The following is a 1153433-nucleotide window of genomic DNA, read 5'->3' as shown; positions in this document are numbered from 1 at the left end:
AATGAAACAGGTACAAGTAAAAGTATGAAATTAGATCACTCCCTAACACCATACATAAAAATAAGCCCAAAATGGATTAAAGACTTAAATGTAAGTCCAGAAACTATCAAACTCTTAGAGGAAAACATAGGCAGAACACTCTATGACATAAATCACAGCAAGATCCTTTTTGACCCACCTCCTAGAGAAATTGAAATAAAAACAAAAATAAACAAATGGGACCTAATGAGACTTCAAAGCTTTTGCACAGCAAAGAAACCATAAACAAGACCAAAAGACAACCCTCAGAATGGAGAAAATATTTGCAAATGAAGCAACTGACAAAGGATTAATCGCCAAAGTTTATAAGCAGCTCATGCAGCTCAATAACAAAAAAACAAACAACCCAATCCAAATATGGGCAGAAGACCTAAATAGACATTTTTCCAAAGAAGATATACAGACTGCCAACAAACACATGGAAGGATGCTCAACATCATTAATCATTAGAGAAATGCAAACCAAAACTACAAAGAGATATCATCTCACACCAGTCAGAATGGCCATCATCAAAAACTCTAGAAACAATAAATGCTAGAGAGGGTGTGGAGAAAAGGGAACACCCTTGCACTGCTGGTGGGAATGTGAATTGTTACAGCCATTATGGAGAACAGTATGGAGGTTCCTTAAAAAATTACAAATAGAACTAGCCCATGACCCAGCAATCCCACTACTGGGTATATACCCTGAGAAAACCATAATTCAAAAAGAGTCATGTACCAAAGTGTTCACTGCAGCTCTATTTACAATAGCCTGGAGATGGAAACAACCTAAGTGTCCATCATCGGATGAATGGATAAAGAAGTTGTGGTACATATATACAATGGACTATTACTCAGCCATATAAAGAAATGAAATTGAGCTATTTGTAGTGAGGTGGATGGACCTAGAGTCTGTCATACAGAGTGAAGTAAGTCAGAAAGAGAAAGACAAATACCGTATGCTAACACATATATATGGAATTTAAGGGAAAAAACATGTCATGAAGAACCTAGGGGTAAGATAGGAATACAGACACAGACCTACTAGAGAATGGACCTGAGGATATGGGGAGGGGGAAGGGTAAACTGTGACAAAGTGAGAGAGTGGCTGGGACATATATACACTACCAAACGTAAAATAGATAGATAGTGGGAGGCAGCTGCATAGGACAGGGAGATCAACTCGGGGCTGTGTGAACACCTAGAGGGGTGGGATAGGGAGGGTGGGAGGGAGGGAGACTCAAGAGGGAAGAGATATGGGAACATATGTATATGTATAACTGATTCACTTTGTTATAAAGCAGAAACTAACACACCATTGTAAAGCAATTATACTCCAATAAAGATGTTAAAAGAAAAAAAAGAGTCAAAACATATCACCACAAAAAAGTCATCAAATCACAAAGAAAGACAGCAAAAGAGGAAGCAAGGAACAAAAGATTTACAAAACAATCAAAAAACAGTTAACAAAATGGCAATAGTGGTCCGTATCTATCAAAATTTACTCTAAACATAAATGGATTAATTCTCCAAATGAGAGACATAGAATGGCTGAATGAATTTTATTCAAAAAAAATCCAAGATTCAATGATATGCTGCCCACAAGAGACTCACTTTAGCTTTAAGGATGCAGGTAGCCAGAAAGTGAAGAATGGAAAAAGATATTTCAAGCAAATGGTAACCAAAAGCAACCAGGGGTAGCTATATTTGTATCAGACAAAAGCTATTCTAGGAGGGAAGTGTATAGTGATAAATGCATACATCAAAAGAAAAGAAAGATCTCAAATAAAAAACTTAACTTTACCAAGGTTGGATCAGTAATTACAGATCTTCTAACAACAAAGAATAATCCAGGTGATTTCTCTCGTAAATTCTACCAAAGATTTACAGAAAAATTAATGTCAATCTTTTTCAAATCCTTCCAAAAATTAGAGGAGGGAACACTAGAAAAGTAAACTACATCTCAGTATACCTGATGAATAGAGATGTAAAAATTTTCAACAAAATACAAGCAAACTGAATTCAGTGGCACATTAAAAAGATCATACACCATGATCAAGTGGAATTCATTCCTTGGATGTAAGGATGGTTCAACATATGCAAATCAATTAATGTGATACATTACATTAAAAAATGAAAGATAAAAATCACATGATCATCTCAATAGATGCAGAAAAAGCATTTGACAAAATTCAGCATCTGTTCATGACAAAAACTCTTAACAAATTAGGTATAGAAAGATGGTACCTTAATATTGCAAAAGTCTTATATGGCAAGGCAAGTCCACTGCTAACATCATACTAAGTGGTGAAATGCTGAAAAATTTTTCTTTGTGATCAAGGACAAGACAAGGGTGCCTACTCTTACCACTCCTACTCAACATAGTACTGGGAGTCCTAGCTTGAGGAATCGGGCAAGAAAAAGAAATAAAAGATATCCAAATCAGAAAGGAAGAAGTAAAATTTTCTTTGTTTGAAGATAATATAGAAAATTCTTATGACCCCACCAAAAAAAATACTGCTAGAAATAATCAACAAATTTATTAAAGTTGCAGGGTACAACACCCAGAAAATCAGCTGTGTTTCTATACACTAACAAGGAAACATTTGATAAAGAAAATTTTAAAAAATCTCATTCATAATAGAATCAAAAATAAGAAAATAATTAGGAATAAATTTAAACAAGATGCAAGATCTGTACACTGAAAACTCTTAAGACTTCGATGAAAGAAATTGAAGATAAATGGAAAGATATTCTGCGTTCATTGATAAGAAGAATTAATATTGTAAAAATGTCTAAACTACCTAAAGCCATCTATAGGGTCAATGCAATCCCTATCATGATTCCAATAGCATTTTTTAAAGAAATAGAAAAAAACTAAAGTTTGTATGGAACCGCAAAAGACCCCAATTAGATAAGGCAACCCTGAGGAAGAAGAGTAAAGCTGGAGGCAACACACCTCCTGATTTCAAAGCTATAGTAATCTAAACGGTATGGTATCAGCATAAAAACAGACACACAGATGAATGGAATTAAAATAGACAATCCAGAAATAAACCCATGTGTCTCTGCTCAACTAATATTTAACAAGGGAGCCAAGAATACTCAATGGGGAAAAGAAGTCCTTAAAATATTAAAAATGGATGAATCTTTAGGGCATTATGCTAAGTGAAATAAGTCAGACAGAGAAAGACAAATGTTGCATGATCTCACTTATATATGGAATCTTTAAAGCAGAAACAAAAACAAAAAACCAAACTCATAGCAACAGAGAGAAGATTGGTGGTTGTTGCAAGGGGCAGATCAGGACAGGGATGAAGATCTTAGTTATAAGATGAATAAGTTGTGTATGTACAGCATAGTGACTATAGTTAATAATACTGTATTGTATATTTGTACTCTTAAGAGAGTAGATCTTAAAAGTTTTCACCACACCTAAAAAATTGTAATAATATGCAAACTGACCTACTGTGGTAATCATTTCACAATATATACACATATCAAATCATTACATTGTACACCTTAAACTTAAACATATGTCAATTGTATCTCAGTAAAGCTGAAAAAAAGAAAAATAAAATATCTCCCCAGAATTTTGGAACCAATTTTATAAAACAAGTTAGCTTCAAGACCACTTATATCTTAAAAACTGCCTGAATAAAATAAGAAAACTGATGTTAACTTAATATTATAATCCTGAACTATATATCTGCAGATAAAAAAGGAGGTCACCCAGTAATAAAAAGGTAAAACAATTGATGAAAGACCATATCAATAAAAAAATTATCATTTTAGTGAGACTTGACCCTTATCTTCAAGGTATTCACAGCAAAAAGGAAAAATATGATAAATTATTGATAACCGCAATTCTCAATTTGAATTTTCCTGTCCTTGCAGAGACAATTAATACTTGATTTGTTAAAATTAAAAATTCACAAGTTCAAAAACCTTATTTTAAGCTTTTGGGGTCAACTAAAATCATTTTATTCTATTTATACATCTACTACATTTTGCAAGCACTTTTAAGAAACGTTTCACTACTTAACTGAATGCTTTTAATTTTTTAAACAGCATTTATAAAAATTATACACTCGATTTCTTTTTGTAGTGCTTCAATTGTCTTATTAATAAACAAAAATTTCTCAAGTACCTACATTGCTCCTTTAAATCTAGTAAAAGGAAATTTATATGTATGATAAATCTTAAGCTCTTATAAACTATTAACCACATTGTTTAGAACCTTGACAATATTCTCCTATACTTTTCATCTTAAAATCATAATTCAAATTAATTAACAAAACTTCATATTTTAAAATGAAGTTTGAAATTAGAATGACATCCTGTTACATATTGAAATGTGCCTATTTCTCTTAAACATTCCAAATATTCAATACAGCAAATATACATATATTATTTCCAAATTTAGCTAAAATCTTAATACATTTTATTTATTTCAACATTTAAATATTTAATTCTATATCTTCTCAGGATTAAAAAAAACAAAACAGAACAACTAACTAAAGTAACAACTTTGTTATCCTGACCAAAGCAAATATATTCAGGTTTCTTAAAGGCCTAGAGTGGCGGTCCCCAACCTTTTTGGCATCAGGCACCAGTTTTGTGGAAGACAAGTTTTCCACATATGGGGGGTGGGGTGGGGAGGGAGGTTCTGGTGGTAATGTGAGTGATGGTTCAGGCGGTCCTGTGAGTGATGGGGAGTGGCAGATGAAGCTTCACTCACTCACCCACTGCTCACCTCCTGCTGTGTGGCCTGGTTCCTAACAGGCTAAGCGTTGGGGACACCTGACCTAGAGATACGCTTTGTTAGATCCTGGGCTTGATTCTTGCTCCAGTCATGATGAGATACAATGAGATCTCTTTGTTGTCACTATAAAAGGTACTTCAAAACTTGATAAAGGGATTGGTCTCTTGCCCATGTCCCAAGAGTGAAATTCTATACTACTTAGTTTTTTGTCTACTTCCTCAAATCTACAATTCCAACCAAGATGTAACTAATTTCCTCTACTGCCACAATTAGATTTGTTTCTTTAACTCTTCTGAGGTGTGTGAGTATCATCTTAATGGATCCTGAATATCTCCCAAGTCTTTGCCTGCCTGATTCCGTGCACACAACCACAGCCCTGCTAATGGCAGCAATGTGCCACAACAAAAGCAAAGGTAGAAATGCACAGATGCCATGGCTGAGAGCTACCTAACCCAGCCTGATAAACAGGAGCTAGCAAAGTAAGAATGGAAACAACCTGGTTAAATCCATGTTTTAGAGAGAACACCCTGGCAGCAATGGGGACAATTTATTTGATAAGAATGAAGGCAGGGAGATGGTTGCAAAATTCCTGGTGAGAAATAATATTAGACAGTGAGCAGTTGTACACAAATGAGGGGACAAATACATGCATATACAAGAGGTAAAAATTCACAAGATTGTCATAGATTGGAGGGTAAAGAAGAGGAATCTATGTTTTTTCAATATCTAATCTCTTAAGCAAGCTTCAAAAACAGTTGAATTTGGGCTGAATTTTACAAGTATCTGTAGGAAGATGTTCTATGTTGTTGCTTGAAGTGAGAACAGAAATTTCTGAATGACAGCTGTATTGGGGTGGGTAGGAGGACAAAGCTGTCATTTTGTTATGAACATTCAAGAGCCAGACTTGTACTCTCACTCCTTCTGAAGGTCGTCTCCTTTAGTTTAAAGGCCACTTCTTCAGGAGGGACTTTCCTATTCTCTCACACTCAGTGAGGGTCCCTTTCATACACTCTCAGGCTCTATCTATGTCTTCCTTGAATCATAAGAATCGCACATGTGATTCATGTGTATTTGTGCATAATCATGCGATTACTTGGATGTCTCTCCCACTCCATGAGAACTGGGCCGTGCCTGTCTCTCTTGTTCTATGATAAATCCCCAGCAACTAGCACAGTGTCCAGCATTGAAAAGGTGTTCAAGAACTATTTGTTGAATAGATGAATGAATGAAAGACTGTAGGAATGACTGAATGAATTAATGTATTAAAGTGGTAAGCAGCACAGGTCCCCGAAGGTGGAGACAATCCAGTGTGTTCCTTACAGTGGTGCTCTGGATTTTTCTCAAGCACGTGTGGAGCTTGAAAAAAGTAGAGTGTGAGAGTGGTTAAAAGCCTTGACTTCAGCATCAGGCAAATCATGTATTGAGACACCTTTCACCGTAAATAACCAGGGAGATCTCAAACAACTCATTTAATCTTAAGACTTTAGTTTTCTCATTTGTAAAATGGGAATAATTATGGTATGGTATGTGTGTATTCAGTTTTATCTCAAAGAGTAGAGGATTATATATGAAATAATTTTAAGCTAAGCAAATGCCTCAAAATCATCAATTCAGTATTCTCCTTTATCTTACTTTGCCTTATATATAAAAAGGTATATAGAACTTTCTAGAATGAAGGCAAAGTTGTCAGTTTAAAAGCTATAGTAAATAGGAGGAAGGAGATGGGCAGGGCAGCCTTTAGATCTGAGAGCCTAGGCAACACTTAGAACATTATGTGCAACTCTCAATACAATCAGAAGAAAAGTAAATACTTTGTGAATTATGTTATCAAAAGGATTAAAAGTAATACTAAGTTGGAAACATTTTAAGTGGTAGTATAATGTAGGGTCTATGAGTAATTTAACCCCAATGGTTTATGTAAACATTTATCACACATATTCAGCATAATTACTTTGGGTATTACATTTAAAAAAATACAGGGCTTCCCTGGTGGCGCAGTGGTTGAGAGTCCGCCTGCCGATGCAGGGGACACGAGTTCGTGCCCTGGTCTGGGAAGATCCCACATGCCGTGGAGCGGCTGGGCCCGTGAGCCATGGCCTCTGAGCCTGCGCGTCCGGAGCCCGTGCTCCACAACGGGAGAAGCCACAGCAGTGAGAGGCCCGCGTACTGCAAAAAAAAAAAAAAAAAAAAAAAAAAAGAAAAAAATACAAATTGTAGGAAAAAAAATTTTTTTTCACTGGGGAATTCTGACTCCAAGCCTTACATGAAAGGTAGCTTCTCAAATTTATTGCCAGGTTTATTATATTCTTGTTTATAGTAACATTTTAAAAAATACCAACTGTATAAATGTGGTTGATATCACCAGGGTCTCCTGACTCCTAACCTTAGTCTGAATGTATCCTCTCAAGTTTATTGCCAGATTTATGATTTTACGATGCTCTGATTTATAGTACCTGGAAATTACTATACAGCATTCTGGTTTTTATCATAATCACCTTTGAATGTTTATTTATGATCACATTAGTATTGTGCTTTAGTATTTCTGTGCTTCTGAAAACTTTATGGCCCATGAGAAAAGAATCCATGGGGCATCTGCTCCACCCATAATCGCTGGCCTTCTAAAGCAACTGATCTCATCAGAATTTATTGATATGGTACTATTATGTCACAAAAGACAATAATGAGGGGCTACATCTTTTAATTAAGTAGATATTAGCAAATGACTAATTCCATAAAACATATTCCTACATTATTACAAACATTAAGAGTAAATCAAAACCTGAAATCTGTTTTCAGATTTCAGATGGCCACATGTGGCCATCCACAGATCACATCCTGAGACCCTGGTATTGTAGAGCCTCCCTGTAGGGGCAGGAAGTAAGAGGGTGACCAGGTGGAACCAGGGGCACAGAGTGTCACCCTTAGTCTGGGGCTCATTGTGCACTATTCCCATTCCAGCTGCAACTGTTGGCAGCGAAGTGGTTTCCAGGGAACGAGGGGCCCAGTGGGGAAAGCACCTCCAAATGTGAAAGCTGTGGCTTGTATGTACTCTATGCAGAGGTCATATTAATTCAGGCCAAGATGCGAATAAAAACCCATGGTCATCCCCACTTGCCTTGTGGAATAACAAACAGAACTCAGAATTCGTGATGTTCCCTACACACTGTGTTCACAGCCTAAGGAGAAAGGAGACCTATTTGCCATTTTCTTGGAAGTGTGGGCTTTCCAAAGATAAGGCGCTCGAGTCACTGTCGTGCATGTATCTTTGTTTAGTCATACTGAAGAGGAGTTGGGTTTTGAAATGTCAGAACATTGGTCTCAGTGGAGTGGGCGTGGCTCCCGTTTGTGCAGCACAGAATTTGGAGAAACAGAGCTGGTTCTGAGATGAGCGTGTTCAGCTAGAATCCCTACCTGAGTCTCTTACTCTCCAGAGGAAATTGGTGCACCTGTAGATACTTGGATAATTAAGCAAAGCATAGAAAACCCACACAGCCTGCTGGGTCCTTGGGGGTTGTGATTCCTGAACTTACATTTGGCTTCTGGAGCCTGTCTCCTTCTGTGAGGATTCCCCATGTGCCTTGGAGGTAAATGCAGAGTCCAAGCTCTCTCCCTCTCTCCACTGTTGCCTCTCAGAAGGGTGGATCAGAGCAGATTAAGTATAGTCACGCTCCATCACATGAGGCACCTAGCCAACCATGCATGTTGGCATGTATGGTAGATTGACAGGCTAAGCCAGAAGCTAGAAATTCAAAGTTTGTGGGTTTTAATCCCTGCTGTGCTGTGTGTGACCCTAGGTCAGCCTCTTGCCATTCCTTCTTCTTCGGAGTCCACATCTGTAAAAGGGGAGGAAGGGTGCACAGCTGGTAAATATTAGTAACGTGTTGCTGTTGAACTGATGGATGAGAAGGCCTCAGCACTCTGTCACCTGCTCCTTAGAGAATGTGGAAGGGTTCCAGAACATGAACCCTTCTAGTGTTTTCTTATATCCTCCACATAAGTGCCTCATCCCATTTCTGGATAAAACCTCATCTTACTCCTCCATTCTTGGGCATCTCTAGCCAGGCAGTGCCCTTGCTGCAATTGCCATTGGAAGCCAGTGACAGGCTGAAATTACAGTAAAGAAGAGGCTAAAGCAGTGGAGAAAATGGGAAGATTGCAGACCAAGAGAGGCAGAAAATAAAGCTGCACCCAGGCTAGAGGGGCTTAATGTCTTAGGGACACCATGGGCCTTAGAGTGAGACAGACTTGGGTTCAAACGCCCATGCAGCTGTGACTTAACTGCCCTACACCTTGTTTTCTCCAACAATAAAGAGAAAATGACAATGGTGCCTACATCAGAGCATTGCTGCACAGATGAAGCCCCTAGGTGTATGCAGAGCCCCTAGCACATTGTTGGCATTTGATAAGTGATAGCTAATTAGGATTGTGACTATGCTTACCCAATGCTGCACCTAAAATGTAGAGGGTTTTTATTTATTTTTTTACCATCCTACCTTTTTCTATATACATCTCGTGGCCTAAACTGGGAATCTAGATCTAGCTGGGAGAGGAAGATCTGGATTTATTGTACGTTCTTTTTTTAAAATTAATTTTTATTGTACACTCTTTATACACCTTGGGGATTTACCTACCCTCTCAGTGTTTCAATGTGGCCTCATTCACAATAAAGCATCAACTTCTGCTTTTCTGTGGGGGCTAATTTTTTCCAGAGAAGACACACAGAGTAGCCCAAGCAGCCTCTAGAGGCAGCTGGTCTAAGGTTCAGATGGGCTGTGGAGACAGGATGTCAGCCTGGAAGAACCTTACAGGGAGACAGCCCATCGCGTGACTTTATGGTTGCTTGTCTGGTTCCCTCTCTGAGTTGCCATCTTCCTAGGCACAGAGATCCTACTTCCCAGGGGTTTGAAAGAAGTATGTATGTAAAGTGCTGAACACAGTGACTGGCATGTAGTTTTCATGAAATGGTACCTGGTCAAATGCTGCTGCTTATTATGATGTTTACAAAGTTTCTTAGGCTCTGGCTTTTAGGAAGCATTCACTAAATGTTTGTTGAGCTTTTTTTAAAAATTTAATTTATTCAAGTATAGTTGATTTACAATGTTGTGTTAATTTCTGCTGTAGAGCAAAGTGATTCAGTTATACATATACATATTATTTTTCATATTCTCTTCCATTATGGTTTATCACAATATATTGAATATAGTTCCCTGTGCTATACAGTGGGACCTTGTTGTTTACCCATCCTATATATACTAGTTTGCATCTGTTAATCCCAAACTCCCAGTCCATCCATCCCTCCCCCACCGCCCCTGTCAAACCTTTTTTAAAAGTCTGTGGTGATCATTTATGTAGTCTATTCTTGTTCTAACTAGCTGGTTTGACATTCTTGAGCCTACAAAGTAAAGAATAATGGAAAAAAAATTCTATTTTGTCTGAAACTCCAAGAAATGCTGTGACTAAATCTAGGGGGATGGTTTCCCATAGTTCAAGACTGAGAGACAAACACAGAGGAAAATTCTCACAACTTTCCCTAAGTCACCCAGTGTCTAAAACATCCAGATGCATTCATTCTGAGCAAAGTGGAAGTTGAAAAGTTATTTAGTTTCCAATGAGCGCTGTTTTTTCATATCCATTAATATTATGTTGAACTATTTCAATCATCCATTTTTATAGGTCAAATATTGGCATCATAATAATAAATGTGACTTTCACATTTATTGCGTTGAAATAAAACAAGAAATTAGTTGCTAATATAGATGGGTTTCAATGTCCGTCTTGTCAAATGAGAAATTTGTAAGAGTACCATTCTACATTCACAATGTTGTGACCTACATTTTCCTTTTCTTAACAACAACCTAGATACATGTGTGAAAAGAGTTTAGTCTAGTTTTATGATTCATTTTTTTCTAAGGATTAATGTGGGAATTTACATTATCATTAAACTTTTTTTTTTTTAATTTAGCAGAGACCCAGACAGAACTACCATGTGCCAGGCACTGTTTTAAGTACTTTGGACGCATTAACTCATTTGTCCTCTTAACAATTCTATAAGATAGGTACTATTATTATCCATATTTTATCAAAGAGAACTGAGGCATAAAGAGGTTAAAGAAACTTACCCAAGGTCACACAACTGTTAAATAATCCAGGCAAGCTACACTTCTCACTGCTGTACTGTTCCTTCATGCCAAAGATGGGCACTAAAATAAAGACTAATTAAACACTCAGGTGGACTAATACTAAATTGTTCATGTCTATCAAAAACTGTCAGTTGTGGGCTTCCCTGGTGGCGCAGTGGTTGACAGTCCGCCTGCCGATGCAGGGGACACGGGTTCGTGCCCCGGTCCGGGAAGATCCCACATGCCGCAGAGCAGCTGGGCCCGTGAACCATGGCCACTGAGCCTGCGTGTCCGGAGCCTGTGCTCCGCAACGGGAGAGGCCACAACAGTGAGAGGCCCGCATACTGCAAAAAAAAAAAAAACCACAACTGTCAGTTGTATATTTTTATGTTTTCTAAATGGTCAAATAAATTAGGGTGACTATCCAGTCTATATAACTTAATTCATTAAGGTAAATAGCTAAGAAAAGATTCAAGCATTTAGAAGTGGTTTTGTTAGCATGTGTGGCCATTTTGATGCAGCAAATACTTTAAGACATACCTTAATATGTATTAAAGAAAAAGATTCCAAAGAAAGCTAAGGAAGATTGGGACCAGAGAAAAGTGTAGTTGAATTGCAGCTCTACTACTAACCAGCAGCAAAACCTTGGAGAATGTGTAACAGGGAAGAACCTTTGTATTCTCTTACAAGTTAATCACAAAAGGGATGTTGCCTATAAGCTTAAATACATAATGGCTCATCTCTGGGAACCCTGTCTCCCAGGTAATGAGCATTAAGCTAAAATACCTTTGTTTGGCTCACAGGAAACATCCTGACCAGGCCCACCTGTGAATGACTGCAGGAAGGAAGAAATTAACACATCCCCTCCAGAGGCTGACCAGAACCAGGAAATGTTTGATTTTACTCCCTCGCCTTTTAGTATAAAAGAAGCCTGAATTCTAACTCAGGCAAGATGGTTCTTTGAGATGCTAGTCCACCATCTTCTTGGTCTGCTGGCCTTCCAAATAAAGTCGCTATTCCTTGTCCCAACAACTCACCTCTCGATTTATTGGCCTGTCGTGTGGTGAGCAGTACGAGCTTGGACTCGGTAACAAATGCACTTGACCTTCCTGAGCCTCCATTTTTCCTCTGTGTAGTGGATGTCAAATAGCTTAGAGAGTTGTAATGATGATAGGAAATAACATATACACAGTGCCTAGAACAGTTTCTGGCTCATTGTTGGTAATTAATACATGTTTATCCCATCCCCACCAACTTCCAGAGCTCTCAATATTGGCAAATAATAGAGTTCACCATGCTCAACACAAATTCCTCTTAAACAATTCCAGCACATGATGTTTTTTTCTCTGAATATCTTTTCAACAATTGAAGAGTTTGATTCTAATACCTTAAAATTGTGAGTCATTTGTTCAGAGGATAATTGGAAAAGAAGGAAAGTTTAGAAATTTAAAACAAAGATACAAGAGTAGAGATTTTGCAACAAAATTTTAGGAAATAAAGACAGCTAAGAGAAAGGAAACTAGTTTCTTAAAATTAGACTTCCTTTGTTGGAAAGGAGAGAAACAAGTGGTGTCTATGAGGCTGTGAGTATTTCACAGCCAGTGTTATGACCCTATAACCAGATGTGTTGCAGCAACTTGCGTAATGCCTTTCCTAATTCAATAATCCTAATTTCTATAAACACTGCAAAACCTGGAATGTGGGAATCAAAATGATAAAGTTTAAAGAGTTTGAGTATTTAAATGGAGAATTAGATACAGAATTAGTATTATTATTTGTAAGGAGATATGAAAATATAGCCTTCTGATTAAATGTTTGAGAAGGAAATCCTAGCAAAGCATTATAAATAAAAATTAAGTTCATAGTATTCATTATTACTGGTTTGAGCTATGAAAAGCACCATTAATGCTTATCATTCTTTGCTGTGCTATTTTGTTTTAGGGGATATAAAAATATGTACAAAGTTTTTATAAATTCAATCTGTGACCTCTGTCCCAGTAATCCTATTTTTCCTATAAGATCTTGAGTTCCCCAGCTGTGGATTTTCTACCCTTCAAAGTAGGAAACTAATTCTCACCATCTGAGGAACCACTAAGCATTACATCATGTTATTTGTGTATTTCAAGTGCCTTGGAGAGATGCCTTGTGATGCTTGATGGATATGTCTCATGGAAGCTTTAAAATTCTATGACTATGACGAAGGACACTTTGAATGAGTTGTTCACCACTGTTTTGGGTGCTCAATAAATATTTGGTGAAAGAACAGTGTACTACTGTTTCTTTCCTTTGGTCACCTGCAATAGCTCAACATCATTAAATGACCATGTATGCCTGGGCTGCCAGGAAACTCAAAGCCAACCTCTATGCTCAGTTGGTATAGCTTTTCTTGACCTAATCTTATCCCTCGTCTTGGCTATTACTATCTTTTTGCTTTAATCTTCTGTAATGGTTTGGGCTATTATTGTACCTCTGCTTTTATTAAAAGTTGCTGAAATCCTCCACCTCCTTTTTAAAGATGCTCACTGTATATAAGTAATTAAATAGCCATTTCAAATCCTAATACAGATGAGCCTAGGAGATATTGTATAAGTCAGGTCTCTGTATTTACTCATTTCCTTTCTTCCTTTTTTGAAAGGGTTGGTTTTCAGGACATGTATGCAGTACCCATGTTTTACTGTGCATTTATTTAGCCGACTGGACACATTTTCATGCAGTGGTTTTCGCCTACATTTATAGTCCAGATTTTTCAATAGCGTTATTGACTGTTTAATGAATTATTTATAAATACATTTATATATGCTTATATTTGCATTTAATATAGATGCAAATCATTCAGAGGATTACATTTTAGTTTCTGGTGAGTTATAGACTCATAAAGAATAGCAGTAAGAGAATCAAAGAAAAATGTCCAAATTTACATACAGGTAGCAAATGCTGAAATCATAAATTAAAAGACAAGATGCAACCAAGGTAGCCATCAAAACATTTGTCTTGCCTTCAACCAAAATCCTAATCTATATCAAAATAAAGAGTATACTAATTGAGTAACAAAGCTTTCTAGAGAACCAGACCCTGCATCTAACAAGACATCAATTTCTAAACAGCTTAATTGAATTAATGAGAAGATTACTCACTTGGCAGGACGTTGTGGTGTGGCGGGGGTGGAAGTTGTTGATCACAGAGCAGCCAGATTCAGGCTCAATTGGCTGCTGCTGTCAATTTAATTAGTAGTATAGATCCTTCCTCAAACAGTTCTTCATTCCAGTATTTGGTGTTAAAAGAAGTATCAGTCATCATTGGTCTGTTTGATTGTGTGCATAAGTTACTTCTCTGCATTTCTTTTTCTCTCCCATTCATTCACTCACTCACTCAACAATGAACACCCACTATGTAGCTAGGAACTGGGGATACAAGATGATGCAGAACCTTAAAAGGTAGACATTCAAGGCCATTTAGGTGGAATCAAAGGAAATTCTCCTTGCTCTGCCTCCAAAGAGATTTCCTTTATGGTTCACTGATAATTTCAGGTCTTATTTTGAAAATGTATTCATAACAACTTATCAAAATGTTAATGTCAGAATCCTAGGATTTAAAAAACCCTTATTTTACCCTCTGGTGTGTGGCATTTAAAATTATGTTCCCTGAAATGCTTTGAGTTATATTTTCTCAGGTTGCCTTTTAACATAATAGAAGTAGAACTGGGATTTCTCTTGAGGTAGTCCCACAGAACAGGCCAGTCTCATAGCGCACTGAGCTGGTGAGAGCCAGTCTGGTCTGATTTGAAGAGATTCAAGGCACAGCTCCCTAGTCTCCAAATCTCCAACTCTCACCTGTCTCTTTATCACTAGAGCATCACAAATTTGGGTCTCAGAGGCTGAGATGACATCAAGAGTTCCCTTTTAAATAAGAAGTCTATAGAACCCCAAGACTGGGACAGGGGCACCTGGGGATGGGGGCAGGGGAAGAAACCTGGAAAGGGGAGAGACAGAGGAGCTGTAAGGGAGACCAGGGTACTCTGCAGCACCCATAACTGGTTTACCTTAGGTCCTGTCATCAGAGATGTTTAGAGAGGAAGACAGGAGGAAAATATGTGGTTTCCTCTCTTATTTTTGCAAGACAGCAGCTGCCCTTCCTGATTCTGGTGAGGTGTTTGATTGTCATTAGCACCCAAACCCTCTGAAGACTTGCTATTTTGCAACCATTGCACACCTCAGCATCATCAGCTCAAAGAATGCACCTTCTTATTGGGGGTGAGATGAAGCATTTTATCTCCAGGGTTAGGCCTCTGTGCTGCTAGTGGATTAGCTAATAGCAGAAACAGACTGATGAATGGGTCCAAAAGCCACAGAGACTGCTCTTTGCAATAGTGAATAAATATCGGATTACATACAGAGGTTAGCCTCAGTGACCTCTCAGCAAGCCCAGGTAATAATCTTGCAGTCCTGTGCTGCTCTCCTAAGGGTGCTACAATAACCTCTTATGTACCTGGAAAACTTTTTATCAATGCCCTAAAAGTAGGTGCCCAATCAAAGCTTTTGCTCTAGAATTTTAGTGTCTTCAAGCAGGCATGTTCTCATATTCACTGGTCCTTAGCTAAAATGAACATCACTAAAAGGGCTGTCTTTATTTGTATGTAGTAGCTGATGAGAGTAATTTGCTTCAAAATAGAATCTATGACTGATAAGACAATCTATGTGCTTAAATCATTCTAGAAGTGTCATAATTATGCTTTTAAAATGTCTTGTAAGGGAGAGTGTCTTCTATATGAGAATATATAACATTAGCCTTGTACCTATAGTTCTTTTCAATGTTTAAAGTATAAGCAATAGCATCCAAAAGTGATTTATGCAATAACGTCAATTCCTTAAAGAGAAGATATTCTAGTTATCCACTGCTACATAACAAACCACCCATTAGTGACATAAAATGTCAAGAACAATCATCATTTTTATTATAATTATTAAATGATGGTGATGATGATTGTCTCTCACAGGTTTGGGGGGTTGACCAAGCTCAGGGTCTCTCTTACGACTATAATCAGACAACAGTGACTGAGGCACCTTAAAGTCTTCCTCACTCACATGTCTGGTAGTTGATGCTGGCTGTCAGTTGGTGTGTTAACCATACCTTTTTATTCTGATGCTTTGACATCTGGGGACTTGCTGATCCTGGAGGGATCACCCCTCCCAGACCTAGCTGGTTCATAGAGAGTAAATGACTTTCATATGCAAGCCAACCACCTCCTTTATGGGCTCTCACACTCTGGACCCCTAGATACCTGCCTGTCACCCAGGGGCAGGTATCAGACAACTAGAGACAAGTCCTACATCCCAGAGTCCATCAAAATTACTCAAACTAGCCAACAGTAAGACTGCTTACCCTGCCTCATCTGTTCCTTCTTGTGGAGGCCACCTTTGCCTCCATTTTTGCCCACATTTTCCCCTCACTCTTGCTGCCTCCTGGTACTTCCATGTTATCCTGTGTGTCATGTCATGTCTTCTGTTATAGGGAGCTGTGAAGTCATGCAATGACTCATTTTTGTGTCTGCAAGCCTTAACACACCTGACTAAAATAAATCCTGGGTACATTTTAAAACAGCTGAGACGTTAGCCACTAGCCAGATCAGCTACATGTGACATCTCCATGTGACTTGGGCTTCCTTACATTATGGCAGCTGCATTGTGAGGATGAGACTTCCAGGAGAGATTTAGATGGAAGCATTATCACCTCTCTAACTGAGCCTCAGAAGTATCTCAGCATTCCTTCTGTCACACTCTCTTTGTTAGAAGGTAGTCAGTAAGGCCAACCCGTAGTCAAAGGAAAGGGAGTTAAACTCCACCTCTCAATGGGAGAAGTGCCAAGGAAATTGCAGCCATGTTTTAAAACCACCACAAGTGTTTTATTCATGATCTATTCATGGCTCCTTAAATAACTAATGAGCCCAGGGAATTCCCTGGAGGTCCAGTGGTTAGGACTCCACGTTTTCACTGCTGAGGGCCCAGGTTAAATCCCTGGTTGGGGAACAAAGATCCCACAAGCTGTGTGGCACAGCCAAGGGGGGAAAAAATAATGAGCCCAGTTTGAGAAGGACAGTTTTGCTCAGTTCAGATGTTTCCACATGTGGAAATCAGGTTCAGTTTTTTAAGTGCTGTTTCTATCATTCAGCTTTCACAATTTCACCATGGCACTGTACATATTTTAAAAATTATACCTCTTTAAAAGTTTTATGACTCCCTACATTGTGATCTTTAATGCCTTAAATAGTGTTAAATTATTTAAAATAAATCAAAATTATTTGAAGTTCAAATTTGAAATTTTATTTTAACTTCCTGTCAAGCCCCTTTCTTAACACGATTTGGAGAAAAGTATTCACTTAGAGAACTGATTGTGGGCCAAAATTGAAAACAACAATAAACAAACATTTAAGAATCAATTAAAATATTATTAAAATTAGGTTCTGTGGAATGTGGAAGGTGGAAAACAGGATTATAGCCCTAGTGTTACTTAGAAGAATTTATGTTTTTCCACTTTAATTGTTGCCTTTATTTTCATTAGTTTATTTCAAAAGAGAAAGGATTTGAAGAAAATTGTAGAGAGAGCATTCCCTCTCCTAACTGATGGTCAAGTGATAATTCAAAATTCTTGATGACATTTTTTTTTTTTTTTTTTTTTTTGCGGTATGCGGGCCTCTCACTGTTGTGGCCTCTCCCGTTGAGGAGTACAGGCTCCGGAAGCGCAGGCTCAGCGGCCATGGCTCATGGGCCCAGCCGCTCCGCGGCATGTGGGATCTTCCCGGACCGGGGCACGAACCCGTGTTCCCTGCATCGGCAGGCAGACTCTCAACCACTGCGCCACCAGGGAAGCCCCGATGACTCCTTTTAAGATAGTAGATAGGGAGTGAGTTTAGCTGTTACATAGTGGTTTGGTTTCATTGATTGGTACGTCAGCCCAGAGTAGTTGAATTTTCTTCAAGGAAGCACAATATGGGCATTGGAAAGGTCGACCTCAGCATGAGGACAAGGAAAAACCTGGCTTTCTGGGCAAACCCTTCAAAAATAACCAAAATGAAGTGAACATTAGGGTTTGGAGTGAAGGAAGACAGTCTAGGCGTGAATCATAGAGATAAATCCATAAACTCAAAGCAATAAAGGAAATGTGACTTATTAAAGCACTGAGAGGAGATAGAAAACACTCTTCAAGGAAACATGCAAGAGGAAAAGTAGAGAAAATGCTTTCTCATTTTTAGGTGGGTCTTATAGGCAGAAGACTTTGAAAAGGCAGGCCTTTTTAGTAACAACTTGGTACTCAGTTAAACAAAAGGATTCTTTTTAAATCTACAAGTTCTGAAGGCTTCACCCCTTAAGAAATTTTTCAGATCATTGTAGAGGTAATGGTTCTCCTCTTCTTCACCTGAAGAAGTAAAAAATAATTACAGAAGGATCAGTTACAGTATTTGATAACACCAAAAAAAAAAAAGAAAAAAAATGGAAGAAGCAAGTCACCTAAGAAGTCAATCTCCTACTCTCCAGGAAGGACCACATCCAAACTCAGCTCACTCAGCCAATGCCGCCCTCCTCTTTTAAAAAACTACAAGAAGCACAGGAGGAGTTGGTGTCAGGAAGGGACTCCTAAATTCCTCATTCAAGTCTCCTCTGTGACTAAGCAATAAGAATGCATCTGTCTTTTCTTCACTCAGTAAAGTAGTATGTTACTTTAGCCTTCCTTTATTAGAAACCCTCTCTTCATTTTCATCTGTTAAATGAAATGTCTCTATCTCTTCCAATTTTCCCTTAAGTCATGAAGACCAATCCTAGTCTAGAGAGCACTGATTCCGTTATGATTCATATTTGCTGAACTCTCTTTGTTTAGGCATCCAAACGTCAAGTTCTTTGTTTAAACTGTGGGGCTCTTTGCTGATTATTATCTTTAATCCACGAGATACTCTGTCCCTCAAGATCTTTTTCTGTTCTATTCCAAAATAATAATAACCACTCTATGTCTTTCCTTGTATTTATGTAGGGAGTTTCTGCCCCTAATTTTTTTAATGCTGTAAATTACAGAGTAATTTAGAGTAAATGCTACTACTCTACTTTGCATTAGAATTTTTTGTCTTATGGTTTCTATTTAATTAAAGTTCGTAATGGGCAAGAACTATTATTATTATTATTGTGTCTTTTATAGTGTTCATCAAGATCCTTGCATAAACCTTTGTCAGAAGTATATAATGTTGAATATATGTGTATTGATACACTGTGTATCTATTATACTGTAGTGTAATCACGACTTATACTTTTCTAGTTTCCTAACTAGACTGTGTTTCATGTGACTTTGTATACCCAATAACTGGCACTTAGAACATGTGCAAAAAAATGATTTTGAATGAAATGTTGGTTGAATTAACTTTTGTTGGATGGATGGATGGACAGATGGACCATCAACTTGTAATACTAACCAAACCCAGAATAAATTTGAATCTACACTGGTTTTCTCTTCCTGTCTTCCTTTTAGGCCATCTTTAATCTGATTAAATGGTTATCCATTTAATTACCTCTTAATCAATCTATTTTAATTAATTTATTTAATTAAGTTAACTTTTAAAAGAGATGGACATTTTCAGAAATATTTTCATTTACAAATGAAAAAGGAGGGCTGGGAAGAGTTCCGCTGGCAGACCTTGGACGGATTGGGTGCCAGCAGGCTCCGCCCTCTGGTGTTCCTGGGCGTGTTAGTCATGTGCTGCGAGTCCTTACACCGAGATACCCACAGAAATACATTGCTTCTGTGCTCTTTGCTTTCTACATAACAGCAGCAGAGTACTTTGGGAAGAGATGGTGAGCTGCTCGGAGGAGGAGGAGGTGGATCTGAAATGCCTGAGGAGGTGGAGAGGCGACCCTGGAAGGAGAAGATGAGGGCCCAGGCCCTGCTGCCAACTTCGCGGCCCTGGGGCACGTTGCTGAGCCTCAGTTCCTGCATGAGGAACATTTAGGGACTGAATTGCTTAATTTTTGAAATTCCTGCCAGCTCTAAATTATCTTGATTCTATGTGAAGCCAAAATAAAGAAAAAATGGTATCTCCTTATGCATACATTCTTCTATATAACCCAGTGGCAAAGCACGAGGCCTGTGTTTCCAGCTCGCTGCTTTAGACACCAATTCACAAGCCATTCTTTAATGTGAAAGACATTGTCTGCATGCCTTGTGAAAGTGAGTCTAGTTGTATATGGGCCAGGGTGCATACGTGTGGGGGAGAGAGAGAAAGAGAGAGAGAGAGAGAGAAAATCACATTTGGCCTATTATCCTGACCATAAGAGGGCACAACTCCCAACACCGTTCCATTCTTGATCTGATTGACTCTATAATTTGCAAACCTCTACAGTATTTTACATACAAACATTTCCAAAACACTGCCTCTCCTAATTTCTTTCAAGAAGGAAGAAAAAACTATTTGTGCCCACGTAACACTCCATTCCACTGGATTCTTCACCTCTTTTTTCTTAATCCTGTAGTGTCTGTGATATGCATGCACTCTGTTGCTGTCTTCTTTGTTTTCAAACTATCTTAAAATACTAATAAAGGAAAAGTGACCAACAGATTCAAAGAAAGAAGGAGATGTGGTTAACACAGAAGCTGCTTTTCCAGGGGGGAGCACTTACAAGTCCAAATGAGACTCAAGTGTCATTTGCCTGGAAAAGAGAGAAGCAGGAAGACAGATGTTTCTCTCATTATTTTTATTTGTAGACACCATTGCTGATCTGATATGTAACCACCTGAGAGGGCCAGTGCAGAGCAACACAGCTGTGCATTATCTATTCTTGTGACTTCCCCAGGACAAGGGGAAGGAAATTGTAGCTTGCATTTTTTTCCCCTTAATTTAGAGACCATGGCTTTTATAATAACGATACTGAGCCATCATTTGTTTCTATTGTCAGAAGACAGACCTCCCTTTCTTCTCTTTCAGACCAGTATCTTATGCTGTTGCTCTTGGTGGGTAGAAACTTTGTAAGAAGTCTAAAACTAAGCAGGGCAAGTGGGCAAAGTCAGGGTCAAATGTATATCTTTCCCTTCTTTTAGTCTATTCTGAAACATTCATATCATTTTTTTAATATCCCAAAGGCCAACTAATTCATGCTGGGGTTTTGCTGCATGGTGGCATATTCAGACTTGGGTAATGACTTTCAGGTTTTCTCATTCAGTGAGAATGTGAGCATCTTTTCCGAGGTTTACTCAAGCCCACCCTTGATGGCTGGACCGGAGCAACCGACAGTCCAGGAAATGCTGCATTCTTGTGTGTGTTGGGCAGGATTTCCTGCAAAGGATCAAGAAAACATATTTTCCCATTGCTTTGTTTAAACTGGAGAAAGCCTTGTGTCCAACTGGAGATCCTGTTAGTCACTGCCATGGCAACTAAGGAAGATGGGCAGGTCACTTGTTGGCACTGATGGTCACCATCCCAACAAAAGCAAGTGATAAGACAAGGTTCTTCTGAATCTGCCCGTGAGCTCTCCATGGTCTTCTGCCCTTCCATTCTTCTAGTTGGCAAAATGAGAAAACTGCAGCTAGAACCAAATGGAAGCAACAAAATGTGAACTAATATGCTGGAGGTGCAGTTTGGTTTATTAGCACTCTTGCCTGATAGCACTTGTGTGATCCATCTCCTTATGAATAAGAGGAAAGAGTATCAGTGTGTAGGAAAAGGGGAGGAGAGGGTCAGAAGTAACTCTGTGGATCTTGAAGTGATTGTCTCAGTGTCTTGCCTAGAAGAGATAGAGTTCTAAAGGGGTTGATGCTGATGTTATAATGGGGAGCCAGAAGATGGACTAATGATCTAGAACGTGGGATGTCAGTCCCAGGTTTGGTGTAGTGTCTAACACTGAGCTGGCAACAAGAAAGCTAACAATGGAAGCAGTGAGCAGACAATCTTGGATGTGACTTTCAAGCTCAACAGATCTGAGCTCCACCCACCACAACCTGGAGCTTGCTTCCTGAACTGCAGGCTTCTGTCAGCTGGATTTTCCTTATCATTCAACCATTGTCTTCCTACTCCTTTGATGCCCTTTAAACATCTTGCACTTCTGTGACTTTACAGAATTTGTTTGTGGCTATTTGGAGATGGACATCCACAGTGAATACACTGGGGCCATTTGCTAGGTCAGTGTTTCCCAGAATGGCTCCATTAGGAAGCTACATTTCAAGGGCTTCTTTCCTGACGTCTCGGAACAACTCATCTGCTAGGGTCCTGAGAGCATAGTAGAGGTCAATGTTCACCAGAATACTGGGGATTAAGAAGGCCTGTTACACTGGTAACAGGCTGAAAATGAAAGTAAGTTATACAGAAAAGTATTCTCAGTAGGGTTGCATGCTGGTTCTTGACAAAGAACCTGCCTGGCTTTTAACAAGAGTTAAATAAACAAAAGAAAACAAAAAGGAAAAAGAATAGGCCATAGGTATAAGGATCTTTCAATTGAATTATAGTAGCTTGGTGTTTCCTAGGTTGGAGAGGAAGACAAGTCACCTGCCACACCATCTCTAATGGGACCCTGTGATACTCTTCTCTTGTCAATCAATAAAGTCCCAAGAAGGAAGCTATGAGGCTAAGAACAGTGTTTAAGATAAATCCAAAATGTCAGCAGTAAGTTAACTCCAGTCTGGAGAACTCTCCATTAATACTATCAGGATAGAAAAACTCTTATTTTTTATTCTCATGCACATTTTCAGAAATTCTGCTTAAATTAGGCAGTGATAAATTGACCTAGAATAATTTTACTTATGTGCACACTCAAAGTAGAGTCCTAGAATGATGACTGGAATTAAAAAAACTAGATCCAATTCTCAGACAAATTTCTAAGTCTACACCTCCATGACTTGAGTGAATTGACTAGGCTGAGGAGCACCCTCTTTGATGTATTCCATCCAATACATGTTCCAGATTCTGTTTTTTTTCTACCAGGAAGTTATGTAAAGAAATTCGTATACTCATCATTTTAAAAAAACACAAAATTTATAAAATACAGCGATCTAAGCAGTATGCTATAAATGCCTAAAGATAAAAACTATATGATTCCATTTATAAAAAGTACAAAACAGTCAGAACTAATCTATGCTGTTACAGATTAGAATAGTAATTACCCTCATTTGGGAGGGGGTAGGGGTTAAGGGGCTTCTACATTCTGTTTTTTTAAAAATCTGTATGCTGGTTACACGAGTATATTCAGTTGTAATAATGTAAACTTATGCATAATTTTTGTATACATGTTAAACTTCAGTTAAATTTTATTTAATTACCCAAAGGTAATATAAAAGTAATATAGACCTTAGTACAGGAGTTCAGAGGGATCACACACCAGCGTCTGGCTGACATTATGGAGAGAGTGAAATTGAAGCTGGGATTAGACTGATGGGGAGGATTTGAATCTATGGAGTCAATCCAGTCTTGAAACTAGAACAATTCCTAGCACACAGCAGCTCTCAATAAATGGTTGTTGAATAAGGGAATGAATGAATGAATGAAATATGCATATTTTCCAAATGAAATATTCAACAACACAGCTTTATAGATCAGAGAACCAGGTGAGGCTTCCAATGTGTCAGGTTCTAAACCTACCTGTCAGTAACTGCATTACAGTAAGTTTGTGAAGCAGTTTTTGTAAAGTTCAGGACCTCCCATGATGTGTTAGTATATGTGAATGTATCTCTAAACACTCACAGATACATGCAATCTCCCACTTTGAGCCAATTTTTGTTTGGTGGGTTCATGCAAGATGTGAACTAGGTAGACACCTAACACACTCTCCAAACTGGTACACAAGCACATCTCAGAGCACGAGGTCTCAAGGACAGGGACCCTGTTTTTTCCATCTCTCGTTACTAAGACCTGGCACAGAGGCTGGCAACAATTAATGCTCAGAGAATTTCAGCTGGATAAATGGGTGAACCCAAGTCCTGCGTGCAGGCTGATTCCATCACAAGGTCTTGCTCCACCTCCTCTGTGGGCTCAATAGCTACAGGCAAATGCTAATATATTTTTTTCAGTGTTTATGGCTGGAGAGTAGAGGGCAGGGAAACATACTATCCTTTCTGTTTGAGTCTGAGCTTCAGAAGGAATGTGTCCTTAATGTAGTCCTCACAAGTCCAGGTCTGGTCCCCAGTTTTGTAGGTCAAGAAGAGTGAATTAATGTTCACCCAGGAGTGACAGCCTCTAGAAAATGACTCATAATAAACCCAAAACTTGATTTTTAATCAAGAATTATATGAAAGCATATTTACACTTAAGATGAGAACCCTTACATCATGTCATTAGTATTTTTTATTTCTACTCCAAAAGTTTTCTTGAGAAATTAAATTAGCATGGGAAGGTTGTTTGGTGAATATGATCAGTGCAAAGGAAGGTGCGTGATCTGGTTGAGTATGGATTTAAATTTTATCAAGCACCTACTGTATGTCAAGCACTGTGATAGATTCTAGGTACTTTCACACGTCACTTCACTCAACCTTATTTAATCCTCACAGTAATCTTGTACAGTTAATATTCCCGTGTTATAGATGAGTTAATCAAGGGTCAGAGAGGCTCATTGATATTCATAGTATCATGATTAAGTGTAAATAGACAAGCAATAAGTACTTACAAAATGATTGAGTACTTACAAAATGAAGGAGTAAATTAACCAGTAGAAACCTGTTCCCCAGCAAATAAGTGGAAGAGATGTAATTTGAATCCAGGTCCTCTGATTCCAAGTTCATCACTCTGGAGATTATGATAGTGTGGTGTGCTCATAGACAATATAAAAGTTGACCTGCCAGTTAGATTGGAATATCTCTATCAAGGGACTCTTTTCCCCAGCTAGTAGTGAGATGCATGAACAAGTTATTTTTCTTGGGTATACATTCATTCATTTCTTCAACAGATTTTTAATGAACACTGGCTATGGGGCCAGCACCACTAGTTAATTGCTCTGAGACTTGGATAGATGGTATGTAAAGCATAGTAATTGCTATTTTGCATGGTTACTATAAGTAAAACCATTGTCAGGATAAAGAGATTAAAGATACGGTTCCTGCCCACAAGGAACCCAGTCTAGTGGGGAAAAGACAAGAAACCAAGTAAATATGGCAGGGTTTCCTAGGGAATTTGTCCATGACAAATTCAGGTTGCTATAACAAAGTACCAGAGACTAGGTGGCTTAACAACAGAAATTTATTTCTCACAGTTTCGGAGGCTGGAAGTCTGATATCAGGGTGTCAATATGGTCAGGTTCTGGGGAGAGGTTTCTTCCCAGCTGTAGACTGTGACTTCACGTTGTGTCCTCACACGGTGGAGAGCAAAGAGGGGAAGCAAGCACTCTTGTGACTCTTATAAGGGTACTAATCCCATTCATGAGGGCTTTACCCTCATGACTGAGTCAACCCTAATCACTTCCCACAGATCCCACCTCCTAAACCATCGCATAGGGGATGGGCTTTCAACATAGGAATTTGTGAGGGACACATTCAGTCCATAACAGAATTCATGAATGAGCTTGAGAAAATATTATTTTTTTTGTTTTGCCTTTCTATTACTTTGATAATTGCTTTTATTTTTTAAAAAATCGTGTTTCATATCAACCATGTTGTAATGATATCACTGCTTCTAATAAGTGCTAGCAATGCTATTGTACATGGTCAGGTAAAGCAAAAATCATCATCACCACCATGATATGGCACTGAGATTAGTTTCCTATAAATAATAATGAAAGGAAATGTACCCTGGCATCCCTGCCTTCTTACATAGGCCCAAGTTAAGTTAGGGGAAATGTCATGGAAAAGAAACAATAAGTTTTCTGTTTTTACCATTGAACATCATGGGTTACAAAAGCCACAGTGTTCCTGTGTGGCCAGTGAAAACAAAAATCCAATCAAACTGCCCATTCTCTCAACACATCAGACACAGTAGATACTTTTGGTTGGAGCCTTACAAAATGTGGCAGTGCTTCAACACAAAAAACTTTGTTTTCATGAATCTCTCAAAGCTGCTAACAATATTTTTAAGGAAAAGAAGCCACACACAATTGTGAAACCACGTGTCCTGGAAAATAGTCAAAAGACTTCTAGTTTGAATCAGAGAAGAAATATTGAAACTGGATCTCTGTCATGTAGAGTTATCTATTCCAGAATCACTAGCACTTCTTTAATCATTTCTTTTACCCATTTAATGAAGGTCATGGAAGAATTGGCTTATAAGCCATTTCCCTTGAAGACAGTTACTGACATCTTTCAATGCATCTAGCTCTTGGTTTTTGACTGTTCGGTACACACTGATACAAGAGAACTCTAGCTTTGTGAGTCCCTTTTGGAACCTCAAAGGCCACTGACATCTTCAAAACTGTTAAAAGTTCCTTCGCCAGACACGCCTCTGACTTGGACAAAAAATCTTGGTACCATACTTGAACTAATGAAGCACATGCTATGCTTGGCATAAACCCACCTGGTTTTGCTCCTTTAGTAAATAAAGAAGCACAACATACCATCGTGTCTTATTGCTTTTGACATTGGCACGTGCTCGTATCTAAGACTTGGCCAACGATTTTGAAATGTCCACTGCTGTGCAGAATTTGTCAATTTTATCGGAGTCACAGCCTTGAATTTTCCATTAACTAGGTATAATGAAGAATAGATACCATTCAAGAGATTTTGTCGAGGAAGTAAAAGAGAATATGATATTCTCCCTTTAACCATGTAAATTCAGTGACTCCCCAAATGTCAAGTCTTGAAGTATTTGGTTGAAACTCAAGCAGAATTTATTTGTTGTTATTTGCTTGTTTGCACTGAGAAGAAAGAAAGGCTTTCTCTCAGAACATAGAGGAGATTGTTCATGGGCTTGACTTATTGGCAGATATTTTTTTTCTTAATAACAATATCAACCTTTCCATTCAAGGCCCTGCAGTCATTATATGGGTGCTACCACTCTGGAAGAAGAGAATGAGGACAGACAATTATGTAAACTTCCAGTTCTGGAGGACATGCTTCTGTAGGTTGAAGTCAAAAGGGCCAAAACTAACCAATGTCTTTGAAGAAAGATAATCTGTTGTGTGGTAGTTATCCTCCAAAATGACCCTCCATGAGTGTCACCTCCAAGTTTTCACGCCTCTGTGTAGCCTCCTCCTATAATAAGTAAGGGTGATCTGTGTAATCAATAAAATATTACAAACATGTTTGTGTGTAATTTCTGAGGCTAGGACATAAAAGAAACTCGGCTTCCATATTTATTTATGTTAATTCTTATTCTCTTCCATTTCTAAGTGTACTATTTCATAAAATTACATGCCCATTAAGGAGGCACATCTTTTCTGAGGTCTATATCTCCCAATGCATTGGGTACCTGGAATCCACTAGAAGGAAATCAGTAACCAGTAAAGGGATTTGGGAAAAACAAAAGATATCTTCAGCAACTGGCTACACTTGGGAATGCTGTCTAATGACACAGCATTGTGGGAATTTCCTCTTTCTGCCCAATTCTGCCTACCCCTCTGTTTAGGAGAAAATCTGTTTTAAAAGAATCACTGAGATTAAGCTTTAGGGTCAGGATTTTATAAATCTACTTTTGGTGTAAAACATGAACAAATTTTGTCTAGGTATAAGAAAAAGAATTTTTAATCTTTTTCCCAGACTGAAAGGTATTTAGATATATTCAAGCTTCACATTTTACTTTCCTTTATTAATTAGCAGGGACATCTGCATTAACACAGGTTCATTAACTTATGATCTAGTGAGTCTTTTCTACCTCTAACTTCCCTGATGAAAGAGAATGAAACAAAAAGGAACTGTTTGATCAAGACTTCTCCCACAGATTTAAAAGATGGTCCTTGCATAACATTAAAGATATTGATTCTGCTGTTGTCTTTTTAGTTTGTTGTGAGATAAACATATTAATCAAAAGTGAAGGCATTGAAATTCAGATTTTATATTACTACTTGCTAAATAATTAACTTGAGAGCACGTTGTCATTTTCTTTAAATTCTAAATAAAACCAAATGTCAGTAATGCCAATCCAAGGTGTACCATTTTTTGAAACTAAAATCACAGCTTCCTCTAAGGGACTGTCAGAAAACATAATTGAAATGATAAATAGTGTTGTTACACTTACTCTCTTGGGGCACAGTCTCATCCTTCCATATCCATTTTCTTCCCTGTCTGGGTTTGAGTCTTGGAGAGTTCTCCCGGTACAACATTCTGGAGTCAGTCAGTCATTCATTCCAAATAGAATCCTCAGAAACAAAAAGAAACATGTATCTCAAGTATATTAGTTTCCTATTGCTGCTGTCACAAGTTACCACAAACTCAGGGCTTTTAAACAACTATTACCTCACTGTTCTGGAGGACTGAAGTCTCACCCAGGTCTCCCTGGGCTGAAACCATGGTGTCTGCTGGGTTCTGTTGCTTTCTGGGTGCCTTAGTGGATAGTTCACATCCTTGCATTTTTTAGTTTCTAAGGGCTGCCGCATTCCTGGACTCATAACCGCCCTTATCTATTTTCAAAGCCAGCAACAGTGGCTGAATCCTCATAGCACATCTCTCTGACCCTTTTCTGTAGTCACCTCTCCCACGGACTCCTCCCCTGCCTCCCTCTTCCATGTTTAAGGGCTCTTGTGGCTACTTGGGGTCACCTGAGCAATCTAGGATAACCTCCCCATCTCAAAACCCTTGACTTCATCACATCTGCAAAGCCTCTTTTTGCCATGTAAGGTAAACATATTCACAGTTTTAGGGATTAGGAAGTGGGCATCTTTGTGGACCATTATTCTGCCCACCACAACAATTTTTAAAGTGTCTAAAAATAACACTCCAACATTCATTTAGAATGCAGTGCATTCCTCCTCCTGAAAAAAAATTGTGTTTTATAAGTTATAAGAAGCAAATGAATCCCCAGGATTGCACCCACTAAACTATAATATACAGTGAGTCCCCTACATATGAAACTTCAAGTTGCGAACTTGCAATGTGAACACATGTTTGCATGTCCAATCATGTAAGTTAGTTCACGTGTCTGGCGTAGATTGTCACGTGCGTGCATCCTCTACAAGTGGTTGCGCTTTTGTGTACTTTACTGTACAGTACTGTATAGAGTACAGTAGTACAGTGGTACAGTATCTTTATTTCAACCCCAGGATGTCCGGAAGTAAGCATAAAAGCAGCAGTGATGTATTTGGTACTGCTAAGAAGCGCGAAGCAATAATGATGGAAACAAAAGTGAAAATTGAGAGAGTGGAGCAAGACGAAAAGATGGTAGATGTCGCTTGTTCTTATAACATGAATTGTTCAACCATCGGCACGACTCTAAAGAACAAGGACAAGATCATGGAACATGTGAAGTCTGGTGTACCGATGATGTCGACAATAATATCAGAGAAGCATGGAATAGTGATGGAGAAGATGGAGAAACTTCTCAGCCTGTGGATGCAGGATCAGCTTCAGTGTTGAGCCCTGCTCACTTAATGCCAATTCAAGAGAAAGCTTAAAGCCTTTATGAAAACTTGAAGAAGAAACACAGCGAAGAATCAGAGGGCTCATCTTTTAATGCCAGCCATGGCTGGTTTCATCCGTTCAAGGCTACAGCCAACCTTCCCAATGTAAGTGGTGAGGCAGCGAGTGCAGATACAGTAGCTGCCCAGGAATTTCCTGGAATGCTTTGAGAAACTCTTGATGAAGGCCTGTATTTACCCAAGCAGGTTTTTAATGTGGATGAGACAGGACTGTACTGGAAGAGGATGCCAGACAAAAGTTATATCAGTAAGGAGGAAAAGTTGATGCCAGCCTATAAAGCAGCAAAGGATAGGCTAATTCTGTTGTTTGGTGGCAATGCTTCTGGTGATATGAAGCTGAAGCTTCTCAATTTATCATTCAGAGGACCCAAGAGCCCTTAAAATCATCGCCAAAGGCTCTCTTCCTGTTGTGTGGAAGAGTAACCCCAAAGCCTGGGTTACACAGGCCATTTTCCAAGACTGGTTTTTCTAACACTTTATCTTGGAGGTAGAGAAATATTGCTTGGAGAAGGACATCCCATTCAACATTCTTTTGCTGCTGGACAGTGCTCCGGGCCACCCCCCATTCATGGATGACTTTCATCCCAACTTCAAAGTAGTGCCACCGAATGCTAGGTCGCTCATCCAACCTACCGACCAGAGAGTTATAGAGACTTTCAAGAAATATTATTTACGTCACACTTTTTGACAGGGAGTAAAGGAGAGTGACAAATAAGGAACAACCCTGCAACAATTTTGGCAGGACTATAACATCTACAAGGCCATAAAAAACATTGACTTTGCATGGCGTGAGGTTACAGCTGTCACCATGAATGGAGTTTGGAAGAAACTTTGCCTGTGGACTGTTCATGATTTTCATGGATTTGAGGAGGTGAATGAGGAGTCCGAAGAGGTCTTCAGCAACTTAGTGACCCTCAGCGAGAAGCTGGAGCTAGATCTGCAAGAGGACAACTTCATTGAACTCCTTGCTGTGCAACATGAGGAGCTTACTAATGAAGACCTGGTGGAATTGGAGGCCCAGAGAAAGAACGAAGAGAGACAAGAGGAAGAAGAGGTAACTGAAGAACAGAAGAGATTCATGATGCAGGAAACCGCAAGGGGATTTTCCTTATCTGAGGAAGCACTGTTTGTTTTAAAGGCACAGGACCCGAATGTAGAACGGTACATGAAGGTTGCAGCAGCCGTTCAGAATGCAATCCAGTGCTACCATGTCATCTATGACCAGAAGAAAAGAGCTACTACCCAGACATCACTAGATCATTTTTTCAAGAAGGTGGATAGAATTGAATCCACCAAGGAACCAGAACCTCTGCCATCACCGTCAGGCGTGAGTGAAATTGCAGCTTGCCCTCCGTCTCCTATTGCTGACAATCCTTCAGCTCTGCCATCTCCCACCTCCCCTCCCTCCTCCAGTCAGTAACTCTTTTTGCCTGTTCACTCGATGCCAGCCCCCGTATGCCAGCTGCTGTACTGTACTACTGTACTTTTCAAGGTACTGTACTGTAAGATTAAAAATGTTTTCTTTATTTTTTGTGTTTTTTTGTTATGTTTCATTTGTGTGAAAAGTATTATAAACCTATTACAGTACAGTACTATATAGCCAATTGTGTTAGTTGGGTACCTAGGCTAACTTTGTTGGAATTACAAACAAATTGGACTTACGAATGCACTCTCGGAACAGAACTTGTTCGTATGTAGGGGACTTACTGCACAGATATCATATACAGATAAACTAAACTTAAACAGACCATGACTGCCAACAGCAGGAGTATCTGCTTTCTTTGCAGAGAACTTTCCTCTGATCTGACCATAAAAAGAAGAGCAGGGAGTGCACAATCCATGAAACAGCACTATCTGGAGAGGGACCATGCATCTCACAGAGGTATTATTGTGGCTGTCTTTAAGATTCCATCGCAGTATTAAGTGTTAGTCCTATAAGTATTACTGTTGTATTTAGAAAATTTTATTTTCAAGAATATTTGATCCATAGGGAAGAAATATATGTCTCAAATTTGTTACACGTGAAAGAAATTGGGAGGGTGGCCAATATTTCTTTCTATTTGGCATTATTCTAGTTTCTCTCCCCCAGAGACAGGCATATCATAGATGCACGTTTTGGATTATGTTAACCATTTTCTTCCCTATAGTCATTATTTATGGACTTGAAAAAGCAATACATTTCTTAACCATGCCCTTTTTCTATGACTACTTATAACATGTTTTCAGATGCAAATTCATAAGTGTTCTTATTTGCATGATATATAATTGGTATTCTATAAAATTAGAGTGGTTGCATAATGCTGACAATATGGTATTTGTTCATTAATTATGTATATATATATACACATATACATATATAAATATATACATATGAAATTATATATATAATTATAGATTTGAAATATATATGAAATTCATTCAATTTTTTTTTTTTTTGCGGTACGCGGGCCTCTCACTGTTGTGGCCTCTCCCATTGCGGAGCACAGGCTCTGGACACGCAGGCTCAGCGGCCATGGCTCATGGGCCCAGCTGCTCCACGGCACGTGGGATCTTCCCGGACCGGGGCACGAACCCGTGTCCCCTGCATCGGCAGGCGGACTCTCAACCACTGCACCACCAGGAAGCCCTCATTCAATTATGGTTAGATAAAGAAAAACAAATGACAATGAAATAGCTAAAATTACAAAGGACACTTGTTTAACCAGCCAAAAGTTTCATTTAAATGTACATTCCATATGTGAATTTAATATAGCTGAAAATGCTACCTGGAATTCCAAATGTGAAATAAGATGAAACGGTGTCCTTTTGGGCTTCTTGGATAAAAATCAGGGCAAAAGTGAGTAATGGAAGATTTATTTCCCTGCTGGGCAAATGGCACAGATTTCCTTTTGATAGTCAACTGTTTCCAACACAGTTAGAAGGAGCCCTGGTGTTGCGAACTCCACCCTTGATCATAAGCATAAAGTTACAATGAGGATAAATGTAAGACATATGTGGCCCACATTTTTATTCCTATAAAAGTATCTTGGACAAATGAGAAGGAGAGAGTGTTTTTTCAAATCCTACAGGTGGTTTCAGTTAGTCAATATGTTTGTCTAATTGCTCAAAAGTTACCTACACAATACTGAGAACAGATATTCTTTTGTAAAGTTTCTTAATCAGCTTCTGAACGTTGCCAGCATCCTCTTTAGCATAAATCCTCTTTTTCTGCATGCAAAAGCTGAAATACACCATGTTCTTTTTTACCCTTTGCCATCCAGTCTCAAGAAGCTGGATCTGACAAACATAGCATTAAAAAACTATGGGCAGGGGACTGCCACCAGCTGTTGCCAATGAAACAACTGCAGACCCTGCATTGGTAGCTTCCTCCTCTAACTTCATATCCCCATGGTGCTGGCAGTAATTGGGAGGGGGTTTACAGGGGCATTTCTCTCTCAAGAGAGATAGTAAGAATATTAATATTAATGCAATATCTGCTCTTTCAGATGGGAATGGATAAGATGAAATGATTTAAAGAAGGCTTGATCAATCGTTCCGTTTCTTGGCAAGAAAATGATGCCTTTGTATTTAAGAAAGAACATCTGGGTGGAATCACAGTGGTTAAAAGAATTGGGTGGTTGGCAACCAAAAATTCATCTTCTTGATAGAGTTAGATTTCTTCCCCTCTTCTGCCCTCCTACCACCTTCCCTTGGGACTTCTGGCCCTGCTGGGGGCAAAAGCAAAACTTTGAAATGCTTCACTTGAAAATATGTGCTTACATTTCAGCACTCTTCTTGTGACCTTGCTGCTTACTGATTTATTAGCAGTGTCTAAGAAGGCATCTGGGGTAGCTGGTCCATTTGTCTGATTCTGAAGATAGGGTGGCCACCCTGGGAGCCTTTTTGACTCTATGACCCCACATCTGGCCCATGAAGCTCTTTCTGTCCCTATGGCTGCTTGAAAAGTGTCTGCAACCAAGAGCTCTTTGGAGAAATGTGGACAGTTTGCCAAACCTTTCAAAGTCTGGGAGAGCTGAGAGGTTGCTGCTTGCTTCTGACCAGGACACCAGCAAGGCCTCAGCACAAAAGGACTGTGCACATGGTAGATAGATAGGGGTTTCTTAAGACATTAAATATTTCAAGGTTTTACTACTGAAAGCACAAGCGGAGCCCTGTTTAGGAGACAAAGATGTATGGCCTCGGGGAGGAATTGGGGACACTCTGCTCTTTTACTGTTCTCTCTCTGAATGGTGATGACCGAGCATGGAGACATTTGTGACCTGCATCCCCTCTTGCCAGATGCCAGACGGCCATTAGTTAACCAGTAACATTCCTGACACCCGTCCACTCTCCCAGCTTTGGGAGTTGAAGTCAGGGATACAGAGCAAAGTGGGGCTCATCAGGGCAAAAATCAGCACAGGAGGCAAAGTTGGAGGGTTACGGGAAGGCAAAGGCACCCAACAACAAGTCAGAGTAAAGAGGAGGGAGGTATTCAAAAAGAGTCTTCCAACCTAATGTGAGTTTTAAAGATCACAGTGGCATCCTAAGGGGCACACCCTATCTTCCTCAAGGGCATTCCTTCATACAGAGCTCATTCCCCAGTCTTTATATTTCTTTGTAACTCTGTAACTGTACACCCCCCTAAAACACCCGTGCTACCTTTAATATGATGAGGCTCATCCTAGGTCTATTTTCTTGCAGAGCAACCTGGGAATCACTGTATCAATCACAACTGTTCCTAGCCCTCTCTCCTTTTCTCTTATTCCTTACCTTATTACTATGCTATTCTTTGATGTTGTATTCTTGCAAAGTATTTAAAACATCACTAACATCATCAAGGAGCACTTTTATATACATATTTGTACATCATGTGATATTTCTTGTGTTTAAATAGAATTTCCTTGTCTTCTCCATCAGAATGTAAGCTCCATAATGTCACTGAGTTCCCAGTGCCTAGAACTGTACCTGGCATTTACTTGCTTGGTAAATATTTGTTGACTAAATGAATTACTGAATGAATATAAGTCTACTCTCATCCGTCTAAGAGCACAGAGCCTAAGAAAGAACATATGTGTACATATATCCAAAAGGAGAAGGCTGACATATAACCGGGCAGTAAAATGCTGGCCAAGTTCCATTTCATAAGATGATGATTGATTCCATTAACCACTGTTGTTCCATTTTTGGACCACAGGCAGGTGAGATGCTTCAAAACCCTTCATGGAAACATGCATCCATACACGTGGTTTCTAAAGAAACACTATTCTACTCTTTAGTACATTATGTTATTGCTATGGAAACAGCAACATTTTAAAGAACACTGGAACTTTCCAAATACAGTATTTATTCTTCTTGTAAAAGCAAAATAATGTGTTTCGCTTAAGAACTTGTTAGGTGGCCTGCAGCTAAATATAAAGAGACAGATTCTCATCATGTGTAAGTCTATGGGAAAATTTGGACACCAGCTTTTCCATATACATTTTAAAATAAACTCAGTGCAAAACTCTAGGCATAATTGGGGTCTTCAATGAAACACTTAATATGTTAGATTTGCTTTTTATTTAGAAAAACTATTTGTATTTGAACCCCAGAAACCCCTCTGCAGGATTGCAAGCTGGCATTGCCTTTGGATTTTCAGAGGAACAACTTCACTTGCTACTTTTGTCAATTACTTCACCAACACCTCTGTAATGCTCAGCTGGCTAGTGTGGCCCTGGCTCTCCTGGACTGGCATTAAGCTTTCACCAAAAGATTTTGAGAAAAAAGCATAACCCATATCTAAGCTCTAATAGAACAAGAGAAGAGGAACCAAGTAGGATTAGATGGGTGTTGTCAAAGGTCACTCAACTCTAGTTCACACACATGGAATTTCCATATCAATTGACAATATCCACTTGTAAAATTTCTCTTCTTTAGTCATGCGTTTCTAAAGCAAACCTAGATAGATGCAAGTTGAAAACCTCTCTTTCTGCTGATAAAAAAGTAGGAGCAATTCGTTAAGATGTACAGTCCAGCATTATAGTGATCATAATTTCTGCCTTGTATTAAGTGCAATACTGATAGTTTTAACATTTAGTTCAAATACATTATCCATGTGCAGAGGTGGTAACACCCCACTTCTTTCCTGGTGATGGAAAGACCACAGACTGGAAGCCATGAGACTAGATTTTGCCTCTGCCCTTGTCACTTGTGAGCTGTTTGTCCCCGAGCAGATTACAGCCTCCCTTTGTTCCCCAACTTGTCAGGTTACCCAAATAAGGACACACATACAGAACCCAAAACAGGTCTTAGTAAACAGTAATTCTCTTCTTGGCCTCAATAAGATAAAATAACCATTGCATTTCTCTTTATTTTTGTCAGCCTGTTAAAGTACAAGTGCCTTTAAAGCTTCCAGGATTTGACCATGGACAGAGTTCACTTAAATAAAACCTGTCTCCTGTTAGTAATTTAGTTCAGATAAAAGATAGATATGTATTTAACAAAATATATTGCTCACATTATAATAATTTGTAACTATGTGTCATCTTCTATGCAAGAGCCTAAAGGGCTTTGCAAATAAAAATACTTGCAATGCATATAGATATGGTTAAATATCATATTTAATTTTAGGTAAACTAATAAAAACAAATTAAGTGATTTGCATACGATTTTATACTATTGAATACTTTGGTGACAATACATAAGAAAATACAAAACGTTTTGTATTCTATCTACTGCATGAACAGCAAGTATGTGCTGTATAGAACCCGCTCTCTTCTGGGACCTTACCTGCCATCATAAACGGATTGCAATATTGATCCTCAGAATTGTTAACAAACACTCCAAGCAGCCACCATCAAGCAAGTGGAATTGGGTGATTAGTTTAAGTCTATTTGCTTCCTTGAGTTAGACTTATTTCCAAGTACTGTCTACATTAGGAATGAATTCACATAAGGGAGCACAAAGCTTCATTTGCATGTTTCTTTGTTATTATTTTTTAATGTTCACTAAAATATATCCTTGAAAATTACTTATTTGTCAGTTTTAATGGGACCTGGCACAATTAAATTCCTCAATGTATTAACCCTCAGAGAAAGAAAATTTGCTGAAAATCCTCCCTCCCCGTTATTCAGAGAAAATAGTGTCTATTCAGTTCTCTAAGACCCCCTGCAAAGCCAACACGGGCCTCCATCTTTTTACTTACTGCATTTCACTACCGATGCCTGATCCTTCTGCTTGCTCCATGGCCTGGCTCCATCATCTTTCCTCTTTCTGCCTTTTGTCTTTCATGTTTCCTTTTCCTGGATCTTCCCATACTCAAATTTTTAGAGGAAATCACCATCCTGTCTGGTTCCACTGCAAATGCATGGTTCCAATTTCAGCCAGATCCTCAGGACTGCTCAGCAATTCTTCTACATAACCATAGTTGGCCTCTTTCCCCATACATTTCATCAGAGCTTCTAAATCTTTGTCAGTCTTCTCAGCCTCCTCCCCCTGGCTCCTTGACTCAACAGATGCCAACCTGTCCTAGAGAACATGGATGCCATTAAGTATGGATGCCCAGCTCCCCTGAGCTCTACCTGAACCTCTGCACACACTCATTCTTTGCTCCACCTCACCTTATTTCTCCACAGTGTCCCTCCCCTTGTCCCTGTGCCCCACACCTGATCCAAGACTCTATGCTATTGTTTTCCCACCCTTCCCCCAACCCACCTTTAAAATATTTTCTTGGACAAATACCCCTGAGCCTAGAAATGAGATCAAGAGTGTTCCTCACCAAAAATAAACAAGCAAGGAAGCAAGCAATGACAAGGCACTTTCTTTGAACTTGAGCCTGACACTTGTGCTTCATCCCACCTCTGAGTTTTTTCTTCACGCTCCCTCTGCATGGGGTAATATTCTACCTATTTCTGTACATCCGAATCCTTCCCATTTCCTAAGACCCAAACCAAATGCAGTTTCCTTCCCCATGTCCCCAAATGCAAACAGCGACTTGTTTCCCTGAACTTACGTATTGACCTGTGCCTTTCTACCAAGAGCACCTCTTCTCTGTGTTGTAATTATGTGTCTGTCTGCTCTCATAACTACTGGAGGCTAAATAAGGTCAGAATCTGTGTCTGACTTATCTTTGTACTCCCAAAAGTGCCAACACATGCCTGTACACTGTAGGTACTTACTTAGTCATTGCCATTTTAGAGAGATTAGGAATCTGAGGCAGGACGCTCTTAGAGACGTACCCTAAATCAAAGCTGGTAAATTGCAAAGTTGTCACTAATTTTTGTTCTCTTTCAACTCCTTGTGCAAATCTGTAATCTTAAAAAGTTCACTGCAACTATTTCAAAATTATATAAATTATGTCATTTTTGTGGTCTGTAGCAAGTTTCTTTAAATGTCTATTTTCCAAAGACTTTTCAAACATTTTTATTTTATGCTGCACATAGTAGGAGCTAAATAAACGTTGAATGAATGAATAAATGAACAAACTTTGGATAATGACAACCATAAAACTTAAATTTGTTAAGCGTAGAAAAAATAAGAAGTGTTCTGGCCAGAGGGAACCCCACTGGAGGCCAAGGTGAGGACACAAGACTGCTAATAAAGAGAAGAGTTTCCCCTTTGCCCAACAGTGAGGTTCCATTCTCCTTGTTGCGCTGCATTTCCATATTGAGGATTTTGACAATTTAAGGTATTTTAAAATTACAACGTAAGTGTCATTTGTTTTCTGAATTTGGTCGCCAAATTCTTATCCTTAAGGTCTGAGATAAGATATTACCTGCCAAAGGAGAATATTAAGAGAAGATTTATTTTCTGCTCCCAAATTTCACACTGAAGAAGCATCTTCAAATGTTGAGCCAGGAGAGCAATTCCAGACAATTAAAGAAAACCAATCAAGACCATTTTATTATCCACTTTTCATAAGGGCAGGTGGAATATAAACTTCCGCATGGGTACAGCTGGAGACATCTCTGCTGAAGAGAATTTGGACGCCTTTGTTGCTTTCCAGGTTATTTATAGTGATTGATGTTCACCTGGATCTAAGTTTTATTATATTTGACAATGACAGGATTACGTAAAAATTTCACAGCACCACAGGTATTTCGGGGAGATCAAAGTACAACCTCTGCATAATAAGCAGTTTGCAGATGCTGAGGAATGTACACTTTGTTATGGATGGTACACTTTGTGACTCTGAATAGGGCTGGTTGAAAAACATTCACTTGAACGCAAAACAAGAGTCTATTATCCAAGGAATGTAAGAACTCTATTGCACCTTAAGAGAGAGAGAGAAAAGAGGTTTAGTATCAGACAAGAAAAGGAGAGTATTAGCCCTCAGCAGAATTTCCAGTAATTGCCTCACTGAAAAGGCTCTGAATAGAGTAATCACATAATGGTAAACTTAATGGTATAAAGAAATGATTGAGCACATTTAGGTGGGACAACTGAAGTCTGGAGGTATTTGTTTTTCATTCCTCACTGGAAGGCAGGAGCTGTGTTTCATAGCTGTGAGAAGGAGCCATAGGATTGTATATGGAAATTAAAATACATCATAATTGCTTTAGTCAAATGAGCAGATTTTATACATAAGAGGGATCTGTAAGCATAATTTAAGGAAGGTTTTACATGGAAATGATTTATCAGTTACAACTCCAGTTCCCAACTACCTTATACAACTTGTCTCCCCAAGATGGATATTTTAATCTCTAATTTATTAAAAGATGAAATGTTGGAATGTTGGATAGATTGAAATCATTTGTCAGATCACGAAGTCCTCATAACATTTCTCAGCCTTAATAACACATCTGCTCTTAGAATGTGGTCTCTTGATAATAGCTGTCTGAAAGTGTCTGAATTTAGGGATTATTTGAGACAACAGATTTCCTTCTATTTGGAATTGAATGAGGCATCTGCTCCCTCACCGTTAGCTTTGTGTGATAGTCTCAAGGCATTCATAAAAGGGCAGATCATTTTGAACATCATGAGGAGGAAAAAAGACCTTTGTTGACAATATGAGATTTGGAAAGAGGAATTAAAAACACTTAAAGGTAGTAATTTATGTTTAGAAATATTATTCCATAGTTCCTTTTCCAATCTTCTGTTGGTACTCCTAAACCAACAATTTAGAGAAGACTTTGATAGAACGCTAAATAGAAATTCACAAAATTTTTCTGATTTCAGTATAACCAACAGAACTCAGTAGAAATGGACAACCATAATCATTCCAAAGACCATATGCCAAACTAAGTGTCCAAATGCAAGAGTAGACTAAACAGAATGAAAAATAATATGTGAAAATTACCTTCTCCATTTTACTTCCAAGAGAGAATATTCCAAGAGATGAAACCATAACAAAACCTTTGTGCAACTTCAAGGATAAACTATATATACAAAGAAATGCAGGTCAAGAGCTCAAACATCTTTGAAGGTGCATGGCTGATAAGAAAGAGATCATTATCAGCTTCTTGACTGCACTTAATTATAAAAATTATCATGTATAGTTGGACAAGTTCATTTTCAAATGATGGTGTTGCCCTCTTGTTTCCACACACACCCACAAAAATATTCTTTACATTTAGAAAGAAGTAAAAGGAAATTTTTAGCTAAGTTTCCTGATATTTGCATATTGTCATCCTACAGATAACTCCACAGTTGGCATTAATGGACGTATAACAATGAGATAACATTTTATTATAAAAGCCGTGCTCTTCCTATGAATCAGGCCATATCACATGTATATATACAAACATGTATATTTTTTAATAGAGCTAGATTTTCAGATTGCATAACTGTATGAAGATGATTATGACAATGAAGCATAAAAATTGCACCCTGCCTGAAAAAATGCAGCTGTCCTATCACTTACCATGTAGGACAACACCTAATTATTTTGGAATAACTGAAGGTGTTATGAGAAACACCACCCCAGTTGTCTTTTGTTTTTCAAGGTGTCCTTATTCATTGGTCTTTCAGTTACATTTGACACCACTGATTACCCTCACTTTGGGAACATTTTTGCCTTTGGACTTTCTGCCACACTATTATCTCTTCCTATCTCTTGGACAACTCTTTCTCTGAATTCAGATTTTCTTATTCTCCAGAGGTTTTCTCAGTGGGTTGGAGGGTCAGGAACCACATCCTGGAGAGAATCTGGATGTATGAGGGACCTCTTCCTGTTGTCCAGTGAAGGGCTACTGGCATGTAATGTGAGGGAGGTGGGGGAGGGGAGAGGAACAAGAATGCTAATTTTCTAGGATACACAGAACTGTTCCATACGACAAAGAGTTCTTACAGCACTTCACTTTGGGGAAACACTCAGTGGGAGAACCAAGTTCTTGACCTTTCATTTATTATTTCTGAGCCCCTACCTTTGAGCACTTTGCTTCAACTGGGGTCAAATCTCCCACATACACATAAGACCCCCAAGACTGTCTCTCCCACTTTGTCCCTCAGTGGTCCTCCAGGTCCTCCACGCCAGTTGCTGCCGAAGATGTCCTCACGGGCAGTTCCAACTGAGATCCACCCAGAAGCCTGGCAGATGGCTAGTCTTTGCTTCTACTTTTTCCTTTCTCCTCACATCCAAATGATTGAGTTTTGCCAGTTCTTTTTATCTATAATGTCTTTTGGAAATATTTCTTTTCCATTGCCACAGGAATCCCTTAGCAGACACCTGTGTTTACCCCATATCTATCCTAAGTGGCTTCCCAAAGGCAATCTCTGCCCTTTACCATCCATCCGATACACTATTGCTACAATTATTTTTATGGACCACTCCCCACCATTTTTGATAATCCACTATGACAGATCTTGCTTCTTAGTTCTCACTGTGACTCTTCATTCTACCCTCAGTGACTGTCATATCTCTTTCCCCCTTTTCCCCCTTCATCTTTTACTGTCCCCTTGTTTAGACCTTCTGTCCCAGTCAAGCTTATCTGCTTAAGAGCATAGTGTGAATTTTTTACTCCTTCCTCAGAACTTTTATACCTATGACTAATGCTTACCCCATCTCCTCTCCCTCCTTACTTACAGGCTTAGTAATAGACTGTGTGGAATCAAATCAGAGCCTGAGAAAAAAGGAAAAACCAGTAATATCAATCCTGTCTCTTTAAATTTTTGACATTTTTTTCATTATTGATTTTGTATTATACAAATTTAATTTTAATATGAATTGTGATTTTTAAAATATTGCACTAAAATATTCTTTACCTTGATTTCTGAGTTTTGGGCACACCTTTAAATTTTGCACCAGAGCAAATTCCTCACTCAGCTTGCTCTAGCCCTAGCTCTAGCCCTGCTTAGTGGTTTCCTCTCCTCCCACGCTGTTCCTCCTGCAGGGCAACCCTGACGAAGACTTTCAGTGCTGGGAGCTCCCTTGATGTAACCCTTGCCTGCTGTCAAGGGCACCGTGGTTACATGTTGCCATGGGGGAGCGCTTGTCATCTGCAGGTTTGGGGTCCTTTGTCCCCCTCTAGGACCAAGGCTCCTCTGCTATGCGCATCACAGAACCAAATACCCTGCCCTCCACTCAATGGATGCTTAATAAAGATCTATGAGCATAACAGAATATATGGTATAGCACAGGGAACTCTACTTAATACACTGTTGTGACCTAAATGGGAAGCAAGTCCAAAAAAAGACGGCTATATGTATATGTATAGCTGATTCGTTTTGCTGTACAGTAGAAACTAATCCAACATTGTAAAGCAACTCTACTCCAATAAAAATTAATTAAAAAACAAAAACAGCTGCACAGCTAAGGTGCAATAATAGGAATGTTGGCCTCAGAGAACATCAGAGAAACAGGCAAAAAAAAATCCTCACCTTCTTCCACTAGTATCTGTGAATAGGTTAGGTTTACCTCATCAAGACTTCTGGAAGAATCCTTTTCTATAGTAGAAAAGTGAAATAGGCATTGGCACCATTCCTGTGGTATGGTGGCTTGGGGGTTGAGTCTGAGCAACCCCTGGGTTGTACTGGGTCCCCTTCCGTTAATCACTTCCCAAGCTGCCACTCCCAACTGCCAGACTCTTGCAATTCAAACAGTCCATCTCTTTGACAGTGAAAAAGAGTCCGAACAGCTCCTCCCACCTCCACGGCTATCAAATAACAAGGTTAAGTATTTCTGAGGCATGTGGCAGAATAAATTAGTTTCATCTCACTAAAGACAGAAGACATACCATGTTGGAAGATAAGCCTGGGAATCTGAGAGTGAGACTTTACACACTGAGCCGGCCTTTGGTGACACTGTTTTGAAAATGAATAGAATCAGATATTTGGACTCTTTAACTTCATACTTCTAAAAGTTCTGTTCTCTGCCCCTCCCCCCAAACAGCATTTAATTGAGTTCTGATATTCAAAGAATGGGCAGCTGGGAATCTAGGTCAAACCTGCTTCCTTTCTCTGTGCCTCCTTCTTTTTCTGTCCCACCTCCTCCTCACTCACTTCCCTTTCCACTTGCTTTCCTCTCCTCTCCCTCTCAAATCACCTTTCACATATCCAGATATGGTGAATAGCTCTAACAGTACACAAGAAAATTGTGTAACCTTGGTAGCACTAAATTCTTTCTCTCTATATATACCTTTCTAAATCGTTTCCATGTATGATACATTTTATGCAGAGCAAACATATAATGATATATGAGGCTGTTCCAGGCACTTCTAAAACACAGCAACTTCTCTAAGATTTGATTATTTTGAACATTAGACAAGTGGCAAAGAAATAGATATATCTTTTTCAACTAAAAAAGAATAGGAAAAGAGATATAAGTAAACATAAATTCTCTGTTGCTGTTACATTGGGACCCACTTAACTATCCTTTACTGATGGGGTTATTAAGAGGCATTAAGCTGTCTGTTCGGAGTAAAAGGCATCAGATTTAGGTGTGTTCCCTCAGGATGTTGGAGGGCAGGGGCTGACTGCAGAGAAGGTTGTCCACGGTCTCTGTGGGACCCATTTCCCATCCAGCAGGGTCTCTCCCCACAGATCGTATTAGCTCACTGGGTCTCCTGGCATCAATAGAGCTTCTAACACAAAATTCTTAATCTACTGAACAAAAGTTCTATTTTAAAAATAAATGGTAAGCATCCTTCTACCACCGATATTTGAAAAGCCAAGAAGAAAGACATTTGAAAATCATTACATATCTGTCCAAACAATGTTTTATATTTTCTGACCTCTAAATGTTGACACTTAAAGAAACCAGTGTGAAGCATGGATAGCAGTTTGGTGAGTTCAGATGTTAAAAGAAAACACATGGAAAGTGGTGCATTTAAACATAAATAATATGTATAGAGAAAAAAAGGAAGATGGAGCATACAACCCAAGGAGATTACAAAAGAGCTTCAGGAGCACATAAGAATAATATAAGGGAGTGTATTAGTTTCCTGTGGCTGCTACAACCACCAACTTGGTGGCTTCAAACAATTGAAATTTCTTCTCTCACAGTTCTGGCGGCCCTGAGCCTACTGCAAGCTTAACACAAGGTAGCATCACATTCCAGCCAGGTAAAAATGTCCTCATCATCTAATGCTCCAGTCACAGAAGCAGTGTCTTAATTAGGGGAATAATGGAAATTATGGGCAACATGGCAGAGTAGAAAGCCCATGAGTCAAGTTGACCGAAGTGATGTGAGCAAATTATTTTAAATTTCTAAGGTTTTATTTCCTTACTCATATAATACATACCTGAAAGGGTTATTATGTAGATTAAAATAAATTGCGAATGAGGGCCTGGCACATGGTAAGTTGTAAATAATGTGAGTTATGAGTTCACTTCTTCCTTTCTCCTCCTTTAATTTCTTTTGTACTTTGTGCAAGGCCAGTCATGGATGCAACAGTGTATTTAATTTTGGCCACGACATTTTTTTTTTTTTTTTTTTTTGCGGTATGCGGGACTCTCACTGCTGTGGCCCCTCCCGCTGCAGAGCACAGGCTCTGGACACGCAGACTCAGTGGCCATGGCTCACGGGCCCAGCTGCTGCATGGCATGTGGGATGCTCCCGGACTGGGGCACGAACCCGTGTCCCCCGCATCGGCAGGTGGACTCCCAACCACTGCACCACCAGGGAAGCCCTTGGCCACTACATTTTAAGGAACACAATGACAAACTATAGGTACAGCCAGAAGAAGGATGCTAGATTGGTAAAGTAGCTGGAAACTACATCTTATTATAATAATAATGTCTTACGTTTCTTTAACATCTTATAATTTTCAGAGGGTTTAATCTCCAAAACAGAACTCTCAGGTAAGCTGACAAATGTTAATTTGTAATTAATATAATTCATGTTTTATATACAAATCCATAAATGCCCAAAGAAATTAAGTGGCCCACCAAATGTCATGGGGCTCATACTCATATATAACCAAGATGGGACACAAATGCAAGTTTACTGAGCACTCACTAACAATTTCCTCTTTATTACACTGCCTCCCTTACAAGAAATGGTAGAAGGAACTGGGAAATATTCTGGAGATGTTTACAGAAAGACAGTAAACATCTGTCTGATAACTACCTTAAAATATTTGAAAGATTGTCCTGTAGTAAAGGGAAAAGAACACTCTCCCCAAAGTACAGACCAGAATTGGTGGGTGGAGATCACAGCCAGACAAATTTTAGCTCAACATCAGGGGAATCTTTGGAACAATTAGAGGTCAACAACAGTAGACTAAGGTTGACGAGGGCGATATTCAGGGGTGCAAAGCAGCGACGTCTTTGTTGGGATATCAGTTGAACTAGATCCATTCAATTATTCCAATGTTAAATACATAATTATTGAGCAAAACCCTGTGCTAGGCATTGTGGGAGACAGAGAGATAATTAAGATCTTGTCCTCAACTATGTAGATCACCTCAAATGCCCCCACAACTTTAGAAATCATGAGGGTGTTTGACATTTTTATTTAAACAGATTTTTAAGATATTTGGGAAACACAATTGGTATAACAGTGGAGACTTCAACAACTGACAGAGTGATGCTTACATCCACCTAAATGTTGCTTTATTTTTCAATATTGAATGGACATATGAACAAGTGTGCATGGCCGTGTGAGAATGGTGTTCATCTTTCTAAATGAGAAACAGACAATGTGACAGGATGACCGTTATTTTCTCTTTCTACATTGTCCTTCTGAGGGACTCATTCTACTTATTCCTGAACAATCTAGAATGCTAGCTGTAGGTTGTAGAAGGGCAGGTCACTGTATGTAGTTCTCTCTGCCTTTGAAATTAAAAAAAAAAATGTAACCATGTGCTATTCTAAAGCATTTCAATATTTGCATTTCTAATTCCTATAAATCACAAGCATTTATTTTATGAAACTTGGAAAGATCGCTATTTATCTCAAATTATACCAGTTATGCCGGCATCACACCAGAACACAGAATTATGGAACATATGAGATAGAAACCTGACACTCAGCTCTCTGCGATGTGTTAAGCAGAGAAAAAAAAAATGTACTGCTGTATAAAAATCTGGATAATCAGTTACAAACCTCAAATTATAAGATTAAATCAATAAAGAAAACAATTGAAAAGTTACACTCAAATCAGAACCTCTGAAGAGAGTCCAAGGGACATAATGGAGAGCTGAGTAATGAAATGAAAACAAACACTCTCTTAAACTGCTATGGAATTTATAATCTGGATTAAATTTGGATTTTGCTCAAATCCATAACTCATGTATATTTCTCTTAAAATAACCTGTTTAAGTGTGTTTGGGCTTTAGGAAATTGTTACTGTTGTTGCTTCTTAAAAAAATAGACTAACACATTTAATGGCACAAAGGAAATAATATTTTCTACGACTGAAAGAAAAAAGACAGTGATTATCTTTTCCAGTAAATTAGTTTTAAAAGCTAGACCTAGTCTACAGGCAATTTCCAGCTCACCAGATTTTCCCAGGTTTTCCCACATTTATTAGTGTCAAAATAATGACGCATCTGGTAACAGTAAGCCATCAGAGCCTTGAGATATCACCAAGAAACAGTTCTTTGGATCAGAGTTCCAAATTTTATTAAAATTCTTACTTCCCACAGACTGATTTAACTCTGATATGTTCTCTTATATCTCCCCCCAGTGTACCCACCCCTATGATACTCACAAATTAAAGTAGATTTCTTGCTACAGGAGGACTAACAGACCTTCTACAGATGTTTGTTGAGTAGATCTCAAATTCCTGATTCAACTGGTACATGAATAGAGATTTTTTCTTTGATTAATGATTAACTACTTTAAGAAGTATAAACTTAAAACCTTCATTGTTTCAAAAAGCTATTATTTTATTTCTTAAGCTTTCAGAATAGAAGTGAGCTACAAATTTAAGGGCCTATCAAGGATTAGAAAATTTGCCTCCCTTATAGGAGCAATGAAAAGGAAGAATATTTTTCTCTTTTCAATGGCGTTATAGGATTGAATCCTGTACCTGAAGAACAGGAAAGAGGTCTAATTTTATTCAATTAACAAATATTAAATCAGGAAAAAATCCTCTTACTTGATTCATGCCCTTCCTTCAGCAATGACTCATTTCTCATCTAAACTGTCATTTTAAGGTTCAGAATGATGGAATCTCATCCAATTTTGACTCCCAGGCTTCGCTTATTGAGGTCTGCATATATTTGGTTACCATGATCTCAGATAACTTGTTGCTAAAAGAATGTTAAGCCAGGAAGCTATTTAGAATTGTGTGATGATTGCAGAATCCTAAAGCAAAGGAAAGCTGGACCCTGCCTTTGAATCTTCTCTACTTCTGTTCCAAGGAAAATCTATCCTACAGTGAAATAGGTTCCATCACTTTCCTTCAAGACACATTCCTGCTTCTCACAGTTCTCTACTGTGGGAAAATATTTTATACATCTAATTTAAATCCTTTTTATTCCAGCAAATGTTCATTTATTCCCCTCCAGTTTAAGAATAACATGTTACTGCCCTCTGTGTGAGATCATTGTGCCTATGAAGACGAATCGAACAGCCCTGCAGCCTGCAGTGGGATCTCCTCACAAAGTCTTACTCAAATGCTCCCATTATGAATGATGTGCTTCAGAGTCTATATTCTATGGTTAACACTTTAAGAAATCTAAACTACACATTTTCATGTTTAACATAATGATTGAAACTACTGTTTTACGTGTCAGGCTTTGGTCTCTATTCTGACTGTGATTTTATTAGCTGTGTGATCTCGGGCAAATTGCCCAACAGGGAATAATAACACCTTCCACAGAAGTTTGTTGAGAAAATGCAGGGAGATAACACACAGAAAATGCTTAGCACACTGCCTAGAACACAGTAAGTACTCAATAATTGGTAGTTAATATCACTTCAATAATTTATAGACTTGGTTATCAAACCTATAGATTTAGATGTTGAGTTGTTACAAATTTAGGGTATTACCATGGACTAAAAAGTTAGCCTCCTTATGTAACTTCAAGACTTATATGATATCCAGGTTGAGATTTAATATCGGTTCACATCAAGTGATTCTAAGTCACTCCCTAATAACATTATAATAACAAATAAGCATCAACAGTATCCTAGTACTTTGGAAAGTTTTGAGCAGACATGATCTAAGAGATCTAAGACATGATCCATCTACAATGAATTTAACTTAACTTACAGATGGGGATTTGGACTCTCTAGGCCAGTCCAGTGCCTTGCAAATGTTTGTTTTATTTACTGACAGAGGTTAACATTTTCTTTAACTTAATCTAGGAGAGGGTAAGTTGAGAAAGTGTCCCTAACCAAATCAAGGGGCAAAGAAGGGAAAGAGAAGAGACTTAGAGAAGAGACTTCCAAGATAGTTAGAAAAGTGAGGAGTGGAGAAAGGGTTGATGTGTGGTTACAATGAGATGGGGTCCAGGAAGAAGGTGAGATTGATTGCTGCAAGCAGCCTGACTTTGAGCTGGGTCTTGATTTGGGAGGGCAGTCAGAAATGTGGGTTGACCAATGGATGGAAGAAAGGAAGAGCCTCAGGAACAGGGTCACAGGTATCCTTTGGGTTGGGGAAAGCTTGGCCTATACTCACATATCAGAGAGGGTTTCACGGTGTGCCAATGCGTACTGAGCTGGGGATGAGGAAAACACTGGACTGAATGAGCTTTCCAAAGTATCCACTATCAAAGGATACTTTTTAAAAGACTTTTTATACTACTTCATATAATTGGGCACAATACTTTTAGTGTGTAGTATCTGAGCTCAGGGGTAGTAATGGAGTCTGTCCCCAACACAGGGAACATGGATCTTGCTCAGATCTGTACAAATTCAGTTAAGAGCAATCATTCATGCCTGTCTGCTTTTCCCTATTTCCTCCCTCCCCCCCTTCCTTTCTTCTCTCTTTCCTCATGCAAATATGGAGCAGTTTTGTTCATTATTTATTTCCAGATCCTCTACAGTTTTTTTTAAGTATATCTGAAATGCATCCCAATGATGAAAATCTTCTCAACACAAAGTACTTAATATGGAATATTTATCGAGACAAGAGAAAAGGAAGGTTTCCTAACTTTATTTTTAAAATAGTATAATAAGCATGTATATGGATAGGTAGGTAGATAGATAGAATTATGGGTTGATCTAGCTGTAGCTCTCAAATCAGAAAGAAAACTTTTCTTAAAGTGATTGCTCAGAATAAGCCTTATACTTTGTAGTATTCACCAATAAAGTAGACAAAATTATGAAGTTGACCATTTTTTAAATCTATTACATCTTACTCTGCAGGCATTGCCCCCAAAAAAGGGAAGAATGTTGGTTTCAAGCTTTCAAAAAAATTCATTTCTGAAGGTAAATTGTACTTTTAATAATTATTAGATGTTCTTCCTAGAGAAGCCTGGCAAAGAGGGCAAAGTTACTTTGATTGGAAAGTAAAGTACAAAAAATGTAGAAGCTTGAGTTACCTAGTCGTGAGACATCAAATCCTAGTTTTGACAAAAGTCTCCTTTTAATGTCTCAGTGTCCCATTTCCTAGACTCAGGGAGTATCAGAGCTGAGAGGACCTTGTATGTTCCCTGGTTTCAGCTTCTAGTTTCACATTAGGGACCTAAGGCCCACAGGGAGGTAAGTGACTTGTACAAGATCCCCTAGTTAGTAATTAATAGAGCCAGGACTGGAAGTGTGAGCGTCTCTTGAATCCCAGTTCAATGCTTTTTCCACTACAGCATGCATCTTCTCTTGACAGAAATGGAACCTGCATCAGGAGCCTCCTGGGAGATGCCATGTGGTTTTTTTTTTTTTTTTTTAATAACTTGATGCTTTTCTTATTCCACTTTGAGAAAAATGCTGCCAAACTGTTCTCTAGGGAGTAGAACATCTATAAGGAGAGGAGAGCTCTCATGCTTGGAGATCACAAAGAATAATCACTCATTTAACACCTAAACTGCATCCCGAAGGCCACAACCACCCTCGGGAAGATGATCAGATGGAGAGCATCTGAATTGGGTTCAGGAGAAAAAGACACAGAGAAAAGTTGAGGAATTTAGCAGCCAAGGGATGTTGGAGTAAAATTGAAAAGTGAGCAAGTCTCGAGAATGGAAGAGCTATGGGTAGCAGAAGAGAAGCTCAGATCGTCTCTATCTGATATAAATATCATATTATCTTTAAACATATACAAAATATTTATTCTTTATATCCACTGAGAGCCCAATAAAGAACTAAACAGATATCTTTTGGCTATCCTAGGGGGTTGGGAATCCAACATTTTTCCATGTGTGCGTTTTTCATCCATTAAGCCCTTGGGGAGAAGGGAACAGTGTGGGAGAATAAAGGAGTCTGAATGGGGTCAGACAAAAAGAAAAAAATCAAGAGATGAATAGAACTGAAACATAATGGCTGGATGGGACAAGTACAAAGTGTTTTGTGCCCGGCTCAGCAGTGAACCAGTGATCAGTTTCCTTAAAAAAAATAAATTCTGAGGATTTCCCCCCTTTGTTTTAGAATTATCTCAATTCAGTTTCCTTTATTTTACCAAAAAGATAGCTTTAAATTAATCTAAGCCTACAGAATGAGTCTAGGTATTCTACATAATACACCAAAATTCCAGATAAGACTTTTTAGAAACATTTTATTTTACAGAGAGTATTAGATATTTCTTTACCTGTAGTAGGTGCTGAATAGATATTGGTTTAGCAACATCCAATGGTTTGTTAATGGACTTAAGACAGTAGCGCCCGTGTGAAACCAAGTTCCTGGCACGTACATATTCAGGGAGCATCCTTCATGTGTTTTCTTCCCTAAACACAGTCTGAGTATAAGAAATCTTATGAGATCTCATATCTAACTGATTTTGTGTTTCTTTTTTCACTGACGTTGAGAGAAGAGTCTTTTCAGCTATTCCTAGGAATCGTGCTCTTTGACACGTGTTAAGTTTCTCTCTGCACCACCTGACCGCGAAACAATGCAATGATGGGAAAGAGCACATTTTTTTCTTTGGACCAACTTCACATTTATTCCGAGAGCAAGACTGCAGGGGTCTACATGGTACCCTAATGATGACTGCACAGACCGTGTAAGATGAAATAAAAGACAGGTCTTGTCTCCCCCTAAGTGCCTTAGATCCTTGTCTCTGAATGCAGACCGTCCGGGTCCCTCTCCGACAACTGCCTGCTGCCTGCTGCTGACAGGAGAGTTCAGCAAACACAAGTGTCTGCAATGTCCCTCAGGTTCCCAGAGTGTCCCAGGGAAGGGTATAATTTTTCACTGAAAGAGCATTCCCAGGCTCTGACCAAATTTTCAGTTACGACTTCCTCAAAAGAGAGCATTTGAAAAAACAAAGCCGTTTCTACTCACGTGAAAATACATTCAACAGATAAAAAATTTAAATCTCAATCCAGATAAGTATAAAATTTCCACTATACATTCAACAAACTCATCAACACCACAGGTGGCTTGCTGGGACCCTTGAGTCATTTATGTCTCGTCCAACAGACCCCCGCCCCCAGGTTGAGACAAGCAAACTCCTGAGATTTATTAAGTGGCCACACCCTCTCACAGTGAGGGATTTCTAGACAAATGCAAATGGGACATTATATTTCATCCAGCAGAAGTATTATTCGAGGCAAAAATTTTTCTTTGTGTCTTAAAATTCACTTTTATGAATTTTACTTTTTTCTTTCACTTCTAATAAGTAGCTATGAACAGAGAACTCATGTTTTTCAAATATAACCTTTTAAGCAGTTCTAACAGTTCTCGTCAATTATATTACTATTGTTATTATTATCATTTCCAAATCCAAGGAACTGTGCTTCCATGTTGTCTATTTGGAATAGCTTAAACTGGATCATCCTTCAAAACACTTCTATGTTTTGTGGTTCATTTGAATTAAAGTGCTTAGGATTCAGTATCAACAAGCAGCAAATGACCTTTGTAAATACACCTAATTTACTGAGTCCATTAGGTTTATGATAATAAATAAAACCTCTGTAATGCTTCATAATAACAATAATGCCTTTCAAATGACTCTCTGCTTAATGGCCAATTTCAGAGCATTAACTGATGTTAACAATCAATTTCCTGGATATTATTGGGCTTCAGTTTATAAATATCAAATTATATAGGTCATAGTGTTACCTATGCAGGCCAGTTGCAGGATTTATATTGCTATTCTGTAGAAAAATTGCCAGGCATTGTATCAGGATGATTTTTTTTAATCTGATTCTCGGCAGGTTACTAAGCTTTTGCACTGACACTTTTCTCTAACTTTTCCCCCTCAGGATCAGGTAATTAAAAGGGTATTGATGCAAAGGGAAGCCGAACACCACATGGCTTGGCAAAGTGTCTCTATAAAGTCCTGTCCTGTAGCTGTGGATACAAACTCAAGCTGGTCATGTGCAGAACTCCAGCATGTTGAGCCCACTACCCCTCGGCACAGCCAAATGTTTCAGCAGCTGCCCTTTTGTCCTGTTTCTTAAATAAACAAAGAACAGATACAAATTAATGACCTAGATTTATTGCAAAACACACTGCCTTCCCAGAGCAAATAGCCTTAAAAGAACAGATGCTAAAATCACATTTCTTACTCACAGACCCCTAGAGAAGATAGTTCTGTGAGCACGTTAGTTTCTATTCTATAGAAATTAGTAATTAATAGAATGTAACTGTGGTGTACAACATCACACTTACCCCGATTTTACAAGCTTCCAGGCATGGGCCGAGCCCATGGTTTGTTCCATGATCTGTTGCCCCATTTTGCTCCAGGGTCTTAACAGCTTTTTTTCCCTTTTGCATTTTACTTGACTTTTTGCTAAGAATGATCAAAAGATCATTTTCCTAAGATTTTAAATAATAATTAATGTGTCGATTTGGTTAATATTGTTGCTAATACAGTTTTAAAGAGTGTCAGGAATATCAGGGAATTTCTTTTGTTTTACTCTGAACCACAGGATGGAATGATACGAAAATGGGGTTAATTTTCTTCAAAATTTGGTTCAAAATTTGCTTTCTGCTTTTCTTTCTTGGTTTTTGTTTTAACCAATGCCAACTACACATAACAAAACCCGACAGAAACAATGAAAACCTTGCTGCTGATTGTGCATCCAGAGATTTAGCAGTAGCTTCTAATTTATGGCAAATGGGAATGAAGCTAGGTCACCTCCAGGCAGACATTAGAATGAAAAGATACAGTATGTCATTGGCCACACGTTGCACATTCTCTCTATCCCACACTGTACAATATTTCCAATCTTATTCAATAATTTAATATACATTTTCTTGTCAAGCTTCTTGGCAGCAGGCTATGCAGCTTGCAAGATGGACTGAGAATGCCACAGGTGGGCTGATTAGCGGGTGGCATTTCTGAATTCTAACAAGCTGTTAGCATTATGTCTGTTTGCTTTAGGTACAGATGTGAAATGATTTGACAGTGGATTTCAAAAGTGAGTGAGTACATTTTTGTATGTCAAACTATGGAAATATGTTTTTTTTAAATTTCACACATTGATGGTATATATTGTATTTATTAATTTCAGAAAGTATATGCCACTGACATGGCATAAAAATTAAAAAGCAGTATCCATAATGTATAAAATGAACAGATTGAATAAACATCCCACCCCCAGTTAATCAGAAAGTCTTATCTCGTGCTTCAGAAAAAGTCAGAGGTTGGAATAGCTCAGCCACAAAATAAGAGTCTTTGAAAAGTTTGTTTTAATTGGGTTTACAGTGTGATGGTGATTTTTTTAAAGGAGAAAAAAAAAAAGAAGCAAAAGGGAAAACAACGACCACACGCAACAAATGGCATGTGGAACACTTGCCAGTCACATTAAGTGACATCTGCCCTTGTCTAAAATTTCAAAGGTACTTTCAGGATTTATAAAGGGAAGCCTGCTTGACATACATAAAGGCAATTTAAAATAAATCTTAGAAATTTAAATTTTGTTGTATGCTTAAGGCGATGATACAGATTTGAAATAGAGACAGACACCCAAAAGTTAGACAGCAAACTAGATGACATCTAAAGGTAACTCCAGGTAATGATCGGTGCAGTGGAGGTTGGGGAAGGCTTTCTTTCTGAGGATGGTTCTGCTGGGGCACAGGAGGAATTCAAAGGCAGATGTTTGTGCTCAGGCTTGTGCAGGTGATTCTGCTTCGAAACTATGGTTTCGAGGATGACGATGGCTCCACCAGTCTCCAATGTGTTCTCTTCCCCAGTCCTTGGGGAATCCATCCCCACTAAAAATAGCCACACCTTTGCCTATGGAATAGCTTTACAGTACATGTAGGTGGAAAGGATGTCTCCATCTTTCTCTGGTAGGATCTGAGAAGTCCCTCGATTACATTCCAGCAGGGTTAGAAGTTAGACCTCAGCATCTGAGCATAGCAGATACTCATGGTGATCCCATTGCCCATACAGGACACCAGGGAGCGTAAGGAGGAAGCCCCCAGAGAAACCTTGGTCAGAATTCTGCCACCTTTGGCTCCAAGTTGAGTTTTCGGGATGTAATTGCCAGTCAACACATCACATGAGGCATGAGAAGTCATCGTAGAGAGCACCAAGCAACATGAAAGAGGATTTTGTCTCCATCGTTATCATTGACGTTAAGAGCTCTAAACAATCTTAAAGAATAGCTAACATGACAGTCTGACTTTAAAGATGAAAAATCCATGCCTTAGAGAAATCAAATCATTTTACAAACAGTGCTTGGTTTGTTCATCCCAGCGGTGCTGTGAGGTGAGCTGTGATAGCATGCTTCCCAGGGGAGAAAATAGACTTGGGACGAGCTGTTTTTTCACGGTCACACAGCAGGGCTTCTACACTCCAAGTCCACCCCTGCAAAGTAGTCACTAAACATCTTTATAATAATAATAATCTTTCAACCAACGTTTGTTGGGCACTAACTTTGTGCCAGGCACTTTTCTAGGTGCTGAGAATAGACAGTGTATAAAATTGACAAAAATCCATGCCCAGGGAAGCCTACCTTCTGGTGGGAGAGACAAAATGAAGTGTCTTATGCCATATTTAAGAAGGTGAAAGGATTTCAAGAAAAATGAAGCCAACGAGGGTGATTCGGAGTGTGGCAGGGGGGATGACTGTGGTCTGGGAAGGCCTCCCTGGAGGAAGCGAGGCAGGAGCCGTGCAGAGATGGGACTGACTTTCCAGGCAGAAGGAACGAGTGCAAGTCCTGAGGGGGGAGCAGGTCCTGCAAGATCTCGGAACACCACGCCACTGGACCAGCTGTGGGAGAGCAGTCGCCAGGCTGCCCGAGACATGCTGGGGGCGTGGGGAGTCTTAAGGCCACAGTAGAGATGGAAAGCATTTCCAGGGTCATGGGAACCTCGCCACTGTGGAAATTCCTTATGTTTTTACGGGGGGGGGCATTGCAAATTCCGTAAGAGAGACTTCCAAGTAAATTTTTTGGAGCCTAACTCACTTTAAAAGGGGAGCCTGCCATTGGAGCCCATACAAAATGGGCTAGAAACAGCACCGTCCCATCTAGGATTCAAGCACTTTGTGTACAAAACTGGAACATTCTCTTGTACAAAATGGTTTTGTTTTTTAGCTTTTGCCATGATTTTCCCCAGTGTATTAAGCCTCCTGCTCTTACGGGGAAATGGTGTGTTCTCTAGACATTTCCATCAATTTCAACATCAACAGTATAAAATAATAATAATCCTAGCTCCTAGACTTTAGAGACTATGTTTTCCTGTCTTTTTTTAAACTAGTTTTCCTCACTAATTAGCTTTTGGCTAATAATTTCTTACACACTTCTATATTCTACCATATCAAATATACCCAAACCTTAAAAGTAGTAAGAAAAAGGGTATAATATGGAGCCCATATGGAGATCCTTGAGAGCCCAACCCAGGTGAGGATCTGTATTGTTACCTTTACCCTTGATGCCTGGACTACTGTAGATGTTTAGTACAAATCTGTTGAATATTAAAGGCATTTTCATCAGAAAAAGGAAATGGATAGCAAAGGAAAATTATTTTTCATTTTACCTTCTCAATAAAATTGTAATGGGGGTTATTTTCTTCTCCATCATCCAACCTACCTCCAGAAATAGCCTGTGCAGGAGCAATGTGAGGCCATCTTGAAGGGCCTGGAGCTAACAGAAGATCTGTCTCTCCTGGGTCAGCATCTTGGGAGGGATTTATATACAGAAAATCCACTGGGTGTTACTCCTGGGTGACAGACTTTGATGCTTTGATGTCTCCTCATCCAGGGAGGCTCAGGGAGAAGTCAGAGTCCACAAACATTGCCTGACCTCGTGCGTTTGTCCAGCTGCTGCAGGTTGTTTCGGCCTCCCCACTGCAGCCCAGCTGCTTCATGCTGCTGTCGCGTGCCTGACATCACTCACCCAAATCATCAAGCTGTAAGTCTCAGCAAGTATTCTTCCCCACCCACAGTAGCACCATACATGATACTGTTAAACACCCAAGTCATGAAGTAAATGCCTGTCTACATTTATTTTCAGCACACACACAAAAGACTCCCTTAAAAACAACACTGATCGTGTTAAAGAACATTTCTTTATTGCAACGTGCCCATCTCTGTGCAGAAGGAGACCACTGCTGGTCTGTCTTGTGGAGGACCAGCACTTGAGTGATGTATTTGGAGAGATGATGGATTTGTGCTGCTCCTTCCCACTCCCAGCTTGCCTGGTCCCCCCTGTGACCAATGGCAGGCATTTTCGAGACAGCTGGTGGGGTGAGGGGTGCAGGCTGAGGCTGTGCTAGAGCTCACTGGCCTCTGCACGGATCAAAGACTCATTAGCATCCCGCTCTCACCAAATCAACTTATTGGCTCAGACGATCTGTATTGCTTTAAACCCTTAGACAGCTATAAGATTTCTCAACTAGGCAGGGTTAGGATATGATTTTTGACAGGTCCCATCAAAAGACAAAAGGTACACAATCCCAAAGGCATACATATTGCATATGTTGTAATTCTAGTTTTATGGCAAACACAAATTAATAATTATTTCCCAAAGTACCAAAATAATGACTTGGGGTTATAAAATATGACAAATAGCCCACAAGGAAATTCAGAAAATAATCTTGACCTGGAAGATCTGGTGGCAGACTACTCAAAATATGACTTTATGGTCTGTGATGCTTCAAGAATTTCCTGAAAGATTTATAAGATTGTAGAATTTACAGTGTGGCAGTGCATGTTTCCTAGGCCATTTGAATGTATTTGTTTGTGTGGCTCAGTGGACAAAATGGAAGCGCGGAGTACTCAAAAGACATTGAGTTCTAATTTAGATTTCACCGCTGACTAATTCTGTGGCGGATAGAAGTTTACTCCTCTGTGTTCTAATTTTTCTAGAAATAAGATGAGAATTACAATAGTCAGTTATTTACCTTTCAGGTAAACTGTGGAAAGACTAATAAAAAATTGAACAACTTCTTTATGAAATACAAAGGTCTAGCCACAACATAATGAGAATTTCTTTTATCTATAAGGGGAACTTTGCTGTTGATGTGAAAAAGTTACGTTTTGGCTTTGTAAGTTGGCCCATCCTGAGGATTCTCTGTGTAGGCTGTTCAGCCTGCTGGAAATAGCGAAGGTATCAACCTTTCTGCTGTTCATTTTCCTTTTAAGCATCTCCAGTTCCCATTATGTTATTGCCTGGAAGGAAAAGAAGGCAGCAGCCTGTTTTGCAGTTGGAGCCTGACACTATCCGGGTGGTTCTCAGGTACTCAGTGCACGGGGAGCCAGGCAGACTTTGTGCCGCCCACCCTCTGCTGAGCTTCCAGCCGCGGTGTCAGCCATGGAGCTGGTACCACGGGAAAAGCGGATAGGTCTCTGGTCCCTGGAGCTCCAGTCCACCTGTCCAATTCATGGAGATGTTAAGCCTGCGATGGCCAGATTCTTGGTTTTGTGGTGTCAAGTATAGCAGTTGGGGAGGAAGAAAGAAGAACACTGAGTTAGATCCCAAAAAGGAAATCATGGAAGGTATATAGACATCTTTAAAAAAAAAAAAAAAATTAAAAGTGCCTCACATTGCACGAACTGCAAGCAGGAAACAGCTGTTGAGTGGAGGGGATAATGGATGGCAGGGCTGGTGATCAGCACAGAGGAGATGGCTCAGTGGTCCTGGGCAGGGGTGAGGATGCTCCTGCCAGGGAGAAGGGAGTGTGTCAGGGCAATAAATCAAGTCAGGGATTCCAACCATTGGGTTTGCAGTGAGGATTTGCTTCTCAGTGGGTTGCATTTTCTCACTAATAATTCTCTTTGGTGGAAAAGAGAAGAAAAGAGAAAGAAACTTTAGGACCATTTATATTATGAACCAATTGGGGGCCACATCGAGTTAAACACTGCTCATTTTAAAGCCGACCTCTGATGAAGGGCCTTCTGCCTTTTCACTCTTTGCTCAGCATGTAGTTAGGTACTTGAATTCCTAACCACATTATATTTGCCAGATAACGGGTGTACAGTTGTTTATATGACTTAAAATTGACTTTAAAATTGGCGAGGTTCACGCTATGTGTCCTTAGGTGTTTTCTGAGACTAGATGTTTTAGATTCCACATCCTAGCGTCTTTTATACAGTGACTCCCTGTACAGTATTTTATGCAAATAGTTTGTCTACAGGCATATTAGCATTTTTAATAGTTTAAAGTCTTCCATTCCAGTATATATAAATATTTCAATTTCAGATGCCTTGCCGTGTATTCGTACTTATTTATACAAGGTTAAATTTCTATTAGACTGAGAAGCCAGTTCATTTCTTAAATGATAATGAAATATATAGGAGGGTTTTTAGTGAGCAGCGTGCTTTCACATCCAGACTGAGCATGTTTTCAGTGTCGGGTGGATTTTTTTATCCTATACATCTTACTAAAAATAGTTTACCAAAAGCAAAGTCTGCTTTAATTTAATTATACTTTAAAAATCCGTCATCTGCCAGCAATTAGTTACAGTAACATTAGAACTTGAAACTATAGTCAGCAAAAGAGAAATCCCAAATAAAAAAAAAGTTCACCATCAGGTTGCAGAAATGCATCCATTTACTGGTCTTTTCACCTTCATTTCCTGTGGTGGATATTTCACAGTTAATGGCAAAAGGGAAGGATTTGGAGGCAACCTGGCGCTCTGTGAGGTGGGGCAAGGGGGCTCTGCTGGGTGCCATGGAATGACGGCATCCTCTTGATGCTGATACAGAAAGAAGGGTCATAGCCATGCCAGGACAGTGACAGCAGGGGCAGCTGCCACCCCCCCCCCCGGCACATGCCACTTGACTCAGTGCCTAAAGATAACAAAACAGAGCCATAGGAAAACAGAAGAATTCCATTAGCCAGAGCAGTCATCCTCCGGGAGCGGTGAGCAGGCTTCAACCTGCCAAAGTTCTGTGAGTAATGAATGCGGCCCCAGAAAATTTATGGATTCCACAGTTCTCAACCACCCTACAAGGTTTTTCTATGCCTCTCAGCAGTTTTAAATGTACGCTTCTCTGTTGTCTCCTCAACTGCCATGCTGAATGGGCAGCTTGGAAAGCCGAATCTCCTCTTTCCTGGAGGGGCTGCTTTCCTCAGTGAAAAGAGCTGGGTTTAACAGTTAGTTTAGAAGAGGAGAGGAAAAGGGGAAAGGAATAAAGAAAATAGATGCAGTGGGGATGCAAAGAGAGAAAGGATTTAAAACAATGAAAGTCTAGCGCAGAGCAAAGGAACAGGCAATAGGCAATAAGCATCGCACCTGCCTTCTTCCGGAGAGTTCTTGGCTTATTCAGGAAAAAATATGGAAAAGGGAAATCAAGATGTACAAAGAAAAAAATCCTCCAAGCAAAGAAGAGAATGACTATGGCACTAAGATAAAAGTGTGAGGTACACAAAAGTCAGAAAATCTGAAGTATCATAGGAAACACTACCAGAAGTGTAATCTAGATATCTAAATGTGTAAACGTGAAAGTCAAGGAACAGTAAAAAAAAAAAAAAAAAAAAAAAAAAAAAAAAGCATTCAAAAGGAATTTAAATCTCTTCATCTAAATTGTTTGACAGTGTCATCTTCTAGTTAGCTGAACTGGATAAGCTCAACGTGGAAACCTTAACTGTCTGCGTAAGCACAGATAATTATTTAACACAGTTAACGATCTCCTTAAAGACTGAAGAATTCTTGTTGACTTTAAGTCATCATTAGTTTCAATCCTTATTTTTTTGCTAGAAGCCCATTTACTCTAGTTGAGGGTAGTGTTTAAGATCATGGACTCTCGAGTCATACACATTTGAGTTCAGATGCTAGCTCCGTCCTTCCTCGTTGTAGGAGTTATGGTTATATAACTACTTATAAGCAAGTCACTTAAACTTCATCTGTATAACAGGGACAATAATAGTAACTTATTTATAGGATAGTCATGAGGATGAAATGAGATACTGGATAATTAACACAATAAGCAGTTAATAAATCTTAGTGGTTGTTGTTTTATTATTATAATTTCCACTCTGTATGAGGAGATATAAGATCTATCCATTAGCCCAAATATTTTTCCATGTCTTTATTGCTGTTATAAACTTGTTTTCTTGGAAGGCTCAAGTTCTCTCTGCCTTTAAAATGGAATATATTGGGATTCTTCTTGGAGGATCCCCTGTCCTCCCATGTAAGATACTGACTATAAGACATTGGCCCGTGGGCGTCAGTATTCACCAGATGGCTCCCTTTCTTTGTCTCTTATTCCCTCCTGCCCAGAAGAGTAAGATGGAGACTGGCCCCAAATGTCAGGACAAGAGGGGAGGGACAATTTGATCAGTTCAGGATTACAGACAGGTAGGTTAATTTTCATTGATATTTCCAATACGATGAATTATAGCATATTTAGGCACAAAGTCGTATTTGTACATCTTTTGCCATTATCCTAACATAAAGTGGAAATCCACTACCACTTTCTATTTTATGTCTGTCTCCCAATACTAAGGTTCTAGTTCTTAAAATAATTCCATGTGTAGCCAATTAACTCAAGCAGAGCATGAAATTTTTGAATTATTTTTAAAACATTGGTTAGGCTATATTACTTTCTAAAAATAATACAAAAACAAAGTAAAAAAACAAACAAATAACACTTTAAAACACACAACCTAATTTTTCTGGACTACCAACTCAGGGCAGCTCCAGAGAAGCTGGGCTTCCCAAGAACTCAGGACTCTCCTCTGCCCACTGAGAATGGAGCTTAGCACGTGTGTGCTCGGCAGGGCCAGGGAACCCAGAGTCATGGGGTAGACAGCGAACAGGAATCAGAGACTTGGGTAAACTCAGTGTAAATACCTGTGGGATAGGAAACTGACTTCCCGGCTAAAACAGGATCTTGGGAAAATCTGCTGGGCGAGTCAGAAAATATACACGTTCGCAGTCTCCATTTTACATTTCTTTTAGAAAATGGCATTTATCGGCCCAGTGACTTCTCACATGATGCGGGGAGTATGCACCCTCTGAGCCCTTCAGGTACATCTTCCTTCCCCAGGAGTGACCCTACCTCGCAACGGGAGGTCGACAAAAATCACAGCCCAAGATGGTATGACAGCAGCTTGATTAATAACGATTATCACAACAGATGGAAAACTGTGGACACAACTTTCCAGAGAATGAGTCTTCCACAAAATCTCTTGATGAGCCAGAAGGGTGGTTAGCTACCACAGAATTATTCCTTACTTCACAGAATAAAATTGCTGAATTTCTACCCACTCCTTTTGATAATTCTCACAAATCTCCGGCAATTTACTAGTCGGGTGTGTGCAACTTCTGAGGGCAGCAGGCTGCGTGCTCCCCTTGAAAGAGGAGCGTGCATCCCTGAGAAAAACTGACTACATGGGGCTTCTCTTCAGCAGTTCATCTTTCCAATGGGTCCACATACTTGGACCTCTGCTACTGAGAGAAGATGAGTTTTATACCCACCACCAGAATGTTTGTTTATCATTTGGGTTGTTTTCCTTTCATGCCTGCTTTTTGTTGTTTGCTCTCGTTTACAGTGCAAATAGCCACAGCAGACGATAACCATTAATTCTGGAAAGCAGAGCCAGAGACTTTGTTTATTCCCTCCCTCCCCTCACGGCCCAGCTCAGCATGGAATAGAAAGGACCTGGCCCCCCTCCTGCTGCCACTGCTGGAAGGAGAAAGGACAGACGGCCCAGAAGACCCTGGCGGCTGGGAGGGCCCCAGAGATCCGGCTTCAAGACGGAGGGAGGTGATGGCAGCCCAGGCGACAAGATGAGAGGAAGGGCTCCACTTTCCATCCAAAGAGCCTTCCAGAGCTGGGTAAAGATGCCAGTCCGTGTCTGAGTCTTCAAACACCGTTCTGCGCTGCCTTTCCCAAACCAAGGGGAGCGCCCTCCAGCAACTTGCTTAATTACCCTGTTCTTCCGAGAAGCTAGAAAACTCCCTCAGCTGAGTAGTCCACAGATTGAACCTGATTGCCAGCAGATTCCTGTCATGCGGACTATTCAGAGTATTAATTATACTAGTGAACACTCTGCCCCACTGTCAAAGAACCGAATCAAAAGGAGACTGCATGGGGCTTCCCTGGTGGCGCAGTGGTTGAGAGTCCACCTGCCGATGCAGGGGACACGGGTTCGTGCCCCGGTCCGGGAAGATCCCACAAGCCGCGGAGCGGCTGGGCCCGTGAGCCGTGGCCGCTGAGCCTGCGCGTCCGGAGCCTGTGCTCCGCAACGGGAGAGGCCACAACAGTGAGAGGCCCGCGTACCGCAAAAAAAAAAAAAAAAAAAAAAAAGGAGACTGCATTTGCTGTGAAACTTGAACACAGGCGCCATGTCAGTGAGGGGCTTGGTGGGGCGGGGTGTGGAGATGGAGAGCTAGTGGGTTTCTGTCCCACTGAGCTGTAAACTGCTCAGCACCTGACAGTCCTGGGCAAGGACGTCGGGGCTGAGCTGGGGACTAGAAGAGCTGGATTCCAGCTCCTCCCCCAGCTCCTCCCCCAGCTCCTCGTCTGCATGCCTTGGACTAGTCACTTGTCTCTGCTCACTGTTTCCCCGACTGTTAAATTTGAGGAAGGAATTCATAAAACTGGTGTGAGAACACAGGAGATAACAAAAGTGAAAGCACCTTGTAAATTCTAAGGGGCTGTACACAGCGAGGTCTTCGTCCTTGGTGTGAACCTACAGGCTGTAGGAGCAGGTCAGGGAAGGAGGTACCCTCTCAGGCTCTGGCTGTCCCCCTAATTGGTGTCTGCTTACTGGGTCCCATCAGTGGTGAGCTTGCCAAGGCGGACAGTGAAAAATAGGGCAATGGGTATTTTGCATTAAATAAGGAAATGGTATGGTTGAGATTAGATGTAGGAGTTTTGGGATCAGAGAGACTGGGTTCCAAACCTTTCTCTGCCCCTTGTGTGCAACGCTGGGCAACTTATTCAACCTCACTAAGCCTCCATTTCCTCAACTGTAAAATGGAGGTGATAATGACGTTGCCCTTCAGGGGGCTGTGGTGATGATTAAATGAGAGAATGCCTGTTAAGCATGGGCACAGCACCTGGCACAGGGTCAGGGTCGATAAATGTTACCCAACCTTTGTCCTGTAGAGTCCGACTGTTCTGTTTGTAACTCCAGTAGGCCTCAGGTGAATTGGTAGTGTTCAGCCATTCACTGAGCTACTTTTTCAAGCCATCCAAGGTTTAGTTCAAATGCTACCACCATCATAAAGCTTTTCTTGGTCCAGTCCCAAGCCCTGCTCCCCAGCCTGTACTAATCTCAGTGTTAAGTTCAGGGCCGGCTTCGTGGGCAAAGGACCTGCACAGCTGGAAAGGGCTCCATGCTCACAAAGGCCCCATACTTGGTTTAATGCTCTGTTGTGGCTGCTGTCTTTTTGAACAATGGACCCTGAATTTTCTTTTTGCGCTGGGCCTTATAAGTTATGTAACTGGCTCTCGTTATAATAGTTTGCTTTTGCCTCCGTTCTGCCTTGTAAATTTTATAATTTGTTGTTAACATGCCTTTAAAAAACACAGTCGAGGGCTTCCCTGGTGGCGCAGTGGTTGAGAGTCCGCCTGCCGATGCGGGGGACACGGGTTCGTGCCCCGGTGCGGGAGGATCCCACATGCCGTGGAGCGGCTGGGCCCGTGAGCCATGGCTGCTGAGCCTGTGCGTCTGGAGCCTGTGCTCCGCAATGGGAGAGGCTACAGCAGTGAGAGGCCCGTGTACCGCAAAAAAAAAAAAAAAAAAAAAAAACAACAAAAAAAAACACAGTCGATTCTCATTATTCATGGATTCCATAATTGCAAATTTGCCTACTCATTTATTTGTAATCCCAAATCCATGTTCACAGTCCTGGCCTAATCATTCACAGACATGCATGATGTGGTGAAAATTGGAATGGCTCAACATACACACTTCCAGCTGAGGTGGGACAAGGGACACTCTGCCTTCTTGTTTCAGTTCATACGGTAAACAAGCGTCATTTTCACAGCCTGAACTTTGTTCAGGCATAAGCATTGGCCATGAGTTCAATGTTAATGACTCAACAATATCTATTAAATAAGGTGTCTTTAAACAAAAACACACATAAAACGAGATTATGTATTGATTGATTGATGAAAATGTTGTGACCAAAGGCTCACAAGAACCTGACCCTGTATTCCCTGTGGAGAGATGGTTCAGTATTTGCTCAATTGAGTGTTTGCAGTGGCTTTGTAGAATGTAAGTAAAGAGATTTGCCTCTAACTCCTTTAAAGGCAGTGACCCTGTTTTATTCATTTTCTCGTTTTCCCATTGTCATGTTTCCCCCTTCCCCCAGGGCCTAGTACAGTGGTATTCAAAAAAGTGAACTGAAGTAAGTTATAACTCTGACTTTTTGAAGAAACATTAACAGCCAATTGTCAGTTCTGAGATTTTACTGCTGGTTCCCTATGAAATCAAAGCCTCCTTGGGATATTGTGGTTACATGAAAGACTACCCCACCCAGCAAAAGTTATAAGTTACTCTCAATTTTTTCCTTGGTGAAATGAAAGAGTACAGCAGTGAATGGTCATGGACTAAAACACCTAAATTCTTCATGATCTGCAGACAATTACTGAAGACCTAGACTTGAAATTTGTTAAGAAGGAAGTTGTCATAGAGTTCTTAAGGGATGCATAACAAACTAAGGGGTTTGTATTTTCAGAAAAACAATTTTGGATATAGGAGAGATTTCTATTTTAAGTCCCTCTCAAGTGAACCATTTATAAGAGATTAGCTGAAATAAATAGCCTGGCAAGAATGGCACCCACTGTTTGGGACAGAAGTTAAAGACTTCTAGAATAAGTAATATACTTATCATCTGTTTAAAGCAGATAGGATTACTGGATTCCTGGCTGGGAGTGTCCTAGAGTCTGCAAAATGCAGAAGTGGATGAAATAATTTGCCCATTTATCAAGAGGATAATGGTAATGCCCATTCTATCATAGATGAGCTTATCTCTAAATCTGAAAAACATGCATTTTCTATTGGCTGACTTCAAAACCTTCTCCTGATATCTATCCTGATCTTCCTTGGGAGAAAAATGACTTGACTTAGTCATTTTATTCATTGCGTTTGAAGAATAACGTGTATTTTAAGGGGTCAAAATAAGTGAGTACCTGGCCCCAGGACACAGTTATTCCTCCCCCACCCCTCCTCCCACCTCCGTGCTCTGAGATCTTGGCTCTTGACCCTTGGCTGCTGGCTCTGGCCCCTATCTCTTGACTCTGCCTTTCCTCCTTCGGAAGTATGTTCATAGCTAGATAGGCTGCTTCAAAAATAATAAGCACAGACCACTAAGTAAACAAGTAAGGCTGAGACAGAAAGATGAGAAGAAAGATGAGGTTCAGATTTGATGGATAAACCATTGATAAAACAAGCGTAAAAGCATAGCAGGTAATGAAGAAATTATTGATGTGTCCTGACAGCTGATAAGTATACGGTGTTAGACAACGTGTCTTTTGAAAAGAGGAATTAAAAGATCTTGATGACATGTCAAGATGACCCTTGATGACATGTCTCTTTGGGTTTGGCTAGTAAACAGAAATAAGGTTACTTGAATTGAAAGGCAGGTAAGAAATACGAGGTTCCAGATGAAGAGAAGAGCGGTCCAAAAGGCCTGGAAGGAAGATGTGGAACTATAAATGGCACACTTGGGTTAGAGTGTAGAGTATGAAGTTGAATGTGAGAGGGGAGGAGGGAATAAACCTGAGTTATTCAATTGAGTCATATGATAAAAGCCCATGAATTCAAGGAGAAGGAGTATGCATTACAGCAGGCAATGGGGATCCACTGAGAGTCTTCCAACAGGGGAATAAGGTACTTAGAACTGCAATTAGAAAATAAATGCAGCAGTGGTGCATGGATACTTGGAGAAGGACAAGAACAGGGAGAGAGGCCAGTGTGGAGGCTTTGGCGACAGCAGACAGCAGGGAGGAATGAGAAGCACGCCTCCAGAGGAATGACATGGCAGAGATTGAGTTTGTGGCCTTGGAAACCGAGCATGTGGGGTTGAGGGTGCACAGAGAGAAGGGGGATTCAAAGATGGGGATTTTGAGCCCCAGTGACTGGGAAGCAGAGGTGTTTAGTGAGTGAGGTGGATAGAAGGTTTTGGCATGTGATGTTTAAGATGCTGGAAGCAATTGAAAATTGGCAGAATCTAGATATGACTTCATCTGAATTACATTTCAGATATTAACGCACCAACTGTTCCGACTTTACTTCTCTGTTACCCAGCAGTATTTCTCCAAGAAAGTGTGTCCAGGCTTGATTTCTCAGACCTGAGGTAATCTAGGGAGTTTAGCCTGGCTCTGATCTACTGGTGTGTGTTAGAAGTGATGTCTGCCCTGAAAGACTCCGAGTCGAGATTGTAACGTCTTTAGACTTTAGGTTACTTATAGAATTAGCAAAATCTTTATCTTATCCTTTGTATCCCTCCCCCCCAATCTCATCCTTACAGTTAGATCACATGCACGCGCGAGCGCGCGCGCACACACACACACACACACACACACTATTGAGTTTCTATCATTCCAAGCCCAGTGCTAGCATCTGCGAAGGATAGATACAGAGGTGAATAAGATGCTATGCTCTCTTCAGAAGAGCTTACGGTCTGGTGAGGACTCCAGTAGTTGACTCCATTGTGGGTTACTGAACACCCACTATGCACTGAGCACCAGGTTTAGGAGGCATTAAGAGGCAACACTGCCTAGCGGTTAGGCACGGATTGTGGTAGCTAATGTGTAGGCCCTGGAACCAAGCTAACTGGACTCAACATCTTGCTCTATTGCTTATCCATCATGAGAACATCAATCAAATTCTTAAGGGTCTTGGTACCTCTGTTTTCCTACCTGTAAAATGGGAGTAATAATAATTCCTTCATAGAGTTGTAGGAAGATTAAATAAGTCAATAAATATAATATACCATTATGTGCTAGGAGCTCATACATGTTCCTAGCACATGATAAGCACTCACTAAATCTTAGCTATTATTGTTAGACACTGCCTTCACAAATATGATCTCATTTAATCCTTACATTGGTTCTGCAAAACCAGTATTATTTTCTCCATTCATGAATGGGGAGGACCTCAATACTCGGGAAGAATAGCTGACTTGCCCCAGCTTGCCATTAAATGAAAGAGCCAGGGCATGAATCCAGGTAAGTCCACTGCTCATTCAAAAACATTGCAATACATCTTGTTACAGGGTAGAGTGGATTAAAGAAGGATGCTGTAAATGTCAATATGATCTAAAACCTGGAAACGGAAGACAAGTTTTAAATGGTTGATAATGAAATAATCAATAATGATTAGAACTGCTAATATAATTTCCCAATTTAAGCTTATTCCACAAATAACCTTTTAACATTATTTGATTGTGATAATGAATTAGATTGACCAGGTATTTTCTTCTTTGATTTCATGAACTATCCCTAGAGACATGATTTATTGAAAAATTAGCTCCTAATTTCCTATGGCTGAAACCAGTTTGCTAAACTTAATAAATAAATTGATGAATTTTTAGAAGATGTCAAGTTATAGTCAAGTGTCTGAAGGCTCTGTATGAATGTTAACAAGATACACACACACAGAGGTACACAAGGTCAGTTATGAGGCTGCAAGGATGAGCTCTGTGTTGCACAGAATTAATCACATCATAGAGGTTGGACACTTCCTGTCCACGAAGCTGATGTGAAGAAGTCCAGGCTAGGCTGACTTTTCCCTTGGGCGCTCCATAGCACTTTTACAGTCCTCCCTTAAGATTCTTTTCAAACTCTACCTTTAATTTGCCATCTGGTCAACCTCTGAGGACTAAGCTTGAATCAGGCTCCTGCTCAGGCTGAATTAGGTAAGATGTTTGCCTGGAGTGGCCCACAAAGCACATAATCCAAAGGGAGAACATCAACCCTGGCCAAAAATGAAAGCCAGAGGTCAGTACAAAAAGAGTTGTACCAACTACCAAGACAAAGAGACAAAGGTGAGACTACAAATGAAAAATGAGAGATAAGTCTGAAATCAAAAATATTCAGAATGGTTCAAGAGAATGGGTGTGTTAAGAAGAAACTACTCCTTACATGCAGGAGAATTCCGGGCCCATTCTTATCGGGTGCTAGCCTAGATCTGGACAAGAGAGTAGCTATTTAAACATATGCTGTCTCTGCACTGAACCATAAGCCTTTTGAAAGCATGATATGATATGTATCTTGTCATTTTTGTATCTCCCATAGAGTCTGACATATGGCAGACACTTAGCAAATATTTGTTGAATGAATTAAGGAATGATGAATAGAGGTGATGATGCACTACCAGCACTACTACCTCAACCAATAATTACACCTATCACTTTGGGGACATTTGCTATGTGCCCAAAATTGTGCTAAGCACTTGGCATATGTATTTTTTAATTCTTACAAAACCTTATAAGGCAGATGCTATTCTTAGCCCATTTTATAAATGAAGAAACTAAAGCTTAGAGAAGTTATCTTTTCCAAAATTGCATACCTAACAAGTGGCAGAAACAGCATACTAACCCAAGTCTGCCTGATCCCTCAGTCCATGAACTCGATCATTCAATTATGCTACTTTGGAAGCCCAGCCTTGTCTGACCTTGAATTGGATTCTAAAGGTTGTATAAGAGAATTCCCTGTTTCCCCCTTCAATCCCCGCCACCCAGACTGAGGTCAATTCCCCTCTTCTGTACTTTTTGGGCAAGTCTCCACCATATACTCAATACATTGTCAAATAGTTAAGTTTAGATGAGCATCTTGACAGCAGGGACACTTATGTTCCCCTATGGTGAATACCATAATGCCTGGAATACATTAAATAAATGTTTGTGGAGTGGACTAGCTACTGACTTCTGAATTAATGATGGTCATTAGAAGTCTATGTTTACTGGAGACCATTTTGATTTTGATCCATGGATTCCCTCACGTAAGGACTGAAAGGTCAAGAGATAAGATAAACAAGGCTATTTCAACACCCCTCAGCAGCTACCTTTGGGGCTGGATTTATTGCCTTCTTGGGTGAAATTTGCCCCTCAACTTTGCTGAACTGTCAGGAGTGGTGATCTTAGGTGTGAGGTTGTCAATTGCCCCGCAAACTTACTTTTTAACTCAAAAGTGCCGTCTCGCACTGGAATGGGAGATCTGTCATGCAGAGTTCACAGGACCACTCGACCTCCAAGGAGGTGGGACAGGGGAGGCCATCAGAAACAAGGATCACCCTGTTCCCAACTTTAAAATTAAAATAGTAAAATAAAGGAAGAAAATTTAAACTATAAAAAATGTAAAGCTTTTAGTAAAAGATTAACAATAATAATAAGAGCATCCTAGAGTAATGGTTAAACAGCCCAGGCTCTGGAGTTAAACAAACTTGTTTCAAATTCAAATTCTTCGCTCACTACCTGTGTTATACAGGGCAAGTTACAATCCTAAGCCTCAGTGTCCTTGTCTGTAAAATAGTATTAATAATGACTACCTTATATGATACACATTAGATAATGCATGTGAAATATTTAAATCAGCACCTATTATATAGCAATGGCCCAATAAAAGATAGTTGTTATTCAAACAGTTAAAGCTTATTTATTTACTTAATAAATATTTATTCAGCACCTACTGCATGCCAGGCACTATGCTTTACCCATCAACATAGAATAATGAGCAAATACGTATGAGATCTGGGCCCTCACAGAGCTTCATGGTGAACCATAAAAGTAGCCACAGACTCTTCTCCTCCTAGTATCCACACCCCCAACAGGCCCTTTGCGCGCCTTCCCTCTTTGATGCTAAACTTGGTCATGTGACTTGTTTTGGCCAATGAGATATTAGCCAACATGATACAAGCAGAGTCTTGTAAAATGCTTGTGCTTTGTCCTGTCTGGCTGTTCTTAGAGCCCCTGCTGCCACCACCATGTGAAGAAGCCCAAGCTAGACTGCTGGATGTTGAGAGACATAAGGCACAATTGTTGCTGTCTCCTTGTCCAACACCTGCCAAATTTCTGAAATGTGAGTGAGACCATCCTAGGATCATTGCCTCCAATTGACCCACCAACCGACCACAGGAAAATTAGAGTGCCCAGCAGAAATCAGCTGATTGGCTGACCAGAAAACCTACCTAGCCAGTTCATGGAATTATGAACTCAATAAATGGTACTTGTTTTAAACAGTTAAGTTTTGGGGTGGTTTCTTATACAGGCAGAACCAACTGATACAAGCTTACAGCCTAACATGGGGGTCAACAAACATTTTCTGCAAAGGGTCAAATGGTCAATATTTTGCCTTTGCAAGCCATAAGATCTTTGTGGATACGACTCAGCTCTGCTATAGTAGCCCAAAAGAAGCCATAGACAATATGAAAATGAATAGTCAGGACTGATTTGCCCTGAGGGCTGTTGTTTGCTGACCCCTGCTCTAGCACAAGAAACAGACATTACTCAAATAATCACGAAAAGAAATACGTGCATATAGACTATAATAGCTACTGTGCAGCCAATGCTCATCATGCTATTAGAAAGAATAATTGGAGGACCTGTCCCAAGCTGGTCATTCATTTACAGTGTCTTGGTTAGATTTCCCCGGAAACAAACCCTGAGATAAGGATTTGAGTGTAACAGTCTGTTTGGGAGGTGACCCCAGGAAACATGGTAGGAGAGTGGAGACACGAGATAAAGAAGGAAGCCATTATGAAGCAAGTTAATGGGCAAGTTAACCCACTGGCAAGTGAGGCTTAGTCTGCTGGGACCTCTGAGAGATGCCCTAGGTCACTGTGGGCTGAGGAAGCTGGGCTGTCTATTCTCCACCGTCCCACCCATTATTGTTGGAGGGTAGCTCCTGGAGGGCTTCACTCTCCGATGTTCTGGCCAGCAACAGCACTCGGGCAGAGAGTAGCACTTCACAGGAAGAGTTGGACCTGGTAGCGAGGCATGCCAAGGGCTGTGGGTGGACTCCAAGAGTGACTGCTGCAGAAGGCTTCCCTGTGGGAGCCAGGTCTGAGTTAAGCTCTGGAAGGAAGGATTAAAAGCCACAGCTGAGGCGTAGATGTAGAGAAGTTCCCCTAGGGAGGAGGCTATGCAGAGAAATAAAAAGAAGCCTAGAACTAAGTGTTTAGGAAAACCTACATCAAATGGAGGATGAGCCGGAAAGGGGACTCTATTAGTTTCTCAGGCTGCTGTAACAAAGTACTGCAAACTCAGTGGCTTTAAGCAACAGAAAGTTATTCTCTTGCAGTTCTGTAGGCCAAAAGTCCAAAGTCAAGGTGTCATCAGGGACATACTTTTTCTGAAGGCTCTAGGGGAGGGTCCCTCCTTGCCTCTTCTTAGCTTCTGGTGACTTCTGGCAACGCTTGGGATTCCTTGTTTTGTGGGTGTATCACTGAAATCTCTGCCTTCATCATCACATGGCCATCTTCCCTCTGTTCGTATCTGTGTCCAAATTTCCCTCTTCTTAATAAGGACGTAAGTCATCGGACTAGAACCCACCCTAATGACCTCATTAATTTGATTGCATGTGTAAAGACCCTATTTGCAAACAAGGTCATGTTCTGTGGCAGTTAGGACATGAACATATCTTTTTTTTTTTTTTTTTTTTTTTTTTTGGTGGTACGCGGGCCTCTCACTGTTGGGGCCTCTCCGGTTGCGGAGCACAGGCTCCGGACGCGCAGGCTCAGCGGCCATGGCTCACGGGCCCAGCCGCTCCGCGGCATGTGGGATCTTCCCGGACCGGGACACGAACCCGTGTCCCCTGCATCGGCAGGCAGACTCTCAACCACTGCGCCACCAGGGAAGCCTGAGGATATTTTTTAAGATGGCAGAGATGGGAAGGAGCAAGTGTGGAGGGAGATATTGAATGTGGAATTGACCAGCAAAACGCAGGATCCTGAGGAGACAGGAAGGAATGGGTTCCTGGGAGCAGGCGTCTCTGTTGTAAGAGGCGGGGACAAGTGGAGACGCGCAGGCCCCAGAATGGTCCCCTCTATGCTTTACGCCCTCGTTCTTCCCACCTAATGGCCTCATTTGCCAGTCTTAGGACAATCCACTTGGTAACAACTACCAACTGATCTGCCCCCAGGGAGATCTGTTTTTCCACACTTTCCTAGTATTTCCCTTCCTCATGATCCTTTACCAATGTTTGTCAATAACTGTCTTTTGGGTCTACCAAGGCTCTGTCTAAAAGGATTATCCTGAGAGGGGTGAGCATAAGGGTGCAGGGCTTTGGTAGACGTGTGCATTATTCATTCATCTTGAAAACAGCCCCAGCAGGTACGCAGGACAGCATCGTTATTTTCACTTTACACAAGAGGAAACTTGACTCCAAGAAGTCAAGGGTTTTAGACAAGATCACGTGGATTTAAACCCCCCATCCTTAGATATCTTGTTGGAGCTTTTTCCACTGCAGAGAGCTGCCTCCTTCCACGTGATATCAATAGTGGTTTAAAAATTACATCACAAGTGCTTCCCTGGTGGCGCAGTGGTTGAGAGTCCACCTGCCGATGCAGGGGACATGGATTCGTGCCCCGGTCCGTGAAGATCCCACATGCTGCGGAGCGGCTGGGCCCGTGAGCCATGGCCGCTGAGCCTGCACGTCTGGAGCCTGTGCTCCGCAGCGGGAGAGGCCACAACAGTGAGAGGCCCGTGTACCGAAGGAAAAAAAAAAAAAACGTTACATCAGAAAAGGAATATTATGGCCTCCAGAAGGAAATGGAATATTTTTTTCTTCAAGATTTGTAGAGTAACAGGAAATATTTATGGCCTTGTTTTCTTAGGAATAATGAAGCAGGCTGGTGTCTTGGGAACTAAATTTGCCTTCCTTGAGAAGGCCATATACCCGAATCATCCAGATGAAAGTACACAAGAACTATTTTCCCATCATCTTAGAGCATTATCTATCCAGCACACATTTACTGAGCTCCTACTATGGGCCAGGGATTATTCTAGGGACTAAGGAATAAAAATGAATTGGGCATCATCTCTGTTCTCAAAGACCTCAGAATCCGGGGAATAGGCAGGCACGTTTGTGGGCAGGCTACCCTGATCACGTGGAACGGTGAGCCCTAGGAATACACTCCAGCCTCTGGGGAATGATGATACTTCAAGGAAGTTGGGGGGACATAAACTCTGTGAGAAGAGAGGGGAGGGAGGAGAGCAGGCCCCAGGAGATCAGGCCAGGGAGGCAATAATAATAGCAATAATAAAATACACTTGTTTGGCATTTACAGTTTTATACAATTTTTTTCATTTAGTTTTTACAGCAACCCTTTGAGAAGTAAACAGTAAAGCACTCTCTGCCCCATCCAGGTAGCTCTGGGAAATGAGCTTTCCCTAAGCATCAATGTATTCAAAATGAATAAAGTAAGAAATCTGCCCATATTATGCTACAAATTCATTAGACTTGTGTCCCTGAGTTTCAGTTGACAGATATTGCCTAGTTTGGGGGGCTCTAATTTATCATGTTTAGCCCAAGCGTGGCTCCACACTGTCTTCTCTTAAAGGTTCCTAATTCTGCCAGCTAAACTCTGAAAGTTGGTTAAAGTCTCAAGCCCTGTCTTCCCCACATTCTGCTTCCTCAGCCATGTGTTATCTGCCATGACACAGCTGCAGTCCTTCCTGGTATTTTGTTAACTGATCACCAGTGTGGGCACCAAGAAGGGACAGCTTCAACTGACACTCATTTAGGTGGAATTCTAGGCAAGTCTGCTAACCATGAACTCCCTTCTTAAGGAAGTGATTCATACACCACAGTTCATCCATCCATCCTTCCATGTACCAAATGTATTGAATGCCCACTATATGCAAGACACACACTGATAGACTATGTAAAGGACTCAGATAACAAGACATGTATTTGGAGTCTATTGGGAAGAATAGGATGAGCACACAAATAAATAACTAATGTGCAAATCAAAGTGAGGTAAGTGAGAAAAGGGAGCTAGGATCATCTGTTCTTTTATTTCTTCAGCAATCATTTATTAAGCCCCAATTATGGGAAAGGAACTATGCCAGGTTCTCTCCCATATGTTGCCTTATGTAATCTTCACAACAAGGAGACAGAAGCTCTTAGCTCCATTTTATAGATGAGGAAACCGAGGCTCTCCTTTCCTTCCTTCCTTCCATGGAAGGGCTTCATGGGAGAAGTTTTTTCTTTCTCTGTTTGGGAGTTTCTTTGCTTGCTTTGTTTATTGTTGTTGCTGTTGTTCAAGTTTGAGGTTTGCACATGATTTTAACATTTGAATCTAGGAGGATTTAACAGGAAGCTGAAGAAGCTTGGCCTTCAAGGACCCAAGTTTTCATGGGTTCCTTTCAAGGACTCCTATGAGGAGCCATAGACAAGTGTTCACGTTTTCAGATGTTTCTGTAAAATTTGCCAAAGTAATGTATTTTAGCATTCTTTTTAGAGAGGCTGTCCCAAATTGTGTACAGTTCAGGCCCCTCAAAATCTGGACACACTACTGCATTTAAAGAGAGAATGAAGGGCATGTGAAAAAGGGGAAGCTGCTGACAAATGCAGTGAAGTGGAGAAAGGTCGGTCGGGGCACACATGGAGGAGTGTGTGTGGCCTTTTCTGCGCAGGACCAATTCAAGACGAGGCTAGAAAGGACGATATAATGGCTTCCTCAACCCTGCACCTGCCCCCTCCTGTCCTCCTCTTGGCAACACTGGAAGAGGGACCTTTCCTCCTCAGGGCCGATCTCTCCACCCAGGCTCAGATTCCTACCGAGGGAGGGAGGAAGGAAAGAAAACCTCTTTGAAAGATTTTTCCTCTCCAGACTCAGTCTTTTCTTTTTCTCTCCATTCTTGGCCGAAGTTCTTGACAGAAATCATCTTCACTTAACTGTTTCCATCATCTCAGTTCGGATGACTTCTCAGCCCACCGCAGTCTGGCTTCGTCCCCCACCACCATCTCCTCCTGCAAGGAAACTGCTCCGGTCAATGTCGTCAGCAACCTCCTTGCTGAGACAACAACCAGCTCGTGCTCTGCGGTCCTCATTTTCCTTGGCATCCTGACTTTGAGGGCCAACACCCAGGATTTCCTCCTGCCTCTAGGCCTCCTCCCTGTCTGCCTCTGTGGCAGGCTCTCCTTCCCACGTCCAGCCTTGAACACTGGTGTTCCCTGCTTGTCCCCAGTCACGATAAATATTTCTCCTGTGTGTCACAGGCACTGACTCTCATCATGTCTGAAGCTGAGCGCAGCATCTCACCCCAACCTGGCCCTGCCCAGACCCGACAGCTGCCCATCCGATGCTCCGGCCCAGGAAAGGCACCACTGTCCACAAGCTGTCCAGGCCAGAAACCTGTGGAAGGGACTTGTCACCTCCCTCTCTCTCACCCACTACCTCAAATCATTGCCCAGACCTGCCTTCAACATCTCACGTCTGTCCCCTTCCATCCACCCCCAATGCCACGATTCTTGCCTGGGTTCCTGGACGCACCCCGTCACTCGTCCCCCTGCCTCTCTTCCTCCTTCTCACCGACCATTTCTCCAAACTGCAGACAGAATGGACTTTCTAAAACACAAGTCTGTTCACGTTACTCTTCTGTTTGCACCCCTCAGTGGCCTCCCGCTGCTCTCAGGACTGAGTCTGAACCCCTGCCAGGGTTTTCAAGCCTTTTATAGTCGAGACGACCTCCCTCCTGCTGTCATGCTCCCCTCATGGACTACAGCCCAACTACACTGCTCATATGCTCTTGCCTCTGGCCTTTCACCACCCTGCGCCTCCTACATTTTCCTGCCCCCCACTCCCACCCCCCAGCCTGGTCTTTATCTGGATTCCTCCTGTGCCTTCTTCAGGCGACGGCAAATGATTTTAGACAGGAAGCCTTCACTGACGTCCTAGGGATCAGGCTACGTAGCTCCACAACACTTCTCCCGTGGACCCTACCATACTCTCAGATCCTCAAGAGAAGGCACCAGGACTTTGTCAGTTTGCATCCACAGTGGCGGCCCCAGTGCCTGGCACATGGAGAAATAAACATGTGTTGAGCAAGCCATGAATGAAAGATTGGAGGAAACTAGGTGCCCGTGTGCACTGACTGAATGCCAGGATGGAGAGTTTGGGTTCTATTTTGTGTGGGAAGTGGAGCCAATACAGGGTTTGGACCAAGGGAGAGCGATGACCTGACCTGTGCTTTAGAAAGTTCACTCTGGTGGCACAGTGGTTGGAGGCTTCATAAAGACAGACGACTCCTAAAGCAGGAAGCCCAGTTAGCAGGCCCTTGGGAAAGTCCAGGCAGGAGGTAGCCAAGCACGGGTACAGGTGGGGAGACGGCAGCAGGGAGGAGAAACAATGCAAAAATCACCTTGACGGACCCCATCAACAGATTAGCCTGGGGCTGGGGGAGTCCAGGTGACCAGGGATGGTCTTAGACCTGTTCTCTTTGTCCCCCAAAGTTTCAGGCTCTGAGACTTTGAGCCTCCGCCCCAAACCCTTATTTGGAGAACAGATATTTGCATAGCACTGGGTTCTTACTGCTGTTTTTATTATTACCTATCCAAACAGAACTTGAATGATGAAATCGACAGCAACTTGCACTGGTGTCTCTTTACACAGAGAACATGTCCCCGACCCCACCAGGGCTGTAAAGAATACCTACGGCAGAGGATTGTGGGTTTAGCATTCTGTTTTGTTTTTCAATCTTTGAATGCTCTGCTCTGCGCTCCGCAGTGGAGCTTTCCCCCGTTCACCCTTCCTGGGCAGCGGCAGCGATCATCAGAGTGTGTGCCACTATGGCACAGCCAGCCTGGGGACAGCCGCCACCACGCCCCCTAGAGGCCAGTCAGGAGGCCCAGCAGCCAGCTCTCCACGGGGTGGAACTGGCAAGGAGCTCATGTCTTCTCTGCTTCCCACAAATGAAAACTTCAGGGCACAAGGTTCATTGGAACATGATTTATCATCATCCGGCGTAGCCTCACTGGGGTTCAGGTGTTCAGCAGTTTCACCAATCTCAATAATTCTGAAACACTTATTCCTGTTGGACAGGCTATTACTGATGAAAGCAGGAAGGCTAAAGACAGAAATGTTTTCACTGAGTTCAACGGCACTGTGGTACACTCACAGATCACAGCACAGGACACACAGGTCTATGATGGTGGCAGTGAAGAGTGTGGACCTGGAGGTCAGACCACTCGGAATCAAAGCCCAGCTTTGCCATATACTGGCATCGGGACCTTGGGCAAGTCTTTCAAGCTCTCTACACCTTAGTTTTCTTCTCCGTGAAATGGGTGTGGTAAAAGTAACAATGCCCAGGGCTATTACAAGCATTAGAAGAAACGATCCACATAAAGCACTTAGATAGTGTGGTTTCTCAACCTGCAGACACCTTCAGCAGAGTCAGTAATTCTAATGGCCATGTGATTCCCTTTCCAGGTCTTTATGGTTCCCCATGCCCTAGGGCTTCTTCTTATTCTTTTTTTTTTTAAATTCATGATATTATATCCCTCCTTAAAAAGAGCTTCCAAAATGTAATTGTTCCCAGAAATGATTAGTAACAGTTTTTTCTTGTCTTGCCTTTTTTTTTTTTTTTTTTTTTTTTTTGCAGTTCACGGGCCTCTCACTGTTGTGGCCTCTCCCGTTGCGGAGCACAGGCTCTGGACGCGCAGGCTCAGCGGCCATGGCTCACGGGCCCAGCCGCTCTGCGGCATGTGGGATCCTCCCGGACCAGGGCACGAACCTGTGTCCCCTGCATCGGCAGGCGGACTGTCAACCACTGCGCCACCAGGGAAGCCCCTCTTGTCTTTTTTTTTTTTACATTCTTAAAAATTGTGGTAAAATTACAAATATAAAATTTACCATTAGTGGGACTTCCCTGGTGGTGCAGTGGTTAAGAATCCGCCTGCCAAAGCAGGGTGCACGGTTTTGAGCCCTGGTCCGGGAAGATCCCACATGCCGTGGAGCAACTAAGCCCGCGAGCCACAACTACTGAAGCCCTCGTGCCCTAGACCCAGTGCTCCGCAACAAAGAGTAGCCCCCGCTTGCTGCAACTAGAGAAAGCCCACACACAGCAACGGCAAGGCAGCCAAAAATTAAAATTAATTAATTTAAAAAAAATTTACCATTAGTGACTGTTAGTACATTTACAATGTTGTGCAACCATCACTGCTATCGAGTTCCAGAGCATTTCATCACCCAAAAGGAAACCCCGTACCCATTAGCAGTCATTTCCCATCCATCACCCCCACCCCAGCCCCTGGCAACCACTAATCTGCTTTCTGTTTCTATGGATTTGCCTATTCTGGGCATTTCATATTAAATGGAATGTTTCTTTTATTCCTAAGACAAAGTTTCATTTCTCCTTGGAAGCAGTAAGTAAGCTCTGTCAGGCAGGGACTTTTGACTGTGCAACTGTGGGTGAGTTACTTAACATTTCCACAACTTGGCTTCCTCCCCTAGAAAGCAAGGATGACAGTCATGGGACCCCTACCCAGGGCTGTGTGAGGAGCGAATGGGATGGCATATGTCCAGTGCTTAGTAAGTACTCTCAACTATCACTCATGTTATTTTCGATGACACAAGTAACGCAGGTTCTTTGGAAAACAGAAGTGTACACATAAGAAAAGAAAACTTCCCCCGTCCCCCAGCTACACTGGCGGTTGAAGGTCATTGGCCACGTCCTACCTTAGTGTGAGCAGTGGCAGCCCCAATAGTAGGTACTGGGGTAAGTGGACCTGAGCCTGCCTCTCTGCACTGCGACAACGTGGGTGACCTTGGACAAGTCACTTAGCTCCTGTGAGCCCTATTTCCTCATCTGTCACAATGGGGCAACATCCACTGCAGGAGGCCAATGTGAGAAGCAAAAGATGTTCAAGGCCAAGGGCCTGACTCATAGTAGGGTCTCAGCAGCCAAGGGCATGCTTGGGCCCCAGAGTAGGCAACAAGTGAGGAGAGGACTCGGCTACAGGCACTGCACGCAGAGGTCATGCAGATCCGGGGAGAAGGTGGGGGTCTGAGGGGCCGTCAGGATTTGCAGAGGCAGAGACACGAGGAAGGACTGTGCAGGCGGGGGGACGGAGCTGAGCATGGCAAGGCTGGGGGCTGTTTTATTCCCTCACTAACCTTCACGCTCGTCGCTTCCATCCCTCTATCCCGTTCACTCTTCTCCGGGTCCCTGCATTCCCAGGAAAGTGAGCACTGGGTGGTGCAGAGGACATGGAAGTCGTGGGTAGCAGCAGCTACAGCAGTAGTAAGGGCTGGATTCATAGGGAGGGTTCCCGTGGGCCAGGCACCAAGCCCGTTGCCCTTTCTCACTTCATCCTCAACTCCAAGGGAGGGAGGAATGAGGAAGCTCCTGCTATAACAGCTCTTGAGGATGGAGACAGAGACAGCAGAGGGTCTGCCAAAGAGCTGAAGTGGAGGCACCCGGTCTCCACAGGCCTCGGCTCTCCCAGCCACACCTCCTTGGAATCTGAGGAACTGTAGCTTCTGAGAAGGGAACAACAAAGAAGAAGGCAGACACACAGACTTCTGTTCAATTCAGAAAGACCCTAGAAAGTAATAGGCCAGTTGCCTCAGGTATTGGAAACTGCCATATGAAACTCAAAGTGCTAGGCCAAAGTCACATGCTTCTTTCAGAAAGCCAAAGCAAGGCCACCTGGGCTCAGAATATGCCAAACGTCAATTAAACGTAAACTGATCCCTCAATGCACAGCCGACCTGAAACAGGGCCAAGGTTGTTCACTGGGTTTTGCCCACATGGCACCAAGGAAGTCTGACTCCTGGCAGAGGGTACACGTAGATTGGCCGGGAGTATCCTAGAGCACGTAAACTGTTGTAACAATTGCACTGCAGTTGGCTCCATCAACTAAGAGATGACTGTGATCATTCCCAGCACTTCCATGGGCCACAGATGACTAGGGTGGAGCCATCTCCTTTACTGTGCTGAGTAGCTCAGATGGTGAAAGGAACACCAGGCAAAACCAAGTTTTATCTCCATACCATGAACCAGCTGTGTGACCTTAGGCCAGTCACTTAACCTCTCTGGGTCTCAATTTCCATACTTGATAGTGAAGGATTTGACTGAAAGAATCTAAATTCCCTTCTGGTTCTAAATTCCTTTTTTGGGCCTTCTTGCGTTGACTTTTGGAATCAGCAAATGAGGCCAAAAGAAGCTGTGGCTACATACACTTCCAGATTGAGCAACAAACTCCTCAGCCAGCAAGGCCTCACGCAGCCCACTGTGGGTGTTCCTAAAACTGTGGAGGTAAGTCAGATGAGTGAAAACTGTATCATAAAAGTTCGAGAATCACTCAAAATTAAAAAGAATTAAGAACTCTTTTGCAGAAGGAAGAATACTTCTGTAATGCCTCAAATTCCCTTTCATCTGCATTTTAATTTGAATTTTCACAAGTGGATTTAGTGGACTTTGGAGTCGACAGAACTGGGGTGGAACCCTGGTTCCTGAGGCAGTTACTCTCTGAACTTCAGCTTCCTCGTCTGTAAAATGGGTGTTTATACCTTTCTGGAAACATTGTTGGAGAGATTAGCAGGGATTTATATTGAGTGATACAGAATGTGTAAAACATGAGGTGCCCATTAAGTGCATTTTTGTGCCAGTCCTAAAGAAAGACACGTGGCATGTGTATTCGCTTTTTTCTCCCTAGTCTCTTTTAGGTCCTCCAGGATAGGGACAAATTTCTTCTCCTCCTTGGTAAAGCCCACAGTGTTTTGCATGGCACTGAGTAGAATAAATGAATTCATCAATTAATGAAATTACTCTTCTGTTCTTCCCTAAGGTTCTGCCTTCCTTCCCAGAGTTCACACCATTTCGCCCTTCCTCTTTGACGTGGCAGGTTTAACGTCTCTCCTGGCCTTTGCAAGTCTTAGAGACTGTCCTTTTATGAGGAGGACTCCTGGCGTTTGCAAATCACAGCAGAACACGTGTCCACTGAGAACCGTGAGGCTCCAGGCAGCCTGAAGGTGGAAAGCAGAGATCTCCTCACTACCCCAAAGAGCAAGCCCAGCCCCCTCAGTGGGGTGAAATGGGGTGGACCCTTTACACTTTGTGCTTTTCCAGTCCCAGGAAACCACACAGGTATTTATGCTCATGCTCCTACAACATCTTTGTAGGTACATGCAGTTTTAGCCCCGCCCTCTCCGTTTCCCAGACTAAGAGCAAGGGGTAGGAATGGGAAAGAGGTGGCAAGAGACGGGGTGGGGAAACATGTTGCAAGTAAGACTGGAAATATGCCTGAGAGGTAGGGCAGGAAGGCTGCGCTTTCCAAGGGGAGACCCATTCCACCTCCTGGAACGCGGGTAGCATTTCCTGGGTCCCCTTATCCCCAGGTTAGACTGGAGAAGCTAACTCATGCTCCTCCTAAGTTTAGCTGCAGAGATTACCACACCAGAATGAAACCAGGAAACCAGTGGATCAGGAACGTCCATGTGCAGAGGGGAGGTTGGCTGCTGCTGGGATCAGCAAACAGCAGGAGCTGGAACCACAGTTACCATCAGTTACCATGTTCCCAGTGCTAGCTCGGTGCCTGGCCCACTCGAAATGTCTCTTGAGTGAGCAGATGCATAAGTACAAGAAGAAATGAGCAAATGAATGAATTTCAGCCAGGACTAAATTAAACAAGTACTTCAGGTCCCTTTTCAAAGGGCTAAGACCACCATTTCATACCTTGCCGCTGCTTAGGAGGGATAAGTGAGAGAATATTTGTTGAAGGCTCCGGGGCAGTGGAGAGGGTAACTTGTGTGCAGGTCCCAGGAGAGAAGAGCTGCAGGTGGGGGGAACCAGCTGCTCAGGAAGCAGATGGGGAAGAAGGAGAAGGTGGGCGCAGCTGAAGCCTGTGGGGGGAAGTCCCGGGGAGAAGTGGTGGTCGAGCAGTGGGAGGAGGGGAAGCCCACACACTGGGGGCGCGCACATGGTGTAGGTCGTCATCTAGTCTCCCCAGAGCCCTGTGAAGTCAGTATATCATCTCCATTTTTTTTTTTTTTTTTTGCGGTACGCGGGCCTCTCACTGTTGTGGCCTCTCCCGTTGCGGAGCACAGGCTCCTGACGCGCAGGCTCAGTGGCCATGGCTCACGGGCCCAGCCGCTCCGCGGCATGTGGGATCTTCCCGGACCGGGGCACGAACCCGTGTCCCCTGCATCGGCAGCGGACTCCCAACCACTGCGCCACCAGGGAAGCCCTATCATCTCCATTTTATTGAGGAGAAGACTGAGGCTCAGAGAAAATAAGAAACATAACTAAAGTCAAGAAGCTGGAAAGTGGAAGTGTTGGGATTTGAACCCAGGTTTAGCCAATTCCAAAGCCAACATTCTTTCCCTCTCCCAGTGCTGTCTCCTGGAGAACACAGAGCATAACGATGTGCATTGTCCACGAGGCTCCCTCGGCCTCCATCCTGCTGCCCACCACCTACAGCCAATCAGTCCTGTTGACCTGCTCTCCTGAGTGAATCTATGATCCATCTTCATCCCTCGCTCAGCCACTGAGGGACTGTAAGTAAGTGTGTTCCTACTTACCATATACTTCTCTTTTCACAACACTTATGATACTTTACCATAATTTTTTGTTTAATTGTTTCATTAACCAGTAAGTTCTATGAGGGCAGGAACGCTGTACCCTCATGTGCACAGTTGTCACTTCATAAATATTTGCCCTCTACCGTATCACTTTTTCCTCCCCTCCCACACCCAACTCAAATTAGTCTTCCTAGGCAGGAACCCATGAATAGAAGTTATCCTTGTCCTTGTTGCCCTGGTACAATCTTTCTCTCCTGTGTTTGGGCCCCTCAAAATTTTCTGCAGTTCTACTTCCGGCTCTGGCAGGCTTGAATTAAGGCTCATAAAGCGGCTATAAAGAGCCATTGGGAGTTCCCTGATGGCCTAGTGGTTAGGATTCCGGGCTTTCACTGCCGTGGCCTGGGTTCAATCCCTGGTCAGGGAACTGAGATCTCACAAGCTATGCAGCGTGGCCAAAAAAAAGCCATTATATGGCCCCAAGCCTACCCAAGCATAGTACCCCCTTTATTGGGTCACAGTGATTTTCTTGTGGATAAGCACACCATCTAGGTCAGGTAAGAGTTCTTTTATTAGGATCTAAATACAGATGTTCAGAGGATGCCATCCTCTTCCTTTTGGGGTCACTGGCTGGGACAAGGCCAGCTAGGACCATCTTTGTCCATGTCCAGTTCCCCCATCGTGTGAGGAAAGCCCATTTTCAGGTGTAAATACAGAAGTAAACCCAAGAGTGGGTGGGAAGGGAAAGAGAGCTAAATGTCATTGTCATCTGAGTCCTTGTGCCCGAGGCCACTGCCACCCCCAGACCTCCCCAGATGTGAGTTAGTGAATTCTCTTCTTTTGTCAAGCTAGTCTGAGTTTATTTCCGGTCACCTGTGACTGAAATGGTCCTGACAGATGCAGTGCCTCTGCTGCTTGAAAGGTACCGTATCACCAGTCCACATGGCCCTTCTAAAGGGGAGCTGCAGAAACTTCTGTTTTGGTGAGTCAGCACCTGCCTGAGCTCACAGCCACGACTCAGCTATGCCTACCTTCAAAGCACAAACTCTTCTCCTCTCCTGGCTTCCCAGGGGCCTTCACAGGAAGGCAGGAGGGGGAGGTCAACAAAAGCTGGAAATAAGATAACATCTTCTATCGGTCCCCAAAGTTCCCCCGATTCAGGTCACCATAATATGAGCAAAAACAGCAACAATGAAACCCAAGGTGCCTAAAATACTCATATTTGTTTTCTACTGAGTCTGTGACACCCTGAATCAATTAGCCTTATGCTTCTCCACCTTGGCCTTGAGGACCTAACTCTAACCAGGAGCCTCCTTCAAACTGATTGTTTTGAATCTTTAGGGAGGGGGCAGTGAGTACCCAAGGAGTGACGAGCCACACGTCCAAACAGCCTGTGTCTGCCATATAAAACAATCTCAGGTTGGGGAGCCACATCTCCCTGAGGCTCACTCTCTCCTTCCAACAGGCAGATGCACTTCTTAACTGCGACACTTTGACACTGTGACTGGGGAAGCACCTGAGAGGGCTAACGCAGCTTTGAGAGAAGCCAGCACCCTGGCTTGGAGGACCTCTTTCACAGTAACCAACATTGCCGCCCCTACCCTTACCCTGGCCCCTCCGTGCTCTGCACCCATGGGTTCCTGTGTCCCAGGCTGAGAACACATGGCTCTTGCCTGCTGTAGAGCTCTTCATTGCACAGTCTCTTTCCTACATCCCGAACAAGGGGAAAGGGAGAAGCATCTTCTCTGTCCACAGTGCTCTGTTACACGATCACCCCTCTGCTGTGCCCATGGGGCACATGGATCACTGTTAAAGCGCTGAGAGGCGAGGCCAGCAATTGAGTTTTGTGGCCTCACCAGGATGAGGCAGGTAAGGATTTCTTGAACATGCTCCAAGATTACCAAATGATAGGTAACTGGAGAGAAATTAGATGAACTAAGTTAAATGAAAATTAACTTATATTTTACAGTATTTTAAAAAACATACATTATTTCATTTAACTACTTGCTCATGGTTTAGAAATTAACTGGTGTTAGACCACAAGGGAGAATATATTGTTCTCACTTGCAGATAAATAATATTTTTTCAGTTTCCCTTTAATTTCAGTAGAGAAATGTAATGGGCCCCTATGATTTTGTCAGCTCAGCACCAGTTTCATTTCAGGGAACTCTCTCCCTGTCTACTGGGGAGTTTGCCCTTGGCCTTCCCATACCTGTGCCCTCCACATGCATATAGCTACCATGTGGACTGCAGATTGGTACAATGGGCGTGACTTTGGCACAACCCATTGGTCAAGCAGTGGGTGCCCAATCCAAAAAGGCCAATCAGAATTCTCCCCCAGGATTTGGGAACTGCAGCTGACAAAAGAAGTCAGCCTTTCCCTGGGTGTCTGAAATTGAAGACATGTAAATGCAGAAGCAGTTGGCAGTCTTGTTCCACCATGTGGACTGAGGAATAGAAAATGCCAATCAGCAGAAAGAGTTCAGAGGCAAGGAAAGGAGAACAAATCCTGACAGCCTCTGAGCTCCCACTTCTAGCTGCTCCCAAGGCCTATCCATATTCTTCTTTTGGATTCCATTGAATCCATGTAGCCTTATAATAAAATTTTTGTTTGGCTTAAACTAGCTTGAGTTGGATTTCTGTTCCTTGCAACCAAAAGAGTTTTAACTAATGTAAGAATGCAGTCCTATTTCAGTCTCACTTACATGCTAACCTTGAATTCCTCGACCATTTACTTTGTGACTTCAGGATGAAAAAAATAAAGGTGAAAATATTTGAGTTAGACTCTAGTACAAATTAGTCCGCCATCATCCTCTTGGACTGTTTTTTTCACACAACAATCTGGTAGGGTTTTCCTCCATACTGGAATGGATTAAGTGCAAGCTAGACATACAGGGGATGACTAGGTCAGTGGTCTAGCTGCCAATGACAAAACATGGGATTTTTATAACAGTCACTAAGAATTTGGTCTTCCCTAAGTTTAGAGTCCATTTGTGAGTGCTGTGTATTCTCTTTTGACGACCTACTTAACTCAAATGACCTCTGATTTGTAGACCTATCACCAGTCCCCTTGGACACTCCAAATTCGGTGAACCACGTCCACAGCAATGGTCTGTGGTGCGCCCCTTCCTATGGAAGCCGCCTGTCTACCAGAATTGGCCTTTTCATTTACAAGGTCTGTCCTAAGAAGGTGGCAGGGAGCTGTCCAACCAAGACTCCGAAGAGGAGCTGAACAAGCACAAAACCTTTGCAGGACTAACAGGGATGACTCCTTAGCCAGGAGCCCTTAGTGCTTGTTCACTGCTAGTTAAAATAGTGAATGACAAAAACAAAGGTGATATCGTCCCATTCACTTTCCCAAAAGTATGTGTGGAACTAGATTAGCTCTTGCCTGATATCTGGCTAGGATCTCTCAGGGTTCTCCTATGAAAAAATAGAAATTAACCCAAAACCCACTGGGCTTGACCAAAGACAAGGAGGCATGTGTCTAGCACATGCAAGGGAAAGCACGGCTGGATATTAAAAATCCAAAGGCAGGTAGAAAGGCTCACCAGCCTTGCCTGTGCCCTCCCGTCTAAGTGAGTGTGCCTTTGATCACTGTGAGCCTCAGAGGCCTGAGTGGCAAATTAGTCACCATTTCTACTCTAACTGGAAAATATTTCCTTGTCATCAGCCCCAGCTGAATCAGCATTTCACTTAAATAGGTTTAAAATACCCGAGGAATTTAGAGCTGGAAAGAACCTCAGAGTCATCTGGCCCAAGAGTTTATTTTAAAGATGAAGAAAAAGAAGCCCAGAGAGATACAGTCACTTGTTCAAGAGGCACAGCCAGTGAGCAGAGAGAGGGCTAGAGAGCAGAAGCGCGTCACGCTGCGCTGGCTCCAGGCTCTGAGAAACGAGCTCGGGGCCTTCTGGATCGCGCTGCTCCCGGGCAGCACTGCACGCGCCGAGGCCTAGATGTCCAAGAAATCAAGGGCACTGGCTCTCCTAAATTCTCCACGGAGAAAGTTCCAAGGCGCTGGGGGCCGATGCGGAGGATTTTCAAAGGCCTGCAGCGGAGCTCTGCTCGCAGGGACACGGGCCAGATGTCCTCACGTCCCCTCTGCAGACGCTGGGCTGCCTGCTGCAGTCCACCCCGCGCGGGCGGCACAGCCGCATCAGGCTCCCGCAAGCCCCGGGCGCGTTCAGAACACACCCAGGGAGCCGCCGAGAATTCCTGCCCGGGGGAAGTGCAGGGGCGGCGGGCTGGCTGCGAAGGTCAGTCTGTCTCCCCTCCCTTCCTTCCCTGGTCGCTCCCTGTGGCGGCAGAGAAAACAATGAACCCGCGGGGCAAACAGAAGACAGCCTGACGCATCACCACACTGGGAAGTGAGGGCCCAATTGCTAAGCAGCTTGAGTGGGGTCGTGAGAAAACCGTGGGGTTTTCACAGAGCAGGTGGAGTTCAGTGCAGAGGCAGAGTGTCTTGCCAATCATTGGAGATGACACTTTTGTTCGGATTAAGAAGTGCAATTCCAGGGGCACTTTTTTTCCTTGAAAAAGAGACTGTAAAGACAATATAAATTTGTTTAAGCTCAAGACATGAAACTGATGCCATGCCTTCTCAGCTTTCTAAGTCAGGGATGACGGTGTAATTTAGCATCACCTGAAGCCAAAACTCACCTGAGTAGAATTAGGAATCGTCAGTGAATCCCCACTCACAACTCCAGAGATGAGTCTGATTCTTCTAGACTCACACACACACACACACACACACAGAGAGAGAGAGAGAGAGAGAGAGAGAGAGAGAGAGAGAGAGAGAGAGAGAGATCGAGAAATAGTTATCCTTCTCCTTGGCCCTGGTATCCTATTGAACAATAGATCTGCCCAGGACATGTGGGGTTTGGAGCTTCTATGCAGAGAAGAATGTGCAGGATTTCTCAATCCCTATTATTCCCCTCTCTGTGTACGGTTTGTGTGTCAGCTGCTACCTGAACAGAGGTGGCAATTCCATATAGGCTGGCTAAGAGGAGAAAACTGTTCTCACTCGGGTTCTATAAATTACTCATATTCTCACTTTAATATCAAGTACGATATGTATTAGAGTGCATAGTGTTGGCTAGAATCAATTTGGAAGGCAGTCAAATAAAAAACAAAATAGGAAAATAAATCCAAAGTAAAATTTATGACATGATTTTACTCCCATTACATTCCACTTAACAAATGCATATGTTTTACAATATCTTTAATAATAATTATTAAACATAGTAAAATACTTCCAAACTTGGCTCATTGCATAATTGTACTCCGAGTGAAAAAAAGTGATCTGAAGCCTTGTCAATATGCCACTTCCTCCTCCCCCAGCTTTTAACAGAAGCAGCCTCCAGTGGAATAATCCAAGCTGTGTTCAAGAAGTTGGCAAGTAGGTCCAATTAAATGTGGTTTTACTGTATTCTGGCGTTTGCATATCTAGTTTGCCAAGAAGTAATCTTTCACAAAAAAAAAAAAAAAAAAAAAAATCTGTACTGGCCCAGACACAGCCTGGATGGTGCAATGCATCACATAACTTTACCCCATGACTAAGATAATCTTTTTTTCTTAAATAGCTATGGAAAACGTATCATACATCCATCATATTCCTATATGAATCACAAAACACCATCCTTTACGGAGCTTCTTACATTTATACATGACAAACTGAAGTTCATCTGAATAGCTCTATTTTAATTATTAAACTCAGAGGGGGTTACTTTTAGCCACCTGAGCTTGATGTATTTATTCAGGTGTACTCCAGTCGGATTATCTGAATGAGGCTATAAACGACCCTATTGACTATGAAATGCTAGCTTGTCCAAGCTGCAGTCATCCACATTCACAAACCAGGGACCTGAAATTCAGGGACGGACATGCTCTTCTGAGCTTTGCAAGTGAAATCCTGGGCCGCGGTTTGCTGATGTTTTACACACTCCTGATCCCTTATGGAGGAGCTGACTCTCATAGCCCCTTCCAGCTAACGCACGCGCTACGTGAACAATCAGCCGTATCCAAAGTCCAGATGGAAAGCTGTCAACAAAGCGACTCCTTCCGCTCTGCCTACCGCATGATTCATCCCTGGCATGAAGAGAGGCCGGAGATGGGCCCACCACCTTGACTCCCATAGGTGAGCCAGGAGAGGAGCACAGGTGCCCATTCCTCTGGTCAGCAGGGAGGGATCAGGTCAGAAAATGCTGCAAAACACACACACAACCTGGCCTTTGTTATCAACCGTCATGAGCTCATTAAAAACACATGCAGAAATGGTTAAACAAAACCCTCTAAACCTTTTACAAAATTGCCAGTCTATTAGAAGGACTGAGCTCACAGCAAACTCTCCCTTCCAATGTGTGCAATGGAGCAGCTAATGTCCTTTGGACTCTTGTCTATGGCACCAAGCAAAGGGAGGTGTGGGGGGGTGTTTGTTTTTGCTTCTTGTTGTTGTTTTTTAACTTTTTAAAAACAAAACTTTAAATATAGCAACCAAAAGGACTATTTTACCAAACACATACTGTTGAAGTCATTGCCTTGTAAAAAATCCATGAAAATTATAAAATAAAAAGGGAGATTTGTGTCATTATATCAAGGAGAGCAAGAAGGAAAAGAAAACCAGATGACTGTGGCACGAATGCTTTTGTGAAGTGGCATTGCATCAAAGAGCATAGTGGACTCACTGAATGGGGATTTTGAAGCCTGTTACGAGGAAAAGTTGGATCGTAAGCTTGATCGGGGCAATATTTACTCAAAGTTTCCTTATAAGGAACAGAGCGTTGCATTCCATCGAGTCGTGGACTTTCACCAGGTGCCTCTTCCTCCAAATGGATGTATTTGCTATGATCCAATTTGCCCATAGATTTGCAGTGTACCATAACATGGCTCTAACACATAAAATAGCACATCGGTGATATGAGGCCTGAGATTGAGATGCTCTGAGCTCTGATCTGGCATGTGCCACTTTCTCCTGGTGAGAACGGAGTAACTCATTTAAATCTCTGATAAATCATTTTAATATGTGTACTTCTCTGGGGAGCTGTGCTTGTTCGTTATCATTATATATATTAATCATACTGTTTTTTATATTATGCTGCAAGATTAAACATAAGCTGAAGCTTTCGGTCTTGGTCTTCCAGCCTTAAGAGAAAAAATATGTGTCCAGCTTAGTTTTTTGGATTAATCAGATAGAGAGCTGAAAGGGCTTTGGGAGATTCGTCAAAAAGAACCAAAAGTATGATGTAAGTTCTATAAGGTTTGTAGGTACCTAAACAGGTACAGATGTACAGACCTACCTGAGACTGTAGGATCTTTTTCATTCCTATGGTACTTGGACTTTCACATTTCATGTAGAAATTGCTTTCCTCAGGGCCTGCTTAAAACTGAGATGAAGTTGAATCTGTTAGTGCTCGATGAATTTAAATCATAAAAATTCACATTAAAAAAACTCCACGTTGGTAAGAAGTCTTTATGATAAGGAGAAACTTCATCTTGGTGTAAAAATAATAATCATTATAATAGTGAGGTCACTGCAAATGTACATAGCACTTTTCTGCTGAGAGCTTAATGCTTTTGCAAATTCATTTTCACACTTTTCTAAGAAAGAAGATGAGAAGGGCGTTATTTTTCTGGTCTTTCTTACAAGAGGAGAAATGAAGGTGTCAGGGTGGGGTTCCTCCAGTGGCGAGTTGGTAGACCTTCCCTAACTTTCTCTTGAACCTCCTTTCTCTCAAGCAGATGATACTGAGAGAAGGGGGTTAGAAACATTCCAAGTAACCAAGGCCAGTTTTCAGATTAAGTGGAAAGTTATTCAATTTTCCCCTTTTAGCAGCAAACAAGTTTTGAGGTTCCTGTCTTGGCTGCCACCCTCTGCCATGCATCCGTGTTTCTTCTCTCCCTTTAGCACGTCCAGCAACAGCTCTGTCAGCCCTGCAGTTACTAGCCTGCAAGTAGCAGTGCCTCGTTGTGGTTGAACTAGTAACATATTTGGAAACCTAAGCAACCCTTTCATGGCTGGGAGCAGAAAGCGAGAGTGTGTCAGTCAGTAGAATCCAGCCAGGGTCTCAGCTCTGGGGACCCCAAGGTAGATGGGCCTAAACATGCTTTCCTCACTCTCAGGAGAGAGTGTTCTGCTGTGATAATTCTTTTAATAGTTGATAGGATCCAAGTCAGGAAGAGAAATATTCAACAGCATAATTCCATTCTTAAGTTCAACTTGTAAATATATATAGCAGACAATAGTAAGTGCAATCATGGTAAATATATATTTACATATTGCAAACTTTACCATTTGGGCATAACCAGAATGTTGATTTCAGATACAGACTTGGTCAAAGATGTGCCCCGAACAAGGAATTCAACCTCCAGTGCCTCTAAAGAGAAAAAAAAAAACCTCATGTCTAAAATGATAGATACCTAAAGGTTTGGGTAATGTATGAAACGTTTGCAGAATGCTTTGGACCTCTTCCCTTCCCTTATGCCTCGCCCTGAACCTGCTCTTCCACTTTTAGGATGAATAAACTGGAAGTCACTCTTGCCCCTTCCAGCTCTAAGTTTTTGTGATTTCTAGGAAGAACATGTGATACGGCAATTTGTAAGGGGAGAATATCAGACACACAATATAGGTCTTCAAATAATGGGGAATAATTGGGCCATTCTGGCCATTAGATTTTTGCAATTTGAATAACAAAATTAACTCATTATTTCAAAAGCAACCAGTCCAGAATGCAAATTTTAAAATTCAGGATACAGATGTAAGCTGGGAATTGTTTTTGTTTATAAGGCTTAAGAATTATGTTATTTTAGGAGAGAGAAAAAATTATATATGTATTATTAAATAAGGATAACAAATGAGGATTGATTGCCTCATACTTCAAGGGTGTTGTTTGACTGACTTTTAAACAGAAACACTTCAATCATTTAAAATTCTTCCATGCTGGTCAAGCCTTCAAACCGCCTGTATTTTGACTAAAGTATTATTTTTACTGCAAGATAAGCACCTTTACAAAGCAAATTGGATAAATGATGACAAACCCGCCCTCCCTCCCCCTTTTGCACATAAGAGATTCTAGTACTGCTTTGAGGCATCCCTCAAGTAAAATAACATATAAATAGAATGTGAGAAATTACCACGTTTTCTAGACTTCACACGTAGTATGAAAAACAAAACTTCATTGTGCCTCAACATATCCTTTCATTTTTTTCTCTTAACCTAAGGATTTCATTGAGTTCAATGTGGTTTATTAAAAGGAGCGCCTGGAAATGCCTCAGCTCCTTGGTCCGCAGGCTTCGGACTCGCTCACTGGATATATGTATGTGGTTTGCTGGTGCAGACTGGTAAATAGGGCCAAGCTCAAATATAGTTTTCATTCAAATTTATTTCAATTTTTCAAAATGGTAGAAATTCACACACAAAAACAACTTGGTTGAAAAATTCCATTGTTCAATGGTATCAAAAATCACTCAATGCATAAAATTTACCCTCTTATAATTAATAAAAGGACACTGAGAAAAACAGAGAACAGACTATAAAATATGAATTTTAGTTTGAGTCTCAACAAAAATAAAAACCTGAAGAATATTCCATCTGCCAGCCTTCAGTTTCTTTTTCATTTATTTGGTTGCAAAATCTTCAGGTTTCTGAAGAGATACTAAATTTTACAATAAGGGCATGTGTATAATGTCTATGCTTTGAATATAAACCTATACCATTTTTCCCTGCTGTCATGTAAGAGACCCTCTTTCTCAAAAGCAGTTAGTTATAGAAATAACCTTATAAATTAGATTTCCTTGGAATATAGTTCTATGCTCAAATTTTTTCTATTTGATGAGGATTTTAAGTACACAGAGAAATAGTTATAAATGAGAAGAAATGGATTTTTTTTAATAGATGCCACAAACTTCTGTGGCTATGGCTCACAAGCAATAAATGCTTTTCTTAAATGTTTTAATTATCTATTATTGTATCATTGTGCTTTTCTAGAACTTATCCAAATAGACATCCTAGGAAGCATTGTGGTGTGTCTAGTAAACATGCAATAGGCACTTCAATGTTACCAAACAGCTCATTTACATGACACAGTTCCAAAAAATGGTCCATAGGAAACATATATACATATAATTTTTAGTCTGTTTTTAAGAACAAATTTAAAAGGTTCAGATTAAAAGCTTAAATGCTCCTACTTTGATCACAGATCATTTCAGAGGAATAGACATACACAAATAAGTGTCAGGGTGTTTAGTAATCCCCTCAAAGTTGAAGTGCACACTGCACTAAGTATGATTTTTTAAAAAGAGGTGACTCTGTCCTTATTTATACATCGTTTTGAGTAATCTATATTTTAAACTTATACGTGGTTAATTCTTCTAAGCTCTGTCCCGTATGAAAAGTTAGCTCTGATTGGGCACAGCACGCGTAAATAAGGCTATGCTAGTCTTTCAAGCTCAGTATCAATGTACTTACATGCATTATGTATTTAAACAACAGAGTTAATCTAGCCTATAAATGTTTACAAATATTCAAATACATTTTTCCATGTACCACTTCATATTAACTACAAATATACTTTTTACAAACTTGAATATTTAGGCCAATATGACTTTTTTAAATTCCTATATAGTCATATTAAGCCTGCATATTGACATTGACTAAAAGCTACTTGATTTAATGATTAACTACAGAGATTATAATAAACTGTAAATAAGTCATTTCGGTGAATGGACTCTCTGTGTCACACGGCCTCTCAAAGCCACTCTAAATATCCTCACTGAAACTGTTACTGACTAATGTGCTACATTTTAAAGGCAAATTGTGTTTTTGCTCCTCTCCTGCCAAACGAACTAGAGAGAATTGCCTCCTATAGCAAAATGCAAGCTCAACTGCAAACCCATTCCTGAGGACAATTAGGAAAGGGGGACAAGTGCCTGAAAACTTCAAGAAAAATTTTAGTTTTGACAGAATTGTTTTGCAAACTACCCTTCAGCCAAAGGAAAGTACCATGCTCACTTAATCCTAGGGAGCAGGAGTAACAGTACATTAGTAAATGTTAGAATAGAATCAGGAAAGTTAACTAGATAGTTCATTTCTCTCTCAAAAAAAAAAACCTGATTTCTTTCAAGTGCTTGAATATTTTAGGAAAAAGCTATTTTATGAGCCTGAATTATCTGGACAATTAATTCAACAAATTATTTAGTGTAAGCAGATACTTATAAAGTAATTGGGCTTAAAAACTTTTCAAGTTACTGTTTCATTTCTATGACCTCACCCTTCCTTGTTACAATGTTTTAAATTTGTTTTAAATTTGGAGTTCAGTTTCTTTCACAAGAAGTTACAGAAATTAATTAGAAAAGATTTTTAAGGGATCAGTTTGCAAAATGCTAAAAGTTTAATTTCTAAAATGTCTCTGTAAATGAATGAATATTTCTAAAAACCTCCAGCGCCATCAGTATGATCTGACTGCTTTAGCTCTCCTTTTACAATACTAAGAAAATCTAAGAAGGGGTGGGGAAGGCTAGAAACAAAATGTTTCTTTCTATGTAACTACATTGACAAAGTCAAAAGATAAATGGTTCTACATTTTGGACCAAAGGATCACATACAAAAGATACTTTGCCATGTTTCAGCAGGCCAAAGGTAGGAAATTTTTAACATAAGAGACAAAAATCCTATCAGTGTAGTAAACTTGGACTGTAGCCAAAATGAAACTTCTAAAAGTTATTTGCTTTTAAAAATAAAATTATTGCTTTTTAAAAAAAATGGTATATCTCTAGCATTTTAATGGCAAATGACTTTAAAAAGAAGGATTGAGCTCTTCGGTCCTGGATTTCAAAATTCACACTTACTCGATTCACTGTACCTTATCAGTAAGTTTCAAACAGGGAAACAATTATAATGAAAAATTTAGATCAATATCAACAAATTAAAGCTAAAATCATCTGAGTTTCCTATCCAGATGTATGTGAAAGTTTCCCTCATTATACTAGAAACCAAAGAATGTTTTAAGCTTTATAATAAAATGTAGTCACGCAATACAGGAAATTTTGAGATGGTGAGTTTTTTTTTTTTTTTAATTCTAATCTGGTACAGTGGGATTTTTAAAGTCAAGTTTTTATATGTTTTGTGTTCTATTGATAAAACTTTGGGGAGATTCAAGATTTTTTAAGTAGTATTACTTCTTGGGTTAAAAAAACAATTGTTTTCTTTGATAACAGTTCAAAACTTTTGTTTTACCTGAAAAATAAATATTTCAGCCATTTTAATGTGAGCTCTTATATAATTTTAATAAAATGTTTACCTTTTCTAGTCTCCCGGTAACCTGTTTGTAGATCATCACGACAAGCGTATTTAAAAAAAAAACAACAACAACAAAAAAATCAAAACTCTACTTGATTCACCTATTAATCTGGTAGCATGATTAACTAGAAAGGAAATCCAAAACCAGTATCCTTAACATTGCATACTTCTTGGATCTCCTAGGGTACACCTTGCACACAATGCTGGGCCCACATTAATCTAGGGCATAATTGATTATCTAAAAGAAACAGATGTTTTCAAAAGTAAATGAAACCATATATTTAAAATATACTTACGTATCAGCCCGATGTCAAAGGGGAGAGCAAATTGAATGGTTTCCAACATGATTACGTGAAAAATTAATTTCCTTTTTAAAAAATGTAGTGAATAAACAACTGATTCCTTCACTTATCAAATGTGGCGATTTGCGTAATTGTTCTAGTTTTGCAAGGGATGTTTTAAGAAGTTATTTCTTCCAAATTTCACGTAAAAATACTGTTTTTATAAGTTGATCCAGTTAAGATAATGCTCCTCATTTAAAATTATGCTAGTCAGTGGAACTAAATTACAACTCTCGATATCCTCAGAAAGCTTTGAGATGCTGTGACCCTTTCATGTGAAACAATGTTTGGTTAGTTAAAACCAAGTGAGCTTCATGTAACAGAAATCCTGTTTCAACAAAAAAAGGGAAACGTAGGATCCCAAATAGTAAATTACTGATTGCGCTTTATGACAATCTTTTGGGATTCCCATCCAAAGCCATCAGGGAACTTACAACTGGTACATTTTCAAGCTCCAGACCTTATATCCCACTTCCAACAAAGTTAAGAATATTAACCTTACTATAGGTCACTAATATAAATGTATTTAATTTTGACAATAGTCACGTAAAACTGTACTTTCATAGGTATCTTTAAGGCTGGAAGTTATGGACAATTATAGATTCCAGGATTTACAAAAACTCTCAGGTCGGTGCCAGCCCTGCTCACACTTAGGATGACGGCATGTAACAATTCCTCTATAGAACTGTCCGGCACATGTGAGTGCTCTGTCAATTCTTTAGGTCAACCAGCAAATGTTTCTCACCTTGACAAGCCCAATGAGGCAAGCATGAAGTTGGGAGGATCACAAAAGTTACGGAACAGTTTTTTTAAATGGTTGCATGAACTTAATTACATTTTAGTTAAAACTTAGGAATTAAAACCTGGGAACTTTTGAGTTCTCCCAGGAACAAAGAGGACGTATACAGCTATTCTTGAACAGTCGAATGCCTGCTAATTCGATTGCCTAGAATTCCAGTCGTTAGCCAAGCAGTTTTCCAAATTAAGACATCCGGTCTCCTTCAATTTTCCACTTAAACCAGAACACAGAAGAATAGATTTGACCAATCAACTTAGGATAAAATTACCCATGAAAATATGACTTATGGTGTATGGATTAGTAGTTGTACAGCACATTACAAAAAATCTATGCTGCCACTTGAGGTTTCACAAATTTCTAGAGAGTTACCTTAACATTCCTGATCTAGGCTATAGAAAATGGGTCACATTTTTTAAATGTGCATTTAGTATCTTCTTAAATGACTAGAAGCAAAATGTTTGCACACTTCCATTTGAATGATTTAAGGCATTCTAATAATTCATAAGCTCTGAACAGAATTGGCATTAAAAAGAAAGATGCCATGTATGATACATATTTAGGATCTATGTAGTACACAATCACAATTTAAAAAACACACAAAAATTCTCAGTTCATATAATTTATTGCAGTTAGCACACAGTTTAAAAATTCACCAACACACCAATAGTACAAAACTAAACAGCATTATAAGTTATTCCCCCCTCAGGAAAATAAAACATACTATGATTGTCAAAGCTAGATGTCAGTCTAAGTTTTAGAACAAAGGAAGAATGTGAAACTAATAAAAGGAAAAAGCAATCACTCACAATGACCACAAAAAGAAAATCCAAAAGAAAGTCCGTTTTCTCACAGACATTGATTGTCTTCTCTAAATTAATAAAAATTATTTTAACATAAACTGTATTTAAAAAAAACTAGAAACTCTTCAAGTAACTAAAGATAATGCTCCAAGGCCATTTTCACAGCTTTTTTTGTTTGTTTGTTTGCTTTAAATGCCATTACAGCCAAATTAACACACATTTGACCAAATATTTCCAAAACAGTCCAGCAACACACAATGGAGTTTTCCATTCAGTATCTTAAGCACAAAAATAGGCTATGTTTACAGTAGTTAAGGCGATCAAATTTTAAACAAAAGCAATTAAAAAAAAAAAGGGAAAAACAGCAAACGTTTTCCATGCTACTCCCATAGACCTTATTTGTAAGTGCAAGACAGGAAAACAAACACTGTGCAAAATGCTTTGCCCTGCGTGCTGGTCATTAAAACCACACGTTGGGCTGCAGCCTCTGCTGCCGCGATACACATAGTCTACTAACCCCCTTCCCCATGTCAATCAAGGCAGTCCAGTCCTTTCAGCCTGGGGCTTTTTCAGTCCATAGAATCTTTTCATGAGTTTGGGGGGGGGGGAATGGGGGAGGGGCGGGAGGGAAGGAGGAAGGGAGGGAAAGGAAGAAGGGGAGAAAAAGAAAAGGGGAGCAAAAAAAGAGAATGACCTATTGTCAATTTGTGCAGTAGTTACTCTAAAAACGCTCAACTGGGTAAATGTGTACATCTAAACTTTGAGCTGGCCTGGGTTTTGTGCAATTAGAAGTTTTGTTATAAAATGCACACTGCACATGCAAATCTTTAAGCCTTTTGTAAACATTTATATTTTCCTTGTTATGTAGCGAAGTTATCAATTTGCAGCTTAAGTTTTTATTCAGCTTAACAGTTTCAACTTAAAGACAGTGGGAAAGTCAATTTAAATTATATAAAATAAAAACAGTGCATTAACGTTCTTCATAACACCAGGGTTTTTTTTTTTTCCAAATGGTGCTATTTTTCTAAGGAAATTAAATAATTTTAAACTCACTCGTTAAAGTTATACAATGCAAACAAAGACAAAAAATATACTGAAACTCATGCATTTCTGTAGCGTTAATATTTACTTTTCAAGACTCAACTAAGAGCATCAACACAACCTGTCAAGTCCTTTGACACCCCCCCCAGCCCATGTAATCAATTACAGTATACAATAACAGTAATTCACATTTTTCAACACACAGTTCAACACTGCTGAAGCTGCAATATCCTTTTTCATCCCAAGCAAACCTTCACAAAGACAGCGTCCCAGTGATCCCAGTGTACTTTCAGAATTTCTCTCATTGGGAACCGTCAGAAAACCAGAAGTTGCCACAGAAAGTTTTAAGTCAACTGCTTGTTTAAAAATAGATAATCCAGCATTTCAGAAATTTTCCATTTGGGTCTAAAAGCATTCAGGTTTCCAACAGCCAGAAAAGATTCATGCAATTTGAGACCTATAAAGAGGCTAATAAAACTGGAGGGAATTTCTACTTAAAAAAAAAGAAAAGGTGGGAAAAAAAGAGAGAGTTCAAAAGACACCGCAGTGCTGACAAAATAGGCCCTAGGAAAGCATTTTGTGATAAGACGATTTGTTTCAAAGGTTCTTATTGGCTTACTTCCCCTACCCCCCTTGAAAGAAAGAAAAACACCTCTCTATTCTCCGACTTGCTCTAAAGTTTCTGTTACCAGAATGCTAAATTAGTGAGATTCTCATGCTATTCTAAAGTGCAAAAACAAGTTAATACCCCAACCTTTCAGTTCCAGGAAACAAGACTGCTTTTAGACCGTACCACAACTATATAGAGATCTATTTATATATAGGTATATATATATTATTTATATATATATATAAAATTATTTCCAGAGTTCTTGAGAGCTATCTTCTAAGGTCCAGTCTCTGACAGCGGGCAGGCTCAGCGCCTCGCTTTTGACGGACAAGGAGTTCACCAACTCACAGTGGAACTTGCGGATGTGCCGGTACAGGTCCCCGGACTGCGTGAACCTGCGCTCACACCACTTGCAGGCGTGTGGCTTTTCGCGCGTGTGCACCACGGCGTGGCGGCTCAGGTTGTGCGAGTACTGGAAGCTCTTGCCGCACTGGGTGCATGTGTAGGGCTTCTCGCCCGAGTGAGTCCTTTCGTGGCGCTTCAGGGTGTACATGCAGGAGAACGTCTTCCCGCACAGAGAGCAGGTGGGCACGTTGACGTCGGCGGCCGGCTTGCTGCGCAGGCCGTCCTGCTCGCGGAAGTGCGTGCTCAGGTGGATCTGCAGGATGTGTGGGCTGGGGAAGACCTTGTTGCACAGGGGGCACATGAAGATCTGGCCCGCCGGGCTCAGGATGTTGGAGACGTAGGGCAGCAGACCGCTCTCCATGCCGCCCTCCACCTGGACCCGCTCGCTCTCGGGGGTCATCATCTCGTCGTCGCTGCCTTTGTCCTCCCGCTCCAGCTCCCTCAGGACCGAGTCCTCCCTCAGCGGAGCCAGATGGGCAGGCTCATACTGTACCCTGTTATTAGTGCTCACACTCTCTTTCACAGTGCTATGTTCCATGTCATAGTCATTAGTGCCAACATCACTCTCATCACAGGAAGCCTCTTTCTCCACCTTCACCTGCACCAGGTTGCTTCTCAGCACGTCCTGTGAAGAGAAATAAGAGCTGTTCAGATTTTCAACTCCTGAAAGGCTGGACTTGACAGACAGGTCCAGCACACAGTCAACATCTGCTGAATCCCTCACGGAGGTGACAGACCTCTGGGACAAAGACTCTGCTGAGCTGCAGGGGCTGGCTACTGTTTTTCCAGCTGCTGTGGCGTGTGGCTCTGCCTCTCCGCCAGCCTGGGGGATGCCTGCTGAGTCCGAGGGCAATCGCATCCACATGTTCCCAGGCTCGGCCGCCAAGTCCCTTTTGCTAGGCAAGATGTTCAATTTTTCATCTTCCCCTTCATCTTCATCACTGGGTAAATCGCCTGCCATGTGGCTGCTGCCATCAGAGAGACTCTCGACTTTGTCCGAACAACTTGAAGCATCTTCTTCCTTTTTGGTGCTGTCTGCCTCTGTGGTGGCTTTCTCTTTCAGCTTCTTTTTGCAGACTTTGACAATGTCATACATGTGGAGATAACTGGCAGCTGCTAGCACGTCTTCAATGGGCAAGTCTTTGAACTGGAGTTTCCCTTCATACATGAATTCAAGCAGGAGAGCGAAGGCTGGGGCTGTAACAATGTCGCTGTTCAGATGAACAATGTCTCTTTTGTCCAGCTGGTCCTTGTAAAAGAGGTGGAAATACATGCTGCATGAAGCCAGTACAGCTCGGTGCGCTCGGAACTGGGCATCTCCCACCAGAACAGTGCAGTCACAAAGAAAACCCTGATGTCTCTGCTCGCTCAGACACTGCAGCAAATGTCTACTATGGTCTGGAAACTCCATACTGTCTTCATAACCTGGGAAGAGAGAAATTTCTCATGAGAGCCTGCTTAGGAACAACTTTTCAAGGCTCTAGTCCCCATTAAAAAAAAAAAAAACCAGCTTGGGCCACGGAGGTACATGTCCCTGAATTTTAATCAGGCTAATGACCCAAGCACTACCAAATCACACACACAGAACCAAATGCAAGAAGAAAAATGTACACTTTTGAAACTTCTTACCCCAGCCAAACAGTCTCTGATGCATCTCCACCTTCCTTGAACTTTTAGTCAAGTTTTAAAAGCGTTAATTTCAGTAGTCTCTTACTGAGAATAAGAATTTAGGTCTCTTTCAGAAGAAATTTAATTAACTCTAATCATCAAATTATGCCCTACAAAACCTACAAAATAGCTTTAATTTCAAAGGGAACAACTCAAATAATGAACAAAGAAAAGTCCCAAACACATTCTGGAAGATTCAGAAAACTTGTTCAACCATCCTTTTTTATTTTATTACTTTTGATACTTGACTGCACTTAGCAAGCACAATTTAAACACACATTTGGCTGAATCAAGAAAAAAAAAATGAAACCGCATAATTAGTCCAGAAATTAGCAAACAACTTACTTTTAAAGTCAGAGTGTTAAAACAACAAAAGCCCTGTGTATAAAAACAGATGTTAATGCCTTAAGATTTGCAGGTATAGCACACATGTATGAGATCAGAAGGAACTACACCAACAGATGGAAAAGATCATCTCTACTATGAACAAATCCAAATTTTTTTTAATGAACTGAGAAGAAGAAATGGTTATATTTCTTTGTAAAATCTGTACATCTAGAATATTAAGAACCAGAAGGGCTTTATTTAACTCTGAAAATTCTCATCTAAACTTTGATCTGTTGCAAAGCAAAATGAGTTCCATATTAAAATTAATGCAAACTTTTAAATAAAGGTATATTACGTTCAAATGAAACTCAAAAGCTTTACAGGTTCAACATACAAAAAAAGAAGAAAAAAAGTCTTGCTAGTAAAAGAGAAACTATTCTTTTGACTCCGCCATACCTCAGTCAACAGAAAATACTTTGTTTCAACATAATTTGATATATTTTGTTTTCCCACTAGCTTTTATTCTTTCAAATATGCACTGTTGCCCTTATTTTCTGGTGAAAGAGGGTAAAATGGAGGCAGGAGAGACGCAGATGTACAAAGGGTCAAAATTCAACCACAAAATTCAACTCCTTAAACCTGACTTCCTCTTTCCTATGACCAGAAGCAAAGTTCCACACCATCCATCTCAAAAACTGCATTTGGGAAATGGATACATATTAATTTAATATTTAAAAATTACTTCCCTGCTTCTTCTACACTTTGCCCAAAATGGGCTAAAACTTTCATCCTAACCCAATACATTCTGCAAGACGCCACTGCTAGAATAAACCAAGATTTACAATACAATCACTTCAAGTGCCCCACAGCTAACATCAATCCTAATCCTTGAGAGGGCTAAAAATAAAGATTGGAGGGCAGCTCACAAGGTAGCCGTGATCAAATTAGGAGGCTGAGAGGACAGAGAGGGACGAAGAAGGAAGCTTATAAACATCTGATCCAGCTGACTGTGGCCATATGGCAGCTGCTGCCCAGATAAAGAGATTAAGAATAGAGGAGTGCGATTACAGCTGTCTGGCCAATTCAGGCAGCTCAAATCTACAAGTTCTAAATTAGTCGCTAACACAAAAACTCCTGCAAATAATTATCGTTATGCTGAAATAAAAGATCTCTTAAATATATATTTGAAAGAGAAATGAGGAAACCAGTCAAACTATTCTCCTGGGGACAAAAGTTTTTTTTTTTCTTTTAAAAAAACCTTCGGTCATAAAAGCACTACAGCTGTATGTTTCAGTAGTGCTGCTGAATGTTTTGAAGAATAAAGTTTCACAGTGGAATTAATTACACAACAATCTAGCTTCTTAACTAGAAAAATCTTCTCATATAAGTTTGAATGCTGGATTCCAAACAGTTTACTATTTCTCCCCCGGACTCCAAAAGCAAAAGAAATCTAAAGAGCAGTGAACAACAACAACAACAAAAAAAAAGGATTTTAATCCAAACTGATCTCAAAAAGCAGTATTTCAAAGCCTTTCTTAACATTTCAAAACTTGAAATATTTCTGTATATTAAAGTTATTTACCCGATCGAGCAAAAGGGATAAAAATTAAAACTAAACAAGCCCAAGACTCTCAACTCCAATAAGATGTCCATTTAATACTCAAGTTCATACTTTATTCTTAAACTGGATTAGAAAAGTAATGTGATTTTTTAAAATTAAATAAACACCAAAACAGAAATATGCTCCATCTAATCTCTTGCTACTCCTACCTTTAGGACACATAAACCTGATTAAGTCCTTTCCTCTGAGTCTTGCTGGCTCCAGGTCTGTTACATCGGTGGAAAAAAAGCAGACTAAGAGACAGATGCAAAGTGGAGATGATGTTAGAGAGGAATGAGATACCTTCTCCACCACAGATCCGCACACACTAACTCCCTGTCTGTGTGTTAGAATAAAAGGCTGAGGGATGGCAGGCTGTCAGCTGCTCTGACATCATGTTCAGATGGAAATGCTACCTCCAGCTGTGCTCCTTTTAATGCCATATGCTACTCCTCTACACTCCTGCCACCAGCTTTTTCTTAGGAGAACTTTTCTCTTCTGTTAGTATAAACAAAATACTTCAAAGTCTCCCTTTTTTCCAAACTTTCTAACAGAAGAAATTGAAAAACTCAGCATATGGAGTTCTACTGTATTTATGGAATAGCAACACTTCTGTCTTAAGTTGGTGGACTGGCTTACATACTGACAGCACACTCAAGCCACGGTGCTATTCAGGAAATCCAGATTCACTTTTATTCAACTCCAACGTTTAGTTTCAAAGGCAGCTTAGAGATATTTTTAAACCAACCCATTTGACATCTCCAGTCCCATTTCAACATTATTACGGCACTTCAATTTTTTTTTTTTTTTTCTGCTGAGATAATGGTATACATGTCTCAGAATGCTGGAAGACTATTCAGAACTACTACTTCAACCTGGTTCACCTTATTATTTCACTCTTGTATAACTACTTATCTAAAACTACCTTCTCAGTAAAATTTCTCACCCTGCCAGTTAATGCAAATTTCAACTCTCAATATCAACAAGCTGAAACTGCACTTTCTGAAATCCTGGAAAGTACTTCAGTTCAATGAGACAAATTAATAAACAGATACAACCTGCTACAGCCACTTAAAATGAATGCTGCATCTGCATATCTGATCCGACTTTATGCTCAGAAGGAGAACTTGGTCTTCCCCTTGATCTGTGTTCCATAACAATCTTTTTTTGGGTCACTCTGTAACGTTCACGAGCACAAGAAAACCTTTCAGGGAGAAAGGGAGAAGGGGTGGGGGAAGCCAGGTCTAGCAAGTTGGGGAACTTTTCAGCTAGGTTTGCGGGTCTTTTCGAATGGCTGATGAAATTGTAACGTAACCCAGGCTGGCCTGACCAGTGCCCTGCAAGGGGCTGCGACATCTGTGAATGTCGAAGTCTCCACAGACTCTTGTGGGAGTGAGCAGCAGAAAAGGCGCTGGGGCCTGAGGCGCAAGTGTCACAGTCCTGGTGATAACCGCTCCGTTCTCATTAGAAAACCATGGCCAAGAGTTAAATAAAGAGTAACAAAGACCAAGGTCTCTATCCTGTGCTTCTTGCTTTCCCAAAGTCGCAAACCCAACTTTCTCTAACTTCGCGATGAATGACATAATTATGAATGCCTATTTCAGGAGGCACTCTTTGGGGATAAATTCCTTCTCAGCCACACCACCTATTCCGCACAAATGCCCTCGCCTCATTCCAATATATCAGACATTAATCATCCCATTTACCCAGTGGGGTGGGGGGCGAGTGACAGTTTAATGAGCCCCGAGCACCGCAATGGGCCAGCGACTCCCACTCCACAAATCAACCCCTTTGCGCCTCGCAGCCTCAGGTCCGGAGAGGTTTTGCGAGGTTGGGTTTTGTTTTTCAAGGAGGTGGGGGCGGGGGTGCGGAGCAGGGAGGGGGGAAGAAATGCAAATCTTTACGTAGTTGGCTGTGCATAAAACACTAGGGGAAAGAGGAAGGTTAAACCACAGGGAAGGAGGTGGAGGGCGTAGAGCCGGTGCAGCAGGAAAACACCTTAAACAACAGACGAGAAAACAGACCCGGGTCACGGCAACAACAAAAGAAAAGTCGTAAGAAGCCGGGGGAGGGTGGTTGCTACCGCTTCCCTGCCGCCGCGGCGCGAGCCCCCGGCAACTGCCCCGGACCGGGAGGGGCCTCCCCGCGGGCGCCGCCGCAGCTGCAAGGGTCCCCGGAGCCACGGCCGTCCCGGCGCCGTGCAGCTGCACCGCTCCCAAGCCCCCGCCCCGCGTCCCCCGCCCCCGAGAGGCGCCGCCGCAGCTGCACCGGCCGGAGCGCGCCCCGAGCCGCAGCTGCACCGGCCGCACCCCGCCCGACCCGCAGCTGCGGCGGCCCGGCCCCGCACCCGGCCCCCGCCGCTGCGGCGCCCCCCGTCACCCCTAGCTCCACCCGCACAAACTAACTCCACTCGCGGGGCCCGGTCGCCCGCCCGCCCGCCCGCACTGCCCCGCCAGCCGGGGCCGCACAGCCGGCGCCCCGCCCTCCAGGGCCCGGAGGGGGCGCCGGGTCGGGGCCGGGTCCGGCGCCGGGACTCACACGGAGCGGCCCTAAGTCACCGCGTCCCCACCGCCGCCGCGTCCTCCGCCTCCCGGCCGCCGCCGCCGCCGGACTTGGTGGGCTTCCTCCTCCGCGGGTCCCCCTCCCTCCCTCCCGGCCCCCCCGCCCCCCAATCCCGGCTCCGTCGCCCGCTCCCCCTGCCCCCTCCCTCCCGCCCACCCACCCACCCCCGCTGGCAGCCGGAGGAGCGCGGCGGAGCGAAGAGGCCCCACTCTCAACGGCTCCCCATGGCAGCAGCCCAGCGGCGGCCGCAGCCTGCCAGACACAGCGAGGGAGCGAGCGAGCGAAGAGCGAGCGAGGAGCGAGCGAGGAGCCCGGGCCGGGGGGGCGGGGGGGGCGGGGGGAAGGGCGGGGGGACGCACCACGCACGCACGCGGCGGCGCCGGCCAGATGTTCCCCCCCGCCGCCCTCCCTCCCGGCGCTGGGCTGCTGCGATTGACCGAAAGCGGCCGGACCGGGTTCCCCGCCCGCCCCCTGCACGCAGTCTCCTCCAATAGAAAGGCGGCTTTTCAGAGAGGCGGAGGCAGTGGCGGGCAATCGTAGGACTGACAAGAGGGCCCAGCCAATGGGAGGGGCGAACCGGAGCTGCCGCTCGCGCGTGCCAATCGCAGGCAGAAACTGTTGGGGTGGGCGGGCCCGAGCGGGCGGGGCTGGTAGCCAGGCGGTGCGGGCGGAGCCGGCGGGAGGGCGCAGCGGCGGTGGCGGCAGCGGCGCCCCTCTGGGGGACTTGGCCGTGAGAAAGTGAAAGGAGCCCGCGGGCGGCGGCGACAGCTGCACTGGGAGGGGCTTGTTTCCAGGCTAGGAGGCCTCGCGCGCTCTGGGGGTGCGGAGCGAGCTATTCGGTGTGCGCCTTGACAACCATAAATACAGTTTTGAACGTAGTGGGGCTGGGCTGCTCGAAGTTGAGGTATCCGCGGAGGCAGAGCACCCGGGACACACATGACCTGAGTCCGGCATTAGGTGGCTCCCTCTGCTCCGGCTGCTGTGGGTGACGACGCTCAGGCCCTCGTCTCCCAGATCGCAGAGGGTAGGACTAAGGGACGTCCTCGCTCCGTCCCGCGCTGGCCCGTCAGCAGGTGCAGGTGCGCGTCGGGCTCAGCGGACGCCACCGGCTTAGACGGGCAGTTTCTGGGCGTCATTCTCAGGGCGTCTTGTCGCAGACACAGCGGAGCACCTGTATTTCTCGCAGAACCCTCATGTCACGTGTATCTGCAGTGTTACAAGTAGCCATTCCCGAGTGACCAAATTCTAGAGAACTACAGTAAAAGTGATACTTGCAGAAGCCATAGCCTGATTTCTTAATTGGTACGTCTCAAGCCACAAAGTTAAACTATGGAGAGAAGATGTAAGACTGTCGTATCGTTTCTCCCTCCCTTCAAATAAACTTTTATTCGATTCCTGTTCTTTGCAATTAAACTGTGTTCATCACGGCCACTAAGAAAAGTAGAAACTTCTACCTCAAGGAATTGGAAATCTTGTTGAAGAGGCAAGAATTACAAGTAAAAAGTTGAATAACAAGGGGGAAGACTGTTCTAAGAATATAAAATAGAAAACTGCAGAGTGAGGAAGTTAGTACACTAGTAATTGTCAAGTGAAATGTGTTTATTCTTTGCTAACTGAACTGAGACTGGCAAGCCTGTTGCTAACCAACTTGCCAGGAGACCTTTCAACTGGGCAGAATGTGCTTTCACTTTGTTCCAGGTCAGATGGGTAAACTAAGTTGAAAGTATTGTGTAGGCAAATCAGACATATTGAATTACTAATGAAGTAAAAACAGGAGCACACAAAATTCCTGCAGCTGATATTGGAATATCCTGTTAGAAACAGTAGTGATGTTCTTTGCTCTTTCCTCAACGTTTTCATGCACCCTCATGATTGATAACTGAGGTCAAGGCCATTCTATGACAACTAGAGTTTTTTATTCCATGAACTATATTCCATTTGTGCTTTTGGTGAATTCTAGATCTTTTAGTCGGTTGGTAGAGGGCCCAATTTCAGTGTGACCTGTTTAAAGTTAGGGAAGTTTATAAATATTCTTGATGAAGGAAATACACTCTTTTAAAAACAGGTGAAAAGTACATGCTTTACCAACAAGTTCAGGAAAGAATTGGAAAAAGAAATATTTGCATTCTCAAAGTTGTTTCTCACCTACTAAAAGTTAAAAATAGGAAAAGTAACATCTCTGGACAAAAAGACAAAGTAATTAATAGTGTCAGCATATGAAATAAGAAGTTCATGAGAAAATTAGAACATTAAGATTATCCATAAAAAGTTTAGAAACTCAGCTCTGTAGCATGTAAAGCCACAGCTCTAACAAAAGGTTTTACAAAAAGCACCTACAGATAGGTTAAATCCCCAGAGATGTGCTGGGGGAGACACTGATGCATCAAAAGTTATGAGCATTGTTTTTTAGATATAATTGTCATCACTAGGATCCATTTTGAGAGCTGAGTAGTGTAGCCAGGAAATGTAGATTAAATATATACTTAAGGAAGCAAGTTTGTAGTCCCTCAATTATTTAAAATATTTTCTAAATTCATGAAAATGCATGGAATATTCATATATTGTCAGAACCAATAAAAATGTTTCTGGAGTATTTACTGTGTTCAAGAAAGGTACTGTGATGGATACAGAAGACAACAAAAAAGTATGAGACATCTTCTCTCCTTCTTGGAGTTTAAATTTAGTTGGGAAAGAAATGGCATAAATATATAAAAATCTGAACCAATGGAAAAACTAAATAACAATGTAATAGGATATGAATGTCAGAGCTAAATTTAATATTAAATTTTTATAAACATCTTGTCCCTGGTCTCTGGTTGCTGTTGCATTTTCTGTGCCCTTTTTTTACATTAAAGACAATTTTTTTTTACTCTGACTTTTTTTTTAAGTGTTATAAACTTACTGTAAAAAATGATACTTTTAATCATCTTTGGAAAGTCATCAGCCTACAAATTGTAAATAAAATAAGACTGATTTCTGAGGTATCATACTACAGAATGATGACTATTTTTACTGGGCACCCACTGGAACCATGGAAGGTAAGTCAGACTCTAAAGCACCCCTTCAAGTCCCTCCTCAAAGTAGGGACTGTTTGGCTTAGCAAATTAGTAAGATACAGAGCTACTTGCCAGAGTTTGAGAGCCAATAATCTTTCTTTTTTTTCTCTCCCACAATGGAAAAAAATGCAAAAAGTACAGTCTCTAAACTATTAGAAAAACATACCATTGCTTCCCTCTGGAGGAATCCTACTCCTAATACAATTCCAATTAATCCATACTTTTCTGGGAGTCCTGAAATTTAGAATGATACCAGTCAAGTTAACCATTCATGGTTAGATTTCTCGCCAGAGAACAAGATTTATGTTTTACTAACAAATGCATTCTGACCAATAACAATTTAACACTATAAAACATTGATATACCAAATAAAACTTAATTTGATGAGCAACTCCATAAAATGAGTGTCTGAATTTTAAATGTGAACCACGGGTCAAACCTCTGAAAAAAAATCAGTGTTTTTATTACACTTTGTGCAATAGGTCATGTTGAAAAAGTTATCTGTGAAATTAATTTTTGAATATTGACTTTTTATAAACTTCAAGTATAATTGGATTTTTTTTCTTAAAAAATAGGGAGGCAAGCATTAATAATAAAAGACCAGATATTCCAAAGTGTAACGTTTTAAATATAAGAACTATAAAATGTGACAAAATGTGAGTAGAAGTTAACCTGGTTTTGAATCTAGAGAAAAAATACACTAAAATGAAAAATTTGTTGACGCTTCTATTAAGCCCGCTTTCAATGTCATAGCACACATGAAATTCTATTAACTTATTTAGATACTCTCTCCCTCTCTCTCTTTCTCTTCTGGCTTTTAGAAATGAACAGGTTGAAATGGCCTAAAGGGAGAAGGAGACACAGAAACACAGCTGACACAATAGTAAAAATAGGAGATGAACAAACTGCAGCACACACCACTATAATGAAATGAAGGAGCATTATTTCCTAAAGCATAGTGTGTGTGTGTGTGTGTGTGTGTGTGTATACACACACACATATATAAAATAATTCCACAAGCACATTATATACCAAATCATTTCTTAGGTTATAAATTCTGTAATACTTGAATCTATTAAATTCCTGAACTATGATAAGCCATAAATAGGAGATAATTCATCCTGATTCTCAGCCCTGAAGACAGAAATGTTATAAACACTTGAGGAAAGGTCCTTAACAGGTTTACACACAGCACTGGGAACGGACCCCCTATACTGAAAGCAGAGCGAGCCTACACCAATAATTCAAACCTGTCTGAGGTCTGTTAAAGGGCAGAGAGGAGCAAAAGATACAGTCCTCCCAAAACTGCTTCTCCTGTATAGCCAGTTTTGAGTTGCTTACTGTAAATCAGTGCTTATACATGACCACCATAAATCCAGAGACAGCATAATGGCTGAAGGAGGCTGATAGCTCAGGCTTGGCTGAGACCAAGACTGGCCCCTTCGGAGAACTTAGGAAGAAAGCAAACAGCCCCTCAACCCACACCTCTTTCCTCTCTCTCTCTCTCTCTCTCCATTAAATTCATTATGCCTCATGGCATATGGAAGGCAAAACAATGCATACGATGACGTTATTTACAGTTAACTTTGTGCTATAATAGATTCATTATTCTATTGGCGTATGATCCCAGGTAACTTTTGAACCCCAGGTTGGTTCTCTTCCTTGCTACACAGAATGCCTTCCTGCCATCCACTGATGTCAGTTCAATCAGTTAAAAAGTATTTAAATACTACCCTAAACAAAATTAATTTGTAGAGACAAGTCTACCACCCTTAAACATCACACAGTTCCTCCAAAATCCGAATGTTGGAACTGTTCTATTGTTTTAGAAGTTATATTAATTAAAAGATGCCTTCATTTTATCTGTGGGTTTTTTAGATTAAATTTTTAAAAATAATCTGAGGAAACATATGACTTTTCCAGATGAATAGATTCTGTTAAAGAAAGATTTAATATGAACCTATGATATTCATGCCCCATTTTTAAAATAACATAAATCTTTGAGTATTGATTGTTTTAAAATTCTGTAAAGTATAGAGAGAAATAGTTTGTTTTTGTTCAAAATGAAAGAATAAAACTTCTAAATACTTAAATGTTCTTAATTATATTCAGTTGCTTAAATTTGGGTGCAAATGAGCTTAGAAAAATTGAAGTAAGAGAGATTACCAGAATTGACACTGCATACCTACTACATGACAAGTGGTGTGCTTCTGACCAAAAGACAGAAACTTCATCTGTCTGCATTCCAATACAAGGATAAATTTTTCCTTCGTTTTAGGCCTGCTCCACCCTCAAAAGCAGAATCTTTTGGGGCAGAAAGGAACCGGCAGAAAGGAAAATGATACATCCAAAAATTATTTGCTGAGAACTTACAAATACATAAGAGAAATATGGAATTGCATTCTCATGGTTCTTGTAAAATTTCCATGTGCTAGGTGCCAAAGATACATGAAAGAATACCATCCCCCCTTGTATTTAGGACTTCATTATGCATAAATGTCATTATGAACCCATTGGACAAAGATAACATTTCATTTTTCTTTCATGGCTAATAAATGCATACCAACCCTAACTATCATAATAATATAAAATTGTCATAATAAAAACCTTTTCTTATAAAGAAATCCTTATGAACTTAACACGAAAGTCTTGATACATACCGAATTCAGACTATTCCTGGTAATAAGAGCAGACAGAAGGTTAAATCTCACTCCAGAAATTTATTTCACCCTTAGCGATAACATGCAACTCAGGAAGTTACTTCCCTTACAAAGAACTAGCATTTATGCTTAAGACTAAAATGATTATTTTTAAAGTACCCATTTTACAATGCAAATGTGTATCTAAATTAAACTCAGTAAAAAAAATAAGCATTTTAAGTTGAAGCTGCAGTAATGACTTTATGGGAGACAATAGGAAAAGCGGTTCTTGAATATGAATGCAGAAGAAAACAAATTTCAAATTCCTTCCAGGTGTCTTGAAGATTTCTTTGTTCCCTGGCTCTGTACCTTAATGTTTTGGCACATGTTTAACTGAGCACCCATTGCCCTGAAGTTGTTTTACAAAACTAAGGCTGTCCAGCAAGATCATAGCAAAAGAAAAGAAAAAAAAAAGGGCAAAAAACTGACAGCTGATCTACATTGCCAAGCCATGCCTTAGCACTTGGAACATGGGACAGATGCAGGAGCAGAGACGTACTAAGACAGAACAGCAACAAAAGTCTTTGTAACAAAGACACATGAACAGAAGAGCATTTTAGACAGAGACAAATGACAGAGACGAACAATATAAAGACAATAGCTTTAGAGAGGAGAGGTAGGGTGATAAAGGAAAGTGAGAAGATGGTGGCAGTGGAGAAGCATGATTGAAGAGAGGTGGAGAGAAGGAACGGTCGCCATGGGAAGTCTGTGGTAGAGGCCTGGGTGGTAGCGATGGTGCTGGTGGACGTGGGGGTAGAAGAAAGGTAAATACGACAGAGATGTCAATATTTCTTCCTGGGCTCTGCTGATCCTATGCTACTATTATTTGTCAAATCGTACCTTGCTCATTTTCCTTAAATAATGTTTTATGAAATAGCTAACCCCAAAGTAAAGAGGATTAGAATATACTTTGTATTTAACTGTTTCCAGACATTGTGTTGCCACAATCAGGGCAACTGTGTGTGCCTGTGCGTGTGCATGTGTGTGTGTGTGTGTGTGTGCACGCACACACATGCCCTTATGTGCATCTAGGTCATTAGTTTGGCTGTTTTTTCTGATAAGACCTGCTCAATACAAACTAGGTTTTCTTAATATAGAGTTAGAGCCTCACAGCAAGCACTCTCGTTACTTAGATTTAGGTTGATCTTATAGAAAAACTGTGGGGATGTACTGACATTTCATTGAGAAATATGACCTATTCATTAACCTAACTAATCACATTTCGGAAATTCATTCATTCAACAGACACTAAATAACATACATGGGCCCTGGTACTAGGCATATCAACCTCCATATAAAACATCTGACCTGGATCATAACCATATGCCTAAATTAGCACTGGAAACAAAGAGGGTTGAACAACTTCAATAAAGAAAAAATTCCCATGATCTAAGATACTGACTGCATTTTTGTTCACTATCTTCCTTGATAGCTCCCTCAGGATGAGAACTTTTTCTACAGCATTAGCAACTGTACCTTTAGCACCTAGTAAGAGTTCAAAAAGATGTATAGGCAGGAAAGGAGGGAGGGAGGGAGGGGAAAAGGAAGGGAGAGGTGAAAAGAAATAACTTACAACTTTTCATTTTTCCAGAGGCCAGGGGGAATAACAGTGCTTTACCTGTTCAACTGTTCCCTTCAAACTCAGGAAAAAGTGAGAAGTACAATTTGTTCTGTAGACTACCAGAAAAAGTGTCCATTTACTTTCTTAGAGGTATTCTGACCTAGTACAGAAATAACCCAGGTGTATGTGGTAGAGACTTTACTCCTAGTGGAATCATAGCAGTTCTCTAGCATATGTAAAGAGTATTCCATCTGTGAGGCATTTTAGAAGTGAGTTACTCCTCCACAGATCTGTCATAGGCATGGGATGTGTTGTGATTTTTGTTACTTGGAGGAGAATGTTGATACAGAATGGCTAAGTGGCATATACGAGGCCCCAGATTAAGACAGACGTATTGCAGGGCTAGTCATCAATTCCTTAAGTCACTGTTCTTCAGATATTTAGGCCACTCTGAAACTAAGAAAAACCTCCATTGTTTTTAAACAAATTTAAATCTACTAGCTTTGAAAGAATACAACCTATCGGGTCTTTCTCCTTAAAGAAAAAGTCCATGATCTCAATTGAACCACAAAGACAAGCTAAAAATATAATGAAAGAAATTATCCCTGACTTTTCAAGGATAGCTTCAATAAAGACATATGCCATTGGTGGATATAAATGAAGATGCCTCCAAGCAAGAAATGTTTTCCCTTTCTGGACACCCTATTAAGACAGTAGGGTCCTAACGCAGTAAATCTGGTGCAGAGTTATCTATAAAACTGTATATATGGGTGCATCCTGTGACTATGAAAGATAAAAGATTATATTTTTCATTTGCATGGTTTGTTGGGTTTTATTTGGCAGATACAATAACACAGGCTACACAGAGCCCGTAAAGCAAAGTGGGAACAGCAGCTCATTTGGTAGCAGAATGTAATAGTTACGGCTAAAGGGCTTACATAATTCATCTCAAACCCTTACGCCTGTATTTACTGTTGTTTAAATGAAAATCAAACTCTCATGACCATAAGAAGAGATCTGGTCAGAAATCTGATTGAGATCCTTTCTTCTTACACAGCTTCTGAGATGATCAATCTGCAACACTTAAAAACAGCTACAGAAATGTCCAAGAATAAGCATACATTACCTAAGCACATTAGTACCTCATGTCTCTAATCCTACTTCTCTAAACAATTCTAAAACTCCCACAGAACGAGAGTGAGTGAAGAGAGAGGCCCTGTTCTTTATTATGACTCGGAAATCCTAATTAGACTCAGGAAAGCCTCAGAGCAATTGTAAGCCATGGTTAAGAAATAATGTTTAGCTTTCAGATGATGTTTAGTGCAAGATAATACTTTGGGGGGATGGGGTACAGCAAAGGGGGACAATACAAAAGCAGAGTTGAGGCATGTGTCATTTAAGATTATTAAAAGTATCTATTAGATCATAATTCTAAAAGAATATTTTTAAATTTGGGATTTTTAATAACTTTATTCTTGTTATGTTGCAAGAGTGAAAACTTTGGCTCTCAATTGTTACTGCTCAAGACTTCTGTTTGGGGGGATGTTTTTCGTTTTTGTTCTGTTTTTTTAAGGATCGGACCTAAAATAAAATTTGTTGAAGAGAAGTCTGTACCATATTATTAAATGTACACCAATTTAGTGAAAATGGAGCTCTATGACTTAAAACAGCTGTGTAAAATAACATTATAACTTTGTTTTCTGCAGATCTCATAGAGGTAAAATATATAAATATTGATATATAAACATATATTTTATAATAATGGGCTATTGTAATATTTGTGATTAAAGTAGTCTTGAAAATAAAAGAATTAACTCAATCATTTTTAAATGACTAGCTTACCTTCTCCATATAAGTTAAAAAAGTATGAAAATAAATAAAAACATGTGGCCTAAATTTTACCTACCATTAGCAAGTAGCTATTTTTGAAACTGGGTTATTCCTCTTGATTTTAGAAATTCTTTATTATTTTTAAGTAAATCGATATGGATATTAAAGTGATTAGCTCTAACTTTCCCAATCTGAAAATTTTATGCCATTTAAGATGTCACTATAGGACTTCCCTGATGATGCAGTGGTTGGGAATCCACCTGCCAATGCAAGGGACACGGGTTCGAGCCCTGGTCCAGGAAGATCCCACATGCGGCAGAGCAACTAAGCCCAAACACCACAACTACTGAGCCTATGCTCTAGAAACAAAGAGCCACAACTATTGAGCCCAAATGCCACAGCAACTGAAGCCCGCGCGCCTAGAGCCCATGCTCCGCAACAAGAGAAACCACCGCAATAAGAAGCCCATGCACTACAACGAAGAGTAGCCCCTGCTCGCCGCAACTAGGGAAAGCCCGCATGCAGCAACGAAGACCCAAAGCAGCCAAAATTAATTAATTAATTTAATTAATCAATTTTTAGAAAAGAGGTGTCACCATATACATACATGCACCAATTTGGAGGAGGGGAAAGACAAACTTTTAAAGTTATTTTAAACCACTACTAAAAGCAAGTAATTCATTTTCTATATAATAAGATAATTGATAGACTTCATCTTGCTTTGGTAGTAAGCTCAAGCAGTTTGTGTGTGTGTGTGTGTGTGTGTGTGTGTGTCTGTCTGTCTGTCTATGCAAGCATAGCTTTAACTGCATGTTCCTCAAGTTTAATAGAAAACAACTACAAGAAAAAAAAAGGAACATTAAAAAACAAACGGGATATTATACATTTTCATTTGAAACCAAAATGTTGTAGTCATAAATATATTATAACCTTGTATATTTACTCTTGTCGGGAAGATGTTTCATTACTAATCCATATTCACATTTCAATCAGCTGATTTTCATGGCCTTCTAGTGGCTGCAGGGAAAATCTGACAAGTAGAAAGGAAAATAAATGGTAAGCTAACACTGACTAAGAGAATTTCAAAAAGAAAGAAAAGAAAAGATCAAAAGGGGAGAAAAATGAAGAAAGGAGAATGGAGAGAGCCAAATAAAATTAGGCAAAGTTTTAGGAATAAGACAATTATACAAATTTGCAGTTAATTTATTTTTCCAATATATAATTTTTAATTGGACAACTATGCTTTAATATTTTAATTAAAAAGAAACTCTCCCTTTATTAAATGAAAAACAGTCACTTAATGTCTTGTAAACATGAAGAGCCTAATTCTAAAATCTTGACAGCTAAAGGGGCTCTGCTGCTGTTTTGGATTGCCACTCCACTAAGAGGTATATGGACATCCGAAACAGGAGAGAAACGAGTAAGAAAACAAAAAACCTTTTTTTTCATTCAAAGACATTCCAGCCTGAAGAAGTATCACTTTCTGAACTGCCTGTTACCAAGGCAAGTAGACGTTAGTTTGGTCAGAGCAAATATCCAGATTCTATTATCCTAGATGAGTAAAAGAATTGATATATGTTTTTCTCCCACCTCCATGCTATGTGCCTTCAAACCTCACCTCATCACAAATATTTTCCTTTTCATTCTTTTATTTTTGAATTCTTAAAGCATATTATTATTATTATTTTTAGTATTGCAGTCTCCAATAGTCCTTACTTTCACTCAAAATTACAATACAGGGGACTATGGCCAATGCTATGCAGATGGCCAAACACATAATAAAGACTCAGTTCATGAATAATATCCACTCAGAAAGAGGACAAAAGCAACAGGAAAAAAGAGCCCAAATTGGACAAAATGTGCATGCTATATTTAAAAAAACACACACGCAATCATTGTCAGAGATCATTAAGGGTGCCCTGTCATTTTAATAACATGCCAGTGGCACCAATTTGATGTGACTGTTTGCTCTTATAGTCAATAAAAAAAGTCATAACTGCTATCAAATTGAAATTTAATTTATTCTCTACACAGCCCTTTCTGTTTTCCTTGTTTTTTCTTTTATACCATTAACACTTTTTTGTTAAAATATGTGTGAAAGATTAATTTGTAGAATGAGGGGAGCTGTGGGTACACAGCACAGGACAGATGGCGTGGGTGGGACGTGACGGTTTTCGTCTGTGGCATCACTTTGTTGTTGCTGTTGCGAGTGAGCAAAATAAAGCTATTGCCACCACGATCATTTCTTGGGAGCCCCTCTGATAAGGTGCGCTGCTTTTCCTCATGTCTGGCCCTGCCACTTGGGGATTCAGCCACCCTCTACTCTATAATCAGCCCGTTCGGGACCATTGTTAGTCAGCCCGAGAGCCCTGGAATTTTAAAATTGTATTTATATAGAATTTCACCCGACTTTTGTATACAACGGAATGAAATATACTCTTTCTTGGTGAGCTATTTTGAAATGAATTAATGATCTGTCCTCTCTGAGATCCTGTGTTGTAAACCCAAACACGTGAAACTGTAGATGCAGAAAAAGAATGATTTTTTTTTTAAGGAGAGGATTTTTTGGGTTTTTGTACCAGTCTAAAATTCGTACTCACACACACTCATACTCAAGGGGAGGGAGAAATGGTGCAGATTTATATTCAAAGATTCACTTTTTGCCTTGGAACAGCCCTAATTTACACATAAGTGTTACAGGAGTTCGCTATTGTAAAGGTTCTTACTGAAGAATAAAGCAATTAGCACAGAAAATCACTGTCATATGGCACACACAGACATTCTGAGAAAAAATAAAACTTTGAGAAGGAGGAAAAGGGGAATTCAGGACAGCATGTGGGAGGGAAGATGCGAGTTCTTTCTATGTACAGAGAGATCCATTAACAATAGCCTTATCAGTGTCCTTCCTCCTTGTTAATTGAACCGACTTGCAGTGCCCAGAACGTGTGGATGTGATTGCAGATAAAAGGGGTGAGGGTAAATAGGGAGTGAAAATGAAAATGCCTTGTGGTTAATTCATGGCAAGAGAAGATTTGCCTGAAGAAAAACGCTCACAAAACCTTTGCTTCAAACTAGTGCTTCTGTCAGAGGAAGGCAAGATGGTCCACAAAAGGATGTTAGCAGTCACAGGGTGGAACGTGTAACCAACCCTTCTGCCGTCGTGAGGCCACTTCAGACTTGAGATTAATGTGTTCTGGTGGATAGGGTATTGATATTCGTGTCATTTTATATTATTATTTTATTTTCTTAATTTGACTGTAGGCTTTGCCAGAGAGGGATTGCTCCACATCAGGCAGCCTCCAGAAGTGCACTTTGTTGGCAACCAGCACTATGGGATCAGGGATATGGAGAGGGGCCATGATGGACACAGCAGGACAGAGAGGTTAAAAGCATGGGTTCTGGTGGCAGACCGTTTGCACTGGACGTCAGGCTGCTCCAGCTATGTAACTGTAACCAAGTTACTTTAACATGTCCAAGCCTTAGTTTCCACGTCTGTAAAGACAGGGATGACAATAATAGCATGCACCTTCATTATAGTGCTAGTCCTATAGAGACAGTCCTTTGTAAAGCATTTAGACAGTGCCTGGCAGGTAGTTAATTAGTCCTCATTTCCTAGGACCCTTTTTGGCCTTTGCCAGCACCTGATGCCCAAGGGCACTCAAAACTCCAAATCTTTGGTATGAAACATTTCTTCCTCTGTTTCATTAGGGGGTAATGCAGGAAAATACAGTGTTGGAATGTACGTGGGTGAATGGGGAATGAGGGAGAAGTGGATATAATTTTTAAACCAAATATACAGTATTACACAGAGGAAGGTGTCACCAGTGTCACAGGAAAAGTGGGGGAAATCTGGTGTGTGTCATATGTCTGTAAAATAGGGTACACAGAAAGGAAATGTGATGATTAAAGGTGTCTACCGCATATCTAATTTAAAAAGAGTTATTTGTTTTATATTTTATTTGTTCTACTAGTCTTTCTCCATGATTCAATATAGTAGTGGACATCATAGAAATGGAGGACAAGTTCTTGCTGTTCCCTCAAACACACGTACAGACATAAACAGGCTCAGGACAAGCATAGATCTATCCATAAATCAATACCACGATCACAATACTAGCCCTGCTTAAATTTAAACAATTGCAGAGCTTGTTATTTATACTCATATGTGCATGTAATTACTTCTTTCTATGCATCCTGATACACAGATGTAAAGTATCCCTATTCTTCCTTTGTTGTCTGATGCAGTTATGTTTATGTCCAAAACACTGGAGAATAGTTAACTCACTGGCTCCAGAGGAATTCTGATGGGCTGAGACTAGGGTGGAAATGATAAGCTATAAGAATTTCATATTTATAAAATATAAACAAAAATTTGTGAGGGCTTCCCTGGTGGCGCAGTGGTTGAGAGTCCGCCTGCCGATGCAGGGGACACGGGTTCGTGCCCCAGTCCAGGAAGATCCCACATGCCGCAGAGCAGCTAGGCCCATGAGCCGTGTCCGGAGCCTGTGCTCTGCAACGGGAGAGGCCACAACAGTGAGAGGCCCGCATACCGCAAAAAAAAAAAAAAAAAAAAAAAAAAAAAAAAAAAATTTGTGTATATGTAAGCAGATGTATGTCTAAAATTGCATTTTGTATAAGTCAATTCTTCCTTCACAGTAAGAAGTTTGTACTTATTAAATGTAGTAAAGGTTTCTGGAGGTGTACCCCAATAGCTGTTCTTTCTTTTTTCTTTAGCAATAAAACTCAACTTTTACTAAGTACATGACAGCTCAAAATAAAAACTACATTTTCCCAGCTTCCTTTGCAGCTAGATCTATCCATATGATAAGTCTGGGACAATGAAATATAAGTGTTTTGTGGCAGTTTATAAAAAGCTCCCTATAAAAATAGTTATTATACCTTTTGACCCCTTTCTTCTTTGCCCCTTTCTACCATCTGGAAAATCGATGTGACGGCTGAAGCTTGGGCTGATATAATGGATCACGAAAATGAGAGCCACACTACAGGGAGTGTGCAGAGGTAAGCTAAAAGAAGCTTCTGAATTTAATGACTTCCTAATGTAACCATATCAGCCCAGGACTGCTTACTTCTCAACTTAGTTTCTGTAAGAGAGAAATCATGTTTAAGGTCTGGTTATTGAGAGTTTCTTCACATGCAGCTGAAGTTAATTCTAATTGATGCTTTACATATGCCTTTTCCTAAAGCACAATGGAAGGTAAGGTGTATATTACCACCAGGGTTTGCACCTTTAAAATGGAATATAATATCATGTAACTATAGCAACATAACAAAGGCTATATTTAAATAGTAGGTCCTAATATACTTACAAAACATATTTAATACATATAAAAATATTAGTTAGGGTAAGTAATGTTAGCTGTTGAAACAACCAATCCCCCAAACTTCAGTGGCTTAATTTTTAAAAAGTTTATTTCTGACATCATAGTCTACTGTGGACTGGCTGGGTTGGAGGAAGGATGTGGAGCCCCTGTTCCAGGCAGCTATTCTGACAGCTAGGATTTTTCTATCTGAACCACCAGAGACCTGGGCCATTTTCCATACGAGGCCTCCAAAGTCTCAACAGAACAGAAAGAGAGTGTGTAGGATCAGACATAGGAAAAATTTAACAGTCCAGGCCTGGAGTAGCATTTGACACTTCTGCCCACATTCCATTAGCCAGAACTCAGTCAGATGACCCCAAACTAACTACAAGAAAGCCTGGAGAACAGACGCCCTCCGGCGACCTACACGCAGAGGCGGGGCCAAATCCAAAGCTGAGACCCAGGAGCTGTGAGAACAAAGAAGAGAAAGGGAAACCTCTCCCAGCAGCCTCAGAAGCAGCGGATTAAAGCTCCACAATCAACTTGATGTACCCTGCATCTGTGGAATACATGAATAGACAACAAATCATCCCAAATTGAGGAGCCAGGAGTCAGTGCTGTGCCTCTGAGGTGGGAGAGCCAACTTCAGGACACTGGTCCACAAGAGACCTCCCAGCTCCACATAATATCAAACGGCGAAAATCTTCCAGAGATCTCCATCTCAACACCAGCACCCAGCTTCACTCAACGACCAGCAAGCTACAGTGCTGGACACCCTATGCCAAACAACTAGCAAGAGAGGAAAACAACGCCACCCATTAGCAGAGAGGCGGCCTAAAATCATAAAAAGTCCGCAGACACCCCAAAACACACCACCAGACGTGGACCTGCCCACCAGAAAGACAAGATCCAGCCTCACCCACCAGAACACAGGCACTAGTCCCCTCCACCAGGAAGCCTACACAACCCACTAAACCAACCTTAGCCACTGGGGACAGACACCAAAAACAACGGGAACTACGAACCTGCAGCCTGCAAAAAGGAGACCCCAAACACAGTAACATAAGCAAAATGAGAAGACAGAAAAACACACAGCAGGAGAAGGAGCAAGATAAAAACCCACCAGACCTAACAAATGAAGAGGTAATAGGCAGTCTACCTGAAAAAGAATTCAGAATAATGATGGTAAAGATGATCCAAGATTCTATTTCCCAGATCCAAAATCTTGGAAATAGAATAGACAAAATGCAAGAAACAGTTAACAAGGATCTAGAAGAACTAAAGATGAATCAAGCATCGATTAAAAACACAATACATGAAATGAAAAATACTCTAGATGGGATCAATAGCAGAATAACTGAGGCAGAAGAACGGATAAGTGAGGTGGAAGATAAAATAGTGGAAATAACTGCTGCAGAGCAAAATAAAGAAAAAAGAATGAAAAGAACAGAGGACAGTTTCAGAGACCTCTGGGACAACATTAAACGCACCAACATTCGAATTATAGGGGTTCCAGAAGAAGAAGAGAAAAAGAAAGGGACTGAGAAAATATTTGAAGAGATTATAGTTGAAAACTTCCCTAATATGGGAAAGGAAATAGTTAATCAAGTCCAGGAGGCACAGAGAGTCCCATACAGAATAAATCCAAGGAGAAATACGCCAAGACACATATTAATCAAACTGTCAAAAATTAAACACAAAGAAATCATATTAAAAGCAGCAAGGCAAAAACAACAAATAACACACAAGGGAATCCCCATCAGGATAACAGCTGATCTCTCAGCAGAAACTCTACAAGCCAGAAGGGAGTGGCAGGACATAATTAAAGTGATGAAAGAGAAAAACCTGCAACCAAGATTACTCTACCCAGCAAGGATCTCATTCAGATTTGATGGAGAAATTAAAACGTTTACAGACAAGCAAAAGCTGAGAGAGTTCAGCACCACCAAACCAGCTTTACAACAAATGCTAAAGGAACTTCTCTAGGCAAGAAACACAACAGAAGGAAAAGACCTACAATAACGAACCCAAAACAATTAAGAAAATGGGAATAGGAACATACATATCGATAATTACCTTAAATGTAAATGGACTAAATGCTCCCACCAAAAGACACAGATTGGCTGAATGGATACAAAAACAAGACCCATATATATGCTGTCTACAAGAGACCCACTTCAGACCTAGAGACACATACAGACTGAAAGTAAGGGGATGGAAAAAGATATTCCATGCAAATGGAAACCAAAAGAAAGCTGGAGTAGCAATTCTCATATCAGACAAAATAGACTTTAAAATAAAGACTACTAGAAGAGACAAAGAAGGACACTACATAATGATCAAGGGAATGATCAAAGAAGAAGATATAACAATTGTAAATATTTATGCACCAAACATAGGAGCACCTCAATACATAAGGCAAATACTAACAGCCATAAAAGGAGAAATCGACAGTAACACAATCATAGTAGGGGACTTTAACACCCCACTTTCACCAATGGACATATCTTCCAAAATGAAAATAAATAAGGAAACACAAGCTTTAAATGATACATTAAACAAGATGGACTTAGTTGATATTTATAGGACATTCCATCCAAAAACAACAGAATACACATTTTTCTCAAGTGCTCATGGAACATTCTCCAGGATAGATCATATCTTGGGTCACAAATCAAGCCTTGGTAAATTTAAGAAAATTGAAATTGTATCAAGTATCTTTTCCGACCACAATGCTATGAGACTAGATATCAATTACAGGAAAAGAGCTGTAAAAAATACAAACACATGGAGGCTAAACAATACACTACTTAATAACGAAGTGATCACTGAAGAAATCAAAGAGGAAATTAAAAAATACCTAGAAACAAATGACAATGGAGACACGATGACCCAAAACCTATGGGATGCAGCAAAAGCAGTTTTAAGAGGGAGGTTTATAGCAATACAATCCCACCTTAAGAAACAGGAAACATCTCGAATAAACAACCTAACCTTGCACCTAAAGCAATTAGAGAAAGAAGAACAAAAACATCCCAAAGTTAGCAGAAGGAAAGAAATCATAAAAATCAGATCGGAAATAAATGAAAAAGAAATGAAGGAAACGATAGCAAAGATCAATAAAACTAAAAGCTGGTTCTTTGAGAAGATAAACAAAATTGATAAACCATTAGCCAGACTCATCAAGAAAAGAAGGGAGAAGACTCAAATCAATAGAATTAGAAATGAAAAAGGAGAAGTAACAACTGACACTGCAGAAATACAAAAGATCATGAGAGATTACTATAAGCAACTCTATGCCCATAAAATGGACAACCTGGAAGAGATGGACAAATTCTTAGAAATGCACAACCTGCCAAGACTGACTCAGGAAGAAATAGAAAATATGAATAGACCTATCACAAGCACTGAAATTGAAACTGTGATTAAAAATCTTCCATCAAACAAAAGCCCAGGACCAGATGGCTTCACAGGCGAATTCTATCAAACATTTAGAGAAGAGCTAACACCCATCCTTCTCAAACTCTTCCAAACAATATCAGAGGAAGGAACACTCCCAAACTCATTCTACGAGGCCACCATCACCTTGATACCAAAACCAGGCAAGGATGTCACAAAGAAAGAAAACTACAGGCCAATATCACTGATGAACATAGATGCAAAAATACTCAACAAAATACTAGCAAACAGAATCCAACAGCACATTAAAAGGATCATACACCATGATCAAGTGGGGTTTATTCCAGGAATGCAAGGATTCTTCAATATACGCAAATCAATCAATGTGATACACCATATTAACAAGTTGAAGGAGAAAAACCATATGATCATCTCAATAGATGCAGAGAAAGCTTTCGACAAAATTCAACACCCATTTATGATAAAAACCCTGCAGAAAGTAGGCATAGAGGGAACTTTCCTCAACATAATAAAGGCCATATATGACAAACCGAAAAAAAAAAAAAAAGATTAATTCCTACTTGACTATTGAGAAGAACTATGGAGAATTATAAAGAAAAACCACACTGTTCATTAATATGCTGGAAAAGAAAGCAATCAATCATCCAGTTAACTCGGCTAAAATAAAAGACAAATGGAATATTTGCGTAGTCTTCATTTTAATAAAGTATACATAATTTACCTCGCCTAATCTTTCTTAATCTGAGCAATCAAATGTGTCTTTTCCAAGCTATTTATATCAAGGTAAAGGAGCCAACTGCATATTTTCAAAGTTCAAGTTGCCATCAACCTAACTTCTCCCCTCAAACATGCAGGAAAAAAGTGCAAGTAAAATTCGTGATACTGAACTCCTACTGTTATATTTGGTATTTTAACGAATTAACTAAATGATTTTGGAAATGTGTACAACTGTTCCCAAATAACAAGGTTTCTCAAAAACAAAAAAAAAAAAAAAAAAGAAAGCCTGGAAATGGAGTTTAGCTGTGTTCCCAGGAAGAAGAGAAGGAACAAGAGCACTAGCTCTCCCTTACCTAAAAAGTACACAGAAAATATAGCTTCCAATATCCCTGTTTCTAACTTCCTTGTTAAAGGCCAAATTAAGCAAGGACCACATGCTCAATACAGTTCATTGTGTAGCAAAATATTCTTCATAGGTCATTTTGATGTTGAAACATATGAGTCAAACATTTCTGATTATGGAAGATGAGTTCCCCAAATGGCGAAGCTTCAATCACAAGCCCTGGCCACTACTGTTCTTTTGATTCTTACTATTGCTCTTTCTCCTTGTTCAAGTGCTTTTCCTGTGATGAGAGGTAATTCTTTAACATCTATAGAAGACATTAAGAAAAGTCTCCATAGCTTTATACTACTGAATAAAATAGTGAAAATGCATTTAAGTGATGGTCTGGGAATATAGTGCTGGAGATAACAATGGTTCATTAGGCAGAGCTTTTCCATTTTCTCTTATACTACTGTTGTATATTTTATAGGCTTTGTGGTTATGTGCTACCTAATACTTGTGTAAAATAGGATCATTTAGGGTATTTTTAATATGGTTAGACCCTCCAAAAACAGATTGAGAGAGAGAGAGATGATGTTGATAGATAGATAGATAGATGATAGATAGATAGGGCTAGGTGGGTAGGTAGGTGAGTAAGTGGGTGAATAGATAGATAGATAAAACTCTATTTTTCCTTGGAAAATTAATCATTATGGTTTTATTGAACCAATGTTTTCCTCAAATTCTGGGTAATTATTAATGATAACCCATTCAAGGAAACATTATTGAGATAAAGAATAATAGATTCAAGAGGAATAAAGTCCACGATCCCATTTCAACTGAATTACTAGTTTGTGGCCTGCGTAATAGGACAAGTTATTTCACCACATTTTATTTTGAGAATCCTTTTTTAATTTTTATAAAAAGTTTGAAACTTTCTTTTCCAGAACTGTCCTGAAGATGTTGTCACTATAAGCTATTATTTCCTTTCATGGTTTGGTTTTGTAGTTCAGCTCTTTTCCAGAGGTTTGAGGCATACGGTAGGCAGAAGGTAAATTTTAGAGTATCTGTCTATTTCCCAGGTGAAATATAAAGCAAGTTTTAATGTTTTGGATTAAACTTTACTGGAAGCATAAGAGTGAATTTTGAATTTTTGTGTTAACAGAAGAAATCTGAAGCATTGGTGTTCATACAGAATAAAAGAGGAAATTGGTACAAAAATGCTTTTGTAAAACCAGGAAGAATTTTAAGTTAAAAATGAGAAGACTTTCAATCAATTTCTGTATGTTTCAAGGAAGCTCCAATTTAGGATTGTTGGATTTAGGACAACTGGGGCCACATGTTAGGATTACTTGTTACATGTCTAATGAGCCTGGCACGTTGTAGGCACTCAAATAGATTTTGAATGAATGTATGTGAACGACTAGGACCCCAGAGTTCTGGGAGAAGATGAGGGTGAATAGGGAGACAAGAGTTGGGGTGGTCTTCATCTTCAGTGAGAAATGAGAGGACCTTCAAGGATGCCCAGTCCTGCAACCCCAGCAGGAAGTACTCCTGGATAAAAAGGACTCTGGCATCTCTAAAGACGTGTAGCGAATAATTTTCCTGGTGTGAATAGAGTGAATAGTCCACTCTTATCTACCACAAGGAAATCACCAAGCACTTGCCAGTGTTTTGTGGCTTATGGAAGGAGAGACTTCTCAGCTCTAAACCTCTGAGGTTTAGGAAAACCATCAGGAATTCTTCAGCCTTCTGGTGCTTTTTGGTGTGGAGCCAGAACTGAGCTTAATCCTTTTTCCCTCAAATTTTTTTCCACATATTCAAGCTTGACAGTCTGGCCACGGGCATAGGTCACTAATTCACAACATTTAGTACTCATTAGAACTATCTGGCGGCTTTACCCAACATATTGTTGCCAGGGTTCCACCTCAGACTTACTGAATCCAAATCTCTAAGGGGGTCCTGGACATGGGATCTTGGGATGCATGCCTTAAAAAAGCCTCCCTGTCGAATGTTACTTGTCAAAGACTGAGAAACTCTGGTCCACCTCACCTCTGCTGTTAAATGAAACTGAGTGTTAATTGGGGCTCTGAGTGCAATTGTCACAGCCTTTGGTCACCAGCTTGATACAAAAGGACTAAATCCATGTCCTTGCTCATCAGTGATTTTGATCATGAGCAAAATGCTAACCTTGCTGCAGTCTCTACCCCCACCTCTAAGGGGTATAGTCTGGGCATCTTCATATTGTACCATTGTGTTAAACACTTACAACTTACCTATCTAATTCCTAACCATTTGGACTAAGTTCCTGTGAACATATGAGCACTAGAAAAAAGAAAGATTGAATGCATGTAGTTGGACTATTAATAATTATAAAACCATAACTAACAATCTGGAGACTCATTTAATACCATTAAAAGAATTAATGCATTTCTCAGTATATAAATAAGAGGCTAGAGTACAATGAAATATGAATTTCTTCATTTAGAAAATCCAGAAAGTAGATTATATCTAGTTAAGAATAATCTGGTCTATAACCAAATATACTTTCAAACAAGAAGCCAAAGTCAAAATATTGGATTGCAATTATGAGAGTATCAAATAATTTTTTTAAAATGGGATCATTTCCATCACCATTTTCCAGGTTCCTTTTATTATTGTCAGTGCTATAATAAATTGCAGACAGAAAGAAAACAGGACTACTTGGGATTAATGTTGTATGGTATTTTTTTATTTAGCCTGCTGTCTTTTTGAAACACTGATTTCCATCTATTCTGAGTCTTTTGATATAGATCAGTTAAACTTGAATGAACAGTCTTCTCATGTAGTTTGCCTTATCCTAATGACAAGAATGGAGTGTGATTTTTTTCCCCTTCAATAGTTTATAAATAGTCCATATAAATGTGCCCATTACCTTTTTATACATACTAAGCTCGTTATTGAAAAATTACACCTCCTCAAACCGCCAGGCTTTTTTGCATCTAAATGAAACCCTTTGCATTTAAATATATATGGCAGGAGGAATCAGTAAACACTAATGTTCAAACCCCAAGGGGGCAGCCTGCACACAGATGAAAATATGACCAGGCATGTATACAGTTTTTGTTGCATGGCACCAGGCCTAGAGGAGAAAACGAAAGCCTGTGTAAAAGAGTTCACTCAAAGAAGTAAAAGAACCCAGTATTCGGGTGTATCTAAGCATATACGTAAACTCAAAAGAGTCAGTAGAAATCCAGACATTGTTTCAAACCACAGCATAAGATTAACAGTGCATAAACCACAGCACATTTTTGTTAAATTCACATTTACTTAATAATGCATATCACCAACTTTGCACTCAGATGTCAAGGCAGCAGGCAAAACAAGTTAACTTTAGGAGTCTAGCCAAGGACCGTTTGCTCATCCATGAGTGGGTTCTAAGAAGGCCAAAGCCAAAATAACAAGACGGGCCATTCTCTGGGCAGTGGTTGCTCGCCAAACCACCTCCCAAGAGGAGTACTGTCAACCGCACTCGATGAGAGACAACATGTGGCTAACACAGGCCCATTACTGTGATGAGAGAAGCAGCCACAAGCACAAATGCTGACGGTGGTCAGCACATGTTGTATTCAAAGACTGGCTTACAGATTGGTTTGGCTAAGACTTGGCTAAGGTGTCTAACATGCAAAATTTATCTGAAGACTAATTTGTTTCTTATGAAAGAGATTTAGGTAAGGGGCAAACAACAACAGTGATTACATCTAAAACTGAAATGCAATTTAGTGAGTTCCTATTGTTTCCTAACTGCTACTAGAGTGGCAAGACCATAGCTTCCAGTTCTCATAAAGATGAATTATAGCAAGTCAGAAGCTGTTTCAGACTTATAAGGCATTCTATAGAATGCCTTTTCAATGTCATATGACTGAGGTCTGCTGGGAGAGAATAGCAATAAGTAATGCCTCGTGAAGTTAAGGATGCCTCATTCATTCATTTGTTCAAGAAAGCTCTGTTGAACTTTTTCCACAAGGTGTGTACACACCAGGCGGGATGGGTACTGAGACCCACGCAACACTGTCCCTGCCTTCTAGGCCCATTTATTCTTACTGTCATTGACGAATCATCATCATCATCATCATCATGTAAACAAATACTCCACACAACAAATACCGGTCCTTGAGTTTCCCCTAAAGGAAAGGGGAGAAACATCTATCTATATACTTGTCATTGCTATTCATTTTTGGATAATGATTGTCATTTCGGCAAGTACAAGCAGAAACAGGGCTGTGGGCCACATCCCTTAGGTGGAGCCATGTGACTAGTTCTGCCTGATGAGCTGTGAATATGTGACTTTTACAGGTCAAACTCAGGAGAAGCAATGCTCAACCCTCCAGCTGTCTCTTCCCTTGTTGGGACAGTCAAGGAGGACTCATGAGGAGATGACAGAGATGCAAGAGCAGCCTTGATGGTCAAGCTACAGCATGTGGACAGGCATCTGGGAGGGTCATCCAGCCCACAGTGGACTTCCTGAGGGAGAAACAGACCTTTGTGGTATTAAGTCACTGAGACTTGGGGGTTGTTTTTCACTGCAGTATAGCCCCCTAATAAATGTTTTGCCTAGGACTTTTAAGTGAGACAAGAAATCACTGACTCTGGAGAAATGAAAGGAACTTTATGGATTAATAATAGACTCACCTAGTACAGATAAATCTCCCAAAAGAAAAAGCAATTTCTCCCTGTGTTTTTTTCCCCCTCAATCAACCCCAGCCTCACCGACACATCACAGGATGCTAGGCTGTGACAGTTGCTGCCTCCCTCATATGCTTGGTGTCTTGGGCTCCCAGATACCCCCAGGTATTCCAGTCTCAGTGTATTCATACCTCTTTTCTTCTAAGTTTAGTGAAAGCAATACTGGGTTTCGCTAAGTGAAAATTTGTTACTAAGAAATGAAGATAAAGTAAGTACAAATGTATGGAAACAGATGGATTTGCTGAGTATAGGTTTTTGTTTTTGTTTTTGTTTTTGTTTTTGTTTTGTGGTATGCAGGCCTCTCACTGCTGTGGCCTCTCCCGCTGTGGAGCACAGGCTCCGGATGCGCAGGCCCAGCGGCCATGGCTCACGGGCTCAGCTGCTCCGCGGCATGTGGGATCCTCCCGGGCCAGGGCACAAACCCGCGTCCCCTGCATCAGCAGGATGACTCTCAACCACTGCACCACCAGGGAAGCCCTGAGTATAGATTTTTAACCAAAGTGTATTTGATCCTCCTCTTTCCTAACATTGGCAGGATAGTTTTTGATCCTTGTATCCTGAATCCATTTAGTTAAGACCAACCTGAAATGGAAAGGAGAGACTTGAAAAGCCTCAGGACTTGGCCAGATGCTAATTTTATTTATTCACCCAAAATTGTGACAACATAAGACACACTCCTTTCTATGGAACAATCATATTCCTTATGAACAATATAACTCCTCAAGAGCAATATTCTCATTAATAATTAATTTGTGGTTTTAAAGCACTTTGTATGTTCAAAGCAATAACTATAGTATTGGGAACAATAATAGTCATCACCATATTTTAAGCCTATTCATGCACAGAAGAGAGTAAGGAAGTTCTTTATAATGTAAATTATTCCTAAGTGCTAGAAATTCAGTTTACCCTTATAAACATTACTTAATTTCAAATTCTTCCATTAAAATATATACTTGTTGGGGCAACAAGCTCTGTATTTAATTGCTAATTCTTTCAAAATAAAACAATATTGAATCTTACTTTGGGTGAGAGAAAAGTGACCACAGTTGGAAAGTTAATACTTTCAGTGCATGGTTTAACACCCTGGAAGAAGTAAATCACATGTATTTCTTGTTAAAAAAAAAAAAAAAATTAAGCGCCTTTCTTCTTGTATGTACTATGTTTTAACCCACTACAAACCCAATATTTAACAGGGGCTGTGGTATAGTGGTTAAGAACATAGACTCTGAAGTGGAAGTGGGTTTTAATTCCTCCTCTGCCACTTAACTATCTGTGTGACTCTGACCGAGTTCTTTAACCCTCCAGGGCCTCATCTTACTTGTAAAATGCAGATTATAATTGTCCCTACTTTAAAGCAGTACCTGATATAGTAATGTAATTATAGTGTTTGTTGAATAAAAATGAATTCATAAACTAGCTGTGAAGTAGAAAAATGGTGAAAAATACCAATCCCTGATTCTCTATAATATTCCAAAGTTGAATGCAGAAAAGTTTCTCATGCCAACCCCCATAAAGGCCACCAAAAAGCAATGGGTACAGAAACTGGCTGTTTGGGGAACTCAAATTCAGAGGACTCTCAGACTTTGGGTAATTACATAAGGGTGAATTATTCCCTCCAATATGCCAAAGTTATACTAAAGATTTTCCAGGGCTAACAGGGTCTACTGGGACACTGCTGGTGGAAGTGAACCCCAAGCCCAGCACAGGGACTACTGAGTCCTGGCATTGGGAGTAGAAGTCCACACTCACATATCTGTAGTTACAGAATCCAGAAAGCTCTGACAACCAAATGTTTTCTGTTTGTTTTTAATAAGGGAAAAGCAAACTCACCTAGCACCAAAACTCATCCTGAATGAAGATGAGGCTCTTTGGAGTCTTTATTTATCCCTCTTAGTATGAATCTTCATATGTTTACCACAGAAACAGTAATACACCTTTTTATGGGTACTTCCCCAGACCTTGCTGGGATGTTATATAATTTATGCACCATGTTACCTTCCTAAAGTTGGAAAAGTCCTGAATTCCAAATCCCATTTGGTCCCAAGGATTTCAGGTAAGGGATTATGGACCCAGACCTTCTCACATGTGATGCTTTCTGTTTGGAAATGGGGAGGTCATGGACAACTCTAAGCTCTCTCCAGTGTTGAGATATGAGCACCATGGAATCTTTTCTGTTGCCTCCTCAAAGCCAGAAGGTGGAAAAAGGAATGAGAGTCTTTGACCAAATATTAGAATCGTTCTGGAAGTCTTTTCTCCCAGAAATGCTGCAGGGAGGTCTGCTGTAGAGATTTACAAGGAGTGGCTGGATAAGGACCAGGAAATAGAAAGCACAGATGATCAAACCCAAGAGGCTCAACAGCAGCAGCACTATTCCCTCCTCAGTAAGCCATGGGCAGTGAGTTAGCGCTTAGGACTAAGAGGGCCACCCCAGGGATGCGTGTGAAGAGAACACTGGCCAGACAAGGACCACATGGAGGTCTAACAGAAAGGCTCCACTGCCACCCAAGCCATGTTTGTATTCGCATCTCATCACTCAGTTCTCCAATCTTGAGACAGGCTGGGACCAGGGACCTGGGACCCTTTGCTGCAGTGCTCGCACCTGGACACACGTCTCCTGGAGCAACAGAATACAAAGAAACTATAGGGGACTAAAAATAACTGCGTGCAGGGACAGTTGGGGCAGACTATGGACAATAAGATACAAAGAGACCAAAAAAGCCCAGCTGCCACTTCTAAAGAGCCAGGAGCAAAAACAGGGTGTCGGGAGCAAAAGCATTGTACTTTACATGCCCCCTGCACTCAGCACCACCAAAAGGGTGGGCAGACCACCTAAGCCACCCCTTGGGCCTGAGCCCTGGACACACCTCTACCCTCACCCCGTATAAGGAACCAGCTCGCCTCCACTTGGGGAGGAGGCAAAGGAACCTGTTACTTGTTTTTGCTCTCTCCTACGGCCACAGGAGCCCCAGTAAAACCTTGCCTGAATTTCTTGACTGGCCTCTTATCAATTTCTATTGGCTGGGGAAGGCCAAGAACTCTGGCCGGTATCAGCAGCACATCTCAGTTTAGGCTTGCCACATTTCAAGTGCTCAGTGGCCACATGTGGCTGTGGCTGCCTTATTGGATTGAGTAGGGCTAACCTGGTCTTCCCTCCACCCCACCTCTCTTCCTGATCCCTTCCTCATACCCCCACAAAAAGTCCCAGGCAATTCTGAATTCCTCTGGATTATACGAAGCTCTTCCCCTGTTTCTGCTCCTTTATTCCAGGTCTGTTTCTACTTTGTCAACTTCTATTTTATTTTTTTAAATTTCTAATTAATTAATTAATTAATTAATTATTAAAATTTTTATTGGTGCAGAGCTGATTTACAGTGTTGTGTTAGTTTCTGCTGTAGAGCAAAGTGAATCATCAACTTCTATTTTAAAAGAGCCACTTTCCTTAGAAGTAAGTTGGGCGTTTGATAACAATTTCTTTTCTCCTCTTACATTATAGAAACTATTATTATATCATGATCTGACAGATAGGGAAATTTAAGCTCAAAAGTTAAAGATTCATCACAGACACAGCATGAGACCATGGCAGTGCAGGGTGAGCCCACAACTCCTGAAGGGTTGCCTTTCAGCTTTACAATTTAAGAGCACATGGCCCCAGACTGGCAGATTTGTTCTCCTTTTTCCTTCTCTGGGTCTGTCATTGGCCTCTGTCGGGTCTCCAAAGTCTTGGGTCCAGTGGGGCTTTTGCTCTTTTCCCTCCCTACACTCTCTCTGGTGACTGAATCTTTTCTCCAGCCTTCAGCCTGCATCCCCAGCTGTCTGCCGCAGTTCACCTTTCCCACCCCAGCCCCACCCTCCTTGCCAGGTGCCAACCCCTGCTCCTCTGAGGCCATTGTCTCTATTAACTCAGAACCTGGGTCTCCTTTGGTCTTGGACCTCCCAGGCCCACATCCTGCCAGTCACCATGCCCTACCGACTACAAGCTTAAAAGTAATTTCAAGACTTATAATGGAAATTTTAAGTGTTTAAGTTTGTTAGCAATATTCAAATGTCTGATAGAACTTAAAAGTCATAATATTAAAACTCCCAATTTACCAAGTTTAAAAAACTTTAAAATCATTGGAAGGTTTTGCTTGTCAGAGTCATTAATTTGCAAGATCAGTCATCTGAAGTTGCTTAGAAAGAAAATTGTGTAAATTGATCACTGCATTTTAAGAGAAACTAATAGTTAATGCAAATGGCACTAATGGATTATGTGGAATTTAGTCCTTTCAACTTGAGTCAATCAAAAACTAATCAAAGGCGTCTCTTTTTATTTTATATAGAATGTATTAAATTTATAAACAGAATAACTAGATTTGTAACATAAACTTAAATGCTTTAGGAAATTGGGCTTTTAAATGTGTAATTTTAGTAAGGTGAATATTAATTTAAACCTCCAGGTCTATTGTGTTCCTTGAAGGGGGCTGGGCAGCCTCTCAACACTTTAAGCATCCATGATGGTTCCCCTCTGGGCCTCCACATGGCTGAGTCTATCAGAGAAGGACACAGGCAGGAAGTTTCCGGTGTGAACAATGGCTTGGTGATGCCACAGGGAGGCAAGAAGAGGGGCCAGCGGGGCCGGGAGGAGGAGGTGGAGCAGAGGAAGGTTGGTTACCCAAGCCCGACTCCCCTCAACCTCGAGGGGGGCTGGAGTCCAGAAGCAGAAAGAGGTTTTTTATCAAACATGCCCTTTCTACACATGTGGAGGCTTGGCGTTGTCCTCAGAGCTCTTCTGTGGGTGCTGTCTTATCTGCTCTCAAGGACACTCATTAGATCCAACTGTAGAGCTGTGGCAAATGAAGCTCTGTGAGGTTTCAGGACATGCTGTTTTTGTCCATTTAAGCTACTGTAACGAAAACATCAGAGCCTGGTGGCTTAACCAACAGGCATTTATTTCTCATAGTTCTGGAAACTGGGAAGTCCAAGATCATGGCAACAGCAGATTTGGAATCTGGTAAGAGCCCACTTTCTGGTTCATAGATGGTGTCCTCATGTGGTGGAAGGGACAAAGGAGTTCTCTGGAGTCTCTTTTAAAGGGCACAAATCCCGCTTATGAAGGTTCCACCCTCATGATCTAAGCACCTCTCAAAGGCCCCGTCTTAAAATACCATCACATTGGGGATTAGGTTTTTACATAAGAACTTTAGGGGAACAGAAATGTACAGTCTATAATGTACACTCAAATCCCAGGACAGGGGCAACAGAACCTGAGCTGAGTTCCGTGCCTTGTGGTTCCTGGTTCTAATGTCACCAGCACACTCCACTGTCTGTAGAAAGCAAACACAAACTTTAATGGAGAAGCAGAAGGGTCCTATCTAGCAAATTGGATAAATCCATAAGCACATATTATGTAGCTATCCTGAAATAAGGCCTGAAAGATACTTGTCATGGCTTTAGTGCTTCTATTCAATGAATGTGACTATTGTCTCTCTCAGTGGATTCCATTTTAATGACACAGCACTGTCCCCAGCAGGAGACTGTCTGGTGACTGCAAGTAGGGCCAATAGTATTTAAATCACATTAGACACCATAGACACTCCAAGATGGAAGGAGAATTCCCTAATTAAAGTTTTGTTAGATGGCTGTTTTAACCGTTATTAATTTTTATCAAAGCAGGCCTTCTATAGAGTGATTAAGAGCCACCACCTTCTCAGACAAAACTCTGCTTTTGAGGAAAATGGGGGGCACAGGACAGAGTATAGGATATTTCACAGATGCTTAATGAAATATTGATAAGAGGTGGAAAAGGAAATAAAGCAGGAAAGCACTGAACCCATTCATATTTTTGTTTGTTTCAAATCAATTGTAATTAGGAGACAAAATAGAAAATTAATAAATTAGACCCATTATCAGTTGTCATTTTAGTCATCAAGCCATGTGCCCATCGTGCCTCTTTGATAATAGTTGAACACAAGAATTGGGACAAGAATGATGAACTGTCATGACACTAGGAAAAACAGTTTTTCTACCCCATTGAGCTAAACTTAGTCACTTATCTGAGTGATAAAAACAATGTTATATGTAGGGTTGTTAGACTTAGCAAATAAAATATAGGACACTCAGTTAAATTTAAATTTCAGGTAAAAAATAAATAACTTTTTAGTGTAAGTATAGCCCAGATATTGCATGGAACATAATGCAATATTTAGAACACAGTATAGTAAAAATTCTTAAAATTTTTCCGTAGTTTGTGTTAAATTCAATTTTAACTGGGTGTCCTGTATTTTATCTGGCAATCCTAACTGTATAGTCATTGGGCTTATGTACACCTAATATGCATTTTTTTGAATTAGCATTAATAGAAAAAAAAGAAAGAAAGAAATGCAGTGCAGGCACAGTCTTCTCTAGTTCTCATTTTACAGTTGGATAGAAAGATCTTTCTTAACCTTATGGAGTTTCCATCTTAGGGAAATATTGGAGTATGGAGGAACTAGCCCAGGGCCACCATGTCAATATGCAGTGGAGCTAGGATCCAGACCCAGGTCTGCAGGAGTCCAAAGCCTGCTCTTCACCTTTACCCTGCATTACTTCTCAGATGCTGAGTTAATAACATAGGAAAGCATTGTTTTTTTAAATTCTGATAAAATACACAAAACATAAAATTTACTTTAACTACTTTTTAAGTGTGAAGTTCAGTTATGCTGAGTACATTCACACTGCTGTGCAATCAATCTTCAGAATTCTTTTCATCTTGCAAAAATAAAACTCTGTATCCAGTAAGCAACACCTCATTTCTCCCTCCCCCTTCCCCTGGCAACCAGTGTTCCACTTTCTGTCTCTATGAATTTTACTCTTCTAGGTCCTTCTTATAAGTGGGATCATACAGTATTTGTCTTTTTATGACTGCCTTATTTCACTTAGCATGATGTCCCCAGAATTCATCCATGTTGTAGCATGTGTGAGAATTTCCTTCTTTTTTAAGGCTGTATAATATCCCATTGTATGTTTATAGCACATTTTGTTTATCTATTCATCTGTCAGTGGACACTTGGATTGCTTCCACCTTTTGGCTACTGTGAATAATGCTCCTATGAATATGGGTGTACAAATATCTGTTTGAGTCTCTGCTTTCAATTATTTTGGGTATATATTCAGAAGTGAAGCTGCTGAATCATATGGTAATTCTATTTTAATTTTTTGAGGAACTGCCATAGTGTTTTCCACAGTGGCTGCACCATTTTACATTCCCACCAACAGTGCACAAGAGTTCCAGTTTCTCCACATCCTCACCATCACTTGTTATTTTCTGGGGTTTTTTGTTTGTTTGTTTGCTTTTTATAGAAGCCATCGTAATGGATGTGAGAAACCACTGCTTTTTTTGTCTGTGATAAAATCAAATACAAACCATACAGTTTGATTTTTTTAACTGATTTAACTATTTATTTTGTTGGAAACTGCAGAGACTATTTTACTGAGTTATTTCTTCTATTTGATACTATAATCTACACTATCATCAGCTATCATGAATAATAATGACCAACGTGCACTGAGTCCCTACTGGAGGCCAGGCGTGCTGAGTGCTACACAGCCATTCTCTCATTCAAGCCTCACAACAACCCTGCCAAGTGGATATTCACTCTCATTATTCCCATTTGGCAGATGAGGAAAAGGATGCTTAGACAGAAGTTAACTATCTTGTTCAATTTAGCCATAAAGCTAAAACTTAAATCCAAGTAATCTGACTCCTACTTGATCCTACCTTTTGGTTGATCTTGATAAGAAAAACACCCTCCAAATCAAGTTGACACATTTGAGGGGAATTAAAAATTTGTTGACTAATGGAATCATTCTAATATGACTCCTTTCAGAGAGCTTTAAAGCTTCTTAAAAAAAAAAAGAAAACAGCCTTATTGAGGTATAATTTACTTACCATAAAATTCACCCATTTAAAGTGTACAACTCAATGGTTTTTAGGACATTCACAGATCTGTACAACCATCATCACAGTCAATTTTAGAACATTTTATCACCAACTTTGTACTCTTTAGTTCTCACCCCTTAACTCCCACTCCCTCCCAGCCTTAAGCAACCACTAATCTACTTTCTGTCTCTATTGATTTCCCTATTCTGGACCTTCATATGAATAGGTTCAGGCAGTATATGGTCTTTTGTTCCTGGTTGCTTACAGTTAGCATAATGTTTTCAAGGTTCATTCATGTTGTAGCATGTATCAATGCTTCACTCCTTTTTTTTTTTTTTTTTTTTTTTTTTGCGGTGTGTGGGCCTCTCACTGTTGTGGCCTCTCCCGTTGCAGAGCACAGGCTCCGGATGTGCAGGCTCCGGATGCGCAGGCTCAGCGGCCAAGGCTCACGGCCCCAGCCGCTCCGCGGCATGTGGGATCTTCCCGGACCGGGGCACAAACCCGGGTCCCCTTCATCGGCAGGCGGACTCTCAACCACTGCGCCACCAGGGAGGCCCCTGCTTCACTCTTTTGTATGGCCATGTTAAAATTCCACTGTGTGAATATACCACATTTTGTTTATCTATTTGTCTGCTGATGTGCATCCACCTTTTGACTATTATGAATAATGCTGCTATAAACATCTGTGTACAAATTTTTGTGTGGACATATGTTTTCATTTCTAGTGGATATATACCTAAGAGTGGAATTGCTGGATCATATAGTAACTCTATGTTTAATCACCTGGAGAACTGCCAGACTGTTTTCCAAATCAGCTGAACCATTTTATATTCCCACTGGCAATATATGAAGGTTCTGATTTTTCCACATCCTTTCCAACACTTGTTATTATTTGACCTATTATTCTAGCCATCCTTGTGGGTGTAAAGTGGTATCCCACAGTTATGATTTGCATTTATCAGCTATTTATATATCCCCCTTGGAGAAATGTCTATTCAGATCCTTTGCCCATTTTGAAATTGAGTTATCTGCCTTTTTATTATTGAGTTGTATGAGTTATTTATATACTCTAGATACAGATCCTTTGATACAAATCAAATATGTGATTTTCATATATATATTTTTTCCATTCTGTAGATTGTCTTTTCATTTTCTTGATGGGGTCCTTTGAAGCATAAAAGTTTTAAATTTTGATGAAGTTCAACTTATCTATTTTTTTTCTTTTGTTGTTCATGCTTTTGGTATTATATCTAAGAATCCTTTGCCAAATCCAAAGTCATGAAGATTTCTTCTAAGAGTTTTATAGTTTAGCTCTTTAGGTCTTGGATCCAGTTTAAGTTAATTTTTGTATCTGGTGTGAGGTAAAAGTCCAATTTCATTCTTCTTCATGTGGCTATCCAGTTGTTCCAGCACGATTTGTTGAAAAGATTGTTCGTTCCCCATTGAATGGTCTTGACATCCTTATTTAAAAATCAGTGGACCACAGATGTATGGATTATTTCTGGATTCTCATTTCTCTTCCATTGATCCATATGTCTATCCTTGAGCCAGTACCACACTGTCTTGATTACTGTTGCTTTGTAGTAAGTTTTGAAATCAGGAAGTGTGAGTCTTTCCACTTTGTTTTTCTTTTTCAGGACTGTTTTAACTATTCTAGGTCTCTTCCAATTCCATATGAATTTAGAATTAACTTGTCAGTTTTAACAAAGAATTCAGCAGGATTCTGATAAGTATTGCTTAGAATCTGTAGATTTTTTGAGGAATATTGTCATCTTAACATTAAGTTTTCTGAGCCATGAATGTGGGATGTTTTCCCATTTATTTAGATCTTTAATTTCTTTCAAATATGTTTTATAATTTTCACAGTGTAAGTTTTGCTGTTTTTTGTCCAATTTAGTCCTAAGTATTTTTATTATTTTTAACACTATTGTGAATTGAATTGTTTTCTCAATTGCATTTTTGGACTTTTTTGTTTATTGCAAGTGTATAGATATACAATTGATTTTTATGTATTTATCTTGTATCCTACAACCTTGCTGAACCTATTTATTAGTCCTTACAGTTTGGGGGAGGTTTTCTGTTTTTATTGGGTTTTTTAGTGGATTTTTTAGGATAAGAACTTTAAAGCTTCTTGACTTTGTGGAGGAATCATTGCTCTCATGAGATTTGTGTTAGAGAACAACTTACTGCTTTCGTAGACCACAAGATAAGACCCAAAATCTAATTGGAAAAGTGAAGAAAGTCTGAAAACCATCAATGCAAACTCTAAGATAAAAGTTAATAGGTCATTGTGGAGGACACCCTCATACTGACTAACATTAGGATTGAAGGTGCTGGTTGTTGCTTAGGAAAGGTAAAATTACTCTCCAGAGCAACCCATCTGATACAACTACTGTGATAGGAGGAAATGTTTTATATCTGCCTTGTCCAAAACAGTTGCCCCTGACCACATGAAAATATTTAAATTTAAAATAATTAAAATTAAATAAAACTTGAATTTCAGTTCCTCAGTCACACTGGCCACATTTCAAGTGCTTATTAGCCATATATGTCTAGTATTGTACAGCACAGATATAGAAAACATTTCCATCATCACAGAAAGTTCTATTGGACAGTGTTGCTCTAGATTCTCCAGTAAAGCAACCACTAGGTATTTATAGTTGTGGGCTGGAGGGAAATAAGAGAGGAGAAAAAGGTATTTCCACTTTCAAATGATTCATAAAAAGAACAAATTCAGCATATTAGATGATCCAATTAATGCCTGTATCCATAACTATCACAGAGATGTTAGAAGAGAAAAGGAATTCACAATTTAATGGTCCCTCTGTAGTCTCCAAGAAAGGTAGAAATGTGAGTGAGGGAGTAAAACGAAAGAGTTGTAAATTCTAGAGAATCATGGTGTTGAAAATCTAGCATTGGACTTCCCTGGTGGCACAGTGGTTAAGAATTCGCCTGCTAATGCAGGGTGCATGGGTTCGAGCCCTGGTCTGGGAAGATCCCATGTGCCGCGGAGTAACAAAACCCGTGAGCCACAACTACTGAGCCCACGTGCCTAGAGCCCGTGCTCTGCAAAAAGAGAAGCCACTGATGTGAGAAGCCCACACACCACAAGGAAGGGTAGCCCCTGCTCGCCGCAACTAGGGAAAGCCTGTGCACAGCGACGAAGACCCAATGCAGCCAAAAATAAATAAAATTTTTAAAAAAGAAAGAAAGAAAGAAAATCTAGTGTTTAGTTTTAAGGGAAAGAGAAAAGTAAAAATCCATGGTGTTATAATACTTTTCTGTGAAATCCTGCAGACTCTCATTGCAGTGACTAAGACCTGGGTTCAAGTGCAAACTCTGCACTTACAGGTGTGACTTTGGCAAGTCACTTAATTTCTCTTTGTTGAAGTTCTCTCTTCTGTAAAATGAGAAAAGACGTGTAAAGCACTTAGATGTGCATCTAGAAAATAGTAAGCTTTCATTACATGTTATCTATTATTACCAGAGGGTGAGATAATATTGTACGTAAGTGTGATTTGTGCTAAAAACCCTTGAAACAGCTTCTCATTGCCTACAGTGTAAAACCTAAGGTCCTCAGTGTGGCCCACAGGGCACAAGTCTGGTCTGTATTTAATGCTTAGGTTTTCTCTCTCAGGGATCCACCTTGAGCTTCAGCTTTATTAACCCCATGCAGCTTGTATGTAGTTTTCCAAACACCAAGTCGTTTTATATTTCAACAATGTGCTCATGCCATTCCTTCTGTTGGAAAACCTTTCCAGTATTCTTGGCCTAATCAACATGTATACTGATCTTTTAGTACTCAAAGAGGTTGGGACTTTCATTGCTTCTGTACCTACTGTTTTGATTGAAATTATCTGTTTAGGGGTCTGTCTCCACCAATAAGATGAAAACACTATGTGTTAGATACTGTTATGCTTTGAGGGCATAAGCAGGAATGACAAAATAATGGTCCCTGCCCCCCGTTAAGCAGAATTTGGAAACAGGGAGGGATCTTATCTCTGGTGTCTCTATATCTTTAAAACACAGCACATGCTTGACACATGGTAGGTGCTTTAAAATCTTGAAACAGCCAGAACCTAACACATAGAGAAAGGACAGCTTAGCCCAGTGCCAAACTTCTTCTTAACATGTTATCTGTTGAGTATTTTAAAGGAGGAATTGGAGTTAATGAGCAGAATGAAGACATTACCTAGTGTCTCTCAGGCACACTCCACACTTTCAGCTTTCTCTAGCACTTTGTGAGGCCACCAGTCCTCAGATACTCAGCATTGTCTTAGCTACCCATGGGCTCCTGGCTCCCTCTCCATCACAATATCTTCTCCCTTCTGTTGAAATGATTTTATTAAATACATTAATTCCTTTCTAATTAAACAAAAACTCATTTAACACTTTATAGCCTAAAATTTAGCCTATGTCCCTTTTTCTATAGCATCATCCTTCCTGACACAGAAGTTCAAATGTAAAAATCTCCTCTCATATACAAACAAGGAGCTCTTGCTGTCTGGGATACACAGATGATGCTACCTCAAATAGAGAATTAGCCCCTTGCCCAGTACAGAAGCAATATCTAGACCATAGCAAATTTCTAACAGAAGTACTTGAGAGTCCTGATTACTTAAAGTTAATCTGGTTAATATAAAGTGAAACTGGTTAAAGAGATAAGCTTCTTAAAGAAGATTCATTTAAGAAGAAATTTTAATGCTGGCAATAAAAATTGTCAGCCATATAGCGATGAGGCTGTATGGAGAGAGATTCTGGGAGCCAGTAGAACCTCTAAGAGTTCTCAATTATAGCAATTTGTATTTTTCCTGCATGGGTATCAGTGGGTCAGTTTACACATATAATATTATGTCATATAAGTAATAATATTTTATCAGATACTGTATATTTACTAAAACAATCCAGGGGTCCCGCAGATAGTTAAGGTTACTTCCTAATGACTGTAGCCACATGACAACTTCTGGGTTTTTTTCCAGTACACAGACTCAGATAATCAAGAACAACAACTGTGTGCCATGTTGGATAAAGATGGGTAATCGTTCCCCACCACACTGTGAATCTCATGAAGGTAGGGCCTCAGGCTCATCCATTTCTGGACCTATAATGCCTAACATTGTGTTTGACCCAGAGGAAGAACCCAGGACTTCTTGTTGAATGGGAGAAGGAAGAAGCCCAGGAAAGAAGAGGAATAAAGGAAACAAGAATTATCTGAGACCCTACAGGGCCAAAGATAGTCACTATCCAGAGACTTACAGAGAAAGTTAGGAACACTAAGTGGTATAATCCATGCCAACCAAATATAAATGGAATCCCATTTGGCAAAAGGTACAATAGTTGAATTAAATTGGTTTTACCAAAAGCTCTACTGTTTCATTTACTTATCTCTTCAGAAGTTGCATAGACTAATGTACATTTTATTGGCTATAGGAGCAATAAACACCTATAATTGAAAACATTGTCATAACAACCCTTTTCCAGTTGTTCACAACTTTCTGAAATTACAGCCTTTCGTTCAGCATTTTCTCCATTTGTTATCAGTCCGAAGGCAACTTCTAGAACTCTGAGAAATAACTCTCATGTTATTTTTAATTTAATAAAAGTTAAATCATCGTACTTCTCCCTTAAAATTAAACTCAAAATAGGAGTGAATTATAGAACCAAATATCTTCCCAAGGTGAAACAACAAGAATTTGAGGTTCAAGTTAGGAAATACTAATGATTCACTTTTTCTGAATCTTCAAAAATACATTTTTGTTACAAATTTTACTTTGCCTTTTTACACGGTCCTAATGACATTTTATCTTTAAACTATCCCAAGCCCCAGTGCTAAGGTATGTTTTCCTTCACGGAGGATATAATTTCATATTCAACCAGCACAGCATTTTCAGGCTTACCAATTAGGTCCGTAGAAGGAATTATCACCCTTCTAGTCATGATGTCTTACCTAGCAAAACTGCAGAATGAAATGGAAAGACCCACAAAGAGGTTAGGGAAGCAATTCAGTAAAGGAAAGGAAACTGGATGCTGAATTTCGAGAGCACCATTATTATTTGCTGTGCTTTGCATTAATAATTAGTATTCTGCCTGGAGAGGAGATATTTCCAAACTTGGACTTTTGCAGTGATTAAATTTGGAGTTTAATTTTGCCTCTTAATCTTTGTTGGCGCTGGCACTAAGCTTGCTCTTATATGGCTGGCTCTGTTGAACAATAAAAGTAACCATTTGAAAAGTCAAACAACAGGAGTGGTTTTTAGGAAACCAGCAGCCAAACTGATTCACCGCATTGGCCTCCTTCCCAGGGATAAAGCAAGGCTAGGTAGTTGTGGTAGCGGTTGTCCTGGGTGAGAGCAGAATGGTTACACTCAGGATTCTCAACAGCATGGCTGGTCAGGCAAGTCAAAGGATGTCTAGGATGAGAGCAATAATGGAGGTGACCGGACTAGAGCAAGCCCTGAATTAAGTTGGTACATTCAAAGTTGCCATAGAAACCCTGTCTGAATGTCCTCACTTCTGCAGAACTGATTTGATGGTTCAATGCTAATATGCCTTCTTACATTTAATGACATATGAAATAGAAAACAGATGAATATGGACAAAAGAAAACATACCCTAATGTCTGAAATAAGAATGAAATACTTTTCTAACACTAAGTCGCCTTTTTAAACCGATGACTGAAGGAGAGGTAGCGTGGGGAGCCGAGGCTGAGAGCTGTTTAGCAGAGTCTTTCTGCCTTTGCGTCAAATGCGGCACTCTGAAAGGCACTGCTGTAATTCAGCTACCCAGCTTGCACTTGAAGCCAAATGAAATGCAAAGTTGCCTTTCAATAGCAAACCTCACTGAGGAAATGCCAGTTAGCAATTGTGAGAAGTTTCAGCTACTGTATTTTCACATATTCAATTTTACCACTAAAAGTCCGTGAGAAAACATTTGGAGGCTCTTTAACGCTGGTTACATTATCAATTAATCCATAGTGTGTTTTAAATAAATATTTCTATTAACTGTAACAAAAACCGGCATTTGTATTGCTTGCACCTAAATTATCATCATCATTGCAAAGCAGATGCGGGTCGCAAGATGAGGCAGACAATCGGCACTGTAATTTGCCCAGTAACATTGTTTTAGATCTAATTAGTGCTTATGCAGATCCTTTACAAAAATGTGAAAACTGCACCAGGATGTAATTGTTTAATGAATTTAGTGCAAAGCACATCTGCATAAATTCCATTTTAGCTGAAAAAACTAAGTTCAACTGCTATTTGCTCCAGAGCCAAAACATTGTGAATTGTGCCCACTGTGCTTTAGCCCTGCTCTGCTGGCTTGGATATTTCAAATAAATACTACGAAGTTAAAGCCTCCAGCTGCAGACCAACCCATCTGTAGATGTTTGTTATATTTGGCAGTATTGTAAATGATTGTGCCTTCCTGCTGGGGAAAAAAAAAAAAAGAAGGGAAAAAAACAAGGTTCTGTCAGCAAAAAAAAAAAAAAACGGTAAAAGTTTGAAATATGCATCACCCAACAAAAGTGCAGTTTTGCATCTGAGTCTAGTTTACCTAGCAGTGAATTTTAAACACCTGTTCACATTGAGCCTCCCATATAAGCTAAATAATATCCTTTTTCTCTGTTCTCCCCAACATTTAATTTCTGTTAAAATCACAGAAAATTAAATTGGACACAAGTTTGAGGAAAGTGGAATTTGAGCCTTTCCTTTAAGTTTTCAGAGATTTTACTAGTCACCTTTTGTGACCGGTGTTTAAATATAAAAATCCATAAAGTCTACAAAAAGAGACGAGTTAGTCACAGATGTTTAAGTGAGTGGCTAGAAAAGTAATGCTTTTCAGTGTTAGGGGTTTTTTTGTTTTTGTTTTATCTGTTTGGCTTCTGGGTTTTTTGTTTGTTTGTGTTGTTGTTGTTGTTTTTGGTGCAGCATAAGTGAACTGCTGAACCAAAGCTGTTTGTTCTCTTAAATGACTCCTGTACACAGGGTGTTGGTGTGGGATGGCAGTGCTGGGGGATGGGCAGGATAGAGATGTTTGGGTCTGATCTGGAAGAATTTTCTGTGATAAACTGCAAATATCATTCTCCATCATTCACCTGAATGTTCCAGCTTAAGATGAAACAGTCCTGAAAATCTTTCATTCAATGTTCTGATTAAACTAGCAATGTTTATGATGTTTTTATTGCTTATCACTTGTAGACCCAAGGCTCAGGCTCTCTTAGGTTAGGGTTCCCTGGGAAACAGACTCCGAGGAAGCAGAGATGTGCCTGCAGGAAGTTTATGGGGGAGTGCAGAGCGTGGGGGACCCATACCTGAGGGAGTAGGGGAGGAGGGGGACTGGGGAGAGGAATTGACTTTTGGTGCAGTTATAACAGAGGCCTCAGTCAACTGTGCGGGGTGCTTTGAAGCTGGGGTGTCCCTTCAGTTGGCTGAACTGAGGCAAGAGCCCTCAATTTCCACACCCAACAGCAAGCAGGCATCAGGCATGGGCTGCACCTGGTCAGGGGGCATAGGCCTGTGTGAGGAAGCTCCCTTTGGCAGGGGGCTTCCAGACACTGATTGCCTTCACCACTCCTGGAGGTTGGGGAGATGAGTGCCTTGGTCCTGAGCAGGGATCTTGGTGGTGAATCACACGTGCACTCCAGTCCAGTCCTAACACCCTCGGGTCTGTGTTGTGTAATAACTTCACCTGGTCTGGGAACCGGGCCTCCAGGATTCTCATTGGTCTCTTTTCCTGCAGAAACTTCAAGAGAAAGATGAGTGTGATGAACGATAGCTGTGGTTGGTCTAAGCCTGCCCCCACGACCCACCCTGTGTTCCCCTTACTCTCAGCCAGCACCTCTGCCAGTACAGATGGCTACCTGGTGGAATAGACACCTATACTTGAGCCCCACGCTTCAGCCCCTTCTTGCCCTGCCCTTCCCGGGTTGTATGGGCTGTGTTTGTCTATCGTCAGTATTTGCCAGGGGAGCACCAATAGACACTAAGGTACAGGCAGCTGTACCTTAAAGTTTTGTGAGACTCTTGCTCTGCCCCCTGGTGGAAGCATTCCCATCCTTGGAACCAAAACTTCTAGCCCCACAGAATCCAGCACAGAAGGGGTTGGAGACACCAGCTCCCCAAGTGGGTCGCTGGGAGCTCTTTCTTCCTTTCACTCTACGGTTCCTAGACCTGCGTAGTCTACCTACTGGGGACACAATACTATAAAACAGTCATTGACTTAAGGTCCTAGAGGATGGTGTCCCATACTTAAAACGAATTATCTTCAAGCCAGTGACTAAACTGCTCCTTTACGAGCCAGTGACATCTCTCTATCAGACCGGCAGCTTCTACGTGGGGCAATATGTGCTAGGACTAGTAGAACCCATGGCCAGATGCTTCTTCCTGCTGCCCCTCCTTTGCTGTAAAGTGGATTTCTTGGTCCAGTGCAATAAAATATGAGCCCCTGTGTCAGTGGAACAAACACTCTGTAGACCTTCAGGTAGAGGCTTAGGCCCAGTAAGCAGAAAAACTAGCCCATACCTGGAATATGTGTCAATTCTAATCAAGATAAATCACCTCCCATTCTGGGTGGAAAAAGTACAATGTAATTAAACTCCCACTAAGTGGCTGTCTGGTCTCTTTGAGGGATTGTGCTCCATCTGGGGCCCAGCATTTGTCTCTGTGGCCTGCAGGTTGGATATTTAGCAGTAGCAGTGATTGAGTCAGCCTTGATGAGTGGGACCCATGCTGCCAAGCCCATACATAGCTTCCATCCCTGAGGTGGTAGCTACTGTGTTTATGCACCAATTGTACTAGCCAACGATAGAGGCTGGCTAAGACTGACCAGTAGGTCACCTTGTTTTAGTCATTTAGGGCCTCTTCTGTAGTGGGTGATCTCTGGTGGGCATTAAAAGGTGATAGAAAGAACTTCACTCTTGGTCTTATTCCCACAGTTCTACACACACGACTCTTCCCCAGAGTCCTTGTCCCTGATGTTTCCTGTCTTGCTTCTTCCAGGCCCCTGGTATAGCCTTTTGCCATTGCTCATGAGTCTCAGCATGGGCTACTTCTTTTTCCTCAAAAGTAGATAATCAAGATGAGTGTATCCAAAGTTCTTCCTATGAGGGAGGATTTCCCCTTCCTTCTGCCTTTCAAAGCCACTCCCAGGAGAGGCTATAATGCAATCACTGTGTATTTTTGGCTTGCATCCATAAGCTAACCTGACTCTTCCATAAATTAAGCTTAGCCTTTTTCTTCCTCTTTCAGTTCATTATTAAGGGCCCATGTAGCTCTCATGAGCGTACAAGTGATCATCACAGATGTGAGCTGAGGGAGTTGAGCTGGTATGACAGTGGTGGGTGACACGAATGTCTGGGCCACCTGCTTATGAATCTTCCTTCTGCCCACTTGCCTTGCTTATGCCTCATCCTGGATGCACCATTTCTCTGTTATGATGGATTGCTCCTAGGCCTGCCAGATCTTATAACTTGGTGGGTCAGACTGAACCCAGATTCTCATGGGCAGTTCTAGCCACATGGTCACTCAATGTCCCATGATTAGGCACTTCATCTCAACCAGGGCCATTAGCATGCCAGGAGCTATTTTTTCAAATGGTATATAGTTCTCTGCTGCAGATGGCATGGCCTTGCTCCAGAACCCTAGGGGTCTACATTGTGAATCTCCTACCAGGCTTATCATAAACTCCACATGGCATATTTTCCCACCACAGATACCTCTAATAACAGAGGGTCTGCTAGTCATATGGTCCAAGCATCAGGGCTGCTTGCATCACAACCTAGACCTGACACAGAGCTCTTTCCTGACATGGGTCCCACTCAAAGATGATAGCCTTCCACGTCAGTTGGTAAGTGTGTCAGTTTTCCAATGGAGGAAATACTGCTTCCAGAACCCAAAGAGGCTTACCAACTGATGTGCTTCCTTTTAGCAGAGTAAGGTATACAATGCAGTTACTTGTCCTTTACTAAATATTCACAAATATTATGGGCTCCTGAATCCTCACAGGGTTTATTTCCCACCCTCTAGAGCACATGTGTCATCAAAGTCTCTTTTTACCACATCTTGCTCATGTGGACTGATTAAATTAGTAGACCGGTGTGATATTCCTCAAATATCCAGATAGTCCATGTTGCCTTTGGCCTAAATTATTGCAGAGAGCAGAAGAGTTAACAGGTCTAAGGCAAGACTGTAAATGTATACTGTGGCCCACTCCATGTGAATGTAAACTGCTTCTGGTATTCTCAGCTGACAGGAATGGAAAAGAACACATCTGTATGATCAAGGCCACAAACCATGTATGAGGTTGTGTTTCTCTGCCCTAAAAAAAATGATAAAAGGACAAAACAAAACAAAAAAACATATCTAGAATAACAGTATGAATTGGGACTATTACTTGGTTGAGGTTGCAATAGCTCATGCCCTCCAGAATGTGTCTGGTTTTAGTAGGGCCCAGACTGGTGGATTAAATGGGGACTGAGATGACAACCACCATCCCCAGATACTCTAGGCCTTTATGGATGACACTAATCTCTATTATCCTCCCTAGGATACAAGATTTTTTTCACTTAATATTTTGGCTAAGGAAGGGGAGCCAGTTTCAGAGGCTTCCTGTTTGACCTTGTCCACTACAATAGTTACAACTCCACAAAATCACAAACTAAGGAGTCAACGTGAGGTTTAGTCAATGACCAAGGATGCCCATTCCCGTTTGACATTTAGAGACTGAGGAAATGACCACTTGGTGAGTTCATGGACCCAGTGGACCCACTGTGAATCAGTCCAGGTCCAGGTCTCCATTTATTATCTGGCCCCTACACGTCCTAACCTAACAGAAGGAGCTTGATGCTGCTTCAGATCCTTAGGTATCAATGTGAACTTGGACCCCAGGGCCAATAATCCTAGAAATGTCTCGGTATCCACTTTCCCTTTTGTATGATTACCTGAGTAAAGGGCTCTAGGTCCCTTTGGGGAAAGACTGGGCACATCATTATTATATACAATTGCTGTGGTAATGCTGGGTTCTTTCTCCTAAGGATCAAGCTTCTCCCTTAATCAATGGATTCCAGGTCTGGAAACTGGCCCAGGTACAGAAACTGAACAAAGGATCACAATGTTGTATTAGGATGGCTGCCCTCGGTCTCCTAAACACCCACCCTTGATTTAGTTTGATGTGTAGATCAAGCAATACCTTTGTTGGCTGCCCATCTGTCTTGATCCTAGGAATGTCAAGCTCTACTAACCATCACTACATCTCTTTTCTGGTAGTCCTTCTCTCAACTCTGTCCTTGATGCTCACTCTAATAATTGCACCCACCTTGATTCTAATGATTAAATACACCTCTACTATTTGGGGGTCTTATCCTTGATGCTATCAGGAGGCCCAGTTCAATAACATCTCCCACCATCAGCCACAGCCTGCAGAGAGCAGCCAGCACTGAACTTTTCATTACTGAAACCCCTTTATGCATCTATTCCATATTTCAGGAGAGGATGTCCTGGCATGTCCCCAGAGTACTGGACCCCTATATATCCATTGATGTGGATCTGATCATCATAGGATTTAGCTCCTACCTTCTGGAATGTCTCCCAAGGACTCCCAGGTAACATTGTCGGCTGATGGATTTTTCTGTCTTTTCATAGTATATCCACTCTAGCATGCTCACTTGTCTGAGCCTTTTGATCTCTTCCTCCATAATTTGTCATGGAAATTCTAGTAGTTCTACTTCACTTAGTGTGGCTTATCGCTCTCATGCTTCTGAGAGCCAGCCTGACAGTGTATTCCCAGAGTATAATCTCCCAGGGTCCTTGCCAGGGTATGTAATTCTGTAGCATGGAAGAGTGTTCCCATATCAACAAACTCTCCCTTATTGAACTATAATTCTATCCCTCTAGATCTGGCACATTGACATCCAGGTCCATATATGTTGTATTAGAGTTCTCCAGAGAAACAGAATCAATAGGATAGATAGATAGATAGATAGATAGATAGATAGATAGATAGATAGATGGATAGATAGATAGATGGATGGATAGATAGATAGATAGATAGATAGATAGGTAGATAGATAGACAAGATAGATAGATGATAGATAAATAGATAGGAGATTTATTATAGGAATTGATTTATGCAATTTTGGAGGCTGAGAAGCCCCATAATATGCCTTTTGCAAACTGGAGAACGAGGAAAGCTGGTGGTATAATCCAGCCCAAATCCCAAGGCCTGAGAACTAGGGGAGCCAATGATGTAAGTCTGAGTCAAAAGGTCAGAGAATGGGGGGCTGATGGTGTAAACTGCAGTCGGAGTCCAAAGCCCCAAGAATCAGGAGCACCAGTGTCCAAAGGCTGGGATGGATGTCCCAGCTCAAACAAAGCGAGAAAATTTGACCTTGCTCTGTTCAGGCCCCCAGTGGATTAGATGATGCCCATCAACATTGGTAAGGGTGATCTTCTTTAATTAGTCTACTGACTTAATGCTAATCTTTTCCGGAAACACCCTCACAGACACACCTAGAAATAATGTTTTACCAGCTGTCTGGTCATCCTTTTGCCTAGTCAAGTTGACACATGCAATTAACCATCACACATACTTTCCCAACTTTTGCTGCTGCATGTTTGCTGGTTCCTGCAGCTTCTTCAGCATATAGTCCCCTTCCTCACTTACCAGGCCCAACACTTCCCCAATCAAGTTATGTTCTAACTTGATCATAGCTGTTGATCTGATTGGGAGTTGATGTGGGGCTAGATCCTGAGGTAGGGAGGGAGCACAAGTTGCCCTGCAAAGCGGAGACCTCTGCATCATACTTATGGAAATGAGAGTCCTGTCTTTCAACAGGGAGGCATGGGTCACTTCAGCAGGCCCCTAGGACTCAGTACAATCCAGGTTTTCAGAGTGATCAACCCAGATGTCTAAATCCTAAATCTCAAGTTCCCACTTCTTCCTAATCAGGGCCATGATTTAGGCATAACAAACTTGATAGGATTGAAAATCCCATCTTCTCTGGAGCTTCATTAACCTTGTAATTAAATTAAATTAAGCCCTGGGTAAGATCCTTAGCTTCTTTCTTTTCTTTTCTTTCTTTCTTTCTTTTTTTTTTTTTGCTTCTGACTGAGAGAGGTAAGAGCTCTTTCTTTATATGTTGCCAAGGAGGTCCTCTAACTCCCACACTTTGTCTTAAACTGGGGATTATTCACTCATAGCCTTTCATTGTCTTTCTCCAATTCATTGGTAGCACCAGCAAGAGCTGTCTGATGTCATTATGCTTTTAATTACTACTCTCCCCAGCACTGTAAACTTCTCAGACACCTGAGAACATCCTAGTTCACCACTGGTAACTCCACTACATGATGCCAGGGGATTCTGGGTGATCTAATTCACAAATCCCATTTCAGAGTAGGTACACTTAGACCTGCATCCTGGCATTAACTGTCTTAGGTCAGGTAATGCATTCTGAGACAGATTAATATGCATGATTTATTAGGGAACCAAGGAATGATACTTGGGAGGGGTTAGAGGGAAGTAGAATTCTGCTCCTTGGCAATCAGGCTCCTCCTGATTCTTAGCATTTCCCACTATTTTAAGTAATCCTAAAAAAAGGGTCTTCATCTTGCACCCTTTATAGAGGTGACCCAGGCTCCTATGGTTTTGAAGTGGATCCTAGGTGAGGTAAGGATCAGGTCAGCACCACCATCAGTGTTTTGCTCAAAACATTCTCCTTTAAAATCAGATAGGTACAAGTGTCTCTGTAGTTTCTCTGTTGCCCTCACTCCCCTCTTTAAACACATACAGGCACAGAGCCACACAGACACACGTGCACGCACACAGACACACGTGCACTCACACACATCTCCCAGAACCAGTCCCTTCAGCTATCATGAGACTCATGCCCACATCATTGCCCCTCTAGGGATATGGGTAAGAGAGAGAGGAACAGAAGGCCCAGAAATGATCATTAGAACATTTTTGTTATGTGTTTGTTTTATTCTTTGCTTACTGTCCACATTGATAGACAAAAGGGAGAAATAAGAGATGGTGGAGGAACCAGCTGTACCTCAGTGGTTTCCTGAATCCATATTCACTCACCAAATTCAGCTTACACTGTTTGCCAGACAATAGTATGGTTTTCAATGTCTTTCTCTGTTTTGTTGTGTTGTGTATTGTTTTGGGTCTTTTTTTTCCTCTTGAACAAAATCTCCTATGAATAAAATGATCTTTCTCAGGATTGTAACCTACCTCCAAACCCTGGTGGATTCATGTCACCCTGGAACTCACGGCTCTCTGACAAGTGTTCTTGTAGGACCTAGACCTTCATCTCACTCCTATTCTCACTCTGATTTCCTACCTTTTCTTGATTTTAGGAGAGATGACAACTGTGGTTCTGTCAATGTTTGTACTCCCTTGACTCTATGAAAAGTTTACATATTTTATTTTTAAGGATTTTCCCCCACCTTACATGTGGAAAAAGACTGTAGGACCCAAATGTAATTGTAATTATTTACCAATAATTATTCTATATCCTATTAGAAACTGTTTAGAAAATGTAGCATCGTAGTAACATTTACACCATTTGGAGACACTGAATTTGACAGGATTCAATAGCGTAATAGGATTGAGACTCTGGAAAGATGTTTAGGGATTATGATGGTGGATCTGTTATATGCATATGTCATCTACATTTCTGATGACAAACCAAGGTGGGGGGGGAGATATTTTTGCCTTATCAGAGCTTATCAAGAAAGCACTGCATATTAGTGCCTCCAAACTAGCCCAATATTGTGTCTGATAGATGAGTAGAGTTATAGTTGAGTGGTAAAGCCATTCAGCAGCCACTAAAAAAAAAAAAAAAAAAAAAAAAGAGGGGGAGGGAACAATATGTCTGCTGCTTAATAGAGAACTTTATGGACTAACCTTCAGAATGACAGTTGGAGAAATGGACATACAATGAGAATGGAGTTAAGAGGGACCAGAGTGGTGTATTCAACCTGGGGAAGCAGACATGACCATTAGCTTTGCTTTCACTTGTGAAGGAGCATAGCCAGTAGCTCAGCCTCTTCTTAGGGTCCCAAAGAGCCCAGCTGGTTCAGATGCCCCCTGTGCCAGGAGACTCAGGGGAAGTCTCCCGGTTCCTGTGGCCCCCATGGTCATCTTGTTCCCTTCTCAGTGAGTGGCTCAGGAGCAGACATGTCACCCAATTCTGGCCAGGGGTCTCCACTTTCCACACTTACAAAGAAACATAGTGAAAACCAGTTTCTTCCTTCTGTCAGCTGTTGCCATGTCTGCCAGTGTCACAGTCTCATGGAGGTCAGCCCACGTCAGAAAAGCAGAGTGGGAAGATGGAACAAACCTGAGTTGCTGATGTATCTCACCTGCTGAATTAGCCAACTCTGCACTGTCCTACCTGTTCTCTTTTTTAGGTGAAATGATATGTTTTTTAAAAAAATAGACTTTATTTTTTAGAACAGTTTCAAATTTACAGAAAAATTGGGAAGATGGAAAAGAGTTCCCATATATCCTCTCACCCAGTTTCCTCTGTTTTTAAGATCGTATGGTAACTATGTTACAATTAATAACCAATACTGTTACAATACTACTAACTAAAGTCCATAGTTTATTCAGATTTCTTTAGTTTTTACCTAATGTCCTTTTTCTGGTCCAGGATCCCATCCAGGACATCACGTTACATTTAGTTGTCATGTCACTTTAGGCTCCTCTTGGCTGTGACAGTTTCTCAGACTTTCCTGTTTTTTTTTTTTTCTTAATAAAATGTTTTTTATGCTCTTGTAATGGGCTAGGCACTGCCTAAGTGATAGGGATACATGGATAAATTTTTTAAAGTTTTCTGACTTTAAGGAAAGCACAGTGTGACACAGACATGTAAAACACAAATTACAATACCCAAGCATGAAGGGATGCAATAGATACATAAATTTGCCTTTTCTGTGGTAAAACTGATTGGATATTGATAATATTATGTGAGCCAGCCAAATACAAAATAATGAAACAACACAGAAGGTGAGAGAAAGTAGCATGAGGAAACTGATGAAGTTTCACAGCGAATGTATTATTATCATCATTATTATTATTTTTTTATATATTTATAAGATATAGTTTTTTTTTTGCTTTATAAGAAATTTAATCAGTTATACATATACATATGTTCCCATATCCCCTCCCTTTTGCGTCTCCCTCCCACCCTCCCTATCCCACCCCTCCAGGCGGTCACAAAGCACCGAGCTGATCTCCCTGTGCTATGCGGTTGCTTCCCACTAGCTATCTACCTTACGTTTGGTAGTGTATATATGTCCATGCCGCTCTTTCACTTTGTCACAGCTTACCCTTCCCCCTCCCCATATCCTCAAGTCCATTCTCTAGTAGGTCTGTGTCTTTATTCCTGTCTTACCCCTATGTTCTTCATGACATTTTTTTTTCTCAAATTCCATATATATGTCTCAGCATACAGTATTTGTCTTTCTCTTTCTGACTTACTTCACTCTGTATGACAGACTCTAGGTCCATCCACCTCATTACAAATAGCTCAATATCATTTCTTTTTATGGCTGAGTAATATTCCATTGTATATATGTGCCACATCTTCTTTACCCATTCATCCGTTGATGGACACTTAGGTTGTTTCCATCTCCGGGCTATTGTAAATAGGGCTGCTATGAACATTTTGGTACATGTCTCTTTTTGAATTATGGTTTTCTCAGGGTATGTGCCCAGTAGTGGGATTGCTGGGTCATATGGTAGTTCTATGTGTAGTTTTTTAAGGAACCTCCATACCGTTCTCCATAGTGGCTGTAACAATTCACATTCCCACCAGCAGAGCAAGAGGGTTCCCTTTTTTTCACACCCTCTCCAGCATTTATTGTTTCTAGAGTTTTTGATGATGGCCATTCTGACTGCTGTGAGATGATATCTCATTGTAGTTTTGATTTGCATTTCTCTAATGATTAATGATGTTGAGCATCCTTTCATGTGTTTGTTGGCAGTCTGTATATCTTCTTTGGAAAAATGCCTATTTAAGTCTTCTGCCCATTTTTGGATTGGGTTGTTTGTTTTTTTGCTATTGAGCTGCATGAGCTGTTTATAAATTTTGGAGATTAATCCTTTGTCAGTTGCTTCATTTGCAAATATTTTCTCCCATTCTGAGGGTTGTCTTTTGGTCTTGTTTATGGTTTCCTTTGCTGTGCAAAAGCTTTGAAGTTTCATTAGGTCCCATTTGTTTATCTTTCTTTTTATTTCCATTTCTCTAGCAGGTGGGTCCAAAAGGATCTTGCTGTGATTTATGTCATAGAGTGTTCTACCTATGTTTTCCTCTAAGAGTTGGATAGTTTCTGGCCTTACATTTAAGTCTTTAATCCATTTTGAGCTTATTTTTGTGTATGGTGTTAGGGAATGATCTAATCTCAAACTTTTACATGTCCCTGTCCAGTTTTCCCAGCACCACTTATTGAAGAGGCTGTCCTTTCTCCACTGTACATTCCTGCCTCCTTTATCAAAGATAAGGTGACCATATGTGCGTGGGTTTATCTCTGGGCTTTCTATCCTGTTCCATTGATCTATCTTTCTGTTTTTGTGCCAGTACCACACTGCCTTGATTACTGTAGCTTTGTAGTATAGTCTGAAGTCAGGGAGCCTGATTCCTCCAGCTCCATTTTTCGTTCTCAAGATTGCTTTGGCTATTCGGGGTCTTTTGTGTTTCCATAAAAATTGTGAAATGTTTTGTTTTAGTTCTGTGAAAAATGCCAGTGGTAGTTTGATAGGGATTGCGTTGAATCTGTAGATTGCTTTGGGTAGTAGAGTCATTTTCATGATGTTGATTCTTCCAATCCAAGAACATGGGACATCTCTCCATCTATTTGTATCATCTTTAATTTCTTTCATCAGTGTCTTATAATTTTCTGCATACAGGTCTTTTGTCTCCTTAGGTAGGTTTATTCCTAGATATTTTATTCTTTTTGCTGCAATGGTAAATGGGAGTGTTTCCTTGATTTCAATTTCAGATTTTTCATCATTAGTATATAGGAATGCCAGAGATTTCTGTGCATTAATTTTGTATCCTGCAACTTTACCAAATTCATTGATTAGCTCTAGTAGTTTTCTGGTAGCATCTTTAGGATTCTCTATGTATAGTATCATGTCATCTGCAAACAGTGACAGCTTTACTTCTTCTTTTCCAATTTGGATTCCTTTTATTTCCTTTTCTTCTCTGATTGATGTGGCTAAAACTTCCAAAACTAGGTTGAATAAGAGTGGTGAGAGTGGGCAACCTTGTCTTGTTCCTGATCTTAGTGGAAATGGTTTCAGTTTTTCACCATTGAGGATGATGCTGGCTGTGGGTTTGTCATATATGGCCTTTAGTATGTTGAGGAAAGTTCCCTCTATGCCTACTTTCTGCAGGGTTTTTATCATAAATGGGTGTTGGATTTTGTCGAAAGCTTTCTCTGCATCTATTGAGATGATCATATGGTTTTTCTCCTTCAATTTGTTAATATGGTGTATCACGTTGATTGATTTGCGTATATTGAAGAATCCTTGCATTCCTGGAATAAACCCCACTTGATCATGGTGTATGATCCTTTTAATGTGCTGTTGGATTCTGTTTGCTAGTATTTTGTTGAGGATTTTTGCATCTATGTTCATCAGTGATATTGGCCTGTAGTTTTCTTTCTTTGTGACATCTTTGTCTCGTTTTGGTATCAAGGTGATGGTGGCCTCGTAGAATGAGTTTGGGAGTGTTCCTCCCTCTGCTATATTTTGGAAGAGCTCTTCTCTAAATATTTGATAGAATTCGCCTGTGAAGCCATCTGGTCCTGGGCTTTTGTTTGTTGGAAGATTTTTGATCACAGTTTCAATTTCAGTGCTTGTGATTGGTCTGTTCATATTTTCTATTTCTTCCTGATTCAGTCTTGGCAGGTTGTGCATTTCTAAGAATTTGTCCATTTCTTCCAGGTTGTCCATTTTACTGGCATAGAGTTGCTTATAGTAATCTCTCATGATCTTTTGTATTTCTGCAGTGTCAGTTGTTACTTCTCCTTTTTCATTTCTAATTCTATTGATTTGAGTCTTCTCCCTTTTTTTCTTGATGAGTCTGGCTAAGGGTTTATCAATTTTGTTTATCTTCTCAGAGAACCAGCTTTTAGTTTTATTGATCTTTGCTATCGTTTCCTTCATTTCTTTTTCATTTATTTCTGATCTGATCTTTATGATTTCTTTCCTTCTGCTAAATTTGGGATGTTTTTGTTCTTCTTTCTCTAATTGCTTTAGGTGCAAGGTTAGGTTGTTTATTCGAGATGTTTCCTGTTTCTTAAGGTGGGATTGTATTGCTATAAACTTCCCTCTTAGAACTGCTTTTGCTGCATCCCATAGGTTTTGGGTCGTCGTGTCTCCATTGTCATTTGTTTCTAGGTATTTTTTAATTTCCTCTTTGATTTCTTCAGTGATCACTTCGTTATTAAGTAGTGTATTGTTTAGCCTCCATGTGTTTGTATTTTTTACAGCTCTTTTCCTGTAATTGATATCTAGTCTCATAGCATTGTGGTCGGAAAAGATACTTGATACAATTTCAATTTTCTTAAATTTACCAAAGCTTGATTTGTGACCCAAGATATGATCTATCCTGGAGAATGTTCCATGAGCACTTGAGAAAAATGTGTATTCTGTTGTTTTTGGATGGAATGTCCTATAAATATCAATTAAGTCCATCTTGTTTAATGTATCATTTAAAGGTTGTGTTTCCTTATTTATTTTCATTTTGGATGATCTGTCCATTGGTGAAAGTGGGGTGTTAAAGTCCCCTACTATGATTGTGTTACTGTCGATTTCTCCTTTTATGGCTGTTAGTATTTGCCTTATGTATTGAGGTTCTCCTATGTTTGGTGCATAAATATTTACAATTGTTATATCTTCTTCTTGGATTGATCCCTTGATCATTATGTAGTGTCCTTCTTTGTCTCTTCTAATAATCTTTATTTTAAAGTCTATTTTGTCTGATATGAGAATTGCTACTCCAGCTTTCTTTTGGTTTCCATTTGCATGGAATATCTTTTTCCATCCCCTTACTTTCAATCTGTATGTGTCTCTAGGTCTGAAGTGGGTCTCTTGTAGACAGCATATATATGGGTCTTGTTCTTGTATCCATTCAGCCAATCTATGTCTTTTGGTGGGAGCATTTAGTCCATTTACATTTAAGGTAATTATTGATATGTATGTTCCTATTCCCATTTTCTTAATTGTTTTGGGTTCGTTATTGTAGGTCTTCTCCTTCTGTTGTGTTTCTTGCCTAGAGAAGTTCCTTTAGCATTTGTTGTAAAGCTGGTTTGGTGGTGCTGAACTCTCTCAGCTTTTGCTTGTCTGTAAACGTTTTAATTTCTCCATCAAATCTGAATGAGATCCTTGCTGGGTAGAGTAATCTTGGTTGCAGGTTTTTCTCTTTCATCACTTTAATTATGTCCTGCCACTCCCTTCTGGCTTGTAGAGTTTCTGCTGAGAGATCAGCTGTTATCCTGGTGTGGTTCCCTTGTGTGTTATTCGTTGTTTTTGCCTTGCTGCTTTTAATATGATTTCTTTGTGTTTAATTTTTGACAGTTTGATTAATATGTGTCTTGGCGTATTTCTCCTTGGATTTTTTCTGTATGGGACTCTCTGTGCCTCCTGGACTTGATTAACTATTTCCTTTCCCATATTAGGGAAGTTTTCAACTATAATCTCTTCAAATATTTTCTCAGTCCCTTTCTTTTTCTCTTCTTCTTCTGGAACCCCTATAATTCGAATGTTGGTGCGTTTAATGTTGTCCCAGAGGTCTCTGAGACTGTCCTCTGTTCTTTTCATTCTTTTTTCTTTATTTTGCTCTGCAGCAGTTATTTCCACTATTTTATCTTCCACCTCACTTATCCGTTCTTCTGCCTCAGTTATTCTGCTATTGATCCCATCTAGAGTATTTTTTATTTCATGTATTGTGTTTTTAATCGATGCTTGATTCATCTTTAGTTCTTCTAGGTCCTTGTTAACTGTTTCTTGCATTTTGTCTATTCTATTTCCAAGATTTTGGATCTTGGAAATAGAATCTTGGATCATCTTTACTATCATTATTCTGAATTCTTTTTCAGGTAGACTGCCTATTACCTCTTCATTTGTTAGGTCTGGTGGGTTTTTATCTTGCTCCTTCTCCTGCTGTGTGTTCTTCTGTCTTCTCATTTTGCTTATGTTACTGTGTTTGGGGTCTCCTTTTTGCAGGCTGCAGGTTCGTAGTTCCCGTTGTTTTTGGTGTCTGTCCCCAGTGGCTAAGGTTGGTTTAGTCGGTTGTGTAGGCTTCCTGGTGGAGGGGACTAGTGCCTGTGTTCTGGTGGATGAGGCTGGATCTTGTCTTTCTGGTGGGCAGGTCCACGACTGGTGGTGTGTTTTGGGGTGTCTGAGGACTTTTTATGATTTTAGGCCACCTCTCTGTAATGGGTGGCGTTGTGTTCCTGTCTTGCTAGTTGTTTGGCATAGGGTGTGCAGCACTGTAGCTTGCTGGTCGTTGAGTGAAGCTGGGTGCTGGTGTTGAGATGGAGATCTCTGGAAGATTTTCGCCGTTTGATATTATGTGGAGCTGGGAGGTCTCTTGTGGACCAGTGTCCTGAAGTTGGCTCTCCCACCTCAGAGGCACAGCACTGACTCCTGGCTCCTCAATTTGGGATGATTTGTTGTCTATTCATGTATTCCACAGATGCAGGGTACATCAAGTTGATTGTGGAGCTTTAATCCGCTGCTTCTGAGGCTGCTGGGAGAGGTTTCCCTTTCTCTTCTTTGTTCTCACAGCTCCTGGGTCTCAGCTTTGGATTTGGCCCCGCCTCTGCGTGTAGGTCGCCGGAGGGCGTCTGTTCTTCGCTCAGACAGGACAGGGTTAAAGGAGCAGCCTCTTCGGGGACTCTGGCTCACTCAGGCCGGGCGGGAGGGAGGGGCACGGAGTGCGGGGCGAGCCTGCAGCGGCAGAGGTCGGCGTGACGTTGCACCAGCCCGAGGCGCGCCGTGCGTTCTCCCAGGGAAGCTGCCCCTGGATCCCGGGACCCCGGCAGTGGCGGGCTGCACAGGCTCCCGGAAGGGCGGTGTGGACAGTGACCTGCGCTCGCACACAGGCTTCTTGGCGGCGGCAGCAGCAGCCCCAGCGTCCCATGCCCGTCACTGGGCTCCGCGCTTTCAGCCGCCTTTCCTGGGTTTTGATGACCTTGACAGTTTTGAGGAGTACCGGTCAAGTATTTCGTAGGATGCCCCTCTATAGGGATTTTTCTGTGGTTCTTCTCATGAGTATACAGGGGTTATGAGTTTTGAGGGGAGAAAGACCACATGAGTAAAGTGCTATTTTCATCATGTCATATCAAGGGTACACACTATCAACAGGACTTAACACTGTTGATACTAACCTTGACCACCTGCCTGGGGTAGCATGCGTCAAGTTTCTCCACCGTAAATGTACTTTTTCCTCCCTTTCCACACTGTCCTCTTTGGAAAAACCTCATTAGGAGCAGCCCACACTTAAGGAGTGAGGAGTTAATGCTCCCCTTGAGGGTAGAGTAGTTACATAAATTATTTGGAATTCTTCTGTACAGGAGATTTGTCTCTTCTCCCATATTATCTATTTATTTACTCAATCATTTCTTTACACCATAATGGACTCATGATACTTATTTTATCTTATACTTTGTGCTATAATCCAACACTACTTTATTTTGTTGCTCAGATTGTTCCAGCTTTTGTCATTGTAGGAGATAATATGTTTTTTAAAGCTATATTCAGTTGAATTTGGCGGGCGGAGGGGAGGTTTGTAACCAAAAAAATCATAATTGATGTAGCTTCTCAAAAGAAGGTCTTGCTAGATCATAAGTTAGCAATAAGTTAGCTGTGTAGTGTTTTTAAAAATGTTAACAAAGTATATGCAAAGAGGAACGTTGTTGGAAATCTTCACATTTACCCTTCTTTCTGTATTTCTTGGCCTGAACTAATAATAAAAAAACAAAAATATCATCCAACTTAGGAAAAAATTACTGGTCCTTGACCTTCTACTAACTGTCTGAGAGACATCATCCATACAGTGGTCAGATGAGCCAGACCCAAACTGGTACAGCAGAGTCGACTATCCTAGAGTATTCTATCATGTGGGTAGATACCGGTCAGTGGTAATGAATTACTTTTGTTAAAAAGAGTGAAATAATTGGAAAAAATATAATTCAGTGAAAATACATGTGGCAGTGAAAATATCATATTTTAATATTTGACATCAGAATTTCTTTGGAGACCCTCATGTGTCTGATCTCTGAGCCTGACAGGAGTTTCCTAATCCATTAAAAGGGGATGATTATATCTCACTACTGCAGCCACAGAGTTTATTTGTAAAGATAAAAATAAAATGATAACTCCAAAAATGCTTTTAAAACCTTTAATACTAAATAAATCCCAGGTGCAGTTTTTATGGTAAAGTTAACTTTCAATTATCCAAGTTTGTGGACTGATCAAGGGGACTGGTATAATTAAGAATATACCACTTCTTTAGTCCCTTTGCAGCACTGGAAAGCTCAGACACACTGCGTATTTGTACAGATGAGATCAAGTAAATGAACATTAAGAGTAGGTGAGAAGAAGAAAACAAGTCAGAAAATGGCAGCAGTATATGTGTGTGAGTCTGTGCGTGAATGTATGTGAATCTGTGTGTGAATGTGTGTGAGTCTGTGTGCAGATGTGTCTGTGTCCATGTGTAGATGTGTGTGTGTGAGCCTGCATGTATAACAAAGATGAGCCTGTATCCAGCCTTGCCTGGTGTTGGTAGTGGCAGCGGAGGTGTTGGACTAATAGAGGCTGAGGGGACAGTGACAAGTGAAAAGGGAGACGTGGGCAGATGGAGACTAGAATTCAGCTGCTCTTTTCCAGCCTCTGTGGGCAGAGCTGCCTGTCTCCTAACCAACCACACCTCAAGTCATTGTCCAGAGGCTTGTGGCAAAGTGAAGGGCCCAGGGGCATCCACTGGCTCCTGGGAACAGCTCTGGTCCCAGCGCCTGAAGTGGCCGTGAGGAGAGAGAAGGGCTCTCCCTCACTAGATAATTCACCAGCTTACTGCACAAGTCTGAGCCAAGTACGGGGTTGCAGCTGGGGAGCAAAATCAGTGTGGTGTAATCAGATGTTAATGGAAGCAAATTTGGTTAAAGCATGGATAAAAGAAATTCCTAATGGCTTATGGGATATTTATAGGTTTGGGAGAGGAGTGATCTTAAAATTTTTAAATAACTGACCATTTCAAACATTGGAATATTTCACACTAAATCTCGATTTCTGGTTTCCCTTGAAAGTGTGAGATCTGGCAAATCTCCTGCTGAATTCTCTCATGGGGACTCTTCGCTGGAGCTGAATTGTGTCAGCCTTCCCCTCAGTCAGGAGTCTCCAGTTTCTCAGAGTCCCCACACACCTGCTATTGTTCTCAACCTCTTCACCCATTGAAAATACTTGTGTGACCTCAGGTAGCATTTTGAGCTGACAAACCCTATTCTATGACAGAGGGGCAAAGAAACAGTGACAAGAGGTAAGAGAAAGAGATACTGAGAGACTTGACTAAGGGAACCGGGTTTATAGGAGAATCAGCTAAAAGGCTAAAAAAAGGAAAATGGAGTCTTTTAAAAGTTAAAATCTTTTAGATGAATAATACAAATTAGATAGTTGGAAATACTTCTGATTAAAGATTTTGAGAAAGAATTTTGGAGAAATCCAACAGCTATATTTCTGTGGTGCTAAAACATATCTACAGAAAGAATGAATTAGACGTGCTTCATAATAATGGATTTTGTAAACCACACATTTACAAAGTTTAATTAGGGTTCAGGAGTGTAAGAAGCTCCAAAGCAACAATTCCCCCTAGTTTGAGATATTATTATAAAAAATCTTTTCGAATTAGCCAGGAATCAATTTTCCTGTGCTCAGTTCAGCAGCGGATTCAAATCAGTTGGGTGGATTTCAATTTCTGAAAAGAGAAAGAATCTACTTGGTGTGTATCTCTCCACCTATAAAAAAAAAAGTGATTAAATTCCAGTCCTGGGTATTAGAATTGTAAAAGAAAGAATGTAAAAGGGGTATCTAAATAAAACAGCCCAGTTTGATTTAAAATATTCCACATATCCCCCCAAAGCTCTTAATACTTAGGAATAAAATTACTGCAAATGAACTGGAGCCACATGTGGCCAGAGAGGCTGACAGTGAAATCAGCAAGAAGCTGCTTATTCAGCCTCTTCAAACAAAAATGAATTGTTTTGATGAATGAGAATTCTTTAATGAATTACCATATGACATGCCAGTAATTTTTTCAACGTCAAGCAGAGAAAGTTTTCATTTGTCTTTTGTTTGGCTACAGCTACTTAAAAATAATGGAAGGTCATGGTGGTTGAGATAACACTTCCCATTATGACCCTCCAGAGGCAGGATGTGCCTACACTGAACCCAAAAGAAGGGGGCAGGATGGGTGAGGTTCTCCTCAAATCTCCAAGTCTCTGCCCTATTCTTGTTTTCTCTACATGGAGATGTGTGGTGGCATTTAACGAATCCAAAGGATGATATTTGGATACCAGCAGAATGGTATCCAGAGTTCGCACATTCTACACTGTAGCACAGTGTTGCATAGCCACATTTGAAACTCTAGGTGCATAGGTCAGGGACAGTGTGTGAGAAACTTGGGGGATGTCAAGTGAGAAGAAAGGTGACTTCTGAAGCCAGAGTTGGGAAGGAGAACGGGAGGGCCCCTGAGAGCCCTGGCAAGGCTCTCAAATGGAACCAACGCACCATCACAACCAAAGGTCTGGAGCTGAGAGGGCAACAGGCAACCAAGCTGCCCAACCAGGCACTTCCTGAGGGCTCAGGTGAGCCAGAGCTCAGTGTGGATGCAGCATTGAGCAGACCCAGACTTGACCTTTGACAGGCTGCAACCTTAGCCCCTCTTTAGTGCTCATGTGGACCTTAGTGGTCTTTCCTTCCCTGTATCAATTCCTCTCCCCACTCTCAGTCCATCTGGGTTTTGTGGGACTGGCCCCAGCCCTAACCCCTGAGGTGGCTTGTGACCCAGGCCAAGTGGAACACATGGGACTCAATTCCAAGACTTTTTTTTTTTTTTTTTTTTTTTTGCGGTATGCGGGCCTCTCACTGTTGTGGCCTCTCCCGTTGCGGAGCACAGGCTCCGGACGCGCAGGCTCAGCGGCCATCGCTCATGGAGCCAGCCGCTCCACGGTATATGGGATCCTCCCGGACCGGGGCACGAACCCATGTCCCCTGCATCGGCAGGTGGACTCTCAAGCACTGCCCCACCAGGGAAGCCCAATTCCAAGACTTTTGTTGGAAATGTTGGAGAAGGGAAATTCTGCTGGACGTCCTGAGAAGGTAAGACTTGGTAAGGCCATACCTACTGACAGCCATCTGCCACCATCAGCAGGGTGCTTCCCTAGAGCCAAGACTGACCCACAGGAAAGGTGGGCAGGAGCTCTTAAGAGACCCTACACCCTATCGTACCCAACATCAAGCCTGAATTCCCATCTTTGCTCCAGTCATTTTGAGTTGGAATTTCACTGACTTGCAACTAAAACAGTCCTGACATGCATTATCTTAAAGCTGTGGAGACCTAGCAGTGACTCAGGAAACAGTTCTGGACAAAGGAGGGAAATTAATAGTGAGTTTGAGAGAAAGAGATGAAAATACATTTCTTAAGGGCAACGCTGCCATCTCAGTGAGTCTGCATCTCTCTCTGTCAGAGAGAGATGGTTTACTCCTTTATAAAACCCTTGCTCTGGATTTCATTAGGCTGATAAAATCACTTTATTTATTTATTTGGCTGCGTGGGGTCTTCATTGCAGTGCTCTGGCTTTCTCTAGTTGTGGCGAGCGGGGGCTACACTTTTGTTGCAGTGCGTGGGCCTCTCATTTTCGGTGGCTTCTCTTGTTGTGGAGCGTGGGCTCTAGGCACGCAGGCTTCAGTAGTTGAAGCACGTAGGCTCAGTAGTTGTGGTGCATGGGCTTAGTTGCTCCATGGCATGTGGGATCTTCCTGGACCAGGGATCGAACCCATGTCCCCTGCATTGGCAGGTGGATTCTTAACCACTGTGCCACCAGGGAAGTCCCTAGGCTGACAAAATCACTTTAAACCCATCAGTTTTTACAACAGACTTGCATGTTAGGAAGGTTAATTAGAAACAACCACAATAGAACATGACATAGCCATCACTTAGCCATGGATTATTTCCCATTTCTTAGAAACTAGGTAACTATTTACCCAGTTTGGTGTTGTGACTAATAAAATATACCAATCAATAGAAAATTTTAAGTTATCATATAATAAAACACACTTAAATTGGACTTCAAAACACAATTAGTATCTCTTCATTTTTTATTTAGGACTATTACACACTGACTCCAGAGTGACTTGATCATGTCTCTCCTCTTCTTAAATCCCTTTGGTACTTCTGATTGGCTTTAATTACCAAGGCCTGCAGTGTGCCCCACAGCCAGCTCCTACCTACATCTCTAGCCTCGTTCTCATCACCTGCCAGGTTGGTCGTCAGTCAGTTTCTGGAACTGATATGCCTTCACACCTTGCACATCTTATGTTCTTTACCTTTCCCTAGATATCTCAAATCTTAACTTAGGTTCTCCCTTCCCCATTCTCAGACAAGATTAGTAGTCCCTTTGAGCCCCTTTTCTCTCCCTACCCTTGCCACACTTAAGGAACTTCACATTGCTTTTTCAATGTCACCTTTCTCTATAGTTTGTAATATCCCCAAGGGCAGGACTGTACTTTTTTTGTTCAGTAGATTGAATAAAGCAGATTGCCCTTCCCTATATGGGTGAGCCTCATCCAAGCTATTGAAGGCCTGAATTACACCATCAGCTCTCCTGGGTCTCCAGCTCACTAACTGCAGATTGTGGGATTTCTCAGCATTCATAACAGCATGAGTCAATTCCTTATAGTAGATAGATAGATACATAGATACATAGATACATAGATAAATAGATAGTCTCTAGAGAACTCTAAGACACAAAGGAAGCCTGTTACCTTATAAATTAATTGCAGTGATTGTGAAATTTTCCCATAAATTTTCTGTTCATGAGAGAAATGGTGTTGCTCTTGCTCTCTGGTTTGTTGGGACTTTCAGGTCGTCGTGAATTTTGGTGTTGGTAGATATCAGAGATGAGGTTTCACGGTAGTCAATGAATCTTGCTTTTGGAGCCAGGAATGCAGCTGGATTGATAATAAAAACATGATCCAGCTCCCAAGGGATAGGGTAAAGAGCTGGCAAGAAGCAAGCAAAGGGCAGCCAGGCTGGGGCTGGGGGCAGGCTTGGTCCTGGTAACTGGAGTGAAAGCCAGGACCTGGACAGGAGACAGTAAGGCCAACTCTGACAAAAGCTGGGGCTCTAATTAAAAGCTCATAAGGGAGAACAGTTCTGACAACTTCAGATTTCCTCCTTATGGAGGGCAGTTTCTAACTTCCTACCAAGCTGGGATTCCATGGTTCCGGATTTGGACACAGCAGAGCATCTGAGAGCAAGTCACAGCAGTACTAGATAAACCAGGAAGGGGTTGTTAGACACTGAAGCAAAAAAGGACATGCATTAGATCACAAACTTTGAGCTGTATTTCCTTCCCCATCTCCCACTAAATATATAAATATAAATACACACACACATATTTGTGGAGAAAATACTGTCAACTAAATCCCAGAAAAAATTCATCACATGTGTCCTTATGCAGGGGCATCAAGTGATACCCTGGATAAAGTCCAGAATTTTGAATATAAGCAAGCACTTTTTAGACCAAATTTATTTATAAAGTCTGAACATATAACATTACATTGTGACATATCAAAGGCATTCCTTAAGGGGACTGAGATAATATGATACAAGAGCCTTTCTTTATGATTGTCTAATTTCACAGAGAAATAGTATAATTTGAAGAAATAAATACCATTTCTCAAAGTGTAGCCCACGGATTACCTGGAAGGGCTTTTTAGAAAATGTAGCTTCCTGACTTTTGCCCCAAAACTACTGAATCAGAATCTCTGGAAATGGGGCCAAAACATGCATTTAAACAAACTCCCCAGATGATTCTGATGTGCAGTAAAGTTTGTGCATCACAATGTCCCCAAGGACATAAACATGGTCATTAACCTGCCTCTCAAAGATCAGATGCCTACAGTGAATCCTGGCGGCCCCTGGTTTTCATTAATTCTTGAATGAATTTCTAACCTCTGCCTTAGTGCAAAGATTTGGGAGTGTTGGTTAGAGTGAGAACTGTATGCTTTAAAACCAGACGTGAGGGAGGCAGAGTTGTCATTCTGTTGTGAAAGTTTAGGAATAAGATGTGTATTTTCACCAAGTGAGAAGTCCAACTTCCTGCATGAGCTGGAAACCTTGGGAAGAGCCAGTGTCCCTGAGTGAAAAGCACTGACTCATCCTCAAGTACTTCACAAGTTCTTGGTCAGCATCTGCAGTTCACCTTGCAGAAGAGATGTCTGGTGGATTTACCACAATCATTCTCAAAGGAGGGTGCTTTTGCCCTCCAGGGGACCTCTGGTAATGTCTGCAGACATACGTGATTATCACAGCTGGAGGAGGGCTTTTGCTGGCATCAAGTGGGTAGACACCAGGGATGCTGCTACACATCCCATAATGCAAATGACCTACAGGACAGCAAAGAATTATCAGATCCAAAAATGTCAGCACTACTGCTGTTGAGAACCCCCCAGGATGAGCTAATTCAAAAGCACACCTGCAGAGAGGTGAGCAGACTGATCCAGTGGGTGGACAATACACCCATCCACACTGGAAAGCCTGTTGCATGGTGTGATGAGAGAGTGGGGTTGGGCAACCAGAACACTTCCAGAGAGATGTTATGAGTCCTTGTCAGCATGTTCATTTCCCCCATGGAACAATAAATTCTTTTAGGACAGTTTACTTCACCTCCAAATGAATTTTTAAAATCATTTGTTAATCATTCATTCTTTCAGAGGATATTTATTATATGCCTATTTTGTGTTAGATGCTAGAAAGTCAACCACAAATAAGGCTTGCCCCACAGCCCACAATCTATAAACTTTTGTTGAATGATTTGCCCATTAAATTTGAGAATTTTTGATGGGTAAGAATATATGATGGGTAAGGTGCTGGAGGGTAAACATTGGATTTTATTGTGTGGTGACAGATATTTATGGTGTAGGAAATGCAGGTAAATAGGTACTGATTCAATGAAAGCCTACAGACAAAGCAAAACTGGGAATGTCTATTTTAAGAATCTGTGGAAATGTCTAAAATCAAGTGTGAGCAAGTGCTAGGAGTGAGTCCAGGACCACTGGACTCACTGCCATTTATTGAGCCCTTACCTTCACCTTTCCACCCCCACCCTAGGAAGTGTAGCCCCAGGCAGCTTAAAATATGGCATCCAGTGTGACAGATACAGACCTGATAACAGCCTCTGAGACACCTTCACAATGTCTAGGGCCATGTGCATGAACAAAGGAGGGCAGAATACATACAAAGACAGGACAGGAGATGGAGCTTAAGAATAGAAAGTGTTGGCTTGGGAAAGAGAGGTATAGCGAGCAAAGCCCTTTGGAAAGACATCTGATTAAGTTACAGTATCTTTCTCTCCCTTTCCTTTTTTTTGAAGGCATCTTTATTTTATTTTATTTTATTTTATTTTAACATCTTGATTGGAGTATAATCGCTCCACAGTGGTGTGCTAGCTTCTGCCCTACAACAAAGCGAATCAGCTATACATATACATATGTCACCCTATCTCTTCCCTCTTGCATCTCCCTCCCTCTGACCCTCCTTATCCCACCCCTCCAGGTGGTCACAAAGCACGAGCTGATCTCCCTGTGCTATGCAGCTGCTTCCCACTAGCTATCTATTTTATATTTGGTAGTGTCTATATGTCCATGCCACTCTCTCACTTCGTCCCAGCTTACCCTTCCCCCTGCCCATATCCTCAAGTCCATTCTCTAGTAGGTCTGCATCTTTATTCCCATCTTGCCCCTAGATTCTTCTGACCATTTTTTTTATTTCTTTTTTTTTCTTAGATTCCATATATATGTGTTAGCATATGGTATTTGTTTTTCTCTTTCTGACTTACTTCACTCTGTACGACAGTATCTAGGTCCATCCACCTCACTACAAATAACTCAGTTTCATTCCTTTTCATGGCTGAGTGATATTCCATGGTATATATGTGTCACATCTTCTTTATCCATTCATCTGTTGATGGACACATAGGTTGCTTCCATATCCTGGCTATTGTAAATAGAGCTGCAATGAACATTGTGGTACATGACTCTTTTTGAATTATGGTTTTCTCAGGGCATATGCCCAGTAGTGGGATTGCTGGGTCATATGGTAGTTCTATGTGTAGTTTTTTAAGGAACCTCCATACTGTTCTCCATAGTGGCTGTATCAATTTACATTCCCACCAACAGTGCAAAAGGCTTCCCTTTTCTCCACACCCTCTCCAGCATTTATTGTTTGTAGATTTTTTGATGATGGCCATTCTGACTGGTGTGAGATGATATCACATTGTAGTTTTGATTTGCATTTCTCTAATGATTGATGATATTGAGTATTCTTTCTTGTGTTTGTTGGTAATCTGTATATCTTCTTTGGAGAAATATCTATTTAGGGCTTCTGCCCACTTTTGGATTGGGTTGTTTGTTTTTTTGATATTGAGCTACATGAGTTGCTTGAATGCTTTGGAGATTAAGCCTTTGTCAGTTGTTTCATTTACAAATATTTTCTCCCATTCTGAGGGTTGTCTTTTGGTCTTGTTTATGGTTTCCTTTGCTGTGCAAAAGCTTTTAAGTTTCATTAGGTCCCATTTATTTATTTCTGTTTTTATTTCCATTTCTCTAGAAGGTGAGTCAAAAAGGACTTTGCTGTGATTTATGTCAAAGGGTGTTCTGCCTATGTTTTCCTCTAAGAGTTTGATGGTGTCTGGCCTTCATTTAGGTCTTTCATCCTAAAGTTTATTTATCTGTATGGTGTTAGGGCGTGTTCTAATTTCATTCTTTTACATGTAGGCTGTCGAGTTTTCCCAGCACCACTTACTGAAGAGGCTGTCTTTTCTCCATTGTATATTCTTGCCTCCTTTATCAAAGATAAGGTGACCATATGTGCATGGGTTTATCTCTGGGCTTTCTATCTTGTTCCATTGATCTATATTTCTGTTTTTGTGCCAGTACCATACTGTCTTGATTACTGTAGCTTTGTAGTACAGTCTGAAGTCAGGGAGCCTGATTCCTCCAGTTCTGTTTTTCTTTCTCAAGATTGCTTTGGCTATTCAGGGTCTTTTGTGTTTCCATACAAATTGTGAAATTTTTTGTTCTTCTTCTGTGAAAAATGCCAGTGGTAGTTTGATAGGGATTGCATTGAATCTGTAGATTGCTTTGGGTAGTAGAGTCATTTTCACAATGTTGATTCTTCCAATCCAAGAACATAGTATATCTCTCCATCTATTTGTATCATCTTTAATTTCTATCATCAGTGTCTAATAATTTTCTGCATACAGGTATTTTGCCTCCTTAAGTAGGTTTATTCCTATTTTATTCTTTTTGTTGCAATGGTAAATGGAAGTGTTTTCTTAATTTCACTTTCAGATTTTTCATCATTAGTGTATAGGAATGCAAGAGATTTCTGTGCATTAATTTTGTATCCTGCTACTTTATCAAATTCATTGATTAGCTCTAGTAGTTTTCTGGTAGCATGTTTCGGATTCTCTATATATAGTATCAAGTCATCTGCAAACAGTGACAGCTTTACTTCTTCTTTTACAATTTGGATTCCTTTTATTTATTTTTCCTTCTCTGACTGCTGTTGGTAAAACTTCCAAAACTATGTTGAATAATAGTTGTGAGAGGGGGCAAACTTGTCTTTTTCCTGATCTTAGTGGAAATGATTTCAGTTTTTCACCATTGAGGACGATGTTGGCTGTGGGTTTGTCATATATGGCCTTTAGTATGTTGAGGAAAGTTCCCTCTATGCCTACTTTCTGCAGGGTTTTTATCATAAATGGGTGTTGAATTTTGTCGAAAGCTTTCTCTGCATCTATTGAGATGATCATATGGTTTTTCTCCTTCAATTTTTTAATATGGTGTATCACGTTGATTGATTTGCGTATATTGAAGAATCCTTGCATTCCTGGGATAAACCCCATTTGATCATAGTGTATGATCCTTTTAATTTGCTGTTGGATTCCGTTTGCTAGTATTTTGTTGAGGGTTTTTGCATCTATGTTCATCAGAGATATTGGCCTGTAGTTTTCTTTCTTTGTGACATCTTTGTCTGGTTTTGGTATCAGAGTGATGATGGCCTCGTAGAATGAGTTTGAGAGTGTTCCTCCCTCTTCTATATTTTGGAAGAGTTTGAGAAGGGTAGGTGTTAGCTCTTCTCTAAATGTTTGATAGAATATGGCTATGAAGCCATCTGGTCCTGGGCTTTTGTTTGTTGGAAGATTTTTGTTTTTTTGTTTTTTTTATTTTTTATTTTTTTGTGGTACGCGGGCCTCTCACTGTTGTGGCCTCTCCCATTGCGGAGCACAGGCTCCGGATGTGCAGGCTCAGCGGCCATGGCTCACGGGCCCAGCCACTCCGTGGCATGCGGGATCTTCCCGGACCGGGGCACGAACTCGTGTCCCCTGCATCGGCAGGTGGACTCTCAACCACTGCGCCACCAGGGAAGCCCCTGTTGGAAGATTTTAAATCACAGTTTCAATTTCAGTGCTTGTGATTGGTCTGTTCAAATTTTCTATTTCTTCCTGGTTCTGTCTCAGAAGGTTGTGCATTTCTAAGAATTTGTCCATTTTTTCCCGGTTGTCCATTTCATTGGCATATAGTTGCTTGTAGTAAACTCTCATGATCCTTTGTATATCTGCAGTGTCAGTTGCTACTTCTCCTTTTTCATTTCTAACTCTATTGATTTGAGTCTTCTCCCTTTTTTTCTTGATAAGTCTGGCTAATGGTTTATCAATTTTGTTTATCTTCTCAAAGAACCAGGTTTTAGTTTTATTGATCTTTGCTATCATTTCCTTCATTTCTTTTTTATTTATTTCTGATCTGATCTTTATGATTTCTTTCCTTCTGCTAACTTTGGGGGTTTTTTGTTCTTCTTTCTCTAATTGCTTTAGGTGCAGCGTCAGGTTGTTTATTTGAGATGTTTCTTGTTTCTTAAGGTAGGATTGTATTGCTATAAACTTCCCTCTTAGAACTGCTTTTGCTGCATCCCATAAGTATGGGGTCGTTGTGCTTTCATTGTCATTTGTTTCTAGGAATATTTTTATTTTCTCTTTGATTTCTTCAGTGATCTGTTGGTTATTAAGTAGTGTATTGTTTAGCCTCCATGTGTTTGTATTTCTTACAGATTTTTTCCTGTAATTGATATCTAGTCTCATAGCGTTTTGTTTGGAAAAGATACTTGATACTATTTCAATTTTCTTGAATTTATAAAGGCTTGATTTGTGGACCAAGATATGATCTATCCTGGAGAATGTTCCATGAGCTCTTGAGAAGAATGTGTGTTCTGTTGTTTTTGGGTGGAATGTCCTATAAATATCAATTAAGTCCATCTTGTTTAATGTATCATTTAAAGCTTGTGTTTCCTTATTTATTTTCATTTTGGATGATCTGTCCATTGGTGAAAGTGGGGTGTTAAAGTTCCCTACTATGATTTTGTTACTGTGGATTTCCCCTATTATGGCTGTTAGCATTTGTCTTTTGTAGTGAGGTGCTCCTATGTTGGGTGCATAAATATTTACAATTGTTATATCTTCTTCTTGGATTGATCCCTTGTTCATTATGTAGTGTCCTTCTTTGTCTCTTGTAATAGTCTTTGTTTTAAAGTCTATTTTGTTTGATATGAGAATTGCTTCTCCAGCTTTCTTTTGATTTCCATTTGCATGGAATATCTTTTTCCATCCCTTCACTTTCAGTCTGTATGTGTCCCTAGGTTTGAAGTGGGCCTCTTGTAGACAGCTTATATATGGGTCTTGTTTTTGTATCCATTAGCCAGTCTATGTCTTTTGGTTGGAGCATTTAATCCATTTTAATTTAAGGTAATTATCAGTATGTATGTTCCTATTACCATTTTCTTAATTGTTTTGGGTTTATTATTGTAGGTCTTTTCTTTCTCTTGTGTTTCCTGCCTAGAGAAGTTCCTTTAGCATTTGTTGTAAAGCTGGTTTGGTGGTGCTGCATTCTCTTAGCTTTTGCTTGTCTGTAAAGCTTTTAATTTCTCCATCATATCTGAGTGAGATCCTTGCTGGTAGAGTAATCGTGGCTGTAGGTATTTCTCCTTTATCACTTTAAATATGTCCTGTCCCTCCCTTTTGGCTTGCAGAGTTTCTGCTGAATGATCAGCTGTTAACCTTATGGGGATTCCCTTATGTGTTATTTGTTGTTTTTCCCTTGCTGCTTTTAATATTTGTTCTCTGTATTTAATTTTTGATAGTTTGATTAATATGTGTCTTGGCGTGTTTCTCCTTGGATTTATCCTGTATGGGACTCTTTGTGCTTCCTGGACTTGATTAACTATTTCCTTTCCCATATTAGGGAAGTTTTCAACTATAATCTCTTCAAATATTTTCTCAGTCCCTTTCTTTTTCTCATCTTCTTCTGAGACTCCTATAATTCAAATGTTGGTCCATTTAATGTTGTCCCAGTGGTCTCTGAGACTGTCCTCAATTCTTTTCATTCTTTTTTCTTTACTCTGCTCTGCAGTAGTTATTTCCACTATTTTATCTTCCAGGTTATTCTGCCTCAGTTATTCTGCTATTGATCCCTTCTAGAGAATTTTTAATTTCATTTATTGTGTTGTTCATCACTGTTTGTTTGCTCTTTAGTTCTTCTAGGTCCTTGTTAAACGTTTCTTGTATTTTCTCCATTCTATTTCCAAGATTTTGGATCATCTTTACTATCACTATTCTGAATTCTTTTTCAGGTAGACTGCCTATTTCCTCTTCATTTGTTAGGTCTGGTGGCTTTTTGCCTTGCTCCTTCATCCGCTGTGTGTTTCTTTGACTTCTCTCCCTTTCGTTTTAATAACCAAACTCCCCAAATTTTAGCTGAGCAATGGCTACCCAGATAAAGACTTTTTTCCTCCACGTCCCCAGCAACAGATATGGTCATATGAACAGATTTTGGCCAGTAGGATGCGAGTGAAATTAACGTCTGCAACTTTGAGTTTACATAATTAAAAGGAAGCTGTTTGCCCTGAGTTGTGGATTCAATGTTGTGTCCCCCCTCAAAATTCATCTGTTGAAGCCCTAACTCTCAAGTAATGATATTAGGAGGTGGGACTTTGGGGAGGTAATTACATTTAAATAAGGTCATGAAGACAGGGACCCATTACAGGGTTATGACCCTTATAAGAAGACAAAGAGATGAGAGCCCTCTCTCTCTGCCATGTGAGGATACCACAAGAAGATGGCTAACCACAAACCAGGAAGAGGGCCCTCATCAGAACTTGATCCCACTGGCATTCTGATCTCACACCTCCAGCCTCCAGACTGAGAGAAATAAATATCTGTCATTTAAGCCAGGGGTCCCCAACCCCCAGGCCACAGACTGGTACCAGTCCATGGCCTGTTAGGAACTGGGCAGCACAGCAGGAGTTGAGTGGTGGGTTAGCAAGCGAAGCTTCATCTGTATTTACAGTCGTTCCCCATCGCTCACATTACCGAATGAGTTCCACCTCCTGTCAGATCAGTGGCGACATTAGATTCTCATATGAGTGCAAACCCTACCGTGAACTGTGCATGCGAGGGATCTAGGTTGTGCGCTCCTTCTGAGAATCTAATGCCCGATGATCCGAGGTGGAGCTGAGGCTGTGATGCTAGCACTGGGGAGTGGCTGCAAATACAGATTATCATTAGCAGAGAGGTTTGAGTGCAAAGAGATCATAATAAATCAATTGCTTGCAGACTTATATCAAAACCCTATCAGTTAATGGCAAGTGACAATTAACTGCATCTCATGGAAGGCTTTATCGTGGCAAGTGAGTTGATGTACTTCAATTGTACAGATGCATCTGGTGGCAGGTTTTAAGTCAGAATCTGACACTTGTTTCAGTCCACACTTGGCCCGCCCATTATTTTGTTTACCAATTCTGTCTGCGTCTCGTTCCCTCGCTGCACACTTGTCTCAATCACAGTTTGGTAAGTTCCCAAGCTAACCCTAGCCAAAATGAGTAAAATAACAAATGTCGCTGGAGAGCTTCTTTGAAAAAAGGGAAAGACCCAATGATGAGACAGCAGAAAACTCTAAGACTGCCACCAAATGAAAGCTGCATTTAAAAGAAAATACCAAGAGTCCTACTTAAATTACAGGTTCATTGCAACAGGTGATTCACATTCTCCAAGCCCACTTTGTATAATATGTGGCAACCGGCTCTCCAACAAAGCCATGAAACCTTGAAAACTGCTTTGCCACATGGAGACCAAGCACCCTGCATTAAAAGACAAGCCTTTGGAGTTTTTCAAAAGAAAAAAGTAAGAACAGAAGTAATTACTGAAGGTCACCACTTCATCAAATGTGTCTGCACTGAGAGCATCATCTTAGTGCCTAAATGCATTGCTAAACCTAAGAAGCCCTTTACTATTGGTGAAGAGTTGATCCTGCCTGCTACTAAGGACATTTGTCATGAATTTTTAGGAGAGGCTGCAGTTCAAAAGGTGGCACGTGTTCCTCCTTCAGCTAGAACCATAACTAAATGAATTGATGAAATAGCAGAGGATGTTGAGACACAGTTGTTAGGATAAATGAGTCACTGTGGTACGCAATCCAGCTTGACAAGTCTACCAATGTTGACAACAAGGCAACAATGCTTGTTTTTGTGTGGTAAATTTTTCAGGAGGATGTGCATGAGGATGTTATATTCACTTTTGTTGCCAACCAACACCACAGCTGCAGAACTATTCAAGTCTTTGAATGATTACATATCAGGAAAACTGAATTGGTCATTTCGTGTCGGTATATGCACGGATGGAGCGGCTGCCATGACTGGACGACTTTCTGGTTTCACTACTCAGGTCGAAGAGGTCACTTCTGAATATGAGTCTATGCACTGTGTCATCCAAAGAGAAATGCTGGCTAGCCAAAAAATGTCACCTGAACTTAACAACGTTTTGCAGGATATGATTAAAATTATCAACCACATTAAGGTACATGCCCTTAACTCACGTCTGTTCGTGCAGCTCTGTGAGGAGATGGACGCAGAGCACATACATCCTCTCTTATACACAGAAGTGAGATGGCTTTCTAAAGGTAGATCACTGGCCAGAGTTTTTGAGTTACAAGAGCTGCTCTAGAGATTTTGTTTAGAAAAACAGTCACCACTGGCAGCACGTTTCAGTGACACAGAATGGGTCGCAAAATTTGCTTACTTGTGTGACATATTCAACCTGCTCAGGAACTCAATCTGTCACTTCAGGGGAGAATGACAACTGTGTTCAAGTCAACAGATAAAGTGGCTGCATTCAAAGCCAAACTGGAATTATGGGGGCGACAATTTCACATTGGGATTTTTGACAGTTTCAAACATTAGCAGAGATTTTGAAAGAGACTGAGCCAGGGCCTTCTTTCTCCCAGCTGGTGTATGATCACCTATCTAAGCTTTCAAAAGTGTTTAAGCATTACTTTCCAACCACAAAAGACCCCTGAACTGGGAAGGAATGGATCCGCGACCCATTTGTGAATAAGTCAGATGAATCGACTTTGTCTGTGCTAGAAGAGAATCAACTGCTTGAGATCGCAAATGATGATAGCCTTAAAAGTATGTTTGAGACAACTTCAAATCTCCATATGTTCTGGATTAAAGTCAAAGTGGAATATCCTGAGATTGCCACAAAAGCACTGAAAAGCCTGCTTCCATTTCCAACATCCTATCTTTGTGAAGCAGGGTTTTCTTCAGTGACAGCAACCGAAAGGGGATTACACAGTAGACTGGACATAAGCAACACACTTTGGGTGTCACTGTCTCCCATCACCCCCAGATGGGACCATCTAGTTGCAGGAAATGCAATTCCACTGATTCTGCATTATAGTGAGTTGTATAATTATTTCATTATATATTACAATGTAATAATAATAGAAATAAAGTGCACAATAAATATAATGCACTTGAATCATCCTGAAACCTTCCCTGCCCACGCCCCGGTCCATGGAAAAATTGTCTTCCACGAAACTGGTCCCTGGTACCAAAAAGGTTGGGGGACTGCTGGTTTAAGACTCTCAGTCTACGGTATGTTGATATAGCAGACCCAGCTGGCTAATGCACTCTGCTTCCTTTTTCCCTCTTCCTGAGGGCTGGAACACTGATGTGGTACTTGTGAGCCAGTTTTGGTCATGTGGATGGGGGCAGGCATCAAGAGAGAAGGACCTGGGTCTCTGGGGTAACATTGTGGATCCAGCCAACACCCCACTGTGGATGCCCAGCCACCTCAGACTTTTATGTAAAGGAGAAATTAATCTTCTATCTGGTTTAGCCCTTGGTTTTATCTCTTTAAAAACAGCCAAACCAATGTACTAACTAAAAAAAAAAAAAAAGTTTCAAGGGACTATGATGAAAATGCACACGAGTCCCAGGTGACTCAGCCATTGCTGGCCCTTATAAGAAGAGGGCTCTCATCATTTTGTAACAGTCAGCAGTGGTTTCCAGATGAAGGGCTACGGACCAGCTACAGCAGTATCAGTCAGCCAACGAGTTTCTAAAATTTCTGAAGGGCTCTAACCTCTCTTATTTTATCCAGATAGTCCTGATGTGTGGCTCCTCGTCTCAGGTATGTGCCCCTTTCTGCATCTGCCCTTCTCCTCTGTGTTAGAACCTGCTGGGATTCTTTTCTCTTGCTCCCACTCTTTGGCTTCTCAGCAAGTACACACCTTCCTCAGGTGCGGGGTCACAACCCCTTCAAATATGAGGTCCTCCTCCCACCAGCCCCAGCCTGGAGGAGCTCCCACCAGAGCAGCTTGCTCTCTTCTGCAGTGCTACCCTCCCCGCCAGGAAGACAACTAGAACATGGAGGGGAGTGTGACAACAAGAGCCCCTGCCTGGCTGGGTGACAAGCCATCCTGTCCTGCAATGGCAAGGGAGAACCAGCTGGCTTAGTTTATAAGCCCCAGAGAGCCAAGGCCACCTGGCTGGAGAAGGAAGATTCCAGGAGAGTTTCCTATAGTGCCAGGCACATGTTGCAGGCATGCATAGGTCCCTGTGCAGTCCCTCAGGAAATTAGCTGCCACCCATGGAAAGTCGAACCCCAGAGAGTTCTAGTTACTTCCTTGAATTACTCCAGAGTACTTCTTGGAGATGCCTTGACAAATATCCCCAGGGAATCCCTCCAAGTCACTGGTTTCCTCTGGAGGGCTTGTTACAACACAGATTGCTGGACCCCACCCCAGAGTTTCCTGTGTGTCTGACAAGTTCCAGGTGATGCCAAGGCTGATGGTCTAGGGATCACACTCAGAACCACTGCTCTAGTGCCAATGCCTTGGGGAGAAGGTAGCTGTGGGAACTTCCTTATGCAGCTCATAGACTGAGTAATTCTCTACAGGTTGGAAAAAAAAAAGTGAAGGAGTGGGAAGGGCACGGAGAAAACAGGAGACAACACAATATCACAGACTATGGAATCCAGCCGAACTCTTTTGGATCTGATTCTGTCCTGTACTAACTGTGTGACTAATATCACTGAAACTTCATTTCTTTTCTTTAAAAATGGGGATATAGCACCCATTTAATAGGATTGTTGAGAGGACTGAGTGAAGTAGTGTCTGCAGGGACTGACTCAGATACACAGTATGCAGCCAGGAAATGGTATTTAAGCCGCTCCCTCAGTTTCCCACAATGTTCCCCATACAGCTTCATGACATTATTCAGAAACTCCTGAGGCACTAGACCCCATACATGGATTGACTCCTTTCTTATTTCTGAGTCTTATTTCTGAGTAAGGGAAAGTGCTTACCCTTCTTAATTTACACTGTAACATTCTCTAAACATTATTTTCCATTTTAATAGTTTTACTTGATCAACTCAGCCACTAAACAGAAAGAATTAATTCTATTTTCTCTAAAATTACATACAAAGGGTATGTTTTCCAAGAAGATGTGCTTATAACTTCTATGATTTACATCAGCAGCTCACTTGCCTGTTTGGGAGTTTTAGTGATCCATTCCAGCAAAAAAGTGAGAGGAAGAGAAATAGCCAAAGTCTACAAAATTCCAGCCTCAATACTCTCCCATATCTCCAAGCAGCCTGCCAGCATCCACCCCACCCCCCACAAATAAACCACTGAAACTCAGTTGCCTGTCTCTGCTGAGCTCTCAGCTCCTGTCCCTAGAGCCTCATGATAATTGATCACGCCTCTCTTAGTTCTTTAAGAGTTGATTGTACAATTTATAGACTACCTGGATGTTTTGCTTCTACTTTTTCTTTTCTTGGGAGCCATTTCTTTTTTACCTCTTCAAAAAACTAGTAGAGAGTTTTGTATACAGTGGGGTCAATAAATATCACTGTCTGGCTGAATAATGTCTTCTGCCTGCCTTTTTTTTTTTAATCTACTGTTTTTTATTTCTTTTTGGCTGCATTGGGTCTTCGTTGCTGTGCGCGGGCTTTTCTCTAGTTGCGGCTAGTGAGGGCTACTCTTCATTGTGGTGCGCGGGCTTCTCATTGCTGTGGCTTCTCTTGTTGCAGAGCACCGGCTCTGGAGTGCGGTCTCAGTTAGCAGTGGCACACGGGCTTAGCTGCTCTGCAGCATGTGGGATTTCCCCAGACCAGGGATCAAACCCGTGTCCCCTGCACTGGCAGGTGGATTCTCAACCACTGTGCCACCAGGAAAGCCCCCTGCCTACATTTTTAACATTTTCCTGTTCATAAGCTCCAGAGGAGTCAGAAAAAAATGAAAGCACAACAGGCAGTGCTTGTTAGCCAATTCTGATAAACACATGGGGGAAGGGCTTACTTACAAAAGCCAGAAAGGTGAATGTCAGTGGCCTGGTAACCATCTCAAAGAATTTCCAAAACTAAACCATCCAGGTTCTTCCCTTCCCACTGTCACTGGGTGGGGCTTGGTAATTTCCTGTCCTCTCCCAATTATTTTACCTAATGGCTTTCCCATAATGGTCATCAACTAGTTTAGCAAACATTTTTCTCCAGAGCAGGGCCCTGAGCAATGATGAGTCAAGGTTCTGTGGAGGTAACCAAAGTGGTCAATGAGGGGCACATGGTGGGAACCAAAGTGGTCTATTGGGGCAACAGGGGAGCAGAAGTAGGCAGAGGACATGGCTTGACCATAAGCATCATAATTCACAGCCTAACTTCTTCCATTGTTTCCTCTCTCAGGGAATAATAGCACCATCATCCATCTAGCTGATCAAGCCAGAAATCCAGGAGTGATTTCTGGCATCTCTCTCTCCCTAAAAAGCTCCCCATATTCAATCTAGCATCATGTCCTACAATGCAATTTTACCTCTTAACTATCTCTCACATCTGTCCGTTTCCTGTTACTTCTGCATCACCCAGTCCAAACCATTGCTTCTCATCTGGAAACTGATAGTCTCCCATCTGGCCTGCCTGTAGCTATGCCCGTCCCCTCTAATCTCTCCTCTGCACTGCAATGGAATGGACTTTCAACATTCCATCTGATCATGTTACATCTCTTCCTAGAATCATTCAGTGACTTCCATTTGCTTTTAGGATAGAGACAAAACTTCACCTGGCCCTGGATGGTTTGGTCCCTGCCAACCTTTCCAGTCTTACCATTCACACAGTGCCTGGCATATAAGAGCCCCTCAATATTTGTTGAGTAATGAATATGCCACATCTAGCTGCTGATCAAATGAATATATCAATGAATGAATGGATAAATGAGTATGCCATCTTCCCCTTAGGACTGTGCAAAATAATCTCTCTATACATCAATGGAATCTTGACAGGATCTTCATGCATGACAACAGACACAAGACTCTAATTAAAAGATAAGTTCTACTGTGTTCCAGTGTTCTGGATCTTAATTTGCTTCACTCATCCTGTACCTAACTCTTGGCTCCCTTTTCATAACACAATGAATTGTGAACAATTCTATCATCTCACACATTTATCTTGATATATAATCTTATTTCTCAGGAGTTTTTTGTTTTTTTTGCGGTACGTGGGCCTCTCACTGTTGTGGCCTCTCCCGTTGCAGAGCACAGGCTCCGGACGCGCAGGCTCAGCAGCCATGGCTCACAGGCCTAGCCGCTCCGCAGCATGTGGGATCTTCCCGGACCGGGGCACAAACCCGTGTCCCCTGCATCAGCAGGCAGACTCTCAACCACTGCGCCACCAGGGAAGCCCTCTCAGGAGTTTTTAACTCAGCTGTCTTCTGAATACATTTTAATTCTCTATTATGGCTCCAGTGTCCCACCAATATTGCCTGTCCCTTGGGGCTGTCCTTTCCTTCTTCCTACGTGAGCAGTTCCCATCTGATCTGCCCTAGGATCACAGGAGAGACCCACACATAGCCAAGGCCCTGAATTTTTCAGATGTCAGGGCCACCAACCCTAGAGACACTAGTTCAGAATCTCTTGGAAAGGTCCAAGAATCCATATTTTAACTAGCTTCCAGACAATTTATTGTACTGCATGTGGGCCACAGCAAGCCTAGTATTTGCCTAGGAGTCCCTCTACTGATTCTCTGCTCTTAGCTCCATGTCTGCAGGCCAGGATGGCAACTTTTCTATAACAGAGTCTAAAAGGATAGTCTAAAAAATAGCCATCCCTCTGATACAGTATTTCTTGAACCATCAAAGTGTTATCGAACAAAATTTCACCAATAACATAGTCCAAACTTTAGCACAGGCCAGAATTTTAATAGAACAAGAAGACAATAGGAATCTTTCTTCAGACTGTATGCTCAATGTCATGAAATATATGATCAGTTTATACTTTAAAACTCTGGTTATCACTCACATAAAAGAATGTCTTGTGAAGATCTTAGCACAGAGTCTGGTACAGCATAGGTGATCAGTAAGTACTTTTTGGATGAAGAAGGAATTCAAATGTATACTCTCCCACCAAAAACCACTCTCTCTAATAGTTGTATTAATGGATTGCCTTTGAGATCAGGACTGGCAACTGCCCAGACAGATGTCGTTACAAGCATCTTCCCACTTTGTATATTTAGAAATTGAGAGCCAAACTCCAACCAACTGAATCCTATCCTACTGAGAGTGGAGTTATTTGTTGAGCTCTGGGCTTCTATTGAGATGAAATATTAATCAGACCATTGAGTTTTGAAATGCTCTCTTTTTGTATATAAAACTATTAAACTACACTTAAATCCAAGGGCTTATACATTTTACTCTGAATGCCTTACCAATCAAATGCTGTAATAGCCTTGCTTTGAAGTCAAATTAATGTTTCTTTCATATTTGGAAAGACAAGTGATAATATGTTAAGGCTGAAAAATGGCAAAGTAGCATGGAATGCTGACTCTCTCCCTGAATCTAATCTGGATGGAGAAACCATAGAAGAGATAGAGAGGCTGAGGTTGGAGGGTTACAAAGCTGAGCTCAACAGCTATCATGGGAGGAATGTGGCCTGGAGTTGAAGGCCAGAGCCACTGGATCCCTTCCTTCCTCTTGTTCCCCTTTCTTTCCTTGAATTTGCCTGCAAAGATCATTTTGTGCATCAATATTAACCCAGCACCTAGGAAAGGTGGAACTGGACAGGGAATATGAAGGCAATGTCAGTGCTTGCCAGAATAGGAAACAGAGAGTAAAGGCAGACAGGCTAGCTGGCAGGAGTCCAAGCATTTTCTCCCTGTCACTCACCCATGACCACCTTTCCTGGGACAGAAATAGTGGGAGATCCCTGGGGACAGATGATATCTAAAGTAGGGAAAACAGGGAGTGGTTGAGCAAGAATGCAACACAAGTGTCTGTTCACCTTGAAGAGCAGCCCTGTCCCCCAAACCTAAACTAGCCTGGAAAGCACAGCAAGGTTTTCTCTCTCCCAAGGCAAACATTAGTAATCAATGCAGTTGAGAGTCCCAAAAGAAGAAAACATAAACTCATAGAGAAAAATAAAACAGAGAAAGCAAAAGTAATGGGAAAAAGAATTTAAAATGAGCATAATTAAGAACTTCCAACATAAAGGGTGATACAGTATTGGACACCAGCAAGAGAAACAAGTGCCTATGAAGATAAAGACATTAGATATATTGTGTACAGAAAAATATAATTTTCCAAGTAAAGAATTCAAAGGTATCAGAATGGATGCAGCTGAAGAAAGATTTAATGAACTGGAAAATCAGGTCAAGGAACTCTCAAAGAAAACCTCAAGAAAGGATAGAATGAGAGAAGAGTTAAGAGGTATGGAAAACAAAAGTAAGACTGTCCTTATCTGCATAATAGGGATCTCTAAAGCAGCGAAATAAATGAATAAGGAGAAAAATATTTGAAGAAATAATTTCCCAGAATTAGAGAAAGAATGTTTAGATTGAAACACCTCATCCAATGCTAAACAAGACTAAAATGGATGGGGAAAAAAACACAATTAAACACATCATAGTGAAATTTAAGAATAGCAAAGCTAAAGAGAACACTTTAAATGCTTTCAGGGAAAGAACAGGTCACCTTAAAAAGAATGGAAACCAGATTGATATCAGGATTCTAAATAACAATGAAGAAATATCTTTAAAGTATTGAAGGTAAGAAACTTTGAACCTAAACATTTCTATTCAGTCAATCTTTTATTTAAATGTGAGTATAACATGAAGCTATTATGAAGCATACTTGGTCTAAGGAAAATTTATACAACAGATTTATGCCTCTTTGCAAGACTTCTTTAAGAAGGGAAATTAATCCAAAAAGAAACAACATGACACTCGGAAATAAAAAGAAGTAAAGTAATGATATATGATATAACATGGATAAGCCTTAAAAACATTATGTTAAGTGAAAGAAGCTAGTCTAAAAGGCCACATGTTATATGATTCCATTTATATGGAATATTCAGAAAAGGAAGATCCACAGAAACAGAAAGTAGATTAGTGATTGCCAGGGGCTGAGGCAGGAGGTGAAGAGTGACTACTAATGATATGGGGTTTCTTTTTTGGGGTAATGAAAATATTTTGGAATATATAGTGGTGATAGTTGCACACCCTTGTGAATATACAAAAAGCACGATATTATACCCTTTAAAGATAATTTTTAAATAAAAAACGATATTAAGAAAGTTTTTTTTAATGAGCAATGATCTACCTCCCTCCTTTGCCAAAAACTCTGTACCATTTCAGACTTAAAACTCCAGACAATAGTAATGTGCCAGAAGGAGAGGGTGGAGGAAGTTTTTTTCTTATTTGGGGAAAGACATAAATATGCATAAGCTTTAAGCACTGGTAGGGAAAAATATACTTAAGTGGAAATCTAAATAAAGCTCACAGCAACCACAAGAGAAATAACAATATCTAGTGTAGTTGACTTCAAGCATTTGCATATTGCAATACATATTATTTTTTGATAAATTACTTTCCACTTATGTTTCCTTTTTATAATTAGTAAATGTTTTACATATATTTATATATAATATATAATTAATATTTTATATTTGTCATGCACAAACTAAGATATTTTATATTTATTTCTTTATATCTTTACATAAAATATGTTTCTAAATGCACTTCATATTTATATTTAAAGTGCATTATACTGTGCACTCCTAAAATTATATTTATAGATATATTTTCTATGAATTTCATATCAAGATAGTTAATGGAGCATTAGAAACTTTTTTTTTTAAAGAGTTTTGTGCTTGATGGGGTTGAAGGTCAACTGCTCTAAACCATCCTTGGGTATCACTTTATTAACTGATGTTTTTCTTATTTATCTCTCTGTTTATTTTTTATTTTTTTGTTTCTGACTACTAGAAAGTAGGCCTCATGGTGTCTGGGCACACAGGAGACACTGTGGATAACGTGTGTCCTTCCATACTCTCACCCTATGGATACAGGGGCTGAAACAGCTTCTCACAAAAGCCAGGAGGTTCAGCCCAGAGCCCACACAAAGTAAGGATGAGGGGATTGAAAGCACTTTGGTTCAAAAAGCACTGGCATGGGCTTCCCTGGTGGTGCAGTGGTTGAGTCTGCCTGTCAATGCAGGGGACATGGGTTTGAGCCCTGGTATGAGAGGATCCCACATGCCACGGAACAACTAGGCCCGTGAGCCACAACTACTGGGCCTGCACGTCTGGAGCCTGTGCTCTGCAACAAGAGAGGCCACGATAGTAAGAGGCCCACGCACCGCGTTGAAGAGTGGACCCCACTTGCCACAACTAGAGAAAGCCCTCACACAGAAACGAAGACCCAACACAGCAAAAATAAATAAATTAATTAATTTTTAAAAACTCCTAAAAAAAAAAAAAAGCACTGGAATGTTAGAAAGGGTCCTTCTACCAACTATAAAAAGGAAGGCACAGGGCTTCCCTGGTGGCGCAGTGGTTGAGAGTCCGCCTGCCGATGCAGGGGACATGGGTTCGTGCCCCGGTCTGGGAAGATCCCACATGCCGTGGAGCAGCTGGGCCCGTGAGCCATGGCCGCTGAGCCTGCGTGTCCGGAGCCTGTGCTCCGCAACGGGAGAGGCCACAACAGTGAGAGGCCCGCGTACTGCAAAAAAAAAAAAACAAAAAGGAAGGCACAGCTCACCTCTACAAATTTATCAAAATAGAGGGAACAGCTTTGGAACCAATGGCTACTCCATCAGCTGTGGACTTCACCAGCTTTGCAGTGAGATGACAAGCCTCTTCCCTGTAAGCCTTGTCCTTTTACAGCAGAAGGCACATCATGATCCCCCACCCCCACCCCATCCACACAAAAATTCCATCAAAATCCTACTGAGTGGATGAGAAGACAAATAGATGGGAATGTGGAGGGGAGGGTACTCAGATAACGCACAGCCTCTGGGGGCTAAGTAGCAGTACTTTATCATCAACCCAAGCCCTGTAGAAGCCTACCCTGGATACAAAAGATAATAATAAGTCATCCCTAGGGCTTGCCCTATGGGATGAATGAGAAAGCATATTTAAAGTGCCTATCAGGTGGAGTGTGGAGTTCCGGAGTTTGGAGCCTATGGAAGGAAAACCACATTCACAGAAAGATAGACAATATGAAAAGGCAGATGGCTATCTACTAGATGAAGGAACAAGATAAAACCCCAGAAAAACAACTAAATGAAGTGGAGATAGGCACCTTCCAGAAAAAGAATTCAGAATAATGATAGTGAAGATGATACAGGACCTCGGAAACAGAATGGAGGCAAAGATCGAGAAGATGCAAGAAAAGTTTCACAAAGACATAGAAGAATTAAAGAACAAACAAACAGAGATGAACAATACAATAACTGAAATAAAAAATACACTAGAATGAAACAATAGCAGAATAACTGAGGCAGAAAACGGATTAGTGTCCTGGAAGACAGAATGGTGGAATTCACTACTGAGGAACAGAATAAAGAAAAAAGAAATGAAGACAGCCCAAGAGACCTCTGGGACAACATTAAACACAACAACATTCTCATTATAGGGGTCCCAGAAGGAGAAGAGAGAAAGGGCCCAAGAAAATATTTTTTTTTATTATTTTTTATTAGTTTCTGCTTTATAACAAAGTGAATCAGTCATACGTATACACCTGTTCCCACATCCCTTCCCTCTTGCATCTCCCTCCCTCCCACCCTCCCTATCCCACCCCTCCAGGTGGTCAAAAAGCACCGAGCTGATCTCCCTGTGCTATGCGGCTGCTTCCCACTATCTATCTACCTTATGTTTGGTACTGTATATATATCCATGCCTCTCTCTCGCTTTGTCACAGCTTACCCTTCCCCCTCCCCATATCCTCAAGTCCATTCTCAAGTAGGTCTGTGTCTTTATTACCGTTTTACCCCTAGGTTCTTCATGACATTTTTTTTTAATTCCGTATATATGTGTTAGCATACGGTATTTGTCTTTCTCTTTCTGACTTACTTCACTCTCTATGACAGACTCTAGGTCTATCCACCTCATTACAAATAGCTCAGTTTCGTTTCTTTTTATGGCTGAGTAATATTCCATTGTATATATGTGCCACATCTTCTTTACCCATTCATCCGATGATGGACACTTAGGTTGTTTCCATCTCCGGGCTATTGTGAATAGAGCTGCAATGAACATTTTGGTACATGTCTCTTTTTGAATTATGGTTTTCTCAGGGTATATGCCCAGCAGTGGGATTGCTGGGTCATATGGTAGTTCTATTTGTAGTTTTTTAAGGAACCTCCATACTGTTCTCCATAGTGGCTGTACCAATTCACATTCCCACCAGCAGTGCAAGAGTGTTCCCTTTTATCCACACCCTCTCCAGCATTTATTGTTTCTAGATTTTTTGATGAGGGCCATTCTGACTGGTGTGAGATGATATCTCATTGTAGTTTTGATTTGCATTTCTCTAATGATTAATGATGTTGAGCATTCTTTCATGTGTTTGTTGGCAGTCTGTATATCTTCTTTGGAGAAATGCCTATTTAAGTCTTCTGCCCATTTTTGGATTGGGTTGTTTTTTTTTTTGCTATTGAGCTGCATGAGCTGCTTATAAATTTTGGAGATTAATCCTTTGTCAGTGGCTTCATTTGCAAATATTTTCTCCCATTCTGAGGGTTGTCTTTTGGTCTTGTTTATGGTTTCCTTTGCTGTGCAAAAGCTTTGCAGTTTCATTAGGTCCCATTTGTTTATCTTTGTTTTTATTTCCATTTCTCTAGGAGGTGGGTCCAAAAGGATTTTGCTGTGATTTATGTCATAGAGTGTTCTGCCTATGTTTTCCTCTAAGAGTTTGATAGTTTCTGGCCTTACATTTAGGTCTTTAATCCATTTTGAGCTTATTTTTCTGTATGGTGTTAGGGAATGATCTAATCTCATACTTTTATATGTCCATGTCCAGTTTTCCCAGCACCACTTATTGAAGAGACTGTCCTTTCTCCACTGTACATTCCTGCCTCCTTTATCAAAGATAAGTTGACCATATGTGCGTGGGTTTATCTCTGGGCTTTCTATCCTGTTCCATTGATCTATCTTTCTGTTTTTGTGCCAGTACCACACTGTCTTGATTACTGTAGCTTTGTAGTATAGTCTGAAGTCAGGGAGCCTGATTCCTCCAGCTCCGTTTTTCTTTCTCAAGATTGCTTTGGCTATTTGGGGTCTTTTGCTTTTCCAAACAAATTTTGAAATACTTTGTTCTAGTTCTGTGAAAAATGCCACTGGTAGTTTGATAGGGATTGTATTGAATCTGTAGGTTGCTTTGGGTAGTAGATTCATTTTCACAATATTGATTCTTCCAATCCAGGAACATGGTATATCTCTCCATCTATTTGTATCATCTTTAATTTCTTTCACCAGTGTCTTATAATTTTCTGCATACAGGTCTTTTGTCTCTTTAGGTAGGTTTATTCCTAGATATGTTATTCTTTTTGTTGCAATGGTAAATGGGAGTGTTTTCTTAATTTCAATTTCAGATTTTTCATCATTAGTGTACAGGAATGCCAGAGATTTCTGTGCATTAATTTTGTATCCTGCTACTTTACCAAATTCATTGATTAGCTCTAGTAGTTTTCTGGTAGCATCTTTAGGATTCTCTATGTATAGTATCATGTCATCTGCAAAGAGTGACAGCTTTACTTCTTCTTTTCCAATTTGGATTCCTTTTATTTCCTTTTCTTCTCTGATTGCTGTGGCTAAAACTTCCAAAACTAGGTTGAATAAGAGTGGTGAGAGTGGGCAGCCTTGTCTTGTTCCTGATCTTAGTGGAAATGGTTTCAGTTTCTCACCATTGAGGACGATGTTGGCTGTGGGTTTGTCATATGTGGCCTTTAGTATGTTGAGGAAAGTTCCCTCTATGCCTGCTTTCTGCAGGGTTTTTATCATAAATGGGTGTTGAATTTTGTCGAAAGCCTTTCTGCATCTATTGAGATGATCATATGGTTTTCTCCTTCAATTTGTTAATATGGTGTATCACATTGATTGATTTTCATATATTGAAGAATCCTTGCATTCCTGGAATAAACCCCACTTGATCATGGTGTACGATCCTTTTAATGTGCTGTTGGATTCTGTTTGCTAGTATTTTGTTGAGGATTTTTGCATCTATGTTCATCAGTGATATTGGCCTGTAGTTTTCTTTCTTTGTGACATCTTTGTCTCGTTTTGGTATCAAGGTGATGGTGGCCTCGTAGAATGAGTTTGGGAGTGTTCCTCCCTCTGCTATATTTTGGAAGAGTTTGAGAAGGATAGGTGTTAGCTCTTCTCTAAATGCTTGATAGAATTCGCCTGTGAAGCCATCTGGTCCTGGGCTTTTGTTTGTTGGAAGATTTTTTATCACAGTTTCAATTTCAGTGCTTGTGATTGGTCTGTTCATATTTTCTATTTCTTCCTGATTCAGTCTTGGCACGTTGTGCATTTCTAAGAATTTGTCCATTTCTTCCAGGTTGTCCATTTTATTGGCATAGAGTTGCTTATAGTAATCTCTCATGATCTTTTGTATTTCTGCAGTGTCAGTTGTTACTTCTCCTTTTTCATTTCTAATTCTATTGATTTGAGTCTTCTCCCTTTTTTTCTTGATGAGTCTGGCTAATGGTTTATCAATTTTGTTTATCTTCTCAGAGAACCAGCTTTTAGTTTTATTGATCTTTGCTATCGTTTCCTTCATTTCTTTTTCATTTATTTCTGATTTGATCTTTATGATTTCTTTCCTTCTGCTAACTTTGGGGGTTTTTTGTTCTTCTTTCTCTAATTGCTTTAGGTGCAGGGTCAGGTTGTTTACTTGAGATGTTTCCTGTTTCTTAAGGTGGGATAGTATTCCTATAAATTTCCCCTTAGAACTGCTTTTGCTGCGTCCCCTAGGTTTTGGGTCGTTGTGTCTCCATTGTCATTTGTTTCTAGGTATTTTTTAATTTCCTCTTTGATTTCTTCAGTGATCACTTCGTTATTAAGTAGTGTATTGTTTAGCCTCCATGTGTTTGTATTTTTTACAGATCTTTTCCTGTAATTGATGTCTAGTCTCAAAGCATTGTGGTTGGAAAAGATACTTGATAAAATTTCAATTTTCTTAAATTTACCAAGGCTTGATTTGTGACCCGAGATATGATCTATCCTGGAGAATGTTCCATGAGCACTTGAGAAAAATGTGTATTCTGTTTTTTTTTGATGGTATGTCCTATAAATATCAGTTAAGTCCATCTTGTATAATGTATCATTTAAAGCTTGTGTTTCCTCATTTATTTTCATTTTGGATGATCTGTCCACTGGTGAAAGTGGGGTGTTAAAGTCCCCTACTATGAGTGTGTTACTGTCGATTTCCCCTTTTATGGCTGTTAGTATTTGCCTTATGTATTGAGGTGCTCCTATGTTGGGTGCATAAATATTTACAATTATTATATCTTCTTCTTGGATCAATCCCTTGATCATTATATAGTCTCCTTCTTTGTCTCTTCTAATAGTCTTTATTTTAAAGTCTATTTTGTCTGATATAAGAATTGCTACTCCAGCTTTCTTTTGATTTCCATTTGCATGGAATATCTTTTTCCATCCCCTTACTTTCAATCTGTATGTTTCTCTAGGTCTGACGTGGGTCTCTTGTAGACAGCATATATATGGGTCTTGTTTTTGTATCCATTCAGCCACTCTGTGTCTTTTGGTGGGAGCATTTAGTCCATTTACATTTAAGGTAATTATCGATATGTATGTTCCTATTCCCATTTCCTTAATTGCTTTGGGTTCGTTATTGTAGGTATATTCCTTCTGTTGTGTTTCTTGCCTAGAGAAGTTCCTTTAGCATTTGTTGTAAAGCTGGTTTGGTGGTGCTGAACTCTCTCAGCTTTTGCTTGTCTGTAAACGTTTTAATTTCTCCATCAAATCTGAATGAGATCCTTGCTGGGTAGAGTAATCTTGGTTGCAGGTTTTTCTCCTTCATCACTTTACATATGTCCTGCCACTCCATTCTGGCTTGTAGAGTTTCTGCTGAGAGATCAGCTGTTAACCTGATGGGGATTCCCTTGTGTGTTATTTTTCCCTTGCTGCTTTTAATATGATTTCTTTGTGTTTAATTTTTGATCGTTTGATTAATATGTGTCTTGGCGTATTTCTCCTTGGATTTATTCTGTATGGGACTCTCTGTGCCTCCTGGACTTGATTAACTATTTCCTTTCCCATATTACTGAAGTTTTCATCTATAATCTCTTCAAATATTTTCTCAGTCCCCTTCTTTTTCTCTTCTTCTTCTGCAACCCCTATAATTCGAATGTTGGTGCATTTAATGTTGTCCCAGAGGTCTCTGAGACTGTCTTCTGTTCTTTTCATTCTTTTTTCTTTATTTTGCTCTGCAGTACTTATTTCCACTATTTTATCTTCCACGTCACTTATCCATTCTTCTGCCTCAGTTTTCTGCTATTGACCCCATCTAGAGTATTTTTCATTTCATTTATTGTGTTTTTAATCGATGCTTGATTCATCCTTAGTTCTTCTAGGTCCTTGTTAACTGTTTCTTGCATTTTGTCTATTCTATTTCCAAGATTTTGTATCATCTTTACTATCATTATTCTGAATTCTTTTTCAGGTAGACTGCCTATTACCTCTTCATTTTTTAGGTCTGGTAGGTTTTTATCTTGCTCCTTCACCTGCTGTGTGTTTTTCTGTATTCTCATTTTGCTTATCTTACTGTGTTTGGTGTTTCCTTTTTGCAGGCTGCAGACTTGTAGTTCCCGTTGTTTTTGGTGTCTGTCCCCAGTGGCTAAGGTTGTTTCAGTAGGTTGTGTAGGCTTCCTGGTTGGGGGGACTAGTGCCTGTGTTCTGGTGGTTGAGGCTCGATCTTTTCTTTCTGGTGGATGGTTCCACGTCTGGTGCTGTGTTTTGGGGTACCTGTGGCCTTATTATGTTTTTAGTCAGCCTCTCTGCTAATGGGTGGGGTTGTGTTCCTGTCTTTCTAGTTGCTTGGCATAGGGTGACCAGCACTGTAGCTTGCTGTTCGTTGAGTGAAGCTGGGTGCTGGTGTTGAGATGGAGATCACTGGGAGATTTTCGCTGCTTGATATTATGTGGAGCTGGGAGGTCTCTTGTGGACCCGTGTCCTGAAGTTGGCTCTCCCACTTCAGAGGCACAGCCCTGACTCCTGGCTGCAGCACTAAGAGCCTTTCATCTACCCGGCTCAGAATAAAAGGGAGAAAAAGTAGGAAGAAAGAATTAGTAGAAGAAAGAAAGAGAGAACGAACAAAAGAAAGAAGGAAAGAAAGGAAGGAAGGAAGGAAGAAAGAAAGAAAGGAGGGAGGGAGGGAGGAAGGAAGGAAAGAAAGAAAGGAGGGAGGGAGGAAGGAAAGAAAAAGAAAGAAAGGAAGAAAGAAGGGAGGGAGGGAGGAAGAAAGGAAGGAATGAAAGAAAGAAAGAAGAAAGAAAGAACAAAAGAAAGAAAGAAAGAAAGAAAGAAAGAAAGAAAGAAAAAAAGACAGGAGAGAGAGGGAGGGAGGGAGGAAGGAAAGAAAGACAGAAAGAAAGGAGGGGCGGAGGCAGGGAGGGAGGAAAGGAAGGTAAGAAAAAAAGAGAGAAGATATAGTAAAAGAGAATAAAGTATGATAAAAAATAGTAATTTTATTAAAATAAAAAAGTAATTATTGAAAAAAAAACAGACAGATAGAACCCTGGGACAAATGGTGGAAGCAAAGCTATACAGAGAAAATCTCACACATAAGCATACACATACACATTCACAAAAAGAGAACAGGGGGAAAAAAATGTAAATCTTGCTCTCAAAGTCCACCTCCTCAATTTGGGATAATTTGTTGTAAAAAGAGGAAAAGGGGACAAAGTCTTAAATCTTGCTCTCAAAGTCCACCTCCTCATTTTGGGATAATTCGTTGTAAAAAGAGGAAAAGGGGAAAATATCTTAAATCTTGTCTTCAAAGTCCACCTCCTCAATTTGGGATGATTCGTTGTCTATTCATGTATTCCACAGATGCAGGGTACATCAAGTTGATTGTGGAGCTTTAATCCACTGCTTCTGAGGCTGCACAGAGAGATTTCCCTGTCTCTTCTTTGTTCTCACAGCTCCCGGGTCTCTGCTTTGGATTTGGCCCCGCCTCTGCGTGTAGGTTGCTGGAGGGCGTGTGTTCTTCACTCAGACAGGATGGGTTTAAAGGAGCCGCTGATTCGGGGGCTCTGGCTCACTCAGGCCGAGGGGAGGGAGGGGCACAGAGTGCTGGGCGAGCCTGCAGCAGCAGAGGCCGGCATGACATTGCACCAGCCCGAGGCGCTCCGTGCACTTTCCCGGGGAAGCCGTCCCTGGATCCCGGGACCCTGGCAGTGGCAGGCTGCGCAGGCTCCCTGGAAGGGGGGTGTGGACAGTGACTTGCGCTCGCACATGGGCCTGGAAGAGGGGCATGGACAGTGACTTGCGCTCACACACCAGCCTGGAAGGGGGGCGTGTACAGTGACTTGCGCTCACACATGGGTCTCGTGGCGGTGGAGGCAGCAGCCCCAGCGTCCCACGCCCGTCTCCGGGGTCCACGCCTTTAGCCGCGGCTCACGCCTATCTCTGGAGCTTCTTTAAGCAGTGCTCTTAATCCCCTCTCCTTGTGCACCAGGAAACAAAGAGGGAAGAAAAAGTCTCTTGCCTCTTCGGCAGCTCCAGACTTTCTCCTGGACTCCCTCCAGGCTAGCCGTGGTGCACTAACCCCTTCAGGCCCTCTTCCTGCCGCCAGCCCAGTCCTTTCCCTGTGCTCCGACTGAAACCCGATACCCGAGCCTCAGCTCCCAGCCCCACCCGCCCCAGCGGCCGAGCAGACAAGCCTCTCGGGCTGGTGAGTGCCTGAGGGCACCGATCCTCTGTGCGGGAATCTCTCCGCTTTGCCCTCCGCACCCCTGTTGCTCCGCTCTCCTTCGCTACTCCGAAGCTTTCCCCCTCCGCCACCCACAGTCTCCACCCGCGAAGGGGCTTCCTAGCGTGTGGAAACCATTCCTCCTTCACGGTTCCCTCCCACTGGTGCAGGTCCCGTCCCTATCCTTTTGTCTCTGTTTATTCTTTTTTCTTTTGCCCTACCCAGGTATGTGGGGAGTTTCTTGCCTTTTGGGGGGTCTGAGGTCTTCTCTCAGCGTTCAGTAGGTGTTCTGTAGGAGTTGTTCCACGTGTAGATGAATTTCTGATGTATCTGTGGGGAGGAAGGTGATCTCCGCGTCTTACTCTTCCGCCATCTTCCCCCCATGCCAAGAAAATATTTGAAGAGATTATAGTCGAAATGTCCTTAACATGGGAAAGGAAACAGCCACCCAAGCCCAGGAAGCACAGACAGTCCCATTCAGGAAAACAAGTAGAAACATGCCGAGACACATAGTAATCAAATTGGCAAAAATTAAAGGCAAAGAAAAATTATTGAAAGCAGCAAGGGAAAAATGGCAAATAACATACAAGGGAACTCCCATAAGGTTAACAGCTGATTTCTCAGCAGAAACTCTGCAAGCCAGAAGGGAGTGGCATGATATACTTAAAGTGATGAAAGGGAAGAAACTACAACCAAGATTACTCTACTCAGCAAGGATCTCATTCAGATTTGATGGAGAAATCAAAAGCTTTACAGACAAGCAAAAGCTAAGAGAACTCAGCACCACCAAACCAGCTCTACAACAAATGCTAAAGGAACTTCTCTGAGTGGGAAACACAAGGGAAGAAACTGATCTACAAAAACATAACCAAAACAATTAAGAAAATGGTCATAGGAATATACATATCAATAATTACCTTAAACGTAAATGGATTACATGCTCCAACAAAAAGACACAAGCTCGCTGAATGGTAACAAAAACAAGACCCATACATATGCTGTCTACAAGAGACCCACTTCAGACCTAGGGACACATACAGACCAAAAGTGAGGGGATGGAAAAAGATATTCCACGCAAATGGAAATCAAAAGAAAGCTGCAGTAGCAATACTCATATCAGATAAAATAGACTTTAAAATAAAGAATGTTACAAGAGACAAGGAAGGACATTACATAAAGATCAAGCGATCGATTCAAGAAGACATAACAATTATAAATATATATGCACCCAACATAGGAGCTCATCAATACATAAAGCAACTGCTAACAGCTATAAAAGAAGAAATCTGGGCTTCCCTGGTGGCGCAGTGGTTGAGAGTCCACCTGCCGATGCAGGGGACACGGGTTCATGCCCCCATCTGCAAAGATCCCACATGCCGCAGAGAGGCTGGGCCCATGAGCCATGGCCGCTGGGCCTGCACATCTGGAGCCTGTGCTTCGCAACGGGAGAGACCACAACAGTGAGAGGCCCACGTACAGAAAAAAAAAAAAAAAAATCGACAGTAACACAATAATAGTGGGGACTTTAACACCTCACTTACACCAATGGACAGGTCATCCAAACAGAAAATTAATAATGAAACACAAGCTTTAAATGACATGATAGACCAGATAGATTTAATTGATATTTATAGGACATTCCATCCAAAAACAGTAGGTTACACTTTCTTCTCAAGTGCACATGGAACATTCTACAGGATAGATCACATCTTGGGTCACAAATCAAGCCTCAGTAAATTTAAGAAAACTGAAATCATATCAAGCATCTTTTCTGACCACAATGCTATGAGATTAGAAATGAATTACAGGGAAAAAAAGTAAAAAACACAAACACAGGGAGGATAAACAAGACGTTACTAAATAACCAAGAGATCACTGAAGAAATCAAAGAGGAAATCAAAAAACAGCTAGAGACACATGACAATGAAAAAGCCTACCTCGAGAAACAAGAAAAATCTTGAATAAACAATCTAACCTTACACCTAAAGGAACTAGAGAAAGAAGAACAAACAAAACCCAAAGTTAGCAGAAGGAAAGAAATCATAAATATCAGAGCAGAAATAAATGAAATAGAAACAAAGAAAACAATAGCAAAGATCAGTAAAACTAAAAGCTGGTTCTTTGAGAAGATAAACAAAATTGATAAACCATTAGCCAGACTCATCAAGAAAAAGAAGGAGAGGACTCAAATCAATAAAATTAGAAATGAAAAAGGAGAAGTTACAACAGACACCGCAGAAATACAAAGCATCCTAAGAGACTACTACAAGCAACTCTATGCCAATAAAATGGACAACCTGGAAGAAATGGACAAATTCTTAGAAAGGTATAACCTTCCAAGACTGAACCAGGAAGAAACAGAAAATATGAACAGACCAATCACAAGTAATGAAATTGAAGCTATGATTAAATATCTTCCAACAAACAAAAGTCCAGGACCAGATGGCTTCACGGTGAATTCTATCAAACATTTAGAGAAGAGCTAACACCCATCCTTCTCAAACTCTTCCAAAAAATTGTGGACAAAGGAACACTCCCAAACTCATTCTATGAGGCCACCATCACCCTGGTACCAAAACCAGACAAAGATACTACAAAAAAAGAAAATTACAGACCAATATCACTGATGAATATAGATGCAAAAATCCTCAACAAAATACTAGCACACAGAATCCAAAAGCACGTTAAAAGGATCATACACCATGATCACGTTGGACTTATCCCAGGGATGCAAGGATTCTTCAATATACACAAATCAATCAATGTGATACACCACATTAACAAATTAAGGAATAAAAATCACATGATCATCTCAATAGATACAGGAAAAGATTTTGACAAAATTCAACACCCATTTATGATAAAAACTCTCCAGAAAGTGGGCATAAAGGGAACCTACCTCAACATGATAAAGGCCATATATGACAAACCCACAGAAAACATCATTCTCAATGGTGAAAACTGAAAGCATTTCCTCTAAGATCAGTAACAAGATGATGTCCACTCTCACCACTATTATTCAACATAGTTTTGGAAGTCCTAGCCATAGCAATCAGAGAAGAAAAAGAAATAAAAAGAATATAAATTGGAAAAGAAGAAGTAAAACTGTCACTGTTTGCAGATGACATGATACTATACATAGAGAATCTGAAAGATGCCACCAGAAAACTACTAGAGCTAATCAATGAATTTGGTAAAGTTGCAGGATACAAAATTAATGCACAGAAATCTCTTGCATTCCTATACACTAATGACAAAAAATCTGAAAGAGAAATTAGGGAAATACTCCCATTTACCATTGTAACGAAAAGAATAAGATGCCTAGGAATAAACCTACCTAGGGAGACAAAGACCTGTATGCAGAAAACTAAAAGACACTGATGAAAGAAATTAAAGATGATACCAACAGATGGAGAGATATCCCATGTTCTTGGATTGCAAGACTCAATGTTTTGAAAATGTCTATACAGCCCAAAGCAATCTACAGATTCAATGCAATCCCTATCAAATTACCAATGGTATTTTTTTACTGAAGTAGAACAAAAAATCTTAAAATTTATATGGAGACACAAAAGACACCGAATAGCCAAAGCAGTCTTGAGGGAAAAAAGTAGAGCTGGAGGAATCAGACTTCCTGACTTTAGACTATAATACAAAGCTACAGTCATCAAGACAATATGCTACTGGCACAAAAACAGAAACATAGATCAATGGAACAAGATAGAAAGCCCAGAGATAAACCCACGCACCTATGGTCAACTAATCTATGACAAAGAAGGCAAGGATATACAATGGAGAAAAAAGTCTCTTTAATAAGTGGTGTTGGGAAAACTGGACAGCTACATGTAAAAGGATGAAATTAGAACACTCCCTAATACCATATACAAAAATAAACTCAAAATGGATTAGAGACCTAAATTTGAGACCGGACACTATAAAACTCTTAGAGGCAAACATAGGAAGAACGCTCTTTGACATAAATCACAGCAAGATCTTTTTTGATCCACCTCCTAGAGTAATGGAAATAAAAACAAAAATAAACAAATGGGACTTAATGACACTTCAGAGCTTTTGCACAGCAAAGGAAACCATAAACAAGATGAAAAGACAAACCTCAGAATGGGAGAAAATATTTGCAAATGAATCAACAGACAAAGGATTAATCTCTAAAATATATAAACAGCTCATGTAGCTCAGTATTAATGAAACAAACAACCCAATCCAAAAATGGGCAGAAGACCTAAATAGACATTTTTCCAGAGAAGACATACAGATGGCCAAGAAGCACATGAAAAGCTGCTCAACATCACTAATTATTAGAGAAATGCAAATCAAACTACAATGAGGTATCACTTCACACCAGTTAGAATGGGCATCATCAGAAAATCTACAAACAACAAATGCTGGAGAGGGTGTGGAGAAAAGGGAACCCTCTTGCACTGTTGGTGGGAATGTAAATGGATACAGCCACTATGGAGAACAGTATGGAGGTTCCTTAAAAAACTAAAAATAGAATTACCATACAACTCAGCGATTCCACTACTGGTCATATACCCAGAGAAAACCATAATTCAAAAAGACATATGCACCCCAATGTTCATTGCAGCACTATTGACAATAGCCCGGTCATGGAAGCAGCCTAAATGCCCATCGACAGACGAATGGATAAAGATGTGGTACATATATACAATGGAATATTACTCAGCCATAAAAAGGAACGAAATTGGGTCATTTTTTGAGAGGTGGATGGATCTAGACACTGTCATATAGAGCGAAGTAAGTCAGAAAGAGAAAAACAAATATCATATATATTAACACATATATGAGGAACCTAGAAAAATGGTACAGATGAACCAGTTTGCAGGGCAGAAATTCAGTGAAAATTTGTAGAGAACAGTTACTGAGAACAAAGGTATGGACACCAAAGTGGGAAAGCAGCGGGGTGGGTGGGGGTGGGGGTGTGTGTGCTAAATTGGGAGATTGGGATTGACATGTATACACTGATGTGTATAAAATTGATGACTAATAAAAACCTGTTGTATAAAAAAGTAAATAAAATAAAACTCAAAAATTTAAATAAATAAAGTTCCTATCGGTGTCTGGTGCACTGTCACAATCAATAAACAAGTGATACAGGGATGAAGAATGACTGTGCCCAGCCCAGTGTCTGAGTCATGGCCGCTGTTCAATAAAGGCAGCTCTTAGGGGAAGGGAGAAACAGAAGACTCAGGTTTGAAGGAGGGGTAGCAAGAACAGCAAGGAACTTCTGAGGGTTCTCTGCAATATCCATGAAAATAAACTTGCTAAAATAAATTCATTTGAGGAAATGTCCTTATTTAATAAAGTGATTCATTGCTGATAAATATTCACCAGAGATTTGCTCTTTTTTTTGCAGTACGCGGGCCTCTCACTGTTGTGGCCTCTCCCGTTGCGGACCACAGCCTCCGGACGCACAGGCTCAGCGGCCATGGTTCACGGGTCCAGCCACTCCGCGGCATGTGGGAACTTCCCGGACCGGGGCACGAACCCATGTCCCCTGCATCGGCAGGTGGACTCTCAACCACTGTGCCACCAGGGAAGCCCCCAGAGATTTGCTTTTAAAAACTAAATATTTTTCAAAATAACTTTCCACATACCACAAATTTACTTATACCCCACTTTCCTGAGCAAATCTGTTGCTTTGAGTCACACCTGTATTAATATTTTAGATATTTTAATAATTTTAAAAAGGTGAATGAATGCTTACTACTTCACTATGGAAAATGAGAAGAAATTAGCTTAATTACCATAGGAGGGCCTTAGTGTAGGTCTGAGGAAAAGCATATAAAGGGCAACCATGAACACAAAGAAATTCCCAATTAACTTTGTTAGGGGAATACCTTCACATAAATCATTAAAGACACCACACAGACTTCTGATTTTAGTGGGCTATTTTGGAATCAAGAGTCAATAAGTGGAGATCCCTTGATATTGATAATTTCTCTATTCTACAAATGCACTTCCAGTCTGGTTATTGCAAGTTTGTAGATCTGAAAGGAATCTGGTCATTTCATTTTCACAAGTGGACTCTGAGACCCCAGGAGGTTGAGCTGATTTGCCAAAGGTGGCATAGTCAGTTAACTGTGCACTTAGGACTGCACACAGTTCTCTCAAACACTATTTTGGCCACATGATATTATTACTACACTTTTCTTCTCTTTCACCACTGTTCTCCTAAGTCTTTATCCATTCAGTTACATCCTCTACATTACCTCCAAAGTCAGCCCAAACACCTTTCCTTTTCAAGCGTTCTTGCTCAGCATCAGTGTTCCACTGTCGCTCGGTGCATTTTCCATTATATTTTGTTGAGATCCTAATCTTACTGGGTAAGGGCTGTATGTCCTCCAATATTACATTTGATGTAAAATATATTCAACATGTTTAATAATAATATTCATGATATTCGATTACAGTCATGAGGTGTTGTAGGTGTAGATTATGACTTTTACCATTGAAACCCTAATTTTTAGAAATGGGAAGAGTGGTGTGGGAAAATATTCTCACCACTAGTGAAAAATCACGTTTTCACAGGGTTTGCAAACAGGGAAATATTTGTAGTTTTGTCTCATATGTTTTGCTTTTTTTGGCAAAAGCAAAAGGCAGTTTTCTTTGCAATAAAAACGGCCTTTCATTTTCTCCAATGCTTCACATCCATTTTTGCCAAGCAAAAAGCTGTTTTCCCAGGAGAAAACAGCTCAAGCTGAAATAAAAGTGAAGCACAATTTATAAAATTTCCCTCTTTGAAAACAAAAATCACTCCACTCAATGCAAATGCCACCTAAGGGGCCTTGCATGGAGAAAGATAATGGGAACGCCATGGTTAAAACACATGTATAAACAAGGTTTCTAGTAGAGACAAAAAAAAGTCCAAAGTCATATGGATGGAAGGTTTTAAATTGTGCTCATAATTAACACTGAGAGTCCAGTCTTCACTTCTGTGATCCAAATATGCCTCAAGAATAACAACACACTCTTGATTGGATCCTTCTGTGTCATTCACTCGGGATGGCTTCTGTATTAATAACGTCTTCCTTTTATTATCATACTATGATCCATTTTGATACTTAACAAAATCATACAAATTAGGAAGAACAGGCATTATCTCCTGTTTGTATAAGTTCACCACACATTTAACAGAGAGGAAGGTGTGTTGCTCAGATGGTGGTCTAGATAAGGGGACTGAAGCTCACTAGCATTTCTTTGCCAAGGTGATTAAGTGCCAGAACCTGGGCTAAAACCTAGGTGTTTTGACTCTGTCTTTGTGCTTTACCCTGACATCCTTTATAATAAACTCCTATCAGAAATTCCCAGTGTGGTCATGGAATTTGTTTTTATTTCTCTTCTATTTTGTTTGCTTTGCATTTTCCCACGTGTGGTAATTTCTGGTATACTTTGAAGTGTCATGGCATATTTGTCAGTTGGTCATCTCTGCTGTTAGAAAGACAAATCCTTTAGAAAATTTTAGTTTTGAAAAAATCAGAAGTTTCCAGCAGCCATGCCAATTGCAAATAGATGGTACAGCAACTGTCAGCTTTATAGAAGTAAGCCATTTATTACATAGAAAAATTAAAAGATTGAAACCATTTTTTCATTAACAGCAATAGTTAGTTAGCTATTCCTTGAGACTTAGCCTCTGGGGAAATTTTTTTATTGAATGAATTCAAACAAAAGCTGTAATCAGATTGCAAAATGACCCTCAAGTTCTTAATTTATTTAAAATAAGATTTTTGATTCTAAACTTCCACATTTATCAGGACTATTCATTTATAACTCATAATTTCATATTCAAGCAGCCACAAAAGATAAGAATAAATATTCTGTGTAAACTCCAAGCTAAATATGCACAGTCAGGTAAATCTTGGTGTGCCACAGACATAGTTTCATTTCCCCTCTACCTATCCCAGTCCTAGGTATCTTCTCTGAACAAGAGCTCAAGTCACACTTACTTTGAGTGCATCAAATTCTTCTGATCTTCCACCTTTCCCAATTTCTCTGTCCACTATAGTTTGTGCTACAAAATTTACCACTATGTCACAGAACTCTACCCTTTAAAACGGTGATTTTTTATGATAAATGTTATTTGTATATTTATCTCGAGAAAAAAATTGGGGGGGAAATATGGGTTTATTTTAATGAAGGCCATGTTTAAGTCTAAAGAGCTTAAAAATAAAGCATTTTTGTTATTGTTTCCTTAAAAATTTACCACTTAATTTTATATTTCTTGGATTATTTCACATATGTACAGTATTTATTATATTGTCCTAACTAGACTGATTGTAAGCTTCCTGAAAGCTTGAATCCTGTCTAAACATTTCTAAGTCCTTCTCAAGACTTATAAGAGTGCTGTGAAAGAACAGATAGTAAATCAGTAACTACTGATTTATTAAGGATTTTGTTGGACACACCTTAATTTGATGTTCTCTTAAAGTTATTGGGAAGCAGCCACATAGAATGTCACAAAATCTCATCTTACCTCATTTTATCTCAAAATTCTCATTTAATATTATTTAATCACTTTATTCTGTAACCAAATTACCCTTCACATTTGTAAGGAGGAGATTTCACAGAAGCAGAAATAGAGTAGACAGCAATTTTCAGTAATTAACTGTAGGGTATGGTACCTTGGACAGCGCCGTGGTGTATTGTATGATTCAACAGTCATTCGATGGACTGAGTGGGATATTTGATTAAATGAGCCTTCAGAAAGCAAATAACTAAGAAAAGAGAGAAATCGGCAGAGTTGGAAGCAGCATGACAGACAGCAGAACAGTGATACTCAATTGGTGCATTAGTGCACTTCAGAAACCCCTAGGGCACCACTTGGAAGCCTTGGGCTTCCTGTCTCCTTGTACATCATGGGAGGCTGGGGGCTCCCCAGAGTCTACATCAGCCAGATGGTGGCAGGACATCTGGAGCATGTCTGCTGATGCTGAGTCGCCCTACATTGACAAGGGGAGAAGAGACTGGGCCAGGTCAAGCCATGTGGCTCTAATGTGTTACACTGCTTGCCCTCCCTCATGCACTGCGGAAAGGCCTTCAGTTCAGCAAGGGCAGGATGGTGCCTGTTGCCCTTCCCTATCCAAAGTGAATGTTAAGAAGCTGACATTTATCAAAATGAACAAACACCTGCTGCCAGTGAAGCATGCCCTAAATAAGGACACACAGAAGATAGAGCATCTAGAGAGTTTGTGATGAGAGCCAGGGGCCCTTGAGACCTAGTGCCTCCAAATGCAAGCTTTCCCTCATACTATGCACAACATTTTATTACAATCAGCTATATCCCTGCAAGAAGGGAATTCTGTGTCCATGATCTTACTTTGCAGAGATAGAGGAAACAGTATGCAGGTTTCTTCCTGAGATATATCCTAGAGTCTCAGCCTTTTGTTTCTTCTTTCTCATATACAGCAGTTCATTTATATTCCACTGGGCTTCTGCACATAAAATTCATATCTGTGTGGGTGGAAGTAGCCCCAACTTACTTCCGTGCTGTTCACAGAGTTATTTTCATTATTGGTACATGATGTGCTATCTCTGTAACTCACTGTACTTGGAGAAACAAGTGTTGGACTCTAAAGGGGTAAAATCCAGTTTAATTGCCTTAACTCTACTGTCACCATCAGGGTAAACATTGTTCTCCATCGCCCCTCATCACATGCCTCTACCACCAGACTTAGGTCTAGATCTTCAATAACAAAACCGGTGTAGACTTCCAGTGACTTAGAATTTAAGCTGTGCTCAATGCTCTCCATTCCTATCACATAAACAGAAAAAGTAAATTAATTTGGTGTATTCCATATCCCTTGCTGAGAAACTCCCTCTGGCACCATGCAAGATCTTAAACATAATTTCTGGTAAGGATTTGGTCTGGTTTCAGAAGAGGGAGCTAACACCTACTGAGTGCCTTCTATGTGCCAGACATTTTCACCAGTCTTATTTCGTTAATTATGCTCACAATAGCTCTGGAAAGTGCATACTATTAACCTCATCTTGTGGATGAGAAAACTGGGGCAAAGAGAGGTTCAGTAACTTGCCAACAGTCATGCAGCTAGTAAGTGACAGAGTCAGGATTTAAGTCCAGGACCGCCTATCTCCAGGGTCCAAGTCCTTTCCGCTCTGCCATGCTGCTTCTCCTAGTTAGTGCAGGTCCTGTGGGATGAGTGAGGCCATCAGGCATCATTTGGAGTGCAGCAAAAGAGAAAGCCGAGAGGACCCTGCTCAGAAAGTCATAAATGCTCTCTGATCTTCCCTACACATAATGCAGCAGCACTTGAAGAAAGAAGCAGGCCTCCTTTCCATCAAACCCCTTTGGGGCTTGCTGAGTACAGCAGGATCATGACACATTCTTTCTATCATGTTTCTCAGTCATCGTAAGGTACTGTTAGCTTTCAATTACTCCTTAATATCTGATTCTGGCGGTCCTGCTTCCAGAGATAAGAGGGCTGCAAAAATCATCCCCCCTCAAAACCAAGATCTCAGATTAAAAAGCTTCAGAGTTCTCAGTCTCCACAGGCTGTGGAGCCAGTCTGCCCAAGTTCAGATATGGCTCTGCCACTTACTAGTTGATTCATTTTTGGCAAATTGTTTCCCTTTTCTGTGCCTTGGTCTCCTCATATGTAAAACTGGAAATAATAACAGTACATATTTCACAGGGTTGTGGTGGAGATTTAAGGAGGTAATATACGCACAGCACTTAGATGATACCTGACCCTTAGAAAGGGCTTCTAGCTATGGTTGTCATGTAGGCAGATGTTCCCTTTGCACTGTGGCAATGACCCTGGGAGAGATTTCCTTGCTTCCGCTAGAACTACAGCATGGCTGACCAGGAGTCCTTATGAGTATTTGGGGAATGCAGTTCTTATTTTCTGTTTGATGTGCCCTTGAAGCAAGCCTGGGTTCTTTCCTTTGTATCCATAGATTTATTCCTCATTTCAGACTTCTATTATTTGGGAAAGGCAAGGGGCAATGCTAGATGCCTTATGCTGGTAATGGTCTTCAGTTGGGAATGTAACCTACTTCACATCCTTTGCACTGGCCTTTCCCTGGCATCTATCGTGACAACATTCCATTTTATTTCAGCCCATTTCATAGGCTGTGGATGTGTTCTAGGTCCTACAATAGTTCTAGAGGATCTGAAAGAATCACTGAAATGAAGGAGCTTGACCTCAAGGAACTTCCAGCCTGTACCCTTTTGTCAGTCTTCCAATTTCCTTTACACCTACAAGAATGCCTTTCTGATGGCGGCATCCATGATATATTCAGATGAGTTTTCTGAAGTTGGCAGCATTATTGTATCCTGATAGCTTGGTGCAGCTGTAGTTAAGAGACGTACGTACCTGTACGTCTCTTTCCTTCTCCATTTATACAAGTAGAAAGGTTTGAAAATGTGTAATGAGATGTTTCTGTAAAATCTTGTCCAATATTTAAGAAATATTGGCCTACCTTGATGGGCCAAGTGTTGCTCTCAGCACTGTAGAAAATGCAAGTCCTCTGCTCTCATGGAACATGCATTCCAGGGGAGGAAACAGCCAACAAACAGGCACTAAACAATCAGGATAATTTCGGTAAAGTACTATGAAGAAAAAGGAGGAGGAGGCAGAGGAAGAGGAAGGAGGGGGGCAGGAAGAACCAGGTAACATGACAGAGAGTAAGTTACAGAAAAGGTGGCAGCACAAGGGCTTTTTGAGGTTGAGGATGTGAGAAAGTCCTTTCTAAAGCAGTGACATTTAAGTTGAGACCTAAAAGAGGAGAGAGCCAGCCACTTAGACTGAGCGGAAGAGCCTTCTAGGAAGAAGGAACAGCAAGTGCAAAGTCCCCGAGGCAGAAAAAAAGCATGCTATTCAAGCCAGAGAAAGCATGCCAGTTGGCTGAAGTAGGGGGAGAATGGTTCAGCATAAGATTGCAGGTGTAGACAGTAAACAGCTCAGGCAGGGCCTTGGGGACCATGGTGAAGAGTTTGCATTTGATGGTGAAGCCTGTCTGGCATGTTAGCGGCTTGTACCGCATCCTAGGCTCCACACAAAGGTCTCTCCTTCCTTTGATCTGGCATGATCTTCCTCCAACTTTAACAACCATGTGCTACACCAAATTTTTCAACAGTGTTGAAGTAGAGAAGAAAAAGCATAGGAAGGAAGCAAGTTTTAGAGAAACTTTGCCAAATCTGGATGGAAAGGGAGAAAAATAAATCTTTAGTCTGGGTGCTCATATGTTTGAAGCAGCGGTGGCTCTCATCTGGTCTGTTACGAAGACAAGACTGGTCAGTGAACAGCAATTTAAGTTCCTTTGGATAACAGTTTCAATTGTTTTAAAGCAAATCACTGGTATCAGAAAGGGCAAAGTTTATCTTACAGACACATTCAAAATCCCAGACATAATTCATCAATTAAATCATATAAATAACAGCTTTCTCCTGGTTCCTGAGTCTGAACTTAAAATGGGATAAGGCAAGGGCAGCCTATTTCTCAGTTATGTGCCAAAAATATCAGAGTCCAGTGTACAGAAACAAAACTTAGAGTAAAAGGGTAGCATAAATCCCTCAGATAAACTAGATATTAAATGATGCTTTAGATAACTGCTCTGTATAATTTGTTTGCATTAAATGTTATTGCACCATTAAGACGGTATCTATTTCTTGTAGAATGTGGTCCAAACTGCTATTTTAAATAGCTAATCAAACAATATGTCGAAAATTAATGTCATTTTAAGGTCTTTCCTTTTATTGTTTGCTTTAATTTATCTACAGTTCTGGTCTGCTCTCCGTAACATTCAAAATGAAAAGGATAAGAAAACGTTCTACAGCAAGACCACATGAAAATGATCACTTTCCTCACCACAGTGAATAGAAGGGAAACCCCTTGATTTAGGAATAAGAACTTCCTCTCTGGCAGATTTAATTAAATAACTAAATGTTAATAAAACGTTTGTCAGTGGACTATCTGATTACTTTGAAAGCAATATATTCCCCAAGTTCATTTTCCAAATGAGAAAGTTAAGAATCGCAACAATTTAGGAAATAATCTCCAGAACAATACACTTTACAATTCTAGCCAGGAAGAAGTCATCGCACCTCTTCTCTTTTTTGTAAAACTAACGTTATTCGTTGTCTTTCCGTGTATTTGAAGCCAGGAAGTAAAGATCTCCCCAAATTTAGAGAATAAAATCACTTTTCTAACAGTTCCTCTTAGAATGGGCTCCAAAGTGCAAAATAAAAAATACAGCATACATCTCTTCTCCATATTTATATCTTCTGTATTTACATCAGAAGTGAATTTTAATTTAGGAAGCACAGTAACTTGTATTTTAAGAACAAATTAGCCTCATTAGCTAGTACAAAATGCTGCTCCTCCAGCTATCATTTTGAGATTTTTTAAAAATTAGACTCATCTCTCCTTTGCCTTCAGAAGCCAATCCTCAGGTTAAGTGACAGCCTTCAGCCATACATACAGAATATGGCAAATCATTTCTTGCTTTTGGTCACTGCCTTTGCTGATATCAGGAGCATCCAAAAGGATGGAAAAGATAAGCTATCAGCTACAAGTACTTACATAGGGAGTATACTAAAACCAAATTTAAAAACGATCACCTCTGAGTGGAACTTTGCAGAGGAACAGGCATCCAGGGAGATTTCTGGGGTTCTGACAGATGAGCAGGTCCACTTAATTCTTCAGTGTTGAAGGGTCATGGTCATGGTAAATCTAATGGCTTTGGAATGAAAAGTATGATAAGAATGTAACATATTTTTCCAGCCAGGGGGGCTCCTTTCACTCTCCTAAAAAGATACTTTAATAATCTCCAGCCATGGCGCTCCTTTTACTCTCCTAAAAAGATACTATAAGGGCTTCCCTGGTGACGCAGTGCTTGGGGGTCTGCCTGACGATGCAGGGGACGCAGGTTCGTTCCCCGGTCCGGGAGGATCCCACGTGCCGCGGAGTGGCTGGGCCCGTGAGCCATGGCCGCTGAGCCTGCGCGTCCGGAGGCTGTGCTCCGCAACGAGAGAGGCCACAACAGTGAGAGGCCCGCGTACCGCAAAAAAAAAAAAAAAAAAAAAAAAAAGATACTTTAATAATCTCATAGCTGTCATTCGTAAGAACTTTTCCTTCTTGTAAATGTCAGTCCTCCATTTTATTTTATTTATTTATTTTTGGCTGTGTTGGGTCTTCATTGCAGTGCGTGGGCTTCTCACTGCGGTGGTTTCTCTTGCTGCAGAGCACGGGCTCTAGGTGCACAGGCTTCAGTAGTTGTGGTGCATGGGCTCAGTAGTTGTGGCTCATGGGCTCTAGAGCGCAGGCTCAGTAGCTGTGGCACATGGGCTTAGCTGCTCCGCGGCATGTAGGGTCTTCCTGGACCAGGGAACGAACCTGTGTCCCCTGCTTTGTCAGGTGGATTCTTAACCACCGCGCCACCAGGGAAGTCCCAGTCCTCCCTTTTAAACTACAGTATATACTTTTATGCTAATTACACTTTAATAATTCTTGACTCATAGGTAAAACATCAGGAAAACACCCTTAAATTTAAATGCTCCACTGTTGTTACTCTTTTAAGCCAAATCACACAGTTCGTTTTCTCATAAATCAGCCTATCACTTGTTAATCACTATTGTTGCTTTATGCTGATTTCCCTCTAGTTCCTCTATATCTGTCTGCTCCCAGGATTCACAGACCTGAACATAATACTCCAGGTGTGTTTCTGCCAAAAGCACTAAATTATGCCACCTTTCCCTCATGATGTGATGTCTCCATACATATAGCCCCAAATCACATTAGCTTCTGTGGCATATTGCAAACACATCTAATTTGTTGTCCATTCTCTCTCGGTCTCTCTGGAATTACTGTTTCTGGAGTTTTCCTTGTTGCTGCTTACTTTTATAGCTTGCTTTTTTCCCTCCAAAGCATTGGGGTTACACCTGTCTGCTTTAATTCTCATTTTGTTTGATCCTTTCTACATTTTTAACCTCAGAAACCCTGTGTAGCATTTCTCTTTATTCACTGGTGTGTTTCCAGTGCTTCTTGATTTGATTTCATCTGTAAATCTAATTAACATGCTGTTTACTACATTTTTTCCAGGTTATAAATGGACATGCTCAGAAAAAAATCACACTAACAGAGATTCCCGGGGCCCTTCCCAGCACCTCTCCTACTGGGACAGCCTCAGAAAGTGCAATTAACTTTCTCTAGCTCAGGGGATGGCTGCTTCAGTCACTTTACACCATTTTGATGGACAGCTGGGTCTCCCCCCAATCAGCCAATTTGGAGCTAGAACAATTACAAAAGACAGCAATTACTGAATGCAGTCTGTCATTGTAAAGATGGAGGTTGAGAAGAGGAAAAGGAAAGAAGAAATGGCCCAAGTTTAGAGTCAGATGATAAAAAAAAGATCTCAGCCCTCTTGTGGGAGTGGGCCTAATGAGGGGGACTCTGAAAAGCAAAGAGACTCCTAGGTTCAAGGAGGTGAAAATGTAAACTTGCTTTTCTAGCGAGCCTTCAGTTCATCTCTGGACTTCTAGTAACCAGACTCATGATTGCTTTTTTTGTTATTGTTGTTCTTAAAGATTCCGAGAGTTTCTGACAATCATGCTCAGATATTTAAACAATTACTTTTAAGTTATTTCCTTATGTCTTTATTTTTTGTTATCATTTAAATATGTTTCACTTGCATTTTTAAAGTGGATACAATGACTGACTGGATCTTTTTTAATTTTTTATTTATTAATTTTAATTTTATTTTATTTTGGCAGTGGTGGGCCTTCATTGCGATGTACAGGCTCTTCGTTGTGGTGCATGGGCTCCAGAGTGTGTGGGCTCAGTAGTTGCAGTGCACGGGCTTCTCTCTAGTTGCAGCGCACGGGCTTAGTTGCCCTGCAGCATGTGGGATCTTAGTTCCCCAAACAGGGATCAAACCCACGTCCCCTGCATTGGAAGGAGAATTCTTAACCACTGGACTGCCAGGGAAGTCCCTTCTGACTGGATCTTTCTTTACAATGATCACAAACTGTAGAACTTTGAAGAGATGGCCTGTCATGGTGCCTTCTTTGGGCTCAGTAATTCTAAGTTCTTGAAATTTCCCTAATTTCACTTTAGCAGTTTTCTCAAAAGCACCATATACCTTCTCCATAGCCAGTGAAAAGACCCAAAACTGGGATACTAATCAATGAGCAAGTATTATTTCTCAATTTTAATGGTCACAGTCTTATTAAAACATCATATAAATAAATAAATAAATGTTAGTATATCATGAAAAAAAAGCAAAAGAAAAACAATATGTACCTCTATTTAAATATGAATTTGGAGGCGGAGTCAAGATGGCGGTGTGGGAAGACGCTGAGTTAAGTGTCCCCCCACAATTAGGGCACCTGCAGGCTGTTGGTGGGGGACTCTGACACCCAAGGAGATGGGAGGAACCCCAAAGTGAATCGGTAGGACACAGGGGGACTGAGGGGAGAGGAGAAGTGGAGGCTAGACAGGATCAGTGCCCCTGAGGCTGGGGACATCAGGAGAGGCAGGTGGGAGGGACTCTCCGGGAAAAGCAGGAGAGGAGCGGAGGGTGATCACCTGGCCCACTCAGGCCAGGGAAACTGCTGAGCTCCCAGGCCTGTCCCCTGCCCTCCAAGACCACCTCCAGGCTGTGTAGGTCCTTGAGGGCATAGGAGGGAAACCAGGGAGATCCGGAGAGTCATGTGGGAGGGGCCCTTCCAGACCCGAGGAGCAGGAGAGGAGAGGAGGGCATTTGCCCCACCCACTCGAGTCCAGGAAGCCTGCTGGTCTCCCAGGTGAGGTCCCCTGCCCTCTGAGACCAGGGGTTGGGGGCCCACCTGGGCCCCTTGCATTCCTTGAGCCTAATCCCCACCCCCTCACAGTCCCCAGGGCCTTTTCCAGCCCTGTGGATCCTGAGCATTGGCGCCACCCACTGCCCAAACCACGCCCTTGCTTAGGCCCTGCCCTCCACAGCCAAGGCCTTCCCCTCTTTTTTTTTCTTTTCCCTCCTCCTCTTTTTTACTATTGTGGTACTGACATACTTTCCAGTTGCTGATTCATCTATATTTTTATTTTTGTATTCATCCTAACATATCTGTTAGTTTCCTAGTCTAATTTTATTTTTTACTTTGTTATTGTTGGGGTTTTTGGTGGGTTTTTTTTGCCGCCCCAGGCAGCTTGTGGGATCTTGGTGCACAAGCCCAGGGTCGGGGCAAATCTCCTGCGGTGGGAGCTCTGAGTCCAAACCACTGGACTAACAGATAACCTCAGACCCCAGGGAATATTCATTGGAGGGAGGTCTCATGGAGTTCCTCATCTCAGCACCAAGACCCAGCTCTACCCAATAGTCTACAAACCCGAGTGTTGGAAGCCTCAGGCCAAACAACCAGTAAACAGGAGCACAGTCCCACTCATTAAAAAAAAAAAGGCAGCCAGCAAAAAAATATGTCACAGATGAAGGAGCAAGGTAAAAACCTACAAGACCAAATAAATGAAGAGGAAATAGGCAATCTACCTGGGAAATAATTCAGAGTAATGATAGTAAAGATGATCCAGAATCTCAGAAGTAGAATGGAGGCACAGATTGAGAAAGTACAAGAAGTGTTTAACAAAGATCTAGAAGAACTAAAGAACAAACAAGCAGAGATTAACAGCACAATAACTGAAATGAAAAATACACTAGAAGGAATCAATAACAGAATAACTGAGGCAGAAGAACGAATAAGTGAGCTGGAAGACAAAATGGTGGAAATAACTGCCGAGGAGCTGAATAAAGAAAAAAATAATGAAAAGAATTGAAGCCAATCTCAGACACCTCTGGGACAACATTAAATGTACCAACATTCGAATTATAGGGGTCCAGAAGAAAGAGAGAAAAAGAAAGGATCTGAGAAAATATTTGAAGAGATTTTAGTCAAACACTTCCCTAACATGGGAAAGGAAATAGTCACCCAAGTTCAGGAAGCACAAAGAGCCCCATACAGGATAAACCCTAGGAAAAACACACCAAGACACATATTAATCAAACTAACAAAAATTAAATTCAGAGAAAAAATATTAAATGCTCAAGGGAAAAACAAAAAAATAATATACAAAGGAATCCCCATAAGGTTATCAGCTAATTTTTCAGCAGAGACTCTGCAGGCCAGAAGGGAGTGTCAGGATATACTTAAAGTGATGAAAGAGAAAAACCTACAACCAAGAGTACTCTACCCAGCAAGGATCTCATTCAGATTCAATGGAGAAATCAAAAGCTTTACAGACAAGCAAAAGCTAAGAGAATTCAGCACCCCTGAACCAGCTCTACAACAAATGCTAAAGAAACTTCTTTAAGTGGGAAACACAAGAGAAGAAAAGGACCTACAAAAACAAACCCAAAACAATTAAGAAAATGGTAATAGGAACATACATATTGATAATTACCTTAAAAGTGAATGGATTAAATGCTCCAACAAAAAGACACAGGCTTGCTGAATGGATACAAAAACAAGACCCATATATATGCTGTCTACAAGAGGGACACATAGTGTCCCTCTTGAAAGTGAAGGGATGGAAAAAGATATTCCATGCAAATGGAAATCAGAAGAAAGCTGGAGTAGCAATACTCGTAACAGATAAAATAGACTTTAAAATAAAGACTGTTACAAGAGATAAGGAGGGACACTACACAATGATCAAAGGATCAATACAAGAAGAAGATATAACAATTATAAAGGTTTATGCACCCAACATAGGAGCACCTCAGTACCTAAGGCAAATGCTAACAACCATGAAAGGAGAAATCGACAGTAGCACAATCATAGTAGGGGACTTTAACAACCCACTTACACCAATGGACAGATCATTGAAACAGAAAATAGATAAGGAAACACAAGCTTTAAATGACACAACAGACCATCTATCTGGTCTATTGATATTTACAGAACATTCCACCCAAAAGTGGCAGAATACACTTTCTTCTCAAGTGCACATGGAACATTCTCCAGGATAGATCACATCTGTGGTCACAAATCAAGCCTCGGAAAACTTAAGAAAATTGAAATCGTATAAAGCATCTTTTCTGACCACAATGCTATGGCATTGGAAATCAATTACAGGAAAAAAAAGCTGTAAAAAACACAAATACATGGAGGCTAAACAGTGCACTACTAAATAACCAAGAGATCACTGAAGAAATCAAAGAAGAAATTAAAAAATACATAGAAACAAATGACAATGGAAACAGGACGACCCAAAACCTATGGGACATAGCAAAAGCAGTTCTAAGAGGGATGTTTATAGCAGTACACTCTCACCTCAAGAAACAAGAAAAATCTCAAATAAACAATCTAACCCTAGACTTAAAACAACTAGAGAAAGAAGAACAAAGAAAACCCAAAGTCACTAGAAGGAAAGAAATCATAAAGTTCAGAGCAGAAATAAATGAAATAGAAACAAATAAAACAATAGCAAGGATCAGTAAAACTAAAAGCTGGTTCTTTGAGAGGATAAACAAAGTTGATAAACCTTTAACCAGACTCATCAAGAAAAAAAAGGGAGAGGATGCAAATCAATAAAATTAGAAACGAAAAAGGAAGAATCACAACTGACACTGCAGAAACACAAAAGGTTATAAGAGACTGCTACAAACAACTATATGCCAATAAAATGGACAACCACGAAGAAATGGACAAATTCATGGAAAGGTACAATTTTCCAAGACTGAACAGGAAGAATTAGAAAATATAAACAGACCTATCACAAATAATGAAATTGAAACTGTAATTTAAAATTATCCAACAACAAAAGTCCAGGACCAGATGGCTTCAGAGGTGAATTCTACCAAACATTTAGAGAAGAGCTAACACCGATCTTTTTCAAACTTTTCCAGAAATTGCAGAGGGAGAAACACTCCCAAATTCATTCTATGAAGCCACCATCACGCTGATACCAAAACCAGAAAAAGATATCACAAAAAAAGAAAATTATAGACCAATATCACTGATGAACATAGGTGCAAATATCCTCAACAAAATACTAGCAAACAGAATCCAAAAGCACATTAAAAGGATCACACACCATGATCACATAGGATTTATCCCAGGGATGCAAGGATTCTTCAATATACACAAATCAATCAAAGTGATACACCACATTAACAAATTAAGGAATAAAAATCATATGATCGTCTCAATAGATACAGGAAAAGCTTTTGACAAAATTCAACACCCATTTATGATAAAAACTCTCCAGAAAATTGGCATAGAGGGAACCTACTTCAACATAATAAGGCCATATATGACAAACCCACATCATACTCAATGGTGAAAACTGAAAGCATTTCCTCTAAGATCAGGAACAGACAAGGATGTCCACTCTCACCACTGTTATTCAACATAGTTTTGGAAGTCCTAGCCACAGCAATCAGAGAAGAAAAAGCAATAAAAAGAATACAAATTGGAAAAGAAGAAGTAAAACTGTCACTGTTTGCCAATGACATGATACTATACATAGAAAATCCTACAGATGCCACCAGAAAACTACTAGAAATAATCAGTGAATTTGGTAAGGTTGCAGGATACAAAATTAATGCACATAAATCTCTGGCATTCCTTTATACCAACGACGAAAAATCAGAAAGAGAAATTAAGGAAACACTCTCATTTACCATTGCAACTAAAAGAATAAGATACCTAGGAATAAAGCTGCCTAAGGAGGCGAAAGACTTGTACTCAGAAAACTATAAAACACTGTTGAAAAAATCAAAGATGACATAAACAGATGGAGAAATATACCATGTTCTTGGATTGGAAGAATCAATATTGTGAAGATGCATCTACTATCCAAAGCAATCTACAGATTCAATGCAATCTCTATCAAACTACCAATGGCTTTCTTCATGGAATTACAACAAAAAATTTTACAATTCGTATGGAAACACAAAAGACCCCGAATAGCCAAAGCAATCTTGAGAAAGAAAAATGGAGTTGGAGGAATCAGGCTCCCCAACTTCAAACTATACCACAAAGCTACAGTAATCAAGACAGTATGGTACTGGCACAAAAAATAGAAATATAGATCAATGGAACAGGATAGAAAACCCAGAGATAAACCCACGCACATATGGTCACCTTATTTTTGGTAAAGGAGGCAAGAATATACAATGGAGAAAAGACAGCCTCTTCAATAAGTGGTGCTGGACTAGAGGGGTGGGATAGGGAGGGTGGGAAGGAGGGAGACACAAGAGGGAAGAGATATGGGGATATATGTATATGTATAACTGATTCACTTTGTTATAAAGCAGAAACTAACACATCATTGTAAAGCAATTATACTCCAATAAAGATGTTTAAAAAAAAAAAAGTGGTGCTGGGAAAACTGGATAGCTACATGTAAAAGAATGAAATTAGAACACTCCCTAACACCATACACAAAAATAAACTCCCAATGGGTTAAAGACTTAAATGTAAGACCAGACACTATAAAATTCTTAGAGGAAAACACAGGAAGAGCACTCTGACATAAACCACAACAAGATCTTTTTTGACCTGCCTCCTAGAGTAATGGAAATAAAAACAAAAATATACAAATGGGACTTAGTTAAACTTAAGAGCCTTTGCACAACAAAGGAAACCATAAACAAGACAAAAAGACAGCCCTCAGAATGGGAGAAAATATTTGCAAATGAAACAACAGACAAAGGATTAGTCTCCAAAATATACAAGCAGGTCATGCAGCTCCATAACAAAAAAAGCAAACAACCCAATGCAAAAATGGGCAGAAGACCTAAATAGACATTTCTCCAAAGAAGATATACAGATTACCAACAAACACATGAAAGGATGCTCCACATCACTAATTATTAGAAAAATGCAAATCAAAACTACAATGAGGTATCACCTCACACTTGTTAGAATGGCCATCATCAAAAAGCTACAAAGCAAATGCTGGAGAGGGTGTGAAGAAAAGGGAACCCTCTTTCACTGTTGGTGGGAATATAAGTTGATAGAGCCACTATGGAGAACACTATGGAAGTTCCTTAAAAAACTAAAAAAAGAACTACCATATGACCCAGCAATCCCACTACTGGGCATATACCCTGAGAAAACCGTAATTCAAAAAGAGTCATGTACCACAATGTTCACTGCAGCACTACTTACAATAGCCAGGACATGGAACCAACCTAAATACCCATCAACAGATGAATGGATAAAGAAGATGTGGCACATATATACAATGGAATATTACTCAACCATAAAAAGAAACGTAATTGAGTTATTTGTAGTGAGGTGGACAGACTTAGAGTCTGTCATACAGAGTGAAGTAAGTTAGAAAGAGAAAAACAAATACTGTATGCTAATGCATATATATGGAATCTTAAAAAAAATGGTACTGATGAAACTAGTTGCAGGGCAGGAATAAAAAGATAGACATAGAAAATGGACTTGAGGACATGGGGTGGGAGGGGGCGCTGGGGCGAAGGGAGAGTAGCATTGACATACATACACTACTGAATGTAAAATAGTTGGCTGGTGGGAAGCAGCCTCATAGCACAGGGAGATCAGCTCAGTGCTTGCGATGACCTAGAGGGGTGGGATAGGGAGGATGGGAAGGAGGCTCAAGAGGGAGGGGATATGGGGACATGTGTGTGCATATGGCTGATTCGCTTTGTTGTGCAACAGAAACTAACACAGTATTGTGAAGCAATTATACTCCAATAAAGATCTATTAAAATTTTTAAATAAATAAATAAATATGAATTTAATTAGAATGATTTCTAACTTAATGTATTTTTTTAATATGGGAGCAGGAGAACAAGAAAGACTATTTTTTAAAACTTGAGTTATTGGAAGAAGTCATGTCAGAAACTAGAGGAGCTTAATAAAGAAATTCTTCCCAACATAGGTTGTACATTCATCAGGAAGGAGAAGGAAATGAGCTAAAAGAATGGTTGCCAGGGAAAACTTTTTCATATTTGGGGTGAGGTAGAAGGGAGAAAAATCTCATTAGAGGATCTTATGAATATTTGACAAAAGTCTTATACCTTATTCCTCTCCAACTTTTTTCTGTCCTTGTAAAATAAAGAAAAGGAAGGGGAAACCACATAAAAATCCAGCTTCCTGTGAGCAAAAACAAAGGAGGACAAGGTTTTTAGATGGGAGATGCCTGAGAGATGAGAATTGTGAAGGCAATCAAATGTCCTTTGTGAGGTAAACAGAAAATAGATTTGGGAAGCTTTTGACACCAAAACCTACTGTACCCCTGAAGCAGGTAGACCACACTCAAAGTGGAAGCTTCCACAACACTTTGCACAGGCCTGCAGCTCCACAGGTGAAAGTAAGTTAAATATTTTCTCTCTAGAACAGAATGCAGTAAGTCCAAATTGGATTTAGCAGTGATCCTGATTACTGGCTTTGTACTTTATTGGCTGTCCGGTCCTGCTTAAGACATTTGATCTCTCTCCGTATCAGCTTTCTCATCTGTTAAAATATCCTCCCGCATAGGGTTGTAGTAATGATCAAATGAAATAGTGGAAGTGAAACCTCAAACTTGACACAGAAATAAGATGTTTTTCTTAATTAAGGTTTCGCAAAAACTGGAATGTTTTATTGCTACTAAGAGTGTTTATAGTTACTGTTAATTGCCACTGGAAAACATTCCATTTTATATTCATTAGTCTTAGACCAATGATATCAACACTTTTCATTTTCAAGCAGACCAAGAAATAGATAAGAATTAAAAATTTTTAAACATTTGAAATATCTATCAAATACATAATTGCATATACTCCTAATTGCATTTATTCTGTAACAATCTATTAAAAATAATCAGATTTAGTATGCAGTTTTTCATAGTCTTTCAATCTGAATGTTTGTATCCTATCACTTAAGTACTTCGAAATATTTTGCTATATTTCCATTTATTCTACTTCTTTACTAGTGATGCGAAGTAAAAAGCAAGTCATGTAATATTTATCACATGGAAATTATCAAATATTTGACAATCACAGTGATGAGTTTCCAAACAATGGGTAGTTAAATTAATTTAGCCACTGGCATTCCTGAAACAACTGTACATATCAGTTGTGGGTTGGTTACTTATCAATGAACAGTTGACCCAATTAGGTTCCAAATATGACTGACATTAACCAGACTAAAAATATTTACTATGATTATTGCCAATTGTTCACTGATCTGTGATCTAATCTGTTAGTCATTGGTCAACCTGGAAATGACCTGTGCATTTGGATACACAAAGCATATTATAATTTAGATTTAGCCTCCAACAATGTATAGGCAAGTAAAATACATGTAAAGTATGCTACAGGAAAGTTCTAGGGGTGTGTGTGTGTGTGTGTGTGTGTGTGTGTATAAAAGTTGATATTGCCCATTGGCAGTTGTCTAGTAAATGAATATCAAAGAATTTTTGTTAGCAATTGAAGGATTCTCTGGTGATTGTACAAAGATAATGATATATCCATATGTGAAAAGAAGGTTGAGAATACATGGATATAGTCTTAAGGATCAAGAGTATATACACTGGAACTCATTGATTGGTCTTAGCATCTCTCAAAGTGAGTGGGCAGCAAGATATTATGTCCTATAATATGATGCAATAGGAAGTAGTGACACAGCACCAACTATGAAATGTTCCTAAAACTTGAACCTGAGTCCAATCAATCCTAGAGCTCTAAACACCAGTTTACAGGAAATACAGGGATAGAGGATACAAGGTCAGACTCAGAATGTAAGACATTCTAAGGACAAATGATCTGGTTTATCCCACTAATCAATGAAATGGAAAGGATAGAATAAAATAAACTTAAGAGACATAATCAGCACCTTTTGGGGTCCTTATTTGAACAAACTAACTGCATAAACACACACTTGAGATAATCAGGGGACATCAAAGATAGACTAAGAATTAGATGATATTGAAGAAATAGTTATTTAGAGGGTCATTGTGATTATAGAATTGCCCTTGTTTGTTAGGAATGAATTATTGAAGCATTTCAAGGTGAAATAGCATTTTGAATTTTCTTTAAAATACTCCATGAAAGGGAGGGGGGAAAGTGTGTGAGGGAAAGGCAGGGGGAATGATGAAACAAAATTGGTAAAATGTTAATAATTGTTAAGTCTAGGCGATGGGTGCCTGAGAACTCAGTATTCTAGTCTATTTACTTCTTTTGTATGGTTTAAATTTTCTCATATTAAAACATTTATTAAAAAGTAAATGATCTACACTTCAATGAATTATTAATTCAGATAACACAATGATAGATACCAGCACAATAGTTTTGGGGAAAAGACTGTAGCTTGAAAATTTACCTGCAAGTTTTAAACCACAAGTCACCAAAAATAAGCTCAATTGTAAACTGCAATGAAACAATAGCCCAACAATCTCCTTACAGACCTACTCTTGTTCTGCCCCCTGCCAAAATTCCACCAAATTCTTTTCCATGTGTCCTTCTCTCCTTTCCCACTTCCAACAAGAGTGGGTCATTTTATAGTTGTGTTATTGCATCTTGATCATCAACACATAAACTTCTATGATCGGGCTAGGGAGGGAAAACACTGTCTTCTCACAAACAAGCTTGGTGCTGTACTCAGTACAGGAGTTGATGCTCATGACCCAAAGAGGAGCTGGGGCTGAGGTCTGGTTAGGGACCTGTAGCTGCTGCAGGAGGAGAATGAATGCAGGGAAGGTGGAAGAAGATGATATCTGAATATAAAAATTCCTCCATTCTTGACATTAATATATAATTTTCCTTTGAATTTTTGTTTAACATTTATAAATGGTTTTATTTTAGATGGCTATGCTTTATTTTTGTTCACCACCTCTCCAACAAAAAGGATATTTTTTTTAAGCCTAGGAAAAATAAATATATCCCAGGTTGCCACGTGCAGAGAAGAGAAACTGCCTCAGGGACAGCGGAGAGGCATAACGTGGAGCAACTGTTTGAAGGGTGGAATGAAAGCACATCCTGATGTCTTGGAGCTAGAGAAAGAAAGGGATATTTACATAAGATGAGATGCCAATAAATTGGAAAGTTCAATGTGCTTAGAAATAGATAGTGGCTTGGACAATGATAGAGGAATCACATTGCTGCAGCAGATTGCATCTTTCATGTTTAATTTTCATTTAATTCCTGAGGAAGGCAGAGGCTCAAAGGAATGACTCACCCTCATCCTCATCTTTCAGAAAAACCTTTGCCGACCCCTCAAATGCCAAAGCCTGGAAATATCCCTATTTGTTATTCCCTAACAAATGAATTGAAAAATAAATTGATCACTTTTCCTAAGGCATTTATTATTTTTTTATATTTATTTATTTATTTGGCTGCACCAGGTCTTAGTTGTGGCATGTGGGATCTAGTTCCCTGACCAGGGATCGAACCCAGGCCCCCTGTATTGGGAGCGTGGAGTCTTAACCACTGGACCACCAGGGAAGTCCCCTAAGGCATTTATTGATTAAAAGCAATGTTCATCTGAGTTTCAGCCACGAAGTGGTGTTTCAGACCAAGTGAAGAAGTATAGGGCAGACATTTCCAGCCTGTTCATTTAAAGTGATTCATCTGTCATCATTTTTGTGCCCCCAAAGAACAGTAAGCCCTCTCACCTCCTCTTGTCTTTTAATTGCTCTGTTACAAATGTACAGTTAACAAATTAAGGTATTTTATCCATTTTAATCAGAAACATTTTTGTCATCTCAGTTAAAAAATGAACTAAAGCTAGGTGATAGAATTAAAGTTCTGAGTAATAAGAATAGTTGAGTTGGGCTCAAAATGAGGTTAAAACAAAGTAGAAGTAAAGGAGAAATTAAAATCAAATATTTAAATAACTTTAAAGAGTTTTTTTAATTAAATATAGGTGCAATATGCAGAGCCATCTGGAAACAGAGACAGCATGTTTTAATTGTCAAGAACTTGACATCCAGTGAGAGGTAATTAACCCTTATTGTAGTAGTTTCACAAAAGTCTCAAAACACATATAAAACATTCACTGCATTGCATTGATTATGAATAGAAGCTGATTTATTATGTTGATTTTAGTTCAAGGTAAACTGGAAAACCTAAAGAATTTGGGGTTTACTTAAGGACACAGAGTAGATGACACACAGCTAATCTTTCTCATCTATGTTTTCCCTTTGGGAGAGGAAGTTGGCTAAAACGTATGTGTCAAGTTTGAGGCTGTGGAAAGGACTGACACCTGATTCTCTTTGTTTCTTCCTAATAGAAAATTAGTCATTAATATGGAAGGCAATCATTGATTCTCTTAAAAATTCTGAATATTGATATTTCTTAGACCATAGGTTCATTTATTCAACACGAATTTATGGAGCATCTACTATGTTCAAGAGACTGTGCATATAGATTTAAGAACCCATTTCTTAATCCTTTGTTATGTTATTATTTTATAATTAGGTAATAGTTTTTGGCTTTCCCATAATATGAACAGATTTTTGTTACAGTAAAGATATTAGAAGAAAACAGTGATTTCTAGCCACTAACAAACAACTTGCTTTGTTCTCTCAACTTTGTGTCTGATATTAAATGTCATTACCCAAAAGATTATACTATATTGTATTTTTAATTTGAGCCCAAATTATAGCATTTTAGATGAAATTAGAGCCAAGTCCCATTGGTATTTCAAAGTGGCAATATCATGATTTCTCCATATTATGTATTCCAGCATTTTTTTCTCTTTTCCCAACCTGTTCTGTAGACAGGTTTCCAATTCTGTACCATGTCTTCAAGTGTGATTCTGCAGGAAATTTCGTATAATTGGGGAATATTCATTATATTTCAGAAACAACCCCCTAATTTGATAACAAATTTTGGTTTAAATGCAAAGTGTATTTTTATTTCCAAGAATTTGACCTTTATTTCCCACAAAACTCCTATGAAGAAATTCCATTCATAAATTTTATCTATATCAGAACAAAATTGTCTAATTGGCTCTTCTTTGAAATCTGTATTTATCAATTATGGCTTTCTCAGGGAAATTCTAATTTGCAAAAATGCTCTATATTCCAAGCTTTAACAGTTGGAGGTGGATGTCCTTAAGGATGGAGGGGGAAAAAGTTCTTTTTTAAATGGCACATTTACTAATTATAAAATGCTCTTATCTCTCTGTAGCCAAAGCCAAAATGAACATGTGCCTTGTACTAAGAAATCCCAGGATTGTCACAACTTGTGCCAGCTGTTGAGGTTATGACACCTGTGCCAGCATCGCCAGCTCTGCCCACTGTCATCTGTTCCAACTGTTCCATCTGCACTGTTTGTACCAATTCTCCCATTTCTGCATCTGTACCTTCTGCAGAAACGTTTCCAACAATGCCAGCTGTGTCATTGGTGCCAAGTATGCCAGATGTTCTATTTGTCCACCCTGGGCCAAATCAATGCAGTTTTGTGCTCATTAGTTTTAGCTGGTAGATTCTATTTTACAATTTTTTGATATGTATTTAGATTGAATCCAGGCAAAAATTCCCCTTATAACAATTTTACATCTATCTATCCATCTTTTGCCACCACAACTTTTTTATCTAACAACATTATAGTCAGTCCATGTGGTCTTGGTCATATTAAACCAGTTTGTGATAACCAGTTCAACGTTAATTGTGGTAGGGCATTTCCCACACTGTAAAACTATATAGAAGAAAATATTGCAAAAGCCATGGAACACAACAATAAATTGCAAAGTAATTAAAAAAGAATAAACTTTGTTCTGATAAACAAATTGAGAGTGCTCAAAAATCAATATGTTGAGCAGATTAAAGTAATCAATGGCATAATGTTCTATTAGGCTGCCTGGGTTTAGTGGTGTTTTAATTGACAGAGTTACGCATGCAGGTTAATATATATGTCATACACTCCTGTTTTCTGGGTTTGGTTCTACAGAGTATTAACCAAGGGTGCACACAGGTGGTAGGGCCAGACCTACAGCTCTTGCCCCTTCCTTGTAGAACTAAGCAAGCTCAGGAGCTGGTCCTCTGGCCAGAAGCTAGTTTCTCTTTCCTCTCTCAAAGGTCAGTTCTACCAGTGCCAACAGAAACCACTCAATGAATAAGAATGCTCTTTCAGCTTTAAAGTTGAAAAAAAGTATTTTCATACTCAACAACCTCATTATTCTACAACACCACAAACCAAAAAGTAGTGTTTTTCTCTTTTCTCATTCAGGAAAGCCTTTTCTAAGGAGCACAAACACTTAATCTCTGAAGTTTAACCCAAGTTCTTGCCCCTCAAATCATATTCAAGTGTGAAGAATGAGTCTAGAGTTTGTCATTTGAAACTGATGTTTTACCAGGAATGTGAGGTCCAGATGACACAATGCTACTTCCTGTCTATTCAACCTGGATTATTTAACTCGCCCTTTGCAATGATGAAAGTTCCATCTATTCACTAACGCTTGAAAGTGTTAATGATGGAGTTCTTGACAATGGATAAGATGTCAACTCATGATTGCGCCCAAAGATTTGTACTCAGTCTATACATGTGACAAGGTACAGTGAGGAAATGTCCCAATAGCTTTATTAGGTTTCCAAAATCCAGGCGGAAAATATTAAGCTTCCGTGGTGAATCACCAAATCACCCTAAAACAGATGACTTTATCTAGGTCTTAGGCTAAAAATCCTGGAGACATCATTTCTTCCCAGACAAAGGTCTGTATGCTGAGGCTCCAGACCCACATGCACAATGGTCTCAGTGCACTCCAGTGTTCCTGTATGGTAGGACACCCTTCAATCCATAACACTTCTCTCTTCTAAGGTCAGTGATTATTTCCCAATATCTCAAGTCCTTCACTCTCCTACCCAAATTTTATCTGTTTCTGACCTTTTCACTCTGTACCATTTCTTAACCTTCTCTGAACATGGAAAGGAGGTTGAATAAATATCAATGAATTAAAATGGTGGTTTTCTATCAAAGTATGCCCAGTTCCTAGCTTGAGGAATCCAGCTTGAGTCCTCTGACCCTACTTCTAGAAATGTCACAGACTTTTTGATTCTAATTTCCCATGTTACTAGATGCCAGGAGGGAACATCCTTAATTAGGATTAAAATCGTTTCATGACTTGTTGGGAGTGCACCCTGTACCTTCTCAGAACATTTTAATTAATATAACTTCTGCTCCCTGCTGACAAAGATGTTTCCGATGGTGTTTTGGCCCAATGTATTTACCGCCTTCATTAATATGAGTCATTTGAATACTTGGAGGAATCCATAAACTTCATAGTTTCATGTAGAATAGAGTGTTAGAAGTGCCAGGTAGACATACACAGCTGAGAACATTTTTCACGATCTATGTGGCCTTTTTTCATAAGTTTTTAATACGGTGACCATGAGAACACTCAGATTTGCAGATAAAGAATAGAAAATCATACATTTCAAGGTTCCAATGGAAAAGCAGAAAATAGACCTGAATGATTTTGAAATTTTCTATCATTACATTTAGCTTCCCCTTTAGAACGTTGTTTCTCTGGAATTAGTAAGTCACCATAGAGAAGAATACTGCCAATTGATCCTCAAGCCGTTCGGAGTAAACTTCAGTCCTCTTAAGTTTCTTGAGTATTTTACTACCTACTTCCCAATCTCACTGTCCACACTTTGAAGTTTGAAAGGAGAATGGAAAATCTTAACTATGTAGCTGCATCATTATCAGATGTATTAGCATACTATGAATATCACTCTTTAAATCACAAGTGTACTAGCAGTTGTATGATCAGTATTTATGAAATATTATAAAAGATAACAATAACTTACACTGAGGTACCATGGCTCAACTGATACTACCACTGTCATTTTCATCATTTTCTCACTCATTTCTACACTATATTATTTTCAGGCAAATGACATTGCTTGACTCACTAATGTTCCAAACTATTATATTCAGCTCCTAAATGGCAGTCCCCAAACTCCAGTGCTGACATATGTAGATAAGCTATCTACATCTAGAATTGAAGGAAGCCTGTCAAAATGTAGAAGTTTGCGTGAAAAGGAAGAGGTTAATAGAAAACAAAGTAGGGCAAGGATAGAAAAGAATAAATCACGGCATCAAATTAGGAATTAATAACTCACAAAGTTAATGAACCACCAAGTAGAAAGGAGCCTTAGAGACTCACTAATCCAATCAGAAAACAGGACCTCGGGGGTGAAGTAACATATCCAAACTCACACAGCTAATTAATGGTGAAATCAAGTCTGGAACCAACCTATCCTCAGGTTCCTCGTCTGTAAAGTGGGGATGTAAATGATAGTGTCTAACCCATAGAGTTGTTGTGAAGGTTAAATCAGTTAATGGGTAGAAAGCACTTAGGACGGAGTCTGAGAGATAGTAAACATCATTTTCCTCATTAGGATGCTTGAACCTGTGTGATTTTTACTTCTCTAGGACCATACTAGCTAAATCTTGCAAATCTCAGCATCAATTTAAAGTCACACTTTTATCCTTGGTTGTAAATTATCTTATTTCCGTTTTGTATTTGACTATCAAATTTATCTTATGAAATAAAAAGTTGGAGTATGAGTCTGGAATTAAGGAATAGCCCAACTACTTGATTTTCTGTATCTACCTTGCACACAATGCAGACATTCAGTCAATGCAGAGAACTCTGAGGTGCCCACATTAATGGAAAGAAGAAAAGGCATGATGTATCTAGACCAATAAAGGATACAAAAACAGCATTATTTGGCTTTAGAGAGAAAGCACACTCTCAATCAGTAGCACACTCCCATGTACTCACGCAGATACTTTCTTGTTACCTCTTTTGTGCCAACCACAGGTATGTGGGACTTTGCCAAGCAACAGAAAGAATAAGGCAACAGGGAATCAAAACAAAACAAAACAAAACAAAACAAAACTCTACTCCAAATGGATTGAGTTAACCATGTTGGGAAATTGGGAGAAGACAGAAAGGAAAGTATTGCAGTTACATAATAAAACTAATATCTCATATTTGTAAAGCACTTTACGCTTCTCGGTTTTTACCATCATCTTGATTCTAGGCTTCAGTATTTGGTGGCACATTAGAATCACCTGGGTGAAGGGGCTTTGAAAAATAGGCTGCCAGACCAATTGAATCAGAATCTCTTGGGGATGGAAATCACGCATCTTTGTTTTTTGAAGAGTCACCAGGCTGTTCAGATGCACCAGGAGGGTTAAGAAACCACTCTTGTAAGGCCAGTGTGCTTCCCTCTTCATGAGAGCAGCCTCCTAATATAGAAATGTAAGTTAATTTAAATTAATTATTTAAAACCGCGGAATTTTGAGCTTTAAACCTGAAATACTACTTCATTAGAAAGAATTTGGATTTAAGTGGGTTAACTTTTCCTCTCTAGGCTTCTGTTTGCAGATTTATTTCTTGCCTCATATCAATACATTTAAGTTGGACTGAATCACAAAGCCAGAGATAGAACATTAGCTCTTGAGTTTGCTCCATAGGCTCCTGTAGGAGTTTGCTAACCTTGTTACAACTCAAGATCCATCATAACAAGTGTTGCGATGAGTGATGATACAGACAGAATGTGTTAGAGAGATAGGTCACAGCGCTGGTATTCAGTGCTATCACAAATATGCAGTGATACCTAAACCTCATTCATAGTATCATAAGTATGAATCCACAGTGTGTGGGACATACACTAGATGGCTTTTCTCAAGCAAACCTTTCAAATCGTGTTTAAAACAGTCCACAGAACTTTTATGCATCGAAGCAGAGTTTCCCAACCTGTGGGCAATAGCACACTTGTGTGGTCCAGATGGCTCATGGGTGTGCCGAGATAGTGACCCCCTTCACCCTTGGGGCAGTCAGAGCTTCTGCACTAGTTGTCCTCAGACATGAGCAGCCTCATCCGATTAGCCATGTGAATATTAACATTTTCTATGTGCCAGAACATGAAGAATGTTGGAGACCACTGAATAGCACAAACCAAGCACTGGGGCAGCACTCTCTAGACAATTTTTTACCTTGTTTAATATCCCAAGTTTTTATTTTGGATATTAATACAAAGCAACTATCAACTGTGACTATCATTTCATAAAAGAAGGGGATGTCTGAGCTGTTTGTTTCTAACATACTTTCATTTTAAAGTAGTTTACATCATGCAAGAGATTACAGTCCAAACTTATGGTGCCAATAAAATATTTTATCAAGGAGAATTGAACCTTACTTTCTGATTTTTATTTTGAAATTTTTAGTCTTACTGAAAAGCTGAAATAATACCACAATGAATATCCATATCCCCTTCACCCATATTCACAATTTGTTTACATTTGGCCACATTTGCTTGATCTCTAACTTTTCTTTCAGTGGAACCATTCGAAGGTTGCAGATGTCATGACACTTCACCCCTAAATACTTTATCGTGTTCCCCTAAGAAAAAATTCTCCAAAACAAACACAGTACGTTTGCTCCACCTAAGAAAATTAGGCTGAATTCAATGTCATCTAATAAGCAGTTCATATCCAAATTTCCCCAGTTGTTTCCAAAATCTCCTTTATAGATTTTTTTCCCATCCAAGATTCAATCTAGTTCCATACATTGTATTTGGCTGTTACATCTCTTTGATATTTTTAAATCTAGAATAGTTCCCCTCCATGTGTTTTTAAAAAGTCATTTGTTTTTCACTATGTTGACTGTTTTGAAGAATCCAGGCAAGTTATGTTGTAGAATGTTCCACCTTCTGGATTTGTCTGTGTACTCACACTTAGATTCAGTTAAAAATGGCATTTTCAAACTCCTGAATATACAGGAAAGATATAATCTCAACTAAGTGAATACACTGAATTTAAAGGAGACACTGTCTCCATAGTCTCTGTTTTACTCCCCATGGAGTATCAGTAACTTTGTCGCAGGATGGCACTTTCCACAGGCCAGCATTAGGTAACCATCATCCTACAGAAGAAAAATGATTCCACCATAGACCATCTGCCAACACATGGTACCACTGGCAAAAGATGCCAGATCTCCAGAAGAGTGGCCTAAGGTTTTGCCGGGGTTCACTTATAGGCACTAGAGCAACTGCTCACTCCAATAAATGTGTTAGGCTGAAACGGCCTTTTCTTACCTGGATATCCTCTGTGATCAAAGTGAAATGTGCTGAAGCCCAAGTTCTACTAAACAGTTAATAAAAAGAGATGAAATCAGTACCTACTGACTGGCTGAGGAGCCCCACATTGTACCGATGTTCCAAAGCACCCATGATAGGGCTGGAGCAAGGCTGACATCACCCACCTGCCTGCTCCGTGAACTTGCTTGGTGCCAAGAATGTCCAGAACTTTTCAGTCATGGACAATAAAATAGAAACACACTTAAGCTTGAGCAAAAAGCGCTTCAGCGGTACCCCGACTTTCATCAAGACATTTCCCTAGTTATGCTGACTAGGATTACAATGTGTGACCAGAGTCCAGGCCAGGGACAGACTCCAGGCAGGGCCATCGTTTCCTCCCTGGGGCAGGGAGATTCCTCCACCTACCAATCTTTGTGTGGCTGTCCTCGCAGGGGAGCCATCCATCACTCCATCAGGTGCTTCCCTCTGCCTACAAGGTGCATTGAGGGGGGACTTGGGGGGAAGGGAGAGCTTCAGCCACCTCTCTCTTAGTGGCTGGTAGGTCCACTCCCCTCCCGAGTCTGCCCCTCCGCCTGGGGAGAGGGGTGCAGAACAGAGCACAAGACAAGACCAGTGTGCACCCATGTGTCAGGACACAGATGCCAATTTATCTTAAAAGGACACTCATCTGCTTCTAAAGAGGATTTGCCCAAGGCTTACAATAACAGACACTTCTTACTTCAGTTACTCCACTTCAGGCTGACTGCTCCAGCATCTGTTTTGGGCCATTCTAGAACTCACTGCTTCTCTACCACCTCAGCTTAGGAACCATGGAGCCTTCACACTTGAGGCAGTCCAGATGGTGTGTGACTTTTTCAGGGAATAGTTGGTAAATATGGTAGGTAGGCTTGATATGGTGATCAATTAGATATGGGAAGTGTCAGAGGGAAGAATCAATTGTCCTAAAGGTTTCTAGCTTGACAACTTAATCTAAAGGTTGGTGCCATTAAATAAAAGAAGTTCTGAGAAATTAGGTTTAGGATGGGGTGGATGAGCCATTTATTCACTTATCTTTCACTTTACCTTTTACAGGTTAAAAAAATAGAGTCTAAGATTGAGATTTAAATAAATGGATAATGCTTGGGAATTCATTATATAAAAAGATCAAATTTTACAGGGGAGCTTATTTTCTCATCTCCTACTGTAAGATTGTCCATTCTGCTATTTTATGGTCAGCATTTTTATCTGTTTTAATAATGACTAATTTGGAGAAAAATAAAATAAAATATGGTTATAATATAGACAAGACACCACCAGCCATCTAGTGATAGCCTGTCCTAACTTCCTACCTGGTGAAACTTGCAAACAACAAATTATAAAACAATAAAATTATATCAAACGCCACCTTCTTCTTTATAGAACACATCAAACAGTGGTCAAATCAAGGAGATATATTTGTTGGTGTCACTTAATTGAACTCACATCCTTCACAGGTATCCCAAGATGATCAGATTCCTTGTACTGGAAATTCCCAAGTTATTAACAACACAGTAGTACAACTCTGTGAGACTGAGTTCCCAATCTTTGGTCAGAAACCACACTGCACTCCTCTCTAGCCCACGTGTTAGGCTGTTTCACTAAAGACTTTGGCTTTTGGTTGCTGATCTCTGGAATTCTGTGCATCCTATGAGATAAGAAATCATCTGGGGGACTTCCCTGGTGGTGCAGTGGTTAAGACTCCGCACTCCCAATGCAGGGGGCCCGAGTTCCATCCCTGGTTAGGGAACTAGATCCCACATGCATGCTGCAACTAAGGAGCCCATGTGCTACAACTAAGGAGCTGGCAAGCTGCAACTAAGTAGCCTGCCTGCCGCAACTAAGACCCAGAGCAACCAAATAAATATTTTTTAAAAAAAGAAGTCAGGGCTTCCCTGGTGACGCAGTGGTTGAGAGTCCGCCTGCCGATGCAGGGGACACGGGTTCATGCCCTGGTCCGGGAAGATCCCACATGCCATGGAGTGGCTAGGCCCGTGAGCCATGGCCACTGAGCCTGCGTGTCCGGAGCCTGTGCTCCGCAACGGGAGAGGCCACAACAGTGAGAGGCCCGCACACCACAAAAAAAAAAAAAAAGAAGTCATTTATACAGTCCAACTTGCCTGTCTCAGAAATAGGAGGTGTTCATAAACCCTTCAAAGGCAAACACTGTATTAGGGACCCAACACCTAATATACAAGTGTAGGAAAAGGAAGGTATATTAGTTCCTAAGGCTGCCACAATAAAGTACCACAAACTGGATGGCTAAAACAACAGAAGTGTATTCTCTTACAGTTCTGGAGGCTTGGAGTTCCAGTTCAAGGTGTCTGTAGAGTCATGCTCCCTCAGAAGGCTCTAGAGGAGGATCCTTCCTTGTCTTCATAGGTTCCAGGGGTTGCCAGCAATCCTTGGCACCTCTTGGCTCATGGCAGCACACCACCAATCCTGTCTCCTTCATCACAGGTGGTTCTCCTTATGTGTCTGCATCTATGTCCAAGTTTCCCTCTTCTTATAAGAACACCAGTCACTGGACTAGGAGCTGCCCTAGTCTAGTATGACCTCATCTTAACCTGATTACATTTGCAAAGATCCAATTTCTAAATAAGGTCACATTCACAGGTAGCAAGGACTCAAACGCATCTTTTTGGAAGACACAATTCAACCCACAACAGAAGGAAACTGCAGCTTTTTGGCCTTTGTTCTTTGTAATAAAAGGAGACAGAAATGGTTTTTAAAAAACACAGAATGCTACAAATTTTCTTAGGAAAAAAAATTTTAAGTTATATGAAATAGAAATTTTACTAGAATGTTAAGATATACTCTAAAAATTAAAATATATAAAAATCTGAAAATGTTATTAACACTATTTGATTTTATTCTGAACTTTTCACACGTGAGTCAAACGTGCTAATAGGATTGATGAAGACTTGCAGAGACAGAAACACCATATGGTGACACTGGGTAGATAACTGTGCAGACATGAAAGTGGAAGTGAAAACAATTTTGGGGCCCCCAAAGATTAGATATTGGCAGTAATGCTTTTAGCACCTCCAGAGATTATCAGTCATTTCAAACATTTAAGATTCCCATTGCAGAAACATGGCACCTAGAGTCAGGAAACCAAGGTTATACAGATATTTGCAATCCCGTAAACTGTCCTCATGTCAAGCACGAGAAATGCAGTAGGTGCCTCACGTAACCAAACACTGGGCCTGACTTCCCAGAACAGATTTGTGATCTAAATGAGCAAAGATAGCACTCCATGTTGCTTTAAAAAGAATTATCATAGGTGTTACACTTTCACAAAATCACCTCTTTCAGCAAAACCAAATTGCTCTATCGCCTTTCAATCCAGATCATCATGGTAAAATGCTTTCAGAGCAAAAATTTGTAGTGTTTTGCTTCTTGAGACCACACCCTGCCTGGACAGTCACTTTTGCAATCATCATTTTCTCATAGAGCTAAAGAGAGGAAGATTAGCCCCAGGATACCGGGATCTTGAACTAATGGATTTATAGCCATTTATACCTGCAGTGTATAAAGGGCAACAGGATTGTCAGAAAGCGAAGCTTTGACAATATCAAGTCACTCTATCTTTAGCTTTCTCAAAGCCAGCCTCACTGTTCACTGTTCTCCACTGAGGTAGGACTCAAGGATAAATTAGCAATCACTTTTTCTGCCATTCATCTGGGCTCCTGTGAAATAGTTCCAACCTAGCTTCTACCCTCCTGGGAGCAGGAAAAGACCTCAGAGATAATCTGGTTCAGGGCAGAAAATACTCAAGACTTGTGAGCCAATGACTTATTGGTCATTACCTTGATTGGTCAAGGAGACTTCACAAGTTGTCATCTGCTGGATATGCTAAGATTCCTCTGTCCTACTGGATTTCCTTTTCCAGCTAGAACCAACATTTAAGATTCTCGACGTTAAGTCACTCCTTGCTTTCTCCTAGCTTCTCTTTCTGAACGTCCTGAGTGTGCACTGCCCAGCACAAACTGCACTGTGTGTCTGCTTTTCCCACTGGGTGACGGGTGCCTCCTGGCGGCAGTCCTCTCTTAGCTATCTCTGCCCCCTAGGGTCTAACTCAGTGTCTGGCATGTGGTAAATACTCAGAGAGTTTTTCCTCAATGAAAAAATATTTCTAGAAAGAACAGTACAAGAGGCCTGCCTTTACAATCTGAGTATAAATTCATTTTATTAAAGTTTTGCCAAGGTAGTTATTTCACAAGTCACTAAGGGAATGAGGTGTGATTTGGGTGCCTATGTTTGCATGGGGACAGCAGGATGAATGGAGTTAAACTCCAGGGATTTACTTAGAAAAAGTACAGGTTTAATGGCAAATTCCAATTGTCAACAGGGTAGGATGAAGGGCTGGGTTGAAGTTGGCTGACAGTTGGGCTGCCTGAGGACACTGGGGGCCTTGGAAGGTGGGCAGAGACTTCAAGATGGAGAAGGCAAGGGGCCTGGAAAAAAGCATTTCTCCCGTTTCCAAAGGGACGTAAGGCTGTTCCTACTATTGCTCTTCTGAGCAGGTCAGGTTAGTTCAAGCGTGAAGCGATTTAACATGCATTGTACATTGTGTAGCCTAAGGTGTAACTGTCACATGCTAATTCCCAACAGTGATGACAAGCCCCTATATGGGGGAAGTTAATTTTAAGCAAAGGCCCTGAGTCAAGACTGCATCCTGCTGCCTTTAGCAGGGGAGACAGAAGACCCACTGCCTGGCTGGCTTGGCTCTCTGTTCTTGTCCTGTCCCTGCATAACAGCCTCCTCCAGTTTCACCCTGGTGGCTTCTCTGGTGACTGACCCTGACCCATCTGGTTCTTTCTTCTCCCTCTCCCCCAGCAGGGACTCAATATCTGAGCCAAGACTGGTGCCCTTTTCCTTTGTTGAGTAAAGTGAGGTCATAACTTGCAGGAGGGGACGTGCACACAGTCAGAGGTGCCATGAAATGAATGAGTCTTAAGATTCAGGACCCTTCTCTTGCCCACGATTCTTCTGAGGTTCTGGGAGGGTCGTCAGCAATTTTGCATTTGTCCTTGTGAAACGTTCGCACATGTGCACACATACACATACATACGTAGACTTACATACCTTAAACTTCGGGCTCCATACAAGGATCCATCCCTGGTCTCACATAAAAGTCCTGCACAATCACAGCCCTTCTCAGACTACTATACTGTCAGGCAGCCTGACCTGGCCTAGAAAATTCCATTCCCCAAGCCAATCCCTTAGGCTCTTCCCAGGCCCCTCTACCAACAGCCCTCTATGTCTCCCCATCTGTTTATAACAGATTACAACTTGTCTCTGATCTCTCCGAGCTTTTCCTGACCAGAATCTGGGGTTGTGCAGATAAGAGCTTTGTCTCTGCCTTGGCTTGCTTCTTTGCTTTTTTTTTCCCTAAGACTTCCTCTTTCTAGTCATTTTTCCCCCACTGAGAATACAGTTCTCTCCTGCTTTTTAAGGCACATGTCATGGTATAAAATAGAATTCTATTTGGTAATAAAAATCACAGCTTACTGAAAGTCAATGTAAAACTAGGCAGCAAAATTCAAGGTCAGTCTGATAAGACAGATTCCTGAGCATTTTTACGTCCCTTTGAAATAATAACTGGAATTAAATTTTAGATTACTAGTTAACTTCAGTTATTCAGTTCGTTCATCTTCACTTGGGCATTTCTTCCTGCCCTTGGGTGATGTTAGGGATGCAGCTCTTACAACCTCTTCTCCTAAAAACCTTCTTTAAATTCATCAAAGGAACAAGCTCGTTCCTGCCCCAGGGCCTCTGAACCCACTTTTCCCTCAGCCCAAAGCGATTTTATCCAGCACTCATGAGTAGGCAGATTCCTTCTCATCCTTCATGGCTCAGTAATAAATATGATTATTTAAAGCAAGTCCACTGTCACTCTCTCCTTGCACATTTTGTTTCCTTATCAGAATATGTAATTATTTATTTGTTCATTTACTTCTCTCTTTCTTTTTTTTTTCCTGTGTCTTCCTTCAAACCATAAGCTTCATGAAGGTGAGGACCGTGTCAGCTTTGTCTCCACTGCATTTGTAGCACAAAATACAGTCTGAAGACAGATGTCATTGTCACAGCAGGCTAGGTCACCTTACTTGTCCTGGCTTTTCTCACAGTCCAGACAAGAGAGGCATAAAACATTGTCCCAAGCTCCTGGAAGAGCTCTTCCTAAAAGGGCAGGAACAAGGGAACTCTGTTATTGTCGTCATCTCTCTCGGAGCTCAGGAGTTGTCCTCTGAGGCATGACAGTGATGAGGTGGCATCTCCAGGGCCTCGCTTCTCTCCTCCCCAACAGGCTGGCTCTCCTGTGCTTGCTCATCGACTCAGAAAGGGTGGGCCAAGGGCAATGGACCCCATATCAGACTGAATGGGCTCACCAAATTCCAGCTAGAACTTCCGTCCACTTAGGACAACGGAGTTTCAGGAGACAGGGGCATTATTTATATAACGCTCCCCCACTGGAGAGATGGGTTCCAATGGTCCACTTCGACACCAGGGACAGCTCCCCTGGGCCTGAGGGTGGGCCCTGGTGCTGAAAAAGCTTTCTGAGATTCCACCTCCCTGCCCCATCTGTCCTTTGTTACAGCTTTGAGCCACTCTTCCTCTGTAATAACTTCAGAGGTTCAGAGAGCCATTAGAAGCTTACACTGGATTCAAGGCCAGGCTTCGCTCAGACCCAGAGCTCAGGGACTTTCCCTTGGAATCCAATATCTCAGAGTTACACCTGGATACACTGGGAATGTAGTGGGATGGGGTCGGGGGAGATGGGAACAGGTTCAGAATACCAGCTTCTTCCATCAAGAATTTACAGTCTGGTCAAATCTGGGTTAGTCTTGGCAAATTATTAACTTAGAAGTTATTTGTTCTTTTCATTCCTACAGAATATGGATGATGACTCAGAATATTTTAGAAACTATGAGGCAATTGCATCATATTTAGTGGTTCTGGGGTCAGTAAAACTCTGTAGTCAATGTGCCTTAAGATAACTATGGAGCTAGCTCAGAAGGCATCAACACTGATGTCCCTACCTTTAGTAGCTGGCAGGAAAACCCACCAGCCAGGGTTCACCTTTGATGCAGAATGAAGTGTTTCTTGGGAGTTTTGCCCTGTAGTCAGAGTACTGCAACCCAGAGGAGTTAGCAGATCAGTGAGAACAGGTTAGTGCAGAAAGTACTGCAACTGCAAAAGAGGCCTTTCTTGGACTTCAACATCTTATTGTGTTGTACTTATATTTTTGGTATCCATTGATTGAGAAGATACATAATGACAAAAAGATGCTATGAATTCAGTAACACCTTTAAATGGATTTATGTCTAACTAAATTAGACACAGAAGGAGCTACACACATTTTTAAAACATAATGTCTATATTTACTTAAGACATTCCACATTCAGTCCACATTCAATCTACATTCAGTCTATGACAGACACATGGACACCTGAACCCCTTGGAACACCTCACACTGTCCAGGAATTACAGCCCTCATATTCTACCATCAGTCCAAGATACAATGTCAAAGGGCCTGCCCTTCAGGCATGATACAGACAGGCATCAACTGGGTTTATTCAACAGATGACTAACCCAGGCAGTAGTCCTGCCCTCAGGAATCAGAAAACAGGCGGATGCTGAGACTGCTGGCCAAGTGCGGGAAGGCATAGGGCGTGGATCAGCACCAGGGAGGAAGGAGCCTCGTGTGATATGAAGAAGTCCATCCAGCAGGCTGAGGCTCAGGGCAGGACTCTGCTTGGTAGAGGCTATTGGAGATAGGAGTGCTAGAACAAAGCAGGCATCTGACGAATGGAGCATCATAGGGTGTGGTGGCACGCAACAACTCTGGGGGCAAACAGGAGATCAGGGCCTACCCTTCGGGCTGGTTGGCAGCAAAGGACATTGGCAGGTGTGAAAGTTAGCAGATGTGGCATAGCAATGGTGTCCTGCATCTGCAGGGCATTTAATTTAGTTCTCAGAGGTACTGGATGGTAGATTGGGCTGAGATTGAAGATACACTTCTATTGCCAGGATTGGCTCAGAACTTGGGGCTAGACTGAGCCAGCCAGTGAAGGCATCAGAACATTCAGCAGGAGAAACTAAAGACAATGGCTTCAGGGGCAGCAAGGCACTGCCAACGAGCCTGAGAGAATGACAGAACATCACAGCCTCGTAAACGAGTATCACCAGACTCAGAACAGATCTGCTTATGCTCCCCAAGGTTCTGAGAACTCAAGTAAGTTATTTAGGAAAAGAGAGAGAGAGAGATGGAATAATTTCTGAGTCTCCCCTCTTTTTGCACTCTACATGCATAATTGCATACAGTGGGGGAAAACATTAATACTTGGGACCTTGCTTCCAAAAAAAGAAAATGAGAGTGAAGCAGCTTTATGGGCAGAATCTTTGTGGGCTCTCTTGATTCAAATCCTTATTGTAATTCAGGAGCCAGAAGCTTTTCCACACTGCCCCCGCAACTCAGACTGGAAGAAACAGCTCCTAGAAACAGCCCCCCACCCCAAGCCCTACAGAAGCTCTTCCACATCCTTTGTCTATGCATCAAAAACAGGATGATTAATGTAGATGGTGGTGATGCTTAAAAAAGGATCCCTGAGACCCAGGGATGTTATCTAACTGCAAGTGTCTCAGAAATGCCTTCCACAAGCCTCAAAGCACTCTCCATCGAACATAGCCAATGGAGCAGCCACGAAAGGCCAGGACAATAAATTGAGATGAGTAGTGCTCAGAATAGTAAAAAGTTCCAGGAATGGCCTTAAGTCAAAGCAATGCATCTGGTGGGGAGGGAATTCTGCCCTGAGACTAGCATTCATGGATGGTAATAAATAAAAACTTGAGAAAGAAGGAAAAAGCCCAAGCCAGGAACAGGGCAAGCACAGGGCTGCTTGGGAGCCTCATTAAGACTCTGATAGGTGACACCCACTGCCAACCCCACCTGAAAGGATCACTTTTTGGCAAGAGATGCTCATAGTTAATTCAAGAGGAAATTTTCATGTGAGGCCCCTAATCTTCTTTCTGGTCTGTGCTAGTTCAAATCCTTTTGAGGCAGCAAGGATCCCTACACAGACTGAAGTTTCCACATGGCTCATGCACTAAGGAAGGCATCTTAAGGTAGGACTTTGACCCAGGCACCCCTTCTCAAGGTAGCATCCTCAAAGCATGAAGGAAAGCCTATTTTCTTTCCATCTGGCCACTCACATCACAGGACAGAGTTTACACAGGCAGGAACAGGCATGGCTTGCTCTCTTCCAACTTCATCACCTCCCTCCCCAACATAGGTATAGTTCATCCCCCATGTCACCAGGCTTTTATAAATAGTAAGAAAAACAGCACCAAGAGCTGGTCATTTGCTGTCTACTGAATGTGGGCTCTGTGCCATGTGCTATCCACGTGGAAGTTACTGTCTAATGTTTTCTGGTGTAGGAGATGCTTCTGGTTGCCTACACAACCCCTCCACCACCACCCCCCCTTCTTTCTAAGGGAAACCTGATCAACCGCTCCCCCATGAAGCTTAAGCAACACCTGAGAAATTGACGCCAACCCCATCTCCAGAGGTAGGCAGTGATATATGTGCGGTCTAAATGAACCATAGTGAGCCCATTCTCCTTGACAGAGATTGGCTCAGGAACACAGACAAGAACCCATGGCCTTCCTTCAGCAACTATCACTAGCTTAGGGGTGGGCATGTGACCTAAGCTGGCCCAATCAGCCTGAAGGGAAGGACTTCTGATTCCTGCTCTCTCTTTCCCTCTCCCTCCCTCCCTCCCGCTCTCTCTGTCTCTCCATCTGGGTGTGGACATGGAAGCACATTGCCCCTGTTGCTGCTGGGAAGCCATTCTGAGAACAAAGCCGACACACAGAGATGCGTTAAGTCAGGAATCACTGAGAAGAGGAGTCAGAGCCCTAATCATAGAACTCCTGCAGCTTTCCTAGCTTGGGACTTCTTGATGTGTGACATGATAAATGCCCTTATGACTTAAGCCAGTTTGAGTCAAATATTCTATTCCCTGCAGCCAAAAGCATCCTAACTGATATATCTGGGGCAAAATTCTTTCATTTCTTTTCCTCCAGTCCCACCTCTCTATATTTTTCATTCCTTCCTTCCATTCTAAGGAGGCAGTCTAGCTCTGCTGCTTTTCTGGCTCTGTGACCTTAGGCAAATCCTTCAACCTCCCTGGTCTTCAGTATCCTCATATTTAATGAAGGAGCTGGACTAGAATGATCTGTAAGATCCCTTCAAACTCTAATATTTATAGTACAAACATTAAATAGTATATAATACTCCTACTAAAAAGACGTGTCATGTCAAGTAAGTAAACCACTGAGATTAGTTCAAACTAGTTCAAGCTTAAGGCAGAGAGTTGCCAAGACAATAAAAAAGATGGCTTAAGAAGGCATGAAGCAACCTCCCGTACACAGCAGGCTTCAAGTCAATGAACACAGAAAATCAATGAGGCGAAAACCATGTACCCCTGAGGCTGAATGAGGTGAAAATAAATTGACCACAAAATCATATGTTCCTTTTATACTCAGCCAAATATACACTATATTCCCAGTCACTCTGTTGTGCTTCCTGGCTCTGACAACCCAAAGAAGAAACGGAGAAAGGGATGCAGTGTCTTATTCATGAGAAAGACAGCAGAAAGCACTGGAATATCGGAGAAAGAAGGAATGTTATATGGGCCAAGAGGCTCTGAGAGTCAATCTCTGCAGCACATTTTTCCTTCTATATTCACATGGGCATTTTGTTCATTCTGAGTCTCCAGTTATTGTGTACTGCATGGACTAAAGACTGTTTCAGTTCAAAGTAGTTCTGCCCCAGTAAAGGATTGTTTGAGGAGGCTTGCTGCCCCTACTTACCTATCGCCTCCAACAAGACAGAGATGCATTGGGCTTCCCTGGTGGCGCAGGGGTTGAGAGTCCGCCTGCCAATGCAGGGGACACGGGTTCGTGCCCCAGTCTGGGAAGATCCCACATGCCGCAGAGCGGCTGGGCCCGTGAGCCATAGCCGCTGAGCCTGTGCATCCAGAGCCTGTGCTCCACAACGGGAGAGGCCACAACAGTGAGAGGTCCACGTACCAAAAAAAAAAAAAAAAGAAAGACAGAGATGCAATGAAGGAATAAGAAGCACACATAATTGGGTAGCAGAAAATTTGGGGGTGAGAGCAGGACAGTACTATGCTTAAGAATCCAGGGACAAGCAAGATATTCTCTGTCCCAGGTAGTGAGGGGAGTGAGAGTTTGGGAGCAGTGCCTTTGCGACCCAAGTCAGGAAGGGAAGAGGACACTAAATTGTTATGGAACCCCTACGGTGCAGGTGCGCCGTCATTTAGCATAGTTCTGGCATAAATGTTCTACAGATAGTTGTTGCATTGATGATTAAAGTGGGTAATAATACATCTAAGTCAATGAAGATACTCTATGGCAACAAGGTATAGGAGAAATTGAACAAAGGTAGGAGTAGTTGGAATTGTACCTGGAAGGAATAGTGGATAGGGGTCCAGTAGCAGAAAAATATTTACACTATTTATCAACCCTGGTTGCACTTAGAATCACTTGTGCACATTAAAAAAACAACAGTCATGATGCTTGAACCCTACGCCAAGGAATTTTGATTCGGCTGGTCTGGAGGGGGGTTAAAGTTTGCAACCCCTGGGGTAAGTGAAAGCCTGGTTCCAACCAGCTCTTACAGCCAGCTCTTCAAGTGCACAGAGTTTTGACAAGCAGTTGTAGGGTGCCTTTTATAGTATGAGCATGCCTGTGCTCTTGGCATGCATACCACCACCAGAACTATCTTCCCAAAGCCCTCTCATCCAGAACCTCAATGGTTCCCCACTACTTGCAGTTTAAAAATCTAGAACAAATTAATGGCTTTCTTATGCCTCCTTTTTTTGTGATTCATCAACAGCAGTGTCTCTTTACAGCCTTGTCCCAGGTAGATTTCTGAACCCCAAAAATAAAGGTTAAAAAGAAAAAGAAGTCAGAAAGTTGAGTTATGTGCACTTGCTTCAAAGGAAGTGTCCAGAAACAGACCAATTTAAAGATTCCTCTCTTGGTGGACACATTAATAGGAAAAAAGGAGGGACTGGAATAGAAGCCCTGGTTAAAGATCATTAGGTTCTTGACAGACAGTCGGGTAAGTGGGTGGGAAACTAATCTCCCAGAGGCAGGCTCTCTTTAAGCTCATTAAAGTTTATTTTTAAATTACTCAAGTGTTTTATCAGGAATATTAACTTCTTCCCAGAAGGAACTTGAGAAACACATCATGCAAAAAGTTCAATCCAGACTAGGTTTGGGACAATTTTTCATTTCCAGTGAAAATCTTACAGCTCTCAGAGAGTACTCCTCCTTTAAAGCAAAGAAAATCATTCTGGCACCATCTCATACTCAATCCTAAAACCACAAGACAGTGAGTGACATTTTCAGACTTTCTAGAAAAAAAGTTGTCTGATCCAAGATTTCTATACCTGACCATAAATTATTCATATGTAAGGGAAAACTAAAAATATTTTTGTTATGCAAGGATTTTAAGTGTATCCCATTTTATTCTCTTTCTGAAAAACTCACTCAAGGAAGTACTCTGGCAAAACAAAAATTAAATTGCAACAAAAATTTCTAAATAGAGTGAAGCAAACTGTATAAGAAGTATGGTAAGTAATTGATTAAGTAAAACTTAGAGTTAACTAAGTGATGATGTTATTGTAAAATGTAAAATAACTGCCAAGAAAAACTTCTTAAAAAAATAGAAGCAGCATGTAAGAAAAAGCAGCACCACTCTCTCCATTCTCTTCTTTATTTTTAATATTTTAATTTATTTGTTTCGTTGGGTCTTTGTTGCTGCGCGAGGACTTCTCATCGTGGAGGCTTCTCTTGTTGCAGAGCACGAGCTCTAGGCACGTGGGCTTCAGTAGTTGTGGCACACGGGCTCAATAGTTGTGGCTTGCAGCCTCTAGAGCACAGGCTCAGCAGCTGTGGCACACGGGCTTAGTTGCTCTGCAGCATGTGGGATCTTTCCAGACCAGGGCTCAAACCCGTTTCCCCTGCATTGGCAGGCAGATTCTTAACCACTGCAGCACCAGGGAAGTCCCTCCATTCTCTTCTGTGACATCCATCCCCTCTCTGCTGTTTTGCAGTGTGGCACATGGGAGTATATAGGTAAGTGGTCCATGAGTCTTCTGCCTGGTGGACTAATTTTTTTTTTTTTTTGCATGCTGATCTTAGTTTATAGCAAAATGCCTCTTTCCTCCAGCAGCACCAAAGATTGAGCTGCTTTGACTCGTTCCTGAACATGACATTCTTTAGGAACAGCCCTAAAAAGACATTTAATAAATAAAGCAAGAGAGTATAGTAAGGGTATAAATAAGAGAAAGACCAGCATTTTAGAGTTTTGCCCTCCTAATCTCAGAGCACAGAGTAAAGCTCAAGTCCTCCAAAATGCCTTCCATAAAAAGGCAACAAGAGGAATTGCCTGACAGAGAGCAGGTAATCCATACATGTTTTTTTGAAAGGAATTAGACACACAGCTTAGCTGACTTACCTTTCCACTGCAGTCATTTATAAGGATACATTTGGTAGGTAATGTGCAACCACAGTAAGTGATTGCAAAGTCTTATTCACCTGATTTGTCAGAAGTCAAATCACTGTTAGAACCCCACCTGCTTTTAGTAGGCGTGCTCTACACCTTACCTGTAAGCTTGGAGCAGAGCTGTTTGGGTGAGGAGAGCCAGGTGGGAGGGGCTGGTAAACACCCCACAGCATGGGGTGGGGGAGGCCACATGCCCAGCTACACACTGTTCTGTCTCAGCCTGGGGCCATACCCTTGGAGCCACTCCCTACTGCCCACAGCCTACAATTTCCCGCCCTACTCTTTATCTCTAGCTAAAGGGAATTTGAAATTCAGAGGACCCACTGAAATGCAGCAGGGGTTGGAAGTTACGAATTTGTCTTTCTTCATACAGCTCACAGCCCTTGAAAATTTAAAGCTAAGAACTTCGTTCCTTAGACACACACACACACACACACACACACACACACACACACACATATCCCTTCTCTCTCTCCCACCCATCCAAATACAATAGTCCATTCCAGCACTCTGAATAACCAAAGGCTACACTGACAGAGGGAAAATGTGACCTGAGCTCATGTGGCTCCCAGCAACCAACTTTCACATTTAGTATTTTGGTAGGTGTAATAGAAAGCCAGAGACCCTATTCTAATCCTAGAATTTATAACTTTTCTCACCCTCGGCCTCTTAACTGTAAAAATCATAGAGAAGGTTGCTTTCCTGCTTAAAGGAGCCATTGAAAGGTTTGCAGAAGACCTATCCCATCAGATCGGAATCTGCATTCTCAGAAAATTCAAGCATACGCTTGGGGTTTTCTCTTTTGCATGTCTTGATCCACCTTTTTCACTAACAGTCTCCTTTAAACCTCCAGCAGCTTAGCCCGGATGCTGTGCAGCTGGCGAGCGCAGTGAGAGTTCAAAGTGAGTGCCGCGCGCCCCTCCGCCCGCGCTCGCGGAGGCCCGGCGGGTGGAAGCGGGAAGCGCGGCGGGAGGGCGCCCGGGGTCGGGACTGCTCCCCGGCTGCTCCCGCTCGCACCACGGCGATCGTGGCAGAAATGACAGGAATGCGCCGGGTTCACAGCCGCGTTATCAGCCGCCCGTCCCCCCGCTTTCACCAGCGGGGCCTTAATCCCCTCTCTGTGCCCTCGCCGGGCACCAAGCCGTTTGTAATCCCGTCCCATTGCGGGTCTCAGCCCCGCTCCCGAAGCCCCCTCTGTCGGGCGCGAGTGGCTGGGCGGGTCGCGGAGATGCCGGCGCGCCCCTCGGCCCACCCTCCCCGCCCGGAGTGGCGACGGGTTCCCAGGAGGGAGAGAAAGTGGCCCAGGAGGATCCTGAGCCTGATAGAGAGAGAGGCTGGGGCTCATCCGAACCCTGACATGAAAATACTTTCGGGCCCCTTGAAAGTGAAAGTGGCTCTGCTTTAAAAAACAAAGAAACAAACAAACAAAACACACACACACCTGAATCCATGCTAAGAGGTCCCAGGAGGGAAAGGATTAGAATTAGCTTTCCTTTTCAGATTTACTTATTGCTCAGGATGACGAGAATTGGTCCCAGATTCCAGGGACGCGAGTAGAATAGGAGAGCTGGGATTGAACTTTCTGCCCTGAGATGACTATCGGTCTGTGATGTTCTTTGTGGTGCTGCAGGGTAAAATTTGGACTAAAAAAAGACCTGTAGGAGAGAAAGGAAAAGAAAGAGATCCAGAGGAGGGTGGAGAAAAGCAACCAGACAGTAAAAATGATAAACCATCACCGAACACTCCCTATATGCCACATAATGTTCTAAAGTGCTCAAACGCGGTACATCGTTTAATCTCACCGCAATTCCACGAGTCTGAGGTAAATAATGTCGTCATTCCCGTTTTGCAGATGAAGACACCAAAGCAAAGAGATATTAAACAAACTTGCAACTGCAAGGAGATTTGAACCAAAAGTCTGGCTCCAGAGCTGTAAGGAACTCCCCTTAGTACTGTTCCTTTCCTATTTTGCAGAAACAGGCTAGTTGGCAGGCCCTGGGGAATATACCAGGTTTTAGGCAAATTGTGGCTCCAGTTAGACAAATCACTTAATCTCTGAGTCCAAATTTCTTATGAGGAATGATGACTTTTCAGGAATGTTGTGAAACTCAAATGAAATAATGTATTTGCATGTATTTGCAAAGTAGAAGGCACTTACCATCCCGTAGTCCTAGCCCATCCCTGGAGTGGAGGCCTTAAAAATATCTCCTGAGAAGGGCTCCAGAGTACACTCATTAGCTCTCAGAGGAACTTCCACTTCCGCCTCCACAATTTGTTATATAGATATTGAAAATGCCCCTCTTCCAAGTAAGCCTCCTTCCCCTCTCACCGACATCTTTGTTCGGTATGTTGAATATACTACTGAATTTAGGTTGCTTCCCACAGGTATTTCCTTGTAAGCTAGAAACAAATTACTAGACATGATATTGGTTCCATGGTTAATATCCTGGTGGGATGTGGAGAGAAGCCTGGTTTCTTTTTTAAGCGCGGGGCCTGACCTTAGGAAATCACTAACTTCCTTTTTATTTGCCGCCTAGGTCTTACCTCCACAGCTATTGTGAGGGGGCACGGGGGTGGGGGGATTCACCCCTGCTTTTTTAATGCTGTATGAGGGGAGCATCTGAGAAAATCAGTCAGGAGAGCTTCAGGAAAGGAAAAAGGGAACGGGCACGATTCTGCGCATGGATGGAATTGTAGTTTCCATAGTTCCATCCTAGCCATAGTTTGCTAGGGTGGCCATAACAATGTCCCCTAAGCTGAGTGGCTTCAACAACAGAAATTTATTTTATTTACTTAACTTCTGAACTTTTATTAAGACCTGAGAGTTAGGAAAAATCTGCATCTTTTTAAAAAGTAGCATGCTTTTTACCATGAAAATGTGAATTCTGAAATGGAGAATATTTTACATATTTCCTTTTGCATCTGGTAACCAGGAAACTTAGATCCAAATTTGCTAGCAGGTTCAGATTTTATGACCTGTGCATCTCCATGCTATCTTGGATAATGGTCTTCCAATCCTATCCATGTTTTCTCTAGCTCTGATTTCTATATTCATATTTTCTCTCTTATTATACAATATATAGTGTAGATACTGCATCCAATCCATTGTGGAATGTGGTAAGGAATATAAATGAATGAAATAAATTAATTTTTCTATAACTCTCTAACTGGGACCACTAATGAACATCACCCAAGGAGACTTGCCTGTGCTATGTGCCTGGCTCTTCCATTTACCTGTGAAACACTAACTTATTAGAATGCAATAAGAATTAATGATATAGCTGATCTAGAGAACTTTAAGGTACTTCAGAAGCAGAGAATACATCAATAAAGCCACCACAACCAAAGAAGATAATATTCTTCCGACACCAAGTAACAGTCCAGCTCCTGATGTTTTCCCCCAACCCCTGCCCTGCTCTGCTCCTTCCTCCCACCCCAGCCCCAGCCCAAGTGCTCCTGTGGCTTTATTTTCACAAGGTTTTTGTTGTTGTTGTTGCCCCCCCCCACGGTAACTCACAAATTTGCCCCTTGGGGCTTTAAATCCAGAATACCTAGTCGGCAAAGCAAAATCCAAATGATCAGAAGCAATACTGTTTGTTATTATCATTATTAGATTCACTGAAGAGTCTGCTTTTGTCTCACAATGGAGCACAAGAAAGTAAGGTACTGCTGTCCAAACATTTTCCATTAAGATGGCAGAAGATCAGGCAGCACAAGGGCTAGTGCCACCTGAAGCTAAATTATCACTTAATATACATAGTGAGCAGCTGATGTCCAGAAGTCAGCATCAAGCTTCTTGCTAACATGATGAGCAATGGCCATCTGTCCCCACAAAGCTAGGCAGCATGACCTTCAGTCCCAGGCGTTGCTAGCATAGCTCTTTCCCATGATGAAGGATGAGAAAAAGAGCTGCTTTAATAATTTTCTGTTATTAGCAACAACAAAAACCAAAGTGCCCATCCTTATTTTTATTACATATTTTTTACTAAAAAAAAAAAAATAGAGGAAGAATAAACAGGAACCTGGACAGCAAGTTAGAGCTTAGCGATGTGTGATTCTATTTTCTTAGAAGGAAGATATATGCATATAATTAATATGCAACCAAAGAGCAAAGCACAGCACATGCACTATACTAGAAATTCCTTCATGTTTTATTAATCTAAACTACATGAAAATATCTAGCTGGAACAAAAGCCACAGCTCAAAACCTCAGGTCACTAAATCTCTATTGACAAATAGCAAGTCACTCTAAACTCTGTGACTACTGTTGCTGGCAGAGAGAAAGTAAACAATAAGAGAGGTAGGTGAGAACAAGTCACTACAAAGATATAACCTTGCCAGTAAGCGGTTCTTAATCTAGATTGACTCATTAAATGCTTATGTGAACTGAATGCATTTCCCCATTTGTCTCCTGCATTCTCTTCTGTCTGTCATACAAGGGATCCTTAGCATCGTCAGAACAAAAAGGGGGGAAAAAAGTAAGCAGCTGCTTCTCAGTGGGAATTCATCAGTTGACAGAGAGTAAGATAACCATGTCCAAGATCAACAAAACCAGACATTATAAAATGTTTCTTTAAGCCTGAGTGTTTCTCACAATATCAAGCAAGTATGTATGCAGTGTGTTATTTTTGTAAAGAATTCCATTTTTCCATAACCTTTTGCATAACTCTCAGGATTAAAAAAAAAAAGTTGGTTTGCTTTTTTTTTTTAAATGTAAGTCATTTCCTAAGAACTTGGTTTAATAGATCATTTAAAGAAATAGGAAATATATAAAAGTTGTTGATGTATTCCCTAGCATGAGTTAGAACATGAGGAAAAAAAACAATCAGCCATGGCTTAATTGTTGGTCTCATAAGGGTCTGAAGGGGTGGGTGGCTTCAGGGTAGTTCAGCAGCTCAAAGGTACCCTCGAGGGCCCAAACTCTTTCATTCTTCTGTTCCACCATCCTCTGTGTATTGGCTTTTCATTCAGGTATTTGTCAGCCCAGAGTCCAAAGTTGGCTAGCAAAACTTCGGGTATCATGTTCTCTCACTGGCATCCCAGCAAGGAAGAAAGGGCAGAGGCACAAGTTTTGTCCTTGCTAGGCTCCCTCTTTATTCAGGAAGGGAAGCACTCTGTAGATTTCCCCTTGGATCTTACTGGTAGAACTGGGTCTCTTGTCTATTTGTAGACCAATCAGTAGTGAAAATGAAAACAGGTTAAGGACAATCATGATTCACTCCCTGAATGAAATCTCTGCCCAATACCTGTGGGGGTGGGGGGGGGGAAGATATGGGCAAATGGCTATTGGGAAAGCAAGGAACACAATCTATTGCAATGGGCCGGGTCCCAGTTTCCTCCCCATTCTCCAAAAACTCCACCATCACATGGAATTTCTTAGATCTTATCAAGAATGGCCCGTGTAAAATGGCTGCACACCAGATAGGATATTATATTCAAAATCTGTTCCTTGGGGCTTCCCTGGTGGTGCAGTGGTTGAGAGTCCGCCTGCCGATGCAGGGGACACGGGTTCGTGCCCCGGTCCGGGAAGATCCCACAAGCCGCAGAGCGGCTAGGCCCGTGAGCCATGGCCGCTGAGCCTGCGCATCCAGAGCCTGTGCTCCGCAACGGGAGAGGCCACAACAGTGAGAGGCCCGCGTACCGCAAAAAAAATAATAAAAATTAAAAAAATCTGTTCCTCTTCTGTCTCTCCAGGCATTTTCCTACTGTTTCCTACCGATTCTTCTCTTGGTATAGCTATACAATTTTTCTTCTGGCAGCGTCTGTCTGTTACTCTTATGTTTGCCTCTGAGCCTTTACTCTTATCAATCACCTCCCACGTCTGAATAGCCTTGTCCTTGTACATCAACTGATCCACTTCTATTTCACTAAAAATAAAAAACGCAGGTGAGTCTGCTTGTAGTTCCTATGTTCAGGTTTATATTGTTGAAGCTGTGACTTTGGTCTCTAGGATCAGAGCTGACAACAGCAAGGCAAGTTCCCTCACCTGGCAACAGAGAGGAAGGCAGAGGGCAGAGATCAGGATTCACTGAGGGATCTTGCTATTGGCTGTACAGAATTGGTCACAAGTGTCCCTCGCTCGTCTATCTTCCATGACCATCTATTAGATGTGTTTAGTTGGGAAAAAAACAATCTTCTTTGAAAGAATGCTTCCCATCAGACTGTCCAGCCACCAACAGCTGCTTTCTGCCCCTCCCCCATGGCAGGACCCAGCTCTACACCAGGTCTCTGGGACAAACCTGACCTAAGGCGGGACAAATTCAAGCAGCTCTCCTCCACACTCTGTGGCTCTTATTGCTTGTCCAATCCTAATAGAACATTATCATAAAACTGTTAGTTTCCCAAAAAAAAAGACAAAGAAATCCATATCTGCCTGGGTGGTTTGAGGGCAAAGGGAGATTTTCCCCCTGTGGGAAGAGCAACAGGATATTGAAGGCCAGAGTGGCATTTTCTGTGAATGCTCTCTGAGAATCAACCTCACCACAACCCACTCTGGATTTGCTGGGACAGGTCGGGGGAAGGCGGCTGTACTCCCTCCCCCAGGCCCAAGTATCACCACCCCCAGTTTCCTCTTGATGTCCTATGCCACAGCTGAGGTGAGGTTGCAAGACATAAATAAGACTTTTCTAAAGAGGCAAGAAAAAGGAAATAAATAGAAATGATTACAACTGATGACTTAGCTTACTACAAATGTGGCTATTTATTGTCTTTTGGGGGTTCACTTCCAGCCTGGCTCTAGGAACACTTTCTGACATCAGAAGCCATCTGCTACAGAATGAAAAATGGGGGCTGTCTGGAGGGCCACAGGCTGACAGCAAAACAAGACTCTAAAGAAAGCGGAGTGGCTGGGCCCATGAGCCATGGCCACTGAGCCTGCACGTCCAGAGCCTGTGCTCCGCAACGGAAGAGGCCACAACAGTGAGAGGCCCGCGTACCAAAATAATAATAATAATAATAAATAAATAAAAAGAAAGAAAAAGGCCCTACTGAACAAAAACCCTTTGGAGGAACAGATTTCTTACCCTAACACAGGGGTAAATTGCTAGAATCCCAAGGGATATGGCACAGATAAGGCGGGCTGTAGGATGGGCATAATTCCCTGGGGGTTGGAGAGCCACCACTTTGTCTCCCCCAGCAGAAACTGAACACACTGGAACACAGGTTCATGAGAGTGCTTATGTAGGGATAGCCTTGAATCTGCCCTCGTACATTCCTTTTTAACTTGGTGCTTGGTTATTAGTAATAAATTACTTGTAAGTATATACTCTATAACAAATATTAATAATCTGACAATTGAGAACCAATGTCATCCTTTGAAAGAGAGCTTTGACATGGATTCAAATCCTGGCTCTGCCACTTACTAGCAGGGCCTTGCCCTTGTATTTCAGATTATTTATCTGTAAAGTAGTTCTACAGTTGTTATTTGGATTAATAAGATAAGCACTTAGCACAGAATAAATGTTCAATAAACAGCAGCCTCTGTGCATGTGGATGTGGTCTAAAGTGGAACTCATGGAATTGCAACACATAGAACTTTAACTCTCTGCCTGGGCTTTGGTTGTAGGAAAAAATTATGAGGTTCTTTCTGCTCCTGTTGCCAGACTAATGCATGTCACAGTGCTTCCAAGGGCTACATGTATCTGCTAGGATGCTTTCAGTTACAAGAACAGAAAACCAAACTAAATGTTCCTTAAACCATACAGTGTTTATTATCTCACATAAGAAGACTATAGGTGAAACGGTTCTAGGGTTAATCCGCAACCAGATCTATGTAATCAAGAATCTTTCTTTCCACTCTCCCATTCCCAGTCCTGTGGCTTTTGTCCTCAGGTTTATTGTTTTGGGGTCTTAAGATGGCTGCAGTAGTTCGGAGCATTTTATCCTTACACAATAACATAAAGAGATAGGAAAATGAAGACATTTCTTAATGTTTCTTTTGAAAAGCAAAAATCCCTTTTTCACAGAAGATCACTGCTGAGAAATCTTCCTCTCACATAGAATTGGTTGGAGTTGTGTCACATGCTCATGCTTAACCAATCACTGGCAAAGAGAAATAAGACCACCAGGAAAGGTTTGGACCGATCAAGTTTCACCCCAGGAATGGTTCAGGACCTCTTCTCTGAGTATAAGGACACTGGAGAATGAGTAGACAAACAATTGTGGCTGTTACATCACTCAAAATATTTTCAGTCTAAGACTCTGTGAGAGTCCCATCAATTATATCCCCCATGCTGGGTAAATAAATGTCTAGCATCATGACTACACATAGCAATGGGGTGGGAAGGTGTGAGCTTGGAGTTTTTACCAGCAAACTGCCATTAGAAAAGTTTGTTTCCTTTGTCTCTTTATGGTTAGCCCTTCTCCCCAAGTTTCTCTCTCATTTGGCCAGATATGTGTTTTGTTTTGTTTTGTTTTTAAGTAATGACTTAATTGCTTTCATCAAAATGATATATACTCATCACTTTTTCCAATGAGCAATACAGAAAAGTACAAAGAAAAAAAAAAAGCAATAAACCACCCCAAATCCCACTGCCCAGAACTAACCAATGTTGACATTTGATGAGCATAATTGAACACATCACTAGGCATGTGAGATGGATATGGAAATGGAGACCTAGATAGAAATAATTTAATGAGGACATTCTATTTATTTTCTTAATAAATATTAAATTTAATTTTACTTGACTCTAATCTGCAGGAAAAACAACTTGAAGTGAAACTTTTGCATTTTAGACAAATATTTATTGACCATAAGATACACTGTTTCCTAAAATATCTAAGATTTTTAAAAAAGAGAATCAAATGTTTAAGTTAGACTATAGTGAGGATTGATAGATGGGGTAATCAGCCTCCTCCCATCTGTATCCCCAAATTTCTATTGGTGATATTATTTTCATTTTGTCAAGTTTTGTGATGTTTTCACATGCTCAGTAACCATAACTCTGGGGCCAGGCGTTTGAATAAGTCTCCCCTTCTTCCTTCAGGCCTTTTTGAAGCAAAGTGCCTGGAGGCAGTGCCACCCACCCAGACTTCACCAGCTGGGCCAACGGCCACCTCGCTGATGTCCGGCTGCAAACTGTCATTCCTTGTTCTCAACTCCTTTATACTATTCCTCTCTCCCAGACTAACCAGGTCCTACTTGTTCTTCAAAGGCTATTTTAAATTCCACATCCTTAACATTTCACAACTTGATTTTTACCTTTTCTCTGAAGCCATCCTAAATTTCTTGTCTGTACCATTCATTTTATGATTCATTCTTCTACTGCTTGTTTCCTATGTCTGTGTATCATTTCCTCAGGTAAATAATAAGTTCTTTGAGGGCAAGGACCAAATCTAATGCTGCATTTTTTGCCCAGCAGGGCGCTAAGCACTCAACATACACTCAATAGATGTTTGCTCAGTTGAAATAGCCACGTGTAGAGTAAAACAAAAGCAACAGACTCTGGTATAAAAGACTTAAAAAGCACAGGTATACCCCTGCTTGCTAATCACAGATAGCAAATGGCTGCCAAGCTCCCCACACCCTTTGGGAGAGCACACTGAAGCATGTCTCCTGGCCTCTTGAACAGAGAGGATCTATATATCGCAGGAAATAATAAGTTGATTGGGTCATTTTCTGTAGCACCCACGTGAAGAAATTCAGAAATTTTAATGCTGAAAGTTATCGGTCAATGGAAGGATGGTACTTTCAATCCAGGAAAGTCCATATTTATTCACTAGCATGACAAGTATCATTGAACAATTACTACGTGCTAGATTCTGACATTGTTGAACTTGATATATATGCACTAGATTCTGGTGTTGTTGAACTCGATATATGAGGTCTCTGTCCTCAAGAAGAATAAGGGAGTGAAAAAGACAGACATTAAACAAATAAAAACTACATGGTGGGTAATTCAAGAGGAGAATTACAAATGCTAATGGAGGGCAGGATCTGAGGGATCCGAAAAGCCTTCCCTGAGGAAGGGCTACTAAACCAAGAGCTGAAGAGGGAGTACAAGTTCCCTTAATTTAATTAGAAAAAGCTCCACCAGAAGGTTAGATTTAAGGAAATCTTTGCACGCAGGTGTGGAGTTAAATGTTAATGCAGACAGAAGGAATGACTTCTTTAAATGTTCAGCAATGAAAAAGGATAAGGAAATGAAAATAACCAGAGGTGACATGTGTTGCATTAGTATCTGTCAGAAGGCTTGAAGCTTTAATTATGAAACAGAAAATCAAGCTAGAATATCTGCTTAGTTGAGAAAATTAATAAATCCCTCCATTTCTTTTATTTTATTTATTTCTCATTATCATTGGCTAGTTACAAGGCTTAGAGGGTCACTTGCTTACAATTCTGTACAATAACTTTCCCCCACAAGCATCTTGAAAACTTTTTCTATCCCTGCTGATCATATGAAAAGCCTTTATGAATACATTTTAAGAGAAATGTATATGCAAAATAAATTTATTTACTTATACAATAAACATTCACCTATTAGTCTAGTTTTTTTAAATAAGAATTTACCTTTTATCTAAGACTTTGCATCAGGTACTTCATAATCCCCAGTAAAACAGGTATCTCTCATTATATTAACTAGATACATTCCAGCAGTGTGTGTGTGTTGTTGTTGTTGCTGGAATGGGGTCCTAAATCAAGAACTATATGTGTTTTCCCCCCACTGATTTCTACTACAGTAATAAAAATGTCAAGCTAAACGAACAAATAAATTCTAGAAATAAAGGCTTTCCACATAGTTGTTACAGAAATACCAACAACATACTTTTGGAACAAATGGTTTAGCTACACACCAATGACCAAATAAGGTCTTTCTCACCTCTGCTCTACTTGCACATGCTGTTCCATTAGCCCCAAACCATATTCCTCCCACCCCGCAGTCACTCTGCTTTAAATGGGATCAAAAGCTCAGCTGACTGGCACAGAGTCAGCTAATTGGCTTGTTAAACACAGGTTCCCTGCCCAGCCCCCTTCAGAAATTCTAATTCTGTAGGTGGAGGATGAAGCCAGGGAATATGAATTTTGGTCACCACCCCCCAAGGCATTCCAAAGCATGGGCAAATTGGGGAACCACAAGTAGCACCCTAAAGCAGGATCTCCATCCCATTGCTCTTCCAAGTCTTAGCACAAGACTCAGAATATTGTAATCCCTCATGCTTGCTAGTGGAATGAATCCAATGAACGAATCAGGAAAAACGGTTCACTTTTTGAGAAGATGAAAAGGCTAAGATGGGTCTGGTCCTTGGGCAGAGGTGTCTGCTGAGAGCCTCCGTGTTCATCATAGGTGAGCTCTCATCTTCAGCAGCTGGTCTCTTCCCCGCAACCCCACAGGGACGGCCCTTCTTCTAGGAGCCCCGACCTCGGGCTCATTTCTCAGGATGTGTTTCTCTCCTTTTGACCAGGAGTGGGGTTGCCATGTTTAGACTTCACCAAAAATGGACGTCTAATTGCCCGAAACTGCAGACGTGAGATTCCAGGTACTGAAACATACCAAATTTGAATGAAAGAGGAACACGTGTAATTTGGGGGGGGGGCGAATTCTGAGTAAATTTTGATAGGGTTCTACCAATAAATTTCTCTCCTAGTTTCCACAAACACCGTAACACAGTTGTCATTTTCTGAGAATTCAGTGTTAAACGAGATGTGTATGGACAATTATGCACTAACAATCTTCTGAAATCCTAACAATAATAAGGCAAAGGGGCTGCCTGAAGAAAGAAGAAATAAAAGAGAGAAATGACAGCGTAAGCAAGAGCATTACACTATCCCAGAACAAAACGGGGTTACGGTGGGCAGAAGGGCAGCGTCTGCTGCGCTGCTGTCTGTGAGAGGACTGAGTAAACGGGAGGGAACAGTGCCCCTTCCAGAAAAAACTTAAAAGCACCCGGAGGACGTAGCTGTTCAGGAATGCCTGCATCGTGATTCTTATTTACCACTGCAGAGCTTAAGCCCGGCTGCGTACGCCTTCACAATATAAACAGGAAGGATTAGAGTGACCCCACGTCCCAAAAGACTGAAGCAGTCCGGGAAAAGCTCTGGTTACCTTGCATCCTGAGCAGCCTGCCCTTGATGACAAACGTCCCAGATCCGGGCGTTCTTTTGTGGTTCATGGGAAAGCACGGCTAATCCGTGCGGCCCCGCGCGCACGCACATCGCCCATTCAGTGCGGCTCACAAAGCGCCGGAGCCCCGCTTCGGCCCGCCACCCCCGGGCCCCTTGCCCCGCGCCGCCCCCGCGTCGCCCCCGCCGCCCCACGCGGAAGGGGGGGGGCCGGGGAGAGCACGACAGGAAAGAGCTGCCTTTCCACGTCCTCCTCAGTGAGGCTTCGGAGGAAAGAAGAAAAGAAGACAGGTCAGGTTAGTCTTTCTCCTCAAAGCAGTTCTTGCTCTGTTCCACCTGGGATTAACCCGATTTTTTAAACCCTCCACCCTCTGCTCCCCTCGGCTTTTCCATCCTCTTGGTTCATTCACCACTTTCAATGCTCCAGGCTCTGTTCTAAGAGCCTTACAGAAAGTGTCATAATCGTCAAACAACACTGCGAGGTCGGTCTATTTTACAGATGAGGAAACTGAGGCACAAGCTAATCCTGGGGGAGCTGGACGTGAAATCACATTTCCAGAGAACACATTCTTCACCGCTAAGTTACATGTTGCGGCAGCTGTCACTAGCGCGGAACTTTGTGTAACCTGCAACGAGAGTCACCCTGACATAAACACATCTATGTTTCCATATCAACTGTCTCATTTGGAGAGACCGAGGAGTTCACACGCCAGTCAAGTGGAGAAGATGAGGTGGAAGAAGCTGGAGAGACGGCTCGCAATTTTTCACTGGCAAAGCCTGGCGCGATGGAAGTTCCCTGGCTTCTGTAAGAGCGCAGGTTCAACGAAAGCCTCCACTTCCAGCAGCTCCAGTTTCCCCATTAAAGGGGATGAAAAAAGTCTCTCCCTCTGAGAAGGGGACTTAAAAACCAAGCTGTAAAAACATGAACCCTCTGTCCCAGCCATTCTCAGTGAGATGGATGAAAGGAGGGTGCTTTACAGAGGTTTCTTACTTGCTGACAAATGATCTCCTTGGCATCTTGGAAAATGCCCGAAATAGTAAGCTATGTTCCTGGGAATAATTGGATAATTCAGAAAACAAAAAGGCAGTGAACGAAAGTTCAGGCAGATTTGTTAAGGTCTGGGGGCATAGTAATAAGAAAACTGTGCTGAATGGGTGGGGGGAAAGTTTCAATTTCATTAGTGAATAAAGAAATGAAATCAAACAGCAAAAATATACTGAATTTTAACCTGACTCTTCTTCCAAAAAAATACCTAATGAGGTAGAGTGTGCCATCTCATATACTGCTGCTGGGAGAGAAAACTGGAGCAAACTTTTAAGACATAATGCGGAAATACTTAGCAAAAGCCTTAAAATGTGTGTATTTTTGATCCAGCAGTTCTACCTATGGAGTTTTATCCTAAGGTAATAAATGTAAATATGCCAAATAATTTGGTTAGAGGAAGAGTCAATACAGCATTCTTCAAAATACCAAAAGAATGGGAACAGATCTAGATGTCCATCAGTAGGGAAACTTTTAGGTAAGTTACATAATCCATACCAAGGAAAACTGCTTACAATGTATTGCTAAAAGAAAAAAAGCAGATGTTAAAAGAGTATTCATATCAGGGACTTTCCTGGCAGTCCAGTGGTTAGCGCTCCACGCTTCTGCTGCAAGGGGCACAGGTTCAGATCCCTGGTCAGGGTACTAACACCCCACATGCACGCAGCACGGCCAAAAAAAAAAATTAAAAATTAAAAAAAAATTTTTTAAAAAAGAGTATGCATATCACAGTACCTTTTACTGAAAAAAAAAAGTCTATAGAAATATGTCTGGAAGGGCATACAAAACGTTAGTACCCAATGATTGTGAGTTTTATTTTCTCCTTTCTGTTTTTAATTTATCTTCAACTAATATGCATTATGAGTAATAAAGAAAAATGAAATGTTTGTTTTTAGTTTTTCTTTTTTAATATTTATTTATTTTTGGCTGCATCAGGTCTTAGTGTGGCACGTGGGATCTTTCATTGCCACACAGGCTTTTTGTTGCAGTGCGCAGGCTCCTCTCTAGTTGTGGCACGTGGGCTCCAGAGCGTGTGGGCTCTGTAATTGTGGCACACAGGCTCCAGAGTGCATGGGCTCTGTAGTTGCAGCATGCAGGCTCTTTAGTTGTGGATGCGGGCTTAGTTGCCATGCAGCATGTGGGATCTTAGCTCCCCAACCAGGGATAGAACTCGCATCCCCTGCATTGGAAGGCAGATTCTCAACCACTGGACCACTAGGGAAGTCCCCCCAAATGTTTATTTTTAAGAAGAAAACAAATCTCTCTGTTTACCCAATAATGATTAAATGAGAGCAGACTTTGAGTCCAAAGTGGGACAGTACCCCATTTGGGTGAGAACAACCTTCAGGGTTTATGACTTTCATAATGGAATGTAAGTCTTGCCACATGGCTGTCTGAGAAGCATAGGAATGTCCTGTTGTCTGATGCTTGGCAAAAGCCCATCCAGGAGGAGTGAAATTCAAAAAAGACCATCTAAGGGGCCTACTGTCCACTGCTCCTGTAGGTATTAGCACAGTACTACTCCACACCAGTAAGATCATTAGCTCTGCACACAGACCTCATTAAATTAGTACTCCACAGAAATGCCTTTGCTGAGTTACATTATCATGTTATACCCTCGTGTTTATGTTATCATGTTACACCTTTGGCTTCTATCTGGGTTTAAAATGAAATGGTCATATGATGGCTCCCTTTTCTATAAATCTTTTGCTGCAGATGTTTTTCATGTCTCCTAATAGCTCTGTGTATTGACTCTCCTGATAAAATTCCTTCAGGTAGTAGTGTTTAAACTGGCTCCCAGGAGCTACTGAGGGGGCTGAGGGACCAAACCCCTCTACCACTAGGGGACTCTGCTTTTACCTGTTCTGCCATAGATGCCAAATAAAAGGCAGTTTCACTTCCTTCCAAAATTAGCCCTCAGAAAAGAGGGATTGCTCTTATATATGTGCCCTTAAAAACTCTCTCAGGGACTTCCCTGGTGGTCCAGTGGTTAAGAATCCGCCTTCCAACACAGGGGATGTGGGTTCGATCCCTGGTCGAAGAACTAAGATCCCACATGCTGCCAGGCAACTAAGGCTGCATGCTCTGGAGCCCGCGCACCACAGCTAGAGAGAAGCCTGCTTACTGCAAGGAAAGATACTGAGTGCTGCAACTAAGACCTGACGCAGCCAAATTAAAAAACAAAAACAAAAACAAAAACAAAACTCTCTCATGTTACCGGGTATGAACCAATTATTTTTAGCCACAAAATATTATTTAGGAAAGACAAAAAAAAAAAAGTAAAACAGATTGAAGTAGCTATTTCTGGAGGTATGACCTCACAATTGAAAGTTTCTCAATGCCACTGAAATAAGCCTTTTAAAGATCATTTTTTAAAAAGCAATAAAATAAGTGATTATGTTATAAGATCACAAATACATACTGCATTTTTTTCCTAGGACTGTCGTAACAAAGTATCGCAAACTGTTGACTTAAAGCAACAGAAATTTATTTTCTCACTATTCTGGAAGCTAGAAATCTGCAATTAAGGTGTTGGTGTGGCTGTGCTCCCCCTGAAACCTGTAGAGGGGAATCTTTCCTTGCCTCTTCTAGTTTCTGGTGCTTATTGGCAGTTTTTGCCTTTCCTTGGCTTATAGGTGCAGCACTCTGATCTCCGCCTCCATCACCACATGGCCGTCTTTTCCCTTTGTGTCTCTCCCCTGTTCTCCTTGGATATTGGATCAAGGGCACATCTTATTCTAATGTGACCTCATTGTAACTAATTATATCAACAAAGACCCTTTTCCAAATAAAGTCACATTCTGAGACACTAAGGGTTATATTGCAGGAAGGCAGATCCCTCCCAGGGCCCGAGAGTGGGCTCTTGTCTTACACTTGGAAATGAATTGCCTGAGGAGACACGTGCTGACAAAGCAAGAGACTTTATTGGGAAGGGGCACCCAGGAGGGTAAGGGAATCCAGGAGGACTGCTCAGCCACATGGCTCACAGTCTCAGGTTTTATGGTGATGGGGTTAGTTTCTGGGTTGTCTCTGGCCCATCAGCCAAGATGGATTCCAGCAAGGAGGATTCTGAGAGGTTGGTAGGACATATGGACTGGCATCTCCTCTCCTTTTGACATTTCCCAAATTATTCTGGTTGGTGGTACCTTGTTAGTTCCACGTTCTTTACAAGGACCTCCTGTTTAAGATAACTCATGAAAGTGGTTACTATAAGGCCTGGCCAGGGTGGGCGGTTTCAGTCAGTAATTCCCCTAACAATTCCCCCCTGAGAGACTTGTACTCAAAGATACTTCTTGGGAATTAGGGTGGAAGTCTCTTTCTTCTGTAACTACTTCCTGCTGAGAATGGGCATAATCCTGCCTAGTAGAGTAGAAGTCTCTCTCCACCTGATCTGAATGGAGGTATTCTGTGCCCCAAACCGGCATTCACCCTTGTAGTAACAACAATTTAGCCTGAAACTGTTGGACCCTGTCAGAGATGAACCTGGAAGCAGGTGAAAAAGACAGGGACCAAACAGGAGGCCTAACAGGATGGTCATTGCCCAGCCCAGAAAAGGAGGCAAAATTTGGGGTCAGGGTTGCAGGGTGTGTGACTTTTTTTCTGATTGTTTGGTAGTGAGGTAACAGAGTAGTGCTCCAGGAATCTTGGTGGTGCCCCATCCTTCACCTGGGTGGGGGCCTTAGTTCCTGCAGAATAACTCAAAAATAGAATTATGCATACTCCTTGAGGAGGAACCAGGACCCTGCCCCAAGGCTGCACCACCATTTGACTGTTCCTCCCCTGTTTTTGTATCCCCTCCCTTCCCTGATTAGCAACTGTTTGAATCTGCCCTTTGGAACTCAGGGAAGGTCTAGGAGGCTGAATGAAGTCTATATCCAACAAACAAGAAACAGGGGACGCAAAAAGGATTTGTATTCCAGAGCCCCACAGAGTCCTGTTCAGTTTTAATTCAGGAAACTGGGCGACGATGGTTCTGGCCACTTCCTGCTAAAATGGGGCATAGTCCTGAAACCAAGTGGGGCCCTGTGGGGCTCCCAAGCCCTGAAACCAAGTGAGGCCTGGGCATAGAAGCCTCCTTTTGTCTACCATTTCTTATAGGCAAGACTCCAGCCTCCAGGACCTTCCCTGAGTTCTAAAGGGCTGATACTGAACAGTTGCTAATCAAAAGAGGAGCAGCCAAGAAACCACTTGAGGCAAGATTAAAGGGACCAGGGAAGCTCATCAAGATTAGGAGAGGAAGGCTTCCCTGGTGGTGCAGTGGTTAGGAATCTGTCTGCCAATGCAGGGGACACAGGTTCAAGCCCTGGTCCGGGAAGATCCCACATGCCACAGAGCAACTAAGCCCAGGTGCCACAACTACCGAGCCTGCACTATAGAGCCCACAAGCCACAACTACTGAGCCTGCATGCCACAACTACTTAAGCCCGCACACCTACAGCCCATGCTCCACAACAAGACAAGCCAATGCAATGAGAAGCCCTCGCACCGCAATGAAAAGTAGTCCCTGCTCGCCACAACTAGAGAAAGCCCACGTGCAGCAACGAAGACCCAATGCAGCCAAAAATAAATAAGTTAAATTAAATTAATTTAAAAAAGATTAGGAGACCCCCTGGGACTAGATTAAGGGAGTGCAAGTCCTGTTCACACCCTAATCTTGTCAGAGACCCCACCTCTGAAGCTGTTTTAAAACTCTTCATCAAATCCTCTGGGGTTGGGACACATAGTTTTTCGAGGCAAAAGCCCAATGTGTTCCCCTTTGCCTGGCAAAGCAATAAAGCTATCCTTTTCTACTTCACTCAAGACTCTGTCTCTGGGATTTGATTTGGCACCAGTGTACAGAGAGGCCAAGCTTTCGGTAACAGTCCTGCCTCAATTTGGAGAATAGACACCGAATTGGAAAGATTTCTGAATTCCAAGTCCTGGATCTGAGTCTTTTGTGATTAAAATCTCAATCCGTTGGTCTGCCATTTTGGTGTATTTCAACATATCTTTTGGGGGGACACAATTTAACCCATGATATATACCAATAGAACAAATTTTTGAAAATCAACTGTCTGGTTTTGCTTAAATGACATTTGTGTCTTGAGATAAAGTTCCAATGACTGCATCATATATAGATTCAAAAACTACTGTATAGGGACTTCTCTGGTGGCACAGTAGTTAAGAATCCACCTGCCAATGCAGGGGACATGGGTTCGAGTCCCGGCCCAGGAAGATCCCACATGCCGTGGAGCAAATAAGCCTGTGCACAACAACTACTGAGCCTGCACTCTAGACCCTGTAAACCACAACTGCTGAGCCCGCGTGCCACAACTACTGAAGTCCACACACCTAGAGCCCGTGCTCTGCAACAAGGGAAGCCACCACAGTGAGAAGCCTGTGCACCACAACAAAGAGTAGCCCCTGCTCGCCACAACTAGAGAAAGCCCATGCACAGCAACAAAGACCCAACACAGCCAAAAATAAAAAAATAAATAAAATTTATTTTAAAAAAAAACTACTGTACCCCAAATAACTTAGATGAAAAGATAATATTCTCTAAAGAAAAAAATGTTGTCTGTGACTCAAAAAGTCACTCCATTTGATGACGACACTGTGTGATAGTTAATTTTTTGTGTCAATGGGCTACAGGCTGCCCAGATTAAATGTTAATTCTGGATGTGTCTATAAGGGTGTTTCTGGATGAGATTAACACTTGAATCAGTGGACTCAGCAAAATAGATTGCCCTCCACAGTGGGAGTGGATGTCATCCAGTCTATTGAGGGTCTAAATAGAACAAAATTGGAGGAAGAAGGAATTTGCCCCTTTTTTCTGCCTTACTGATTGAACTGGGACATCTCATTTTTCCCGAGCTCAGACTGAGATGTACTCCATTGGTTCCCCAGGTCTTCAGGTGTTCAAACTTAGACTAAATTATACCACCTGCTTTCCTGAGTCTCCAGCTTGAAGATAGCAGATCATGGGATGTTTCAACCTCCGTAACTGCACAAGGCAGTTCCTCATAGTCTCTCTTTCTCTCTCTCTCTCTTTCTCTCTCTCTCTCTTTCTCTCTCTCTCTCTCTCTCTCTCTCTCTCTCTATATATATATATATATATATAAAAAATATATATGTATGTATATGTATATGTATATATATAATATGTAATTACATATATATAATTATAATGTTATAATATATATAACATAAATATATATATTCTATTGATTCTGGAGTACCCTAATATGCACTGATATTAAAAATTCATTTAAAGAGTAAATAAAATTATTTTTTAATATTTGAGAGTTGAAAAAGCACATGTTCTAAATTAGTTTGTATATACTCAGAATCCCTTAATATAATGTACATTGAGTTTCCAGGTGATATTTCACTTGAAAAAGGATTCTAGTTTTTTTTTAAGTGTGAGAATAATCCTGGACTCTTGGCTTAAGATCTTAGTGTATTGTTTCTTCCTATTCTATCTTCTTTTTACTTTTTAATCTTTTTTTAGGAACCCTACTTAAGGGTGCCTACTATACATACAAAAGTACTTGCTAGACATAGAGGAAATACTAGTGAATAAAACAGACATGCTTCCTGCTTCTATGAAGACTTTATTTTTAATGAAAATTGCCTTTGCACAGCAAAGGACACCATTAACAAAATGAAAAGGCAACCTACTGAATGGGAGAAAATACTTGCAAATCACATATCTGATAAGGGGTTAATATATAAAATATATAAACACTCATACAACTCAATATCAGAAAAAACAAACAGCTCAATCAAAAAATGGGTAGAAGACCTGAATAAACATTTCTCCAAAGAAGATATACAGATGGCCAACAGGTACATGAAAAGATGCTCAACATTGAAACAGGAGAGAAGGGGGCAGGGCACAACCTTTAAAAGAATGACATAGCCATAGGACATGACATAAATGGTTAGAACCAACTAGGTCCAAGATGGTTGATGAGACTTCCACTAGACCTTGAGCCTCAGTGTACACTCACTATAACACATCAGCATGCTAATGACACACCCACAGGCACCATGACAGTTCCAAGGCTGACCATAAAGTTGAAAAAGTGAGCAGTGGCCCAATTCCTGAAAATCCCTATAGCTTCCCCCCAAATAGCTGGAATACTCCTCCCACTCATTAGCCTATGAAATTACCCACCCCTATAAAAACTGACAACCCCATACCCTGGTGCCACTCTTGCCTTCTGAGATGGCCCATACTCTGTAGAGTGTGTTTCTCTCTAAATAAATCTACTTCTTACCTATCACTTTGTCTCTCACTGAATTCTTTGTGTGATGAGACATCAAGAAGCTGAACTTCATTGAGTCCTGAGACAAGGTGTGTAATCTCAGTTAAAAGACTGTGGGTTCATGTTTCAATCTGAGATGCACGGTTTCAACATCACTAATCATCAAGGAACTACAAATCAAAACCACAATGAGATATCACTTCACATCTGTTAGAATGTCTAGTATCAAAAAGACAAGAATAACAAGTATTGGTGAATACATGGAGAAAAGGGAATCCTCATGCATTGTTGGTGGAAATGTAAATTGGTGCAGCCATTATGGAAAATAGTATGGAGGTTCCTCAAAAAATTAAAGATTGAACTATCATATGATAGTAGCAATTCCACCTCTGGTTATTTAATTCAAAGAAAACAGAGACACTAACTCAAAAAGATTTCTGCACCCTCATGTTCATTGCAGCATTACTTACAATAGCCAAGGTAAGGAAACAACCTAAGGTCCAATGATGGATGAATGGATAAAGAAAATGTGAATGAAATATTGCCATTTGTGACAACATGGATGGACCTGGAGGGCATGATACTAAGCAAAATAAGTCAGACAGGGTAAGACGAAAATGGTATGATCTCATTTACATGTGGAATCTAAAAAACAAACAAACAGACATAGAAACATAGAAACAGAGAAGAGATTGGTGGTTGCCAGTGGGGGGGGGGTGCGGTAAGCCAAATGGATGAAGGGAGTCAAAAGTTAGAAACTCCCAGTCATAAAGTAAGTCATGGAGAAGTAATGTACAACATGGTGACTATACTTAATAACACTGTGTTACTTGTTTGAAAGTTGCTATGAGAGTAGATCTTAGTTCTTATCACAAGAAAAAAATTCTATAACTATGTATGGTGACGGATGTTAAGAAAACAATGTGGTGATAAGTTTGCAATATATACAAATAGCGAATCATTATGTTGTACACCTGAAAGTAATATAATGTTACATGTCCATTATATCTCAATAAAAACAAACAAAAAAGAAAACTGCCTTCAATTCTGTTTAGAAGTGGAGAAATTAATGTATAATGGGCAATAAGAGAGAAATAATAAAAGATTATGAAAAGAAGGGACAATTAAATGAGGGATTGTTGGTAAACAATCCTTAGCACCCCCAAAGTGTTAATCTTTAGTAATCAGTGGTTGGTTTCTTCATCTCTAACCTGCACAAAGATGGACTAGAATAGAAAAAAAAAGAGTGTGTTCCACCCAATCCATTAAGACAAACTCCAAAGCCATGACTATGAACATAGAGGTGCAGCAATCCCCAGGACTGCTGGCCTCATTGTTTTGGGTCCCAAAGTCCATGGTCCATCTATATGGTGGCTCACTGGGCAACCTGACAACTTTTTCTCCTCTTCCTCTCTATACCACAAACCTGCCCTTCCACTATTCTCCTTGACAGAAAATGGCACCACCATCTACTAGGTTAGTCAAACATACAGATCAATCTTGACTCCTCCTTCTGTATCACTCCTATCAAATTAATCTCTAAGACTTGGCAGTTCTACCTCATAAGTATCTTTTAAATCTATGCACTTGTTTCCATAACCATTTCTACTACCTTAGTATTAAAAATAAAGATTAGCATTTATTGAGCACTTAATTTATCTCAGGCACAATTTAAACTCTATTTGCATTGACTGTTTTAATTCTGACTACAACTCTATGTGGTAAGTACAATTACTTCCTGATTTTAGAGGTGAAGAAATAGAAGCACATTTTCAAGGTCACACAGTAAAAAAGTGATGGAGCCTGAATTCAAACCATGGAAGACTGTCTTCTGAGCCTTAATGACAGTCCTATGCAGCCCAGCAAGGCTACTGTTTTTCCCTAAAGTTTTTGCTTCCTCTATGAGAGCTGAGTATTTTATTCCTCATACCTCGCTACCCCTTTCCAACCTCCCTACTCTCAGCTGATGACCTTGTCTTCCTCGAGAAAACAGAAGCCACCAAATCCACAAACCCAGTATTCATCAGTACCTATCTTTGCTATCTCCCCTGTTATAATGGAAGAAGTGTCCATAGACCCAACTAGGAGTTCTTGGAGAGAATTCAGAAATTTTGTGAACTTAAATGGGAAAAATATTAAATCTCTATTTTCATTAATTGAACAAATCACAGTAGTATTAGCAAGACTTTTTATCTTTATCAGCAGTAGAAATCATAAATGTTTTGACATCTCCAAATAGCATTCATGCTTCATCATGACTTAAAAATTACAGTAGTGGGCTTCCCTGGCGGCTCATTGGTTGCGAGTCTGCCTGCCGATGCAGGGGACACGGGTTCGTGCCCCAGTCCGGGAATATCCCACATGCCATGGAGTGGCTGGGCCCGTGAGCCATGGCCGCTGAGCCTGCGCATCCAGATCCTATGCTCCGCAATGGGAGAGGCCACAACAGTGAGAGGCCCACATACCGCAAAAAAAAAAAAAAAAAAAAAAAAAAATTACAGTAGTTATTAGACCCATTGCTAGATCTTGTAATGTAATACATTCACAGAGAAACATACATATTACTATATAATAAACTTGTCTTTTTCTTTTTTACTATTTTTACTATCAAACCCCTCCCCCAAACTCCAGATTCACAGCCAACTCTCTCCTGTCATCTCTAGTTGAGTGTCTAATAAATATTTCAAAGTTAATATATCCGAAACAGAGCTCTTGATTTTCCTGCCCAAACCTTATACTTCCTTAAGTCATCCACATCAGTAGGTGGCTCTCCCATGTGCTCAGTTGCTTACACTAAAATCTAGGAGTCCTTCTTCATCCCTCCCTTTCTCTCAGCCCCCTTTACCAAGTTCTGTAAGTTCGACATTTTAGTTTCCCCACCCCACCCCCTGCCCTCTCCCATCACTACACTCAGCCTCACAGGCCTCCTTTCTGTCCCTCAGCACTCCAGGCTTGCTCTCCTTTCAGGCTCTTTGCATTCACTGTTGCCTCCATTTGCATCTCCAGATTCTCACATGGCTTTCACTTCCACATCCTTCAGGTCTCAGCCCAAATGTCATCAACAGTGTATTTTACAACCTGTAACTTGTGCTTCCATGTCTCTTGCTTGTTTCTTGTCTGTCTCTCCTCTAAATCATGAGCTCCTCGAGGGCAAGGATCTTGTCTGTCCTATTCACTGTTGTATCCCCAGAGCCTGGATATGGACCACATAATAGATCAATAACAATGTATTGAATGAATAAATATTCAGTCAATGAATTAATATGTGGCTATTTTGAAGATTAATTAAAATAGTTAGAGTTCTTCCCTCAGCACGGTCCCACCACATGGGGAGTGCTGGATCACTTTTCTCCAATGAGTCTTCTTCACTTTCTTACTATAACAATTAAGGTTGGTCTGACAAATGTGTTCTGATGAAACAAACATAAAGTTGGAATTCAGTTTAAATCATGGAAAAGGACACTGTGTGCACAGATGAAAATCCCTTTGGGCAAAAGTAAAATAAATGCAGGGTCAATTTATTAGAATAAATGTAGGCCAGAAAGAGTATGGATTTTGGAGGGAGGTTGTCCTGCATTCAAGTCCCTGTTTTTTTCCTTCCCAGATTTGCATGTTAGAAATTTCTCCAAGGTCTCCAAGCCTCAGTGTCCTAAGTTGTACCCAAGGATAACCTATATCTACATTATAGGTTGTTAAGAGCCGAAAGACCTAACAGACTAAGAGTACTCCCACACAGCAGAGCCCTCTGCAGTATCATTTCCATTTGCCACTGTAGCAAGTCCCCTTAAAAAAGCAAGCACTTACCTAAATGTAAGGCCAGAAACTATCAAACTCTTAGAGGAAAACATAGGCAGAACACTCTATGACATAAATCACAGCAAGATCCTTTTTGACCCATGTCCTAGAGAAATGGAAATAAAAACAAAAATAAACAAATGGGACCTAATGAAACTCCAAAGCTTTTGCACAGCAAAGGAAACCATAAACAAGACCAAAAGACAACCCTCAGAATGGGAGAAAATATTTGCAAATGAAGCCACTGACAAAGGATTAATCTCCAAAATTTATAAACAGCTCATGCAGCTCAATAGCAAAAAAACAAACAACCCAATCCAAAAATGGGCAGAAGACCTAAATAGACATTTCTCCACAGAAGATATACAGACTGGCAACAAACACATGAAAGGATGCTCAACATCATTAATCATTAGAGAAATGCAAATCAAAACTACAATGAGATATCATCTCACACCAGTCAGAATAGCCATCATCAAAAAATCTAGAAACAATAAATGTTGGAGAGGGTGTGGAGAAAAGGGAACACTCTTGCACTGCTGGTGGGAATGTGAATTGGTACAGCCACTATGGAGAACAGTATGGAGGTTCCTTAAAAAACTACAAATAGAACTACCATATGACCCAGCAATCCCACTGCTGGGCATATACCCTGAGAAAACCATAATTCAAAAAGAGACATGTACCAAAATGTTCATTGCAGCTCTATTTACAATAGCCCGGAGCTGGAAACAACCTAAGTGTCCATCATCGGATGAATGGATAAAGAAGATGTGGCACATATATACAATGGAATATTACTCAGTCATAAAAAGAAATGAAATTGAGCTATTTGTAGTGAGGTAGATAGACCTAGAGTCTGTCATACAGAGTGAAGTAAGTCAGAAAGAGAAAGACAAATACCGTATGCTAACACATATATATGGAATTTAAGAAAAAAAATGTCATGAAGAACCTAGGGGTAAAACAGGAATAAAGACACAGACCTACTTGAGAATGGACTTGAGGATATGGGGAGGGGGAAGGGTAAGCTGTGACAAAGCGAGAGAGAGGCATGGACATATATACAGTACCAAATGTAAGGTAGATAGATAGTGGGAAGCAGCCGCAGAGCACAGGGAGATCAGCTGGGTGCTTTGTGACTGCCTGGAGGTGTGGGATAGGGAGGGTGGGAGGGAGGGAGATGCAAGAGGGAAGGGATATGGGAACAAATGTATATGTATAACTGATTCACTTTGTTATAAAGCGGAAACTAAAAAAAAAAAAGCAAGAACTTAGAGTAGCAAGTAACCTAACAGAGCTTCTGTTTTGTCTCATTTTTGAGATTTAATATAGAGCGTAATGCAGTTACTTGTGTTTTTTTCCCTAATCCTCACTTTAATAGGCTGCTGCAAACAAGGAGAATTTACCAAGTATATTTTTATCCCATAAAAAGTTTTTTTCTTTCTTGCCAACATTTGAATGAGTCCTTTTCCCAGTAATCATGCTGACAAGGATTCATGTCTGTATTCAGCTTAGACTCCCACTGTTTTTTAGGGGTAATTTTCAAATCTTTCTACACAAGTTGACACATATTTCCCATTGATAAATAACAGCCTCCATACTTTCACCACCTGAATACTATTTTGACAGCTCACCCCCCAAAGAAGTTTCTGTGTTTAAAAGAAGTAATATGTCTAAAGGAATAGGATATTTTCAAACCACACTTCTAAAAAATGTCAAATAACAGGAATAAAGGGGAAAAATGAGCTTTGGAGTAAAAGAGATAGCAGCTGAATTAAAGAAATCTCAAAGTAAAAAGAATAGAAAAGATCAAGAGATGATATAAAAAAGAAAATAGGAATCTAAACATTTGTTAGAAGTAGGAAATGAAAGTAAAAAATGAAGCTACATTCTTACCCAGTTGTGAGAGTTTTAAATGACTTGACAATGTTAGTGAAAAGGAAAAGAGATATTTCAAACCAGCAGCTTCACCCTTTGAAAAACTGTCTTTTTTTTTGAATTTCAGGATACTGAGAACCAGTTGCTAGAGTTAATACACAGACACAAGTCCTTCATTGTAGGTGATTTTCCATTAGTAATTTTAATAAAAATTATAACTTCAAATAAATAGAGATAAGAAATTAAGTTATAGTCAAACCCCTAGCTGTACCAAAATGTGAATCACTAAGACATTCTGTTTAGTGAAGTGCCAAGTAATTTGTTGGTGCTTAAAGGTAAAATCTGTACCCTCTCCCCACAATTATTCATATACAGTTTTGACCTGCAGCCTTTGTTTTGTTTGTTTTCATGATGATAGGATCCTTAAAAAAAAGAATCCAAAACAGATGTTGACTTTAGAAGGAAGTTTCTTATTGACCAAAGTCCCCAAAGCCCATTTCTTAATTAAATGGAAACCCTTTTCCCCAGTAATTTATTTCTTCACAGTTTATGTAAATCTATCCTTAAGTTTCTTTTTTTAAGATCACTTGCCATTCCACTTCTTAATATTGGTTTATTAATGCTACTCCACATTCCATCTCTTTGTCCTAAAAAGTAAATTATCTTTCCTACTACAAATACCTTCACACAGGCTATAAGCTAGGACTTTCATTCCAAGCAACACACTCCTGCAGCTGTTTAAATCTTCTTCATGCTCTGAGTTTTGTTGATACATATTAGGGTTTTTACTAATCAAGCTCTTTTGGTTTGGCGGCTAGTTATGGAAAGAAGGTTGATTTGAGTGAAGACTAGTGGGTACCCACTAAGAATGTTATCTCTTTGCATGCTTCCAGGGTTATTAACACTTTAGTTATTTTGCCTAAAGTCAAGGCATTTGTAGAACTTCCAAAATGTTTTATCAGTATTACTTAGTTAACTAATAATCACGCACAATTTATGACTGCTATACACATTGTAGCATTAGATAATATGTAAAAAATAACAGCCATGTCAAACCATAAAGCAATAATTTGCACTGAAATTTGGAATTTTTAAAAAATACTATTGAAGGATGCTGGTTTCAAGGGAAAGATTATCATATAAATTCCATTATGGTGCTCATGAAGAAATATTCTAGAAGATTCTTACTGGTCCAAGCTGATTTTTGACCATAAACAGTACAGAGCACATTGCTTCTGTTAGCTATTGGACAGGACACAAGTTCTTGATAATATATAATGAGAGAGGCTACAACAGCAGCAGCTGGAATAGTAAGGATACAAAGTTGGGCACTCAATTCTTTGGGGGAAAGGTTGTGAGAATCACAAATGGAAGCATTTATGAACAGGAGAGGTAAACATGAATTTTGAAAGTTTAGGATCATACTAGCTAGTTGCAAGAGCTTGTAATAACTGTTCGCAACCTGTAACAAATTTTTTGAGGGCTCTTATACCTTAAAGATTCTGTATCAGTATATATGTGTTGCTTAAATATTAAGTTGAAATTAAAAATTCAATCAATTATTCTGATGTATTCTCTTTTTGACATTTTTTTCTAACATAGGTATCTGGAAACCTCATTTAATGCTCTGAACACAAAAAGAAATTAAATTTTTCTGACCTAAAGCTTGCCTGCCTCCTTATAGCTCAATAATATTCTCAATAACTGAAATAATTTAAAATAAATTTGACCATTTTCTTTCATGTTTGAGCAGCATATGTTATAGTCCAGAGTTTCACTCACAAGTTTTGCCTCCTTTCTCATGCCCTCATTTATTCTTTTTAAATGGGTTAATAGGAGCTAACATATAGTGCATCTAATGTGTTCTAGATATTGGATGATAAGCACTTTATGTACATTCTTTTTTTTTTTTTTTTTTTTTTTTTTTTTTTTGCGGTACGTGGGCCTCTCACTGTTGTGGCCTCTCCCGTTGTGGAGCACAGGCTCCGGACGCGCAGGCTCAGCGGCCATGGCTCACGGGCCAGCCACTCCGCGGCACCTGGGATCCTCCTGGACTGGGACACGAACCCGCGTCTCCCGCATCGGCAGGCAGACTCTCAACCACTGCGCCACCAGGGAAGCCCTATGTATATTCTTTCACCTACCATAGTTTCCATTTTATACATAAGAAGCTTGAGGCTTATGGAGAAGCCTCACTTGCCCAAGATCACCGAGATTTCAAGTATGGATTTGGATTTGAGTCTCAGGTGAGGCAGTCAAGATATGTAAGTACAGGGCTTCCCTGGTGGCACAGTGGTTGAGAGTCCGCCTGCCGATTCAGGGGACATGGGTTCGTGCCCTGGTCCGGGAAGATACCACGTGCCGCAGAGCGGCTGGGCCCATGAGCCATGGCCGCTGAGCCTGCGCGTCTGGAGCCTGTGCTCCACAACGGGAGAGGCCACAACAGTGAGAGGCCCGTGTACTGCAAAAAAAAAAAAAAAAAAAGAAGAAAGAAAAGAAAAAGAAACTGACTAGCTGGTTTTAGCAAAAAGGAAATTTTATTAACTGGATAATAGATTGCTTATAGAGCTCCAGGAGGGCTACACAAACAGCCTCAGAAAAATGGCCAAGAGCAAAGGAAGTTATGCATGCAGAACCATAGCCCAAATCATGCCACTAAACTCGTCTGGCTGATTCTGCTGTGCAGTCATGTTAGACACGAGTCACAGTAACTTGTGGCCCCAACAGTGCCAGCACTGGGCACCATACATTGATGCCAGCACCACCATTCTTGGAGCCCTGGAACTTATATGTTTCAGCTACCACTGCTACCACCAGAAAGAATCTTTCACTATGTCTACTTTTTTGGATCACTAGTCTGTGGCAGGTTAGTCTAACTGACTGAGTCTAGGTCATGTGTCTTGGCCCCAACTGCAAGGAAGACTGAGAAATGAGTAGTCTGGCCCTTTTAGCTTCTGTAATGGGAGGTGGGCTCCAACTTGTACCAAGATTCCTATGGTGAGAAATTTCCTGCAAAGAGAAAAAGAATCATTTCCTTTTGTTCATTACTCAAGCATTTAATACAATATTGACACTAAGTAGATGTTCAATAAATATGTGTGAAATGAACAAACAGACGTATGATCCAATTGTCTCTGAGAGAGGCACAAAGAAAAGCAAGGAAATGCCATCAAAAGCTGATAACACTATTGAAATGGCCAAACAGGTAAACTGCAATCAACTGAAGTTCTGGGTAGTGGATGAGTAAAACTGGAGGTCAACTCCAGAACACAAAGCTGAAACTGACAAGGCTGGGACTGGGCTGCTTCCTTACTTCCTGGGTAAGCCATTCTCCTGGAAAAGAATGCCTGAAAGAGTCCCCAGACCCTCAGTATTGGTCACTGTAGCTGCTGTCAACTAGGTCAGAAACAACTCACTCAAAAGTATGGAGAAAGCAGTCAGTGCTTGCTGTATGCTACAGGTTTTACACGCATTATCTCATGTAATCATCAGAACAACCCTGTGGAGTAGCTACTACGTGTAGTTCCATTTTACAGAAGAGAAGAGCTAAGGCTTAGGGGGATTGCCTAAGGGTGCATAACTGGCAGGACCTGTCTTATTGACTCCAAATCCATGCAACACTATAAAACAGAAACTTAAACTGTAAAAATAAGTTATTGTGGAAGGCATTTCTGTTACAAAATTTACTAGTTTCACTGTCAACTTATCCCATTATTTCTTATTTCACATTTTTACGGAAGAAATCAGCCTACACTTGAGCTGGCTCCAGAGAGGGAAGTGGAGGGCTGAGCTTGATGCTCTCCAAGGTTCTGAAAACCAATGTTTGAAATTTAAAATTTAACTGCCAGAGTAAAGGTAACATCATTTTATATTGGCTCTTCAATTTTACACCCAGGGCAAAGCCATCTGTGAGCGGATGAAAATGAAATAATTATGAAATTTAGGAAGTTCTTAAGAAACTAAGTTTTCAACACACCCACATCCATTCACTAAAATTAAGGGATATGAACTCTGAAAACAGACTTCCTTTATACATTTTTGGCTTTCCTCCACAGTTATGAAAGTCAATCCATGCCAGCAGTGTCTAAAATCATGATGGGAATTTTCTGAGTGCTGCAGTAAATATATTCTCTTGGTTATGCATCATCAGTCCTGGAACGTTGCTGAGGCCAGGGTAAGCATCTGGAACCAGAGTACCTGGTGGCATAGGCAAGAAACAGCCAGTGGGGTGAGGACCAGAGTCAGAATTGGCAGCAAGAGAGTCTGGAAAAAGAAAAGAAATCAAAAAGAATGGAGGGGAGTAAAGATCTGACTTAAAGAGAAAAAAATCTATACGCTTGAGTGAGGCCAGTTAAGGAGCTGAGGCTGTGGCCAGTGGCAAGTTGTGGCTTTCGATTCATGGGGAGAAAGGTATCATCTGCTCTCTCTTTACTCCTAATACCGACTGCAGTGATGCTGTTTCTTTCCAAGTCTTTCTACATAGCTCCACGGGGGTTGACACTGGGCTGGACTGACATCTGCTGCTACTTCTTGCTGCATTCTGTGCTATTTGGAGATACTCTATTGATATCATCCTTCTTTGACCTTGCTTCACTCTGCCCCTCCCACCCCTCCTTCCGCTGTCCTATTTGTAGCAGCCGCTTTAATCCACTAACAAGGGCTCATTTATCTATTGGTCCTGCTCTTGCTTTTGTTTCTCTTGTCTACTTGGAGTTTAGCTTTTTGATATAAAGCCAGCACGAATTCTCTCTTGTCCTTGAGAAACTGTTGAACATAGGTGACGTGCTACAGCCAGCAGGTAAAAGCATAAGCTAATTCTATATTTCATAGTAGTCTGTTTAGCAGCTTTAAACTTTAGCTAAGCAAATAACCATTTTCCTTTGCAGAAATTGTCATCCTGCCTTATAATCACAATCCCAAGCCACTGAGATACAGAGACCACATGTGTTTAGAATAAGTAAATAAAAAGAACTGAGCTCCTATCATATGGATTCTGGCTTAGGTTGTTTGGACCGTGCCATTGCAGCTGAAGATGGGTTGCTGCTTACAGAATACTAATTACTATTACTATTCTGAACTGCTCTCTCTTGTGAAAGAAAAAAATATGAGAGAAAAGCTTATTTCGGGTTGGTCACTCAAAATCATAAGCTGAGTTGGGAGAAATTCCATGAACAAATTATATATAGATATATGCTCTATGTAATATATATATATATATATATATATATATATATATACACACACACACACATATATACATTGTACTATATATATATATAGTACATAGAAAAAATATATATATATATAGCCAGAATTCTTTACTGAAGTGCCTTTGGGTTTGTACCAAGTCAGAAGTATCATGACTTTTTAGTTATTTAAGTTTTGTGTGCTAACTTTATTACAACAGTCTGTCAACAATATTTACTGAGGGCTCATGTGTACACAGAATAGTAGAAGACTGATCTTACTGTTTGTTTGACTCTATTTAGCTAGAACAAATTGATCTAAAAGTCTATTTACCAGAGATTCACCATTGATCATGTATTCCTTGATGTACCTTCTCCTAGTGGATTTAACATCAGATGCTGTGCTGAAAACTTGAAGATAAGAGGAAGAGTATTAATCCTTGTACCCAGATACAGGTTTTCCTAGTTTGTTGGGAAAGCTATGGATTTGGAGTCAGGGGACCTAGGATTAAACCCTGGCCCTGTTATTTACAAGTTGCTTGAACTTAAACAAGTAACTTACTATTTTTGTGCTCTGGTTTACCATCACACAGGATTATCGTAAGGATTAAGTGAGACTGTGATGTGAACTAGCTTTGTAAACTGTAAAGTACCTTTCAATGTAAGGGATTGATTAGAAACTATGATAGTAATTTAACACAGAGACTATGAAATGTACAAGCTGTCAGGATTAAGGATCACATTTCAGAGGATAGCTGCTCTAAATTGTCAACCTATTTCCCTCAAGTACAAGTTAATACTATTATAATAAATTCAAAATATGCTTAAATTTTCTCTTTCTGGGGTTTCATTCCATTGCGAATTAGAACTGAAAAATTCACTAGTAGGGAATGGAAGTAATTTGGTTCATCACAGCTCTTTTCATTTTAACAATATTCTTTATAATGCACATACTGTAAAGAGAATCACTAAAATAATTTAGAATATATCTGCAAGTGTCTCACCAGGAAATGAAGCAGTTCTACACATTTTCTGATTAATTGCATCCTCCCAAGCACCAGGGTCAAATAGGACCATTAGGGTAACTTTTAGATAAACACATCCTCAATGAAGAGAGCTCTAAGTGGCATTAGAGAGCATTCTAAGAACATTCTCTTCAGATGCATATTCTCCAGGAGAGAGTACATTCCCTGTTTCTGACAGTGATCTGGCAAAGGCTAAGTGAAATTACCACAGAAGAACTGAGGAAGGGATTCAAATGCCAGCTAGAGGTCTGGACTAGATCAGTAGTTCCCAGTTTAGGGTTGCCACCCTTTTCCCAGCATTTGGAGAAAAAAAAAAAAAAAGATCAACTATCACCATAATTTTACTTTTTTTAAAAAAAGGATTATCTTTATACAAAACATGTAGGATAGCTATAAGCACAGAATAAAGAACAGCCCTGCAAATAGAATCATTTTGTTTATTGAAAAACATCACTACACTGTCCTTAGATTTTCCTTTTATTGCAAACCAGAAAAACTTCCTCTGCAGCTAGCACCAGTTGATGGGCCAATATTTGGTAGGAGTTTAGGAGTCCTTTCAACCCTGAAATGCTATGATCACAAAAACGTACTAAAAAAATTATTTATTATTCCTCAAGTACAAGATGATACTTTTTGGTGAGAGCATGTGAGCAGCTACTTGTTGTGCTATGGATAATTTCAAATTTTGAGAGCCTCTGCTATCATTAGAGTTTTGATGAAAAATGGTTTGATATGTTGATCACTTAATTCTGGTTACTCACCATTACACAATGAATTCACTTTAATAGCTAACAGAAAACAGGAAAAGAAAAGTAAACTAGATAAAAATTTATTGCAGATTTTTCTACTATAAAATTGCATAAGCTGTTCAGATATTGTACAAGAGAACACTTGAGATTTTCCCTAAATACCTCTCGAATTTATTCTCCTGTTCTACATCTGTTCACACTTGCACACCACAAACTACATCTTTAGCAATCTAAAGAGAAGATGAAGGTGATGCAAATATCTGATACAGATGAAGTTTTCAGACATACAGTCAAATCTTGCTAGAAGCAGCAGAAAGAAATCTGAGATGTAAATATAATTTTCATTAAATACATTCGAAGACTCATTGATAAATTACCTTACAAATGTCTAAAATACTAGTGCTTTACTTGCATCGTATGTTTCTCAGGGATGGGACTGCCTGTTTACTTCATCCCAGTCTGCATCAGCTTATTTACCTCGGCTGCTCCTCAGACTGCTTTTCTTTCATGCTGCATATTCTCCTTAGGTGATCCATCCATTCTCTCTCTTTGAACTTCTTCCTCAATGCACTGACTGGATAGCCAACCCAGATCTTCCCCAGACACATTAGTCAGTTGCCTATTGCATCAATCAATCTAGGGGTCCAATAGATGCCTAAGAAGCAAACATATCTAAAGCCCAACTCCCTCCCTCTCTCACAGTAAATCAGTTTCTTCTCTTCCTGTGCTTCCCAATACACTGAATATTACTAGGTAGAACCCGCCCATTTCTACCTAGGAGTCAGGTTTCCTATGCCCCAAACCCAATCAATCAAGTCACCAAGTTCTGCCAATTCTACCTCCTCAATGTATATATTTAATTCACCCCTTCTTCTTCATACATGTCACCTGTATCTTTGTTCTGGTCCTCACCACCTCTCACTGGTACAAAAACCTTTCGGGTGATCTCCTACCTCTGGCGCAGGCCCTGTAGCACACGCCCAGGGGAGGGGTTTTTCAGCACCACTCTCTTCTCTGAGAAACCTTAGAGCAGGGGTCCCCAACCTTTCTGGCACCAAGGACCGGTCTCATGGAAGACAATTTTTCCACGGACGGGGGATGGGAGGCTGAGGGGGATGGTTTTGGGATGATTCAAGCACATTACATTTATTGTGCACTTTATTTCCATTATTATTACATTGTAATATATAATGAAATAATTATACAACTCATCATAATGCAGAATCAGTGGGAGTCCTGAGCTTGTTTTCCTGCAACTAGTTGGTTCCATCTGGGGGTGATGGGAGACAGTGACACCTGAAGTGCGTTGCTTATGTCCAGTCTACTGTGTAATCTCTGCTAACGATAATCTGTATTTGCAGCCACTCCACAGCACTAGCACCACCGCTTCAGCTCTACCTCAGATCATCAGGCATTAGATTCTCATAAGAAGCGTGCAACCTAGATCCCTCGCATGGGCAGTTCACAGTAGGGTTTGCGCTCCTATGAGAATCTAATGCCACAGCTGATCCAACAGGAGGCGGAGCTCAGGCGATAATGTGAGTGATGGGGAGAGGCTGTAAATACAGACGAAGCTTTGCTCGCTTTCCCACCACTCACCTCCTGCTGTGCGGCCCGCTTCCTAACAGGCAATGGACCGGTACCAGTCCGTGTCCCAGGGGTTGGGGACCCCTGCCTTAGAGTGCCTGCCATGCCTACAGCACTCTTCCTGGAAGTTTCTTAAGCCAAACTGTTTATGTGTTCTACCACATCCCCACAGCTGTTGAAAGATGCTGACACAAAGGCAGCCAATTGCAGGCCTAGGAGGATGTCCAGCGTCAGAGTCCTGCCAAAGTGGGGTAGGAAATGAGAGGTGGGAGTGGTCCACACTGGATTAGAACTGGCTGCCAATCAAATCCTCCCTCTTGGGAAACACACAGAGAGGCTGCAGACACACACCTGCACGTGGAGGCACCAGAGACAGCCTAAAGCTGAATGGGCACCAAGACAGCACGGGGACCTGAGCACAGAACATTGTTCTAATTTTCACAAGGTCTTGCTGGGCAGTGGTTGACATGGTTATCTCTTCCCTACTTTCCCCACAAATCCCTCAACAGTCCCCCATGGACTAAGCAAGTTTCTATCACTTAAAACTTGGAAGAGCCTAACACCCACGGCTCACTTTTCCTAATCCATCTTCTATCAGTACATAGCTGCAGACGATTCTCCAGAACACAAATGTGGAGACACAGTCCTGCATCACAACTCTTTACAGCTTCTCCTTCCATATGGGAGAGATGTTTCAAATCCTGAGCATGTCATGACGTCTGGTCTTGCCTCTTCTTCCTGGGCCTCAGTTTCTGCCTCTCAACTCAGGTGAACCCTCACCTGTGCTGTATCTCTCACCTGTGTGACGCTGCAGACCCTCTTCCCTCTGCCTCGATCCCACCCGGTTTGTCAAGTCTCAGCTTCCACACTTTCCCTCAAGAATGCCTTTCCTGTCTCCTAGACGGTACCTTCAATAAAATTCCATGAAAGCAATCATCATGTGCACTGTTACTGTTAATAAATCTGTATCTACTCTGTCTCCAGCTAGGATGGGGTAGGGCAAGGCTTTGTTCTGTAATTCTTAACAATCTTTAACTATTTCCCTTACTAAGCAAACACTTATTGAGCACCTTCTATGCACCAGCCTGTGAAAATATAACAATAAACAAGACAGGCACCATCTTTGCCATCCCAGAGCTTGGCAGGGAAGATTAGCATTAAGTAGCACAATGTGGCAGTGTTATGTCGAGGGTAGAACAGGGCACCATGGGAGGTGGCAGCACAGGTGGGGAGGCTTCTCCACCTAGCTACATTCACATGAGACCTCAGTAGGGAGCGGAGCTCAGCAGGAAAGAGTTTTTGGGAAGGAGAAAAGAGGGAAAGATAAAGGAAAATGTTAGAGGAAAAGGAATCAGCATATGTAAATCAGTAAAGTAAGAGGAACCTTGGTGCGATCATAGAAAGAGTAAGTTCATTGGAGCTCAGAGTGCCCACAGCCAGGGGCAGGCAACCAGGTGGGAGTGGGCACAGCAGTCAACTCACTGTGGGCCGTCATGGTCATACTATCGATGCAGCATTTTATTCTAAGGGCAGTTATGCGTTTTAAGCAGGACATCAGATCCTATTTTGAATAACCAATTAGCCTGAGTATCAGTTACAAGGGAGAAGCAGAGAGGTGAGCTGGAGGGCCATTAGAATAGCTTGGGTGAGCTATGGTGGCAGTGGAGATGAGAGAAGCAAGTGCAATGGGGAGATTAAGAGGGTGAGTGATCAGGACTTGGTGACTGATTCAGTGTAGGTGTGGTGGCTTTGTAATGTGTCAGCCTGGCTGGGCTAAACTACCTTTCCTAGAATTCCCTTTCCTGTATGTGTCCTATCTTGTTTCTTCATGAGTTTTTGGAAGATGGAATGGTTAAGTACTGAGGAGCAACTTGTGTACCAGCATAAGCTTTGGAAGTATGTGCTCCCCCATCCTCCGTAAGGCGAAGATTTGAGAAGGGTGCTCCTAAGCAGATGGTTGGACAGACTAAGGCATTAGTTTGCTGAGCCTCCATGCTTGCTAATTAATTCTTCAGTTTACTAGGATTTAAAATGATTGTTCAAAACAAGACATTCCTTAAACTAAATGCTAGGTGAAAGTCTCAACATGGTATTGATTATTAAGATGGTTATTTTAAACAGCTGAGGCTTGTTATTAAATAACAGAATTGCCTTACCTGTCCTGTTGGTTTAATTAAGCTGTTTTCAGTTCATAAAAAGATTATCTACAGTTTTGATATTCATTTTCTCCTGGATTGTGTTTTCCGGTTTTCTAGCTAAAATGGTAAATGGAATTCTATAGCAGATTTCATTTTACAATTCAGATATATAATAGAGTTGACATTTATTACTGGGAAAGCATAATTTTCAGGACTATGGCTTGAATACCCTGGGAATTGAGAATTAAAAGTTGTAAATTCTAGTTTTGACACAGCTGCTTACTATGTTACCACATGTCACCTAACTTCTGGGTGTCTCTTTCTCACTGGCAAATATTAGAACTGAATACTGACCTATCTCATGCAGAGCAGTGAGAGTGAACTAAGTATCTATTATAAAGGATATTGAGACTGTGTACTATTTTCACTCTACAAAAGATTATGAAAAAAAAAGCCTAATGCTTAAGCTTTTTATTGTACGTAATTCTTCAAGTTTATTAAAGGAGCTTTTGGGTGAGTTCTTTTTATATTGGAATTCTGATATTGAAAGTGGGTATATGCAAATGCAACTATTTATTTAGAGCAGTAAATGAAATCTCAAGAGCATTTTTGCAATAAGACAGGCGCTCCAGGTGTATATTATTCCTTTAGAATAACAAACAGATTTTGAAACATGTAATAATTTGGACAGGTTGCTAGGTTTATTGTTGTCATTTGAAAAGAGGAGCACTGTAATCCAAAAACCTGAGATCTAAAATAATTCAGGGCACAATTAAAAATATATATATAACATCAGACACACATGATAAAAATAGGTTAATGGGTGTAATGAAGTGAAGACACATACTTTCCTTCTCTTCTTACTCCATTTGTTTATTACCATGAGCATCTCTCTTTGGGAGGGACCTTCAGAGGACATTTGTAAAAGCAGATTCTTGCGTTTTCTTAATCTGGTGCCATGGGAGAGGGAATGCAATGAGAGTGTCAAATGCCTGATTGGGACTAGACAGGAAAATATTATCTTTATTAAACATAAAAGTTGATATAATTTTGTAGGCTCAGTAAAACTTGTATGTTCTAGTAAATTATGAAAATTGTTAGAATGTTGGGTTATCAATAAACAACTAGCAAACTAAGTGCTATTATCATGATCTAAATCACTAAATTAGCTTCTCAAATTTTCAACATTTTGAAAAGATCACTATATACTAAATAAGAAGAAAATTAATACTTAAAATTTTATTGTATAGAATTTTTAAATTGAAGTATAGTTGATTTACAATGTTGTGCTACATTCTAGTGTACAGTAAAGTGATTCAGTTATATATATGTATGTATAAAAATATATATAGTTTTTCAAATTCTTTTCCATTATAGGGTATTATAAGCTACTGAATATAGTTCCCTGTGTTATACAGTAGGTCGTTGTTTTTTATCCATACAATATATACTAGTTTGCCTCTGCTAATCCCAAACTCCCAGTCCATCCCTCCCCCACTCCCTCTCCCCTTTGGCAACCTCAAGTCTGTTCTCTATGACTGTGAGTCTGTTTCTGTTTTGTAAATGAGTTCATTTGTATCATTTTTTTTTAGATTCCACATATAAGTGATACCATATGATATTTGTCTCTCTCTGTCTGACTTAACTTTACTTAGTACGATAGTCACTAGGTCCATCCATGTTGCTGTAAATAGCATTTTTTCATTCTTTTTTATGGCTGAGTAATATTCCAGCATGTATATATTCTACATCTTCTTTATCCATTCATCTGTTAATGGACACTTAGGTTGCTTTCATGTCCTGGCTACTGTATATAGTGCTGCTATGAACATTGGGGTGCATACATCTTTTTGAACTAGAGTTTTCTGCAGATATATGCCCAGGAGTGGGATTGCTGGATCATATGGTAGTTCTATTTTTAGTTTTTTAAGGAACCTCCATACTGTTCTCCATAGTGGCTGTATCACTTTACATTCCCACCAACAGTGTAGGAGAGTTCCCTTTTCTCCACACCCTCTCCAGCATTTATCACTTGTAGACTTTTTGATGATGGCCATTCTGACGAGTGTGAAGTGATACCTCATTGTACAGTAGTTTTGATTTGCATTTCTCTAATAATTAGCAGTGTTGAACCTCTTTTCATGTGCCTGTTGACCATCTGTATGTTTTCTCTGAAGAAATGTCTATTTAGATCTTCTGCCCCCATTTTGATTGGGCTGTTTGTTTTTTTGATATTGAGCTGTATGAGCTGTTTGTATATTTTAGAAATTAATCCCTTGTTGGTCACATCACTTGCAAATATTTTCTCCCATTCTGTAGGTTGTTTTTTCATTTTGTTTATGGTTCCTTTGCTGTGCAAAAGCTTATAAGTTTGATTAGGTCCCATTTGTTTATTGTATTAAATTCTTAAAATTTATATATATACAGACAGACACACACACATATATTAAGGGATTTTTTTATAGGGATTTGATGCTACACAGTGTAGACAGTGTTTATGAGTCTCTGAAAGTCTATTCTCTTTGCATCTGATGTTGGAGTTTAAAGTCCACAGGATGGGCAGCCAGGAAGGAAATATGAAAGTAAAGAAAGAATAAGAGCAATCTGGAACTCATAAGCATGAGAGGGAGTCCCTCAGGACAAACTGAAACCCATATCAGATTTTGATGCCTCTGACCTTTATGGTGTGGGCATCTGCCTAAGCCAGAGTGCTGCCACCCACAGCCGGACCAGGAGTGGGAGAAGCTGAAGGGGGTCCAGGGCAGGGTGGAGCAGTTGCTGGCTGAGTCACTGTTTCACACCATGAGGTGATGAGCCTGCAGGTAAGCGAGAAGGTGTGTGAGCTACAAAATGGCTCTTGCTTCACTTGCTAAAAAATAAAGTGAGGTATATTGAAAATTTAAAGAGTTTTTTGAGCACTTATCAATTCCAACCAGGCAATGGTTAGGAACACTCTGCCAACAGGAGCCAGGGAAAGATATTAGAGAACAGGAATGAAAACAAAGAAAGGACATTTTTTGCGCTGCTATGGCTTATGACCTACTTGGCTGTTTGTGATCAGCTGTCCTTAGCGTCTTGGTCTTGATTTCATAAACTTGAGGCATTTGCAGGCTTAGATTTTGATTTGCTTACATAGACCATGAAAGCATTAGAGCCACCTCAGTCTAATGGCCTCCTTGTTTAACCAATTTCACAACTTCCATCCTCCAGCTCTCCCATAAAAATGTCTCTCAGGAATAAGCTGTTAAATGTTCTGCCTCCTTTTGCACTTACGCTCAAAATGACGGTAAGGCCAACCTTTCTTTAAGGGTAAGGAACTGGTTAAAAGTGACTTCTATACCCAGTGAGTAATGTCCCCTTCAAAATAGGTTCTGTAGGAAGTTCTAGTCTTAATCCATTAATTCTTCTGCTCAGATCATTTTTTAAATTCCATTTTTGGAATGTTGTTTTGCATATTCATTCTCAAACAGTGGGAAAGAATGCTAGTCTGTTTAATATTGTTAGATATATCATGTAAAAGTTATTGTAAACTGACTCAGGAGGCAATTCAAAAATGGAGTTCAGGAACTTCCCTGGCGGTCCAGTGGTTAAGAATCCGCCTTCCAATGGAGGACACGTGGGTTCCATCCCTGGTCGGGGAACTAGGATCCCACCAGCCATGGGGCAACTAAGCGCGCACGCCGCAACTACTGAGCCCGCCTGCTCTGGAGCCTGCACGCCACAGCTAGAGACAAGCCCTTGTGCCACAACTAGGACCCAATGCAGCCAGAAATAAATAAATAAATAAATGTTTTTAAAATTTTAAAATAAATAAACTAGGTCTTCCCTGGCCATCCTATTTTTTTAAAAACCTGGAGTTAAAAAAAAATCATGTTGAGTAAAAGTTCACATGATTTGAATAAGCATATAGCTTCCTATGGGGGCTGCCCATGTTCAGATATAAATGACTGATAGACTGTTTTTTTAAAAGAAATTCTCACCTCCTTAAGTAAGCTCAACATATTTACTAATTCCAAGTGAAGTGTAAATGTATTGCTTTGTCTGCTTACCACCTATCCTTCCCTCTTCTGATGACAGTATACTGCTTTTCCTTGGGAATGAGCCCCTTACCCACTTTCAGTCTAGTTCCTGGAGAGGATGGACAACTCAGATGAGATCAATCAGATACATTCCATCACTATGGCTACAGTAATTGGTTCAGGGATGGGCCCCAAACCCAAGTATGAGACTCGACTCCAGGACTTTGGCTGAAACTGGCTTTCTTTGGGGGTTACCAAGTTAAAAATATAAATCTGTAACTGCTAGGAACCATTATATGGGGAGATCTTCCTGAGGATGAAGTCAATGCAGAGTAAGGCAGAGCTGAAAGATGGAGAAAGAATCCTGATGACATCATTTGAGTAGCTAGATCCAACTCCACCTGAAACCAGGTTCCTGAACTTTTCAGTTATATGAGCCATTAATTGTTTTTCATTTCTACCCACTTAAGTGTGTTTCCCTATGTAATGGATTCAGTCAGAAAAAAAAAAACAGGAAATGTTACAGCTTATACGTACACAAACATGTGGCTTATGTGGTGCCCACTTATCTTGTTATTAGTTTTAGTTTGACATCTTTAATAATGTATATTTCATTTTTCAATTTCATAGCTACACAAAGCATTTTAAATTTCTGGACTACTTTACAGAGCTGGAGATATAGTGGTAGGGGTAGGGAGGAAAAGGTGGTTATTCTTAAGACATTTTCATTAGTGACTCCTTAAATTTGGAATATAATTATTTTGAATTAATATATATCCAGAGTCAGCAACGTTACCATAAGAGGCTAAGAGAATTTAAACCAGAAATTAACCTGACATCTTTTACCTTCTCTATGTGTTACAGCCTTCCTTTTGCCAATCAGGTTAACAGCTCTTTGAGTCTTTCTGGCAGGATATTTCCTGGGCTATCATGAAAAAAAGAAACTCCTATTCTATCATGTAAACCCATTGCAGGCTGTTTTTCTCTAAAAATCTGATCAATACATCTGTTTCCCCAGGGGTAGAGAAAGAACAAACAGCAAGTCCTGATAAAACTTCTCTGGCATTGTTCATTTCCTCAAATGTTATACATGCCACACACTTATTACTTTAGTCCTCTGCTATTAATAAGACTTCTTGAGGAAACACTAAAAGCTCTAATTCCATCCAGATGCAAGCAGTATGCAACACCAGCACCTCATCCTTGAGGTTCTAGCGAAATTACTAAGAGCATATCATGACTCATACATTCTCAAGCATTTCTCTCTGTCCTAAAATCTGAAACCAGGAAATTTGGAGAAGGTTGCTTTTTGGAAATTTACTTTTCAGCTACTGTAACTCATATCATGGCTCTGCAATATGTTTTCTCTCCTCGCTGGGGAAGGCAGTTAACATTAAAGAATTAGCTCAGGAGTTCAGTTCCACATCCTTAAAGTCCCTCAAAGGAAAATTACAATGCCACTCACTGCAAACACAGAGCGTCATCAAAAGATTTGCAAACAAGTCTTTCGCTGCAGGTTCCACAATACTACCACTTCACACGCAAAGTTGACAAAGGCATTATTCTGTCAGGCCTGATGCAGAGAAATGAGCATGCGTCAGGCAGTGTCTTTTGTGTTGAACCAAATCCTAAAGATGAAATACAATGATGAGCCTATGATTTCCACCTGTTGCTTTTTCTGCAGGAAACCCAATCTCCTGGTGCCCAGTTATTCAGTGAAACTTGCCCCCTGTCATTTCTCCCACTGTTCCCTTCCATAGTCATATCCTAGAGAGAACGTGCTTCAGAGAGGCAATAGCTTTGTACAGCTTTACTAAAAATTTCAAGAGGAGTATTCTGGAACCTTTGTCACAGAAAGTTTAGGAAAAACTTTTAACCACTGAAACTTCTTATATGAAGTGTTTAACTACACCCCACTCCACCTGCTCCATGTAAGGCCACTTAAAGAGAAATACCTGTTCAGAAGTAAAATACGTGTATGGGAAACGGCTACTTCTGTTTTGTAATAATCACTGTCTATTTGAACAAGATTATAACTACCAGAGGAAGACAGCAACTCCTGGAAAGTTTGAAAAGAGCAATGATTTTCCAGAACACCCTTTTCCCTATTAAGTATATTTTGGGGAGGGTAAGTAAGAGATGGGGAAAGGTAAAAGTTTTACTAAAATAGTGATACGAAAAGATGTTGATACAAAGTGTTCTTATTGAAAACTGCTTAGTCAAAAAGTTGCTGCTGCTTCTTGAATTCATTTCAAATAAAGCTCTCTGTTTAAGAGCTTTGAAAGTAAATTATACATATCAGAATAGTTGGTTTGAGTTTTCTTTTGACGTTATATAATTTCCAACTTTGAGGAAAATACTAGTATTTATAGATAGTATTTATGAATTTTGCAAGTCAAAAATATATCAGACCTTTATTTTCAATGTTCATATCACTACATAAAGTGACTAATTTTTCAAATTAGTAAAGGAAGTTAGAACAATGAGTCAGTGAGTGGATCACCCTAATGAATGAAAATAAAATTTATGCTTCTCTCAAATGGACTGTATTTTATTTTTAAAATATTTATTAAGGCTTATTAGTTTTGTGCTAAATTTTTTTAGTAGTTTTTCCCTATATGAGGTCCAACTCTTCAGTATGGTATAGTGTTTATACATGCACAATCTAATATTGAGTCAGACATGAAATGGACCTTAACAGATAATAAAGATATACAAACAGTACAGCATATTCTAATTCACTCAGAAGTACAGGTAGAGCGCCACACTTAAGCACCATTTCAATATTTAACACAAATTTTAAGGCAGGAAAAGAAGTCTGTGCTGTTAATCTAATTACCACCTACTAAACTATAAAAACAGTGATGAAGCCATTTATATGTCTGTTTTCTTGACCTTGTCAAATTTTACATGTAATTAGATTTGTGTAGCAGGTCTTGCTCTATGTAAAATAAATAATCTTATTATAGACTGCAGCAAGCGTTTGAATATACTTAAGCATTCTTTATTTATTCAGCAAACATTCTTAAGCACCTACTATGTGTCTGGCACTATTCTAGGTCCTGTGATGACCAAAGAAAAAGGCACAGTCTCTATGTTCAAGGAGGCGCATCCAGTCACAGAGGTGACCATGTAGACAGATGTAATACAGGAACATCATGGTATGTTTTCCAAAAGCAGTTCTTTCCAAAAGAAATGGCCACTGAGTGAACTGTGCACAAATTAGAAACTGTAAGGCTTTAGTTTCAAAGAGCAAAGAGCTAAGATCAAGAGAAGCAACTGGGCTAATGATGAATGTCCTTTAAAGTAGCAACAACAAAAAAGATAGCACCAAGATTCTTGTAACCAGCATATGGAGATTAATAGCACTTGTGTGGCCTCAATCTTTTCTTGAAAAGTTAAGGTCCAAAGGAAAAGGTGCTAAGAATCCACTGGGGTTCACTTCAGTAGCAAAGTGAAGTAGAGGCTGAGAGCATTATAACGTGTGCTATGAAGGGGTCTACAGGGACTTAACACCAAAGTTCAGGAGCTGTGTAGAAGCCCAGGTATGTTTAACACAAATCTAAGCAGATGAACACAGTGGAATCAGAGAGAATAATAAAATCATCTTTTAAATAGGGCAGCTGAGTACTGTAGCCCAGAAACCTAGTAATGATAAACTGGCTTAAATTCTCAGAACCTCGTAGAAGTGGTCTCACTCCAAAAGAGATTCAGGATGAGTTTGATTTCCTTCTTTCTACTGGTTATTGTCGAATTTTAAAGGAAAATTGGGGCTGGGATAAATAGTGATTACAAATAGATTAATTATAAAGGTGCTATAGTTGCCTTGGTATTTATATTTCTTTAAACTGTCCTCTAGTGTAGTCAGCTAACTACATTGTGCTTTAACATGTGTGCAAAGTCATTGCAATAAAGAAATATATTTGTATATAAATGTATGTGATTGAAACTAACAATCTTTTTAACTCAGTTAATTATGCTTATGGGATGCTTGGATCTTTGGGGACCATAGTACCATAAATCAGCACCACCTCTACACACACATACCTATAAAGGCAGCTTATCTCAAATGCAGGCAAGATGAAATAGCAGGAACAGCTAACATCGCTGATTTTTACTATGTACCAGGTACTACATTAATTATTTTGAATGGTTTATTTTAGTTAATTCTCTCAACTACTTTAGGACATATGAGCCATAATTATTACCATCTTATACATGAGGGAACTGAGAAGAAATTTACACTTTTGCACAGTTGGCAAGTGGAGAAGCCAGAATTCCAGGCCAGAGGAGATCAGACTCCAGAACCCAGGGTGCAAATGCATCTCCTTTTTTGAGGTATAAGCAGCAGGTAGGTACCTGCCTCTAAGTAAAAAAGAAAGAAAATTGATAGAGAGTAGGAGCATGAAAGTGGAATAGGAAGGAAAGTCGTGAAGAACAGAAAGACAAAGAGCAGAGGCCAAAAAAAGGAACAAAGCAAAAATGTTGTCACTGAAGTAATTGTAGTGGGGACTTTTCGACCACTTTATCCCACCACCGAACTCTCTGCAAGGCACTTACCATAATCTATAGTTTTCCTTCATTTTTAACCTTGATTACCGCCCACAATAGAAAATCTGTTTTCCCCCTAATATACGTACAGCACAGAGCACTGCCCAGCACATAATCAGCGGGCAAGAAGCAGTTATTGAATTAATTAAATCAATCAATTAAATAACATAATTTTCAGAATTGGAGGTTAAATTGCCAGTAACGTGTTCACCCATCAGCTAAGAATTATGTCTGCTCTTCTCTAATAGGAGAGACACTACCTGGAGCATAGTTTTAGTTTCTTCCCCTTGGGCTGGTAATTCCTATTTGCTTAGTAGTCAAGACTCAAGGACACATGGAAAGGAGGGGGAGAGCGGATTGTGTTAAAGGGGAGAAGTATGGACCTCCTTGAGATCAAAGATGGATTATTTTGACTAGTAGATTCTGTGCTACTTAAATTTGTCATTAAAGTCACTTCAGAATTGCCTTCCCAGAAGAGGTGAGCTTAGTTGGAGGAGTATGTAGGAGAAAGGTGATGTCAGATGCAGAAGAGGATTTCGCTTCCACCATATAGGGCCATGTGGAAGCTCATGAGGAGGTGGCAGTATAAGGGGAAATTGGGAGCGGTAGGCAGTGTGATTTGAGAGTGGTGGTAGCAAATGTGGGAAGAGGAAGAAATGACAGCACTCAGTTGGACAGTGGGCTTAACAATCTGGCAGTAAACTGGGAGCTAACAAGGCCCACCTGGAGTGGTTAGCAACAAAAGAAACATTTGTAGCTCACCAAGAAGATTTGAGGAGAAAATAATATGATGTTTAGCTAGCCTGAGACTCATGCTATATCTTGGACCCAACTTCTTTTGGAATTTCGAAATGGGCAAGAACTGACTGACATGTTTGTGCTTCTGGACTGAAGACTTGTTTCTTTGGTGATATTTTAGCCCCCATGCCAGCATCATCATGATTTGCTCCATAGTGATTTGGTCTTGACTTTCATGTTCCTTAACATGAGACACTTTGTTACTACTATCTTCCCTATTAAAATTGTTTTGTTTTATTCTTTGATTAACTTCTTGGCACAGATGTACTTTTTGATGCTAATTGTAGGTTTGTTCCTTTTAACTTTTTATTTTCAACCTTTTTCATGATAGTTCAACTTTGCTCAGTTATTCATTTTGCTGTATACTTATAAAACCTGTCTTTCATTTTTAGTCATAAAGGATTCATTCACCTTAGAGATTCCAACACTCATTTTTTTAAGCCTACAGTCCATCTGTCACCCTCTCCTCTATGATATTAGATTGTATTACCCTATGTTGTTTCCTCCAACTTTTGGCAGAAGAGACTATTTTCCAATAAGCCCACTTACTTCATGTGACAAGAAATGTATCAAGTTTTTATCAGCTTTCAATGCAGACAGATCGTTAAGCATGCCCTCAAATGTTTAGAGTTACCACTTGTTTATGTCACTGATGCAGTGTGTAGGGTGGTTGAGAAGAGAACACAAATATAAAGACTTGGAAAGTGGAGGGCTGTATGAGTTATCTACTGAGCTATAAAAAATTACCCCAAATTTAGCAGCTTAAAACTACATACATTCATCATCTCACAGTTTCTCTAGGTTAGGAGTCTGGAACCAGCATAGCTGGGCCTTCTACTCAGGGTCTCACTAGGCTGCAGTCAAGGTGTCAGCCAGGCTGCTTTCTTTCTGGAGCTCAGGGTCTTCCTCCAAGCTCATGTGGTTACTCCATTCCTTGCAGCGAAAGGACTGAGGTCCATTCCTTTCTGGCTGTCAGCAGGACTGCTTTGACTCTTAGAAGCCATATATAGTTCCTTGCCATGTGACCCCTCACAGGCCCTCTCACATGACAACTTTCCTATTCCAGGGCAGCAGGAGAACCTCTCTCCATTCTGATAAGGCAGAGTCTTACATAACCTAAGAGTAACTATCCCCATCACCTTTGTGACACATCACTTTTGCTGTGTCAATAAAAACTACTCCTTTCTATAGTAATGTGCTGCTCCTCCCTCTCCCCTCTGAGGTTGTGTCATAGGAGGCCTATAAGAGATACAGGACTTCCATGACCATCCATCATCCTATGGACTGAATTGTATCCCCCTAAAATCCTATCTTGAAGCCCTCACCCCCAAATGTGACTGTATTTGGAGGTAGGGATGAGGTCATAAGAGTGGTGCCCTGATATAATATAACTCGTGTCTTTATAAGAAAGGACCCAGAGAGCACATTCTCTCTCTCTTCCTCTCCCCTTCTCTCTTTTCCATGTGAGGACACAGCAAGACAGTAGCCAGCTGAAAGCCAGGAAATGAGCTCTCACCAGGACCCAAGCCCCGCAGGAAACTTGAAGTTGGACTTACAGGCTCTAGAACTGTGAGAAAATAAATGTTTGTTGTTTAGGCCAACAAGTCTGTGGTATTTTATTATGGCAGCCTGAACAAACTAAAACATGTCAGTAACAAGGCCAACTTCCCCCCACCTCAGTGTCAGTGGAGGTCATGTGGGGAGCCATAGTGAGACACAGCTGCCCCATCTAGTGCTCATGTGGGAGAAGAGGCCTACTAGGGAGCCAGAACACCCAGCCTTACTCAAGAGTAATGAGGATCCCCTCCACCAAAGAGGAAAAAAAAATAGAAAATCTCAGCAAAGAAACTGAAAATCTCAGCAAAAAATAGAAAATATATATAAGAAACAAATAGAGATTTTCAAACTAAAAAAATACAATAACTGAAGAAAAAGACTTAAGTGATGGGCTCAACAGCAAAACAGAGAGGACAGAGGAGAGAATTAGTGACCATGAATGTAGAACAATACAAATAACCAATCTGAACAGTTAAAAATATATATACTGAAAAAATTTTAAATGAACAGAGCCTCAAAGATCTGTGGGACTATAACAAAAAACTTAGCATTCATATTATTGGAGTTCTGATGAAGGGAAAGAAAATGAGGCTTTTCAGCAATAATGCTGGAACACTTCCAAAATTTGGCAAAAGACATAAACCTACAGATTCAAGAAGCTGAGCAAGCCCCAAACAAACAAACAAAAAACCCCAAAGAAATCGTTGTCAAGACACATCATAGTCAAGCTTCTGAAAACTAAATAGAAATACAAACTCTTGAAACCAATGAGACATAATGTTTTCCTATATATAGGGAAAAAAAAGCATTTCAAAAGACAGAGACTTCTCATCAGAAACCGTGGAAGCATAAGGAAGTGGCATAATATTTTTCAAGCTGTCAAACCAAAATTCTAGGCTCAGTAAAAAATATCCTTCATAAATGAAGGGAAAATCAAGACATTTGCAGAATAAGGAAGATAAAGGAATCTGTCACCAGAAGACTTGCTCTAAAAATGGCTGAAGGAAGTTCTTTAAACAAAAGAAATTGTAAATGAAAGAATCTTGGAACATCAGAAAGGAAGAATGATGGAAAGAGTAAAGATATGGTAAATACAATAGATTTTCCTTCTCCTTTTGGGTTTTCTAAATAGTGGTTGATGGTACAGCAAAACTTATAACACTGTCTGACTTGATCCTCAGTGTATGTAGAGGAAATATTTAAAACAGTTATTGTATAAGGGGTAAAGGAGTGTAAAGGGGATGTAATGGAAAGAGAAACTGAGATTTCCACACTTCACCCAAACTAGTAAACTGTCAAGACCAAATAGACTGTGATAAATCATGTATATATAGTCGGCCTTCCTATTTCACAGGTTCCCCATGTATAGATATGGAAAGCCAATTGTACCCCAACATTTTATATTAGGGACTTGAGCATCCACAAATTTTGATGTCAGTGTGGGTCCTGGGACCAATTTTCTATGATACTGAGGACGAATGTATAATGTAATACATAGAGCAACCACTAAAAAATCTATACTGAAAGATACATTCAAAAATACTACAGATAAATCAAAATGGAATTCTAACAATGTTTAAGTAACCCACCTGGACTGGAATAAGAAAACAGAAGAACAAAAGACAGAGAGAATAAACAGAAAACAGAAAATTAAATTGTATAGTTAAGCCCTAAAATATCAATAATTACCTTAAATGTAAATTGTCTAAATACACCAGTTAAAGACAGAGATTGGCCAAGTGGATGGAAAAGCAAAACACTATATGCTGTGTGCAAGAAGCTCACCTCAGATATAATAATGTAGGTAGGCAGAAAGAAAAATGATGGGAAAAGGTATACCATGCAAAGATTAATCAAAAGAAGGCAGGAATGGTTATATTAATATCAGATAAAGTAGACTTCAGAGCAAATTACCTATTAAAGTCTATTAAAGTAGACTTTAGAAATAATTACCTATGAAGTCTGTTCAAGTAGATTTCAGAGCAAAGAAAATTAACAGGAACAGAGAAGGACATTACATAATGATAAAAAAGTAAATGCACCAAGAAGATGTAGCAACCCTAAAAATATATGCACCAAAAAACAGAACTGAAAAATATGTGAAGCAAAAACTGATAAAATTTAAATAAGATATAGATAAATACACAATTATTGTTGGAGACATTAACGCACCTCTCTTAAAAAATGATAGAACAATTAGACAGAAAATCAGCAAGAATATAAAAGGACTCAACAATACCATCAACAACAGGATCTAGTTGACATTTATAGAACTCTCCACCCAATGACAGCCAAATACACCTTCTTTTCAAGCACTCACAAAACAAATACCAAAACAGACCCTATCCTGGACCATAAAACAAGCCTCAAATTTTTTAAAGAATGGAAATCATACACAGTATATTCTCTGATTAGAATGGAATCAAAGTAGAAATCACTAACAGAAAGATAACAGGAAAATTGCCAAACACTTGGAAACTAAACAATGCACATCTAAATAATCCATGGGCCAAAGAGGAAGTCTCAAGGGAAATATTAAAAATACACATAGCTGGGCTTCCCTGGTGGCGCAGTGGTTGAGAGTCCGCCTACCGATGCAGGGGACAAGGGTTCGTGCCCTGGTCCGGGAAGATCCCACATGCCATGGAGCGGCTGGGCCCGTGAGCCATGGCTGCTGAGCTTGCGTGTCCAGAGCCTATGCTCCGCAACAGGAGAGGCCACAACAGTGAGAGGCCCACGTACCGCAAAAAAAAAAAAAAAAAAAAATACACATAGCTGAATGAAAATGAAAATACAGCATATCAAAATTTGTGGGTTGCAGCTAAAGCAGTGCTGAGAGGGAAATTTATACCACAAAATGTGTATCTTAGACAAGAGAGGAAGTCTCAAGTCAATAATCTAAGTTCCCGCCTTAAGAAACTAGAAAAAGAAGATCAAAGTAAACCACAAGCAAGCAGAAGGAAAGAAATTATAAATATAGTAGTAGAAATCAATGATTTCCAAAGCAGAAAAACAATACAGAAAATCAAGGAAACAAAAAGCTTGTTCTTTAAGAAGAGGAATAAGGATTTCCCTGGTGGTGCAGTGGTTAGAATCTGCCTGCCAATGCGGGGGACACGGGTTCAAGCCCTGGTCCGGGAAGACCCCACATGCCGTGGAGCAACTAAGCCTGTGTGCCACAACTACTGAAGCCTGCGCACCTAGAGCCTATGCTCCACAAGAGAAGCCACTGCAATGAGAACCCCGTGCACCACAACAAAGAGTAGCCCCCATTCACTGCAACTAGAGAAAGCCTGCGTGCAGCAATGAAGACCCAACACAGCCAAAAATAAATAAATAAATAAATATTTTTTAAAAAGAAAAGATATAAATAAATGGATATACAGACTGTGTTCATGAATAGGAAGGCTTAATGCTATAATGAGGTCAATTCTCTCCAAACTGATATGTAGGTTTAATGCAATGCCTATCAAGATGTGAGCAAGACTTTTTTTAAAGATCTAGACAAAATTTTTCTAAACTTTATATGGAAAAGTACAGAAAGTGGAACTGCTAAAATCATTTTGAAACAGGAGAATAAAGAGGGAGGAATCACTGTACCCAATTTCAAGAAGACTATGTGGTGTTGGTGGAGATATAGACACAGAGATCAGTGGAAGAGAATAAAGAAGGCAGGAGAAAAACCCACATGAGTATATAAAACTGATTTTTTATAAAGGTGGAAAAACAACTCAAAGAATGAAGGACAGCCTTTCAACAAATGGTGCTGCAGCAATTAGATATCCATATGCAAAAAAAAAGAAACCTCAATCTAAACCTCACACCTTATACAAAAATTAACTCAAAATGGACCATAATTGTAAATATAAAATGTAAAACTGTAAAACCCTTAGAAGAAAATATGAGAGGAAATCTTTAGGACCTAGGGCTTGATGAAGAGTTCTTAGATGTGTCATCAAATACATGCTCCATAACAGAAAAAATTGGTAAATTGGACTCTATCAAAATTAAAAACATTTGCTTTGTGAAAGACCCTGTTAAGAGAATGATAAGACAAGTTATAGACTGGGAGAAAATATTTTCAAATCACACATGTGATAAAAGATGAGTGTCTAGAGTACATAAAGAACTCTCAAAAGTTAAAACAAAATAACAACAATAAAATCCAACTAGGAAGTAGGCAAAAGACATGAGACATTTCAGTGAAGAGGATATATGAATGGCAATAAGCACATGAAAAAATGTTTCACATCATAGCCCTTAGGGAAATGAAAATTAAGACCACAGTGAGCTATCATTACACACCTATTAGAATGGCTAAAATTTAAAATAAAGTGACAACATCGAATGTTGGCAAGGATACAGAGAAAGTGGATCTTTCATATATTGCCGGTGGGAATGTAAATAGTACAACCACTCTGAAAAATAGTTTGGCATTTCTTAAAAAACTAAACATATACTAACTCTATGATTCAGCATTCCTAGGCATTTTTCCCAGAGAAATGGAAGCTTAAGTCCACACAAAGACCTATACATGATCATAGCAGCTTTATTTGTAATAGCCAAAAACCAGAAACAACCAAAATGTTCTACAGTAGGTGAAGAGTTAAATAAACTGTGGTACATCCATACTATGGAATACTACTCAGCAATAACAAGGAACAAACTGTTGATACATGCAACAATTTGGATAGATCTCAAGAACATTAGATTAAGTGAAAAAAGCTAATTTCAAAAGGTCACATACTGCATATTTCCATTTATAAAACATTCTCAAAATGAAAAAATTATAAAGATGTAGAACAGGTTAATGGCTGACAGTGGTTATGGATAGTGGGGATGGGGTGTGTGTGTGACTATAAACAGCACAAAGGAGATCTTGGTGGTGATGGAATAGGTCTGTGTCTTGATTGTGATGGTGGCTATACGAATCTACACATGAGACAAAATGACATAGAAATATACATACATATTATGACAGTGTCAGTTTCCTGGTTTTGATATTGTACTGTAGCTATATAAGAGGTAACCAATGAGGAAAATTGGGTAAAGGATATAGAAGAACTTCCTATATTGTTATTATACTGTATATGTATAAACTTACTATACTATATATGTATAAACTCCCTGTTTGCAATTTGCCGTGATTCTACAATTATTTCAAAATAAAGTTTTAAAAACTGAATGTAGATGTATGTTTGTGTGTGTATGTGTATTTGTGTGTGTCTACTTCCTGGTAAAATAGCTGTAACTGTCAGGTACTCTGTTTAGTTTGTTTCTTTTTTAGCAAATTTTAAAGCCATTAACTTAGGACAATAATATTTCCATATCTCTGTCATATTACCCAATCTATGTATTGGTGAGATGATCTTGAGTAAACTCTCTGAACCTCTGTTTTTGCAGTTGTAAAAATTAGGATAATTATACTTACTTCACATGTCTACAGAATTTTTCTAAGGGTCAAACAAGGTTACGTATGCAAAAACCCTGAACCCTCTATCTGACAAATGATAGACTCTCAGGAAGCAATTTCTTTCCTTCCTTCTTGCTTTCCTTTCACTTTGTATTCCACTACTTGATAAGTCTTTATTTCCAGCTGGGTTTCAAGTAGTATTCTCACTCCAGTGAATGGGTATATTTAATGTAAAAGTCCTATGGATAAAAAAATTAAAGCTCTTTGTAGAAATGTTGATTCAAAGTCCAGGACAGGAAATGTCTGGAATATCTTTTTGCTCTATAAAGTAAGAAAACCATCAAGTACTAACAGGATAATGTCAAAAAAACCCAGAAGCCTAATTGAATGCATTTCCACTGGCCCAAGATGGCACAAGTTGAGAAGCAAAAAGAATGAGTAAGAAGGTAGCAGCAGAGGCAGCATAGTTTTAATCTCCCTAAATTCCTCTAAAAACATAAAAAGCAGCTATGATAGCAAAACAAAAGGCCCATGGATGATACCTACAATAAATCTAAATGACCAGGTATTCCTATAATCCCCCAAGTACTCAACACCCTCAGCTACAAGACTTGAGCAATATCAGCATTTGTGCTGGAGAAAAAGAGCACTGACAAATGAGCTTCTAATGGCTCTGAGACCAAGAACCCCCAAAGCACCATGTGGTACTAACTACAAAGCATGGGCCAATCTGAGAACAACAGCTGAAACTAGGAGGATAAAATTCATTGGTAAATTCAAGTGGATTGTGTTGTAATAAAGTCTAATGGAGCAGTCTGGGTCCTATAAACAAATCTCCCCTACAAGACAAAGCCCCACACTGAGGACAAGGTGCTGAAAGGAGAATCCAAATTGAGCAGGATACAAACTAGAAGGGCAAATAAAGATAAGAACCAGTTAAAAGGTGGGAGGGGGAGCAAGGAGATAGGAGACAAACAACAGAAATTACTTTTAATCACTTTGAAAATAAAAACATACAGAAGATAGAGCTCTAGAGCTATAAAGCAAGAAAAAATCTTCTGCCCCTCTCCTGAAAGTACAGGAAAGCTCATTTCATTTAAAAATGAGCATCAGAAAAAGATTATAGCTGAATCTCATACAAAGTTATTATAAGAAAAAACAGAATGAGTAGAATAATATCCTTGTAGACAAAAAAAAGTCATGCCATAAGAAGCCTATAAAAATGAAAACTATAATTTTGTACTTAAAAAATCTAAAAAAATAAAACATGATAGAAATTATGTGAAAATATATCAGAATTAGAAAAATTCAGAAATCAAGTGATTGTTGAAAACAAATATTTGAAAAGACAGGTGACAGAACTCAAGAAAGAATTAGAAAAAAAATTTTTTTAAACAAAAGCAAAATCAGAATAACACACAATAGATAATGTTTTAAAAGAAACAGAAGATGAAAAATAGAAAGTTTTGAAAAATAAAAAAGAAATTAAGAAAATAATAATAAAGATTTGAAAGAAATACATAGATATAGAAGATAGACCAAAAAAGCCAACAAACATATGACAGGAATCCAAAGGAGAAAACCAAAGCAATGGAACAGAACAAATGTTAAAAATTATAACATTATAATATAATATTATAATATTATAAATTACAACATCTTGCAATGAAGAATAATAAGGCAGATTGTCATCTGACTTTTCTACAGCAATACTTTATACCAGAAGATGGTAGAGTTACATATTTAAGACACTGAGAAGAAAATGGAAATCATGGATTTACTATCCAGGCCAAATTAACTTCTAGAATGAAGGTCACAGATAAACTGCTATAAACATGCAAGAACTCACATAATTCTGTTCCCATAATGACTTCCAGAAAAATCTTCTAGAGCTTCAAAGAATCAGAAAGACTAGCGAGACATCAAAGTAAGGACTACTGGGCTTCCCTGGTGGTGCAGTGGTTGAGAGTCTGCCTGCTAAGGCAGGGGACACAGGTTCGAGCCCTGGTCGGGGAGGATCCCACATGCCGCAGAGCAACTAGGCCTGTGAGCCACAACTACTGGGCCTGCGCGTCTGGAGCCTGTGCTCCGCAACAAGAGAGGCCACGATAGTGAGAGGCCCACGCACCATGATGAAGAGTGGTCCCCGCTTGCCACAACAAGAGATAGCCCTTACACAGAAACAAAGACCCAACACAGCAAAAATAAATAAATAAATTTAAAAAAAAAAGTAAGGACTACTGTTGAGCATTATATAAATAAATATTCATGTGTAGAACTAAGATTAAATGATAGGATCCACAATCATGATATCTGACAATGTGGAATTCAGAACAAAAAGCATAAAAAGATATAAAAAACATTTTATAATACTAAAGGCTCTAATCACAATGAAGATATAATAGTTACTAATATTTATTTATCAAATATAACAGCAATGATTTTCACAGAGCATAAACCATAGGTGATAAAAGGAGAATTAAGACAGAAATACACCCACCCCTATGTTCATAGCAGTACTATTTATAATAGCCAAGATATGGAAGCAACCTAAGTGTCCATCAGCAGATGAATGGATAAAGATGTGATATACATATATAATGGAATATTAGCCATAAAAAAGAATGAAATAATGTCATTTGCAGCAAGACCTAGAGATTATCTTACTAAGTGAAGTAAGTCAGACAAAGACAAATATCATGTGATATCACTCATATGTCGAATCTAATTTTAAAAAGATACAAATGAACTTATTTACAAAACAAAAGCACACTTACAGATACTGAAAAAAATCTTATGGTTACCAAAGGGGAAATGTGGGGGGGGAGGGATAAATCAAGAGCTTGGGATGAACACATGCACACTACTATGTATAAAATAGATAACCAACAAGGACCTACTGTATAGCACAGGGAACTCTACCAATATTCTGTGATAGCCTATAAGAGAAAAGAATCTAAAAAAGAGTGAATATATGTATAACTGAATCACTTTGCTGTACACCTGAAACTAACACAACGTTGTAAATCAACTATACTCCAATAAAATTAAAATATTAAAAAAATAAATTAAAGCAGAAATTATTGTCAGAAAACAGAAAAACAGTAGAACTAATAAATAAATCCAAAAGTTGGTTTTATAATCAAATTTTAAAAATAGACAAACTACTATGTATTAGTTATTGATGGCTGTGTAACAAATTATCCCCAAAATTTAGCATCTTAAGACAAACAAACAATATTCACTATCTCATAGATTCTATGAATCAGGCATGGCTTAGCTCAGTGCCTTTAGATCCGAGGCTCTCACAAGGCTACAGTAAAGGTGTCAGCCTGAGCTATAGTCATCTCAAGGCTCAACTGTGGGAAGATGTGTTCCCAAACTTCTTGCTTCTCCTCGGTATCCTTTCTTTCAACTCTTGTGTTTTAGCTGACTCTGCTTCACTAATTCGGATATTTAATTTTCCACCAATTCCTTGAATGAATGAATTCTCTCTCACCCACCAATTTTCTCTCTTCATTGCCCTTGTTGAGTTATATCCCTTTTATTTATTTACTGTCATTTTAGTGGAATTTTGAGAGGAAGAGGAGAAAAAAAATACATTTAACCAGATGGAAATACTCAAACCATGCCTTACGTTTCTAATAACTTGTTAATCTCCTGATCATAAACTCCATGAACAAAAGGACTGTGTTTGTAACTCCAGGGCTTGCATATTGCCTGCCACATAGCAGACACAAAATACATGTGTGTTAAATAAATAAATGAGAAGCTGCAGAAGCAGCACAGGATCAAAATCGGTATGAAAGAGGAATTAACAGGTATCAAGAGTCTAAAAATGACTGTTACCCTGGCTTTGCATTGGAAACACCAGTAGGGCATGAAAAAGTCAGTCTCTATCTCAGAATTAACAAATGAGCATTCTTGGGAGATCCCATAATATCCTAACGATGTTTCCTGACTCCAGGTCTTGAAGCTCTTCACTCCATCTTCCTCACTGCTCTAGAGCTCTCTCTCTTGCTCTGAAACAAAAATCTACTTGTGCTTTCCCTGTTAAAATCCTGACTGTGATAACCTTCAGTATAAAGACCAAATTTCTTAGCATGAAATGATGTCTCAGTGATATTGTCCCTGACTACTGCTCAACCATATCTTTTGCACTATAATTCCTCTCCCCCTTGCAGAGTGCTACAGCCATTCAGAACTGCTCGTAGCACCCCAATGATGCCAGCCCACTTTCTTCATAATCTTTTTTTAGTCTGGTAAATTCTTAGTCATATTTATTTTTAATTAATTTATTTAATTAATTTCTTTTTGGCTGCGTTGGGTCTTCGTTGCTGCGGGCGGGCTTTCTCTAGTTGTGTTGAGTGGGTGCTAGTCTTTGAGGTGGTGTGCAGGCTTCTCATTGCGGTGGCTTCTCTTGTTGCAGAACACGGGCTCTAGGTATGCAGGCTTCAGTAGTTGTGGCTCACAGGCTCTAGACTGCAGGCTCAGTAGTTGTGGTGCACGGGCTTAGTTGCTCCACAGCACGTGGGATCTTCCCGGACCAGGGCTTGAACCCGTGTCCCCTGCATTGGCAGGCAGATTCTTTTTTTTTTTTTTTTTTTTTTACTATACACATTTTTTAAAATTAGTTTCTGCTTTATAACAAAGTGAATCAGTCATACATATACATCTGTTCCCACATCCCTTCCCTCATGCATCTCCCTCCCTCCCACCCTCCGCATCCCACCCCTCCAGGAGGTCACAAAGCACCGAGCTGATCTCCCTGTGCTCTGCGGCTGCTTCCCACTATCTATCTACCTTACGTTTGGTAGTGTATATATGTCCATGCCTCTCTTTCTCTTTGTCACAGCTTACCCTTCCCCCTCCCCATATCCTCAAGTCCATTCTCAAGTAGGTCTGTGTCTTTATTACCGTTTTACCCCTAGGTTCTTCATGACATTTTTTTTTTAATTCCGTATATATGTGTTAGCATACGGTATTTGTCTTTCTCTTTCTGACTTACTTCACTCTGTATGACAGACTCTAGGTCTATCCACCTCATTACAAATAGCTCAGTTTCGTTTCTTTTTATGGCTGAGTAATATTCCATTGTATATATGTGCCACATCTTCTTTATCCATTCATCCGATGATGGACACTTAGGTTGTTTCCAGCTCCGGGCTATTGTGAATAGAGCTGCAATGAACATTTTGGTACATGTTTCTTTTGGAATTATGGTTTTCTCAGGGTATATGCCTAGTAGTGGGATTGCTGGGTCATATGGTAGTTCTATTTGTAGTTTTTTAAGGAACCTCCATACCGTTCTCCATAGTGGCTGTACCAATTCACATTCCCACCAGCAGTGCAAGAGTGTTCCCTTTTCTCCACACCCTCTCCAGCATTTATTGTTTCTAGATTTCTTGATGATGGCCATTCTGCCTGGTGTGAGATGATATCTCATTGTAGTTTTGATTTGCATTTCTCTAATGATTAATGATGTTGAGCATTCTTTCATGTGTTTGTTGGCAGTCTGTATATCTTCTTTGGAGAAATGCCTATTTAAGTCTTCTGCCCATTTTGGGATTGGGTTGTTTGTTTTTTTGCTATTGAGCTGCCTGAGCTGCTTATAAATTTTGCAGATTAATCCTTTGTCAGTTGCTTCATTTTCAAATATTTTCTCCCATTCTGAGGGTTGTCTTTTGGTCTTGTTTATGGTTTCCTTTGCTGTGCAAAAGCTTTGAAGTTTCATTAGGTCCCGTTTGTTTATCTTTGTTTTTATTTCCATTTCTCTAGGAGGTGGGTCCAAAAGGATCTTGCTGTGATTGATGTCATAGAGTGTTCTGCCTATGTTTTCCTCTAAGAGTTTGATAGTTTCTGGCCTTACATTTAAGTCTTTAATCCATTTTGAGCTTATTTTTGTGTATGGTGTTAGGGAATGATCTAATCTCAAACTTTTACATGTCCCTGTCCAGTTTTCCCAGCACCACTTATTGAAGAGGCTGTCCTTTCTCCACTGTACATTCCTGCCTCCTTTATCAAAGATAAGTTGGCCATATGTGCGTGGGTTTATCTCTGGGCTTTCTATCCTGATCCACTGATCTATCTTTCTGTTTTTATGCCAGTACCACACTGTCTTAATTACTGTAGCTTTGTAGTATAGTCTGAAGTCAGGGAGCCTGATTCCTCCAGCTCCATTTTTCGTTCTCAAGATTGCTTTGGCTATTCGGGATCTTTTGTTTTTCCAAACAAATTTTGAAATTTTTTGTTCTAGTTCTGTGAAAACTGCCAGTGGTAGTTTGATAGGGATTGCATTGAATCTGTAGATTGCTTTCGGTAGTAGAGTCATTTTCACAATATTGATTCTTCCAATCCAGGAGCATGGTATATCTCTCCATCTATTTGTATCATCTTTAATTTCTTTCATCAGTGTCTTATAATTTTCTGCATACAGGTCTTTTGTCTTCTTAGGTAGGTTTATTCCTAGATATTTTATTCTTTTTGTTGCAATGGTAAATGGGAGTGTTTTCTTGATTTCATTTTCAGATTTTTCATCATTAGTGTACAGGAATGCCAGAGATTTCTGTGCATTAATTTTGTATCCTGTTGGCTGTGGGTTTGTCATATATGGGCTTTATTATGTTGAGGAAAGATCGCTCTATGCCTACTTTCTGCAGGGTTTGTATCATAAATGGGTGTTGAATTGTGTCGAAAGCTTTCTCTGCATCTATTGAGATGATCATATGGTTTTTCTCCTTCAACTTGTTAATATGGTGTATCACATTGATTGATTTGCGTATATTGAAGAATCCTTGCATTCCTGGAATAAACCCCACTTGATCATGGTGTATGATCCTTTTAATGTGCTGTTGGATTCTGTTTGCTAGTATTTTGTTGAGGATTTTTGCATCTATGTTCATCAGTGATATTGGCCTGTAGTTTTCTTTCTTTGTGACATCCTTGCCTGGTTTTGGTATCAAGGTGATGGTGGCCTCGTAGAATGAGTTTGAGAGTGTTCCTTCCTCTGATATTGTTTGGAAGAGTTTGAGAAGGATGGGTGTTAGCTCTTCTCTAAATGTTTGATAGAATTCGCCTGTGAAGCCATCTGGTCCTGGGCTTTTGTTTGATGGAAGATTTTTAATCACAGTTTCGATTTCAGTGCTTGTGATTGGTCTATTCATATTTTCTATTTCTTCCTGAGTCAGTCTTGGCAGGTTGTGCATTTCTAAGAATTTGTCCATTTCTTCCAGGTTGTCCATTTTATTGGCATAGAGTTGCTTATAGTAATCTCTCATGATCTTTTGTATTTCTGCAGTGTCAGTTGTTACTTCTCCTTTTTCATTTCTAATTCTATTGATTTGAGTCTTCTCCCTTCTGTTCTTGATGAGTCTGGCTAATGGTTTGTCAATTTTATCTTCTCAAAGAACCAGCTTTTAGTTTGGTTGATCTTTGCTATCGTTTCCTTCATTTCTTTTTCATTTATTTCTGATCTGATCTTTATGATTTCTTTCCTTCTGCTAACTTTGGGGGTTTTTTGTTCTTCTTTCTCTAATTGCTTTAGGTGCAGGGTCAGGTTGTTTACTCGAAATGTTTCCTGTTTCTTAAGGTGGGATTGTATTGCTATAAACTTCCCCCTTAGAACTGCTTTTGCTGCGTCCCATAGGTTTTGGGTCGTCGTGTCTCCATTGTCATTTGTTTCTAGGTATTTTTTAATTTCCTCTTTGATTTCTTCAGTGATCACTTCGTTATTGAGTAGTGTATTGTTTAGCCTCCATGTGTTTGTATTTTTTACAGATCTTTTCCTGTAATTGATGTCTAGTCTCATAGCATTGTGGTCGGAAAAGATACTTGATACAATTTCAATTTTCTTAAATTTACCAAGGCTTGATTTGTGACCCGAGATATGATCTATTCTGCAGAATGTTCCATGAGCACTTGAGAAAAATGTGTATTCTGTTGCTTTTGGATGGAATGTCCTATAAATATCAACTAAGTCCATCTTGTTTAATGTATCATTTAAAGCTTGTGTTTCCTTATTTATTTTCATTTTGGATGATCTGTCCATTGGTGAAAGTGGGGTGTTAAAGTCCCCTACTATGATTGTGTTACTGTCGATTTCCCCTTTTATGGCTGTTAGTATTTGCCTTATGTGTTGAGGTGCTCCTATGGTGGGTGCATAAATATTTACAATTGTTATATCTTCTTCTTGGATCGATCCCTTTATCGTTATGTAGTGTCCTTCTTTGTCTCTTCTAATAGTCTTTATTTTAAAGTCTATTTTGTCTGATATAAGAATTGCTACTCCAGCTTTCTTTTGATTTCCATTTGCATGGAATATCTTTTTCCATCCCCTTACTTTCAGTCTGTATGTGTCTCTAGGTGTGAAGTGAGTCTCTTGTAGACAGCATATATATGGGTCTTGTTTTTGTATCCATTCAGCCACTCTGTGTCTTTTGGTGGGAGCATTTAGTCCATTTACATTTAAGGTAATTATTGATATGTATGTTCCTATTCCCATTTCCTTAATTGCTTTGGGTTCGTTATTGTAGGTATATTCCTTCTGTTGTGTTTCTTGCCTAGAGAAGTTCCTTTAGCATTTGTTGTAAAGCTGGTTTGGTGGTGCTGAACTCTCTCAGCTTTTGCTTGTCTGTAAACGTTTTAATTTCTCCATCAAATCTGAATGAGATCCTTGCTGGGTAGAGTAATCTTGGTTGCAGGTTTTTCTCCTTCATCACTTTAATTATGTCCTGCCACTCCCTTCTGGCTTGTAGAGTTTCTGCTGAGAGATCAGCTGTTAACCTGATGGGGATTCCCTTGTGTGTTATTTGTTGTTTTTCCCTTGCTGCTTTTAATATGATTTCTTTGTGTTTAATTTTTGACAGTTTGATTAATATGTGTCTTGGTGTATTTCTCCTTGGATTTATTCTGTATGGGACTCTCTGTGCCTCCTGGACTTGATTAACTATTTCCTTTCCCATATTGGGGAAGTTTTCAACTATAATCTCTTCAAATATTTTCTCAGTCCCTTGCTTTTTCTCTTCTTCTTCTGGAACCCCTATAATTCGAATGTTGGTGCGTTTAATGTTGTCCCAGAGGTCTCTGAGACTGTCCTCTGTTCTCTTCATTCTTTTTTCTTTATTTTGCTCTGCAGCAGTTATTTCCACTATTTTATCTTCCACCTCACTTATCCGTTCTTCTGCCTCAGTTATTCTGCTATTGATCCCATCTAGAGTATTTTTTATTTCATTTATTGTGTTTTTAATCGATGCTTGATTCATCTTTAGTTCTTCTACGTCCTTGTTAACTGTTTCTTGCATTTTGTCTATTCTATTTCCAAGATTATGGATCTTGGAAATAGAATCTTGGATCAGCTTTACTATCATTATTCTGAATTCTTTTGCAGGTAGACTGCCTATTACCTCTTCATTTGTTAGGTGTGGTAGGTTTTTATCTTGCTCCTTCACCTGCTGTGTGTTTTTCTATCTTCTCATTTTGCTTATATTACTGTGTTTGGGGTCTCCTTTTTGCAGGCTGCAGGTTCGTAGTTCCCGTTGTTTTTGGTGTCTGACCCCAGTGGCTAAGGTTGTTTCAGTAGGTTGTGTAGGCTTCCTGGTGGGGGGGACTAATGCCTGTGTTCTGGTGGTTGAGGCTCGATCTTGTCTTTCTGGTGGACAGGTCCACGTCTGGTGGTGTGTTTTGGGGTGCCTATGGCCTTATTATGTTTTTAGGTAGCCTGTCTGCTAATGGGTGGGGTTGTGTTCCTGCCTTGCTAGTTGCTTGGTATAGGGTGACCAGCACTGTAGCTTGCTGGTCGTTGACTGAAGCTGGGTGCTGGTGTTGGGATGGAGATCTCTGGGAGATTTTTGCTGCTTGATATTATGTGGAGCTGGGAGGTCTCTTGTGGACCAGTGTCCTGAAGTTGGCTCTCCCACTTCAGAGGCACAGCACTGGCTCCTGGCTGCAGCACCAAGAGCCTTTCATCCACCCGGCTCAGAATAACAGGGAGAAAAAGTAGAAAGAAAGAATTAGTAGAAGATAGAAAGAGAGAGGGAAAGAAAGGAAGAAGAGAAGGAAGGAAGGAAGAAAGAAAGAAAGGAGGGAGGGAGGGAGGAAGGATGGAAAGAAAGATGGAAAGAAAGGAGGGAAGGAGGGAGGAATGAAAGCAAAAGGAAGAGTGAATGGAAGAAGGGAGGGAGGGAGGAAGGAAAGAAAGAAAGAAAGACAGGAGGGAGGGAGGGAGGAAGGAAAGAAAAAGAAAGTGGAAAGAAGAAGGGTGGGAGGGAGGGAGGGAGGAAAGAAAAAGAAAGAAGGAAAGGAGGAGCGGAGGGAGGGAGGGAGGAAGGGTAGGTAGGAAAAAAAGAAAGAGCAGGTAAAGTAAAATAGAATAAAGTATGAAATATAGTAGCATTATTAAAATTAGAAAGTAATTATTGAAAAAAAAAAAAAAAACGGACCGATAGAACCCTGGGACATATGGTGGAAGCAAAGCTATACAGAGAGAATCTTACACAGAAGATTACACATACACATTCACAAAAAGAGAGCAGGGGGAAAAATCAAAAATCTTGCTCTCCAAGTCCACCTCCTCAATTTGGGATAATTCGTTGTAAAAAGAGGAAAAGGGTGAGAAGTCTGAAATCTTGCTCTCTAAGTCCACCTCCTTAATTTGGAATAATTCGTTGTAAAAAGAGGGAAAGGGGGGAAAGTCTTAAATCTTGTCCTCAAAGTCCACTTCCTCAATTTGGGATGATTCGCTGTCCATTCATGCACTCCACAGACGCAGGGCACATCAAATGGACCATGGAGCTTTAATCCGCTGCCTCCGAGGCTGCACAGAGAGATTTCCCTGTCTCTGCTCTCACAGCTCCCGGGTCTCAGCCTTGGACCTGGCCCCGCCTCTGCGCGTAGGTCACCGGAGGGCGTCCGTTCTTCGCTCAGACAGGACGGGTTTAAAGGAGCCGCTGATTCGGGGGCTCTGGCTCACTCAGGCAGAGGGGAGGGAGGGGCGCGCAGTGTGGGGCGGGCTTGCGGCGGCAGAGGCCGGCGTGACGTTGCAGCAGCCCGTGGCGCTCCGTGCGCTTTCCCGGGAAAGCCGTCCCCGGGTCTCGGGGACCCCGGCAGTGGCGGGGTGCACAGGCCCCCCGGAAGGCGGGGCGGACAGTGACCCGCGCTCGCACACAGGCCCCACGGCGGCGGCGGCGGCGGCGGCGGCGGCGGCGGCCCACGCCCGTCTCCGAGGTCCGCGCCTTACCCGCGGCTCGCGCCTGTCTCCGGCGCTTCCCCAAGCAGCCCTCTTAATGCCCTCTCCTCGCGCACCAGGAAACAAAAGGGAAAAAAGTCTCTTGCCTCTTCAGCAGCTCCAGACCCTTTCCCCGGACTCCCTCCGGGCTAGCCGTGGTGCACTAACCCCTTCAGGCTCTCTTCCTGCCGCCAGCCCCAGTCCTCTCCCTGCGCTCCGACTGAAAGCCGATACCCGAGCCTCAGCTCCCAGCCCCGCCCACCACGGCGGCCGAGCAGACAAGCCCCTCGGGCTGGTGTGTGCCTGAGGGCACCGGTCCTCTGTGCCAGAATCTCTCCGCTTTGCCCTCCGCACCCCTGTTGCTGTGCTCTCCTCCGCTACTCCGAAGCTTTCCCCCTCCGCCACCTGCAGTCTCCGCCCGCGAAGGGGCTTGTAGTGTGTAGAAACCTTCCCTCCTTCACGGCTCCCTCCCACTGGTGCAGGTCCCGTCCCTATCCTATTGTCTCTGTTTATTCTTTTTTTCTTTTGCCCTACCCAGGTATGTGGGGAGTTTCTTGCCTTTTGGGGGGCCTGAGGTCTGCTGCCAGCGTTCAGTAGGTGTTCTGTAGGAGTTGTTCCACGTGTAGATGAATTTCTGATGTATCTGTGGGGAGGAAGGTGATCTCCGCGTCTTACTCTTCCGCCATCTTCCTCCGGGTCTGGCAGGCAGATTCTTAACCACTGCACCACCAGGGAAGTCCTTAGTCATATATATATATATATATTTTTGCGGTACGCGGGCCTCTCACTGTTGTGGCCTCTCCCGTTGTGGAGCACAGGCTCCGGACGCGCAGGCTCAGCGGCCATGGCTCATGGGCCTAAGCCGCTCCGCGGCATGTGGGATCCTCCCGGACCGGGGCACAAACCCGCGTCCCCTGCATCAGCAGGCAGACTCTCAACCACTGCGCCACCAGGGAAGCCCCCTTAGTCATATTTTTAAACAGAGCCCAAGAACTTCCCTATGAAGACTTTCCTTATTTTCCCCTAAAATAAAACATAAAATTTCTCCTATGGTTTGACAGTTCCATCCAGTGTACTTGTATTATGTCAGCTAAAAATCTTGTGTACATGCTTATTCTCCATTTCTAGAATACAGGACTCGAAAGTAGGATGCATTACTTATTTGTCTTTGTGTCTGTCTCCAGTGCCCCATGGAGTGTCTATTATGAAGAAAGAAGTTCATAAGGGTTTGTCGACTACATTGGGTGTAACAGTATTTTTACAGGACAGTTTTCCATGCCATTTTTGCTCTTCTTTCCTGAACTAGTTATGACGGATCTTATGAGTATATACTAAATCTACTTAATATTAACGCTGTAAAAGCAGTTTCTAAACCCTAAAGGAGAACTCAGGCAGTAGAGAGATTCCACCTATAATGGCTACAATTTAAATTGTTAAATTTAGCAATTTAGCAGAGAAAGAGGACAAACGCACTGGTGATTTAATACCACCATTATTATTCTTGTTCCTAAACCAACATTGGTGTAAGACTCTACAGCAGGGGTTCCAACTCAATTACCTACAGGAGATAACACGTAACATACATAAGTGAAAGAGTGTATCAAAATGAAGGAACTATGCTCCTTCTGACACGGACAGCCATTTGCTCAACTCCAAGGAGTGAATGTCATTTGAAAACAATGAAATATAACCAATAAAATAATAGTGGAGAAAAAAGAAAATACTAAGAGTTTCATAAGTAATAAAAAAAAAGAGGAACAAAAAATAAATGAGACTAATAGTAAGCAAACAGCAAGATGGTAATCTTAAACCCAACCATATGTATAATCATACAAAAGTAAAGTCAAAACTAGCAATTACCGGGCTTCCCTGGTGGCGCAGTGGTTGAGAGTCCGCCTGCTGATGCAGGGGACACGGTTTCGTGCCCCATTCCGGGAAGATCCCACATGCCGCGGAGCGGCTAGGCCCATGAGCCATGGCCGCTGAGCCTGTGCGTCTGGAGCCTGTGCTCCGCAACAGGAGAGGCCACAGCAGTGAGAGGCCCGCATACTCAGTCTTACAAAACTTTGCCTTAATAAAAAATTATTGAGGACTCCAAAGAGCTTTTATTCATGTGGGAGACATATATATATATCAAAAAAGAATATATTATATATAAATAAATATATACAACATGCAAAAAATACCATATTAGTTATTTAAAATGAGAAATGTTTAATGTATTTACATATTAATTCATTTAAAATAGCATAACATACTTTTATGATAAATAACTATATTTCCCAAAACAAAAATATTTAGCGAGAACATTGTTTAACATTTTTGCAAATTTCTTTTAATGTTGGCTTGACAGAAGACAGTTGGATACTCTTGTTTCTTCATTGTCTTCTGTAGTTGGTTCTTTTGGCTGAAGTATATGAAGAAAATCCAGCCTCACACAGATATGTACGTGGAAAAGTTATGTTAATATCTATTTTGTATAACTGTAGATATTCATCTTTGATCCTACACCAAAACTTGAAAAGTGGTAGTTGCTTAAAAGTTAGTTGCAATGTGGACAATGAAACCATATCAACGAACTTTTCATTGTCAAGTACATTAAAATCCATTTGTCTATCTAGCACCTTGTATGGTTCTTTACCCTGTTAAGACCATGCATTAATCATCCGGAACATACTGGTTCACTGAGTTTTGCAAATGTTTGCACATTTGCAACATTGAAAAAATTACAGTTGTTCATATCATTACCTACCTCATCTATTGGTAAACCGTCAAGTTCACAGTGACAAGTAAAAGTTTTCCAAAATTCTAACTTTTACTTGAAAGCATAAATGTTATTATCAGTAAAAAATACCTCAGTAGTTTTCCTTGAGGTAATTGGATCACTACATTTATTTTGGGGAGAATCACTGTCATATCTCCAAGTTTGAATTACCATATTTTGTTAGTTGTTCTTAGTAAAAACAGTACTCCATTTAAAATATTGCTAGTTCAGCTTGCGACTCAAATAATCTCACAAGTTCTTTTACACAGGGCATCATACTTCAATATGTAGCTGAAGTGCTTTATGTGTACATTTAAACAATACGTATTTAATAAAATTGATACATTTTACTCCTTGATAAAGGAGGTTCTTTAAGTGAAACTTTTTTTTTTTAAGTACATGCTGAATACCAATGACTATAGTACGTTTGATGTCACTGCCTTCATTCATACTAAGGCAATTTTATCCACCATGGCTTTTGCATACAATGCAAATGTCCACATAGTAAGAAAAAAAAATCGCATCCTAGTATTATTATGACAATCATTTTGATCTCACAAACACACCCTGAAAAGGCCTTAGGTACTTCCAGGGGTCCAGGGACTACACATTAATGACCTTTGGTCTAAACTCTCCAATTAAAAATCAGAGGTTATCAGAATGGGTAAAAAAACAAGACCAAAATATATGCTGTCTACAAGAAACACACTTTAAATATAAACAGACAAATTTGTTACATAGAAAAATAATAAAAATATAATACTCAAACACTGATCCTAAGGCATCTGGAGTGGGTACATTAATATCAAAGTAGACATCATGAAAAAGCATATTACCATAAATAAAAAGGGACATTTTATAATAGTAAAGGATCAATTTGTTAAGAAGACAATATAATCCTGAATGTATGCACACAGATACTAAAAATATACAGAAAAAAGTGACAGAACTAAAAGGAGAAATGGACAGGTCCACAATTATATTTAGAAATTTCAACATCCTCTCACCAATTGATAAAACAAGTAGAGACTTCTAGTTTCCAGTTCTGCATGTAAGGAGCTTGGAAGCTGCCACTCCATTTTAACAAGAAAAAAACTGAATAGACTGAAAAATCAACAAATTTTCTTGGATCTGTAAGAGAGGTGAAGACACAGAGCAAGCCACTGTTCCCAAGATTGGAGAGACAGGCAGGCAAAGAGTCACAGTTTACTGGAGCAGAGACTAAGGAGGAGAAACTGCCTCAGGGGTAGGGAGAGCTGAACTTTAATTGACAAGTTGCCAGAGGATTAATGTGGACAAATTTGGGAGTTAAAACTCTAGGATGACCCAGTCATATGGTGATCCCAAAATACTGTACTGTGAAATTTACCTTGACCAGGTTCCCACAGTAAATATCAGGGAAAATCCTCTTGGGCTTCTAGCAGAGGAAGGAGAAAAGGAACCATTTTGAAATATATCAGAACACTCTGTTCTTCTTAACAAGGCCTGCCCTCAGGGGAAACTAGTTAACTACAGCCTAACCGGCTAGGGTATTATCAGAGCCTTACTGAGCTGGGACCTGAAATATCCAACTCCAGCCATTCTGTCCTACCCAAGGTGGGAGAGAAAAGCTGAGAAACACTCGTGAACTTCACAGTCCAGAGGCACAGGCTCACTAAAAGACTAATATCTGTTTGTAGGACTATAGAACACTTCCTCTCTTCATACCTCATCACCACATTACTAAAGGCCTCTTTACAGCAGTTCCTTTTACCCAGTACTTCATGTTCCAGATACCAAGAAAAAATTACAAAACATACTAAAAGGCAAAAAAATACAATGTGAAGAAACAGAGCAAGCATCAAAACCAGACATGACAGGGATTTTTAAATTATTCAATTAGAAATTTAAAACAACTATGATTAATATGTAAAGAGCTCTAATGGATAAAGTAAACAGCATGCAAGAACAGATGTGCAGGGCTTCCCTGGTGGCGCAGTGGTTGGGAGTCTGCCTGCCGATGCAGGGGATGCGGGTTCGTGCCCCGGTCTGGGAGGATCCCACATGCCATGGAGCGGCTGGGCCCGTGAGCCATGGCTGCTAAGCCTGTGTGTCTGGAGCCTGTGCTCCGCAATGGGAGAGGCCACAAAAGTGAGAGGCCTGCGTACCACAAAAAAAAAAAAAAAAAAAAAAGAACAGATGTGCAATGAAAGCAGAGAGATGGAAATCCTAAGAAAGAACCAAAAAGAAATAAGGATAAACATTGTAATAGAAATAAATAATGCTTTTGATGGGCTTATTAGTAGATTAGACATGACAGGAAAGAATCTTTGAACTTGAGAATATATCAGCTAAACAAGTAGACAGAAAATCTGTAAGGATATAAAAGACTTGAACATTAGCAACAACACTGACTTAATTGACATTTATAAAATGCTATATCCAGCAACAGCAAAATATACATTCTTTTCAAGAGAATATGGAACATTCAACAAGATAGATCAATATACTGAATCATAAAACAATTGTCAATGCTTTTAAAAGGATTACAGTCATACAGAATATGATCGCTATTCACAATGGATTTAAATTACAAATCAATAACAAGATGTCTGAAAAATATCAAAATATGTAGAAATTAAACAATACATAACTAAAGAAACCATGGTCCCCCCAAAAAATAATAGAAATTATAAAATATTTTGATTAAAAATGAAAATATAGCATACCAAAATGTTTTTGAAACCTCTAAAGCAGTGCTTGCAGGGAGATTTAAATGCTTATTTTAGAAAAAGAATGGTCTAAATCAATAACTTAAGTTTCCATCTTAAGAAATTATAACAACTGGAAGGAAATCATAAAGATAAGATCAGAAATCAATAAAATAGGAAATATGTAAGCAATAGAGAAAAATTAATAAAATCAAATGCTAGTTTTATGAAAAGGTCAATAAAATTAATAAATCTCTAGCTTTACTAATCAAAAAACAAATAAGACTCAAATTATCAATATCAGGAATATAAGAAAAGCTAGCACTATAAACCTATAGATATTAAGAGGAGAATAAAAGAATATTATGATTAACTTTATGCCAGTTAATCCAACAATTTACATGAATAAAAATTCATTAAAATTGTATAAGCCAAAATTTACACAAGATGAAATACAAAATATGAATACTCCCATATCCATTCAACAAATTGAATTTTTAAAAAACCTTCTCACAGAGAAAGCTCAGGGCCCAAATAACTTCACTACTGTATTCTCTCAAACATTTAAAGCAGAAATAATAACAATTCTACAGAAGCTTTTTCAGAAAACAGAGGTAAAGAAAATATTTTCTAATTCATTTTATGAGGACAACATAACCCTGATAACCAAAACAAGGAATGGCATTTCTCACAGAATTAGAACAAATAATTTAAAAATTTGTATGGAACCATATAAGACCCCATAGCCAAAATAATCTTGGGAAAGAAGAGCTGAAGGTATCGTGCTCTCTGACTTCAGACAATACTACTAAGCTAAAGTAATCAAAACAGTATGGTACTGGCACAAAACAGATGCATAGATCAATGGCATAGAATAGAGGGGCCAGAAATAAACCCATGCACTTATGGTCAGCTAATCTACAACAAAGGAGGCAAGAATATACAATGGAGAAAAGACAGTCTCTTCAATAAGTGGTGCTGGGAAAACTGGACAGCTACATATAAAAGAATGAAATTAGGGCCTCGTTGGTGGCGAATCCACCTGCCAATGCAGGGAACTCAGGTTTGAGCCCTGGTCCAGGGAGATCCCACATGTCACAGAGCAACTAAGCCCGTGTGCCACAACTACTGAGTCTGTGTGCCACAACTACTGAAGCCTGAGCACCTAGAGCCTGTGCTCCGTAACAAGAGGATCCACCATGATGAGAAGCCCATGCACCACAACAAAGAGTAGCCCCTACTCACCACAATTAGAGAAAGCCTGCATACAACAACGAAGACCCAACATGGCCAAAAATAAATTAATTAATTAATTTTTTAAGAAAAAGAATGAAATTAGAACCTTTTATAACACCATATACAAAAATAAACTCAAAATGGATTAAAGACCTAAATCTAAGACCAGAAAACATAGGCAGAACACTCTTTGATATAAATCAAAGCAATATTTTTTTAGATCTGTCTCCTAAAGCAAAGGAAATAAAGGCCAAAATAAACAAATGGGACCTAATCAAACTTAAAAGCTTTTGCACAGCAAAGGAAATCACTGACAAAATAAAAAGACAAACTGCTGAATGGGAGAAAATATTTGCAAATGATATGACACATAAGGGGTTAATATGCTAAGTGAAATAAGTCAGATGGAGAAAGACAAATACTGTATGATATCGCTTATATGTGGAATCTAAAAAAGACAACAAAATGGTGAATATAACAAAAAAGAAGTGGACTCATAGATATAGAGAACAAACTAGTGGTTACCAATGGGCAGAGAGAAGGAGGAGGGGCAATATAGGGGTAAGGGATTAAGAGGTACAAAATATTATGCACAAAATAAGGTACTAGGATATATTGAACATGGGGAATATAGCCAATATTTTATAGTAACTATAAATGGCATATAACCTTCAAAAATTGTGAATCACTATACTGTATACCTGTAACATATAATATTGTACACCAACTGTACTTCAGTTAAAAAATGGTATTACAAAAATACTACATACCAATATCCTTTATGAACAGAGGTTTAAAATCTTCTTTAAAAATTAGGAAATCAAATTCAGCAGTATATAAAAAGGTTAACACAGTATGACCAAGTGGGGTTTATCCAAGAAATGCAAGGTTAGTTTAACATTAAAAAATCAACTAATGTAATTCACCATATTAACAGGACAAAGGAGAAAAACCAAATAAGTATCTCAATAGATGCAGAAAAAGCTTTTTACAAAGTTCTCATAAATTTATGATAAAAATTCTTAGCAAACTAAGAATGGAAGGAAATTTTCTCAGTCTTTTAAAGGGCAGCAATTAAAAACCTATACCTAACATTTTACTTAATAGTGAAATACTGAATGTTTCCCCCCATACCACATCCCTTTACCACTTCTATTCAGTGTTAAAATGGAAGTCCTAACCAGTGTAATAAAGCAAAGCAAAGAAATAAAAAGCATACAGATTTGAATAAAAAATTAAATTATCTTTATTTGTAGATGACATAATCATATACATATGGAGTTTACACAAAAGTTGTTAGAAATTGATAAACTAATTAGCGAAGTCCTGTGATGCAAGGTCAATATAAAAATATCAGTTGTATCCCTATATGCTAGCAACAAATAATTAGAAAATCAAATTTCTGAAGAAGAACCATTTATAATAGTTTTGACGACCATGAAACACTTAAGGATAAAATTAACAAATATATATAAGATTTGTGCATGGAAATTTTAAAAAATTGTTGAGAAAAAAATTTACCTAAATCAGTGGTGAGATATGCCAGGTTTGTGAATTGGACATTTCAATATATATATATATATATATATATATATATATATATATATATATATATATACACACACACATATACATATATATATATTTTTTGCGGTACGCGGGGCTCTCACTGCTGTGGCCTCTCCCGTTGAGGAGCACAGGCTCCGGACGCGCAGGTTCAGGGGCCATGGCTCACAGGACCAGCTGCTCCACGGCATGTGGGATCTTCCTGGACTGGGGCACGAACCCGTGTCCCCTGCATCGACAGGCAGACTCTCAAACACTGCGCCACCAGGGAAACCCCATTTCAATATTTTTAAATGTTAATTCTCCACAGCTTGATCTAGAGATTCAACAGAATTCCAATCAAGAGTCCAGAAGTATTATTTTTTTGGCAGGAATTGACAAGCTGACTCTAAAATTTTCATGGAAGAAATAACCTAGAATAGATGAGACAATTTTTAAAAAGAGGAACAATGTTGGAGGACTTCAAGGTACCTGATTTTGAAACTTACCAGTAAACTATTGTGGTCAAAAGAATATGCTGTTGGCATAAGTATAGAATAAAAATCAATGGAACAGAATAGAGAATCCAGAAATAGATGCACATATATATGGACACTTGATTTTGATGTTGAAAAGATAATAGTCTTTTCAGCAAAAGATACTGGAATAACTAGATACCAACACTGGGGAAAAAAATGAGCCTCAATCCTTGCCTCATGCCGTACACAAAAATTTACCCCAAAATGGTTCATAGAACTAGTTGCAACTGGCAAAATTATAAAATATTTAGAAGAAAACTTAGGAGAAAAATCTTTGCAAAGATTTGTTAGATATGCTACAAAAAAAGCATAAACAAAATATTGGTAAATTGGATTTCATCAAAATTAAGAAATTCTGCTCTTCAAAAAACATTACTGTATATAAAATAGATAAACAACAAGGACTTACTGTATAGCACAGGGAAGTATATTCAGTATCTTGTAATAACCTATAGTGAAAAAGACTCTGAAAAATATAAATATTTATATATATTTGTATACATATATAATATATGTAACTGAATCATTTTGCTGTATACTCAAAACTAACACAATATTGTAAATCAACTATACTTCAATAAAAAAACAAAACAACAAAAAACACCATTAAGAAAATAAAAGGCAGGCCACCAACTGGGAGATAGTAGTAGCATTTCATATATCTAACAAAGGATTTATACCCAAAATATGTAATGAACTTTACAACTTAATAACAAGAAGACAAATATTCTAATAAAAAACAGGCAAATGATGTAAGAAGACATTTCACAAAAGAAAATAAATGCATAGCCAACAAATACATGAAAAGATGCTCAATATCATTAAATTTAAACTAAAACCACAGTGAGTTAATACAACACACCCACTAGAATGGTGAAAATTAACATGACTGATAATATACTCAGTATTGGTGAGCATGTGGACAACTGGAATTCTCATTGCTAGTGGAAATGTAAAATGGTACAACCGCTTTGGAAAAGTTTGGAGTTTCTTATAAAGTTAAACATATGATGCACATGACCCAGCTATTACATTCCTAGATATTTACCAGAAAGAAATGAAAACATATGTCCATCTGAAATTTTATAATGTACATAGCAGTTTTATTCATAACAGCCACAAACTGGAAACAACTACAATGTCAATCAACAGATGAATAAATAAATCATGCTATAGCTGTACAACAGGTAATCACCTAGCAGTATTACAGGATAAACAACTGATATACCCAAAATAGGTGACTCAAAAACAATATGGTGAGCAAAAGAAGCTGAATACAAAAGAGTACATATTGTGTGATTCCATTTACGTGAAATTCTAGAAAGAGGCAAAACAAAGCAGTAATTACTGAAAGCAGATAAATAGTTACAACTGCAGAAGTGTAGTGGGGAGACTGACTGGCAAAAGGTACAAGGGAAATTTGTACAGTGATGGAAATGATCTTTATTTTGACTGTGGTAGTGGTTACAGAGGTCTATAAATCTGTATGTCTCTTGAAATTGCACACTTAAAATAGAGAATTGTATTTTATGTAAATAAAACCTGAATAAAGTTGATAAAAAAAGAAGCTGTAAATTCAAATTTTAAAAAAATGACAGCTAATTAAAACTTCTGGAAAAATACCTACATGAGACTAAGGTAATACATCTGTGACCCAGAATTCTGCTCTGTCATTTACCAAGCACTGACTGACAAGTCTCTCTTGTCAACCATTGAAGTAAGTTCAGTTGACTTTTGAACAACTCAGGGCTTAAGAGCACCCACCTTCCTCACAGTCAAAAATCTGCATATAACTTTACAGTTGTCCTCCTTATCCATGGTCCCGCATTCCAGGATTCAATCGACAGCAGATCATGTAGTACTGCAGTATGTATTTAGTGAAAAAAATCTGCATATAAGTGGACTTGCCCAGTTCAAACACATGTTCCTTGAGGGTTAGCTGTATTATTATTATCTCCATTGTACAGATTGCAAAATGGAAGTCTTATTACATCCTTTGTCCAGTTTCACATAGCTGGTACATAGTAAAGCTGGGACTCAAACCAAAATTCCAAGTCTTCAATCCTTTGTCAATTCCACTCTATTGGGTTGGCCAAAAAGTTCGTTCGGGTTTTCTGTAGCATCTTACAGAAAACCCGAACGAAAATTTTGGCCAACCCAATATTATATATTTATTTTGCAGGCTTTTCTAGAAGACTAATAATCCTAAGCCTCTCCTTCATTAATGCTCTGAAGAAATTAATGAGCAAGTGACCTCAAACTACATCTATTTTCTTCTTTACTTTTGTTGGACAGGAATAGTCCTAAAATTGTACTGAATTTGTAATGGTTCCTTGCATTTAAGCCTCTCCTCAATACGAGTTTCTGTCTAGGGATTTCTTAGTGATTTCTCTCATTTTGTACTCCCAGGATTAGTCTTGTACCCTTTATATCACATACTATTAACAAGTGTAACATGGAAGCCAAGGTTCTAACCTCCATGATCTAACTAAAAGATAAAGAAGCATCAAATGTTATACAGTTAATTAATATTTTATCTTTAGAAAAAAACACTCCTTCTGCATACTATTCATTGGAAGGTGGGTCACTGGAAAGGGATTTACTTATCAAATGGCAAAATAATACAAAATGATATTCATTAATAAGATAAATATAACAATTTACCTGGAAATTGTTATGCTCATAAATATGCATACACGTATGTGCTGCAGATTTACTGTACTGAAAACAAACTTGGAACTCAATGAAATTTATATTGAAGTTCTGAATATATTTCTAAGGAAGAAGTATTACTCAACCTAGAAAAAGTGAAAAATTCTCTTGCTACAAAATATAAATGCAGTAACAGAAGTTCCAGTTTTTGGTCCAGGTAGGTTTTCACATGAGATACCTCTTTGGTAGCAAAATCTAGCATACACATATTTTATGATGCAGCATTTCCATTCCTAGGTATCTACCCAAATGAAATGCATATATTTGTGTACCAAACGACATACAAGAATGTTCACAGAAGCACTATTGATAATAGCCCCAAACTGAAAACAATCCAAGTGTCCATCAACAATGGAATGGATTTTATTTTTCAATGTGACATACTCATACAATGAAGTACTACACAGCAATGACAATGTACAAAATATTGCTATGGGCAACAACACATGAATCCCACAAGCACATTATTGAGGGAAATAAGGCAGATTTTTAAAAAATACATACAGTATGTTCCACTTATATAGACTTAAAAACCAGGCAAAACTAATTTATGATATTAGTAGTTAGGGTAGTGGTTACATTTGGGGAGACAGATAGGGTGATGACTTGGAGGGGTAGGAAGGGGCTCCAGGAGCACTGGTAGTGTTCTATATTTTCACCTATTTGGCAATTACCTGGGTGAACTTGCTTTGTCATAATTTATTGAGCAATCCACTCATGACATGTGCAGTCTTCTGTATGCACACTGTACTACGTTAAAAAGTTCATTAAAAAAATAAAGGCTTTAAAGAGACATTTTTAGACACACATAAAAACTGAGAGTACATTACTAGCAGGTACATCCTCACTAAGGAGAATGTTAAAACACTGTCACTCCAAGTGAGGTCTATAGATTAATGCCAGTCTGTGAGCTTTGGCTACTAGTCCAGATGAAAGAAGTCCAGGAACTAGGAGTAAGCATTCAGAAAATGTACAGCAATTTGACAGAGTACTTTTCTGACTATTGAATCTAATAATGAAAATGTGGGGCTTGTATTTCATCTCTGTTTTCTTCATTTAATTAAATAATTAATTAATTTAAAATTTTTATTTATTTATTTTTGGCCACATTGGGTCTTCATTGCTGAGCGCAGGCTGCCTCTAGCTGCGGCAAACGGGGGCCACTCCCTGTCGTGGTGCGTGGGCCCCTCACCGAGGTGGCCTCTCCCGTTGCGGAGCACGGGCTCTAGGCAAGTGGGCTTCAGTAGTTGTGGAACGCAGGCCCAGCAGGCGCATGGGCTCAGCCGCTCCGCGGCATGTGGGATCTTCCCGGACTAAGGCTCGAACCGCTCTCTCCTGCATTGGCAGGTGGATTCCTAACCACTGAGCCACCAGGGAAGCCCTATTTATGTATTTTTTAAATAAATTTATTTATTTGTTTATTTTTTGGCTGCGTTGGGTCTTTGTTGCTGAGTGCGGGCTTTCTCTAGTTACCATGAACTGGGACTACTTTTCGTTGCAGTGCTCAGGCTTCTCATAGCGGTGGCTTGTCTTTGTTGTGGAGCATGGGCTCTAGGCGCATGGGCTTCAGTAGTTGTGGCACGTGGGCTCAGTAGTTGTGGCTCGTGGGCTCTAGAGCACAGGCTCAGTAGCTGTGGCACACAGGCTTAGTTGCTCCGTGACATGTGAGATCTTCCCGGACCAGGGCTTGAACCCTTTTCCCCTTCCTTGGCAGGTGGATTCTTAACCACTGTGCTACCAGGGAAGTCCTGTCATGCTTAATGTAATTAATATTATTGTACTTAAAAAAATTAGTCTGTGATGATTAAAAGAAAAAAAAAGTCCTATACCACAAATAGTTTAAGAAACACCGTGCTAAAGAATATGCTTTTCAAAGAAGGATGATTCAAGATGCACAAAGGAATGGAGAGAAAAGAAAATGGTAAATATTTGGTTAAATAAAATAATCACTGATTGTATAAACATTAATAATAATGTCTCAGGGATATTTTTCAAAAGATATTTAAGATGCACAACTGCAAAAATATATAAAATGTATTAATTTGGTAGGTGTGGAGGGAATTGAGTTCAAGCATTTTTTGTTGCTGTTCCTGCTATCACTCCAGGAGGAGGGTAAAGGTATTGAGGAAACTCAGACATTGATATGTTAACTTTGCATATTGTAATTTCTAAAATAATTACTAAAATAATAGACAAAGAAAGTAATTGCCAAATCAATAGAAGACCAAAAAAGAAAAAAAAAAAGATAAAATGTAATCATTCAAAAGGGAAGTAAGAAAGGTGTTGGGCAAAGCAGCATTCACACATATACCACTAGCATGACAGGACATAAATTTAATAAACTTATTTATTTATTTAGGTCTTCGTTGTTGTGCATGGGCTTTCTCTAGTTGCAGCGGGGCGGGGGGCTACTCTTCGCTGCGGTGTGCGGGCTTCCCATTGCAGTGGCCTCTCTTGTGGAGCACCGGCTTTAGGAGCGCAGGTTCAGTAGCTGTGGCTCACAGGCACTAGAGTGCAGGCTCAGTGGCTGTGGCACACGGGCCCAGCTGCTCCTCGGCATGTGGGGTCTTCCCGGACCAGGGCTCGAACCCATGTCCCCTGCATTGGCAAGCGGATTCTTAACCACTGAGCCACCAGGGAAGCCCCAGGACATAAATTTAAAGTCAGGTTTTTTAGGGAAACTTGAAGGCATGGAGCAGCTGAAAATGCCCACCAGGCTCCATTTCTGATTATCCCATAGAGAGGCTAGCTTGAGAAGCCGAGCTCCAGAGGGCCCTGTGCTATGCAATTCTATATGTTTATGAGGGACTTGGAAGGAGGCAGGGGACACCAGTTCAACACTGCAACTGTGAGAACTTCCTGGTCAAGAACATGGCCTTATTGAATGGGAACCTCTGGATCTCATCTGCATTATGTCCTTCCACTGAGCTAGGATCTGCTGAGGGAGCTTCTTATTAAGCTACAGACAGTAGGCAGAAACCATCAAATAGGATAATAGATCTTAAAAAAACCCAGTTTTGTGAACTGTTATATGAAATGTAAATTAACTAACTGCTATGTTGTCTGGTTACAAGACAAAATTTTCAGATTTCGTTTTTAAAAATCCATACAAAGTGTAAAAATACAGAAAGGTTTAAAGAAAGATTCAAAGTAAAAGGATGAAAGGATGAAAAAAATCATGTAACTACTAACCAAAGGAAAACTGGTATAGCTTTACACACACACACACACACACACACACACATATACATGTGTATATATCTTGTGTATACACATGTACATGTGTATACTATGTAAATACATATACACATATGTATATGTGTATATGTATTTACATAGTATATACATATATGCATTATTATATACATATAGGTATATGTGTGTATAGAGAAAGGGTGATTGCTTTAATATGACACAAAATAGACATTATGGTCAAAAGCATTATTAGAGATAAAGAGGGTCTCCTCATAATGATAAAAGGTTCAATTAATAGGGAAGCTATAAGAATTCTAAATTTGTATGTTTCCAATAGCATAGACTGAAAATATATAAATCAGAAATTGACAAAACTTCAAGAAAAATAGATAAATCCACATCATAATGGGAAAATTTAATATACCTTTCTCAGTAATTGATAGACTATGGAGATCAAATAAATCAGTAAAAATATAAAAGATTTTAACATCATGATTTTTAAAGATTTATGTATATGGACATATAAAGATATGTATATGATATAACACCCAACAACTGCAGAATACATACTTTTTTCAAGTGCATATGTGGAACATTTACAAAAACTGAGCAAAAGCTAGGACAAAAAACAAGTCTGAATAATTTTTAAAGGATTGAAATCATACAAAGGATGTTCACATATTTTTTGGAATTAAATACAATTCTAAGAAAAAAATCAGAACACAAATAAAAATTATTTTGAACTAAAATATAATGAAAAGACCACATCTCAGACATATGAGACACAACTAAAGAAGTCTTTAGAGAAAAATGTGTAACCTTATACACATAATTGGAAAAGAAGGCTGAAAACTAATGAGTTCATCATCTATCTCAAAAGTTAGAAAAAGAACAGCAAAATAAACCCCCAAAACATTAGAAAATAGAAACTTAGAGAGCAGCAACTAATGAATTTTAAATGTTGGTAAAATTGGCAAACTTCTGGTGAGAATCAACCAAGAGAGCGAGAGGCAGACAGAGAGAGAGAAAAAAAACCAATATCAGGAATGAAAAAGATGATATTACAGATATTACATTAACCCCAGCACACATAACTCTTCTCTCTTTGTCAAGGTTCTGCTGATGCTCTGCTTTGTCTCACACTCTTATTGGACCACACTGCTCTGTTACTTTCTTATGTTTGGGTCTTTATCACTCTTTGTGGGAAATGCTTGCTATTTCTATAACTGCTTGAAGTTCACTTATTTTAAAATTCTTTTTGGCAGGAAAAGATAGCTTCTAACTGAGGGTTTAAGTAAAGAAAATGCTCTTCTACTGCATGTAAATGTGGTCACCTTGACAACCTGGCTCATTGTTATCCATCCCCTCTGGGCCTCCTATTTAACCTCTTTTTTTTTTTTTCAATTTCTTAGTTTTTTCTCTTTTATTTTTTTTAAATTTTATAAACTTGACTTATTGTGTAAATTTAAGGTGTACAACGTGTTACTTTGGTACATTTATATGCTGTAATATGATAGCCTTTGTAGTGATATTTATCCCATCACATAGATAGTACAATATTGTTGTCTATATTCATTATACTGTGCATTAGACCTCTAGGGCTTATTGCAAGTTTGTACCCTTAAATAACATCTATCTTATCCCCCCATCCCCTATCCCCTAGTAATAAACATTTTATTGTTTTTTAAAAAATTTATTTATTTATTTATTTTATTTTTGGCTGTGTTGGGTCTTCGTTGCTGTGTGTGGGCTCTCTCCAGTTGTGGCGAGCTGGGGCCACTCTTCATTGCGGTTCATGGGTTTCTCATTGTGGTGGCTTCTCTTGTTGAGGAGCACGGGCTCTAGGCGCGTGGGCTTCAGTAGTTGCGGCGGGCGGGCTCAGTAGTTGTGGCTCGCGGGCTGTAGAGTGCAGGCTCAGTAGTTGTGGCACACGGGCTTAGCCGCTCCGCGGCATGTGGGATCTTTCCGGACCGGGGCTCGAACCCTTGTCCCCTGCATTGGCAGGCGGACTCCCAACCACTGCACCACCAGGGAAGTCCACTCTCTGTTCTATTTTACTAGTTTGACTTTATTGTTTCCACTATGCTGCAGGCTCTACTATAACATAATTTGACAACTTGAGACTTGTTTTTATCTGTGTTAGTCAGATACTAAGCATCAGTTGAATTGGAGAAAGGCATCAGGTTAATCAAAAGAATATTGAGAGAGAAAAATCTAAGCTGATCTAAAAAGTATGCTGTGTTGTCAAGATATGTCCTTAATTGAACTGAAGTGTGAATGGATGTCTCTATAGAAGGACAGACCTCTATTTTGTGGCAAAGAGTGGTTTTCCCCCTGCAAAGTCAGCATATTAATAATGTAATTGGTAAATGGATATAAAAAATACTCTGGGGTCAGGATTAAAGCTGATGAGCATAGAAACAAAGAAAAAGAAAGTGAGGAAAAAGGTCAGGTCCCAGTCTGAAACCTAATGTTTTGGGAAAGAGCTGGGGTTGCTGGGATGGTAACCCTCTAAGCAGTCCCTGGGCAGTGAGGAGGATACTCTGAAGGCATGTCTGGAGAATTTTCAAAGTAATTCTGGCATTTACAATGGAATAAGTTACTTAATGAGAAGCACACTTACCTCCTGTTCTGTTTCCCACAGCTTGGGATATTCAATTAAGAATAATTGGCAATAGGATAATTATTATTTAATTTATAATGACTTTCTTACAGTGATTTGGGTTGATAAACAGCTTGTATATTTTAAACAATTACCTCTTCCTCTTTCTGAGGTTATATTATCATTTGAAAATACATTGGTTGAATTGTGGGAAGTACTCAAACATAACCAGATTCAAATGCTGAATAGATGGGTTGACAAATGAGGACACTGTTACCAGTTTAATCCCCATATGGGCCAATTAGTTTCACATAGAGAAGAACTCTGTTCCAAAGCCACAGATTGCACCATTAACCCCAGTCAGCCGTCTCCAAATTGTGTGTCATTGATCATAAGAGGCCCAGGTATGAGTGTTGATAGCTCAGAGCAAACCCATCATCACCTCTGAGAGCAGAGCCATTCTGTTATCTCATATATTCTTCACATCATAGATGGCAAGGAATATTACCATAAGATGGAGAAGTTGAAGGCCTCTCTGTTTCCCCATTTCCTGCACCCCATAATCTTATAAAAGGTGAAAAATTACAACTGCATAGCTTCCATTTTTGTAGGAAATCTTCATGCTTTAGAGGAAACTGGTAATAACATTATAGATAAGCAATACAACTGGCAAGCAGCAAACAAATTTGTGGATTCACTTCATCAATAATTAACTACACAATTCATGGTACCTTAGAAATCCTAACATTGACCCAAACAGATGAGAAAAGCCAAATACATGCTTTCCCGCTCCTGAAACCTTATTACTTCTGGTTAGTTTGTAGAGTAACAAAAATGAATATCAGAATTAGAATTATATTAAATGTGAAATCTGTAAAATATGACTCTTGAAACATTCAGTCTAAAGTGTAAAGGTTTGTGAATCTTGCTTATTCTCAAAACAAATGAAATCTTACCTAATTTAATTTCTTGCTATGGAAAAGTTTCAGAGCTGTCCTTAACTTGGGACTAAGCCTGAAAAAGTATCTCAAAGGGTAACTTGGGGTAAAATGGGGTCAAATTAAAGTAATTTAAAAATAGGCATTAATAAAAATAGTGTCATCCTTACCATCACTTCTGCAAACCTATAATAGATGTTTTGATATGTGGATCCATTTAGCGTACTTATCTTTTGGTAATAAAATGTAATTAAGGTAATGGTAAGACTGATTTTAGCAAAAAGCTGTTGCAGTTCTTCTTTGTAACAGAGTCAACATTCTTGGTTCTTTATAAATCTTCTGAACTAAGCCAAAAATCTGGAGAATAAGGAACAATGATTTAAATCTAATGACTGGGAGCCTGGGTAGATTCCCTTTGTGATTCACTCCTTCTCTTCGGTAGGAACTGCTTTGTATACAGGACTAGAGTTCATGGACATTTTCTAAATGTTGGAACCATTTTTTTAATCTTAGATTCCACATCATGTTTATTTTTCACATTCCTTGTCATTCTTGCTGTTTCTCACCCAAACGCTAAAAAGTGTTTCTTTACCACTTCCAAGTTTTCAGAGAGTAAAATAATTCCTCTCTCTCCTTGTGAATTTGGATCCCAACTGAAAAATACATACAAAAGATAGGCATTGGAAAAGAAATAGCAGCTTTACATTAGTACAAGTTGGAAATGTGCATTTAGGCCTTCAGACAAGTGAGCTTGCTAAAACTTCACGTAAGAACCAGAAAACCCCAAGCCACACCTGCAGAGTAGGCCTCTTTTGGCATGGGGGGACCAGACATGTCCCCCATACAGAGGGACTTGAGAATGGGTTAAGTGCCTGCAGGAAGTTTTGGGGGAATTCCTGTGGGGGAGTGAAGGAAGCAGGACTGGGCAGAGGGTGAAGTGCAGCATAATCACAACGAAGACCTCAGTTAATCCTGTGTGTGTGTGTGTGTGTGTGTGTGTGTGTGTGTGTGTGTGTGTGTGTGTGTTGTGATGGGGGAGTAGTAGAGAAGTCTGAGGATATGGATGGTCCTATAGGCTTCCTGAACTGAGGCAAGGGGCTAGGCCTTACATCCCAGATGGAACAGTCATTGGGTAGGGGATGTAATCTGGGGTAAACCTGCTCTCTCAGTAGAGGACAATTCCTGGGAAGGGGAATTAAGAAGTGTCAATGACCAACATTCTGAGCAGCTGGAGAAATGTCTGCTTCAGTCCTCAAAGGATGGGTTTCAGATCTGGGCATAATGCCACTACAGTGCTGAAGGAACTCAATCAAATGCATGACATATACCACCTTCTGTTCAAGGCACTAAAATGCAAGTTATGATTCAGTTTGCATCCTACATGCATCCTACAGGTATTGCACTTGGCCCTTCCTCCTTCATGTCATGAAGCACTGATGCCATCAAAATTTTCCCACCTGTCTACAAAACTCTTTCTATCTATGTAAATCCTTTCCATGTTCACTCTTACCTTGGAGAAGTACCTACCTTCCATTCAAGGTTTATCCCTTTATCTTTATTCATCTCCCATATCCTTTAGAATCATTCCTTAATAATCCCCTTTTTCCTTCATTTTCAATGTCTTTCCCTCAACTAGCTCTTTTTCCTTTCCCCATTTATATTGTCTGATTTCTCTCATTCTTAAAAAAAAAAGTCTCATCACCCTGGATCCCCTTCTGGCTACTATTCTTCTTCTCTGTCAAACTTTTTGAAAATACAAAGTGGTCTGGTAGAAAGAACACTGGCTTTGGTGTAAAACAGACCTTGGTGTGAGCCCCGGCTTTGTCCCTTGCTAGCCGAAAAAAATTCCTTAATCTCTCTGAATCTATTTCATCACTTGTAATGTGGGAATGGCAATTCCTATTTAATGATGGTTAAGAATTGAATATCGTAGAATAGATATGGTGGGCATGAATTTAATTTCCCAAATTCAAGTGTTTCTAGAATTGAACTGAATTCAAATGTTTCAATATTGAGTCTCCATTTGGCTGGGTGGTTAGAAACTTCCTTTCTGCATGGGGTTGTGATGAAGTTCTGGAGCTAAGGCAGTGGGGAGAATGGCTTACGTGGTAACAGTTCACGAGAAGGGAAAGGGCTATTGGTCTTGGTTGTACACACTGGCATCCTCTGAGATGTCGGTCATCTCAATTGCCCTTTGCTGCTGAGCTGTCCCTTGGTCCCTTCAATGTCATTTGCTGATGTGCTAGAACTGCAGTGCTAATCCTGCATCATAGTTGAGCGTGGGGATCTCAGATGTCTGCCTCTGAGATCTGGTCAGAAATCTCAGAAATCCTGGTCACACAGGAATTGTTGTGTTGCTGTCCAAGTCATGCTGGGCCCCAGGAAGTTCTGTGGGGGCTGAATGCCTACACTAACCATAAGAAAGAGTTAACCTCTGGTCCTTCCATCCATCCATGCTCTTGCAAGGAACGAAACACAACTTTTCTCTTTTTCTGGAATCTTGAAGGTTACCAGGTTATTTACTCATTTTCTTACTCGGGCTGGCCCCATAGAGCAGGGGGTAAAGCTGGCCCTTCCCCAGAAACCCAGCCATCTACTCCCGTATTCTCTTCCTCCTGCTAGCCTGAGGAGCTTTCCAGTGGTGGTGGTGGTATTGAGTGAGCGAGGCCTTGCTCTTGGCACCACATATTCTCCCAAGTCTGCTGTTTTAAGCCCTAGAGTTATTTCCATTTCGCCCTGAGGGCTAGACTTCTGAAACTAAAAAGCCAGGAGAGGAAGCCTTTCCTCATCAATCTGCTCTGCCACCTCTTTCCAGAGGCAATGATCTTCTAGTTCTCTAGATGGCAAGGAAGAGCTAGGGGAGTCAGAAACCAGAAAACAATGGTTAATATTTCAAGATAGCATCCTGCCACACTTAAGCAAAATTCCAGAACAGAACTTACTTAACTCATAGTAGGTTTCAATAAATATTAGTTCCTATTCCCATCACTCCACTATCCCCTCTTCCTCAATTGACCATTTTCTCATTAACGCAGTGAAGTTATCATCGCCATTACACCATGAAACTACTTCCATAAAAGTAACCATTTACTCCCCAGTGGTAAAATTCAGTAGGAACTTATCAAATTTTCTGTTTTATTTGAACTCCTCTGAAGCATTTCCACTGGCAAATACATCCCCCCTTTTTGAAACTCTCTCTACCTTGGTTTTTATAACTTCTGTTTCTCTCCTTACTCATTTGGCTATTTTTTTTCTTTATTCCTTCTGTCCTCAAGTATTAGTGTTTACCATGGTTCAGTTTTTATATCACATTGCTGCCTGATGTAATTTACCCCACTATCTGATGCAGACCTATATTTTCAGACCAAGTCTTTTAGCCAGACCTCCATATTTTCATATTCTCAGATGCCTCTGACATTATGTAGAGTGTTTAGCACAGTGCTTGACACAGAGTAAGCACTCAATCATGTTAACTACTGTGTTTATTACTGTATCTACCTGAAAGTCTCACAGGTGTACATCAATGTTAATGTCAAAAATGGCTCATTTTGTCTTTTCTCCCTCATAACCTTGCCTCAACAACCCTCCACCCCAAAATAAGCAATAACAACCATAGTGTGCATGTGCGCGTGCACACACACACACACATGCACATTCCTCCTCCCAGGGCAAGGAGGGCATAATTCTGGACATCATTCTTCATTCTTCTTCTTTTTCACTACCCCTCTGCCCGCCATCTAATCACTCTGCCCTGATGATTCTACATCAGAAATTACTCAGGAGATTCTTCCTTCTTCTCTCTCTCCACTGCTTTTACATGAATATAGACTCTCTTATTTTTTCTCATGATTATTCTTCAAGCCCAGCTCAAATGCCTTCATGACACTGAAACCTTCCCTGCACCCATTTTCTTTTCCTAGAGGTCCTGATGGTACTCTCTTGCTTTTCTTTGTGTTCCTTTCACTGCCTGGAAAGTCTCCTCCTGCTTTATCAATTTCTGACCTCATTTTATTTATTTAAAAAATTTTTTTGGCCAGGCCGTGTGGCTCGTGGGATCCTAATTCCCTGACCAGGGATCAAACCCAGGCCCTCAGCAGTGAAAGCACAGAGTCCTAACCACTGGACCACCAGGAAATTCCCTGACTTCATTTTAAAGCTCAGCTAAAATGTCATTAACCTCTCTTTCTTTAGGTTGACCTGACTTAGTCCGTCTCATCCCACTGTTAATTGTTCCGTGATGTGTTCTCTTATCCCTTTATATATGTTTCTATTATTGCACTTATTTGTATTGGTGCTTATTTATGTTGGTATCCTAATAGAATGGAAGATCTTGAGGGTAGGCACTGGGTTGTACTCCTATCTCTTTCTAGACCTTTGTATAGAGAGTCAAAAAGTGTTTATGGAATTAAGTTGAAATGAATGTTAAAATGTGAACTGTATGATCTGAGGTATAAAACGTTTTAGCAGGGAAGACAATAGGACTAGGCAAACATGCAAATAAGTTTTATGAAACCCTGACTGGAGATTTCAGAAAAAGAGTTTATGATAACCCATGATTAAGGAGGAAGTATATAAAGAATAACAAAAGTTGGGGACTTTGCCTTTTTCTTCAATCTTTATCAGTTTTCCCTTATGCATCAACTAAAGAAGCTTTTGCTCAGTAGCAAGAGTTCTAGGTATCCTGTAACTCTGATGTCATGTAAATGTAGATATTTAGAAGCAGGCATCTAGAAGGAAGTAACTTTTCGTTAGAGAAGAAATAGAATGAGAACCTTCTGTAGGCATGTGTGACTTGTTTAGTAAATTGTCATTCTCTGACTTGTACACTCAAGGCTCACAATAGCACTTTGAATGGAGCAAGATAAAGTTAAGGAGTTTAAACTAGACACCAAAGCCCAATCATTTTCTGAATCTTTTATACTTTGATATAGAACAAAGGAAGGCAACTCATTTTTGGTAATCACAGACATTAAAGCAAAATCAAGGCAGCCTTACACTATTAAAAAAAATCCATCTGATTTGAGATTCATGCCAGTATACAGGGGTTTCATGGCTCAGTGTAACCTTAGTCCAAGTTACCAACTCTTAGTACAAATTGTACTTCTATATTTTTATTTTTGACTTTGTGGCATATTTATATTTTTTAGGCTCTTTAGACATAAAATTTCATAGTGTTCAAATTTTTTAAGAAAAAATTCTGAGAAATTAACCAAAGGCAAGAATCTAAATATTTAATATCATTAATGTGGATAACAATGTATGAAAAAGGCAATTTGTTGTCACATATTTGTCAAACAGAAATATAAGCATATGTAGAGAAGATACTATTTTAATTAATTTTGTGCCTTGAACACCTATTAACCTCAATACATTATTTTTTCGGTAATAGCTAATAATTTTTTATACATGTGAGCACACATCTAAATAAGAAACAGAAAATATTTATACCACAGAGAGAATATGCCTTTTAATAGGAATTTAAAACTGAAGTTTTAACTGAAATCCCCCAATACAAAAAAGTATGAAATTTCAAGTTAGGTAACTATCATGAAGGAAATAATTCAAAGCCTATTCTGTAACTCAAATGCTTTTATTCACTTTAAGAATATAAAATAGTTGAGACAGAGGAGATTTGTGTAGGGATTTTACTGGGGAAAGTTGAGCTCACCAACTCCAGTGGGGAGGGCATGGAGGATGCTTCTTCAGCTCATGCCAGGGGGCTTCCATGGGCTTCCGTGGGATCATGTGAGAGCTTGGGATGTGTTTGTTCCCTGCAATGAGGGGATTCTGTAGAAATTGGGAAGCAGGTTGCCCAACTGTTTCTGTGGCAGAATCAAGAGGGAGAGAATGGCCTACAGGGCAAAGGATGTGTGAGTATTTCCCAAGGACCAGGTGAAGTCCCATGGGAGAGAAGGAGCTGGTTGGAGCCATCTTGAGTCCTGCCTAGGAGACCTTCTGCCAGAGGGTGAAAGGACTCCAGTAGGGAGAATGCAACGGGGCTGACGAAACAGGACCTGAGGAGTGATTAGGAGTAGGCAGCTAAAAGAAAAGTTGCATTACCCACATTGTAGGGGTTGCAATTAGAGAAGCCCAGAAGCAACTCTCCAAAGAGACCCTGGAGAGCCAACCTTAAACACATATCAGTAGCTTCATGGGCCAGTGACCTGTGCAGACCTGTGCACAGAGACCTGTACTTTGTTTAATCCTCTGCTTTGCTGTCTTGAAATTCTTAATTATTTTGCAACAAGGGACCCAGCATTTCCATTTTGCACTGGGTCCTGTAAATCCTATGGGGGGTTCTGTGTGTCAGGCCAAGAGAGTGCAAAACTGGATAACAACATTACCAGCTGGATAAGAACTGTTTTGTCCTTCACCCAGAGACTGACTTGTGGGGGTAAGAGGAAAACGAGATGGAGAAATAGAGAAGCTGAGTTTGCCTGTTTTCCCCATACAGGTTTTCAGCCTAAAGAAAGCTTGAATTCTAAATCAAATTCAGTGTTTTGGTTAAAATCTAATTTCTGATTGAGATAGTGTTTGCAACTCAAAGTGGCCATAGTTCTATCTAGGAACTAAAGGTCGATAGAAAAATTCTGATACTGAATTTCCTCTTACCATAGAAAGCAAACTAGTATTATTTAATGAAATATTACAAATTCAACAGTTGAAGGACTTTGTAGTGGGTTAAAAAAAAGTCAGGTGTAGATCTCAAGCTTTCCAGTTGACTCAGAAAGTATTTTAGTACTTTATTACTTCTTCATTAGTAGAAGAAGCTGTTTTAAAATCGATGGGGAAACTTTCTGGAACAGAACTGTATTTACATGAGATAACTGAGGAAGGAGTTGAGGTAATTACCTAGGTGAGGGTTGGAAATTTACTGTCATTATTTCACTGCTAAGAAGTTCAGTCCTCACAGAGCAGGTTCTGAAACAGCTAGAAATGCACACCACCTCAGGAAGTTAAAATTATATTCCAAAATGAGGCTCTGGGATTAAAATATGTAGGTATTAGTATTATTGCATACCTCTATTCACCCGCAGTCCGAATAATAATATGTATGCTTGTTGCTTTGGAATCAGAACATGAATTCTAGGTCAATTCTCCACGAGCAGTTATTTAATTGTGGTAACTTTCTGTGACCCAAGTGTTCTGAAATACTAAACCCAACGTCCAGAGATTGCTTAAGTTGCTAACAGACTTAGCCATCTAAGAGAGAACATGACAATATGAATGAAAAATTTTTCATTCACACTCTAGTAACACAGCAGGAAAAAAAAGTCTGCCAATATAAAACAAGAGGGAGGTTTCCAGAGAGCTTTAAGTATCCCCTTTGCACATGGCATCAGATTAGTGACATACCTGTTCTTCAGGTATTCTCATCTGTTACTAATACAGACCTATACCTTAAGAAAGATATCTGTAAAAAAGAGAAAAGACAATTAGTATCGATAACTATTGCAACTTACTCTTCTGCTACTTATACCTGGATTTAAACTATGTTCTTTTGGAAATTGCTCTATTAATCTTCTAGAATATTCATTAATTACAGCTATAGACTTAGCATGGTTATTTCAGAAACCAACTGTGGCAGAGACTGCTGGCTGTTCATCAAACTAATTTCTTTTTCTTCCTGGGCTAGACTCCATTTCATGGGTTACCTTGCAGTTTGGTGGCTTGGGAGTGTTCTAGCCAGTGGAATGGGAATGGAAGTGATGTGCACAAAACCTCCCTTGAGTGATCCTCCATGTTTTGCCCCTTTCTGCCAGCTTGATGTTGTGATTATGTGTTGAACGCGTCAGAACTCTAACATGGAAGAAACTTTATTCTTATAAATGCTTAGAGGAGACTTGCCTGCCATTCTGAACTTTACATGGATGAGAAATACACTTCTATTGCTGTGTGCCAGGATAGACTTTTGTATTTATTTGTTGTACCAGCTAGTGTTAACAAATATATTCATGTTTATGGTAAAGGAATTTTAGCTTGCTAATCACTCACTATGTTTTAGATACTATCTAATATTTCATCACATTTAATTCTCATAATAAGCTGTTGAAGTAGTTGTAACCATCGTTGCACAAATGAGGAAATTAAAGCTTAGAAAAGTTAAGAAACTTGCCTGAGACCTAAATTCTGCAGAGGGAGGATTTGAACTCAGATCTCCAAGTCTCCAAAGTGTGTTCATGATCTTTCCAATAAGCCATCCCAAGAGGAGAGTATAGTATAAACTGCACATAGGACACAGAGTTATTTGCCCATTCATTCATTAATTTATCCAACAAACACATTTTGTGCATACTTTGTGTCATGTTCTGTTCTAGACACTGGAGACAAGATACGCTTGTTATAAAGGCAGAGAGGCAGTAACTTAATTTTTGTTACCTGATGTCCTGAAATTCTAAATGTGCCTTCTAGTTTAAGTTACACCCAAGAAATGGTGGACGTACTAACAAATAGCTCTCAGTATCTAATTTACTCATTGGTAGTCAAGAAAAGTGAATGCTTTTCTTAAGCTGCATAAGTAATTACTACTGAGAGATACTAGCCTTAAGAATTTCTGGCTTAATAAAGAATGAGGGCTTTGTCTCCAAAATTTAGGAGGGACATTCCCATGGATAAACATGCTCCTGCTGCCCATATTATTGGAAAGTGATGACAACGAAGAGGAGATCTCTAGCATACACTGTGTATGGAGTACCATCATATCACAACTGGCAGATTCTGCAAAATTCATGATGGCACAGTCTAAGAGAAAGAACAATGGTACTTAAGTAAATAATAGTTCTATAATAAATAATTGTATAATAAAAACGGATATGCTTTTATTACAGAAATTGATGAAACTACTAGAGTAGAAGTACAAAACACAGAAGAAATAGAAGTTTACAACTTTTCAAATACACGAAGCCCAGAGTATATAATCCATTGTAGTTTATACAATATTTACTTTTAGGATTTAATCCAGTTAAGATTTAATACAATCTGATGAGATGGAGAAATATTTTGAGGCAGTATGGCTCATAAGACAAATTTGGTTCTCACAAATATGTTGACGTTAAAATTGGAAACAAATGAAAATTGCAGTTGATAAGAGATATCTGGTAATTCAGAATATCACCACTCTCAGAGTTAAGTATTTAAAAGAGCTTTTGAGACACTCTTTTTAGTGCTGGTGTCATAGTGACTATTTTCTTAAAAATAAAAAGTGGGTTGGGTTATTATAGAATAAAAATCTGACCCATTTTTGTTACTCCCAAGCAAGAAATCTGTAACGGAATAACTTTGCCAATAGGGGCTGTTAGAGGTCTGATAATTATGGTAATACATTATATTTTATACACAGATAAACTAAATAGAATTAGGAGAGAGTGTATATTTATTAATCAGTTCATGACGCGCTGGTAAATACGGAAGAAGGAGAAAAGCAGCAATTGAGGACTTTTACTCTCGGGTGGATTGTATATATTAAAATGGCAAATTTTGTTCTGAAACGGTCAGAGAAGTCCTTCCCTTACAAATGGAGAAAATCGACTTAAAAAGCACTTTCTTTTTTTTATTAGGTTTCATATCCCTGTCCACAATCCAAATAGATGTGCATTTCATAAAAGGTGTGGACATAGATGTATAAATACAACTCCCTATATAAATACTAGGGATATAGTGTAAAAGAATGACTACCATCCCAATGTTGTCAGGACATGGTAAGAGTAGGAAGTGCGCGTCAGAAGGAATCACTCTTCTACAGAAAGAAGCTAAAAGCACTAACAAGAATCTTGCACTGGGAGAAATAACAGGTACCCCATCAAGGTTAGAGCCACGTGGTGAAATAATACGGTTTTTTCAAAGTGTTCCAGAAGCAACAATACATGGTGTCAGAAAAAGTAAACTTCTTTTATAACTTTATGGAGTATGATGTATAGTTAAAAAAAAAACACATAGTGTTTCCATTGCAAATATCCTCAGAAGCCATGAACTTCAAAAGAAAGAAATGCTATCTATCTTCTTCGTAGTGAATGCAATACATCATGGCTTCCCCAAAGTCAATGAAAACTACTGTCTCTAAAAAGTGTGAAATTCTAAGGTTGAATTACGATGCTAATGCAAGCCGTACACTATGTGCGGTGATTGCTTACAGGAAGCCCAGGGAGGATGGCTCTTCCGAGAGAGGTGTTCTAGACTGGACGATAGGTCTCCTAGGAGTCAGGAACGGTGTCAGACTCTGGACTGACCTCTGAGGTGCAGAGGGGTGGGGTCGGTTCTCGCCCGGCTCTAAGCTTAACGGGGCGCGCCCCCCCAGGGCACCGCCCATCTCTGGGGCCTCAGGTCTGGGCCCCTCACGCGCCCGGCCTGACCTCCTTGGAGCTGCGGCGGGCGGGAGGAAAAGCCCCGGGCACGGCTGCGCGCAGAAGGCAGAAGAGCCTCCCCTACCGGGCCTCGGGTGCCCGCGGCGCGCCACGAGGGCGCGGGGAAAACCCACAATTTCCCGCCCAGGAACGACGCCCCGCTCCCGGCTTCGGCTGGCGAGGGGGGGCGTGTTCTCGCGAGAGGAGAAGGGGCGCGGGCTGCCGCGGGCTTGGGGGCGCGGGGAAGCCCGCGGACGGGGACCCGCGGGGAGGGGGCAGAGGCGGCGGGCCGGCTGGGGACGCGGGGAAACAGCTCCCGCCAGTCGCCGTGCGCCAGTCCCTGACGTCAGGAGTTTTCCTCAAAGTCAACAACAAGCCTGCGGCGGCGGCGGCGGCGAGAGCTGATCAGCGGCGGCCCCATAGGGAGGAGGGGGCGGGGAGGCGGCGGCGGGCCCCCCAGCGGGGCGCAGCCCGAGAGGAGGCCGCAGACCCCCGACCCGCGCCAAGCCGCCAGGGCCCAGAGCCTCCACCCGCCGCCGCCTCGCCTCGCCGGCGCGACCCGGCCCCCGCCCGAGCGGAGTTTTCTGGTGATGAATTGAATTTGTAGCCGAGATCCGATTCCCACGTAGAGTCTCCGCCCCCTCCCCCCGCCGCCTCCCTCCTCCCGCCGCCGCCGCCGCCGCTGCCGCCGCCGCCGCCGCCGCCGCCTCCTCCTCCGCCTCCTCCCGCTCCAGCTCCGCGGCCCGGCCGGCTCCCTCCCTCCCTCCCCTGCAGCCCGCCGCCTGCCCTCCCGCCGGCCACACCGGCTCCAGGGGGGCCAGAGGCTCTGCGGGGTGGGGGGAGGACAGGAGGGGAGGAGGAGGGAGGGGGACCCCCGAGTCGCCCCCTCTCCTCCCCCCGCCCCCCGGCTCCATCCTCCGCCGCCGCCCGAGCAGCTGCGGGGCCGCCGCCGCCGCCTTTGCAGGTAACAGCCACCGCCCCCCACTCTCGCCCTCTCCCCACCGCGTCGGTTCTCCCTCCGGGTCCCCCTCAGGCGGGTTGGCGGTGGGTGAATGAGGTGGGGGCGTCCGGCTTGTCATCGCGCCGGGGGCGTGGGCGGGGGCTGGGTCGCCGGGGGCTGGGGTTGGGGTGCGGGTGCGAAGGCCGGGGATGCCCGGCGCGGACGGACCGCACCCCTCACTTTGCTGAGGGAAGCTGAGGCGGCGTTGCGCGGGGGTCGGGGAGGGTGTTCCTGGCCTAGCGATGCGGTCCGGGTCTGGGCCGCTCGGGCCCGGCGCCTCTGGTCTCTGCGCCACTCTCGATCCAGCCCGCTTACCCTCTTCGCCGGCCGGCGGCTAGGGGAGGGGGCCCGCTCGGCCTGGGGTGGCGGCGGGGTTATGTAACGCGGGGAGCGCCTGTGTCAGGGCGTTTGGGTGGGGGAGGGGGCTGTGTGCGCGTGGGTGGGGGAAGGCAGGGATGCGACGGCTCCCCGGGGTCTTGTTCTCCACACCGCCCCCCCCACCCCCACCCCGTCGCCGGCGCACAGGAAGAGACGGCCCTGGTGGGGTGGGGGTGTGTGGGAGGTGGGGAACGTGCTTGTCTGTGTTTTTAATAGTAGTGGGGTTTTGATCCGCTCCGGAGTTGTGTGCTAAGAATAGAAATGTACGGAAGATGCTGGCTTTGGCGGATCCAGTGATGCTGTCGCTGCTGGCGGCGGCGGCGGCGGCGGCGGCGGCGGCTCTGGCTGCAAGTAAACAAACCAGCCTCTTCCTCGTCCACCTTCTCCTGCGCATCGGTCTGCATCAGCCATGATGCTAGTGGGGCCCTTCCGAGCCCAAAGTTGAAGCGGAGCTGGTTGCTGTGTTCACCCTGACTCCTAGGCGGGGTCACCCCTTGTTTGGGACTTCCCGGGAATCTACAGTTAGGCTAGATTGAATTTCTTTGGGGCCCTGTTTTCAATACCGGTATTTACTGTTTATCTTCTGAAAGCAGAGGAAATGTTTACCCATAAGTCAAGGCTGGCATACTCACGTTTCTTCCACCAAAATAATGTTATGAAAATAGAACCAACACGTTTCACCAGTGTGGTAATTGGTTGAAAGCCCAGTAGTTTGTAATGGATAACGTTTCCAAGTAGAAATTCAACAGTGAAACACAGGTATCTATATTAATTACTGGTGTCAATAAAATGTTCACACTTTTTTAGTTCATCATGAAGCTAAAGAATGTGGAATAGTGACTTTTTTTGTAGTTAATACGTTGGCAACTGCCTCAAATCATCAATTTAGATATATGTTCCATCTTTGGTAAAGCATGGTCATGTAATATCTTTTAGTGGACTGTAAATCATTAGACAACTACTGGGCTTTGTTTTTTATAGAAAGTCACTAAATTAGGTTATGCATTGTTGGAAAATAGTTGAAAAAGCCAAAGGAGGAAGAATTCCATAAAGATGGTTTAGGGAACTGTGTCTTCAGAACTTGTCATGGCGAAATAAGTGTAAATGAATAGGAATATTACAGGAGGTGGTTGTCTAAAACGTGAAAACATCTTTTATTGGAATATCTACTTATTAGTATTAGTAGTTTTAAGGTATATGACAGGATGCACAATTATTTGCAAGATAGAAGTCAGGACTGTAGATTTTTTTTCCTTTGCCGATACATAGTCTTGACTTTGAAAGTTCACCAGTGAGATTGTATCTGAAGACCTGTTTTTTGTTTTTCTCACTAGGGTTTATCCCAATATCTTTGACTGGTTTGAGCTTTTAATTTTAAAGTGAGGGAAGTGCATATATCACACGAATGAGACAACATTGGAAGTTAGGTGAATGTAAAGTTTTAGTTTTATGTTTGTACCGTGTATTTGCAGTATGTAGTATGTTTTCTTAGAGTGTTTGAAAAATAATGTCTAAAGTAATTCTGCAAAAAATTTTTTGAAACTATTATTTGTATTCATTTTGTCTCCTACTTTTAGCCGTTCTGTAATGATTACTTTAGTGAATTGTTTTCCAACTTAAAATTAATTTTTACTTTGACTCTTAGTTTAAATTGTGTATGTCAGAATATTGCTTTGTATGTTTTTGTTTATGTAACTTAAATGGCTGTAAAATATTTTAAATAAGATTTCATTCATTCATTCATTCAACAAATATTAGAGTGTGAACTGTGTGGTAGGGACTGATTTGATTAAAAACTTTTACTATTTACATTTCATCCAGAAGATCACTACTATTAGACAGTGAATTTGTTTTCATAATCACTGCAAATCTAAACATGTTTTCGTTAAACATATGGGACACATGTACTTAGCATAGAGTCTTGTGCAAAGTAAGGATTTAAGGTTTTTTAAACTCTAGCTTTCTATTTAAACATGAGACATTCTTACAAAAAATTCAATGGAAATTTTCGACTACTTACTTTTCTTTAAAAAGAGGAACTGGTTTTACAAATTAATTTTGTGGAAGTTTAGAATTTACTTAAACTTTGCATATTTTTATGAAAAGATGGCTATACTTTCTTTTGTTGTTATATCTTTTAGTACTATAATTCACCCTTGGGAAGATAAGGCAGTTGTTAATGATGTGTTAATTGGATTTTTAGCATGATTTGATAGGATCTAGTCTTTATAGTGTGATTAAGTTTCAAGCACTAAAAAATATTTAATATAAGAATATATGACTAACATAAGATGCAAGACAGAAAAAGAAACCATTTCATTTTGACCAAAACAGTCATGTAATTTGACTTGCATTTTTATTTTTAAGATAATATAAATTAATGCACATGATTAATTTTTGTAGATTTGTGTTAGATTATTTAAATTATTTAAAATTTCTCTGTTTTTTACTCCAGGTTTCAGAGTGCGCATCAGAATTCTAAATGTTCATTTCGTACACCATGTACTTTTCTGTAGTTGCCTGAATCATCTGATGTTAACTTACATGTTTTATCATGGCCTTTTACGTATGATAGAGCTACATTCAATTTACAGTTAATGCTAGCCAGTGCCTGATGAGCGCTTGCATGTACCAGGTACTGTTATATGTGCTTAACATGTATAAATGCATTTAATCTTCACAGTAGCCTGTTACACTTTTGAAAGTGATTTTCACAGGAGAAAATACTTTTTCTGGCATTGTAAAAATTTGTTTCATTTTAACTTTAGTAATTTTGAAACACTTTTTCTTTCAGTGTTTGTCCTAGCCTGTTTGTACCTGCTATTAGAATTCCCAATGACGATGCTAAATTTCAGTAAACTTGTACAGTATAATTTCCACAGAAATCAAGATAATATAGTAAAACATATTGACTGATCCGTAACTTTTTTTTTCATTTCATTTCTTTCAAATGCTGAATTAAATGCCACAGATGTTTACATGTTTTATTGTAGCACCATAGTCTTTGAACATGTTAGATGTAAACATTTCCTTTGCCAGGAAATCTTCAAATAGTAGTCGATAGGTAAATTAGTGTATGCTTCTTGACCTGTAGATTTGTTTTTTAGTTCTTTTCAATACTGTTTATATTTATTTGTCACCAGTTACAGATATTTCACACTTTTAAATGGGTATATTTTGCTAATATTCAGAGGGAAAAGTAAAAAAAAAAAATATTGGAAGAAATCACTGGGAGATTTTCAAGTGAGAATTTTTCTTCTCTATGTTAATTGAAAAAGCCTCTGACTATATTTGGGAGTCTAGGGGATGAGAGGGGGAGGAAGATGGTATTTTTGCCAGTAGTGGAATTTAGTCCAAATTTTGTCTGAGTGGAATTGATGTTTGAATGTTTTATCTTCTCAACTGTATATTAACCTTTTGAGGACAGGAACTGTGTATAATCAGGATACTATCACCTAAGATGCCATCTATAAGTGAAATAGATACTCAGTAGCTTTAAACTTGAAGAACCATAAATAAGAGCTATTTAGAGTTCATCTAATGCTACACTTTTATTTTTATGGCTAAGGAAACTGAGTCACAGAGAATTAAAGGACCTTATACAGCATTAGTCTGGGCCGGGCAGAGTTGGGAATAGGGACCCAAGTTTCTTGTCCTGTCCTGTGCTCTTTCTAATGCACCATTGAATGAACTTTGTTACAGGATTCCATACCTACTGGTTAACTTTCAGTTTAATCAGAAGTAAAATCTGTCAGGCTGATTAATGGCATTTTTGTGTGTGTGGATTCTTTTTGTTTTATAATCAGGGAGGTCCCCGAGTCAGATTTTAGAAGGATTTTACAGGTGTATTGGAAAAATATGGCCAACTGTGCAACTAAGATTGTTTTAGTAGCAACCCTCAACCTGTCCGTGTGTTGTTACATAAGTGCTTTCAAATAGAGACAAGCCACATTTTACATGAGAAATGTAGGGGTGAGTTTGTCAGGAGCTTGTTCAGTGGTTTAGGTGAGCCAGAGGAATCCAATAAGCATTTTCTTAGTTGTTTCAAATTAGAATATTAAATATATCACCCAGCACGAGTTGCTTTTTTTTACTTGATTAATAATGGATGTGTTGGTTGAAATGGCATGCAAATGCCCTAAACAAGGGTAGGGAAGGGGGGGGGGAATGCTTTATGGTTTTGTATGCATATTTCAAAGTTTATAAAGCTGATTTTTAAGAATTGGCAATTTAGAATAACTGATATTTTGTGTGAAATTTAGAAATCTTCCCTTTGCTTATTCAGGTATTTTCCCATAGTGTGAAACAGTGAAGATATCTATATAGAAAGAGTTGAAAGAAAATCCACAAACTGTATTGTAGTATGAAGAGAGGAATGGTATCCAAAGTATATAGTTTGTATGGTTCACTTCCCTATATGATATGTTTTTAGCAGGATAACAACTCTTAAAAGGACAGACAGGCTTAGAGTTATTTGAAGTGGAGATCAGATTACCTTGAATTTCCCTTCCACTCCACTATTTTTCCTTTCCCTCAAATCCTTTTAAAAGTTTCATTAGCCTTATGCATTTATTATGGCATACATTAGTTTCACCTATTTCTTAAAATCAGTAAATATCATAGAATTACACCATGGTTACCCTTGACCATATTTGTTTTTCAAAGTAGCAACTTTCTATTGTATTTGGATATCAGTTCATTACTTTAGTTTGGCTAGCGTATCTAAAGTATATAAAAAATGTGGGTGCAGAACAAGTATATTCTGCATAGTATTAATTATAGCCAAATGTATAGTAGTTTATAGAAGGTTGTATTATAGATTTGTATCATGGCTTTTAACTTAGAAATTAACATACAGGAAATTATTAACCTATGAATTTTGCTCTTTATAAAATAGAATTGCTGGGGGTGCTTTTTAACTTTATGTCAACTTTTAGTCTTCTATTATAATTTCGTTTGTGATACAGTAGTTATATTTAATTTTTAATTCATTTGAAAACATGCTTTACTGGACTTCTGAAATATAATTTGTTACAGAAAATAATGATCAGAACTATTCACAAATGTACATGTTTTTGAGAGCTCATATTGTGTTATTTTGTAGAAAGCACAACAAACTGATAGAAGAAGTAGTTACTTGTCACTAACTTGTTATGGTAACTGTGAGGAAATGTCGTCATTATTGATTGGTTACGGTCTTCTTAGGTTCAAAATTGTAGATGTGATAGCTACTGCACAAATTTGTTTTAGAGTTAAATGAGAATATGTATGTGAAAGCACTTTGATAACAAATTATTATAGGTTTGGAAAAGACTTTTGAAATACTTAGTTTTGCTTGCCCCCTGTATACTCAATTATAGTTCTTGTCACAGAGTAGATAATCAATACATCTTTATTGACTGAATGAACATATATGTGTGTGTGTATATATATATATGTATATAATGTTTTCTTGCATGAATGATATTTTAAACAGATGTTTGAAGAACTTTATTGCTTAAAATTGAATGGTTGGCTGCTGTAAGTAAACAGATATCTTTTAAAAATTCTTAAAAGTATCAGGAAGAAAATACCGTATTCTTTCCCTTTTTCCTCTCATAATGGATAATTTTGGGCAGTGTTGATGCTTGATTTGTTTGGGAATTGAAACTTGACCATCTCAACAAAAAGAGTCAAAAAAATGTCGAGAAAAAAGGATAATTTTAATGTGTGTTAGGCCTTAAAACTAATGGAGGTCTATAGGAAACATACTTTAATGAATAGGGAAGAATATTTATTTCAACTTTAATTATTTTTTTGTAGGTGCTTCCATAATGTTTAAGTTCAGGTTTGTTTTTACCAGGCTTCATACCATTCTCTGTCGACTTACAGTATTAATTTGCTTCGTCTTTATTAGGTATCTAAAGCTGCATCTTTGTTCTTTCATTCATCCATTCATTCATTTATTCCATATTTGTTGAGCATCTCTTATGTGCCAGGCAGCATTAAATTGCTTTACTAAATAATAATGCTATTGAATGAGGTAAAAGATGTGAAAATGTTTTGTAAATTGTAAAATGACATTCAAATGTAATTATTATCATTATCAAATTCTCAGATAATTTTGTATGAAAATACTTCTGGTGTAACTGCTTTGTGTAAATTATAAGTTGAATCTACTAAGAATTTTGTATTAAATTTTTTATAAGAATGGGAAAAATTAGATTACCCTGCAATGAATGTTTAACGCAATAGGTTTAAAAGAAAAATAAACCAAATTTTCTTTCTTACAGCTCATTGGATAGAACACGTTTCTAAAGGAGTTAGGACTATAGGACTCTACTTTAGGAAGCAGATTACATGCCTAAAGTACAGCCCATCGTTTAGCAGATTAGTGTTTTTAATAACATGGAAGACTGAGTGGGAGAGCGTATTTGACTTGGTGCAAGAGTGTTGCCACTGTAGGAAAAGTAGATCAAAGAATATAGTTTACTGCTTGAGAGTCGATAGCATTGGTTCTATACTAAAGACATCGTTTATTTCTAGCTTATTGGTCATAATCCTAGAGTAGTATACCTTTGAACGTCTTTTAAATTGTGTTCAAATAATGTATCATTTTAGCCAGAGGTGACCCAGAGCAGTTTTAAAGCTGAAAATTATGAATATGGGTGGAATTTGGTAACATTTTAAGATGCAAAATGGATAAAGCCATCTCTGTAGTACCTGGTTCACTGCCCTGTTGAAGATGATAAATTTTGTCCTGTTGATTTAATATACATTTAAAAAGTTTAAATGCATACGCACTGATAAACATCTTTATCTAAAAAACTAGTTTTTGGAAACAGTTTCTTTATAAAACAGAATTCATTGATTTTGGGTTGATCTGAATATTTCAATATATTGTTTTGTCCTGAAGAGGCAGTGCTAGTGGAAAGTGTGTACCTGTTTTTTGTGGTCTTGATTCTCTTATAAATTAGCTGTATGATGTTGGGCAAGTCACTTATCTGTCTTGACTTCTGTTTCTTCAACAGTAAAATGAGGGTCCCTTCTAGCTTTAAGATTCTATCAATGAAATGTCCACTTAGAAAAAAATAGAACCAATTTGAAAATACTTTTGTTTTTCTAGTGTTTTATATAAGGGTATTATAATACAAATTATTTTAATAGGAAAATATTCTATATATGTTTATTGGATGTATATTATTTTTTGATTATTACTAAGTGTTGGGCGCTGATCTCTTCCCTTTCCAATCCCAAGGATATTAAGATACGAATTTTCATTTACCCAGTGTATACAATTTTATAGTCAGAAACCAAGAATGGCTTAATAGATGTGAGGCCTCTTGCTGTAAGTACTACCAAAGAGAAGGTCTAAGAGCAGTTCTCCTAAAGACATCATTTTGCACTAGTGTCCCTAATATTTAACTCCCTTATACAGTTGACTCTTGACCAGTACTGGGGTGGGTTGCTTCCCTCACCCCAACCCCAGTGTCAAAAATCTGCTTACTGCTACCTCTGTCTCAAAAACAGGAATTGATAAATGACTTATCCAAGGTCAGGAAACTGAAACAGTTTGGATAAAATAAGGATTCAAACTTTAGTTCTTTTGATTCTACATATTGTGGTCTCTAATTGAACACAAACTTTTCCCCGCAGTTAGTTTAAAGCTCTGTAAAATGAAAATGCAGGTACTGTATTTATTGAAAAAAAAAAAACCACGTATAAATGGACCTGCACAGTTCAAACCCATGTTATTCAAGGGTTAATTGTAATTATTTATCTTGTATAAAGAGTTAACCCTTTCAGTTATCTAGCTTCATATTAAGTAGCCAGTTGACCATGTTGAGTTCTACAGGAAGTTACATAAATCAAATTAAAATGATGTTTTGATTCTTTACTGAAAGCTTTTTTGTTTTTGTTTTTTGCCTGTTTTTAATGGTGAAATGGGTCTTGTCTTGAATTATGTGGCCATTTCCTATGGCTGTTTTTCACAGTGTGTTCCCCTGGATTTCAATACATGTTACTAAAGGGAAAAAAAAAGCCCTGTGTGTTCAAGTAAGTTTAGGATTTGCTGAGATAAATAAGTTTATACATTATATATTTTGTACCTTTAATATGGTAATAGTGTTGTTTCAAGAGAAAGGCATGGTTTATAGTATTTTGCAAACTTACTTGACCAAATAATTTTTTTTTCTTTTTTTAACCCTCTTTTTCTTATTTTTCTGGAATTTCTCTTTGTATTCTGTCAAACATATTTTGGGAGAATACACCGAGATTCTAATATTCCTTTTGACTCTGTACAGTAGCAGACCTGAATGATTTTGAGGACAGTCTTGCTCCAGCCTGTAGTTGCTGCCCTCAGTCCCATGGCACATGAGTTGGGTGGTCTTCTATTCAGCCATATAAACTTTGTCAGTCTTTTCTTAAGAGAATGGTAGTCTTAGTTCCTGACTGCTAAATGATTAGGCTCTGTACTTAATTTGCATTGGAAAAAGAACTGTAATTCATTTCAGTACTGGCTAGGAAGTCTAACCTTGAACTTATTCCTATGCACTATTTATTAAAGCCATATTTGAGAAAATAGTATAGTTATATAGTCCATACATCCATTTTTCTGGTTATCTAAAATTTATGCCTGGGTTCCTGTGTCACGTTTTTTGGTCCCTTTCTGTGGAAATGCTTTAATTCAATTTTATCTTGGCACTTTCCTTTTTAGCTTGAGAGGGACAATAAGAAATAGCCAGTAAAGCTCATTGCTGTATATATGTGAGGATATTTTTGAGGACTTTTGTTTAGTACACTACAAGGTATCTTATGAAGACCTATGGGTTAAATTTCAGATTTTTGTCCTAGAACGAATTGTTTCCTTGTGAACAACTTCTTTTTTTCTTTTTAAAAATATTTATGGATACTGTAAATATTGAAACTGATTGTATTTCCTTATTTGTATTGCTTCCTGAAAGCTTCAAGTTAAATTTGTGATCCATCTTTCACAAATATGTAGATTTTTACTCTGGCTTCTTTTTATCATAAGTCAATAAGAATGCAGGCTCTGGAATCAGGTAGATTGGGTTCAGATCTTGGTGCCATCATTCATTAGCTGTGTTGAAATCATGCAAGCCACTTAATCTCTGAGCCTCAGTTTTTCCATCTATGAAATGGAGTTAATTGTATAATAGATGTAAGCACCTGTAATAGTTCTTGACGTGTCCTGAATACTCCATACTTTTTCCCACTTTCATATTCCCTTTGTTTTGCTCCATCTACTTTAAAAAATAATTGATTTTATATGATTTATAATATTTTATTTATTGTAATCTACCTAAAATATTTATTGGAACAGGCAGAGTAAGCATAGATAAACGTAGGTTACTTAGCACATTGTTTTTTACATAAAATCCAGCAATTAAAAACATTCACAATTGCTTTGCCATACTATTTCTAAATTTACTGAGATTTTGAAACTAGACATACATGAAGATTTACTTTTAGTCCACCTCACTTTTGTTCTCTTCCCTTTTCACCTCAAACACACATTACCAAGGAAATTTTCTGTATTATTTGGGTAGGTGTGACAGTGGTTTTCTTAAGAAATTTTTTTGTTGCAACCTCGTAGGTTAAAAGTTTCACTGTCCTTTGAAGTTCTGTCACAAGACCAGGGAAGTGCATTCATTATAAAACTACTTAATAAATAAGTTCCCCAGTTTGAAGAGCTAGACTTTTATGTGAGGTCAGGCCAGTTGAAGACATTTACAAAGAATTAGTTGTTTGTTATTGCTGTGTGAGTTGCAAGAATGGAAAAAAAAGAAATTCTTTCTTCAATACTTCCTTCCAGGCTGAGTCATCACTAGAGAGTGGGAAGGGCAGCAGCAGCAGAGAATCCAAACCCCAAAGCTGGTATCACAAAGTACCTTTTCTCCAAGTTGGGGGCTCAGAGGGGCGCCATCATGAGCGATGTTACCATTGTGAAAGAAGGTTGGGTTCAGAAGAGGGGTAAGTGTTCAACAAAACTGAAAATAATATGGTTGGTAAGTGTGCTAACACTAAGTGGTGTCCTGGAAGTTGATATTTTTTTCTGATGCTGTTAACAAAGTAAACTGTGACATACTATGTCCACTAAGATAGAAACGATATTTAACATATGTGTTAGGAATTTTCTTGTTATTTAGGAATTCTTTGTAATTCTTGATTTTGATCATTTCTAATCAAGAAGGTTTGGCTTTCTGGTATGTTGTGTGCATGGATGTTACAGAAAGTTCATGTTGTATTTTTCTGTATTGTCCACAGATTCTACAATCCAGAGAGATGTCTTTAGAACGATTTAATATCTAGAAAAGTATTTAACTTGTATGCATTTAAAGACATGTAAATATATAAATAAAAGTATTCAATTATATTAAGCCAGTTTGGGCGGTGGCAGGGAAGGGGCTTAAAGTAATAAAGAGGAAGGATTCCTCACAAACTCATGGATTCAGTAATCCCATAGTTAGATAAGTAAAGTCCTAAGTTAAAGGACCGAATGAGGAAAGGGATTGTGTGCGTGTGTGTGTGTGTGTGTGTATGTATGTTTAATTTCATATTTTAATTTTTCATGATCTACTTTTATTATTCCTTGTTAATAATAAGAAATAATTATTACTTATTTCGTAAAGTTATTTAGATACTTTAGATAAATAATTCAAATGCATTATTATGTTTTAATACTAAAGGAACTCTTCAATGTAAAGCTTAGTTTATCCTCCATGAGATCACCTGCTAATGTAGTCAGTGTGTTTACTAGAAATCTAGACTAGAGTTTAGATTAGTTGCCAGGCAACTACTGTTTATCCACATGGCCAAATTCAGTAGGATGAAGATGGTTACATTCTCAGAGCTTTTAAGTTCTCATATATCTATTTTCTGGTTAAGAGTTACCTTTTAATAATTTAGTGATTTTTAATATTCTTTGAAGTTCTGTAGTTAATACTTAGGCTAAAAATTTGTTGTCAGTAGTTAATATGATTATGTGTTAATGAGTTTTTAAAAAGTCGGCCTTATTGGGCTTCCCTGGTGGTGCAGTGGTTGAGAGTCTGCCTGCCGATGCAGGGGACACGGGTTCGTGCCCCGGTCTGGGAAGATCCCACATGCCGCGGAGCAGCTGGGCCCGTGAGCCATGGCCACTGAGCCTGCGCGTCCAGAGCCTGTGCTCCGCAACGGGAGAGGCCACAGCAGTGAGAGGCCCGCGTACCGCAAAAAAAAAAAAAAAAAAAAAAAATCGGCCCTATTGAGTTGTAATTTACATACAATAAAATTCACCAATTTTAATCCACCAATTTTTACTTTGATGAATTTTGCTCAATTTATACACTAGTGTAACAAACCCTAAAATCATGATACAGAACATATCTATCATCCCAGCAAGTTCCCTCATTCCCCTACACAGTCCTCTTCCCTGAACTCTGGCAACCACTGATTTGCTGTTACTATAATTCTGCTTTTCTAGAATTTCATATAAGTAGGATCATACAATATGTAGTCCTTTGTGTCTGGTTACTTTCACATAGCATAATACTTTAAAGATCCATCTGTGTTGTTGTATATATCATTAGTTTGTTCCTTTTTCTTCTTGAGTGGTATTCCACTATCTGGACATACCACAATTTATCTGTTTACCAGTTGGTGGACACTTGGGTTGTTTCTAGTTTTTGGCTGTTATGAATAAAGCTGCTGTGATCATTTGAGTGCACGTCTTTGTGTGATGTGTTTTCATTTTTCTTGGGTATTAACCTAAGAATGAGATTACTGAGTCATTTGGTAAGTGTATGTTTAACTATATAAAAACTGCTAAACTGTTTTCCAAAGTGGCTATTCGTACCGTTAAGTTTAATTTTTCTCATGTTATTCTCATATTATAAATTTGGAAAGCATTTTCACATTTCAGTGCTGTATAAAAGTTATTTAAAAATTTTTTTAACTTGTCCATTACATTTATATTATTTTTCCTATTTTTTTGTGGGGGGCTGGCAAATAACTTAAACCTTTTGGAGTTTTACTCTATTTATTTATTTATTTATTTATTGCTGTACGTGGGCCTCTCACTGTTGTGGCCTCTCCCGTTGCGGAGCACAGGCTCCAGACGCGCAGGCTCAGCGGCCATGGCTCACGGGCCCAGCTGCTCCGCGGCATGTGGGATCTTCCCGGACCGGGGCACGAACCCGTGTCCCCTGCATCGGCAGGCGGACTCTCAACCACTGCTCCACCAGGGAAGCCCGAGTTTTACTTTATTAATCTCAAAAATTTGCTCTCACAAGACTGTTGTGAGGATTAAATGAGATAGTGGGTATGGATGTGATTTGGCAGTTCTAACACAAATGTAAGCTATTACTATCACCACATTTTATCAAGGGTTTAGGGTGGTTCTTGAGTCTTATTTAATTAATCGTGTCTTGTATGAAATACCAAAATAGAAGTTTGGTGTATAGTGCATGGAATATAGAAAAATGAAAAAGAATTTCTCAATGTTTTTCCTGAATTGTTTAGTGAATGGGGATTGTAATGAGTGTGTGTGTGTGTGTGTGTGTGTGTGTGTGTGTATTTTGGGAAGTAATAGTCATATAAGCATAAGAATTTGAATAGTACACAAGGTATAGAATGAAAAGTAACTCTACCTCTTCTAACTAGTTTCTTTCCTCAGAGAGACCTTTTCTATTTCTAATTCTTCTCCTGATTATTATCCCAGTTTTATATATAATATGCTAAACATTGTTTTTGATAAATCTTAAGTAATCTAGTATATCTTCATTGTGGAAAAATGAAGAATTTAAAGTTTTAATGCCTATTCTCTTTCTTTTATTGATATTTGTTTACTTTTTGGTGTTTGTAATTAAACTTCTAGCACTTGCACCATTAATTCTAGAAAGTATAAACTTGCCAACTTTATAAGTTGAGGAAGATTAGTACCCCTCACAATCCTTCCCTTGAATTCCACATTCCCTTCCCATTTTATGTCAACTGTAACATTGATTTTATATTTTTAAGGTTTATAATAGTTATATTTGCTGATTCTGATAAGCATTAATCCATATTATGATTATGTACATAATACTGCTAAACAGAGTAGTATGATGGGATCCATAGAGAATGGATGGATTTTTTTTTTTTTTTTTTTTTTTTTTTGCTGTACGCGGGCCTCTTACTGTTGTGGCCTCTCCTGTTGCGTAGCACAGGCTCCAGACGCGCAGGCTCAGTGGCCATGGCTCACGGGCCCAGCCGCTCCGCGGCATGTGGGATCCTCCCGGACCGGGGCAGTGTCCCCTGCATTGGCAGGCGGACTCTCAACCACTGCGCCACCAGGGAAGCCTGGACTTTTTTTTTTAAACATCTTTATTAGAGTATAATTGCTTTACAAAGGTGTGTCAGTTTCTGCTTTATAACAAAGTGAATCAGTTATACATTTATGTATGTCCCCATATCTCTTCCCTCTTGCATCTCCCTCCCTCCCACCCTGCCTGTCCCACCCCTCTAGATGGTCACAAAGCACCGAGCTGTTCTCCCTGTGCTATGCGGCTGCTTCCCACTAACTATCTGTTTTACGTTTGGTAATGTATATATGTCCATGCCACTCTCTCACTTTGTCCCAGCTTACCCTTCCCCCTCCCCGTATCCTCAAGTCCATTCTCTAGTAGGTCTGCATCTTTATTCCCTCTTGCCCATAGATTCTTCCGACCATTTTCTTTTTCTTTCTTTCTTTTTTTTTTTTTTTTGATTCCATATATATGTGTTAGCATACGGTATTTGTTTTTCTCTTTCTGACTTACTTCACTCTCTATGACAGTCTCTAGGTCCATCCACCTCACTACAAATAACTCAGTTTCATTCCTTTTTATGGCTGAGTAATATTCTATTGTATATATGTCCACATCTTCTTTATCCATTCATCTGTTGATGGACACTTACGTTGCTTCCATGTCCTGGCTATTGTAAATAGAGCTGCAGTGAACATTTTGGTACATGACTCTTTTTGAATTATGGTTTTCTCAGGGTATATGCCCAATAGTGGGATTGCTGGGTCGTATGGTAGTTCTATTTGTAGTTTTTTAAGGAACCTCCATACTGTTCTCCATAGTGGCTGTATCAATTTACATTCCCACCAACAGTGCAAGAGGGTTCCCTTTTCTCCACACCCTCTCCAGCATGTATTGTTTGTAGATTTTTTTTTTTTTTTTGCGGGATGCGGGCCTCTCACTGTTGTGGCCTCTCCCGTTGCGGAGCACAGGCTCCGGACGTGGAGGCTCAGCGGCCATGGCTCACGGGCCCAGCCGCTCCGCGGCATGTGGGATCCTCCCGGACCGGGGCACGAACCTGTGTCCCCTGCATCGGCAGGCGGACTCTCAACCACTGCGCCACCAGGGAAGCCCTGTTTTGTAGATTTTTTGATGATTGCTCTTCTGACCGGTGTGAGATGATATCTCATTGTAGTTTTGATTTGCATTTCTCTAATGATTAATGATGTTGAGCATTCTTTCATGTGTTTGTTGGCAATCTTTATATCTTCTTTGGAGAAATGTCTGTTTAGGTCTTCTGCCCATTTTTAGATTGAATAGATGGATTTTTATACTCTCTTGGTACTCAAGATCATCCCATACTTTAGTTTGGCTTCTAGTTTGGCATATAACTTATTTCTGGATTTTCTAATTACTACATTTTCCCCCTGTTGGAAGAAGAGGGTGTCCCTTCTTCATCATATCACTTGGTTATCTAGCTTTTTAATCATACTGTTTGTTGAAGTTCTAATATGAACTGACTTTTTTCTGAGTATAATGCTTAGCTAATATCATTATTTAATTGCATTTTTGGAAAAGTGTTTTCTTAGCTCTCATGTCTGTCTTCTTTTTGTTTTGGATTTATTTTGTACTTTTCTGGAGTACTTCCTGAAGTACCGTTTTCAGAAAGAATGTGTTTGGGTGCTTGTCAACACCATTTTTGAAATGTCCTTTTCACTTTTGCACCTGATACATGCCCTTGGCTGGGTATAGAGTTCAAGTTTAAAATAATTTTCCTTCAGCATTCTGAAGGTTGTGTTTCATTACCTTTTAGTAACCAGTTTTACTGATAAGAGGTTTGATGCTAATATGAATAGTATTTTTGTAGGTAACCTGTTTTTGTTTTCTGGAATCTTTTTGTGTTGATGCCTCTTTATCCTTGGCGTTATGAAATTTAAGGAGGATGAGTTATAGTCCTTTTAAATTTATCCTATAAAGCATTTGGTGGATCCTTTGAAAATGTGGGCTGTTCTTCAGTTCTGGGAAATCTTCTGTATTTCTTTCATTATTTTTTCCCTTCTATGTTCTCTATAGTCTTTCACGTTTTTTTCCTAGAGCTTCTATACCAATACTCTGTTTTGAAGTTTTTCTTTTATGTCTTTGTTTTTTCTCTTTGTTCTGAGAGATTTCCTTGACTCTTCTTGCCCTTTATTGAATTACTTATCTCAGCTTTTACTTTATATTTCTGGGAATTCCGTCTAGTTGATAGTCACCTGCTCTTATTTTACATATATAATATAATCTGTAATCTTACGACACTAAAAACATTTTAAGTTTTTTCTCCTCATTGAATAACTCTTCCAGTTTGTTTATTTTGGTTCTTTTTTTTGTAGTGGTTGTTTTCTTCAGGTGTCTGGTGATCCCTTTTAGTCTGTGTATATTTCTGAATGAAAGACTGGGGTTACAGATAGTGTCCTCTATTTTTACAATTTATGTATTTTCCCTATACTTTGATAAGTTAGATTTCACTGAGTGAGGATTTGTGATGCTAGTGTTTAACTGTACTCTTGAAAGCATTAGTTGAAACAGTTGGACATTTTTTTTTCTTCTACTCTTAATTTATTCCTTTGGAGATTTTCAGTGTTATTTTAATAATAATTTTATGTTTTAGTCAAGCAAATTTCATTATGTAGCCTGTTGTTGTTTGGCTGTATTTTGGTTCAAAGAATTTCTTCTGAAAGATTATTAATTATTATTTGCTCCTTGCTTATTACCCTGGGTAGATTATTATCACCTGAACTTTGGTATACTCATTTGAAAATAAATATATCTGCCTCCTTTACATCACAGTGTGATTGTAAGCATTGTGAGATAATGTATGTAGAGGAGTGGTTTTAAACTATTAAACTATAAATAAGTGAATATAGAAAAATTTATAGTTCTTACTTTGACTATCAGTCCTTTTTCTCAAACCTGTATTTATGAATCAGTTCTTAGCTCCTATCCAGGTATAATCTCATTTTATTTGTACTTATAGTATTAATAAGTTGCTCTTCAGTAAATATCTTCCTAGAAAAGGAAGAAAAGACTTAAAGATAATTACTGATATTATGTAGGATAAATGCTTTCCTAACTTCGGTTATTAGTGATATATCAGTAGTGAAACCTTTTTTCCTGTACTTAGCTGGAGCAATTGCAAAATGGTGAGTATTAATTGAGATAACACATTAACATAGTATTGTTGGTGTTAGAAATGACAATAAAAGAAACGTCAGTTGCAAACTGGAGTATTATCTGCGTTTTCCTTCTTACTGGTCCTAGGAGAGCACCTCACAGTTTGACTGCACATCAGGATAAGAGGCATCTGCATATGTATTAGACACTTCTTAATTTACCTTCTTCAAAGACCAGCCTGTAGGCATACTCTAGGTAACTCAATCTTTAAACTAGATGTCAAAAGTTTTGCTTTCTTAGTTTCCAATGCAGCTTAGTAGTAATATTTGCTCTTAAGAAAGTTATTGTATTAATAAAGTGGGAAATTTAACCTGCTTAAAGGGTTTAAATTATAGAAATAAGTATATTGTAATAATATTACATAAGGGTTTATTGTCATTCATAAAATTTTGTTTGGTTAATAGTACTGTTTCTTAAAAACCTAAGTAGTCTCTTATTAATGTGGAGAGCCAGTTCCTTTGATAACAAATTAAAATTTGTAATGTATTTCTAGTCAACTCATCATCTTGATGTTTTGAAATTGGTACAAATCTAAGAGGTAGTTTTATCATTAAAACATTTTGATTGATGAAAATGCTGCATGATGTATTAATTACTTACACTTTTTGTTGTATTTAACAAATCTAACTTTCATGTTGTGTTTTGTGTGTGTAACCAGCTTGTGCTTTTAAAGAACTTTTTCCCTAGTTTGCCTTGTACTTATAGTTTCCAATTCAGGGATATCTATAAACTGTGTCCATTGAATGACATTTGTCTTATATTCTGTGAAATGGTTTGATTAGATGAACTAGAATGTTAGTATTTGGTTATTCTAAACTAAAACTTTATATGTTTATGAGTTTTCTCACAAAACAGCTTAATCCCCACTGTGCAAAATATACCTCAGTAACGAAGAATGTAAACTTGGTTATGTTTTTAACGCGTGTTGTGATCTAGTCAATTGTAAGTTGTTACAGAAAACAAAGTGTGCATTTTTGGGGATGCTTATCTAAGTCCAAGGGTCTTTCCTTCTCCTTTAATTTGTATGTACTTGTGTACATTTTGTTCATGTTTTATTCACAAAGTGACCTTTGAAATATGAAGTGATAAAGGAGAGAGAAAATGACAGTATGATTTCCTGTTTACTACTCAGCAGCAAGCATTTTCCATAGAGAATAAAAAGTGGTGGTAGTGGTGGTAGTGACTATATAAACCACATGGTAGATTAGAGAAGCTCACTTTGACTATTGATGTTATAAATGGAGAAGAACCATGGAAAAATTAAATTTATTTTCTAATAGCATTGAAACTTGGAGATTTAATGTATTTGCTATAATGTGAAATTTGTTTTTCCTATTGTTTCAATATATTTGTTTTGAAAATTTTAATCAAGTAAACCAAATGGAGAGAACCATCAAATAGCTTTCATATGCATTCTAGGGTTATATAATTATAAAATTGCCATTACACACCTTACCAATCAACAGTTGAGTTTGTGTATTGATTTTATATCCTACAGTCTCATTAAATTTACTTATTAATGTTAGTTACTCTAAATATTTTGTGATGATTGTCATCTGCAAAGAGCCACAGTTCTGTTTCTTCCTTTCCAGTCTTTATGCCTTTAATTAATTTTTCTGGTCTTACTTCACTGGTTAGGACCTCTAATATAATGTTGAGTATAATTGGTGAGAGTGGACATTTTTGCCTTAATTCTCATCTTATTGGGAAAGCATTTATTTTACCACTAAGTATCATGTAGGATTTCATTGCTGCCCTTTATTGGGTTGAGAAAGTTCCCTTCTATTCCCTAGTTTGCTGAGAGTTTTTATCATGAGGGGGTATTCAAATTTTTCAGGAGATTTTCTGGCATCTATTGAAATTACTGTTTAATTTTTCCCATTATTCTTTTAATATGTTAATATAGTATACTACTTTCATTGCTGGAATAAATCCCATTTAGTTATGATGATCTTTAATATATTGCCAGTTTTTTTTTAAATTTAATTTATTTATTTTTGGCTGCATTGGGTCTTTGTTGCTGCGTGCGGGCTTTCTCTAGTTTTGGTGAGCGGGCGCTACTCTTTGTTGCGGTGCTAGGGCTTCTCATTGTGATGGCTTCTCTTGGTGCAGAGCATGGGCTCTAGGCACCCAGGCGTCAATAGTTGTGGCACATGGGCTCAGTAGTTGTGGGACATGGGCTTAGTTGCTCTGCGGCATGTGGGATCTTCCTGGACCAGGGATTGAACCCATGTCGCCTGCATTGGCAGGTGGATTTCTAACCACTGCGCCACCAGGGAAGTCCCATGTTGCCGGTTTCGATTCACTAATACTTTGTTAAGGATCCTTTTTTACATTTATCAGAATATTGATTGATAATTTTCATTTCAGGTTTTGCATAAGTTATGGTAGACTCATAAAATAGGTTGAAAATTCCCTCCTCAAATTTTGAAGGAATTTGCAGAAGATGGGTTTTATTTCTTCCTTACATGTTTGATAAAATGCAATCAGTGAAGCCATCTGGGTTGGAGCATTTTTGTGAGTTTTTTTTATAATACATTCAATTTATTTAATAGATATAGGACTATTCAGATTTTGTTTCATCTTGTGTCAGTTTGAGTAAATTGTGTATTGTAAGGAATTTGTCCATTTCATCTATTGTTGTTGTTCTTTTGTCTGCTAATTCTGACGTTAGGATTTTCTTGGAGTTGGTTTCTGTTGATTGTTTTTTTTTCTTTGCCTATGATTACATTTTCTTGTTACTTCACATCTGGTAATTTTCAGCTGTATACAGTTCATTGTGGTGATCTCTTATTTCCTACTGAACACCACTGCTTTATGTTCTAGTTGGTACTTAACTTGATTCTATTCAGTCTCTATAGTTCATTTCTCCTGTTGTGAAAAGCAGTTGAAATCTCTTTTTTCCTCCACTTTTTGCTTTATGCTTTCAGGCTTATTGGAGTTTTTCCTATGCATTGGAGTTTTTCCTATACATGCAGTATTTATCTAGAATTTGGGCAGAGTTTACGTGCAGGTCTGGGGGCTCCTCTGTGTCTCCCTCTCTCGTGGGATATCCTTCTTACTTTCTAGCCATGAAAAGTTTTTGGCAGTTCTGAACTCCATCATCTGACTCCTTAAGCCAGCAAGACTATGATTTTTTGTCTAAGTTTTTATCCACACTAATCTCAAGGAATGGAGGAGCCCCTCAAGCAAAAAGCCATATAAAAATACAAATCTCATCCAGTGCAGTTCCCTTCTTCCAGGGGCCAACTTCCCCCCAGTTTCTGCTTGCTTTTGGTGCTTTCCACTGCCTTCAGATAGTTTTTTTTTAGTATTTTGTACAGAATTATAATTTTATATATGGGAAAGTTAGCCTAATACAAGTCACCCTGCAATCACTGGCAGTGGAACTCTGCTAGGCATATGTTTTAATGTATAGATCTAAAATTGTTCAAGCTTTATAAGTCACTTAGTTTTGTTATTTGTTAATTTAATTACTCATACCAGATTAAGAGGAGTAGAAGTTTCGTCTGCCTCTGTGGTTGAGGAAACAATGGTTTAAACCAGCTGAGCTCCAGTCACCTGTAAACATAGCTAAACCTTTTTTCCAAGTAAATTTATAGAATTTTAAGCTAGAGGAGACTTTGGAAGTTGTCTAGTATTATACCCATTTATCTTACAGATTAGAAAACAGGTCATTTTTTGAGTCAGGGGCAGAGCCAGAGCCAGGACCAGTAGCGGAATTTCTTTATTGCCAGTTTTATGATACTTCATGTTTTGTTTCTTTCTTGTCACTCAGGAATGTACTGGAGTTCTTTTTAAAAATCTATTATTAGTACCTGGTGAGGGGGTAAGAACTGTTGGACAGGAGGGTTTAAAACTGTCTAAGAACGGAAAAGGGGAGTATCTTCCATCTGGTGGAAACTTCATGTGCCATTGGGGAGTGCAGGGAAGCTATACCTCTTGAACTTGTTGTGTTAACTCCCTTGGAGAAGCTACCTCCATAGCTTCTGTATCCTTTGACATGGAGAAACTTTCTTTAATTATTGGCATTCTGTTCAGTCACATTGTCTTACTGATGTTATAACCATGCACCTACCACTGTATTTTCTTATAGGTATGTTTTTGCTTATGCCAGTTTTTCTGCTTGGCATTTTTTTTTTTCCTTCTGTCTTTGTTGGTGAAAATCTTTCATGACCCTCAAAGCCAAGTTTTAGTATCACCTCCTTGGTATTTTCCCACATCACAGTCTTACAAAGTTAGAATGAATTCTCTTGTCTCTAATATTACATCCCTTTCATGCCTTTGCTTCCTTGAGGCTTTATATTAACTAGTTATTACATAGACCCATAATTTTACTTTCTCCATTATAAACTCCCTGAGGGCAGGAAACTTGTCCAGTATGACTGTATTTCTTTCCCATATAGGGTCCACCAGTACCTTGAACATAGTGGGCTCTTAATCTATTTTTGACGAATGAATAAGGAAGAGGAAGAAGACAATTCTAGAGGTTCAAATAGCAGTATGTCACAGATTTCAGGGCAAGGAACTCAATTTGGGACAGCTGAAGCAAGGCAGGGAATATAGAATAGATCATCACAGTTGTGAAAGCAGCCTGTACCTAGGATAGAGTTTTGGGATTCCAGATCAGGTCATATATCTGGTGTGTTTTTGTGTGTAGGAACTAATGGGGTAGGAATTAGTAGAACTGACTAAATGGTTATTCCTGGCAGAGGTGGCTGGGCAGAACCCTCTTAGTCCCAGAATAGGTGAGTATATAAGTTATCTAAACCAGGTAAGTGGGACACTGTAGTGAAAATACAGTAGTGGTCATAGTTCTGGAAGGTTTATCCATATTTTAAGGGTAATTTTTGCTTTACTCTTAGAACTGAGAAGTGCTTCTGAGTTCATGAAACTTAACTTTTCAAGCTTATAAGAAGAATCTTTTCTGATGTATTTCTGATGGATTATTTATTGTAGCTAAAATCTAACTGTATAAGGCATGACTGTTTCATTTTTTAACAGCTCTGAGCACTAGTGGTCTTTGTTTTGCCTTCCTGAGCAGTATAAAACAAGTTCTGTTTTCCATGTGATAGGCCTTCAGATATTTCAAGGTCACTATGATGTCTTCTCTAAAATCTTCTTTTTAAGCAAAGTGTTCTCTTTTATTTAATTCATTTATTGTATGACATGATTTCTAGCTCTCATATGTAATCTTGTCCTACTATGGAAATATCTCAGTTTGTCTTAGAATGTGGTGCCCAGAAGTGAACGTAACAATGTATTTATTATACTTTCCCATCACTAGTTGTAAAAGTTTGTGCTTTCTCATACCATAGCCATCACTGGGTGTTATTCTTTTTTTGTTTGTTTGGTTTTTTGTTTGTTTGTTTTTTTAGTTTTTATTGGAGTATATAGTTGATTTACAGTGTTGTGTTAATTTCTGCTGTACAGCAGGGTGACTCAGTTATACATATATCCACTCTCTTTTACATTCTTTTCCCATATAGGTCATTACAGAGTATAGAGAAGAGTTCCCTGTGCTATACAGTAGGTCCTTATTAGTTATCTATTTTATATATAGTAGTGTGTATATGTCAATCCCAGTCTCCCAATTTATCCCTCCTTCCCCTGCTTCCCCCCCTTTTTAGTTTTTGCCATTATATTGCTATTTTATTTTACATTTCTTTGTTACTGAGGCTTAACTTTATTGTTACTGCTTTTAGCCATTGCTTTCTTCAAATAAATTGCTTGTTCTTATCCTTAGTCAGTTTTTGTATTGAAGCCTGTCTTTAGTCAAGTTCATAAATTGTATATGTTCTTATTTATTTGTAAGAACTTTTTGTATATTCCGGATACTGTTACTTTATTGATCGTTTTGTCACTGTTGCAGATATTGATATTTTCCTGATTTGTTTATGCCTTTTAACTTTAGTTTTGTCTTGGCAAAGGTTTTTAAGTGTTACATATTCTACCGTATCAAACTTCTCTTCCAAGGAGGCCATTGAGGCCATACTTAGAAACTTTTGCCCTGTTTCCTTTGAGCATCATTATGATTTTAAACATTTGTGTTATGGAAGTCATATATGAGTTCTTTTTATAAAAGACCAAAGCAGCAAATAAATAGAGTACCATATAACTCCTCCACTATTATTTTCCTTCTCAGAAATATTAGTGTCAAGTGTGTTGTGCCAGTAATAAAGTCAAATTTTTCCTCAAATATTTGAGAACCAGAAAGATATATGCCAACTGTAAGTAGTATTTGTCTCTTGCCCAGAGATTAGGATTGAAGAAAATTGGGCAGGGCACAGGAATAGGAATAATTGAAGAAATGAGACTTCTGTGCTCTATTCTGTATAAACATTTGGATCTTTCTGTTTTGTCTCATTTTCCATAAATGGCATCATCATCACTTAACAATATGTCTTAGAGATTTGTCTATGCTGTTGCAACATGGTAACTCAGAAAAGAATGACTACTTTGATAAAACTTGCTTCTAGTGAACCTATTCTTATTTCTCATCCATCTATTTTTCTCATTTTTAAGAACTCATATACTGTCAGTTTAGTCCAGTGGTTAAGAGAATGGAACTTCAAGTCTTGGCTTTGCCTTTTACTACTGACTGTGGGCAAAATACTCAGTCTTAATATGCCTTAAATTTCTCATCTGTAAGATGGAGATGATAATAATGTCTGTTTTATATGGTTGTAAGACCATATAAAAGATCATAATGTTTGATTAGTTTTATCACAGTTCATGGGATATACTAAACAGTTAATAAACAGTAGCTGCTATTGCTACTTAATATGTTATAGGATATTGCTAACTTTGACATCAAGTTTACTAATATTTAATATTTAGTCTCACCTATTGTTTTCTCCTATAAAAACAGTTAAGGATCCTTGTCTGTACAGGTTTTTACTTTGTTTTGTTTTTAGTACCTTTCTGATACTCTCTATTTCTCAAAGATTATTGATGCTAACTGGAACTCAAAGTGATAACTTACTATCTTCTCAGCACCTTTGGACATCAGTGTTTGCATTATGATGGCTCTCTTGTGAGAAGACAAGTGTAAAAGAGGAGTTAGTACTCTTTTTCTGTTGTCTGGCCTGAATGTTGTGCTCTCTTCCTCAGTCTTCATCTTTTATCATTTTAAAAGTTATGTGTGTCTTTAACATTTTCAAAAATTAGTTTGTTTTCCTATATTTGCTATTATGATACTGCTATCTTTTCCAACAGTTTTTCTTAAATTAAATGAATTAGTGCTACAGCAACAAGTATGTATATATTTTTTCTTCCTCACTCAGGATTGGGTAAAGCCAAGTGATAGTTGCATTTTAATCCTGTGGTTGACTAAAAATGTTAGCCATGCAAGAACACTAATTTCCTTATCTTCCACGTTTGCAAACTAAGACATTCTATCTAAAATTCATGTGTCAAGAAATAGAGGCTTAAGTATATTTTTTAATGTTGTGATATCAACCAATAGAAAAACTAAAAATGAAAATAAAAGTAGTAAAAATTGGGAAGAAAGGCGAAGGGGAACAATTTTTCACCTTCATAGTGGGAAGTCAGTTGATACGGTCACAGGTGATAAGAAAAAGAGCTATAATGCCGGAAGTATTAAAAGTGGCTATTTTTGACAAGTGGAACGGTGAGGGTGTGGGGGGGTTGTGTGTGAATGGTGGAAGAGACAGTTTATTTTTAAGTCTTACGTTCTTTCATCTGTTACTGAATTATTGTTACTTTGTGTGTGTATTAGTTAATAGTAATAATAAACGGTATCCTGCATGATACCAATTTATGAAAATAAAAAGCATAGTTCTGTATATTGATATAGGTGTAAAAATTGATTGGAAGGAAATATACCAAAATATTAAAAGTGGTTATCTCTGGGTAGTGGGTTGTTTTCTTCATTATATTTTTCTGTATTTTGTAAAATTTCTGAAGTTGAATGTGTAACTTTTATAATCAGAAAAATATTATTAAGGGAAAATATATAGGATTGTCATACATTTGGCATCAGTATGACTGTTGTTTATTTACACAAGTACTATAACTTTTTTTTACTTAAAGGAATTAGAGAACCATATTCTTTATATGTTTTAAATGTATTAATAAGGCAAGCATTCTGCTAAAAATAACTGAATAACGAGGTAGCCAACAGCAACAAAGACAGGTTTATTTATTTTACCTAAGAAGGGTAAAGGTGGGCAGTAGCTGGTTGTTTATCAGATAAGGATAAAATCACCAAAGATTCAAGCTCTCTCTGCTTCTTTAGCTTGTTGGATTTTCATTCCTGCAGTTGTTGCTTCAAGGTTTTAAGATGGCTTTCAGTCTGTAGTGGGAGGTGGCCAGGGTAAAAGGTATTGGGAATTGATACTGCATTAGCGAACCAACAATGTGTGCCACAAAAAGTATGACATATATATATATATATATATATATATATATATAGTTATAATGTTTGTACTTCAGTTCTTAGATTTCTAGCAGAGACAATTTCCAACCTTTATAGAGGTCAGATTGAAAATTTGGCACACAGCATCCTCTAAAATTTACCCCTGGGGAGATTATTCTAAAATATAGCAATTTTTTCTGTTCGTAGGAGTACTAGACTTTTGCTCCCTTCTTAAAAAAAGGGTAGTTTGGGCTTCCCTGGTGGCACAGTGGTTGAGAGTCCGCCTGCTGATGTAGGGGACACGGGTTTGTGCCCTGGTCCGGGAAGATCCCACATGCCGTGGAGCGGCTAGGCCTGTGAGCCATGGCCACTGAGCCTTGGCATCTGGAGCCTGTGCTCCGCAATGGGAGAGGCCACAACAGTGAGAGGCCCGCGTACCGCAAAACAAAAAAAAAACACAAACAAACAAAAAAAGCAACAAAAAAGGGCAGTTTGGTATTCTGAGTTGATAGTGAATTAGGAAGTATGTTTGTAAAGTGATCCTCAATTTGACTTGATTCTCCTTGCAGAATCCAAATTTCAGTTTCTAGCCAGTTTTCTGAGGATTGTGAGTTTTTAGTGTATCAAATCAATTATATAAAGGTTTTCCTTTTTGTTTTTAAGTCAGTATGCAATGAAATTGGTAGTCACAGGTTTTATAGCTGATGATTCCAACTCTACCAACCCAAAAAGACCCAAATTACATTGTTCAAAGTGTTAGGTTTTATATTTACTTGGATTTTATATTTACTTGGATTTTTTCATCCATATATTTTAATGAGTACTACCCCTTATTTTCTTATTCCTCTGTCACTGACTTCTTTAAAAAAATTATTTTTAATGCAAATTTATATCGCTTTCAGGGTGACATTTATGGCTTTCAGCATTAAAATGGTGCTGAATAAAAATAGATTACTATCAAATTAGACTTGTTTATAAAAGTTTAGGTCTTAATAGTTGTGTTTATCAATGAATTGATAAACTTCTTTTTTGTTAATTTTTCTTACCAGTTACCCAGAGATATTTATTTAGCCCCAAGCAATTTTATCTTAGTCTAAAAAGGTGTTACCACTTTATGCTTTTGAGGAGTGAAAAATTGTTCCTGTAAAATAAGTGAGCATATTTATTTCTAGTACTTGGATAAACTCATTTCTTTAATCAAATTAGAGAAGTATGTACTGGAGACTGGGGAGGATATGGAGATGCAGGTCACCTGCCTTCATAGAGTCTAGAGTCTAAGTGGGGGAAGAGACTCTTTAAGATGAGTTAATTCCCTCATCTGTATTGTGGGGATAATAATAGTTCTTACCTTATGAAAGTTATTGTGAGGATTGAGTTAAATCATGTGAAAGGCTTTGAATTACGCCAGGCACATAGTATGTGCTTCATAAATGTTAGCTGCTTTTACTATTATTATTAAAAAATAGAGATTTGTACAGAGTGCTTTGGGAACACAGACTAGGCAGGGATTGACTCCCTGGAAAAGGGAGGGGAGTGATAAAATTTTTACCTGCCTTCAATTCTGCTTCATAGTTACCTTGTTTATCTTTGCTATTGAATGCCTACTGCATAGTAAGTCCTCAAAGGAAGGAATCAGAGAAGTTACACAAGTGAAATTTTCTTAAAACATCTTAACGTAGATGTCAGTAGAATTGGAAGATGTAGTATTAAAATTTATCACCCAGTCTTCTATGCCTGACTTAATCCTAGGATAGAATTTAGAATATTTTTTCACGTAAGTAAATAACAGAGGGTAATTTAAGAAATAGAAAAGCTATTATTTTTAACCAGGCTTTTGAAACAAGCTGGGTTTTCAGATAGTTTAAGATAATACTTTCTAGCAAGGACTTGGGATGCAAGTATCTTATACTTCAGACTAGACACATAGCTATATATTTTGACAGTAGTACTGTGTCGTTTTAGAGCGGTATAGCTACATTGGTTATCTGCTGCTATATAACATTATCCAACACTTAGTGGTTTAAAACAATGATTTATTATTTTTCATGATTCTGTGGTTTGACTCAGTGGTTATTCTGGTGATCTCAATTGGGGTCACTCAGTTGGCTGCATTTAGAGGGTAACTAGGCAAAACTGGGAGATCCCAGAAGGCTTTGCTCCCATATTTGGGTCCTTGGTGCTGAATGTTGACTGGGAGTGCCTTGGTTCTCCTTCCTGTTGCCTTTCTTCAGCAGGACAGCCTGAACTTCAGAGCATTTGGCTGGCTTCTGAGAATGCAAACTTCCAGCCCTACTAAAGGCTAGAACCAGAGCTGGCACAGTATTTGTTCTAATACATTTTATTGGTCAAACAAGTCACAAGGCCAGCCTAGATTCAAGAGGAGGAGAAACAGAGTCCATCTCTTGATGGAAAAAGTGGCAAAGAATTTGTGGCCCCTTAATCTACAGTAGTAGCATGGTGCATTATTTTTGATTGGCTATTTGCATTCTACCTTCCATGATTTATCCCTTATGTTTCTTCCCTTATGTTTTACCTTTTTATTTTTTCTTTGGTCCTCAGTGAATTTTTGTAGTTTGTCTTCTGTTTCACTGATTAAAATTTCTGTTCTTTTGTTACAGTGTGGATTTTAGTTCAGCCTTTGTTTTTACTTTGCCTATATTCATTTCTTTTCTAGTTTTCTTTTAATATATCCTACATTTTAGCCTTCTCCCTTTTCTTTGTGCCTTTTATCTTTAATTTTATGGAATCTAAATCTTCATTCACAACATAAATCATAGGCGTGGTAGCTGGGCTAGAGTCAGTGTCAGAAACACTGGGGTGGTGTCTACCAGGTTTTGTTATTGACAGTAGGACCCTGAATCTTTGGTTTAGGAATCTAGTGGAAGATGACTAGATAGCCCCTTTTGACAGAGACAACCCTTCAGCTTTTGATAATCACTACTGAGTTTTTACATGTTGTAAAAAGGGTTTCAGCTGGTTACCCATAAAACTGTAGTGAAATTATAAATTGCTTAAATTTTGTGATTTAAAACATGTAAGATAAGCTGTTGATATGCTAGTTCAGAAAGCAATTCAACCTGTACATAACTTAAGTAAACTCAAGTAAAGCCTTTTGATGACTACAGCTGTGGTAAACATGCTGCCTGCAATCTCAGGAGAGATCCTGGTCCAGAACCACCTGACTAAGCCCCTCCTGTCCCATTGAAACTGTGCAGAAGTTTACTGTATTTGAAACGCTAACTTTTGGGGTAGTTATATAGAAGTTGTACAGATTTTGGTATCAAAGTGGTTTTATTTTGCCATAACAACAACCTGAAATGGAGGCCTGTCTTTAGAACTCAGTGGTGGACACAGTCTAGAAAGATTTTGAGGCATTAGTGAAAGCCTGAAAAGCCTTGAATAGATTGTTAGTAGAAGTTTGAGGCCTTTGAGAAGACTGTGGGTAAGAGCTTAGAGAAAAGTAAGAAAAATGTTATCAGAAATTTGAGGAAGGAGATTCTTGTTCTGTAGTGGCAGAAAGTTTAGGAACTCTGTCACCGGCAATAAAATGAGAAGCAGGAAAATGTACACAATGAATTAGGTGATCTAGCTAAGGGGATTTTGTAGCAGAATGTTAAAAATATTCCTAGTTTCTTCTTGCTGCTTATATATAAAATGTAAAAGGAGAGGGACCAATCAAAGGAAGTACTGTTAAACAAAAAGGAGCGTGGAACTGTTGAGTTTGAAGATTCCTAGCTTCTTCATTTGACCAGTGTTGCTAAAATTAAGGAGTAGATTCTGGGAAACAGCAATTCCAAGACACTCTCAGGAAAACATGTTCTACAGATGAAGCTGAGGATGTGACTTTAAAATCCTTTAAAACCTCAGAAAGATCCAAGGTGTTGTCTCAAAGACCTCTTGAGTCAAACAGTAGGGGTTCTAAGAGCATTTAGAGTTGTCCCTCAGCAGTCTCATCAGAGGCCTACATATAGAAGGAAGGGCTTATCTTGAAGAGATTTATGGGTATGGCCTTTGTCTCACAATGGAGTAAACCATGGTAAGATTCTCAGGAGATCCACAGTTTCTTCTCTCCTCTCTTCCTCCCTTTCCCCTCGTTTTCTTTCTTTTAATGAGAATGAATTGGCCAAAACACTGTCAGCTTGCACTGGACTTGGACAAAGACAGTACAAACGAAAAGCAGCATTTGGATCCCTGAACCTCTGCAGGCAGGAAGCATGTTGAGAAAACTGCACAGCTGCAAACATGGGCTACCCTTTATGGAAAAGAAAGGATGACTTGGAAAGCAGAACTAAGAGCCTAGAGGACAGAAACAGGCCTTAAATTCTGATCGGGGATTACCTGTATTGCACTGGATTTCAGAATTGCTATGAGCCCAGTGACTCATCCACTTCCTGATTTCTCTCTTTTGAGCAGCAGTGCTATAGTAGTTTCCCTGTGCCTTTTGTGCCTTTGGTCCTGAGCTTCTGACCCACAGAAACTGTGAGATGATAAAGGCTTATTGTTATTTTAAAGCTCTAAGTTTTGTGGTAATCTGTTATGCAGTGATAGATAACTAATGCAGTGACAAGTTGAAATTGGAAGGCTGAGAAGAGAACCCTGCAGACATTTCAGCCCTGGAAGTGGGGGAGAACATGAACACAGAGGGAAAATAAGACCTCTGATTTCAAAGGTCTTGATCTGTTAGAATCATGGGCTGACTGTTTGTCATTGGAAAAAGATGTAAAGTCAAGAATATTAATGTGTGTTCTGTTAAACAGTGGAGAAAGGAGTTACCAATAATTATTGCTAAGGACTAGAATTTTATGCGTAAAATGGGAAAGAACTCTACTTGTGTTACCTTTAGTTTTACCATTTACCCTTGTTTCTTAGTAAGCAAAGTTGTTTACCTAGTGTATATTCTCAGAGGTCAACATTAATTTTGTATAAAAGTATTTAAAATAAATAAATCTTAGATACAGTAGGGCTCTATACTCAGCTTTTATCAATTTACTTATCTTTAAAGTGGATGAAAAGAAGAGGAAATTACTTTCACTTTTAACTCTACTTGAAAATTTTGAAAATTTTAGTTATACAGTAAAGCTAAAAGTTACAGAGTTAATGAGCATGTAAACATCCTTAATGTTTTACCACATTTGCTTTATGTGTGCTTTTTTCCCCCACCTTTGAAGGTACATTTGCTAAAACGTGCATATGTTTAAGGTATACAATACAATGTTTTGATATATGTGTACATGGTGAAATGATTACCATAATTAAACTAATTAACATATTCATTACCTCACCCAGTTACAGTTTTACTTTTGTTTTTGGTTGAATCATTTGAAAGTATGATGCAGATGTTGCTCCATCCCTTAGTTCTGTTAGCCCAAATCTCCAAGAATGAGGTATTTATAACTATCATTAATACAACTAAGAAAATTAATACATTCAACAATCATATCTAATATGGCAGTCCAAAAAAGCTTTTATATGTTTTTAAAAATCCAGGATCTATACAGTATATTTGGTTATGTCTCTAGCCCGTTTTATTCTGGAATAATAAAAATGTGACATTATGTTGCTTTCTATGACATTGATTCTAATTTTCTTTGAGGATTTTATGCATCATGTTGCCTTGTAGAATATTCCACATTCTGGATTTGTCCAATTTTTCTTTATTATTACATCCAGTTTGAATCTTTTTTGGTGAAAATACTGCGTAGATGATGTATAGTTGATCAAGAAGGTGACTTCTGGATCTCTTCACTATAGATATATTTTTTTCCCCCATTTAAAAACCTGTGGGGTCATAATTCCCAACAACCTTTCACTTTGGTTTTAAACTTCCATTGGTGCCACTGCCTGAATCAATTTTTACATTTTGAATTCCAAAGGAAAATTCCTTTGTAATGGCCATATAATATATCCATATTTGCAGTTTCCTGCAAAAAAAAAAATTCCTTAGCACCACTGAAATAATCCACTGTTGTTTTTTCTTGTTAATAATAAATATGTTATTTGGACTGTGGATTTGAATGTATTTATTGTCTGAGTTCCATGTACATTTATTTTTCTTAATGAAGAATTTTGAAAAACTTTGATTTAATTTAAAACAATAAGTTAATAACAGATCTGTCGGATAGTTTTTAGAATTCCTAACAGTGAGGCTCATCGAACAGTTGTGCGATACTTTTGAATACCAGCTACAGTGTAAGGAGTCACACCAGATAGTATAATGTACTTAACATTAAAAACTGTAGGCCTCAAATACTTACCCAGATTAGTTGAGAAGGTAAGGCACATCTGCATATAAAAATAGAGTAATATTCACAGCAGGAAAGCATATATGCTGAATCACTGGTATAGTCAGTAAATGATTTTTGTGTTCAGGAAACAGTCACTTTGAACTTTGACATGTGCAAAAGCAGTGTAGGTATATGAATATCTTAGGATGTCACTGACATTCTGAACCTGGGCTTTTTTTTTTTTTTTTTGCGATACGCGGGCGTCTCACTGTTGTGGCCTCTCCCGTTGTGGAGCACAGGCTCCGGACTTGCAGGCTCAGCAGCCATGGCTCACGGGCCTAGCCACTCCGCGGCATGTGGGATCTTCCTGGACCGGGGCACGAACCCGTGTCCCCTGCATTGGCAGGCAGACTCTCAACCACTGCGCCACCAGGGAAGCCCTGAACCTGGGCTTTTGAAACATATATTCCAATAAGTAATCTGGTGCCTACCATGTTATAGCAACCGAAGAAGCAAAAAGAATAAAACATGTCCCTTGCCCTGAAACACTATCATTGAGGATGATACTGTACTATCACAGGGATGTATACTATATAAAATCATTAAAAATTCTATAATAAAGGTATCTACTTAGTGCCAAGGCTGTATAGGAGAGAGAACTAGGAATTCACATTGCTTTGGAAGTGGATGTGTGACAGGAAAGGCTTCACAGAGTAAGTGGCATTTGAGTCTGAGGGGAAGTTTTTAGATTGAGAATGGAAGAGTATTCTAGGCAATAGAAGATGGGCCCAAATGCCCAGAGGTGTGATAGTGTGTGGCTTGGTTTTACAGCCTGTTGATGCCATTTCAGGAAATTCAGAAGTGGTCCTGATTTGGGGGAGGGGATGATAGAAATGGTTGTTCAGCCTTTCGTGTGTTGGTTGTTCAGCCTTTCGTGTGTGTAATTTTTTCTCATACAGGAGAACAACACAGTTGAATTTTAATGGTATGTACAATTTTTCAAAAAAAGTATATGGAAAGCAGTGGACTGAAGAATGAACCCGGGAAACACTTAACTCTACTAACAATTGAGGAATGGGAGGAAAAGGCGACCTCCTTAGGGAAGTACAAAAGGAGTTATTTATTAGGAAGGAAGAAAGCTAAAACAGTAATGTCATTAGAACCAGTTGACAAGAAATTTTGCAAGAGGATGGTTAATATCACAACAGAGTGTACAAAGGAAATGAAAACATTTAAAGAGGCCATTGGATCTGACAAATAATTTTGTGAATTCAGTTTCAGTGGTTTGGGGGAGGGGGTTGGAAGCCACTTTTCTGGGGAAAAAGAGAATGATTTATGCTTAAATACTGGATTTAAACCATTTGTTCGAAAACTTCGGCAGTGAAAAGTAGGGTAGCAATAGAATGAGTACAGTTTGGTCAAGTGAAATTTCTTTTAAAAGTTAGAGAAAGCCTTGTACATGTATGATGGCAGAATGGAACATGCCAGTGGGAAAGGAGATACTACAAGTTGGCAGAGCATAATTGATGGAGCAAAGGGTTGGGAAGAGATGAGAACATAAAAGAAAGGATTAGCCTTGGAAAGGAGGACAGGCAAGCTTCTAGTTGGTCCAAAGGGAAGGAAGTGATCATGAAGGAAGAACAGAAAAGGAAGGATTATTAAGGAAGAGAAGTGTAAAAAAGGAACTTACATGTGGTGTTATTACATTCTCTGTGAGTTTGGATAGAGCAAAATCATTTTGGTTTTTTAATTTTCTATTTGATTTATGTATTCCAGGAGCATTAATAGAGGAATTACCCACCCAGTGTAATCTAAAGTTGGGGAGTGGCATGGCAGAAGGCTAAGGAGCAAAGGGGTAGACACATGGTATTTTCTACCATTAGAAAAATTTTAATACAAAGAAAATATTGAACATCAAAATACTCTAATATTTAAAAATGCAATTGTTGTTAATACATAAAGATTTAAAACCCTGTTTAGGAACACAATATTACTGGGTTTAATTTTAAAAATTTTGTTAGTATATAAATTTAAAAGTATATATAGATAAAATTACTAATCTAATGTTTAAAATTTTGCAGCGTTTTTTTTAAGGACTTTATGAGAATAATTAGGACTTTTCAAATTTTAAGCAACAACAACTCAACACAAGCTTAAGCAATGATGGAAAAATTAAGAGGGGATGGATTTATTAGATTATGTAAATGGGGAATCCAAGATGGACTAATTTCAGGTATTCCCAAATCCAGGAATCCTGGTGATGGTGTCAGGCGTTCTTTCTTCTGCTCCATTCTGCTGTTTTCCATCTGTGATGTTCTCATTTTCAAGCAAGGTTCTGCTCTGTAGTAGGCATGTGGTTACTAGAAGCCCCAGGGCAATATCATCATGGCTCACTATCTGAAAGGAAGATAGGCTTTTTCCCACCAGCTGTAAAGCAGATACCAGAGTAGGCTGTGTCATTTTTTCACCCCTAATTATCACCGTAGCCAGGGGTATACATACTCTGATAGTATAGAGCCTGGGTTATGTGATCATTTCTTGAAGGAGGTCACAGTAACTGAGCTGAAGTGGTGGTGGCACAAAACTTTGGCACATTTCCTTCTAGTTTGTGTGTGTGTGTGTGTGTGTGTACGTACTTAATTGTTTTGTAACAAACCAAGTAGTGTAATGAATGCCTTGTGTCAAATTCCTTAGGAAAGAATCAGCCTTTGATTGTTTATATAAATGAGTCTTAACAGCTTTTTAAGTTTATGATTTCATAAAGATACTGTAGAAGCCTTTTCTTTTTTACAAGTAAAAGTGTTTTCTATGCTATATATCACAATATTTCCAGCCTTCACAAAAATGGAGAAGTCGTTCATGGCTTGACTTCAATAGTAGCAAAACAAACATTGTGTGATGCTGAAAAGAACTGGATGTGTATCTAGCAGAAGTCCTGAGTTTTAATCTTAACTCTTTCAGTAACTAACTGTATGTAAACAACACATAAAACTACTTACACCACTGGGGCTGTAAAAATAGATAGGTGGATTAGAGATCTTGTGAAGCTCTAAATTTCTGCTCTTTTTTTTTTTTTTTTTTTGCGCTACGCGGGCCTCTCACTGTTGTGGCCTCTCCCGTTGTGGAGCACAGGCTCCGGACGCGCAGGCTCAGCGGCCAAGGCTCACGGACCCAGCCACTCCGTGGCATGTGGGATCTTCCCGGACTGGGGCACGAACCCGTGTCCCCTGCATCGGCAGGCGGACTCTCAACCACTGCGCCACCAGGGAAGCCCATTTTCTGCTATTTTTAATAGAGTAATTTGGGTTACAGAAAAATGTTAAATAGGAGGAATCTTAATATACTGTAAAGAAAATTAATGATCCTAGTTTTCATGTTAGACAGACTTGGATTTGAATTCCAGCTCCTCTACTCACCAGCTGTGTAAACTTGGACAGATTGCTAAACCTTGTCTCCTCATGTAAAGAATGGAAATAATAATAATACCACCTGATTTGAAGTGTAAGGATAGAAATGCATTTGATTTCTGCTCAGTAAAATTTTACTTTTATTAGTTTCTGTAAAGTCCACTACAAGCTCCAAAATTTGATATTTGGCATTATTTTTGCTACATGAATATTCATTTCTCCCATCATAACTTTTCTGATAAATTCTATCTAGGAAAATTACTCTTAAGTTACAAATGTATAGTTATAAATGTATATTCATAACAGCTGCATTATGCCTGTGACATGCTTCCCTTTGAGACCATGTAGTAGAGAATTCATATGGACCATTTCATAACAGGATTTGAGCACTTAATGGTTAACTATGTTACCAAGAGTTAGGCTTAGTAGGAGATTGTACTGGAATATACCTGATGAAAGGCAAATTATGCTAGCAAAAATGAGGCATGCAAACTTAAGAAAAGAAAATTCTGACTAGGCCATTGGAAATAAGCTGTGGACTTGGGATCTACTAAGATTCCCGAAATCAAGCTAGATAGATATCACTTAAGATTATTGTAACGATCAAAGGAACCAAAGTATATAAGCCCTTTAAGCATAGTATTTTTCTTATACATTAGCTACTACTGTTGTTATTTTTATCTTCTAGGAGTATGTTTCCTCATGATCAGCAAACCACATTTAGTCGAGAACGAATGCAATGGAAAATCTAATGCAATTTTTTTTTTTTAAACAATTTGGGAGTTTCTTTCTTTAATTAATTTATTTTTGGCTGCGTTGGATCTTCCTTGCTGCGTGCGGGCTTTCTCTAGTTGCAGCGAGCAGGACCTACTCTTCGTTGCAGTGCGTGGGCTTCTCATTGCGATGGCTTCTCGTTGCAGAGCATGGGCTCTGGGCACGCGGGCTTCAGTAGTTGTGGCACGCAGGCTCCAGTAGTTGTGGCACATGGGCTCAGTAGTTGTGGCTCATGGGCTCTAGAGCACAGGCTCAGTAGTTGTGGCTCACGGGCTTAGCTGCTCCGCGGCATGTGGGATCTTCCTGGACCAGGGCTTGAACCCGTGTCGTTTGCATCGGCAGGCGGATCCTTAACCACTGCGCAGGGAAGTCCTCCAATGCAGTTTTTATCTAAGGAGTCTACTGGAACCTTCAATCGAAAAACAAAACCCCCACAAAACTGAAGAAGCTCATCCCAAATCCCAAACTAGGGTTCTATTTTTTTTCTTATTTTGCTTTAGTTCCTGAAATAATTTTTCATGAGGAATTTTTTTAGTATTAATTCATTCAACAAATATTTATTCATTATGGGCTAGGTACTGAGGAAAAGAGCAGTGAACATAGATAGATAACATACTTTATATTAAGAAAAAAAGCCATTGGCTCATTTAAATTTTATTTTATAATAGCTTTGTAGTTGCAAAATAAAATTGAAGCTATAAGATTAATTAAGGCTTTATTATACCAATGACTTTCCAGTAGGCTAGATGGAAAGAAACTTGTTTAACTTTGTTTAATTTGGTGTTTCTGAAACTTTTTGACCTATTTTCCCTTTTTTTCCCCCTCACTGAACCCACTTTCAGAGATAATGGTATATAAGTAAGTAGGTTTCTTTAACTGGAAGTGAACAATATTAGGTTAACTGTGTGATATTTGTAGGGCAGAAACGGTTGCATATCAACATTTGTAGTTCTCTTATACTAATTGGATTACTCTGTCCTGATTTGCCTGGGACAGTTCTGGTTTATGCCCTGTTGCTCCAGTGGGATTATTTATAGTCTTTAAGTCTCAGAAGTGCCCTGGTTTGGATGATAAATTTTTTGTCCCCCTCTAGCTAACACTTTTGAACCACTTATTATGTGCCAGACAGCATTCAACCCTGTGAGGCTGGTACTATTTTATCTTTCTTTTTTAAAAATGAGTAAGCTGAGGTACAGAGAGGTTAAGTCTTAAGAGTACACACCTAGTAAGTCATGGGGTCAGGATTCAGATGCAGGCACACTGGTCCTAAAGGGTGTGCTCCTAGCCATTATGCCTTGTGGTGACACAAGAATGCTCTGCAAATATGCTTAAGGGAAGAGGGGGAGGACAGAGCTCTGGAGAATACTGAGAGTTAAAAGCAAGTAAAGGGAATAGAAACTTGGAGATATGGCAGCGAGTAGAAACTAAAAGGAAGGAACTTTAAGTTATATAAAGTAGAATTTGGTGAAGTTGATTTATTTCCTCTAATTATCCTCATCCTCTTTTTTTTAATTAGAAAGAGGTATTTTCCTTTTCACTGTTTAATAAGTGCCCCGAAGTATTAGACAGTTTTCTCTTGAAATATAGTGAAAGAGCATTTATTTAAAGCAGTTTGTTTATGTGTACTTTGTTTTTAAGTTCAGGGATATCTTCTTCTTCCTTAAGTAACAGAAATCACACTTTTGAAAAGGCTTTTAAAAAGCTATCAACTTATTTATGACAGTTTCTTCATAGATCTAAAAGTTAATTTTAGGTAGGGAATTTATGGAGCTTTTTTTTTTTTAACCTACCTTATTGCCATATTTTAATGTTGTCCTGTTTCTACCTCATATCATATTGACTCCAGCCTAGCTGTGTCCCCCTTTATCCCATCTGGAAGTTAAGGAATGCTAAAGTATATTTTTGCTTCACTGACTAATAATTTCTAGAACTATGAATTTATTATTGTCTACAACTATAGTTAACAGTTTGATTTTTACAACCACACCTTTAAGGTAAATGTACAGTCAGTTCTTAGAATTTTAAATGTAAATGTTTAATGAAATTGAATAAAACAAAACTATTAAATAAGGTAGTATGTAGGCGTTCAGTTAGATTTACCAAACATTGAGGCTCCATTATGGTTAATTTTTCTGCTTTGTACTTAGGGATAAAAAGGTAAGTATAACTGTTTTCCTGTATCATCCTTCCCCTCATTGTCCCTTGTTCTCCCTTCCCACCTCTCCCCTTTGTCCTTTCTTCCTGCCCTCCCACAAACCTTATTGAGAGTCTAGTATGTGCCATTTGAGCTCAGGGATATAAAGATGAATAAGTATTGCCTGCACTCATGCCTTAGGGAGACAGACCAGCCCCTGAGTCAACCAGCTCAGAAAAGTGTAGCAAGTGTTAGAGCCAGGCTCGCACCCAGAACTCTCTGGGTTTTTTAAGGATGAAAAGAATTTAAGTCATCTGAAAGGAGGAGCAGAACTTAAACAGATAGGGAAATATGATGAGTATCAGAAAGAGGGGAGCTTATTGGTCACTGCTGAGAGGGCAATTGCTGTATTAAGGGGTTGACAGCCTTATTAGTTGCCTTGGAATTGAAGGTTGAGGAATCAATGGGAAATGAGAAAGTAGTCTTCTAGGAAGCTTGATGTGGTGAAGGGGATTAGAGAAGATGGTAGCTTGAGTTTGTTGTATGATCAAGCGACTTTTTTATAGTGAGGAGATGAATATATTTGCTGTCTAGGAGTGAGCTAAGAACTGGCAAAGTGAGATTAAAGGACAAGAGAGAGAAGATGATAGAACAAATTCCTGTAGGAAATTAGATAATATCAAGTACACAAATAGAAAAGAGGGTTTTTTTTTTCTTGTTTTTTTTTTTTTTGCTACCCTGACGTTTGAATTACATAATAAAATAGATCAGTAAACATCTTTATGATCTGGAAGCTCTTCTAATAGGCATATGTGCTAAAATCATGTAAAAAGAATTAAAGGAATTATACTGACTATGTTGTCTGGTATTCCTATATGAAGATAATTAGAAACTCCTTTTATCTGTAACTTCCCTGTTGTTCAGTCCTCCAAGCAAAGACAAATGGGTCTTCATTGGTAAGAAAAAAGAGTATCTGTTTTAAGGGTCAGATGTGTCAAATTGTTCTAACTGGAGGGAGGGGTGCTACTGTGTCATAAATAGCAAGTTTTCTGTGTTTATAAATCAGTGTCTGAGAATCCCAGGATTCTCATTCAAGGGGTCTGGATTAGGACCCAGAAACCAATTAATTTATCCACGAAATTTTTTTTTAATATTTAAATATTTATTTATTTATTTTGGCTGCACTGGAATCTTAGGTGCGGCATGTGGACTTCTTAGTTGCGGCATGCATGTGGGATCTAGTTCCCCGACCAGGGATTGAACCTGCGCCCCCTGCATTGGGAGTGCAGAGTGTTACCCACTGGACCACCAGGGAAGTCACCTACCAAATGTTTATTGATTGCTTTCCTACCATTGTCTTATTACCATAATGTGTTGGTGATGTCAGAAGGTGGCCCAGGTGCCTACTCTCTAATTGAAGGACAGAGATAATAAATAAGTAGTTAAACAAACAGGATAATTTCATACAGCAATAAGTGCTACAAAGAAAGTAAACCATGTATGTACTATGAAAACTAGAGTTACCCTGGTCGGGGAGAGAGAGATAACTTTGCAGATGGTGATCTTGGAAGGAGACTTTCAGGAAGTAAGTTTTTTTTTAAACCTCGCTTTTTAAAAATTATATTTTAAAATTGTGGTAAAATCTACATAACATAAAATTGACCATTTTAACCATTTTTAAGCATATAGTTCAGTGGCGTTAAGTATATTCACACTGCTGTACAGCTGTCACCACCATCCATCTCCAGAACTATTTTTATCTTGCAAAACCGAAACTTTGTACACTTGGCCCCTTCCATATCCAAAGGTTCTGCATCTGTGGATTCAGGCAATCACAGATTGAAAATATTTTGAAAAAAAAATTCCAGAAAGTTCCTAAAAGCAAAGCTTGAATTTGCCTTGTGCTGGCAGCTATTTACATAGTATATGTATCATTTCAGATATTATAAGTAATCTACAGATGATTTAAAGTATATGGGAGGGTATGCATAGGTTGTATGCAAATACTATGTCATTTTATGTAAGGGACTTGAGCATCTGCAGATTTTGGTATCTGTGAGTGTCCTGGAACTCTGTGGATACCGAAGGATGACTATACTCTTTAAACCAGGGGTCCCCGACCCCTGGGCCACAGACCCGTACTGGTTGTGGCCTGGTAGGAACAGGGCCACACAGCAGGAGGCGAGCAGTGGGCTAGCGAGCAAAGCTTCATCTGTATCTACAGCCTCTCCCCATCACTCGTGTTACCGCCTGAGCGCCTCCTCCTGTCAGTTCAGCAGCGGCATTAGATTCTCATAGGAGCACGAACCCTACTGTGAACTGCCCATGAGAGGGATCTAGGTTGCGCGCTTCTTATGAGAATCTAATGCCTGATGATCTGAGGGGGAGCTGAGGCGGTGATGCTAGCACTGGGGAGCGGCTGCAAATACAGATCATCATTAGCAGAGAGGTTAGACTGCACAGAGACCATAGTCAGGTGCTTGCAGACTCATGTCAAAACCCTATCTGTGGGACTTCCCTGGTGGTGCAGTGGTTAAGAATCGCCTGCCAGTGCAGGGGACATGGGTTTGAGCCCTAGTCTGGGCAGATCCCATGTGCCACAGATCAACTAAGCCCGTGAGCCACAACTACTGAGCCTGCAGTCTAGAGCCCATGAGCCACAACTACTGAGCCCACGTGCCACAACTACTGAAGCCTGTGTGCCTAGAGCCCGTGCTCTACAACAAGAGAAGCCACTGCAATGAGAAGCCCGCACACCACAACGAAGAGTAGCCCCCGCTCGCTGCAACTGGAGGAAGCCTGTGCGCAGCAATGAAGACCCAACACAGCCAAAGATAAATAAATTAATTAAAAAAACAAAAACTAAACAAAATACGTATCAGTGAGTGGCAAATGAAAACAAGCTCAGGGCTCCCACTGATTCTGCATTATGGTGAGTTGTATAATTATTTCATTATATATTACAATGCATTAATAATAGAAATAAAGTACACGATAAATGTAATGCCCTTGACTCCCCCCCCCCGCCTCTCCCCGCCCTCACCCCCCTCACCCCGGTCTGTGGAAAAGTTGTCTTCCACGAAACCAGTCCCTGGTGCTGAAAAGGTTGGGGACTGCTGCTTTAGACAGTAACTCTCCACCTGCTGAATGAGATACAGCAGGAGTCAGAAATAGCTGATTTTTTGAAATCAGAAAGCAGATGGACAGGCAGTAACTTATTAGCAGAAAGGAAAGGTTACAATGCCTGTAAGTGCACAATACCTGTAAGAGGTGTAATACAGTTGACCCTTGAACAACACAGGGGACCCCCATGCAGTCACAACTCCACATATAACTTTACAATCAGCCCTCCATATCTGGAGTTCTGTATCCGCAGATTCAACCAACTACAGATCATGTTGCATTATAGTACTTATGTAGTGAAAAAAATCTGTGTATAAGTGGATTTGTGCAGTTAAGCTCATGTATTCAAGGGTTATCTGTATTGTGTCTTTCTGAACCTCCCAAGAGGCTCAGCATTGGGAGGCACCAGATACTAAGGAAAGTTGAGGTCAGAAGTGGACCTGAAAATGGAGATTGGTCAGAAAATAGGTACGTTTATAGGTTCTCTCTCTGTGTATCCTTATAGGTAGGTGACTGCCTCCACCACCAATCCTGGCCTCAGTAGGCCAAGGTTTATTCTTTATAAAATTGAAGAAGTGGGGCTTCCCTGGTGGCACAGTGGTTGGGGGTCCGCCTGCCGATGCAGGGGACACGGGTTCGTGCCCCGGTCCGGGAAGATCCCACATGCCGAGGAGCGGCTGGGCTCGTAAGCCATGGCCGCTGAGCCTGTGCGTCCGGAGCCTGTGCTCCACAACGGGAGAGGCCACAGCAGTGAGAAGCCCGCGTACTGCAAAAAAAAAAAATTGAAGAAGTACCTGCATTTTGAAACCAGGGGCAGTGGATGGCTGATTATTTAAAACAGGAAGATTAAGGGAAATGTACATCCAAACTCTGGAACGTCTAGCTTGCTTCCTTTTTTCTCCTTGCAGAACTTCACAGTTTATCCAGCTCATCTCCTGCAGAAAACTGAACTATCTTAAGGAATTGGTTGGCTCACCACAAGAGCCCCCAGAGTGAATTCCACCTGTTGACAAGCCCTATTCCCCCACACAGATCTTTCAATCATTTCTTTTCAGAACCTCATTCTTAACTATGAACTAAGAATCCAGGACCATCAGACATTTGAGGAAAGCCTCCATAAAAAAAAGAGAGGTCAAAATAAGCAAACAGAAATAAAGAGGTGGAGAAGGGGAGTGATACTTGGAGTATTGGAAGAAAACAGACCATAGGGATCAAAAAAAAAAATCCTCTAATAGTATTATCAGAGAAGACACCTACTTCTCTCCCTACTAAAATGATAGAGAAAACTAAAGCATAAATCCATGAGGGTAAAGAGAACTGGATGAGAGATGACAACAGAAAGAAAATATCAACTACCGGAAGCTGAGAACCTCATATAGATTTAGCAGAGCTGGGAAAGCAGAAACTTAGTTCTGTGATATGGTTAGTTGTGCAATCAGAAGTCGGTCTTTTTTCAATTATGATGTGCTTTGTTTTATTTGCACTACTAGTTCTTATTTTTTGAGTAGTATACTCTCTCCTGATTGGAGCTGTTAATGGGTTATCCACCAGTGGAGAAATCGGAATTATTAAAATGTAGTTTTTGTTTTCATGTGGTTCTCTGAAGTGGTCATGTGTTGTACCCTTCTCCCTATTCGTGAACCAACATTTCAAAGGAATGGATAGCTGATGCTTTTCTGGGTGGCAGTGACAGTGGTATTGAAAAGGATGCTGAAAAGAAAATACAAACAATATTCAACCTAAGAATGTGTTCTAAATTTTGCTCGTAAAGTAGTTGTTTAAAACTTGGTGCTTCCTTGTAAAATAATGTAGTAAATGGTTATGAGATTCCCAGACGAAACTTAAAAAACTTTTCTTCAGTAGTTAAATGGACATAGGTGAATGCTCCGGGAGACTGAACTGTTTTGTGTAATATTTTCCTGTTAAAAATTACTTTTTTGTGGTAAAGTGGCTACGTGGATTTAGAGTCATACAGACTTGAATTCAAATCCTGCCTCTGCCATTTTTATGCTGTGTAACCTTGAGTAAGTTATTTAGTGTTTCTGAATCTAAATTAAATCAGTAAAATGAGATTAATAATATCCTACTCAGAGGGTAGTTATAATGATTTAAGTGAAATTAAAATAGGTAAAATCACTCAACCTAGCTCCTGGACCCTATAGGGTCAGTAAATGTTCGTAGTTTCCTTCACTTTTACCCTTGAGGTATGTAGTAAGAGGGAACATTAAGAGGGACTTAAGGGAAGTGCGTGTCAATTGAAGGTATGTAACATGTTTGAAATGGAATTCCTGTGTTTTTAAACTTTTCCTTATTTGCAACACGTGTGTTCCTTGTCATTTGACATACTTGCTATTGTAATGCTGTAGAAAGAGCATAGGACTGGGACTCAGGAGATCCAGGGTCTAGTCAGCTTCCTTACTAACTAGATGAATGACGGTTGTATATGTTACTTCCCCACTTTGGGTCTCATGTTTGATTTGAAAAGTGAAAGTGTTTTATTGTAAGATGACATCTAGAAATTTGTTTCTGCTCTAACATCATATGATCCTGTGATCTGTGAAGCTGAAGTTGTCTTTTTGCGACCTGGGTTTTGTGAGGTGTTAAGGCTTGGGATACATGTATTGTTACAAACTCAATATAATTGTTTGGAAGACTTGAGATTATTGGAGATTATAATAACTAGATTAATAGCTGATATTTGGCTCTTTCATTGGAAAATAGTTCTGGCTATAAAACCTATTTTTGACTGGAAATATACCAGGACTAGCCATTGTTTTTCTTCCTACAGAGATAAGTGATCTGTTAGTGCTGTTCACATGAAGCTATCACCGTTATTTTTTTCGATGTCATATAGATTTTACCATTGCCCCTATAAACCCTTTCCTCCCGACAGTTGTGGACATTTTTATTCCCAGCATGATTTGGGATATGTGTGTGTATGTGTTTGTTTTAAATCATGTTTAATGTTATGCTAATTTTAGTTCAGTTGTCACTACCAAAGCGACCCCCAGGCTAGATCATGTTATTTGTTTCCGTGGTGGTTTTTTGCTTCTCATAGTCTGCATTTTATATTTATGTGTGTGTGTGTGTGTGTGTGTGTGTATTTATATATATACGTGTATATATATATATATATTTATATATATATATCTGATTTTATAGTATCTTTTTTCCCAGCTGGATTGAAAGCTCTTGGAGAGCAGTAACCACATTTCTTTTGCTGACTTTCATCTAAAATGTCTGGCACATAATAGACATTAAGGATGTATTTTTCAATAAACTAATTCATATTGTTTCCCAACAAATATTAAATGAGTAGAAATATAGTGGTAAATAAAAACTCAAAATACTTACTAGAATTAACAACTGTAGCCTTTGCTCTTACAAAACAGTGAATCTAAAATGAAAGGAAAAAATAACCAAGGTGGTTGTATAAATGACTTTTATTATTGTTTGTGCAAGAACAGTGAACATTCCCTAGTACAGGAAGCAAGTTTTAAAAACTGCTGGCAGAACTAAGAAGTCAGACTGTCCTTGACCCTTAGATCAAATGTTTTAGAGCCTGAGTTTCCTCAAATCTTCTTCAGTTTGGAGTAAACATTTTGACACAATGAAAGATTTATTCTGTAATTTTGGTCTTTATAAACAAAGAGCTTAACTAAATTTGTAGAAACAAAAAACAAAAACTTTCTCATTTGTACTAGTTTCATTTTTAAAAAGTTCATTTCCTTTCAAGTGCATAATACTGTAAAGTGAGCTCAGCTGTATTAGTAGATAAACATGTTGATTCATTTGGCCCTGAGCTACTGAATGAAGCTTGGAGGGGCACACTTTGTTCTTTCCCCCACCCAGTGGCAGAATGTTTTTCTTCCTCTTCTCCTTATTGTGGGAAGGAGACTGGAATAAGTGACTATTTAGGTTTACCTGAATTGATTAGGAGGTAAGGGAAAAGGATTTCTTCACTATTTCTTTTTCTTCTTTTAATTGTTGTCATTAATATAAAGCATATGTTTTTCATCCAGTTCTCATACTTTAACGAGTATGTGGAATAGTAGTTTGCTGTTATATATTACTTCACAGTTTTTATGAAGCCATTTTACTTAATGCTCTATTTTGAGTTATTTATTGTTATGCGTCAGAGGTGTCTTCAGGTGTGTTGAGGGTGGACTTAATTTTGGAAGCAAAAAAAAGTATGCTTATATCCAGTGGTATTGGGATAATATACTCATGATTAATTTATGGTAGAGATTTTATGAAGTATATGAAGAACTTTTATAAAAAACCTAGGATGATCCTTACTGTTTTGGAACAGATTTTAGAAAAGGACCAAAGTATGTGGCTTTTACATAAACCCTATAAGTAGTTGTTTGTTTCAGCACACATTGTTTCCTGTGTGTTTCATATCATGTTAGGTACGGTGAATAGGCAAAGATTACTAAGAAATTCTCTGCCCTCAAGTAGCTTACTGTGTACCATTTCCCAAAGTCGTCATGGGTAGGTATTCCTCAAAAATAGATTTCTGCTTTTGAATAAGTTTGGGAAATACCTGGACTAAACAAAATAGAAGGTTTCCTTAGTAGGGTTCTCAAAAGTGTACATTGTAGAATTCCAAAAAGTAATTATACTTTGTGAGATTCTCCAAAAATTCCTTGTGACACAATTTTTTTTCTCATGAAACTTCTCAGGTGGGATCTGAGGGGATGGGAGGGTGTGAGAGATAGTGGCAGTAGCATGTTCAGGAAGAGGATGATTATTGTGTCATGGGACAGCTTTTGTGAAACAGTGGACTCATGTAATATTCTTATCTAGCCCATGCCTTTGAATACGTCTCAGAAGTCTAGCATTTGCTGCAGATTCTCTATTTATGCATCTTAATCCTTTATAGTTGGATGAGGGGCTTGATTCTTTTGATTGAATTAGTTAAGTAGAAATGGAATTAGTAATTAATATGAAAAATGCTACCTGTTATCTCAAATTCAGCCTGTCTGAAAGCAGAATAACCATTTCTTCCAAAGTAGTTATACCTCCCAGCTTTTCTATTTGATTATACTGTTTTACCCCTTTTCTAGCACTTAGACATGAGACTACAGTCATTATTGACCTTTTCCTTTGTCTTATCCAACCATAACCCCAATGCCTATAACCAAATAGTGCCTAATTTTTCCATAATGTTCATCAGTATTTTTTCCATTCCCACTGCTGTCATCTAGCTTAGATTCACGTGAAGTAAATGATCAATAAATATTTGTCAAATGATGGAATCTGTGTGTGACGTTTCCCAGTGCTAATCCAACAGTGCTTTTATTCTGTCTCCCACTCCTAAATTTATATATCTGTCTGAATTATGATCTTCTGTATGTGTTATATTACACTTTGTTCTCAAATCAGTTCTTATGTGCCTCCTCCCCCTTTTTACATTCCTTAATTTCCTTTTCTTTGCAGCTTCTATTTCTTTTGCATTTCGGTAGCAGGAGTATTTTGTGTGGTGAGAAGTTGCTGTACTACTCTCATGACACTGTTCTCCAAAGCCTGGATCAAAGGGCAGAACAGGAGACTATGGGTGAGTTTCAAGGGCTGAGGAATGCTGTCACCCTCCAGCATTTCTGGTTCAACAGCATCTAATCATTTTTGACATCTCTACCCCCAGTGCTTTTAATAACTTCAGGGTTCATGATTGACTGGTTTGCTCTTATTTGCTTATTGAATACTTATCTGTTAGATACAGAATTATTAATTGTTTGTAAAAACAAAGTTACTAGTTAAATTTTGCTAATTTAAGCAGAAAGGAGGTCTCCTGGAGTTGATTGATGGAGAGGCCAGGCTGTCAGAATTGGGGCTACACAGCTGGGAAAGTGCCTCCATTCCCAAAATAGCTGTAGGAGAGAGAATATTCAGTAACTGAGTATTTTGCTTTTTTAAATTACATTCATATAGCTATTATACTCTTTTTTTTTTCGTTTTCTTTTTTTGTGGTACACGGGCCTCCCACTGCCGCGGCCTCTCCCGCTGCGGAGCACAGGCCCTGGACACGCAGGCCTAGCGGTCATGGCCCACGGGCCCAGCCGCTCCGCAGCACGCGGGATTCTCCCGGACCGGGGCACGAACCCATGCCCCCTGCATCGGCAGGTGGACCCCCAAGCACTGTGCCACCAGGGAGGCCCTGTTATGCTCTTTAATTATAAACTTGTAAGTTGAGAAATTATTACTTTTCTTTTCAAGCAGAGGTTATTGTAGGGGAAATAATGGGATGACTGGATTTGTATATCCTGGGATTTCAAATCCAGAGATGGGAGAAAGAGGAAAGACAAATTTTCAGAATATGAAAGGATAATTTTGGTCTACTTCATGCTTGAGTACCCCTTTTTGAGCAGGGTTAAAGGATAGCCTTAGGTCAGTACATTTCTCAGTGTGTACTTGTTAAAACATAATTCAAATCTCTTGGTGAAAATTCTACCGATTTCTTGTCTCTTACAGAAGAAAAAACAACCAAACTGCTGTGAATAATCTTTAAGGCTCAGAATGCTCTGGACAGAGGTAGAGTTACCATGAAGCTAAAGCTTGAGGTCTCTTGGTTTTGCAGGCTGTTTCCTGGACGGGACCTAAATTGGTTAAGGCCACCATAGTTTTACACTTTGACTTCCTCCCTGTCACACTCTGCATCCTTGCAGGTTATGTTGGAGTGGACATAGGGAGTTTTGGAATCCTAAGGAGAGATGTGTTGGTACATTTATGTGATTTGCAGTACCTTTCACATATAGTTTAGTTATTGCGGGTTGACCCAGTTTAAGAATGTTTAGCAGCTGGGATCCTCACATGAAGGTACAAGGCCAGAGGCTGAATAGTGATATGAACTTGTCCCGTGACACCCAGTCAGGACTGGAAGAATGTGGATAATGGAGGAGAAACCAAGATGACCATTTTAAAGTTTGTTAAACATTCTTCTAATCTTACAACTCGTCAAAGAAATGTAGAAGAGGTTTTCACAAATTCAGTAATTTGAAGTATTTAAGCTGGGACAAAGTGAGCGTCATCAACAGGCAGTTGTGAAGCTGAAAGAAACTTTTCTAAACTATCAGTTATAAAAAATAAATTTACACCCTCTATTCTAGGTGAAAGACTGAACTGTTCTCTCTGATGACTCTATAGAAAATGATATTACAAAATCATTGTCATGAAGAGACAGTCAAGTGCAATACAGCCAAGCTATGTAGGAAAAATTATAAAGGTGTGCCAGGGAGTTAATTATTTAAAATACTATGTTAGGATTGTTTGATGTGCTTGAGAACTATTACAATTTTGTAATTTAATGTAGTTTTCTTGCTCATTCTGAAGAAATACTCAATTTAGGACTTAATTTTGTTCTTATAGTTTTGTATTCTCTTCCCCCAATTTACAAACTTCAAGCTCCATTAAAACCTAGATCTACCCTGGATTTCCTTTTGTCTGCCTCTTCAACCTCATCTCATATACTCATCCCCTCATTCATTGCAGTCCAGACATATTCATCTGTTTGTCCCTCAAATGGATTACGTTTGCTCTCATGTCAGGCCTTAGGCACTTGGGTATTCCACTTTATCCTTTTTTTTTATTTGGAAGATATATTTATTTACTTTTTTTAAACATCTTTATCGGAGTATAATTGCTTTACAATGGTGTGTTAGTTTCTGCTCTATAACAAAGTGAATCAGCTATACATATACATATATTACCATATCTCCTCCCTCTTGCATCTCCCTCCCACCCTCCCTGTCCCGCCCCGCTAAGTGGATACAAAGCACTGAGCTGATATCCCTGTGCTATGCAGCTGCTGCCCACTAGCTATTTTCCATTTGGTAGTGTATATACGTCCGTGCCACGCTCTTACTTTGTCCCAGCTTACCCTTCCCCATCCCAGTGTCCTCAAGTCCATCCTCTACGTCTGTGTGTTTATTCCTGTCCTGCCCCTAGGTTCTTCATAACCTTTTTTTAATCTTTTTTTAGATTCCATATATATGTGTTAGCATACAGTATATGTTTTTCTCTTTCTGACTTACTTCACTCTGTATGACAGTCTCTAGGTCCATCCACCTCATTACAGATAACTCAATTTTGTTTCTTTTTATGGCTGAGTAATATTCCAATATATATATATATGCCACATCTTCTTTATCCATTCATCTATCGATGAGCAGTTAGGTTGCTTCCATGTGCTGGCTATTGTAAATAAAACTGCAGTGAACATTGTGGTACATGACTCTTTTTGAATTATGGTGTGCTCAGGGTATATGCCCAGTAGTGGGATTGCTGGGTTGTATGGTAGTTCTGTTTTTAGTTTTTTAAGGAACCTCCATACTATTCTCCATACTGGCTGTATCAATTTACATTCCCACCAACAGTGCAAGAGGGTTCCCTTTTCTCCACATCCTCTCCAGCATTTATTGTTTCTAGATTTTTTGATGATGGCCATTCTGACTGGTGTGAGGTGATACCTCACTGTAGTTTTGATTTGCATTTCTCTAATTATTAGGATGTTGAGCATCCTTTCATGTGTTTGTTGTCAACCTGTATATCTTCTTTGGAGAAATGTCTGTTTAGGTCTTCTGCCCATTTTTGGATTGGGTTGTTTGTTTTTTTGATATTGAGCTGCATGAGCTGCTTGTAAATTTTGGAGATTAATCCTTTGTCAGTTGCTTCATTTGCAAATATTTTCGCACATTCTGAGGGTTGTCTTTTGGTCTTGTTTATGGTTTCCTTTGCTGTGCAAAAGCTTTTAAGTTTCATTAAGTTCCATTTGTTTATTTTTGTTTTTATTTCCATTTCTCCAGGAGGTGGGTCCAAAAGGATCTTGCTGTGATTTATGTCATAGAGTGTTCTGCCTATGTTTTCCTCTAAGAGTTTTATAGTGTCTGGCCTCATATTTAGGTCTCTAGTCCATTTTGAGTTTACTTTTGTGTATTGTGTTAGGGAGTGTTCTAATTTCATTCTTTTACATGTAGCTGTCCAGTTTTCCCAGCTCCACTTATTGAAGAGGATGTCTTTCCTCCATTGTATATTCTTGCCTCCTTTATCAAACAGAAGGTAACCATATGTATGTGGGTTTATCTCTGGGCTTTCTATCCTCTTCCATTGATCTATATTTCTGTTTTTGTGCCAATACCATACTGTCTTGATTAATGTAGCTTTGTAGTATAGTCTGAAGTCAGGGAGCCTGAATCCTCCAGCTCTGTATTTCTTTCTCAAGATTGCTTTGACTATTCGGGGTCTTTTTTGTTTCCATAGAAACTGTGAAATTTTTTGTTCTAGTTCTGTGAAAAATGCCAGTGGTAGTTTAATAGGGATTGCATTAAATCTGTAGATCGCTTTGGGTAGTATAGTCAATTTCACAATGTTGATTCTTACAGTCCAAGAACATGGTATATCTCTTCATCTGTTTTTGTCATCTTTAATTTCTTTCATCAGTGTTGTATAGTTTTCTGCATACAGGTCTTTTGTCTCCTTAAGTAGGTTTATTCCTAGGTATTTTATTGTTTTTGCTGCTGTGGTAAATGGGAGTGTTTCCTTAATTTCTCTTTCAGATTTTTCATCATTAGTGTATAGGAATGCAAGAGATTTCTGTGCATTAATTATGTGTCCTGCTAATTTACCAAATTAATTAATTAGCTCTAATAGTGTTCTGGTAGCATCTTTAGGATTCTCTATGTATAGTATTATGTCATCTGCAAACAGTGACAGCTTTACTTCTTTCCTGATTTGGATTACTTTTATTTCCTTTTATTCTCTGATTGCTGTGGCTAAATATTCCAAAACTATGTTGAATAAGAGTGGTGAGAGTGGGCAGACTTGTCTTGTTCCTGATGTTAGTGGAAATGGTTTCAGTTTTTCGCCATTGAGAATGATGTTGGCTGTGGGTTTGTCATACATGGCCTTTATTATGTTGAGGTAAGTTCCCTCTATGCGTACTTTCTGGAGGGTTTTTATCATAAATGGGTGTTGAATTCTGTTGAAAGCTTTCTCTGCATCTATTGAGATGATTATATGGTTTTTCTCCTTCAGTCTGTTAATGTGGTTTATCACATTGATTTGCGTATATTGAAGAATCCTTGCATCCCTGGGAAAAACCCCACTTGATCATAGTGTATGATCCTTTTTATATGCTGTTGGATTCTGTTTGCTAGTATTTTGTTGAGGATTTTTGGATCTATGTTCATCAGTGATATTGGCCTGTAGTTTTCTTTTTTTTTGTGGCATCTTTGTCTGGTTTAGGTATCAGGGTGATGGTGGCCTCATAGAATGAGTCTGGGAGTGTTCCTCACTCTGCTGTATTTTGGAAGAGTTTGAGAAGGATAGCTGTTAGCTCTTCTGTAAATGTTTGATAGAATTCGCCTGTGAAGCTATCTGGTCCCGGGCTTTTGTTTGTTTGAAGATTTTTTTTTTTTTTTTGGCTGTATGTGGGCCTCTCACTGTTGTGGCCTCTCCCCTTGTGGAGCACAGGCTCCGGACGCCAGGCTCAGCGGCCATGGCTCACGGGCCCAGCCGCTCCACAGCATGTGGGATCCTCCCGAACCGGGGCACGAACCCGTGTCCCCCGCATCGGCAGGCGGACTCTCAACCACTGCGCCACCAGGGAAGCCCTATTTGAAGATTTTTGATCACATTTCAATTTCAGTGCTTGTGATTGTTCTGTTTATATTTTCTCTTCCTGGTTCAGTCTCGGAGGGTTGTGCTTTTCTAAGAATTTGTCCATTTCTTCCAGGTTGTTAATTTTATTGGCATAGAGTTGCTTGTAGTAATCTCTCATGATCCTTTGTATTTCTGGAGTGTCAGTTGTTACTTTTCCTTTTTCATTTCTAATTCTGTTGATTTGAGTCTTCTCCCTTTTTTTCTTGATGAGTCTCGCTAACGGTTTATCAATTTTATCTTCTCAAAGAACCAGCTTTTAGTGTTATTGATCTTTGCTATTGTTTCCTTCATTTCTTTTTCATTTATTTCGAATCTGATCTTTATGATTTCTTTTCTTCTGCTAACTTTGGGGTTTTTTTGTTCTTCTTTCTCTAATTGCTTTAGGTGTTAGGTTTTTTTTTTTTTTTTTTTTTTTTTGCGGTACACGGGCCTCTCACTGTTGTGGCCTCTCCCCGTTGCGGAACACAGGCTCTGGACACGCAGGCTCAACGGCCATGGCTCATGGGCCCAGCTGCTCCGCGACATGTGGGATCTTCCCAGACCGGGGCACGAACCCGTGTCCCCTGCATCGGCAGGCGGACTCTCAACCACTGCGCCACCAGGGAAGCCCAAGTGTTAGGTTTTTTATTTGAGATGTTTCTTGTTTCTTGAGGTAGGATTGTATTGCTGTAAACTTCCCTCTTAGAACAGTTTTTGCTGCATCTCATAGGTTTTGGGTCATCGTGTTTTCATTGTCATTTGTTTCTAGGTATTTTTTGTTTTCCTCTTCGATTTTTTCAGTGATCTCTAGGTTATGTAGTAGTGTATTGTTTAGCCTCCATATATTTGTATTTTTTACAGGTTTCTTCCTGTAATTGATATCTAGTCTCATAGCGTTGTGGTCGGAAAAGATACTTGATACGATTTCAGTTCACAAAGGCTTGGTTGTGATACAAGATATGATCTATCCTGGAGAATGGTCCATGAGCACTTGAGAAGAAAGTGTATTCTGTTGTTTTTGGATGGAATTTCCTACGAATATCAATTAAGTCCATCTTGTTTAATGTATCATTTAAAGCTTGTGTTTCCTTATTTATTTGCATTTTGGATGATCTGTCCATTGGTGAAAGTGGGGTTTTAAAGTCCCCTACTGTGATTGTGTTACTGTCGATTTCCCCTTTTATGGCTGTTAGCATTTGCCTTTTGTACCGAGGTGCTCCTATGTTGGGTGCATAAATATTTACAATTGTTACATCTTCTTCTTGGATTGATCCCTTGATCGTTATGTAGTGTCCTTTGTCTCTTGTAGTAGTCTTTATTTTAAAGTCTATATTGTCTGATATGAGAAGTGCTACTCCAGCTTTCTTTTGATTTCCATTTGCACGGAATATCTTTTTCTATCCCCTCACTTTCAGTCTGTATGTGTCCCTAGGTAGGTCTGAAGTGGGTCTCTTGTAGACATCGTATATAGGGGTCTTGTTTTTGTATCCATCAGCCAGTCTATGTCTTTTGGTTGGAGCATTTAATCCATTTACATTTAAGGTAGTTACCGATATGTATGTTCCTATTACCATTTTCTTAATTATTTTGGGTTTGTTATTGTACATCTTTTCCCTCTCTTTTGTTTCCTGCCTAGGGAAGTTCCTTTAGCATTTGTTGTACAGCTGGTTTGGTGGTGCTGAATTCTCTTAGCTTTTGCTTGTCTGTAAAGTTTTTAGTTTCTCCCTTGAAGCTGAATGAGATCCTTGCTGGGTAGAGTAATCTTGGTTGTGGGTTTTTCCCTTTCATCACTTTAAATATAACCTACCACTCCCTTCTGGCTTGCAGAGTTTTTGCTAAAAGATCAGCTGTTAACCTTATGGGGATTCCCTTGTATGTTATTTGTTGTTTTTCCCTTGCTGCTTTTAATATTTGTTCTTTGTATTTAGTTTTTCAGTTTGATTAAGATGTGTCTTGGCATGTTTCTCCTTGGGTTTATCCTGTATGGGACTCTCTGCACTTCCTGGACTTGACTATTATCTTTCCCATATTAGGGACGTTTTCAACTATGAATCTCTTCAAGAATTTTTTCAGTCCCTTTTTTTTCTCTTCTTCTTCTAGGACCCTTATAATTCGAATGTTGGTGCCTTTTACGTTGTCCCAGAAGTGTCTGAAATTGTCTTCAATTCTTTTCATTCTTATTTCTTTATTCAGCTCTGTGGCAGTTTTTTCCACTATTTTATTTTCCAGGTCACTTATCCATTCTTCTGCCCCAGTTATTCTGTTATTGATTCCTTCTAGAGAATTTTTAATTTCATTTACTATGTTGTTCATCATTGTTTGTTCACTCTTCAGTTCTTCTAGGTCCTTGTTAAACATTTCTTGTATTTTCTCCATTCTATTGCCAAGATTTTGGATCATCTTTAGTATCATTACTCTGAATTCTCTTTCAGGTAGATTGCCTATTTCCTCTTCATTTGTTTGGTCTGGTGGGTTTTTACCTTGCTCCTTCTGCTGTGTATTTCTCTGTCTTCTCATCTTTCTTAACTTACTGTGTTTGGGGTCTCCTTTTCACAGGCTGCAGGTTCATAGTTCCCCTTGTTTTTGGTGACTGGTCCCAGTGGCTATGTTTGGCTCAGTGGATTGTGTAGGCTTCCTGGTGGAGGGTACTGGTGCCTGTTTTCTGTTGGATGAGGCTGGATCTTGTCTTTCTGGTGGGCAGGACCATGTCCAGTGGTGTTTTTCGGGGTGTCTGTGACCTTATTATGATTTTAGGCAGCCTCTCTGGTAATGGGTAGGGTTGTGTTCCTTTCTTGATAGTTGTTTGGCATGGGGTATCTAGCACTGTAGCTTGCTGGTTGTTGAGTGGAGCTGGGTCTTAGCATTGAGATGGAGATCTCTGGGAGAGCTTTCGCCATTTGATATTATGTAAGGCTGGGAGGTCTCTGGTGGACCAATGTCCTGAACTTGGCTGTCCCACTTCAGAGGCACAGGCCTGATACCCTGCCGGAGCACCAAGACCCTGTCAGCCACTCGGCCAAGTACGTTGGGAGTTTCTTGCCTTTTAGGAAGTCTGAGGTCTTCTGCCAGCATTCAGTATATGTTCTGTAGGAGTTGCTCCACATGTAGGTGTAGTTTTGATGTATTTGTGGGGAGGATGGTGATCTCCACGTTTTACTCCTCCGGCATCTTGAAGGTGCCCTCTCTGCCCGGAGGTGGGCGGCAACAGCCAACCATCTCTAGAGGGCAGTTAACTTGGGTGGCGGGGCTCATGGGCTCGGGCAGACCAGGGAGAACAAGGTCCCCAGCAAGAAGGCGGCCACAGCGCAACCCAGGTACAGGCTGAGCCTGAGGAGGCTTTCCTTACCTTTTCGAAGGATTTTTTATTATTTACTTCTCAGGACAAGTGTACTTCTTCTAGAGTCTATGAACACCCAAAGTATCCTTTTTTTCCTCCCTCATCTCTACCACATCACCTGTTCTAATATTTTTAAAGCATTTACCAGCACGTGACTTTTTGTTTGTTTATATTTTGACTGCTTCCACCTTTGAGAATGTGAGCTTCATCTATGAGAGTTATATTGTTCACTGCTGTATTCCCAGAGCCTGGAATAGCATCTGGACCTTTAGGCACTCAATGGATATTTTTTGAATGAAGTGTTACTAATGAGCTTGAGCTTGTACATTTTGCTATGTATTTCTGTGCTATGTATTTAGTTTCTAATTTTGTTAATGTTTTTTGCATGCCATTTTTCTCTTACAGAGAAAAAAAACTTTGTCTCTTACAGGTTGTATTCACTGAATGTAGTGCTGGGTTTGTCTTATCAATTTGTATAAATGCTCTTTTGATCTTTTCTGCAAATACTGCTTAAGTTTGTTATCTGCCATTATATTTTGATTAAAAGCATTCTGTTTTGGAATGTTCAAGCAAACAAAAAACTATAGACAATAATAAGATGAGCACTCAAGTACCCGTCTTCTAGCTTTATTATATTTTAGTATCAGATCCTTTTTTTAATTAGTCGAGCATTACAGATGCACTTGAAGTTTATGCATCCCTCTCATGTTACTCCATCTCCTTTTACCCTGCTTATCCAGAGGTATACCTAGTTCTGTTTGCCATTCTCATGCATTTATATTTAAAATATTTTCTTATGTATATATGCATATATTAATAATAGAACTTGTATAAATGATACCATACTGCATGTATCTTCTCCAACTTTTTTCTTTTTTTTATTTAAGTAGGTGATTTACATTGTTGTGATAGTTTTAGGTGTACAACAAAGTGATTCAGTTATACATATATACATATAAATCAATTATTTTTCAGATTCTTTTCCGTTATAGGGTATTACGAGGTATTGAATATAGTGCTAAACAGTAGGCCCTTGTTTACCTATTTTGTATATAGTAACATGTATCTGTTAATGCCATACTCCTAATTTATACCTTCCCCGCTTCCCCCTTTGGTAACCATAAGTTTGTTGTCAGTGCCTATGAGTCTATTTCTGTTTTGTAAATAACTTCATTTGTATCATTTTTTTTAGATTCCACATTTAAGTGATATCATGACTTTTGTATTCTCTGTGTGACTTACTTCACTTAGTATGGTAATCTCTAGGTCCATCCATGATGCTGCAAATGGCATTATTTTGTTCATTTTTATGGCTGAGTAATATCCCATTATATATATACATACATATATATATATATATACATATACATATATATATATCATGTCTTCTTTATACATTTCTCTTTCAGTGGATATGTAGGTTGCTTCCATGCCTTGGCTATTATAAATAGTGCTGCTATGAATATTGGGGTGCATGCATCTTTTTGAAATAGGAGTTTTCATCTTTTCTGGATATATGCCCAGGAATGGAGTTGCTGGATCATATGGTAACTCTATTTTTAGTTTTTTAAGGAACCTCTATGCTTTTCTTCATAGTGGCTGCACCCATTTACATTCTTATCAATAGTGTAGCAGGGTTCCCTTCTCTCCACACCCTCTCCACCATTTATTATTTGTAGACCTTGATGATGGCTATTCTGACTGATGTGAGATGATACCTCATTGTAGTTTTGATTTGTATTTCTCTAATAATTGGCAATGTTGAGCATCTTTTCATGTGCCTGTTGGCCATGTGTATGTTTTCTTTGGAGAAATGTCTATTTAGGTCTTTTGCCCATTTTTTTGATTAGGTTGTTTTTTGATGTTGACCTGTATGAACTGTTTGTATATTTTGGAAATTAATCCCTTGTTGGTTGTGTCATTTACAAACATTTTCTCCCATTCTTCAGGTTGTCTTTTTGTTTTGTTTATGGTTTTCGTTGCTGTGCAAAAGTTTAATTAGGTACCATTTATTTAATTTTGCTTTTATTTTCATTACTCTAGGAGATGGATCCAAAAAAGTATTGCTGTGATTTATGTTAAAGAGTGTTCTGCCTATGTTTTCCCCTAGGAGTTTCATAGTGTCCAGTCTTACATTCAGGTCTTTAATCTGTTTTGAGTTTATTTTTGTGTATGGTGTCAGAGAATGTTCTAATTTCATTCTTTTGCATGTAGCTGTCCAGTTTTTCCATCACCACTTACTGAAGAGCCTGTCTTTTCTTCATTGTATTTTCTTGCCTCTGTTGTCATAGATTAATTGGCCATAGGTGTGAGGGTTTGTTCCTGAACTTTCTATCCTGTTCCTTTGATGTATGTGTCTGTTTTTGTGTCAGTATCATACTACTTTGATGACAGTAACTTTGTAGTATAGTCTGAAGTCAGGGAGCCTGATTCCTCCAGCTCAGTTCTTCTTTCTCAAGATTGTTTTGGCTATTCGGGGTCTTTTGTGTTTCCATATAAATTTAAAAATTATTCGTTCTAGTTCTGTGAGAAATGCCATCGGTAATTTGATAGGGAATGCATTGAATATATTGATTTCCTTGGGTAATGTGGTTATTTTAACAATTATTGATTCTTCCAATTGTGGAAAATGGTATCTTTCCATATGTTTATGTCATCTTTAGTTTCTTTCATCAGTGTCTTAACAGTTTTTGGGGTATAGGTCTTTTGGCTCCTTAGGAAGGTTTATTCCTAGCTATTTTATTCTTTTCAATGTGATGGTAAATGGGATTGTTTCTTTAATTTCTCTTTCTGATATTTCATTGTTAGTGTATAGAAATGCAACAGATTTCTGTATATTAATTTTGTATACTGCAACTTTATCTAATTTATTGATGAGCTCTAGTAGTTTTTTGGTGGCTACTTGAGGATTTTCTGTGTACGGTATTATGTCATCTGCAAACAGTGACAGTTTTACTTCTTTCTTTCCAATTTGGATTCCTTTTATTTCTTATTCGTATCTGATTGCTGTGGCTAGGACTTCCAAAACTGTGTTGAATAAGAGTGGTGAGAGTGGGCTTCCTTGTCTTATCTTTTCACCATTGAGTGTGATGTTAGCTGTGGGTTTGTCATATATGGGCTTTATTATATGGAGGTATGTTCACTCTATGCCCACTTTCTGGAGAATTTTCATCATAAATGGATGTTGAATTTTATCAAAAGCTTTTTTGCATCTATTGAGATGATCATATGGTGTTCATTCTTCAATTTTTTAAATTTTTATTTTATATTGGAGTAGAGATGATTAACAGTGTTGTGTTAGTTTTAGGTGTACAGCAAAGTGATTCAGTTATACATATACATGTATCTATTCTTTTTCAAATTCTTTTCCATTTAGGTTATTACAGAGTATTGAGCAGAGTTCCCTGTGCTATACAGTAAGTCCTTGTTGGTTATCTATTTTAAATATAGCAGTGTGTACATGTTAATTCCAAACTCCCAATCTGTTCCTTCCCGCCCACCCTTCCCCCCTAATAACCATAAGTTTGTTCTCTAAGTTAGTGAGTCTGTTTCTGTATTGTAGATAAGTTCGTTTATATCATTTTTGTTTTAGATTCCTCATATAAGCACTATCATATGATATTTGTTTTTCTCTGTCTGGCTTACTTCACTTAGAGTGATAATCTCCAGGTCCATCCGTGTTATTGCAAATGGCATTATTTCATTCATTTTAAAGGCTGAGTAACATTCCATTGTATGTATGTACTACATCTTCTTTATCCATTCATCTGTCAATGAATGTTTAGGTTGCTTCATTCTTCAATTTGTTAATGTGGTGTATCACATTGACTTGCTGATATTGAAAAATCCTTGCATCCCTCGGACAAATCCCATTCGACATGGCGTGTTATCTTTTTAAGGTATTTTTGGATTCTGTTTGCTAGTATTTTGTTGAGGATTTTTACATCTATGTTCATCAGTGATACTGGCCTGTAATTTTCTTTTATTGTGATATTTTTGTCTGGTTTTGGTATTAGGGTTATGGTGGCTTCATAGAATGAGGTTGGAAGTTTTCCTTCCTATGCCATTTTTTTGGAATAGTTTCAGGAGGATAGGTGTTAATGCTTCTTTAAATGTTTGGTAGAGTTTACCTGTGAAGCCATCTGGTCCTGGACTTTTGTTTGTTTGGGGAGTTTTAAAATTACTGATTTAATTACATTACTGTTAATTGATCTGTTCATATTTTCTGTTCCTTCCTGATTCAGTCTTGGGAGACTGTACCTTGCTAAGAATTTTTCCATTTCTTCTAGGTTGTCCATTTTATTGGTGTATAGTTTCTTGGAGTAATCTCTTAACGATGTATTTCTGCATTTCTACGGTGTCATTTTTAACTTCTTTCTCATTTCTATTTTGATTGATTTGGGCCCTGTCTCTTATTTCTTGATGACTCTGGTTAAAGTTTTATCAATTTTGTTTACCTTTTCACAGAACCAGCTTTTGGTTTCATTGATCTTTTCTGTTGTTTTTCTAGTCTCTATTTCATTTATTTCTGCTCTGATCTTTATGATTTTTTTCCTTCTACTAACTTTGGGTTTTGTTTTTCTTTCTGTAGTTGCTTTAGGTTAGGTTGTTTATTTGATATTTTTCTTGTTTCCTGAGGTAAGCTTGTATTGCTATAAACTTCCTTCTTAGAATTGCTTTTGCCATGTCCCATTGTTGTGTTTTCATTTGTCTCTAGGTATTTTTTGATTTTTGATTTCCTCTTTGATTTCTGCAGTGATCCATTGGTTGTTTAGTAACATATTGTTTAGCCTCCACGTGTTTGTGGTTTTTTGCAGTTTTTTCCTTGTAGTTGATTTCTAGTCTTACAGACTGGTGGTCAGGAAAGATGCTTGATATGATTTCAATTTCCTTAAATTCACCAAGGCTTGTTTTGTGGCCTAGCATGTGATCTGTCCTGGAGAATGTTCCATGTGCACTTGAAAAGAATGTGTATTCTGCTGCTTTCAGGTGGAATGCTCTCTATATATATCATTTAAGTACATTTGGTCTAATGTGTTAGTTAAGGTCGGTGTTTCCTCATTGATTTTCTGTCTGGATGATCTGTCAATTGATGTTAAGTGGGGCGTTAAAGTCCCCTACTATTATTGTATTACTGTCGACTTCTCCTTTTTTTTTTTTTTTGCGGTACACGGGCCTCTCACTGTTGTGGGCTCTCCCTTTGCGGAGCACAGGCTCCGGACCCGCAGGCTCAGCGGCCAAGGCTCACGGGCTTAGCCGCTCCGTGGCATGTGGGATCTTCCCGGACTGGGGCACGAAACCGTGTCCCCTGCATCGGCAAGTGGACTCTCAACCACTGCGCCACCAGGGAAGCCCCCCGACTTCTCCTTTTATGTCTGTTAACATTTTCTTTATATATTGAGATGCTCCTATACTGGCTGCATGTATTTTATAATTGTTATATCTTCTTGGATTGATCCCTTGATCATAGATGGATGAGTGTCCATCTCTGTCTCTTGTAACAGTCTTTGTTTTAAAGTCTATTTTGTCTGATATGAGTATTGCTACTCCAGGTTTCTTTTGATTTCCATTTGCCTGGAATACCTTTCTCCATCCCCTCACTTTCAGTCTCTATGTGTCTCTAGATCTGGAGTGAGTCTTTCGTAGGCAGCATATATGTGGTCTTGTTTTTGTATACATTCAGTCAGTCCAAGACTTCTGGCTGGAGCATTTAGTTCATTCATTTACATTTAAGGTAATTGTCAGTATGTATGTTCTTGTTGCCATTTTTTAAATTGTTTTGTATTTTCTTTTGTAGGTCTCACCCCCTTCTTCTTTTGTTCTCTTCTCGTGATTTGATGAGTATCTTTATTTAGTGTTATGTTTGGATTCCCTTTTCTTTTTTGTGTGTATATCTGTTACAGGTTTTGTTTTTTTTTTAAACGTCTTTATTGGAGTATAATTGCTTTACAATGGTGTGTTAGTTTCTGCTTTATAGCAAAGTGAATCATTTGTGGTTACCATAAGTTTTTTTTAAGGCACTCTATATATATACTTGGTTGTTTTAAGTTACTGATCTCTCACTTTTGAATACATTTTAACAACCTTACATTTGCACTCTCCTTCTCTCACAGTTACTGTTTTAGACATTGTATTTTACATCTAATTGTTCTGTGTATCCCTTATTGTGGATAGAGATGATTTTACTACTTTTGTCTTTTAACCTCCCTACTAGCTTTGTGTGTGTTCATGATTTCCTACCTTTATTGTATGTTTCCCTTTACTGGTGATGTTTTTTATTTCGTAATTTTCTTATTCCTAGTTGTGGCCTTTTCTTTTTCGTGTAGAGAAGTTCCTTTAACATTTGCTGTAAAGCTGGTTTGGTGGTGCTGAATTCTTTTAGCTTTTGCTTGTCTGTAAAGGTTTTGATTTCTTCATCAAATCTGAATGAGAGCCTTGCTGAGTAGAGCATTCTTGGTTGTAGGTTTTTCCCTTTCATCACTCTAAATTTACTGTGCCACTCTCTTCTGGCCTGCAGTTTCTGCTGAAAAATCAGCTGATAGCCTTTATAAACCTTTTTTTAGTGTTATGTTTTTAAGGTGTATTTATATTGATACACGGAGTTCTGATTTCTTCATTTTCACTGCTGCGTGGTTTTGCATGAATAAACCACACTTTTTAAAACTGTTCTGTTGAAGAGCTTTAAGTGGTTGCCAGTTTTTTACCTATTACAAGCAGTGCTGCAACAAATGTTTTTGTATGTTCCCCATGTATATGTGAAATGTTTATTGCAAATAGAAAATTGCTAGGTCATAGGGTATGCTCTGCCTTAACCTCTACTAGATTTTGTATATTGTTTTCTGAAGTGGTTGTTAACAGTTTACTTCCACTAGCAGTTTGTGAGACTTTTCTTCTTGTCACACATAATTTTTATCATTCTGATGTGTGAGAAATGGTATTTTGGTGTTTTAAATTTGAATTTCTCTGGTTATTAATGGGATTTCTAGTTCTTCTCATATGTTTATTGCTATGTAATTTCTTTCATAAATTGCATTTTCTACTCTTTGCCCCACCCCCTTTTTTGTGTTAGATGGTTTGTCCTTGTTGATTTGTAGGAATTTTTCAAGAATTGATATTCATTATTTGGTATTTGAGTTATAAATATTTTCTTTTAGTTTGTGGCTTGTCCTTTTAGTTGTATGAGTACTAACTTTGTACCAAAACCTTTCATTTTCAATATAGATACATTTGTCAATCTTTTCCTTTATAATTTTGCTTCTTATAATTCTTATAGTTCTTATAGTTCTAATAATTTTTAAGAACTTCCTTTCCTACATTGAGGTTATAACAATAGTCTGTATTTATTGTCTATTGCTGCATAACAAATTACCAGCAAAACATATTTGGTTAAAAGAAACAATAAATATTTATTATTTCTTTTCATTTCTAGGAGCAGGGTGTTTGTGTGGTTATGATCTTGGTCTCTTATGAGGTTGCAGTCAACATGTCAGTCAGGGCTTCAGTCATCTGTAGGTTTAATTAAGGCTGGAGGACTTGCTTTTAAAGATAGCCTACTCAAATGGCCAGTGAGTTGGTGTAGGCTGTTGGTGGGAGGACTCAGTTCCTCTTGATGTGATCCTTTACTAGGGCCACTGGAGTGTTATCATAATTTGGAGTCTGACTTCCCCTGAATGAGTGAGCCAGGAGATCAGAATGGAAGCTAATGTCTTTTATGATCTAGGCTTTGAAGTCACAGACTGTCACTCAGCCTGTTCATTGTGGGAGGAGACCATACTGAGACTGGAATACCAGCGTGAGAGGATCACTGAAGGCTGTCTTGGGACCTCACTACCAGAGTGTCTTACATTTTTTCATAAGATATCTAAAAGTTATTTCACATTTAGTTCTTCTTTATTCCACCTTGAGGATGTTATGTTTTGTGTGTGTGTGTGTGTGTGGGGTGTTAAGAAGGGGATCTAATCTTATTATTCTTCTAAAAGTATAATAGTTGCCTCAATCTCATTTGTTGGGTAATCCATCATATTGTTCTTTTTATATGTGGGTTTGCTTCCAGGCTCTCTCTGCTCTCTTTTAGCCTGCTTTTTTATTCCTGTACCAGTACCACTTTACAACAAGTACTGATCTCTCTAAGGCAAGTCTCAAACTCTTTTTACTCTTCTTCACTGTTGGCTTAGCTCTTCTTGTCTCCAAAGGTTTTTAAGAGAGAAATTGTTAAATAAATCCATTTGATTTTTAGAATCAGGTTCTGTGAAGAGTTCTGGGATTTTGCTTAAGGAATATAAAAATATAACCCTTTTTTCATTAAAAAATTAATAGGTGCTTAGTAAAGATTTGTGAAATACAGATAAGTTAAAAAAACTTAAAACAAATAAAGCATCCATAACCACATCACCCAAACATCATCATTATTGTAGCATTAAGAATTTTTAAAGTTTTGATTTTGTAAAAACTAAATCTTCTCTATAACAAAAGCCATCACATATTGGGGAAAAAATAAGGATTAACATTTTTTATAGTGTGTGTCCATAAAACATTAAGAAAAAGATAAATAGAAAAGTGGACAAAGAATATGAACAGGCATTTGACAGAGGCAGATGTACAGAGAAGTCCATATGCTCATTTCTCAAATGTTAACATTTTCCATGTTTGCATTGTCTTTCTTTTTTCTGTCCTTATCCTCCCTGTCATTTCCTCTCTGTCTCAGTGCTTTGTTCCTCCTTCCCCATCAATATATGGTATTTAAAATATATTTATATCGAAATATTTTAAATATATTTAAAGATACTTAGGTTCAAATACATAGATTTATTTTCTGAACCTTTTGAGACATGATGACCCTTTTACCTTTATATACTTAAGTGTGTGTTACTTAAAAGTAGGATGTTATCTTACATAATTGAAGTATAGTTATCAAAATTAAGAAATTAACATTGATACAATGCTATTATCCAGATATTGTCAATAATAACCTTTATAAGCCCTCCCTCTCCAAAAAAATCTTGGATCATCATGCAAGAGTTATTATGTGACATCATGATGTCTGGTCATGCAACTGATACATCAGTTGTCATGTCTCTTTAGTCTACTTTAATCAGGAAGCACATGATATTGCTCCGTCCCAATCCTGGTGATGTTAACTTTGATCACTGGTTACAACGGTGTCTACCAAGATTCTTCTCCATTGTAAGGTTATTATTATTCCCTCTGTAATTAATAAGAATCTTGTGGTGTGATACCTTTTTTTTATTGATTAATTAATTTTTTTATTTTTTATTTTTTTATTTTTTTTTAAGATGTTGGGGGTAGGAGTTTATTAATTTATTCATTTTTTATTTTTGCTGTGTTGGGTCTTCGTTTCTGTGCGAGGGCTTTCTCTAGTTGTGGCAAGCGGGGGCCACTCTTTATCGCAGCGCGCAGGCCTCTCACTATTGTGGCCTCTCTTGTGGAGCACAGGCTCCAGACGCGCAAGCTCAGTAGTTGTGGCTCACGGGCCTAGTTGCTCTGCGGCATGTGGGATCTTCCCATACCAGGGCTCGAACCCATGTCCCCTGCATTAGCAGGCAGACTCCCAACCACTGCACCACCAGGGAAGCCCTGATTAATTAATTTATTTTTGGCTGCGCTGGCTGTTCGTTGCTGCGGGCAGGCTTTCTCTAGTTGCGGTGAACTGGGCCTACTCTTCGTTGAGGTGTGCAGGTTTCTCACTGCGGTGGCTTCTCATTGTGGAGCATGAGCTCTAGGCACGCAGGCTCAGCAGTTGTGGCTCGCGGCCTCTAGGGCGCCTCTAGGGCAGTTGTTGTGGCGCATGGGCTTAGTTGCTCCGCAGCAAGTGGGATCTTCCCGGACCAGGGCTCGAACCTGTGCCCCCTGCATTGACAGGTGGATTCTTAACCACTGTGCCACCAGGGAAGTCCTGTGGTGTAATACTTTGTGACCATATAAATACCTGGTTGCTCCTCAAACTTTGGCCCACGAGTTTCAGCAACCAATTATGGTTCTTGTTTGAGCCAGCTGTTTGTTATTCATGGTGATTTTCTAATTTAGTTCTTCTTTAATTTTAATTGACTTTTCACTACAAAAAAAGGTTCTCCTTCATGAATGCTATTTTATTCAATGGATTATAGTCTTTTCCCATTATTATTAATTCTGAAATGCTCAAATTATCCTAGATTTGGCCCATGTAAGCCCTGAAAAGCTAGCTCTATATTCTTTTGACATGTTCCCATCAATTTATGAGGACTTTCTGACACAATAAAATATTCCAGGCTCATCATATAGTTTCCCAGCTCTAGAATCAACCAGTTTCTCCAGGGAGCTCTGATTCCTTTTGGTGGGGAATAGTATTATCTTCCTTTTATTCTTAATTACCTTTATTCTTCATTACTGTATGTTTTTATTCTATCTTGATTTGTTCTATTTTTGCATGGCTAACCATACTGCTTTAATTATTTAAGTTTTATAGTTTAGTTTATTATTTAATTATTAGATCTCCCTGGTAATATTTGACACTAGAGACCAATCATGTCTTCTTGCTTGTACTCCAGAACCTCATAATTCCTGTTTTTTTTCTTGACCTGTTTGATTGTTTATGTCATGCTTCTTCTGTATTTTTCTTCCTTGATTACGATTTTTTTTTTTTTTTTTTTGCGGTACGTGGGCCTCTCACTGTTGTGGCCTCTCCCGTTGCGGAGCACAGGCTCCGGACGCACAGGCTCAGCGACCATGGCTCACGGGCCTAGCTGCTCCACGGCATGGGGGATCTTCCCAGACCAGGGCACGAACCCGTGTCCCCTGCATCGGCAGGCGGACTCTCAACCACTGCGCCACCAGGGAAGCCCTTGATTACGATTTTAAAAGGTAGATTTCCCTAGGATCCTCTGAGGAACCAGGCAGTGTCACTGCTTATTCATTGCTGGTGGGAAATCTATACTGGTTCTATTTCTCTGGGGATAATTTGATAATATATATCAAAATTACAAATGTATATTCCCATTTCGGGAATGTATCCTTCAGGTGTATTTTCACATTTTGTAATGATGTATGTACAGGGTTATTCGTACAAATATTGTGTGTAATAGCAAAAGATTTGGAGATTATCCACAATAATCTGAAAACTTTATTAACGTTTTTCTCCCCTTTTCTAGTCATACCTGCATAAGGCTAGATTTTCTTCATATATGTCAACCAAAACAATATATTGTAGTAGAGTGAAACAAAAGCTCAAATGTCCATTAATAGTGGATAGGTTAAGTAAGTAATGATACAGCAGTATAATGGAATATTATGCAGTTGAAAAAGAATAGGAAAAATAGTATTTATTTGGAAAATCATGGAAAAATCGTTGCAAGTAAAAAGGAAAAGAGTAAGGTGCAGAACATATTATACAGCAGTTTTTGTGTAAAGGAGGGAAACTAGATTTGTTTGCTCTGTTGGCATAAGGAACTCAGGAAGGAAAAAGAAGAAACTAACACTTTTCCCCAGGAAGTAGGGTATGAACTGGGCAGATGACAGAGGTGTGATGAGACTCTTTACTGTATACCTTTTTAATCTGTTTGACTTTTGAGACTTGCAAATATCAGTACCACCTGTTTAATTCAAGTTTTTAAATGTCTTACAGTATAACTTACACCTGGTTTTGGCGCAGTACAAATTGGGGCTTTTTACTAATTCTAAACCACTGGCCCACAGCATAAAATGTTTCTCAACACAACGTATGCAGCCTTTTGTCTCTATAGCTTTATACTTCTCCACTTCTGGCTCCGTATTTTACGTTCTAGCAACATTGAATTTCTTCTAGTTCTTACACGTGGCACTGTTTCATACTTGTGTGTGTATGTTTTACCTATGTCTTCTTCATATTCATCTTTTAAGAATCAGTTTGTCATGCTCTGTGGGAAGCTGTTCTGCACCTCTGCAGGCTGAGTTGGGTGATTGTCGTAATACTCACACAATTTGTCTAGTAGTGCTCTTATCATATTGCATTTTAACGTTCAGCTCCTTGTATAGTACCTAGACATATAGACTCAAAGATTTGATTCAATTTTTTTTTTGATAACTCTGTGTGTAGGGTAGGAGTCATCTCTCAAAGAGCTTGTAGTCTTTAATGGAGACATACATGTAGGAATGTAACTAACACAAGACAGAGAGTAATAAGTGAGACAATAGGCAAGGTTATATTTCCAAAGAAGTTCTTTCACATGGGTCTTGAAGATGTGCCATGGTCCAGTGGGGGACATTTTAACAGGGCCTGTTTAAGAGCAGCAAATAATCCGGTGTAGCTTCAGTGTAGCGGAATCATGACTCAAGGTGAATTGGGAAGGAAAGGAAAAACAGGGACAGATTGTGAGAGACCTAACATTCTAGTCTGAGGAATTTAAATAGTATCTTGTAGGCAGAGTAGGACTATCGAATGTTTTGAACAAGGAGCCAATCTGATCTGTGTTTTAGGATGATTACTTTTATACTTTCTGTAGAGTGGTTTGAAAAAGGAAGCTATGAGAGACAGGGGCATCTGTTAAGATATTTTATACTGTAAACTACAGTGTTGAATATGGGATCAAAAAAGAACAGGCAGCTACATTTTCATACTCCATGTTTTTGTCCATATAGTCCATTCAACCTTGAATGATCTCTTATTCCAAAAGTGATATTCTATTCATCTTTGAAAGAGACAGCTTATATGTAATATCTACTAGTAATCCCTGATAAATTCCCACCAAATGTAATTAATTATACCCTGTTCTGACTGCCTTTCATTTACTTATGACTTTTTTCATACTCTACCAATCTCATAATAGTTGTCTTATTCACCCCTGGAATTAATTGCTTCCTTCTGGAAACCTTTGTGTTACTTTATTTGACCTACTCATACAACACTGAACACATTGTATTATTGTTTGATGTTTTTTCTGTTTATTTCAATAAACATTTCTTGGGTACCAAACCTGGAGGAATTCATACTTTGGCAGTCCCTATGTTTGTTTATAATATATGATTAGATGTATGAGTTTTTTAAGGCAACTTTATTTTGATCTCTTGCACATAATATAGTTGGTTACTTATTAGGAACTCAATATTGTAGAGACATTAGTGCAACAGTATTAAAAGCCAGGTTTAAATCCCGACTCTACCATTGTAGCCTGGATCCTCTGTAGGAAAGTTATTTAGCCTATTTAAGCCATAGTTTTCTCACTTGTAAAACAGGGAATTAGCTTGGGCTGCCATGACAAAATATCATAGACTGGGCAGTTTAAATGACAGAAAGTTATTTCTCACAGTTCTGGAGGCTGTGAAGTCTGAGAGCATGGTTTCAGCATTTTTGGGTTCTGGTGAGGACTTTCTTCCTGGCTTGCAGGCAGTACCCTTTCGTTGTGTTCTCACTAGGTGGAAAGAGACACAACAAGCTCTTGGACGTCTCTTCTTACAAGGGTACTAATGCCATCATGAGGGCCCCACCCTTGTGACCCCATCTAAGTCTAATTTCTTCCCAAAGGCCCCATCACACTGGGGGTTAGGCTTTCAACATATGAATTTGTGGCGGGGACACAAACAGTCCATAGCACTATCTTATACAGTGGTTTTGAGAATTAAATAATTTATGGAAAGCATTTAGCACTGTGCCTCTAACATAAAAAGTGATGTGTTTAACCTGTTGTCATCATTGTCATTATTTTGACTTGGCATAAATTTTGCATATGGGGTAATGGAGGAAAATTACAGATGCATTAGTGATTTTTCTCTTCATTGATGGAGGTTATGTGATAATATTTATTATGAAGGGAAATGTAGGAAGAAGAGCAGGATTGCAGGCATTCTGATTAGAGGTGCTTTCTTCACTCTATCAAGAGACAAGGAGAAGATGGATGCAAATGTTAGGTTTATAGATGTAGCATAAAAATGCTAAGAGTAGAAGAAAAGAGAACCTTTAATATTCTTTATATGTATATGATCTTTAAAATGCAGTTCTTAATTGTTTTTATTCAAATCTTTATTTTTCTTTTCTCTGATTTCATTGATAAAGATGAGTTTTTCTGAGAGCCCAGGAAGGCAGAAATATCATTTATATCTTCATCCACAAATAATACTAAATTTGTTTTGCTGGATTTTGGAAAGTTCTGTTTCAGACATTTTGAATCTTAGACATATTTTGACATTTTAGAATTGGAGTATAATATATTCCTATCCTCTAGCTTGTGGATTTACTTTCTCCTCTCTAAGTTAATGAATCAAGGGTTTATTAGCCTTTCTAGGACTTTAAGTATGTTTAATTCTTTCACTTTGGGCAGTAATTCTCCACATTTACTTTATAGAGTCCCTTTGGTGGAGGCCACAGGCGGAGAGGAAGCACAGGATTCATAAGATGGAGGGCGGGTGAGTGACTGAGAATTTGGGCTGGACTTGGAAAAAAAAGTAGTAGTGGTTGCACCTTAATAATAGGAATAAATTTGAAGAGTAAGTTGGGACATTACATTGTCTTGGTCAGGTCTGTAAAGATAATGGAATGGTTTTGAGTTTTTTTCTTTATGTAAATTTATTAATAATTTATATGACATAGCTATCGTGCCATCTGTACTACGATTTTATCAAAATTCACACTGTGAGCACACAGTCGACAGTTTGCAGGAACATAGACAAATAGTTTATCCCAGACTACATCTTTTCTTTGGTAATAGTGGTCAGAAATACATCATTAAATTGTGGTTTGGGACTTATCTCTTTTGTTTTAATAACAGAAATTTCACCTCTTAATAATATAACCTTATGGGCCTCCCTGGTGGCGCAGTGGTTGAGAGTCCGCCTGCCGATGCAGGGGATACGGGTTCGTGCCCCGGTCTGGGAGGATCCCATATGCCGCGGAGCGGCTGGGCCCGTGAGCCATGGCCGCTGGGCCTGCGCGTCCGGAGCCTGTGCTCCGCAACGGGAGAGGCCACAAGAGTGAGAGGCCCGCATACCGCAAAAAGAAAAAAAGAAAAAAAAAAAAATAATAATAATATAACCTTAAATTGGCATGCAGGTTTACTGATGAATTCATGGATTTTCTATGAGTGTATGTGTGGTATGTAGTTAGATGAGACTGATTGTAATATTATAAAGTAGAAAAAGTTTTTCTCTAGGACCCTTTCACTGCTTTTTCCTTGTTTCTTCAACCTCCTCATTTAGGAGTTATCCTCCATAGGCCTTTCCCTGTTTTATCTTTATCAAAAGAAATCCCCCAGTACTTTAGGGCCTTGACAGGTTATCTTTGAAAGACAGATACATTAAATGGCAGATTTTTAAACATTTAATTGGGGCTTTTGAAAATCCAAACAGAATTTCCTTATGGTGAAACTTGAAACATTGACTGACATCTGTTGGGAGAAATATTTTCAGCCAAGAGAGTTTTCTGACTCTGCTCCTTAAGTGACAACCTGTTGCCAGGTAGGAAGGGAACGAACACTGTTATATGCTAGTGTCTGAGCATCTGTGCCAGGTTCTTTATACAGTATCATTTGATCCTCATGGGGAGCTTTGTGAGGTAAGCATTCTTATTCACATTTTACAAAAGAGGAACTGAAAGAGGCACAGACAGGTGAAGTGACCTTCCTAAAGAGGTCACATCAGAGGCATATCTTAATATCAGGACTTTCAGACTCCAAAGCTTTTACATTTACCAGTAGACCGGTATTTGACAGTCATTTTATTTTTTTTGTTTAATCTATAATTCTTTTTGGTGAACATAAAATATCTTGCCCTCAAGAATTCCTTTATGTGTTTCTATAGAGAGGTTCCCCATCTCCTTCGTAAGACACCACTTAGATCCTGCTGCTTGTGGTTGATTAGTCTCGAACTTTTTATTGTGTTTTTGCCTAGGAGTATAAAATTGCCTTATTAGCAGAGATGGTCAACACTACAACATTCAGCTCTAAACATATTGAGTTAGATTTATTTGTTTTTAGCAGATTGGCCAACTTTGAAGTTTGTACTTAGAGTAAGGAAGTGTATGACATATACTTCCTAAGTACATATACTCTTAAGTGTATATACAATATGACAACTGTATACATGTGAACTATAACATTTGGGAATTATCACAGCAAGAATGAATAATTTCTTGTTATTGATACTTTTGAACAGATATGTTCAGTATTACAAAACATTTTGAAAATGTTCATTCAATGAAGAATTATAAACTGCTTGCTATATGCCAGGGCTATGCTAAAGTCTACACTCAACACAACACTAAAAACACATGGTTTCTACCCTCAGTGAGATGATAGTTTAGAAGGGAGACAAACTTGTGAGGTAACTATTAAAATATGCTATAATCATTACAGTTATGGAGTCTGTAGAAGGAAGAGTGGGTGCACTATGGAAGGACAAGTTAATTGTGCTTGGGTGACTCGGAAAGATTTTGAGAAGAGGTAGTTTAAACTGAAGGCCGAATATATTCTTGACTACAGGAAAATTCATGATCTGCTCATACATATTGTATACACAACATTTGCACGGACAGCATTTCCCTTACTTGTATGCATAAATGTAGTATTAAGTTTGAACACTTAGTGTCTTCCCTTTACCTCTAAACCATAATCCTCCATATATCTTTTAGAAGGCTTCTCCTGTAGTTGCTTGTTTCCCTTTATTTTTCTGTTCTGCTGCTGTAAAATTTCTCTGGTTTTTGGAAAGAGGCAGACTAATTGCTGGATAGTAGAGGAAAGTTAAATTTATGACGATTGCTCTATTTCTGCATTCTTCACAACAGTTAGTAGTCAGTGAAACATCACAATGATGGTGGGAAATGGTGAGGAGAGCAGGGTAATGGAACTAGGTGCCTGATTGCTTTATTATTTTTACTGTCGTACAAATGATTTTCTTCTATTTAGAATACTCTAAGGACTGAAAGTATGACTAGCTATGTTCTTGAGCTGAAAGTGAAGTTAGAAGACAGTTGTCTGGAGGGAAACATTACATTCAGTGGTATATTAATGATTTCCTGGCCCATTTTGATTCTAAGGCTTTTTGGTGAATTATACTTATGAAGAGTTCCCCTATGATTAAGTATTAGGATATGTGCCTGTCTGTCTCTAATGTACATGCTGGTTCTCGTAGGCAGACACATTGGCAGATGTTAAGGCAATTCAGTTTAGTTGAGAAAGCCGCATGATATTATGGAAAGAGCCCTGCACCAGACGTTAGGAAAGCTGAATTCAGGTCCTGCCTCTGGCTCTTAGGTAATTTTTTCTCTGCCTTTGAGCTAGTCAGGTAACCTCTCTTAGGCCTCAGTTTCTTGCTTTTTAAATACTGGGTTAGGATAATGCTCCCTAAGGTATTGCTCAACTCACACTTTAATCATTTTATTATTGACAAGGGATTTATTCACCTACCAAATCTTTACTGAGTGCTTTCATATTTTAGGTTCTGTGCTAGGTGGTGTAGTCAAAAAGAGACATGGAGGATAGTCATAGATCAATGGGAGAGAACTGAGAGTTGAGACACGTATACAACTCTGGTAAATTTTTGACAAAGGTAGCAAGACCATTCACTGCAGGAGAATAGTCTTCAACAAATGATTCTGGTACAACTGGATTTCCACATGCAGAAGAATCAATTAAGACCCCTACCTCATACTGTGTACAAAAAATAATTCAAAATGGATTAAAGACCTAAATATAAAAGCTAAAACTATAAATCTTAGAAGAAAATGCATAAATCTTCGTGATATTGGATTGGGCAGTGGTATTTTAGATTTGATACCAAATGCACAAGCAACCAATGAAAAATTGATAAATTGGACCTCATCAAAATTAAAAACTTCAAAATAGACTTTAAAATAAAGACAATTACAAGAGACAAAGAAGGACACTACATAATGATCAAGGGATTGATCCAAGAAGAAGACATAACAATTGTAAATATTTATGCACCCAACATAGGAGCACCTCCATACATAAGGCAAATACTAACAGCCATAAAAGGGGAAATCGACAGTAACACAATCATAGTAGGGGACTTTAACACCCCACTTTCACCAATGGATCATCCAAAATGAAAATAAATAAGGAAACACAAGCTTTAAATGATAATTAAACAAGATGGACTTAATTGATATTTATAGGATATTCCATCCCAAAACAACAGAATACACATTCTTCTCAAGTGCTCATGGACATTCTCCAGGATAGATCGTATCTTGGGTCACAAACCAAGCCTTCGTAAACATAAGAAAATTGAAATCGTATCGAGTATCTTTTCCGACAACAACACTATGAGACTAGATATCAATTACAGGAAGAGATCTGTAAAAAATACAAACACACGGAGGCTAAACAATACACTACTTAATGAAGTGATCACTGAAGAAATCAAAGAGGAAATCAAAAAATACCTAGAAACAAATGACAATGGAGACACGACCAAAAACCTATGGGATTCAGCAAAAGCAGTTCGAAGGGGGAAGTTTATAGCGATACAATCCTACCTTAAGAAACAGGAAACATCTCAAATAAACAACCTAACCTTGCACCTAAAGCAATTAGAGAAAGAAGAACAAAAAAACCTCAAAGTTAGCAGAAGGAAAGAAATCATAAAGATCAGATCAGAAATAAATGAAAAAGAAATGAAGGAAATTATAGCAAAGATCAATAAAACTAAAAGCTGGTTCTTTGAGAAGATAAAGAAAATTGATAAACCATTAGCCAGACTCATGAAGGAAAGAAGGGAGAAGACTCAAATCAATAGAATTAGAAATGAAAAAGAAGTAACAACTGACACTGCAGAAATACAAAAGATCATGAGAGAATACTACAAGCAACTCTATGCCAATAAAATGGACAACCTGGAAGAAATGGACAAATTCTTAGAAATGCACAACCTGCCAAGACTCAACCAGGAAGAAATAGAAAATATGAACAGACCAATCACAAGCACTGAAATTGAAACTGTGATCAAAGATCTTCCAACAAACAAAAGCCCAGGACCAGATGGCTTCACAGCCAAATTCTATCAAACATTTAGAGAAGAGCTAACACCTATCCTTCTCAAACTCTTCCAAAATATAGCAGAGGGAGGAACACTCCCAAACTCATTCTACGAAGCCACCATCACCTTGATACCAAAACCAGACAAGGATGTCACAAAGAAAGAAAACTACAGGCCAATATCACTGATGAACATAGATGCAAAAATCCTCAACAAAATGCTAGCAAACAGAATCCAACAGCACATTAAAAGGATCATACACCATGATCATGTCTAGTTTATTCCAGGAATGCAAGGATTCTTCAATATATGCAAATCAATCAACGTGATACACCATATTAACAAATTGAAGGAGAAAAACCATATGATCATCTCATAGATGCAGAGAAAGCTTTCGACAAAATTCAACACCGATTTATGATACAAACCCTGCAGAAAGTAGGCATAGAGGGAACTTTCCTCAACATAGTAAAGGCCATATATGACAAACCTACAGCCAACATCATCCTCAATGGTGAAAAACTGAAACCATTTCCACTAAGATCAGGAACAAGACAAGTCTGCCAACTCTCACCACTCTTATTCAACATAGTTTTGGAAGTTTTAGCCACAGCAATCAGAGAAGAAAAAGAAATAAAAGGAATCCAAATCGGCAAAGAGGAAGTAAAGCTGTTACTGTTTGCAGATGACATGATACTATACATAGAGAATCCTAAAGATGCTACCAGAAAAGTGCCAGAGGTAATCAATGAATTTCGTAAAGTAGCAGGATACAAAATTAATGCACAGAAATCTCTGGCATTCTTATACACTAATGATGAAAAATCTGAAAGTGAAATCAAGAAAACACTCCCATTTACCACTGCAACAACAACAAAAATATCTAGGAATAAACCTACCGAAGGAGAGAAAAGACCTGTATGCAGAAAATTATAAGACACTGATGAAAGTGATTAAAGATGATACAATTAGGTGGAGAGATATACCATGTTCTTGGAAGAATCAACATTGTGAAAATGACTCTACTACCCAAAGCAATCTACAGATTCAGTGCAATCCCTATCAAACTACCACTGGCATTTTTCACAGAACTAGAACAAAAAATTTCACAATTTGTGTGGAAACACAAAAGACCCCGAATAGCCAAAGCAATCTTGAGAACGAAAAATGGAGCTGGAGGAATCAGGCTCCCTGACTTCAGACTATACTGCAAAGCTACAGTAATCAAGACAGTATGGTACTAGCACAAAAACAGAAATATAGACCAATGGAACAGGATAGAAAGCCCACAGATAAACCCACGCACATATGGTCACCTTATCTTTGATAAAGGAGGCAAGAATATACAGTGGAGAAAAGACAGCCTCTTCAATAAGTGGTGCTGGGATAACTGGACAGGTACGTGTAGAAGTATGAAATTAGAACACTCCCTAACACCATACACAAAAATGAACTCAAAATGGATTAAAGACCTAAATGTAAGGCCAGACACTATCAAACTCTTAGAGGAAAACATAGGCAGAACTCTCTATGACATAAATCACAGCAAGATCCATTTTGACCCACCTCGCAGAGAAATGGAAATAAAAAGAAACAAATGGGACCTAATGAAACTTCAAAGCTTTTGCACAGCAAAGGAAACCATAAACAAGACCAAAAGACAGCCCTCAGAATGGGAGAAAATATTTGTAAATGAAGCAACTGACAAAGGATTAATCTCCAAAATTTACAAGCAGCTCATGCAGCTCAATATGAAAAAAACAACCCAATTCCAAAATGGGCAGAAGACCTAAATAGACATTTCTCCAAAGAAAATATACAGATTGCCAACAAACACATGAAAGAATGCTCAACATCATTTATCATTAGAGAAATGCAAATCAAAACTACAATGAGATATCATCTCACACTGGTCAGAATGGCCATCATCAGAAAATCTAGAAACAGTAAATGCTGGAGAGGATGTGGAGAAAAGGGAACACTCTTGCACTGTTGTTGGGAATGTAAATTGATACAGCCACTATGGAGAACAGTATGGAGGTTCCTTAAAAAACTACAAATAGAACTACCGTACGACCCAGCAATCCCACTACTAGGCGTATACCCTGAGAAATCCATAATTCAAAAAGAGTCATGCACCACAATGTTCATTGCAGCTGTATTTACAGTAGCCAGAACATGGAAGCAATGTAAGTGTCCATCAACAGATGAATGGATAAAGAAGATGTGGCACATATATACAATGGAATATTACTCATCCATAAAATGAAATGAAATTGAGTTATTTGTAGTGAGGTGGATGGACCTAGAGCCTGTCATACAGAGTGAAGTAAGTCAGAAAGAGAAAAATACCGTATGCTAACACATATATATGGAATCTAAGAAAAAAAAGGTCATGAAGGTACCTAGGGGTAAGACAGGAATAAAGACACAGACCTACTAGAGAATGGACTTGAGGATATGGGGAGGGGGAAGGGTAAGCTGTGACAAAGTGAAAGAGAGGCATGGACATATATACACTACCAAACGTAAAATTGATAGCTAGTGGGAAGCAGCCGCAGAGCACAGGGAGATCAGCTAGGTGGTTTGTGACCGCCTAGAGGGGTGGGATAGGGAGGGTGTGGGAGGGAGGGGAGACGCAAGAGGGAAGAGAGATGGGAACATATGTATATGTATAACTGATTCACTTTGTTATAAAGTAGAAACTAGCACACCATTGTAAGGCAATTATACTCCAAGAAAGATGTTAAAAAAAATTAAAAACTTATGTGTCAAATGACACTCTTAAGAAAATAAAAAGAGAACCCACAGGATGGGGAAAATATTTGAAAATCATACAGCTGATAAAGGTCTAGTACCCAGAGTATATCAAGAATTTTTATGACTCAATAATAGAAAGCCCAAATTAAAAATGGGGAACGGATCTGAATTGACATTTTTCCAAAGAAGATACACAAATGCCCAATAATTCATGAAGAGGTGCTCAACATCATTAGCCAGCAGAGAAATGCAAATCAAAATCAAATGAGATAACACTTCACACTCATTAGGATGGCACTAATCAAAAAGACGGAGAATAAAAAGTGTTGGTGAGGATATCAAGACATTGGAACCCTCATACACTGCTTGTGGGATTGTAAAATGGTGCAGCTGCTTTGGAAAACAATTTGGCAGTTACTTGAAAACTTAAACAGAGTTATCATATGACCCAGCAGTTTCATACCTAGGTATATACCCAAGAAAATTGAAATCATATGTTTATACAAAACTTGTATATGAATATTCATAGTAGCATTATTCATAAAAGCTCCAAAGTGGAAATAACCCAGATATCCAGTAACTGTTGCATGGGTAAACAAAATACGGAATAATCCATAAAATGGAATATTATTTAGCCAGAAAAGTAATGAAGTGTATACATGCTATACCATGGACGTACCTTGAAAACCTTATGCTAAGTGAAAAAAGTTGGATATGAAAGGCCACATATTGTATGATTCCATTTATATGAAATGTCCAGAATGGGCAAATCCACAGAGACAGAAAGTAGTTTAGTGGTTGTCAGGGCTAGGAGGAAGAGGGAATGGAGTGTGGCTTCTAATGGGTTCAGGGTTTCCTTTTAGGGTGATGAAAAGTTCTGAAATTAGTTGTGTTGTTTATACAACCTTGTGAATATATTAATACTGAAAACAAAACTGTACATTTTAAAATGGTAATTTTATGGTATGTGAATTATATCTCAATAATTTTTTTGTTTTTAAAAGACATGGTCCTTCATGGTGCTAAAATGAACTGTTAATATGATAGTGGTAATAAAGTTTCCATGGGAGGATACAGTATGACATTCTGTCCTACTGTGTGGAGTTGGGGGTCAGATTCCTGGAATAAGTAACATTTAAATGGAGACGAGAAGAATGAATTGAAGTTACCTAGGTGAAAAAACTGGTATACTGGAAATTAGGAAACAGGGACGAATATATCAGAATTAATAACTTAAAGACAATTTTAGTTCTAACAGGTATAGGCTCCTACTTCTGGCACTATGTAAGATTGTCACAGATCTTTTACCTTGAATAATTTAATTATCCTATAATGTATATTATGAAAAAATTATGTATCTTAACCTTCTGGGGAAAACATTTATTTTTCATGATTTGATTGTAAATATTTAAAAATTTTAGTGTATGACATTTTATAATTTTAAATTTTCATGAAACCAGACTTAGATTCTATAATTTGTTTATGCTGTTTTTTTCTCCACCTTAATCTATTTGTATATTTTATAAGCCAAGTTTTCAACCTTCCTCATATAAAAATTCTACTGTTTTCTTTCCTTTTGACAGTTTGAGGTTAATTTCAGATCTTTGTAAGCATTATTTGCTATAGAGTTGGGATAAATACAAATGTTTGTTTCTCTTTGCTGTTAGGTAATAAAATATTTTATTAAGAAGAAATTTCAAACATGTACAAAAGTGGAATAATATAGTCAACACCCATGTAATCAACACCAGCTTCAAAAATTTCCAACTCATAGCCAATCTTATTTTATTATATACCCACCTATTCGTTCACTTCCTAAATTATTTGGAAGCAAATCTCAGAAATTACATCACTTTATATGCATGTTCATATATCTCAATGAAAAGAATTCTTTTCTTTTTAATATGTATTATTGAGTATTTTTTAACTTGGAAATTTTTCCATATGAAAACAAATTATTTAAAAAGTTATCTCTTGATGGAAATGAATAGCTAATTTGTTACTCTTTTATATAGTTTTTTAATTTGCATATATACAGTGTTCATTTCTTCTAATAAATATTAGGTATGCTTATAAAATGATAAAGTTGACATTATGAGAATGTGGTTCATAGTCTTTATGTTCCTTGTTATGATTGATTATGATTAACTAGGACTTAGGCATGGTGAAACTTTACAGCCAGTAGTTATATCCTTTTACCGTATTCAATGGGCTTTTCTGCTTCGCCTTATAGGAGTGTCTGTATCATTTAACATTATGGGCTACCAGTCCTTGTTGAACACACATCTCTCTTGGCTTCCCTGACATTTGACTTTCTTGGTTCATCCCTGTATTGGAGTGCTCTTTTACTGACACATTATCTTTTGATATCCTCTACATGCGACTATATCTCATCCTTATTCTATTCTTGAGCCTCTTCTGTTCTCTCTGCAAACTCTTTATTTCTGCTGTCATGCTGCGTGACATCATAAACATACATTATGTATGTATTAGTGAATCCCAAATATTTGTTACTAGTCAATGAAAGAACCTCTCTTTAATGTTCTAGTTGATTATTTAAAATGTTCCCATGGATATCCCATTGTCATGATAAATTCAGATTTTCAAAATTTTCATCTTTTTTTCATTAATACTGATTCCCCTTCACCTTTCCTCTATTGACAAATTATTAGACTTCTTCAAATCACTAGGCTAGAAATATTCATATCTTCCTCCTCTTTCAACCTCCTATGCACATCCTATTATCTTGTTCTGTTAACTCTTCCTTCAAAATATGTTATTTGCATTTTCATTATTATTACCTATTCTAAGCATTTCCTTTAGGAAATTTCCTAACTACCTTTAGGTCATCTAAGTGCTCTTCTCTGTGATTCCCTAAACCCTGTGTGTTCTCCACAGTCAAGATGATGTATATACATGTCTCTCTCTTATTAGAATTCATACTCTTCAGGGGCTAAGATTGGATTTCATTCATGCTGCGACCATAATACATGAGACATAGTAATATTCATTAAATTGTTAATTGAATTGAATTGGATTTCTAATCTTTTTACCTACTATGTAATATCCTGTAATATCTATTTAAGGTCTTGTCTTTCCCTTGCAGTGCATCCTATATAAAGTACTCTTTGAGAATCCAATAAAAACACTACAGTCTCTATCAATGTGCCCTGTAAATTTCTGTCATGGAACTTATTGCAATCTAAAATTATTGTTTATTTTCTTTTTTATTATCTTTCCCCCCTTTGAATGTTATTTCCTGTGATGGTAGGGACCATTCAGCCTTACACATTATATACATACATTCTAATATATATGTAAGTATATACATTTTAATATAACATTGCACAGGGTAGGACTTTAATAAGTACTTATTGAATATGAATGGGTATGCTTCCTGCTTAGTTGAGAGCAGTGTACTTATACATAATACAAATAATTTCACAGCAGTTACAAGCCTTAAACTTTGAATCTTTGTTTTATTGTCATCAGACTGATTTTTTTTTTTTTTTTTCTTTTTTGGCCGTGCTGTGGTGCTTGCAGGATCTTAGTTCCCTGACCAGGGATTGAACCCGGGCCCTCAGCAGTGAAGGCGCAGAGTCCTAACCACTGGCCTGCCAGGGAATTCCCAGACTGATTTTTTCTAAAACAGTAAAACATTGTTAAAAACTCTAGTCAAACTCTTCTACCAGACATAAGACTGGTTCTGGGAATACAAAGATAAATAAGAACATTATTCCTGATTTTTATGGAATTTTGGAATAAAGAGAAACACTTAAATATCCTTGTGGAGGTCATGGAAAGCTTCCTAGAGGACATCTGGTATCTCTAAGGTTTATTCAGCTCAAAAATTGTATAATTCATAGGTGCCATTTTCCTTAGCAGTAACAAAATCTTTGGTAGCCGCAAAGAAAAGACTGACTGCTACCAGCAGGATATTCTTGGCTGTTCCCATGGCTGCCCGCATTCTGATTAATTTGAATATTTACTTCAACCTAAGTAGTAACTCTGGAATTTAAATCGAATTCCTTACTAGATAGAGATTATTTTTAGATTACCCATTATTTTGTTAGCTGAGAATAACTCGAAGGAGAATTCAGCAGTGTTGTACGTGGCTTTACTGAAGCCAGTTCAAGCTTTCCTTGTTTGTGGTTTGTTTGATTTTTCTTTGGTTAACAAGGGAATTAGGAGATATTTGTACTTAGCACTATTAATACACTATTTTTATACTTAATTTATACAAACAATTTACTTATTTTTGTTTTCACTTTCATTCTCATTAGAAGGTAAGCTCTGTGAGAGCAGAATTTTTGTCTGCTGTGTTCATTGCTAAATAAATATTTGTTGAACGAATACTTAAGAAGTCTATTGGTAGCCTTAACAGAGTAGTTCGAATAAAATAGTGGGGATGGAAGCTGGTTTACATGGTTGAGGATAGCCTGAGCTGATAGTGATTTAAAAATCAAACAGGAATAGGTTTTATCCCCTCCTTTTAAAACATGTGATAAAGAATATTTATGAAAATTCCCTTCTTAGCCACTTTTGTTTCTTTTTACTGCTCATAGCTTGTTAAATCTCTTTAAAATGAGCATGTCCTATTAGGTTTCTTTTTTGTAATTTATATGTGTCCTAATCATTAAATTTATTTTATTACTGTAAGTCATATGATCTCAACTTCTTATGACTTTTTAGATTTTTGAGAAAATGAAAATTTTAGCAGTTCTTTTCTTTAACCTAAATATAGCTGGGAAATGATGTATCAGTAAATAGTTTTAGACCTTAGATTAATTTTAGTTTTTAAAATTGTTAAGCAAATGTGTACCAAAAGTAAATATGTGTATAAATATCTTTACATTATTCAAAATTCTAAAATTAGTCATCTGTCTAATGAATGTTGTTCTACATTTTGCTAAGTGATTAATAGTAATTAAAAGGTTAAATATAAGCTGAAGAAAGCTTTGAATTTTGAAATGTTTGCAACAGCTAGTAATCTGACTGATGCAGACGTTTTTGTCAAAGTTGAAAAAGTTAGAGCTAATTAATTTCTTGGGAGACATATGATGAAATTGTAGGTGTGATAACATATTTGAGTAACATATGGTAGTTATGGGGCACCTTTCTAATGATTGAGCAGCCAGTTAAATACAGACTTTTTTGGTTGTTTTTCTTTTATTGTCATTCTTTGTTACTGTGTATTTTAAAATTAATTTAGCTTTCCGGAGGTCAGTACTCAGGATTTAATGATTTATATTTAAAATATTAGCATGAACACTTTACTCTGAATTGGCATAAATTTAGTAAAAAGTTTTCTTAAAAATACATCCCTTTTTTTCCCTCAGCATATGCATGTATTATACTTACATGATTAAAAACAAATCCAGGGGCTTCCCTGGTGGCGCAGTGGTTAAGAATCCGCCTGCCAATGCAGGGGACATGGGTTTGAGCCCTGGTCCAGGAAGATTCCACATGTCGCAGAGCAAATAAGCCCGTGTGCCACAACTACTGCGCCTGCACTCTAGAGCCCGCAAGCCACATCTACTGAGCCCTCACTCTAGAGCCCGCAAGCCACAACTACTCAGCCTGCGTGCCACAACTACTGAAGCCCACGTGCCTAGAGTCCATGCTCTGCAACAAAGAGAAGCCACTGCAATGAGAAGCCAGTGCACCACAACGAAGAGTAGCCCCCGTTCATAACTAGGGAAAGCCCGTGCACAGCAACGAAGACCCAACGCAGCCAAAAATAAATAAATAAAATAAATTCATTAAGAAAAAATATAATATGCTCTTTAAAAAATAAAAAGTAAATTAAAAAAAATCCAGTGTTTGGGAGATTATACTCTCGGTACACATTGTTTAACTCAAATTACCCTTGAATGAAGATCCCCCCAATGTTATGTGGTTACCTATACAGCATATATAGATACATATTTTAAAAATTCAGCTGTATTTTTCTCTCAGAAGGATTCACTATTTGTATTTGGACTAATTTCCTTCATTCCAGTCTTACTTTCTGAATACTGCTTGATTACAACAACAGATTAGAAAGGAAATAACCATTCTTTTATTAAAATAGTATCTAATACCTTGGTAGAGGAAGTTCTGAGTTAAGAATTTTGCAGTAGAGACAAGTTAAGTAGTGACTTTGAGTTTTTCATTTTTTTAAAAGTTGGATTTTTACCAAAATTTTTATGATTGTAATCTAGTATATAAATTAAAAATTTCTAACTATCATTCAGAAATACGCACAGTAAAATAAGTTCAGGATGGAAATGCTTCTGTTGTGCTGCAGAGCCATCCACTGGAGGGTGTTCAAGTTAACTTCTCTTGGTCTCAATATTCTGCTGATTAGGTTGATGAAATGAAAAATAAATGTGAAGGCTGTGCTTTTCTAAGTCTTCTGATATTAAATGAAAAGTGGTATTTGCATCTAAAATGAAATAAACTGAAAGGAATATAATTTTAAACTTTAAAGGAAAGGTATTGTGAAAATTCTAGAGTTATGAATGAGATAAATGTAACATTCCTTTGGTTTCTAATCTAGAAACTATTCAGAATATTACTGTACATTTTAATATTCTTACTTTAAAAATTTGCATACAGTTAGAGGATCTAACGTGTCTAGAAACCTCCCAAATTGATTTACTAAACGTTTTTTATATTACCACAATTGTTTTCATTTAAATTTCAGTATCCTACAAATAATTTTGGTATGGACATCTGTTCTAGAATTCTTCCCTGTTTTGAATCTGTTGCAAAGTTTTCCTTGTCAGTTGACATGCTTTTTTAGCCCATGGTGACAAAGACAGATATTCATGAGGGGACTGCTGGAGTATTTTGCTCCAGTTGGACTCTGAACTTAAGCCTTAAGTTAAGTAAGAAAGGTGAACTTTCAAGTGACTCACAATAAAACACTTACTTTCTCATTAATTTAATAAAATTTCTAAAATTTGGATTATTACCTAATTATCTGTGAACACTGAGTCTTAAAGATAGCAGGATTTTCTGAATATAGCTTACCAGTTTGAAAAATGACTTTAGAGATTTATTCCAGTGCTGTAAATTTTAAATAATCTAGTTGGTAAGATTGTTACGGTGATTAGAATCTTCAGAAACAAAATCTTAGTGAATAGACTATTCACTTTTTAGAACTTATGAGAGTTTCAGTAGAGTAAAATAATGATTTAGAAATTAATTGATTGGTTTTGTTAATTATCAACAATAATCATTAAATTGGATAATTAAAAAAATTAAAGTAATCCGTATAATTCTAGTAGTAGGCAGTATTTAATGATGAATGGCAAGATGATAGTTTTTCATTCAGTATGAAAATTTGATATTTGATTTGGTTTCATAGTTGAATAATTATACTTAGAAATAGCATTTTTTTGCTTTATAAGTTAAAATATTTTTTATTCTGGTAAGTCTTTATGTCATAAAGTAAGTAAATGACAGATATCAAATCCATAAGCCAACATTAAAATTCACTATAAGACTTGGCGCCAATTCTGAAAGCTATGGTTCATTCTAGAAATGTTTCTGGAACAGTTAGTGAATGATTTTGGAAGATGAGATTTACATTTTAAATACAGTGTCAACAGTCTTTACCTTGCCATGCATAATTTGTGTTGCCAGATGTGCTGAGGTCAGTGTTTTAACCATTCACATCTTATTTTCTGAAATTACTTAGTAACTCTTGAAGGGATTTATGATCAAAAAGAAGGTTTTGAAGGAAAGTATGTTAAGAGTCTTATTAATAGTATGGAAAGTAGTCCATTTTGTGGAGCATGATGTGCTCTGTCACATGGAAACATTTTTTTTTTGGATGCTTTCATAGCCATCTGTGGAGGGTGGATATTTGATTATACATAAGTCAGATAAAAAAGATAATTTTGACATTGTCTTTGCTTCCCTAAATACCTTGCTTCTGTGAAATGGTGTGTTAGCTTGATCACATCATTACAAAGGAGTTTCATAGTTGGCAATTAAAAGTATGTATAGTAAATTCATTGTTCATGATTTTTAGTATTTTCTGTTGACAAGAAAAAATTTAAGAACAGATGATCATCTAGCCTGAGAATTAATGATTTTTTTTGCCTCTGGAATGAAAGATTAATAAACATATTTAAAGTCTATCCATTTCATGTAATTTATTCACTAAATATGTGCCAGAACTTCTCAGAATTACTATGAAACCATTACATTTATTCTTTTGAAACTTGGGGGAAAATGTAGATGCTTTATTCATTTACAATTACCAGGTATACTGACAAAAATCTGTTATTTTGACTTTTAGAAATTATCCTAGCATCATAATTTCTAATGAGGTATTGGATTTGGACTAGGTCAGGCAGCAAGAAAGATTCTAAGACAAAGGAACTTAAATTCTGTGCACTTTGTCTTCAACAATAAACTACTTACATTTCTTAAATGCATATATGTTATTATATTCTTTAAAATACATTCATATTTTCTTGAAAAAATTGTCTTTAAGTTAGATGGTATCTCTTTATGGCTAACGTTAAATCCTTACTATGTATCAGGCATGGTGCTGTGTGCTTTGCATGTAGTATGTCATTTTATATGTTTCAGTGTTAAGGACAGAACAGAGAAAGATCATTAGACCTCTGAATATAGTCATGGGGTTGATCTGTCTTATTTAGGCTCAGACATTTAGATAACTGGGACAGGTCCTTCATTGGTGCATATTGATGATGCAGCTGACAGGTGATCACCCAGGGTTTTAGGAAATCTTTCTAAACTGTTGTTCCTTGCTTGACTGAGTTTTCAGGAGCCAGGGAAGATATTCTGTCAACTCCCAAGTTTTAAACTTAATATTGGATTCAGTAAGTACTTGGAGCAAGGGTGAAGGGGAAGGGCTTACCAAAATGGGAGCTGAGTCTTTTCTCTGCCAGCTGTTCTCCATCTGTTCATTTCTTCATTCAGTCAAGAAATACTTATTGAGTTCCTACTGTGTTTATGGAGCTCACATACAAGTGAGGGAGATAGCAAATAAAGATAAATACATAAAGCATATGATATGTTAGACAACAGAAAAATCAAGTCTGGGAAAGAGGATATGAAACATCCAGGTTGGCAGCGGTGGGGTGGGGGTCATCTGGGTTGAAATTTTAGATAGGATGGCCTGAAGGATTAAGTTAGTACTAGCCACGTATGGGGGACATCAATTCCAGAAAGAGGTTAGCTAGTGTAAAGACCTTGTGACAGGTCTGCCCCACATATGACCTGCATATGACTGCTGTGGGGCTTCACTAAGTAATTCCCTCAGTGTGCTTCATCATATCCTGTTGCATCTCAGGTTGATAAACATGGGCCAGGGGAGAGGTTTCATTTGGTAAGATGTACCTACTATGATGTATACCTTATTAGCGAAGTCTAGTCCTCCAGGTGATTTGGACTAAATCAGGTGATTGCTGGGCTTCTTTGATTTGTGCAGGAAGTTAGGGCATGTAGCACAACAATGGCCCCTTCATACCTGGGGATGCATATTCTTAGGCAGAAGCCATTGCCTTTGTTAGCCGGGTGTTTTCTCAACTGACAGCATGGGCCACCTAAAGTATAAAACCACATCATGTACCTACAGTGCAGTTTGGGAGTATTAGGGTAAATTGTTTACAAGTATTATGGTATAAAAGGTGCCTTTATTAATATATAAGATGCATTCTATCCATATTATTTATGGTCTGAAGAAATAATATTTAATCCATAGTAGTATATATTCTTTAATATCACAGAAATGTAGCTACCTTGCTGGTAGGAGTGATTGTAAAATAGCAACTGATTCTCTTTAAGTTACACATAAAATCAGCATCTTTATAGGTGCTTATGGCTCTTGGTCTAGTGTTTTTCCTCTCAGCTCTTAATATTCCCTTTAAAAAATTATTTTGTTTAAAAATGTAATACATTTAGACCAGAATAGTGCTTCATACATAGACTTAGAGTAAGATGAAAGAATATGAATTGAACTTTCAACTGGTCACCATGCAAATGAAGAAACAATATTTCCAGTACCTCAGGAGCCATCCATAAGTCCTGCTCACATCCTCTTTTCCTTCCCCTAAAGGTAAATGTTCTCCTGACTTTTATGGTATTAAATTACCTAGTTTTTACAATATTATAGCTTTAGCAGTTATATATCTCTCCTTAAACAATACAGAATTTTTCCTTTATTTGGTTTATGTAAGTTGGGATAGAACTTTATGTGTTCTTTTGTATCTTATTTCTTTCACTCAATATTAGGTTTGTAAGATTCATCCATATTTAGTGTAGTTTTAGTCCATTAATTTTTTTTTGCTGTATAGTATTCCATTGTGTTATTGTACCACAACTTATCTATTCTATTGCAGGCGGGCATTTGAGTTGTTTCTAATTTGTTTTTACAAACTATGCTACTCTGAACATTCTTATACACGTCTTCCTGGTGAATACATGTGCACATTTCTATAAGGGTTTATATCCAGGAGTGGAATTACTGAGTCACAGGGAATATATATACTCAACTTTATTAGAATATGAAAAACTATTCTCCAAAATGGGTGTACCAATGTCCATTTTTGCCAACAGTGTTTGCTCTGTATCATCTCCAGTCTTCTATATTACCAGATTTCTAGTTTCTACCAAAATGGGGTGTGTGTGTATGTGTGTGTGTGTTACTGTCCTATGGTGGTTTGTATTTGTCATTCCCTGATTGCTAATGAGGTTGAACATTTTTTTTTTTCACATTTGTCATTGTTTCATTTATTCTTATATCTAACATCTTTTATCTGGGATTGTGTTTTTTTCCTCTTGAAGTATATCCTTTAGAACTTCCTCTAGTACATCTGGCTGGTGGCAACTCTTAGTTTTTTTTAATATACTGTTTTATTTTATGATAAAATATATATAACATAAAAGTTACCATTTTAGCTATTTTTAAATGTACAGTTCGGTGGCATTTAGTGCATTAACATTGTTGTTCAGCCATCATCACCATCTGCCTCCAGAACTCCTTTCATCTTGCAAAACTCAGTCTCTGTACTCATTAAATGATAACTCCCCATTCTCCCGTCCTTTGGCAACCATGATTCTACTTTTTATTACTGTGAATTTGACTAATCTAAGTACCTCATATAAGTGGGGTCCTATAGTATTTATACTCTTTGACTGGCTTATTATAAACCTTAGAATAATGTCTTCAAGCTTCATCCATGTTGTAGCATGTGGCAGAATTTCCTTTTTAAGGCTGAATAATATTCTATTGTATGTATATACCATATTTTGTTTATCCACTCATCTGTTGATGTCTTTTAATTTTTATTTGTGTGAAAATGTATTTTGCCTACATTCTTGAAGGATATTTTTTACTGAATAGAGAATTCTAGGTTGATACTTATTTCCTTTTACTCACTGAAGATATCATTACTCTATTTTTGGGTTTCCACTATTACTATTGAAATGTTAGCTGTTAGTGTAACTGTTGGGCCTTGGAAAGTAATCTTGTTTTTCCTCTGAGTAGTTTTAAGATTTTTCTCTTTGTTTTGTGCCTAGACATGTATTTCTTATTTATCCTGGTTGAATATTCATTAACTGTCTTGAATATATAGGTAGATTAATGTCTTTCTGGAAAATTCTTAGCTGTTCACTCTTCAGGTACTTTCAGTAACCCATTCTCTCTCTGATCTTCTAGGATAACAATAAAAAAAACTTGTAAAATCTTCCCTATGTGTACTCTATGCATCTTGTACCCTTTCTATGTTTTCCATCTTTTTTTTTTTTTTTTTTTTTTTGCTTCATTCTAGTTTCTTCTGATGGTTTCCCAGTTCACTCTTTCTCTCTGTATTGGTATCTAACATGATATTAAACTTACCCATCAAGTTCTTATTTTTGGGTTATTGTATTTTTTAATTCTAGAATTTATATTTGTGTCTTTCAGATTAGCTATGTTACTTGCATAGTTTTATATTTCACTGCTGAAAATTTCAGATTTGACTTTTATCTCCAGGAACATGGTAGGTTTGTTGTTTTATTTACACTCTGTGATATTTCAGTATCTGGAATCCCTATAGGTCTGTTTTTGTAATTTGTTGTTTCTGTTGGTTTTTGCTTCTGGTGTCTTAGCTCATCTAAGATGCTTGTTATATTCATTGTACTCATTGTAAATACTGTTGATTCTTGTTATTCATGGTTGCTATGTTATATAAAGTAGCCACAAAAACTGAATCATTGCTTCTAGAGAAAATGCAGGATTTGGGTTAGTTTCCTGCAATCTTTTGGTCACATTTTCATCAAATGAGCAATACATAACCTTGTTTTATGTGTGTTTCTGTTTAAAGACATTTAATATGTGTTACTGATTTATTAACATTGAACTCCAAGCTAAAAGCACTAACTCATGCATGAATGAACCTTAGTTATCACCTGTATGTTTTCTCCGTAAAGCACATGACAGCCTTTTTGTGCTTAGGAACACTTGACAGCACTTTAGCGCTACTTTTGTGGGTCATTTTAAACAGTGAAATCATTAACAAAAAGCAGAAAAGTGTGAAAATTGGGGCACTAACTATACCGTAGAAAGGACACTTGTTTACAGTCGGAGAGCTGAAGCAAGAAGGCAGCATCACCTTTTTCAATTTCACCTGCTGGTTCAATTTTTTTGCAGGTCTGTTCTGTGTGTCTGGAAATAACTGCAAGAGCACCCAGTGTATTGATTTTTGGATTACAAGTAAATTTTAGTGAGTAGACAAATTTGCAAATCAGAATCCTGGAATAATGAGAATAGACTTTGTATACTCAACACTGTATGTGAAAATTATTGGTAGAAATATGAAGCCTTTAATAATGTTATCTTCTCTCTGAGGGGATTTGATTTTGTATCTGCCAGATGCCTTGGAGGCATTAGCAATCTAGGGAACACCATAAATTAAGTTCAGGTCTTGAGGTTTGCTGGTCCACTCGGATGTCATGAAGCTAGACTGCAGATCTGTGTAAGATCTAGTTTATTTTTTGGTTTTCCACTACCATCAGAGAGTAATCATTGTGATTCCAGCTTAGCATGGGAGTTAGTTTATCAGTCTTCCTTTTGTCTAACATTTAAAATTATTCTTGGTGGAGTATCCAGCTGAATTACCTAATCTCACATTTACTAAAGTAGAACCTCCCTTCCTTTTTCTCTTCTTAATTTTAATTTCTTCTGCCTTCTCATGATTTTCACATTTCTGTCTCCCTCTTTCCCTTCTTTTGTGTTTTCTTTCATATTTGAAGCATTTGCTATAATTGTTATAAGATTGAATAAATGTTCTCAGTTAAGTACATTTTTTAGATTTACACTAAGATTTGGTCTTCACATTACTTTAGTAATACTGGAAGTAAATTAACTGATTTAAAAAAAATGAAACCTGGGAGTTAGAACAAGACATTGATTTTTTTACTTCTGTTTTTTGCCCCTCTTTTTTATAATTTATGAAGTGAATCCTCATCCTTCATATTATTTTGGAAAGAAATGGTGTATAACATGACTTCTTTGTTTTCACTTAGGTTTTTATTGTATTTTATAATAGATGACTGGCTATTGTGGAGAACTTAAATTTGATTAACGTTACCCTCTTATCAAAACCGTCTTTGTCCCCCTTTATTGTATTTTCTAGCAATAGCCTCAGTGATCATGCTAAAACTTAAGTCGGATGATGTGGCTTCTCTGCTCAGAAGCGTCCTATGACTTCCCATCTCAGTGAAAGCCAGAGTCCCTTCTCGGAAGGCTCTAGGTGATCTGGAGCTCCTCATTACCTCTCTGACCTTGTTCTTACTAGTCCCTCCCTTGTTCTTCAGCTCTTCATGCTCTAACCATTCCAGCTTTTTTGTGTTCCTGGAACATGTCAGGTATGTTCCCATCTCAAAGCCTTGCTGTTCTCTATGTTAAGAAGACTCTTCCCCCAGATATCTGCATCTAGCTTCCTTATATCTTTTCAATTTTCCTTAAAAGTAACCTTCTCAGTGACAACCATCCTGGGTTACCGTATCTAAAACTTTAGCTCCCCCATCCCCTCCAAACTCTTTATATTCCTTCCTTCACTGTTTTATGTTTTTCTCCTTAGCACTTATCAGTATCTAACATTTTATGTATTCATTTCCCCCCCATCAAAATATAAACTTTATGAAAGCAGTGATTTTTGTCCATTTTCTCCTACTATGTTCCCAGTGCCTCTCATAGAATAGGACACTCAATATTTGTTGAGTGAATAACATATGAATGAAATTTATTACTAGAACCTATTTAAATTAGATTAATCTATATCAAAATGCAAATAAGGAACACAAATGTAAAAACCTTCACATTTTATTTATTTTTTATTTGTATTTTGAAATAATTTCAAACTTACGAAAAGTTGGAACAATAACTCAGGCTTTTTTTCCTGATCCATTTGAGTATAAGATGCTCCATTACCCTTGAATACCTTGGCGAATTTTTCTTACAAACAAGGGCATTCTACATGAGAAGAGTATAACTATGAAGAAATTAATACTGATACATCAGTCACTACCATTTAATCCTCAGTGTCTCCATCATTCTTTGAGCACATGTTTACTATCTCCACAAGATGCTCTAGGCTCATCCTGCAATATCCCTACCCTAGCTCTGGGATCAGTGTGCTCCAAGGAATCATTTTTGTGTAGAGAATGATGTTTAGAACCTAAAATATGGATAGTAGTTTTGTTCGTTGTATTAGTTGCCACTGTTCTCAGACCCTTTCAGTACATAGGAAGTGTGTGTGTGTATGTACATATAGGTATATATGTATACATATGTGTGTAGGTATGTATATATACATTTATATGTATATTAATTCCTGTTATATCAATATCTCAATTCCTGCTTAATACTGCAGAGTTCCTTGTAGTTTGGCCTTTCTATATTTATAATTTGCAGTGAGAAACTAGGTCCTATTATCTTCAATATGTTACTTATTTGATGATTTCCTCTGTGTAACTAATCTATTTTGATAAGTCTTATAAGAACTTTTATTCTGGTCTTTATGAACATTGTTTGCTATATCCTGAACTTACCTAATGGCTAACCTAAAGCAAAGCTTGTTGTAATAAAATCAGACTATACTTCATAAGAAAATGGTGTGGCGAATCCTGAGAGTTTTCTTTATAATTAATAATTATGATAACATGGAGAACATGATTAACATGCAGCTCATTTAACTAATAAAAACTATTTTTAGCTCGTTAGCTAATCTATCAATATATTAGTAATTAGAGCATTTCAAAGGTTTATTCATACTTTAATGTTTAATTTCTAGTCTCATGTGAGTTTACAGATGTGACAAAAGGGAGGCAAGGAGCAAAAAGGAGCCAGTATGAGAATTAGTAAAGGGTCTTGAGTGATGTGTTTATTCATTAACTTGGCAAATATTTATTGATTATCTCATATGCATCAAACACTGTTCCCCTGGGAAAATTGTCTATTTTGAGTCAAAATAGACAAACTTTTTACCCTCATAGAATAGAGTTTCTCAACCTTAGCACTTTTGGACCAGATAATTCTTTGTTATAGGAGGCTGTCTTGTGCATTGTAAGATGCTTAGCAGCATCCCTCGTTTCTACCCACTAGATACCAGCAGCCTGCCTCTACTCCCCGCCCCCCCCTTCCTGGCCCAGTTTGCAATAACCAAAAATGTCTCTAGATATTCCCAAATGTCCACCAGGGGTGGGAGCAAAGTCACTGCTCCTGGTTAAGTGCCGCTGATCACAGAACTTAAAATCAAGTGCAGACACAGATATTAAACAGGTAATCATTCAAATATATGTATTTATTTATTATAAATATTCATATATATTTAATGATATATATAATTATCAACTGTGATAAATGCTAATTAAGAAAAGTACAGAGAGTCAAGAAAAAGATAACTCCATACTGAAAACAGATGAAAGTTTTTATTGATTATATATTAGGTACTTGATGTAAGAAAATAAATGGTCTTTAAGCGTAGGCTGGCTATATAATGTCATACAAAATAGGAGGCTTTTAGGAGTATAAGAGTGTACTGTTAATAACCAAGTTGGAACAACAAGTAGAAATAAGGCAACTCGTACATGAGGACTTCACAATCTAATTCCAAGCTTCTATAATCTACTCTGGGAAAAAGACCAATATATGAAACAAGTAGAGAATAATTCAAGGAAATATATTAATTAAGTACTAAACTTTGTCATATGTTAATATAAGAGGTGGTTCATTGTTATTTCTCCATTTTGACTTTATGAAGGCTTCATGAAGAAAGCTGGGACTCCAAGTCTTTAATTTAGTACTTGAGGTTCTCTCTAACGTGACTCAACTGTAAGAACTGTTTTCAGTTCTTACACGCTGCTTCATAATTTCCTAACCTGTTGAAGAGTTTGAACTTGATGTAGCAGATAATAGAGAACTGCTGGAGAGTCTTGATGAGGAATGTAACATGATGAAATGGTTATCTGCTCTGGAAGAAACCATTCCTTTTTATGCCAGCCTTGATAGTATCAACATTGGGTTATCAAAGAACAATATTATGTAACTGTCAAGTATGTATGTTGAAAGAAAAAATTTTTCTTAAACCAAATATCTATAAGTCTTTTATAAAAAACTGATCTCCAAGGATTATTCTTATATCAACTTATCTTCATATTCCCTGGTTTTCTTTATTAAACATTGCTTATATTTTAATTTCTTATACTAAAGGCGCCATAAATTATAACTTTTAAGTTAGTGGCCAAGGTATTTAAAACTATAAATTATCTTTTAAAAGGTTTAGGCATGGCTTTTCACCTACTCCTTTAAATCTGTTTGCATTCTTTTTGTTGCCTTGCTGAGATCAGGGGTTGGTGTAGGAAAGATCGTAAACTTTGAAATATGGAGCATTTGGGGAAGTTAAGGCCGGTCAAGATGGTACAACATGATGGAAAAGGCATGAAAACCTTGAAACTTATAGAAATAACAGCAGAATGTGGGAGAAAAATATGTATTGGGAAAAGGATGCAGGAATTATGTCGAAGGTACGCTTGCCCATTTCGAATACTTGCTTACTGCCAATTTTGTGCCTGGGAAGAGGGATAAAAACTTCCTTTTCCCCACCCTTCCATTTGAAGGACCTTGATTTAAGACTGGTTTAGTTGGTACCGGTTAGTAGTATTTAACCAAGTTAAATAGACCTTTGTGATGACATCCTCAAATATAATGACTATTTACAGCATTGTTCTCTGAAACAGAGCATTCAGAGTACCCACCATCTACCCCTGAAGTTAAAAGAGTACAAGACCACTTAGAAACCTGCAAAATGTTTCTGATACTAAAAAGTTTAAAGTCTATTGAGTTTGAAAAAATAAAATAAAAAGTTGAAAACACCAAATCTAATACTTGTGTGTAATTGAGGTTTTTTAGAAAATTAAATTTGGCAAATGATTAATCCTTAATAAGGATTAATTAGTTTGTCTATTTTAGGGAAAAATTAATTTAACAAACCTATTATTATGTGAAATTTACGTAATGAACATGGACAGTACATAATTTCTGTAACATTTATAGCATCAACTACAGAAAAGGCTGAATTAGTATCATCAAATACAAAGAACATTTATTTCAGAATCAAAGCTATTCGTAAAGCACTGCTCATGGTCACTATAATTAACTCAACATTTTAGGACTATTTAAAATGCCATGCCATATCACTTTACTAGATACACCTTTCAGGTGCTTATGTGCTTCATTTTGGATAAGTAGCACTTTTTTTGTACCTTCCCATGTTGCGTAGATTTTTTTCTTAGTTGAAAATATTCTCTTATCTGGTGACTTCTGGTTTCGTACCAAAAGTAAAGAAACTTGTAGTTACGTTAAATAATAAAACAGAGGCCACCCAAAAAGCACTGTTACAGACCCCATACACAGCATTAGCCCTGGCTCAGCCACTGGTTGTGATTAGCCAACCAGGCTTCTATAAGTAAGTTCTCCCACCTTTCCCTGGAGCCAGTGGAGTCTTGGTTGGGTGGAATATCAGTGTGAATAGCAGATTGGCTTAGCAGTTGTAGGCCCCTAGGCTGAAGTTTCTAGAGGCTAGCCAACCTCCTGAAACCTCCTTGATACCTAGGAACTTAGCTTTTACTACCTATCTAGGTCCTGCTTTTCTGTGTTCCCCCCACAACCCACCCTGCAACCCTTTTCCTCCCAGCCCCATTCCCCTGTGGGCTGGATCCTGTTTCAGTTCTTCCATGTATATCTCAGGCCTGTTCCTGTAGACAAAAGTTCATTCTGCAATGAACGTTTCTGCCTTCTCCATTTTGCATTTCTGAGTTGGAGCCCCCATGTACCTCTCAGATCAACAAAGCACCATTCTCCCTTCAACAGTGAACAGGGCACATAGCAGAATATCCTGTCTTTCTCTTAAGTAGGCTAAGGAGGAAAAGAAAACAACAAAACAAAAACAAAGACTGTATCATTTTAAAAGATGCAAGTAGCACTGCCCCCTCCAAAAAAAAGGAAATGTGAGTGTATTATATATATGAAATTTAGATATAATTGTATTTCTTAGAGTATTACTCATTTAAGCTTTCTTAAATGAGTAATAAATCCAAATCCAAACATTTGGTGGAAAAGTCCAACTTATTTATAATTGCCTTAGATACACTTTAAAAGTTCTGTCCCATGAATGGGTCTTGGTATTTGCCTTGTGGCAAATGTCTTCACGTTATATTGATAGAAGATGCATAGATACTTAAAATGTGTTGTTCTTCATGATTCTGTGGTAATAATTTTCTAGAAGTTCTTTTTTCCCTTTAGTCTTTCTTTGAGAAACATTTAAAAAATGTATGTCTGCTTTGATGTAAATTAGAGTTGTGACATAGAGCAATTTTCACAAGTAAATTGGGTCAGGTAGCTCAGAATTAATAATCTTTTTTTTCCGAAACATTAACTCATTTCCTATATGTGTTTATAACCTAGTAGTGTGTGAGTACCAGCAACTAAAACAAAAGGAAGTTTTCTTTTTTTAAAGTAATTTAAAAATATGATTTTATTATTTCTTAGCAGTAAATTAACCAAGTATTAGACAGCCTTAACAATAGTGTTTACTAAGAACCGAATGTGTAAAGGGTAGTATGTTTAGAAATAACCCCAATTGGAGGACAAGGACATTGAACTTGCTGTCCTTGTAAAATACAGTGTGTGTGTGTGTGTGTCTGTGTCTGTGTGTCTGTGTGTGAGTGGGAGAGAGGGCAAGGAAGGGAGAGCTGGAGGAAAGGAGAGGGGTAGGTTAGGGGATGCATATAGTAGTTGCAAGTAACCATTATGGTGTGAAATTAAAAAGACTTAGGACACATCTAAAGATGACAAAATATATGCTAATGCAATATAAAATTTGGTTTATTAGAGACAATGAATTATGATTGGAAATTATTGGGGTAAGTTTAAATGAAGGAGGTTTAAAGCAGTGTTTTGAAGGAGGGAAGGCAGATTAGCAGAATGTGAATTTGAGCTAAGTTCATGGGCAAATTAATTTCCACTTACTAACTGAACCACTTTATTCATAGAAACAATACTTTGCCTCTTTATATTGAAGTATATGGGAGGCCATATTGCATTTAGGCAATATGAGAAGAAGTAGGCAGGGAAAGGTTTATGAAGGAGATTAGAAAAGATAAAAAGATTGCTGTGCCATAGAAGCCAAGTGAGAGCAATTATCAGAACATGTATGGATTTAAGAATGAGGCCTGAAAAGAGGTCACTGATGGCCTCATTAGTGACCTTCTAGAGACCAGTTTCAATAGAGTAGTGATGATAAATTACAGGGAGTTGAAGAGTGAATAGATACTGAAGAAATGGAGAAAGTCACTATAAATTATTCTTTTGAGTTATTTTTTGATAAAAGGAAAGAAAACAGATTGCAGCAGGTCAAAGGCAGATGATGTTTGAATGGGGTGAGCATGTTCATAGGTTATAGGGAAAGAGTCAAAATGCAGAGTGAAATTCTGAAGATTCAAGAGAGATATAATCATTGACTAACAAAATGTTTATAGATAACAATAAAAATGGGACACAAGAACAGGGGATAACCCTTGAAAAGGAGGATGTATATGGCCTCCTTTGAAATAGAGAAAGAGGGTATTCCAAATAAAGAGACTGTTTCAAATGGAGAATTGAGAAGTTGAGATTATTTATATTCTGTAATTTCCATGTTTTCTGGGAAGTAAGTTTATTATAGAATAAGAGAGACGGCATTTGAAGGAGATGGTTTTGAATAAAGAAGATGTCTGCTTTTGGTAAATAATCATCTATCAATTTGACTTGTTAGATGGTCAAGTCAACTAACGATGAGTTAACTTCCCAAGGTTACATGAATTACAGTGTATTCCTTTGGCTTAGTTTCATGAATTAATGTACTATTACTCAGAACAGTTACATAGAAAATAGATTGGATAGTATACCAAGGGTGGAGATTGATAAAATGTGTGCAGTAAAAGAAAAAGTAGATGAGAAAAAATATAGACTGACCAAGGATTCCACAGAGAAAGACAAATGAGTAAGGGTAGAAGGGAACTTGTAGACAGGGAAACTAGGGAGAGAATGAAGGACTAGAAATGTAAGTAAAAGGAAGGAAGAAGTTCAGTGGGAGTGGGGAAATGGATATTAGCTTAAAATACTAACGGTAGAGTAGTTTATTCCTTCAGTAGTATTTGAGTGCCCATCGTTTCCTGGGCACTGTTCATAGTAGTTTCTTACAAGAGATGGAAGTACCAAATAGGTACTGTTCAACAGAGTTGCCACTAGATGTCACTCTGACTCATATGGCAAGTCTAAACTTGAGACTCCTCAAGATACAGGGCTTTAAAAGTCAGATGTACATAAATAGGCAATCTTTACAAGTTTACGAAGATTGATTCGTTCTAATTCAGGTATCCTATTTGTACAGCTACATCCAGAGAAAACCTCCTTTAGAACAAAAACAAACCCTGAAAATTTCATGTGATTAATACTGTCTTTGCATTGTTGATTTATTTTTGCTATGTTAATCACACTTAATTAGTAGTATTCCTCTAGTGAGCTTTAAATTTTTCTGAAATCCTACACCAGAGTTTGTGCAGGTATTTTCTTAATACCGTTTTTAGTTGTTTGCTAGATTGGTTGTTGTTTTATAGGGATGAATGAGTTTTTATAAGGACGAACGAAGCTTCTTGTTACTAACTGTTCAAGATTGTGCATGTCTATACTATACTATGAGTGTGAAGTTTTGCTTGTGTGGCCTTTCTGTTCTCAACTCTAAGGAAGCACACAGTATCTATTCAGCGTATTAAAAAAAAAAATCTCATTCTTGTTTTCTATCCCAACCAGATAGGATCACCAAGTAGTTTTGCTTCCTTGTCTTCATGTTCAAATAAAGGAGTCATGTTTAGAAAGCTTGTCAGACTTCCTGCCTACCCACAAGGTTTTCCAACTTGGTTCTTTCAAAACCTCTGAACAATCTTGGACAGCTTTGAAATATGATTATTTAAACAAACATGCAAAAAACAGACAAACTGACAAATGATGTTGACTTTCCCAGAAACACACATATAAACAATACCCAGGCACACTGTATATGTTATAGGATCTGTTTATGTTCTTATGTTTTCATTTATGTTAATTTTTCTTCATTAGACTGAAGAGCCTGAGGAGACATTGCTTGAACCATTGGGTCTCAGTATAAACAATTTGAAAACCATTATAGTAGAAAAAGCATAGTGTCACACTTTCTGCATATGATATGCCTAACCATATATCCCAGTGCTTTCTACATAACCCATTTTATTGCTGACCCTTAGTTACTTGTGATCCATTATGATCTTAAATGATTTTTAGCCATGTTTACAAAAAATCAATACTGTGTCTTAAGTATGCTGTTTTAAATTTCTCTCTTTTGAATTTTATTGTGTTTATGGACAAAGTCAGTTTATATTTTAAGGTGATTTTCTGTGGTACTTCCCAATGTAATATTAATACTTTCATTTGGAAAGGTAACTGTTTGCTAACATCATTATGGTCTATATAAAAACAAGTATTAATCAGGAGAGCCCTTTGCATCAAGGGGCCAGGAACAGAACTTGTGGCACAGACTTGGTAAGCTGCAAAGAAGGAAACAAATACATTATTTGGAATAACTGGAAATAGGCAGAAGATGCAACTGCAACTTGCTTTGAGAATTTTACGAAAGACTATTCCTTGACTAGAAAAATATTTACTATTTCATTGGTTCTTAAGACCAGATGTTGTTAGGTAATATTTTGGTCTATTAAGTGAAGATATCTTCCTTTAATCTCTAAATGTCTCTTGAAAAAAAAATTATTTTGCTTTTTGGACAGGTAAATATGAACATTGCATTTACTGAATCATACTAGGTAGAATGGTAAAACAGGAAAGGAGGTCAGTAAAAACTTCCCAGCAGTTGCATCATAATTTTGCTTTCTCAAAATTATGTTGAATTAATCATTATGAGTTATAGCCTCTATGGTTAAAAAAAAAAGCATTCAGCTATGATGCAGCAATGCTCCATTAATGAAATTCCTCTGGGAATTTTTCTATAACCACTTTTTTATTCTTAAATTCACTTTGCCATATAATTTTCAAAATGAAACTTTTTTCTGACATTTATATTGGAATATAAAAAGTAAGTTCATTTCTTTGGGGCTTTACAATGAAAATATATATTCCTTTTTAGGAATATATTCCTTTATTGTACTGAGAATAATAAGTTTATTTAGATAATGGCCATCTATGCTCTCTATCTCTAATCCCTAAAGGCCTTAACCTCCATTAGGAACAAATGTAGATTTTTGTTTGCTTGAAATAGCTTTCTAAGCATGTAAAAACTCTTTCGACATCATTATTTAGGGGCTCCCATCCTCCCAGTGGAATCACAGCCTAATACAAAAACTTTGCAGCTGGTGAGCTCCCAAAGCCCCTTTTGATGATTGTTTTTAAGCTCAGAATGGCAGCTTGCAGTTGTTCCTTTCCTGTACTAGTACTCCCCCCCCTTCAGCCCACTGCCATGTTCATGTTCTTCTAGATGATAAGAATTCTCCAGTGGTAAAATAGAGGGCTGAACATTTTTGATGCCTTCTTCATTCTCTGTTCCTCATAATTCTTTTCCATTCATAAAGTTTACTGGAGATTTTCAAGGGAAAGAGCTTGTGACTGCTCTCTCTCTCTTTTTTCTCTATGTCTTCTCTGATGCCTTACTGTCTTAAACTCATTTATTAAATTAAGTAATATGTATATCAACAGGCAGTAAGTATCCAGAGGTTATGGGATTCCTCCTCTTCTCAGTAAAGTGTTAGGAATCAGAGATTCAGTCTGCAGTTCTGACTATGGCCTAGTTATCAAACTTTGAAGTTTCATCTCTTATTTTGTTCTCTATTGAAAAAAATAAAGGTACAGATAACCCAAGCAAGTGGCAGTTAATGACTTAATTCCCTGACAAACTGGTTGACAAGAAATTGTCTCTAAAGTTTTTTTTATTTTGCTTAACTAGCTTTATCATCTATAGGCTTGTATTGGTGTTATTTAGAGAAAAAAATATCACTCAAGATAAATCATGTTTAGCTCACTGAAATGTAAAGACAGAATACATTTTAACTAAATAATTAAATAGGATGTGATTCAGATATTATGAAATATATAACACAGCTGTAATTGAGAGATCTAAAAAGACATGGAACTGATAGGCCAAGTTAGAGATGGATGTTAAACTACTGAAAAAAAAGATACAGAGAGAAAGTTTGAATATAAAGTACTACCTGTATTTGAATTTAGTAAAATAAGTGTTGAACTAGGGAAATAGAAACAAAGCAAAGTGAAAAACTGTTCGGTGAAAGATCTTTTCATTTTGGTTCCACACTGGGAATTTGTGCTTTTGCAGTTCGTTGATAATGTGTATTAACGTTATGTTCCAGAGTTAATGCAGATTTTGCTAAATTAATTTTTTGCAGGTCTACATTTTTAAACTGATATATAATTGACATACAACATTGTATTAATTTCAGGTGTACAACATAATGATTTGTTATTTGTATATATTGTGAAATGATCACTACAATAAGTTTAATGCATTGTTTCTTTGAAAGCTATTCTCAAGATAAATATTATTGAGTACTGTTGATGCTTATTTTATATAATTAGTATATGTCTTGAATTCACTAAACCCAGCTTCAAAGGCATCTTCTAGGAAATCCCTAGAAATAGTAGAATCTCCATTCCTAGTACCAGTGATCAGATGGGCAGGAGAATAGTCCAGAGGTGAGATTAATAATCTCTCATTCAGGAGAGCTGAGTACTAATATCATCTATTGCCACCAAATTACTTTACCTGTTTTTTGTAAAATAAGAGGGATTGACCTAAATCATCTCAAAAATTCCTGCATGTTGTACATAGTGTGATACTTTAAAATCAATGTTTTTAGTGTTGTGTTTCATTTTATTATATAAATATGCCCCATACTTCTGTTTTAGAACTGAGATCTTGAACAAGATCATTACAAGAAATTAGAAAACCTCTCCCATTACTTGCAAAAGAAATATCTTTTTGAGAAAATAATAAACATATATTTTAATTCATAAGGACTAATAAGTATAGTTATCACAAGTGAGATCCCCACATGGTGACAAGAATAGCCATTTCAAAAATTACCATTGAACATAGTAAGGAATATTGGAACTACTACATCATGGTGTAAAATACAGTAAATCAGGAGATTCTTTTACCAGTAATTTACCAATTTACCAATAATTTTCTGAGGTAAATTTTTCATTAGGGTATGAGATACTAACAGACAAGTAAAAGAATCATAAGAGAACCCCTCTGAATTTTCACAGTGAGCACACCATGTAACTAGCATCCATATAAAAACACAGAATATTACCAGTACCTTCTATGTTTTCACCTGATGTCCCTCTAGTTACTATCCTCCACCACGCTAATAGGATGGCTTCTGCACCACAGATTAGTTTTGCCTGCTTTTGAATATGGAATCCTGTGGTGTTGTTTCTTTTTGTTTGTTAAGCGTTCATCCATGTTGTTGCGTATAACATTAGTTCTCTCATGCCAATTGCTGTATGATGTTTCATTGTATGACTATACCACAGTTTATTTATCTGTTCGATTGTTGGATATTTGGATTTTTAAAAATTTTTGCTGTATGTCTTTCAGTATGCTATAGACACACTTCTGTTGAGTACATACCTAGAAGTGGGGCTGCTGGACCATAGGATATGCTTATGTTCAGCTTTTGTAGATACTGTTAGATACTTTCCTGAAGGATTGGGTTTTTTTTACATTCTCATCAGCAGTTTATGAGTTCCATTTGTTCTGTATCTTCACCAACACTTGAGATTGTCTGTCTTTTTAATTTTAGTCTTTCTGTTGGCTATATAGTGATACGGCATTGTGGTTTTAATTTGCTTTGCCCTGATGACTGCTGAAGTCGTTGAGCCCCTTTCTTACGTTTGCTATTCATGTGGAGTACTAAAATAATTTTATGACACTGCATCGAAAAAAAATTAAACTTCCATATGTTAAGAAGGGGCATTGTGAATTAGATATTATATAAAACATTTGGCATAATCACTTGTTCTACCTCTTTTTGTTAAATTGTGAAATGCTTTGAAAATCATTTCTAACTTAATAAAACATTCTCTGTATTTCAAACCATAAAATTAATTTCAAATGCTTTTAAGTGTTCTTAAAACTAATTATTGATATCATTTTTGGGAAAAAGCTATCAAAATGAAGTAATTTAAACAAATAGTATATATATATATATATATATATATATATTTTTTTTTTTTTTGCACCAGAAGAAAAATACTAGACTTTGTAGAGCGTGTAATTTAAAGTTGATCTATCTAACTAATTTTAGTTTTAGTGGCCAATTACATAAAGCCTTATCTTCTAACACAGAGTTTGGAATTTCTTTGAGAAGTATTTTAGAGCTATGTTTCTGAGGTAGAGACCGACTTTTCCATGTGCTCCTACATTTTCTACCTTTCCATGTAGTTATACTGGATACATATTATGACTAGTTTCTGGCCAGTGGACTGTGTGTAAAAATATTATGTCATTTCTGGGCTGAGGCAGTGTACCTCCTCCCTTGATCTTTTCTCTTGCTGTGGTGACTTTGAAGGCTATGTACTCCAAAGTCTCTGGAGTAAGCCAGCCAGCTCTGGTCTGTTCTAGCAGTCAGGGTTAAGTAACCTAATACAGTTTGAATTCAGTAAATGGTGTGTGTGTGTGTGTGTGTGTGTGTGTGTGTGTATACATATATATATATATATATATATATATATATATATATATATTTAGAAGATACCATGAAGCCCCATCCATGATTTTTGTGAGCAGAGTGCTGTCTTCCTTAAATACTAGAGTTCAGAGAATATGTTTATGAGGAGAAATAGGTTTCTGATGGCAAAATAAAAAAGACCAAAAAGTTTGTTTTACTATACTACCAAATGAGAAGAAAACACAGACAGATGTTTAAGGTTTCTGAGTGTCACAGAGTTATATATATATATATATTTTATTCTTTTTGATACTCACATTTATTTCAAAGACCAGTGGAAGCCCCTTCAAGCTGGCTCTGGGTCTCTTAGTCTTCAAGTGCTTCCTTGCCTTTTTTTTTTTTTTTTTGCTTTATCAAATTTAATCAGTTATATATATACATATGTTCCCATATCCCCTCCCTTTTGCGTCTCCCTCCCACCCTCCCTATCCCACCCCTCCAGGCGGTCACAAAGCACCGAACTGATCTCCTTGTGCTATGCGGCTGCTTCCCACTAGCTATCTACCTTACGTTTGGTAGTGTATATATGTCCATGCCGCTCTTTCATTTTGTCACAGCTTACCCTTCCCCCTCCCCATATCCTCAAGTCCATTCTCTAGTAGGTCTGTGTCTTTATTCCTGTCTTACCCCATGTTCTTCATGACATTATTTTTTCTTAAATTCCATATATATGTGTCAGCATACAGTATTTGTCTTTCTCTTTCTGACTTACTTCACTCTGTATGACAGACTCTAGGTCCATCCACCTCATTACAAATAGCTCAATTTCATTTCTTTTTATGGCTGAGTAATAGTCCATTGTATATATGTGCCACATCTTCTTTACCCATTCATCCGATGATGGACACTTAGGTTGTTTCCATCTCCGGGCTATTGTAAATAGGGCTGCTATGAACATTTTGGTACATGTCTCTTTTTGAATTATGGTTTTCTCAGGGTATATGCCCAGTAGTGGGATTGCTGGGTCATATGGTAGTTCTATTTGTAGTTTTTTAAGGAACCTCCATACCGTTCTCCATAGTGGCTGTACCAATTCACATTCCCACCAGCAGTGCAAGAGTGTTCCCTTTTTTCCACACCCTCTCCAGCATTTATTGTTTCTAGAGTTTTTGATGATGGCCATTCTGACTGCTGTGAGATGATATCTCATTGTAGTTTTGATTTGCATTTCTCTAATGAGTAAAGATGTTGAGCATCCTTTCATGTGTTTGTTGGCAGTCTGTATATCTTCTGTGGAGAAATGTCTATTTAGGTCTTCTGCCCATTTTTGGATTGGGTTGTTTGTTTTTTTGTTATTGAGCTGCATGAGCTGCTTACAAATTTTGGAGATTAATCCTTTGTCAGTTGCTTCATTTGCAAATATTTTCTCCCATTCTGAGGGTTGTCTTTTGGTCTTGTTTATGGTTTCCTTTGCTGTGCAAAAGCTTTTAAGTTTCATTAGGTCCCATGTGTTTATTTTTGTCTTTATTTCCGTTTCTCTAGGAGGTGGGTCAAAAAGGATCTTGCTGTGATTTATGTCATAGAGTGTTCTGCCCATGTTTTCCTCTAAGAGTTTGATAGTGTCTGGCCTTACATTTAGGTCTTTAATCCATTTTGAGCTTATTTTTGTGTATGGTGTTAGGGAGTGATCTAATCTCATACTTTTACATGTCCCTATCCAGTTTTCCCAGCACCACTTATTGAAGAGACTGTCCTTTCTCCACTGTACATTCCTGCCTCCTTTATCAAAGATAAGGTGACCATATGTCCGTGGGTTTATCTCTGGGCTTTCTATCCTGTTCCATTGATCTATCTTTCTGTTTTTATGCCAGTACCATACTGTCTTGATTACTGTAGCTTTGTAGCTCCCTGAAGTCAGGGAGCCTGATTCCTCCAGCTCCATTTTTCGTTCTCAAGATTGCTTTGGCTATTCGGGGTCTTTTGTGTTTCCATACAAATTGTGAAATGTTTTGTTCTAGTTCTGTGAAAAATGCCAGTGGTAGTTTGATAGGGATTGCATTGAATCTGTAGATTGCTTTGGGTAGTAGAGTCATTTTCACAATGTTGATTCTTCCAATCCAAGAACATGGTACATCTCTCCATCTATTTGTATCATCTTTAATTTCTTTCATCAGTGTCTTATAATTTTCTGCATACAGGTCTTTTGTCTCCTTAGGTAGGTTTATTCCTAGATATTTTATTCTTTTTGCTGCAATGGTAAATGGGAGTGTTTCCTTGATTTCAATTTCAGATTTTTCATCATTAGTATATAGGAATGCCAGAGATTTCTGTGCATTAATTTTGTATCCTGCAACTTTACCAAATTCATTGATTAGCTCTAGTAGTTTTCTGGTAGCATCTTTAGGATTCTCTATGTATAGTATCATGTCATCTGCAAACAGTGACAGCTTTACTTCTTCTTTTCCAATTTGGATTCCTTTTATTTCCTTTTCTTCTCTGATTGCTGTGGCTAAAACTTCCAAAACTAGGTTGAATAAGAGTGGTGAGAGTGGGCAACCTTGTCTTGTTCCTGATCTTAGTGGAAATGTTTTCAGTTTTTCACCATTGAGGACGATGCTGGCTGTGGGTTTGTCATATATGGCCTTTAGTATGTTGAGGAAAGTTCCCTCTATGCCTACTTTCTGCAGGGTTTTTATCATAAATGGGTGTTGGATTTTGTCGAAAGCTTTCTCTGCATCTATTGAGATGATCATATGGTTTTTCTCCTTCAATTTGTTAAAATGGTGTATCACGTTGATTGATTTGCGTATATTGAAGAATCCTTGCATTCCTGGAATAAACCCCACTTGATCATGGTGTATGATCCTTTTAATGTGCTGTTGGATTCTGTTTGCTAGTATTTTGTTGAGGATTTTTGCATCTATGTTCATCAGTGATATTGGCCTGTAGTTTTCTTTCTTTGTGACATCCTTGTCTGGTTTTGGTATCAAGGTGATGGTGGCCTCGTAGAATGAGTTTGGGAGTGTTCCTCCCTCTGCTATATTTTGGAAGAGTTTGAGAAGGATAGGTGTTAGCTCTTCTCTAAATGCTTGATAGAATTCGCCTGTGAAGCCATCTGGTCCTGGGCTTTTGTTTGTTGGAAGATTTTTTATCACAGTTTCAATTTCAGTGCTTGTGATTGGTCTGTTCATATGTTCTATTTCTTCCTGATTCAGTCTTGGCAGGTTGTGCATTTCTAACAACTTGTCCATTTCTTCCAGGTGGTTCATTTTATTGGCATAGAGTTGCTTATAGTAATCTCTCATGATCTTTTGTATTTCTGCAGTGTCAGTTGTTACTTCTCCTTTTTCATTTCTAATTCTATTGATTTGAGTCTTCTCCCTTTTTTTCTTGATGAGTCTGGCTAATGGTTTATCAATTTTGTTTATCTTCTCAAAGAACCAGCTTTTAGTTTTATTGATCTTTGCTATCGTTTCCTTCATTTCTTTTTCATTTATTTCTGATCTAATTTTTATGATTTGTTTCCTTCTGCTAATTTTGGGATGTTTTTGTTCTTCTTTCTCTAATTGCTTTAGATGCAAGGTTAGGTTGTTTATTCGAGATGTTTCCTGTTTCTTAAGGTGGGATTGTATTGCTATAAACTTCCCTCTTAGAACTGCTTTTGCTGCATCCCATAGGTTTTGGGTCGTCGTGTCTCCATTGTCATTTGTTTCTAGGTATTTTTTAATTTCCTCTTTGATTTCTTCAGTGATCACTTCGTTATTAAGTAGTGTATTGTTTAGCCTCCATGTGTTTGTATTTTTTACAGCTCTTTTCCTGTAATTGATATCTAGTCTCATAGCATTGTGGTCAGAAAAGATACTTGATACAATTTCAATTTTCTTAAATTTACCAAGGCTTGATTTGTGACCCAAGATATGATCTGTCTTGGAGAATGTTCCATGAACACTTGAGAAAAATGTGTATTCTGTTGTTTTTGGATGGAATGTCCTATAAATATCAATTAAGTCCATCTTGTTTAATGTATCATTTAAAGGTTGTGTTTCCTTATTTATTTTCATTTTGGATGATCTGTCCATTGGTGAAAGTGGGGTGTTAAAGTCCCCTACTATGATTGTGTTACTGCCGATTTCTCCTTTTATGGCTGTTAGTATTTGCCTTATGTATTGAGGTGCTCCTATGTTTGATGCATAAATATTTACAATTGTTATATCTTCTTCTTGGATTGATCCCTTGATCATGATGTAGTGTCCTTCTTTGTCTCTTCTGGTAGTCTTTATTTTAAAGTCTATTTTGTCTGATATGAGAATTGCTACTCCAGCTTTCTTTTGGTTTCCATTTGCATGGAATATCTTTTTCCATCCCCTTACTTTTAGTCTGTATGTGTCTCTAGATCTGAAGTGGGTCTCTTGTAGACAGCATATATATGGGTCTTGTTCTTGTATCCATTCAGCCAATCTGTGTCTTTTGGTGGGAGCATTTAGTCCATTTACATTTAAGGTAATTATTGATATGTATGTTCCTATTCCCATTTTCTTAATTGTTTTGGGTTCGTTATTGTAGGTCTTTTCCTTCTGTTATGTTTCTTGCCTAGAGAAGTTCCTTTAGCATTTGTTGTAAAGCTGGTTTGGTGGTGCTGAACTCTCTCAGCTTTTGCTTGTCTGTAAAGGTTTTAATTTCTCCATCAAATCTGAGTGAGATCCTTGCTGGGTAGAGTAATCTTGGTTACAGGTTTTTCTCCTTCATCACTTTAATTATGTCCTGCCACTCCCTTCTGGCTGGTAGAGTTTCTGCTGAGAGATCAGCTGTTATCCTGATGGGGATTCCCTTGTGTGTTATTTGTTGTTTTTGCCTTGCTGCTTTTAATATGATTTCTTTGTGTTTAATTTTTGACAGTTTGATTAATATGTGTCTTGGTGTATTTCTCCTTGGATTTATTCTGTATGGGACTCTCTGTGCCTCCTGGACTTGATTAACTATTTCCTTTCCCATATTGGGGAAGTTTTCAACTATAATCTCTTCAAATATTTTCTCAGTCCCTTTCTTTTTCTCTTCTTCTTCTGGAACCCCTATAATTCGAATGTTGGTGCGTTTAATGTTGTCCCAGAGGTCTCTGAGACTGTCCTCAGTTCTTTTCATTCTTTTTTCTTTATTCTGCTCTGCAGTAGTTATTTCTACTATTTTATCTTCCACCTCACTTATCCGTTCTTCTGCCTCAGTTATTCTGCTATTGATCCCATCTAGAGTATTTTTTATTTCATTTATTGTGTTTTTAATCGACGCTTGATTCATCTGTAGTTCTTCTAGGTCCTTGTTAACTGTTTCTTGCATTTTGTCTATACTAGTTCCACGATTTTGGATCTTGGAAATAGAATCTTGGATCATCTTTACTATCATTATTCTGAATTCTTTTTCAGGTAGATTGCCTATTACCTCTTCATTTGTTAGGTCTGGTGGGTTTTTATCTTGCTCCTTCTCCTGCTGTGTGTTTTTCTGTCTTCCCATTTTGCTTATGTTACTGTGTTTGGGGTCTCCTTTTTGCAGGCTGCAGGTTCGTAGTTCCCGTTGTTTTTGGTGTTTGTCCCCAGTGGCTAAGGTTGGTTTAGTGGGTTGTGTAGGCTTCCTGGTGGAGGGGACTAGTGCCTGTGTTCTGGTGAATGAGGCTGGATCTTGTCTTTCTGGTGGGCAGGTCCATGTCTGGTGGTGTGTTTTGGGGTTTCTGTGGACTTTTTATGATTTTAGGCCACCTCTCTACTAATGGGTGGGGTTGTGTTCCTGTCTTGCTAGTTGTTTGGCATAGGGTGTGCAGCACTCTAGCTTGCTGGTCGTTGAGTGAAGCTGGGTGCTGGTGTTGAGATGGAGATCTCTGGAAGATTTTCGCCGTTTGATATTATGTGGAGCTGGGAGGTCTGTTGTGGACCAGTGTCCTGAAGTTGGCTCTCCCACCTCAGAGGCACAGCACTGACTCCTGGCTCCTCAATTACGGATGATTTGTTGTCTATTCATGTATTCCACAGATGCAGGGTACATCAAGTTGATTGTGGAGCTTTAATCCGCTGCTTCTGAGGCTGCTGGGAGAGGTTTCCCTTTCTCTTCTTTGTTCTCACAGCTCCTGGGTCTCAGCTTTGGATTTGGCCCCGCCTCTGCGTGTAGGTCGCCGGAGGGTGTCTGTTCTTCGCTCAGACAGGACAGGGTTAAAGGAGCAGCCTCTTCGGGGGCTCTGGCTCACTCAGGCCAGGCGGGAGGGAGGGACACGGAGTGCGGGGCGAGCCTCTTCGGCAGCTCCAGTGTTTTCCCGGACTCCCTCCCGGCTAGCTGTGGCACATTAGCCCCCTTCAGGCTGAGTTCTCGCTGCCAGCCCCAGTCCTCTCCCTGCGCCGTCACAGAGTTATATTTATCTTTATGTCGAATCCCATCGTTTCCACATGATTCTAAGTGGTTTGCCTTTTTTTTTTTTTTTTCAGTTTAGGAAAGTGACAACTCTCACAAGAGGTGTATGTCACAGAATATATTGAAGGATCATGAAAAAAGTATTGTAGTCTACCAGTATTTGCTGAACATTGTGAATACAAAGAACACACCCTAATTGAGATTAAAAACACTTTATTTAGAAAAATAAGTCCTTTTTATCTTCATCTATCATTTAAATTTTTTTATACAGAAGTGATTTCTTTGAAAAGCTCTAATTTGCTTATTTCTTATTCTTGGTTTTGTTTTAGCAAGAATTCTCAGCAACCAAAAATAAGCCTTAGTTAATAACTTGAGGTAAAGAAGTATTTTATATATCATCATGTGTCTGCTAATCTTCTTGTATTAAATTACTTAATCGACTGGAGTAGAAAACTTTGAAAATGTAAGATGTGTGGTACCAGGGAAATGATCTTAAATAGGACAAAATTGGTTAAGAAATTGAAATGAATAAGAAGCATGTGATAAAAATATGCAGCTCTCTCACTGGACTATTTAAATATCTTATGTAAGATTATTGTTGAACTGTGTTCTATAAACTTATAAAAGGAAAATATTTAACCTCTAGAGGTATTGTCAAGATTAATATTCTTACATGTAAATTTTCACAGGTAAGTGTAATAGAATTGTCACTAGCCAAAAGGTTTTAGTTTAAACAACATCAGTATGATAAAAGATAAATGCTCCTCAATAAATTATTGGAGTAGTTTTTTACTAGTGTTACTGGAAATAGGTGATGTAGTGCTACTTTTTGTAATACTGATTTGTTTCGAGAGAAAGAGAAACATTCAAGGAGACAAAAATCAATAATGTCTAAAGACTGACAAACTTTTTACAGAAAATACAGGTATGAATTTTTATAAAATGAAAGACCTAACATACATTTCCCAGGTGTACGGCCAACATTTCCTTCAAAAAATAGATTTCCAGGGCTTCCCTGGTGGCGCAGTGGTTGAGAATCTGCCTGCTAATGCAGGGGACATGGGTTCGAGCCCTGGTCTGGGAAGGTCCCACATGCCGCAGAGCAACTAAGCCCATGAGCCACAACTACTGAGCCTGCGCATCTGGAGTCTGTGCTCCACAACAAGAGAGGCGCGATAGTGAGAGGCCTGTGCACCGCAATGAAGAGTGGCCCCCGCTTGCCACAACTAGAGAAAGCCCTCGCACAGAAACGAAGACCCAACACAGCCAAAAATAAATAAATAAATGTGGAGTTAAAAAAAAAAAAGATTTCCAGGTACTTCATAGCTTGAGCAAGTACTTGACTCAGCCCCTCCCCTCAAATTTCATATTTGAGCTTAATAAATATGCTTAGAAAATTTACTTAGATGAAGTTTTAGAGTTTCTAGAGGGCACAATATGAATAATTACTCTCTCCTATCTGGCCTTGTATATACTGTTAGGCATAAAATGAAGAGTAAAGATGGAGGCCAAAGTATACTACCGATAAAGATTAAATTGGAGGTCTTAATGTGAGGGCCAAATGGCTTGCTGACTGAATTACAGAGTTAGACAGACTTTCCCAAGCACATTTCAGGCAGTACAAATAAGACAGTGTCATACAACTTGGGTCTTATTTTGGTAAAGGACCAGATAGTAAATACCTTTGCAGTTCGTATGGTTTCTGTCACAACTATAGCTACTCAACTCTGATTGTAGTGCAGGAAAGCCACCAGACACAATACCCAACTAATGGACATGGCTGTGTTCAACAACACTTTATTTAGAAAAACAGACTGCAGGTCTTGTGTAGTTAGTTTGCTGATCTCTTACACATAAGAACAAAGACAGCAGACTAGCTTCAAAAGGAAGAAAAAGGGCTGAGCTTAATTTTGCATACCAAGATTTTTTTCCCCCAATTTTATCCACCAGATAAATTACTCCAGAATTAGAGTGAGTAAAGGGAAAGAAAGAAGCCTGGAATTATACTAATGAACGTTCCTTATAGGAAATGGGAAAGTTTTCCTCTGATCTTCAGGCTTACTACCCTTCCAGTGAACACACACAAGATCCTGTTAGGTACAAAGCATTACTTCATACTGAATATTTCAACTTTGAGAGTCTTGGTGTTTGTCAGTGTTAATTTTGGCATAGTTTTTCATCACCAGTTTATTTCTGGCTAGTGATAGCAAAACCATGTTAACGAGCTCACAGGAGGACTCTTATCTTTCTGCCACATGTGTTGACACGAGGGCATGCTTTAAGATAGCTCAGATTACTCTGTTGATTGATTCATATTTATTGAGTGCCTACAGAGTGCCCGGCATTTTGATAAATGCTAGCGATGTAACAGTGAACAAGAGTGACATGGTTCCTGCCCCCACAAGGGTTTGTGTCATGAACCTGGGAGGGATCTGTGGAGAGAAAATGATCTCTAAGTTGAAACCTGAAGGATGAGCTGGAGGTGGCCATTTGACAGGGATGGGGAAGGAAAAAGAGTGTTCAGTAGGACTAAACAGGAAGCAAGGCAGGAAGCAAAGCAAAGGGAAGCAGAAATGAGGAACAGTATCTTAGCCCAAGTTCTGGATCAGTCAGCCCGGGCCCGATTAAGTAACTTAGCACTTGTAAAGCCTGAGAAAACTAAAGCAGTAGAGAATTACCTTACACAGATGGCACGGTATGGACAACTAAGTGGGAAGGTATCAGAACAAGGCTTAATAGAAATCCTCGAAAAAGTAAGCCAACAAACAGAAAAGAAAACAACAGTTAAATTCAGCAGAAGAAAAGTAAGGGACTCTGATGAAGATGACGATTATTGAATTTAAGATGTCTAGAGACTGGAACTTAATGGAGCAATTCTAGGACAGATAACACTTGGCTGAAGTTAAGATCTTGCTGGGATGTTTACTTTGTTTACTGTCTATATGCCTTTTAAAAATAAACTTGTTATGCAAAAAAAAAAAAGGGATAACTCAGCTCAGTGTGTCCCCTGTAAGGAACATTGTTTGAGTGGAAACGGACGAGGCTGGAAAAGGAAGAGGAAGCCAATGTTGCAGGGTCTCTGTGAAAGTCTGGTTTGTCCGAACATCACTGAGAAGTGGTTAAAGGGCTTTAAGACTTAAGGTCTTAGAAGTTTGCATTTTTGCATACGTTGGGTTTGGATCAGAAGAGACAAAGATTGAAACCCTACTGCTGCACTGCCCAATGCGGTAGCCACGAGCCACAGGCGCTTGTTGAGTGCTTGAAATGTGGCTGGTATGGCTGTGGTAGTGGATTTTAAATTTTATTTAATTTTAATTAAAAATGGGAGCAATAAAAATACTTTAACTTTTGTTAAAGGATTGTTTATTGTTTTGGTAGGATTACATTCCACTTAAGCTGTTGAAAATATAACATCTGAATTGAGTTGTACTGTAGGTATAAAACATACTGGGTTTTTAATTCATGCTTTGGGAAAAAAGAATGTAAAATATCTCAGTGTTTTTACTGATTACTTATTGAAATGATAGTATCTTGGATATATTTGGTTAATTAAAATATATTATATATAATTATTTATTGTTTACTTTTTTAAACGTGGTTTTAGAAAATTTTAAATTGCATATGTGGCTTGCATTATGTATCTGTTGGATCACTTTGGCTGGAGATCAGGTAGGAGGCTCTTAGAAGAATCCAAGTGAGACATCAGGATGATCTGAATTAGGGTTGGGGCAACAGGGTAAGGTAGATAAATTTGAGAACTATCTAGGAGGTAAAACAGATAGGATTTGGCATTTGATTAAATAAGAGAGGTGGCAAACTAGTTGTAAGGAGAAAAAGGGAGCCTCAAAGCACTAAAATATAAGGAAATGCATAGTAGTACCTGAATAGCAAATTAAACAAACAAAAAACAATACATGTTATTTTTCATTGACAATTTAAATCTATGTAGCAGTATTTTCCTGCTTGTACTATTGAATTTTTTTTAGCATTTTTAGCATTTTTAATGTTTGCTCTTTAGTAGGTATTACCTAAGAATTGGCTCTTTAGAGTTACATAGTTTTGCATTTCTTAGATTATAGCTGGAGGCCAAATTTTACAGTGTAATAGTTTACCATCTTTATATCATTGTCATTAATCTCCTTCCATCAGTTACCAAGTAGGAAGTGTGGGGCACAAGGTTTTTATATAATTTTGAGTATATGAAGTCTCTCAACGCCCTCCAATTTGATATAATTGAAATTTTTTTACATGTTTTCTTTAAGATTAAGCTTATTTCTATTTAAAAGAACAAGCACTTTATTTACATGTGAAGGTTTACTAGCCCATATTTAAAGCTGAAGCCCTAAAATATCTGATGGATGTTAAACATTTAATACTTTTTCCTGCTGGCCTTCTAAGAAATAGGATGCATTTCTAGCTTCATTTTCCAGTCTCTTAAGCTTATGAAAGTAGTCGAGACAGTTTGTTGACCCCAAAGAGATCTTTCAGTCTCTGACTTGTTAGACAACAGGGTCTGTAGTCTTCATTGGCATTCAAATCACAGGCAGCCACTGGGCTCAGTGCAAAGCCAAGCACAGCTTTAGGATTTAGACAAAGCCAATCTGGCAAAGGAACCCAGTTGTCAGGGAAGTTGGCTGTATTGTAAAGAACTGTTGCATAATGGGGAGACCAAGTAGAACTATTAGGATGCAAATGTGAAAAAAATGGTGGAGCTAACCTGCAAAAACAAACATTTCTCTTTTGGTGACGAGTCTATTCATTGTTGCTTTCTTCTGTTTAACTTTGCTGGGCTATAGATGTAGTTGGTGCAATTTGAGTATATTAGTTTATCTTAATCACTGGTCAGAATGCTACTCTATGTTGTTTTTAAGTGAACAGCTAATTTGTATAAAAGGACTAAAGTACTACAGTATTTTGGAATCTTTTTATAATTTTCAACTGTGTCCTACTTCAGCATTGATGAGTTTTTATGTGTGAATTTAATTTGCAGATTAGGATGAAGACACTTTTTGACCCTTGATTTCATTTCATCTGATTCATAGCAAAATATTATTCTCATCATTGACACCCAGTTACTTCCCTAGTGGACTCTGTTGTCTTATCTAATGTAAAACCTTTATCAAGAGGAAAGTATTGAAATTCTTAAAACAGGACTTTAGTTTTGTTTTACTAATGTCCCATTAAGGAAATCTACCCTTTCTCGTTTCTTACTCTGTTCATCCCTGCCTTGAGTGCCCACTTTTCCTTTTGCCTTCTACTTCTTCATTTTTCTTTTTCTACTTATCATCTTCTTTAGTTAAATATAACTGAGTCCACACTTTGATAAGTGCTCTGAAGTGACTTGTGCAAGCTCATATGTCTTATACATGATAGAGTCAAGAAAGCTTTCTAGAGGTTGTGAAGGTAAAACTGAGACTTAAAGGAAGAGTAAGTTACCTGCTACAGTGTGAGGGGTATCAGGTTACTGGAAGGGGACCAACAAAAGTATGACAGAATGGAATCTCCCACCTTTCTGGAAGGGAAAGTAGATCTGTAGGGCTGGGTAGTCGATGAGGAAGGGACTGTATTCAGATAATATTTTACATATGCTATTTAAGTGTGCCACAGTTCATTTATTCAGCAAATATTTGTAAGTATCCACAAAGTGCCACTTGCATGGGTACTGTCCATTGGGAAGTTGGGAAGAAAATAGAAAAATATGGGTAGCATCCATCGGAACAGAATCAGATGGACTTTGAGGTTTTTAAAGTAGATGAATCTTTTTTTTTTTAATTACATGAATGAATCAACAGTTTAAATTTTATTTATTTATTTATTTACTTTTGGCTGTGTTGGGTCTTCGTTTCTGTGCGAGGGCTTTCTCTAGTTGCGGCGAGCGGGGGCCACTCTTCATCGCGGTGTGTGGGCCTCTCACTATTGCGGCCTCTCTTGTTTTGGAGCACGGGCTCCAGACACGCAGGCTCAGTAGTTGTGGCTCACGGGCTTAGTTGCTCCGTGGCATGTGGGATCTTCCTAGACCAGGGCTCGAACCCGTGTCCCCTGCATTGACAGGCAGATTCTCAACCACTGTGCCACCAGGGAAGCCCATAATGTAGAGGAATCTTGAGCAAAGTCTTTGTACCTCTCTCTGTTTTGTTTTGTTTTAAATTGGCATATGCCTTGACTTTCTCATTTTGCAGTTAGGCTTCCATCTTTATCTTAGCACTTAGCACTTTCCAAGTTTCCTGATTTCTTTAAGATTCTCCTATTACTGTATTCTTCATTCTTGTTTTCTTTTCCCTTTGAAATATCTTTAAGAACAAAATTGCTCTACAGCTGGTGTTTTCCTGACTTTTAAACCTTTATGTGTAGAGCCATTTTCTTCCTAATTCTTGTTTTTCATTTTCTTCTGCGACTTCGCTTCCTTCAGCCTTCTTTATACCTTTCTTTCTAGGAAATTTCATTAACACTGGGCATCAAGCCTAGCCATTTGAGACCATTTTTTTCCTTGACTTCAGTTTTTTGGAATTTGAATGTTGATTATTGTAGCTGCTAATGGTTAGTGGTTGTAATTTCTAACATTTATCAGTCACTCAATATAGTATGTACCAGGCACTATGCTGACTGCTTTATATTTATTATATATATTATGTAATTTAAGCCTTGTAACGACTTTGTGTGGTAGGCATTATTATTGTCCAACTTTATGGAGAAAGAAATAGAGCTTCAGAGAGATTAACTTTATGCCACACTGTTAATAGTTGGAGTGCCAGGATTTGAACTCAAGTATCTGACTACAAAAGCATACACTTTTGGTCTTCCCTGGTGGCGCAGTGGTTGAGAGTCCGCCAGCTGATGCAGCGGATATGGGTTCGTGCCGCCGGGTGGCTGGGCCCGTGAGCCATAGCCGCTGGGTCTGCGCGTCCGGAGCCTGTGCTCCGCAATGGGAGAGGGCACAACAGTGAGAGGCCCACGTACCACAAAAAAAAAAAAAAAAAAAAAAAAAAAGCATACACTTTTTACCTCATCTCAAGCTTCCTGCCTGGTATTTACATTTTCTTATGTTTACAGATTTGTATTTTTAAAAATAAATATTTGGCAGATAGTTTAGACTAAATATAACCAATGCTAAATGTATTTCCCCCTAAATCACCATTATACTTAATATTTACTTAGGACATATTTTGCATTTAGCACTAGCAAAAGGATATAGTTTCACTTTTTTGATAATATTTGAATTATTAATTTTCAACCTCAAATTCATTCTGCCGTTCTGCTTAACTTCCCATGGCACCATCTCATATACCCACCATTTTCTTCCTCTCCTTTCTGTTACTTCTGAAATGTGAACCTTGTATTGAATTGAAATTTTGTGTTCCACATATGATTGTGTCAAACATGTGTTTACTTCAGCTCAGTCTAATTAAGAAGGATAGAAATTGCTGGAAAGACTAATAATAATGACAGTGATGACAATGACAATGATGACTACGAAAATGATGATGATGATAGGAAGACAGCCATTCAGATGCTAAAGTTTGTTTCTGGGCGTGCTATAGTAATGTCTGATAATGAAGGAACATGTTATGAGGGGAAATAGAACAATATTTTTTTTTGCTGTAAGATAATATTACTAATTATTTTCAGTATAATTAGCCTGTAAAGTTTTAAATATCTTACAAAAATGATATTTTAACAAATATTTTAAAATAATGTAATATTATGATCTAGTTTTCCTTTTTATAGCTCACGTTTTAAAAACAATATTTCTAGCATTTCACTTTATTTGTGACCTTTATGCACTCATTCACTCACTCATACATTCTTTCATTCATGAATTCTTTTTTGGTCAGATACTTACCATTTACTGGAAGTGTTAGCTAGGCACAGGAGATATGCTGACACACACGGTTGACACAGCCTCTGCCCTCATGGACTTCACGGCATATCTATCACTGAATTGGATTTTAGAAGGATCGGACTAGCCATATTTTTCCTGTTCAGGGGTCTTGCCATGTTTGACTTCTTGTGGGTTTTAGGTTTTGTGTTAATATATTTGAAAATCCTGACTTTAGACTTACATCTATAGTTATATAGATATGGATTTGGTTCCTGGATATTTTTTATGATGGTTAGCTTTTACTTCTTAGCATTCTGAAAATTTTCCTTGTTTCACTCTGTATTTGTGTTTCTGGGCAGTATCCATGCTATGTATTATAGCTATAACCATTGGTAGGTCATGCCTTTTAACTACTGTTTAGTATTCCAGTTGAGTAACTAGCACTGCATTTTACTTGTTCTTTGACAAATTTTTAGAATATTTCCGCCTTTCCCTTTCTATTTAATCAATACTACAGTATTGATTTGTCTCTTCAGTCAAAACTTTAAATAGCTTTTGAAAAAGAACTATCTTTGGGTTTCCCTGTTGGCTGCAGTGGTTAAGAATCCACCTGCCAATGCAAGGGACACGGGTTTGAGCCCTGGTCCAGGAAGATCCCACATGCCACAGAGTAACTAAGCTTGTGTGCCACAAAACTACTGAGCCTGCGCTCTAGAGCCCATGAGCCACAACTACTGAAGCCCGCACGCCTAGAGCCTGTTCTCCGCAACAAGAGAATCCACTGCAGTGAGAAGCCCATGCACTACAACTAGAGAAAGCCCCTGCGCAGCAATGAAGACCCAGCACAGCCAAAAATAATTAAGAAAATAAATTTAAAAAAACAAAACAAAACTATCGTTTGTGTCAGTGTGTGCTTTAAAACAAAAGTTTTGAGTTTTGACTTTGGTATTTTTAATTGCGTTGTTTTGCAGAAGGTTCCAGTTAAATTAGCTTGAATTGACTCTAGTGTGTCCTCTCTATACCTTAAGAGCAAAAGCCCCGAATTGGTCATTTTACTTAGAGTATATGAGTTGGCATTGCATGATACTGAACAGGGAAAAAGAAATAAAGTGTAGGAAAGCAGCTAATTATAGTAATTGCAGCTGGTTTCAAAGTACTTCTGACAGTTTGTGTATTATGCTTACTTGAAAGCATCAAATGGGTGCTAGTTGTGAAATAGAACACCTGTTTGTTGTTGAGCATGTGTTTATGCAGATGATTGTTGTTGTCAAAGCACCTTGATGTAGAGTAGTCCTGTTTACATTTACATTCTCCCCAAAGGATTAACAGTGTTCTCTCAATAAATTTGCAGTCTATTCTCCTCTCAAAGGCTGCTGTTTGGAGGATGGTGTGAAAGAGGCAACAAGTGCTTGCTAATCACTTGAATATACATAATTAGCTACAGTCTGGTGCACTGGAATCTTTGTAGAACCATAACAATACTGATTGGAAAAAGCACATAACAATAGATGTGTTACCACATAGTTTTTGAGGGTACTTGTTTGTTCATTGGTATTTAGTTCTCGTTTTTTTAGAACTTGAGTTGTTTTTATTTAAAAGTACACAAACTCTTGTTCTTTTTAATGAACTAGTTAGTGTCAGTTATACAACAACTCTTTAAAGTCACCACTAAGTAGCAAATTTCTAGACCAACTAGAGTCTGAGGTTATTACTTTTAAAAACACATTAGACATATTTAATAATTGCAGAGATTGAGAAACATTTAAGCTTATTGGACAGCTAAATTCAATCCACATTGGAGGATTTTTAGACCAGTATAAAAAAACTGTAAGTTTAAGATAAATAGATCTATATGCAAAGAAACAAAATACATTCTCTTATTTCCTAATGTTCTAGCTTTGTATTACATTGTTGAATAGCTTTGTTGTGGGAATATTTAGACCTCAAATTTTGCATCTTGAAATATGAGTGCAAAGGGAGGGTCATAGACATTTCAGGCAGCCTTCCATATAAGCTATGAGGCTGTGGTAATTATTTTCCTTTCCCACTCCCTTCCACACTCACATCCACTCAGGCTTCCATTCCTGATTCCTATAAAGTTGTAGACAGATGGTCACTCACTAACTTAGCATTCTAGAGGTCTAAGTGTGGTTTTCCTCCCTGCATAAAATATTCTGTTAGTACCGTCAAACTTTAGAAGTTCTGATTTAGAAGTGTTAATAAAGAAGAGACTTTTCATGTAGTAGCACAGAAAAGAAGCTTGTTAACTTCATCTCCCTAGGAGGTTACAGTGTTGGCCTATTTGACTGAGACTCCTGCAGCGGTTAGCAGTCCTGCCCATAACCCAGGTACAATGCAGTGGTTTAGGTGGTACATGGGGGAGCACTTTACATGTTATTAGTGAAGTATTTATTTTTATATATTAGAATACAGCTAGCCTCTCAGACCTGTACTTTTGTGGTGTGGAAATTGACATAGACTACCCTGAAAAGAGAACAAAGGGATACTATTTACTCAGAACTTGAGCAGCAAGAGAGTAAGCCACTTTCACTTACATTTGCCTGATACTCCAAGGAAGGCAGGGGAGTAAAAACGGAGGCTTCAGGTATGCCCTGATTGGAGATTATTGGCATGGGGAAGCTAGAGGTGGGCATCTTAATGTGATTGGTTTGAGGAGCATGTTTAGCTTTCTCTGGTTGGTCCCGAGCTAGGAGCAGAGGCAAAAATGAGCAAGGCTAGTCATTGCCCAGGTCCTGACTGTTCCGGGCTCCTTGCTGTAGAGCTTGTAGTTTGGCTTCCTGGGCTGGTTGCAGAGGTCAGAGTTCTGTTGTCATAATATATAGTCTGGTCATTGTTTTCATATTCAGCCTCTCAGGTAGTATTGTTAATGTGAGACTAAATCTATTAAGGAAAAATATTTCCTTGTTATTTTTAGGATATGTACCTTAAACTCATAAATCTTAGAAAGCTTTAAGATTTTAGTGTTTCGAAGTTTTCTTTCAGCTGGTTATCCTTTGAAACCTTGAGGAATTGACAGGTTATGACCAGAAGTTTTTCTAAAAGAGCATTGTGATTGCCTGTCTAGCCCTGTTTCATAAGGTTGTAGGTAAAATAAGCTCTATAATCCAAATTCACAATTGCTAGTATGATGCATTAGCAAGCTGAAAGTTCTCAAGAACTCTATAAATTTTTTCTTGATAATTATTAAAATTTATAATTGGTATAGTGTCAAATGCTGCCTTTCCATATATCTCCCTCACAATGTGTTGGTAAGACAAAGCTGAATTTATTGCTTGCTGCAGTAAGTGAGACTACCACCTGGACAGAACTTTTTGGCAGTGTCTTAGAGGGAAAAAGGCAAGGTTGATATGTATTGAGGACCAAAGTTTGGTTTAAGGTGGGCCGATACAGGGTGTGTGTGTTTGTGTGTGTGTGCACATGTATGCGCATGTGTGTGTTTGATTAGGATTGTATAAGAACCATGATAACACGTAAGGGATTCAAAGAATCTTAGCAAACTCTCTGTTGATACTTTCCGTTGAATAGCTTAGTGTCATAGGATTGCAACATGGTACTTTAAGCTGTTGGAATGGTGATTTTTCACTTATTTTAAAAAGATGTAACTGAGGGCCACACAGTTGAATTCTTATAAAATATCAACATTGCACTATGGGTAACTATCAAATCAGTATTATAATTGTATTATTTTTATTATTATGAAACTCAGGTCAGCATCAGATCTATTAGATTTTTGAGTAAATGTTTCTAAAATATTTATGATGCTTCACTTTCTTGGTTTTACTTTTTTTCTTTACTAGAAATACTTTGAAATAAGAGGGTGGAGTTTCTTTTTCTGTAGCCTAAGAGGATGTGAAACTTGGTTTCCTGACTTCTAAATACCCCTAAGTCATTGTTTCAAGAAGAATAGGGCTTCAGCTTTGCATGTTTCGACCTTATAAATTGCAGTTAAGGGCAAGAATCCTTATAATAATAAACCTTTGGTATTGTAGGCTGATTTATGAAGACTGACCCTAGTTAAATGTTGTCTGTTGTCTGCCCTTTATTTTTATTCCTTTAACAGATGTCAGGTTGAGCTGCCTTGTCCTGATTTTGACCAGTGGTGTGTGTATTCAGCCCCAGTGTGTATTATCTGGGTTGGGATCCTTTTGAATGTTAATTCGTTCACATTAACCAAAAACATTTATACTGTGTGAATTGCTCATTTTCTGTCATGACCTGGGGGAGTGGAAGTAATCTGTTGGAGACTGAGTGGGCCCACCACAGGAGGCAGGTTTTTCCACAGTGCTGACATTCTCTCCTCAGCTCAGGCAGGGAGGCTTGGCCAGGCCACCTGTGCAACTGTCTAAACAGCATAGGATTGGCAGAACCTTATCTGCCTTGCTTTGATTTTATATGGATATATTGGTTGAAGGATGTCAGGTGTTTGGGTAAAATGAGTTCCTCTTTGCTCTCTACCCCTATCACCACCAAATTACCTGCTTTTTCATGAGGATGCTTTGGCTTTTAAGGGCTATGAGAACCATGAAAGAGGACAAATTTGACTCCCAATTTGAGCATGTTGACCCATCTTGAACCTTATATCTTTTTTTTTTTTTTTTGCGGTACGCGGGCCTGTCACTGTTGTGGCCTCTCCCGCTGCGGAGCACAGGCTCCGGACGCGCAGGCTCAGCAGCCATGGCTCACGGGCCCAGCTGCTCTGCGGCATGTGGGATCTTCCCAGACCGGGGCACGAACCCGTGTCCCCTGCATCGTCAGGCGGACTCTCAACCACTGCGCCACCAGGGAAGCCCTGGAACCTTATATCTTTGATCCATTTTTTTTTTTCATGTTGTTTTGACAACTCTTTTATGGCTGTGGGGACTGAGGACTTGCCCATAGATAAAGAACTTTCTCTTGGGTTGAGAAAGAGAATATTGGTTGATAAGTTGAGCAACTACAAACTTTTCCAGGAAAATTGTTTTCTGTTATTTTGAGAAGTTACCTTTTTAAGTTATTATAGAAACTGAATTTAGGTATTACTAAAAGACTGTATTAAGTATTTGCTGTAATTTTAGGTTATCTGCATTAGTTGAATTCACTTTATATGTATAAAATATTTTTACATCTAGTAGATTGGTCAAATGATATTAACCCAACTTTTTGGGGTAGATTAGAAAAACTGACTTTTCATCCAGGGAATTTTTCCAGATGTTACTACCAGAATTTACTTAAGCATACTCTAACACATATAAAATCAGTCTTATTCTTTTACTATATACCTTTCATAAATAAATGAAGTGGATTTGACCTCTGTATTGGGGAGTAGGTTATCCCCCAGTTGGAACTCCAAATTCAACAAACTTAAGATCTGTTATAATGCCCAGCAGCAGAGTAATCAAAACAGACTTGGAAAGACCAAATATCTTCTCCCAGTAGAAATTTAGCACTTAAGTTAGTATTTCTTAAAGGATGGGCTATAGTCCACCAGTATTAGATCCCTTGGGATACTTACTAAAAATGCAATTTTCCAGAAACAGGAATTACAATGTCTTCGTTTGGGATCCTGCAAGATAAGTATATTTATATTAAGTGCTCTTGGTAATTCATATTTACACTAAAGTTTAGGACTCATTCTCTTAAATTATGATGAAAATCAATATGAAAAAATATATTTCAGCTTATAGATGTGTATTTAATACATAATTTTGTCAAAAATATAACTAATTTTAAAGTACAGTAAGTTATATAATGTGGAAAATTTTTCCTCATTTTTATATTTGAAAAAACTATGTCTTTAGAAACTAACTTATTGATTCTCAATTTTTGATATTGACTACTGATTTGTTCACATAATAGTTCTCTAATTAGGCTTAAAAGTGTGTAGGCTTAAAAAACTGAAAATAGAGATATAATCAGCCAATTTTGTTATTGATTCTATGTAAAGTAGAAAATAGTAGTCTTACCTTTCTCTGAATTCTTGGTGTTTTTTTCCCCCTCTTTCTTGATTTTTGATCTGCCTCATATTGTCTTAGTTGTTCCTGGGTGTAGACTTTTTCCTTTGAGGACCTCAGGGACAAGGACCCTGTCTTCCCCACCAGTCTCACACAGCATTGGTACAATGGCTCAGAAAAACTTTTTTTTTTTTTAATTGAAGTACAGTTGATTTACAATGTTATATTAGTTTCAGGTATACAACACAGTGATTTAATATTTTTATAGATTCTGTTCCATTTAAAGTTATTATAAAATATTGGCTATATTCCCTGTGTTGTATGTAATCATCCTTGTATCTTATTTATTTTATACATAGTAGTTTGTACCCCCTAATCTCCTTCCTATGTTGCCCCTCCCCCTGTTCTTCTACCCACTTGTAACCACTAGTTTGTTCTCTGTATCTGTGAGTCTGTTTCTGTTTTGTTATGTTCATTCCTTTATTTTATTTTTTAGATTTGACATAAAAGTGAAAATATACAGTATCTGTCTTTCTTGGAATTATTTCACAAAGCATAATACTCTCCAGGCCCATCCATGTTGCAAATGGCAGCCTTTCATTCTCTTTATATGGCTGAGTAATATTCCAATGTATATATATACACCACATGTTCTTTATCCATTTATCTGTCGAGGGACACTTAAGTTGCTTTCGTATCTTGGCAATTGTAAATAATGCTACTGTGAACATTGGGGTGCATATATCTTTTTGAATTAGTGTTCTCATTTTCTTCGAATGTATGCCCAGGAGTGGATTTTGGGATCATGTAGTATTTCTATTTTTAATTTTCTGAGGAACCTCCATACTGTTTTCTGTAGTGGCTGTACCAATTTACATTCCCACCAACAGTGTACTGAGGGTCCACATCTTTCACCAGTGCTCATTATTTGTTGTCTTTTTGACTATAACCATTCTGACTGGTGTGAGGTGTTATCTCATTTTGTTTTGATTTGCATTTCCCTGATGATTAGTGATGTTGAGCATCTTTTCATGTGCTGGTTGGCCATCTGTATGTCTTCTTTGGAAAAATATCTATTCCAGTCTTCTGCCCATTTTTTAATTGGGTTATTTGGTTTTTTGATGCTGAGTTGTATGAGCTGTTTATATATCTTGGATATTATCCCCTTATCAGACATACTGTTTGCAAATATCTTCTCCCATTTAGCAGGTTGCCTTCATTTTGTTGTTCCCCTTACGGTGCAAAAGCTTTTAAGTTTCACTAGGTCCCATTTGTTTCTTTTCGCTTTTGTTTCCCTTACCTAAGGAGACATACCCCAAAAAATATTGCTAAGACTTATGTCAAGAGTGTACTGCCTATGTTTTCTTTTAGGAGTTTTATGGTCTCACATTAAGGTCTTTAATCTATTTTGAGTTTATTTTGGTATATGGTGTGAGAAAATGTTCTAATTTTATTCTTTTACATGTAGCTGTCTAGTTTATCAACATCACTGAAGACGTTCCCCCATTGTGTCTTTTGACTCCTTTGTCATAGATTAATTGACCATATGTGCAGGGGGTTAGTTCTGAGCTCTCTATTCAGTTCCATTGATCTATGTGTGTGTGTTTGTGCCAATACTATGCTGTTTTGATTACTGTAGCTTTGTAGTATAGTCTGAAGTCAGGAAGCATGATACCTCCAACTTTGTTCTTTTTTCTCAAGATGGATCTTGCTGTTTGGGGTCTTTTGTGTTCTATACAAATTTTAAGATTATTTGTTCTAGTTCTGTAAAAAATATTATGTGTATTTTGATAAGGGTTGCATTAAATTTGTATATTGCTTTAAGTGGTATGGACATTTTAACGGTATTAATTCTTCCAATTCATGAACACAGATATCTTTTTATTTTTTTTAATTTTTTTTGCGATACGCGGGCCTCACTGTTGTGGCCTCTCCTGTTGCGGAGCACAGGCTCCGGACGCGCAGGCTCAGCAGCCATGGCTTATGGGCCTAGCCGCTCCGCGGCATGTGGAATCTTCCCAGACTGGGGCATGAACCCGTGTCCCCTGAATCGGCAGGCGGACTCTCAACCACTGCGCCACCAGGGAAGCCCCACAGATATCTTTTCATTCCTTTTTGTCACCTTCAGCTTCCTTCGTCAGTGTGTTAGAGTTTTCACAATATAGGTCTTTCACCTCCTTAGTTCAGCTTATTCCTAGGTATTTTATTTTTTTGATGTGGTTGTTACTGGCATATTTTCATGTTTTCTCTCTCTGATAGTTTATTAGTAGTTTATAGAAAAGCAACAAATTTCCATATATTGATCTTGTATTCTACAACTTTACTGAATTTATTTATTAGTTGTAATAGTTTTTTGGTGGTGACTTTAGGGTTTTCTATTTATAGTATCATGTAATCTGCAAATAGTGACAGTTTAATTGTCGCTTCCAGTTTTTATGTCTTCTGTTTCTTTTTCTTGTCTGATTGTCATGGCTAGGACTTCCAATGCAACGTTAAATAGAAATGGCAAGAGTGGGCATCATTGTCTTGTTCCTGATTTTGGAGGAAAAGCTTTCAGTTTTTCACCATAGAGTATGATGTTAGCTGTGGGTTTGTCATAAATGGCCTCTTTTTTTTGAGCTGTATTTCCTCTATACCAATTTTGTTGAGTTTTTATCATGAATGGGTGTGAATTTTTATCAAGTGATTTTGCTGCATCTATTGAGATAATCATGTGATTTTTATCCTTTGTTTTGTGAATGTGGTGTATCACTTTGATTGATTTGTGGATATTCAACCATACTTACATCCCTGGAGTAAAATCCCACTTGATCATGGTGTATGATCCTTTTTAAATGCTGTTGAATTACATTTGCTAATGTTTTGTTGAGGATTTTTGCATCTATATTTGCCAGAGATAATGACCTATAATTTTCTTTTTTTGTAGGACACTTATCCTGGTTTTGGTATTAGGGTAATGCTGGCCTCATAGAATGAATATGGGAGTGTTCCCTCCTCTTCAGTTTTTTGGAATAGTTTGAGAAGGATAGGTATTAACCCTTCTTTATGTGTTTGGTAGAATTTCCCAGTGAAGCTGACCAGTCATGGACTTTTGTTTGCTGGGAGTTTTTTTGATTACTGATTTAATTTCAGTACTACTCATGTGTCTGTTCAGATTATCTTTTTCATCCTGATTCAGTCATGGAAGATTGTATGTTTCTAGGAATTTATCCATTTCTTCTATGTTGTACAATTTGGTGTATACCTATTCATAGTATTCTCTTATGATTGTTTGTATTTCTGTGATATTGGTTGGAACTTCTCCTCTCTCATTTTTAAGTTTGTTTATTTGGGTCCTCTCTCTTTTTTTCTTAATGAGCCTGGATAAAGGGTTATCAATTTTTTTTTATGTTTTCAAAAAACCAGCTCTTGGTTTCATTGGTCTTTTCTACTGTTTTTGGTTTTTGTTTTTGTTTTGGTCTCTCTTTTCACTCTGATCTTGATCTTTATTATTTCCTTCGTTCTGCTGACTTTGGGCTTTGTTTTTTTCCTTTTTCTAATTCCTTTAGATGATAGGTTATGTTGTTTATATGAGATTTTTCTTGTTCCTTCAGGAAGGCCTGTATTGCTATTACTTCCTTCTTAGAACTGCTTTTGCTATGTCTCATAGATTTTGGAAGGTTGTGTTTTCATTTCCATTTGTCTCAGGTACCTTCTGATTTCTGCTTTTATTTCTTTATTGACCTGTTGGTTCTTTAGTAGCATGTTGTTTAGTCTCCATGTGTTTGTGTTTTTCCCAGTTATCTTCTTGTAATTTATTTCTAGTTTCATACTGATTTGGTTGGAAGAGATTCTTGATATAATTTCTGTCCTCTTAAGTTTGTTGAGATTTGTTTTGTGTCTCAGGAAAGCATTTCTGAGTGATTTGAGAACTGTTCGTATGTTTGTTAGGAAATGTAATTTGTTTCATATGATGTGGGAAAAAAAGGATGTACATTTCATAGAAATCAACTTTAAATGAAGTTTCTTGAGGGAGACAACTTTATTTAACTTGAATTTTATAGTGTCATCTAAAAAGAAGTCAGTGAAAATACTCTATCTTTTGTTGTACCATTTTCCTTAGGGGTTGATGGCTGCATTGTGCTTTTACCTTATATCTGGTTATGAAAATAATGGTGAGATATAGGCTTTGAGTATAGGGATCAGATCCTTGAATCAGTAACAATATAAAGTGAGAAGTTTTAATAGGACCTAGTGAATTATCAGAAGTCTAAAAAAATTTAACTTGTATTCTCAGATCTGGAGGTGGAGGGGCAGTTGATTCAGAGTTGACTGGGTTCGAAGTGATAGTATTTACCTCTACTGTGTCATATAGAAAAAGAAAATAGCTTTGGAAGTATGGCTTTTTATTTATTATATTCTCCTTCTCCTTCTCCTTCCCCTTCCCCTTTTCCTTCTTCTTCTTCTTTTTTTTTTGCATAGTGACAGGGAATCTATAAATAGTGGTTAATACAGGAAAACTCCTAGGCTAGACATTATCTTGACAGTTGGTGGACAGATGCTCCTGATTTGAGTGTGAGACTGAGGTATACAGAAAGCACTTCAAAATACTCTCATAAGCCAGCCAACTTTATTTTCCTTATATTGGGATTGAGTTTTTGGCTGCTCTTTAATATGCTTCTGGTAAGAGCCAGGTCAAATATTTATGGTTTGTTTATTTTGAATATAGCAGCATCTAGTCATTTTTATAAATCTTTCAGAACTTACTATTACTTATAAACTGGTATAAAAAAGACAACATATACATATCAACAGTTTCACTTTGAGTGTTTTATTTAAATTTTTGAGATAAGTTTTATTTCTTTATTGATTTTTAAATAACATGCGTTCATTATAATCAAAAACTTAATAATGTATATAACTGTTGATATTTTTCTAAAACATTATGCACTCTCAGTGCTAAATGACAGAAATAAGGAAAATAAGCATCAATTATTCACTCTCAGTGATAAATGAAAGAAATAAGGGAGATAAGCATTTACTTTTCTCCATCTAGCTCTGTGATTTTTTAGAGAATACAAAAGGAACAGGTATATGTTCCTAATGGGAACTTGGAAAATAAAGCCCGAGTCATTGAAAAAAATGAATTCCAAATTACCTTGTCTTCATATTTGAAAGAACTTTCTTTTTAAAATTTTTTTTTATATTGGAGTATAGTTGATTAACAATGTTGTGTTAGTTTCAGGTCTACAGCAAAGTGATTCAGTTATACATATATCTATTCTTTTTCTTTTCCCATTTAGGTTATTACAGAATATTGAGCAGAGTTCCCTGTGCTATACAGTAGGTCCTTGTTGGTTATCTATTTTAAATATAGCAGTGTGTACATGTCAGTCCCAAACTCCCAATATAATGTTGAATGAAAAGTGGCTTTGATAATTTTCAAAACAAATACCCGGATTTATTTCATCCATTTCTTAAGAAAGATTAATTACTTCCTAGACAAGGTACTTTTTGTAATACTTGTTTTATATTACTCATGACTAATATAATATTTCAGGCATGAATTTGTCATGATATTTCTTCTTCTGAGTTTGTTGACGTTTTATGGAACATATGAATCTTTATTTTTCTGCATTTTGGAAGAAATTTTCTCTTCCAGTGGGATTGGGCAGGGCACTCTCATTCAGGGTTCTCCAGTTTGGAGTTTTTCTTCTTTTTAGTTGGAAAGAATTTGTTGACCCTCTATGTGTGATATAATGGCCCTCAGACTTTATTTAAAGACTTTGGCCTGGGGAGGTATGGTGGTCACTGGAAAATAGAAAGTTTTGTGATTGAGGAATATCTTCTGTAAAATAAATTTGACAGTTACATTGTTTTCTCCTTAACATTTTTGTTCATATGTCTGAACTCAAAGGAATGCATAAAATATGTCTTAGAAATGTAAAAAATTAGATGGAACTGCTTTGATGGAATTATGACTGTATATTATAAAGTAAATTTAGATCATTTCTGTTTCAATTATAGATCTCTTTCTCTAAAATGTTATAGCATGTTTCTCTTTTACAGTAACAAGTTCAAATGTAAGCAGTAAAAACTTAAGCCAGCAGTCTAGTACTTGCAGCATGAATTTAGTAGATGTGTCAGAATGTATGAATTGTTCTTAATGTTAAACATTTTGTTCATGAGAATAGCATAACACCTGCTGTGACCTTTTAAGCTATGTAAATTTTAGTGACTGTAAAATTAAAATGTTTTCCTTTCCAAAATGTGTTTGGAAATTATTTAGAATGTTTTATGCTTGGCTCTTTTAGAGATTTTATTATGTATTTAATCTGAAGAGATTCAGATTTGGTATAAAAACTGAAGCATATCATAGTTCCTAGTTCTAAAAATATTTTAAAAAAATTATCTGTAGGATAATCTCATCTCTGATATACCTTGTCCAGGAGAAACAGAAAGTGTTATCTAACACTAATATCTGTTTCCTTTTAGCACTGACCATTTTGGAGTCTATGAATATACTGATACTTTGCTAAAGAAAGTATCAAATAGATAGGATTACATTGGAATAATAAAATTTCCAGGGCTATTAATTCCCTTTTCTCACCATGATATAAAAAATAGTAAGAAAATATAAGAATTGTAAGAGTACTACTTATTTTTGTAACCCTGTTTGCCAATGGAACGTGTTGCAGAAGGTACTTTAAAAGAATGGTTTACGTGCTTATTTTTTTCTGAGAGGTATACTGTGAGTTAGGAAGATGTTTAAAAGAAAATGGTAATTCACATTTTGATTTGATACAAATTGCAGTAATCCATAATTTTATTATGGTTATAGTTTTGAAAGATATTTGTATTTCAGGAGAATACGTCTTTAACTGGTTAAACTCTTGAATTAGGTCAATATTGTGATATTACCAAGTCTGCTTTTTTCTCCTCACATCTTTTAAACCAGATTAAGCAGGCTCAGTCAGGTTGAGACCCTATTTGGATAAAAATCATAGAACTCTATGTAATACGGGTGGTAAAGCACATGAAGACTGTACTTATATTTGACACTTGCTCATATTTGACTTAATACTTTTTATATTGAGATATGATTTTGAGTGTTTCGTGTGTGTTAACGGAAAAAAATTTACGCTCCTTAGTGGCAGAGACTGGTTTCATCCCTTTATTTCTTTTTAAATCTTTTTATTGTGGTAAAATGTACATAAAATTTACCACTTTAACCATTTTTAGTTGTACATTTGCTTTCATTTCTTATGTGTCCCTTGTAATGTAAGGTAGTTCAGAATTTATTGAGAATGTATACTAGATGTTCAATATAGCAGAGATTGGCTGCTTGTTCACTAAACTCATTTGAATACCCCTCTCACCCCAGCCCTACATATCCAGACTCTATTCCCCAGTTGTCTTGATACTAGGTGTAGCCATAAGTCTAAGTTCTGATCCCTGAAATATGAGCAGCATTAAGTTTTGTGACTTCTAGGCATGGCTTAAAAATGTCTCCTGTATTCAGTCCTCTTTCTCTTGTCTCTTCTAATGGCAATCATGAAGCCAAGGAGATGGTTGAGCCTCTAGAAGGAAGGAGTCTGGGTCCTTGAATCACTGCCTGGAGGAGAGCCACCCACAGATCAGGAGTATTTGTTTGACTTTACTTGAGCCCTAAATAAAATTTTGGTTGTGTTAAGCCAGTAAGATCCCATGGTTTATCTCTTTAAGCAGCTCACGAATACACTGAACACTTGTTATAGTGAATAATTTAGTTTACTCAAAATTTAATTCTGTTTGTTAGGAATTGGAAGTGGAAGTCAAGAAAACAAAGTGGAACTGTCGGTGAGAAATTGAGTTTGGCTCCAGTTGGAGGAGGAGTCAATGTGAAACTAACTCAAAAGATGAGAGATGAATAAAGGATAGTGAGAAAAATTTAGAATGATGTGTTAGGGAACTGATAAGAAAAACAGAGAGAGAGCAGGGAGTTAACGGTATAAGCACATTAGGAGAGCAGTCCTGGGAGCTGGAGGAGTAGGGGGCATTGTTAAATAAGAAAATCAAATCTCAGAGTTGGATAGGATTTTAAACACTATTGGTTTTCAAAATAGGAATTTTGCCTCATTCCATATGCAGTTTACAAATGTGTTTTTTGCTTATTGCAGGTTTGTTTAATGACTATCTTGTTAAAACGTGATATTCAGAAAAAAGTGTCATTATTAAATGAGCAGAGTTGCAAACCTACATGTGTGTGCTGCAATTTAGATTCACTACTCGGATTATTTCCGAAATGAGTCATTCTCTTAGGTACATGAAAAGAATTGAATTATGACTTATGTTTTATGCCTATATAAAATACAGTATATCATACTTTTACAATGCCTAAATATAGGTGAAATTTGTCTTGTGTTTTAGACGTAAAATACTGCATAGTATGTTTAAATAGGAGAACATTTATGAATTCATTTTACTAACATTTACATTTACTCTTCATATTTTAAGTTGATGCCATTTAACCTTTTTGTGCCTCAGACCTGGATTTTATCACCCAATAAAAAAAGCAGATTGGTTAAATATTGTGGCTTAGATAGCTTTTTAAGAAAAGCTTTAAAAATGAAGAGTTAATAATACATGTAAGTTAAAAATATACAACACGACTGATCTGATGTTTCCAGTTTTCATCTCCTGTGTAAATTATAACGAAGAGAATATGTGCAGTCACTGGCTGATGAATACTAATGTCCCAAGTCTTGTGTATGGTGGCAGTGGCTGTAAGATGTGACAGTTTTCTTACCCACTGTTTACAGCAGCTCAGCTGAGGATTAAATTACCTTTTATCCAAGTGGTAGGATACTACCTGACCTGCACTTTGGGCATTGTTGAGGTAGCAGTGGCAACCTTTGATTGAAGGGAAAGGTCCTTTCTCTTCCTGGGCATAGCATCCAGTATGAAAAGAATATAGCTCTCTTCTTTCAAGCTACACTTAGTCCCGTGCACGTTGAAGATCATGACATGTTGTAAATTCAGTGTCCTGGTTTCATTATCATGCATTTTAAAACAGAAATGCTATTAAAGGTGATTTGAGTTTCCAAGATTTCTTACAAGTATAATGTGGAATGTATGCTATATAATCTATAAGTTAGCTAGAACTGCACTGGGCTTAAAGTCAGAAGAACTGGTCCATGGGTGTGTCTCTTAACAGCTCTCAGTCTTGGTTTCCTAATCTGTAAAATCATAATATCCTACAATCTTAGTGTTAAAAGTGACCTAAGGAGCAATTTGGCACAAACTTTCACTCCAATTTCTTTTACAATATCTTTGGTATATGGCCATCCAATGATAGGAAGCTCAAGATCCCATTCTCTTCTCCCACTGAGTACTTATAGTTTTCAAACTCTTGAGCAAAACATCTCTCCATTCTTTGTGTGCCATCTACAGGAGCAGAAACTGCTGATGGGAATATTAATACCTGACCTGTCTGTTTCACAAGTCAAGGAGAGGATCACACGAAATAATGGGAGTGAAAGCGAAGTGAAGTATTATGAAAATATCAAATCTTATGATTAATACTGGATAGTGATTTTTCAACTAATGACTTGTGTAGGAATTAACTACCATTTATAGTAGTGAAATTATTTCTGCGATAAACTAAGTTTTCAATCCCTGACAAGTTAAATAACCTTTGGAACACTGTCTGTCAGATGGAGTCTGTCAGTGCCCTAGTATTTTTGATGATACCTAGTCTCCACAAATTAAAAATCTTGACCCACAATTTAAAAACTACTGGACAAGACTTTTGGGGAGACATTTAGATTCTCAGTGTACAATAGTAGCTACCTAAAGACTATAATATAAACTGAACTTGTAGTCATATGGAAGTCGCATATACTTTTGCCACAGGATTAGTGTTATTCTTGAATATATTGTGTAAAAACTACTTGCATAAAAAGAGGACTGTGTTTCGTGTACTAAAAGTGGATGACAGACTCAAGTGAGTTCTGCCTGGATGCCTTAATAGTTCTATCTAGTAGTCATACGAAATGTAAAGCAGTTTTGGGTGAGTTATTGTTTTTTACCATGTTCATTGACTTATTCTTGAAAGCTTTTAATTAGTAATTTTCCAGTTGCTGAAACTAATCCAGTAAACTAGAAATATGTTTCTTGAAACACACACACATGCACACAGCTAGCATGGCTAAGTGTACTAGAGACGCCAAGGATTTATTGCTCTCTCGGTAGGTAGCCCTTTCTAAGGGAAAATGTTCTACCTTCACTCCCTATTATTTGGGATAGATAATTCTGCCCCAGTCAAGCTGATGAGTGGACATCTGACCCAAGAGCTTCTTCAAGGAGTTGGAGAGGTGAAAGACTGAAGTAGCTAAGAGATGGAGAGGTGAAACCATAACATTGTGTTGGGGTTAGAATTGGTATTAATTTATGAGGGAACCAAACCTCTAAGCAAGGTGAAGACTTAGTGGGTAGAGAGAATGTGAAAATATAGCAGACATATTGAGAGAGATGCAGTGGAGTGGTAGGGGGAATGGGAGAGAGGGAAAGAAGAGAGACCGGAGACAGAAAGAGACCAGAACATCCACAGTCCCTGAACAAGACAAAGGGAAGTGATGTTTGTCATTTTCCAGATCTAATTCGCCCAAGTTCTACCTATACAGCTCTTTTCCTTGGATGAGATTTTTGTATTCTTACAATAAATAACCCTTTGCTTGTATTAGCTTTAGTGGGTTTTTGTTCCTTGCAACTGAAAGAGCCCTAAAAGAGCACTAAGGGTAGAGACAAAATATCAAGGGTAATCTTTGGCTGAGGCCTGCTTCTGACTACTATTCTAGAAATAACCTCTTTTTCTTCCATTCTTTTCTACATAATCATAATAAAATGTTAAGTAATCGTTGCTTAACTTCTAGGCCCTCTTGATTTGAAATTCTGTGAATTCATTCTTATTGCTTGATTTGCTTTTATTATAGAAATGAGAAGTTTGTTGTAAACTGATGCATTGCTTTTATTTCTGCTGAAGAAGTCTGTACACGTGTTATCCTTCTTGAATCTTTTAAGTCTTGGAGCAGGTTTGCCATCATTGTTAGGACATCAGCAGACCAATCATTGTTTTCTTAGTGGTGTGTCACAGACTTTGACCAAATATATGCAGGTATTTAAGAGTATGCTATACAATATAAATTGTATTTGGTACCTATTTTGAGGACTTCAGTTATTCACATTTAATAAGAAAACATCAGCTTTTTACTTCTGTGGCATATATGAGCTCTTAAAAAGATATATTGTAGGTAAACCGAAATGAGAATGTTATTGGACATACTAGTATCATTTGGTTCTGTAATTCTAATCTATAAACATTTTCTTAACAGTTTAGTTCAGACTGAATTTTGTTCTCCCCATTGCCATCCCGCCTTAGGTAAAGTCTTCAGAATTGTGATTATACAAAGAAAGCATTCATCTTAAACTATTCTTTGTACTCTTGACAAATGCTTCTTATTAAAAGAGACTTTTAAAATCATCTTAATTTATCCCCTTGGACAATTAGATTTTTTTGCATTATCATTACATAATGCAAAATGGTTTCAGATAGTTTAGAAGTTGTTGGTAGATTAGCTAAGAAAAACTGATGATGAAATGCTGTAGCAGTTTCTCTTAAGTCAAGCCAATCTTTAATATTTGGAAATGTTTAGTAAACTAGAAAGCAGAATACAAAAATGAAATATTTTAATTTTAGGGTAAATTGGTCCTGTGGCTCAGTACTAGTAGCATGAGGGAAAGCCACTATACCAGTAGTGGGTGATAAGGTTTTTATTTTCTAAGTTTATATCTTCCAAGGTAGAGATTTATTGTAGGAAATTATTGTTGCAACTTGTTGGATGGGCTGATCCTTCTGAATGTAATTATGCCTGCTTTCCTTGGTGGGATCACAGTCCTCTAGGATGGTATTGGGATCTTATTACCATTGATACAAACATAGGGTACTGTTAATTGAAGACACAGATTACCTCAGGCTTGAAGAGGGACTCTTGAGTTCTATGTTGAACTAAAAATTCCTTAAAATATTTTACTTTTTCGTGTCCCCAAAGTACTGATCAGAACAGTACTTGTGGATACATGTAAATTGTGAAAATTCAGACCTATGATTTTATTTCACTTCACTGGAAATTTCAGTGATTCATATGAGTTCTAGTTGAGTAGTTCAGTGTTTAAAATGTAGTTCATAGAAGATAAACACTTTACATTTTTATCTAAAGAGACACACAACTGGCATCAAAATGAATTTACTCCTGATTAGAGAAAGACAAATCTTACAATTTTTTTCTACACATTTTTGTCAGAAAAATGTCACTTATACTGGATTTGTAAAAGCAATGCCCTAATGTTACTGAAGACTTTTTTAAAATAGTGAGTTTTTATAGATTTTGAAGTAGACAGACAAAAAAATAAGTCAATTTATGTAAAAAATTTTTTTTAGAAATATGAAAACTTTTGGATATTATATCCTCCCTGTGCCTATCATGGCGCTTGGCACATGGTAGTTAAACTATTTAATAACTGACAGATTTTCTTGAAGAAAATTTTAGGACACATACAAGGAAATTTAAGTCTAGGTTTACTGATACACATGGAGAAGAGTCACGTCTCCATCAGTGAAATATAGACTTGAACCACATGATCTCAATGAAAGATCACTTGGTGATTTGGTATCTTGAAATGTGTCAGTAGAAATCTTTCCAACAGCCATAGCTTATTCTTTTGGAATTTTCAAAATATACTGTACCTTAACAGCAACACTCCAATGAACCTGTATTCATTCTTTTTTACTGAGTTAAAGAAAAAACATTTTACAAAGTGGACACATTGTTTAATTTTGTTTTGCATTTAGTAGATTGGAGTGCAAGGCCAATAAATTAAACCCAGGCAGTTCTGTTGCTAATTACATACAACTTCTCTTGAGTATCAGATATTCAAATCCATTTTATGAATATGGTAGAGAGAATAACAACTGTAAAACAAAGCAGTGTGCATGTAAGTGACTGTTAGCGTGCATTTCAGAAAGGATAAATGCTCACCATATGGTACAATTACTGTGTCCAAGTTTTCAAATTAGCTTCTCTCATCCTCCTTATTACTGTCTTTAAAAAGAGAGGAAAAAACCCAACATGATTTATCTACTCTGCAGCAGAACTCTTGACGCAAAACAGCAGCCCAGTTCTGTCCAGTTTTTTTTTTTCCTTTAGCATAATAGAGGCTGTCGGACTTTTTTATACTAATTACTGTGTGAGCCTCAGATGAACCCCCTTCAATTCACAGGGCTTTGTTAAGGGAGGAGCTGTCAATGTGTCTGCCCGTTTGCAGCTGTGCTGTGGCTTTAGCTTGCTTAACATTATGCTGCTTTTTAGACTTGACAGAAGGGATTTTTTTTTTTTTTTTTTTTTGTATTAAGGCAAAGCAGCCTTGTAGCGAAATGGTTTAAGCAGCTGCATTGTAGGGAAGCACAAAGAAGTTATTATTGTGTCTGTTTAGGGGGGGTAGAATGGAGGGGGAGATATTCGGCTGCTGTTGATGCCGATTGTTGACTTGCCATCTGCCAGATAGGGAGAAGAAAAAAATGACAGCTCCAGCAGGGTGTTCAAGAGGTTGTTTGGAGAGACGCATAAACATGTGCAGATGTCGAACTGAATAATGGCTAGAACTTGAGACGGTTTATGATGCTGCTGATGTTTGTGCATATACAGAATGAATGTATGTGTGGATTTGGTTAACCAAGGCTACATACTAATTATCATTGTTTTCCTGCATGCCCCTTCCCCTTAGCTTGTTAATTAGTTTAGGAGTTTAGTACTTCCTCTTCCTTCTCTTATTCACATCTAGTTGTAGAAAACAACTTCTCTTAAAATGGCAATAAAACCTTTCTTATTTCTCCATATAGATGATAGCTAATCTATTTGGTTGGTATTAGGTCTGAACTTCTAACTGATAACAGGAGATTTTGATTAGGAAATAAGTCAGGTGAAACACCATGCTCTTAATGCATACATATATTAACAGTTTAACACTAGTCACCATGTAAACTATTATTTGAAACTGAATTGATTTTATGGCCTACCACTAGGGGTGAGATGGAGTACCAAATTCACTTTGCTCAGTAATTCCATCATACTTTGAACTTAGATGTTACTAGTTGTGAAACCAAGTTATATGGGAACCTGGCCTTATTGGGTACCACTCTTTTTCTCTTGGTTGTCTTTGATTCTATAAATGACAGTTACACATTTTCATTATGGAGTAATGAATTGGTTGTATATTTCCTTCTGATCCGCTCCTGTTATTAGGTATTAGAGATTTGCTATATCTGTAATGTTTTTAAATGCTGTGATAACACTTAACTTCAGGGTGCAGTGTATATGTTTATTTAATGTCTTTTTTTTTATTACTTTGACCTTAAATAATTGAGAAGGAATAGTGATGTTGGGTAAAATTTCTCAAAGGTATTTATGTTGTAGAACACCTCAAATTTTTGTAAACATCAAAACCAATCACAATATGAGTGAGAAAATGAAAAGAGAAGCTCTGACTTTTTTGTTCTGTTTTTTCCTATTTGGATTTCTATTACCAAAAAAAAAAAAATGTGGGGAATTAAAGAGTTTTTATTTTGACTTTTGGTAAACTCATGCTTTCCTAAAACATTTAGGGTTTTGTTGCCTAATTATTAAACAAAAAACCTTAAATGTGGTTGAAAGGCAAACATACTGACAGAGCTTTGTGTCCAGAGTAATGTCTTTCTGAAAGGACTAAAGGGAGATTATCTGTTATTTCTACTCTTCATAAAGAAATAGAGGTCAGGTCTATTTAGAAAAACTTTCTTACTGTCGATTTTTCCACAAGTGACTCTAATCTGTATTTGCTGAAAAGGCACAGAGAACCATCAGCTACATTGGACCTTTCCTTTGCCTTGTATATTTAGTTTTTTCTTTTATTTGGAAGGCCACACATATGTCCATATTTTTGTATGTAGAATTATGTACATATGTTTATAGTTTCGTAGTCAGTCCTGATATCCCTCTGCCAAGCTTGGGAGGAAACAACATGCCATTTTTCAGGTAGAGGTGTTAAACTGAGAAGAGGTGGTTTGACAGCGGCCAGGATGTTAGTGAGAGGTTGAGCAAAAGCAAGCTTGTATAAAAGCAGGCTTGCAGTTCTGTGCTTGGTTCATCATATCATGTTACTTCAGAACCATTTGTAAAATCTTAGTGCAGGCAAATATACTTACTAAGGTGATTGAAATATTCAAGGCAGAGTGTCTTTGAAGTTACCTCCACCAGATTTAAATGTCAATTAACTTAGACGAGCGACTTTATGAAAGTCCCTTTAATCTGTTTGTGTTTTTTAACACAATCTTTAATCTTCATGTGTTGGAAGAAGGAAACAATCACTGATATTCAAGGATCTTGTAAGAACTAAATGAGATAATAGTATATTTGGAATGCCTGGAACATGTGCAATGGTAGCTGTTACTAATATTTTATTTTTGTTGGGTATGATGTGTAAGTCGAAAGGCCTGTAACTATTGTAATTGGAGTGCTTATATAATGCTCTGTTGCAAAGTGAGCATACAAAGTTCTAGAGGCCATCTAAGATATATAAGGTGGTTTTCTTAGAACCTTATATTTATTTAGTGATTTATATGATTATTTCATAAATCTGAAGGGAAATCAGTTATTTCAAGGGAATATCAAGAAAATTGTTGAAAGTAACTTTTTTCCGGGTGTGAGATCAGTGTTTATTCAGTAATGATTATTTTATATTGTATCCTGTAAAATCATTTTTCTACTTAAAAAATTTAGCACGGGATTGCTGAAAATTGTATGCATTCCCTTAATTCAATATTAATCTCATTATTTTGTAGCCATATTTTTCTCTGCTATGGCCAATACTTAAGCTGTATTTGGGTTATAATTATTTTTAAAATAAGGTGTTGGAACACATTACAGTTAATAAATGTAATAATTGTAGTGAGCAAACAACACTAAAAAGAATGTTTTATCTCCTCCGGGCATTTTAAAGCATTATTTGATTGTTCTGGGACTTCATTTTGCAGACAAAGAAACTGATCAAGCCCATATAGTGGTGAAAGTCCTGGGATAAGCAGAAGTGTTTTTTTAGAGGAATGAAGAGGAAATGGCTTTGACCTGAGGGAATCAATATATTCAGTATAGGATGGCTAGTTACCACTCAGATGTTGGTGGTTCTTTAAGGTTTTTCTTTTAAAATTGTTGTTTCTGTCAGGCATTCTCTCTTTACTAAATACTACTCAATTTTGGATGAAGGGCAAGGGATGTTGCACCTGGGAAAGCTGCCTGATCCAGTTTCTAAGGGTGGTTAATAGGACTGGGTATAGTCACCAAGAACTTCTATTTTAGTTTTGAAGAATAAATTGGTTATATTAAAAAAAATAAACTTCAGTTTGAGCAATGCTAGCTTCATACTAGTATATTTTAATGTTTAATAGCACATGGGTAGTGGATGCCAGCATTCAGATACAGATAGTTAAGTGTTGTACTCTTATATTTTTTAAAAAATTGTATGTTTACCAAAACCAACTTCTAATACCAAAGAAGTGGAAATATCCCATAGCCTATGAAACGTATCACAGATTAGGATGAAACTGTTTCACAGTGAGGACATTTCACATATGAGTGAAACTGTACTTGGTGATTTTCAGGATAATTCAAAATAACTTTAGGAATTTCTAGCTTTAATGTTATATAGATGTATTTGAATTGTGCCTCAGAAAAATACTGCATGAATAGTAATTTTTAAAAATATTGGCCAGTATGTTGAAAGAATAGTTCACTGTCTGACATTCTTTAAGGCATCTTGCTAAATGTTTTGGCTTAAAATTTTTAATGTGTTTAGTTTCAAGAAAATCTGATTAAAGATGTTGGTAAACTTGATAACACTTTTTAGAACAGAAGGTGATTAAGATACAAAGGCAGAAAGGCATAAACCATGAAGTTCATGTGTTTTTTTGGCTAGGCGAGTCACTTATTTGCTTTTAGACTGGAACACAGCATCAAAGTTCATAATTTTATACTTTTAAGTGAAAGCACATAGAACAGCAGCTGTTGTTTCCTGGCATCTTTCTGAAGAGATATTTAAACTTAAGTATATATATTTGTTATAGAAAATAATTTTATGAAATGACCTTCTTTTCTGTCTTTGCATTTGCATTATTTTCAACTGACTCTTTTAAGATAGCTCTTTGTACTTTCTGTTTTAGTAAAATAGGACTTGGAATTTAGTTTAAAAATTTTTTTGACCTTAGAAAACTCCATGGTATAGTATAATTTAAAAAGAATAAAACTGTTTAATTCCAGGAGTACATATTTTTAAAATCTAGTTTACCCAAAGTTATGCCAGGTAATGGCATAGTTCCTAAGTGGAGAAATATACCCAAAATTGTAGAAGCAAGGACTTTTCTTAAAAGTAAATACAAATTTTAAATAAAAGCATCTTTCTACTAAGTGGAAACCATATTTCAGGAGATCTTACTGTCCAAAAGAAAATTTTATTTACCTGCTTCTGATAATTTTTATCTCCTTTCAACAGGTCATTCACTATAAGACAGCTCTTCGTTTTCGAGGCTGTGTTTATTTAGGGGGTGGCCGGGGGAGGGGTGGTGGTGATGTGCAGTTTGGACTTGGATAGTCACTAATTAAGTTACACCTAAAACTCTGACATGAAGGTTAGCACTTTTCACATTCTTAAATTAAAAGTCTGTCAGGCCACTGGTCTATACAGGGTGAGTTATCCAGTGTTTTGTACATCCTAAAAAGATCTTTGACAAGTGAATACCAGAAAATGTTTTTCCTACTTTGTGTGAAATAGGTACAGTCTGAGGAAAAGGAATAAAACACCCAATGCACATTGCATTAGATTCTAGAAAGTAAATTGATAATCCTTACGCTATGTAAAGATTTTTATAGTTTCAGGATCAGCATGAAAATTAAGTGGATGCTTTGATCCTTCACTGCCAGTTTGTCATTCATATTATACTTTATTAATAAATGAGTGGTTCATAACAAACGAGCCTATTGGCTGTTAGCTGCTTATAAGAAGAAACTAGAACCCCTATTTAGTTTGGGGCTGAATGTTAATCTCTGTGAAGTACTTTATCTTTACTGAAGGATTTGTATGTTCTGATGTCCTGCAATTTTTAAAAAGCAAATTATTCTACAGAGGCCATTATAATAGAAACTTAATATTTAAACAGCACAGAATCATTTATATAATTTTGCATTTTATTATATTTTGAATAACTTTCATGATATTGAGTCTTCAAGTCATTTTCCTTCATGATGCCTTGGTTTTAAGAAAATCTTTCCTCTCAAGCTTACTGGAAACATTTGAAAACGAGTGTTATTTGCTTGTAGAAGTATGGATAATGACAAGAAAAGAAATCAGTGAGCAAATATACAGGTTGTTTTATTAAAATTTATTTTTATTAGAATGGTAGGTAAAGACTGTTTTCTGTAATTTGTCTATGTGTTAGGTAATACTGCCCTCAGAGGGCCAAGGTAAGTAAATTCATTTTTAACATTGAGAAGCAGCTTTCTTGCTGTTTATCTGATCTTTAAACTGGCTCTGGGGAGGAGAAATGGACTTCTTTGAATCATTGAATAGCGTTTGATTTATGGTTGCATCGCTTTGATTTGTTCTGTTCTTTAAATGTGTTAGCTGTATCTGTGTACCTCACTTTGATGACAGCCTCTAAGCATGTTCAGTTCTTTTCTAAGAAAATTATAACAGACGACTGGCCACATATTGCCAAATTAGATTGGTTTACAAAGAGGATAAGAAAATTACCTAGAAAAGTTAAGATGATTTTACTGGGTATGTGGGTGTGTTTTACTTTTTGTCTCTTTGATAGCAAATATTCTGGTATTCAAAATTATTTGAACCATGCTTTTGAATGTATGGCAGCATTCATTGAAATGGAAGCATTATATTCCCTTCAGTTTTATAAACTTAAGCATAATCACATCTTTCAAATACAATAAATCCAGAATAATGTACTTCAGTGGATATATAATTGTTATATGTAAATATAAATATACTAAAAGTTGAAATACACTATTATTCCATTTATAAAAGCCTAACATTAATGTGTGGTTTAACATGTCTCTGAATTCAGAGTATTTAAGATTAAATGATAATTAACTTGTGTAATAAAGAAGTAAAGTGGGAAAGGCCTGATGTGAAAATAATGAGTTGCATGCTTTTACCTTTTGCTTTTTGTATGTAGTAACTTTCTTATGAGATAATTTGAAACAAACATTGAGATGTTTAGTAGTAAATCCAATGGAGTGCTTGCTTTTTTTTTTCCTCCTGGAGTTACTTGATACTGAATTAAGGAGTATTTCTGTGACAGCATTACCAGTTTTTAGTGAACGATTTAAATTGGTCGAGCATAAATGACATGTAATTCATTATTATCAGTAATAATGGGGGATAAAAATAGGATATAAGCAAAGTGAATAACAAAAATTGAAACTTTATCCACTAAAAAACAGCACATACTTTGCTCAACTAATGTGGAACAGTGATAGTCTGTATAAATGAAATTAACGAATTACATTTGAAAGTTTTTTTGGTTTTTGTTGTTGGTTTTTTGTCTGTTTGTTTTGTTTTGTTCTTGGGGGGGGCAGTTGGTAGCCTGTTCAGGGAACAAACCCTACGTTTGAAATTTTAAAAAATTACATAAGTTTCAGGTGTATAGCATTATAATTCAATATCTGTATATACTACAGAGTGATCACCATCATCACCATACGGTTGATCCCCTCTACCTATTTTGCCCACGCCCCAAGCCTCCTTCCCCTCTGACAACCGCCAATCTGCTCTCTGTATCTACGAGTTTGTTTTTGTTTGTTCATTTGTTTTTTGATATTCCACATATGAGTGAAACCATATGGTATTTGTCTTTCTCTGTCTGACTTTAGCCTAATACCTTCAAAGTCTATCCATGTTGCTAATGGCAGGATTTCATTCTTTATTTATGGCTGAGTAGTATTCCATTATATATATTGTATAAATTGTGTATATATACACCACATCTTCTTTATCCATTCATCCATTGATGGATACTTAGGTTGTTCCCATATCTCGGCTATTGTAAATAATGTTGCTGAACATAGGGGTACAGATATCTTTGTGAATTAGTGTTTTCATGTTCTTTGGATAAAGCTACCCCAGAAGTTGGGTAGCTGGGTCATATGGTAGTTCTATTCTTAATTTTTGGAGGAAACTCTATACTGTTTTCCATAGTGGCTGCACCAGTTTACAATCCCACCAGCAGCATCCTGGGGTTCCCTTTTCTCCACACCTTCTCCAGCATTTGTTATTTCTTGTAACAAATCACGTTTTATTTTATTTTATTTTATTAATTAATTTATTTTTACATTTTATTTTAAATACTCGATTTACTTTTGTGCAGTTTAATACGTTGTACATATTAGGCACTCACTAAGTCTTTTTTGATTAGCTGTACTTTTAAGAGGTTTTATTTATTTAACAAATGCTTGTATAATACTTACTATGAGCCAGATGTTCTATGTGCTTTACAAGTACTAATTTATTTCTTTTTCACTACTGTTGTCCCCACTTTCCAAAAGAGGAAGCTGAGGCACAGATTAAACAGCATGCCCAAAGGCACACAGCTAGTGAGTGGCAGAGTTGGCATTTGAACTCTGGACTTCACATAATGTGTACTCTGATTTTTATTCAGATCTCAACTTTGTCCTTTACTTGTTACCAGTGTCTCAGAGCCTCAGCATCACTATCTGTGTAACGTGAGGATGTCCTAGCACCAGTCTGTCCATGCCTATGTGAAGAGGTCTCTTGTGCGTAATTCCTGAGCACAGTCTTGGCTCAGTACATTCAAGTGCCCTTGCCTGCCTTGCTTTCACCACTTACATACTGTGATACAAATCTCAGTAAGTCTTAGTAAGTATATCGCCTATGGAAAACAAAGGAGGGAGGAGAGAAGTTACGGAAGGCCATGGATTCATCCTCAGAATAATAGAGTTTGTCATTTGATGCAGTGTGATTTTTGGGTCCCATGCTATTGGAAAGCTATTATAGGAGACACTCCATTGGTGAGAGTCCAAGATAAAACCTGATTCTATTTTGTTGAGTTTTGTTCTATAAGGCAGTGATTTTAATATAGGGTTGGGAAGGTTGAATCACCTGAGGGTTTTTTCAAATGTCACAGGCCTCCTCCTGATGAGCAAACATACAACTTTCTCTGCCAACTCCCTGTCCCTGCCATAGTGAGACACTATTATTGTATATATTGTTGTATATTTTACCCATCAGGAGTTACAATAGAAAAATGGATTGAGCTTTGTAGGGTTGTGTTATAGTGGGGTTTCTATTTGAAAGAGCTTTTCTGACATGAGTGTAGTCCCTGTTTTTCATAGTGGTAGGTTTATTCATCCATTCAGTTACTAAAAAATGCCAGCCTTCTCTGTGGTAGGTGCTGGTGGTACATGTAAGTAGGTTTGCAAATGGACTCAGCCTTTCCATGTTTGATACTCATTAAGACTGTTTACTGCAGTGTAAGATATTACATTGATTTTAATATTTGGAGAATATGATGTGGTGAAATGCAAAATATTTACAGTAAGGAAGTTGTAAAAATTTCTATTAAAGTCTTTTTAAATTGGTCCATTTCTTTGAAATAGTTTAAAATTCTGTTGGCCCTAACTACTCTGTTAAAATACTGCAGGAATGACTGTATGCTTAATGCAGTGTGTGGAGCTGGAGACTTTTTCCTCATAATGCAGGAAGCAGATTAAAAAGAAAGCTTTGCTTTTGCAATCTACAAGGGCGTAAATGTAAGCAAAATAATAATTTAGTTCACATTTAACCCAGCAGGAAGCTGAGTACAGATTGAGTAATTCTCCACAACATATCTACTGCTAAGTAAACTAATCTCACGGTTTATTCTTCATTAAATTGCCAAGATGCTGTTTTTCTGTTGGCTAGTTTGTATGTGTGCTTTGTTCTCTCTCTCTCTCCATTTTCCTTGCTTTTCTCTCACATTAAAACTTAATACTATAACTCTATTAAGATATTCTTATGCTTAAAAGAATAATTAGTAAGTATCACATTTTTGGCTTACAGTATACTGTTTCCTAAAAACAAAGGGAACCAGGATTTGATTAACTAATTTACAGAATACCATGAAACAAGTACCAGAATGTTTAAAGGTAGATGGTAATTGTGCAATTTTCTGGATAACAAAAGAAAATTATAAAGTAGACTAAGTACTGGCAGACCCGGCATTCTGAGATCTTAGAGAAGCTGGCATTCCAACATCTTGTGGTATTCAGTGCATAGGTACTTTTCTCATGATTGCTTCAAGCTTCAAAGCAAAACATGGATCCCAGGCTTCTTTAGGAAGTAGATATGAAAACTATATTTAATATAAAAATGACAAGTTCATGCATTATGCAGTGGAAGCAAAATTTCTTGACTATAATATACTTTTCAAAATAATCATGAAAGAGCATATGTGGTAAAGCAGAGGAATGTGGGTACATCTGGAAAGCATTTAAGGCATCTTGGAAGCATGATGCGAAATCACCAAAATTGTAAACACCTTCCATCTGTCCAGTTGCAGTGGTAACATTGACTAGTACAAGAGCAGACAAATCTCTCAGTGACCTTATGTGATAGTCATACAACCTGGGTGAAATCATCATAAAGATCTGAATGTTTTGCAATATGACCTCATGAATCAATACTATACAGAAAATCATGAGAGGAAAAGACAGGCCTGGGCAGTATCTTGAAATGTGAAAGGCAAAAGTGTGTTATATGTTATGCTGGATGGAAATAGTATCATAAACTATATAACCGTGCTTCTCTGCTTGCATTGTCATGAGGCTTCAGAGAGGAAGGGGTGCAGGGCCTCATCTTGAATTAACACAGCAGCAAACCTGGATTAACAAAGTTCATTTGTGAAACGTTGAAGGACCATATGCTGATACTGCTCCCAGTCTCTTCCCCCACAGAAATGCATCAAACAGCAAATATTATTGAACACCTTTTTCACAAGGCACTTAGGTTGCTATTTGGAAATGCCAAGGCATAGGAGATATTGCCATCCCTTGGTATGACCTCCTGGAGCATGAAAAATGATTAAAGAAGTGGAAGAAGTTTTTGTTTTAAATTTTAATTGCTCAGTCATCTGCTTTTCTCTAGCTCTATTTTCACTGCTGCCTACTGTACTTAAAAGCTCCATGAGGGCAGGTACTATGCCTGTATCATTCACTGTTGCATTCTCAGTGCTTTTTTTAGTGCCTTTTTTTAGTAAGTATTTTGACACTCACTAAATATTTTTGAATGAGTGAATCTATTAGAAGCCCATTTCCCCCAATTTTAAATAAAAATGTTTAAAGAACCTTATTCATTGGTGTGTGATGCTCATTGAGCAGTACCTTAAAATGACTGAGCTGGGCAAGAGTCATTAATGCTTTTGGCATGTTTTGCAGACGTCACCTAATTTTCAGAGACTGTCAGCACACATCCAGAGCTGGTTAATGGCTGTTTGTTTAAGAGATTGCATAGAAGACACCATAGAATTTAACAATTTTAATTTGCCCAAGGGCAAAGAAAGAACATCCTTGAAAAGGACTTAAAGAGAGGGGAATGATAACCTAAAAGTTTAGGTTTGCAGGAGCTGGGAAAGAGTCAACATATATTTAGTAAGCACCTACAATGTTCAAAAGCACTTTCATTTATTAAAATTTCAGATTGTCCCTATGCAGTTGAAAAATTGTTATTATGCTAGCTCATTGCAATGTAGATAATATAAAAAATTTCTTTAAGATTATTTTCAAGACATCTATAAAACAGTATGATGATAATTTCAGTGAATAGAATAGAAACTCATTTCTTCTATTCCCTCAGAGATAGAAATAGGGCTTTTACTCAGAACTAATTGGAATATGATACTTGGATCTGCTATATAAAAATGTAACAGGCAATTTCAAGAATTGCGAATATTTTGTTATGTTTATCATTATACATTTCTTCAGTAACTATATTTAGTTATAAGATATTTACAATATAGCACACTATTATGAATTATATATTCAGTATTCATTTATTTATAGTGCTAATATTTATTTATGAAAATCCACTAGTAGAAAAAAGATTCTGCTATGTTTTCTTTGAGGAAGTTCACATGTGTAAATTTGGTTGGCATCTGTCAACAAGCAGCAGAATATTTACAGTATTGTGAACCATAAAATTAAGTAGATTTTATACTGAAATTAACATTAGGGCTTTTTTTGTCTTAAGGAAAAATTGACCCATGAAGACTTACTTAAGACTAATGGTTTCTTAAAGTCATAAATTTATTTTTATTGAAAACTGTCATTTTTTTATTTAAAGCACTTCTTTGGAAATTCTTAAAATACTTCTATTTTCATGGTATTGTACCCTGTGTATGTCATTTAATAAAAATAATTCAGAGAGATCTAAGACTTGTGCTTTTTTCTTTGGAAGACTAGTTACCTCTGTGATACCCTACCCCTATCTTTAAAAAAAAAGTAAGAGGTATTAAATCAGTGTTGTGTTTTGATATTGGATAACCTGCTTTATTTCTTTAGCTAGGCTTTGTTTTATATACCTGAAACTAGTTAAAGAGACTTTTTTTCTGCTGATGGAGTAAACTTATTACTGACTGCTGCCTATTGCCTCATTTATGTAAATACTCCTGAATAAGTGCTGTATTGAGTAGTAGAATATTTAACGTGAGGTGAATTGTAAATATTACCATAAATGATAATGGCTTCATTTAATAATAACAATAATAATCTAACACTTGTTATATGCCAGGTAATGTTCTAAGTCCTTTTTATGTCTTTCCAAACCCTTCAGGTAGGTACTGTTATGATTCTCATTTTTCAGGTGAAGAAACTAAGGTGTAGAGAGGTTAATTTCCTGCAGCTGATAAATGGAAGAGTCAGAATTCAAACTCAAGCTATTACCCCTCAAAGATGACAAAGACAAATAATATTACATCTTAAAAATTTGGATTGTGGGACTTCCCTGGTGGTCCAGTGGTTAAGACTCTGCACTTCCAACGCAGGGGACACGGGTTCGATCCCTGGTCGAGGAACTAAGATCCCACGTGCCGCATGGTGCAGCCAAGAAAAAAACTTGGACTGTGATTAAACAAGAAAATAGAACATAAAAAACTCAATGTTTTCAGGAAAGCTAAGTTTCAGCTTTATGACGAATCAAAACAATAATGCCTGTTTCCTGACATGCATGTGAGAATGCCTTCAGCCTCTTCCTTAGCGAGTGATTAGCTTTTGAAGCCTCTGTTATAGCAAGTATGAGTGGCCATTGGTAATTTTAAAAGCTATATCACCTGTATCTATAACAGAAACCATAATTTCAGTTTGCTTTAAGAAATTACAAGAAGTAAATTATTAAGTAAGGTAAGAAAGCTGGCAAAAGTCCAGAATCTGAAGTCCTCATAACTAAGTAAAACTGTGAACTCCAGTAAACAGCTTCTTCCAACCCCACATTTCATAAATAGGATTCCCTGCTATTTATAGAAGTGATGTGGATTTTTCCCTCTGTATGCATAAGGTATTAACTATGAGTCTCTATACCACTCATGCCAAGAACTTAATCAGTAGGGTTTTGTTTGTTTGTTTTCTGTAAACAAGCCTTTGGTTATAGTGTTGAGACGCTGCATTAGTTTTCTAGGGCTGCTGTAACAAATTACAGAAAATCGGGTGGCTTAAAACAACAGACATTTATTCTTTCACAGTTCTGGAGGCCAGAAATTAGAATCAAGGTATCAGCAGGTGTAAGCAGCAGGTGTAAGTTAGAATCCAGGTGTAAGGCTCCCTGTGGAGACTTCAGAGGAGAATCCTTGCCTCTTACGGCTTCTGGTGTCTTCAGAAAGTTCTTTGCTTGTGGTGCATCATTCCAATATCTGTCTCCATGGTCACATTGCCTCTTCCTTTTTTCTATGTGTCAAATCTTCTTCTGCTTCACTTTTATAGATATTTGTAATTGGATTTAGGGCTCACCCAAATAATCCAGGATAAGCTTCTCTTTTGAGAAGCTACTCTTCTCAAAATCCTTTTGCCATGTAAGGTGTTATTCTCAGTTTCCAGGGATTAGGGTGTATACATACATTTTGGGTTCACCATTCAGTCTACTACAGAAGCCAAAATATCAGAAACTTTGTTAGAAATTATGTGTTATGATGTTCATAATAGTATAGTTCAAAATATATAAAGCCTCCAGCCAAGGAGTATGAAAGAATTGGAAGCACGCATTAAGGTAGATAGAAAGTTGTGATGGAAATCTTGTCCAGGTGTAACTGTGGTGCTTGCTGACAGTGCATACAAAGTTGGAATGTATATTGATGGGTATCCATAGAACAGTCTCTTCAGAGGACTTGGTACCCCATAAATGCTGCTGCTTTATTTAACAAGACTTTCTCCCCATTATAACCAGGCTGTCTCTTAAATTAGTTGAAATCTATGGGCTATAAATATAAAAATATGATGCAACTTGGTTTTAATGCAGCAGGTATAAACTTAGGTGTAAATGCTATGCTTAAAAAATAAAATGTGGTTGACTTTTAGCAGTCTATCTAAAAGGATTTGTGGCAGAGAGGGTAACTTTATTCTAGGCACTTAGCCCCTGTAAAAGCCAGGACTTTTTGGCCATATTTTTAGAGCAGCCTGAGAAGATGTGCCTTATTTGAACTCTCACTGCCTCAGCTGAGTGAATTAAGAAAGTGTTCCATGAACAGCTGGACAAGATCCGGTTTTCTTGGGAACCCCAAGGCTGCAGGAACAATTCTATTTTGCCATCAGTTTACACAGTGTCTTGCCAAGGTGTTGTGAAAAGCTATAACTTTTTTTATTCTTTTAAGCTAGGAATATTATTCTTCTTCTGTACTGGGTCTGGAAGGTGGCAATAAGCTCACTTTTTTCTTTTATTAATACCTTATGAGTTTGTGTCCTCGTAAGGCCCATTTCTTTGATCCTCGGTTCCACTTTTGGAACTAGAAAATGAATATTTAATTAGGCCAACACATCATGCTATTATATGAGCTTTAGTTAAGAATGTTTATAGGAACCTATAAAAAAGGATCCACTTTCAGGGATACTCAGAACCCTTATGCAAATTTTAGGGGGTACCTGAAATCTTGTGTAATACTGGAATATAAGCTTTATGAGTTAGAGACCATTTTTTGGGGGGGGGTCTGCAACTGTGTTCCTAGCACCTAGAATAAATTAGTAAATACATGAATGCACTCCAAGCACTTTCTCAGAAAGTCCATTCATACTATATAGATGAAAAATGACAAGAAAATAAAAATTACCTTCATGAGTCTTCATTGAAAGTTTGAGATCCACTATTAGCTTAGCGTGACAGTACAGTTGTTGATTAACTGAATCAATTCAAAATTAGTAATAAAATTTTGTGAGAAATACTTATTTTTATCTAATAAAGAAGGGAAATTTTGACTTTCCAGCTTTTCTTCTGGGTAAATGACTATCTCACAGTCTGCGTATAATGTATTACCTGTCAGGGATACATAATAAATTTATTTTTAAGAACTTTTTGGTAACCAGCAGTCCTGCTATAAACCACATAAAATACTTTAAATTTCTTAAGATTTGTTTAATAAAAAGATAAATTTTTGTGGTGATTTTTGTCTTTCATCTGTGCATGTAAATACTTAATGGCTGACAGGAAATTATTTGTAGAAATGAAAACTTTTATTTCTTTTAATTATGCACTTTTTAAATAAGTGTATTTAGTACTCTTAAAATATAAGAAGAAATGATGTATAAGAAGAAATGGTGTTACCGACTTTTTCTTCTTTAAAATTTTCAAAATGAATTTGTTTCATTTTATCCTTGGTATAATTATTAAACCATTATTATTTAGCTTATCAGACTTATAGCACTTTGTACCTGTATAAATTTGTTATCGTTTTAAAATAGCATTTGAACTCTAAATATTATATTACTAATTAGATAACATTTTATATTTTATATAGGAATACTTAAATATGAATGGAAAAATAAAACAATAAGTACAATCAAGAAAGGAACAGTTTCATTTTTTAATGGGGACTGTGGATTTAGCATTCTGGTTTTATAAATTTGGCCTGTGTTTATTCACATTAGGGCCATATTTTTAAGTAAATTAAACTGAGGAGGGGTGTCAGGTTTTCCTTTTCTTTCCCTTAAGTTCCTTTTGTGTGCTTATATACTTGTGTGGAAGATATTCATATACATATTTTTTCATTTAGTAAGTTATTATTGAGCATTGATAAAGTGGCAGGCACTAGGTTGGGCAGTTGGAGTGTATCACTTTAAGGAAAAAGAACTGACAATGTTTACTTCCGATGGTTAAAACTGAGTTTTAAAGCAAAGAGTAGAATTTTGGAGAACATATTTGCCATCATGAGCTTCACAGCTTCCTACTGCTTACTTTGATTTGTAGTGATAATGAATGTGATCGTATAATGAATTGTGTCAATATTTGGAAGACCAGTATAACTTGGTGGACTAGTATTTTCTAAACGAACAGTGAGTGATGTTACAAAATCATGCAGAGTGTAAAAGATTCATTCAGTGTGAAATACAGACCAGTGGACTTAACATAGCAGAGTACAGAAAGTTCATTGATAACGGTTTCAAATTCCACATTGCAGTTAACCTTTTAGAAAATGACTGTTTGTCAAATGCTGGTGTAGTATCAAAGAAAGACATCCATAACTATCTGAATACTCTGCCCTTTTCCAGCTACACATCTGTTTGAGCCAGATTTTTTTTTTCTATATTTCAATCAAAACAACATACCGTAACAGGTTAAAGCAGGTATGAGACTGGCTGTCTTCTGTTAAGACAAAGATTAAAGAGACTTGCAAAGATGTAAAGCAGTTCTGCCCTTCACACTAACTTTTTTGTTTTAGAAAATAAAACTTTTCATAAAAATATTAATGTTGCATGTAATGCGTTTATTGTTACTATTAAAGGAAGTAATAAATTTTCTTTTCAGTTTCTAATACAGTAAACATTATAGATCAAATCTATATACACAAAAATTTGTTGGGTGTATTTAAATATTAAAAGTATTTAAGAGTGTAAAGAGATCTGGGATAAGAATTTGGAGAATTGCTGATTCAGAGGAATGATTCCACACCTGAAATACATGTTTGGGGTGAGATTATGGAAGAGCTCACATTTTATACTAAGAAACTGACACTTTACAGTAAACAGTAAGGAGTCAGAATATTTTTGAGCACAAAATGATATAATGAAAGCAGTACATACAGACATTAGAATTATCTGGAGGTGATAGATGTATAAGATGGAAGGAGGGGGATGAGTAGAATGGGAGAGCAGTCACAGTGCATTAGCAGAAGGGCAGATGTAAGGTGTTAGGGCAGTTTGGGTTGGCTAAACGAGAGAGAGAGAGAGAGAGAGAGAGAGAGAGAGAGAGAGAGAGAGAGAGACTTGTGAAGGCAGTATTGACCTACCTACTGATAGGATAAGGAGAGGGAACAATCAATTGTTAGGTTTGAGCTTCGATAACTGGTGTCAAGAGAAACGGATTTGTAGGGAAAGCTGAACTGCTTTCAAATTTTTGTAGTGCTGTGATTAAGCACTTGAGATTGAAAAGCCAGGTGGAAACATCCAGTAGAAAACTGAAAATTGAGACCAGGGAGCCTTCCAGCTCTGAGAGTATCATGGAACACCTCTGTTGCTTAAAATTTAAAAGAAGTATGAAGTAAGCAAATGGCGATCCAGTTGTTAAAAATTTATATTTTGGTGGCTAGGTGATAGCTTATATCAAAATCTGATAAAATATACATTTATTGACTATTATGTGCTTGGCACTACCATGTGTTCTTAGTTATTACATTTGTGTGTATGAGTGTGTGTATGGTTTTTAAGCTCTATTAACCCATGTTCTTTCATTTCCTTGACTTGTTTACAGCATTTGTACAGTTTTTTTCTCATGCATAACAATGAAATGTTGTTTAAACAAGTTACGACCAAGATTTAACAATGAAAACAGAATTTTTCCCTTTCTTTTAAAAAAATGACACAATTAGTTTTGGTACATGGAAGAGAAACATCTATTTCATGTCCCTCTTATGATAAGTGTTTTTTCATTGAAATTCCTTGATACTGTGTGTATGATTTATTTTCCAAGGCTTTTTAAAACGGCTGAAAATATGCTCTAACAACCATCTGATATGAAAAACTGAACAAAATGTGTACTCAGTTGAATGATTCTCTGAAGAAATAATGGTGCAAATGAATTATCAAAGTGTGAAATCATTAAAAACAAAACATGTTTGGGTTTTTATTGAATCTTAATTGCAGGCTTATGTATTTTCTTTTGTAAACTAAGTTAAAAGAAAATTGCCTATCTAAATTTTTGGAGGCCAGTGTTGTAGGACATATATTGTACCATAATTTATTTTTCACATAAAAGCTGCTGTTCCTTTTTTCCTCCAGCATTAACATGCATGCTTTCCTCATGTAGGAGAATATATAAAAAACTGGAGGCCAAGATATTTCCTTTTGAAGACAGATGGCTCATTCATAGGATATAAAGAGAAACCCCAAGATGTGGATTTACCTTATCCCCTCAACAACTTTTCAGTAGCAAGTAAGTTAATTATAACTGTTGATTCACCTTGTATTTATTTATTTGTATGGCCTTATGTGTCACATATCATGGGATATATGAAAAGCCTATGAAAAAGTTTAGGTTTGTATTTAATAGCAGAGAAATTTTCAGCTTGGATAGAATTTCAGTTCCTTAGCATAGGGATTATCGATAATATGTGGTCTTATATAATGCAAAATAGTTTAATATTTTTTATAGTTAGAACTTTGTGATAAAAACAATTCCTCAAATACATATCTCAAGTTTTTCTCTATAAAGTGTAAACAAAGACCTTTGAACTTGGTTGCTGGACTGAACTTGGTTGTAAGATGTTGCAGTACTTAGTGCATCTCTAATCAAAGTTTCCTATCATAATTTTAGCTCTTTTGATTGATTGTATGATAAGAAAGAAGTGATTTACATTAGACATTATTTTCTGGGGAGATTTTATGTTTGTAGTAAATTTTTCTTCCTTACAAATATCTAACAAAAGTGTAATTTAAACTTATTTAGAAATTGTATATTTGTTTGAACATAGCACAAAATAAACTGAAAGATGATGATTATAATTATGACCAGGCTTTCAGATTGTTCAAATTACTGATTAATCAATGAAAGGAGTTTTCTGTGTTGATTTAGGAGTAAAGCATTTTAAAAGTTATGTTAACTTAAAACAAACTTGCATAAGAGATAAAGTTTGTACCATTGGGATAAAATCTTTAACTAGACACCATTCTTAATTTTAATTTTGGTTGTATGTTGTTATCTATTAGCCACGTTTAGAAAAGATGTGAGGGAAAATTAAAGCAAAAAATAAATTAAAAATATAATAAATAGCAACATCAGAAAATGCAAGGTACTAAAAATCCTCGAATATTATAAAAGTCATTTTATCATTATATAAAGCCCCAGTCTTTTTTTTTTTTTTTTTTTTTTTTTTTTGCGGTACGCGAGCCTCTCACTGCTGTGGCCTCCCCCATTGCGGAGCACGGGCTCCGGACGCGCAGGCCCAGCAGCCATGGCTCACGGGCCCAGCCGCTCCGTGGCATGTGGGATCTTCCCAGACCGGGGCATGAACCCGTGTCCCCTGCATCGGCAGGCGGACTCTCAACCACTGCACCACCAGGGAAGCCCAGCCCCAGTCTTTTTTATGGATACTTTCTTTCAATTTTTTTAAACAATAAGGTAAAACAATAAAACAGAGTTTGTGAAATCTTACTTAAAAAAAAAAAATTCTCTGTTTATATAAGTGGATTGTTCCATAGGGAATTTCATTTTTTAAAAAGTGAGAATACTGTTGTATTTGTGTATTAATTAAGAAAATAATTTTTCTCTCCACCAAATTTATGGCTTTCTTTCAGTAGAAAATTATTTTAGAAATCCTATTGTCAATTGAAATAATATCTTGTACTTTGTATTGACTTTAAGAATGCGTTTTCTTGCTAAAGATCTTTTGTGCAAGCATTTGCTTTAAAGTGATGGAAATTGGCTTTTAAAACATAAGCAACATACATTATCATATCTGACCTAAAGCCAGTATGGTTTCTTAGTTTCTTCTATTTTACTAGCAAATGCTATTATTGGTTTGTCTGAAATAATTTATAAAGTACAGAACTCCTGTATCTGCTGATCAAAATGCAGCATTCTTTGACCTTATGAAATTTCACACCTCAACAAGTTTTAAAGACATACTGTATGTCACAGTCTGCCAACATCTGCTCTGACACTTCCACTGGCAGAGGCTGAAATAAATGCTGCACTCTTGAGGAGAAAACCTATTTAGTGACTGACAGTCAACTTATCCATGAAATCAATATTAGTCAACATCTGTAATTTTTGCTTGTATAATCAAGTAGTTGTGGATAGTTGACTCAAACTAATAAGTGAAGTTATAGACCGGCTCCCTAATTTTTGGAAGGATGTTAATGTGGATCTTACACTAAATAAACTATTTTAAATTGATTATTTTAACGCATGACTCATTGCAATTGTAAGTTTTATAAATAATAATTATCTGAGGAAATAATGTGTAGTGAAATGGGCCCTGGTTGAAGAAATAGTTCAAATTTAAGCTCCACCAAAAGCCATGAGTATGACCTTGGGCAGGTCATTCTCTGAGACGCTGTGGTCTTTAGTCCCTTCATCAGCATAGTGAGAACATCTGGATTCAATGAATTTGTAAGGCCCTTTTTTTTTTTTTTTAAATGTATTTGTTTATTTTTTACATTTATTTTTGGCTGTGTTGGGTCTTCGTTTCTGTGCAAGGGCTTTCTCCAGTTGCGGCGAGCGGGAGCCACTCTTCATCGCGGTGCGCGGGCCTCTCACTGTCGTCGCGGCCTCTCCTGTTGCGAAGCACAGGCTCCAGACGCGCAGGCTCAGTAGTTGTGGCGCACAGGCTTAGTTGCTCCGCAGCATGTGGGATCTTCCCGGACCGGGGCACGAACCCGCGTCCCCTGCATTGGCAGGCGGATTCTTAACCACTGCGCCACCAGGGAAGCCCTGTAAGGCCCTTTTGTCTCTAACATTCTGTGATTCTGAGGGGAGTTTGAGCAGGCCCTTGAAGAGTGAGTAGGAATTAAGCAAATTAAAATAGAGGTGAAGGATATTCCAGGCAGAGAGTAACAAAGAATGTTTTCATGAGATATTAAGAGAAGGAACAGTTGGAGCCAGAGAGGGTTACTCCACTAATAGTTTCCCTTTTGTCCTAGCCCACTTTAGTATATGAAAAAAGGTACTATTATATGAAAAAAGAAACTAGAAATACAAGGTATTTCAAAGCTACTTTGGGAAATGTTACATATACACATGTATTCTATTCATAGCTACAATGAGTCCCCTATTTTTCCTGATAATTAAAAATGGTACTTCAAAAATTAATCTTTGTGGGTGTTAATGAAATTTTACCAAAATAGGTTTTTTATCCATATGAAAAAAATAAAGTATGGGAACTAGAAGGGACTTGGAATTGATCTTTCCAAACTTCATGAAGTTTCAAATTCCTTTTCTTCTGATTTAAAATTTCCAAACAGATAAGTCTTTATACTAGTTGTTTCTACTTTCTAGTCCACTGCAGCCTAACTTGCTTTCTTATTCATTTGATTGAAACCACTTTTAGTAAGTTCTCCAGTGACCCCTTAATTGCTAAGACTAGTAGACATTTTTCAGTTCTTTTTTTCCTGAATTTATATCTGGGATATATTTTATACTTTTGATTACTACTTCCTTTTTGGGATGATCTCTCCCATTGTGTTCTAGGATGCTTTTCTTTCCTGGTTTTCTTCCTTTGCCTATTGCATGCATTTTGATATCTAACTGGATTCTGGCCAAGGACTGTTCTCACTATGTACCCTCTCCCTGGATGGTCACATTCACATTAAGGTTTCAGTTACTCCTAGTATGCAGCTTGCTCCCACACTTACGTATCTTCAGGGCAGGCCTCTTTTCTGAGCATTAAGGTACTATATTCAACTGACTGCTAGACATCTCTACCTAGATATTCTTTTGTAGTCAACATATCCTAAGCTGAACTGAAGATAATTTTGTCAACTTTCCCCCCGAAAGTCTCACTACCTCAGTTCTGTCTTGAGCAGAAACCTGGATCTATTCCATGCCTTTTTTTTCCTTCAAATCTTCACCCCAGGGCTTCCCTGGTGGCGCAGTGGTTGAGAGTCCGCCTGCCGATGCAGGGGATACAGGTTGGTGCCCCAGTCCGGGAGGATCCCACATGCTGCGGAGCGGCTGGGCCCGTGAGCCATCGCCTCGAGAGGCTACAACAGTGAGAGGCCCGCGTACTGCAAAAAAAAAAAAAAAAAAAAAAAATCTTCACCCCACTCCCAATTCATTTCTAGTCCTGCTGGTTTTGCTTATTTCTTTAACTTATGTCCTTCTCTGTAATCACCCTAGAATAAGCCCTCATCATCTCTGCTATAAATTCTTAACTATAGATCTCTGCCTGGAGTTTCTACCACTCATATTCTTCCTTCACATGACTGTCAAAGTGATCTTTCTAAAATTAAATCCTAACTATGCTGCTACCCTGTGAAAGCCCTGCCCTGGATCTTCATTGCCTACTGGATAAAGTCCAGATTCCTTCTATATCACACAAAGATCTCCTCAGTCTGGCCTCTGCTTTCAACTCTTGCCTCATCTCTCCTTTGCTGTCCAATTATACTTTGGCAGTACTGAACTGCTTATAATTCCCTATATAAACTATGCTACTTTCCTACTCTGAGCCTTTGTTTTTGCTGTTCCCTCTGATTGGAATGTCCTTCTGTCCTCTATTTGCCGGAATAATTTTTTTTTCATCCTTTAAGACAATTCAGATTTAAATCCCTATCCTCATTCCTTGCTAAATTATTCCTCTCTGCTCTTTACAACGCTGTTATCTTTTGTTGTTATCACGTTGTTTCTTGGTTGTCTTGTTCATGTGTATGTCTCGTCCACTAATCTGTGAGTTATTTTAGGGGAAAAAGCCTAGTGTTATATCTCCTAGTGCCTACGTACTGGGGTTTAATAACTGTTTTTGAATGAATGTCTGAAAATATCTAGTCCAGATTTCTCCTTTTTTAGATGAGAAAAAAGAAGCCTTTGAAAATTCAGTGATCTTTTTAAGGTTGCTTTACTAGGTAGTGGTAGTTAAGTATCAAGATTAAAACTCAAATCTCTCTTCCATCATTTAGCTGTTATCTCCCGCTCTGTGCTAGCCCCCCGTCCCCCCACCCCCCAGTTCCCCGCCTCCATTCTGTGACATTTTCCCTATCTAGAGCTTTGAGATCTGATTCTGGGTCAGATTCCAACTCTTAAATTCTAAATATCCTTTGGCATGCGGATTGTGAACTCTCCAACACCTATAAAATGCGGATAACAGTATTTGACCTTTATCCTTTTTTGGGTGGAACACATGTGAACTATATGTGTAGTTGCCTTCTAAATATACTATAGAAATGGAAGTAAAATAATATTTTTTTCAAGAAAATTATATCTCTAATCAGAATTATGGTTAGCTAAGTTACTAATTATATATTGAGGTTTATCTTGGCATAGGAAACATTACACTTTGACTGAAAAATAATATAGGATACATACAAGCATTGTTGCAAAGCTATTTTCAAAGGTACATTGAGCACAATAGCTTGTCTACCCAGTTAGTAGACATGGTCTGACATTTTGACAGTTATTAGCCCAACTCAGAAGTGGGAACAATTGCCCAATGGAGAACTTGAACATTTGCCCAGGTCTTGAGGCTCATCCTACTTTTGATCTAATCCTTCCTCCTCGCAGTGCTGGGAAGGGAGAAGTGCGAACCTGTGTCCCCAGGAGCACCTACTAGAATTCTCCCTTATTCCATGTTGCAGAAACTGGCCCACTCTGACAATATCCCTTTCCTCTCTGAAACCTTTCTTCTATCTTCTTCTATCTTTTTTATTTTTTTATTTTTTATTTTTTTGCATTATGTGGGTTTCTCACTGCTGTGGCCTCTCCCGTCGCGGAGCACAGGCTCCGGACATGCAGGCCCAGCAGCCATGGCTCACGGGCCCAGCCGCTCCGCGGCATGTGGGATCCTCCCAGACCGGGGCACGAACCCGCGTCCCCTGCATCGGCAGGCGGACTCCCAACCACTGCGCCACCAGGGAAGCCCCTTCTTCTATCTTTTTTAAAAAAGAAATTGGTCAGTCTGCACTTCGTAGTCCAGTTTTAAAAGTGAAATGACATGTTTACTCACTAATCTGTTTTTCTTCTTCTCTTTGAAAGAAAGTAAGGGAATTATGGGACTTTAACCTACCAAAAACCATTTTTACCTCTGAATAAATATTAGTCTCAGAAATTTTAAATGTGTAGAAAAATCAATGATTCCTACTAATGCTTTCATTGTGGTTGTTCACGGGGATAGAGAAATAGCCTATGACTTGATTCTTAGTCTTACACAACATGTAATAGAAAAGTCTGCAATCTAGAAAAGCAATCCTGTAAATCTAAAATAACCCTATGCTATATAAATGTATACAAGGATTATAAGAGATCAGAATAGCTTACTTTTAAAGGGCTGATTGATTATTAGAACCATACTAGATTCTAAAAGGAGTATAAAATACAATTTTTGTTTGTAGGAATTTATCATTGACTCTGGAACACATTTGAATAGAGCATATAGCAATGGGAGGAAAAATGAGATGAATTTTATAGAAAATAAATGCTGTAGAAGTTGAGCGAGTAGGTAAAGGTAAGGTAAGATGACTAGATAAGAATTTATGCATGAGATAAGGTTAACATGAGCCCAGAAGGACAGGTGATATTTAGGTTTTTGGAAGAAGGAAGGCTTTCTCAGTGAGGTTAACAACATAAGCAAATATGAAGTCTGGAATTAAGGAGTAGCCTGTTTGTGAATAGTATAGGCAATATGCTAGATGGATAGAGAGTTTTTCTTGGAGGAAAAAAACGTTACAATTAGATAAATTGTAATCAGGTTGTGAAAGCTCTTGAATACCAGTTTGATGTTTTTAATGGAAACCCATTGAAAATCATTGGTGGCCTTTGAGCAAACCATTGGTGGCTTTTGAGCATTAGATATCCAATCACTGTTTGATTAAAAAAGAACCTATATGGTTATAGTGTACAGTAGAAGGCATTCATCCATAGATGAGTAGTTTACTTTCTACCATGAGTCAGTCAGTCAGCTAGAGATCGTCTTATTTTCCAGTCTCACTGTTATCATCCTAGTTCAGTTCTTCATCAGTTCCCCCCCTGGATTATTTTGATAGTCTCTTAATAGATCTCTTGCCTTCAAGTATTCTCCTCTCTGGAGTATTTGGAAGCAATGCATAAGATAGATTCATCTTCAAAAAAAAAATCTTCCCTTGCAAATATCATCTTGCTCAGAAGAATCTTAAATTTTCTCCATTTTCACAAGAGGAAGATGAATTTTTTTCATATTTATGTTTATACTGTATATATTCAAGTATTCCTTTTTTCTTCTATTACTCCTCAATGTTCCATACATTTTTGGGACCTAAATTGCTAGATTTTATTAGGTTCAATTGCATGTGGAATTCTAACCCTGCTTTTGTTTTGAGTGATTTTTAGACTATTTTATGTACTTGGTCATTTGAAGATTTGGTGCTTTTTTCCCTCTAATTGGGTTCAGATTTTTAGGAAAACAGACAGTTATATCTGGTACTAGGTGCATCTATCTCACTGTAAGGAATGCCTTACTTAAAAATCAAGTGAATTACTATAAATTTAATCAAGATTTCTTCCTATCCTCCATTTTTATGGGTGGTACTATATTCATATATTTGCAAAATTTAACCCATAAACCAAGTTTAGAATTGGGAGTGGAGAGAACCTTTTTTAAAAATCACTTTGAAAGGAATAGTTTTTAGAAAATTTTAAACAGTATAATGCCATATTTAGCCACACATTTCCTTCCTCTCATTCAAGTCACACTTCAATCTGATAAGAAAAAAAATTTCCACAGAATTTCTACTCCTTCCTCCTTTTTTCTACATTGCACAACGAATGTGCACAAAAGAAAATGTGTAATCCCATTTTAATGGATTTAGAGTTTCAAATCCAGCTCCTCCTACATGTAAGAACAACCCTCTGTATCTCTGAAAGATTTCATCAGTTACATGTCCTTTATAAACATACATTTATGTGTGTATCATTTGAGTTTCCTATTAGATAATCTCATGATTTTAATACTTCCTTTATTACAGTACTGCAGGTGACCTGCTCAGATTTTGGTTAGAGCCTGTATTTCCCCTAATACAGGAAAAGATGATCTCTCACCCCTCTTTTCTGATTTACTCTAGAGCTAATCTATTTAGTTGTAGTCTTTACCTTCTCAGCCCCATTCATCAGCATATAACTTACTATGGGATCTTATGTAGAATCAAGGGAAATGATAAACTTCCATAGTACAATCACTGTGTATACTCATTTAAAACATTTCCTATAACATTTGTTATAAGATCTGGTATATTGGAAGGTCACTTGATTTGGAGTCAGTAGACCTAAGTTTGAGTCTTGGTTCTGCTACTTTACTAGCTATGTGACCTTGGGCAAATGGCATAACTTTTCTGATCTTCGTTTTTCTCATCTTTAAATGTGAGGTTATCTACTTCTCAGGATTATGGTGAGGGTTAAATGAGATGATATAAGTGAAAACACTTTGTAAATTATAAATGCTATACAAATAAAAGTAATAACATAAGATAGAATATGCTCAGTAATATTTTCTTAATTGAGTTAAATGGCAGCCATTTTCCCCTCTCCAGCTAAGTTACATTGGAGTAGGGTGGAAACTACTCTATTGGGTTTTCTTTAAAGACCATTACAAGTTTTAAGTAGAACCTGTCTATAACGAGGTTGAAGTTGAGACCAGCAGCTCTTGTTTGGTTTGGGGAAAATTTTCAGTTTTATTTAATGCTGAAGACTATTGTCTGTAGAGGCTAGTCTTTCTTATAACTAAACAACATGAGTTAGACCCCTAAACCATGCCCATGGCCTTTCTGGAAAACGAAGAAGACATCACTGCAGCTGAAAGGGCAGCATCATTTGGATTGACCTCAGAGGAACTGGGTGCAGACCAAATTCTTTAATTAGAAGTTTTAGTCAGAAGTTTTTGTTTTTTAATAAAAGTAATAAATCCTCAGATATCTTTCTGACTGTTCTAAGAGGATCCTTTGGTTACCGTCCACTGTGGAAAAATTTTAAATTAATTTGGTGCTCCCATTAGATAATTGCATTTTTGTAAGACAGAGTTTGCAATGGGGATTGTTTTTAGGGGAAAACAGGCAAGGAGTGATCAATGTTAACAGCTTACGTTAATGTGAGGACATAGAAGAGATCCCAGCAGAACCAACCTTCCTTCCTCCCTTCCTTCATCCCTTTCTTTTTCCCTTCCTCCCTTTCTCCTCTTCTTCCTTCTCTCTCTGCCTTGCTTCCTCCCTCCCTCCCTCCCTCCCTCCCTCCTTCCCTCTCTCATTCAACTTCCCCTAAGGTCAGCAATCAACTCTCACTTATCCAAAGATACTTATGTAAAGAACACCATACATGTAATAATTTTCACTGAATTCTTCTTAAATACTTTTAAATTAAATTGTTTTTAAATATTTTTACCTTTCTTTACTTCCTTTTCTCATTATCCTAAGTAACAACTTCACACGCTTTGTTCTGTTTTGAAATTTCTTACCTTATGTGCATATGATTTAAAGTAACACAATTTGGAAACATAGGAGTTATCACAATTAATAATTAAACATATTTTTAGGAAATCTAAGTTCAAATGAATATTTAGAAAGTTTTTATTGAGGGTTTATTGTGTTCTCAACATTGTACCAGGTACTGAGGGAAAAAAGAAGGAAATAAGGAAGGAAACCAACCTTTCTTTGAGCGTTACTATGTGCCAGGCCCTTTCACATATGTTATCTCATTTAATCTTCACAACAACATTCTGAGGTAAGTATTATGTTCTCCATTTTAAAGAGACTGAGAGAGATTATGTGACTTGCTTTAGGTCACTTATCTGGCAAATGGCAGAGCCAGAATTTCAACCTGTGTCTAACAGAATGCTAACCTTAAAGCCTGCGTTCATTTTCATTAATCCACAGACATGTGATATAGCTCTTGGATTTGAAGAATTTATAAGCTAGTACCAAAAATATGCCACAAACCCTTGGAGTTAGTATTTTGTGATTGGTATTTTGATGGTTCAGTTCTGAAGTAAATTTATAATTAATATATTCAGTAAGAGTTTAGGAAAGGGAGGTATCATTAAGGATTAGATCATCAAGAAAAGCCTCATTGAAAATTGAGATTGTTTGGAGAAATAGTAAGATTTCAAAAGATGGCATTATTCCAGGTAACAGGAATAGCAATAATTTGAAAACATTATTTCTAAGAAACTTCGGCTGAATCTCTTATTGTTAATTTAAATGGGTATGAAATCCTCAGATATGAATGAAATCTCCAGATGGTATGTTATTTCTTTATCCCTGTATAGAGTGAAAAATATCAAAGGAGAAAGAAGGATAAATGATATGAATAAATATGGCACTTGAAATATTTAGCAGAATGCCATAATCATACCAGATACTTTGTTTTCTTAGTGTCAGAGTTAGGCATTTGGTCCCCTATTTGCTTACTTGTCGTTTTACAGGCAGTTTCTGTAGTAACATTGTTATTCATCTTCTCTTCTAGTAGAATATAAAATAATTTTACTGATGCAAATAAATATTCTATTTTAAAATATCATCTTAAAGTCAATACTTTTTTTTTTAGCTAAAAATATTTTGAACTGTAGCTTGTAGCTTGGAAAGGGGCGCATCATCTATCTGTTTATTTTTTCAAAATCCAACTTATTTTGTGTAAGAGAGCTGAGGTGGTGTGAATGCGGAGTGATTACTGGGTGTGGGGTGGGAGGATCACCACCTGCAGCCTGTGTGTAATAAGCAGCTGTGGTGGATTTTCGTATAATTTTTTAATATTAAATTAATTATTAATAGGTCAATATACTTCAGTTTTTCAAATAAAATTTTACTGAGCGTATAACACTCAGCTAGCCTTTGGTGCTAAGGATCCTTGTACTGCTGTTCTATCTTATTACTGATCCTAGAATTTTCCTCTATGATACCCTTCCATATCTAAAGAGTAAAAATAATTCTTTTTACACACATTTCTGAGTATACTCATTTATCACCTGATTACTTCTATAGATTATTTTTGGTTAAGTTAAATGTAAATAAAACCTAGCTGCCTTATTTGTTTAATATTTGTTTTTTAACTTAAATTTTTTTTTCTAAAAAGTAGAGCTTTATGTGTAATTACTTTTTAAAATTGTAAATTAGGGAATTCCCTGGTGGTCCAGTGGTTAGGACTCTGCCCTGTTACTTCTCTGGTCAAGGAACTAAGATCCTGCACGCTGCATGTTGCAGCCAAAAAAAATCCCAAAATTGTAAATTAAAAAATGATTATATGCCCATTATATTTGCTGCTTTAATCCCATCTTACTTATAATTAATACATATGACATTAACAGAGACTTAAGGAAGTAAAGGAAGAGAACTAACATGTTTTAAACGCCTACTATGTATGAGGTGCCTTATTTACAGGAACATGACAAGAAAAACATGAAATGAATATTACCTTAAAAAAACCAAACTACATAGTGAAACTGAGACCTAGAGAGATTAAGAAACTTTCCTAGAGTCTCAAAGCAAGTACATGGGACAATTAACTATGATTTGGATTCTGGACTAACATCCGGCTTGAATGCATTTAATCATAAATGGGGTTCAGAGATGACGACACTGTTCAAGTAATGTATATTCAGTACCACAAAAACTTCGTTATATGTCAAGTATTACTAACAGTAGGTTAATAGCAGACTCTCATTGTTCTCAAGAGGTATATTTTATTTAACTGTGAAATTTATTTATACTACAGCAGAGGGACAAGCATGGAGGTGGTAGCCAGGTGGCTGATTATTTGATAGAAATTTATTATGTAATATTGGGCCAGTCACTTCACCACCCTGGTGTTTTATCATCTGTGATGAGAAGGAGTTGGAATGAAGGATCTCTGAAGTCTTTTCTTCTAGAAGTCAATGATTTGCCTATCAGCAGCAGATAATAATTTCTTGGAACATTCAGTCTATTGAGAAGTAATAATAATAATAACCACTTGTTGAGCACCTGTGTGCTATGCACTTTATATGTATATTACTAGTCCTGCTGACATTTTTTTCAGGATACATAATATCTCTATTTTATAGCTAGGGAAACTGGGCTTATAGAATTTGCCAGTGGTCATGCATCTAATAAACTTTGGAACTGAAAGCTAAACCCACAGCTTTCAGGTGTTGAGGCCAGTGCTTTTTTCACACCACTGCTTAACTAAAACATCTCTGGCTGCTGTAGGGTCTTCAGGTAAGAGGTTTTCTAGCATAGGCAGTTCAGGAGGTGTGGGCTTTCCATGCCCCTAGACTAGATTATATGTTAGCATCATAGATCAAATCTTGTCATTCTCAACTAGTATATGAAAATATATTTCAGAGCTTTTGGATATTTCCATTTAAGGAAACTGTAGCTTAATGCAGAGAATTTAGTAGGTGAAGATTTCAGCCTTCTTCTTCCAATTATATCAAAGAAGTCATAGGAGAAACTAATTTTTAGAGACAGAATCATCTGGATATTAGAACTAATTATATTATCATTGCATTTTTAACAAACTAGATTTGAGGGACACGTTTTTTATCCTGCTGCAGTTATATACTAAATCGCTGCCTTTCTGTTTTTTCCCCTATATCTATATGCTATTTTAAAGCATTTGTTATATTTTGAATAAAGTTAAATGAGGCTCAAGGCCGCAGTCAGGGGAAGGACCTTTAAGCCTTGGAATTTAGGAAGGATAGAGAGGCATTCTTTGGGGTTGGAAATAATGCATAATCAAGCAGATGCTAATGAAAAAATGAAATGCAGAGCATGAAAAAAGAGGCAAGGGTGCCTGTTTGAAAGTTTTATGGAGGAGAGTACATTGCCCCTTTATTACAATAATGTTTCTGCACTATAATAAGGTCTTTCATTGCAAGTTCAGCTTTTTTCATTCATTTGTTTTGTGCTCTGCTTCCTGTTACTAATTGTCAGCACAATGGTCTTCCAACTATGAAGTCTCAGTGTCCTTTTGGACCAATTTGTCATTGTCTTTCTCCCTCACCCCCAACCCGTGCACTATTACTATGGTTGCATTTTTAGACATTTTTAATGTTTTAAAATGGCAGTGCTTTTGAAACATGCCAGAATAGTTCATGCTAATTGAATCATCCAACCAGCAACAGTTATTGCTTCCAAAAGCACACTGATAAAGTTTCTGTCTCTATAGGATATTCTTATAAAGTAATTAAAATATGTAATTCTTTATTGTATTATTCCATTTGCATTGTTTCCGTTGAGCTTTACAATCGTCCTATGGAAATAGGACATTTTGTTAAAATATTTTTGTTAAACGGTATTATTTACAGATCTACTGTTACCTCCTAAATTCTTTGGGATTTCTGTGCCTTTAGGAACTTACATTTCCACTGTTTTTCTGCTAATGGCTCTCTATTCTTATAGCTAGATTATTTTACATGACTAAGGAACCAACAAGGTTGGCTTAGATTGACAAACCTGAAGAAGTTCCGATTCCGATAACTCTAGTTACATGTTAATTTATGTTAGGTTTTTAACATTTTGGTCAATAAATATTTCAAATGTGCTCTCAGCTTTGTATCAATAATCTAATATTGACAGAAAGACATTTTTCCAATGTAACTTTGGCCAATTTTCTTTGGTGGAAAACTGTTTCAGTACTCTGCATGTCACCTGTTTCTATCACTTCAGTATTGTAGAACACTTGAAAGTGAAGTATATAAATAAAACTTGTTATAAATAAATAAAACTTTCCTTCTCTCTTATAAGCAGCTAACATTCCTAAAACAATATGTGACATACTAAGAAGATCCAAGAATTTAGAGCTAGAAAGCCTGGATCAGAGACTCAGCTTTACAACCTTAATGACTTGATGATTTTGAACAAGTGACTTAAAAATCAGACAGCTTTCATTTTCTTTTTTCTATTTGTGAAATGGAAATGATGAAAATACTTTAGAACTTTATTGGGAGAATTAAGTGAGAAATAATGCATGTAATATCTTAATGTTGTGGGTAAGCTGCTAATAATATGCTAAAATAAAGACTTAGTAGTTAATTATTGAAAAAGAATGAATTTTGGAGAAATATATAATGGAAAGCATAGTTTCCCTGTTGACCTAAGTTGGCAAAGATGAGATTTTTTTTCTATTCTACTAGAGATGAATGAGCTGATTATCCCAATGTATGCTGTTCATTTGGCTTGCAGTGTATCAAACTAAATTATAAATTAAGTATTTTTGTACTGTTACAAAGATGCAGAGACCTGTTTGTGGCTGTGGTTGAAACTTTTTAAATGAGTTTGAGTAAGACTAATCAGGCTAATAGTATGTAGGACAACTTGGACAGGGAGAGAAGGCTGGAGAAAGGGAGACTATCTGGGAGGCCATTTCAGGGATCCAGATTTTGGTAATAAATTCTCCAGTTGGACGTTAGCAGTGAAAAGAAGGGATGGTTTGTTACAAAAGAACTGTTACAGTGAACGTTGCAGGCTGGGTTGAAGGAGAATCCAAGATGACTGAGGATGTGTTTCTTGGATGATTAGGAAGATGATACAGAAATAAAATGAATGGAAACATTGTGTTGGTGTTGTAATTTTCAGTTTGGAAGATGAAAAGAAACAACCTTTTAGATATATTGAGAATGAGGAAATAATAGGTCCTCAAAAGAGAGATGCCAGTTTTGCCCTATGGAAATGGAGCTCGATGGAAAGGCTGGCACTAGAGGGGCAGGTTTAAGAGTCATCAAATGTCAGGTGATAATTGCGGCAGAGCCATGAGAGAGACTCTTCAGAATGACATCCAAAGTCCTTACCAGGTCATTGAAGGTCCTTTTGATCTCATCTCCTACCACACCCAGAACTTACTTTACTCCAGTCACACTGGACTTGCCATTTCTCAGACATGTCTGTGGGCTCTCTCCAACTGTGGGTCTTTGCTCTTACTGTTCCTTTGACCCAGATCACTCTTCCCACAGATGTCTGCATTGGTTGCCCATTTCATTAAGGAATACCCTTTCTAACTAGTCTTTCTAAAATAGCACCACCTTCCCTGTCATTTTAACTTGTTGCCCTACATATTTTTTCTTCATAGTACTTATTATCATCTATTATGTTATAAATTAATTGTTTTACTTGTTTATTGCTTGACCACTTATCTCCTCAGTAAAATATAAGCTTTATGAAAAATAGGGACTTTGTTTTCTTCACTGCTGTATTTCCAGTGCCTGGCTTGTTGTCAGGCATGCTGTGAGCACACAATAAATATTTGTTTAATGAATGTCTAAATTTACTAAGGATAAAATTATCATAAAAGAAAAGCATAACACAAAGTTCTCAGCATAAGGGAGCAGCTCAGTTCTAAGGAAGAATCCTTAAGAAAGAAGATTAATGAATGGTCAGAGAGTTGCAGGTAAAATCAGGCAAGTCTCTGTCATGGGGACCTGGGAGAGTGACTCACAGGTAGGGAGTCAGGAGCATCAGATGCAGCAAAGAAATGAAAATGAGAAAAAGGAAAATGTATTTGATGAGAAGATTTCAGGAGACTGGTAGAAACCACAACTTAGCTAAATGGTTAAGGAATATGTAACAAAGGCCACTCTTGTAAATAATGTCTTTTAAAGGGAAGGAAAGCAGCATTTAATACATGTGCATCTTGCTCTATGTGTATATTTATTGTTTGTTCACCCTGGTATGCATTGATAAGCAACTGTGAAGATGAGTAGAAATTGTCACATTGATACATGGAAGCTTGAGGTATTTAAGTTGTAAATTAAAGTTGATACAAAATAAATTGATTATTCTAGTAGTGATACCTTTAAACTTCAGTGCCCAATGAAATATTCTGAAGTTTATTAACTTGTGTTCAATGAGTTTAATTCACTAGAAGGGTCTTTATTTTAGGTATTCAAATATACACTTTATTTTCAAAAAATAATTTCCTTGGACATTTTTGGTACATACTTTGAGGAAAGAATCTAATAGTATTTTGGAAGGAGTTTCTGTTTTTGACTTCTTATCGTAAAATTTTTCAGACATACAGGTAAGTAGAGAAAATAGCTTACTGAACTCTAATGGCTATTGTATTGCAAAACAAACAAAAAGCAGAACCAAAAAATAGCTTGCCTAATGGTATATTAGATGTTTGCATGACTCTTACAACTCTGTTAGGAAATGCCTCATGTCATTTTCATTATCTTAAACATTGTCCCACAGTGACCACAGTGTATTTTTACCTGAAATTTCAAGTATATGGAGGGTATGCAGAGAACAGTTGTTCTAGAAGACTCTTGAAGTATTTGTTTGATTAATTAGAAGCAGGATATGGTGGACCAACAAGATGGAGATATGTTGATGGGGAAAGTGTTGGCTCTAAATGTACTTTTGGTAAATGGTGTTATCTGTGGTGACCATATTCATGAAAGAAAAGCATATTAGGAGAAGTTCATGTTAACATGTTGTGATTTCAAATACAGTTTAAATCCACAAGTAGTATCCATGTTAAAACCAAAGAAGTAAGGTTTATGATAATTAAAATGTCAGAATTAGAAATATGTATCAAAGTGAAAACATCTTCTAGAGTGGAAATAATGTTAGTGACCCAGTCTTACTCCCCTCTTGTATAGAATTTTGTATTTTATAAAATAACTTTTTTTTTTCTCTTCTATTTCCTTATATGGAGAAGGGTATGTTGACTCTGGGTAATAGGTAAATGATTCAGACCCAAACACTAGAAACATGCAGCTGGACCAATGCAAGTTTGGGAATCACTTTTCTATCATTACTAATTGAAATTTTTTATTACCACTAGCTTTACTGATATTGCAGTTTGTGAAATCCAGCAGTGAAAACATCTGGAGGCTCTGCTGCCCTCCTTGCTGCATTCTTTCTCTTCTGTTCTTCATTTGAATCCACCTTTCCCTTACATGCCTACTTGGAGAAACAAAAAGTGGCAGCATCAGTATCCTACGAAGGGTAATCCTCATCGCTAACCATTCCTATGGTGTATTCAGAGCCAGGAGCAAACACATTGGGGCCCACTTCCCTCTTCAAACATCGTTATCAGATGAAAGTTATCCTGGATTTCTTTGTAGAAGAAAAGATGTCACAGAAGGGAGAACAGTCAAGCACAGGAAGCTATGGGGAAGGCACAGAGGAGGGAACAGATAGTCCTTTCATCTGCAGATGATTACTGATTTTTTTTTTGTGGTACGCGGGCCTCTCACTGTTGTGGCCTCTCCCGTTGTGGAGCACAGGCTCTGGACATGCAGGCCCAGCGGCCATGGCTCATGGGCCCAGCCGCTCTGCGGCATGTGGGATCCTCCTGGACCGGGGCATGAACCCATGTCCCCTGCATCGGCAGGCGGACTCTCAACCACTGCGCCACCAGGGAAGCCCTACTGATTTTTTTTTAAAGGCAGTTTTCCTAGCAGTGTATTCTTTCCAGATGAGCATGGAATGTGGATTCAGACAGACCTCGGGTAAATCCTTATACAGTTACTTACAAGCTGTGTGTCTGTGAGCAAGTTATTCAGCTAGCTTCAGTGTCAATTCTCTCATTTATAATGTGGAGGATAATAACGTAACAGCTCTTAGGTTTGACCTTCACATGAAATTAACGTTTAGAAACCTCTAATCAGTGCAGTGCCTGGCACATAGTGATTGCAGTGCACATATCCTCTACTGATCTTGCTCTCTACCAGGGTACCTGCCACCCCTAAGCTATTATCCCCTCAGTGGAATTAATAAATCTCTTTAAGATTGATGTGTTGAGTCTTAATTGGATGCTATGCTTTTTTGCTCCCTGGATAATAAAACCTTTAAATAAAGAAATGTTTTTTCCCTCTTTTAAAGAATATCTGTGATAGTATTATATCTGGGGCCTTAAAAATAAACTCTCTTTATGGTCATTATAACTCAAAGAGCATTATTTAATTTTGTGATTTAATTATAAATAGAATCTATTATTATGTGTTTGTTTTTCACATTGGATGTTAGTGGAACTATTTTTAAAAGAATATAGTTAGCACTTAAAGGGTTAAAGCGTTTGAAATAAAACCTAATCTTTTAAATAAAATCAACAGGTGATGTCTAAAAATTTTTTTGGTATGTATTTTCTTGATTTAGCATCTTGCATTTCCTCTATTTATTTGGCTTTCAGGTTTACAGAGTAATTACAGCTTTGAATGAAACTGGTCATCTGTGGTTCAGAGTGGTCTAAAAGTAAATAGGATGATTGAAATTCAGCTTAGAGTTTAACTTGGTCAGGTGAGTGTAGCTAGTGTATCTATTTAATTTAAATACTGGTGTAACAAAAAATTTATTGAAAAATATCATCTACCCATAAAAGAATTCGGAATAATGGTAGTAAAGATGATCCAAGATCTCAAGAAAAAAATGGAGGCAGGGCTTGAGAAGATACAAAAATGTAGATGAACTAAAGAACAAACAAACAGATGAACAATACCATATCTGAAATAAAAAAAATACACTAGAAGGAAACAGTAGCAGAATAAGTGAGGCAGAGGAATGGATGAGTGAGCTGGAAGACAGAATGGTGGAAATCACTGCCGCAGAACAGAATAAAGAAAAAAGAGTGAAAAGAAATGAAGACAGCCTGAGACCGCTGGGACAATGTCAGATGCACGAACATTTGCATTATAGGGGTCCCAGAAGAAGAAGAGAGAAAGGACCTGAGAAAATACTGGAAGAGATAATAGCTGAAAACTTCCCAAACATGGGAAAGGAAACACTCACCCAAGTCCAGGAAGTGTGGAGAGTCCCAGGCAGGATAAACCCATGGAGGAACACACCAAGACACATAGTAATCAAATTGACAAAAATTAAATACAAAGAAAAAATATTAAAAGCAACAAGGGAAGAGCAACAAATAACATGCAAGGGAACTCCCATAAGGTTATCAGCTGATTTCTCAGCAGAAACTCTGCAGGCCAGAAGGGAGTGGCATGATATGTTTAAAGTGATGAAAGGGAAGAACCTACAACCAAGGATACTCTACCCAGCAAGGCTGTCATTCAGATTCAACAGAGAAATCAAAAACTTTACAGACAAGCAAAAGCTAAGATAATTCAGCAACACCAGATCAGCTTTGCAACAAATGCTAAAGAAACTTCTCTAGGCAGAAATGAAAAGGCCAAGACTAGAGACGAAAAAATTCCATATGGAAAAGCTCTTTGGTAAATGCAAACACACAGTAAAGGTAGGAGATTATCCACACACAAATATGATATCAAAACCAGGAATTGTGAGAAGAGAGCACAAATGCAGGTGATTGGAAATGCATTTGAAGTTGAAAGACCACCAACTTAAAACAATCTTGTTTATATATAGAATGCTCTCTCAAAACCTCATGATAACCACAAATCAAAAATCTACAATAGATGCACACACAAAAAAGAAAAAGGAATCCAAACACAACACTAAAATTAGTCATCAGCTCACAAGGGAAGAGAACAAAAGAATAAGGGAAGAAAAAAAGACCTACAAAAACAAACACCAAACAGTTAATGAAATGGCATTAAGAACATACATATTGATAATTACCTTAAGCGTAAATGGATTAAATGCTCCAACCAAAAGACATAGACTGGCCGAATGTATACAAAAGCATGACCCATATATATGCTATCTACAAGAGACCCACTTCAGATCTAGGGACACATACAAACAAAGTGACAGGATGGAAAAAGATATTCCATGCAAATGGAAATCAAAAAAAAGCTGGTGTAGCAATACTCATATCAGACAAAGTAGACTTTAAAGATGAGACAAGAAGGACACTACCTAGTGATCAAGGGATCAATCCAAGAAGAAGATATAACAATTGATAGTATATATGCACCCAACACAGGAGCACCTCAATATATAAGGCAAATACAGTCATAAAAGGAGAAATTGACAGTAACACAATAATAGTGGTGGGCTTTAATACCCCACTTTCATCAGTGGACAGATCATCCAGACAGAAAATCAATAAGGAAATACAGGCCTGAAATGACACATTAGACCAGATGGACGTAACTGATACTTATAGAGCATTTTATCCAAAAACAGCAGATTACACATTCTTCTCAAGTGCACATGGAATATTCTCCAGGTTTATTCACATGCTGGGGCACAAAGCGAACCTTGAAAAATTCAAGAAAATTGAAATTATATCAAGCATCTCTTCTGACGACAATGGTATGAGATTAGAAATCAACTACACGGAAAAAAAGTGTAAAATAACAAACACATGGAGGCTAAACTATATCCTACTAAACAACCAATAGATCACTGAAGAAATCAAATAGAAAATCAAAAAATACCTAGAGACAAATGAAAACAAAAGCATGACGATCCAAAACCTATGGGACACAGTAAAAGCAGTTCTAAGAGGGAAGTTTATAGCAATACACTCTTAAGTCAGGAAACAAGAAAAATCTCTAATAAGCAACCTAGCCTTATGCCTAAAGCAACTAGAGAAAGAACAACAAACAAAACCCAAAGCTAGTAGAAGGAAAGAAATTATAAAGATCAGAGCAGAAATAAATGAAATAGAGACAAAGACAATAATAGATCCGTGAAACTAAAAGCTGGTTCTTTGAAAAGGTGAACAAAGTTAATAAACCTTTAGCCAGACTCATCAAGAAAAAAGGGGAGAGGGCTCAAATCAATAAAGTTAGAAATGAAAAAGGAGAAGTTACAACGGACACCAAAGAAATACAAAGGATCTTAAGAGACTACTAGAAGCAACTATATGCCAAAGAAATGGATAACCTAGAAGAAATGGACAAATTATTAGGAAGGTACAATCTCCTGAGACTGAACCAGGAAGAAACAAAATATGACCAGACCAATCACAAGTACTGAAATTGAAACTTTTAAAAACTCCCAACAAGCAAAAGTCCAGGACTAGATGCCTCCACAGGCAAATTCTATCAAACATTTAGAGAAGAGTTAACACGTATCCTTCTGAAACTATTCCAAAAAATTGCAGAGGACGGAACACTCCCTAACTCATTCTAACTCATCATCCTGATATCAAAAGCAGATAGAGACCACACACACACGCACACAAAATTACAGCCCAGTATCACTGATGAACATAGATGCAAAAATCCTCAACAGAAGTACTAGCAATCCAAATCTGACAATACATTAAAAGGGTTATACACCATGGTCAAGTGGGATTTATCCAAGGGATGCAAGAATTTTTCAGTGTCCTCAAATCAGTTAGTATGATACACCACAGCAACAAGTTGAAGAATAAAAACCATATATGATCATCTCAATAGATGCAGAAAAAGCTTTTGACAAGATTCAACACCCATTTATGATAAAAACTATAGAAAGTGGGCCTAGAGGGAACGTACCTCAACATAATAAAGACCTTATATGACAAACCTACAGCTAACATACTCAACAGTGAAAAACTGAAAGCATTTCCTCACAGATCAGGAACAAGACAAGGATGTCCACTTTCACCACCGCAATTCAACATGGTTTTGGAAGTCCTAGGCAGGGCAATCAGAGAAGAAAAAGAAATAAAAAGAATCCAGATTGGAAAAGAAGTAAAACTGTCACTCTTCACAGATGACATGATACTATACATAGAGAATCCTAAAGATGCCACCAGAAAGTACTAGAGCTCTTCAATGAATACAAAATTTGTACACAGAAATCTATTGCATTTCTATACATTAACATTGAAAGATCAGGAAGAGAAATTAATGAAACAATCCCATTTACCATCACATCAAAATGAATAAAATACCTAGGAATAAACTTACCGAAGGAGGCAAAAGACCTGTACACTGAAAACTGTAAGATGCTGATGAAAGAAATCAAAGATGACACAAATAGATGGAGAGATATACCATGTTCTTGGATTGGAAGAACGAATATTGTCAAAATAACTATAGTACCCAAGGCAATCAACAGATTCAATACAATCCCTATCAAACTACCATTTTTTACCAAACTAGAACAAAAAAATCTTGACACATCATAGACCAGAGACATATCAGTACATGTTTTGTTACCTGAACATTATTGACTGGAGATGTATCAATACGTTTTTAGAGAGTAATACAATTAATATCACTGGGCAAAATTGTTAGAAGCCTAAAGTTGATCAAGGGTTCATTTTACAACTTAACGATTGTTGTTAGCATTTACATTTTGCTCTGTTAGGTTTTTGTTCTAACCTTGTGTATATTATCAACACAAGTTTATTACCATAAAACTTTCAAAAATGAAGCATCGTGAAATTTTGAGTGAAGAAGAATTTGTGGGTGAATTTCATGCACCGAAATTTCTCTGATTGTCCAAGTGTCATATATACTACTGTCTCAGAAGATGATAGTTCTTCAGAATATAGTTCTGATTCAGACTGTGAATATTAGACCAACAAAAAGATAAAAAACCTTCGCAATTGATTCTGATTCGGAAAGTGAAAATGAAACCCACTGTGCTGGAGAATGCTCCTTTGCTTCTACAGAAGTGGATTGAAGATAACATTTCATGAAATTAGAAGACTTTACAGGTGTGTCAGGTGTAAGTATTGAATGTAATAACCTGCAAAGTGTTAGTGAAATAACAGAATTAATTTTTGGTAAGGACTTTTTCAAGTTGGTCGCTTCTCAAAGAAAGTTGTATCATGAACAGAATGAAAAATCACATAAGAAGTATGAGAAGGCTTTAAAATGGACTGATGTAACCAATAGTGACATGAAAAAGTTTCTTGGATTAATAATTTTGATGGGACAAATAAAGTCACACTGGAAAGAATATTGGTTGATTGATCCCTTACTTGAAACACCTATTTTTCCAAAGATTATGATGAGAAGATGTTTGGAACAAATAATGATATTTATTCACTTTAGTGGTAGCTTGGAAACTCCACTTCCTGCAGACAGAATTTCAAAAGTTAAACCTCTTCTGGATTATTTTCCATCTGTATACCCAAACAAGAGCCATCACTTGTGGAGAGGATGACTCCGATTCAAAACCTATAATCCCGGAAAATGTACAAAATATGGAATTTCGGTCAGGATGGATAGCAAATGTGAAACTGATATATATGCAAACTTGAGATTTACACAGGTGAAGGAAAGAAATTGCAAGAAACAATATTATCAGTCCTACAACCTTATCTTGGTTCATGGCACCATACTTACCAAGACAGTTATTACAGCAGTGTGTCCACATCTGAAATGTTGAAAAATAAAACCAGAGTTTGTGGGACTATAAGAGAGAATCCTGGTCTATCAAACCAATTAAAGGAGAAATCTAAAAATCTACAGAAGGGAGAAATGACATTCACATGGAAGGGAGACGTGATTCTTATATGGAAAGACAAGAGGTTAGTCCGCCTGGTGACAACGATTCATGACACCTCCATAGCATCTACAGGAAAGGAAGACAGGAGGACTGGTCATCAGATAACTAAGCCCACTTGTATATTAGAGTATAATAAATATATGAAAGGAGTTGATTGATCTGATCAATATTTGGCAAACTTAGTATCCTCCAGAAAACTTGAAAATGGTATAAGAAAGTGGGTTTCTATTTGAGTAATTGTGGTTTATTCAATGCGTTTAAAATTTATTGCAGCCTTAATGCACAGAGTAAAATGACTTACAAGCAATTTTTTGTTAGCAGTAGCTAGAGAATGTGTAACTGACCATTCTGGTGAATGTAGTGGTAGTACTGCACCTGGTCCTTCTTGTGGCATTTTTAAAAGAGCCGCCCGCCCACAAAGATCCACCTTGTTGACTATCAGGTAAAAGAAACAAACATATTCTAGAGGAAATAATACCCACAGGACTAAAAAATGCCACCAGAAAATGTAGGTTCTGCTTTTTTGTAATAGATGTTCTGTTCCTCTGCACAGAGGTGACTGCTATACTGCGTATCACACTTGAACAAAGTACTAGAATACTTTAGTTAGATATGTACAAAGTTTCAAATAAATACATTAAGTGCAAAAAAGGTGTTGATATTTACTCAAATGCGGGTGTTTAAGTATTCACTTACATAACAAATCGCCAGCCACAGGCATTAGTTTCTGCCAAAATCCCCCAGTCAATAATGTGTTAAAATTTGTATGGAGACAAAAAAGACGCTGGATAGCCAAAGCAATCATTTTTTAAAATATGTTTTGGCTGTGCCAGGTCTTAGTCACGGCATGCGGGATTTTCATTGCCACATGTGAGATCTTCATTGCGGCATGCGGGATCTTTAGTTGCGGCATGCGGGATCTAGTTTCCTGTCTAAGGATTCAACCGGGGTCCCCTGCATTGGGAGCATGGAGTCTTAACCACTGGACTACCAGGGAAGGCCTGCCAAAGCAATCTGGAGAAAGAAAAAGGATGCTGGAGGAATCAGGCTTCCTGAGTTCAGACTATACTACAAAGCTAGAGTCACCAAAATAGTATGTTACTGCACAAAAACAGAAAGATAGATCAATGGAACAGGATAGAAAATTCACAAATAAATGCATGCACCTATGGTCAGTTAATCTATGACAAAGGAGGCAAGAGTATACAATGGAGAAAAGATAGTCTCTTTAATAAATGGTGCCAGGAAAACTGGACAGCTACATGTACAAAAATGAAATTAGAACATTCTTTAACACCATACACAAAAATAAAATGGATTAAAGACCTAAATGTAAAACCTGATACTATAAAACTCTTAGAAGAAAACATAAGCAGAACACTCTTTGACATAAATCATAGCAAAGTCTTTTTCGATCCTTCGCCCAGAGTGATGGAAAGAAAAACAAATAAACAAATGGAATGTAATTATACTCAAAAGCTTTTGCACAGCAAAGCAACCATAGACACAACTAAATGACAACCCACAAAATGGGAGAAAATATTTTCAAATGATGTGACTGACAAAGGATTAATCTCCAAAATTTACAAACAGCACATGCAGCTGAATATCAAAAAAATAAACAACCCAATCAAAAAACTGGCCAAACACCTAAATAGACATTTCTCCAAAGAAGACATACAGATGGCCAGGAGGCACATGAAAACATTCTCAACATCACTAAGTATTAGAGAAATGCAAATCAAAACTACAATGAGATACCACCTCACACCAGCCAGAATGTTCATCATTAAAAAGTCTACAAACAATAGATGCTGGAGAGGGTGTGGAGAAAAGGGAACCCTCCTACACTGTTCGTGGGAACATAAATTGGTACAAGCACTATGGAGAACAGTATGGAGGTTTCTTTCAAAACTAAGAATAGAGCTACCATATGATCCAGCAATCCCACTCCTGGATATATATTCAAAGAAAACCATGGTTTGAAAGGATACATCCGCCCCAATGTTCATTGTAATGCTGTTTACAATAGCCAAACGTGTAAGCAACCTAAATGTTCATTGACAGATGAATGGATAAAGAAGATGTGGTACATATATACAATGGAATATTACTCAACCATTAAAAAGAATGAAAAATGCCATTTGTAGCAACATGGATCGACCTGGAGGTGACCACACTAAGTGAAGTAAGTCATTCTGAGAAAGTCAAATATCATTTGATATCACTGATATGCGGAATCTAGAAAAAAATGATACAAATGAACTTATTTACAAAACAAACACTCACAGACTTAGAGAATGAATTTATGGTTACCAGACGGAATGGGTGGGGTGGGGGGAGGGATAGATTGGGAGTTTGAGATTGACATGTGCACAGTACTAAATTTAAAGTAGATAACCAACAAGGACCTACTGTATAATACAGGGAAGTCAGCTCAATATTCTGTAATAATCTAAGTGGGAAAATAATATGAAAAAGAATGTATACTTATGTGTATAACTGAATCACTTTGCTGTACACCTGTAAGTAACACATCATTGTTAATCAACTGTATTCCAATATAAAATAAAAATTTTTTGAAAAAAGAAAAATATCATGGGTATGATATAATAAAAGCTACCTACCTGACATTTTATCTAAGAATGCTTGCTTTATTCCTGCATATTAAATTGTTCCAGAAGTCATAGATAATCATTTGGTTAATAGCTTTTTAGAATCTCTATCCAAAATTTCTACTTAAAAAAAAAATTAAATTGTCCTACCTTGAGTTAAGAATCTTTACATAATATAAAGGAAAATATTCTTCTAAAGAAGTATTGGTCAGCCTATTTATTAACCCTGTCCTTTTTAAGAATTCTCTTCAAAATAAGTGTTTTCAGACATTCACCATGCTCTGAAACCTTTCATGGCATATTTTTCTTCATTTTAGAACTGTATGATGTGTTCATGTTTCCATGTTATGGCTACCATGAAAGAGCCCAAAGTGTTTCTGTTTACTGGCTCAGCTATTTTAATATGGTAATTTAAAGTTTCAACTGTTTTGAGTTTGGATTCAGCTCTTTAATTATATCTGTTTATGCACAGCAGTAAACCCTGAGGCATTGTGGTAGAATATTCTCTTCTGATGTTGACTCGACTGTCACTTGAATATTGTGGACTGACTTTTGGTAGCCACTTCTCCTATAGTTTCAATCTAATGGGTATTATTTAGAAGTTGGATTGATTTACAGAGTATTTCATACTGAAACCTGTAAACATATAGGTTTATTTCTATTCTTCATGTCCATAATTACATGTAACATTTTTGTTGAGCTAGAGGTTTCAGGAGGACCTAATTAAAACCTTTATACCATTAGTAGAATATTACTTTATAATTACACAGAATGATTAAAAATAGAGCTTAGTATATGCTGTAAGCTTGTAGAGTTTCTTACTCATTTTTCTTACTATGCCCAGAATCTGGTGCTTGGCCCATAATTGGCATTTCATATATGTTGTTGATTCATTAATACTTAGCATATTTAGTCAAAACAAGCATGTTGTGAATAACCACTTATGTCATTTTATTATTATTTTAATATTCCAAAACAATTATATGCATAAATACAAATATTTAATTCTTTTCTAAACGTTACTTTTTGGTAGTCTGCTTGGGAATGGTAATTAATCACTTTCATTTTCCTTTTCATAAATTGCAGTAATTAATAACCACTTAGAATCTCATACATAGTATTTTAACTAGCTTTGACATTTATACCATTAAGAAGTTCTTTAGATTATAGCATTTAAACTTCATTTAGGTGTAGTGTTGAAAATATGCTTCTTTTAAAGTTTAATTCCTCATAGTGCTTTTAAAGATGAGAAAATCTTGGGGTTTAATGTACTTTGCCTTGGGCAATAATAGCTGATAGTGTGTGATAGAGGCTAGATTTGAATCTGGTATTCTAAAGTCTATTATCTTAATTATCTTGACATCACCACAATGGAAAACTTAAGTAAAACTTAAATAGGTGAACCCTAGAGTGGGCATTCTTTCTTTCCTTTTCTGTTCTTCCTGTGTCCCTTTACTCCATGGTTCACTCTCGAGTATTTCTGTCAGGACTGTCCCTCTTTTTAAGTGTCTGTTCTCCATTCTTTACATTAAAAGCCAATTGGCAGGAATTCCATGGTTGTCCAGTGGTTAGGGCTCTGTGCTTCCACTGCAGGGACTACGGGTTCGATGATCCCTGATTGGGGAACTAAGTTCCCACAAGGCACGTGGCAAGGCCAAAACAAAAACAAACAAAAAACACCAATGGGTCAATTACTCAATCATCAGGTATTTACTATGTAACCTTATGTGCTGTCACTGCTGTAGGTGCTGTGAGGAAGAGTTGTACACATAATTCCTAACTTTTAAGTAATTCATCTAACTAGGACATCAAATTAACATTAATTAAACGTCTGCAAGACTGTATAGTGAACCATTGGCTGGAAGCTTGATAGGAATTTTATAAAGAAGGAAACAGGAAGGAAAAATGAGCTTCAAAGAGAATCAGATTGAGTCTACCTTATAGGCAGAGTAAGTTGGGGGAAATTATGTGGTTCTTTATTGGTGTAAATTAGTATAATATCTTTGGTATTTTAAAACTTTTGTATTTCAAACAAAAAATATAAATTGGCATACTATATTTGATTTTTTTAACATTCATATTTCAGAAAGTGTGTAACATCGTTGTTAAGTATTTAACTGAAACGATGGATTTTATGATCTGTCGATTCTATTACCTTTTCATTATTTTACATACCACCAGGTTCTCACTTCCCTCCTTACCCATTTTTAGTTCCTTAGTTGATTATCTAAACCAGTCCCTTGTCTTGCATCCTGAATTCTGCTTCACTTTCTTGCATTTTCAAACTTACTTAGTTAAATTATAGCTTTGCTTAAATGCAGTCCTTTGTATTCCCCATCTGCACCCATGTAACTGAAGTTATCTGGGGAAAAATATACAACCATGATCCCTGGTGGTACTTTAAATTCTTAATTATTAAATTCCATTGGACCCTTAATGCTGTTTAGCAGTCATGGATATTTCCCTAGTCTGTTTGCTCCTAGAAGGCTATTTTATATTTTCTCTTTTCTCAGAGCCCCAGTGCATCCTCTTCCAACCTTATTCTTAAGGATCGCTTTACATCCTAATTCATTGAAAAAGTAGAAGCAATGAGCAAATAATTTCTACCAGCTCTGGGCTCCTTTACCCTATCTTCTCTCCTGTTGCATCACTAAACTCTCTATACTCCTGACTACAGCCAGCCCTTTACTTGTTCAGTGAATCCTATCCCTTTTTGACCATATAAGGAAGTTGCTCCAGAAATTTTTCTCCTCTTTCCTGTATCATCAAAATTACCTTCTTGTTGGATTATTACTGTCAGAATTCACTTGCTTGGAAAATACTTATTGAGTGCTATATGTTAGTTCTCGGTGCTAATAATATATTAGTAGAGCTTATATTCTAGTTGAAGAAGCAGACAGTAAATAAGAAAGATATTAAGTTAGTCATCTCATATGTACAAAGATGGAAACATGCTATGGGAAATAAACAGTAAAGCAGGTAAGAGGAGTTGGGGAGTCCTGGGTAGAGGATGCAGATTTCAGTACTGAGTGGCATGGTTGAGGTAGGCTTCAATGTGAAGGTTAGAATTGACTTAAGACTTGAAGGAGATGAGGAGTTAACTGTGGGGTTGTGTGAGGGGAAGAATGCCTGGCAGAAGCCACAACTAGACAAAAGGCTCTAAAGAGAGTGCAGTGCATTTCCTCAACAACACTGTCTGCTGCAATGTCAGCAGACAGCCCTATCCTATTTTCTCTTGTTGTCCAATACCAGATATCCTTTGGAGTGTAGCTCAGGTGTACACCTAATAATAGCAGCTAACATTTATTGAAAACTTACTGTGTGTCACACACTATGCTAAGTATTACAATTACGTATTATTAATCCCTACATCAATTTTATGATGTAGGTACTCTTACTGCTTCCCATTTAATACTTGAAGACCAGAGAAATTCATTGACTTGTCTAAGCTTGCATCATTAATGGTAGGAAAAAAGTTGAATCCAGGCACAGTAGTGTTGAAATCCATACTTTTAGCCACTATGCTATGTTCCTTTTCTTTGAAGTCTTCCTAGATATAGATAATTGCTGACAGAATTTATCACTTCTGACTGACTGACTCTAGGTGCTATAGATTACTAAGAGTTTTAGGGGGTGCATACTGTCAAAGGCTTATAATCTAGGTAGGGATAAGGATACCTTCTTAAAAATGATTAATGGTAATATAAGATACTCTATGCTAAGTGAAAAATGAGGGGTACAATAATAAATAATAAGAATGTAGAGTGGAGAATGTAGTGAGAATGTTATGAGAATATAGCTTGGGGAATGGTCAGTCTAGGACCAGGTTGTTATAAAAAGCTTCATGGAAGGAGTAGAATTTGATCTGGACTTGAAGGACAGTTATTCTTTTGGCTGTTGGGGATTACATATGGTTAGGGGTAAAATAAATGGAAAACATTCCAAATGGTAGTATTAGCTGGATCAAAGGTATAGATAGAGGAAAGAGCAAGATGTATTTAAGGAAAGTTTAATAGTCCAATTTGGCTGGTTAATAGAGCATGTGACCAGAATGGGTGATGGATTGGAAAGGAATACTGAATTTACGTTATGAACAAACAGCCTTGAGTGGAGATCCATAGAAATCTGTGATGTTGCAGTGGTTTGTTTAGAATAGAACTCTGTACTTCTCAACTGTTTACTTCTTGGTTTAAGTATAAGTATATTCAAAGAGACATTTTATTTTATTTCTAGAATGCCAGTTAATGAAAACAGAACGACCAAAGCCAAACACATTTATTATCAGATGTCTCCAGTGGACCACTGTTATAGAGAGAACATTTCATGTAGACACTCCAGAGGAAAGGTAAGAAACTCATTTTTTCCATTTTGTGAGAAACTGACAATCAGTCAAAAGGTGTATATGTATCTGACTTGACCACTTGTAAATATCTGTAAATATACTTGTAAAATGCTATAGTCCTCTAATTATTCTGTTTCTGGTATAACAGATAAATGACAGGCTTACAAAAATACTAAATCAAAACCTCTACAAGTGCTATAAGATGTACTTTTTAACAGAAAATAGAGCATTTAAAAGTTAAAATGTAAATTAAAGAGGACATTTTAATCACCAAGCTACCTTTTAAAAATCATGTAATTGATTGTGTTCATATTTGGAATTCTAAGGCTGGTGACGGCAAAAGGTTTCAAGTAGTGTGCCATTTTGCAAGTGACTTCCTGGAGTGTTATGCTGAGAAGGATTCTGAGATTGGGTCTAAGCTCAGTGAGGAAAAAAAATCGGGCTTGATTGGCATTGACTATCATCATTACTAAAGAGGGGGGTGGCAAAATGTTGGTAACTAGCACACCAACTTCATCAGGCCCACATTTCATCCTCCTGATCTACTATTCTCCAATTCTGTCTTAATACCTTTTATCTGGTGACTCTGATACTGAGTTAGGTCCAACAACCACAAAATCACTTTTCTACACGTTATCATATATGATACAAATCAGAAACTTTGTGAAGTTAAATGTTATTAGCCTTATTTTCCAAATGAATAAACTAGGTCCTAAGAGACTTGTCTAAACAAAAACAACCTCTTCCCAAAATGTAGTAAATAGTAAAGTATTATTTTAATAATACTCTTTTCATCAATAAATAGTAAACAGTAATGTATGATTAATTACTTCAGGTAATATAGAAAAGAAGAAAAATAGAAAAGAATGAAAATTTACTCAGAATTCTAATTCTACAACCAGAGTTAGGGACTGATAATATTTTCTTTTATATTCTTCCAGTCTTACTCTGTGCAGATGTATTTAGGTCTTTGGTATACATAAAATTTGGTATGTCCTCCCTCCCTATGCACCCTTGTCTTCCCTGGCCATTTCTATGTGCTGGATCCTCAGTTTGCTTATGTCTCCACCCATAACCATTGTTGGGCTAGTTACCATGTATCTTTCATATCTGAGCTTAAAATGTCACATTTCCTACAAAACATTCTCTGACTCTTATAGAAGAGGTAGGACTCCCTTGCTACCTACTTAGTTATCTCCTTGTATCCTTTGTATCAAGTATATCTCCACTGTAATCTTTGTTTGCCGTTCTCACTTGACTACAAGATTCTTGACTAGCAAGTATCATATCTTCCTTGCTCATTATTTTATATTTAGCACGCAGTCCAAGGTCTGACATAGTATTTGTTAACTGGCTGAATGAAGAGAACTTTTCCCATGTCAGTATATAGTCTTTGAAAATATTATTCTTAGTGGGTTTATAACATCCCATTGAAACATTAATTTTGCCATTTATGTTGGCAAAGCTGGACTTAAGCCATATCTTAATAATTATTACTAGTTTTTCAAAATAGTCTTAGCTTTTTTAGTACATTCTTGAAAAGTTTTGATTAAAAAATATAATATGAAATCTACATAACAAATTTTTAAGTTATGGTATAGCATTATAAACTATATGCACATTACTGTAGAGCAGATCTCTATAACTTTTTCATCTTGCATGGCTGAACCTCCATACCACTGAATAGCAACTCCCCATTTCCCTCTCCCGCCCCTGTCAACCACCATTCTACTTTCTGCGTCTATGAGTTTGACTACCTCACCTTATAGATACCTCATATAAGTGGAAGCATACAATATTTGTCTTTCCGTGATTGTTTCATCTCACTTAGCATGATGTCCATGTTGTAGCATATGACAGGATTTCCTTCTTTTTTTTTAAGACTATAATGTTCCATTGTATGTTTATACCATATTTTTTTCTTTATCCATTCAACCATCAATGAACATTTAGGTTGTTTCCACCACTTAGCTATTTTGAATAATACTGCACTGAACAGGGGAGTACAAATATCTCTTCAAGATCCTGATTTCAATTCTTTGGGATAACTACCTGGAAGTGGATTGCAGGATCATAGGGTAGTTTTATTTTTAATTTTTTTAATTAAAAAATTTTTTTAATTGAAGTCTAATTGATTTACAGTGTTGTGTTAGTTTCAGGTATACAGCAAAGTGATTCAGTTATACATATAAATCTATTTTTTTTCAGATTCTTTTCTCTTATAGGTTATTATAAAATATTGAGTGTAGTTCCCTGTGCTATACAGTAGGTCCTTGTTGGTTATGTATTTTACATATAGTAGTTTGTACCTGTTAATCCCAAACTCCTGTGTTAATTAATCTTTTGAGGAGCTTCCATAGTGTTTTCCATAGTGGCTGTTCCATTTTATAGTCCCATCAGCAGTGCACAAGGGTTCCAATTTCTCCACATTCTCACAGTCTTATAGAGGCCATTCTATCAGGTGTAACATGATGTCTCATGTGGTTTTGACTTGCATTCCCATGTTGATTAATGATGTTGAGCATCTTTTCATATAACTGTGATCATTTGTATATCTTCTTTGAAGAAATAACTATTCAAGTCTTTTGGCCATTTTAAAAAGCAGGTTATTTGTTTATAGTAATCTCTTATAATCCTTTTTATTTCTGTAGTATCAGTTTTAATGTCTCCTCTTTCACTTCTGATTTTATTTGAGTCTTCTCTCCTTTTTTTTCTTAGTTTAGCTAAAGCTTTGTCAATTTTGTTGATCTTTTCAACAACCCAACTGTTACTTTCATTGAATATTTCTATTCTCTATTTTGTGTGTTTCTGGTCTAATGTTTCTTATTTTCTTCCTTCTGCTAACTGTAGGCTTAGTGTGTATGTATAAAGTTAGGTTGCTTATTTGAGGTCTTTGCTCTTTTTTAATGTAGGCATTTACAGCCAAAAAACTTCCATCTTAGTACCACTTTTGCTGCAACCCATAAGTTTTGGTATATTTTATTTTTGTTTTCATTAGTCTCAAGATTTTTTTATTTCTCTTTTGATTTCTTCTTGAATTCATTAGTTGTTCAGTAGTATGTAATATGCACATATTTGCAGATTTTCCACTTTGCTTTCTGGTATTGATTTCTAGTTCTATCTCATTGTGTTCAAAAAAGATACTCGGTATGATTTCAGTCTTCTTAACTTTGTTAAGACTTGTTTTATGGCCAAACATGTTATCTATCTTGGAGAGTGTGCACTTAAGAAGAATGTTTATTTTGCTGCTGTTGGGTGGAATGTTCTGTATATGTCTGTTAGAGCACTTTGATGTATATAGCATTGTTCAAGTTCTGTTTCCACATTGATCTTATGTCTGGATATTCTATCTGTTATTAAAAGAGGGGTTTTGAAATCTCCTATTATTGTAATGCTGTCACTTCTCCAGTTTTGTTAGTTTGTTTCATATATTGCTGTCTTGTTGAGTTCATACATATTTATAATTGTTATATCTCCCTGGTGAATTGACCATCTTATCGTTATATAATGTCATTCTTTGTCTCTTGTGACAGTTTTTGATATAAAGTCTATTTTGTCTGATGTAAGTATGGTTACCCCTGTTCTATTTTGTTTATCATTTTTGAATATCTTCTTCCATTCTTGTACTTTAACCTATGTATGTCCTAATATCTAAATTGAGTCTCTTTAGACAACGTATCATGGGATCTTTGTTTATTCATTCAGCCACTCTGTATCTTTTTATTGAGTTAAATCCATTTACCTTTTTAAGGTAATTACTGATGGGGATTTGCCATTTCTTAAATTGTTTTCTGTTTGACTTGTTGCATTTTTCATTGTTGTTGTTGTTGCCTCTTTTCCTCTCCTGTCATCTTTGTGTTTCATTGATGTTTTTGTATTAACATGCTTTGATTTCTTTCTCATTTTCGCTTGTGTATTTTTATAGATATTTTCTTTGTAGTTACCTTATAACAATCTATTTTAAAATGTTAATAACTTAACTTCAGTTGCATACAGACCTCTACTCTTTTACTTAAATCCTCATACTTTATGTTCTTGGTCTCATAATCACATCTTTTTATATTGAGTATCCATTAACATGTTTTTATATTTAGTTTTTAAAATACTTTTGTCTTTTAACTTCTGTACAAGAATTAAGTGACTTACATACCATTGTTACAGTATTCCAATGTTATGTATTTTTAATATCTTTTTGTGCTTCTGTCTAGTGTCCTTTTGTTTCAACTTGAAGAACTCCCTTCAGCATTTCTTGTAAGGCAGGTCTAGTAGTGATGAACTCCCTCAGCTTTTGTTTACGTGGGAAAGTCTTTATTTCTCCTTTATTTTTGAAGGAGAAAGTTTTGCCAATTATTTATTCTTGGTTAGCAGTTTTTGCCTTTAAACACTTTGAATATATCATTTCACTGTCTTCAGACCTGCAATGTTTCTGCTGAGAAATCCACTGATAGTCTTACGGAGACTCCCTTGTAGGTGATGAGTAGCTTTTCTCTTGCTTCTTTAAAGATTCTCTGTTTGTGTTTGACTTTTGACAATTTCATTATAATGTGTCTTAGTGTAGACTTTTTTTTTGGTTCATCCTAGTTGAATCTGGATGTCCCTTTCCTTTCCCATATTTGGGAAGTTTTCAGCTATTATTTTTCCAAATAAGCTTTCTGCCTGCTTTTCCCTTTCTTCTCCTTCTGGGACTCCTGTAATGCATTTAATGGTCCATTTGATGGTACCTCATATGTCCCTTAGGCTTTCTTCACTCCTTTTCATTCTTTTTTCTTTTTGCTCCTTTACCTGGATAGTTTCAAATGACATGTTTTTGAGTTTGCTGATTCTTTCTTCTATTTGATCATGACTGCTGATGAAACTGTCTGTTGCATTTTTCAATTCAGTTATTGTATTCTTAATCTCCAATTTAAAAATATATATTCTCTCTCTGGTGATATTCTCATATTGTTCAAGTATCATTGTACTGAGGTCATTGAGCATCTATCCTACAGTTATTTTGAATTCTTTGTGAGATAATTGATATACCTCTTTGTCTGTAGGGTCTGTTTCTGGAGAATTATTTAATTCTCTTAACTGGGTCATGTTTCCCTGTTTCTTCATTTGTCTTGTAAGTTTGTGTTGGGATCTGCACACTTGTAAAAACAGCCACCTCTCCCATCTTTAGAAATTGGCTTTGTGCAGGGAATGACCTTTACCAGTCAGCCCAGCTACAGATTTTAGTGAACTCTTCAGCATTGTCTGTGGATGTGACTTCTCTGGATTGGTGCAAGTAAATCTCCAGTTAGAAAGACTTGCAGGTTTCTTTTTTCAGGAGCTCATAATCTCTTGCTCCTTCTAGTGCTTGTCTCCAGTACTGCCGATTCTCTGGAGCCACTGCAAGTCCCCTAGCTCTGTTTTGTTCTCAGCACCACCTAGGCTTCTAGATTATGCCAGGTCCCATCAGTGCTCCAAGTCAGATGAAACAGAAACCAGTCCCACGGGCAGTTCCTGAAAAACCAGAATATTGGATGCACACTGAACTCTTCTCTTTATCCCCTGAGGGAGAGGCTGCTTACTTGGGATACAGGAGCCTCTTAACTGATTTTTGGATTTCTCACAAAGGAAATTAATCTATGTATTGTTATTGAGTCAGTGTCTCTTTGGGGGGAAGGAGGATCTAGGGCCTCCTATTCTGTCATTTTTCTGATGTCTCCAGTGCATTCTTCAGGTTATTTTTTTAAGGTCTAAAGAAAATCTTTATTAGTATTTTATTTTATTTATTTATTTATTTATTTTTGTGGTATGCGGGCCTCTCTCTGTTGTGGCCTCTCCCATTGCAGAGCACAGGCTCCAGACGTGCAGGCTCAGTGGCCATGGCCCACAGGCCTAGCCATTCCGTGGCATGTGGGATCTTCCTGGACCGGGGCACGAACCCATGTCCCCTGCATTGGCAGGCGGACTCTCAACCACTGTGCCACCAGGGAAGCCCTTTATTAGTATTTTAAATGAACTGCCTTAAACTTATAAATTAATTTGGAAAACATTGATACATTTATAATATTTAGCATTACAGTAGAGTACATGCTGTTTATATTTACTTAAATACTTTGGTAGAGTTTTTTCTCTCTTTGAAACAGCAAGCTTATTTGTAGCTATTTCATATTTTTATTGCTTTTGTGATTAGGATGTTTGTCATTATTTTTTCTTATTTATTGTGTCTAGAACCAAAGCTGTTGGTTGTTGTTTATTATGTAACTCAAAACATTTATTCTTTTGTTGACATATCATCTTCAGGTAACACCAGTTTTGTCTCTTCCTTTCTGATCATATTATCTATTATTTCTCTGTGTTTCTAAGCAATATTTAATAATTCTCATGACAGCAGATATACTTTTTTCTCTCATTTTAATAAATGTACTTCAAAATATTCACTGTTAAATATGATTTTTTATATATACTTTATTATGTCATACAGGAACATTGACTTTATGAAACAAGTCATTTCCTTTTCTTATAACTGATTACTTTGTCACCACCATGCCCCACTACACTCACACCCACAATTGCATGTTCACACATACATGCCCCTTGTGTTATAGCTGTATTTATTTACCTATAGTTTACCAAATACTAATAGTGGGTTCTCACATCACCTGGAGCTCTTTCTGGCTTTTTTTTCCCCTGTGATAAGAATACCTTCCTTTGTCTGTCTGTTCCTCACATTCTGTTCCTGTACCAACTCATTGTACATTTCCATTTATAAATCACTTTTCTCTTGATCCCCATCCCAAACTTTCCATTGTTTTTCTTAGACACCACTGTACTCAACACATACTTGTTATATTTTACCTGTGACACCTTGTGATACTTATTCACAATACCAATAGGCTTCCCCTATCACTGTAAGTTCTCCCTACTCCATGCCTTATTTGAGCTTTAGCAGCACTCATATATTAGATATTTTAATTAAATACTTGTTTTCAGATAAATGATTAGCTTATGAAAATTGTTTAGTTTTTGTATAAGTGGTATATACATTAAGATGAATACGTTTTCATAGGAGTCTGTGTTCTGTTTTCTAAATTGACTGCATTTTCCAACATTACATAAGAATTAGAAAATTGGATACCTTCTTTCAGTTAGTGAGATACTTGGGCCCAATATTCTTTTGCATATATATATATATATATATATATATATATACACACACACACACACACACACACACACACACACATATGCATACATACACACACACACACCTCTGTGTTGTTCACTTATGGTGAATTAGGTAATTTAGGTTAGTAATCCACCTAAGAACTTACTAGAAAAGCTGGACAGAATTTTCACAAAAAGGGTTGGGGGGAGGTGACATCCAAGAGCCAATAAGGATGTGAAGAATTATGGGCCAAAACACTCTGGAAGAAAGAAACCCAGAAAAGTGAGCTCACTCTTTCTCTAGGGGTATCTGCCAATTCTAGAAGACATGTCTGAGATGTTAAGATTTGGAGTAACTGTCAGATCTGTGAATCAAATTTTGGAATCCAGGGCCTTCCAAAAGGAGACATGGTAAATGACTATATTTTAGGTTGGCACTCTAAAGGACTATACCCTAGAATAAAATGTAAACTGGGTATAGACTTACCTTTTAAGGATTGAAGTTTAGCATGAAATTATTTCATTCCTTAAATATGGTTAACATAATCCCCTTTTGTGAGTCTCCTACAAGCCTGCTAAAAGCAAATCTCTAAAAGAATATTATATCTTATTAGGCCTCAAACTATTTCCTTTTTCGTGTACATTGTTCAATACTCATTAAAAAAAACAAGTATACAAATATTCAAGACAGTGTGGCCAAAAACACAAAAACAAAATAGACAACAGAGTCAGATTCATAAGGGCTCCAGATAATGGAGTTATCAGGCAGATTAAAATAAATATGTATTAGTATGTTCAAGGAAATAAAAGTTAAGGCTGAGAAATTCAGCATAGAGCTAGAAATTATAAAATAATGAATAAAATGAGAATTATAAAACTGAAAAATAAGATATTTAAAGTTCTTAGTGTTAGTGGGAGATTTTAGTAATAAATTTCGCCTAGCATTAGGGAAAGTTAGTTAACTCAAAGATATGGTTCTAAAATATCCAGTTGAAAAATAAAAAGATAGAAGGATAGAAAATAAAGATAAATAAGAGCAGAATGTAAGGTAAATGGAATGCAGTGAGATGGTCTTACATAACACACAATTGGAGTCTCAAAAAATAAGCGTGAAAGAATGGGGCAGAAAGTATTTGAAGAGATAATGGCTGAAAACTTTCTAAAATGTCTAAAAAGATGTAATCACTTATTCAAGAGGTCCTATAAATCTTATGGAGAAAAAATGAAGGAAAAGCCACCTAGTTTCGTTAGACTTTTGAAAACAGAAGAAAGTAGGAAAATCATCAAAGCACATAGAGATAAAAGATACTTTGCCTTCAGAGGAGCAACAATCAGATCAAGAGATAAGAGATCAACAGAAACCACTGACATGGAATGTATAAAATGGAATGATAGTTGGAGTTAAAGTGCTGAAAGAAAATAAGTGCTAATGACCTAAAATATTTTCCAGAAGTAAAAGTAAAATGAAAATATTTCAGTTGAATATTTTAATAATTTCAGTCAAATATTGATAATAATTTAAGAGGTATGGCCAACATGGTGGAGAAGGGAGACGTTGAGCTGTACTCCTCCCACAGGCACATCAGAATTGCAACTGTTTAGAGATGAGAACAACCTGAAGCCTAGCAGGAGAGATTTTTCAAAACTAAAGATATAAAAATGGGTAGGAGGAGTGGAGACAGTTTCAGAGGTTCTCCTCAAAGGGTGAGAAGTCCAAGCCTTACACCAGGCTCCCCAGCACAGGGATCCTGCATCAGGAAGAGGAGCACCCAGAATGTCTGGCTTTGAAAGTGAGCAAGACTCACATATGGGAGAGCTGGAGGACTATAGGAAACAGACTTGCTCCTAAAGGGCTCATGTAAAATCTCCCAGTGCAGAGGCCACAGAGGCAGTAATTTGAAGAGAGCCTGAGTCAGACCCACTTGCTTGATGATCTTGAGCCTCCCAGAGAGGCAGAAGGCAACTATGACTCCCCCTAGGGATATAGATGCTGGCAGCAGCCATTTTGGAGAGCTCCTTCTACCAAAAGGACACTGGTGGTGGTAAGCAGCATTTTGAAGTTTTCCCTCTAGATTATCAGCACTGGTAGCTTGCCCACCCATCAGCCAGGAAGCACCAGCATGGAACCCAACAGGTCCTGGCTCTGCCCACCAGCCCCAGGGCCCCACACACCAGTGGGTCTGGATCAGCCTTGGGAGCCCTCAGGCACCACAGTCAACCTACTAGCAGACCAGCACCATCACTGGGACCTCCGAGAATCCACAAGCAGCTGGCTTGGGACATGACCTAGCTATCCCACCAACCGGGTAGCACCCAAATACCCTGGGCCCTGCATCTGGTGACCCCAGAACCTGGCCTTGACCACCAGCAGATAAGAACTAGCCTCAGCATCTCCTGGGCCATAAAGCCAGCTGTACTGGGACCCAGCCCCACCCACTAGTAGTCTGGCAGCCTCCACATGTCAGGGCCTGTTATCCAACCAACTCGGGGGTCAACACCCCCTACCACTGTGCCTATGGTGGTCAGCCCTGCCACAAGAGAAGGGACCATACAGCCCACGTGGAGGCACCATATAGCTCTGGTGACCAGAGGGAGGTGTGCTGCTAATCCCCATATGATGATTCCTGCATAAGGCCATTTCTCTAAACTGGGAAATGTAACCAACCTACCTAATACATAGAAATAAAAACAGAGAATTATGCAAAGTGAGGTAACAGAGAAATATGTTGCAAACGAAGGAACAAGATAAAACCCCAGAAGAACTAAGTGAAGTAGAGGAAAGCAATTTACTGGATAAAGAGTTCAAGGTAATGATCATAAAGATGCTTAACATACTCAGGAGAAGAATGGATGAACCCAGTGAGAAGTTTAACAAAGAGTTAGAAAATGTAAAGAAGAACCAAAGAAAGCTGAAGAATACAATAGCTGAGATAAAAAATACACTAGAAGGAATCAATAGTAGATTAGATGATAGACGGAAAGATCAGTGAACTGGAAGACAGAGAGTAGTGGAAATCACACAAGATGAACTGAAAAAAGAAAAAGGAATTAAAAAAAATAAACTGAGTTTAAGAGACCTGGGGACAACATCAGGCATACTAACATTCGCATTATAAGAGGTCCCAGAAGGAGAAGAGAGAGAGAAAGAGGAGAGAACTTCTTTGAATAAATAATAGCTAAAAACTTCTTTAACTTGGAAAAGGAAACAGACATCTGGTCCAGGAGACATAGAGGCCAAAATAAAATGAACCTAAAGAGATTCATACCAATACATACTGTAATTAAAATGGCAAAATTTAAAGAAAGAGAATCTTGAAAGTAGCAAAGGAAAAGCAAGTAGTTATGTACAGGGGAATGTCCTTAAGACTATGAGCTGATTTTTCAGTAGAAACTTTTGCAGGCCTGAAGGGAGTGTCATGATATATTTAAAGTGATGAAAGGAAAAAATCCTACAATCAGGAATGCTCTACCTAGCAATGCTGTCATTCAGATTTGAAGGAGAGAGAAATAGTTTTATAGACAAAATCTAGAAGAGTTCAGCAGCACCAAACCAGTTATACAAGAAATGTTAAAGGGACTTCCCTGAGTGGGAAATAAAAGACCACAACTAGAAAATATGAAAATTAATAAAGGAAACATCTCATTGGTAACCAGGCAAATATATAATAATGATGGTTACGTCAATCACTTTTAAAGCTAGTAAAAAGGTTAAAAGACAAAAGTAGTAAAATCATTTATAGTTACAATAAGTAGTTAAGGGACACACAAAACAAAATGATGTAAAATATGTCTAAAACATTAAATGTGTGTGTGTGGGTGGATTGTTAGAATGTGTTTGAAGTTAAGTGATCATCAACTTAAAATGATGACATACAAAGTTAATATAATGCAAATATGATACTAAAGCTAGTCATCATGTCATAAGGGAAGAGAACAAAAGAAGAAGAAAGGAGCAAAAAATAACCACAGAAACAACCAGAAAGCAATAAATAAAATGCCAGTAAATACAAAATGCCAATATATAGAGTTTAAAGCAAAGACTGTAGCAACAGACAAAGAAGGATATACATGATGATAAAGGGATCAAGAAGAACATATAAAAATTGTAAATATATATGCACCCAACATAGGAGCACCTAAATACATAAAGCAAATATTAAAGGGAGATATTGACAATAACACAATAATAGGGGACTTTTAACATCCCACTTACATCAATGGACAGATCATCCAAACAGAAAAATCAGTAAGGCAATATTGGCCTTAAATTTCACATTAGACCAGATAATATACATACACACACATACACACACACATATACAGAGAGAGAGAGAGAGGATATTCCATCTAAACCCAGCAGAATACACATTCTTTTCAAGTGCACATGAAAGACTCTCCAGGATATATCACATGCTAGGCCACAAAACAAGTCTCAACAAATTTAAGGATTGAAATTATATCAAGCATCTTTTCCGACTATGAAGGTATGAGACTAGAAATCACCTACATGGACACATGGCAGCTAAACAATATGTTACTAAACAATCAGTGGGTCACTAAAGAAATCATAGAGGAAATAAAATAATACTTGGAGACAAATGAAAATGGAAACACAACGATTCAAAATCAGTGGGTTAGAGCAAAAGCAGCTCTAAGAGGGAAGCTTGTACTAATACATGCCTACCTCAGGAAACAAGAAAAATCTCAAGTAAGCACCCTAACCTTTCACCTAAGAAAACTAGGAATAGAATAATAAAGAATAAACAAAACCCTGAGTTAGTAGAAAGAAATAAATAATAAAGACCAGAGTAGAAATGAATAAAATAGAGACTGAAAAAATAATAGAAAATATCAATGAGACTAAAAGCTGGTTCTTTGAAAAAGTAAACAAAATTGAAAATCCTTTAGACAGACTCATGAAGAAAAAGAGAAAAGGGCCAAAATAAATAAAATCTGAAATGAAAGAGGAGACATTACAACCAAAACCACAGTAATGAAAGGATCATAAAACAATACTGTGAACAATTATACACCAGTAAAATGGACAACCTAGAAGTAATGGATAAATTACTAGAAATGTACAATCTCCCAAGACTGAATGAGGAAGAAATAAGTATATGAACAGACCAGTTACCAGTAATTGAAATTGAATCAGTTAAAAAAAACCAAAACCTTCCAACAAACAAAAGTTCAGGCCAGACAGCTTTTCAGGTGAATTCTACCAAACATTTAAAGAAGAGCTAATATCTATCCTTGTTAAGCTATTCTAAAAAAATTGAAGAGGAAGAAATACTTAAATAAATGGTGTTGGGAAAACTGGCTGCTTCATTCAAAAGAATGAAACTGAACTACTTTCTTAAACTATATACAAAATAATCTCAAAATGAATTCAAGACTTAAATGTGAGACCTGAAAGCACAAAACTCCTAAAAGAAAACATAGTCAGTATGCTCTTTTTTTAAAATTAATTAATTTATTTACTTATTTATTTTTGGCTGCATTGGGTCTTCGTTACTGCACGTGGGCTTCCTCCAGCTGAGGCAAGCAGGGGCTACTCTTCATTGTGGTGCACAGGCCTCTCTGTGGCGGCCTCTCCCATTGCAGAGCTTGGGCTCCAGGCACACGGGCCTCAGTAGTTGTGGCACGCGGGCCCAGCAGCTGTGGCTTGTGGGCTCCAGAGCGCAGGCTCAGCAGCTGTGGTGCACAGACCTAGTTGCTCCATGGCATGTGGGATCCTCCTGGACCAGGGCTCAAACCCATGTCCCCTGCATTGACAGGTGGACTCCCAACCACTGTGCCACCAGGGAAGCCCTCAATATGCTCTTTGACATCAGTCTTAGCAATATTTTTTTGATAGGTCTTCTCAAGCAAGAAAAACAAAAGCAGAAATAAACAAATGAGAATATATCAAACAAAAGCTTCTACACAGTGAAGAGAACCATTAACAAACCAAAAAGGCAACTTACTAAATGGGAGAAAATATTTGCAAATGATATATCCAATAAAGGGTTAATATTCAAAACACATAAAGAACTCTCACACAGTTCAATATTAGGAAAACAATCTGAATAAAAAATAAGCATAGGATCTGAATAGACATTTTTCCAAGGAAGACATACAGATGGCCAGCAGACCCATGAAAAGATGCTCAAAATCACTAACTACCAGGAAAATGGAAATCAAAACCACAATGAGATATCACCTCACATCTGTTAGAATGGAAATTATCAGAAATATAAGAAATAACAAGTGCTGATGAGGATGTGGGGAAAAGGGAACCCTTGTACACTGTTGGCAGGAATGTAAATTGGTGCAGCCACTATGGAAAACAGTATGGAGGGTCCTCAAAAATTAAAAATAGTACTACCATCCAATCTAGCAAGTTTACTTCTGGTTATTTTTCTGAAGAAAATGAAAACACTAATTTGAAAAGATGTATGCACCCTTGTGTTCATTGCAGTGTTATTTAAAGTAGCCAAGCTATGGAAGCAACCTTAGTGTCCATCAATAGATGAATGGATAAAGAAGATGTGGTATGCATATACAATGGAAAAAAGAATGAAATCTTGCCATGACAACATGGATGAACCTAAAAGAGTATTATACTAAGTGAATAAAGCAGACAGAGACAAATACCATATGATTTCAGTTATATGTGGAATCTAAAAACAAAACAGAAACACATAGATATGGAGAACAAACAGGTGGTGGCCAGATAGGGAGGATGCAAAGAAAAAAATAAAGGTACCTATGTGTTGTAATGAATGCTAATTAGCTTTACTGAGGTATTCAGTTCACAATGCATACTTATATCTTTAAAGGAATTTTAAAGTGCAGAGCAGAGAAAAGATTACTGATACAGTTTGTTACCAGCAGGCCTACTGTAAAGGAAATCCTTCTTCAGACAGAATAAAAATCATTCCAAATGGGAGGAAAGATGTAAGAATAAATGAAAAACAGTTAAAATAGTAAATAAGTTGATAAAGCCAAATGAGTATTAATCTTATGAACAATAATAATATATTTTGTGGTTTGATTATATAAAGAATAAAACAAATCTGAAATAATAGCATCAATTGAGGTCAACAGGAAAATGGAGTTCATTTCTAGAGACCTCACCACGTTTTCTGGGAAGAGTTAGAAGTATTGATATATTAGACTTTGCTAAGTCAGGGATGAATGTTATAATTTCAAGGATAACTTCTAAAAGGAGAGGAAGGGTATGATGATCACCAAGATAATATGAAGAGAAATAGAATTATAAAACATTAATTAATCTGTTTTACATTATATAAGTGAACTCTGTGTAAGTTAAGAGTATATTTTAAAACAATGCAGAATAAGATGGCTGAAAACCCTGAAGGAAAACTAAACTGGAATCCTGAAAAAAGTATAAAATAATCAAACAAAATCAGAAAGCAAAGAGGAAAATAAGAAGAGGAAACAAGCAGAAAAAAATAAAACAGTGGACTCTTGTGCAACCATATAAATAATTGTATTAAGTATTAATGTATTTAACACTGCAGTTAAAAGGCAGAGAATTTCAGAATTGATGAAAATGCAAGGTTTACTTAAATACTCTCTGTAAGAGATGTACTTTAAATATAAAGAGAGGGCTTCTCTGGTGGCGCAGTGGTTGAGAGTCCGCCTGCTGATGCAGGGGACACGGGTTTGTGCCCTGGTCCGGGAAGATCCCACATGCCACAGAGCGGCTGGGCCCATGAGACATGGCCACTGAGCCTGCGCATCCGGAACCTGTGCTCCACAACGGGAGAGGCCACAACAGTGAGAGGCCCGCGTACCGCAACAATAAAAATATATATATATATATATATGTGTGTGTGTGTGTGTAAAGAGAGCTAGGTTGTATCATGCATTCATTAAGCGTAAAAAGATTTGCTATATTATATGAGATTTCAAAATAAAATATTGCTAGAAACTAGTAAGACAGCTATGATAAAAGGGTTGATTGATCTGTATGATATACAATTATTAATATGTATGCATAGAGTAATGATTAAAAAGAGAAGAACAGGGCTTCCCTGGTGGCGCAGTGGTTGAGAGTCCGCCTGCCGATGCAGGGGACACGGGTTCGTGCCCCTATCCCGGAAGATCCCACATGCCGCGCAGCGGCTGGGCCCGCGAGCCATGGCCGCGGAGCCTGTGTGTCCGGAGCCTGTGCTCCGCAACGGGAGAGGCCACAGCAGTGAGAGGCCCGCGTACAGCAAAAAAAAAAAAAAAAAAAAAAAAAAAAAAGAGAAGAACAGACAATCCCACAATCATATTTGGAAATTAAAAAGTTTTTCTCAATAAGAGCAACTAGACAAAAAGTCAACAAAGACATAGAATTATACTACCACCATGATGTAATTGATATTTACAGACTACTACACCCCAAATTGGGAGAATAAACGGTTTTCAAATACATGTGGTTAATTCACCGTGATTAAGTGTATCCTGGTTTATAATCCTGGATTATAAAATGATTGATTAGAAATCAAGTGAATAAGAAAACCAGAAAAGCTGCAGGTGTTTGGAAATTGAATAACATACGTCTTAGTAATCACTGAGTCAAAAACAAAATTCAAAAGAGCCATTACAGGGCTTCCCTGGTGGTGCAGTGGTTGAGAGTCCGCCTGCCGATGCAGGGGACATGGGTTCGTGCCCCAGTCCAGGAAGATCCTACATGCCGTGGAGCGGCTGGGCCCGTGAGCCATGGCCGCTGAGCCTGTGCGTCCAGAGCCTGTGCTCCACAACGGGAGAGGCCACAACAGTGAGAGGCCTGTGTACCACCAAAAAAAAAAAAAGAGCCATTACAAATTACAGCTGATCTTTGAACAATGTGGGTTCGAACTGCACTATTCCACTTATATGTGGATTTTTTTTCAATAAATACATACTCCAGTGCTACACAATGCTTAGTTGGTTGAATCTGAGGATGCAAAACCACAGATACAGGCGGGTTCAATATGGCAGAGTAGGAGGACGTAGAGTTCTCATCTCCTCACAACTAGGGCACCTACCAGGCACTGGTGGGGGAGCTCACACACCTGAGAGGACAGGAGGAACTCCCGAGCGATTGAGTAGGACGTTGGGGAAGGGAGGGGGGAGGAGAAGTGGAGGCCAGACAGAACTGGTGCCCCTGTGTGGTGGCTGGGGGAGGGGAAGAGTTCCCAAGCCTGGAGGGGCCCACTCACAGATAGAGGATCAACAGGGACAGGGAAAGACTCTCAAGGGATCAAAGGATTGGAAGGGAACATAGCCAGTGTTTCCCCTGCCCACTTGGGCCTAGGGAGTCTGCTGAGGTCCAGGGCTTGATCTTCTGCCCTCTGAGGGCCCCTCTGGCTGCATGGGTCCTGGGGGTGTGGGAGGGAGGGGGAGGAAAAGTAGAGGCTAGATGGGGACTGGTGCCCCTGAGGGGCGGCTGGGGGAGGGGAGGGGTTCCCACCCTCGGGAGGGGCCGAGGAGATCAGCGGGAATAGAGGGAGACCTTCTCAGGATCGGAGGATCAGAAGGAAACACAGCCAGCATTTCCCACACCCACTCAGGCCCAGGGAGCCTGGTGAGGTCCAGCACCTGATTCTCTGCCCTCCAAGGCCCCCTCTGGCCATGTGAGGCCTGGGGGCATGGGAGGGAGGGAGGAAAAGTAGAGGCAAGAAGGGACTGGTGCCCCTGAGGGACAGCTGGGGGAGGGGAGGGGCGGGGGTGGGGTCACACTGAGGCCCTTCTGGGGGCCTAGGCCCCACCCCACCACCATCCCCCCGGGGCCTCTTCTGTCTGCCTAAGCCTAGGCCCTGCCCCTTTCTAGCCCTGCCCCCCACAGCCAAGCCTTTTTTTTTTTAAACAGCATGAGCAAGTGGGTTTTATTACAGAAATGCAACATTGATTTAATATTAAGACTCAATTAAGTTAAATATACCACATCAATAGAATAAAGGACAAAAACCACATTATCATCTCAGTAGCTGCATAAAAAGCATTGGGCAAAATTTAACATCCTTTTATGATAAAACACTCAAACTAGAAATGGAAAGAAACAACTTCAACAAGATATAAGACATCTACGAAAAAACCACAGCTAACACCATACTTAATGGTGAAAGACAGAAATGCTTCCCCCTAAAATCAGGAACAATGCAACAATGTCATCTCTCACCAATTCTATTCTACATTGTTCTGGAGGTTCTGGACAGGTCTATTAGGCAAGGGAAAGAAATAAAATGAATCTACATTGGAAAAGAAGTAAAACGTTTCTATTTGCAGATGACATAATCCTGCGTATAGAAAATCCTAAAGAACCCCCGACCCCTGCACAAAACTATTAGACCTAATACAGGGACTCAACAAGGTTACAATACAAGATCATATGCAAAAATCAATTGTATTTCTATATACTTACAATGAATAATTCAAAAATGAAATTAAGAAAACAGTTCCATTTACAATAACATCAAAAGGATAATATACTTAGGAATAAATTTAACAAATGACATACAAGACTTGTACACTGAAAACTACACAAAACATTTTTGAGTGAAATTAAAGAAGATCTAAATAAGTGGAAAGGCACCTCACATTCACGGATTGGAAGAGTTAGTGTTAAGATGGCAATACTCTCCTAGTATACCTACTGATTCAATAAAATCCCTATCAAAATTTGAACTGCTCTTCCCCCCAGAAATTAACAATCTGACCCTAGAATTCTAACAATAACAAATAAAATGGTCCTGGAATGGATGGAACAGTCTTGAAAAAGAAGAACAAAGTTCAAGTACTTATACTTCCCAATTTCCAAACCCACTGCAAAGCTACTATAATCAAGACAGTATTGTACTGACATAAGGATAGTATATAGACAGATAATGGAATAGAATGGAGAGTCCAAAAACAAACCCATATCTCTGTGGTCAGTTGATTACTGTCAGGTGTGCCAAGGCCATTCAGTGGCAAAGAATAATGTTTCAACAAATGGTCTTGGGATAACTGGATGTTCACATGCAAAAGAATGAATTTAGACCTATACCTCATACTGTATACAGCAATTAACTAAAAATTGATCAAAAACCTAAATGTGTGCTTCCCTGGTGGCGCAGTGGTTGAGAGTCCGCCTGCTGATGCAGGGGAGGCGGGTTTGTGCCATGGTCTGGGAGGACCCCGCGTGCTGCGGAGTGGTTGGGCCCATGAGCCATGGCCGCTGGGCCTGCGCGTCCGGAGCCTGTGCTCCACAGCAGGAGAGGCCGCAGCGGTGGGAGGCCCGTGTACCACAAAAAAAAAAAAAAAAAAAAAAACTAAATGTAAGGGCCAAAACTATAAAACACTCAGAAGAAAACATAGATGTAAATGTCAATAATCTTGGATTAGGCAATGATTTCCTCAGAAGAAAACATAGATGTAATGTTAATAATCTTGGATTAGGCAGTGATTTCCTAGGTATGCTACACAAACAAGAGAAGAAACAAAAATAGGTAATTTGGAATCATCAAAATTAAAACTTATATCCTTTAAAAGATACTATCAAGAAAGTGAAAAGACAACCCATAGTATGGGAGAAAATGTTTGCAAATCATATATGTTATAAGGGACTTGTATCCAGAATATACAAAGAAGTCTTACAACTCAATACAAAAGACAAATCACACAATTAAAAAATGGGCAATGGATTTGAATAGAAATTTCTCCAAAGAAGATATACAAATAGCCCATGAGCACATGAGAAGGTGCTCAACATCATTAGCTTCAGGAAAACAAAAATCAAAGTCACACTGAGATACTACTTCACACGCACTGGGATAGCTACAATAAAACAGGCAGATAATAGCAAGTGTGGAGAAATTGGAAACCTCATACAGTGCTGGGTGGAGTGTAAAATGGTACAGCTGCTTTGGAAAACAATATGGCAGGTCCTCAAAAGTTAAATATAGAGTTACCATATTACCCAGCAATTCCTCTCCTAGGTATATACCGCAAAGAAATAAAAACTTACGTATACTCAAAAAAACTTGTATATGATGTTCATAGTGGCATTATTCATAATTGCCAAAAAGTACAAACAATAAAAATATCCATGAACTGACAACTGGATAAGTAAATATGGTACATTTTAAAAATGTAATGTTATTCAAAAATAATAAGAAATGAAGTACATCATGGATGAGCCTCAGAAACATTTTGTTAAATCACAAGAAGCCAGTCATAAAGAACAATATATTGTATGATTCCATTTATGTGAAATGCTCAGAACAGGCAGACAGACAGAAAGTACACTGGTAGATGCCTAAGGTTAGGGTTTCTCGTTGGGGTGATTAAAATATTCTTAAATGTGCTTAAGTTATGGTATTGGTTGCACAATCTTGTGAACATACTAGATATCACTGACTTGTTCACATTAAAGGAGTACTTTGTGTGATATATGAACTATATTCCAATAAAGCTGTTAAAACTGATATAAGTAAATAAATTAATTAAATAACACTTCAGTCCATGTCAGATATTCCACTAATCCCAAAGCTTCTCTGGAAATGACTGCTGTGATGCATGGATTGTGGTATCTTGGCTCCCAGGGCAGAGGTTGGGCCTGAGCTCCTGTGGTGGGAGCGCTGAGTCCAAACAGCTGGACTAACAGAGAAGCTCAGACCCCAGGGAATCTTAATCGGAGTGAGGCCTCCTGGAGGTCCTCATCTCAGCACCAGCACCCAGCTCTACCCAACTGCCTGCAAACTCCAGTGCTGGACGCCGCAAGCCAAACAGCCAGTAAGACAGGAACACAGCCCCACCCATCGAAAACAAAGAGATGACAAAAACATGTTACAGATGGAGGAGCAAGGTAAAAACCTACAAGACCAAATTAAAGAAGAGGAAATAGGCAACCTACCTGAAAAAGAATACAGAGTAATGATAGTAAAGATGATCCAAAGTCACAGAAATAGAATGGAGGCACAGATCAAGAAAATACAAGAGATGGTTAACAAAGACTTTGTAGAACTAAAAACCAAACAAACAGTAAATAAGAACACAATAACTGAAATGAAAAATACACTAGAAGGAAGCAATAGCAGAATAACTGAGACAGAAGAATGGATAAATGAGCTGGAAGATAGAATGATGGAAATAACCTCTGAGGAGCAGAATAAAGAATGAAAAGAACTGAAGACAGTCTCAGAGACCTCTGGGACAATATTAAATGCAACAGCATAACAAATTATAGGGGTCCCAGAAGAAGAAAAGAAAGAGAAAGAGTCTGAGAAAATATCTGAAGAAATTATAATTGAAAACTTCCCTAACGTGGGAAAAGAAATAGCCACCCAAGTCCAGGAAGCACAGAGAGTCCCATGTAGGATAAACCTTAGGAGAAACACACCAAGACACATATTAATCAAACTAACAACATTTAAATTAAAAGAAAAGAAAATTAAAAACAGCAAGGGAAAAGCAACAAATACAGTACAAGGGAATCTCTATAAGGTTATTAGCTGATTTTTCAGCAGAAACTCTGCAGTTCAGAAGGCAGTGGCAGGATATATTTAAAGTGATGAAAGGGAAAAACGTACAACCAAGATTACTCTACCCAGCAAGGATCTCATTCAGATTCGACAGAGAAATCAAAAGCTTTACAGACAAACAAAAGCTAAGAGAATTCAGCACCACCGAACCAGCTTTACAACAAATGCTAAAGGAACTTCTCTAGGTGGGCAACACAAGAGAAGAAAAAGACCCACAAAAACAAACCCCAAACAATTAAGAAAATGGTAATAGGAACATACATATCAGTAATCACCTTGAATGTAAATGGATTTAATGCTCCAACCAAAAGATACAGACTGGCTGAATGGATACAAAAACAGGACCCATATATGCTATTTTCAAGAGATCCGCTTCAGACCTAGGGATACATACAGACTGAAAGTGAGGAGATGGAAAAAGCTATTTCATGCAAATGGAAATCAAAAGAAAGCTGGAGCAGCAATACTCGTACCAGATAAAATAGACTTTAAAATAAAGACTTGTTACAAGAGACAAAGAAGGACACTACATAATGATCAAGGGATCGATCCAAGAAGAAAACATAATAATTATAAATATTTATGCACCCAACATAAGAGTACCTCAGTACATAAGGCAAATGCTAACAGCCATAAAAGGGGAAATCAACAGTAACATGATAATAAGTGGTGGACTCTAACACCCTATGTACACCAATGGACAGATCATCCAGACAGAAAATAAATAAAGAAACAGCAGCTTTAAATAACACAATAGACCACATAGATTTAATTGATATTTATAGGACATTCCACACCCGAAAGCAGTAGAATACACTTTCTTAAGCACACAAGGAACATTCTCCAAGATAGATCACATCTTGTGTCACAAATCAAGCCTCGGAAAATGTAAGAAAATTGAAATCGTATCAAGTATCTTTTTTGACCACAATGCTATGAGATTAGAAATCAGAGGGAAAAAGCTGTAAAAAACACAAACATCTGGAGGCTAAACAGTGTGCTGCTAAAAAACTAAGAGATCACTGAAGAAATCAAAGAGGAAAGAAAAAAAAATACATAGAAACAAATGACAACAAAAACACAATGACCCAAAACTGTGTTTCCAAAACACAGGAAAAGCACTTCTAAGAAGGAAGTATATAGCAATTGAATCTCACCTCAAGAAACAAGAAAAATCTCACATAAACAATCTAACCTTAAACCTAAAGCAACTAGAGAAAGGAGAACAAAGGAAACCCAAAGTTAGCAGAGGGAAAGAAATCATAAAGATTGGAGCAGAAATAAATGAAATAGAAACAAAGAAAACAATAGCAAAGATAAATAAAAACAAAAATTGGTTCTTTTAGAAGATAAACAAATTTGATAAACCTTTAGCCAGACTCATCAAGAAAAAAAGGGAGAGGACTCAATAAAGTTAGAAATGAAAAAGCAGAAATTACAACTGACACCACAGAAATACAAAAGATCATGAGACTAATACAGGCAACTATGTGCAAATAAAACGTACAACCTGGAAGAATTGGACAAATTCTTGGAAAGGTACAATCTTCCAAGATTGAACCAGGAAGAAATAGAAAATATAACCAGACCAATCATAGGTACTGAAATTGAAACTGTGATTGAAAATCTTCCAACAAACAAAAGTCTAGGACCAGATCACTTCACTGGTGAATTCTATCAAATATTTGGAGAAGAGCTAACACCTATCCTTCTCAAACTCTTCCAAAAAATTGCAGAGGGAGGATCACTCCTAAACTCATTCAACGAGGCCACCATCACCCTGATACCAAAACCAAAGATATCAGAAAAAAAAAAATTACAGACAAATATTACTGATGAGCATGGATGCAAAAGGTGCTTAGAGGGAAATGTATCACCTCTAATGCTTGTATTTGAAAAGAAGAAAGTTCTCTAGTCATTAAGTTTCCATCTTAAGAAAGTAGAAAAGTAGAGTAAAGTAATCCCAGAGCAATCCGAAATAAGGAAACAATAGAGAGTAGAATTCAATTTAATAGAAAGCAGAAAAATAATAGGGAATAATCCATAAACAAAAGTTAGTTCTTTGAAAATACTTAATAGAGTCAAAAAATGGCTTGTAAGATTGTTAGGAAAAAATAGAAAAAAGAGGGAAGACACAAATTACTGACACTGACCCGTAGAAAACATTGGCAAAGTTGAAAAGCTCAATATTAATGAACAGTATTGAGTTTGAGTAAAAACTTTTTCCTGAAGAAAAACTCCAATTCCAGATGGCTTCAATGTTTACTTCTGTCAAATATTTGAAGAGGAAATATTACCAAGCCTACACAATTAATTACATAAAATAATGGAGGTGGGAACCCTTCCCTTCTCATTTTATAAAGCTAGTGTCACCCTCATTCCAAAAAATGGTCAGTGCTATCATAAGAAGAGAGAACTATATCAACAAGATATTAGCAAACCAAATCCAACAACACATAAAATCATCATACACCATAACCAATTGGGATTCATCCCAAGTTCACAAGGATGGATCAACATATACAAATCAGTCAATGTGGTACTCCACATAAAAGCCAAAAACCACATGATCATCTCAATAGATGCAAAAAAAGCATTTGACAAAATTCAACATGTATTCATGATTAAAACTCTTACAAAAGTGGATATAGAGGGAACATATCTCAAGATAATAAAAGTTATTCATGACAGACCTACAGCCAATATCATACTCAGTAGTGAAAAGCTGAAAGCTTTCCCGCTAAAATCTGGAGCAAGACAAGGTACCCACTCTCACCTCTTCTATTCAACATAGTATTGGAAGTCCTAATCACGGCAGTCAAACAAGAAGAAGAAATAAAAGGTATCCAAACTGGAAAGGAAGAGGTCAAATTGTTATTATATGCAGATGATAATATACTATGTATATAAAACCCTAAAGACTCCACATAAAAACTACTAGAAATGATAAACGAATTCAACAAGGTAGCAGGATACAAGATTAACATACAGAAATCGGTTGCATTTCTTTTCACCAATGATAAACTATCAGGGAATGTAAAAACATAATACCTTTCAAAATTGCATCCCCCAAAATAAAATACTTATGAATAAATTTGATCAAGGAGGTGAAAGCCTTATACACTGAGAACTACAAAACATTAATAAGGGAAATTGAAGATAATTCAAAGAAATGGAAAGATATCCCATGCTCTTGGATTGGAAGAATAAATATTGTTAAAATGGCTATGTTATCCAAAGCAGTCTACAGATTTAATGCAATCCCTATCAAATTACCCATGACATTTTTCACAGAACTAGAACAAATAATCCTAAAATTTATATGGAACCATAAAAGACCCAGAATGACCAAAGCAATCCTGAAAAAAAAAAAAAAGCAGGAGGCATAAACCTCCCAGACTTCAGACAATACTACAAAGCTACAGTTATCAAAACAGTGTTGTATTGGCACAAAATCAGACATATGGATCAATGGAACAGTACAGAGAGCCCAGATATAAACCCACATACCAATTGTCAATTATTCTTCAACAAAGGGGGCAAGAATATACAACAGGGAAAAGACAATCTCTTCAGCAAGTGGTGTTGTGAAAGTTGGACAGCTGCATATAAATCAATGAAATTAGAACACATCCTCTCACCATACATAAAAATAAACTCAAAATGGCTTAAAGACTTAAACATAAGAAATGACACTAAAAAACTCCTAGAAGAGATCATAGGCTAAACATTCTCTGACATAAGTCTTAACATTGTTTTCTTAGGTTAGTCTCCTAAGGCAATAGAAATAAAAACAAAAATAAACAAATGAGACCTAATCAAACTTACAAGGTTTTTTTTTTTTGCAGTACGTGGACCTCTCACTGTTGTGGCCTCTCCCATTGCAGAGCACAGGCTCCGGACACGCAGGCTCAGCAGCCATGGCTCACGGGCCTAGCCGCTCCGCGGCATGTGGGATCTTCCCGGACTGGGGCACGAACCCATGTCCCCTGCATCGGCAGGTGGACTCTCAATCACTGCGCCACCAGGGAAGCCCCAAACTTACAAGCTTTTGCACAGCATAGGAAATGATAAACAAAACAAAAATACAACCTACAAGAACGGGAGAAAATATTTTCAAATATTGCAACCAACAAGAGCTTAATTTCCAAACTATACAAATAGCTCATAACAACAACAAAACAAACAGCCTAGTCAAATAATGGGCAGAAGACATAAATAGACATTTATCCAAAGAACAAATATAGATGACCAATAGGCACATGAAAAGATGCTCAACATTGCTATTAGAGAAATGCAAATCAAAACTACAATGAGGTACCACTTCACACCAGTCAGAATGTCCATCATTAAAAAGTTACAAATAACAAATGCTGTAGAGGGTGTGGAGGAAAGGGAACCCTCCTACATTTTTGGTGGGAATGTAAGTTGGTGCAGCCACTGTGGAAAATGGTACGGAGGTATCTCAGAAATCTAAAAACAGAATTAGCATATGATCCAGCAATCCCACTTCTGGGCATATATTCATACAAAAGTATAATTCAGAAAGCCATGTGTCCCTATGTTCATAGCAGCTCTATTCACAATAGCTAAGACATAGAAACAACCTAAATATCCATCGACAGATGAATGAATAAAGATATGGTACATATATACAATGGAATACTACTCAGCCATGAAAAAGAACGAAATAATGCCATTTGCAGCAACATGGATGCAACTAGAGATTATCATACTAAGTGAAGTAAGTCAGAAAGAGAAAGACAAAATATGATATCGCTTATATGTGGAATCTAAAATATGACACAAATGAACCTATCTATGAAACAAAAACAGAATCTTAGACCTAGAGAACAGACTGGTGGTTGCCAAGGGGGAGGGAGTAGGGGGAGCGATAGAATGGAAGTTGGGGTTAGCAGATGTAAGCTTTTATTTATAGAATGGAGAAACAACAAAGTCCTACTATACAGCACAGGGAACTATGTTCAATATCCTATCATAAACCATAATGGAAAAGAACACGTTAAAAAAAAAGCATGTATATATATTTAACTGTATTACTTTGCTGTACAGCAAAATTAGCATTGTAAATCAACTATAGTTCACTAAAAATACTGATTTAAAAAAAGGAGAAAGAAGTAGCCCAATATACTTGTGACTATAGTCAATGCAAAATTTCTTAACAAAAGTTTGACAAACCAAATTCAAAAAATATGCAAGAAAAAGGTTAATACATTATGACTAAACGGAGTTTATACTAGAATTCAGTTGTATTAACATCTGAAAATCATTCAACTAATTTCACTGTATTAATAGGATAAAAGAAAACTACATGGTCATTTCAACAGGTGCAGAAGAAGCATTTGAAAAAATTCAACACTCTTTCATAACAAAAACACTCAGCTGGCTAGGAATGGAAGGGAACTTACTCAACTTGATTAAGGGTATCTACAAACTACAGCTTACATAATACTCAAAGGTAAAAGGCTTGATATTTTCTCTCTTAACATCTGGAACAAAGTAAGAATGTCTGCTCTCACGACTTTTATTTAACATTGTACTGATGGTCTGTTCTAGTGCATTATAAGGCAAGAAAAAGAAATGAAAGGGAAACAAACTGGAAAGAAAGAAGTAAACTTATTGCTCTTATTTGTAGACAGTATGGTAGTATTTGTAGAAAATCCAGAAAAATAAAAGCTGTTAGAAATATTAAATGAATTTATTAAGGCCATAGAATTAAAGGTCAACATAGAAAAAGCAATTGTATTTCTAAATACTAGCAAGAAAAATTAGAAAATGAAAAAAAAATTAAACCTCCATAATAGCAATAAAGAATACTTAGAAATAAATTCAATTAAAGATTTGCAAGACATTTTCACAGAAAATTACAAAACACTGCATTGGAAAATTGAAGACCTAAATAAATGGAGAGCTATACCATGTTCATGGATTGGAAGACTTAATTTATTAATATGGCAATTTCCTCCAGATTGACCTACAGATTTAATGCAATTCTAACAGACTTTGTCTTAAGAAATCTGCAAACTGATTTTATTTATATGGAAATAAGTGATCCTTTATCTGATAGCACAAGTGTCAAAAAGTAAAAGCTTCATACTACTGCTCCTGAGATATATTATTTAAGCTACAAACTGTGCCTATCATTTTTTAAAACAGAAACTTACATATGATCTGGGAACAGGTTTTGCCTTTGAAAGCTTTTTCTTGGAACATCTGTTGGACCATAATAAAGAAACTGAGTATGTCAGTGATGGACTTACAATGGCTAAACAATACATTTAAAAAGTGTGGCAAAATTTTGGGGGTCTATATACTTTATAGATAAGATGTGTGCAGAGAATTAAAATTTAACCATACTTTAAACGGATTTTTAGTCAGTTTTCTTACAATCGTCTTCTCCTTCTCCCCTTCTCCTCCCCCTCCCTCCTCCTCCTCCTTCTTTGTTAATATACCTCCAAATAAATGCTAGTATATCTTGAAGATGGGGCTTATGTATTACTCTGGAATAGACTTTGTGTTGATTTTATATTTTATAAAAGAAATATCTGCATCATTACAATTCTTTATTAATGGAAATTTTTTCTTGTTTTTGTAGGGAAGAATGGACAGAAGCTATCCAGGCTGTAGCAGACAGACTCCAGAGGCAAGAAGAGGAGAGAATGAATTGTAGTCCAACTTCACAAATTGATAATATAGGAGAGGAAGAGATGGATGCTTCTACAACCCATCATAAAAGAAAGGTAGAAAAGAACACCTTACTCCCCTCCTCAGCACAACATTTATATGTGTAGAAGAAATATGTTAACAACTGCCATTTGCAAAAACTGTTTGCCAAGTATATTATGATATGCTATTATATTGGTGTGGATGGTTTTTAATCAGGTGAATCTTAAACCTGTCATTGTTTAAAACCAAATAATTGAAACATCACTTTATTTTAGTGTTTCAGCAACTACCACTGAATGCTGAAAGGGCTTGTTAGGAAGTTGTGATTGATGTGCCATCATACTGCTTTATAATTTGCATTTTTCCCTTATTGTTTTTAATACAATTTTAGAAACTTGGAAATAAAGTGTTTTCCCTAATATGGTCCTTTTCTATTTGGCATTTTTTGTTCTCCTGAAAGCAGAAGGTGAAATGGCTCTGGTATACTTCCTGCTTGGTGCCCCAGTCTCACTAATGTCAGCAGGAAAGCGAACAGTCTTGGAAATTATAACTTTTTATTTTAGTGGCTGCTTCTGAGCCAATGAGAGAAAAAGATTTTTTCTTCCCTCAGTGCTCCAGCATAATAATGGCCAATTTATATATTTATGAGAATTGTAAATTATGTTTTTCATTGCTATAGAAAATTGCAAAGCAACTCCCTATGTAAAAAGTGGTATTTTAAGATTAAGGGTAAAAGTATTCAAAATAGATGAACATGCCATTTTTAATGTTAGAATATATTTGTTATAATAGATTTTAAATTAATCTTCAGGTAGGAAAATGCTAATTCTTAAGGTAATGATCCATGTAATTTGGTATTAGCACAGTGATTAAGAACTCTTTGGAGTTAGACTGCCTGAGTTCAAATCCTCTTTTTCCTATGTGCTAACCATGTGAACTTGCTGAGCTTTACAGTTACAACTTAGATTTAGTTAATCGTCCTTTCCTTACCTGAAATTTCTATTCTAATTAGAATAATATTCTATACTTGATCTTGGCCAAATGTTTGAGAATGCTGTATGTCTTCCTTGAAGACTAATCCTCTATTTTTCAGTTGAATTGTATCCCTGTTTTCTTTTGAATCACCTTAACAACGCTCTTCACTTGTTCCTCAGTTATTGCAAAGAGAAAAATACAGTCTAGCTTTACCCACCTTCTCAGAGAGAAAAAAACTTCTTTTGCTCATGTATGTGCACATGTACACAATTAATTTGAAATTTGACTATGCTCATAAATTTAAAGTCATATCCTGATTATTCTCACCTTTTGAGTAATAAACTACCTTGTTCAGTAACAAGCTAGACTGCTGTAGAACTTCTTAATTAGAAAGATTAATAGTAAGATGCTGTTTAGGCAGATAGAGGTTGAAAGTGGGAAGTTTATAACACTCTAACTAGAAATACTGTTACTGATAGATGTAAGAATTTTGGAAATGAATATGAAAATTTGCAGAAGATTTTTGAATGAAGAGAGACAACCTTTTGAAAGATATAAAAGTGGAAAACTATGGAAGATCCTTCTTTTTCTGTTAAGGCTGGTTGTAAATGATTATTAAAGCATAATACGTTTTCCTGTTTTGTTACCACTGTGGATTATCTTAGAATTTATCACCTTCACTAATTATCACTTATAAAGATTTATTATATGCTTATTTTGTGCTAGGCTCTGAGCAGTACTTTTATATGTGTTATCTCATTTGATCCTCATAGGAATCATATGAGGTAGGTACTGTTATCCCATTTTACAGTTGAGTCTTCTGGTATTTAAAGAAGTTAAATATCTTATTCAAGCATATAATGACTTTACACACTATGCAACTTTAGTATGCAGTCTACTTTTTATTGATTCACATATCTTGAGCTTCTATAATCTCTATAATTGTTATAGTCATTACATAACCGAGCTATGTTAGAAACAAAATTATACACATAAGGTCTCTTATATTTGTACTCTGTTTCTCAAAATAGTGTGTCAAATTGTTGCATTTACACAGTGCTTGAATATTAGTTAATTTCATTTTATATTAGCGCACTCTTGGAAAAATCAGTAGAATTTTAATATTATAGAATACTGGTAGAAAGTGAGGTTTTTGTTGTCCTACTGCTTGAGTTCATGTCCTGGGTCTACAATGTGTGTAATTGTGGGGAAAGTCCCTTAATCCTTCTGTACTTTATTCCCTTTATCTATAAAAGGGAGATAACAGTGGTACTTACCTCATAGAGTTGTGAGGATTAAAATATAGTTTAGAATATATGTGAAGTGCATATATACTAAGTGCTCAATGAATATTAGCTAGTATTAGCTAGTATTCTACTTTATCCACATAAAGATAATTAAACATTCACATATTTTTAAAGTGGAGTCTCCTAGAATTCTCTTGTTGAAACTAAGTCTCCAAAATGAAAAACTGATAGAAGTATTTTGAATTTGGGAGGTGGGGGTCCATTGTCTTATTTAGCTTATATCTTATTTCCATTGTAATTTTTAAATTTTATTTAAAATGAAATAGTATAAAATAGTTTGAAATAACAAAGAGTCCAGAAAAAGAACATTTGTACCACTAACTATGCTATAACAATCGCAATAACTTGGTTCAAAAGGGTGAAATATTACTATCATTTCCTTAAGATGACTCTAAAACTACAGTTGACACATGAACAACACAGAGACTTATTGAGCCGCCCTCTGCACAGTTAAAAATCTGCCTATAAGTTATAGTTGGCCCTCTGTGTCCCAATTCCCCCTATCTGTGGTTCCTCTGATGCAGCATTCCCTCCATATGCACGCTTGTTTTGTATCTGTGATTCTGCATTTGAGGATTCAACCAACAGTGGATCAAAAAAAATCAGTAGAAAAAATCCACATGTAAATGGATCCACAGAGCTCAAACCCCTGTTGTTCAAGAGTCAGCTATATATCCTTTATGAATGTCAGTTTTAAAAATAATTTTACAAGTTCAGATTATTTTTAATTTTAGATTGTAAACACAAATATTTTCAGATAAGAATATCCTTCTCTGAGAGATAGCTTCAGGACGGCGGAGGAGTAAGGCATCACCTTCCTCCCCACGAATACATCAAAAATACATTTACATGAGGAACAGCTCCTACAGAACACCTACTGAATGCTGGCAGAAGACCTCAGACTTCCCAAAAGGCAAGAAACTCCCCTCATACCTGGCTGTGTGGCTAACAGGATCTTAGTGCTCTGGCCAGGTGTCAGGCCTGAGCCTCTGAGGTGGGAGAACTGAGTTCAGGACATTGGTCCAGCAGAGACCTCCCGGCCCCATGTAATATCAAATAGTAAAAGCTCTCTCAGAGATCTCCATCTCAATGGGAAGAGCCAGCTACACTCAACAACCAGCAAGTTACAGTGCTGGACACCCTATGCCAAACAACTAGCAAGACAGGAACACAACCCCACCCATTAGCGGGAAGGCTGCCTAAAATCATAATAACGTCACAGACACCCCAAAACACACCACTGGGCGTGGTCCTGCCCACCAGAAAGACAAGGTCCAGCCTCATACACCAAAACACAGACACCAGTCCCCTCTACCAGGAAGCCTACACAACCCACTGAAACAACCTTAGCCGCTGGGGGCAGACACCAAAAACAATGGGAACAACGAACCTGCAGCCTGCGAAAGGAGACCCCAAACACAGTAAGTTAGGCAAAATGAGAAGACATAGAAACACACAGCAGATGAAGGAGCAAAGTAGAAACTCACCAGACCAAACAAATGAAGGGAAAATAGGCAGTCTACCTGAAAAAGAATTCAGAGGAATGATAGGAAAGATGACCCAAAATCTTGGAAATAGAATGGAAAAAATACAAGAAATGTTTAACAAGGACCTAGAAGAACTAAAGGAATCACTAGCAGAATAACTGAGGCAGAAGAATGGATAAGTGACCTGAAAGATAAAATAGTGGAAATAACTACCTCAGAGCAGAATGAAGAAAAAAGAATGAAAAGAATTGAGGACAGTCTCAGAGACCTCTTGGACAAGATTAAATGCACCAACATTTGAATTATAGGGGTCCCAGAAGAAGAAGAGAAAAAGAAAGGGACTGAGAATATATTTGGAGAGATTATAGTTGAACACTTCCCTAATATGGGAAAGGAAGTAGTCAACCAAGTCCAGGAAGCACAGAGAGTCCCATACAGGATAAAACCAAGGAGAAACACGCCAAGACACATATTAATCAAACTATCAAAAATTAAATAAACAATATTAAAAGCAGCAAGGTAAAAACAACAAATAACATACAAGGGAATACCCATAAGGTCAACAGCTGATCTTTCAGTAGAAACACTGCAAGCCAGAAGGGAGTGGCAGGACATATTTAAAGTGATGAAATGGAAAAACCTACAACCAAGATTACTCTTCTAGCAAGGATCTCATTTAGATTTGACAGAGAAATTAAAACTTTTACAAACAAGCAAAAGCTAAGATAATTCACCACCACCAACCCAGCTTTACAATAAATGCTAAAGGAACTTCTCTAGGCAGGAAACACAAGAGAAGGAAAAGACCAACAATAACAAACCCAAAACAATTAAAAAAATGGTAATAGGAACATACATATCAATAACTACCTTAAATATAAATGAATTAAATGCTCCAAACAAAAGGCATAGAAGGGCTGGATGGATAAAAACACAATACCTGTATATATGCTGTCTACAAGAAAATCACCTCAGACCTAGGGACAAATACAGACTGAAAGTGAGGGGATGGAAAAAGATATTCCATGTAAATGGAAATCAGAAGAAAGCTGGAGTAGCAATTTTCATATGAGACAATATAGACTTTAAATGAAAGACTATTACAAGAGACAAATAAGGACACTACATAATGATCAAGGGATCAATCCAAGAAGAAGATATAACAATTGTAAATATGCACCCAACATAGGAGCACCTCACTACATAAGGCAAATGCTAACAGCGAAAAAAGGGGAAATCGACAGTAACACAATCATAGTAGGGGATTTTAACACCCCACTTTCACCAATAGACCGATCATCCAAAATGAAAATAAGGAAACAAAAGCTTTAAATGATACATTAAACAAGATAGACTTAATTGATGTTTACAGGACATTCCATCCAAAAACAACAGAATACAATTTCTTCTCAAGTGTTCATGGAACATTCTCCAGGATAGATCATATCTTGGTCAAAATCAAGCCTTGGAAAATTCAATAAAATTGAAATCATATCATGTATCTTTTCTGACCACAACGCCATAAGACTAAATATCAAGTACAGAAAAAAAATCTGTGAAAAATACAAATATGCGGAGGCTAAACAATACTACTAAATAACCAAGACATCACTGAAGAAATCAAAGAGGAAATCAAAAAATACCTAGAAACAAATGACAATGAAAACACGAGGACCCAAAACCTATGGAATTCAGCAAAAGCTATTCTAAGGGGGAAGTTTATAGCAATACCTACCTCAAGAAACAAGAAACATCTCAAATAAACAACCTAACCTTACACCTGAAGCAGTTAGAGAAAGAAGGAAAAAAAACCCCAAAGTTAGCAGAAGGAAATAAATCTTAAAGATCAGATCAGAAATAAATGAAAAAGAAATGAAGGAAACAAGAGCTAAGATAAAAAAAAACTAAGAGCTGGCTCTTTGAGAAGATAAACAAAATTGATAAACCCTTACCCAGACTCATCAAGAAAAAAAGGGAGAAGACTCAAATCAATAGAGTTAGAAATGTAAAAGGAGACGTAACAACTGACACAGCAGAAATACAAAGGATCATGAGGGACTACTACAAGCAACTATATGCCAGTAAAATGGAAAACCTGGAAAAAGTGGACAAATTCTTAGAAAAGCACAACCTGCCAAGACTGAACCAGGAAGAAATAGAAAAAATGAACAGACCAATCACAAGCACTGAAATTGAAACTGTGATTTAAAAATCTTCCAACAAACAAAAGCCCAGGACCAAATGGCTTCACAGGTGAATTCTATCAAACATTTAGAGAAGAGCTAACACCTATCCTTCTCAAACTCTTCCAAAATATAGCAGAGGGAAGAACGTTCCCAAACACATTCTATGAGGCCACCATCACCCTGATACAATAACCAGACAAAGATGTCACAAGAAAAGGAAACTACAGACCAATATCACTGATGAAAATAGATACATAAATCCTCAACAAAATGCTAGCAAACAGAATCCAAAAGCACATTAAAATGATCATACACCATGATCAAGTGGGGTTTATTCCAGGAATGCAAGGATTTTTCAATATACACAAATCAATCAGTGTGATAAACCATATTAAAAAATTGAAGGAGAAAAACCATATGATCATCTTGTTAAAGCTTTAGCAAGAAAAATCTTTTGACAAAATTCAACACCGATTTATGATAAAAACTCTCCAGAAAATAAGCATAGAGGGAACTTACCTCAACATAATAAACACCATATATGCTACAGCCAACTTCATTCACACTGGTGAAAAAATGAAACCATTTCCACTAAGATCTAGAACAAGACAAGTTTGCCCCCTCTTACCACTATTATTCAACACAGTTTTGGAAGTTTTAGCTACAGCAATCAGAAAAGAAAAAAAAAAAGAATCCAAATCAGAAAAGAAGAAGTAAAACTGTCACTGTTTGCAGATGACATGATACTATACATAGAGAATCCCAGAGATGCTACCAAAGAACTACTAGAGCTAATCAATGAATTTGATAAAGTAGCAGGATATAAAATTAATGCACAGAAATCTCTTGCATTCCTATACACTAATGATGAAAAATATGAAGGAGAAATTAAGGAAGCACTCCCATTTACCACTGCAACAAAAAGAATAAAATACCTAGGAATAAATCTACCTAAGGAGACAAAAGACCTGTATGCAGAAATGTATAAGACACTAATGAAATAAATAAATACAGATGGAGAGATATACCATGTTCTTGGATTGGAAGAATCAACATTGTGAAAAATGACTGTACTACCCAAAGCAATCTACAGATTCAGTGCAATTCCTATCAAACTACGAATGGTGTTTTTCACAGAACTAGTACAAAACATTTCACAATTTGTATGGAAACACAAAAGACCCCAAATAGCCAAAGCAATCTTGAGAAAGAAACCCGGAGCTGGAGGAATCAGGTTCCCTGACTTCAAACTCTACTACAACCTACAGTAACCAAGACAGTATTGTAGTGGCACAAAAACAGAAATATAGATCAATGGAACAGGCTAGAAAGTCCAGAGATAAACCCATGCACATATGGTAACCTTATCTTGATAAAAGAGGTAAGAATATACAATGGAGAAAAGGCAGCCTCTTCAATAAGTGGTGCTGGGAAAACTGGACATCTACATGTAAAAGAATGAAATTAGAACACTCCCTAATACCTTACAGAAAAATGGACACAAGAGCTTCCCTGATGGCGCAGTGGTTGAGAGTCCGCCTGCCGATGCAGGGGACATGGGTTCGTGCCCCAGTCCGGGAAGATCCCACATGCTGCGGAGTGGCTGGGCCTGTGAGCCATGGCCGCTGGGCCTGCGTGTCTGGAGCCTGTGCTCCGCAACGGGAGAGGCCACAGCAGTGAGAGACCCGTGTACCGCAAAAAACAAACAAACAAACAAAAAATCTACAAACAGTAAATGCTGGAGAGTGTGAGGGTGTGGAGAAAAGGGAACCGTTTTGCACTGCTGGTGGGAATGTAAATTGATAGAGCCAGTATGGTGAACAGTATGGAGGTTCCTTAAAAAACTACAAATAGAACTACCATTTGACCCAGCAATCCCACTACTGGGCATATACCCTGAGAATACCATAATTCAAAAAGAGTCATGTACCACAATGTTCATTGCAGCTCTATTTACAATAGCCAAGACATAGAAGCAACCTAAGTGTCTATCGACAGATGAATGGATAAAGAAGATGTGGCACATATATACAATGGAATATTACTCAGCCATAAAAAGAAATGAAACTGAGTTATTTGTAGTGAGGTGGATGAACCTAGAATCTGTCATACAGAGTGAAGTAAGACAGAAAGAGAAAAACAAATACCATATGCTAACACATGTATATGGAATCTAAAAAAAAAAAGGTTCTGTATAACTAGGGGCAGGACAGGAAGGAATAAAGAAGCAGATGTAGAGAATGGGCTTGAGGAGTCGGGGAAGGGGAAGGGTAAGCAGGGACGAATGAGAGTGTGGCATGGACATATATATACTACCAAATGTAAGATAGCTAGCTAGTGGGAAGCAGCCGCATAGCACAGGGAGATCAGCTTGGTGCTTTGTGTCCACTTGGGAGCATAGGGAGGGTTGGAGGGAGACACAAGAGGGAGGAGATATGGGGATGTATGTTTATGTAAGGCTGATTCAGTTTGTTATATAGCAGAAACTAACACCATTGTAAAGCAATTATACCCCAATAAAGATGTTTTAAAAAAATGAATATCCTTCTCATAATTTACTGAATATATTTTCTTCTTTGTTCACTTTTTGACAAATGGGCACTAGGATGAAGAGAATATCTAGTGATTATAGTAGCTATGCTGAGAATTGTCTTAACTGCTCTCTGTTACTTGGATCAGACTGATGTGGTAGAGTATTGCCATAGTGTCTGCTGTGCAGCTTGAAACTCTTGGAGAGGGAAGGATACTGGTGGCGGAGAGAAGAGGCAAAGGCCTTGCAACCAGATTCTAGTGCTGATCTTTGTTTAAATTAAAAGATGATTTTTCAAAGGAATTTGATTACAGCAGGTGTCCCCAACCCCCCCTCATCCACACACAACCCCCCAGGCTGCACAGCAGGAAGTGAGCAGCGGGTGAGCAAGCGAAGCTTCATGTGTCACACCCCATTGGTCCCCATTGCTTGCGTAACTGCCTCAACCATCCCTCCCACCCTCAGTCCATGTTAAAATTGTCTTCCACGAAACCAGTCCCTGGTGCCAAAAAGGTTGGGGTCTGCTGGATTAGAGGACGCAGGAATGCTTAATCTTGGTCTGCCAAGCTGCCATTATCTATACCCTGTCATGTATGTGAAGCGGCACAGCATAAAAGGATTAATAGTCAAATGGGAATAAAAATTCTGCTTAGTTTTCAAGTAACCAATGTAGACCTCTCTGGGAGCAGCTGTTTATCATCTCATGACTTAGGTAAGAAGTATAATCAGTACCTCCTATATTCCCATTATGTCTGATTCCAGTTCTTGGAATTTTCTTACTTACTGCCTGACTACCATAACTGATAACAATGGCTAGCATACAGAGAAGGAGAGGAATAAAAGAACAGACCTGCTGAAATCAAGTGATCTCTCACTTCCTACCCAGAGGGAGGAGCAGCATAATCAGTGTTGTAGAAGTTGACTGATAAGATTAAAGCTTCCCCTTCCTTGGGCAAAAGCACTAGAGGAAGTGGGCAGAGAAGTGAACTTCTTGAAAGCCTCCTTTTCACTCCATGGGCCTTATTTGGTTTATTACTTACATTGTAAATATATGTGGAATTAATCTTTTTTGACCAAATATGCTAAAACCATTGTATTTTTTTCCTTGTATTCCTCTTCAATTATATATAAATATTTGTAACCTAATTTTGGGGCTAGACAATCTTTTTCTTACATTCTAGTGTGTGTGATTTGAATATACTGAGTAAGCACTTTTTGTATATGCACATGCATCTCTTAACCTAAAACAGCCACATTGATATGTTAGAGATTATGTAAAAGAAAGAGTATAACTCTGTAAAATATTTCCCTAATAAATTCTTAGGTTTGGATTTTAGAGGGTTAATTTTTCTGGAGCGTGTCTTATGCTTTTTTAAAAAAATTTTTTTTTATTGAAATGTTGTTGATTTACAATATTGCACTAGTTTCAGCTCTTATTTTTAAAATTTTTTTATTGAAGTGTAGTTGATATACAGTATTGTGTTAGTTGATTTACAGTTTGTGTTGGTTTCCCCTTTGGTAACCATAGATTGTTTTCTATGTCTGTGAGTCTGTTTCTGTTTTGGAAATAATTCATTTGTACTTTTTAAAAAGTTTCCACATATAAGTGATGTAATATTTGTCTTTCTCTGACTTACCTTCACTTAGTATGGTAATCTCTATGTCCATCCACGTTGTTGCAAATAGCATTATTTCGTTCTTTTTTCATGGCTGAGTAATATTCCATTGTGTGTGTGTGTGTGTGTGTGTGTGTGTGTGTGTGTGTGTGTATCATATCTTTATCCATTCATGTGTTGATGGACACTTAGTTTGCTTCTATATCTTGGCTATTGTAAATAGTATGTTATGCTCTTATTTTTAATTAAAATCTTATTGTATCTTTTCCCTTAACACCATCCAAAAGAGGAAAATAGTTTACATTACATTTGTAAAGACTAGATAATCACCGTGTATACTGCACTAAAGATGAACATTTGGTATCAAAGATAATTTTTAAATTTTCCAAAGTTTTATCAAAATAGATATGATAAATGTTTCTCATTTTATCATATAGTAATATAAATTTTATATAGTAATGTAAATTTTTGTTAGTAATATGTTTCCATGTAAATTCCTCATTTTTTTTAAGATTGACATACTGACAGAAGCTATGAAATTTAGCGTTAAGGCTGTCATCCTTTTTGAAAACCTCCTTGTCCCTAAGAATTACAATCCTTAAAGAATATGGTACTATTTCATTATTATATGTTGCTTTTCATGTGAAAATGTCATAAAGCAATTTACAGCTTATTTTCTAATTTTTATCCCCAGAATTCATTTTCAGTTTATATGATATTTAGTAATGGGACACAGCAAGTATCATTTCCCAGTATTTTTAGATATAAAATTAGGTGGGTACTGTTCAAATGAAGCTTTGAGCAATAAAAATAACATTATGGCTTATTTATGAGAATAATGTCTGTCAGTTCTTCACTGCTGTGAAGTAAAGTTCCCAAGTTTAATATCTTAAAACAATGACAGTATATAATTTCTTCTGATTTTGTGGTTTGCCTGGGCAATTCTGCTGGTCTCACTTGGACCTTTCAAGCAGCTGTATTCAGCTGGCACATGGACTGGGCTGGAAGATCCATGAAAGCCTTTCTCCCATGTCTGGATTTTTGGTTCTCCTCCAGTGAGCTCTCTCTTCATGTGATGTCTCATATTCCAGGGCCTCTCCATATGGCCTTTCTCTCCAGCAGATAGCCTGGACTTCCTTGCAGCATGAGAGCTGACTTTTAAGAATGAAACTTTTCCAAGAAGGAGAAAGCATACGCTCCCAGACTTAAAGGCTAAGTCCGGAACTGGCACTCTATCACTTTGATGGTATTTTGTGTTTAAAGCTGGACTCAAAGCCAGCCCAGGGACAGGGAAAGTTGACTCCACTTCTTCATGGGAGGAATGGCATGTACATACAGGGAGTCGGGACTGGAGGAATTAGTGTCTGCCATTTTTGGAGACTACCTAGCACAAAGAGCTTTGTGGTAATATAGTATTACTTGATTTTTAAAAACCTGTTAATGAAAATGGAATTACTTAGTATTACCTACTGTTTGTTTAAATAACAGTAATTCTGTTAACTCTATTCTGTATATTTAGAGTGACGTCTTTGGTTTTTAGTTGAATTAATAAATATACTTGGTTATTTTACCTATCTCTTGCTACTTTTCTTTGAATTAGAGATGCTACTAAATGATTAAGACAGTGTAACTTGACATTTGGAAAAATTACCAAGATTATAGGTAGCAAATATTATTGAAAAGGAGTGAAACCATTCATTCTAAAATTTTTAGAATTTTTACATGTATCTACAGACATATTCACCAGTGAACCATCTGGTCCTAGAGTTTTCTTGTTGAAAGATTTTTGACCACAATTCAATTTCCTTGATAGATATAGGATATTCAAATTATCTATTTCTTCTAGAGTAACCTTTGAATTTGAACCTTTCAAGGAATTTGTTCACTTCATATAAGTTGTTTATTTTATGGACATAAAGTTGTTTATAATACTCCCTTGGGATCCTTTCAGTATCTGTAGAATCTGTAATGCTGTTACCTCTCTCATTCCTAATATTAGTTATTTGCATCCTCTTTCTTTCTTTTCCTGAATAATCTGGCTAGAGATGTATCAATTTTATTGATTTTCTCAAAGAACCAGCTTTTGGTTACATCAGTTTTTCATTCTTTTTATTTTTTTTTCATTTTTTAATTGGAGTATAGTTGATTTACAATGTTGTGTTAGTTTCTGCTGTAAAGCAGAGTCAGTTGTGCATATACATATATCCACTCTTTTTTAGATTCCGTTCCCATATAGGTCATTATAAAGTACTGAATAGAGTTCCCTGTGCTCTTCATCAGGTTCTTATTATTTATCTGTTCTATATATGGTATGTATATGTCAAATTCGAATCTCCCAATTTATCCCTTCCCCTCCTTTCCCCCCTGATAACCACAAGTTTATTTTCGACATCTGTGACTCAACTTCTATTTTGTAAATGGGTTCATTTGTACCATTTCTTTAGATTCCACATATAAGTGATATCATATGATATTGTTTTCTCTGTCTGACTTACTTCACTCAGTATGACAAACTCTAGATCCAACCATGTCGCTGAAAATGACATTATTTCATTCTTTCTTATGGCTGAGTAATATTCCATTGTATATATGTACCACATCTTCCTTATCCATTCCTCCATTGATGGATATTTAGGTTGCTTCCATGTCCTGGCTGTTGTAAATAGTGATGCAGTAAACATTGGGGTGCATGTATCTTTTTGAATTATGGTTTTCTCTGGGTATATGCCCAGGAATGGGATTGCTGGATCCTATGGTAGCTTTATTTTTAGTTTTTTAAGGTATCTTCATACTGTTCTCCATAGAGGCTGTATCAATTTACTTTCCCACCAACAGTGCAAGAGGGTTCCGTTTTCTCCACACCCTCTCCAGCATTTATTCTTTCTAGATTTTTTGATGATGGCCATTCTGACCTGTGTGAGGTGGTACCTCACTGTAGTTTTTGGTTTGCATTTCTCTAATAATAAGTGATGTTGAGCAACTTTTCATGTGTCTCTTGGTCATCTGTATGTCTTTGGAGAAATATCTGTTTAGATCTTTGGTCCACTTTTTAAATGGGTTTGTTTTTTTGATACTGAGCTGTATGAGCTCTTTGTATACTTTGGAGATTAATTCCTTGTCCGTTGCTTCGTTTGTAGATATTTTCTCCCATCCTATGGGTTTTCTTTTTGTTTTGTTTATGGTTTCCTTTTCTGAGCAAAAGCTTTTATGCTTAATTAGATCACATTTGTTTATTTTTGTTTTTATTTTCATTACTTTCAGAGGTGGATCAAAAAAGACGTTACTGCCATTTATGTCAGAGAGTGTTCTGCCCATGTTTTTCTCTAAGAGTTTTATAGTATCTGGTGTTACATTTATGTCTTAATGCATTTGAATTTATTTTTGTGTATGGTATTAGAGAATGTTCTAATTTCATTCTATTACATCTAGTTGTCCAGTTTTCCCAGTGCCTCTTATTGAAGAATTCCTCCATTGTGCATTCTTGCCTCCTTTTTCATAGATTAGGTGACCATAGGTGTGTGGTTTATCTCTGTACTTTCTATCCTGTTCCATTGATCTATATTTCTGTGTTTTTGTGACAGTACCATACTGTTTTGATGACTGTAGCTTTGTAGTATAGTCTGAAGTCAGATAGCCTGATTCTCCCAGCACTGTTTGTCTTTCTCAGGATTCTTTTGGCTATACAGGGTCCTTTGTGTTTCCATACAAATTTAAAATTTTTTTTGTTCTAATTCTTTGAAGAATGCCATTGATAATTTGATAGGAATTACATTGAAACTGTAGATTGCCTTGGACAGTATAGTCATTCTGACCACATTCGTTATTCCAATCCAAGAACATGGTCTCTTTTTCCAATGGTTTGCAATGTCTTCAATTTCTTTCATCAGTGTCTTAGAGTTTTCAGAGTTCATGTCTTTGGTCTCCTTAGGTAGGTTTATTCCTAGATATTTTACTCTTTTTTGATGCAATGGTAAATGGGATTGTTTTGTTAAAATCCGTTTCTGATCTTTGTTTTTAGTGTATAGAAATGCAACAGATTTCTATGTATTAGTTTTGTGTCCTGCAACTTTACCAAATTCATTGATTAGTTCTATTAGTTTTCTGGTAGCATCTTTAGGATTTTTGATGTATAGTATCATGCAAACAGTGACAGTTTTTTTTAAACATCTTTATTGGAGTATAATTGCTTTACAATGGTGTTTTAGTTTCTGCTTTATAACAAAGTGAATCAGTTATACATATACATATGTTCCCATATCTCTTTGCTCTTGCGTCTCCCTCCCTCCAACACTCCCTATCCCACCCGTCTAGGTGGTCACAAAGCACTGAGCTGATCTCCCTGTGCTATGCAGCTGCTTCCCACTAGCTATCTATTTTACATTTGGTAGTGTATATATGTCCATGCCACTCTCTCACTTTGTCACAGCTTACCCTTCCCCCTCCCCATATCCTCAAGTCCATTCTCTAGTAGGTCAGTGTATTTATTCCCGTCTTACCCCTAGGTTCTTCATGACATTTTTTTTTTAGATTCCATATATATGTGTTAGCATACGGTATTTGTCTATCTCTTTCTGACTTACTTCATTCTGTATGACAGACTCTAGATCCATCCACCTCACTACAAATAACTCAATTTTGTTTCATTTTATGGCTGAGTAATATTCCATTGTATACATGTGCCACATCTTCTTTATCCATTCATCCAATGATGGACACTTAGGTTGCTTCCATGTCCTAGCTATTGTAAATAGAGCTGCAATGAACATTTTGGTACATGACTCTTTTTGAATTATGGTTTTCTCAGGGTATATGCCCAGTAGTGGGATTGCTGGTAGTTCTATTTGTAGTTTTTTAAGGAACCTCCATACTGTACTCCATAGTGGCTGTACCAATTCACATTCTCACCAGCAGTTCAAGAGTATTCCCTTTTCTCCACACCCCCTCCAGCATTTATTGTTTGTAGATTTTTTAATGATGGCCATTCTGACCGGTGTGAGATGCTAACTCATTGTAGTTTTGATTTGCATTTCTCTAATGATTAATGATGTAGAGCATTCTTTCATGTGTTTGTTGGCAGTCTGTATATCTTCTGTGGAGAAATGTCTATTTAGGTCATCTGCCCACTTTTGGATTGGGTTGTTTGTTTTTTTGATATTGAGCTGCATGAGCTGTTTATAAATTTTGGAGATTAATCCTTTGTCAATTGTTTCATTTGCAAATATTTTCTCCCATTCTGAGGGTTGTCTTTTGGTCTTGTTTATGGTTTCCTTTGCTGTGCAAAAGCTTTGAAGTTTCATTAGGTCCCTTTTGTTTATTTTTGTTTTTATTTCCATTTCTGTAGGCGGTGGGTCAAAAAGGATCTTGCTGTGATTTATGTCATAGAGTGTTCTGCCTATGTTTTCCTCTAAGAGTTTGATAGTTTCTGGCCTTACATTTAGGTCTTTAATCCATTTTGAGCTTATTTTTGTATATGGTGTTAGGGAGTGTTCTACTCTCATACTTTTACATGTCCCTGTCCAGTTTTCCCAGCACCACTTATTGAAGAGGCTGTCCTTTCTCCACTGTACATTCCTGTCTCCTTTATCAATGATAAGGTGACCATATGTGCATGGGTTTATCTCTGGGCTTTCTATCCTGTTCCATTGATCTATATTTCTGTTCTTGTGCTAGTACCATACTGTCTTGATTACTGTAGCTTTCTAGTATACTCTGAAGTCAGGGAGCCTGATTCCTCCAGCTGTGTTTTTCGTTCTCAAGATTGGTTTGGCTATTTGGGGTCCTTTGTGTTACCATACAAATAGTGAATTTTTTTGTTCTAGTTCTGTGAAAAATGCCAGTGGTAGTTTGATAGGGATTGCATTGAATATGTAGATTGCTTTGATTTGTAGAGTCATTTTCACAATATTGATACTTCCAATCCAAGAACATGGTATATCTCTCCATCTCTTTGTGTCATCTTTGATTTCTTTCATCAGTGTCTTATAATTTTCTGCATACAGGTGTTTTGTCTCCTTAGGTAGGTTTATTCCTAGATATTTTATTCTTTTTGTTGTAGTGGTAAATGGGAGTGTTTCCTTAATATCTCTTTCAGATTTTTCGGCATTAGTGTGTAGGAATACAAGAGATTTCTGTGCATTAATTTTGTATCCTGCTACTTTACCAAATTCATTGATTAGCTCTGGTAGTTTTCTGGTAGCATCTTTAGGATTCTCTATGTATAGTATCATGTCATCTGCAAACAGTGACAGGTTTACTTCTTTGCCAATTTGGATTCCTTTTATTTCCTTTTCTTCTCTGATTGCTGTGGCTAAAACTTCCAAAACTATGTTGAATAAGAGTGGTGAGAATGGGCAACCTTGTTTTGTTCCTGATCTTAGTGGAAATGGTTTCAGTTTTTCACCATTGAGGACGATGTTGGCTGTGGGTTTGTCATATATGGCCTTTATTATGTTGAGGAAAGTTCCCTCTATGCCTACTTTCTGCAGGGTTTTTATCATAATTGGGTGTTGAATTTTGTCAAAAGCTTTCTCTGCATCTATTGAGATGATCATATGGTTTTTCTCCTTCAGTTTGTTAATATGGTGTATCACGTTGATTGATTTGCGTATATTGAAGAATCCTTGCATTTCTGGAATAAACCCCACTTGATCATGGTGTATGATTATTTTAATGTGCTGTTGGATTCTGTTTGCTAGTATTTTGTTGAGGATTTTTGCATCTATGTTCGTTAGTGATATTGACCTGTAGTTTTCTTTCTTTGTGACATCTTTATCTGGTTTTGGTATCAGGGTGATGGTGGCCTCGTAGAATGAGTTTGGGTGTATTCCTCCCTCTGCTATATTTTGGAAGACTTTGAGAAGGATAGGTGTTAGCTCTTCTCTAAATGTTTGGTAGAATTCGCCTGTGAAGCCGTCTGGTCCTGGGCTTTTGTTTGTTGGAAGATTTTTAATCACAGTTTCAATTGCAGTGCTTGTGATTGGTCTGTTCATATTTTCTGTGTCTTCCTGAGTCAGTCTTGGCAGGTTGTGCATTTCTAAGAATTTGTCCATTTCTTCCAGGTTGTCCATTTTATTGGCATAGAGTTGCTTGTAGTAATCTCTCATGATCTTTTGTGTTTCTCCAGTGTCAGTTGTTACTTCTCCTTTTTCATTTCTAATTCTACTGATCTGAGTCTTCTCCCTTTTTTTCTTGATGTTTCTGGCTAATGGTTTATCAGTTTTGTTTATCTTCTCAAAGAACCAGCTTTTAGTTTTATTGATCTTTGCTATCATTTCCTTCATTTCTTTTTCATTTTTTCTGATCTGATCTTTATGATTTCTTTCCTTCTGCTAACTTTGGGTTTTTTTTGTTCTTCATTCTCTAATTGCTTTAGATGCAAGGTTAGGTTGTTTATTCGAGATGTTTCCTGTTTCTTAAAGTAGGATTATATTGCTATATACTTCCCTCTTAGAACTGCTTTTGCTGCACCCCATAGATTTTGGGTCATCGTGTCTACATTGTCATTTGTTTCTAGGTATTTTTTTTATTTCCTCTTTGATTTCTTCAGTGATCACTTCGTTATTAAGTAGTGTATTTTCTAGCCTCCATTTGTTTTTATTTTTTACAGATCTTTCCCTGTAATTGATATCTAGTCTCATAGTGTTGTGGTCAGAAAAGATACTTGATATGATTTCAATTTTCTTAAAGTTACCAAGGCTTGTTTTGTGACCCAAGATATGATCTATCCTGGAGAATGTTCCATGAGCACTTGAGAATAATGTGTATTTTATTGTTTTTGGATGGAATGTCCTATAAATATCAAGTAAGTCCATCTTGCTTAATGTATCATTTAAAGCTTGTGTTTCTTTATTTATTTTCATTTTGGATGATCTGTCCATTGGTGAAGGTGGGGTGTTAACGTCCCCTACTATGAATGTATTACTGTCAATTTCCCCTTTTATGGCTGTTAGTATTTGCCCTATGTATTGAGGTGCTCGTATGTTGGGTGCATAAATATTTACAATTGTTATATCTTCTTCTTGGCTCGATCCCTTGATCATTATGTAGTGTCCTTCTTTGTCTCTTCTAATAGTCTTTATTTTAAAGTCTATTTTGTCTGATATGAGAATTGCTACTCCAGCTTTCTTTTGATTTCCATTTGCACGGAATATCTTTTTCTATCCATTCACTTTCAGTCTGTATGTGTCCCTAGGTCTGAAGTGGGTCTCTTGTAGACAGCATATATATGGGTCTTGTTTTTGTATCCAATCTGTGTCTTTTGGTCGGAGCATTTAATCCATTTACATTTCAGGTAATTATCGATATGTATGTTCCTATTCCCATTTTCTTAATTGTTTTGGGTTTTTTATTGTAGGCCTTTTCCATCTCTTGTGTTTCTTGCTTAGAGAAGTTCCTGTAGCATTTGTTGTAAAGCTGGTTTGGTGGTGCTGAACTCTCTCAGCTTTTCCTTGTCTGTAAAGGTTTTAATTTCTCCATCAAATGTGAATGCCATCCTTGCTAGGTAGAGTAATCTTGGTTTTAGGTTTTTCTCCTTCATCACTTTAAATATGTCCTAACACTCCCTTCTGGCTTGCAGAATTTCTGCTGAAAGTTCAGCTGTTAACCTTATAGGGATTCCCTTGTGTGTTATTTGTTTTTGTTTTCCCTTGCTGCTTTTAATATGTTTTCTTTGTATTTAATTTTTGATAGCTTGATTTATACGTGTCTTGGCATATTTCTCCTTGGATTTATCCTTTTTGGGACTCTCTGTGCTTCCTGGACTTGATTAACTATTTCCTTTCCCATATTAGGGAAGTTTTCAACTATAATATCTTGAAATATTTTCTCAGTCCCTTTCTTTTTCTCTTCTTCTTCTGGGACCCCTATAATTTGAATATTGGTGCGTTTAATGTTGTCCCAGAGGTCTCTGAGACTGTCCTCAGTTCTTTTCATTCTTTTTTCTTTATTCTGCTCTGCAGTAGTTATTTCCACTATTTTATCTTCCAGGTCACTTATCTGTTCTTGTGCTATTGATCCATTTTAGAGTATTTTTTATTTCATTTATTGTGTTATTCATCATTGCTTGTTTCCTCTTTAGTTCTTCTAGGTCTTTGTTAAATGTTTCTTGCATTTTCTGTATTCTATTTCCAAGATTTTGGATCATCTTTACTATCATTATTCTGAATTCAGTTTCAGGTAGACTGCCTATTTCCTCTTCATTTGTTAGGTCTGGCGGGTTTTTATCTTTCTCCTTCATCTGCTGTGTGTTTTTCTGTCTTCTCATTTTACTTATCTTACTGTGTTTGGGGTCTCCTTTTTGCAGGCTGCAGGTTCGTAGTTCCCTTTGTTTTTGGTGTCTGTCCCCATTGGCTAAGGTTGGTTCAGTGGGTTGTGTAGGCTTCCTGGTGGAGGGGACTAGTGCCTGTGTTCTGGTGGATGAACCTTGTATTTGTCTTTCTGGTGGGCAGGTCCACGTCTGGTGGTGTGTTTTGGCGTGTCTGTGGCCTTATTATGATTTTAGGCAGCCTCTCTGCTAATGGGTGGCGTTGTGTTCCTGTCTTGCTAGTTGTTTGGCATAAGGTGTCCAGCACTGTAGCTTGCTCGTCATTGAGTGAAGCTGGGTGTTGATGTTGAGATGGAGATCTCTGGGAGATTTTCGCCATTTGATATTACGTGGAGCTGGGAGGTCTCTTGTGGACCAGTTTCCTGAAGTTGGCTCTCCCACGTCAGAGGCACAGCACTGACTCCTGGCTGCAGCACCAAGAGCCTTTCATCAACATTGCTCAGCCTGCTAGTTTTGGAGCGTCTCCTGCAGAGGTGGGGGCCAGCTGTGTCTTATCATGAGGACAAGGACCAGTAAAGCCTTCTAGTGTTGGAAGTTCTCCTGCAGAGGTGGAGGGTGGTTGTGTCTCACCATGCGGACAAGGGCACTGGCAGCAGAAGTTCTCAAGAGTGACAGTTTTACTTCTTCTTTTCCAATTTGGATTTCTTTTATTTCTTTTTCTTCTTGGATTTCCCTGGCTAGGACTTCCAAACCTATGTTGAATAAAAGTGGCAAGAGTGCACATCCTTGTCTTTTTCCTGATCTTAGAGGAAATGTGTTCAGTTTTTCACCATTGATTATGATGTTTGCTGTGCAGTTGTCATATATGGCGTTTATTATGTTGAGGTATGTTCCCTCTATGCCCACTAATGGGAGATTTTTTATTATAAATGGTTGTTGAATTTTGTTAAAAGCCTTTTCTGCACTAATGATATGGTTATATGATGTTTATTCTTCAATTTCTTAATGTTCTGTATCACATTGATTGATTTACGTATGTTGAAGAATCCTTGCATTCCTGGGATAAATCCCACTTGATCATGGTGCATGATCCTTTTTATTTTTTAATGAATTTTTAAAATTGGAATATAATTGCTTTACAATGTTGTGTTAGTTTCTGCTGTACAATGAAGTGAATCAGCTATATGTATATATTTATCCCCTCCCTCGTGGACCTCCCTCCCCGCCTCCATCACACCCATCTATGTCATCACAGACCACCAAGCTGAACTCCATGTGCTATACAGTGGGTTCCCACTAGGTCTGTATTTTACAGGTGGTAGTGTATTTATGCCACACCTAATCTTCCAATTCATCCAACTCTCCCCTTCTCCCACTGTGTCCACAGGTCCATTCTCTACATCTACATCTCTATTCCTGCCCTGCAAATAAGTTCATGTGTACCATTTTTATAGATTCCACATATATGTGTTAATATATAATATTTGTTTTTCTCTTTCTGACTTACTTCACTCTGTATGACAGATGGTAGGTCCATCCATATCACTGCAAATGACCCAACTTTATTTCTTTTTCTGGCTGAATAATATTCCATTATATATATGTATCACATCTTCTTTATGTTTTCATCTGTTGGTAGATATTTAGGTTGTTTCCATGTCCTGGTTATTGTAAATAGTACGGCAGTGAACATTGGGTTACATATGACTTTTTTAATATAAATTTATTTATTTTATTTATTTATTTTTAGCTGAATTGGGTCTTCGTTGCTGTGCATGGGCTTTCTCTAGTTGTGGTGAGCGGGGGCTGCTCTTTGTTGCATAACACAGGTTTCTCATTGCGGTGGCTTCTTATGTTGCAGAGCATGAGCTCTAGGTGTGCATGCTTCAGTAGTTGTGCTACACAGGCTTAGTGCTCCACAGCACATGGGATCTTCCCAGACCAGGGATCGAGCCTGTGTCCCCTGCATTGGCAGGTGGATTCTTAACCACTGCGCCACCAAGTAAGTCCCTGTGACTTTTTGAATTATGGTTTTCTCTGGGTATATGCCCAGTAGTGGGATTGCTGGGTTATATGCTAGCTCTATTTTTAGTTTTTTAAGGAACCACCATACCATTCTCCACAGTGGCCATATCAATTTACATTCCCACCAACAGTGCAAGAGTGTTCCTTTTTCTCCACACCCTCTCCAGCATTTATTGTTTGTAGATGTTTTGATGATGGCTATTCTGAACTGGTGTGAAGTGATACCTCATTGTGATGTTGATTTGCATTTCTCTAATGATTAGTGCTGTTGAGCATCTTTTTGTGTGCCTCTTGGGCATCTGTGTGTCTTCTTTGGTGAAATGTCTGTTGAGCTACATGAGCTGTTTTTATATTTTGGAGATTAAGCACTTGTCTGTTGCTTCTTTTGCAAATATTTTCTCACAATCTGAGGGTTGTCTTTTCGTCTTGTCTATTGTTTCCTTTGCTGTGCAAAAGCTTTTATGTTTAATTGGGTCACATTTGCTTATTTTTGTTTTTATTTTCATTACTCTAAGAGGTGGGTCATAAAAGATGTTGCTGTGATTTATGTCAGAAAGTGTTCTGCCTATGTTTTCCTCCAATAATTTTATAGTGTCCAGTCTTACATTTAGGTCTTTAATCCATTTTAAGTTTATTTTTGTGCATGGTGTTAGGCAGTGCTCTGATTTCATTCTTTCATATGTAGTTGTACAGTTTTCCCAGCACCATTTATTGAAGAGGATGTTTTCTCTCCATCTTATATTCTTGCCTGCTTTGTCATAGATTAGGTGACCATATGTGTGTGGGTTTATCTCTGGGCTTTCTATCCTGTACCATTGATCTTTATTTCTGTTTTTGTGCTAGTACCATACTGTCTTGTTTACTGTGGCTTTGTAGTATAGTCTGAAGTCAGGGAGCCTGATTCCTTCAGCTCCGTGTCTCTTTCTCAAGATTGCTTTGGCTATTCAGGGTCTTTTGTGTTTCCATACAAATTGTAAAATATTTTGTTCTAATTCTGTGAAAAATGCCCTTGGTAATTTGATGGAAATTGCACTGAACCTGTAGATTCCTTTTGGTAGTATAGTCCTTATCATAATATTGATTCTTCCAATCGAGGAGCATGGTTTATCTCTCCATTTGTTTGTGCCATCTTTGATTTCTTTCATAAGTGTTTTATAGTTTTCAGAGTACAGGTCTTTTGCCTCCTTAGGTATTCTATTCTTTTGTTGCAATGGTAAATGTGATTGTTTCCTTAATTTGTTTTTCTGATCTTTTGTTCTTAGTGTATACAAATACAAGAGATTTCTGTGCATTACTTTTGTATCCTGCACCTTTACCCAATTCACTGATTAGCTCTGCTAGTTTTCTGGTGGCATCTTTAGGATTTTCTATGTAAAGTATCGTGTCATCTGCAAACAGTGACAGTTTTACTTCTTCATTTCCAATTTGTCTTCCTTTTATTTCTTTTTCTCCTCTGATTGCTGTGTCTAGGACTTCCAATACTATGTTGAATAATAGTGGTGAGAGTGGACATCCTTGTTTTTTTCGTGACCTTAGAGGATATGCTTTCAGTTTTTCACCATTGAGAATGATGTTTGCTGTGTATTTGTTATATGGCCTTTATTATGTTGAGGTAGGTTCTTTGTACACTCACTTTCTGGAGATTTTTATGTTAAATGGTTGTTGAAATTTGTCAAAAGGTTGTTCTGCATCCATTGATAATTATATGGTTTTCCTTTAATTTGTTAATATGGTGTATCACATTGATTGATTTGCGTTTATTGAAGAATCGTTGCATCCCTGGGATAAAACCCTCTTGATCATGTTGCATGACCCTTGAATGTGTTGTTGGATTCTGTTTGCTAGTGTTTTGTTGAGGAGTTTTGCTTCTATGTTCATCAGTGATACTGGTCCATAATTTTCTTTTTTTGTGATATCTTTTTCTGGTTTTGGTATCAGGGTGATGGTGGATTCATTGAACGAGTTTGGGAGTGTTCCTTCCTCTGCAATTTTTTGGAATAGTTTCAGAAGGATAGTTGTTAGCTCTTCTTTCAATGTTTCATGGAATTCACCTATGAAACCATCTGGTCCTGCAGTTTTGTTTGTTGGAAGATTTTTAATCACAGTTTCAATTTCATTACTTGTGATTGGTCTGTTTATATTTTCTATTTCTTCCTGGTTCAGTCTTGGAATGTTGTACCTTTCCAATAATTTGTCCATTTCTTCCAGGTTGTCCATTTTATTTGCATAGAGTTGCTTGTAGTAGTCTCTTATGATCCTTTGTATTTCTGCAGTGTCAGTTGTAATTTCTTCTTTTTCATTTCTAATTTTAAAGATTTGAGTCCACTCACTTTTTTCTTGATGAGTCTGGCTAAAGGTTTATCAATTTTTTTTTAATCTTCTCAAGGAACCAACTTTTGTTTTTATTGATCTTTGCTATCGTTTTCTTCATTTCTATTTCATTTATTTCTGCTCTGATCTGTATGATTTCTTTCCTTCTACTAACTCTGTGCTTTCCTTGTTCTTCTTTCTCTAGTTGCTTTAGGTGTAAGATTAGATTATTTATTTGAGATTTTTTTTTGTTTTTTGAGGTGAGTTTGAATTGCTATAAGCTTCCTTCTTAGATCTGCTTTTTCTGAGTTCTGTAGGTTTTGTGTCATCATGTTTTCATTGTCCTTTGTCTCTAGGTATTTTTTTATTTCCTCTTTGCTTTCTTCAATGATCTCTTGGGTTTTTAGCATTGCAGTGCTTTGCCTCCATGTGTTTGCGTTTTTTAGTTTTTTTCCTCTACTTGATTTCTAATCTCATAGCGTTGTGGTTGGAAAAGATGTCTGACACGATTTCAATTGGTAAAAATTTTCCAGTGCTTGATTTCTTACCCAAGATGTGATCTATCCTGGAGAATCTTCCATGTGCACTTGAGAAGATAGTGTATTCTGCTGCTTTTGGGTGGAATGTACTTTAAATATCAATTAAGTCTATCTGGTCTCTGGTGAGATTTAAAGTTTGTGTTTCCTTATTTATTTTTGTGCTGGATGATGTGTCCTTTGCTGTTAGTGGGGTGTTAAAGTCTCTGAGTATAATGTGTTACTGTCTTTTTCCCCTTTTTTGGCTGTTAGCATTTGCCTTATAGCGTTGCTCCCGTGTTGAGTACATAAGTATTTATAATTTTTATGTTTTCTTCTTAGATTGATCACTTGATTGATATGTAGTGTCCTTCCTTATGTCTTGTAACAGTCTTTATTTTAAAGTCTATTTTATCAGATATGAGTATTGCTTCTCCAGCTTTCTTATGATTTCCTTTTGCATGGAATATCTTTTTCTGTCTCCTCACTTTCAGTCTGTATGTGTCTTTAGGTCTGAAAAGGGTCTCTTTTAGATAGCATATATGGGTCCTGTTTTTGTATCCATTCAGCCAGTCTGTGTCTTTTGCTTGGAGCATTTAATCCGTTTACATTCAAGGCAATTATCGATATGTATGTTCCTATTACCATTTTCTTAATTGTTTGGGGTTTGTTTTTTGGGGTATTTTTCTTCTTTTGCATTTCCTGCCTAGAGAATTTGCTTTAGCATTTGTCGTAAAGCTGGTTTGGTGGTGCTGAATTATCTTACCTTTTGCTTGTCTGTAAAGCTTTTGATTTCTCCATCGAATCTGAATGAGATCCTTGCTGGGTAGAGTAATCTTGCTTGTAGGTTTTTCCCTTTCATCCCTTTAAATATATCCTGCCACTCCCTTCAGACCTGCAGAGTTTCTGCTGAAAAATCAGCTGATAGATAACCTTATAGGGATTCCCTTGTATGTTATTTGTTGCTTTTTCCTTACTGTTTTTAATATTTTTTCTTTGAATTTAGTTGTTGTTAGTTTGATTAATATGTGTCTTGCCGTGTTTCTCCTAGTGTTTATCTAGTATGGGGCTCTCTGCGCTTCCTGAACTTGATTGACTAATTCCTTTCCCATGTTAGGGAGGTTTTCAACTCTAATTTCTTCAGATATTTTCTCAGACCCTTTCTCTTTCCGTTCTTCTTCTGGGACCCCTACAATTCGAATGTTGGTGCACTTAATGTTGTCCCAGACGTCTCTGAGACTGTCCTCAGTTCTTTTCAGTCTCTTTTCTTTATTCTGCTCCTTGGAAGTTATTTCCACCATTCTGTCTGCCAGCTCATTTATTCCTTCTTCTGCGTCAGTTATTCTGCTATTGATTCCTTTTAGTGTATTTTTCATTTCAGTTATTGTGTTGTTCTTCAACTGTTTGTTTTTTACTTCTACCTGGTGTTTGTTAACCATATCTTGTATTTCCTTGATCCATGCCTCCATTCTATTTTTGAGATTTTGGATCATCTTTATTATCATTACTCTGAATTCTTTTTCATATTACTTGCCTATTTTCTCTTCATTTATTTGGTCTTGTAGGTTTTTACCTTGTTCCTTCGTCTGTAACATATTTTTTTGTTGTCTTATTGTTTTTTTGTTGGGTGGTGCTGTGTTCTCATCTTACTGGTTTTTTGGCCCAAGGCACCAAGCACTGGAGTTTACAGGCATTTGTTTAGAGCCGGGTCTTGGTGTTGAGATGAGGATTTCTGGGAGACCTCACTCTGATTAATATTTCCTGTGGTTTGAGGTTCTCTATTAATCTCGTGGTTTGGGCTTGGGGCACACTGCACCGGAACTCAGACCCAATCCCCGGCCTGGGAAGCAAGATCCCTCAAACCACCTGGTGTGGGAAAAGAGAAGAAGAAGGAAAAAAAGGACCAAATAGAGAGACTGATGTAGAGAACAAACGTTATGGACACCAAAGGGGAAAGCAGCTGGTTGGGGCGGGGTGGGGGGCGATGAATTGGAAGATTGGGATTGTCATATACTCTAACATGTATAAAATAGATAACTAATATGAACCTGCTTAGAAAAAAATAAATAAAATTCAAAAAAAGGAGCAATACAAAAACAAACAATAAAAAATAAAATAAAATTAGAAAAAAATATATTAGGAAAAAGAAAAATATAAGTGAAACAACAAAAACAAGGCAAAACAGAACCACAACAGAAAAAACAGGTGGGTGGGATCAATCCAAAATGGGTAGAACAATAACAATGTGTAAAGAATAAAATAAAATTAGAAAAATTTGAAAATTTATTTGAAAAAATAAAAATTAAAATGAAACAACAAAATAAAATGGAACCACAACCTTAAAAAGAAAAAAAAAATGCTGGAAAAGGCCTTGGCTATGGGGGTGGGGCACGGCTTAGTTGAGAGCGATGTTTAGGCAGGGGGCGGGACTTAGGCTCAGGACCCATGCAACCTGAATATTCAGCGCTGCTGGAGAGGGCCTCGGAGTGCAGAGTTCAGAGGTAAGGCGCTGGGTGGAGGTGCGGGGGCAGGGTTTACGCCCAACTTGTTCAGAGGGGGTCTTGGAGTGTGAAGTGCAGAGGTAAGGTTCTGGGTGGGTGCAGGACTTATGCTCAGCATGGCTGAAGGGAGCCACAGGATCAGATGATTAGGACCTCAGCAGGCTTTCTGGGGCCCAAGTGGGCAGGGGAAACACTGGCCGCATTCCCTTCCAATCCTTTGTTCTCCCGATGGTCTTTCACCATCCCTGTTGATCCCCTCACTGTGGGTGGGCTTCCCAAAAGTGGGAACCCCTTCCCTCCCCCAGCCGCCCCTCCAAGCCTCCAGTTCCATCCTGCCTCCATTTCTCCTCCCTCCTCCCTCCCCCCCCCACGTCTTACTCTGTTGCTCTGGTGTTCCTCCTGTCCCCTTAGGTTTCTGTGGTCCCCCACGTGGTAGGTGCCCTAGTTGTGAGAATATGCAAACTCCATGTCCTCATAGTCTTCCATCTTTATGATCCTTTGAATGTGTTGTTGAATTTGATTTGCTAATATTTTGTTGAAGATTTTTGTGTCTATGTTCATCAGTGATATTGGACTGTAATTTTCTTTTTTTGTGTTATCTTTGTCTGGTTTTGGTATCAGGGTGATGGTGGCATTGTTGAGCAAGTTTGGGAGGGTTCTTTTCTCTTCAATTGTTTGGAATAGTTTCAGGAGAAGTGTTAACTCTTCTCTAAATATTTGATAGAATTCACCTGTGAAGCCATCTGGTCCTGGACCTTTGTTTGTTGGAAGTTTTTTAATCACAGTTTCAATTTCAGTACTTGTGATTAGTCTGTTCATGTTTTCTATTTCTTTCTGTTTCAGTCTTAGGAGATTGTACCTTTCTAAGAATTTGTCTATTGCTTCTAGATTATCCATTTTATTGGCTTAGAGTTGCTTGTAGTAGTCTCTTATGATCCTTTGTATTTCTGTGGTGTCCTTTGTAACTTCTCCTTTTTCATTTCTGATTTTATTGATTTGAGTCCTCTCCCTTTTTTCCTGATGAGTCTGGCTAAAGGTTTATCATTTTTGTTAATCTCAAAGAACCAGCTTTTAGTTTCATTGATCTTTGCTTTTGTTTTCTTTGTCTCTATTTCATTTATTTCTGCTCTGATATTTATGATTTCTTTCCTTCTACTAACTTTAGGTTTTGTTTGTTATTTTTGTCAAGTTGTGTTAGGTGTAAAGGTAGATTGTTTACTTGAGATTTCTCTTGTTTCCTGAGTTAAGATTGTATCGCTATAAAATTCCCTCTTAGAACTGCTTTTGCTGCATCACATAGGTTTTGGATCATCATTCTTTCATTATCGTTTGTCTCTAGGTATGTTTTTATTTCCTCTTTGATTTCTTCAGTGGTCCATTGGTTATTTAGTAACGTATTGTTTAGCCTCCATGTGTTTGTGGTTTCTACAGGTTTTTTTTTCCTGTAATTGATATCTAATCCCATAGCATTGTGGTTGGAAAAGATGCTTGATATGATTTCAGTTTTCTTTTCTTTTTTTTTTTTAATATTTATTTTATGTATTTATTTTTGGCTGCGTTGGGTCCCCGTTGCTGTGTGGGTCTCCTTGTGGCGAGCAGGGGCCACTCTTCTTTGCCGTGTGTGGGCTTCTCATTGCGGTGGCTTCTCCCGTTGCGGAGCACGGGCTCTAGGTGCGCGGACCCCAGTAGTTCTGGCTTGCTGGCTCTAGAGCGCAGCCTCAGTAGTTGTGGCACACGGGCTCTAGAGTGCAGGCTCAGTAGATGTGGCCCAGGGGCTTAGTTGCTCCGCGGCATGTGGGCTCCTCCCTGAACAGGGCCCGAACTCATGTCCCCTGCATTGGCAGGCGGACTCCCAACCACTGCACCACCAGGGAAGCCCTCAGTTTTCTTAAATTTATAGAGATCCACTGAAGTCAGGTCCCAGGATTGCAGTAATCATGTATCTGGACCCACTGTTTGTGCTATGGTGCAAGCTCCATCTTAGCCTGGCCCAACCTACACGTATATGTGCCAACAGAATCTACAGCTGCTAAAGCTAGGCTTGTGTTTTCTGTGGGAGCACTGCTTGTTTGTTCAGATGTTCTGTAGGCTCTGAGTTTACAAGGCTAGTCTTGGAGATGTCATTTCACAGTTTGCATGGCTACGAGGAGAGATTTCAGCTTTTCTTCCTTAGTTGATGTCCCCTGGGGCTTAGCTGTGGTTACAACCCCACCTCTGCTTGTGGGCCACCCACATGGGTCTGCTTGTGAGGCTGCCCTGGAGCATATGAGTTTGCCCTGGCAAGGAGGGTGCTCGGAAGCGGTGTAGCAGCCAGGGTCACAGGACGCCTAGAGACGACGGGTGCCTGGGAAAACTGGTGGCCGCGGGCATGATATAGTTGGCCCCAGTGGTGGCTCTTCGTAGTGTTCGACCACGGGTGCAAGAGAGCCTTCCCTGGCGTTGATGAGGCACGTAGGGAAGCCAGAGGCAGCGAGAGAGCCAGCCCCAGTGGGGGCCCTTCTTAGTGCCCAGGGAGGCAAGGGCCAGTGCATGGGGAGAAAGGCTGCAATGGCAGCTCCTCCCCTTCTGTGCCACTCAACAATGGCCCTTTCCTGCTATGGCATGCTGAGTTTCCTCCACAAGCATTCCCAGTTGTGGATTTCCTCACTCCTGTCTTCTCATGCTGTCTCCTCACAGCCAACAGCAATCCTCTCCCCGGATTTGCTCCCCAAACCCCATATTCCAGCACCCAGCCCCTTTCCACACTGGGACACATGTCTCAGGCTGGGGCACACAGGGCTGTGGCACAGACCATCTGTGTAGTTCTCACTCTGTCCTGCCTGCCACAGACCGGGTGCTGCACTCTCTTCCAATAGTCCCCGAAACTCCCCTTCTGTGCCAGCTGATCTCCCTGCTGGTGAGGGGCTTCCCAAGATGTGGCAATCTCTTCTCTTCTTTTTTGCTTCTTCTTTGTTTCATCCTCCCCAGTTACGTGGGGATTTCTTGTCCTTTAAGGTGACCAAGGTCCTCTGCTAACTTTCAGCCTGTGCTCTATGAGAATTGTTCCATTTGTAGATGTATTCTTTTTTTTTTTTTTTTTTGCAGTATGTGAGCCTCTCACTGTTGTGGCCTCTCCCGTTGTGGAGCACAGGCTCCGGACGCGCAGGCTCAGTGACCATGGCTCATGGGCCCAGCCGCTTCGTGGCATGTGGGATCCTCCCAGACCGGGGCACGAACCCATGTCCCCTGCATCGGCAGGCGGACTGTCAACCACTACGCCACCAGGGAAGCCCTGTAGATGTATTCTTGATACATTTATAGGGAGAGATGAACTCCATGTCCTCCTACTCCTCTGCCATCATGACCTCCTCTTCTTTTCTTTCTTCTTAAAATTTAATTGATTTCTTTTTTCTTTTCTTTCTTTCTTCTTCTTCTTTTTTTTTTTTTTTTTGGCTACATTGTGCCATGCACACAGCATGTAGGAATCCACTTCCTTGACCAGGGATCAAACCTGTACCCCCTGCGATGGAAGCATGCATTCTTAACCACTGGACCACCGGGGAAGTCCCTAATTGATTTCTGCCCTGATCTTTATTATTTTTTTCTTCTCATTCTTTTGGGTTTAATTTGCTTTTTTCTAGTTTCTTAAGGTAGAAGCTGAGGTCATCGGTTTGAGACATTTCTGACATTTACTTTAAATGGGTGGTAAAGAGGAAAGAAATACTTCTAAAAAGGCACAAAAATCTTCAATAACTTCTGATTGTTGTTAGGATAAAACCCCAGATCCTTAAATTGTTATTTTTAAATCCCTCTGAACTGAATTTAAGTTTAAAATGATAAACTGAGCATACCTCATCTTTCATCTAAAAGCCTATTAAAATAATAGCATAGGAATTTTTAAAAGGGACAAGTCCATAAAAATGAAAAGCTGTATGAGGGAAGGACATTAGTGGAGAAACATTTTCAAAATTTTGGATGTTTTTGGATAAATAGAGTAGGAAAAGCATTCATAGAGGGGGCTATGGGGAGCAATAGTAATTGCGCTTGGCAAAATCCTGGCAATCACCTACTACTTAGAAATGAGAATGAGAAATGAAACTGAAAACAGGCAGATTAAAGACATTCTTAGAGTTCCATGACTCCTTCTGCATTGGACCAGTTGCTTCCTCAGAAGATATACTGTTGTTGCTCTTCTGTTTCTTTGCACTGGGCTCCAGAATTGTTTTCTACATTTCTTATACATGTATCTTTCTCTTTCTTGGAGTCCATCCTTATTATGTTATAGTACATTCTCAAACACTCCCTTCGATCCTTTTCTCTTAGATATATTTGGAAATGTTTGTGGAGGACATTTTTGATTGTCACATTGTCCGGGAATAGTGGCACTACTAAATCCTTAGAAACTTGAGTTCTTGGAAGTGAGTGAAAATGATTTTATTTTCCCTTTGCCCTTACTAACAATTTGAGTAGTTGTGCGATTCTACGTTTAAAATTATTGTCTCCATTATCTGAGAATTGCTTAAATTATTTCCAGCATCCATGATTGGTGATGAGAAAGCCAATGCTATTCTGATTCTTCATCATTTAAGTGTGCTTAGAAGTTGGTAAAATTTGATTTTGAGTAGATAATGCAAATATATACATATAAGTTTACAAATAACTTGTATCAAATGTTTTATATTATGTATTTTCATTTGTATTTTTCAGACAATGAATGATTTTGACTATTTGAAACTACTAGGTAAAGGCACTTTTGGGAAAGTTATTTTGGTTCGAGAGAAAGCAAGTGGAAAATACTATGCTATGAAGATTCTGAAGAAAGAAGTTATTATTGCCAAGGTAACTGATTACTAGAGTTGATTATTAAATTTTTGTTTATGGTGTCCACAAGTGTGTGTGTTCATGCATGCACATGACTAAAGTGTAGAAATTCCATTAAATAACCAAAATGTTGATTGTAGGCTACAGCTATAATAATATCTGTATATTAATATTTATTTACAGTATTAAAAGTTTCAAAGTTTGTAATATCATCTGACTATTAGAATCTATTGTATTCCTTTGAGAGGGAAATATTTATTCTATGTTGGTGTGTTTGGGATAATGTTTTCACTATATATTTGTGACCTATATCACTAATTACAGTAGTGATACTTTTTGATATTTCCCTCCAACATTCTGAGTTTTTTATTATTAAACAAAATAGTGAATAGAATAGATTATTAGCATAGATTATTTGTGCCCATAAATTTTATGTAATCATGGAATGGAAAAGCATTCTTAATAAATTTAAGATACTAGAATAATAAAACTAAAATGATCACTACGATACTTCTACTTAAAATCCATCACCACACGTAGTTACAATCTTTATTTTTTGTGGTCAGACCTTTTAAGATTTATTCTTCTAGCAAGTTTCAAATATACATTATGGTATTATTAACTGTATTTATCATTCTGTACATTAAATTCCCATGAATTCTTTACTTCATAACTATAATTTGTATTTTAAAAAATATATATTTATTTATTAGTTATATTCCATTGTGTGTGTATGTGAGTGTGTATATATATATATTTAATATATATATATACACACACATATACCTACATACATATGTGTGTATGTGTGTGTTTAATAAATAAATATATAATAAATAAATTATGGTTGATTTACAATAGTGTGTTAGTTTCAAGTGTACAGCATAATGATTCAGTTATTTTTTCTGATTATATCCCATTATAGGTTATTACAAGATACTGAATATAATTCCGAGATATACAGTAAAACCTTGTTGCTTATCTATTTTATGTATAGTAGTTTGAATCTGTTAATCCCATACCCCTAATTAGTCCCTCCCCTCTGGTAACCATAAGTTTGCTTTCTATATCTGTGAGTCTGTTTCTGTTTTGTATATAGATTCTTTTTTTTTTTTAGATTCCACATAAAAGTGATATCCTATAGTATTTGTCTTTGTCTGACTTACTTCACTAAGTATAATAATCTCTAAGTCCATTCATGTTGCTGTAAATGGCATTATGTCATTCTTTTTTATGGCTGAGTAATATTCCATTGTGTGTGTATGTGAGTGTGTATATATATATATTTAATATATATATACACACACACATATACCTACATACATATGTGTGTGTGTGTGTTTGTGTGTGTGTATGCCACATCTTCTTAAGCCAACCGTCTACTGATGGGCACTTGGGTCATTTCCATGCCTTGCCTATTGTTAATAGTGCTGCTGTGAACATTGAGGTTCGTGTATCTTTTTGAATTAGAATTTTTGTCTTTTCTGGATATATGCCCAGGAGGGGATTGCTGGATCATATGGTAGCTCTATTTTTAGTTTTTTAAGGCATATCCATATTGTTTTCCATAGTGGCTGCACCAATTTACATACCCACCAACAATGTAGGAGGGTTCCCTTTTTTCCATACCCTCTCCAACATGTATTATTTGTGGACTTCATGATGATAGTCATTCTGACAGGTGTGAGGTGATACTTCATTGTGGTTTTGATTTACATTTCTCTAATAATTAGTGATGTTGCACATTTTCTTTGGAGAAATGTCTACTTAGGTCTTCTGCCCATTTTTTAATTGGATTTTTTTTTTTTAATACTGAGTTCCATGACCTGCTTGTATATTTTAGATATTAACTCCTTGTTAGTAGCATCATTTGCAGATATTATTCTCCCATTCGATACGTTGTCTTTTTGTTTCGTTGATGGTTTCCTTTGATGTGCAAAAGCTTTTAAGTTTAATTAGGTCCCATTTTTAATTTTTGCTTTTATTTCTTTTGTTTTTGAATATTGATCTAAGAAAATATTGCTTCAATGTATGTCCTAGAATGTTTTGCCTATGTTCTCTTCTAGGATTTTTATGGTGTCTTGTCTTATATTTAGGTGTTTAAATCATTTTGGGTTTATTCTTGTATATGGTGTGAGGGAGTGTTCTAATTTCACTGATTTACCCACAGCTATCCAGCTTTCCCATCACTACTTGTTGAAGAAACTGTCTTTTCTCCATCTTATATACTTGCCTCCTCTGTCAAAGATTGTCTGTAGGTGCATGGGTTTATTTATGGGCTCTCTATTTTGTACCATTGAGCTATATATTTGTTTTCATTCCAGTACCATGCAGTTTTAATTACTATAGTTCTGTAATATAGTCTGATGTCAGGGAGCATGATATTTCCAGCTCTGTTCTTCTGTCTCAAGATTGCTTTGGCAATTTGGGGTCTTTTGTGGTTCCATATAAATTTTAGGAATATTTGTTCTAGCTCTGTGAATAATGTCATAGGTATTTGGACAGGAATTGCATTAAATCTGTAGATGTAATGGGTAGTTTGGCCATTTTAATTATATTAATTCTTCCAATCCATGGGCATTCCATTTCATCATTGAATCTTCTTCAGTTTCATTTATCAGTGTTTTATAGTTTTCAATGTATAGATCTTCATCTCCTTGGTTAAGTTTCTTCCTAAGTATTTTATTTTATTTTTTTACAGCATTTCAAATGAGATTGTTTTTTTACTTCTTCTTGTTGATATATCATTATTAATGTAAAGAAACCAATTTGTGTATATTGGTCTTTTATCCTGCTATCTTGCTGAATTCATTAGTTCTAATAGTTTTTATGTCGCAACTTTTAGGCTTCTCTATATTGAGTATCATGTCTTCTGCAATTAATGACAGTTTTATCTCTTTCCTTCCAATTTGGATACCTTTTATTTCTTTTCTTATCTGATTGCTGTGACTAAGACTGTCAATACTATGTTGAATCGAAATGGTAAGAGTGAGAATCCTTGTCTTTTTCCTGAATTTAGCGGGAAGTCTTTCAGCTTTTAACTGTTCATTTTGTGTTGGCTGTTGTTTTGCTGTAAATGGCCTTTAATATGTTGAAATATGTTCCCTCTCCCTCTATACCTACTTTGGTGAACGTTTTTATCATAAATGAATGTTGAATTTTGCCAAATACTTTTTCTGCATCTATTGAGATGATCATGTGGTTTTTGCCTTTCCTTTTTTTTTATGTGGTATACCACATTGATTGATTTGTGTATGTTGAACCATCCTTCTGACCCTGGAATGAATCCAAGTTGATCATTTTGCATGATCCTTTTTACGTCATGTTGGATTTGGTTTGCTAATATTTTGTTGAGGATTTTTGCATCTAAATTTATCAAAGATATTGGCTTATAATTTTCTTTTTTTGTAATGTCTTTGTCTGGTTTTGGTATCTGGGTGATGGTAGCCTCATAGAATAAATTTGGAAGTGTTCCTGCCTCTTTCATTTTTTCAGAATAGTTTGAGAAGGATTGTTATGAGTTCTTCTTTGTTTGTTTGTTAGAATCTCCAGTGAAGCAGTTTGGTCCTGGATTTTTGTTTGACAGAATTTTAAAATGACACATTCTCTTTCACATCTAGTGATTGGTGTGTTCAAATTATCTGTTTCTTCTTGACTTAGTTTTGGCAGACTGTATGTTTTTAGAGATGTACATTTCTTCTAAGTTGTCCAGTGTTTTGGCATACAGCTCTTCATAGTATTCTCTATGATTTTTTGTATTTCTGACGTATTGGTGGTTGTTACATCTCTTTCATTTCTTATTTTCTTTATTTGGGACCTCTCTTTTTTCTTCTTGGTGTGCTTGGCTAGAGGTTTTTCGATTTTATCTTTTCAAAAAACACAGCTCTTGGTTTTATTGATCTTTTCTGGGTTTTTTAAAAAATCTATTTTATTTATTCAATCTCTGATCTTATAATTTCTTGTCTTCTGCTGACTTTGGGTTTTGTTTGTTCTTCTTTTTCTAATGCTTTTAGGTGGTAGGTTAGGTTGTTTATTTGAGATTTTACTTGTTTCTTGATGAAGGCCTGTATCCCTATGTACTTTTCTCTTAACACTGTTTTGCTGTATCCCATAGATTTTGTAAGGTTGTGTTATCATTTTTGTTTGCCTCGAAGTATTTTCTGCTTCCTTTTTTGATTTCATCATTGACTCATTGATTTTTAAGTAGCATATTGTTTAGTCTCCCCATGTTTGTTCTTTTCACATTTTTCTTTCTGTGGTTGATTTCTGTTTTCATTCAGAATTTTGTACCTTTTGACCACCATCACCCATTTTGCCCACCTACTGCTTCTAGGCTGTTCTCTGTGAGTTCAGGCCTTTCTTTCTCTCCTTTCTTTCTTTCTTTCTTTCTTTCTTTCTTCTTTCTTTCTCTTTCTTTCTCTCTCTCTCTCTCTCTTTCTTTCTTTCTTTCTTTCTTTCTTTCTTTCTTTCTTCTTTCTCTGTCTTCCTCCGCCCTCCCTTTCTCTCTCTCTCTCTCTTTCTCTGTTTCTTTCTCCCTTCCTTCCTTCCTTCCTCCACATATAAGTGGAATCATACAGTATTTGTCTTTCACTGACTTATTTCACTTAGCAAAATGCCCTCAAGGCCCTTCCATATTATTGCAAGTGGCAAGATGTACTTCTTTTTGTGGCTGAAGAATATTCCACTGTGTGTATCACATTTTCTTTTTCCATTCATCCATTGATGGATACATGGGTTTATAAATTGTTTCCATGTCTTGGCTATTGTATATAATGCTGCAGCATACAGGGGAGTGGAGCTTTCTTTTCACAATAGTGATTTTGTTTCCTTTGTACAAATACCCAGAAGTTTAGTTGCTGGATCAGATTGTAGTTTTAATTTTTTTTGACAAACTTCCATGCTGTTTTATATAGTGGCTACATCAGTTTACATTCTCACCTACTGTGTACGGTGGTTTCTTTTCTCCACACCCCCGCCAACATTTATTTCTTGCCATTCTAACAGGTGTGAGGTGATAGCTCTATGTGGTTTGGATTTTCATTTCCATGATGGTTAGTGATGTTCAGCGCCTTTTCATGTACCTGTTGGCCATCTGAATGTTTTCTGTGGAAAATTGTTTATTCAGATCCTCTGACCATTTTTCAATCAGATTGTTTGGTTTTTTGCTATTAAGTTATATGAGTTCTTAATATTTTGGATATTAAATCCTTACCAGATATATGGCTTGCAAATATTTTCTCCCATTTAGTAGGTTTTATTTTCATTTTGTTGATGGTTTCCTTTGCTGTGCATAAGCCATTTATTGATTTTTCGTTTTGATATCAAATTTAAAAAATTAATTGACACAACTGGTGTCAAGAAGCTTACCACCTATATTTTTTCTAGTAATTTCATGTCTTAGGTCTTACATTCAAGTTTTTAATCCATTTGGGGTTGATTTTTGTGTATGGTGTAAGAAAGTGGTCCAGTTTCATTCTTTTGCTTGTGGCTGCTTAGTTTTTCTAGCACCATTTATTGAAGAGAGTGTCCTTTCCCCATGATGTGTTCTTGGTTCCTTAGTTGTAAGTTAATTGACCGTATATGCATGGGTTTATTTTGGGGCACTCTGTTCTGTCCCACTGATATTTGTGTTTGTCTTTATGCCAATACAATGTCATTTTGATGAGTGTAGTATTGCAATATAGTTTGAAATCAGGGAGCATGATGTCTCTAGCTTTGTTATTTCTCAAGATTGCTTTGGCATTTCTCAAGATTGCTTTGGCTGTTTGGGGTCTTTGTTGTTACATACACATTTTAGGTTTTTTTGTTCTATTTCTGTAAAAAATGTCATTGGAATTTTGGTAGGGATTGTACTAAATTATCAAAGCCTTGTAGTTTTAGGTGTACAGGTCTTCTACCTCCTTGTTTAAATTTGTTCTTTAGTATTTTAATTCCTCTAATGCAGTTATAAATGGTATTTTTAAAAACTTTTTTAAAATATTAAAAACTTTTCTCTTTTTGAGACTTTGTTATTAGTGTATACAAACCAATTAATTTTTGTATATTGATTTTGTATCCTGCAACTTTACTGCATTTGTTTATTAGTTCTACTACTCTTTAGGGTATTCTGTATATAAGATTATGCTTATGCAAATAGAAATGGTTTTACTTCTTCCTTTCTGATTTAGATTCCTTTTATTTTATTTTATTTCTTTATTGTCTAATTGCTCTGGCTAGGACTTCCAATACAATGCTGAATAAAAGAGGTAGGTTGGGCCTCCTATGTTGCTCCTGTTCTTAGAGGTAAAGCTTTCAGCTTTTTTCCACTGAGTATGATGTTAGCTGTGAATTTGTCATATATGGCCTTTATTATGCTGAGGTATGTTCCATCTATAGCCACTTTGTTGAAAGTTTTTATCAGAAATGGATGTTGAATTTTGTCAGATGCTTTTTCTTTATCTATTGAAATGATCATATGATTTTTATCCTTCCTCTTGTTAATGGGGTGTATGATGTTGAATGATTTGCAGATGTTGAACCATCCTGGCATCTCTGAAATAAATTCCACTTGATTGTGGTGTATGATCCTTTTAATGTATGTTGAATTCAGTTTGCTGATACCTTATTTAGGAGTTTTGCATCTATATTCATCAAAGATATTGGTCTGTAATTTTCTTTTTCTGTGGTGGTGTTGTGTGCTTTTTGATATCCTGGTAACACCAGCCTAATAAAATGAGTTTAGAGTGTTTTGTTATCTTCTGTATTCTTGAAGAGTTTCAGAAGAAGAACTGGTATTAATTTTTCTTTAAATGTTGATAGAATTTACCAGTGAGGCCACCTGCTCCTGGGCTTTTATTTTTTGGGAGATTTGTGATTACTGATGTAAACTCCATGTTCATTATTCATCTGTTCAGACTTCCTATTACTTCATGATTCAGTCTTGGTAAGCTGTATGTTTCTAGGAATTTATGCATTTTTTCTGAGTTATCTAATTTGTTATCGTATAATTGTTCACTGACCCTTATGATCCTTTATATTTCTGTGGTATCGGTTTTGAGTGGTCTCCCCTTTTGTTTATGATTTCATTTAAGTCATGTCTCCTCTTTTCTTTCTTTCTTTTTTAAATTAATTTATTTTGTTTATTTATTTTCAGCTGCATTGGGTCTTAGTTGCTTCGTGTGGGCTTTCTCTAGTTTCAGCAAGCGGGAGCTACTCTTTGTTGCGGTGTGTGGGCTTCTCATTGCATTGGCTTCTTTTGTTGCAGAGCGCGGGCTCTAGGCACGTGAGCTTCAGTAGTTGTACCACGCGGGATCAGTAGTTGTGGTGCATGGGCTTAGTTGCTCCACAGCATGTGGGATCTTCCTGGACCAGGGCTTGAACCTGTGTTCCCTGCATTGTCAGGCAGATTTTTTTTTTTTTTTTTTGCGGTATGCGGACCTCTCACTGCTGTGGCCTCTCCCATTGTGGAACACAGGCTCCAGACGCGCAGGCTCAGCGGCCATGGGTCACAGGCCCAGCTGCTCCATGGCATGTGGGATCCTCCCAGACTGGGGCACGAACCCGTGTCCCCTGCATTGGCAGGCGGACTCTCAACCACTTTGCCGCCAGGGAAGCCCATGTCAGGCGGATTCTTAACCACTGCGCCACCAGGGAAGCCCTCTACTCTTTTATTAATTTGTTTTGCTAAAGGTTTGTAAATTTTATCTTTTCAAAAAGCCAACTCTTAGTTTTGTTGATTTTTTTTAAAAGTGTCTTTCTAGGGCTTCCCTGGTGGTGCAGTGATTGAGAGTCTGCCTGCCGATGCAAGGGACACGGGTTCGTGCCCCGGTCTGGGAAGATCCCACATGCCGCAGAGAGGCTGGGCCCGTGTGCCATGGCCGCTGAGCCTGCGTGTCCGGAGCCTGTGCTCCGCAACGGGAGAGGCCACAACAGTGAGAGGCCCACGTACCACAAAAAATATAATAATAATAAAATAAAAAAGTGTCTTTCTAATCTTTGTTTCATTCATTTCTGCTCTAATCTATATTATTTCCTTCCTTCTGTCAACTGTGGGCTTACTGTGTTCTTTTTCTAGATCCTTAAGGTGTAAAATTAGGTTCTTTATTTTAGATTTTTCTTTTTTCTTAATGTAGGCATTTATCAGTACCAAGTTTCCTACTAGAATTTCTTTTTCTGCATTCCATGAATTTTGGTGCACTGTGTTTCCATTTCTTTTGTCTCAAGAATTTTTTGATTTCCCTTTTGATTTCTTTTTTGACTCATTGGTTCTTCAGAAGTGTTTTTCTTATTTTCTATATAATTGTGAGCTTTCCAGCTTTACTCCTGTTATTTTTAGTTTCATACTACAGTGGTTGGAAACTATAGTTGGTATAATTTTAATCTTTTGAAATTTGTTGTGACTTGTTTTGTGATCTAACATATACTCCATCCTGGAGAATGTTGCATGGATACTTGAGAAGAATATGTATTGTGAAGCCATTGGTTGGAATCTTTTGTATATATCTGTTAGGTCCATTTGCTCTAAAGGGTAGTTCAATCCATTATTGTCTTGTTGATTTTCTATATGGATGATCTTTCCATTGTTGAAAGTGGGGTACTGAAGTCCTTTACTATTATTGCATTGCTGTCTATTTCAGCCTTCATATTTGGTGACAATTGTTTAATATATTTTGATGCTCTCATATTGGGTGTGTATATATTTACAATTGTTATGTCCTCTTGATGAATCGATTCCTTTATCGTTATATAATGACCTTCTTTTTCTCTTACAACTTTTGATTTAAAGTCGAAATTGAACTTAAAGTTCAATTCTTACAACTTTCGACTTAAAGTCTATTTGTCTGATAGAAGTATAGCTACTCCTTGTCTCTTTTGGTTTCCATTTACATAGAATATCCTCTTCCATCCCTCCTTCCCTTTCATCATATGAGTTTCCTTAAAGCTTAAGCGAGTCTGTTTTAGGCAGCATGTAGTTGGGTTTTGTTTTCTTATCCACTCAGCAACTGTGTGTTTTTTAATTGGAGATGTTAAACCATTTATATTTTAAGGAATTATTGACGATGAGAGATTTACTATCACCATCTGTTTAATTGCTTTCTAATTATTTTATAGTTTCTTTTTTCTTTTCTTCCTCTCTTGCTTGCTTTCTTTGTGAATTGTTCATTTTATATAGTGGTATATTTGATTCTTTTTATCATTTGTGTATCAGAGTTCTTTGCTTTGTGATTACCCTGCTGTTCATAATACATATTATAGTCATAGCAGTCTATTTTAAGTTGATAACATTTTAACTTCAATTGGTTTTAAAAGTCCTACACATTTACTTCCTGCCCAACATTTTATGTTATTGATGTCCCAATTTATATTTTTTATATTCTGTGTACATTAACAAAATATTGTAGCTATAATTATTTTAAATGCTTTGTCTTTTAACTTGTATGCTAGAGATCAAAGTGACTTACACACTGCCACTGCAGTTTTAGAGTGTTTCAGATTTGTATAATTACCTTTACCAGTGAATTTTATACGGTTATATGTTTTTATGTTACTGATTAATATCTTTTCATTTCAGCTTAAAGAACTCCCTTTAACATTTTATGTAAAGCCGTCTACTGATAAATTTCCTCAACATTTGTTTTTCTGGGCAAGTCTTTATCTTTCCTTCATTTTTAAAGGACAGGGTTGCTGGGTAATGTGTTCTAAGTTGATAGTTCTTTTTTTCTTTGAGCACTTTGAATATATCATCTCACTTTCTCCTGGCCTGCATGATTTCTGTTGAAAAATATGCTGATAGCTTTATTGGAGTTTCTTTGTATATAATGAATACATTTCCTCTTGCTGCTTTCAAATTTCTCTCTTTGTCTTAGATTTTTTGAGAGCTTGTTTACAGTGTATCTTGGTAAAGATCTCTTTTGATTGAATCTGTTTGGGGAGCTTTGGGCTTTGTGTACCTGGGTGTCCATATCTCTCTCCAGCTTAGAGAAGTTTTAAGCCCTTGTTTCTTTAAATATATTTTGTGTTCCTTTGTCCCTTCCTTTTCTGGATTTCTATAATTTGAATATTGTTTCATTTTGTGGTATCCCATAAGTCACAGAGGCTTTCTTTACTCTTTCATTCTTACATCTTTTTCTTTGACTGGAAGATGTCAAGGGATCTGTGTTTAAGTTCACACATTGGTTTTTTTTTTTGCCTTATTGAGCCTACTGTTGAATTTCTCTATTGCACTTTTCATTTCATTCTTTGTATTCTCCAGCTCTGGAATTTCTGATTGGTTCTTTTTTTTATCATTTCTACTAGTTTGTCAAACTTCTTGTTTTGTTCATGTATTGTTCTTCTGAGTTCATTTAGCTGTCTCTCTGTGTTCACTTGAATCTTGCTAAGCTTCCTTAAACACTTTGAATTCTTTTTCATGTAACTCAAATCCATTTCTTTGGTTTTGTTGTTGGAAAATTCTTGTGTACCTTTGGTGGTGTCATGCTTTTCTTGCTTCTTCATGTTTCTAATGTCTTTGAGTTGATAATCGTGCATTCAAGGAAGCAGTTGCCTTTTTCAGCTTTTTAAGACTAGCTTCACTGGGGAAAGATTATCACCTAAAGATGACTGTGAATATGCCAGCTGGGTAGGGTGCAGTGTCCCTGGTTCCAGGGAGGGCACACTAAAGTCCTTTCCATGCAGCTCTGTCAGCTGAGATCAACATCAGCGTAGATTGTGACATCTTCTTTTAGAAGATGTGGGTGGCAGTGGTGGCAAAAGCTGCAAGGATCCTACTATTCTTTTTTGCCTGTCAAAATTCAAGCCAAGGGAATCCCTCTTGATGGCAGGTCTGGTGTGCTGACACTTGGGGCATCAGTGGAGCTGGTATCCTGGGACCTGGTGTGCACAGAGCTACCACAACACCTGAGTCGTGGGGGCACAGGTACACTTGCAGTAGCAGTGGCACTGGTTTCTGAGGTGCAGGCACGTAAAAACTTCCAATGGAACTGGGGTCTGGGTTCCTGGGAATCAGCACAGTGACTCAGGCCCTGGGGTAAAGGGGGATGCAGTAGCAGCAGTATTCCTGGGACGACAGGGTTCAGTAGTGGCTTGGGACCCAGAGCCAGAGTACAGTAGTGTACTTCTTATAGATGGTGGGTCAGATACCTGACTCTGGCCTCAGGGTTCAGTTTTATAGCAGCAACTTCTTGGCCTCAGCAATGGCAAGTCATAACCATGGCCTAGGACCCAGGGGGCAGTTGCAGAACAGTAACAGATGGGCCCCAGTAATGTTGGGTCATAGCAGCAACTTAGAACTCTGGGGGCGGTTGCAGAGCTCCAATAGCACAATCTACTGATGAGCAGGTCAAAGCCCTGACTTTCAACCCGGGGGGCAGGGTACAGAGCAGCTGTAGCACCAACTGCCCCAGTTATGTTGGGTCAGAGCTCTGACTTGGAACCCCAAGGACGGTGTGCTGAGCAGCAGCATGTGGCCCTGTAATGGCAGGTCAAATGGTGACAGAAACCCAGGGACAGGGAACAGAGTTGCAGCAGCACAGCCTGATGATGGCAGATCAAAGCCACAATTTAGGACCCAGGCGTGGTTGCAGAACAGTGGCAACATTGCTTGGTAATGGCCCATTAAAGCTGTGTGTCGGAACCCTAGGGGCAGGGTGCAGAGCAGCAGCAGAGTGGCTCCTTATGACAGGTGAAAGTCCTGTCTTAGGACCCAGGGGTAGGGTGCAGAGCAGTGGTATTGCAGCCCAAGTTATGACTGGTCAAAGCTACAACTTGGGACCCAGTGGCAGGGTACAGAGCAGTGGCACAGCCCCATTTATGGCAGGTCAAAGCTGCAACTGGATCCTGGGAGTGGAACACAAGCAGAGCAGCCATGGCCCTGGTTGTGGCATGGTAGAGCCCTAAAGTGGGACATGGAAGGCAGGAGACAGAGTAGTAGCCCTCGTATGGCAAGTCAAAGCCCTGATTAGGACTCAGTGGTAGGGCTCAGAGCAGCAGCAGCTTGGCTTTGTGGATGGCTAGATTTTGTGGCATCCTGAGATCCAGGGAGCCAGACACAGCAGCAACTAGGGTCCCTGGGGCCATGTGTCATCCGCAGCAACAGCTCCTGCCCCAGAGAGGAGCTGCAGTGGTGTGGACTTTTGGTAGCTCTGTTAGCTGAGTTCAGTCAGTGTTGGTGAAGACTGTGGGAATCCTCAGTAGTGAAAGCTGCAAACAAGCATGGCAGTGAAGCTTGTTGGAGTTCTCTTGCTCTTATTTTCCCCATAGGGGGAAATCCCTCTGAGGCCGTCTTTTTTGGTGCCTAACTGCCCTGGTCTAGGGGATGGGATGTCACAGGAAAAATGCTTCCTATACTTTTCTGGCAGCCATCCTCGTTTTTAAAAACTTTACAGGGTTTATGCTGCTTCATTGCTTTCTGCTGATTTCATTGTAGTCCAGAGCTTTTCAAAAGCTGTTTTCATGAGTTTGTAGTTGTTTGTTGTTTTTGTAGGATAACCTAATATTGGGACCTCCTAGCCCTCCATCTTGTTGACGTCACTCCTAACAAGTCCTACTTCTGGTGCTAAATGTCAGTGGTCCCTAAGACCACTCTCAGGCTTAATATTTCATTAGGAATCACAGATCTAGGAAAGCTGATATACTAGTGGTTATGGCTTATTGTAGTGATAACATACAGATTAAAATCAACAAAAGGAAAGTCATATGGGACAAAGGCCAGGAGAAACCTTTCAGGTGTCCTCTCCCAGTAAAGTCACATGGATGCACTTAATTCCCCCAGTAACAATGTGTGACAACATGTGCAAAGCGTTGTCAACCCAGGAAACTCACCCAAGCCTTGGTTTCCCGGATTTTTATTTTAAGTGAGTCATGTAGGCAAGCAACACCTGTGTGGTTTCCCTAGCCACACTGAGCAAAATCAGGCACACAGCATTCATCATTCTTCCTGTTGTTTGCATGAACTGTCTAGTCAAACTGGTGTCATGTGGCCCAAGATCTCTGGCATGCAAAAATGCTCTTACCAGGTAGAATATTCTAAGGGATCAGAGCTTATTTCCCAAGAACTAGCCAAGGGACAGTCCTGAGAATCACTTTCTTTGTGAGTGTACAGGGTTTGAGCAATCCAGGCCTTCTGAGTTCATTCTTCCCTACACATGCACCTATTAAAATATCAAACCAGTGCTTTGACTTGACTACTGACATTTCTCTTTCCTTGGCTTTTAAGTTATTAAGTGCTGGCCCCTAACCAGAAATTCTTATCATCTGCCAGCTTCTTTGATCCATTCTTTCAGATTCTCATGAACCTCTGTATTATCTATTGTGCAAATGATTGTGGTTTACTGTAGGAAGCAGATAATGAATGTATTTGCTTTGATCTGCTACATCTTCATCATTTGTCATTGTGCTATCGGAGGTATGATTTCATTTGATTTGTGTTCTGGATTTGCTTCTTGCAGTCGTGAAGATTCTATCATTCTTTTTTTTTTTTTTTTTTTTTTTTGCGGTATGTGGGCCTCTCACTGTTGTGGCCTCTCCCATTGTGGAGCACAGGCTCCAGATGCGCAGGTTCAGCGGCCATGACTCACGGGTCTAGCCGCTCCATGGCATGTGGGATCTTCCCAAACCGGGGCACAAACCCATGTCCCCTGCATCGGCAGGTGGACTCTCAACCACTGCGCCACCAGGGAAGCCCGATTCTATCATTCTTTAGCATCATTCCTAGGGTTATCATTCACTATTTACTGATTCATTCATTCTTTCTTTCAACAAATATAAATTGAACACCTAATTATTTACTAGTTACTGCCCTAGGCAATGGGAATATGTGAATGAATAAAACTGACCAAAATTCCTCCCCTTTGGAAATTACATTTTAGTCAGGAAACAGACACATGACAAATGAGTAAATCATAGTATGTAAGAAATTAATACATACCATGGAGAAAAATTAAGTAGGGTAGGGAAACAAGGAATAGTAGTGTTTGTGATTTTTGTGGGTTTTGTAGTTTTAAATAGAATGATCACAGAAGACCTCACTGAGAAAGTGAAATTTCAGTGAACATTTGAAGGAAATGAGGAAGCAAGGTATTTGGGAGGAAGACTTCAGGTATTTGGGAGGAAGAATATTCCAGGCAGAGGAAATCACAATCAAAAAAGCACCGAGGAAGCAGCATATTTTTAAAATAGCTAGGAATCTAGTCTAGCATGGCTTGTGTAGAGTAAGAGTAGTGAAGGGTTGTTTAGGGTAGTGGCAGATGTTGTAAGGATATTGGTTTTTACTCAGTGTAGTGGGAAGCCATTGGAAATTTTTAGGCAGTATAGTGACATGATATAATTTTTATTTTAATATCATCACTTTGGCTGCAGTGTTGAGAATAGACTGTGGGTTGGAAGCAGGGAGTTTGTTAGGAGTTAATGGCAATAATCCAGATAATTGATATAGTGGCTTACATTAGGGTATTAGCAGTGGAGGTGGTAAGACATAATCAATCCGGGGTATATTTTGATGAAGAACCATCAGGATTGCCTGACAGATTGAATGTAGGGTATAAGAGAAAGTAAGGAGTTGAGGATCATTGCCAGGTTTTTGGCCTGAGCAACTGGAAGGATGCTGTTGCCATTTGCAGCAATGGGATGATTTTTTTTCTGTGGAGAAACAAGCCTTTTCATGGGAAATTAGAAATTAGGTTTGGACATGTCAAATTTGGTATTTCTGTTAGACACCCAAGTTAAAGGCATCTATTAGACATCCATGTCAAATAAGCATTTCTGGAGTTTAGGGAAGAAGCCTGCATTTGAGACACAAATGTGGAAGTCCATGATCATCATATAGACTGTATTTAGGGTCATAGTCTGAAGTCACCAAGAGTATGAGTGTACCTATGAAGGGAAGAGGTTAATGACCTCTATTTTGAGTAGGAAGTAGGATTACACTTTGAAACTGTGGGAGTGAGGTTGAGATAAAGAAAGACAACTTAATGAAAATCTCCTGGAGTTAATGAAAGTCAGGTAGACTTCGGTGCCAATCTCAGCTCAGTAGTTTAACTAGGTAAGGTAACCTTGTGGGGTTGTGTGTACATTTCATCATACATACCAGGCCTGGTAGGAGGCCTGGGAAAGTTTGGAAACATTCATACTGAGGAATGGAAGAATGACCTTGGTAGGGATGAGTTAAAGAATCCTAAGAAGATTCAGCTGAGATTAGAGAGGGCATTATAATGGTGCTAGTCAGTCTGTTTGTGATTTTATTCCCCTTGAGATGTGGAATATATCAATAAAAGTGAGAAAGTAGAGATTGATTTATTCCAATACTGGGAATTGGAAGAGGCAGAAGGAAAAAAGGGAATGTAGTGAAGGGCAATATAGACAAGCAGCATGTTCTACAATTTAAGAGGGACTAGGTGCTAAAGATTATGTTATGATTGAAGTCAAAGAAGTTCATGTAGCCCTCCATCCAAGTAACATTGGTTTGGCCAAAAAGTTTGTTCGGGTTTTCGGTAACATCACATGAAAAACCCAAGCAAACTTTTTGGCCAGCCCGATATTTGGAACAAGAGCATCAAGAATAAATTATCAAATAACAACATTTGATAAAGGTGATATATTATTCATAGACATCAGGGAACAATTGTGCTTTCGTTTTTTCCATCAAGATGAAAAAGATCTTCAAAAAGGTAATAGCAGTAGAAATGAAGGAACGGTGAGGAGAAAGTGTGAGAGCTGGAGAGTGGAAGTATTAGAAGTCTGCATCTGGGCCGTTGCTCAAGTTTTCCAAAGAGGGGGAAGTTACAACCCCAAAATTTAGAGCTTGATAATATGACATCTTTCCTATGGAAGAAAAAAGTATAGATTGCTGACATATGGCTTGTCAAAACAGAACAAGTAAATAATGATCACTTGTAGTCATTGTGGTTTAATTAAGAATAAAGGTGCCAAGGTAAAAACTTCTCCCCTCTTCTCCCTGCTTCCCCACCTGCTACGTCTCCTCCTCTGAGTGTCATTTATAGCTCTGGATTAAAAAAAAAAAAGATGCTTTAGATATGATGTATCTTGATTTCAACCAGCTTCTGATAAAAGTCAATCATTATAGTCTTGTGGTCAAAATGGAGAAAATAATGTGAACAGAGTTAAAGTACCTAGTTAAGTTGCTACCAAGGTTTTTGAATATGGGAGACAGTGTGGTGAAGTGGAAATGACCATTGATGTTGGACTTAGATGGGATCAATATTGACCTTTTCACCTGCAACTTGAGCTGGTGAACCTTGCTCACAGAACCTTAACTTCTGTGAACCTTGATTGCCTCATATAAAATGGGAATAGTCAAACCAAACCCGCTAAGTTACTACAAGGATTAAAGGAGATGACACCCGGGCTTCCCCAGTGGCGCAGTGGTTGAGAGTCCACCTGCCGATGCAGGGGACACGGGTTCGTGCCTCCATCCAGGAAGATCCCACATGCCGCGGAGCGGCTGGGCCCGTGAGCCATGGCTGCTGAGCCTGTGCGTCCGGGGCCTGTGCTCCGCAACGGGAGAGGCCACAACAGTGAGAGGCCCGTGTACTGCAAAAAAAAAAAAAAAAAAAAAAAATTCCATTCTCTGTAAACGTCTTTCTATGAAAGAAATTAAATTTTAAATTTTACTGTTTAGTATTTTACCATGGATGAATATACATGAAGCTATATTTCAGAAGCTTTTTCATAAAAACATTATACTTACATTATATACCGAAGCACTCTTCATTTGTAATCATGATCAACAAATGGATTTTTTTAAAAGCATCATATTGTTTTAACCACTAAGCTTTATCGCTGTTATTTATAACTTTTTGTTTTGACATATTGCTTTTAACTGTAATTAAAAATTATTGACATCTGTGTTTACTTTTTAGCTTGTGCATACCTTATCTTCATAGCAGAAACTAATTAGTATGTGAAATATTGTACCATTAAATTTGCATTAAGGGGGAAATTCTAATATGATCAGATGTAAAAATATGGTAGAAAATACATTTTAATACATGAAAGATATGTACATGGTATTAATTCTGGTTTCATTCTTACAACAAAGAAATATTGTTTTAGCTTTTGCCTACCTACATCTTTACTTGGCTCCTTTAATGTGATTAGGCAGATCATAGAATTTAGAAAAAATATAATCTTTCATGAAACTTACTAAGTGATTTAGAAAAACAACTGTTACATATAATGAGTTTGTTTCAACAAAATAGAATGAAATATCTGCCAGAAATGTTTTCTGAAGTACTAGAATATCTTTTCTGGTTTCATATACTTACCTTTCTTTAAGTCTTTTCCTAGTTTACTGCCTCAAATCACTTAAAATCCTGAAGTATAATAGGTAAATATTATGTCTTCTGTGAATCTCTTTCTTACTGCATATAAAGAAATATTTCTTCTGCTTTACCGTCTTGTTGGGAGCATATAGCTGTTAGTTTTTTTACTATTAATTTTATATCTCAAAAATACTTCAAACATTTTTTCTTATTCCTGCTGTTACTGTCATCCAAGCCATCCTCATTTCACTCTTGTACTGCAGTTGTCTCTTGATTGATCCCTCCTGTTTTTGCTGTCCTTCTCAGAGGAGACTGAGCAAACTGAAAAACAGAAATCAGCTGTGTGCCTCTGAGCCTCCATCTCCTACACCATCACATTACCCAACCTATGATCTTCCAGTAGCATGGATTTTCCTTCATTATCCATTTACTATAGTAGATACCCCAATTTTCCCTTAAGAAAAATCAGATCACTTATCAGAATTCATAATTATTTCTTAAATTGGATATTTACCAATTTGTTTTGTCTTCTCCACTAGCATGTGAACTCCATGAGCAAAAGAATCATGTCTTTTTTTTAAACCACTTTATACTTGCACTGTCTTAACATTAAGTAAATGCATATCGAGGATTTTGTTTTTTAATCATTGAATTCCGTTCTGTATCTCAAAATAGCCACTTGTATAATCCTTAATCTTGTATTTTACATTCATTATATGATTCCCATAAACTACAGTATCCCCTTCTCTTCTTTTTTTTTTTTTTGCGGTACGCGGGCCTCTCACTGTTGTGGCCTCTCCCGTTGTGGAGCACAGGCTCTGGATGTGCGGGCTCAGTGGCCATGGCTTACGGGCCCAGCCGCTCCTCAGCATGTGGGATCTTCCCGGACCGGGGCACGAACCCGTGTCCCCTGCATCGGCAGGTGGACTCTCAACCACTGCGCCACCAGGGAAGCCCTCCCCTTCTTTTCTTTGTTTTTTCCATTAATACTGACCACCATCTGACTAACTGGAATGAAATCTCCATGAGGGCAGGACTTTGGTCTGTGTTGTTTAGTTTCCCTGTCTTCAATGGGTAGAAAAATACCCAGAATATATTTGTTTCATATATATTGAAGGAATAAATGATTGGATGAGTGAAGTCCCACACATTTGACATCTTGGAATTCATTCCTATGATAAACAGCTAAGTTCAACAAACATTTAATAAGTACCTACTGTATGCTAATCATTATGCTAGGCACTGTTGGCACAGAAATTAGTTATGGTGTCATTTCTGCTTCTTATTTATTTTGTATTAAGATGTTTGGTATTACTCTAATTACTTTAGAAGTTATAGTATGATATGACAGAGGCTTTCATACTGTTTGAGCACTTAAGCCTGGTTCTTATTAAACAAATAAGACTGGAATGCTTTCTTACCCATACTTTATTTCGCTGGTTTTAAATACTATGTCATTACACTTTACTTTCTGTTCAGACAGAATTGGTCTCACCCTCTTGGAATGGCTTTTGGATTTTAGCATCTTTGATCAGTCTATTGCTCATTTATCTCTTAAGTCTAACTAAGGTCAGATGCTTTTATAAAAATAATAAATATAATGCAGTGTCCTAATGTTCCCTTGTCTTACTTATAACCTAACTGCGATTTGCCAGCAATATTAAGAAATTGATCCTGTAAGGGCCTTGTTCAGGATCTTGGCAGCAGCAGAGACCAGAGATGCTGTGTTAGTTTCAGCAGTTGTCTTCCTTTCCTTTCATTCTTTAAGATAGTGTTATTTTTAAAATATGAAACATTTTTCCAGTTCTCCATATGTTGAGGAAATCTTTCCTAGTTCACTTTTGATGTCAAGATGAAATTTATGTACAAGATTGGGGAAATACACTCTTAGTGTATTTTTGGTTTGAAATATATGCAGATTTAAAAAGTGTCACCTAGAATAGGCTGTGACCTTTTTTTAAAAAAAAAAACATGCTAAAAAAGCCACAAGCAAAAATATACAGCTTTTATACTCTGTTTTTATTTCTAAAATGTATAATTTAGAATTAAATCTTATACAGGTACTGTGTCCCCCTTTTCAATAACTGATTTTTCTTTTAGGTAGAAGACGTACAACAAAATCTATGATCTTTAATGAAATATATCCTCTAAATCCCCCTGAATACAATGTAATACAAACATGGAAATATTAACTACTCCATGCCTAGCTGTTAACTGATAAGGCATTCTCTTCAAGGGGAAAGGCTTACTATTTCATTTTCTGTGTCCCTGATAATTTTTGCTGATTATTATATCATTATTGCTATACTTTAAGTATGACTGAATTTATGTGAGTTTATACATTATAGCCATCTGATTTAAATCACTAATTTGATTTGATTTTTTTTTTTTTTTGGTGGAAGAGAAGCTTAGCAATAAACGGAGCATGTGTTTTAAAATTTTTTTCTGTGTCTGTGTTTACCTTTTCTGGTCTTAGAGAAATAGCAAAAATTTTTATATTATTTGTGCTCAGAACATTTATTAAAGGTTTGCCTTTTTCTTTTGTAGGATGAAGTGGCACACACTTTAACTGAAAGCAGAGTATTAAAGAACACTAGACATCCCTTTTTAACAGTAAGTGCCTAGAGGAAAGATGTTATAATCATAACATTTTATATTTAGGGAAGTTTTATTATAGCAACTAAGCTATGAAAAATAACATTTTAAATAACATTTATTTAGGTATGACATTTTCTTTGTAGATAAGTCAGTTTTGGGGAAATTATTAGAATGTATGGATTAAGTTTACAATATGCATGCATTTGTAGTCCTCTCATTATATACCCATGAGTTTTTTGAGTTTTTTTTTCTTCCCATAACTCTCACTGCCTTAAAAAAGTAGAGCAAATACACTTAAAAATAAATTTAAATTTAAAGGTAGCATTTAAATTAAAAATAGGATGAGTCATGGTACATCTTCTTTATTAGATAAAGTATAAACTGTGACTTAAATACATATAAATTAGTTATTTTGAAACAGACTGATTTTTTTTTAGTCCCATTTAGATTGCTTGTAATAGAGCCATAATTTGCAAAGTTTCTGTATGTTCCTGGTTCCAATGAAGTGTATTAAGATTAAAAATAGCAGACTTTCAAAAGGAGAAACTTTTAAAGATTTAGGATTATTATGTAGGTTTCTTCAGAGGTATCACCAGATACATAGACTTACTTTGTTACATTGTTGTGAGTTTATAGTTCAGCGTATTAAGATAGTTGGCTCTAAAGTTTTAATATCTTTATAACCTATAAAATTATCTGAAACTTCTCTATTGGATTGGGTCATGTTATGCGACCTCTATGCAAGAAGTGATACTGAAACTATGTTAGAATCCCAAGTATAACTGTACTCCTAAGACTTTCCCTGAAGTAATTTGTAGGCCTTACTTTTAAGGTCTCATGGATAAGGACTTTGGGGACCAATACAGTTTCAAGTAGATGACATAGTAGATTGAGAAGTGCTCATAACAATTACTAAGTTTATTTTTATTAAAAATCATAATTCTAATTTTTCCCCAAATAATACTCATTGTTGATCTTCACAAAATTTGTTTTATATTTCTCATAAACTTTTATTTAAGCATTCTTAAGGGAATAAATACACTCTTAAGGAACAAGAACAATTCATTTTATCAATCATGCTTACTGTTTCTAAGTATTCTCTTTTTGATACCGTTGTAAGAATGTAGGATTATAATATAACATTTTTTCTTTTTCATTTCAAGTCCTTGAAATATTCCTTCCAGACAAAAGACCGTTTGTGTTTTGTGATGGAATATGTTAATGGGGGAGAGGTGAGTCAAGAAGTATAACCAGCACTTGCATTTGCATGGTAGTATTGTTATTTTTTAAAACTTATCTACAATACAAGTTATAATGTAATAGTTCTCTACTTCTTGATAGGGATTTGTATAGCTCTTTCTACTATTTTAGTAAATGGGAGCTAAATAATTTTCTAATGAAATATAAGGATCATTTATTTTTTACAATGACTTTTATGTATAGGAAAGTTTAATCATATTCTTTTTTCTAAATTTTTTAAATGCAAAAAATTTTACTACAGATATGATTTTTAAAATCATGGTTTTTAATTTTGAAAACCAGAAATAGAGGGTTTATAATGCTTTACATAGTTCTTCCTCAAGTTTTGTGAAACTTATAAAAAATTATTTTGCACATTTTAAACTCAGTTTAACAATAGGCCATAGGCACATTGTGGTTGAGTTCTCTCTTCTTCTACATAGTAGTTAGAGTAACTTTGACTGTATGTAAGGGATTTTTAAGGAATTTTGTAGTTTTGAAGGGAAATTCAATCATTTTAGTAGTGTATTTCACCTATTGCTTTATTCTTTATCCTTTCTCCTCCCTATATTTGATCAAAATCAATGCGAGGGAAAAATGTAATTAACTGCACTAGTTAACTGGAAATATTTCACATTGTGAGTGTTCTGAAATAAATTTAATTATTAAATAGGGGCTTGTATCTCACAGACCTTAAAATAGTCTTATTATCCGAAAGGAGGGAAGGAAGAGAGGGAAGGAGGAATGGAAGAAAAGAGAGGGGGAGGGAGGGAGGAAAAGAAAGAAACAAAGAAGGGAGGGAAAGAGAGGGAGAGAGGGAGGGAGGGAGGAAGGAAAGAAGGAAGGAGGGAAGGAAGGAAGAAGAAAATATCCCTTATACAATATTTTCCCCTGTAGAATTATCTGACTTAGAGGAATTAGTCCATTGCAAAAAAATCATTCATTCATTTGGTAAACACATTTTGAGTGCCTTGGCAGTGTGAGTTTGTCCAAATGTGTTAAGAGTTTATAATTTATCTTATAACTGTATTATAAATTAGAATATATAGTGAAAGAGCTTTTAATTTATCTTATAAGTATATTATTATATAGTGAAAGACCTAAGTATTAATAAATTCATTTAAAAAATGTGTTATGGATGATCTAGCATTTAGGGTAGGCTTAATGAGATTTCATCAAGGAAACTGATTTGAGAGGATATTTCAGGTGGAGAGGATGATATGAGCAGAATCACTGGTAGGCAAGCCCAGAGGAAGAAGTTGAGTAGTTAGATTATAATAGCCCAGGCATGGGACTTCTCTGTTGGTGCAGTGGTTAAGAATCCACCTGCCAATGTAGGGGACACGGGTTCAAACCCTGTTCCAGGAAGATCCCACATTCCGCAGAGCAACTAAGCCTGTGCACCACAGCTACTGAGCCTGCGCTCTAGAGCCCGTGAGCCACAACTACTGAGCCCTCGTGCCACAACTATTGAAGCTTATGTGCCTAGAGCCCATGCTGTGCAACAAGAGAAGCCATCTCAATAAGAAGCATGTGCACCGCAACGAAGAGTAGCCCTGGCTCGCCGCAACTAGAGAAAGCCCACGTGCAGCAGCAAAGACCCAACACAGCCAAAACTAAATAAATAAAATTAATAAATTTATTTTTTAAAAAAGACATATAAAAAGTGACTTTTGGTTGGGATCAGGAAAATTAATATGTACAGTGAGTTTATGAAGAATGTGTTAAGGGTAAAATTATAAATTTGGGTTTGAAAAGCTTTTTCCTAAGGTTCTAAGAAAAACATATGTGGAGATATCACAGAGAATAAATAAAGGGTCCGAATATGGATACAGATTTGGGAGCCATTCCCATAAAGACTGTAATTTAAGTTATGGAAGTGGATATTTCCTATTTTGTGGGAAATGAAATTGGTGAAACTTCTATGTTAGTATCTATCAAAATTTAAAAAGCACGTATTCTGGGACCCAGCAATTTCATTTCCAGGAATTTATCCTACAAACATACTCAACAAATATACCACAGAATAATATGTGGATAAATATATTCATTGCTCTATCGTAGTACCTTAAATGAGCATTCAGTAAGGAGACTGCTTAATCAGTGTTACATCCATGCAGTGAAATACTTTATATCTATTGAAAAGAATGAGGTAGCCCAATATGGGCTGAGACAATTCAATTTCTAAGATATGTTATGAAATTAAAAAAAACAAGGTGCAGACAGAATATAAAGTATGCTTCTATTGGGTTAAAGTAAGACCATATATATGTGTATATATATATCTGTGTATACATTGAATATCTCTGGAATTATGTACTGGACATTATTGCTTACCTTTGGGAAGGCAAACTGGGTCACTGGGGAGAAGATGGGAGGACGACTTATTTTTCACTTATTTATTCTTGTGCAGCTTTTGTATTTTGTGTATTAAAATTGAAGGATGGAAAATAGGCAGGCAGATGGATGGCAGGATGGATGGATGGATGACCAGGGGAGAGAATAGTATGAGGGGAATGCTAAACTGCAGGCAAAAACTTGGAGAAGCACTCTTAAATTGCAGAAGTACTCTTGGACAGTATCATGTGTTTGCATCTATTACAAAAATTAGCACATTGTTTTATAATTACGTATTTATTTGTCTATCTTTCCTACTAGGCTCAGAGATCCCTAAGGGACTTACTGGTCTAACCCTGGCACCTTCAAATATTTATTAGATGTTTTGAATGAGTAAATAAGTGAATAGATGAACAGATTCCCTCAGGGAACAGGGATGAAAGAAGTTAGCAAAAGTGGTAAACTAGGAACTGCTGAGAAATAGGAAGAAAAATAGAAAGTAATATGGTATATAGTTTACTTTAGAAAAAAAGCTGAAAATGTTTTTTTCAGGAGGAAGTATCTTTGAGTGTATTTATAAAGTACATATTTATTGAGTATGAGCAGGGCACGCTGGTAGATACTGTGGGGCATACAAATCTCAATTAAACATAACTTTTACCCTCAAAGAGTTTATGATCTAGTGGGGAAGATTAGGTACAAAATTTATACTAAGTGTAAAGTGATACTTATCACTTGTATCAGAAGCATAGATTAAGGACCATGGGACTTCACAGGAAAGAAAAGAATTTTGGATGGTGGGATGAAGGGAAGCTGCCTAGAAGCTTAGTAGAGGGAGCTAGGTGGCACCTGCACTTTTATTCTAAACCTAGAGTACTTCGGCGATTAATCAATTGATGACTGTTAAAAAAAATTTTTTTTTACACAAAAGCAGATTTTCAGACTAGCCAGATGGTTTTCTTTAGCGATGGGATTATTTCACCTATTTAATTTATCTGAGAAGGAAATCTATATTCAGTATATGCTTATGGTGACTTATTTTATTTTGGTTTTGCTTTAGGTTCACCATTCCATTATTCTGCTCAGGGATGCTTTCTAGAAATGCAGAAAACTCAATTGCTGTAGAAAAACTAGTAAACGTAGAACTTACGTTTTTAAGATAAGATTGAAGTAGAGAGAAGTAAAGTACAGAAATCTACAAATTCATACAAACAATCCATACCAACACTTATTGATACACCATGAGTTTCCCAAATGTGGAATGTCTGTGTAGTATCTAGCAAACTTGAGCAGAGAATACTAGCCTGTTGAAAAGTAAGCTCTGGTAAATTGATAGTACTCACCCAAATGACAGCATCCTCAAATCTCTTTCTACCCAGTATTTGCCCAGAGATAGGCTTCTTTAGTGGACCCATTGAAGTTAATTATAACTAGCTCAGTTTTCACTCAATTCATATTTATTGTCTATTGATTTTTAATTAGCAATAGTATTCTTTTAGCCTATGTTCTGGAATGTTTATTTTGAAACATAAGATCAACAGCTGAGACATTTCTTTTTTTATACTTTCTTCACATTTTTGTGACTATCTGGACTTCTTTCAGCCTGATAGACTGCACAAGAGTTTAGCATGCTCATGGCCATGCTTGTTATTATCCCTATATTTGCCAATATTGTTTAAAGCACTACATAATCTTGGTGGAAGTAGATTATGAGAGAAATACTGGTTGTGAAAAATCAACAGTGGCTGCTTATAAGCGTATCAGTACAATGGAGTCATATCATAATTTTATTTAATTTATATGAATTCAAAGAAATAGTCTCAGCAAGAGATCACATAGATAGATAGGAAGGAAGGAGGGAAGGAGGGAGAGAGGGAGGGGAGGAAGGAGAGTGGAAGGGAAGGGAAGAAGGAAATGGTGATTCTGCCATTCTGCTCCCTGAGTATATTCAGAGTGACCTCAAGATGAGAGAGAAATTTGCTATTCTTTTATTCCACGTCAGTTTCTACTTGTCATCCTTAGAGTTTCATGGGCTATAAATTCTATTGCTTAAAAATACATAGTTTTTATAAAACATTGTCATTAAGTGCTTTGTAAGTAGAGGTGTTCATCTAAAGAAACTATATTATTTCAATGCTAGAGGAAAAACTGTGCTGAGCTTAACTATATTGAGACAGTATATTGGTCTTCAGCGTAGTACCTTCCGAAGGAATTTCCAAGGATGATTTTGGTTATACCTCATAATCTATGTGTTAACTTTAGAACCCACTCCATTATAGTCCATTTGCCTATTAAATATTTAATGAGTAACTACTATGAGCTGGACCTCAGAGGATGTAGAAATAAGGAAAATATGGTACTTTACTTTAGAAGATGAGTATCTAATTAGAGAGACAGACAAGAAAATATACATATGCAGTGTCATTATTGCTATGAAAACACTGGTTGCTGTGGGATACAGAGAATGCCTATTTGAATCAATCCAAAAGGAAGAGAGAGGAGGAAGGGGGAGAATGCCAGGGTAGGAAACACTTCTTAAAGTAGTTGCTAAGCTAAGTCTTGAATGTAACTGTAAGTTACATAAATAAGGATGAGAGGGAGAGCATTCCTACACAGAGAAAATAGAATGTTTAGAGTGTGATGGAGCTCATGCAAGCTCTCCCCCATCTCCCCAGATGTAGCACAGTATGGATGATGCATAGAGTCCTGCAGAGAAAAGCCAGAAGAATCTAACCAGGTAGGTAGGGTCATGTTAGGACAGATCTCTCCCAAGTAATTTAGATTTTATCCTGAAGTCAGTGAAGCATCATGGAAGGACTTCTGTATGAAATCTTTACAAAGAAGACTTTGGTGGTGGTATGAGGCTTGTATTGGAAAAGACACAATTGGATACAAGGAAACTACTTAGAAGCTACTGAAGTTGGAAGGTTTTGATAATCTGATCATAAAAGTGATAAGGTTGTTAATTGAGCCAGTATTAGTGAGAAGGAATCAAATTCTGAATGGTGTTTAGGTACTAGAATTTCCAGGATTTAATGACTAAATGGAGAGAAAGGGAAACATCACACAGTTTCCTATTTGCCGCTTGGGGAATTGTGTGGATACTGGGCTGTTTGTAAAATCAGGAAACACAGTAAAAGGAATGAGTTCTGAGTTGATCATCCTGTATGTGAGTTACCTCGTGGGGATCTGAAGGAAGTGGGAGAGTCAGGTCAGAGATACAAATAGGCTTCAGCAGCAATGCTGAAACGAAGGTAGGGAAGAAATGTCCAGTGTGAGAATAGTATGTAGTTAGAAAAATAAATGGCTAAGAATGGTGCCTGAAGATACCAACATCAGACATGTTGGTGATGAGAGAAGCCTAAGGAGGATCCTGGATAGAAGGAGCCAGACAAGAGAAGCCTTAAAAGTTAAGGAAAGTATATTAAGTGTAAGAGTATAGTAAAGATATACAACTGAAAGATAGCAACTGAATTCATTGGATTTGATATCTACTACTAGTTCCTAAGCAGAGTACCATGGATTCTTCTTTTTTTCTGGCATGATGCAAGGTATGTACCTTGGCTATAGTATAGAATATACAAGCATTGGTTTGGAGCTCAGTAGAACAAGGTTATGAAAGTTCAGTGCAACCTTTGGTATGCAGTAAATCAGCAACTGGAGACTATAAAAGTACTCTAATAATGTGACCAATCACACTGCTGCTGACATATCCAAGCCACTCTCTTTTTGTAGCTTAAGTATTATCAAATTCATATGAGAAGTAGAAAAATATTGTGGGGAGGAAAAGTAAACTGAAAACTGACTAAGGTGTTTAGTTTGATTTAGAATGTCTCTACTTAGGACTCTTTCCCAAAATCTTACTCATAGCCTTATTTCTTTCAGGCCTGTAAACCAAATCTGTATAAATCCCTCTCCAGGCTGAAATCTCCTGGAGGTTAAGAGATTCATTAGTGGGGAAAGGAAAATCATTAGAAAGAAATGTTACTCATCTGATAAATTTTTCACATTCTTCTATATTCTTTAGGTGGGTACAACTGAACCTAACACTTTCCGTTATTTACTATTCTTGTCCACATTTTAGCTCATTGTACACTCTATAGTAAGCCCTTTGATAAAATTCATTTTCTTTTTGCATATGACTTCCAGTTTCATGCCAATCTTGAGATCCTCTCATACTTATTTCAGATTCTCATTATCTGGCTGGCATTTTGTCTTCAATTATCTCATTTTAAATTCACATGAGACAGAAGTGCCGACAGTCAGCATTCTAGTTCTACTTACTAATTTGTGGAGGTGTGACTTGGGTGATTTTTAAATTAAAAGTATCATTTCATATTCATAGTGATGATTTTTTAAATTTTACTAACTTTATAGATATATGAATATCTGTTGTCAAGAGTCTGACAAGCTAACTTCTTTACTACTTTAGTTATTAATATATTACATAGGTTTTATCAGAATTCTATTGTTTTCACCCAAAGCTTTTGGAAAAAGCCTCAAGACAAGAAGGATGCATTATAATATTCACATTACCACCTAAAGGCAAAATAAATTCGGGAATGTTTTTAGTATATACTTTTATAATATTTCAAGGCTAGTTTCCCAAAATTCATTTAGCCAATATATCTCTGCATCTAAAGTAATAATCCAAAGACTTGACTAGCCTCAACATCTAAGACGCTTACTTTAATATCTAGAATATCAGATGAAGTGACTGGAAGTGCAGGAGCTGCCCAGGCATTTATCTGTTTTCACAATTTCTCTCCATGTGGTTATGGCACAGGATGGCAATTTCAGGGTAGTCAAACTTCTTGCATAAAGGTTGGATTACCCCAGAGTGAACATTTCAAGAAAGTGAAAACAGAAGGCACAATATATGTGTAATTTGTGACCCTGAAGAAAACAAAACAAAACAAAACATGAAATGTAACAAAACAATATTTAAATGTTAAAAACTCTAATCCCAAAACACAGTATATAGTCATTTGTGTTCTGCATCTTAACATGATACTTTTAATATTCATCAATATTGTTGCATATATCAGTAGCTTATTTCTTTTTATGGCTTTATTATATGGATGGATGTATTACAATGTGTTTATATAATCTCTAGTAGATAGACATTTGGTGTTCTTGCAGTTTGGGGCTATTATGAAAAACTTTCTTGTGAATAATCCAGTACAAATCTTTGTGTGGGTGTATAGTTTCAGTTATCTTGGGTAAATATCTAGGAGTACAATTTCTGTGTTATTTGGTATGTTCAACTCATAAGAAACTGCCAAATTGTACCATTTTGCATTTCTAGGATGTTACTTATCATCATCACCACACTTGGCATGGTTAGTCTGTCTTAATTTTACCCCTTCTAGTTGATGTGTATCTTATAGTTTTAGCTTGAATTTCCTGAATGATTAATGATATTGAACATGTTTTCCTGTGCTGATTTGCCATGTTATGTCTTCTTTACTGAAGTATCTGTTAAAATCTTTGGTCCATGTTTTGATTGGGTTGTTTGTATTCTTAATATTGAGTAATCAGACTTATTTATATATTCTAGACACAAGTAATTTATCATATATGTTTTGCAAATATTTTCTCCCAGTCTGTATTCTGCCTTTTCATTTTTTAGTGGGGAATTTTTTTCCTGTGTATATTTTTGTTTAAATCCGTTTTTTAAAAGTCATCTTGTTCGTATGTAATTTACATTCAGTAAACTTCACCACTTTTAAGTGTACAATTCAGGGAGTTTTGACAAATGTGTAGTTTACCATCACCACAGTCATGATATAGAACAGTTCTATCACCCAAACAAGTCTCTCACGCCCCTTTACAGTCAATTCCTACCATCACCTCCTGTCATCGCAACCACTGATATGCTTTCTTACAAGTGTCTTTTTAAGGACAAAACTTTTAAATTAGAGGAAATACAGTTTATAAGTGTTTTTCTCTTGTGGTTTATGCATTTGGGGTTTAATTTAAAACATCTTTTCCTAACCCAAGTGTGTTAAGATTTTCTCCTATGTTTTCTTCTAGAAGTGTTAATAGTTTTTTGGACTTATATTTAGGTCTACAGTCCATTTCAAGTTAATTTTTGTTTATGGTGCTGGAGTCAAGGTTCATTTTTTTTTTGTAACTGGATATTTAATTTTTCCAGCATATTTGTTGAAAAGACTGTTTTTTTCACATTGAATTACCCTGACACCTTTGTCAAAAATCAATTGACCATATATATGTGTGGGATGTTTCTGGACTCGACTCTGTGTATTGATCTATATCCATCCATCCTTATACTTATACCTCACTGTCTTTAATACTTTTGCTTTAGAGTAAGTATTGAAATGAGGCAGTTCAAGTCTTCCAGTTTTGCTCTTCTTTTTAAAAAGTGTCTTGGCAACCCTAATATTTTCATGTAAATTATAGAATAAGCTTGTTGATTGCTACATGAAGGTCTACTGGACTTTAACTGATAGTGTAATCTGTTGATCAATTTGGGGAGAATTGACATGTTAACAATATTGTCTCCTGATCCATGAACATGGTATATTTTTCCAATTATTTAGATCTTCTTTAATTCTTTCAACAGTATTATGTAGTTTTTAGTGTACAAGTCTTGAACATTTTTTGTTAAATTTATCCTTATTTATCTTATTTTTTTTAATTATAAATGATTTGTTTGAAGTTTCACATCTTAATTGTTTGCGTATAGAAATGCAGTTGATATTTACTTATTAGCCTTGAATCCTGCATCCTTGCTCGGTTTGTCTATTTGTTTGTTTGTTCTTAAGTATGTTGAGATTCTCTTTGTAGATGATCACATCATATGGGAGCAAAGACAGTTTTACTTCCTCTTTTTCAGTCTCAGTAGATTTTCTAAGACCTTCAGAGCAATGTTAAATAGCAACGTAAGAGCAGGCACCCTTGCCTTATACTGGATCTTAAGGCAAAAGCATTTTTACTTTTCACCATTAAGAATGTTGTTAGCTGTAGGTTTTTCATAGATACCCTTTAACAAGTTGAAGAAGTTCCTTTCTGTTCCCATTTTGCTAAGCTTTTTCTTTCTTTTTTTTTATAAATCATTATAGGATGTAAAATTTTGTCAAATTATTTTTTTTGTATCTGTTGGGATGATCATGTGGTTTTTCTTCTTTATTCTGTTGATATCTTGAATTTCATTGTTTGGTTTTTTAATGTTAGAACAACATTGCATTTCTTAGATAAATCCCACTTAGTTATGTTGTATTATCCTTTTGGTATGTTGTTGAACCCAGTTTGCTAAAATTTTGTTAAGAATTTTAAATCTTTGTTCACTAGAAATATCATTCTGTAGGGTCCCTTCTCTTCCCTACCCTGAGCAATGTCTCTGGGTTTGGATTCAGGGTAATGCTAACCTCTTAAAATGAGTCAGGCAGCATTGCTTCTTCTATTTTCTGGTAGAATTCACCAGTGAAATTTTGAGACCAAGAGTTTTCTTTGTAGGAAGGTTTTTAACAATGAAGTGAAATTTTAAAAATATATTTATGGAGGCATGCATTTTATCTATTTCTTCTTGAGTGACCTTTGGTTGTGTGTTTCCAGGAATTTATTTCATCTAATTTTTAAAATTAATTTGCCTAATATTGTTGAATTCCTATCTAGTTCTAGACCCTGAGAAGGCAACTGTACTCTATACAAGGTTCTTTCTCTCATGCAGTTCATATTATGCAATTATAAAGGAGACTTATGAATGAAATTTCTTCTTAATTGAATAATTTATACATTTATTGTCTCAAGTTAATAGAAACTGTACTTAGAATAATAAATAGATATGCTCTAGATACCAGAGACCTAAGTTTGAATCTCAACTCTACCTCTTAGAGCTATGTGATGCTAGGCAAGCTTCGTAATATGCCTAAATCTTAGTTTTCTCATCTGTATGATAGAGATAATCATTGTACCTATTTTATAACATTATTCTGAGGATTAAATAATATAATAAATAAATAAATAATGCATGTAACTTCCTTAGTATAGTGCCCAACAAGTAGCAGTACTCAAAAATAGTGCCTATTGTGATAGTAATAATAACTTATATTTATTATATTTAATTATCTATAATATAATATAGAGATAGCATTTTGTAGCTTTTGTGATTGTTGTTAGAATGTAATGTCTTAATGCTCAAAAATTATAGTGTTTATTATTTTTATTGTGTTGGTATTGAATATATTTCATAAATAGCCCAAATATTTCACATTATATCCTAATAGATTTAAATATTTTAAAATAATTACCTTGAGAATTTTTACTCTTTTAAAAGTATATTTTATTCTCCAAATGAAAAATCTATTAATATTTAATGTGGTAGAACTGAGCAATCTCTTTTTTAATCTTGTTAGTAGAGTCAAAATACTTTAATGTAAATTATTTTAATTATGGAAATAAAATTTAAAAAAATTTTAAAGGAACTATTTTTGTACTTACCATATTATGAAGTATTTTCATTAGGTGACTCTTGATCCCAGAAAATTTCCTTAACTTTTCATGCCTTGCATTAATTATTTAAAAATTAGATAGCTAGTGGGAAGCAGCTACACAGCACAGGGAGATCAGCTCGGTGCTTTGTGACCACCTAGAGGGGTGGGATAGGGAGGGTGGGAGGGAGACACAAGAGGGAGGAGATATGGGGATATATGTATATGTATAGCTGACTCACTTTGTTATAAAGCAGAAACTAACACACCAATGTAAAGCAACTATACTCCAATAAAGATGTTAAAAAAAAAATTGCCAGCTTACAGGCTACTTTTTCCGGTATCAGGCACCTAGTTAGATCGAGAATTCTTTTTACATTTTCAGACTTGTAAGAAGAGGGCAAGAAATAGAGAAATAAGGCTTGAGGTATTTAGCTGGAAATTTATAAACAAACAACTGTTTCAGAGTCCAGCCATCTGACCTTAGATCCCTTTCAATTCTCCTGAAGCATACTAAGGGTTTAATTTGTATTTTAAGAAATGTAATTTTGAACTATTTATTAAAATATGGCATTTTATCACTATCCTTTCTGGAAGAAACTTTCTTCAAAAACTAAATGTAAATTTACATTACTTTACATTAATTTTTCTGTGTGAAATGCATAGAAACTGAGTTCAGCATGAGAAGAGGATAGACATGATCTAATATGATCTAATATGAATTACCTATTAAAAGTGTACTTTTATTTGATCCTATAAAAGTACATGTTTAAACATTTGTTTTATTGTATAACTGATACCTTTCCAATTGTGTAGTATAGTATTTGCTACAGACTGAATCTTTATGTCCACCCTAAACTCATATGTGGAAACCTAATCCCTAGTGTGATGGCATTTGGAGGGTGGGGCCTTCTAGTGATTAGGTCATGAAGGTGGAGCCCTCCTGAATGGAATTAGTGCCCTTATAAGGGACACCTCAGAGAGTTCAGTTGCTCCTTCCCCATTGTGAGTACACTGTGAAAAGACAGCTGTCTGTGAGCCAGGAAGCAGGTACCCGATCTGCAAGTGCATTGATCTTGGACTTCCCAGCCTCCAGAATTGTGGGAAATAAATTTCTGTGGTTTATAATCCACCAGTCTGTGGTAATCTGTTATAACATCCTAAATGGACTAAGGCTGTATTGTTGACTAGTTTTCTTGTATGTGAGCTAGAGACATTCTTTTCATCTTAGGTCTTTTTGTAAACCTAAGGGATGTGTTAATCAGCATTATTGCACAGACTACCATGTCTCATTGCTTAACTAATTAGTTGTCTTTAGGGTACTCAGGTTCCAAGCTCAATCAATATTATGATAATGAATGTAATCATTGCAATTATTGACCCATATTGAGCATATTTTGTTATTCTCTGTTAACTGATATTTCGCTATTACAAAAGGAGTGACTAAAGTTTGTGTAGACAGTATTTGCAGGAAAAAAATGTAATTGAATTTAAAGTCTCAGATTGCAGTGATAGTTCTCAGGATGTTGTTTAAGCCTAGATCTTTATTTTTTTAAAAAGTTTGTTGCATAGTTTTCAAAATATAACAATTTATTTTAAAGATAAACATTCCAGGTTTGTAATGACATATAAACTTGTATATTTAGATCATTAAGGCAATCTATTAATATTTACATTACTATATTCCCACAGCATTGCTAAGCGCAACACACACACACACACACAAACATGTAGTCATTGCTAAAGGAACTTAAATTTCTAAAGGTATGTTCCTTGCTTGAGGAGCAAAAAATTCATTTTTTTTAACAAAAACAAGATTATTTAGTTATTGTATATGATTTTTTAATGTTTCTAATAAAAATACCTTCAAAACTTTAAGCCTTATTTTCCTTATAAATAATTCTTTGGAAAGTGTTTTTTAATTTAACTTTATTCTTTGCAGTACATATTTATTAGGTACCTAGTATGTGCTACATGCTAGGCTTGGTGCTGAGGATGCAAAACTATAGAGCACTTGTGCAGTCTTCCTCTTTCTCCTGTGCCTCTGCCAAGAAAAAAAAAAAACATTGTCAGAAGTCTGAATCAGTAAAAGCATCAACAGTATGTTTACTTAAAACCTTTATAAAATTTCTCCCATTATGAAAGTAACAACAGTACATGTACATTGCAGAAAACATCAAAAAGTTATTTCAGTTCAATTGATAAAATACTTATTGACTGCGTCCTACAAGCTAGTCACTGTGCTATGTACTTAGTATGTGGCATGAGGAAGACAGATGGTCTCACATTTAAAGAAAGTATAGTGCTCTGGGAAATGGATATTAAACAAATTATTACAGGTAATTTTCAAGGTATAAAATAGAAAAAAAATACTCTAAATCTTACCATCTAGCAATGATCACTATTACCATATTAATGGATTTTCCTGTTTTTATACTGTGCCCATAATTTCCATTTTATTTAATATTGTAAAATACATATTAGTTGCCTAGTAATTACTTATGCAGATGTAATTTATTAAATCCTTACTATATTTTTGAACGTTTAGATTGTTTCCATTACTTAACCAACTTTACTTAAGTATAAGCTACATACAATAAAATGTACTCACTTTAAGTATACATAACTTATATGACTTTTGACAAACATCTATGCATGTAGTCCCCATTACATAAAGATGCAGAACATTTCCACTGCCACAAAAAGTTCTGCTATGCCTCTTTGCAGTCAGTCTTCCGTCTCATTCTGTCATCTCCTGCTCCTATACCTGGCCCTAGGCAACTACTGATCTGCTTTCTGACACTAAAGATTTGATTTACCTTTTCTAAAATTTCACAGGAATGGATTCATACAATATGTACTCTTTTATGTCTGTTTCTATTTCTTTTGCTCAGCCTAATGTTTTTGAGATTATCTGTGTCTCAGTAGTTTGTTCCTTCATTGCTGAGTTATGAGCATGCTATATCAATGTTTTTTAATCTGTCCTGCTTTTGGTGTACGTTTGGATTGTTTCCAGTCATTGCCTACTATGAATAAAGCTGATATGCACATACATGTACAAGTTTTCTTTTTTCTTGGCTAAATACTGGGGAGTATAATTGTTGAGTTTATAATAAGCATATATTTACATTTTGAAAAATTCCCAAACTGTTTTCCAAAGTAGTTGTGTCATTTTGCATTCCCAGTATCAATGCCACAAGAATTCTAGTTGTTCCATATCCACACCAACTCTTGGTATGGTCAGTCTTTTTAATTTTAGTCATTCTAATGTGTATATAGAAGTATATTATTGCAGTTGGTTTTGAGTTGCATTTTTCTGATGACTAATGATATTAAATATATTTTCACATATTGGCCATTTGCATACATTTTTTTTATCTGTATGTTCAAATATTTTGTCTCTTTATTAATTGGGTTATCTTATTATTGAATTATAACAGTTCTTTATATACTCTGGTTACAAATAGTTTGCCAAATGTATGTATTATAAATAGTTCCTCTCAGACTGTACCTTGCCTTTTCATTGTCTCAGTGATATTTTCTGAGCAACAGAAGTTTTAAATTTTGAAATCCAATTTATCAGTTTGTCTTCTTTGGTTTTTTTAAAATACTATCTAAGAAATCTTTGTCTATCATGGATGACAAATATTTTCTCCTATATTTCCTTTTATAACTTTTATAATTGTGCTATTACATTTAGGTTTATGATATTTTTTTTATTTTTATGTATGCTGTAAACTAAGGATTGAAGTTCATTTTTTATCCCATGTGGATATTTGGTTATTCCAGAATCTATTGTTGAAAAGTCTATCCTTTGCTCCATTGAATGACCTTGACACCTTTGGTAAAAATCAGTTTGACATATGTGTGTGTCCTTTGCTCTAACACTAATACTGCTGCACTATAGAGGCAGTATCCTCAAGGACTCTAGTGGATGCGACATTTCTTAAGAAGTTTTTCCATTTTGCCTGGTGAGAACAAAAAGTATTTTTAGCTCTATGAGCCTGTGATTTTTTTCACCTGATTCTTTCCAATGGCTCTTTTCCCTGACCTCAGAATTTTCCTCATATACATGTGCTGATTAGTAAGACTCAGAGGCAGTTCATTGCAGGTCCCTGGAGCCCTCCTCTTTGTGGTTCTCTGCCTCATGAATTATAGCTACTTTGGTCTCCCCAGTCTCTGAACTCTCTATCCTTCAAGGATTCCACAGGTTCTGTTTCGGTTTTCTTTCCCTGTGTTACATTCTGGATGGTCGCTCCAGGCAGCAAGCTGGAACAACCATAATTACCACCTTGTTTCCCTTTTCTTTGGAGTCACTGTACCTTGAAGCCTAATGCTTAATGTATGAAAATCCTTGTTTTATTTATTTTATATCATGGTCAAAACAGAAGTCTCTAACCTTTATACTTTACGGATATTTCCACTGGATGCAAAATTTTAGGATGTGTTTTTTTTCTTTCAGCAATTTGGACATATTGTTCCATTGTCCTTTCACTTATATAGTTTCTGAGGAGAAGTCTGGGGAAATTCTCCTATTTGTTCTTCTATATGTATTTTTTTTTTTTTTTCCCTTCAGAATTTTTTAAAGATTTTCTGTCACCGGTTTTTCAGCAATTTTAGTGTGATCTGACTGGTTATGTTCTGAGTATTCATGCATGTTTGTGAGTTTTCATCTCACTGAGTTTTGTTGAAATACCTAGTCTGTGCATTTATCTTTTTTATCCTAGTTTGGAAAAATTTAGGCATTATTTTGCAGATGTTTCCCTCTCCCTTTCAGGATCTGCTGTTATCCATATGTTAGACTCCTTGACACTGTCCAAGAGGTTGCTGAGATTTTTTTTTTCAGGTGCAATTTATATAGTTTTCTTCTGCTATGATTTCTTGTTCATTTGTCTTTTCTCTTGCAGTGTCTAATCTGTTGTTAATCCCATCTAGTGAAATTTTTATTCAGATATTCTATGTTTCATCTTTAAACGTCCTATTTATTTCTATTTCCCATTATCTCTTATGTTCCTATACTGCTTTAAAGTTACTGTCTATTAATTCCATCATCTCTTATTTTTGAGGTCTGTGTCTAATGACTGACTTTTTTGTTGGTGATGGGTCATACTTTTCTGCATCTTACATCTAGTAATTGTTGATTGTATACTAGATACTTTGATTTTACTTGAGTGTTTAGATTTTGTTATCTTCCTTCAAAGAGTGTTACATATTGTTCTGGAGAGCAGTTATTTGCAAATATGATATTTTACACTCTTGTTTGTTAGCTTTGTTATTGTATGGTTTAGCTTTTACTCTGACTTCTTTGAAATATCTACTGAATGCCTGTGTGTTCAATAATGACACTCTTCTGACTTTTCTCCAAAGTTAAGCAAATATTGTGGCACCATTTATGAAATGGTCATTTTTTTCCCATGTACTTCATATCCTTATGTGTAATCATCAACTTTACCATATTCTAAATTTTTATAAAGTAACCTATTTCTGGCCACCTGATTTCATTGATATTTCTTTTAATTTGTATGCCTATTCCATATGAATTGTAGCTTTATAGTATCTCTCAATTTCTTCAGACAGAAGTTTTCTTGAGAGCATTAATATGTTGAGCAAAGATCTTCTGTTTCAATAATATCTTGGCTCATCTCACTCATTTTTTATGAAAGAGTCACATACCATTTCTACTTTTATATTCTCTTCTTAGCCCACCTAAGTATGACATCTTTTCCCTGAAAGGTAACATATGACCTAATTCCTATGCCTGGTAAATGTTAATTTCCTTCCTGAAACTTTCTTTTCCTTTATTCTTCAGGTATTCTTTCTGTTTGTATTTCTTTTAGGACTCTATCTTAATATGCTGTTCTGCTTCTTTTTCCTGTCCTTATGTGCAGTCATACCCTAAAATTCTGACCTTAACTATTTTCAGTTTCTACTAAATTTCTGGGGTATACCTTGCTTCCTTGGTGTCAATAGTATCCTTTATATAAATGACTCACACATCTACCTTTATACCCTTTGGTCCCATAGTTCTGAAGCTGTGCTATCAAGTTCTTATTTAAATGTCAACAGGTCAAAATAAAGTCCATTGCTCCTCTGTCCCCATCCCCATTCTTTTCCTTTTCACTGCTGGCAGCAACACCCACTCAGCCATCCTTAGGGAAACTTCAACACTGTTGCTCTCTGCCTTTGCCCAAATGGTGCAAGCTAGTTCCCTCTGGAATATTGACTCTCTTGAAAGGTCTGTTACTAGTACTAATGTTCCTCAGAAGCTCTTATCCAGCTCAAATGTTACTTCTTATATTATCAAACATACTTATTCACTTCTTTAAGTGTGCTTTCTATTTTATAACTACATATTTTTAGTGTATTTATATATCTGGTTGTTCTAACCAAATAGTGCTATTCTTTCAGATTGGTACCTTTTCCTCTCATTTTGTCTGCAGCTTTTTCACAATGCTTGTACTGAATTGGTGTTCAGTAAGTTTTGTTGCACTTTGTGAATTGTTTACCTGACTACTGTAGTCTCAGATTTTTTTAATTGATTCTCTAGTTGCTGCCAGAGTTGTCTACTTAAAATTATGCTAATTTTTTTCGGACTTCCCTGGTGGCACAGTGGTTAAGAATCCTCCTGCCAGTGCAGGGGACATGTGTTCAAGCCCTGGTCCAGGAAGGTCCCACATGCCGTGGAGCAGCTAAGCCCGTGTGCCACAACTACTAAGCCTGCACTCTAGAGCCTGCGAGCCACAACTGCTGAACCCACATACCACACTACTGAAGCCTGTGCACCTAGAGCCCATGCTCCACAACAAGAGAAGCCTGCCCACCGCAACAAAGAGTATCCCCAACTTGCCGCAACTAGAGAAAGCCAATGCGCAGCAACAAAGACCCAACACAGCCAAAAATAAATAAAGAAAATTATGCTAAATTTTTTCACCCAAATGTCTTTGACACTCCTTATCTACAAAATTAATCTCTAAACCATATCATGGCAGTCAAGGTCCTAAACAATCTGGCCTCATCTTTGTGGGGGGTTTTTTTGTTGTTTTTTTCTTTTTTTTTGCTTAAGTTCTGTCGTTATCATGAATGTGTATTATTGTTCTTCAGCTACATGCCCTCCCTATGTGTTGTTTCCTTGCCATTACTACTTTTTTTCTTTAGAATTAATTTCTTCTACATACAGCTATTAATTACCTACTATGTTGATGGACTGTACTAGGCTGTGGTCAAAATATTAAGGTGGATATTAAGAGGGATTAATTTGTTCCACATACATTTATTAATTACCTACTATGTTGATGTACTATTACTAGGCTATGGTCAAAATATTAAGATGGATAAAACTTGCACTGTTTTGTATGCTTCCCTTATATTCTCCATTTGTGAAAACTCCATCCTTCAAAACGTGAGATACTACCTTATCTGTGAAGTCTCCTCAGATCATTCCAATAAAGATTAATCATACTTTGCCTCTGAAGCATTTTTAATATTAGAATTACAGAATTTCTCGTAGCTCTCTTGTTTTTTATCTGTGCATATATCTCCTTCATCGGGTTGAATTTCTTAAGGTCAGGGATTATGTCTTAATCACCATTATATGCCCTCTTTTTCTCTTCCCAGTGTCCAATAACAGTGACTTTAAAATAATTGATGCTCACTAAATGGAAAGTTGGTTCAAAGCCAAGGTAGAAACTTAGAAGGACTATTCAGAGAAAATCAGGAAAGTTGTAGTACCAAAGCCAAAGAATGTTTATAAGAAGGAGAGAGTAATAAGTGATGTTCTAAGCTCCAGAACGAGAGGTTCTTGGTTATGTTAACAGGAATAATTCCATAAAGTAGCAAGGGTAGACATCAGAGGAGAGCAGACTGAGAAATAAATAAAGTTCTTCTCCGTAAGTAACTTTTTTTTAGCTGATATTTTTACAGAAATTGGCTGGAAGACAAATCGAAGATTTATGGTCTAAATAAAGGTCTACAAGCCTGCATGTATTATGTTGATTTAGGGAAGATCTATATCTTTTGTATTGTAGATGAGTGGGTACTAGGCTTGACATTTGAAGAAAATTTAGAAATCTAACCACTATTTTCATATCATTAGAAGACTACCATAAATCTGGGTCACAGAGATTCCTTCGTCAAAATTAGTTATATTTTGTATTAAAGGATGACAGAAATCACTTTGACCTAGAAATATTTCAGAATGGTTTTACTGATGATCCATGCATCTTTCTACTTCCTGTCTTTGTTTGAATGGTAGAGCATTAATGACATGTATGTGCCTATATAAAATGAATGAATTTTGAAGCATATCCCTGAGTAATTTTATACATTGGCTTGATTTTTGGCATAGTATATTTGGTCATTTATAAGACACATTGAACATTTCTTCAGTCAGAATGCCTTTTATATTTGATGGTGTGTCATAGTTTTAATTGACCTCATTTTTTAATTCTTGGTATTAACATAAAAAGTTGGTGGAGTTGCAATCAACAGCATCTTAGATTTGATAAAATATGACAATATAGTAGAGAGCATTAAAGTTTAGAGACTATCTGCCAAACATTTTAGTTTTACTATAAGTAATGTTGAGCCTGTCTTTTTTGGCAATAGTTACATGATATTACCTCCCTCTCTTTACTATGACAATGGGTTATGCATAAATTTTATCTTAAAATAATAATAAACTCTTAAGTGAAGTTGGAGGTGGGAAAAGGGGAGATGGAATCTATAGAGAACCTCTTTTATGTTACCTAAATTATGATTTGGTGTGTGAGAAACAAATCTCAGTTAACCATAATTCTTATAAATTTGTAGAAGCAGTTTGTAGAAGTAATCCATGTGAAAATATAGTTAATTTCTGATCTTGCAGTCAAGGATACATTGACTGATTGGTTCATTTCTTTAATCAAAGACATGTATTGAGTACCTACTGTGATACTCGGCAGTGTACTCAGCACTGCGAACCATCTTTTGTTGTTCTTGGTGGATTTCTTAATACAGTGAAACAGTACCCAAAAAGGTCAGTAGTCAATTCATAGTGACTGAAACCGGCTCCTTCCTCATATACATTATTGAACTGAGAGCTGAGACAGGCAGTTTCTTAAATAAAGAGGCTGTCTAAATGGAGAGCTGGATGCTTGACCACAGTGAGAACCCAATAAATATTTGTTAACTGTTGTTAACAGGAAATGGATGGGCTTATAGTTTTAAGTGATTACATGAGAAAAGATTGGTGTCATAGTTAATTATTATTGAAATAGGAAGAGTATACCTTGAGAACTATTAGGGGAATAATGGGAGCTTCTCAGTCCATTTTGGGCATTACTAAAATAAATTGAAAATGTAAAGCCTCACAGTTTCTCATTGCAGAAAACATGGATTTAAACATTGAAAACATTTCTAGAGGTATCATGATGAATCAAGAGTTGTAGAATTTAACAAGTTCACATAAATAAGGTTCCACAAATCAGCAGTCCTTTCTTTGAAATCAAGGGTAAATCAGATAATTAAGTAGAAATATTACATCTATGCTTATGTGCATTTATTTTAATAAAGTCTCAATACCTAATCCTTGAAAGAGTGAAGCAACAGTATACTGAGGGGGAGATGTAATCTGATGATGCATACTTTTTCCTCTGGTAACTGAAGGTTAAATGGGTAGCAAGCAGAATGCCTTAAACAAGATTGGTATATTGATTAAAGCACTGATTTAACAGCTCGCAGTCTCCCCTTGGAAACCTGGAAAAGATAAGCCAGCTGCTGTCTAAGAGTGCTCAGTGTCCACTGAGAGTACACTATCTATCATCACAATATGGTGATGAGAGGTGTTTTATGTTTGTGTTAATTTCCCCCACTAAATCAGTAATTATTACAATCCTGTCCCTGCTGTTTACCCTGCAGCTGTTTTTCCATTTGTCGAGAGAGAGGGTGTTCTCTGAGGACCGCACACGTTTCTATGGTGCAGAAATTGTCTCTGCCTTGGACTATCTACATTCCGGAAAGATTGTGTACCGTGATCTCAAGGTAAAAAAGAAAAGTAATCAGAATTTGTTTTTGCAGAGGCTGTAGGGACAAACACAAAGTAATTACAAAGTTACACAGTTTGGAGAAAAGCAGATTTAGTTGGGAAATAAAACCACTCTGTTTAAGAATTTGGTTCACTGTATTTGACAGGAAATTTCATTCACTGATAAATGTGTAGTTCTTTTATGTCCAAGTTTTTGACATGCAAAATAAGTTCTTCTTGACTGCTCTGATCAAATATGATCTACCAATAATAGTTTTGTTTTTCTGAAAGTGTAATGAGTAATGTTAAACATCTGATTATAAGTGAAGTAACTTTGCAAGTGACATTTTAAAATAAAATTCATTATTATATTCTAACATCTTGTGATGTGTTATGAAGAAACTTTTATAATAAATAAGATTATTTGGGGAAAGGAAAATATTTGATTTGGTATTACATTTTTAGTGGGTTTAAATACCTGAAGCATTTTAATATAGCCTTTTATCAATTTGTTTAGTTTCCATTTTAAAAAGCACTGTATTTGTTTTATCAGTAATAGTGACTTTATTTCTCTAAGTTTCTTCCTGTTAAGACCCTCAGAATAGCTCAGGGATTGGCAAACTTTCTGTGAAGGCCAGATAGTAAATATTTTAGGCTTTGCTGCTCTTACAGTGTCTTTTGCAACTCCTCAGTGCTGCTGTTCTAGGGTGAAAGCAGCCACAGACAATATGTAAATGAGCGTGTCTGGCTGTACTCCAGTAAAACTTTAATTACAAAAACAGGCAGTAGGCAAGATTTCACCCACAGGCCATATTTTGCTGACCCCTGGAGTAACTCATAAAAGGTAGCAGTAATTCTCGTGACACTGTTTTGAATTAGATTGGTCATATTAAGGAAATTTGTACCATGACACACTCTGAACAAGTTCTAAATGTGACAATCTTACTTTCTTAAAAAGTAAATCATATGATAATCTTGACCTATTAAAATGTGACACAGAATTGCTTTATTTATCAAGTATTAGTTCATTTAAGATATGATTTGTAGAGACAGAAGTTATACTAGTCTTTTACAAAATTCTGTTTCTATGAAATAAGGTATATATTTACATATTATAGCACATAATAGAAATCACAATTATCCCCTCACTCCCATTCACTCCTTTTTAAACACCTGTGATTCTTAAGTTATCTAATTATTTAAGCAGTTGTCTAAGTTATTTTAAGATGTTACTATCATATACATTTGTATTATGAATGATCCCTAAGAAGTAACTATCTCAAAAAATATTATTTTACATGATGACAATGAAATATAGTATGTATTTTTTTAACATCTTTATTAGAGTATAATTGCTCTACAATGGTGTGTTAGTTTCTGCTTTATAACAAAGTGAATCAGCCATACATATACATATATCCCCATATCTCCTCCCTCTTGCGTCTCCCTCCCACCCTCCCTATCCTATTCCTCTAGGTGGTCACAAAGCACCGAGCTGATCTCCCTGTGCTATGCGGCTGCTTCCCACTAGCTATCGTTTTACATTTGGTAGTGTATATATGTCCATGCCACTCTCTCACTTTGTCCCAGCTTACCCTTCCCCCTCCCTATGTCCTCAATTCCAAGTCCATTCTCTATGTATGCGTCTTTATTCCTATCCTGCCCCTTTTTTTTTTTTAGATTCCATATATATGTGTTAGCATATGGTATTTTTTCTCTTTCTGACTTACTTCACTCTGTATGACAGACTCTAGGTCCATCCACCTCACTACAAATAACTCAGTTTCGTTTCTTTTTATGGCTGAGTAATATTCCATTGTATATATGTGCCACATCTTCTTTATTGTTTTATTTCTTAACATATTGATTAAAGAAGCTATAAAATTCTGTTTTTAGGAAAAATGAACTGTGTAACTATATCTATATCAGGGATGATGAACTAAGTGCCCAAATAGACCAGAGATGGATATAAATCAACAATATGATTGTATTTAGCCTGCAGCTTTTTATAGCCAGGAGTGGCAGAATTCAGCATCCCTATATCTGATGTCTGAATGGCCAAATAATCCTATAATGTTTAAATGTCTTGAATCCAGAGTTTTAGAAAAGAATTTAGTTATATGGTATGACAAAACATAAGTTATATAGCATTTCCAAATTTACTTAGAAGTAGTTAGCTCTTCTCTGCCTGATCTACTCCCCCCGACCATTCCCACTTTATATTTTATGAATTCTGTTTGTAGGGAGAAGGGGGAGGATTTCCTGGACTTAAGAAAATGAGAATAATTTTGAAGTACTTAGTAATATATCCAAAATGCTTAAAGCTGGAAGATGGAATTATTAGTCTAAAGAAACAAAAGAATACTCACTTGATTGCTAGCATTGATTAAGGAATGATATAATTAGGATGGTTTTGGTCAGTATCTCCACTGATCATTTCTCATTAATGAATCAACATATTGGTACATTGAAGTTCATTTAATGAGTTTTGTTGCTCCATCCTTTCTGATGATGGAATTAAACTAAACTTATTAAGCCGCAGTGCCAATACTTTGTCTATGAATACCAGTCATGTAGTTACCATATAAACAGACCACTAACTTTATTAGACAATTAAGTGGCCTCTGCTCTCTAAATTTATTTACTTTTTAATATAACCTTAAGTTAAAGGTCTCAGTAAATGTATAACATTGGACAGAATCCATGGAACATACACCAAGAAGAATGGATAATGTGAAAAGTCAGACATTCAAAATTTATACATGTTGTTTGTTTCCATATTGCACATGATAAAATGAGATCTTTATGTAGAATCATAGAAATTTAGAGCTGACCCATAGTTTACAGCTGAGCTCACTGAAGACTAGAAGCCTAGTAAGGGATTTACTCAAAGTAATGGACTAAGTTGGTGACATAGTCAAGATTATTGGATTCCATGAATCCTAGCTCCAGGTATAATGTTCTTTTTATTACACCATTCTGCCTTTCTAGAGATGAAATGAACTTTAGGTGGGGGAATTCATTGGATTAATTCTAGGAGGTCTTTGTAAATCTAAAATTTGAATAAAGCTGCCAAAAATAAGAGAAGGAATGTTTTAAATATATTTATACAAAATATATTCAAAATAGCATTATCAAAAACTGATTTAGGTACCCACTTTGATTTGTCTCAGATTTGTCTCTGTCTTCTCCTTACTAATGACCTTGTGTTTATTCAAATACAAATCCATTTGAGATACTTATGGTAGCTGCACCTCTCAAGTAAATCAGTACCTGTTGGCCACTGCCCCATTCATCATTAGAGGCAAAGCCTTATTTCATGTGCAATTTAATTTAAGACATTTTATCAGTTCATAGTTCCTAATAACTTGGTGTTCACAGCAACAGATAAATTATTGCAACTTTTGTTGTACTTTAAAAAGTAAGTTTGCATAATTTATCAATACGTCATGATATTAAATTTTGCTTCAGTAAGGACCCAAATTCTTTGTGATTACTTAGGAAAAACTGATGTTGCTTTATGATAGCATAAAAATTTGAAGAAATCTCTCCTAAGACTGTGTCAGTAGTACAAATTTTTTGAAAACTTCTTTTCTGCTTAGCTCTTTTTTTTTTTTTTAAGTATTCAATATAACCTTTCTTTTCAATGACCATGGCCATCCAAGGATAGAATAGGCTGAATTAGGGACATTTGCAAAGGTACTGATACTAGAATTTCATTAAGAATTAATTTCTGGGACTTCCCTGGTGGCGTAGTGGTTAAGAATCCGCCTGCCAGTGTAGGGGACACGGGTTCCATCCCTGGTCTGGGAGGATCCCGCATGCTGCGGAGCAACTAAGCTCATGTGCCACAACTACTGAGCCCACGTGCCACAACTACTGAAGCCCACGCACCTGGAGCCCGTGCTCCACAACAAGAGAAGCCACTGCAATGAGAAACCTGTGCACGACAACGAAGAGTAGCCCCCGCTCGCCGCAACTAGAGAAAGCCTGTGCACAGCAACAAAGACCCAACACAGCCAAAAATAAATAAATAAATAAATAATTTTTTTTTTTTAAAAAAGAACTAATTTCTCCCAAGAGTTTATGACAGGGGGAGGGGCAAGAAAAATGCGTAAATTGCTACTGTATTCTACTTGGGGAAATTTAATCTTGTTTTCTACCTAATCAGAGAATTTAATGGTTAATTTAACCACTTACATTGTTAATGTGAGAAACTGCCAGATAGATTTAGATAATTTCTAAGACTCAGTGATGGCACAAAGGGATGGTTTCAGAGAGCCTTATATCACAGCCCTCGCAATCTTCCTCAGCTCCTAAGTAAACCAGCCGTCTGAATGAAACAGTGTGCTTACTTTACATAGAGAATCTCAAGACACATCCTCTAACTCCCACTTCTAACCAGTCACTCTGGATTCCCTCTTTTATAAAAATTTTAAGCCACTGCTACTAAGAACCCCTTCCACCTCTAACATTAACTTATACTATTGGGCTATGTTACTCAAGTGTAGTAAATTCTTAAATGTAGTCTTTCTTAAACCCCAACCTAGATGGGATCTCTGCTGTTGTATATTGTGAATTCTTTTCCATCTTAGGAAGGTTCAAAGTTTTTCTTTCAGCATTTCAACACACTGTCTTAATTCCATGGTCATTAAGTTCCTGCAGGTCAGCCATGTGACATTTGCAACTTGGATACCCATAAACCTAAATATGCAGTGTGCAGGGGAGGAGTTTCTTATTACATTCTTGAGCCTGAGGCAGTCTTGGTACTGATGTAACTGTGCTAAAAAGGGTTTGTAAGAGTGAGTGAAGGGTCTTGTTTTTGGTATTGCTACAGTAGTTGTCAGAGCCCTTAGGAACTGCTATTATCATTCCTTTGTTTAATCACAAAGTGTCAGCCATTTAATTAAAATGATACCTAAAAGATATATATATGTGTGTGTATATTTATCATAGATAGATATTAGAATATATATGAATTGTATATTAGAAAGCTTTTAAAAACTTAAAAGTTAAAAACTCTTAAACTTTCTAATAGGAAGAGTTTAATTTTATTCTAGGCACCAGCAAGAGCAGAAAAAGGAGCATAGTGTTTTCTTGCTATAGTTTCTTGTTCACAAAGCACAGAGGATAAAAGATTTCAAAATCTACCAAATCAAGATCCTCTGTCAAATAATGCCTGTCCAATTCAACTGGGTAAAAAATGTTGCCTTTTTTAAATGGAAACTCTAGGATGTCTAATATTTTTGTCTCCTCAAAGTATGAACTAGTAGATAACAAACAACCCTCTGATACAAATTGTAAGCATTACCCAGATTTGAATATATAATCTTTTCTTTCAGACTTCCTACTTAACTTCATACATTGCTTTTGCTGGTAGATGCATCCATTAAGCGTAAACATAATGCCCTGCTCTCAATCCTAGATGCTAAGACTGACAGTGGGGATAAAACACATGCATATAAAGTTTTATAATGGAGAGTACCTGAACAGTCAGTTACAGTGTATACATTTTTCCTTTTATGGTTAAGAAAAGGAGGAAGGAAGGAAAGCATTAGATTTAGAAGAGAGAACCAAAGAAAGGTGATTTGTAAATATTTTTATTCCTCCTTTACACAGTGGAAGGGTCCCTAAAAATGTTTGATGAAATCTTCTTTATGTTAGTGTCAAATGCACTAAGGAAGTGATTTCCAGGTGTTTTTGATATATCTAAGCCATTGATCTGCTTTGGAAAGATTACCACGTGATTCTGTGCATCCTTCACATTGTGAATCATAACACTGATCGTTCTTATATTTTATGAAAACTTTGTTATGCATCTGCATAAAACTATTATTTATTTTTTAAACCAGACTGGATATTTAATTAGCCCCAATTTATCTTTATACAAGATTAGATTTGGGGATATCACTTTTTTAAGGTGATGTATCTCTGACTGTTGTTCATACTGATGGACAAGTTGTTTTTGTTATTCATGCTCAGCAAAATGACATTTCAGGATGGTGAGAGAAGAAAAATAATTGATGGAAGAAGGTGGACACCATTATAAAATAACTGGCTCAAAAATTGTAAAATATTTGTTTTGTTTATTCAAAAGAAATTGTTGCATATTAAAAAGTGTTTTTGGGGAGCTTCCCTGGTGGCTCAGTGATTGAGAGTCCGCCTGCCGATGCAGGGGACACGGGTTCGTGCCCTGGTCCGGGAAGATCCCACATGCCGCGGAGCAGCTGGGCCCGTGAGCCTTGGCCGCTGAGCCTGCGCATCCGGAGCCTGTGCTCCGCAGTGGGAGAGGCCACAACAGTGAGAGGCCCACGTACCGCAAAAAAAAAAAAAAAGTGTTTTTAATGAAGTCACTGAGCTGACAAAAGTGTTTTATAGGGTTCCATTTCTGAACTTTGCTCTTGTATAGAAGAGCACACACCATTTTGATAATTTATAAATCAGCCATTAAACTCTCCATGTTTAATAAATGATCAATACATTTATTGATTAAGTTCTACATTCAGTATCTTATTTAATTCTCAAAACAATCACATTGGATCGTTACTGTTATTTACTCTGTGTTATAGATGAAGTTGAGGCACATAGATATCAGCAGCACGCACAAGGTTACACAGTAAGAGATAAAACTTGAATTTACGTTTAAGTTCTCTGACTTGACTCCATAATCTTATGCACATTGCTCTCTACTGCCTCCTATGCAATATGCTACCTTATCCCCATTATGGTGACCTTTACCCCATCTCTCACAGTCATCCCGTAGGCTGACCTTATTTCTGACTATATCATTGTAATTAAGCTGATTTATAAAACAAGTAGAATGATCAACTGTCCTGTTTTGCCTAGAACTTCCCCAGTTGTAGAACTTTAAAGTCCTGCATCCTGGGAACCCCCCTCAGTTCTAGGTAAACTGGGACTCTTGGTCACTTTCATCCTGTTCCTATTCTTCACTCAAACCCTGTCCCTGCATCTCATTTCATTACTCATCCCTCAACCCTTGGTATCTTGGAAATGAGATATGAGATTAGAGAATTAGGTATGAATCGGGATTTTTAAAAATGTATGTACTCATTGGTATTAAAAACAGTATTTATATGTTTTGATACTTCTGTATCTATCTACTTCAAAATAGTCTCGTCAAAATGTGGAGAATTAGCACATTAGCGCATATTATCATGTTTCACTTTGCATGTAAAGCACATAAAGTGAATTGACATAATATACACCAAACACATTTTGTTCAATATTATTATGTATTATTTAACGTTTTTATAAGAATTTTTGTGTATTATAAAAGATATTATAGTATTTTAAGAACTTAATTTGGTTTTGCTTTTATATGTTACGATGTATTCATATGTTAGAACAATAAGCATATTTTTAAAAGTTAAGAAAAGAGCATATATATTTTCCTTCAACAAAACAACAGACACTCTAGTGTATACTTCTCTTTCTTGTTATGGCAAGGTAGGAGCAGGAGGAAGAAGGGAGTGTTGTTTGAAAGAGAAGGAAAAAGGGGAGAAAATCAGAAGCAGAAAGAAGAGAAGGGTTTTCAAGGCAGAAAGAGAAGTAGACAGAGATTCTTGATGTTTCTGATTGGTTTCCGCATTTAGAACTTACTGCCATTTGTGGAAATTGGGTTTGATTTTGGGGTCCAGTTAGTAGAGAATCATGAGGAAGATGCAGTGTCTCTGAATTTAGATAAAATAAGAGAACTTTCATTTTTGAAAGGTTTAGCAATACATTTAGGGTTCATTCAGCTCTCTGTAGACAAGTCAAAAACAGACTCACTTCTCTGAAGTCTATGCAGTACATGAAACATATTGAGCGTTGAGTTCAGTTGGGTAGCACATTTAAGTTCTATACTTAAGGGCTTACGTGTACTCTGAGCTTTCCTTCACTGAGCACAACTTGCTTAACTGTATTTAGTTTCTGGTTTATAAGACACTGGATAATATGACAGAGTATATACCACATCACACTTTATATGATTGTTGTCTGTTTATGTTCTTATATGGAGTTCTATTTTGAATTTGATACTGACTTCAGAGTTTGGGTAGGCACTTTCATACATCATTATGTTAAGGAGTAGAATAATGATCTACTCCTTAAGTAAGTTAATTATTATTCATCCTGCTACTATTTTTTTTCACGTGTTTTTTGTGAATGCATTTCTGTGTATTCCTTTAGGTTATATCTATATGGCTGAGCAAGATTAGGGGCCCCATCTATATATAAGACTATAAGGTTACAGCTCAGAACTCACATGTATCTCTGCATGATGATAATTGTAACTTTAGGTTCAAATTGGAAGAAAAAGATCAGTTATTGTTACTATTTTTAATTGCATTGGCTTTGCACAAACTCTTTTCCCCCTTGCATTTCATAATTTTCGCTTGAGGCAGATGATCTTACTGTTTGGTCACGTCTTCAAGATTGTTCTTTTTGTATTAATGGATTCAAAGATATTCCAACTTCATAATACCTGTGCTATATGTTTTCATTAACTGTTGAATGTTTGACTTAACATATTCTTTTTATGTGTAAAAGGGTTGGTAGTTCTTTATTACAAAGAACTGCAAAAGAGGATATTGCCTTACCTTACAAAACAAGATTTAGGTTTGATTTATAACCACTACCAAAGAAACATTTCTGTAAGTGAATATTTTAGAGTAGCACTAGACTCCCAAGAGAAATGGTTGAAAACCATCTGCATATATCCAGAAGGAGATGCTTGTCTCTTTGGGATTGTTTAGATCACAATTTATTTTAAACAGGAAAAAAGAGGATTAATGTTTGCTTTGGGAAGTTAATTAGGCTTTACTTCTCAGAACTTATACAATAACAGCTCTTACTCTTATGGGTTTAAAAATCAATTTATTATTGTGAAGTATTTGATTAAATGTTTCTTATTACACATGAGTTAGGAAGCTACAGGGTTTGTCAGTACTGAAAAGTTCTATTAACTCTGTGTCCTCTTTCCGAAATATCTTAGCCAACATTCAATTATTTTTCAAAACAGTATTTTCCTATTTTGAAGACTATAGAACAAATTATGTTATCTTTGTTACTACACAGTTGGAGAACTTGATGCTGGATAAAGATGGCCACATAAAAATTACAGATTTTGGACTTTGCAAAGAAGGGATCACAGATGCAGCCACCATGAAGACGTTCTGTGGTACACCAGAATATCTGGCACCAGAGGTAGGCTATGTTTCCATTCATAGAAAAAAATAACACTGATACAATGTTTTGCAAAGTAAACCATTTAAGCATTAAAAAAAATAGCAGTGTCTACTACTTTGACCTGGATTTCAACATGAATCAAATCTGTTTTGCTCCCACTTGTTCAACATGGTATTCTAGGGCAAAAATATATATAAGTTAAACTTTATAAACTATATCAGTACAAGGATACTGGTAACTACAATAAAGTCCATTTTTATTTCTTGGCCATGTGTGTTTTATTTCTTGATTATGCCTATTTTATTTCATTTATTAAAATAGAATAAGTGAATGACTACAGCAAGAATGTGAACAGTTTTATAAACCACCTTGGATTTTCCTTAGAAACAAAGAAACAGTGATAATTTGTATTTGTAATAGTGCGGGTTTTCATACTTAGTTATTGGGAAGTATTTCATTGGGAGAGTTAATGAAATGACAGTAGCTATATTTTGGAAATCATGCCAAACCAAAGCAAGCTTCAACTAGTGCCCTCCCCATGCTGAGGATTCAATACTAATTCATTAATTTGTTTATTCAAGCAATTATATATTATTCATCTACTATATACTGGGTATTTTTCTGGGTGGTGTGTTTATATGAACAAGACACAAAGGACCCTGCTCTCAGGGAACTCACTTCTGGTGGAGGGAGACAGAATAAAAAAATATTTATAACAATGTCATGCGATGAAGATGTGTCATGAAGGAAAAGAAGCTAGATAAAGGGAGGTTGTGGTGTGGTGGATGTGTTAGGTAGTGTTCTCATTACTATTACTACAAAACAGACCACTGCAAAACCTAACCATTTTATGTGATTGAAGGTTCTGAGTCAGGACAGCAGGAATGACTGATCCATGGTACACGGGGCACGGCAGGGGGTGACTCTGGTTGGAGGCTGGAATCTGGAAGCTTCCCTCTTTCTGTGTCTGACAGTTAATGCTGGCTCTCAACTGGTACCTTACAGGGCTCTCAAAAGCCTCAGCTTCTCCAAGTGGCCTGGTTTCCTCATACTGGTGGCTTCAGGGTAGCCAGACTATTTTGGCTGTGGGTTCTAAAAGTGAACGTCCTAGGGAACAGTTTAGAAACTGTTTCCATTTTTCTAAAACCTAGCAAACCATGAAGACATGTTTCATTGGTTTTTGAAAATTTCTCTTCATAGTATATTTTTTAAAATTTTGTTATCACATACCATAAATTCCGCCTTTTAAAGTGCACAGTAGTGGTTTTTAGTATGTTCACAGTTGTGTAATCATCACCACTGTCTAATTCCAGAATATTTTCTTTTTTTTTTTTTTTTTTTTTTGCGGTATGTGGGCCTCTCACTGTTGCGGCCTCTCCCGTTGAGGAGCACAGGCTCCGGACGCGCAGGCTCAACGGCCATGGCTCACGGGCCCAGCCGCTCCGCGGCACGTGGGATCCTCCCAGACCGGGGCACAAACCCGCGTCCCCTGCATAGGCAGGCGGACTCTCAACCACTGCGCCACCAGGGAAGCCCCAGAATATTTTCATCACTACAACAAAGAAACCCCATACACATTAGTTCCTCCCCTATCTCCCCTCATCCCAGACAACTACTAATCTACTTTCTGTCTCTGTAGATGTGCTTGTTCTGGACATTTCACATAAATGGAATCATACAATATGTGGCCTCTTGTGTCTGGCTTCTTTTACTTAGTATGTTTTCAAGATTCATCCATGCTTCAGCATGTTATTGATACTTCATTCCTTTTTATGACCAAAGAATATTCTATTGTATGAACATAAACACATTTTATTTATCCATTCAGCTGCTGATGGACATTTGGGTTGCTTCCAGGTTTTGGCTGATAATGCTGCTATGAACATTTCTCTGTGAATCCCCTTTTATGGCTTTGTTTCAGGAACTGCACTTCATTTCTGTCATATGCTTATTGGTTTAGAATTCCTAAGCCTACACATATTTAAGGGGTAGTGACATAGACCCCACCTCTATATTGTAAAAGAGCATGTGAGATGGGAGATACTGTTACATCTGTCTTTGGAAAATATAATCTTCTACAGATAGAATGTTCAGGGAAAGTGAGGTTTAATCAGAGACCTGAATGCTAAGAGGCAACTATTGTAAAAATAGACGGGAAGAGCTTTCCAAACACAGAGAGCAGCTAGTATAAAAACTGTGAGGCAGAACAAGTTCAGTTCTTCCCTCAAACTCCAACAAGGTTAGTGAGGCTAGAGCCAAACAGGGAGGCATTAATCTTTGATGGATGAAGATAACTATTTATTGAACATGTATTATGTGCCACATGCTATATATATAGTACATTACATATTTGGAATAACCTTTTGTTATAGAAAACCTATTTTTTTAAAGGTGAGGGAACTGAGGATCAGAATTTTTCTAATGTAATCTGTACAGTAAGTCCCCTACATATGAATCTTCAAGTTGCGAACTTTCAAAGATGCGAACGCGTGTTCCATCAACATCAGACATGAGTGAAATTGCAGCTTGCCCTCCGTCTCCTATTGCTGACGATCCTTCAGCTCTACCATCTCCCACCTCCTCTCCCTCCTCCAGTCAGTAACTCTTCTTGCCTGTTCACTCGATGCCAACTCCTGTATGCCAGGTGTTGTACTGTACTACTGTACTTTTCAAGGTACTGTACTGTAAGATTAAAAATGTTTTCTTTATTTTTTGTGTTTGCTTGTTTTGTATGTATTATTTGTGTGAAAACTATTGTAGACCTATTACAGTACAGTACTATGTAGCCAATTGTGTTAGTTGGGTACCTAAGCTAACTTTGTTGGACTTAAAACACACTCTCGGGATGGAACTTGTTCGTATGTAGGGGACTTACTGTGCACAGCTAGGAGGTGGTAGAGATAGAATCAGGATTCTAACTAGGTTCATCTTATAAAGCCTATTTTTACTTTTTTAACCACACACATCATGGCCCAAAAAAGTCACTATTTCAAGGCCACTTATAGATGTAAATAATTGTCAATTTTAAAATAGATGCTTTGGGGCTTCCCTGGTGGTGCAGTGGTTGAGAGTCTGCCTGCCGATGTAGGGGACACGGGTTCGTGCCCCGGTCCGGGAAGATCCCACATGCCACGGAGCGGCTGGGCCCGTGAGCCATGGCCACTGAGCCTGCGCGTCTGGAGCCTGTGCTCCGCAACGGGAGAGGCCACAACAGTGAGAGGCCCACGTACCGCAAAAAAACAAACAAACAAACAAACAAATAAATAAATAAAATAGATGCTTTGTAAATGCTCAACAGCAAAAGGTAATCAAAAGAATTAGGAAATAAGAATACATTCAGAATGATACTAGCATTCCTATACATATAGTAACTAATGCCAGTTTATTATTACAATAGTTCTTTTCAGTCAGAGATTAAACTTACATTTCAAGAATGTTGAGTTACTGTAAATAAATGCTAGTAATTTGAAATATTAGCAGTATTTTTCACAGTCAATTTCCAAATATTATTTTATCAAGGGCTGCCAGAAATAACATTTTTTCTGCTATGAAATCTGGAGTTTAAAATTTTCCATTTTTGTAGCTGAATTAGGTAAAAGTTTAGAAATGTTGTTTCTTGTTTATTCAAATACAAGATTACATTTTCTAGAAAAGGATTGTTTTTGTGAATGTCATGAAAAACAAATCTTTGTTTCTCTGGAGTTCCAATTGCCCTTGCTATATACATTTACCATGGCTGATGATATCCCATATTTAGAATAACAAAATTAGTTGTGTCACGATTAGGGGAAATTATTTCTGTAGAAGATAAATACATCTCATTTCAGAAGGAGATGATCTCCTAAGAAACAAAGATATTGTTTTATATGCAAATGTCATCAACTGAAGAACAAAACCAAGAATCTAATGCAAGAAGAGTCCAATTGTTTCTAAATAGAAAGTTTACAATTCTATTGTCAATTTCTTTTTAAAGACTCGTAAGAAAACCTTTCTGTATACCTTTAAAAAAAATGATGCAGAAGTCTGGTCTTTAAAAGAAGTTTATATACCCCATGTCTGATAGATGTTGATTCATAATTAAAATCTTGACACCTTGTTTTTACAGGGGAGAGTGGCATTGTGGTTACTATCTGAGGATGACAAATCTTGAAACAACTAACTTCTCATGCAGTTATATATATATATATATATATATATATATATATATATTTTTTTTTTTTTTTTTTTTTTTTTTTTTTTTTTTTTTTGCGGTACGCGGGCCTCTCACTGTTGTGGCCTCTCCCGTTGCGGAGCACAGGCTCCGGACGCACAGGCTCAGCGGCCATGGCTCACGGGCCCAGCCGCCCCGTGGCACATGGGATCTTCCCGGACTGGGGCACGAACCCGTGTCCCCTGCATCGGCAGGCGGACTCTCAATCACTGCGCCACCAGGGAAGCCCTCATGCAGTTATATTTTTATATTCTAAGTATTTGTGTCCAACACTGCATTTTGTTAAATCAGGGTAACTTTACTCTTACTTTTAAAAACAAGAATTTATGTCCTTTTTTCTGGTCTCTGATATGGACCATTTCACTGAAGGACACTCATTCATTCATTAAAGAAATATTTATTGACTATTTATTAGGTATCATGCATTCTGTTAGGTGCTGGGAATACAAAGATCATATGAAATGGTTTTTGTCCTCAAGTAGCTTGCTATATTTACTAAGGTGATAGGATATGGAAAATAATCATTACTGTGCAAGAAAATAATTGCTTTACTAGAATTATTTACAGCGTGGTGAGGAAAAGGAAGGGTGGTGGGAGGGTCTGGTGACAGTAAAGAGGGAGCAGACTGAGAGGAGGCTGGACACATAGATTGGGATCAGAATGCAAAAGAGTTTAGATTTGATCTCATGGACAAGGAAAAATCGCTTTTGAACTAAGAGCAGGGCAATAATGTGATCAGATATAGATGGTCAGAGTTAGAGAGGGATTGGCAAGAGCCAAAACTAGCCTCTTCCCTTTACTTCAGATGGTATCTCTCACTTTCTTTGAACCTTGCAATTTCTAGTTCATACCATTATTAATGCCAGACTTTTCTTGATTAGTAGCTGTTTATCAGACTTGGAATATGTGCCTGAGCACTGCTTCTCTTTTGAAGGGCTCATTGTCAATATTTTCCCTTCTTCTCTTCTTATAGAAGACTTGTTTACCCATTATGGAGAGATCTTTCTGCAACCTATCATTCATCTAGCAGTGGCATCCTTTACCTTTTAAACTGTTTTTTGTTTTCTTTTTTGTTTGTTTGTTTGTTTGTTTTGGCTGCACTGCATGGCATGGGGGATGTTAGTTTCCCGACCAGGGATGGAACTCGTGCCCCCTGCAGTGGAAGCACAGAGTCCTAACCACTGGACCGCTAGGGACGTCCCTAGACTTTTTTTTTTTTTTTTTTTTTATGGTACGCGGGCCTCCCACCGCTGCGGCCCCTCCCGCTGCGGAGCACAGGCTCCGGACGCACAGGCCCAGCGGCCATGGCTCACGGGCCCAGCCGCTCCGCGGCATGCGGGATCCTCCCAGACCGGGGCACGAACCCGCATCCCCTGCATCGGCAGGCGGACTCCCAACCACTGCGCCACCAGGGAAGCCCCCCGTCCTTAGACTTTTAATCTGGTAGGAATGCTTTGCTGTTTAAAGATGGTTGAAGGGTATTTAAAAGATACTTCAAAAAGACTGTTAGAAATCGGTTCAAAGCTGATATATTAACTGTACTATATCTCAGGCTCATAGCTGATTTTTAAATAAACTTTAGTTTTAAATGAACTTAAGTTTTTTCTTGTGGCAAAGACCACCAGGAAAAGAAAAGTTTTATAGTATAAAAATGCCATTTGTTGAAAAAAAAGTATTTTTAAAGTATTTGTTCTCTTCTTTTGATGAAGAATTATAGACCTTTATTATTAAAGGGAAAAAAATCGTGTCTTTTTTAAAAGAGGTTGCAGAGATACAGTCCTAGCAGGCATATAAACTATACATTTAGTGTGCTACATCTCTAAAAATTCATTAGTATATATAGTTTTAAAGTGTTTTTGCTCTTTCTTGTATTAGAAGGAAATAAATTTGACCTGCCATATATTATGGACTATAAGATATTTTGAGGGGATTTTGTTTTCATAATCTTTACTATATTTTCATGCCTAGAAATTATAAAGAAATTAGAAATCACATATAAAATCTTACTGTTAAATTTTATTATTTGACTTGGCTCTCATTGAATCCAAACCATCCTTTTATGCAGTGCTAATTATTTAGAGTCTCAGCTTTGCTCTTGAGTTAGCAGTACCTGATCAACTTTCCAACTGTAAAACAGTTTGAAAATCAAATGTAGCTTACATGCAAGACCCAACAAAATTAAAAGTGTTAAGTACGTTTTGGCAGTTCACTTTTATTATGCCCAGTCCTCAAATGTACCAGCAGATAATCATCTGAATGTTAGTTATTTTTCACATGCTTATGTGATCACACAAAAAGTACATGCTAAAAAGAAGCAGATGGTGACAGATGGGGAAGGTTGAATAAGGTGGTTTTGGAAACCTAGAGAAATGCACTTCTGTAATAGTGTAAAAATAAAAATTATTTGATAATCAAGTTAGAACTAACAAGAAGGTTGCAAAAAATGACTTGATTGTTGGAAAATACGTAGTATCTAGTCATGGTTGCTGTTCAGGAAAAAAGTGTATGTAATTTTATTTCATATGTGTAAAATACTGTTTTTCAGTGGCTGAAAATGGATTTTTTTGATGTATTCCTAGTTTTCAGAACCTCATTTTTGGAAAACATTTACTTGGTATCATTTTATTCACTTTTCTTTTGAAGCCTACTAGGTTTAATATCTTTTATAATATGTATTTTGACAAAATCTGAAATAGACAAGAATATTTTGATAACTATTTTTAAAATTTATTTATTTTATTTATTTATTTTTGGCTCCATTGGGTGTTCATTGCTGCACATGGGCTTTCTTTAGCTGTAGTGAGCTGGGGCTACTCTTCTTTGTGGTGCGCGGGCTTCTCATTGCAGTGACTTGTTGCAGAGCACGGGCTCTAGGTGCAAGGGCTTCAGTAGTTGTGGCACGCGGGCTCTAGAGTGCAGGCTCAGTAGTTGTGGTACATGGGCTTAGTTGCTCCGCGGCATGTGGGATCTTCCTGGACCAGGGCTTGAACCCATGTCCCTGAATTGGCAGGCGGATTCTTAACCACTGAGCCACCAGGGAAGTCCTTGATAACTATTTTGATACAAAGATTTGCTTAAAGTCATTGTGATTCTATGTAGAGAATAGCACAAATGGAAATTAAATTCTATGTAAATGAAAGACCAAAAGTATACAATAACTTCTTCAGAATGGGTTGAGAGAATCATGTAAATTAAGGGTGAAGGTAGTTTGTAGTGTGGAGGGTAGTATACATGGGGGGAGTAGTTAGAACCAAACTCGATTTAAGAGTACTAAGTGGAATTTTATTTATTTATTTAAAATACAACAAAGAATAAATGAAAAAAAATTTTATGGGCTCTATCAATATTCTCTTTAGGGGATCCTAAAATAAATGAATGAGGTCAAAGTTATATATGTTTGTACATTTCATCTGTAGATAAAAATAGTAGCACACATAATTGCATTTTGCATACCCTTGGACAAAATTCTACTGGTTCTAACAGATTATGAAACTAAATCTCAAAATCTAAACTTTTTGTAAAAATTAAAAGTTATTTTAGTAGCTTTCCCAAAACTGTATACATTCCTAATATTTTATTTAATTGTTAATGATTCATGTAACAATTACCCTCTTGAGGTGTTTTTGAAAACCTTCATCTTTCTGATGGTTCTAAAAAGGTCTCATCACCAATATTAAGGGGAAAATTAAGTAAATGAGCACAGTGATTAGTTCAGACAGAAGTTGTCTGCTTTATAGTTAGAATTTATATTTAAGAAATTCTGTCATGAGTTGGCTGACTGTTCATACTGTTCTGGATAATATTAAAACCATCCCATTTTGCTATACACCTGAAACTAATACAACATTGTAAATCAACTATATTTCAATTTAAAAAAAATTTCATAGTAAAAAAAAATCTCATTGGGTATTGTTTAAATATGAAGAAAAATGATATTTTTAGTTCAATGTTAATCTCTCTCAATATTTATAAGTAGCAGCTTTTACTTCCCTAGAGTTCTGTCAGTTCTTATAGTAGCTATTTTTCACCTAAAGTTCTTTTCAGTGTTATATAGTCGTTTGGTTTTAACAATCAGAATATTTGCATTCAGTACTTTGGAATGATCCTAATTTAAGCACAGAGTTTAATTTTAAATTCTCTGCAACATAAGAACATATACAAAACTAACCCTAACTGGGAACACTAGTGATTACCTATAGTGTTTTACAATGGCCATTTTTACTTTGGTTACAAAGACCCAGTTTCTTAGAATCCCATATTGTTTATTGCTTCAGGATAAAAGGGAAGTATAGAAATCCCTGGGAAGATACACGTAAGTATGATTTAATCACCAGTATTGTATCCATTTAGCTTTTCTCCTTATCAGGAATGTTGCCTGTTCTAGGCAGAGAATGCTTTTGAAAGTACGATGTTAGCTGCATGCAAGTACTTGTGTCTGCATGCTAGGAGGTAGCCATAAAGCTTACAGCATCTTAATTCAGAACAAATGGCACTTACAGTTTCAGTCTCTTTAGAATTAGAGTGGTTGAAAACTGGATATAAAGTATATATTTATGAATAAAATACCAATAAACCATGAATTCATAATTCTTATGAAATATATAGTTCCACTGAAGCTGCAGTACATTTTAGAATCTGAATTAGAAGATTTGTAGTTCATTTTTTTAGCAAATTCCTGTGATGTTAGGAATATTAAAGGATTTTTGTAAATTATAAAGTATATAAATGTGTGTTTATATATAAAACACACATATAAGTTACCTGAAGTATAAGGTTACCAGAAAAAAATGTTTTTGAATTAGCGGTAAATTGGTTCATCCAAGTTCGCAGTTTAGTTTCACAACATAGGTGTACAGACAGTTTGTTTAGATGTTTAATTTTTTCCCCCATCTGTTCTGTCAGGATTATTGATTGAACAGTAAGCCACTCCAGGGCATACATAGCCTCCTCATAACTGCTTGCCTTGAGTGCATTGTGTGGCCTGGCGAACAAGCTGAGGGAGGAAGGTGTTCCTTCAGCTTCCCAGTAAATCTTAATTGGTAAAGAATATTGAAATGAGTATGTTTTTTGAAAGTACCCAGTAGCCAGATTTTTACATTGGGAACTTTAATTGATGGTATCATTTTAAAATATATAATTTATTATTTAATGTCATTCTTTGAAATTAGTAACCATTCAAGAGCTGTTCATGGTGATTTTTTAAAACTCATCTGGGTTTTGATAAGTAGAAGTATCTACATTAAATGTTATCAAATATTAATCAAATATTGCCAGAACATTTAAGAGTAATTGATAACATGCTGTGACTTCCTTGAGTCTTAGATTTTATTATATCATAAAGTGAAGCAATCTCTGGCTTGTAGTGGAAACATTGAAACTAAGCCTTTTTTCCTAGAGCTTGTGCTCTGTTGGGGTGTTTATTGATATGACCTCTTGTCATTTGTTAACATTTACATTCTTTTAGTGTTCCAAATCCTCACTTGTTCTTTATCTCTGTTTGGACATTTGTGTTAAATGTGCTTATAAAGTGAAGCTATATCTACGGTTACAGAGGACAGTAGGTGCAGAAGGAAATACTAAATGTCTGCATTCATATTTAAAGTTAATTTTAGTTTAAACATTAGTGACATTGATTTCATGGAAAACAGACACTGTCTTTAGTTTAATTCTTCAGGATAAGTCTTTCAGTGGATTATTTCTTTAGGAGCAGGTTTTGACCTGCATTTATATCTAGATTATATGATAAATTGCATTTTAATGGAGTTGAAATGTAACTTACCATCGTTGTACCTCTACATTACCATTTATCCTACTGGTTGGATCAATCCTCATGATAACCATGAAGTAAATTAGCCTTTTTGCTAGGGAAAAAAAATTGTCAGAGGTAACCAGAAGGAATTGCAACTCTTAGGTTAAAGAATGTAAATTTTTTATATTACTAGGCTGTGGATTTTAATTTCACTCTGGAATTTCTACATTATTTCAAAGTATTGTATTTTGAAATAATTTAGATGTAAGGAAAGAGAAAAGCCATTGTATGAACAGTGGTAACATGTTTTTTATTATATAGCCACATGTGGAATATTATAATCACTTTTATTTTTATTTCTTGTGTATTTCATATTCCAGCTGTCTTGAGGTAGGAGTTGAACAGACATCTTTCTTTTTAATTGATAGCAAAGACTCTTAGATAAAGAGGCCTGGCTGAGTTGTTGGGGTATTTTCTCCTCAACATTGCCTAAGTTTTACATGTCAGTAAGATAATACATTACATCAGATTTGTTTAGTACAAAGTAATATAGCAAACAGCTCTAACTGTAACATTATGTATGTATATTTCAATTAAAGCTCGTATGTTCAAAAGCAAAACCACATATCTTGAGAATCAGTGTTCGTGTTACAAAGCTAAATAAAATGTATTTTATTTTATCAAGCAGATTTTTTTACAATGCAGTTTTATTTTTCAGTTGCTTATTTCTCTTCAAAAATAAAACCCTTTTTTTATGTACTCACTTTCCCTGCTGGCTGCAAACCAGGTATTTAAACAAAAATAAAGGATTGCCAGTTTTGCCAGCTGGGGATGAGAACCCGGCTGGTGAAATGTGGGTTCGGGAGGCAGTTAATCCAGCTTTTATGCTTTTTATGGTTTTATGAAAAAAGAGGTTAAAAGCTACATTTGGCTCTTTATTGTATGTACCACTGTTTTGTTGCTGTTGTAGGAATGCAGTAAAAGGTTACTTAGATTTAAAAAAATTTGTTATTAGGTAAAATCTTGCATCTATTAGATAAAGGCCTACAAACAGCACATTCTACTAATTTGATGTGGGAGAGATTCAAAAGTCACTGGTATTTAAAAATTATATATACAGCATTTCCTTTAAGTACACAAGTAGAATTCCTTCTACTTCAAGTTGTTTCTTGTTTTCTATATGTTCTCACATTACTCATTTCAAACAAGTAGAAATTTTAAATATTTTTGGCTAAAGATAGAAACTAGAATTTATTGTTTTCCCCAAAAACATCTTGCTTAGTTTGTTATGTACAAAAGGGTTTTGGAAAAATGTAGAAACTGGACTTATGTTTATATATTGCCAATGCAGTTTCTAGTTGTCTTTAGCCACAAAACAATGATACAATTGAATTAATACTAGGGATGTAATGTACAATATGATAAATATGGTTAACATGCTGTATGTTACATATGAAAGTTGTTAAGAGAGTAAACCCTGAGTTCTCATCACAAGGAAATTTTTTTTTCTAATTCTTTAATTCTGTTTCTGTATGAGATGATAGATGTTCATTAAAGTTAATGTAGTAATCATTTCATGATGTATATAAGTTAAATCATTATGCTTTACACCTTAAACTTATACCATGCTGTATATCAATTATCAAGCTGTATGTCAATTATGTCTTGGTAAAACTGGAAGAAAAAAATCTTTTCGTAGCATTTGAAAACACTACTAAATAGATCTTTAGGTAACATAGTTTTTTTCTTAAAATTACATTCTCCACCTTTAAATACCCTGTCTACCAAAGTGCCTTTCATAGTATTTATAGTAATCATAGTGTAGCTGTCAAAAATATTATGTGCATTTTACAAAATTATTAGTTAAATTTTAAATAAAAGTCACATAGGCGTAATCTTCAACAACATACTTAACTCAAACTAAGAAAGTTTAGAACATGAGTACTACTTTGTTCTATATCAAATTCTCTCCAATGTCATCAATTATAAGATTTTTTTGATTGATTAATTTCATGTATATGGTTTTCTTGATCTGTTTATCCCAAAGTTAAGAGGATCAGATAAAATAAGCTTTAAGATTATTCAAAGATAGTATCTTAAAATAAAATATTGAAAGATCCAAATAGATAAAGAAAATTCCATTGGATGAGAAACATATGCAGTAGAAAGGTAAAGCAAATTTTACCTTTCTGGGACAAATGGCGCGTCATCATGTTTCAGTTTGAACAGGTTGCTCTAATAGCCTAACTTATACTTGCATATTGTTTCTTACTAAATTCATTTTACATGTAATGTGTTTTGGGAAATAAATTTAAGGTCATATACCCTACAAATATTGAGACCATGATTTTTATTGTTTGTGTTTAATAGAAATTGTTGTGAGGTACTTAAACTTTGGATACCAAAGTTTATTACAACCCAAACAGTAAATCTTTATATTCACCTGTTGCTTAAATATTTCCTGAAAGAGTTTAAACATGTAGGGGCCTCCAAAAGTTTTTATATTTATTTTCATGGTTGTCATGCCCTGGACTCTTCTCTAGTACATTGCATTTGTTTATTCCTATCTTTCACTGTTTGATTTGTAGTAGTTGGTTCTTCTCAGTACAAGAATGTGGTAGACACATTATGTTCTCTATAATCACAGTTTAGCTCTAAGTTGTTACTTAAAGTCCATGTTAGTGGAACCAGAATGAAAAATTAAGTAGGCCTAAATGAAAATACGCAAATAGTTTTCATTTGATCCTTAGGGCACTCATATATTCATTTACTAAGAATCTGTTGCAATACCTTTTTTGGTACCCAGTCATTTCTGGATATATATTGAACATTTCACATATTTGGTGTGATTTTTATCTTTTGTAGGATGCTTCATAATTTAAATGTCAAGATCTCAGAACAGCCTACCTAGGTTATGTAAAAATCTTATGTTTTATAAATAATGCTTTAAAAGCTAAGTGTAAAAATTGATCTTTTACTGGTTTCACTTTTAGGTGTTAGAAGATAATGACTATGGCCGAGCCGTGGATTGGTGGGGCCTTGGGGTTGTCATGTATGAAATGATGTGCGGGAGGTTACCTTTCTACAACCAGGATCATGAGAAACTTTTTGAACTAATTCTAATGGAAGACATTAAATTTCCTCGAACACTCTCTTCAGATGCAAAATCATTGCTTTCAGGGCTCTTGATAAAGGATCCAAATAAACGGTAAGACGCAAATAGCACACAGTGAGTTACTGATGAATGTGGTTAGGAATTGTGATATGGAAATTAACTCAAATATAACTAACTCCAAGAAGCAATGTATTTGGTGTAGACATCTTCCCACTGAGACACTGACTTATTTTTAACTGCATAATATAGAACATTTAAAAAATTTCCTCAACTCTTTCCTAACTTGGAAATTTTATACAGATTTTACCACATAAAGATTTTGAGAGTTTTATGAACAAACAGTTTCTTAATTGCCATGGTGCTTGCTATTGTGGGGATAGGAGGATCCCTTTTTTCCTTTCAGTCTCTGGGCTTTATATTTCTGCTGATTTACATTATAAAACTTATAGAACTGTCTCTGTACTCTCCTCCCACATGTATGCATATTAACATGTCTAACTACTTTTTTTGTCTTTGAAGATAATTCTTTTCCACGCATGGCTGAAAGGACTAATGGCAAAAAATGTCTTTGCATACTTTGTTTTTCTACTTTTGTAGCTATAGCTATGACCTGAAGAATCCTACAGCTCTTTGCTTAATGAGCTATAATATTCGTTGTTCATGTTCATATATTTATTTACACATACATTTTATAAGTCATACATGAAATGAGTATTAATTTTAAAATGTCACTTAATATATGTGTTTGTATATACATATGTATATTCTTTGTTCCAGTAGATATATATGCATATCAGTATGTCTCTGAAAATCTCTTAGACCTTAAGCGTCCCATTTCATATATTGTTTAATCTTTTGTAACACCTCACATAATTTTTGTTAATGTTCTGTTTATGGTTGACGCTCAGTATGTATTTGTTGACAGACTGAATTAATGAGTGAAGGAATAAATGAATTTTAAATTGTGGGCTTTGTCTACCTTAGAGATAGTTTCCATCACATACTTCTAGCTTTTAAATTTGTGAGGAACATGATTTTACCTTCAGCAGAAATAAGCAAACATAATAAAAGAGGTACCATCTTTTTGCTTTGTGAAGAACCATTCAAACATGTTTCATAATTCTAGTAACTGAAACCTTACCTTATATTTATGAAGTGATTTTGTGTTCTTTGTCAGGGCATTTGCACATCTCTTGTTTCCCTTGCTTTTTAGTAGCCTGTGGAGTAGGTAGGATAGATATTATTCTCATTTCCATTTGACTGAAGAGAAAATGAGGCCCAGGGAGGGTTAAGTGATTTATCCTAGTTCTCACAGAAAATTCGTGTAGAACAAGAATAGAAATCAAGTTTATACGTGCCTATTTGATATTTCTCTTGTATCTTCTTTACAGTGCACCATTTTCTTAGTTTAGGTTTTAAAATGTATTCCATTTGATGTTATTGTTTCACAACTATTGTAACAAGTGGTACTTGGCAATAGATAATCTTTATATAGAGCTAGGATTTCAATTTTATCTAGTTGAGTTTTGGATCTAATATTTGCCTTAGATTTCAAGGGCAGTGAACTTTTAGCCCATCTTTTTCTGACTCCTGGTTTTCATGTCTATGTCTCATTCATTTTTTTATTGTCATTTCCCACCCTCCACCCGCACCCCACCCCCTGGGGATAGCACGTAGTAGGTACTTAATAATTGTTGAATACACGTGAGGTAAATTTCTAGAATGTTAGTGGCCTGGTATGTAGGACAACTCTTAAAGTTTTGTCTACCCAGAGGTTGATATTGTCTAAAGAGAAGATGTGGTATTTTTAACTATCTGTTATTTCCTTTTAAGGTAGATATGTCAAGCCCCTCCACTGCTACATTAAAATACTGGGAATGCAAGGATGAATAAAATGGACAATCTCTGCTCTAGTTCATAGAATAATGTGGGGCACAAAACATATATTCACAGATGCTCAGGTTAAACTACATACAAATGCTTTTGAAATTATTAGCTGTTAAGGGGATTGGAAAACTTGAGCTGGCTCATGAAGGAGTTGCAATTTGCAGTGGCTTTCATGAAGAGAATTTTACATGTAAATAACAGCTAGAATTGCAAATGAACATGGCATTTGAGAAGTTCAGCAACTGGAGTGTAGAATATGAGTTGAGTAACATTGGCAGATGAAGCCAATATGTTAGGTTGTAAGGACCTTATCTTTCTTAGAAAATATTTAATCTTTATTCAGAAGGGGATGAGAAGCCACTGAATTATTAAAAGTAAGGGATGGTGTAATCAGGTCTGTGTTATGAAAAGGTAACTCAGGAAGCTTTGTCATGGATAGATTAGAACAGTGAAATGCCAGGGGCATGTAGGCAGAGTAATTAAGGATACATATGGAATTGTCCAGATAAGAGATGGAGTCCTTCCTAAAGCAGTTGTAAAGAGTGCTAAATAGAACTTTGTGAATGATTAAATAGAAATGGTGAGGAAGGGGAAGGAGTCAGGATGCCTCTGAGGTTTCCAACTTGGATGACTAGTTTGGAGAATGGAGTTATTATTAACAGAGAAGGAGTACAGGCAAAGAAAGAGGCTTGATGGTGTGGATGTTGATATTAGTTTTGCTATACCGAGTCTGAGGTATCTAAAGAAAACCTAGATGTCAAGCAGGCAGCTGAAAATAGTACCAGTGCTTAATAGAAACACAATAACTAATTTTCTCTGGGTATATGTCCAGGAGTGGGATTCCTGGGTCATATGGTCAAACTAAAAACTATTTTTAGTTTTTTAAGGAACCTCCATACTGTTCTCCATAGTGGCTGTACCAGTTTACATTCCCACCAACAGTGTAGGAGGGTTCCCTTTTCTCCACCTCCTCTCTGGCATTTATTGTTTGTAGATTTTTTGATGATGGCTGTTCTGACTGGTGTGAGGTGATACCTCATCGTAGTTTTGACTTGCATTTCTCTAATAATTAGTCATGTTGAGCATCTTTTCATGTGTTCGTTGGCCATCTGTATGTCTTCTTTAGAGAAATGTCTATTTAGGTCTTCTGCCCATTTTTTCATTGGGTTGTTTGTTTTTTTGATACTGAGCTGCATGAGCTGTTTGTATATTTTGGAGGTTAATCCTTTGTCCGTTACTTCATTTGCAAATATTTTCTTCCATTCTGAGGGTTGTCTTTTCATTTTGCTTATGGTTTCCTTTGCTGTACAAAAGATTTTAAGTTTCATTAGGTCCCATTTGTTTATTTTTGTTTTTATTTTCATTACTCTAGGAGGTGGGTCAGAAAAGATCTTGCTACAATTTATGTCAAGGAGTGTTCTGCCTATGTTTTCCTCTAAGAGTTCTATACTGTCCGTCCTGACATTTAGGTCTTTAATCCGTTTTGAGTTTATTTTTATGTATGGTGTTAGGGAGTGTTCTAATTTAATTCTTTTACATGTAGCTGTCCAGTTTTCCCAGCAAAGATGAACTTATTTGCAAAGCAGAAATAAAGACACAGATTTGGTATCCACAAACTTATACCAAGGACAGAAGGATGGGGTGGGATGAGTTGGGAGATTGGGATTGACATATATACACTACTATGTATAAAAGAGATAACTAATGAGAACCTACTGTATAGCACAGGAAACCCTATTCAATGCTTTGTGTGACCTAAATGGGAAGGAAATATAAAAACGAGAGGACATATGTGTACGTATAACTGATTCACTTCGCTGTACAGAAGAAACTAACACAACATTGTAAAGTAACTATACTCCAATAAAAATTAATTTAAAAAAAAGAAACACAAAACTGAATATTTGGATTTGGGATCTGTAGATATCTAGGAGGTAGCTGGAGCCATGAGAATAGTGAAAAGAGTAGAATATAAAAAGAAGGCAGCCTAGGACAGAGTCTTGGGAAATGTCAAAATTTAAGAGGTAGAAAGAAGAGAAAGAGCCAACAAAGGACCCTTCCAAAAGTCTTTGGAAACGTAATCAAAGATAGCACTATAGTATACCTCTTTATTATTCCTATTCAACTATTTTCAATACTGCCTGAATTTCTCTGATACTCTTTACCGAATTGCTATCAGTTCCATCAAAGAGTCAGCTCTCATCTTGCTTTTATTTCTTATTCTGCATTACTTTATGATTATTCTATTAGTATCTCCTTTAGCCTCCTATGCAAATTTTGTAGGAAAAGCATGACCTCATGTTCCATTCAATAACACAAGGAAAATGTGAATTAGATGTTGTTTCTAGTTATGAAGAATCCATAGTAGCTGAGGATTTTAGTTTGGCTTTCTGATATGGGAATTTGGTATTCTTAGACAAAAATATCTTAATGTAAATCACATTTTGATATAATTTTGAAGTTTTAAATTGTATATTAGGGAGTCATTGACATTGAAATTTTTGACAGTTTCACACTTTGAAGAAGCTTGTGTTAAAGAATCTCTACCAACTTCTAAAATGGTAGCCTAAGATTATATTCTTAGTCGTTGTATAGCATTCATGGCCGATACTTCAATTTTATATGTATTTGATAAATATAGATTAAATGCTGGCTATGTCCAAAGCAAAACTATTGCTAGAGAATTGAGGGGTGACATAAAAATGAAAAACTGAAGCTGAATTAAAACCTTTTAATTACAAAAATGTTTACGGTTCTCCATTCCAACTGCTACCTCATCCATCTTCTCATATATATAATTAAGATTGAAAACAGTATTGAAATAAACAATAACATAAATGTAAGAAAATACAATGAACTGCTGATTTTTCTTGTGCATACTACTTTAATGCATACTTTGAAATGTTGAATAATTCTTTTCAGAAGCCTGTGTTTTGGTGTTTCTGCTTTTCTGGATCCCTAAGCACAAGCTTTAAAACGCTTTTTGGATAATCCAGTACTGAACTCTCCCCTCCAAAGAATTTGCATTCTACCAGGAGAGAGACATATACAACTTGAAATAGAATGAAAAAGAGTGAGGCCAGGGAGTCAAGTGCCGAGTGTTAACTAAATATAGATTTGCCAGTCTGCAAGTTGCAAATATGCATGCAACTATTATGATCTGATCCAATCTAAAAGTTCCATATCAGGAGTGTAGTTTATTCTGTATGAATCTTGAGATAGGAGACCTAGATAGTGGGAACTATAGGATCATCACTACAGATATTCAGATATCAGCTAATTGTTTTATTTTCCATTCTGACAATGTGTCAGAGGATCCTGGATTCTTCCCAGTCATGTATTTCTTTTACCTAATAATAACCAGAGTTCATTAAAATTGTATAATTGTTTGTTTTCTATGACTTACTTGCGTTTCTTCCTACTCAGTGTTGTGTTGGGAGTTGAAATGTACCAGCTTAGAATAGCCACTTGTTAAATTTCAAAAATTTTGTGAGCTGGTTGTTGAATACAGTCATTATTAAAAAATAAATTATATAAACTTACAGTTAAATCAGGAACATTAAAATCACGGGTAAAAAATACTCAAAACTCATCACTCTTTAATAATGTTGTTAAATTTTACTCTTATCTATGCTTCTGAGGTTACTTATCTATTTTGCTTATTATATATTTTGAGGTTAGAAATACTATATAATGTTTTACTTCCACACATCTCGTATCAGTAAAAATAATAATATATATAAAATGCATTATATTGTATATGCATAATTTCCCTCAGAGAGCTGATTGTTAAGCATTTACCAGCACATATCATTTCTAATGATGAGTAAAATCAAATAAAACTTGCTGTATCAAATTCAGCTTTAAATAGATTTCCTTTCTTTTCCTCTTTCTTTCCCTCTCCTTTCTTTTTTTTCTCTTTTTCCTCTTTCCCTCCCACCTTACTTCCTTCTCGGTTTTTTTTCTGTTTCTCTCATCCTTTCTTCATAGTGACTAGTAGGCACTGTATGAAACTGAGAAAGCTAGAAAGCACCTGAATTTCAGATTGTGTCAGGTATCAGTTGAATAACAGTACCTTCAAAGATGGGGTGGGAGTATTTTTAACTTTTTAATTTATATTGAAACTTGCATAGCATATTATATTGCAGTGATATTTCATAGATTAAATTTATCATTTCTGTGAAAATTCATTTGAGATATGAAAATACTCCATGAGTTTCTGTCTGTTAGCAATGCCCTCCAAATTGTTTTTTCTAAGTAATTATCTAGTCTTTTCAGAATTTTTGTTAACAAGGGTGCATTTTGACTAAAGTCGTTCTAAAATAAATTTGGTTTATAGAATTGACAATAGCTACCATTTATTGTGCTAGGTACTTACGTTATTTCTAACCCTTTCAATAATCCACCAGGCTGGTATTATTAATCCCGTTATACAGATGAGAAAACTGAGATTAAGCAACTATTTTATTGTCATATATCTCATAAATTTCCGAGCCGGTTGCCTGTTTCAGGTTTGTCTCCAAAGCCTATACTCTTTTGAAATACCGTACTGTCCTAAGGCTAGTTCTTATTAATAGCATATTAGGAAAATTAGATCTTACAATTTATTTTAAAAATAAAAGCTTTTTATTTTTATGGCTATTTATCACAAGAACTATTTACACACAGAAAATTACATTTCACAAAAACTTTGTAGTTATGCATTCAGCTTATGTAAACGTTTTATACTCATTTAATTTTATTTCTGTCCTCGCAGCCTTGGTGGAGGACCAGATGATGCAAAAGAAATTATGAGACACAGTTTCTTTTCTGGAGTAAACTGGCAAGATGTGTATGATAAAAAGGTAGGTTATCTTCATGGCATAGTGTTTATATATTTTGGTTAAAATGAATTTACAGCAAAAAAATTTTTAAGTGAATAAAAGTTAATGATGTAATTATATTTTTCATTTTTACTCAGTCATTTAATTGAATGTAGGACTCCTTAGCACAAAATTTTCTTGATAGTTTTGACTCCCGAAATGCATTTTGAAATGTTATTCAATGTGATCAGCTTTTCTTTTTTTATCACAATAATTTGTTAGTTTGCTTCTCATCATTTCCTTAATTCATAAAAAATAAAGGCACCAATGTTATGTTATTCTTCAGGAAAACTAACTAGCAAAACAATCATAATTTTAAAACTTTGTCTCTATTCCTTTCATTTTAAAGTGAACTCTTCATATTTATTTATACAATTTCTTATTTTAAAAGGAATTTAAAGCAATTTAGTTTTAATATTTAACAAAGTAATAAATTTATTTGTCTTCTTTGGAACGTCTCTGTTATTTGAAACAAAACTTAAAGACCCAGAGAATGGATGCTACAAATTACATAATTTTATTTTTACTGTAATCTGCTTAGTATTTGTTTTGAATACTGCAGTGTTTACTCAAGTTTAGGAACAGGAAATTATTGTGTTTGTTCTATCTTTTAAATTTTTAAAATTTTATTTTTACTACTTCAGATATTGTTAGTACAGACACTGATTTTTATATTTTGATTTTCAAATGCTCATATAAAAATTTTACTATGAAATTTTTATGTAGTTCAGCATTTGCTTAGAAATTTTATCTAGTCAGTTTGTGTAGTTAGTCCTTCCATTTCAATTTATTCCAGGTTTCCATATTTTTCTCTAAAACATATATCAATCAACATTTATGTAGTGTCTACTTTGTGCCAAATATTCTTCTCTATTAACCCCTAAAGATAGAATGACATAATATGAGTTATGAGGAAGTGAGATGAGTACTTCATTTTTGTATTATGTTACAGTAATAGGGAGTGTGGTGATTTTGTAAGCATTTCCTGTAACTAGGTGTTTAAAATAGTTGCACCATGTTATGATACCTCTACTCAAACTTCACTTCAATTAAACTTACATCTCTTCAGTTTGGTGCTTTGTGACCACCTAGAGGGGTGGGATAGGGAGGGTGGGAGGGAGACACAAGAGAGAGGAGATATGGGGATATATGTGTATGTATAGCTGATTCACTTTGTTATAGAGCAGAAACTAGCACACCATTGTGAAGCAATTATGCTCCAATGAAGATGTTAAAAAAAAAGAACTTTTGAGTTTCTACCATGTATAAAGCACTGAGGTAAGTATTGGATCCTTCTCAAACCTTATGAGAAGCTTGTGACCATTCTTAAGTTTCCTCAGTGTTTATTAACTTTATGTAGACAGTTATACATCCACTTTATAACACTGATGATATTCTTTATGAGTTGCATCCATATATAGCCCCTAATGCACTATGTACTGTTTATCATGTCAGTACAGTATAAAAGAACCTGAAATTGGGAGACTGGGATTGACATGTATACACTAATATGTATAAAATAGATAACTAATAAGAACCTGCTGTATAAAAAAATAAATAAATTAAAAAAAAAAAGAACCTGAAAAAGAAATCTGAAAAGTATCAGGATCTTGGCATGTCTCCTAGAAATAATATATGGTCAGAGGTTTTCTTTGGCAGACAAAGTTATAAGCCACAACTAAATATTCCTTTGATATACCCTGTCTGAGGAGGATTCCACCACAACCACCACCAACAACATATGACAGAAAGAAAAATTTCTTTAAGAGACAAATGTGGAGCACCAGTATGGCACTGCTAACCTTAAAGAAGGGGCAAAACATGGACTTTCTTCAGTCCTATTCAGAGAGTAAGATATGCTACAAAGATTTCGTCATCAGCATGCAGCTTTTCATGTTAAATTGTAGTTTGGCATCACCTAGAGAACGCTCTGAGAACCCACCTACCACACAGTGAAGAAGCAAGGCTTATCCTGTCACTGTTCCACTGGGCTCAACATGCCCAGAGCGAAGGTACTATTAAGATGTCTACTCAGGCAGCTCCCTTGTAGTGAATGGAACTAGAGAAGCCAGCAAGTAGGGTAGGAGAAGGAGCTGCCAAAGCACAGCTTTGGGTGATATATGTGAAGAAATGAGTTTAAATTGTTAGTATGTTGATAAAAATAGTTGCTACTTAATTTGAGCAAAGGTGTTAGCTATCTTGCATAACGAAGCACAACCACAAAAATCACAAAGTTTCTAAACTCATTTACGCCTGCTACAGGTTTACTCTGGGGGTGTGGGTAGTATACTGGATGTCAGATGAGGTACTAATGTTTTCAGCCATCTTCACACACCTGAAGAAGAACAACATCATAGCAGCATGCTTAAATTTTGAGACTCCTTCTAAAAGGATGTGAAAATACAATTGGTTTTATTTGGGTTTGTATTGTATCACTAACAAACAAGGAATCAATTATAGGAATGCTAATGCCAGTAGCTATTTTAATGAATTCATTTGTAATTCTAATGTTTTCAAACATTTTTAAGGGGTCCTATGTCTTTAAAACACGTAACTTATTCATAAAAGGTTAATTCATCTCTAAGATCAGGTATTTTTTATTACAGTTTTACTAATTGCTTTGGGACATTTACTATTTTTATAGATTTATTACATGATTATTGGCCATTTTTCTATATATTGTGGCAGACCTAGAGATGAAGGCACATGTAAAGATCCTGTTATCTTTAGGGGAAAGCTATATCTCTTCCTAGGCAAAGTTAAAAGTGAATTAATCTTAATTACAAGTATCATGATGTACCACTCTAAAGAACTTGGTACTGGAAGGTGGAAATACTCATCCTGGATCTGCTTCTTCCCTCTTGTGTGGAAGTGGACAAGCTGTTTTACTTCCACATAAAATTATGATCTTTGAAGTATCTTCAAGCTTTAGGATTCTCTGGTAGGATATTTCATAATATGAATTAATCTAGTTAAATTTCTATATAAGATTTATACTCAGTTTGTCAATGTCTACAAAAAAGTCTGCTGGGATTTTCTGTGAGATTATGTTCAATTTATAGAAAAATTTGGGAAGAATTGGCATTTGAACATGCTATACGTCTACATTTATTTAGGTCTTCTTTAATTATTCTCAGGAATGTTTCTTTAATTATTCTCAGGAATGTTTCATAATTTTCAGTGTATAGTTCTTACCCATATTTTGTTAAATTTATCCATAAGTATTTCATGTCTTCTGATGTGGATGGTATTTTTAAATTTCATTTCCATATTGTTTGCTACCAGTAGAAATAGGCTTGATTTTTGTATATTGACCTTGTATCCTACAAGCTATTAGTTTTAGTAGCTTTTTTGTACATGACTTAGGGTTATCTAAATAGATGACCATATCTTCTATCAATAAAAAGTTTTACTTCCTTTTCAATCTGCACGCATTTTATTTATTTCTTTTGCCTTATTATATTGGCTAGGACCTTTCTACAAAGTGGAATAGAAATGATGAGAGTTGACATCCTGGCTTTGTTTCTAATCTTAGGGAGAAAACATTTTTTACCATTAAATATGACGTTAATCACATCTAGCACCTAAATTTTCATTACTAAATGTCATTCTCCAGTAAAAAGAACCAAGGTTATTTGGAGAAGTAGTTGATCCCACAGCTGGGATGGGGAAAATGAAAGAAGAGCCCAAGGAATTTTGTGGTACCAGAAAATAAAAAAACGAAGGTAGATGGAAAAAGGTGCATGTTTGTAGGACACAGGAGCCAACCTTAAATAATTCCCAGTGGTGAAAGCTGGAACAATTTTAGTAGCAAAACAAATATTGTATATGACCAAAAAAATAAGATACATATCCATGAGTCTATACTGCAGAAATTAATGATTGAACAAATAGATAAAATATTGAGAAGAGACATGTCTTCATTATAGGTGAATTCCAGTTAATAAATGTAGAAGGAATCAGGAAAATAGAAAATTACCATTAAAACACCAGAGTAAAAATTGCTGTATGCAAGATTCACCAATGAATGTTAAAATTAGTGGGCAAAAGTTTAAGAAGGAGGATATTTGCATAGTGTCAACGTATCTTTCCCCAAATACTTATTTACAAAGATTAAAAGAGTAATTTTACAGTAAAAAGCCCTGGCAAACACTGTCTTAAACCAAGTGATCAAGATTAATATCACCAGTAATAAGACACTGAAATCATTATAACCCATGATATGATGCCCTGAGAAGGCTGTATCACTTTTGTACTATATTCCCTCAAAATGCATAACCTCAGTATAATCACGAGAAAACCTAAGAAATCCTCAAAAGTGTCAACTTCATGTAAGGCAAGGAATGATTGTGGAACATTCACAGATTGGAAGAGACTAAGGTGGCATGATGACTAAATGCAATGTGGGGATTCTAGATTGGATCTTGGAATAGAAAAGGGCCATAAGTGGAAAAACTGGTGGAATCTAAATAAATTTGGTAGTTAATACTTCTGTACCAATTTAATTTCTTAGTTTTGATAACTGTACTATGGCTGTATAAACTATTAGTATCAGGGGAAGGTGTGTAAAGGATATATGGGAACTGTTTGTAGTATTTTTCTAAGTCTTTTCTAAGCCTAAAATTATTTCAGTATAACAAGTTATAAAACTTTGATCTAAGTGTAGGGTTTTTAATACCTCCTTTATTGGGTTGAGGAAGTTCCTTCTACTCCTAGTATGGTAATAGTTTTTATCATGAATAAGTGTTTTTTTTGTTGTTGTTGTTTTTTTTTTTTTTGCGTTATGTGGGCCTCTCACTGTTGTGGTCTCTCCCGTTGCGGAGCACAGGCTCCGGGCGCGCAGGCTCAGCGGCCATGGCTCACGGGCCCAGCCGCTCCGCGGCACGTGGGATCTTCCCGGACCGGGGCACGAACCCATGTCCCCTGCATCGGCAGGCGGACTCTCAACCACTGCGCCACCAGGGAAGCCCTAGTGTTGAATTTTATAAAAAGTTTTTTGCATCTATTGCGACGATCATATGGTTGGTCTCCTTTATATTCTGTTAAAATGGTGAATTGTATTGATTGTTTTTCTAATGTTAAATGAACCTTCTATTCCTGGGGAAAAATCTGCTTACTTATGATATTATCCTTATTATGTATTGCTAGATTTGATACAATGTATTTTTTAAAGGATTCTTTGCATGCTTAAATCATGCATGATACTGAGGTGTCATCTTTTCTTAGAATGTCTTTGTATGGTTTTCATTTCAGGATCATGTTTACCTTTTTAAAATGAGGTGGGAAGTATGCCCTCCTCTTCAATTGTATGGAATTATTTCTGTAGAATTTATATTAAATGTTCCTTAAATCTTTGGTAGAATTTACCAGTAAAGCCCCTTGGGCCTAGAGTTTTCTCATTGTTGGGAGGTTTGTAACTATGAACTTAATTCTTGAATAGTTAAGGGACTATTCTGGTTATCTGTTTTTTTCTTGATTGCGTTTTGGTATTTTATGGATTTCAAGGGATTTGTCATCTAAGTTTGCTAATTTATTGGCTTAAAAATGTTTGCAATGGGGGCTTCCCTGGTGGTGCAGTGGTTGAGAGTCTGCCTGCCGATGCAGGGGACAGGGGTTCGTGCCCTGGTCCGGGAAGATCCCACATGCTACAGAGAGGCTGGGCCCGTGAGCCATGGCTGCTGAGCCTGCGCGTCCAGAGCCTGTGCTCCGCAACGGGAGAGGCCACAACAGTGAGAGGCCCGCGTACCGCAAAAAAATAATAATAAATAAATAAATAAATAAATAAAATGTTTGCAATATTCTTTTTATATCTTTATAGTGTTTGTTGTATATGTAGTGATGACTTCTTTTATTCCTGATATTGGTATATTGTTTTTCTGTGTTCAAAGTCATTAATTCTCATCTTTATTATTTCTTTATTCTGCTTCTTTTGAGTTGATGTTGCTTTTCTTTCTCTATCTTCTTTAGGAGGAAGCTAAGATTATTGGCTTGAGACCTTTCTCTTTTTCTAACATAAGCACTTAATGCTATGTTTCTATCTAAGGACAGTTAGCCATGCTTTGCGAATTTTGATGTGTTGTGTTTTCATTTCAAAATATTTTTAGTTCCTCTTGTGATTACTTCTTAACTCAGGGATTATTCAGGAGAGTGTTGTTCACAATTTCCAAATATATGGATTTTTCAGACATCTTTCTGTTATTGATTCCTACTTATCTATGGTTGGAAAACATATTTCATATGATATTAATCCTTTAAAATTTATTGAGATTTGTTTTATGGTCAATAAAGTGGTTTATCTTGGTGTATGTTTCATACACACTTGAAAAAAATGTGTATTCTACTTATATTGCATAAAATATTCTACCAGTATCCATTTGGTCAAGATGATTGACAGTGTTGTTTATGTCTCCTATATTATTACTGATTTTATGTCTACTTGTTCTATCAGTTATTGAAAAAGGATCGTTGAAGTCTTTAGCTATAATTGTGGATTTGCTTGTTTCTCTTTTTAGATCTGCTTCTTGAATTTTGAAGCTTCATTGTTAGTTGCATACATAGCAATTTAGGATTGCTATGTCTTCTTGGTGAATCTACCCCCTTTTCATTATGAAGTGTTCTTTCATATTCGTAACATTAATCTTTGTTTTGAAATCTACTTTGTCTGACATTAATATGAGTACTCCAGCTTCCTTTTGAATTGGTATATTTTTCCCATCTTGTTATTTTTAACCTATATCATTATATTTAAGTGTATTTTCTCTTAGACATGATATAGTTGATTCTTGCTTTGTTTTTTTGGATTTTAATGTATGAGGATTTTATTTACAACATTATTAATGACAACAACAAAAAAATTAAACATAGGTTACTGCAGCTGATCCTGTGAGATTTAAGAAGTTCCATTTTAAATAGCCATCCAATTCTCCAAAGATATACAATACTAAATCTGTGGTTTTCTTTATGAATTACAGTGCTCATATTTTAGGCGGTCCTTTTTTTCTTTTTAATAAATTTATTTATTTCTTTTTGGCTGCCTTGGGTCTTCGTTGCTGTGCACGGGCTTTCTCTAGTTGTGGTGAGCGGGGGCTACTCTTTGTTGCAGTGCGCGGGCTTCTCATTGCAGTGGCTTCTCTTGTTACGGAGCACAGGCTCTAGGCTCAGAGGCTTCAGTAATTGTGGCTCTCGGGCTCTAGAGCGCAGGCTAAGTAGTTGTGGCACATGGCCTTAGTTGCTCTGAGGCTTGTGGGATCTTCCCGGAGCAGGGCTTGAACCCATGTCCCCTGCATTGGTAGGTGGATTCTTAACCACCGCGCCACCAGGGAAGCCCTAGGCAGTCTTTTAAACATATAAATACAAAAGAAATGAAATCACTTATTAAAAACTTTGTTAAATGAAGGGTATTTTAAATTTACATTTATGTTGTCCTTGTAATAATACATGCCCAATGAAAATCAGGAGCTTGAAGGGCAATTACACTTCCTACCTGAGTGGACAGTTAGAACAGTCAATCATTTTCAGTTTATCATGAACTACTCTGAACTTACTATGAGATGTAGCTAAAGTCAGAATATAGGAGTTAGGGAGAATATTCCTTTTTTGGAGGCAAGTAAGCCCACCAGAATTAGCATGGAAAATAAACATCCTATTGAAGAATTCTAGGCGTAAAAATTAATGTAGTTAATTTCAACCATGCTGAGCTGGCTTAATTTTTTCATTGACTTGTATGATGTCATTCTTCTAAACCAAGTGTGTTTGAGTTCTTTTAGATCATCCACATCTTCCCCCAAAAAGGTTTTCATCAATAGGAATAGCATCGATGGCTCCATTTTTCTGTTCCTTCCCTTCATTGTCTTCTTCCAAATCGCTTCTTTTGCCATTTTTAGCCCTACCTCTGTAAGCTTTGCTTAATTTATCTCTTTCTGAAGTATGTGTGCTGAAATCTTTCAAGACTGGCTACAGTAATACCTGTTTCATCTACATCGCTCATTGAATCATTAGCCTCATCTCCACCTGTTCCCTGGGTGTAACAGGTATCGTCTGCTTCCTCCTCATTATCATCAGCTCAGGATGAAAATCAAACATCTCACAACTACTGAAAACTAGTGCCTACCCCGTTTTGAAGTCTGCTTTCCTTCTTTGCATTTCTTGCTTAAGTTTATCAATCTCTTCTTGTTTTTTCCTTGCATGTAAGAAAAGGTTCTGGAGTTATTTTGGCAGCATTTGGACCTAGGGCAGAACACTTTTTCAATTAGATCTTCTAATGAAATTCTCTGTGCTTTCTCTTCTTTCCTTTTATAAAAGATAAAAGTATACAATACAGTATAAATACAATACAAATCCAGGAGGAAGTGTATCATGATACATGCAAATATCTCCCCCTCCATGGTATATCCAAAGCCAGCCATATTTGTTGTTTTCAGTAGCTTCAAAGAAATGTCTGTACACTAACAGTTTTGGAGTTTTTCTCTTCTACCTCACTGTGGTTGTTACTCACTGCTTCTTCCAGTTTTTCTCTCATCCCAATTAACTGTAGTATACTTTTCAAGTTCTTCACTGCTTGCATCAATCACATTTTCTCACGACAGTCAAGTCATGAGAGAACTTATACTTATCTCCTTTAGTGCTCTGCCCATGCACATACCACAGATTTAGGATCTGCACCTTTACCTAGTTTTTGAGCAGCAACTACAGGTTTGAATAACTCATTTAGCTCTTGCAATTCTTACTTTTTGTCATCTTTCTTCGATTTCTCTTTGGCTTCCTTTTATGCTACCTGATGTGGATTTTGTTGACCAAATTGAACTTGATGAGTGACAGCCTTGATAAACTTTTGTTGCTTTGCTCCTTTCTTATTCTTTAGACCAAAAGTTTTGTCTCCAATAATCTTTTTTCTACTCCACTTTTTTGCTTCCCCCAGCCTGAGCAGGTTTCTTGGTTGGGGGGCAGGGGGCATTGTGGAGACAGTTGACACCAGCCAGACTTCAGCACAGTTGTATACCATCAGGGGATCTGGACCCATGGCAAGAGGAGGAAGATGAACACACAGCCACCTTAGTCGCTATACCACACCTTGATTTTTCCTTATTCATTATATTATATATGACTTTTTTTTTTTTTTTTTTTTGCGCGGTACATGGGTCTCTCACCTTTGCAGCCTCTCCCGCTGCGGAGCACAGGCTCTGGACGCGCAGGCCCAGCGGCCATGGCCCACAGGCACCGCCGCTCTGTGGCATGTGGGATCCTCCCAGACCAGGGCACGAACCCATATCCCCTGCATCGGCAGGCGGACTCTCAACCACTGCGCCACCAGGGAAGCCCAATATATGACTTTTAATGGAATGTGCAGCCCATTTTTATTTAATTCAATTATCGACATAGTTGGGTTGAAATCTGCCATCTTGCATTTTGTTTTTTATTTGTTTCTTTATCTGCCTTCTTTTGGATTTATTGAATATTTTTATGATTCCATTTTATCTGAGCTATTGTGTCATTAGCTATACTCCTTTGTTTTCTTCTCTTGAGATTGTTTTAGAGTTTTCCATATATATGCTTAACTTATCACACTGTACCTTCAGTTAATATTATAAACATATCACTTTCAATAGCATATTTCTGTTTCCCCTTCCATTCTTTATGCTATCATTTTCATGTATTTTACTTTCATATGTTATAAGCATCACAGTACATCATAATTCTCTTTAGCTTTAGACAATTATATTTTAATGTGCTGAAAAATGCTTTATATTTACTACTAGAAGCACTCTCCATTCCTTTATGTAGATCCATGCTTCCATCTGGTATCGTTTTTTGTTTTGTTTTCTTTTTTTCTTCTTCATTGTTTTTCTTTAGCCTTTACTCTAAAGCTCATTTAGCTCCATGTCTAAAACATGATCCCCCTAATTTGGAAATATTCGTGGAAAAAAGAATGCATTTGAAGGAAATACAGGCTTGGAATCGATGGGAATGTGACATTTCAGAGGGGAGACCAATGTAAGAAGAAATAAAGTCGTTATGATTGAAGTGCATGAAATAATTCTGAAGCTGGGAAGAACCAGCAATTTATGGTAGATGCAGAAAATGGAGAAGTGAGCCTGTTAATTTGGTATTGTTTCTTGAAAATTTAGCTCATGTTTGATTGATCCACCTACTTACCAGAATTATAAATCCTGAAGTAGGGGAATGACATAAGATGATTGGACCTTTTCAAGTTTGTTGGTATAGACTTTTAGGCAGAAGAGTTTGGAAAAACAGAATCTCATTTAGAGACTGCTGCAATGTTACAAGTGTTATGCGGTAGAGTCCAATGAAACAGAATAAAGGCAATGAGGAAGGAAAAGGAAATGTGAATTCTATAGATATTTTAAAGAAGTAAGAATTAGTAATCTAGTCTGACAATCCTGGGGAAATGGGGAAGGATTATTGCTGGGTTTGGTAATAATTTAATTTTAAATGGAATTATCTCAGGGCTAGAAATACAGCACTAACATTTGGAAATGAGAGCAAGAATCAGTAAGGAAATTCAATGAATTTAAAGTTGTGGGAATGGATTTCCTCTATAAAAAGGAGAGGAATCGAAAATAAATGGGAAAGGGGAGGAGACTTAGGGAGAGAGACACAGGGGGAGGGAAGGTATGAGAACACTGAGAGCTGTGATTGAGTATTAAAAAATATTCGTGGTCAGGAATGGGAGTTGGTTTGAGGACACGTTTATGTAAGGTGTGTCAAGGTCCTTTGTGAAGTATTATTTTAAAAGTTGCAGTGGCACTTTTCTGACTGAATCATGGCTCTCTATTTTCTGGTTGAAAAACTCAGCATGAGGAGTTTGGTGATTGATGACAGTCATGCCAATGTTAGTGATTGTTATTGTTTTCAAAAAGCAAGGTTAGACAAGTATAACATGAACACTAACATAGAAGAGAGAGAAGCTAAAAAGATGCTTCTAGGTAGCTTCATGTTGATATTCTCCTTATCCTACTCAAATGGTGGTTGAGTCTAAAACTTCAGGTCAAAGAAAGATGAGCCACAAATATCTACCAAATGTTCTGACAGTTTAACTTTAAAATTACTCTCTTCTGTTGATTGTGAGGCATTGCACTGAGGATATAAAAGAACACAGACAGCTGTCAAAACCAACGTTAGTTGTGATATGAAATGCAAATGGTTTAAGCTGTAAAAGTCCTCAAGTGGGTTAAAAACAAAATATAACTAGATGTTCTGTACAAGAATCTCACCTAAAACAAAATTACACAGAAAAGTGTAAAAAATAAGAGGGTGAATAGAGGTTTAACAGTCAAATGTCACAAAAAGTAAACACAGACAATTATAATATTGAGCTAAGTAGATTTCAACACATAAATATTAAATGGGAGAGGTCAAATTTTGGCATAATGAACAATAGTATGATCTCCAACATAAAAAGTAAAACTTTTGCAGCATAATAGCATTTATGTGCACAAAACACTATTAGAAATGCCAGAAGCCCTGATAGAAATGCAGTTTCTTTCTTAATGTGGCAGATGCTCATCAACTTTTTGATCTTTTGAAAGAGCCAGCTTGTGATTTTGGTGATTTTCTCTATCAGTTTTCAATTTTCAAATTTATGGATTTATGCTCTCGTTTTTATTTATTTTCTTCTCCTTATTTCAGATTTTATTTGCTCTTCTATTTCTGGTTTCCTAAACTGGAAGCATAGATTATTGCTTTTCCATCTTTCTTTTCAAATGTATGATTCAATGCTATACGTTTTCCTATATATACTGTTTATAGTGCATCCCACAAATTTTGATAAGTTGTATTTTCTTTTTTTTTTTTTTTTTGTGGTACGCGGGCCTCTCACTGCTGTGGCCTCTCCTGTTGTGGAGCACAGGCTCCGGATGCGCAGGCTCAGTGGCCATGGCTCACAGGCCTAGCCGCTCCGTGGCATATGGGATCTTCCCGGACTGGGGCACGAACCCGTGTCCCCTGCATCGGCAGGCGGACTCTCAACCACTGCGCCACCAGGGAAGCCCTATTTGGTTAAAAATATATTTAAATTTTTCTTAAGGCATCTTTTTTACCTATATGTTATTTAGAACTATATTATTTAATCTCTAAGTATTTTTAGTTTTTCCAGATATCTTTAACTTATTGATTGCCAATTTAATTCTATTGTTGTTTGAGAGCATACCTTTGTATGATTTCTGTTCTTTTAAATTTTTTAAGGTGTGTTTTATGGCCTAGAATACGTTTTGTCTTGGCGAATGTTCTGTGAGCTTAAGAAGAATGTGTATTGCTACTGTTGTTGGAGAAGGCAGTCTATAAATATCAATTAGATCCAGTTGGCTGATGGTGCTTTTCAGTCCTTACTAATTTTCTGCCTCCTGGATCTGTCAATTACTGATAAAGGGATGTTAAAGTTTCCAACTGTAGTAGTGAATTAATCTATTTCTCCTTGCAGTTCTATCAGTTTTTGTCCATTGTATCTTGAAACTCTCTTGTTACATGCGTACACATTAAGCATTGTTATGTCTTTTTGGAGAATTAACCCCTTTATCATTATGTAATGTCTCTTTTAATCTGTGATAATTTTCATTACTCTGAAGTCGGCTGTGTCTGAAATTAATATAGCTACTCCAGCTTTCTTTTGATAAGTGTTACCACAGTTTCCCTTACTTATTTTTTAACCTGCAATTAATGCAGTCTTAGATCACATTAGTTTGTTTTTTTTAATCAAAGTACAGTTGACTTACAATATCCTGTTAGCTTCAGGTGTACAGCCCAGCAATTCATTTATACATATGTATATTTTCTTGTCTTCAGATACTCTTCCCTTATAGGTTATTGCAAAGTATTGAGTATAGTTCCCTGTGCTATACAGTAGATTCTTGTTGGTTATCTATTTTATATACAGTAGTGTTAATGCCAACCTCATAATTTATCTCTCCCCCCACCCCCTTTCCCTTTTCGTAACCATAAGTTTGTTTTCTATGTCTGTGAGTGTCTTTCTGTTTTGGAAATATCGGTTTTGGAAATAAGTTCATTTGTAACTTTTTTTTTTTAGGTTCCACATATAAGCGATATCATATGATATTTATCTTTCACTGTCTGGCTTGCGTTACTTCACTTAGTATGATAATCTCTAGGTCCATCTATGTTGCTGCAAATGGCATTATTTCATTCCTTTTTATGGCTGAGCAATATTCCATTGTATATGTATACACCACATCTTCTTTATCCATTCATCTGTCGATGGACATTCAGGTTGCTTTCATGTCTTGTCTATTGTGAATAGTGATGCTATGAACCTCATGTATCTTTTTGAATTATGACTTTCTCTGGATATATGCCTGGGAGTGGGATTGCAGGATCATATGGTAGCTCTATTTTTAGTTTTTTAAGAAGCCTCCATACTGTTCTCCATAGTGGCTGTACCAATTTACATTCCTGCCAACAGTGAAGAAGGGTTCCTTTTTTTCCACACCCTCTCCAGCATTTATTATTTGTAGACTTTTTGATGCTGTCCATTTTGAGGAGTGTGAGGTGGTACCTCATTGTAGTTTTGATTTGCATTTCTCTAATGATTAGTGATGTTGAGCATCTTTTCATGTGCCTTTTGACCATCTGTATGTCTTCTTTGGACAGCTACATGTAAAAGAATGAAATTAGAACATTCTCTAACACCATACACAGAAATAAACTCAAAATGGATTAAAGACCTAAATGTAAGACCCAATACTATAAAAATCCTAGAGGAAAACATAGGCAGCACACTGTCTGAGGAATATCTTTTTGGATTCATCTCCTAGAGTAATGGAAAAATAATAATAAACAAATGGGGCCTAATTAAACTTAAAAGGTTTTGCACAGCAAAGGATACCATACACAAAATGAAAAGACAGCCTGCAAAGTGAGAGAAAATATTTGCAAATGATATGACTGGCAAGGGATTGATCTCCAAAATGTACAAACGGCTCATGTAGTTCAATATCAAAAAAACAAACAACCCAGTCAAAAAATGGGCAGAAGATTTAAATAGGTATCCCCTCACTTTTAATCTCTTTGTGTCTTTATATTTAAAGTGGATTTCTTGTAGATAACATATGGTTGGGTCTTGTTTTTTTACCTCTCTGACGGTCTTTGTCTTTTAGCTGTTTTTAGACATTGACATTTAAAGTGACAGTGACATAGTTGAATTAATATCTGTTCATTGAATTAATAGTTGAATTTATTTTCTATTCATTATCCTGTTCTTTGTATCTTTTCTTTTCCACTTTTTACTTTTTTTCTGACTTGCCTGGTTTTAAGGGAGCGTTTTCTAAGACTGCATTTTTCCTTCTCTCTTAACTTATCCTTTACACTTCTTTTAAATTTTCTTAGTGCTTGACCTTAGAGTTTGCAGTCTATATTTATAACTAATTCAAGGCCTTTTTCAAATAATACTATACCTCTTCATGGATAGTACAAGTTCCTTATAACATTGCTGTCATTAATGTCACTTGTCCATAACCTAGAATTATTGTACATATTGTTGCATTATTATTTTGAACAAACTTTTTTTTTTTTTTTTGGCTTCATTATGCAGCTGCAGGCTCTTCTTAGTTCCCTGACCAGGGATCGAACATGTGCTCCCTGCATTGGGAGCACAGAGTCTTAACCAAAGGACCACCAGGGAAGTCCCATAACAAACTTTTTTTTTTCTATTGGAGTATGGTTGCTTTACAATATTGTGTTAGTTTATACTTTACAGCAAAGTGAATCAGCTATATGTATAAATATATCCCCTCTTTTTTGGATTTCCTTCTCATTTGGGTCACCACAGAGCACTGAGTAGAGTTCCCTGTGCTATACAGTAGGTTCTCATTAGTTATCTATTTTATACATAGTATCAATAGTGTATATATGTCAATCCCAATCGCCCAATTTGTCCAATCCCCCCTTTGCCCCTTGGAATCTATATGTTTGTTCTCTACGTCGGTGTCTCTATTTCTGCTTTGTAAATAAGATCATCTATACCAATTTTTTTCAGATTCCACATATATGCATTAATATACAATATTTGTTTTTCTCTTTCTGACTTACTTCACTCTGTACCACAGTCTCTAGGTCCATTCACGTCTCTACAAATGACCCAATTTCATTCCTTTTTATGGCTGAATAATATTCCATTGTATATATGTACCACATCTTCTTTATCCATTCCTCTGTTAATGGACATTTAGGTTGCTTCCATGTCCTGGCTGTTATAAATAGTGCTGCAGAGAACCTTAGGGGTGCATGTGTCTTTTTGAATTGTGGTTTTCTCAAGGTATATGCCCAGTAGTGGGATTGCTAGGTCATATGGTAATTCTATTTTTAGTTTTAAAAGAACCTCCGTACTGTTCTTCATAATGACTGTATCAATTTACATTCCCACCAACAATGCATGAGGGTTTCCTTATCTCCACACCCTCTCCAGCATTTATTGTTCATAGATTTTTTGATAATGGCCATTCTGACTGATGTGAGGTGATACCTCATTTTAGTTTTGATTTGCATTTCTCTAATAATTAATGTTGAGCATATTTTCATGTGTTTGTTGGCCATCCATATGTCTTCTTTGGAGAAATGTCTATTTAGGTCTTCCACCCATTTTTTGATTGGGTTTTTTGTTTTTTTGATATTGAGCTGCATGAGCTGTTTATATATTTTGGAGATTAATCCCTTGTTGGTTGCTTCACCAGCTATATGTAAAAGAATGAAATTAGAACACTCCCTAATACCATACACAAAAATAAACTCAAAGTGAACAAACTTATGTCTAATTATTTTAATTAAGAATATGGAAAAAATATTTAATCTTCGTGTATTCCTTCTTTAATACACTTCCTTTCTTTATGTAAATCTGTTTCTGACCTATATCATTTGCCTTCTTTTTGATGAATTTCTTTTAACAGTTTTTGCAAGGTAGGTCTCCTGGTGACAAATTACCTCCGTTTTTTGTCTGGGAAAGTCTTTATTTTTCCTTATTTTTGAAGGATAATTGTGCTATACACAGAATTCTAGGTTGATGCTTTTGTCTTTCAACACTAAGTATTTCACTCCATTTTTTCATTGCTTGCAAGGTTACTGAAGAGAAATTCAATGTAATTCTTAGCTTTCACCTTTATAGATAAATTTTTTTTGCTGTGTGTGTGCACGTGCACATGCACACACACCCACTTCTGCCTTCTCTCAAGATTTTATCTTTGTCTTTGATTTTCTTCAGTTTAAATGGCTATACCTATGGCTAAGTGTAGATTTGGGGGTACTTGTCTTGACTGATATTCTCTGAACTTCCAGGACCTGTAGTATGGTGCCTAGCACTAATTTTGGAATACTGTTATTTCTTCAAATATTTCTTTTGTTCCATTCTCTCTCTTTTCTTCTCATATTCCCATTACATGTACATTACATCTTTTATAATTGTCTCACAATTCTTGGATATTCTGTTTTTTATTTTTTCTCTTTGCATTTCGATTTTGAAAGTTTCTATTAACATTTCTTCAAGCTCACTGATTCTGTCCTTTGCTGTGTTCTGATTGGTGAGCCTATCAAAAGCATTCTTAATTTCTGTGATGGTGTTTTTGATTGCTAGCATTTCCTTGGATGCTTTCTTAGAGATTCCATTTATCTACTTATATTATCCATCTGTTCTTGCATATGGTCAACTTTTTTTACTAAAGCCTTTAATATATTGATCATAGCTGCTTCAAATTCCTAGTCTCATAATTCCATCATCTCTCTCTTCCATATTTGAGGCTTGCTCTGTATCTTGAAATATATTTTTTTATCTTTTAATATGTCTTATAATTTTTGGTTGAATGTCAGGCATTTGGTACTGAGTAAAAGAAACCAAGGAAACTGAGGTAAATAGGTCTTTAGTGGAGGTTTTTTGTGTATGTCACTAGTTTATCAGGTTCGAATGTATTTAATAGTTTTAGTGCCTTTCTTTTTTTGAGGATGTAGTCTACATAGATGATCATGTCATCTGTTTCCAACTTGTATGCCTTTTATTTCTTCTTTTTCTTACCTTATTGCATTGACTAGGATCTCCAGAACAATGTTGTGTAGAGATGGTGAGAACAGACATTTAATTATTACTAATTTGGGGGAGATAGAATTTGCATTTTCCCTTCTGATTATGATATTAGCTGTAGGGTTTTTTATGCATGCCATCTCTCAGGTTGACAAAATTATCTGCTATTTCTATTTCATGAACATTTTTATTATGAATAAATGCTGGATTTTGTTGAATGCTTTTTTTCTGCATTCATTGAGATAACTATGTGATGTTTCTACCTTAGTTTATTAATACATTGACTCACATTGATTGATTTTCACTTGCATGCCTAGGATAAACCTCTAAACAATCATGGTATATTATCTTTTTTATATATTGCTAGATTGTTTTAGTATTTTGTTAAGAATTTTGCATTTATAGTCATAGGAAATATTGGACTATATTTTTCTTTTCATTTTATATCTGGTTTTAGAATCAGGATAATGTTGGACACCAAAAATAAGTGGTGTTCTCTCTTCTATTTTATGGAAAAGTTTGCATAGAATTGCTCTTATTTCTTCTTTAAATGTTGACAGAAGGTCCTGTGAAGCCGTCTGAGCCTAGAAATTCAATTTATTTAGTGGGTATACGGTACCTCTTATTTTCTGTTTCTTTTCAGTGAGATTTTGTAATTTATCTGTGTTTCAAGGAATTAAAAAATTTTGTCTAATTGTTGAATTCATTGGCATCAAATTGATGGAATATTTTCTTTATTTTTTTTCTATTCCTTTTACCTTGTTTTATAAATTAGCTCTTCCTTTTAGCCAATTATGTTGAAAACTTATTAGATTTGAATCCTTTCTTTTATAATATGAGCCTGTAGTGCTATATTTTTACTACCTCTAAGAACTGCCCTAACTGCATCATGTAAGTTTTATGTCATATTATGATTTAATTTTTATTTCAAAATGCTTTCTAATTTTTCTTGTGATTCCTTCTATGACCCTATGGTTTTCTGAAGTGTGTTGTTTGATTTACAATATTTGGAGATATTTTAGTTATCTTTCTGTTTACATCTCTAGTCAAATTTTGTTGTTGTTAAGGAACATACTTCGTATAATATTAAATAGTTTAAATCTATTGAGATTTGTTTAATGAAGAAAATATGGTTTATGTTGATGAGTGTTGCATGTGCATTTGATATAATGTGTATTCTTCTCTTGTTATATACAGTGTTCTATAAATGTCAATTAGATCAAGGGGGTTAATAGTTTTAAGTATTCTACATCCTTACTGATTGTTTGACAGCTTGCTTTTATAAGTTACTAAGAGAGGATAAGTAAAATCCTGAAGGATAATTGTGGTGTTGACTAATTCTCTTTCAGTTCTATCACTTTGTCTTTACTTTAAACTTAAAGTTCTGTTCTTAGGTGCACCCAGATTTAAGACTGTTATATCTTCATGAAGTGAATTTCATCACTTCATCTAGGTTAGCCAATTTTTGGCATAAAGATTAGAGTGGATATACATGAAATAGACAATAGAAAAACAATAGAGAAAGTCAGTAAAACCAAAAATAGTTCATTGTTTGAAAAGATCAACAAAATTGACAAACTTTTAAATAGATTGACTAAGAAAAAGAGAAAAAGCAAATATTAAAATCACAAGTGAAAAACATTACTACTGACTTTACAGAAATAAAAAGAATTATGAGAATAATATGAACACGTGTACACTCATAAAGTGGGTAACCTATATGTATTGGAAGAATTCCTAAAAACGTACAAACTGCCAAAATGACTCAAGTAGAAATAGAAATTTTGAATAGACCTAAAACTAATAAGAACTAATAAGGACAAAGTAATCAAAAAACCAATAAAGAAAAGCCCTAGACCAGATAGCTTCACTAGAGAATTCTTCAAACATTTAAAGGAGAAATAATGCCAATCCTTCTCAAACTATTCCAAGAAACTGAAGAGGAGTGAGTACTTCCTGACTCATTCTGTGAAGACAGCATTACCCTGATTCCAAAATCATGCAAAGACACTGCAAGAAAACTATACACCAATATTCCCAGTTAATACACATGCAAAAATTCTCAACAAAACACTAACAAACCAATCAGCAGCATATTAAAAGGATTATACATCATGATGAAGTGAGTTGTATTCCAGGAATGCAAAGATTCATAATACTAAAATCAATCAATGTAATACCCTACTTTAACAGAATAAAGAAAAAACCCATGTGATTTCAGTTGGTGCAGAAAAAGCATTTGACAAAATTCAGCACTCTTTCATGGTAAAACAAACAAAATAAAACAAAAAAAAACATACTCAGAAAACTAGAAATAGAAGGAAACCTCCTCATCATAATAAAGGCCATGTATGAACCCACAGGTCACACACTCAATGATGAAAGTCTGAAAGCTTTTCCCCAAAGATAAGGAAGAAGACAAGGATTCCTACTTTCAGCACTTCTTTTCAACATAGTACTAGAAGTTGTTGTCAGAATATTTAGAAAGAACAGGAAATAAAATGCAATCAAATGGGAAAGGAAGTAGTAAAACTATCTCTGTTAACAGATGACATGATCTTATATGTAGAAAACACTAAGGAATACAGACACATACCAAAAAACCTCTTAAAGCTAATGAAAAATCCAGCAAAGTTGCAGATACAAAATCACACAGAAAATAATTATATTTCTACACATTAGCTATATCTGAAAAGTAAATTAAGAAAACAATTCCATAGAAAATAGCATCAAAAAGAATAAAATATTTAGGAATAAATATAATTACATAGATGTAAAATTTATATGCTGCAAACTACAAAACATTGCTTAAATAAATTAGACAAATAATTGGAAAGACATCCCATGTTTGTGGGTTGGAAACTTAATATTGTTGAGATGATAATTACTGGTCAAAGTGGATGTTACTGATTCAGTGAAATCCTTATGAAATGGTCATATAAAATCATTTTAATATACTGCTGAATTCATTTTGCTGATACTTTATTGAGGATTTTTGCAGCAATGTTCATGGGGATATTGGTCTGTAGTTTAGAATGTGCATTTCTTTTAAAACAACAAATCAAGCCTCAGTAGAACAAAGGAACTACAATATAGCTCTGATCATACTCTGTGATCACATTGCAGTAAAACTTGGAGCAATCAGCAAGGAAATACTTCTGTAAAACCCAAACGTATAAAATAAACTTTAATATAGTTCATGGATTAAAAAAATAGGCACATTGGAAATCAGAAAATATTTAGAACTGAATTACAATGAAAGTTTGTGAAATGCAGCCAAAGAGGTTCTTCTTTTTTCCCTTTTTTTTTTTCTTTTTTGGCTACATCAGGTCTTTGCTGCTGCACATGGGCTTTCTCTAGTTGCAGTGAGCGGGTCTACTCTTCACTGCGGTGCACAGGCTTCTCACTGCGGTGGATTCTCTTGTTCTGGAGCACGGGCTCTAGGCACGCAGGATTCAGCAGTTGTGGCATGCGGGCTTCAGTAGTTATGGCACGCGGGCTCAGTAGTTGTGGCTTGTGGGCTCTAGAGTGCAGGCTCTGTAGCTGTGGCACCTGGGCTTAGTTGCTCCACGGCATGTGGGATCTTCCCAGACCAGGGCTCAAACCCATGTACCCTGCATTGGGAGGCGGATTCTTAACCACCGTGCCACCAGGGAGGTCCAAAGAGGTTCTTAAATACTTGTATTGTGTTGAGAGCGGACAACAGAAAAGAAAGGTCAAAAATTAATTAGTAAGTCTTCCAAATCAAATTAGGAGGGAAATGACCAGCAACAGAATAAACCCAGTGGAAGTGAGTAGATGCAAATAATAAATATAAAAGTAAAAATGAATGAAATAGAAAGCAAACATTTGAAAGGATCAAGAAAACAAAACTGCAGTTATGTAAAAGATTACAAAAGTAAACTAATCTCAAACAAAGTTAATCAAGAAAAATGAGACAGCACAAAAATATGTGAAATGGGGCACAACTACAATACAGTAGTTAAAATATAATGCAACTACAATGAAAAAATTACATGATAATTTTTATAAAACTATAAATTATCAGCTGACTAAAGAAAAATGTTAAAACATATCTATATCTAATCTTTAAATTAGTATAAAATTTGTCATCTTTTCAACTTCAGTGTTTCCACCCAAATATAGAAATAACAAGTCAAGCCCACATGCCTTTTTTAGAGAATCTTCATACAACATTCAAAGAAAAGATAATTTCTATCATTAAAAATATTTTATACAAGTTGTTCCTGAAGAAAAGGAGAAAAACATGTTACATGCATCTGAAATTTATGTTACAACCTTGATATCAAACCCTGACAAGGCTCATAAAGCAAAAAAATTATTGGCCATTTATGAACATAGACTTAACTTATCCTAAGTAAAGTGTTAACCAGTTATTTCCAACAATGCATAAAATATTTACATTCTCATATTCATGTTGAATATTTTCTAGAAATATGATTAGATTACAAAATGTTTTAATCTCATTTAACTTATTTAGAAATTGTATAATCCACATGATCATCTCAATCTTTATAGAAAAACTTTGCATGAAGATGAAGTTAGAAACTATTCATTATTTTTAAAAACACATTGAAAACACTTTTAGTAACCTTAGAAGTAAATAGGTTAAAAAAAGTTTTTTTTTAACATCTTTATTGGAGTATAATTGCTCTACAATATTATGTTAGTTTCTGCTGTATAACATAGTGAATCAGCTATATGTATACATATATCCCCATATCCCCATTCTCTTGCAACTCCCTCTGACACTCCCTATCCCACCATTTTAGGTAGTCAGAAAGCACTGAGCTGATCTCCCTGTGCTATGCAGCTGCTTCCCACTAGCTATTTTACAATTGATAATACATATATCAAGGCTACTCTCTCACTTTGCCCCAGCTTACACTTCCCCCTCTCCATGTCCTCAAGTCCATTCTCTATGGCTGTGTCTTTATTCCTGTCCTGCCCTAGGTTCATCAGGACCATTTTGTTTTTTAGATTCCATATATATGTGTTAGCATATGGTATTTGTTTTTCCCTTTCTTACTTACTTCACTCTGTATGACAGACACTAGGTGCATCCACCTCACTACAAATAACTCAGTTTCGTTTATTTTCTGGCCCAGTAATATTCCATTGTATTAGTGTGCCACATCATCTTTATCCATTCATCGATGTGTCAATGGACACTTTGGTTGCTTCCATATCCTGTCTACTGTAAATAGTGCTTCAATGAACATTGTGGTACATGACTCTTTTTGAATTATGGTTTTCTCAGGGTATATGCCGAGTAGTGGGATTGCTGGGTCATATGGTAGTTCTATTTTTAGTTTTTTAAGGAAGCTCCATACTGTTCTCCAAAGTGGCTGTATCAATTTACATTCCCACCAACAGTGCAAGAGGGTTCCCTTTTCTCCACACCCTCTCCAGCATTTATTGTTTGTAGATTTTTTGATGATGGCCATTCTGACCAGTGTGAGGTGATACCTCATTGTAGTTTTGATTTCCATTTCTCTAATGATTAGCGATGTTGAGCATTCTTTCATGTGTTTGTTGGCAATCTGTATATCTTCTTCAGAGAAATGTCTGTTTAGGTCTTCTGCCCATTTTTGGATTGGGTTGTTTCGTTTTTATTGATATTGAGCTCCATGAGCTATTGTATATTTTGGAGATTAATCCTTTGTCAGTTGCTTCATTTGCAAATATTTTCTCCCATTCTCAGGGTTGTCTTTTCATCTTGTTTGTGGTTTCCTTTGCTGTGCAAAACCTTTTAAGTTTCATTTGGTCCCATTTGTTTATTTTTCTTTTTATTTCTATTTCTCTGGGAGGTGGATCAAAAAGGATCTTGCTGTGATTTATGTCATAGAGTGTTCTCACTATGCTTTCCTTTAAGAGTTTTTATTGTATCTGGCCTTATCTTTAGGTCTTCAATCCATTTTGAGTTTATTTTGTATATGGTGTTAGGGAGTGTTCTAATTTCATTCTTGTACATGTAGCTGTCCAGTTTTCCCAGGGCCATTTATTGAGGAGGCTGTCTTTTCTCCATTGTATATTCTTGCCTTCTTTGTCAAAGATAAGGTGACCATATGTGTATCGGTTTATCTCTGTCCTTTCTATTGTATTCCATTGATATATATTTCTATTTTTGTGCCAGTACCATACTGTCTTGATTACTATAGCTTTGTAGTACAGTCTGAAGTCAGGGAGCCTGATTCTCCCAGTTCTCTTTTTCTTTCTAAAAATTGCTTTGGCTATTAAGGGTCTTTTGTGTTTCCATACAAATTGTGAAAGTTTTTGTTCTAGTTCTGTGAAAAATGCCAGTGGTAGTTTGATAGGGATTGCCTTGAATCTATAGATTACCTTGGGTAGTACAGTCATTTTCACAATGTTGATTCTTCCAATCAAATAACATGGTATATCTCGCCATCTGTTTGTACCGTTATTAATTTCTTTAATCAGTGTCTTATAATTTTCTGCATACCGGTCTTTTGTCTCCTTAGGTAGGTTTATTCCTAGCTATTTTTTTCTTTTTGTTGCAGTGGTAAATGGGAGTGTTTCCTTAATTTCTCTTTCAGATTTTTCATCATTACTCTATAGGAATGCAAGAGATTTCTGTGCGTTAATGCTATATCCTGTTACTTTACTAAATTCATTGATTAGCTCTAGTAGTTTTCTGGTAGCATCTTCAGGATTCTCTAAGTATAGTATCATGTCATCTGCAAACAGTGACAGTTTTACTTCTTCTTTTCTGATTTGGATTCCTTTTATTTCTTATGCTTGTCTGATTGCTGTGGCTAAAACTTCCAAAACTATGTTGAGTAACAGTGGTGAGAGTGAGCAACCTTGTCTTCTTCCTGATCTTAGAGGGAATAGTTTCAGTTTTTCACCATTGAGAACAATGTTGGCTGTGGGTTTGTCATATAGGGCCTGTATTATGTTGAGGTAGGGTCCCTTTCTGCCTACCTTCTGGAGAGTTTTTATCGTAAATGGGTGCTGAATTTTATCAAAAGATTTTTCTGCATCTATTGAGATGATCATGTGGTTTTTATCCTTCAGTTTGTTAATATGGTGTATCACATTGATTGATTTGCGTATAGTGAAGAATCTTTACATTCCTGGATAAACCCCACTTGATCATGGTGTATGATGCTTTTAATGTGCTGTTGGATTCTGTTGGCCAGTATTTTGTTGAGGATTTTTGTATCTGTGTTCATTGGTGATATTGGCCTTTAATTTTCTTTTTTTGTGGCATCTTTGTCTGGTTTTGGTATCAGGGTGATGGCGGCCTCGTAGAATGAGTTTGGGAGTGTTCCTCCCTCTGCTATATTTTGGAAGAGTTTGAGAAGGATAGGTGTTAGCTCTTCTCTAAATGTTTGATAGAATTACCCTGTGAAGCCATCTGGTCCTGCGCTTTTGTTTGTTGGAAGATTCTTAATCACAGTTTCTATTTCAGTGCTTTTGATTGGTCTGTTTAACTTTCTATTTCTTCCTGGTTCAGTCTCAGAGGTTGTGCTTTTCTAAGAATTTGTCCATTTCTTCCAGGTTCTCCCTTTTATTGGCATATAGTTGCTTGTAGTAATCTCTCATGATCCTTTGTATTTCTTCAGTGTCAGTTATTACTTTTTCATTTTTAATTCTGTTGATTTCTGTCTTCCTTTTTTTTCTTGATGAGTCTGGCTAATGGTTTATCAAATTTGTTTAACTTCTCGAAGAATCAGCTTTTAATTTTATTGATCTTTGCTATTGTTTCCTTCATTTCTTTTTCATTTATTTCTGATCTGATCTTTATGATTTCTTTCCTTCTGCTAACTTTGGGGTTTTTTGTTCTTTCTCTAATTTCTTTAGGTGTAAAGTTAGGTTGTTTATTTGAGATATTTCTTGTTTCTTGAAGTAGGATTGTATTGCTATAAACTTCCCTCTTAGAACTGCTTTTGCTTCATCCCAGTGGTTTTGGGTCTTTGTGTTTTCATTGTCATTTGTTTCTAGGTGTTTTTTGATTTCCTCTTTGATTTCTTCAGTGATCTCTGGGTATTTAGTAGTGTATTGTTTAGCCTCCATGTGTTTTTAATTTTTACATTTTTTTTCTGTAATTGACATCTAGTCTCATTGCATTGTGGTTAGAAAACATACTTGATATGATTTCAATTTTCATAAATTTACCAAGGCTTGATTTGTGACCCAAGATATGATCTATCCTGGAGAATTACATGAGCACTTGAGAAGAAAGTGTATTCTGTTTTTTTTTTTTAATGCAGTGTCCTATATATATCAGTTAAGTCCATCTTGTTTAATGTGTCGTTTAAACCTTGTGTTTCCTTATTTATTTTCATTTTGGATAATCTGTCCATTGGTGAAAGTGGGGTGTTTAAGTCCCCTACTATAATGTATTACTGTTTATTTCCCCTTTTATGGCTGTTAGCATTTGCCTTATGTATTGAGGTGCTCCTATGTTGGGTTCATAGATACTTACAATTGTAGATCTTCTTCTTGGATTGATCCCTTGATCATTATGTAGTGTCCTTCTTTGTCTCTTGTAATAGTCTTTATTTTGAAGTCTATGTTGTCTGATATGAGAATTGCTACACCAGCTTTCTTTTGATTTCCATTTGCATGAAGTATCTTTTTCTGTTCCCTCACTTTCAGTCTGTATGTGTCTCTCAGTCTGAAGTGGATCTCTTGTAGACAGCATATATATGGGTCTTGTTTCTGTATCCATTTAGCCAGTCTGTGTCTTTTGGTTGGAGCATTTAACCCATTTACATTTAAGGTATTTATCGATATATATGTTCCTATTACCATTTTCATAATTGTTTTGGATTTGTTATTGTAGGTCTTTTCCTTCTCTGGTGTTTCCTGCCTAGAGAAGTTCCTTTAGCATTTGTTGTAAAGCTGGATTGGTGGTGCTGAATTCTCTTAACTTTTGCTTGTCTGTAAAGGTTTTAATTTCTCCGTTGAATCTGAATGAGATCCTTGCTGGGTAGAGTGATCTTGGTTTTAGGCTTTTCCCTTTCATCCCTTTAAATATGTCCTGCCACTCCCTTCTGGCTTGCAGAGTTTCTGCTGAAAGTTCAGCTCTTAACCTTAACCTTATGGGGATTCCTTTGTATGTTACTTGTTGCTTTTCTCTTACTGCTTTTAATATTTTTTCCTTGTATTTATAATTTCTGATAGTTTGATTAGTATGTGTCTTGGCTTGTTTCTCCTTGTTGGTATCCTGTATGGGACTCTCTGGGCTTCCTGGACTTGTTTGACTAATACCTTTACCATTTTAGGGAAGTTTTCAACTACAATCTCTTCAAATATTTTCTCAGACCCTTTTTTTTTTTTTTTCTCTTCTTCTTCTGGGACCCCTATAATTCGAATGTTGTTGTGTTTGATGTTGTCCCAGAGGTCTCTGAGACTGTCCTCAATTCTTTTCATTCTTTTTTCTTTATTCTCCTCTGCAGTAGTTATTTCCACTATTTTATGTTCCCGGTCACATCTGTTTTTCTGCCTCTGTTTTTCTGCTCTTGATACCTGCCAGAGAACCTTTAATTTCATTTATTGTGTTGTTCATCATTTTTTGTTTGCTCTTTAGTTTTTCCAGGTCATTGTTAAATATTTCTTTTATTTTCTACATTGTATTTTCGAGATCTTTGATCATCTTTACTATCATTACTCTGAATTCTTTTTCAGGTAGACTGCCTATTTCCTCTTCATTTGTTTGTGCTGGTGGGTTTTCATCTTGCTCCTTCATCTGCTGCACATTTCTCTGTCTTCTCTTTTTGTTTAACTTAATGTGTTTAGGGTTTCCTTTTTGCAGGCTGCATGTTCATATTTCCCATTGTTTTTGCTGTTTGCCCCCTGTGGGTGAGATTGGTTCAGTGCATTGTGTAGGCTTCCTGCTGGAGGGAACTGGTGCCTGTGTTTTGGTGGGTGGGGCTGGTTCTTCTCTTTCTGGTGGGCAGGGCCACATCCAGTGGTGTGTTTTGGGGTGTCTTTGAACTTAGTATGATTTTAAGCAGCCTCTCTGCTAATGGGTGGGGTTGTGTTCCTGTGTTGCTAGTTATTTGGCATGGGGCGTCCAGCACTGGAGCTTTCTGGCTGTTAGGTGGAGCTGTGTCTTAGCACTGAGATCGAGATCTCTGGAAGAGCTCTTGCCAATTGTTATTACATTGGACCAGGAGGTCTCTGTTGGTCCAGTGTCCTGAACTCAGCTCTCCCACCTCAGAGGCTCAGGGCTGACACCAGGCCGGAACACCAAGACCCTGTCAGCCACACAGCTCAGAAGAAAAGGGAGAAAAAAAGAATGAAAAATAAATAAATAAAATTATTAAAATAAAAAAATAATAATAAATTTTTTTAAAAGAAGAGAACAACCAAACCAATAAACAAATCTACCAATGATAAAAAGTGCTAAAAACTAAACTAATATAAACATAAAAATCTGAAACAAATCAGTTGCAGACAGCAAACCTGAAGACTACAGTTGCTTCCAAAGTCCACCGCCTCAATTTTGGGATGATTCATTGTCTATTCAGGTATTCCACAGCTGCAGGGTACATCAAGTTGACTGTGGGAGTTTAATGTGCTGCTCCTGAGGCTGCACAGAGAAATTTAATTTCCCTTCTTCTTCTTTGTTCGCCCAGCTCCTGGACTTAAGCTTTTGTTTTGGCCCCACCTCTGCATGTAGGTTGCCTCCAGGCATCTGCTCCCGCCCAGAGTGGATGGTGTTAAGGCAGCAGCTCATTAGGGTGCTCTTGCTCATTTAGGCCTTTTGGGAAGTCTGAAGTCTTCTGCCAGCATTCAGTAGGTGTTCTATAGGAGTTTTTCCACATGTAGTTGTATTTTGGGGGAGGAGGGTGATCTCCACGTCTTACTCCTCCACCATCTTGAAGGTTCCCTAGGTTTTTATTGTAAAATAATTGACTGTAGGTGTTTGGGTTTATATATGGGCTTTCTATTCCATTCCATTGATCTGTGTGTCTGTTTTTGTGCCAGTACTCTGCTCTTTTGATTACTGTAGCTTTCTAGTGTAGTCTGAAGTCTGGGAGTGTGATGCCTCTATCTTTGTTAAAGAACAAGTTTGCTTTGTCATTTCAGGGTCTTTTGTGTTTCCATATGAATTTTAGGATTATTTGTTCTAGTTCTGTGAAAAATGTCATGGGTATTTAGATAGAGATTGCATTAAATCTGTAGATCACTTTTGGTCTTATGACTATTTTAACAATATTAATTCTTCCAGTCTAAGAGCATGGAATATCTTTCCATTTCTTTTTATCATCATTAATTTCCTTAATCAATGTTTTATAGCTTTCAGAGTATAGGTCTTTCACCTTCTTGCTTAAGTTTATTTGTTAGTATTTTATTCTTTTTGATGCGATTTTAAATGGGATTTTTTTTTACTTTCTTTTTCTGATAGTTCATTATTAAAACTGTGGAAAAGTAACAGGTTTCTGTATATTAATCTTGTATCCTGCAACTTTGGTGAATTCATTTATTAGTTCTAGTAGTTTTCGTGTGGAGACCTTAAGAATTTCTATATACAGTGTTATGACTAATGCAAAAGAAATAAAAGCAAAAATAAACACATGAGGACCTAATTAAAGCTTAAAGCTTTTGCACAAGCAAAGGAACCCATCAACAAAACAAAAGGACATCCTATGGAATGGGAAAAAATATTAGCAAATGATATGACTAACAAAGGTTAATATCCAAAATATATAAACAGCTCATACAACTCAATATCAAAAAAACAAGCACACGATCAAAAAATGGGTAGAAGATCTGAATAGACATTTCTCCAAAGGAAACATACAGATGGCTAACAGGCACATGAAAAGATGTTCAACATCACTAATCAGAGAAATGCAAATCAAAACCACAATGAGAGATCACCTCCTGGCTGTCAGAATGGCTATCATCCAAAAGTATACAAAGAACAAATTGTTGATGAGGATGTGGAGAAAAGGGAAACCTTGTACACTGTTGGTGGGAATGTAAATTGGTGCAGCCACTTTGGAAAATAGTAGAGTTTCCTCAGAAACCTAAAAATTGAACTACCATATGATCCAGCAATTCCACTTCTAGTTTTATATACAGAAAAAAACAAAACCACTAATTTGTAAAAAATACATGTGCCCCTATGTTCATATCAGCACTACTTACAATAGCCAGGATATGGAAGCAACCCATGTGTTCATCAACAGATGAATAAAGAAGGTAAGGTGTGTGTGTGTATGTGTAAATATATATATAAATATTACTCAGCCACAAAAAGAATGAAATTCTGCCATTAGGAGCAAAATAGATGGGCCGAGAAAATATTATACTTAATGAAATGTCAGACAAAGAAAGACAAATACTGTATGATGTCAGTTATCTGTGGAATCTAAAAAATAATACAAATGAATGTATATGCAAAGTCACAGATGTAGACAACAAACTAGTGGTTACCAGTGGGAAGATGGAAAAGGAGAGGGGCAAGTTAGGGGTATAGGATTAAGGGATAGAAACTACTGTGTATAAAATAGATAAACAATGATGGAATGTTGTATAGCACCAGGAATTAGAGCCATTATCTTATAATAACTTTTAATGGAGTACAATCTGTAAAAATACTGAATCACTTTGCTGTACACCTAAAATTAGTATAATATGGTAAATCAACTATACTTCACTAAATAAAAAAATAAATAAATAGGTTTTTATTAAAAAATATTCTACAAGCTTTATAGGTACTGGTTGGATATTACAAATATTTTCTTTAAATGTGAGAACAAGTTAAGGATGTCTATCAATATCACATCTAGGCAGTTTTTAATCATAGATTATAGCCAACACAAAAAGATAAGAAACGGAAATAAGGGGTATATGATTTTTAAAGGAAGGAAAAGATCTTTAACAGAGGAGTATATAATAATTAAATTTTGTCCTTTTCTTACAGTGGAATATTATACCCAATAAAAAATTAATAACTTGGACTTGTATCAATATTGATGAATCTCAAGTATTTAAATATAAAAAGGCATGCTACAAAGGATATTTAGGAAACGTGATACCATTATTACAAAAACTGAGAATGAACTAAGAGATGACTATATTTATGTCTATATGTGGGAGAAAAGTATAAAAACTTGCATGTCAATGATACAAAGTAACTCTACAACAGTATTTGCTTGAATATGTGATTATCATTGTTGTAGGTTAAAATGTTTGAATCTTAGGGAAAGGTATTTTACTGCATCTCTGTGTTTTATATTCCAAAAACCAAAAGTTTGAAAGTATATGTGACAAAATGTTAACATCCCTTAGGTGTGGTTTTCTTTTTCTGTTCTTTCCTTTATTCTTGAAATAGTTTTTTTTTTAATTTTAAAATTCAAATGGAAGGTGAAATAAATGGAAATACCAAGCATGGGCTACTCAATAAATTTGAAGAATAAAGAGGAAGCAGTATCTAAATGGAACTTCACCTATAGAATGGATTATATTTGTTTTTGTTTTTGTTTTCCCTATACAGTGAGCCCTCTGAATCCATGGGCTCTGCATCTGTGAATCAAACCAATTGTGCATGTGTGTGTGTGCATGTGTGTGTATATATGTATGTGTGTGTATATATATATATATATACACACACACATATATATAATTCTTAATTCCAGAAAGTTCCAAAAAGCAAAACTTGAATTTGCTGCAGGTAGGCAGTTACTTCTATAGCATTTACATTGTATTTACAACTAATTATATAGCATTTACATTATATTAGTTATTATAAGTAATATAGAGATGACTTAAAGTTTGCTGGAGGATGTGCAGAGGTTATATGCAACTTCTATGCCATTGTATGTAAGGGACTTGAGCATCCACAGATTTTTGTATCCGAAAGGGGTCCTGGAACTAATCCCCTGTGGATAATGAGGGACAACTGTATACTTAGGGGAAAAATCCAATAAGGACTCGGAAAGTGGGGTTATCTAGAAAAATAAGATTTAAGATGAGAATATACAGATAGTAAGATATACAATATATAGATAGTAAGCTGTAAGATTAATAAATATACAAAAAGGTAAGATATAAGAAAAAAGCAAGATCTATGAAGCACAGCTGAAGGGATTAGCCTTTACAAAAGAAGTGGGGCACCTTTGTAGAGACATTGATTGGAAAGAAATAGAAATGCCCACTGAAGCAAACATGTTTATAAATATTTGGTTAGGAAGTTGGGATAATTACTACCTAAAGGCCATACTTTCCCTGCCTTCTTAGAGTGAGAAGAATGTGTATGGTCAGTGTCAAAAGCTTGGGGAGAGCAACTGTCTTATATAGGGAGAGGAGAGAGAACCAGAGAGAAACCTAACAGGGACATGTAAAGAGGTTCCAGATACTGCTTGAGGGTCTAGCTGAGATTGAAAATTTTAGAGCCCAATTTTATGCTAACTGTTAAAGCTTTATTCTTTGTAAGGATATATATATATATATTACAGTTTTTACAGTATATATATATATATATATATATATATATATATATATATATATATACACTGTATATATACAGTTTTTACTATATATATATATATATACTGCATATATACAGTTTTTACTGTATATATATATATATATATATATATGTATATATATATATATATAGTTTTTAAAGGTTATACTCCATTTATAGTTACCATAAAGTATTGGCTATATTCCCCATGTTGTATACTATATCCTTTTAGCCTATTTTATGCTTAATAGTATGTACCTCTTAATTCCCTACCCCTATGTTGCCTCTCCGCCCTTTCCTCTCCCCACTGACAACCACTAGTTTGTTTTCTATATCGGTGAGTCTGCTTCTTTTTTGTTATATTCACTAATTTGTTATATTTTGTAGATTTCACATATAAGTAATATCATACAGTATTTATCTTTCTCTGTCTGACTTATTTCACTTAACATAATACCCTCCAAGTCCATCCATGTTGCTGCAAATGGCAAAGTTTCATTCTTTTTCTTTACAGCTGAGCAGTAAATATATATATAACCACATCTTTTATATATATAACCACTAATATATATATAACCATATCTTTTTCCATTTATCAGTTGGTGGACACTTAGGTTGCTTCCGTATCTTGCAATTGTAAATGATACTGCTGTGAACATTAGGGTGCATGTATCTTTTATGAATTAGTGGTTTGGGTTTTTTTTTTAATCTATACCCAGGAGCGGAATTTCTGTGTTACGTGGTAGTTCTAGTTTTAGTTTTTTGAGAAACCCCCATACTGTATCCCATAATGGCTGTACCAATATACATTCCTACCAACAGTGTACAAGACTTCCCTTTTCTCTACATCCTCACCAACATTTTTTTTTGATAATAGCCATTCTGTCAGATGTGATGTGATATCTCATTGTGGTTTTGATTTGCATTTCCCAGATGATTAGCATTTTTTCATGTGCCTCTTGGCCATCTGCATTTCCTTTTTGGAAAAATGTCTATTCAGTTCTTCTGCCCATTTTTTAATTGAGTTGTTTATTTTTTTGATTTTCAGTCTTTGAGCTGTTTATATATATTGGATATTAACCCCTTTTCGGTCATATCATTTGCAAATATTTTCTCCCATTCAGTAGGTTGTCCTTTCATTTTGTCAATGGTTTCTTTGCTGTACAAAACCTTTTAAGTTTAATTAGGTCCATTTATTTTTGCCTTTATTTTCTTTGCTTTAGGAAACAGGTCAAAAGAAATATTGCTGCCATTTATGTCAAAGAGTGTTCTGCCTATGTTTTCCTCTAGAAGTTTTACAATATCTGGTCTTAAATTTAATTCGTTAATCCATTTTGAGTTTATTTTTGTATATGTTGTTAGAGAATATTCTAATTTCATTCTTTTACATGTAGTTGTCCAGTTTTCCCAGCACCACTTATTGAAGAGACTGTCTTTTCTCCATTGTATATTCTTGCCTCCTTTGTCATAGTTTAGGTGACCATAAGTGCATGGGTTTATTTTTGGGCTCTCTATTCTCTTCCATTTATCTATGTGTCTGTTTTTGAGCCAGTACCACACTGTTTTGATTCCTGTAGCTTTGTATACAGTCTGAAGTCAGGGAATGTGATTGCCCCAGCTCTATTCTTCATTCTCAAGAGTGTCTTGGCTATTCGGGTGTTTTGTGTTTCCATACAAATTTTAAAATTATTTGTTCTAGTTCTGTGAAAAATGCCATTGGTATTTTATTAGGGATTGCATTCAATCTGTGTATTGCCTTGGGTAGTATGGCCATTTTAACAATATTAATTCTTCCAATTCAAGAACACTGAATATCTTCCATATTTTTGTGTCATCTTCACTTTCTTTCATCATTGTCATATTTTTCCAAGTACAGTTCTTTTACCTCCTTAGGTAGATTTATTCTTAGGTATTTTATTCTTTTTGGCTCGATGGTAAATGGGATTGTTTCCTTAATTTCTTTTTCTGATAGTTCGTAGTTAACGTGTAGAAATAAAACATTTCTGTATGTTAATTTTATATCCTGCAACTTTACCAAATTCACTGATGAGCAATAGTAGTTTTCTGGTAACATTTTTAGGATTTTCTGTGTATACAATCATGTCACCTGCAAACAATGACTGTTTTACTTCTTCCTTTCCAGTTTGGATTCTTTTTATTTCTTATGCTTGTCTGATTGCTGTGGCTAGGACTTCCAAAACTATGTTAAATAAAAATGGCAAGAGTGGCATCCTTGTCTTGTTTCTGATCTTAGAGGAAATGCTTCCAGCTTTTCACTGTTGGGTATGATGTTTGCTGTGGGTTTGTCATATATGGCCTTTATTATGTTGAGGTATGTTCCCTCTGTGCCCACTGTCTGGAGAGCTGTTATCATAAATGGGTGTTGAAGTTGTCAAAAGCTTTTCTGCATCTAGTGAGATGATCATATTGTTTTTATTCTTCAGTTTGTTAATGTGGTGTATCACGTTGATTGGTTTGCAGATTTTGAAAAATCCTTGCATCCCCAGGATAAATTCCACATGATCATGGTGTATGATCCTTTTAATGTATTGTTGGATTCACTTTGTTAATATTTTCTTGAGGATTTCTTCTCTCTAGATTACTTTTTATGTCCATTACTACTTGCCTTATATTTTGAGGTGCTCCTATGTTGGGTGAATGCATATATATATATATATATATATATATATATATATTTATGTATATGTATATACAATTATTATAACTTCTTCTTGGATTGATTCCTTGATCATTATGTAGTGTCCTTCTTTGTCTCTGGCAGCAGTCTTTATTTTAAAGTCTATTTTGTCTGATATAAGTATTTGTACTCTAGCTTTCTTTTCATTTCCATGTTCACGGAATACCTTTTCCAGTCCCCTCACTTTCATTCTGTTTGTGTCATTATATCTGAGGTGAGTCTCTTGTAGGCCACATACGGGTCTTGTTTTTGTATTTATTCAGCCACTCTCTGTCTTTTGATTGGAGCATTTAGTACATTTACATTTGAGGTAATTATCAATAGGTATGTTCTTATTGCCATTTTGTTAATTGTTTTAGGCTTGTTTCGGAGGCCATTTTTTTTCCTTTCTTCTTTTGTTCTTTTGTAATTTGATGACTGTCTTTAGTGTTATGTTTGGCTTCCTTTTTCTTTTTTGTATGTTTGTCTATTATAGATATTTTGTGGTTACCAGGAGGTTACTATTATACATATATATATGTGTGTGTGTGTGTGTGTGAGTGTGTTTGTGTGTGTGTACAAATGATTGTTTTAAGTTGCTGATCTCTGAATTTCTCTTGTTTTGAATTTTATTTTATATATTTTTTTACAGCAGGTTCTTATTATAATGTTATCTATTTTATACGTATTAGAGTATATGTATCAATCCCAATCTCTCAATTCATACCACCACCACCCCCATGCTCCCATTTCCCGCCATGGAGTCCATATGTTTGTTCTCTACATCTGTGTCTCTTTCTACCTTGCAAACTGGTGCATCTGTACCATTTTTCTAGATTCCACATATATGCATTAATATATGATATATGTATTTCTCTTTCTGACTTACTTCACTCTGTATGACAGTCCCTAGGTCCATCCACGTCTCTACAAATGACCCTATTTTGTTCCTTTTTATGGCTGAGTAATATTCCATTATATATATGTACCACATCTTCTTTATCCACTCGTCTCTCTATGGGCATTTAGGTTGCTTCAATGACCTGGCTATTGTAAATAGTTCTGCAGTGAACATTGGGGTGCATGTGTCTTTTTGAGTTATGGTTTTCTCTGGGTATATGCCCAGTAGTGGGATTGCTGGGTCATGTGGTAGTTCTATTTTTAGTTTTTTACGGAACCTCCGTACTGTTCTCCATAGTGGCTGTAGCAATTTACATTCCCATCAATAGTGCAAGAGGGTTCCCTTTTCTCCACACCCTCTCCAGCATTTGTTGTTTGCAGATTTTCTGATGACGGCCATTCTAACCAGTGTGAGGTGATACGTCATTGTAGTTTTGGTTTGCATTGCTCTAATAATTAGTGATGTTGAGCAGCTTTTCATGTGCCTCTTGGCCATCTGTATGTCTTCTTTGGATAAATGTCTATTTAGGTCTTCTGCCCATTTTTGGATCTGGTTGTTTGTTTTTTTAATATTGAGCTGCATGAGCTGTTCATGTAGTTTGGAGATTAATCCTTTATCCGTTGCTTCGTTTGCAAATATTTTCTCCCATTTTGAGGATTGTGTTTTCGACTTGTTTATAGTTTCCTTTGCTGTGCAAACAGTTTTAAGTTTCATTAGGTCCCATTTGTTTATTTTTGTTTTTATTTCCATTACTCTAGGAGGTGGGTCAAAAAAGATCTTGCTGTGATTTATGCCATAGAGTGTTCTTCCTATGTTTTCCTCTAAAGTTTTATAGTTTCTGGTCTTATATTTAGGTCCTTAATCCATTTTGAGTTTATTTTTGTGTATGGTGTCAGGGAGTGTTCTAATTTCATTCATTTACATGTACCTGTCCAGTTTTCCTAGCACCACTTACTGAAAAGACTGTCTTTTCTCCATTGTATATTCTTGCCTCCTTTGTCATAGGTTAGGTGACCATAGGTGAATGGGTTTATCTCTGGGCTTTCTATCCTGTTCCATTGACCTATATTTCTGTTTTTGTGCCAGTACCATATTGTCTTGATTACTGTAGCTTTGTAATAGAGTCTGAAGTCAAGGAGTCAGATTCCTCCAGCTCCATTTTTTTCCCTCAAGATTGTTTTGGCTATTCGGAGTCTTTTGTGTCTCCATACAAATTTTAAGATTTTTGTTCTAGTTCTATAGAAAATGCCATTGTTAATTTTATAGGGATTTCATTGAATCTGCAGATTGCTTTGGGTAGTATAGTCATTTTCACAATATTGATTCTTCCAATCCAAGAACATGGTATATCTCTCCATCTCTTTGTGTCATCTTTGATTTCTTTCATCAGTGTCTTATAGTTTTCTGCATACAGGTCCTTTACATCCTTAGGTAGGTTTATTCCTAGGTATCTTATTATTTTTGTAACAATGGTGAATGGGATTGTTTCCTTAATTTCTCTTTCTGATCTTTCCTTGTTGTTTTATAGGAATGCAAGAGACTTCTTTGCATTAATTTTGTATCCTTCAACCTTACCAAATTCATTGATTAGCTCTAGCAGTTTTCTGGTGGCATCTTTAGTATTCTCTATGTATAGTATCATGTCATCTGCAAACAGTGACAGTTTTACTTCTTCTTTTCCAGTTTGGATTCCTTTTATTTCTTTTTCATCTCTGATTGCCAAGGCTAGGACTTTCAAAACTATGTTGAATCATAGTGGTGAGAGTGGACCTCCTTGTCTTGTTCCTGATCTTAGAGAAAATGCTTTCAGTTTTTCACCATTGAGAATGATGTTTGCTGTGGGTTTGTCATATATGGCCTGTATTATGTTTAGGTAGTTTCCCTCTATGCCCACTCTCTGGAGAGCTTTTATCATAAATGGGTGTTGAATTTTGTCAGAAGATTTTTTTGCATCTTTTGAGATGATCATATGGTTTTTATTCTTCAATTTGTTAATATGGTGTATCACATTGATTGGTGTATATTGAAGAATCCTTGCATCCCTGGGATAAATCCCACTTGATCATGGTGTATGATCCTTTTTTTTTTTTTTTGCGGTACGTGGTCCTCTCACTGTTGTGGCCTCTCCCGTTGCGGAGCACAGGCTCTGGACGCATGGGCTCAGCAGCCATGGCTCATGGGCCCAGCCTCCCCATGGCATGTTGGATCTTCCCGGACCGGGGCATGAACCTGTGTCCCCTGCATCGGCAGGCGGACTCTCAACCACTGCACCACCAGGGAAGCCCTGATCCTTTTAATGTGTTGTTAGATTCTGTTTTCTAGTATTTTGTTGAGGATTTTTGCATCTATATTCATCAGTGATATTGGTCTGTAATTTTCTTTTTTTTGTGGCATCTTTGTCTGGCTTTGGTATCAGGGTGATGGTGGCCTTGTAGAATGAGTTTGGGAGTGCTCCTTTCTCTGCAATTTTTTGGAAGCGTTTGAGAAGTATGGGTTTTAGCACTTCTCTAAATATTTGATAGAATTCACCTGTGAAGCCATCTCTTGCTGGATTATTGTTTGTTGGAAGATTTTTAATCACAGTTTCAATTTCATTACATACGATTGGTCTGTTCATATTTTCTATTTCTTCCTGGCTCAGTCTTGGAAGGTTATACCTTTCTAAGAATTTGTCCGTTTCTTCCAGATCGTCTATTTTATTGGCATAGAGTTGCCTGTCGTAGTCTCTTATGATGCTTTGTATTTCTGTGGTGTCCATTGTAACTTCTCCTTTTTCATTTCTAATTTTATTGATTTGAGTCCACTCCCTGTTTTTCTTGATGAGTCTGGCTAAAGGTTTATCAGTTTTGTTCATCTTATCAAAGAACCAGCTTTTAGTTTTATTGATCTTTGCTCTTGTTTTCTTTGTTTCTATTTCATTTATTTCTGCTCCAATCTTTATGATTTCTTTACGTCTACTAGCTTTGGGTTTTGTTTGTTCTTCTTTCTCTAGTTCTCTTAGATTCTCTAACAATCGAAGGTTAGATTGTTTATTTGAGATTTTTCTTTTTTCTTGAGGTAAGATTGTATTGCTATAAACTTCCCTGTTAGAACTGCTTTTGCTGCATCCCATAGGTTTTGGATCGTCATGTTTTCATTGTCATGTGTCTGTAGGTGTTTTTTAACTCCCTTTTTGATTTCTTCAGTGTTCTCTTGATTATTTAGTAACGTGTTGTTTAGCCTCCATGTGTTTGTTTTCTTTTTCGTTTTTTTCCATGTAATTTATTTCTAATCTCATACTGTTGTGGTCAGAATAGATGCTCGATATGATTTCAATTTTCTTAAATTTACTGAGGCTTCATTTGTGACCCAAGATGTGATCTATCCTGGATAATGTTCTATATGCACTTGAGCAGAAAGTGTAATCTGCTGTTTTCAGATGGAATGTGCTATAAATATCAATTAAATCTATCAGGTCTATTGTGTCATTTAAAGCTTTTGTTTCCTTATTAATTTTCTGTCTGGATGATCTATCCATTGGTGTAAGTGAGGTGTTAAAATCCCCCACTATTATTGTGTTACTGTCAGTTTCCTCTTTTGTAGCTGTTAGTATTTGCCTTATGTACTGAGGTGCTCCTATGTTGGGTGCATATATATTTATAATTGTTATATCTTCTTCTTGGATTGATCCCTTTATCATTATGCAGTGTCCTTCCTTATCTCTTGTAACAGTTTTTATTTTAAAGTCTGTTTTATCTGATATGAGTATTGCTACTCCAGCTTTCTTTTGATTTCCAATTGCATGGAATATGTTTTTCCATCCCCTCACTTTCAGTCTATATGTGTCCCTAGATGTGAAGTGCATCTCATGTAGACAGCATATATACAAGTCTTGTTTTTGTATCCGTTCAGGCAATCTGTGTGTTTTGGTTGGAGCATTTAATCCATTCACATTTAAGGTAATTATTGATATGTATTTTCCTATACCATTTTCTTAGTTGTTTTGGGTTTGTTTTTGTAGGTCCTTTTCTCCTCTTGTGTTTCCCACTTAGAGAATTGCCTTTAGCATTTGTTGTAGCGCTTGTTTGGTGGTGCTGAATTCTCTTAGCTTTTGCTTTTCTGTAAAGCTTTTGATTTCTCTATCAATTCTGAATGAGATCCTCACCAAGTAGAGTAATCTTGGTTTTATGTTCTTCCCTTTCATCATTTTAAATATATCATGCCACTCCCTTCTGCCTTGTAGAGTTTCTGCTGAGAAATCAGCTGTTAACCTTATGGGAGTTCCTTTGAATGTTATTTGTCATTTTTCCTTGTTTCTTTTAATAATTTTTCTTTGTCTTTAAGTTTTGTCAATTTGATTACTATATGTCTCGGTGTGTTTCTCCTTGAGTTTATTCTGCCTGGGACTCTCTGCACTTCCTGGACTTGGATGGCTATTTCCTTTCCCATGTTAGGAAAGTTTTCAACTGTAATCTCTTCAAATATTTTCTCAGGTCCTTTCTCTCTCTCTTCTCCTTCTGGGACCCCTGTAATGCAAATGTCATGCATTTAATGTTGTCCCAGAGGTGTCTTAAGCTCTCTTCCTTTTTTCAGTCTTTTTTCTTTATTCTGATCCATGGTGGTGATTTCTACCATTCTGTGTTCCAGGTCACTTATATGTTCTCCTGCCTCAGTTATTCTGCTATTGATTTCTTCTAGTGTATTTTTCATTTCAGTTATTGTATTGTTCATCTTTGTTTGTTTGTTCTTTAATTCTTCTAGGTCTTTGTTAAACATTTCTTGCATCTTCTCAATATTTGCCTCCATTCTTTTTCCAAGGTCCTGGATCATCTTTACTATCATTATTCTGAATTCTTTTTCTGGAAGGTTGCCTATTTCCACTTCATTTAGCTGTTTTTCTGGGGTTTTATTTTATTGTTTCATCTGGTATATAGTCCTCTGCCTTTTCATTTTGTCTGTCTTTCTGTGAATGTGGTTTTCGTTCCACAGGCTGCAGGATTGTAGTTATTCTTGCTTCTGCCGTCTGCCCTCTGGTGGATGAGGTTATCTAAGAAGCTTGTGCAAGTTTCCTGATTGGAGGGACTGGTGGTGATAGGGCTGGGTGTTGCTCTGGCGGGCAGAGCTCAGTAAAACTTTAATCTGCTTGTCTGCTGATGAGTGGGGCTGAGCTCCCTCCCTGTTGTCTGTTTGGCCTGAGGCGACCCAGCTCTGGAGCCTATAGGCTCTTTGTTGTGGCTACTGGCAGACTCTGGGAGGGCTTATGCCACAGAGTACTTCCCAGAATTTCTGCTGCCAGTGTCCTTGTCCTCACGATGAGCCACAGCCACCACCAGCGCCCCCCCCCCCCGCATGCCTCTTCAGGAGACCTTCTAACACTAGCAGGTAGGTCTGGTTCAGTCTCCTATGGGGTCACTGCTCTTACCCTGGATCCTGATGCACACACTACTATGTGTGTGCCCTCCAAGAGTGGAGTCTCTGCTTCATCCAGTCCTATTGAAGTCCTACAATCAAATCCCACTAGCCTTCAGAGTCTGATCCTCTGGTAATTCCTCCTCCTGTTGCTGGACCCCAGATTGGGAAGCCTGACGTGGGATTCAGAACCTTCACTCTAGTGGGTGGACTTCTGTGGTATAATTGTTCTCCAGTTTGTGAGTCACCCACCCAGCGGTTATGGGATTTGATTTTATTGTCATTGCACCCTCCTACCATCTCATTGCAGCTTCTCCTTTGTCTTTGGATGTGGGGTATCTTTTCTGGTGAATTCCTGTGTCTTGCTTGTGTTCAGCAGTTAGTTGTGATTTTGGTACTCTCACAAGAGGGAGTGAGCGCACATCCTTCTACTCCACCATCTTGATCCAATCTCCTGATCTCTGAATTTCAAATATGCTTTAACAACCCTGCATTTGTACTCTCCTCCCCTCATGATTACTGTCTTTGATATCATTTTTTACATCTAATTGTTTTGTATATTCCTTAACTGCTTATTGTGGATATAGACAGTTTTACTACTTTTGTCTTTTAACCTTCCCACTAGCATAGTACATGGATGATATCCTATCTTTACTCAATGTTTGCATTTACCATTGAGCTTTTTCATTTCATAATTTTCTTGTTTCTAGTTGTGGCCTTTTCTTTTACGCCTAGAGACGTTCCTTTAACATTTGTTGTAAAGCTGGTTTGGTGGTGTTGAATTCTTTTAGCTTTTAGTTGTGTCTAAAGCTTTTGGTCTCTTCATCAAATCTGAAAAGTGCCTTGCTGGGTAGAGTGTTCTTGGTTGTAGGTTTTTCCATTTCATCACTTTAAATATATCGTGCCACTCCATTCTGGACTGCAGAGCTTCTGCTGAAAAATCAGCTGATAGAATTCTGGGAGTTTGCTTATATGTTATTTGTTGCTTTTCCCTGGCTGCTTTTAAAACAGTAAGTCCCCTACATACAAACTTTCAACTTGCGAACTTTCAAAGATGCAAACGTGTGTTCCATCATTGTCAGGCGTGAATGAAATTACAGCCTACCCTCCATCTCCTATTGCTGACGATCCTTCAGCTCTGCCATCTCCCACCTCCTCTCCCTCCTGCAGTCAGTAACTCTTCTTGCCTGTTCACTTGATGCCAGCCCCTGTATGCCAGATGTTGTACTGTACTACTGTACTTTTCAAGGTACTGTAGTGTAAGATTAAATATTTTTAAAATTTTTTGTTTTTTAATGTATTATTTGTGTGAAAAGTATTGTAAATCTATTTCAGTACAGTACTATATAGCCAATTGTGTTAGTTGGGTACATAGGCTAACTTTGTTGGACTTACGAACAAATTGGACTTACAAACGTGCTCTTGGAATGGAACTCATTCATATGTAGGGGATGTACTGTATTCTCTGTCTTTAATTTTCGTCATTTTAATTGCAATCCGTTTTGGTGTGCTCCTCTTTGGGTTAATCCCGTATTGGACTCTGTGCTTCCCGGACTTGGGTGACTGTTTCCTCCCAGGATAGGGACATTTTCAGCTATTATATCTTCATATATGTTTTCAGCCCCTTTCTCTCTCTTTTCTCCTTCTGGGACCCCTATGGTGAGAATATTATTGTGCTTGATGTTATTCCAGAGTCTCTTAAACTGTCCTCATATTTTTTCATTCTTTTTTCTTTTTTCTGTTCAGCATCAGTGATTTCCACCACTATGTCTAACAGCTCACAGATCCATTCTCCTCTGTTTCATTGTTGATTCCTTCTAGTTTAATTTTCATTTCAGTTATTGTAGTCTTCATCTCTGTTCTTTATATTTTCTAACTCCTTTTTAAAAACTTCTACCTTCTTGCTCTGTACATTCATTCTTGTCTTGAGGTCTTTAATCACTTCTACGATCGTTACCCTGAATTCTTTCTTGGGTAAATTGCCTATTGTCACTTGACTTAGTTCTTCTGGTGTTTTATATTGTTCCTTCATCTGGAACATGTTTTTCTGCTGCCTCATTTTGTCTATTTTGATGTTTTTATTTTTATGTATCTGGTAGGTTCATTACATTTCCCAACCTTGGAGAAGTTGCCTTCTGTAGGAGGCAACTTATGCGTCCCAGTGGTGCACTCCCCTCTTGTCACCCAAAGTGTATGCTCTGCGTGTTCCCCCTATGAAGGCTGTGTGGGTCCTTCTGTTGGGGCCATTATGTGGGTGACCTGGTAGGCTTAGTTGGCCCCTAGTCCAGCTGGTTCCCAGCCCCTGCCTTGTGTGGAGGCTGACAGCTGCTTATTAGTGGGGCCTAGTCATTAGACACCTGACTTCAGAACCCCAGTGGACCCCAGGACTAGTTCTGGTTCACTGGTGGGTGGAGTCAAGGTCCAGAAGACTCCCCGTGGCCTTTGTCCTCCTAGTGGTGGGTGAAGCCAGGTCCTGGGCTTAGTGCCAGACTACAGGTAGGCAGATCTGGTTCTTGTATTCTGGCTGCACAGTCCTGGGATCCCAGAGCTGGTGTCAGATCACTGATGGGGACAGGGGGAGCTTGTTCCTTACACAGTTGGTTGTAGAGCCCAGGGTGTCCCTAAGCTTCTGTTGGCCTGCTAGTGGCCAGGACCAGGGCCCAGCTGCTCTAAGGGCAGGATCTGGCATGCTGCTGGCAGGCTGCATCCTCAGGCTGCAGGACTGTGGTTTTCTTGCATCTGGTGTGTGTCCTCTGGTGGGTGAGGTTGGTCTAGAGGCTCGTGCAGGTTTCCCGGAGGGCAAGGCCAGTGCCTACTCACTGGTGGGTGGACTACGGTCTTGGCCCTCTGGTAGGCAGTGTCTAAAGGCATGTCTAAAAGTGGCTGTGGGCTCAGGAATTCTTTAGGCAGCTTGCCTGCTGATGGGTGGTGCTGTTTCCCTGCCCAGTTAGTTGTTTGTCCTGAAGTGTCACCGAGGCTATTGGGTGGGGCCAGGTTGTGGCGCTAATGAGCCAGAGGGAGAATCCCACTATGGTGGCTGCCGGCATCAGTGTCCATGCAGTAAAAAGCTCCCAAGTATGGCTGCTGCCTGTATTTATGTCCCCAAGGTGAGCCATAGCCACTACCAGGTCTCTGGGAGACTCTCCAAGACTAGCAGGTAGATCTGGCCCAGTTTCCAAGCAAATTACTGCTTTTGCCCTGGGTCCTGGTATATGTGAGGTTTTGTATGTGCCCTTTAAGAGTGAAGTCTCTATTTCTCCCAGTCCTTTGGGACTTCTGAAATTAAGCCCCACTGTTCTTCAAAGCCCAATGCTCTGGGGACTCATCTTTCCATTGCAGCACCCCAGGGTGGGGAGCCCAACATGGGACTCAGAACTCTCATTCCTACAGTTCTCCAGTTTGTGGGTTGCCCACCTGGGGAAATGGGACTTGTTTTAGTGCAGGTATGCCCCTCCTACTTGTCTCCTTATGGCTCTTTCTTTATGCCTTTAGTTGTAGAAAATCTTTTCAGGTAGGTTCTGGTTGTTTTCATCAATGGTTGTTCTGCAAATAGTTGTGAATTTGGTGTGCTCATGAGAGAAGGTGAGCTCAGGGTCTTTCTACTCTGTTATTTTGGCCAATCTCCTCCTCCCTCACTTTAAAGCTACTGTGCTTATCCCAAACTCTGTCCCCTGATTCTTCATGGCAGTAAAATTGTAGGTTTCTAATCCAAGTTTTAACCCTGAATGGTATAGACTTGGGTCCATTTTCAGGCTAAAAGCCACAAAAATGGGAAGTTCATCAGGCACCATTCCTTCTTCGTAGTGTCTACGTCCCCTGTATATACCTGTTTCCAGTTGCTTCCCAGAACCTTCAGATTTTTTCCAGAGTTTCCAGCTTTTCATATTTTTTCAAGAGTTTATAATTATCCATAGGAGGTTTGATCCAATAGGAACTGCTTGGCCATTAAACACAAGCAAAACTTAGTATTTGTTCTGAATTGTGCATTATTACATACCAAATATAAATCTTTTCTTCTGGTGACACAGTAATGCTTTCTATTCATGCAAGAAGTATCCCACAGGGCTTCCCTGGTGGGTCAGTGATTAAGAATCCGCCTGCCAATGCAGGGGACATGGGTTCAAGCCCTAGTCCGGGAAGATCCCACATGCTGCAGAGCAAGTAAGCCCATGCACCACAGCTACTGAACCTGCACTCTAGAGCCCGTGAGCCACAACTACTGAGCCCACGTGCCACAACTTCTGGAGCCCGTGCCCCACAACAAGAGAAGCCACTGCATCAAGAAGCCCACACACCGCAATGAAGAGTAGCCCCCACTCGCCGCAACTAGAGAAAACCCGCACACAGCAATGAAGACCCGATGAAGCCAAAGTAAAAATAAATAAAATAAATTAAAAAAAAAGAATTATCCCACAAATTCATATTTGTGCAACATTCTGAAGAGTTCATGTAAATGAAATAGGTTATTTAAACACTATGAATTACCAGTGAATGTTGTGCTTAGTTCAGAACAAGGTAATTCAAGACTGTTCTCTTCCCTACTTGTCCCAATTCTCAGTAACAAGCTCATACTATTTTAGAAACTGTGTAATTTTTATTACCTTTTGGTGTTGAGTAGTCATCAATAGCCGAAAGAACAATTTTCCATAAAATTACTCACAAACATTTACTACTCATCTGTTTTGTATCAAGTAAAGATAAATAAATTAAGATCCCTGTCCTCAAGTTCCTCACAGTTTAGTAGAGGAGACATAAAGAAGTATGCCATTTGCATTTCTGTGTTAATGAGCATGGCATGTCAGAGGTGGTAGGAGTATTTCAAAGGATACCTAACCTAGGTTTTAAGAATAAAGAAACAGTTATGGAGCCTGCACTTCAGGGTTGGATTAGAATTAATAGGAATTTTATTCACGTTATGATGCTTTTGGATGAAAATTTCAGGCCTTGGTTTTCTCATTTGAAAATGAGGGATTTGGATTAGGTCTATAATAATTCTTTCCAGTGCAAATATTTTATAGTTCAATTAAAATGCATTAATAAGAGATACTCCAAACCTACTTCTTTGTTCTTCTTAAGCAATACATACAAACCTCGTTTTATTGCACTTCCCTTTATTGTGCTTCACAGATAATGCACGTTTTTGCAAATTGAAGGTTTGTGCCAGTCCTGCCCCCAACAAGTCTATCAGCGCCATTTTTCCAACAATGTTTGCTCACTTCATGTATCTATCACATTTTGGTAATTCTGGAAATATTTTGAACTTTTTCATTATTATTATATTTGTTATGGTGATCTGTAGTCAGTCATCTTTGATATTACTATTGTAATATTTTGGGGACACCATGAACCACACTTCTACAAGATGGGCAATAGATATTGTGTGTGTTCTGACTGCTCCACTGGCTGGGCATTCCCCCATTTCTCTCCCTCTCCTTAGGCCTCCCTATTCCCTGAGACACAACATTATTGAAATTAGTCTGATTAATAACCCTACAGTTGCCTCCAAGTATTCAAGGTAAAGGAAGAATCACATGTCCCTCAGTTTAAATCAAAAGCTAGAAATGATTAAGCTTAGTGAAGAAGGCATGTTGAAAGCAGAGATAAGCCCAAAGCTAGGCCTCTTGCTCTAGTTAGCCAAATTGTGAATGTAAAAGAAAAGTTCTTTGAAGGAAATTAAAAGTGCTATGCCAGTGAACACACAAATTATAAGAATGCAAAACAGTCTTACTGCTGATGTAGAGAAAGTTTGAGTGGTCCAGATAGAAGATCAAAGCAGCTACAACATTGCCTTAGTCAAAAGCCTAATCTAGACTCATGCCCTAACACTCTTGAATTGTTTGAAGGCTGAGAGAGGTACGGAAGCTGCAGAAGAAAATCTTGAAACTAGGAGATGTTGGTTCATGAGGTTTAAGGAAAGAAGCTGTCTCCATAACATAAAAGTTCAAAGTAAAACAGCAAGTGCTGATGTAGAAGCTGCAGCAAGTTATCCAGCTAAGATAATTGATGAAGGTGGCTACACTAAACAACAGATTTTCAATGAAGTTGAAACAGCCTTCTTTTGGAAGAAGATGCCATCTAGGACTTTCATAGCTAGGGAGGAGAAGTTAATGCCTGGCTTCAAAGCTTCAAAGGACAGACTGACTCTTTTGTTAGGGGCTATTGCAGCTGGTGACTTTAAGTTGAAGCCAGTGTACATTTGTCATTCCAAAACTCCTAAGGTGCTTAAGAATTATACTAACTCTACTCTGCCTGTGGTTTATAAATGGAACAACAAAGCCTAGATGACAGCACATCTGTTTACAACATGGTTTACTGAATATTCTAAGCCCACTGTTGATGCCTACTGCTCAGATGAAAGATTCCTTTCAGAATATTACTACTGCTCATTACAATGGACCTGGTCATCTAATGGAAATGTATGATGAGGTTAATGCTGTTTCCATGCCTGCTAAGACGCATCCATTCTGAAACCCATGGATTAAGGAGTCATTTCAATTTTCAAGTCTTATTATTTAAGAAATTCATTTTGTAAGGCTCTAGCTGCTGTAGATAGTGATTCCTCTGATGGATCTGGGCAAAATAAATTGAAAGCCTTCTGGAAAAGATTCACCATTCTAGATGCCATTAAGAACATATCATTCATGGGAAGAAGTCAAAAGTTCAACATTAATAGGAGTTTGGAAGAAGTTGATTCCAACCTTCATGGGTGACTTTGAGGGGTTCAAGACTTCAGTGGAAGAAGTAACTGCAGATATGGTGGAAACAGCAAGAGAACTAGAATTAGAAGTGGAGCCTGAAGATAAAGACTGAATTGCTGTAACCTCATGATAAAACTTGAACACATGAGGAGTTGCTTCTTATGGATGAGTAAAGAAAGTGGTTTCTTTCTACTCCTGGTGAAGATGCTGTGAAGATTGTTGAAATGAAAACGCAGTGTTTAGAATATTGCATAAATTTAATTGATAAAGCAGCAGCAGGGTTTGAGAGAATTGAGTCCAATCTTGAAAGAAGTCTACTGTGGGTAAAATGCTATCAAATGCTATCAAACAGCATTACATGCTACAGAGAAATCATTTGTGAAAGGAAGAGTCAATCGATGCAGCAAACTTCATTGTTATTTTATTTTAAGAAATGTCCACAGCCACCCCAGCCTTCAGCAAACAGCACCCTGATCAGTCAGCAGCGGTCAACATGGACGCAAGACTCTCCACCGGCAAAAAGATTAGGACTCTCTGAAGGTTCAGATGATGGTTAGCACTTTTTAGCAAGTTATTTAGATATAATGTTATTGCACACATTATGGACTACAGTATAGTGTAAACATAACTATATGCCCTGGGAAACGAAAAAGTTCTTGTGACTCGCCTTATTGCGATATTAGCTTTATTGCAGTGGTCTGTTCCAGAGCCAGTGATATCTCCGAGGTATGCCTGTGGAGTAATTCAGATCATTTCAAGTCCTGTTTAACTGAAAATTTCCCAGATTAGCCGGTAGTGCTACTTGTTATTTCTTCTAATTTTATGATTCTGCTGTACAGCTGCTAGTGTACATCTACAAGGAGAGGCTTGGATGTACAACTTAGGAAAGATAGGTGTGTGTTTAGAACCTCTTATGACCGCTTTCATAGAAACTGCTCTCTGACTCTTCCTTCCTTCAAATTAAACTTTCACCTTTTCCTCCTCAACTTTTAAAGCCCCTACCTTTCTTTCTTTACTTCTCACCAAAATCTCATCCCCCCCAACCTAGGAGCTCTCTTATCACTGGATCTTTTCTAGGGAGTTGATCTGGTGTGATAATGAGAAGGTGGCTGTCATTGCAGGAACTTGGGCAAAGGAGCTAGGTTCTTGGTCATCCTCATAGAAATATAATATGAATTTCTCTATGAAAATATTATGATTATTGGTTGGTAGCTTTATTATTAACATTTCTTTTTTCCCCCTGTATTTTAGGTTTAATAGACTTTAATATTACTGCCTGGGAGCCTACCCACACTGTGTAGGATTTTTTTGTTTGATTTTGTTTTCTGTCTATTGAAATAGGTCTCAGGTTTTCTCCAACTTCCTTGCAGGCTTTTGTAACAAAACTGATTTATAAATTGGAAATTGCCTATATATAATTTCTCCCCAATTTAAATACTCATTTAACTTTGGCCTATGTTTTTGAACATTCCTAATCAGAAATAGTGATGAGGACTTCCCTGGTGGCGCAGTGGTTGAGAGTCTGCCTGCCGATGCAGGGGACACGGGTTCGTGCCCCGGTCCGGGAAGATCCCACATGCCGCGGAGCGCCTGGGCCCGTGAGCCATGGCCGCTGAGCCTGTGCGTCCGGAGCCTGTGCTGCACAACGGGAGATGCCACAACAGTGAGAGGCCCACGTACTGCAAAAAAAAAAAGAGAGAGAGAGAGAAATAGTGATGAGTGGCTGCTACACTGCTGATGCTGGACAGTACCTATGAAATCTCCTGGATGAGGGATAAAGAATACATTGTTTCAGCAGGTTCTGAGTGAAAACTGAGGTTAATAATGCATGCAATTTGCCCATAATCACTATCATAGAAGCAAAGTCATTTTTACTACTGTCCCCTGACTTTCAGTAAGGCCCTCTTCATTTCACTAATGAGAACTCTTTTACCTTTATTAGCAGCTCTTCTCCAAGTATAACTGAAATCTTCAAATATGCCTTGTATCTATGGATGTTTGCGAATAGTATCACCTATCGACAGACCTACAGTCATTGAAATGAGTGCTTGTGAACTTTTTAAATGAGAGAATGTATCAAGGGAAAAAAAACATGAGTTCAAATTTCTGGGAATTACTTTAAAAGTAGTTCAAATAAAATACTGTTTATTTAAAAGCCCTTCTAAGTTCCAAATATATTAATTAAGTGTTTAATGTGTGTTATAGCTAAAATAGTCATTTCGTTGGGATCAATTTATGATATAATAGTTGTATGTTAGTGTATATCTTGGATCCCTTGGTGCATTTTTTATAGGATCAAGGTCAACATTATGGACATGAATTACTATTGTGTGATTTTGCAAAAATGAAATATAGTTTTTTGAGCTTCTGATCATCTGTCAAGAAAAGTTAATTGACATGGGAAAGGTTAGCAGAAAATATAATTAAATCTTGTTTGTCATAGATCTGTTAGTTTTGTTTGAAATAAATCCTCTTTCCATATTCCCATTTTTTCCAATACATGCGTATATTGGAATACACACACACACACACACACATACACACACACACACACAAACCATAAAACCAGTTTTTCAGAAGAACTAGAGATTAAATAAACCAAAATCCCTACCTAATCTTAGTTACTCTCTTGAGTTATCTTGAAGAGGTGGAATTATATCATCAGATTAATGTCTGTGACAAATCTAAGCATTCAATAGTTGGCAGTTTTTACTGTGTCTATGTTTCCAGTACTTTTGATCCATGTATGTCATCACAGAATAGTGTATGAGATAACCACAGTATTTATTTAATTAAAGTGGCAATTAATGTTCCATAATCACTGTGTCACCTTTCTCTGAAAGTTTCAAGCCCTGCTGTTTATTTTAGAGCACCTAAACTGAAAACAGAAGAATATACAGACTTTGTGGTAGCAATTGATTTTGTTGCTAAGGAAGGTCAGGGAGACTGACCTTCAAACACCCATGCTGTCCTTCCAGCCATACTAGAAGTGGTGAATATGACTTACTCTAGCAAGTTTAGGTAATTTTTTTCTCTCTCCATTCTTTCCCTTACACTGTAAAGAAACATAAAAATATTTACTTTTAGAAATTCTAGATAGCACATAACAGACTGATTTTGTAACAGTTAAAATTTGGTAGAGGGTCAGTGTGGGAAGTGTGGTAGAGGATCACTGCAGAAAGGAGTTACGGAGCTGCAACTCTGTTGCCACTGTAGGGACTTGAGGTTGTAAACCCAATTATGTCTATACCTTTTCAGTAAACTGAAAGCACTGTCTGGAACCCAGCACCTTGATCTTCCTGTTTTGATCTTTGGGAACTACATTGTCTGAAAACAAATTAGCTTTTAGAGAAAGAGCTGTGCCAAATTTAATGTGTCGTTGGGAAAATATGTTAAGTTTGCAGTTAATGACACTATGGCCATTCATTGAGGTAACATATAAAGGTAGCTGAGATTTACAGTTGAGTGCTCCTGACTTTGTCCATACCTTACCATTACTAAATGAAAGCTTACATTGTGACAATTGATGCAGGAGTGTTTTGAGAGATGTGTGCAGAGAGAAAAGAAGACGATATTAAGACGATATTGGTTTAAACACAAAATAGAATATTAATGTGTTAGCCCGCTAGGGCTGCCATAACAAAATACCACAGACTGGGTGACTTAAACAACAGAAATTTTTATGTTCTCACAGTTCTGGAGGCTGGAATCTAAGATCAAGGTGTTGGCAGGGTTGGTTTCTTCTGAAGCCTCTTTCCTTGGCTTGCAGATGGCCGCCTTCTTACTTTGTCCTCTGTGTGTGTATGCTCCTGGTGTCCTTTTGAGGGTCCAAATTTTCTCCATTTATGAGGACACAAGTCAGGTAGGATTAAGGCTAATGCCCCATTTTAATGTAATCATCTCTTTAAAGGCCCTATCTTCAAATAGTCACTGGGGGAGGTTAGGACTTCAACATATGGATTTGGAGGGGAATACAGTTCAGCCCATAATAATTAAATATTTGAAATTTGTTCACTTATTGTTTAAATGTATATTCTAGTAATCTGTGATAAAATCCAAGGTCTGAGCATTCTTGATGATTTCTGTGAGTATACCTCTGTAGCATTTTTTTGCAAATCTCTCTCACATCTTTCCCCATATATAAAATTTTAGGGTTTTTACTTCCCTGTACATATGTTTACATTTAACTGTATTGCCTTCTGCTTCTGTGTGTGAGGGGGGCTTGGGCAAGAAATAATGTCCTCCAGCATAAATATCTTTAACTAATGTCTGGAGAAGCAATCAAAGGCAAAAACAGTTTTCATGCAGTCTTCACATTCTAAGTACTATAGTAGAAAGAGCTTGGGATCAGGAAACCTAGGTTTTTGCTGCTTCAGTTGCTATTTGTATCATCTTTAGGAAGTTATTTTACTAACTTTAGCTTTAATTTCCTCATCTCTAAAATGGTAGACCGAATGTTCTCTGACATCCGATTGAATGATATATTCACTTATTCAGGAAGTTTTATTGAGTACTGCTATGTGGCAAGCACTGTTTAAGGAATTAGGGATATAGCCTAAGTGTAAAACAAAGTCCCAGATGAGACAAGTATAACACAAATAGCAAGATGGTACATTTAATCCCAACCGTATCAGTCATCACATTAAATGTAGATAAACTCTAAACACAATTAAAAGACAGAGATTGTCAGATTGGATAAAAAGCAAAAAACACCTCTATGTGGATTAGAGAAACCCACTTTAAATGTAAAATACAGATAGGTAAAATGGGAAATGATATTCCATGCTCATACCAATCAAAAGAAGACGAGAGTGGTTATATTAATATCTATGAAGTAGATTTCAAAGCAAGTAATATTATTGGAGATCAGGAGGATTATTTCATTATAACAAAGGGATCAGTTCATCAAGAGGACATTACAATCTTAATCATTTGTGTACCTAATAACAAAACTTAAATACATAAAGCAAAGCTAATAGAACTGCAAGGAAAAATAGATAAATCCAAAATTATAGTTGGATATTTCAATACCTATCTTCAAGTAATTAATAGAAGTAGAGAGAAAATCATTAAGATTACAAAAGACTTTAGCAATACTATCAACCAAACTTAATCTAACTGACGTTTATAGAAAACCACCCAATAACAGAAGACTTATTCTTTTCAAGGCCATACAGAACACTTACCATGATATACCATATTTGGGCAAAACAACTCTCTATAAATTTAAAAGGATCCAAATAATTTAAAGCATATTCTCTTTGAATGAAAGGGAATTAAATTAGAAATCAAAACAAAAGGATATGTGGAAAAATTCCAAGTATTTGGAAACTAAACACAATTTAAAATAATCCATGGGTCAAAGAAAACAGCAGGGAAACGAGAAAGTATCTTGAACTGAGTAAAAATGAAAGCAAAGTGTTTATCTGTGGGATACAACTAATACAATAGTTCAAGGGAAATTTATAGTACCAATTGATTATATTTGAAAAGAAGAAAGGTCTAAGATCAGTTCTATCTTAAGAAACTAAAATAAGAGGAACAAATTAAACCCAGTGTAAGTAGGAGAAAGGAAATAATAAAGATTGGGACAGCAGTCAATGAAAAAGAAAGCAGAAAAATAATAGAGAAAATCAATGAAAGGAAAAGCTAGTATTTTTTAGAAGACTGATAAATTTCTAACAAAATTTAACAAAAAAGTGAGAACAAAATTATTAATATCATGACTGAGAGAGGTGACTGTACTACAGATTTTATGGCTTTTAAATGGTTTATAAGGAAATATTATGAAAACCTTTGTCAATGAATTCAACAATTTTGCTTAAATGGACAAATTCCTTGGAAGACACAAACTGCCAAAGCAAAAGAGATAATCATGAATAGCTTTGTGTGTGTTAAAGAAATTATATTTTTAGTTAAAACCCTTCTCACAAAGAAGACTCCAGACCCATGTGGCTTCACCAATGAATTCCACTGAACGTTTAAGTAAGATATAGTATCGGTGCTATACAAGTTCTTTTGCAAAATTGAATATTAGGGAATATTTCCTAATTCATTCTATGGGGCTAGCTTAATCTGATACCCAAAGCAGGCAAAGATAGTACAAGAAAAAAAACTATAAACACATTTCCTTAATAGACATATATGTAGTAAAAACACTTAACATGATTTTAGCAAATTAAGTCCAAAAAAAGATTTTTTTAAAAAAATAGCACATCTTTACCAGGTGGGGTTTATTCCAGGAATACAAGGTTGGTTTAATATTCAATTAATCACTATGATTTATCATATTAATAGACTGAAAAAATACACGTTTATCTCAATGGATGCAGGAAAAGAAGCGTTCAAAACAAATCTAACATCCATTTCTGATTTAAGCCAAAAAGGAAGCAAACAAAAATACTCCCAGTAAACCTGGAATAGGAAACTTTTTTAACCTGATAAAGAACATCTATGGAAAACCTATATTAAATATCTTAATGAAGAAAGACTGAATGGTTTCACAAGGCAAAAATGTTCACTCTGTTCACCATTGTACTGGAGGTTCTAATAAGGTAAAGCAAGAAAAAGAATTTAACATGCATATAGATTGGAAAGAAAGAAGTAAATCTGTCTTTATTCATGAACAACATGATTTATATATGTAGAAAATCAGGTGGAATCTATAAAAAAGCTACTAAAGTTTAACCTATGGGTGTACTTGATACAAGATGAATATATAGAGTTCAGGATATAAAAAGAACTGTAATTTTATACAGCAGCAACAATCCAAAGTGGAAATGAATAAAAATATTATTTATGATAACAACAGAAATGTGAAATACTTAGTGATACTTTTCTTTTTTTAACACCTTTACTGGAGTATAATTGCTTTACAATGTTGTGTTAGTTTCTGCTGTATAACAAAGTGAATCAGCTATATGTATACATATATCCCCACATACCCTCTCTCTTGCACCTCCCTCCCACTATCCCTATTCCCCCCCTCTAGGTGGTCACAAAGCACTGAGCTGATCTCCCTGTGCTATGCAGCTGCTTCCCACTAGCTAGCTATTTTACATTTGGTAGTGTATATATGTCAGTGCTACTCTCTCACTTTATCTCAGCTTACCCTTCCCCCTCCCCGTGTCCTCAAGTCCATTCCCTACATCTTCATCTTTGTTCCTATCCTACCCCTAGGTTCATCAGAACCATATTTTTTTTAGATTCCATATGTATGTATTAGCATACAGTATTTGTTTTTCTCTTTCTGACTTACTTCACTCTGTATGACAGGCTATAGGTCCTTCCACCTCACTACAAATAACTCAATTTCATTGCTTTTTATGGCCGAGTATCAATCCATTGTATATACGTGCCACATCTTCTTTATCCATTCACCTGTCCATGGACATTTAAGATGGTTCCATGTCCTAGCTATTGTAAATAGTGCTGCAGTGAACATTGTGGTACATGTCTCTTTTTGAATTATGATTTTCTCAGGGTATATGCCCAGTAGTGGGATTGCTGTGTCATATGGTAGTTCTATTTCTAGTTTTTTAAGGAAGCTCCATACTGTTCTTCATAGTGTCTGTATCGATATACATTCCCACCAACAGTGCAAGAGGGTTCCCTTTTCTCCACACCCTCTCCAGCATTTACTGTTTGTAGATTTTTTGATGATGGCCATTCTGACTGCTGTTAGGTGATACCTCACTGTGATTTTGATTTGCATTTCTCTAATGATTAATGATGTTGAGCATCTTTTCATGTGTTTGTGGGCAATCTGTATATCATCGTTGGAAGAATGTCTACTTAGGTCTTCTGCCCATTTTTGGATTGGGTTGTTTGTTTTTTTGTTATTGAGCTACATGAGCTGCTTGTATATTATGGAGATTAATCCTTTGTCAGTAGCATCGTTTGCAAATATTTTCCCCCATTCTGAGGGTTGTCTTTTTGTATTGTATATGGTTTCCTTTACTGTTCAAAAGCTTTGAAGTTTCATTAGGTCCCATTTGTTTATTTTTGTTTTTATTTTCATTTCTCTAGGTGGATCAAAAAGGATCTTGCTGTGATTTATGTCATAGGGTGTTCTTCCTATGTTTTCCTCTAAGAGTTTTATAGTGTCTGGCCTTACATTTAGGTCTTTAATCCTTTTTTTTTTTTTTTTGGCTGTACGCGGGCCTCTCACTGTTGTGGCCTCTCCCGTTGCAGAGCACAGGCTCCAGACGCGCAGGCTCAGCAGCCATGGCTCACGGGCCCAGCCGCTCTGCGGCATGTGGGATCTTCCCGGACCGGGGCACAAACCCATGTCCCCTGCATCGGCAGGCGGACTCTTAACCACTGCACCACCAGGGAAGCCCTAATGTGACTTTTAAAGCTTGTGTTTCCTTATTTTCATTTGGGATGATCTACCCATTGGTGAAAATGGGGTGTTAAAATACTCTACTATTATTGTGTTACTGTCAATTTCCCCTTTATGGCTGTTTGCATTTGCCTTATGTATTTAGGTGCTCCTATGTTGGGTACATAAATATTTACAACTGTTATATCTTCTTCTTGGATTAATCCCTTGATCATTATGTAGTGTCTTTCTTTGTCTCTTGTAATAGTCTTTTCTTTGAAGTCTATTTCATCTGATATGAGTATTGCTACTCCAGCTTCCATTTGATTTCCATTTGAGTGGAATATCTTTTTCCATCCCTTCACTTTCAGTCTGTATGTGTCTCTACATCTGGTGTGGGTCTCTTGTAGACAGCGTATATATGGGTCTTGTTTTTGAATCCATTCAGCTAATATGTTTGTTTTGGTTGGAACATTTAATCCATTTACATTTAAGGTAATTATCAATATGTATGTTCCTACTATCATTTTCTTAATTGTTTTGGGTTTGTTATTGTAGGTCTTTTCCTTCTTTTGTGTTTCCTGCCTAGAGAAGTTACTCTAGCATTTGTTGTAAAGCTAGTTTGGTGGTGCTGAATTTTCTTAACTTTTGCTTGTCTGTAAATGTTTTAATTTCTCTGTCAAATCTGAATGAGATCCTTGCTGGGTAGTGTAATCTTGGTTGTAGATTTTTCCCTTTCATCACTTTAAATATGTCTTGCCACTCCCTTCTGGCTTGCAGAGTTTCTTCTGAAAGATCAGCTGTTAGCCTTATGGGGATTCCCTTGTATGTTATTTGTTGCTTTTCCTTTGCTGCTTTTAATATTTTTCTTTGAATTTAATTTTTGATAGTTTGATTAATATGTGTCTTGGCGTGTTTCTCCTTCGATTTATCCTGTATGGGACTCTCTGTGCTTCCTCGACTTGATTGATTATTTCCTTTCCCATGTTAGAGAAGTTTTCAACTATAATCTCTTCAAATATTTTCTCAGGCACTTTCTTTATCTCTTCTTCTTCTGGGACCCCTGTAATTTGAATGTTGGTGCTTTAATATTGTCCCAGAGACCTCTGAGACTGTCCTCAATTCTTTTCACTCCTTTTCTTTACTCTGCTCTGCAGCAGTTATTTCCACTATTTTATCTTCCAGGTCACTTATCCATTTTTCTGCCTCAGTTATTCTGCTATTGATTCCTTTTAGAGTATTTTTAATTTCATTTATTGTGTTGATTCATCATTGTTTGCTCTTTAGTTCTTCTCGATCCTTGTTAAACACTTCTTGTATTTTCTCCATTCTATTTCTGAGATTTTGGATCATCTTCACTATCATTACTCTGAATCTTTTTTCAGGTGGACTGACTATTTCCTCTTCATTCGTTTGGTCTGGTGTGTTTTTACCTTGCTCCTTCATCTGCTACATATTTCTCTTTCTTATCATTTTACTTAGTGTGTTTGGGGTCTCCTTTTCACAGGCTGCAGGTTTGTAGTTCCCATTATTTTTGGTGTCTGCCCCCAGTGGGTGAGGTTGGTTCAGTGACTTGTGTAGGCATTCTGGTGGAGGGGACTGGTACCTGTGTTCTGGTGGGTGGGGCTGCATCTTGTGCTTCTGGTGGGCAGGGCTGCATCCGGTGGTGTGTTTTGGGGTGTCTGTGAACTTAGTATGACTTTAGGCAGCCTCTCTGCTAATGGGTGGGATTGTGTTCCTGTCTTCCTAGTTTTTTGGCATGGGGCCTCCTGCACTGGAGCTTGCTGGCCGTTGGTGGAGCTGGGTATTAGTGTTGAGACGAAGATCTCTGGGAGTGCTCTCGCCAATTGATATCACGTGGGGCTGGGAGGTTTCTGGTGGTCCAATGTCCTGGACTCGGCCCTCCCACCTCAGAGGCTCAGGTCTGACACCCGGCCGGAGGACAAAGACCCCGCCAGCCACATGGCTCAGAAGAAAAGGAAGAAAGAAAGAAAAGAAAGAAAAAAAAAAAAACAGATGGAACTCTAGGACATGTGGTAAGAGCAAACCTAAACAGACAAAATCACACAAAGAAGCATACACATACACACTCACAAAAAGAGAAAAAGGGGAAAAAATGAAAAAATTAAAAGAGGAACAGAGCAACCAAACCAATTAACAAATCCACCAATGATATTAAGCACTAAAAACTAAACTAAGATAAAAATAAAACCAGAAACCAATTAGATGCAGAAAGCAAACCCCAAGTCTACAGTTGCTCCCAAAGTCTACCACCTCAATTTGGGGAACATTCGTTGTCTATTCAGGTATTCCACAGATGCAGGGTTTATCAAGTTGATTGTAGGGATTTAATCCACTCCTCCTGAGGCTGCACAGAGAAATTTCCCTTTCTCTTCTTTGTTCACACAACTCCTGGGGTTCAGCTTTGGTTTTGGCCCCGCCTCTGAGTGTAGGCTGCCCTCAGGAGTCTGCTCCCCGCCCAGATAGGAGAAGGTTAAATCAGCAGCTGATTAGGCTTTCTTGCTCACTCAGGCCAGGGAGAGGGAGGGGTACGGTAGTCATAATTGGATTGTGGGGCCAGCCTGTGGCGGCAGAGGCTAGCGTGACATTGCAACAGCCTGAGGTGCACTGTGTGTTTTGCAGGGAATGTTGTCCTTGGATCACAGGACCCTGGTAGTGGCGGGCTGCACAGGCTCCCAGGGGCGTGTGGGAAGTGACCTGTGGTTGCACACAGGATTTTTAATGGTAGCGGCAGCAGCGTTAGCAGTTCATGCCCGCCTCTGGGGTCTGAGCTGATAGCCGTGGCTCCACCCATCTCTGGAGCTCGTTTAGGCGGTGCTCTGAATGCCCTCTTCTCGCACACCCTGAAACAATGGTCTTTTGCCTCTCCAGCAGATCCAGACTTTTTCCCATACTGTCTTCTGGCTAGCTGTGGTGCACTAGCCCCCTTCAGGCTGTGTTCACGCAGCCAACCCCAGTCCTCTCCCTGGGATCTGACCTGTGAAACCCGAGCCTTAGCTCCCAGCCCCCACCCACCCTGGCGGGTGAGCAGACAAGCGTCTCAGGTTGGTGAGTGCTGGTTGACACCGATCCTTTGTGCAGGAATCGCTCCACTTTGCCCTCTGCACGCCTGTTGCTGCGCTCTCCTCCGTGGCTCTGAAGCTTCCCCCCTGCCCACCCCTTGTCTCCACCAGTGAAGGGGCTTCCTAGTGTGTGGAAACTTCCTCCTTCACAGCTCCCTCCCAGAGGTTCCCTATTCTTTTGTCTCTTTGTTTTTCTTTTTTCTTTTGCCCTACCCAGGTATGTGGGGATTTTCTTGCCTTTTGGGAAGTCTGAGGTCTTCTGCCAGCATTCAGTAGGTGTTCTGTAGGAGTTGTTCCACATGTAGATGTATTTTTGATGTATTTCTGGGGAAGAAGGTGATCTGTACGTCTTTACTCCTCTGCCATCTTGAAGGTCTCTTCTAGGGAAGCTTTTGACAAGATTTGAAAGACCTTTATACTGAAAACTAAAATAATTGTTGAGAAAAGTTAAAAAACAGCCTAAAGCAATGGAAAGATATACTGTGCTCATGATCTAGAAGACTCAATATTTTTAAGATGTTAGTTCTCTCAAAATTGATAGATAAATTCAGCACAACCCTAATCAAGACCCTAGGAGGTTATTCTGTAGAGATTATTAGGTTGATTCTAAAATTCATATGAAATATAGAGGACTTAAAAGAGCCAGAACAACTTGACAAAAAAATGAAGGTGGAGGGCCTACCTACCTTACTTCAAGACTAATTATTAACTCACAGTAATCAAATCAAGAGAGCTTGTTAATGAATAGATAACATCTTTATTCACCATAAAGTTGGGCAAAGAGATCAATACAACTCAATAGAAAATCTGGAAAGAGACTCACATATATATGGTTAATTGACTTTCAATAAAAGTATTAAGATAGTTCAATTGGTGCTGAAACAATTGGACATCCATGTTAAAAAAATAATTTGCAGTATATATGAAATTAACTCCAAATGTATTATAGTTCTGAACATACAGGAGAAAAATCTTTGTGGTATTAGGTTATGCAGAGATTTCTTAGACAAGGGCAAAGCATGATCCATAGAAAAAAGTAATAAATCAGACTTTATCAAAATTAGGAATGTGTATTCTTCAAAAGTCACCGATAAGAGAACAAAGAGAGTAGTCACAAATCACAAATCTGATAAAGGATATGCATACAGAGTGTATAAAGAACTCTCTAAACCTAATGAGAAGGAAAAAGAAGGACAAATATTTGAGAAGACACTTCATCAAAGAAGAAATAAACTTGTGAACAAGGTGATTGATTATTCATTAGGGAAATATAAATTAAAACATAGTGAAATGCCACCACGTATTAGAATATAGAATAAAACATATTAGAATAAAACAATGTTGGCAAGACTGTGGAACAACTAGGACTCTTCTTCGCTATTGATAGGAACATGCAGCAATGCAACTACTTTGGGAAAGACTTGGGCATAAAGATTCCTAGCAACTTTATTTGTTATAGCCCCAAACTAGAAGCAACCCAGAAGTCCATGGAGAGGTGAATGGTTAAACAAATTGAGGTACATCTGTATGATGGAATATTACCCAACAGTAAAATGGTTGAGCTATTGATACAAGCAATGATGTGGATGAGTGTCAAAATTATCATGCTAAGTGAAAGAAACCAGATGAAGAATACATACTATTTGATTCCAAATGTGTAAGAGTCAAGAAAATATAAACAAATCACTCATGGCAGAGAGCAGGTCAGCTGTTGCCTGCAAGGGGATACAGGAGAGGACAGGATTACATAGGGTTATGAGAAAATATCTACAAGCAATGGGTATGTTCATCATCTTGATTTCATGGGTATATACATATGTCAAAACATCAAATTGTATACTCTTTTTGTACACTCTTAAGATATGTGTGCAGTTTATTGTATGTCGATCATAAAACTGTTCTTTAAAAGTACGTACCCTTGTGGAACTTATATTTTACTGAGGAGGAGGTGTAATGACAATAAACATGTATTTTGCATGTGTATATATAGGTGTGTATGTGTCAGATGTTGAAAAGTCTTTTAAAGAAAAAGCAGTGTGAGGATAGAAAGTAATGGGGAGGGCAGCTGTTTGAGAGAGGAGGTCAGGTAAATGTAGTATCATGACATTTTAACAGACTAGTGTAAGCACCCTGTAATCTTTTGAAAACTGTTTAAAGATTTGTTTCAGTTTTTTTAAAGTTTCAGGTGACCATTCTCTCTCTCATCTAAAAAGATAACAGCTTTCCCCTAACTTGAAGGCAGATTTAAGATTTACATTTCTGCCATCAGAAGGAACCATATGGGAAGGGTGGGCAGAGGTAAGCAAAACCTACTCCACATGCCCAATAGAAGCCCATTTCTGCTCGAAGAATTTCTTGTGGTTAATTTTTTTTTATTGAAAGGATGAGACCTATTTTTTGAACATTTGTAGAATGGTGAATCAGAAAGAAAGTCACAACCAGAATCCCAGTCTCCTACTTGCCTGCCAGGGAGGCAGTTATCCCTCAGTTTTCTAAAAGGAAAACAAAATTCTCCAGTCACTATCATTGTTGGTGTTGTGTGCATGTGTATGACGTCGGTGAGGGACTTTAAAAATCATTGCTCTTGTGGAACTTTTATTTTATTGGGAAGGAGCTGTAATGGTGATGCATGTGTATATGTGTCAGATGTTGAAAAGTCTTGAAGAAAAACAAAGCAGTGTGAGAATGAGCTTTTGAATGAGTGGAAGAGGGAAGATTTCCATCAGTGGAGTGAACTGCTTGCTTGTTTCCAGTCATCCTAACAGAGCAGATAGAAACGTGTTCTGGTACCTTAGCAGCCATTACCGCTCATGAGTGGAACCTGAATTTGTTTCAGTTCCAAAAATAGTGATTGCTAATGATAGAGACTTTAGAATATCTGTGTACTGGGGGCATAGAGAAAGAATGTTAAAAAGAAAAGAAATTTAAAATGCTGTGTAACATGTGCTGCAAACTGAAATATGGTCCTTTATTTCGAAAAAATGCTTTTAATTCTGCTCATCCCTTGGCTTTCTAAAACATAGTCTAAAAATCCTAAAGATGCCACCAGAAAACTACTAGAGTTAATCAATGAATTTGGTAAAGTAGCAGGATACAAAATTAATGTACAGAAATCTCTTGTATTCCTATAACTAACAACGAAAAAATCTGAAAAAGAAACTAAGGAAACACTGCCATTTACCATTGCAACAAAAAGAATAAAATACCTAAGAATAAACCTACCTAAGGAGGCAAAAGACCTGTATGCAGAAAACTATGTGACACTGATGAAAGAAATTAAAGACAGTACAAACAGATGGAGAGATATACCGTGTTTTTGGATTGGAAGAATCGACATTGTGAAAATGACTGTACTACCCAAAGCAATCTAAAGATTCAATGCAATCCCTATCAAATACCAATGGCATTTTCCACAGAACTAGAACAAGAAATTTTACAGTTTATTTGGAAACAAAGGCCCTGAATAGCCAAAGCAATCTTCAGAAAGAAAAACAGAGCTGGAGGAATCAGGCTCTCTGACTTCAGACTATACTACAAAGCTACAGTAATCAAGACAGTATGGTACTGGCACAAAAACAGAAATATAGATCAGTGGAACAGGATAGAAAGCCCAGAGATAAACCCACGCACATATGGTCACCTTATCTTTGACAAAAAAGGCAAGAATATACAATGGAGAAAAGACAGCTTCTTCAATAAGTGGTGCTGGGAAAACTGAACAGCTACATGTAAACAAATGAAACCAGAACACTCCCTAACACCATACACAAAAATAAACTCATAATGGATTAGACACCTAATTCTAAGCCTGGACACTATAAAACTCTTAGAGGAAAACATAGGAAGAACACTCTTTGACATAAATCACATCAAGATCTTTTTTGATCCACCTCCTAGAGTAATGAAAATAAAAACAAAAATAAACAAATGGGACCTAATGAAACTTCAAAGCTTTTGAACAGCAAAGGAAACCATAAACAAGATGAAAAGACAACCCTCAGAATGGGAGAAAATATTTGCAAATGAAGCAAGTGACAAAGGATTAATCTCCAAAATATACAAGCAGTTCATGCAGCTCAATATCAAAAAAACAAACAACCCAATCCAAAAATGGGCAGAAGACCTAAGTAGACATTCCTCCAAAGAAGATATACAGATTGCCCACAAACACATGAAAAGATGCTCAACATCACTTATCATTAGAGAAATGCAAATCAAAATCACAGTGAGGTATCACCTCACACCAGTCAGACTGGCCATCATCAAAAAATCTACCAACAATAAGTGCTGGAGAGGGTGTGGATAAAAGGGAACCCTCTTGCACTGTTGGTGGGAATGTAAATTGATACAGCCACTATGGAGGTTCCTTAAAAAACTAAAAATAGAACTACCATATGACCCAGCAACCCCACTACTGGGCATATACCCTGAGAAAACCATAATTCAAAAAGAGTCATGTACCACAATGTTCATGGCAGCTCTGTTTACAATAGCCAGGACATGGAAGCAACCTGAATGTCCTTCGACAGATGAATGGATAAAGAAGATGTGGCACATGTATACAGTGGAATATTAGTCAGTCATAAAATGGAACAAAATTGAGTTATCTGTAGTGAGGTGGATGGACCTAGAGTCTATCATACAGAGTGAGGTAAGTCAGAAAGTGAAAAACAAATACCGTATGCTAATGCATACATGTGGAATCTAAAAAAAACGATACTGATGAACCTAGTGGCAGGGCAGGAATAAAGAGACAGACGTAGAGAACTTACTTGAGGACACGGGGGGAATGGGAAGCTGGGATGAAGTGAGAGGGTAGCACTGACATATGTACACTACCAAATGTAAACTAGATAGCTAGTGGGAAGCTGCTGCATAGCACAGGGAGATCAGCTTGATGCTTTGTGATGAGGGTGGGAAGGAGGCTCAAAAGGGAAGGGATATGGGGGTATATGTATACATATAGCTGATTCACTTTGTTGTACAGCAGAAACTAACACAACACTGTAAAGCAATTATATTCGAATAAAGATGTAAAAAAATAAATAAAATAGCATGAATTAAAAAAACACATTGGAGAATAATGCAAAGATTTTTGTCTCATTTAACATAAATTTGGTGACAGTAACAGTGGAAAATGCATTGAATGATGCCAGTTGTGTATTGGTTTCTGTAAAATTTTTATAAAGTATACTAATTTCTGTCACTCTGTTTTCCATTTTTCTATCTGAATGGTATTCATCAGAGCACATACTCTGACTCCACGCCCTGAGTCTGGGCTTCCTATGTTAAAAAGAAACCTGTAGGCTCTCACCTGTGAGGCTGGAGCCCTGAGAATCAGGACCCCCCTCCTGGTTCCAGTCCCTCCCAGCCAACAGAGGTAGCAGAAGTGGAGGCTCACATGGCTCAGGCTTCTGTCATCTCCAGCACCCCAAGACTTTCCCCCACCCCATGCCTGCTGCTGGTCAGAGGTGAATGAGTCCAGTTCTCTCAACCCTGGAGCAGCTACTCTTAATCTTTGGGGCTATGGTTCCTTTTGAGGAACGGGATAAAATCTATGGACAGGGCTTCCCTGGTGGTGCAGTGGTTGAGAATCCACCTGCCAATGCAGGGGACATGGGTTCATGCCCCGTTCTGGGAAGATCCCACATGCCGCAGAGCGGCTGGGCCCGTGAGCCATGGCCGCTGAGCCTGCGCGTCCGGAGCCTGTGCTCTGCAACGGGAGAGGCCACAACAGTGAGAGACCCACGTACCGCAAAAACAAACAAACAAACAAATCTATGGACAAAATGTTTGTACGTCACTTCGGGGGCTGCCAAGAACCCCTGTTCCATAGGGTTTCAAGTAAGCAGGGTTATATTTCTTTGCCACCAAGTATAGAGGCAGAACTCAATCTGTGATCTACGTAACAACTGTGTAGGTAACAACTATGTTATCAAATTGTGCTTTTAATAATAACCTGTTCAGCTAGGCACCAGGAAGTGCTAGAGAAAGCTAGCAAGGTTGCGCTTTTCCCACCCTAGGAAAAGCCTACATTTTGTTTCAGCCCAAATCCATCGGTTTTGTATGTATTTTACTAGGAAAAAATATTAGGACAGACTTTTCAGTATCCTCTTCCCACCCTATTTTTTGTTTTCTGCTTTTTTTTTTAACATCTGTATTAGAGTATAATTGCTTTACAATGGTGTGTTAGTTTCTGCTTTATAACGAAGTGAATCAGCTATAATATACATACATCCCCATATCCCCTCCCTCTTGCGTCTCCCTCCCACCCTCCCTATCCCACCCCTCTAGGTGGACACAAAGCACTGAGCTGATGTCCCTGTGCTATGCGTCTGCTTCCCCCTAGCTAGCTATTTTACGTTTGATAATGTATATATGTCCATGCCACTCTCACTTCGTCGCAGCTTCCCCTTCCCCCTCTGCATATCCTCAAGTCCATTCTCTATTTCTGCGTCTTTATTCCTGTCCTTCCCCCAGGTTCTTCAAAACCATTTTTTTTTTTTTAGGTTCCATATATATGTGTTAGCACACAGTATTTTTTTTTCTCTTTCTGACTTACTTCACTCTGTATGAGAGTCTCTAGGTCCATCCATCTCACTACAAATAACTCAATTTTATTTCTTTTTATGGCTGAGGAATATTCCATTGTATATATGTGCCACATCTTCTTTATCCATTCATCTGTCGATGGACACTTAGGTGGTTCCTTAAAAAAATAAAAATAGAACTACCATATGACCCAGCAATCCCACTACTGGGCATATACCCTGAGAAAACTATAATTCAAAAAGAGTCAAGTACCACAATGTTCATTGCAGCTCTATTTACAATAGCCAGGACATGGAAGCACCCTGTTCTTTGGTTCTCAATTATTCTGTTTCACATAATCCCTCAAATATAATATAGAACAACCAGGTACCTAATGTTCTGTGTTTAGTCTTGACTGTGAAGCCAAATACCACATTTACCTTACACAGTCACTGAGCAGTCTAGCCTCTTGCACTATTCATTTAGTATTTGCTCTCTAATTTTATCCTAGAAGTGAATTTTCCTAAACTGAAGTCTGTTAACAGTACTCTTTTGCTTCTTACAGCTTGTACCTCCTTTTAAGCCTCAAGTAACATCTGAGACAGACACCAGATACTTTGATGAAGAATTTACAGCTCAGACTATTACAATAACACCACCTGAAAAGTGTAAGTAAATCTAGAAGGAAATTGATTATGTTCTAATACAATTGAAGAAAATAGCCATTTTTTTAAACTGGTTATTTTCAAGGTCAAATTCCACAGTGACTTATTCTGTTCCATTTAAGAACATGGGGTTTTCAGTGTGGAAATATCTAAATACCGGTAGCTAAGAGAAAAGATTTTTTGAGTAAAAAAAAATTATATATGGAAAAGTTGTAGAGTTGAGAATTATGGACCAAATTATAGACTAACTAGCCCTTCCTTACTATTCTCTAATAGATTATTTTGACATCAGCTGAAAGGATTCTGAAATGAAGACCTCCCACGTTTCCCACTGCTCATTCAGACACCACCTTCTAAATTTTGCTAATTCTGGTCTCCTGCTTACTTAGTAGTTTTTAAATTCACTTTAAATGGAATCACTCTTTTTTACTTAACTGTGTCTTAAGCAATAATATCTGTGAAGTCATAATTTGGTTTGCTAGTAATTTTTGATATTATAAATTAAATTACATATCTATTAAAGCTATACATTCATGCACCACTTAAAATCATTCCACATGTACTAGTGTGTGCTCAACACTTTGGTGAAGACCTTTTACTTAAAGGGAAGAAAAGGTTGTTATATAATTTATAAACATTCTCATATGCTGACAGAGGTCTGTATTCTGTCATCATTAGTTAAGGAGCAAGGATAAAATTGAGTTTCAAGGACACATTTGGCTACAAGATTTCTTCCATCACACAGCTTTTGGCTCACAATAACATCATTTTAGTTTTTTTCTCCTTTGCTTTTTTATTATACCCTTTCCTACATTCCTTCTCCTCTCTTTCCTTTTTAAAAGGCAGATTAGTTGATGGTGCTAATTTACACTGAGTATCCATGAGACGGAAGATTAAAGTGCTGTTTCAACTGTGGATGTAGTCAATTGATTACAGCATTGAAAGGCAAACTAGGAGTCATCTAGGCCAAGCGTTTTTAACCTGAGACCCAGGGCCTGACAAAAAGAGGGACTGTGAACACTGTGAAATGAAAGATATAATTATGTGTGCATATGCACTTTTTTTTCTTTAGACTTGCAAGAGGTTAAGAGCCTCTTAACTTTCATTTTATAAGGGAAGAAATTAAAACCCAGAGAGAAGCTGAGCTTCCCTAAGTCCCGCAGTTAGTGTTAGCTGTAGTCACGAGCAGCAGTTACAGCCTGGCCGACGATGCCCAGGTCAAGCTGTGAGAGGGCAGTATGTTGAAGCACTGCTCATGGTTTGTCACCAGCAGTGGGTGAGGGCTTCACTGCTAGAACAGAATCTCTGAGAGTTGAAGATGATGTTAGAAAGCCTGTGGAGTTGTGGGCAATCAGCTAAGGACCGTCTGAGTAGGAGCAGTGGACGTAGCCTTGGCATGGTTTCCCCTGGCCCAGCGCGGGCTGTGGTGATACTGTTGTCTGAAATTCTGGGCAACACCACTGAGTTGTTGGACTGGCCTAGGAGTACTTCCCACCATAGAGCCTCATCGTTTGGATATAACCTTAACTGTAATCAGACCACATCGTTCCCCTGCTTCAAACCTTCCAGGGGCCCCACTGCTGCCCTCTAAATCCAACTGCTCACACTGGCTGCACAGCTCTGTCAGATCTGGTCCCATCCTCCCCTCAGACCTCATCCTGTCCATCTTCTCCACAGTCCCTGGGTTCCATCCCCACCTTGAACACACTGTGCCTCACTGTGCCTTGGGACTGTGTGTTTACTCTTCTCTGCCTAGAATTCTCTCTTCCCAGACATATGCATGAATAAATTCTTACTTGTCCTTCAGATCTCTTTAAACGTCACTTTATCAGAAAGCTTTCTTTAGCCTTCCGACCTTAAAAGCAATGCAGTCCATCAGACCCCATCACCACCCACCCCCGCCAATTCTCTACCTTGACACCTTTACTTGCTGGTATCCTTCTGGTTAATTTGTCTCTTTGTTTACTGTCTGTTTCTCCAGCTTGAATGCAGGAGCTCTGAGAAGGATTTGGTTTGTCTTATTCACTGCTAACCCCAGCTCTGAGTTAGGTACCTGGCTCAGCGTAGGTATTCAATGAATATGTGTTAAATGAGTAAATAAACGGATTATGGCGAGGCCTGGTTGTCTCAGGGCCAGAAGGAGGCCCAACCCTCTCCAGACAGTGCTGTTGCCCTTCACAGCCCAGAATCTGTGTTTGGCTTACCTCCTCACGTGACTTCACAGGGAGCTTTGGGAAGTTAAATAGAGCTTTTGGTGTTTGTGGATTCTAATTCTTAGAACAAACTAAATGTGCTATTTTGAAAGTCATAGAAATAGGTAGGCTGTGTAAATAAATGCAAAGCTATGAGTGCATTTTTTAATATCTTTATTGAAGTATAATTGCTTTACAATGGTGTGTTAGTTTCTGCTTTTTAACAAAGTGAATCAGTTATACATATACATATGCTCCCATATCTCCTCCCTCTTGTGTCTCCCTCCCTCCCACCCTCCCTATCCCACCCCTCTAGGTGGTCACAAAGCACCAAGCTGATCTCCCTGTGCTATGCGGCTGCTTCCCACTAGCTATCTATTTTACGTTTGGTAGTGTCTATATGTCCATGCCACTCTCTTACTTTGTCACAGCTTACCCTTCCCCCTCCCCATATCCTCAAGTCCATTCTCTAGTAGGTCTGTGTCTTTATTCCTGTCTTACCCCTAGGTTCTTCATGACATTTTTTTTCTTAAATTCCATATATATGTGTTAGCATACGGTATTTGTCTTTCTCTTTCTGACTTACTTCACTCTGTATGACAGACTCTAGGTCTATCCACCTCATTACAAATAGCTCAGTTTCATTTCTTTTTATGGCTGAGTAATATTCCATTGTATATATGTGCCACATCTTCTTTACATGAGTGCATATTTTACTCCAAAAAGTTAAAAGTAAAATCCCAGTGTAGAAGAGAATGATGGGATTGCAGAAAGCCCTGGACTTAGACCTTGCTTTGTGTCCTGGCTCTGCCCCTCACTAGCTCTGGAATGTGACAGGTCAAAGGGGAGTGCAGGGCTGATAATCTCCAGGAGCCCCATCTTTCCCCTGTGTGTGCCTGAGAATCCATCTCTTTAGGAAGGGCACCCAGAGTTCTCTATAGGTTTAAATAACCCTATTTTTAATTTTATTTAAGCATCAGGTTAACCAATCCACAGTATTCTTTGTTCTGTGTCCCACTATTTGAAGGGTGATGGTAGGTAAATACCTAGCAAAAAAGAGTGGACATGAGGATGGGGATGGGGGAGAGACTACTAAAATATGCTGCTAGCAGTGAGGAGTGGCCCTGCCCTGATGCTGGGCCCTAAGTGGCCCAAAAATGTGCATCTAGCAAGCATCATCTAGACTGACAGTGTGTACCACAGTCTAGAGGCAGGAGGACCCTGTGACCTGCCAACTTATTTTCCAATTCAGGGTTTCTAGAGAGAAAAATCAGGGGAAAGAGCTCAGCAGGTGGGCTGAGGCCCAGGTGTGGACACCAGCAGCCTGTCCTTTGCGGCTCCCAGCACCAGGCCGCAGGGCTGGGCTCCTGCCTTAGGGAGTAGCCTCAGTAATTGTGGACTGCAGCACCTGGGTTCATCCAGGGCATAAGAACAGTGTTTTTTCTTGGATGATCCCTGGGTATATCCTAAATTCCCTTAAGAGGCAGATCAAAGGAAAATCTGTGAAGCCTTGAACTGTGATTACATTTAACATAATCTTTTCTTCTTGCAGCTTTGAATAGTGTTGCTGGTGAGAGACCACTGCAGCTCTCAAGCTGCTAAAAGCACAGAGGTTTTGTTCATAAAAACCCACAGTAGGACCATTAAGTTAGCGATTGTCTTCCCACTTGCCACCTTGCTTTTATAAAACAGAATGGAGTTATTTTTTAGAACAAATCAGCAGTTAGAAAGGCAAATGTTCCTTTTTTACAAACAGCTGCAGTAACATGCCAGATTTTCCTCACTGGTGTTAATTAATTGAACAGATTTTGGAATGTGTCATCTTGCATTATATCCATTAATGGTCCTCTGCCTTCCTCTTAGAGAAAAAGAGGATTTGTTTGAGCTCCTAGTAGCTTTTGCTGCCATATAATTACTTTGGTTAAATGTTCTAAGGAAGTTAGGCAACTAATGCTGCCTGGATCCAGGGATTCAGATGTAGAATGTAGGGTTGATCACCCTGTTTTCTTTTCCCGATGTGTGCTATTTGGGTTTTTTTGCATAGTTCATGTCCATCATCATCACCGTTCACTCTGAACCTTCCTTCAGTGCAGGAACGTATTTATATACGTTGACTGGGTGTGAAGGCCTGGCTGGGGCAGCCGGCTGTCCTGTCAGCTGTCACTTGCATCCAGCTCTCCTCCTTCCACAGCCCCGCTGGCCTGCGCAGCACTGAGGGCCCAGGGGAAAGCCTCATTCCTGCCCCAGCACCTTCCCAACTCACAGCTCCTCTTGGGGCCACAATCAGAGACTCACTACCGCCGAGCTCAAAAGAACAGGAGGGAGATGGAGTGAGAGGGTGATATAATTGACTTTAAAGAAGATCCAGATGCGGGGCCCTCACATGGTCATCAACAAGATTTAGATTTACATTTGAAAATGGGATTAATTTGTCACTAAAGTGACAGAGTGAAGATTCTCTTTTAACTTTCAGCTGACAGTGCAGCCTCATAGCAATAATACTCCTTGGAAAGGAAATTCAACCCCTCCTCCTGTCAAGAGCCAGGCTGCCCTGGGCTTCAGGCCTCCCTGCTCTGGTGCAAGGCCTGGTTGCAGCCCAGCGAGCTGGACAAGCCTTTCTCTGGCGGACAACACCAGGCTTCCCACATGCGCTGTCTGTTCACTGTGCAGAAACACACCCAGCAAAACAAAGCTGCTAGCGGGGAAAACTATTCCTTTGAAATGTGATTGGCACGTGTCAGAGTCTGAACAGTAAGATTTCAGCTGCTTTTCCCCTAGAGACTTTTTATAGAGTTTTACAGAGGTTTTATATGTCATCCACAGCTCCTACCATCTTTAGTATATCTGAAAATTCTGTGGAAGGTGTTTGACCTAAAAGATGGTTTGCTTGGTACCTAACTGGTATTTTATAAGGAGGCAGAGATTTCCCCAAATCACAGTACTATCTGGAAATGAGGACTATAGTTTAAAAGGTCTGTTTGCAGGAGGGAGGTTTACACAGAGCAGGGAGCCTCAGATGCTACTTGTGAGACTGAGTCCAACACCTAATACAGTGATACTTTCTGGTACATTCAAGGCTACAAAGTTTGCTTAGCAACTTGATCCCATTTCTAGAATCTTCTATTAAAAATAGAATACTGAAAAGAACAGTGAGAAAAGAGCATGAATGTTTGTTATTCTTCAGAGGCATGCAAAGCATCATCCTTTTTGTGTAACAGGGTCAGTGCCCGTGATGCAGTGGGGTCTGGCCTGTATTCCTTCTCCTATTACATGAAATTGATGCTCCCTGGAGAGGTTGGAAAATTAAAAGAATTGGTAATGTACTTCCTATATGAATTTGAGGAAGTGGAATTATTTTGCTTGAAGAAGGTTGGGAATTTGAAAGACCCTCGCTTATTTCCTGTAGCACAGCATACGACCAAAGGCACTGCAAGTGGAGCAGGGGGGTTTAGTGGGGTGAGCTCTGAGGACACAGGGAGGGACTTTGTGCAGAGCCTGGAACAGATGCACAGGGAACGTTGTGGACTGAGCCACTGAATTCATGACACACGTAAAGGAAGAGCATTCTGACACTGCAAGATTTTAATCATCAGAATAGTTATGGGAAGAGGTTGGGTGATCCTTCGTAACCTTTCGAATGCAAGAAAACAGGGAAGAGGAAAAGGAGAAGCAGCTTAAATGGAAGTTGTCTCTTTCCATGTCTTTCAAGTCTCCCAATTTGTTTCCTGATGAACTAATACTTAGATGCTGGCCTCTTTCCCTCTCTTTCCTTGACTTATTCTCTTTATTCTACTTTAAAGTTTTATCACAGGAAAATTAGGAACAGTAAGTTAAGGCAGATATTAGATGTAGAATAAAGAATGTAAAATCTTAAACATGTAATCAAGGGCTCAAATGAAATGGAATCCTAATAAGCTTTATTCTGCAATCACACCTAAAGCACCATGAAGAAGAAATACAAGCATATGGAGACAGATTGATACTGGATTCTAGGCAGATACTTTGGGTGCCTTAGGATTCTTTGACTTTGTAACTTTGACATGAATGTTTTCATGAAAGTAAAGGTTATTGAAGATCATTTGTTCCTTTTTATTTTTAAAAATCTTGTCTTCTGCAATAGTTTTTCACAGTTTGAGCCTTGAAATGTTAGTCTTGAAGGAGATGATTTGATAGTATTATTTCTTCATAGGTCATGTGTTTGAAAGTGAGAAGGTTTTTGAAATAAGTGTATCCATCCTATGTTTTATTGATAAACACAAGTTTCTGGGAGCGATTGCCTCCGTTAATCTTTATTACGTTAGGGGTTAGAACTATATAGACCGGAGATTATGTTGCAAAAAATTACTGTAAAATTAAAATAGCTGTTTCTTGCCCACAGATGATGAGGACGGTATGGACTGCATGGACAATGAGAGGCGGCCGCACTTCCCTCAGTTTTCCTACTCTGCAAGCGGACGAGAATAAGTCTCTTCTGCTACTTCACTGTCATCTTAGATTTATTACTGAAAATGATTCCTGGACATCACAGCAGTCCTAGCTCTTACAAATGCAGGAGCACCTTCAGACATCCCAGACCAGTCCAAGGTCTTCACCCCTCGCCGCCTTTCACCCACATGAGAACACACATATATGCAGACATACTCGACTTTTGTTTTTGCATGAAATTGTATCTCAGTCTAAGGTCTCATGCTGTTGCTGCTACTGTCTTACTATTATAGCAACTTTAAGAAGTAATTTTACAATCTTTGGAAGTCATGAGCCCACCATTGTTCATTTGTGCACCAACTGTCATCTTTTGATCTTTTAATTTTTGTTTTTCCCTAACAGTGAAGGCTAAATGATTCTAGGTACATTTTTTTAACTTTCTAGACGATAAATCAAAAACTAATTAGACTAAGAAGATTTAGTTTATAATTCAGAACAAGCAATTGTGGAAGCGTGGTGATGTGCATATGCAAAATTTTAGTAAAGCATATCAGATCAGTGCGTAAAATAGGTATGTATCAGTAAGATCCTACTGGAATTCATTAGGAAGCATTTGAGAGAAGGAATGAACAACTATTAAGATAGATATATACATTTATAAATTTAAATTCTTATTCGATACTGCAGAGGAAGCCTGGTATTACATGTGGATGTCCAGATTTCACAGGCAGTTGTTGGCAAAGGAACATTGTTCAACCAAGGAAGGAAGCATATGCACAGCAGAGTAGGTCACTTAAAGGGTCTATGGTATGATTTGCACCAGAGAGAGTTTTATTTCCCCTGTGCTTGGAAACCTTTTTCCCTTCTTGATATTATCACCTCTGATGGCTGAAGAATGTAGACAGGTGTAATGATCCTGCTTTTCACCAAAATTTGTACACCAAGGTAAACAGGTGTTTGCCTTATTTGTTTTAATTTTTTACTTTCAGTTCTACGTGAATTAGCTTTTTCTCGGATGTTAAAACTTTGAATGTCCTTTTATGATTTTGTTTATGTTGCAGTAGTATTTATTTTTTAGTGATGAGAATTGTATGTCATGTTAGCAAATGCAGCTCCAACTTAACATAAAACAGACTTACTGCAGTTTCTTTTGACCCATGTGCAAGGAATGTACACGCCGATGAGAATCATGCACTTTTTCTCCTATGTAAAAATAATTTTGTTGAGGCTCTGAAATTGTACATATAGATTAGAATTTGGCTTTAGGAGAAGAGATGCTGTCATTTAACCCCTTGGTGCTAAAAATGAGAAATCCCCAACTATCCATGCCAAGGGGTTGAACCAAATGGATGTTATATTTGCTCTTTTGAGAATTGAAATATTATGACGGCCTGGCAACATAATGTAATGAAGAAAATTGAGACCCGGATGATAAGAAATGAACTTTACTTGGCAAAATGAACACATCTCAAGTATTTACAAAGTGGGCAGTAAAGGATAAGGGCCTGGTGTGTTTATTCTGATCATGGTACATTTATCACTGAATTAAGCCATCAGGGAAAAAACAAAACAAAAAAGAACACCTCCAACTTTTCTTTTTCTGTATATACTCATGTCCTCAAATTCCGACATTTCTCACTGAAAGGGGACATGTATGCAAACCTCATCTTTCTCTTTCATTAATGATGATCTTCAGATTAAACCCTTTGGTGCTAGGAGCTGACATTTTCCAAAGCAGCCTATGAAGTCCAGGGGGCTCCTGACTTCTTGGAGCCATCGTGGAGATGTATTTTAGTTAAACTATCTGACAGCTCCCAAATGGAAGACTACAGCATGATGTAGTGTTATGATTGCATTGTATGAAAGAGCAAGTGACTTTCTAAGTAGGATGAATCATATTCATATGCAGATGTCTTAGCCTCTTGACGCTGGAAGTGTGGGTTTACAGATATGAAACCACTGCTGGCAGTGGGTGGACCACTGGGACTGACAGGGGGTTAAAGGGCATTTTACTAAGGCAGCTAAGACATATTCAGACATAGATTTTATCCTAATTTTTCATATTTCTACCTGAGTGAAGTTCATCCTTAGTACTGAGTAGGAGTTCATTCTTACTTCCACATAGAGCTCAACTTTTTTTTTTCACTTGGAATCACATTGAATGTTTCACTTTGACAAGAAAGTAGACTAGAAGGTATGTCCTGTAAGTTGTCTTGCATCCATTATATAAAAAAGAAACAGGTGAGAGGAAGAGAGGAAAGCTGAGACTGGCTGGTGTTCAGAGCATTCATTTCTTCAGAGGGAAAGTACACCATACACTAAGCACACAGATAGTTTTGGGGTTTTATTTTCCCCCGCAAATCTTAAGGTGATTTCCATGACTTTGGCCAAGGACACTTCCTAAGGATTAACGACAGCGTTGACTGTGCCTCAGGCCGGCCACTCTGCACAGCTGGCTCTCCGTCCCCAGCTGGTGCCCGGGGCTTAGTCCCGTATCCCCTCCGAGATTCCGTTAGCGTCACACAGGGTGTGTTGTTGGCTTTGATTTTAAGAATCCCTTACTTTCACTCCCTGATCTCAGTCAGCTGGCATGGAAAAACAATAGAAAAACAGAAATGTGTGTAGAAGGAGATTCTAAAACTTCCCTCATGTCTGCCCATAGCTGAAGTTTCGGATTCTGGTGGACAGAAAGGCCTGGCCCTGGAGTCACTCTGTCAGAATAGCAGAAGTTCAGGCTTTGCAGACTCCTTCCTGTACTAACTTCCTTGAAGTCTGCCTCTTGCCATGATGCAGCCATCTTGGAGGAAATTGGCCGTCTCTGCTTGGATCTTTGGCAGGGCTGCTCACAGCTTTGCTTTCCACACTAACTACATAGCATTATTCCAGTGTTTTCCATTTCCCATACCTGATTTCCAGCTTCTTAAAGCTGACTGTTCTTGCAAGGGCCACTTGCTTCTCTTAGAGTACAAAGTAAGGGCCTTCCTTACTAACTGCAGGGTCTTTCTATTACACCTCAGCGTACACACTTTGCTGCTACTGTTTGTACTGTGTCTACAGTAGAATTCCCTTATCTTGCTCCTGGTACTGCATTACAGGCAAGCATGAAATGTAAAGTATTTATTTAAATAAGAAGAAAACCTCTAAATTGGTAATTGAATTACCTCCCCGTAGCTTTATAGTTTGTGACATTTCTTGACCTTGCTAGTTCTTTCATTAGATCCGCGCAAGATCTAGTCATCTGGTTAAGGATTTTAAGCAGACGCAACTATGAACCCAAGAAACTGTATTACTCTTACTGTTGGTCATACTAAAACTGTTTATTTCCTTAAGTATATGACCCACAAGGATGTGAAATAACTACAAGAAACTGTTTTTGTACACTGTACATCCTTAGTATTTTTACACGTATATGATAGGGATGCACATTATTTTCCTTCGTACAGACAGCTTAAATAAAGCACTATGTCAATCTGCTACTTCTCTGTTTATTGTTGTTGGATGTGGTTCCGTAATCTCAGAAAATTAAATATTATTCTTTTCTAAAAAAAAGATTAATAGCGTCACCTGGTATTAACCCATTCTATATAAAGTGTGACAGGAAAGTATGTAAATTTCTTGTAGCTCAAAACACACACAGGATTTATTTTATTACTTCAATAAAATGGCAGTAATGCAACTATACAAACTTTGATGAAGGGCTGCTTCCAAAGGGGGGATGCTGACTTCCCAACAATGGGTTTAGGAGAGATCTGTGAAGCTGGAGATAGAATAGGTATTTTTTGAGATTTGTTAAGCTCCTAACAGTCCTCACACCAGGTGGTTTGGACCCAGAATTCTTAAGGAATGTAGCTCATCAGTAATGATGTCTTCCTGATAACGTGTTGCGCTGCATACTTCCTTTCTTAAGAGTATATTTTTAAAACGTCATGGCAAATTAACCAACTGAAACGTGGGTAATAGATGGGTAGGATGGTTGGACTACAGTCTGATTTACCTAGGGTCATTTTTCTGATTTTACCTCATAAACCTATATACTATTGTAGAAACTTGGCTTTGCTCCTGTGACTAAGCCAGATAGAGGAACGGCTTTGGGACCAAAGTTGGTCAAGCATGTTGTGTGTATGTCACACAGCCAAACTGGAGGGCATTCTTACATGTGGTCTTCTCTCAAAACCACTGGGGTTGACAGATCCAGGAGGCTAACATAAAGTGACCTCTATAATTCTTTAAAGGTGCTATTTTTAGAATATTGTGTAATTTATTTCCTGTTCCTGAAACAGAATTAGGGACAATTAATATATCTTATGTGACAACCTTTATGTCTAGCACACTTGATGAAATCAAAAAAACTTCTGAATCTGAATAGAAGTTCTATTCTTTCAGGCTTGAACCTTGTCCATGCTCAAGAGACTCAATGGTCTGAGCGGGTGTATCATCCCACCGCCTCCAGAGCCTAATCCACATCCTTCTGAGAGGCCATGATGAGGAGGAGGATGTGATGTGATGTGATGATGATGACAGATCTGTGCCAGGGAGAACAGCCTGAGGTCAGGGACTTGTCGCGACTGCAGCCTTGCCCTTAGTGTTCCATTGTCATCCTCAAGGACAACACAACACTTTCCGCGCCCATTTTTATTACTTTAAAGCACTTGAGGGCTTAATTGTGTATAGTAGAAATACTATGTTAAACTAAAATGATGATCTGTGTACAGATGTTTGATAGAAGTAAATTTTGTAGTTTCACTGAGTACATTTTTAGCCTCCTCTCAACTACTGCATATTGAAGAAGAAACATGACACCACCAAGCCAAAGATGCTTTTTGTCTGTTTTTGTTGTTAACAGAGTGGAGAGGATAATGCCTAGTGCTTCCTGGTGTCTTCTGATTGTGCACAAATTAGCAGGATGATAAATAATGGAGTCTTATGGGATGTTGATTAAAAGCAAATAAAGTTGAAGGATAATATATATAGATCTCTCCAAGAGGGAAAGAAACATGAATGGCAGGAAAAAAGGTTTGGTCCTTAATACCCTTTAGCCTAGTTAAAATATGTGCCTTTTTTTGGTGTGTTTTTTTCATCACTACAAGATAAAAAGGAAACATTTCAAGTCTTCAAAAAATTCATTTATTGAAATTCACATGTGTAACAAAGCATACAAATGAGCAGATATAAAAACATAATAACTTCGAGCCTTTTCTGAAAACATACACCAGGAGGTCTCCTCATCTAGTGTCAGACTTCAGCTCCAGCCCATCCATCCTGCAGGGACCACTTGGCAATGAATGTGGCGGTGATGACGCAGCCTGCCGCAGTCTAAGGTGGGGTCCACTGGGAAGGTCGCGGTGCATTGTGGCATATTACGTATAAATCAGATGAATGTAAATATCTCTTTGTAAATCATTTATTTCACTGTTTCATCCAGGTCAGCAATCAGATTGTGGCATGCTGGGTAAATGGAAAAAATGATAATAAAAAGTAAGTTTAAATAGATCATGTTCTTCAATGTGATTTGTCTTCTCACTGGTTTAGTTACCTCTTTCTAAGGTTTTGTAGAAAGTTCTTATGCAAAAAATATAGAAATTGTACGTAACCAACTGTATGAAAAGTTTGTAGGAATATAAGGTGAACTCTTTTAATGCTTTACATGTGAAAACAAGCTATATTCCAGACCTCTGCGTGTCTCTTAAATAAGTGTGGTCTGATGACAGGACACAGCTAAAGAGCCATCTCTTCCCCCATGGACAGGAGAAAGGAGACACTGATTCGTGCCAGAATCTGTTTACTGAAAATTGCTCAGACATTACAGTGAGTAAAACTGGACAAAAAAACAGGATGTGGATAGACCAAGTGTCCCTAAGAAATTCCTGGTGAAATGATAACAAGCTAACACCTCCAAATGTTTAGATGCAGACAATGTGTTTTAACATATATAAAGGCATTTTCACATGGAAACCACCTACCACATGCTGCAAGAGGGAATTTAGTGTATGTCCTCTCCTAGTTTTAAACAGGAATAAATATTTCAAAACTAGCTCATGAAAATTGGGTTGAGGGAGTTGCAAGTTAGCAAAGTACTGCTGCCTGCTCTAGCGGATATGGCTGTTCAAATTAGTTTAACCCACGTCAGGAAGTGGTGTCAGAAACCACTGGAAATAGTTACATTGCACAGGACATTTCTCGAGTACCTACTGTGTACTGTGTGGGAAGATGACTAAGACACGGTCTTTGCCCTCCAGGAGTGTGAAGTCACTAGGATGGTAGGGACTAGATAGAGGGCTAGGATGATAACTACCAAATCCCAGTTTTCACTTCAAGAGATGAATTGGAATGTAATGCAGGGACACGGGCCCCATCTGGTCTCTGTTTGGCTGGGTGAGAATCATCTTCAAGAGAAACAAGTGGGCTCTGCACTCCCCAACAGAGATTTCCTGAATTAGAGAGGGCTCTTGCCTACCCAAGTTAAGCCACGATTACTCGTGGAGGATTTCCAAGACAGGACAACGAGCGATCAGCGTTTCCAAGATCAGAGTTTGCACAAGAAAAATATGAAAATTAGCCTGTTATCTTTTTTAAAAAGTGAGAAAACGTTTACATTTCACGTAGATTTCCCAGTGTATGTGAGACACTCATGACTTTTTAGTGAGCAATTCTGTGGGTTTCGACACAGGGCAATTAGAGTATAGTGTTCAGCCCCTGCTCTCAGACAGTGGGGGGCCCCTGACATGGTGAGGAAGTGAGTGGTGTCTGTGTGCATCTCTTTGGGGGTTTGGGAGGTGGATGGATCCTCTTTCGTGGCGCCCATGGGGCTCCTGGAGCACCGTAAGGAAGCCAGGGAGCCCCAGGGCCCTGCCACTGCAGAAAGGGCGCCCCCTGTCCTCAGAGGCTGCCGCCAGATCCATTTGCCCATCAAACACAGGATCTCCAAATAATTTGCCTTCTGGTCCTGACTGAACTGATCCAGTGAATGACTGGCTTGATTGACCCTCCTGTCCCACAGACAGGCAGGCTGCCTGCCCACTGGGTGCTCTGGAAATGGTGGCTTACTTTCTAACTTTAGAGATTCAAGGGCGTCTTTGAATACGAGAATAAGCATAAACTGCAATAGGCACGTTTTCAAAAAAAAAAAATTTAACTGAATTTGAGGTAGAAGACACATACCTGTAACATGCACAACACAGAACAGTAAAGACCCGAAGTAGAAGGGAAATGTATTGTGGGAATTTTTTAAAACCAAGCTCCAGGAAACGGGCAGTTCTCACGAGTCTTCGCAGTTCCCGCCAGGAACTGCCCGTCGCCTGGCCCATTCCCTGCTGGCACTTGCCCAGGGCTCAGCCCACATTTCTCTCCCGGGCTCCATCGGTTTCCTCTTTCATTTGGTTTTGGTGCAAAGCCCTACATTCCTCCTCACTTTCATATCACAGTACTTACTGTTCACTGCCCAACCCGTCGTGAGCATTCAGCAAATGTGACTGAATGAGTCATGTACCCTGTTATGTCACTGTCTTCCTGCTAAATAGCTCTCGGTGTCACCCTTGGATGTCTGGATGTTTAGTAAAGAATGTTTCTCGGTTCTTCCCCTTAGGCAGGGAGCATGTCCAGAGAGACAGAATCTTCAGTTACTGCCCAAATCTGGCTCGTCTGCCATCACTTCTTAGGGACATTAGCCATGCCTATTTCCAGAAAGCTGGTTCACTGCCCACACCGCTGTGGACACCGTGAGGTCAGGCTGTAAGGGAGACGAGGGTGTGTGTGCCGATGGGACACAGCCAGTGTGAACCGTGGCTTGAGCCCTCAGCCACCATGTTCCCATCCCTGGACCATCACACTTATCCCCAAAGCCCCTTGCTGTGGCTCCCCTGGGTGGTGTGGCCACATCTGCAGTTGTCGGTGGCTGCCCTCCAGACTGAGGAGGGCTGACAGTACCCTGGCAGCTGCTCTTCTGAAGTGCTGTCCACAGATGATATAAATGCTCCCCAACTGCAAGCCCGCTATCAGTGACCCGTTTTCTTTGTTCTCATTTTAAACCCTAACAGAGCCTTCTCTCCACAAACCCTGACTTGTGTGTATAATTTGTTTCCGAAGTTTAAATTCAAAGTTTAAAAAACGAGTCTCTCTGGGTGACCTGAATTGTTCCCCAAGCAACCACACTGCGAGGTCCAGCCGAACCTTCTCTGCAGCTTTGTTCCCAAGCCTACAGCCCGGCAGGGACGTCACGGCACCAGCTAGACCCTACGCATACGGATGCTCACAGTTCAGCCTGCCCCGTGTTTCCACCATGTGTCTCTTCTCTGTGCATCTCCACCCGGCCTCTTAGCAGCCCCTCCCAATGGAATATCCCTCCTTCTTGCTCTTTCCCTTGCTCATTTGTACATTTTCCGTCTCTGTGTGGCCAGGTTAAAAAAAAAAAAAAAAAAAAAAAAAAAAGGACGTGCTCCTCATGCCTCTGGCAGAAAAGCATCTACTTTTAACTCAAGAAAGTAGGTAGAATCCTTCCCCCAACCTCTATCTGGGGCATTTCAAAGCTTGGCCTCAGCTGACAGAGCTCCAGGGAAGCCCCCAGTACCCTCCTCCATGTGTCCCCACTTTGGGAGCCAGGCCACTGCTCTGCGGCTTTCTCAGCTGGGGCCCAGCTCCAGGCTGCTGCCCTGGGAGAGAGGGGCCTCCCTCCCCCTTCCACGCAGTCCATGGCCCAGAGAATGAATACCAGTCTCTCTGGAAGTTCATTTCCCTGCCCATTCATTTCCCAGTTCTAGTCACTCCATTCCTTTGGGCCTGATTTTTCCATCTGTGCAAAATGGATACTAAATGATTTCTCCAAGTGGCCCTTTGAAGCCTTCAGCGAGCATAGTGCTACCCTGCTGGACGGTCATCTCTTCTGGGCCCTGGTAATGCAGAGAGCTCCGTTTTAAAAGGAAGCTGGCTCTATTACCATTTTTTTTTAACCAGAAACTGAGCAATGTGGAAGCGAAAAACTTACCTGAGGTGGTCCAGAACTGAGATTTGAACCCAGGCAGTTTGACCTCAAAATCCAGGCTCTTTTTAATGCTATTCCAAGCAGCTTAGTGAAAGAGCAACCACATTTGATATTTCTGGGACTAAGTAGGAATCAAATATATCAGGCAACCCGGAATAAATCAGCCATGTCACCTATGGGTGGTCACCAATTTGTCCTCACCAGTCTCCTGCAGAACTTTGTGGAAACGTGGCTTCAGACATGACCACTGACCTGTAAGAAGGCAGTTCTCCACCCAGCACGGGGCTCAAGGTCGTGAACTGCAGGTCAGGAGAGGCCTGCCTCTGCCCCCACACAAGTCACCGAAGCTCTGGCTGAGCTGCGTACCCCTCCGGCCAGCACAGCTTCCAAAGGGGCAGGAGTTCACGGCAAGGTCGCCACAGATCCTCGATTTATTCTTCCCTCCCGGCTGCCTGGCTGGGTCTCTGACAATGAAAGCTCTGTGGCAGGCAGAGTTCAGGCTCCATTTTCCCTGGACTCTGGGGCCTGGCTTTGCTGCCTCTGGGCTCCAAAATCGGAGAACTACAGAAGCCAGAAAAACGCAACGGTAGAGGCAGGACAGAATTCCTTGCAGAAAGAAAGTGAGGACAATGACGCTTTAGCTTCCTGGAAAACAGCAGCTCGATCTGGACTTGGGACTTGCAACGTGGGGGGATGCAGGGAGCCCCGTGCACAGACAGGAGCGGTCAGAGTCGGAGGCCACGCACGCCCAGGGGCGGCACTGCTGTGCCAGGCTCTCCCCAGAGCACACTCCAGCATGGGGGTTCCTTCCACAACCCTCGGGATCCCCAGCGTGTCATCTTCCAGCGTTCTTGAATCTCATGAGTCACGAGAACTTCCCCTGCACATGGGCAGGGGTCTGTGTTTTATACGCACCATGTTTCCATGGTAAATAGATTTTAAGAATTCCCAAAGGACAGACAGTGTCACCAACAGCAGAGAGTGGAGCCTCTGGCTGCCTCATGTTTGAAAGCGTTAAAAATAAAGACAACATTGACATTTGGGGTTGTAATGTGACGGAATTACAGTCTTTTAAAGGCAAGAACCACTTATCTACACTACATGTAATATTCAGTGTTTTGTTCACTTGTCTAATTGGATTAAAATATTTAGCTCCCTTTAAAATCTTGATTGTGAATTTATATTGCAAAATGTAATGTCTGACTCGGGAAGCAATAAGTGGAGCAAATGTATCTGAAGCAATGTAAAATTCAATTTATTTTTCTTCCATGAGTCTTATTCTGAAATTATTCAGTCTTGGACAAAGTGAACTAACTGTTAACGAAGAGCAAGTTTGGCTTAAATGAAGCTGTATGCACTTTTCAATATCAATTACACACAGGGCCTTTAGTTAAAAAAAGAAAAAAAGTTAAACTATGCTATTTGAGTTTGAGGAAGCTTCTTTGAGGGTCGCCAGACCCCAGGTTAGAAATGCCGCGCCAGGGGTCTTACGTCATTCTTTAACAACCCTCAGGCAGCAGGGAGTTAATGACATTTTCGCTGCATATGTTCAAGTTTATTTAAAAAAATATGCAAGTCACTTCGGTTGACAGTGTCTTGTACACAGTTTTGAAAGAATCAGGGCAAACTTTAACAGAGTCAGTTTTTATTTGAAAAATATTTTCTGGGAATGTATCAGTGTTTATTTTTGAGACTGACAATTCGGGTGAAAATCGGGATAAAAACAAAAAAACAACAATTTGGTTGAAATCAAATTGTTTGTTTTCATCTATTTAGAATTCTTTCCAAAAAATCTTGGTTCAGGAGGAGGCTTTTTAATTTATTTTATTCAGTGTATCTGCTGTTCTATTCAAGCACCATCTGTCTCGCAGGTAGCTAGCTTCGTGGAAGCGCCGACATAACTGGGTGAAGCCCTCAGGGCTCAAGGAAGGACCACCACAGACTCTGTGGACACCTCCACGTCCCAGCTGGGCGACCCTACAGCTCAGTCTGCAGGGGCCCGCAGGAGCTGCGCGGCCCTCACTGGAGCTCACAGTTCTGAAGCCTCCCCCTACCTTCAGGTCATAAACGGGCCTTTCCTCCCTTCGTCATCATCTGTGTCTTTGTTTCTTGTGCGTGTTTCCAGCTTTCTTCATGAATCCTTTGATGTAACGAGGTAATCTCCATGATTTTGAACATAATCGCATATGTCTGCTGGATCCATGCACAAGTTTAAATCAAATTAGAAAGTAAATTCACTGCCAAAAATGCTCAAAAGTCATAGGGCCAACTGATTAATCACCAATAAGTCGGTTTCAGATGCTGTTTTCTAAACTGTAAAAGTGACGCATCTGAAGGGACTAAAAAGGCATCCCTCCCCAGACTGAACACTGAAGACGGAATCAAACAGCCTGTTGGGACAGAGCCTATCAGAAAGTGCAAATCAGCTGAAACCATATCCATCACCAAATAAATGTACAAGTAAAATAATCTTGATGTAAATGACAGTCCTCTAAGTGGGCAGATCATCTCCATTCTTTCCCGCCTCTCGGATGCCATTCTACCCAAGAAAAGACTCTTAAGTTCCTCACCAGCTGCCGCCACCCATCCCGGCCAGATGTTAGAGCCCCAGGCGCTGGGTCACAGACCCCTGACCCCGCTCCCAGCTGTCAGGCCTTTGGTAAGACTCCCCTGGGGCCCAGGTTCTGCATCCCGGACACCACCCCTCAAGTCCCCACCCCCCAACAACCACAATCACTCCCACGGCCCAGTCGTCCACTCCCGTCCCTGAAGAGAACAGAGGCGAATCATGTTTGGGGTAAGACTGGGTTAGTGTTTTCATGTCTCTATTTCGCTACGAGAACTAACATAGCAATTCATGATGTTTCAAAAGCTGTCTCCCAGAAGTGTTTTTTTCCCCAGGAGTGAAGCAGGAGATTCATAAAGCCAATGTTTTTAATCAGTCCTAAACTAAGAACAAGTCAGAAGAGCAGCCTTGAACTTGGCGATCAGCAAAGTGAGCCACGTCCACTGGGTCAGCTGCAAGGCCGGCCCGACTCTCGCCAGGCTGGCCACCACACGACAGGAGCGTTTCAGGGGAGACGGGAATTCTCATGGCCAAAGAATGTCATAGTGGCAGTTAGGACGTTGAGCGGCCCCCTCGGCCAGGCATGTTGCTGTGCATGTTTCAGAAGTTAAGCAGAAACAATTTAGAACAATAAAGCCTCCTAAACCGGCTAGATGTTTCCTGTCAGAGGCCACTGGCCAACCCGAGCTTGTCATCTGCTTCAGGGCCCAGGGCTCAGGCACAGCAACAAATTGGAGAGATGTGACTCAGCTTCAGAGCCGCTGCCCAGGCCAGAAAATATCCTTCTCTTTTGAGAATCCAGTGGATAGAGGTTTTTAGAGTTTGACGTGCAAAATTATTAGGCTTATTTCATCCAGGCTGGGAAAATGGAAGCCTTTAGCTAAACCATCCCGAAACCAGAGACAAGCCAGAGGACTCTCTCCGGGAGAAGGGTGGGTGTGAAGTGGGTATGGCCGGTGACTCTGGAACCCTCGGAAGGCAGCACCCTCCAAACACCTGCCGGGGTCACATGGCAGCCTTCCTTACCTCAAGGGCTCCCTGGAAACTAAACTCACAGTTCAAGTTTATTCCACGGCAGAAACAGGTCTAACGCCGCACTTGGGCGCAAAGAGTGAGCCTTTGGTTTAGAGAGTAGGGAGCTTGCCTGGGTTCCTGTCTCCTCTTTGAATGCTAGTATTTGCTAATGAAAGCCAACCTTTTCTCTACCAAGCTTCTTTTGTCATGTTCACATTAAAATAATTCCAAATGCAATATCTGAATCTGAAAGATCCCTTTAGAGATGAGCCAGATGGGCCAGTATCAGATAGCATAGAACGGTCAAATCGTTTCTGTTGCTTCAGGCAAGGGAAAAAAGACCTGCTCATTTTTCTGAAGAATTTTGAGGTTTTAGGGGTTTTTTTAAATGCATTTTACAAAAATTTTGCAATCCATTTGGCAATTATCGGGTTTTTTAAAGCCCTGGAAGAGGTTTCTAAGCATTGATGATCCATGTGAAGATCTAAGTGGGCTGTCAGGTAGGCAGATGGGGAGTTAAGAGGCAAAAACCCCACAGGATAATGATCTGGTCCAGAATGGAGAAGAAACTGCCACATGCTCAGAGCTTGTATAGAAGACTCTCCACAACCCAAGTTCTGAAGTCGTTCTCAGCTCTTGGAGGCCAGGAGCTCCACTGGTGCTGTGAGTCTCTCCAGCTTTCTGGAGCCCCGATGGCCCCAACCTTTGGCTGGCACCACCCAGGGCCCCCTCAAGGACCTGCCCAGACAGCTGAGTTCTGGTTGAGGTCTGGCCGCACAGGTACAGGATGAGGTGACGGCACGCATTGGAGGAGCTGGGTGAGGGCAGTGAACATCGTGCCCTGGCTGTTGGTCCCACAGGATCTCTGCCCAACCTGTGCTTCTCCCAGGACCTTCCCCAGTTTGGGGAGGAGAGAGGAAAAGAAAAACCCTGATATTTCTTTGGCCTGTAATACGCAAGACAACCTGCCATGCGCCTCGCAGCTGCCCTCATTTAACACTTCCAGTGTCCCTTTGAGTTAGGCTGGTGTGGTACCCACTATGCCGATGTGGAAAGTGAGGCTTAGAAGAGACTTCAATGACTTGTTCAGGGCCTAGGGACAACGATGCATTCTGGAATCATTCTCTGTTCTTTCTGCCTCCCAACACTTTCAGGGGCTCTCAAACCCTAGTGTCTTCAGTGAATTATCCAAACAGCTCGTTAAAATGCAGATTCCTGGGCCCTGCTCCCAGAGATGCTGTCTTGGTGCGTGTGAGAAGAAGCCCTGGAACCCATGTTCCTTTATTTATATGTTATATGATGCTTATACAAGCAGCCCGGATGCCTGTGTGACTGTAGGGCATGTGGCTTGTGCACCACCCTTCCCTGCGAGCAGCCTCAGAGGCCCTGGGAGGGGACAGTGCAGGTGTGTCTCTGTCCCCCGGCCTGAGCTCAATGACTGGCTCCCGGTGATGCTCATTTACTATTTGTGGAACAAATGAGGACTTTTGCAGAGGGGTTTGGTGGGCTGAGTGGGGAAAATCCCTCAGAGGACAGTGGCTCCTCTATACCTGTTTGGGCACATGGTCATTTCGAAAAAAGAGTGAGACAGTGCCTCATCGTTTTCATTTCCTGATGCATTTTTCCCATTAATCATTCCAAGCACTTCTTGCACGGCGTCCCCCGGGCACTCATGGAGCACCTCATTATCCTAACAAACTGCTTGATGGGGTAAAAAGCCCAGCCTCCCTGACAGGGAGAGAAGCAATTTAGGGGAAAAAAAAAAGGTTTCATTCCCTACAACAAACTCACCTGGACACTCTTCCCCCCATTATCCCTGCTGGTGGCCCCAGACCTAACCTGAACAGGGAAAGTCTGTTAAGGAGTCAGACTTAGGCTCCATTTTCAGTGTCTCTACTTGCTAGCTGTGTGCGCTTGTTTGAGCCTCAGCTTCCCCATCTGTAAGATGGGGATAATCAATCTTGCAGGCTTGTTCAAGAGTAATGAGAGTTAATGCATGCTATCTATGGAACACTGCCACACCCTCCACAAGCACTCCAAACCCTAGCTCAATTATCAGCCAGCTGACTTAAAGCAAGACTCCTACACTCCATTCACAGGGACTCCCCTAATTGGGAGCACCTCTTTCCTTCACCAATTCAAACAGACACGTCCCCCGGGGGCAGTTCAAAGCCGACCTCCTCCAGAAAGCCTCCTGACCACAGCAGCCCGCCCTGCTCTCCCGCCTCCCGCACTCCTCGGCGGTGGTGCACTCCGTGTGGCTTAGGTGCTTCACTGTGGGTCTGTTCTCCCGTACGAACTTTAGCTCGCCAGAGAGGGCAGGTCCAGGGCCCGCACTTGTGTGTCCTCCACTGTGCCCAGCACAGTCTTCAAGATCTCCCTCCCAGCTTCTTCGCTAACCAACGTGACCCCCCGGGGATTTTAGCCTGGTAAGACGCAGCCCTGTAAAAGGAACAAGGGAAAGACCATGTGTACCCCGGTGCGTGCTCTGGTGGGTGAGGCGCCCTGCACAGTACCTGGGATCTCAGACGTCCCACCTCTTCAGACAGGCTGTCTCTCCAGCAGAAGCTGGCTCTGCTTGTTGAGGAGGTGCACCAGCTGCTGGGCTGTGGCCTGGCTGTGCTTGTCTAGTTGCTGTAGCCTGGAGAAAAATCCACCGCAGAATTAGAGATGGGTTCTGAAAACTGGGGGCAGTAGGCCTCAGAGAGCAGGGGAGCAAAGACTTCAGCCCCCTCCCTGTATTCCAGGGCTCTGTGTGCTGGAGGGAAGGTCCTGACAACGAACTACGAGCTGGGAGTCAGGGTGACCCTGAAGTGAGGCCCTTGGACGGACTCCCTAAGGTGAATGGAAGTGTATCAGATACGAAAGGGAATTGGGAGTCTTTTCGGTGAGCTGTCAGTTAGGGAGCCCACAGATAAAAGTGAATTAAAACTCAAACCTTAAACTCCCAGAGGTCAAAGATGAGGGACCTAAATGCCTCCACTGTTCAGCTGGAAACATCTCTGGCAGGCTGGAGCAGACAGCCGGTCCCGGCTGGGGAAGTGGGCGAGGGAAGGCGGAAACACTGAACTAAGGGTTTTCCATTATTAATCACTCAGTCAATCACGAGCTCCGGCATCGCTGACCAGATGTCTTTAAAGATCCTAAATTTGTCATTCTGCTGATGGGCTCTCCTCTCCAGACTTGCTAATTCACTATTATCCTCATTTGTCCACAGACGGCTTCCTACAGCCAGTAGCACACTCACCCATGGAAATGTAGGCCTTGGATTAAATTTAGACTTGAACAACTACCCAGAACTGTTCCGGAAAGAAGTTGGGTGTGTCATATGCCCTTCCTCACAATCCTCAAAAAGCACCAACAGTGAAATTAAGTTGTATTTTCACGGGAAAAGGATTTTAAAAGCTCAAGATGCATTTCAAACTTCAGGCTACATGTCCCGCATTGAGTCAAAAACTTCGAAGATGGTTCTGCAGACCCTGGGCTCAGCCTGCCCTCAGTTCAAGCTCTCCTGCAACCCCGTTTCTGGCGGGCTCTGAGCACAACTAAACATCTGCAAGGGCAGACATTCGGGACTTAGGTAGGGGTGGGCAGACTTGTTTACTAAAATGATGCAGCACCGGGAGACAGGTAAGAGTAAAACCGCACCCCGGGAAACCTAACAGTGGTCTAGTACTTTACTCACGCTCTCCTCGGGTTCTTCCGCCAGTGGCAACCCTCCCCATTTCCCAGATGGCACCTACCGCCTGCCCCAACCCCTTCTCGAGCTCCAGTGGGTTTTGCAGGAGGCTGTTCAAGCTGCCCCAGAAGGCACTTACTGCACCCCGGTCTGCACCCCTATCCTCTCCGCTGAACACTCTGTGCTCTGGGTTTTCAGTCACACCTGGTTTTCTACTACCCCTCCTTCGAAGTGTCCCACATTGCAAGGGTGAGAGGAGGGAACTGGAAATACCGGAGGCAGGGGTCTAGCAGGCGCTGCGCATGCTCCCCAGGTAGGAGCCTGCTCTGACCACGCCCATAGGTCTATGCCCCGCCCACTGCCCCTGCTGTTTCTGGAGAGAGCAAGGACCAAAGACAGTCCTTTTTTTTTTTTTATACAGCAGGTTCTTATTAGTTATCTATTTTATACCTATCAGTGTATACATGTCAATCCCAATCTCCCAGTTCATCCCATCACCACCCCCCACGGCCCTGTTTTCCCCCCTTGGTCTCCATCCGTTTGTTCTCTACATCTGTATCCCTATTTCTGCCTTGCAAACCAGTTCATCTGTAGCATTCTTCTAGATTCCACATATAGGCGTTATTATACGATATTTGTTTTTCTCTTTCTGACTTACTTCACTCTGTATGACAGACTCACTACAAATGACCCAATTTTGTTCCTTTTTATGGCTGAGTAATATTCCATTGTATATCTGTACCACTTCTTCTCTATCCATTCATCAGTCGATGGGCATTTAGGTTGCTTCCATGACCTGGCTATTGTAAACAGTGCTGCAATGAACACTGTGGTATGGACTCTTTTTGAATTATGCTTTTCTCAGGGTATATGCCCAGTAGTGGGATTGCTGGGTCATATGGTAGTTCTATTTTTAATTTTTAAGGAACCTCCATACTGTTCTCCATAGTGGCTGTATCCATTTACATTCCCACCAACTGTGCAAGAGGGTTCCCTTTTCTCCACACCCTCTCCAGCATTTGTTGTTTGTGGATTTTCTGATGATGCCCATTCTAACTGGTGTGAGGTGATACCTCATTGTAGTTTTGATTTGCATTTCTCTAATAATTAGTGATGTTGAGCAGCTTTTCATGTGCCTCTTGGCCATCTGTATGTCTTCTTTGGAGAAATGTCTATTTAGGTCTTCTGCCCTTCTTTTTTTTTTTAACATCTTCATTGGAGTATAATTGCTTTACAATGATGTGTTAGTTTCTGCTTTATAACAAAGTGAATCGGCTATACATATACATATGTTCCCATATCTCTTCCCTCTTGCGTCTCCCTCCCACCCTCCCTATCCCACCCCTCTAGGTGGTCACAAAGCTCCGAGCTGATCTCCCTGTGCTATGTGGCTGCTTCCCACTAGCTATCTATTTTACGTTTGGTAGTGTATATATGTCCATGCCGCTCTCTCATTTCGTCCCAGCTTCCCCTTCCCTGCCCCCACACCGTGTCCTCAAGTCCATTCCCTATGTCTGCGTCTTTATTCCTGCCAAGGAGAGTCTTATTTCCTGTGTTTGTAGCTACTTAAGACCAGGTTCAGGGTCTCCCTCGCCCTGAGCCTGTGTTGCAGTCTGGCCCCGCTCGGGCTCTCGATTCCCTGGATCAGGCTGGGGCAGAACCCAACCAACAGCAAGGATCTTCCATCCAAGTGTGAGCACTTTCCTGCTTCCGTACTGTATAAATTACATTACCTACCCTCCCCCCACCCCTCCCCCGCCTTGTCCCCATTGCCCTCCTGTTATTGGAGGAGAGAAAAAAATTTTCCTCTGGTGAAGCTTTGGCATCGCAGCTTTGGGAAGCCCAATCTGCCCCCACTGCCATCCATCACGCTGTTACGTGCAGCAATTGTTCCTGAGAGCACAGCCTCAAACCCACCCCAGTGGTATCAGACCAAAGCGAAGTTTTCCTCCACCGAATCCTCAGCATGGAGAGGCTGGGAGGAGCAATGACATCGACATCCCAGGGAGCAGAGAAGCCAGGCCAGCCAGCTAGGGCCAGGGGGGCATTCTGCCCAGGCTGACCCACTCATCTGAGCAGCGACTCTGCTGTCCAGCACTGGAGTGGGTACCTTTGAAGACACAGAGGTGTTGAGAACAGACTTTTTCCTTGAGAAGCAAACAATCTAATGCTTTGCTATTTAAATCAGACAGGCAAAAACATCCTCATTAGCAGCTGAGCTCTCTAAACCATCAGGTGTAGGTGGCTTTCCCCCTCCAGTCAAGTCTTGGGTGTGGAGAGAGCCACAGGCTAAGAGCTACCGAGGTATTAGTAGCCCACTGACTTCAAGTTTGCTTGAAACAAATGAAACAGCAACATGTGATAAATAGGTGACACCACCGAGGCTTAAAGTCAAGAAGGCGCCAGGAGTGGTCATCCTCCACGTGGTCCCTTGCCCTGTGTATGGATCAGTGAGATAACGTTCCTGCTGACTGCTGGGTTTAGTGTGTGTTTTGGGGCTCCTCGAAAGAGTGGCTGCCGGATTCAGGGCTATGGGCTGAGCCAAAGCCTTTTCTCTCAGCACAAACAGCCGGACGTGGGCTGGCTGCACCGCTCACCACCAGAAGTGGGGTCAGGTCCTGCCTAGACCCTCCTCCAGTGGAGCCCTCAGAACCTAGATGAGGCTCAGCTGGTGGTGTTCTGCAAAATGTGGGCCTTGGAACCCTGCAGCAGATATCCAGGCGCCCAGGTCCCGCACAGGCCAGATCAATCAAGTCCCCGGGTGTGAGCCCCATACCAGCAGCAAACCAGGGTTTTCCTGCAGAAGCACCACTGATATAAGGAGTGAGACCCTTGGGAAAGTCCTGCCTTCCCTCCAGGAGGCTGAAGCCTCACTAGCTTCACAGCTGAAGAGCCAAGGATGGCTTCACTCTGATTCAACTTGAACTCCAAGCAGTCCCTCTAAGGAGTATTTTTTCTCCCTTTAAAAAATACGCTCCCGGGCTTCCCTGGTGGCGCAACGGTTGAGAGTCCGCCTGCCGATGCAGGGAACACGGGTTTGTGCCCTGGTCTGGGAAGATCCCACATGCCGCGGAGCGGCTGGGCCCGTGAGCCATGGCCACTGAGTCTGCGCGTCCGGAGCCTGTGCTCCGCAACGGGAGAGGCCACAGCGGTGAGAGGCCCGCGTACCGCAAAAAAAAAAAAAAAAAAAAAAAAAATGCTCCCTCCTTTCTCAGAGTCAGCCTCTATTGTGTCACTTTATTGCAGCAATAAAGTCAATCACAAGCTCAGAAACGGTAAAAACAACAACAAACCCAAATTCACATTTGTTAAAAAAAAAAAAAAGCAAACACTACAACCCAGGTTTTACATAAAACAGACTTTGTTATGGAAATATATTTCAGTGGCGGCTCTCTCAAGGTCTATTTTGAATATTAGGAAAAGAGACATTTTTTTAATTAAAAAGTTATTTTTTGTAACAGCCTTCCCCAAACACTGTACAACCCAGCCTACGCTATTCATGAATGCTTTATTACCATCAGCTAAAAGAGATTTCTTGGGGTGTCCTATTGACACATACACTGTTTTATTTTCCATGGCGGTTACTGCTCTCATTTTTGTTGTGCTTCTAAGTTCAAGTCTTCAGCCAACCATAGCTGCAGCTGGCACCACTGACAAGAGCTAACATTTACTGAGCCTCTGAGCTTATTCCTCCATTAAAACTCACTACAATCCTAAGAGGTACGGCTAGGATTATCATCCCATTTTACAGATGAGAAAACAGAAACCGACAGGTTCAATTAACTTGCACAAAGTCACACAAGGAATAAGTGGTAGAGCGTGGAGGCAAAGCTAGGCCGAGTACAGGTGTTCTTAACCACTGTTAACAGTTGGTTAATTCACTGAGTTACCTCAGCAAACCAACCAACTCTTGGTAAACAGTTCTCATGATGTCAAGAAATACAAAAGATCCCTTCCCTTAGGGGGTTCCCAGCCAATTAAGGAGACAAAAAGGGTGCGGCACTGAGGGTACCACCAAGGCATTAAACCACAGGGTCAATACGGTAAGTGCAAGGACCAGGAAGGCTTGTGCCTACTTAGGAAATGGATCACCATTTTCACCATCATCTACTAAGTGCTTACTATGTGCTAAGTGCTTATCATTTATTAACTTTTTAGTGCTCATGACAATTCCATGAAGCAGGAACTGTTGTTATCCCCACTTTAAGGATGAGGAAACTGAGGCGTAGACAGCATATGACTAGTCCAAGGTCACTCGGCTGGAAATTTGTGATGTGAAAAGATGAACGGGTGTTGGTCTGGCAGGGGCCAGGGCAGGGCCTTCCCACATGGGAGGTGGTACTGTAAAGGCAGTGGTGTCTGGAAACTTTGATCTGTGCAGTGTGGCTTGACCAGAGGCTGTGGGCTGCTTGGAGGGAGGTGATGCTGGGACCCAGTAGCGATTTGAGCCGAACTAACAATGGATGTTGTCCTTCAGACAACGGCATTGCCATTTACCAAGAGAGGATGGGAGGAGGGACAGGCCTGGGGTCAGGGTGAGGTACCTATGAGACGCCCACTCACCCCCCCAGCACTTATTCAGCTTGGGGCCTAGAAGGGTCTGGCTGGATCTCCAGCTGTGCCGCCCAAACCTGTCGAGAGGTAAGGCCGTGAACGTGCCAGGAAAGCCTGGCAGAGATTTTCAAGTTTGTTAAAATTACAGATACCCAGGCCCCCACCACCTACTGGCCAAAACCTCTGCTGCAGCGAGAATGAACATGGCCAGGCCCAGGCCTTGGGGAGGAGCCGCCTGTCAAGGCTGGCAGAGGGCACGGAGCCAGAATACACTGATGGATGACAGGAGGGCGGATGAAGGCCGGGAGAGGAGAGAGGCTTGTGGGAGAAGCAGGGCAGCTTGTGAGTGGCCGCCTGCCCTTCAGTAGGGAACTGTGGCAGAGGCTGCTTACAGGGGCGGGAGAGGCGAGACCATCCGAGAGAGGGGCCTGTCTGAGCACGAGGCAGCAAGAGGGTGTGCTGAGGATGGAGAGACTTGAGCCGCTGGGCAGGGTGCCCTGGAGGAGGGAAGAGAAATCCTCAGAGCTGGGCTTCCAGAGGCAGGAGGCACCTGGGCAGCAGGCAGGCCCTTCTCCCAGAGGCAGAGGGAGGCAGGCAAGGTGAGCCTGAACCTGAGAGGCCTCCTGCTCAGCAGCCTCCTTATTCTGCCGCAGGTAGAGGGTGCGACAGTTTGCTGAGAAAGGAGGCCACGAGACAGGAGGTGCTTTGCAGGATGAGGGAGCTGGCCAGGGGCAGTGTCTCCTGAAGGGGTGCCTTCTCAGGTGGACACTGGCATCCCAACCTGCCCTCCGGATGATCTCACCCCCCTTCTCCGAGCCCTGCAAAGCCTGGGTCAGTGGGCCCCAGACATCCTTTGGCTGCTTCCACCCACAAGCTGGCGGCCCCCTCTGCCTGGAACATGACTCCTCCTAACTCACAGGGCTGGAAACTACTTGTTTTCAATGTTCAGGTCTCAGCATAAATGTCCTTCTGAGAGGAAGCAATTTCTTGTTCTGTTTGGGCCCTTTGTTTTGAGCCACTTCCTGAACAAGGCGTGAAGTAACTAAAGCAGAGAGCGAGGCTGCCCTCAGGGCCCTTAGGAGGGGCCTTTCAGACAGCAGCCCCTCCTGCAAGGAGGGGCCAGCCGACAGCCTGCCAACCACACAGAGGTTCTGCACAGCAGGAAAGAGAGCGGAATCATCAGCTTTCAGACTTCAATCCCTAATTGGGATGCTCCTTTCCCAAGGCCTATACCTCATCTCTGGAACAGGCAGGTGTACATCTCCAGAACAGGAAGGGGAGGTGTTCCATCCTCTCCCAGAGACCCCCAGGACATGCTCACTGTCTGCACCGTACTGTCCCGGCCCCCAGGGGAGCTGTGGCTAGGCCAGGCCCCTCAGGGGCAGGAGGCCATCCCTTCCTGAGAAGCCCCGGGGCTCCCCTGTCCTCACAGGGCACCGCAGCCACAGGAAGGACACTTCCAGGCTACTCTGCACCCAGGCTGGGGTCACCATCCCGATCAGGGCCCATTTCCTTAAGGACCTGCCACCACTGGGCAGACTGGGGCCCCTCAGAGGAGAAGACCTGCTGCATAGCAAGGGCTCACCTGTACAAAGGCTCCCTGGGAATTACAGGCGGGCAGGGGCAGCAGTTACGATGGGAACAAGCAGGCCCAGGTTTCCAAAGCCCAGGATGCAGATACAACTAAAGGAGACTGGAATGTGGGCTGGGCCCAGGCACGTCTCTATTGGTTCAACAGTGATGCTCTCCGCCACACCCCGCATGCACAATCAGAACCAACATTTTTTTTTAAATATGCACGACTTTAAGATAAGATGGAGCAAGTGGTGAAATACAAAACAACTTTATGGAGCTGAGTGGGCTGGGAAAAATATCTTATGCAAAACAGAAGCAGTGCAAGCTGCCAGCTCTGGTCCTATGCTTCAGACACTCATTTGCTATGAATACTGTGAAAGCAAGTGAATACATATATTTAAATTTTTGTATGTTGTATGTGATACATACAAAATATATGCAGTGTCTAAATAAGTTATGAGGCATAATAATCAAATGAACACTTGTGAACCTGGTGCCAGTGCTGTGGGACCACTCCCTATGTATTTTCTCCAGCCCAGCCCCCTACTTACCCCGGAGGTGGCCGGTAACCTCATGCATATATGGTTTTTGATCAGAGGTTTTAGTTTCACTCAACATTTAACCTGGGAGCTCCCTACAAACTACTGTGGGTGGTGTTTTGTTTGCTTGATTGTTTCTGGTGGCGATCGTGGTAAAATGTCTTTTGTCCTGCAATGTTTTCAGACTAGAGCCCCTTCTCAGATAAGTGTTTGCAAAATGCTCAGACCCACAGTTTCCCTGGAAGAGGGGCTTCCTCATGTAAATGCAGAACACTTTTCAGCTAACATGTGAATTTCAAAGGTGCACATGCTGTGACTGTAAAATGTGCACTCAGTTCTCTACTATTCCTAGTAGAGTACTCTAATATTTACTGAGCATTTACTAAAGGCCACGGAGTATTGTAGGCAGTAACTAAATGAATCCTCATAACAATACTACAAGTAGGTATTTTTATCATCTGCATTTTGTGCATAAGAAAAGCCAGGCACAGAGAAGTTAGTCATTTGCCCAAGTTCAGACAACCAGAAGGGGTGGAGCCAGGATTAACAAGCCACAAATGGCGGGTTCCTCCTTCTGTACCCTTTGCACATGGGTGGGACCACCCTAGTCACCTGTCTCTGAGTCCTCCTTGCCTCTTCCCTCTCTGTCCACATCGATTCTGTGGACCATCCCCTAAACCTTCTAAACCCCTCCACAGCTTGTTCTGTCCCACGCATCCCACCAGAGCACCCATCTACACTTACTACAGTCATTGCTGGTCAGCCTCTCCCACTGAACAATGAATAACGTTTAAGGACAGGAATGGGACCCTGTTCAGCTTTCCATCTCCAGCACTTAGCAAGGTGCTGGACAAATGGTGTCAGAAAGAGCAAACCGGGCTTCCCTGGTGGCGCAGTGGTGGAGAGTCCGCCTGCCGATGTAGGGGACGCGGGTTCGTGCTCGGGTCCGGGAAGATCCCACATGCCGCAGAGCGGCTGGGCCCGTGAGCCATGGCCGCTGAGCCTGCGCATCCGGAGCCTGTGCTCCGCAACAGGAGAGGCCACAACAGTGAGAGGCCCGCGTACAGAAAAAAAAAAAAAAAAAAAGAAAGAGCAAACCACTTACCAGTGGACAATATTTATACCAAATATAATACCTGTAATTTCATCTATAGTATAAGTATGTTTTAGTATTTAATAACTTTGTTCCCGAAAGAACATAACATATAAATCAAATAATTGTAAGTATGCTGTTGAAATCTGTCACTTAATTAAAAGAATCCTAGAACAGATGAATGAGTGCTGGACTTGGAAACAGGAGACATGGATTCAAATTCCTATCACAAACTACCTATTTTACTTGGGCAAGAGGCTTGATCTCTCTCAATCTCAGGTTCTCCACTTCTAAAATTGAGCAAAGAATACCTCCTGACCTCCTGAATCAGAAACCCTGGGGGTGTAGCCAAGCAGTATGTGTTTTAATAAGCCCTCCGGTTGATTCTGATGAATTCTCAAGTTTAAGAACCACTGGTATGCTATAATTCACAGTATCAGTCACATACAAAATGAGTTCTTCTGAAGAATAATGTATTTTGCGTGGCTCCAATTTTGATAATCAAAACAGCCAACTGTCTAAATGAAAACTATCCTAGTCTACTCCTAAGTTTTGGTGTCAGTCATAAAAACTTAAGCAAATTGTGTGATCACTTCGAATCTCAGTTTCCTCACATGTGAAATGACAGGATAAGCTAGAAGTGGATCAGCAAACTTCACACCACAGGCCAAATCCAGCCTGGTCCACTGTCTGTTTTTGTACAATCTGCAAGTTAAGAATGTTTTTTACATTTTTAAATGATTGAAAAAAATCAAAAGAAAAACAGTATTTTGTGATGTGAACATTCTCTGACATTCAACTTTCAGTGCCCCTAAATAAACTTTCATTGAAACACAGCCATGCTCATCCACTGGCGTATTGTCTATGGCTGCTTTTGCACAGTAACAGCAGAGTTGGGGAGCTGCAACAGAGACCATATGGCCACAGAGCCTAAAATATTTATTACTTGACCCTTTAGAAAAAAAAGTTTGCCAGCCCCTGAACTAGAAGATGACTAAGTTCTCTTTGAACTCCAAACTTCTGCAATACTGACTTTATAGAATTGTACTATGTTCCTATCCTCAAATACTGCCAGCTATCTAGTCAAAACAGTACACCTAGGTTGCCCAAGTCGAAGTTTTGAAAACCCAATTACCCTAATTACTACTGCTCTAGGTAATTAATTTGGTGAATAAGCCATATTAAAGTTGTACACTTTGTTCCAATGCTTAAAAATTGCTGCCACACTTTATGAAATTCCGTCTCATTAACGTGGCCATACAGATCAGCTAGAATAAGCCATGTGCTCGGAAATCTGGAACACATTCTAGCCAGTTATCCTCACTTAGAAAATTAAGGCAGTTTCACTAGCTGGTTTGCTGTTTAAATATCCTTTGCCCAAATCTACCCTTTTCAATAATGATTTCAATGGAGGAATTCATTCTAAGGGTCCTGAAATTCTGGGGAGAGTTTACATTTCCAATAAAGACAATTTACATTCCGGTACTGCCCCTTTAATTTTTCATTCTCTCAAATTTCCAATGAGCCTTGGCTGCCTGTGGAGTACAGCAGGGGGTGGCGGCTTAGGGCAGCAATGGGGAAAAGACCCCTGCTCTTCTCTTCAAAAGGGTCAGGTCCTGTTAGACATGTTAGAGGCAACTTAGGGGTCATTCAGTCCTGCCCATTATGGTGAATCTGGGCCCCAGAGAGTACAAGTGATCTGTACAAGGTCCCACAGACTGTCTAGAGTAAATCTAGGACTGAAACCCATGTCTCTTGACTCCAGATCTAGTCCTCTGCAGCATTTCAAAATCTTTTTTTTTAAAGGCCCTGACTTCTATTCTATACTAAAACATAAGGACCTTGAGAAAGGTGACACACTGGGCAACGTACTGGGAAATGGCTGACCCATTTCCCCAAAAAGGCTGGGGAAGAAGGAGGCAATCCCTAGCTCAGTGCTTTTCTACCTGCCTCCGTGAAGAGCACCAGTTTGGGTTTTATTATTGTTCTTTTTTTTTTTTTTTTTTTGCGGTATGCGGGCCTCTCACTGTTGTGGCCTCTCCCGTTGTGGAACACAGGCTCCGGATGCGCAGGCTCAGCGGCCACAGCTCACGGGCCCAGCCGCTCCACGGCATGTGGGATCTTCCCGGACCGGGGCACGAACCCGTGTCCCCTGCATCGGCAGGTGGACTCTCCACCACTGTGCCACCAGGGAAGCCCCTATTGTTCTTTTTTAACTTCCACTCTGTTGCAGACTGATAGTTTTGTGAAGTACTATAAAAATGCTGTTACACTGCCTAATTGCTATAAAAGTTTCTAAGCACTTTCAATCTCTGTTCTTACCTTGTCACCGACCAGTTTGAGGACTCCTTGGTCTGGGAACCACAGACTGGCGTTGGCATGAAGGGTGCAGGAACCAGAGGCCAGAAGCTCCAAAACCAGCTTGGAAAACTCTCTGGCGGCGGCTCAGGCGCCACAGGACTCTGGGCGAGACTGAGGCAAGGGAGGGCCCCGGCGGTGGCACCCTGGAGTCCCTGACAAGGTCCCTGGCTCTCTGCTGGACCAACAACTGCTTAAAACACAGCTGACTCTGGAAAAGAGGCACAGTTTCCCCTCAGGTCATTTAGGAACATCTGCTGCGTAGCTACCTTGCAGTCTTAAAAGAGCATGTGCTATCTGACCTGACTGAGCTTGTAATTCCCTTGGAGGGCTGGGCATGAATAAAGGATCTGCACCACGAAACAGCGGGGACAGGAGCTGACATGGTAAGAATCTTAGACTCTGAAGGACGTAGGAGACCATTTGCCTTAAGCCTCAGATACCCTTAACCAGTTCTTTGTAAAACAAGAGCAGAGTCATGGTGAGCACAGCTCCAGTGTGCAAAGAAAAACAGGACAGAGGAATGAAAACTGTTGAAAATCATAATCTTTGCAGAGTAGCATCCAGGCCACTTAGATGTTCTAGGAGAAAAACCCACATCACCTCTCCTGCCACACCCGGCCTAAACCTAAGCTCGAGCACTCTCTTTTCAAAAATTAGTTATTTGGGGCTTCCCTGGTGGCGCAGTGGTTGAGAGTCCACCTGCCAATACAGGGGACGCAGGTTCGTGCCCCGGTCCGGGAGGATCCCGCATGCCGCGGAGCAGCTGGGCCCGTGAGCCATGGCCGCTGAGCCTGTGGGTCCGGAGCCTGTGCTCCGCGACAGGAAAGGCCACAACAGTGAGAGGCCCGCGTACCACACACACACACACACACAAATTAGTTATTTGGAAATATTTTCATACTTAAAAAAAGTTGCACAGTGTGGCGTTTTCAGGAAGAGTCTGTTCTCAGGCAGTCCTCCAGGTGCCCCCAGAGGCTAAAACCCTCCTCGAGCGGTCCTGGAGTGTGTCAGGTTCCACACTGCAGTGAGGTTCCCTCTAGTTTCTTCATGTTAGACCAGCCCCATCCTTGAGGTAGTCATACTGGTCACAGAGGTGTGACGAAGTGAGAGTGAGCCCACGGCGGCAGCTAAGGAACCAGACTCAGTCACCACGGCGCACTTACTGGCACACATTTAATTAGCTTTTAACAAAAGTAATTTGATAACTACTCCTGGTCATCCACTATAGAACTGTCAATGCTGAAAGCTTTTTTATTTAGCTTCTCTTCCATCTATACTGAGGCAGCCTCCCCGCTGACCCTTGTCAAAGAACCCCATCTGCTGGTTGCCAGGGTAACTGAAGGCAACCAATTGAGCTGAACAGAGTGACTCAGAAATAAAATCTGCAGCCAAAGGAATTCTGCTAAGAGTAATAAATCATTTAGTAAAAGGGGATCCTCCACACAGTGATGAGTGTCGGGATAATATGAATGCATAACTCTTCCAGAGAGAAGGTCCATGGAAGATCAGAGTGATCAGGCCTGCCAGAGGGCTCATTTGGTTGCTAGTGGGCTCAAACAGCAGAGAAGTCCGATCTTGCCCATTTACGTGCGACCATGGGGGAGAAGGAAGCAGCTAAATCGGTTGTTTAATGTTTGGGCTGCGAAATTCTGAGTTTTAAGAAGTGGCAAGAGAACCATTCCAGGCTTCCAACACTCCTTACTCTATTTTTCTAAAGTACCACAAGTAAACAAAACGCCCCGTGTAGCCCAGGAAACTACTGTGGCCTTGAGGAAGGTGGCAAAGAGAACAAACACCGAGATTGCTTTGGAATAAAAATGTCTAGCACCATCTCTTTGTCATCAATCAACTTTTAGGTGCTCCAAGCAGAAGTCATCTATGTGCACAAAATATGTAGTCCTTGAGATAGCAAGGGAGACAGGATTCAACTCAGAGGGTTGGGAGTATCACCATGGAATGGTCTCAGAGAGGGTCAGGGCTCTGTATAAGAAAGGCAGAATAGGGCTTCCCTGGTGGCGCAGTGGTTGAGAGTCTGCCTGCCGATGCAGGGGACACGGGTTCGTGCCCCGGTCCGGGAAGATCCCACATGCCGCGGAGCGGCTGGGCCCGTGAGCCATGGCTGCTGAGCCTGCGCGTCCGCAGCCTGTGCTCCGCAACGGGAGAGGCCACAACAGTGACAGGCCCGCGTACCGCAAAAAAAAAAAAAAAGAATGGCAGAAGAGAAAGGGAAAACGAGGCCTCCGGGGGGCTGCTCTGGGTGACAAGAGGCAGCACGTTGCAGGCCCCTGGCAGTGGGTTCAGTGTCGTACCTGAGTCCCTCACAGCACAGGACTCCGTTCCCAGTCCTGACCCTCATTCCTGGTGAGCACCCGCTGTGTAGACTAGGAATCCCTACAGGCAGTAGTGTCCAGATTTTAAGAAGAAAAAACCCCGGACGCGCTAAATCATCCATCCAGCATTTAATCTGTATATGGTTGTTCCTTAGTGGTTGTGATGGGAGAGGCAAGGTTAAGGGCAGTAGAAACAACTGCCCCAATAGCCAATTACCATATGGGATGGGGCAGCAGGGGTGTGTGCTGGGGGATGAGGAGTGGTGGTCAGGGCAGCCTTACCCTGCAGCGCCGCCCCTCTCATGTTGCACCCCACCCTTTTAAGAGGTGTACAGGCAGGATGCTGACATCTTCCCAACCCCTGACCCACAGAGCCATGGGAGGACCCTGTATCCTAAGTCACCCCCAGAGATAATTTCCTGCTTTAGAAAAGAGCAACTGCCAAGCGGAAGGTAGGTCCCCCCCTCCCCGCATCCTACATGCCGCCACTGAAAGGATTCATCTTAATAGTTTTAGTGAGATTCCGTAGACGGCGGCTTCAGGAGCGGCTGTGCCTTTTCCGGGGGCCCGCTTGTCCAAAGAGCCCACCAAGCAAAGCACTCCAGGGCCACTGCGCGTCCGGGAGCCGCCAGCCCGGCCCCCACCCAGCGCTGGGCGATTGTGCCTCTGCGGGTTGAAGCGTCGGCGGGGCTCCACGTGCGCCTCTAGCGCCCACACCTGCGCTCGGCCCCCTCCGGGCGCCCGCGGCTGGCAGGGCGGCCTCGCGCTTCAGCTCCCGCCGCCACCGCCGCCACCGCCGCCGCCGCCGCGGGCCCCGCCCGGCCCCGCGTGGCGTCCTCCTCGCGGCTCGGCCCGGCCCCGAGATGGTGGGGGCCGCAGGCTCCGGCGGGCGGGCCGCGGGCGGGGGGGCTGGTGCCCGGCATCTGGCTCCGGAGGCTCCGCGGGGGCTCGCAGGGCCTCTGGACTGCAGCAGAAGGAGAGGATTAAGCTGAGATGGCAGTTGAAGGAAGGAGATGGATGAAAGCTTCATTAACTCCAAGCTCACGTCCCAATTTCTTTCCCCTGAGAAGCAGTGCGAAAAAAGTTTGGTTTCCTTGTGATGGGAAAGTGCTGCGTGATTGTGTTTCCATTTCTTACCTTTTAATTCCTTATTTGTGAACAACAACAAAAAATTAAGCATTGTTTGTTGATCATGGAGGACTCCAATTTTAATTAAACAGGAAAAAAATTTTGCTAATAGAGAGGCTGAAGAAATATTACAACCCGTTTTAATATCTATGTTAGTGATTAAGCTTCTCACGTGACTTAATTGAAACTGGCGAATATCTTAAGAACTCAAAGAAATGGAAATTAAAAGGGTGCTGGGTATGACATGTCTTTATTTTCCCCCTCCAATCTCGCCCAATAACTAAACTGACTTTTATGATCAATCCTAAAATGTGCCATAGAAAACAGGACTTCCTGATTCCATAAAAATATCTTGAGTACTGCTTTATGACACAGTTGTTCATGCTTGAATTCCCTCTCCGTTCTTACAAAGTTACCATTGGTTACACTTCTAAACCCTACTTCCAATTCTTTGTCTCTGCTCACTCTCCGGAATTCTCCTCCATATTTCAATTCCCAGACACTCTTGAACTTTGCACATGCTGCCAGTTTCAGCTTGCGCAGAATAATCAGTATATTAATTCCACTCGGAGACAGTGAGATTTTTCTAACACAATCTGCCCAACCTGAACTCTTTCCTTCAGAAACACTTTGCCTTTAAAAAGAAACTCCCAGCATGAACCTCATATGAAGCGACATGTAACAGACAGTGCATGTGGCGCTGGGCGAGCAGCTCAGAATTAAAAGAGAATTTTTCACTTTGTTTCTTTGGTGCCATGTGCATAATGTACATGTGGACAAAACTGACATCAGACATTTAAAGCAAAAAAAGAGTGGGGGGAGGGGGGATGTGATGGTGGAGGGAAAGAAAGAAAATATGTTGATAAAAACAGTAACTTCTGTTAATCTACATTTTTCAGTTACTGTCTTAATTAAGAATGTTAGGAAATATGTTGCAGTTTAATTGCATTGTTTCAAGAAATTCTAATGCTGACAAATTTGGGACCATGTACACTTGGATGGTAAAAGGGATTGAAGTGGTAATTTCTTCCAACTGGTAGATAATCAAAATTATGCTTTCCACAGACAATCCCCCTGCCCTTGATCCTAAATTCAGACGACAAAGTAAGAATAGCCTAACACTTAGCATGTTCAGTATGAAATGAGCTCTGAAAAAGAAAGAAAGAAAGAAAGAAAGAAAGGAGCGTGTTTTTAACCTATGTGTATGAGATAGGAATAATTTTTCAATATAAATACAAAGAATTCACAAGAAATGAAAGAGCACTTTATCTGAAATTTCTGGGTAATGTTATTGTCCTTGTAGAAAGTAGTTATTCAGAAAAAAGTCGGTAACAATCTTCAAATTATTCTCTGATGACCTTAAGACAGTAAAAATCACTTGCCTCAGCCACAAGTACATAAACATAATGACAGTCTGAAGACACATTCAGATGTCAGGACACTGTGTCCTTTTCTCCTTCTGCAGCACAGAAGCTCTAGGCTTCATTTCTCTTTGGAGGGAAGACTGCATCATCACAAAGCAAAATAAATTAGAATGTATTTTCCTTGCTCAGAATACCTTTGATAGAAGTTGTAGTAGACAGGGTAGCCTCCCACTTCCTACAGTTTACCACAGCCAACTCATTTTTAACCTGGATGTTGCATTTCTTACTTGATCCCATTGTCTGGGACCTGGTAGCTGGGCTCACTGCCTCTGAGAAGGGAGGTGGCCACTCACACGGCACAAACCAGGCGCTGACCAGCGACCGCCACTGACTTGACTACTTCATTCAAACTGGTTTGATGATTTGGTCAGTTCTTTGACTGGATCAACTATTCATTTCACTTTCCATTAACCACGATTTATGGTACACCTAGAGCCTCAGAGTTAGTTATCTATCCAACTGAGGAGGTGGGCCTAACTTTTCTAGCAGCTAAAGATATTGCATTATATGTGCAATGGCCCTGAAGTGAGGATAAAATAAGATCTGTTTGCCCGAAAACGTAGCTGAAATGTCCAAAAAGCTTGGTTAAGAGAACAAACTCGAAAGACCTGCTCTCACTGGGAGGTCTCGTGGCTTCTTCTGCCTCAGGCTCTCAGAACAAGAACGGGCAGACGACTTGACCGCAGCTGAAATACTGCCAATGTGCTGCCACCATCAGTGTCTCAATTCTTACACTTTTATTTGCATTTGTATTAGAGAACAGAATCCTAACGGTCTCAAATTGCTGGATAAATGGCATGTGTGACCTCAGATTCCAGAGAGTTCACCAGTATGGAATTAGTATACATTTTTTTCAAGTCTCACAGGAGGTCCAAAACAGTGAAGGGACACAACTCTTGTGTGCTCAACACCTGGGACCACATAAAACTCCCAGCTGACTGACCAAGAAATGAAAGATTTTCCATCTTTGGGGGTTTCTGTAAATTCTGATGGTAGAGGACATTCCCCCCCGCACCCGCACCCTGCCCCCGCAGTAGCTGGGCAACCTCCCCAGAAAACCCTTTGTCAGGCAGCACTGGAGGCTGGTGTGCAGAGCCTGGACCCCTGCGGAGGGTGGCAGGAGAGGACACTGTGCTGAGCAGGACCGGAGCATCGTTAATCACCAGATCAGACAGCGAGAGGAGAGTTCAAGTGGACACAGAAGCAGGGGGAACTCACGAGTGTAATTATACGTTGAAAAGTTCTGAGTCAGTTCTCAGAGTTTAGAGAACATTAAAAGAAGAACACACAATACTGGGGGGAAAATAGGGAAGCAGTACACGCCCGAGGGCCAATTGCCTCTCCAGCAGCGGCAAGGCTGTTCCTGGGCTCGCAGGACCATTTGTTCCATTACACAATCTCCTGAAGCCATTTAGAGAAAGCTCAAACAACTGCCTGTACCAACACGACACATGGCTTCCCATCCCGACTCTTTGCTAATCCAGACGCTCTAACCATCTTTCTTTAAGATGCCATATGGTTGGCAGAAGCCTGTAGATCTAGCAGCACATCTGCTTGTGCGTTTCTTCTTCCCTCCATCCCCCCAACAAAAGAAAGATAGAGAGACAGACCAAGAGGAGGGCATGCGTGTGTACCTCTGCCTATATTGTTATTTCTTTTTACAGATTCTAACTAAATAAAACTATTATGGGGATGACTGGAATTATTCAGGGCTGGATCATTTTTTACTAGACAACATGGCAGATTTATTTGCTTGTCAATGATTTAAATCAAGATTGGAAAAACAAAGGATGGATGATCTCCTTTCTCCAAAGGAAAACCGGTTCAAAGCTCTCCCTCTGGGAATTCTTGAAATGCTTTCTTGCCGAAGGAGAGGGACAGCACCCTTGCCTGAAGTGATTTCTCCTCTTCTTTTCGGTCAAGGAAGACAGACAAGCTGAGAAACTAGCAGATACCCAGAGCCTGCTTTGTTAGCAAGCACACGCGGCTGTATGCTAATGCATCGGCACCGACACGCTGCTTTTTTGGTGTGATGAGCAAAGATTGTTGACACTGTTGAAATCCTGGCTCTCCTGGCCTGTGAGCACACGGGCTGCCTCCTTGGAATCTGGCCCCCAGTAAGACAGGCTGCAAAAAAATAATACATTTTCTACTCTCCTGATGACTGAAATCTGGCCATTTGCAACTTAGAGCAGTTGGGCGGGGGGAGGGGACATTAGAAAAACATTCTAAGATATTCTATCAAGCTAGGAATCAAAAAGACACAGGTGAAAATTATGGGTTTCTTTTAAACTAAAAGTTAAACCTGGTAGACATATGTGAGTGATCAAGGCCAGGATGCTGGCTTCAGGAGCAAACCCTGGAAAGTGAGGGTGAGGGGCCATTATTGTAGCCTCGGCTGCACCGGGTAGCTGGGACGTTCCCACCCCACCGGGCAGAGGGCACTCTGCAGATGAGACAGCCCCACTAATGGTACCATCTCAGTTACAGGAGAAAAGCTAAGTTTCAGATCTTCTTGTAAATTTGTCTGAACCATATGTTGCTTGACCATACATGGTTTACCAAGTCTGTAGAAATATATGGCAGCAAAAAAGCAAAGCAGATATTCCATTGTTGCAAAAGTACTTTTTTTAAGTCAAAGAAGAGTAGGGGAAACCACATCTTTTGATTGCTGAGCATGAAATATCCCTTTACCCGCCTAGAAACTCTAAGGGATAGGTATTATTATTACAATTTAACAGATAAGGAGACTGAGGCTTAGAAAGGATTACAAAAAAGAAACAAAAGATCCCAGAACTTTGGCAAAGTTATGCAGCTAGGAACTGCCAAACTCAAAAGGCCATGCCTACCTCACTTACAGTCCAGGAGGCCCCAGGTGTGCAGCTACATTTATACACACAAGCATTACCTAGTGGATATGCCCAGGGTCAACTATGCCAGTCTAAGCAGGTCACTATTAGCTGGTGAGCAATACACCAGTTATAATTAGTATTCAGGCAGGGGCATCAAATAGTAAATTCCATTTACTTGTACTTTTAACATGAATACAGATTCATGTAACTGAAATGTAAAAACATGAGACGTGACTAAAAAAAACATTGAACATTATAATAAAAATATCAGAATTTATCCATTCAAAAAGTATGCCCTTTAAACAATTCACCTTGGGGCCAGTACATGCATTTCAACCACACTGCCATCACCTAGGACTTGCTGACATGTTCCTTCATAGCCTAGGGCTTAGTGGATACACATGTAGGTTTGTGAATGAGAGTATATTAAGTGCATTTCATCAAAATCATATGTTTTAATAAAACACCTGCAGTCTATGCTATACTAATCTATGATGAATCAACAGCTCAGAGCAGATATGAGCCTGATTCTATTATCAACAGGAACAACAAACCATCATTAACAATTCTGTTATTATCACTGAGATGTGGCTATGTAGAATGATGAGTTTAAATTAAAAAAAAAAGATGTATGTTGAAATCTGAGCATGATCCAAGGCAAATGCTTCTAAGCCTGTTTCATTTCTAATGCAAAATGATACTACCTACCTCACAGGATTGTTGTGAGAATTAGAGATAACATGTAAAGTGCCTGGCACTTTGTAGATTCTCAATAAATGAAAATACAATCATTATTATTATTATTTTCAATTGAGGGCTTCGGAGCATATAGAAAGTGCTTTCACATACATTAGCTCATTCAACTCTGAAAACAGCCCTGGAATGTAAGAAGTTTTTCTTCTATCGAATGAATCTAATGAATCTAATGTAATGAATGCTATGAATCTATCTAATGAATCGAATCTAATGAATGAGATAGTTGAGATTCAAAAATAAAATAACTAAAGCAATAAATAACATGAGCTATTATTATTATTAATAATAATATAATAATATTACTATAATATTATTATTATTTCTACATGCAGTTACTGTGATAAGTGCTTTTCTAGCCATTTCCAATTGTAATAGCAACACTTTGAAGAAGGTATTACTGGTACTCTTATAATTCTCATTTTATAGACAAGAAACTGAGGCTAAGAGATGCTGCCAATATCTTGCCTAAATTCACATAGTTAGTAAGTGGCAGATCTGGAAAACAATCCCAGGTCTGTCTTCTAAACCCATGATACTAACAATAGCTGTAAAATATTGAAGACAGAACTAAAAGCCAGATTTCTCTGTTTAAAATCCAGGGCCCTTTTGTCTGTACCACATTGTCCTTTGGGACTTATCTAAAGCTACTGTACATGTGACAACGAAATTTCCTAGCATAAAAATCCTTGCCCTTACCAAATTTCTATGTATGCTAAAGAATTCTGTAGGGCTCATGGTTCAAGTGTCATAAACAATGCACACTCACACAGAGCCTGAGTGCTGGGTGCTCCCCTACGACACAGTGAAACAGTAAAGCGGGGTTCTTTTATAAGATGGCAGGACATGACATATGCATGTGAATGCATCACACACATAAACACACACCAACAAAGCTGTCATTATATATTTGGAAACTAATATCACTGAAACTGTCAGAAAATATTTTTATCAAGATAATAGTCTTTCAATAAAAATTAACTGTCAGTAGAAGGCTTCCAAATCAAAATTATATGCTAGGGGTACTAGAACATTCAGAGGTTGCTGACCATATGCTGACATGAAGAAATGGGAGCTGGTGCAACTAAAATCTGGATTTATGGTTCACATATGTGCTTTACCAGACAACCTTCTCCAAATAAGGCCACGGAGCTGCTCTTGTGAACTCTCTCCTTGTTTCTGGTGCAGTGGCATGAGGAGGCAGTCATCTCAGGTAGGCTCTTCTTGACCTCTCTGCTCTCTCCCTCCCTGCGTCCCCTTTATCTGATCGGACCTGGACTGATTTCTGTAAGTCAAGTTTCCCCATTGGTTCTCTCCTCTATTACCAGAGCTTCCAGGCTCCTAATTTCATTGCTGACTTCAACCCAGTTCAAAGTGGAACAGGATTTCAAACAAACAAACAAACAAAATAAACAAGCAGGAGCCTTTGATATCACTTCAGTGTTTCCAAATCCATAAATCTTTGATCACATTTTTAGTCAATGTGGAGGGAGGGTCCCAGCACATGGACTGTGAATGGAAATGTGTTACTTGGAATTTAGTGCTCTGTAAGTGCAAGGTGCCCCACGGGTTTCAGACTTAAAGGATATAAATCTCGAAGGCTTCTCAAGAGTACCCTGGAATGCATCATTATGAGGCAGCACTCCTATCTACCAAGAATGGAGACCTACATATTAACTGTCCCACGAGAGTGAGACTAGGTGCCCCAGAGGCAGACATTTTAAATGATATGTCTTTCACTAATTTCATAGGCTGCAGTAGTCCTGCGGTGTAGCATGAGAACAAAAATACTATTTTATTCTAACTTTGCTAATGGTATGGGTAGGATGGACTTCCCTTATCATAAGTGAGTGTGACTTCCTGAGCTAGCTTATCCACTCTGAATAGGACCTATATAACTTACACCTCCTGGAGTACAACACAAGCTCTGATTTCCTATTACACCCTGTTCTGTGTGCTGGGCACTTTAGCAACTCACATAGCTCGTGTTTGCTGAGCAATTTACTATGTGTCAGGCGCTGTTCTGAACATTTCTGTGTACTAACTTGTTCAGTTCTCTTAACCAATTCTCATGATTTAATAGGCTCATATTAAGTACCTTGCCCCAAATCACACAGCACAGAAGCTAAGCCATCTGGGTTCAGGATGCACAGTCTTAACTACCCTTCCCTACAATGACTCTCAGAGACATTATGTAGGAAAGGATATGATGCCTACTTAGCCTTCCAGCCATGGGAATTTGGTGTCATTTAGCCTCTTTGACCCTGAGTTTCTTCAAAGCAAAACATAATTTAAACAACAACTGTCCCACCTATCTATGTCAAAGGATGGATATATGTATATTATATTCTCTCACATGTTTACTGCTTTCTTTTTCCCATGTGCAGAAGTCTTTTCTAGGCTGAAGTCGGTTGTGACCTACTTGAGGGGAGAGGCCAGTATCTAGTATATTTTGGTAACTACCATGGCCAGAGCTCATAGTTAGTCATCACCATCTTCATCATAGCGTCATAAGTTGTTGCCACTGGGTGCTAATTGGGGCCTCCAAAATGAAAAACCAAGGATCCTTTGCTTTGCTAGTTAAAGACAGGGACAAAGACTTGTTCATACTGCATTTGGTGTTTAAATGCCTTTTCCAAAAGAGTCTCAGATGAATTGAAAGGACAGTGAAATTAGCCAGCTCCACTAAGACACAAAACGATTGTCTGACCTGGACTAATGTAGAGCAAAACAAGTGGTATCTTCCCTTCTGGAAGCCCCTGAGGTCAGGTTTGTCACCTGCCCATGTTACACAGGGATATTAAAAATAATACCACAACAACTGACTGGACACAGCTAATGTGATGAAAAGGGTGATGAGATTATATACATAAAAAGAAACACTGCCTTTCTAGAGACAGAGAAAATTGTTAATACAAATGAACAGATGTTTGGGAAGAAAATATTATTTCTAAAACCCAGACAAAGCTCTATTTATTACATTTCAGAGACACTTAAATTACAGTGTCTGAAAGCTATCCTATCAAGGGTATCTGTGACACCTAAATTATCCAAAAATCTGAAAGGTTAAGCCGAAATAAAGACTTTACTGTGAGAAAGACTTAGAGAGAAAAAGTTCTTTTTTTTCTCAAAGGATCAGGTGATTAAATCTACTGTGTAGCATAACCTAATGAGTTCCAGCACCAAACTTTATGGAAATCTAACAGAATATTAAATTCAAAATTCATTCAGAGATGTTAATATGTGCTATTTTAAAATCTAAATGCAAATTTCACTATTCCTATGGTCTGTTGATATTCTTGTTGTTCACATTGGTTCTTTGGGCACGCCACTGCCCCGAGCTCCAGGCCTGCCCCAGGCACTCCATAGAAGTCCTGGGGTGTTCTCTGTGCCTCTGTGCTGGGCCAGGCCTAGAATGGAGGTGGAGGGCGTGGCAGCCACTGAGCAGGCTTGGGCTCGGGTTTGTTACCATCTACCCTGACCCTCCCAGAAGAAACCAGGCTCACCACTGCCTCTCCCACTGACTAGCATGCTTCTGGCTGCCTCTAGGCATTTCCAGAGAATGGACAGTCACACACTAGTTAAGGAAAAAAAAAAAGGAAATCTTATTTAGTTGGGCCCAGGAAAAGTTAAACAATGAATCAAGTGACCTGAATGGGAGTCACTGTCACAGTCCAGTGTAGATATAACTCTAAATCTTTTCAGTTCATCATTCCAGCCAATTCAATTCAAGTGAAATACAGACTTCAGTCTAGATTGGAAAGACAACAAAAACAACAGCATAAAGAAGCACACTAAAATCCATTATCGCCTGTGATATTTACAGGTACTTTCAATCTATGTTCCCTTAGGATGGGGTGACCTGACCTTGAATGCCAGGGGTGCCCAATAGGAATCTTTATCACTCTATGCAAGTGATAGAGTGATATTGCCTTTCTCCCTTCATCTACTTCTTGTTTATTGTTCTACCTTACTTCCTACATACCTCACCGGGTGTTGTGCAGCTTACTAAGTTAGCAAAGGCTTGTGATTTTCCTAATGAAAGGTGTTAATGGTGTTATGTAAATACACAATATTATTTTGTCTTTATTCCAGCATTCCTGGATTGAAATAGTTCAGTGTGTGTAAATATGTTGAATCATGTGTGTTAATTGGATTTTTTTTTTTGAGTAATTCCCTGGCATCCCAGTTAACTAAGTAGATGCAAGCTTACTTGCACAATGAAATATTAAGTATAGTCTCAGACAACGAGTCATAAGTCTTTGTGCCTTTCAAATCAAATTCTAGCTAGATGAATCCATGCAGCACTTATAGTCATTTGCTTGAATACTAGACAGAATCACTAAATTGTGACCTCCCATGAAAATAAACAGAGGCAGATGCAAAGGTTAAAGTTTACAACATAGCAAGTAGCCTACCCCAGAAGATGGGAACAAGTATGTAAGCTCCCGGTAAACAATTAGCATAAATAACTGAAGAGCCTAAGTGTACAACATTCAGAAAAAAAATTTAAAGTACCAATACCACCACATGTTTTAAGTTGGAATTTCCAGAAATAAATATTACTCTGGGGATCAAGTGTCAATCAGGGCCATGTTAGCTCTTTTTTTTTTTTTTTTTTTGCGGTACGCGGGCCTCTCACTGTTGTGGCCTCTCCCGTTGTGGAGCACAGGCTCCAGACGCACAGGCTCAGCAGCCATGGCTCACAGGCCTAGCCGCTCCGCGGCATGTGGGATCTTCCCGGACCGGGGCACGAACCTGTGTCCCCTGCATTGGCAGGCGGACTGTCAACCACTGCGCCACCAGGGAAGCCCCATGTTAGCTCTTGATAGCCACTTTCGTTCTGCCTATGAACATCATTTCATTAAACCATGTTAGCCACCTAGGGTCAAGAGGGCCTGACCACAGCAACCCAACTTTCTTCACGAGGTCTGACTAGAGGGTTATTTCCAGACTTCTCTCTGGACAGTAGCTCCCTACATCTGCTGGCTGCCATAGGAACACTGGGAGCTCACATCAGTTGCAGGAGCCATCACATTCAGTAGCCTGTGCAGGCATATGCCCATTTGACAGACTCGTCACGTTGTCCTCCCTCTCACAGATGACACAAACAAATGGAGTCAAAAGCACAGGTTCTAGAATTATCATAAAGATGGGGAGAAAGTGTTGATGGATTGCTGGAAAATGCACAACACTCATTAAATGGTGAGTATAGGGATGCCCTGGTGGTGCAGTGGTTGAGAGTCCACCTGCCGATGCAGGGGACATGGGTTCGTGCCCCAGTCTGGGAAGATCCCACATGCCGCTGAGCAGCTGGGCCCGTGAGCCATGGCCGCTGAGCTTGCACGTCCGGAGCCTGTGCTCCGCAACGGGGGAGGCCACAACAGTGAGAGGTCCGCGTACTGCAAAAAAAAAAAAAAAAAAAAAAAATGGTGAGTTTAATGAGTAACATTACTGTAGATAACTTTTTTTGTTATGTATATTATTTTTCCTCCCAAAATAAAAATCTGCCTATAAGTTCATCCTGTAATTGGACTATGCTGTATAGGCATTACAGTAAGTGTTTGAGCCAGGATGGTCTTGGGGCTAAAAAGCCACAGGGACACTCCTGATTAGCTGGCTGAGTCATCAGGTGGTCCAACAAGGCAAAGAACCACGCCATGATATTGGGAATATAAGGGCAGTCAGCTGGAAGTGATGTGATGCTTCTCATCTTGGGCCTTAAGTCTAGAATGATCTTCCACAGTGTGGAATCCAAAAAATGTTATTAAAGCAAGAAGTCCAAATACATGTTATGAGTTCTGGTCACAGTGGCTACCAAAATATGTGATACTGGCCCCTCCCCTCAAAGAGGTCACAGCCCATTTGGGCCTAGAAAAGACCTTTGCACATGGGAGAAAGAAAGCAGTTAAATACGTGTGAAGGGAATGGTCCAGGTGTGAGTAAGTGGTCTTAGAATTCAGAATAGGAATTCATTCAAGAAAACTTCTCCATTGATTCTAAAGCACTGTGTATTACTGATTTTAAAAATGTACAACAGTCCATTTATATGCATCAATAACGCAGAAATAAGTAAGGGGATGGAAATGAATAGACACTCTAGCTGGTAACAAAGGCTTCGATGTGATAAATTTCAAAACAAAGTAGAATGGTAATGTAGCGTAAATCTGACTGGATGTGCCAGAAATAGAAAATGTTTCCCACTAATGCAAACTTTTTTGGAGACTAAGAAAGTGGACTTCTAAAGCTTCTCAAAGACTGCAAGTCATGCCCCAGACAGTTATAAGGAACGGGTAACTCCTGAAAGCCATTCTGCAGATTGCAACAAAGACTTTAGAGGCTGCTCTCCCCAAACAGAATTCATGGGCTCACAACGAGGTCAGGGACACCTTACAGAGCACATACTGGAACAGTCAGACTGACCCAACATACTTTCTCTTTGATCACCCTTATATTTGACTGTATTTTAGTAAATTATCCATGTAGTTGTATTTTGACAGCTCTCTTTACAGCAGTAAAACAAAATGTGTGCATCGCAAATGGCAAAGATTCAAATTTCAGCTATGTTTATCCAAAATAGCACTGAACTGCTTCTGTACTTATGCTATACTGCCTACAGCTTTACGGAAGGGAAGACAGATGGGATGAATTTAGCAGGGAAACAGCTGTGGCTTGAAGAAGAGACAAGCAAAAGTTTTGCTATCAGGCTTCATTATGTATCAAGGTACCAGTAAAATGTGTATCCGTAAGGCAGCCAAAAAAGTGTTTTTCATTTGACTAGTGATAATTACCTTTCTCAACAGCTGACAATGTTCTAAGTGGCATTAAATAGGTAGAGTAATTAAGCAGTAAGATATAACAGGCAGTGCCTTGCTGGGAATCGTGGTTTCCCTCAAGTGTGCTGGGAGATACAAACTAAAGGACCACTGACTTCAAGCCCCTGAGAAATGCAGCAAGCATGAGAATTTGCTGGTGGGAGTGCACACAAATAGGAAAAAGGGGGAAAAGCTATCCATGGAGACTGGCAGTTGGGAGGTTATTTGTGTGACCATGACATTACTGAAAGAAAGTTAAATAAGCTCCCACTTCTACCCTTTTCACCTATTTTTTAATGATGAATGTGCATCATTCACACTTTGTGGCAATCAACTGGACCTTTAAATGGACAGCTTGGGCTACTTATTTTCTGAATCATCTTTGTCTATTTTTAAATGCCCACTTAGATATTCTTCAAGACTAAGATGCTTCAACTTTTCTGAGAATAGGAAATTTCCAGTTTTCACACTGTTGAGGGGGTGATCAATTACTTTGCGAGTTAGGCTTGCTCAGAGTGACCATTCTTGCTGGCACCAATCCCATTCTCTCCTGCAGCCTCAGGGAAAACTAACAAATGTGCTACTGCAAATCCTATAGATCCTCCTATATAAGTAGTGTTCACTGCACGAACTTTGTGTTTAAAATAATAAACCATGCATCCTGTGAAAAAATTGTTCCCCTGTATTAATTACCTTAAGTAGAGGACTCTATATTGGGTGGCTACCCAAATTATATATAATGTATGCACTTTATTAATCCCTGATAAACTGCTCTATTAAATAGTTATTTTTAAACAAATCTAATTTATGCCACAATGGTAAATAACATCATGTTCCACCCAGATCAATAACATTATTATTGCCATGGTAACAGAGAGGGAAAAAGCAGAGAAAGCCTTAAAAAGGAACAAACACAATACAACATATATACAACAAACCAGGGTGTGACTGATGTTTGGTGGCACAAAGGTTTCCGAAAAAGTCTGGAATTACCACATCACCACTGAATGGCAATAAATAAAAAGCATTAACATACTCAAAAGCATGTTAACTGCTTAGAAACTTAATAACTTCCTAAGTATTTTACCATCACTTTCCATTCCCGTTCTTTCAAAAGGTTATATATTTTATTTCCTTCTGTGTGCAACTATCTCCCCGATCCCTGCCCCACTGTAAGCTTATGGTAAAGCTCCTCTACGTTTTCAGTGACTTTTGCTTCTGGCAACACTTCTCAGGCCTCTACCTGACTACATCTTGACAACCCCCCTGACAGCCACTGATTTGCTGGGTCCATTTAGCAGCAGAAAGACTGTGAGGTGTTGTGGGGAGAGCACAGGCTCTGGAGTCAGGCAAACCTGTTTAATTTCTAGCTTCACCTCTCATGGACTATGCAACTGGAGTCACATTTCCTTCTTCCGAGCCTCAGTTTCCTTATCTGTGAATTGGGGTAAACCTTGGAGGGCTGTTGTAGAGCACCTAGTGTAACGGCAGGGCAAAGTGTCAATAACTAGGAATGACATTACAGAAAGAAAATATTTTACTGAATTGCCCTTTCTGCCATCATCTTATTTCAAATTATTGCTTCACTTTTTCTTCTCACTATTCATCAATCTGCCTGAAATTTAAGGTAACATAAATATATTTGAAACTGTTAATATTTTACTCTCTCTACCACATTTTCTTCCATGTATCAGAACATAAGATTTTCCCATATAGATAAAGGATACTCATGCTTAAGATATGTATGCAACAGCTTAAGACATGTATGTTGGGGCTCAATTCAGAAACTGATCAAGGTGCTCCTTGTAGGACAACAGTAGCAGTTTAATGGCAGGAAAGCAGCTCAGATAGCACAGAGAATGGGAACATAAAACAATAGCAAATCTTGTTGGAAGTACAGGAGGAATTTTTTTTTTAATTGCTATTATGGGAGCTAAAGTATTCCTAAGATTCTTTGCATCAGCATCCCTTCTTCATAGACTTGGGAGCAACACTGCCTGGGATCAAGTTCAGCCTCTGTCATGTAGTAGCTGGGTGACCTTGAGCAAGTTACTTAACCTCATTATGCCTCAGTTTCCTCCTTGCTAAAATGGGGACAAAGCTAGCATTTGCCTCACAGGGTTGTTATAAGAGTTAAGCATGTTAATGAACGTAAATGCTTAGAATAAGAACAATGGCTGGTGCATAGTAAAGACTATGTACATTAGCTGCTGCAATGATAATGATAATGATTTTGACAAATATTATATATTTATTATCTGTTGTGTAATTATATACTGTATAATATTTATTATTACTGTAAGAGGTTCAGGAAATTTGTACATCATAGCAGGTGGTTTAATACAGTGTTCAATGGCTATCAAATTGTGGAAACTGGGGAATCAAGGAGAGGGCCAGGAATCAAGAAGCCTTGAAAGCACAAAATGAGAGCAGACACATGGCCCTGGGCCAGGGAAGCTAAAGGTGTGGATGAATTTCTTTTATATAAGCCATGTTCTTAAGATTGTCCTTGTTGAATAGTCAGACTTCTTCATAAGGAGCATGGTCCTAAAATTAGTAACTTGCTCAGACCCACACAAAAGTCAAGACCAAATAGAACTTTGTCTTGTGTGTCCTGATCGTTCATTTTGGGATGGATTCTCAAGGTTCCTACAGGGAGCTCTCTATCCATACCATGATACTTGACAATTATATTTCTGACAGAGAGAGATACCTTGTGTACTGCAGCCAAAAAGAGAAGAAAACATATAACAACAGTCTAGCACCAATGCTGTCTCACAGTGTTAAGTCAATAAAATCGCTGTCTCTTTGTCTCCTCATATTGTAAATGATAATAACCACCCTTGATAACCACTTAACAGAGGGTTGGAGAGTGCCAGCTGAAATTCATAAGGGACACTTGCTGTTGGAATTATATAAACACAGAGACAATCTCTCTTTTAAGAATCAATTTTGAGTGACTTCAATGTGTTAAGGACAAAAGCTTTATAAAACTAATGAAAAATTGGCCTTACATATTGTACTTTGACATCAACATTACAAATGTCAGGTTTGCACAAGGACTGCTACCTGCAGAAAGTTAAGAAATAAATTCACTGTATTTGAAACGCTATTTCTCCATGTAGCGATGCCAGTCAACAACGGGAAACTGTTGCAAATATGAATACTGATAGGCCAATCAAAGCAAATACATTTTTACCTAAACGGTGGAGTCTTTCCCTATATTTTCTTTTTTTTTAATCTAAATTTATTTGATTTGCCTTTGCAGCATATTCAAACACCAGCTCAAACACACAAACTTGTCTATCTCTGAGCTTGATCTTAGACACTTTTTTTTTTTTTTTTTGCGGTAGGCGGGCCTCTCACTGTTGTGGTCTTTCCTGTTGTGGAGCACAGGCTCCAGACGCGCAGGCTCAGTGGCCAAGGCTCACAGGCCCAGCCGCTCCGCGGCATGTGGGATCTTCCCGGACTGGGGCATGAACCCGCGTCCCCTGCATGGGCAGGCGGACTCTCAACCACTGCGCCACCAGGGAAGCCCTCCCTATATTTTCTATAGAGCTCCTATATTACATTTAAAATTATCAACTATAAATGATCAATTTAAAAGGAAAGAACTATGTCTCGTATCCAAAACCAACTATTAAATAATGTGGACATTTAAATAAATTATTTTTAGCTTTGTGATGATTTTCACTGTTAATGTGACACTGAAAATGAAATTTCTTTAATGTCTTCAGTGTTCAGGATCAACACAATAGACACACGCTGAATTTAAATATTTATAAGATTCTTTCCAGAAAGAAAAATTATGAAATAATCAATAAGCTAATTTTTACAAAGAAGGATGTATCTGGCAAAAAAAAAAAAAAAAAAGATAGACGGTCCATTTGTTACTTACAAAGCATTAATGTTTTCTAACATGTATGGTAAATACCTATGATTCCTCCACACATTTTCCTTTTTGGAAGTTCACCACTGTATATTCTGAGACAATCTGCTCCCCTAGAATATGAAATTTGAATAAAGCAGATTTTGTTGATTTTTTCCCCCAGATGAATACACAAAGACCCTTAAAAAACAAATGTTCTTTAAAATACAGCATGATGAGTATATTTAATATTTATTAAAAATATAGCATCTACCAAAAGACCTTGAAACTGAACTCTAGCTCTTCCAGCCCAATTCTACAAGAGAGAGTTAAATAAGATCAGAATAAAAGGTCCAGGAAAAGCACTATAAAAAAGAGGGGATAAAGATGGAAGATTACCTCCCAAAATAAAAAGAAAAAAAAGAAACAACCTCCCCCCACCCCACCCCCAGCAAAAACAAACAAGTAAACTGCTTCCCCTCCATTTTTTTTTTTTTTTTTTTTTTTTTTTTGCGGTACGCGGGCCTCCCACTGCTAGCGGCCTCTCCCGCCGCGGAGCACAGGCTCCGGACGCGCAGGCTCAGCGGCAATGGCTCGCGGGCCCAGCCGCTCCGCGGCACGTGGGCTCCTCCCAGACCGGGGCACGAACCCGTGTCCCCTGCATCGGCAGGCGGACTCTCAACCACTGCGCCACCAGGGAAGCCCCCCTCCATTTTTTTAAAATGCTGGGAATGATCCATTTTGACCTACGCACATTAGTGTAAAAATAAAAGCTATAAGACTGGTTTTCCTTAGGCATTTGCATGAAATGAAGTATAGACACAGCTGACAGCTCATGTGAATTTCTTTTATTGCTTTTTCTAAGTAGATTCTCCCATTCTAGTTTCATTACATGTGGAGGCATCCATTTTTTAAGATGAATTTTATTTTGCCACTATAATCCCAAATTTGTCATCTGACTATTTCTGCAGGTTCGTTAAACTAATTCCCTGAAATGCCTCGCATCTCTTAACTTTGAATAACGTGAATGGCTCAGTGGCCTTGGGTCACCTGCGTGACCCAGGCCAGCCACAGAGTTAATAAGAGAATTTCCCCACTGGCCAGGGCAGCATTAAGGATGAAAGCAGAACATGACCACTCTTCTGACCTAATTACATCAGGCTTTCCCTTTCAGTGAACCAAACCAAGGAGAGGAAGCTGAGGAGAAGCGTTTTCTATCCAGATAAACTCTGTGAGCTCCTGGCTCATGCAGTGGATAAGCAGTTGGAGGAGAAAGAAAACTAGAATGATGAAGACCAAAGAAGGGAGCCGCGTTCTGAGGCCCCCCGGACGCTGGCACAGCCATTAGCCCACTCTACTGGTCCTTGCGCCCGGAACACGCATGCCTTGAGTGCAGAGACCATTCTGACCCATTTTTTGTTTTCTCGGCGCCCAGGACAGTGCCCAACCAAGTATGGTGACAAATTTGAAACTGCTGGTTTGTTAGGTAACATTATCAAATATACTCTGCCCTTGATATGGGCACAAACAGAGGGGTCTAATAAACTGAACCACATTTAAAAACATTGCAAGGAGAACTTACTACAATGGGTTATGTTAAGGGAAGAATGTCCACTTAAGTAATCAATTTTGTAAAATTGGATTTAATATATCAGGTTTGCCTAAAGTGAGATATAATGACAATGGCTTGGCTTTCTATCAAGCTGAATTTGGGGTAAGACATTTTGAATTAGGGTCATTTATTAAATTTCAGAGTCTCCAGTCTCTTTGCACAACTGAATGTGATCAAGATAGATAGAAGTAAAGTGTTAATCATCGGACTACTTTTTCATGTTAGGGTAAAATAAAACTTCAAAATTCCCTAGGAATTTTCTGTTATAATTTTTAAAACTTTTCATTCCTTCATTCTGAAATAGACAGATTCCCTTTAAAAAAATTGTTGTACTTTTAAAATGTGCCCCAGATTTTTCTTGTCTGCGGAATTATGGCATTTTAATTCTAAGTAGTGTACATAACTTTAAAATTAATATTTATTTTGGTTATTGAATCTAAAATAAACATTGTTACAAAGTTATGTGGTGGATTCTATTCACTGACCAAGCATTTATCTCCACATCCTCTAGCAAGTTTTCTCTGACCAACCTAGATGTCCAGCATGGTGGATGGTACACTTGTCTTGTTTATTGAAATCCTGACCAGACAAATGGCCCATCCAGTAGAAAGTGCTATGTTGCTCACTATGCAAGATGGAAAAACAAATAAAGAACACTTCTCTCGAATGCAAATAAAAACTACAGTGAGGTATCATCTCACACAGGTCAGAATGGCCATCATCAAAAAGTCTACAAATAATAAAAGCTGGAGAGGGTGTGGAGAAAAAGGAACCCTCCTACACTGTTGTTAGGAAGATAAATTGGTACAACTACTATGGAGAACAGTATGGCGGGTTCCTTAAAACACTAAAAATAGAGCTACCATATGACCCAGCAATCCCACTCCTGGGCATATATCTGGAGGAAATCATAATTTGAAAAGATACATGCACCCCAATGTTCACTGCAGCACTATTTACAATAGCCAGGACACGGAAGCAACCTAAATGTCCATCGACAGAGGAATGGATAAAGAAGATGTGGTATATTTATACAATGGAATATTACTCAGCCATAAAAAAGAATGAAATAATGCCATTTGCAGCAACATGGATGGACCTAGAGATTATCACACTAAGTGAAGTAAGCCAAAGACAAATATCATGTGATATCGCTTATATGTGGAATCTAAAAAAATAAACGATACAAATGAACTTATATACAAAACAGAAATAGATCCACAGACATAGAAAACAAACTTATGGTTACCAAAGGGGAAAAGGGGGGGAACGATATATTAGGAGTTTGGGATTAACATAAACACACTACTATATATAAAATAGATAACCAACAAGGACCTACTGTACAGCACAGAGAACTAACCTCAGTACTTTGTAATAATCTATAAGGGAAAAGAATCTGAAAAAAAAAATGTATAAATGAATCACTTTGTTGTATACCTGAAACTAACACAACATTGTAAATCAACTATTCTTCAGTTAAAAAAAAGAACACTTCTCTCAAGCAGCTCACCATCCAGCGGGGAACACGGTCTACGTAATCAGGAAGACAGTGCAGGTTACTAGAAAAGCATGGGTTTTAGAAATCTCAGCTTTTTAATAATTACACACCTGACAAAGATTCTCTCCTTGACCAATCTTTAGTCAGGTTCCTCTAAGCCCTCTTTTCAACCAGGCTTTGACCTTGGGCTTCAGTGTCTGCCCTTGTCAGGCCTGCCTTGCCCAGTTTTAGCATGAATATTGTCAGTTTAAAGAGAATCCCCTACCCATGAAAGCTGATCAGCCTAAATATCTGATCACAATTCCTTAACCTTCACCATTCCCCACGTGTCTGATCATCTTGGCCTGCCTTCAGGAAGGATCCTGTTAGATATGTTTAGCCAGAGTCCTCCCTTATCTCTGAAGTTTCTTCTTAGTAATTTTCTATCTACCAGTTGATTCCACACTCCCACCTGCCCCCCAGTCCTGCTCCTTTGACTATGAGCCCTCACACTCCTTCCTCCATGTTGTATTTGAAATTGAGCCAAGTTCTGTACTAAGCTCTCTCTCCCCCTATTGCAATAGTGCCTCAATAAAATCTGTTTTTACCACTTCAGCTTCTGTAAGGCTCTGTTTTTTTGTTTTTTTGTTTTTTGATACTGCTATAAGACTTATTTTGCTCCTTTGGAGAACAAGATTATTATTATCAATAATAAAAATGAGATAAAATATTACTTTAGCTGAGGCCAAATCCATATTAGTCATTCAGAAAACACTACTTCTTTTCTTACGTACACTTAAAATATATGCTCTAACATGCCCAAAAGGGTACAGTAACACAGACTGTGGTGCACTGGGACTGAAGGGCAAGAAGAAATACGTGCAGAGTGGCTGCATCGCCCTCCCACAGCTCCAAGAAAACCAAATGTGAAAGAAGCTTCTCTGCCCAGATGACTTCATGTGAACCGTGAACAGGAAACTATGAATTTTAGCCCTGTTACAATTAGTTCCCAGATGCTCTGGTTGGCCTCTGTGTCTCAGACTCTGTCTCAAAGGGAAGACAATACTAATGGATCCATCTTGCACAGTATATACAAAAAAAGTATCTATTTCATGTTTTAAAGGTCACTGAATATATAACAGCTAGATAGTTGAAGCAAAATACCATATTCATCAGTGAAATAGAAAAGTTTAGCAGCATTCATCTGTTCTCATTTTAAATTTACCACAGTATGTAAATTAGAGGATTTAAAAAAGCATCAGGCAAAAATCTGAGCTAGGTGCGAATGAAAAGCACAATCAGAAGCAAATTTGTGACTGCTTGAAGGGTAAGAGTTTGCCAAATGGGCTGGTACTTAGATTTTACTACTAATCTGAGTTTATGTAAAGGCAGTAGAAAGATCCCAATTATTGTTAAATACCCAGAGTAGAAATTTGCTGCTAAACTGCTGTACAGTATTGGTCTCAGGTTGGTTCTTGTAAGCATCTTATTTTAGGTACTGAAATTATCACAGGAATACCACACACAAAGCTGAACTTTAAATACACAGTCCCAGTCATATATACAGTCTGAAGAAAATAAACCAAATACAATTTGGATTAGATACTGAATTACCTGATTTTAAAAATATTTTGCAGTAGTTGAGAGAATCTACTCAGCCAGGAATAGCAGTTATTGTACCAACTTAACATTACAAAATACGACTGATGGCAAAATGAGATAACCTGATCATTCTTAACAGGATTTTTTTACATCCAAAACATTCATACTATATCAGAAAAGTACAGAGGCGGGTTTGTGATTCACACTTTTGTAGATCTCAGTGGGCCAATATGTTACACTGAGACAACAGCCTACTATTTAAACAGCACCCTGTCTGGTTTCCATGGAACAAATTACCTTCAAAAACAAAATGAACTAGATTAAGTGAAGCCAAGGGAAGGTCAAACTCAAGAATGCTGCACATTCTCAAACCTGAGAGTCAGGAGACCTGCTGACTTGGGCTGGGGCCTCGAGCCAGCCAAGAACGAAATTTAGAGTCAGAAACAGCTTAAGTGACTACCAAGTCCAGCCTCAGAGACAAAGAAACAGATGCCCACTCAGGTGCCAAATCCAACCCTGCTTCAAGACCAGTTGTGTGACAAGACAGCATAAACATCAGTCTGAATTCTCAGTCTCAGAATGTCCTTTTTTTTCTTTTGGTACGCGGGCCTCTCACTGTTGTGGCCTCTCCTGTTGCGGAGCACAGGCTCCGGATGCGCAGGCTCAGCGGCCTGGTTCACAGGCCCAGCCACTACGCGGCATGTGGGATCTTCCCGGACCGGGGCACGAACCCGTGTCCCCTGCATCGGCAGGTGGACTCCCAACCACTGCGCCACCAGGGAAGCCCCTCAGGTTGCTTTTGATTACTTCCTGCTTCCTCAAGTAACATCATATTTAATCAATTCTGAAAACTGGGGATAATAAAATAAATGTCTTTTCTGCCTCATAATGCCTAATCATTCAAAATGTTACACTTTTTGAGTGCCTACTATATTCTAGCACTGTTCTAGGCAGTAGGAAATTGGTGATGAACACGACAGACAAGTCCTGGCCTCATGACACATTCTAAACAAGGAGAATAAACAGGGTAAGTATAGAGAACAGTGGGTCAGGAGTTCTTCATTGTTTTGAGATTCTGATTAAAGACCAGCTCTAGAACCTTGCCTGCTACAATGGGAGCACCCCAAAACTACCTGGATCTGCTTCCCATAAAAGAAATGAATAGACATTAAATTTTGCATACGTTTTCTGGAGATTCGTAGCCCATCTCTGGAGTTCAGTTTAAGAAAAGAGAAGCGATCTATAACATTGATAAACCAGCAGAAGAGGAAAGGTCTGAGAACTCAGAGGAAAACATGATAAAAACAAAGCAATAGTGTAAGTGCAGGGCAAGAGCAATCAATAAGGCAAAATGGAAAAACAGACAGGGATCTAACTCTCTTTGGAAGGGTTTAGTCAGGAAAGGTTTCCTAAAAGAGGCAAAACATGAACTGAGCCTTTATTTATTTATTTATTTTTACTGTTTACATTTCCTTTTACAAAAGTAACACATGCTCAATGCAGAAAACGTAGCAATTATTGGAATATGTGAAGGAAGAAAATACACCAATAATCCCACTGCTTAGAGACGGTTAATTTATTATATCCTCTTGTGTGCCGTGTGTGTGTGTGCGCGCGTGTGTGTGTGTGTGTGTACAAGGTGGCAATGTTAAATTTACTTTTTACTCAACATCCAGGTTAGTTTGAATGTATATGCATTTGAGGCAAGAGCTGGGGCAGAGTTGGATTATGCTGCATAATAGAGGGGTAAGGAATTTATGGTCCCCAGAACATGAGAAAGCAAATAATTTGAAAGTTACGGGGGAGGGGGGAAGCAGGAGCAAGGAAAAAAGTACCAGAGTAGATATGTAGATATATAGCCTAGAAAGGACTTTGAAGGAGAGAACTAAGTATCAGTGGAGATCATTACATTGTTTCTAAGAGATGTATGGTGTTAGTGTTCTCCATTTTCTTAATTACAATATCCTTAGTAAAGTCCATGCTGCTCAGCAGTGCTTTTGTACATATGAAGCCTTTGGGGAACTCTAGGAGATGTGGAGTTCTACATACAAGTTGACATAGGGCAAAATTTGAGTCCACGTGTGTGAGATACAAAATCTAGAGTGTGAAGAAGACATGATATTTTGGGTGCATATCTATTTTTTTTTTTTTGCAAAAAATAGAATCATATCATATAATATATACTACTTATATCCTATTTGCCCTTGGAGATATATTTTGAACATGTGCAATGTCAATAAACACTTTTCTTCCAATAAATGGTTTTATTGGCATTTTATAATTCCATTGTAGGGAATTTACATATTGTTTATGTAACTAATCTCCTGATGTTGGATATTTTGATTATTTGATTTAATATTTTGATTTGATTATTTTTAATGTTCTTCTCTTAGAAATAATACTACTGCTTGGAGTCATAATTAGTAGGACTGGCCAAAGAGAGGTATCATTATACTTATTATACTGTATTTTATTATCTATTTAGATTTCTGTCCTGCTAGGACTCTTGTACCTTGCACCAAGGACAGTATATGATAAGTGTGCTGCAGGGAGGAGAGATCAGCATGGCTGGGAGGTGAAGGAAGGCTAAACACTGGGAATGTCAGGAGCTTGTAAGTCAGCTACCATCTATCTTCTGATGTAATTCTTGACGCCCATTTCTTGGGATTTAAAGTATTTATTGTAAAAACTATAAATCTAGTTTGAACGGTCACAGAAATAAGGGATATGTAAATATGAAAAAAAAATGTAGACTTGCTTTAGGGAATATTTAAGCCAAACGAAGACATGACCAACAAATGTCATTTTAAAATCATTTGCTTTTAAGGCATTCTGAAGATTCATTCCCAGAGATATCAAAAATGTCACTGGGATTTAGACCAGAGAAACAGCTACTAACAGGGGGAAAAAATTACTTGATTCCTCCCTTTTCCTCATTTCTCATATCCTATCAACTGCTAGTCAATTTTACCCCCTAAATATTTCTCTAATCCATCGCCTCTTCTTCATCTGTATTTCAGGCTTTAATTATCTCCTATCTAGTTTCCCTGCCTAGCTCCCCCAAATCCATCTTTTATGCAGCCACCAGAGTGAGTTACTTGAAATGCCAATCTGCTGTTGTGACCTGCATAAAATTCTTCATTGGCTCCCCAATACCTTTAGGATAAAAAGCCAGATCCCTGGCACGGATCTCCAATTCATTCCTGCTTTCTGCCTTCCCCACCCCTCTACTGACACTGACCTGTTTGTAGTTCTTACACCACAAGATAGCACCTCTCTCTCCAGAGCTTTCCTCCAGTTTTCCTCTCTGCCTGGCATGTAGCCTTGTACATCCTATAAAGTTAAGTTTTGGCCTCCCTACCTCCAAAAAGTTCCCCAACATCTCTCGGGCTGAATTTGTGCCTCTCTTCAGTAATCCTATGCTGCTGCATGCCTATCTCTTTACCACATGAGGTATGCGGGGCTAGAGTGAAGGATTTACACCTCCTTCTCCAGAGAGCAAGAGGTCAGTGATTGCTTAATTTATCTTCTAAATCTCCAAGACCTGCAGTTCCTAACTGCTTAATTTATCTTCTATATCTCCATGACCTGCAGTTCCTAGCATGTAACAGGTATTCAATCACTATTTTTTAACATCTTTATTGGAGTATAATTGCTTTACAACGTTGTGTTAGTTTCTGCTGTATAACAAAGTGAATCAGCTATATGTATACATATATCCTCATATCCCCTCCCTCTTGCGTCTCCCTCCCATCCTCCCTATCCCACCCCTCTAGGTGTTCACACAGCACCGAGTTGATCTCCCCGTGTGATGCAGCTGCTACCCACTAGCTATCTCTTTTACATTTGGTAGTGTATATATGTCTATGCCACTCTCTCACTTCGTCCCAGCTTACCCTTCCCCCTCCCCATGTCCTCAAGTCCATTCTCTACATTTGTGTCTGCCAACAAACACATGAAAGGATGCTCAACATCACTAATCATTAGAGAAATGCAAATCAAAACTACAATGAGGTATCACCTCACACCAGTCAGAATGGCCATCATCAAAAGGTATTCAATCAATTTTGTTTGTGTTTGTTTTTTTTGTTTTTGTTTTGGATGGACCATACCATTCTGCAGCTTTAAAAGGTTGAAAGAGCTGATAAAGCCAGGTGAGTTCAAATCCTAATGGATTGGTGGAAAGAAATGAGGACACATATGGAATCAGCACACATTAATCCTAACCATTAACTAACAGCTTTTAAATTAAAAAAAAATCAGTTCCTAGATAATTACTCATTAATTCAACATAGTTTTATACACTGGGACTTCAGAGATTGATAACTCATGGTTCACACTGAAGACTTCACAATCTAACAAGGGAGAAGGACATAAAACGCCATGAATACAGTGCTCAAAGTGCTAGAAAATAGAAACATTTACTATAGAAATAAGAGGGAGTGACTAACTGTCTAGAATTAAGGAATGTTGACCTCTAGGGAGAGCTCAAACTTTCTATTAGTCCCACCCCTACCCACCCCCCATATCCTTCCCTGAAAGCAGTTCTCATATGAGATATCTAGAGATCAGGCCCAAATGTATTTTTCAGCCTTTCCTTTAGTCATTTAGTCTCCATAGTGAAGAGGGGGAGATCTAGGACCCTAAGATGGGAATATGGACTTGAGGGAAAGGAGGCTGTCTGGGCTGCCTCATTTACAGTCATTTAGGCTTCCCTGTTCTAGGCAAAAAGCCAAAAGGAGTCCAGGACTCTATGACCCAGCCAGGCCTAGCAGGAGCTAAACCTGCAGGTGAACACAGTGGCATAATTCAAAATAAGAAATGTGAAATGCAACACTAACACTATGTTCTAAGAGCCATGTGGAAAAACTGGAGCACTTCCAGATATAGGTCACAAAAATGATTATTTAAATGTGGGACAGATATAGAAGTTAAGTATATTTGGTTTGAACCAGAAATGATCATTTCCTTCCAAGGATCAGTTTCTAAGGGCTCTTCTGCCTGGCCCTGTAAAAGAAGAAAAATGTTTCCCAGCCTCAATTCTACATTATCTCCTTCATCTATGATACAGAAATTACTAGCATTATGTGAGATATAAAATTTAGCTGATTAAAAAAAACTCTCACATAGTTGCATCTTAACAATCATTCTGTAATCTATCAGGCCACTGTGGAAACCAAATGCTTGGAAAATGCCTAACTCATTCCAAATTACTGTCATAAAATTTATAAAGTCAAAGTCACTTATATAACTGCTAACAACCTTAACAAGCAGCTCCATTAAATGTGACCTACAAACCTTGCAAAATAAGGACCAACTAATAACACAATGAGTAGTTAAATGGCCTAAATAGTGTGAGGGAGCCATTCCAGTGTTAATGAGATCAAAGCATATTTAATAATTGTGATTAATATTTACTGAGTGCTCTCTGGTTGTACATCATTGTGCAATAAAAATTTAGATTTATATTACTTAATGACAGTAATTAGATGCACATGTATTGAGCAGTTTTTCCAAATGTGGGGATGTAGATAAGAGGTTATAAATTATTTTTAAGTTGTGTATACACATCAAACTCTGCTTTTGTCTCATTATTTTTTTCCCTTCTACAGTTTTGGGAGACTGAAAAAGATGAGTTAGAAGACAAAAATGACTGCAAATTCATTTAGTGAGTGACTTCTAAGTGCCTGGCCCTTGGCTATGTACGAGAGAAACAATGATAACTAGGATATGGTTCCTGTTCTTAAGGAACTCCTTCTAATGAGTCAGACATTCAAAGAATAATTATCATGTCCTGTGCACTTGATCAAAATGCTGTTTGAACGAAGTGTTGAGTAATACAGAGAGTGGGGTTAAGGAAGGCTTCACTGAAGAGATGACAGCTGACCTGAATCTCAAGAAAGAAGAGATCTCTGGGTAGAGAAGGGAAAGGTATTTTAGGCTTTGGGAAGCACAGGCAAGAGCATCTGGACTATGAATTCTCAAAGACAAGAGCTAAGACTTATGCATCTTTTTAATTCCTAAGCTTAGCACAAGTCCCTGCTGGCACTCAGTAAATATCTAGAGTGTATGTAAAACAGTTAATGAACAGATTAATAATTGGATGAACACAAAATCCTCTTTCTGTATATAGCATTCAGAAATGATTCCTGATCCCCAAGAAGAAGGAAAAACATAGCAACAAAAAACAATTCCTTTTGAGAGTCCATGAACTGAGAAAAAAATAGCTGTTACTCTCCTTGCTCATCATTGTAATAGAGATAATCAAGACTTCCGGGAACTATTCCTCTCCAGATCCATTCCTTGATATAGTCTCAGTAACCTGGAATAATCACACCTCAACTTTCACCTGTAAATAGCAGACTCCCATTGTTTGGCAGTGCAGCTGTACACAACAGCCGTGAGCTGATCTTCCTGCCTATGGGTTAGAAAGCATGGACTTGGTATTCATGCTACACATTAGAGTATAAAAGGAAAAAGTGAAAAACCATGTTTGTAATAGGAGGTGTAAGGGGCAAAAGATGATCAAAGAGCCATGAAAAACTATGCAGGTCCTCCATGAAGTGCCACAGTGGGTTACTTCCACCCTTAGATTAATGACAGGTCTCCAAAAACAGCCCTACAGAGCAGTTTATAGGTCTTCATGCCACATCCTCATTTGTGAAGTTTTAAATTTTTACAAGTATTTTAATTTATATTATTATTTTAAGCCAACTTAAACTTTAAAAATGATTAATAATTTCTCAGACTTATCAAGACTTTTAATATTCTAATGTGCATTTTGACTTTCCAGAGAGAGATAGTCTTTGCAATATGTCCCAAACTAAAACATCCTGCATTCCTTTTTTCAAAGACCATTTTGTAGGACTCATTGTCCAGAGAACACACATTGAAAAATGCTGCCCCAAACCCTTTGGGCCACAACAAATGTAGCAAGGGAGTGAGGAGGAAGTTATATAGCATGTTTGTGTGTTTGTTTTGTGAAGTGGCTATGTGCTATAATCATCATCTTGATAAAAACCATGACTTAATTAAGGAAAATGGAATGGATGCTCAAACCAAGAAAATAATAAAAGGAGAAGTAGAAGGATTATATTCATAACCCAATTTAGAGAGAGGATAGTTGTTAATTACTTGTTGATTTGTTCATTCATTATTGAGGAATGAGACTTAATGCATTCACAGTACCCTTTAAAAACCAGACATGGGTTCTTAATCCAAGAGTTTATCAAAACCCATTTTGAAATCACTTGTATTTTCAGCTGTGCAACCTCCTAGGAGAGCAATTCTTCCAGGACTTTATGCAAAGAGTAGAGCAGCTCCCTAAAGAAAGTAGGGCTGCGTCCCCAAGAATCCCCAACTGAGTAGCAGGTCACTTGAAAATCTGTACATGAGGGGTGATTCTCTAGGCTGAACAGTGGCCACTGCTTTTACTGCCAAGCAGCTGTGGAAAGTTTGTTTGGTATAAGAATGCTCCATTGGCCCATCTTCTGGGTGGGTTAAGGCTAGCCTAAGACCCAGGGGAAGAGAAAGCACAAAGGGAACAAAGAAAGTTCACTTTTTTCTGCCTCCTGGTTGGTTGCCTCCTCTCTGGTACAAAGGGGAAAACTGCGTATGGAGAATGCAATGAAGATTCTTCTTGTAACACTTGTTCATTGTATACCTTTACTTGTCTGACTCTAGTAGCTCCTTCCAAAGTATAGTAGAAACTCTCTGAATGGAAGGCCACTTACCCCAATCACCTAATGAACCAACACTCTCCCTTCCTCTCTATTAAATGTATTGAATGATGTCTAGGGCGCATGCAATACTCATGGCCATTGGCTGTTACCCTATAGTACAACTGGACACTTCTGCTCTCACCAGTTGTGTTATACTTCCCAAAGTCAGTTGTGTTTCTTCCCAAGTCTGTTTATGCTGCTAACATAAGCATAACTTAATGTTTAGTGAACTCAGAAATACGATTATTAAAAAAAGAGTTTGCTGATTCTATGAAAACAGAGTAGAATGATTTAGAAAGAATCAACAAAGCTGAGTTAAAAAGTCCATCAAATTAGGTGTGCATGAAATAAATGTAAAAGATGTGGTGGGAGAGCAAGAGGGTCATTAAAGTCTCAAATTCTGCATGGAGGATGCTTCCCAAGTGTCTTTATGTCCTCAGTTGTTTTAGCGAAATCATAATTGGGTGCATCAAAAGAGGCAATTTTGGCATGGTTTATCCAGCAAAGATGATATGGCACTCCAAATCAGGTAATCCACACGAAGAAAATGTCTTGGCCTAAACATACTATCACTTGCTATGATTTCCTGACCTTTCAATTAACCATCCTACTTCCAGTCTCAAGCTTACTGGATGAGCCAGTTTTTGCTAAACATCTATTTATCTGCACTTAGTATTTTCCTTTTGATTATTAGTACCAACCCACCTCCCTACTTCTGGGAACATGTAAATTACTGAGGGGGTACAGCAGAAAACACTAAAGCAGAAGTCAGAAAACACAGATTCTAGTGATTACCTGAACTGTAGTCTTAGAAGTCACCTTATCTCTTTGGGCCACTTTCCTCATCTATGAAGTGTCCATGTTGTGTGTAGGGATGGAGGATGAGAGGTAGATGATAAGAGAAGGAGTTGGACTAGATAATCTTTCAGGTCTCTCCTGATTCTTTAAAATGCCATTCTATGCAATTCAGCTTATATAAGACAGAGTTCTTTATAGCATCTCTTAATTTTTATTTGGAATATAAAATATAAATATTCAGAAAAAACATATAAATTCATTGTTAATGTTAAGAGTAAGTAAATTTACTTGAGAAAAGTAACATTATTTAGAAAACTTTTTTAGAAATTTTAATTACAAAAAAGAAAATACAAAGTTATACACACACACACACACACACACACACACACACATATATATATACACTCACACACATAATGATTCAAATAAGATCTAAGTTGCCAACATAAAATTGATAACTGAATATCCTTATAATTTGAGAATGGGAAAAAAAGTCTCTAAGATGTTACACTTCAAATGTCCATGCTCTCTACAATAAAAAGCCTTTGGAAGAAACTATCTTTATTAATTTATATTTCCAAAGTGGATTACAAAGCTATAGTTCTGGGAATAGCATGTAATATAAACTTGTTTAAATAATTCCCAGTTTTATTTTATTTTTTTTTTAATTTTAATGTTACAAATACAAAACTACAATTACTGACTGGAAAAAATAAACTACTGAAAGAAACAAATGCTGCCTTCTTTAAACTCATTAGTTCTGCAACAGAACTAAAATGAAAAATTAAGCTCAAGACTCAGTTCAGAGCCCAACTGAATTTCTTTAACAGCAGTGAGTCTTGTCAAAAATGTGTTTCTAGATAAAAAGAAAATTGTTAGAGAGTACTGCCTAACATATTGTCTTGGTATTTCTTTCACAGAATGATGCCTGAATCACTTTTTGTGCCACAAAAATAATACAAATTAAGACTCATATACAAAGATAAGAGATTTAAATCTAAGTATACATCATCTTTTAAAATAACCATTTGCTATTTGTGAGTGGGAAAAGAAACTGTAATACTCAGTTTATATGCTCCCTTGGAGTCTATATCAATTTCAAGTTTTCTTTTATGATTCAGCTATTCTAAGAGTATAAAATATTTTATTAAAAATTAACGTGTTATCCACACAAATGGTAAATATTGAAAATAGGAACATAAATAAAAAATAATAAAAATAGCAAGTCTACTAATACTGAAGAGGAAGGAAGACGGGAGCGGGAGGAGAGCATGTGAAAGGGAGAGAGATTTTAAACATCCGGTTTCTATTCTGGACCATTTATAGAAACAGACAGACACAGCAAGCAGAAGCCAAATATATTCTCGGGCTCTGACAGGATTTGTTTTCTATCTTGTCATTACTTTTACTATATTCTTCCTAATAATATTTCCCCAGTGTTCTAGATTTCCTGACCGACAATACCAATCTTATTAAGAGCTTACAAATGAGAGTTGTACAGGATTCAGGCATGTTCATGGAGTCTGGCTGCCTTGTGAGCCTACTTGCTGGGGGTTTGAAGCTTTCCCAGGAACTCTTCAGCACAAAGGCACACACATCCATGGCAACTTCCTCCCCCATCCTATGCATCCTTCCCAAATTCCTTTGAATGATTTTCTTAGGAACTAGCACACAATCCCTGGCAGAGCAATAGGTACCTACCTGGTCTATTGCACAAAGGTAAAAGTATATGCATGACGCCCATTTCACTACTGCTGGCACAAAGGCAACAGACTCACTCAACATGCATCCTCTTTGTTTGTTCTTTTTATGAGAGTGAGTCCATGTCATATCTCAAGCAAGTACCTATCAAGCTCAACCCTTTCCATTTCAATGCCATTGAGAGAAAGTCACAGTGCCTACTAAACATGCAGATTTAGACACACACACTTGTCCCTACATCAAAATAAAACACAATAGAATTCCTCTACACCAAAGATAATGAGGGAACTATTTTGAAAATATGAATGATTTGTTTATGCAGACTATAAAAACATCTCTTTGCATCAAAATAAGTGTTCCTCTTTATTGCACACAGACTATTTTCTATAGAATTTAAATTGCACATGAAATTATAATTGTGTCTTGTTTAATGTAAATTGATTGTCTCAATTATTGGGAAAGCATCTGAATTTTAATGGACTAATTTTAATGGACATGTGCCAAGCAAATCAGCAAAAACTCTAACAGCTCTAACTGTGGAGGTGCACAGCCAGACGTCTCTACAAATCAGAAGGGACTGCCTGGTCTCGAGAATTCATCCTAAAGTGGCAGCCCAGAGGAGTTAGTAAGCTATTCCCCATAAAGAAGAGATCAGCTTTTGATTGTCAGTATTGGAAGATGCTGTGACAGTGAGGCTGTAATTTGGTTTCTCTCTTTGAAAAAAAAGATCCACTATTAGTAGAAAGGGCTTTTATGGCTATGCTTTAAAAAAAATTTTTTTTTAATGTTCTTTCTTTCTACAGATTAGGCTATCCATGAAAATCAAGGCTTTAAACTGAAGGTAGAACCAACAGAGAATCTAGCAGTACTGTGTCACCAGGAACTAAGACACACTTTTTTTTTTTAGCATAGTAAATATACATGTATATATACATATATTTTTTAAATAGCTCTTTTTTTTTTTTTTTTTTTTTTTTTTTCTTTTTGTGGTATGCGGGCCTCTCACTGTTGTGGCCTCTCCCGTTGCGGAGCACAGGCTCCGGACGCGCAGGCCCAGCGGCCACGGCTCACGGGCCCAGCCGCTCCGCGGCATATGGGATCCTCCCAGACCGGGGCACGAACCCGTATCCCCTGCATCGGCAGGCGGACTCTCAACCACTGCGCCACCAGGGAGGCCCTTAAATAGCTCTTTATTGGAGCATAATTACTCCACAATACTGTTAGTTTCTGTTGAACAACAAAGCGAATCAGCCATATGCACACACATGTCCCCATATCCCCTCCCTCTTAAGCCTCCCTCTCATCCTCCCTATCCCACCCCTCTAGGTCATTGCAAAGCACCTAGCCGATCTCCCTGTGCTATGCTGCTGCTTCCCACCAGCAAACTATTTTACATTCAGTAGTGTATGTATGTCAATGCTACTCTCCCTTTGCCCCAGCTTCGCCCTCCCACCCCATGACCTCAAGTCCATTTTCTATGTCTATCTGTTTATTCCTGCCCTGCAACTACATTCATCAGTACCTTTTTTTTTTTTTTAGATTCCATATATACGTGTTAGCATACAGTATTTGTGTTTCTCTTTCTGACTTACTTCACTCTGTATGACAGACTCTAGGTCCATCCACCTCACTACAAATAACTCAATTTAGTTTCTTTTTATGGCTGAGTAATATTCCATTGTATATATGTGCCACATCTTCTTTATCCATTCATCTGTCGATGGGCTTTCAGGTTGGTTCCATGTCCTGGCTATCGTAAATAGTGCTGCAATGAACATTGTGATGCATGTCTCTTTTTGAATTATGGTTTTCTCAGGGTATATGCCCAGTAGTGGGACTGCTGGGTCATATGGTAGTTCTATTTTTAGTTTTTTAAGGAAACTTCATACTGTTTTCCATAGTGGTTGTATCAATTTACATTCCCACCAACAGCGCAGGAGGGTTTAAAACACACTTGAATGTAAGCCTTGGACGTCTGAGGGAAGGCCACCCCAGGAAGCTGGCTGCAGACACATAGCAGCAGCACACCACATAGTCACTGCCTGACATTTCTCCTTTTACAAATCCAGTGTCTGTGAAGTCAAACAAATATCCTTCACACTTACAATCACAGGCAATAGCAGACCTCACCCATTTTGCTACCCAGATAGTGCAACATTTTTATAGTTAAATTATAATCAGTGATGCTGGAGGTATAGATACACATATGCTGGAAATTGTCAGCCTTATAAGATCTTTTTCTCACACCCCAAGCCTCAAGAAGCACTGTTGATAGGTATAAAAATCACCCCTGGGTATAATATGATGAACAGTTTACTACACAGCCAAATTTATACCTCAGCTATAAATCATCATGAATTTACTTTAACTGCTATCTATTTGAGATATTTTAGGAATTGAAAATACAAGGTTTTAATCATTTCAGTCTTGAGACTCTTTTTGCAATAGAAAACTGGCAGTATTAATCTAGACATACATGAAGATGTTAGGTACAGAGTATAAATTTTGAGCCAGTGAATAAAGATTTCTTCTCCTATTCATCAAACTTTCCTGAATGAATTTCTATGACGTTAAAGAATCAAGCTGAATATAAGGCATTTCTTTCTATAACAAAATTCAGAAAGGGCCAAAAGTTATGAGCAACTACAATTTTTACTGATTTCTTCCTACATGTTATCTGGCTTGTATAAAACCACCTCAGGGGCTTCCCTGGTGGCCCAGTTGTTGAGAGTCCGCCTACCGATGCAGGGGACATGGGTTCATGCCCCGGTCTGGGAAGATCCCACATGCCGCGGAGCGGCTGGGCCCGTGAGCCATGGCCGCTGAGCCTGCGTGTCCGGAGCCTGTGCTCCGCAACAGGAGAGGCCACAACAGTGAGAGGCCTGCGTACCGCAAAAAAAAAAAAAAAAAAAAAAAAAAAACCACCTCAGTGTTAAGATAGTTCAATATCTATGTGTCCTATAACTTTTTTTTTAAGAACCCAGAGTTTCCTGCCAACTAGATATTTGATTAAAATTCATAATTAGTACGTCTCAGATTTTGGATAATACCTCCTAACAGTGTGAATTCTAACAAAATGCCACACCCAAGGCACACCATTTCACTGCATAAGAGTGTGAAATCTGGTCACAGGTGGGTATCTAGAAATAAAAAGCCGAAGCAAAGCAACAGAAGCATGAAAAGATAGAGGAAGAGTAATGTAAAAGTGAGGGGGAGTATCAGACAAAGAAGAAGATAAAGAAGTAGCAGATAAGCAGCACTGGCTGGTTAGAAAACAACTCAGCATGAACTGCACATTTGGCATCTCAATACTCATCCATCCCACATCCCCACATTTGTAGGGGACTGGTTAAGCTTCACTTAGCAGCCAGAGTCAGTAATGCATCAGCTAGATGGATGTCTCCTTTCTTTTAATGACATTTGCCTAGCATATAAACATTAAAATTTGCATTAAGGGGAAAAGAGTGACTCAAAAGCCACGTTAATGTGGCTTTTCTATATTTCTGCAAAACGCCTTTAAAATATCTGCTCTTTAAATGGCTGCATTATTTTCCATAGGTGATAAGGAGAAAACGGTCCTGCCCCTGTTCTCATACACATACACACACACACACACACACACACACACACAATATAATAGCCATTTTTAAAACCAATTGACTTATAGAAAACAAAAACCCAGAAAATATCACTCTATCATCAAGATACTATAAAACCGAATTTTCTCTAATCTGTTAAATTCCCATCATGGCAAAAACAATGTATGAAATTGCTCCCCGCAACCCAATTCATGAAATGTTTAACTAAACAAAGGAAAACACTTTAAAAAGGACTAAAGGCATTACTCTCCTTATGTAATCACCTCAGAAGTTATTTTGTTCAAAATGACCAAAGACATGTCAAAAACAACATGGAATCCCACAAAAGAGTTAATTCATTATGTTTGGTTGATTCTAGATGTCTTTTGTGCAACATGGAAGAGATAAAAGAGCATAAAAAAGAATACTGCCCACAGGGCTGCATACACAGCCCCAACTCCAAGTACCCTGAAGGCCAGGGCTGGGTTTTCAGCCCATAGGTAATGGGCTCTCTGTTGGGACTGCCCCTCCCAAGTCAGGTGAAAAAGGTCTGCCTTGGAACAAAACTCCACAAAAGCAGCCAAAAACTGAGTATTTTCTGGGAGAAAAGTGAGATTTTTTGCGGTCCTATCAGTGGAGTTTATTTAGTTGTTTTTTTTTAACATCTTTATTGGAGTATAATTGCTTTACAATGGTGTGTTAGTTTCTGCTTTATAACACTGAATCAGTTATACATATACATGTGTTCCCATATCTCTTCCCTCTTGCGTCTCCCTCCCTCCCACCCTCCTTATCCCACCCCTCTAGGTGGTCACAAACCACTGAGCTGAACTCCCTGTGCTATGCGGCTGCTTCCCACTAGCTATCTATTTTACGTTTGGTAATGTATATATGTCCATGCCACTCTCTCACTTTGTCACAGCTTACCCTTTCCCCTCCCCATATCCTCAAGTCCATTCTCTAGTAGGTCTATGTCTTTATTCCTGTCTTACCCCTAGGTTCTCCATGAACGTTTTTTTTCTTAGATTCCATATGTATGTGTTAACATACGGTATTTGTTTTTCTCTTTCTGACTTACTTCACTCTGTATGACAGACTCTAGGTCCACCCACCTCACTACAGATAACTCAATTTCATTTCTTTTTATGGCTGAGTAATATTCCATTGTATATATGTGCCACATCTTCTTTATCCATTCATCTGTTGATGGACACTTAGGTTGCTTCCATGTCCTGCCTATTGTAAATAGAGCTGCAATGAACATATTGGTACATGACTCTTTTTGAATTATGGTTTGCTCAGGGTATATGCCCAGTAGTGGGATTGCTGGATCGTATGGTAGTTCTATTCGTAGTTTTTTAAAGAACCTCCATACTGTTTTCCTTTTTGACCCACTTCCTAGAGAAATGGAAATAAAAACAAAAATAAACAAATGGGGCCTAATGAAACATAAAAGCTTTTGCACAGCAAAGGAAACCATAAATAAGACCAAAAGACAACCCTCAGAATGGGAGAAAATATTTGCAAATGAAGCAACTGACAAAGGATTAATCTCCAAAATTTACAAGCAGCTCATGCAGCTCAATAACAAAAAAAACAAACAACCCAATCCAAAAATGGGCAGAAGCCCTAAATAGACACTTCTCCAAAGAAGATATACAGATTGTCAAAAAACACATGAAAGAATGCTCAACATCATTAATCATTAGAGAAATGCAAATCAAAACTACAAACTACAATGAGATATCATCTCACACCAGTCAGAATGGCCATCATCAAAAAATCTAGAAACAATAAATGCTGGAGAGGGTGTGGAGAAAAGGGAACACTCTTGCAATGTTGGTGGGAATGTAAATTGATACAGCCACTATGGAGATTATTTAGTTTTAAAGGAAGACCTGCTATTTTGTGTTTCTATTTGGTTTTGTTTTGTTATTTAATGAGTATATACTATTAAGTTTGAATTGCAAAATAAAATCCAAGAACTTACATTTTAAAAAAGTATATATTGTTTCCTATGTGCCAAGCAGATTCCAAGCTCATTTCAGTCTCAGAACAGCCCTAGGCAATGGGAACTGTTTTCCCTCCTTTTACACGTGAGGAAACTGAGTCACCAAGAAGTGAGGTGACTTGCCCAACATCCACAGCCTGTTCAGTGGTGGGCCTGGGCTTAGAATTCAGGCAGGAAGCTCCAGAAACTGCATTTCTTTTCTTTTTTTTTTTTTTTTTTTTTGCGGTATGCGGGCCTCTCACTGTCATGGCCTCCCCCGTTGTGGCGCACGGGCTCCGGACGTGCAGGCTCAGTGGCCATGTCTCACGGGTCCAGCTGCTCCGCGGCATGTGGGATCTTCCCGGACTGGGGCGAAAACCCGTGTCCCCTGCATCAGCAGGCGGACTCTCAACCACTGCACCACCAGGGAAGCCCAAGAAACTGCATGTTTTTAACCACTATCCACCACATGTTCTATTGGTAATTTAAAAATCTTTTTAAAATCTCATTTAGTCTTGCTATAATAACCTGGGGAGATTTCTAAGGCACATTAGCCTGAAAAGCTGCTAGCAGAGACTTTGACTCTTAGATACCACACTGTCACTCACAAGTTAGAGTGGGAAAATCTGCTGTGGGGCTTTGTGGCCTGGGACTCTGGAGACCTGGAATGGAGTCCAGGACCAGCTCAGATGCTGGCTTCCTGGGGAAAATCAGAGAGGTATGGCAGCATACTGATGAAAGCATGGGCTCCAGCATTAGACAACCTTGCATTTCTAGACTGGCGATGGGACATATTAGCTAAGTGACTGTGGGTAAGTCACATAAACTCTTGGAGTCTCAGTTTCCCCCTCTAAAAAATAGGAGACAAGAATATTATCTCAATAGAATTGATCCGATGCTTAAATTATTCAATGCCTCTCTGCTGCAGATTCTTTAATCACAAAACTGCAGTGTGTGTTAGAGATCACGAAGTCCCATCTACCTAACAAATACTGTGATTCCATAATACTATGACTACAAGACAGTTGATTATAGTACTGTACTTAGTGCTTATGCTTTTCAAACATTTTCACACCTATGATCTGATTTGACACTCATTACTAATCTGCATAGTATTCAATCCCTATTTTATGGATGAGGAATGAGCCTGAGTTTATTTGGCTTGGCCAAGATCATATGTTGGCAGGTGACATGGTTGGCCCACAAACTCTGAGCTTTTGCTCCTTATCCAGGATTCTTATAATTTGCTGTGTTTCCACAGAAGACATGACGCCTGCATGCAATAAGCTTACAACACAAATGGAGAAAGTGAAAGAACGTGAAAAAGTAGAAATAAATACTAGTTGCTCCAAGATCCTGGAGAGAATGGAGTAGCTGCCTCTGGTTTGTATGTCAGGCAGCTTGCACTGAGGGGGCCTCTTACGCATCCAATGAGAGTGCAGCACCCAGGCTTGCTTGGAGCGCAGAAGCCAAGGTAGAGTTTCCATGAGGAGAATGAAGAAAAGAAAATGAGAGATATTTAACCAAGACATGGTTGCAGGAATGCTTGTAACCAGTGAATGGTAATTGATGGCTCTGGAAGGGAAGAGAAGCGAAGCAGTAGAGAGGATAGGAGATGCACATAATGAAAGTTTTCTCAAGGGTTGGCCTTGAGGTTGACATTATTTAATGTTAGTATCCATGACAGGTGTACCAGATTCTCTCGGTGCCATCCTTTCCTGGGCCCTCAATCCCTTGCCACTGCTATTGAGATCACTGATTTCATGGAACCCTCTTTGCTCTGCAACCTGAGGCTCACTGCATGCAACTCAAGTCTTGGGTTCCTCCTGCTACTTGGAGTCCAATGACATGCCAAATTCTAGAATTTAGGATTTGGCTTCTGAAGCAACTGCTAAAAGGACTGGTAAATGTAGTATGAAGTGCAGGGGAATTATCTCCCATGAGGAAAATTTTGGACCCATGGGAGACATGAGATGGAAGTGGGGCAGATAAATTCCCTCTCCTTTCCTCCCTCCAGTGAGCTATCTGGAGGCAGTTTCTCTGTACAGCCTGTCCAGAAATAGCCTGTGTGGCTGTGACTCTGTGGCTTATCATGAAGCAGTTGCCAGTATGGTAACACATTGCCTTACGTTATTTTCCATTATTCTATGCCTCACCTTCCTTTCCCTCACTCTCACTGCCCTGGGTTGCAGCTAAAATAAACATTAGCATGTAACCCTTGTTCAAGTTCTAGTACAGCAGAAGTGGCAAAGTCATCATTGAAATTACCCAGTTAATTAATATATCTAAAAATAGACATAAAACGACATAATTAGTCATGGAAATGTAAGTAGTCTGATAATGTAAGCAAAATGACTGGTGAAAAGTCAATAAACTCAGAAATCAGAAACAGACTACAGATGGGAAATAAGCAGAAAGCTATCAGGGGGCCCCCTGGCTCTCCAAGTAGGAGATAAATATCATGATGTTTAAAAGGCTAACATCACAGAAATGCCACCCCCCACTCCCCTATCCACTTAAGATCCTTCAAAGACTCCCTTCTCACAGTGAAGAATAAATTTCAAACATTTTTACATGATTCAAGAGAAAGACTCTTCCAGATCTAACTTCTGAGAGTCCCACCTCCTCTTAATATGTAGGAAGCCACAAAAACATTACTCCCACCCTAACAATGAGAAGAAGAGTCAGATAATCAACAAAGCCATAATTATTCTTGAGCCAGAGAGCTGAGGTTGGAAGATAACCAGGTGAACTAAATTCCAAAAGGCAGAGTGTCCCTCTGAGGAGAGGCAGAAACACTTGAATTCTTTTATCTTTAGCAGAGCATGGAAAAGAGAAATGGCCACTATAAAAGGAGGGAAGAGGGCTTCCCTGGTGGCGCAGTGGTTGGGAGTCCGCCTGCCGATGCAGGGGATGCGGGTCCGTGCCCTGGTCCGGGAAGATCCCACATGCCGCGGAGCGGCTGGGCCCGTTAGCCATGGCCACTGGGCCTGCGCGTCCGGAGCCTGTGCTCCACCACGGGAGAGGCCACAACAGTGAGAGGCCCGCGTACCGCAAAAAAAAAGGAGGGAAGAGGAAAGCAGGCAATATTCTGATCAGTTCTTAGAGTGTAGGCTAGTGCAATAGTCTAGAATTCCTGGGACACCCAGACACGAGAGGACAAGAAGAGTTTGCACTCATTCTTAAGCACTTTTCCACAGGTTTCCTTCCACTGGATGCTCACAAGAAAGACTGGGAGCAGGAGAGGAGACATGCACCCCAACCGGGAAGGGCACAAGCAAAAACCCTGCTCACAGAGTAGACTCTATTTTTTCATATGAAGCAAAAGCCTCAAGCTTCTGGGGAAGGGGCAAGAAATCTTCCCAGGAAAAGGTTCAGTGCCTCTGGGGAAACGTTAGATGCAAAAGCTATCTTCCCCTGGGAGGGGTGCAACCCTGTTGCACGCAGCCCTAGGAATAGGTAAACTTTCACTGAGGAATAGGTCAAAGCAAAATCCATCATTGCTGTGATGGTAGACATTTGAAATCCAGCTCTCTGGGGAAAAGGAAGTTCTGAATTGTAGCGTCTGCCCATTTCTGTGAAGTAAATACTTCTACTGTGGCCAATTTAAAACTATCAAGATGATGTTAAATGACTCACACATTTATAAAAATTTAATAATCAGCTCCAGCACACAACTGCATCTGATCCTGAAGAGGCAGCAGGAAATCCCATCCCCATGCCCAACCCCATGCCCATCATAAACCACAAGGAGAGGCAAATGGAAAAACCAGAAATAAAAAACAACTGTTAAAAAAAAAAACCCAGCATCAACAATAAAGAATTTCTTTGATGGGCCTATCAACAGACTGAATTCAACACAGGGAGGGAAAATCATTAAAATTGAGATTGGCCAATAGAAATTATCCAAGCTAACTACAAAGAAGATAGAAAGGAGTTAAGGTGGGGGGCACAGGGGGTAGTGTGGGGAGAGAAGAGACTAGAACAGTACATCTAAGAGCTATGGGACAACATCAAATGATCTAACTAATGTATAACTGGAATCCCAGAAGGAGGAGAGAAACAAAGCGAATGGGAAGATCTAACTCCTGCATACTACCTCTGCCTCATCTACTGTCAATCTCCCTTTATATTTTAAAGCCACAGTAAAGTTCTTGAAGAGACCATGTCCTCCTTGACTCCCAGGACCTTCAAACATCTATTCCTTTTTCTCTGTTAAGGGTACTTCTACTTCTCAGGTATTATTTCTCTAAGGAATTGTACACTGGGTCTCTAAACCCAGGTCGGGTGCCAGTTTGGTATGCCCCAGAGCATCCTGATTCACTCTCATCATATCAGATTATACCCCTGTGATTACTGTGTGCTCCTGAGCAGAAATGAGAGCTCCTTAAGGGTAGAGATAATGACTTTTTGGACTTACATTGGATGTATGGAAGAAATGTTTAGGGATCTTAAGCATGGAAATACATTTTTTTCTCTAATATTAGAACAGAAATTTACCTGCTCTGTCTTTTTAGCAAAAGCTCTGTCCAAAGAGTGATGTTCAATGCTCATAACCTCTTGTGGTTCTTCGTACATTTCTAACATGTGTCTAGCACCTATTTTTAATTGAATATTTTTAAAAATCCAGACTTAATTGAGGAAAAATAAAAATAATAAACATTATAAAAATATTAAAACTGGCTCATTATAGATGGTTTTATAGAATATTTGTCTCCAAAAAGGCATTAGCTATTTCCTAGTATGTTATGTTCATAGAGTTTTTTCTTTTCTAATGTTTAAATGTTATAAAATTTTCCCTCCCAGGAATAGAAATTAAAATCTGATAGCCTTTTTTATTTTTTCTGTTTCTAAAGTCAGAACCTAAAATAGGTAAAATTGGGGATTTAAAAAGAGTACTCCTCACTCCCAATTATGCTGAAAATATGATTTTTAAAACAACTAGGTAAATGTATCCCTCTTGACATTTTATTTGGGGCTCATATTACTTTCACACATACAAACACACACACACATACATTCATATACTCACAAACACTTAGAATATCATAGGCATATCCCAAGTATTGTCCAAAATGTTGTGCCATAAATCACTTGTTGAAAACTCAGAAGGCATTTACCCTTAGAAATAACATTATGTAAACATGGTATTTTGTTTCACAGACTAGTTCACAAGAGCCTATTTAACCCAAAATATAAATAAACTACCTTCTAGAATGTTAGCCTCTCAAGTTCCTGTTGCATGTCCAAAATCTAGAACAGAACCTAGTATACGTTAAGGGGTTGGTAAGTATGTTGAATGAAGGATGCTGAATAAATAATAGTGTGAAACACTTGTTGCAGACTAAGTCTGCACCAGACACTGTTCTAAAGAGTTTTCAAGGGTAATTTTAGGCCATTATCACAACCTTATAAGGTAGCATTTTTCAGATAATGAAAGTGAGAAACTGAGGAAATAAGGAAGATTAAATTTATGATTTAGGGAGTTTGCTCTTGACCCGACATCTAGGAAGAAAGCCTCCTTCTGGGGTGCATGCTCTTAACTACTATACATACTGTGAAAATTGGTAAAAAGAAATCTCATTTAAAATGGTGTTGGGGGGCTTCCCTGGTGGCGCAGTTGTTGAGAGTCTGCCTGCCGATACAGGGGACACAGGTTCGTGCCCCGGCCTGGGAAGATCCCACATGCCATGGAGCGGCTAGGCCTGTGAGCCATGGCCGCTGAGCCTGCGCGTCCGGAGCCTGTGCTCCACAATGGGAGAGGCCACAACAGTGAGAGGCCTGCGTACCGCAAAAAAAAAAAAAAAAAAAAAAAAAAGATAAAATGGTGTTGGTTTTTTGATATTTAAAGCGTGTGTTTCCTTATTTATTTCATTTTAGATGATCTGTCCATTGGTGAAAGTGGGGTGTTGAAGTCTCCTACTATTATTGTGTTACTGTCGATTTCCCATTTTATGGCTGTTAGCATTTGCCTTACGTATTGAAGTGCTCCTATGTTGGGTGCATAAATATTTACAATTGTTAATATCTTCTTCTTGGATTGATCCCTTGATCATTATGTAGTATGCTTCTTTGTCTCTTGTAGGAGTCTTTATTTTAAAGTCTATTTTGTCTGATATGAGAATTGCTACTCCAGCTTTCTTTTGATTTCCATTTGCATGGAGTATCTTTTTCCATCCCCTCACTTTCAGTCTGTATGTGCCCCTAGGTCTGAAGTGGGTCTCTTGTAGACAGCATATATAGGGGTCTTGTTTTTTTTTTTGCTGTGTTGGGTCTTCGTTCCTGTGCGAGGGCTTTCTCTAGTTGTGGCAAGTGGGGGCCACTCTTCATTGTGGTGTGCAGACCTCTCACTATCGCGGCCTCTCTTGTTGCGGAGCACAGGCTCCAGACGCGCAGGCTCAGTAGTTGTGGCTCATGGGCCTAGTTGCTCCACGGCATGTGGGATCTTCCCAGACCAGGGCTCGAACCCGTGTCCCCTGCATTAGCAGGCAGATTCTCAACCACTGCACCACCAGGAAGCCCAGGGGGTCTTGTTTTTGTATCCATTCAGCCAGTGTATGTCTTTTGGTTGGAGAATTTAATCCATTTACATTTAAGGTAATTATAGATATGTATGCTCCTATTACCATTTTCTTAATTGTTTTGGGTTTGTTTTTGTAGGTCTTTTCCTTCTTTTGTGTTTCCTGCCTAGAGAAGTTCCTTTCGCATTTGTCATAAAGCTGGTTTGGTGGTGCTGAATTCTCTTAACTTTTGCTTGTCTGTAAAGGTTTTAATTTCTCCGTCGAATCTGAATGAGATCCTTGCTGCGTAGAGTAATCTTGGTTGTAGGTTTTTCACTTTGAACACTTTAAATATGCCCTGCCGCTCCCTTCTGGCTTGCAGAGTTTCTGCTGAAAACAAACAACCCAATCCAAAAATGGGCAGAAGACTTAAACAGACATTTCTCCAAAGAAGATATACAGATTGCCAACGAACACATGAAAGGATGCTCAGCATCACTAATCATTAGACTAATGCAAATCAAAACTACAATGAGGTATCACCTCACACGGGTCAGAATGGCCATCATTAAAAAATCTACAAACAATAAATGCTGGAGAGGGTGTGGAGAAAAGGGAACCCTCTTGCACTGTTGGTGGGAATGTATATCGATACAGCCACTATGGAGAACAGTATGGAGGTTCCTTAAAAAACTAAATACAGAACTACCATATGATCCAGCAATCTCACCACTGGGCATATATCCTGAGAAAACCATAATTCAAAAAGAGACATGTACCACAATGTTCACTGCAACACTATTTACAATAGCCAGGACATGGAAGCAACCTAAATGTCCACTGACAGATGAATGGATAAAGAAAATGTGGCACATATATACAATGGAATATTAGACATAAAAGGAAACGAAATTGAGTTATTTGTAATGAGGTGGATGGACCTAGAGTCTGTCACACAGAGTGAAGTAAGTCAGAAAGAGAAAAAGAAATACAGTATACTAACACATATATATGGAATCTAAAAAAAAAAAAAAAAGGTTCTGATGAACCTAGGGGCAGGACAGGAATAAAGATGCGGACGTAGAGAATGGACTTGAGGACACTGGGAGGGGGGGAGCGTAATCTGGGACGACGTGAGAGAGTGGCATGGATTTATATACACTACCAAATGTAAAATAGATGGCTAGTGGGAGGCAGCTGCATAGCGCAGGGAGATCAGCTCGGTGCTTTGTGACCACCTAGAGGAGGTAAGGAGACGCAAGAGGGAGGGGATATGTGGATACATGTATACATATAGTTGATTCACTTTGTTATACAGCAGAAACTAACACAATATTGTAAAGCAATTATACTCCAATAAAGATGTTAAAAAAAAAAATGGAGTTGGGAGGCCAGCAGAGGAACTCTCAGGCCCTACCACTCCATGTCAATCACAGACCCATGAAGAAAAGACATACTTTGTATCTCCAACAGGTAGAAGGTTACTACTTTACTACCCAGGAAGAGGAAGGAAAAAAAAAAAACCTTGCCAGGCAATAGCCCAGTCAATTAGAGGCTGCCAGGCAACAGCCCAATCAATTAGAGGCTGTCACAACTCAGCCAATGAAAAGCCACTACTTTGAATTCCCAGTTGCCTCCAGTGAACTCTTTGTTTAATAACAGGCCTGCCCAGGTCCTTCTCTAGAAAAGCACATTCCTCTCCTTTGTCATTTGGACTTGCCTGTGGATCGCCACAGATTAGATGTCCTGAATTGCAATTCTTTTCTGTTCCCGAATTAACCTATTTTGCTGGTAAAATAACTGGCTGTTTTATTGCTTTAGGTCAACAATACTGTCTCTCTACTTTCAGTTTTAGGTCTTAAAAGCATAGAACCAGAACCTGAAGGCTGTTTAAAGAATGTAAGCTCCATAAGGGCAGGGCTGTCTGTTTGTCCAGTGATTTACCCAAGCACATCAGTGCTATATATAATAAGCACTCAATAAATATCTGATGAAGAAGTGAAAAGGGAGACTTTTTTCCTTTTCCTGGATATTGGGCCTATTCTAGGAATAAGTGTGAATTATATTAAAATGTCTGACATTTTCCTCATTCTCTTTTGTTGGGTATATTTCCCATTTAATTTTCTCCCAGGTTATCAGTTATGATACTGTCTGCCTTGTTCCAGCTACATAACTTATTCGCTCTCAGATCAAAATCTAACTCCTAAAGCTAGAACTTCCTCTGTTACTGGGAGGGGGGAAAGCCATCTGATTTCAGGTCTTCCCAATAAAATGTAATTGAAAATGCCTTCCAGTCCTCTTAGGGATTTGCCAATAATACGTAGAATAATTGGATTTTTTAAAAAATTGCTTACTGACTCCAATTGACTTATATATTTGGTACAATTTTGGGGGAAAGAGTCAAGTTTTCTAAGCTGTTTCTGTTTTTTGTAGCTTCCTCTTTTCCTCTACACAGTACTCTCAGATTGTTTGTCTTTAGACCCCTTAGGGGAGGCAGCCTACCTAATCCATGGGTCCAGCAAAATGAAAGCTAGTGATAACCAAGAAACATTTCAAAATAGAGTGGAAATGAGCTTCTTTCCTAGTATATATGGATTATATACCAGTTCCTACAATTTGATATTAGAAAATAATGGCATATAAATCTAAAATAACACAGCAATTATGCTATTTACTTTTTTTTTTTTTTTTTTTTTTGTGGTACGCAGGTCTCTCACTGTTGTGGCCTCTCCCGTTGCGGAGCACAGGCTCCGGACGCATAGGCTCAGTGGCCATGGCTCATGGGCCTAGCCGCTCCGTGGCATGTGGGATCTTCCTGGACCGGGGCACGACCCCGTGTCCCCTGCATCGGCAGGCGGACTCTCAACCACTGCGCCACCAGGGAAGCCCACTAATTAACTTTTAAGAGTATGTTGTCAGTTATTTAGAAACACAGGTTCCCAAGCAGCTCATCATCAAAGGAGTACCTCTCTAAAGAAAACTGGTGGTGGTGATGGACAGATAGGAGGTGAGGATTATACATATATTTGCTTTAGCAAAAGAGATGCTGGATGATTCACTTCTGAATTACAATTCATACAGGACTTGAAACATAGTTATTGAGAAAATAATACACTGCTGATGTAAATATGTGGTATTGAACTATAGGAGGTCAGCAAAACAACTCACAACAAATGAAATTAATTACCGTGAAGCTAAAGTGAGAGCATTTTATAGTTAAAACTAATAATATCAGCATTTGAAGACCAAGATGACCTCAGTGCAACACTAATAATGCAATATGAACTAAATGTCCTTTCCCCAAATCATCAGAAGTTAAACTACTGGCGCTTGTGCAATATCACAGGAGTTCTGCAAGGTGTGGAGGCCAGTGAAATACTGCACTGGCATTCTCAGTAAGTTGTTTTGGCTTATAAAACTCAAATTTCAGTACTTTTACAACATTCACGTAATAGATTTAAAAACTGCCCATAAGAACTGCAGAAATGACCTATAATTTTGGGTCAGTTTTTTGGCCATCAGTACCCAGGGAGCTTTGGTCTATATTTTGATTACCCTTCTTAATAAGGAATGATCAACTCAAGAAATTTCCTCAGGAATAGGGAAAGTTTATCAACAGACTTTTGGTTTGTGCAAAACAGAGAGAATAGGAGATAAAACAACAACAACAACAAAAAATCCTCCAGGCAACCAACTCCTACCCAGGCTGCCAAGGGTGGCTGGTCCCCCAGGACATCCTTCCTTTTTGCCTCTGGGGTTTCAGGATGCACAGAGCAGCCAGAAGGCACCTCCCCCGAGATGGCAGGTGGTGTCACAGCTGCTCTGGACGCTGGGCTCAAAGTGCCTTGACCAGCCCAAATAGAGAGGGAGCTTGCAACCATGGGAATGAGGCAGAGGTGAAGACACTTCTTATTTTTGTATCCCCTGGCCGAGTACAGCGACTGGTACAAAATAGTCGCCTAATAAATATAGAACAAACAAATTGAGGCCTCAGCTTACTTTACCAGCACCATATCCGCAAACCTGCATTCATCAGCTCATATGCTCTTTTCAACCACAGCTGTAGCAATGTATGAAGTAACTCTTTCCAGTCCAAGATTAATTCCTGCTCAATGCTTGGTGTCCCAACCCTCTTCTACTCTCAGGACACATAACATTGCCTCTGTGTCTACCTCAGCTTCTCCAGATTTATTTTGATTCTAAAAATCCCCTTCACAGAAATACACAGTTTTACGAAACCCCTTAGAAATTTATTAAATTATTTCATTATTTTACATAATATGATTAAGAGGAGAATTTTAAGTAAAAACATTTTATTTGAAATAAGTATATATTTAAGGATTATAATATAAAATTCATTTTAAAAGTTCTTGAACCTAAAACTACTCTAAAAAACAAAGTCTATTAAAAAATATGATGAGTATTTGCAAAGTCTCTAAGTACCTCTCCATAAGACACTTAATAATTTCTCTTGAGCAGAGAGACCTGGCAGATCCCACCGTGACCTAGTGGTCCAAGTATACACCGCCAGTGACAGGACAAATTGACAGCATGTACCCCTCAACACAATGCACCAAGAAGGACACTTGGGATTACTGCCCCAAATATACAGCGTCAATCTAATCATGAGGAAACATCAGACAAACCCACACTGAGGACCATTATGTAAAACAATCGAGCGGTTCTCATCAAAACTGTCAACTCTGGGAATTCCCTGGAGGTCCAGTGGTTGGGACTCCATGCTTTCACTGCCAAGGGCCCCGGTTCGATCCCTGATCAGGGAACTAGGATCCCACAAGACGCATGGCGTGGCCAAAAAAAAAAAGAAATAGAAAAAAAAATTTTTTAAGTGTCAAGTTTGTGGATAATGGAGAAATACTGAGGAACTGTCACAAATCAGGTTTCTCCACTCAAGGGAAATTATTAAGGGTCTAAAGACCACTAAAGAGACATGAGAACTAAATGCAGCATAGAATCTTAGACCAGAATTAGAATATTAGGGGAAAAACTGGTGAAATCCCCATAGGGTCTAGAGATTAGTTTCTAGTATTGCATCAATACTAATTTTCTGGGTCAGATAACTGTATTGTGGTTTTGTAAGACATTGTTGGCAACTGGATGAAGGGTATATAGGCACTCTCAATTATTTTTGCATCTTTTTATAAGTCTAAAATTACTTCCAAATAAAAAACTAAATAAATGTAATTTTCCTATGTAACAAAAGACAGCTATTCATTTCATAAATTAAATTCTTACTGAATTAATTATGTAAGAAAAAAGGCAAAACTGGCCAATAACGTTTTTTAAAAATGTGTTCTAAAATGCATATTTGAAATTAAGTCCATGTATAGAACAAAAACATATAAAAGAGCTTCATGATATTTTTTTGAATTCTTACTTTTTAATGTAAAATTCCACTGTTACTTTTATAGATTCCTCATTTTGTTATTGACTATTTTTTAGAGCAATTAAAGATTCAGAGAGAAACTGAGGGGATGATACGGACACTTCTCATACACATTTCCCACACGTTCATAGCCTCCCCCATTAAGCAACATCCTCCACTAGAGTGGTACATTTGTTACAACTGATGAACCTACACTGGCACATCATAATCATCCAAAGTCCACAGTTTACATTAGGGTTCACTCTTGGTGTTGTACATTCCATGGGTTTGGACAAATGCATAATGACATGTATCCATTTATAGTATCATACAGAGAAGTTTCACTGCCCTACAAAAAACCTCTGTGCTCCACCTATTCACCCAACCCCTAACCCCTGGCAACCACTGATCTTTTTCTTGTATCCATATTTTTGCCTTTTTGGGAATATCACATAGTTGGAAATCATACAGTATATATTTTTTTCAGATTTGCTTCTTTCACTTAGTAACGTGCATTTGAGTTTCCTCCAGGTCTTTCCATGACCTGATAGCTCATTTCCTTTTAGTGCTGAAGAATATTCCATTGTCTGGATGTACCACACTTTATTTATCCATTCACCTACTGAAGGGCATCTTGGTTTCTTCCAAGTCTTGGCAATTATGAATAAAGTTGCTGTAGACATCCATGTGCAGGTTTTGTGGTGGACATAACTTTTAAACTCCCTTTGGTAAATACCAAGGAGCACCACTGCTGGATTGTATGTTTGGTTTTACAAGAAACTGACAAACTGTCTTCCAAAGTGACTGTACCATTTTGCATTCTACCAGCAATGAATTCAAGTTCCTTTTGCTACAAAGACTTATCAGCATTTGGTGGTGTCAGTGTTACAGATTTTTGCCATTCAAATAGGTGGGTAGTGGTATCTCATTGCCATTTTAACTTGCATTTCCCTGATGACATATGACATGGAGAATTTTTCATATGCTTATTTGCCATCTGTATCTCTTCTTTGGTATCTTTCAAGGTCTTTGGTCCATTTTTTAATTGGGTTGTTTGTTTTCTTGTTCTTGAACTTTAAGTGTTCTTTGTATATTTTGGGTAACAGTCCTTTATCAGATATGTCTTTTGCAAATATCTTCTCTTAGTATGTGGCCTGTCTTCTAATTCTCTTGACATTGTCTTTCTCAAAGCAGAAGTTGTGAATTTTAATGAAGTCCATCTTACCAATTATTTCTTTCATGCATCATGCTTTTGATATATCTAAAAGGTCATCACCATTCCCAAGTTCATCAAGGTTATCTTCTAGGAGTTTTACAATTTTGCATTTTATATTTAGGTCTGTGATCCATATTGAGTTAATCTCATGTAAGGTGTAAGATCTGTGTCTACATTCATTTTTCTCTATGTGGATGTCCAGTTGTTCCAGCATTATATTTTGAAAGGACTGTCTTTGCTCCACTGTACTGCCTTTGCCACTTTGTCAAAGGTTGGTTGACTATGTTTATGTGGGTCTATTTCTGGGCTCTCTATTCTGTTTCATAGATATATTTGTTTGTTCTTTCTTAAATACTACACTGTCTTAATTGCTGTAGGTTTATAGTAAGTTGGAAGTCAGGTAATATCCAGTCCTCCAACGTTGTTCTTCAATATATTAAAATTGTTTTGGCTATTTTGGGTCTTTTGCCCCCCCCCCCATACAGAAACTTTAGAAGCAGTTTGTCCGCATCCACAAAATACCTTGCTGGGATTTTGATTGCACTTGTATTAATATACAGATCAGGTTGGGAAGAACTGATATCTTGATGGTATTGAGTCTTCTTTTTTTTTCTTTTTCTTTTTCCTCCACTCTTTTTTAGATCCTATTCCCACATAGGTCATTACAGAGTATTGAAGAGAGTTCCCTGTGCTATTCAGTAGGTTCTTATTAGTTACCTATTTTATATATAGTAGTGTGTACATGTCAATCCCAATCTCCCAATTTATCCCTCTCCCCGCTTTCTCCTGTGGTAACCACGAGTTTGTTTCCTATATCTGTGACTTTATTTCTGTTTTGTAGATAAGTTCATTTGTACCATTTCTTTAGATTCCACATATAAGTGATATCATATGATATCTGTCTTTCTCTGTCTGACTTACTTCACTCAGTATGACAAGTTCTAGGTCCATCCATGTCACTGCAAATGGCATTATTTCATTTTTTATGGCTGAGTAATATTCCATTGTATATATGTACAACATATTCTTTATCCATTCCTCCATCAATGGACATTTAACCTGCTTCCATATCCTGGCTGTTGTAAATAGTGCTGCAATGAACATTAGGGTGCATGTATCCTTTTTAATTATGGTTTTCACTGGATATATGCCCAGGAGCGGGATTGGTGCATCATATGGTAGCTCTATTTTTAGTTTTTTAATGAATCTCCATACTTTTCTCCATAGTGGCTGTATCAATTTACATTCCCACTAAGAGTATAGGAAGGTTTCCTTTTCTCCACACCCTCTCCAGCATTTATTATTTGTAGATTTTTTGATGATGGTCTTTCTAACTGGTGCGAGCTGATACCTCAGTGTAGTTTTGATTTGCATTTCTCTAATAATTAGTGATGCTGAGCATCTTTTCATGTGCCTCTTGGCCATCTGTATGTCTTCTTTGGAGAAATGTCTATTTATATCTTCTCCCCATTTTGGGGGTTGGGTTGTTTGTTTTTTTCATATAGAGCTGCAGAAGCTGTTTGTATATTTTGTAGATTAATCCCTTGTCGGTTGCTTCATTTGCAAATATTTTCTCCCATTCTGTGGGTTGTCTTTTTGTTTTGTTTATGGTTTCTTTTGCTGTGCAAAAGCTTTTAAGTTTAATTAGGTCCCATTTGTTTATTTTTGTTTTTATTTCCATTACTCTAGGAGGTGGATCAAAAAAGTTCTTGCTGTGATTTATGTCAGAGAGTGTTCTGCCTATGTTTTCCTCTAAGAGTTTTATAGTATCCGGTCCTACATTTAGATCTTTAATCCATTTTGAGTTTTTTTTTTGTGTACGGTGTTAGGTAGCATTTTAATTTCATTCTTTACAGGTAGCTGTCCAATTTTCCCAGCACCACATATTGAAGAGACTGTTTTTTCTCCATTGTATATTCTCACCTCCTTTGTCATAGATTAGGTGACCATAGGCATGTGGGTTTATCTCTAGACTTTCTATCCTTTTCCACTGATCTATATTTCTGTTTTTTTGTGCCAGTACAATACTGTTTTGATTACTGTAACTTTGTAGTATAGTCTGAAGTCAGGGAGTCTGATTTCTCCAGCTCTGTTTTTCTTTCTCAAGATTGCCTTGGCTATACGGGGTCTTTTGTGTTTCCATACAAATTGTAAAATTTTCTGTTCTGATTGTGAAAAATGCTATTGGTAATTTGATAGGGATTGCATTGAATCTGTAGATTATTTTGGGTAGTATAGTCATTTTGACAATATTGATTCTTCCAATCCAAGAACAAGGTATGGCTCTCCATCTGTTTGTGTCATCTTTGATTTCTTTCATCAGTATCTTATAGTTTTCTGAGTACAGGTCTTTTGCCTTCTTAGGTAGGTTTATTCTTAGGTATTTTATTCTTCTTGATGTGATGGTAAATGGGAGTGTTTCCTTAATTTCTCTTTCTTATCTTTCATTGTTAGTGTATACGCATGCAAGAGATTTGTGTATTTATTTTGTATCCTGCAAATTTACCAAATTCACTGATGGGCTCTAATAGTTTTCTAGTAGCATATTTAGGATTTTCTATGTATCATGTCATCTGCAAACAGTGACAGTTTTACTTCTTTTCCAATTTGAATTCCTTTTATCTCTTTTTCTTCTCTGATTGCCATGGCTAGGGCTTCCAAAACTATGTTGAATGAAAATGGCTAGAGTGGACATCCTTGTCTTCTTCCTGATCTTAGAGGAATGCTTTCAATTTTTCACCATCGAGAATGATGTTTGCTGTGGGTTTGTTGTATATGGCCTTTATTATGTTGAAGTAGGTTCCCTCTATGCCCTATGATAAAAACTTCTGGAGAGTTTTTATCACAAATGGGTGTTGAATTTTGTCACAAGCTTTTTCTGCATCTATTGAGATGATCATATGGTTTTTATTCCTCAGTTTGTTAATGTGGTGTATCACATTGATTGATTTGCAGATATTGAAAAATCCTTGCATCCCTGGGATAAATTTCACTTGATCATGGTGTATGATCCTTTTAATGTGTTGTTGGATTCGGTTTGCTAGTATTATGTTGAGGATTTTTATATCTATATTTATCAATGATATTGGCCTGTAATTTTCTTTTTTTGTGATACCTTTGTCTGGTTTTGGTATCATGGTTATGGTGGCCTTGTAGAATGAGCTTGGGAGTGTTCCTCCCTCTGCAATTTTTGGGAAGAGTTTGAGAAGGATAGGTGTTAACTCTTCTCTAAATGTTTGACAGAATTCACCTGTGAAGCCATCTGGACTTTTGTTTGTTGGAAGATTTTTAATCAGTTTCAATTTCAGTACATGTGATTGTTCTGTTTGTATTTTCTATTTCTTTCTTGTTCAGTCTTGGAAGGTTATACCTTTCTAGGAATTTGTCCATTTCTTCTTGGTTGTCCATTTTATTGGCATATAGTTGCTTGTAGTAGTCTGTTATGATCCTTTGTATTTCTGTTGTGTCCATTGTAACTGATCCTTTTTCATTTCTAATTTTATTGATTTGAGTCCTCTCCCTTTTTTTCTTTATTAGTCTGGCTAAAGCTTTATCAATTTTGTTTATCTTCTCAAAGAACCAACTTTTAATTTCATCCATCTTTGCTATTGTTTTCTTCACCTCTATTTCATTTATTTCTGCTGTGATCTTTATGATTTCTTTCCTTCTACTAACTTTAGGTTTTGTTTGCTTTTCTATCTCTAGTTGCTTTAGGTGTAAGGTTAGGTTATTTACTTGAGATTTTTCTTGTTTCCTGAGGTAAGACTGTATTGCTGTAAACTTCCCTCTTAGAACTGCTTTTGCTGCATCCCATAGGTTTTGGATTGCGGTGTTTTTATTGTCATTTGTCTCTAGGTATTTTTTTGATTTCCCCTTTGATTCCTTCAGTGATCCTTTGGTTATTTAGTAACATTGTTTAGTCTCCATGTGTTTGTGTTTTTTACAGTTTTTTTCCTGTAATTGATTTCTAATCTCATAGTCTGTAGTTTGAAAAGATGCTTGATATGATTTCAATTTTCTTAAATTTACAGAGGCTTGATTTTGGGCCCAAGATGTGATCTATCCTAGAGAATGTTCCATGTGTACTTGAGAAGAAAGTGTATTCTGCTGCTTTTGGATGGAATGTCCTATAGATATCAGTTAAGTCTATCTGGTCTAATGTGCCATTTAAGGCTTATGTTTCCTTATTAATTTTCTGTCTGGATGATCTGTCCATTGGTGTAAGTGGGGTGTTAAAATCCCCCACTATTATTGTGTTATTGTCAATTTCCCCTTTGATGGATGTTAGCATTTGGTTTATAAATTGAGGTGCTCCTATGTTTGGTGCATATAATTTACAATTTTTATACCTTCTTGGATTGATCTCTTGAACATTATGTAGTGTCCTTCCTTATCTCTTACAACAGTCTTTATTTTAAAGTCTATTTTGTCTGATATGAGTATTGCTACTTCAGCTTTCTTTTGATTTCCACTTGCATGGAATATCTTTTTCCATCCCCTCACCTTCAGTCTGTATGTGTCCCTAGGTCTGAAGTTGGTCTCTGTAGACAGCATATCCATTCAGCTGGTCTATGTCTTTTGGATGGAGCATTTAATCCATTTGCATTTAAGGTAATTATCAATATGTATATTCCTACTGCCATTTTCTTAACTGTTTTGGGTTTTATTTTTTCTTCCCTTACTCTTTTGTTGCCTTCTCTTGTGGTTTGATGATCATCCTTAGTGTTGTGTTTGGGTTGCTTTTTCTTTCTTGTTTGTGTATCTATTGTAGTTTTGGGGTTTGCTATTCCCATGAGGTTTTAATTTAGCAGTCTATATATGTACAAGGTTGTTTTAATTTGCTAGTCTCTTTCCCACCTACAAAAGTTCCTTTAGCATTTGTTGTAAAGCTGATTTCATGGTGCTGAATTCTCTTAGCTTTTGCTTGTCTGTAAAGCTTTGGTTTTCTCTGTGGCATCTGAAGGAGACCCTTGCTGGGTAGAGTATTCTTGGTTGTAGGTTTTTCCCTTTCATCACTTGAAATATATCATGCCACTCTCTTTCTGGCCTGCAGAGTTTCTGCTGAAAAATCAGCTGATAATAATAATCAGGTTTCCATCATATGTTATTTGTTGCTTTTCCCTTGCTGCTTTTAACAGTTTTTCTTTGTCTTTAATTTTTGCCAGTTTGATTAATATGTGTCTTGGCATGTTCCTCCTTGGGTTCATCCAGTGTGGGACTCTCTGTGCTTCCTGGACTTAGTGAGTATTTCCTTTCTCATGTTAGGGAAGTTTCTGGCTAAAATATCTTCAATTATTTTCTCAGGTTCTTTCTCTTTCTCTTCTCCTTCTGGTACCCCTATAATGAGAATGTTGGTGTGCTTATTATTATCCTGGAGATCTCTGAGACTGTCCTCATTTCTTTTCATTCCTTTTTCTTTATTCTGTTCTGTGGCAGTCATTTCCACCACTATGTCTTCCACCTCACTTATTCATTCTTCTGCCTCAGTTATTCTGCTATTGATTCCTTCTATTGCATTTTTCATTTGTTATTGTATTGTTCATCTTTTTGTTTGTACTTTAAATCTTCTAGGCTCCTTGTTAAACATTTCTTGTATCTTCTTGATCTATCCCTCCACTCTTTTTCCAAGATTTTGGATCATCTTTACTATCATTACTCTGAATTCTTTTTCAGGTAGATTGCCTATCTCCTCTTCATTTAGTTGTTCTTGTGGGTTGTTATCTTGTTCCTTCTTTTGTAACATATTTCTCTGTCATCTCATTTTGTCTAACTCTCTGTGTTTGTGGTGTCCTTTCCACAGGCTGCAGGATTGTAGTTCTCTTGCTTCTGGTGTCTGCTCCCTGGTGGGTGAGTTTGGTCCAGGGTCTTGTGCAGCCTTCCTGGTGGAAGGGACTGGTGCCTGCCCTCTCCTGGGTGCAGCTAGGTCTTGTCCCTCTGATGGGCAGGGCCACGTCAAGGGGTGTGTTTTGAGGTGGATGTGGGCTCAGTACGACTTTAGGCAGCCTGTCTTCTGATGGGTGAGGCTGTATTCCTATCTTAGTGGTTGTTTGGCCTGAGGTTTTCCAGCTTTGGAGCCACAGGTTGTTGGGTGGGGCTGGGTCTTGGTGCCAAAATATGGACCTCCGGAAGATCTCACTCCGATCAATATTCCCTGGGGCTTCTGCTACCAGTGTTCTTGCCCTCGTGGTGAGCGATAGTCGACCTTCACCTCCCCAGGACACCCTCTAAGACCCCTAGGTAGGTGTAGCCCAGGTTGCTATTGAGGTACTGCTTTGTGCCGGGTCCCAGTGCATGTGAGACCTTGTGTGTGCCATCCAAGGGTTTAGTCTCTGTTTCTCCCAGCCCTATGGAGTTCCTGCACTCAAGCCCTGCTGGCCTTCATGGCTAAAAGGTCTGGGGGTTCTTTTACCCAATTCCAGACCCTCAGACTGTCTTGGAGGGCTATTTTATGTGGGAATGTCCCTATGTAGCCTGCATGGGTTTAATATTTTTTGGTGCGAGGGTTGTTTTTAGTATAGATGTTTGCCACCTCTTCCTCAGTGTATGCTGGCCGTTATCCCCTTTACAGGAGGTGTGACTGATGTTGTGGTGAACAGAGCCAGCACTGGATATTGAGCAGGGCCTCCCCTTTGCTCTGTGGTTGTCACTGCCCTGTCAGACATGGGGTCTGCTCCCTAGTTGTTGGAGTAGAGGCCCTCAGATCTGTTTCTTAGCTGTGTTTCTGATCTGCAGTGTGAGGTAGGCAGGATTGGAGTACTCCCACTGGGAGGGAAGCCTCTGAGTATTCCTCCTCTGGACCTGTTCACCTGTGGCTGTGCTCTGTTATGTCACTTTTCACCTGTTGTGCGAGCTCTCTTACACTGTTGTTGGCACTGCTCTAGGCCCCACCTTAACTGTGGGTATGCCAGCAGTTGGCCCTGGTGTCTCTCAGACGTTGTTTTCACCAGGCCACCAGCATAGATCACTTAAGTCAGGTCCCAGGATTGTAGTAATCATGGATTGGACCCACTATGGGTGCTATGGTGGCAGCTCTGACTCTAGTCTGGCCCAACCCCCATGTGTATGTGCCGACAAAATCTACAGCTGCTAAAGCTAGGCCCATCTTGGTTGCAGGAGCACTGGCTGTTCTTTCAGATGTTCTGTAGGCACTGAGTTTACAAAGCCAGTCACAGCATTGTCAATTCATGGTTTGCACAGCTGTGTGGAGAGGTTTCAGCTTTTCTTTCTTAGTTGCATGGCCCCTAGGGCTCAGTTGTGGTTTCAGCCCCACCTCTGCTTGTGGGCCACCCATAGGGGTCTGCTGTCAAGGCTGCCCTGGAGCACAGGAGTCCACCCTGGCAAGAAGGGGTTGTGGCAGCAGCATGGTGGCTGGAGTCACAGGAGCCCTGGCAGCAACAGGCATGAGGGGGAGCTGGCGGCTGCAGGCACAAGAGAGTCGGCCCCAGTGGGGGCTCTTCCTAATACCCAGCCACAGGCGTGGGCAAGCCAGCCCTAGTGTTGATGAGGCATGTGGGGAAGCTGGCCCCGGTGGTGACAAGGCATGTGAGGGAGCCAGCCATCGCAGGCACAAGAGAGCTGGCCCTTGGAGGGAGGGGGGCCTCCTAGCACCCAGCCACAGGCAGGAGAGAGCAGGCCCCAGAGAGGTCCCCCTAGTGCCTGGCTGCCAGCATGATAGAACCGGCCCTGGTGGGGGCCCCTCCTAGTGCCCGGCCCCCTGCACAAGAAGCTAGCCCTGGCAGGGGCCCCTCCTTGCACCCGGTTGCTGGCTCAAGAGGGCTGGCCCCAGCAGGGACCCTTCCTAGTGCCCAGGGAGGCAGGGGTGGCACATGGGGAGAGAGCCTGCAATGGCAGCTCTGCCCCTTACACATCACTTAACAATGGTGCTTTGCTTCTATGGCTGTCTGGGTTTCCTCCACAGGCATTCCTTGTTGCAATGTCCTCGTTCCCGTCCCCTCAGGCTGTCTCCTTATAGCCAACAGCAGTCCTCTACCCAGGTTTGCTCTCCAAACCCCACATTCCAGCATGCAGCCCCCATCCTCACCAGGGAAACATCTAGGGCTGGGGCACACAGGGCTGTGGCACAAACCGTCTGTGTAGGTCTCACTCTGTCTTGCCTGCCACAGAACAGTTGCTGCACTCTCTTCCGATAGCCCCGAAGCTCCCCTTCTGTCCCAACTGATCTCCCCACCAGTGAGGGGGCTTCTCCAGATGCAGGAACCTCTCCTCTCCTCAAGCTCCACCCCAGGGCTGCCGTTCACGTCCTGCTTCCTCTCCTCTTCTTTCCCCCTTCTTTCTTTCATCCTACCTGGTTATGGTGGATCTTTCTTGTCCTTTTTGGTGTCCAAAGTCCTCTGCCAGTGTTCAGCCAGTGCTCTGTGAGACTTGTTCCATTTGTAGATGTATTCTTTTCTCTTTTTTTTTTTTTTTTGCGGTACGCAGGCCTCTCACTGCTGTGGCCTCTCCCATTGCGGAGCACAGGCTCCGGACGCGCAGGCTCAGCAGCCATGGCTCACGGGCCCAGCTGCTCCATGGCATGTGGGATCTTCCCAGACCGGGTCATGAACCCGTGTCCCCTGCATCAGCAGGCGGACTCTCAACCACTGTGCCACCAGGGAAGCCCTGTAGATGTATTCTTGATGCATATGTGGGGAGAGATGAACTCCACATCCTCCTACTCCTCCACCATCTTGACCTCCTTTGACACTGAGTCTTCTTATCCATTAACCTGAATATCTATTTATTAGTTCTTCTTTAATTTCATTCATCAGAGTTTTATAGTTTTCCTCATCTAGATCTTGTACATATTTGTTAGATTTATACCAAAATTTTTCATTTTAGGGGGGCTAATGTAAGTGGTATTTTGTTTTTAATTTCAATTCCACTTGTTCATTGCTGTTATATAGGAAAGCAAATAACTTTCAGATATTAACCTTGTACCTTGCAACCTTGCCATAATTGCTTTTTAGTTCCAAGAATTTTTCATCAGTTCTTTCAGATTTTCTACATAGATGATCATGTCATCTTGCAATCAAGTTTTTTTTTTCTCTTCCCTCCCAGTCTTTAGACCTTTTATTTCCTTTTCTTGTCTTATTGCATTACTTCCAGTATGATGTTGAAAAGGATGGGTAAAAGGGAATAACCTTGACTTATACCTGATCAATGGGGAAAGCTTTGAGTTTCTCGCCATTAAGTATAATGTTAGCTGTAGATTTTTTTAAAGATATTCTTTATCAAGTTGAGAAAGTCTCCCTCTATTTCTAGTTTACTGAGAGTTTTTTAAAATCATGAATGTGTTTGGATTTTGTCAAAAGCTTTTTCTGCATCTATTAATGTGATCATGTGATTTTTCTTTTTTAGCTTATTGATGTGATAGATTACATTTAATTTTCAAATAATGAACCAGCCTTTCATACTTAGAATAAATCCTACTTGACTGTGGTGTGTAGTTCTTTTTAAATGCTGTTGGATTCTATTTGCCAATATTACATTTTTTCAAGCACTTCTCAGAAAATAATGAACAGTCCTCCAAAATTTAATGTTGAATTAGATAAAAATCAATACTTTACTTCTTATTTTTAACCCTAGTTTTCAAGGAATAAAATTTCTATTAGAAAAATACAGCTTACAGATTTGGTAAAGATCATTGTGAGGTAGTTTATAAAAGAATTACCAATTCTAAACTAATAATTAGTTTGTTACATTTCAATCAGCAGCTTCATTCAATGTTTTTTAAAATTATTTATTTATTATTATTATCTTTTTTTTTTTTTTTTCCTTTTGGCTGTGTTGGGTCTTCGTTGCTGTTCATGGGCTTTCCTCTAGTTGCAGCGAGCCGGGGCTACTCTTCATTGTGGTGCATGGGCTTCTCTTGTTGTTGAGCACGGGCTCTAGGCACACGGGCTTCAGTAGTTGTGGTACACGGGCTCAGTGCTCATGAGCTCTAGAGTGCAGGCTCAGTAGTTGTGGCGCACGGGCTTAGTTGCTCCACAGCATGTGGGATCTTCCCGGACCAGGGATCGAACCCGTGTCTCCTGCATTGACAGGAGGATTCTTAACCACTGTGCCACCAGGGAAGTCCCCATTCAATGGTTTTTATGTATATAATTTAAACAATACACTATCATAAGAAATTTTTTAAAATGTGAAAGTGTATAACCAAAGAAACAACCAGGATTTCTGGGGGTTGGTGACATAATACTAAATCACATGAGAACACATGAGTGCGTTCAGCCCATTTCCACTAGCTCTAGGGCTTGCTCCCTCTGTATACACTGTGGAGTTCTCACGTGGTTCTACTTTCTAGGGAGAAATATATGAATCAATACTTATTTTAAAATATAACTAGAAAGAAATACCATTGCTATCTTTAGCCTGAATTCCCTGGTCTGCCTTTGTGGACACCAGGGGTTCCAAACTACCAGCTGGAAAATGTAACTTTCCTGACTTTATAACTTTAATAATCTTGACAATCAGAATTTAATAAATTCACATCTACTGCAACTCAAAAAATTCTCTTTTCCAAAATGCCCCTCCCAATACATCTACCCACCACCAGTTGGTTGGTCTGTCTCTTGCTTTCTCTTGCTTCCCTCTTTTCTGTGCACCCAAATCTTATGAAAAAGTGGTTTAAATTTGCTATTTCAATTTTTCAACTCACACTAAGTTTTCAATCCATATTATATGATTTCTGTACCCACTCTTCCAGTACAAATATTTTTGTTAACATAACCAGTGCTGTCCATGTCACTAAGTCCAATGGATAGTTTTCAATCTTATTTAATCACTCAGCAGCATCTGGTAGATCACCTCCTCTTTCCTGAAGTATTTCCATCTGTCGGCAAGCATGATAACAAGCCTTTTCAGTTTCTACTTATTTCTCAGGTTACCTTACCTTTAAAACTTTGGATGTTCTTTAGGATTCAGTAAGCCCATCTTCCTTCTCACTTTATTTATCTAGGTGAACACATTTACTCCCAAGGTTTCTAATATCCTCTGTAAGCCAGTGGGGATTTCTATCTCCAGCCCAGTCCTCACTCCTGAGCTTAGCCCCTTGTGTCCCCATGCTTATTCAAGATACCGATTTGTACAATGCTCTTGAACATTAAATTCAACAGGGTCAAAACCTAACACTTGGTCTTATCCCAAACCCAGGCCATCTCGACCACAAACCTGCTTATTTTGTGTATTTTCTATTCTCACTAAGTACTACCACTATGTATGTATTGCTCATGTCAGAAATATGGATATGCACTCTTCTCTACCCAACATAGCCAATCAGTCATTAAGTCCTGTTGATTTCACCTCCTATATACTTCACCAGTCTGTTTATTTCTAGCATCATTATTATCAGTTCAACCTAAGCCATCATCACCACTTGACTAACTGCTCTAGTAGCTCCCTAACTGGTCTTGTGTAAACACCATGGCTCTGCTCCAATCCATTATCTACTCTGGAGCTGGAATGCTCTTTTTAAAATGCAAATTTGATCACATAATTCTCCTTTGTATTTAAAAAAATCTTTTAATATCTTCCTTTTAGTAAAAGGATAAAATGAAAGGTCTACAATAGAAACTTAAAGGCCTTGTCTTTATCCAGCCCTCACCTGCCTCTCCAACCTCATCACATGCTATTTTTTCCATTATTCTTTATGTTAAACACAGTTTCTTTCCTTCTTTAAAAGTCCTACCTCAGGACCTTCAAAGAGTTTTGAAAAAGAAAAGAGTTTTCTTTTCTCTAGAAGAGGAGCTGGCAAACTTTTTTAGGAGAGGGCGAGATAGTAAATATTTTAGGCTTTATGAGCCAATAGGTCAGTCTCTGACTCACCTGCTTAACTCTGACATTGTAGGGTGAAAGGAGCCACAGATAACATGTAAAAAAATGAGCATGAATATGTTCCTGAGCCATACAAAATGGGCCTGGGCTGGGGTTTAATTTGCTAGCTCCTGCCCTAGGACTAATAATCCCTATATTGCCACTCACAGATTCATTTCAAGTGCCATTTTTTTCATTGAAACTTTTTCTGATCAGGGTAAGTCACCTTATTAAATGTGCTTATACCACAAAGTATATTTCGCTTTCATATAACTAATCATTACTGCAATTAATTAGATATTTGTGAAATTCTCTTGTCAGTATCCATCTTCCCTATTAGGCTGTAAACTCCATTAGACTAGGAATTATATTTACTTTGCTATTTTATTCCCAGCATGTGGTGGAAAACATGACACATGGTAGCAATCCATAAATATTTGTTGAATGAATGAACAATTAATTTATTATCTGACCTTCAGTTGGCAACTTTATCTTTCTGAGCCTTAGTTCTCCACCTGGAAAGGAAGATGATAATAACAACTACTTCCCAGGTTTGTTTCAGGTAAGAAAACATGAGTGAGGTGAATTTTGTGAACTCTAAAACAATATACAGATGTAAGAAAAGAAATATTAGAAAGATGAGTTGGTTGCATAGTACAGGAACAAATTATAGCCCAAGGTCCAAATCTTTTCACTCATTTTGTTGGCCTTCTAGCTAAGAATGGCTTTTGTCTTTTTAAAGGGTTGTCAAAAAAAGCAAAAACAAAACAAAGACTACGTGACAGAGACTACTCATGGCCCAGGAAGCCTAAAATATTTTACTCTCTGGCCCTTTACAGAAATAGTTTGCTGATCTCTGGCTTAGAAAATAAATGAATGATTAATACTTTATAAATATACTCATATTTTAATATTTTGGTGTCATTTTCTGACTACCTTTCTTCTCTTCAATAGAGAAAGTGATTAAATTTATAAACATTCCTCCTCCCCCTGCCGAGGGACTCTATGTTTACTTTAAATTAAAAATAATGATAAAAGGAGTATCTAAATATTTTCTTTTCCCCTCAGTTATATGAACAATTGATTTTGAAACAGAGTAGGCCTGGGGTGTCTGGGGATGGGATAGAAATGGGGAGATGGATGCCAAGAAAACTGTCTCCACTGGAAGGTTAACTGCTGTTATGTATGTGATTGCTGAGATTTTTTTTTTCCTGGGTAATTCAACACTGTATAGAAATTAGGAATGACACATTTATAGTAAACAATAAGGGACTGTGTTTTTCACACCCAAAAAAATACTGCACAAAAAAGGAAAGGAATTTGGAATCAAAAGATCATGATTCAAGTTTGAACCCTACCAACTTACTCAATATGGCACTTTGAGCAAATACATTAGTATCTCTCAGCTTGAGCTTCTCCATCTAGAAAAAGAGAGTAAATATTGATTCCATTTAGTAGGTGGCTATTATGAGCCAGGTGCTTTACATATATTATATTTGATCTTTATATCAAACTGCAAAGTGGCTACTGTTAGCTCCAATATATAGATGAAGAAACTGATGCTCAGAGAGGTTAAGTAACTTGCTCAAAGTACACCACTAGGAAGAACCAAAGGGTCTGGAGTCAAATTCTGACTCTAGCAATATATTTAACCTTCTTAGGCCTTACATGTTTTATCTTACAAAAATACATACAAAACCTAATTTCTAGAAGAGAAGTTTTGAAATTCCTGCATATTACATTACCAGCTTGCACCTTAAAGGTAGATGGTTTTCCTACAAAGGTAAGAAAACATGAGTGAGGTGAATTTTGTGAACTCTAAAACAATATACAGATGTAAGAAAAGAATTACTCAATACTCAATATTTCTGTGTCTTTAGAGAATAGTAAAGAGGGAATGTGTTCTCCTCTCTGTGTATTATAAGAACAACCTAAATTGAGAAAGCATAAATGTATAGAAATATTAGATTTTAAGCATGTTCCTTGAGTACCATAGTAACCATGAATTCTATTTATTCCACAGCAATTCCCATTCTGTTTTTGAACCAAACACATCCAATATGTGGCACATCAGTTGATTATTAAGTCTTTATTACCTTTGCTTCATTATCTCATGTAGTCTCCCATGCTGGACACACTGTTCCTCCAATTCATCATTTCTTCTCTGTAACTTTTCCAGTTTGTCATATGTATACCTTTTTTCTTGACTGAGCTGAGCTATTTCAGATCTAGAGAGGTGTAAACAGAGAAGTGACAGATGTTAAAGGTTCTTATTACCAGAGCATGTTTGTATTGTATAACCTTATCATTTTCTTGAACTCTGTACTTAAACATAACAGTGTCAATAAAAATTATTTTATGTAAAATAAAATATTTCAGAAATTACAGAATGTCTAGTAGAAGGATATACACACTTCAGGAACTCAACTGGTAGACAAAGGAATAACAACTTCAACAGAGAGAGTTTTTTCAAGGAACAAGACAAAAATGATAATAATCAAATCCCGTTTTTAAAAAGACAGCTATTAATTTACCAAATGTTTAGTGAGTATTTATTACAGGCCAGCTACCATGCTGTTACAGGAACAACCCCAGGCCTAATTTCTGACAGAGAGTTGTTTCTTTTAATTAACATAGCTAATTTAATGGTACATGATTAAAATCATATAGTTTTAAAAAATGGTGGGGCTTCCCTGGTGGCGCAGTGGTTGAGAGTCCGCCTGCCGATGCAGGGGACGCGGGTTCATGCCCCGGTCCGGGAGGATCCCACATGCCGCGGAGCAGCTGGGCCCGTGAGCCATGGCCGCTGAGCCTGCACGTCCGGAGCCTGTGCTCCGCAACGGGAGAGGCCACAACCGTGAGAGGCCCGCGTACCGCAAAAAAAAAAAAAAAAATGGTGGTTCTCTGCCCCCTGACTCCACCTCCAGCTTGTCAATGTAATTATTAATATTTCAGTTTGTAGTTAAATCAGTATCCGTTTTATGTCATAACAGCTACATGAATATTGGTCCTTGTTGTCTAATCATATGATTACACAAGCATTTGTGTACATTTATTTTCCCTAAACAAGTGGGCTTTAGTGTAGAATGATTGAGTGGCAAGCCATCTTTTCTGATGGGAGATTCCCAATATTATCAGTATCCGTAATTCTTTCCCCTGTGGCCATTCTGTTTCTCAAAAGAAGGATTCTCCATTTTCCTGCTTGTTGTGTACAACCCTAACCATCAGTGGTCTAGGAGCTGGTTGGAAATAGAAGGGTGGTGTACTCACCTTTCAGAATGTAGACTTTTAATTAATTCCTCTATTCTAATTTCAGTGCAGCTATTTTCACCAGTGCCTGCTGGTTTAATCTCTTCAGAGGGGAAGCTCCTAGTTTTCTGGGTGGAGGAGGGATAGTCACCTGGCTTCATGGGGTGGGGGTAGAACTGTCAACTTTGGCTTCAGTCCTATATTCCACTCCTGCCTTCTAAGTCTTTCTGGGATCCTGAGAGCAGATCAGCTTGCTTCACATACAAGTATCCCTGTCTGCAGACATTTAAGACTCACCTTCCTCCATTTGCTAAGTGAGGTACCAGTCCCCCAATTTTCTTTCTGCTTTCACATTATTTCATTTGGGATTACAGATATCTACCTACTTTGGTGATGGTTGGTGTTTGTCAGGAAATAACGTTACTTCTTCAGTGTCTTGGATGGCCATTTCAAGGCTCAACATTTGAAGCTAAGAGAGACATCTGTCCAAGAAAATTTGTACTTTTTCCTTGATTTAATTAAACATTACTCCTTACTCCACCATCTCCTCATACTCCACTGCCTCATAGGTTAGAACTGAAAGCTTAGAAGTCTTGCACATTAAAATACGAGTAGTTAACAATTGGTTTGTTTCTTGAGGTTTATGTGAGATGCTTGATGTAAAATTATTTCCCTCCAGAGAAAGGATTCCTCCATTAGGTGACAAAGCCATTTTTTTTTTTTTCCTGGAAAAGATTTGGATTTTCTAAGGGAATTTATCCCAAGGACTAAGCTGCTTCACAGGGCATGAAGCGATCGCTCCCTTTTAGTTCACCTCATTCCTCATTTTGTTTTCACCTTGGTTCAAGTCTCATCTCGAAGAAAGCTTGCTCTGATTAATACTTGCAGTTCTCAGTATGTCAGCACATTTTTTGAAACCACCTCTAGCTTTTATGCATACATTAGCTTATAATTTATTCCTGTGAATTGTGCTCTGTGCCTCATCTTTCTTGCTAGATTCCAGATTACACACAAGGGCATGGATTATCTCATTTTCAAGCTCAGATTAAGCACTCAATCTATATTTACTTCTTCTAATAAGAATTTACTTATATTTGAAATAGTCTAAATAAGTAAATAATGACTATGTCTATCCTTTCAAAATCACATACAATATAAAAGAATTTAGGAGCAGTTATATGAAATTTTTAATTTAGTATTCTTCCACGATTAGTATTTCCTATCACAATATGCACTATGCACTAAAATTCCAAAAGGACCAAACATATCCTTAAACCGGATTAGAAAAAAATGCATAAGATTATTTATCTGTTCTCAGGTACTTTCCCAGAAAAACAAGTCACTTTTTAAAAGTCACGAAGGAAACATAGATTTTACAATCTAACAATATAAAGATTTTACATACAACAAAATCATATGTTTTCATGAGCATGTTCCTTGTAGCACTGTTTCTAGAAACAACCTTGCTCTGCAACCCAATATATGAATACTTAACCCAGAAATGTATCAACAGATGATTAGTTACATTACTTAAAAAAAGAAATATCAAGATGCTATTCTGATAATATGGCTATTTATTGGTGTTATATATTGACTTAAAATATGACATATTGGTAAAAAAGGAAAATATTAAAAATCAGCATAAGGTAGTTCTATTTTATAAAATAAAAAATATTTTGACATGTATACCACATATTAATATTGATTATCTCTTGGTGTCCAGATTAGAAATATAAAATATTTTTTTCCTTTTCTGTATTTTCTGAATTTTTACAATGGACATATATTGTAATATTTAAAACAAAAAATAAAGTCACCTTGATTTTGAAAAAATTCTTGAGAAACAAAGAACTGGGAACAAATTATTCAATATTAAAAAAAGGGGAACGTAAAAAATGAGACAAATGAATATTAGAAGCATTATATAATAAACTGCTATCCCCACTCTTCATCAAAATTCCAATTAAAAAAGTACAAGGGATATGAAAAATACTCACAGAGGAAGAAACATAAATGATCAACAAACATTTATAAAACATTCAATTTCTCTATTATTCAAAGAAATGCCTAATAAAACATTTACTGTATGCCTACACTACACACACTACACTAGGTAGTGGAATTCATCCTCTACATTATGATCTCAATTAATCCTACAATGTAAGTGTTTATTCCCTTTTCTCTGGGAGGTAAATATGAGGTTTAATAATTCGCCTAAGGTCACCTAAATGGTGATTACCCAAGCCCAGACACAAACACTGGTCTGTCCAACTCTAAAGGGGTTGTCCCACCCACTGTGCAACATGGCCCCTCACTCCGTTTTTGAAAAACCTCTCACTTCTTTTTGTCACAAACTGCTTTGTACACGTATATACTGAGCAGAATTTAGTGCAGTACTTGAGCAAAGTCATACACATTAACAGCCTTAACAGGGTTCACAGTCTTTGGACCAGCAATCCCCTTTTAGACATCTCAACTAAGAAAATCATGAAAAAATTCAGATTTATGTATAAAATTATTATTATATTATTCATTACATTTAAAAAGAGTTTAAAATTCTGATGAATTATTATTCATATAAATGATTCAACTAAAATTATGTTTTCTGAGTATTTACTGATGTAGAAAAGTGTTCATTAGATAATATTAAGTAAAAAGAGCAGGATATAAAACTGTATATATATATATATATATATATATATATATATATATATACACACATATGTATATCACTCACAATATAAATGCATGGTAACATACACATTTACCTACACATGGAAAATGACTGAAAGTAAACATGTCAAAAGTTAACGATAGTTAGCTGGATGGTAATGTTACAGGAAATTTTTTTCCTTAATTCTTCTTTGCATTTATAACCAAATGCCCTATATTGAGGATATCTTATATACAGAATTTCAAAAATATAAATGTTAATTGTAAAGTACATATTACTATCAGGTATTTTATTGCTACAGTACTTTTCTGCTTTGCATATTTTATGTGTATGCTTTTCTTTGTTTATAATAGTAATTTGCCTACCAACTTCCAATGTTCAATAAAAATTTGGTATATGTACATGGACATCATTTTTATCTGTCTAGAGTCCATGATATATTGAAAGAACTAGCAGTTTGCAAAGTTCAAAGAGTAAATTTACGAGCTTCTATGTTAGCTTGAGATTACATTTGTGGCATGATTATCCTAGTGTTATATAAAAAGAAAATTGATTCTAATCAATTTTCATAGAAAATTTAGGTAATTTCTGCCTTTACAGAAGCATGAACTTCTCACTGCATTTTTATATACCAGTTATACTGTGTAATTACATTTTCATGAAGTATAATATTTTACTATGATAATTTGGATTACAGTGATAATTGCTTTTTAAGGAAAAACATATCCCCTTAATTTTTTACTCTTTTAGAGTCTCGTTCAACTTTCAGTAATAATTAGCAGAGGACAATATCAGTTTCTTCTTGTAGAATATAATTTTTGTAGCATCCCAAACTAACATCATCTAAACATGCCAGGGAAAAAAAATAGTTCAACCGGGTATGTGTTCTTTACTTCAATTAAACTCACACAGTTGGATACCTACTGTTGCCAAAACAGTAATATAATTTATACATTATAGTCCACACAGTAAAACTACACTAAAAGTCATTTAACAATATTTATAACACCATAAAATACAGTGTTAAAATATATGAACTGCAATATGTACCAAAATTATAAAATTTGTTTCTCATCATCAGTGATTAAAACCAGGATCATTGCTCTAGCCTCAATACCCACAACCCTGGTGACAGATTAGAATTCAAATCTTAATGATCAATTTACAATTAACAAGATAGAAATGAAACAAATTAAACCAACCATTATATATAACGAGACCCAATGGACTCCCATTGTTCCTCTTAATTACAAAACGCAAATCACAAATACACAATGGGTAGTGTTAGACATCAATCCACGAACCTAGCAACCCAGAAAGTGACAATGATAGAAAAGGAAGAGAAGCAAAACCATGCAGACCCCAGTTCTATGCTCTATATCCTTTTCTTTTCACTGGGGCAGAAGTGTTGAGAGGTGAAAACCTAGCACATGCTGGATCTCCATTCTGCAGCTGGCAGAGGCTCCCTTCCTAGCCGGTACCCAACCTCTCTGAGCTCTCCCCAGGCCACGTTTTAGATTGCACTGCAAACTGCACTGCAAACATTTTACTGCTGATTCATCTAAGTGCCTGGGGAGAGGGAACACCTCCTTCACTTTGATAAAGAAAAATCACAGTTGCACCAAAGATATTTAAATATCTCCATTTACCAACTTCAGAAACAACCCTACCACTGTAATAAGCTCTCAGAGTCCTGGGGAATAAAGACAAAAGGGAGCTGAAGTTTATGTGAGTTTCATCTAAAATCAGCCAGAATGTCTGCCTAGTGCCAATTAAAAGCAAAATGGAATTACTTGTTTTGTCTGATGCTCAAAAACAAACTATATAAAATGCATGGAATTGGCAGTTCACTTTTAGTTTTAAAATGGGATGTGCCATTCACAAACCCTGGGGTTACAGACATCACCCGAGCAGTGTGGAAGGCATACTGTGCAGGAAGTACCGGCTCTTCACTGTGGAGGGCTTGCAGACAGCAGAAGCCATAGGCACAGCCATAATGCGACTTACATCTACTTGGGAAGAAACATATATAACAGGACACACACACGGAGGAACCATTTCTAAACACTTTCATAAAGCAGCCTAGCATGAGGATGGGATAGAGAGTAAGAGTGTCTGGGATTGGTGCTCCCGGATTGTCAGCTTTCCCAGTGATTCTTCAGGGGCTCTAGTCAGAGGACTAGATCTGTGAGTTAAAAAAAAAAAAAAAAAAAAAAAAAAAAAGCGTATTTTAAATGGTATGAATCCATTTATTTAGTATGGGATTTTGAATAACATGAAACTCTTAGACAAAAAAATGTTTAAACTGTTAGTCAACATGAAATAAATACACTTACTTTCAGGAAAAATTTTACTGCAGTACTCTGAGGAAAACCTGGATTAAAATTACCATGTGGTCTAAATAATTATTTTGGAGACTGTGCTTTCACAATGACAACAGTTCAGAAAGCTCAAAAAAACTTCAAGATTTCCTCACTTTAAAGCACAGGGGGAATTATTTATCCTAAAAGTTTAGTAGAGGGTATGCAGAGGCTCACTCCTGGAGGGCTTCTACAAGGCTTAATAAATGTATAGCTTTACTTTAAAAGAAATACTCTGAGTCCTTCAAGTTTTATAGGTGTTTTCAAAGCAAAGGTAATATCAAAATGCAGTGTCTTTCATGTAGGAAGCCAGAGTGAAATGAGAAGTTAAGAGTAAAGAAATGAACAACCTGCCCCCACACCACCAAATCACAATGTATCCTAGTTATAATGCTAATTTCTTGCGAGACACACAAAATGCACATTTTGTAAATTTTAGGGGCACTTAAAAGTTTTAACAGTAATAAGTTACAACTTATCTAGTCTTTATTATTTGCTAGGTTTTAGTTTTGGATCAACTTATAAAGTTACAGTAGATACGTATTTTAACTCTTCAGACTTACAAGACAAGGTACCAGAGCAGGAGCTGAAACGCAACCAAATCCACATTTTCCTGATCCTGCATTGCCTTCAAAAAGATTTTCCATTGTGGTACAGACTTTATGTCTGTCAGAGAATTATGGCACTCGGATGGTAGCAAAGACAATAATAGCTAGGTGAAGTGATATCCTAATTGCCAGTCAAGACCCTTAAAATGATACCATCAATGACAGCAATAGCACCTACTGTATTCTTCTATGGGTCAAGCATGGTGTTAGGTGTTACGTATATGTGTGTACCTATATACATCTCTCTAAATTTCTAATTCCCATCATAATCCTGCAACATAGTTTTTAAAAGGTTTTTACAGATGGAGAAGCCGAGGTTTGGAGAAATTAAGCGATGTATGCAAGGTTGTGAAGCTAAGTGGCAGAGCAAGATTCAAACCTTGTTCCTTCTGAATTCCAAAGTGTTTTTTACTGCACACTGCCTGTCATCAACAAAGGAATGGTCTGGTATCAGAGTCAGATCAGGATACAGGGGGTAGTAGCACCGGGCTTATTTGTTTCATTCATTCATTCAGTAAATATGTATCAGGTGCCAGCTGTGTATCAGACATAAAGGAACACATTCAATTTACAAAGTAGCAGTCAGGAGCTAGAATCAGAAGTGAGAGGAGTTGAAGAGAAGAGAGGCTGAGGTTCAAGTTCACTAGACTAGTACAGGGTAAATTGATAGACCTAGAGCAGGGGAAAGAAGGCCTCAGGGCGCATGGCACAGGTTAACCCAGGCTCACAGGTTAACACTCACATGCGAAGTATGCTTACTTCTCCATGGAAATATAAAGATTAATTTTTTTTTCCTAAACTTTCCCATTGTAACTACTTTGGCCTGGATTTTCTTTAGTAGTAGATATAAAATAATTATACTTATTGTAAGAAAGATCATAGGCTTTGGAACCAGAAATGTCTAAGTTAGAATTCTAGTGCTCCTACTTACTAGCTATTTAAACACTCTGAGTATTGGTTTCCTCCTCTGTAAAAGAAGATAATAATTCATGTCTCAAGCTGTTGTGAGAATTAAATAATATATAGCAAGCATATAGCTTCTCTTTCTCTTTTATACACTTCCAATTCCTCAATTATGTCTCCTTAGACAGCAAGATAATTAATCAATAATCAATCCCAAAGCACTCTTAAGATAACACAATCTTTTAAGACCCAATTCAAAATAATTTTTTCTTAAATTATTAATCTAGTTTGTTGGTATCTGAGGTAAATCAAATATTTCTAGTTAGGAATACCTCCTGTTGATATATTATGAGGGTCTCTTCCATGGCAAAATTATTTGGGTTTCCTTGTCAAATTTCCTGAAAATACTGGGTATTTTGGTACCCTAAGCCTTTTCCCATCCCAAACAAGATACTTAATTAGTATTCACTAAGAAGGTGCATGTTCAGAGCACATTCTGTGTGGTTATAGGAGCTTCTGCCTTCCTGTGAGCAGAAAGAATTGGATTCATAAGCCCCCCGATTTTCAAAAAAATTAAGGGATGGGGATTCCATAAGGTAAGCCAGCTTATTGATGCAGGAACCCAAGATAGGGCTCAGAGTGATCAGACTTGCTCTGACCCTCCTAGAAATTCTTTCTGAATAATAAACCTAAGTCAGTAGTTGGTTTGCTGAGCCCTATTCCTTGTTCTTTGATGATCTAAGTGAGTTTCAGAAAAGTATGCAAGAGAAGATTCACAGATTATTTTCCCATTAGGTTATACTGTAATGCGACATTTTATACCTAGCTAGTTAAATGAATGATTTCTTTTGAGTTCAAGTCAAATTGATTCTGTTCAACATCATTCATTTATAAGAGGAAACCACAGTTCAAGCAGGTCAAATAAATTTGTCCAAGATTACACAGCTACTGTCAGAGCTAAGATGAGAACTCAGGCTTCTTAGAATTTAGAATATAAATAATTCATTTATTGAGATAATATGATTAGAAAATGTACAGAAAAAAATTCATTAAGAACCCAATCAGTGGATTTATAAAAGAGCATGTACCTACAAAATCAATGATGGCTATTTTATTAAAATAAAACAATTTTAGGAGAAAGAAAAGATGGTTTTGGTTTATTTCAAAGTATCATCTACTTTTATTTTTATACATTCATATTTTATCCATTATCATTTGCCTTAAAGATAGCTTTTATGTGTTCATGGAGAACTATGATAATAGACTAAAATATGTTAGCTGTGTTAAAATATGACTTTAGAACTGCTTGATTTATCTGCATCCTTTATTAAAAGGATGCCATCTTGACCTTTGTGCTCTGAAATTTCATAGTTTTCGATTCTGAACATTAAAAAAGTAAAATTATAGTATGTATACCTAATTATGAAAAAACATCAAGGTGTCTGTATGGATAATTAAGAAAATTTTCATAGAGAGAAAATGTTTTTTACAGGAAATATGTCAATACATATCTAATTTTGACATTAGACTATAAAATAGTGGAAATGCTGTCTTTTAAGAAAAAAATGACAGTATTCATATAAACAGTGCTCTGAAAGTATTATATTACCTACCTGCTTTTCTGAGAGATTTGTTCCAGTTTCTTGGCTAATGTGCAGCACTCTTCCTTTAACTTTGTCAGAAATGAATTCTGGGAGGTCAGCAATGAATACTGTTCATTTTCTAGAAATAACAATAACCCCCCCCCCCAGCAACATAAGATGTTTATGGTTGTAGCTCTGCAGTGCTTCCACATGTATAGTGGTAACAGTGCTAAGACAACCACACTTTTCCTATAAGTCTCTAGATCACTTTTACGGTCCTAGGTCAAAGGAATGCTCATCTGGCAAGACATTAAATCTTGTGAGACATTTATTTCCCTAATAATTACACACCAGAAACATTTCTGATCATATCAGCTTTGTGTAATTTTTAACACGTTAATAAATTGTCAAATACCTCAAGTGGAGTCATAGATGCTTATATCTTTGTAATATGCAATATATTTTTATTTTGATAATTTTACTCTAAACAGAGTGTCAAACTTATCACAACCAGATAATTCAAAACTAAAATAATTGAGGAACTCTTTCTACACTGTAACTCATGCTTTATGTTTCATATCTGCTCACATATTTCACTACTCCCATCTTGCATATACTTCTCTAATCATAAAAGAAAAATACATAACTTTCCTTATTTTATTGGAAATAAATAATTTTCCTCATCTATTAGTGTGAGCTTCAATGAAGATCTGATCAAAGAAACTAAAGAGAGTATGTATTTTTGTGCAAAACAAAAGGAAGTATTCTCATGGTGGCTCAGTCAATACTCTCATCTAGCACTCAGAGATACTGCCCAAGACTCCTTGATCACCGGGATCCTGATAATAGTGGAGGCAAACAATAATTCATTCTGTCATCTTCTTCTTTTGTTTTTAGTGGAAAAACAACTACCAAGCCTGGTGAATTTTCATTTCTTCTGGCCAAACACTGTGAGAAGAAAATCTCTACTGAAAGTGATGGAGTGAATTATGTGGATCAATATGACATTTGCCTCTTTATTAGCAAACAGATTATTTAATGAATTTTACATTAGCAATTTTTCACTTACAGGATAAGCAACCATTTATTACCATGTCATCGAATATAGTATACATTAAATCACATGAAAATTATCTTTAGGTGAAAGGTTTAACAGGCCCTTTCTTTTCAGTTTTAGACAATGACTGACAAAAAAGCATATAGCATACAAAGCAAAATAAATCAAGGCACTAAAAATTAAGCAACATTTTTCTGGAAGAAACAGGATCAATTAAACTTTTGTTTTAATAGTACAATCAGCTTGGTGTATGTGGTGTGGAATTATAATGACTGACACTGTCTTGTTTTGACTAACACTGTCTGTGAACACACAACTCAAGAGTGAAAGGAACTACATAATGCTCCGACTGAACAAATCAAACTGCCTATTTTCAAAGTGCATTTTACTTTCAAATTAAAGGTAAAGAGTTACTGGCCAACTCAGTCTGCAGAATAGTGCCAATGTGATGAAAGATGGCAATTTTTAGCCAAGCTGCCAGCTGTGGTCAATGCCTTGTATTAGTGAATTTTAACAGCAGTTGTGAGAACTTGAAGAATGCAAAGGATTAAACATCACTCTAGACTGGGTTGGGGGAGGTGGGGAAATCATACAAATGCTAAAAATGTTCGAAGCTGCAAAGATTAAATAAAGGAACATATCAATTTGGAGCCACTGAATTACATCCAGCTGCGACAGTGAATTAAGAACCGATTAATGGCTAAAGCTTTTCTCCAGTTTGGATGCTGAAGCAAACTCATTAGGCTTTTAGAGTAGCTATAATGTGTGTACTGTGGGAACTGTTCAATGCTATTCAGGAGGCTCTAACTGTAAGCTCAGAGCATTTCCCGCAGAGCTTCTGATGCTATTTTCTTTATATAACATGTGTGCCTGAAAACCCAGCCAAAAACAAGCCCTTTGTTTTTCTACTTTGTTGTGGTCTCTCTCAGCTTTACGTTTCTTGAACACAGGTAAATAAACTCATAATCCAGATGGTGCAACAGATGTGAGAGCAGCACTCTGAAATCAACAGACAGTGGGCAATACTTTCCATTTTCTCTTTTAAACGCTAACTAATATGTAATTCGGAATCTCCGGTGTAGTTAGCATCTGCTCCCTTCGGCCAGCCAAAGGTTACAGGTGTTCCTGATGTCATTTCACAGTAAGGCGTGGGCCTGGCTTGTGAGCAAGTGCCCAGGCTCTAATCTTTCCCTACCACCTACCAGTTTTGTCATGCTGGGCCTCCATTTGCTGTATCTTCTGTGTCAGCTCCTGCTCTCTTTGCTGGGCCTGAAGGGCTTGGGCCTTTGCATCGTTGCTAAAGCTCTGCTGAATGCTATCTTTTTCCAGTCTACAAGGCAGAGAGGAGACACAGAAATTTAAACTACAGATGCACTAATCCCCATCATTTCCCCTACAGACCACAGAGAGCTGATACGTAGTAAATTGTTAAGCATAAGTAGACAACAGTCTTTCTACAGACTCCCCCTTACTTTAGGCAGAAACTCCAAAGGACCTTTCATACAATGTTAAATACTTGCCATACATCTAAATGGACTAAAGTAAGCAACTTTAAAAATCAAAAAATCATGACAACTGAATAATGCTATTTTATAACTTTAAAACACAAACACCGTTCTCTATAACATTCTCAGTGTTACGTACCGCCAATTAATCTTTTTTTTTTCGCGGTATGCGGGCCTCTCTCTGTTGTGGCCACTCCCGTTGTGGAGCACAGGCTCCGGACGCGCAGGCTCAGCGGCCATGGCTCACGGGCCCAGCCACTCTGCGGCGTGTGGGATCTTCCCGGACTGGGGCACGAAAGGTGGACTCTCAACCACTGAGCCACCAGGGAAGCCCATCTTTTTTCTTTTGAATGGTCAATATTTCCTAAAGATCCTGAAGTTACAGGCACAGCATGACTCAATACACCCAAAACTTAAATTCTTGAAACTAAGTTTTGTAGATCACCTCTGCTTTTCCTCCCAGACTTAAAACGGAATCTCAAATATAATGTAGGAGATTCTATCTGGAGGCAAGTAAATGATTCTGCAGTACCACATGCATGTTTTCATTAAACATTTTCACACATTAGGCCATGTAATGTGAATATAAATATGAATATGAAAATAAAAAACTTCTCCCAGCACTTCATAATAAGATCCCTTTTGGGTCACACTGAAAGAAACTGCAGGATGAGAAGCTTCTGTAGTCAAAGACGATGTATCTCACCCCACTGTGACTAGATATTGACCAGCGGATGGGTCAATATCCAATCACAGTGGCTCCTAAAGAGAGAAACTTCCTAAACAATTAGAACCTGAAGAATGCAAAGGACCTCATTACTGGCACCACTGTGGATAATGACACTGTGTGTGAGCACACACACATACACACAAACACACACTCACACATACACACATTAGGTTGGTTCTTTATTCTCTAAATATGGGTAAGTGATATAAAAGTTTCCTTCAATTAACTGGCTTAGTTATTTCTAACTCCTAATCTTCTTGTGGGCATTTCTCATCCATGCTGCTTTAGTTTACTAATTGAGATATTTATTGTCTTGTCTTGCCAAACTAAAAATAAACAATTCCATAAAGCTATCACTACTAGTCTATGTGCTGCTGTGGAACTTTAAATCACTGGCTTCTCATCATAAAGCAACATAAGGAAAGTGTGTATTGAAATCAGTCAAGGCATGTGGTAATGTTGCAGTACAAAATTCCAGAATGAAAATACACCCACACCTCAATCAAATGGATCATCAGGGGGCCACACTAAATGTGAAATAAGGTCCCTTCTGGTACTTCTAGTAACAACACCCTGTGGACTTGCTCCAAGGTCTTGCCTCACACTCAGTTCCAAATTGGTATGCTGCAACACATGGATAGTGCGTCGAGGCCACTTTTTGCCTCCTCAGTCATACCACGTATTTTCTGGCCACGGAAAGCTGCACATGTCTCTGTGTTTTGCTGGGACGTTTTTTTCCCCCGCCCACCTCACCCCTCTCTGCCTCCCACCAACCCGTCACCCCTGCTCAATGTATACTGCTCCTTTAGGACCTGCTCAAAATTCCCCTCCTCTCTTTCCCCTCTCTCCTAAATTAACTGTTCTTTCTACAGTGACATCAGTATATGTTGTGTATGTATGCATCCTACGAAGATAGCATTTATCACACTTTAGTTATTGGTTTACTTGTCTGTCCCTTTTTGCCGTCTTTGTCTCTCTATACAATGAGCCCAGCTCAGTACATGGCACACAGGAAGCGGGCAGTGAATGTTTAATGAACGGATGTTCTTATATACTTGCCATAGGGGAAAGAAGGCTGCAGTCTTTAAGTGAAGCTGCAGAATCTGCTCAAGTCTTATATGAGGAGGCAAAAACTTTCCAGACGTGAAAAAAAAGAGAGAAGAGTGTATGGAAGAGAACGGCTCTAATGGTGTTGCCAGGTGGAGATGCTGCCACTGAAGGGGTTAGCCTGAAGAGAGCACTGTGGCTTCTTTCACTGAGTAACCATCCCCAAGACAGAACCCTAGCTAGAGCAGGGGATATAGGTCAGGAGACCTAGGATTCTGAGATCCCCAGTAATCAGGTGATGAAAAAATGCATTGTTCAAAACCAATACCCATTTGAGAGTGAAAACGGGCATTATTAATCATTAATAATAAGTAATTATACCAAGACAAACAGTCATAACTGGGACTACCCTTTGTAAACTGGGGCTTATAGTTCACTTACACAAAGGGGCTGCCAGTCTCATTAGTAATTTTCAGAATGAGGAACCTAATTACTGATCTAAATTTACTAGAGAAAAGAACCACTGTCTTATTGTAGTTCTCCTTATAAAACAATTTAAAAGAATTCTCTACCAACAAATGTTGTTACACAACAACTTTTGTTTCTTGAATCCTTGCCCAACTTTTACTCTGTTTAAGAAACTACACATTTTCTTTTCAATTGCATAAAAACACGGCATATTTTTGTTTTCCTACCTTCTTTATATACCCCTTTCCTTCTATGTTGCCCTCTCACCTTGCAGGTTCTTTCTGACTTAGCAGGTTTTTTATAAAACCTTAACATTTTAAAAGGGAGAAGGAATCTCAAATTTGTTTAATCAAATCCTCTCACATTATAGTTGGAAAAAAAAAAGGAGGGTCATAAAGAATTAGAAATCTGCTCAAAGGTTACTGTAAATGCTGTAAAGGTAGAGGTGGGATTTGAAATATTTTGATTTAGGAACCTTATTTTATAACACTCTACAGGTAATGCAATAATGGGTTGAAAGAGTTAATAAAAATCACTTAGTTATCCAAGGAAGTGATCGGAGAAGAATCCAAACCAATTCATTTAATATTTAACATAACTCTGAAAGACACTCTGTTAGGCACAGGTCAAACAAAGATACATGAATATGGCATAGTCTTTGTCCCAATAGGGAATTAAAAATGGCCAAAATAGAAGGTAAAAGGTGAAATATACCACAAGAAAGGTACTAGGGAATAAAACTACTAAAGCATAGAAAAATAAGAAGTCAGTTCCAGCTGGGTGTGAGAGCCTTGTGAAAGATAGCTGGGCCAGGCTTCCCCAAATGGTTTCATTCAGTTCTTACTCAAAATATTGATGATCTCACTTAACCAAACTTATAGTTACCATATTTTACAAATTGGAATAAAAGCAATGGCAGTAAAGAAGAATTTCTGGGTTGTTATTAAAATAAGGCTGAAAGATGTATTCATAATAGCTAAAACCTGGAAACAACCTAAATGTCCATTAACTGCTAAATAGATAAACAAATCGTGGTATAGCCTTACAATGGAATACTAGCAATAGTAGTAATAAAATAGTAATAAAAAGCTATTGTTACATATGACACCTAGGTGAATCTCAAAGACAGTATGCTTAATGAAGCCAGGTACCAAAGACATATTTCATGATATCATTTACATGAGATTCTAGAAAAGTAAACAATAGAGTGACTGGTCAATGTTTCCAGGACCTGGAGGTAGGGGATGGGCATGAGGGAACTTTGGGGTTGATAGAAATGTTCTATATCATGGTTATGATGGTTCTGTAACTATGTACATTTGTCAAAACACATTTAATTGCAAACTCAAAATTGGTGATTTTTATTATATTTAAATTTACCTCAGTAGAGCTGACTTTCAAAAGGAGCAAAGGTATTAGAATAGGAACATCCATCTTTTTCTCCAAGTTATCAACATCACCTGTGGCAACACATGGGCGTGTGGGCCATGTCGATGTTTACTTGATAACAATTGAGAGTTAAAAGGAGGGAACAAGTACTGGGTAGGCCTCAAACACAGACTAAGCATACATTGAGGTTTAGTCTCTCCTTTTTTCCAATTATAATTCTGGTTGATTATATTTTCTAAAATGTCATTTACCATCCCACTTAAAAAATGGGATTGAAGAATTAACTTTACATTTGTAATCCTCAACTTTTCCATATCATTTATTATTTTAAATCTTGCTATTTAGAAAAATCCATGTCACAGAGCAAAGATGATTAATTAGATTTTTTTAAAGTACAATTAAAATTTTACTACTACATTAAAGGATGATCCTAAAATTCACCAGTGAGTGTGGCTCGGAAATGATGAAATGATGAAAGCCTCAAGTCTAACCTGAGGACAAGGACGTGGTGTTGCCAGTGACTTGAGGCACCAATCCTGTCTGCCATGTTTCTATTCACCTTTTTACTAGTGACTGAAGTTCTAGTATTAGACATACAACCCTTTGGTTAAAAGGTGTTTCCGTTTTAAAGTAAAATAGAGAGAGCTTTGTGACAGTAGCATATTGGTGTAACAAAATGTATGAGACCATTTATAACATACTTACTAGCTGAGAGCCATTCTTGATGGAATTACAGAGAGAAGCAGCAGGGAGGTGCTGGGTGCTATTGTGAGTTAAGATACATGATGTACACTTGTCCCAATAATGGTGATATTATCTTTGATCACTTGGTTGATGTTATTGGTATGCTGGAAAATGTTTAATAATTGATTTGGGGGGTATCCCTCATTTTCAGTGTTTACCAATTTTCATTATAAATACTTCTACCAGGTCCTATTTTAATAATATGATAGTATCTATTATTCTTGGGCAGTTCTTGGCTTCCTATTCCTACAAGATGTTCCAGTTTCATCTTGTACTGTCCTTTACCAGTCTTGGAATCAGCATTTGCTCAAGGAGCTCTTGTGCCTTTTGGTGGAGAATGGTATTTAGAAATCAAGATCTGTCACTAGGTGGTACTTATTGCTACTGACAAGTCTTGGCTTCTAGGTCACCTTAGTAGACAGAGCCAGTATATGAATATACATGTGAATATATAAATATAAATATGAATATTTGTCTATACGTCTTTATGTGAATATATACATACACATTCAAATTGATGTCTCTAATTCCAATCCAATAACATAGATAGAACTTAGTCTTCCCTCTTTCCCTAAGTGTAACATTATTCCTCAACAGTGAGAAACTTGGAATCCATTCTTTAACATACTCATTTTCTCAAACTTGGTATACACAGAAGTGCTTTCTAAGTTGCTAATCTACTATGGAAATCAAATCTATGAGTAACTAGAATTAAATATTTCCTTATAGGTTTTGCTTTTTTAAAAATTGAACTATAGTTGATTTACAATATTGTGTTAGTTCAGGTGTACAGCCAAGTGATTCAGATTCTTTTCCATTATAGGTTGTTACAAAATATTGAATATAGTTCCCTGTGCTATACAGTAAATCCTTGTTTTTATCTATTTTATATGTAGCAGTGTCTATCTATTAATGCTTTTTTTTAAAAAAGCATACACACCATTTTTCACTTGATTCTCTTTGTGTTCTGGGAAAACCACATTTTAAGAGGCAATGGAGGGACTTCCCTGGTGGCACAGTGGTTAAGAATCTGCCTGCCAATGCTGGGGAAATGGGTTCGATCCCTGGTCCGGGAAGATGCCACATGCCGCAGAGCAACTAAGCCTGTGTGCCACAACTACTGAGCCCGTGTGCCACAACTACTGAAGCCCATGCACCACAACTACTGAGTCCACGTGCTGCAACTACTGAAGCCCGCATGCCTAGAGCCTGTGCTCCACAACAAGAGAAGCCATTGCAATGAGAAGCCTGCGCACTGCAACGAACAGTAGCCCTCGCTTGCCGCAACTAGAGAAAGCCCACACACAGCAACGAAGACCCAATGCAGCCAAAATAATAATAATAATAAATTAAAAAATAAAAATAAAAAAGAGGCAATGGGGTACAGTAGAAAACTCACAGAGCTAGAGGATCCAAGTATAGTATCTACCTCCTGATTACCTATGTGATCATGAACAAGTAACTTAATTCTTTTAATCCAGGGGTTCTTCCTGAAAATAGGGCAGGAAAAAAGCCTACTTTAAGAGTTAATAATTTTAGTAACCTATTATTTACTAACATTTAGCATAAGCTAAGCTCTTTACATGTATTCTTTTATTTAATCTCAAACAACCCTAAGAGGTAGGTTCTCTTATTATCCTCACTTTATAAATGAGGAAACTGAGGTCTAGAGAGGGTGTACAATTTGTTCAAAGTCCCCCAGTTATTAAGGGACATAGCCAGGAAATTCAGGCCTACCTGAATCTAAAGTCCATAGTATGAATCTCTATGCTTCAATATCTTACTCTGTCAGGGACTCAGATAAATGAGATAAAGGATGACAAGAGTCTTATTTCAATTATCTGTGTGTGTGTGTGTCATTTACTACCCATATTATATATCTTGATAGCCAATCCCAAGCTAGTCCTCCTTCTCCTTTCTCATTTGTCCCAAATGTTATTGGAACACTTCCTCCTACAATGACACCATCAATTAGTTGTATCCTCCTTAAAGAAATATATTGACTTTTGCAAAAACATTAAAAGGCACATAAATACATCTCCTGCCTCAAGTTTATCACAGACTCCCAGGAAAGATAAGACGTGCACATCTTAATTGGAATGTAAGTGCCTGAAGAATAGAGACCTTTGTTTTGCTCACTAATTTATTCCAAGAGCCTGGAATGGTGCGTGGAATACAGTTGTGCAGTCAACAAGTATTTGATGAATGAATGAACAAGTGAATGAATGAATGAACAACTGTTAAGGGACAGAAAATACTAAGTATCCTTACAGGTTTAAGGATCCTCCTACCTACTGATTAGAAGAAGAGAATGGGATAAAATAATCCCTATTTTGGCCAATAATTTAATTTAGTTTTATTATTGTTATTGATAATAACAACAAAATAAAAACAAAGTAAAATTAGTAGAAAGAATGATATCTTCCATGTTTGAGAAGAACCAAAATCCTGTACCTGTTTACTATTAACAAGGACTATGTTCTCATATTTGAGCAAATGTAGAAATACAGGGATGGAACAAATAGGGAAAGGAAAATACAAGAGGGCTAGTTCAGTGACCCCTACTTCCTCAAGTATGCAAAAAACTTCATGGCATTATACATATTTCCTAGAGGAAATTATTTCTATTTTCTTCCCGCAAAGTATATCAGAATTTTAAGTACAATGTTGGAAGGTGAGTTATCAGATCAGAGAATGAGTCACTTCTAGGAAAGGAAGCAGAAAAGAAGGAGGTCAACTTCTTTCAAAGGAATAAACACAAAAGAAAGGAAATAATTCACAGAAACTTTCCTAAAAATATTTTCCCTCCCAAAATGTTCTCTTACAGTATCTCCAAAATAATTTGAAAACTCTAACCTTCAAGGCCAAGGAGGTGTGCTAGACTCTATATTGCCAGCTTCTATTACACCTCCTGAATAACTCACATTTACTTAAGACAAAACCCACAGGCTTTTACCACCTCATCATCTTCCAGTGTCTGTGCTTTCTATTTTACAAAGCACAGTCAGATGCATTGACCTCTTTATTCTTCATAATAGTTCTGTAAGGCAGGGAGATGGAGCAGATATCCTTGTTTGACAGATGAAGTATCTCAAGCTCAGAGAATGAAGAGATTTGCTCAAAACCGCACAGCTACTAGTAAGCTTGGTGTCCTTTCTATTCCACGGCATTGCCTTACATGAGTTTAGTAAAATTCTATTGCTCATCCAATTCAACAAACACTTAAACACCAATTTGTGCCAGGCACAGAAGTGTGGGGATGCATCAGTATACAAGATACAGACCATGACCATCCCCTTGAAGAGTTCACGGTCTAGTGAAGAAAATAGACAAGGAAGAACGACTAAAATAGTAAGGTAAATAATAAAATGGAGCTAAATTCCTGCTATCCTACAGTGGATAGGACAGGAGTTGGGGAGTAGCTAGGCACAGTGAGGGAGGATTTCAGGAAGCTTAAAATATTAGAGGCTTAAAATGAGTAGTAATTAGCCATATAAAGAAAGAGAGGAATATCGTTACAAGTGAAGTGGACAACTGGTGCAAAGGCCCGGGGAAGAGAGAGAATCAGGTGCCTTTGGAAAACTGCAAACAGTTTTGGCACGAGTGGAGGGTGGAATATATGTGTTGTGGGGTAGAAGCGAGCAGTTGGTGGAGGGGAGACTGAAGAAAGATGAGACTGGAGATGTAGGCAGGAGCCAGAACATGAAGCTATTTTTAAGGACTTCATCCTCAGGGAAATAGGGAGCCAATGTAGGGTTTTAAGCAGGGGAGTGTTGTGATCACACTCGAGCTTTAGAAAGATCACTCTGGCTGCAGTGTGGGGAACAGATGGGGAAGGGACAACATTAGAAGCAGGGAGAGCACTTATTACTACAGCAATAGCAAGAGCAATTTTGGTAATTGTTTCTTAGATATAGTAGATATCATAGGTAGATACTGAGACTGAATAGCCATCAAATGCACATTTCAGGATTTTCAGCCTTGAAATTTCTTAAGTAGCTCAGAGGGCTCAGATGCATTAAGTGCTTGTCTTGATAAAAGTTCCTGGGAGAATATTAGGCCCTCCTATGTTCTATTTTACAATACCATGGGCCCAATTCTAACGACTAAAGAATAAGAACAAGCATGCTTTTGCATGAAATAAATTAGATCATGATTTTGCCTTTGCATCTTCATATTGTCAAAATATTCATATTTCCATCTCTGACTTTTCTGTGTAAACTAATCACATTGGTCCACTCTTGCCTTTCCGCTCTGAAAAATATCAGTTTATCTACATATTCCCAATAAGTAATTAATCCTTCTGATGAGTAACTTCAAATTAGACATCAGTAGGATCAATATATATTATAATGGCATTTCTGTAACCTCTCAATGGATCTGCGTCACTGTCAAATTGCAGTACAACTGACTGAAAGAGTTTATATTCTATTATTAAAATGTTTTGGAATTAAGTTCTAGGATCCTTTTTAAATGGGGAACATGTTGATTACTTTGTGGCTATTAAACTTATTCAGAAATAAGCTATAATAGCAAGAGTTACAATTATGAAATACATGTCATAATGTCTCATTTCTCAAGCATAACAGAGTAATGCTTCTTTTATCTGGAATGTTGGGAGATGAGCCGTTCCACGAGAGAGAATTTTCCAGGTATTAGACCCATACAAATCTGATCATTTGCAGTAGAAATACCTAAAATATATTACATCTCTGCTTCCTTAAGCAAACTACACCAAATATAACAAACTCTTCATAATCAAGGTTCATAATGTCTGCTTGCAGCTGCATTCCCTTTGCTAGGAAGCTCCTAGGAGTCACTGCTCGTTGTTGTATCTTCAGGTATCTACCATAGTGACTGGAAACAGCAGACACTCCATACGATTTGTTGCATGGAAAGTCTCAGGTGCTACTCTAACAAAACAGAAAGCATACAGAAGCACTAATCTGCTTCTTACAATTTTTTTTTATTGATTGGTTTGCTATGATTTGCTGCCATGTTTTTTGTTTTGTTATGTTTCAAATTTTTTTTAATATATAAAACTGATGTTTAGGATAGTTCCACTGATCCTACACAGAAAAGTGCAAGGGCTTTGTGATAGTTATTTGCTTCTTAAAAGTACTTTTAAATTTATATCTCAGTTTATGGCTATGTGTCAAATGGCTGAATTTACCAGAAGTCTACGTCTGAGGAAGTAGGGAAGTTCTGTAAGAAAGACAGCAGGGTTTTCATTGTTCTAAAGTGATGGCCTTTGGTCAACCACTCAGTATGTTTGTACAAAGATATTAGGATTGTGATCTGCTGACTGACCTTGGCTTGATAACAAAAACACAGTTCATTTTTAAAGCTTGATTAAGATCTCTATAACCTCTCCATTGTTGCACAAACCTCTGGGGCTGAAAAATACTACGCTTATGGAAGAAAAAAACTGACCCCAGGCCAAGTTTTCAGATTCTTACTCCAGTATAATTCTCACTCTTCAAAATAAGAAAATCATTGTTCTTATCACAGTAATTAGGTCATTTTCCTCATCAAAACATTTTTCCTTTTAGTCATTTCATGATTTAACGTTATTTCTATTTGGCTTGTTAACACTTGCTTGTAACTATTTTTATCTACATCCTTAACTGTTTCCTCTGCTTCAGGAACTTAAAGTGTTTGTTGGATTTTCTTCTTCCTCAAGCCATTTCTAAGCCATCATCCTCATCATTCTTATAGTTGCAGAACTGTCCTTTCTATTCCTGAGAACCTGCTTTTACCTTTATTCTAAATCTATTTATATTCAAATTCATTTCTGGGAGGCAGCGTGTCTTGAGCTTACCCAAACCAGCAGAATTTGTGCCCTAAGAAAAGGAACATGAGCAACTAAAATCCTAAAATATGTCTAAAAATAATGTCGTACTTTTGGCCTTTATCCCTTAGTACATAAACTTCACTGCCAACAGGGCTGGGTTGGTCATTCTTTGTACACAAGGAGGTAGGGATTAAGGGTGCATACTTTGGTGTCAGGCAGACTGGGCATCAGAGTCTCCATACCTCCACTTACTAGCTGTGTACCCTAAGTGAGTTACTTACCCTATCACTGTTTTCTCGAATGTGAAATGGGGTTAGTAACAGTACCTCTCCTTATAAGACTAGCATGATATTGTATGTAAAATACACTTAGTATAGTACTGACACATTGTAAGTGTTCAAAAATATCAATTAGTGCCATTATTATTATCATTATTATTTCTTAAAAGATGACTACTCAAACTGTAACAATCAATATAATTACCTCAAAGGCAAAACACCTTGAGGACAGAATAAAAAATTTCCTCAGTTTACTGATAAAACCTACATAGGGGGAGGTGGTATTGCACGCTGGATGTGAGCTTGGGCTTTGGACACACACAGTCCAGATTTGAACCCTGGCTTCACTATGTACTAGTTGCATGACACCAGAGTGGAACTTCAGCCTAAAGCTTATTTTATCATTTAATAAAATGATATTATTAGAATATGTGAGATAGTCTACATAAAGCAACCAGCAATGTCCAGCCCAGATCATCATTTGAAAGGTGCCTAAATTCAACTAATGGACTGGCATCTAATTATTTGTCAAATTTACTTTCCATAGCTCTTAACATGTAAAGGTAAAGATGGGACAGTAAGATATGGAAGAACTTATTGTAATTTGCTGCTGGTACAGCTAACTCTTCAGCTGCTTTCTCTATCCTCCACCTCCCCTCAAAGTGACAGTTCCTCAGAAAAAAATTAACCAAAGTTAGTCCTGGCTACGAGCTTTAAATTAAAAAGCTGACATGATTTTCTTATTTGTACAGAATGATTCCAATTATTGTAGAAATAGACTTTAGGGTTTATGACTGCATCTACAGTGGGCATTGTGGGAAAGCCAGGAAAACTGAGGAACAAAAGATCTAGGGCTACAGTGGCAGCCACTGGCCACATGTGGCTACTGAGTACTTGAAATGTGGCTAGTTTGAAGAGAGACATGCCTCAAGTCTGGAGTGCTGTGAAGAATTAGAAAAAAAAAGTAAAATATATCTAATTAATTTGTATTGATTACATGTTGAAAAGATACTATTTTCTATATATTGGGTTAAGTATACTATGTTGTTAAAATTAACTTCACTTGTTTCTTTTTAAATATGATTATCTGGAAATTTTAAATTGAATATGTGGTTTGCATTTCGTGGCTCTCATATTTCTACTGGACAGTGCTGATTTGAGCATAACTCCTTTTCTCCTTCCCTAAAGCAGAGCATCATTTTTAATCCTGATGTTCCATAAATCAAAATAACCATGTTGCCAAACACTGCTAACTCTAAATGTCTCACGAAGATATAAAATCTCATAATTCTTATAAAAAGTCAAAACTATTAAAATAACATTTTCTTATCTTGATAAACTTCTCATTTGCATCAGCCAGTCACCATTACTTGAAAAGGAGAAACAAAGAAGAATTCTAATAGAGAACTAAGAAAAGCTAAAGCTGAAGTAGTCACCATATTATACAAATGTAAGCAATACAAGCTTTTTTTTTTTTTGTAAATCAGATTTGGTTTGAAGCAACTCCCAAAATACATATTCATATTTAAAATTAAATTATAAAGCATATTAAAAAATTATTCCATACAGCCAAGCTGGCAAATTATAGAAAAATGAACAGTTATATAAATGGATTGTAGGCTCCTAATAAGTTAATGTGCATATAGTTGGAAAATATTTATCATTTAATAGTCTATAATTGTTAAATGGGAAATAGCAGATTCTCTATGATCCACCCTCCCACAGATTTCTGTCCTGAATCTTCAGCAATCATCCTCATATCATTCATTCTTTGTTTCTAGTAAGAAACTAACAGTTTCAAAGTCTATCAAGAGTATTAGTTAGTCAATCAGTCTGTCAACCAGTTTTTAATAAATTATCCTACTGCCTGGTGAGTTAATCTGTTGCCTTTGTAGTTTTTACTTATTGCAAAACATTATCTCCATTTCATGAAATACAAATAAGCTGCTGAATGGTTTCAAACCTCTAGAAACATTGGTGGAATTTATTTGTTGAGAGAAATATAATTCAAGGATCCAGAAAGGAGAATGAGTGGGAAAGCCAGGACCACACATAGTAAGCCCTCATGAGAATCACAATTCCAGTCACCATTATCATTACAAAGTCATTCTTTATAGAAAATCTCATTTGAAATATTTATAAGTTATGGGCACCTCCAAGTGTATTTATAGAAACATTAACACATTATGAGTGCTAAACTTCTTAATCTCTAGAGCTTACTGCCCATGAGTTGCTGCATTTCTTCAGAATACAGTAAAGGATACACACAGAAGGGAGGAATATCAGTATGCCAAGAATGGAAGGAGAATGAAATCTACTGCAGAGTTTGACTTAGGGTCCCATACTTTAAATCTGTGCCAATAATCCTTAGCAGAAGATTGTTTAAAATAATTTATACCCAAAAGTACCCATAATGTTTTATTCTATAAAATCTTATTCTAAGAATCAAGCTTTGAAAGGTACATAAATTTAATTAGCTGACTGGCATCAAGTTATCTAATTGTCAAATTTATTTTCCAGAACTGTTAACATATAAAGGCAAAGTTGGAACAGCGGATATGGAAGAACTTGCTGTAATGTCACTCTGGCACAGCTAATTGTTCAAGTAACAGTCAAAGATGTTCCCCCTCTCACTTCCATTTCAGAGCACTGATTACATCTAAAGTGAAAGTTACTTACCTCCCTGCTCTCTTTGTGAATGAAAGTAAAATGGGAGGTGGGGGCAGAGACTGAAGTTCCAGAGGCACAGATGAGATAAGAAAACAAATAATTTCCACGTGATAATTCTCAGTTGTCCTACCACAAAATAATTTAAATAATTTAATTTTGTGTATTCCCCAAAACCTGATTCCTGGGAGATATGTGGAGATTTAACAGAAAAGTTTCCCTAAGTCATATAAATTTGACTGAAATACTGAAAACTAAATTTCCTTCTAAAGAAAGTTATACTGTGTGTTAGCATATTAAAACCTCTGAGAAGCCCTACTGTCAAGAACCCTATATAATTCGACTTTCCAAAAGGAATATTTTCACACCACCCACCACCATCAGAGGCAGATAGTACAATGGATAAAACCTTATTCTGGAGCCTAACTTCCTAGGCTTGAATCCCAACTCCACCACTTGGTGGTGCTGTGACCTTGGCCAAGGTAATAATCTGCAGACACCTCGGTTTTCTTATCTGTAAAATGGGGCTCATGGCAGCATCCACCTGGAAGGGTTGCATGGAGATTGAGTTCATGTGAGTAATGTGCTCATCATGGAGTAAGCAGTGTGATCAGGGAGCTATCTTTACCACCACCCCCAGGAGGAGTGTTCCAAGAAGCAGTAATTTTTGTTTGTAAGCTAAACCTCTTTGCTTTTTTGTTTCAAGAACCAATAACCATGTGCCCGAGTCCAAAAAAGAAAATTATTTTCCCTTTCAGCAACAGGTTGTGTGAGATTTCTACAGAAAGATTTTAATGTGTTTATTCAGATTAGTCATATTATCAATGAATACAAAGGAGTAGTATGTGAAATGCAGGGAAAAGCACTAGACCAGGAGCAAGGAGATGGAGATTCTAGGTTAACTTCCACTAAATGACTATTGACCTTGGGCACGTCACTGAACTTCTCTGCATCTCAGTTCTCACATATTATAATGAGTATTGGTCTACATGGGAGTTTCATTAATTCATTCATTTAAGATATCTTCAGTTCAGGACAGTTTATAAATCTAAATACACTGTTTTCTAGATTTTACACACACACACACACACACACACACACACAAAGTACGTAGTTACATAAATCTTGTCCACTAGGTTGTAGGATAACTATAAAGAAGAATCATGTTATCTTCATTTAAAAATTTTACAGTGCCTAAATGTTCCCTCTACGGCTGGAATAGAACATGTACTCAATAAATGTTGAATAAATGCCTCTTTAACAGCAATCAACCCTTATCCCTTCATTCAAAAAAAATTCAAGACCCCTATGATGTAAGACACTATGCTGGGTACAACTAAGTTTACATATTTCTGGAAAGCTATTAGTTTTACCTATAAAGAGCTTGCAATTTAATTTGCAGTATGAGTATCAGATGATGACACTAATTGTTGCAGTTTCTGTTCACTACCTTTCAATTTGAATCCCATAATTCAAGTGAGTTTCATGGTATTATTTTATACAGCAGCACCATGCTATTAACATTACTATAAAAAGGTGTTTAGTAACTATGATAGAAGAGATGGCAAAATCAGTATATTACAGTGAAAGCAAGTATGTTCTAATCAATTTTATGTAAAATTTTAGATTAATAAGAATATCTATTAGATGAAAACTTCTTGATGAGTTGGGGGAAAAAAGCACATTTTAGAGCTGATTTTTAAAAATCAGGTTATCAATTTCCTTTTATTAGAAGACATAACTATTTTCCCTTCAAATGTATAGTTGTATGTAGCCTCATCCAGTCTTTAAAGTGACCAAAAGTGTTGATCTCTACAAACAATATAAACGTAAATAAACATCTTCTATAACTACTAATTAAATTTCAGTTCTCTTTACAGACAAAAGCATGCCATGGATCACAGACATTTTCTCTAAAATCAGAACGTCCCAAAGCACGCTGCCCTAATCAAATGTAATCTATTTGATCTAGGCTGCTCTGAGATGGGGAATGTGAATACAGTGCTCATTGAATTTACTCTGAGTATTTAATCTTTGTGAGGAGAATGCAGAAACTCTTGTGAATAAATTATTAGATCTTTAAAATCCCAAAATAATTGTGCATTTTCATTGTTTTTCCTAGTGATTGCTTTATAACAGCTCCTCCTCTATTGGCATCTTTTTATCAGTAAGTTAACAGGAACTTTTCATGGACAAGAGTGGAAGACAAGGGTCCACATAAATGGCATGCATGATGTGACCAGAGAGATGATTAGCAAGATGTCTTTAGTTTGCAGAGAGAAGGTTTCATTTTCATAGGTCTAAGAAATTTTTTTAAAAGTCCTCCTTCTTAGCCCCGCTGTAAACTGTTCCTATTGTAAATGATACTTAATTTGCAGGTGTCTGCCTAAAGGCAGGTCACTGAAAGTCAGTGAAAATCAGGGCAATCTCAGCAACAGAAATTAACCTGAAGATCATGGCGGGTAAACATATATTTCAGAGAACATTATTCCAACTGAAACAATCAAACCGGACTTCAAAAAATGAACAGAGACTTAAAACAACAAAAGCAACCAACGGCATCTATTTTAACATTGCAAATTTCTTAGATATTACAGATGTCACCCAACAGTGCGTGCATTTGCTTCCCATATGTGAACAAAACTGAGGCATCACCAGATAAATTTGAATGGAATGTTAATCTTCACTTTAAATTTTTTTCTTTTCCTAGCTGACGACACAATTTTAGTATTATCATAACGGAGCTTCTGGCTGGAAAAAATTAAATTAATGGATGGATAAAAAAAGCTTAGAAACTTAAAAAAAATAAACAACTTTCAAATATCTATACTTGATGGTGTCAAGAGCCAAGATGAATGTATTTCAATTGCAACTTCCAAACTAAACTCACAAATTACTACCATTATGCTAAGTGTTAGCTACCCCACTGTGCAGTTTTGCTTTGTGAATTTTTACCTTCCTCTATGAACACTTTTAGCCACTGATCGCACAGCCTTTCAATGTTTTCTGCCTTTTCCTTTAAATAAACTGGCTCTGGCTCCTTCCATCTGGTTCCCCTTCCGTCAGCAACCCTGCACCTGTTCACACCTCCTCTCCTGTTGGATTCCACTGAACATTTCCTCCTCTGCCAGGGCTATTCTGGCACTCGCAACCTTTCTGTCATTCAATCCATCTGTCAGAAGTGAACTTTGTTTACCGCAAGCTTCTGCTTTCTTCTTCAAGAAGCAAAGCCCCTCAAGGTCATTGTCAAATGAACTGTCGGTATGGATTTAAATCCTCTACCGCTAACCAGCAGAAGATGAAGTTCTGCTGTGTAATGTACTTGTGAAAATTACTTTTGGGTTCGGGAAGACAATAATTTGGAGTCAAAGTAGTAAGACATAGTGTTTTAATGATCATTTGTAAAACCAGACAGCTGATATGTATTCCCTTCATGTGTGTCTGCACTTCTTATTATATCAAGTATGAACTATATGTATAGGAAGCAAAATAAAAGTTTTAAAGTGAAATCAGAATATCATAAACAAGTTTACACTATGTAAAAATTGCTTCATACTATATAGCATTAACTTGAGGAATAAATATTTTCACTAATGAATTAGCCAAGGGAAAGAGTATTCCAATTAAGAAATTTTACACTGAAATGCTTAAAATGTACAAACATGTACCATTTCAATTATAAGCTATATATTAACACACAGCTCCACTACTGCTTTGAAAACCTTAACCCATGATATACAAATCAATTCATGTATATTTTAAATTCCATCATTTAAAAAATAAACAATTCTGCTTAAATAATACTCAGATATATGTTGCCAAACAAACACATTATCTATCTAAAGAAATGCAGTTGTATCAATAGGCCAGTTTTGTGACAGAAATAAACTCATAGGAATTAGGTGAAAATGATACTCTCAATTAAATTTATTCTGTGTCATCTACAGCTATCAAGTACTTACCCTACCTTCATAAATTGAACATGAAATTACTTTATGTTGAATTATTCACCACTATTTTAGACAACTATATTCTTTAGGAAAAAGGCAAAGAAATGACTTGACTCAAATTTCTTATAAGAAAAAGGAATATCAATTTTTAGGAGAAAATATATTTTAAACAAAGCACTGTTACAAATGTAAAGCTAAAAGACACTTTGTTCACAATGTTGCTTTTATAATTTGGAAGAATGACCCCAAGAGTTAATCTTACTGCATGTGTTTTTATGAAGTAAAATTAATCAAGTCTGTAAACTTTTCTATATTATTTTTAGAAAAGATAATTAAATATTTTTTCACTGCCACATAATTGAAAGCAGGTTTTATTAATAAAAAAGAGTCTAAAAACACACAATTTAAAATTTGAATCTTAGGCTTGGACTGATTAAATGTAATTTATTAAAAAAGACTTTGTCAGAGAAATTTTTCAGATGCGTTTTAAGAAAATTATTATAATACTAAATATAAAAGTAAAAACAAAAACCAAAAAACGATAGCTTAAAATCCAAGTACAAAGACATTCTTTTTTAGCTCTAATTTCAATTTTATTACTAATCTCCAAAATACTCTATATCCTATAAATCACTCTTAGGTAATATATATAATATAATTTAATATATGGATTTTGAACACAAAATATGAATTCTAAGAGGTGCTTTCTCTTTCATCTTCCTAAAACGTAATTTCTAAATAATTCCATTTTATGTGGAAAAAAATTTAAAAATAATATCTAATTTACCCAGCAAGTTTGTTAACACTGTTCCGGGTATTTTTTCCCTTTAGTGTAATCTGTGCTTTGACTGTAGTTTGGTTACCTGGATCCCTGCTTCTGAATAGCATGGAAAGAATACTGCTAATTTGATCACTTCTACGGTCTGATTTGCTATATAAAAGAAAGAAGTATTAGCAAAATGCTAGTTTAATAGAGGCTGCTTAAATTACCGTGAAGGAACTCTTCATTTTTAGCAAATTGCGTTTGCAAAACGCACTAGTAGGCTTGTTTTGGAAATTTGTATAATAAGAACATAAATAAAAACCACTCAGTTTAACATCACTGATAGTCACACAGATGCATGAATGTGCACACACACACACACACACACACACACTTTTCCCCTCCATAAATACGTAAGAAAAAGAACAGGGAAATAATACTATGATTACTTTTACAAATGAGCTAATTTAAGGAATTCAAAGACTACTGTTAATGTTAATTTGCTTAATGTATAACATGCTTATTTTATCTTTTAAATAGAAAACACTAGGAAAAAGTTTTAGATAGTTTGCTACCAACACGGGAAACACAAATTTTACAGAAAAAATAAAGAGGCATTGAAGCAATGTTGCCGGGTTGCACTAGAGAACAGGAAAGCCGTTTCTAAGGGCACTGCCAGGTAAAGACCAAGAGCTGATGTCGTTCACATTCTTTAACATCAGTTTTCCTAAAACAGCATAGGGATGTAGGATGGAAGGTAAAATATTTAAACTCCTTAATAAAGAACTGACCTTAATTTATCTACATTCTGAATGAGACTAATAGTTCTGCTTTTCTAAGAACTGAAAATGATGAAAATACTATTATTTTCCTCTGGTTTATTGATTTTTCTGCCTATATATTCGTGAAGTCTTTTAATACCAGAGGATATTCATTCTTCCACCCCCTTCCTCAATTACCTTAAGGCAAGACCTTCTTTCAGATGTGGAAATATTTGCAGGACTGCAGGACAAAGAACTGAGACATTTTCATAGAGTTGATCAAGGGGGGAAAACGGATTTGCAAGATTCTGTTAAAGAATAAGAAGAGACTGACAACTTTAAATCTGCCACAATCATTTACTAATGTGCTGCTATATCAAATAAGTCTAATTTTTTGACAGCACCAAATTAGATTTATTGCAGAAACTGCTGCATAAATAGCATATGGCTATGTTATACCACCTATTTCAAATCCTGGTAATGTTTCCCTTCCCCCTTCTAAATGAATAAATTGAGCCAAGCTACAAACCTTCTGCGAAAAAAGAAATATACTAGTTCAAAAACAGATGTAGGCGATCTGGATTTCTTTGTTAAAGTAATAGTTTTAGCATGAATGTCCCACTTCTATATTTAAAAAAACATGACTCCTTAATAAGTTATTAAATTTAGTAAGTCAGTTTTCTCTTCCATTTCTTTCAGAATGACTTAATTTGATTTTTGTTTTAAGCTTTTATGTTCTGAATTATGCTTACATTTTGATGTTCAATCCAGTTACACGGGGGAAAAAAGAAGGGCAAGTGGCTCTGAATCAAGCATGGCTTAAATCAGGTTATGAGGCATTATTAAGCACAAATGCATGTATCGTATGGTTGCTTTTGGTTTTCATTTGTGAAAGACGTGGTAGAAATCATATCAAAAAGTCTTCGCTAATTTTAACTATAGCTTTGATGCTGCAAACTCTTTGATGCATAAAATATATAAAGTGATCATTCCATGTGCCACACTATACACCATTAGGACGGCAGAAACGTACAAACTGCAAAAACCAAAGTTCCATGAAAACTGGGATTGAAAACTCACACGACAATTCCGAGATAGACAATTCTTCCTTTCTCAGTCTCTACCCTGATGCCCACCCCACCCCCAACTGTGAAGCAATTCAACCCGATTTTTCTTTTTGAACAAAAGTTTCAGTTCTTCCTTAGATGGGAAAGACATTGCAAGGTCTTATCTCAGACCAATGGGCACACCACTGCAAACATCATGGCACTCGGCTACCCCGCAGACTCCCTCTCTGTGGTCAGTCTTCCCAGCTGCCCTATCTGTTACTGTCTGATTAGTTCTGCTAAGGAGCCCCTCCCCTGCCAGCTTTCGGTGCCATCTGTTCTACACAAGATGGCTGCTGCCCAGCAACCTAACACTGCCCTCCTACCTGGCACCCGGCTACCATCCTTACCCCAAAGTGCTAACACAGGTTCTCACTGCTGGCAGAGTCAGGATTTCATTACTACTACTTTGACAAGTGCAGGGTTGTTTGTAATTTCTCTTTTATCCTGATTTTGATTGTACAACCACCTCCCACTGATTCAGTTTGCTTCAGTTTTGTTGCTCACAGATTTTACTCTCCACATTAATCTCCCTCTGGCATGTTACTGCATCTGTTCCCTTTTTTATTATTAATTTTCAAATTCCCACCATTTTTGACAAAAAGGAGGTAATCTACACTCTGTTTCTGCCCATTTCATTTTCTTTAATTTGGAAGATAAGTATGAAAGCATGCCAAAGAAGTTAATTCTCCGTTAACAGTTTATTTGCTGGCATCCCTAAGCCTTTGTATATGAAAAACAGATAGGAATAAATGTTGACTGAATCACAACAACATAGTCGGAACCATTCCTGAATTTAATGAAAAGCAAACATATGAAACAGCATTTTTAAAGTTTATTAGTTACATGAGTTGTCTCATGCTGTCATTCTTTCTTCCACTTTTAACAGATAATTCTTTGTGGAAATTAGTCTGAGTGCAGGATCTGAGTTTGGGTACATCTAGAGTTCTGACATGGGCTCTATTTTCACTGTAGATTAATTTTATTATTCCTTAATATAATTATCAGCTTTCTTCAACCCAAACACTGATGATTAATTCACTTGCGAATGATTGCGAATAAATGCCTTATTTCAGAAATAGGCTAAGAATAGAGAATTGCCATCAGTGCAACAAAGCAGAGCTTAAAGAGCCCCTAGTTGTGGAGCTGCTTCCGTTAGATCTTGTTTAACAAACAGTTAATATCAGGAATGGCAAGACGGTTTTTCCTCTAAAGACAAAGAGGACTACTTAAGATTTAGAAAATAGGAAGTCATATATTTAACAATATACTCTCTTTGTGTCCCTAATTTGTCACCACCACCACCTTGCAAAAAAGGACTTGAGTAATTTGATCACTGCCCTAACATTTTCTAGATTGAGCAACACATTGTGACTGATAATTAATTTTACATGAATTCATTATTAATAGCATAGGAGTCCCTGAATAGATGAGCAGCACCTCAGATTTACAGAAACCTGAATGAGTTTAAATGATTTTCATACTCACAGATATCCTCATAAAATCACAGTAAAGATCTGCAGGAAATAAAGTACAGTAGGAGATTTTTCCCAAGGCGACAGAAGATAATCGTAAACAGAACTATGCACAGCCAGGTGAACCACACTTCAGATCTGCTATTGGAAGATCAGAAAATCTTGAACACTGCTAAAACCCACTTTTAAGGCCCCATCTTGAACACTGCCTACATCTATTTCTTGCATATATTCCCATAGTGACTTGTTACTTTATTTTATATAATTCTTTTGTGGGTACAGTTATATTTATAACTACTCCCTCAACACAGGGTGCATTCTTTTGGTAAATCCCTTGCTCAATAATAGGCTTCTTGGAGGTAGTCACACATAGGTGTCAGAGGGATAAGTTACAAAGACACTGGTACCCTCCCTGCAGGAATTCCTTTGACACTCTCCCTGTGCCCCACCCTCCCCATCACTTGGTCAGGGCAGGGGATGCTCAACCCTCCCACAGGTGACCTGCGCTTGCTGGGGAGAGGCCACACAGACCCAAGGTGAAGCAATCTTTGCTCAGCTGGTCATCGGCTTTACAGGCTGCTTCCAAACATTTTCTGACCTCTCTTGTACCCACTCTGAGTTCCTGAGTTCAGGGAACCGTCTCCTCTGCTTGGCCAATCTAATAAAGTAGTAGCTTAATAAAAGTTTGTTTACTTGAATTGGGCCCTGGTCCTCCATGAGACATGGCCGAGGTGGGCACTGTCCAAGCCTCCTCTTTTCTCAGTATCCTTAAAATGAGCTTTGATTCCAGGATTTACCAACCAATGAATCACTCTACGATCTACCTGTGGGTATCAGGGAGACATTAAATTACAAGTGAGTAACGCCTAATACTAAGTTGATGATCTTTTATACTTCTTTTACCTTAAATTAGTATTAGAGAGCAGAGCTTTCCTGCAGAAAATTATTCAGACTTAGGGCTACTAGGATAACAATTCTGCTCTTGCTTTTTTTTCTCCTATTTTCATTGAACTTGATGTTCATTGTTTTGAATCAGGCAAGTGGTGTGGACAATGCCTTCTCAGTTTCCTCTGGGCTTCTTCAGAAAATGAATTGGCAGCCACCGCCACCATGCTCCAGGCTGTGGGCCTGTGCGGCAGGGAGAAGAGTACATCCCAGCGTGGATTTTCATTGCACACACATTCGGGCTTCACAGACTGAGAGAAGCAAGCCAGGGAACGCTAAGCAGAACCTTCAGAGACACATTCCCTGGCAGCCTCTGACTCTAACCTCCCCTGTCCCGGGCCACACTGAGACCAGGGTTCTTAGCCCATCAAACAGGTGGAGCTGAGTGGGCTTGGGCAACGTGGTGTCCACCAGAGCAAACTGAAATCCCTTGTCTTTCCTGGCTCTCTGACAGCCTGTTCCCTCTGATACTGGGTGGGGGAAGGAAAAGAGGACGCAATTTAAAACAGTACCCAGGCTGTCTATTTCAAGACTTGAAGATGTTGGTTGCACATATATCCATTTAAAATTATTTTTGACACGTTCTCTGCTTAATTTATTCATGAAAGGAGTATAAGAAAAAAAATGAACTTAACTTTTAAATGGAAACTTAAGGCTAAAAATTCCTCAATAATTTGGAAAAAAAAGATACAGTTCACTATGGAATAGCAAGAATACATGTCAATGTTATACCATCCCCTTCAAATGAAGAGATATTGAAAGCTTGTTCTTTTGACCTAAGCTAGTTGTCACCTGAAGAAGAGTGCAGTTCCTTCTGAATTTTTCACTAACAACAAAGATGAAAGGCACGTTTATCCAGCATTTACAGAGATCTTGTCAAACAGCCTGCTGACGAACTTGGTGCTGGAGACACAGAGATGAAAAAGGCCTGCTTCCTGGCCCATGAACTGAGAATTTACAATCCCCAAAGTATTTCTAGTTAGCTTTGAATAATGTTTTTATGCTTCTTTGTGAACACGAATCCAGATCACAGGTTCTAGAGTGTGATGGACCCAGTTCAAAGTCTGTCTCCTTCTTCCCCCTGTGTGACTCCTTGTCTCACCCTTCCAAGACTCGGCTTCCTTGGGCTGGTTGTTCTGACTGAGAAAGCAGGGTGTCTCAAGCTTCTTGTGTAAAATATCTAATCTTTTACAAAGCATTAGCTTTGTAAAATGCAAAAAAAAGAATTATTAGAAATGTTTTTTTAATTTAAAGATACAAAAAAAAAAGAGCACACTGACCACGTACTTGGATATCGCAGCAATTTAAAATGATAAAAACGTTTCCAAACACTTTCACCTTTGTATCTATCTTGCCACAGAGTAGTAACCTACAGCCCACCATGGACCACACTTAATATATAGCACTGTTATAGGAAAACAAGGCACAGTGCTTGGCATGTGCTAAACATTCACCTATGCATCCTTTATATCTCTCTTTTTATATTCTAAGAGTTCTTTAAATAAAACCACAAAGCATCCCTGTGGAGAACTGATCATGCCTCCTTGGATTTATGTTGACAATAGAGAATCTCTCTCAAACCAACATGACAGAGATGTACTCCTCTTTCTCTTTCCACTTCCAACCATCCCTTAACCAAAGGAAAAAAGCAGGGATTGTTGAAAAGACAATAGAAGGGACACCTGCTGTTTTATTTACTCAGGATCCTGACAACCTTCCCCTAGTAAGAACACCTCCCCTTGCTTAGTACAACTCTCTTCCCTTACTCTTGAGGTTCTGCCAAGGCTGCCAGCTACAGCACCCAAAAGGGTGTGTGTGCACATGAGTCACCTTTGAAATTTGAACTGAAGGTTCTGAATTGGAAGTGGAGGAGCCAGGACATCACATTCTTACAGTTTGAAATCAAGGGCATCTCCTTTATGTTTAGTTCAGATTGAAGGATGTGGCTCCATGCTGTGGAAGAACCTGAAAGAATGAGCCAACATTCAGACAGAAGTCGAGCCCTGCGATTGACAGAAAATAACTGCACGATGGTGCCACCTGGAGTCCCTGGTCCAAGAAACCCTGAGGCCCCAGTCGCACCTGGGTTTTACATGGTCTGGTTATCAAACTAATAACTCCCCCTTTTGGGGTTTCTACTACCTCAACCAAAGAGTCCTGACTCATACTGGTAATCTGAGAGGTCAAACCACTAAGAATGCACTTACCAATAGTTATTAGGTGGAAGCTAAAGGCTCTGGAATGGAAGCCTTAATCACCTCTCCCCAAGTAAAGCACCCATCATAATCGGATAACCTGGTGACTTCTCTCTTATACTCTTTCTCACTTTCAAAAAGATACGAACACTATAGCTCAAGTTGCTATCTCTCGAGGTCATAAGGTCAAGTTGTCCCATCTAGATCACAAAAGTCGGTCATAGAATAATACCTATTTTATGGACCTCTCTTAGATTCCTGCTGTAAGAAGTGCTTTGAAGTACATATCATTAAATACGTTATTTATGTAAAAGGGGAAATACACATTTTAAAGGTAGCCCTGCTGATATAAGCTGGAGCCTAATATGTAATATCATAAAGTAATCTGCCCACATGTATGTAAATGGTAGTCTTGTGAGAGGGATTTAAATTCTATAGCTTTTTAAAGATGTTGGGACGTGTCAAAAACAAATATGTGAAGGAATTTCCACTTTTTAATAAAAGCCTCTCTCTCCTCTTGGGTAAAAAAGGAGTGAAGTAAAGGAGAATGATAGTTGTATTACAATGTGTTAAATGACTAAGGCAAATGATGAGCCAAAGGACACTGTTTCTTAGGAAAAGCATAGCCAAGACTACAGTTCACTGACAGGTATTTATATCAGTGTATAAGGGAGCAGCTAACACTAATCTCTATTATAAATTTACGTTACAGATTTTCTTGGTTGTCTTTTAGAAACAATCGCATTAATCCATTTTCCTACTAATTCACATAGAACTACAGCCTGATGGATAACTGTATAGGCTTTGCAAGCAAATTGCTGGGTTTCAAATACATACCAGCTGTGTGACCTTAGATGAATCGTTTGGTTTCTTTGTGCCTAGTTACATCAACTGTAAAACAAGGAAATAGTAGTCTGCATCTTACAGGGCTATTGGGAGGGATAAATGAAAAGCACTCAGCTCAGTTCCCAGAGCACAGTAGAGGTTCAGTAAATGATGGCCCCTTGCCTTTAGCTCCTACCTCTATTATTATTTTTTAAAAAGCTACTTCATGTGGCATGGTACCAAGCAGATCCTAAGATGAATATATTCTTAACCTCAGAGACTGATACTTGTATGTATTTAACTTACTCTTATGTATGCATGTGTACCTCCCAAATGCCATTTTTCCCTCTGGAATTTCCCATGAAACTTCCTTCATTTCCATTTTCCTATATCCAAATGCTACCAAGGATCGCTAAGAAATTACCTGTCCCTCTGTCCCTGTAATACTTTATCTGGAATCTCCCTTCTGGATCTTATCATTTATCTTACCAACTCTTTGTGTATTTTTTTTCTTCCCCACTAGCCTATAAGCTTCTGAAGGGCAGCATATGAAGCTACTTTATATTTATATCTCCCATCATCCCTAGCACAGTGTCTTGTAACAGCAAACGTTCCATGCAGAGTGAGCAAATACATGAACAGATATCTTTAAATGTACTTCGAAGTTTGTTATTGAAAAGAAAGAAGTTGTTTGACTACTACTAGCAAAGACATAACTGGCAAGAGAGTAGTCTTGCTTTTGTTTACATGTATACTGGGCTATGTATGCTTAATGATCATGTTTATTAGGCACTGGTTTCAAACACTGTCAGAGGGGCTATCTTTTAATTACAGAGACCTCTAGTTTAAAATCTTTGTGTGTGTGTATGTGTGTGTGTGTGTGTGTGTCTGAGGTTTTCAAGTGAGCATATTTAGGGGAGAGGCATACTACACTTTACCAACCCTACTTGAATTGTTAGAATGGTTATCATTTGATTCGGTTATGCTTAAACAAGTATGTGCATACTAAGTTAAAAATGAAAAATTATTACAAAATCATAACATAGTATAATATGTACAAGAAAAATTCCCCACAAAAATTTTCAATCTTAACTCCATGTCTTATTTTTTACCCTGATATACCTGATAATACATATATATGTATATATTTGTTTATTTATATATCAATACTGGGCTTTGAACAAATAGTCGTAAACTTGCAATATATTAACCATTCCTATAATAATGACTTATTGAGCTCCAACTCTTTGCAAAGGGCTGAGGTAGGTGCTCTGAAAAATGTAATATTAATAAGGCCTCTCCTCCCACTTGAGGAATAATGCATTATAGAAGGGGAGACTAGCAGGTACATAAAAACTTCAGAGTATGAATTTATTTTTTTCAGATTTTCATTTTTCCTGTTTTGAGGAATTTGTTCAGTAGTAGAAAGTGCCTTCAGCTCTAAGTAGGAAGGATGAATCAGAGGGAAACGTGCTCCCTCTGGCATGGGTCATCAGGGAGGACTACAGTGGAAAAATCAGGATTTCAGGGAGACCTGGAAAAGAAGGTAAGATTACAATAGGGCTAGAGAAGCTCAAAGGGGTATTCCGGGTGTAGAGAACAGTAAAAGGGGAGAAAAGTCCAAAAATTGAAGGAGGGCTGCATCTGCTTAAATCACATGTTGGAAATCAGCATGTGAGAGGATGAAACTGGTAGCAGTGAAATAAAACCAGAAGGTTGGGAGCCTGTCAGGCAACCTTAAATGTTGAGTGGTCTGGACCTTCTACAATAGCATGGCACCAACGAAGGTTTTGAGAGCAGGTAACAGAGTCAAGACAGTGCTTATGGATATCCACTTAGCAGTGGTTGGCACAAGAGATTGGAAGGATGTTAGGAGAGTATTTTCATAACCCTTATGAGAAGCTGGCAGAGCCTAAATTATGATGAATGTAAATGGTGGGTAGGAAGGACATTTCTATGAAATCTCTTTGAGCTTCAAACTAAGGAAACATTTTAAACACAGGATACTCCAAGCAATTTAAATACCCAATGTCCAGAAACAGGAATTTAATAATGCATTGTCTTAAATCATTGTTAGAATCATTGACTATCAGAGCTGGAAGGAAACTTGATGATCTCGTCTAACCTAATTTTATAGGTAAGTTATGTGGGTTCAAAGAATTAAGTAATTTGTCAAAAGTTGCAAAGGTAGTGAATGCCTGTGAGAAGATACTATAACTCAGTTTCCTTAACCCTAGGATACCTACCAACCGCCCCCCCACACCCTTAGTAAAGTGTGTGGTTTTAATTGTTACTTCACCAAAAGCATACTTTGAATCACTCTTTATTCTTTTCTTATACACTGAAGGTCCCATTTCAGTCTCCTTAGCTATTCTTCCACAGTACTTGAAAACATGGTCCTCTCTACATGCTTTCACCCACTCCTTCGGCTACCATATCTTCATGTAAAAGTACCCAGATCTAAACCTCTAGTCCTGATCTTTCTCCTCATGCTAGATCTACACTGGACATCTCCATCGGAGTTCTGAAATAAAACATATTCTTCCCTCTGCTACTCCTTCTACATTCCCTAGTTGAATTGATGGATCATCCAGTTAACACAGACTAGAAACTTTGGAATCACCTTTAATTCTAGCCTCTCTTATCACTACCTTAAATGCCTCTTGAAGATACTATTTCCTTTCCATTTTACTGGCTCAGTCACAGCTGAGGACTACTACTGTACTTATATTCTAATTGGAGTATCTGCCAATCATCTCTTCTACAACCAATCTGTTTTCACAGTGCCTTTCAATTACCTTCTTTAAATACACATTGGATCCTATCATAGTTCAAGCTCTCTTGACTTCTTACTTGAGTTAAACAGCCTCGCAACTGAGGAACTGTAAACGTTTTCTATAAAGGGCCAGATAATAACTATTTTAGGCTTTGAGGACCATACTCAATTCTGCCATGGCAGTGCTACACATAATACATAAAGGATAATCATGGCTGTGTCCAATAAAATTTTACTTATGCATGTATAATTTTTATGTGTCATAAAACATTGTTTTTCTTTTTCCCCCCAACCCTTTAAAAATATAGAAAACATCGATAGCTCATGGACCATAAAAAAATGTGCCAGATTTGGCCTATGGGCTGTAGCTTCCACCTCTGTTCTAACTGGCCTTCTTGTCTCCTACAACAACTCTCCAATTTCACTCTCTACACAGCTGTCTGAGTTAGGATCCCAACCCAAAAAGTTGATCATGTTGGCAGCCCTGATTAAAGTACATCAAGGGTAACTCCAGAATATGGCCCACAAGACCCTTCCTCTCTTTCTTCTCCCCTTTCCAGGTTTGTCTCTTGCCAAACACCTAATGTGACTGTAGAGTTTATATTCCCTCCCATCTTTATGTCTTTGCATATATTGTTCCCTCTACCTGGGGTATTCACCCCACCTTTCTCCACTTTGAGGACTCCTATTCATGAACTCAGAAAGCTTTCCCTATCACCTTCAGCGGCAATGTAGAATGAGCCAGTTCTCCTTTGTATGTGCTCCTGCGGCAATCTTCACTTCTCTAATTACACTGTTATCACACTCTATTATAATTGCATGTATAGATTTGGCTCCTTAGTAGCGTGTGAACAACCTAAGGGTAGGAACTGAGTTTTTTTTTTTCTCTCTATGTCCAGGGCCATCCAATGTACTTAAAAGTTAGTAGGTGCTCAATAAATACTTGTTAAATAAGTGAATGTTATATTTACTAATTGGGTCCTTCAATAAACAAATTTCTATTTTCCATTTTTAAGTCCAATTAGACAATAAAGGGAAATTCCAAAAAAGTGACAGGTTATTTTTCTTTCAGATTTGCCTGTGGATTTCTACCCCAGTTTTAATTGTCTTTGCCCTAGAAGGTTTGAATCCTTATTTTATCATTACTTTATATCATCTTTTTCATATTTAATTTTAAACTTTGTTTAGAATATGCCTCTCAAAGTATTTAAATTAAGACTAAATGAAGCACTACCTGTGTGGGATTTATTTGTTTCAGCTGGTTTACACTGGAAAAGAAAGACGTGAAGTTTCCCAGTCATACACTTGAGTATATGAATCAATAAAGAATGGTGAGGGGAAGCAAACTCTAAAAAACCCCAAATTATATATCAGAAATATTTAGCCCAACAACCAAGTCACATTTTCAGTGCAAAAGAGAGATATACACAGTTCCTTCCATTTTTTACTGTCATCTTTAAAGTTATGAATGTGGATTTTATAAAACATCAATATAGACTAAGTGTAAAATGCTTACAAAAGAGTACTACATTTAGAAAATAGGTAATTAAGTTTTATTTTCTATAAGACTAAGTTAAATTTTGGTAGACATGTTGTAAATAAAGCTCAATAGACAAAGCTTTCTATGGAATCAAGCAAAACCGTTTTTCTTAAGAACAAAGGAATTAGTTACCACCAGTCCATTTTCAGCAGTTGCTGCATCTTAATATGCTTTACTTGCAAGAAATGGATCTTGTCAGACAGTACAAATTGATACTGCACAGGAAAGCTCTCTATGGACTTTGACTTCAGAAATTAACTCTCTGAATAAGACAGAATGGCAAAGGGGACAAAACCAGCATTAATATTTATTTATTGAAGCTCAGCCACACTAAGACATTAAAAGCTGTCTTATTTCTGTGGGTTAGTGGTACTTAGCACACAAATGGTTGGTTCTCAATAGAAGTCTGACAGAGAAGAAGAACGGTTAACTATCATGATCAAGCTAAATTCCAAAACTTCTAAGATTAAATAACATAGGAACTATGTTAACATTACATTCTCAGCTCTACAATGACAATACTCTAAATGCGCATTAAAAGAATGGTTACTGTTCTGTAATATTAAGAAATTTTTTCTCATAAAAGTGTTTCATCTCTTGGGATTTTTCCAGATATCACACATGTATAAATGATTTATTTTCTTTCTTTCATTTTTTCCTTTCTCTCTTTCTCCTTCTTTCTTCTCTTTTTCTTTCATTGTTTAAAAAGGAAGTTGGCAAACCATTTGGAATATTATCATAACAAAATGTTTTTAACCAAGTTTGATTTTAACAGAACTAGAGGCATCTTAACACTAACCCAAAACTTTGGGAGGTTCACCAACCTCTAGAATATTTTTTTTTCTCCAAATGCAGGCTGTTCAAGTGGTGCTTTTCTCCATCTGTTATCATACCGTGCTCAGAATTACATTGTCATATTTAATGTAAAAGGGATCAGTCCCCTTTCATAGTTTAAATTCAACATATTACTATGATTAGAAGACCAGTGTTTTTCTAATTTATGAATAAACCAAATTTTATAAACTTACATGTGTATTTAGACAAAGTTCTCTCTAAAAACTGGAAAACTCTAAGAATTGAACAAACCCAAAGCCTTGATCTGAAAACTGAAAAACTGTACTAAAACTCAAAGGGAAAAGGAACCCATTTATATGGTAATGTGACTTACCTACAATTTCAGTTTAAATTTTTCTCTGTGTATATTTATGTATGTGTGTGTGTGTTTTCAATACAGCAAATTGCCCAATGTTTACTACCAAAAATGTCTTACTGTAATTTAGGGCTGAGCTACATGTTTACTAAAGTTTTATGACAATGATGATCACATCACAATATCTCATGATGGAAGCAATGTAATTTGAAATCATGATAGTGTAAGCATGGTTATAGTAATGGTTTAAACATGAACAGTGCTAATCAATTTCATCTCTAAATTTTACACCTCCTTAGGACTCAGGTTGCTTATTTTGTATCAGTTCCATCTCAGTTTGCATCTTAGAATGTCTTTTACTTTGTCTCTTTCACCACTGACAGTATTTGATTATTTTCCTAAATATATTCCTCAGATACTTCAGTTCAACATTTTTATTAGACACAGAATTAACATGAGAGGTAGTGTAGTGGTAGAAGAAATATGTCATTTTGCTTATATTGTTAGAGAACCACCTAAATATTTGAGCATTGTAGATGAAAGGTTTTGTAATATATCAGTAATTCCCTGCCATACTTATCATTCACATGTCTGGGTGTTTTGCTTACCACGTCTCCACTTTTCTTAATATGCCTAAAAACTGTGTGTTAATTGAATGACTAAGACTTAACTCTAACAACTGTTTGGAAGCCTGTGGCAAAAATCAGTGGAATGAAATTGGTGCTATGGTGCATAATGGGATTAGGCAGTACCTGGTGAGGTGCAGTTGGTGCTCAGATTTGCCCAGCAGTTCTGTCAGTTTCAGGCACTCCTCTCTGGCCCGGGTTGCCTTCTGCTGCTCCTGTTCCAAGTGCTGCTTGCTTTCACTCAGTTCTAAACTCAATTTCTCTATTTCCTTAGGTAGAGAGAAGAGGGAAAAAGCATCCTATAAAATATATGCACTTGAATTCAAAATTACCTCATTTTTATTTTTGCCATGAATTTTAATGTGATGAAAAATTATTAGAAAATTTAGGCTAGCTTCCATTTTATGACAAAGGGAATTTAACACAGCCCAAACTGCACATTAGTGAGGATTTTTCAGATTGTAAGATTCAGTCTAATTTTAAAAATGAAATGATTAAATGATAATAGTCAAAATGGATAATCTGCACTTTGAATCTAAGGCTCAGTCCCTTTAAAAAATAATACGAACTTAAAAAGTCACTATTTTTAAAATACAACATTTCTGTTTGTGAGATTAGATCAGACATGTGCAGTGATTTACATCAAATATGAGAGTCTTTTTTTTTAAAAGATACATTTATGGTTTCATTTGGATGTTTTGAAAACCAAACTAGATCGTAAAATAATTTAAGATATCTTTAAGAAAAATGTGAGGTGTAAAAGAAGGCATCATTATGATGCACAATATTATTTGGAAAAAAATAATTTAGGAAAAAATAAAGCATGAGAACCTTCAAGCGTTTTGAATGTATGACATTTCTGAGCTAAAATAATATTGCATTATAATTGCATTTTACAAAGGCAACAAAAGCACTCTAAGATTAATAAACATCTAAAACATATGAAAATTTATGATAGTTTATTCTTTGGTCTCAGTATGAAATTATCGTTTTTTTACTGAAACTCAAATATTTCAAAGCAAAAATATGTTACATAGAACATAGTTTAAATAATTTATACATTAAAGTACAAATATTTATTTATTATGGAACCTCCATAATTTAAATAAAAAGAAAATAGAAGAGATAAATATTCAGACTACTAAAACAAGACTACTAAAACAAAAAAGGGGAAAGTAAAGGGTTGAAACGTTTTCAAATTCAGCAGAAAGCAAGAAGCAATTTTAATACACAAAAATGCAATCCACTCTTGGAAAACAAAACCATGTCTAAGTAGAGTTTTAAACTGGGTATTTAAGTACATTCTAATTTCCTCATGTCATTACTCAATATTCTGAACAACCTACAATTATATTTAATATATCAGGCAGGATAAACTAAATAATTTATTTTTCTACATTTATTACACTACAAATATTCAGTTTATCCCCATCAAAACTGTACATTACCAACAATATAATAAAACAACTTACTATAAGTTATTTACTTTAAAAAATCCTAAGTAATAATGAGTATATTGCTTTCATTCAGAGTAGATTTTCTATATCTTTCAGATTAGGATACTAAGTGAAACTGGTTTGTTTAAAATATTTTTAACCGTTAAAGTTATATCAATATATTTCCATTCATAACTAAACATAATTAAAGAGATGGAAAAATATAAAAGTCTCCTAAATTTTGTCTAACATTTATGAAATTAACAAAAAAGCAAAGAAATATAGAATTGGAATTATACATTAATTTTAAAATTTCAAAAATTCATTCATTATTTTTTTACACAGTGCTATATGCAAGAATCTATACTAAATATTATGGTGGACTCAGAGAGTTTCCATCTCTACACTCAGGACTTAACAATTCAGTTGAGTAAATGAGACATAAACACACCAAAAGACTATCAAAATACAAAGCATATAAAAAACAACAAATGAGATTTAGAGAAAATCTGTGCTTCAGCAGGCCAGATTAGGGATACACTAGCATGGGCAAGAAAAGTGGGAAAGAAGGTAAGGCCACATAAACTCATGGAATGATAGATTAGACCAATTATGAAACATCTTGAATTCTAGATTTATAAAGCTGTATTTTTCTTATAGAGAATGAGGGGAAAATGGTTTAAACAGGTATGCAATATGAGAGCAGAGCTTCAAAAAACTGGATCAATGTGTATGATCATTAAGATAGTAGAGACTGGCAGTAGGGAGACCACACAAAGACAGGGGCAATACTCCAAACATGAGAAGCAGAGACACTTAAAACAGAAGTATAAAGAGAACATGATGAGTATATGTAAATATCAATAAAAGGAGAGCTATCAGGAGACAACAAAGAATTTTGAATTGAGAGGATACAAAAAAAATGACAGAAATAGAAAATGTATAAAATTCCAAACTTTCTTCAAAAGAAAAGGTGCAAGGACTTCCCTGGTGGTGCAGTGGTTAGGAGTCCGCCTGAGAATGTAGTGGACACAGGTTCGAGCCCTGGTCCTGGGGGATACCACATGCCGTGGAGCAACTAAGCCTGTGTGCCACAACTCCTGAGCCTGCGCTCTAGAGCCCACAAGCCACAACTACTGAGCCCACGTGCCACAACTACTGAAGCCAGAGCGTCTAGAGCCCGTGCTCCGCAACAAGAGAAGCCACCGCAATGAGAAGCCCGCACACCACAACGAAGAGTAGCCCCCGCTCTCTGCAATTATAGAAAGCCCGCTCACAGCAACGAAGATCCAATGCAGCCAAAAATAAAATAAATTTAATTAATTAAAATAAAAAAGAAAATGTGCAACAAGTTTTATAAGTACTTTCCAACAACAACAACGTATGTAACCTTACATTGGTAATTAGGTTTTAAGTATAAAGCAGCTGCTTTCTTAATCTCATGTAATAAAAAGTCAGAGGCCACACTGAAAGTCAGTCAAACACAGAGATAAAGAACATGGGCCCAAGAGTCAACACAAATCAGGGTTTCAGACACAGCTCTGGCACTTTTCAGCTCTGTGACCTTGGACAAGTGACACAACTCTTACCAGTTTCTTCAGTCTAAAATGGGAGTGATAACTCTAGCAAGCTCCTAAAACTACTGTGAAGATAAAATGAGATGATGAGCACTTAGCAGAGTGCCTAGCATATAGTAAGAGCTGAAAAAAAGACAGCTAGTATCATTACTACTGATTTTTCTCTGTCTTTCAAGAAGAGCAAAAATATAAGTAGAAGAAAAAGACCTGCCTAAGGATATATAGTTATCACTGAGGACTAAAGAGTTCTTGATTTAGTTCAATAAAATTTCCAGATAAAGTCCTGTTTTGGAGAAAACTGAATAAAACTTTATTATAATTTCAAAATGCAAAAAGCATTTTTGCTAGGAAGATGGAAAATTACTGCCTGCTTCTGATTATCTGTGCCAGAGAAACAGCTTATTGGTGCAGATAATCAAAATCAACAAATAATCTAACCAGCTGGACCAGGGCTCAACACTTACTCCCTGAGTCAGGAAAATCTGCCATGGCACCAACTCCAACAGTTAGAAGAGGAATCTCTTGCCAGAAATGCCATACTCCCACTGGCAGGGTAACCCTTTGCCTCACCCAACTAGGTCAAGGCTGCTTCCTTGGCTGTAGGTAGTGGCTCAGGGATTAAAGACCAACAACAGTCGTAGTCGTAGGCCAATTGTACACTACTCTCAAAGTACACTATTAACCTGCAATGTACAATGCAGTTTGATATGGCCATCTTTTGGCTAACCAGGCAAAGACAAGTCCAGATAGCTTTACACTGTACCAAAAGATACACTTCAAGTCATGAATGTAACCACAGGAATAACTAAAAGTAGAAACTGTTAAAAGTGGCTACCTCAGGAGAATAGTACCAAGGATGGGATGTGGAGAAAGGGAGACTCATTACTGTTCATTTATAATCTGTAATGTACCAAATTTTCTTATTAATCATGGTAAACTTTATTATAATTATTTATTAGATTTTCTTATCAAAGTAATGTGCCTAATTTAAGTCAGAGAGTACACCCATCTCCAAGCCTAATCCTCAATGGCACACAGTATCCACCTCTGATATTTATCTTCATACTTTTAAGTAACAGACTTATAATGCTATCCCTTGATTTTGCTACATTAGACATCATCTACTGACTTCCTATATTAAAAAAGGTAGTGATTTAGCTCTCTTATACTACCCAGTATACCTACCTCATCCTCCCATATAACAATTTTGGTTAAATCATTAGTCAGTAGCTCATTCACATTATAATGATTATAGAAATATTATTCACTATTGAGACAAGCATTATTCCGCTTAAATTAATTTTCTTGTAAAACATTTTATTATTTATGTAGAATTAATTGCTTGCTTTTTAATAGTTATTTTTCTAGGTAAGTAACATTTTCCCCCAGATGTTCAAACAGGTCACTCAAATACCCATCAATAAAATTTTTTCAAATAATGAAACATATCAGATAACTCATCAGTTCTGTTAAATTATTTTCCTAGATATATCCTTCTTGGTGACTTATGTCTGGCCTGGTTGATCTTTGTCTTGGGTTAAGCCTTACCCATGCTCCTATTAGAGTTTCCTATTTTCTGGGTTTTAAGTCATCCTGTTTTACAGTTTACTCCCTTTTTTGGTTGAAGTACATTCTCCAGGTAACTTTCACAAGAAAGGTTACAGGAATAATACATTTTCAAAAAGTATCTGTATGCCTGAAAATGCTGTTATTCTATGCATACACTTGATAATTTGGCTAGGTATGAATATCTATGCTGAAATTAATTTTCATTCAGGATTTTTAAGGGATTACTCCAGTCTTCAAGATTGTAATATTACAATTTAAAAGCCCTATGCCATTCTGATTCCTAATACTTGGTCTATGATTTGCTTTTTGCTTCTGAAAGCTTTTATAATAATTTTTTTTCCCTGGAATTTTGAAATTTTACAATGTTAGACTTTGGAATGGGCCTTTTTTCATGCATTGTGCTGGATTTTCAGTAGGCCCTTTTCAATCTGGAGGTTTGTTTTCTTTAGTTTAAAGATATTTTCTTGTACTATTATTTTAAAATATTTTGATGCTATATATTTTAATAATTCCTCTTCCTGGAACTCCTGGACATTGGTTTTTGGCTCTGTTGAATTGATCATCTATTTTCTTATATATTTTCTCTATTTGTTTTCTGATTCTAACTTCTGAGATAGTCCCTTGACTTCATGTTCCAAAAATTCTGTTGAATTTAAGAAAAAAAATTTAGCACAGTTTTCATTTCCATGAGCTATTTCTTTTTTTCATTGTTTTTATGTAGCATGCTATTTTTATCTTATTAATACAATATTGTATGTCTCCATTAAAATATTAAAGTATTTTAAATGTTCTCCTCTGCTAATATTGCCTCAGTTTCCTTTTTTGCTATTTATGTGTTTTAGACACTCTATTATATAAGAGGCTTTCTTCAAATACATAGTGATACTTGGCTGTCTTTTCATATTTGAGAATGAAGTACTTAAGAAAAGTTTGGATTAAATGATTTTTGGGTAATGTAATAGTTTAGATTATTCTTCAGCAAATATTCACTTCTATCACCCTTCCACTGGGATTGGAATACGCTATCTCTCCCCAGTGACTTTGGGCTTAGCCATGTTATTTCACTTGGCCAATGGAATTTTCATGTCTATAATGAAAGCAGAAGTCATAAATATGTTTATGTGGTTTGACTTTGTTTTTATATACTGGTGATTTTCCATGAGAAAAGCATGCCCTGGATAGATGATGCCCCTTTTGCCTGGACCACACAATAAACACATGTGGATCAGAACCAAACCCAAACCATAGCTAAGACAACCCACAATCCACAACCTGAAACAGAGCCACCCAGTCAAATGCAGCACAACAGATCAATCATATTCCAGCTGACCTGAAGACTGATGAACATGAGCATAAATGATTGCTATTGTAAGCCATGAATTTCTTCAATATAAAATAATTGACAAACCACTCTAAAGGAACAAGGAGTGCTACAACTGTATATCATCTTAGAATTTATTTCATTTTTGAAACAACTGCATGAAGCATATAGGGCAGGTATCCTTGTTTATCCAAATAAGAAACTGAGGGTCAAAAACATTGAATGATTGTCCAAAGAAGTAAATCTAAGTCGAACCAGATGTACTGACATTGCTCCTCCATACCATACCATAAATTAGACAATAGCTTTTAATCTTTTTCTTTTCTTCCCTTTTTAACCAAGATCCATAGTAACAAATCCATTTTACATCACAATTTAGAAACATGCACACTCTCCCACATATATGTATAAATGTAACTATCATTTCATAAAACAATATTAATCCTCATTATATGTGAAGCACTCAGACATTTCCTATTCCTTCTTATTTTATTCCACATTAAAAAAAAAAAAAACTTTTGGTTTCACCCCATAAAATCAATTTCATGATCCTACAATTTAAAAAGTAGGGAAGGAGCCAAGATGGTGGAGGAGTAGGAGGACATGGAGTTCACCTCTCCCCACAGATGCATCAGGAAGTGGAACAGGGCTTCCCTGGTGGCGCAGTGGTTGAGAGTCCGCCTGCCGATGCACGAGACGCGGGTTCGTGCCCCGGTCCGGGAAGATCCCACATGACGCGGAGCAACTGGGCCCGTGAGTCATGGCCGCTGAGCCTGCGCATCCGGAGCCTGTGCTCCGCAACGGGAGAGGCCACAACAGTGAGAGGCCCGCACCGCAAAAAAAAAAAAAAAAGTGGGACAGTTTTCACACAGCACTGGCTGAACAGTAGCAGAGGACCTCAGACACCTAAAAGGATAAGAAAGACCCCTGTGTAACTGGGTAGGACAAAAGAAAACAGAAGGGAAAAAGAAGAGGAGAGGAAGAGGGACAGCTCCCTGGGGGGGAGGGGGTGCTGAAGGAGAGGAGAGGTTCTTGCATCTGGGGGAGCCCCCTCACTGGCGGGGAGATCAGTTGGGACAGAAGGGGAGCATCGGGGGCTATTAGAGGAGAGCACAGCAACTGGTCAGTGGCAGGCAGGACAGAGTGAGACCTACACAGATGGTCTGTACCCCAGCCTGAGATGTGTGTCCGCTGGTGCAGACAGGGCCTGGAAGCTGGAATGTGGGGTTTGCAAAGCAAACCCAGGAAGAGGACTGCTGTAGGAGACAGACTGAGGGAACAGGAGTGAGGCAATCCGCAACTGGAATGCTTGCGGAGGAAACCCTGACGGCCATAGAAGCTAAGCACCATTGTTGAGTGACACGCAAGGGGCGGGGCCGCCATTGCAGCCTCTCTCCCCACGCACCGCCCCCTGTCTCCCTGGGCACTAGGAAGGGGTCCCACCCACGGTGACCTGCGACACGAAGCACCCTGTCCCCCCTGAGGTCATCTCTCTTGCGCACGTGGCCACAGGCTCCCCCACGCATCCGTCCCCACCAGAGCTCCCCCGACCCAAGAGGCTGCAGCCTTCTCCTCCGCTCCCTGTCCCCACCACAGCAGGCACTCTCATGACCCTGGCCACTGCCGCCTCTGTTGCCCCTCTTCGCTGGGGCAGACTCATGTGCTCCAGGACAGTCCTGGGAGCAGACTTCTATGGGGCTGGAACCACAGCCAAGCCCCAGGGGCCGTGCAACTAAGGAAGAAAAGCTGAAATCTCTCCTCCCCGTTGCACAAACCATGAATTGACACCGCCCCCACTGGTTTTGTAAACTCAGTGCCTACAGAACATCTGAACGGACATCCAGTGCTCCTGCAGCCATGACGGGTCTAGCTTTAGCAGTTGTAAATTTTGTGGGCACAAACACATGGGGGTTGGGCCAGGCCAGAGTGTGAGCTGCTCCCATAGCATCCACAGCGGGTCCAGATTTATGATTACTGCAGTCCTGGGACCTGACTTCAGTGGATCTACGCTGGTGGCCTGGTGAAAACAACGTCTGAGAGACATCAGGGCCAACTGCCGGCATACCCACAGTTAAGGAGGGGCCGAGAGCAGTGTCAGCAACAGTGCAATCTGAGAGATCACACAATGGGTGAAAGGCGACACAACAGAGCATAGCCACAGGTGAACAGGTCCAGAGAAGGAATACTTAGTGGCTTCCCTCCCAGTGAGAGTGCTCCAAACCTGCCTACCTCACACCGCAGATCAGAAACACAGCTAAGAAACAGATCTGGGGGCCTCTAGTCCAACAACTAGGGAGCAGACCCCATGTCTGACAGGGCAGTGACAACCACAGAGCAAAGGGGAGGCCCTGCTCAATATCCAGTGCAAGCTCTGGTCACCACAACATCAGTCATACCTCCTGTAAAGGGGATAATGGCCAGCATACACTGAGGAAAGAGGTGGCAGATATGTATACTAAAAATAATCCTCACAACAAAAAAGCTACTATACGCCAATAAAATGGACAACCTAGAAGAAATGGACAAATTCATAGAAGGGTACAACCTTCCAAGACTGAACAAGGAAGAAATAGAAAATATGAACAGACTAATCACAACTACTAAAATTGAAACTGTGATAAAAAACTTCCAACGAACAAAAGTCCAGAACTAGATGGCTTCACAGGCAAATTCTGTCAAACATTTAGAGAAAAGTTAACACTTATCCTTCCCAAACTATTCCAAAAAATTGCAGAGGAATGAACACTCCCAAGCTCATTCTACAAGGCCACCATCACCCTGATATGAAAACTAGACAAGATATCACAAAAGAAAATTACAGGCCAATACCACTGCTGCACATAGACGTAAACATCCTCAATAAAATACTAGCAAACCAAATCCAACAACACATTAAAAGGATCATACACCATGATCAAGTGGGATTTATCCCAGGGATGCAAGGATTCTTCAATATATGTAAATAAAGCAATGTAATACACCACATTAACAAACTGAAGAATAAAAACCATATGACCATCTCAATAGATGCAGAAAAAGCTTTTGACAAAATTCACATATTTATGATAAAAATTCTCCAGAAAGTGAGCATAGAGGAAACCTACTTAGACATAATAAAGGCCATATACGACAAACCCACAGCAAATATCATTCTCAATGATGAAAAACTGAAAGCATTTCCTCTAAGATCAGGAACAAGACAAGGATGTCCACTCTCACCACTTTCTTCAACATAGTTTTGGAAGTCCTAGCCATGGCAATCAGTGAAGAAAAAGAAATAAAAGGAATCCCAATTGGAAAAGAAGAAGTAAAACTGTCAGTGTTTGCAGATGACATACTATACATAGAAAATGCTAAAGATGCTACCAGAGAACTACTACAGCTTGTCAATGAATTTGGTAGGTTGCAGGATACAAAATGAATACACAGAAATCTCTTGCATTTCTATACACTTAACAATGAAAGATCAGAAAGAGAAATTAAGGAAACAATCTCATTTACCATCACATCAAAAAGAATAAAATAGCTAGGAATAAACTTACTTAAGGAGTCAAAAGACTCAGAAAACTATAAGATACTGATGAACAAAATCAAAGATGACACAAACAGACGGAGAGCTATACCATGTTCTTGGATTGGGAGAATCAACATTGTCAAAATGACTGTACTACCCAAAGTAATCTACAGATTCAATGCAATCCCTATCAAATTACCAATAGCATTTTTCACAAAAGTAGAACAAAAAATTTACAATTTGTATGGAAACACAAAAGACCCTGAATAGCCAAAGCAATCTTGAGAAAGAAAAATGGAACTGGAGGAATCAGGCTCCCTGACTTCAGACTATACTACAAAGCTACAGTCATCAAAACAGTATGGTACTGGCACAAAAACAGAAATATAGATCAAGGGAACAGGACAGAAAGCCCAGAGATAAACTCACACACCTATGGTCACCTAATCTATGACAAAGGAGGCAAGAATATACAATGGAGAAAAGACAGTCTCTTCAATACGTGGTGCTGATAAAACTTGACAACCACATGTAAAAGAATGAAATTAGAACACTACCTAGCACCACACACAAAAATAAACTCAAAATGAATTAAAGACCTAAATGTAAGACTGGATACTATAAAACTCTTAGAGGAAATCATAGGCAGAACACTCTGATATAAATCACAGAAAGATCTTTTTTGATCCACCTCCAAGAGTAATGAAAATAAAAACAAAAATAAAGCAATGGGACCTAATTAAACTTAAAAGCTTTTGCACAGCAAAGGAAACCATAAACAAAATGAAAAGACAGCCCACAGAATGGGAGGAAATATTTGCAAATGAAGTGACTGACAAGAGATTAATCTCCAAAATATGCAAACAGCTCATGCAGCTCAATATCAAAAATAATAATAATAATAATAATAAAGACAAACAACCCAATCAAAATATGGGCGGAAGATCTAAATAGACATTTCTCGAAAGAAGACATACAGTTGGCCAAAAAGCACATGAAAAGATGCTCAAGATCACAAATTATTAGAGAAATGCAAATCAAAACTACAATGAGGTATTACCTCACACTGGTCAGAATAGCCATCATCAAAAAATCTACAAACAATAAATGCTGGAGAGGGTCTGGAGAAAAGGGAACCCTCATGCACTGTTGGTGGGAATGTAAATTGGTACAGCCACTATGGAGAACAGTATAGAGGTTCCTTAAAAAAATAAAAATAGAGCTACCAAGTGATCTAGCAATCCCATTCCTGGGCATATAACCAGAGAAAACTGTAAATTCAAAAGGATACATGCACCCTAATGTTCACTGCAGCACTATTTACAATAGCCAGGACATGGAAGCAACCTAAATGTCCATCGACAGAGGAATGGATAAAGAAGATGCAGTATATATACACAATGAAATATTACTCAGCCATAAAAAAGAATGAAATAACGCCATCTGTAGTGACATGGATGGTCCTAGAGACTGTCATACTGAATGAGGTAAGTCAGACAGACAAATATCATATGATATCGCTTATATGTGGAATCTAAAAAAAGGGTACAAGTGAACTTATCTACAAAACAAAAAGAGTTACAGATGTAGAAAACAAACTTATGCTTACCAGGGGTTAAGCAGGGGAGGGACAAATTGGGAGACTGGGATTGACATCTACACACTACTATATATAAAATAGAAAACTAATAAGGACCTACTGTAGAGCCCAGGAAACTCTACTCAACACTCTGTAATGTCCTATATGGGAAAAGAATCTAAAAAAGAGTGGATATATGTATACATATAACTGATTCACTTTGCTGTACACCTGAAACTAACACAACATTGTAAATCAACTATACTCTAATAAAAATTTTTAAAAAAAGAAGTAGAGTCACAGATATAGAAAACAAACTAATGGTTACCAAGGTGGAAGGGGGGAGGGATAAATTGGGAGATTGGGATTGACATATATACACTACTATATATAAAATAGGTAACTAATAAGAACCTACTGTAGAGCACAGAGAACTCTACTCAGTACACTGTAATGTCTTGTACGGGAAAAGAATCTAACTGGATATATGTATAGGTATAACTGATTCACTTTGCTGTACAGCAGAAACTAACACAACATCGTAAATCAACTATACCCCAATAAAAATTAATTTAAAAATATAAAATAAAAGTAGGGTATATTTCTGATTATAAACTATATATATACACTTTTTTACATCTTTTTAAATAGAATTTATTTTTTTTTAGAAGTTTCAGGTTTACAAAACAATTGAGCAGAAAGTTCAGAAATTTCCCATAAATCCATCTCTCCCTCCCACATAAAGTTTCCCATTAGTAACATTTTGCTTTAGTGTGATACATTTATTATAATTGATGAAGCAATATTGATACATTATTATTAACTAAAGCCCATAGTTTCTATGAAGTTTCACTTTTTGTATTTCTTTGACTTTTGACAAATGCATACTGCCATGTATCCATCATTACAGTATTATATAGGATAGTTTCAGTGCCCTACAAATCATCTGTGCTTCAACCCTTCTTCCTTTCCCTTAACCCGCTGGCAACCACTGGTCTTTTACTGTCTCTATAGTTTTGCCTTTTTCCAGAATGTCATATAGCTGGAATCATACTGTAACACAGTCTTTTCAGACTGTCTTCTTTCATTTGGCAATACACATTTAAGTTTTCTCTGTGTCTTTTTGTATCTTGATAGCTCATTTCTTTTTATCTCTGAATAATATTTTATTGTATGGATGTAATATAGTTTGCTTAACTATTTACCTACATCTTGGTAGCTTCCAATTTTAAGGCTATAATAAATAAATCTGCTGTAAACGATCTGTATATAGGTGTTTGTGTGGACATAAGTTTACAACTTATTTGGATGAATACCTAGGCCTACAGTTCCCAGTTTGTATGGTAACACTATGTTTAGCTCTATAAGAAATTGCTAAACTGTTTTCTTAAGTGGTTGTACCATTTTGCATTCCCACCACTAGTGGGTCAGAGTTCCTATTGCTCTACAATCTGGCTAGCATTTGATGTTCTTAGTGTTTTGGATTTTATCAGAAATGTATTTTGCAATTTTTTTCTCCAGTCTGTGATTTGTCTTTCATTCTCTTGAGAGTATCATTTGCAGAGTAAAAGAAAAACTATATATTTTATATAAATTAAATAGAATGAAATAAAAAATTTCATTAAGAGAAGTTCTATTATATACTTCTCCTGATTTCCTGAGAAAAAAAGTCTTAAGAAATGAATGCAAAACCCATTTAAAAAATTTTATGTCATCTTAATCCTGAAGGATAACCTTACTTGGAAAGAAAAGGTAGCATATAGGAACTATTTTAATCAATTGTAGTGATTTATCCCTGCTATTAAACATTATGTGACTTAAAAATCATTTACTAATCATTAACACAGGGTAATTTATTTGTATACATAAGAAGAAAATGAGGAGAAAAGAAAAAAATACTAAAGAACAGTAGGAAGACTGGAACCCTTCCTTGCATAGTGAGAAAGAAGAACCTGTGGTTTTGAAGCTGAGAAAATTTGACAATATGAATTGATCACTCAGAACCCAATGGATGAATTCATAGAATATATTTAGAAAAGTAAAGTGGCATATGATATTGAAAAATAAAACATAACAATCTATCGCTTGGGAGATAAACAATAGTTTCTATCAAGTTCTGTGTGGGTAAAAAATATGTACTCATTAGAAATTGAGTATTCACCCCCTGATACTTTTATTAACTCCTGGATATTAAGAATGATTTTATCAAATCATTAATAAGCTTTTGTCTGGAGATACACTAGCTACCTGTGGCTATTTAAATTTAATTTAATTAAAATAGAGAATGTAGTTGCTCAGTTGCATTAATCACAAAAGTGCTCAACAGCCACATATGGATCATGGCTGCCATATCAGACAGTGCAGGTGTAAAATATCTCATCATCACAGAAAATTCTACTTGATAACACTGGTCTAGAATATAGCCAAATTTATTTCTAAGACTCACTCTCCAAACCAGACTCTTGGAGAACCAGCCTAGGTAAATACAAAGATATTATTAGTAGTAAGAAAGTCATTTTAGAAATGGACAAAATGGCTGTCCTCTTTACTGTAGTAGATGTAGAAGTGTAAGCGGCTCCTTTGCCCCTTTTCTGTTTGTTCATTCCTGTTTTCCTCCAGTCTTGATAATAAAGACAAGATTACCAGGCAACATTTAATCTAGTTCCTGATTTCTGCTTTACTGAATGTACACAATGCCTTGCCTAATCTATTGATTCCTTTCCCGGATTAGAAGGAGTAAGAATGAAGAATTAAGTAGTTAAAGAATGATTGACTCTCTACCCCCAGCTTCCCTTCAGTAAATTTGCACGTGGACCCCACAGGTGCAGTTGGACCATGTGGGCAAGAGAGCCTCCAACTGCAAGTGGACCACGTGAGCAAGACAGCATCCCAAGGAAGATCAGAAGAAGTCAGCAGGTCTGCATGCAATGGAAAGATGATGAAGAATCTGACCTCCTGCCTTAATGATTACGATTGCTTCCCCTTTTTCCCTTTAAATATTGACATGGCTGAGCAGAATCTTCAGAGTTGGTCTCTAGACACAAGTCCACCTTCTCCCCAGATCGCTACCTTTTCTGAATGAAGCACCTTTCCTTTCTATCGACACTTGCCCCTTGATTATTGGCTTTTGAGTGGCAAGCAGCCAAACTTGAGTTCGGTAACAGAAGGTTGCTGTTATCATGGTTATCATTGTTGAGGGCACACAACATTGATTTAATATGTTTTTACTTCAGGCCTAACAGTAACACTGATACCAGCTATCATTTTTGAGTGCTTACCACGTGTCAGGTGCTGTATTAGCATTCTGTACTTTTAAATTTTGTATTTTTAATCTCATTTTGTGTTCATGAAAATCTTGTAAAAGTAAATATCCTATTCTTGTTTTACAGATGAGAAAACAGACACAGACATTTAGTGACTTATACAAAATTATATGGTGGCAGAGATGAGACTCAAAATGGGATTAGTCTGATTTCAAGTCCTATAATCTTTTCACTATACAGTATATTGTCTCCCTACACAAACCTTCTGGATGTAACAGAAGATGAAGAAAAAAATGACACGATGTGCTTTCTAAAACCTCTTGGCCTGCAATTTGGCATGGGTAGAAGACACAGACAGACACTGGGAGAAGATTAATTCAGATGGCTGGGATCAAACATCACACTAGCAAACACAAGGCTCTCAATTTGCAAAGCGCTGGCCAAGATTCACTTTGAAGAAGCATTTCCCCATGAGACTTTAGGGGTAGCCTCCAGGAACTGGAGTTTGGATGTGCTTAGCCTCAGGTCCCAAAGTTTACATCACAAAGATTCTACACAGCATGAAAGTCAACCTGGCGCTTGACCTTTTAGCCTCCCCAATACAGTATGTAACATTTCAGTGAAACTTTTCAGTTTTTGGTTACTAAATCAATTCTTACTCTAAGCAAATATTCTTTAAATGATTTTAATAAAAGTTTTTTTTTTCTTTCCTTAATGATAAGAGAAGTGGCATCAACTGATCGCATACTCAGAAGCACTTCCTTAGAGCTACAGTAGCTTTCAAAACAAGTTTTCAAAACAGATGACATGGGTCTATGGCAGAAAAAGAAGTGCCTTTCTAAAAGTATGTATCTAAAGAAGAGAAGAATTTAAGACACCTGATACAAAGCTGATTCTGTTACACTGTGACAATATAGCCGCCTTTTTGGTTAAACCAAGCTTACGTTGCTGTTCTGTGATGCCAGAAAATTCATGGGCAAAAATAAGAATCATTGCAGCTCTGTGGTCAGTATACAAAAAAGAGCTGATGGTGCCTTGTGACCGCCTGGAGGGGTGGGATAGGGAGGGTGGGAGGGAGGGAGACGCAAGAGGGAAGGGATATGGGAACAGATGTATATGTATAACTGATTCACTTTGTTATAAAGCAGAAACTAATTAAAAAAAAAAGAGCTGAGGTGCTGGCACTACTTTTTTGGGCTGGTTTAATAAATGCTTTATGCTTGCTAGGAGTAGAGAAAGGGCTTGCTTTGCCCTCTCATCACAGACAAAATATCAGGCCACTCATAAAGTCTATAATTTTTTTTTCTTTAAAATACTGAGGTGTTGGACTTCCCTGGTTGTGCAGTGGTTAAGAATCCGCCTGCCAATGCAGGGGACACGGGTTCGACCCCTGGTCCAGGAAGATCCCACACGCCACGGAGCAACTAAGCCTGTGCACCACAACTATTGAGCCTGCACTCTAGAGCCCGCGAGCCACAACTACTGCGCCTGCGCACCACAACTACTGAAGCCCGTGCACCTAGAACCCATGCTCCGCAACAAGAGAAGCCACGACAATGAGAAGCCCACACACCACAATGAAGAGTAGCACCTGCTTGCCATAACTAGAGAAAGCCCACGTGCAGCAACAAAGGCCTAATGCAGCCAAAAATAAATTAATTAATTAAATAAATTTATAAAAAAAAAAAAACTGAGGGTTTTTTTTGTCCCCAATTCTACTATGTTCTTTCAGTGTTCTAAAATGGTGCAGTATTAACAACATTCAAATCATCATACGCTTACACTTCACACTGTAAACACCATGGAGAGAGAGATCTTGGCCTTTTATGTCTGCTGATGTTAAGAGTTTAGGTATTGTTGGAAATACAAAGGAGAATTAAGATGATTCTGGATGAGGTAAAATCTGAAATAAGATGTAACTGTTGGAAAGCCATAAAAAAGAGGTGATAAATTTTTGAAATGATGCATTGCAAAAAAGTTGTTAGGTTGCTATGAACATGACTAAGAGCTAGTTGCAGGTCACAGATCAAAATGGATAAAGAGACCCCACACTGTGGGTAAAAAGAAGTGAAGTTAAAGAACACAAAGTTGAAGTAAATGGAAGATTCTTAAATTTATAAAGGAAGATGGAAGATTCTTTAAATTTATATAAATCTGCTAATTGCTGACCATACCACATGGTCAGCATCTATCAATGATGTGGAGTTAAAATGGTCTGAGAATAAATTCTGCATTGGTTCAATGCCAGAAAATGTATCAAGAGATGCACTAAAAATGATAGCCATCTATCATGATGATAAGAAAGAATCTACCACTTCAGAGGTATACCTGCCACCTACCCAGGTTGAATTCATCATCTTCTACCTGGAAGCTCCCCTGTTTCTCCTCTATAGTTTGATGTCAAGGGCCCTCAGTGGATGCAATCTCACATTGCCCTGCTGTGTGGTACATTTCATCCTTGTCTTCACTCATTATGATCACAGAATCAGATGGCTGAGAGTTAACATTACTGCAACAGGAATATATGATGGAGTTTCAATGTCTAACAGCAAGAAAGAAATGGAAGAAGTGTAAGTGACTCTGAATACCATTCAACTCAGTAAGTGGACATCTTGGAATGAATATGAAGAGTGAGACATGAATCTATTGAGCCCTTCATCAGTCAAAGTGCATGTGTACCTCTCACAGTATGAGCATCCCACCACACTAAGTATAATTCCTATAACAAATATATATTTCATATACATGAGCTCTCAAACACAAGCTAACTTGTTTATATCTGGTCCCTGTCTGAATAAACAGTAATCTGTCCCAAACATAAAAGTAAAATGATATGAATTAAAGTTTTTGAGGGAATTCCCTGGTGGTCCAGTGGTTAGGAGGCCGCACTCTCACTGCTGAGGGCCCAGGTTCAATCCCTGGTCAGGGAACTAAGATCCCGCAAGACCTACTGGTGCAGCCAAAAAAAAAAAAAAAAAAAAAAGTTTTTGAGAAACAGTATGAATGTCTCCAATGTAGTAGGAATATATGGCTCAACACATAAAAAATCAATACATACAAATCCATGTAGACTATGTAAATTATGAGTGATTTAAAAGATTTTAGAAAGTAATTTTGACCTTTACTTTTCCAATTAAATTTAGAGCATAACCCACTCCTGAAATGTCATGACACTGGAGTGAAATATGCTGAGTTTATTATAGCAGTAGAATTTATTTCAATGAGCTCATAGATAATTTTAGTTCTTTATTTATAAACATTCTAGAGGTTGAATGGGTCAGTTGTACTTTACTATATTTAACAGGAGGAATTAATTGCTTTTGCTGTCATTAGTGAAGACCTTGGGATTTGTCCCTAGAAACATCAAAGGTCTGCTGTAACTTCAAAGACTTGAAACCAGCTTCTGAACACTGTCTCCTACCCTCCCCCCACCCCCAGTTGCAAGTTGACTGAATCAGTAATACCTGACTACTGGACAACTACAAAGTTTAATGCATCTGTAAGTAAAAACTTCCTAGGAATGGTTGCTTGATTGCTTACAAACCCACCTAACTGAATTATCATCCAAGAGAATATTTCTGTGTTTTATTCACAGCAGTACCATGAGAGCTGTGTTAGTGGAGTTAATAAACTCAAAACACGTTAGATCTTTGGCAGTTTCTTGTTTTACAAAGATGGTAATCCTATGGCATCTATTCTACTGCACATATCTTAAAATGTTGCATGGGGACATTTAAACAGTCTTGTAATGTTTTTTTGTGGAGAGAATATAACTAAAAAGACTAATGCAGGTCTAAATTTCTGTGTACTTATGGAGGAAATCCTTTAATATGCTGTAACCACCCATGTTATAACTTTTAAAACAAAGAAAGGCTCAAAAAATAACTGTTTGGCTTCTTATTTTCTAGAAGGAAACTTATGTCACCAATGTAACATTCCAATTTAATAAAAGGAGAAACCATTTTACATTTAAAATGTTAAAATATAAAACTGACTTTATGGGAATGTAAATTGGTGCAACCACTATGGAAAATGGTATGGAGAGTCCTCAAAAGATTAAAAATAGAACTACCAAACAATTGAGCAATTTCTCATCTGGATATTTATCTAAAGGTAATGAAATTACTATCTTGAAAAGATATCTGCACCCTCATGTTCATTGAAGCATTGTTTACAACAGCCAAGACACAGAAACAACCTAAGAATCCATTGACAGATAAATGGATAAAGAAAATGTGGTGCACACACACACACCACACACACACACACACACACACACACACACACACACACACAATGGAACATTATGCAGCCATAAAAAAGGAAATCCTGCCATTTGTGACAATATGGATGGACCTGAGGGCATTATCCTAAGTAAAATAAGTAAGACAGAGAGAGACAAATACTGTATGATCTCACTTATATGTGGAATCTGAAAAAAAACAAACTCATAGACACAGAGAAAAGACTGGTTGTTGCCAGAGTTGGGGAGTGAGGGGGTGGATAAAATGGGTGAGGGTGGTCAAAAGGTAAAAACTTCCAGTTATAAGATAAATAAGACATTAGTAAAAAAAAAAAAAAAAAAGCCAAGAATAAACTATGACTCCTTCCATTCTTTCCTGAGAACTGGGGCCATGGTCCTTTGGCTGAGGGGCAGGAGAGGGTGGTCAGGGAAGATAACCCCACTGTTTCTGAGATAAGAGTCACCAATGCAAAGGAGTCTTTGACGTGCATTTCTTAACAAATTAACACAATTTTTTAATAGTAGTAATTCATGTTAAAAAATGTTAGACCTAACTCTAACCCAATCCTTTTGAAGACACTTCAAAAGTATTTTGCTAGCTACAATAAGTACATTCAAAAGAAAAATAAACCTGGAGTTGTTCCTCTCAAAGTGAACTGTATTAAAAGCAGGAAGTTCTCTTTTCTGATGGGGCATCTTTATATAAAAAGATTGGTGTTTTCAAAGACCAAAAAATTTATTTGATATGCTTTTCTCTCTGATGAAAGAGGAACAATCTAATAAGTATAAAAACTGGAAGATAAAAAAATTACTAAAGAAAAAAATCTACAAATAGTTACTGCAAGCTCAAATGTTCAATACAGTTAGTTGACTTTTATCACCATTTGAAAAAGTTTTATTACCAATTGAGAAAACCAACCAAAGTAAAAATAAAATAAAATAATTCCAATTTAGAAAAACAAACTGTTACTTTATTCCCCCTTAAACAATTCCTTCCCAACCCCTCAGTTCAATAGAATAAATATTTTTGAGTACCTATGTACCTACTATGTGCCAGACATCGTATAGTATGTATATTATATATTATATATATAACCTGGATTATATAGGTAATCCAGGTGGCCAATTACAAATATATATCCAATCTGTCTACTCTTCATCTCACTCTCTTTCTTGTCCTTTATAACTATTAAAATATAAACTAATGTCCTATCATTTTGATTAAAAGGCAAACTCAGTGATACATCTAAACTGTTATATCATTTCCTCCTCAAATTTATAATCATCTGGGCTATGGTAAATAACAAATTACTGCCATACTCTTGTCTAGTTCTTATAAAAATTTATAGCAGAAAATGTCTTATAAGCATTAATATTAAGGCTCCAGGATTCATGTTAATGAAGTCTACCCATAATTTTCAGATTATATTACTACATTTTGGGTATAATTTTGTTCCTTATAGCTCTGTATATTAAAGCTGTGAATATTTTCCAATAGAATAATTCAATTTAAAATACATTAGAATACATTAGAAGCAGCTCTATTTACAATAGCCAGGACATGGAAGCAACCTAAGGGTCCAACAACAGATGAATGGATAAAGAAGGTGTGGCACATATATACAATGGAATATTACTCAGCCATAAAAAGAAATGAAATTGAGTTATTTGTAGTGAGGTGGATGGACCTAGAGACTGTCATACAGAATGAAGTAAGTCAGAAAGAGAAAAACAAATACCGTATGCTAACACATACATATGGAATAATAAAAAAAAAGGTTCTGAAGAACCTAGGAGCAGAACAGGTATAAAGACGCAGACATAGAGAATGGACTTGAGGACATGGGGAGGGGGAAGGGTAAGCTGGGACGAAGTGAGAGAGTGACATGGACATATATACACTACCAAATGTAAAACAGATAGTTAGTGGGAAGCAGCTGCATAGCACAGGGAGATCATCTCGGTGCTTTGTGAACACCTAGAGGGGTGGGATAGGGAGGATGGGAGGGAGACGCAAGAGGGAGGGGATATGGGGATATATGTACATGTATAGCTGATTCACTTTGTTATACAGCAGAAACTAACACACCATTGTAAAGCAATTATACTCCAATAAAGATGTTAAAACAAAAATACATTAGAATATATGATTACAATAACTGGTCATATTGTCCACTACTAATTACAGTGTTCTTGATATTGCAGTATTCTTTATGTGTAGAAATGTGACTAAACACAAATAAAAAATAAGAGTAAATATAAAACCACACTAAAACAATTTTAATAAACAAGAGAATGAAAGGCATTTTCAAGTAAGATATCCTTATATCTTTATATTTATCTATTATATTTATCTATCTATAAAGATAAATAAATTTAAGTGAACTGAAAATACTGCTAATTCTAAACTTATATCTGATTTTGCCACCAGAAACATTATAAGTAAATTTAAATATGTGAAGTTTGTTATGTATTTATGGTTTATAAAATATCTTTTTATTACTAAATGTATTTACAATGATCTCAGGTTCTCATTATAAGATTAAAAATATTTAAAAGACATCAAGGATATTATTTATAATCCCAAATTAAATCCTTTTTTTCAAAATTGAGACTATTACTTTACATGAATTGCAGCATAAAGTTCAGTGCAATGTGGAATTTCAATAATTTCCTATATTTTCCTTTAATGCTTTAAATGTAGTATTTTTTTTAATGTAGTATTTTTTCAGATACTATCGTTACAGGAATACCAATATAATATTCAAGTACACTTTTCAAAGCCAAAAAGTTTTTAGAGTAGATATAAAAGTACTGACAACTACAAAAATCACAATTTCCAAAAAGAAAACTATTAAATAAAGCTGTTCCTATTCCAATAATAAGCATGATTTTTCAGTTATTTTATCAGCCATTAAAAATTGTGTAAAAATAAATTAGCCCATTTATTCTTACCTAGAAAAACAGGGAATGCTGGCATAACTATTTTGTCTCAGATGCTGTACACATTTTTATTATTTTGCAACTAGAACAAATTAAAACTCTTATACTCAATGTTGCTTTTATAGGAGTTGTCAGAAAAATATTGGTTAAATATTCTGATTCCTGAAGGGAAAATACAAGATAGGTTTTGGGCTGTTTTGCACCTAACTTTCAAGACTTCAGTGTACATTTTTTTTTTTTAGCGGTTCGCAGGCCTCTCACTGTTGTGGCCTCTCCCGTGGCGGAGCACAGGCTCTGGATGCACAGGCTCAGCGGCCATGGATCACGGGCCCAGCCGCTCTGCTGCATGTGGGATCTTCCCATACCGGGGCATGAACCCGTGTCCCCTGCATCGGCAGGCGGACTCTCAACCACTGCAACACCAGGGAAGCCCCAGTGTACATTTTTAATTTATCAAATAAAATTCCTCTTCCTTAAATATTGTGCTGGCTATATTTCTTCTACAAAAATGTGTTCCAACCAAAAGGACCCTGAAACATTTGGGAGTTTAACTCCCCTGTTTACATCAAGATTTTGTTTAATAAAAGCACAGGGCTTTAAAGAAGGACACAGTTAAAAATAGAAGACACCTCAGTTATCATCTTTATCTATCCCCTCCTTTTACAGATGAGAGCACTGGCGTCCAGTGAGATTGAATGACCCACTGAGGCCCACTAAACTGGGCTCGAACCCAGGCTTCATGCTCTTCGCCCATACCTAGTTCCCTTCAAACATGGAATAATGCCAAACCACAAAGCTAACTCAGTTATGAGCACAAACAAGCTTCTATTGGCAATAATTAATTTTTTAATGCAATAAAGAAAACATATCATCTGTTTCTTCTCTGACAACTGTTATTCAACAAGAAGTTTTCCTTTTTTCTCTATGTATTCTCTTATTAGTTAAATTCTGTCAATCTCTGACAATCAGAACAAGTTTAAGACTCAGACCCCCTTTTTAAAAAGCTAGTTTCATAAGACAATATACATCATTTGTTAATTTAGGGAAAAATATATTTATTGGATTTTATTTTTATCAACATTACTGTTTAGTACAAAATATTTCTGTTCTCTCAAACCAAGAAAAGCTCAAACCTATTCAAGATCTCCCTACTTAAAATGGAATGATTTTATTTTATAGGAAATCATATTTTAATTTTTTACTAAATCAATTCCATATGACTGAGAAAAGGAAACCTCTATCCAAGGAGTCTGGATGCTTAACAGTACAGATGATGGAACACAGCTCCTGTTCTTCCCCATACAAATACACTGGACCTCTGTGAGGTCACCTCTCTTTCTACCTACCCAGTTTCTATTACTCCTTGGTGTACCTGATTACAGAGAACATCATATCAATGCTCTGGCTCTAAAACTAAAGAGTAAGAGAAGTGGAACATTACTGAAAGCATTCCTAGAGCATTCAGACCTACAGGCTCTTCCCTGAACGTTTATACTTGGATTCAAAATATTCTGACCACTGAAACAGCAAATCTGTCTTCAACTCACCTCTTTGTTTCTACTCTGCTCGTGACACAAAATGGATCCTCTTCCACTGGAAAACTGGACAATTTAATCTTATCTTGTTGGAGGATTTTCACCAAAATTAATGAGATGTTCTTATGTGAAGAGGAAACAGCAAATAATTTTGTTGTTAAAATAACAAGAAAACTAGGTTTATTTTTAGAGACACAACTGATTGAAAAAAAAATCCTTCTGTACTGAGACAGGGCATACGTAATCTCACCTTATGGAGAGATTTTAGAAAATTCACTTTAGCTGTGGATTATGTAAATATTTCTGTAAAATACTATTTGGGGAACTTAAGCAATTCATTGTACTAAGCTTTAACTCTAAAACCACCTATATCTTCTAACTAATTTTGGCAAGAAGGCTTCAATGTAAAGTAGATGTTTTAGTTAATTTGGAGTATGATTCTTTCAAATTAATAGCATCCACATACAAAGGAGTAAATCCATCTATTCAATTTATTGACCATCTATTCAATCATAAAAGTTCTATATATGTATACAGCTTTTCATAGCTTAGAAAACACTTTCATATGCAGTACTGAATTTATATGCTGTGATAATTACAAAACACATAATTCTTGCTTTCACTTATTTTCATAGAGGAAAATGAAATAGGTATAAAACAGATAAATATAGGGTAATGATTAGGACAGAACACTTTTTTTGTATTGAGATATAATTGCCACATAAACATTGTATTACTTTCAGGTGTACAACATAATGATTTGATATATGTATATGGACAAAACACTTTTAAAATGAGAGTAGGTCAACAGAATCAATAGAAGAAATCTCAAAAAAATGATTTTGTAGACTCTGATTCCTTAAATTTCCAATTTAGTCCATTTATCCAGATTATTTAGATGAAGAAACTAAAATTCCAGGCAGGCCCATTCCCCTTCCTTTGGGAGTTTCCCAGCACAGGTTTAAATCCTGCCAACTATTAATCCACTCCATATTTACAAAGGCACTTTGATTTCTTAGCCACCCATGCCTAATTTTTCACCATTTGCCACCACTATAATCTTCTGTCACATGGCTCAGTGGTACCTAAGCACACTAACTGTACATAGTAGGTACAAAAGTAAATATTTTTTGATTTGACTAGAAATATTTTGAAGAAGGTAAATGGTCTGAATCTTAAACAGGAAAACAAACACATCAGTTAAAAAAAATCATACGGAAGGCAGAATGGAAAATACCAAGCTATAAGGAAGTCTTTAGCGACAGGTTGCAGGGCTCTGCCCTGCCTTTCATGTTATACTGTTTAATCCACCGACTTTAATGAGGACCCCAATGATACGATGATCAAATTTGCCTGTGACGAAAACCTGAGAGGACAAATTTATTATGGTGAAATGTTAAAAACAGAGTCCAAAAAGGTTCAGACAAGCTGACACCATAGGTCCAAACTAAAATGATCAAGTTTCAGAGAGACAAATGCAAATATCTGTATTTACTGCCCAACTGTAGGGCAGTAGACTTATGCCATTAGAGGTTTTAACTGAATTTAAGCTCACTAAGAGTTTTGATAAACACATAACCCAAATGATAACTGGCTCTGAAGCTAGATTAATATAAGCTTAGATGACAGCTCCACTTCTATGTACTGCTGAGGTCATACCAAAAATATCATATTTAGTTATCTTCATGACTCTTTAAAGCAACTAGACAAAATAGAACACAGGAGAGAGAAATGAGGACATAGAATGTGAATAATAATCATAACAGCATTTGTAAAAATAATAATTATTAATATTTATAGATCACTTATTAATGTCATGCACTGGGCTAAGAGATTACCTCAAGGTTTTTACAAAACACTATAAAGTGGTAATTTTATCTATCCTCATTTTACAGATAAGAAAACTGAGGCTTGGATATATTAAGTAATTTGACCAAGTTCACCGGTAGTAGATATTAAGGTGAGAATTTGACTTAAGGCAATCTACTTTCAGGTTCTGAACTTCCTGCTACCTAACCACCCACCTATCCAGTTCCTGGGACCCTAATTGTATGCTAGGCACTGAAGCACTGGAACACAAAAGTGGATATGACAAGTAAGAGTCTCTGACCTCAAACTTACATTCCAATGAAAAAGACAGATTTTTTTAAGTAAAAAAAATAATAAAACATTATAATAAGTTCCATGAAGGAAACAAGGTACTATGAGAGAATAATGGAGCAGTGCAAGGGGATATACATTAATAGTTAGAGAAGTGAAGACATTTAAGCAGAAACCAAAGAAAGAGAAAGAGGTGGTTAAGCACAGGAAGACAGAAGAAGAACATATAAGGCAGATGTTTGTCCAAAGGCCTTGGCATCTTTGAGAAGCTAAAGGAAAACCATGAGGCTCAAGTGAATGCAGAAAAGAAAAGTAGATAGGAAGAGTAGATGTTAAGACAATTGGTGATCAGACTATACAGGGCCTGGTAAGCTATGGAAAAGAGTTTGGATTTATATTTCTAAATGCACATGGGAAGACACTCCAAGTTGTTAAATGGAAGAACAACGTGATTCAATTCACATTTGCCTTTGCTAATATGTTGTGTATGGCCTGAGGGGGGACATGACTTCATGAAGCTAATATCGTGGCAAGGAAAAAACAGACAACAAACACAATAAATGAGCAAGATATGGAGTAAAATAAAGCAGAAAGGGGAAAGAGAGTACTTGGGGAGTGGTGTACAATTTAAAATAAGGTGGTCAGGGATGGGCTTACAGAGGAAATATTAAAGCAATTACTTGAAGGCATTAAGCTAGTGATCCATAAGGCTATCATGGGGAACAGTGTTCCAGGCAAAGGGAATAGCAAGGACAAAGGCCCTGAAGTGGGATTGTATCTGATGTGTTTGAGGAACCGCAAGGAACCCAAGGAAGCCAATGTGGCTACAGCAGAGTGATGTAGGAGAAACGTAGGAGATGAGGGGCAGAGAGGTAACAGGAGGGCCAGACTGTGCAGTATCTTGTAGATCAATTGTGGGGACTTTGGCTTTTACCATGACTAAGGTAGGGAACCACTGGTGGTTGCAATCAGAAGAGGGACAAGATTTGTCCCTGCTGTCTGTGAAGGGACTAAAATGGGTTGAAGCACAGAAAAAAGGAAGCCAATTAGGACATTACTATGATAACACTGGTGAAAATGATAGTACCTTGAGCGAGAGTATAGCAGTGGATATAGCGGAAGAAGATATAGGGATGGCAAGCAAGCATCTGAAAAGATGTTTAATATCATTAATCATTAGCGAAATGCAAATTAAAGCCACAATGAGATATCATTATACACTTACCAGAATGGCAGCATATAAAAAGACTGATCAAACACTTTAAACAAATATAATTGCTGAAATATAAATATCTTTATAAAAGAAGTTATTTTCATCCTGATTTTAAAACTTTCTAGGTAGAACACTCTTTGACATACATCGCAGCAATATTTTTTTGGATTTTTTTTCCTTTTCCTAAAGTAAAGGAAATAAAAGCAAAAATAAACAAATGGGACCTAATTAAAGTTAAAAGCTTTTGCACAGCAAAAGAAGCCATTGACAAAATGAAAAGACAAGCTACTGAATGGGAGAAAATATTTGCAAATGATATAACCAATATAGGATTAATATCCAACACATATAAACAGCTCATACAACTCAACATAAAAAAAAAACAGCCTAATTAAAAAATGGGCAGAAAAACTGAATAGACATTTTTCCAAAGAGGAAATGCAGATGGCCAAGAGGCACATGAAAAGATGCTCAACATCACTAATTATCAGGGAAATGCAGATCAAAACTACAATGAGATAACACCTCATACCAGTAAGAATGGCTATAAATGAAAAGTCTACAAATAAGAAATATTGGCAAGGATGTGGAGAAAAGGGAACCTTTGTACACTGTTGATGGGCATATAAATTGGTGCAGCCAGTGTGGAAAACAATATGGAAGTTTCTCAAAAAGTTAAAACTAAAACTACCATATGACCCAACAATTCCACTCCTGGGTATGTATCTGAAAGAAACAAAAACACCAATTTGAAAAGGTACATGCACCCCAATGTTCATAGCAGCATTATTTATAATTGCTAAGACATGGAAACAACCTAAGTGTCCATTAACAGATGAATGGATAAAGAAGATGTGGTATATATATGTATGTATATATATATATATATATATACATATATACATATATATATACACATATACACTGTGTGTATATGTGTATATATATATATATATACATATTCACACAATGGAATAAAAAAGAATGAAATCTGATGGACATGGAGGCATTATGCTAAGTAAAATAAGTCAGACAGAGAAAGACAAATACTGCATGATATTACTTATATGTGGAATCTAAAAAATACAACAAACTAGTGAATATAACATAAAAGAAGCAGACTCACAGATATAGAGAATTAACTAGTGGTTACCAGTGCGGGGGCAACGTAGGTGTGCGGGGGGTGGGAGGCACACACTACTGAATGTAAGACAGGCTCAAGGACGTATTGTACAACATGGGGAATAAAGCCAATATTCTGTAATATCTGTAAATGGAAAGTAACCTTTTGAATTGTATAAAAATAAAAACTTTAAAAAAACTTTCTGCCTGATATAGCACAACAAAGGTAAACTAGGAGTTAGAGGATCTGTCATCTAGTTTAGGTACTATTACTAATTATTTAAAGTTCATTCTTTAGTTCACTTAGGCATTCATTTACTCATTCATTGAACTATCAGATAAAACTTACGGTAGGCCTTCTCTGAGCTGGATACCAGGGATACAATGATGAATAATATATGGACTCTGACTTCACAGTAGTTTACAGACACTTCTGGCAAATAATAGTTTTCTGGGTCTCAGTGTTTCTATCCTCATCTCTTATGCCTCCTTTTGCCCTCCAGGTATATATGGAACAGTGTCTTTGCATATTCTGTCCCTTTTGACTGAATGGCTTTCCCTTCCCACTCTCTCTGTTCCCCTCCAGACTAGGTTGAAATATGAATTTTATGGTAGAATCTTTTTTTAAATAACAGCTTTATTGACATAATTCACATACAACTCTCCCATTAAAGTATATAATTGAATGTGTTTTAGTATATTCAGAGTTGTGCAACCACCACCTTGATCAATTTTAGAACATTTTAACACCCCAAAAGAAACTCCATACCCATTAGCAGTACTCCCCATTTGCCCCCAACCCACTTAGCCCAAGCATCTACTAATCTTTCTGTCTCTATAGATTTGCCTATTCTGGACATTTCATATAAATTATACAATATGTTGTCTTTTGTGACAAGCTTCTTTCACTTAGCATAATGTTTTCAAGGTTCAGCCATGTTGTAGAATGTATCAGTACCTCATTCTTTTTTATTGCCAACATATAGCTGTATAGACATAGATATAGATAATCACATTTTATTTATCCATTTATTAGTTGATAAACATTTGGGTTGTTGCCAGTTTTGGGCTATTATGAATAATACTGATATGAACACTCATGAACATTTTTTTAAAAATAAATCTATTCATTTATTTTTGGCTGCATTGGGTCTTCGTTGCTGCCTGCGGGCTTTCTCTAGTTGCGCAGAGGAGGGAATACTCTTCGTTGCAGTGTGTGGGCTTCTCATTGCGGTGACTTCTCTTGTTGCAAAGCACAGGATCTAGGCACGCAGGTTTCAGTAGTAGTGGCACACGGGCTCACTAGTTGTGGCTCGCGGTCTCTAGAGCGCAGGCTCAGTAGTTGTGGCACGTGGGCTTAGTTGCTCCACGGCATGTGGGATCTTCCCGGACCAGGGCTTGAACCCATGTCCCCTGCATTGGCAGGTGGATTCTTAACCACTGAGCCACCAGGGATGTACCTCATGAACATGTTTTTGTGTGGACATGTTTCATTTCTCGTGGGTATAGACCTAGTAGTAGAATTGCGGGGTAACTTTTGAGAAACTGTCAGACTATTTTCCAAAGCAGCTGCATAGTTTATAATCCTGCCAGCAGTGTGAGGCTCCAATTTCTCCACATCCTCGTCAACACTTGTTATTATCTATCTTTTTGATTATAGCCATCCTAGCAGGTGTGAAGTAGTATCTCATTTTCGGTTTGATTTGCATTTCTGTGATAGCTAATGATGATGAGCATCTTTTCATGTGCTTATTTGCCATTTGTATATCTTCTTTGGAAAAATATCTATGAAGATTCTTTGCCTGCTTTGGAAATGGTTTATCTTTTTATTATTAAACTGTAAGCCTGCTTTATACATCCTAGTAACAAGTCTCTTATCAGATAGGTAATTTGTAAAAATTTTCTTCCATTCTGTGGGGCTTTTTTCCACTTTCTTGATGATGTCCTTTGAAGCACAGAAGTTTTTAATTTTGATGATATCCAATTTATCTATTTTTTTCTATGGTTGCTTATGCTTTTGGTGTCATATCCAAGAAAACCATTGCCTAGTCCAAGTTCACAAAGATTTATGCCTATGTCTTCTTCTAAGAGTTTTGTAAGCTTAGCTCTTACAGTCAGGTCTTTCTATCTACTTTGAATTAATTTTTATATATAATATAAGGTAGGGGCCCAACTTCATTCTTTTACACGTGGATATCCAGTTTTCCCAGCACCATTTGTTGAAAAACTATTTTTCACCCATTGAATTTTCTTATTTTCCATGTTGAAAACTGATTGACTGTTGTGTAAAATCACTTTGAATTCTCTCCCACCAAACAAAGCTACAGTTCCACTGAGGCTTCATCTTATCACACTCAACTTTATCACCAGACTATAAGAGTTGTATGAGCAATACATATATTTTATTTTTCAACGCAACCCCAGTACCTATTTGTTAGTGACACCTAACAGGTTACCAGTAGCTTTTAGTTAGATAAATGAATGCATTAAAATGAGGTATTAACTCTCAGCTTACTCACAGTCTAATCATTTATGAAATGAAGGGGCCAAACTAAGTCATTAAAGTCTTTTCGGCTGTCAGTACCCACCAAGCTACTGCCCTTTACTATCTGATGTCCTCCCTTTGATCCTTCGTATGAAGCCACTGAAACAAGGGAGTCTAAAGATAAAAATTACCTTCATGAATTTTATTGCTATGTGGTTAGAAAACATCTCCTGAAAAATGCCAAGCTATATTAAGTTACTCTTAACAACCAGCAATGGTTGGGGGAAACGGGGGTGGCGAAAAGGAGCTATAGCAATTACAGTTTTAAAAAATCCATGATTATGGATCCCTCCTGAAAATACGGATAGAATATAATGATGGATCTGTGGTCATGTTGGCCCCTTCTAAGTTATAGTTGAATGTGAAGCAGAGTAAATAGAGGTGAAAGCCCAGTTGTTCTTAGTGTAAATGTCTTTAGAATGCCTTCTAAAATCTTTCTCATTTTCTCTTCCTACTTTGTTTTTTTTCCTTTTCCTCTACTCTCCTTTTCTTGTCTTTATAACTGGAACAACTCAAGAGTCCTTTGTTCTCTCCTGGCTGATGAAGTAAGTCAAAGGTATCCTAAATTCAGCATTTAGAGACTTCAGGCTCTGCTCAAGAAAAGCCTGCTTGGGCTTCCCTGGTGGTGCAGTGGTTGAGAGTCCGCCTGCCAATGCAGGGGACGCAGGTTCGTGCCCTGGTTCGGGAGGATCCCACATGCCACGGAATGGCTGGTCCCGTGAGCCATGGCCACTGAGCCTGCGCGTCCGGAGCCTGTGCTACGCAACGGGAGAGGCCACAACGGTAAGGGGCCTGCATACCGCAAAAAAAAAAAAAAAAAGAAAAAGAAAAGCCTGCTTATCAGTAAGTCACACTTCTTATATTATGTATTAGTGAGATATATGTGCCATATATCTATATCTATATCTATATATATACACATACATACATATATCTGTATATGTACACACACACAAAGATATTTGTCCTTAGATTTTTAAATACATAAATAGATATTTGATTCATCCATTTGCCTAAATCCCCTTTTAGACCAAAACATCTGGCTCTTGATATATAAACCGTTAAACAGCTTCAATCACTGTACACACAGTGGACTTTCAATTACTTAGGGAAGAATCACTGACCCAGCCCTATTTTTCTATGATAAACTTAAGTGTAGAGACAAGTTGAAAATGACACTCTAAAGTTTCTAATTCAAATTAGGATATGACAATTACCTCTCAGTATGAGATTATCATATTAAGTGAAGTAAGACGGAGAAAGACAACTATCATATGATATCGTTTATATATGGAATCTAAAAAAAGATACAAATCAACTTATTTACAAAAGAGAAACAGACTCACAGACATAGAAAACAAATTTATGGTTACCAAAGGGGAAAGCAGGGGAGGGATAAATTAGGAGTTTGGGATTAAAATGTATATACGACTACATGTACAGATAACCAACAATGACCTACTGTATAGCATATCTTGTAATAACCTATAATGGGAAAGAATCTATATATAACTATATATGTAGTTATATATATATATATATATAACTGAATCACTTTGCTGCACACCTGAAACTAACACATTGTAAATCAACTATGTTTCAATAAATTTTTTTAAATGAGTGAATTCAGATTTCTATGCAGATAATTCTGAGCAAGTGAAAGAAGGACCCAAAAGAAAAGGTAGTACTTGCAATGATGGGACAATCTTTCATGTCAAAGAATTCAATAATTCTTTCTCCTCCATCTTCTTAAGATTTCCCTAAAAGTTTTTACCTCCCCTTTTTCCTTGGCTGCCACTCTCTCTAAGACACGAGCATTCCCTTGTACTTTACGGGGAACTTTCAACCACAGTTGACTCATGACTTCTGAAGCCAGGCCAATGCTATTACTTGCATGTTTTATTACCACGGCTGGGGTGGGGGGGGGCGGCAGTGACAGGGCGTGGAGGGGAAGAAGAGAGAAAGAGAGAGAGGTTGAATATGAATGAATATCAGAACTTCAGTTGTAAGCAGAGAGATTCTATACAGAAAAGAATTCTCTGTTCTCGACAGGGAATGCCAAAAATTCTCAGGGAAGTCAGAAAGCAGGTCAGAAATAAGGACACTGCTGCTTTCTTGTCTTTCCCCTAAAATCTAAATGTTAGTGTAAGTGATCCACTTAAATACAGATGTTAACACCAAGGAGGGTTAAATTACCTTGACCATCTCTTAAGAATAGTAGCATGAAAATCTAAACATCTTGCAATTTATTAATAGTCATGAGCAGCCTGCAGTTATATCTAGAATCTATGTTTAGGGCAGCCTCTCACACTGTACTCCAATGAGGGTCAGGGGAACATGCCAGGGATATGTGAAATCTCTAAGAGAATTAAAAACTTGTTCTCATTCTGATGATTAAAAAATCAAAATACAAAAAAATATGATCATATTCTAGGTCATCTAGATCCAGAATTGCCACAGCATTTCATTCCATGGCTGGATTTATGAGAGCACCAAGGAAAAACTGAAAGTGAAAGCATTAACTATTAATGCCATTTTTCTCCAAAGGAGTTACCAATATATTCCCAGGGGTCATGGGTTCACACAGATACGAAACTCTGACTGAGGGTATTTAATTCTGCAGGCTTCCTGAAAAGTGACTGCTCTTCCAAAATACTATCTTGGGCAGTTTGCTGTTGACTAAAATCCTTCCAATAGACCTTCATTCTTAATTCAGACTAGGACTTTAATCCTTATTGCAGATTAAATGGTATCTATCTTGTAATTAAATTCAACTGTTTAAAAGGCTAGATGTTTTATTGTTCTACTATTCATCATAATGAAAAGAATAAAACCTAAAATTGATGACAGTAAAATTTCATTCTTATCATAACAGAAGTGTCATTTTTATAAAATCAGAGTGAATGGGAAATTTGGAATGACACTTGAGACTCCATGTAATTTTATTGATTTTATTAATACTTAATTTATAATTAAGAACAGAGAAATATTTCCTATGTTTCTGAAAACATAGGCATTTAGACATAAAGAAAACCTTAGCTTTCACTTATCCAAGCTTCTCATTTCACTGGGAAAGAAAATGAGGCTCTGAGAGGTTAGCTCAGGAAGTTAGCTGAAAAGTCAAATCAAGTCTTTGGACTCACAGTCCACAGGTAAAGTATTACCCTGAACACTCTGTGTTTCACCTTCCATTGTTAGTCATGTGGAAATCTTCTACAAATCGTTAAAGTAACTGTCAATTCTTTTATTTCTAGAAAACTAATCCTACTTGATTCTAACACTGTTAATAAGATGACATTTTTTGTATGTCATCTGAAAATGATGTTGAAAATCTTAAAATTGTCTCATTACATAGAAAACACTACAAAGGAAATGAAAAACTTATGCAAATATTCCCAAAATATAATATGACTTCTGTGCCTGACTGTAGGACATGCAGCATGTTATAAGTAGGCAATTGCTTGGGATTCTGAACCTTATAGAAGACTTTTTTCTATGGGCAATCTTTTATAACAGAGACGTGGCACTTGAGATACTGAGGTCAGTGATACAAGTATGCTATGGAATCAAAAGACACATGCATTCCTTGAACATCTCCTCCTTCCCCTGCATGCCTATCCCCATTCCTTTGCTCAAGCTGCCATTTTCCAACCTAAATGCCTTCGTCTCCCATCTATGGTGGGCAACATCCTTACCATCCTTCAAGTTTGTCCTCTCTCCTTCTCCTAAATCATCATACCCTTCGGTAGTTTGCTAATGATAGTTATTATGTTCTTTGACATATATTTATTTGCAAACCTGTCTTATATACTCCCCTTTTTAAGAACAGAAGGTTCATTCTAGGCCAGCACAGTGCACGCAATATATGGTTATTGAGTTAAAAAAAAAAAAACGAGTGAAGTTTAGGGCAAAAGGATTCTAAATTTATAACAGTATCTGTTCTCTTCAAAATATGACTTATCACTTTCCTTTGAAAGTACATGTAAATGGCCATATTAAAGTGATCTATGAAGAGAAGGCAGCAACACATGCTTAAGATATTGTTAAGTGGAAAAAGTAAAAACCAAAATTACATCTAGGCTATGCTTACTACTTGAAAATATTATATATGCATATGGACAAAAAGTAGAAGGTAAAACAGAAAATGAAAACAATTTGCTCTGTTGGGTGGTGGAATTATTGGCTTCTGTGAATGTGTCTATGTTTATACAATAAATATTTTTAAAATGTATACATATGTAGTAATTAGTAATATTTATACTGGATATTGGTACTAATATTTATGGACTATAAAAAAAAAAGCATCTGTAGCTGTCCTATGTCAATACCACTCAGTTTGCCGGCCTGCATGGAAACATATTCAAAGAACTGCTGCCACCTGGTAGTCACCAGAATTGCAGACTTGGTAATCAGAGAAGATAACCTGTAAGGTTAGAAGGCTGGGTCAACTTTTAAGGTCAAAATAAGCATGCACAAATTTTTTAAGGACCAAAATATGAATCATCCACTGAAATTGAAACACGGCAAAAACTGTATTTCTTTAGGACCAATAGTTGATGAATCTTATGACTTCCTTAAAACACACAAATATTTCTTGACTTCACTTTACAGTTTTATATTCCTATCCAAAGGCACACATTTATTTCTAAATATTTATCCCATAAGGCGTATTATTTCTAAAAGGGCTTGTTTTGTTTCTTATTTGTGCCCTTATCTCTAAATAGCCCTATATTGCTACTTTCATATATATTGTTTCTGTGCATATTTGATTTTTTAAAAAATATATTATTATGGTGAATAGCATTATCATCTTCGCTGGAAAATCAAATGACTTTTTTGAACATATGAATTTCCATAGTGGTTTTATGAATGAGATATACATATACTGCCACCTAAAACCATGGCCCAAATCATTATTAAAGTTACTAATGCTAAATGCCCCAAGGATCTGCAACTTGGTATTATTCACTGGATTGATTTGGAACTGTTTCTTTGTTCAAAAAAATCAAACTCAATTTTTTACTGCTATTTTTCTGACCTCACAAACATAATTATAATCTTAAATGGAGAAACTAACTTTATATGGTGTTTTAGAAAAATAATAAGTTGATAACATTTTAAAAAATGGAGATATTTTAAAGTATTTACGTAATCCTATTTGTTCCATTCAAGCATCACACAGCACAAGAACAAAAGAAGCTGATTTATTAGATATATGCCAGGGTGAAGAATTTTCTCAGAATTCTTGGTTAGCTTGTGATAAGAACACAAATTTATCTAAGTATGATGAACAATGCTTTAGGGCATACTTAGGGAAGATGCTATTTAAAAAAAAATAAAAAGCTTTATTGCATCACACACATGGAACCAGATTCTCCCTCTTATGGGCTGTAGCCAGCATGAAGTTCACACTACATTAATTTGCACTTGTCGATATGCTACTTTGCAAGTATTTTTAACGCATGTTCAAATGTGTACTCTGTCTCTTAAACTAGAATATAAACCCCCTAAGGGCAGGACCTTGGTCTTCTAGTTATCACCCCACAGTGCCTAGTGCTCTGGTCTGGGCAGGCCAAGCCCTCTCGAATGGCTGTGGTCTGAGTGAGGAGCAGGGAAACGAATGTGCTAAGCCTCCAGCACTGAAAGACGGTGTGAAGAACACTGGAGAGCAACTCTGTCATCACCAGGACCAAGTGATTACATGTACTAACGGCATGCCCAAGTGGCCCAATCCCAGTCATTTTTTAGAGATAGAAGTGAGACTGCAGGTGGTAGTTGGATAGTTTCTGAAGTCTAGCTCTCAGAAGCCATCCATTATCTCAATATATTCCCCAAAAGCCTTCTGAGGAGAGTATACAGCATTACAGATACATAAGAGAGAACAGAGACGAATGGGATTTTTCTTTAATCTGTAGTTGCTAAATTACGAGTAGAAAAGACAAATATCACTACTAGCCAGTTTAACACATACAGTGAAATACTCCTAGGATGTTTCCAGAATCAAATAAAAGACAATGGACCTCAGAGGTCCATTAGTTGGGTCTTTAGGTAAAGCATATTACTGCTACCGTTTAAAACTAAAAATTTCAGGGAAGAAAGTTCCATGGCCTGTTGTAGCAATCTATTTCAATCTTCTTACTGTCAGAAAGTTATTTCAGGCTGCTGTGATTTCCAGTTGCTGTGATTAAATCTCTTTGTTCTTATTCTTTCCATACTAAAGATTGAGAACAGGTGTTTAACTTTCTCCTTGAAATTATCTGTCGTCCTTAAAGATAGTGAAGCAATGCTTTAGTCTTCTCTAAGTAGAAAGGTACAATTCTTCAACTTTTCTTTATTACTTTTATTTCTCTGGCCTTACGTAGGACTTAACCTTTAGGACGTGTTGGGCTTCCTCTCATATTTACACAAAGCCATACAAAATAGCGGTACTACTCCCAACAATGTAATTCATTCAACTGAACTTAGGAAATAACTCCTGTGTTGATACAGTACACATTTTTTAATGTCAGCATTAAACTGTGGAGTCATACTGCTGTAGGTACGAGCAACACTCAAACCTTTTTTTGTGCTCATTTTCTAGCCAAAATTTTCTGATCTATTTCTTTTGTATATGTGCTCTAGCCTTAAATATTTGCTTTGATTACCCCCTTCAGGTAATTTTGAACTTCAACATTTCCTACTCAGTATTAGCCACAACTCCAAAGTTATAACTTACACAATACTGATAAGAAAGTCTTTTTATCTCTGAAAGAAATTGAACCAACCTAAAAATGTTGTAATATAAAACAATTTATTTATGTATATGTGTTTTCTCATCCAAGCCAGTTTTTAAGCCATGTGCCACTAATAATAAGATAATAAGACTATAACCAATCATATACTCACCTGCTGATGCCATTAGATGATTAAGAGACCAGGGATCAGGCACGTTGTCTGTATTTCAAAACACTCTAAAACCATTAAGTTATAATTTAAGATTGATAAGTCTTCAATCTCAAAACTCCACACTCTAGCAGGGCAGGGGAAACAAAGTTTTATCTTTATACTCAGGGCAGGGGTTGGCAAGCTTTTTCTCTAAAGGCTCAGATAGTATTTCAGTCATGGTGGGCTATGGGGTCTCTGCCACAACTTCTCAACTCTGCCTTTGTAGCAGGAAAGAACCATAGACAATACATCAACAACTGAGTGTCGCTGAGCTCTACTACAACTTTATTTGTAAAAACAGACTGCAGGTCAGATTTGGCCCATACTCTGTAGCTGGCCAGCCTTCTTTTACAGATACAGGACACCTGCGCATGTTAAACATGCACTCATATCTGCATATGTAAGTAGGAGTATATATGTGTGCATTAGTGCATCAAATCTCCGTCTGCCTATCCCCATAGCCATGGTGGCTTCATGGGCATGTGATCAGTGTGCTCATACAGGGCCCTGTGTTTAGAAGGGCCCTGAACTTGCAGTTTAATGCTCTGTGGTCAATGTCTTAAGATTCTTAATGATTTTATATTAGAATTTGTGTTTTATAGGTGAAGTCTGATGGTACAGTGGAAGCCCCACTCACATCTGTGGTCTTGTCTCTCCACTGACTCATGGCAGCCCTGGGGCACTTCTTGGACACTTGTTACCTTCCAGCTTCCTCTTCCTGGCCCCTGCCTTGGGACCTTGCTGCTCTCCATGTTGGGTGGGACCAGGTCATGGCAGTGTTAGGGGGAGGCATTCGTTCTGCCGTTATCCTTTACCTCTGGCGGGAGCCTGGATGTGAGCCTGGGAAAGGTTGGGTTGAGTGTGTACACCCCTATCGCCTGAGGGTAGGACACGGAGTTGACTATCCCTCCTCCCGCCTGGCAGCACTACAGCACAGTCAACGGACCCAGCATGGAGTCTCTTCCCACCCTGACCCCTCTACCAAGTGTCTCCCTGTGTGGAGGCTGCAGTCTCTAGGGGCCTGCCCAGCTGACCACCTTGGGAGAAGACTGACTCTCTCCCCTCCCCACCGGGGCATGGTGTATAGGTTCTGTGGCTAGTGACATGGAGAACCTAGAAACCATGGATTCATCTGTACATCCAGTCATGGGGCACCTATGGGGGTCTGCATTCCCCGCAACATGAATATCCCTGTGCTGGAGGGAGTCCAACATTAAATAGCAAATAAAAACACCATGACATTCAGAGGGAGGGAGGGAGGAAGAGGGAGAAGGGGAGAGGGGGAGAGAGAGAGAGAGGAGAGGCTGCCTGCAGGAGAAAGGAAAACGTTTTGTAATTCAGTACCTTTAACATCACTTTTTTCCTGCTTTTTGAACAAAGGGCCTTGTGTTTTCATTTGGTACTAGGCCCTGATCAAAGATTAGGGGCAGTAAAGAATCATCTTCTGAGACTCATCTACCGAAATGGAAGCTAATAAAGAAAATTCCACTTATGCATCACTCATTTCAGAGTCAGCTAACCTTCATACCATCAGGGTAATAACAGGTTTCCTGCAGCCTTCCTAAATCTTAAATGTAAGGCTCTGAAATTAATTATGTATTTTGGATTTCAGACTAAGGGGCTCCTTTCAGAATATGATGATTGGGGTTGCTGCAAGGTAGCCATTTCCTTCAGACAGTTTGCTACAGGATTAACTCATTTCCTTAGAATGGTGAGGAGGTACCTTATAAATATAAAGCACAATCAAAACATTATGCATGAAATTTATTGATAACAACAAAGAAAGTTGAAATGTTTCTAAGATTTCCCTTTATTTCCTATTAAAGAAGATAATACCATAACATTCTAACATACAAAAACACAGGTTTCCCTGATTTGAATAAACTAACTGTAAAACAAACACTGTAGAGATGGTATTTGAATATGGGTTGGGCATTATAGGATATTAAAGAATTATTCATATTTTTAGGTATGATGATGACAGTGATTGTGAAAAAAATCCTTCGTAGATGCACACTGAAGCATTTCTGGGTAATAACACAATGTCTGAGATCTGCTTTACATACTTCAGTAAAAGCAGAAGAGAGGGAAGACAGAAGAGGAAGAGGAAGAGAAGATGGAGAAGAAAAGGATGACAAAGAAGATGAAGATGACAATGAAGGTGAAGATGAAGGAGAGAAAAAATTGTGAGGTAGATGGAATAGGATTGGCAAAATGACGAGCCTAGGTGATGGAGATGTGGGAATTCATTATAATAGTCTCTTTATCTTCATATATGTCTTTAAATTTCCATAATGGAGTGCGTGTGTGTGTATAACTGTTGTCTACAAAAAGTTTCTGATAAAAATCAGGGCACAGATTTTTCATTCTCCTTCATACCAAATGTCTTTTTTTTTTTTTTTTTTTAGTGCGAGAAGCATCCTCTGAGGCTGACAGGAGCTCTCTAAACTGAAGAGATACAAAGGAGTTGATGGGAAGGATAATCTGCCCATCAGTTCCTAACACAATAAAAAAAAAAAGAAAAGGAGAAAATGGGAGGAAGAGATTGCCATTGTTACTCTCCTAACCTTTCCTTCTAATTATGCCAGAGTCAAGGCTTGGGTCACAAGGAAAATGATTTGGGTGGTCAACCATTTGCCCTATTTTGTATACATCAAAAAGCTCTTGTTCTCACCACATTCCAATCTGACAGATTCCCATCTACTTTAAAAATGTAAGAAGCCAGATTAACAAAAATATAAATAAAATGACTATATTACAAGGAACCCCCTTTTTTGTAAACATAGAGATAGCCTTCTTGTTATTCTGAATTGCACGATATGTAATACTTTAAAAGTAAAATACACTTTATAGGTACTTCAGATAAACACTCAACATGCCCAGCTTTTAAAAGTTAAATGTAAATTTCTCTCTTGAGTGCAGATGGTGGCCAAGCAAAGTAGCTCTTCAGTCATAAAGACAGAAGGTCAGGTCATGGCTGAAAGACCAAAGAACAATTGCTGCTTTGCTACTCCAGATCATCAATGGAATGAGACGCCACTACTTTCTTTTTTTTTTAAACTGTCTATTCAATACAAAATAGTTACAAGGAGTACCTATAAGATTTCCTCAAATTATGTCCAAGAAAAAATAGTAATAAGCACATCACATCTCTGACGTCCTCAACAGGCACATCTCTATCTAAAAATAATACTAAAATCATTATAAAAACTGTCAATGTTTCACTATTTAGCAGGAAATATTTACAAATGAAAACTGCTCCTTTTATAATCCTGCAACTTTAGCCTCCACCTCATTAGTGATTAATTAAAATGAGATATAGCACTAAAAGACAAATATTACAAATACTTCTACACACATTATTCATTTACAAGGGATATTATAATCTTATTATTCCTATAGTGTTCTCTCTCTAGAATATTAAAATGTAATTTTTAAATAACTCAGAGACTCTTCCTTACTGTATTTTTCCAGTTAGTCCAAAATGTTATGCTGGCAGATGCTACAGAATAACAGAAAAGGTATATAATAATGCTAGTGAGCATGCCAATATGATACCTTTTTTAAAAAGTTGTATAATATATCATAAAAGGAAAGTTCTGTGTTGGTTAGTAATCCTAGATCTTCAGTTCCTGATAGAAAGGATTTTTAATTCCACTATCAGGCACGCCCCCAACTGGATGGAATGAAATATCAACAGTTTCATTATTTGTACATGTTAACAAGGAAAATTCTTCTGAAAATTTAAAACTCGTTAGAACACTTTGAATATAGTGATACAAAAGCATAATTTGATTTTGGTTATTTAGATTTTAATTTAATGCCAGGGATTTCAGCTACAACTTGAAAAACTTTTTGTACTAAATTTCATTATCACTTTCATTTTCAATACTTTTCCCAATTGTCTTTGCATCATTTGCATAGAAGAGCTGATTGGGTTGAAAGGGAGATATGTTGGAAAATACGGTAAAAAGTGTTGAACTAGAAATATATTTCAAAAAAATTTATTTAGGACTACCCACTTTTAAACCATAGTGATTTCTTTAAAATAATGACACTGAGGACTCAGTCTTATTTTAATTGAATAGATTTCTCAACCTGCTTTCACTGAATAAAAAGAATGAAAGTGTTTAATGTTTTGTACTATAACAAAATTAGAAAATCAAAAGTCAGCCTATTAGAACTGCCTCTCTAAAAACTTTATCCATGTTGTCAATTAAAATTGAAGTATCTACATGATCTCAACAAAGATATAATGTAAAACATCTGTTCAAACTGAAATTGAAGTAAGGAGCAGTTTTTTTCCTAACATTTCCAATTTTACTGTATTTAGGTTTCCTGAGCAAACGTATTCATGGTTATCTTAGTTTAAACTGGTTTCACTCTGCCAACGATCAATTTGATTGACATATTTACATATCAACTCATCTCATCTCACAAATTTTAAACTTTTTCACTTAAAATTGGATGCAAGTTGGCATCTTTAAAGAACTTTATGTACATATATTTTAGGTTCAAAATGAACATTAGAACATTTTCTTTTACTTTTGTAAGTAATAGATACACATATCCAAATGTATATTTATGACCTGTCAGATTGTAATTTCATATGCATGCAGTTGTATTCTCACAATTTCATGTGAAAGGTGATAATTTTAGGCAACTGTAGATGAAATTCTTTTAACAGTATAAATTGGATCACTCCATTAGTTAGAAACAATATAATAGAAATGAATGACTTAGGACTAAAACCACAAACATTTCAGAAAAAAACATTAGTTATGTCTTTAATTGCTGCAGTTACGCTTGTATCAAATCTTACCTGATCTTTAATTTCAAGATCCCTTTTAGTTTTTGTTCTGTACTCTCTGTGCTCCTTTTCTGCCTCATCCTTCTCCATTTTGGTTTTATTCAATTGATAGCGCATTTCTCCACACACCTGTTAGATTATAAAAACTAGATCAATAGCTGCTGGAATTTACCAGGCAAGGCCTGCAATTAGATCTTTTGGTGCCCCCTAGAGGTCATATAAATAAAATACAATAGAACTTTTCTAAGAATGGCATTTTCTATTAGCATATTCAATATATTCTGTTAAGATGTGGAGGCAATATCAGATGTTATTGAGTCTTACAATTTCAAATGACAGATAAAGAAATGCATAACCAGGGAATTTAAGTGATATATACAAGATTTTTCATGTAAAATAATAGTTTCAATTGCATATTATCATCTAAAATGCACTATCATCTTGCTTTTAACTAGGTAAAATTATTAATTAAAATATTAAGCTATGTCATTATTCACTCAAATTGTCATGGTTATATAGATACTCTATATTAAAAACTTTCCTTTAAACTCTTTATCAGTTAGGCTTTTATTTAAGGAAATTTATAAAGGTATTTTTCTCTCTGCTAATAGACTATATTATCAATATTTAGGAGTAGAGTATTACCCAGCCGGTATTTACCGTAGGCTTTGCAGATTATGACAATCTTACCATGCACAATACTATATATTTAAATTAAGAAAGTTAAAAGTCATAGACTGCGACTAAGCCCACTCTGCTTTTAAAATAGCTATGCATTCAACATAAAAGGAAAATATACATGTAAGTGAAATGACTTTAACATATTGTTAAATAATAAACACACTCAGTATCTTAAAATTGTGTATCATTCTTTATATAATCTTTTTTTTTCAATCCAGGGCATACAGACAGATATATACATTTGGAAAATACAATTAGTAGATAAATCTAAATAAAGAAGTTATGAACTTTTGAGATAACTGAGAACTTGTAGAGAGATCAAGTAATACACACATCTGCTAAGTCAGCTTCTAAGTTACAAATACAAATTTTTAAAAATCATGTATCATCTAATGGCTATACCTGTTTGAGACTTCACAATTTTGGTAGTTCTCCAGAAATGATCATTAGAATTTTAGAAATTAGTTTCATCATTATTGAAGTATTAGAATCTTATAAAACCTATATGTATTTCCTATGTTCAAATAAATATACGTTAAAAATAAACGAATCTGTGTTCAAAAATTATAGTGACAAGACAGAAAAAAAAGTCAGTTAAGCTTCTCCCCAGTGACCCTCAAAAAGCTAAAAAAGAATAAAATTACTACAAATTGTAATTCAAATACCTTCAGTGTGTAAGAGGTGATCCTTCCCCTTTCAAAAATATTAGTAATTCACAAAAAGTTACTAAAGCTAAATAAAATTTAAAAATTAAGAATTACAGAAAAAAATTAGAGGAGCCTTAACTGACTTTCTTCACTATTCCAATCTATTTGATTTACATATAGGAATAAAATTTAAAGACCCCAATTATAATACCAGAACATAACAGTTATACAACCATGGTGTTTAAAACCCAACACCAGTACAAAATTACTATACATAATAAATATCTAAGCATTAGGTCCTGTTTAAAATGACTGTACCCCTTAATTTTATTTTTAAAGTTTCCTTGCCTCACTAATTTCAGTTTAAAATGCATTTGCTAAGTTTATCTGTAACACTTAAATTTCATCTAAAATAAATGAATAAATTAAATTTAACTAGAATTATATTATCCCAGGGTTGGAAGCAGTCTTAAGGCACTCCTCTGATGCTTGAGTCCTTTTGGACAGTTCTAAAGACAAGTAATCATTCTTTACTGTATCATATTTCAACAGAAAGTTCTCCTTTATAATGAACTGAAAATCCTCATCATAGCTTTCACCTATCAATCCAGGTTAACCATTTCCATCTCTCTGCACCAGTTCCCTTACTTCTACCCCTACCTCCACACAAACATCAATTATGTTGGCAAATAGGATATTTTAAGCTTCTACATTAGCTAGCTTAAATTTTAGAAAGCAAATGAAGAACTATATAAATTCAAGGAAAAAAGAGAAAAAATAGGCTTCCTTTCCTAATATATATTAAAGTTAATTTAAATTACTGAGTTATAAAACAATAATGGCATTACAAATGTGTCCAAATTTAGGAAAATATGTTGAGAAGTAAAATGCAGCATGAAATGGGTATGCATTTTAATAAAATTATCTGTGTATGTATTGATGAAAAATAAATTGATTTAATTTATTACATCATGCATGTCCATATTTTGTTACTTAGTTTTAAAGCAATGATTACTGAAATCTACACAGACTTCTAGTGTTTCTTAAACATGTACCTTAGCCAGTTAAGACCATTAAGCATTTTAGTTCTTGGTTCACAAGTTTGTGATGCCCATAGTGCAGACACGGTGATACCACAGTGTAAAGTATAAATTTAAGGACCAACAGAATAAGAAGTTGTAGTATTAGAGTCGTGATTTTAGAGAACAGGTCTGAAAGGAATGAGAGATGGAGAATTATGTTAAGCACACTTTTCATGTTATAAATAAATACATGTCTTTTAGTATTATTGTGAAGATCAAACTTATGCAAAAAATTACTCCTAGTTGACTAATTCAGATGTACAAGTTTTATCAGATATTCAATAATTAAAGTAATAAAACTTGTTTATTTACAAGTGTGTCTCAGCAACTTAATCCTTAAACTCTTTGAGGACGTTATTTGCGTCTAATTCATCTTTGTATTTGCAGCACCCAGAAAAGGGCCTGCTGATAATAAGTAAATGTTTGCTGAATGACCATTATGTGGACCTTTATTATCTTGAAATAACAAAATTTTTTATACTCCAGACTTCTTTTTGAGCTTTTTACACTACGAAAAAATTTTCAACTAAAATATTTAAGTAATTAGTCAACTAAAATCTCTCTTTGTACCTTTGTGACATCCATTTCCCGGGAAGCAAGCTGGTTTTGAACTTCCTCTAGTTGATTAACAGCCGAAATTTTCTCTCTTGTAATCTTTTCCACCTGAGTCTCCAGTTGGGCAATACTCTCAGATAGGGTCAACGTCTGTACGAGGAAATAAAAGTCCTAAATGATAATGTCATTTGACAAAAATATTTTAAATATCTTGAATTAGTAGAGTCTCAGCATGGCCGCTGGGCTCTCTCTGTAAGTCATTTCTCTGTGGATTGGGTATCTCCATTGCTCTGCATTCTCAATTCATCACCCTTGACTATCACCTCACGTAATTTTCTTTTTTTTCTGGTGGTGAGAACTTTTAAGATTTGCTCTCCTAGCAACTTTCAAATACACAGTACAGTACTGTTAACTATAGTCACCATGCTTTTTAAATATTAAAAATAGAATCAATCAGCAGATATTTATTAAGAAACTTCCATATGCTATACTAACCCTGTAAGAATACCAAAGTTTTATGTCCTTTAAGAATTTCTAACCACCTTATAAAGATATGCCCAATATCTGAAAAATTCAATAAGAATATAAAATAGTATTTTTAAAAAACACTTAGTATTTTAGTAATTTTGTACTATGGTAGACACAAAATAAAGGTGCTGAATTTATCCTCCATGTTAAAATATATTTCAAATTTTCTTGATATATTATTTCTCAACTAAAATTATTTACATGCACAGTACTTGACACATCACACTGTTTTTAGTTGTCTGTTTCCTCATTAGACTAGAAGTTCCTCAAGAGCATTTAATGTTTGATGAATGAATGAATCATTAGAATAAATGGCTTTTCTGAGGGACTATATGGATATCAGGTTCTTAGTTTTTCTTCCCAGGGTCAGACATGTTTTCTAGACCTTAGATTTAATCTTTTTTTTTTTTTTTTTTTTTTTGCGGTATGCGGGCCTCTCACTGTTGTGGCCTCTCCCGTTGCGGAGCACAGGCTCCGGACGCGCAGGCTCAGCGGCCATGGCTCACGGGCCCAGCCGCTCCGCGGCATATGGGATCCTCCCGGACCGGGGCACGAACCCGTATCCCCTGCATCGGCAGGCGGACTCTCAACCACTGCGCCACCAGGGAGGCCCAGATTTAATCTTTATAGTTTTTGGTTTGCAATTACATTTTACTCTGCTCCAGTAGGTCAAACTTTTCTAGGCTATTAATTTCTCATTTGTATTAGCAGTTTTAAAGTGATGAAGAAATGCTACCTTGCCCCAGATCAAAACATATGGGATAGCTATCAGTTTTTAATCAGCTAAAATACAAACTGATGACAAATTTGAAATAATATTTAAAATCTGTCATTGTACACTAACATGGGTGTGAATTCAGTTTTACAACTGAAATCAATAACTAAAATTTTGTAATAAAAATCAAGATTACCTTTGTCAACTAATTAAAATTGACAACTTGAAAATAATGAGCCCTAGTAGCTATTTTCTAATTTAGACGGTAGATGTATTAATTAACATTCCTGGGGATTGTGGAGAATTGTACATGTAACTTATGGCTGTTTACATGTCCTTCTTTCATCAAGAGATTGGCTACAAATCTAATTTGCACATAAAATTACTTTTACTAATACCAAGCTACAAACTATCCTTATGCAGATTACAATCTGAAACAAAAATTAAAGGTCAAAAGAGGTTAAATGTAACAAATCAAAAATATTAATTGAATTTTCTTAATTTAAAAATTCAAGTTCATGAGTAAGCATATTATGAATATGTAATTATAGCTTTTCTGGAACCATACAACAATAACAAACTTTAATTACCAGCTACTAAAAACCATATATTACTTATTTATGTGGATCTATGGTAAACATATTAATATTGTGTGGTTTTTTTGAAGTAAATGGGCAGAAATTTATTTTGCTAATGGTAAATTCTGAGTCAGTTTCTATAGCATGTAACAAATCATACACCTTCCATATGATTCCTTCCCTCTGCCACCCATCACTTCATTCCTCTGCCCACTACCTGTCTGCTCCCTTCTGTCACCCACTTCTCAAGGCCTCCCCTCCTGTTGTCACACCTTCTTTTTCTCCATGCCCACCATCTGGAAGTCAACATTACACTGCAGGAGCTTCTCCATCCACATCTGTTGCAGGGGCAGAAGTAACACAGACAGCTGCAACACTGCTGGATGTCCAGGGTGTTGACATCACATAAGTCCTTTAAACTTTGACAGGGGCAAGCAAGAGACAAGGACACCCAGGATGGGAGAGCTTGATAGAAATCTCTACACTAAAGCAGTCCCTAGTGTACTGAACGTGGTATAAAGTGGCATTCCTCATTAAAAAGGTACAAGAATTAAGGATTCTAGCAATGGGCTATTTTCAAGGGAACCAACTGAGAAAATTCACATACCACAGGGGGCATTCAATAAATAGGTGAAGGACTGATTGAACGAACTAACTTAGTGGTGTAGTGCAACCAAAGACTATTACTGATGCCAACAGGCAAACTCACAGCAAGTACTGTTCATGGGGGAATGATTCAAAATCTGTCTAGGTAGAAGGCATCTGCTCTCCTAGAGTTTCCCACACGAATGAAATTTTTAAGCAGTAAGAAGAAAGGAAAGAAGAAAAATAATAAAAAGAAAGAAAGAAAATCTACAAGTCTCACGAGCATTCCTACCACTAGGAAAGCAGGGACACCTGCTCCAGCACTAACCATGAGAACTTACGTTATGATTAATTGTTCAGACTCACTATTAAATTAACTTCCTGTGCTAGGCAGTGTGATAATTTTCTCTTTTAATTCCCTTTGGAAAGGAATGTATTGGATTAACTTTCAGTTGAAAAAATGAAAAGTAATGTTCCCAAGTTCATTCAAGCTAATAAAAAGTAAAGCTGGACTTTATATTAAAATTTGTCTGCTTTTACTAACACAAAGGTCCAAGAAATCTACCCAATAGAGTTAATTCTCTCTTTCACTAGAGTAAGAATAATAGCCACAAGCTAAAATTTGTTAAATGGTCTAACCTAAGCCAGGTATTATATTAGGTACTTTCAAAACATTATCTCATTTAATCCTATCAATTCCTTGAGTAGATCAACCAAGGATCTACTACTCTGAAATTTGGAGAGGTTAAATGAATTGTTCAAGGTCACATAAAGGTCAAATTGGATTCAACACTAAATCCTTTTACTTCAGAGCTTCTTTCTGCCACTTTCTGTGAGAGTACTTGCTTCAGTGCTAGGATCACTTCCAGCTCTTTATTCATACATCTTTATTTAGGGCAGGATCTTCAGATTAAATGTCAAATAAGGCTTAATGGAGGCAAAAAGAAAAAAAGGACTCAGACTCAGAAATGCATTGTAGGACTTCCCTGGTGGCACAGTGGTTAAGAATCTGCCTGCCAGTGCAGGGGACATGGGTTCAATCCCTGGTGGGGGAATATCCCACATGCCACGGAGCAACTAAGCCCATGAGCCATAACTACTGAGCCGGCACTCTAGAGCCCGCGAGCCACAACTACTGAGCCCCTGTGCCACAACTACTGAAGCCCACGTGCCTAGAGCCTGTGCTCTGCAACAAGAGAAGGCATTTGAGAAGTGCCAGTGAGAAGCCCACGCACCGCAACAAAGAGTAGCCCCCGCTCGCCACAAGTAGAGAAAGCCCACGTGCAGCAATGAAGACCCAATGCAGCCAAAAATAAATAAATGAATAAATAAAAAAAAGAAATGCATTGTATTTCTGTTGCCATTTTCATTCATGAAAAATTATCAGTTTAAGAAAGTTATACAAAAAGCACCTGGAATATTCCCTGGCACAGTTCAGACTTCCTTTATTTCTTCTTATCAGGAATTCTCATCAACATATTTTTACATAGTAGAACTACTCAGCAAGGCAAAAGTTCCCACTAAACAACCCAGAAAAAAAGTCTCCTAGGCATGAACGGTAGCTGGTCTTTGCTCTTGACGCCATTCATTCTCTCTCTCTCAAAGCTCAGCTTGCAACTTTACCTCCCTCCATACCTTACTCATGTTGGTACATCTGCCTCACACTCTGCATTTCTAAATCCTGCCTGTTTTTTTGAAGCTCAGTTAAAATGCCACCTTCTCCACCAAGTGTTCCGTGATCTCTTGCAGACAGAAATCTGTTCTGATCCTCTGAACTCTCAGTATTTTAGTCATGCCTTTCCAATGGCATGGGGACTTCTTCCTTCCCTTTTTTATTCCCCTTGTATTCATTCAATAAATATATACTGAACACATTTTATGTGGGAGGAATGTGGCAATAAGGCAATAAGGATGTTAACAAACCATATATGCAAGGGAATCATAGTAAATTAGGGGAGATAATTCAATAAGACTTTGCAATAAATTGAGTTATAGAAGCCCATAGGAGGGGCTCCCAAAAATTTATCATTGGGAGACTGTGAGAAGAGGTGGTATCGAGAACTCTGAAGGATCAGTCAGAGAGGCCAGAGGAAGATTCCTCTAGGCAATGGGGGTGAGGTGGGGGGTGTGGGGAGGGGAAAAGCCCTGCAAAATCCTGAAATGAAAAAATAGTATGGCAGACTGGCATGTGTGCACATTTGAGGAAGTGCAAGTAGATCAGTATGGTGGTAATACAAGGAAGAAAAGAGAAGGGAGATGAGACTGGAGAACCAAAGAGAGGGAAAAAATGTACAATCTTTATGCTATAGTAAAAGATCCTAAATTTTATCCAAGGGGTTATAGAGAGACAAGAAGGATTTTAAAGCAAGAGACTGACATACTGACATGTTCATTTTAGAAAGATCATCCTTGGATCTTTGGGTAAGAGAACAGATAAGGAGGTGAGGCTAGAAGCAAGGGGCTTCTACCACTTGGGGCTGTAGGAATCACCCAAGGGTGAGATATGGAGAGCAGTGGGATGGAGAGACAGGGCAATGTAAAATCGGTAAGGGCTTGAAACTCTAGAACTTGGTGACTTGATGTACAGGGTGAGGGAGAAGGAGGAAACAAGGATGACAGCAAGATTTCTGAGTTGGGCAAATGGATGAATGAAGAGTGGTTCTACTATGAGAGGGAAGATGGGAAGTGCAGCTGGTTTGGAAGCTCACTAGAGACCTAAAGATTTAGGAATCAACAGCATATACATGAAATTAAAGCCACAGTAGTGCTAAACACACCTAAATTTAAAGCTCTCTGCTAAACTCTAGAACCTCCTATCAAGGTGCTTTCTGGATGTGTCTCCTTCATTATCTCAAAGGCAGCTTAAACTCAGAGTAACCTAAAAGGCACACATCATCATTCTCCCAAATCAAGAATATGATTCAGAGAAATCAAAGAAACAGAACCTTTTAAGGAGAATAAGAACGAAAAAATATTCACTAAAAATAGCACAAGGAGGTCTCTGGTGAACACAGCAATGGTAATTTCATTGGCTATGGGCACAGAAGCTGAAATGTAGTGTGCTGAAGAGTGAATGAGCAGTAAGAAAATGAAGATAACATGTATGGACAAATCTTTCAAGAAACTTGATTATTAAGGGGAAGAGTAAGGAGGGATATGGAACTACTAAGGTGGCTTCCAGCCTTGGCCGCACATTGGAATCACCTGGACAATTTTTTAAAATACTGACCCCTAGATCCTACCCTCAGATATTCCCCCATAATTTGTTTGGGATGCAGATTGGGCAATGAGAGTTTTGGAACTTCTGTGTAGCCAAGATTGAGAATGACTGGATTAGAAGAAAGATTGTTTCTTTCAACAGGTGAGAGAAATTTGAGACTATTTTCCTGGTGATAAGGAAAAGGCTATAGTGAAGGACAAAGGTTGAAGATTCAGAAGAGAGTGGAGAACTAATGGAAATAGGTCCCTGAGGTGGTGGAAGAGGATGGGATTCAGAGCAAGAGGAAAGGATTAGGATTAAGCCACTCCCATTCTGACACGGCTGCAGTACAGGTGAAATTTTACTTTAGGCAGAGGTGGGGGGGGATAAATAAGGTGATTACCATCTAATGGCTGTCAACTTTCTTTGTTAGGGAAGTAAGGCTCTCTGCTGAGAATGAGGGGAGAGGTGGTATGGTAGAGAATTTGAGGGGAATAAAGTGATCTGAAATAGTCCTTGAAAAATGTGTCTTAGATACCAACACTTCCCATCTAGACTACTATAATTACCTCCCACCTGATCTCCAGGGGTTTATTCTGGTCCTCCTTCAAATCTATTGACAGATGATTTTTCTCAAATATAAATGGGATCATGACACTGCCCAATTTACTGCCATTCAATGGTTTCCCTTCACTTTTGGATAACATTTAAAACCTTTGACATGGATTTTAAGACCATTCATGATTTGGTCCTTGCATACTTCTCCAAACTCATCTTCCACTACTCTGGCCCTTACTTCCTATGCTCCAGTCACCTGAGCCCTCTCTAAATTCCTAGAAAGTATGATGCTTTCTAGCTTCAGAGCCTTGGGAGTGTTGTTTTCCTGGGTCTGAAACTCTTCCCCTCAACTCTTCACCTGACCACTCCTACTCAACTCTTTTGAGCCTCATTTGCAAAACCTCTTTCTTAGGAAAGTCTTCCATGACTGCCTAGACTAAGTTATATTTGCCTGTTACACATTCTCATGGTACTCTATACCGTACCTTCATGTATTTTGTACAGAGTATATCATCATTTTTTTTTTTTTTTGGTTACTTGGTTTCTTACAAGTGTTTTACCTTCTTAAGGGCTAATTTAGGAGTGGGGGATGAAATGGGGGAGTCATCTCTCCTTGATTTAACCAAACTTGAAATAAAATCTGGGTATCTGCAGAGCACCTGCTCTCCTCTGACAAACAGAAAGGGAATCAAACAGAATGGCAGGATTAGAGTAAATTTCACATTTTCCTATCATGAAATCTAATTGATTATTTTCTTTGGAAAGGTCAGATAATATAACTTTTATTGAGAAACACATTGAAGAATAGAAAATTTTTATGAACTCTAAGTTATAAGCAACTTGACTACTTAAATGGTTTAAACATGTAAGATCATTCGAGGGAGGCTCAAGAGGGAGGTGATATGGGGATATATGTATACTTATAGCTGATTCACTTTGTTGTACAACAGAAACTAACACAACATTGTAAAGCAATTATACTTCAATAAAGATATTAAAAACATTTTTTAAATAAAGATCATTCAAGAATTGCAGCCTGTAGACTCATCAATTACATCACCACAAACATTTCTTCTGCAATGTCGATAACAAATTGAACCCTTTAAATACCTTTAAGCCCATGTCCTCTCTTTCTTTTGTTATTTCTCTTTTCATCATCTCTTTCTCAAAGGCTCTTTTTTCTTGCTGAGATGAGAGTTCTTTCTCAAGTCGCTCTGTCTGCCTCTCCAGTTCATTCTTCAACTGTTTGCACTGGATTAAAGCCTGCCAGAATAAGACAGAGTGAAATGGGACCTTAGAATTTAGAAGAAATAAGAGGGAAATGAGACAATTAAGCTTTGATTCTATTTAAAATAGTTACAACTCACTGTAAAGTCAAAGTAAAGAATATTTTTATATTTCTTTGTCAACACCACTTACTGATTCATATGTTACATGTATTCAAATGTTATATGTATTCAAATGTATTTATTCACATATTTCAGTTTGCACAATTAAGGCTATATTAACTAATCAACTAAGAAAATTCAGGTAACAAACCTTGATAAGGGCCACAGAGGAGTCTGAATTTTATAAAAGGGGATCAGAAAAACCAAGTGTTCTAGTATTTTCAATTATATATCATATTTATACTACAAGAAATATATAAGTATCTAATTTAACTTATTTTTCATCTGGACATGGTTAAAAATTATTTGTACTTTAAATGATAAACAGATCAAAATTTTAAGATGAGATGTATTTATCATTAATACAGGCATTTATTGTTTAACATTATATAATAACTGAGTTTCCTTAAATAGAAGTAAGATAAGATTTGGTTCACTCTCCTTACACACATAACTAAAGTAAAAATTAGGTAATAATCAAGTTTAGATAAGGAAAGACTCGAAATAGCATTTACTACCTAGTTTTGTAAAATGAGAAGTGTTATATTTCATTTCTGGCAATTTAAAAGTCGATAATTGTCCTTTAGTTTAAATTTCCCACTCTGAATTTCCAGAAGTAAATTCTCTCTAACTTCCTTTTGGCTATATTTACAATATCGTTATGCATAACACATATATTATACATACATGCATAACACATATATTATACATAACACAGTTTATTATACAATAATAAACTAAATTCAAAATCTCAAGAAAAAAATAAAATTAAGGTGCTTGACATAGAGAATCTGAGTCATACTATGGTGTCTTAGTCTCATCCCAGTGGCTCCTTATCATATCCTCCTCACTCAACCTCTATGTGTTCCCCTGAATTGAGAGAAACTCAAGTCTCATATGACTTATATACTATGTAATTATAATTTGATAGTCACAGTTGTTGTTAATGGAGATGAAAGCAGTCTCAGTAAGCACTGTAAGCTCTATGCATTGCTATGCTTCCCTCTGGTGAAAGCTATAATAAATATAGACAATAAATATTTAGGATATGTGAATTTTCTTCTTTTTATCATGAGAGCATTAAACCCTAATTTCTTTCAAACTCTTCTGGAAATGTTCCACACTCCTAGGCATAAAAAATGAAGATAAAATGCAACTGTCCCGGATTTACTGATAAGCGAATAAAATGCCTGAAAAAAAGATTCTCCTAGGGAGTTAGTCCCAAGTCCAATTCTAGTTGAAAATGTCTGGAAAATAAAATTTTACATTAGATTTTAAAAGAAATGGAAAAGCATCATTTTTCTATAATTTAAACCCTTGGAGCTTGAAATACTATGAATTAGAGATTTTTGCACTTCAGAACACAATTGCTCTTGTGTAAAATATTTTTATGAACCTAATAAAAATGTTCATAATGTTCACTGATATATGAATATCATGAAAGACTAAAATGATTATGGACTATAAACTAATATATTTAATCAGAAGGTTTTTCATTGAATAAAAACTCAGGAATCAACCTTATTAGGTATACGAACAGTGGAAGGAACTGCTGAAGATCAGGTTAACATGAAGAGCAACTAAAGAGTCAATTCAAAGAATTCAATCAATTCAAGAACAAGGAACAGTAAATGATCCTGACAGGTAAGAGGCCTAATGCTAAGATGATATAAACAAAAAGCACAAGTGAGAAGTTGTAAATCACTTAAACAAAACCGCTGCTGAAGCCTTGGTTTCATGGATGGCATTCTATGAGGAGTAGCCACCACTGAGAGGTGATGGTGAGTATGAAAGCAGTAACGAAACACTGAATAAAAATATTAGGTTAAAAACTGGATATTGATCACTCTCAGTTTGTAGCCAATGATTCCATATAAAATAGCTTTTGCTTTTATTTATTTTGATTTTAATATATATGTCTGGTCACAATGAAGAAAATATTACATAACATTTGGAATTAGAAAAGTCATTTAATCTTACAATGGTCCTCATATACAAGATTTGGGTTTACCAAATAAATATTTATACATTCTTTCCATTAAAGCTTTGTCTTTTAATTCTAAGACTCACTCTCCTAGTTTTCAGAATCCCAGATGACTCAGTACTCCCTGATTATACTCCATATAATCATTCAGTAAAGGCATATAACTGAATCCTCAAAGACTATTGACCAAAAAGTTTGTTTGGGTTTTTCTGTAAGATGTTTGGCCAACCCAATTAACTGATGGATCTTCACAGGAGACCAAGTTAGTTTGGGATCTGCGGCTGCCATTTCTCCTAGTAGTTCCCAAGGTCGTGGCTCCTTCCTTTCCCTGAGCACAATCCCTTTCTTGGTGGAAATGGCTGTAGGTCTTGGGGAGTTGGGGATTTACACAACCCTCACCCTCCAGTAGACTCAGTCTTCAAAGGGTCTTTTCTCTTCTGGGAAATTTGTGGTCATTCTTTGTTGGCCACAGTAACACATTTTTCAAAACATAATTTATTGGACTTGATATTCCCAGTCCTAGTTTTATTAAACCAAAAAGTATGCACTACTATCTCAATGGAGTCAAAACATTTTCCAAAATAAATTTGTACCTAGTCAACTCAATTCTTAAAATAGGGAAACTCTTTTAGGAAATATAAAAGTCCTTCCCAAGTGCTAGTGTTAGGTTCCTAGATATCCTTGTGATAAAGGAATTCATGATTATAGGATTAAAGAATTATGAGGAATAGTAGAGTCCATACTTATGAACATAAACTTAAAAATTTATGAAAATGCTTTCATTTTTATGAAATATAGCCCACAACATAAAAATGATTTTCAACATGTTTTAGGCATTTAATTTACAAATAATGCAAACTACTCATTATTAATTTGTAAGCTCGTCCTTACTAGGAACCTATCAGTCAGTCTATCCCTATCTCCCATTTTCAAGATATTTATAATTTGTTTTTGTCTTGTAGAAGATAGTGTACATATCAAGAAACATTATATTCTACATTTGTGCTTGCAATCAAATGCTCAAGGCTTTTCTGATTTTCCTTTTACTTCGGGTTTCTAATTCTTGCCTTTCTGATTCCGCTGCAGTCTAAGGAAAACAATAATTTGAATACTTAAAAAGGAAAAAAAAGTTTGGGGGGACATTTATTCAACCTTCTGGGTTGGTATTTTTTAAAAAATATTTCTTTAGGGCTTCCCTGGTGGCGCAGTGGTTGAGAGTCCGCCTGCCGATGCAGGGGAAACGGGTTCGTGCCCCAGTCCAGGAGGATCCCACATGCCACGGAGCGGCTGGGCCCCGTGAGCCACGGCCGCTGAGCCTGCGCATCCGGAGCCTCTGCTCCGCAACGGGAGAGGCCACAGCAGTGAGAGGCCCGCATACCGCAAAAAAAAAAAAAAAAAATCTCTTTAGAGGATTATCTCATTATAGATATGCTCAGGGGAACATCATGCCAAAGCCGACAATTTCCCTTCCAATAGAGGCAGGCAGGTCTAAGGCCTAGTTAACCTTTTTATCTTGTAGCTTTACCAAACATCACTGCAAAAACCTCTACTTTTCTACCTTCATTTATTCCCAGGTTAATTTTTTCTCCCTTTTAAAATTATTCCCAGTTGTAATGACTCAAAAATTTCAAAGAAAAACAAAAACATTTATTGATCACTTACTGTGTGCCATATACTTTCTTAAATGGCTTACATGGATTAATTTATTTAACTCTCTCACTGAATTTTAAGTGGCTTTTATCACTCTGTTGATGAAACTGAGGCTGTGAGACATTAAGTAACTTGCCCAAGAGCACAGACATAGAAAGTGGCAGAATAGGGATTTGATCCAAAGAAGTTACACAACTGAATCCATGCATGGCATTATAATTTTCTCATGTTATAGATTCATTTTCTGATAAAATTCTCAGGTGTTTTCATTGCACTGTAAAAGTATATATAGTCTGTCCTTATCTGCAGGTTCTGTATTCACAGTTTCTGCATCCAAGGTTTCAACCAGTCACAGATTTCTGTCCTGGAACCAATCCCCCATCAATAAAGAGGGAGGACTGAATATGATATGACATGATATAATACAATATTAATGTAATATAATGTAATTGCTTCTATTTATTTAGCATGCAATATGCAAAATAGAACACTAGATGGCAACAAATGTTAAAGAACTATAAGAAGAAAGTAACCATTTCATAACTCAGTAATAAAGTAGTTGGTTTTAAAATTAAAATATGTATGCTGTTTCACTTTTTAACCTCAGAAAGCAAAATTCCTAATACTTTTTTTTTATACATCTTTATTGGAGTATAATTGCTACAATGTTGTATTAGTTTCTGCTGTACAACAAAGTGAATCAGCTATATGTATACATATATCCCGATATCCCCTCCCTCTTGAGCCTCCCTCCCACCCTCCCTCTCCTACCCGTCTAGGTCGTCACAAAGCACGGAGCTGATCTCCTTGTGCTATGCAGCAGCTTCCCACTAGCTATCCATTTTACATCTGGTAGTGTATATATGTCAACGCTACTCTTTCACTTTGTCCCAGCTTCCCCTTCCCCCGTGGCGTCCTCAAGTCCATTCTCTACATCTGTGTCTTTATTCCTGTCCTGCTATTAGGTTCATCAGTACCATTCTTCTAGATTCCATATATACACGTTAGAATATGGTATTTGTTTTTCTCTTTCTGACTTACTTCACTCTTTATGACAGACTGTAGGTCCATCCACGTCACTACAAATAACTCAATTTTGTTTCTTTTTACTTCTGAGTAATATTCCACTGTATGTATCTGCCACATCTTCTTTATCCATTCATCTGTCGATGGACATTTAGGTTGCTTCCATGCCCTATCGTAAATAGTGCGGCAATGAACATGGTGGTACATGTCTCTCTCTCTTTTTTTTTTTTTTTGCGGTATGTGGGCCTCTCACTGCCATGGCCCCTCCTGTTGCAGAGCACAAGCTCCGGACGCACAGGCTCAATGGCCATGGCTCACAGGCCCAGCCGCTCTGTGGCATGTGAGATCCTCCCGGACCGGGGCACAAACCCGCATCCCCTGCATTGGCAGGCGGACTCCCAACCACTGCACCACGAGGGAAGCCCCGTGTCTCTTTTTGAATTATGGTTTTCTCAGGGTATGTGCCCAGTAGTGGGATTGCTGGGTCATATGGTAGTTGTATTTTTAGTTTTTTAAGGAACCTCTATACTGTTCTCCATAGTGGCTGTATCAATTTACATTCCCACCAACAGTGCAGGAGGGTTCTCTTTTCTCCACACCCTCTCCAGCATTTATTGTTTGTAGATTTTTTGATGATGGACATTCTGACCAGTGTGAGATGATACCTCATTGTGTCTTTTTTTTGTTTTGTTTTGTTGCAGTATGCGGGCCTCTCACTGCCGTGGCCTCTCCCGTTGTGGAGCACAGGCTCCCGACGCGCAGGCTCAGCAGCCATAGTTCATGGGCCCAGCCGCTCCGCAGCATGTGGGATCCTCCCGGACCGGGGTGCGAACCCGTGTCCCCTGCATCAGCAGGCGGACTCTCAACCACTGCGCCACCAGGGAAGTCCTCATTTTGGTTTTGATTTGCATTTCTCTAATGATTAGTGATGTCGAGCATCTTTTCATGTGTTTGTTGACAATCTGTATATCTTCTTTGGAGAAATGTCTATTTATGTCTTCTGCTCATTTTTGGATTGGGTTGTTTTTTTGATATTGACTGCATGAGCTGCTTGTATATTTCGGAGATTAATCCTTTGTCAGTTGCTTCGCTTGCAAATATTTTCTCCCCTAATATGTTTTAACATACCTTAGAGATAAAAACTACCAGACTTGCACTGCATTTTGTAAACTGCTTAGAAATCAATCCTTGAATTATTACTAACTCAGTGAAAAACAGATTTACAATACACAACAGCCTTTCTAGTTCTTAACCATTAAGATTTTAAAAGCACTAATTACAAAAATTCATACTCATATTTAAAGCAAATAATTAACTACTTCAGTTCAACAACATTTATTGTACAATTAATATGTAAACGGCCATGTGAAGAATACAATGATAGATGTCACAGACCTGGTTTTTAAGGTCTTTTCGTGAAGAGGGCTATGTAAACAGCCACAAAAATTATACACAGCTCACTAGGAATACAGAGAAGGAAGAGATTAATTCAAACAAGAAGGTGCTGGGGAAAACTTCTGGGAAGACTGCCATCTGAGTTGCCCCTCATAGAATGAATAGATACTTCACAGATGGATACAGTGCAGAAAAGTACAGCATGAGCAAATTCATGGAAATAGTCAATTGTAGGTCATGTTATAGAAACAGCATAGGTTATATGAAAACTTGTAGTGAAAGATAAGGCTAGAAAAGTTACAGTGGGACCATATTGTGAAAGATCTGGAAGGTCATGCTAAGGATTTGTCTTTTATTCTACTGCAAGAAGAGAGCTGCCTGAACAGAGAGATTTACAGTTTAGGAAAACTTTGGCAGCAATGTGAAAGATATACTGGAATTGAAAGAGACCTGAGGGAGACCAATTAGAAGGCTATTGCAATAGGCTGCATAAGAGTATGTGAAGACTTGAACCAGAGCAGGAGTATAGGTATGGAAGCCGCGGGCATAACTTAGTAGGGGTTTTTGAAGATATGGTGCAAGTTTGATAACTGATTGGATGTTGACAGTGAGGAATGGGGAGGACCCAAGATATTTTAAAGGTTCCAAGCCAGGGCTGTTGGTACGATGATAATACCATTATCTGAGAAAAGATAATACAGAAAATTGTAGAAGGAAAAGGAGTGATAGACAGTAAGGAGGAGAGAATTTACAATTTGGTGGTGTAGAGTTTCAGATGCTAATGGCATATCATCCATATAAGAGATCTAGTAGAAGCAAGAAATGTAGGTCTGGGGCACAGAGGAGTTCTTAGAGCTAAAGGCACAATGTGGGGGTGGTCAAGTGAGGGGGAGACACAAAGTCCTGGAAATTAGGACAACATGGCTGGACGGCTAGGAACTGACTGAGGAATGTCTGCATTCTAGGCTTGTGGAAAACAAGTTAAAAGACATGTGGAAGAGTAGACAAGAGCAATGCAGAGAGGACCCACAGAGTGAAACATCAGATTAATCAAGGGGAAATGATGATATGTTATGCTAGTACAATTAATGTCTTCCTGGAGTTCGGTCAAATGAGGACTGAGATGAAGTCACTGGGTTTAGTAATCAGGAAGTGACTGGTGACCATAATGTGACCAATTCAGTAGAATGAAATTAGACTACAATTTGTTAAAAGACTGACTGCAATGTGTTCAGAAGTGAATGGAAAGCTACAAAGGTAAAAACAATGGAGAATGAAGGATGGAAGATACAAGAAAGATGTGATAACAAACATCTCAATGTCCCTGAAACCCTGGAAGTAGGAGATATCAAGAACTTAGAGAGATTCATCTAGGGAAGTAAGAGGACCAGATAAGAAAGAAAAAAATGAGAAGACACATTTGAGGGATGAGAAAGTGTTGATGAGGCTCTTGTCAGTTGGTTGTGATCCCAGTAAAATAGGTCAGCTATTGAGAGTGAGGCGCTAAGAGTGGAGTTGGGAAAGTGAACAAAGTGGCATTCCTGTCTAGTCTAAAGTACATGTGGCAGGGAGACCTTCAAGAAGGTGGAGGAGTAAGACGTGGAGATCACCTTCCTCCCCACAAATACATCAGAAATACATCCACATGTGGAACAACTCCTATAGAACACATATTGAATGCTGGCACAAGATATCAGACTTCCCAAAAGATGCCCTCAGGTGACCTACACACAGAAGCGGGGCCAAAGCCAAAGCTGAACCCCAGGAGCTGTGCGACCAAAGAAGAGAAAGGGAAATCTTTCCCAGAAGCCTCAGGAGCAGCAGATTAAATCTCCACAATCAACTTGATGTACCCTGCATCTGTGGAATACCTGAATAGGCAATGAATCATCCCAAAATTGAGATGGTGGACTTTGGGAGCAACTGTAGACTTGGGGTTTGTTTTCTGTATCTCATTTGTTTCTGGTTTTATGTTTATCTTAGTTTAGTATTTAGAGTTTATTATCATTGGTAGATTTGTTTATTGATTCAGTTGCTTTCTTCCTCCTTTATATATATATATATATATACATTTTTCCCTTTTCTCTTTTTGTGACTGTGTATGTATATGCTTCTTTCTGTGATTTTGTCTGTAGAGCTTTGCTTTTACCATTTGTCCTAGGGTTCTATCTATCCGTTTTTTTTTCTTTGTTTTTTTGTATAGTTTTTAGTGCTTGTTATTGGTGGATTTGTTTTTAGGTTTGGTTGCTCTCGTCTTATTTTCTTTCTTTCTTTTTTATTACTTTTTAATTTTTTAAATTTTTAATAATTTTTTATTTTAATAAAATTATTTTATTTTACTTTTTTCTTTCTTTCTTTCTTTTTTTCCTCTCTTTTCTTCTGAGCCATGTGGCTGACAGGGTCTTGGTGCTCCAGCTGGGTGTCAGGGCTGTGCCTCTGAGGTGGGAGAGCCGAGTTCAGGACATTGGTCCACCAGAGACCTCCCGGCTCCATGTAATATCAAACAGTGAAAGCTCTCCCAGAGATCTCCATCTCAACGCTAAGACCTACCTCCACTCAACGATCAGCAAGCTACGGTGCTGGAAACCCAATGCCAAACAACAAGCAAGACAGGAACACAACCACACTCATTAGCAGACAGGCTGCCTAATATCATAATAAGGCCACAGACACCCCAAAATACACCAGTGGATGTGGTACTGCCCACCAGAAAGACAAGATCCAGCCTCATCCACCAGAACACAGGCAAAGTCCCCTCCACCACGAAGCCTACACAATCCACTGAACCAACCTTAGCCACTGAGGGTAGACACCAAAAACAGCAGGAACTACGAACCTGAAATCTGCAAAAACGAGACCCCAAACACAGTAAGTTAAGCAAAATGAGAAGACAGAGAAACACACAGCAGATGAAGGAGAAAGGTAAAAACCCACCAGACCAAACAAATGAAGAGGAAATAGACCTGAAAAAGAATTCAGAGTAATGACAGTAAAGAGGATCCAAAATCTTGGCAATAGAATGGAGAAAATAAAAGAAACGTTTAACAAGGGCCTAAAAGAACTAAAGAGCAAAGACACAATGATGAACAACAAAATACATGAAATGAAAAATTCTCTAAAAGGAATCAATAGCAGAATAACTGAGGCAGAGGAACGGATAAGTGACCTGGAAGATAAAATAGTGGAAATAATTACTGCAGAGCAGAATAAAGAAAAAAAAATGAGAAGAATTGAGGACACTCCTAGAGACTTCTGGGACAACATTAAATGCACCAAGATTCGAATTATAAGGGTCCCAGAAAAAGAAGAGAAAAAGAAAGGGACTGAGAAAATATTTAAAGAGATTATAGTTGAAAACTTCCCTAATATGGGAAAGGAAATAGTCAATCAACTCCAGGAAGCTGAGAGAGTCCCATACAGGATAAATCCAAGGAGAAACACACCAAGACACATATTAATCAAATTATCAAAAATTAAATACAAAGAAAAAATATTAAAAGCAGCAAGAGATGAACAACAAATAACATACAAGGGAATCCCCATACGGTTAACAGCTGATCTTTCAGCAGAAACTCTGCAAGCCAGAAGGGAGTGGCAGGACATATTTAAAGTGATGAAAGGGAAAAACCTACAACCAAGATTAGTCTACCCAGCAAGGATCTCATTCAGATTTGATGGAGAAATTAAAATCTTTACAGACAAGCAAAAGCTAAGAGAATTCAGCACCACCAAACCAGTTTTACAACAAATCCTAAAGAAACTTCTGTAGGCAGGAAACACAAGAGAAGGAAAAGACCTACACTAACAAACCCAGAAGAATTATGAAAATGATAATAGGAACATACATATTGATAATTACCTTAAATGTAAATGGATTAAATGCTTCAGCCAAAAGACACAGAATGGCTGAATGGATACAAAAACAATACCCATATATATGCTGTCTACGAGAGACCCACTTCAGACCTAGGGACACATACAGACTGAAAGTAAGGGGATGGAAAAAGATATTCCATGCAAATGGAAATCAAAAGTAAGCTGGAGTAGCAATTCTCATATCAGACAAAATAGACTTTAAAATAAAGTCTATTACAAGAGACAAAGAAGGACACTACATAATGATCAAGGGATCAATCCAAGAAGAAGATAAAACAATTGTAAATATTTATGCACCCAACATAGGAGCATCTCAATACATAAGGCAAATCCTAACAGCCATAAAAGTGGAAATTGACGGTAACACAATCATAGTAGGGGACTTTAACACCCCACTTTCACCAATGGACAGATCATCCAAAATGAAAATAAATAAGGAAACACAAATTTCAAATGATACACTAAACAAGATGGACGTAATTGATATTTATTGACATTCCATCCAAAAACAACAGAATACACTTTCTTCTCAAGTGCTCATGGAACATTCCCCAGGATCGATCATACCTTGAGTCACAAATCAAGCCTTGGTAAATTTGAGAAAACTGAAATCATCAACTATCTCTTCTGACCAAAATGCTATGAGAGCAGATATCAATTACAGGAAAGAAAAACTGTAAAAAAAATACCAACACATGGAGGCTAAACAATACACTACTAAATAACCAACAGATCAGTTAAGAAATCAAAGAGGAAATCAAAAAATACCTAGAAACAAATGACAATGAAAACATGATGACCTAAAACCTATGGGATGCAGCAAAAGCAGTTCTAAGACGGACGTTTATAGCAATAAAATCCTACCTCAAGAAACAAGAAACATCTCAAATAAACAACATAACCTTACACCTAAAGCAATTAGAGAAAGAACAACAAAAAAACCCCAAAGTTAGCAGAAGGAAAGAAATCATAAAGATCAGATCAGAAATAAATGAAAAAGAAATGAAGGAAACAATAGCAAAGATCAATAAAACTAAAAGCTGTTTCTTTGAGAAGATACACAAAATTGATAAACCATTAGCCAGACTCATCAAGAAAAAAGGGAAAAGACCCAAATCAATAGAATTAGACATGAAAAAGGAGAAGTAACAACTGACACTGCAGAAAAACAAAGGATCATGAGAGATTACTACAATCAACTATATGCCAATAAAATGGACAACCTGGAAGAAATGGACAAATTCTTAGAAAAGCACAAATTTCTGAGACTGAACCAGGAAGAAATAGAAAATATAAACAAACCAATCACAAGCACTGAAATTGAGACTGGGATTAAAAATCTTTCAACAGGGCTTCCCTGGTGGTGCAGTGGTTGATAGTCCACCTGCCGATGCAGGGGGCACAGGTTCGTGCCCCAGTCCTGGAGGATCCCACATGCCGTGGAGCAGCTAGGCTCCGTGAGCCAGGTCCGCTGAGCCTGCGTGTCCGGAGCCTGTGTTCCACAAAGGGAGAGGTCACAACAGTGAGAGGCCCACATACTGCATAAAAAAAAAAAAAAAAAACCTTCCAACAAACAAAAGCCCAGGACCAGATGGCTTCACAGGTGAATCTACCATACATTTAGAGAACAGCTAACACCTACCCTTCCCAAACTATTCCAAAATATAGCAGAGGGAGGAACACTCCCAAAGTCATTCTACAAAGCCACCATCACCCTGATACCAAAACCAGACAAACATGTTACAAAGAAAGGCAACTACAGGGCAATATCACTGATGAACATAGATCCTCAACAAAATACTAGCAAACAGAATTCAACAGCACATTTAAAGGATCATACACCATGATCAAGTGGGGTTTATCTCAGGAACACAAGGATTCTTCAATATATGCAAATCAATCAATGTGATATGAAGAAATTGAAGGAGAAAAACCATATGAACATCTCAATAGATGCAGAAAAAGCTTTTGACAAAATTCAACACCCATTTATGATAAAAACCCTCCAGAAAGTAGGCATAGAGGGAACTTACCTCAACATAATAAACGCCATATATGACAAACCCACAGCCAACATCATTCTCAATGGTGAAAAACTGAAACAATTTCCACTAAGATCAGGAACAAGACAAGGTTGTCCACTCACACCACTGTTATTAAACATAGCTTGGCAAGTTTTAGCCACAGCAATCAGAGACGAAAAAGAAATAAAAGGAATCCAAATCGGAAAAGAAGAAGTAAAGCTGTCACTGCTTGCAGATGACATGATACTATACATAGAGAATCCTAAAGATGCCACCAGAAAACTACTAGAGCTAATCAATGAATTTGGTAAGGCGGCAGGTTACAAAATTAATGCACAGAAATCTCTGGCATTCCTATACACTAATGATGAAAAATCTGAAAGAGAAATTAAGGAAACACTCCCATTTACCACTGCAACAAAAAGAATAAAATAGCTAGGAATAAACCTACTTAAGGAGACAAAAGACCTGTATGCAGAAAACTATAAGATACTGATAAAAGAAATTAAAGATGATACAAACACATGGAGAGATATACCATGTTCTTGAGATATACCATGTTCTTGAATTGGAAGAATCAACATTGTCAAAATGACTATACTACCCAAGGCAATCTACAGATTCAGTGCAATCCCTATCAAATTACCAATGGCATTTTTCACAGAAGTAGAACAAAAAATTTCACAATTTGTATGGAAACACGAAAGACCCTGAATAGCCAAAGCAGTCTTGAGAAAGAAAAATGGAGAAAGAAAACACAAATCAGGCTGACTTCAGACTATACTACAAAGCTACAGTAATCAAGACAGTAAGTACTGGCACAAACAGAAATACAGATCAATGGAACAGGATAGAAAGCCCAGAGATAAACCCACGCACATATGGTCACCTTATTTTTGATAAAGGAGGCAAGAATGAACAATGGAGAAAAGACAGCTTCTTCAATAAGTGGTGCTGGGAAAACTGGACAGGTACATGTAAAAGAATGAAATTAGAACACTCCCTAACACTATACACAAAAATAAGCTCAAAATGGATTAAAGACCTAAATGTAAGGCCAGACATCATCAAACTCTTAGAGGAAAACATAGGCAGAACACTCTATGACATAAATCCCAGCAAGATCCTTTTTGACCCACCTCCTAGAGTAATGGAAATAAAAATAAAAATACACAAATGGGACCTAATGAAACTTAAAAGCGTTTGCACAGCAGAGGAAACCATAAAGAAGACGAAAAGACAACCCTGAGAATGAGAGAAAATATTTGCAAATGAAGCAACTGACAAAGGATTAATCTCCAAAATTTACAAGCAGCTCATACAACTCAATATCAAAAAGACAAACAACCCAATCCAAAAATGGGCAGAAGACTTAAATAGGCATTTTTCCAAAGAAGATATACAGATAGCCAACAAACACATGAAAGGATGCTCAACATCACTAATCATTAGAGAAGTGGAAATCAAAACTACAGTGAGGTATCACCTCACACGGGTCAGAATGGCCATCATCAAAAAATTTACAAACAATAAATGCTGGAGAGGGTGTGGAGAAAAGGGAACCCTCTTGCACTGTTGGTGGGAATGTAAATTGATACAGCCAGTATGGAGAACTGTATGAAGATTCCTTAAAAAACTAAAAATAGAATTACCATATGACTCAGCAATCCCACTACTGGGCATATACCCTAAGAAAACCATAATTCAAAAAGAGTCACATACCACAATGTTCATTGCAGCTCTATTTACAATAGTCAGGACATGGAAGCAATCTAAGTGTCCATCAACAGATTAATGGATAAAGAAGATGTGGCACGTATATACAATGGAATATTACTCAGCCATAAAAAGAAACAAAATTGAGTTATTTGTGGTGAGGTGGATGGCTGGAGAGTCTGTCATACAGCGTGAAGTAAGTCAGAAAGAGAAAAACAAATACTGTATGCTAACACATATATATAGAATCTAAAAAAAAAAAAAAAAGGTTCTGAAGAACCTAGGGGCAGGACAGGAATAAAGACACAGACATAGAGAATGGATTGAGGACACCGGGAGGGGGAAGGGTAAGCTGGGACGAAGTGAGAGAGTGGCATGGAGTTATATATACTACCAAACGTAAAATAGCTAGCTAGTGGGAAGCAGTTGCATAGCACAGGGAGATCAGCTCAATTCTTTGTGACCACCTAGCGGGGTGGGATAGGGAGGGTCGGAGGGAGGCCCAAGAGGGAGGAGATATGGGGGGATATATGTATATGTATAGCTGATTCACTTTGTTATAAAGCAGAAACTAACACACCAATATAAAGCAATTATACTCCAATAAAGATGTTAAAAAATATAAAATAAAATAAAATTTAGAAAAGTATTATGTGGTAGTCAACTGCAAAGAAAAGAATTGCTAAACAGTACTTATACACTGAACGTGACCGGTATTACTCTCCTGTGGAATTCATTCTGTTGCTTTCTTACATGGCTTCCCTCAGTAACACTCGATAGGCTGAAAATGATAGGAAAAAACATGTATGATTTGGCTTAACTTTCACGTGGCACTGGTAAAGTAGTTAAATTGGAAAGGTAAGAATAACAGAATTCTAGAGTGTTACTGAGAGCGCACTGCAATTCCCTTAGCGGATATTTACTGAGTAACTATTACTTACCAAACACTATGTAAGATACTAGGGGTTTAATAGTGACAAGATGGACAAGTTACTTCCTGTCAGAGAGTTTAAAGTTTAATGAAAGATACAGACAAATAACCAATAATAATACATTTTGATAAATGCTGTAATGAGTAGTTCTCAACTGGGGGCAATTCTGCACCACCCCCCTTGGGGTCATTTGGCAGTGTCTGGAGGTATCTTTGGTTATCAGAACTTGGGGGAGAGGGATGTGCTACTGGAATCTAGTGGGTAGAGGCCAGAGATGCTGCTAAATATCCTATAACGTGGAGGACAATCTCTAAAACAAAGAATTATGTACATCAAAATGTCAATCATGCCAAGGTTGAGAAACCCTGTTTTTAAAGTACATAAGAGGTACGTCAAATCTAGACATGGGAGATCAGAGATTTTCTAGAGACAGTGGCATGAAGGATGAAAAAATATCCAAGCAATGGTGTGGAGAAGAATTTGCATGGCATGTACAGAGACCCAGAGGCTAGAAAAAGCATGGCATAAACACAGGGATTAATAGCCATCACCATCACCACAACTACTTAGAGTTTCTATAAGATAACAGATATAAATTTTAAAATACAGTCCTCATTAAAATCCTATGTGTCAGATATTATTTCCATTTCACAGATGAAGAAAAACTGAGGCACAGAGAATTAAATAACTTGCCCAAGGTCACACAGCTGGTGAATGGTGGAGCTGGAAGTTGAATCTAGGTCTCACTAACTCTACTAAGACCATGACCAACCTCTAAATTCTACTGCCTTTCCAAGCTGACGGGGGCTGAGTTTGTTGGAGGAGAGTAAAAAGTGACACTAAAGGTCGAAAGGAAGCACATTAGGACAGACCTCATAAGCATGTGAAGTAGTTTGGAGATTACCCTGAAGGCAGTGGGAAATCACTGATGGATTTTAAATCAGAGAGTCACATGATCAAATCTGCTTTGAAGAAAGATCACTTCTAGCTGCATTGTAGGGAATGGAGTGAAGAAAAAGAGACAATGGATGTTATAATTCATGAATCCAGAGATGATGGTATCCTGAACAAGAAAGGTGACAGTGAGGAAAGAATTCAAGCAAACTTCAGGGATTAAAACTCCTATTTAGTGATTGGTTGGAAGCCAAAGGAGAGGATGACATCCAGTTCCCAATCAGGGCATGACAGTGGACAAAAGTGCCATTCAGTGGGTATACAACACAGCTGTTTTGATGAAGTGAATATAATGAATTTAGTTTGAGATCATAAAATTCACATCTAAATGGAAAGGGAAGAGGAACAGCCTGAAGATAATAGATAAAATGAGATATGAGAGGAGGTAGAAGAACTGGAGGCAGTTATGAGGACACTGAGTAGATTTAACTGAGATAGGGAGGAAGAGAAAAGGCTCTGGTCAGAGAGATCAGTTTTAGAGTTTGAGATCTCGTGGACCCTTCAGTTCATGTGGGAGTTACAGAAGAACAGAGAAAATGTTAGAGTTAAGGAAAGCAAAGTGTGTTGGGACTAAGATGTTGCATATGTTAACAGTATGGATGTGGAAACCTTTCAGAATGATGAAAAGAAATAAAGTAGAGGGTGCTATGGACTGAATGTGTGTGCCTCTCCAAAAGTCACATGTAGAAATCTAACCCCCAATATGATGGAATTAGATGGTGGGCCCTATGGGAGGTGATTAGGTCATGAAGGTGGAGCCCTCATGAATGGGATTAGTGCCCTTATAAAACAGATTTCAGAGAGTTCCCTTGCCCCTTCCACCATGTGAAGACACAGTGAGAAGTCAGCTGTTTATGAACCAGAAAGTGAGCTCTCACCAAACACCGAATCTACTGGTGCCTTGATCTTGGACTTCCCAGAACTGTGAGAAATATAAGTGTTTGTTGTTTAAGCCACCCTGTCTAAGGTGTCTTTGTTATAGCAGCCTGAAAGGACGTGACAAGGGGGAAAAGTGTCAGAGGCTAAAGCTCTTAAAAAGTGTCAAAGATCTTACAACTATTTTATAAACCCAAGTGATGGATGATTTTCTTTAAAAAAAATGTCAAATAGTGTCTTCTAGATTGAGAGTTTATATTGGTTAAAATTAGGGAGAGAAGAATCAACGATGATTTCAAAGAGAAGTGGTAAACTAATTTCAAAGAGGAGTTAGGAGTAGGTACGAAAGCAAAGGCCTGGAAACAGCAGTATGGGGTGATATGAATGCTGACCCCTCCATCACAGCCACATGAGATGAAATGAACAGCAAAGGGCTTCACTGGAGGTTTTGAGGGTCATAACATCAGCAAGGGACAGCTAGAGTCAGTCTCCAAATGAAGAAGTAAGAGTGTTTGAGGAAACAAAATACGTTAGGGCATTTGGTCAGAATGAATATAAGTTTCAAAAGGCATAGGGGCATTATGAGGGTCAAATGGTCTAGGAAGAGTTAAAGATGACCTGGATAGAGATAAATGGGTAAGGCAATGACTGAGGAGCAGCTTAATATAAAGTTGATTAGCCCAATAGTTTAATAAAATAGTGATGCTACTATATGGCTTAGACCAATGCTATCTAAAGCATTTTTTGTGATAATGGAAATGTTCTATATCTGCACTGACCAATACAGTAATCACTAGCTACATGTGGCTACTAAGTACTTGAAGCGTGGCTAGTGTGTTTAGGGAAAATACATAGCAACTTTAATGGTTTAAGGTGTGGCCCCCAAACACAGCAATGAATCATCAGTAACCTCCTACTATTCAAAGTGCTTAGAACACTGCCTGATCACTAAGTGTTAACTATTACTGTCATTATCATTATCATTAAATGTGTTTGACTTAAGCACACAATGGATACAGACTCATAGCTAAAGATGCTATTAAGTACACATATATTATTATTGTGGCATATCTGGATGTTCTCAAACTTTCCCAGGTATAGAGGAAAAACATCTGTCTTCACATACATGAGCATACACAAATGGGTGACTACGGGTGCTAATAGTTTGACTTCGCATTAAAAGTTATCGGCAAATAAAAAGATTAAGCATACAAGTCTCTCACAGTACTGTATCACATCATAATACTATTCTTTCAATAGTGATACAGCAAGAGAATTTGCAGGGGAATAAGAATTCTCCAAAGAGCAAATTTGTTTAATTTAGAAAGTCAACATTAACAAACTGGTATTCACTTTGTGTGTTTGGAAAAAAGGGTTTAGTTATGGAGAATAACCAAACAAATACTCAGAAAAGAAAAAAAAGGCAATTATGGCATGCCTTTGTTTTAATTTTATTAGACTTGCCTTGGTTTTCTCAAAGTTGGCCTCCTCAGTCATTTGCACAGCTTGTTTCACCTGCTCATAAGCACTGACTTCTCTTTGCTGCACCTCTGTCAAGCTGCTCCTCACGGAAACTAGTGCAGACATTAAGTCATCTCTTTCTCTGTCAGCACAAAAAGAATATTGAAAACAACAAATGATCAAATGATCATGTATTCATACGTCAGGAAAAAAAAGCATTAATATGTATTAGAAGAAGAGCCAGGGCAGGCCAGCTCAGCACATATTCAAGCACACCCCAGAGAAAGACCCTCTGTCCTCACTTGGTGAGGGGCAGGCAGAGCAGCCAGAAAAGCCATGAGCGTTCATGGCAGGACTGCATCCATGTGGGATAATAACCAATTATGGAGAGGACTGGCACACTGAGGGCTGGAGAGGGAAGCCCAAAAAAGAGGAAATAATTTAAAAATTTAAAAGGTGGGGGGCAGAAAAGGAGAAAAAAGTAATAAAGTAGGGAAGGTGGGGATTGTACTTCAAAGTAGAAGTAACCATGGTAAGAAGGGACTACTGAGATTTTGTTTACACTGCCGAGTCTCCTCTCTAATAGAACAAACATATGTCCTTTCCTTTTCATCTTCCTTCACAATCCTCTTTTTCACCCTTCTCTATGAATTAAAAACTTTCACCTACTTATGAACATATTTCTTCTTTCAATGGGTAGTACTGTTGAATCACTCAAGTGCCCTGGTTACACATATAATGTTCATCATTTTACAAAATCTTATCCCACGGGTTTTGACACTTGCCTAGATCCATCCCTTCCTTAGCAATTTTCAGAAGTACCCTAGGCTAAGCTATTTCTTGGGGATAGAATTGAACTGAATGCCAAAATGCGTTGGCATGTAAAATAGTAAGGATCCAATCTTATGGATTAAATAAATCCATATAAAAGTCTACATGGCCAGCCCAATGCCAGGCCTGAGTGAGCCTCTCACAATGGGAAATTTTACAAATTTACATGATGTGAGAATGAGAGGGCAGTTCTCCAAGCTACCATCTTCCAAGGCAAAAGTTCTTTAACTGCTTAAAAATACCATGGGAATATTTTGATGAATACGATCAAGGAGTTTTTCAAACAAAACAAGCAATACAGCATTAACTCTGTAACATGCCATCATGATCCAGATGAAAGAGCAGCTGAGACAGAAGATGAGGTAAGAAGCATGGGTGTCAGTTCTGGGATGAACTAACAAGCATGTAGTATTTAAGGAGCCTAGTGTAACAATCAGAGCAAAAAGGAGAAAGTCCCTGAATAATCTTGGCCAATGTTTAAAATAAGGAAAAGAGAGAGTTGGGCTGATATATACATGAGCTTCATCTTGAAATATGGAGTGCCTAAGAAGTGCCTTTAATTCTTAAGTTATTCCACAGTTGCTAGCAGTTTTAAGCTTTATTAAGCATTGTTAATAAGTATTATCACTGTTTTTAAAAAGAAAGTCTAGAGGGCTAACTACAACATTTCCTTCTTCCTCATTTCTGGGAAGTTCCTATTCATAGTCTTTCAAAGCCAGCTATACAGAAGATTGCCAATCAAACAGCCCCAAGTCACAAGCTGGACTGAAGTCACAGGATAGTACAGTAGTAATCATTTATCCTGTCTGAAAAGTACATTGAAGCTCCTCCAAGGCACTATGAGCTACAGAAAGGAATTTAATATAAAGCAGTTCCACCCTGATTCCCATTTGAAAGTATTTTGATCATTAAGAAAGAAAGAGCGGTTATTATTGCTCTTACCTACTTCATGACATAATGAGGTCTGAGTGGAAGGCAGAAATTAAAAAATACTATAAGGATTTCAAACCAACTTTTAAATTATATCCAATGTACTCAGCAGCCGTTAAGTATTCTCTCCAAAAAGTCCCAAGTGCCCTAACAAAACACCACAAACATATGGGTTGTCTGGTCTCCAAGTTGTGCCTGATCCTCTCCTTTTCAGCTGCCCAATGTTATGTCACAGAGTCAATAAATTACGTGCTAAAAAATCAACAACGTAGCTTAAAACTAGTGTTACAATACTACATTTTGAATAGAGACCAGGAAACTCTTTTGATTTATCATATTTGGGATATAACTTTTTAAAAATCCATATTAGAGTCATGCAGGAAATACTATGATACAGTTCTTTGAGGGTTCAGGCTTCTAATTATGTTTCAAACTAGAAATCCAAACGTAAAAAGTTTTGGTCACTCTTCAAAGTCAGCATACACTCAGTATTCAGCATTCTGCATTAGTAAACTGAAAGAAACTGAACACCAGCTTAGGTCATATAGACAAAGATTTTCATTTATAATAAAAGCAGAAACCTTCCATAGTATACTGTTATTAAGGTAGAACATGAGCCAATGACATGCTGACAAAGCAGAAAACCGAACTGAGAAGGTTAACATTTATTTTAAGAGGCTAAGAGCTGAAATTTAGGATAGAGACAAAGAAATATATAACTGAGCAAGAATCTAATTTCTAAATGACTGCCAGACTTGGAATCAATGTAAACACTGTAGCTTCCTTTCAAAATATTTTTCTCATGACCTAAAAGGATAATATGAAATGCAATATAATAGGGGGAAAAAAGTTTTTTATTTGTTGATTGGTTTTGTCAGACTTAGTTTATCTTAGACTATCCTCTTTATCTGCATGACTTTGAATATGCTTTTTCCATTTAAAAATTAATTTTCATTACTTTCTCCTTATAATAAATTAATTACCAATATGGTTAGAGACCTATTTAACACATACTTTCCATTTCAATGCCTTCTTCTACTTCTCCAGTGGTAATCACTGTTAAATATTGTGTGTTTATTCTTTCATATCTTTTTCTATGCATATGTATGAACCTGGAGAAAATATATAATAAGGTTGTGAATGGACCTCTGAAAGAATACAAACAGTTTCATACCAGGTATGTCTTTCTCATCTTGTTTTATTTTTTTCCTTCAACAACATATTTTGGAGCTTAGTCCCACATTAGTACATATAGATCTATTTCAATCATTTTTTTTGGCTGTGCATAAAATTTCATAGTTATCTCAACTGCAGTTTAGTTATTCTTCTTTGAAGGATATTTAGGTTGTTCACATCTAAAAGAAAAACCTCTTGTTTTCTCCTACACCCAGTTTCTGTATTCACAACACTTCTGATACCACATGTGTAGGTTTTCCACATACAGCACTTCTCTTAATTCTCAGTGGACACTAACTCAATTCTGACACTATCTGCCTGGAGTTGGTGCAGACCCCACAGGTTAAGGCTCAGTCCCACAAAACTGTCCTCCACTTTAGGTGCCAACTGCAAGTCCCAGGTATCTTGTATCTCTGACCAACTGGCCAGAAATCATGGGCTCCCATGACCCCTTCTAGGATTAAATACTTTGCTAGAACAGTTCACAGAACTGAAGAAAGTGTTTTCCTTACTATTTCCCCTTTATCATAAAAGACCCAACTCATGAACAGATAAACAGAAGAGATGCCTAGGGCAAGGTATGTGGGAAGGGGTGTGGACCTTCCATGCCCTGTCTGGGAGTGTCACCCTCTACCACCTCAATGTTTTGACCAATCCAGAAGCTCCCTAAACTCCATTGTTTAGGGTTTTTATAGAAGTTCCATAGGCATGCTTGATTAAATCACTGCCATTTGTGACTGGACTCCATCTCCAGCCCTTCCCCTTCCTAAAGGTTGGGGAGTAGAGACAGAAAATTCCAATCTTCTAATCATATGGATGGTTTCTGTGGCAACCAGCACTCCCATCCTTAGTGGGTTTCCAAAAGTCATCTACTTAACATAAACTCAGGAGTGGTTGAAATGGGCTTCTTAAGAATAACAACCTATTTCAGAAGCAGGGGACAAAACCCAAATATTAGTACAAAATATGTACCTATTACTTTTATCACTTAGAAAAATATAAGAGTTTTAGGAGCTCTATGCAAGGAACAGGAGATGAAGACCAAAATACATATTTCTTATTAAATCACAATATCGTGATACCATCACAAATAATGCTGCAAAAAGAGTTCCTACAAATGCCCCATTATGCACATACATACATTCTCTATGGTAGATTTTGAAATGTGTAATACATAATTTAAATATTAATGAATAGTGCTAAATTACCCTTCAAAGTAGTGTCAATTTATAGTTCCACCAGCAGGGTATGAAAATACACACTTATTCATAGCCTCATCGTTCTTGAGACCTTTTTTAAATGTTCACCAATTTGATAGTTGGCATTTTTAAAATGGTATTTCCTTGAATAATAACAGAATGAATACCTTTTAAAATAAGATAACAGTTGCAAAGAAGAACTAGGTGAAGTGGAGATAAGCAGTCTCTAATAAAGAGTTCAAGGTAATGATCATAAACATGCACAATGAATTTGGGAGGAAAGTGGATGAACACAGGAAGATGTTTAACAAAAACATAGAAAATACAAAAAGAATCAAACAGAGCTGAAGAATATATAACTGAAATTTAAAAATACACTAGAAGGAATCAATAGTAGGTTAGATAATACATAGGAAATATCAGCAAACTGGAAGACAGAGTAGTAGACACACACACACACATGAGAAAGAAGTACAAACAAGAAACTAAAAATAGTCATAAAATGAAAAAGGAAAATAGCAAAGAAGAAGGGACAGAAAAGAACTTCAAGAATAACCCCAAAACAATTAACAAAATGGCAATGAATACAGACTTATCACTAATTATTTTAAATGTAAATGGACTAAAGCCTCCAATCTAAAGACACAGAGTGGCTGAATGGATACAGAAACAACACCTGTATATATGCTGCTTACAAGAAACTCACTTCAGATCTAAAGACACACACAGATTGAAAGTGAGAGGATGGAAGAAGATAATCCATGCAAATGAAAATCAAAACAAAGCTGGGAGCACAATACTTTTATCAGACAAAATAGACTTCAAAACAAAGAGTGTAACAAGAGACAAAGAAGGACATTATATAACGATCAAGGGATTGATCCAAGAAGATGATATAACAAGTATAACTATATATGCACCCAACATAGGAGCACCTAAATACATAAAGCAAATATTAACAACCATAAAGGGAGTTACTGACACAATAATAGAAGTGGACCTTAATATCCCACTTAAATCAATGGACAGATCATCCAAACAGAAAAATCAATAAGGGAACACTGTCCTTACATGATACATTAGACCAAATAACTTAATAGATATATGTGGAACATTTCATCCCAAACCAGCAGATTATACATTCTTTCCATTCTCCAGGACAGATCACATGCTAGGACATGAAACAAGCCTCAGTAAATTAAAAAAAAATTGAAATCATATCAAGCATCTTTTCTGACCTTGAAATCACCTATGAGGAAAAAAAAACTACAAAAAAACACAAATACATGGAGTATAAACAATATGCTAAAAACAACCAATGGGCCACTGAAGATATCAAAGAAGAAATAAAAAATACCTGTAGATAAAGGAAAATGAAAACACAATGATCCAAAGTCTATGGGATGCAGCAAAAGCAGTTCTAAGAGGGAATTTTATAGAGATACAAACCTACTTCAGAAAACAAGAAAAACCTCAAATAAATAACCTAACCTTATACCTAAAGGTAGTAGAAAAAGAAGAACAAAAGCCAAAGTTACCTGAAGGATAGAAATCATGAAGATCAGAGTAGAAATAAATGAAATAGAGACTAAAACAACAATAGAAAAGATGAATGAGAAGTTACAACCAACACCACAGAAACCCAAAGGATTATAATAAATTATTATGAACAATATTATGCCAATAAAATGAACAACCCAGAAGAAATGGGCAAATTCCCAGAAATGTACAATCTCCCAATACTGAACCAGAAAGAAATAGAACATATGAATAGACCAATTACTCATAATGAAATTGAATTAGTAATTTAAAAAATCTCCCAACAAACCAAAGTCCAGGACCAGGTGGCTTCACAGGTGAATTCTACCATATGTTCAGAGAAGAGTTAATACCTATCCTTCTCAAGCTATTCCAAAAAAACTGCAGAGGAAGGAACTCTTCCAAGCCCATTTTATGAGGCCAGCATCACCCTGACACCAAAACCAGACTGAAGAACCTAGATAGAAATTAAATACCCTCAGCAAAATACTAGCAAACCAAATCCAACAATACATTAAAAGGATCATACACCATGATCAAATGGGATTTATCCTAGGAATGAAAGGATTTTTCAATATCTGCAAATCAATCAGTGTGATACACCACATTAACAAACTGAAGAATAAAAACCATATGATCATCTCAGTAGATGCAGAAAAAGCTTTCTGACAAAATTCAACATTCATTTATAATAAAACCTCTCCAGAAAAAAACGTTTAGAGGGAATATACCTCAACATAGTAAGGGCCATATATGATAAGCCCACAACTAACATCACAATCAACAGTGAAAAGCAGAAAGCATTTCCTCTAAGATCAGGAATAAGACAAGGATTCCCACTCTCACCACTATTTTTTTGGGGGGGCAGGGGGAGCAGAGGAAGGTTTATTGCAGGGCCATGCAAGGAAAATGGGGGACTGATCCCCCAAAAAACCCTAACTCCCTGAACGGTTTCAAAATATTTTTAAGGGCAAGCTGAGGGAGGGGTGAGTTTGGTTGTTGCAAACTTCTTGGTGCAGGAATCCTTCATCCATGAAGGTTAGGTCACAATGTTCCTGTAAACCTCCAACAAAACAAATGTTACTCTCTGTTCTTCAACTTTTTATCTCTATATGAATGGAAAAGTGTTATACTCTTAAAGGTCAGAGCCTTGAGAATGCGCTATCCTGTATACTTTAGGCTATAGGCAACATTATTAACTTGAAGCAAAAGCCATAGAATACAAAGGTTAAACTAAAAGGAACAGATTTTATATGGAGTCAGATTTGTTCTTCCCTATCACAGTATCAGACTCAAGGACACCACCACCTATTCTCAAAACAGTATCTGCTGGCAGCTGCCACCTGCAACCTGATGGTCTCAAGGTCCCTCCTTGTAACTAAGCAATCATTTCAAGCCCCAGCCAATCGTTGCTTAACAGGCACCCTTACTTCTTTTTTTTTTTTTAATAAATTTATTTATTTATTTATTTATTTTGGCTGCGTTGGTTTTGGTTTTTTTTTTAACATTTTTATTGGAGTATAATTGCTTTACAATGGTGTGTTAGTTTCTGCTTTATAACAAAGCGAATCAGTTATACATATACATATATCCCCATATCTCTTCCCTCTTGCATCTCCCTCCCTCCCACCCTCCCAGCTGGTCACAAAGCACTGAGCTGATCTCCCTGTGCTATGTGACTGCTTCCCACGAGCTATCTATTTTACATTTGGTAATGTATATATGTCCATGCCACTCTCTCACTTTGTCCCAGCTTACCCTTCCTGCTCCCCATGCCCTCAAGTCCACTCTCTAGTAGGTCTGCGTCTTTATTCCCGCCTTGCCCCTAGGTTCATGACCTTTTTTTTTTCTTAGATTCCATATATATTTGTTAGCATACAGTATTTGTTTTTCTCTTTCTGACTTACTTCACTCTGTATGACACACTCTAGGTGCATCCACCTCACTACAAATAACTCAATTTCGTTTCTTTTTATGGCTGAGTAATATTTTTTTAACATCTTTACTGAAGTATAATTGCTTTACAAATGGTGTGTTAGTTTCTGCTTTATAACAAAATGAATCAGTTATACATATACATATGTTCCCATATCTCTTCCCTCTTGCGTCTCCCTCCCTCCCACCCTCCCTATCCTACCCCTCTATGTGGTCACAAAGCACCAAGCTGATCTCCCTGTGCTATGCGGCTGCTTCCCACTAGCTAGCTATTTTACGTTCGGTAGTGTATATATGTCCATGCCACTCTCTCACTTTGTCCCAGCTTACCCTTCCCCCTCCCCATATCATCAAGTCCATTCTCTAGTAGGCCTGTGTCTTTATTCCCGTCTTGCCTCAAGGTTCTTCATGACTTTTTTTTTTCTTAGATTCCATATATATGTGTTAGCATACAGTATTTGTTTTTCTCTTTCTGACTTACTTCACTCTGTATGACAGACTCTAGGTCCATCCACCTCACTACAAATAACTCAATTTCTTTTCTTTTTATGGCTGAGTAATATTCTATTGTATACATGTGCCACATCTTCTTTATCCATTCATCTGTCAATAGACACTTACCTTGCTTCCAAGTCCTGGCTATTGTAAGTAGAGCTGCAATGAACATTGTGGTGCATGACTCTTTTTGAATTATGGTTTTCTCAGTGTATATGCCCAGTAGTGGGATTGCTAGGTCTTATGGTAGTTCTATTTTTAGTTTTTTAAGGAACCTCCATACTGTTCTCCATAGTGGCTGTATCAATTTACATTCCCACCAGCAGTGTATGAAGGTTCCCTTTTATCCACACCCTCTCCAGCATTTATTGTTTGTAGATTTTTTGAAGATGGCCATTCTGACTGGTGTGAGATGATACTTGCAGCTCCACTTATTCTACACAGTCAACTTATTTAATTTTGACTCTCACCCCTTTTATTCAACATAGTATTGGAAGTCCTAGCCACAGCAATCAGACAAGAAATAAAAGGAATCCAAATTGGAAAGGAAGAAGTAAAACTGTCATTGTTTGCAGGTCATGTGATACTATATGTAAAAAATCCCCAAGATGCCACCAAAAAAATAATAGTCATCAATGAATTCAGTAAAGTTCTAGGATACAAAATTAATATACAGAAATCTGCTGAATTTCTATACATTAACAATAAACTATCAGAAAGAGCAATTAAGAAAACAATCCAGTTTCCCATCGCATTAAAAAGAATAAAATACCTAGAAATAAATCTAACTAAGGAGGTAAAAGACCTATAATTGGACAGCTATAAAACACTAATGAAAGAAACTGAAGATGGCAGAAAAAATGGAAAGATATCCCCTGTTCATGGATTGAAAGAATTAATATTGTTAAAATGTCCATAGTACCCAAGGTAATCTACAGATTCAATGCAATCCCTATCAAGATGCCAATGGCATTTTTCACAGAACCAGAGAAAATAATTCTAAAATATGTTTGGAAACACAAAAGACCCTGAATAGACAAAACAATGTTGAGAAAGAAGAATAGAGATGAAGGTATCACACTCCCTGATTTCAAACCATACTACAAAGCTACAGTAATGAAAACAATATGGTACTGGCACAAAAATGGACACATAGACCAATGGAACAGAATAGAGAGCCCAGAAATAAACCCATGCTAACGTGGTCAGTTAATCTATGACAAAGTAGCCAAGAAAATACAATGGGGAAAAGACAGCCTCTTCAATGAATGGTGTTAGTAAACCTTGACAGCTACATGCAAAAGAGTCAAACTGGACTGCTTTTTCACACCATAAACACAAATAAACTGAAAATGGATTAAAGAATTAAATGTAAGACCTGCAACTATAAAACTCCTAGAAGAAAACATAGCCAGTATGCTCTTTGACACTGGTCTTAGCAATATTTTTTGATACATCTCACAAGGGAAACAAAACAAAAATAAACAAGTGTGACTACATTAAACTAAAATGCTTTTACACAGTGAAGGAAACTATCAACAAAATGAAAAGGCAGCCTACTGAATGGGAGAAGATATTGGCAAACTATGTATCTGATAAGGGGTTAATATCCAAACAATATATCTGATAAGGGGTAAATATCCAAAGAACTCATGCAACTCAACATAAAAAAATAACCTGATTAAAAACTGGGCAGAGGACCTGAATAGACATTGTTCCAAAGAATTCAAATAGATGGCCAACAGCCACATGATAAGATGCTCAGCAACACTAATCATCAGGAAAATGCACAATTAGATAGCACTTCATACCTGTCAGAATGGTTACCATCAAAATGACAACAAATAACAAGTGTTGGCAAAGATGTGGAGAAAAGGCAACTCTAGAGCACTGCTGTTGGAAATGTAAATTAGTAAGCCATTAGGTAAAACAGTATGGAAGTTCCTCAAAAAATTAAAAGTAGAACTACTATAGGATCCAGCAATTTCACCTCTGGGTATTTTTCAGAGGAAAACAAAAACAGAAATTCAAAAGGATGTATGCACCCCTATGCTCATGGCAGCCTTATTTCCAATAGCCATGATATAGAAGAAACGTACATGTCCATCAACAGATGAATGGATTAAAGAGTATGTGATGTATGTGTGTATATACACATACATAAACAATGAAATATTACTCAGCCATACAAAGGAATAAAATCTTGCCATCTGCAATAATATGGATGGACTTAGAGGGTATTATGCTAACTAAAATAAGTCACACAGAGAAAAGACAAATACCATATGATTTCACTTATGTGTGGAACCTGAAAAACAAGACAAAACAAAACAAAACAAATGAACAAACATAACAGGATAGAAACAGACTCATAGATACAGAGAACAAACAGGGAGTTTCCAGAGAGGAGGGGTTTGGAAGGATGAGTAAAACAGGTGAGATTAAGCACTACAAACTTCTAGTTACAAAATAAATAAGTCAAAAGGAGGAAATGTACAGCATGGAGAATATAGTTAATAATATTGTAATAATTTCGCATGGTGACAGATATTACTAGACTTATTATGGTGATCATTTTGCAAATGTATAGAATTATCAAACCACTATGCTGTACACCTGGAACTAACATAATATTGTGACTATGTATTTATGTACTATGACATAGTATTACACTTCAATTAAAAAAAAAGAATGAATACTTCCTCATGTATTATCTTCCTCTTTTATTGCTTACCAGTTCCTAATCTATATCCACTTTGCAACTGGGCAGTTTTTCTTTTCTGTTTCTTTCAAAGGAAATTATTTATACATTGTACCAAAATTTTTGTTATATAAAATGTAAATATTTTCCCATCTTTTTAGTTTGCAATATTGTATCACAAGGATGTTTTGTTTTAATGGAGTCGAGTTTATCTTTTTTTTTTCCTTCATGACTCTCACTTTCCTCATCATGCTCAGAACTTTAATTAGCCCAAGGCCATTAAGATATTTTTCTATATTTTCTTCTAATACTTTTGTAGTCTAGAAGCATATCTAGGTCTTTAAACCACCTTGAATTTACTTTTGTGAAGTATGATTCCATTATTTTTTTCAAATATAAACAAGCAAATTTTTTTTTTTTTCGGTACGCGGGTCTCTCACTGTTGTGGCCTCTCCTGTTGTGGAGCACAGGCTCTGGACGCACAGGCTCAGTGGCTATGGCTCATGGGCCTAGCCGCTCTGCGGCATGTGGGATCTTCCCAGACTGGGGCACGAACCCGTGTCCCCTGCATCGGCAGGCAGACTCTCAACCACTGCGCCACCAGGGAAGCCCAACAAGCAAATTTTTAACTTCTCTGAGCCTCAGTTTCCTTAGTTGTAAAATGAGGGTAATGTATTTACCTCACCAATGCTTTACTAAGATTAAAAGAGATTGTTTTTAAATTTCCTGGCACAGTCCTTGGCATATAAGAAATGTTTACTACACATTACTTGTATCTGAAAATATATTTAACATACTTAATAAATTGTCATTATGTTAAATATATATGAGTAAGTTAATAATATATTTAAGAATTAATATAATATTTAACAAAAAGCAGGACTACCACTGTAGATCATGAAAACTACCACTGGAGAAATGCAGTTTTTATACAACAGACAATAGGTTAGTCATATGTAGAAACCATGGCTACCAGACATTTTGACTGCTTCTAAAGTATGCGAGGTACAGAAGGGTTTTAATATTTATAGAGCATTTACAATATGGCAGAAACTGTTTTAAGCACTATATAGGTATTCTTTCAATGTCCCCTCAAAAATAACACTATTAGGTACTTTTATCTCCATTTTCAAATGGGGGAATTGAGGCATGAGAAATTAAGTAATTTTTGTGAGGTTACATAGTAAGTTATCAGTAGAACCAAAGTATGGACCCAGGCAGATTGACTCAAAAGCTAGTGCTCTAGTCACAAGGCTAAGCTGCCTCTATAATATCCCAAGAGGTAGGTATTATTCCCTCAAACAAAAGAAGACTCCAAACTTAGGGAAGTAAAGTCATTTGTCCAAAGTTCAAAACCAACTTTATTGACCAAGTCTTTCGACTCCCAACACCAGTTCCAATCAGACAATCTCTGATGTTAAGCAATAAATGCCAAAATGCCTGTAGGCCAGGTACTCTGCTAGAAGCCAGGGATACAGAAATAAACAAACACAGTTGCTGTCTGCAAGTATACACAATATATTATAAAATTACAGGAGGAAGGAGCCTAAATCAATTGAGGACAAAATGGGGTGAGGCTGGTGAGAGAATACTTCTAAGAGGAAGTGATGTTTGAACTATTTAAATGAACCCAAACAGACAGAGAGAGGTGACCTTGAGCATAGAGAAAAGTAGAAGGCATGTGAGAGAGAACACCCTCTATAAATCATCATTGGATGGTATATTAAATAATAATTCTCAACTTCTACAGAATATAATTTTCATAGGAAAGGGCTTCCTCTGGAATACTGAAAACAAAACAAAAAAGATGTATACAGAAAATTGTAGTATTTCAGCCTAGATGAAAACTTTGACTCCATAAAAGCTCATTTGTAATTTGTCCTTAGTCGATCCTCAAATATTAATAATGGGATATAGTGGGCCCTTCTTCCAGTGTACTCATAATATTCTTCATAACAGTCACATGATAAAAACTTGATAAAAACTCACTTTACCTATACTACAGCAAGGATATCCAAAATAAGGCAAAATCGAAAGAATTCCTCTCAAACTCAGTTTTGTTATGAATAGTGCTGGATTTGCAATTATAGAGTTATAGAAATGAACAGAATTATAAAGGTTATCTACTTAAATTCTCTCATTTCAGATGAGACTGAAACCAAGGAAGACAAAATTATTTGTCCAAAATGACATGGCTATACACAGTTGGCAGAACCCACATATTCTGTCTTTAAGAAAGCTACAATGAAGGGACCTTTTAAAATCCATTTTATTTGAAGCTTAACATGCGATTTAGCATGGGGATAAAAAACTACTGTGCCCATTTAAAGACATGAGTTTCCATGTTGCCAAAGACTCCACATATAGAAACATACTTACTTAGACAGTCTTTCAATGGTCTGCATGTGAACATTATTGTGGGTTTGGGAAAGAACAGCTTCATGCTGAGCACATTTCAAACAAAGACCACCAACACGGTTAGAAATATTAGCAGCAAGAAGAGACTCCTTATGCTTTAGTCGCACTTTAAGATCTTCACAATTTTTCTGATATTCAACTAGGTCTTTCCTAAAAAGAAGGGAAAAAAGCTCCAGCAAATGGCCAGATAAAAGTATACTACTTCTAAATGTATCATCATACTGATAACTACTATCATTTACTGGTGCTTACCTTATTAGGTGCTTTACATACAGTACCTTGTTATTTCTTACCACAGCCCTAAAATGTAGGTGTGATTATCCTAATTGACACTCTGAATAAAATGAGCCTTGAAAATATTAAATTTCAATTTGTTTTAAGATTTTAACAGATTAGTCTGCCTCTGATACGGGCTTTCTTTTCACAGGATCCTATCTCCACGCAAAAAGATAAAACTCCAAACACAAATCCTAAATAGTTTCTCTTAATAAAGGGGTGGAGCAACATAACACAATATCCTTGAATTGAGGGAAATACCCGATCCCATTTCAAATGTTAACCCCTTAAAATTTGTAAAGACAACCTTAAAAGATCACATAAAGAAAATGGATTTTATGCATGAGTAATTTATTACTGTTCATTTTTCTTCAGTAAAAAAAAAAAAAATGAAAATTATCCATAGAGACACAGATGTAGAGAACAAACGTATGGACACCAAGGGGGGAAAGCAGTGGGTGGGGGAGCAGTGATGGTGGTGGGATGAATTGAGAGATTGGGATTGACATATATACACTAATATTTATAAAATGAATAACTAATAAGAACCTGCTGTATAAAAAAATAAATTCAATTCAATTCAAAAAAAACTATCTAATCTACAAAGAACTGCTTCAAAAGAGAGTGGGCTACAGAAAGAAGTTAGATAGAACTTGCCAGACATAAGATTTCATAAGTAGCAGCTATTAGCTGGAAATATGCAACTTGGTAAAGAAAAGGCTGAGGAACTGTGTATGTGTGTTCTTTGTTTGTTTGTTTTAATGGGATAGCTCTTAGATGAGGTTTTTCTCCAAGTTGACTTGTCAAGGATTAAAAGACCAGTATATGGGTTGTATTTTCCTCCCCCTCCCCCAAAAAGCTTTGGTAAAGTCAACTTGGGTAACTGAGCTTCCTTGCATACACATCCCTTTCATGTTGTATTTTTTAAAAACTTCCTAACTTAAAAAGGAAAAAGTTGTTCTTAAATTCTTAGACTGCTGAAGGCAGGCATTTTACCTCTGGCTCAGACTATTCTCTGCTGTTTCTATTAAATTCAGAGATTTATAGCTATCCTAATTTGTTCACTGTCACAAAGGAGAAGCCAATAATCAAGACACCTGGTTGTCACATACTACCTCGACTCTTGGGATTTAGGGGGCTTTGAGACAGCCTGGGAGAGGTGGAAAAGATCTACAGGAAATCTAAGGGTTAAAAAAAGCTAACCTAATGACTCTCTGAAACAGAAAAAAAGGAGCTGTTTATGTCATATTCCCAAGATGATATCTACAACATAGTAAGTTTTCTTTCTACGTATCATGTAGAAAAAGTCTGACTTTCAAAGCCTTAAAAAGAACTTTAGAAGTACATTCCAAAGTCAAAGAGTCTCCATTACTATTTCTGTCAGGTTCAAATTCAAAACACTCAAGTAGACTCAGTTACATGAAATGGCAAAAAGAAAATTAAAAACAAATAGGTAACATAAAACCAGTTTATAAGAGTAGTGATTTTATTTCTTTCTTTAAGAAAATGCTTCTTTAAATAATCTTACATTACACTAAAAGAAAATGAAGAAACAGAAGGATGCAGGAAACAAAGTCTGGTCCATTGCAAAGTGACATTTTAATGTAATTAAAGATTGCATAGTTGAACTGTTAATGAGACAAAATAAGTCACATTCCCATAAATATAATGACCTAGAAATATATCACTTTAAAAACTGAAGAACCGGGGCTTCCCTGGTGGTGCAGTGGTTGAGAGTCCGCCTGCCAATGCAGGGGACACGGGTTTGTGCCCCAGTCCGGGAAGATCCCACATGCCGTGGAGCGGCTGGGCCCGTGAGCCATGGCTGCTGGGCCTGCGCGTCCGGAGCCTGTGCTCCGCAACGGGAGGGGCCACAACAGTGAGAGGCCCGCATACCGCAAAAAAAAAAAAACCCTGAAGAACCAAAACACAATAGAAATCAACATATAGCAAATAAAGAAACCAAAAATTAGGCCACCTTTTAAAAGTTTAGGTTTCTTCATGAAAGGTCTAGTAAAGATCTCTAGAGAAATCCTCAACCTTATGAGGCGTGAAAAGCATAAGGGTATATTAAAATAAATGAACAATAACATTTGCAACAAAAGCCATGAATTCTGGTTCTTAGTATTACTCTAGTTCTGTCTCTAGACAATGTACAGCCTGGAAGATGTTAAATATTATTTCAAATTAGACTTATCAAAATAAAATTATAAAAATATTTTAAAGGTTATTTCATTTGGAAATATTTCATTACCACTATTTCAATTAACCTTTAATTTAAAAAAAATTAATTCCTATCTTTTCCAACTCATAATATATAACAAAGTACTAATGGTTAATCTATAATATACAGGTTTTATTGGGATTTTTGAAAACATATCAAAAAGTACATGAAAATTCATATATACTCAAATTCACCATACATACAAATTCTCAAACTATTATATTATTGTTGCAATTTAAAAATTAGACGAAGACTACCTACAGAGGAAAAAAATACTTGCTTATAATTTGAAAATTAAAGTGCTTTATTTACACTATTTTATTTTAAAAACATAATTTCTATAAGAGCAGCTTCTGATTCTTTTTTCTATGGGAAAATACAAATATTTTACAACTGATGAAGGGATAAAATTTATAATTTAGCTCACAGTTCTTTGAAATGGGATTTGAAAAAGGACTTCACAAATCCCCTTATCCTTTACCATCCTTAGCAAATTTTATATATTGCATATAAAATAGCATCAAGTAATTCCTATATTGACTAAAACTGGCATTTCAGCAAACATTCAAACATATTTTTAAGATCATTATGGTTTTGCTAATAACTTTAAATGGATGATCAATACTTTACCTCAGAAACATCAATTGAGATTCCAGGATTTTACTCTTTTCCTCATAAGTAAGTTTTAGTCTCTCCTTTAGAAAAGAAAAAAAAATGTATATTTCTCCATTTCCTGTGTTTTATAAGCAAATTTTAATTATTAATATTAACTTCATTTTTTCTTTTTACCCAAGAGGAAGATCATTGTGTCCCCTCTGGAATCACTTTCCCTAGTCCACCCCAAATACTCTATTTTTATTGAGCGGGAAGCCTGCAAAGAACTACTGAGTCATAAAATGGTGATTACTAACAAAAATTTTTTTTTCAAAATTGCATACATCAGTTCCTATTTTTAAAAAAGTGTGACTCGGGGCTTCCCTGGTGGCGCAGTGGTTGAGAGTCCGCCTGCCAGTGCAGGGGACATGGGTTCGAGCCTTGGTCTGGGAGGATCCCACATGCTGCGGAGCAACTGGGCCCGTGAGCTACAACTACTGAGCCTGCGTGTCTGGAGCCTGTGCTCCGCACCAAGAGAGGCCGCGATAGTGAGAGGCCCGCGCACAGCGATGAAGAGTGGCCCCCGCTTGCCACAACTAGAGAAAGCCCTCGCACAGAAACGAAGACCCAACACAGCCAAAAATAAATATTAAAAAAATAATAATAAATAAATAAAAAGCAGGAGAGTACCTCTCTGATTCACTGTGTTAAAAAAAAAAAAAAAAAGTGTGACTCTAGGCAAAACCAATTATAACCTGTTAGGTCCATGAGGACAAGGATCAAATCTTCCTGGAATCTCCCACTGCGACTGCTGCATAGCTGACATACCAAAAAATATGTGCTGGATGAATGATAAAAAGGATGCTATAAATCACAGGATGACAGACCAAAGTGATATACAATCTACAAGCCTCTGCTGATATCCAGTTTTTCTTTAATTCAACATATACTTATTGGGTTTCTAAGACGAAGACACCACTAACCTCCAGGAGCTTTAAGAAGGAACAGAAAGACAGATGAACAATTACAACTATTTATAATTTACTCTAATGAAAATACAGAAGGTAAAATGAAATCAGAAAGGCAGGAACTTGTAATTCAGCTGAAGAGTAGTACAGAAGCCTTCACTGGAGGAGATGCAAAGACTTGAAGGATGATTTCCAATAGAGCAAAAGGCACAGAAGCTGGAGAAGGCATGCTATATATTTGGCCAATCAGTATCACTAGAATGTAGACTGCTAGGTGGAAGAGTAGATAGAGATGGGCTGATTAGGTAAGGTGGTCAGTGAGAAGAATAAAAATATGAAGACTTTTATTTAGTCTATACAACTAAATAAAAGTCTCTATGTAGTTGATGTATTAGATGGACATTGAAATCTTTTATCAGTATTGAATCTTAAATTACTCTGAAGGGTGGAAAAAGGGGATCATCACAAATGAAGACATTGCAAATAAACATCAAGAGGTGAGAGATAAGTGCATGAATAAGAGAAATCAAGCAACAAAGATAGAAAAGATTTAGTACAAAGCAGTATATAAAAGTAAAATTGACAGAATTTTTTTCTCTTAATTTAGTGTTAAATTTTATTTATTTATTTTTCTATAAATTTATTTATTTTATTTATTTATTTTTGGCTGCATTGGGTCTTCGTTGTTGTGCGTGGGCTTTCTCTAGTTGTGGTGAGCAGGGGCTACTCTTCATTGAGGTGCACAGGCTTCTCATTGCGGTGGCTTCTCTTGTTGCGGAGCATGGGCTCTAGGCACGTGGGCTCAGTAGTTATGGCTCACAGGCTCTAGAGTGCAGGTTCAGTAATTGTGGTGCACGGGCTGAGTTGCTCTGCGGCATATGGGACCTTCCCCAAACAGGGCTCGAACCCATGTCCTGTGCATTGGCAGGCGGATTCTTAACCATTGTACCACCAGGGAAGTCCTAGTGTTAAGTTTTATTTATTTATTTATTAAAGTATAGTTGACTTACAATATTGTATATGTTTCAGGTCCACAGCCAAGTGATTTAATCATATACATTTTTTCAGATTACATTCCATTATAGGTTATTATGAGATATTGAATATAATTCCCTGCGCTATACAGTAAATCCTCTTGCCTATTTATTTTATGCATAGGAGTTTGCATCTGTTAATCCCATACTCCTAATTTGGTTCTCCTTCCCTCCCTCAGTAACCATAAGTTTGTTTTCTATGTCTGTGATTCTATTTCTGTTTTGTATATAGATTCATTTGTATTATTTTTTAGATTTCACATATAAGTGATATCATATAGTGTTTGTATTTGTCTGTCTGACTTACTTCACTGAGTATAATATTCTCTAGGCCCATCCATGTTGCTGCAAATGCAGTGTTTCATTCTTTTTATGGCAGAGTAATATTCCATTTTACATATGTATATATATATAAACATATCTTCTCAAGCCAATTGTCTGTTGATGGGCACTTGAGTTGTTTCCACGTCTTGGCTATTGTAAGTAGTGCTGCTATGAACATTGGGGTGCATGTGTCTTCTCAAATATGAGGTTTCATTTTTTTCAGATAAATACCCAGGAGTGGGACTGCTGGATCATATGGTAGCTCTATTTTGAGTTTTTTAAGGAAGCTCCATCCTGTTTCCCATAGTGGCTGCACCAGTTTACATTCCCTCCAACAGTGTATGAGGGTTCCCTTCTCTCCATACTCTCTCCAGCATTTATTATTTGTAGACTTTTTGATGATGGCTATTCTGACCAGTGTGAGGTGATAACTCATGGTGGTTTTGATTTGTATTTCTCTAACAATCTCTTTTCATGTGCCTGTTGGTTATCTGTATGTCTTCTTTGGAAAAATGTCTATTTAGGTCTTCTGCCCATTTTTTTATTGGGCTGTTTGTTTTTTTGATATTGAGTTATATGAGCTGTTTGTATTTTTGGATATTAACCCCTTGTTGGTCACATCATTTGTAGATATTTTCTCCTTTTCCATAGGTTTTGTTGCTGGTCTCCTTTGCTGTGCAAAAGCTTTTAGGTCCCACTTGTTTATTTTTGCTTTCATTTATTTTGCCTTGGGAGACTGATCTAAGAAAATATTGCTATGATTTATGTCAGAGAATGATTTGCCTATGTTCCCTTCTAGGATTTCTATCATGTCATGTAAAGTTGACAGAATTTTATGATTGAATAGATGTGGGGGAGAAAAAGACATTAAAAATACCCTGGGTTGCTGAATTGAGCAACCAGGTGAAAGCTGATGCTAAAGATTTTTCCAGACTGAGAAAAGGAGGTAAATAGAACCATTAAAATGTTCAACTAATTCAAAAGAAGGCAGAAAAAAAAAAAGGTGAAGAAATAGTAGATGGGAGAAAAAAGACACAGCGAGATAGTGGATTTAAACCCAAGTATATAGATAATCACATTTAAAGGACAGATATTGTCAGATTGGATAAAAAAAGCAAAACTCAACTATATGCTGTTCACAAGAAACCCATATTAAATATGAAAATACAACTATGTTAAAAGTAAAAGGATAGGGAAAAAATACCCTGCTTACACTACTTTCAAAAGAAAGTAGGAATCAGTCAAAATACAAAAAAACACGTGCTTTTCTCTATACCAGCATTGAGGAGTTAGAAAATGAAAAATTTTAAATATGTATATTGTTTATGATAATATCATAACTAGTCTAGAAATTAATTCTAAAGAAAGATATGTAAGACCTTTACTCAGAAATTATAAAAGATTATTGACAAAAATTAAAGATGACCTAAATAGAGTGATACGTGATTTTAATATTTCACAATATATTACTGTAAAGGTATCAATTCCTCCCCCCAGCAAATGACCTATACCTTAAATGTAATCTCAATCAAAACCACTTAATGGCTTTTTGAAACTTGACAAATTAATTCTAAAATGTACTTGGAAATGCAAAAGGCAAGAAACAGTCAGGACATTCTTCAGGTAAAAGAACAATGTTGGAAGACTTGGTCTACCAGATGCGGGGTTATAAGAATCAAGACAGGATAGTAGTAGCACAAAGAAGTAGTAGCACAGACACCAAGGAAATAAAACACAAAGCCCAGAAACAGACTCACACATATACACACACCTGATTTATAACAAATGTGGCAGGCGAATGATTGTCTTTTCAACAGTGGTGCTGCGATATATAAATAACCCTATGGAAGAAGTAACCCCCTACACTTCACATCAGATACAAAAATAAATTCCATGTACACTGTAGTTCTAAATGTAAAAAGCAAGATTATAAAGTTTCTGAAAGATAATATAGGAGAATATCTTCATGACCTTGGGTGTAGGGAAACGCTTTTTATATAGGACATAAAAGGCACTAAAAAAATAAAGGGAAAACACTGATAAATTGGACCACATTAAAATTAAGAAATTCTAATCAAGAAAGAGAAAACGAAAACTCTCAAGAGAGTTCCAAGGCAAGCCATAAGAATAGGAAAATAGGTTTTAACAGATATAACCAAAAAAGGGCTTGTATCCATAATATATTAAGAACTTAAAAAAAACATTGTCAGATAATTCAAAACAATAAGTAGGATATTAGAACAGGCATCTCACAAAAGAGCACATCAAATGGCCAATAAATATATGAGAAGATGTTCAATCACATGAGTAATCAGAGAAATGAAAATGAAAATCACAATGAGATAGCACTACAAGCCCATCAGAAAAACAGAATATCAAGTGTTGGCAAGGATACAGAGCAATGGTATCACTCATATGCTGCTGACAGAAGTGTAAACTGGTAAAAACAACCTTGGAAAAGTTTGCCCTATCTCTCAAATCGAACATATATATACACTACAACCAACAGTGCCACACCAAGGTACATACCCAATGCACACCAATAGACATATAAAAGAATGTTCATAGCAGCAATATTCACAATAGCCCCAAACTGAAAAAATACAAATGTCTTTCAACAATAGAATGGATACATAGATTGTGTTATAGTCATACAGTAGACCCATCAATGAAAATAAACAAACTTCTTACACATGCAATTACATGTATGAATCTATCATATATAATGTTGAACAAAAAAGGCTAGACAAAAAAGAATATGTACTATGTGATTCAATTTATGTAATGTTTTAAAAGCCAGGCAGAAATCAATTCGGGTGTTTGGGGATCATGCTTAGGGATGAATTTTCATAAAAGTCAAGATAGTGATTAGCTTTAAGAGAATGAAGGGGCAGTGACTGGGAGTGGGCATGAACAGGGCTTCTGGGACATGGTAATGTTAGACATCTTACAGGTGAAAATTATATGCTTGTTCATTTGGAGATATATCATTAAGCTGTACATTTTTGTTTTGCATACTTCTCTGAATTTATGTTAAATTGTTTCATTAGAAAAATCAAAGGATGGTATGATCAACTAATGTACATATTACAGAACGCTGCTCCAAGGTTCAGGAAGATGAGGACTGATATATGGAGGTTATTAATGACCTTGGAAAGAAACAGTTTAGGGGAATCTAGGTGGGGAGAAGCTCAAATAAAGTATGTTGAAGAGAGAATGGGAGGTGAAGAACAGAGGCATGAGTATAGACAACTGTTTGGAAAGACGTTGGTATGAAGGGGAGCAACTGGGTGATAGTTCAAAGGAAATGTAGGACGAAGAGAATATATTTTGTGTTTGTTTGCTTTAAGATGGGAGCTAGTAAAGCACATATTTGGCTGAAAATAACCCAGTCAAGAGGGATAAAAGATACAAGAACAAGAGGAGGTAAGTGTAAGAGTGAAATCCTTGAAAAAAGTGAGAAAGATTTGGAACATAAAGCACACAAATGCACACAGATGTGACCTTTGACACACACAGGATAAAAAAAGTGAACCTATAATACTTATAAATAGAACACTAAGAGAAGGCATAAGAGGGAAAATAATTCTAATGTGGGAAAAGGAGGAATGGAAGCATGTAATCAGGGAAGGTAGAGTGGGAGGGGACATTTGAACTAAGTTTGGCAGGCTGGAAACATTTCAATATGTAGAGGATAAGAAGGAAACATTTTAGGTAGGGATGATTGCATAAACCAAAGTCAATTCTTCAAAGAGAAATGGAATTGGGAAATATGTTTATGAAGTAGCAAGTAGTGAGTGGTCTGCATGCTTATAGCCAATACTTGTGAGTGTGACAGTAGAGTGAGAAGTGAGTCTGGAAATGGAGTTTGAAGCAAATTGTAGATGGCTTGTGAGATTGGTCTTAATCCTATGGGTATTAAGTAGATATTATAGTTTATTCAGCTGGAAAAAAACATATAATTTAGTCTTTCAGATTTTTTTTTTAAAGAAAGGAACTTTTTCCTAAATAGTAGAATAAAGCTTGAATTAGGGAATGAGAAAGAACAGGGAGATTTGGGCCAGAAAGAGCCTTTAGAAAACTATAACAACACCTGTAGATGATAATGACAGCAGAACTGATTCCCTCTATATTCCCTAGAACATTCCATTTTTGGTGTTGTTTTTACCCAGATCAGAGGATTTAAAAGTATCATTTGATCTTAAAATAGAATTATTTTAGACTCTTTGGGAAATTAGGACATTCAAAAGCATCTGTGTATAGGGGGAGTTTAGAAAGCCACAAACATGCCCAGGGAAAATGCATGCTCAGAAAAGTCCTAAGAAGACCTGAAGCTTTCACTCAGGCTGATCTCTAGACTCAGAGCAAGCCTAGCTGAATGGTGAAGACCAGCACAGCCAAACTGCAAAGACTTGGAGAGTTGGTTTTTCTATTTTGGGGGGGGTTTTTAGCGTTTTTCTTGTTGTTGTTTGTTTCAGCTCCTGGCAAAGAAATCTGTCAAACATCAGCTGACCATGAGCTAATGAAACAGAGACCTCAATGATCACACATGACAAGGGATAGTTTCTACAGAAATAGTTTGGAAAACTCTTAAAACAAAAGGACTACTACAGCCTTCAACAATAAAAAAGACAGCAAACCTTAAAAAAAATGGGGTATCTGATTTCCACAGTATAACATTTCAATGCTCAATTTTCAACAACAAAAAAAATCACCAGGCATACAAAGAAAGAGGAAAACATGGCTCACTCAGTGAAATAGAATAAATTTACAGGAACCATGCTAATGAAACTATAGACATCAGACTTACTAGACCAAAACTTTAAAACAACTGTCTTAAATATGTTCAAAATGCTAAGAGAAAACATGGACAAAGAACTAAAGGAAGTCAGGAAAACAAATTGTAAAAGGGAACCAAACTAATTCTGGAGATGAAAACAACTAAAACTAAAATGAAAAATTCCCTAAAGAGATTTTAGGGAAGATATGGGCAGCAGAACAAAGAATCAGTAAATCTGAAGATAGGAAAATTGAAATTATTGAGTCTGAGAAGCAGAAAGAAAAAAGAATGAAGAATTACCAAATGATCCAACAATTCCATTTCTGAGTATATACCCAAATGCCTTGAAAGTAGGGCCTCAAGCAGATACTTGTGCATCAATGTTCACAGCAGCCTTATTCACAATAGCCAATAGGTTGAAACCCTCCCAAATCCATTAACAAATGAATAGATAAACAAAGGGTGGTATATATGTACAATGGAATACTATTCACCCTTAAAAAGAAATGAGGGGGCTTCCCTGGTGGTGCAGTGGTTGAGAATCTGCCTGCCAATACAGGGGACACAGGTTCGGGCCCTGGTCTGGGAGGATCCCACATGCCGCGGAGCGACTGGGCCTGTGAGCCACAACTACTGAGTCTGCGCATCTGGAGCTTGTGCTCCGTAACAAGAGAGGCCGTGACAGTGAGGGGCCCGCACACCGCGATGAAGAGTGGCCCCTACTCACTGCAACTAGAGAAAGCCCTCACGCAGAAATAAAGACCCAACACAGCCAAAAATAAATAATTAATTAAATTTTTTTTAAAAAAGGAATGAAATTACGATACATGTTACAACATGGATGAAACTTGAAAACTCTATGCTAACTGAGACAAGCCAGATGAAAGGAGAAATATTATTTGATTCCACTTAACATGAAGTACCTAGAATAGGCAAACTCAAAGACAGAAAGTAGAAGAGGTTACCAAGGGTTGCAGGGAGAAGCGAATGGGAGTTATTGTTTAAAGGGTAGAGTTTTTGTTTGGGATGATGAAAAAGTTCTGGAAATGAATAGTGTTGATGTTGCACAACACTGTGAATGTACTTAGTGTAAATAAATTATACACTTAAATTTTTAAATGGTTAAAATAGCAAATTTTGTGTTATATATATTTACCACAATAAAAAAGTACCCAAAAAAGTAGATGCCTAAGAGAAAAGTACCCAAATACTCACCAGTTCTAGTTTCCATTTTTCAGCCTCACTAGCAGATGCAGCTTTGATAATATCTGCATTGCCATGGGAAAATGATCTCTTGGCAGCTTCATCCACCCTAGAATCTTCACCTGTTGTAATCCAAGAATTCTGTATGTTTCTCTAAAATAAAATGTGAAAGTACTTGCATTCAGCCTTTAACTTTAAATCAATATACATACTTTACAAATGGAATACTGATTATTATCTGTGATGAAAGGAATAAGAAAAAGAGCAGATGCTCCTAAATACAAATCAATAATTATTTTACATTTTCAAGCTATTAGGGTCATATTCCAAACAAGTGTTATAAAGTCACATTCCTACAGGTACAGGCAATAACGTAAATGAGCAAAGAGGGCTGGATATCAGTATATTGAACAAGTGAACTTATCTCTTACTTCTTTGAAGACATATACTCTTGAAACACATAAACCTCTCTTGGTTTGTTTTTCATTTTCCACATTTCATAAAGGCATGACTAATAATAATAATAATAATACATATGATGTTTATGTTTTCTACATGCCAGACACTGTTTTATGTCTTCCACATATATTAACACATTTAATCATTACAACAATCCTATGAGAGAAGTTTCACTGTTATCTCCATTTTATAGATGGGGAAACTGAGTCACACAGAGTAACTGCTAAAAGTCAGGGAGGTAGAAAGTAGCTAATAAGTGGCAGAGCTAGGATCTGAATCCTGGCATTCTAGCTCCAGAGTCCTAAACCACTATGCTCTTCTGCCTTTTCAGAAAATTATTTCTCTTCAATAAGAAAAACAGTGCATGGTGATAAACAGAACTGACATGCAGCCCGAACGTCAAGGATTCAGAAAGTAATGGTAGGGACCATGACAGAGCAACCAAAGGAAGTAGTCACTACTCAGTTTCAGTCAATTGCTGCCATGTGTGAATACCAACTCACATTACCAAAAAATCTTTTGATTTTTAAAAAGATGAGGCAGATATCTGGCTCTTCAACTGAAACAGTGTTAAATATTGAGTCAGTTTTTCAAACAAACAAAACATGCCTACAGACTGAATTTGGTGAACCCACTGTCAGCTTGAGAACTTCGGCATTCTTTCAACATTCAATGAAATAAGCAGCCCAAAGAACTGGGTGATTTATGTGTGAACCAAGAACTAAAATACTTATATTAATTTATTCAACAAGTAATTATTGAACTCCTGCTAAGGGCCAAGGGACACAGTAGTATTAATAAGAGAGGACATGTCCCCAAACACAGAACTATACTGCAGTGTCATATGTTAGAATGTAGTAAACTGCATTCCTCCAAAGTAGTATTCTGAGATTTTATTCCATATTCTTTGGGAAGTTCAGTTTAGTGGAAATTTCTGTGTAGTACCTACTATGTTCAGGCACTGTGCTAAAAGCTTGGGGAGGGGGATAAAAATGAGCAAGACCAATATTATTTTCAAGGAGTTTACAGGCTAATGAAGAAGAGAAACACCCAAGCAGATAATTTCAATTTAACAAGGCAAGTGCTAGGCCAGAGGTGTGCATGGGGGACTATGCCAGAACAGAAAAGGGATACTAAGAGCAACTGGAGAGTCAAGAAAAGTTTTCTGGAGAAGTTTTGACACTGGTATGATATCTGAAGGGTGAAAAAGAGTAAGCTAGATGGGAAGGGCATGCCAAGAAGAGAGAACATCATGAGAAAACTCACAGAGGCGTGAAACAGCTTGGTGCCTGCCAGAGACCTTTAGGCAATTCAGCATTACTAAAGATTGAAGCACAAGGCAATGAATGTCAGAAGATGAAGCTCTAACTGTTCACAACAGCCGAAATATGGAAACAACCTAAATGTCCATCGACAGATGAATGGACAAAGAAGATGTTGTACATATATACAATGGAATACTACTCAGCCATAAAAAAGAATGAAATAATGCCATTTGCAGCAACATGGATGCAACTAAAGACTATCATACTAAGTAAAGTAAGTCAGAAAGAGAAAGACAAATACCATATGATATCACTTATATGTGGAATCTAAAATATGGCACAAGTGAAGCTATCTACAAAACAGAAACAGACTCACAGACATAGAGAACAGACTTGTGGTTACCAAGGGGGAGGAGGGAGGGAGAGGGATGGACTGGGACTCTGGGGTTGATATATGCAAACTATTACATTTAGAATAGATAAATAACAAGGTCCTAACGTATAGCACAGGGAACTATATTCAATAGCCTGTGATAAACCATAATGAAAAAGAATATAAAAAAAGAATGTCTGTCATGTGTATAACTGAGTCACTTTGTGTACAGCAGAGATTGGCACAGCATTGTAAATCAACTATACTTCAACAAAAAAATTAAAAAACAAAAAAAGGAAGAAGCTAGAGAGTTAAATAAGGGTCTGAAAAGTAAAGCATGCAATGCTAATAAGCTTGAACTTGATTCTGTAGGTAGGGAAAAAATCACCCAAGATGTGATTGCATTCAAAATAGTCTTGCAGAGAAATGAAGGAGGCTGGTACTAATTTCCTATGGAGAAACTGGAGACAGTATGTAGACTATAGATCACTGACTTACAATATAAAATATTGTTATTCTTTGGAAAGAAGTGCTAATCTAATTGACACTTTGTTCTTTCACAGATAGCTTTTAAAAACCTCGAATGGGGCTTCCCTGGTGGCGCAGTGGTTGGGAGCCCGCCTGCCGGTGCAGTGGGTGTGGGTTCGTGCCCCGGTCCAGGAGGATCCCACGTGCCGCGGAGCGGCTGGGCCCGTGAGCCATAGCTGCTGAGCCTGCGCATCCAGAGCCTGTGCTCCGCAACGGGAGAGGCCGCAGCAATGAGAGACCCGCGTAACGCAAAAAACAAAACAAACAAACAAAAAAAAACTCCAATGATATTTGACCAAGATTTCAAAAATCAAATTACATTTACATCCCTGAAGATCACTGAAAACCTTTGATTTCTTAACTGAGGGGAGGGGTTGGAATGGATGGGGATGAGAAGAGACATGGAAAGAAATAGCTCAGAAATTTTCTACTTAAAAAAAAATCTGCTAGATCTTTGATTGACCACACATGCCAAAATTTCTAATAAAAAGCATATTTTAATATAATTTTTTGAACTCCAAGAAAAGCCCCTTAAGAAGGAAAAATGATGAAAAATGAAGATAGAAATGAAGTACTCTTTGAATGGTTTTAGTTTTTTAGAAATAATCTGCTTTCTTCTTCAACTGTTAGGTCATAAACTAGGCTAAAAGCTAAAAGTCATGTAGGCTGCCATCCAAGACCCAGTCCATGGCAAACGAAGATGGTTTGGTTCAATATTGACAAGCTATACCTAATCTAGGCAGAAAGGCAGTATAATTCGAGGCCAGGTAGATGGATTTGTGGAGTCAGATAGTCCTTTGTTTGAGTCCCAGCTTTGTGACATTAGACCAGTTACTTTGGTTACTTAACTGCTGTGTACCTTAATTTAATCACCTGAAAATAGACATAACAACACCTGCCTTGTGTGGCTATCATAAAATTGAAATAATATAATGTAAAGAAAGTACTTGATACAGTACCTGTCATATCATAGCCATGTAGTCATCAATAAATACTAATTATTACTATATAACTATTTCAATTGTTTTTCCAAAGAAAGCATTAAGAAACTTTGAAAATATATATTCAAATCTGCCAACAGCTTTGGCAAGATTCACTATCAACATGGTAATAGGCTCATTAAAAAGAGTGCAGAAAAAAAAGAAGATAATATCTCTTGATCTGTTTATATTCAAGATATTCTAAATAGTTTCATTTACCTCAAAACTCTCAATACAACACCATGCATAGGTTGCTGAAATGCCTCAATTCACCTACACAAGTAAAAAGTGGGGGGTAACAATTCTGTAACAACAAAATAACACAGAAGACTAACATTAAAATAGATATCAAGGTCACCTGACACATCTGCAACAACCGTTTCAATATTAGCACTATGTTTTAGCTCATGTGAACGTTTAAACAAAAACCTCTCTACAACTTTATCCTTTCTATAGTCTGTATATCTGTAGTTTTCTTTAGCAAGTTTCCTTTGTTCACATGGCAAAGCATGTGAGCGTTTACCATCATTTCCTTCCCCTTTTGCATTACTCACTTCTCTTGCCCTCTGATTCACTTCTCTGCCTAATTTCCTTTCTTATTTCACTTCCCCATCTTCCACTTCTTTCCATTGTATAAATATTGAAGACTATGAATAACTGAGTCACTGTTCGCTGCATATTTGGAGGAAAAGCAAAAGAATATACTTATTTTTAAAATGAACTTACTTCTAAGTACTTTCTATATGGCTATATCATTTTCAAATTGACACCAAAATAATAAGAAACTAAGATGAAATTTTTAAATACTAATATTAATAATATAATAATATAAGCTGTGATTAACTACATCCTATAGCAAAAGAGTAAAAAACATTTTTAAGGCAGAAGTATCTCTGACAATTCATAAAGAGATATTAAGCTTAAACATTATTTATGTATCATAATAAAAGTTTTATGTCACAGAATTATAGAGATCATCTAATTCTCTGTTCCTCAAAATGTGGTCCACTGATACTAGACTCACTTAGGCAGCTTGCTAATAATTCATATTTTTATCTCAAAGACTTAGCCCAGACCAACTGAATCAGACTCTCAGAGAATGAAGCCCAGGATCTGCACTGTCAGCAAATATCCCAAGTGACTGCCATTCACATTAAAGATTAAGAACTGCTAATATTGGTGAATTTCTCAAATGCCAATAAATAAACAGAGGACTCATGAGGTTTCATGCTTGAAAGTCCCATAAAATTACTTGTTCAACACCCAGCTTGTTAGAGACAATGGGAAGATTAACATTTTGAATCTTGGACCCTCAGGTCAGTGTTCTTCCCGCTACACCATGCTAACTAGACTTATTGGAACTCAAAGTTCAAAGAAAATTTAGAGAAATGCAACAGAAATCTAAGCTACAGTTCTGAATAGTTGCTGGATTTTACCAAGTCCTTCCTATATTACATACTTCTTGCTTTCAGACCTGCTCTTTCCATATGGAAAAAACATAAATGGTATGCTCAGAAAGGAAACCAGAGTGGATATTAGGCATCACTACATCATTTCATTTAAGGATTCATTCCACCAATAAATTAAAATAGTGAATTTTAATTTTTGAGGCCCCAAGTGAATGCCAGCATAGCACTTCTGCCAAACTGCCAGAAAAAAAATCTAAGCAGTTAAGAAGGCAGGGGGAAAGGGTAGGAGGCAACATTCAAACTATGTATTTTAGTTTAATCGTTTAAATAAATGCTTACAGATGCATCCAGAAGTGTTTGTTCCCTCATTGCTTCCTCTTGCCTTTGAGATTTCAGCTCTTGTTGGAGCCTTTCATTTTCAAGCACAATTACTTGTACCCTATTTTTCATTCCAGAGAGTTCCTCCTATAAAAAACAGAAACAAATACCAAATACATTGAGCATTTTTTTCTTTTATTTTAAGAAATGCCACTTGTGGACTGCATACATTAAGCAATTTTAAGTAGTGCTTTTTTTTGTTGATTACTAGATGATCCAATATGATATAAAGCATGGAAGACTGATGCTATCCATTTTCAGAAATATTATAATTACATCTAGACAAGGAAAGAAACTCAAGCATTAGCTAACAAAGAGAAGGCTGGGAGAAGATAGTAGAGGACCTGCTAATGGCCATATCACAGGACTGTGTGGTTTCTGACAATTTTTTGAAGGCTTACAGAAATGCTTTAATTAAAGGGTTTATCTAAAAGACTTTTAAGAATGAGGTAGACTGCTGAAAAATAAGGTAAGATATATTATTATTCTTGCTCAAATGCCAATAACTTGTTGAAAATTGACAGAGGACTACATAGATAATAGAGGACACTGAGATAGAAAGGCAAGGAAAGTTACAATGAATATCTATGAACTGCTAGCCAGATGGAAGGAAATTATGAGTGAAATAAGTTTGGTGGAGAGTTCTTAAAGAGTGTTTCCTTGGCCGTGCAAGGCATAATATAAAGAATTACCAGTATATAGCAATTAGAAAAGCTATCAAGTTGCATCTCACCCTGAAAAAATGTGAAAAATATTGATATATTGATGGTACAATACTTAATCTTCATTACCAGTATAATTGTGCAATCATTTTTTATTATACTGGTTGTGTAAAAAACTATTGCACAATATATGAAAATTCCATTCAATTATTTTATTCAGAAAAAAAATCAAAGCTGTAATTGAAAACTGTACTTAAACAAACATTGCATACTTCCAGTTGTTGGTCTGACATATAAGCAGCTTGGAAGACATCACTGCCATCTTCACAATAAGAAAAAAAGCTGAACAAACTAAAAAATCAACGACTCTTCTTAGATCCATCAGAGAATTAAGGTCACAGGGAAAACTATTATCCCTCAAAATGGACAGACAGACAGGCACTCCTGAGAACCACAACCTACCAGAGCAGAAACTTCTGGGGGGACCAGTGCCAGGGTAGAAAAATATATCAATAAAGTAATTGATGAAATGCTGGAAGCTTAGTGTAGACCAGTTTGAATTAAAAACTCCAGGAGAACCCAGTCTCTGGGGAGAAGGTGTCTCCTACACTTTTATAGGACACTACCAGGTTCTTACAGCAAAGACTAGTGAAAACTTCCCTCCTGCTTCCTCCAGTAGGAGAAGAAAAGTAACCAAAAAGCATTCTGTTCTTTTTAACCAGGCCTGCCTCAAGAGAAACTATCTTACCAGAGCCTCAAAAACATTTTATTTTTTCAGAACCAAAGTGAACTGGGGGAAGGGAAAAAAAAACAACTCCAGCTTCTTAGCCTTGCCATCTCACTTAAGGGGAGGGGGAGACTGAGGAACACTTGTGAAGGACATAGCCAAGGGGCACAGGGTCACTAAAAGACTGAGAACTAATCATAGGACTACAAAATGCTCCCCATACTCCCATACCCTACCACCACATCAAAAGGGCTCTTATATCATAACAAGTGAATACACTAAAATAACTGCACATCTCAGAATGTATTTAAGAAGAATTCTCGAGGGAAGCCCAGAGACAACAGCGGAGACAAAAACCAGGACACTAGAGGAAATTTTAGCCTCTGACACCTATACTAACAGCAAACAGTAAACACAGTCTAACTCCTACAACAAACAAAAAACCTCACATTAAATGCATATTTCCCCCAGTTCCTTTTACTCAGTACATCATGTCCAGTATTCAACAAAAAATTAGAAGGCATACTAAAAGACTTAAAACACAGATGCAAGAGACTAAGCAAGCATAGAACCAGACTTGGATATAGCAGAGATGTTGGAATTATCAGATGGAGAGCTTAAAGTAATTATGATTAACATGCTAAAGGGTCAAATGGAAAAAGTTGTCTACATGAAAGAACAGATGGGTAATGGAAACTAAGAAAAAGATCAAAATGCTGGAAATCAAAAACATTGTAGTAGAAATGAAGATTGACTTTGATGGGCTCATTAATAGACTGGACACAACTTTTTTTTTTTCCCCCTATTTTTTTGGTCATGCCACGTGGCATGAACGATCTTAGTTCCCCAACCAGGGATCGAACTTGCACCCCCTGCAGTGGAAGCACAGAGTCTTAATCACTGGACCACCAAGGAAGTCCCTAGGCTGGACACAACCAAGGAAAGAATCAGTGAGCTTGAAGAACTGTCAACAGAAACTTCTCAAATTGAAATGCAAAGAAGAAAAAGAATGAAAAAGACAGAAGAGAATATCCAAGAATTGTGGAATAATAATAAAAGGAAAAGAAATATGTGAAGCAATAATTACTGAGAATTTCCCAAAATTAATTATAAGCACCAAACCACAGATCCAAGAAGCTCAGAGAACACTGAGCAAGATAAAACTAAAAAATCCACACCCAGGAATAGCATACTCAAACTGCAGAAAATCAAAGACAAAGAGAAATTCTTTAAAGAAGTCAGAGAAAAAAATACCCTTACCTATCAAGAAGCAATGATGAGAATTATATCAGCCACTCTTCAGAAACTATGCAAGCATGGATAGAATGCAATGGAATATTTAAAGTTTTGAAAGATAAAAACACCACCAACCTAGAATTCTGCATTCAGTGATACCAACCTTCAAAAGTGAGGGAAAAATAAAGACTTTCTCAGATAACCAAAAATTAGGAAATTTGTCTCTGGTAGACCTGCCTTGCAAGGAATGTTACAAGAAGCTCTTCAGAAAGTAGGAAATTTATTTAGGTTATAAACTCAAATCTACATAAAGAAAGAAAGAGCATTTGAGAAGGCATATATGAAGATAAAGTAAAATCTTTTATTTTTCTTAATGTTAATTGATCTAACAGGTAACAGTTTGTTCAGTATCATATTAGCAATAGTGTATGTAGTGATCATAGCTTATGGATAATTGAAATGAATGACAGCAATGCATAAGGGTCAGGAGGGAGGAACTGGTCACCCTGTTATAAGGAACTTTCCCAACCCCTGAAGTGCTCATTGAAAGTAGACTTAGATTAGTGGTAAATGTAACTGCAAACTCAAGGACAACCACTTATAAAAGTTAAAAAAAAGAGAAGTTCAATTGATATGCTAAGAGAGAAGAAAATGCAATCATATAACATGGTCACTCAAAACCAGAGATGGCAGACAAAACAAGTGGAGGACAAAAAAAAGAAATAAAGAACAAGGGCAATGAATAGAAAACAGTAACAAATATGGTAGGTATGATAGATATCTAACTATATCAATAATCACATTAAACATCCATGATCTGACTATACCAATGAAAAGACAGACTGTCAGAAAAAATAAGACCCAAGTACATGTTGTCTACAAGATGCCTACTTTAAACCTAAAGACACAGATAATTTAAAAGTAAAGGGATGGAGAAAGACATACTATGCTAACATAAATCAAAAGAAAGCTGGAGTAGCTGTATTAATTTCAGACAAAGCAGACTTCATACTAAGGAAAAAAATATCAGGGATAATAAAGAGGCATGACATATTGATAAACAGGTCAATTTTCTAAGAAGTCATAATAATCCTAATGTGTGTGTGCCTAACAACAGAGCATCAAAATGCATAAGGCAAAAACTGATAGAACTGTAAGGAGAAACAGATGTATCTACTATTTCAGTTGGAGATTTCAATATCCCTCTATCAGTAATTGACAGATCTGGCAGACTGGCAAAATATCAGTATGGACATAGTTGAACTGAATGGCACCATTAATCAACTGGATCTAATTGACATTTATATACTACTGCATACAACAACAACAAAATACACATTCTTCTCAAGCTAACACAGAACATTCACCAAGACATACCATATTCTGTGGCCTAAAGCCATATGTTAACAAATTAAAAAGAATACAAATCACAAAAAGTATGTTATCAGACTATAATGGAATTAAACTAGAAATCAATAACAGAAAGACAGCTGGAACACTCCCAAAATATGTGGTGGTTAAACAACACTTTCTAAATATATACGGGTCAAGGACAAAATCTCAAGAAATAAACTGAAAATATTTTGAACTTAACAAAAATGAAAATACAAATCGAAATTTGTGAGATGCAACTAAATCAGGGAAAAATATTAGAAAAGAATAAAGATTTCAAATCAATACTCTCAGGAAACTAAAATGAACAAACAACAACAAAAAAAACCAAATTAAATCCACAGTAAGCAGAAGAAAAGATAAAAATAATTAGGGTAGAGATAAATGAAATTAAAAACAGGAAATCAACAGAGAAAAGCAACAAAGCCAAAAGCTTGGTCATTGAAATGATCAATGAAATTGATTAGACTCTAGCCAGGCTAACTAAGAAAAAAAGAGAGAAGACACAGATTACTAATATCAGAAATGATACCACTACAGATCCTATGGACATTAAAAGGATAATAAAGGAATATTATGAACAACTGTATATCCATAATTTCATAACCTGGAGAAAATGAACCAAACCCTTGAAAGACACAATCTACCAAATCACAAAAGGAGAAACAGTTAACCTGAATAGGCCTACATCTATTAAAGAAATTGAATAAATAATTAATAATCTTTCAAAACAGAAAGCACCAGGCCCAACATTGGTTCACTGGTGAATTCTGTTAAACATTTAAGGAACAAATGAGATCAATTCTGTAAAATATCTTCTATAAAATACCAGAGGAAATACTTCCTAACTTATTCTACGAAGTCAGCATTAACCTACTACGCAAACCGGGTGAAGACACTATAGGAATGAAAAACTACAGACCAAAATATTTCATGAATACAGATGCAAAAATTCTCATCAAAATATTAGTGAATCAAATCCCACAATGTATCAAAATAATTACAACAGGACCAAATTGAATTTAATCTACCTATGCAAGTCTGGCTCAATATTTCAAAATCAAATAACATAATTCAACAAGTTAGAAAAAAAATCATAGGATCATATTAATAGATGCAAAAAAAGCAAGTAACAAAATCCAGGAGCCATTCAAGATAAAAACCTCAGTGAACTAGGAATAAAGGAAATACATCTTCAGTTTAATAAAGAACATCTACAAATAACTCATAGCTAACATTGTACTTCACGGTGAGACAATAGATGGCTTCCTACCAAGATCAAGAATAAGACAATGATGTCACCTCTCATCATTCTTATTTAACATCATATTAGAAGTCCTAGCTAATATAATAAGGCAAGAAAAGAAAATAAAAGCTATACAAGAAGAAAATTTTTAAAAAGACAGCTGTATTTGTCACAGATGACATTATTGTCTATGAAGAAAACCTCAAAGAATCAAAAAAAACTGCTAAAATAAGTGATTATAGCAAGGTTGCAGATTACAATGTTAATATACAAAAGTCAATTGTTTTCTTACATATTAGTAATGAGTAATTGGTATTTGAAATTAAAAACACAATACCATTTACATTAACACTGAAAAAAATGAAATACTCAGGTATAAACTACACAAAATATGTATAAGATCTATAAGAATAAAACTGCAAAACTCTGATGAAGACATCAAGGAATATCTAAATAAATGGAGAGATATTCCATGTACATGGAGAGGAAGATTCAATATTGTCAAAATATCACCTCCTCCTAACTTGATAGATTTCAATACAATCTCAATCAAAATTCCAGCATGTTACTTTGTAGATATTTACAAACTGATTTTAGAGTTTATATAAAGAGGCAAAAGACCCAGAACAGCCAACATGATATTGAAGGAAAAGAACGAAATTGGAAGATTGAAACTACTAGACCTCAAGACTTACTCTAAAGCTCCAATAATCAAGGCAGTGTAGGACTTCGCTGGTGGCGCAGTGGTTAAGAATCCACCCGCCAATGAAGGGGACACGGGTTCGAGCCCTGGTCTGGGAAGATGCCACATGCCACGGAGCAACTAAGCCAGTGCGCCACAACTACTGAGCCTGCACTCTAGAGCTCGTAAGCCACAACTACTGAGCCTGTGTGCTACAACTACTGAAGCCTGCATGCCTAGAGCCCGTGCTCTGCAACAAGAGAAGCCACTGCAATGAGAAGCCCACACACCTCAATGAAGAGTAGCCCCTGCTTGCTGCAACTAGAGAAAGCCCATGCACAGCAAAGAAGACCCAATGCAGCCAAAAATAAATAAATGAAAAATTTAAAAATTTTTTAAAAAGACAGTATGGTATTTGTGAAAGAACTGACCAATAGATCAATGAAGCAGAATGGTGAGCCCAGAAATAGACTTACACAAGTACAGTTAACTGATCTTTAACGTGGAATAAGGGTAATTCAATATAGATAGTCTTTACAAAAAATGATGCTGAAACAGATGGATATCTATATGGAAAAAAAAATTTAAATAAATCTAGACACAGATCTTATGCCTTCACAAATATTAACTCAAAATGGAGCACAGATCTAAATGTAAAACACAAAATAATCAAACAGCTAGAAGAATAAGAGAAAATATTAGTGACCTTGGGTTTCACAATATTTTTAGATATAACACCAAAAGCACAATTCCATGGAAAAAAATTGATTAAAAAATTGATAAGTTGAACTTGATTAAAATTAAAAACTTCTGCTCCATGACGCTGTTAAGAAAATCAAAAGACAAGCCAAAATTGAGAGAAAAGAATTGCAAAAGACATATGTGATAAATGACTGGTACCCAAAGCACATAAAGAACTTTTGAAACTCAACAATAAGAAAATGAACAACACCATTAAAAAAATGGGCAAAAGACCTGAATAGATACCTCATCAAAGAAAGTATATAAATGGAAAATAAGCATATGAAAAAAATATTCAACACTGTATGTCATCAGGGAATTGAAATTAAAACATATCTTTAACACACTAGAAATCAAAACACTGACAACACCAAATCCTGGCAATGATGTGGAACATCAGGAACTCTTATTCTTTGCTGGCAGGAAAACAAATGGCACAGCCACTGTGGAAGACAGTGTGGCAGTTTCTTATAAGACTAAACAGGGCTTCCCTGGTGGCGCAGTGGTTGAGAGTCTGCCTGCCGATGCAGGGGACATGGATTCGTGCCCCGGTCCAGGAGGATCCCACATGCCGCGGAGCAGCTGGGCCCGTGAGCCATGGCCGCTGAGCCTGCGCATCTGGAGCCTGTGCTCCACAACCAGAGAGGTCACAACAGTGAGAGGCCTGCGTACCGCAAAAAAAAAAAAAAGACTAAACATACTGTTACGAGGCAATCCAGCAATTGTGCTTTGTGGTATTTACCCAAATGAGTAAAAAATTTATGTCCACACAAAACCTCTACACAAATGTTTACAGTAGCTTTATTCATAGTTGCCAAAACTTGGAAGCAAGCAAGATTTCCTTCAATGGGTGAATGGATAAACAAACTATGTTATATCCATACAATGGAATATTACTCAGTGATAAAAAGAAATGAGCTATCAAGCCATGAAAAGACATGAAGGAAACTTATATGTATATTATGAACTCAATGAAGCCAATCTGAAAAGGCTACAAAACTGTATGATTCCAACTATATGACATTCTGGAAAAGGCAAAACTATGGAGACAGTAAAAAGATCAGTGGTTGCCAGGGGTTTAGCAGGTAGGAAGGGATAAATAAGCACAGTGCAGATGATATTTAAGGCAGTGAAATTATTCTGCATGCTACTGTAATGGTGGGTATATGTCATTATACGTTTTTTAAAACTTATAGAATATAAAACACAAAGAGTGAACACTAATGTAAACTGAGGAATTTAGTAAATAATAATGTAATAATATTGGCTCATCAATTGTAACAAACAATTGTACTACACTGATGCATGATGTAAATAACAGGGGAAACTGCTGTGGAGCTATGAAGTACATGGGAGTACCTGGGAACACTATGTACTTTCCATTCAACTTTTCTGTTAACCTAAAACTGATCTAAAAAATAAAGTCTATTTAATCAAACTAATAAGATTTCTAGGCCCTTAAACATTACTTTCATTATCTTACTCACTTGTTAAAATGCATCATATTTATACTCTGTCTGACTTTCAAGGATTTTTTAATCTTCCATTTTATCAGTTCAGCATTATTTTAATTATTTCTAAGAGATGTCCTCCATTGTAAGAATTTAGAATAGATGTCTCATGTCCCCCATAAATAAATCATATTCATCCTGAATATATTCTTTCATTGTTGCTGTTTTCTCTTTGAAATTTGTTCATCTCCCTTCTGCTGATCTAATGATCCTACGCCTTAAGATTATTCTCTCCCATAAAAACATCTCCAAAGACACTAGCTTTTAGTAACCTTCTTCTCTCATTATAATTATAGTTTATACCACAAAATAAATGGCTACACTATATCTTCTAAAGGGCTGCTGTTGTCCTCATAGGTTAACAGTGCTCTCAACTAGATGGTAAGTTTATTATGATGTATATTGCAGAGTGGCAGAATCTGCCATCCCCTAATATGTCACTTTGGAAGAATTATCTTGAGCTAAGGGCATGTGAAAAACAGCAGGTACAAAAGAGTGCTCTGACCTCCCCTTTTCTTCCTGAAAGCAGGAATAAAACTCTCATGTGAAAGATGCTCTCCTTACACCAGGAAGAAAAAAACATTCTTATCACCAGAGACAAGAAGTAGAGGCTGAGAGAAATCTGTACAAACAGACCTTGTTAGAAGAACTCATCTTCTTTACCTCCCCTCATATTTTAGTTACACTTCCACAGCTGCCTCTCTTTGTTCAACCAAGTATAAGAACATTTAGGTTTCACCACTTCTTCGGGTCTTCACTTCCTTATGAAGGTTCCCATGTCACATAAATCCTGCATTAAATAAATGGGTATCCTTTCATCCTGTTAATCTGTCTTATGTCAATTTAATTTTAAGGTCCAACCAAAGACACTAAAAGGGCAGAGCTAAACTTTTATTTCCCCTACAACATCTCTTAAGTTTTACCCACAGCATTTTAGGAATTAACAGAAGCTTATTAATGGACTGAGTCCTAGGATATTATTTCAGCTTTTCTGGTAATCCAAGAATACTTGTATAATAATGGTTGTATCCTCAAGAACAAAGAGAAAATGACATGCTAAGATGAGGAAACTCCCTTGAAAACTCAAGACATTAAATGTTTAAAGGTTTCTTAAGTTACCTATCAGACTTACACCTTGGAAGAGTAGCCAAACGTTGAAAATATAATACATATAATACTGATAAAAAAGATATCAGTAACTCCTATAAAAATATCACATGATCTGATGCACTGATATTAAAAAAAACCCAAAAAACTAAAACATTAACATACTTTGGGAAGGCAGAAAGGCTCCAATGGCATTAATGACATTACTAAAGTTCATACAGTTCATACAGTCATGCAATATGTAACATCTAGTTACATGCCATAGGTGACACATCTGGTTTCTTGATCATAAGTATCAGTACCCCAATGAGCTATACGTATTCAAAGTCAAGGTAAGAACCTTTACACTGACATGGGGTAGATCTAATCTACTGCTTAGAATCCCTACTTGCTGCACAACAATTTCAATAGGTTGATAAGTATGGGAGAATGATTGGTATTACTATTCCAAAGCATTTGCCATAAGCTGGGCTAAAGTAAACAGGGTGGAAAGGAAAATTTCTGAAACATGAGAGAATATTATCAAAATATTAGACATAGTTATAGACTACTGGGAAATTAAATATTCAGAAATGGCATAGTCAGGAGTATCATTCCTAAGACTGAGAAGCTCCTATTACACATCAGTCTTTTCACTCATATAAAGATGGCAACTGTAAATGCATTGCTATAAACGTGACTAATAATAGCACATTTTCATACAAGGCATTATTAATATCAACTTTAATTTAGGTTGGCTTAAATTTTTAATGAGAAACTTACCTTACAGAACTTGACTTCTGCCTCTAAATGATGAATGTATTGAGACTGGTCACTGATGATGGGAACAAAATTGTGTATAGCAGTCATATCAGTTTCCTCATATTCTGATGATTTCTAAGGCAAAACCAAAAACAAATGAAGGATGTTTGGATTTAGCAAAGAATCAGTTAATACCATCTCCATACTCAATTTAGCACTGATGTCATATAAACATAGTATAAACATAGACTAGGGAGATTGCTTCAAGATGGCAGAGTAGAAGGACGTGCTCTCACTCCCTCTTGCAAGAGCACCGGAATCACAACTAACTGCTGAAAAATCATCAACAAGAAGACACTGGAACTCACCAAAAAAGATACCCCACATCCAAAGACAAAGGAGAAGCCTCAATGAGATTGTAGGAGGGGTGCAATCACGATAAAATCAAATCCCATAACTTCTGGGTGGGTGACTCACAAACTAGAGAACACTTATACCACAGAAGTCCATCCACTGGAGTGAAGGTTCTGAGCCCCACATCAGGCTTCCCAACCTGGGGTTCCAGCAATGGGAGGAGGAATTCCCAGAGATCCAGACGTTCAAGGCTAGCAGGATTTGAGTGCAGGACTTTGACAGGAGTGGGGGAAACAGAGAATACACTCTTGGAGGGCACACACAAAGTAGTGTGTGCATCAGGACCCAGGGAGAAGGAGCAGTGACCCCACAGGAGACTGAACCAGACCTACCTGCTAGTGTTGGAGGGTCTCCTGCAGAGGCAGGAGGTGGCTGTGGCTCACTGAAGGGACAAGGACACTGGTAGCAAAAGTTCTGGGAGGTACTCCTTGGCGTGAGCCCTCCCGGGAGTCTGCCATTAGCCCCACCAAAGAGCCTGTAGCCCCCACTGCTGGGTTGCCTCAGGCCAAACAACCAACAGGGAGGGAACTCAGCCCCACCCATCAGCAGACAAGCGGATTAAAGTTTTACTGAGCTCTGCCCACCAGAGAAACACCCAGTTCTACCTACCACCAGTCCCTCCCATCAGGAAGCCTGCACAAGCCTCTTAGATAGACTCATCCACCAGAGGGCAGACAGCAGAAGCAAGAAGAACTACAATCCTGCAGCCTATGGAATGAAAACCACATTCAAAGACAGACAAAATGAAAAGGCAGAGGACTATGTACCAGATGAAGGAACAAGATAAAACCCCAGAAAAACAACTAAATGAAGTGGAAATAGGCAACCTTCCAAAAAAAGAATTCAGAATAATCATAGTGAAGGCGATCCAGGACATCAGAAAAAGAATGGAGGCAAAGATCAAGAAGATGCAAGAAATGTTTAACGAAGACCTATAAGAATTAAAGGACAAACATCTAGAAGAATTAAACAACAAAAAACAGAGATGAACAATACAATAACTGAAATGAAAAACACACTAGAAGGAATCAATAGAAGGATAACTGAGACAGAAGAACAGATAAGTGACCTGGAAGACAATGATGGAATTCACTGCTGTTGAACAGAGTAAAGAAAAAAGAATAAAAAGAAATGAAGACAGCCTAACAGACCTCTGGGACAACATTAAATGCACCAACATTCGCATTATAGGGGATCCAGAGGAGAAGAGAGAGAGAAAGGACCCGAGAAAATATACGAAGAGATTATAGTGGAAAACTTCCCTAATATGGAAAACGAAACACCCAGGTCCTGCAAGCGCAAAGAGTCCCAGGCAGGATAAACCAAAGGAGAAACACACTGAGACACATAGTAATCAAACTGACAAAAATTAAAGACAAAGAAAAATTATTAAAAGCAAAAAGGGAAAAATGACAAATAACATACAAGGGGAGCTTCCCTGGTGGCACAGTGGTTAAGAATCTGCCTGCCAATTCTGGGGACATGGGTTCAAGCCCTGGTCTGGGCAGATCCAACATGCTGTGGAGCAGCTAAGCCCATGTGCCACAACTACTGAGCCTGCACTCTAGAGCCCCCAACACACAACTACTGAGCCCTCATGCTACAACTACTGAAGCCCACATGACTAGAGCGTGTGCTCTGCAAGAGGAGAAGCCACCACAAGGAGAAGCCCGTGCACAATGAAGAGTAGCCCCCACTGACCGCAACTAGAGAAAGACGGCGTGCAGCAATGAAGACCCAATGCAGCCAAAAAAAAAAAAAAAAGAAAAAAAACCATATAAGGGAACTCCCATAAGGTTAACAGCTGATTTCTCAACAGAAACTCTACAAGCCAGAAAGGAGAGGCAAGATATACTTAAAGTGATTAAAGGGAAGAAACTACAACCAAGATTACTCTACCTGGCAAGGATCTCACTCAGATTTGACAGAGAAATCAAAAGCTTTACAGACAAGCAAAAGCTAAGAAAATTCAGCACCACCAGATCAGCTCTACAACAAATGCTAAAGGAACTTCTCTAAGAGGGAAACATAAGAAAAGAAAAGGACCTATTTAAAATATGGTAATAGGAACATATATATCAATTATTACCTTAAACGTGAGTGGATTAAATGCTCCAACCAAAACACACAGATTGGTTGAATGGATACAAAACCAAGACTCTGTATATATGCTGTCTACAAGAGATGCACCTCAGACCTAGGGACACATAGAGACTGAAAGTGAGGGGATGGGAAAAGATATTCCATGAAAATAGAAATCAAAAGAAAGCTGGAGTAGCAACACTTATATCAGATCAAAAGACTTTAAAATGAAGAATGTTACAAGAGACAAGAAAGGACACTACATAATGATCAAGGGATCAATCCAAGAAGATATAGCAATTATAAATATATATGCACCCAACAGAGAAGCACCTCAATACATAAGCAAAGGCTAAGAGCTATAAAAGAGATAAATGACAGTAACACACTAATATTGGGGGACTTTAACATCACACATACACCAATGGACAAATAATCCAGACAAAAAATTAATAAGGAAACACAAGCTTTAAATGACATAATAGACCAGTTAGATTTAATTGATATTTATAGGACATTCCATCCAAAAACAACAGTATACACTTTCTTCTCAAGTGCATATGGAATATTGTCCAGGATAGATCACATCTTGGGTCACAAATCAAGCCTTGGTAAATTTAAGAAAACTGAAATCATATCAAGCATCTTTTCCTATCACAACACTATGAGATTAGAAATAAATTACACGGAAAAAAACATTAAAAACACAAACATATGGAGGCTAAACCATATGTTACTAAATTACCAAGAGATCACTGAAGAAATCAAAAAGGAAGTTAAAAAACACCTACAGATACATGACAATGAAAACACGATGATCCAAAACAGATGGGATCCAGCAAAAGCAGTTCTAAGAGGGAAGTTTATAGCAATACAATCCTACCTCAGGAAACAAGAAAAATCTCAAATAAACAATCTAACCTTACACCTAACGGAACTAGAGAAAAAAGAACAAACAAAACCGAAAGTTAGTAGAAGGAAAGAAATCATAAAGATCAGAGCACAAATAAATGAAATAGAAACAAAGAAAACAATAGCAAAGATCAATAAGACTAAGAGCTGGTTCTTTGAGAAGATAAACAAAATTGATAAACCTTTAGCCAGACTCATCAAGAAAAAGAGGGAGAAGACTCAAATCAATAAAATTAGAAACGAAAAAGGAGAAGTTACAACAGACACTGCAGAAATACAAAGCATCATCAGAGACTAGTGCAAGCAAAAGTATGCTAATAAAATGGACAACCTGGAAGAAATGGACAAGTTCTTAGAAAAGCACAAACTTCTGAGACTGAACCAGGAAGAAACAGAAAATATGAACAGACCAATCACAAGTAATGAAATTGAAACTGTGAATAAAAATTTCCAACAAACAAACGTCCAGGACCAGATGGCTTCACAGGTAAATACTATCATACATTTAGAGAAGAGCTAACACCCATCCTTCTCAAACTCTCCCAGAAAATTGCAGAGGAAGGGAAACTCCCAAACTCATTCTACAAGGCCACCATCACTCTGATACCAAAACCAGACAAAGATACTACAAAAAAAGAAAATTACAGACCAATATCACTGATGAACATAGATGCAAAAATCTTCAACAAAATACTAGCAAACAGAATCCAGCAACACATTAAAAGGATCATACACGGTGATCAAGTGGGATTTATCCCATGGATGCAAGGATTCCTCAATATACGCAAATCAATGTGATACACCATATTAACAAACTGAAGAATAAAAACCATATGATCGGGCCTCCCTGGTGGCGCAGTGGTTGAGAGTCCGCCTGCCGATGCAGGGGATACGGGTTCGTGCCCCGGTCCGGGAGGATCCCATATGCCGCGGAGCGGCTGGGCCCGTGAGCCATGGCCGCTGAGCCTGTGCATCCGGAGCCTGTGCTCCGCAACGGGAGAGGCCACAACAGTGAGAGGCCCACGTACCGCAAAAAAAAAAAAAAAAAAAAAAAAAAAAACCATATGATCATCTCAATAGATGCAGAAAAAGCTTAAGACAAAATTCAACACCCATTTTGATAAAAACTCTCCAGAAAATGGGCATAGAGGGAACCCACCTCAACATAATAAAGGCCATATATGACAAACCCACAGTAAACATCATTCTCGATGGTGAAAAACTGAAAGCATTTCCTCTAAGATCAGGAACAAGACAAGGATGTCCACTCTCGCCACTATTATTCAAGATAGCTTTGGAACTCCTAGCCATGGCAATCAGAGAAAAATAGAAATAACAGGAATACAAATCGGAAAAGAAGAAGTAAAACTGTGTTTGCAGATGACATGATACTGTACATAGATAATCCTACAAATACCACCAGAAAACTATTAGAGCTAATCAGTGAATTTGGTAAAGTTGCAGGGTACAAAATTAATGCACAAATCTCTTGCATTTCTACACACTAACAACAAAAGATCAGAAAGAGGAATTAAGGAAACAATCACAGTCACCATTGCAACAAAAAGAATAAAATACCTAGGAATAAACCTACCTAAGGAGACAAAAGACATGTATGCAGAAAACTATAAGACACTGATGAAAGAAATTAAAGATGATACAAACAGATGGAGAGATATACCATGTTCTTGGATTGGAAGAATCAACATTGTGACAATGACTATACTACCTAAAGCAATCTACAGAGTCAATACAATCCTTATCAAATTAGCAGTGGCAATTTTTTACAGAACTAGAACAAAAAAATCTTAAAATTTGTATGGAGACACAAAAGACCCCAAATAGCCAAAGCAATCTTGAGGGGAAAAAAACGTAGCTGGAGGAGTCAGACTCCCTGACTTCAGACTACACTACAAAGCTACAGTAATCAAGACAATATGGTACTGGCACAAAAACAGAAATATAGATCAATGGAACAGGATTGAAAGCCCAGAGATAAACCCATGCACCTATGGTCACCTAATCTCTGAAAAAGGAGGCAAGGATATACAATGGAGAAAAGACAGCCTCTTCAATAAATGGCACTGGGAAAACTGGACAGCTACATGTAAAAGAATGAAATTAGAACACTCCCTAACACGATACACAAAAATAAACTCAAAATAGATTAAACACCTAAATGTAAGACCAGACACTATAAAACTCTTAGAGGAAATCATAGGAAGAACACTCTTTGACATAAATCACAGGAAGATCTTTTTTGACCCACCTCCTAAAGTAATGGAAATAAAAACAAAAATAAACAAATGGGACCTAATGAAACTTAAAAGCTTTTGTGCAGCAAAGGAAACTATAAACAAGATGAATAGACAACCCTCAGAATGGCAGAAAATATTTGCAAACAAATCAATGGACAAAGGATTTATCACCAAAATATAAAAACAGGTCATGCAGTTCAATATTACAAAAACGAACAACCCAATCAAAATATGGTCTGAAGACCTAAATAGACATTTCTTCAAAGAAGATATACAGAATGCCAAGAGGCACATGAAAAGCTGCTCAACATCACTAATTATTAGAGAAATGCATATCAAAACTACAATGAGGTATCACGTCACACCGGTTAGAATGGGCATCATCAGAAAGTCTACAAACAACAAATGCTGGAGAGGGTGGAGAAAAGGGAATCCTCTTGCACTGTTGGTGGGAATGTAAATTGATACAGCCACTATGGAGAACAGTAAGGAGGTTCCTTAAAAAACTAAAAATAGAATTACCATATGACCCCGCAATCCCACTACTGGGACTATACACAGAGAAAACCATAATTCAAAAAGACAAACACACCCCAGTGTTCATTGCAGCACTATTTACAATAGCCAGGTCATGGAAGCAACCTAAATGCCCATCGACAGACAAATGGATAAAGAAGATGTGGTACGTATATACAATGGAATATTAGCCATATAATGGAATGAAATTGGGTCATTTGTAAAGACGTGGATGGACCTAGAGACTGTCATACAGAGTGAAGTAAGTCAGAAAGAGAAAAACACATATCGTATATTAACACATATATGTGGAATCTAGAAAAATGGTACAGATGAACCAGTTTGAAAGGCAGAAATAGAGACACAGATGTAGAGAACAAACTTATGGACACCAATGGGGGGAAAGGGGGGGATGAATTGGGAAATTGGGACAGTCATATATACACGAATAGATATAAAATAGATAACTAATAACAATCTGCTGTATAAAAAATAATTAAAAAACATAGACTAGATCACAATGTGGCTAATAGTATTTATTTCTTTATTCTATAAATTCCACAAATAGATAAGAATCAGGGATATGAATATCATTTTTTAAAGATGGACAGTGAAAGTGGTTGTAAAAAGCATATGGCAAATGGAAAAATGCTGGAGTAGTATAATTGGCTGGAATGAACTGCCTATTTGAGCCATCTGAAAATGTGATATCCTATTCAGTAATTCTGAGATAAAGGGACAGCTCTTCAAGAAACCACCATAGAAGAGGACTGCTAGCTAAAATTGCAGAACAAGCTGCCTGAAGGAGGGATTCTTTAGACAAATGTGCCAAATGTGTGTCAGTAAGGTAAAATTCTATCTACTAAGGAGTATGTTAGCAAAACCTGATTTTTGATTTTTGACCCTAGTACTCAAGGCAATTCGAGACTGCTGTTCTGGAGCCTCTAAGACTAGAGTGCCGAAGCAGATACATACATAAACTGAGATACGCTGCACTGAGGACTCAATGAAGAGACATCATAAAAAGTGTTAATTCTCTTTACTTCTGCAGCAGTCCTGGAATTGATTTTTTAATGTACATCTTACCTTATCCTAAAATGATTATAAAATGGTTTATAAATCATACATCATACGATGATATTATTTAAAGAAAAGAGGAAGAGAGGAAAGGGAAAATGAGGTTCAACCAGTTAGGTGAATCCAGAGGAATGCTTGAGATGAGACACACAATCATTTTGTTTTTCAGTCCAGCAGAAATTCCTATAAATGATGAAGTACCAGCTCCCATGGCAAAATAATTCAGTAGAGCTTTCCTTCTGGGAATATTTAATAAATTTAAAAACCAAAGAGACTTTAATTAAGTGAATTATCTGTGTTAAGTAGAAAGTAACTAATTATAATAATTAATATTAATAGAAAGGGGTTCGGTACATAGACAAATATGAATTATTATTATGTGTATATAGGGGATAGTCAATGTGAAAATTAAAAACAAGCTTATGTCATGTGGAAAATCTCCATATGAAATAACTTGTATATACTTTGAAGGGTTTATTATAATCTGGATGTCCACATTTTAAAATAACAGGTAATAATGTTTAGACATTTTCTATCTCAACACTGCCTCAGTTTCACTATCAATACAGCCACATATTTCTCATATGTCATATTGGCTATGAAACTGCATTCTAAAGGGTAAAATCTTCAAAAGCTACTTACTATGGTTATGGCTTATAATCATCACATGTAGGTCATATACATTTAGAGTCTAATTTCCATTCTTTCACATAGCTCCAATATAAATAGACCTGCATATTGGTATATACAACTGATGATTTTGATGAGAGTTTTCTTGCCTATTTGAAGTCAGTAAGTTTTGTAATATCACTGCTCAATTTTATCTTTAAAATGCTACTAAGGGGGCTTCCCTGGTGGCGCAGTGGTTGAGAATCTGCCTGCCAATGCAGGGGACACGGGTTCGAGCCCTGGTCTGGGAAGATCCCACATGCCGCGGAGCAACTAAGCCCGCGAGCCACAACTACTGAGCCTGTGCGTCTGGAGCCTGTGCTCCACAACAAGAGAGGTCGCAACAGTGAGAGGCCCACGCACCGCGATGAAGAGTGGCCCCCGCTTGCCACAACTAGAGAAAGCCCTCGCACAGAAACGAAGACCCAACACAGCCAAAAATAAATAAATAAATAAATTTAAAAAAAAAAAAAAAAAAAAAAAAAAAAAATGCTACTAAGCATGTCTGAGCATTCAACAGATATAGCACCTTAATCTACTAGACTTAAAAGTACTCCACCCATGTGTGCTTAAGAGCATTCTAGAAACTAGGAGTCAACAGTAATAAATTCACTGAATGATGAAATATTTTTTTAAATTATAATTTATACCTATAAATATTGAATAGGAGTACGTAGTACATTTCTCTAAAGTGGGAATTAAACATGAAAGTATGTGTCAGGCTGGAATGAAGTGTTAATTGAAGGGTACTCTTATGACATTTCATCTGTGAGTAAAGGAAACTGACATGTCTCCAAGTTTCCAGCATGTAGCCTTGGTATCCAACTGTCACGGACATTGAAAATGCAAGGTGGTTATTGTTGCTATGACATTTTATATTTGTGTCATACTTCATAGGTTTCTAAAGAATTTTAAATATATGATCTTATCTTATTATTACAAAAACCCTGTGAGAGAGTACATAATAGACCCTAGATAGACCTAAAGCCTAGATTATTATTTTGACCATTTAAACCTGGCCAAATCCTTCCCTCACATATACCCTTTCCTTCACAGTACCCTTCCTTCACAGTACCCTTCCCTCACACCCATTCTCCCTCACACCTACCCTGCCCTCACACCTACCTCAGGCTTTATATCACATTGCTTCAGTCAGAAATAATACACTCCATCAAAGCAACAGCAAGAGAAAACAGCTTCAGAAGAAGCAGAGTACAGCTTCTCGTATCACACAAATTTATAACCATATATTTTCAAACTTAGAATAAGATTACATAAAAGAGTAAAACAAAGGACTGCTAGAATTAAACAGTAAATTCTAAAAATAATAAAATATAGATATGCCCCTCTAAAAAAGCAATGGTTAATCTTTTCCATATATTGTTTCTTTTTTATATTTGCTAACAGTTGCAAAGTAAATTCTCCAAACTATTTCCTCACTCACATTTTTCAAGTGAATAATAAATTAAAAAATCAGAATTCTCTCTGCCATGTAAGTCTCTCTTCTTCAGCCAAAATAATCAGAGGGAAAATAATTTCTTTTAACGTTTTACACTATTAGCAGGCCCTGCTCAGTATCTGCTTACAATATGTACTACTAAAATGACACAGTAAAATTAAAACATAGTTAGAAAAATAATGCTTTTGTCAGGTTGCAAAAGCTGATACTTACCAAAGGGGACAATTTTTGTCTTCTTGGAGATATCTCACTTTCCTTAGTTGCTTGTTGGCATAGCAAAGCTTTGAGTTGATTAACTATGGAGCAAAAGCGATGGGTTTATTCACCTTATTTTAGATCCATGGTTTATTATCACCCATCTATCCATCCATCGATCTGACAAATATTGTTTAAATATGTATTATGCACCACAAAATGTGCTACTGACTGGGGACACAAAGACAAACAAGAAAACCTCTACCACTTAAGAGCTAAGAACCTTGCTTGTGAGCAAGAGGGATATAACTAACAGATATACAACAATATAATAAGCTCTAGGTAGACCTAAGCTATGCATAGTGCTATGAAGAGGAAGCACATAATTGTTTTCACAGAGAAGACAATACCGTGATGGATATACAGGAGATTACCGAGCAGAAAAGGGTGAGAAAAAATCCAGTTAGAATGTGTGGCTCATGCAAAGCATAGAAGCATGGCCATAGGTTGGTATGATTAGAACATGGCTTGAAAGATGGACAGTTGAAAGGAAAACAGAAAAATGAGGCTGGAGAGGCAGCTTGGATTCATCTTAAGGAAATACTGCTACAACATCCTATAGGCATTGAGAAGTCAAAATAAAAAAAAATAATAAGCAAGGGAATTAGATTAGCTGATTTGTGTTTCTCAACTAAAATCTTAGCAGTAAAGGATAGATTGGAGTCATTACTGTATGGAGTTTAAAGAATTCACTGTGTGTCATTCAGGTCAGGACTGACATTCACACTCACCAGCATGGCTGTGTTGCAGTTCACGCCAGGCATTCCCAGAATCCTCATTTCCTACACTGGTACTAAAAGAAGGATCCATTACATCTTCTCCAATAGTGACATCACCTTCTCTCAGGGCACATTTCAATTGGTGAATGCTTCTATTGGCACGATCTGTAACAACATGATGAAAATCAGGGCCAGTGAAATCTGGGCGACCAAAGGTACGCTGACTCAAGAAGACAATTTCTAAAGGAAAAGCAATCATTTCTCATACTTCATGGGGAAAAAAGCATAGTTTTGTTTCTAGCTTACTGAGGAACATGCCAGAGGAAGTGAGAGATTAAGTTCATGGGTTAGAAGTTAGACTTGATGATCTCTAAGGTCCCTGACACCTCAGTGATTGATATTCACTATATATAGCTCTACTGCTGAGGAGGACTGAATGGGAGAGCTTCTCCCCCCTCCAATCCTCCAAACAATAGCCTCACAGGGAAAGCACTATCCTAACCCCTCAATGCCTAAGACTCCCCTACCCCTTCTGGAGAGGGGTGGGTGGGCAAAACTGGCAAAAGGGACACCACCACACCAAGTTCCTGCCCAAGGAGGCCTCCTTGTCCCTGTGGGCCAGATGTCCCTCTAGCAGCAACAGACATATGACTACCTGGCCTAGTTTTGATCAAGATTTGAACAGCTGACATGCTTATAGCGGCAGCCTCTGTACTACAGTCGTACTTACGAACTGCTGGCTGACTACATCTTATGTAGAAATTCTTGGTTAGTGTACCTGACTACGCCTAGAATTGAAGCTTAAACTCACTAGCACATACTTAACATAAATAGTCTAAAATGAAGTATTTTAAGGTATATTATTCTAGTAGTTCATCTCTAAAAATAGCCCCCAAAGGACCCAGCCTCACATCCCTGTCCTCTCCCAGGTTGAAACTCAGTGGGCCTGTAACCTGCACTAACCAAGAGAATGCAATGGAAGGCATACCACGCCAGACCAGTCACATCTTTAAAATATCTGGTAGCTTCTGCTTCTAACCTCTCGGAACTCTGGTTTTTGTAAACTCCAAGCCAAACAAAGTAGGAAGTCTGGCTACCTTGCTGGAGAGATTGTGAAGAGGCCATGTGGAAAGGAAAGCCCCTCAGACCACCACAGGGAGAACGAGAGAAGCCCAGCCCCACTAACAGCCGGGTGGAGTCTCCTGATGACTGCAGCGCCAGAGGCCATCTACCTACAATGGCATGAAAGAAACCCGAAAACTGCCCAGCTTGAGTCCAATTAACCCACAGATCTGTGAGAGATACTACAAATGCTTTTAGTTGTTGCTTTCTGCCATCAAGCTTTAGAGTGTCTTGTTAAGCAGCAATAGATGAACTGAAATAATTATTCAGTGAAATATTTACCCAAAAAAATCTTCAGCAAAGGATCAAAGTCTTACATTAATAACAGAACTATACTAATATAGTAATATTATACTGTACCATATGTTAATACTATACTATAATAATATACTAATGATACTGGTGATGACATTACTAATAATTCTACCCCATTTTATGGATATTTTACATGTATGACAACTGGAGAACAAGGCAATCAATTGGTAATTTCATTAATTAAAGTCCAGTTACTTCTTCAGGTTTAAACTTGTTATTTCTGCTAATCTCTTATGATTAAATTCTCCAGTTCCAATCTAGAAAACATTAACTATAACAAAATAATGTTCCTTGTACATTAGAACTGAAACCCAGATTTCACTCATCATTTTCAAATTTTGACATCTGTATTTGAAAGTTATTTTTAATTCATAAATTTACCAAATATTTACATATACCTAACATAGAAATTTATGTTAGAAAAAGATGAATTCCCATGCAAGTTCATGTATAGCTATTATCTATTTCAAATGGATTCTATCTAAATAATTCTTAAGATTTTCAGAGATTTTTTTCTAAGTAAAAACTTTCCCTAATTCAGAGCAACACATAAGAATGATGCCAATGAAGTTCTCTCTTTCTTCTGACCAAGGCCCTTCCTTGACAATTATATCTATTTCGTCTTGTGTACTCAGGAGAAAAAGCTCCTATTCCTTGCTACCTACGTGGGAACCCTAAAAAAGCTATAAAACAGCTATCTTTTCATTACCAATCATGGATGGAAATATATTTATAAACATATATTCTACAGGACCTTGAAACATAGATTATACTTCCTCCAAGCTCATTAATTTAAGTTTGAAACCAGAAAAAAATAACCATAACTTAATAGAAAAAAATATTCTCTATCTTACAAAATCTCTAATATAGGTTCTTTGCTTACAGCAACTCATTTTCTACCTTGATTAAACTAAAGAAAACAGGTCTTTTAGGTCAGGGTTCAACAGTGAAATTCTACTACTAACTACACAAGAGACCCAGGGAATTTACCACTACAATTTTCTCCACATCAATCCTGTTTCCACGCAGACCTTTCCCTGACTGGAATTTGGAATTGATAACTAACCAAGCCTGGTCTCCTTTTACTCCTCATGAGTTTAAAAAAGTCCAGATAAGATGCATTCCTTGTTTTAGTAAAATGAGAAGCAGCAATAGTTTTTCAATAACTCAGTATTTTCTAAAGAGACTTGTTAAAAAGGAAAATCAAAGTGTTACTTGATAAGCAATTTAGTTCACACAGTGTTAGACTTAATGCACTGAAATCTATGAATAAAGCACTTATCCTTACTGCATCCATTAAAAGGAAAGAGAGGGTTTGAATTACACTATAAGTGTGCTCTGTGGAGCCATCAAATGACTTCATCTATAAGACAAAGGATAATTATTTATTTATACCTAATCTGACTAAAAGCTAATAAGCGATATTAGGAAAAGGAAAGGAAATCTGAAAAAAATTGTGTAGTTGTAAATCCTTATAGGTAGACTTCTTTCATTAGCTTACAATGATGGCAGAGATTTATGAGCGTATTTAATCCCTTTCCTAATATTGTTTAATCTTTTAGAATTTTTAACATTCAAAGACCATGTGTTAAATTGCACTATGAAAATAGTATTATGTGAAATAGTAATATATTGAACTCAACAACCATCCCAAAGAGAAGTGATTACACAAGGTTAGGGGTTTTTTCCAACGAGTGACTTTAGTTGTTAGTATAAGAGATGAAGACAAGGAATTTGTAAGAACTGTGTCCTAAAACTAAAACTAAGGAGGTAAGTGATATTTTAAAGTTATTTCAATACTACATTTCAAAACATGTTAAATGTTTTTCAAATATATACATACTAACATAATTATACACTGCAACAGACAAACAGAGTTAATCCTGAGGAATAACAACACTCAGATCTTTCAAGACATATAAAACCCCACTGCTCTTCAACTGGAGCCATTGCAACTGAAGGCCCCATAATCCTTATTAAGAACACTGCTCCCCAGATGCAGTTATCTGCTGCTTACATGTAAGGAAACCAGATTAGACAGGAGGTTCCAGTTATGGTTTCCTATCCCACTTTTAATGGGCACAGCTTTATCTGTCTATAAACGAGAGATGGAAAGAATACTCATTTCCTCTTCTCTCTGAGAGGACAGTAAGAGATTTCACAATACATCCTGATTTCTTCTCTCCAGCACCAACTATGGGCTGAATATAAACTTAATTACGTTCTGCTAATTTTGGGTTTTTTTTGTTCTTCTTTCTCTAATGGCTTTAGGTATAAGGTTAGGTTGTTTATTTGAGATTTTTCTTGTTTCTTGAGGTAGGATTGATTGCTATAAACTTCCCTCGTAGAACTGCTTTTGCTGCATCCCTTAGGTTCTGGGTTGTTTTGGGTTTTGTTTTCATTGTCATCCGTTTCTAGGTAGGTTTGATTTCCTCTTTTATTTCTTCTAGTAGCGTATTGTTTAGCTTCCATATGCTTGTATTTTTTACAGTTTTTTTCCTGTAATTGATATCTAGTCTCATAGTGTTGTGGTTCGAAAAGATACTTGATATGATTTCAATTTTCTTAAATTTACCAAGGCTTAATTTGTGACCCAAGATATGATCTATCCTGGAGAATGTTCCATGAGCACTTGAGAAGAAAGTACATTCTGTTGTTTTGGATGGAATGTCCTATAAAACTACCAATGGCATTTTTCACAGAAGTAGAACAAAAAATTTCACAATTTGTATGGAAACATGAAAGACCCCGAAGAGCCAGAGCAATCTTGAGAAAGAAAAACAGAGCTGGAGGAATCAGGCTCCCTGACTTCAGACTATGCTACAAAGCTACAGTAATCAAGACAGTATGGTACTGGTACAAAAACAGAAATATAGATCAATGGAACAGGATAGAAAGCCCAGAGATAAACCCACGCACATATAGTCACCTTATTTTTGATAAAGGAGGCAAGAATATACAATGGAAAAAAGACAACCTCTTCAATAAATGGCACTGGGAAAACTGGACAGCTACATGTAAAAGAATGACATTAGAAAACTCCCTAACACTGTATACAAAAATAAACTCAAAATGGATTAAAGACCTAAATGCAAGGCCAGACACTATAAAACTCTTAGAGGAAAACATAGGCAGAACACTCAATGACATAAATCACAGCAAGATCCTTTTTGACCCACCTCCTAGAGAAATGGAAATAAAAACAAAAATAAACAAATGGGACCTAATGAAACCTAAAAGCTTTTGCACAGCAAAGGAAACCATAAACAAGACAAAAAGACAACCGTCAGAATGGGAGAAAAGATTTGTAAATGAAGCAACTGACAAAGGATTAATCTCCAAAATATGCAAGCAGCTCATGCAGCTCAATATCAAAAAAACAAACAACCCAATCCAAAAATGGGCAGAAGACCTAAATAGACGTTTCTCCACGGAAGATATACAGACTGCCAACAAACACATGAAAGGATGCTCAACATCACTAATCATTAGAGAAATGCAAATCAAAACTACAATGAGGTATCAACTCACACGGGTCAGAATGGCCATCATCAAAAAATCTACAAACAATAAATGCTGGAGAGGGTGTGGAGAAAAGGGAACCCTTTTGCACTGTTGGTGGGAATGTAAATTGATACAGCCAGTATGGAGAACAGTATGGAGGTTCCTTAGAAAACTAAAAATAGAACTACCATATGACCCAGCAATCTCACTACTGGGCATATACCCTGAAAAAACCATAATTCAAAAGAAGTCATGTATCACAATGTTCATTGCAGCTCTATTTACAATAGCCAGGACGTGGAAGCAAACTAAGTGTCCATCAACAGATGAATGGATAAAGAAGATGTGGCACATATATACAATGGAATATTACTCAGCCACAAGAAGAAACAAAATTGAGTTATTTGTAGTGAGGTGGATGGACCTAAAATCTGTCATACAGAGTGAAGTAAGTCAGAAAGAGAAAAACCAATACTATATGCTAACATATATATATATATGGAATCTAAAAAAAAAAAAAAAGGTTCTGAAGAACCTAGGGGCAGGACAGGAATAAAGACACAGATGTAGAGAATGGACTTGAGGACATGGGAGGGGGAAGGGTAAGCTGGGATGAAGTGAGATAGTGGCATGGACATATATACACTACCAAATATAAAATAGATAGCTAGTGGGAAGCAGCCGTATAGCACAGGGAGATCAGCTCAGTGCTTTGTGACCACCTAGAGGGGTGGGATTGGGAGGGTGGGAGGGAGGCGATATGTGGATATATGTATATGTATAGCTGATTCACTTTGTTATAAAGCAGAAACTAACACACCATTGTAAAGCAATTATACTCCAATAAAGATGTTAAAAAAAGAGGCATGTTTTATATAGCAGAGCTGCATTAAAAAAAAAAAACATGTGGCACCTATATACAATGGAATATTACTCAGACATAAAAAGAAACGAAATTGAACTATTTGTAGTGATGTAGATGGACCTAGAGTCTGTCATACAGAGTGAAGTAAGTCAGAAAGAGAAAAACAAATACCATATGCTAACACATATATATGGAATCTAAAAAAAAAAAAAAAAGGTTCTGATGAACCTAGGGGCAGGACAGGAATAAAGACGCAGACATAGAGAATGGACTTGACATGGGGAGCGGGAAGGGTAAGCTGGGACAAAGTGAGAGAGCGGCATATATACACTACCAAATGTAAAATAGATAGCTAGTGGGAAGCAGCCACATAGCACAGGGAGATCAGCTAGGTGCTTTGTGACCACCTAGATGGGTGGGATAGGGATTGTGGGAGGGAGACGCAAGAGGGAAGGGATATGGGGATATATGTATACGTATAGCTGATTCACTTTGTTATACAGCAGAAACTAACACAACAATGTAAAGCAATTATACTCTAATAAAGATGCTAGGAAAGAAAAAGAAAAGAAACAGTGATAGAGGGGAAAAGAGAAGAGGGTTTTTAATTAGAAAAATATGGATTCAGGGGTTGGGTGTGTGGGCAAGATGGACAAAGAGGGTCAAAAGCTACAAATTTCCAGTTATAAACTAAACTACGTCCTGGGATATAATGTGCAGCACCGTGACTATCATTAATAATACTGTGTTGTAGGTTTGAAGAGTAAATCTCAAATGTTCTCATCACAAGAAAAATAAAAATTAAACTTAATTAAGAATACAAACAGGGCTTCCCTGGTGGCACAGTGGTTGAGGGTCCGCCTGCCGATGCAGGGAACACAGGTTCGTGCCCTGGTCCAGGAAGATCCCACATGCCGTGGAGCGGCTGGGCCCGTGAGCCATGGCCGCTGAGTCTGCACGTCCAGAGCCTGTGCTCCGCAACGGGAGAGGCCACAACAGTGAGAGGCCCATGTACCGCCAAAAAAAAAAAAAAAAAAAAAAAAAGAATACAAACACAAATACAACCTCTGAGTCCTACAGGATCATATGAACATAAATGTAAGTAAATACTACTTCTGCTGGTCCACTATCCAAATATCAATCAATACAATGAGCACTGAAAAGGTTATTAAGCTGTTGACTGCCGAGAAATTTAAGTCTGTTTTATTCATTTTTGTAATCCAGTTGCTCTACTTTCTAACTCCTAGCTCAACACTGAGCCTCTCTTCAAGATGCTTTTGAACAAAAGGCAAATATGTCCCTGTCTAGGAAGGATCATCACTTATATACGTACTGTGGATTACTGATGTCTACATTCTCCATCTGTACTGGGAGATGTGAACAAGGATTATCCTGGCGACAGGGAGGCGGAACCACACCCAGTGAAGTGCTCAGCTGTCTCTCAGAAAACATGCAATGAACCATACCTCCCTAGGCCATGCATGAGACGAGCCGCAGTTCTTAAAACACGCTTAGACCAGGACAGACAAGAAGAAAAATGAAACCATGGCAAGGTAAGAGACACATGTGTCTGTCCACACTTGACTGGGCCTCAGGTAGTTCAGAAGATTGTTGTCACTGTTTACTAGGGAACTGACAGGTAGTATGACCAAGATAAAAACAGCATAATCCAAAATCAGAGAAAAAGAGCTTTGTAAATGGCAATTATAATAATGACAGAGATTAAAAGTAGTGTGCAGAAACTACAAAATCTCAAAAAAAAATACTATCATAAGACTCTAAAAGCTGAAAAACGTGAAAATGGTTGGTGCCAGGAGTGAAAGATAATCCGAACAAGAATGTAAACATCTTAAGAGAGCAGTGTCTAGAAGATCATTAATGATGGATGGATGCTGGCAAATCAAGATTGACTATATGCATTATGAGGGATACACCTGGTATTTTTTTGGCACCAACTGAGAGGACTTATACACCTGTCACTTTCCTGATAAAGAAGTAATCCTAGCCAGACTGGCAGAACCTAGGTAAAATTATCAGCAAATACAATCTGTACCCTTAATTGTAATTATTCTCAAGTATGATTCTCACAAAGTAAATGTTATGAGCAATGCCTTGCTACTTCTAGATCATGGTCCTCAATCTTAGCACTATTGAAATTTGGACCTGATAATTCTTGACTGTAAGGTGATGTGTTGTGTTTGTATAGCAGCGTCCCTGGCCTCTACCCACTAGATGCCAGTAGACTCCTCCCTGCCAGTTATGACAACCAAAACTGCCTCTGGACATTACCAGATGTTTCCTGGATGGAAAAAAAGTCACCCTGGTTGATAATTGCTGGTTTAGATTAATAAAACGAGATAGCCCCTGTTCGGTTTTAAGGAGAGACTTCCCACATTGCTACCTTGTAACTACAGGTATTTCTTGATGAAAAGTGGTCAGGATAGTGAGCCATCCTGCCACTGTGGTAGGCAGTGCACAACCCATGGCCATCACTACCATGAGGCACTTCTGATCCAGGTATCTGGAGTTGTTATATCTACTGTAATTAAAAACTTGAAATTCATATTTAGTTTCATTTTGTTTCCAGGCCTAATACATGAAGCAACAGTTGTACTCTAAGGCCATATTTCAGAGCTACTTTAGGTGATCATTCCTTTAAATATTCCAGTGGGCTTTGATGAAGCTCTCCCATAATCAAGGTTGCTTTAGCAAGTACACAAGGCGCATGTCAAGCTACTTTCCCTACCTTTTGATCCTCAAAGGAGTATCACTAAGTGAAAAGGTGGAAAACCTTAGCAAAAACTGGTAAAATGATCAGAGTTTAAGTCTTTTAAAAATCCCAAGAGTTAATATAATTATTCTCAGTACCTCAAAAGCTTGAGAACAACTTCATCTCTTTTTTCTGTCCAAACATGTCCAACATGTGAAAATGCCCTTACAATCTCATAACACTGAACCACTGTTTTGGTTCTACATTATTTCAGGATGACTATTTATTTGTAAAACACCCTTTTTGGGCTGCTAAATCCTGTCTTTTGCCTATTTTACCTCATTATTAGTAGGGAAGAAAAAATGGAATTCTACTAGCTTTTTGCTATTCTGGTAGAAGAAATAGTCATAAAAGTTAAAACTACTAAGAAAAGCCACATAAGTATATAAAACAAAAAATGAATATATGTAAATTTTATCAGCAAAAAAGTAAACTCAAATGTTTACAAACTTCATTTGCATTACCAATCCTTATTTATTAATAGCCAATAGTTCCATTTCTTTAATTTGTAGAAAAGAGAGATATGTTTCAGTCTGCACTAAAACACCAAAATAATTTTCTCATTTCATAATAAATGTTTCCAGAGCTTTTATTACGTTGTTGCCTGTCTTGGTCTCAATGAGGCTGAGAGTTAAACACATAAGCAAACATTAGCTGTAGAGAATATGTGTGTGTGCATAAATATATACTGTATATGGCAAAGAATATTTTAAAATTTTAGAAAACATTTAAGAAAAGCAAAAACAAAAAGAAGAAGAAATACAAGTCTGATGAGTAAAACTGAGAAAAAGAGGAACTTTTACTTAAGTAGCTATACACAGGTTTTCTCACGTCTGCCAAAGGTCCTGATGATATCACTTCTGGTTAATTCAGTGACCAAAGTATTGACTAGCAAGATTAACACTGGCTTTCCACGGATGTGAGTCCTTCTGTGGAATGAAAAAAAAACACTTTGTAGGAATCAGAAAGATGCTCTATATTTTACTTGTGTACAATTGGCCCATCAATATTATCTTCAGTTTTATCAAACTAGATCAACTTACAAAGAAAAGGATCACCCCCCCAATTTTATATTTTCTTCCCATATTCAACCTGTCACTTTCTATGAACCTAGTTCCTTACTCTCATTTTTATAAGACAGAAACAGAACCATTATCATTCATGTGTTCCAATCCAGTGTTGATAGAAGGGACATTACAGATCCAGGGGTCTGAGGTAGTGCCTGAAGGCAAACCAAGCTCTCATGTGGTTTGCTTGACCCACACAGTATAGGACAAAGGGAAAAGAATAAGAGACAGGGAAGGAAAAAAGAGGGAGGGAGCAAGAAAGTAACTGGAATGTTTTTAGAAAAAGCATAAAATGCCCAGTTTGGCCAGAGCCTCACCATTCCCTAGTGTCTTCCACTGACTCCATCACATATTTTGCCATCTGCTTGGCTCCTAAAGGCAATAATTCTCCACCAAGTCCAAACTCTTCATATTCCAGATGAGGAAACAAGAATCCAAGAACAGTTTATTAACTTGCCTAAGGTAAGAGATGGTTATTAGAAAAGCAACAGTAAGAGTTGTAACTTGGATCCTAGTTCCACATTCTCTTCTCTGAATCTATCATACTCTTCCACAAATTCAATCTAGAGCCTAAAACGCCAAAATGTTGAAAGAAAAAGGAGGAATCAGCATATAAAATGTATATAGAAAGTAAATTATGTATTCCTGTCTCGGTATAAGTTTGTTCCATTTCTTTATGCCCACTCAATCAAAGGTGGCCAGAAAGTTGGAGAATAGGTGAGTCATGTATACAGGTATAAAACTGTATCCATAGCTAACACTGCAGCAATAGACGAAACGTGATTCAGTTGTTAAGGCTGGGACACTGAATTTCTAACAAGTTCTCTCCTTCCTTCTAACATCATATCCCTACATTCAAGTGTACAAAATCTAAAACAGCCTGAATTTCCTGTTATTCTGGTTTCCCTGACCCTTTCTTGGCTATAAATTAGTTTATTTTATACCTCATGACCTTGCACTATGATGTGTTGAATTTAAATTAGAGGAGGGGTAGTTGCTATTCTGCCCAGTTATCAATATAATTCTGTGAGTCTTGAATTTTAGATGCCAAGAGTGAATGAACACCTAACCATATTGCCAGAAGACCTCCCAAGTCACTTCTGGTTCTAGATTAAACTCTGTGACTCCCAGGATACCTGGGATATGCCCACTTTATACCGCACTGAAAACTTTCAGATCATCTACTATGTAGGAATAATATTACAGATCTGTGGGGCAATGAAGTTTTCTAGCTTTTCTGCCAGATCTCTTACTTTGAAGAAGTCTTTCAACCAGTCCAATTCTTACAGTGGGGGCACAGACAATCCAAAGCAGAAGTTATCCTTAGAGGGTGACTACATCTGAAAGGTGTCAGGGAAAGAATAAGAGGTGAGCATAGAGCCTGCAGTTGGGCTCTCTACTTCCATGGCTGCTCTAGGGTCATCAAACTCAAGGAGAGGCAAGAATTCTTAAGTTTTAAAAGCAAGAAAGCAACATTGACTCTGCTTTACACATCAGAACTTCAAATTCTTCATATACTACAATAGTACCAAAAATTGTGTTTAAAGTAAAGAAATGAGGAAAAGCTATATAAAATGAGAGACTATCATGGGAAAATTATAAAAGCATTTTGCATTTTTATATGCCCACTTCCTTGCTAAATACAACTGAAAGAATTAGTAATGATTACATGTACAGTTATTTAGAAACCAGAGGAATAACTTGTGAGGAAAGAGCAAGAATACCTATTACCTTTTCTTTAAGCATGAACTAGACAAGCCATTTTGGGGAAGTAATGGTGGATAGACAAAACCAAAACAAAACAAAAGAACTTTAAATTGCATTTTATCTGACTGCATAGTAACACAATTCTCAAGTTATTAGGCACAAAACGCTTAAAATAATGAAATTTCGTATACAAAATAATGCCACCATACTGTGTTTATTCAGAAAGACACATTTTGACGTTAAAGGGAATTATCCTATCTAAGAGTGGTAATTTATACGTGTGAAGTGAAGAACTTCGGATCATGCTTCACTTCTATATTAGTTCTGTTTTGTTTCCTTCCATAAGCTATTATATAAACTAAATAAACCTAAAAATTAAAATGCTACTTAACAAACAATAAAATGAGTCCTGAAAACCCATGAAAAATTTCAAGTTTCATTTCTTGATTCATTGTTAAAACTATCACTAAAAATTAATAAAAAACAAACTAACTTTTGTCTCTGCTTTATTTGCTCTTGATTATAAATGTTTTCACTATTTTATATTGTTATAACACTAAATTTTAAATTTATTTTAAAATGAATTATCTTTGAATAAAAACTCTTCACTATAATTACTGAAAGCATTAACATGGGTATTAAATATAGTACTATAACATTAGTTTGAAATTAACTACTGCATCAAGTCTAATATTAAATAGCCTCTAATACTTAAATAAAGGTTCAAATTAAGGTCAAAGGAGGAGAAGCACTAGGAGAAACATAATGGAAAACAAGATTTTTTTTATCAACCTCAAAAATTAAATGCCACTGGTATTATTGTGCACAGTATTTTTCTTGCTTTCAAATGAAAAGTTACAAGTGGTTATTTCTGTATCTAACAGCTCTTGAAACATCAGTAGGCTGATGAAGGTATTCATTCAGACCAATTATTTTATTCTTGCAGTTTGAATACTGAGAATGTTGATAGTTTGTAACACTGTTGACAGATGGAAACAATAAATAATAACCCTTTCAAAGTCTAGACTCACTAGAAGATAAACTTGCTAATCAAACAATAAATAATAACCCTTTCAAAGTCCAGACTCACTAGAAGATACATTTGCTAATCTCCTTGAAAAATCTTCACTTTGCTACAAGTACCAATTATAAATAGCAGCTAACATTTAATGAGTGCTTATGTGCCAAGCACTGATATTCACCCTTCTTTTTTATCATAGTAATCTGTAATTATTTTGTTTATCGTGCTTCACTGCATTAATCCAGAGGCTCCCTGAGGACAGTCACTTTGTCTAGTTCCTTATGGTACCTCCAGCATTTGATATGTCTAACATATAGTAGGCACTAAATTAATAAGTCAGTGTTTTAAATGCTTTAAATATTTTTTAAGCTGTTGGTCATAGCCTAAATGGTTAAGAAAATGCAAAAGAACAGAAAGTAGGGTGAATTACATCTAGTAGAATAAATATTCTTTAATGAAACTTTTCTTTTAGTCTATATGTCTATGCCCCATAAAAATACATTTCTTACTTATGGCTAAGATTTTTTTTAAAAAGCCTGAAAATCACTGCTTTACATGAATTATTTGCTCCTCACAAGAACCCTGTAGACAACATCATAACTTCTACTTTAAAATAAGAGAAATGAGGTTTCTAGATGTTATATATGATGTTCAAGATGATAGAGCTATCTACAAGTATATCACTTCTTCAGCTACCCATAGGGTACTATAGTATTAAAACCTGAATTAACTAAAAAGTTTCAGTAATAGTAATTGTAATATGATTAATAAAGAAAAACATAGGCTTTTAAGGCAGACGGGCCTGACTGAATTTAATACCTGGCTCTGTCACTAACTAGCTGTGTTGGCTTTGGCCTAACTTAACCTCTTTGCACCTCTATTTCCCCATGTGTAGAAGAGGGACATTCACAAGATTCTAAGTTTTAAGTGATTTAATGTATGAAATAGCCTAGACCACTAAATAAAAGCTGTTGTGATTAAAATAATTATTAGTGGGTTTTTTTTCCTGGTCCAATAAATCACATTCAATCCACTACACCATAATTTGAATGTGTAAAAAGAGCGCATCAGGAATTTACTGGATTATAAAGTATGGGAACTGGGCAAAACTGGCATTGAGCGGTCCAAGAGTTTCTGCGGGCGCCGGGTAAAAAAGATGCTCAAGAAAAGATCAGGCAGTTGGTTCAGGTAACTATGGGAATCAAGGGAAACAACGTTGCTTAAACGTAAAAACAAACACAACTATTTAATCTTTCCACAGCAACATCCATCTTCTTCCTCTGCGTTCTGGCTAGGGCCGAACCAAGGTGTTAGGAAACGCCCCCGGTCAGCTCCCGCCCATTAGGCCCTGCTATCAAGGGGCTTAGGGCACAGAGGTTCCGAGCAACTCACCCCGGAGACTCCGTTGATACTGCCCCAGAATCTCCTCCAGGGCAGAGTTCTCCGGGGACTTCGCCATGAACACACTCGGGGCCGAGAGATGGGAGTTGTATGGGGAAGGGTCCAGTGTTCTCCCCTCGGAGAGCAAGTGGCCTCAGCCCCCGGAAGGGGCCCACCGACTTCCTGCTGCTGCTGTCCCTGGGGAGCACAGAATCCTGGACTGAGCTCTTCGGCCTCTTCCCACCCACGGGCCCTCGTGGTGAACGTCGGAAGTTGTAGTCCGCAGTGTCCGGGCCTACAGTGTCGAAGCTCCTAAGAGCCCTCCCAATGACACTACAATTCCCAGAGGGCAACGCGCTCCAAGCTCAAGCTTTGGCGGTTTGGCGGCAAGTTCCGGTTGCCAAGAGACTCCTTGGAGGCTCCGCCCATTTCTGTAGCCCAGCCAGGCTTAGTCCTGCCTTCATCCCATCCTGCTGTCTGGACCACCTAACTGACAGAAAGGGCTCACTGAAAGCCTTTACTCTTCTAAATTCGCTTATATGCTGTTGATCCTTGAGCCTTCTCAAGAACGCAAATAACAAGCTCAAAACCCTTCAGCCGCAACATCTGCCAACAACGCGAAATAAATTCTCAAAAAAAGAAGCTCTGAATCTCCTTAACAGCGTAGACCGTGAAGGCGGCTGACACTACCAATCTTAGCACGCCCAGCGACCCGACCACAGTTTGGAGTTGGCGCACTGCCGGCTGGGAACTGTAGTCCTTGCCAGTTGCGGTCCCAGCTAAAGCCCGGTCCACTTCATTGTTGAAGCTGGTCTTTGGTATACGCCTGCGCAGTCGGCAGCTGGAGAGGCCTGTGGGTGAGACCCCCCCCCCCGCACAACCCCTTTTCATTGTCTGTGCTTGGCGCTTGCGCAGTAGGAGTTCGCCGGGACTGGGCCGGACCAGGGGTAGGGCTGGGCTCCTCGCCCTCTCCCCGGGCGCCTGCGCACTGGGCGGCCGCTCCTTGTTACCGCTATGTGCGGAGCGTGTGCGGAATAACGTTATTGCCCAGCGGCGCCGAGGGGCCGAAAGCTCGACCGCGGTGGCGGCGACGACGACAGGGTGGGGGAGGACGCTTGCGAGAGACTCACGGGACGCGGTGCGCCCCGCCCCCCCGTCCGGTCCCTCTCAGCAGTGAGGGGTAAGTGATGCGCTCCGATGCCCTCGCCTCCGCCTTTCCACATCCTTCTCTTCGGGTTTGCAGCGGGGGCTCGGGCGCGGCCCGCGGCGGGAGGGGTTGCGGGCCGGCGGCGAGGGGCTTTTCCCTGAGGCTTCGCGCGCCGCCCCCGCCCCGGACCTGGGACTCGGCGGGGGCGCCCCTCCCCCCCACCGCCCCCCAACCCTGCGTCCCCGGGCGCTGCGTCCCGGCTTCCCCTGCAAGTGTCCACGTATTGAGTCGTCTCTGGCTCTCCTGGCTTTGTGCAGCCCCCTCCGCCCCAGCAGTTTGCAGGGGTGCGGGCGGAGCAGCGGAGGGAATGGCTGCGCTGCTGCTGGAGAAGGTGTTTTCCCGATCGGAGCAGCTCCCAATGTCGTTTCTTTTTGTGTGGTTGGTTTTGGTGTGTGGGGCGGTTTGGGGTGGTCCGGCGAGGAGCCTTTCGGACGCGTTGGGAGGGCGTGGAAGACGTGGTGTCACGCACCCCGCCAGGCGACAGCACCCGCTCAGTCTGTGGCTCTGTAGTAACCCGGGGGAGGAGAGAGTAGCTTCCTGTCGACTTCATTGTCCTGAGATTCAAATGTGGGCTTTGGTATGGGTCCCTTCATTTTATGTAAGGAAAAGAAAAATTAGCAGCTGCCTAACAAGGGGCGGGAAGATGTAGGATTTGTACCCTAAGTCATAGTATCTGTTTTTTTAGTGTTTAGCGGAGTACTTGGAGAATGTAAGCTCCTGGAAGACAAGGACAGTGCCTGTCCAAGCATTGCCAAGGTGATCAATATAAAATTACTAGCTCACGATGAAGAATGGACCAGGAAGGGCCTGACGACGAAGCTGTTTGTGTAGCAGGAAAATGAACCAGCAGAATGTTTTTTCATAGGGTGGGTAACGCATTCACGTTCCTAAGGGAATAGGTTAGGATACATCTTTCCGTTTTGTTTTTTAAGCATTCAAAATAAAACATAGGCCTGGTACATTTCTCTTTCTGAATTTTTTATTCATATTTTTTATTCTCTTAATGAAAATTCACCCAGTTGGGAGAAATGTGGTGAAGCAGATAACATACTTGATTGAAAATATATCTTTTAAAATGATTTGATTATTAAGCTTACAACCATTTGCTGGCGTTAAAACAAGCAAAAGAGAGATTGAAGCCGGATGGGGAGGAGCAGGTGGAGGAATGATGCGAGAGGAGAGAGTGACATTATGAATACGGTATCCAGATCTTCACTGATATAACCCTAGCTGGGTATGCTGCAATGATTTAGGAATTCAGCTCTGGAAATATTACATTGCAAGTTACAAAGCATTTTGTATTTTTCTGCCATTGTTTTTTAAAAAGTAAAACCATTGCTGCTTTTACTTTTTCCTAACTTTGCAGATATTGTAGAATTTTGGTGTTTTAAAACTGAAGAGTCTAAATGCATTCGACAGAGAAAGAGGAAGACATTAAAACTTGGAAAGTTAACTGACTTGGCTGTCCAAGCCAAACTGCTAATGAAAGGCAGAGTCAAATAAAACCAAGGTCTCTTCTACAGTGTGCTCTTTTCAGCTGTGTCCCCTAGTCCCCCAACCCTGTGAAAATTTATGGAAAGCTTCTCTGCCTGCTCTTTGAGTTGTCTGTGACAGTCAAGTTCATTGATACCTCATAGTTGTATTAGTCTAGTCTTTTTCTTTTGATGTGAAAGTAATAATTCTAATGAAGTGGAACTATAGTTTTATAAATTAACTTACTGATATAGGAAGAGATGTCTTAATATGGGCTTTTCATAAAAATGGAAACTGTTGGAATTTTTTCCCCACTTCTTATCAGTAACCATATTTTAATAATATTTTCTGCTATTCGGTAGTATTTTATAATATGATCAACTCTATAAATTCTGAAAAATGAAATTGCTACATAACAAGAACCCATGAAGTTCAGTTTTCTTCAATTAATGAATTTTATTATTTTCAGCTTAAACAAGAGCTTACTTTTTGAGGAAATAATTCATGTTGAACTTTTTTATTAAAATTGAATTTGTGCTCTTTTATTAAGTTGATTTTGCCATAAAGTGCTTTTTTGTTGTCTTATACTTTTTATCCCTTAATTGTATTTTAATAGACTTTTTTTTAATAGATCTTTATTGGAGTATAATTGCTTCACAATACTGTGTTAGTTTCTGTTATACAACAAAGTGAATCAGCTGTATGCATACATATACCCCCATATCCCCTCCCTCTTGAGCCTCACTCGCACCCTCCCTATCCCACATCTGTAGGTCATTGCAAAGCACCGATCTGATCTCCCTGCGCTATGCTGCTGCTTCCCACTGGCTATTTTACATTTGGTAGTGTATACATGTCGATGCTACTCTCACTTTGCCCCAGCTTTGCCCTCCCACCCCCACTCCCCTGTGTCCTCAAGTCCATTTTCTATGTCTGCATCTTCATTCCTGCCCTGCCACTAGGTTCATCAGTACCATTTTTTTTTTTAGATTCCGTATATATGTGTTAGCATATGGTATTTGGTTTTCTCTTTCTGACTTACTTCACTCTGTATGACAGACTCTAGGTGTCCACCTCACTACAAATAACTCAATTTCATTTCTTTTTATGGCAGAGTAATATTACATTGTATATATGCGCAACATCTTCTATATCCACTCATCTGTCGATGGGCATTTAGGTTGGTTCCATGTCCTGGCTGTTGTACATAGTGCTGCAGTGAACATTGTGGTACATGTCTCTTTTTTTGTTTGTTTTTTAAATTTATTTATTTTATTTTATTTTTGGCTGTGTCGGGTCTTCGTTTCTGTGCGAGGGCTTTCTCTAGTTGCAGCGAGCGGGGCCACTCTTCATTGCGGTGCGCGGGCCTCTCACTGTCGCGGAGCACAGGCTCCAGACGTGTAGGCTCAGTAGTTGTGGCTCACGGGCCCAGTTGCTCCGCGGCATGTGGGATCTTCCCAGGCAAGGGCTCAAACCCGTGTCCCCTGCATTGGCAGGCAGATTCTCAGCCTCTGCGGCACCAGGGAAGCCCACATGTCTCTTTTTGAATTATGGTTTTCTCAGGGTGTATGCCCAGTAATGGGATTGCTGGGTCATATGGTAGTTCTATTTTTAGTTGTATTTTAGTAGACTTTTAAAAAAGAATTAGTATATCTCTTAAATTTCAATTTAGTTAAAAATAATCTGTAATTCACCATGTGGAATTATATTAAATCAAACTTGAAATGTATTTTACTGTTAAATTTCGTGGTGTGCTAAAATTACTTTGTATGGAAGTAAATAACCATCTGCATGTTTTCCAACTTTACACTGTAAATTTATCATGCATTATGTCTATTAATGTAAATATCAAGGTGCTTTTAACAATTCTATGCTTAGGGATTTATTTGTTACAAGTATCAGTTTCTTGTTTCCTTTTATCACTTAAAAAAAAAAAGACCCCAAAACTAGTTTTATTGGGCTTCCCTGGTGGCGCAGTGGTTGAGAGTCCGCCTGCCAATGCAGGGGACACGGATTCGTGCCCCGGTCCGGGAGGATCCCACGTGCCGCGTAGTGGCTGGGCCCGTGAGCCATGGCCACTGAGCCTGTGCTCCGCAACGGGAGAGGCCACAACAGTGAGAGTCCCGCGTACCGCAAAAAAAACCAAAAAAAACACCCTAGTTTTATTGTTGCATCTGATATCATTCATCTAGTACTGAATACTGTATATGTTTAAACTTGTCAACGTGTTTTTTATTCAACAAAATTCTGTAGTGATATTTTTTCTTCTTTATCATGAACATTGGGGGGTTAAGCAGTACACTGTTCTAATAAATATCTAACAGACAGCATGATATTAAATTGCCAACTAAAATATCTGTATAGTTGTCAATTATTTTGCAAGTATAAGAAAAAAAAGAATTAAATACCATCTGAAAAATTTTGGTGGGTAGATAATATTGGCTGGAGCATTAAGTATTGATATGTTTCAGTAAGGAATGGGTTTCATCTAATGGGGAGAAACCTCAGACTATTTTTATTTCGTAAACTTTTGTTAATAACCAAGATTTCTAATAACTACCCTTGGTGAAATGGGTCTTTATTTACTCAGATATTTCTTGAGAGAAGTGCTCACCAATGAGGTAGCCAGTGTGGGCTATCTAAAAGAGTAAGAAAACATCTGTCTGGTAGTAGGCTTGATTAAACTGGATATATAGTCCAGTTTAGTTGAAATGGTTATGCAACAGTATATTATAAATCCTTTTGCCAAAATGAATGACATAGTTGACATGTACTAAAAGTAAACCCCACTTTTGTGTCAAAGGTAGAAAGGAAACCAACAAAAGCAAGGTTATGAAAATTTCTTTCATCCAATAGAGATTATGTGAAGCATGGAAGTGGAAATGAATCCTAAGCGTGCATTGCTTAGGTTTGAAAAGCAAAGAACGAGACAGCAGAGAGTAAGTCCTTATTTAAGTATATAAATGGCTAATAAATAATAGAAAATATTATCCTTTGGAACATAATATTTACTGAATAAGTGAGTAATATCTACTATGTATTAAGCACTTACTAAGTGCCAGACATTGTGTGTGTCCATGCATAATTCATGCAGCAGTTGTGTAAGTATGGTATTATTTTACATTTAAAGTTCAGAATACTTAAGGTCCAGAGTTAGTGAATAATTTTGCCTCTCTGTCACACATTATTAAGTGGTAAAGCCTATAACTGAACATTTGTCTTTTTGACTAAAGCCAAAATTCTTTCCACTCATCTTTTTCAGTAAGTTATAAAAGGCAATATTTATTCCCTTCTAATTCACAAAATTTTAGAATTAGAGGAGACTTTAGAAATCATCTCAAACAATGTGCTACTTACTACTAATATCCCTGAGATCTTATTGAGTCCAGCTTTTCCATGAGAAAGACTTGCATGAAAAAATGGGCATAGGATGGTAATTTCACTTTTGAAAAATGTAATAGAAAGATTTTACTAAACTGAGCTAGTATCTGCTTTACTGTGTAACTTCTTCCGTTGGTTGCAGTTCTGTCTTTAAGAGTAAGATACAGTAAGGTTTTTCTCAATATATTGGGTCTCTGTTAAGTTCTCCCTCTTCTAAATTAAACACTACAACCCCTACAATTTCATGTGATACAGTTTCCTTTACCTTCCTCATCTCTATCACTAGATACAATCAGTTTTGTCAGTGCTATTTTTTTTTTTTTTTTTTTTTTTTTTTGTGGTACGCGGACCTCTCACTGCTGTGGCCTCTCCCGTTGCGGAGCACAGGCTCCGGACGCGGAGGCTCAGTGGCCATGGCTCACGGGACCAGCCGCTCCGCCGCATGTGGGATCTTCCCGGACCGGGGCACGAACCCATGTCCCCTGCATTGGCAGGCGGACTCTCAACCACTGCGCCACCAGGGAAGCCCAGTGCTATTCTTTTTTGTCCTGATTCTGTTTCCAGCTTTAGTTCTGCAGTTGTGGTCTGAATGCAGTGTAGTGAAATTACCCCTTTTCTTGATTCAAGCCATACACTTGTGTTTATGGTCTAAAATTTCATTAACTCTAACAACAGTAATGTCTTGCCAGTTCTAAGCAAAAAAATGAGAGAAAAATGTTATGTGGCTTTTCAAGTTATATTTATCCAATTCAAGGAATTTTTTGTTTTTTACATTCTGTATTTCTACTTTTCTAATGTTAAAATAACCTTTTTTTATGAAATGATAGTGTTAGTAGGTGGTAAGTTTCTTTAGATATTTGTCTTCGGGTTTTGTTTTTGTGTTTTTGCATAAGCAATAAAAAGTTAGTCTTTTGGGGCTTCCCTGGTGGTGCAGTGGTTGAGAGTCCGCCTGCCGATGTGGGGGACGCAGGTTCGTGCCCCTGTCCGGGAGGATCCCATGTGCCGCAGAGCGGCTGGGCCTGTGAGCCGTGGCCGCTGGGCCTACGCGTCCGGAGCCTGTGCTCCGCAACGGGAGAGGCCACCTTTGTAGTTTCCTATTTTGTTTTTTGAAAAATTTGTCTGGAAATCACTGATGTAGGCAACATAAACCCACATCTTTTGTATGTTAAAATCTTTCCCATTCTGTATACACATGTAGATGATGTTTTTTAAGCAATATGTACCTTTAACCCTTTTAATTATCATCTACTGGAGTGTAGTTAAAACTTGAGATCTTTTTTTAAATTTTATTATTTTTGGCTGTGTTGGGTCTTCGTTGCTGCGCACAGGCTTTCTCTAGTTGTGGTGAGTGGGGGCTACTCTTCATTGTGGTGCGTGGGCTTCTCATTGCGGTGGCTTCTCTTGTTGCGGAGCACGGGCTCTAGAGCGCAGGCTCAGTAGTTGTTGTGCACGGGCTTAGTTGCTCCGGGGCATGTGGGATCTTCCCGGACCAGGGCTTGAGCCTGTGTCCCCTGCTTTGGCAAGCGATTCTTAACCACTGTGCCACCAGGGAAGTCCTTGAAACCTTCTTGAATAATGATTCTGTCATCCAAGGGATTAGCTTCTCTTCCTGGCTTTTTGACATTTACAAATTTAACAAGCAAGCCCTCTTATGTCTTCATCTTGTGCATGTATTGGATATAGCCAAGGACATACCATGCAAATTTATAAATAGAATAGAAGTTATATAAATAAAGTGTGCTGGAGGAAAAAGGTGACACAAAGATAATGAAAACCATTTCAATGTTTTGTTTTTAGTTAAGGAGAAAATCATTATATTCTCTAGTACTAAGGGAGTTGGTTGAAGCTTACTGTCTGGTGGAGATATGGATAATTATATAATTATATGATATGAAGTCAAGTAAGTGTAGATGCTGTGAGTAAAAATAAATTAGAGTAAAGAAATAGAGAGTGGTGGACTGCTATTTTTTATTTATTTTTAAACAGACATTCAAATAACATTAAAATGGTTCAAAAAAAATCAAACGATATTTTAAAAACAAACAATGTGAAAAATCCTCCCACCCATCTACCTTATCTGCTGAGTTAATAGGTAACTTTTCATGTATCCTTCCCGTGAATTTGTTTTCAGTTTAAGTAAATACAGTATATATTTTTAACCTACTTACCTCCTTTTACACTAAAGATAGCCTCTTTATACAAAAAAGAGGCATATTGAGAGCTACTATTTTAGTGGCTGGTTAGGGAATACCACTCTTTGAGAAGGTGTCATTTAGCAGAGACTTATATTATGTAAGGAAGCACACCATGTAGATATCTGGTTGGAGAGTGCTCTGGTCCTGGACAGGAGTGGGATGAATGAATTCAGAGAACAAAGAGGCCACTGGCTGGAGATGAGTGAGCAAGAGGAAGGAAGAATAGGAGGAAACGAGGTTGGATAGAGATTGTATTGGTTGACTTTGTTTAAAATGCCTTGAGAGTTCATTGGAGTGTTTTGAGAAGGGGAGTGACAAAAGAATTGGCTTACATTTTTAAAATATGGTTCTGGCTGTTTTGTGGATAATAGACTGGAGGGGAAAAGAATGGGAACAGGGAGATGAGTTGAGACAATTGGAATACTTTAAACTGAGGTGTTAATGGTTTAGACTAGAGTGGTAGTGGTGGAGATAGTGAAAGTTATTAGGTTCTGGTTTTAAAAAATCAGGAGTTTTGGACATGTTAGGTTTGAAATGTCTATTAAATGTCCAAGTGGAGATAATCAAGTAGGCAGTTGAATACTCAAGTCTAGATTTCAGAGGAGAGGTTGGGACTGAAGATATTTAAATTTTAAGCATCACCTGTAGACCATATTTAAAGCTCTAGGACTGGAAGACATCGCTTAGGTTGAGAGTTTGAGAGTAATTAGATTAAGAGGTCCAAGAAAGAATTGTACCTGATACTCTCCAATAGTGAAAGCTTAGCAAGAGAGAAGGAGCCATCAAGGATTGAAAAGAGGTGGCCAGTGAGGTAATGAGTGTGGTGTCCCAGAAGACAAGTAAAGAAAGTATGTTTAGGGACTTCCCTGGCAGTCCAGTGGTCAGGACTCTGCGCTTCCACTGCATGGGGCCCAAGTTTGATCCCTGGTTGGGGAACTGAGATCCCGCAAGCTGCGAGGTATGACCAAAATAAAATAATATAAAGTAAAAAAATTTTTTTAAGAAGTATGTTTAGAGATAAGGAGTGATCAGTCAACTATACCACCTTTAATCACTTAAACATTTCTTAAGAAATCAGGTTATATCCTTTTTCCTTGTTAACTATCTCTGAAAAAGTTATTATCAGACCTGTCTTTATTCTCATTTATCAGTGAAGATGTTCTTTTTTTTTTTTTTTTTTTTTGGCTACTCCACGCGGCTTGCAGGATCTTAGTTCCCCACCCGTGGATTGAACCTGGGCCACTGCAGTGCAAGTGCCGAGTCCTAACCACTGGACTGTTAGGGAATTCCCGAGATGTTCATTATTATTCTCCCCCAGAAACTACTAAATCTAAAGCCATGAACAAAGTTTTATTCACAAATATATTGCTGCTGTTTCTTAGGTCGATTGATGTGGCTTCTTTGCTACTGAGATTTGTACAGGGGAGATGGTTACTGTTCACTGAGAAGAATTTGCTATCAGGAATTGCTTCAGAGGCATTAATTGTGTGATCTTGGGCATGTCACATCATTTCAGAAGTTCAGTTTCTTCATCTGTAAAATAAAGCTGGCAGTAGTCCAACTACCTCAGAGGTTTATTTTGTAAAACAAATGAGATCGACATAAAAGACATGAAAGGTATAATTGCACGTAGGGATCCCCTTCCCAGTGCCCCAAGTGTGGTACCACTTGATAGTGTTAGATTTGAAGAAATGTTTTGGTTTGGGTGATGAATAGAAGTATGTTTTCATTCTGACTCCGTAGGAATAGTTTTTTACTTCTTGTGCATTCTGTCCCCATAGGCGGTTTTCTACATCATTTAACAATACTCTTGGGGTTGGAGGAAAGGACATGAGGCCAGAAAGAGGCTTTGAAATAATAACTTTCTCCATTCGTAAGCACATCTTTCAATTCTAAGCATAGTGTCTAAGAGAGAATGAAGTCAGAAAAAAGTAAGCAGCCTAGCTTACTTTTTTTCCAGGCCAAAAAAGAGCATTTTCCTATTTTAACTAGCTTTTTACTGGATAAGGATTTCTCAGATTCAAAGCTTAAGGGTTGATTAGGGGTCTTGAACTCCAGTCAGCCAGCTAGAAACTGATTTCATGAAACGGAGGGTAGGGGAAATGAATGCCCTTGATGATGGAGAAGTAAGTATAAAATCTTTATTTTGGTGAAAAAGGAACATTGCAAATAGAGGACTTTCTGTGGTAAGCTTTTTTAGGAAATAGGACTATAACTTCAAAATATCTAGAAAATACCATTAAGTCAGGAAGAACACACTCTTACAATCCTACTAGCTAGTGACACCACTGTTACATATTCTTATCTATTTTGGTTTAATCTGATAACATTTTATCATGAGATTAAACTTTCATTTTACGAAGCTTATAATTTACTTACAATTTATAGAAATTAAGGATGTTTTTTAAAATTGTAAACAACCCTATAGTGGACATTTCTAACTGAATTTCTGTGCAAATCAGTATTTTCCTTTCCCACTATTTCAAGAAATGTATTGTATCAAAGAACATGTAGAGTTCTAAAACCTTTTCTAATTTTCTAACGTACTGATAATACTCCATCTGCCCCCTCCCCACCTCAGTCTATTGCCAAAGTACACCTCCCTCGTTGGGGTATGAAATTGTGTTTCTTCAATGCTTCACCACTGCTGGGTATTACATATCTTTTTAAAATTTTTGCCCAGTTGATAAACTAAAAACCTTATTTAAATTTCTCTTATTAGTAATACATCTGAAAGGGTTTTTAAAAATGCTTATTAGTTATTTTTATTTCTAAAATAAAAGGCTCTTATTTTTAGTGAATAGCTCATCATATTCACTTGTAACAACTTCTTTTTCCTAGATTACCATTTGCCTTTTAAGTTTGTTATTTTTACCCAGCAAAAAGCTTTAACTTGTATGTAGCCTAATTTCTTCTTTCCTTTTTCTTACGAAGTAATCCCGCTGCACAAAATTTTATTGAATACATACCTATATTTTTCTTGTAGAATTTATGATTTGAATTTTTACATGGAAATGTGTTAATTTATCTAAAATATATTTAGGCACATATATAGCCTTTTGTCATGTATTGCATAACGCTTCATTATCACAATTTGAAATGTCTTCTTAATATGCATAGATTTATTTCTGGATCTTTTATTCCATTTGATTGCTGCCTATTCCTGCACTGCTATATTATTACTACGTATTATAACATAGGTTTATAGTATCTGTTTACAAATGGGTACTTTTCTCCTTAGCCTATTCTGGTGTCATATAATTTGCCTAGTTATCCTTGTATGCTTTTTTTTTTCTATATGTGTTTTAGGGTTATTTTGTTAAGCTCATTTGAAAAAAATCCTTTTGGGGTTGATTGGTTTGCGGTACGCGGCCCTCTCCGGATGCACAGGCCCAGCGGCCACGGCTCACGGGCCCAGCCGCTCTGCGGCATGTGGGATCCTCCCGGACCGGGGAACGAACCCGCGTCCCCTGCATCGGCAGGCGGACTCTCAACCACTGCGCCACCAGGGAAGCCCCCTTTTGGGGTTTTGATTGAGATTAAACGGAGTTTATTGATTTATTTATGATCTAAAAGATGACAAAGGCACTCTCAAACAGGTATTTAAGGCCTTAGTTTTTAATAGTGTTTTCAGGTCTATTCAAGTTTCTACTTGTTTTTGAGTCACTTATGTCATTTTTATCTGCCTAGAAGTTTATTCACTCGAGATTTTCAAATTTAGAAACCTCAAATTGTAGATATAATTATTCTGTAAATTGAAAAGATCATGTCTGTGGTTACACCTTTTTTTCTGGCCGCACCATGAGGCATGCAGGATCTTAGTTCCCCGATCAGGGACCAGGGATCGAACCCTCACCCACTGCAGTGGAAGCACGGAGTGTTAACCACTGGACCACCAGGGAAGTCCCAGTTACATCCTTTTACAAAGCTAAATATTTGTGAGGAATGAAGAAAAAAATCTGCCAGGGGTTTTAGTACTTTTTTTTTTTTTTTAAGAATGAGCTTTTTGATTTGTCATTATGTTTTTAATTTATTATTTTTAAAAATCTTTAATACTTATTTCTACTAGTTGTCGGATAGTAAGTTTATTTTTATTTTTCAGTTCAGTGGAAAACACTTAAGGCTGTAAATTTTTTTTATCAGTACACCTTTGGGTACCTTCCTTAGATTTTACATATATTGGTCTCAGAGTTTTTACTTTTTAAACTATTTATTTCTTTTCACCAGAGTTAATTCGTGAGGTAAGTTTTTGTTTTTAAATACAGGGCCTGTGTATATGTGATTTATTATTGTTCTTGTGGATTTTTTTCCTAGTATACTTTTTAACATCTTTATTGGAGTATAATTGCTTTACAATGGTGTGTTAGTTTCTGCTTTATAACAAAGTGAATCAGCTATACATATACGTATGTCCCCATATCTCTTTCCTAGTATTTTTAATGAAAATTCTCAAGCAGGCAGGGAAATTGAAACAGTTTCATAGTGACTACTCATATACCCACCATCTTGAGTCTACCATTAATATTATGTTAGTTTTATCACATATCTGGTCATAAATCCATTGTCTATTCATCAGTCTATCTTACATTTTGATCCATTTCCAAGTAAACTGTAGACATCCGTGTGTGTGTGTGTGTGTGTGTGTGTGTAAGAAAAGGGTTCTTAAATCATTTGATATTGTTTCAGTTTTAAGTTTTCTGAATGTGCTTTTGAAATATTTTCCAACAACCATTATCATATTAAACAATAGTTTAAAAATGCAATATACTGTTTTCTATTCCAGTAGTATTACTGAACTCAATTTTTCTGTAAATAGCTAGCTTACGAAATAGACACTGATGACACCAAGCTATTCCTTTTTTGGAGGACAGGGGTATTCATTGTGTGTATGTTCATCTGTGTGTGTGTGCTTTTGAAGAGGAATGGTAGATAATTTGGTTTTTGTTTTTGATTAAGCTGAAGAGCTATTGAACGAAACATACACTGTTTCTCTAATCTGGTAATTTTGCTATTTCCTTCAGTTGCAAATCCAGGAGTGAAATATTTCTTCTCAGTTCTACATCTCACTACCTTCCACTTCGACTATTCCCCTACCCTTCACTTATGTGAAAAAATCTGTGTTGGGCTATTCACGAAAAATAAGAGCCTTTGCTTGTAGTAAGAGAGCACAGTTAGACCCTAAGATTTTAAGTGGTTCATGTAACAAATTCCAGAATGTTAAAGATGTACTATATGGAATAAGGAATTTAAAATTTGTAAATTGGAGAGGTGGGAGCAAATAGAGTGCAATTAAATGAAAGGTAAAGTGAAATTCAGAAATTTATTTGGGGAGGGTGGCTTAGGGAAAAGAGAATTGGGCTATTCAGTGTCTAGTAATTATTGTTAGTGACATTCATTAATGGAAACTGGCACCTTTTTTGCTAATGGTATTTAGGTTAATTGCAAGTTCATAACCCTTGCTCCCCAAAGATATGAGGTTTGTATAAGATGGATATTTCATCAAAGAATGCTATCTTGACAACCATTTCTTTCATCTGATTTTCAGGTATCTGGTTTTGTCACTAATATTTCTAATCTCTGACTTGTTCTTCCCTTTCTCTCTTTTTCTTGGGTGCAATTTGTAGTTTTTCCCTCCAACCTCAGCATTCTAAGTCAAGACATTGTGTATTTCCTGTGCCCTAGTACTTTCTAAATTTCTGTCTCTTTAGTCTTCACAATTACAGCCCATTTCCCCCATCCCTACTCTCCCATGTTGTCAACCCAGTCAGTCCAAGCTGAAGGGGTCTTTTTGAGGAATTAGAAAATAAGTGTTTTCGTGTACACGTTTCATCAGTGATTTATCTAAATAAAGGGATGTTGTGAGAGAGAGTACCTGGGTGGTTGATACTGCCATTTATCAAGATAGAGAAAACAGGAGGAAGGCAGATTTTGTTCAGAAGATGGAATGATGCAATTTTTTTTCAGATTAATTTTGACAGGTGAGTGGGGACTTGGAACTGAAAATGATTTCTAAGTAATTAAGGTCTGCATCTTATAAAAGAGGTTTTGACTTGAAACTTAGATGCATGACTTAATGTAATAAACTGTATTTGAAGTCCAGTAGCTTCAAAGAAGTCTTAAAACGAACATGTATTGGGAAGTAACCTCCTAAAAACATGGATTTAAAGAGAAAGTAGAGACTTTCAAAGAGATTGAGGAGTGGCCACAGAAGTCAGAGAAACCAAAGTAATGTTTCTTAGAAGGTAAGAATGGTCACCGATACTGAGAGGTGATGTAATTGGAATGTTAATGATCATTGGGTTTAGCAATTATGAGGTCATTTTTTATTATGATTCAGTAAGGCAGTTAAGAGGAAGAGAGAGGACAAAAATTCAGTAAACCTTCAGAAGATAGGGTAAATTCAAAAATGGCTGAAAGGTGAGGAAGTGGATTAGCAAAAGCAGACTAGTCTGTACTTTATTTTCTGTACTTTATTTTCTTTTTCAAGACTTTAAAATTTTTTTAAAGCCTAGCACTCAACAGAAGGAAGGAGAGCTCTTTTAGGTGAGTTATATACTGTCTGTACTTTATTTTTTTCAAGGCTTTAAACATTTTTTCATGCTTTCTAATCATTTTAAAGCACATTCTTAACAGTTCTTTTGTAAAACAAATTTTCAAAATGCAAAAACTTACATTTAAAATAGAATAAGCTCTTAAAACATATGATAATATATTAATCCCTTTATTTGAAAGTTCATTAATTTTAAGGACATAGATTCTGAAAGGGTAAGATATCCTTAGATTCTAATAGGGCACTTGTATTTTTATATTCCAACTTTGCTGCGTGTAAAAGGAGCTAGTCTTAAGAATTGGATTATAGTTTCTTAACAGGAAATAACATTTATTAAAACTAGTAGCGCTACTTTTTAAAATAAGTTGCTGTCTAAGGGTATCATGCTCAAAATCCAAAAGTTACCTTGGCCTTGGAAATCCAAATTTACTAATATGGGTACTGAGTTCTGTTACAAAATTGCTTTCTGATTAGGAGATTTGAGTCTTTCTCTGATAATGTATATATACCATATACTCTAAAAAGTAAGTTTACTATTTTACAAAATTCAAATATAATGATCAAGATCACTTCTTAAAAATGTATTAGAGTTTGAGTAAACCTTCTGTGTTGGATCCAAAATAAATGAAGGAAGCAAAAGCAAAATTTTTATCAAATATATCAGTGTTAAAAATAAGGACAGAATAAGGGCTTATATCCAGAGCAGGTAAGAATAATTATGAAATTTATGAATCTGAGTCTCTAGGCACTTACTGGAAATAAAAATTATTTACTGCTTTTCATATTTTGAGTATTTTTATTTGATCATGTGAAAGTGTCTGATCTAAGTCTCCATGGGATATGAATAAGAAATTAATGGATATCTATGAAATGCAGGATTATTATATCTTTTTTATGGATTCTCGAACATGTAATGGAAGCAGTAAACTACTTCAAATAAAATTTAATAGAAATCTCAACAGGACTCTGACTAATTAATTTAATATATATTTTTCCTTTTGCTGGCGTTTACCCCATAGGTTGGTCTTTAGTAGTGTGACATGATTTTATCTGTTTAATGCAGTCATAGGAAACTATTTGTTGTCATAGAATGAACTAAGAAAGGTGAATCAAAAACATTTGGGTTTCAGGCTCTTATAAACCCTTAACTCAAGCTGCTTTCTTCCACTGTCACTCCCTCCTGTAGGTTCTGTTTTCAGTTCTTTGCGACAGCTTGGTGCACCTTTTCCTGCTCCTAGTAATAGTTGACCTGACAAAGTTTTTCAGATTCATAGTTGTGCATTGAGCTTAGAGATAGTCTACTGTTCTTTCAAATTCTAGGTTTCTGATCTATGCTGTACCCCAGTTTACTGAATTTGTACCATTCCTCTAGATGGATCATTGATTTTTGGTCTTTGATTTTAATATAAATTGATTGGTTCATTCTTCCTTGTCTATGGACTTCTCAGGGAGAAAACCTTGGAACCTACTACTGGTAGCCCATCAGGAAGCTAAGAGGTAGATTGAAAATAGATTGAATTTTGCATGACCTGTCAGTGTTTATTGTGTAAAAAGATAGTGTCACAGAACATGTTACTAGGTAAAAATACGTTCTTTTCAGTCATATTCAAACTCTTTAGCCAAATCTTCATCTATAGGAATTGACATCACCAGCACCATTTTAAGGCATACTTGAGGAAAATACAAAGGTGACAGTAGTTGTGGAAGAACCCCTGAACTTGGTATCTGAAAGCCCAGGTTTGAATTCGGATAGCTCCTGTTTACTACAGCTAGATTTGTGACCTTGGTTAAGTCACTTAACTTCAGCTTTCTTCAAGGGAAAAATGTTTCTCCCATGCTTGTTTTGTTTCATTCATGCTTGTATGAAAGTATAAGCACCTAGTACAGTTACTGGAACAAAGGAGGTACTTGATAAATATTTGAATCTGAGTCTTGATTTGTTAGTGTAAAACAACAAAATTATGTTTTAACAAAGTTGTACAGTTCTAGAAAAGAAAACAAGTCAGCCTTTACATTTTTCATAAACTGGCAGAGAAAACTTGGTAGAAACTTTTTTTTTCTTTAAAAAGATGTTTATGTGAACAAAAGGAAGATCAACTGATTTTTTATACAGGCATTTACATATAAATCATTTAGTGTTTGCTTCTTAGATTTTTTTTTATGCTTTGAAGGGTGTTTTAAAAATACCTTGTCTTCGTGATGTTGTATAAGAAACTGAAAAAATTCCTTTTGTGTCTTTGAAATGCATATTCTTATTTCTCTGAAATAGTCCTTAAATAGGAAAATTTCATCCTTAATATTAACTTTTTTTAACATCTTTATTGGAGTATAATTGCTTTACAGTGTTGTGTTAGTTTCTGCTGTATAACAAAGTGAATCAGCTATATGCATACGTATATTCCCATATCCCCTCCCTCTTGCGTCTCCCTCCCACCCTCCTTATCCCACCCCTCTAGGTGGTCACAAAGCACCGAACTGATCTACCTGTGCTGTGCAGCTGCTTCTCACTAGCTAGCTATTTTACATTTGGTAGTGTATATATGTCAGTGCTACTCTCTCGCTTCGTCCCGGCTTCCCCTTCCCCTTCCCAGTGCCCTCAAGTCCATTCTCTACGTCTGTATCTTTATTCTTGTCCTTTGGCAGAAACTTTTAATGCCTCGACAATTTGTAGAAAAGTATATCATCAAATCTCAAATCTAAGTCTTCCTTTGAAAGTATATAGTAAACTCAGATATAGAATGTATGACTATTGATATTTGGAATATCATCTTCATTTTCCTTAATGAAAAAATTTTTTACCTTTTAATGCTGTTTTAGGCAAAAGTTGTAAATTAGGCTTTTTCTCCACATGTATTTGGTTTTTTCAAGATTTAATTAATAATGTATGTGTCAGATTATAAAGGTAAAATTTGGAGCAGTCGTTCCAAAATAATCAAGAGTATATGAAAGCAGAAGTTTTCCCAGTACAGAATTTGTTCACATGCTCATGAACAAGTATCTTGGTAGGTATCCAAAAAAAGCACAGCTGTGGATTTAATTTTGGGGATTAACTGTACTGTCTCAAATGGGGGTGGGGATTTTAAAAGGAATAAATTTTTCCCAAGAATGTATTTCATTATCTCTCCCATATCAAGTTAATTATACAGCAGAGTTGAATTTCTGAGTATGTTCTAAGTATATGTCACTTTCTCAGACACGTTTCCCGGACCACCCAGCCTAAACAGCACCACCTTAGAACTGTTACATCATGCTGTTCTTGTTTTTCATGTTTCAGTCTTCCCATTGTCACTGAAGTTGTCCTATTCATTTACTTAGCTTTTGTTTGTCTATTTTTGCTTCTATGAGATTATGAACTTTTTCTGTCTTATCACTCTTTCCCTGTTACTAGTGCATAGTACATACTTTATGAATGAAGAAAAAATAGATTAAGTCATTGTGTAGTACTCTGTAAAATAAGAGTTCTCTGGTGTAACATATAATGTTTGTCTACTTTCTAGAACTTACATAATTTTCGTTGTTAAAAAGCTGTGTGCATGTGTGCGTATGAAGTTCTTAGAACCGTCTGGCATACAGTAAATGGTCAATAAATGCTATCTATTATTATAAGTAAAAGATTATAGAAAATGATGTTTATTTGCCTTTATAGCATATGATCAATCATATCTGTACCTTATTTGATTCTGAGTCCTTAGCTGAAATGCATCCCTAATGTTTTTTTCATTTTCAGAAATATAAGGTGTCAGAGGCAGAGCCTTTAGTGTTGAGGATATTTTCTATTAGGGATTTAGTAGGGGGAAAATGTGAAATAGTAGTCCTGAATTTATACATTTATTTAAAAATTAGTCACGTATCTTTTGGGTTCTCAGTATGATAGGTTAAAAAGATGTGATATTTATAGCAGCTTTATTAATAACTGCCAAAACTTGGAAGCAACTAAGATGTCCTTTCACAGGTGAATGGATAAACTGTCATACATCCAGAGAGTGGAATATTATTCAGCGTTAAAAAGAAATGAGCTATCAAGCTGTGAGAAGATACAGAGGAACCTTAAATGCATATTACTAAGTGAAAGAAAGCAATCTGAAAAGGCTACATACTGTATTATTCCAATTATATGATGTTGTAGAAAAGTATGGAGGCAGTAAAAAAAAATCAGTGGTTGCCAGGGGTTGGTGCAGGAAGGGATGAATAGGAGAAACATAGAGGGTTTTTAGGGCAATGAAGATACTCTAAGATACCATAATGGTAGATACATGCCATCATAACCCATAGAATGTACAACAGAATTTTATGTCTAGTCTACATATCTAAGATTGTAGGCTTCTCGATTAAGTTTTTCCAGTATTAGAAATTGATGCTATGGGAAATGGAAGAGTCTTGAGTTGTGTTTTAGTTATATTGTTAATCGCTTTAAATGAAGCAAGAAAATTTATTCATTTCTCAATAATAGACGTTAATATTTGTAATTCTTTAGTGAGATTTCCTGGAGTTTTTACTTTTTGTGATGAAAGCTCTTACCTTCTCTCATGCCCAAAACACATGTACATGTATTTAGAGTTTTGATTTTTCAGAATTATATATAGAACTCTCAGGACCCTGAATCTATTTAGCTTGTTAAATCTAAACCTAAGCCTTGCACATGTTAATTATATGTTCATGATTAATGGGTAAGCATACTCCATATGGTCTAATCTCTGAAACTATACTAGTAAGTTTTGGGGCCAATCTTTTAGTCTCTTAATTCCTCTTTAGATAAAATTCTTCCATACTCTGTGTATATCAAGTTCCTTTCTTTGAATTCAAAGAACTCAATATTCTTATTTAATTTGATCTTTAATTTGGAAGGGAGATACAATGCTATTTTACAATAGCATCTCACCTGTAGAATTCTGCTGCCTACAACTAAAGATCCAAAAATAAACTAAAGCTTGCGGAGTGACAAAATGTATCTTTCAAATGAAAACACATGTAGTTTATTCACAAGAGCTCTCATTCAGATTCTTGTTGTTCATTTTGAGCCTAGTTGAAATATACTTATGTTATTTTTAAGGCCTTGCAGGAGGGAATGGGGCTTTAAAGTGAAAAATAAATACTGATGAGAAGCGAGAAGACAGAAGAAACATGTATGATGTGAGTACGGGGTCTCAGAAAAGCAGAACTATCAACAGATAGTATTAGGACAGATATAGCCCATATTCCTTATATATTCTGATGAAATCACTTTTACAGCATAGTTTAATAACTATTGATAATAGTGATGATCATGAGCTACTAGTAGAGTTAAATACAGTAGTTAATATTTTGCATTGTAAAAGGTGGGTAAATTTGAAATATATTTTAAAATATTTTCATTGAAAATGGTAAAACTAAAAACTGATGTTGAGGGCTTCCCTGGTGGCGCAGTGGTTGAGAGTCCGCCTGCCGATGCAGGGGACACGGGTTCATGCCCCGGTCCGGGAAGATCCCACATGCTGCAGAGCGACTGGGCCCATGAGCCATGGCCGCTGAGCCTGCGCATCCAGAGCCTGTGCTCCGCAACAGGAGAGGCCACAACAGTGAGAGGCCCGCGTACCGAAAAAAAAAACAAAAAAAAACAAAAAAACTGATGTTGATACTTTAAGGCAGACTTTCTATAAAGGGCCAGAAAGTAAATATTTTAAGGCTTTGTAAGCCGTATGATCTCTGTATGAACTACTCAACTCCACTGTTGTAATACAAAAGGTTTGTGTTTCATTAAAACTTTATTCACAAAGTAGGCAGAAGGCCAAAGTTAGCCAATCCCTGATTTAAGGAAAAATTCTCACTTCTGTGGAAAACTTGAATGTCCAAAATACCTTGTTCTAAGATAGACAGAACCAAATACAAAACTAAACGAAATAAAGTTTTACTATGTCTCCAATTTAAGAACAGTGGAATCAAGGCAGAGAGAGGACTTGAGTGGCCTTTCTTTGTCAATAACACTTTTTTAAAAATCATGGTAAAATATATATAACATAAAATTTACCATTTTAACCATAAGGTGTACAGCTCAGTGACATCAAATTCACAGTGTGTAACTGACACCACTATTTCTAGAACTTTATCGTCATCCCAAACAGAAATTCTGTGCCCATTAAACAACTTCTTATTCTCTCCCTTCAGCCCCTTATAACCTCTATTCTACTTTCTGACTGTATAAATTTGCCTGTTTTAGGTCCCTCTTATAAGTGGATCATACAGTATTTGCCCTTTTGCATCTGTCGTATTTCACTTAGCATAATATAATATGTTTTAAGATTCATCCATGTTGTAGCGTGTATCAGAACTTCACTTCCTTTTATGACTGAATAATATTCCCTTATATGTACATATATATTTTTTATTCATCTGTTGATAGACACTTGGGTTGTTTCCACCTTTTGGCTACTGTGAATAATGCTGCAGTGAACATTGGTGTACAAGTATCTGCGTGAGTCCACATTTTTTTAGTTGTTTTGAGTATGTACCAAGGAGTGGAATTGCTGGATGATATGGAAATTCTCTGTGTAGCTTTTTGAGAAACCATAGCAGCTACACCTTTACACATCCCCACCAGCAATGCACAGGGTTCCAATTTCTCCACATTCTTACCGACACTTGTTATTTTCATTTTTTGATAATAGCCATCCTAATAGGTATAAAGTGGTATCTCATTGTGATTCTGATTTGCATTTCCCTAATAATATTCTGGATATGAGTCGCTTATCAGATAAATGATTTGCAAATATTTTCTCCCATTCATTTCACTCTCTACATAGTGTCCCTTGATGCACAAAAATGTTAAGTTCTGATAAAGTCCAATTTATCTGCTTTTTCCTTCTAAGAGTTTTACATAGTTTTAGCTCTTATGCTTAAGTCTTTGATACATTTTGAGTTAACTTTTGTATATGGTATTAGGTAAGAGTACAACTTTATTTTTTTGCATGTGGGTATCCAATTTTTTCAGCACTAATTGTTGAAAAGGCTGTCTTTTTCCCATTGAATGTTCTTGGCACCCTTGTTGAAAACCAACAAGACCATATAGGTGAGGGTTTATTTCTGGGCTGTCTGTTCTGTTCCATTAGCATATAGATCTATCTTTATGCAGCACTATACTGTTGTAATTACTGTCACTTTGTAGGAAGTTTTGAAATAAGGAAATGTGAGTTCTTCAACATTGCTTTTCTTTTTCAGGATTTTTTTGGCTATCCAGAGTCCCATGAGATTCCATATGACTTATAGAATGGATTTTTCTTTTTCTTCAAACAGTACTGTTGGGATTTTGATAAGGATCACACTGACTTTGTAGATTGCTTTCATAGTCTTATCACCTAACAGATCTGTGAGTACAGAACGTCCTCACATTTATTTAGGTCTCCTTTAAATTCTCTCAGCAGTGTTTTTTATTTTTCAGGGTATAAGTCTTGGGTCATCTTGGTTATATTTTCCTAAGTATTTTATTCTTTTTGATGCCATTATAAATGGAATTTTCTTCTTAATTTCCTTTTCAGATTGTTTATTGCTAATAACTAGAAATGCAACTGATTTTTTACTTAATTTTATATCCTGCAATTTCTCTGAATTCATTCATTAGCTGAGGTAGTGTGGGTTTTGTTGTTGTTTTGGTAGACCTTTTAGAGTTCTCTACATATAAGATCATGTCATCTTTGAACAGAGGTGATTTTACTTCTTCCATTTCATTATGATGCCTTTAATTTCTCTTTCTTACCTAATTACTCTGGCTAGGACTTCCAGTACTTTGTTAAATAGAAATGATGAAAGAAGGTGTTCTTTTCCTGTTTCTGATTTTAGGGGCACAGGTTTTAGTCTCTTACCATTGAGTATGAATTTAGCTGTGGGCTTTTCATATTTGGCCTTTATCATGTTCAAAATTTTCCTTCTCTTCCTACTTTACTAAGTGTTTTTATCATGAAAGGATTTTGAATATTGTCAAATACTTTTTCTGCATCAGTCTGCATAATTAACCAATGCAATTTCTGGTCATTTTTGCCTTTCATTTTATGATTATACTCTGTTACCTTGATTCATTTTTATATGTTGACCCATCTTTTCATTCCAGGAATAAATCACATGAAGCCATGGTATATAATCCTTTTTAATATGCTGCTGAATTCAGTTTGCCAGTATTTTGTTGAAGATTGTTACATCAGTAATATCTTAGTGTGGTTTTCTTTTCTTGTAGTTTCTATGTCTACCTTTGGTATCAGGTATTGCTGCCCTTATAGAATGAATTAGGATGTCTTCCCTCTTCAGTTTTTTGGAAGAGTTTGCAAAGAATTGGTGTTAATTCCTTTTTTTTTTTTAATTGAGGTATAGTTGATTTACAGTATTGTATTAGCTTCAGGTGTACAACATAGTGATTCAAAATTTTTACAGATTATACTCCATTTATAGTTATATAAAATATTTCTGATGCTGTACAATATATCCTTGAGGGTTATTTATATTATACTTAATAGTTTGTACCACTTAATCCCCTACCTGTATTCTGCCCCTCCCCCTTTCCTTTCCTCTCTCTCACTGGTAACCACTACTTTGTTCACTGTATCTGTGAATCTGTTTGTTCTTTGTTATATTCGCTAGTTTATTTTTTAGATTATACATATAAGTGATATCACACAGTATTTGTCTTTCACTGACTTATTTCACTTAGCCTAATATCCTCCAGGTCCATACATGTTGTTGAAAATGGCAAAATTTCATTCTTTTTTATGGCTGAGTAGTATTTCATTCTATATAAATATATATTCACGTCTTCTTTATTCGTTCATCTTTTGATGGATGGACACATAGGTTGCTTCCATATTTTGAATATTGTAAATAATGGTTCTATGAACATTGGGGTGTATATTCAATATGTCTTTTTGAATTAGTGTTTTTGTTTTCTTCTGATACATACCCAGGAGTGGGGTTGTTGGATCCTATGGTAGTTTTATTTTGAGTTTTTTGAGGAACCTTCATACTGTTTTACAAAGTAGCTGTACCAATTGATATTCCCACCAACAGTGTACAGGGGTTCTGTTTTCTCGACATCTTTGCCAACATTTGTTATTTGTGGTCTTTTTGATGGTAGCCATTTTGACAGGTATGAGGTGATACTTCATTGTGGTTTCACTTTACGTTTCTCTGTTGATTAGCAGTGTTCAGCATCTTTTCATGTTCCTGTTGATGTTGAGTTGCATGAGATCTTTGTATATTTACCCTTTATCAGATATATCATTTGGATATTAACCTTTTATCAGGTACATAATTTGCAAATATCTTCTTCCATTCAGTAGGATGCTTTTACATTTTGTTGATAGTTTTCTTCACAGTGCAACAATGTTTTAGCTTGATGTAGTCACACCTGTTTATTTTTTTGTTTTGCTTCCCTTGCTTGAGGACATATATCCAGAAAAACATTGCTAAGACCAATGTCAAAGAGTGTACTACCTGTGTTTTCTTCTAGGAGTTCTATGGTTTCAGGTCTTACATTTAAGTCTTTAATCCATTTTGAGTTTATTTTTGTATATGATGTGAGACAGTAGTCCAGTTTAATTCCTTTGCATGTAGCTGTCCAGGTTTATCAACACCATTTATTGAAGAGGCTGTCTTTTCTTCACTGTACATTCTTTCCTGTTTTGTCATAGATTAATTGACCACATAAGCATGGGTTTATTTCTGGGCTCTCTATTCTGTTCCATTGATCTATGTGTCTTTTTTTAGGCCAGTGCCATATTGTTACGATTACTGTAGCCTTATAGTATGGTTTGAAATAAGGGAGTGTGATACTGCCAGCTTTGTTCTTCTGTCTCAATATTACTTTTGGCTATTCAGGGTCTTTTGTGTTTCCACACAAATTTTAGAATTATTTGTTCTAGTTATTTGCTTGTGGCATTATGGACATTTTAACAATATAAATTCTTAAAATCCATGAACATGGTATATCTTTTCATTTGTATCATTTTCAGTTTCTTTCTTCAGTGTTTACAGTTTTCTGGTTACAGGTCTTTTACCTCCTTAGATTTATTCCTAGGTATTTTGTTATTTTTGATACAATGGGAAATCAGATTGTTTTCTTAATTTTTCTTTTTGATAGTTCATCATTAATATGTAGAAATGCAGCAGATTTTTGTATATTAATTTTGTATCCTTCAAGTTTACCAGATTCATTAATGAACTTTAGTAGTTTGCTGGTGACATCTTTAGGATTTTCTATGTGTAATATCACGTTGTCTGCAAACAGTGACAGTTTTACTTCTTCCTTTCTGACTTGGATTCCTCATGTTTCTTTTTCTTCTCTGATGGTTGTGGCTAGGACTTCCAAAACTATGTTTAAAAAAAGTGGTAAGAGTGGGAATCCTTGTGTTGTTCCTGATCTTAAAGGAAATGCTTTCTGCTTTTCACCATTGAGTATGATGTTAGCTGTGGGCTTGTCATATATGGCCTTTATCATGTTGAGGTATGTTCCCCTGCTAACACATTTTCTGGAGAGTTTCTTTCATAAATGAATGCTGAATTTTATCAAAAGCTTTTCTTGCATTTATTGAGATGATCATGTGATTTTTATTCTTCAGTATGTTAGTGTGGTATCACATTGATTGATTTGCAGATATTGAAAAGTCCTTGCATCCCTGGGATAAATCCCATTTGATCACAGTGTATAATCTTTATAATGTATTGTTGGACTTGGTTTGCTAATATTTTGTTTAGGATTTTTGCATCTGGGTTCATCAGTGATATTGGCCTGTGATTATTATTATTTTTTTTTTGGTAGTGTCTTTGTCTAGTTTTGCTATCAGGGTGATGCTGGCCTCATAAAATGGGTTTGAAAAAGTTCCTTCCTCTGTAATGTTTGGAACAGTTTGAGGGTAGGTATTAACTCTTTACTAAATGTTTGTTAGAATTCACCTGTGAAGCCGTATGGTCCTGAACTTTTGTTTGGAGGCTTGTTTTTTTTTTTTTTCTTAAATTACTGATTCAATTTTATTTAGTAATTGGTCTGTCAGTCTTTTCTGTTTCTTCCCTGTTCAGTATTGGGAAAATTGTACATTTATGGGAATTTGTCCATTTTGACATAATATTGTTCACAGTAACCTTTTATGATCCTTTGAGTTTCTGTGACATTGGTTGTAACTTCTTTTTCATTTCTGATTTTATGATTTGGGCCGTCTTTTTTCTTGATGAGTCTGGCTATAGGTTTATCAATTTTGTTTATCTTTTCAAAGAACTAGGTTTTAGTTTTGTGGATCTTTTTTATTGTTTTTCAGCCCCTTTTTTCATTTATTTCTGCTCTGATCTTTATCATTTCTTTCCTTCATCTAACTTTGGGTTTTGATTGCTTTTCTTTTGGTAGTTCCTTTAGGTGTAATGTTAGGTTGTTTGAGATTTTTCTTGTTTCCTGTTCCTGAGGTAAGCTTGTATCACTATAAACTTCCATCTTTGAACTGCTTTGGCTACATCCCATAGATTTTGGATCATTGTGTTTTCATTTTCATTTGTCCACAGGTATTTTGGGGTTTCTTCTTTGATTTCTTCAGTGACCTATTTGTTGTTTAGTAACATATTATTAAGCCTCCATCTGTTTGTGGTTTGGGTAGTTTTTTTCTTATAGTTGATTCCTAGTCTCGTAGCATTTTGGTGGAAAAGATGTTTGATATGACTTCAGTTTTCTTAAATTTACTGAGACTTATTTTGTGGCCTAGCATGTCACCTATCCTGGAGAATATTCCATATGCACTTGAAAAGAATGTGTATCCTGCTGCTTTTGCATGGAATGTTCTATATATATTAAGTCCATCCATTTTAATGTGTCATTTCAGGTTAATGTTTCCTTATTGATTTGCTGTCTGAATGATCTGTTCATTGATGTAAGTGGGGTGTTAAGCAAAAAGTTAGAAAATGTAAAGAGCAAAGAGAGCTGAAGAATATGTAACTGAAATTTAAAAATATGTTAGAAGGAATCAGCAGTAGGTTAGATGATACAGAGGAACAGTCAGCAAACTGGGAGACAGAGTAGTGGCAGTCACCCAAGCTCAACAGAAAAATGTTTAAATTTAAAATGAGGATAGATTAAGAGACCACTGGCACAAAGTCAGGTGTAAAAACATTAACATTATAGGGGTCCTAGAAGGAGAAGAGAGAGAGAAAGGGGCAGAGAACATATTTGAAGATATAACAGCTGAAAACTTCCCTAACCTAGGAGAGGAAACAGACATCTAGGTCCAGGATGTACAGAGTCCCAAACAGGATCAACCCAAAGGGCACCACACCAAGATACATTGTAATTAAAATGGCAAAAGTTAAAGATAAAAAGAGGTTATTAAAAGCAGCAAGGGATAAGCAACAGTTACACATAAGGGACTGAGCTGATTTTTTAGCAGAAACTCTGCAGGTCAGAAGGAAGTGACATAATATATTTAAAGTGATGAAAGGGAAAAATCTACAACCCAGAAAACCCTGTCAATGTTCTCATTCAGATTTGATAGAGAGATCAAAATTTTACAAACAAGCAAAAACTAAAAGAGTTCAGCACCACCAAACAAACTTTACAAGAACGTTAAAGTGACTTCTTTAAGCAAAAAAGAAAGGCCACAACTAGAAACAGTAATCTTTATTATTTTCTTGCTTCAGTTGCTTTTGGGTTTGGTTTCCTTAAGGTGTGCATTTAGATTATTGATTTGAGATCTTGTTTTTGCTTTTTTTTTTTTTATAGTAGTTACAGCTGTAAATTTCTCTATTAGGACTGCTTTTGAGCAAATCTTATGAGTTTTGTTATTCTGTATTGTTGTTTTCATTTGTTTCAATTTATTTTTTAATTTTCTTACGATTACTTCTTTTACCTACTCATTGTTAAAGAGCGTGTTGTTTAGTTTTTACATATTGAGAATTTTCCAGCTTTCCTGCTGTTATTGATTTCTAATTTCATTAGATTGTGACTAGAAAAGTTCTGTAATATTTTCTTCTTTTAAAATTCATTAAGACTTGTTTTAGGCCTAACGTTATGGTCTATTATGGAGAATATTCTTTGTGCACTTGAAAAGAATGTGATTCTGCTATAGTTGAGTGGAGTCTTTTGTATGTATCTGTTAGGTCAGATTGGTTCATAGTGTTATCAAGTCTTCTCTTTCTTTATTGATCTTCTGTCTGGTTGTTTTTCATAGTTGAAAATGGGACATTGAAGTCTTCACTGTTACTGTTCTACTGTCTACTTATCTTTTTAATTTTGTCCATTTTTGCTTCATATATTTTGATCTATTGTTAGGTGTGTATATGTTTGCAGTTTTTATATCTTCTTGCTGTGTTGAACCTTTTATCAATATATAATGTTCTTCTTTGTCTTTTGTAAGCTTTTTTGAATTAAATCTATTTTATTTGACATTAACATAGCCACCTCAGCTTCCTGTTTGCATGGAATTTCTTGTTTTATCCTTTTACTTTCAACCTCTTTGTGTCCTTACATATACAGACTCTCTCATAGATAGCATGAAAATGGATCCTTTTATTTTATCCAGCTTGCCTTTTTCTGTTTTAATAGGAGAATTTAATACAAAGGTTTTATGAAGAAGTACCTTGAAATACATAAGTGTTTGAACTGATCCATTAGTTTTCCTTATCGTAGCTTCTTTCCAAATTCATAAATTTACCAAGAATATTCTTTTAGCCATTTCATCTGAGAGTATGGAAACATTAGCATATCATATGTTGTTTGATGAACTATACAATGCTCATTTGTCCCGGGATTGTTTGGAGGCATATCCAGAGTTAGATTAACATGACTGTGGAGACTTTTGCCCCTTTTATTTGGCTTCTGTTGAATCATAGCTGGTGTTTGTAATTTTAATAGCATATAACCTGAAGTTTGAAATCAATGCAATTAGAATGAAGTAACCAAACTACAGATATGGAGAGCAGATATTATCATTGGGAATTCACTTCTCTTAAGAGTAGCTAACGTTCTTGAGTCAATCTGGAAAAAAGAAAAGGAAACAATGATTATGACACTAAAGAAAATTGCGATAATATATGATCATTGAGATATTTTATTATATTTTGAATAGCTAGTTTATTTTAATGTTATTTTATTTCAAAATCATATGATAAAAGAAGCAGTTTTCTAGAAGTATACTGAATAGGGCCCCTGGAGTTTTCTCTGTTCCTTCCCAGTCTCACTAATACAAAGAGAATGAGAGGAGGCTACTTGGGAAGAGAAGCTGAGAAAGTTTTGGAAGAGGGGGAGCTGTGGGAGGAAGAAATAAAGAAAAAAAGGAATTCTCATAGAATCTTGGAAAGGCTTGGGAATGTGAGATACCAGTTATCTTGGAAGGCAGGGTGGACTGAAACCAAGAAAATCAGTTAAGTTCATATAAAGAACTAGTAGGCTCCATTACCCAAACCCCTATTCCCACAAAAGATTAGAGGTTTATTATCCGAAGATACTAAATCAGAGAGACTCTAAACATGTGACCATCAAGCTCATTCAAGGGTGGGATAAGGCGCTATGCTTAACCAAGGAGATAAATACATAGAAACTCTTCACATGGAATGGTGAGGTTCCCCCCAGTTATTTCTTCTTGACTTGGCTCCCACAGCATCATTAGTGTGCTTTGCCCACTTTGGGAGGAGATTGGAGGATTCTCCTATGGTAAACTGAGCTGTTCCAGATGGTGAAAAAGTAAACTATAGATGTTGACCTTTTTCCCAAAGAAAAAGTGAGCTTGCATCTTCTTCTATAGCTGGATTCTCTCCTTGTTGGACTTCTTGTTAAAATAAGCTTCCTTTATCTACAATTTGTAGTTGTGTAACACATAAGAGCCTTAGGTTTAATTATACAAATAAATGTTACCATTCTGCGATGAAGAAACTGGGAAAAAGGGAACAATTTCAACAAAATTTCAATTGTGTATTTCTGAAAATATTCAAGTGAGTGTATTGGACTATCAGTGTATTTTTAAAAAGATACTATATTTCAGTAAATTATACTCACCTTTTGTGCATTATAGTCAGTGATGAAGCAAATCACTGCACATCTCTCAATGGCTTAAAACAACACTAATTCTATTTTTCAGCTAAGGGTTGAATGATAACTGAGGGCCTGCTTCAAGTTCTGTGTTAGATAACACATCTGTTCTACATGTGTCTCATTCTTCTTGAAGTAATGGGCTAGCTAGGGCGTGTTCTTTCTATGGTAATGGCAGAGGTACCAGAGGTCAAACCCAATTGCCCAAGTACATTTTAGCTTCCACTTCAATCACAGCTATTAACACCATTCCACTGGCCAAAACAAGTCATGAGGCAGAGCCCAGAGTTATGGAGTGGGAAGTTATACTCCCACCTTTAATTGGAGGAATTGCAAAGTCATAGGGCAAAGGTTATAGTTTATGGCTGTACTTGAGTTGTAATAAGGTCTGGGACTATAATCTTTGCAAAGGTCAGTGGTCCTCCATCCTCTTCAGTCTTTAGATCCCCAGTATGACCTGAAAACTATTTATGCTTTGAGAAAGTATTACAGGAATTTTTATCAGTGATCCATTAAATGTACTTTTCAGAATTGAAATATGTATGAAATAAAGGTTATAGTATTTTTAATTTTATGAGTAAGCTATAAGGCATATTATATTGCCGTAATTTTTACCCTAAATTATTTCTTTAAGTGAATAATTTTAGAACATTGACATAGAAGATATTCAACATATGTTTATTGTTTGGTTGATGTATTTTGAGTCTCAAATTATGGCATTATTGTATTATTTGGCAGAAAAGATTAGGAGGAGAGGGAGAAAAGGCAATGAGCATAAATTGAGTGCCTCCCAATATGCTGGATACTACAGGATAGCATATCTATATCTCACTTTATCTTGATGTGCTCTCTTGTTGTTTTGGGTTATTTTGTTTTTCTTTTCACAGATAGGATATCTGAAGTGCCCAAGTCAAGACCTTGGGCATATTCTGTCCAATCGGCAAACCCAAAGGCCCCTTTTCCTGCCCTTTAGAGGAAGGTGAGCTGAAACTTCTGCCTTGGCCACTGAGGAAGCTCAGTTTTCAGTTTTACCCATGTGCAAGTGTCAGTATTAACTCAGTGAGTAGGAAAAGAGCATTGCAACTAAGGGACCAGTGAGAAAGCTGTCTTAGATAAGGGAATAGAATCCCATGTGAGAACTGAGAGACAGTGGGTTTATATCATATCTCATTCCCTCCCATTGTAGAAAAAACTAGAAGATGACTCATGGTCACTGTCCCACCCCAGTAAATAAATACCCTTCATCTTGAGGATTATGCGTTTCATTTTTGTTTTTTAGAAAATGTGTATATTTGTTACCTTTTAAGTGTCACTGAAAGTCAAAATAAAATAATATAAAAAGCCATTATTTTAACTTTATTTTATTTTATATAGTTATATAATTACTGTATGTTTATATTGTGGAGTTATATATTACATATTGGTATATAATTATGCTTGCTATTGTCTAAATACTTAAAATATTTTTGTAGCATATGAATCATGCTTACATACTACTTTGTAATTTAAAAAATGTTTGGAAACTGTTCTTATTGCCCATGGTTGGCTCTGGTGTTTCGTTTACTGTATTTAGGTTAATTTGATTTCCTTTAACATGTCTTATGGACATTGCCCATACAAATGCTGAAAAGTTTTTTTTCTTCAGTTCCCTTAAATGAGTTTATAACTGTTGACTTACTTATTAATGTCATGTTTTAAAATTGTCTTTCCTTGGAAAGGCAGTATGCAAATTATGTACCATATTTAGATGGAAGGTTTTTTCTTCTGGTAAAATTTTTTTGATCCTCTGTTGATTTGGCCAGGACATACATATAAAATGCTAAAAAGCATTTTGACAGAAAGTAGACAGATGGAAGACTAACAACAACATTTGCATCAAGGAATTAGGTGAATGGAAGATTTAAGAATCCACATAAATTAACCATATCAATTCAATAAATTGAGAAGGGAGTAAGACGTAATTGTTCTAACTTTACAGAAAATTATTTGCTTATTTTGGTGAACCAATTGTTTCATATATGTGTAGATAAATTCATAATATATGGGATTTTTACCTTAACATGAAATTCTACATTTTAAAGGTTTCTTTTTTGATATATAGAAGTGTTTCTTATTGCAGAATGTTTCGTTTCACTGTTTTGTAGTATAGCTTCTAATTAAATCATATAAGAATGTATATGGGAATTTCATGGGAAAAATATTTACAAGTAATATTCTTTTGATCGATAAGAAAAAAACTGTTGAGTAGATACTATCCTTATTCCCATTTTACACAAGAGGAAACTAAGGGACACAGGGTAAGTAACTTGCCCAAGGTCATGTGGAAATAAGTGGTGGAACCAGGAGTCAGACTTCTCCACCAATCTGTCTGACTCTTAAGTTTATGCTCTTAATGACATAGTCACATCCTCTAAGATACTAGTAATTCTTAGAGCCCAGTCAACAGGCCTGTGGGAATCCTTGAAACCATTTCAAGGGTCACGAGGTCAAAACTATTTTCATAATACTATCAAAACATTATTGGCTTTTTTATTGTATAGACCTTTGAACTGATAATATGGAAAAACAATGGTGGCTAAATCTGCTGCTTCCTTAGTCAAGGCATTGGCACCATACTATGCTAATAGCAATCATATTCTTCACTGGCATGCACTTGCAGGTAAGAAAAAAAGCCAGTTTCACTTAAGAATGTCCTTGATGCAGTGTTAAAAATGATTAAGTTTATTAAGTCTTGACCTTTGAATTACATCTTTTTAGTGTTTTGTAAGACTAAATGGAGCTACACATAAAGCACTTACCACTGTATACCAAAGTGCCATGGTTGTCTCAAGAAAAAGCATTTGTGTAATTGTTTGAGTTGTGAGCTGAACTAGCCAGTTGTTTCATAGAACATGATTTTTACTTGAAACGATGATGACTGACAGACAAAAATTATGGTTTTGTAGACCTGAGTATTTAGCAGACAGTATAAACCTGTCACTTCAAGGAAAAGAATTGACAGTATGTTTTTGCCAGTAAAATTTAGGCAAAATTTTCTAAGAGAAAATTAGAGTTTTAGGAGCTTGAGTCTGCTGCTTAACAGCTGCCCAGTAATTTAAAGACTTCAGATGAGATGGGTGATGATATAAATGAATGTGATATTTTAAAATAGTATAATGAAATGTGTCATCACTTGGAAGATCTGTGTAACTCAGGGAACCAGTGTTTTTCAAATGACCAATGCACAGTGTTACAAAATCTCTTCAAAGCAGAAGATGGATTTTCATGTTAAAATGTATGGAAAGTTTCAAATTCCATGTTATAAATAACTTTCAGGAAATTACCACCTGTGAAGTTTTGATGTAGTATCAAAGAAAACTATCTTCAGTTATTTGGAAAGACTATTAAAATAAATTTCCCATTTCCCACTACTTATCTGGGAATAAGTATGAAGCTAGGCCTTTAAATATTTTAAGTCAAGCAGTATATGGCAACAGATTGAATTCAGAGCAGATATGAAAATCTTCTATTAAGCCAGAACTTAAAGAGATTTTTAAAATTGTTTAATAGTGCTATTCTTCTCACTAATTATTTGTTTTGGAAATATAGTAAATCTTCATTAAAATGTTAGCCATTTTTTCTGTAAAATTGATTTATTGATCATTTTAAATGAATTAATACATACCAGTTTCTCAGTATTTCTAATATGGTAAATATTAATATATCTAACCCATGTAAACAAAGTGTTCTTTAGGGTCCTTTAAAAAAAAAAAGAGTGTAAAAGAGTCTTAAGGACAAAAAGTTTAGGAGCTGCTGCTCTAGAAGAAACATATTTAGAAAGTACAGTATAGGGCTTCCCTGGTGGCACAGTGGTTAGGAATCCGCCTGCCAATGCAGTGGACACGGGTTCGAGCCCTGGTCTGGGAGGATTCCACATGCGGTGGAGTGGCTGGGTCCGTGCGCCACAACTGCTGAGCCTGTGCTCTAGAGCCCACGCGCCTAGGATCCGTGCTCCGCAGCAAGAGAAGCCACCTCAGTGAAAAGCCCGTGCACCACAGCAAGGGGTAGCCCCCGCTCCCCTCAACTAGAGAAAAGCCCGAGTGCAGCAATGGAGACCCAGTGCAGCCAAAAATAAAATAAATAAAAATTTTTTAAAAAAACCATTCACTTAAAAAAAAAGTACCATACATGTTAGGACAGAGAAATTGAAATTGCATGTTTTTGAAAGTGCATTTAGTGGTCTACACTTGCTAGACAAAGAAGCAATTTCTTTGGTGTCCATTGTTAGCTCTTAATCAGATATCAAATATATTCATTTGAATTGAGTGTCTTTCTCAAAACATTTATAATTGAGAACTTATTTATATAACATTGCTAGTGTTTACTGCAGTTAACATGATACTAATGTGATCATTTACTTGAGAATTGTAGACCTTTATAAGCTATAGAGATATGATAAATGTTATTAGTTGACTACCTACTTAATTGCCTAATGTATTCCTTTTTAAGTGAACTCTTAATGGAGTCCATGGACTTACTTTACTGCTGAGAATTTGGTGGATATGTTGTTTCCTGGGACTCGTGGACTGTCTTATTTATGTAGTCAGGGGTAAATGTTGAATGCAGTTCTATTCCAAGGGTTTGGTGAATAGATACTAAAGTTGAAAATATCTAAATGTATGTTTTTCTGAATCTCTCTCTGCAGGATGACGTACCTTTGCCAAAGACTTAGAAGCTAAGCAGAAAATGAGCTTAACATCCTGGTTTTTGGTGAGCAGTGGAGGCACTCGCCACAGGCTGCCACGAGAAATGATTTTTGTTGGAAGAGATGACTGTGAGCTCATGTTGCAGGTAATTGTGTCTGCCTTCTGTATGTGTCTACTCAAAACCTGGAACTGACATGAAATATTTTTCTACTCCTTTGGAGAGCAACTCTGCTTAACATTTGAACTTTCTGGCCCTCCCTCTTTAAGCTCTAGTTACTAGTTTAATAAATTTTCTCCCCCTTGTATCATGTAAAAATAAGTTCTAAGTCTCAGAGATTATATTTTGAAAAATGAGAGCTTTGAGTAGAGAAGTTTGTTTTTAAGAAGTAAGAAGTTTCACATTCTACACTTTTAAAATGAGACTTGTAAATAATTCATAAAATTAGTATAGCATGAAGTAAAACTGAATTTTAATCATGGGTACTTAATTGATACTGGAATTAATCTCTCTTTTTCTTTTAGAGGTTTTCATTATAATATCTTCCAGTAGTTTGAGCATACAGATTGTTGGCATTTGCTGAATTATGTATAAAGGAGTTACTTTTAAAACATACTTTGAAGATTTTTTAAATTAATTTATTTATTTTTAAATTTGTTTATTTATTTAATTTATTTTTGGCTGTGTTGGGTGTTCATTGCTGCGCGCAGGCTTTCTCTAGTTGTGGTGAGCAGGGACTGCTCTTCGTTGCGGTGCGCGGGCTTCTTATTGTGGTAGCTTCTCGTTGCGGAGCACGGGCTCTAGGCGCAGGGGCTTCAGTAGTTGTGGCTCGCAGGCTCTAAAGCGCAGGCTCAGTAGTTGTGGCACGGGCTTAGTTGCTCCGCGGCATTTGGGATTTTCCCCGACCAGGGCTCGAACCCCTGTCCCCTGCGTTGGCAGGCGGATTCTTAACCCCTGCGCCACCAGGGAAGCCCTTTTAAGATGTTTTTGAGCAAAGTAATTAGAAAAATGGATCCCCAGGTTTTTGACATTTAGTTACTTTAATAGGCCCTGACAATCTAGAATAGAGTCTTATTCCCTTGCCCTCCCCCCTTTTGTTGGTTAAAAACTGTAAACAAATACTTAGAATAGAGAGATTTGTTCTGTTAGCCCATTGTTTCTCAACTGGGGTGATCCTGCCTCCCCCCAACTCCCCCAAAAGATATTTGGCAGTATTTGGAGACATTTTGATTTTTTTTTAGAGACGGTTGATTTTGTTTTTTATATTTATTTATTTAGTTAGTCATTTATTTATTTATTTAGGCTGCCCCAGGTCTTAGTTGCGGCACATGGGATCTTCGTTGCGGCATTCAGGATCTTTAGTTGCAGCATGCAGATTTCTTAGTTGCAGGATCTTTAGTTGCACTGGGATCTAGTTCCCTGACCAGGGATTGAACCTGGGCCCCTGCATTGGGAGCGCAGAGTCTTACCCACTGGACAACCAGGGAAGTCCCCATTTTGATTGTTGTGCATGGTAGAGGGTTGGAGGTGTTTGCTACTGACATTCAGTAGGCAAAGGTCAAGAGACCGGGGGGGTTGCAAACATCCTACAGTATATAACATACTTCTTCATACCCCTTATACCGCCCCCACCAAACACACCCAACAAAGAATTATTTGGCCAAAAATATCAATAGTGCTGAGACTGAGAAACCCTACATTGTCCCCAGAAAAGTCAGATTTGCATATGTTTACATACGTTTTTACTTTAAAATTAAAGAACTTATTTTATAGTTTTGAGACAGTAAAAGTAAAGCCACTATATAGCTATATGAGTATATGAGTTACATGTATAATGAAACCTTATTTAAAGAAATTCAATGAGAGAAATAGAATAGTACAGAGATTTTTCTGGGCTCCTCAGTGAGATGGAATAGTGAGACTAGCAACTGAGAAGAAGGCAGTAATGATTCTATTTGGATATAGGCCCCTTGTAACTGAAACATATCTTAGGTTCAAACTGGGGGGAACTCATTCATTAGAGAGTGGAAGAGGTACTTTCTATGTGGCATTTGTATCAACCAGCAGAGCAGTATCTTAGGAAATGTGGGAATGGCTGTGTAGGAACTTGCAGAATAAATCTTTTCTTACATGAAGATAAGATTAAGAGACATGACTGGTAAGGTGTCTGTGTCCTGGATTATGTGTAACAAATGTAAGTTGTCTGACAATTTGTGAGGTGGAGGGAGGAAGCTGAGAGTCCAAGGAGACCAAGATGGGTTCCAATTCACAGGACACACCGTCGGAGAGGAAAGAGCTACACAGAGAAAGAACCCTGTGGAGGATTACCCTTGAGTATGCATTTGAGTATTGATCAGCACACATATGTGAAGAGACTACCCAAGGGCAGGGGAAAAAGTCCCCTGTTAATTAGAGTTAACAGTACCCGGCACTAACAGGGTCAGGAATGGTGCCTGTTGCTAATAGCCAGACTGGAAAACCTCACAATTCACAGGGCATTGGTCTCTACCCCTTAGTAGTGGGGAAATAATTAACCCTAGTCTGAGTTCTACTCTTATCTCAATCTTAAAAACAGTACTCAAAAGGGTCACACTGTTTTTAAGTAAATTAGCTGTGTCCCAGACCAAAGTTTAAGAATATTTATAGGAATACAGAAATACAAAGGTAAAATTCCCAGTGTTTGTTAGCCAATAAAAAATTATCAGGCCTGTAAAAAAGCAGGAAAATGTGACCCATAATGAAGACAGATTAAAGATTTTTTGTTTCTGAAGAGTTTGGCGAAGTTTGGCAAAATTTAAAAATGGCAAAACAACCTTGAAAAAGAAGAATAAAGTTGCACAACTCGCACTTCTCAACTTCAAAATTTATTACAAAGCTAGCAATACTGGAATAAGGGTAGATGTACAGACAAATGGAACAGAATGAAGAGTTCAGAAGGAAACCCATATATCTATGGCTGTTATGGTTTGAATTGTGTCCCCCCCAAAAGATGTATCAAAGTCCTAATATCCCATACTTGTGAATGTGATCTTATTAGGAAATAGGGTCTCTGAGGATGTGATCAAGTTAAGATGAAGTCATTAGGGTGGACCTTAAGCCAATATAACTTAGTGTCATGTGATGAGGAGAAGACAGACACAGAGAGAAGACAGCCATGTAAAGACAGAAGCAGAGATTAAGAGTTATGCTACCAGAAGCCAAGGAACCCTGGGGCTACCAGAAACTGGAAGAGGCAAGGAAGGATTCTTCCCTGGAAGTTTTGGAGGAAACATGGCCCTGCCAACTCCTTGATTTTGGACTTCGTGAATCCAGAACTTTGAGAGAATACACTTGGACTGTTTTAAGCCACTCAATTTATGGCACTTTTTTATGGCAGCCCAAGGAAACTGCTACAGTAGGTTTTTGAGACCAAGCCCATTCAGTAGAGGAAAGAGTGGTCTTTCCAACAGATAAAGCTAGGACAACCGAATTTCTACATGTAAAAGAATGAATTTAGACCCCTACCTTACAACATATATAAAAAATAACTCAAAATGGATCAGTGACCTGAATATAAGAGCTAAAGCCATAAAACTCTTAGAAGAAATCATAGGGATAAATCGTCATTACCTTGGATTTGGCAGTGGATTCTTAGATGTGATACCAATAGCACAAGCAACAAAAGCAAAAGTAGGTAAATTGGACTTCATCAAAATTAAAAACTTGTGCATCTAAGGATACTATCAAGAAAGGAAAAAGACAACTCTCAGAATTGGAGAAAATATTAGCAAAACCATACATATCTTATAATATCCAGAGTATATAAAGAACTCCTACAACTCAACAACAGATATACAAACAACCCCCTTAAAAAATGGTCAAAAGATTTGAGTAGACATTTCTCCAAAGAAGATATAAAAATGGCTAATAATCACATGAAAGTCACTCAACATCATTTGTCATTAAGAAATGCAGATCAGAACTGCAATGAAATACTGCTTCACATCTACTGGGTTGGCAGTAATGTTAAAAACAAAAAAAACAAGAAGATAAGTGTTGGTAAGGGTGTGGAGAAATTGAAATTCTTGTAATTTGCTGGTTGGAATGTGTAAAATGGGGTAGCCGCCGTGGAAAACAATTTAGTGGTTCCTCAGAAGTTAAACAGAATTATCATATGACCCAGCAATTCCACTAGTAGGCTATACCCAGAATAATTGAAAGCTAGGACTCAAACAGATACTTGTATTTAAGTCAGTGTTCATTGTAGTGTTATTCACAGTAGCCAAAAGGTGACAACAACCCATGTGTCCAGCAACAGATGAAGGGATAAACAAAATGCAGTATATATCAATACATATAATGGATTATTATTCAGTTACAAAAAGAAACGAAGTTTGAATACATGCTGCAACAGAAATGAACCTTGAAAACATTCTGCTAAATGAAATAAGCCAGAAACAAATGACAAATGTATGATTCCACTTACATGAAATATCTAAAACAAGCAAATTCATAGAGATACAAAGTAGATTAGTGGTTACCAGTGGCTAGAGGAAGGAGGGTTAAAGAGTTATTCCTTTACAGTTACAGTTTCTGTTTGGAGTGATGAAAAAATTTTAGAAAGGGGTATGGTTTGGGGTGTTAAATTTTGGAATCAGATATTGTACAATGGTGATGATTGCACAACATTGTAAATTTAATTAATGCCACTGAATTGTACAATGAAAATGGTTAAAATGACAAATGTTATGTTATATATATTTTACCACAGTGAAAAATCTAGAGGAAAATCAATGGCAATAGAATTTTAAAACATCTTTGAATTGATTCAGGTATTATAATCAAAACAGAAATTAAAAGAAAATCAATAATTTTTAAAGCACAAAAACCACTATTACCACTATAAGAAGTCAAACATTAAAATAACATTTTTATTTAAATTTCATCAATGAGTCTGATGTGGGCATCTATTCTACTTATGACTATTTTTAAATTTATGCTTTATTTTAAAAATAAAATATGAAGTTGGTGAAATTCCATGATCAGGCAAGGAAAAAAAACACTTTTGACCTGTTCCTCAGACTCCACCTCTAAAGATACTTCTGCCCTTTATCTGATAGGAGCATACTCCTTTTAGCACTGCCCTAGACACAGTGTATTCTCTGAAAAAGTTCCATGATTTGATCGGCTTCATGGTTACCTGGTAGTCAGAATCAGTGCTACAAATTAATGGAACTCTTCTTAATACAGAAAGACACATCTTTTGTATGGAAGTAAGAACAAGTATTTGCAAATTGTATTTAGTTTTTAAATGGTTTAGTTGAGAAGCTCCAATATGGCGAAAGAGTAAGACGTGGAGATCACCTTCCTCCCCACAAATACATCAGAAATACATCTACATGTGGAACAATTCCTACAGAACACCTACTGAACACTGGTAGAAGACCTCAGACCTCCCGAAAGGCAAGAAACTCCCCACGTACCTGGGTAGGGCAAAAGAAAAAACAGAGACAAAAGAATAGGGATGGGACCTGCACCAGTGGGAGGGAGCTGTGAAAGAGGAAAGGTTTCCACACACTAGGAAGCCCCTTCACGGGTGGAGACTGTGGGTGGCGGGCGGGGGGGAGCTTCAGAGCCACGGAGGAGAGCGCAGCAACAGGGGTGCAGAGGGCAAAGTGGAGAGAGTCCCACATGGAGGATTGGTGCCAACCAGCACTCACCAGCCTGAGAGGCTTGTCTGCTCACCTGCCGGGACGGGTTGGGGTTGGGAGCTGAGGTTCAGGCTTCCATTGGATCCCAGGGAGAGGACTGGGGTTGGTGGCATGAACACAGCCTGAAGGGGGCTAGTGCGCCACAGCTAGCCGGGAGGGAGTCCGGGAGAAGTCTGGAGCTGTTGAAGAGGCAAGAGACTTTTTCACGCCTCTTTGTTTCCTGATGCGTGAGGAGAGGGGATTCAGAGCGCTGCTTAAAGGAGCTCCAGAGACGGGCACGAGCTGTGGCTATCAGCACGGACCCCAGAGACGGGCATGAGACGCTAAGGCTGCTGCTGCATCCACCAAGAAGCCTGTGTGCAAGCGCAGGTCACTGTCCACACCACCCCTCGCAAAGGCCTGTGCAGCCTACCACTGCCAGGGTCCCGTGACCCAGGGACAACTTCCCCGGGAGAACGCACGGCGTGCCTCAGGCTGATGCAACATCACGCTGGCCTCTGCCACCACAGGCTCTCCCAACATTCCGTACCCCTCCCTCCCCCTGGCCTGAGTGAGCCAGGGCCCCCGAGTCAGCTACTCCTTTAACCCCATCCTGTCTGAGTGAAGAACAGACACCCTCAGGTGACTGACACGCAGAGAAGGGGCAAATCCAAAGCTGAAACCCAGGAGCTGTGCAAACAAAGAAGAGAAACGGAAATCTCTCCCAGGAGCATCAGGAGCAGCGGATTAACTCTCCACAGTCAACTTGATGTACCCTGCATCTCTGGAATAACTGAATAGACAACGAATCATCCCAAAATTAAGGCAGTGGACTTTGGGAGCAATGATATATATATTTTTTCCCTTTTTCTCTTTTTCTAAGTGTGTATGTGTATGCTTCTATGTGTGATTTTGTCTGTATAGCTTTGCTTTTACCATTTGTCCTAGGGTTCTGTCTGTCTTTTTTTACTATAGTTTTTAGCGCTTCTTGTCATAGGTGGGTTTCTTTTTTGGTTTGGTTGCTCCCTTCTTTCTTTCATTCCTTTTTCTTTATTAAAATTTTTTTTTAATTTTTATTTTAATAACTTTTTAATTTAATTTTATTTTATTTTATCTTATTCTTTCTTTTTTTCTATTTCTTCTCCCTTTTATTCTGAGCCATGTGGATGACAGACTCTTGGTGTTCCAGCCAGGTGTCAGGACGGTGCCTCTGAGGTGGGAGACCCAAGTTCAGGACATTGGTCCACAAGAGACCTCCCAGCTCCAGGTAATATCAAACAGCGAAAATCTCCCAGAGATCTCCATCTCAACGCCAAGACCCAGCTCTACTCAAAGACCAGCAAGCTCCAGTGCTGGAAACCCTATACCAAACAACTAGCAAGACAGGAACACAACCCTACCCATTAGCAGAAAGGCTGCCTAAAATCATAATAAGGCCACAGACACCCCAAAACACACCACCAGACATGGACCTGCCCACCAGAAAGACAAGATCCAGCCTCATCCACCAGAACACAGGCCCTAGTCCCCTCCACCAGGAAGCTTACACAACCCACTGAACCAATCTTAGCCACTGGGGGCAGTCAACAAAAACAACGGGAACTATGAACCTGCAGCCAACGAAAACGAGACCCCAAACACAGTAAGGTAAGCAAAATGAAAAGAAAGAGAAGGACACAGCAAATGAAGGAGCAAGGTAAAAACCGACCAGATATAACAAATGAAGAGGAAATAGGCAGTCTACCTGAAAAAGAATTCAGAATAATTATAGTAAAGATGATCCAAAATCTTGGAAATAGAATGGAGAAAATACAAGAAATGTTTAACAAGGACCTTGAAGAACTAAAGAGTAAACAAACAGTAATGAACCACACAATAAATGAAATTAAAAATTCTCTAAAAGGGATCAATAGCAGAATAACTGAGGCAAAAGAATGGATAAGTGACCTGGAAGATAAAATAGTGGAAATAACTACTGCAGAGCAGAATAAAGAAAAAGGAATGAAAAGAACTGAGGAGAGCCTCAGAGACCTCTGGGACAACATTAAATGCACCAACATTCGAATTATAGGGGTCCCAGAAGAAGAGAAAAAGAAAGGGACTGAGAAAATATTTGAAGAGATTATAGTTGAAAACTTCCCTAATACGGGAAAGGAAAGAGTTAATCGAGTCCAGAAAGCACAGACAGTCCTATACAGGATAAATCCAAGGAGAAACACGCCAAGACACATTAATCAAACCATCAAAAATTAAATACAAAGAAAAAATGTTAAAAGCAGCAAGGGAAAAATAACAAATAACATACAAGGGAATCCCCATAAGGTTAACAGCTGATGTTTCAGCAGAAACTCTACAAGCCAGACAGGAGTGGCAGGACATATTTAAAGTGATGAAGGGGAAAAACCTACAACCAAGATTACTCTACCTAGCAAGGATCTCATTCAGATTTGATGGTGAAATTAAAACCTTTACAGACAAGCAAAAGCTAAGAGAATTCAGAAGCACCAAAACAACTTTACAACAAATCCTAAAGGAACTTCTCTACACAGGAAACAAAGGGAAGGAAAAAACCTACAACCAAGATTACTCTACCTAGCAAGGATCTCATTCAGATTTGATGGTGAAATTAAAACCTTTACAGACAAGCAAAAGCTAAGAGAATTCAGAAGCACCAAAACAACTTTACAACAAATCCTAAAGGAACTTCTCTACACAGGAAACAAAGGGAAGGAAAAGACCTACAATACCAAACCCAAAAGAATTAAGAAAATTTTAATAGCAACATACATATCAATAATTACCTTAAATGTAAATGGATGAAATGCTCCAACCAAAAGACATAGACTGGCTGAATGGATACAAAAACAACACCTGAATATATGCTGTCTGCAAGAGACCCACTTCAGACCTAGAGACACATACAGACTGAAACTGAGGGGATGGAAAAAGATATTCCATGCAAATGGAAATCAAAAGAAAGCTGGAGTAGCAATTCTCAATATCAGACAAAATAGACTTTAAAACAAAGACTATTATAAGAGACAAAGAAGGACACTACCTAAAGATCAAGGGATCAATCCAAGAAGATGATATAACAATTGTAAATATTTATGCACCCAACATAGGAGCACCTCAATACATAAGGCAAATACTAACAGCCATAAAAGGGGAAACTGACAGTAACACAACCTTAGTAAGGAACTGTAACACCCCACATTCACCAATGGACAGATCATCCAAAATGAAAATATATAAGGAAACACAAGCTTTAAATGATACATTAAACAAGATGGACTTAATTGATATTTATAGGACATTCCATCCAAAAACAACAGAATACACTTTCTTCTCAAGTGCTCATGGAACATTTTCTAGGATAGATCATATCTTGGGTCACAAATCAAGCCTTGGTAAATTTAAGAGAATTGAAATCATATTAAGTATCTGTTCTGACCACAACGCTATGAGACTAGATATCAATTACAGGAAAAAAGTCTGTAAAAAATACAAACACATGGAGGCTAAACACCACACTACTAAATAACCAAGAGATCACTGAAGAAATCAAAGAGGAAATCAAAAAATAACTAGAAACAAATGACAATGAAAACATGACCACCCAAAACCTATGGGATGCAGCAAAAGCAGTTCTAAGAGGGAAGTTTATAGCAATACGATCCTACCATAAGAAACAAGAAACATCTCAAATAAACAACCTAACCTTACACCTAAAGCAATTAGAGAAAGAACAACACAAAAACCCCAAAGTTAGCAGAAGGAAAGAAATCATAAAGATCAGATCAGAAATAAATGAAAAAGAAATGAAGGAAACGATAGCAAAGATCAATAAAACTAAAAGCTGGTTCTTTGAGAAGATAAACAAAACTGACAAACCATTAGGCAGACTCATCAAGAAAAAGAGGGAGAAGATTCACATCAATAGAATTAGAAATGAAAAAGGAGAAGTAATGACTGACACTGCAGAAATACAAAGGATTGAGAGAGAGTACTACAAGCAACTGTATGCGAATAAAATGGACAACATGGAAGAAATAGACAAATTCTTAGAAATGCACAACCTTCCAAGACTCAACCTGGATAAAATAGAAAATATGAGCAGATCAATCACAAGCTCTGAAATTGAAACTGTGTTTAAAAATCTTCCAAGAAACAGAAGCTCAGGACCAGATGGCTTCAGAGGCGAATTCTATCAAACATTTAGAGAAGAGCTAACACCTATCCTTCTCAAACTCTTCCAAAAGATAGCAGAGGGAGGAACACTCCCAAACTAATTCTACGAGGCCACCATCATCACCCTGATACCAAAACCAAAGATGTCACAAAGAAAGAAAACTACAGGCCAATATCACTGATGAACATACATGCAAAAATCCTTAACAAAATACTAGCAAACAGAATCCAACAGCACATTAAAAGGATCATACCGCATAACCAAATGGGGTTTATCCCAGAAATGCCAGGATTGTTCAATATACACAAATCAATGTGTTATATCATATTAACAAATTGAAGGAGAAAAACCATATGATCATCTCAATAGATGCAGAGAAAGCTTTCGACAAAATTCAACACCCAATTATGATAAAAACCCTGCAGAAAGTAGGCATAGAGGGAACTTTCCTCAACATAATAAAGGGTATATATGACAAACCCACAGCCAACATCGTCCTCAATGGTGAAAAACTGAAACCTTTTCCATTAAGATCAGGAACAAGAAAAGCTTGCCTACTCTCACCACTATTATTCAACATAGTTTTGGAAGTTTTAGCCACAGCAATCAGAGAAGAAAAAGAAATAAAGGGAATCTAAATTGGAAAAGAAGAAGTAAAGCTATCACTGTTTGCAGATGACATGATACTATACATAGAGAATCCTAAAGATGCTATCAGAAAACTACTAGAGCTAATCAATGAATTTAGTAAAGTTGCAGGTTACAAAATTAATGCACAGAAATCTCTTGCATTCCTATACACTAATGATGAAAAATCTGAATGTGAAATTAAGAAAACAGTCCCATTTACCACTGCAACAAAAAGAATAAAATATCTAGGAATAAACCTACCTAAGGAGACAAAAGACCTGTATGCAGAAAATTATGACACTGATGAAAGAAATTAAAGATGATACAAATAGATGGAGAGATATACCATGTTCTTGGATTGGAAGAATCAACATTGTGAAAATGACTCTACGACCCAAAGCAATCAACAGATTCAGTGCAATCCGTATCAAACTACCAATGGCATTTTTCACAGAACCAGCACAAAAAATTTCACAATTTGTTTGGAAACACAAAAGACCCCGAATAGCCAAAGCAATCTTGAGAACGAAAAACGGAGCCAGAGGAATCAGGCTCCCTGACTTCAGGCTCCTCTACAAAGCTACAGTAATCAAGATAGTATGGTATTGCACAAAAACAGAAAGATAGATCAATGGAACAGGATAAAAAGCCCAGAGATAAACCCACACACATATGGTCACCTTATCTTTGATAAAGGAGGCAAGAATGTACAGTGGAGAAAAGACAGCCTCTTCAATAAGTGGTGCTGGAAAAACTGGACAGCTACATGTAAAAGAATGAAATTAGAACACTCCCTAACACCATACACAAAAATAAACTCAAAATGGATTAAAGACCTACATGTAAGGCCAGACACTATAAAACTCTTAGAGGAAAACATAGGCAGAACACTCTTATGACATAAATCACAGCAAGATCCTTTTTGACCCACCTCCTAGAGAAATGGAAATAAAAATAAAAATAAACAAATGGGACCTAATGAAACTTAGAAGATTTTGCACAGCAAAGGAAACCGTAAACAAGACGAAAAGACAACCCTCAGAATGGGAGAAAATATTTGCAAATGAAGCAACTGACAAAGGATTAATCTCCAAAATTTACAAGCAGCTCATGCAGCTCAATACCAAAAAAACAGCTCAATTCAAAAATGGGCAGAAGACCTAAACAGACATTTCTCCAAAGAAGATATACATATTGCCAACAAGCACATGAAAGAATGCTCAACATCATTAATCATTAGAGAAATTCAAATCAAAATACAAGAGATATCATCTCACACTGGTCAGAATGGCCATCTTCAAAATATCTACAAACAGTAAATGCTGGAGAGGGTGTGGAGAAAAGGGAACCCTCTTGTTGGTGGGAATGTAAATTGATACAGCCCCTGCGGAGAACAGTATGGAGATTCCTTAAAAAACTAAATATAGAACTTCCATACAATTCAGCAATCCCACTACTGGGTATATACCCTGAGAAAACCATAATTCAAAAAGAGTCATGAACCACAATGTGCATTGCAGCTCTATTTACAATAGCCAGGACATGGAAGCAACCTAAGTGGCCATCAAGAGATGAACGGATAAAGAAGATGTGGCACATATATACAATGAATATTACTCAGCCATAAAAAGAAATGAAACTGAGTTATCTTTAGTGAGGTGGATGGACCTAGAGTATGTCATACAGAGTGAAGTAAGTCAGAAAGAGAAAAATAAATACCGTATGCTAACAGATATATATATGGAATCTAAAATAAAAAATGGTCACGAAGAACCTAGGGGTAAGACAGGCAGAAAGATGCAAACCTACTAGAGAATGGACTTGAGGATACGGGGAGGGGCAAGGGTAAGCTGGGACAAAGCGAGAGAATTGTGTGGACATATGTACACTACCAAATGTAAAATAGATAGCTAGTGGGAAGCAGCTGCATAACACAGGGAGATCAGCTCGGTGCTTTGTGACCACCTAGAGGGGTGAGATAGGGAGTGTGGGAGACACAAGAGGGAAGAGATATGGGGATATATGTATATGTATAACTGATTCACTTTGTTATAAAGCAGAAGCTAACACACCATTGTAAAGCAATTATACTGCAATAGAGATGTTAAAAAAAAAAAGAAAGGCTAAGCCGTAATAAGTAAAATAAAATAAATAAATAAATAAATAAATGGTTTAGTCTTTCATAGCATATTAGTAAAATAAATGGATTATTTAAAATTTACTATTCTTTTTATATTATTTCTGAAAAGTGAACTAAGCTCTTGTATGGAGAAGTGGAGACTTACAAGTATACAAATATTAGTGAAATATATTTGTTTTGAAAACTCAGAGCTGTAGAGTTGATGAAGTTATGTTTTCATTTTAAGGTGTTTTGTAGATGAAATGGTTCTACATTGGTTAGATCAGTTGTTGTGATAAGTAAAATTGTTAGAAATACAAATAATTACTATTTGCTTTTTTAATGAGTAAATAAAAGATCCTTTAAATTTTGTTAACCTAATATAGTATTTATGGTTTAAAACCCTTTATTTTTAACATACAGGAAACAACTGGTTAGTTGTTAGGTTTTAGAATCTCTGCCTCTGAATAATTTTCAGTAGTTTCTTATCTGTAAAGGTTTCAACTACAAATAGATTTACTGGCATTGTAAACAATACTTTGATGATAATGTAGCTTAAAACCCATTGCAAAATGGAAACAAATGATCCATGAGGTCATACACTCTGTTTGATTACAATTACATTTTTTTGTTAATTATGACAAAAAAAATGTTTTGAATTTTTTGTTGTTACTTCATCTCATTCCAAAATGGTAGTCTAAAGAATGTGGTCACTGAGAAGAAAATGTGCTTGGATATTAAAGATTTGGTGATTAAACAAGGGATTCTGGAATTCGAGTTTTGTTTCTGCCACTTACCTTGGAAGGCCATAGCAAATTAATGAACTTGCTGTGCTTGTTTGTCTTGCTATAGAAAGATGATTATATAGTGCTATGCTCCATAAGACATATTATGTAAAATAAATCTTAGAGAGCTGTGAATGAAAGGTATAAAGTATAATTATTAGGTAAAGTTTATACTGTCTTTGTTTTGAGTGATACACAATATTACTACTATTAAAAGTACCATGCAGTTGAATAATACTTTCTCTTGTTCTCAGTGTTCATTTATGTTGGTTCAATTGTTCCTCAAGAATTTCTTAAAGATATAATTATCTCCATTTTACAGATGATAAAATTAAGATAAATAAGATAATAAGATAAATAAATAAGATAAAATTAAGATAAATTAAGATTCAGATTAGTCACTGTGTTTTATTACAATATATTGGATTCCTCTGTATACAAGTTGATTTGCATTTTGAAAAAAGTTCATATCTAAATTCTAATTTATCTTCATAAATTTTTTAAATTGTACCAAATGCATGAATTTTGCTCTATTTGGAGAATCATCATCATACTAATTAAGTAGCTTTCCTAATGCATAATAGAAAATATAATAAAATTATATTTGACTCACTGTTTTAATATTTTAATTTTTGTATGATGTATTAACAACAGAATGTGTTTTGAAGATTATAGGTTAGTAATTTTCATCTATCCTTTGGAGCACATAGCAAAGGATAAATCACTGCTTATTACTATGACTGTAAAAATGCAACTGGACTTTTAAAGAATCTTTCAGCTACACTATCTTTAAAAAATTTTTTTTTAAATTATTTTTTTACTTTTGGCCATGTTGGGTCTTCGTTGCTGCGCGCGGGTGTTCTCTAGTTGTGGCGAGCGGGGGCTACTCTTTGTTGCGTTGTGCGGGCTCCTCATTGAAGTGGCTTCTCTTGTTGCACAGCACTGGCTCTAGGCGTGTGGGCTTCAGTAGTTGCGGCTTGTGGGCTCAGTAGTTGTGGCTCATGGGCTCTAGAGCTCAGACTCTGTAGTTGTGGCACACAGGCTTAGTTGCTCTGCGGCATGTGGGATCTTCCTGGACCAGGGCTCGAACCTGTGTCCCCTGCATTGGCAGGCAGATTCTTAACCATTGCGCCACCAGGGAAGCCCCTCTTTTAAAATTTTTAAATGATGAGACATACAGTGGCAATCTTTCTCTTTTTAATTTTTTCTTAACATATGTATCCATGTATTTGTGTCTTTTTCTCTCATATTTTTAGTGGGAAAGAAATAATAGCCATTTCATATCCAACGTGTATACAGATAGGGTCTCTCTGTCCTTTAAGGCTTAGAGTCTAGTAGAAAGATATGTGTATGTAAATAAGTGGGTATAAATAGTATGATACAAGACAGTGATGAGAGTTGGTATGGGGTACAGAAAAAAGAGATTGGTCAGTTGTGCCTGCAAGGAAATGTGGGAATGTGAAATCTGGAAAGACTTCTGGAGGAGATGGCTTTAGCTGAATTATCTTAGAAGATGAATAAATGGTTTCTGGAAGGTTAGAGTGTGGTTGAGTGCGTGGTATTGAAGATAGCATGGCATTCAGTGTCTATTTAGGTAAATTAAAATAGTTCCTTATAGTTTGTATATAAGATATGAAGGCAAACATTTTGAGAGATTAAGACTTGGGCATTAGAAGAGGCCAGATCTTGGCAGGCCTTGTGTACTATATTAAAGACTTGGTGTATCTTACCTTAGCCAGTAAGAGGATTGAGGAGTGTTTAAGCAGAGCGATATTGCCTTTTCAGATGCTTCTCATGCATTTAATCCTCACAAAAAAAATCTGTGAGCTAGGTATACCTTTTTGTAGAATGATTATACAAAGATTAGTAATTTTACCAAGGTCCCACAACTGGCAAGTGGCTGGACCAGTTCTTTTTGACTCCAACACCTGTGCTTTACACTAGTATTCTATATTACTGCTCAGGATTAGAGATTGGAATTGGTATAAGCAGTTAGATGATTATAATAATCTAGGAAGAGACAGTTAATTTCTAAGGAAGAGAGTATCATTTAAAATGAAGAAAAGAAGACAGAGCAGGAGAGAGATTGAAAATAGAAGGCTGTGCTTTCTAGTTATATATAATGAACGAGGGAGAGAAAAAGAATGTAAGACCTAGCCTTTCGGGCATGGAAATAGATGAAGTAGCGGTTCAGGAGGTGTACTTTTGGGGAATAAGATAGTGAGTTTGAGGTTCCTGAGGGATACTCAGATTACAGAAAACTGGAAATAAATATATGAAGCTGAGCAGGGTAGTCCATGAAGAAGGTAGAGATTTGGGGATTAGGAGCATAAAGGGAATAGTTGAAGCCAGGGGGTAATCTAGGTTATATAGAGAAGGAAGTAAAGTCAGAGTTATAGGATGTGGTTGCTTGGGTGAAAAGGAAGGGGTCAGAATATTAGATATCTTGCTGTTGTCAAAGGACTTAGGTAATATACTAGTAAATTATTGTAAATAATTGAGAAAACTGTAAGAATAGGAGAATGTAGTCACAGAGAAAAATACTATGGCTTAGATTCCATAGGTGGAATCAATTTTGCATGATAAAGTTTAGCAGTGGGAGTGGTATGACAAGATATAGTAAGGATTTTGGTTGTGGGAGTAGAGAAGGCTAGATTTTTATATGGGTTATCTACAGAGACATTTAAAATCAACCATGAAGAAGTAGGAATTTGAATTTACCATTACCCCAAAATTTAAGTCAAAAAGTTAGAATGACCGCAAATGATTGCAGCAACCTGGGAGGTGAGTGTGTGTGTGTGTGTAAATATATAGTGTGTATATATATTTATTTATACTTATATATAGGTGGATAACAAGAACTTCAGAAAAGTAAAAAGTTTTTTTCATTAGAGGGGGAAAGTAATGGTCTAGAAGCCACAATAGTAGACTGGACTGCAGTTCAGACTGCATCTCTGAACTCAACAGAATATTGGATTTAGGAGGATATCCTCCACTTTAAAGGAATGTCGTGGAAATAGTGTTCTCAGGGGGAAAGCCAGATTTTAAAGGAAGGAAGTAAGAGATAACCCTAAGAGCTTGAGAATGAAGAGGAGTTTCAAGTAAGGAGGATTCTCAAGAGTATAGTGTAAAAGCCTTGGGAAGAGGGTCTTTATAGAAAGTAAAACTTATGAGGGAAGAGGCATAGGCTCTTGTGGGGGAAATGACTATAAGGGGATAGTGACTAGAGAGTCTTGCATTCTTACCAAAGCCATAAGGTGGAACAAATAAGAGATCTGGTCAAAATTGACTATCTTTGTGATTTAAACCTGGACCAGCTAAGGTTTTTCCATTAGTATTAGAAATTTGATGAAGTTAGCTGTCTTTGTCAGGGTTTAAATTATATGTTTCTGAGAGATTATTAAATTTTTATTGAAAAGCTCAAATGGGTTGTGAAAATTAAGTTGCAGTGCACCTTCTCCTGGCTCAGTTTAATCTAGAGGAAGTGTGAATTTATCTGGAAATGAAAATGGTTTAATGCTTGTGTGGTTAGATGTAAATAACAAATCTTTTTTATTCCCTCAGTTTTTCTTGACCGCTTACTTGACATATTACCTTCTATAATCTTGGTTTCCTGCTTAGTTTCTGTGATGGGTACAGAAACACATTGATACCTTGAATACATTTGATAAATAAGAACAGACTTTTATTTGCTTTCATTGGCTGTTATTTTTTGAAGAGTTACACAAATGCAATGACTTGTCCTGTGATTTCTAAACCGATGATATCCCTTGCCTTGAGTTCATAAGACTAGTCTTCTCAAAAAGTTATTAAGGTCTTTATTAAACAAAGAAAAAAGATACTTTTTCTGGTTCCATATAATGTGCCCACTCCTTCACTCCCCAATCTCCGAAGCTGTAGTGGCATCTCAGTGGGCTCTCATTTTCTTAAGTATGCTCTACGTTTAGTAGTAGGTGTTCTTGTATTATCTACCCCCATAAACGATTTGAGGGCAGGGTGCATGTCAGATTCAGAATATTCCAGGTTTCTAGCAAGTTGTAAACTTAGGGAATTGGCTGCTTCAAATTATTTCCTCCTCAAACTGTTTTTTCTCCATATCTCTGAGCCATGTAGACTTCCCTCAAAAGCTGCCATTCCCTGACTCTATGAGCAGCCATTTGATTTTTTTCCCCCATATCTAACAGTAATTTTCACTTTCCTTTCTGATTTCTTTTCCTCAAGTCTCGTTTAGATTTTTTCCCCTTGAATTCCATCACACTCTCTTCTAAGAACTTCTGCCCTTTCTCTGTATTCTCTTCCTCACAGAGAGATTATTTATGGTAGTCTAGTCACTATTTATTTAGAGGTTGCATATACTTGAACTCTCACTTGCCTTACAACATGTAGAGATTTTTTTTCTTCCTTAGACTAATTCAACTTGATAAATCCACAGTTAGGACAAATTATTTTTGTAGTGCTTCATATTTTTCGTGCTTCATTTGCTTCTTATCACCCTAATAACTGAATTTAGTACTTCATTAATTTAAACAGAGTGACAGTTTAAACATGACAATAAAACCAAAACAAAGTTTAAGTAGCTTTTAGATTTAATGCAGGTGTTTTGCAGCAGTCTAATTTGCTATAATAGATGGTTTTTCAGGCAAGCTGTAGAGAAGTGGGGGTAAATAGTACTATCCATGAAGTTACTCTTAATTCTGAGATTTGCAGTTTGTGCTAGAGAAATTGAGATTGCAGAAAAAACAAAACAACCCCCCTCCCCAGATCAACCTTTAAGAAGAATAAAAGTGTATGTATGATAAATCTTTAGATTTTGTTGGAAGATTGCTTTAGGTCACATATTGTTTCTTCCTAATGTCAGTTATTTTAATATAGAGTTTTGTGTGCTGAAAGGAAAGACCAAAACTTTTTCAATATAGAATTTAAGCTAATTGGGTAAGGGACTTTTTAATTTTCATAATATTTATTTGGAAAGGATCATTTCAACTAGGATTTATATCTTTATTATTATTTTATTAGTTGCTGACCTTTCCTATTTTTCAATGTGGCTAGGAGTAAGGCTGTCTCTACTGTTTGTTATAGCTACAAGTGTCAGAGGTTAATATTTCCTATACTGTCCTTGTTTTTTTCTCCCCTGTTGTCTTTGAGTTTTCCTAGAGGCTCCTTCTTATATAGTGCTTTACAGTTTTTTCTATTGTATTGAAACTCCCACTGTAATGGTAATAATAATAGTTATTTGTAAATCCCTGTTGATATGATGGTAAGGTTTGGGAGGAGGGGAAGCATGCTGAAGTACTATTAGTTCTCAGTCTTTTACCTTCACAAATACATCTCAGCTTTTTTTTTGTTCACCTCCTTAGGTGAGACAGGAAGGCTAGATGAGGCTGCAGTTGGGCATTTCCATTCTGCCATGTCGGTTAGGCTCTGGTAAAACCCACACTGGTTGATTTGGGTGAGCTCTGGAAAAGTAGTTTTCCTTGAGGACAGGCTCTTACTGAGGAGAACAGAATGGGTGTATTTCAAAATGACTACTTTCCCCCTTACCATGCCAGAAGCATGAGAAGATTTTTCTCCAATCCTCACCCTGAGGTCCTTGTGGGGCTTCTGGAGGTAAAACTCATGAAAAAATGATGTTCCCGCCAAGGCTGTGCCCCCAGGAGTTCTTGCTTTCAAGCTAGTTGACATTCAAGTTTCCAGCAATTAATCATTTAACCTTTAAGCTTTCCTACCAGTTGGTGGTTGCAGCAGTCGTTTCAACTGCTCGCAGTGAGCTATGATTCTCTGTATTCGCCTGTCTCTCCAGATTTCAGAGTGGCAGTTGACCTTATGACCTCAATTTTCTGATGAAACTAAGACAAGTTTTTGATTTTTAGTTTAACTTTTTTCTTGTTATGAGGATAGGAACGATGACTTCCAAGCTCCTTACATGCTGGACTGGAAACTGAAAATTATAACTCCTCCCCATTTTGGATGCTTCCTTTGCTTTTAGTATACCAAGGTTCACATGGTAACCCAGTAGTAAATGGTTGTTGAGTTCACGTTCAGTGGTTCTCAGACTATTTCTTCCTGTGACTGTAGTGATATTTCCTTTGGATACAAATTTCCAAAGGCTTGTAGTTCATCTCTGAGCTACTTCCATTTGCAGATAACTCACTAAGCTCTGGAGAAAGAGAGTGTGTGTGTACTTTAAGAGACTTAAAAGCAGTTTTCAAAAATCAGTTTGCCATTCTAATTCCTTTTTTTGACTTTCTCTTTCTCTCTTAGACCTCTCCCATGAGTTTTAGAACCCATGTTTTAAGCGAGGATAATTTTATTCAGGAACATATTACATTGTGTCCCTTAATCTTTGGTATTGAAAGATGTAAATCCTATATGGTAATTTTTCTTACAGTGAGGTATATAAAACATAAAATTATAATTCACATTTTTCCATATAAGAATTTCAGATTATAAAAAAAAATTATTGTCGTTCGATACATTCAACAAAGTCAACTGAATTAAATTCTCTCAAAAGTAGAACGTGTGACTTTGGTAGAAAATAATGTCTTAAAATTTTGGCTGCTTTCCTCTGGGAAATGATGCCAAATTTCTGTTGAATAGTAACAGTTTAAATCTTATTGAATCTACTTTTACTTTGGTATTTCCCTATATTTATCTGCTATCTTATTAATATAAAGTATTTAGACAAAAGTCTTTGTTTTTGTTATTTATTCTAGCATTTTCTTGTGTTTATTAACTTAAAGAATTTTCTTTCAGTCTCGTAGTGTGGATAAGCAACATGCTGTAATCAATTATGATGCCTCTACTGATGAACATTTGGTGAAAGATTTGGGCAGCCTAAATGGGGTAAGTTAAGAGTTTGCTTTTTGTCTTATTTGAATTTTTGTTTAATACTGTAAGAAAACATATATAACACAAAATCCTGTTTGTGTTATATTTCCTTTTCTTTAGTTTGCACTTACTTAAGTGCTTACTAGGTACATAGCACTTTGAGGACCATACAGCAGAATATGAATGTAGCCCATGTTCCCAAGAAATGATGTTGGTAGTAAATACTTAACAGGAATTCAGATGGTTGTTGGTTGTTATTATCCAGTGGTTAAAAAAAGACTTCTTTAAGGAGGTTAAGATGAAAGCTTGCCCTTACTGAATGGCTTGAATTTATATGTGATAAAGCAGTGGAAAGTCATGACAGTAAGAATGCAAAAAAGCACTCTTGGGAGGCAGAGAAGTGTGGGTTAACTTTAGAAAAAAAAGATGCAAACGTGGTTTGGTACCAGATGGTTGGAGGATCTTCTATACTAGAGTAAAAAGGAGTGAAACACATCCATTTACCTTAACAAATGTGGTATATGATCTAAATACTAGTGTTTATTTTTGCTTCTTTGGTTTCCTACATTGAAGATTTTTGTGTTATTGCAGTGAATTTTTTCCTAATTCTTCATTTGATTTTTCTACATTGGCAGAATGTAAGTAGCTGCAGAATAAGAGAATGCTAAAGTATTGAATAATTTATCTTATTTTTTCTCAATTTTCTCATGGCTCTGCTAACATAAGCAAATATAATTTTGTTCAGATCTGTGCCGTTGAATTTCTTGAAATGACTTTAATAGAAATTAAATGTATCCAAACTTCTTCTAACTGCTGCTTCTTTTCAAAATATACATTAAACATTATATGGAAAAACATCTGCAGAAATTTGGCAAATATGGTAAAACTTTTTTTTTCTTGTCCTGAATTGGCCTGCTACTGAAGGACTTTTATGTTTATTCACTGAGATACTTTTTTTGTAGGCATGTTTTTATGTTAGTTTTATTCACACCTTTATTTGTTTCTCATGACACATAAAACTAAGTCAATTTAATTCCTCATGTTTGAATTGAAATACCTCACATTTGGCATCACCCACTTTTCCAGATTCATGCTCCATCACATTTTCCTTGCCGTACCTCCAAAACAGTAGTTTTCCTACTATACTGTCTCCTTCTCCAAATAACTTGTTAGATTTTCTGCAGCCCAGTAGTTCTTCCATCTGCCTTGTCATGTGTAAAAGTTGTACTTACTTTTAAAGTAAAATCCAAATTCTACATCTTCTTGAAGGGAGCAGAGAAAAGGTATTTAAGAATATTGACTTATTTACATGTTGAATGGATTAAAGGAGAAGGAGATAGGCAGATGAGGTAGAAACTGTTTTACCATGGGCCTTGTCAGGAAGCATTTCGATTCCAAGGTGCTATTTAAGGAGTTACTCTCTTCCTTCTCCGCGCCTACAAACTTCTGTTTTAATCTCTGTTTTGGATGCTTTATGAGCCTTGTATTAAATCTGCTTGTGCATATCTCTCACTGTGCTAAATTATGTGCTTCTGAACAGTTCATGTGCCTTTTGCTTCTGGTAAGTACACCACAGTGCCTAGCACAAGGTTCTGCACAGTGCATGAACCCAGTAAATCTTTTTGAATGGAATTGAATGAATTTTCTATATGAAAGACTTTATAGAGAAAAATTTTAATCCACTTTTATGTGTGGAATATTTTAACAATGTTATATTCTGTTTTGAAGCCTAGAATGTTTCGTCTTGACCACATTGCTATTCTTAGGTGTCTTTACATTTTATCTTGGAAAGTAATAAGTGAGAATTACATCACAGTGTTTTAGTCTTTTAAAACATTGTGATCAAATATAAAAATTATTGATGTTGGTTTTAAAAAATATCAGGTGAAATATTAACTTCTAAGTTTATCTAGGCTGACCTTTCTTATAATTTGATTGTACTCAGTAATTGTCTGAAATACAATAACTCACAGAGAGTGACATCTTCATTTTGAACTTGAAATCAGGACCTAGATTTGAATCTCAGTCTGTAATTTACCAGCATTATAACCCTGGACAAATTACATAAACTCTCTGAAATTCGGTTTCCTCGTATATATTCATATTAGTTCCCAAAGTTGTACGAAAATGTAATGAGTTGAAGGTTATGAATGTGAAGCCTCAATGCAAAATTTAGTTACCTGTCTTCAACTTTAAAATAGTGAAATGATAATCCCTGCTCTGTAGTATTGTTATGAGATTAAATGTGACAATACATGTGAGTATGTGCCTGGTGCAGAACTTCAAAATATTACACAAATGGATAAATGCACTGTTACCCAAATGGATAGCCTAAGAAATATGCCAGAATGGACTTTGGTAGCCAAAGTCTGTGAACTACCAGCTATCATGCATTTTATTCATGGAAAACTTGTAGATTATTATCCACAGCCTATTTATTCTTAACATTCATATAATTCTAGAAATTTGAGCATCAGGTTAAAAGTAGTAATTTCAGAGGGGGCACAGTATAGGTGGTTATGACCCCAGCTTGAATTCTTACTAGTGAGGTAACCCTGGACAAGTTACTTAATTTTTCTGTTCCTCAGTTTTTTTAACAGAAATAGTAAAATGGTACTCCTCTCAGGTGGTTGTGAAGCTATAAATAAGTTAATAGTTTTAAACACCTAGTTCAGTAAGTGTTAGTTACTATTGTTGTTGTTATGCTAAGAAAAGCAGTTAAAACAAGTTTAGCATCCTGTAGTCTACATACTTTTCAGTGAATACATACACAGTTAAATTATTTGGAAAGCACTTATCAACTAAACTCAACGTATAAATAACTACCTGTGACCACTTCCACTCTCATGTCCTTTCACCCTACCCTAAAATATTCTCCCAAATTGCCTAGGTCCACACTTGCTTTTATTACTACCAGAAATGAGGTTGTTCTGCTTAGGGAAGCTGGAACTGGTTCGGTAGCTGATGTGATAGTAGGCTATTTCCCTGCAAGCCCCTCGAAGCTTCTCTTTCTATGAGAGCCCTTGTTTGCCTTCAGTTCTTCCTGCCCCCTCCATGCACTGGAGTACCTGCACCTCTCTGATAGCCACCATTGACCTTTGTCGTACCACTCCCATCCCATTCCACCTCACCTCCCTGTGTTCCAGCCCATGCTGTGTCCCCTTTCACACTGACGTTCCTGCAGCATCAGACCAGTATGGCATAGAAGGAGGAAGGTATGAAAGGAGTGGTTAGAGGAAGAAGACGAGACTTTTCTCACTGGCAGCATGATTGAGGTGGTTGTGCTGCTGGCCACCCCATTCACATTTCCCAGAGCATTAATGCAGTACATGGTGGTTATATGATTTTATACTGTCAATTATATGATTTATTTGTATGTAAATTAAATAGATATTTATCTGGTTTGGTTTGCTTCTCTGAGGTTAGTGGTTTGGTTGGGGGAGTTTGGGGAAGCTGGCTTGGCCAGGCTTGGGCACCCAAGCTTCCTTGATGTGCAGAGAATGTGGGGTTTGTAGTTCAGAGAGCTGAATTTGAATCCCAGTAATTCTGCTTCTGAACTCTGAGAGCTTGATTGTTGCTTTGCACCCTGTGCCTCGTTGTCCTCACCTGTCCTACCTACCAGGTAGAGGTGTGATCAAATGATGTTGACATAAGAAACAAAACCTTTTTCTTTCCATATCTAATTTATTAAAATGCTTCATAATTGATTTGTTTAAGTGATTTTTTCCTGTAGCTCTTTGAAATTTTCTCTCCTTTTATAATTTTCAACCGTCAGGAGACTTTTTGCTCCCAAGTGTTTTCACTTACATTTTGCGAGTGGAAACTTCGTGTCTGGCTCATATATCCTGAGCCTTTTTAGACCTTAGGGAATATTTCTGTCATAAATGCCAGCAGGTTAAAATTATGTGTCTCTTAATCTCTGAAAGTACCTAGTACATATGTTAAAAACAATAGGTGCTTAACATTTAAGAGAGTCAAGCAATAAGCTTTGAGTGAATCTTAGAGCTCATCTTAGGCCTTTTGAGTAATTATGGTATTTTAGGTTGAGACAGTTTTAAATAAATTGGTTTAGAACTGTGGCATCTCTCTTATACCATGTACCTAATTATTTATCTTCTGCATACCAAACATCAGTTAATTAACATTTTATTTTATTCTTCTCTTTTCCATCATTTTCCTCAGCTTTTCTCTTTTGTAATTAATATAGAATATTTTGGTAAACTCAAGATATAAGTCTTAAAACACTCTAAGAATGTTCGTTTTGGAAATGAACCTGAAATTTGAGTTTATAAATGCCTGAAGCCTTTGAATTTTCTTTGTATTAACATTTCAGTCTTTCTGTGAAGCATGTGAGAAACTTGTTATTTAGGATTACTCATAAATCATACTAATGTGTGATCTTGAGTTTTAGCAGTATTCTGCTGTCTCCTTATATCTGGAATAAGATTACAACTTCTAATTTTTTTGTTTGTTTTTGGTAGATTTAGAAACTGGTATTCTATGACGTATTACAAAGTGCTAGCTATGCAAAGGAATTTGAGAACATGATCATAACAACCCAATCCCCTTATATATTTTACTGTATAACATTCAGGACCCTTCTAAATTTCCTCATTACGGAGGGAACCTTCCCAAGTAAGGTATCGTGGCCATCTCAAATCCAATAACATAAAAGATAGGAAAAATGAAATTTAAAAGGGAAGAGTAAAGTAATTTTTAAAGTTTCAACTTATCAAAGAAAAACATATTGGGTATTTATATGATGTTCACATTCCAGGCAATTAAGTATAACACTGTTCTATGTTTTATAAATCTAGAGAATTCTAGGTCTTTTAACTTCTAGTATGCCAGGAAAAATAGTCATCACCATTAACCATCTGTGTCCAATGGACCTCTTAAGTCTTTTTACAAATAGTTTACACAAGTAAGAAAAGATGAGAGAACAACTTGAAATTTTAATAAAAAATGAGGCATGACAGACTCAAATTTTTATTCCATATTTTCCTGGTTTTGAAAGGTACATAACATGCAAAATGGGTATTGTTCTTTGAATGCCACTATCTGTTCATTAGCTGTCATGCCTTCTCTGGGATATATATCTATTTTATAAATATTGATTTCAGATTTCAAGGACATCTCTAGCTAGTTCTAGCTTACCATTATTTCTAGTTTTTCTTGCTCTTGCATTATCAAAATGCATTATTTTTAAGACTTTGACATTTTAAAATTTTAAGAGGAAAGTCATTTTCTTTTTCTTCCATAATTGTAAAACAGTACAACAGTTACAAGATCAATTCAATAATTTTATTTCTATGTCATCTCTTTCCTTCTAGTTACCTTTGTATAGATACCCGCCTTGATCATTTGTCCACTTACATACTAAATCAAATGAGTATTGAAACACAAACACTAGAAAATGAGAGAAAACTGTCAAAATTTCTTTTAAAATACAGAATCATCAGTTTCATGTTAAAAAATATTGCATGATTCTTCTTATTGATTTAGGCTAACTGGATGAAAAATATCTTAGTTTCTTTTTGACTTTGGAAACATTCTTCTCTAATCAATTCTTGTGTTAGGGAAGATTCATCTAGGATTATCTTCATCTGAAGACTCCCAGTCTGATATTTTGCTTACGTTATTATCATTTTATTGTTATTTTAGTCTAGAGTGCTGCTGCTCTACTTTTTGTATTTACCTTATAATTGTGAAATATCTTCCTGTCTTTTTTTTTTTCTCTTTGCCTTTATGGATGTTAAATAAAAAATTCTGAATTCTCAGTTGTGCTCTTTGATAGCTTAAAAAAAAAAGACAAAGATGGTGTCTCCAGATGTCTTTTATATCTTCTTGGGAAGATGGTGCAATATTTTGGGCCATGCAGTAAGAAACCTAAAGGTTGATGCAATAGTAATGATTTATTTCACAATTGCATCATCCATCTAGCTCTGTGCTATTTGCTGCACTAGCCACTAGCCATGTGTGTCTGTTGAGCACTTGAAATGTGACTAGTCTAAAAATAAAAAGGTAAAAAAAAAATGGTAAAATGTCTTCTTAATTTTCATATTCATTATTTGTTAAAATAGTACTATTTAGGATGTATGGGTTAAATTAAAAGTATATTATCAAAATTAATGTCACCTCTTTCATTTTGCCTTTTTAATGTGCCTGCTAGAAAATTTAATAGTATATGTGTAGCTTCCATTTGTGGCTTGCAGTGTTTCTGTTGAATAGTGATGTTCTAGGTAATTCCATTCTTCTGTTATTATTTCGGTCATTTTCAACAAAGTTAGAAGTAATTGATAAGTTCAAATACTTATGGGATGATGATGATGAAACAATGTTTCAACATACAGAAAAAATAATGTATCTATAATGTATCTTAGATTCATGTAAGGGTCCTATAATGTATCTTAAATTCATAAAAGGGTCCAAAGGACTCATTGGCAATTGTAAAATAGAATGAGTTTTATTCAGTTTTTTTAAAGTAAATTTTCTTTTTGTTTCTTTGGAATACTTCTAGGAATAAAAATGATGAAATCTCAATCCTCACAGATAATTACAGTTGTCCAGAAAAGTTAAAATTGAGTCCAGTGGGCCCTGATGGTATATCGAGAGCTATATTATATTTTACCCTTTACAATTTCTAGCTTCGGGTCAGAGCTTTTCTTGACGTCATTTTTAGGTGCCTAAATTTATCATGGCAGCATAGTAGACTCAGAGGAACTGCACCCTGGTTCTTTGTGTGTTACTTGTAATAGTTATAAAGGGCTTAGTATGAAATCATTTATTAGCCTATAAGATGCATAGCGCATTTTATGATGATACGCAAGCTGTATTAGCCACCATTTGATATAACTTTAAAGCATAAGGTTTGAGTATTTGCTTGTCTAAATTTTAATAATTAATACTTCATATATCAACTTAACATCTTTTTTTTTTCTCTTGTAGACTTTTGTGAATGATGTAAGAATTCCAGAACAGACTTATATCACCTTGAAACTTGAAGATAAGTTGAGATTTGGATATGATATCCTTATTGATTTTGTGCATTTATTAAATTTATTCAAAAATCTTTACTCCAGTATAAATTAACATTTCTTGAGACAAAAGAATTCATAATATAGGCATGCTGGAAGTCTCTGTGCCCTTCCAAACTAAAATACATGTTTAAAAATAATACTTTTTTTTTTTTTTGGTTATAATGCCTGTTCCTAAAAATAATCCTGGAAAAGTTGATGGACTCTTTTTTTTCTCCTCACTCTGTATTATAGTTTCAGCAGAAGTATCCCTGCAGTGCTATTATATATGCAGTTTGGGTATCAAAGAATGTAACTGGGGAGAGGACAGAGAGTGTGTAATAGTAGCCCAGCCCAGGGATTTTTTTTTTCCTGGTTAAATGATAATGACACAGGTCAGCCTCCAGGAGGAATGTAAAGAATTTAACCCTGTCTTTCCTTCTGTCCCCACTTTTACTCCATTTTATGCATTCCATTTCTGTTGCCTGTTCAATTCAAATTTTTCCATATCCTGTGTCTTCTGAGACCCACACTCCCTGACTAAGTACATTATGCATTTAGCATGTATTTAAAATTCTTTTGTTTGAAAATAGGATGCTAAGAACTGAATAAGGATATGATGGTGTTCTCCTAGTAAAGAATCACTAGTGAAGAGAAGGGGAATGATTGGATGAAGAAGAATAAAAGCATTTCTATTCATACAAGGCAAAAAGCTTGTTTATATTTAATTAAAATATAGATATTACACATTATGCTGAATGTTTTTTTTTTCACTTTTAATTTTTTCATTTACTGCATGTATCTGGACTTTGATATTAAGCAATGTATCAAATGTACTGGCAACTTGGATGTACTTTTATCACTGTAGTAGAGAAAATGTCTCAGCTAAGTAGAGCTGATACTTAGGTAAAGTAAATGTACTGATACTTTAAAATTGTTCCTAGAGCATAACTAGTTTTTATTTTAGATTTAACTTAAAATTTATGAAAAAAATAGTTTTGTAGCACATCATATAACCTTTATACTTGTAGAGCCAAAGCAGCATGTGAAAAATGAAACCATTAAACATTAATACCTTTGATTTGTATATTTTAAATCCTTTAAAAAATATGTATCACATAAAATGATTAGGAATTAGCATTAAAGCCTTGATTCATGGGTTATTTTCTACCACAGAAGTTTCATCAAAAAGTAAATACAGGTATATTTTGAATTTAAGTAACTCAATTCATTTGACATCAGCTGTTTCAAAACATGAGAAAATAGTAGGAAATTTGGGTTTCAGTAAAACTCTATAAAGTTTACTTTGAATTTTAAATCAAGAAGAAGCTATTGAGAAGCAACTCATCTTTTATAGATTGTATAATGATTTCTTAATAGAGAACTAATATTTCCTTATATACTTGCTCACAATATTTCTGTTGAAAATTCCTGGGACAAATGTTTTGTTCCCAAGGACTTTTTCAGGGCTGTAAATCAGTGTTGAGCCAGAACGACTACCCAGATCCTCAGGTTAGGCTCAGTTGATTCATTATTTAAAAATAGCATCTCAGGGCTTCCCTGGTGGCGCAGTGGTTGAGAGTCCGCCTGCCGATGCAGGGGACACGGGTTCGTGCCTCGTTCCGGGAGGATCCCACATGCCGTGGAGCCTGCGCGTCCAGAGCCTGTGCTCCGCAACGGGAGAGGCCACAACAGTGAGAGGCCCGCGTACCGCCAAAAAAAAAAAAAAAAAATAGCATATTGCTTTTGATTTTTGAGGATTGTGTATAAATGAACATTGGGCTGTTTCAGTGGCAGAAATTTTATTAGATAGGATGAAATTTTAAAAACAAATATATTCTGATACCAGACTGAAGTCACTATCATGCTTTATTCATAGTTAAACTTAAGTTTAATAGTTAGCTAGTCTACAAACTGTTATACCTTGTAGTTGAAAACTGTTTAATTAAAATGCCACAGCAATAGAAAGAACATTTTACCATGAATTGAGACTGGAACTAAGAAACAGAATTTATCTGCCAAAAGTTTTTTTTTCTAACCAGAGAAATTGATTTGGAAAAGCAAGTAGTGAAATATCCAAGTTTAAAAAATGACTATAAACTCAGGAGGTATAGTAAAATGCTGCAGTAATCAAGATAAACTTTAGAAGGAGGTAATATATCTCCAGGTGGCCAGAAAAGTAGCAGGTAAGCAAGCCTAAGTTCATTTATTTTACAATTATTTATTAAATGTCTCCTACGTGCCAGGCATAGTCCCTGCAGTCTGGGGTACAGTACTAAATAAAACAGACCACAGTCCCTGTCCTCCTAGAGCTTATACTTTAATGGAGTTGGAGGGAACTGACAGCACGCACAAAAAGGATAACAGAGGGCGATAAATTCTATGGAGAAAAAGTGTGAATGGGAGACAGAGAGCTAGTGCTGGTGTGTGAGAAGTTATAATTTTAAAAAGGCTATTCATGAAGACTTCACTGAGAAGCCAGCAATGGAGCAGGTAAAGACGCTGGCCTTATGGATCTATCCGGGGAAACTGCTCTTCAAGCAGATAGAAGAGTTAAGTGCAAGACTTAAACCAGGAACATGTTTGCCATATTTGAGGAACAGCCTTAGGATTAGAAGTCAGTGTGGCTGGAGCCAGTGAAGAGAAGGAGAATATGGGGAGCCAGAGTGTATCACTCTAAATAGGCCTCTATAAGAATTTTGGCTTTTATTTTAAGTGAAATGGGGAGCCATTAGAGGGTTTGATCAGAGGAGTGATGTGATAATGACTTATATATTTAAAAGAATCCTCTGGTTACTCTTTCAAAGACTAAGGGGTTAAGTGGGCAGCGGTGAAAGGAGGGAGACCAGTTAGGAGGCTGTTACAGTAGTTGGCAGTAGTTCCAAGTGAGCAATAATGGAGGTTTGGACCAGGGTGACAGAAGCAGAGGTAGTGAGAAATGATAGAATTCTGCACATATGTTGAAGATGGAGCCAGTAATATTCTTGATTAGATTGTATGTAGACTAAGAGAAAGAAAAGAGTCAAGGATGAATACAAGACTACAGTTGATTTAAACAATTAGAAAAATGGAGTCACCATTAACTGACAGCATATTCTATGGGTAGAGCAGATATTGTGGAGAAAATGGGAAGAATATTCCCCCAAATCCATTTAAATTTGGTTTAACTGAATTTGGTTTAATCGAATTTTGCTAGTTATTGTTTTCTTTTTGATTTCTGCTGTCTTTATTAATTTCTTCTACGTGAAAGCTGAGATAATTCAAGATCTTCTTTCTTTTCTAATATAGGCATTTAGTACTATAAAATTTCCCCTAGGGCTTCCCTGGTGGCGCAGTGGTTGAGAGTCCGCCTGCCGATGCAGGGGACACGGGTTTGTGCCCCGGTCCGGGAAGATCCCACATGCTGCGGAGCAGCTAGGCCCGTGAGCCATGGCCGCTGAGCCTGCGCATCCGGAGCCTGTGCTCTGAAACGGGAGAGGCCACAACAGTGAGAGGCCCACGTACCGCCAAAAAAAAAAATTCCCCTAAGTACAGACATACCTTGGAGATATTGTGGTTTCAGTTGCAGACCACTGCAATATTGCAAAAAGCCAGTCACACAAATTTTTTGGTTTCCCAATGAGTATGAAAGTTATGTTTATGAAGAACATTGGAGTCTATTAAGTGTGCAATAGCATTATGTGTAAAAAAATTATATATACCTTAATTTAAAAATACTTTATTGCTAAAAAATGTTAACTATCGTCTGAGCCTTCAGCGAGTCCTGATCTTCTTACTGGTGCAGGGTCTTGTCTCAGTGTTGACAGCTGCTGACTGATCAGGGTGGTGGCGGCTGAAGGTTGGGGTGGCTGTGGCCATTTCTTAGAATAAGACAACAGTGAAGTTTGTCACATCGATTGACTCTTCCCTTCAAGAACAATTTTTCTCTAGTACACAATGCTGTTTCATAGCATTTTATGCACATAGAACTTCTTTCAAAATTGGAGTCAGTCCTCTCAAATCCTGTTGCTGCTTTATCAACTGAGTTTATGCATTATTCTGAATACTTTGTTGTCATTTCAAAATCTTCACAGCATCTTCATGAGGAGGAGTTTCCACCTCAAGAAACCATTTTCTGGGACTTCACTGGTGGTCCAGTGGTTAAGACTCTGCACTTCCAGTGCAGAAGGTGCAGGTTCGATCCCTGGTCGGGGAAGTTCCGCATGCCAAACGGTGCAGCCAAAAAACAAAAAGAAACCACTTTCTTTGCTCCTTCATAGGAAGCAACTCCTCATGCATTCAAATTTTATCATGAGATTGCAGCAATTCACTCACATCTTTAGGCTCCACTTCTAAATTCTAGTTTTCTTGCTGTTTCCACCACATCTGCAGTTACTTGTTCCACTGAAGTCTTGAACCGCTCAAAGTCACCCATGGGGATTGGAATCAACATCTTCCAAACTCCTGTTAATGTTGATATTTTAATCTCTTCCCATGAATCATGAATGTTCTTAATGACATCTAGAATAGTGAGTCTTTTCCAGAAGGTTTTCAATTGACTTTTCCCAGATCCATCAGAGGAATCACTATATGGCAACTTTATGAAATGTATTTATTCAACAATAAGACTTGAAAGTTGAAATAACTCCTTGATCCATGGGCTGCAGAATGGATGTTGTTGTTAGCAGGCATGAAAACAACATTAATCTTGTACATCTCCATCAGAGCTCTTGCATGGCTAGGTGCATTGTCATTGTGCAGAAATATTTTGAAAGAAATCTTTTTCTGAGCAGTAGGTCTCAAACAGTAGGCTTAAAATATTCATTAAATCATCTTGTAAACAGATGTGCTGTCATCCAGGCTTTATTGTTGAACTGTTAGAGCACAGGCAGAGTAGATTTAGCATAATTCTTAAGGGCCCTAGGATTTTCAGAATGGTAAGTAATCATTGGCTTCAACTTAAAGTCACCAGCTGCATTAGCCCTTAACAAGAGAGTCATCCTGCCCTTTTAAGCTTTGAAGCCAAGGCATTGACTTCTCTCTAGCTATGAAAGTCCTAGAGGGTGTCTTCTTCCAAAGAAGACTATTTTGTCTACACTGAAAATCTGTTGTTTATTGTAGTCACCTTCATTATAATTCTTAGCTAGATCTTCTGGATAACTTGCTGTAGCTTCTACATCAGCACTTGCTGCTTCACTTTGCAATTTTATGTTATGGAGACAGCTTTTCCTTAAACCTCATGAACCAACTTCTGCTACCTTCACACTTTTCTTCTGTAGCTTCCTCACCTCCCTCAGCCTTCATTGAAGAGAGTTAGGGCCTTGCTCTGGATTAGACTTTGGCCTAAGAGAATGTTGTGGTCAGATCTTCTTTTCAGACCACTCATACTTACTCCATGTTAGCAATAAGGCTATTTAGCTTTCTTATCATTCATGTGGTCACTAGAGTAGCACTTTTAATTTCCCTCAAGAACTTTCCTTCTGCATTCACAATCTGGCTGACTGGCACACGAGGCCTAGCTTTGGTTCTGTCTTGGCTTTTGACGTGCGTTCCTCACTAAGTTCAGTTATTTCTAGCTTTTAACTTAAAGTGAAAGATGTGTGACTCTTCATTTCACTTGAATATTTAGAGGTTATCGTAGGGTTATTAATTGGCCTAATGTCAGTGTCGTTGTGTCTTAGGGAATAGGGTGGCCTGAGGAGAGGAACGGGAACGGCCAGTTGGTAGATTGAATGAAATAGTAAGACCAACTATATGCTGCCTAATTCAAATGTAGAGACAACAGGTTAAAAGTAAAAGAAGGCAAGAGATATACCAGATATAACTGACATACAACTATAGTTAATATTACTGTATTGTATGTTTTGTAACTTATTGGCATCATAAGTAATTGTACCTTAGATTGTCATTTTTCTGAATTAACCAAGTTAGAAACTCTTACCTGGGTCCGTACCACTAGGAAGATAGTAGCTTTGGAGGGAAAAGCTGGAGTTAGGGCAGTCTCAAAATCTCGTAGTCATACCAGAGTTCTCAGGTAAATTCATGACCTAAACAGAAGGATTTTTGAGGGCTTTGGTGCCCCACGCAGGAGTTTTTTTGTAAGGTAAAGTGTGTGAACCTATGAGTTACACCCTCTTATAAGTTTTCCTTGATCTTAAAAAAGTCTAAATCTAAAGAGAATACCCCAGACTAGCCTTGAGGAATAGCCTTAAAAGCTGTCCCAGGAGAATCTAGAAGCATCAGAAAACACAACAGGCTAAAATCATTTGTTTCTCATTGAAAAAAATAGAAATGGCTTTCAATATTTTTAAGATGCTGTGTTTAACATTGAAAATGTAAGAATGCTATGAATCTCCTCCAGCTGTTAGTAAGTTTCTTGGGGGTAAAACAAAGTTACTAGATTCTTACTCTTTATTAGCTATACTTAGTTATGAACTGTATATTGTCATATATACCAACAAATGTGTATCAGCATATATACATAACAAAAAAGGAAAATTTTATTACTTCACAGTTATAGGAAGCAGTGTAAACTGATAGGAAACCCCTAGACCTGGTATTCAGTTGACTAGATTGTTATCTTGGGTTCTGCCCCGTTAGTCCTCAAGTTCCTCATCTATAGAATGGGAAGGCTGGTTAATGGAATTGAACAGGATATTCCCAAAGTGCTTTACAATTCTAAAAAATTCTGAGTTTTTATTATTTTAATGAGTAGAACTATGGGTCAAATACTCGTTAACAAGTTTACTGCTTGTTATGCATGGGAAGTCTGTTTTTCTCCCACGTGGTAATTAAAGCTTTCTACGCTTGAAGTCATGGGTGCTCTGAATTGGTAAAGAAGACTAGAATTAATATGTGGTTATAAAAGTCCTTTCATTACGGGGTTAAGTAATGGTGAGAAATGTGACCTCTACTGTTTAGTGAAAGATCTTTTTAATATACAGAGGCATTGTTCTTTTTGGTATAATAATGAAAGCATTCATTATATCTAGCTTTTGGTTCTAATCTGTATAGAATCAGTTGTTTGATAATGTAGTATGACCCTGATTGCAATTCATGGGGAGAAGGAGTGGTTGTAGTTGCTGTTAAGACCCTAATTATAGCATTTCTTTTGCACTTTCAAGATGAACTTCATTTTATCAATGCTTGTGAAGAAGGAGTAATTGAATTCCTTCAGGATTTACTGTTGGGTAATCACTGATGACGTACTTCTTTTCAGATTTTTGTGATTAGCTATCAATATAGTTTGATCCAGCTGCTTTCTCTTTGTGGTCATATTATTGTTCCTGAGAACTGAAAATGTCTTTTGTGCTTCAGTTAATCATCCAGTTATTTGCTTCTTGAAGGCCATGATTACCTAAGTTTAGAATTACTTGCTAGATTTTAAGATTTTATTTAGTCTTTAAAAATTTTTATATTTGTGAGCATATTTTAACATTTAATTCTTAAAGGGAATATAGTCATTCTACTGTAACTACCTGTAGAAAATAGGACAGTTTCTATATTATCTTTGATCATTTTAAGCTTGATTATCAGAATTTTGATATGATACTCTTCCTTAGCCCTGTTTACATACAAATCTTTTCACTGTAGTACGAGGAGAAATGAGGGTCCCTGAAGAAGCTCTAAAGGTAAAAAGTTTTTACTTATTTCTTTTGTAAATCTACCATTTACTAGGGTTGATTTCACTCATGTATACTTCACTTCCATTTTAAAATGTTTTATAGCACGAGAAGTTTACCATTCAGCTTCAATTGTCCCAAAAATCTTCAGAATCAGAATTATTGAAATCTGCATGTGCCAAAAGCATAGATTCAAAGGTAGCAGATACCGCGGCAGAAGTGCCGCACAAAGCTACAGAAGCACTAAAATCTGAGGAAAAAGCCATAGGTAAGTTAACCTCTTTCAAAATATCGTATTTATACTCGATTATGAAGAAATTGCATGCTTTGTTCTCAAAAGCTTGGCCATATCCTTATAAAAATAATTAATGATAACAATGACAATTTCAGAGTGGGTTTTAATGCAGCCAGTGCTTCATTAGAAAGCATTATAAAACATATAATTATATGGCAGTTGTATATAGGTGTGTTTAATACATTTAAATATTTGAGGAAAGTACGTATAATTTGCCTTATAGTATTTTTATTATTTCATGTTTGCTACTTTTTTTTCTGGATTGTAACTGAAATGAATGAAAAGGAAATGTCCAATAATGCCTACATCATCATAATTATCGTATTTATAGTATTCCAGGAACTGTAAAAAATATTTTATATAGATAATCCCATTCATACAAAAGAAATTTTTAAAACTGCTAGACATTACCAGATTGCTCAGATATAAATCTGTTAGTCCAGTTAACAACTAGTTTAAATTTAATTACTGTGCAATGCCCTTAGGTTTTAAAAAAAAAGGAAAAAATGGTCACTTATACCAAAATTTAGTTTTGGCCTTCATATTTAGATTTATGAGCCATTTCTATATACCAAAGAACTAATTACACTTTGACAAAAAGCTATTGGGCTATAGCAGTTTACATTACTTAGATAATAGCCAGTGCAGAATTTCATTTATTTCATCATGTTCAATATTGAATGAGATTCACAAATACTAAGTTATTCAACTTAGAGTACTTTTCAGCTATCTAGACTATACAGCTGACCCTTGAACAACACTGCTTTGAACTATGCAGGTCCACTTATATGCAGATTTTTTTTCAGTGGTAAACACTACAATACTACAGGATCCACTTCAGTTGAATCTACGAATGTGGAACTGCATATATGGGGGGACTGTGGATTTGGAAGGCTGACGATAAGTTATACTCAAATTTTCAACTGCAGGGAGGGTTGAGGCTCTTAACCCCGTGTTGTTCAGGGGTCAGCTGTACTTCTTCATTTAATAAATCAACTGGGCGATTCTAGCATTCTGCAAAAGCTTTTTTTTTTTTTTTTTTTGTTTCATATGCTTTAGACAGATTTTTCCCACCTCTTTCCAGATACTTCTGCTATGCCCCGTGGTACTCCATTATATGGGCAACCATCATGGTGGGGGGATGATGAGGTGGATGAACAAAGAGCTTTCAAGTCAAATGGCAAGCCTGAAGAGAAAAATCATGAAACTGGAACATCAGGTAAAAAAATCTCAGACTATGACATTAAGTAGGTATTTTAGGAAGAACTTATCATCAAAGCAAAAATCTGTCTACCCTTAAAAGAGATGTCTCCTATTCTTTAATATGTTAAAAATAGTTGGTGAATGTTTTAATGACATTGTCATTTTAAATTAAATTTATTTATTATGAATGATTCTCTCATAAAGTATTAATTCTAATATCTTTGTAAATCACTTTTATTTAAAATATTTTTCCTTATTTAACTTATTTATGAGGGTGTTAAAACTTGATATATAGTTAAGTAATATAATTGGACATTTTAAGTATTTTAAAATAATTTTTTAAATGTTTTAATTAGACCAAAATAGTAAATACAAACTAGTTTTGTGTGTTTTCATTAGATTCACAAACATATAATCATATTTTTAAATGAAAATTTTTTATTATGTTCAAAAAGTATGAAGTTTAAAACTTCTTTAAAATCTCAGCATGCCCAATTTGTTGGGGTATGGTAACAACAAGATTAGCTGTTGAGCAGCCAGAATGAAGAAATAATTCTGAATCACATTCTCAGATAAATAGTCAAGGAACATAATCTTTTGTTGCTGGAGGAGTTTAGTAATGAACTAAGTGAAAAGCCAGAAAATCAAGATTTCCAGGAAATAAATGGAGGTATCAGTTGTCTGTCACATAAGGACTTGACAAGGACATCAACACTGAAGGATGAACAGCCAGTTTCTGTGATAATAGCAGATAAGGATTAGAACTGGAGGAATTAAATACAGGCACCAGGGAGCAGTATGGAAAGCCAACTTTGACTCTGAGTTAAGGATAGATTCCATCAGAAGTTCTGTCAACTTTCTACCTTTGACCATAATTCTACAAGGTAAATAAGAGGTTTTTATTAGCTGGAGAATAAGAGCACTGGTGCTTAAATATGCTCTAATTTTACCAGAGTACAAGTCTTAGAAAGCTGGCCTCATCAACTTGATCTTAAAGTGCCCTAAACTGAAAGTTGTCAACTTTGCAAATAAATTCCCATCTCAGTTTCCTTGTTTCTGTGGCCAACACGTTTTTTTCTTCATGTTCAAGCTCAGAAACTTAGTATTATTTAGCATACCCTCAAATGCAAATAATAGAAATGCCACCTGAGACTAAACAGGAAGGAATTCTACTGGCTAAAATAAATAACCGAACCTCTTCAGGATTGGTTAATGCAGCATCTCAGTGGTGTCATCAGCTAGCTATTTCCTCTCGGACTTTCTGCCCTTCTATTCACAGTGGCTGCATACTGAGGGAGTTTTCCCTAGTACTCATAGGCTGCTTGCCAGTAGCAGTTGGAGTGCATGCTGCTTTGATCACATCCAGTGGGAAATAGCAAAGGTCGCTTCTAGAAGAACCCCTGGAAACTCTCCCCAAAGTTTTCAACACATTTGTCATCTCATTGGCCTCTCATGGGTTCAGGAGTAGGTCACCTGCTTATTTCTGAACCAATCCCTGGCAAGGGTTATGAGATTATCCTTAAGCCAATTGTACCCATCCTGAAGCTCAATATGGGGTTAGTTTTCCCCCTAAGGCACATGAGCTGTATCAGGGAAGAGTTAGAGATACCTGGGAATGTTGGAGTTCTTGTAGGAGGGAGGAATAGGAAATGGATTTTGGAAGGCAGTCAGGAATGTCTACTTTATATGAAATCTTTGTGTCTTCCCTTCCTTTCACCTCATCTATTATATTGCCTACTTCTGTTGCCCTTTTTTTCCATTAATCATAACTGAACTATTTCCAGTTTCAACCCTTCTGCTGTTCATTTTGTATAATAAATCTAAGCTGCCGTTTTTTTTCCTTTCTTTAAGAAACTACAGTAGCTTCCTTTTGCTTGCCCAATAGGTATTATGTCAAAGTTCTCTCTAATTTTGTCCCACTTTCTTAGCCTTGCGTCCCACTACCAGTTGTTTAGTGCTCTCTCCCAGTGCATTTCCACATAAATTAGACTAATTCCTGCCTGCTCTTCTCCCACAGACATGTATACACATAAATCAGGTAATATAAAATTCTAAAGGGTATGTCTGTTTATATCTATTGCTAATATGTAACACTTTCCTTCAGTATTTTGTGTGTATGCCTTCTCATCTAAACTATAAGTTCCTTCAGGAATCACATATTATATTATCATTGTGTACTAGAGCCATCTAGGAGAAAGAGAGAAAGGGAGAGAGAGAAGGGGAGGGGGAGAGAGAGAGGAAGGAAGGGAGAGAGAGAGAGAGAGGAGAGTGAGAAAAAAAAATGTACTAATAATTGGTGGTTAACTTAGAAGAAAACAGCAGAATTTAACTGTTGCCAAATTCTGAAAATAATTGTGATACTGAGTTTATCTGGCCATTAAAGATCCTTCCACCCTCACACACAAAAGAACTTTTGAAATCTGAAATACATATCTTCTAGAATACAATCAATGTAATTATAATAAATGTAAATACAGTAAATGTAATTTTTGTCCTGGAGACAGAACCATGACTTATTAACAACAGCTAACACTTCAGTGGTGCTTGCTTTATCAAGACACTCTTCTTAGTGCCCTGCATATGTTTAATCATTTAATCCTTTCACAGTGATACCTAAAAGTAGTTACTGTTATCATCCCCATTTTATAAATAAGGAAACGGCGGCAAGGTTATGTGAATTTATTCACAAGGTCACCCTGCTAGCAAGTAGTGTAGCTGGGATTTGAACCCAGGTAGCCTGACTCGAGTCCATGCTCTTAACCACAAACAGTTAACATTTCAGCAGTCATTACACACACACACACACACACACACACAGTCACTCCAAAAGAATATACTTCGTATAGTATAAAGATTAAAACAAGCACTCCAAAAACAAATTGACATAAAAAATTGATCTCTCATACCTAAGTTAATGAACTGAATTTCAAACTGTGAAACATCCAGTAGTAATTTCATCCATGTGAATGAAACTAAATTCTTAAATGATTACCAGCTTGTGTGGCGTGTCTCATTGAGTATCTTTTCTGCCAGATGACAAAAGCTGTCTAATAATCTTGGGATTAGTTTTGAGTTAGAAGGAATTAAGTGATGCACGTCTTTTGTTAAGTAGCTTGAAGCACTCTGTCAGATTCAGCTGATTAAAAGCCTTAATGAGAGTCTCATTTGCTTTCTTATATTAGTATGAGGATGTTATTGTTTCAGATTTATCATTTGTAGTCTTTTAAAATATAGGGTGAGAGAAACAGTTTACTAATCTGAAATAATTTATGATGCCAGCAGATATTGTAGAATCAAATTTGAAAATGCGTATTGAGTGCTATTTCACTTGGTCATTTTGAAATTAAGGGTTTTTTTAGTGTTTCAGATTATGAAATATAAATGATTAGTTTATTTGTGCTCTAAGCATGCTTTTTTGGTAAAAGCAAAAAGTGATTTGCTTCTTGGTTACCAATTTTTAGAATGTAAAATCTTAGTATTTATTTTGAAAGGTGAACATTCCAGAAAGGATAATAGAGAATCTACTACCTAGTAACTTTTTATGTCCCTTTCTGTGGGTCCATGTGTATCCAGAATCTCCTACCAATTTACCTTAAAGCCCAAAGAACCCTAGAAGCAAATATTAGAGCAATCAAGTTCTCCTGAAATTGTGTGAATATTTGAGTCCTATTAAAGGAGAATTTGTCCTCATTTTAGATCAGGTATGCTCTTCTACCTTCTAACTTGGTTTAAACGGTTTAAACACTTTTTAGGTTACAATTAAAGGCCTTTAAGTGTTGCATACAGTTTGAAAAGGTGTGTACAACTGTGAAGAGTAGATTTTTGGCTCTTTTACACTGATTTTTAATCTAATTAAACTAAATTTGAAAACTTTTGAGTTGTAGTTCCTTTTTGGTAAAAGGAGTTTCCCAGTCTTTGTAATTTGAAGTACTTGAATATACTAGGTTGGATGGATATCTTAAGCAGAATTTGCCTTCATAATTATAGTCTTTATCATCTCGAAACAGCTTAATATTTCATTTAATTTAGTACAGAAGAATGAAGGGAACATATTTTCTGAATTATGTATGGTATCAGTTTCCCTGGAAGGTCACACAATCATAAAATACCTTAAGAATTTAAGGATATTGCTCTTCTGATTTTGATAAACATAATTAATTCTAGCATAATCAGCTATTAAATACTTTTAAATATCTAGCAATTGAGATTAATAATAAAATATTGGTCTAAATAAAATATTAGTATTTTAGTATATAATTTAGTTTACTTTAGTATAAACAAAATAGGTTTTGAATAGAAATGCATGTTAAATTCATAAATTTCAGAATGTTTCGTCAGTGTACTGAAAGAGGAAAGCTGTTTTATTTTTCTATATTAATTTAGAAGACCCCTAATAATTTTTCTAGTGGGCGTACAATTCCAAAATATACCAGGCCCACACTTGATCTGGTTTTATCATCTTCAGAGAAATGAATTCCTGTACATAATGAATTTTCCAGATGACTGAACTTTACTTTTACAACTGAAATTTTTTTCTAAGTTTAACCATTTCCTATATTTCTATTAAATGAATTACCCATGTCATTGCCTTCTTAAGCACAGAAGGCTGAATATAATTTAAATGTTTGCTTTATGACTCAGAAGCATCATTATGAACATCAGTGATTGAACTATGATACATTACAGTGATGCCTTTGGGAGACTTGAAGTATGTAAGACTGTTTGCTCCATATACTGAATGAATGGTTCTGAACTACTGTGTTTTTGAGCCATGTGTCTGCTCTTGATTGTTTTTTGTCTTATCTCGACAACTTGACTCTTCTTAGCGCAATATGTCTGACCTTAATCCTTGCTTTTACATCCCCTCCAGATTTGCCACATGTAATCTGAGTAAATAGTCAAAAAAGGTTCTCAATGAGGGACTTTCCTGGTAGTAAAGATCACAAATATGAGGATATAGGTGTTGTCATATCTGTCTTGGGTTTTTTATTTTAGAGTTAGATTTTTGGTTTTAGTTTCTTGTTTCCCTAATTAGCTATGTTGAAGAGTTGGGGGAGGAAAAGTAAGAGAAACATTTACTTTTGTGCCTACTTTGTGCCAGACTTTTTCTGGATAACTTATCTCACTGAATCTTCACAACAATCTTATGGGTAGATATTATTTTCTCATTTAACAATGAGGAAAATGAGAATTAAGGACTGATAGAGACAGGACTTACCTGATTTCAAATCTTCTCACTACTTTCCACTAATCATATCATATATGCTGCCTTTCCACTCTGTTGTGCTGCTTGACATTGTTAGATAAGCGATTTCTGGTTAAATTAGGTGTTAACTTGTGTAAGTCTCAGGGTTTCTAGTCCTTGGAGTAAAGGCAATTTTGAAGTAGGACTAACTTAGGAAATAATAATCTTAAACATAGTTATGTGCAGTTGTTGATCTCTGCTTTTTTAATGTGTTATAATGTGAAAGCATATTAAAAGTGTGTCAGTATTAACTGTGAAGTTTTTTTCACAAGGGAGGAAAATTGGGAACATACTCATTTGAATCGTGAATAACAAGTAAATGATAAATGCTATACCTCTGGGCCAGCTTTTTGTAGTTATTGCTTCATAGTTCAGCCACATCATTTTATTTGGGTATTCAGGTAGTGGTAGTAGGAAACTACTAACCCTTGTTCTCAGGGTTACTCTGTTACCTGTAAGGATGTGGAGAGCAAAATGAATGAAGGAATGAATGAATGACGATAGATAGATAGGATAGGTTTGCTTATTTATGTAACATCTTTATTGGAGTATAATTGCTTCACATTGTGTTAGTTTCTGCTGTATGACGAAGTGAATCAGCTATATGTATACTTATATGCCCATATCCCCTCCCTCTTATGTGTCCCTCCCACCCCTCTAGGTGGTCACAAAGCACCAATCTGATCTCCCTGTGCTAAGTGGCTGCATCCCACTAGCTGTCTGTTTTATATTTGGTAGTGTATATATGTCCATTGCCACTCTCTCACTTCGTCCCAGCTTATCCCTCCTTCTCCCCGTGTCCTCAAGTCCATTCTCTAAGTCTGCATCTTTATTCCTGTTCTGCCCCTAGGTTCTTCAGAACTTTTTTTTTTTTAGATTCCATATATACATGTTAGCATATGGTATTTGTTTTTCTCTTTCTGACTTACTTCACTCTGTATGACAGATTCTAGGTCCATCCACCTCACTACAAATAACTCAATTTCGTTTCTTTTTATGACTGAGTAATATTCCATTCTGTATATGTGCCACATCTTCTTTATCCATTCATCTGTAGATGGACACTTAGGTTGCTCCCATGTCCTGGCTATTGTAAATAGTGCTGCAGTGACCATTGTGGTACATGACTTTTTTTGAATTATGCTTTTCTCACAGTATATGCCCAGTAGTGGGATTGCTGGGACATATGGTACTTCTATTTTTAGTATTTTAAGGAACCTCCATACTGTTCTCCATAGTGGCTGTTTCAATTTACATTCCTACCAACAGTGTAAGAGGGTTCCCTTTCCTTCACACCCTTTCCAGCATTTATTGTTTGTAGATTTTTTGATGATGCCCATTTGGAATGGTGTGAGGTGATACCACATTGTGGTTTTGATTTGCATTTCTCTAATGATTACTGACGCTGAGCATCCTTTCATGTGTTTGTTGGCAATCTGTATATCTTCTTTGGAGAAATGCCTATTTAGGTCTTCTGCCCTTTTTTGGATTGGGTTCTTTGTTTTTTTTGATATTGAGCTGTGTGAGCTGCTTGTATATTTTGGAGATAATGCTTTGTCAGTTGCTTCATTTTCAAATATTTTCTCCCATTCTAAGGGTTGTCTTTACGTCTTGTTTACAGTTTCCTTTGCAGTGCAAAAGTTTTTAAGTTTCGTTAGGTCCCATTTGTGTGTTTTTGTTTTTATTTCCATTTCTCTAGGAGGTGGGTCAAAAAGGATCTTGCTGTGATTTATGTCATAGAGTGTCCTGTGTTCTCCTCTAAGAGTTTGATAGTGTCTGGCCTTGCATGTAGGTCTTTAATGCATTTTGAGTTTATTTTTGTGTATGGTGTTAGGGAGTATTCTAATTTCATTCTTTCACATGTAGCTGTCCAGTTTTCCCAGCACCACTTATTGAAGAGGCTGTCTTTTCTCCATTGTATATTCTTGCCTCCTTTATGAAAGATAAGTTGACCATATGTGCGTGGGTTTATCTCTGGGCTTTCTATCCTGTTCCATTGATCTATATTTCTGTTTTTGTGCCAGTACCATACTGTCTTGATTACTGTAGCTTTGTAGTATAGTCTGAATTCAGGGAGCCTGATTCCTCCAGCTCTGTTTCTGTTTTCTCAAGATTGTTTTGGCTCTTTGGGGTCTTTTGTGTTTCCACACAACTTGTGAAATTTTTTATTTTAGTTCTGTGAAAAATTCCATTGCTAGTTTGATAGGGATGACATTGAATCTGTAGATTACTTTGGGTAGTAGAGTCATTTTCACAATTTTGACTTCTTCAGTCCAAGAACATGGTATATCTCTCCATCTGTTTTAATTTCTTTCATCAGTATCTTATAGTTTTCTGCATACAGGTCTTCTGTCTCCTTAGGTAGGTTTATTCCTAGCTATTTTATTCTTTTTGTTGCAATGGTAAATGGGAGTGTTTCCTTAATTTCTCTTTCAGATTTTTCATCATTAGTGTATAGGAATGCAAGCGATTTCTGTGCATTAATGTTGTATCCTGCTACTTTACCAAATTCATTGATTAGCTCTAGTAGTTTTCTTGTAGCATCTTTAGGATTCTCAATGTATAGTATCATGTCATCTGTTAACTGACAGTTGTACTTCCTCTTTTCTGATTTGGATTCCTTTTATTTATTTTTCTTCTCTAATTGCTGTGGCTAAAACTTCCAAAACTATGTTGAATAGTAGTGGTGAGAGTGGGCAACCTTGTCTTGTTCCTGATCTTAGAGGAAATGGTTTCAGTTTTTGACCATTGAGAACAATGTTGGCTGTGGGTTTCTCATATATGGACTTTATTATGTTGAGGTAAATTCCCTCTATTCCCACTTTCTTTAGAGTTTTTATCATAAAAGAGTGTTGAATTTTGTCAAAAGCTTTTCCTGCATCTGCTGAGATGATCATATGGTTTTTCTGCTTCAATTTGTTAATATGGTGTATCACATTGATTGATTTGCATATATTGAAGAGTCCTTGCATTCTTGGGATAAACCCCACTTGATCATGGTGTATGATCCTTTTAATGTGCTGTTGGATTCTGTTTGCTAGTATTTTGTTGAGGATTTTTGCATCTATGTTCGTCAGTGATATTGGCTTGTAGTTTTCTTTTTTTGTGACATCTTTGTCTGGTTTTGGTATCTGGATGACAGTGCCCTCATAGAATGAGTTTTGGACTGTTCCTCCCTCTAGTATATCTTGGAAGAGTTTGAGTAGGATAGGTGTTAGCTCTTTTGTAAATGTTTGATAGAATTCACTTGTGAAGCCATCTGGTCCTGGGCTTTTGTTTGTTGGAAGATTTTTAATCACAGTTTCAATTTCAGTGTTTGTGATTGGTCTGCTTATATTTTCTATTTCTTCCTGGTTCAGTTTCGAAAGGTTGTGCTTTTCTAAGAGTTTGTCCATTACTTCCAGGTTGTCCATTTTATTGGCATAGACTTGCTTGTAGTAATCGCTCATGATCCTTTGTATTTCTGGAGTGTCAGTTGTTACTTCTCCTTTTTCATTTCTAATTCTGCTGATTTGAGTCTTCTCCCTTTTTTTCTTGGTGAGTCTGTCTAATGGTTTATCAATTTTGTTTCTCTTCTGAAAGAACCAGCTTTTAGTTTTATTGATCTTTGCTCTCGTTTCCTTTATTTCTTTTTCATTTATTTCTGATCTGATATTTATGATTTCTTTCCTTCTGCTAACTTTGGGGTTTTTTTGTTCTTCTTTCTCTGATTGCTTTAGTTGTAAGGTTAGGTTGTTTATTTGAGATGTTTCCTGTTCGTGAGGTAGGATTGTATTGTTATAAACTTCCTTCTTAGAACTGCCTTTGCTGCATCCCATAGGTTTTCAGTCATCATGTTTTCATTATCATTTGTTTCTAGGTGTTTTGTGATTTCCTCTCTGATTTGTTCAGTGATCTCTTGGTTGTTTAATAGCGTATTGTTTAGCCTCCATGTGTTAGTAGTTTTACAGTTTTTTTCCTGTAATTGATATCTAGTCTCATAGCATATCAGAAAAGATACTTGATATTATTTCCATTTTCTTAAATTTACCAAGGCTTGATTTGTGACCCAAGATAGGATCTATCATGGCGAATATTCCATGAGCACTTGAGAAGAAAGTGTATTCTGTTGCTTTTGGATGGAATGTCCTATAAATATCAATTAAATCCACCTTGTTTAATGTATCTTTTAAAGCTTGTATTTTCTTATTTATTTTCATTTTGGTTGATCTGTCCATTGTTGAAAGTGGGGTGTTAAAGTCCCCTACTATGATTGTGTTACTGTCGATTTCTCCTTTTATGGGTGTTAGCAATTGCCTCTGTATTGAGGCGCTCCTATGTTGGGTGCATAAATATTTACAATTGTTATATCTTCTTCTTGGATTGGTCCCTTGATCACTATGTAGTGTCCTTCTTTGTCTCTTGTAATAGTCTTTATTTTAAAGTCTATTTTGTCTGATATGAGAATTGCTACTGCAGCTTTCTTTTGATTTTCATTTGCATGGAATATCTTTTTCCATCCCCTCTCTTTCAGTCTGTACGTTTCCCTAGGTCTGAAGTGGGTCTCTGTAGACAGCATATATACGGGTCTTGTTTTTATATCCATTCATCCAGTTTGTGTCTTTTGGTTGGAGCATTTAATCCACTCATATTTAAGGTAATTGTTGATATGTATGTTCCTTTTCCCATTTTCTTAATTGTTTTTGCTTTGTTATTGTAGGTCTTTTCCTTCTCTTTTGTTTCCCACCTAGAGAAATTCCATTAACGTTTGTTGTAAAGCTGGTTTGGTGGTGCTGAATTCTCTTAGCTTTTGCTTGTCTGTAAAGGTTTTAATTTCTCCGTCGAATCTGAATGAAATCCTTGCTAGGTAGAGTAATCTTGGTTGTAGGTTTTTCCCTTTCATCACTTTAAGTATGTCCTGCTACTCCCTTCTGGCTTGCAGAGTTTCTGCTGAAACATCAGCTGTTAACCTTATGGGGATTCCCTTTTATGTTATTTGTTTTATTTTCCTTGCTGTTTTCAATATTTTTTCTATGTATTTAATCTTTGATAGTTTGATTAATATGTGTCTTGGCATGTTTCTCCTTGGATTTCTCCTGTATGGGAGTCTCTGTGCTTCCTGGACTTGATTGACTATTTCCATTCCCATATTAGGGAAGTTTCCAACTATAATCTCTTCAAATGTTTTCTCAGTTCCTTTCTTTTTCTCTTTTTCTTCTGGGACCCCTGTAATTCGAATGTTGGTGTGTTTAATGTTGTCCCAGAGGTCTCTGAGACTGTCCTCAATGCTTTTCATTCTTTTTTCTTTATTCTGCTCTGCGGTAGTTATATCCACTATTTTGTCTTCCAGGTCACTTATCTCTTCTTCTGCCTCATTTATTCTGCTATTGATTCCTTCTAGAGAATTTTTACTTTCATTTATTGTGTTGTTCATCATTGTTTGTTTGCTCTTTAGTTCTTCTAGGTCCTTATTAAACATTTCTTATATTTTCTCCATTCTATTTCCAAGATTTTGGATCATCTTTACTATCATTACTCTGAATTCTTTTTCAGGTAGACTGCCTATTTCCTCTTCATTAGTTTGGTCTGGTGGGTTTTCACCTTGCTCCTTCATCTGCTGCGTATTTCTCTGTCTTCTCATTTTGCTTAACTTACTGTGTTTGGGGTCTCCTTTTTGCAGGCTGCAGGTTCGTAGTTCCCATTGTTTTTGGTGTCTGCCCCCAGTGGGTATGGTTGGCTCAGTGGGTTGTGTCGGCTTCCTGGTGCAGGGGAATGGTGCCTGTGTTCTGGTGGATGAAGCTGGATCTTGTCTTTCTGGTGGGCAGGACTGCATCCAGTGGTGTGTTTTGGGGTGCCTGTGACCTTATTATGATTTTAGGCAGCCTCTTTGCTAATGGGTGGGGATATGTTCCTGTCTTGCTAGTTGTTTGGCATAGGGTGTCCAGCACTGCAGCTTGCTGGTCATTGAATGGAGCTGAGTCTTGGCATTGAGATGGAGATCTCTGGGAGAGCTGTCACCGTTTGATATTATGTGGGGCCAGGACGTCTCTGGTGGTCTGATATCCTAAACTCGGCTCTCCCACCTCAGAGGCTCAGGTCTGACACCCAGCTGGAGCACCAAGACCCTGTCAGCCACACGGCCATCCAAGATGGATAGAACGGAAGCTGAGAAGTCAGCAGAAGGCAGGTCTAACAGGTTTGATTCTGAATAGAATACAGCTGAAAAGTGAATGTTAGGAGATTAATTGTAAAGAAGATTCTCCTAAAGGTGCTGAAAATTGCAAGAAGTCACTTGCCAAAGTTGAGCAAGCATCAGAGCCAGTAGGATAGGTTTGTAAACCAGTTGTACTATATGAAATTGATCAAGTGCAGTACATAGTACTGATACAGTACATGATACATAGTAAATAAATCAATGTTGAAAAAATAAAAACATTAATGAGTTTATTTATGTATGTAAAGTAGTTAATGCATATTACTCATGGAAATTTTAAGTGACAGGCCTTCAGAGTAAACACTCAAGTGGATACTTTAAGGAAAAGATAAATGAACTCTGTAATAAAGAAGTTTTTTTAAAACGTGGCTTAGGTTATTAAGAATCCTGTATATGCTCTTCCTCCAGAAAGTGTGTAGAATTATTGCTTTGATAGTGTAGAGTGTTTTTGATACACTTTTCATTTTCAGTATTGAGAAAAAGTAGATTTTGAAAAGGATAATTTTTATGTTGAAAATTGTTTTTGTTATATATTCTGTTTACTGTCTGTAATTTGCTTTCACTTTTTTTTTTTTTTTTGGAAGTGGTACTTGATGTCTTCTAATACACTGTGCTACACATTTGACTACAGAAATGTTGCTGTCCCATTCTTCTATAACCTAAAAGCAAACAGCTTTATGACTGTTTCATATTCATTGTATTGCTAAGAAACTGATTATAGCACCTGAAGAATCCCATCCATATTTGATATTTGAAAAAATGTGTCAAGACCCAATACTTCACTTAATTAGAAAATGATTAGAAACAACCTCGTCCCCCCCTGTATTGCCTTTCCTTCCTAATAAATTATCTGCAAAGGGTGTTTCTGTCAATCTGTTTTTAAAAGGAATGCTTTTTTGAGCTTTAGGGAAATATTTTTCATTTGAATTCACTCTTTACCATCTTGATAATAGTTCTTTTGTTTCCTGAAAAACAGAGCAATTTAATCTTTAAATTCTTTTTGCATTTGCAGTATCTGATAACACATCTAAAGCATTTCAGTTATCATTTTCATTTATGTACCTTCACATATTTTATATATAAATGCATTTGTTTTTATACCTTCATATTTGTCCCTGAGGCAACAGAGGAATAGTGTTCCAGAGTTGCTTACTTATCCAGCTCTTTTTGATCTGAGATTTATAGTTCAGCTTTTCCTCCATGGATTTTGACACTTGGATGTATTTTGCTGTATAGAAATGTACCTGAATTTCCTTTTGGAATTAATTGTCTGGCAACTGAATTGTCTATTTTTAACTTACTTGTTTTCATACTGCTGCTTGGATTGCAATGCCACAAGCAAACCACATGTTTTATCTTTACTCATTCTTTTATTTTTTATAAAATGTATCTATTTTCTTATAAGGATCACACATTGGTAATATTATTTTTGTCCTTCTAAAAGTAATGTCTCTGAATATAATGGTGAAGAATGGAAAGTGGAATCATTATGTCCAGAACATTGCTTACATATTGATGTCATGTTTCTTTCTTCATTTGAGCACCTGTTCTCCTTTGGAAATTTACTTGTTTTCATAGATATTTCATCCTCCTTACTTGATAAGGAAGTTTATATTTTTCTCTATCTCTCTCTATATGTACATTGAACATGCATATCCATCTCCATTTGATTTCAGTTCTTTTGTACTTTGATGATTTCTGGATCCAAGCTGGAAAAAATATGGACCTAGCCATGCAAGGTCCATCTCTTAACTGCTTTGCTATCTTTTGCCACTGTGCTGCTTATCTTGCATCTCCTATTGGTAACTGAATGCTACGTTGATAATCAGAATTATTTCTCTTCTGTGACATTTGCCATTCTTTATCATCCAGACTATGATCTGCCTTCTGATTTCCATGGAATAATACAAGTGGCAATTACTATACTTCTTCAAGTGCTAGAAGCTTCCAAATATTTTGAATTTTCTCTTATTTTTCTTATTAGGGTGCAGCATAGATGCCAAACAAGTTGAGGAACAATCTGCAGCTGCAAATGAAGAAGTACTTTTTCCTTTCTGTAGGGAACCAAGTTATTTTGAAATCCCTACAAAAGAATTTCAGCAACCATCACAAATAACAGAGAGCACTATTCATGAAATCCCAACAAAAGACACACCAAGTTCTCATACAACAGGTGCAGGGCATGCTTCATTTACCATTGAATTTGATGACAGTACCCCAGGGAAAGTAACTATTAGAGATCATGTGACAAAATTTACTTCTGATCAGCGCCACAAATCAAAGAAGTCTTCTCCTGGAACACAAGACCTACCAGGGATTCAAACTGGAATGATGGCACCAGAAAACAAAGTAGCTGACTGGCTAGCACAGAACAACCCTCCTCAGATGGTATGGGAAAGATCAGAAGAGGATTCCAAAAGTATTAAAAGTGATGTTCCAGTTTACTTAAAAAGGTTGAAAGGTAAAGTGAATTGATCATTTTAGAACTTGCTATTTTATGGTAAAGTTCAGTCTTCACAGCTACCAACCTATTATTAGATAAATAACTATATGGTATAAAGCTTCTGCATTTTTGAAGGTTTATATTTGATTTTAAAGCTCAAAAGCCAGCCAAACTGCCCACATCCAACTTACTCATTCAAAACAGTCTGCCTTCATTTTCTTGCCAAAACCAGATTGGTTTTGTAAATTTGTATTTATGCCATTAAATATGTTTCTTTTTCTTATGGAAATAAAAGATTCATTCATTTCACCAGTGGAATTCCCTAGAAGGCAGTTCTCATCATTTTCTTGACTTCAGGAAAAGATATATTTAATTCTGTTCTTCTCTATTATGTGCTTCCTGTAAAATAGCAGTATGTAGATTTTGAAAGTTTTAAGCCATTGGATAATGGGATGACAGTTCTACTTTGGTAATATAGTCACATTGTTGGTAGAGTGTTTCAAACTCTTCTCAGGTTACTCATGTCATGAAACAAAAATTTTTTTTGTTTAGAGATATTGGGAATTAATTGAATTAAGATTTTTCACTAGTAAGACTTTTATAAAAATTGTAGTTGAAGGTTTATTTGTGAAATAATTATTATATATGTTTTATTAGTATAATACTTGATGAAAGTTAGTAAAATCTTTCTTTATACCTGTACATCGAAGTATCAACTGATCATTTTTTTCCATTGATTTTGCTAATTTAATTAATTTAGAATTTTCTGAATACAGTTTTATGTTACTCTGTCTTAATTTTATTCAACAAGCTGTCTGTAAGGGAAAAGATTGCATGTTAATCTGACCATTCTGTTACTATACAAAAAGTTAAAGAGCTTTAAAAGAACACTTGTTGAGGTCAGAGATTATATATTACTTGCCTTATATCTCTTTCCTGGGGCTTGAGTATGTGATAGGTACTCAGTAATTTGAATAAACAATGAATAACTTCACTATAATTGACAAGACTGACCCTGGTTTAACCTGTACTTTATGGCTTGGGATTCTATTCAGCTAATGAAGAAATACCTATTTCTGATTTACTTCTAAGGCATTTCAGGATAGTGAGATGGTGTGATTACCTAATTCTTTGTCAGGGCCTATTTCTATATTATAATCATAAGCAGTTACCTGGCACATGAACTTTTAACATGTGATTGTTGTCTTTACTCCTACTAGATAATAGCAAATATATAATTGAGACCTATACCTGTATTGATATATATAGGTTAAAGCTCACAAATGAAAGCTACCCATTTGTAAATTGATCATTTTTATGAATTGGATAAAATAATACTGATATCCTCTAATATAAAAAGTAGTGTGAACTTTGAAAATTTAGAAATGACATCGTCTTTTTTAGACCACCCTTAATAAATGTACAAAAATGAGCTAAAATATCCTTTTAAAAGACACCATTAAAAAGTACCTTTATGGGACTTCCCTGGAGTTCCAGTGATTAAGACTCCATGCTTCCACTGCAGGGGGCATGGGTTCCATCCCTGGTGGGGGAACTAAGATCCCGCATGCCACTCAGTGTGGCCAAAAAAAAAAAGAAAACGAATGAAAAACAAAAAACTCTTATTACACCCTTTTATTATAACTGTACTTTAATAATAGACTTTCAGCAACTGTTTAGTCAAAAACTTGAAAGTAGGCAAAACAAAACAACTTTGCTCCTGCAAGAGTGACGTGCACGCGCTTTGGGACAGTTAAAGAAAATAATGTTCACAAAACCCATACAATTTTACCCTTTAGGAGAGTTGCAGCTTTTTTTGGCCACAACTCCTGACTAGGTACAGCTAATCTACCCTTAAAAATACTGAAAAAACTTCAACATATTAATGACTGATTAATAATAGACAAAACAGAAAGAATCTTGTTAAGAACAGTTCCAAGTGATTTTTTTTAAGTAAGAACAGAAATTGCAGTTCTGATCAGATGTGTTATCTTCTATAACACTGAGAAATGCAAAAAGAATAATAATTTTTGAAAAAGAAAATGGCTAATCTATAGAGAATTTTTAACCCAAAACTTAAAAGATACTGAAAGGACCTGATGCTAACTAAGTGCCAACTTTTTGTATGGTGTTACAAGAACTAAATTCTGTAAAGATGGCATTTCCATATTGTATATGTGTGTGATATGGGTTATCTGGTCTTACTACACATGAAATATGGGAGTTTAGTTATTTACAGCTCTCACAAACTGGATTCCTTTTCAGTGCATCCAGTGCAACCTGAAATAGGTTGTACAATGTCCTGTTTTTAGTGAGTTTTGTATTTGAACTAGCAAATATCTGCATTCCACCTGCCTATCCATGATTCCTAGCTTAATTACCAAGGCACGAATTCCATTAATTAAATTAAACACCATTTTTTTCCTTTCAGATTGCATTTTCAGTAGTTGCTAGTTTGAAGAAAGATTTTCAGATTTAGTCCTGGAAGTATTGGAATACATGTGGTTGACTAGAGTAATTTATAGCTTTCTTCTAAAGAGCTATCATTTAAGCCCTCATTTATGATTCAGCCCTCATTTGTGATTCAATCTAAAACATGCATAGAATAGCTCTTGACTTTCCATTAAATTCATGCTATAATAATATAATAATTGTCATTTGATTATTTCTTCTAGTGTACTTATTATTTAGATAATAAGAATTCTAAATCAGTGAAACATCAAGTAATTTTCATAAAGTTTCACATTTAATCCCTAATAGAACTATGAAGGGTAACAAAAAAACCTCTGGTAGGAAGCTGATGTTTTCAAAATTCAACTACAGTATTCTAACTTGACTCTATATGTTTAACAGAGAAGACATATTTTTATCTAGTTATATTTAGCACCATGCCATTTGTCTGGTAGATTTATGTAGGATTTCATAGACTGCACTTTTCTATGCTAGGCCTTTTAGCATGCTTTATTTAACTCGCTGAAGCCACCAGAGTTTAAATGAGCACACATGCAAAATTGCGAAAATTCTCATAGCTAGAAAGAGGTTTGTAAAGAATTGTACAATAATTGGTGGAAACTACAAATTTGCATTTTTATATTAAAAAGGCAAGGTATGCTATACTTTTGGAAGTTTTGAACATCACTGAAAGTTAAGTTTCATCACTTTTTTATGGCATTTGCATTCTCTTTTCCTATGTAATGATAAGCACTTCAGTGGGATCACACTTTTTTCTGTCTTTTTCTCTCTAATGCTAAAAATAAATTTTTGATTGCTTAAATAAAGTATAAGGTTTAAAGGCAGGATTAATGTTTAATGTTATAAATACAGAGTGTCACAGAGATATAGCATTGCTTATCTGTTAAGGCATTGGTGAACCATTATAAAGTTAAAATTTGGATAAAGAAAAGTAATCCTATTCAGTTGTTTATAAAGGACTCATTGTTGGTTGATAAAATTTGAATGTAAGCATTGCAATTGAGGGAAGTTTGCAGAGCCTGTTACTGAAAAGAACATATGACTTTTGATTGAAAAGGGGAAGGGGGCAAAACAAGCAGCACTTTTGTATGTGCTTCTAATTTTCTACATGGGATTTTTTCCTTCTCTATTATGCGGTTTCTTTTTTGTGTCCAGGAAATAAACATGATGATGGTACACAAAGCGACTCAGAAAATGCTGGGGCTCACAGGCGCTCTAGCAAACGTGCAACTCTTGAGGAACACTTAAGGCGCCACCATTCAGAACAGAAAAAGCTACAGAAGACCCAGGCTACTGAAAAGCATCAAGACCAAGCTGTTGTAAGTCAAACTGCTTTTATGATTGCATTCTTTGATGAAGACAATCCCAGAAAAAGAAGGTCATATTCTTTTACTCACAGTACGGGAATCTTGTGTCAGGAAACTACTTATTCAGCACCACATACAAAACTTGAAAAAACAAAATCTCCAACAGCAGATGCCAAAGTGGTTTCTTTGTCTTTACAGACTAGCTCTGCGCACCACAGAGGGGGGCATGGTGTTCCACATGGGAAATTGTTAAAACAGAAATCAGAGGAGCCATCGGTGTCAATTCCCTTCCTACAAACTGCATTATTAAGAAGTTCAGGGAGTCTGGGGCACAGACCAAGCCAGGAGATGGATAAAATGTTAAAAAATCAAGCTACTTCTGCTGCTTCTGAAAAGGATAATGATGATGACCAAAGTGACAAGGGTACTTATACCATTGAGTTAGAGAATCCCAACAGTGAGGAAGTGGAAGCAAGAAAAATGATTGACAAGGTAAATAATTGAAATTTGGGTATGATGTTAGTTTTCTCGTGGTGTATTACTATTGGAAATTACTAGAGAGTATAAAATGTTTTCATGTAGTCAGTATTTTGAAACTTTAGGATTTTGTTAGGGAACTGCAAGACTAACAATAAGACCAAAATGCTTTCTGATTTTATTCTGCTTATATTCTGAATTTGCCCGAGTTTCATATGTAAAGTCCTGTACGTATAAGCTGGTTGGACCTTTTAAAGTTGTATAAATTTTAAGATTGACTTTTCAAATGCTATACTTTGGCCATTCTCACTTTGCATTTATTTAAAAACTAAAAATCAAAACCAGATTGCTATGACTCTGTTAATATAAACATGAACATTAACTGATAATAAACAAAGGTTTCCTGCCTACTAATTTTGGAAGCAGATGAAAATACATATGTTTTAATCAATTTTGTTCTTTTTCCTTAATTTCTTCTCTTACTTTCTATTCAGTGCTGTCTGTGGTGATAGAAAAGTGTATAAAAACAAAATCAGTGTGTTTATGATACTCTGAGTTTAACCAAGTGTATACCTAGTCATGATGATTATTTACATTTCAGATTTGTTTTTTGATGTTATTGGTTAATGTGTATAATGATTGTTGTATGGTTTAAAAAGTAGTTTTGCTCCCAGTAATGGAAGGTTGACTTTAGAATCAGCTGTATATTTTATCTGCTGGGAGATAGAAACATAAATTTGGCTAAACATTAATCCCTTGTTCAAGTTCTTATTACTCAGCACGTGAGCAGCATTAGCATCATTAGGGAGCTTGTTAGAAATACAAAATCTCAGACCCATCTTAAACATACTGATGGGCTTCCCTGGTGGCGCAGTGGTTGGGAGTCCGCCTGCCGATGCAGGGGACACAGGTTTGTGTCCCGGTCCGGGAAGATCCCACATGCCGTGGAGCGGCTGGGCCCATGAGCCATGGCCGCTGAGCCTGTGCATCCGGAGCCTGTGCTCCGCAACGGGAGAGGCCACAACAGTGAGAGGCCCATGTACCACAAAATAAATAAATAAATAAATAAATAAATAAATAAATAAATAAATAAAAAAACATACTGAATCAGAATCTGCTTAAAAGCAGGTTTCATATGCACATTAACATTTGAGATGCACTAGTTCACATGAGTTTACAGAGTGGTCTTTTAGAGAGAAGACGAGGTAAATAACCCTTTGGGATACAGGAAAATTATTAGGACTTATGTTTATTTTTATATATATATAAATTTATTTATTTTATTTATTTTTAGCTGCATTGGGTTTTCATTTCTGCACGTGGGCTTTCTCTAGTAGCGGCGAGCAGGGGCTACTCTTGGTTGCGGTGCGCGGGCTTCTCATTGCAGTGGCTTCTCCTGTTGTGGGGCACGGGCTCTAGGTGCACAGGCTTCAGTAGTTGTTGCACGTGGGCACAGTAGTTATGGCTCGCAGGCTCTAGAGCACAGCCTCAGTAGTTGTGGCACATGGGCTTAGTTGCTCCGCAGCATGTGAGATCTTCCCGGGCCAGGGCTCGAACCCATGTCCTCTGCATTGGCAAGTGGATTCTTAACCACTCTGCCACCAGGGAAGCCCTGGATTTATGTTTACTTTTTTTTTTAAATTAATTAATTTATTTTTGGCTGCGTTGGGTCTTTGTTGCTGCCCACGGGCTTTCTCTAGTTGTGGTGAGCAAGGGCTACTCTTTGTTGTGCGCAGGCTTCTCATTGCTGTGGCTTCTCTTGTTGCGGAGCACGGGCTCTAGAGCGCAGGCTCAGTAGTTGTGGCGCATGGGCTTAGTTGCTCCGTGACATGTGGGATCTTCCCAGACCAGGGCTCGAACCCGTGTCCCCTGCATTGGCAGGCAGATTCTTAACCACTGTGCCACCAGGGAAGCCCTATGTTTACTTTTAATTTCATAGTTTTTATTTCTATTTAGGAGTGTGTTCTATAGTGTATGTACGTAATTTCTAATATCCATTTATTGAGAAGCACATGATCAAAATTTTTTACTGTTGGGGTATAGACTTCCAAACTTTTGGAGAACCATTAATTTAGGAAATAGATGTTATGAAAGTTGTTAATAAGCAAAATAAAGCAATTAAGAAACAGATAAAGTGATTTTTCTGATTATATTAAAGGAAACCTAAGAACACGGTGGTAGCAATAGAAAATGACTCTTGGTGATTTCGAATTATTTTCATCATTGGGAATCAATAATGACATTTCTTTCAGATTATTTTAAAGTTTATAATTTTTCCTCTGGTTATTGAGAACAAGTATAGTGTTATTTAAAATACTGTCAAATAGAAAATAAAAGGATAGGTTTTGGAAAAAAAAGAATGCTAAGAAGTTTTAAAATTCAGATTAATATTAATTTTATCCTATTATAGCTTTGTTTGGTTTATGGATACTTCATTCATAGTTATTGATGTTTCCTCTATTAAAAGATCTTACAGTGAGGGGTTATATTGTAGTATTTAAGAACGTGAACACTTGTAGGCAGACAGATTTGAGATTAAGTGCAAACCCTACATGTACTAGATATAAGTACATTGAGTAAACTCGAGTAAACTAACCTCTTTAAGCCTGTGTTTATTTTTTTAATAAACTGGAGGAGATTTCACTAGGTTATGAAAAGAATTCAGTAAAATATATAAAAGTCTTATTACAATGCCTATCTTATAGTGAAAGGTCTATAAATGTTAGCTATGTTATTACCCTTACTAGGAGTTTCCACATATGAATCTCTACACTAGGTATTGATTAATCCTGAAAAGTTCCTCAGCATTGAAAAGGCGAGATCTGAGGCTCAAGTGGAAGGTACAGTGCTAGGGAATAGCCTGGCCAGAATAGCAGAAAGCCAAGAAAGAAGTCACTGTTGCAGATGAGACTCTTTAAAAGTAAACTGCTGGATAGAGAGAGGGACCACAAAACCTGGTGTATACCTGCTATCTATAATTATCATAAGCATCTTTTTTTCATTTTCAAAAAGAGCCCCAGTTTCAGTGACAAATTATATGGTCACACTATGGATAAAGGAAACCAAGATTTTAAAGCAGGATTCATTTAAGGGAATAATGTCAGGATGTGACTAAGTAGGTAATTCAGAGTCATTCTTGGTTTGTAGAAACCAGAAAACAAAGCTAAGACCATAAGTCTAGGGGAAAACAAGAATCACTACATTATCTTGTGAATACCAAAGAAAAAGAGCTGAGATTCTACTAGCTGTGGTTAAAGCTAGAGGTTAGATTCATGCTAACTAAAGTCAGGCTCTGGGGAAACAAATGTCTGAAGAAGATGAGGTAACCTGTGGGCATGAAGAAAACAAAGACCAAAAATAGTCAGAATCAAGGCATAAGAAGGACTTTGGGAGGATGGGAGTAGATTCAAGCATCATATCAAATTGCTTGGGTAAGCTCTGTCATCCATTTTCTCCCTTTTGAAGTTAGGGTGTGTGGGATGGAAGCTGGGACCATCAGCTGTTGTCCATCTGAATTTAATTGTTGTTTGGTCCTGAAAAAATGTGGTCTCTTTCCCTTTTTACTCCCTTATTTGAGAGCTGGTTTATTTCATTAATTTATACTTTTATCAACCTTTATTCAACATCAACCATGTGCCAGGCTTTGTGTTAGGAGGGAGAGAGAGATTGAAATTGAAAAGACAGGGTTCTTCCCCTCAATAACTAAGTATTTGGAGGGACAGAAATACACAAGTAAAAACATATGAATTAAAAATGGTATGATGAATGCTTTGATAAACAAACTGTTCAAGGAAGGGTACCCAATAGTTTACATGAGGGGATCTCAGGTTAAATATCTTTTCCTCAGAGAAGTCTTTAGCTATCCAATCTAAGAAAACCTCCCCTAGTCACTGTCAAATCAGCTTGTTTCATTTTAATCATAAGCTTTGTAACCAGTTGATAGTTTCCCATTTATTTATTTGCCTCCCCACTCCCCTATAACACACACACACGCGTGCATCTGCACACAAGAATATAAGCTTCATGACTGCAGGAACCTAGTGCCTGGTATATAAAATGTCTTCAATAAATATTGAATTTAATTGCCAACTGAGCTCATTTTGAAACATGTGGAATTAATCCTTTAACAGGTATGGTCAAGGAGGGCTTTCCAAAAATATGGAGCAACCTTTTCAAAAGCACAGGAGGGTAGAGGACTTGTTCAGAGGACCACAGTTACTTTTAGAGAGATGAGATTGGACTAGATCTTGAAGGCCCCTACATATCATACTAAGAACTTTAGATTTTTTAATGCTAAAGGCAGTGGTGAATCATTGAAAACTTTTAAATCTGGCAGTGATGTGCAAATCACTGTTGTAAGTGTAAAGAATGGATTGAAAATTAGAAAGGCTGGAAGAAGAGAAGACAATTAAAAAGCTGCTGACATATCCAGTAGTCAGTTGGATATAAAGGTCTGGATCTTAGGAAAGATATAAAGGTCTGGGCTAAAATAACAGTTTTGGAATTATAAGAGAGTAGATGTGAATGCAAAATAATAGATGAGATCACTTGGAAAGAACGTATAGCCTGAGAAGAAGCAAATATGGAATTCTTAGCAACACCAGTATGGGTGGACAAAGGAATAAGAGTGAATAAAGGAGGATCAAACAGAGGACTAAGAGAAAACCAAAAGGAAATAGTATCTTGGAATCAAAAACTCACTTACTCAAAAAGTGAGTAAGCAGCAGTGTTACATGATACACTGATATTAAATATAAGTACTAGAATGCCTTTTCAGTTCTTCCCCAAAATGCATTGTATTTCTGGGTCTAGAGAAGATAAGCAGAACATATATTTCCATCTTAACTCAGGAGAAGTTGCATACTGTTAAAATAGGATCTCTTTAAAGAGGTGATCAAGCTGAGATCCTATTATCTTTTTCAGTGCTGGTTGTACTGTTAGGTAGTTAAAAGGTGCTGAGATATCCACACCCCAACCCCCAAGTTATGGGATTACAGCATTTTGGTTTGTACTTTTGTGTTGTGTGTTTGTCAGTAGATAAACTTATTTTATGCTTTGTCCCCAAATTTACCTTTTATAATATTAACACAAATGTCTGTTATTTATAAAGAACTCTTAAGTTTTACATCTAAGCTTACATGGAGATGTGCTATAATAAGAAAGTGCTGTTAACTGCCTGGATTAAAGGTAATTATCTTCCATTGCAATGATAATCTCCCCTAGACCTCCCTCCTTTGACTTCCCGATGATACCTAGAGAACCCATCATAGTACCAGTTTCTTTCCCCACTCCTTCGTCCACAGTACTGCTGAGGGAAGAGGAGGATGTTGTCAGGGCTGCTTCATAGCCTTTCAAGCTAAATGAGAAACATTTGTAGTGAAAACAGAAAGCTAAATATTAAATGAAAAGAGAAAAATTGGTCATTGCAGAGGGCTTGAGGTTCTCTTGAAAAAGTGTTTCTCTTCTCCATAAATTTCATACCATAGACCAGTTCTTCCAGATACTTCTCCTTTCCTGAGTTTTGACTCCCCAAATACCTCTTATTAGCATATTCGCTCCCCTCATGGGGCCTTGTATCTATCAGTGCTGATTCTATAGGCAGCAAGTGGTAGGGAAAAATCCAGAACCAAGAGAACTATAAGAAGACTGGAAACCTGGAATGAAGAACATCTACAGCGGTGCGTCAGCCCAGAGGAAGTCCGTGCTGAGAACCTAGATCCAGGTTTAAGCAGTTTGGAATGGAGATATTCCAAACTCAAGTTCACAGCAAGATTTTACATTAGGTCCAAGTCAGAGCCAGGGAACTATGATAAACCAGAGTCAGAATCTAGGTAGAGAGTGCCAGTTAGAACACAGAGGAAGGAGGCATGTTCAAAGTCCACTCAAACACCCAATCAAGATGTATGGGAACTAAAGGATAAGAGATCAAATAAGAGCTTGAGTCATAAGAGAGGACATTGATAACAGAGGCTGCATTTGGGTTTTGACTTAACATTTTTTTCTACTTCCTGTCAATCCAGAAATAATCTCAGTTAATGGGCCGAAGCAAATAGTGGTTCTTAACAGGTAAATTATGACAGCTTGATTTTTCTTCCTCTTATACTAATCTTCTTTCTTGCGGTCTCTTCATTGAACAATTTTTTAAAAAATTTTCTATCAGGAGAATTTACTTTTGGTCACTCTGATTGATGCTCCTCTCCCCTTCTTAGCACCCCCATGTTCTTCTTAGGTATAGGAAACCCTATCCTGCTATATTAATTCTCAAAGCTTCATAAGGGAACCCTTACCTTTTTTTCAGTCAAAAGCTTAACATTTAATAGGTTTACCCCTGTTTTCCTTTCTCTATTATTATATGAGATCTTATTTATTTTCCTGCTTTTAAGGGGCTTTCCACTTACTGTGCCCTAGTCTAATGAGCTCTTCCCTGTGTGGTGGTTTTGTTTTGTTTTGTTTTTCCATGCCTACTTCCTTCTCATAATTTACTTTCAGAGGCTTTCTTTAACCACCCTACCTAAAATAGCCCTAGCATTCCTCTCTTACTACCATGTTTGATTTTCTTTATAGAACTTACCTCTAGCTAGTTTATTTTCTTTCTGTCCTTTCTAGAATGATCTTATTTGCCTTGACCATTTCTGTATGTCTTGTGCCTTGAACAGTGCCTGGTATGTAGTAGACACTCAATATCTGTTGAATGAATGAATGAGAAAGAAAAATTTTTGACATGCTTTTTTCATTTTTATCAATATTTGTATGTGGTTAGCTATATATTAGCTAAATTATTTCATTGAATTTATAGATTGGTTAAACCCAATCAGGCCTCCACAAACAGGTTTTCCTGTATTTTACGTGCTGAAACTAGTTTATATCTTGATTTCAAAGTAATTTGTTAAAATGTATAATTTAAAACCTTGTATGTTTTATAAGCTTCTCTTTGTACTAAGAAACATGATTTCTTGTACTAAGAAACATGGTTGTGTCAGAAGAAATGTATAAGTTTCAGGGGAATTGCCTTGATTAGTAGAAAACTAGAGATACCTTTGCATTTCTAGTGGTACCTACCTAACGACTTAGTGCTTAAGAATCTTTTTGGCAAGGAAAGGAAGGGTAAGATGGTCATTGATGAGCAGTCAGATTTTAGGGATGAAAGAAAAGAATTCATGACAGTGAAATAAGCCATAAAGAGGAGAGAAATCAGACATTTTAACTATAGAAGCATTAGAATAGACCTGAGTGTGATTTGAGTATACAAAAGGAGGAGCTAATAGAAAAACAATGGTAAACAGTGTTGGAAAGGGAAGAGATTGTGGCTGTAATACTCCTAAGGAATGGGAAGAATCAAGGATGTAGGATAGATTTTGGGAGGGGACAAAGATTTACCCAGACAGGTGAAAAGGAAGAAGGTAAGTCCAGATAGTGCCGTTTTTAAAAAACTGAGGTAAAATTCACATGACATTTACCATGTTAGCCATTTAAAGTGTGCAGTCTATTGATTTTTAGTACATTCACGGTGTTATGCAACCATCAGCACTGTCTAATTCCTGGACATTTTCATCACCCTAAAAAGAAATCCCATACCTATTAAGCAGTCACTTCAGATTCCTCCGTCCCCCAGCTCCTGGCAACCACTAATCTACTTTCTGCATCAGTGGATTAGCTTATTCTGGCCATGTCATATAAATGGAATCTCATAGTATGTGGCCTTTTATGACTTGCTGCTTTTCACTTAGCATATCTTTTCAAGGTTCATCCGTGCTATAGCATGCATCAACACTTCATTCCTTTTTATGACTGAATAATATACCATTGTGTGGATATACCACACTTTATTTATCCATTCATCCATTAAGAGACATTTGGGTTGTTTCTACCTTTTGGCTATTGTGAGTAATGCTACATGAGCATGCATATACATGTGTTTATTTGTATACCATGATAAATTATAAAATATCCTACCCCCATTCTGAACTCCTTTTTTTCTAACAATTTTGTCTGAATTTTCAATTTAGAAGTTGATTAAAAATATGTTACAAAAATAGCAATGTTAAACATTCAGAACCATTTATTCCACTGAAATTGTGGGACTTTGCATTTTAAAAATGAAATTAGATTTTCATGGAAAATTAAAAGTTAAAAAAAATTCTCCTCTATTAAATCTTCCTGATTTTGTTCCCTGATGTTAGCGGCTAGCATTCTGCATAGTTCTTGAACTATTTATATGTGAAGTGATTTCCATAAACCATGGGAACCTCTACTATTGATTTGAACTGGTAGAGACCCTGCTCTCCTTACCCAGGAGGTCCTTGCTCATTGAAGAAAGAGACGTTCTCATCATCTGAGGGTGAAACTTCAGTGCATTTTTACTTAGACCCTTTGATATGATCAGTATACTAATGCAGTACCATTCTTCAGTTGTTATTTTAAAATAGGCGTACAAGAGCTTGATATTTAACCTATTATGTTTCTCATCTCTGTGGAAAGATGAATTCTGAATTTCAACTGATTTGGAAAATTTTTTAAGTAATAAATAAAGAACTATTGCTATTGAATTGCCAATTTACTCTACATTTGTATTATCGTATTTCTATGCCTAAGTCTTCTCCCTTCCCCCACCCCTTTTGTCTCCACTTTCTGTCACAAGAAGCAAGCCACCTATGTCTGAGGTTGCCAAATGTAATTTGACCTCTCTTTACAAGTATTCAATAGGTGGAATATTTACCCCCATGAAAGTTAATCCTGTGTTCTTTGGTTTGATTATACCATTATTCCCCCTTCCCCAACCTCCAATTTCAGAATTAGATATGGTGGGCATTTTTAGTATAGTCTGAACTTTTAAACAAAAATGTCATTAATGGTAATATGCTAGTGAAAGACCAAGGGCAAACTTTTCATAGGCTTGGTTTGTGTTATATATACTAGCCCTTTATCATCTGAAGAATGTTTAGTTTCTTTAAATTTAAAACTAAAATCTAAAAATATTGTCTGGTTCTTATAGAAATATTGTTTTAACTGCAAAATACCCCTGCATGGTTCAGGTGACATTCTCTTTTTTTTTTCTAAGCTCCTGTTTTGGACTAAACTCCTCGAGAGCAAGGACTGAGTTTTATCTATATTATATATGTATATTAAATGCTCTATGGTGGTGAGCCCAGTAGCCTACAAATAACAAGTACCATATCTCAGTAACAGGTTGTTAAAATTGTTTAGTCAATGAGATATAGGTGTGAAATCCCAAAGTGAAATGCCAGATTATCACATACACATATTCAAAAGAAAAGATTGAGAACACATTCCGTAATTCTGTCTTCTTACCCTAAACCTAGAGGCTGTGGGGAGGGTCACAGGTCACTCCCCCATATAGAGATGCATCCACCTGGATCATGGGAACTATAGGAGAGAGCACATGAAAGCCACTCCCAACCCCTAAGATAAATAAGTTATCTTTAAACTGCCAGTCCCAGAGAGCTCAGAGAATATAAGTTCAAAAAGAAATTTTCTGTTCCCATACCACTCCTTATTCCTCCCCATGCCCTTCAGAAGAATTAAAAACTGACTGACAAACTTGGGGAGGAAGGTACTACTTAGAGTGGAAGCATAAAAGTTGGACAGATATCTGATCTCTCTCCCTTCCTCAGTTTAGACTTGTAGCCTAAAAAAGTTCCTAGCTGAGTGAGGGACACCTGAGTTTGTACTCTATCAGGTTTGGGGGTTTAATTGAGCCCTGGTCAGAGTGGGGAAGAGAAGAGATTCATGAGCCTGGGTTAGTATACTGTATTTGAAATACCCTTGAGCCATCTAGGAGGAGAAAGTACAGATAGGTGAGCAGCTGTCTACAGTTGGTGATTTAAGTGAAGCCTTGGATATGGGTGGAATCACCTAGGGACAAAATCTAGAATGAAAAGATGAGAAAATCTAGCAAACTTGGTCTCTGCTTTGAGGAGCTCTTAAGTTCTGTTTAAGCATTATATTGCATGTCAGATTATATGTACTTTTTTAGATATGGAAAGTATTATAGCTTCAAAGTACATAGACAGTATAGCTGTTTCTGTCTTTGTTTTCACACGAAAGTTGTGGATTTTTTGTACCTAGACACGAAGATGACAGTTTGGATTTCAAGCTGAGCTAGTTATAACTATTACTAATTTTTCAAAACACTATCAAAAATACGGGTATGAACTTTGAAGGCTTCTTTGCTCATACAGCTGTACTTCAGGCCCTATCACTTGCTTGGAAAATAAATTGCTACTTCTCTGACAGATATATATGCACAGCTATCTCTAATGTTTTAAGAGGAATCTGTAGAAAGTCATCTGAGTACTCTTTCTGTACAACTTCAGTCCCCGTCCCTAAAAACATTAGTTCTCTGTGTGTGGGGGTCTTTTGTTATTATTTCAAAATAGTGTCAGAAGCGATTTGGAGAGATTTAATATATTTGAAACTGCTGGTGCTTAGATATTTGAGGAAATCAAGTTTTGGAAGTCCATTATTAGAATTAAATGTCATCAAATCAGAAATTAACTGAAGGTAATTTGTAAATTAACATGCCAGAGAGATACAACATGCAAGTAATCACATGTGGTTATTTTTCTTTTACTTCCAAACTTGAACTGTAATTTTTTTCTAGTAATTATACAAATAAGGAAATAAACTTCAGTAAATGTAGAGTTAAGTGACTTGAGTTAGAAATAATTTTAAAATTTTATTTTAAGATAGTCAAATAACTTAGTAGTTCTAATTTCTTTCTTTATAAGTGGGGTTGAAGGCAGAACACATGGAAAGGTATACTTCGCAGGTTTTATTGCTGTTCTTGTTAAACTTACTAATTCTGCTGTTTAGCAAAATGAAGCAGGTTTGTTTTTTTCCTTCTGTACACTGTGCTTCCATATATTATTAAAATTTATATTTGATTTAAAGTTAATAATACACAATTTGCTCTTAAAGCAAAGATAATTTAAAATATTGAGTGATTCAACAGAATATTAAATCATAATTCCTGAAAACTATAGTTATATTTGAATTAAATATTAAGTAATGCCATCTAGTGGTAACATTTCCAAGTTTAGTGAATTTGAAACTTTGGTATCTGCTTTACTAAATGTGGACTTCAGAATTTATCAGCTAGGTATACTATATCATTAAAAAGGTTTCTGGAAAATAGTTTAACCTAAGGGTTTTCCCCTTTTTGGTGGCAAATGAAGGCTCTTTGGTTATGTTCTAAAGATCCTTTCTACAAAGTGCTAATTGAAACACATGATTATTCTTTATTTTGATAATTAGAGCCACAACTATTACCTGTAAATAATAAGCATTGGGAACGAAGTAGGCTTAATAGTAAAACAGAATGTTAAAGTTTATTTAGTTATAACCTTTTCCCAGTCTATTCAGGGACTATTATGTGCCAATAAATGAGTAAGACTCAGGTAACTGCCTTTAAAGGCACATGATTGATTGTTGGTCTCTGTGTTTAGAATATTTCAGAAGTGTTGACCATAGGCACCCTTCTTATTGAAAATGCTGATCTGTGTGCACAGACTCAGGAATCTGCATTTCAGACAAAGGCCTTTAAGTTTAAAAATTATGTTATAGTCTATATAAAGTTTGAGAATTATGGTATATTCTATACAAAGATCATACGTTAAAATCTGTTACTTAGGACCTTAGAAAACTATATGTATAAATTTAACTCATATATGTAAATGTTAAGCATCTGTTAGGGAAGGAACAGATAAAATCAGCCATACCTTTAAGCTTCCAACATGCTCCTCAAAAATAACAGCAAAGAGACAAGCTGTGGTACTCTTTCCTAACTCTTGGCATTATTGTAATGCTTAACATTATAAACATCTTTTAACAAAACAAATGTAATATCCTGAATATCTCTTATTTATTATCAAATAGTACATTTTGCTAAATGTTTAAAAAGGACATTTACATTTACATAAGCTGTCACTGCCCTGTTTTCGTCTCCAGCTCTTACTCCTATTGGATGTTACCCTATCTTTAAACAAGTTTCCCTCATTATTGAAGTTACCTATGAAATTAACCTGAAATATTATTTGCCTCTGAAGTTACTGATAATACTCACATATTAATCTGGTACTCAGACTTTTCATTTATAGAGTAATTTTCTCCTCCTAGGTATTTGGAGTGGATGACAATCAAGATTATAATAGGCCTGTTATCAAAGAAAAACATAAAGATCTGGTAAAAGATTGGGCTCTCAATTCTGCTGCAGTAGTAATGGAAGAAAGAAAACCACTGAGTACACCTGGATTTCACAGCTCAGAGGTATACACATCTTTCTCATATTTTTTACTTGCACAAAATATAAATTTTTATCATTTGTAATTACAGCTGACCCTTGAACAACACAGGTTTGAACTGTGCAGCTCCACTCACACACAGATTTTTTTTCACTAGGTACATACTATGGTAGTACATGATCCATGGTTGGTTGAATCCATGGATTGGGGACCATGGACACAGAGGGCCAACTGCAAAGTTATACATGGATTTTTGACTACATAGAGGGTTGGAGCACTTATTCCCCCCACCCCCCCACCTTTGTTCAAGGGTCAACTGTATATTATTATAAACAATTGATATATCCTCTTGTAAAATAAATTAATATGCTTTTGTCAGTGAGTGAAAATGTTAAATTTCAGTAAGCAATTAATGAGCTATATGCTCACTAATCTAATTGACATTTTGAGATAAGACAAAAAATATACACTGCATATACTTTCTAGGAGGTCATGTATTTGGAACGGAAAGATCTGTCATGCCAGGGAACATATGTATGGTAGTGTCTGATAGATATAACAGAAACCTAAATAAGTGCCCTTGTAGTGCAGCCCAGGATGTAACTAGAATAATGTGAAATTAATTAAGGGTGGCTTGGTTAAGATAGTTTTGGAGTCAGTATAGTATAGTAGAGCTTCTAGGACCTGAGTGCAAATCCCAGAACTGCCACATTTAACAGAATACCTTTGAGTCAGTCATTTCCCCTCTCTCATCTTCAGTTTTCTCATCTATACAAATGGCATTTTTGATAAAACCTATTTACAAGGAAGGATATGAAGCCTCGAAAGTACCCAGCATCGTAATTGTCTGAGATTTATGCAGTCAACAAATGTTTATTCCCTTATCAGAAATATTAGAATTTCATTCTACACTGATATGTCAGAAAGAAGTGTTAAAGAAAAAGTATATGACTGAGAATTATTAATTAATTACAATTTATTCAACTAACAAGATCTAACATTCAGTGGATGCTTTCTGCGTACCATTTTACAAATAATGAAACTGAAGTATGTAGAAATTAATTTGGTCAGTGTCTTAAAACTAGTACCTTGTGGAGCCAGAATTTGAACCTCAAGGAGACTTGATTTCTTAACTCATTCTTTTATTCATATATTGCCTTTCAGGAAATGAGTTAATTTATAATATACAAGTAGTAAATAAATGTTGAATATAAATAAAATAAAATCTTAAGATATAAATAAAACAAAATATAAATGAGGTATTTGTGTGAAGTGTAAGTATTCTTTATAGACAACTAAATACACATACATATTTGCTTATTAATGTAAAAATTTTTCCTTTATGGCCTATTTCCTGAAAACTGTCAAAACAATTACTGTATTTTAGTATTCTTTTTTCCTCCTTCATCTTAGAGAATTTTTATTTTGATTTCTGTTTTACGAGATGCGTAATTATTGAAAGCGAGTGATACTTACTTGAAGCAATGTTTTAGTATTCTGATTAATCTAGAAAGGGTGCTGGTGATTGTGAACTTGTAGGACTTCCTCTTCTCCTCTCTATCCCCTCAGCCCATGCCAAGTAAATTTATATATAGCCTGAGTATGTACCTACCTTTGAAGGAGTCACCTAAACAAGCCATCAGAATAGTCTGCACAGAATGAGTCTACATAAATGTGTGTCTTTGAAACCCACCCTGTTGTGGGTATTCCTAGCATGATTTGTACTGGTACTTCCTTCAGTCTCAGAACTGTGAGCAGCCCCCAGGAAACCTTGGAGGAAATTCAAAGATTCAGCAGGCTTTGGTACCCTTAGGCTTCACTGTATGTATGTCACTATGTGTACAACTTCCTATTTTAATCTATTATTCTTGAAATCATATAGTATATAGTCTATATGAAATATTTATCAGTTTCTAGCCTATCATTTGACACTTTTAATAAAATATTGTTTTGAATAATTGAGAATAAAATTTGGTCAGAGCTATCCATTCCTTAGTTGTCATTACAGGTTCAATACTAAGCATTGGCTTAAACTTTCAGTGAGGAAACATTTTTTCTGTACTCCTAGATCTTCCATATTAAATGCCTAGATTGACCTAGTTTTAAGAATTACCAATATACATCCATAAGTCTGTGGAAGCATATCATGAATTAAATTCTGTTTCACAGTTGACTAAGTACTTGCCTTAAAGACAGATGTAGACAGGGGCAGGTCTAGGTTCAGACTGGTTATACAAAAATCCTTAAAGATTGAGTCATTTCTAGCTTCTATTGGAAGTACTAAAGTGTTGTAGAAAGAAGCCTAAAGCTTTGGGTTTGTTTTTGAAATCCCTGAAGACATGACCTGGGAGATTTAATACTCCTTGAGACTCTGGAACCAGTCTGATTCTTGGAAACATTTAGAGGTCTGGAGAACAACTTAGAAATAGGTCTTTAAACTCTGTTCTGGTGAATGGAGTAGAACTAACTTCACTGTGGTAGCCACAAAGCTATTGTAGTACGCCTGAGTTTATTTAGTAGCAGTAAATTTTAAGCTCTAAGAGTTTATTTTAGTACCATTGTTATACTTAATAAGTACAGAAAATTATACTACATTCACAGGAATAATGTAGTTAAAAGAGGTGCCTAGAAAATCTTCAATTTATATATGAGGAAATTTAGTACATGATAATATATCAATGTGAGGTTTAAATATTGCTTTGTATGATAGGTTAAATGGAATTTAATGACTAAATGGAATTCTCTGAACACAAGAATCAGATTTGACCAGACTAGGTCATTGCATTCTCTTATTTCTCTCCTTTAGGAAGGCACATCTTCATCTGGAAACAAGCGTTGGGTTTCACAATGGGCTAGTTTGGCTGCCAATCATACAAGGCATGATCAAGAAGAAAGGATAATGGAGTTGTCTGTACCTGTTGCTTTAGAGAATGGTATTTTCTTTCCTTCTTTCTTTTTTTTTGTGAATCATACATCAATTTTTAAAATACTATAAGCTAAATCTATATAGTGAGATGTAAATTAAACCTAAATAAACATATTCACATAGTTTCATGCTCATACTGTATATAGATTTTATTTTCAATAAAAATGTAGATATCATTAAAATATAACCCTAACTGAAGATAAAGAGATAATTTGTAGATGAAGCATATATATACATACTCACACAAATTTATATATATACAACATATATATAAATGAAAATTTAAAAATAAGACTAACACAGTTCCAAACTATCCCATTCATTAACACAGCAAATATTTAAATGCCACTTTATGCCATACGTTCAATGAAAAAGAATTTACTTAATATGTATTTAATTTACTTAATACATCATCTGCAAACCTATGTAATATGATTTTTATTACCTTTTTATTATATTTCTGTGAACTGAAATATAAAGTTTCTTTAAAAAAACACAAAATTATATGCCTCTTATGATTTTGTTATTAGATTCAGTTAATTACGTTCTTAATTAAAAATAAAACTCTCAAGGAGAATTTGTATGTGGCTTTTTACCTGTATTCTTAGTTGTATTATTGGAAATGGAAATAGAAATTTGTTTTGTCTTTGACTTGTGGCACCCAGAAATCTGTTTAGGAATTTTGTAAACATTAGTCACCAAGTATTTGAGCAAGGTACACATCAGTGTACTAGAAGAGCTATATAATTTATCATAGAAGCTAGAAGTAATTTTTAATATTACCAAAAATCTTTGGAAAGAGAGTAATTTGCAACTTGGTTCACATAAACTGATTACTGTTTGGGAAACAAAGAAAACAGAGAGGCTAGGCAAATTTACAAAAGAATCATTATAAAATGATTATTCGCTGTGGAAAGCAAAATTTTATACTTGTAATAAAAATTAATAGTACTTGGCCTTCATTATTTCATTCCTGTTTCATGTTCTAAATGAACTTTCTTAGATAGGCTGATAAATCTACTTATAATCTAAAATGTTCTCGTCAAATATTCATTGAGTGTGTTAGGAGCCAGGACAGTGTGAGAAATCCTAGAAAAATACAAAAAGATAAAATAGCTATTACAGTTTAGTGCTTCACGTAGCACGAAGGAGATAAGACATAACCAAATAACATGATTAATTGCTAAATTAAAGTTACATCAGTAAGTTATTAGGTATTTTCCTACATTATAACCATAGTATTGCTATGAAATTTAAATGCCAAAATTTTAGAATTATAAAAGGAAGAAAAGACCCACAGAAGCTCTATCTATTATCTTTTTCCCACTTAGCCCCAAAAGATTTAAATACTTTATATGTTAATTTGTATTTCCCTAAAAAGATCCATTTTCTCAGAAATACATTCCGTTTATAAGCAGTCAGGAAAGTCCTCCTTAAGTAGTATTCTCAAAGTCTCTCACATGGAAAAATCAAAGTTATATATTTTCTCATTGGCTTCTCAGTTTGAGGCTTTAATATACCAGAAGATCATAATTTAAAAATACCTCCGTTTGTAAAATTATGGCAGGTCCTGTCACCTTTTTCCGGTCTTATAATTTTTAAAAATCTTTTAATGAACTTTGAATTTTTCTTTAGAAAACCTTGTTAAAATTCTACATTTTCTGTTTTACTTAGGAAATCCAAACTTGTCATTATTTCAGTAGATAATAATGCTTATTAAAAAAACAGGTGTATTATTATTCTTTACTATGTAATTCAAAGTATAACAAATAAACAGTGTTTATTAGTCATTATTTTTGCAATTCTATGTACCCTACGTAGAGTCCATTTTTTGTGAGCGAAACTTCACAGATGCGACAAGTCACAAAAGCAAGAATGAACACAGTAAACTTCTCTGCCATAAAACACATTAAGGGAAAAAAGAGAGCAACAGATGTAGGTTTAAGATCAGATGACCCTGATTTTCATCTCATACAATTTGCTTTCTTGACTCTTCTATTAGTAATCTACCTATTTGTGCAGTTCGGCATTGTATTTTCTTTTTAAACTACACTGTCACAATATTGGCTTATTTACTCAAAGTTTTACTTTATACTTAAGCCATTTCTTAACTTCAGAATCTAAGATAATATGATTCTTGTTTGCCCCAGTAAGTTCCTTATTTGTTGTTTTATTTTATAGATACAGATATCAGTGAATCTGGCCTTTCAGTGAGAAGTACTGGCTCAGCAACTTCCTTGGCTAGTCAGGGAGAGAGAAAGAGACGAACCCTTCCCCAGCTTCCAAATGAAGAAAAGTCTCTTGAGAGCTCCAGAACAAAGGTTATAGCACAGAGGTCAGAGATAGGAGAAAAGCAAGACACGGAACTTCAGGAGAAAGAAGCACCTACACAGGTATACCAGAAAGATAAACAGGATGCTGAGAGAGCCCTGAGTAAAATGAACAGGGCAGTAAATGGTGAGACTCTTAAAAGTGGTGGAGATAATAAAACCCTGCTTCACTTAGGCAGCTCTTATTCTGGAAAGGAGAAAAGTGAAACTGATAAGGAAGCTTCTTTTGTAAAGCAAACATTAGCTAAAATCCAGCAACAAGAACAAAAGGAACAGGCACAGTGGGCACCTACTAAATTATCTTCTTCAAAAAATATTTCAGGTCAGATAGATAGATGTAGGGAGGAACCTTTCAAACAGGAGTCACAACCTCAAGAAAAAATTCCAGGACTTTCTATAAGCAAAGGCGAAAGAGTGATACAAAACGAGAGTAAGCGAAGAAAAGCTGAGGAAATTCTGAAAAGTCAGACTTCAAAGGGAGGAGACAAGAAGGAATCCTCCAAGTCATTAGTGCGGCAAGGAAGCTTCACTATAGAAAAACCTAGCCCCAACATACCCATAGAACTTATTCCCCATATAAATAAACAGGCTTCATCTACATCCTCTTCTTTAGCGTTAACAACTGCCAGCAGAATACGAGAAAGAAGTGATTCTATGGATACTGATTCTAGTTTGGACACAACCCTTATTCTAAAAGACACAGAAGCAGTAATGGCTTTTCTAGAAGCTAAACTGCGTGAAGATAATAAAACTGATGAAGGCCCAGATACTCCCAGTTATAACAGAGACAACTCCATTTCACCTGAATCTGATGTGGACACAGCTAGTACAATCAGCCTGGTTACTGGAGAGACTGAAAGGAAGTCAACCCAAAAGCGAAAGAGTTTTACTAGTCTCTATAAAGATAGGTGTTCCACAGGTTCTCCTTCCAAAGATGTTACAAAGTCATCATCTTCAGGTGCTAGAGAGAAAATTGAAAAGAAAACAAAAAGTCGTTCCACAGACGTAGGTTCTAGGGCAGAGGGTCGTAAATTTGTGCAGTCCAGTGGAAGAATAAGGCAGCCTTCAGTAGATTTAACAGATGATGACCAAACCTCTAGTGTACCTCATTCAGCCATCTCTGATGTTATGTCATCTGATCAGGAAACTTACTCTTGTAAATCTCACGGAAGGACTCCACTTACCTCAGCGGATGAGCATGCACATTCCAAACTGGAAGGAAGTAAAGTAACTAAATCCAAGACTTCTCCTGGAGCACCTGGTTCATCCAGTAAATCAACCACTCTCCCAAGGCCACGACCCACCAGGACTTCCCTCTTGCGCAGAGCCCGACTTGGTGAAGCTTCAGACAGTGAACTCGCCGATGCTGACAAAGCATCTGTGGCTTCTGAAGTGTCCACAACAAGTTCGACATCGAAACCTCCCACAGGAAGGCGTAACATTTCTAGGATTGATTTGTTAGCTCAGCCTCGTAGAACAAGGCTTGGCTCATTATCAGCTCGCAGTGACTCTGAAGCAACAATCTCTAGAAGCAGTGCCTCTTCACGGACCGCAGAAGCCATCATTAGAAGTGGAGCCAGATTAGTACCTTCAGATAAATTTTCTCCTAGAATTAGAGCTAACAGTATCTCTCGACTATCTGACTCCAAGGTCAAAAGTATGACCTCAACACATGGCTCTCCTTCAGGTAAATGGGATCCAGACTTTTTATAATATTAGCATATTTCTTTTATGTTTTGGGACTCCTTTTTAAAAAAATTAAATATTAGTGTTGATTCCCAAAATTTTCATCAGAAAACTCATGCTGTAGAGGGTTTTGTTCCTATAAAAATTACTTTATTTAGCTTAGTAAATGGAAAATTCAGAAGTTATACACACTTCCAATTAATGTCCTGGTGCAAAATAGTGATTTCAAAATTAGAAGTATATTGAACCGATTTGGGAATTTTAATTGTCTAGTTGGTGAGGTATCTGGATTTGTGTGTCAAAGTTAGATTAGGAATTATTATCTAGTTTATACAATAGAAATTAATAAAAATTAATATTGTGTTTCTAAAGACATGTTTAACTTTAAAACATCTTCACATAATTCTAAGAGTCTGAAGAAAAGCAGTATACCCTTTATTTCTCCTTTCAGAGCTAAATGAAATAATCGGTTTTATCCTTTTTTCCTATTTATTTTGAAACATCTTGTATTTTTTTAAGTTAAATCTGTTTATGGTCGGGGCAGGTGAGAACTGATCCTTAATTTATTGCAGTGAAAGAAGATGGATTTGAGAGACAGTCACTAAGCACGTGGGCGAAACTGAGCTATAGAAATTTAACTGGTTATGAGCATTATCTCATAAGGTGCCGTTATATCATTTAACTAATGAGAGTAATTAGCTGTCATTGATTGTAATAATTACAAAAGCTACTTTCTCCCCACCAGAATTAACTGCTTCTGGCATATTTGTCTGTTTATATACTTCATATTCAAAGCCATAGCCAGTGAGAATACATATGTGATCAAAGAGTACTAAGACAGATATTGCTGTGTATCCTGTAAACATGGTCTCATCACTTCATAATCAGCTTCATATGTGGGTGTGGCTGAAAAGGACAGTTGAGGGGAAACCAGCTGTTAAAAGACTTGAAGATTCATTTTCATCAGTCATCTAAGTGAGCCCTAAGTCTTGAGTGAAGAGTAAAGGGAAAGTTGGTGTGCAATCTTTTTTTTTTTAATTTTGACTTCTATCACAATATAGCCTACAAGACCCAAAACTAGTGGTACTTTGCGAGTGTTATTTTTTTCATTTTTTGTTCCTCCTTTCTCCTCTTCACTGCTGCTTTCCTCCACTCCATTCACATTCCATCTCTCTCCTGGTCTATGGGTGAGGTGATGATGATCATCATGGATGTAAGCTGAAGATAGATAACATACAATCTTGATTCCAAAAGAATAGATGACATTTCCCTTATTACTGTTGTCCTCCTTGTTTCTACACTTCAAGCTTTGGTTGGTGGTTCATGGGTTTGTTGCCAAGTATTTTAAAAGTACTCTCACTTGATTTATGTTTCCCCAGTGTTGTTATCTGTTGTTCCATGTGGCTCTGCTTCTTCAGTTCACAGTTCTTTGTGCTGCATTCTACGGTGTGTACTCTTACCAGATTTCTTCTGCCACATTGCTTGTTTCTTCATCTCATGTCTATTTAAGTACATAAAAATGTTTAAGTATTCTCCTGTCTTAACATAAGCTGTGACATAAGTTGTATGTTACCAAGTAGCATGAAACTCTTGGTAACTCTTCCTTTGGTACTAGTTATCTAGCTCTTAACACATGAGTGATCTGATTTTATTCCTCAATATTTACCAGAGGGGCTTATTTGAGATGCAAACCAAATATGATTACTTCAGCAAGTCTAAGAAACAGCTATAAGATGCCATATATATTTTGTTTTCTGTTTCTTTGAATGCAGAACTTGATAAACATCTTTCTATGTCCAAAAAGTACCTTGAATTGCTTAATGAAATTTCCTAGGGCAAACTGAGGTGTGTGATCTTGGCCTTCTCCATACTTACTAGCAGTATATTAAATAATTAGAGTCATGGAATTTAATAGTTCGAAGGGTTATTCAGTTTAGGGAACTAAGACCAAGAGATGGAATAACCTGCCCTGGTCACATAGATATATATAGCAGGAACAGGTTGAGAATCCAAGGCTTTTAATTCCCAACCTATTGCTTTTTTGACCACAACCAGTCTAGCTCTGAGAAATTGTCTCTACTTATGTGCAAGCTTCCAGAGGAAGCTGTATTTTAACCTATGTTTAAAAAAAAAAAGCTTTTCAAAGAAATATATGTGATAAAAATAGAAGCATGGAAATATCGGATTTAGCAAAATTAGGAGTAAGGTTTCTTTTATGCTTCTTTAATTCTGATGTAGTTTGTTTTTAGGAGTTCAGTTTCCCCCCATACCACCAAAATTTCTTCAATGATCCTTCAGTATGAAGTTATATTAAAATATCCAGATTTATTTTTATACAATACATTTAAAACTTAGTACCCTGAATTATCAAAGTAAAGCAGTTGGTTTTCATTATGTTTTAAGTACACATTCTAAAAATTTTTTAAATCATGTTAACATCTTAGAATTTTTTTAGACCGTTTGCTTCCCCACTTTTATTCTAATCCTCAAAATTTATAGATGGTAAGAGTTAAAAGTTGGGCATACATAGCTTGAGTTATTTTTTCTTAGGTCAAAGACCAATACAGAACACTGTCAGGGATTTTTTCCCTCAAATGGTCTTATTGCTACTTGCTTATAAATATACATGTAAAATGTGTTTGTGGCTTAATTTCCCACAAAAATATTCTGATACAAGTATGAAGATGCAACGTTTGTTTTCTGAAATGTATTTGTTACATCTGTAGATGTGGATGTGTTTTGATGTCAACAGAATTTTGGTTAACAGTAAAAGAAATCAAAACAGTCACAGATAAATGATCCTAATAACTCTTTTTCCCTTTTTAAATTATTTATACATCATAGATAGTATGTTTTCTTAGTGAATGTAGTAGTTTATTACTTCCACAAGAGGGAGTGTTGCATAATTTTATAACTAAAATAAGTCTTTTTAACTAATGTAGCTAAAATAATTTTCAGGTTAGCTACAAAATGAATTAAGCCCATCTTAAAACTTTTTCTCATTTTATTATATGTGCTGTCTAGCACTTCATCAACCCAAGAAGCTTCTTAGACATTGGCATTTCAGATACCTTCAATATAAATTTTCAATTTAAGGATTTATCTGAAATGCCTTATTAGTACAAATGTATGAAATAAGCCTCATGATATAAAATTACATTTAATTCTCTAAATGATTTTACCTAAGCATGATGAAATTCAAGAAAAAACTAAAAAAATTTTTCAGCACTGGTAAAAAAAATATCACAAAAACCGTCATTCTGTGAGAAGTCTAGGATGTCTTTTTTTTTAAATTAGTCTAACTTGAAATGTTTTTTTAAAAAATATAAAATATTTATTTTTTGTAAAGCACTTGGAATGAATTTTGCACTCTGGGAGTCCGTAGACCTGGCTTAAACTTTGATTTAAGCAATGGAAGACCTTTCTGGGCCTGATTTTTATCTATAAATTCAAGAATTTGGACTATCTAATGTCTGAGGTCATTTTACTCTAAAATTCTATGAAATAAGGCACTGGGGAAAGTTAAAAACATTTTTTCTTGAAGTTTGCTCTGCAGTAGCTAGCAGATTATAGGGATTTTTCTTCAGATAAAATGTATTGATGTTACAGTTTGGAAGCAAAGATTAAGAATGCAAAGGTATTGAGAGAAGTTCTTCGACAAATAACAGGTCAGAGGTCTTGACTTTAAACTCCCTTTCCCAGTCCCTTTTTCACCAGTAGTCATCGTTTCACTTCTCAGTTCTACACGTTGCTGTTACACAAGCCAAGTTTTGTCCAGAGGTTAACTCGAGCTTTGCTTCATAGCACACCGTGTATGATAGGCTTTCGATTGGTAAAGATAACCTTTAATTGTTTGAAGACTTATTAATCATATTTTAATTTTCTGCTATGTCCTACTTATTTTATCTCTCAGTTTCAGGAGAACAAACCTAAATATGTTACCTTTCAGGTTTTAAAATATGCTTTGTTCTTTTGGTTGCTTTTCTTTTTATTTTCCTTCATTCCTCCCTCCCTCCTTCCCTTCCTTCCTTCCATTATTTTTTAATTTTTTATATAATTTTAAAGGTTACTTTTCATTTACAGTTATTACAAAATATTGGCTATATTCCCCATGTTGTATAATAATACATCCTTGAGCCCATCTTATACCCAGTAGTTTGTGCCTCCCACCGGGCCCCCATATTGCCTCTCCCCCTTTACAAGTTATTATTAGAAGCTTCAGTATTCTTACTGGATTCTAGATAGACCTATAAAAATAGGTGGAAAGTTTATGAATTTCATTTGAAAAAGAAGTTTCTCTTTTATTCCTTTCTCCAAAATGTAATGATTCTCTGACCTCAAGACTTTAGACTGTTAAAATTAAATTCTAATGTGGCTCAACTTATATATTGTCACCTTACATTTAGCACTTAGTTCTCACTTTCTCATTCTGCTTTCATGCTCTGCCACTCATGAAATCTATCAGCCGTTGATGCCATTCTCTCTAAATTACCTCTACATTAACTACCTGAGTTCTATAATACCTGCTTATGTTTTCATATCTTCTGCAGTTTATTATAACTCTTTGTTATTGGTTTTGTCTTCTCTCCAATTTTCAGTTTTAGGTGTGGTTATATAGTTTCCACATCAAAAATCAGGAACTTCACTCTAACAAATGATGTTTTTTTATTTATGAATTTCCTTTTATAAATCATATTCTAGGATAGCAAAATAAAGAGCATTTAGCATTTAATGAAATGCCTTTATTAAAAAGTACAGATCTGTTTGCCATATATCTAATTGCCTTGCCGTATTTCTATTTTTTAAAAAAACTTCTTTGTTCTTGTTCCTTAACTTTTCCTAAAATTGTTTTCACGTCTCAGGGTCAGTTCAACTTAAGGAGTTTTCAAATGTCTAGAAATGAGTAAATTTCCACCATGGTAAAAGTAATATTTATGTTAATGAATATAATGTTAAAATCAGAAATTATATTTATTACTCCCTTCAAAACACTCTATGATTAATTACCTGGAGTTCCATATATGTATTTACATACACTTTTACAGAAAGCCGTGAAGTTTCTGCCTATCTTCATTCTCTCAAATAGGAGTTTGAATCCAGACAAATGGGTAGGCTCTGATTTATGATGTAGTCCTGATTACAGATTTCTTTTTCTCTGTTCTTAAAGCAGTACTGGACGCAGTGTGTATCAATTTTGTTTGAGAGCCAACTCAGCCTTACAGAGCCCCAGGCAAAAGTGTAGTTAGGGGAGGAAAAGAAAGGAAAGGCATAAAATTCTAGTGGAGTAGTATGAAGGAACTCTAGACTTCACAAACCTACACAGCCTAGAGTCAGTTTCTGTTTTAAAAGAGAGAGAGAGAGAGAGAGAAAACTCTTCTAATATTAATAGCAGTTGGAACTTATACCAGGAGCCAAGGTTTTATCACTTGAGCCACCAAAAACATCTCATGCTTTTTACTAGTTTTTTCTAATTTGAGAAAAGGAAATGGTCAGTATCTAAGAATTAATTCATTTATTCAAACATATTTATTAAACATTTGTTAGCCAGACACTCTCCTAAGTGCTAGGTACACGTTAGTGGCTTAAATAGGCATAATTCCTGCCCTTTTGAAGTTTACCATGAATTAGCCATTATCTCCCTGTTTTTTACCACTTTATGCTTCACACTTTATGTTTGATTCTTATATTAACAGTAGTAGTGATCTGTCTGCATTAATTTGTCTTCTGATTTTCAAATGTGTCAGCAAAACCATTATTTAAATCTTTACTAACCTTAAATAAGAAAGTGATTGCCACTTTCTTTAATGTGACTATTGTCAGTATCTTCTGTGCCATAAATGTCAGTGGTTGTGAGAATAGCTTGTAGGTTTTATTGCCATTGTCTGCTTTCACCATATGCTTTCAGTGTCAAAGCAGCAGTTGTACTAAAGATGCTTTGTTGTGTTTTTACCATGTAAAAAGATTTTTTCCAATCATAGCATAACAGGATGTTGAGTGACAGAGGTAATGTTTTTTTTTCCTGCCATAAGGCATAATTTCCACAGCAGGAATTATGCATATTTGTATGTTGGGAAAAGAGGGTTTTTACCATCTCCATGTTGAAAGTCCATGTGGCATGAGGAAATCTTTTCCTTTATTTTTATTTTTTTTGTTGTTGTTTCTATCATTAAAAAAATCCATATTGTCACTTAAATGAGAAATATTTGCAATTAAATAGTACCCGAGTTAAACATTTATGAATAGAGCTTGCTTAGTTGTTTGTCATTAGTGAATTTTTCATCTGAATGTTTATTCACCATGCTACAGAAAATGTGATCTTTCTATTGTTCTTAATTCCTCATTGTTTTTAATTCACCAAAGTATAGTGTTTCTATCTTTAAGGAGTAGTAGACTTATGGTTTTTGTGAGGTATGTGTACATCAGTTATTGAAAGTTGCGCTGTGTGTGCTCTCATGGTGTTTTTGAAATCATGATTTTTATTTTACCTCTTTTAAAAGATAACATAATAATTCTTTTTTTAATAATTAAACTAATTTAGTAAATTCAAGATGGAGGCGCTTTCCTACTGATTATGCTTCCACCTCAGAAGATGAATTTGGATCAAACCGTAATTCCCCTAAACATACCCGTCTACGTACTTCTCCAGCCCTGAAAACGACTCGATTGCAGAGCTCTGGGTCAGCAATGCCTACTAGTTCTTCATTCAAACACCGGATAAAAGAACAGGAAGACTACATCCGAGATTGGACTGCTCATCGAGAAGAAATAGCCAGGTTGGTTTTAATGGGTTATCTCTAAGAGTTGAAATTGTTTCAACTTGATAACAAGTTTAGCTTTTACTTGGTTTGTACTAATAGTCCAAGGAATGAAATCCACAGATAACTATGAACTTAGTTTTGTTGGTAGTATTACTATCTATCCTTTTTTTTTTCATATGGTATTTTTAATGTGAGTGCTACTTACATATTGTAGAATTAATTTATTTTGGTAAACCGTCCTTTCTTATTTCTAGTAGAGATACTGATGAATTAATATAATTTTTGAAAGGTAGTCAGTATCAGCTCTACATAATTGAGAATTGTGCAGCTAAATTTTTGATTACTTTCCTTTTACCTTCCAAAGAGATAATAGTGTACTTGTTAGAGATGTTGCTAATGTTCTCTGGGGAGAATTAGAGTTAGTCAGATTATTACTCACACTTCGGTGAGTTCATTAGATACAGTCAGTACAATCCTTTAATAATTAAATGAAAATATTATTTTGAATGTTAAATAAATGTATTTATAATAACCTTAAGGTTACATAATAGAAAGTAAAATTCATGCTGCGGATGTGATTTTTAATTGATAACATTGTAGTTGAACATTAAAGAGAGGCTCTACTCAAATGCTATAGTAGTTAAGGGTTTTTTAAGTTTGTAAGTATGCCACATGTTACCTAAACATTTTCACTGTGTTCATGCTAAAATCATTTCTGCCTTTAGTTTAAGACCCTAATCTTCAAGTTTTATACTTGACAACATTTATTAAAGAATTTATTTATAATAATTCATAAATGCTTTTTAAAAAAACTTTTATGATGATTTTATGATGTTCATCTTTTGTTTTCTTTACTCTGTGGACTTCTGTGAATTGTTTTTTTCTGGCTCATTAGTTTAATGTTTAGGTTTTTTGGTTTTTTGGGTTTTTTGTCTTTAATGACTATTCACTTGTGATTGCTTTTAGTTCTTAAAGAACATGCCCTTCTAATCTCATTACGCTGCTTAAACATTGTTTTTTGGCCGTATAAATGACAATAATTATTGAAGCATTACAAACCAGTTCTGATTAGAGTACAGGCATATATGTGCTTTGGGACCCATGAATTATTATGGGCCCACAAAACTGTTAGTGAGAGAATCTTGACACTACATTTTTTCTTGTGGTCACAGCTGGAAACAGCAGGCCTTGCTCTTGTCTCATCATTTTCTCCTTCCCATGCAGAAGTCTCACCACGTGAGCTCAAGGGGTACCTAAGGGAACTAGAGTGTTCTGCTTTTTCTTAGGAGGCTTTGCGTTTCAAGCTCTCTACCCCAAACTAGAACACTAAACACCTTCTTCTGGGCCAAACCCACTTCCCTGCCCCTAAACAGAGAAGAATTATGATACAAAGGGGAAAGTGAATAAAGAACTGTCTGTTATATTTTCACTTAGTTTTATTTTGTTAGTATGTGCATTTTATTACCCTTGTCTATGTATATTTTATTATCTATAGTAGTACTCTAAAGCTAGGCTATTTAACCTCTAATGATTTCATGCCTTTTTCCTCCAGTTTCTTAGTAGCATTATGCTAATAAAACTTGCTATTGGGATTTAATTTTTCAAGGTATATTTTTCAGCCATACATCTCAAAGCAAGAGAAAGTTCTTTTTGTTTATTAAGAAATTTAAAAAGGCGGGGGGAGGATAGGAAGTATGCAAGGAAAGAAAGTTAATGTTGATATTTAATGTTCCCGTAAGACGCTGATAAGTTTGCTTAATATGAGGAAATTTATTTTCAAATAACTATGAATCACATACTAAATAGAATGGAGAAATACATAGCTTTATTTCTTTAAATTGGCTACCACTTTCACTTAAGAAAACTCACATGCTGGAGCAATTCCTTTTTTTTTTTTTTTTTTTTTTTTTTTGCGGTACGTGGGCCTCTCACTGTTGCGTTGCGGAGCACAGGCTCCGGACACGCAAGCTCAGCGGCCATGGCTCACGGGCCCAGTCGCTCCGCAGCATGTGGGATCCTCCCGGACCGGGGCACGAACCTGTGTCCCCTGCATTGGCAGGCGGACTGTCAACCACTGCGCCACCAGGGAAGCCCCTGGAGCAATACTTTTTAAAGAGTAATAGGTAAAGATACTTTTATTTGAAAAGCACAATAGTGATTTTAATTTATTACAAAATGTTTTCTGCTTTGTCATATTCTATTTGTTTAGATATTAGAGCTATATTACTAAACCAGCACTTTGTAAGTCTGTACATAGTAATTATTTACCTTTGTTTAAACTTAAAGCACAAAAATTCCATCTGGAATATAAAGAATATAAGCAAAATATAATATATTTAGTCTTTCAATTTGAAGAGGAAACTTTTTTCCAGGTACCCCCAATACATGTGCTTTCAATAGCGCTTGTCCCAGTTTCTCCATTATAACACAGATACAGATTTGCTTCCCTTGGGAATTTCTTAGATTATACCTTTATGAATTTTAGGGTAAACAAAGCTATAATGCCACCTTTGCAGATTATCAAATATAATACATTTAACCTAAAAATTATACTGGAAGATTATATCATTCTCATTTGAATCACAATGCACTTAAAGATATTTCAGTGTTTTAGATTCATTATTACACATTCCACTGTAACATTAAATTTTTTAGGAGAGAGTTCTAGTTAACAATATTTTATTTTAAGGTTTAACAACCAGTTCATTATAGATATGTTATAGGAGAGGATTAAATCATAAAGGCAATATAATATTTTATCCTAATGTTGATTGAAGGTATTATTTGCAAAGGTGAGATCCTCTTGCACCTTTACACCTCTGCAGTTTTGTTTTGAATCAAGTTTTTGTATGTGTAAGTTCTTTATATATATTGTGTATATGCGTGTAATCCCCGTCCACTCAACAAAGAATTCCTAAGCAACTCCTATGAGCAGAATGTAGTGTTTAGCGTGAGTGAACTGTAAAGATGACTTAGACATGGATGTCCTCAGTTCAGAGTCAGAGGAAAGAAGCAAAAGTGTTGTGTGCAGTTGATACAGGCAGAGTGACAGAAGAGGCTTTAAAAAATACGAAGTTTGTCCAAGTATAAGATGTAAAGGTGTATAGTTATTGGATGACCAAATTGAAGATAATATGGAGCCAGCTAAATAATAGGAGACTTTGAATGCCAGCTACAAGGTGTGCGTATTATTTTATGTATGTTGAAACTTTAAGATTTTTGAAAAGGAAGGTAACTTAAGATCTATATTAAAAGAAAGTAACTCTGAAGGGCATTTTGTAGAATTGTTTGAGAGAGAAGAGAGCCTAGAGATAAACTAGTAATCTATTCTAGAAGTTAATGTGCAAGATATTGAAGACCTGAGACAAGATAGTGTTAGTGAGGGTACAAGTGGAGATATGGACGTGTGACAGTTGACAGCGTTTGATGATTGCCAGCATGACTCCATGGTTGTTCAAATGGATATTGGTAAGAATAAGGAAGACAAAAGACAAGAAGGAAGACAAGCTTCGTTTTGGACATACTGACTTTAAGGTACTTAAGGAACAGCCATGTGAAAGCCTATGGCTCTGCAACATAGGAAGCTGATGAGAGCTAGAATCATCATTTTGGAAGTCAAAGACAAAATACTTGAAGCTGTGGTCATAGACGATATTGCCAGGAAATGGTGAGTGAACCTAGAATACTGTTGAACTCAGAGGTATAACCTAAATTACAAGGATGCAGTATAGCTGAATGATCAAAATCGTGGACTCTGGGATCAGGCCTTCTAGATTGAAACCCAGCTCTACCCACAAGGTCTGTATGACCCTTGACAAGTTAAGTAACTGTGCTCTAGTGATCTCATGCATAAAATGGACGTAACAGTAGTGCCAACTTGAGAGTTGACAGACTGATGCACGTACATGACCTAGTGCTTGACATATAGTAAGCTATCAATAAATGTTATATTTAAGTGGAGTGCAGAGAAAGTGTGGTGTGTGTGTATACTCAAATATGATTATATTTAGAACTTAATTGTGAGCTTTCTGTTTTCTTTATGACTCCAGATGTAATTGGAGTTTCAGAATCAATGCTATATTCTTATAATTTATAAAATATTCTATTAGGCTTACCCTATACAAATAGGAAACCTAAGAATCTCAACCAGGGTTTTGTTCACATTTTCAATCCAAACATTATTTTAAAATGTTCTTTTTTACCTGAGAATAATAACACTGATATGTAAGTGGTCTGTTGTTTTTTTTTAATATTGAAATGATTGTTAAATAAATGTATCACAGAGCATCCACCTAATGAGTCCTACTCCCTGATTTGATGGCCTCCAAAGTAAAGTCATCTGACACTTCATGTCAAGAGGGAAAAGGCTTGCATTATTACTAAGTCTTTTACATATAATACTTTTATTAGTGAAATTTAAATAAGAATACCTATCAAATACATTTTTAAAAATTTTAAAATAGAACTATGGTTTATATTTTTCAAGCCTAAATAATATTTTCAATTACAATTACAAATGTATGGTAATCTTAATGATGAAAAACCAAATACTTGTAATTTTAATACATTACTAAAAGCTTTTTAAAATTTTTTTTTGGTAAGAGTCAGGTTAATTTAGTGGCCAGAATTAAGTGGTATGGGGTTCCTTATAATCTATAAAGTAATGTAATGAAACATCTATGCATAGCAATATATTTTAGTTAAAAAAGTCTTTTAATGGCAATACAGTTAAAGGATATACTATATTTGGGGGTATGTGTGGAAGTGAGCTTTAATAATACTAAAGTATTTTTTATTTTGGAGAAAACACCATAGAGATAAAACTTACATTATCAAGGAATAAAGTACATCTGTTCAGTCAGTTTTAAGCTTTATTGGTTCAAAATAGCTGAAGTCCAGGTCCAGCCTGTGTCTGTTTGTTCTGTTGGGCTAGGCCAGATCCAAATAGCAAGGGTAGGAACAAAACATCTGCCCAGAATAACTGTCAAATGACAGTTATTCTTCAGTTTCTGTATAGTTTTTCAGCATTTCCTAGATATTATGCCTTCATCATATTCTCTGACCTGAGGGTACCTTATACTACCTCTTTGCATGTACTTTGGCTATCTCAAATCTTGCTCATTGAATAAGGGCAGTATTTTCCTGTCAGGTGACTTCACATCATCTTCTTTTAACTTGCAGACTTTGTGTCTGGTGGAGATGGCATGGGGTGGTGTGGTGGTGGTTGTTTCTTTAATTTTTCTCATTTATTTAGGAACTGTTTATTGATGGCCAAGAGTGTGCTAAGACCTTCAAAGTTATCTTCTTACCATTACCTCTTCATTACTTGCTCAGTTTATTTGAAGCATATTCATAAGTTTAGAGACTACACTTAAGTAAATATAACTTATCTGTGGTGCTAAGCTCGCATTTAAACTTAGTTTCATTGAAGAAAATGGGAGGTAACTTTTTAAAAATATATATAATTAAATCCCTACCTCTTTTGATGGCCAGAAATAGATTCTACATACTTTATTCCTCTATTTGGGCCAGCCATTAAATTGCTTTGGCTACCCAAAAGAGCTTCCAATTTCAATTCATTACTCTCCCAACCTAAGCCAGTCTTTTGTGGCTCAGATTACCTATTTCTCCCAGTTCTCCATGCTTTCATTAAATGCCCACAATAGATGTGGATTGCCATAATTCTTTCATTAAGGTTTTTTGTAATATTGCATCAAAATGCCATCAACATATAATAAATATAACAGAGTTTCCACCAAAAGAAGAATAAGGTCTTCCTTATCAGTAGGAAACTTGTGAACCTTTCCTGTAGTCTTTAGCTAGGTCAAGTATATGAGTTAATCTTCATGCCTCTTGAGAGCTAAGCTTCTTTGAGTCTTTATTATAAAGTCAGACTCAACATAAGATTTTCTGGAATGACCCTTAAATGTCTCTCCTAAAACTAATTTTATATTTTAATCACTCCTGTCATTTAAAAAGTAGACTAAATTATTTCTTAAAAGCTAAGTAGGGCTTCCCTGGTGGAGCAGTGGTTGAGAGTCTGCCTGCCGATGCAGGGGACACGGGTTTGTGCCCCGATCTGGGAGGATCCCACATGCCACAGATCAGCTGGGCCCGTGAGCCATGGCCGCTGAGCCTGCGCGTCTGGAGCCTGTGCTCCGCAACCGGAGAGGCCACAACAGTGAGAGGCCCGCATACCGCCAAAAAAAATCTAAGTAAAGTTACAGTTATAATCTCTTATCCAGTGTTAAAGTAACAAGAGGTTTGATTTGTTATCATTCGTTTCAATGTTAGGATTCTAAAGCTAGTATACTTCTTTAGTAGCTCATCACTTCCTTTTTTCCAGTAATATCAAAGGCAGTCTCATGCTCATGGTTTATATGTATATCCTTTGAAACTCTATTACATATAAAAACTTTTGAAACTTAATATGCTATTAAAAAGATAAAGCAGATATTTTCCTTTTCAGTTAATTTAAAACCTAAAAGACTGTTAATGTTGGCAATTTAAGTCAGTAAAGTCTGATAGTTTGTTTCTATCATGGTTATTAGGTCACACTTGCAAATATTGCATGTTTAATAGGACATACATTTCACAAGGACTCTCATTTTCAATATTTTAAACTTCCAGTATACCCAAAGTGTATTATTAATATATTTTCCCCTGTTTTTAACCCTTCAGTGAAAAATAACCTTTAATTGATTTAAATAAGAAAAGGGACATTACTGAGATAGTTCACCTGAGAAAATCATAAACTTCATAAAGTATGTCCTCATTAACCCACCTTTTTACAAATAATGCATATTCATTTCTACAAAAGTTTTCAAATTGGATTATTGGTTCTGACACTAAGGTAGACAAAATTAGCATAGATGTTATAGAACTTAACCCTGAAACTATATTTCCTTCCTTAAGGACTGTTAGCCTATCCATATTTTGTAATAAAATAAAATTAAATGTGAAAATTATCCATTTTTCTAAATAGAAGGCTTGAGTTTTTATTGGTATTGCAAAGGAAGCAGATGGAAGCAGAACTCCAGATAAAAGGTCTGTTCATTTTAGAATTTCCTCCTTCAGCAGATTTATAGAGGTGGAGATTGAGAATAAGAACAGGGGTTATAAACTTGGAGATCAAAGAAAGAACACAGGATACAAGAGATATAAAGAACTACATTATTGTAAAATATTCTAATAAATGTAATCTAGAAGTATTAGAGAATTAATTTGTAAACCTAGATTGAACAACGATATGAATAGATCCATACTCTCTGTTGAGTCATAAAACTGTTATTTCTGAAGATATTCATAACTTTGGCTTTTTTTTCTTGATAATTTTATATGTATTTTAGAATGCCTAATACTGGTTTTAGTAGGTGCTAAGATTTTTAAGCAATGCAGATTTAAATTAAGTTAATGGTCTATATTATTCAGTCAGTTTTAAGATAGGAATTGCCATGCAAAGAAACAGCTGGTATATATGCAACATACTTGTAAATTAAAAGAAAGCTTTTTGGATGCCTACTAACTGAACAGTATATGTGGTATATACATTAAGAGTTCATTGTAGTACAGTTTTTACTGTATAACATGTTGACATTGCTGTTGTTTGTGTTTTTTCTAATTAATTCATTACTGCTTTCTACAAATATCAGAAGCTTCATCATACAAATGTCTGCATAAAAAACTTCAAAAATAAAATAGATGGTTAGATAAGTAAAAGTTGTCTATTTCTTATCTCATTAAACTGGGTTATTCTGTTTCTCATCCTAGTTCATTTATTTTAGGAAATTACAAGAGTGGAATATTTTATCTAAGGAAACAGTTTACACCCATTCTCAAAAGAATTATATCAACAGTTAACAAGTTTTTAAAAATTAGATGTAGAATGGTAATATGAGATACAGTGTGACATATAGAAAGATCTGGTTACACCACTTACTGTTTGTGACCTTAACCAAAAAATAGTTTCATAACCTCTCCTGAGGCTGATTTTCCTCATCTACTAAACAAGCTGATCAATACCTCTCTTACATGGTGGTTGTAAGAATTAGAGTTGGTGAATATAAAGCTTCTTTATAATGGTTTTGAGTATAATATAATGGTAAGTATTGGTTTTGATTATTTGAGAATATAATTCTAAGCTTCTGAAGCCAAGGACCCTGTCTGCTTATTCACCATTGCAGCCCTTAGGGCCTACCACAGTGGCCAGATCAGTAAATATTTATTGGTAGATAAAAAGGAATTGACCACAGATTGCTTCTGTTGGGCCATAAGCTTCAACATAGCTTTTCTTTTTAAATCTGTAGTTAAGTTTTTATGCAATTACTGCATTCCTTGAAAGTCTTTCAAGCTCACATTTTGCATAAGTTAAAAAACTGTTACTTTGTGCTTTGGATTTTAGAGTTGGGAATCTTAAAACAGGTACTTTACAAATATTGTCATTCCAAAACCTTCCCTGTGGAAGTAGCCAAATAGAGATCATGTGCAGTGGATGCATAACTTAGTTCAGTTATCACCAATAACAATTATTTAATTCTTCAATCCATGTAGCTAAAAATACAAATAAATGGCTTTATGGAAATAAGCTCTAAACCTGGAATCTGGTCCTGTCTTAGCTACTTCTAAGTTGTGTGGTCATGAGCAAGCCAGTAATTTTCTCCGAAAATGTGTCTTTATTCACAATCAGATAAGTTCTACCTCACAAGCTCTACCTCTACCTTGTGACCCTCAAATGACATATTGTGTACTGTGAAGTATGGTATGTGGTGTAAAGTGCCATGCTGTGTCACAGTTCCTCACCTTGGTACCGTATACCCCTTGGGCCGTCTGGGGAAGCTTAGGGAGCTCTTCTCAGAAGAATGTTTCTAAATGCATAAACGTAAAATACTTAGAATGACAAAGAAATGCAATTATATTGAAATACAGTTATCAAAATATTTTTAAAGGTATATAGTAATATATGGTTCTCTGTTAACATACTAAATGGAATGTTATTGCTGTGGGTTTAATGAACTGCAGTAATTTTGAAATAGTGATGACTAAGTGTTTTGAGGTACTTGTAGCAACTATAATGTGATTACTTTTGCTGACAAAAATCAGCAGTATTGCTAATACCACTGTTGTTTATTGCTTGTATTTAAAATGGAAAGAAATGCTAAGTTTCAGTTAGGAGAGTAGTGAAAATAAAGTTGTAATTGCTTTTCTCATTCAAGTTCATGGACTCCTTGAATTCTGTTCACCACCCCCAAGTTTAATAACTCCTGTATAGTCATTAACATTAACAGTGTATTTTTAAAAGACATATCACTACTTCAGGTGTTTAACATGTATTTTTCAAAGTGACAGCTTGTAGATGATGTGCAATTTAGTTTTATTAATATTTGGAATTAAAGTTTAAGACTTTGAGTATCAAATAGTTAATAGCATGTCCAAAAATTCTTAAGTTTTGAGTACAAATCTTTAACTAAATATACAACTTATGTAACTGATTCTATCAAAATGATTGTTTCTAGACCTGTTATTTGAAAGTATTAAACTTCTTTTCTAAAATTATTGCCAGGATCAGCCAAGATCTTGCTCTCATTGCTCGGGAAATCAACGATGTAGCAGGAGAGATAGATTCAGTGACTTCATCAGGCACTGCCCCTAGTACCACAGTAAGCACTGCTGCCACCACCCCTGGCTCTGCCATAGACACTAGAGAAGAGGTAGGAGATCTTCATGGAGAAATGCATAAGGTTCTTTCTTTTCTTTATTTCTTTTGCTTTTAGCTTTTTGCTTAGTTTATTTTAGTTATGTCCACCCTTCCTATTTGCATGAAGCTCTGCATTTTCCAACTTTGCTTTAACAAGTTTCTTTTATGTTTTTATAACAAAACTAGTAAAGGCTAACATTTTGTCTACTATTAACATGAAGCTATAAAATGATTTAAAATAAGCACTTTGTAAAATATGAAAATAAACGGTATCTGAAAAGCAAACCCAAATTTGGTAAATGTATAAATAATAAATAGTTGTATAAAGTTTTTGTAAATTTTACATAGCTTCTTAACTAGGAGTTATCTCTAGTAGCAAAGAAAGAGAAAAATTCTACAGTTTTCACGACTTAAAATAATTCTGTTGATGAATATACACATGCATATGTATACACAAAGATTCTTCAAAAATTGAAATATACCTACACACACTCAAATATGTGTATCCAGTTTTGAAACACTCTTGTGAACTCTGCAATGTAAGTTAGCATATATAGACTATTGCCCTTCCAAAACCAGGGCCTCCTGCCCTCCCACTCCAGGGGGCACCATGTACATACATGGCTCAAGAAGGTGCCTTTAACATATAATATAAAAATAACGTAGTCTGGCCATGTTGGCTCTCTTGATTTGGTGCAGAGCTACAAACAAAAGATTGGCATTTTGAAAAATGAATTATAGTTTTATTAGGACAAAGCCACACTAATTTGTTTAATTATCATCTGGCTGTTTTATTCTACAACGTCAGAACTGAGTAGTCGGACAGAAGCTGTATGGCTGCAAAGCCTAAAATATTTATTATCTGGCCCTTTACAGAAAAAATTTGCCAGCCCCTAATATTGATGATTCATTCCACTCCCTTAATTTTATAAAGTAATGTTCTCAATAGTAGCCAAAAATGGCTAGCCTCTTTGACAAATTTAATTCTGGTAAACTGTACTACTAAAATTTTCTTCAGTTGCTTTTTGTCACCTTTGTAATCTTATTCTTTAATGGTCATTTTTTTGGTTGTTTTTTTCCCCCTTTATGTGTTGTCTAATTTGGTAAATGATGTTTCATCAACCTGTGTAGAGTTTTGTTACCACAGTGATCAATTGTAATTGTATATAAAAATCATTCTTATTGGTGAAAAACAAAAGAATCCTCTTGGTGGCAAGACATACACAATTCTTCTGGTACACTTTAAATGATGAAAATATTATTTTCACAGCTGTCTAACTAAATTTTACCTAACATGATGTACCTTCACTCAGACCCAGTAAAATTTTTCAAACATTTCATTGAGTAGACTTCCACTTTTTCCTTTTGGCTTTATTTCTTATTATTGTACTAGAGTTTATTCCTTCTTCAGTAAACCTGAGCTACTTTGTACCGTATGTGTATAATTTGCACTGTAGATGGCAGTATATCATTTGTACTGGAATATGTCATTTCTGTAACATTGCTAAAAGTTTATCTAAGACCAAAAAATACTTTGTGAATTAAAAAAACTTTTTTTCTTTTGTAACCTTAATTATAATTTGCAATTTATTTATCTGTGAAGAAATTTGGCACCTGGATTTGGGGAGAAAAAAAGGAAAAAACAAGATAGGAAACTAAAAGAAAAAGAAAGATTATTTTACACGGGCAAGGCAATGTGAGTAAAATGAACTCCTTGTCCATCTACATGGCTCAGTTTTTTCTATTTACCATCTGTGTTTTCCATTTAGGGGAAACTTTATCCATGGAAGACTCAAATTTAACATAGTTACATATTTTGGATTTTGAAAATAAAATCGATGTAGATGAACATTTATTTTATAAAGCAGACACCTTTGAAGTGCTTATAAAAAGAAAGTAATTGGTTTATTGAAGATTTCATGCTTCTATTACTACCTGAGAATGGAATGACTTCTAATTATAAAAACTATAATGCCAATACCTATGTTTTTCCAAATTACTCTGTGCTCATAAGGATTTGCTTTTGTCCTATTAGTTAGTTGATCGTGTTTTTGATGAAAGCCTCAACTTCCGGAAGATCCCTCCATTAGTTCATTCTAAAACACCAGAAGGAAACAACTGTCGGTCTAGTGATCCAAGACCTCAACCAACAGAGCCTCCTGATCACTTAACAATTACAAGGCGGAGAACCTGGAGCAGGGATGAAGTGAGTAAACCATAAACTTTAACAAATGGCAGAGGAGGCATGCCCCATTGGTGGGAAAAAGATGAGAATTATTCAATATATAGGGCTGGGGGAAAAAAGTGCTTGTCCTTATGGGTAGAATGGAATTTCATCCTGACATCACATCAAATACAAATAATTAACTCCAAATGAATTTAGTTCCTAAAGGTCAAAAGCAGAACTTTAAAATTTTTTAGTAAAATGTAGGTAAATATCTTTCAACATTGCAGTAGGGAATGATTTCTTAAAAGACACAAAAAGTTTTGACTTTAATAAAAGATTGGTAAATTTGAGTATGTTAAAGGACTATGTGAAACATACAGGCAACAAGGGATTAGTATACAGAATATATCAGAACTCCTACAATCAATTTAAAAAGGCAAAAACATCCCAGTAGAAAAATCTGCAAATAACATGCACAGCATTTCACTGAAAGTACCCAAGGCCTATGAAGAGATGTTCAACTTCATGAGTGTTCAGAGAAATACTTTTCAAGACTACAGTGAGATTATTTTATACTCATTCAATTGGCAACAAATAAAAAAGTCTTAAAATATTAAATGTTGGAGAAGATGTGGATACATAAGATTTCTTATTGTTGCTAGTGAGGTTAAATTGGTCCAGTCACTTTGGCAAACAGTTTGACATTATTTCCTAAAGTTGAGCATAAACATAGTCCATTATCTAGTAGTTTTGCTGCTAGTGCATACCCTTTCCCATTGAGAGCAAAAGGATATTTATAATAGCGGTGTGGACAGTAACAAAACTTGGAAACAATCTAAGTGTTTCTTCAGATATATGAAGAAAATTGAATGTATTAACTGGTATGTGCACAAATTGAACAATTTATGGAGTAATCAAGACAAATGAACTACAGCAACATGCCACAATGTGGATGAATTTTAGCAATAAAACATTTAATGAAAAAAGTAATTCTCAAAAGATTGTATATAATGTGTTTTGTCACAAATTAATAAAATAAAAATATATACTTAGGACAGAAATAGATCTAACAAATTATATAAAAAGGAAAGCAAGGGAATGATAAATGGGATTCAGGACATTGTTTACCTTGGGCGGAGGGAGACAGGGAGCTGCGATGGAAAAAACCTAGAGGTAGATTATAGCAGTTAGCTGTTTCTTTATAACAGACCACAAAAATCTCAGTGGCATAAAGCAATAGGCATTTATTTATCACACACCTGTGGGTTAACTGGTGGTACTGCTCAGCTGGACAATTAAAAGTTGTAGGTTGAGTTCAGGTTTGCTCCATGTGTCTCTCTTGTTGCTAGGACCACATCTGTGGATCACTGGATATACGGAACTGGAGGTAAAAGTTAGTGTATAAGAATATATATGTTTGCAGTAGTACAGAGTAGAAAATAATCTACCTGATGGAGAAGCACTGTAGCTAGTTCCATAACTGCAATTATAATATGCTAGATGGTTTTAGAACACACTTTCTTTGTCCTGATAGTTGATAAGTTGTACTTGGTTTCAGGGGAAGGGCCCATTCTCTAATCTTATTCATACTTACTTGTCCTGAGGTCTAGGAAGATAAATTCCTCCAAATGTAATAAAACTATAGAAGTTTATATTTTTAAAGAGAATGGAAACATTTAGATTGATAGTTATCTCATAGTTGATAATCAGAAAAAATTTTAATACATTGTGATACTGAACTCTATGACGTAGAAAAGAGAGATATCCTTTCTATGTCATAATCTACCTTAGACTATCCTGCCCTTTCTCACTCCTTCCTAATTAATATATGTCTTCTACTCTTATTTGGCCTTTTTTCTCAAGGCTCACAAAATACCATTATGCTTATTTAGCCTTTCATTGTCTTTATGTTGCTTTTCACACCCTAAGTTACCTTTTATCCCTCACTAAATTCAAATACTTATCATACTCAAGTTCTGGTTTTCCATGATACTTTCCTTATTAATGCCACCGCTCACTGAACTCCCTTTCATTAAAGTTCGTAAAGCAGTGAATCACAATTAGTACTTATTTACATTGTTTTTATAAAAATATTTAATAATATTTCCTGTATGTTGTTGTTATCTCCCCTACCAGTGTTTAAAGCATCTTAACATCCAAGGCCATATCTTATTTTCTGGGTTTTTTTTTTACAGAGTCTAGATAATAGTTCTGACAATGTAAGGAACTGATTTTAGAACCCATATCTAGTCCCAAGTTCAGTCCTTCTTCTAGCATTCCACACTAGCTGTGCCTTTCATGGTTTAGCTCTTGGCAAACTACAGGATGCAGGCCAAATTCAGCCTACCACCTGGTTTTGTAAATAAAGTCTTATTATGACACAGCTGCTTTTGCTATAATGTAGCTGCTTTTGCTATAATGAGATGCATAGTTGTGACAGAGACCATATGGCCCCAGTCTTCACTCTCTGGCCCTTTACAGAAGTTTGCTAACCCTTGGTTTTGCCCATAAAGTTCAACTGGGGTGTTAACACCCCCATCATTAAAACTTACTATTTTGAGTAAATTTTTAAAAATTATCTTTCCCACTGTGGAGAACAAGGATTATAATTTTCTTGATCTCTGTGTGCATATCATTTGGTGAATATTTGCCTACTATTTAATACTAGGAGACATGCCTTGAGTTTGGCTCAAGTACTCAGTGTAGTTGAAGGTGATATAACTGTTATCATTTTGAATTTAATTCCACCAAAGGGATATCCTAAAACTAGAGCATTATGGGAGGGTTATTAACCAAAGGACTAAATTAATGAAATAAACATCAATTAACAGAAACTTATATGGGAATAAAGTCTCCAAATTCAATCACTGATTGAATGATTTTTTGACTGCACATTATTTGTCCAGCACTGTTTTGATGCCCTCACAACTGAGTGCAGAAGGCAGCCAAGTAAGCAGGTAATTACAATTCACTGGGATAAGTGTAAGAAGGGAAATATAGGATGTGATACTGTGGGAACCCGTAGGAAAGGCACTTGAGAAAATTCAGAGAAGGGTTCTTAGAGATATTGCCATGCAATTTAAGTCCTGAAGGATGGAAGAGGTGTTGGACACTCGAAAACTGGGTCTAGTTGAGAGGGCTAGGGGATGATGAGAGATGACAATGTACATACTTCATGGAGGGAATTGAGGAATAGAAAATTCAATACAACACCGTCCCTATACACAAGATTCTGGCTAGCGAAGGGGTCAGACACTGAAAGATAATAAATTACTTACATTTTCCCATTTATGATCATTTGAATAGGAAGCATGAGGGACAGGATCATGATAGTAATTGAAGATTAGATAATATGGATTGTTTTATGAAAGTTATATGATAAAAATAACATGGAAACTTGACAAGTTATTTAACAAAAAAAACTCCTTTGTTAATATTTACTTTTCTTTCTCAATTTAGTTACACATTACTCTAATTAGATTTTTCATTGATCTTTATTAAAATTAGCATAAATATTGAATGCTCCTAAATGTAGTGAGTTGTGACTAGTATTCTTGGTGGTTATCCAATAGAGCAGTACTATTTTAATGTCCTTTTCTTTTCATGTTTCAGGTCATGGGAGATAATCTGCTGCTGTCATCCGTCTTTCAGTTTTCTAGGAAGATAAGACAGTCCATAGATAAGACAGCTGGAAAGATCAGGTATTGTTGTATTACTCAAACATCCTTGCTTCTGTTACCATCTGTTCCACTTTCTGCAAGCCTGCTACCACAGCTTCTGGGAACTCATGAAGTCAATGGTACTGAACCCTACTGCTGCCACTAGCATGTTCTTTCCTTTTTAGATATTATAGCTATATGCTAGACAGCACGAAGGGGACCAAAAGAGAACAGATGTCCCAAATAATCAGCCCCTTGGTAATTGAGAGCTAACAGCTGTAATCACTTAGATTAATTTTATTAATAATCAGAAAAAATTACTCTTCCACAAAATAATAGTAAGTATTTGAAATTAACAGAATTTTAGGGCATCTTTTATGAGACCTCAAACTTTAGGTACAGCTTCCTCATCAGTAAGGAGAACAAAATGAGTACTCTTGCAAGACTCAGAAAGTTTATGTAAAAAGGCCGTAGATAGTCAAAAACTAGATTTTCTAATGCCTTTGCTATTTATTTATGTTGAATCACAATAATTTTTTCAGTGTCTGACCCCTTCGCTAGCCAGAATCTTGTGTATAGGGACGGTGTTGTATTGAATTTTCTATTCCTCAATTCCCTCCATGAAGTATGTACATTGTCATCTCTCATCATCCCCTAGCCCTCTCAACTAGACCCAGTTTTCGAGTGTCCAACACCTCTTCCATCCTTCAGGACTTAAATTGCATGGCAATATCTCTAAGAACCCTTCTCTGAATTTTCTCAAGTGCCTTTCCTACGGGTTCCCACAGTATCACATCCTATATTTCCCTTCTTACACTTATCCCAGTGAATTGTAATTACCTGCTTACTTGGCTGCCTTCTGCACTCAGTTGTGAGGGCATCAAAACAGTGCTGGACAAATAATGTGCAGTCAAAAAATCATTCAATCAGTGATTGAATTTGGAGACTTTATTCCCATATAAGTTTCTGTTAATTGATGTTTATTTCATTAATTTAGTCCTTTGGTTAATAACCCTCCCATAATGCTCTAGTTTTAGGATATCCCTTTGGTGGAATTAAATTCAAAATGATAACAGTTATATCACCTTCAACTACACTGAGTACTTGAGCCAAACTCAAGGCATGTCTCCTAGTATTAAATAGTAGGCATATGATTGGGCCCTAAACGTTTGTTAATTCATGTGTAATAACTAATTGATTAAGCTGACTTTTTTTTTTCCTACAAATTTCAGTTGGGCTTTACGCCAGGAAAGGGAGAGCTTCATTTGTCTCTGGGCATATACTTGATTAGTAAATCATAGGAGAATGGTTTGTCATGTGAAGGAGAGCTCTCTTACTTGTGGCAGATGATGGGATCAGCAAACTTGGGAGTGATGTAGTCATTAAAGGAACACATACACAATACCCCACCTAAGATGATGTTAGAGCACTAATGACTTAATCACTGAGTGCGATTAAAATGAAAATAATGCACTCATTTATAAGCCCAATCAGAAATTAGAAAATGGTGTTATTTATGAAGAGCCTGCAACTAATGTAATTTCTCTAAATCAGTTATAAACCTGAAAATGTGCACATTTTTAATTTAGAAAGATCCAGTGAAAATATATTGTTATTATACCTTTTACTTCTTTGTAACATGATTTTAATAATAAAAATATTTTTTAAATAATAAAATAAATTTTAATAATAAAAAGGGGTGATTGGACTTAGATGGATTAGAAGTTGTGAACAGTAAAATACAGAGGGTAAAGCAAAATAATGAAATTAAGACAAATCACATGTAGGTGGCAAAGACAGCTGCCTGCTCAAATAAATGAGCTAGAATGTAAGTTCCGTGAGAGTAGGGGTCTTTGTCTAAACATACAGTGACTAGAATGTACAATATTTGTTACTATTTGTTGATGAATGATTATTAAATTATTACTCTCTAGGAAATTAAGCTTCTTTAAAACTCATAGCTATATGTGAAAATTGGTAAGGGTAAACTTATCAATAAAGACATATTGTCTTTAAGTTTTTTATCCCTTCAGTGGCTTAGAACTCTGGGGACATTTGTGTGTGTGTGTGTGTGAGTTAGGAACCTCAGGTGACAATTCTAAGACATTTTCAGCAAAGGTGAAATATGTGTGGTTTAACAATTTGAAAAAGCACAAGCATTATACTCAGTAACCACCTTCTGACAAAATTCACTGAATTTTCAGTGTGGCTAAGCACAGACTTTTTATATTGTATGAGTCCATTGTAATTCTAAGTTGGTCCATGAAATAGTCATTGTTTTCTTACTTTCACCAATCCTAATGCTGTAAGGACTCTTTTATAGAGCACATAATAATTTCTTATGCCTTAATATCATAGTCATTAGGATAACAGCTCTTAGATAGCTGGCAAGGATGTTTAGTCTTTTGGGTGTAGAAATTTTAACAGTAGATCAGAAGAATATTCTTATATAGGATTCTGGAACAATTGTTGCCTTTTTAAGTATGGTTATTTTTAATTGTTGATGTTTCAGACTTGATTAGATGTTTATGAATTTCATGTTTTTAAATAAGTTGAACCTAGCACATTGAACTTTGAAGAAATACAAATAAAAATATAATTTAGTTTACTACTTAAATACTGATCAGCTTCTAATAATAATACTTTACTTTCTGGTACAGTGTTGGTTTTTACATAAGGCAGTTAAACTAGATTTCCAAGCCCAATGACGAAATTCAAATGGAAACTAAAAAGGTACCTAGTATTTACAGCTCTCTAAAGCTGCCGAATCATGTCTTCTAGATTGAAGAGAGAAGCATACCACATTTGAAAGACAAGTCAAAATTTTGTGGTCCTTTATTTTATAAATTAAGATACTTGAAATTAATTTTGAACATAAGGATCTTTATTAGCAATTGTTTTTGTCAAAAGGAGAGTGTCCTAACTCTTAATAATAGGTTATTATGTACAAATATACTAACAAGAATTAGGATTTTTAAAGAAAAGCAGCATAAGTACTCTAGCTTTCAACCTTTGAAATAATGTACATGCTTTGCTCAATCAATATGAAGCCTTTTCCTATTTAAAGAGGTCTTAACAGACACAGTTGTTTATACCTAATTCAACCTGTTTTCATCTTATATTTATACTGCGTATGTTCTATATGAACGAAGTTGTGTTTTTGTTACAAAAGGTAGTTATATGGTTAATTACAAGTATTAGATAAAGTTTTGGGGTTATTCATCTACATTTGTTTTATATTTGGTTTTCAGTAAAGAATGAGATAAGTACTAAAGGGTTTATGTGTGTATTCATAACCAGTCAGTTACTTTATTAGTACAAATCTCTCACATAAATGAGTTTATTGGTAATGTTGGCTCAGTATTTAATTCACAGTTCATGTTAACACTTAGTGTTTTTTTTTAATTCTTGTGTAGCTTTGAAAAGATACATTGCTTTTGTATTATCATTAAAAATGTGATGTTTTTAAAATATGAAAAGTAAAATGCTTATTTTTTTATTTATAGAATATTATTTAAAGACAAAGATCGGAATTGGGATGAAATAGAAAGCAAGTTAAGAGCGGAAAGTGAAGTCCCTATTGTGAAAACCTCAAGCATGGTATGATCATTTTTCTTGAATATTAAAACATTTTTTAAAAGTATGGTTTTGTTTTCAGGGAATGATATGCTTATTTTTAAACTGTTGATTGACATTTATAAAAGAAGATATAAGTGCACAAATTTGGGGAATTTTATGCCTTCAATTGTCTCTCACAGGGATTTAAAATGTTGACTGCTTCAAAGTTGCAGAGGGTATGGAGGAACCTTTTATGTTTCTCACTGTTATACACTCTTGTTCTTGTAATAATTATATGTTATAAATGAGCAATTTTGAAATAGGAGCCAAACTCAAATATAAGTTGACATGAGTCATTTCTATTTACTTAATAGATTGCTTGTCTCCTCCTCAAGAATTTTTACAGATTTTTATTGTTCAGGAAGTCATCCTAAAACCGAGGTTGCAGTTTATACATTTTCCAAAGTAAATCCTTAAGCACTTTTACAAAGTTGTTGCAAGAGTGATCAATACAAGTTTTTCAGAATCTTTGCTTATTATTATTATTATTATCTTGAACTTTTCATCTTCTGTCATTATCTCATTGAAAAAAAATCTGTTTCAACATTAAAGATTTTAAAATTTGAATCTTGTTTACTGGATATCATGAATCATTTCATATCCTGTTGCTACAGATGTGGTGTCATGTCAATAATATTAAGGATTCCAAATAAGATTAGTGTGAGGTTCATTGCTTATCAAATCAAATAAAAATGTTTTAATTAAAGTAAGCTAAGTTTTGTCATTGCTTTCCCTACAGGAGATTTCTTCTATCTTACAGGAGCTAAAAAGAGTTGAAAAGCAGCTACAAGGTAAATTTACTACTGATTAAGTGTAAAGAGCTAACAGTTTGGGACAAGTACATTCTAAGTGGTATTTCTAAAATATTATTAAGTATTAGAACACTGTTTGATTAAGTGTAATGATGTATGGATAAAGATATAACGTTCTACATATTCAAATTACTCATAAAAAGAAAGTATTAAAACCAGTATAAATAATTAAAAATATAATAAAGTTACATTCTAGGCACATAGGCTAGAAGTTATAATTCATAGTATTATATATAGTATCTATTATTTATATATAAATAATAGTATATGAAAAGTATATAAAATATTAAAATGTGTATATGCAGCTGAAAATGCTTATTGACAATTAGCATTGTTTACTTGATTTGATAATTCTTAAATTATATATATGGTATAACCCAAATGAACTTATGTTATAATATAAATAATAATCATTTGGATAAACCACAAGAAATGAGTGCATATTGGACACAGGGACCAGAAGGAGGAGGTAGAGAAGAAAAAGAAAGAGACTGGGGGCCTCCTGAACTTCAACAGGGACATTGTTTTTGGTGTATGTCAGATCTTTAATTATGCATTTATGCCTATGTATGTCTTGACCTAGAAGTCCCCAGTGGTACAACAAGCAGATTCCAGAGTTAGTTGCTAATTCTACTGTCTTTGTTGATTGAATTATCAGAGGCATGATATGTTGGTCCTACTAAGTGATTCTTAACCTTTTTTCAGCCTCAGCACACCTAAGGGTATAGTATAACCCCCATGAGGCAAAGTGGCTTGTTTACATGATTTTTAGCTGGTAGGAGGGAGTATGCTTTTAAAAGGACCTCTTAAATAATTCTTGTATCTATGGTGCTTCTTTCTCCCAACTCCCCACTCTACCCAATGCCAAGTTGAAAATCACTGTCCAAGATTTTCCCTTGTCCACGCAAGGATCTTTTGGATTGAAAGCTGGTTTTTATCTGGCCCTTCCCATGAGGTAGCAAGGTCTATTTGGCCTGCTGGGGCTGCCACGGGATATTAGTATCTGGGCTATGAGGGGAACTTTATGGCCCACTGGTACATATATACTTGTACATGGCTAATACCCTAGCACTCTCACCAGGATGAAGGACAACATGCTGTGGTAGCATTCATAGTGTGCTGATATGCTGATATTACTTCGGCCTCCTCAACTTTCAGGTTACTCTGAACCGCATTTTAGCAACCAATCTCCAATTATCTGAGTAATAAATAAGGCCAGGAGTGTTTCTTTAAATCGTAACCAATGTTTTCATCATCCTCTTATATTGATTAAAGCATATTTCAAAAAGATCTTTCCTGAATTCCATATCTCCAAATCCTAGTCCTTCAGCAGGCTCAGATGCCCATAAGTAGCCTACTCAAGGGACCATAGAAAGCTTTTAGGTTTTTATAATCCACAATATAGATCAGCCCCAGAATTCCTGAAAGTGGGGTTTAAAATATAGAATTCAAAGGATTAGCCAAATTTAAGCTCATATAAGCATCAGTAATTGAAATATTATCAAAGTCATAAGCAATATTCATATCCAGATTTAACTGTATCTACAATTATATCTTTTTCCCTCTATTTCTTTTTTTTCTTTCAGCAATTAATGCTATGATTGACCCAGATGGAACTCTGGAAGCTCTAAACAACATGGGATTTCCCAGTGCTATCTTGCCATCTCCATCAAAACAGAAGTCCAGTCCTGTGAATAACCACAGCAGCCCCGGTCAGACACCGACACTTTGCCAACCAGAAGCTAGGGTTCTTCATCCTGCTGCTGTTTCAGTCTCAGCTGAATTTGAGAATGCCGAATCTGAGGCTGATTTCAGTATACATTTCAATAGGTTCAACCCTGATGGGGAAGAGGAAGATGTTACAGTACATGAATGACTTTCTCTTGCTTGTTAGAAATAATTACCTGTGGAATGACTAGGAATATTGGAAGCAGCATAGTGTTGATTTATACAAAATAAGAACGCTTGGTCAACTACAATCTTGTTATCTCTGTCTTCTTAATTTTATTTATTTTTTATCTATAATGTGGAGTCATAGTAATCCTTTCAAACCATTTAGGTAACCATTTGATGCACATAGAGGAAAAATCAGATTGTGACAGTTTCACATTTTGTGGTTTTATGATTTTCAAATTGAATTAGATAATTGCATCCTTTCCCTTCATAGATCTTTGTTTTTTTTCTTTAAGCCATGCTGTGACCTACAAGCAAACTAAATACCCAACATTTCTGACCCCCATGTATCCTGTGCCAAGCTGCTCCCTGAAATGGACTTCCTCTTCATCTGTACAGATTTGTTAAACACTTATATTTGCTTCTTAAATAATAGGATTTATATTAGTATTCATTACCATTGGATACAATGACATATTACTCTCCACAGTCAAACTGACCTTTCAAAACAGTCCTTCTTGTGTTCTAAAATTTTCCAACATATATGTGATTTATATAACTTTGTTGCTGCGTAAATTTTCTTGGGGTTTATGGAGATGAACTATTATGTTTGCACTAAGATTTGCTGGGAGTGGTAGGTGGACATATCTGTATGTCAGTAAGGACTAACCATCTTTTTTTTTTTTTTTTGTATATAGGATATTGATAACTGTATTTGTTTTAACCCCACAGTGTTTTACTCCACTTTCAAAAAGATAAATTTGGCACTTTTTACCATTTTTTTTAAATGAAATTAAGATTTTGTCTCATTTTAGGGCAAACAATTAGAAGGATTAAACTAGACAGATAGTTTAGGTGGAGTATATTTTTAAAACTAAGAACATGTATATTGGTCCTGTGTTACCAAGTTTATATGTGACAGTTGAAAAAAATTTTCCCTTGAAATGATCATGAAGTTAAAATTTTTGGCATTAGGAAACTTGGAGAACCAGTAGTCATAAGATTAGTGGATAGTTTCATTCCCAAGCGATGAGTTGCTTCTGTGTGTTTCCCTGTAGGACCCAGTAGTAAATCCTGTCTCAGTCGTGTACATTTATAAGGACCCTGCAAGGCGACAACAACCAAGGCTTTGGGCCTGTGCTAAACAGGAAGCTTATGAAAAGTATCTTCTATAAACTTGTTTTTTCTCCTTCCAGTAAGTTCACATTTGGATAAGTTTAAAAAGAAAGTACTTATCTTTATGTTTCCAGAACACTATAATTTGGGTGTATCTTATTAATTCAGTTAAATATTATTAGTAGACCTTGACCCCATCAGTCTATAAAGGTTAAAACTGCAACTTTTGCAACTTTTATGAAATACTCTTTAATATTTCAGCAATAATCCTGTGCTACATTTGTTTTTAAGAAAGTAGCTCTGTTCACTTCAAAACTTTACAGGATTTTTAAAAATCCTGTACTGTTGGGCCAGTTAAAGATGCAAAAAAACTGTTTTGTAGAGATGTAAAAACAAAAGTCTGTTGTATAATGGATCTCATATTTTTCTTTAAATTAAAAAAAAAGGGTAAATGGACTGTTTTCCTTGTAAACCTAAATTCCCAATTCTGTCTAATAAAGGAAGACTGAAAAAATGATTTTAAAGAGCGTGAATGGAAAGATACAATTGCTTTGAAGAAATAAGTGAAACATTAAAACAGGGTCAATCCATTTGAAGAAAATACAACAAAGTAATCACCATTGTTTCCTCTTTGTTTAATGTTTGAGTACTGATTATATCAACATGGAAGTAGAAGGTAAGGAGTTGTTTAGGAAAATATTAGCATCTATTCTACTTACATTATCATTTAAGTGTTTACACAGTTTTGTTCAATTACAAACATTTGGCCTTTTACTATGTTATTTTTATTTTGTATGAATACATTATTCTCCTTATTTATTTTTGTTACCTTTATTACTTATGTTATTTTGTTATGCATTTACAGCTCCATTTTTAAATAAAGTGTTTCTGGAACTTTATGCAGTTGATTGTACATTTTATTTCTTCTACCATCTGGATTGCTAATACTTCATCAATTTATATAATAATTGTATATCATTTTCCAAGGTTTAGCAAAAGAAGAAATTCTTCAGTTTTAATTAATATGTGATAACTGTAAAACTTAATACTATTTTGGACTAAAGAAGAAAATATTCTCTTAGCAAATTATAGCAAATTTAATTCTCTTAGCTTAATACGCTAATGTAATAGGTACATGCACAGCCTTTATTTTTCGCTGGCCTGGAGTCATCAGAAAACTTTATGAGTGATATATTTGGGGAACAAAAAAGAATTTAAAATACATCTTAAATTTAAGAACTATCCATTTGGACTCATTTTCTTTCATCGTATCATTAGTTCCCAAGAGTCTTGAATATTTCCCTGTTAACAATAATAATAATGTTATCATTCAGCATTCTGTTTCCCGGCCTGACCTTTTTAGGCTTTCCATAATGTGGCTCTTTTTTTATGTCAATGTACACCTGGTACAGACTCTCCACCATGAGTTCCTGACAGTCTGGAGCTTCTTCACCATTCTGTGTACTGCTTCTTCCTCCCCTTCCTTCCTGCTTATGCACATTCCTTCCATTCTTCAGAGTCCCACCGACCTCTTCATAAAGCTTCCCTCACTTGACTGGGCCACAGCAAAGGGCTGCGCCACATACTTACTTTTTCCCCTTCCCTTCCCGCACTATACATACACGTGTTTCTTCCTTCTAAATTAATAATCTCTATTTCCTGGGTATACTGTATTTTTAAATGTCTGTGCGGTTTTGCTTCCTTCATCTGTCTTTGGTTTTGCTTGCCATATATGTCTCTGCCTGACAGGATCCTAACTTTTGAAAGGAAACTAGACTTAGAAGCTTAGGCTCCAGACCCATTCCTCACTACCTAAAAATGTGTTTCTATATCTTCTGATCTGCAGAATGAAAGCATCTTGATATCCAAGTCCCTTCTAATCCAAGTGGTCTATGACTGTGAAATGGTTCTCCTTCCTGTTTTTCTTCAGAAAACCTTCTCTGATTTCTTGCCCTACAAAATCTTCTCTTCATTGTGTTCTCATAACCCCTTGTTATAGCCCAGATCATGTTTATTCAACAACTGTGTACTGAGTGCCTAACACATACATAGGCACTGAGGTTACTGTAGGTGAACAGAAGTAAATGATTGCCTTCACAGACCTTATATTCTAGAATAGGGAAACAGATAACAGAAAATAAAAATTAGTTAAATAAGTTGATGATGTCAGAGGCAGGATCACATTCGCCCTTACATCCCAGTGGATTGTTTACATAGCTCTCTCCCAATAGACAGTTTCTTAAAAGTAAGTGCATACTACTCAACAAATAATTTAATTAAATACTTTTTATTCAGGTTTCTGGGAACACTCTGTGGTCTGACTTCCAACCTCCCCTTTCCCCTTGGTTCCCCTGTTTGGTGTAGTTAGGCCCATAGTCTCTCTTTTAAAAAAAAATTTTTTTTTGGAGCATAGTTGATTTACAATGTTGTGTTAGTTTTCAGGTGTACAGCAAAGTGAATCATTTTTACATATACCCGCTCTTTTTTTAGATTCTTTTCCCATATAGGCCATTACAGAGTATTCAGTCCCCTGTGCTATACAGTCGATTCTTATTATCTGTTTTATATATAGTAGGGTGTATATGTCATCCCCAACCTCCCAATTTGTCCCTGCCCCCCTTATCCCCTGGAAACCATAAGTTTGTTTTCTACACCTGTGACTCTACTTCTGTTTTGTAAGTAAGTTCATTAGTACCATTTTTTTTAAGATTCTGCATATAAGCAATATGATATTTGTCTTTCTCAGTCTGACTTACTTCACTTAGTATGATAATCTCCAGGTTCATCCACGTTGCTACAAATGGCATTATTTCGTTCTATTTTATGGCTGAGTAATATTCCATTGTATATATGTACCACATCTTCTTTATCCATTCCTCTATTGATGGACATTTAGGTTGTTTCCATGTCCTGGCTATTGTAAATAGTGCTGCTATGAACATTGGGGTGTGTGTATCTGTTTGAATTATGTTTTTCTCCAGGTATATGCCCAGTAGTGGGATTGCTGGGTCGTATGGTAGTTCTATTTTTAGTTTTTTAAGGAACCTCCATACTGTTCTCCATAGAGGCTGTACCAAGATACATTCCCACCAACAGTGTAAGAGGGTTCCCTTTTCTCCACATCCCCTCTAGCATTTATCGTTTGTAGACTTTTTGAGGATGGCCATTCTGACTGCTGTGAGGTGATATCTCATTGTAGTTTTGATTTGCATTTCTCTAATAATAAGTGATGTTGAGCATCTTTTTTTTTTTTTTTTTTTTTTTTTGTGCGGTACGCGGGCCTCTCACCGCTGCGGCCCCTCCCACTGCGGAGCACAGGCTCCGGACGCACAGGCCCAGCGACCACGGCCCACGGGCCCAGCCGCTCCGCGGCACGCGGGATCCTCCCAGACCGGGGCACGAACCCGCCCCCCCCGCATCGGCAGGCGGACCCCCAACCACTGCGCCACCAGGGAAGCCCGAGCATCTTTTCATGTCTTTTTTGGCCATGTGTATGTCTTCTTTGGAAAAATGTCTATTTAGACCTTCCACCCATTGTTTGATTGGGTTGTTTATTATTTTGGTATTGATCTGCATGAGCTGTTTGTATATTTTGGAGATTAATCCCTTGTCAGTTGCTTCGTTTGCAAATATTTTCTCCCATTCTGAGGGTTGTCTTTTCATCTTGTTCATGGTTTCCTTTGCTGTGCAAAAGCTTTTAAGTTTAATTAGATCCCATTTGTTTATTTTTGTTTTTTTATTTTCATTACTCCAGGAGGTAGGTCATAAAAGATCTTGCTGCAATTTATGTCGAAGAGTGTTCTGCGTATGTTTTCCTCTTCAGAGTTTTATAGTATCTGATCTTACATTTATGTCATTAATCCATGTTGTTTATTTTTGTGTATGGTGTTACAGAATGTTTTAATTTTATTTTTTACGTGTAGCTGTCCAGTTTTCTCAGCACTGTTTATAGGAGAGACTGTCTGTTCTCCATTGTATAGTCTTGCCTCCTTTGCCATAGATTAGGTGACCGTATGTGCATGGGTTTATCTCTGGGCTTTCTATCCTGTTCCATTGAACTATATTTCTGTTTTTGTGCCAGTACCATACTGTTTTGATGACTACAGCTTTGTAGTATAGTCTGAAGTCAGGGAGCCTGATTCTTCCAGCTCCATTTTTCTTTCTCCAGATTGCTCTGGCTATTCGTGGTCTTTTGTGTTCCCATACACTTTGTAAAATTTTTTGTTCTAATTTTGTGAAAAATACCATTGGTAATTTGATAGGGATTGCATTGAACCTGTAGATTGCTTTGAGTAATATAGTCATTTTCATAGTATTGATTCTTGCAATCCAAGAATATGGTATATGTCTCCATCTGTTTGTGTCATCTTTTATTTCTTTCATCAGTGTCATAGTTTTCTGAGTACAGGTCTTTGCCTCTTTAGGTAGGTTTATTCCTAGGTATTTTATTTTTTGTTGTGATGGTAAATGGGGTTGTTTCCTTAATTTCTCTTTCTGATCTTCCATTGTTGGTGTATAGGAATGCAAGAGATGTCTGTATATTAATTTTGTATCCTGCAACTTTACCAAATTCATTGATTAGCTCTAGTCATTTTCTAGTAGCATTTTCATACACAGAAAATCCTAAAGATGCTACCAAAAGGCCCATAGTCTGTTGATTCACCTGAAAGTCACTTTCATTATATCACTAACACTGGATTTTAGATAAGGTATGAGGCAGCTTCTCCAGTGCTGTGCTTCTGCTGCCAGTTCCCTGAGGGACCCCACTAAGCAGCTGAATTCTTGCTGAAGTTGCATGCAAGTTCTCGAAGAAATTAGTCCCAGGCACTCTCTCAATTTAGAGAAATCCATGTTTGCTTTATTTGATTGTTGGAATGACCAGAATAATGGAAGTCCAGCAAAGGAATATCTGAATTCTGCAGCTCTCAATTCAGACTTAACATCTTTCTAGCCTTAGTAAGTTCCCTACTCCCTCCATTCTTCCAAGTGTGGTTTGTTAGCTTCATACCTCCCCTTCTTGCTTCTTTTCCTGCATCTTGACCATAAGGCAAAGCTCCATACTGGCCCCACTTAATTTGTCTAGCACATATCACTACCTGGAACTGATTTTTGTTGAATATTTGGTATTCTTTTTTAGTATCAGTGTACATACTGAAATGTTCAACAAACATTTGTTAATTGATTATGGTCTTTTTAGAGTTATTACTATTATAACTTTATTGCTGCTGCTGCTACTACTACTACTACTACTACTACTGCCACTACTACTATGAGGTCTAACAAACTGAAGTATGAAAGTTCTTTAAATTTTGAGGCACAGTATAATTAGATCTCAAGATGTTAGACATCATGTAGTTCAACCACCTCATCCATATTTGAAGTTTGAGGCTGAAACTCAAACTATTTTATTATAAATAAAATAACTAGTGCTGAGTGAGGGATTATTTTTTGCCAGCCAGTATATTACATGCTTACATGCATTATCTCTCTTAATCCTCACAAAAACTATAATAAGCAAACTGTTATTATTCATATGTTAAAGGAACTGAGGCTTCCTGAGGTTAAGAAGTGTATTCAGCAGCCCCATTGGGATTTAATCAAGAGCTCTTTAACTTGAAAGTCCGAATTCTTTGTAGCCACCCTCCACTGGCTCTCATGCAGCAGACAACTGGTACAGCCAGACAAGCCAGTGCCCTGTTCCCGCTCTTCAGTGCTTTGTCTCAGGACAGTGACCACAGATCTGAAGAGGTCATTGGGTCCTTCCTCTGCTTCTGGGTAGAACTCCTTGAGCTGGGGATCCTAATAAACTTCTCCAGTGGTAACAAGCATAAGCAATGACCAAATATTAAGAATGTCTTCCTTACATGGAACACAAATCCATTGAGAGAGATAATGAACTGTCTCCTAGAAATCTGGATGTTGAGTTCTTCAGGGAGAACCATGTCAAATTATGACCTGACTCTGCTCTACTGTTGTTTTAAAGAGACAAAATCCAGGGCTGCAAATATAGAATGGCTGTATCTAGTGAGTCCATATCAGACCTGTGACCAGCGAGCTGCCTCTTAAGCTATTCGTTACAATACTTGTCTCTGAGCAGAGCAAATTGGAGAAAAGGAAATAACCTTTGGACCAACAGAGCATGACCTGACACTTGTAAATAAATTATACGAGGATCTCCTATGCCAGCTATGAGGGTGGGAGATGCTGGATTTTCCCTGGTTGAGAAAGGAATTTGTCAAATTTGAAATGAAATGTGTAAAATTTTTTCTTTAAATTATATATATATATATATATACACATATATAATAAATATATATATACATAGTATAATGTACATTTATAATGTATATATTAAAATTTTAGATTATATATACGTATGTGTGTGTGTGTGGAGAGAGAGAGAGAGAGAGAGTCAGTCCCTCTGTGATTTTTTCCGTTGTAGTTTTTGCTCCCAAGTGTCTAGAGCTCTGGCCCTACCCATTTCCCACTTGATCACTTGCTTTTCTACTGTGTCTCCTCAGTGATAAATGGAAACCTTCACAGCCAACACTGTCAGCTATTTTTAGACTTTTATGTTCAACATTTGGAAAAATATGTGAACTTTGCCATGTCTGTTTTTCTATTACCAGTCTGTGCCCATGGTTATAGTCTACAGTCTTCCCTTCAAGAGAAAAACAAATTTACCTTGAATTCTTAATTGCCCTAGAAAATCTCATAATGTAAACAGCATGAGAAAAAGTAACAGAAAAACGGTACAACCACTTTGGAAATACTTTATAAAGTTAAATATACAACTACTGTATGACCCAGCCATTCCACTGCTACATATTTACCCAAAGGAAATGAAGACACATGTCCACAAAAACACTTGTAATACAATGATCACAGAAGTTATATTTAGGATTTTTGTGTTGTTTTTGTTTTTTTTAACATCTTTATTGGAATATAATTGCTTTACAATGGTGTGTTAGTTTCTGCTTTATAACAAAGTGAATCAGTTATACATATGTCCCCATATCTCTTCCCTCTTGGGTCTCCCTCCCTCCCACCCTTCCTATCCCACAGCTCTAGGTGGACACAAAGCACTGAGCTGATCTCCCTGTACTATGCGGCTGCTTCGCACTAGCAATCTATTTTACGATTGGTAGTGTATATATGTCCATGCCACTCTCTCACTGTGTCCCAGCTCACCCTTCCCCCTCCCTGTATCCTCAAGTCCATTCTCTAGCAAGTCTGCGTTTTATTCCCGTCTTGCCCCTAGGTTCTTCATGACCTTTTTTTTTTTCTTTTTTTCTTTTTAGATTCCATATATGTGTGTGAGCATATGGTATTTGTTTTTCTCTTTCTGACTTACTTTGTTCTGTATGACAGACTCTAGGTCCATCCACCTCACTGCAAAAAACTCAACTTCGTTTCTTTTTATGGCTGAGTAATATTCTATTGTATATATCTGCCACATCTTCTTTAAGCATTCATCTGTTGATGGACACTTAGGTTGCTTCCATGTCCTGGCTATTGTAAATAGAGCTGCAATGAACATTGTGGTACATGACTCTTTTTGAATTATGGTTTTCTCAGGGTATGTGCCCAATAGTGGGATTGGTGGGCCTTATGGTAGTTCTATTTTTTAGTTTTTTAAGGAACCTCCTTACTGTTCTCCAAAGTGGCTGTATAAATTTACATTCCCACCAACAGTGCAAGAGGGTTCCCTTTTCTCCACACCCTCTCCAGCATTTATTGTTTGTAAATTTTTTGATGATGGCCATTCTGACTGGTGTGAGGTGATATCTCATTGTACTTTTGATTTGCATTTCTCTAATGATTAGTGATGTTGAGCATCCTTTATATCTCTATATCTTCTTTGGAAAATTTTCTATTTAGGTCTTCTGCCCATTTTTGGATTGGGTTGTTTGTTTTTTTGATATTGAGCCGCATGAGCTGCTTGTAAATTTGTAGAGTAATCTTTTGTTAGTTGCTTCATTTGTAAATATTTTCTCCCATTCTGAGGGCTGTCTTTTCATCTTGTTAATGGTTTCCTTTGCTGTGCAAAAGCTTTTAAGTTTCATTAGGTCCCATTTGTTTGGTTGTTTTTTTATTTTCATTACTCCAGGAGGTGGGTCATAAAGGATCTTGCTGTGATTTATGTCATAGAGTGTTCTGCCTATGTTTTCCTCTAAGAGTTTGATAGTTTCTGGCCTTACATTTAGGTCTTTAATCCATTTTGAGTTTATTTTTGTGTATGGTGTTAGGGAGTGTTCTAATTTCATTCTTTTACATGGAGCTGTCCAGTTTTTCCAGCACCACTTATTGAAGAGGCTGTCTTTTCTCCATTGTATATTCTTGCCTCCTTTATGAAAGATAAGGTGACCATATGTGCGTGGGTTTATCTCTGGGCTTTCTATCCTGTTCCATTGAACTATATTTCTGTTTCTGTGCCAGTACCATATTGTCTTGATTACTGTAGCTTTGTAATATAGTCTGAAGTCAGGGAGCCTGATTCCTCCAGCTCCATTTTTCTTTCTCAGCATTTTCTTTCTCAAAGCCAATTGCCTTGGCTATTTGGGGTCTTTTGTGTTTCCATACAAATTGTGAAATTTTTTGTTCTAGTTCTGTGAAAAATGCCATTTGTAGTTTGATAGGGATTGCATTGAATCTGTAGCTTGCTTTGGGTAGTATAGTCATTTTCATAATGTTGATTCTTCCAATCCAAGAACATGGTATATCTCTCCATCTGTTTGTATAATCTTTAACTTGTTTCATCAGTGTCTTATAGTTTTCTGCATACAGATCTTTTGTCTCCTTAGGTAGATTTATCCCTAGCTGTTTTGTTCTTTTTGTTGCAATGGTAAATGGGAGTGTTTCCTTAATTTCTCTTTCAGATTTTTCATCATTAGTGTATAGGAATGCAAGATATTTATGTGCATTAATATTGTATCCTGCTACATTACCAAATTCATTGATTAGCTCTAGTAGTTCTCTGGTAGAGTCTTTAGGATTCTCTGTGTATAGTATCATGTCATCTGCAAACAGTGACAGCTTTACTTCTTTTCCGATTTGTATTCCTTTTATTTCTTTTTCTTCTCTGATTGCTGTGGCTAAAACTTCCAAAACTATGTTGAATAATAGTGGTGAGAGTGGGCAACCTTGTCTTGTTCCTGATCTTAGTGGAAATGCTTTCAGTTTTTCATCATTGAGAATGATGTTGGCTGTGGGTCTGTCAAATATGGCCTTTATTATGTTAAGGAAAGTTCCCTCTATGCCTACTTTCTGCAGGGTTTTTATCATAAATGGGTGTCGAATTTTGTCAAAAGCTCTTTCTGCATCTATTGAGATGACCATATGTTTTCTCTTCTTCAATTTGTTAATATGGTGTATCACATTGATTGATTTGCGTATATTGAAGAATCCTTGCATTCCTGGAATAAACCCCACTTGATCATGGTGTATGATCCTTTTAATGTGCTGTCGGATTCTGTTTGCTAGTATTTTGTTGAGGATTTTTGCATCTATGTTCATCAGTGATATTGGCCTGTAGTTTTCTTTCTTTGTGAAGTCATTATTTGGTTTTGGTATCAGAGTGATGGGGGTCTCATAGAATGAGTTTGGGAGTGTTCCTCTTTCTGCTATACTTGGAGGAGTTTGAGAAGGATAGGTGTTAGCTCTTCTCTAAATGTTTGATAGAATTCGCCTGTGAAGCCATCTGGTCCTGGACTTTTGTTTTTTGGAAGATTTTTAATCACAGTCTCAATTTCAGTGCTTGTGATTGGTCTGTTTATATTTTCTGTTTCTTCCTGGTTGTGTCTCGGAAGGCTGGCTTTTCTAAGAATTTGTCCATTTCTTCTAGGTTGTCCATTTTATTGGCATATAGTTGCTTGTAGTAATCCCTCATGATCCTTTGTATTTCTGCAATGTCAGTTGTTGCTTCTCCTTTTTCATTTCTAATTCTATTGATTTGAGTCCTCTTCCTCTGTTTCTTGATGAGTCTGGCTAATGGTTTATCAATTTTAGTTATCTTCTGAAAGAATCAGCTTTTAGTTTTATTGATCTTTGCTATTGTTTCCTTCATTTCTTTTTCATTTATTTCTGATATGATCTTTATGACTTCTTTCCTTTGGCTAACTTTGGGGTTTTTTTGTTCTCCTTTCTCTAATTGCTTTAGGTGTAGCATTAGGTTGTTTATTTGAGATGTTTCATGTTTCTTAAGGTAGGATTGTATTGCTATAAAATTCCCCCTTAGAACTACTTTTGCTGCATCCCATAGGTTTTGGGTCATTGTGTTTTCATTGCCATTTGTTTCTAGGTATTTTTTGATTTCCTCTTTTGATTTCTTCAGTGATCTCTTGGTTATTAAGTGGTGTACTGTTTTGCCTCCATGTGTTTTTTTTTTTTACAGATTTTTTTCCTGTAATTGATATCTCATAGCATTGTGGTTGGAAAAGATACTTGATATGATTTCAATTTTCTTAAATTTACCAAGGCTTGATTTGTGACCCAAAATATGATCTATCCTGGAGAATGTTCCATGAGCACTTGAGAAGAAAGTTTATTCTGTTGTTTTTGGATGGAATGTCCTATAAATATCAGTTAAGTCCATCTTGTTTAATGTATCATTTAGAGCTTGTGTTTCCTTATTTATTTTCATTTTGGATGATCTGTCCATTGGTGAAAGTGGGGTGTTAAAGTCCCCTACTATGATTGTGTTACTGTCAATTTCCCCTTTTATAGCTGTTAACATTTGCCTTATGTATTGAGGTGCTTCTATGTTGGGTGCATAAATATTTACAATTGTTATATCATCTTCTTGGATTGATCCCTTGATCACTATGTAGTGTCCTTCTTTGTCTTTTGTAATAGCCTTTACTTTAAAGTCTATTTTGTCTGATATGAGAATTGCTACTGCAGCTTTCTTTTGATTTCCATTTGCATGGAATATCTTTTTCCATCCCCTCACTTTCAGTCTGTATGTGTCCCATGTCTGAAGTGGGTCTCTTGTAGACAGCATATATATGGGTCTTGTTTTTGTATCCATTCAGCCAGTCTATGTCTTTTGGTTGGAGCATTTAATCCATTTACATTTAAGGTAATTATCGATATGTATGTTCCTATTCCCATTTCCTTAATTGTTTTGGGTTTGTTATTTTAGGTCTTTTCCTTTTGTATATCCTGCCCAGAGAAGTTCCTTAACATTTGTTGTAAAGCTGGTTTGGTGGTGCTAAATTCTCTTAGCTTTTGCTTGTATGTAAAGGTTTTAATTTCTCCGTCAAATCATAATTAGATCCTTGCTGGGTAGAGTTATCTTGGTTGTAGGAATGTGGGGTGAGCCTGCGGTGGCAGAGGCCAGCATGACGTTGCACCAGCCTAAGGCGCGCCATGTGTTCTCCTGGGGAAGTTGTCCCTGGATCACGTCCCTGGGACCCTGGCAGTGGCGGGCTGCAGAGGCTCCAGGGAGGGGTGGTGTGGGTCATGACCTGTCCTTCCTTTCACACAGGCTTCTTGGTGGCGGCAGCAGCAGCCTTAGCGTCTCATGCCCGTCTCTGGTGTCCATGCTGATAGCCGCGGCTCGTGCCCGTCTCTGGAGCTCCTTTAAGCAACGCTCTTAATCCCCTCTCCTCGCGCACCAGGAAACAAAGAGGGAAGAAAATGTCTCTTGCCTCTTCAGCAGCTCCAGACTTTTCCCCGGACTCCCTCCCGGCTAGCTATGGTGCACTAGCCCCCTTCAGGCTGTGTTTACGCAGCCAGTCCTCTCCCTGAGATCCGACTGAAGCCGGAGCCTCAGCTCCCAGCCCCGCCCACCCTGGTGGGTGAGGAGACAAGCCTCTCAGGCTGGTGAGTGCCAGTCGGCACCGATCCTCTGTGCGGGAATCTCCCCCCTTTGCCCTCCTTACACCTGTTGCTGCACTCTCCTCCATGGCTCTGAAGCTTCCCCCCTCCACCACCTGCAGTCTCCGCCCTCAAAGGGCCTTCCTAGTGTGTGGAAACCTTTCCTCCTTCACAGCTCCCTCCCACTGGTGCAAGTCCCATCCCTATTCTTTTGTCTCTGTTTTTTCTTTTGCCCTACCCAGGTACGTGGGGAGTTTCTTGCCTTTTGGGAGGTCTGAGGTCTTCTGCCAGTGTTTAGTAGGTGTTCTGTAGGAGTTGTTCCACGTGTAGATGTATTTCTGATGTATTTGTGGGGAGGAAGGTGATCTCCACGTCTTAATTCTCCGCCATCTTGAAGGTCTCTCCCAGAAGCTATATTTGTAATAGCCAGAAACTGGAAACATACTAATGTTCACCAATAGGTAAATAGTGATACTACATTCATAAAATGAGATTCTGTTCAACAATAGAAAGGAACAAACTACTGAAACAATCACAGACCAATTTCAAAATCATGTTGAGCTAAAGAAGCTGACACAAACCGGTACATACTTTATAATTCAATTTATGTGAAATCCTAGAGAAAGCAAAACATCTGTAATACAGAGAACAGATCAGAGCTTGTAATGGGTAGGAGTGGGGGTAAAAGAGGAAATTGACTACAAACAAGCACAAGAGAGTTTTTGGCATGGTGTTAGTTAAAGGGTGAATACATTTGACAAAACTCATCAGACTGTACACTTAAAAAGGTGCTTTTCAATTGTATGTAAATTATTTCTCAAAGTTGATCTATGTTAGAAAGTCATGAATATTTCCCTATAACTTTGGTGCATGTAATTACTTTCTCAAATTGTTTTTTATGCGCATCTCTTTCCTGCCTTCCTACACTGATTCTTAGCTCTCCAACGAGTCCTCATACTAGGACGTGTTGCTGTCACCTCTCCAAATCTGCTGCCACCCACTCTGGGGTCAATCTGGAACTAAGCAACCTGCTAAAACTTTAAGGGTTGGGATTGACTTCTTTAGATAAAAACAATCAATGGTTGTGAAGAAATATGATTGAACTGAAGTCCTTATCATTTAGCTCCTGACAGAAATAAGTGCGCTAAAACTCTGCCCAGCTCAGGTTCTGTGGTTTGTTACCATGTTGGAGAGATCTGCAGCTTCCAGTGAAGAGACACCACTCCACCGGCAGAGACAGGCACTGTGCTGGGTATTTGACATACATTCAGTCATTTATTTTTTAAATATTTATTTGATCATCTAGGAATGAATACAATGCTTCCCTTAAGGAGATGAAGACTCAAAGTATACCAGAGGAGACAGACAAATAATTTCAATACAGTTTATGAAAATGTTTTCAGTCCAGATTGCTCTCCTATTTCTAGCACTAGGCTTGAAGACTGACCAAACTGGTGTTGAATAAATTCTTGTTGAATGGATGAGTGGATGGATGGATGGGTGGGTGGATGGGTAGATAAAAAAGGAGCAAGCTGAATTCTAATCTCAATTGTACTTGAACCAGAATTATGCATTTGATTTGAAGGGAGGGGCTTCAAGAAACCCCACTAAGAGATTCTATTCAAGCCATATGGGCCCTTTTTGTGGGTTTCTTTCTAGAAATGTAAATTTCCTGCAGAATCATTAATTTCCTAGGAATTAAGTGGTCCTCTAGGATGCTTACTTGAAGGAGAAGCCAACATTCCTAAAGAACACTAAGTGCTGGCAGTGCTAGGTGAAAGGGCAGATAAAGGGCCAGCAGGAGCCAGGGAGGCAATCTTCACTCACCCACAGCTCACTGAGAATAGTCAAGAGGGAAAGGGAGCTTTATTTTCTTTTGACATTTCTAAGCACATACCCCCAGATCAGACCTCAGGCCTTCAAAGCAGACTGCCGCATTTGCCTGGTAGTCTCTGTGAACACCTTTGTTTTATGCTGTTTTTTCAGAGATGGGATTTATGGAAGTGTTCGCTGTGCCTGCCAACAGTGGAAAACTGGCCAAGACCTGAGTGGGAAATACTTCCACCCAGGTTGCACTACCTGTTTGGAAGCAAATATAAATTTCAGAAAAATAGCCAGAATCCAAGGGTATTGGAGACTGTAGTTTGGATGGGGAAACTGACATTAGTAGCAAGTATCTGTTCTTCTCAAGAGAAATGGTATGTCCTAACCCATTAGATCTCTGAATTTTCCATATTTTACTTCTTAAGAGAAAGAGCTCACTAAAAGTAGTCAGTGTAAGAGAAAATGGGCCAGACAATGGAAAATTATTTGGCCATTGAAAAGAAATGAAGTAATAATACATGCTGCAATATGATTGAACCTTGAAAACATTATGCTAAATGAAAGTAGCCAGTCACAATAGACCATATATTGTATGATTCCATTTATGTGAAATATCCAGAATAGATAAATATAGAGAGACAAAAAGTAGACTAGGGGTTGCCTATGGTTGGAATGGAGGGATGGAAGGATTGGAGAGTTATAGCTAAATGGTACAGAGTTTCTTCTGGGGTGACGAAAATGTTTAAAATTGATTGTGGCAATGGTTGCACAACTGTGTAAATATATTAAAAACCACTCATTGTGTACTTTAAATAGTTGAATTATAACATATCTATTATCTGTATCTATATAAAATAGATACGTGAATAAAGTTATTTCCAAAAAAGAAGAATTAAAAGTGATATTATTACTACTTTCTACTACTATTAGAAGAAGGAGGTGAGGAGGAGGAGAGGAAATGTAAAGTCAGGTGAAGGTGCAACTGATTGCTCTAGAAGTGACAAGTTTTGCACCTATTAGCATTCCTCCTTGCCTATAGATGTCTGTACTCTACATTTTCCTTTGTATTTGTTTTAAAATCTTATTGGTTCCCTCATTAAATAACGAGTTAAATAAAATCTTTGACATGTGTGTGTTCTTTTTAAAAAACAGAAAATGGGATATTTCTTATGAAGATTTTTAGTTTACCAAAACGAGTTGCACTGGGAGAACTGGAAGCCAAGACACACATGAAGAGTCAATACTGTATCAGTCTAAAATGAACAACCATTATGTGCTGACACTGTGCTAGGTCCTTTAGTACTTCATTTAATCTTCACAACAGCCCAGAATTATAGATAAGAATTACTCATCCCATTTTACAGAAAGAGCAGAGGATGAGTCAAATAAGAGCCTCTAGATTACAAAGTAAGTGTGAGTCAGATTTGAACTCGGGTCCAACTGACTTTTTCAATCCTCCTTATTTTCAGTCATGAGGAGACAAAATAGTATAAATGTAGTAGAAAGCCACTCAGTGGAATTAGAAATCTGCAACTAAATTTAATGTAGTTTTGGCTTTGGGCAAGTGATTTCAATTCTCACCTCACTTTCATTGTCTGTAAAATGGAGTAGGGAGGTTGACTAGCTGATCTCTGATGTATTTTCCTGCTATATTAGTTTGTATTCTGTGACCTTCAGATACTTCACTCTTTGCTCTCTTCCTCAGATTTGAGGCAGAAACATATTTTGCTGTCTTTACAGTAATCCTGCCTCTCTTCCTGTTCCCTTAATAAACGATTGGCCAGATGCTCACTCTTGCATTCGTATGTTATTCTTCCTTAAGCTGCGTAATATTTTGCTCATTTCACTTTTGCCCACACAAAGATTGCCAGTGACTTGGCCTAGTGATGATGGTACCACTTCCCGGAAAAAAAGCCTAGCATTTACTGAACCCCTTCTATATACCAGGCACTACTGACCAGGGCAGTATTTTGAGAGTTTGTTTTCCATCATATTTCTCCCTTTGGCCACAATTGCTCATAGTCTCTGGGGAGGAGAGAAAGCAAAACTCCACTGTAATTCTCTCTGGCTTTGAGGTTTTAGAGACCAAAGCCCTTACGGGAATACATATGACTTTTAGAGAAGTGAAACAAAGCAGATTCTCAGAATTTAGTTGGAATTCCAAGAGAGAAGGATTTCTTCCATCCTAGAAAATGAGGACCTCTGTCTCCAGAGAGAAGGGGAGAACCCGCTATAGCTTCAGAGCAGCGCCACTGCGAGGCAGCTGCATCCCTGAAGAAAAACTGTGGGATGTGTGTCTGGGCAATTGGGACTGTGGACAGCTTGGAAAGTTCCCCTTGACTTGCTTGCTGCACGGAAGCAGCAGAGGACCAACAGGCCGGGATCCCAGGACAGTAGGCCTCTCAGGGGTGACTTCTGCGGTCAGCTTGACACAGTGTGGAATTGAAGATGAATCTGGCCTCTGTACCCCAACACCAAATTAAATCTTAGAGACAGAGTTTTGGGTGAAGTAGAAAAAAATAGCTTTATTGCTTTGCCAGACAAAGGGGGCCACAGTGGGCTAATGTCCTCACTGTGTGTCCCGACCTGGAGGGGCGTAGTGAGTTTTATAATAATGGTTCAAAGAGGGTGTGATCAGATCATGGATATTCTTCTGATTGGTTGGTGATGCAGTAAGTGGGCATCAGCATCATCAACCTTGTGGTTCCAACCAGTCTGGGGTCTACACGCTTGTGGGCAGCATAGAGTTAACTTCTCCCACCAGGTGGGGGTTTCAGTATCTGCAAAACAGCTCAAAGATATTGTTATGTATATCCCTTGAGGGGGGAACAAGGACCCTGTTCCAAGGCTGCATTGTTGTTGTTGTTGTTTTTAATTTTTGTTTTATATAGGAGCAAAGTTGATTAACAATGCTGTGTTAGCTTCAGGTGTACAGCAAAGTGAATCAATTATACATATACATGTATCTATTCTTTTTCAAATTATTTTCCTATTTCAGTTATTACAGAGTACTGAGCAGAGTACCCTGTGCTATATAGAAGGTCCTTGTCGGTTATCTATTTTAAATATAGCAGTGTGTACATGTCAATCCCAAACTCCAAATCTATCCCTCCCAACCACACTTCCCCACTGGTAACCATAAGTTCGTTCTCTAAGTCTGTGAGTCTGTTTCTGTTTTGTAAATAATTTCATTAATACCATTTTTTTAAGATTCCACATATAAGCAATATCATATATTTGTCTTTCTCTGTCTGACTTACTTCACTTAGTAAAATAATCTCCAAGTCCATCCATGTTGCTGCAAATGGCATTATTTCATTCTTTTTTATGGCTGAATAATATTCCATTGTATATATGTACCACATCTTGTATATATGTATACAAGGTGTGGTACATATATGTATACACATTGTATATATGTACCAAATGTCTGTCAGTGGACATTTAGGCTGTTTCCATGTCCTGGCTATTGTAAATAGTGCTGCTATGAATATTGGGGTGCATGTATCTTTTTGAATTATGGTTTTCTCTGGGTATATGCCTAGGAGTAGGATTGCTGGGTCATATGGTAGTTCTATTTTTAGTTTTTTAAGGAACCTCCATACTGTTCTCCATAGTGGCTGTACCAATTTACATTCCCACCAACAGTGCAAGAGGGTTCCCTTTTCTCCACATCCCCTCCAGCATTTATTGTTTGTAGACTTTTTTTTTTTTTTTTTTTTTTTTGTGGTACACATGCCTCTCACTGTTGTGGCCTCTCCCGTTGCGGAGCACAGGCTCCAGACAGGCAGGCTCAGCAGCCATGGCTCATGGGCCTAGCCACTCCACGGCATGTGGGATCTTCCCAGACCGGGGCATGAACCCATGTCCCCTGTATCGGCAGGTGGACTCTCAACCACTGCGCCACCAGGGAAGCCCTGTTTGTAGACTTTTTGATGTTGGCCATTCTGACTCGTGTGAGGTGATATCTTATTGTAGTTTCGATTTACATTTCTTTACTAATTAGTGATGTTGAGCATCTTTTCATGTGCCTCTTGGCCATCTATATGTCTTCTTTGGAGAAATGTCTATCTAGGTCTTCTGTCCATGTTCTGATTGGGTTGTTTGCATTTTTTATATTGAGCTGCATAAGCTGTTTGTAAATATTGGAGACTAATTTTGTTGGTCACATTGTTTTGCCAATATTTTCTCCCATTCTGAGGGTTGTCTTTTCATGTTCTTTATGGTTTCCTTTGCTGTGTAAAAGCTTTTAAGTTTAATTCGGTCCCATTTGTTTATTTTTGGTTTTGTTTCCATTACTCTAGGAGATGGATCGAAGAAGATATTGCTGCAACTTATGCCAAAGAGTGTTCTGCTTGTGTTTTCCTCTAAGAGTTTTATAGTATCTGGTCTTACATTTAGGTCTTTAATCCATGTTGAGTTTATTTTTGTGTATAGTGTTAAAGAATGTTCTAATTTTATTTTTTACATGTAGCTGTCCCATTTTCCCAGCACCATTTATAAAGACTGTCTTTTCTCCATTGTATAGTCTTGTCTCCTTTGTCATAGATTAATTGACCATATGTGCGTTGGTTTATCTCTGGGCTTTCTATCCTGTTCCATTGATCTATATTTCCATTTTTGTGCCAGTACCATACTGTTTTGATGACTATAGGTTTGTAGTATAGTTTCACATCAGGGAGTCTGATTCCTCCAGCTCCATTTATCTTTCACAAGATTGCTTTGGCTATTTGGGGTTTTTTTGTGTCTCCATCCACATTTTAAGGTTTTTTTTGTTCTAGTTCTGTGAAAAATGTCATTGGTAATTTCTTGACTGTTCCTCCCTTGTCTCCACAATACTACCCATCCCTAATTAGCAACTGTTTGAACCTGCCCATTGAAACTCAGGGAAGGTCATGGAGGCTGAATGAAGCCTATTTCCTGAAATCAAGAAATAGGGGACACAGAAAGGCTTTTGTGCCTAGGAGCCCCACAGGGTCCTGATCAGTTTCAGAATTCTGTAGACTATCCTTGGTAGGAGCAGAGCCAGGGTTTGAGCCCAGGTCAGTTCCTCTGGGACAGTCCAGGCAATTATTAATTTGCCCCTTTCACTCCCTAAAGTGTCTCTATAACAAATTAAATGTACATCCAGTTTTGTCACCCAATAGCCTGGGCGTCACTTCCTTCAGCTTCACTCTCAAAAGCTAGGAGCCAGAGGAGAGAGGTGAGCACCCATCCAGCCTCCACGCTGCTGACCAAGGGCTGGAGGGGTGGCGGTGGCAGCATGTGGCCCCCTCTCCGTGGCCAAGCAGGCTGGGAAAGCCTCGGGAAGCCTGCATCCTCGGGTCAGTCTGTGAAGGATGCAGGAGAGGGTGAAGAGTGTTTCTCTTCAGTAGGATCCCTGGGAGGTTGGTGCTTCTGCCATGGGTGGAGCACGTTTTGTGGGCCTGAAGCTTAGACTGTTTATGGGGCCATTTTGAAGGCAAGGAACACAAAATTACAAATATAAAATTTGGCACTTAAGTGAATATTTATTTAGAATGAGATGACATTTAGATGACATTTATTTAGAATGAGATGCAACTACTTACAAGTTTCAAAAGCTGTAAAAATGTCACAACATTGTTGTTGAACCCAACCAAGTTCATATGCCTGAGGCACAGTGAAGCCACAGAGACTGAAAAGTGGAGTTTGGAACAGAACAAGGTTTATTGCAGGACCAAGCAAGGAGAACAGAAAAGGCAGCTCATGCTCAAAAAAGCCCCAACTGCTGGATGGTTTTCAGGGAAGAGTTCTTATAGGCAAAATTTGCGGGGAGGGCTGTAGAGTATTTGGCCTTCCTCTGATTGGTTGTTGGTGGGGTAACAGGGTAGGGTTCCAGGAATCTCAGTCATCAGCCATCAGGTTCCAACCAGTCTGGGGCCTATGTCCTGGCTCAGCCTGAAAGTATCATCCTCCACCTGGGTGGAGGCCTTAGTTCCTGTAGAATGCAGAGATGTGTATCAGATTGTTATGTATATCCCTTGAGGAGGATATGCTTTTCATTTGTTTCCTTTGTTTCCTCATTCCCCTAACTAGTAGTTATTTGAATCTGTGCTTTGGAACTTAGGGAAGGTCTAAGAGGCTGAAACCTTTTTCCTACAAACTAGAAACCAGGGACATGGAAAGGTTTTTGTAACCAGGAGGGCCCTGCAGTGTCCTGCTTGGTTTCAACATCGCCAAATCCAGAAAAAGAAACCTCTATAATATTTTTTTCCCTGCATTTCTGGGCTCTATTCTCTTTGATGGCCTCTACATGTGATGACAATTTTGTAATATCACTTTCTACCAAGAGAATAGAAAGATATTTGTCTTTCCTCTAGCATGGTTGATCAAGTTTGCTTTTTGATAGTTGGGTGCACAAAACAAGAGACTTCATACATTGGTGGGATTGCTGTTTATAGTATTGCTGTTAAGTTTGTGCCATATAAGCACAGAAATTCTGATGAATTCTATGTTTTTGCTATTCCCATGAAAAAGAAAACCAATTAATGGTACACTTATAATTGTTTATGCTGCATTCACAAACATATTCGTGATAGGAGAGAACTTCAATTTTTGACTAGGCATCAATGAAAACCTCTTTTCCTGCTTATACACGATTATACATCAGATAATGGAAAGGGTGTTTCCATAGACCAGCTTCTAGCTCCACGCATTGAAGACCTTGTTTCTCTCCACTAACCACATACTGCCTGTATGGGGTGCTTTTGGGCACTTTCCTATCGTGTCTGCACTATCAGGTTTCACCGTGCAGGTTGAGTTCACCTTGCAGGTTGAGTTGGCAGCAGTGGCTGGTAGGAAGGTTTCAAGAGACCATTCCTACACTGGAAAAGGTAGCAACAGCTTAACTGCACCAAGAGATTGTGAACCACATAATTATATGCTACTAAACCCATACAAAATACATCCCCAAATCAAATTTCCTTTATCTGGATCTCATGCCCATGATCATTCTGATGTCACCTGACAGCAAGTTAAATGCTGTCAGAGGGGGATTCATAATGAAAAGAGACAGTAGCCTTAACCAATTGCAAATTTTATACAAAACATATGAACCTGTCCACACATGGCTAAGTCCATCCGGGACTTTGGAAGGGGCTGATGCAAGTGAAGGTCCTTGAAAGACAAGTTTCTTTGGATTCACTGTAAATCAGCTGTGAACTCCCCATGCCTCTCTAGCCAGAGCACTTCAGCCCTCTGGAAATGTATGAGATTTTCTATTCATTCAAGAAGTATTTATTGAACATTACTTATCTCAGGCACTGTGGTTGGCACTGGAGTACAGCATTAAGGACCTGCTGTTCCAAAAGTTCCTGACCTTTTGGAACTTTCTGGGCTACTGCACATTGAAGATAGTTTCCTAGCCCAGCAACAGCCCTGACACATAATTGTCAGAGTTCACAAAGCAATGCAGGGGTTTGTGGAGCTGGAGAGAAACTTCTGCATGTTGGGGCTTCTTGTCTCCTCACCATTCTTCTCCCCCCACCTCCACTCAATCACTCAACAGTTTCTGGGATCAAATCTCACCTTATCTCTAGTCACTGTCTTAAGTTTTCTGCAGGCTACAAGGGTAGGTCCCCTTTGAAAATCTTCAGGGAGGTGAGTGATATATGCATTGACTTGACATGCCTGCATTTTATATTCATAATCTACATCCAGTGGATCAGCAGATACTGTCCCCAGGGTCCTCCTAAACTTAAGTTCTGACTTTCAAGCTATTGCCTCTTATTATATCCTGAGGGAGAGAGGAATCCACAAGAAGATATATTTTAAGATATTTTGTCCTGGCTTTTTAGCTCCTGCAACATCAGCCAGATATAAAATCCTGCTCCCTTTTAGTGTCTAGAAACATTGGATAAAGCATAACATTTTTCATTTAATTTTAATTTTAAAGCATAACTGAATTCAAAAATTCCCAGGGGCCAGAATTAAAAAGGAAACTGAAATACAGAGCTGATTCTGTGATCTTGCTGAGAGACTGCTGTCACGGCTTCTTGGTGCCCAGAAGGCTTGGGCTTTATTTCATGCAAAGAGAGGAAATGAGCCTTGTAGTGTGCGTGTGTGAGTGGTAGGCGGTCAGAACTGCAATTGTCACATGAGCCACCTCAGGCAAAATGTGACTGGGCATGAGAAAGGGGCAATGTGTGAGGAAGAAAAAGGGTCTTTTTCCAGAAATCTGAGTTCAGATCCTCAGATATATAAATCACAGTGAATCTCAAGCCTGATACATTTTTCTTTAGTACCTGGTTACACTGTAGTGAAATTGTAGAACACAAAAGTCAAAGAGAAAATTTTAGAATTAATTAAAGAGAAAGAGAAAAAATTCTTTTAAACCAAGGACTACAACTAGACTTCTCAACAGCAACAAAAGCTAGAATGCAGGGAACTGATATACTGTTTATGGGTGCATATTTGTTCAGAAGAAGAATAGAAGCATATGTGGAAATGACACATACTAATTTCTGAATCAAGTTATCCCTGAGGATGGAGAGAAGAGGAAGGGGATGGACATTGGATGGGCCTTTAGCTGGGCTGTAATATTTTATTAAAATGTAACATTTTTGTTTGCTAAAATAATGAGTTCAAAGCAATTAAGATAAAGTATTAATAACTGTCTCATCTTGATGGTATGCCATAGAATTTGTTATCTTTTGTGCTTTTTTGTATGCCTGAATTGTTTCAAGTTAAAAAAAAAAGTGTTTTAAGATATTTTTCCTTGCCCTCTCTTATCTGATTTATGCTTTAAGAATGTCAATCAGTTAAAAGATTGAAATTGATACTGAATTTCTGGCATGTCTAACAAGGAGAGTAATTCATCAGATCTACTTATCATACACTTGAAGGAGACAGAATGTAAAAAGAATTGACTTGGCACCGAACTGCTCTTCTGAAACTGAGCTAGCATTGCTGAGAAGGGCAAAATCCATTAAGTGCAACACTGGCTCATGCAATTAGACACTGGGGCTTGTGTCCAACATGCAGGCCTCTGTATCTCCTGCCTTCTATCCAGGAAAGTTTATACACAATGGAGATCTGAATACATACTGGAATTACTAAAAAAGATTTTAGAATTTCATTTTTCCGAGTTTGTTTGTTTTTTTTTAAATACAATGGTTCTTTCTTCAATGACTTAGCTGTTGTCTTCCCTTAGTTGCAGAGGCTAGACGAGAGGATTTCTCCAGTCTCTTGATAATCTATCACAAGATTACTTAACATAATTGCCTATTTTGTTGCCTTAATTAGCTTCCAGGATTTTCTAATTTTGGCAAGTGTTTCTAGAAGATGGGAGTGAAGGATTAGGGAGAGTGAAACAGGGAAGGAGGGAAAGCTAATAATGAGGCATTCTCAGGTCTTCTCTCTTATAGGGAACTGGGGATTGATTCCACAAGGTAATCAATGTATGACCAAGTGATAATGGTCTTGATAGAGAAAGGAAGTTGTTTGGGGGCATGCTGAGTTGAAAACTGGAAGGTAATTTTATGCTGTTTCCACAATACACTCCCAGGATCCCAAAGGCATAGAAAGAATCAGAATGTGCCTGAGCCAGGGAGGAGAAAGGAGACTAGAATGTGTTGAATATCCACCTGGTGCCAGGCATTGCACGCACAATGTCACACTTCATTCTCCCCAGACTTGGTCAGGTGAACTTACCATTGTATCTTACAGAAATGGAAGCAGAGTCTCATGAAAATGAGCAGCTTGCCCACGTCATGTGATCCAGTGGAACATTGTTTCTCACTTCCAGGCCTGTGACTCAAAGTGTGTCCCCACTGCTACTGACCACACAGGACCGGCTCTCCGTCTGTGCTCTGCTGCTCCCCAGGGCATGGAGCACGGGGCTCAGCAGTAGCTGGCCTCAGTGTTGTCTGGTCCTGAGGGTCTGGGACCAGACCTGGTGGCCAGCTGGTGTGGGACAGCTTCCAACCAAGGTCACAGGGCATTATGTCATTTCTGATTTTATCTGAGTCACCAAAAGATCTTATGTTGCTCAAGGAATTCTACAGGGATTTATCTCAGAATGAAGTAGATTGGAATGAAAAACTATCCTATCAAAGGAAGAAAAAAATTCAATAACTTCAGTGTTGCCAAATTGTAGTTTTTGATACCTTGGGTCTTGAGACTCTGGTATAATTTATTTGGTGTGTTTCATCCCAAAGCAGCCAGCTGGCCTCTTTTATGAGAACACCACCGTGAATCACAGCAGCCACAGCAACTGTGATACCATTTTCTATCCCATGTTTGAGTTTGTGGAGCTCTGCCATGTACATTTATCACTGGAGGCTCATAACAGCCCTGTGGACATGTGTGATTACCCCACTGTACAGATAAGGAGAGACAGAATGTACTAGTGACCTTCCCAAGGTCGGAGAGCTTCTGGTACCAGTGGGCATTCTAAGACACCGGATGGACGATAGAAATGTGAGCCCTGCTTGACCCAGAGTGGAGTGGAACTCTGTCTATGTACCCTGCAGACTTTTCAGATTGAACCTGTTTTAAATTAAACCCCAGATTTCCCAGTTTACACTAAACCTGCCCCCCTGTAGCCTTGCCACCTCAGGGCGACTCCATCCTTCCAGTTGCCCAGGCAAATAAACAAACAAACAAAATCACTGGAGTCATCCT

General features: G+C 37.7%; 4 protein-coding genes and 1 pseudogene across 30 annotated transcripts; 2 read left to right on the top strand and 3 right to left on the bottom strand.

Annotated features, from left to right (window-relative positions):
* Nucleotides 1–96706: 96706 nt before the first annotated feature.
* ZBTB18 (zinc finger and BTB domain containing 18) lies at nucleotides 96707–105664 on the bottom strand. Of its 9 annotated transcripts, XM_081225515.1 has the most exons (4): nucleotides 104261–104831; nucleotides 103613–103731; nucleotides 102725–102808; nucleotides 96707–100384 (listed from the first exon to the last, which is right to left on the bottom strand). In XM_081225515.1, exons 3-4 carry the CDS (start codon nucleotides 102735–102737, stop codon nucleotides 98802–98804), a joined length of 1596 nt encoding a protein of 531 aa, XP_081081641.1. In that variant the 5' UTR covers nucleotides 102738–102808; nucleotides 103613–103731; nucleotides 104261–104831; the 3' UTR covers nucleotides 96707–98801. The 9 variants fall into 9 exon arrangements, with proteins under 9 accessions (XP_081081641.1, XP_081081642.1, XP_081081640.1 ...); XM_081225516.1 differs by having other exon boundaries at nucleotides 100973–102808; nucleotides 103613–104831; XM_081225514.1 differs by having other exon boundaries at nucleotides 103613–104831.
* A 239594-nt stretch (nucleotides 105665–345258) lies between these two features.
* On the top strand, nucleotides 345259–724354 carry AKT3 (AKT serine/threonine kinase 3). Of its 4 annotated transcripts, none has more exons than XM_081216479.1 (13): nucleotides 345259–345393; nucleotides 488653–488778; nucleotides 518654–518765; nucleotides 546012–546156; nucleotides 577483–577614; nucleotides 597399–597464; nucleotides 598613–598681; nucleotides 619373–619495; nucleotides 628557–628685; nucleotides 641620–641834; nucleotides 648385–648472; nucleotides 714162–714264; nucleotides 720832–724354. In XM_081216479.1, the coding sequence occupies exons 1-13, from the start codon at nucleotides 345348–345350 to the stop codon at nucleotides 720915–720917; spliced, it is 1440 nt and encodes a 479-aa protein (XP_081072605.1). In that variant the 5' UTR covers nucleotides 345259–345347; the 3' UTR covers nucleotides 720918–724354. The 4 variants fall into 4 exon arrangements, with proteins under 4 accessions (XP_081072605.1, XP_081072606.1, XP_081072608.1 ...); XM_081216480.1 differs by lacking the exon at nucleotides 720832–724354 and adding an exon at nucleotides 714538–714572; XM_081216481.1 differs by lacking the exon at nucleotides 345259–345393 and adding an exon at nucleotides 498121–498237 and having other exon boundaries at nucleotides 488703–488778.
* On the bottom strand, nucleotides 656220–691020 carry LOC308612493 (zinc finger CCCH domain-containing protein 15-like; annotated as a pseudogene). Its single transcript has 2 exons — nucleotides 690859–691020; nucleotides 656220–657420 (listed from the first exon to the last, which is right to left on the bottom strand). The product of its transcript is annotated as a zinc finger CCCH domain-containing protein 15-like (transcript).
* A 1625-nt stretch (nucleotides 724355–725979) lies between the features above and the next one.
* SDCCAG8 (SHH signaling and ciliogenesis regulator SDCCAG8) lies at nucleotides 725980–991414 on the bottom strand. 8 transcript variants are annotated; one of them, XM_081216415.1, is made up of 18 exons: nucleotides 991259–991414; nucleotides 977508–977660; nucleotides 976735–976817; nucleotides 967156–967269; nucleotides 957051–957176; nucleotides 951710–951850; nucleotides 943425–943489; nucleotides 940256–940444; nucleotides 927074–927212; nucleotides 908899–909051; nucleotides 901641–901775; nucleotides 898673–898789; nucleotides 857093–857235; nucleotides 825435–825562; nucleotides 823206–823314; nucleotides 813895–814026; nucleotides 735949–736073; nucleotides 725980–726323 (listed from the first exon to the last, which is right to left on the bottom strand). In XM_081216415.1, the coding sequence occupies exons 1-17, from the start codon at nucleotides 991323–991325 to the stop codon at nucleotides 735974–735976; spliced, it is 2094 nt and encodes a 697-aa protein (XP_081072541.1). In that variant the 5' UTR covers nucleotides 991326–991414; the 3' UTR covers nucleotides 725980–726323; nucleotides 735949–735973. The 8 variants fall into 8 exon arrangements, 7 of the variants coding, with proteins under 7 accessions (XP_081072541.1, XP_081072542.1, XP_081072543.1 ...); XM_081216416.1 differs by lacking the exon at nucleotides 735949–736073; XM_081216417.1 differs by lacking the exon at nucleotides 940256–940444.
* A 777-nt stretch (nucleotides 991415–992191) lies between these two features.
* On the top strand, nucleotides 992192–1130044 carry CEP170 (centrosomal protein 170). Of its 8 annotated transcripts, none has more exons than XM_081254933.1 (20): nucleotides 992192–992426; nucleotides 1025753–1025898; nucleotides 1045900–1045989; nucleotides 1052923–1053004; nucleotides 1060545–1060600; nucleotides 1060697–1060859; nucleotides 1061971–1062105; nucleotides 1075512–1075988; nucleotides 1079598–1080241; nucleotides 1092362–1092511; nucleotides 1095293–1095419; nucleotides 1097594–1099429; nucleotides 1105967–1106201; nucleotides 1115746–1115923; nucleotides 1117916–1118086; nucleotides 1121660–1121748; nucleotides 1125213–1125306; nucleotides 1126064–1126115; nucleotides 1127723–1127848; nucleotides 1128326–1130044. In XM_081254933.1, the coding sequence occupies exons 2-20, from the start codon at nucleotides 1025794–1025796 to the stop codon at nucleotides 1128334–1128336; spliced, it is 4821 nt and encodes a 1606-aa protein (XP_081111059.1). In that variant the 5' UTR covers nucleotides 992192–992426; nucleotides 1025753–1025793; the 3' UTR covers nucleotides 1128337–1130044. The 8 variants fall into 8 exon arrangements, with proteins under 8 accessions (XP_081111059.1, XP_081111058.1, XP_081111057.1 ...); XM_081254935.1 differs by having other exon boundaries at nucleotides 992194–992426; nucleotides 1079598–1079761; nucleotides 1079948–1080241; nucleotides 1115746–1115893; nucleotides 1127723–1130044; XM_081254934.1 differs by having other exon boundaries at nucleotides 992194–992426; nucleotides 1079598–1079761; nucleotides 1079948–1080241; nucleotides 1127723–1130044.
* Nucleotides 1130045–1153433: the final 23389 nt, after the last annotated feature.

Source organism: Mesoplodon bidens (genome assembly GCF_964165515.1).
Source record: "Mesoplodon bidens genome assembly, chromosome: 2".
Taxonomy (NCBI): domain Eukaryota; kingdom Metazoa; phylum Chordata; class Mammalia; order Artiodactyla; family Ziphiidae; genus Mesoplodon; species Mesoplodon bidens.
This window is presented reverse-complemented; position numbering and strand designations above follow the sequence as displayed.

Coding starts and splice junctions, on each gene's coding strand:
- ZBTB18 (XM_081225513.1), bottom strand. CDS start 100,613: ATGCATCAGAGACTGTTTGGCTGGG. Junction 100,385..100,588: donor TCAGAGACTGTTTGGCTGGG/GTAAGAAGTTTC, acceptor CTCTCTTCCCAG/GTTATGAAGACAGTATGGAG.
- AKT3 (XM_081216479.1), top strand. CDS start 345,348: ATGAGCGATGTTACCATTGTGAAAGAAGGTTGGGTTCAGAAGAGGG. Junction 488,779..518,653: donor CAACAACTTTTCAGTAGCAA/GTAAGTTAATTA, acceptor TTTTATTTCTAG/AATGCCAGTTAATGAAAACA. Junction 714,265..720,831: donor AATAACACCACCTGAAAAGT/GTAAGTAAATCT, acceptor TCTTGCCCACAG/ATGATGAGGACGGTATGGAC.
- SDCCAG8 (XM_081216415.1), bottom strand. CDS start 991,325: ATGGCGAAGTCCCCGGAGAACTCTGCCCTGGAGGAGATTCTGGGGCAG. Junction 901,776..908,898: donor GAGAGGACATGGGCTTAAAG/GTATTTAAAGGG, acceptor TTCCTCGTACAG/ACGTTGACCCTATCTGAGAG. Junction 898,790..901,640: donor GGGAAATGGATGTCACAAAG/GTACAAAGAGAG, acceptor ATAATCTAACAG/GTGTGTGGAGAAATGCGCTA.
- CEP170 (XM_081254928.1), top strand. CDS start 1,025,794: ATGAGCTTAACATCCTGGTTTTTGGTGAGCAGTGGAGGCACTCGCCAC. Junction 1,025,899..1,045,899: donor ACTGTGAGCTCATGTTGCAG/GTAATTGTGTCT, acceptor ATTTTCTTTCAG/TCTCGTAGTGTGGATAAGCA. Junction 1,121,749..1,125,212: donor AAGACAGCTGGAAAGATCAG/GTATTGTTGTAT, acceptor TTTTATTTATAG/AATATTATTTAAAGACAAAG.